This window comes from Erpetoichthys calabaricus, chromosome 10, assembly GCF_900747795.2.
Source record: "Erpetoichthys calabaricus chromosome 10, fErpCal1.3, whole genome shotgun sequence".
NCBI lineage: Eukaryota > Metazoa > Chordata > Cladistia > Polypteriformes > Polypteridae > Erpetoichthys > Erpetoichthys calabaricus.
The window spans coordinates 145,645,260-146,780,266 of NC_041403.2; the positions used below are offsets into that span (position 1 = coordinate 145,645,260).

A 1,135,007-nucleotide genomic window follows, 5' to 3' on the forward strand; every position below is an offset into this window, starting at 1 on the left:
GACCTGCCTCCTGGTGCCTCCTGCATTAAAAGATTCTTTTGATAATTATACATTTTATTTATAATGCATCTTTCAATGCCTAAAGACATGGTACAAAGCAAAATAACAATAGTTAAAAATACATGTAACAAAACATTATACAAAAAAATTAGCAGACAAATAAGTTTTAAGTCTATTTTTATAATCTAGCAGTTACTTGACTTCTCTCAGCTTCTGGCAGAAAGCATTCTACAAGGTTGGAGCTGAGACACAGAAGCCTCTATTGGCCATTGTACTCTTCCTAGTTCAAGGAATGGCTCAGAAGTAGAGAGTAGGAACATACAAGTGTGAAAAATCAAGAGAGATAAGATGGAGCTTGGTCATTTAAGGCTCTGTAAGTTAACAGGAGAATTTTGTAGTAAACACAAGCTTCAATTGGGAGGGAGAACTTTCAATGTTGATACAAGTGAGAACCCATGAAGCCGAGTTCTGAACATACGGCAGTTTGTTTAGAACAGCCTTTGGCGGACCGTACAATAAGGCATTACAGTAGTCGAGTCTGGATGTAATAAATCCATGGATCAATCATTCAGCTTCTGCTGAGGGCACAGATGGTCGAAGTTGGGCTAAATTACTTAAAAGATGAAAGGATGTTTTTACTAGTGACAGAGAAGAATCAGCTTTAACACCTAGATTTCTAACTACAGCCTGAATGGAGAGAGCAACAGCTATTGATTCAAATTGATCCATCTTAGCAAACCAAGACTTATACCCAATCAAAAATATTTTTTCACTTTTTAATTTAAATAAAAGCCACTGCGGTGGGTTGGCACCCTGCCCGGGATTGGTTCCTGCCTTGTGCCCTGTCTTGGCTGGGATTGGCTCCAGCAGACCCTCGTGACCCTGTGTTCGGATTCAGCGGGTTGGAAAATGGATGGATGGATAGCGGTCAGCCATAACTTGACATCAGTCAGACAAGCGATAAGAGCAGGAGGTGGAAGAAATGTGGATGTTTTTATATATATCTGGGTATCATCAGCATAGCAGTGATAGTCCAGGCAATGTACACAAATTATTTGACAAAAAGCAAAAGGAGAAATATAAAAGGTTCTTCTCCTTCTATAATTGTAGAAAACAACACTATGGATGACAGTACACTGCTCAACATGACCAAAAGACTCTCTAGCCACTGGGTAGGGTGCTATGACAAATTTTAAGTAGGATTTGGAATTACTGCTCTTGAACATTTCTATTTATTTCTGTATCTGGGCTAACTCCCCTGAGCCGGCGGGTGACAGCACATGTTTATTATACCGAGGGACTTAAAATAGGCCACATTTCCCAACAAAAAATTGGTGTATGTTCAGTGCAAAAATGGTACTTCCAAAGAACAGCTATGCTATTATTCTTACATTTTTTGTTAAAAAACATGTACTGTGTTTAAAGTAATTATATACATTTCAGCAGGCACTCTGAAAAAGTAATGTAACTGACTGAAATGTGTCAGAACACATGGGGCACCTAATAGAATAAAGACCTGGTAGCTTGTCCTTAGTTATATTTTATATCATATTCAGTGTTTTTTTAAGTTTGTACAATTACATTAAATTTGTTTAGATTAGATAATTAGATTAGATTAGATTAATATCATGGAGAAATTCAGATGCGTACAGCAACAGAAGCATAAACAACGAGACTATAGAGTCACAGGACAGAGAATACAGTCAATCAATCAATCAATCGATCAATCAATATTGTGCAGATATTTCAAAATTAATTTAACGAGTGCCATGGGAGGAAGCATTAAATTGCTTGATAGCAGTGAGCAGGTAAGACTTCCCAGAGTTGCTTCTTAGCACACCATGGTGGAATGAGCCTGTGGCAAAAAGTGCTCCAAGAAAGTGAATTTGTGAATTTCCCCCTGGGATTAATAAAGTATCTATCTATCTATCTATCTATCTATCTATCTATCTATCTATCTATCTATCTATCTATCTATCTATCTATCTATCTATCTATCTATCTATCTAAAGAAAGTGCCTCCTGGAGAGGATGGACGGGATTTTTCATCCAATTTTGCCATCATCCTCTTTTCCACAGTGTGTCTAGGGTTCTCCCTGTGATGGAGCAGGCTTTTCTGATAGGCTTATTCAGGCATTGTGTTTCTTTTGAGGTCAGGTTGTTTCACCAGGAGACTGCAGCACTGACACCACACTGGCTACTATGGACTGGTAGAACGTTTCCAGCAGTTTGCTGCACACATCAACAGACTTGAGTCTCCTTAGCCAGTCCAGTCACTGTGTTGTCAGATCAGTCCAGTTTCTTGTTTATGTCAACCCCAAACACTTGTAGCTCGGCACCACTTCTACATCCTCCCCCTGGATGGTGACCAGTCTTAGAGGCTCCTTGGCACACCTAAAGTCCATCACCAGCTCTTTTGTCTTGCTGATGTTGAGTTGCAGAATTTTGTCCCTGCACCACAAAACAAAGTTCTCCACAACCTTCCTGTTCTCTGATTCATCTCCATTATTGTTGTAGCCTATGATGGACGAGTCATCTGAAAAATTTTGTAGATGGCAAGAGTTGGTATAGTGCTGATGTCTAAGCACATGTACACATATGCAGAACATGGCAGTATTAAGCACAAACCACTGCCCCCCCTTGCTGCTTCTAGTGTGATCTTTCAGGCCTTTGGTGACTCAAGTGCAATTTTCAGAGCCAAAGGGGATTGAGTGTGATTGTCGGAGTGATGATTTGCACGATTCACTCACAACCAACCACAACATAAATAATAAATGAAAATGGAGTTGTAGTAAATTCCAAACAAAACTTAACTTTTTCAGAAAAAAATTATAATAGAAACATCCAGCTCAAAATGTTCTTTAATGTTTCAAAGGAAAAATAAAGTTAAAATAAATCTACAAAAAAATATTGAAAGAGAACTACTGTATGTTTTTAACTAACTGCAAGCATTATACCTACAGCTACTTTCAAGCTCAGGCATACAATACATGCTCTGTGCCAGCCGACTCCTGGCTATATCTTTATGCCTTTAAAACACAACTTCTGTTTCTTTGTTTGCCCTTTGCACATAGCTTTGTCTTTCCAAGCCACAGACTTGACATTTTGCACACATGTTCTTCTTGCCATAGACTAAGTGTTGGAAAGATAGTTTTGGCCTTGGCCTTTGAGCCAGAGGTGGCTCGTGTGGCATGAGATCAAACGGAATAGTACGCCGAGACCTGTCACTAGTGATGCCCATAGTGTCATAGTTATCATGATGGCTTTTCAACTTAAAAAATATATGTGTTCAATTATTTCCCATTACGTTTAACTTTTCCTTTAATAAAGTGTTGCCCTCACTATTTTTGTCATGGCACCAATCTACCACCAGATATTGTCAGCAGACTAAATTATTTCAATCTGGGGTCTCAAGTGTAATCACTCAACAGGACAGCACCATCACAACCTGCCTGGGCACTAGTTCTCTGTTTTATGTGAAGCTGCATAAGCCAGGGTTTTGATATATATATAACATTTTGGATTTTCGGTATGAGGCTTCTGTGGAATAATAAGTAATAGTTGAACAAAGAATCTTAGACTGAGGACCTTTTGACCTATTTTTGTACTTAGATAAACAAATCTAAAATGCCTTGATGATTACTATCTGTGTGCATTTGGGTGGATGGAAAATATATTATTATGCAACCCAGCTGATGCTAAGAAAATCTATATATGTATATATATTTGCAAGTATAAGAGTTCTTTGTGTTAACCATATGAATGCATTAAGATTGTTAAAAGAGGGAAAGCATTACCTGTATAATCATTTTATTTATAAGTATATTACTAGATTGTATTAATAGGCTATGGATAAATTGATTATTAATATCCATCCATCCATCCATCAAACCATTTTCCAACCCACTGAATCCGAACACAGGGTCACGGGGGTCTGCTGGAGCCAATCCCAGCCAACACAGGGCACAAGGCAGGGAACCAATCCTGGGCAGGGTGCCAACCCACCGCAGGACACACACAAACACACCCACACACTAAGCACACACTAGGGCCAATTTAGAATCTCCAATGATTATTAATATGACTTACTTAAACTAATAAGTGTATAAAGCTGAAAGAACAAACTTGCAACAATTTTGTCAAACTGCTGACTTATAGTCTGTACTCAGGAAAACTGCTAATCTTTTTTTAAAGTTCAAACATCTGTGATTTTTGTTTAATCAACAGTAATAGGTTCTTTCACTTCTTCTTAAGTTGTTTTGAACAAATGTGTTGTAATATTACTAAATTCCCCCAAAGAATTGTGTAACCTTATCCCATGACAAGCTGTCTCTGTACTCTGTTATAAAAATCAAGCGCACCCCCCGCAAGAGGGGGCTATTGTTGGTAAACTGTCAGTGACACAAAGCTGACAGGGGCTGCAATAGTTTCCTCTGCTCACCAAAGAATAAAGAAATTACTCTTTTTATTCTACATCTGCTGTCTGCCTGCTGTTTACCTCGAACCTTCGACCACACTTCACAAGTGCTTGTAAGCTCCACAGTTGACTCAAATCCCGTACTAATTTGAGATTACCAAATGCGTGCACCTTAAACACAATTATTTTTTACCCACTTTTAATGTGGTCTGTCAGAACTACAACTTTCATTTAGTCGTGTGAGTGTTGTTGAAGAAAATCTTTTTATAAAACCTTAGCTTCTTGCACTCTAAGGCTCATAAGGTTTTTCTAAACTGTGTTAAACAAGCAAATGTTGTTCTAGTAGGTTCAGTTTTAATTAACTTATCCTTGAAGGACTTCCAAAAGATTACAAATATAACAAAGAAACTTAATACTGATTCTTGTCTATCTGGTTAAAGTAAGTAGACATCTCTGGGAAGCAGCCACTGACCCTGAGTCTCGGCACCATAAAAATATTGCATTTTAAAGGTTTCAATCATCCTACTTTAACTTTTCAGTAAATGTGGCTGTGTAAATAACTGCATGCTGTCAGCTTTATGCTAAAGATGCTCTTGTCTATTTGTCTGAACAAAGGAAGTTTTAACATATCTATGATTACAGTGCAGGAATAACATCTTACATAATAAACACCCTGGACATTTTTTGTTTATTATTTCCTATACACTTGATAGAGTCCAGAGAGGTATTACATTCTAGCGCCAAAGTGAAGAGGGGATCAAGAAGAACGTTTAGGGATGAAGAATTTTTCCCTAACAATATGCACATGGGAGATCCACAGAGGGATGCTGCCACGCACAATACTATGACCCCCTCTGTCCTTGCATTATAATATCATCCCAGATTGGAAAGGGAATGCTTATCATCCCAGCTAGAAAGCCCATCCATCTATAGGAACAATCAATTATGAGGGCCTTCCAACTGGATAAGGAACCATCCAACCCAGCTGGGATTCCAGCCAAAGCCTGAAAAAAAGCTATGGTGGTATGAAAAAGTACAGTGTGATTTGCAAAAAACAGGTTCTGTAGGAGGTATGATGGTTAGCTTGTTTGCTTTTCAACTAAGAAATCCAGGCATGATTTGGGAGAAGCTCAAAGTATTCAGGAGATACTCAACGTAGAGCAGCTGCTCCTCCATATTGAAAGGTGCCAGCTGAGGTGGCTCCAACATCTTATTAGGATGCCTTCTCAATGCCTTCCTGGGGAGGCGTTTTGGGCCTTTCCAAACAGGAGGAGACCTTGGGGCAGACTCAGTACATATTGGAGAGATTATATATTTTTGTTGGCCTAGGAACACCTCGGTAACCCCCAGAGGAGTTAGGGGAGGTGCCATTGGAAAGGGATGTCTGGGCATCTTTTCTCAGACTGCTGCCCCCAAGACTAAGATCTGGATAAGCAGGAAAAAATAATGGATGGATGGATGGATGCATTCCTTCTTTTTACATTTCATTTTTTCAAGCCAAACAACGCCTCCTTTGTTATGGTCCAGGCCACCTCAGTTGGGGCCATATTGTCTTCACAGTCATTTACAGCAATTTAGGGTTCTTTACACAAGAAGGAAAAAACAAAAATATTGTATACAAATAAACTTTCCAGTACTTATAATAGTTTGTCGTAGGCTAAAGGTAAGACAGGAGTCAAGATGAAATGTTGGAGTGCTAACTGGAACACCCTGTTTACTTTAAATAATAGCTTGACTTAAAGTAACAAGTACTTGATGGAGTGGTAAAGAAACAAAAGGAAAGTATAGCTGATGATTGTATTGTAAAGGCTCTGGAGAGCGGTCAGGCTTCAGGGCTGGAGCTCCATAGTGTGGGTGGCTTATCTCCCTAATGAGACGCCTCCTTCTCAGAGCACCTGGGCCAGAAGAGCCAGGGTCAATTACCCTCAATGGGAATCTTCTCGAAAGATGTGGGTGACACATGAGACAGAAGTGTCAGTGATCACGCACACCTAGTGTCCCAGGGTGGTAGTGCTTACCTCTGACAAGCCTGGAAGGTGACCCTCGGATGTGAATGCGTGACAAGTTTGATACTAAATGAAAAAAAAAATGGAGAGTAATCAATATTTTAAATAATACTAGGGGGCTATGCTTTGCTTTCCAACCCCTGGGCATGTACTACGGATCTGCCGCTCGCGTATGGGGAAGTGGATGTACAATTTAAACAGATTGTTATTTTCATAGGAATTGTTACATATGCATAATAGAACTAACTATGTTACATTACAGCGAGTAATTAACCATAGGTAAAAATAGTAAAACGTAATAAATTAAAAGAAAATTATGTTTCATGTTGTGTTAGAGGTATTATACATTTTCATTCTGTTTGGCTTTGAAATTAAAATGCAAATACTTTTAAAACTTACACTTTTACTGTAAAACTTCATTAAAAACAATTTTTTGAATTAACTTTTTGTCAATATCTCATTGAATTTTGATTCCATGTTTGGACTTACATTGTGACAATGCGACATATAACTGCCCGCGTGTGAATGTCGTTTCTTTCTCTCTAATAAATAATCTGACTTTTTTCGAATTTTGTCCCTGTGATTTGTTAATTGTCATAGCAAAAGCTATTCTAAGGGGAAACTATAAACGTACAAATGGCATATCAAGATCTCCTTTGGTGTCTAATGTTATCCACGGAAGATGTACTGCATTACCTTTCTTGTCACCTGTTAAAATTTTACATGTCAGAATTGTTCAACAGCATAGTCTATTGATACGCATTTAACCAATTTGCCGTATAACTGATCGCAATTTTTGCGATAATTCGTTTGACTTCATCGTTTCTCGGTGCTAGGATTGCTTGTGTACTCATTTCTACTGTTGATAACCTTCCGTGATGAAATTCTTCAATAAGATTTGGTCATTATAAGTCTTCTTTTATTTGGGAACTTAAAGTGAGGAAAACGTAAAAATTTATAAGAGCTGAGAGTGCAGGGACTGTGTCTAACAAAGACATTCACATGAATGAGAGGTGAGAGGAGCATGGGCATGGTTGAAAATGGTTAAGAGGAGGGCGGGATTTGAAAAAATCTCTTGGCAATAGTCTTGTTTCAAGATTTTCTTTTATAATAGAGAGATATCATTTATAATTCCTTTTTGCATCCTCTATGAAGCTGGGAAACAGAGCTAGTCACTTGAGAAGTGCAAATGATCCTGAGTTGTTTGTGACGTCCTCAGTTTGTGACGTCTTCAAAAACCATCAGTCCATGGAAAGGAATGACCAGCTCCTGATAGCGTCCACTATATTTGGATGACAACTGAATCCATCGTGATAATTCCTGCCTATCTTGTCCAACATTTAGGTCCTGCTTTGGGGTAAAACCTGTAATACACGTCACGCAGCTTCACAACCTGTAGTGACATTTTTCCAGGAATGTAGTGATTCTTCTTATATATAGACATCTACACGTGGAAAAGTGTCTGTCTGTCTCTCCGCCCTGGAAGTGAGAGGTGGAGTCGGGGTAAGGGCTCCACCTCAGAGGAAACGGAAACTCACTTAGCCGCTAATACACAAGCAAGGCCAGCATGTCGGTGAAAACAGAACCTCCGAAGAAAGAGTCACTCGCTTAGCTGCTAATACACAAGCGAGGCGGGCACTACGGCAAAACGAAACCTCTGAAGAAAGACAATTTCGCTTAGCTGCTAATGCTCAAGTGATGCAAGCATGCCAGCAAAATGAATCCTCCTAGAAGAAAGATGCCCAAAGTAGTTTCTTCAAGTTATCTGACAGCTCTACATTTCAATTTTTTTTCTGATGATTTCTATGACCCCAGGCTTTTTACAGCATGGGCCTACGCAGCTAGTATATAATATGAAGCATTTTCAAAAAAGAAGCTGTTTAAACTTTTTTCCTTTTGCTTGAGTGACTTGAGACCCATCTCTGTTTACCCTGTCAGCCCTGTTTTTTTTAAATCATTCACACCATCTGGACAGGACACGCAGTGAAAGTAAAAACACATAATGCTTGCAGTTTCAATTCTGCAATATGTCACTTGAAAAAACAACAGTTCATGGTGCTGCTTCACTTTTGGTCTGCTTGAGATATTTGTACCAGCTGGTGGGTACTTGAAATAAACCAATGAACCATAATGTCACAAAGATGTATTACCTTGACACAGATGAAACTGCAGCAAGTCAAAGTTCACCAAGGATAACCAAAGACAAACAAACAGGAGAAATTGCTGTTACCTGAATTTTCTTAACAGCGGTACTTGCATGAATTGCCTTGGCAAAAATATGTGTTTTGAAATAAAACTTTAAATTGCCTGAAATAATTTCCAGATATCCTAAAGCTTCCAGACCCTTTCTTTACAATATTAGCTTTAGAGCTGTATGACAGGTCTTCACCATTGGCATGAAACAGTGTTTATGTTGCCCGCTGATCCTGCGTGATTTGTGAGGAGCTGAGGGTCACAGGTAGCTGTGAAGCAGCAGGGATGAAGGTTCTGGCAATCACCTGTTTGGATGCCTGCTGTTGATCCATCTGTGTGTTGAGCAGGAATAGAGTGAGGAATGAACAGCTGTGGCCAATGTCTGACATCATTACTGTAAAACAGTTATCGTCTCCAAACAGATCAGATACCCTTGTGTCGACTGAGTTCTAATGTCAGATCTCTGTACTCTGACTAAAATTAAATTAAGCAGAGCCATGGGGATGTAGGAGCTTAGTAAACTAGGCCACAAGAGAAAAGAAAATGAGGTAGATAGGAGTGATCTGTATGAGATGTCTTCTGCCCTAGACTAACAGGTACATCAGTATTTGTTACATCGGCAATTTAATGACTAACAGTAATGCATAACACAGGTTAAAGCAAAATAGGATTTTATGAAGGTTTAAACAGCAGAATTAGCATTTTTATTATTACTTCTAGGCTGATGATAAACACTTTTACAATGGATCTACAAAGGCTCAAGTGATGAGCAAAACAAGCGAGTTTTGATTCACATAGTGTCACAAAACTGACACTAACTTTTATTTTGCAGGCGATTTCACAAATGCACAATGTGAAATCTCACTAGAGCCGGGGATATACTTAACACTATAAGACGAATGAGCCTGAGGATGATTCTGCTACGCAAGCAGTGTACTGACTATATTTGTGCACGTACTTTAAGTAAATTTGGTGGATTCCACCAGGTGGCAGTGTGAGAAATTTTCAGGGTTAGAAAACAACATCTGGTTTCGCTGTGTTGTGAGATGAGGTAAGAAAGATGTTAAAAATAAAAATGATCTGCATTCTGATGCTTCAAAAACAACAAAGCAATGGTATGTGAGACCTTTAAATGTATTGCGTGATTAGGATGGGGAATATGCAATGCTTGTATTGTCTATGTGAGAAATGGATGACAAAAAGCACCATGAAGACATTCGCATGTCACCATTTAAGTCTGATGATTTGCTTCACCACATCAAGCCATTCATCAAACATCGAAGCATCGATCCTGTCGGAGCTGCAAACCTGACTTCACGGTTTGATAATTGTGTTCGGGTGGTGGAAGGACAGACTGGAAACAGTCGAAATGTGTGGATGCCAACCAAGTCGTCCCTTTCAATCGTCATGAGACGAAACAAGAACAATGAAGAAAATTAACGAAAATTGCGCCAATGCACTATCTCGATCAGGGATGTCTTTCTTCTAAGGGATCTTTCGAGAGTCACGTGCTCTGCTCGTTCCGGTCTCCCAGCAAAAGACACCTTTCTCTTTGCCAGTGCTTCTTTAATAGCGCAACTTCCGGAAGGGGTGGAGTTAATTGACCTTCATGGGCGACACAGAGCTGTGAAGGAAGAAGAACAACAGGACAAAGTCAGTGTTAGCCCCTACCCACCATCTCGAAAGGTTATTGTGTACCTTAGAGGAATCCTCCGACGCCCATGCATGACATAGTAAACAACGATGTTAACGTCACGTACCAAAACTTGAACACACACGCCACCCATATTTTAGCTGGAACTGTAGCTCGCGCACTCATCATGTTAATTTCTGATGACATATTCAGAGGATGCATCAAAAGAACACTGGGAATGCGTGACAGCCCTGATGTGTGCTTGTAAGCATTCTGAATGTCAAGTATAAACTGACCCTAAAGAGATTTTGGGTGTTTTTTAAGGTAGAAAACAAAGAACACTGCTCTCTAAAACTTCATTCATACTTCCATGTTTACCTGTACTAATATCTGCATGTGCATAAAGCCATGTAATCTGTTCTATTTAGGCCTATTGTTCATATCACCACAGAGGAGTGCAATACGCCTTTAAAAATGTGACACTATGCCACTGGCAAAATCTAAAATGTATAGGCCCCTTCTTGAAAAGAAGCATTTAAAGTGGAACCCCAGTTTAACATTCCCACATTTAACATTTTCACACATTTCATATTTTTTAAATGTAAGATAGCCATTGTCTGAAGAAGCACATGTCTTCTGAGGCTACATTCACACTGCAGGTAAAAGTGATTCAATCCTGATTTGTGCCTCATATGTGATTTGTTTTTTTTTTTGACTGCTCAAATTAATTTTGCAAAGTGATCCAAATGAGTACAGATGTCGATCCTGAACATGTGCTGCATGTGCAAAATAAATAAAATAATTTTGTCAGACAGATGCTGGTTGCTGAGCTACTTTATGTTGTTTCAGTACAGAATGCCTCCAAATTACTAAGCTTGTGATGGCAAGGAAGAGAAACAAGACCTAAAAGATCACCGTTGTTGATTTTTCATTAACGCCGGAAAAGGTTTGGATGCAAGACAGTTGTTAAAAGTGCCATGTAAATCCTTTCCAAAAAGTTTTGATTCCACATCTTTTAGGACTAATCCCACTTCTCCAAATACATCAGACCTATGACACATATGAGTGAAAAAATGGGAATGGATCTGCAATGTGATTGTAGAATTTTGGTTTCAATAATCAGTCTTAGTTGTCTGTGAGCAGTGGTTTAACAATGGTGCAATTTTTATCAACATCACAGCAGTGTTTATGTTAAGGAATAATAATCTGAAGTGACAAAAATAACAATGATAGTTCCACAAATTAAAAAGACCAAATAAGGACACTTCAAACTTGATCATAACTAATAATCATTATAAAAACTGTAGTGAAAATATAAAAAACAAAACCCTAAACATAACGAACCCAGGCCTGTACTTATAGGATTCTGAAAATGTATTTACAACTTCCTGCATTGAACAGTTTTTTTTTTGGGTCACAAATCCCTAAATAACACTACTGGGGTGTTCTACCTTATTTCAAACTCCCCTGCATCTCTGCTGAAGTCAGTAACTATTTAGAGAAATGTTTTCTCAGTCATTAAATTAAATTAAACCAGTGCTGAGCCTGGCCAGTTTGTCGCAGTCTGGGGGAAAACTGGTACAATAGAACCTCTGGTCACGAACGTTTCTGAACACGTACAAATCGGGTTATGACCAAAAAGTTTGCCAAAATTTTGCATCTGTTCACGACCACACGCAAACAAAAAAAACTGGCGGCCTGTTTCCCTACACGCGTTCGTATGTACCAATGATTTCCCATTCTTCGTTTCCCATTTTCTTTTGTTTGTGTATATAAGGCCTAACAAAGCTGCTGATGTTGCAAAAGGAGTTACAATGTTAACCAAGCAGAGGCCTAACGTGCTGGAAGAGGTGGAAAAACTGTTGCTAGTGTGGTAGAACGAGAAGCAACTTGCAGGGGATAGCGTAAGCAAGGCAATCATATGTGCAAAAGCCAGGAAGATTCATAGCGATTTGCTGAAAAAAATCCTTCTTTGAACAGCACAGGTGAAGAATTTAAAGCCAGTAGAGGATGGTTTGAAAAGTTTCGCAAGAGAAGTGGCATTAAATTTTTTTTCCCTGTGCTTAAAACTCATAAAAAAAGTTTACAGCGAGCGGTTCATAAGGGTCTAGCACAAACTCTTACAATGTTAGTTTTCTCTGTTATTCAATGTTTTTGCATTTATTTTACTGTTACACTGTGCATTCTATGGTATAATTAACTATTTTTGTGTTAAAAAAATATATATATTTACATATAGTTCGTACGGTCAGGAACGGATTAATTGTATTTGCATGCAATCTTATGGGGAAATTACGTTTGGGTCGCGACCATATCAGGTCGCGTCCAGAGTTTTGGAATGAATTACGGTCGTGACCAGAGGTACCACTGTATGGAGTTCATGTCTAAAAGATTTTGAGAGCTTAATGTTATAATTTATTTATTTCTATTCCAATATGGCATATTGCTATTTTTACCTGTTCTTGGCCTGTCAGATTACTCTGCACATCCTTATTAATAAGCTTGTGGTCATCTTCAATGTAAAGAAGTTGACAGAGAGGACAAAGAAGATGAAGCCATTTCTGTCGAGCTCCCTGCAATGCTCAGTGCTCCTGACATTAGTGCTATCTGTTTACCATACTCAATGGTAGCATTTCGCCAATCCCATCATAGATGAATCATAGAATCATAAATCTTTATCTTCTTATATAATACGCTACTGTGGCTGTTCGTTTGTCTGTCCAGGATTTTAAATCACCTGTAGCTCACAAACCGTTTGAGCTATCCATCCATCCATTTTCCAATCCACTGAATCCAAATACAGGGTCACGGGGATCTGCTGGAGCCAATCCCAGCCAACACAGGGCACAAGGCAGGGAACCAATCCTGGGCAGGGTGCCAACCCACCGCAGGACACACACAAACACATCCACACACCAAGCACACACTAGGGCCAATTTAGAATCACCAATCCACCTAACCTGCATGTCTTTGGACTGTGGGAGGAAACCGGAGTGCCCGGAGGAAACCCACGCAGACACGGGGAGAACATGCACACTCCACGCAGGGAGGACCCGGGAAGCGAACCCGGGCCTTCTAACTGCGAGGCAGTAGCGCTACCACTGCGCCACCGTGCCACCCCCGTTTGAGCTATTGACCTGAAATTTGGTACACATATACTACGTGACGTCTACTATTTGCTTTTAGGGTGATGATTGAATAAACAAGGTTATTCCTCGAAATGGCGCCATTCTCATTCCCTACCACCTTCCCCTACCTCTATCTTAAATCATTCTTGAGGCAGACTGAAGATTTAAGTGCCAGCTTAAGTGCAAAATTAAAGAAAATGTACTAAGTAATTGCAACACATACACTGACTTAATCAGTTTTAATGCGAAAAGATGCCGACGAAAGAAGAGAAGAAGCAGGCCGCTAGGGTGGAGAAAAGAAGATCTGCACATTAACCTCTGAGCAAACGAATGCTAAACATACAGAGAAAGAGTAGGAAAACTAGGAATGGTCACGTCAAGTGTATTCACTGCATGTTATTCTGTAGTGCACCGTTACTGGTTTAAATATAAAATGATAGTCAGAGGCATGAAGAATTAATACTTAAAACACTCCCAGAAAGGAACTAGGTGCCTTTCTTCTTGTATATTTGGCACAAATATCACTGGCAGCGAAGTACAATTTATCTCATAGATTTTGTTGTATAGTGAAAAGCGAAGTTTTACTGCGAATCGATGACATCTCCATTGTTAAAATTACTCCCTGTTTTGTAACATGGGAATAGTTTCATTGTTTTTTCAGTTGTTGTAGATAGATAGATAGATAGATAGATAGATAGATAGATAGATAGATAGATAGATAGATAGATAGATAGATAGATAGATAGATAGATAGATAGATAGATAGATAGATAGATAGATAGATAGATAGATAGATAGATAGATAGATAGATATGTATAATGTTACCGTTTAAAGGGTAGAATTGAAGAGTCGCATAGTGTGGGGGAGGAACGATCTCCTCAGTCTGTCAGTGGAGCAGGACATTGACAGCAGTCTGTCACTGCAGCTGCTCCTCTGTCTGGAGATGACACTGTTTAGTGGATGCAGTGGATTCTCCATTATTTACAGGAGCCTGCTCAGCGCCCGTCGCTCTGCCACAGATGTCAAACTGTCCAGCACTGTGCCTACAATAGAGCCTGCCTTCCTCACCAGTTTGTCCAGGCGTGAGGCATCCCACTTCTTTATGCTGCCTCCCCAGCACACCACCACGTAGAAGAGGGCGCTCGCCACAACCGTCTGATAGAACATCTGCAGCATCTTATTGCAGATGTTGAAGGACGGCAGCCTTCTAAGGAAGTATGGTATTGTAATTATTGTTGATGATTTTATTCCTATTTTCTTCACCATTATGAGTGTGTATGAGTGCATGCGTTTTTTGAATGGTTTTGTCATATTATCTTTTATTTCCATGACAGATTGCCAGTCACATGGTTCAAGTATTGCAACATCTGAGTTCACGGCACCAATAAATCATGGTGATGTGTGAAGGTGAGTATCCCTGTTTTTGGGAAAATTGCAAAATTCAAAGCTGAGTAAACCCAATAATATTTTGTTACTGCAGGATATCTGCCTTGTTCAGGGCTGGATTTTCCTATAGGCTAACTAGGCTTCAGCCTAGGGCCTCAAGATCAAGAGGGGCCTACATTCAAATTGTTAGCAAAATTTTATTATCTCTCATGTAATTTACAAACTTAAAAATGGAAGGTGAAAGGGCCTCATAAGTGGAATAGCCTAGGGCCTCTTTTCATATAAATCCGGCCCTGGCCTTGTTACACACAGCTTTAGTTTTTTAATATGACATTGGTAGCATTGACTTCCTGGTTGTAGTTTTTAGCAACTGTCCTGTTGCTTTTCCCTTAAACACTCTGTGTAGCTCCCATTCTTTGTTACCCAAGTGTCTGCCTTCCCATTATTGAGACACTGTCTGAATGCTTAGGAACAGTGGGAATCAAAATGAGCAGGTACCATGAAGTCATTAACTGAAAAGGAAAGTACAAAGAAAAGATCAGAGGTCAATGGAGCGCTGAAATAATGAGAAAGTGAAAATTCTAAAAGTTGGAAACAAAGAAAACAAAATGAAAAGAACTTCAGACTGTTGAAACCAGAAGGCAGGTAAAGTGAATACAAATTTTCTAACAGCACAAAATATGGGGGACAGCATATGGTGTAAGAACATCTAACAAGCATAAATATTAGCCTGAAAAAAGAAGGAGCTCAAATTGAAGACCTGATTGTGGAATCTGCAAGGATTTACTCTGCTCACAAATCTCCATAAGCATAGACACAAATACCTAACAAGCAAACAAAATGCGGCCGTTGAGCCAAGAAAGGCAAAATTCAGAACAGACACAAAGAAAAAAGACAGCATAAAATCTTTATATGCTTGACAGTGTACTGAATAGTGATAAGCAAAACGTTTTGCACGAAACTGAATGAGCAGCAAGACATAGAGTTTCATTTAACAAATATATTTGTGAAGTATTTGATGCTTTGTAATAAAGAAACTTTTGTGCCATTAACGCATATTTTCATGTCATAGGGAGGATTCCCATCAAGAATGGTGTCTGGCTATAAAAAATCACACTGGAACCTCTGAAACATCAACCCCACATAGAATTGGGAAAAGAAGAAGATTTTCATCTCATCTTCATTATTGTTTTCCATCTGTAAAAGCTTGTTGTTCTTTATTCTGGATCAAAGTGTGGAAAGGAGGTGCAGACAGACGCCACTTACCTGTATGTATTTCAGGGGAGCTTCCTCTTGGGTAAAAGCCATTAGCCTGGTTGTGTGGGATCCTGGCTTGGATCAGCTAACAGAGCTTTTGAAGGAGATTGCAGACAATGTTACCCCTGACCCTAAATGAGCACCAAACCAGCGGTACCAATATACAGGCAGGCAGTGCACAAGGCAGACAAGAGTACATGGAGCAGACCTGGGCATTTTACGGCCCACGGGCCACATCAGGCCCACTGACTACCTTTGACTGGCCCGCGTGAGCTCGTAGTAAAAGTCTAGCAACATCTATTACTTTGTGATAGGTGCACGAAATACAATTACACGGCTTTTATTTTGAAGGCCACTATTGTTTTTCTTAATTATCAGTGCGATTATGCACGTCAGCGAATGTGTTGAACAGATTCCAAGAAATTAGCTCTTAGCCCTTAAATATGTCAGCTAACATTAAAAAAAGAATAATTGAAGCAGAATGTTGAGTTTTTAACAAGGCGTGGACTTCTAAATATTTATTTGCTGTAATCAAAGGATGTTTAAGGAATACAATTTGAATCGCCATTACGAGAGTAAACACGGAGAAAAATACAAGAATTTCACTGATGCGGAGCGGGCACAAGCATTGGAAGATTTGCTAGCTAAACTGCAAAAAGGATTTTTTACAAAGCTCCACTCATCCAGGGATGCAACAGTCCAGACCAGTTTTGTAATATCCCACAAAATTGCAAGATACAGTAAGCCATTCTCTGATGGGGAGTTTATCAAAGACTGTTTGGTGGAGTCTTCAGCGCTAATATGTCCTGAGAAAAAAGTCGCATTTGCATTTGTGTCTCTCTTGAGGCGCACCGTAAGGAGGCGGGTCGAGAACATCGCGGGGAATTTAGTACTTCAACTGCAAAAGAAAACGGACAATTTTGTCTTGTTTTCCTTGGCTCTGGACGAGAGCTGTGACATCCATGATACAGCCCAGTTACTTATCTTTGTACGTGGATTAACAAAAGACTTTGAGATGACGGAGGAGCTGGCAGCTATGCGGCCAATAAAAGGGACTACAACGGGGGGTGATTTGTTCACAGAGGTAAATGCATCCATGGACACGCTGGGACTAAAATGGAACATACTGGTAGGTGTTACAACCGATGGCTGTCCAAATCTGACAGGGAAAAATGTTGGACTTTTGAGGTGGATGCAAGATAAAGTGACTGAAATGAACCCAGAACAGAAATTGATATTTTTGCATTGTATCATTCATCAGCAGATGTTGTGCAAGTAAAAATTAGCCATGTTGTTGATGTTGTAACTAAAATAGTTAATTTCATCAGGGCAAGAGCACTGAATCACAGACAGTTTGTTTCACTGTTAGAGGAGCATGAAAGTGAACATAGTGACATAGGCTACCAGACAGCTGCGAGATGGCTCAGCCTTGGCAAGGTGCTTAAAAGAGGATGGGACCTTAGAGCAGAGATTCAGGAGATTTGTGAAAAGAAAGACAAGGACATTCCAGAGCTCTCAGATACACACTGGATTGCAGATCTGGCCTTTGCTATTGATGCGACTGCACTAATGAATGAACTAAATACCAAGCTGCAAGGCAAGGGCCTCTTTGCACACGAAATGTACAGCTTGGTGACAGCTTTCATGAGAAAGTTGAAGTTTCTTTCAAGTCAATTAGAGGGCAACATTCTCACTCACATGCTAACACTGAAAGAAGTCACACTATCAGCTGCATGGTGAGTTTTCAAGAAGATTTGAAGACTTCAAAAGAGTCGACAGTGAAATGCACATGATTTCTTCTCCCTTTACTTATAGTGTGGATAATGCACCCAGTGATGTCCAGCTTGAACTCATTGATCTGCAGTCTGATAATCTACTGGCAGAGCATTTTCAGTCAGTATCACTGATAGAGTTTTATTCCTCTCTCAAAGAGGAAATCTTCCCACACTTGAGGAGGCATGCTCAGAGGATGTTGGTTCTCTTTGGATCTACCTACATCTGTGAACAAACATTCTCAGTGATGAAGTTTAACAAATCCAGATATAGATCCTCTCTCAGTGATGATCACTCGTGTGCTGTCCTTCGCATATCCACCTCAGATATTCAACCTGACCTCAGCGCACTTTTTCAAGCCCAAAACAGGCTAGATTTCTCTCACTGAGCACCAAAAGAACTGAGGTAAATTAATGTGATGTTAGTCTTTGAAAACTAGTTAATAAATTTATGATGATATTTTTTAAATGCTGCAAAAAATGCACATTTTCTAAATTGTTTTAATAAATGTTCCTTAAATAGTGCAATAGTTCTGTGCTCCACACTTGTTTGATTGACTGTTTGACATGTATGGTTTACAGTGCTTTATCAATGTAAGTTGATGCTGATGTTTTACGTTAAGTTAAGATGCTAGTTTTTTAAATATTGCAAAAGTTGTAATTTTCAAAACTGTTTTTGTGATTGTTCATTAAATAGAATTATATATATATATATATATATATATATATATATATATATATATATATATATATATATATATATATATATATATATATATACTAGACAAAGAGCCCGTTTCGACAAGAAGATGAAACGGGCATTCGTAAGATGCAATGGGCACGAGTTTGTGTCAGCAGTGTATGAAGAACAAATGATAAGTAACGAAGAAGTTGTTTTGTAATGATTGCAGTCCACTTTACTCATTACTGTACAGGCTTGTATTGTTAGTTGATGAATTTTCCAGGCCTATAGTATAATATTGAATGATGAATGTTCCAGTACAATATGGAATAGTAATAAGTATAAGCACCACAAACCTGATATAGGTGTATTGAATGAATGCGTAATTGAATCAGAATGCGTAATTAGGCCTCGAGCTGTAGTCGAAATCGCCTTTCAGGCCTCTAGAGCTTTAATCGAAGTCGCTTTTCTCTTTGAATTTTTGCGGCCATAAATCCGCCGCCTGCCGCGATGTTGGGGTTGGATGTCGGTCTCGTAAGGGTTTTCGGGCAGCTGCGCAGAAGGCAACTGCGCATTCGGCTTCGGACAGACGTGAGTGAGTGAGTGAGTGAGAGAGGAGGCAGGCGAAGTATGTATTAAGATACTGTATATATATATATATATATATATATATATATATATATATATATATATATATATATATATATATATATACACTGTATATATATATTAATATACTGTATATATATATATATATATATTGTGATAGATGGCCAGGAACACTGCCCCATCAGGATGGCTGGAAGAAGGAGGAATCGGGAGAGTGGCACTTCTTTTCCCTGGGCACTCAGCCGGTCCTTGCTCCCTGGGGGACAGCACTTCCGGGACACCAGGAAGTGCTGACAGACCAGGGATGGCGTATGCCCGGAGTGCTGCAAAGGCAGCACTTCTGCCACACTGGGGAGTGCTGCCAGAAGTGTATCATCAGGCACGTGGAGAACATCTGGGACAGAATAAAAGGGGCTGCCTCACTCCAATCATGAAGCCGGAGTCCGGTGGAAGACGGACGGAGCTTGCGTGGCAGGAGTAGAGGCGGCCGAGAGAAAACCAAGGACTGTGAACTGTAAATAATAGTTGTATATATTTGTGTAAAATAAACGTGTGTGTGGTGGACACTGTGTTGTTGTGTCTGTCTGTGGCCGGGCTAGCTTTTACTATATATATATATATATAGTAATAATCAAAGGGAGAAATTGCTCCGAGAACTCAGAAGGTGCCCACTGGCCCAGCAACTGGAAACTTAAAGTTCATTTTCTTGCTTGGGCGGTGAATGAGCTGTGAGGCTAGATTCTTCTGCTTCTTCCATTATTGTACTGTTACACAAACTGAAATGTCATAAAACTCACACACACACACACGTGAAGACCTGCCACTCCCACCTCCCTCGTTAAATAATGGGACCACTGAATACAAGGATCAACTCTTTTTTATTAACAGTTGTAAGTATTACCAACAACATCAAATTGTGCATTATTCAACTTTCACAGAGCTTTAAGAATAAAATCTACGTGTAATAAATTATTACATCAGAGAGAAAGCTCTCATGTAGAAAGTGCAGCTGCAGTGGCTGCTTCTGAGAGACACACACACTTTTCTTGAGTTAGAATACCTGATATGTACAGAGCTGTAACACTGACGAGCCAGGGAGCCATGCATGCTCAGTGGTGTAGGTGAAACCAGAACCTGTGCACAACTGCCAGCACCCTGGCTTGCTGTACTGATTTCAAAATAACCAAATACCTTCTCTTCATTTTTTTTTTTCATCTTTTTGATATAAAGGTTCAATAAGAGGCAGTGGTCACCTTATACGCCACAATCAGCATGTCACCCTGCTAGCCAAAAAACATTACACAGAAAACATTAGGTTTAAGGATAACAATGGCAAAACAAAAAAAGAAACAGAGAGAAAAGGGACAAAGGTAAATACAGTTGTGCCACTTGGCTCTTAAAAAAGCAAAGACAACAGATCAAGCTTTATTAAGGCTTGGCGTGCTTTATCGACAAATATATGTTGCGTTCACTTGTTATGAGGAAATATGAGTTTTTAGTGGGAAAGTTCTAATTTTGGTACTCTCTGTCATTTCCTTTTGCCAAATGAAGTGTTAAAAAAGTAAGCAATGAGGCAGAAATGGTATTGTGCAGGCAATGAGCGTCCTTTGTTATTTTTATTTGGATAAAAAAAAAAAAAAATGAGGCCAAATCCTTCATTTCTTTTTGCACAAATTTCAGCAGTAAAACCTCATATTTCTCCCAAGCCTTCAGCTGGAAATGCATGTGAACTGCACAAAGTGGGTAGAGCTGGAATCACAAATTATAACTTTGAAACTCCCATAGCATGTGAACGCCATGGACACCATTAGCATGTCTAACTTGTACTTCACATTTGTCGGAAAAGCTCAAGTTTCTGTGGTCTGCTAATCAAATAACAATGGTAGCCGATCACAAGTAAGCTGTCTTACTGAAAATGTGCTGACTGAAACATAAAGATAAGGTCGAAAGAGCTGAAAGTCTGCCCCATCTTGCGGGACTGCTACGAATTGCTCTGCTTTTGGCATAGGAAAGCAGATTTTAGATGGACAGGAGCACGCACAAAAAAATAAATAAAATAAAATAACATACAGCTGATAAGCCGCCCCCTCCCAAAATGCAGTGCACATGGCACTGTGTCAAACTACAAGCGTGTTGCCCTGCTAAAGCTACCTTTATGGCTTCTACTGAGCATCCATGAGTCCAGTATGAACATCCAGAGTACAACACGCTGCCAGTGTGGCCACAAGACGCCATGAATTTGCTCAACGCCTTATTGCTTATGTTCAGTTCATGCCCTCTTCTTCCAAGAAGACAGCTGAACTGGACACTGACCACAAAGGTCACAGGAGCACTGGCTTCAGCCAATCGACTACAAGATACGTTCACAATGCTGAAATAGGCTGGACCAAACACACTCTCGTACACACACACACACACACACACATACGAGTTAAGAATCTTGGCACCAGTGTTATAAATTGCTACAATTCACAAAAATCTTTTTTTTTTTTCCTAAACAATAAATGGTTTGAGAGCATTGACAGCACTGGAGCTCACGTTACAGTTTTTTATTCTATATCGTTCAGACTATTCAACAAATAATATCATTGAAACTAATTATAATATTGTGTAAACATCTTTCCAATAACAAACAGGTTACTAATCTCCTTGAAATTTCTCATTTTTCAACCTTGATTTTATTTGAGTTTTGGAATGTCACAACATTTTCTAACAATCAATTTCATTTCAGTAAGAAATTTTAAGTTAAACAAGTTAAAAGACCTGGGCTCTGTCCTAGATATAGAAACATATTTCTAAAGTTCTGGAAATCTTTAGTTGACGTCGCAAAGAGTGGCTGAGCATTGCCACCTAAATTTAAACAAGCAAGAAAAACAAAAAAAAAACATTTTTATTTTATAAATTTACTGAAAGAAATATTGCACTTGGCCTCTTTAGTGAAAAGCAGACCTGATCAAATATTTTAAGCTTTGAACAAGGACCATTAAATAGAGATAAAACGCTACTTAAATGTGCTTTTTAATAGCAGCGACGGTGCTACGTAGGTGTACCCATCTCACATGCAATCAATCGGCTCAAGAAAACATTCCAAAAACGCAAGCTGGCAGAAGACTGCTAAGACCTGGAGGAGCTGATGCAAATTATTGCTTTTTTCCCTTAGAAATATGTAATGATAATCATAGTAAATACATATACAGTGTTTCTTCCCAAAAGAGTAGCTGACAAAGTAGAACGTCGTAAAAAATTCAAAAATGTTGGCTTCAAAACAGTTGCAGAGCAGATTAGAGATAATGAAAGTACTAAAACTCGAAAGTCTCAATAAAGTGAAAGTAAAGATCGCATTACCACTAACAAAAGGAAATTATTACTTGGTGAAATAACGGAACAGCGAAAAAAGATTTAATATATTGTTCGGATTTAAACTTTAAGTTGTAGACTTGTAGATCGTCTAATTTATTTTGCCATCAGGGATGAAGTAGTGTTTCTTGCCAATGAAGAGGCGTTTCCACGAGAATTAAAAGATTTGTTGTTTGGTGAAAGTGAAATCCACATACGCGAGTAGCAGAGACGCAAAATGGCTGGCACATAGCACAGGCCAGGGGGTTGGCAAGCGAGGCCCCCTAGTATATAAAGTATATATAGAGATATATATATATATATATATATATATATATATATATATATATATATATATATATATATATATATATATTCATTGCATTCGTAGTCTGTGTCACAATCTGATTGTATGGGTGGTTACCTACCAGGTAACGCTTGTGGTTGGTCAGCAAGTCAGCTAACATCTGCAACGGTGCCCCCCTTCAGTTGCGAGAAGCAGATCATAGAATGGTTGAAATAGTTTACTGTCAAATAATACAAAGAGTACACAACACCTGTTTCGCCCTCATTCTGGGCTCATCAGGCGTACACACTTATTGCACTCCCTTACGGGAATCGAACCTTGGACGTCAGCGCTAGAGGCAAAACCCCTAAAGCTGCGCCACGGCGTGTGGTTCGTTTATTTGACAGTATGTAGATCGGGGTAATTACATTCATTGCATTCGTAGTCTGAATCACAATCTGATTGTATGGGTGGTTACCTACCAGGTAACGCTTATACTGTATATACATATATATTACATATATATATATATATATATATATATATATATATATATATATATATGAAAGCGAAGGTCTGTGATACGGTTTACATATTAGCAGCTGGAGATCCACAAATGGAGAATAAATGAATCATGTATCATAAAGTAGTTTTTCATTCCTGAGCTTTCAGTCCCTACCAGGAGCCTTCATCAGAGGATAATGCTTAGACTTACAAGTATCAAAGGCAATATATAGCAAAATTAGGTGTGTGCGTGGGGGGATTATTGGTCATAACGTTTTATTTATTATGAACATGTTCTACTTAAGTTTGCATATGCTGGGTTTATGTCCAAATGTCTGTTAATGGCATTTTTGTCTGATAGCCAAGATTCAGCCAGTTCTCTGGCACTTTTAGTACTGGCCTTAAATCTTGGACATAATATTTGGACATAAACCCAGCATATGCAAACTTAAGAAGAACATATTCATAATAAATAAAACGTTACGACCAATACCCCCCCCCCCAACCCAGTTCGCCCCACCAAACCCCCCCCACCTAATTTTGCTATATATTGCCTTTGATTCTTGTAAGTCTAAGCATTATCGTCTGATGAAGGCTCCTGATAGGGGTTGAAAGCTGAGGAATGAAAAACTACTTTATGATACGTGATTCATTTTTTCTCCCTTTGTGGATCTCCAGCTGCTAATATATATAATTTACATGTGCAGGCATACATGTACACATACTCTACACATTATTTATATGAATTCCATTTTCAAGGATTTTAATGTACTTTACATAGCATAAAAAGAATCAGTTGTTCACAATATGCAAACATAATTTCTTTCTTCATTTTCTGTTTAATGTTAATGAAAATGAAATATACTCAGACCTACAAATGGACTGGATTTCAAATCCCTCGTTTCACACTTTTCTAACAGCTTTGCACTATAGAGTGCCATACACTGGTTGGTACAGGTGGGCTCTTCACCCCTGGCTAAACCTGATGAAAGGATTTCAGAAGAGTTGTTGACAGCTTATAATATCTACCTTTCTGCATGAAGTGCCACAGTGATCAGCACTGCTCTCAGCCCATTTGTGTGGAGTGTGTGGAGTTTGTGGTGTTCTGTCCAAGTGGGGATGTCTTTTCTCAGGTGCTCCGGTTTTTCGCTTGTATCTCAATGATGGGTGAGCACTGGGTTAACTGGTGGTTTCAAACAGACGCGTGTGTGAGTGTGCTATGCACTGGACTGATTGGGGTTAAGCAGGTTTGAGTAAAAAAAAATGTTGGTTTGCCAGGATACTGCATACCGTATATATTCATGTATAAGTCGGGTCTTGAAACCCGAAACAGCAATCATAAAATCAGACCCCAAGTTATACACCTGTTCAAAAAAAGTGACACTTAAATTTTTTTTTTACATCTTCTTGCCTCATCCAATCTCTCACCAGTTTCTCAGATGCTTCAAATTTTGTTGCAGCAGCGCAATTACCAATTTCTTTTGCTACTTCAACAATGTTTAATCTAAAACCAGCTTCATATTTTCCTCTGATCGAGCGCTTCATTTTAGATAAAGGATGCTCTTACAATAAAGGTGTATGAGGGTGTGAGATAGAAAAAACACAAATCAGTGCAATCATTGCTTCAGAATAGTTTGGGTATTGCTGTGTGGTCACGTAGGCACAATAGAGGGAGAGATAGAGAGGTTAGGAGCACACGCTGATACAGCGCATTGCCGCACCCGCATAGAAAAAAAGGCCGTGTGCTCTGTGGTTACTTTCTAAGGTGGGCATTAGCATATCATAATCTCTTGGAGCAATAGTGTGAGTTTTCCACAATCGACTTATATGACAACATTATACAATACCAGAAATTATATGGTAAAATCAAGCTCCGACTTATCTGTGGGAGAACTTAAACGGCAATATATACGGTACTTGTGGTGTTTATCCATGTCCATTATATGGTAACTTTCATCTCTGTATATTAACCTCATCTGAATGGTTGTATACAGGTCTTTCACTTAGAAGGGCAAATTCACTCAAATGACAAAGGAACCAGCAGTTCTCCATTTTGCTTGTCTCCTTTTACACCTGTATGTGTTTATCGTGCACTATTTGGTTTAATGAAGTACAGTAAAACCTTGGATTGAGAGTAACCTGGTCTGCAAGTGTTTTGCAAGACAAGCAAAAACTTTTAATAAATTTCAACTTGATAAACGAGCGAGGTCTTGCAGTACGAGTAGTACGTATACACTTTGTCTGCCGAGAGTCACGTGGTCACAACTGAGCTGATAGTTCTTCTCTCTCTCTCACTGTGGGATTGTGGGTAATCGTCTCCCTTGCTCGGTCTCAGTCAGTATACGAGCATATACTGTTTACTATAGCATTGTGACCACATGTGTGTGTGTAAAGCATTTTTGTATTTTGTGTCCAAGTGTAGTGGGTGTTCTTCAGTAACTGTACTGCAACAAAAAAAATTTGTAGAAAAGCACCACCCGAATAAGTCTGTGAATCTTATGAATCTGTTTAACGACAATGCAATCTCACATTTCCACAAAATCCTCAAAAGGAGGCAAAAGCAACTGTCAAGGTTCCTTGTTAAAGTCGCAAAAAAAGAAAAAGATTCCAGTGAGCCAACAGACAGAAGTGATTCCGTTAGTTATAGTGAAAGTCATCCTACACAATAACGCTCCTCCTTCTCCTCTCCTTTCTCTCGTCTCCTTCACACCAGCCACGATTCTTTTCAAAGGTAAATCTGTTTAACGACAATGTAATCTCACATTTCCACAAAATCCTCAAAAGGAGGCAAAAGCAACTGTCATTGGAGAGGTTCCTTGTTAAAGTCGCAAAAAAAGAAAAAGATTCCAGTGAGCCAACAGACAGAAGTGATTCCGTTAGTTATAGTGAAAGTCATCCTACACAATAACGCTCCTCCTTTTCCTCTCCTTTCTCTCGTCTCCTTCACACCAGCCACGATTCTTTTCAAAGGTAAATCTGTTTAACAACAATGTAATCTCACATTTCCACAAAATCCTCAAAAGGAGGCAAAAGCAACTGTCATTGGAGAGGTTCCTTGTTAAAGTCGCAAAAAAAGAAAAAGATTCCAGTGAGCCAACAGACAGAAGTGATTCCGTTAGTTATAATGAAAGTCATCCTACACAATAACGCTCCTCCTTTTCCTCTCCTTTCTCTCGTCTCCTTCACACCAGACAAAATTCTTTTCAAAGGTAAAGTGCAGGTTAATTTGTTTTGTGTATTTTTACTTTATATTTTGTATTAATCATTTTTGTATGAATATTTTTGGTTTGTGGAACGAATCATCTGAGTTTTCATTATTTTTATGGGGAAATTTGCTTTGATATTCGAGTGCTTTGGATTACAAGCACGTTTCCAGAACGAATTATGCTCGCAAACCAAGGCACCACTGTACTCAGAAGAAAACTGAAGTGGAAAAAGTGAGGTACTGAAAATCACTCATCCATTTTAGGCTGTAAATCTTTTGGGATGATAACCTTAAAAAGACAAAAAAATATATTATATAAGAATGACCTGACATTGCAGAGCTTAAACCCAAAAAAGCCATAAAATTATAAAAGACCTACTATTGGCAAGGACTGTTTTCTAATTAAGCAACTGGATTGGAACAAAAACCTGCAGCCACTGCGGCCCTCCAACACCAACATTGCTCACCCCTGCTCTAATACATTCAAATTTTCAAATGTCTTTTGTAAGCAAACTTTACAAGATTTAAATTGTAAACTTTTAAAATTGCCAGTCCCCTCATTCCCACCACCCTAATTGTGGTCTTTATCTCACTATATCAATGGTTGCCTTCACTAAGTCGCTAAAGTAGAGCACTTGGCTACCTGAACAAAGTAAAAAGATAGAAGAAAAAAACGTCAGCACGTTTCTGTCCATAGTTATCAACTGTTCAGATGTCAAATCATAAACAGTCCTCCATTCAATTTTTTTGAACATTTTGGAGAATATTTATATGTCGCATCATAACAAATACTTCCATCTTTAATCTTGGACCTGAATGAAAATCTGTTGTAATGTAAGATTTTGCATATAACTTGATAAATATTTTGTATGTCTTTATTTGGAATTTAGGCAAAACAATGTAATTTAGTGTTACATTAGTGAGAAGCATTCATGTTTACCCCCACCAGGAATGGGTCTCTTTGAATTTTATGACAGAGTTGGGGGAAGACGTGCCTTAAACCAGTTTGGCAAGTATTTCTCTGCTAAAGTCTTTCAACCCCCACAAGGAAGCCAGGATGCCTAACATATGGTCTTTTGGCAGATTTTAAGATGTTGTATTCCCCCATTGGTCTGATGTATGGCTGTTTGGAATTGGCTTGTATCAGAAGCCTTTAAGTACCATGATGTCCTATTGGCTCTTGGGGTTGGACAGAGAATCTATAAATCTGCTTGCTCAACCACATTCTCTCTCTCTTGCTAACGTCTGATGATGAAGAAGCATATCTCTTACTAACATATGATGAAGAAGCATCTCACACCATGAACTGACAAGAACAACACAATGAAGAGCACAGCTCGGCAGCCATATTGAACAGGCATGCGGCCTGTTTTGAAGAAAGCTGTGCACCAATAATGCCTTAACTAGAGACATTTTAAATAACTACAAGTCTGTGTGCTGCCTGAAACTACACATCCACATTTAATCAGGTTGTATGGTTGCCAATATTCAAATGTACTTTGCATATTGTTACTATTTATGAATATTATCAATAATACATTATTTTATGTGTAACTTAAGTCCCGCTTGTTTTTTTTTACTACATCTAATTGCCTATAGATATAGAAAGGAAGGTGGGGATAAGTTATATACTATAATACCTTATAAACAGCAGTAAGTCTGTGAGATTAGGCATTCTGACAAAGGCTACTTATTAATAATACAATAGGGGAAAGTAGAGCAATATATTACTCTACCAAGACAAAACAAAATCCTACATCACCTACTCGAGTCGCATGTTCACAGTTCAGTGTAAGAAAACAGCTGACAAGGACATGTCACTTCCAACATGCAGTGATTGAATTTACTGGGAAGAAAAAATTCCCAACAGTGATGCTAAAGTGCATATCGAGATGCCTGGATGGGTGCTAGCGGTGTCAAATGATAGGCAAAACATTTTAAAATGGGGGAAACGGTCGTCACTCATCAGTGGTCACCTGAAAGGTTCTTTTAGAAATAAAATTAAAAAATCAATGAACTCACCAGAGTGCATCGACATGAGACTATCAAAGAAATGGCAGGGAAGACAAGCTTGTAGAAGAAATTCATTGCATGTTGTTGCAAATAAATGGAACTTATTAGTTACAGTACTGAGTATATCTGTTTTATCAAGCATTTCTTAGTAATTCTAGTATGTGGATTACTTTTGGTGTGATCCATGGGTATTACCTTACAGGAGTGTTGAGAAAATATAACTGCAAGATCTCAAGTGATTTCATGCGAATCTTAATCAGTTCACCCTGCTGAATTAACATGAGCCGCACTCAGTTCCAACGGGAATTTAAACCCCCTATGTATTGTGTTGTGTGTATCTGCTGAGTACATGTAACAGTTAAATGCAGGCCTGTGAGGGTACGATTGCACTTTGATAAAGGCGACATTTTCATGGAAGAGTATTTGTTTAACCCTTTAAACTCACCCTCATTTATATCCATTTTCTTCAACTTTGATTTAACTGGCTATAATGCCATCATGCTTCATTCAATATTTATGTTGTACCCCTCAAAATAAACTTCATATGTTTGTCTCTCAGAATTTTTACAGCTGAATAAGTTGCAGAATTCAGTAGTTTTTTTTTTTTTTTTACCAAATGGTACTCTTATTTGCACAAGTGTTAGAATAAGCTTCCAAACACTATAAACGTGTCAGTAAATATGTGAGGAAAAAATGGTTATGAAATATGTACATTAATATTTCTAGTTTTACTGTTTTGAAGCAGTTCAAAAAGCAGGGTTGTTTTTCTCTGTCTTTACTGTTTTCAAACAAGTAATCATAGCATAAGTCTCTCTATTATATAAAAAAATCTTTCGATGCGATGAGTCTTTTTAGGAGACGAGACGAGACTCTTTGGAAAAGACTTTTTCAAGTCCCGTGAGATGAGAATATTGCCATGAGATTCTTTCAAGTCATGCCCTCCTATCAACCATTTTCAAACAAGTCCACGGTACTCTCACCTCTCAGTCTTGTGAATGCTTTTGCCAGACACACTTGCTGCACTCTCAGCTCTTATAAATTTAAAAGTTTTCCTCATTTTAAGTTCCCAATTAAATAAGACGTATTATGTCCAAATCTAATTGGCGAATTTCATCATGAAGGGTTATCAACAGAAAAAATGAGTACACGGGCAATCCTAGCACCGAGAAATGATGAAGTCAAATGAATTTATGTGAAAATTGTCGATCGGTTACGCGGCAAAATGGTTAAATGCGTATCAATAGACTATGCTGAAACAGTTTGTGCGGATCGTGCGGAAAATGAAAACAACAGCTTACAATATCACAAAGAATATCTACAACCATTAACACCATCTGGTCTTCCACCACACGAATTACTGTAGAAAGAAGGATATATCCAAGAAAGGTAATGTAGTACATCTTCCTCAGATAACATTAGACAACAAAGGAGATCTTGATATGCCATTCATATTAAAACGTTAACAGTTTCCCATTAGAATAGCTTTTGCAAAGACAATTAACAAATTTCAGAGCCAAGCATTCGAAAAAGTCATTTTATTTAATAGAGAGAAAGAAATGAAATTCAGTCACAAGCAGTTATATGTCATGTGATGCTAATGTAACACTTAAAATGAAAATTAAAATCTGTTTAAATTTTACATCCGCATCCCCATACGCAAGCAGCAGAACCGCAAAGAGGCTAGTGCATATCGCTGGCATGGGGGTCGGTGAGCAAAGCAAGCAGGGGAACAAGTCCCCTAGTATCCATTGTTGAAGACCCATGGCCTACATATCGTTTTGAAGGGAAGATCTAACTCTAACAGAATGTTTATACTTGGTAAAGAAATTGCAATGTGTATCCAAATTACAACACCAATAGTTACAAGATTTGAAAATATCTTTACAAAAAAAAATGAAAAAGTAAGTAAATAAATACAACTCTGAAATGTAGAAAATGGAAAACGCAGAAAGTGGAGTGTGGTCTCATTTGAAAACACCCCTCTAATTTAGTAGAAAACAGTCTGTCTGTCAAATTATACACAATTGAATAAGGATGATCAAGAAAGCTATTGTTCAGGGGTGAAGGTGTTGCACTGTTACACCAATTCGCCCATCTTTATCTGGTATCGGGGTATGCAATATGGCATGTTAATGGCAAAACACTGTACTTTAACTACAGCAACGAGCAAACCAATGAATCTATGCAGTTCTTAAAAAAGTGTGCGTTATACTCCAGTATCGCCAGGAGGTCCAAAAGAATGGGGCTGAATTTAAAGGGTTAATATCCATCCATCCATCCATTATCCAACCCGCTATATCCTAACTACAGGGTCACAGGGGTCTGCTGGAGCCAATGTTAATATCACAAAATAATATTACAAAAAATAAGAGTTAAATATGAATCTCAAGAATTACATATGCATTCATGATGTCTGATTTATATACTATCTTTTAAAAACTTTGATAAATAGTTTCACGTAAAATTTTTTTAACTTTCACATAGTTTCCACAGTCGAGAATCAAAATGACGCACTGACACGTTGAAGCCAAAAGTCGGTGCCAGATATTATTGTCATGGTTTTCGCATATTGTATTGTGCATAACACGAATGATCATTTATTCAAATTTTGTTAATGTCTTTTGTGATGTTACTAAGGTGTCAGTGGCATGTAGCATGCCCGTTAAATGTCTCTTAAGTTGGCAGTGCACGTGTAAAGTTAAAAGGGCAAGCGCTTTTTAGTTTGCTGGACGGAGTTTCAAAGTGCCAGAGTATTTAGAGTAGCGCGCGTGAAGAGCAATGCAGTCGAGTTTAATTTCACATTGCAGAACTCAATGCAGGCGACCCCTTGGGGGGTGTTCGTCAAACAAAAGTAATGACAGTTTTCATTTTTGTCAAGTCTATTTTGTATGTTTGTTTTAAATTTGTTACATTTTTCCCCCAAACTAATACATTTCATTTATTTTTATATTTTCTCCATTGTTCCGAAGATGCACTTTATTGTATTGTGAAGCCTGTATCACAATTTGCATTGTATGTGGATTAAGTGTTTCATCTCATGTCTAGTAAAGGTAAGTGGGATGAAGGGGTGGCATTTGCCTCAGTCGACCTTATTTAACACGCCGGCCCTGCTTATATACTGTGCCATATATATATATTTTATAGTAAAGAGGGAAGTGGGTGTGTGGAAGAGTTTAGAAGATTTGTGAAGTATAGTAAATTCGTGTATATGTGGGTCTGATTTCGCTTGCATATGTCATTCATTGTTGTCTCATAACGTTTTGTTCTTGAGCTGCCTATTTATATACTCTCTGTATAGTTTAGAGAATGGGATATATTTATTTCCTGTCATGCATTGCAAATAAAAAAATCTTTGCGGTCTAAAATAGAGTATTATTCCTCCTGGAGCTGAAATAAGGAGCCCCAGATCATTCTAACATGAATGCTTACTTTTTGACCATTAATTGTGCATGGTGTTTCTAAACACTGCAGCTCCCTGTAGTTCTAATTTGATTTCCCCATCAGCCGAAAAAGAAAAGAAGGGAAAGAATCGCCTATTTTTTTTTTTTAAATATATACATAAATATATAAAACATTTTGACTCTGACAGTTACTGTGACATTTGAAATCTCCTCCAGGTCTGCAGCTCGGCTGTCAATAATAAAATCCTCAGTGCTGCACCGCAGTCTTCTGCCTCAATTGTCATGCTTCTCATCAGTGGGTTTCTTCAAATTACAAGAACATACTGCATGCTTATTAGTACTACTGCTATTACTGATACTACCTAACAAAGTTCTTCTTGTCTAAGTTACTGTCTCTTTCTAAATATACATCTAACCTCAAGAGAGTTAGACTCAGTAAAAATAACCTGGAAAATTAAAACATTCATTGTGGCCCAATGCCACCAGTGTTAGCCCATTTCACAGAAAACATTCCAACACCCAAACCTACCTGCTCTAATGTCTGCATGCGACCCGTTAGGGGCTCTGTGACTCAACGTTCATGGAGTAACCATGGCAAGTGCATACAAGCATCTCCCTTCACAAGCAAGGAGGCCACGGCTATTTAACTGGATTCAGACTACAACATTTGTTCAAAGTGCTCCTCCTGCAGCGTCTTCATGGGTGCGTCTTAAAAATGCATCCCCATCCCTCCCCATCTCTGATTTGACCCTGACTGCCACAACATAAAGACACTTGCTGGTAAATTGGCACAGTTAAAATGCAACATGGGCCACTGCTCATGCTGATCCATGTTACAAAGACACCAGCTGAAAGAGTCGTTGTGGCCAGGCCACAGAACAAATTACAAACAAACAAGAATTGAACAAATATTCAAAGAAAAACACTCTATTAATTAAACAACACTGTGTTTAGCTTATTGTTTATCGATACATATTGAATAATTCCTGATGTTATATTTTTAATTGGAAGAAAGCTCGTCTACAAAGAGGTTCCCTACATTTATTCTACATCAATAAAAAGACACGCTTGCAGTTTGAGATATTAATCACCTCCGGCGTCAGTCAGACAGTGAGGCAGTCACTCCAATACTCAAAATATAGCAAAGTGCGCCCAGATATTAAATCACTTAACCTCATCTAAGAGCCTGCAATCAGAGCAGCATTGGGATTGTCCAAGTCCAGGGGCTGCAGGTCTCTCCTTCTCTTCTCTTCCCTCTGCACCCGGTGAACAGGAGGACTTTGGAGAAACCAATCAAGCATGCATCGTGCTAAGGAGCTAAGTCTCCAGCGCAGACAGAAACACATATAAAAGGAGTCCTCAGCTTCTCTGCACTGTTAGGATCGATCACAACAGGGGCTCACTGTACTGTCCAAGGACAGCTGCGATGAGTGGCGGATGAGGGGAGCCATGGTGGGGTCCACCATTGAAGAGGTGGGGAAAAGCTTATACCAACCAATCACTAGGCTCGACAGATCCAGCTCTTCTAATAAGATCCGGGCAACCCCCATAAAACACTTGCGATCCATTCGGCCATAATTGCCCCAGACAATGACCTATTGGGAAAAAAAAAAATATATGGCAGAGTGAGGAAAAGGACACAGAAGATTAGTCGCCATTTATAGTTATCTTTATGTACCAAAGACTTAAATAATCTTTTCTGATGCCCAAACCCACCAGTGATTCCATGCCTACTGTTTAGTACCGAAGGTAATGAGGTACTGTATTGAGTCATACAATCAGGACGTCAAAATAATACATTTTGACACCACTAGAGGGCTCTCTTTTACCGTGGCCCTAACCAGAACAATGTCAGAAAGGCCAACGTTTAATAAAGGCTTACTTAGAAAAATCAAAATAATGTAAGCATAAAAGAAAACGTGAGAATGTAAGGTAAACAATGATTAACAAAGAACAATAAAAACTCAGTGCCTGATGACTGTTGTGAGTGGAAAATAACACCAGGGGTCAGATTGATAAAACTTGTGTATGAACAAAAAGAGGCTCAAAAAGTATGTACACAGCTTTCCAGACAAACGTTGGGATTTATAAAAGAAAATTTGACGGGAGTACGTACATAATTTTATGGCAGCTCAGCGCCCGTCGCTCTGCCACAGATGTTAAACTGTCCAGCTCCATGCCAACAATAGAGCCCACCTTCCTCACCAGTTTGTCCAGGCGTGAGGCGTCTTTCTTCTTAATGCTGCCTCCCCAGCACACCACCGCGTAGAAGAGGGCGCTCACCACAACCGTCTGATAGAACATCTGCAGCATCTTATTGCAGATGTTGAAGGATGCCAGTCTTATACTTCCTTAGAAGGCTGGCGTCCTTCAACATCTGCAATAAGATGCTGCAGATGTTCTATCCTTCAACATCTGCAATAAGATGCTGCAGATGTTCTATCAGACGGTTGTGGCAAGTGCCCTCGACAGACAGAGAAGATCGTTCCTCCCCCAAACTATGCGACTCTTCAATTCCACCCGGGAGGGCAAACGTTAACATTATAAAAAGTTATTGTCTGTTTTTACCTGCATTATTATTAATCTTTAATTTAATATTGTTTTTTTGTATCAGTATGCTGCTGCTGGAGAATGTGAATTTCCCCTTGAGATTAATAAAGTATCTATCTATCTATCTATCTATCTATCTATCTATCTATCTATCTATCTATCTATCTATCTATCTATCTATCTATCTATCTATCTATCTATCTATCTATCTATCTATCTATCTATCCGTCCTAATGCAACATTTCAGAGAAACGGGGAAATGACGACACCTTTGATCAAGTATGGAAATGCAGCCAAACCAATTAACTGACAACTCACATATAATAATTCATACCATGGAGCCGTTATTAGAATATGGATTGACGTGACAAGGATCTAAAACCACAAAAGTGATTAATTTCTTTATTTAAAATGTCTAGTGCTGCATATTTTCATTGAAGTGTTTTTTTTTGTTCATCAGTTTGCCTCTTCATCTACTGTGTTTTAAATGTAATAGATAGATAGATAGATAGATAGATAGATAGATAGATAGATAGATAGATAGATAGATAGATAGATAGATAGATAGATAGATAGATAGATAGATAGATAGATAGATAGATAGATAGATAGATAGATTTTCTTAACAAACTCGACCATTTTTATAGAAAGACTGCCTACAGTTCTCATGGATATCGGTTGAGTCATTTGGCACACTGCACTTGAGGAGAATGGCTGTTACACTAAACTGCTGCTCACCTTCACAGCACCATCATTTATTTTATGTTGAATGACTGTTATGACTTTATAATGTAAATATTATCAGAGGATCTCTTAGTCTGGTACAAACCAACACTGTTCTTTATTAGTATCTGTCAGTGCCAGAAGATGTGCTCAGAGATCTTCGGAGACTGGCTGAACAGAATGACCAACCAGGCAATAGAAGATGAGTTTATTGAGATGGGTAGTGTGACATGAGTTTTCTTGAATGAGGATATGCGAATGATCTCTCTGAAGTAAGGGAAGACACAGTAGGACAGTCACAAATCAGTATGAAGATGCCGGAATTCAAAGGGATGACTGATGTGACAGGACAAAGGTCCTCAGTGTGAGGAGTGGTGAGACACTAAGGGAAGACTGCAGTGTGATGAGCAGTTGTAAACAGGGAGGTTAATGAGAAGAGTGGTAGGACAGCAGAAGGTGGGTAGGGGACCTCACAGAATGTGGGTGTTTGATAAGAAACATCCTGCATAAGTGTTATTAATTAATAAAGACATCTTTAAGCTATTTTCTGTTATCAATCTTGAAATTGTCACGCACGAGCGCTTGGGGAGCCGCAGAACGACTCAGGAAGTAGCGGAAACCCAAAAGCCATAAGGGGTTGGCGGGCAACTAACCATTCTCTCCTTATTCTTCCCAGAAAGAAGGAAACGCCGACACCCTGAGCAAGCTCCTGTTCCTCCACTTCCTCATCCTCCTTCCCGCTGATGACGTCACGTTCCCAGGATGCACCGCAACTCATTACCCACGCTCCCCCTGTTTCTTCCGGCCCGCCCTATAAATGTTCCCCCATCTCACCAGCCTGGTGTTCAGTAATTCTCTGTTAAGAATACTCTGGACTGTTGTGATATATTTTGCAAAACTGTACAGTATACGGGGCCAGAAAAACCCCAAACCTTTTTGTGCTGTATTTCTCTTTATTTTACAAGATTTAGGGCCAAAAACATTAGACATGCATTAGAAGTTGTATTACACCCACCTGAACAATCTTGCCCTGCGGACTTTCAGAAAACACGAGCACCTGGTTGTAAAGGGGGTTGAGTGATTTGCGAGCAGATTTTGTCTTCTTTTTGGCAACACAGACACCATTCTCCAGCAGGTAGACTTTTATATAGGCAGCTGCAAGACAATATCAAGACATTTTAGCACATCAGAAAAAAATGTTATCAAGGAGAAATGACATCCTTGTTACTAATTTACTTCTAAAGAATAAGATGTCCCTGCTTTCTGTCTAAACTACAGTGGCACAGGTTCAAGACTTGTGGTGTAAGTGACATGTTAGACCAGGGTTGTCGAACTCTGGTCCTGGAGGGCCCCAGGGCTGCAGGTTTTCATTCTAACTATCTTCTTCATTAGTGACCTGTTGTTGCTCCTAATTAACTTCTTTTACTTTAGTCTCAGTTCAATTGACTCAGGCCCCTTTGTTGTCTTTTTTTCCTTAATTAGTAGCCAACGTGACCAGCTCATCTGTGCTCATCACACAATATCTGAAAATAAAGAAAGGTGAAGGTCTCATTAAGGCTGATCTCTCAAGTCACCAAAACATTTTGATGGCGTTCTTAGAAAAAAACGGAAAATCAACAGTTTTAGAAATATCTGCTGTGGTAGAATGAGAGCAGCAACAAGCCATGGAATTAAATAATGGGTTTAATTAACAGCAAGAATAGGCTTCTCATTAGGAAACAGGCTGGAGTTTGACGCCCCAGTTTAGCTGGTCATCTGTTGGCTCGTTTTACATCTCATTTCTATTTGGCTTTCATTTAATGAAGAAAAGAATTAATTCAGAGGAGTGACTCCTTAAAAGCAGGGCTGCTAAAATAATGGGAAAAGAAGTTAATTAGCAGTGAAAACTGGTCACTGATTAGGAAAAGGGTTAGAATGAAATCCTGCAGCCACTGTGGCCCACCAGGGCTGGAGTTCGACACCCCTGTGTTAGACAGTGTGGTGCCATAACTATTATCAATCACTACTCCATTTATAATGTGCTGCATCTTCATCTTGTAAGCTGCCTTAGATAAAAATGCCAGCAACATATTTCCGAAGTTTACATATAGTTAGTATGCATGATGATGAGTGCTAATGCAGAAAGAGTTATACTTATTTTCAAAAAGCTTTCCTGAGACAAGAACAGATGTTGAAACGAAAGTCTGGCATCGTGATGCAGTCACAAGGTGGTCATAAGCAGAAGGAGTTTATTTTTGTTTCATGTGTATTAGCAAGAAAGGAAAATGGGTAGGATGGAGGTTAGCACTGTTGTGTGGGTGGGTGACTGACAGCTCCTTGCCATTACTTGCAAATCCGGGCAGTCTGAAACACTGTCAATGTAAGTGAAGAAAGAAAAGGCTAATAAAATAAACTGCACATCAGATGTAGCATCTTTATAACTTTGAGCCAGTGCTTGACAAGTCCAACTCAGGACAATAAGCCCAGTGTGTGGAACGAACTCCTCCAACGTGAAAATGCTAGATCAGTCACAGGCTTATTTAGCTCTATCATCAACCCCTACTGCTGGAGTTGAATTGGAAAGCACATTGAGCCCCATGAGAAGACTGGCATGTTCACTTCCACAAGTCCCCAGGGTGTGTGCTTTCTTCTGTGGATATACTGTGGCTCCAGAGCTGAGCTGTGTAAAGCAACGGCTGAAAAAATGAAAGCTTGCTGTTTTTTTTTTTGGCAAGCCATATCTTTCATATTTGTCTTGGGTAGAATTGCAGCAGAAATGAAGAAAATGAAAATCTCTGCTCAGGTCCATACTGTTCAGAGGAGCAGATGATGAATAGGCTGCGTGTTTTTACAGATCCATTGTACTTTACCTGTTCAAACTGTAGTTGTGCACAGAATGCATGAACCATCATAGGTCAAGAGTTCTCACATGGCCCTCATCACATGTGCAGAAACTATCACTGTAAATGGCCACAAAGTACCATCATACTCTGGGCAATAAAATGACATTTACATCCTAGAGCACAGGTGTCGAACTCCGGTCCTCGAGGGCCGCAGTGGCTGCATGTTTTCATTCTAACCATCTTCTTCATTAGTGAGCCGTTCTTACTGTTGATTAACTTCTTTTGCTTTAGTTTTAATTAACCCCATAATTGTCTCTTTTTCTTTAATTAGTAGCCAAACAATAATGAGACATCAAACAAGCCACCATATGACAGAAAAAAACAGATAAATCAACAGATTTGGAAATGTCTGATGTGGCAGAATGACAGCAGCAACAAGCCATTGAATTAAATAACGGGCTTAATTAACAGCAAGAATCAGCTTCTCATTAAGAGACTGGTTGGAGTGAAATTGGTTGGAGTTTGAAATCCCAGTTTAGCTGGTCATCTGTTGGCTCCTTTCATGTCTCATTTCTGTTTGGCTGCCATTTAATGAAGAAACAAATTAATTCAGAGGACTGAATCCTTAAAAACAGGGTTATTGAAATGAAGGGAAAAGGAGTTAATTAGTAGTGAAAACTACTCACTGATTAGGAAAAGGGTTACAATGAAAACCTGGAGTCACTGCCGCCCTCCAGGTCTGGAGTTCGACACTCCTGCCTTAAGGTTTACTTTGGATTTTCAAACCTTCCATTGTGTACTCAAACCTAACATTTTCACTTCTTACATGTAATACTTTACATTTACTGACATTAAAGGTCAATTGACTTTTATGGACAGAATTTCTAGGTGCAGCCAGGGTGTTGAGGGGGTCCGGTTTGGTGGGCTCAGGATTGTGTCACTGCTTTTTGCAGATGATGTTGTCCTGTTTGCTTCATCAGGCCGTGATCTTCAGCTCTCTCTGGATCGGTTCGCAGCCGAGTGTGAAGCGGCTGGGATGAGAATCAGCACCTCCAAATCCGAGACCATGGTCCTCAGCCGGAAAAGGGTGGAGTGCCCTCTCAGGGTTGGTAGCGAGATCCTGCCCCAAGTGGAGGAGTTCAAGTATCTCGGGGTCTTGTTCACGAGTGAGGGAAGAATGGAGCGTGAGATCGACAGGCGGATCGGTGCGGCATCCGCAGTAATGCGGGCGTTGCATCGGTCTGTCGTGGTGAAAAAGGAGCTGAGCCGCAAGGCGAAGCTCTCAATTTACCAGTCGATCTATGTTCCTACCCTCACCTATGGTCATGAGCTATGGGTAGTGACCGAAAGAACGAGATTGCGAATACAAGCGGCTGAAATGAGTTTCTTCCGCAGGGTGTCTGGGCTTTCCCTTAAAGATAGGGTGAGAAGCTCAGTCATCCGGGAGGGGCTCAGAGTAGAGCCGCTGCTCCTCCGCATCGAGAGGAGTCAGATGAGGTGGCTCGGGCATCTGACCAGGATGCCTCCTGGACGCCTCCCTGGTGAGGTGTTCCGGGCACGTCCAACCGGGCGGAGGCCCCGGGGAAGACCCAGGACACGCTGGAGGGACTATGTCTCTCGACTGGCCTGGGAACGCCTTGGGATTCTCCCGGAAGAGCTAAAAGAAGTGGCCGGGGAGAGGGAAGTCTGGGCATCTCTGCTCAAGCTGCTGCCCCCGCGACCCGACCTCGGATAAGCGGGAGACAATGGATGGATGGATGGATGGATAAAGGTCAATTGAGATGATAAAAGGGCAGAGAATGAATGAAGCCAGGCAGATCTAGGCAGGGTGATAAAAGGCAGAGGCAGGAATAAAAAAAGCAAGATGAAGGCTTTTTCATGCAGTTATGATAATGTGCCTCATCCAGACAATCGGAGTTCGACACCCCTGTCCTAGAGGTTTACAGAATACTTATGTGTTTATGAGCCAAAGAGAAAGGCAGACGTCAGTAGAACACTCATGTGACTGTGTAAGGTTATGGCCATTTGCTGTAACATCTTGTACTTCTGAATTGTTTTTCTGTTGTTATTTGTGATGTTGTTTGTCCAAAATATCCCAGTAAGCAACGAACGTTGTCACTAAATATCACTGGAGGAAAGTCTCCGCTTATAGATATGTGGGTAAGTAAGTCAAATTCCCCATAAGACCTTTATGAGTGACTGAACCTCCTTGGGGTTTAGTCACTTCACACAATGCTCAAAAGAAGCAGGAGAGCCATAATATTATGATAGCAAGGCACAGATGATTGTCAACAAGCATTTCTGCTTGCGGCCACTTCAGAACAGGCAATCCACTTAAATCTAAGCATGCTTGGGCCTGGCCAGTACTTGGATGGGAGACTATCTAAGAAAACGTTTAGGTTGTGGCTAAAAGAGGTGTGGGTGAGGGCATCAAGGGGAGCTTACCCCTTGGTCTTCGTGTCGTTCCTAATGTCCATTGCAATGACAAGGACACTGCTCTTTAAAAAAAATGGTGCTGTCCCTCGGAAGGAATATATAACTAGGGTCCTGACTCTCTGTGGGCACCATAAAAGATCCCTGGGCAGCATTTGAAAACAGTTGTGTGTACCTGATGACCTGGCTAGATTGCACATCACAGCCTTGTCTATTCTGGCCCCCTAATCATTCCCATCACTTATTGGCTAACTATCTCTTTCACACCTACAGTATTAGCTAATGTGTGGTGAGTATACTGGATCAAATATGGCTGCCATTGCATCATCCAGGATGATGCTTCGCAATGGTGGTGGTTGAAGTGGCTCCCCATTTTCTACACAAGGTACTTTGAGTGTGTGGAATAGCATCTGAGAGAGGCGGCCGGCAGTTTATCCCAGCCAACACATCCAGGCCGCTAGATAGAGTCCTCCCTGCAGCATGGAAGTGCCCCAGATTCCCACAGGGCATCATGGAAGATGGAGTTCAGCTTCACAGCCCTGCTGGGTGCCGTGGGTGCCACCGTGTGATGCTGGGACAAGGGGATTGTTGTTTCCTGTATAGCCCGGAAGTACTCCCAAGTCACGGGGATGGAAGAACAGAAGTACTTCAGAGCTGAAGAAAAATATAAGTCTTTATCTGACCCGGAAGTGCTATGGAATCACATGGACAGAAGGACAGGAGCACTTCCAGATCAAGGACTATTTAAAGGACTATGGGAAACCCAGCAAGCTGAGCCAGAGTTGGGAGGTTGGGTGATGAACCTGCTGGGAGTGGAGGATTGATTTATAGTATTGATTATTGATTATTGTAATTGTGGAGAGTGTGGTGCTTTGTGCACTTTATTGAAGAAAAATATTAAAATTCTTCCTAGTGCTTTTATACGTGTGTCTTGGACGTCTGTCTGTTGGGTTTCCCGGGGCAACAGCGCCCATAGCGTCCACACATTATTTTAGTTTAACTATCAATCTATCTAACTTCTGCTTTTGCAAATAAGCATTCATAGGACCTCAGCTTGGATGAACGTTCACAGCCAGCAGGCTGATCTGTTTCATCTAGTCCTCCTTAAGGCTGGACATCTTATACAGCAAACAGCTATCCAACTTGATCTTGGATTAAAGAACATATAATGGATAGTTCATGTGACATGTGAAGCAGGTGTATGCTATTTATTAGCAAACCTTAGTTCACTGATCTGGAACTTATCTCTGGATGTGGAGCCTTTACAATCAAATGATAAACATTTTGCTTCAAGATGTATCTTCTGTGATCATATCACCATTCTTCACCCATAGTCTACATGCTCAAAGGCACTCAGGTCACTTTATACTACAGTCAGTAAGTACCAAATCTAAACAAAGCATCATCTCTGCTTTTATGAGTGGCTGCAGCCATTGCAATTTTAATAAAGTCCATCAAGGGAGGAAAATTGGTCATTTGCTCCATTACATGACTGCATGTCTAAAATGACATCCTGCATGTTTGCTTATTCTGACACAGAGACTGGAGACTTCTGTATTGTTTTAAGTCAATTTAAAGTAACCTGTTGTGTCTCTGAACAACTTTCATTAACACTAACCAATAATCCTCATGTCAATACCTCCACTATTCAATGGGGCTTTTGCACTCTAGATTTCAGAGGCTGGTGTGAACAAAACCTCACTGAGAGCTGATTGATTTGGCTCTGATATTACATTCTTTAAACCTGTTCTGACTGGATTGTAATTACATCCTATCACTGTTACAAGTGTGCTATTGGCAAAGAAACCTCCAGTAATTTATTCAGTGATCACCGCTTTAACACTCTTACCTCTGTCCTTATAAATATTTTGAAAGGTTTCTATTGGGAAAAATATAATGTATCATACTTACTACACTAGATCTACTCTTGAGGTATAGCATGTCACTGAATGATATAATCTGTTAAGAATTTGTACTTGAGTTTAGAATTAATTTTTTGGTTATTGTTATGGATAACTAATATGCCTGAGGATTATTGTGAGCAAACAGAATGAACAGGAGGTGAAATAAGACCCAAAAGGCATTGATAAAGAATGAACAAGAAGTCAAAGCCAGGAAGACAGTAAAACAGAAGGACGCAGACAAGGATGAAGATTAAGATTAAAGACAAATAAATGTCTTTCTTTCTTTGTGATAGTTTAGACCAGTTAGTGTATAGACTTTTAGTTTTGTTTTTTGACTTTTAGTCTTACTCTTATGAAGATCTGCATTTCTGGTATTCCGACCATTCAACTGTCTCTGACTACGTCACAGTCTGCTCCTTGCAGTTTTCATCCATCTGCTAGTTTTATATTTGTTTATTTCTCCATCATCAGGGCACTTACATGCTCCAGGCAAATCAGAACACAGGCTCTGTAGAAGATCTCGCATATTGGAATTTATTTTATTGTTTACAGCTCAGCTCTTAATCAAAATGTCGGTGCTAAGCCTGTTACTCAGAACACTAATTCTGTGCTCACTGGTTTCAAATTTTGGCCCAGCTCAGTGTTGTTCTTATCCTACTATTGTATACTCTCAAACCCATGACATTGAACCTCACCACATGACATCCTAGTAATTATAATGTGCCTGTGTATGAGGAGGACACTAAAAAACACGTTTTTTGGTGCCAAGCTGACCACGCTGATTTAATTTGAAAAGCTGTTTTCAATTTCAACAAACACAGCGTCTTATCAGCCTCCCTTGGTTACTGAAGGCATATTAGAGTATCACAACTTCTCAATAGTGCACAGTTGCACTTCTGGTGATCTTCTGTACAAATGTAGCATTAAGTGACACTTAAAGTAATACGTGACCTTTCTGCAAATGATAAAAAAAAAATAAAATTTGCATCACAAATCTGGCAAACTTTTACGTTTGTACCACTGAGAATACCCTCAAAGGCTAGATCAAGGCGCTGTGAGGTCGCACATCCGTTGATAGTTAGAAGGTTCCTCAATGCAGTATTTCTTTGGTAGAAAAAAATCTAGGAAGTGTTCTAGCCATCTTTTGAAGACAAGTGCCTTAGGCACTGCCACACCAAAAGCTCCAAGCATGATCAAGGACTCCAGTCATGATCTGTTTATACTCCTTCAGTCTACGGGACGACACACACGGATTGACTCAGAGAGTTTCTACCCTTAGGCTGTAAGTATTTTTAAAAACAACCTGCACTAATAACACTTTTTCTATTCAGGTGGCTATTCATAATGCTGAACTCCATATTTGTATTGTCCTCCTGTCTCTTGCCTGCTGCTGCATTGTTGATTTTATTAGTACTGTCTTTATTACGGTTGCTATTTTCTTTTATGAGTCCCCTTGTGATCGTCCTTGTGCCTATGGCAATAAGATTGAACTGGTACATGAAGGACAGCATTTGCTAGAAAGTCAGCAATGACCACATCTCATCTCCTTTTTGTAACACCAGTAAGACTTTCTTCTAATTTGAACAAATAAAATGATTTTTTCTTGTTGTTTGCAGCTTCACTATGTTACAAAAAGTTTTATAACTGAATAATGAATAATAAATTAGGACAAAAAGACAAGGTTTCACATTGTCATGCATGCACATCCAGGTTTCTTCCAGGTATGTAATACCACCGCGGGCTGAGGGTTAGGGTTAGGGGCTCTGATGCTAGCTGTGTCATCTTGCTTTACCTTGACAATGCTGAGAAACTGCTCAGTGAGGACAACTGACTCTGCCCCTTTCAGTCCCAGGACCTTAAAAGATCAGCTGCCCGGAAGGACAGCAATGGAGACAGAGCTCCTGCAATCCCAGAAAAAAAACCTTAATGTACTTTTATTTGAGGCACCAGACTGCGATATTTTTGTTTGTACTCACGCCATTCAGAGTGGTTTAATTTTTGTTTCTCAAGTACACAGGGAAAGCTGGGTTGGCACCCCAAAATGTATCTTACCTTTCAACCCATTATTCCCTTGGACAAGCACAACATTTATAAATTTCCAGTGTTAAACACAATAAGCAAGCATGTGAGTGATGAGCAGTTTAGGTTTGGTGGCCACTTCTGAACCTGGATTCCCTTAATGGACAGCAGCAGCACAGCTCAATTCGTAGTGCAAACTAAGACATTTTGTTAGGTTCCATAGCTTTAAATGACTCTCCTGTCTTACCTGGTGCCGTTTTGGAGCCTGGCTTTGGGGTTAAGCCTCGAGCCTGAATGATTTCCACTTCCAGCTGTCCGCTCCTCTCCATTAGTCCAATCTCAACATCTCCTGGCAGAACAGAAGTGACCCATCGGTTAAAAAACATTGAAATAGCATTTGGGACAACTTATTTATGTAATGAGTGTGTAAACCCAGAAGTGGATTTGGTCATTTTTTTTTCAACATTTAATATTAATCTGCCTCGTAAATTATTAATATGTATTCCCATATAAAATTAGCATACTAAATAGCAGCCAGCATGGATTTATGAGAAGAAGATCTTGGCAAAAGGATCTTTTAGACTGAGCAGGCAACTGCAACACTGCCAAATACAAAGCATATGACAGAATTTACTTAGACTTTCGAAAAGCCTTTGACTCAGTCCCACACCAAAGATTAATTCTGAAACTGGAAGGTGGTGGCATCCAGTGGCGACTGCTCTAAGACTACAAGGGAAGCTCCACTTCCTCTACTATGTCAGAAAATAAATACTCATATATGCACTGTCGTATTTATATTGGTTTTAATAAAAGTGCGCTAGAACGCATTCAACTTCATGACTAGCTCGTTCAGAATCAGGTATTTATTGTAGATTGTTTGACGCGATTTTCTTGTCATACATTTCTGTGCAGCACAGTGCGTTAAACCCTTCTGAAGCCAGCTTCACTGGAGCTCTATGGGCAAGCTGCACAGAGGAGCTTTTTTCACTGCAGAAAAGCTGGACGGTAATTGGATAAATGCACCAAAATCGTCACTTCCAGGGAAGCTCAGCTTCTCTGGGAGTGAATGGAGCAGTGGGCGGGCCAGGACGCTGGGCTGCTGCATGATGATTGGAGGAGCTGTTTAAAGGGCGGAACCCCTTTTTTGATTGACAGCATTTGAAAGTGTGCTGAAAAGTTATGGCCATTTCTTTGACTCAGGGAGACTGAGATCTGAACTTCAAGTACTATATTCAGATCATGACTTACAGGGGAGCAGGGGTAAGCTGTGTGATTTCTTGGTGTTTTTTAAAGACATGGAGTTGGATAGTGCCATGCTTCAGCTATACAAGCTGTTGCCATTAGTGGCAACAATTGGCACTACATCAGCAGGTGTAGAGAGGAGCTTCTCCTGTTTAAAACAGGTCAATTCATACACCCGCAACACGATGGGCCAAGATCGTTTGAGCAACCTTGCTCTCCTGGCCATTGAGAGGAAACTGGTTAAGTCCCTGGAAAAGATGGCCAATTGGTACGACAGGGTCACAGACCATTTTCTGCAAAAGGAACGGAGGGCAGAATTTACGTACAAATAACATAATTAATTTTATGATGAAGGCCTAATATGAGCTTCCCCTGTTTCAAAAGCTAGCAGCCGCCACTGGTGGCATCAGAGGGTAACCTACAAAATTGAACTTCAAGTTGGTTAGCTAACATGAGACAAAGAGTACAGATAAGAGGAGAATGCTCCACGTGGAGTGAGGACCTCAATGGAGTTTCTCAGGGGCCTGTCCTTGGACTGTTAATTTTCCTGATTTATAGAATTCAATATAGTTAGCAAAGTTATGAAATTTTTAGATGATATTAATACTGCAGAAATGGTAGACACTGAGAAAGCAGCAAAAAAAAATTCAGAAAGATCTGGACAAGTTTCAGAACTTTGCGAGCATTTGAAAAATGCAGTTTAATGTAGAAAAATGCAAAGTACTGCTCATGGGAAAAGGAACGTCAGTTATAAATACAAGACGGGAGACACTGTTCTACAGGAAACAGCCTCTGATAAGGATTTAGGGTGTGTGGGATGGCTGGCAGCTCAACCCGGCCCGGCTGACCAAAGGCAGCTTTTCCAGGACACTTCCTCCCCCAAAACACAAGATGGAAGCTTCCTGGGAGTGTAGCGGTGCCCTGGATTCCCACAGGGCATCCTGGGACTTGGAGTCCGATTTCTAAGCCCTGTTGGGAGCTGTGGGTGCCGCCAGGGAAAGCTGTGAACGGACCTGCAGAGTCATGCTTCACTTGCAGCCTGAAAGTACTAGGAAGTCATGAGGATGGAAGCCCCAAAGTACTTCCAGGCTGATTAAAGAATTGGAATTCTTCATCTGACCCTTGAGTGCTGGCAAGTCACATGGATGGAAGAGTAGAAGCACTTCCAGGTCAAGGGCTATATCAAGGACTGTTGGAGACTCAGCAAGTGACCCGGAGTTGGGAGGAATGTGACAGAGCATGCTGGGAGGTGTGGAGGAGAGAATTATTGTTATTATAATTGAGAATATTGTGTTCATTTAATTTCTTTTTAGGTGTGACTGGGGTGCTTTGATGGAGCACTATTTAAAAGAAGAAATTATTAAAATACTTCTTAGTGCTTTTACCCTGTGTCCTGTATGTCGGTCTGTTGGGTTTAAGCGCCAACTCATTTACAAGGGGTTTATTTTGACACAACATTTTCACCATCTAAGCAATATGCATAAACTATTAGATGTCAAGTAAAATGTTAAGGTGTATTGTAAAGAATATAAATTAAGGGACGTTAGACTATATAGTGCACTAGTGAGACGGTATCTGGAGTGCTGTGTGCAGTGCTGGTCACCACAGTATAAGAAAGACAAAGCAGCACTTGAAGCTGTGCAGAGGAGGGCAACCAAAAGCATTCCAGAACCTGACAGACTCAGAAAATGAAACCTGTTTAGTTTTGAGCACAGGAGATTGTGTGGGAACCTAATCCAATTTTCTAAAATTCTAAATGAGGTAAATCCAGCATAACTCTTTCAACCTGAGAAAATGAAAGGGAAATTCCGATGAGATATTGGGACAGCATAGCTATTAGCTAAACAAATAAGCTTCACTAACTGAATGGTCTCCTCTCATTTGTCAAATTTCTTATATTCTTATAATCAATGGAAAATCTACCTATTCATCAGTTGTTCAGAGCCGGAGCCTATAGCAGAAAAAAGCCAACTGTGGATGCAATGTGTGTCACTCAAAACAGAAAGATTAACAAATTGCTGTTGCTTTAGTTAAACTTATATTTGGTGAGGAAGCAAACTTCATGCAGACAATGACTTGACTGGGGATCAAGGCCCAGTCACTGGAGCCGAAAGCTTTAACGTGACTATAAAAGATGCTATATAAATGCTGAAAAATCACCTCCCATGAGTAGAAGACCATTTTGAGGAAGAATTAGGAGCCTCTTTTCTTGAGTTGTCGTCCTAGCTCATACGATAAATGTGATCCGTGCACATGGTGTGTTCAGTGGCAGCTTGGCAGTCATTCTTTTGCAGAGACAATGACAATCTGCTTTACTAATACCCCAAATCCTGTGTCTGTTGCAGCAGGAAGTTAAAGGGAAGCTTGTGATCTAAAGCTTAATGGAATCAATAAACTAATGTCGATACTCGCGTTTAAGTTCTTCCAGGACTTGATTTTACTGTATAATTTCTGGTATTTTATAATGTTGGTCGTATAAGTTGAATGCGGAAAACTTGCACTATTGGTCCAAGAGATTATGATATGCTAACGCCCACCTGAGAGAGTAACCACGGAGCATACTGTCTTCTACTTCTATGTATTGTGCCTATGTGACCACACAGTAATACCCGAAATATTCCGAAGCGACGTTTGCACTGTTTTGTATTTTTTTGTATCTCACACCCTCATACACCTTTATCGTAAGAGCATCCCTTATCTACGATGGAGCGTTCGATCAGAAGGAAATATGAAGCTGGTTTTAAATTAAACATCATTGAAGTGGAGAAAGAAATTGGTAACTGCATTGCTGCAACAAAATTCAACATATCTGAGAAACTGGTGCGAGATTGGAGGAGGCAAGAAGATGTAAAAAAAAAAATAAACGTTGCATTTTTGAACGGGTGTATAAGTCGGGGTCTGATTTTATGATTGATTTTTCAGGTTTCAAGACCCAACTTATACGCAAATATATATGGTAACTCAGAAGTCCTGCATGTCAGTTGCACCCACACAACCAGTAACCAAGAAGAGATTGTTGGGTGGACACATGAACACCTCAGCTCCCATCTGAAAACAATGGAGTACCATCAGGAGGATAAGAAGACTGGAGCTAACCAGGAAGTCTTCAGACGGCATGTCTGTATCACACATTTCAGCATGCCATATAAGACAGCTGTATATTTTAATTCATTTAGGGTATCAAAAGTCTTTTCCGGCATTAAGGCCGGGGATTAATGATGTTGTTCTTTACCACCATCACCAAGACTGTAAGGCCTTTCCCTCTTGAAATCTACGGGTTTCTCAGGCTTAATAATCAATAAGGCTTACCTAATCAATGACTTTGTTAAATAGTGCGACTCAAACCACCTACACCTGAACACCAGCAAAACCAAGGAGCTGGTGGTGGATTTTAGGAGGCCCAGACCCCTCATGGACCCCTTGATCATCAGAGGTGACTGTGTGCAGATGGTGCAGACCTATAAATACCTGGGAGTGCAGCTGGATGATAAATTAGACTGGACTGCCAATTCTGATGCTCTGTGTAAGAAAGGACAGAGCCGGTTATACTTCCTTAGAAGGCTGGCGTCCTTCAACATCTGCAATAAGATGCTGCAGATGTTCTATCAGACAGTTGTGGCGAGCGCCCTCTTCTACGCGGTGGTGTGCTGGGGAGGCAGCATTAAGAAGAAAGACGCCTCACGCCTGGACAAACTGGTGAGGAAGGCAGGCTCTATTGTTGGCATGGAGCTAGACAGTTTGACATCTGTGGCAGAGCGACGGGCGTTCAGCAGGCTCCTATCAATTATGGAAAATCCACTGCATCCACTAAACAGGATCATCTCTAGACAGAGGAGCAGCTTCAGCGACAGACTGCTGTCAATGTCCTGCTCCACTGACAGACTGAGGAGATCGTTCCTCCCCCAAACTATGCGACTCAGCAATTCCACCCGGGGGGGGGTAAACGTTAACATTATATAAAGTTATTGTCTATTTTTACCTGCATTATTATCAATCTTTAATTTAATATTGTTTTTTGTATCAGTAAGGTGCTGCTGGAGTATGTGAATTTCCCCTTGGGATTAATAAAGTATCTATCTATCTATCTATCTATCTATCTATCTATCTATCTATCTATCTATCTATCTATCTATCTATCTATCTATCTATCTATCTATCTATCTATCTATCTATCTATCTATCTATCTATCTAATAGCCAGCTTTTAAATCCATTCAGAGCCAATGAGAATGAAAATAAGAATATCAAAGTGTTTTAAAAATGGAAGAGAAGGCATATACAACAAAACGTTAACACATATAACCCCCTCTTTAACTTCAAGATCTGTTTTATACCAGTGGCCCCTTGAAACAATCGAGCCATCAGGTCCCAAGTAAACACTGTGACAGTGAAATGTTTCTGTTCCACCTCCTAAACATGCATTGGGATTTCCAGAACTAGAGAACACAAGCAGCCCTGTGAATTCTTCAACTCAAATGGAATAGCCCGAAATGGTAAAAGGCCTAAATAGAGGAATCTAATTGCTTACCTTATTTAGGCATAAAGTGAAAGTCACTGTGCTCGAAAGATCAATTAACAAATTATTCATTAGACTAAACAAGGGCTGTGTGTTGTAAGAGTAAAACACAGAGATGAAGAAGGATGTGCCGTTCAGTCTGCATTTTGGATAAACCCAATAAGATTATGCATTAATATTAAGAAGCAAAGTGCCATTTTCTGCAGTCTACCATTCCTGTTTGCAATTGCATAAATTACCAAACTGCAGTTTAAATTGTACAATCGAAAATGATAAAGGAGAACCCATACAGACTGAAGGGTACCTGAAAGCTCAAGAAAATGCTTGTCTTACCCATTGATGGCGTAGCTAACGTCTGCCTTCCGACAAACTGTGCAGGTCCCATGCCATCCAGGAAGTCACTAAACTGAGAATCTGAAGCGAGGCAGACACCGCTATAGTTCAGGCTGAAAAAGAAGGGGCACCATTAAAGAATGGAGCCACTAAGGGGCTCAGGATAGACAGAAACAAGTTAACAGTATATGTCAAGTTAGGCAGCATGACTTCTTGCTATCTAGTACAGCACTATAGCATCACATATCCCGAGATCAGCCAGTTATTTGTATCCTAAGCTGATTTTGTGCAGATCTCCTGACCCCTCCACTTAACCCACTGACTCAGAAAGCACCCATCTGCAGGTCACCATCCCTTCAAGTTCAGACTCTCACTCCTTGACTGACACTGAAGTTTGATCAGCAAGTCAAGCTTATTGAATAATTCATTTCTAGGTGACATAAAAATCGGAGGGATAGCTAATACTGAGGAAGAAAAATGACCTGGGCAGTTTTCTAAGTGGGTGACCATCTGGAAAATGCTGTTAAATGCAGTCAAGCTCAAAGTGCTACGTGTAGGGAAAGGAACATTGATTTTACTACAGAAGGAGAAACACAGATCCATGAATTTTAAAAAGGTTTACTTTGGTGCAACATTCTGATTCACCAGGCAATACAATTGAAGCAGTTAAAAAAGAAAAAAAAATGTTATTTATTTTGCAAAAATGACTGATTTTAAATAAGGGACAGTTATGCTCAGTGTCCAAATTTGCCCTAGTGAGACTACATCCAGAGATGCCGTTGTAATTAGAATGCTACATAAATGACAGGGTGACACTAGAGGATGGGCTGAGAACAGCATCCCTGAACTAAAGGGTCTGTCCCAATCTGCCAGCCTCATAGAATTAAAACTATTTAATTGTACAATGGTGACCCTACAATGACCTAAATCAGAAGGCAGCATGGCACTACCTAATTTTCAATTTTATTACTGAGCGGCAAATATACAAGCTTATAAAAACCTGGATGTTGACACAAATAGATAGACACACAATAGCTTGGTCTGCAATATAAATGAAATCATGCAGCACATCTTTATATTCCTTTCTTTGTACTCCAGTAAATACAAGGAGTGTCAATATACTAACAACCCAATTGTCTTTCATTCAATCCGAATTTGGAACCAATGTAGGAAGCATTTCAAGTTAGAGAATATTTTATGTGTGGAACCCCTACATGATAACCACCTTTTTCCACCCACTCAAACTTACAGTTTTTAATGTTTAGAAAACATATGGTATTAAATCATATAAAGATTTGTATATAAATAATGTCTTCACATCCCATGGAACAATTACATTCCAAATTTAATCTCCCGTCAACACAATTTTTCCACTATCTCCAAATCAGAAACTTTACTAAACGAAATCTGCCCAGGTTTCCTCACCTCCCACCTATTTCTATTCCAGAAGAGATATTGATCAGTCCCTTCCTTTTAAAGATCCCAGAGTACAGTGGGAAAAGAATCTCTTACTCAACATTTCAGAAATAGAGTGGATGGCAGCCACGCACAGAATTCACTCTACGTCCATATGCGCAAAACATTTAATTATTCAACTTAAAATCTTTTATCGAGCACATCTATCTCGTTTGAAATTGTTCAAGATGTTTCGAGGGCAAGATCCAAACTGCAAACGTTGCAATCGAGCTCCAGCCACATGTTTTGGGTGTGTACCAAATTAACATCATTTTAGACCACAATGTTTAAACGCCTATCAGACAGCCTTGGTGTCACAATCCCTCCTAATCCTCTAACAGCTGTGTTTGGTGGGCTTACAGGTAGGCCTAAAGTAGAGAAGGACAAACAAACTGCAATATGCCTTTACTTCACTATTGGCACGTAGACTTATTTTGCTCAACTGGAAGAATCCCAAGTCACCTCTTTTAAGTCACTGGGTAACTGATGTTATATACTATTTGAAATTGGAAAAAATCAAATTCTCACTTAGAGGATCTGTGCAGAAATTTTTTTAAAACATGGCAGGACCTAATCAATAACATTTTAGAATAAGCATTGTGATAGATGGCCAGGAACCCTGCCCCGCCAGGATGCCTGGAGGAAGGAGGAACCGGGAGAGCGGCACTTCTTTTCCCTGGAAAGCTGACCGGTCCTTAATCCCTGGGGGACAGCACTTCTGGGACACCAGGAAGTGCTGACAGACCAGGGATGGTTTATGCCCGAAGTGCTTCCAGGTGCAAGGGCAGCACTTTTGCCACACACAGGGGAGTGCTGCCAGAAGTTCATCGGCAGGCACCTGGAGCACCTCCGGGGCGGGATAAAAGGGGCCGCCTCACTCCAATCAGGGAGCTGGAGTCAGGTGGAAGAAGGACGGAGCTAGCGAGGCAGGAGTGGATGTTGCCTGAGGAACCAAGGACTGAGTAAAGATTGTAAATAGTTGTATATAGTGTAAATAAACGTGCGTGTGTTTGGACATTGCGGTGTCGTGTCTGTCTGTGGCCAGGGTAGCTTTTACAGCATTTATATTGGGGGAAAAGACCCCTTTCTTTTTTTACTACTCTTAACAGTTTTGCACTGGTTGTTGGCCTTCCTCTCTTTCTCATGGGTTGAGGTTGATTTTATTTTATTTTAGTTTTGTTAAGTTTGACTTGATTTCATGGAATTTTATATGCTATTAATAAATTCAATAAAAATGTAAAAAAATAAATAAAGAAGAAAACTCTTCAGTCTTGAGAAGAGATGGCTAAATACTGTAGAGGTCTAATTGGGTCTTTCCAAATTCTCAAAGACCTTGATAAAGATATTACGGCAGAATTCTATCACTGGGATAGTGAACCAGCATGTAGTTGAAGCAAAAGCACAAACAACTCTTACTTCAAAAGTATCTGAATGAGATACTGGAATACCGTTGGCTGTGTGGTCCTCCTCTCATTTGTAAAATCTCAAATGTTGTTATGTTCTCTCTCTGAGATCTATCTAACTGTTCGGGCCTCCTTACCTCCTATTTCAGTCACTGATTCTGTAGAAGTGAGCAGATCTCACCGCTTCCCAGTTTAGTCTCCGATGGTTCCCTTGATTAGCTTTTCTTAGTTCCTACTTCAGTTATTGATCCGCAATGTGAATCTGATTAGCTCTCCTCTTCTTCTAGCTCCGTCACTGACTGCCAATGTGACTGGAAGCAGGTCTCCTTCCCTCCCACTTTAGACCTCAAACACTCCAGAGTCTGGTCAGATCACTTGCCTTTCCATTTAATCCACCAACCCCAAGCTTCACCTCTCCTCTCAGAGCAATAACATGTTTGTTTGACTCCAATCAGCTTTCCTGGCTTTCTAGTTTGGTTATTGTGTGTCTTTTCCTGAAGGTTTCCTCACCTGTCATGTCACACATTCACACCTGGTGTGGCCCTGAGAAAGCTTTCTTTTTAGCTATAGTCATATTTGGCCATATCCAAGCAATAACACTTTAAAAGGATTTGTTGCTGGTCATCTTTATGTGACTCCCATTTCAGATGCTCAATGGTAAGGCTCATTGTGATGGGCCGAAATTTAAATGCTGCGAGTCACTCTGAGTTGGAGGGTCCCTGGGTGCAGGTTACAGACAAGAGGAACTGGATCTCTAGCTTCTAGAGCACTTTGTGGAGAGGTCATAGCTAGGATCTGGAAATCACATGCTGTTGGGCATAACCATCTAAAATCTTTACCACTATAAAGGAAAGTCACCAATGGGACCAGCTCAAAATGAAGCATACAATGGGCTCTTGTCCCAGAGACGCACAGTGTCAATTCAAAGCTGTTTAAGTGACCACCAACTCTATGGACTATGCATTCATATAAAACATCTGCTGCACTCTGCAGATCTGGTTTGCAGTTAGATTTCATGTCAGGCCAGGTGAAAAGAAGACAAGTATATCTTAAAGTCATTGCATCAATCTGAGGCTGGTGCACCTCTGTTGCCACCTTAGTTCACTCCATCTCCATGCACAATTAACTCCAGGGGCTTTAAAGGAAAACTCATAAAATGGAGTTGAGAATTAAGAACCCTCAGGGCATCTTCTTGCCGCTGGAAGGCCCAGAGGTATGAACACTAAGAAGGGCCCATGGAGGAAAACCCCAACAACATATACAATACAATACAATATAATATTTCTGTATAGCCCAAAATCACACAAGAAGTGCCGCAATGGGCTTTAACAGGCCCTGCCTCTTGACAGCCCCCCAGCTTTGACTCTCTAAGAAGACAAGGAAAAATTCTCAAAAAAACCTTGTAGGGAAAACTGGGAGAAACCTTGGGAAAGGCAGTTCAAAGAGAGACCCCTTTCCAGGTAGGTTGGGCATGCAGTGGGTGTCAAAAAGAAGGGGGTCAATACAATACAATGCAATATCCTAATCTTTAACCAATACACACCGAAAATAAGTGAGAATAGGGTAAATGAACCTAAAACCAACCGTAATCTTAAATTAGGTAATCCTGACCCTAAAGTTAATTTGAGCTTAACTTGTAGGAACAGAATAGGGAGAGAGAAAAAAAGGTGGAAAGAAACTGGATAAAGCTATCCAAAAGCACACCTTCCAACAGGGTTAAACATGAGGAAACCTCAGTAATTAAACAGCCCAAAATAAATTGGTGTTGATGGCCCATACCCTCTGGGCACCCATAGGACCAGAAACAAACAGCTCATGCTGCAGCATTGTGGACGGAGCCAATGGGAACCCTGTTTTTTCCCTCACCTAACCCCAAAACCTGGAGAGTTCAGGGGTCTCACTGAGCAGATCTGAACATATATCAACCATATTATTAGTGAACATTTACAGTTAGGATCCTTTAATGTTATTTAGTTTGAAAAGGCTTTGTTTACTGTGTGTTGAATCTGCTTTATCATGTGTACGCATTTTGCAGTTTATAAAGTTTGGTTTACCTGTGAACTTGTCACGGCACTCTGAATCTGCACTCAGTAGAAGGCACTATCCAAAAATAAAATGAACCTGAACTGAATCTTTCCATCTCCTTGTTCAGGCGATGGTCTGCCCACCTACCATCTCAGCCTCTAAGTCACAGCAGGTCTGCTTTTGTGCTTCATTTTTAAAATGGAACTCTCCATTTATACATATATGTTCATTCTTTTGATAAATGCACTTTGTAAGTGTCCTTAAAATAGAACTGTTGACTAAATATAAGGTGAAAGATTGAAAGCTGTTAAATGAAAAATTCCAAATGAAGTTGATAACTTTGATGCCAGCTTTGACCCCAGTAAATAGGATAAAGAACTAGCCCCTACCCTCTCATTCACTTGTCATTGGTACTTAAAACATATTTTCATTTATCACCTGTTTTATCATGGTGTTTATTTTTCTTGTGTGGTAGCAGAGTAACTGATGCACGGGAAAAATATTTGTAAAGATTCTTTTTATTAATGAATTGTTAAGCAACTATAGCATCCTCAAAAGACAACCGACTCTAAAGTATTTCAGCAAATGGAGAGCCAACTTTGAACATACAAACAGTAATCCAAGTGGAATTCTGGAAGGAGATGGCGGGAGTGTTTGGCTTCACGCTAATTATACAGTACATATTTCTCTGTTGCGCTCTATTTTTAGTCCTCCTCCTCTTATATTCCGGATCCTCAGTTCAGCTTGTACTTGGTGGAGTTGGGTAAGCAGGATAATTAGCTCCTTTTCCACTCTGAGTAAAGTTGTGACCTCCTTTCTCAGGTCTATTTTTAAAATATGCCAGTGTAGCCCCCCACTGGCAGCTGTCAGATTAGCACAGGTCCTCTGAGAGACGGTGCCCTTCTTATTGGAAAAATTGCCTGTGGGCAGCCTGAGGCAGCAGCTTCCCTTGCCGCTGACTTCTCGTCCCTCGCTCGAAACTGGACGTGTGCTCTTTGAACTTTTTCTCCACAGACATGCAGCAACTGGAACTTCAGTTTCTTTACATAATTTTTATTGATTGTTGGGGTCAGGGCTTCAAAGGTTGTCAGTCTGAAAGTTCTGAGCCTATTAGAGCAGCCACCATACTAAAGAGGACTTCATTTTAAATCTTTATTAGTGTGAATACTCAGGGTGGTCATCCTCAAGCTATTAAAACAAATCCATTGGATTTATTATGTAATGAATTAATATAAAAAGTAAAAGACTGACTCTCATCTATCCAACATCAGATCTGCTAAGTCCAGGGGTTGGAGCCTATCCACATAGCATTGGAAGCAAGATGGGCACCAATCCTAGGGCACACACTCCCATACTTTCTTACAAGGGCTAATTTAGAATTACCATTTAACATGCTTGCCTTTGGGTTGTTTAAATAAAACTGGAGCACTTGAAGAAAGCTCTCCACACACAAGGAGGACAAGCAGATTCTACGCAGGCGATCTTGCATTTCAGGTATTTGGAAATTAAAAAAAAAAAAGTTATTGTGGGAAATGCAAACATTACTTTTCTATTTTTTCCACCTTTCCTTCTGTTTTAGCTTTTGTTTCCAAAGTGTGAAGTCGACACGGCACCTTCTCGGTCAAAATGACAGTGTCGGTGCGACAGGAAAAGTTTATTCTCACAACTCTTCTCTCGTTGTTTTTTCATGAAGAGTCGGCCTGAGCTCTTCAAGAAAAAGCTAATGTCAGACTCCAGCTCTGAGGTGGATCACCTGAGCTTCTCCCTCACACTCTGCTACCAGTCAAGTTAGTTTAGACCTTTTTCTATAGCTGTCTAGGAAGGGTAATTGTCCAGAATCGGATCTCAAATTCTCAAGTGCACACTATCATCTAAAATGTGATCTCTATGTGACTTCAATTTCAGTTACACACTGGAAAGGCACTGAAAATTAAATCCTTTGGGTTACTCTGTAATGAAGAGCTCCTTGGTGCAGGTCACAGACAAGACTGCTGATTAGATCATTAACAGGAACAGGACCTTGAGCTTCTAGAACATCTTGTGTAAAGGTCATGGCTATTGTCTGGTGCTCAAATTGTGTGGGTCATAAGAACCTAAAATCTATGCCACTAAAAGTAGAGTCACTAATGGTGTTAGCACACAACTCCATGTTGCACCTAAAATGTGAATTTCCCCTTGGGGATTAATACAGTATCTATCTATCTATCTATCTATCTATCTATCTATCTATCTATCTATCTATCTATCTATCTATCTATCTATCTATCTATCTATCTATCTATCTATCTATCTATCTATCTATCTATCTATCTATCTATCTATCTATCTATCTATCTATCTATCTATCTATCTATCTATCTAAAATGGAGCACACAATAGGCTCTTGTACCAGTGTCAACTGAAGAACGTCTTTAGTCACCACCAACTCTCTGTCTAATGCATTAATTCAAAACTTCTACCAAACTTTCCAGATCTGTGGTGCACACACACAGTATCATTCCATTTCAGGCCAGATGATAAGAGGATTCTGATACCAGAACACCTGTGCTATTGTGCCAGATGGCCTATGCTTTTTACCACATTACACTCCGTCACCTTGGACAATCATTCCAGAGATTAAGCGGAAACTGTATTAAAGGGAGTTGAGCACTCCAGATGTTCTGGAGAACACCAAGACAGGCACATGGAGAGAAACCTGATACCCAGAGAGTTCATCTCCACTCAGGAGTGCCTCACAGAGAGTTGTAACATTGACCCTGAAGGGGGATATAAATGATAACAAGCCAAGATGGATGTCGCTTTATATATTTAAAAAGCCCAGCACTCAAGTCATTGGTATAGGAAGGACAATCGAAAATTATTACAGACTAGTTATCCTGTTAATAATTAAAGGAGCAAGAATGTTTAGGCTTGATGAGATACTGGAAAGTCATCTGTCATGGTTTACTGATTGTATTCTAGTGATCACAGTGTCAAAACAATAAATGGAGGTCTATGATCCCCAAGCTCTATATAACTCTGGATCACATCAGGCTAACATGAAAGACTATCATAGATTCCATCTTAAAAAAGTACAGCAGAGGATGTACTTCCTGCAACAGCTGAGGGACTTCAATCTACGAAAAGAGTTGCTCATTCAGTTCTATACAGCAATCATCGAGTCTATTCTACACCCATTACATTTACATAGTTTGGATAAGAAACTTAACCTGACATGAACAGGCTACAATGAAGAGTCAAGCCTGCCAAAAAGGCACCAGCCTTTCCACCTTACAGGACCTGACTAATGCAGAGTCATGAAGTAGGCAGAGAAAATCATTGCCAACTCTTCACATCTTTGGACTTCTCCCTTCTGCCAGGTGTTATAGATTTAAGATATATAAGACTAGGGGGCTTTGCCCCCTGCTCGCTTCACTCGCCCACAACCCCGGGGGTTGCTACACAACAAACACTTCACGTCTCTGCCGCTCGCGTTGTGAAGGAGGGGGCTCAACTCACGCTAAGGAGATGTGGACACATCAGCTGCTGGCTTTCTGCTGCTGCTGCCAAGCTGCATGTTCTGCTTGTTGTGCTGCATGTCGATCATTTAAAAGCCTGTAAAACAGCTGTCCTTTTGTCTCACTGCCTTGCCTCGTGGGATGTTAAAGTGCCTCTCTCGGACTCTCGCGGGACGGCAAAGTGACTCTCCGAGATGATCATATCTCGACCCAAGATTTTTTTATTATAATAGAGAGATACAGTATATATATTGTCACACACATGCACTTAGGGGGCAGTTGAAGGGCCTAAATGAGCGTGAAAGAACAAAAGATAGAGGATTAGATCGGAGTGTTAATGCCATTTTCTTCTCCCAACAGAAAACTAACAAATACATTCCATCTTCCAAACACACGCACAATAGCACCACTCCCTGCTTCCCTGAAGACTCCTCCCCTGGTCTCTCCTTGATGACTTCACTACCGGCCCCAGAATGATGACCTCACTTTCGGCTCCACCCATCAACATCATTTCCTTATAGACTAAAGTCCATTTCCTGTTTGTTAAAATAAAAGAGCCATGAACGGTACTCTCTCCATTAAATGCCTGTAATTGCAAATATTGACCTTGGTATCAGTCTAGCAAGACTCGTCAGGGTTATACAGAGAATTCTCCCAACACTTGACCTGTTTTCTTCTGTTGTTTGTACCTTTAATACATATATATATATATATATATATATATATATATATATATATATATATATATATATATATATATATATATACATATATATATATATATATATATATATATATATATATATATATATATATATATATATATATATATATGTTGTGACAGTTTAAGGGTCCCCATGACCCCTTGAACCCTCAGACCACACGTCAGACACCAGGTAAAAGTAGAAATATTATATTTACTTAGACAAAACGTGCACAAAGCACCCTCTTCTCCACAGTACTCAAACACAATCAATAAACAATAATCCTCCTTACTCCTAGACGCATTGCCACCCGTCCACCCAGCTCAGCTCATCCGTCTGGGATTTCCCACAGTCCTTTATAGTCCTCGACCCGGAAGTGCTTCTGCACTCTCAGTCCATGTGATTATCCAGCACTTCCGGGTCAGGTAAAAAACTTCTCTTTTTTCTTCAGCCTGGAAGTATATCATTTCTTCTATTCCCGTGACTTGGAAATACTTCCGGGCTATATGGAAAATATAAATCCCTTGGCCTCCCCGCAGTGACTCCTGGCAGCCCCCATGGTATCCAGCGGGGCTCTCCATTAAAACTCCACTGTCCATGATGCCCTGTTGGAATTCGGGGCACCTCCATGTCGCAAGGAGGGCTGCATCTGGCAGCCTGGGGGTATTGGCCGGGATAAATGGTCTGCCATATACCACAATGTATACATATTGTGGCGGACGGCTGGGACCCTTGCCTGGCCAGGACGCCTGGAGAACAGATCGGGAGAGAGGCATTATCTTCTCCGGGATGCAAGAGGGCAGTCACCCTAGATTGCATTGGCCACGGGAATGGAGCTTGGAAGCTCAACCCTGTTGAGGCTTGTGGCCACCACCAAGGGGTGCCCGGATCATTGGACTGCAACACTTATACGCCACACCAGGAAGTGCTGCTGGAAGAAGAACCAAATGCATCTGGAGAGCTACCAGGTGCCCATACAGAACTTCCACCACACCAGGAAGTGCTGCAGGATGTTCATCAGGGTGCACCTGGAGCAACATAAAAGGGGCCGCCTCACTCCATTCAAGGAGCCGGAGTCGGGTGGCAGAGGACAGACCTTGTGAGAGCGGAGTGGAGGCAGCAGAAGAAACAAAAGAGAAAGGAAAGGAAAGTAAAAGACTGAGTAATTGTGGCTGATTGGTGCATTGTGCTGTGCGATAAAATGAAATAAAAGCGTGTGTTTTTGGGACATTTGTCTCTGTGCCTGTTTATGTCCGGGCTGAAGCTTCACTATATATATATATATATCTTTCCATAGGCCATCAAGCTAACAGATAGTTCATTCGACTGTCCTTGCTCATTCTGGGTGTTTCCCCAGTATTCTTACATAGAGTTAATGCGTATTTATTTCAGTATTTCTTGCACAGACTTTCACTTTGTATGCATATGTTTCCATTCTTTGTCTTTCATTTATCTCAGGTGCGTTCTTATCAATTGTATGTATGTCCATCATGTTGCTATATATAGAGAGTCATCAAAAAAAAGTTACATTTCTTGTATGTGAGCATATTTGTCCAATAATTGTGATTCTAATTCTGAATACACTAACAGCTCTGGTAGAAGAATAATTTGGTTGATATGGTTGTGTTAAATTCTTTGAACCCCTTCAAAGTAAATTTAAGGATCACCTCTGACTCTGCTCCAGGTTGGGAACTGAGTAGTGTGTTCAAGGTATAAGACTCAAATGAAATGTAATCTCAGCAAGGAAGTGGATGTCAAACTTACCAGGTCACTCTGAGTTAACATCTAGGGTAAGGAACTAGAACAATCTGCAAATTCCTTGGAGCGGAACCACAGCTGGAAACTGAGTGACTCCGACTCCTTTAGCAGGGAGCTCGCCCAAGGTGCTCTTTCAAGCTAATTTTTTATGCCTAATGAATCAGTTGCAGCTTCCGTGCATTAATCAGAGCATGTAGTCTCTCCCGTGAAACAGCTTCAGTACTAAATTTAGCTGCTTTTGTCTGTAGAAGAATATTTATTATTTTCACCTCGGCATGTAAGGATGAGACATAAGAAAATGTGGGCAACTGTAAACTAAGCTGAAGTTGGGGAAGGCATGCTGAGCAGATCTTGGCAGTTTGGGCTCCATGTCTCACTGGGACGGTGCCCTTGTTACTGATATTGAGTCAACTGAGAGTCCTTTGGGATGGCTTTACAGGACTGAAGCATCTGTTCAAGTTGTCAGCATGCTGCACTTTTCTTAATGGCGAAGAATATATTAAAAATGATCCACATATTCAGCCATCAGTTTGTCCATAGCAGGGACAGATGATGGAAACCTTGAGGTCCATTATTCTGCTTCTCTTCGGCAAAGGTGAAAATGAGATCTTAAATATGTGAGGGTTCAGGCATAAAATAATTTATTCTGACAACAAAAAGAATGCAAGTCTATATGGATAAAAACTACCAAAAGTACTTTTCAAGGATTAAACTTTGTGTTTTGTAGCTTGGGTCAATGAAGGAATGTTCAGTAGTAACTGCTCATTGTTTTCATTTGGCCTGTAGAGATAGAGGAGAACACGCCATATATGACTTACAGAAACTTTATTCACTTTTTTCACTATAGCCTCGCAAATTAAATGTCCTGCATTTAGTACTTGTGTCTGGTTGCTGTTTTTGAATGTTCTCCTGGTGTGTCTGTGCAGGATCCCTGGCTTTCTTCTCACATCTCCAAAGGAATGCAGGCCATATTAATGTAAGGGCCCCATGTGATTGAATGGGCCTTGTGATAGGCTGATGCCCCATCCAGTGTTGGTACCTCCTTTCCACTCAATGCTCAGGTGCCCCACCACCCAGAATTTATATAAGTGGGTTTGATAATATCATGGTCTGCTCTTCACTTTGTACTGCACAGATTATACAATGTAGCAGGGGGCTGGCAATAAACAGAGAAAAATAAACACTGACTAACACATATGTACTGTATTTTTGAATCTATTTAATACAGTGTATGGTCATGACATTAAGAGTCTAAAAAGATAGCAACTTTGGACAAGGTGTCAGTCAATCACATGGTCCACTAACCTTAAATACAAATCTTTGAAATTTGAGTTGAGGTCCAGATATTCCATAGAAAATCCACACAGGTACAGTGAAAATGTGAAAAAACAACAAAGAGCTTGTCGAAGGTCGAATGTGAAATTGGGACTCTCAGGTGGCACACACTGCTTGCTACCTTATGGATCTGTCATTCTTGGGTCCCAACATCATGTCTGATTGTGGTCCTCCTAGAGTTTGCACATTTTTCCTGCGTGTTTGGGTTTTTCTCCAGGTACTTCAGTTTTCCTCTCAGTTTACCCCAAATAATGCTAACAATTCCAAACTTAAAGTGTAGATGTGCATAAGAGGGACATTTGTTAGACTCATGCCCTGTTCCAGTACTGCAAGGATAAGTTCCAACCACTTGATTGAATTTAAATTTTCTATTTCAAACAGTTTCTTCTGCTGGAAAATTTCAAGGCAGTGTAAAAGTAAGTGCACCTGTAATAAGAAGTCCATGGTGGAGTGTGATTTTAAATAAATAATCGAGTCCCGGAGAGTGTAGGCTCCGAACGGGTGTGAGTGTGCGCATGCAGGCACGAACTCCAGGGTTGATCAGGGTGCTTGGCCGATCGCGTATTCATGTGAAAATGAGAGCAGGTCAGTCAGGTGCCTCATTCACACCTCAGAGTAGGTGGAGGATAGCACTGGTTTTATAAAAGGAGCTGGCATAATAGAAAGGGGGAGAACGAGAATAAACAGAATGAAGGTTTGGAGGTTAAAGGAAAGAAGGACGGAGAAAAGGGCAGGAACAGGATGGAATAATAAGAATAAGATGCTGCAGATGTTCTATCAGACAGTTGTGGTTGAGCGCCCTCTGTGGTGTGCTGGGGAGGCAGCATTAAGAAGAAAGACGCCTCACGCCTGGACAAACTGGTGAGGAAGGCAGGCTCTATTGTTGGCACGGAGCTGGACAGTTTAACATCTGTGGCAGAGCGAAGGGCGCTCAGCAGGCTCCTATCAATTATGGAGAATCCACTGCATCCACTAAATAGTATCATCTCCAGACAGAGGAGCAGCTTCAGCGACAGACTGCTGTCACTGTCCTGCTCCACTGACAGATTGAGGAGATCGTTCCTCCCCCAAACTATGCGACTCTTCAATTCCACCCGGGGGGGGGGGGGGGGTAAACTTTAACATTTAACATTATACAAAGTTATTGTCTGTTTTTCACCTGCATTATTATCAATCTTTAATTTAATATCATTTATTGTATCAATATGCTGCTGCTGGAGAATGTGAATTTTCCATTGGGATTAATAAAGTATCTATCTATCTATCTATCTATCTATCTATCTATCTATCTATCTATCTATCTATCTATCTATCTATCTATCTATCTATCTATCTATCTATCTATCTATCTATCTATCTATCTATCTATGGAAGCCGGGTGCGGAAGCAGGCAGATGGGGAAAATTTGTCCCTGGTGAGGAGTGTAGTGCTCTGGGAAGCTTCCACGGAATCTTGATGGACTGCGAGGGAGCAAAGCTCAACATGGCACCCAGAAAATGCCGACAGACTGGCAACAAGGAACCAAACTGGATTCAAGGTTGTCTGCTCCTGTTGGTGTACATCTTCTCGTGCAGAGGAATCTGCAATGGGCAAGCCAAGGAGACATTGGTTTTAGAGAGAAGCGCAGATGCTCTTCGGTTTTTAAAACAGGATGTTTTCCCTTGATTTTAATCTCATTTTATTTGACTTATTTATTGTTTTGTATTATTTTTAATATTGGTATTAATCTCATCTTGGCATGTTTAGATTTTATGGATTACTAGCTGAATACCCAGTGGCTTCGCTCACTGAGTGCAAGGGAAAAAAATAAAATGTAGTCTATAAGTTATTAAACAGTAAAACATTAACATTTAAGAAGAAAGATACATTGAGACACTACTGGAGTGGTTTCGGGTAAGCTACATTTTTAAGGCGGTATAACGCAACAGGTAAGTAGTACTAACAGCAGCTAAAATGTATTTGGATCATCTGTCAGTAGTAGATCCCTTGTGAAAGGCGCTACAGGACCGCTGTGGTATAGAAATGACATTTTCTATGTGATCGTCCAAATTTCTGCCTGACAACCTTGCACTATGTGCCTGTGATTTAAGAGAAAAATAATTCTGATAAATGTGGACGCTGCCCTTCCGTGCTTAATGGGCAGAAGGTCCAAATAATTCCCAAGTCCAACACTTTACATGAAGAGGTCTGTACATCCTCTTAGATGTAAACTCTCCATCTTCTTAAAATAACTGATCACAAAAGCAACCTTGAATATTACGGGGTTTTAGTGACCCAAACTCACCTTAAGGGACAGTAAGTAGTTGAGCAGGGCAATTTACAAACAGAGTCCTGCTTCGATGGCGGCGGTTACGCTCATTCGCAAAGATTTTCACTCTCATGAGAGCTGACGGGGCACTTGAAGTGTCACAAACAGTGCAAGAAGCTGCGAAGCTCTCGACCTGGCGGAGCAGCCAGACATTCCGAACCTCCCAGCGTCCACTTTGTTCTCACGACCCCTCGCCGCTGAAGGCAGTCTCGTCTTCACATTGTTTACAGCTCGGCGCAGTTAAAAAGTAGAAAGACGGAATGCTGTTTTCCTCATCTCTTCTACTATCAAGTACTGCCAACTAAAAAAAAGTTAGAATGTGGCAGTTTCCACGACAGTCACGTGGACGAATAAATAAAACTTCTCTGTCAGAATGCACGGACGGCTCAGCGCTGTAGTCCAGAGAGGAGGGCTGGGAGCGGGTTACGCAGGGTGCACTTCTATGGGATAGATCGGTGCGTTTGTGTTTACTTCTTTTCAATATCAGTAAAATAAGTCTCAACCAAATAATAACAATTCATGAAGATGATATAAAAATGGCGTCCACAAACGAAGTGATTAGTTCCTGTATTATAATATGTTCTGTGGTCATACGTAATTTCCATATCGCATGGTCATACGTAATTTCCGTTTCATACGTAATTTCCATATCGCGTGGTCATACGTAATTTCCGTTTCATACGTAATTTCCATATCGCGTGGTCATACGTAATTTCCGTTTCAAACGCGAAAAAAATTTTATATATATAGATTTTGCTGTGTCTTAGTTACCTACTGTTGTGCTGCCATCTAGTGGATTGACATAGAATTTTTTTTGGGTGGCAACTGCTTGCAGAAAATAGTGCTGTGAATAGACAGTCAGTAATTATGTTGTCACAAAAAATCACGTAAAGCTGCTGATATTTTGAAACAACTGCATTTATTTGAAGATGAATATTTTCATGATAATGACAGTGATCAGTGACAGTGATAGTGGCAATCAGGTGGTGTAAATAATTAACTGTTTTTTTTTTTACATTTTGTTTTACTATTGCTAATAAAACTGTTGCTTTCTAATACATTTCTTTATGAGTTTCGATAGAGTTCATTATTTATCATATATGAATAGATCCATACTGCAGTGTCCTGGTAATAAATGGTCCAGCAGTAAATGCGTTAACATTTCATGCAACTGCCTATCAGTAAACTGGCAGAAATCGATTCTCAACCCAATCCACACAGAACAATATTTTGAATTATTGTCCTGTCTGTTTTTCATACAACTTCATCTTTTTCCCAGGTGTCCTCACTTTACGTTCAACTTCTTTTTGGAACAATATGGAATTCTTTTTTGACTCAATGACGGAGCGGAGCTCTGGATCTGTCGAAACTCCAAAACTGCAAAGTTTCTACCACTTTGCTTTCTTGTCAGTGTGTGGCTCTTATTTTCAAAGGTAGAACTGAATTGCATGCTGTGTGTCACTACAGCAGAATAACTCCAACTTTAAACTGTCTGTCCAGGCCCAGAAAATATTTTCCGTTCTTAAATGGTCTCTAGCAAGATACTGGTATTTTCATAATCCTTTCCAGAGGTCCTAGGTTTAGCTCAGATTTCAAGCAGTTGACTCACACACCTGGATATTAATTCTGACAAGAAATTCCTCTAGTGTTAACCTGAAGCTCGTGTGAACGTTTCTTACTGCCGCTAACGCGGCCTGATTTTGGTGGAGCGACTTGCTTTTTGGTAGATTGCCACTGATCTGAAACATTTTCCTTTTGAAGATTGCTTGTGGTGCTGTGGAAAGATTTGTAAGAAAATCCCAGATGTCATTGTTCTTAAAGTTCAACTGACTCTAGCATGACATGATAGCACTGTTTTATTTTCTCATGGAATAGATAAAACATTTGTTACGATAGTATGTACAAGAACATAGAAATGTATAGAATGCTAATGATGTGCATAAATAAGATCGAGATTAAGGAACTCTAACCATGATACCCCTGACTTGCTATCACCAGAGCTCTTCTACATCTGCTGTAGATTAGTACTAAGATCACCCCTTCCAAGTATTAAATGCAAAAACATCTGCGGTTCTCTACATTATTTCACAGTTTAATTGAATGGATTTTGTGCACCTTAGGGCAGTGAAAACATTTTTCCTGAGGTTGTCGGGAATTAGCCAAGAATTTCTTTTCAGTCAGTCAGTTAGAGAGTCACTCAAGGACATGTAGCTTTATGCGTATATCATGTGATGTCATATTTAACATATGGTGCTGCATTCATGGTCTGCTGCTACTGCTGACATTGCTGTCACTCGTGTCTGAGAAGCAGAGAAGTGAGATTCTCATTGTACTGTGACAATCAACTTCAAATGGACCTTGAACTAATGTGTAGGGGAAGATGGGGCAAGTTGTCTCAAGTTTTACTTAGTCAACTGTGGATGGGTCAAATATAAAGTTATTGCCAAGCAAAGGCCTGCATTGGTTAGGTAAATTACCATTAAACAGATACATAATAACAAGCGTTATCAACAGAGATACTTAGTATGTAATAAACTAATTTAAACTGGGACACTTGAGATATGACAACATACCTCAGGATGGGGTATGTTGTCTCACAAGCAGAGGCATGTTGTCACGAATAGTTAAAGCTGTCATCAAGTAGGCCTTTAGAACATACCAACTACTACAGACTAACTCAGTTGCAACAGCATCATGTTCCTGTAACAAAACACAATTTTACAGTCATAGTTGCACAGCAATCCATAACGAAACTTAAACTGCTTGTTGCTTCTGGCATTCCACCAATGTGAATGGGGGCAGGCAACTTCATGACGATATCAGTGGCATCACACTCCCATATTTCATCCTTTTCCGAGAAGATGAAAATGAAGTCTTGTTTTGACGGAATTTGACGCATGTGACAAGTGACAACATGCCCCAATAGAGGTCAGTACAATTCTGTTTTCAGCAACACCAACGAAGTTAATGTAAACATCTAGCACATTGCACAATAAATTCAGGATTCAAAGATCATCAAATCAGCACTTGAAAAAATTACCTGTGTTGAAATACTCTCCGGAAATGTGAAACTCTCTGATACACGAAAAGATGCTTCTTCGTTGACAAAAATACGAGTTTTAATCCATGATGTAACTAACAACCCGACTGTTTGCTACTCATCACTGTATTGTTTGCACACTATCCAGTGACATCAGCACTCCATAGATATAATAACTTTTGCTAGACGACCCTTGAGACAACATACCCCTGAGACAACCTATCCCATCAGGTATCTGTTATCCATCCATCCATCCATCCATCCATCCATCCATCCATCCATCCATCCATCCATTTTCTAACCCACTGAATCCAAACACAGGGTCACGGGGGTCTGCTGGGGCCAATCCCAGCCAACACAGGGCACAAGGCAGGAACCAATCCCAGGCAGGGTGCCAACCCACCGCAGGACACACACAAACACACCCACACACCAAGCACACACTAGGGCCAATTTAGAATCACCAATCCACCTAACCTGCATGTCTTTGGACCGTGGGAGGAAACTGGAGCGCCCGGAGGAAACCCAAGCAGACACGGGGAGAACATGCAAACTCCACGCAGGGAGGACCTAACTGCGAGGCAGCAGCGCTACCACTGTGCCACCTTGATTCCCGGTATCTGTTATATAAACACTAATCTAGCTCATGGTCACAGCAGCCAGACCCTCTCATGGCAGCATAGCATGCAAGTTCGGAACCAACCCCGTATGGGGTGCAAATCCATCTCAAGGCCCATTCACACTCACACACACACACACGCACACACACACACGCACACACACACACACACACACTTAGTTGTACAGAGCCTATTCAAAGTCACCAATTAATTTAACACACACTTTTTTGACATGATGGATGTACTATCTTCAAAATCAAAATCAAATCAAATCAAAATGTATTTATAAAGCACAATTTAAAAAAACACCATACGTGTAAACCAATGTGCTGTACAATAAAATCAAAAATTATCAATAGTAAATTGATAAACAAGCAAAAAAAAACAAAAAACTACATAAATATTAAAACAAGTTAAAAAAACCAATAAGCAGATAAAGAATTAACAGAAAAACAGTGAATCTGAAAAATGAATAAATTATTACCAGAGTTACTCATATACAGTTAAAGGCAATCGAAAACAAGTGTGTTTTAAGTCTTGATGATGCTGACCTAATTTCAATTGGCAGAGCATTCCATAGCTTTGGTGCTAGAACTACAAAGGCCCGGTCACCCCCAGTCTTCATCTTAGACTTTGGCACAACCAACAATTGCTGTTGAGAGGAACGTAGGGAGCAGACTGCTGCATACGGGACAAGCAACTTGGCCAGATAAGATGGGGCAGCACCATTCAGTGACTTAAACACCAAAAGTGTTTTGAATCCTAAATTCAACTGGGAGCCAATGAAGCGAGGCCAGATTTGGGGTAATGGACACAACTTTCTGAGAACCAGTAAGAAAATGAGCAGCAGCATTCTGAACCATCTGCAGCCGAGAATGATGAGATTTACTAATTCCAGAATAAAGTGAATTACAATAGTCGAGTCGCGATATAATAAAAGCATGGCATACCTTTTTCAGATATGAGTGCCCCAGAAATGGATTGACTCTAGCAAGCAGTCTAAGCTGAAAAAAGCAGCTCTTGACAATGGACAAGATCTATTTATTAAAATAAAATATCTTACTAAAATAAGCCTCAAATAAATATTTTTACCTCAATTATTTCAAGGCCACAGTTAATGCATATCTATTAACAGAGGCGGCCTTAGGTGTGTGCGGGGCCTTGGGCAGACCAACTTCACACGGGGCCGGTTACATCAAATTCTGTTACTGGACTGTATAAACTTGTGCGCAAATTTAATAAAAATTATGTTGACATTTTAACATTTAACATTTATGTTAACGGATTTTCTCATTACAATATTCATCTAAATTTTTGCAAGATAACACGTGGACTTTATCAAAAAATAATTGGAGCATATAACTTGACAAATCTGCTCGAACGGGACACGCAGACCTCAAAAGCAGGGCCCTTTTAGGCGCGGAGCCTGGGGCGGTCACCCCACTTTCCACCCCCAAATGGCTCTAATCAGCCCCGGATGCTGTCTCTGTGGAGTTTACATACTGTATAGGCCCACCTGGGTTTGCTCCAGTTTTTTTCCCACAGTCTAAAGACATGCAGGTTAGGTGAATTGATAATGCCTCCATGTGTGTGTGTGAGGTGGGGTGTTCAACCTGTGATGGGCTGGCACCCTGTCCAGGGAACCTTTCTATCCACTGCTTGCTGAGATAGGCTCTAACTGCCCCCTGCCCTGGATAAGTGGATTTAGAGGATGGATGGATCACAGACAGGCGGACACCGATGGTTCACCCAACACACGTTTATTATACATTCTATTATTTACAGCAAGTGCACACACAACCCCAAAACTCCCCCAAAGTCCAGGCCTCTACCAAAATGGTGCCCCTCTCTTCTCTTCAGGCCGCCTCCTTTCCTCTCCTCCCGAGCTCTGTCCTTCTCCGCTCCCGACTCAAGCCCACGAATGGAGGGAGGCGGCTCCTTTTATAATCACCCAGAAATGCTCCAGGTGTCTCCCGATTAGCTTCCGCCGGCACTCCCCAGTGTGGCGGAAGTACCGGCTGCGCACCCGGAAGCACTCCAGGTGTCCCTGATCGTCTTCCCCCCAGCACTTCTGGGTATGGTGGAAGTGCTGAGGACCAGGTTTCTCCAGGCATCAGGGTGCCCCCTAGTGGCAACCTATAGGGTTGAGCTTCCAAGCTCAGTTCCCGTGGTCCCCAAAGCCACCAGGGCGGTCGCCCCTTCGTGGTCTGGAAGAGGCGTAATCCCTCTTCCGGTCTTTCTGGGCATGCCGGCTGGGTGCCACCCCCAGCTGCTTGCCACAAATGCTATAATCTGCCCAAAGCAACTCTCTCTTGCATGTTGCTTCTCCTCAAAACAGACAAGAAATATACTCTGTACAATTTCAACTACAAACTAGTTCAGTGTTTCAGATTTAGCTTTATCTTGTAGTTTTGCATACAGTGTTTTCCTTTTTTGTACATCTAGCAGCTGTGCCTGCCAACCAACTGATCCTCAGTAGTCAGGATGAGCAAACTGAAGCGCTAGTCTATGTATGCCCAGCGGCACCCGCCTGTACAAACAGCAGTGTGGCAATCTGAGCAAATTCCCATCACACGTCACACTCACCCTGTGACCAAATATTTAAAAAACAAAATCTGTCTCTTTGATAAAACAAATAAATAACAGAAAATGTTCCACCTTTCAAATCAGTTAACTAAGTCCCTGAACACACCTGAAAGTTACGCTATGCATAGATTTTTCTAACTTATTAAAGTAAGAATGTGCTTATTTTGTCACAATCACCACTGAGACTCTGAGACATGACTACACTGCACCATCCTGGGTTTAAACAGTAGATACAGGCCTCCAAATCCTTTTTTCACATGAGTATGATGCTATGTGCTCTCTTATCACAGCATTACACAATGGAAGCACTTCCGGGTCAGGGGGAAGCCCTTCAAAGAGATTATAAGGATCCCCGTGCAGCTCTTCCTGGTGACAGCCGACAGTGCTGTTCCATGGGACCATAATTCCCATCCTGCTCTTCATTTGTGAATTTATTGGGATTAATAAAGTATCTATCTATCTATCTATCTATCTATCTATCTATCTATCTATCTATCTATCTATCTATCTATCTATCTATCTATCTATCTATCTATCTATCTATCTATCTATCTATCTATCTATCTATCTATCTATCTATCTATCTATCTATCTATGTCCCCATATAGGAGTACCACCGGTGGGATGTTGCCATCGTGTGCACAGGGGGAAGACATAACTCCTGGGAGCAGCCACCGTTTGCCCTTCCGAGCAGGCCTTCCATCCTGGCAAGAAACTGGCACCCATCCTGGTTGTGACACTAGACCATCCTTGTCCTCCTCCCACCCTGGCAAAGAACCTGCCCCCAACCAGGTCATAGCACTCACAATGCAGACAGACAAACTTAATAAAGCAACATTTTCTGTCACTTACATATCGTCAATGGTATTTGTGTACATTTTCATAATTTTGAGTTTTAAAATGTGTTAATGTAAGTGAGACTTACTTCATATTGTAAATGTTCATTATGAACAACTTACCATATTCAACATGGGATATGATGTAAATATGTAGCGGTACAGTTGTGACAATGCAAGTATTTTTAATAATTTGTATAGCCCCCCAATCCCCCCCCCTATCCAGCCACCCCACCAGCCTAAATGTCAAACTCCATCCATGACTCAAAAGATTTAAAAACTGGGGCATAAAGTTAAATGGAACATTTCAGCCTTTTCAGTTCACACTAATTCAAAGCATTTCTCTTTGTTTGAAAAGTTTTAAATTGCAGACGTGTTATTCACTGACATACAGTGCAACAAAGAGGAACTTTTTTTGGGATTTTCTGTTTTTAATTTTTACCTTCCAGCTCACAATCAAGCTCGGGGGAATGATGGTGTCAGAGCAGACCCAGGAGAGCTTTGCATGAATTAGACAAAAGCCTTTTTTCATAATTCTGCTTTTCTAATGGGGTTGACATTTGCACGCACATGTTTAATTGATGCCGCTCTGAACTTGGGCGTCAGGCACCAGTCTACCTTTGGTAAAAAAAAAAAAACCAGGATAAACTCTGTCTTCAGGTGGCATTTTACTTTAATAAAAATTGATTAGGAGAGAATTCTCCGAAGCACTACATGCATTTTAAATAGTCTGCTTTTTTTGTATTATTTCAGTATAGCCAGATAACTCAAAAATGCAATAGTTGCTAATGTGACAAATATAACAGTATCATACTGTACTAGTAACGGTGCACTGAATCCACTTGACTTGAGCATTCCTAGTTTTCATCCTCTTTCTCTGTACGTTTAGCATTCGTTTGCTCAGAGGTTGATGCGCTTGCTACTTCCTGAGCAGTTCTTCATTCCTCCACCCTAGCTGCCCGCTTCTTCTCTTCTTTCGTCGGCATCTTTTTGCATTAAAACGGATTAAGTCAGTGTTTGTGTTGCAATTTCTTAGTACGTTTTCCTTAATTTTTCACTTAAGCTGGCACTTAAGTCTTCAGTTTACCTCAAAAATAATTTAAAATGGAAAGAGGTAGGGGAAGTGACAGCGAAGGTGGTATGGATGAGAACGGCGCCCGTATAAATACTCCCGAGAGCTAATTCTAAAATAAAATAAAAATAAAAAGAGGAATAATTTTGCAGGTCAATCGTCACCCCGAACACGGATAGTAGACATCACGTAGTATATGTGTATCAAATTTCAGGTCAATTGGTCAAATGGTTTGCAAGCTACAGGCGATTTAAAATCCTGGACAGATAAACGGACAGCCATGGTAGTATATTATATATAAAGATGTTTTTAGTTTAGTGCTAAAATAAGTTAAAAGTGTGATGCCCTGAAATTCCTGTCTGCCCATTCTGACAGGTCACTTGAATACTCACAGGAGTGTGATGATTCTAAATGGGCCAACACCAGCATTGGATGGAAATCGCCATTGAGTAGATCAGCCCATTGACTCTGAACCAGTCCACTCTCATAATGGCCAGATTGTAGCACTGGTTATGGATAACTATGGATCAGTCTGTGTAGTTCACGGCATGCACTGTCAATTGCCATCCGTAGTATTATACATGGCCATGGATGAACCAACCTGAACAGAAGGTGATGATGGATGACCATGGGCCAAACTACAGTATATAGTAGGTTTGCCTGTGCATAGCCTTTCACTAAAACTGGCATAAAGCAGCACAGTTTATGGATCACGAGACTGTGTATACAACAATAATGACTGTTAATTATTATATACTGCACAGGGCAGATGACTGTATTAACTCCAGACCAGTGTGGATGATCATCTTGGGCCTGGATCTCAGTGGACCAAACTGGGCAGAGCATATCATTAGTTGTGGCTCACTATGAACTAGACTAGACAGTAGTATTGACACACCAGGCACATGACAGAATGGCACTGGGTGGTCAATGATGGCCCACTAGTAGAAAGTAGTATGGAAATAAGGATCATCCTAGATCAAACTAAGAAGACAGCATCTGTGGATCAACTTGAAAAGCCAAGGGTAGGTGAGAGAATTTGTCCTGGATAACTAAGCACCAAATTGGGCACACAGTAACACCTCTTGTGGATCACAATTGTTTAACCAACAGCAACTGATTAGCATCACCACTAACCCAACTGGGTACAGCACTGGCTGTGGATCACCACAGACTAGACAGGTAAACTGCATTTTAAATGATCACGGAAAGCCATTTGGATTGCAATGTTCTAAACTGAGAAAACATGAGCACAGCTGTGGATTGACATGCCGAATAATGCGCAAATGATAGCGTTGGACATGAAGCAAACTGGGCAGACAGCAGTATAGTTTCTGGATCACCCTGGACTAGCTTAGAATGAGTAAACAGCAGTACTGGCTCTAGATGACAATGGACCAAACTAGACAGCATACAACCAGCAGCACAAAAAGTGTGAACACAGTGTACTGGGGAATGAATGAAGGTCAAGGCAAAAGAATAAAGGGGTTGATACTGAAAAAGACAAAGAGCTCTAACACCAAAAATCAAGACGTTAACCACAATCAGAAACAAGAGGACTGCTAGACATTCATAACCAGAAAAGCCAAGAGAAACGCACACAAGATTAATGAGGTTTTGTTTATCCAAGTCACGGATGTTAAATGAAGAATGTGCCAGTATTTAAAGCATCAAGTCTGTGGCGTCAGTCATCATGGCAACTAGGAGCTTCCTAGCAACAGGACGTGCAAAATGGTGGCACCCGTGAAAAAACAGAGATGGCACCATAGAATGTAAACAAAATTTAAAAAGTGTGCCTCTTTTCAGAGAACAAAATAATAAATGTACTTAGCTAAAATTGTTTACAATTGTTTCCCATGTATAGAATTCTCATAAAACCTTGTATTTTTATTAAATTAATTTTTAGAGGTAGGAACTCATAGTGGGCAGATGATAGAATTGCCTCTTGATCACTGTGGACTAAAGTAGGCAGAGGGCAGCATTGGCAGTGAATTACAATGGAGTAGACAGGTTAAACCCAAAACAGAGTTGTGGATCACAATGGCAGGTGGGCTCAGGACCACCATGGGCCACACTGGGTAGATAGATAGATAGATAGATAGATAGATAGATAGATAGATAGATAGATAGATAGATAGATAGATAGATAGATAGATAGATAGATATGATAGATAGATAGATAGATAGATAGATAGATAGATAGATAGATAGATAGATAGATAGATAGATAGATAGATAGATAGATAGATAGATAGATAGATAGATAGATAGATAGATAGATAGATAGTGTGGAAGGAGATCTCAGAGGAAGACAGGAATAGATAGATAGATACTTTATTAATCCCAAGGGGAAATTCACATTCTCCAGCAGCAGCATACTGATACAAAAAAAAAATTATATTAAAATATTAAATTAAAGATTGATAATAATGCAGGTAAAAACAGACAATAACTTTGTATAATGTTAACGTTTAACCCCCCGGGTGGAATTGAAGAGTCACATAGTGTGGGGGAAGAACGATCTTCTCAGTCTGTCAGTGGAGCAGGACAGTGACAGCAGTCTGTCGCTGAAGCTGCTCTTCTGTCTGGAGATGATACTGTTTAGTGGATGCAGTGGATTCTCCATAATTGATGCCAGCCATTGGCCGTTAACTGCAACTAACTAAGGTGGGCAAACAGCAACAATGGCTTTTTTTAAAATCTTTTAAAATCTTCCTTTTTTTCCTTCTGTGTTTTTCTTTTTTTTTTCTTTTGCTAAGTGTTTGAGAGCTAGGCCATCTAGACAGATCACATGCACATTAAATGTTGGACCTAACAAGCACAGCCCCCACATCTCCTCCACATGCCCCAGTTCTGAAAATAGGCCATTTTGCTTTCCCAATCAAAAAAATATATAAAGTAAGAATTTTATTGTACTACCCACAAACAAGCACTACACAAAGCAAAAAGACTAAGACCTGTTGATAAATGTAAAAATTAAATAAGGCAATTTTGTCTGTTCAGAGCTGCCAGACTTGCGTCTTGACAGAATAGCTGGAGCTGCACTCTGCTCAGTCTTCTGAAGCCTGAGGGTGCTGCCCGCCAGTATATTTATATCAAACTGTGAGGCTTCTGCTTTCTAAGTGTCAGCAATCCTTCAGACAGGAATTTGATAAATGTGGAGTAGTTATAGAAGGAATTCTAATCTGGATTTACAGAACAAAAATTGTTTAGATTTGTTTCAGCTGCATTCCCCTTTTTTGAAGAATAAAGCACCTTTATCAGTGTTGAACTGGAAACATAAATCCACTTTTGGAGTGGTCAGTCCTCCTGTTTTAATTTTGACTATTGGTAGTTAAGTCTGACATTTGGCTAATTTGTTATTTTTAATGAAATGAACTAAGTGTCAGTCAGTCCGAGATGCTTTCCAATGATAGACCCACGGAGAAGCCCCAGGCTTTAAACCTGAGCTGCTATGACCAAACAAGCAAACAGTTTCAGTAACGTCTGACATTCCATTTCAAATTTCTTGATAACCTGCAACTGTATTTCTTTAATTGGCTGCAGTTACGGCACCCCATAAAACACAGCTGCTGACTTTAAAGTGACAGAGCAGCATGGAAATGGACACTATGAAATGGAACACTTTGTTTTCAAGGGATTCATGCTTTTATGAGTCCATCTCATTACCTGATTTTAGGTCACCAGGAGATGTCCTTAACATATAATTTTTGATCATCCTGAAAGAGCCTTTAAATAGACATACCAATGCAGCCAAAGTCAAACAGAATAATTGATGTCTTTTTAAAGGGCTGAACACATGTCCTTCAATGGCTGGGGAACAGTGTGTCCTTCAAAACCTGGACTGAAAAGCATTGAGTCCTTCACGAGTCATTGAAAGGAAGAGAATGAAATGAAGTGGATAGCATTATGTCTATCAAAAACTGGTGTTAGAGGGCTGAATATTATTAAAAGGTTGGAGATGAATATCCTTCAAAGGCTAGATCTAAAGAACGATTTGTATTTCATGTCATGCTGGACAGCATTGTATCCTCTAGGACAGGGGTCGGCAACCCGCGGCTCTGGAGCCGCATGCGGGTCTTCAGCCTCCTTGTAATGGCTCCTTTTGGCCTTGACAAAAAAAAAACAAAACATGAAAATGAATAACGGCAATTTCTTAATTTAATTTGTATATAATATATGTAATATATATAATGTTTATTTACTACTACTACTGTTATACACTTTAACATCTAATTTTTATTTTTTATTTATAATTTGTCAACTAAAATATGCGTCACATCTACGTCTATAGCCCTCGCCTTTACCTGCAGGTGGCTTCTGGAGTGTGCGACCCCTGCACTAACCATGAATAAATCCCAAAAAATGAAAAATCCCAGAAGAGAACAGAGAGTTTAATTCTGCGTGGACAGAAGCATTTGCCTTCACCGCCAACGACGCTGGCTTACCGGTGTGCTTAATATGTGGCGATAAATTATCGAACAACAAAAAATGTAACGTTGAAAGACATTTTCGAAACAAGCACTCAGCATTCACTGAAAAATACCCAAGTGAAGATGAGCGAAAGAGAGCAATTTCGGAACTGCAACGAAAGCTGAACAGAGCAAACATACTTTCAAAAAGTGGATCACTTCTACACAGTCAACTACAGCTGCTAGTTTTGTGGCAGCTCAAGAGATCGTAAGGAGGGGTAAGCCGTTCACAGACGGAGAATACATGAAAGAATCGTTCATAAAAATATCAGAGCATCTATTCTCTGACTTTAAATGTTTTGGTGTTTGAGCGCATGATGACAGTGTTTGCCAGAGATGTACAGAAAGGTACACTCTCTCACTTCCCCTCCCTGAGAGAGTTCAAAGCAGTGAACATTCACATAAATTGTGATTATTTCCACCGTACAATTATTGCAATGCAAGGCTGCATTTAGAGAAAGATTCAGTGAGTTCAGAAAGAAAAAAACACTCTCTCCTTCCCTGGACATCGACCCATCCCTGCTGAACACATCCGCATTCACAGGAGTAAGTAAGCCCGATCTAGAAATTGAACTGGCCGCCATAGCGGATAAAGATTTATGGTGTGTCCAAGTTCAAATGCCTGACAGCGGATCTTGAAGAAGTCGCCCGTCAGAAGGCTACTCTCGCTAAAGAGCACAAATGGACTGATATTGAAAACCTCCCCAAACCCGACAAACTTGTTTTCAATACATGGAGTGCCATTCCCGAAACATATATGAACATGAAAAAAATATGCATTTGGAGTGCTGTCCATCTTTGGCTCAACATACTTATGTGAGCAAGTTTTCTCAAGCATGAACTTCATAAAGTCCAACTATCTCTCCCACCTCACACATGAGCCTGCAGTCCTGTGTGAAGGTCAAAGTCACATTGTATAGCCCCGACATAGAACAACAACAACATTTATTTATATAGCACATTTTCATACAAAAAGTAGCTCAAAGTGCTAGAGATGATCTGCAGCGAACTTCAGAAACAGAAGTCACATTAAACAGGTGAGAACAATAGCATTTAATAGGCTAATATTTAAAAAAAAAAAAAACACATTTATTTCAGACCCGGAGCTGATGTAGGTTTTTTTGTATGTTCAGGTGCTTCAGTTGATTGCTGGCTGAGAGGGGAAACCTGGAGAGGATGAGAGCACACTGAAATGGAATTTTATGTTTACTTTTTTAAAGCTGCTAAGCTACAGCTAAATGTTTTATTTATATTAAAGTGGGCTAGTTTTTATTTTAATTTTATACAGGTATAGGAAGGACTCAAATAGGCCTGCAGAGTTCAGTTAAATTTATTTCAAAGTAGGCCTACACATGCACACTGCACTTCTGTTTGTTGTATTCCGTGGGTTGTAACATGTAAAATCTAAAAAAAGATTAAAACTTTTAAAAGTTTATAAGCTGTGTTATGTTTTGCGGCTCCAGACTATTTTTCTTTGGAGGAAGAGGGGGCAAAATGGCTCTTTTGATAGTGAAGGTTGCAGACCCCTGCTCTAGGAGGTGAGGCTGTAGAGTAGAGTATCATTAAAAGGTTGGCACTTGAATAGCTGTAGCAAAAAGAATACTGTATGTGACTTTCAAAAGCTGAAGGATATCACTAAAAAGTTGGAGACCAATGTCATTTAAAGACTGGAGCTAGACAGGATAATGTCCTTCAGGAGCTAAAGCTGGAGAGCTGTATGTTATTAAAACAAAAGAAAATTGATGTTCCTTCCATCTTGGCTAGAATTTACCTGAAGGCACGTGGGAGACTCTGAAGTCAGCTAGAAGAAGGTTTTATGGTATCAGACTAACCCAATACATCCATCCATCCAGTATCCAACCCGCTGAATCTGAACACAGGGTCACGGGGGTATGTTGGAGCCGATCCCAGCCAACACAGGGCACAAGGCAGGAACCAATCCCGGGCAGGGTGCCAACCCACACACAAGGGCCAATTTAGAATCGCCAATCCACCTAACCTGCATGTCTTTGGACTGTGGGAGGAAACCGGAGCGCCCGGAGGAAACCCACGCAGACACGGGGAGAACATGCAAACTCCACACAGGGAGGACCTGGGAAGCAAACCCAGGTCCCCAGGTCTCCCAACTGCGAGGCACTGCGCCACCGTGCCGCCCAAGCCAATACATGGCACAATATTAAAAACATACCATCAGGACTCTTCTATGCAGCAGGCCTTGGAAAGCCTCTGAGGGTGGAGCAAATAATAAATCCAGAACAATAAATAAAAATCAACAACAAGGAAAACAAGAAACGTGCAATTTGAGAGAAGAACAATTACCACCACAAACATCAAGCCAAACCAAGACAGGAATGGCCTAAAAACCACCATATGAATGTCCTGGATTGAATGAGTCCAGATATCAGTCCAACTGAGAACTTGTGGCTAGACATGAATAGGGCCATTCACTCATGATCTCCATGCAGCCTGACAGATCTCCAGCGGCTTTGCAAAGGCGAGTGGAGTGAAATGTCAGTGTGCAGGTAGAGATGATAAAGACCTGTGCACAAGACAGTCAAGGCTGCCAAAGGTGCAACCACCTATTCAATCAATCATTGTGTTTTAAATTTGCAATTAATTTCGACCACTTCGCTGAGATCTGTTTATCGAATTTGACATTAAAGAGTCTTTTTCTGTTGATCATACTCAGATATTATTATGTATATTATAAAAAAGGGAAACTTCCAACTTTATTGGCGCTGTAATTAGGAGAAGCCGTTGGAAATCAATGTCTCCCTAAGTCTAGGGTAGAACAAAAATGTGCATTTCATGTCATCCAAAGCTTAATGCTGGGGATCAGTGTGCCCTTTAGGAGCTGATGTTAGTTAGAGAGGTGAACATCATTGAAACCATCATGGCCTTCTTAAGCTGGAGCTGGACTGTGACTCAACACCTGTAGCTGGAAAGTTGCGGGCCGGAGATCAATGACGGGGATACTGTGCTGAAAAAATGGTGCCATCCTTTAGGTGAGATGTAAAACTGAGGTTGTGACTCTATGTGCTCCTTGGGTATCCTTCAAAACGAGCAGGGTGTATCCCGACATCCAGGCTAAATTACATTCCGTGGTCTAGTCATTCTAGCCCCCTAATCATCCTCTGTCTGTAACTGGCTATCTCTCTCACTCCTTAAACACCTAATGGCTAATGTGTGGTGAGCACCCTGAGACAAAATGGCTGCCGTCATCCAGGTGGATGCTGAACTCTGGTGGTGGTTGAAGTGGCTCCCCACTCTGTACATAAAGCACTTTGAGTAGTGAGAAAAATGCTATATAAATGTAAAGAATTATTATTATTGTTGTTATTATTATTATTATAATAAACATTACTCAAAAATTAGAGGTGGAGCTAGAGAGCGTAACACCATTGAAGGCCCTTGAAAGGCTAGCAGTGTGCACCAATGTCATCCAAAGATGTTGAGTCTGAGATCTTTGAATATCAGAAAATATCTGAGACATTGATCTCAAAAACAGAACACCCTTCAAAGGATGGATCAAAGTCCTTTGCTCTTAATGAATTTCTTCTCCTTGAAGTCAGAGCTGGACATGCAACTGTCCTTCAGGAGTCTGGAGCTTGACTGTGTGAGATATGACTGGCCGTTCATCCCGGCCAATACCCCCAGGCCGCCAGGTGGAGCCCTCCCTGCAGCATGGAGATGCCCCGAGTGCCAGCAGGGAATTATGGACATTGGAGTTTTCCTTTACAACCCTGCTGGATACCATGGGGGCCGCTAGAAGGCGCTGCGGGGAGGAGCAGTACTATTTTCCCTACACCCCGGAAGTACGTCCCAGTCACATGGACAGAAGGAATGACGTGCTTCCGGGATGAAAAAGAAGAGTTTTGATCTGACCCAGAAGTGCTAAGAAGTCACATGGACTGAGGGTTCGGAAACACTTCCGGGTCAGGAAATATAAATGGACTATGGGAAATCCCAGACGAGGAGCTGAGTTGGGAGGCAGGGTGGCTAAGCGTCTGGGAGAGTGGAGGACTGTATTGATTATTGATTAGTGTTATTGTATATGAGTATTGGGGACAGGAGGGTGCTTTGTGCACTTATTTATTATAATAAAGTCACGTATTGGACTTTTATCTTTTCAAGGGAGCGAGAGCGCCCCTATCTGTCACAACTGGTAAATACATTTTTCATAACAGAGCCAAAATGTTTGCTTCATTTTGATAAACACACTTAGGTGGCAATTCTTCCTTCAGTTTTAAGGGTTTTGGGTCCTCATTTAGGTGTTTTTATGCTTCTATTCACCTGTTGTGTAAAAATGATGACAGAGAACTAAACAGAGAAAACCAAATAAAACATGACAGATGTGCTGGTAGGGAATTGTAGATGACCTGTCTACCGTATCCACCCTGCCGAAACAAAAGACTAAAGTTTTTCTCCTCATATGTCTTTATAACCTATAAAGGCTGTGACCAGTGTCACCATGCCTCATGAATCAAAACAGAAGGTTAATAAATCGTCTTCACACTCTAAAGAATTGGAGACTGATGACATCTTGAAGGATGGTTCTGCCTCGCATTGGTACAATTGTAAAGGTTATAAGAGTTTGTCATGTGAAAAGAGCATTCGGTCGACAGGGGAAAAAAATAAATGTGGACCAAGACACAGGTTCTGGATCAAAGTGTTCGTCAGGTAGTTATTATCTGTGAAGGCCGAGCCCTGGATAATTCTCTGATTATATGAGTAAATATTTAGCAGAAATATTTATTCAACAAGATCAGAATATTTTTTTTACAGAAATTTGCTTAGGTACATAAAGCAGAAATTAAACCAGCAAACTTGCAATTTAAGGTCTGATGTTGTAGTCACTACTGTATACGGCCTTATATTTCCAGGAAGCATTGAACCATATGGCTGGAGTCTGTTGGTTGTTTAACAGTGGGTATGGTGGGCTTAAAAGTGCTTCCATAGCTGAATTAAAAATATTTTTATAAACGTATTTAAAGTCAGTTACAATCAACAGAATCATACCTTTCATGACAAGACCTCAAGTGGTATATGCCTGTGAAATTAATGTCAATATTTAATGCCTCTAGCGGATCGTAATGCACAAACACAAAAAAATAAATAAATAACCCAGACACAGTTTAATGGCCTCATATCAGAGGTTACTGTTAAACTTAATTGCTTCAGGGTGAAGTGGTCTTTTATTCCATTGTCAGCAGAGTAAAGGCAGATTACACGCACTGACAATGCCAAAACTGATTACATAACACACAGCAGCTTATAATTCCTTCAGATCGTCGTTCTGTGGTGAAACGTTTGACATCGGCCCAAGCAACTGTTCACAAAAGGATTTCAGGGTCATTTAACTGAAATAACGGCAAGTGAAGTGGGACAGCATCAGGAACGATGCCGTTGGATTAGCGTGTGACACGTGAGCCTCCCTGTGAGAGATGTGACGTAGGCTGCAGGGGTCACGATTGCAGACCTCCTGTAGCTCTGTGCCTGGAGTCGTCACTCCTTTATAAAACATCTGAGAGATGCAGGAAAGCTTGAATAAACATAAAGAACTATTTCTGCTAGAGAAAGCTTACTTGTATAATGGTGGCACAATGGTTATAACTGCTCTCTTATAGCTCCTGAGTTCAAATGCTGGCCTGAACTCTATGGAGTCTGAATATTTTTCTTGTATTTGTGAGGGCTTTTCTATGGGTACTCTGCTTTTAATCCCACATCACAAAGACATGTGTGTTTGGTTAATTGGTGACTCAATGCCAAGAAAAAGCTGTCAGAGTTGAAGGAATGCACAACAGGTTAATAGTGTGTATCTTTTTTGCCTATGGGTCCCTGAGCAGCATAACACAGGCCTGCTCTTAAGGGACTCTTAAGTGTTTCTAAACAGCAGTAATGGACTGGAATGGCTCTACAATATTTGGAAAAGTAGGTCCAGGGGTGAAAAAATAAATAAAAAATGAAAAACACCTTCCAAGTTTGAGGCCACCCATGCTGTGCATACCCTTCCAAATACAGGCAAAGAAAACCAACACCCAAGTAGGACTCTAAGGGCTCGTTTATACTTCATGGCTGCCACGCGTTCCCAGCGTTCATTTGGCGCATCCTTTGAGCAGGTCCTCAGAAATTAATGCGACGCGTGCGCGAAATGCAGTACCAGCAAAAAGTCGGGGTTGCATTGTGATAAAAGTTGGAATGTGACGTCAGAGTCTCTGTTTACTATCTACATGTGACAGAAAGCCGCTTTGAGGATCCTACGAGATTAATGTGCTTGCTTCGATGTCTGATGAATGGTTTGATGTTATCAAGCAAAATGCCAACATACAAATGTTTTCATGTTGCTTTTATATTCAAGCATCGCATATTCCCCATCGTAATGATGCAATACATTTTAAAAGTTTCACATACCATCTTCTGTGCCATCTGGTTTTTTTCGCACCTTCACAACAGCAAAAAAAGTGGACATTTTGGCTTTAATCTCGAAATGTGCACTTTAATCTCGTAGTTTACTTTATCATCAAAGTAGACCGGCGTAAACGTCATCAATTATTATTATTATTATTATTAAAACCAACGCAGTTGTTAATTGCTAGGTGCTTCTGGGGCTTCCTCCTGACCTGACAGCAGTGGCAAGCAGCAACAGATCACCACACAGAACACATTAAATGTATGATATTCCAACTCTCTGCACATTTAGAATCCTTAGATTTATATTTGATATCAATGAATGAATGGGTGGAGAAGAGTGTCAGGAGTGATTTGTGACAGACGGGTATCAGCAAGAATGAAAGGGAAGGTCTACAGGACAGTAGTGAGACCAGCTATGTTATATGGGTTAGAGACGGTGGCACTGACCAGAAAGCAGGAGACAGAGCTGGAGGTGGCAGAGTTAAAGATGCTAAGATATACATTGAGTGTGACAAGGAGGGACAGGATTAGAAATGAGTACATTAGAAGGTCAGCTCAAGTTGGACGGTTGGGAGACAAAGTCAGTTATATTATATTATATTATATTATATTATATTATATTATATTATATTATATTATATTATATTATATTATATTATCCAACCCGCTATATCCTAACTACAGGGTCACGGGGGTCTTCTGGAGCCAATCCCAGCCAACACAGGACGCAAGGCAAGAAACAAACCCCGGGAAAGGCGCCAGCCCATCGCAGAGAATATTATATTATATTATATTATATTATATTATATTATATTATATTATATTATATTATATTATATTATATTCATCCATCCATTATCCAACTTGCTATATCCTAACTACAGGGTCACGGGGTTTCTGCTGGAGCCAATTATATTATATTATATTATATTATATTATATTATATTATATTATATTATATTATATTATATTATATTATACCAGTAACAGCGCACTGCACGATAATGTGCATTGAATACTCTTGACTTATTCATTCAATTTTTCATACTCTTTCTCTGCACCAGTCTACTTTTGGTAAAAAAAAAAAAAATCAGCATGAACTCTGTCTTCAGGTGGCATTTTACTTTACTGAAATTAATTAGAAGTGAATTCTCCGAAGCACTACAAGCATTTTAAATAGTCCGCTTTTTTTGTATTATTTCAGTATAGCCAGATTACTCAAAAATGTAATAGTTGCTAAAGTGAAATACACTTGACTTGAGCATTCCTGTACGTTTAACATTCATTTGCTCAGAGGTTGATGCGCTTGCTGCTTCGTGATCAGCTCTTCTTTTCTCCACTCTAGCGGCCCGCTTCTTCTGTTCTTTCATTGGCATCTTTTCACATTAAAACTGATTAAGTCAGTGTTTGCGTTGCAATTACTTAATGTATTTTCTTTAATTTTTCACTTATGCTGGTACTTAAGTCTTCAATCTGCCTCAAGAATGATTTAAGATATGAAGAGGTAGGGGAAGTGACGGCGAAGGTGGTAGGGATGAGAACGGCGCCCATACGCTGGCCTCTGCCAAGAGTTGATTCTACAACAAAATAAAATAAATATAAAAGGAGGAATAACCTTGGAGGTCAATCATCACCCCAAAAGCGGATAGTAGACATCACGTAGTATATATGTACCACATTTCAGGTCAATAGTTCATACAGTTTGCAAGCTACAGGTGATTTAAAATCCTGGCTGACAGACAAACGAACAGTCACGGTAGCATATTATATAAGAAGATTGACTAGAAAGTCACAGAGCAACATTTTCTTTTAAACCTCAACTTTTTCTTTGCTGGTAAGGATACTAATAAAATAGCTTATTACAATTTGACAGCAGGTTCACCAAACAATTATTCAAAGTCTATCCCATATAAATATTGTTAAAACTAGAGAAATAAAAATGGTCTGCACATGGTCCTTTGGTACCCACTTATATTAGAGAAGAACAGTCGTGCGTAAAGCCAAGAAAAGTCTAAAGAGAGCTGACAGAGAAGTGGTGTCTTCTAAAAAACCTAAGAGAAAATCATCTATGCGGTAAAGGAATCACCCAGCTGAGAGCTAAGGAGTATGAGTGCACAGCTGGAAGCCAAAGAGTGCATCAAATATAAAGGCCACAACCAGCAGAGATCAGGAGAAGAAGCAATTGAGAAAGAGGCACCCAACAGCGAACTGAAGGACTGAACAGATGGAGAAGGGGTGCATGGTAGGAATTAGCTGAAAAAACTCTGAGGGACAGGAGAGAAGGGAAGAAGGTGGTAGGGCAGGGTGCCAAAATGGGAATGAGAAAGAAAACTGGTGACACCGCCACTGTGTATTTGAAAAGCACAAAAAAAAAACAACTGAGCTCAACAGCACTGGTTAGTTTAAAGCACACAGAATATGAAACCCAAAACTTTGAGTCAGAACCACACATTTTCCTGAAACGTTTAACTTCAGTGAGCTAACAAACACCCTTGGGTGTTATTCTGTTAAATTGCTTCATTTTGAAAGCAGTCCTACAGCACTCTTATTATATACTGCTTAGTCCCCCAAAACAACAACTTGATTATTAAATTAGCAGATGACACCACTGTCCCTGGTCTGGTCCACATTGGCAATGGATCTCCAGTGACCAGATGGTACAATATTTTGTGGGGTCTTGACTTAAAGTTTAGGAACCCCTAACCTATGCTATTCTATTAACGACTGATAAGAAACATGTTATGTATGATGCTTGCGTTTCATTTAAAAATCTCCCAGATGGTTCAAAGGATGACATTGTCAATACTTGTAAACTTAGTGCAGGCAAATTTAAATATCATGGAAGTACAAGGACCTTGGCTTATCACTTAAGAGCAAAATATGCATCATGCCACTGTTAAAAACTCTTAACGTTATTCATCAAAATCTGTCACAGACTACAATCCATGAATCAGCAACTGAAGTTACGTCCATAAATGAAACAAAACTTAAAGTATTAACTACCAATATTTATTGTAAAATGGATCACATCAGACAGCAGAACTCTAAATATACTGTTGTAAGAGCCAAATCTCTTTAGTTAACGTTAATGGTAAATTTACATTAGTTTTTTCTTAATTTGAATGGAATGGAGATTTCACATTGATAATAATAATAATAATAATAATAATAATAATAATTCTTTTAGATAATTGAAGAATCTGGTTTACACCCTGTAAGATAAGGGATTGGCTCTGAGCCCTTTCTTATTTGCAATAATGATGGACAGGTTGACAGACGAGATTAGAGAGGAGTCCTCATGAACTATGATGTTTGCTGATGACATTGTGATCTGTAGCGATATTAGGGAGCAGGTTGAGGAGACCCTGGAGAGGTGGAGAGATATGCTCTAGAGAGGAGAGGAATGAAGGTCAGTAGGAACAAGACAGAATATATGTGTGTAAATGAGAGGGAGGTCAATGGAAAGGTGAGGATGGAGGGATAGAGATGGAGAAGGTGGATGAGTCTAAACACTTGGGATCAACAGTACAGAGTAACAGGGATTGTGGAAGAGAGGTGAAAAAGAGAGTACAGGCAGGGTGGAGTGGGTGGAGAAGAGTGTCAGGAGTGATTTGTAACAGACGGGTATCAGCAAGAGTAAAAGGGAAGGTCTACAGGATGGTAGTGAGACCAGCTATGTTATATGGGTTAGAGACGGTGGCACTAACCAGAAAGCAGGAGACAGAGCTGGAGGTAGCAAAGTTAAAGATGCTAAGATTTGCATTGGGTGTGATGAGGATGGACAGGATTAGAAATGAGGACATTAGAGGGTCAGCTCAAGTTGGACGGTTGGGAGACATAGTCAGAGAGGCGAGATTGCGTTGGTTTGGACATGTGCAGAGGAGAAATGCCGAGTATATTGGGAAAAGGATGTTAAGGATAGAGCTGCCAGGAAAGAGAAAAAGAGGAAGGCCTAAGAGGGGATTTATGGATGTGGTGAGAGAGGACATGCAGATGATGGGTGTAACAGAACAAGATGCAGAGGACAGAAAGATATGGAAGAAGATGATCCGCTGTGGCAACCCCTAACGGGAGCAGCCAAAAGAAGAAGAAGAAGAAGAAGAAGAAGAAGAAGAAGAAGAAGAAGCAAACAAGTTAATGGAATGTTCTTAATGCTCTGATGTGTTTCTTTATTTAGACAATACAATGCTCTCGGATTGTAGTTAGACAGCCAGAAAGAAACATGAAATGATAGACACAAAGACCTGAAGAGCATATAATTTTCAGACCGTTACCGTCATGCATGTACATTACCATTTGTATGGTCCTAGTGTGTGTAACAGAAACCTTAAGAAATGTATCCAGACACTTAAACTTTAACGACACATCATAGACAAGACATTGTCCTTTCTTTTTTGTGTACTGTATTATCAGCATTTCTTCCTTATTTTTGTATGAACTGTTAATTTTGAATGTCACTAAAATTTTTAAAATGAAGACACTTGGACTGTGGAGGTTTTTTTGTGCAACGAGTCATACCAACTGTCGGAATTTCTGGTAGCTACATTTTGAACTATTTTCAAGCATTTGAAAAACCTCAAAAAAACGTAGCTACGACTATAGTTGAAGGTACCGGGCTGAGAAACTTCATTCGTTCAGAGAGGTCTGACAATTCTTACACGTTACCTTCACATAGAACAATTGTGTCGCAGTTTAAGGATTTATAAGAAAGGCACAAGTCTTAGCAGTTTGACCAGCTCAGAATTTGTGTATTCGTCACATTCAAAGGAGACTGATGCATTAATCAAGACAAATCGAGTGAGACATCTTGCAATGAATTATAATTGAACATTTGAATCATTTGTCAGCCCTAATATTTTAATATATTTTTGTATCTCTGTATTATGTGACCAGTACACATATAAACACGTTGTATGTTCTCAGTGCCTATTTTTTTTGATTTTGTGTCATATCTCTTGTATGTAATAAACTTCCTGAGTGGTCTGTCTTGTCATAAATTTCTGTGTAGCTGTATAAATGGCAAACAAAGTACCTTATCATATCTGATACTCACTTTCCTTCAGACCCGTAACTATTCATGCTGTCTTCAATAGACTCATGGCTGGCTTGTCTTACAGTTCGACTGGGCATCTCCACGGCAAGTCCTGTCTCTGTACTTCTCTGAATGCCACTTCGGAGTTTCCGGCCATCTGCTTCTGGGAAAAAATACAGAATTAGTCCACATAATACAAATAGTGCTGAGATATTAGGAGAATATATGGCACCTTTTAAGACAAGAATGGGAGTAAATCAAAAATTAAAACCAATATGAAAATTATGTGGTAACCACAACAGAGAGGTGCTGATGTAATACAACATGTTAGTGATGGCTTATGGGTAGTTTGAACACAAACAGCACAGCGTTCTGCTGTTAGTCTAGATCAGGGTTGGGCAATGTCGGTCCTGGAGAGCCGCAGTGGCTACAGGTTTTTCTTCCAGCCCACCTTCTAAATGAGAAGTCAATTATTGCTGATGAAACACTTATTGCTTAAGTGACATTTTGATGCTTCATTTTAGTGGTCTTGCTCATTAAGGGTCCCCAACCTTAATTACTTATTTCAATCATAAACAGCTGCATTCACTGTTTTAACGGCTCCTTATTAGCAATAAGAGGTAAATGACAAAGCAGCCAGAACTTCTCCATCCAGCTTGTTTCCATTTACATCTGTGTGTGTTCATCATGTACTCTTTGATTTAAAAAAACACTTAATAGAAAAATGTGACAGACTGAAAATTATCTGTTTAAAGCTTCAAATCATTTGGATGGTATCTTTGGAAAGGAAAATATCTACAATATAAGAACCTTGCATTGCAGACTAACAAACCATAAAATTAAATAAGGTCTAAAATTGGCAAGGATTGGTTTCTAATTAAACAAATGGGTTGGAATGAAAACCTGTAGCCACTGCGGCTCTCCAGGACCAACATTGCCCACCCCTGGTCTAGATCAAGCCAAGGTCAAATGAACACGGATGCTACTCTGCGGAATTGCACCTACTACGTTGGTTCAGTACAGCATGACTCCACAAAAAACATTTTGAATGAGTGGAAAGGTTTAAAATGGAAAGAACAAGTGGAACTGATGAAGCTTGATCTGGTAGACTATTAACATTGTTCTCACAAACCAAAATCGATATCGTGAATGCCTTCATCAGATAAGGCCAATGGAGTATGATGTCTGCTGTTGCTGTACATTTGACTCTTCACATGCCATAGTACATGGTGACTTTGGATACAATGAAGTTTGAGTATTATGGGTACCCATACAGCTTGTTGATCTGCACAAGCCCAAATCCTTCTGTGAATTTCAGCAGGTTTCAATCCTTCTGCCCAGAGAAACCTCAGTACAGAATTTTGGTCAGTAATGCTATAATCCAGCAGAAGAGTGTCCATGTTCATTTCACCTTGGCTTCAACGAGACTAATGGCAGACAGCGGCGGTGTTTGTGTTTCGGACTTCCCATAAGCCATCGCAAACGTGTTGCATTGCGTCAGCTTTTATCTGTTGCGCTTACCAAGTAATTTTCTAATTGTCTTCACTTTATGATATACTATCACAAAGGGCCTAAAGATAAAATACAAAGCAAAGCAGATGAAATCTCTCTATTATAAAAAAATCTTGCGACGATACAAGACTTTTTTCCTGCGATGAGACGTGATCTTTTGAAGAGAGACAGAGGGACAGAGAGACACTTTCACTTCCCGCAAGACGGTCAAGTCACGTCATACTTACCACCTTTGGAAGCAAGTCCTGTTATACACATGCAGAGCATGCTAGAGATAATGGAAGTAAGAAAATTCTAAAATCTCACAAAAATGAGAGTAAACATCGCAAACAAATGGAAAATATTACTCTGTGAAATAACGGAACAGCAAAAAGAGATCGAATAGTGTTTGAGGATATCTGGGGGAGAAGAGAGACAAAGGCAGTGAGACACAAGGACAGCTGCTGTACAGGCTTTTAAACGTTCGAAGTGCCACATGAGATGCAGATCACGCAGCATGGCAGCAGCAGCAACTGATCGAGCAAAGAGGAGGTAAAAAAAGTGTATTTGTTTCCCATTGTATCACCGTTTAAGACGGTTTTCAGAGGATCGGCCACGTCTCCTTGGGGTGTAGTGCTGGCAGGGGGTGGAAGGGGTTGGCAAGCGACACGAGCAGAGGGCAAAGCTCCCTAGTATAAATAAAGCACAAGATAACTGGACAATCACTGGTGAAAAATCTATGCACTGAAACAAGCATGCAAGTGTCCTGGTATTGTGGAAGATGAATGTTCTCTTTGTTCCTTTATACTAATCCTTGTCTAAGGAGTTAAGCAGAAGTAAGCTTTAAAAACATGCTTTGCTGAGCAAACAGAAAAAATATTTGTCAAAAGGACTCAAGGTCTAAGCATTCCACACTGAGACTGCCTTATCACGTTTACATCTGAACGCCATAACAAAGGGGCCAAGAAAATCAAGTTGCAAAAGGGGCATTGAAGGGGCTCAAGGATTGTGTAAAATAAAAGTGTCGACTGTTGCATTTCATAATGAATATTAAATCACGCATTCTAGGGGTATAAAAACTTTGCCCCACCCAACAAACAGTTGTTCAGAAGAGCCCTGACGCTGTCATGTAATATTGATTGCCTGCTTTTCTGAAACCTGCTCACTGTGACGATGTGAAAATAAAGCTGCTATATGACCACACCTGCTGTCTTGTCTAAGTGATCGTCTACAGTATCATATTACAAAACTGAATGATAAGATCAACCAGGCCGGGCACAACACTTAGAGCCTCCTGATGCACAAAGTGAAAATTAAATTATTATCAGCAAATAGAGGGATGTGCAAATGAACTATGTGCACAAACTATGCGACTCTTCAATTCCACCCGGGGGGGTAAACGTTAACATTATTCAAAGTTATTGTCTGTTTTTAACCTGCATTTTTATTACTCTTTAATTTAATATTGTTTTTTGTATCAGTATGCTGCTGCTGGAGTATGTGAATTTCCCCTTGGGATTAATAAAGTATCTATCTATCTATCTATCTATCTATCTATCTATCTATCTATCTATCTATCTATCTATCTATCTATCTATCTATCTATCTATCTATCTATCTATCTATCTATCTATCTATCTATCTATCTATCTATCTATCTATCTATCTACCCAGTGTGGCCCATGGTGGTCCAGAGCCCACACCATCATCTATCTATGACACATTTATGCTTTTGACCTTAGAGATTATCATTTACTCTGATCATTTGCTCCATACAGTTTTCCACAAAAAACAAATGTTATATTTGAATATGTAGTAGGATTTCTGAAACATAAAGAGACACCCTATGGGAAGGACCTGGACTCCTCTCTGTCTACATTCGGACAGTGCAGACAAGCGATTAAGAAGACTAAAAGGAGTCAAATTATACAGCAAAGTGTAGAGTGCCGGAGTCACAGGAGGTTATTATTAAGATGTATAACACACTAGTGAGTCCTCATCTGGAGTATTCTATTCCAAAACTAAGAAAGCTATAGCGGCACTAGAGAAAGTCTAGAGAAGAGCGGCTAGGCTGATTGCAGGGCTGCACATCAAGAGTTGAGCCTTTCATTTAAGCAAGCTGAGATTAAGAGGTGATGTGAATGAGCTGTTTAAAATGAAGAAGGGAATGAGTACGGTTACTTCACATACATTGTTCAAGAAGAACACAGAGAAGCAGACAGAAATTTGTTTTGTACAAATATTAGGAAGTTTTTCTTCACACAAAGAGCTGTAGGCATATGGAATAAAGTATCAAGTAGTGCTGCAGATGCTAGACATTGGGCACTTTCAAAACTTGGCTTAAGGGCATTTTTGGAGAAATTTGATGAATAAAATTGATGGACGTTGTTGGGATAAATTGTGTGTTCTCATCAATATTGTTCTGATGTATTAAAAAATGCATTTCTTACATTGCATTGTCACAGACGGCTAGGGTTGTTGTCCGGCCGGGATGCCTCTTCACTGTATGGACTGGGGGAGCAAGCCTGGTCAGGACAGTACCTCCCCAGAACGCTAAATGGCAACCCCCTCCTGGGTTGCAGAGGTGCGTAGGACTCCCGCACGGCTTCATGGGAGCTGGAGTTTGGAGCAGCCCTGTTGGGATCCGTGGGCACCGCCAAGGGGTGCTGTAGCTGCTGCTGAGCCCTACAGAGCAGCTCTTCCACCACACCCAGAAGTGCTGCCGGGTGGGCTATAAACGGAGCCAGCAGCCACTACTCTGGGAGCCAGAGTCGGGAGAAGAGGGACTAAGCTGGCCAGAGAAGAGTGGAGGAGAAAGAAAGAGAAAGTATTGTGATTGTGATTGGGATAGTGCTTATTGGGAATGTGTTGTGCCTGTGAGAACGGGGAAGGAGTTGCCCACAGGTGAAGAAAAAAGAAAATAAAACATTTATTTGTTTAATCAGTGTGCCTCCAGTGTCTGTGTCAGGTTGAGCGCTGGTATAGCGGCTTTTCTCACAGTATCAATGAAGGAAGCAGCAAAGTAAATTGGCTAGGTACTGCTAGGAAGTTATTCGAATCCCGACCTTTCTGGTTAACACAAATGCAACCCCAGCATAACAAAAATAGCTAGAATAAAAATCACTGTCTCTTCTTAAATAATCCCTTTGAGATTCAGTGGCTCATTCAGGTAAATATTAACAATTCTATTAATATTTTGTTATCATTCTGGCTGTACAGAGTCAGAGGTATACTAAATAAATAAGCAAAATCTGTTGGTTGAGATGGAAACCAAAATGGAGAGTCAAAACACATCTTCACCAGGTCCTTCTGTCCTTTCCCAGTTTGCCTGCAGAACATGCATTCTGACTCAGTGGACCACTTTAGACAAAAATCACCATTGTACCTTGAGATAATCTTTATAAGAAGGATAGAACTTCTGTTTAATGTCATTTTCTTGCAGGATATCACCATGAATGTACAGATTTACTGAACTGGCTTAATACATTATTTAAATTTATGAGGGAGCTTGAGCCCGGACCATCAGGGAGAAGGCCAGTGAGTCTCAGGGCCGACTCATGCCTCCATCCACACTCATTCATATAAGTCAACTGAGAGTTGCCAGAGAGAGACACCCACACAGGCAGAGAGAAAGCTTATGGACCCTTCACTGACAATGATCAAGACAAGGTGCAAACACAGCCCACTAGAGCTGCGAGGTCACTATGCTATGGGTATTAGCAACACTTTTTGTGAACATACAGTGTTTAGGAATTCAAGAACCATAAGTTAATCAGTTATTGGTTCTACAGTTTCTTTCTTTCTTTTTCTTTTATTTAAATCTGATTGTTTGAACTATGACCACAAAGTAATTAAGTTCATTCAAACCAGTAGCAGGCTATTAATGGCATAAAATTATTTTGCTCAGTTTTTACCTTTACTTCCAATTCCAAGATAAATACATTTGTTTATTGGTCCAGGGTTTGAACAGCTGGTTTGTCCTTTTAGGTCTTTTGGCTGGATCAGTGACTATGAGAGACAAGGTCCTTAAAGTAAGCTAATTGAAAATAATGGACTGTATGTCATAATCCACAAACATAAGAACTTGGGTCTCAACTGCGTTCTGGTGTGTTTATGCATTTACCTCTGCTGAAATACTCTCACTGTAACCTTAAACTCATTCCAACTTATTCATTGGGTTGAGGCAAATTGTATTAAAAAAGTACATGAACCCACAGGGGTAGAATCCTTATATATTATTTGATAGTATCCGTATGTATGGTGTTCACGTCAATACCCCGTATGTATGGTGTTCGCATCAATACCCCGTACGTATGGTGTTCGCGTCAATACCCCGTACGTATGGTGTTCACGTCAATACCCCGTATGTATAGTGTTCACATTAATACCTCGACTCAATACAAGTTAGAAGCATGAGTAATGACGGCTAGGTATTAACAATGGTCATTGTTTAAATTTTAGCCGATCTCAGATCTAAAATGAGTGACGATCACAACGCAGCCACAACAGCAGCGGCCACGGAAAGGATCAGTAGGAAACGAAGTCACATGACTGACGAGGAACATAGACTTGCTAATGTGACCAGACGTACACAACATGCACAACAAACGATGAGCAGTGTGCGGCTACAAATACTACTAACGCTGAAGGAAATCGTTCAAATCAGACACAAAGGACCGATGAAGAACGTGCGCTACAGAATGCTACTAACACTGAAAGAAATCGTGCCAGCTGTGCACAAGCGACTGAAGAAGCTCAAGCAGCCGCAAATGCAGCATGGGTTGAAAGACATCAAGCAGCCCATGCCTTGCGGCGTGAAAATGCTCAGCAGCACGGCATTGCCATGTGCAGTCACACAGATATTATTGAGGACGAAGTTCCGGAGGACCACCCTGGCGCATTTGACAACCTGTGCAAACATTGCAACTCATTCAACTTCGCCTGTGAGAACAAGCAAGGTGGAGAATACAATTGCTGCCATAAAGGTTGAGTTCGAATGAACCCTTACAGATACCCTGACAGGTTTAACAACCTGTTGACATATTTAGACCCAAACTCCAAGCACTTCTTGGAAAATATCAGAAAGTACAAAAGTGCATTAGCCTGTGCATTAATGGTCACACAAATATCCCTGCCTCCAGGCCATGGTCCATATTGTTACAGAATACATGGCCAAATATACCATCAATCTGGACCCTTGGACCCCGGAGAGGGTGAAACACCAAAATTTGCTCAAATCTATATATTAGAACAAAATCATTTCAGGGACTTCAAATAATAAAAAATAATTCTTTGCAGAGAAAGTATTGATTTCACAAACATAGAATTTATAGCCCGATTCGATCGGGCTCCCAGTCGCTAGTAGCAAGAATAAAAATGTAACTTGATCTAACTGCTTAATCTACATCAAACATTTTACTGTCACCAGTAAGACTGAACACGCTTCCCATTGGAGTAAAACCCATGAAGATGAACTTTATGCAACATAATCTTTTCCATCCCACATACTCCGGTTTAGAGTCACTCTGAGCTGAAGTCTGCTCCAGAACATTGAGATAAGGCCGTAGCCAGTCCTGGGTGGGGAGTGAGTCCTTCACACGGCCAACTCATGTACTCTTGCACATTTCCCCAACTAATGTTACCCTCCCACATCGCTAATACCTGTGCTTAAGGTTAGGTACGATAAAAATTAAATATTTAAGAGGAAAAATACTTTTCTGTTAAATTGCTCCATTATTTGCTTAACCTTTTGTTATGATATGAAATAGATAACATTAATGCAGCTCTAATGGATAGGTTAGTAGTTGATCTTAATGCTACTTCATGGATTCAGAAGATGTTTGGTTGGCTGAAGTGTGTGCACCATATGTGTTGATATGGCTTACTTGTGACAAAAAGTGTAGACAATTCAAAATGGACAATTAAATATATAAGAACCAATAGATCAGAGAGCCAAGAGAGAAACCAAAGAGCAATCATTTCAATAAAACAAAGGGCCAAATGAGGAAGTCAAAATGAGCCAGCAGCCAAACACACTAAGATCATCACGTAATCTATACATACTGTATAAAAGTCAATGTATGTGTGTGTGTGTATCAGTGGCGGGCCGTCAGGGCCTTTAAGGCTTTCTCTGCTGGCCTAAAAAAATATCTGAATCACAAACTGATGTTAATTATATTTTGTCCATGAATACTTATTAAATAATTCCAAATAGTCTGTCCGCTCCATAGCTTTTCCAATGGTTGTGCTGCTTCCAGACATGTATTTTCATATTAAAGCATTTAACCAATCAAATTTCAGCCATCATTTGTTGCCAGGCAGGGTCAAAGTCAAAGAAATCTGCCAGGAGGCCTTCACAATCTGTTCTGCAGGCCCTCTAACACAAAATAAATATCGATTAAACTGTTGCTTCAACCAATCAGATTTTGAGTTGGTGTCACTAGGGCCCTCTAGCAGGCGTACGGCAACGTCACCGTATTCAGACCTGTTGATTGGATAGGATGGTGTAATATAAAAATCTGAATGAGAGCATCATGGGGCAGCTGTACGCATTGGTATGTTTGGCGGTGAGCATTCCCGTGTCCACTGCTTCTGTCGAGCGGACATTTTCAGCCCTAAAGCGAATTAAAACTTATGCCAGAAATACGACAGGGCAGGTTCGACTTTCAGCATTAGCTTCGATGGCGATAGAAAGGGACTTCGTGATGGAACTGAAGCGCACGGATAATCTGTACGACAGAGTAACTGAACTGTTTTTGAGGAAAGAGAGGAGGATGGATTTTGTTTACAAATAATCAGAATTTTTGATGAGTAAAATGTTGCGATTTTCCTAAATAATATTGCAAGTTTATGAGTTATTATTGATGTTTTTTATGTGTGTCGCGGGCTGTAGCTGCAGTAGAAAGGAACTTGTTCACCCCTGGTTTGTCTATTCAATAAGGGCATTTATTGTGCTACAGGAGTTATCTATCTGCGATGCAACAGCTCTTTATACTGTATTTCTGCATATTAAGATGGTTTTTATAACCATAAATTAGTTTTTAAGGGGTGGGTTGATTCAGACGGAGCACTACTGAAGGCCTAAGTGTGAAATGCATGGTTCGCTACTGGTGTGTATGTATGTAGGTATGTTCCAGCATTACTTCCGAATGGCTGGAGCGATTTTCATGAAACTTGGTACACATGTTTCTCATTGGTTGACTAAAAATACTGTAGGGTGAAATACACCCTAACCCATCCCCTTCTGGGTAGGGTGGGGGGTGATCTTGCAGTCCTGTATGCATGTTATCAACCAGCTGACACTCGAACGACCACCAGAGAGTGAACTGGAGGTGACGGTCAGCATTCTTTATGTCTGAGCACCACAAGCGCCCCTGCTGCTTTTGAAATTAAATAGAGTTGGCTCGTGCCGAGTATGGATGATAACATACGTACAAGACCGCAAGACAAGCACATTAGTGAGTCTTCATTGTTTGTTAATTTATTCTTATTTTTAAAGTTGTTTTTTTTAATTATATGTTTCTCAAACAATTAAAAAAAAAACCGTAATTTTCCTCCTGGGAAATTCTGGGTTATTTTAAAAAATCCCAAAAACTGGATGTGGTGCTTGTGTTAATGCCATCTTAAATAGCAACAGCATTTCTGTGACCTTGCAATGATTGCCAGAAAATTGGTGGTGACATAAAGAATCAAGACCACAAAACGAATTACATAAGCAGAATTATGTACCAAACATAAGAAAATAAATATATAAATTCTCAAAAGTAATTGTGATGAGTTCATTATGATTCAAAGGAGAATAATCCCACATACTGTACATTTATATTCTTTTACATTACAACAGCAGACTATTTTAAATTGATGCAGAGGTGTGAGATTTATTACTGACTAAATGTCTGCAAAAGTCTGTGATACTCTAATGGTTATGAAAACTTAATTTACACTTTTCATATTATAGAGGAAAATACAATAGCAGCAGTTTCAATCAGCTTTGGTGGATAAATGGAATTAAGTAAACTATTAGCTTTTTAGATAATAATATTTGTATGTGCGTATGGTTCTCTTACTGTATTTTCTGCTCATATTTATTATTTTTGCACCTCATCCTGTTTTCATCACACACCTCAGAGACTCACAATCTTTTAAATGGGCAAAGTTCAGAAACGCTCCTCAAAAACTGATGGCAGAGGGCAAAGCCCAAAAACTAGACAAAAAGAGCTCTTAGTATGACCTTGTAATGCTGATTTCACTCCTCGACCATACCAACATCATCTCAAAACTTCCCTTTGGCACATCTCCTGTCTGAGGCTCTTCTTACCTCTCCCTATGCAGGTGGCTCTGTTCCAGAAAAAGATTCAAATGCCTGGACAGATCAATGACTTCCTGCAAGACAACATTTTAAACCTAAGCCATCGTGAAAGGCAAACTAAGAGGAGTAGCAGGGTGGTGAAGCTGCCCCACTTTTATTATCTTCCTTACGTATGATGGGTGGAGTGGTGGCACTAAGGCTAGAGATTTACGCCACCAATCGGAAGGTAGCCAGTTTGAATCCCATAAACACCAGAAGTGATTCTACTCCTTTGGGTCCTTGAACAAGACCTGCAATTGCTTCATCCTGGGTATGACGTTAATCTGCATCCAGCCCTGCATGTTGGCCCTCCTGAGGGTTGGTGGCAGGACTGGCACTCCAGCCACCATAAAAAACCTCACAGTGTTCCAATGACCCGCTGCACTCGGGTCCCAGTCCAGGTGATTTGTCATGTGGTGGGTGCAGCAGTGCATGTTCCCAGCCTCTCTCTCTCCCTCTCTTACATATGATTGTTAAATATAATTTTATATATGTGACTCCTTCTCTTTCTCCTTTTCTTGAAAACCTAATTATTCCAGAAGGATTTCCCTACATGAAAGATGTTGTGCTTTGCCATCAGTTTCTGTGGTGTTTTCTACTTTTAACCCTAATTTTTATATTTTTAAAATGAATCTTATTCTACCGCTAATATAGCATCTGTAGTATTCAAAGCAAAAATGAAAATATATTGTAACCACAAAGGGGTGCCACTAAGTCCCCGAACCTGATACACAATTACACCCAACACAACTCTAAGTTCAAATAAAAGGTTTTCATTATTACTGACATCTTCCCATGTGAACACAGCTACAAACAGGTGAGTGATCTTTAACTCATTCTGCTCCGCCTGGTGGGTTTTGCTCACTGCCTCTTGGACTGCAACTTGGACTCCACAAGGTGAAGCGGCGGACTTCTTTTAGGCCGGACCCAAAAATGCTTTTAGTGTTATGGCATAGCCTGCTGGGAACACTTCTGTATCATTTAAAAACTAAGGGTGTCCTCTTCTGGTAATGCCCTCGGGTGACACCCAAGGACCCTGAAAAAGGTACGCTTCATCACTCCAAGTCCCATGCAATCCAAACTGAGATCATCTACAGTAAGATGAACACTGCCATCTTACGTGTGAATGAACTGCTCCTGGGCCAGTCCATCCATTATTCCCTTATCTCAATAGGAATGAGGATCACATGGTGTCCCAGCTGGGGTGTGCCTCCATTATCATCATTATTCCATTTCGGCCTACTAGACAGGAAAAACAAAGCATTGTGAACAGATATGCTTGAAATTAAAGGAATACTACATCCAAAAATAATATTGTTTATAATGTTACTTACTTCATGTAATTCGCAGTAATGGGTGAGAAAAATGTTTTCATGCAGAATCTACTATATATATATAAAATCCTAAACGATTTTATGTGACATTTTTATGTCACGTTTTTTGTCATGCTTATTTTAAAACCTACATATACATTTTCAGAATTTATCGAACTTTAATGTGATGTTATTAGATTTTCAGATTCGTATTTCATTTTTAAATTATAAACTAAAAAATATCAAGAACTCACGCCCCGTGAGACGAGACTTTGTGCCAAGAGATTTAACCATGCCCGGGGCCGGAAATAAAAGACAAAGAGTAGGACAGCTGCTGTCCTGGCTTTTAAATGTTCGAGGTGCCATGCGAGAGGCAGATCACACGACACGACTGCAGGAGCAAGCCAGCAGCAGATCGAGCAAAGAGGAGGTAAAAAAATTTGTATTTGTTTCCCATTGTATCACCATTTAAGAGGGGGTTTTGGAGGAGCAACTGTATCTCCTTGGGGTGCGTTCAGCCGCTTTCTTCACAACTCGAGTGGTAGAGACACAAAGTGGCTGGCACGTAGCACAGGCCAGGAGGGTTGGCAAGCAAATCGAGCAGGGGGCGAACCCCCTAGTATAGATATAAAAGGTTATGATATAAAAGAAATCAAAGTTGACCAATGCTTTACAAATGTGAACAATGTGAAAAAAGTCCATGGAAAAAAAACTCTTGTTATTTGTATTGCAAAATTAAAAAATTATTTATCCAGTCACATGGTCAAAATGTGTAAAGTTCATGCAATTTTTGCTAAAATTTTGTTATATAGATACTTCTGGAAAAATTGGCACACATTGTAATCACCAAACGCAAGTTTTCTCTGAATTACTCTTTTAAACTAAGATAAGACTTTTGACCAAAGAATGAGTGGAAAATGCAGATCTTCAATTCAAAAAAGCAATTGTATTTGACTTGCATTTCACGTTTGAAATTGGGCTGATTTTTCATGAAGTATCTGTTTAACAATATTTTACCAAAAAATGCATGTGTTTTGTGAGAATACGACTAGATAACTGATATGTTGATTATGCAATGTCTTGTATCCAGTGGGTGTTTTTCACAATGTTTGCCTTTGTGGAGCATCAGTCATTATTTCCTTCTATTAAATCATAACAGATAGCATAATAACTCTGTAATCTCTGTTTTAATGAAATATGACATTAACATTTTTCTCGCCCATTACTACTAAGTACATGTGGTAAGTAACAATATTAAAAAACATTATTTTTGGGTGGAGTATTCCTTAAATGTGTTTCAACTATGGTGAGAGTGGATCACCGTGAAAGGTTGAATTCAACAGAAGGGCCATTGAGAGAACAGTAGTCCAGCTGGTGATATGCACCACTTGAATGGAAGTGCTCTGCCACAAAGAGGTCCAACTACAGGATGGCTCACCAAGTCAGTGAGACTATCAGTTGTGGGAAGGTGAGCTACTTAGTAAAAAGGTCAACATGACAAAGGTGACCAGTCCAGAGAAGATGTCCACTATGACAGATTAACCGTGACTGAGATGTAGCAAATTATTAAAAAATAAATGTAGCTAGATATGTGGCTCACTTCATTTCAGATAGAATAGGAAGGGAGGTGGTGCTCTGTAATGTACGGGACTGAGTTGGACTGCTGGTCCAGCATAAGTACACAGTTTGAGAGGCAATTGTACAATCTGTAGAATATAATGACCCCATTGTCACCCCCCAAATAGCACATCCTCCACCCATGTTTAACTCCACCAAAAATGTGGGAAATCTTGTTTATTTGCTAGTTTTACACAAAAACAAATATGGAAAAGAACATTTGCTGCAATGTTTTCATTTCCAAATCTTGCTTTCTTCATTGCTTTTTCACCCAGCACAGCATTGCCATTTACATATTTTTCTGACATAAAGTGATTGATTTGAGGTGTATTTGAAGTTTTGACTAATCTAACGTTGTCAGCAAACTCTTGTTAAGATAATAATCACACAGCGCTTGATTTATTATGATTATTATTGTTATTATTAATTGTTCAGTAGTTAGCACTGTTGCCTCCAAGCACTAAGAGACTCGCTTCTGTGCCACTGATTATGACTGCTTGACATATAGTTTATCCTTTTCTTCAGTTTGATTTTCTGCATCTTTTGTGACAAATTTGTGTGGACAATAAACAAAAGGTTGCATTTGGCATGCAAGAGAAGTCTGATTTTTATAATGAGGCACATCCTCTAAGAAATGGTAGCAATTTGTGAATCAACTTTCTGGTTAATTGCATTAAAGACATTCTGTACCGATCAAGATACAATCTGTAACCCGTGTAAAGCAGCAATTAATCGATCGGAAACCTTCTCCATGCTTGGGTGAAACAGTGAAAGCAAAGGATATTATCTTTCCTGTTTGCACGGCTGCCGAATGGTGTGAGCCCATGAAAAAACTGTGAATTTCCCCTTGGGATTAATAAAGTATCTATCTATCTATCTATCTATCTATCTATCTATCTATCTATCTATCTATCTATCTATCTATCTATCTATCTATCTATCTATCTATCTATCTATCTATCTATCTATCTATCTATCTATCTATACACACAAATACAAATGGTATGCAAGTGATTCAAAGGTTTCTTGCTAAACTGAGGACTTGACTCTTTTGAAGTGTGTCAATGTAATCTGCTCCTCTGCCACGCTTGCTTTCCCTTTCTTTAAGCCAGCAGTTATTCTTCTTTCCAGGGGTGAATGATGGATACTTTACTTATTCACCAATCTGCGTTACTTGACATGATGGACCCTGTCATGCAGAATGTGGAGAATGCCTTCTGAAATGACTATAGTGGCTACACACACACACTGTCCTATCACTCCCGCTCTAACTGGCATCCTGTTCAATTCCTTCTTTTCTAGAGTGTTCCTAAGCTCTATCTCTCACTTTAAAGGCCTCAACTCTCCCTTTCTCTTATTAACATACCCATGTCTCCACTGCACCCATATCCTTGATTTCATTAACCCACACATCACGTGCCTGTGAACAATGTGATGAGCAATTGCAGATTTGACATTGTGGAAAGCAGATATGGTGTCAGAGATCTCTCATGCACATTGCGCCCAAATACGTCATTAGTGCCAAAATAGGATTTTTTGATTTTTCACTTTTGCTTTACTTGTCTGAGACTCTCTATTACCATATGTCACAATAATGGATTGTCACATACACTAATACTTTATATTTTGTCACCATTCCTATTAGGCACATTGCACCTGATACTGCAATTTCACTCCATATGTACTCCATATGCAACAAAAGGTGGTGTGGACACTGAAGACCAAATTTGTGCTACATACAATGTAGCTCAAAACATCAAGTGATGGCCCATGGTAGTATTTTTCATCATGCTCAATACAGCAGGCATTAACAGTCAAGTCATTTATCTGGGAAATGGTTTAGGAACAGTAAGACTAAGGATATTTCTGAAGATGCTCTCCAAAGAACTTGTTGCTGGAGAACTAGCCAGATGGAGTGTAAAAACAATGGGAATGCCAAGACATCTTCAAGCAAGATTGCAAAAATATCACCCGTCCAGAGAAGAAGCAGAAAGTGATGATGAAGGAAACACTCCAGGACCATCAGCAAAAAGAAGAAGGTGCTCCCCATGTACCAGAGACAGCGGTCGCAGAAGGCTTTCAAGATATGAATGCAAAAAATGCCACCCTGAACTTTGTTAGGAACATGTCATTTTGGTCTGCAAGTCATGCTTTGAAAATACACCTACAGAGTAAACAAGGGGAGTTTTGTTCAGTTACATGGAGATAACGCACTTCTTACATAAACATTTGTTTCAAAGAACATCATCAGTGTCATCCATCCACCCATCCATTTTCCAACCCGCTGATTCCGAACACAGGGTCACGGGGGTCTGCTGGAGCCAATCCCAGCCAACACAGGGCACAAGGCAGGAAACAATCCTGGGCAGGGTGCCAACCCACTGCAGGACACACAACACACAACACACCAAGCACACACTAGGGCCAATTTAGAATCGCCAATCCACCTAACCTGCATGTCTTTGGACTGTGGGAGGAAACCGGAGCGCCCGGAGGAAACCCACGCAGACACGGGGAGAACATGCAAACTCCACGCAGGGAGGACCCAGGAAGCGAACCCAGGTCTCCCAACTGCGAGGCTGCAGCACTACCCCCTGCGCCACCGTGCCGCCCTCATCAGTGTCATGTACATAATATTTTGCATAATGTACTGAAATATTTTGTCTTTTGTTAAAAGTGGAATAAACGGATACAATTATTGCAAATGAAATCATGTGTAGTATGTACAGGTTGTGTTTTTAAAGCATTATACCAAACAGTTGATATATGTTTGAATTCCTATTTTACAAATAGTATTTCTGACATGTGCCTGACAGACACCTTGCGCCTGTATGTGTGACAAATTGCATTGCGCCTGATGGAGGGCTAACTGATAGGTCTGTGCTCTTTCTACTAATTTTTCACACTTATCCAGAATACAATTATGTCAAAAAACAAGTCAAAACCAACCTTACTAACATTAGAGCCCTGATTGTCCTCATGAAAAACATAACAAATGCAAATAATTCATTATTAAATGTTTCAGCGTTGGGTGTTCTGACTTCTGTAGCCTAGCTTCACTCTCATGATGTATGCGCTGCTCAGCCTCTTTGTATCCTTATTATGTTTCCAAGCTTTACATTATGTTCAGTTTGATTTTAGTGTGTTTGCATTGTTCATTTTCTTAACATTTTTTTAGTGCCATTTATGATGTCACCAAGTGCTACCGATTTAGAGCTGGTTTCATTGTTACCACATGTCAATTCCCAGTGAGGCCTATGTGCACACATGTGACGTCACAGGAGCTTTATCATGTGGTGACCATCTTGATTAAGAGGGAGTCTCACACTCATTGCATGAGCATGACAAAATGAATTTCTCAGACAAGACTCTTTCAAGTATTTCGCTTTTGGTTTCACACCAACGTTTGTTCTTGACTATGAGCCTGTTTTGCTTTTTTGCTTCGATAGTGTTATGTTGTGTTATTAATGTTATTAATTTGAACAGTAGGTGGCACTGTACAAAAAATGATATAAATAGAACTGGGAGAGGGATGGAAGGAAAGTTCCTAGAAGGAGATTGTAAGACAGAGATTTTGCTGTAATAAAGATGGTTTTGAAAATTACAACCTGGAGATTTCTTTGTGTACTGATCGATACAACAAATTGGCGACGAGGATAGGATTTGCTGTTGTAATTTTTCGTTTTGCAGGCAAGCTTAAGCCAGGGTGTTAGATATTTAAGAAAGGGGGAGATGTTATGTTGTGTTATTCATGTTATTAGTTTGGACAGTAGGTGGCACTGTACAAAAATTATATAAATAGAACTAGAAGAGGGACAGAAGGAGAGTCCCTAGAAGGAGATTGAAAGACAGAGGTTTTGCTGAAATAAAGAAGGTTTTGGAGATTACAACCTGGAGATTTCTTTGTATACTGATCGATACAACAGATAGTGATCTTGGCCATTTGAAAGCAATCTCTCTTTATCTAGGAAGTTCTTTCATTATGATTTTTTATTTATTTAATTTAGTATTATTAAATTATTAAATTTTTAAGAAATAGTCCACCATTTTTAGTTTTTCTTATACAGAAAGAGAATCAGTCAGCAGCAGTATGGAAAAAGAAATAGAAGCAAGAGAAGATTGTGGTGAAATACACAGGTTAGGGTCAAAAAATGACACAAAACTGCAATCAACATTTTAATAAAACGGTCAAAAACAAGAATTTCAACGTAAACCAAATCAACATGCAAATCAAAGATTACGGTCAATGAGACAAATAAACCTTTATGACCAGAATTCAAACTAAGAATTAAAGAAAAAAATAATAGTAGACCTGTGTGGCTGCATCCACAAACTTGGACAAATTAAGAAATTTTCTATGCCAACCTTTACACTTACAACCCTGTGATGTCCTACTTTGCACTCTTCCTGTTGACCCAAGCAGCACAAAATGGCGGCACTCATAACTGAAACAAAATTGAGCAGTGGGATAAAGTAATTAATTTTTTCAGATTTGAAAAATAAATGTAATGACTATATTCCATGACCTCTAAAACCTCCAAAGCAATATCTAAACAAATTTTAAAGGTCAAGGAATGACAGAAGCCAGATCATGACACTTGTTGAACCAACCACAGATTCTTTGTGAACCTTTTGAGAATTTTAGAAGTGATGGAGCAACTCTTGCAAGTTTCTAAACAGACCACTGATATTAGTTAATCGGATCAGGGGACATCTCACGTACTATTATAATTATGGCTTCGTCGTATTCATTGACAAGTTGAGTGCAAAAACAAAAATGGGTAAGTTTGGTCCTAACGCAAAATGTAAAGTTAGAGTATTAGTTTAATATACTAGTAAAATGCATTTTGTTATTAAGCAAAACTCACCTTAAAAATGTAGAATGGAACAGAAAATGCTATTTGCATTTCATACCCACCATACATGGCTATAATTTTTGTGTGATGAAAGAATTAAGGCAATGGTTAAAGTTTTTACGACAGTAGTAAGACCAGCAATGATGTCTGGTACTAAGAGAGTAATGGACAGTAGAGGAAGCACAGAAGAAGAAGTTAGATGTGGCAGAAATGAGATGACTGAGATGGATGTGTGGAGTTACAAAAAAGGACAGAATAAGAAATGAGACCAACAAAGGTACAACAAAAGTAAGAGAGAAATCTAAGAAAGTACAGGAAAGTAATCTGAAGTGGTATGGACATGTAATGAGGAGAAACTGTCGGAGTTAGATGGACAAAGTAAAAGAATATCTGAAGGAAAACATAAAGAAGAAGAAGAAGAAGAAGAAGAAGAAGAAGAAGAAGAAGAAGAAGAAGAAGAAGAAGAAGAAGAAGAAGAAGAATTTTGTTTCCCAGCTGCATTAATCTCTTTCTTTTTGGAAGCTGCATGTTTTGTTGAAGGTGATTTGTTTAACAAGGTTAGATGGCTTAATGAGCTAAGATTCACTTGGGAAAATCTGATAAAACTTCATTGATAAGTGTTATGGCTATGTTGGAAAATATATCTGCAAGTCAACGAACACTTGCAAAAGAGGTAATAATGCTGCTCAAAGACAATAAGATAATGGGGCTTATTTGCAGGAGCGGACAAGATAAGAGTTACAAAATAGACCATAGTCAGCGTACAGGAGTCAAAAGATACTGAAATGATTAAGTAACAATGAGAGATCAAAAATGAACATCATCTAAAGATCCTATCCCTACCTGTCTCAAAGATGAGATTATTATTATTCTTACGCCAAAACTAGCACACATAAATTACCGCACTACCATCTTAGCAACCACGTCACATGCTGTAGTCAACAACAAAATGGTTGCACCTATGAACAAAATACCGTATATACTCACGGATAAGTTCTCCTGTGGATAAGTCGGGACTTGATTTTACCGTATAATTTCTGGTATTTTATAATGTCGGCCATATAAGTCGAATGCAGAAAACTCACGCTATTGGTCCAAGAGATTATAATATGCTAACGCCCATCTGAGAGAGTAACCATGGAGCACACAGCCTTTTTTTTCTATGTTCGTGTGGCAATGCTCTGTATCAGTGTGTGCTCCTAACCTCTCTCACTCTATCGTGCCTACGTGACCACACGGTAATACCCAAACTATTCCGAAGCAACATTTGCACTGATATGTTTTTGTATCTCACACCCTCATACACCTTTATCGTAAGACCATCTCTTATCTACGATGGAGCGTTCGATCAGAAGAAAATATGAATTAAATGTCGTTGAAGTAGTAAAAGAAATTGGTAACTGCGCTGCTGCAACAAAATTCAATGCGTCTGAGAAATTGATGTGAGATTGGAGGAGGCAAGAAGAAATAAAATTTATGATCGATTTTTCAGGTTTCAAGACCCGACTTATACGTGAGAATAAAATGGCAGTTACCACTAAAACATTAAGGCACAAAATAATAACATAAAGACATAACCATCATATTACAATACGGGCACCATGGTGGCACAGTAGTAGCGCTGCTGCCCCTCTGTAATGTGCCCAGGGTTTATGCCCCGGGTCTTCCTTGGGTAGTGTTTGAATGTTCTGTCTATGCCTGTGTGGTTTTCCTTACACTGTCCAAAGACTTGCAGGTTAGGTGACTTGGCAGCATTAAACTGGCTATAATGATAACGAAAAAGAAGACCTGCTGTGGCAACCCCTAATGGGAGCAGCCGAAAGAAGAAGAAGAAGATGAAGAAACTGGCCCTAATGAGAGTTTGGTGTGTGTGTGTGTTTGTGTTCTCCCTGCAATAGACTGGCTCCCTGTCCAGGGTTTGTTCCTGCCTTGTGCTCTATGATTGCTGGTTTAGACTCCTGCCAATCTCACGACCCTGGTCTGGATTAAACAGGTTAGATAATGACATGACATAATATAAAATAAAATGATGGGTAATAAATAAGTAATGGGCGGCACGGTGGCGCAGTGGGTAGCGCTGCTGCCTCGCAGTTGGGAGACCTGGGGACCCGGGTTCGCTTCCCGGGTCCTCCCTGCGTGGAGTTTGCATGTTCTCCCCGTGTCTGCGTGGGTTTCCTCCGGGCGCTCCGGTTTCCTCCCACAGTCCAAAGACATGCAGGTTAGGTGGATTGGAGATTCTAAATTGGCCCTAGTGTGTGCTTGGTGTGTGGGTGTGTTTGTGTGTGTCCTGCGGTGGGTTGGCACCCTGCCCAGGATTGTTTCCTGCCTTGTGCCCTGTGTTGGCTGGGATTGGCTCCAGCAGACCCCCGTGACCCTGTGTTCGGATTCAGCGGGTTGGAAAATGGATGGATGGATAAATAAGTATGAATCAAAAATAGGCCACAATGGAAAGAAAAAAATGACTAAATGTGATCTAAACATTGAATATGTGCGGCATTTAAAAGCTCTGTAGGCCTTAGTTGCTCTACGTGTTACTTTTTCTCCCCCGACTCCCCTCTGTCTGACACTTCCTTCTTCCCCCACTCCCACAAATGCCAAAATGATTTATAATTGATATACAGTATTTGTAATTATTAACCACACTACAAGACAAGCCCCACAAAGAATCATGGCAGCTGTAGCATTGTGACCGAGAGGCATTTATTATTCCTACAGGGTTCTCGTCTAATTTAGCAAAAAGGGCATAACAAAGGTAGAGATGTCTTGTGTTATGGCGCTGCTGGATTAGGCAGGTTTAAAAATGAATGAATGGATAAGTTAAAGAGGGTGCCTTAGAAACAAAATGTAATGGAGCCCAGTAATCTTATGAAAGAAAAAAATCTTTGTATACACTTCATATTGCTTGTCGTAAAACCTAAGGTGTATAGCAGGTCTCAAATACTTCCCAAAATTCAAAAACTGTTCCACTGGATTACACAGTCGTTCACTATATCTCTGATAAACTGCGTAACAAATTCACTTAACCGTGATCATCTTTCCTGTCTTTTGTTGGTGCCGCTAGCTTAAAAAGTTATTCAAGCGAAAAGCTCTGAGAGCCCAAATTTTAGTGTGTAACTGAGCTGACATCATATCATGAGAAAATTCCGGCAGCCAGTTTTGTTACTGCATTCTGAACACGCAAACAGCCCCACATCATTTTCCTACTTAGTAATGGCATCCACTGGCTTAATGTTATAGGGTCACGGTGCCCAAGTTATTGAACAGTTTTTTTTTTTCATAATTTAACCTTTCAAATCTCATCTGAGTGTTACAGTTCTAACAAATATTTCCAATTTAGGATGCTGTAAAAAGCCATAGGGTCTAATAAATTATTTAATGCAATAGCCTTGAGCCTGAAATGACAGATCATTTACTATTTTATGACCATTTGATTGGCCAAATAATTACAAAGTGTAAATGTTACACCGCTGCCTGCCTGATGGATCTGTCAGCGGTGTCTTTATGAGTGCTGCGGGACCACCTGAATTCTCACTACAGGATTCCCAATACAATATTTTCTGCTGACTGGAAAAGGGCACTCCTGTGGAGCCTGGTAAGCTGACTTGCTTGATTCAACATTTATACCTTTTATTTACTTCTGAATGCGCCTTCAGGTTTAATAAGATTGGAAAAAGCAGAAACTTTCCAAACATTGTCAACAATAGAAATAAAATTTGTCGTCTTCCTCTGTTTGACAATATAGCACATTGAGAATGAGGTCTGTATTTCATTGATTAAGTTTTGATGCGTGCAGCTTCACTGTAGGTAATATTTCTGTTGTTGAAGAAAATCTTCTTAATAGCTCCATCCTGGTCTCTTAGGCTCACAAGGTTTTTCTAACTATGCTAAACAAGCTAATGGTGTTCTAAGACAGGGGATCTCAACGTCAGTCCTGGGGGCCCACTGTGGCTGCAGGTTTTTGTTCCAACCAGCTTCAATTTTTAATTGGACTCCTGGGCTAATTAAGCGAACTGTTTTTTACCAGATTCTGTGTTTTGGAAAATATGTAGAAATTAGAAAAATAAGTTTGGTAATATATCTTTATATAGTATATAATACGCTATCGTGGCTGTTCATTTGTCTGTCCAGGAATTTAAATCTCCATTTTTAAAACTCTTTGACCTATTGACCTGAAATTTGGTACAACATATACTATGTGATGTCTACTATTCACTTTCAGGGTGATGATTGACCTCACAGGTTATTCCTCTTTTTATTTTATTTTATCGTAGAATCAACTCTCGGTAACGGCTAGCAGTGTGGCCTTGCGGCACATGCATATGGGCGCCATTCTCATCACTACCACCTTCGCCATCACTTACCCTATCTCTTCATATCTTAAATCTTTCTTGAGGCAGATTGAAGACTTAAGTGCCAGCTTAAGTGAAAAATTAAAGAAAATGTACTAAGTAATTGCAACACAAACACTGACTTAATCAGTTTTAACGCAAAAAGATGCCGATGAAAGAAGAGAAGAAGCGGGCCGCTAGGGTGGAGAAAAGAAGATCTGCTCAGAAAGCAACAAGCGCATCAACCTCTGAGCAAATGAATGCTAAACGTACAGAGAAAGAGGATGAATACTAGAAATGATGAAGTCAAGTGTATTCACTGCAGGTTATTGTGCAGTGCGCCATTACTGGTATATATATATATATATATATGGATGGACATCATAGTGGTCATAATATATTAGATAACTTTGAACAGTTAAAGAGAAGTCTTTTGGCTGACTTGAACCCAAGGAAAGAAGCTAAAAGTCAAACAATATGAAAAAGAAAAATCCTGTTTCAGCTGTGCCGTCAGTGTTCCTCAATAACTTTGTTGAATGACATTACAATTTCAGTGTTCAGACCTTTACCGCGACATTTACTCTTCTGTTTTACTCTTCAAAAAAAGGTCATTACAATTTCTACCACCATCTATAAATTAGTTTGACAGGATTCTTCTTTTATTCTATTCAAATATAACAAAAGCTTAGTGATTTCAGAACTTTTAGATTCTATACAGTGACTCACCAATCTAAACTCCTCAACTTAAAGTACATAGAACAATGAAAGTCTTACTTGCATGTCTCCTCAGAATAATTAACAATAATACAATACCAGCAAAGTCACCCACATATTCTGTACATGAAAAAGTGTACATGGCTTACCACACACACACACACACACACATATATATACTATATATATATATATATATATATATATATATATATATATATATATATATATATATATATATATATATATATATATAGAATGCTTGAAATAGTTTACTGTCAAATAATGCAAAGAGTACACGACACGTGTTTCGCCCTAATTCTGGGCTCATCAGGCGTACACACTCACTGCACCATCGTCTCAGGGAATCGAACCTCGGACGTCAGCGCCAGAGGCTAAGCCTCTAACATTACGCCACGGCATGTGGATCATTCATTTGACAGCACCCATACAATTGTGATTGTGAGTCAGACTACGAATGCCATGTATATATATGCGGTGGGCTGGCGCCCTGCCCGGGGTTTATTTCCTGCCTTGTGCCCTGTGTTGGCTGGGATTGGCTCCAGCAGACCACCGTGACCCTTTAGTTAGGATATAGCAGGTTGGATAATGGATGGATGGATGGATGGATGGATATATATATATATATATATATATATATATATATATATATATATATATATATATATATATATATATATATATATATATATATATAGATAGATAGTGCACACCTACACAATGCTTTTAATGTTTCAATATTCCTTAATATGAATAGCTGCTCAGTAGTCTGTGACCTGTGGATGTAAACCCTCCCAGAATCTATTGGAGCATGTGCTAATGGCCCTGGAGTAAGAGAGATCATTGTGTAGAATGGCAAGTGTCAAAGATACCAATCATCAAGACCAGAAAAAAATGTAATCAAAGGTATAGTCAAAAACCAAATGCAAAAATACAGAAACTGGAAACAAATCATTTTGAAAAGAAATTGCTCATCAAAAGTTTGTTTTTCTACAGAAGTCAGAAAACTAAGAACACATGTGAAACCGTGCCACCATCTTAAATAGCAATCATGATGATGTATGCAGAATGCTGGCGAACACGTGACTAGCAAAATGAGTTAGAACTATACATGGCGTCATACATGTGCACCTGAGGCTCTGGAGGGTTGTGAAGGTGCTGACGTTAACAGTCTCTTCTCCTTTTCCCATAGCTCAGGACACCAACTTTACAAGGCCCCGCCACTTGCACTCCAGGTGATACAAAAAGAAGCAGCTCCAGAAAGGAGGCATCTCATTTGGACTCTGACTTTGGAGGAGGACAGAGCCCCGTCTCGTTCCTTTATTTAATCGTTGGCTCTTTGAAAAGGGCCTGTAACGTTTTACTAGCCAAGCGGCTATTTTTTCTTTATTTATTTTAACTAAATAGGGTGGCCCGGTTGGCACCACAACCTTTTCCCTGCCTATCCTGGTCTTGTAACCCGGCCACATTTACAATGGCCACGGACACACGATGGGTCAAAACAACAGCATTTTAAAAAAAACAATAACCACAAAATAGTGTGTTAAGGAAGTCACATAGAATTATTTATATAACGATAAGTAATATCTAACAAAATTAGCCAAAATGTGTCTTGAATGATTTGTGCTTCAAGTAACTCTGGTGATGACCAGACTGGAATTTTAATCTTGAACTAAAGACCTGCAGTGTTAACTATTGTACATTTGTTATCTTGTTCTCTACAATCATGACCATTATTTTTTTTTAATTTATGAATTCATAAACTCTAAAGACACTGTAAGAAATTAAAAAAAAAGCTACATGCTTCAAACTGATTAAAGCAAAAGTTAAAGATTTAACCATTTTGTATGGTGCAGACGCATGTTTAATCTGTGTAACTTTTTTGGCTTGATATTGCAGGGGATCTCACCGAACAAACACAAGCCACTATTTTCCCATTACTACTGAAATTTGTCTTGATCTTCTGGAAAGCTAGTATAGCCTGGTTTAATTCCAATGATGGACATAACAAATAAAGCGGACCACGAGGGACTCCCTGGGTGCCAGGGCAACATAGAAGAAAGGCTTTGTTTTCTTACTTATTGAGCTGCACTCTCCTTTTGATCAACCCTCCCATGTGTGTTCCTATAATAAGACACCTTATTCTAATGAAGCTGATTTCTGTTTTCTGCTTTTCGTTTGGCCTCTAGGGGGCAATCCTTCAGCAGAGCTTAAGGGCTTCGCTTTAATCTATAGCATGCGTGTTTAATTCCGCCCAGTAAATAAAGTATATTCAAATATTTAGGTGCCTGCTTCTAGTTAGAGAGGTGCATGGGGAGCTGCGAGCAAACATTAAGTGCTGAGCCCACCCTCGGGACGCAGTGATGATGCAACGTGTAATGGCATTTAGATGTGTTAATTACCCTGATCAAAGAGAAGAAGAAAACTCAGGCTATAATGACTCCTTCATTCAAATAAGTTGGAAAGCTGAATGCTAAGAAACTACATGGATTTTTTTTTCCTTTCTAAGTAAAAGGGCAAATCTCATCCTCTAGGCAATTAACATGCTGGATATAAATACGCAAAGATGGTGAGGGGAAAATAATGCAACATCATAGACTAAATAAGATATGAAACACGGGCATAATTAGCCTCCCCAATCCCGTTTTTTTTTTTGTCTCTAAGTTGGTGTAATCAACCTGATGCTTTGCTTTCCTGAGTTGCCTCAAAAGCTTGCATATTGTAATATTTTTAGTTAGCCAATAAAAGGTGTCATTTTGCTTGGCTTTTCTCTCTTTTCAGATCTGTAAGCCAAGAAGCGGCTTATACTTTTCTCTCTGCACGTTAATGCCAATATTTCAGACTTCATAAAAAATGCAGATTTCACAAAGTCTAACCTTAAATGGATTCATGGCACAAGCACCCATCAAATCCATTAAATTCCCCCATGCAGCTCTGAACCGTCAGCCAAGATCTGATCTTTATCTTGCCGCTGCATGCATCTTTTTAATGCATCCTCTGGAATGGAACCAGCAAGGAAGGGGGAGCATCTGAACGCCAGGTTCTTTAGCTCAGATCAAACTGAAGGCTACAGCCATCCAGCATTCACACATTACTTCATGTGCCATTTCATTGATTTAATCTCTGTGGGCTTTGATCTGACAGCCTCTGAAGTGGCCGTGATGCAGACGAAGAGCAAGAGGCCTGATTAGTTCCACAATGGTGATAATAAGAATGGCAGTGCTGCTGGCTTACACTGGCCTCTTCTTAGTGACAATGACTATTTTAATTTATTTATTTATTTTTTTACTTTTATTCTTTTACACACAGCTGCTGTGAATTAGTTTATCCTAAGAGCTTCATACTTTGTCTGTTCTTTAAAACAGCCAGATCTAAACATGGGTTCCCAGACGCAATAATACAAATCATAGGCATGACATAAAGTTTAAAATTAGATGGCAGCAGCAGGAATGGTGACCATACATCATTCAGTTCCTGAAAAGTGTTTCTGGAATTGGATACACAACTAGAGATAAAAGACAGGCAGTCACGTAACTCTCAGGACCTGCTAGAGCTTTACCCCTATTTTTATTTCAATTTCTTTGTTTCACTCCCTTTATTTATTGTATTTGCTACCTTGTTGTAATTGTTCACCATTGTGATGCAGCAACAGAAAGTGATGAAAAGGGGGTGAGCAGGCCTCAAAATAAGCAAAACCCCAGGCCTTCACTGGTCAGACTCAGACAAAAAGCCTAATTCCTGTACTGACGGCACCAGACTGCAACAGTATGGAGGGAATCAGAATCTGGTCATGGTGAAATAAACTAGTTAAGGTCAATATCACTTGTGGAGGCTGAAGCTGGAATTTCAGTAGATGGTGTTACGCATGCACATCAGAGGGTCATCTTCTGGGCTTGCCAGAGGTAAGCACTACCACGAGAACACGAGAGGGCACAATTGCTGATTGTCCCCTCTCTTTTTCTGAGAAGATGCCCAATGAGGGCAACTACCTCTGCCCTTTCAGGTCTATGAACTATACAAGCAGGACACTTTCAGAAGGAGGCATCTCATTTGGTTATGAGCAACTGACTGGGCGGAGCTGCATCCTGAAGCTTGACTGCCACATTGTGTTGCTTTTGCACCAGTGTGTGCCTGTTATTTTGTTTCAGATTATTGTTTCAGCGAATGGCGTGACCCAGTTGGCATCCCAGCATTTCATTTGGATTTGTGCATTGTCAGAGGGTGACATTTTTTGTACACTGGGTGGTTTTGTTTCTCTCTTAGGCAAAGGAACATGTAAATTGTTGTTAAATGGTGCAACTCAAACCACCTACAACTGAACACCAGCAAAACCAAGGAGCTGGTGGTGGATTTTAGGAGGACCAGGCCCCTCATGGACCCCATGATCATCAGAGGTGACTTTTCTTTACTAGAAATACTAGAAAAAATACTAGAAAAAGTAGTCGCCAGTCAGCTTCAGTCACACCTTATGCATTACAATTTATTTGAGAAATTCCAGTCTGGTTTTCGCACTGGTCATAGTACAGAAATGGCACTAACACGGGTTGTAAATGACATTCTGATATCCTCTGATGAAGGAAACTCCACTGTAATTATGTTGTTGGACTTAAGTGCAGCGTTTGACACCATCGACCATTCTATTTTACTGCACAGGCTAGAAAATGATGTTGGGATTACAGGCACCGTGCTCGCTTGGTTTAGTTCTTACTTATCAAATCGATTCCAATATGTACAGAAATGTGCTGACAGTACTCCATCATTATACACAGAAGTTCAATATGGTGTCCCGCAGGGCTCAGTACTGGGACCTTTGCTGTTTTCACTGTACATGCTTCCACTGGGATCTCTCATTAGGAAACATAATGTTAATTTTCACTCGTATGCAGATGACACCCAGTTATACCTTTCATTTAAATCAAATGAAGTTTCTCCGATGTTGTCTTTAATTAGTTGTGTTAGTGAATTAAAGGAGTGGATGAATAAGAACTACTTGTCTTTAAATACAGATAAAACAGAGATGTTAATTGTTGGAGGGAATGATGCTGATCACAACAATATTTTGTCATCATTTAACTCAGTGGGAATCCCAGTCAATTTTACTGAATCAGCCCGCAATCTCGGAGTTATCTTTGACTTTAGCATGTCATTTAAAGCACATATTACAAAGTTGTCCAAAACATGTTTCTTCCATCTTAAAAATGTTAGGAAATTAAGGCGCTTTTTAAATAAACAGGATTCTGAGAAACTAATTCATGCATTTATCTCTAGTAGGATTGACTACTGCAATGCGGTGTTCACTGGATGTTCAAACTGTTCTTTATACAGCCTCCAGTTAATCCAAAATGCGGCTGCGAGAATTATTACAAGAACAAGAAAATACGAACACATAACTCCAGTTCTTAAATCCTTACACTGGCTCCTGGTTAAGTTTAGGGCAGATTTCAAAATCCTTCTTTTAACATATTGTGGTGTGTGGCCGGCTAAATATTCCAGCCCTCACCCCCAGGCCGCCAGATGGAGCTCTCCCAACAGCGTGGACGTTCCCCGAATTCCAGCAGGGCCTCATGGACTTTGTAGTTTATATGCACAGCCCTTCTGGATACCTTGGGGACCACCAGGAGTCGCTGTGGGGAGACTGCAGGACTCTTACTTGCCCTATAACCCGGAGGTGCGTCATGATCACGTGACAAGAGTAAACGACGTGCTTCCGGGTTGAAGAAAGGAGCTTTTTATCCGACCCCGAAGTGTTCATGATCACATGGACAGAAGGGAGAAACACTTCTGGGTCAAGGGGTATAAAGGACTCATGGGTACGCCCAGACATTGACCTGAGCTGGGAGGAAGGGTGGCAAAGTGTCTGGGAGTGTGGAGGATTGATTATTGATTGTTTATTATTGAGTATTGTGGAGAAGAGGGTGCTTTGTGCATTGTATTGTCCAAATAAATATTATTGGACTTTTACCTGGTGTCTGGAGTCGAGTCTGAGGGTTCAAGGGGTCACGGAGACCTCAAACTATCACAATATAAAGCATTAAATGGTCGAGGTCCGGCTTACTTGTCTGAACTTATCATGACTTACAAACCTGAACGCACATTAAGATCTCAAGATGCCGGTCTGCTTATGATTCCAAGGATTAATAAAATAACAGTGGGAGGTTGATCTTTTAGTTACAGGGCCCCTAAACTGTGGAATGGTCTGCCTGCTACTATAAGAGATGCCACTTCGGTCTCAGCTTTTAAATCTCAGCTGAAGACTCACTACTTCAGTTTAGCATATCCTGACTAGAGCTGCTGATTAACTGTACAGACTGCATCTCTGTTGTTAGTCATTAGCACTTAAACATAAGTAACATGACAGTCATAATTGTATACTAACCCTCACTTATTCTGTTTTTCTTCTCGGTACTCAAATGTGGCACTTGGTGCTATGGCCCACCTGCCAAGTTGTTTTGCCTGCCTAAGGAAAAGTCATCCCAGATGGAGGATCGCAGGAATCGTGGGAAAGAGGGGTCCTTTCATTGGATTGGCTGGCCCAGCACTGTTTCAGCCGTGGAATGGCCAAATGGGGGAGGCAGCTTGAAGGATGAGGTCTCCAGGACTCTACACAAATCCAAATCTTATTATGGGTTATATCATCTACTGTTAAATTCTGCTCTGTACTTCTAAAATTTATATTTTTTATTTCTTACTATATTGAGGAATTGTTCTGTTCTGTGAACTTCATTGTATTGTATTTACCCCCTTCTTTTGACACCCACTGCACGCCCAGCTTACCTGGAACAGGGTCTCTCTTTGAACTGCCTTTCCCAAGGTTTCTTCTATTTTTCCCTACAAGGTTTTTTTGGGAGTTTTTCCTTGTCTTCTTAGAGAGTCAAGGCTGGGGGGCTGTCAAGAGGCAGGGCCTGTTAAAGCTCATTGCGGCACTTCCTGTGTGATTTTGGGCTATACAAAAATAAACTGTATTGTATTGTATTGTATTGTGTGCAGAGGGTGCAGACTTATAAATACCTGGGAGTGCAGCTAGATAATAAATTGGACTGGACTGCCAATACTAATGCTCTGTGTAAGAAAGGACAGAGCCGACTATACTTCCTTAGAAGGCCGGCGTCCTTCAACATCTGCAATAAGATGCTGCAGATGTTCTATCAGACGGTTGTGGTGAGTGCCTTCTTCTACGCGGTGGTGTGCTGGGGAAGCAGCATAAAGAAGAGGAACGCCTCACGCCTGGACAAACTGGTGAGGATGGCAGGCTCTATTGTAGGCACGGAGCTGGATAGTTTGACATCTGTGGCAGAGTGACGGGCACTGAGCAGGCTCCTGTCAATCATGGAGAATCCACTGCATCCACTGAACAGGATCATCTCCAGACAGAGGAGCAGCTTCAGCGACAGACTGCTGTCACTGTCCTGCTCCACTGACAGACTGAGGAGATCATTCCTCCCCAACACTATGCATCTCTTCAATTCCACCCTCGGGGGTAAACGTTAAAATTATACAAAGTTATTGTCTGTCTGTATACCTGCATTGTTATCACTCTTTAATTTAATATTGTTCTTTATCAGTATACTGCTGCTTGAGTAACTGAATTTCCCCTTGGGATTAATAAAGTATCTATCTATCTATCTATCTATCTATCTATCTATCTATCTATCTATCTATCTATCTATCTATCTATCTATCTATCTATCTATCTATTACATTTAAAACACAGTAGATGAAGAGGCAATAGGCACCCATTGTTGGGGTAACACAGTGCGCAAACTGGACTCTGCACCACTAAAGGTTGTATCCTCCACTTTACATTTTGTTAATGGACTTTTACAGTGTGGACTGAGTGTTTTCCTTTTTAAAAAGGGTTTTCATCCCTGATATTGTTAGTTTTTTATGTTTGTGTATCTTTTTAACGTACTTTATATTGTCTTGTGTAACAGAAGTTTCTGTTGCTTTTCCTGATATTTCTGCTGTATCTTTCATTGTGTGTTTACTCACCGCTCAATTTAAAGAAACTTGTGTGCTATTATCTGTAACTTTCAAGAGTTCCCAGTCTCTTTGAATAAGACTGGGTGGTGTAGTCGAATATTGCAATGGTGTCTAGATTAGATTACCTGTAAGTGTGACCTGAAACCTGTCAAGGCATTTCTGTGGGCAAATTATGAATAATCTAAGCTTTGTAGATGATACTGACTTAACTGAAGAGTCACCTGAGGAACATCAGGACTTGACAGATAAAGTTAATAATAGTAGCAAGAGATTTAGACTGAAAATAAACAGAAAACCAAAATAAGGTCAAACTGGAAAACAACAGGAAGAACTAAAGTTAACAATTGATAGACAATGTATTGAATAAGGAAATGAATTTGTGGGAAGATTAATAACTGAAGATGGACAAACTACAAAACGGATATGAAGGACAAAACAGGCTTGGCTTTAGCTGCATCTGGAAAACTGAACATGATTTGGGAAACAAACAATATATGTACTGTAATAAATGGAAATAAAACGAAAAACAAATTGTTGTAGAAATGAGTTGGCTGAGAAGAATATTGGGCAAATCACAAAGGAGTAAAATGTGAATCAAAGTGGTTAAGGAAATATTAAAGCAGAAAAGAACACTACTTAATAAGAAGAATGGAGGAGAAACAACTACCATGAAGTGAAGTGAAGACGTGAATCAACGATATAAATAAAGATCTGAAATATTACAGACTGGATTTGAGAACTGCTGTTGAGTACAATGGAGACATCTTGTTAAAACCTCATCGTCACCATAAAATGACGGATGAGAAAGAAAAAATTAAAAAAAGTCTGGGAGATCAAGAATCAAGTAACAGAACCCAGAACGTGATTCAAAAAATCAGTCAATTTTCAAAAAAGACAGCATCAAAACCAAGAATTTACAAGTAAACTGAGCCAAAGCATAATTCAAAAATGATGGTCAGAATGACATAAACAGAGTTCAAGCTAAGATTTAAAGAAAATAACTATGCTTTTTAAGTTGAACAGACAAGGAAGTGTCCAATACTGACCTTTGCACTTTACTCCTTTGATGTCACGCATTGCACTCTGACCTTGCCTAGCAACAGAGAAAACACAGAGTGCAAAATGGTGGCACCCATAACAAAAAACCAAATGGCATCACAGGAGAAAGTTATTAGTTTTTAGCATAATGAAAAAAATGAAAATACTTCAAATCCAAAAATAAATGTCACAACTATATTCTTTGAGCTCTAAAATCCCCATAATTATACCTCAAATATGTTTAGAGACCAAGATACAACTATATAAAAATTAAAAACAAAAGTTCAAAGGGCAGGTTTTCTGGCCTACACAGGCCCAAAATGAAACACTGGCTTTAACAGTTCAGAAATACTTTTGAATGTTTAAAAACACAAAAATGTCCTTCGAGAAAGAGAAAAACTCTGAAACCTTCTGGCTTTAAGGACAAAAGTAAAACTTTAATTTTTAAATTTAAAGAATGTAATAAACAAAAGATGAACAAAATAATGGCAGTCTTTTTGGGTTCTACCCACAAAACACAAGGAATATGGCCTTGAAGCACACAATACATACCAATTTATAAAAAAAATAAATAAAACACAAAAAACCACACGAAAAATAAAAATTTAAAAACAACAAAAATAACAGTAACAAGGGAAATAAACATAAGCCAGGAAACAAACCCCAACTGTAACATAAAATATATTAGTTAACTCATCTCCATTATTATTTATTATGTATTTTCTTTGATGTTTGTATGTATTGTTTCTTTAAATGTCTTGATATTCCTTGTGCTTTGTGGGTGGAGCCACAGGAGGCGGGGCCACTCTGATATCCCCACTCCTGAGCCCTCCCTCCAGCTACTTAGCCAGGGCTAAGCCTCATTTTTTGTTCAGTATCTTGTACGTATCACTAATTTTGTTGGATTATCTAGTTTTCTTGATTTATTTTGCTGCTGTCCCATGTTTTCTCTTTTGGGTTGTAGATTTGAACTTGTTTGCGTATTATTGGTTTTCAGGCAGCTCCTTTTTGCCTGTTTTTGCTTGTATTTTTTCAACTAAATTCCTCATTTATAAAGTTTCTTTGGCTGCTCTTTTGTACACAAGTTGAGGATTTATGTTCATCCTTCCACTTATGGGGCTTTTGCTATATTTTAATAATAATAATAATAATACATTTTATTTATATAGTGCCTTTCCCATGCTCAAGGCACTTACTTGGGACATTTCTTGTTATTTTGCCAGCTTACCTTGTTTGAGGTTTATGATGCTGAAAGCCTACAGTTAGCAGTTTTGAGGCCACCTGGATTTAGGGGGTCAATCTCTTTGGGCAGGCTGGTTAGGTTAGGGCCCTGCTTTTATAGTCTTTTTAGGAGGCCTCACACCCATTTTTGTATGTTTGGAAAGCCTAATCATAACATGTTTCATTGTTCTTTTATTTATCTGCTCACCTGTGTGTTTTTTCCAGGCAGCCACTTCCAGGCCCAGTGTAACTGCTTGGACATTGAGGTCAGTCCTCTTTGTCTTTGGTGCCCTCCTTCCCTGAGTTAGCATAAGATAAATATTTTTGGCTATTTTGAAAGTTTCATGTCACAAATTCATTGTTATAATTTAGGCTCTGTGCTTTGAGGTTACCCACCTTTCTTTGGAATTACTAATTTTGCACTGAAGAAAGTTTTTTGTAGTTCTCTACTTTTTGTTTTATTTGGAATTTCTGGTGGAAGAGTTTTAGGATTTTTTTTCCTTTGTTCTCCAAGGCTTTGAATTAAGTTGATGTTTCTTAATTTTTTATTTTTAAGTTTGAAGATTTTTGAATTGAAGTCTGAGTCAGGACAAAAATGACAGCCAGGAAAGGGTCAAAACTAGAGATAAATAACAATGAGCGTCTAAGTCAAACATGAGACAAAATATAGCAAACGTTCAAAAATATTCAAAGATTCAAAGATAGAGAAGTTAGCAAAATAAAAGCAATAAGAGATCTGTGTAGTGATTTCTCAACTCAGATGAGGAAATGTTTTCACGGGTGACCTTGAAACCTGGTGTATCGTGATCAAAGGTCATGACCTCTGAGGACAAGTGCCTAACAACTGGTGCTCTAGCACTAAAAACGGGAAGCCAAAATCACGGCAACTGCAGAATCACAAAATTTTGGATGAAATAGTCTAAACGATATTTCACAATTCAATAGGAATAGAGAAATCTGGACACTTGACTAAGATTCAGTGGCAGAATTACCTTACTTGATAATGAAACTCCTAGAAAATTTGAAAAAAGGAACAAACTCCTAACATAAGGATTCCAGTTCTTGGGGTGATGTGCTGACACATCCAAATTCATTCACATCCAATCGGAGACTTTTAACGTAATATACACCTTCAAATGAAACAGAAACCTGGAGTGACCAGACCAGGACTGAAACACAGGTCCTTGGAGATATAAACCAATAAGGCTTCACACAAAGAGATGGATATTGTAAAGCTGTTTATACTTCACATGGAATGCTTTCTTTATTTTTAGAACTATGCAAACCAGTTGTAGACTTATGGAAATGTGAACAGTGCAGGACATTAACCAGTCCAAAACAGGGTACAAGTCAGGTGGCACAAGTCCACACTCATTCATTCTGGACCCAGTCAGAGTTAAAAGTTAATCGAACTTGCATATTTTTTGGCTTATGGGAGGTAAATTGAAACAATCAGAAGGAAACTTTTAGATTTGAAACCAACTCCACACAGAGAGTAACCAAGCTGGGATACAAAACAGTCTCCAGGACCTCCAAGGCAAAAGCTTCGCTTCACACGTAAGTAAATCTAGTTCAAAGCTTCGCTTCACTCATTTCACTAATATGGTCCTTTGGGGCAGCTTGCCTACTTCTGTCAATTAGTGCTTTGCAAAAACATTTTTCTTTCTCACCTCATACTTTTCATAAACTAGGCCATTGTTCTTCCCAGTGAAGTGTCAGAATACTGACAGTGAATCGCCAGTCACTGGGGTTACCATAATGAAGTCCATGGCTCCAGAGATGGTTTAAAAACCTTTTACCCATCAACTGACAGTTAGCGTCCCTTACCTTAATCCTTATATTACAAAGAGACAGCCTTATAAATCACAACACATACTCTAAGCAGGGTCATCTGAAGGGGTGAGTGAGACCCTGGGTGTTATAGCTGTTCCACAGTGGGTAGGGGTTGGCATTAGAGAGTATAAAAGAGTTTTGTAAGTTGAATTTTTAAATATTGAATCATATGTATTCATATGTTTATGCATGTGTGAAGAGGGATTGCAGACTGTAGATCTGGGGTGGGTTGGCTGGCGTGGGGTCCAGGGCAGCGGTCCATTGGTCCCCTTTTAGAGACAGCTCTGGTTCCAAGGGTGAGTGTCACACTGGTTAACACTGCAGCTTCACAGAACCAGCCGTCTGGGTTTGAATCCTGTGCTTTCCTTATCTGCACAGGACGTTCCTCTCTGGTGTTTCTTCCACATTCCTAATCCATGTAGGTAAGGTTGATGAACCCCATTAGCTCTTACTGAATGTTGCCAAAATGGCTGGAACAAAGAAAATCAAATTAGGCAGAGTTAGGTGTTCCTTTCAGTGGCCTCAGTAAGCTCACTAGAACAGAAATTTCAATCTACACACGCGGGTACCATGATTAGCTTTTGCGTAATTTCAATTGGTATTTTCTACGACTTCTTTGGTCCTTCTATCGCCGCCATTTTGTGAACCATCATTTGGCGCTGCTTGCCACATTGCAGCTTCAAAGGCTGAGGGTAATTGGCACCACAGGATCAAAGGTCGGCTGAGGGTTCTTTACAGCATTTGATCTGCAGATATAAAAAATAAAATTAAAGAAAAAGCGCTTAAAAGAAATCTTTTGTTATTGTGCATCTTGTGAGTTACGTTAGGTTTGACCTCTTTGCCTGGTTCTACAACTTTGATTCTTGTATCTCATTAGGAATTGGTAGTTAGGTTTATTTTCATTTGTTATGGTTTCATTTTTTTAGACGCTTGTCCCACTCAGTCAATAAATCACCAATCCTTCTCTTGGCAGGACGTCAGGACACACTCTAACCTAATTGTGAATGTATGAGTTTCACAGATCTGATCGTAAAACAATTCTTTAAAAAAACTCAGATGTTACTCCTGTTGATTTAGTACGGTGTGATTTATGAGAAGATGTGCGAATTTACCCTACATCTATTCATCCATTTTCAGGATCTTCTTAATCCCATGTCATTGAAGTCATAGGGCTGCAATCAACTGGATGGTAACTCCCTTATCTCAATAATCTTGGCATGTTGGCAGGTTTTGCTTTTTTTTTCAGATTTGTTGAAATATACTGTGTGAAGGACAGCCAGGTCCCATGCCCGGCAGGGTCGCCCCTGCTGCATCTGTTCCGGGGGAGCAGCCATGGACACTTCAATACCTCCCCCGGGACGCTTGGTGGCAGCCTCCCTGGCGGACGATGATTCCCCAACCTGACGCATGGCTCCATGGGAGATGGAGTCCTCCACAGCCTGGTTGGGGGCTTGGATGGCCGCTAGGGGTAGCTGCATGGAGTCTGCAGCCTGGCTGGTCGAATCTTCAGCCCCACCCGGAAATGCAATTAGGACCAGGTGATCAAGCACCTGGAACGCTTCCGGGTGGGATATAAAAAGGGCAAGCCACCACCACTTGAGAGGGCCCGGGTCGGGAGGAGGAGGACTATGCTTGCGGAGGAGTGGTGGGAGAGGAGAAAGAATTGTTGGTGTGTGGAAAAGAGTGCTTGTGGGACTGTGTATTGCCTGTGGGTCACAGGGAAGACGTGCGCCCATGGGTGAAGAAGAAAATAAAAGTCCTTGGTTTATTATGTGCCTCTATGTCGTTCTGTGCCGGGTCAGGTGCCTATATAGCGCCTTTTCTACAACCGTAAAAGAAGATTTTTCCTTGCAAGGTTTATTTTACCCAAAACGTAACTGATAATCAGAAAGCATATGACTTGATATCATTCTCACTTTTCCAAAGAAGGCTTGCTGTGATCTGCACCAACAGGGAAGACTGACTGCTTTGGGCTCCATGGCTGGGTGAACTCAGAAAACTACCTGTGCTCCAGTCCTGGCAGTCACGGAAGGAATACTAAGTAGCATACATTTCATGCTTTTGCTTGTTGAAACATTTATGTGGTCTGCGGTGAATGGGAATGGCATCGGGCAAAATGGATGCTGCTCCTGCCTTACAGATCCAGCATTGTGAGTCTGATGAATATGGAGTTCACATGGGGTTTTCTCCCATATCCCCCAGTACACGCTGCTTAGGTGAATTGATGATTCCAGAGTTGGCCTGTCCATGTTTATTATTGCTGGGATAGACTCTGCTTCCTTGCAATTGTGAAAAGGATTAATGAGGCTTGAGACGGTTAAGTTGTGAGAATTATATACAGTACATCTTTACTATATATGGCTTACAATGTGGTATGTTTTATGATTTTGCTTTACTCATAGCCAGTGTGAGTATAAATTCCATCATTGTTGTGACATACAGGAAATAAAAGTACACACCAACTGCATAACCTAACATTCTCAAGGCTGCGTAATCCAGTTCAGGAATGCAGGGCTATAGCCTCCTGTTTTGGGAGCTCTGTGCTCAAAGAAGGAAGCAAACAACCCTGGAAAGGATGCCAGTCTAGCACACTGCCATAATTAACTAGTCCACCTTATTTGACAGCACAACACTAGCACAGTACTGGAGTGTATACCTTCATAAAAGTGGCAGAGAGATAGCGAGAGCAAGTATTGTGGTCTCCATTCTCTGTCTGCCTCTTTTCATACTAACGGACATTGCCACAGGTTTCATAATTCATTCCATGTCCTTAAAACAGTGAACACTGCCACGCCATTTATCTCAAAAGCACATGCAGCATTTATCTTTTTCTCACCTCTCTTTTGCTTTGTAATAATATATAATTAAATATAATGATATAATTATAATGGTTCACCTCCTCCTATTACACCTCACAATGCTTTCACTGCTTTTAAGCTTCTGAAACGTGATGGGGGATAATAGAGTTTATGAATAAAAAAATTAAAATCTCACTAACAATGTTGTAATTTGCTGTGCTGCACAGCGAAAACACAACAATGGTGATGTCTTGGTCAAGAGTGCTGGGAGTTGCAATTTATGTTTTGTTCTTCCACTTGAAACAGAATATTAAATGTACAGAAAGATGTAGGGACACACTATATGAAAAGTAACTAAATTCCCGTTCGAAATGCTACACCAAAGGTGACTCATGTTAGGTTGGTTTCCAATCAGCAGGGTGTGTTGGCTATAGCCAGTGTAGAGGTTAAGGCCTTGGTCTTCAGACCTTGAGGTTGTGGCTTCAAATGCTGCTACTGACACAGTGTGACCACAACCAAGTCACTTCACCTACAGGAGCTCCGACTGGAAAAACAACAGAAAGAGAACTGATTGTATCTTTCAGATGTTGTAAGTTGTCTTAGATAAAGGTGTCAGCCAAATAAAAATAAATGTAATATAAATAAAAGGGGTCTGAAAAGCAACTTGAAGCAAATAGTTGGACCATCATTCATAAAAACTGCAAACTCATTTCTTGTGTCAAAAGGAAAAGTATCCAGAATAATGACAGTATTTGACAATACAGTAATCCCTCCTCCATCGCGGGGGTTGCATTCCAGAGCCACCCGCGAAATAAGAAAATCTGCGAAGTAGAAACCATATGTTTATATGGTTATTTTTATATTGTCATGCTTGGGTCACAGATTTGCACAGAAACACAGGAGGTTGTAGAGAGACAGGAACGTTATTCAAACACTGCAAACAAACATTTGTCTCTTTTTCAAAAGTTTAAACTGTGCTCCATGACAAGACAGAGATGACAGTTCCGTCTCACAATTAAAAGAATGCAAACATATCTTCCTCTTCAAAGGAGTGCGCGTCAGGAGCAGATGTCAGAGAGATAGAGAAAAAAGCAAACAAATCAATAGGGCTGTTTGGCTTTTAAGTATGCAAAGCACCGCGGCACAAAGCTGTTGAAGGCGGCAGCTCACACCCCCTCCGTCAAGAGCATAGAAAGAGAGAGAGAGACAAAGAAAAACAAGCAAGCAAAAATCAATACGTGCCCTTCGAGCTTTTAAGTATGCAAAGCACCGTGCAGCATGTCGCTTCAGGAAGCAGCTGCACAGAAGGTAGCAATGTGAAGATAATCTTTAAGCATTTTTAGACGAGCGTCCGTATCATCTAGGTGTGCGAACGGCCCCCCTGCTCAATCCCCCTACGTCAGGATCAGAGAAAGTCAGCGCAAGAGAAAGAGAAATGTAAGCTGGATAGCTTCTCAGCCATCTGCCAATAGCGTCCCTTGTATGAAATCAACTGGGCAAACCAACTGAGGAAGCAGGTACCAGAAATTAAAAGACCCATTGTCCGCAGAAATCCGCGAACCAGCAAAAAATCCGTGATATATATTTAAATATGCTTACATATAAAATCCACGATGGAGTGAAGCCGCGAAAGGCGAAGTGCAATATAGCGAGGGATTACTGTACAGGCAAACTGTTTTGGGAAATTACCAAAAAGTAATCACGAGTTGAAGTTCACCGACAGGATTAGGTGGACACTTCACAGCATCGCTACTAAATGGCACAAAATTACAGCCTCAAAAACTGGTACAGAACTGAATGGGTCTTGTTTAAGTCAGCAGTAAAGTGTTTCTTCATTTCTGCAATGTGATCTCCTCATAAAATGTCACTTTGGAGTGGTGGTCTGAGGTGGCTCAACTGAGACACATTTCTTTTGACATTCCATATTCAGTGTAAGGCCTGTGAATCCTTCATACGAACAAGTCGTTTGACCATCATGTCAATGTGCCACACTGCACAAAGATGAATAACCAAGCTACTGATGTTTTGTAAGTGTAATGAAGACCAAAAGAAGCCTTTGTTAAGGTCTTGTTACATAATAGTGAAGGAGTAATAGAGGAATTTTTGCAGTACCTATACTAAAGTGATAAAATTGTCTTGCACATTGAAACTACGAGGTGAGACACAAAAATAACCAGACTCGGCTTGGGGCTTTCCTGGAAAACTGTCTGGAGGTCGGCCGAACGTGAATCATAGAACTCTATCCCATCCTACACACTCTCTCAAACCAGCTAGGTATATCCTGTGAATAGCCCAGTCAGTATTTGCACAACAATCACTACACAAGTTGCCGCTATAATATCGGGTGAAAAAATCGAACAGCGAATCAACATCAAATTTCTCACGAAATTGAACAAAACGGACACAGAAACTTATGAAATGATAAAAACAGTGTACAGTGATAACAATTTGTCTCGCACACAAATTTTTGAGTGGCACGAACGTTTTAAGGAAGGACAAGAAAATGTGGAAGACGCCCAGGGTGCCCTCGCATGTATCGGATGGAAGAAAACATCAAAACGGTGACTCAGATTGTTCGAAATGATCATCACCTAGGTGTTCGAGCTATCTCAGAGTTGTCTGGTATTGACAGGGAATCAGTGAGATGCATTTTGTATGAAGAACTTCACATGACAAAAGTTTGTGCAAAAATGGTACCGAACATTCTTTCACAAAAAGAATGTCGGAAAAACATCTGTGCTGACATTTTGAACATGATCGAAGAGAAGCCTGATTTTTTGGAAAATGTTATGACATGTGATGAGACACGGATTTTCTAATACGACCCGGAAACCAAAGACAGTCAATGCGCTGGAAAACCCAGACGTCACAAAGAATGAGAAAGGCAAAAATGACGAAGTCCAAATTCAAAGCAATGCTGATTGTCTTTTTTGACATTCGTGGTATCGTCCACCAAGAGTGGGTTCCTGAAGGGCAAACTGTCAGTCAGGCTTACTATTTGTTTTTGGGTTTTTTCACTTGTTTTTTTTAATTTTATTGATTTTTTTATGATCATTCCATACAAATAAATCAATTTTTACAAAAAATAGGATTGAAAACAAATCAACCCCCACCCCTGAGAACGAGATCATGGCCAACAGAGTAAAACTTAAAGCTAGTAAAAACAAGTGAATTGATGAGTTTAATAAGCGGATAAAGATAAATGGAGAAGAAAATGAGATGGGAAGAGAATCTGCTTCCTCACTGCTTTAAGAGCTTAATCTAAAATATTATTGATTAGATCCTGCCAGGTTTTGAAAAAGTTCTGCACAGGTCCTTTAAGTGAGAATTTGATTTTTTCTAATTTCAAATAATATATAACATCAGTTACCCACTGACTTAAAAGAGGAGAGTTAGGATTCTTCCAGTTGACCAAGATAAGTCTGCGTGACAATAGTGTAGTGAAGGCCATCACAATTTGGTTGTCCTTCGCCACTTTATGCCCCTCTGTGAGCCCACCAAACACAGCTGTTAGTGGGTTAGGAGGGATTGGGACACCAAGGCTGTCTGAAAGGCACTTACAAATTTTGGTCCAGAATGATGTTAATTTGGTGCAGGCCCAAAACATGTGACCCAGTGAGGCTGGAACTTGATTGCAGCGTTCGCAGGTTGGATCTCGCCCTGGAAACATTTTGGACAGTTTTAAGTGAGAGAGATGTGCTCGATATATAATTTTGAGTTGGATAATTGTATGTTTTGTGCATATGGAGCTCGAGTGAAGTCTCTGCATTGCTACTTTCCACTCCTTTTCTGAGATGTTGAGTGAGAGATCCTTTTCCCTCTGTACTCTTGGATCTTTGAAAGGGAGGGACTGTAAAATAATTTTAAATATTGTAGAAATGCTGTCTGAGTCCTCGAAACTGATCGATAGTTTTGCCAGCATAGAGGAAGGTGGGAGATGAGGAAAATTGGGCAGGTTCTGTTTAACGAAGTTTCTAATTTGAAGATTGTGAAAGAAATGTGTTCCTAGAAAGTTAAATTTGGAATGTAATTGTTCATAGGATGCAAAGATGTTGTCTATATAAAGATCTCTAAGTAATTTAATCCCAAATGTTTTCCAGATATTAAAAACTGCATATGTTTGAGAAGGTGGAAAAAGGTGGTTCTCGTGCAGAGGTGCCACAGGTAAAAGATTCTCCATCTTAAAATGCTTTCTACATTGGTTCCATATTCTGAGTGAGTGAAGCACAATTGAATTGTTAGTATATTGGCGATAACTTGCATTTATAGGTGCACAAAGCAGGGAATATAAAGATGTGCTGCAGGATTTTACTTCTATTGCGCACCAAGCCTGTGTATGTTCATCTATTTGTGTCCATTTCCATGTTTTTATAGCTTGTATGTTTGCTGCCCAGTAATAAAACTGAAAGTTAGGTAGAGCCATGCCACCTTCTGCCTTAGATCTTTGTAGGGTCGCTCTTTGGATACGTGAATGTTTTAAGTTCCAAATAAATGAGGTTAGGGTTGACTCTGATTGCTTTAAAAATGATTTATTGATGTATATTGGAATGTTTTGAAATAAAAAGAGAAGCTTAGGAAGGATATTCATCTTAACAACTTTATTCTTCCAGCTAGAATGAGATGAAGGGTTGACCATCTATGCAAGTCTTGCTTAATTTTTTCCATACAGGCTTACTATTTGGAGGTCCTAAAAACCCTTCAGAGAAAGTTTGGAAGAAGAGGCCTGATTTGTGGAGGAGAGGAGGGTGGGTGTTTCACCAAGACAACTCTCCTGCGCACCGTAAAGCAGTTTTTGACTGACAAAACCATTCCTGTCCTTGATCATCCTCCCTATTTTGCTCTCTGTGATTTTTTCCTTGTTCCAGAGACTCAAAAGTGACCTGAAGGGAACACATTTTTCTTCAATGGATGAAGTGCAGACAAAAATAGCAAGCCTGTTGAAGAGCCTCAAGCAAGAAGACTTCCAGCACTGTTTCAATCAATGGAAGATACGTATGGAGCGGTGTAGAGATCAGGAGGGGGAGTATATAGAAGGTGACAATGTTTAGAGTGCTGTAATTCATCAATAAGTATTTATTTTTACCAATCCAGTTAGTTTTGTGTCTCACCTCATATTAATTGACGCTGACAGCTGAATACTGCTTAAATGTAATTTTACATTTGTTTATCTATTAAAAAAACATACCTTTTATTGTATTATTATTTGGACTGAGAAAACATACAGTTAATGTAAGGTATTTATATCTTTTTTTGTTGTTGCAGTATATTTACCTACTCTTCCCAAAGTTTACATCAAGTTGAGCTTTGGAGGTCTCCCCCTGCCCACCTCACTTTCTGGTCACTTACTCCTTGTGTCTGTGTTTCTCAGTGTGAATGAAACTTTCTAATGTTTGCACAAAATCAAACACATTTCCATCATTGTCCCTGTTGCCAGGATTTCACTTTTAACTGTCATTTTACTACACACAGAAGTGAAACGGCATAAACATGCACAAAATGATAATGTCCCACAATGCAACGAGGGCCAGTTCAAATACAAGTTTATAGTAATTTGCTGTCTTATGATGGAAGATGGCTTAGCCTGCTGTGATTTTACAATACATTATTGAAAACAGTATTTTCTTGTGAAATATTATAGTTAACTGCTGTGAAATGTTAGCAATTTTTACAGTGATAAGAATTTGTCAATAAGTACAACAAAAAAATACAAAAAAAGATGAATATAAAAAGGTAGAATATTATCCTGCATGCAGGGGCAACACAAAATATAAAGAGATAAAATGAAGTAAAATATGAAGAAAAAAAATGTAGGCCAGTGTGCAGGTATCCATAGATACTGGCTCAAAATTCAGACCTGGTTAATTCACATGGAAACCAACTGTATAAGTGGTTTTACATTTGGATAAAGCCAACATGGTGGGTCATTATTGCTCGGAGTGGTGATTTTACTGCACAGTAGCGATATCATTTTAAAAAGGCAGGCACACCTTGCAGTAAAAGCACTGTCCCACATGATGTTTTCCTCTTCCAGCATGATAATACCACCTTACATACTGCTAAACTAACTCAAGAGCACTTTCATGGCCACCAGAATGAAGTGCATGGCCTTCCTAACTGCCAAATCAAAATATCATTGAACCTTTATGGAAAGTTCTGGAGAGCACAGTGCGAAGTGCATTCCAACTTCCATCCATCATCCCTCAAAGAAAGAGAGGAGCTTCATGTTGAAGAATGACACACTGTTCCATTACACATGGTTAAGGACTTCTATGATAGCATTGCAAGAAGCACTGCAGCTTATTCGTGGCACAGGTTGGGCCTGCTCCTTATTAGGTCTTTTACAGTGCATCCGGAAAGTATTCACAGCTCATCACTTTTTCCACATTTTGTTATGTTACAGCCTTATTCCAAATTGGATTAAATTCATTTTTTTCCTCAGAATTCTACACACAACACCCCATAATGACAACATGAAAAAAGTTTACTTGAGGTTTTTGCAAATTTATTAAAAATAAACTGAGAAATCCCATGTACATAAGTATTCACAGCCTTTGCTCAATACTTTGTCGATGCACCTTTGGCAGCAATTACAGCCTCAAGTCTTGTTGAATAAGATGCCACAAGCTTGGCACAACTATCCTTGGCCAGTTTCGCCCATTCCTCTTTGCAGCACCTCTCAAGCTCCATCAGGTTGGATGGGAAGCGTCGGTACACAGCCATTTTAAGATCTCTCCAGAGATGTTCAATCGGATTCAAGTCTGGGCTCTGGCTGGGCCACTCAAGGACATTCACAGAGTTGTCCTGAAGCCACTCCTTTGATATCTTGGCTGTGTGCTTAGGGTCGTTGTCCTGTTGAAAGATGAACCATCGCCCCAGTCTGAGGTCAAGATCGCTCTGGAGCAGGTTTTCATCCAGGATGTCTCTGTACATTGCTGCAGTCATCTTTTCCTTTATCCTGACTAGTCTCCCAGTTCCTGCCGCTGAAAAACATCCCCACAGCATGATGCTGCCACCACCATGCTTCACTGTAGGGATGGTGCCAGGTTTCCTCCAAATGTGACGCCTGGCATTCACACCAAAGAGTTCAATCTTTGTCTCATCAGACCAGAGAATTTTCTCTCTCATGGTCTGAGAGTCCTTCAGGTGCCTTTTGGCAAACTCCAGGCGGGCTGCCATGTGCCTTTTACTAAGGAGTGGCTTCCGTCTGGCCACTCTACCATACAGGCCTGATTGGTGGATTGCTGCAGAGATGGTTGTCCTTCTGGAAGGTTCTCCTTTCTCCACAGAGGACCTCTGGAGCTCTGACAGAGTGACCATCGGGTTCTTGGTCACCTCCCTGACTAAGGCCCTTCTCCCCCGATCGCTCAGTTTAGATGGCCGGCCAGCTCTAGGAAGAGTCCTGGTGGTTTTGAACTTCCTCCACTTATGGATCATGGAGGCCACTGTGCTTATTGGGACCTTCAAAGCAGCAGAAATTTTTCTGTAACCTTCCCCAGATTTGTGCCTCGAGACAATCCTGTCTCGGAGGTCTACAGACAATTCCTTTGACTTCATGCTTGGTTTGTGCTCTGACATGAACTGTCAACTGTGGGACCTTATATAGACAGGTGTGTGCCTTTCCAAATCATGTCCAGTCAACTGAATTTACCACAGGTGGACTCCAATTAAGCTGCAGAAACATCTCAAGGATGATCAGGGGAAACAGGGTGCACCTGAGCTCAATTGTGAGCTTCATGGCAGGCTGTGAATACTTATGTACATGTGCTTTCTCAATTTTTTTATTTTTAATAAATTTGCAAAAACCTTAAGTAAACTTTTTTCACGTTGTCATTATGGGGTGTTGCGTGTAGAATTCTGAGGAAAAAAATGAATTTAATCCATTTTGGAATAAGGCTGTAACATAACAAAATGTGGAAAAAGTGATGCGCTGGGAATACTTTCCGGATGCACTGTATATGCATTGTATTTTAGAAATACCTTGTATGAAGGTATTTTTGGAAATTTTTAAGTTGAACAATCAATTGTAGGGAGGTTACTATTCTAATCACTTTTGTTTTTTTCTGCGCAGTCAGTTGCATCTCCAAGTAACGGCCATGTCACATTACATGATTTACACAGACTGTGTGGGGAGCTCATTCAGGTATTTAAAATCGTCAAAGGCACTGATACAGTAGACCCAGAAACATTCTTCCAGCTTAAAGGTGAATCACATACTCAAAGACATCAATGAAAATTAAGGGCAAGTGCATTTAAAACTGAAGCCATGAAGCTTCAGAGGGCCCTGGAACAAACTACTGACACATGGAGTTGGAGCAGAAACCTTGACGACTGGATGAGATTTTGGGACAGGTTAGCTATTAACTAACAAACGGACTTGATGGTCTCAATGGTCCCACCTCGTTTGTTAAATTCCTTTTGCTCTTATGTTCTTGATTTTTCTAGCGATTTACAGTCGTTGATTTTATTTACATAATCATAGCCAATCAGAGACAGCCGGCAGCTCACACCCATGAACATCTTTCATATAATGAGAAATGCCCATTAACTTACTCCAACCATTTTTTGACTCACCTTGACAAAAACCAAACAGGTATGATTTTGTCTTCATTCGTAGATGGTGAGCTGTGCGTTTGACAGAGTTGAAAATAAATAGCAACTCACCTGAAAGTATGATGCATATAATGCAGCGATGAGAAATAAGCAACATGGGCATTTTCGACCTCACAAACACAAGAGAGGCTCATCAGTCTGATGTATTGTGTTTTACATTCCATGATAGAATGGAGAAAAGAAAATAAAAAGCACAGCCACTGCCTCCATCACGCAGCATGTTATTGGCTGTCAAGAAAAGGGACAAGCTTGCAATATCCTGAAGATATCACATGGTCTCATAACTTGACATTCCAAGTCATTTCTAGTTGGATAAATTGGCATACTCAGAAGACAAGATCAGCATCAGCAATCAAGTTTGGTAATATCCTCTGACTACAAGCCATGTAAAGTGGCATTGGTTCAATCTTCTGAATACGTACAAATCCTTATATACGCAACTGGTAAATCTTATGGAGTTTAGAGCTAGACTTTAGATTTACAAACCATGTACAAAAGCAAATTAAAGTCAAGTGAACTCCATCACTAATTTTCAAATCTGTGGTCTACAGCAGGGGTTGCCAAGTCCTGTCCTGGAGGACCACTGTGGCTGCAGGTTTTCATTCTAACCCTTTTCTTAATGAGTGACCTGTTTTTGCTGCTAATTAACTTCTTTTGAATTCATTTGAATTGACTTGCTCTTAATTGTTTCTTTTTCCTTAATTAGCATCCAAACAATAATGAGATACAAAATAAGCCAAAACAACTGGTGTCCATCATAGAATATCTGAAAATAAAGAAAGGTGAAGGTTTCAGGAATGCTGATCTGCTCAGGTCCCCAAAACATTTTAATGCTGCTCTTAGAAAAGAGAAAATCAACAATTACAGAAATGTCTGCTAATACACCACGATAGCAGCAACAAGCCACGGAATTAAAGAGCGGGTTTAATTAATGGCAACACTCAGCGCCTAATTAAGCAGCTGGTTGGAGTGAAATTGGTTGGTGTTTGAGGCCCTGAGTTAGCTGGTCTTCTGTTGGCTCACGCACTTCACATTTCATTTCTGTTTGGGTGCCATTTAAGGAAAGAAATGAAGCAATTCAGAGGAATGATGAAGAAATTCAGGGGAACAAATCTTAAAAGAGAAGTCAATTAAAATGAATTCACAAGAAGTTAATTAACAGCACAAACAAGGCACTCATTATAAAAAAAGGGTTAGAACAGGAGTGTTGAACTCCAGGCCTGGAGGGCCGCAGTGGCTGCAGGTTTTCATTCTAACCCTTTTCCTAATCAGTGATCAGTTTTCACTGCTAATTAACTCCTTTTCCCTTCATTTTAATAGTCCTGTTTTTAAGGTTTCAGTCCCCTAAATGTACTCCTTTCTTCATTAAACGACAGCCAAACAGAAATGAGATGTGAAACGAGCTGACTGATGACCAGCTAAGATGGGATTTCAAACTCCAATCACTTTCTTAACGAGAAGCCGATTCTTGCTGTTAATTAAACCCGTTATTTAATTCCATGGCTTGTTGCTGCTCTCATTCTGCCACAGGAGACATTTCCAAAACTGTTGATTTTTCTGTTTTTTTTTCTAAGAACACCGTCACAATGTTTTGGTGACCTGAGAGATCAACCTTACTGAGACCTTCACCTTTCTTTATTTTCAGATACTGTGTGATGGGCACGGGGCGCTGGTCATGTGGCGCCTCGTTTTGTGTCTCATTATTGTTTGGCTGCTAATTAAGGAAAAAGAGACGACTAAGGGGCCTGAGTCACGTTAATTAAAACTAAGGAAAATTAAGTTAATTAGCATAAAAAACTAATGAAGGAGAAAGTTAGAATGAAAACCTGCAGCCACTGCGGCCCTCCAGGACCAGAGGTGGCAACCCCTGCTCTACAGGTCACTTGGATCTCAATGACCAGACATTCATGCCATTTCAGAAGTAACACTGCACAGCTCTCTAACCACTAAAGAAGTCAAGGATAGAGGACATGTTATATCAGTGCAGCTTCTTCAAACTTTGAGCCTTCCAAGACATTCGATTAAGAATAAAGACAGCCTTCCAAGGATTAATGTGGATGGTCAGTGTATCCTTTGAGACCAGACATACACAACACTGTAAACCTTAACAGCAGCAGCAAGGAGGGAAATGTCTACCTGAAGACATTGCAATTTCGTACATTTCAAACCAGGTATCCGATTTTAGCTAGACAAACATCACTGTTGTTTTTTGTTTTAGGTGTTTTTCACTTGTCACTTTTACATCGTTGTATATAACACCAAAAATGAAAGAAACACCATCCAACAGGTTTTTTTGTTTTCATTTTGAATACGTTATCATTTACAGGCCGTCCATACAGTCAAAATGGCAGCCATTGATCAAGGCCGCACTAATTCATACTCAGCTAATGGATTAGCCTGGAGCGGAGCTAAGCGGTATGTTGTTCATTTTCTTATGGGCTTTCTGCCCTAAAGGCAATGATGAATGCTCCCTTATTTAAATAACAAATTGACGGCTGCATTCCCAGTCCACGCAAGTTATTTCCAAACACTTACAAATGTACCTTGAACAAAAATATTAAAGAGACAAGGGAAATCAGTAGGGGGGAAATACACTGCGATAAGATGCCAGCCCTGAATGTTATAATGAAATGTTGCTAAGGCCACAGTGAAACCAAGCTTCTTTTGTTTGGATTGTTTCTGTTTTACTTTGCTAAACCTTTTTATTTTTGTTAAAGAAGAAGACGATTACAGAGGTGCTGTAATGTATCATTATTCTGGGCTTGTTTTTGGAAGAAAACACTTGGTTGTCAAAGTCAGTATATTAAAAAAAGATGAATTATTCAGGCAAGCCGTAAACAATGCATTGTCTCAGAGCTCTGTATGAGGGGGCTTTAACTAGCAGGGCTATATGTTATGACAAGCAATGACAACCTGTGTTTATTCACGGCAATCATAATCTACAGTACGATGAGGCACCCAGCAGGCCCAGAAGGATTACAGTTCGACAAGTACTCTGCTACAAATGACAAAGTGTGATGCAGCCTGCACACTCATCTTTCTAAAGGCAGGTTTCTTCTACAGTTCAGGTACATAAACAGGGTGACAGGGGTTCATCATCACGTAGATGTTCCATTTCACAATAGTAGGCTAAATCGATCCTACATGATTAGGAGTTGGACAAGCCCTTGTGGTGCTGAAATCTTCCAACTTTAGTTAGGAGGCTTCTGCACTCCCTCTGTGCCTAACAGGATTGATGCCCCTTTCAAATCTAATGCCCAAAGACCTTCTTAGAACCACCTGAAGTTGCAAACCTTCACAAACCTTTAGCGTGATATAATTGTAAGCCTTGGTTTGTAGGAAATTGTTCAGTGCTGTTTTCTGAATTGCACCTAATGCTGCTGAGACAGCCTTTTTTCCCACTGCGACCTTTAATTGGATTACGTATATCTGAAAATCTTATATTGTGCTATGTTGTAGAAATGTAATAGATTTCTAGATACTGTTTATAAAAAATCTGTTAATATTACATTGTAGTGAGGCTTAATGTGTGACCACCTGCAGGGAAGGAAGGAAGGAAGGAAGGAAGGAAGGAAGGAAGGAAGGAAGGAAGGAAGGAAGGAAGGAAGGAAGGAACAAACGAAACAGGGACAAAACAGTTGAGAGTCCCAAAGACAGTCGTAAGGATCAGGAAAGGTCCTGCTCATGCCAATGTGGATATTTAGGTTACGGTACATCAGGTATGTGTGCAAAATGTCCTGGAAGTCAATAGGTTGGGGTGTCAGCAGGGGTGGAGGCATGCAAAGAAGCCAGGGTGGGTGAGGCCAGGGAGGAAAGCCCAAAGATGTCAAGATGTCACGTTGCTTATAGCTCTGACACTGCAAAAGTAACAGAGAAATTTTTAAATAAAGGACCAAAACAAGACATGTGAGCCAGACAAACAAGCTGATTTGTATTCGAGAAGTGAAATAAAAACGTAATCGTAAATCCAAAATCAAAAACCTAGCTAGTAGTCGAAAATACGTAAATCTGAGGGTGTTTACCAGGAGCACTAACTAAAAATACGCACGCTGTTCCTTTGTTGTATTCCCCAGAAACTGGAATGAAGTGTTTGGGAAAAACTCATAGCAGCATTAAGTGAATCGGACTGCAATTCCCAGCAGTCCCAGGATCACTGTGTCACTAGGCAGCTTCAGCAGTTTACTCTGGGGTTGCTGGGAAAAAGATAAGATGTTGAATTTAAAGGAAACTGTAAGAAGCTGGCAGAGGTGCCACTGTGATCGTTTTTTGTGTTTTCACTGCTGGAGCAAATAATCCGAATTACAATTACCTACACCCTGTAGGATTCAAGTTTTCTCTGGACTTGTGTTTTTTTCCTGTGCCTTCCTGTTCATGTAGTTTCCTCTGAGTTAGAAAACATCTTCATCTTGGGAGTGCGCTCCAAACTGTCCCAAAAATATCACAGAACAACTGCATCATGGTAGGACAAAACTTTACATTTCATTCTGAAGGGGTTCCATTTTCTTTCATCAGTGTGCTCTTCGTATCTGTGTTTGAAGACTGTGCTTTGAACAGGGTTGTGAGTGTTTATCATTTATCGCTCAGTGCATATTATTTTATCGATTTCGCTTTGGTTATGTGCTTAATTCATTCATTATCATCATCCAGTGTTATTCCAGTAGGATTCTGAATGTGTGTTATTTGTTTAATTTACTTTTTGGCATGTATTTATATTGAACCCTATGTTACGTATCACTGTGTATCAGCATGTGCAGGCTGAGACAAAGTTAGCTTTTTGCTGGGGACCCCTAAACAAAATAAATAAGACCGCCTTTTTAAAACAGTTTGAATGTGAGCATCCCGTGACCACTGCAAACTTTATATCTCTGATCATAGAAGTGACGCCCAAACACTCCCAGTTCAGTTTTGCAACATCATCACAAATTTCCACAAAACGGTGGCAGAACAGAATTCAAAATAGCGTCCAAAGTAGGGCTCAAAATGATTATAAAGATTCTAGAATGGAAGAAACCACGTAACTGAATATTGCAACCTCTAAAACCTATATTTGTACATAAATTAAAAATAGGTTTCAAACATGCCCACAAAAAATAAAAAACAAATACCAACCATAACACTTAAGGTCACAGAGTTGCATAAGAGAACATACCGGGGCTTTACTGTTACTCTTTGGCAACCTGCCTTGGTGGCAAATGGAAACTTAGGGGAACAGAGATGGAAGAATTTGCTTGAAATGAACTCTGTCCTGGTGTTCCTGAAACAGATGGAAGGCCATAACTGGGCCTGGAGTTTATAGCCACATCGTAACCAGAAAACAATGAATTAGGTGACCACTTAATGGGGAAAAAAGGTCTTGAGTCAGAAAAGGGGAGTGGTTTGGCATTTTAGAGTGGTATGGAAAAGGGGGAACCGTCCTTCTGAAAGGACAGGGGTTCACTAGGAGTTATGATAGGTAAGAAAGAGACCATGGCTTTCTCTTCCTTCTCTGAATTCTAAACTTCACGCACTTTCTTTTGGGATTCTCTCCCAGAGTTAGTAAAAGAAACTTTTGTCCATTTTGTGTTGTATTGTGAGACCCCTTTGATTATAAGAGGAAAATAAAATCAGAAACCTAGAAAGAGAGTCGAGGTAGACCCTTGACACCAAAGGTTCCCACAGATATCTCCTTGAATAGCTTCAGTCTGCTAGGTCTTTCCTTCCTTCTTTGGTAGTTTCAGCATGCACCTAATTTCTAATAACTAACTTTGAACACTAGTAGTCTCAGTGAACACAGTGATCACACGTTTGAATCAACATGACACTTAAAAAGTCAACAGCAGATGAGTAAGTGAACTGAACATAATTTTAATAGTCAGCCAGGAACTAAAATACACAAGCTGCCTGCTCCTAATGTTTTTCCTGTTTTGCCTGGGGATCAGCTTTATTGATACGCTGTGCAGAGTGTTATCCTGCCACTCTGCTGGGGACACTGAACCCATTTTCAGTTTATTAAAACAGCCTAACTAATTAGCTAAGGCTCACACGTGATGAACTTAGATGGCTGATGTTCACACAGGGATAGTGTTTGAGTCTTCCCAGGGCTGTTAAAAGAACTGTTATGCCCATGCGTAGCCTCTGCCTGACACCGCTGCAGCAAGGTATTTCATACTGGACAGTCAGCATGGAGGATCAGATTAAGGATGTAAAAAGAGAATCACAATTTAAACAGAAAGTGGTATAAATGCAAAGAATTAATTAATTAATTAGAATGCTCGACAGTTTTAGACATCACAAAATGAATGAAAATAAAAGGCGCTGATCAGCCAGCCAACACCTAAAACAACATTTCATTTTTGTTCACCTGTAAAACACCAGAATTGATTTCCTAGCTTATACTTAATACTGGAATAATGCTAGAAATGGCTTAGCTCTCCATATCTATGTGTTGGATTAAACTAGTTTATGAAATTGATGGATGCGTATTTCCATCACGGGTTATTTGAAGCTTTTGGAGTGGGCGTGTGGTACAATTTATCTATAACTTCAGGATAATGCCCATTGCAGAAATATCATTGTGGCAAATATATTTAAACTTTGCTAATTTAAATAATGGAAAGCCTCTTTGTGGTGACGTATGTTAGTCTGTGGAAGTTTTTAAAATAAAAACGGTGCAGCTCAGGCTCCTTGGGTGTGCAGGTTGAGAGGCCTCGGGACATTTAATGGGGAGATTGGAGACGATCATGCTTGCACGTGAGTGGGTCCTAATTAGGACACTGCGCCCACAGAGGTATAAAGCAGAGCATGAGCCTGAGAGAGACGAGAGAAGGACAAATGAAAGATTGATGAGAAAGAGAAATGGAAGTTGAGGAGAACAAAAAGTGAATGGCCGTCAGAATCGTGAAGAGCGGATGCAAGAGCGTGAAGGCAAGTGGTCAGGAAGTGGCCCCACCAGGAGTGAGCAGCTGGCACTCAAAGGACAAGGAGAATGAGCCACCAATTATTCTGAGTGGGGTTCTGCTGGTGGTTGTGTGATGAACGGCGGTGGTGGGAGTTGGAGTAGGGCTCATGTGGTCCCTGCTGACACTAAGGGATGGCAGCAAGGGACACAAGTCAGGCTTGGGGTACTCCAGCAGTGACCATCTCATGTGCTTGGAGTGCAAGCCCATGCGAGAATAGACTGCACTTGTTGCTGAGAAGACCCGAGGGGGAGTAAGGGACATGATTTTTTAGAAAGAGGCATTACAGCTATTTAGGCCTAATGCTGGACCTGTACAAAGGATATATTAATGATTGTATTTGTGCTGCTTCTTGCTTCAGAAGCCAGCTACAAAAATTCAATAATCATTTTACAAGTGTCCATTTATCTCGCAGGCATCTTACAGTCCACCAAAACTCTGCTGTTTTTAGATACATTTCCTTCCTTCCATCAGAAAGAGGAGTTCTTTCACCAATAGAGGATACCTTACTCATGTTGTGGACAGGACCCTCAATCAAGCCAGGAGTTGTTATTATAACATCCACTGCAAGATGAATCCCAATGATGAAACTTGCATGCTGCTGGTCCTCCTCATTCACCCTAACTCTCTATCTCTCCAACAGGTCATCAAGCAAAATTTCCCAATTTTGGCAAACTAATTTTTCCACAGGAGCCATTTTTATTAACCCTTCCTTGATCTCCTTCCATTGACCACCTAACCTTTGCTCATTTCACAGAGGAGAGGCATATTCCTCACCAGGCACTTTGAGCTACAATAGGAGCTGCTGTGCAAGTTGCCAATATGTCACCAACAATACCCTTTTATCTGGACCCTCTGGTAAATTTGATATTAAACAACGGATCTCTTCTGATCTCAGTCTGAAAATCTGATTTACTCCATTTCTTTTAGGAAGTGTCCAGTCATCTGCATAGGTGAAATGGGGAGACAGCTAGCAGACCGTTAAAGGGAGAACATTTGAACTTTTAAAATCAAAGAACTTACAAAGCCCATTATAGAACACTTCACATCCATTGATCATAGCCATACTGATCTGTGTGTGTGTGTGTTCTTTCACAGGGCTTCAAAGACACTTTTCAGAGGAAAAACTGAAGAAACTAAACTCATTCTCAGTCTGAGAGCACTTATTTCTCCAGGTCTTAATGACAGACTAACTTTTTAATCTCTCCATCCTGTCTAATGGCACCTAGTGTCATTTTTCTCCTTTTATCTTCCCTAGCCTTTCCCCTCCTTCCCCTACATTATATACTACCTTCTTTTTTCTTTTTAGTTGCACATCTGGTGAAGGCTATACAGCTGAAACGTTCTGTCTTTAACCTTCTTACCGTTACAGGAAGGAACAAAAATATATACAGTTGTAGCGGGGCCACATAGTGTTTAAATGTCAGTTCTGAGTGCGTCTCGTTTCATTGTCCCGTTTACTGTTTATGTGCATCAGTTTATGCTGTCCCCGTAAAAGGGGACGGATGATGGAAGGAGACCACAGCCGCAAACCTGGAAAACACCTGTTTACAATCAATCAATCCCAGCCGTCACAGGACTATATAAGCCAGCAGGAGAGAAGGAGATTTTTCTTTCACGACCACGAACCAACTGTACCAGTAATTGTCCACATCGCGCATATCCATCCAGTTTGTTTTCCATCTGCCGGATTTATTTCAAGGACCTCACCACGAGAGACCCCGGGGTAGGACTTAATCATCCACCACACACACGAGGATTCACGGTGAGGCTGTTCCATTTTTTCCGGGGAGAATCAAACAACGCAATATCACTAATTCAGTCATCCGCTTTCAGGACAGTTTCATTATTACCGGACTCACGTTCTCATTCATTTTCAGTTTATCATTCATTGTTGTTTTCGTGTTGTGTGTTTATTTGTTACAGGGACAAGGGAGGGTTTTTGTTGTATATATATATATTTGGTGGCGTCTTGTTATTGCTGGGGTGGAGGGATATTTATATTTATATGTTTCTATTTTTCTATTTCATTTCACTTAATACATATCTGTTTAATTTTACATCCTGTTTTTGTGTGCTCATATTTTTCACTGTCGATTGTGGAGGGGAAAAGTTCAATTGGTAAGAAGTACGGTTTGATAGTTAGATTATCTCTCAGTAAATTATCCAGGCCACTGGTCTTGGAGGTGTAGCTGCCGGCTGGGTAAAAGGGGTCGGCCGTTACACAGTATATACATACATATATATTGTCATACACAAGCACACGGGAAGCAGCTAAAGGACTCAAAAAAGGATAATTCCATGCCACACCGTTTCTAGAATGCACTAATCCTTTCTCTTGTTCCTCTGCAGACTGACCACTGGAAATTCCTCTTAGGCTTGATGTCATCACTTCCAGTTCAGGGCCAAATGGCATCATTTCCGGTTCATGCCCGAATAACGTCATTTCCCCTGCCCAGCTTTTAAACTGCCATGTTGTAACGGCCGACCCCGTACCCAGCTGGCAATTACACCTCCAAGACCTGTGGCCTGGATAATTTACTGAGATGAATCTAAACTATCAAGCCGTACCTCTAACAAATTACACTTTTCCCCCACAATCGACGATGTAAATATAAGCACGCAAAGAGCAGGTGTAAAAATAAACTGATTAAATGTATTAAATGAAACCACAAGACAAATGCAAAAATAGAAACATATATAAATATCCCTCCACCACATCAACAATGAGGCACCACCATTTATAAATACAACAAAACCCTCCCTTGCCCCTGTAACATATAACACACAACACGAATAACAAAAATGAATGATAAACTGAATGATGGTGAACTTGAGTCCGGTTATAAAAACTGTCCTGAATACAGATGACTGAACTACAGGTAAATGAGTCGTTTGTTTTCCCGGCAAATGGAACAACCTCACCGTGATTCCTCGGCGTATGGTGGATGGTGAATCGATCCCGGGGTCTCAGCAGATGAAGGATGAAAGCAGTCCGGTAAAATGAAAAACAAACTGGTGCAAAGGCGCGATGTGGAAAAAACGGCAAGTAAGTTGAAACGTGGTTGAAAACGAATGGTCTCCTTTCTCCTCTCTTCTCTCCTCTTCTCCTTCCTGATTACTTAAATAGTCCATGTGACGGCTGTAATTGATTAATTAAGAACAGGTGTTTTCCAGGTTAGAGGCTGTGGTCTTCTTCCATCATCCGCCCCCCTTTACGGGGACAACATTTCCTGATACACACATAAACAGCAAACGGGACAATGGAAACAAGACGCACTTAGAACTGACATTTAACAACACTATGTAGCCCCGCTATAATGTTTTGTCTGTCTTTCCAGTTCTGTTTTGGACTACTGTCTGTAAAGACCCTTTGAACCAACCTTTGCCTATTGACAGCCTATTTTTAAGTATACAGGTGGCTGCCACCAAACCTTTGTGCTGTGTTGTTTGAATCATTTCACTATATCCTCTTTAATAAAATCCCTGTGTGCGTCCAGGTGTCCGTGTGTGTGTGTCTTCTGGTGAAGTGCGCATGCGCGGGGCATGGGTGCGATGCGCGATATTACTGTCAGAGAAAGTTACAGACGTTTTACGGAAATACAAACCAGTATTACTGCGAGAGGAAATTAAAAGTGCACAATACAGTGACTCATATTACAGCCACATACAAGCCAGTATTACTGTCAGAGGAGATTAAAGACATATTACCGACACGCACGCCTGTATTACCGCCAGAGAAAGTTAAAGGTATATTACGGACATACAAGCCAACGGACGTACAAGACAGTATTACTGTCACAGAAAATTAAAGACACACAATACACGGCGGCAGCCCACGAAGAACGGTCAGCTCAGCAAGTAAACATCAACAAAAGAAAGGCTGAAAGAAAGAAAAATACGACCAACAAAAAGAATGAGGTCAAAGTCCCTTGCCATTTAATATAGACTGTTCCTACTAATGTTTATGCACTACTGTTCTAGCGCCCGTTAATGTAACGGGCTAAATGACTAGTATATATACATATATAGTAGCAGACAGCCGGGGCCCTTGCCCAGCTGGGATGCCCCTGTGAAGGAAGGACCAAAGGAAAGGACATCCTCCGGATGAAGTTCAACCTTTCTAGGGCCAGTAGCCACCACCGGTTGGGGGGAGTCAGTTTCAGAGCCCTGCAGCACTTCCGGGTGCCGTATAAAAGGAGCCATTCGAGGAGCCAGAGTCGGGAGGAGGTGGACAAAGATCAGCCTGGGGAGGAGTGGAGGTGGAAGGACAAGAAGAAGAAACAGAAGAAGGAAAGGCTTCTGAAGCTGGACTGCATATTTGTACTTTGGTACTTTTATGCTTTGCCTTGTGTGCTGTGCTCTGTAGTGGGGAGCAAAGAAAAAGCATTGCCCTTCTTAAGTAAACTGTGTGTTGTGTAGCAAACTCATATCCTGCCTGCCTGTGTCGGGTTATATATATATGGTTGTTGACTGGTAGTAAGGACAGGAACTCAGATGAAATGATGGGGTGCCAACCAGGCCATCCTGTCTATTTTTATAATGGAAAGAACAAAATAACAATAACATGCAGAAATAAACATGTAACAGAAAACAAATTTTTTTTTAAATTAACAGAAGTAAATTTAGTTGCCAGCTATTATAATGTTCTGAACTTAAAGCCGTTAGGTTTGTCATCAGACTTCCTTCTTTCAGGATAGTCCTCATCCAAATAAGACACCTCCCCCCTGAGCACCCTGTTTTATAGCTTCTGGACCAGAAGGGGCGGGGTTAGTTGCCCTCACTGGGCGGCTTCTCCGAGCTGTGGGTGGAAAAGGAAACAAGGTGGTTAGCAATCGTGCCCCCTAGTGCCCCGAGGTGGTAGTGCTTACTGTTGATGAGCCTGGAAGGTGACCCTATGATGCACATGAGTGACAATATATGTATTTATATACTGCATGTAGATATTTATATACATATACTTATGGTATGTATATGCATGCAGTCATGTTCAAATTTATACACACAAATGTCTGCATTTTGTCTTTTTCTGGGCATCACAGATACTTGCTAGTGTATCACTATGAAAGGATCAAACACGGTGTGTATAGATAAATGTTGTAAATCCTTAGGCCAGATGCTGACCAGATGTGATCACTTTTATTCTTTCTGGCTTCACCCTTCACAACAGGACTGAATCCTAATGTCCATCAGTCATTTCTTTTATTTAAAATCATTTCTCTGAGTGACCCATTTGTGGCTGCTTTCTGTCCTTAGGAATGATTGCTTCATCCAAGAGTATCTTTATTTATTCATACTAAAGGGTTTATAAGAACACGTCCAAGTATATTCTGGTTATGTCCTGTGCAGTACAGTTATCTGTCTTTCTCTGCCTTTAATGCAGTGAAAATACACATACACAGCAGGCAAAGTGGTTTAGAGACATGGCGTGAAATCAGAAGTGAAAGGCAGCTCTTGTAAGAGATAAAACCATTTCTGGTTTTAAATTTGGTCCATGCAGGGCTCAGTTGTTTGCGATCTGCAGGCAGGAAAAACAATTCCTTGAGACAGAATAAAGCACTTCTTGGCAGGCTAACATTAAGGTCCCAGAGAGAAATCTTTAGCAGTGCCTTTAATACCCGGCTGATCCGCATCTGTCAACTGATGTCTACCAAGAAGCAGCAAAGCAATTTTCAAGGCAGGCCGTGATTCTGTATGTATTACTTATAAAGGGCATTTTCTCCACATGTCGTGTCTACCTTCATTATGAGATGAAACATGGCACAGTTCTGCTCGAAATAGTCTTTTTTTCATACACACTTAAGTGGAATTTTCCATTTTCATAGCTTTCTCAAGAATCCCACAATATTAGCAAATGTGTTTATTACTTTAGGATGTCGTTTTTTGAATTCAATTGCATTTCTTCTCTAAATTAGCTAATGCTGCTCAGATCTGGAGGGCATATCTTCTGTACTGGTAGATCTGGAGGGCATATCATCCATACTGGTCTTTGCATATCTGAAGAGTTCAGACAGGTAACCTTTATTCAAAATCCAAATGAAATCTAAAATCTAGCAATGCATCCTTTCAGCTGAAGATTGTGGTCTGAGTGAGTGTCTTAATTCACAAACACCATACTTGGCCCTGCGCAGCCTGTAAAGTTTTGGCACTACTAGAAAGAGACTCCTTTTCTTGCTATTTGTGGATATTTCCATCTATATCCTAACTACATGGTCACGGGGGTCTGCTGGAGCCAATCCCAGCCAACACCCTGGAAGGCAGGAAACAAACCCCAGACAGGGTGCCAGCCCACCGCAGGACACACATGCACACCAAGCACAATTTAAAATAGCCAATGCACCTAACCTGCATGTCTTTGGACTGTGGGGGGAAACCGGAGCACCCAAAGGAAACCCACGCAGACATGGGGAGAACATGCAAACTCCACGCAGGGAGGACCTGGGAAGCGAACCTGGGTCTCCTAACTGCAAGGCAGCAGCGCTACCCACTGCACCACCGTGCCACCCGTGGATATTTCCACTTCATGTCAATGTTTAAGTGTGTCATATGTTGTACAGAGGTATACTAAGCCTATGTTGGAGACCTGAATCATTAAATTAATTGATCATTTCCTACAGTACAATTAACTTGGGGGTTGGTGATGTAAACACCAAAAAATACTCTTCAAAAATCACCTTTCTAAATTTCAATGCCAAATAACTCCTATCCCAAGGCAGTTTCCAAGCCCTTCGACTTACAAAATAAATAAGTAGAGAAAGTTTGTGTCATATCATGTTCCAGTTTTAAAGGGGGTCTAAACTTCCAGCAAAGAAGGAAATGAAATTTGTGAGTAGAATTTATGTTAAAACGTGTTTCCAAAAAAAGCCATGAGGAGATACATTTAGGTAGCAGACTTGAGTTTATGGCTTCCAAAATGAATTGAAAACACACATATTGTGGTCGTACAAAGTATGATAACTAATCTCAAGAAGTGTTGGGATGCCAGCCGGGTCACTAGAAACAGAAAGGTTCAAACAAAAATGGCACTTCTACAAAACATAGCTGTAATTTAACTGCTTGCTTAAAGTGATCAAGTCTGGTCCGAGCATCAGTCCAGAATGAGACGTCACCTTCTGTGAGTGCCTCGGTTTTAAAGTCCTGTGACCAAAAGGGGCGGAGTCAGTTGCCCTCACTGAGTGTGCTCTCCTAGCTGAGGGAACAGAAAGAGACGAGACCATTAACGACAGCACCTCCTCTCATCCTGTCATGAGGATGAGCCACAGAAACACATACCTAACAGTATTTATAATTATATATATATATATACAGTAATGTGCAAAAGTTTTAGGCAGGTGTGAAAAAATTGAAGTGTTAATCATTTATTTTCATCAATCAACAAAATGCAGTGAATGAACAAAAGAGAAATCTAAATCAAATCAATATTTGGTGTGACCACCCTTTGCCTTCAAAACAGCATCAATTCTTCTAGGTACACTTGCACACAGTTTCTGAAGGAACTTGGCTAGTAGGTTGTTCCAAACATCTTGGAGAACTAACCACAGATCTTCTGTGGATGTAGGCTTCCTCACATCCTTCTGTCTCTTCATGTAATCCCAGGCACACTCGATGATGTTGAGATCAGGGCTCTGTGGGGGCCATACCATCACTTCCAGGACTTCTTGTTCTTCTTTACGCTGAAGATAGTTTTTAATGACTTTGGCTGTATGTTTGGGGTTGTTGTCCTGCTGCAGAATAAATTTGGGGCCAATCATACACCTCCCTCATGGTATTGCATGATGGATAAGTGACCAAATCCTGACCAAATCTCCAACTCCATTTGCAGAAATGCAGCCCCAAACGTTCAAAGAACCTCCACCATGCTTCACTGTTGCCTACAGACACTCATTATTGTACTGCTCTCCAGCCCTTTGACGAACAAACTGCCTTCTGCTACAGCCAAATATTTCAAATTTTGACTCATCAGTCCAGAGCACCTGCTGCCATTTTTCTCCACCCCAGTTCCTATGTTTTCGTGCGTACTTGAGTCGCTTGGCCTTGTTTCCACGTCGGAGGTATGGCTTTTTGGCTGCAACTCTTCCATGAAGACCACTTCTGGCCAGACTTCTCCGGACAGTAGATGGGTGTACCTGGGTCCCACTGGTTTCTGCCAGTTCTGAGCACTGCTGGACATCTTCCGATTTCGAAGGGTAATAAGCTTGATGTGTCTTTCATCTGCTGCACTAAGTTTCCTTGGCTGACCACTGCGTCTACGATCCTCAGCGTTGCCCGTTTCTTTTGCTTCTTCAAAAGAGCTTGAACAGCACATCTTGAAACCCCAGTCTGCTTTGAAATCTTTGTCTGGGAGAGACCTTGCTGATGCAGTAGAACTACCTTGTGTCTTGTTGCTGTGCTCAATCTTGTCATGACATGAAACTGTCTTCCACACCCTCACCTTGGTAGCAGAGTTTGGCTGTTCCTCACCCAGTTTTAAGCCTCCTACACAGCTGTTTCTGTTTCAGTTAATGACTGTGTTTCAACCTACGTGTGACATTGATGATCATTAGCACCTGTTTGGTAGAATTGTTTGATCAAACACCTGACTAGAATCCTACAAAATCCCTGACTTTGTGCAAGTGTACCTGTAAGAACTGATGCTGGTTTGAACGCAAAAGGTAGTAACACCAAATATTGATTTGATGTAGATTTTTCTTTTGTTCACTCACTTTGCATTTTGTAAATTGATAACAATAAACAATCATTATTTATATTTCTGAAAGCATTCTTTGTTTACAGCATTTTTTTAAACCTGCCTAAAACTTTTGCACAGTACATAGTATATATATATATATATATATATATATATAAAAAGTGAGAATACCTCCATCAATCCATCCATGTGTACATGCCTTTGCCAGGCGTTATGTCGCCTAGCATCCACAAGAGGATGGGAAGTCTAATGAAGAAAGGCAAGAAGACAGTGTAAGATAGTAAAACCGTGTGACATATGTTGGCACCTCTAGGCATCACACTGTCCACAACAGGGTTGGAATGTCCAATGAAGAAAGGCAATAAGAAGCTCAAAGGAAAAGGGATGAAAGGGATATGGCATACCTGGTGAACAGAAGTTCATAAATGCCGGATACCATCAAAACAGATATCATTGTACCATTAAGCAGACTTTTTAATATGCTAGTATACATAGAAAATGCTAAGGGTTGTATCTGTCTGTCACGTGCATACATCTGAACAACTTGAACTAGAACCTTGATCTCAGTCATTATTGAAAGCTTATGACGTGATGCATACTGTTGAAGAAAAAAATGTGATTATAGACAACATCCACACATCTTTCTTGGGACAAACTGCATACGGAAGCTGATTGAGAAGGTGACATGGCAGAAAGGAAAAAGAGCAGCACAATCTGCTGAGTGGGAAGCAAACTGCAGAAGTTGCTTACATGATAGTAAGAGGAAGAATGAGAGCTCCAGCATTTGGATGAGTCAAGCACATGTGGCGCAGCAACCTTCTGGTACTTGTGAACTACTGAAGCTGGAACCTTGCTCTTGGGTGCACCAGAGGTCTGCTTGTTTCTGAGTAATGGTGAGATGCCTTTTTTATTAAAATGTGCAATACTTATTACATAATTTTAGAACAATTACAATTTAGTGTTTATTTTTCTAGAGTTTTATTGTGTTTACATTATATTAGATCCATGGGGCTGATGGGATTGTACCAGCAGGAGAAGGGGCTCAGTGTGAATAGTTGATTGACAATTATGTGTGTTTATGAAGAAAAGTGTCATCACTGACTCTGGTGTAAGCCATCAGTGGTACAATGGTACTGTTTAATGAATTATCTGTTATATCGCACCTTGAGCTACATATTTTGTATGAAAATGTGCTATAGAAATAAATAGAATTGTTGTTTTAATGACTTAGACTACAGTGTTGGAACACTCTTGTAGCTTAACACAATACATTGGCAAACACATTTAATATTTTAATTTAGATATAAAAAAACGTATGAGGAACCACCTAAAAAGTCTCTAGACTCTAGCAGGCATGTACTCAGGTTATCATCAAATCACTGAGTATGCTGGAAAGTTGCAAACCTTTTGAACACTTCAACTGTTTTCCTAATAGATGGAGAGCTAAGAGAATACCTGTTCTTTTTCTGATAATATATTGTACTGTGCACCTTTCTGACATTGTAATGCAGTCCTTAAAATCAATAAAATGTATATATAAATAAAAAAAGAACAAAGTGCTGATTTACTGCCTGCATCTCTCCAGATAACTCATATTTCAGCCATTGCTACCAATATATTGTACTCCACTGTATAATACAGCATACGTAAAATGGGACCTGCTAAAACAGATGTATTATTCTGTTTGCTCACTGATTGATTTTCCAAAATAAGTTAGCTGCAGCCATCTGTCTTACCATGAGTTGGAATCTTTTACATCAGCCTTTTTAGAAATAGCACTTTGTGAGTGCCCATAGTTCTTTACTGTATATATATATATATATATATATATATATATATATATATATATATATATATATATATATATATATATATATATATGCCCATTATGTTCATGAATAAATGTGTATGAGTGTTTCTTTGTTTATGTCCAGGAGGCAAACAAGCTGCAAATGCTGTATGCTTCAGAATGCAGAAGTAATTACAGAGTCAAAATGATGAATACTAATCGCATAAAATGGGAAAGGGTCTGTCAAGTGTAATATATTACAGTGGCATTGCATTGTTTCTACAGTAACCTTCAACGTGATGGTATAGTGCTGGAAGAAATTACCGAGATACGGGCATTTTGTTAAAGAAACATGACAAAAACGTACACTATTCTGTCATTTTCAGTGAAATCATAACAGGAACGAGGAAAGGAATTATTTCCAAATTACTGCTGAAGAAATCAGAAAACTCACCTGTTGAAGGAAGACAAAGAATAAGCTCATACGGAAACTTTTCACAGTCACTCTTTATCCATTTTAGTCATGTCAGTCATATATAGAAATTAAAGAAACCAGTTACACTTTGATAAACCTGCGAACTCAGCTATACTAACACAATAAGAGAAGAAACTCTCTCTGCTAGGCCGTGGATGGAAAACCCGTATTTGTTATTCTGCACTGAGACCACCTACTTCACTTAGAAGAAGATTAATGGTGTTTCATTTACTGTGGGTGTTAGAGCTCTGCCTCACCTGGTTTTATCGACAAAACATACAAATCATGAACTTACTTGAAAGTGAAAGCTTTCTTTTTATAATATAAACACATTGTGGTTATTTTATTTTTAGTGATGTGTTTGTCAGAAATTAGGTGATTTTTTGAGAAAAAAAAAAAGGTCCAAATTCATAAATTACTGACATTTAGAATTGACACAAGGTGGGGTGTCTTCTAACAGAGCTATATTTTTGGGCCCTGAAGTTTGAACTGTTTTCTGGGGGCCCCTTCTCAAACAGCAGTGAGGTCTGGGTAACCACTGTTACCTACTTCAGTTGGGTTCTTCCACACCAGGTCACCACAAACTTGTTAAAAATCTAATCACTACATGTAGTAAAAACCCCTTCTCATACAGTAGACAGACAAAATTTTAAAGCAATGACAACTAAAGTAATTTCTGTGTCCCCTCTGGGATTAGGGACCCTGAAGCTTAAGCTCCAATACTTTCACAGTACATCCACCCCTGTGCACATATCATTAGCCATTGGGAATTGGGTTAGGGCAGTGAAGAAAATGTCCTTATACAATTGACAAAAAATCCAAGTAATGTGAGAGGAAGAAGAGGAATCTGTAATTGTTGGACTGACTAGCCAACAGAAAAATATGTTGTTAAGGTGGTCAAGAAAGGTTTCTTGATTTCCCTCACCTTAAATTAGTTAAGTCATAAGGGGGTTGAAAAAGACAGGAACACTCAAGAAATGTTTTGTAACTAATATCATATGATGAACCGTCCTGAATATTAAAATGTGTACAATATACCCCATTAGCCTGTAAATAGATGAGGCAGCCATGACACAACTAAAGTGTAGTGTTCTGCTAGAGGAATTAACGTTCAACTGCAAGATAATAGGAATGTGTAGCAGTGAATCACATTCAGTCAGTCATTGTCCAACCCGCTATAACCTAACACAGGGTCACGGAGGTGTGATGGAGCCAATCCCAGCCAGCACAGGCACAAGGCAGGAATAAATCCTGGGCAGGACGCCAGCCCACCGCAGGGCACACACACACTAGGGACAATTTAGGATCGCCAATGCACCTAACCTGCATGTCTTTGGACTGTGAGAGGAAGCCCATGTAGACAACATGCAAACTCCACACAGGGAAGACCCGGGAAGTGAACCCAGGTCTCCTTACTGAGAGGTCGCAGCGCTACTACTGTGTCACCGTGCCATCCTGATTCACATTCATTTAATATAAAATAATAATCCATGAAGTGTCACCATTCCAAAGTATGTAATGTAGCCATCCTAGAAGCACAATCATATTAGACAAATGCCATGAATTTAGGAAAAGACCATAACTTAGCTTGGTAAACAAGCAGGCAAACAGATGCAGCAGTTTAATATAAGACTGAGGCGTCTGCAACAAATCAATAGATAAGTCAATTTTAAGGTTAATGAACTTTATATTGTCATAATTTGTTTAAATTAATCCAATTGAAACCGTTCTGCTTTACTGCATGTTTTAAGTAGTCTATGTGCTCAGGTATGTAAATGATGTAAGATGTATCAGTTTGCTGTTGATGAAGAGCTCTTTAAATATGCATTGAATTCCATTGAGCTGTTGACACAGACAGTCATCCATTCAGCTGTCCTAACTCTTTACCAGAACAGGTTGACAAGGAGCAGGAGGCTACCATAGTAGCATCTGCTCTGCCAGAAAGTGTTACAAGTTATAGTGATGGACATCTCATCATCTCATTTGACAGAGCAACCAAAGTCAAACTGACCAATCAGATTGTATGTAGTATGCTGCTGCTGGAGTATGTGAATTTCCCCTTGGGATTAATAAAGTATCTATCTATCTATCTATCTATCTATCTATCTATCTATCTATCTATCTATCTATCTATCTATCTATCTATCTATCTATCTATCTATCTATCTATCTATCTATCTATCTATCTATCTATTATTTTTGCCTCTTTTCAAATATAATTTTTTAGTGTGATCACACTGTACATCACTGTCTGTCTGTCTGTCTGTCTGTCTATCTATCTATCTATCTATCTATCTATTATTTTTGCCTCTTTTCAAATATAATTTTTTAGTGTGATCACACTGTACATCACTGTCTGTCTGTCTATCTATCTATCTATCTATCTATCTATCTATCTATCTATCTATCTATCTATCTATCTATCTATCTATTATTTTTGCCTCTTTTCAAATATAATTTTTTAGTGTGATCACACTGTACATCACTGTCTGTCTATCTGTCTGTCTGTCTGTCTGTCTGTCTGTCTGTCTGTCTGTCTGTCTGTCTATCTATCTATCTATCTATCTATCTATCTATCTATCTATCTATCTATCTATCTATCTATCTCAAAATGCTCCCATTGGCCCAGTTTAGGTTTGACAGAATGCTCTTGGATTGTGTGAAAAAAAAATACAAAATTATATATAAATACTAGGGGGCTTCGCCAACCCCCAGGCCTGCGCTATGTGCCAGCCACTTCATGTCTCTGTCGCTGGCGTATGTGGATTTCACTTTCACCAAACAACAAATCTTGTAATTCTCGCGGATATGCAAAATTACACATACAACAACATGTTAGTATGACAATACTTTTTGTTTTCTCGCTGTTTCTTTCATGTTATTTTGCTTTGTCTGTGTTGCTTTCATTGCTTTCCAGAATTAAGGATGGTTCTGATAATGTGAAGACATTTGGCGTGTGTGGTCACATATGTTGTTATTGATTTGATCTTTCCAAAACAGAACAAAAGATCAAAGTGGTTAATAGTGTACTTCATTAGTGTAATTGTTTGTTTGTTTGCTTGCTTTGAGAGTGAGACTGAGACTTCTTTCAAAGGGCAGAGACAGTTTGTAGTCAGGACAAACAAGATTTATTAACTAACGGGAGAAACTTGTACTAAGTCAAAAAGGGCTTGCTGTCAGTGGTATAAATAATGTTATGGAGAATAAAAGAGTAGGAGATAAACAAGAGTCATAACCAAAGTGAAATTCAAAACCAAACAATCAAAAATAAAATGTCTAGAGTCTAAGCCTCTGCATTCCTCCCGGTTGATTCTGGGGTTCGTCAGGGGTGTGCTCTTGCCCCTACCCTGTTCAATGCTTGCATAGACTGGGTGTTGTGGAAGGGTTGGTGGATATCTGTTGGTGAAGAGAGATTAACTGATCTTGACTTTGCGATGATGTTGTGATCTTCACAGAGTCAATAGAGGATTTGATTGGGGCTCTCGAGATACTGAGTGAGGAATCTGAGTGTCTGGGCTTGTGAGTGTCCTGATAAACACCAAGATCCAGGTCTTTACTGACTTCTTGGACACAGTCATCAGTAGTGTGTCTGTCTCCGGAAAGAGTATCGAAGGTCCAAGTCTTTAGAGTCCTTGTGCTTCCTATATGGTTGCGAGACATGGACGCTATCCAGTGACCTGAGATGAAGTTGAACTCCTTCGGTACTGTGTCTCTTCAGAGAATCCTTGGGTACCGCTGGTTTGACTTTGTGTCGAATGAGCAGTTGCTCTTGGAGTCCCGAATGAGAAACATTACCTGCAATATGAGTGAGCATCAGTTACGGCACTACGGCCATGTGGCGTAATTCACCAAGGGTGATCCGACTTGCAAGCAGCTGGACTAGGCCAAGGGAACGCCCACATAACACCTGGCTGCAGTAGATAGTCGGTCAATTCCAGAGGGTGGGACTGATTCACATGTCTGCCTGGGCGGTTGCCAACCAAGATCCCAAGCTGTTTCATCGTATGATGGGTGCTGCAACATGCTGTACCAGTGCATGCTCCTCAACCTAACCTAACCTGACCTACGCCTGAAATGGAGCCTAACTCAAACTCTAAAAGCCAGAAGTAAAATGCACAGTTTTTAGGGGTATCTCCAAACTTGGATAAGGAAGAGGCTCCAGGAAGCCAACCTTAATATCCCATGACTTCTGAAATCACTCATTTCATGAGTTTTGACACTACTGTTAGTATCTACTGTACATGGTAACTGTCAAACAAAAACTGTACAGAATGTCAGCTCTCATGCCAAAACAAAACGGCATTGCAGGATAATACAAATAAATATCAGATATTCCCATGCAGTCATCTAAAATGAACCATTGCCAGAATCGACTTAAGCAACCTCAAAATCATATAAAAAAAGTAATTTTCAAGAACTCATGTTTAAATTACCATGTAAAATAAATTATCATGACAACCAAAAACAAAAAGAAAACTTGAAACAAAAAGGTATCTTTTATCAGAAACAGAGTATAGACAATCACTAAACATTTTGCTTATTCGTAAATATGATGATGGCTGCTAAAACCATGTGAGTATGCCCTTTGACACCACATACATGCACATATATATGACACATTACCTACAGATTTTTGCGCCTTTGAAACTCCACCCTCTCTACAACTGGCCATCCCTCTTCTTACACTCAATAAAATTATATGATACCTGTGCGTTTAAATCTACTACTACATAATAAAACCATTTGGTCTGTGTGAATGTGTTTGCGTCCGTTCCCTCAGAGCAATCTGATTGGTCAGTTTGGCTTTGGTTGCTCAGTCAAATGAGATGGAGAGATGAAGCAACAGGGAGAAGAGGATGAGACAAAGGGGGGTACCGAGGGAAGGTGCAGGAGGCATGCTGAGAGTCACCTTGAAAGAAGGAAAGAATTCTCAAGTATACAAATGATGTTGTCACAATGGGGTAATGGGGTAGGGGGGAGGCATCTACTATTGGTGGTAGTCAAAGAACAGACAGGAGGCAAGCAAGGCGCTTTAAATTAATAACAGTCTGAGAAGCAAACGTTATGTGAAGGCAATCAAGAGAGGAAGTGCTGGGAAAGAGAGATTTGAACTCACAAGGGTACCGAAAGAAGGCATAGGAGGAATGCTGAGGATCACATAAGCCAAGAGATATCAAATATTTTCACATTTATTCTATTATCTATCTTCTACCTATCAAAACTCTTATTGTTATTTATGATCAAATCTAAAATTAGTAGGAGAGCAGATGTATTAGTCACTCCATCCTACGTATTAAGGAATGCAGTTTAACTAAACTAGCGAAGAATGCAAAGGTTATCCAGTGGAAAAATGATGAGCACAAGCGGTGATAAGGGCAAATCTCCAAAGTGGGTACAAGAAGAGAAAAAAGAAGCAGAACGGGGAGATGCAAATGGGACACTTGTTTTGAAAGGTTTGTTAAAAAATGTCGGTAGCAGAGATAAAAAGGACATGAGTGGTGATTCCAACCACAAGGATAAGGTAAGAAAGCTGAAGATAATGAGAGCATTAGTAGCAACTGCACAGACCAGTTAGGTAGCCATTTTGTTACTTCACTGCTGCTCTCTGCCAACAGCACTCCACATAAGAATCTGGCAGCACAATCCCACCCTTTACCACCCACCTGGATAAAGAACTAAGATAAATATCTAGGTAAAGAAAAAACATATGAAATAAAAAAATAACGCAGAAATTTAAGGAGTTGCACTCAAATGACCTGTCTCTGTGATAATCTGAAATTCTCACTCAGCCTTTGAAGCAACTTAGCACATCTCAACCAATTCACACCCCAAGTGAAGCGATATTTAACTAGACACAGCTAACACGACAAGCTAACTTTTGCTCTTGGGCTGGACTGCAAATTATTGAGCTGATTTTATTAATCGAGGCACCATGGCAACTGTTATTGTTCCAGCCAGCAGGTATAGAAAAACATAATATCAGTGTGAAACGTGTTATTCACAGACACAGAGAGACTATTTTTTTATTCTTTTTCTAAATCAGGTCAAACTAAAATGATTCACAGTATGAGCTGTGGAAGTGTAGTGGGCTTGGGCTTTTGAAAACGAGGCTTCTTCTTTGACATTTTCTGTTCTCGGCTTGTCAGATGTGTAAAGCATAGACAGGAAAGAGGCTGTACGTATCTTGGTGAATGTATGCCAGAAATGTACTTCAAAATGACACAAGATGTTCTTTGCAGCCATCTAATATAAAAATTTGGAAAAGCACATTTTAGACCTGTAGGGATTAACATCACTTAAAGGATAATCACAGGAAGCTGGTATTTTGATCCTGAAGTGAAATGTGGTGCTGTGAGATGAATCAAGGGTTTAAACTTTAACTGCACAATATCATAAAGCATTTAAGTCGTCCACTGTTCATAAGCAGAATGAACCCTTCATGGAGGTACATGGAGAGAAAGAGCCCAAAGACTGGTGGAGGTGAAGAACAGAACTGTGTAGCATGCATGTTGAGTGTAGATCACACCTGGCTGAGTTGCTGTATATCTGCCTACTTATTCTCTAAGGATTGTGAAGGAACACATGTATGGATGGATCTCCCAACTTGGATTGGTATCATTCCCTTAACTGGCCAGGAATCCAATATGACTGAACAAAGAAAGGAGGCTCAGTCTCAGAAATATATGCACCTCTTAGCTCCAGAACCCAGTCCCATAATTGCAAGACATCATGGGATTTGTAGTGCCATGAGGCAATGGTGCTCAGGTCCTTGGGTGCCCACCACAGGGCATTATAGGCAGTTACTCTCACTGCTTCAAGGAACTTCCAATTGCCTTGGAAGTGCTTCCATTGGGCCATGCCATGGCACCGGAAGTACTCCTGGGTCCAAGATAAAATGAGCTGCTTGACCTCACTCAAACAAATCAGAGTCGGGAGGAAGAGGACAACACTTGTGGGAGGAGGAGGAGTCTGGAGAGGAGCTTAAAACAGAAGACAGAAGAGAGAGGTTTCAATGTCCATTATGTGATTGTTTTCTTGTAAAATGATATTTGGAAGAATAAATAACCTTTTTTATGAACCTGTGACTGTGTTTGTGCCAGTTGTGTCTGGGGCTCAGTGGCATCCTCTAGCTTCCACAGGGGACATTTGGCTTGCAGTGGTGAGTGCACCTTAATCTTTAAACAACTCGAAGGGTGTCTCCCCAGCCAGCAGTGCAATCCTGCAAAGTATGAATTCCACTAAAAGATAAGTTACTGTGTACATATCCAAAAATCCTCACTCAAAACATGCCCAAAGTCCCTTGAGGATTAACTTGAAGACCGTGACGTCACCATGATACTGTAAGACGCATTCTTTGTGAAGTACTTGGCAAGAGATGCTCTTGTTTTGGTACCTTGCTCAAAATTTTTTATTTCTTGTCTGTGAGTAGGAAATTGTAAGCAGCACTGAGCCCTGGGGACCAACAAAGTCTGTGTGCACTCTCTAACTTCCAGGACATCTACAGTAAACCAAACGATGTTGAACGAGGGCAAAGAAAATGATCAGTGATACCCTCCGTCCCAACAATGGCCTCTTTTCTGTGCTACCAAGGCCTGGTGTCCAGTTTAAAGAGACTAACAAGGAGCTTTTTGCCATACTCCGTCCTCCTGTTGAATAAGGAAAGTATCTAAAATTACATTGAGTTATTTATTTAGTTATTATTTATCACATAATTATAATTCTGTTAATGGTTTTTGAATATTTATAAACTCATGTATCATTATTGTCCCTTTATATTCTTCTTAAAGGCACAGTCATTGGAGTTGAGAAACTAAGCCTTTTACTACATATTGTACTGTGTATTTAATCTGTATGTGACAAATATAACTTGATATTTTGTCATTGCAGAGGCAAATCAGTGTTATCAAAGAAATATTTTTATGTAAAACTAGCCGAAGTGACCACCATTGCCCAGGCATACTTGAATAATAGTTTAAAGTAAAAAAAAAAGTGAATATTTATCAACCTTTTGTCATTGCTGGGTGAAATGCTCGTGTCCCATACATCATCTACCCTACCTCTTCACCAATTTCTTTGCTATCAGGGGTTTGTTCTTTCACCAATGACTGGATTTCATATTTGTGGTAACTCCATGCTGGATTGGAACCATGAACCATGAATGCAACTTCTCTGTATTTCCTGATTTTTGTGTGATTTCACGAATCACACATTAATAAAGTGGGTGGCTTGTTGAACAATTGAATCTCTGAACCTCAGAAAGCATGTACAGTAGTTTTGGATGGGGGAGATTGGGTTATACAGGAATCGCTGCAGGCCACCATATTATTAAAAGAAACTGCACCAGTGGCAGTACTGACTAAAGTTATAAAGATGATACAAAGTCGATTCATTCAATGATAATTTAAAATTTGCACAAATCCCACCTGTCACAACTCAGCCAGGGTTCTTCCACTGGCTGGGATTCAAGTTCATATTTAATGTCTCTTGTGTTAATTTTGAATTATTTAATTTATGTACATAATGTGCATTATTTGTTTTTGGTTTGGTCTGTGTTTATATGTAGCCTGTGTTATTGTATCTTGTGTTTTAGGGGTGGTTCCTCAAGAGGTGGGGCCACCTGCCAGTCACCCCCAGGAACTGCTCCCTAACTATAAATTGGACGGCCTTCCACAGTTCCTGGCGATTCATTTCAAATGCACTAGGGAGTGGAATGCTTCCTTGTGTTTTGCTTTGTGCTTACTATGATTACCTGTTTTTTTGGCTTGGGATTCCAAATTGGGACACTGTTTGGTGTGGATTGCCTTGCCTTATCAAGCAATACCTTTAGGGTTCTAAGGAGCTTCTTGTGCCCCAGAGCATTTTTGTCAAAAATAAATCTTTTATTTTATAAGGATTCTTCTAGGCCCCTTTGGTATCTAGTTGGGTTTGTGGACAGTAATCCACACTGGTGGGCAACTTTGGAAGTATTCATGGGTCGTATGTGCTTTTGGGACTCTCAGTTCATGTGTCCAACACTGTATTGGCATCAAGGCCTCAAATATAACTACCACTTCATAAAATGTCCTTGAATAAACCATCAAAAAAGGTAAAAGTTTCTAATGCTGTCCTCGGTCTCTCTCTTTTTAAAACATTCTGAACATCAGCTTTGCGTGCACTAAAAAATCTTGTTTCATTGTGGCTTAGCTTATGAGGACAAAAGGGACAAGACAAGTTGATGTGTTGGGGTCTCCAGGAAGGTACCTGTTTAATTAGCAATGATGTTACTGTTCAAAATCAAAAGAAAAGAACAAGCAGAAATGCTATTGTTCCATGATCACTTAGCACTCAGTGTTAAGGTTGCTTCTGTAGCCAGTTTGGCTCCTACAGTCACAGCCAGAGTAATGAACACTGAGTGCCAGTTGCATAGTTTCTTTTATAGCCAGACATGGGGCGTAGACCAGAAGTGTCATCATCAGTCGCCGGAGGCCCCATTCTCTATTCTCTTAGAAGCTGTGTCTCATTCTTATCAGGCCCTACGTTTATCTCACGAGCTGAATGTCCCACACACTCCTGTAGCACGAGTGTGTGACAAGCTGTACAATAGCACTGGCTATGTTAAAAATGTCAGGCATTTCTTTGATAAAAATGTAGAGCAATTTAATTAATTTCAGAGTTATTATCGTGTATATACAGTAGTGCAATACAATTCCTACCTGCAAGTTTAACCAACACACAGCTGGCTACCATTCTCCTTGTATGGTTGGCTCACTATGTTTTATAAATAATATCATTCCATCCATCCATTTTCTTAACCAGCTTATAATATAACATCAGAAAATAATAAATAGAGCGAAACAGCTGTGGTACCCGGCTGGGGTTCATGCCCGGCCAGGATGCCCAGGAGGACTGGAGGAGGGCTTGTGCCTCCTCCAGAACACGAGGGGGCATCCTCCCTGGTTGCTTTGGGGGCTACGGGTACAGAGCTTGAAAGCTCAACCCTGTAGGGGCCCGTGGTCACCACCAGGGGGTGCCCCGATGCCTTGGGAGCCCTGGACCTCAGCACTTCTGCCACACCTGGAAGTGCTGGGGGGACTTCTGGATACACCGCCAGAGCTTCCGCCACACAGGGGTGTGGCCACAGAAGCTCATTGGGGTGCACCTGGAGTCCATCCAGGGTGGATAAAAGGGGTCGCCTCCCTCCAGTCAGGGGATAAGAGTCAGGTGGAAGAGGACGAAGCTTGGTGAAGAGGAGTGGAGGCGGACCAGAGACTTGGAGAAGGCATTGTGTTGTGGCCAAGGACTTAAGGGGTGATTGGTGCTGCGGCACTGGGTATTGTGCACTAAGATGAATGTAAATAATGTAAATAAACGTGTGTGTGGTGAAACCATCTCGTTTACCTGTCTGTGTCCGGGCTGTTCCCCACACAACCAAGGTTCCTCCAACATATACCGTATATACTCACGTATAAGTCGGATCTTGAAACCTGAAAAATCAATCACAAAATCAGACCCTGACTTATACGGCCGTTCAAAAATGCGACACTTAATTTTTTTAATCTTCTTGCCTCCTCCAATCTTGCATCAGTTTCTCAGACGCATCAAATTTTGTTTCAGCAGCGCAGTTACCAATTTTGTTCGTTACTTCAATGCCATATAATTTAAAACCCATCCATCCATCCATTCATTTTCCAACCCGCTGAATCCGAACACAGGGTCACGGGGGTATGCTGGAGCCGATCCCAGCCAACACAGGGCACAAGGCAGGGAACCAATCCCGGGCAGGGTGCCAACCCACCGCAGGACACACACAATCATACACTAGGGCCAATTTAGAATCGCCAATCCACCTAACCTGCATGTCTTTGGACTGTGGGAGGAAACCGGAGCGCCTGGAGGAAACCCACGCAGACACGGGGAGAACATGCAAACTCCACGCAGGGTGGACCTGGGAAGCGAACCCAGGTCCCCAGATCTCCCAACTGCGAGGCAGCAGCGCTACCCACTGCGCCACCGTGCCGCCCTAATTTAAAACCAGCTTCATATTTTCTTCTGATCGAACGTAGATAAGGAATGCTCTTATGATAAAGGTTGTGAGACTTGCCTGGACACCACCAGTCGGAAACCACATCTTTATCAAATCCACACGTTTATTATTCATAAATAATTATTCATAAATAAAGACAGTTCCAAAACACCACACAATGCACACAGCAATAATCACCCTAATTCAGTCCTTTCTCAGTCCTTAACCGCCTCTATTCTCCTCCTGGGAGCTTCGTCCTGCTCCCACTCCCGACTCTGGCTCCCAGACTGTAGGAAGGCAGCGCCTTTTATCCCTGCCCGGATGTGCTCCAGATGTCTGATGACATCCATTCAGCAGCACTTCCTGGTGTGGCGGAAGTGCTGCCCTTTGCACCAGAAGCACACCAGGCGTCCCTGGTAGGTTCCTCCACCATTTTGCCGAGTGTGGCGGAAGTAACTATTTCCAAGTCCTACGACGCTCGAGGCGCCCCCTGGCAGTGGCCACGGGTCCCAACACGCCAGAAGCTCTTTGTTCTTCTCCCGTGGTCCTCTCCTGCTCCAGGGCGGTTGCCCCCTCGTGGCCCGGAAGCTATTCCTGCCACCTTTCGTTCCTTTTAGGCATCCCGGCCAGATAATGACCCCAGCAATCTGCCACAAGGTGTATGAGGGGTGTGTGATACAAAAAAAGCACAAAACAGTACAAATGTTGCTTTGGAATAGTTTGGGTATTACCGTGTGGTCACATAGGCACAATACATAGATATAAAATGCAGTGTGCTCCGTGGTTACTCTCTCAGGTGGGCATTTGCATATCATGATCTCTTGGATCAACAGCATGAGTTTTCCTCATTCGACTTATAAGAGTGACATTATAAAATACCAGAAATTATATGGTAAAATCAAGCCCCGACTTATCCACGAGTATATATGGTAGTTTCATGATATTGACACTAAACTTTGTTTTGCATGTATTTTTTTTTTGCTGTAAATCTCACTAAATAGTGTTTCTAAAGTTTTCCGGAGGGTTGATTGTAATGAATATGTCTCCTTATGGGTTTTACAGCACCTTTTGAATCTGCATTTGCAGATAAGAATCCAGAAGAAAATAAATGGGCAAAAACTCTTTTTTGGAAATTCAAAAAGGCAAAACAAAACCCAATATGAACCAAAATGATTTATTCTTAGACAAAAGCAATAATCCAGCATGACAATAAAATTGCTGATCAGATTAGTTGAGACGGAAATGTTGTACCTGCAATCTTCAATGAGATTCTGCTTTGGCTGCAACATAACTTTGTGTACACTAATAACGGTGTCCTCCCATCAGCCCTAACACAACCTCTGCTGCCTGATGGGAATTGTAGTCCCTGGATCAGCACTAAGCTTTGGGTTGCCTCCCTCTATTACTATCACTCAACACGATGTGCATAACTGCCTATATCATAAGGTGAACCAACAGCAAGATACATGCACAATTTTGAGAAAATTTGAACAAACAGACAAACAACCTTCTTTTTAATATAGTTGAATGGTAGCACAATGGTTAGCATTACTGCTTTCACAACTCCTGACTGCAGGGTATGAATACTGTTGTGCTCACTGTTTGTCTGGATTTTACATTTTCTCCCTTGTGGGTTTTTCTTCCCACATCAAAAATATTTTGTCCGTTAAGTTAATTGTTGAATCTAAATTGGCTCAGTATGAATGAGTATGGATGTGAGGGCAAATGCCTCCTGTAGAGGACTGGCACCCTGTCCAGAGTCGGGTATTGCCTAGCGCCCATTGCTATGCTTTGATATTCATGACCCTTAACTAAAATATGGATCATATTGAATATTATTGAATTAAGCACAAAAATTAGCTACTAAGCAGATGTCAACATAAACAACGAAATACTAACATAGATAGCAAAATTTGCTAGTCCAAGATTCTTTTTAATTTTAATTAATATCCGTTTTGTGTCAGGATTACCCAATTTGATAAGCATTTCTGTTCTCAATGGTCAAAGCCTAAGAAAAGTGTTTTTCGCCATACTTTTTCTTTCCATGTAATCTCAATAACTTCTTGAATTTGTCTCTGCTCTGGGCTGGGGGCTTGTTTTGCTCACATTCTGAGGTGCATGGCATTGTGCCAGTTTCCAAAGCGCCTCTCTGGTTTATTTGAAGAATGATTTCCTTTTTAAATGAATCTGTGTCAGGTAATTACCACCCTTCTCATTAGGCAAATTATGAATCCAGATGAATTGTTATTAAGAAAAACTAACACAATGAGACACCGTACTTGGTTAGCCCTCATTTTTCACTATTGACAAAACTGCACATTATCAGTGAAAGCAATTTATCTATTCATCTCCTGTTTCTGCTTTTGTATTTAGTGAGGAAAATATTAATTTGCAGAACCTAGTTTATATATGTTTGTAAATTTGTTTTTCACAAAAATCTTTCAACAAAATGCAAACCACCAACCTGGCCTGCCCCCTTCATCATATTCATCCTATCACATTCAAAATTGTCAGTAGGTCATAGAAATCTCTCTAATAATCGTTCTGTTAAGTCAGAAATGTTCACAGGCAGTGCATATTTATGGTTCTCCATTGGCCTCCCAGGAAAAGAGGAAATGTCCCCCACAGAACAAACCCAAAGGGTGTTATTTCAAGATATCCATAGCCCTGCAGATATACAATATTTAATGGATGCCTCCTAGGAACTAATTAATTATAACAGACATGACCCCTGGAGGTTTTCAGGAACAAGAGAGACTTTCTCATAGTGCCTCATCTTTGTGGGCCATAAGGTTGATGCCATTCATGATGCTATTGGCACGACAGACATTAATCAGGAAGGCTGTCCCTCTTCTTGGGCACTGGAGGCAGTGTCAGAGTGAGGGATGATGGCTAAGCTCTTGGTTATCATGGACAATTTTTCACATGCTCTGCATGACACACACTGTCAATCAATGTTTATTGTTCTGCAGGGCCTAAGGGAGAAGCACCAGAAATCTTTTTCACCAGCCACCACCAGATTTAAAACACAAAGCTGAAAAGTGTTCTTCTGAAATTGAAATATTATCATTTTAAACAGATTCTAAAATCATTTATTTATTTATTTGTTTATTTTAACTTTCACTTCAAATTTTGTGCAGTTTTTATGTGTGAGCTGTTATAAACCTTCAGTTTCATCAATCTGTCTATCTTCATTATCTGTCTATTGTAACGCCAAGGTTTCCTGTGAACCTCAGTCGTCAGCAGCTGGAGTAAGACTGAGACTTCACTGAGACTTACCTCGTACAGTCACAACACTTTACTTCAACACTTCAACAACCTCCAGTCCCCAGACATAATCCAACTAACTCAATAGAACACTCCACCTTCAAAATTTTACAGGGTTCTCTACTCCAATTGGGTACATTTGGAGATATAAATAACAAAAGGCTTGTACCAGAATAACAGCCATAGCAGTAAGTAAGGAATAACAAAACTAATACAAAGACAGTCCTCTCTAAGCATAACTAAATGTGAATTAGTAATGCAATTACATGTAAATGTAACTAATATGTGAATTTCCCCTTGGGATTAATAAAGTGTCTATCTATCTATCTATCTATCTATCTATCTATCTATCTATCTATCTATCTATCTATCTATCTATCTATCTATCTATCTATCTATCTATCTATCTATCTATCTATCTATCTATCTAAACGAATAACTTAAATGACATCATCAGCTGTCCTAACTCTTTACCAGAACAGGTTGACAAGGAGCAGGAGGCTACCATAATAGCATCTGCCACAAAGTGTTACAAGTTATAGTGATGGACATCTCTCCATCTCATTTGACTGAGCAACCAAAGTCAAACTGATCTATTGTGGATGCTAGGGGTCGCTGTTGCCCAGTGAAACCCACCAGACAGACGTCCAAGACACACTTGTAAAAAGCACCAAGAAGAATTTTAATATTTTTCTTAAGATACAGTGCACAAAGTACCACACTCGCCACAATTCTCCCATAATTATACAATAAACAATCAATAATCACAATAATCCTCCACTCCTCCCAGCAGTTCCTTCACTCTACCACCCAACTCCGGCTCTCTTTGCTGGGTCTTCAGCAGTCCTTTAAATAGTCCATAACCCGGAAGTGTTCCTCCCGGGTCAAACGCCACATCATCCGTCCTCAAGTAGCCCGGAAGTACTGCGGGCTTCTGTCCTCGTGACTCTGAAGTACGTCCGGGGTGTATTGACAGTAGGAGTCCCCAAGTTCTTTGTGAGATCCACCTGGCGGCACCTATGGCACCCAACAGGGCTGAGGAAACGAACTCCATGTCCCAGGATGCTTTAAGGGAATCCGGAGAACCGCTGCCGTCCATGGGAGCTGCCACCTAGCATCCCGGGGGAGGCAGTCTCCTGAAAAGCCTGCCTTCTTCCATTCTTTTCTTTCAGGGATGGCCTGGCCGGAATGAACTGCCGGCCGTCTATCTATCTATCTATCTATCTATCTATCTATCTATCTATCTATCTATCTATCTATCTATCTATCTATCTATCTATCTATCTATCTATCTATCTATCTATCTATCTATCTATCTATCTATCTATCTATCTATCTATCTATCTATCTATCTATCTATCTATCCTTAGGTTGTTGACATGTAGAAAAATTTCTGCTGCTTTGAAGGTCCCAATGAGCACAGTGGCCTCCATCATCCGTAAGTGGAAGAAGTTTGAAACCACCAGGACTCTTCCTAGAGCTGGCCGGCCATCTAAACTGAGCGAGAAGGACCTTAGTCAGGGAGGTGACCAAGAACCCGATGGTCACTCTGTCAGAGCTCCAGAGATCCTCTGTGGAGAGAGGAGAACCTTCCAGAAGGACAACCATCTCTGCAGCAATCCAACAATCAGGCCTGTATGGTAGAGTGGCCAGACAGAAGCCACTCCTTAGTAAAAGGCACATGGCAACCCGCCTGGAGTTTGCCAAAAGGCACCTGAAGGACTCTCAGACCATGAGAAAGAAAATTCTCTGGTCTGATGAGACAAAGATTGAACTCTTTGGTGTGAATGCCAGGCGTCATGTTTGGAGGAAACCAGGCACCGCTCATCACCAGGCCAGTACCATCCCTACAGTGAAGCATGGTAGTGGCAGCATCATGTTGTGGGGATGTTTTTCAGCAGCAGGGACTGGGAGACTAGTCAGGATAAAGGGAAAGATGACTGCAGCAATGTACAGAGACATCCTGGATGAAAACCTGCTCCAGAGCGCTCTTGACCTCAGACTGGGGCGATGGTTCATCTTTCAGCAGGACAACGACCCTAAGCACACAGCCAAGATATCAAAGGAGTGGCTTCAGGACAACTGTGTGAATGTCCTTGAGTGGCCCAGCCAGAGCCCAGACTTGAATCTGATTGAACATCTCTGGAGAGATCTTAAAATGGCTGTGCACCGACGCTTCCCATCCAACCTGATGGAGCTTGAGAGGTGCTGCAAAGAGGAATGGGCGAAACTGGCCAAGGATAGGTGTGCCAAGCTTGTGGCATCATATTCAAAAAGACTTGAGGCTGTAATTGCTGCCAAAGGTGCATCGAAAAAGTATTGAGCAAAGGCTATGAATACTTATGTACATGGGATTTCTCAGTTTTTTTATTTTAAATAAATTTGCAAAAACCTCAAGTAAACTTTTTTCACGTTGTCATTATGGGGTGTTGTGTGTAGAATTCTGAGGAAAAAAATGAATTTAATCCATTTTGGAATAAGGCTGTAACATAACAAAATGTGGAAAAAGTGATGCGCTGTGAATACTTTCCGGATGCTCTGTATTTATTCTACTTATTGTTATTCTGAGAATATCATCACATTTCTGTTTTGTTGTTGCATTTATCACAATTTTTTGGTATCTTCTCATGGCCACAGCATCCATTATCAGTTTCCTCAGACCTACGTCCCAACGACTGACATTGTGATGTTATCAGTTGTCACACACGTGTGCACTCGAATGTTTGTAATTTCATCCTGGCCCAGGAAGTGGCAGCGTTCTCCGACCCTTTCTCTCTTTCCTTTTCAGATCAGCCAAAGGAAATCCTGCCCGAGTCTAAGATCATCACTTCCGGTTTCAGTACTAATGCCGTCTCTTCTGGTTCCGGTCTTAATTACATCACTTTCTCCATCCCTCGCAAATAATCACCATCTTACTCAGTCATTTCAGTTCTTTTGTGGACTCCAGTCTGTAAAGATCTGCTGACTGTTTAATTCTAAGTGTACAGGGTGGCTACCCCAAACCTTTTTCTGCTTCTCTGTCTTTTTTTCCACACAGTATTAAAGATGTTATCTTAAATATTTGGATAAAATTTCTGAAAAAACAGCTAAGTTTAGAATTATTTAGGGAAAGGCCACCAGACAGGTTCTGAATCTCTTGCTGTTTAATTTTGACTTGCACTTGCTTTACGCATTTGGTTTGCAATACTTCTTTTTTTTGATTCACTAATTGTTTTTCACATTAACCCATTACACAGTTAAAGAGATTATAGCCTGCTCTTTCTTGTTAATAATCTCCTGGTCTTGATATTCTGACAAAGCCTTCAGGCACTCCTTCATTCTCTGACAACATCTCTGTAGTTACAGTGCATAGCATTAGTGTTTTGCCTGAATTTGGCTTTACGTAAGATTGCACCTTAATGACAGTCATTAAGCCCAGTAAACACATAAAACAGAGATTCTTGCCATATGAAATGATTATTGGAATGGTTTCATCCTGAACATCATCTTTAGCACCTACCACCCCATTTCAAGACACTCATTTTATTGCAGACTATATGTTAAGTTCCAGGCTCTACGATCACAAGCGTGCTTTATTGCCAGCGGGCAGTGCCAGTAAGAGTATCTGAGGCATAGTTGTACCCAGATAGACAGGTAAGATATACCTCATATTCAAATATAGGCCTAGTGTTGACGCCATTAACCATGTATCATCAGCATTCACAAGCATGGTCTGGCTTCGTCAAGACTATGACATTAAGCATAAAAACAGCATAACCCTTTTAGAAGGTGATCTATCCATCCTTTTATTTCTAAGCTGTGCCTGATTGCAAACAGATCCATAAGTACAAATAAGCAAGAGTAAAACGGCTCCCAATGACTGAATCAAATACTTGGAAGTGTCATCTCCCAGATGCCAACTCTGTATTTATATGCCCCTTAGTATGCTTCTCATGTAAAGTCTCCTTTTTACCAAAATAAAAGCAATTCCATAAGCTGTCCGCTTCAGTGACGACATGCAGGCATCGCATTAACTGTGAAATGCTTCATGCGTGCCATGAGGCTGCCAAGCTTGCCCACAGCAGGGAGCCTGAAATCATCACCCATGTCTCAGCTGAACCAGCAATGGCCTCTGTGCTCCCTTTGAAGCAGAGATAGTGTGTTCATCGCCAATGAGCAATCATCTAACATCTGTACAAGAAAATGCAGGCAAATGATTTTCTTTACTCATTTTTAGAGATCTCAGACATGAGGTTTCATCTACACGTTGAGAAAATAAGGCAGGCATCATTTTCTAAAGGTGAAGAGTGTCATCAAATTCAAGCAGGCTGTTTTTTACAAAGGACAACCTTCATAGATCCGGTAAACTAAGCTGACAAGTATTCAAAGCTGCTTTTCTGTTTGATGAGGCTAGAAAGCTCTTGTGATATCGTCGGCTGCTGGTTTCTGGGCAGTGCTGCTTGACTACCAGGGTGCTTAAATGGAGCAGGTTGCTTGTTTTGCTTTCCATTTACTTTGAGCTCTGTGCGAAACACAGTGACATAATGAGGACAAAAGGAAAACTGAAAATCTCTCTCCTCAATACCTGAAACACAAATGGCACACAACTCAATTCCAGTTGATGATCGTAAGCCAGACTTTTACTCATACAGTAATTACTGCATGCAACAAAGATGTAGTATCGGGAAATGATGCTGTGAGAACTCCAAAGCAGTTATATCAGATGACCAATCTTTTCTTGTCTTCTGGAATAACCAAAGTAGCTGTCCATCAAGCATCAGTAAGCATCTCCACTGAATTGCTCAGACAAGACAGAAAGCATGTAAGTCTACCTTTGTGGCTATGGTGACTGTTTGCAGGCTTGAATGGACAAGAATAAAAGCTCGCTCAAAAAACTTGAGTAAATAAAACCATTCTTAGAATGAAAATGCAAGGTTTAGATGTTTGTCTGTCAAGGGAATGTAAAAATGGCAATGAATCTACAAAACGAGACCTTGACTCTTTCCAAATTATACACAAAGTGTGGCAAAATGGTTGGGTAGAAAGCTAAAACTTCAATATATCTATGTGCATATGTTTGTCTAGAAACTCTTCTTACAAAATTAATATAATTACAAGTGATGCTGCTGGAATGGAGCTCTGCACAGCTCTGAAGCGAATTACTTGGGTTTGGTAAAGGATCACTGGATAAATACAGACAGTTCATAGACATGTAGATGCAGGAGTCTTTTGGATCAAGCCTTCACGGACTAGGAAAGTAGCTGGGCAGTAGATCATGCTATCCCTCATTCCCATTCTAATGCTTAACATAAGGGCTTTCTTCCTAACAATCCTGCTTAAAGAAATAGATTTGGAAATTAAACGCCCAAGAAATGCAATCTGAAACATCATTCAACTTCCTTTAGCAGTACATTAATAGATTCAATGGAGGCAATGCTTGGGAGGTGCCGCAGGGATATGCAGTAACAGGGCCACTGTTGTGTGCTGTCTGTTCCCTATACGAATGCAGTGAGAATTGTGTCCGAATAGTTGGTGTTAACTCAGATCCATTCACTATGGTTGTCAGACTTCATCAAGGCTGTGTCTTGCCACTACACCTGTTTGTGGTTTTCATAGACAAGTTATCAAGGTGCAGCCAAAGATATGAGGATGTCCACTTAGGGAGACTAGAGATTGCTTTATATAGATGATGTTCTCCTCTTTGCCTTATTTGATGTTTGGTACACACTTATATGATCCACTGCCAAGCTGCTAGAAAGAGGATCAGCAGCTCTAAGTCTGAGGTCATGCTTCTCTCTTGGAAAAGAGCAGATTGCTCTCTCCACATGAAGGAAGAACAATTTCACTTGGTAAAGGAGTTCAAGTATCACAAGTGATGGAAAAATGTAAGCATGAGACTGACAAGTGGATTTTAGCAACGGCAACTACATCCCCGTCCCGATCTATGGTCATGAGCTGTGAGTTATGACCGAAAGAATGAGATCATGAGTACAACAGGTAAAAATGAGGTTTCTTCCCAGAGTAGTTGGGCTGACTCTCCATAACAGGATGAGAAGCTCTGTGATTCAGTAGAGCATCAGAGTAAAGTCGCTGCTCCTCCAGATAGAGAAGAGCCAGTTGAGGTGGTAAGGGCAAGTCATAAAGCTAAGTATGTCTCACTGTATGGAGACCCTACAGTAGACCCAGGACACACTGGAAAGATTTTAGCTCTCAGCTGGCTTGAGAACACCTGGAGACAGGATAGCTTGGGCTGACCTGTTTGGCTTGCTGCCTCTGTGACCCTCAGCAGGAAAAGCCGTTTCAGAAAATGAGCTGAGATGAGATGATGACATGACTAAAGTCAAGTAATGCACCTCCATGGAGAAGAAACAAGTAATTACGACCTGCTGACAGAAATGTTCTGCTGAAGTAATTTCATGACCCATGTAAAAAAACAGGAGTCACAAAGTTATAATATTAAAAAATATATATATACAGTCTAAAATACTTGGTCCAACAGCTTCAACATCCTGGGTTCAAATCCTGCACCTGGCTATTATATTTGTGGAGATTAAACTTTTTCACCTTATCTACTTGCCATTATGGTTAGGGTTAGGATTTTATATTTATATACATACTGTATATATACATTCATGACATTCATAGTCTGAATCACAATCTGATTGTATGAGTGGTGTGGAACGAGCCCCGGACACAGACAGGCAGACATGTTCTTTTGCACCACCAAACGTTTATTTACACTATTACTATTATTTACAAGTCTTTAAGTGCTCCACAAACCCCAATCTTCCCCAACGTCCAGGCCAACCACACTGCCTCTTCTTTGGACCGCCTTCTTCTCTCTCTCTCTGACCTCATCCTGCTTCCACCCGACTCCAGCCTCGAATGAAGGGAGGCGGCCCCTTTTATCCATACCCGGATGTGCTCCAGGTGTGCACTGGCAATCTTCCACCGACACGCCCCAGTGTGGTGGAAGTGCCAGCTGTTTCCCCAGAAGCACTCCGGGTGTTCCCTCTCTTCTTCCCTCCAGCACTTCCTGGTGTGGCGGAAGTGCTGGAGTCCAGGGTCCATCAGGCACTGACCACGGGCCCCTACAGGGTTGAGCTTCTAAGCCCTGTACCTGTGGCTCCCAATACAACCAGGGCGGTCGCCCCCTCGTGGTCTGAAGGAGGCATGAGCCCTCCTCCTGTCTCCCCAGGCGTCCCGGCCGAGTAGGAATCCCAGCCAGGTGCCACAGTGGTTACCTGCCAAGTAACGCTTGTGGTTGGTCTGCAAGTTGGCAAACATTATTTGACAGTAAACTATGCAATAAATATATATATATATACATAACATAACTACAAATTTTATATTTATAGATATATAGTAATGGGGAGAGTGACCAGGCAGGATGAGTCTAGAAATGGATAAGGCAAACCCCAAAAAATCTGCAATTGTTAGTTTAATGCCTTCTAAACTGCTAAATTATACTATATACTGTATATTGTAGTGTGCGGCCAAGGCCCTTGCCCGGGGGAGCAAGTGTGGTCAGATCGTTACCTCTCCTGGGATGCTAGATGGCAACTATCCTGGGTTGCAGTGGTACCTCAGATTCCCCGTAGGGCTTCATGGGAGTTGCAGTTTGGTGCAGCCCTGTTGGGATCCGTGGGTGCCGCCAGGGGGTGCTGCAGCAGGAGTTGCTGAGCCCTTATGGGCAGCTCATCCGCCACACCCGGAAGTGCTGCCAGAAATAAGTAATCAAGTACCTGGAGTACTTCTGGGTGGGTTATAAAAGGAGCCAGCTGCCACTACTCGAGGTGCCAGAGTTGGGAGGAGGAAGACAAAGCTTGACTAGAGGAGTGAGAATATGGTGCTTGTGCTGGAAATCTGGGTTGTGACTGTGGGAAATGGGGAAGGCGTTTCCCACGAGGAAAAAAAAATAAAAATAAAATGTGTGTGCCTTGAACTTGTGTCCCACACTTGTCTGTGTCAGGTTCAGATGGCAGTGCCAGCCTGGGTGGGCCATATATATTTTTATATATACTGTATGTATATATATATATATATATATATATATATATATATATCTATATATATATATATATATATATACAGTGCATCTGGAAAGTATTCACAGCGCGTCACTTTTTCCACATTTTGTTATGTTACAGCCTTATTCCAAAATGGATTAAATTCATTTTTTTCCTCAGAATTCAACACACAACACCCCATACTGACAACGTGAAAAAAGTTTACTTAAGGTGTTTGCAAATTTATTAAAAATAAAAAAATTGAAAAAGCACATGTACATAAGTATACACAGCCTTTGATATATATATGTATATACAGTATGTATATATATATATATATATATATATATATATATATATAGTCACAAAAACCCAGAGGATCACCTAAGGTATGTGGTACCACTGTCGGTAACAGTCTTGTCTCCTTTGTCCCTCACTGCCTTGACAAACTGCCACTTGTGGGTAATGGTGCTGAAGAAGCCCTACCTTTTCTAGTCTGTAGTCTCATTTGGATCTGACCACCCTGGATGGAAAGTCTTTGAGAATGAAATCAGAACAATTTAGAAGGTGTTAAATAGACAATTGTAGTTCCACCAAGTACACGTTTTGCTTTGATCTTTTTTTGTTGTTTGAATTAAATGGGGTTTTCCTTGGTTGGCACCACAACTATTTTTGGACTCATCCTGCCCGAATCACTTGGTCCATTATTATATAAATAAATATGACATTTTTAGTTATGTTGTTTTTCCTTTAGTATTTCTCTTTTTTGCAGTTTATCTAAACACTATTTGTTACACAGAGGTGTCATATCAAATGATATTATCCTGTAAAATAATTTATCACATACAGTATCCTGTCATTCTAAAGATTATGAAATCCATTAAAACAAATAACATAACTTATCTGAATCTAACTCAGCTGGCAGCAGCAGACACATGGAGCCCGTCCATCACAAGGTCTGTTCACGCATACACCCACATTCAACACACACAGTCAGTATGCAATCACAGATTAACCTAACAGGTTAAGCCCACAGAGACTCGGGGAGATCATGCAAACTTCAGTGCACACAGTAACTGAGTGTGGCATTCAAAGCCTGGACACTGGTGCTATGACTGCAGGGCCGTCTTAACACCATCATAAGCCCTCGGGGAAAGTTGTGCACTGGGACTCCTGCTTTGATAGCAAAACAGAAACATACATAGGCCTCACAAATCCTACGATCCTGGTGCCCCCGGCTAGTGCCCATTGTGCCCATACATTAAGATGGCCGTGGAGCCTGTGAGACTGTAGTGCTTACCATTGCTCCACCATCACAGAAAAAAAAAAAATGAAAACAAAACCAAAAGCAACCACTGTTTAATAATATTCCAAAACATTACTGCTTATTGCAAATCTGAAATTAATGAACCACAGCAATAAAAGTTTTTAATGATTTATTACCTAAAGTATGACATGGGGATATAGAGATCAGATATGCTCACCCTTTGTTTTTTTACGTATAGTTGCGAGAGCTACATAAATTAAATATTTTCAGTTACTGTTGCTGTGTATAGTCTGCCCATACATTTATATCGGACAGATTCAGACCTAATTTTACTTTTTATGGCATGTTCAACAATAATAGCTGTTTTTCCAAGGCCATCTATTCATAGCAGAATAACCCCAGTAAAATAATAAGCCTGACAACAGTATTTCTGCTCTTCTCTTTAATTCCAGGGCGCCATTCTTTCGCTCACAAACATTAGGAAGAGATCTATCAGAGGGGAGTATTTATGATTTCATATTGACTGCCTTTGTATTTGACCTTGGGAAGGAAAAATGAGACTTTAAATGAATATTGTTTCTTTAAGTCAACAAAACAATGAATTCCTGCATGAGTCCTAATTTAAAAAAAAGATCAGAAGCTGGCTTTGAGTCTAATCCCTCTTGCTTCTGTGTTCATATTTATTTGGCAATACTTCCAAGCTATGGAGCAGTTCTGATGCAAGCCGGGATTACAATGATGGGGAGTCATACAGTTTAAATGAAGGTGTGATGGTCCTGTGTGTAATGACTCCTAAAACTGCATATCCAAAGGTCTTTTATAAAGATAAATGAATGTGGAGAGAGTAGAAAGTGATATGTGTAACACATTATTCACTGAAAACGTCTGCAATGAAATAGTGACACTCTGAGATGACAGAATAACCGTTGTAAGGAACGGCCAGCAGCTCAACCCAGCCGGGACACCCAAGGAACGCAAGGATGAGGGAAGGCAGCTTTTTATATGCACTGCCTCCCCCCAGAACTCTAGATGGCAGCCCCCCTTAGGTTGTAGCGGTGCCTCAGACTCCCACAGGGCTCCACGGAAGTTGGTGTTTGGCACGGCTCTGTTGGGTTTCATGGGTGCTGCCAGGGGGCGTTGCAGGTACGGCTGAGCCTTTAAGGTTCTGGAGCACCTCCGCCACACCCAAAAGTGCTGCCTGAAGAAGATCACCAAACACCTGGAACATTTCTGGGTGCCCTATTAAAGGAGCCAACTGCCACTACTCTGGGAGCCAGAGTTGGGTGGAAGTGGACAAAGCTTGCCGGAGAAAGAGTGGAGGCAGATGAGGGAGAGAAGAGAAAGAGCTGATAGACTGTGCTGGGTGCTTTATACTGTAGTGTTGTGGGGAGCGAAGGAGTAGAGGTTCCCCACGTATAATTGAACGTCTGCATTGCTAAACTTGTGTCCTGGTGTCTGCTGTGTTGAGTGATTGGTTGAGCTGTGTAGCCCCTGGAGGTCACACCATTTATACAGAATGCTGCAAACAGAGGATGAATAAAGACACATTCTGATTTACAGGCACACTGCTGGGCATTATGGTGGTGTACTCGCTGGCCCAGCTGGCTAACAGTTCTTTAAATTCCTTTGTCTGTGTGGTGGTCACATGTTTTTGCTGTCCTCATCCTTGCTGCATGTTGAGTTAACAGAACACTTTAAATGGGCCTGGGATGGACAGTGTCGGTCCTCTGTGATATGAAAAGCGGATCTGGAAAATGGATTAGTGAAAGAATGTTCTAGTTCAGGGATTCCCAAACTCGGTCCTAGGGACCCCCGGTGGCTACAGGTTTTTGTTTCCACCCAGCTTCTGTTTTTAATTCGACTTCTGGGCTAATTAATTGAACTGTTATTTCCCAGATTCTGTGCTTTGGGAACAATATAGAAATCAGAAAACTAACTTTGGTATATATATATATATATATATATATATATATATATATGGAAGAGAAGGTCTGTGATACGGTTTGCATATTTGCAGCTGGAGTTCCACGAAGGGAGAAAAAAGAATCACGTATCATAAAATAGTTTTTTTTTTTTTTTTTTTATTCCTGAGCTTTCAACCCCTATCAGGGGTCTTCATCAGAGGATAATGCTTAGACTTACAAGAATCAAAGGCAATATATAGCAACACATTCACTGGGGGGTGGGTGGAGGTGACTAAGTCAGTATGATCAAGGGGGGGGGTGGAGGGGATCTGTATAGTTTAATTATTGTGTACATGTCCTTCTTAAGTTGAACATTTACATCAAAAGAAATAGTGACGCCACCCTGACCACAAGTGTTTACCGCAAACAATGCTATGCAGACAAGATTCTACACTTCTCCAGTAACCACCTGGTATCTCATAAACGGAGCTGCGTGAAAACCCTATTCAAACGAGTCCACACGCATTGTAATACCAAGGAAACAAAAATTAATGAGAGACGCTATCTCTTCCACCTTTTCACCTCGAACGGATACTCAAAAACATTCATTAATCGGAGTCTACACAGCAGACGCCAAAGGAAGCAGCATACAATCGACTTAAATCAGAACCCCCACCCCACCTGGCATTCACTCCCTTATCACCATAATGTGTCAGAAGGCACTGCACGCACCCTGACCAAGTGGGGCATCAGAATAGCACATAAACCCACGAACAATCTGCGCACGGTCCTGTTTAATGCTAAAAACAAGAAATCGACAGCCGAAACCACGAAACGCAGTTTATAGTATTCCATGCAATTCTTGCTCAGCTGTATACATAGGACAAACGTCAAAAAGAATCTCAACACGTGTACAGGAACATCGCAACGCGTCAGAAGAAAGGACGCACTATCTTTGATCTATGCACATACTAAATCGACAGGACACACATTCAACTGGGACAACGTAAAAGTAAAATTTAAGGCCAGTACTAAAAGTGCCAGAGAGTTGGCCGAGTCTTGGCTATCAGATGAAAACGCTATCAACAGACACTTGGACATAAATCCAGCATATGCCAACTTAATAAGGACATGTACACAATAATTAAATTATACAACCCCCCCCCACCCCCCCCCTTATCATACTGACTTAGTCACCTCCACCCACCCCCCACTGAATGTGTTGCTATATATTGCCTTTGATTCTTGTAAGTCTAAGCATTATCCTCTGATGAAGACCCCTGATAGGGGTTGAAAGCTCAGGAATAAAAAACTACTTTATGATACGTGATTCTTTTTTCTCCCTTCGTGGATCTCCAGCTGCAAATATATATATATATATATATATATATATATATATGTATATATATATTGTGGCACGCGGCTGGGGGTGGTATCCAGCCGGGACGCCCAAGAGGACCAGAGGAGGGCTCACGTCTCCTCCAGACCACGAGGGGGCGACCGCCCTGGTTGTTGTGAGGGCCACGGGTACAGAGCTTTGAAGCTCAACCCTGTAGGGGCCAGTGGTCACCACCAGGGGGCGCCCCAATGCCTGGAGAACCCTGGACCCCAGCACTTCCGCCATACCAGGAAGTGCTGATGGGAAGAGGAGCAGGGACACCCGGAGTGCTTCCGGGGATACAGCCGGCACTTCCGCCACACTGGGGCATGTTGGTGGAAGATTGCTGGAGCACACCTGGAGCACATCCAGGGGAACATAAAAGGGGCCTCCTCCCTTCATTCAGGGCTGGCATCGGGTGGAAGAGGACGAGGTCTGGGAGAGGAAAGAGGTGGCCTGAAGAAAGGAAAGGCATTGTGGAAAGAGGCCTGGACTATTGGGGTGATTGGTGCTTCGGCACTGGGTTTGTGCTTCACTAATTGTAAATAAACGTGTGTGTTGGACTTTAAACGATGTCAGTCTGTCTGTGTCCAGGCTGTTTATATATATATATATTAAAATGCTATATGGGAAAAAATTTTCTTTCTTTTTAACATTTTCATCTTGATTTTCATTCTACTTTTCCAGGTGTTCTAACTGTTTAATCAATCCATTATTTTCGAATTAGTGGGTCTGACGCTAAAGTAGCTTAAGCCTTTTGCGATTCAGTGTTGTTTGCCTGGGTGTCTGCTCTGCTCGTTTTTTAATTGTCATTATTAAGACACAATGAAGGGAGCAAACTGCACAGAGAAAGGGCAAAAATATAATGAAATCAACAAAAGAGGGTTAAGCATTTAAATCTATAGCAAAAATAGAAATATTTCTAAATGTCTTATAAATGTAAAAATCATGCTGCTGTGCTTTTCTCAATGTAGAATAAGAGAAGAGCAAAAACAGCTAATTAAATTTGATCAGCGTTTTCAGTTGTTGTCACTGATTAGGAGTCTGGTTGGAGCAAAAACCAGCAGCCATAGTGGATCTCCAGGACCGAGTTTGGAAATCCCTGTTCTAGTTAATAAAGAGGACGGCTGATTAGGTTGCAGTCCTCTACTCTGTTTTTCCCATTCATCCATTGACCAACCCGCTATATCCTAACTACAGGGTCACGGGGGTCTGCTGGAGCCAATCCCAGCCAACACAGGGCACAAGGCAGGAAACAAACCCCGGGCAGGGCTCCAGCCCACCGCAGTCTTTTTATTGGATTTTTATTTTTAAATTGTTACTATTACTCTCATATATTTAATTTCTTTTAAAGTTTAACCTAAATTCTAAATCAACAAATTCATGTTGTATCCCTGATTCGATCGGTAAGTTAATGGTGGAAAATGAAACAAGAGTCGTAAATCTCTGCGCCTCAATGAGCGTTAACTAGGGCATCAAACAGAGCTAACGCTCAGGTCAGATGAAGTGTCATTTTTGCACCCAATCTTCACCCTTTGGTGTGCGTTTTGTCTTTTCGTCTTCTTGACTCCAGTAGTATTTTTTTTTGCCACTTCTCCATTTCCTGGTCATCTTTTTGCCACAAAAAAACTAACAGAACACGCTTCCTTGGCAGGAGTTCACAATAACAATTAGGAGTAAACACTAGAAAGCAGAGCAGCTCATTTCAAAAGAAGCATTTTGTTTCACCTTTTTGAGTTTTTATTGCCAATTATTTTATTGTAATATTTACGCTGGTGATGATAACACCACACCATTTTGTTTTCAGAATGCTGCTGTTTTACACTTGTTCTCTCCTGGCATCGGCCATTTTGTTAATTGTCTATGTGCCTGTTGTCAGTCACATAATGTGAGGATCATCACTCCAGCTTACAGCAGCTTATTATTCAAGCCATGGAAAAATTCTGAAAACAATAAAAGTTTGCGATAGTTAGAAGAAAACATTCTAGTTTGTGTTCTGATCTTCTGCTTGTTTATTTGTCTTCACCTTTTGTGTTGCATTTTGAGTTTTGTCGATCAGATTAGATTTGTTTCTTTTGGTTTTCGTGACTTCAGCAGTTTAACTACCAGGATTTTAGTTTTGTGTGCCTCCTTCATTTCCTGTTCATCCTTTTGGACACAAAACACCTAACAGAACACCCTTTCTTGGCAGGGGTTCACAACATCCATTAGCAGTACACACTAGAAAGCAGAGTGGCTCAAATAAGGAAGGAAACTTGACTCTTAATCAGCAAAAGCAGGGTCAAAACCATTGAATTCAAATAGTTTTCCATGCATCCTCATAAATGCTGCCCTAACCCTTTCTCTACTGTTACTACAGACTCCAGAAAACATTAACCATCACCTACAAGCAACAGTGGGCAAACAAGAAAGAAATACAAATCAGAAACATAACACAACATGAGAACAGGTTTAATAAGAGCAGGCCATTTAGCCCCACAATCTTATCCACTTAATTTCTGCAAAAATTAAGTTTTAAAGTCCTCCTGTCTACCATGCTACTTGGTACTTGCTGATTAGTTATGGGCTGAGCAAAGAGCTTTCCAGAAAGACAACTTTGATGTACAGGAACAAGAGAAACCAGATTAAACCTGAATGTGTCGTGGACAGAGAAGATTAGTTAGCACCATCAAGTAGAGCTTCAGGTTAACAATATCTGATCAGGGACGGACATCAAATGATAATACAGGCTGCAAAACAACAGGAAGTTAACATGCTTCACTTGACTCTCAAGTGATGCCTGTGTGCAAGGAAAACTGGACGGATTGGAAAGAGATTTTAGAAAAGAAACGCCTAATAGTGTGGCTGAAATGGGTTACACTTGATTATCTTTATATATAATCTTCATTTGGATCTTGATCTTTGTTTGTCCGCAAATTCACTGCCTTGTGTGGTGTTCCTGCTGTGTTCAGTAGAGGGCAGTAGTGATGGAGGATGAGAGGAAGTGATGGGGAGGATCGTTGGATGAGGTTGGAGTGTGGTGATTAAAGAGGATTGAACTAAAGGAGACTACGTGCTGTTTGTACTGGCTGAATACACAACACCTTGGTTGTTACTTTTGTTTACAAACACTGTCGATACCACTCTTTGTGTTTAGATCTGGCGTCGACACCGTGCTTTGTGTTTAGATCTGGCGTCGACACCTGCTTCGTTGTCGAGACTGTGATTTTTTGTGTTTCTATCGACCGTCGTTGGCAGCACTTCGTCCAAATCGAATGTTCACCCACTTCGGGCACACTTCTGTGATTTTCCATCAGTCGGCGTTTGGAGTTCAAGAAAGAAGCATTGGTTCTTCCTTACTCTTTGGATTGCCACAAAGCAACTTGCGAGATTGGAGAAAGGTTGAGAAGAGATTGTGACAGGAAACAACAGAGTCATGAAAACGAGACGGACTGTGAACGGAGAGAAGCAGAAATGCTCCTCCACCACCACATAATTACTATTCGGACAGTGATTCCAAGTAGGCCGTTCCTATCGAATCAATGTCCAAGGGTTTTGTTTTGTAATTTTGTTTCCCTTATAAAAAATCATAATGCTGTGCGACGAAGGTCCCAGTTCACGACTGGCAGCCGTGTTTAAACAGGGAGCCCTTCACAAACAACTTTAACACGCGCAACGTAGTTGGGCGCACATGGCTAGTATAAAATAAAAACCCACTCTCCTGTCTTACCATGATCACTTCTGTTAATGTGGCCTTTTACATCTCTCTAGTTCTGTAAACGCTATGTCTTTAGTCTAAACTGACATTTATCTTTACGTGTCAGTTATTTCATAAATTGATTAGATATACAGTACATTGTGTTTGCAAAAGAATATAAATTAGAACAATCAAGGAAACGTTTGAACCAAAAGCTAATTCATTTGTATGCTTGCAGTGTATAGTTTGCCAGAGTCTGATCTTGATGATGGTTATGGCCCGAACTATCATGTATGTCATTCAAAGCCTTTACTTGTAGTCCATGAACTTAGAATTTGTCAGTTTTCTTTCATAGTGAGAAATCAAGCAAAAAATGACTCCTTTTATCGGCTGACTAAATACATTACAGTATGCAAGCTTTGTCTGAAGAAGGGGCCTGAGTTGCCTTGAAAGCTTGCATATTGTTATCTTTTTAGTTAGCCAATAAAAAGTGTCATTTTGCTTGATGTCTCACAACATTCATAATGGCTAACACGGTACAACACCCTAGTACTACAGTTTTCTTTCAAATGCACACATAATAATAGTTTTGTGAAGTTGGGTGTTTATGGAGCCAGCTTATTGGGGAAGTGGTTTGCAATGAAGATGCCAACTTGAATGAAGCAGTAGACAGACAAACGGCAAACAAGGCATTATGGCCACTCAGTTAGATGGGATACTATAACATAATATTGTATTGCCTTCAATATGCATAGTGTGGGACATGGCCGGCCATTCATCCCAGCCAATACCCCCAGGCCGCCAGATGGAGCCCTCCCTGTAGCATGGAGGTGCCCCGAAGGCCAGCAGGGAACCCTGGACAATGAAGTTTCTATTCACAACACTGCTGGATACCATGTGGGCCACCAGAGGACTCTACAGGGAGGCTCAAGGACTTGTATGTTCCCTATAACCCGGAAGTGAATCTTAGTCACAGCAACAGAGGGAATGACGTACTTCCGGGATGAAGAGGAGTTTTCACCTGACCTGGAAGTGCTGGGAAGTCACATGGACTGAGGGATTAGAAGCACTTCTGGGTCATGAACTATAAAAGACTGTGAGAGATTCCAGACGGACGAGCTGAGTCGGGATGAAGGCTGGCAATGCGTCTGGGAGTGGAGGATTGTTATTGATTATTGTTATTGTTTATTGTTTATGAGTATAGTGGAGTGGAGGGTGCTTTGTGCACTGTATTGTCTTAATAAAGTAAATTATTGGACTTTTATCTGGTGTCTGGCGTCTGATCAGAGGGTTCAAGGGAGCGATAGCGCCCCCTATCTGTCACAATAGGAATTGATTATTGTGATCCAGGGCATCTGAAAGGTGCCAAGGCTCGCACACTGGCATGGCAGTTGTGACCACAGCAGCTGTGTGTGGACTTGTATTATCCTGCTGTAGGGTCAGATCTTGTAGAAGGTGTGTGTAGTGGATCTCTGACATGTTGTCTTGCTCTAACAACAGCAGCATGGTGCCTCATTTGTTATGATTTTGTTTTAGCTTTCATTTTTGTGGAATCAGTTCTGCATATAAAATCAAACTATGCTTTCTTAGGATGGCTGAATCCTCTCCCACCATAACAGTTTTAATTTGAGTTTGTTTTCAAGGAGCTTAAAATTATTTGTATCTTTTTTTGGATGCCATCTTGGTTTTATGCAGGCCCTGCCATTTTGTGTTTCGATTGCTACCACATTTCTTTGGAATTAGCGTCACGCGTGATGCCATCGTCGTAAACAGCATAAAAGGTCAACCCAGACATTCCAGGTCATCTCAGATTTGGATAATGATAGTTAATACATTTTGCTTCTCTTGACTTCTTGGTATAAAGACAATTTCTGTCAAGAACTTCAATTTAGGGTTTTGCTTTTGTTTTGGTGAAATGATTACTGAGTACTGCTTGATCAGATTTACATCACTCCAAAATGAGACAGAACCCATTAATCTAGTGAGTGTAGGTGACATAGTTTGATTTGTCTTCTAAAAATGTATATTAAATTAAAGAATGGGGAGCCCTTTGGGTTTTGTGCGTGTTGTAAAAGCGTGTATTAAATTGAAGAGCTTTCCCCTATGGAGTGTCATGCACATTTAATAAATGGCCGGATGATTAAGGAAAAGGACATTTTTTTTAAATTCTGGGACGCAATGAAAAAAAAACAGCACTGTCGCGGAAAAAATGGAACGTATGGTCACCCTAATTAGGACTCACATGTAAGAACTCACATGGCTTGTAATGTGACACACGTTTATTCATCTGGTCCTTTTACCATCTTCCTGCTCCACAGAATATCACTATCACGTTATCATGTCACTGATGCGGACATTGTTTTTGCTGTCAGTTTCAGCAGGAGTATGAGTTACAGATCTGAAATAATCTCTGACAGGCCAGTGTGATATATTGATGATCGTGAGGGCATCCAGGTCTTGGATGGTCATCTGTCCAACTGGTCTGCTCAAACATTGTCTGCAGAGAGGACACAGTAGGAATGCTTAATCCATGTTGGCCCCTGACATGGCTTCCTTCAGCAAATCAGTGGCCCTTTCTCTTGCATTGGAGTCATTATGGAATTAATCTCTAAAGATCATGGAATCTTCAGAAAACTGATGAAGTGTGGCCTTTGTCTTGTTGTGTCCAAAGTTCTGAATAAAGTTGTCAAGTTATAACGATAGTTTAATTGTACAGAATATTCTGTGCCCTTTTCCATTGAAATATGTGTGTACATACAGTATGTACAGTCTATACATATATATAAACCCGGCCGGGATGCCCAAAGAAGAGAAGGATGGGTGAAGGCAGCTACGGTAGGACACTGCCTCCCCCAAGACGCCAGATGGCGAGTTCCCTGCAGCATAGCGGTGCCCCGGATTCCCACAGGGCATAATGGAATCTGTAGTTTGGCATCACAGCCCTGCTGGGTACTGCGGGTGCCGCCAGGAGATGTTGCAGGAAGATCTGGGAATTTGTATTTCCCATATAGCCCGGAAGTACTCCGATATCACGGGGTCAGAAGCCCCAAAGTACTTCTGGGATGAAGAAAACCTCAAGTCCTCCATCTGACCTGGAAGTGCAGGCAAGTCACAGGGATGGAAGAACAGAAGCACTTCCGGGTCAAAGACTGTATAAAGGACTACTGAAGACACAGCAAGCAAGCCAGAGTTGGGAGGTAGTAGGACAGAGCTTGCTGGGAGGAGTGGAGGAGAGATTTGTGTGCTTTATTGTATTGTTGTTATTATTATTATTATTGTTACTTGGCTGTTTATGGTGGCGGAGGTGCTTTTGATCATGGAAAACAAGAAGAAAATAATTAAATACCTTCTTGGTGATTTTACCCTGTGTTCAGTGTATCTGTCTGTTGGGTTGAAAGGGGCTGCAGCATCCCCTAGCGTCTTACAATATATATATATATATATATATATATATATATATTGCATACTTTACTGTCAAATAACGCAAAGTGTACGCGACACGTGTTTTGCCCTTATTTGGGCTTATCAGGCGTACACACTCTACTGCTCCCCTTGCAGGGATCGAACCTGGTAGGTAACCAGCCATACAATCAGGTCGGGACTCAGACTGCGAATGCAATGAATATATATATATATATATATATATATAAATGCCAAATACCACTGACTCACTCATCACGAAATCTCCCAAACTACAAGGACTTGGGATTTGAAATTTGTAATGTAGGTTACCCTTGGCCCATAGGTGCTCGCTAAGAAACAGTTTTAAAAATTTGGTGGTCCAACAGTGAAATTTCTTATAGTTTTTTAGACCCGTTTGTATGTCTGTCCGCTTTTCACGAGAGAACTGCTTAGATCGGGTTTTTTTCTATAATATGCTTAAACATTCCGTTGATTTTGCGACTTTCTCATCGCGCTAAGTATCACAGTTCGCTTGCGGTACCGATTTATTAGCGCGAATCCGACAGAGACTCATCGGGCTGCAGGGAGGGAGGGTGGGCCCTCCTCACTCACGCGTCTGCCTTGGAGTGTAACCTTAACTCCACTTAGCTAACGAAGGAGAGAACTACTTAATGAATTTTGATATTTTTTTCTATAATTTGCTTGAACATTGATTGATTTTGCGACTTCTCTCATTGTGCTAAGAATCATAGTTCACTTGCAGGAGCGATATATTCACGCTAATCCGAGACAGAGGCTGCAGGCCGAGGGGAGGGGGAACAGTGTCGTCTGGAGTAGAGAGCTGGGCAAGGCCCTCCTCACTGTCCTATTTCACTACTCCAAGGGCGACTCCCCAAACCCAACACAAGCCAATGCAGGACACAAGTTTATCCAAACGTATTTTTTAATTTTTCTTGTGGGAAACGTTTTTCCACCATTTCCCAACTGCCCAGCACGGTGCACAGTCCAAAGCACAATAAAACACCAAGCACTTTTCCTTTGCTTTCTCACTTTCTTTCTTTCTCTCACTCTCACTCCCTCTCTCTCTCTCTTTCTTTTTTCCTTCACTCCTCATCTGGCAAGCATCACCCCCTTCCTCCCAACTCTGGCTCCTGGAGCAGTGGCAGTCTGCTCCTTTTATGCCACACCTGGGATCATTAGCATGATCCGGAATTACTTCTGGGTGAAGCCTCAATGTATTAGGGCTCTGCAGCCCCTGCAGCACTTCCTGGTGGCACCCACGGAACCCAACAGTTCTGCATCAAAGTCCAACTCCCATGGAGCCCTGTGGGAGTCCAAGGCATCTCTGCAACCCTGGTGGGGCTGCCATCTACACTCTTGGGGAGATAATGCCCTGCATGTGTTCTCTCCCCCCGGACCTTCCATCACTCGGGTGTCCTGGCCGGGTTAAGGCCCCGGCTATCCGCCATAATATATATAGTTAATAAGATTCTGATTATTTATGTTAAAATTGTATGTCTGGGGATTAGATATATTTTTATAATGGTAGATATTTCTTTATTAATTTTCATTTTAATTTTAATTTAAATTAAATTCATTTAATTTAATTTTCATTTTTAATTGTGAATTTCCCCTTGGGATTAATAAAGTATCTATCTATCTATCTATCTATCTATCTATCTATCTATCTATCTATCTATCTATCTATCTATCTATCTATCTATCTATCTATCTATCTATCTATCTATCTATCTATCTATTATTTTTGCCTCTTTTCAAATATTATTTTTCAGTGTGATCACGCTGTACATCACTGACTGAAGAAGACGTGTAAGTTAGAATCATGAGATCTTGATCCCCTGTTGAAGAAGCCCAAAAACCTTCACAAAGCTGCACGACAGAGCCCATTTCGGCAGACGCTCCAGTGTAAATATAACTGATTTGGCTCATCTATGGTATGCTGGAGCTTCTCAGATCATGTAAACATGGGATCAACCTTGTTTCAGCAGGACTTCAAAATAGCTAAACATGGCTCCTGCCAGTGGCACATGTTTAACATTTTAGCTTGAAATTCTCCTGGAAGCAAGGCCCATCCCTACTAGGCTCTGTCCCAGCATCTGGACAGTACTTATAATTTAATGACAGACCTCCCTGTTCAGTACTCTGAACAGCATACGTTGTTGACACAACGGCAGCACCGGTCAGATGGGGGGCTTGGCAGTGACAGACTCCGGCGGTAAGACGCTGAGCTACCTTTTTAAGGCTCCATGTCCTACCCCCATACCAACACAATAACCATTTAACAATTGAATTAGCAAATGCCTTGATTGATTTATCTAGACTACTGAGCTCTCAGCTCCAGGATTCTGCATTTACTATTTATGCTGGTAAAAGCATCTACAATAAATTAAAGCATCAATTCTTATAGTTCAGTCGGTGACTTAGCTTTAACATTGTAGTTTTGTTTTTAGAAGATGCAATCCTTAATTATCATCACATCCATAAAATTTGTCCTAACCCTTTTACATTATATTACAAAAGCATTGAATGCTCCAGCTTACATAACAAATTATTCTCCGCTTTACCGTCCCTTCATGTAGAATGTATGGGACTTTGAAAAGTAAATCGGAGAGGTTATTTTAGTCCACAAGCTTTAAATGTGGTACTCTGTCTGTGTACACGGATATGAATGTGACTGCAGGGTCCGCAGAATCACAGATTTCAACACATTTTCAAGTGACATCTGAAGGAAGAATCTGCAAGCACCTTTCTGACGTGAAAAACGGACAATGAAATGACAGAGGACAGCGCGAAGGCTCGTCATTTTATCAATCATCCCATTGTGCGTCTCTCTGTGCATTCCTAGATTTTAGTACTACAGGAGCTGACTGGATGTATGTGGCTTCATCAAAGTTTAACCCTCTTCATTCAGTTTGCTTTTGAACTGTTTCACATGTTTAGACAGCACCTCGTGTTTGGATTCAACAAGTGATATCAGAAAAGCAGAGGGTTTGAACTTTACATAATAATCAGGACACTCGTTCCAGTCCTCACTGCATCCTCTTACAGGGTTTATTAGATTTATAAAAGCATGGTTTTCTTTAAGTACTGTATTACTGTTATAAGGCAAACATTATTATGCAAGTAATCATTTGTTTTTTACATTTCTTGGAATAGTGCATTACTATTTCCAGATACACATTGCATCCTATTTCATCAGTTTCTCTAAACACCTGCTTCCAGATTCACAATCCATATTATAAAACATTTTTCACTAGTCCAACATTCACTTTACACATCACGTCAGTGAGTTATCACATACAAATAAGTGTGATTTATTAGGAAGTAGAAATCAGGGGGGAAAGTCAATCCAGACGATGTCATTTCACATTATTACAAAGGTAAACAGATCCACCATCAGTCGATCTGAGAGCAGAATTGGTCGTTACAAAGCGGTAAGGTAAAGGAGCGCGAGGTAAAGTGGACAAAGCACCTAGCGAACGGGAGGTTAAACCCGTGTTCACCATTGTGACCATTTTGGAAGGGGCAGTGATGCTACACCCCACGCCACTTTGCCAAGGCTGAAGTGGCTTTTTAAGGTGAAGTGCAGACTCTACAACAGGCTACGAGCAGGTGTTTTGCCATCATCTTTCAGCCAATGATGTCTGAACTGCCCTCTTTTCAAAAAGATTGGGATAAAAATAAAAGAAACGTAAAAAAAGCACCAGTGAACTAAAACCCAACACAGTCGTTTTAGGGCATCCAGGTGAGATGCACATAAAGCCCACCTAAACATTCATTCGGATACAGATAACACTCTAAACATTTCTTCCCCAAGTGGCCCTTCCTTTCTCCCCACATGAGCTCAGGTGAGTCCTGACGTGCCCAGCTCTCATCATGCCACATGCACACACATTGGCACAACACATTATAAGGACACTGAAAAGCCTTACCACCATCATCCTCATCGAAAGAGTTCATACAGGGAAAGTAGATAGCCAGTGCTTCAAAGGAGGCAGACAAGCTGATCCGACTCTGCGAGCGCTCCATGTATAAGCCCGGGGTGGGTGCCGGGTCCGGCGTCGGCTTTGGCAACCTGGCCGGGGCATTTTTCACGCGGAGCACGGCACGCGGCGTCTTGACAACTTTTTACTGTCCCCGTGCAAGAGAAAAGCAAACACCTAAAAAAAAAAAATTTTTTTTTTTTTTTTTAAATGCAGAATAGCAATCCTCCTTCGAATCGGGGGGGGGGGGGGGTGACGGACAAAACAACTTCACCACAATGTGGCCAGTGGATCCAGGAAGAAAAAAAGAAGGATGGACACCTTGTAGTTTAGGCTCTTTCCCTTCCACCCAAGAAAACTTGAAGCCAGTGGAGTAAACCACAGAGGATTCAGAAATAAAAGACCAACTGCAACATTCCCTTTGGTCCACTACAAAGGCAGAAGCATCTCCTCTGATGTGGTACCCAAGTCCAGCCAGCTGCTGCTGTTCTTGTGTTTACTGTACTGCCCAGCAGATGGAGGGTCTCAGTCTCTGAGCGGCATGCACCTTCCACTTCATTCACTGATGAGTCCTTGCCAGGGGCAGGAGAGGAGGCGGCTCGGATGAAATCATTAGTGGGATTTTTTCCGTGCACCAATCAGAGAGCAGTGCTGCTGGAGAGGATGGATGTGTGTTAGTGAGAGCATCCAGCAGAGAGCAACATGGCTCAGATCAGCGCTTGCTGAATCTCATCTTGCTGACTCCCCCCCCCACCACCACCCCTCCTTCCCTTCCTCCCTCCCTCCCTCCCTCCCTCCCTCTTCTCTCTCTCTCTCTCGCTCTGTCACACAATGCTTGTGCCATACTGCTGTGTTTCATATGACAAAGTGCAACACAGAGCATCGCAAAAGGCAACAAAACGAGAAGGAGGAGGGAAGAAGGAAGCCAGCTTATTGAGCTTTCAAGAAAGGTTTTGGAGCTTATGTGGGAGTTCAGAAACTTCTGATTCATCTTGATAGCACATCAGACAACCTGCCAGATGACTGTTCTGGGGCTGGTCAGATATATATATTTTGTTTTTGGCTGGCCAATCACAGCCTGCCTGCTTCTTCTTGGGTCTCCCAGAAACTGATTTGGTATAGGTGGTATCAGATCAGTAGCTAAACCGTTTTGTGCATTAGAGTGGTATCACTAGTTTGAGCATAACGTTGGGCTCACTGTTTCATTTTTCACATTTTTCCATCATTCCTCACACTGTGGTATTATACAGAGCCGAGGACGTTAACTTTGATTTCAAATCGCTGGGTTGGGCTGACCAAGGGACCCGTTTCCATTTAATCCGTGATCCTGTTGTATAATTTTTAAGAGGTGGATAGTTTAAGTATTTAATGGCCATGGTTAGCTGATAATTAGGTATTTTAAAAAATGTAATCGTAATGTACCCTGCACAGGCTCGTGTTCTCTGGGGTTGCAGATGGTCCTCTCTGGATAGTCCAACTACAAAATTGCCTTCAAATATTAACACAGATACAGCAGCATCATTTTATTAAAAAAAAAAAAAACTTCTTTTAATTGAGTGGAAAAATTACAGAGACTCAAAATGAAAACACATTAGCAATATATAAATAAAAAAATAACATCTGTTTGACCTGTACAGGCATGGGAACCTGGAGGTCTTTGCAGCTGTGCAGTCGAGATGCCTGCACCTGACGGGGATGCTCATGGCAGGCTGTTTTTATTTTTTAGGTTGCATTGGGAGTAGCCTGTGATTCTAGTTGAATCAGGGAGGGCCTGGGCAATCTAAACTAAATTAAGATAACTGATCATCGCTGCACTGGAGATGTGCAACATGTTGTTTAGAAAAGCAAATATGAATTATACTGGAATCTCTACACCTGACAATAAGGATGAACTAAACTACAGGTCTGGCTAGGAGGGGGGCATGAACCCTTAGATTCTGAAACACTTGAACTGCTTACCAAAAATCCACCCTTTCTTCTATTTTCTAACCTGTTTGTTCAGTTTAGTATTATGGGGAGTGTTCGAGAGACTGAGCGAGGAGTCTGACTGTCTGGGCTTGCGAGTGTCCTGGATTAAAACCAAGATCCAGGCCTTTAATGATCTCATGGGCACGGCCATCCGCAGTGTGTATGTCTGCAGAGAGAGTGTCAACCTCGTCGAGAGGTTTTCTTACCTTGGAGTGTCTCTGGTGACTCTTCCTATGAAGTCAGTAGATGGATTGGGAGAGCATGGGGGGGTCATGTGTTCGCTGGAAAGGGGTGTGTGGCATTCCCAATATCTATGCATTAGGACGATGGTCCAAGTTTTTATAGTCCTGATGCTTCCTGTCTTGCTATATGGTTGTGATACATGGACGCTATCCAGTGACCTGAGATGAAGACTGGACTCCTTTGGTACTGTGTCTCTCCAGAAAATCCTTGGGTACCATTGGTTTGACTTTGTGTTGAATGAGCAGTTGCTCACGGAGTCCCGAATGAGGCACATTACCTGCATTGTGAAGAAGCGTCAGTTACGTCACTACGGCCATGTGGCGTGTTTCTCTGAGGGTGATCCAGCTCGTAAGATCCTCATTGTTGGGGACCTGAGTGGCTGGACCAGGCCAAGTGGTCACCCACGTAACACCTGGCTGCGGCAGATAGAGGGTCATTTCTGGAGGGTGGGACTGGACCGTGTGTCTGTCTGGGGGGTTGCCAACCGGGATCCTGAGTTGTTTCATCGTGTAGTGGGTGTGACAACGCACTGTACCAGTGCATGCTCCCCAACTTGACTTGACTTGACTTGGAGCCACTACGTATAACTATCACCTAGTAATAAAAACCCAAACCAATCTTGGATGTTGTGGCAGTCCATTGCAGGGCTAGCTCACTTGGCAGGTTAATTCAAGTAATTCACCAATCACCTAATCTGCATGTCATTGGGATGTAAAGGAAGGAAAGTCCACAAGGAGAAAGTGCAAGAACGTTATAAACAATGTGGAGATGGATTAAGGTTTGAATTTTTGTAGTAAATAATCCAGCATGAACGAGTCCAGCCTTGGCCAAGAGAAAATGTCCTTACTTTGCCACTTACCATTCAACTGAAATTCTCAGCATAACAGTTTTAGAGTTGCATTCACAATGTTATTGACAAAAGTCATGAAATATTTCTCAATTGTTTCTGAATCTATAAAGGTTTGAAAGGTTACTCCTACAGTACTGACACTCCCCTGAATCATAATCGACCCCTCAGCAGGAACCAAAAACAAAGTTATTTGGAGTTAAAGGTATATTTTAATTATCTCCGACACAGAAGTAACACTCAACACTTCTTCCACTTCAACATGCAAGGATGAAGTCAGGGCATCAGTACCTCCTCCTCAGCACTAGTCCACCATGAAGAGCACACACTGAGAGCTTCGTGGCAGCACTGTTGAGATTTTAAGATGTTTTTCTGGAACAGGACCTAAGCAATTGGGTTATGAACATCTGGACTTTATTAAATGCTTGACTAACCACGTTAAATAAATCAAACATCAGAAATTATTTGGGTCATTGGAAGTTTGTGGGTTCACTTCCCGGTTCCTCCCTGTGTGGATAGCGCTTTGAGTACTGAGAAAAGCGCTATATAAATGCAATGAATTATTATTATTATTGGATAAAACACGAAAAGTTAAGAGATCCTCCATCAGATCAAAAACAAAAAAGTAGAGTCGATACTAGGAATTTCTGTTCAAACTCTGAGTTTTGAAGCTTGATGATTATCATTTCATGATTATTTTACTTGAGGGTTTTACTTTATTTTTGGATGATGTCATTTTGGTACCATTTCAGCATTTTGCTCTGTTCATCGCTGCATCGTTGCAGGAAACAGCATTATTGCCAGTCCCGTGCCATCATGTCAACACAATGCTTTTGGATTACATTTGTTTCTAGTTCAATCTTGTTTTTTTTACCTCAGGCTAACCCTATTTTTGATGACTCTCTTTTGAAATTGTAGACTTTAAATAAAGCAATCAATGATTCTCTGCTGTTCTTTTTCCGGTTTTCTGTGGTGGCGATCTGCACCTCCACCACCTGATCAAAGCACCATGATGTCCCTACATTGATGGATCGCAGGCCAGAGATCCACATGGCCATCATCATCTAATTCTTCCATGTGAAGCCTGAAAACCACGAGATCTGATTGAGATCATTTATGTTAGGTAGAATGCCTAGAGGGGGCTGGGTGGTCTTGTGGCCTTGAATCCCCTGCAGATTTTTTTTCTCAAGCCGCTTTTTTTTGTTTTTTCTGTCCTCCCTGGCTATCAGACTTTACTTTTATTCTATGTTAATTAGTGTTCCCTTATTATATTTTCTTATTTATTTTGTCTTTTTATTCTCTTTCTTCATCATTTAAAGCACTTTGAGCTACATCATTTGTATAAAAATGTGCTATAGAAATAAATGTTGTTGTTGTCTTTTAATTTATTAATAAATCCTCTCATATTGTACATACCGCTCATCACAATCTGAGACCGCAAAGGAGCCACTGCAGGGAGGCCCACTGAGCTGATGAAGGTGCACCTCTGAAGGTGCGCGCTACTAGCACACTCCTGGATTATGCAGTAAGACATTGATTTATACCACACAAGGAGCTCAGAGTGGTAGAAAGAAAAGAAATTTTGAGGTTTATAGTAACTTAATCGAAGTCCAGGAATAGACCCTATTAAGATGTTGTGGCTGGGCATTCAATAAATAGTTCACCAACTGACCTAAAGCAGTCTTCTAAGGAGTAGTGGGCCACAGGATTGTGAGAGACTGATCGATAACTACAGGAGATGTCAGTTTGCAGTAATTGCTCTTCAAGGCGGTTTAATCAGTTATTAAGTCCAAGGGGACAATTGTTTTTTTGCACTACTTGTTGGACGTTGCATCACATTCCTTAATTAATGACTGAAAAATTGAATTTTTTAAATAATTTTCATCAGTATGTTGTGGCTGATGTTAGCATGCCCAAGATCTGATAACACTTAATGTGAAAAATATGCAATTCAGCCAAATACTTTTTAATGCTATTGTAGCTGAGGAAATGAAACACAGTCATACAGCCAAAAACACTGGACAAGAGAAGGGTACTATTTTCATTCATTTGTAACAAATTGTATTATGTTATATTATGCTATAGAAATATTCTTTAACTGGAAACATACATAAAGCATTTAGCAGAGGAGGACAACCAAAATGTTTAATCAGTGGTTACTGTGATTAGAAAATGTTGCATGGCATAAGATTCAGGTCTTTTCAGGGTCTTTTCAGATATTGAGTTTTCTTCATTTCTGTTTAATTACTTCATCAAAGTCCAATGTACCACAGTTTTGTATTACATTTGTTTTTCTAACAATGAGTCATTTTCAAAAATAACAACAATAGAATATAATTACATGTATTAGTAGAGTATATCACATGCATGTTTTTAACAGCATCTTACAATATCATGAAATGATACTGTAAATAAAGGACAAATCTGGTGGTGGTGGCTGAAGTTATTCTGAGAGATATTCCGACTTAACTCATTACACTTCACCCCACACGTGAACCGGGCTCAAAGCTCAATGCATTTACAAGCCAGATTCGAGGTGGCATGTACAGTGCATCCGGAAAGTATTCAAAGCGCATCACTTTTTCCACATTTTGTTATGTTACAGCCTTATTCCAAAATGGATTAAATTAATTTTTTTCCTCAGAATTCTACACACAACACCCCATAATGACAACGTGAAAAAAGTTTACTAGAGATTTTTGCAAATTTATTAAAAATAAAAAAAATTGAGAAAGCACGTGTACATAAGTATTCACAGCCTTTGCCGTGAAGCTCGAAATTGAGCTCAGGTGCATCTTGTTTCCCCTGATCATCCTTGAGATGTTTCTGCAGCTTAACTGGAGTCCACCTGTGGTAAAATCAGTTGATTGGACATGATTTGGAAAGGCACACACCTGTCTATATAAGGTCCCACAGTTGACAGTTCATGTCAGAGCACAAACCAAGCATGAAGTCAAAGGAACTGTCTGTAGACCTCCGAGACAGGATTGTCTCGAGGCACAAATCTGGGGTAGGTTACAGAAAAATTTCTGCTGCTTTGAAGGTCCCAATGAGCACAGTGGCCTCCATCATCCGTAAGTGGAAGAAGTTTGAAACAATCAGGACTCTTCCTAGAGATGGCCGGCCATCTAAACTGAGCGATCAGGGGAGAAGGGCCTTAGTCACGGAGGTGACCAAGAACCCGATGGTCACTCTGTCAGAACTCCAGAGGTCCTCTGATGGAGTGAGGAGAACCTTCCAGAAGGACAACCATCTCTGCAGCAATCCACCAATCAGGCCTGTATGGTAGAATGGCCAGACGGAAGCCAATTTTAGTAAAAGGCACATGGCAGCCCGCCTGGAGTTTGCCAAAAGGCATCTGAAGGACTCTCAGACCATGAGAAAGAAAATTCTCTGGTCTGATGAGACAAAGATTGAATTCTTTGGTGTGAATGCCAGGCGTCACGTTTGGAGGAAACCAGGCATCACTCATCACCAGGCCAATACCATCCGTTCAGTGAAGCATGGTGGTGGCAGCATCATGCTGTGGGGATGTTTTTCAGCGGCAGGGACTGGGAGACTAGTCAGGATAAAGGGAAAGATGACTGCAGCAATGTACAGAGACATCCTGGATGAAAACCTGCTCCAGAGTGCTCTTGACCTCAGACTGGGGTGATGGTTCATCTTTCAGCAGGACAACGACCCTAAGCACACAGCCAAGATATCAAAGGAGTGGCTTCAGGACAACTCTGTGAATGTCCTTGAGTGGCCCAGCCAGAGCCCAGACTTGAATCCGATTGAACATCTCTGGAGAGATCTTAAAATGGCTGTGCACCGACGCTTCCCATCCAACCTGATGGAGCTTGAGAGGTGCTGCAAAGAGGAATGGGCGAAACTGGCCAAGGATAGGTGTGCCAAGCTTGTGGCATCATATTCAACAAGACTTGAGGCTGTAATTGCTGCCAAAGGTGCATCAACAAAGTATTGAGCAAAGGCTGTGAATACTTATGTACATGGGATTTCTCAGTTTTTTTACTTTTAATAAATTTGCAAAAACCTCAAAGAAAACTTTTTTCACATTGTCATTATGGGGTGTTGTGTGTAGAATTCTGAGGAAAAAATTGAATTTAATCCATTTTGGAATAAGGCTGTAACTTAACAAAAGGTGGAAAAAGTGATGCGCTGTGAATACTTTCTGGATGCACTGTAATGATAGGCTTTATATTGGTAGGCCGAAATAACTCTTAGGACAGTATTCTGCTGCCTTTTAGTGGATGAAATAACATCATGCTGAAAGAAATTAATATTGCTATGCTTTCCGCCACTTTATAGTTGCTCTACGATAACTCAAAGGGGTGGAGCCTCCACCAAAAAACACAGCAACAAACGAAAAGCCTTAAAGGCAGTTTAAGAATGAATTAAAACTCAAATTGAGTGACAGTGATGACGATGTGAATTGGTCATCAGACGTAGACAGGGAAAGTGAAACTGATGCATGATAAGGGATTCTACAACCGAACCACCATGATTTGTCCCCTGCAATCAGTCTCATGAAGCTTCACCATGGTGAGACAGTAGGTGCGTTTCAAAAAGGTAAAATTATTGCTATCAAGTGCAAGGATAAGCAAGACGTTATCCCCTAGGCACTGTCAATGTCAGGGAATTGTGGAAGCCACTAAGCCTTACGCTGTGTTAGACTGCAATAACACAAGAGGTGCATTGATCATGCACGCCAGGCGCTGCCATTGTACGCTCTGGTGTGTAAGCAAAAGAAAAAAAATATAAGAAGGGCGGACAAAGAAATTTCGTTAGCGACTCCCTCAAAACATTTCACACAAAGGACTTGTACTAAATCTGTGATGGTACAGCAGCGGACACTCGACATACTGTACCTTTCCTACTGTATTTATTTATTTATACATGTCTTTGTGGTGGCGCAGTGAGTAGTGCTGCTGCCTCGCAGTTAGGTTAACTTCCCGGGTCCTCCCTGCGTGGAGTTTGCATGTTCTCCTCGTGTCTGCGTGGGTTTCCTCCCACAGTCCAAAGACATGCAGGTTAGGTGCATTGGCAATCCTAAATTGTCCCTAGTGTGTGCTTGGTGTGTGTGCCCTGCGGTGGGCTGGCGCCCTGCCCTGGGTTTGTTCCTGCCTTGTGCCCTGTGTTGGCTGGGATTGGCTCCAGCAGACCCCCGTGACCCTGTGTTAGGATATACAGTAGCGGGTTGGATAATGGATGGATGTCTTTGTTACATGTAATAACATTTTTCTTGTTGAATAATATTCAGTGTTTTTGGCTCCGTTTTCCTGGGGTAAGCATAATGCTAAGGAAGGGACCAAGACACTAGAATACCACTAGAAGTTTTAATTTTGTGGAGATTTTAATTTACATTTTTTAAAAGAAAATTCTGTTACAGAATTAAAATGAATTCCGTTAAAGTCCGCCTGCAACTGCATTGTTTCTATTCTCGTAACTTGAACCAGAGATCTATTTCCAATGTTATGTATACCCTGCTGCTTTTTTTCTAAGACTCTGTGAAGCGCCTTGAGCATGGGAAAGGTGCTATATAAATAAAATGTATTATTATTATTATTTTACTTTTGAAAGTGGTTATGGAACATGTAAGAAACATGCAAATTAAAATCACTCAGATCATCTGAAGGCAAATTGGAAAGATTTCATGACTCAGCGATTGAGGTTGCTTTGAACGTTTCTCAGTTTTAAGATTGTCAATTTCAAACTTGTGAATGCTTTTTAACGAGCCCTTTTCTGAAACTGGGAAAATGTGTGCAGTGCACTCTATTCCAGTTATCTCAACGACAACCGAGCTTTCCCTATAAGTTTCCCTGAAGAATAAGTGTACATCCATCCATCCATTTTCCAACCCGCTGAATCCGAACACAGGGTCACGGGGGTCTGCTGGAGCCAATCCCAGGGCATAAGGCAGGAAACAAACCCCGGGAAGGGTGCCAACCCACTGTAGGACAAACACAAACACACCAAGCACACACTAGGGCCAATTTAGAATCACCAATCCACCTAACCAGCATGTCTTTGGACTGTGGGAGGAAACCGGAGCGCCCGGAGGAAACCCACGCAGACACAGGGAGAACATGCAAACTCCACGCAGGGAGGACCCGGGAAGCGAACCCAGGTCCCCAGGTCTCCCAACTGCGAGGCAGCAGCGCTACCCACTGTGCCACCGTGCCGCCGAATAAGTGTACAAATTCTCAAAATCCATTCTGATCCAGGGACAGACAGACATGATGACAGCACAGGGACCGACAGACAGCATCAAATAGGTGCTTTTATTAATATGAACCTACCTAAAAAGTTTAACACGTCTGTAAAGCTTCTGGATATTTGCATCAACATTACTGGAATAAATAATCCAGAAATTAGTAATGTTGAACAGATGGCTCACAGAGTCGTTGTTAGTATAGCTGGATAAACCAGAATACAGCAATTCAACTTCATTTTGGCTGGCTTCTCCAGCAGCAATTTATGATGGTGGTAAGGTGATCGATGAAAGCTTTGATAGCCATACTGTCCAGATTTTGATGCCAGCTTCATTTCAACTCACTAATTATCCAGAAAAGACAAAGGTCGGTAACCGTAGGATTTTCTTTATAAAATGGGATCAGAATCACACCTTTTAAATTAGATTAGATTAGATTAGAATACATTCGATTCGATTCGATTAGATCCAACTTTATTATCATTGTACAGGTACAACAAAATGCAGTTTAGCATCTAACCAGGGAGTGCAAATAGTAAGGTGGAATAGATCGCAAGTGCAAATAGTACATTAAAGTGCAATAGACAGCAATGTTCAATAAGGCAGCATACAAATAAGAATATGCTGTATTTCTATATGATATATGAATTTACAGATAGTAGTATATACATCCATCCATCCATTTTCCAACCCACTATATCCTAACGACAGGGTCACAGGGGTCTGCTGGAGCCAATCCCAGCCAACACAGGGCGCAAGGCAGGAAACAAACCCCGGGCAGGGCGCCAAGCCCACCGCAGGGCACGCATACACACACCAAGCACAATTTAGGATCACCAATGCACTTATCCTTCATGTCTTTGGACTGTGGGAGAAAACCCACACAGACACGAGGAGAATATGCAAACTCCACTCAGGGAGAACCCGGGAAGCAAACCTGGGTCTCCTTAATGCGAGGCAGCAGCACTACCACTGCGCCACCCGTAGTATATACAGGGAAGAGTAAATAGTTATGAATACTGATCAGTAAATACAGATACAAGATATGAATAAATATAGATATCCATCCATCCATTTTCCAACCCGCTGAATCCGAACACAGGGTCACGGGGGTCTGCTGGAGCCAATCCCAGCCAACACAGGGCACAAGGCAGGAACCAATCCCGGGCAGGGTGCCAACCCACCGCAGTAAATATAGATATATGAAATGTTTTTTATGTATGGAATAGATATACGTAAACAGGTGAAAATATACACAGGGCACAGTCAGAAGTTGTGGATATTTCGAAACGTCAGCTATTGAGTGGTAAGGGTTGAAAGTTGAGAATGGTGATGGTGTTATGTAAGTAACTGTTCCTGAGCCTGCGGGTGCAGGAGCCAAGGCTCCTGTAGCGCCTCCTTGATGGAAGGAGTGTAACTGTCCATGGTTGTGGTGTGATGTATCCTTGATGCTCCTGCTAGCCTGTCACAGACACCTTGTAAGCTGTAGGATCATCAGCAGTGGGATTCCGATGATGTGCTGGGTGGTTTTCACCATCTTGAATCCAGTCTGCAGTCACTTTAATGCGGTTGAAGCTCTAAGCTGTAACAACTATCTGCTCACCAATTTTAATTTCATGAGGAAATCCGTCTGATTGGCTGGAAGAGGATTCAAGCAGGCTGACAGGAAATTGCTGGTGTATTATTTCTATTTACATATCCATCCATTATTGCTTCCTTCCATCCTTCCATCTTGCTGATCTCTGGGTAAAGGAAAAGAACATTGCATTAGCTGACATTAATCATGACTTCATTTTTATTACACAATGAACAGAGACAATGCTGCAAAATGATGTGGGATATAATTTACTTTTAATGGCAGTCAGTTGAAGATCATGCAAGTAGAATTTCACACATAGCACCCAGTGTTTTTTCACTTTTTTTTTTTTCTCAGTGCTAAAGCAAACACTTGGAAGCTAACACTTTCCAAGGGACAAGGAGGTGAAAAATTCAACGAGAGATTGATTTTGTAACTTGGACCGAATATCATACAAAGAAATGATACATATGACAATCCCAGTCTATTAAACATTTGATAACAGAGTAGAACATTACTTTCAAAAATAATCTGATCAATTTTAATAATCCGAGGACAGTATTTGTGCCTCCTCATATTTAGGCTACTTCTGTCAGATTTTCATTATTACCTTTGGAATAAGCTTTGACAACAAAATTAATTGTTCTTCCATTAGGTGCAAATTTCATGGACAATAATATTCTCGGTCTTACTTCATCAAAATTAAAGGCCCAAGGTGCACAAGTCTGTCCTGGCAGTACTGGCCACAAAGGAGGACCCCTCTGGAAGGGGGGGGGGGGGGCATTCTATTGCAAGACCCTCTTATGCACACAGGAACAATTTAAAATTAGCAATTAAACTAACCATCCTGTCTTTAGAATGTGGTTCAGGGAAAATCCACTTTGACAGCAATTAGGCACGAAATCTAAAATCCAAAACACAGGATCCATGGCACAACAGGGCCAGTCACTTAGTAACAACACCATGACTTGCTACTGCCTAGTTATCCATACAAAAACATGCCATACTGCCAAAAATATAACACTACACAAAATATAAAAAGACATGATTGGCAATAAGAGACCACACATATGTAAAATGACAAATACCATTATTCTCAGACCTTCACAAATAATCCCTTTATCTCTTTCACGTCCCTTTGTGCTTTTATTTTTTCCTTCCACTTTAAGTGTTCTGCTGAAACCTATCTCTCGAGACACTGAGGACTCTGCCATTCTCTGCACCACTGTTGTACTTAAGTCCAGGTAATCAGAACTACTCTTAGACTACCTTGCGTTCTATAAATACCATATATGCTCACGTATAAGTCGGATCTTGAAACCTAAAAAATTAATCATAAAATCAGACCCCGACTTATACGCCCATTCAAAAATGTGACACATTTTTTTTTTTTGATTTTCCTGCCTCCTCCAATCTCATATCAGTTTCTCAGACACAATTCGAATTTCGTTGCAGCAGCGCAGTTACCAATTTCTTTCGCTACTTCAACAACGTTTAATTTAAAACCAGCTTCTTCTTTTCTTCTGATCAAATGCTGCATTGTAGATAAGGGATGCTCTTACAATAAATGTGTATGAGGGTGTGAGATACAAGAAAGACAAATCAGTGCAAACGTCACTTCGGAATAGTTCAGGTATTACCATGTCGTCACGTAGGCACAATACGTAGAAACAAAAGGCAGTGTGCTCCATGGTTACTCTCTCAGGTGGGCGTTAGCATATCGTAACCGCTTGGACCAATAGCGTGAGTTTTCCACATTCGACTTATACGACGGACATTATAAAATACCAGAAATTATATGGTAAAATCAAGTCCCGACTTATCCGTGAGTATACAGGTCAAATTCCATTATAATGAACTCCATATTTTGTACACTTTATTATTTCAAATAAACAGGGTGTCCCAGTTGGCATCCCAAAATGTAAGTTTTTAAGCTTTTCCTCTCTGCCTCATACACTAAAATGTAAAGGGCCAGTGCAGGGAAGATATATATATATATATATATATATATATATATATATATATATATATATATATATATATATATATATATATATGTGTGTGTTTGTGAAGAAATAACTCTGTAGCGGTTGCAAGGATGCTAAGAGTCACAACATCCGAAAGCAGTGATTTGTATATTTTAATACAGAGACCCCAGAAACACACTCAACCTTGACCCAGCATGCATACACTCACACACAGGGACACAGAACAGACTCAATTAAATGATAAATAATAAAAGTATATATTAAACAAACAATGCATATGAAAACGTTGTCCCCAATTCCCTGATGGTGATAATAATTTATAGACACTTCACAATGAAACATGACAAAGCATTAAGCAGTAGATGATAAACAATCAACATATGTGACGCAGTCCAAAACACAGTCCAGTACAACAGGTGCAGATGATATAGAGAATGAATCAAGATGTCAAGTGAACAGGTTCCTTAATGTTATGAAAGTTTTGTCCTACCGTGTTCCAGTTGTTATGTGAACATCTGAAGTAGTTGGGAGCACTCCTGGACACAGGTATTTACCAACCCAGATGAAATTGCATGAACGAGCAGGCACAGGACAAGCACATAAATCCAGAATGAAATTGTAATCCATTGTTGTATCCATCCAGTTGTATTCCAGTGGTTGGCAAAGAGCATAGATGATCGCAAACCCCTCAGCATCTTTTTAGCTCCTTTTTAAAGAGAGCACCTAATTACCTTTCTTCCTAGCAACCTCAGTGCCACTTTGGAACTACTTATTGGTGTAATATTATGGGGCTGCTGGGAGTTGTAGACAATTTAAGTAGAACTGTTACAACTTCAAGTTTGAAAAAGATTAAGCGTATCCTTTAATCCAGCTCACTTGGTTAACCTGCTTTTATTCAAAGTATAAGATTTTTCAGAAGAAGGGGAGAATAGAGAGTACTGTGATTGATGTTAGCTCGGGTTTTCTAAAAATAATTATAAAAATGGTGGTAAAGGGTTCTTTTTGTTTTTGATGATAAAGTACGGAGAGCTCAGGATATGTTGTGAAGCTATTGCTGTTTTTACAGATATTTTAACAAGTGTCAGAGATTAGCCATGTTAAATGGGAGATCTCACATTCAGTTAAAGTTGAATTCTTTTTTGGATTCCAATGGACCCTATGCTATTCTCTGCACTACATTAAAGACACAAGTTACTGAGCCACTATGCAGGTGGTAAACTAAACCAGCACATAGCTAGCAATGAAGCCCAGGGGTACTGGTCCCTGCAGGGCTCTTTACTAAGTAACACGTCGTACTGCTTCTAAATCAAACTAAGATACACCAGCTTGCTACAAAGATCTCTGAGAACCCGAGGCAGAGCAGTGATGCAGCATCTAACAAGCTTGTACAACAACATAACAGAATATATACAAACCCTCTTAAAGGAATACTCCACCCAAAAAGGATATTTTTGTGTCAGTTGCTTACCCCATGTTGTTTGCACCTAAAAAATAATGAAGAAGTTCCTGTTTTTATGGAGATTGAAGGTAACAAAATTATTGATACAATAGACATAAATGCCGAATGACAGGAAACTTTATCAGATCTATGAAGAACATTTCTAATTATTGTTCTTAATTTCAAATAATTTGCATAATGGTATTTAGCTGTACACTCAAATTGTCCTAAACACACCAAAGGGCCCGATGGAGCACGTAAAAACGAAATGGTGTGGGATTGGAACAGAGTATTAACGATTTTTTTCCTTCCTCAACAGAAAAATGGAAGATTAACGATCCTACCTTACATAGCGTCCACATGTTAAAGTCCATTCTGGCTACAACAGATGACTCCAATTCCAGCTACCAATAATTACTTCACTTCCGGTCTCTTCTTGATGATTCATTTCTGTCTCCTGATTATGATGTCAGATCCGACTCCTTCAATCATCATCACACCTGCCAAGATGTCATTTCCTGTTGTTCATTGTATTTCCTGCCATGTATCCATAAAAGCACTAATGTGACTGTCAAATGTCTGTTTTATGCATCTTTGACTGTGACTTCAGTCAAAAACCGAATCAAGGATCCACCAACATTATACGGGGCATTCCCCCAACTCTTGATCTTTCTTGTTTGTGTTTTATTTTATCACAGCATGTATTTTTTGTTAAAAAAAAAAAAATAAACCATTTTCAGATAATTTCTTATGAATGAAAATGGAGAAACCAGATGGAGCTCTTGAATTGAAGACCCATCTCTCCCCATTTTCACCAGTTAGGAGGCCTGCCTAGGAACAGCTCATTCATTGGCTACCTTCCACTTCATGTGCTATCAACCTTGTGAACTGTGGTCTGAAAGACGTGAATAACTGGAGAGTCAAAGTTAAAGAATAAAGAGTGAAAGGAATCAGGTGGGAAGTATGCCTTAAATTTGTACTTGTCTGAGATGCCTCGACAAACAGAAGATCAACTCATCTCTGCCATTTCACAAAGTTGAAAATGCAGAATTTGTGACGTAATGACCAACGAATGAGGGGAGAGACAAGTCTTCAATTCCACACTCTGCCATTGTGTAAAAACAAATTTTTCTTGAAGTATTTTTTTAATAATATTTTAGACAAAATACACATGTTTGGAGCGTACAACCAGACAACTGACAGGTGGGTTATGCGAGACAAGTAATTTGAGATTTTTTCATAAACATTTTTATATTGTTTGCTGTTATTCAGCATTGGCCCCCTTTGATGCCTATTGTGTCATTCATTTTGTTACTTCACTCTCCAAAAAACAGGACATTAATAATTTTTCTTGGGTCTAATGATGGGTGCGGCGATGCGTTTTAATCAGCGCATGCTCCCAAACTCTAACTACAAATAACGCCTGGTACGTAAAAGATAAAAAAATATGGTCATTTTCAGGTGAAGTATTCTTTAAATCCAATTCAGGATGGCAGCAGGCAGGGTATAAAGTGGGAATCAGCCACACTGGATGCCAGGCATATACCACACACCCAGACATGGCACCAGTCCATCCCGAGGTCCACTCACACTCACATCCACACAAGGATTGCCCAGTTAACCTGCTGTAGCACACACGTCAGTGACAATGTGGGAGGAAACCTTCACAGACATGGAGAGAATCGGCAAAGTCCAGACAAGCGACAAACTGGTACAGGATTTCACCACTACAGGCTGGATCCCTGAGGCAGTGTGAACCGCTGCGTCACTGTGCCCTCCTGTTATACAATGGATAGATGGATTCATTTTTAGCTTTCTGTGCCTTGCACTCAGTAGCTTTTTAAATAAAAAAAAAAAGAAAAAGTATAAGAGTGTTTGAATTTTAATGCTTCATAAGTCTAATTTGGATTTTTTTTTTTTGGTGAAACCTCTCAAGCATTGACATGAATAAAATGAATAATAACCACCGGCAGAACATTAAACACAAATAGTGTCGTACTCTCAGATGGTCAAACTCCTCTTACATGTCAGTAAAAAATAAATGTTTACAAGTGAGAGAAAGACGACCATCACAGCAGCCCAGGTTAAAAGTTAAATGCCTACACTAGCGTAAACATGCTTCATTTATATTTAAAGTTCCATTCTCATGAAGCCAAGATCAGCTCAGGTTTGAAGGCATGTGTTTCTTCATAAGAGAACCTCTTTCATCTGCTTTTGTACAAATATTTTTCCTGCAGAAATAGTAGGGAGACAAGATGATATGAGCTGGAACGTAACAGAACTGACACAGCTTGTTGGGAAGAGCAATGTAATCTAGAGGCTTATTTACTGAACCGCTGGCCTCTAAATTATGTTGTGCATTAGCTGGCCCGGTCCGCCGCGCAGCCATCCCCACTGCTTTCCGGATTCATTGATTTTGCTTCAGCAGCGGCTAATTGAGCAGAGTTTCTATTGCTCAGTTCCATTCAGTGACACATACCTGGTGGGTATGAATGAATAGAAAGAATGACTTAGGTCTGCCGAGCGTATACTTTTCCCATAATTTCATCAGAATGGGCGATAAAGCCAAGGGCAACCATAGCAACAAATCAAAAAACGGCAGTGGCTGGGTGGTGTAGCCAAGCGTCTGCGCACTTAGCAGTCATGACAAGCATTTTCAAAGCAAGTCATAAAGCAAATTACATTTTTTTTTTTTTTTTTGGCTCGTGAACAATAGGAAAACAAAAAGACAAAAGAGGCACACTGGACACAATCAGTAGATTGCCTTTTTAATCTGATGAAAATTTTGAGATGGATAAAGCCTTCTGTCTCAATTATCACCCGTGACATCTTCCTTTTCCTTCCATCAGCAGGGTCTTTGTTTTTCATGGAGCTGTTTAATAATATCTGTCTGTTCACATGCGAGGAGCTTACCTGATCATTTTCTCTATGATATCACACAGGGGGGATCTGAGAATAGCTACAGTTCACCGTGTTCCATTTGCGATTCACCTTGTCACAATCAAAGAGGGGACTTATGAAAAAATATTATCAGTGACATTCTCACTTCCCTCTCAGACTGTGCTTATGACATCCCACTAATCTTTTAACTTCTCCTGTCGTCTGTCATTTCATTCCCTGTTTTTTAATGCTCTCGCTATATTGTGGCAATTCTTTGGACCAACTCCTGATTCTACAGATCACAGTCCCCTTTGTCCGTCTCCTCCTGTATCCCAGTGTAAAAATTTAATGGTTTTTGGCCATCCACCCCATATAAGCAACAAAGAACACAAAGGATTTAGCCTGTAACCTTTTGGGCTGGACGCATCTCATTGATCAGTAAAGGAAAGGCTTTAGTCTGCAGTGTATTGCCATCGAGCATGTGGGGACGATTTGCCGGAATTTATTGCAATAGCTATATTTAGGCTGTTTGGCGCCGAGCTTTGTGTGGAAAATATTGTGGGTGTAGAGTTGGAAGTTGCTTCCGTTTTTTTCACAATAAGGACTTATTGAATAAAAGAGAAAAAAAACACAAATCTATCAGTGTCAGCGACTAGAGTAGCTTCAATGTGTTACCATGACAACAGGCACCGAGCTGCAGCGGTTTTCTTTTTTTATGATGATATTCTCCTCTTTTTGTTTGTTTATGTCTACACTTGTACCAGAAGTCATTTTTGCTTGGATCCGTTCACCAAAAAGATCCTTCATAATATTCTAAAATAATGTAATTTAGAATCCTGAATGGGAATAGAATTTTCAGTTTGATCCTGTGGGCTGCAATTTACTGTGCTGAATGCTCCAGTTCCTAAAGCCTAGAGTGAAATATCTTTCTTGAGAAATTGCATGGCTTTAAGGATCGCGAAGAAGTAACGTATATGGTCAGTATAACGACAATATTACACCCTACAGCTACTAAGTCCCTTCTTCAAATCCTGGCCTTGTCCCCGTTAGTGTGGCATTTGAACCTTCTCCTTATGTTTACATGTATGTTCTCCTGGTACTCTCCCAGTATACATTAACTGGTCACTCCAACTTGTCCCCATAAGACTGTGTGGTCAAAAAAGGCAAGGCAGGTTTCCACAGGAAAATGTTGGGGTGCCAACCCTGTCATCCCTGTTTAACTCTTTCAGGGCTGGAGTTGACAATGGTAATCAACTATAATCAACTGTAAACGGTGACAAAACCAACTGTTATGTTTTAGTTGGACTCTTGTTGCTAGAAGGAAAGTTAGCTTCATTGGTTTTGACCAAGATTTCCTGCGCTCCCGTGAGTAGCAAGGCACAAACAATGGCAAAAATGGCACTGACATCTGCCGAGAGATCAAAGTGAATGCATAAAGCAAAATACTCCGTGGACGATGTTTTGCCTATTCTCTCTGAACTGGAATATGACTTGTCAGACTCCGATTTTGATACAAGCGATCGAAGACGAATGTGAGGTTCCGGCTTCAGCTGATTGGTCCCCAGCTATTCGTGGTGCTAAACAGGTTCAAGTAGCTAGATAGATAGATAGATAGATACTTTATTAATCCCAATGGGAAATTCACATTCTTCAGCAGCAGCATACTGATACAATAAATAATATTAAATTAAAGAATGATAATAATGGGGCGGCACGGTGGCGCAGTGGGTAGCGCTGCTGCCTTGCAGTTGGGTGATCTGGGGACCTGGGTTCACTTCCCGGGTCCTCCCTGCGTGGAGTTTGCATGTTCTCCCCGTGTCTGCGTGGGTTTCCTCCGGGCGCTCCGGCTTCCTCCCACAGTCCAAAGACATGCAGGTTAGGTGGATTGGCGATTCTAAATTGGCCCTAGTGTGTGCTTGGTGTGTTTGTGTGTGTCCTGCGGTGGGTTGGCACCCTGCCCGGGATTGGTTCCTGCCTTGTGCCCTGTGTTGGCTGGGATTGGCTCCAGCAGACCCCCGTGACCCTGTGTTCGGATTCAGCGGGTTGGAAAATGGATGGATGGATGATAATAATGCAGGTGAAAAACAGACAATAACTTTGTATAATGTTAAATGTTAACGTTTACCCCCCCGGATGGAATTAAAGAGTCGCATAGTTTGGGGGAGGAACGATCTCGTCAATCTGTCAGTGGAGCAGGACAGTGACAGCAGTCTGTCGCTGAAGCTGCTCTTCTGTCTGGAGATGATACTATTAAGTGGATGCAGTGGATTCTCCATAATTGATAGGAGCCTACTCAGCGCCCGTTGCTCTGCCACAGATGTTAAACTGTCCAGCTCCATGCCAACAATAGAGCTTGCCTTCCTCACCAGTTTGTCCAGGCGTGAGGCGTCTTTCCTCTTAATGCTGCCTCCCCAGCACACCACCGCGTAGAAGAGGGCGCTCACTACAACTGTCTGATAGAACATCTGCAGCATCTTATTGCAGATGTTGAAGGAAGGCAGCCTTCTAAGATAGTATAACCGGCTCTGTCCTTTCTTGCACAGCGCATCAGTATTGTGAATTTCCCATCGGGATTAATAAAGTATCTATCTATCTATCTATCTATTGGCAGTCCAGTCTAATTTATCATCCAGCTGCACTCCCAGATATTTATAGGTCTGCACCATCTGCACACAGTCACCTTTGATGATCACTGGGTCTATGAGGGGTCTGGGCCTCCTAAAATCCACCACCAGCTCCTTGGTTTTGCTGGTGTTCAGGTGTAGGTGGTTTGAGTCGCACCATTTAACAAAGTCATTGATTAGGTCCCTATACTCCTCCTCCAGCCCATTCCTAATGCAGCCCACGATAGCAGTGTCATCAGCGAACTTTTGCACATGGCAGGACTCCGAGTTGTATTGGAAGTCCGATGTATATAGGCTGAACAGGACCGGAGAAAGCACAGTCCCCTGTGGCGCTCCTGTGTTGCTGACCACAATGTCAGACGTGCAGTTCCCAAGACGCACATACTGAGGTCTGTCTTTAAGATAGTCCACGATCCATGCCACCAGGTATGAATCTAATCCCATCTCTGTCAGCTTGTCCCTAAGGAGCAGAGGTTGGATTGTGTTGAAGGCACTAGAGAAGTCCAGAAACATAATTCTTACAGCACCACTTCCTCTGTCCAAGTGAGAGAGGGATCGGTGTAGCATATAGATGATGGCATCCTCCGCTCCCACCTTCTCCTGATATGCAAACTGCAGAGGGTCAAGGGTGTGTTGAACCTGTGGCCTAAGGTGGTGAAGCAGCAGCCTCTCCATGATCTTCATCACATGTGATGTCAGAGCAACAGGCCGAAAGTCATTCAGCTCACTAGGACGTGATACCTTTAGGACTGGGGTGATACAAGATGTTTTCCAAAGCCTCGGGACTCTCCCCTGTTCCAGGCTCAGGTTGAAGATGCTAACACGCCTACAGCACTGTTCGCCTGGGAGTACTGCCATTTAGCAATGATAAGAGGTAGAAACCAGATTGCAATAAACTGCGACAGTGACCGCTGCTGCTGCCCCAGCCACACAAGGACAGCCTGGCAGCAAGCCTGTCGCACATTCTTGGCACACTGGCAGCCACAGCATGCAGCAACGATGTTAAACCATTGCTTTTCAGAAAACTATGTTTTTGTAAAAAATATTCAGCTCTCAAAGAGTTAATACAGTCAAACAGGATGCTCACCTCTATAATAAAAAACAACAGCAAAAAAAGCAAGACAGGTCAGCTGATATATCGATAGTCTTCAGTAGGTTTTACGGAGCTCTGTTCTATGGTTCGTTTGAATCAGAACTGGCCGCGTCCTTCCGGCAGTAGCAGGCTTTAAAGATGATGCTCTCACTGGCCATCTTCTCAGTACTGTAGTGGGAAAAGAAGAGAAGAAGGTTAGTTTGCGCTCCCCCTCTTGGCCTGGGGGTGGTAGTACCTGCTTCAGATGAGCCCAGACGGTGACCCACAGACATGTATTAGGGTCAGTGCATGAGTGGACCTTGTGATGGACTGGCAACTCATCCAGACTGAATTAAGCAGGTCACATAATTGATTGATGGTTTCATAATGTGTTAGACATTTAGAGATTGAGAAGAAGAAGCAGAATGCAATGCCCATCCAGGACTGTTGAGTTAACCTCAGCCCATCTTGGGTGTCAATTTAGAGAAATATTTCAGGCTAACAATCCATGGAATGAACATTCTGAAAATGGGAACAACAGAGAAGGGTTGGAGTATTTAATGTTCAAATAAAAATGTTGTGAAAAATAAAGGTGAAACATCATATGTGATGTATCAGTGGCTCTTGAAGCCTGAAAGTAGCTTCTGGAGGAAAATGAGATCCTTCTCTTTCAGAAGTCAGGTCCTCAATTGACTTCCTGTATGAAAGCTGTTTATGAAGAACAAGAACTTCCTTCTATGGCGTTTTCTTCTTTCTTGGCTCTGCGCTCCTCTCTTATTTTTCCCCCCACCCATTTCCATGCCGTTGGCTCCTTCCCATACAGTCTGTTGGGCTCTCACAAGCCAGGTGCTCCCTTCCCCATGTACCATTGGCAGGCTTTACAAATTAAGCCATTCCACCATTATCAGGAATGGGGAAAGGAGCAAACTCACAATGACACACACACATATTCTAGATGGCTATTACAAGTGGAAGTTAAAATTCAATAAATAAATATCCACACAACCCAAGGTTAAAACAAACAGGATGCAGCCTTCTAAAATCTCACAAGCCCAGGTGCATCCCTTTAAAACTGACGCTTATCCTATTCTGACCTCACCACACAGAGAGATATCTTCTAACAGGTGCATTCCATGGGGTGTCACTGAGCCTCTGCTCCTTTGGACCCCTGATGCCATCTCTGGCCCTGTGGGGGAGTCGCTCTGGAGTACTCTTGTTGCTCTTGCTCCCAAGCTCAGTCCCTTTGAGCACAAGCCACACGCTCTTCTCCCGGGGCTCAAATTCCCATCCTGATATGTAAAACCAAAGAACTGAAAGTGAGGAACTAATTCTAATGACTGTGTGTGAATGTCAATTCAAGAATACATTTTTAAAGTGCACTGTCTTTCTAACAAGGCGATGGTGTACTGTTCAGCAAAGCTTAATCGATTCTTATTTTAATGTTAGTCAAATAAATTAGCATTACAATAGAAGAACATAGTGCTATATTTTTCTGAACATTTAAATAATTTTTTATTTAGGTTTTCTGCATAAATCAGCCACAGTGCAATTAACTGAATTAGTCTCAGTCTGTCAGCTTTATCAATGTAAATGACTATTAGTGTGCTTTTGAAACGAAGATGGCTTTTTGTACTGTACACTCACAGCTGTTGAGTTACATAATATCTTAACTGATTTTATAATGTTGTCCCCTCACCCTCACCCCCACCTTATGTGTATAATTTCTATTGATTTCTTTAAATGGTTTGGTTTGCTGCCGCGGATAGATAGATAGATAGATAGATAGATAGATAGATAGATAGATAGATAGATAGATAGATAGATAGATAGATAGATAGATAGATAGATAGATAGATAGATAGATAGATAGATAGATAGATAGATAGATAGACATCGAAACCAAATGTATTTCCTGGCATGACAAGTGTCACACACGTGCGCTTAGGAGGCAATCAACAGGCCCAGAGGTGAGTGAATGGTTACAAGATGGGGGGTTGTATGACGGTGTTAATGCCTCTCTTTCTGACCTTACAGAACTAAAGAAGAAAAATAATAAAGTACCCGACATAATTAACTCGGCAGATAACAGTTCATCCTACCCTTCAACCTCCATAACAACACTTCCGGCTCCTGTTGATGACGTCTCTTCCAAACCTAACATGATGACGTCATGTCCGGCTCCCGCTGATGACGTCACTTCCGGTCCCGCTATGATGACGTCACTTTCCGGTTCCCATTGATGACGGCACTTTCTGGTCCCGCCATGATGATGCCACTTCCGGTTATCATTGATGATGTCATTTCCTGTTATTGCCACTTCCTGTAGCCATTTTGATTCATTGTGTATAAAAGCCGAAAGAAGCCACTTACCATTGTCGAATGTCTGATAAAATCTTTATTTATCATCTTGACCAGGAGCAAATCATTACAAGGGGCCAATCCCCAAACATTTATAGTTGTTTGTGACTTGTTTATCTTCACACAAGATAACCACCAAATGTGCAGCATTCCATAAATAATAATTCTGGAGACCATAATGGGACAATCAGTACCACTTTGTCATGACTCTCTGATGATCAGACAAATACCAAAATGGTACTTTGGTCAGTTAACAGTTCTGCACAAATTCAACTGATACCTCCCGTTTCTGTTTTCACTCAGAAATAAATAGATAGATAGATAGATAGATAGATAGATAGACAGACAGACAGACAGACAGACAGACAGACAGACAGACAGACAGATAGATAGATAGATAGATAGATAGATAGATAGATAGATAGATAGATAGATAGATAGATAGATAGATAGGTCGGTCGGTCGGTCGGTCGGTCGGTCGGTCGGTCGGTCGGTCTGTCTGTCTGTCTGTCTGTCTGTCTGTCTGTCTGTCTGTCTATCTAAGAGGAGGTAAAAAACTATATTTGTTTCCCATTGAATCACTGTTTAAGAGGGGGTTTCGGAGGAGCGACCCCGTCTTCTTGGGGTGTGTTCAGCCCCCCGTTCACTATATATATATATATATATATATATATATATATATATATATATGTACAGTATATATATACTATACTGTATATTTATATATATATGTATATATATATATTTATTTATTTATTTATATATATATATATATATATATATATATATATATATATATATATATATATATATATATATATATATATATATATATATATATATACATACATGGTTTTACCCTAAAGGCACAGCTGTTTACTGTCTCTTGCAGCCTAAGCTAAATTAATTCTACCACACAACAAAGCACAATACAACATTCTCAAACCTGCTTATTTTGTAATTAGTAATGTAATTACTTTTTCTGGGAAGTAATGAGTAAAATACTTCTATTACAATTTGAAGGAAGTAATTAGTATTTTGTAATGATTTGCTTTCTTTGAGCAACTACCCCAAATCTGTTGAGGATAGATCTAAATTGGCCCCACTTACTTTAATAAAGAGTCATTTTTCTGGTTTGAATTTCGTTCAGAGTAGAGTTATTTAAATCATCCATTTTGATGTCTACGGTGAGAGAGGAGAGTCCAGTGACTATTTTAGTTTTTTAATCAGTAATTAGCACTGTCAGAGAGACAAAACCCCTACATGAAGAGAAAGACTGAGAAATTCAGATATAGTCAGTGTAAGACTGGAATTTAATGCTTCTGTGAAAAGAAGAAAAGATTTGGCAGGTAGGTTAATAGCATGGTACCAGTCAATTATATCAAGGTCAGTGGCAAATTTTCTTAGAGTATTGGTAGATAAAGAATTGTGGTTTGAAACAGATAATGTAAGTCTGAACTCTTTAGTGTTCAGTTTATTACAACATTTGCATCAATGCCCAGATAATGCGCCAGCAAGTCCTCCATTAATTCTGATAGGTGTCTGGATTCATATATCATTGATGTTTAGAAAGTCCATATTTGTTTCCCTCAATGTGTTATGTTCCTAAAAACCCATGAATACACAAATCACAGATACTGAAGCATTGATCCTATAGGAAAAATGGGGTTGGGTTTCAACGGGATGCTGGTTTAGGGAGAGGACCGGTGTGGTGAAACAGGATTGGGCAAATGTGCTGGCCATCTGCTCTTGCACAGTCAAGGCTCAGTAAAGATTCTTCCACAGGTTCACCCACAAAAACCTTGTTATGACTTTTACATCCTCTAGATAGTCAAGTCCAATTGTCTTCTAGGTGGTCCACCAGAGGCTGTGATCAACCTCAACAGGAGGCCATTCTGAAGACCTCACTAAATCATCCAATTAGCAGTAGCAATGGGCAATGTGCACAAAGGGCAGGGACTTAATCAGGGCAACACGCACTTACTGGAAGTTCCTTGCTCATGGTGAACAATTTCAAGCCCCGGTCTCTTTCATGAATGGGGTTCAATGGTTTACCCACACCACTTGGAGCCTTGTAGACACATGCTGATGCATTCAGTGTAGCGCATGTGCAGACCTGGATATCAAAGGGCACCACAGACCTGTTAATGCTGAACCTTACATTTTGCTACTGCATAGTAGGCCTCTCAGAAGTTTTTATCTGCTGCACATGACCACAAACAGGCAAGCGTAGAACGTGGCTGTCACAGAATCCACAAACAGCAAGGATTTCCTGGATGTGTTTTAAACCATTTTAAAAGGATAGGTGTCAACAGAGTAAAAAAAGATATCAAAAAAACGGGAGATGATCTGATAATCCGGGTCCTTCCTAGTCCTCTGCCAAATTGCGGTCCCTTCAGGTGAAGTTAAAAACTTTTCTAAGAAAGAAAATAATAATGGCTTGGCTGCAGTAACTGTTGTTAGATGACATTTCTAACCAGCTTAACAATGGAAAGAAAATGACACATCATACAGTATAAAAGCTGATTAAGGTATGTAGGATAATGGTTATAATTAGAGAAATTTTAAAATTGTAAGAGTTATTTTTTTTGATCATTTCAGTAATTTATGCATTTTAATTGAATTAAATGAATTCTTTTATGGGCCCCACACTATTTTATTTTTACTCACATGTAACCAACAAAATCTTCCATCCATCCATCCATTTTCCAACCCGCTGAATCCGAACACAGGGTCACGGGGGTCTGCTGGAGCCAATCCCAGCCAATACAGGGCACAAGGCAAGAACCAATCCCGGGCAGGGTGCCAACCCACCGCAGCAACAAAATCTTAACACAACAAAAACAAATACTTCATACCATTTGATGCATTTTTGAATAAAATTGTGTCATTATAAAAATCTTTTTTTATATATTTTTTAGCCACCCTAATGCCACACAGTCCACGGCACGATATGAAAACCTTGACTTGGGTGGGAAGGAAATGACATTAGCGACCCTACGATCTTAAAGGGAAACATAACATTCATTCATGTTCATTTCTCATTTCAGAAAATTCTAACCACGGTGAAGCCTTACACTTGTGAAGTGCTGGAAATGTGTGATTGTCCATTAGAGAACTGAACCTTCAATCTTTCTTAGAAAAAGCTCAACACTTTATCCATTGAGCCAATATGACCAAATCACTGAAAAGAGTATTTCACAAATTTGTATATGAATGCTGAAAAATTGGTAACATTAAAAAACAAAATTAGTTTTTGTACATTGGTCTTGAAATGTTGACCATTTGATTGAACGTCCAAAACGCTAACCACTTGACCAATGCTGCTTAACTGTCATATTGAAGTAATTTGACAAAACTTTAATATCAATTAATCAATATGATTTTTTGTTAGTTTGTTGGCATTGGTCTTGAATCTTCAACTGTTTGGTCGAAAATCCAACACGCTAACCATTTAATCAAAACCGCTACATTTTCATATATATTTGTGTTGGCTAAAAGCACTATATAGTGTGTAATCACTACAAGTATAAGGAAATAAGAAATTTAAATTTGACATAATTAACGTCAAAACTGATGAAATATTGCTTTTCTGCCTCACTCCGCGCTGTCCGTGCAACGTGGCCGCAGAGAGCTTAAACAACTTGGCACATCCACATAAAAAAAGGGGTGAGCGAGCTTTCTTGAAGGCTTTTGCTGGACGTACCACCTTGTAAACTGAAATATATACAAAAGAAACATACAGGTATATATACAAGTGTACAATCAAAGACAATAAAGAATGATTTACAAAACAATACATAGCAAACAGTATACATTAAACAATAAAGCTTTAAAAGACACTTACAAGGTGAATGATTTCCACGGTTGTATCAAGACAAAGAGAAGCGCGTAGACAGAGGTTCAAATTGCTGCGTAGCACAAGTAACCAGACCCAGGGATTTATATACCCTAAAGATTCGTTTTGGACGTGACCGAAACAAGAGATAAAGGGGTGCGTACGTGAGACATATGGGGTGTATTGTATTCAAATGTTTGTTATGGGACCTACGTGCTTTATGTGAGTTTCACAGACTTTTATAGCACCACTGTGAGTGTGGGACGTGACTGACTGGTGTTTTAATAAATGACAAGATGAAGGGGGAGCACAGCTGAACAAATAACGGCTAACAGCTAACAAGATGTGGGGCAGAACAACTGCAATGGCCCCTGAGATCAGCAAGCATGCAAAGTATAAAAGAAATCGGTTTGTTAAAAGTGGGCAAAAAATTGACCACAAAATTTGACAAACAGAGAGGGCAAGCCGAATAAAATCATGTGAAAAGGTAGGAAAATAACCAACAATGACTATACAATGATGCTAAATTATAATCATCTAAACGGCTTAGATCAAATGGAAGCATGTGAACAGGCAAACCGAAACGTTCGCTCTAAAAGTACACCCTCAATTGCTGTCTTACAGTTGGTATAATAAATTTATATGAGGTTTATGGATTGTTTTATGCATCTATATTCATGTTATTAACACATACTGTATATAGAAAAGATTTTTTCCTATGCTAGCAATTTCAATTTTGTTTCCACAGGTCAGGAGTTGCTTTGAGGAGAAGGCAGAGGATATGGTCGAAATGAGAGCTGGCCAGGATGCTTCTCCCTTGTATGGACCCGGAGAGCAAGCCTGGTCAGGACAGTACCTCCCCCGGAACGCTAGATGGCAGCCACCCAGGGTTGCAGTGGTGCTTAGGAATCCCACAGGGCTTTTTGGGAGTTGGAGTTTGGTGCAGCCCTGTAGGGATCCGTGGTCACTGCCAGGGGTTGCTGTAGCTGCTGCTGAGCCCAACAGAGCAGCTTATCAAGCACCTGGAGCACTTCCGGGGGCATTTTAAAAGGAGCCAGTAGCCACTACTCTGAGAGCCAGAGTTGGGAGGAGGGAGACGAAGCTTGCCGAGGAGGAGTGGAGGAGAAAGAGAGAAAAAGAAAAGTAATGTGTTTGTGTCCACTGTCCAGTCTGTGGTTGAGATCTAGCAAGGCTTCTCGGGTAACTGCAGCTACAGTTAGGTCCATAAATATTTGGACAGAGACAACCTTTTTCTAATTTTGGTTCTGTACATTACCACAATGAATTTTAAATGAAACAACTCAGATGCAGTTGAAGTGCAGACTTTCAGCTTTAATTCAGTGGGGTGAACAAAACGATTGCATAAAAATGTGAGGAAACTAAAGTATTTTCTGAACACAATCCCTTCATTTCAGGGGCTCAAAAGTAATTGGACAAATTAAATAACTGGAAATAAAATGTTCATTTCTAATACTTGGTTGAAAACCCTTTGCTGGCAATGACAGCCTGAAGTCTTGAACTCCTGGACATCACCAGATGCTGGGTTTCCTCCTTTTTAATGCTCTGCCAGGCCTTTACTGCAGCGGCTTTCAGTTGCTGTTTGTTTGTGGGCCTTTCTGTCTGAAATTTAGTCTTCAACAAGTGAAATGCCTGCTCAGTTGGGTTAAGATCAGGTGACTGACTTGGCCATTCAAGAATTTTCCACTTCTTTGCTTTAATAAACTCCTGTGTTGCTTTGGCTGTATGTTTTGGGTCATTGTCCATCTGTATCATGAAATGCCGCCCAATCAATTTGACTGCATTTAGCTGGATTTGAGCAGACAGTATCTCTCTGAACACCTCAGAATTCATTCGGCTGCTTCTGTCCCGTGTCACATCATCAATAAACACTAGTGTCCCAGTGCCACTGGCAGCCATGCACGCCCAAGCCATCGCACTGCCTCCACCGTGTTTTACAGATGATGTGGTATGCTTTGGATAATGAGCTGTTCCACGCCTTCTCCATACTTTTTTCTTGCCATCATTCTGGTAGAGGTTGATCTTGGTTTCATCTGTCCAAAGAATGTTTTTCCAGAACAGTGCTGGCTTTTTTAGATGTTCTTTAGCAAAGTCCAATCTCGCCTTTCTGTTCTTGAGGCTTATGAGTGGCTTGCACCTTGCAGTGCACCCTCTGTATTTACTTTCATGCAGTCTTCTCTTTATGGTAGACTTGGATATCGATACGCCTACCCCCTGGAGAGTGTTGTTCACTTGGTTGGCTGTTGTGAAGGGGTTTCTCTTCACCATGGAAATGATTCTGTGATCATTCACCACTGTTGTCTTTTTTGCATTGCTGAGTTCACCAGTGCTTGCTTTCTTTCTCAGGATGTACCAAACTGTATACTTTGCCACTCGTAATATTGTAGCAATATCTCGGATGGGTTTTTTTCTGTTTTTGCAGCTTAAGGATGGCTTCTTTCACCTGCATGGAGAGCTCCTTTGACCGCATGTTGTCTGTTCACAGCAAAATCTTCCACATGCAAGCACCACACCTCAAATCAACTCCAGGCCTTTTATCTGCTTAATTGATAATGACATAACGATGGACTTGTTCACACCTGCCCATGAAATAGCCTTTGAGTCAATTGTCCAATTACTTTTGAGTCCCTGAAATGAAGGGATTGTGTTCAAAAAATGCTTTAGTTGCCTCACATTTTTATGCATTCGTTTTGTTCACCCCACTGAATTAAAACTGAAAGTCTGCACTTCAACTGCATCTGAGTTGTTTCATTTAAAATTCATTGTGGTAAAGTACAGAACCAAAATTAGAAAAAAGTTGTCTCTGTCCAAATATTTATGGACCTAACTGTAAATGGTTCGTGTTCGCTCTTCTCTTTAGCCTTTAGTCTCAGTACAAGAATAGGCAGTTATAGCCAAGGCTGACCATTGCAAATTAAGGTTTTCCCTTCTCATTTCATTGAGGCATCACTGTTTATCACCATTTATTCACTTTTTAAAAAACTATTTTAATGTAACAACCAACTGGAGAAACCTGAGTTCACATCTCTTTTGCTTTGATACACCTAAACATGCTTTAACTTCACTAATGGATTTTAGAAGTTGGGTAATTACTTGAGAAAAGTTAAGATGTTTTACATAAGCGCCTGATAAATAAATATTTTTTAGAGAAATTCTGTTTTAGTTACTGCGGTGGGTTGGCACCCTGCCCGGGATTGGTTCCCTGCCTTGTGCCCTGTGTTGGCTGGGATTGGCTCCAGCAGACCCCCGTGACCCTGTGTTCGGATTCAGCGGGTTGGAAAATGGATGGATGGATGTTTTAGTTAGAATATGTCTTAATAGGACTACATGCTGCAGCTTTAACATGAAATGCTAAAATAATGTGGTTTGTAGATATACATTTCCTAAGAACTGAAAGCTAGAAAATATCCCATTATAGAAAAAGAATGAATGGGCTGATCCAATAGTAGGCCAGTAAGTCAAACATGGATCACAGGTAAATTAATTAAAGCGATTATTAAGGAGAAGACTGAGCATCACATGTCAAGGAAGTTCATGTGTTTAGATGGAGAAATGATGTTTCACTAATATGTTGGTATTCTATGAGGAAGTTGCAAAAGTATACGAGCAGGGAGATGCACATGAAGTTATTGATCTTGTTTTGCAGAGGACTTTGATAAGGTAACACATGAAAGGTTAGTGATCAATCAAAAAGAAGTGGGCAATCAGGACATTGTGTGTTGATGGGATCAAAAGTGGCCAAAACATTAGGAATAAAGCATTATGTTGAATGAATATTTTTCTGAATTAAGTGATTGTAAGTGATGTTAGGGACGCCACTGCTCTTTTTAATACACTGCTCAAGAAGAAGAAGAAAATGGGGACATTGTTGGAAACTTGTTACGGATTATTTTCACAGAACTACTTTTAATATTTTTAATTGTATTGTAATGCTAAAATGTAGAATCAATTGAGTTCTGAAAAAATATGCATAATTTAAATTTGGTACATAATTCATATTTAAAACCTAAAGAAAGTGGAAGACATTCGTGACCTGGCCTGGGTCCTGTGCCACTGGGAATGCCCATCAAGATAAAATCCTGTCTATTACTGCGTACATGAATGTGCCAATAGAAAAGATTTGTAGTCCAGTCCAATTTTGGCACCTGCCTTTTGCCCAAAACGTCTAGTAAGAGACTCTAGCCCCTCACAACCCTCAATTGTTTTAACATAGAGATAAAATATGAACATTTTAGCTTATGGATAGCATCATGAAGTAATAGACCACATATTTACTTTGACTTTGTATTAGGCTGCTCTTTTTCACTTCATTCATATATACCATCAAATAACTATAATGAACTTGCTGTGCTGCAAAAATGAGGGCAAATGAAACCTGTTTAAAAATCCTAATCAAGCAAATTATTATTTTAATCAAAAGTATTGGATAATGAATAAGTGCCCAGTTGAAATACAATCCAACACCAGCAGTGGCTCTCCAGAATCTGAACTAGGAAACACCAGTGTACGAGTCATACATTGTAATGAGGACCTGGTACAATTTTAATTAATTTAACATCATAAAGGAATATAGAGGAGAGAGGAGGTGGTCTTTAATTCCCATTCAGGCACTGAGGGACTGGGAGCTCTCTCTGGTTGGAACTTTTACCTTAATGACACCATAATGATTGCTTTTTTTTTGTGCTGCTATCTAATTACATTTGGCTCAGTCTAAACTCCCCTCAACAAAGTGCTTTGTTTTAGTTTTCTTTTTAACGATTAAATCTGAAATTCTTGGTGCAGTAAGTAATAAATAATGTTCCTGCTTTTCATTAGTAAATCCTCAATTTAATGTAATGGAGAAATAAATAGCATAATGTAATGAAATGCTGGTGATTGTCCACAAGGAAAAGGAACGCTATGTTCAGCTGCAGAGGAGAGCAGAGTATTTAGTCTCCTGTTCTTTATTTAATCAATTATTACACATAATGCACACTGTGAAATAGTACCTTTCTCTTAACATAAGAGTGTCACGTCCTAAGGGTGCTGCATTTACTGTTCAACACAAGCACTTTTTAAAAGAGCAAGGCCAATTGATGAAGATAACCAAACGCTTGCTACATTTTTTGTTATGTCTAAACCTAATTGAGCTGCTCGCCACCAATGGTTTAGTTTATCCGTCTGTCCTCACCCTCACAGTGCTGCACTGTTAATAATATCCACCTCTGTACTAAGTTTATGAATTCTCTGACAGAAATAAAATATGAGGCGGTGCTCAGCCTCCCGGATATCTATTAATAATTTGCAGTAATTAAGCTCTCTTCGAATGTAGACAGAGGCAAGAGTTTATCTGATGCTGTTAATCTAAAGAAGCCTCAACAAAACAAAACTTGTTCGCAGTGTAAGAGAATACAGACAATCATAATAAAGATTTGGGGTACCACCCTGGTAACCCTTCATAATTGAATGACTTTAGGCAAAGAAAACATGCAAACAATTGCAGAAATGTCTTTACAGATGCAAGTTCATAACAGAACTGAGAGAAGATGGTGGATCTTCTGGCTCTGAGAACCTATGGCAGGAAGATGTGGGTCCAGGAGGGTGGACACCAGAAGTGACGTCAGTGGTGGTAAAACCATCAGAAGGAGGAAGAGAAAGGACATTATTACATAGTGCTAACCCTTAGAGTGGGGAGTTTTATTACCATTACTAGAGCCCAACGGGGTCCCCTATGTGCACATGCGTGACAGTAGGCACTTTAAATATGCATCCAGGAAAGAGAGAATTGTTAGGCTTGAAAGTGGATGAAATAGTGAGAGCCTTTAACAATAAGTTTCACAAGAACAGGACATTCGGCCCAACAACGCTCATTAATCCTATTCACCTCATTTTGAGTTCTGAAGGTCCCTAAGGTCCTGCTCTCAATCAAACTACATAGCAAGTTATTCCAGTGAGAAGAAACATTTTCCAGTGCTTGTGCTTATTTTACCCTTAACAAGTTTCTATTGGTGTCCCTGTGCTCTTATTAAAGACATTATCTTAAAGTAACAGTTTGGATCGATTGCAATAATTATCTTCATAATTCTCAAACTTCTCAATCGCAGTCTTAAGGTAAAATGTGATAGATAGATAGATAGATAGATAGATAGATAGATAGATAGATAGATAGATAGATAGATAGATAGATAGATAGATAGATAGATAGATAGATAGATAGATAGATAGATAGATAGATAGATAGATAGATAGATAGAACTTTCCTTAAGAAGTACAGTCTGCAGTGTCCCTACTTGTACAGCACCACTATGTTGTCAGACAGATCCAGTTTGATGTTTAAGTGACCTCCCAGGTACTTGTTGCTCTGCACCACTCCACATTCCCCAGTTGATTGATGGACAGGTCTCAGAGGCCCTTTAACAAGCTAGAAGTCCACAACCACCACCACTTTTGTCTTGCTGATGCTGAATTGCAGGTGGTTCTCCTTGCACCACAAGACAATGTCCTCCACAAGCCTTGTGTACTCTCATGTACATGACACACTGGTGAGGCTGCAGTACACTTTTGGTCTACAGCCTACCAACAGGACATTGCAGCACTAGAGAAAGTCCAATCAAGAGCAACTATGCTGATTTCAGCACTGCAAGATATGAGCTATGAGGAGAGATCAAATGAAATAAACCTTTTCACTTAAAGCAAACATGGACTAAGAGATTTCATTATTGCTGTTGTCACACACGTGTGAGTAGGAAGGAGCTGTATGGACCAAGAGACTGTTATTCCACATTAGGCCAGGGGGTGGTGGGGTGCACTAAACCTTCTTCTGTTGTCTCTGCAGTCCAAACACAGGAAAACTTGCCTGATTCACCCTTGATGATGGCACTTCCGGTTCCGGCACCCCGAAGAAAGTCACTTCCAGTTCCGTCATGTCTCTTCATGTTCTGGCCTTTAAAGCCACCTGTGACAGTAGATGGTGTTATTCCAGCACTAAACCCAACATATACAGACACGGGAGGCACACTTACAAAAGCACAAGCTGTTTTTTATTTTTCTTCACTCATATGGAATGTCTTCCCTGTCCCCACGAGCCCACAACACAGTCCAAGCACTAAACACAGTACTTTACTTTCTCTTTGTTTCTTATTCTTTCTCCTCTACTCCTCTCTGGCAAGCTTCGTCTCCTTCCCCCCGACTCTGGCTCCTGGAGTGGTGACTGCTGGCTCCTTTTATAACACCCCCAGATGTGCTGCAGGTGCTCGTTGTCCTACTTCTGGCAGCACTTCCAGATGTGGCAGAAAGCCCACCCAAGAGGGCTCAGCAGCTGTTACAGCACCCTCTGGTGGCACCCCCGGATCCCAACAGGGCTGTAGATAACTCCAACTCCCATTAAGCCCTGCAGGAATCTGAGGCACCACTGCAACCCATGGGGGCTGCCAGCTAACGCCCCGGGGGAGGTACTGTTGTGCCCACGCTTGCTCCCCCGGTCCTTTCCATGAAGAGGTGTCCCGGCTGGACAAGGACCCTGGCTGTCTGTGACACGCCATAATTTTACTAAAAAGTCAGTTCAATTTTGGACTCCAACCTGAGCACATCAGTGCCATTTGCATACCCTTTTGTAGCCAGGGATATTATATGGGTGGTTGCCCTAAACTTTTTTTTGAGTGTTTCGAGTCTGTTAATTTCACACTGTGTTTAAAACCTTCAAGTGGATTAGTACAATGTGTCCTTGCTGTTACTTTAACATTAATTCTTTAACAAGAACATGGGGACACAAATGGAAACTCATTAAGAGTCAGTTTCACAAAAAATGTTAGAAAATTTGTCTTCTGATACTGAACCACAGGCACATGAAATATATTGCCAAGTAGTGTGGAAGACAGTAGGACTTTAGGGACCTTCAGAACTGAACTTCATGTTATTTTGGGGAAATTCAATGGATAGCATTGGTGAGCGGTTTAAATATCCTAATGAACACTAGGTACTGAGCCACCATTGTCAAGCCTTATATATCCATGCATTTTTCTGAAGTCATTCATCTAATTTCATTGGCTGAAGTGTTAGTTCATTGCAGAGCTCACTCACTCACTGACTCACTGACTCACTCACTCACTCACTCACTCACTCACTCACTCACTCACTCACTCACTCACTCACTCACTCACTCACTCACTCACTCACTCACTCACTCACTCACTCACTCACTCACTAAAGTCAAACCAAATTGGAGTCTCCACTCGATCTACCATGGATGTCTTTGTGTCAGCAGAATGCTCATTAAATGCATGGAAAGAATATGCAGACCTCACTCAGAGAGACAGTTAGCCACGATTTGAACAGGGAATGTGATGTTAGCTATGAAACCACCATGATGTGCTGCGATGGAAAGGACACAGCCTTGAGAATAACAATTGCTAGGAAAGATACATTACTTTTTTGTAAAGCTTGATATTAAAAAATAATATAAAAATTGGTCTTATATCAAAAGAACATGGAGCTCTTTTTGACTGTTAGTGGATGTATAATCTGGAAGAGAATGAATTTAGAAATGCCCGGGGGCTTTTCTATCATCCACCCTAAGATGTTACAATTTGTCTTTTAGCAAAGTGGGAGTTTTTAATACTGTATATTGGAAATTTGAGATGATAATTTGGGTTACAATGTTTTGTTGTAAACCATTTTCATAAAGAATGATGAGTCAAATGAGTTGTTTTAATTGATTTAATAATAAGTTGAAAAATTAAAACTAGATGGCATTTTCAGTCTCTCCTCAAAGGCAATAAAACATTCATTAAAGACGCTCTCCAGCCATCCTTTACTCTGCTCTGAATACACAGGATGTATCTCAGAGACTTGCCACTGCTGGCCCACACAACTGAACTTGGCTATCTTCCATCATTGTTTATGGGTTTTCAGCCCCTTACCTTCGTTATTGTTACAGGACTAATTATGTGGTTAGCTTGGTTGTAGCGGTCCGGTGCCGCTAAGATGCACACCGTCAAGATGATGGTGATTTATTTATTTTTATAGAGAATCCCAGGGACGCTCCCAGCCTTGGCTTCGACCCGTACGCACTCACAAACAGAGACAAAATAAAGCACACTGGGAACAACAACAATTAAAGAATATAATGAAAGTAAATAATATACATGAAAACAATAATACCACCCCAGTGCCCCTACGGCGATATTACATTAAACACAAAAACACAACTCCACACAGCAAAGTCCGAGGAAAACCACACCGGATGTAATGAGAGATGACGAGAGTAAGTCCAGACATCTGCATGTTGAAAGGGAATGAAAAAACAGTCCTACCGGTAGACACTGTAAGGGTGAAGACGGATGGATGGTTCAGGAGCGCTCCTATACTTACGAGAAAGCCTTGAATCCACAATCAGTCCTCAGCACACAGGTAGACAGACAATCCAGACCCCAACAAGGAATACAATCCAGGACACAGCAACTAAATATGGCTTAATTAACAGAAAGCAGTCTGACAGGTAAACGAAACACAAAATACAACAACAAAAAACACTTTTATTTCCTTTCGGACACTTGCCCTCCTTTTAAACCCTTCTGACCACCTTTGACCCCAACAGTCCCTGTAGGGAGACGCAGTTTTAACTACTAGTAGCACTGCTACATGGTGAACCAGAGTTCATATCTGGAATGATGTCTAATTTGATCTTCTCACTCCAATCTACACATACTTCATGATAGTTATAATTGGATACTAACCCTCACCTATTCTGTTTCTCTTCTCGGTACTCAAATGTGGCACTTGGTGCCACGGCCCACCTGTCAAGTTGTTTTGCCTGCCTAAGGTAAAGTCATCCCTGATGGAGAATCGCAGGAATCGTGGGAAGGAGGGGTCCTTTCATCAGATTGGCTGGCTCAGCACTGTTTCAGCTGTGGAAGCTTGATGGATGAGGTCTCCAGGACTCTAAATATATCCAAATCTTCTTATATGATATCATCTACTGTTAAATTTTTATTTTTATACTGTATTAATGATTTGTTCTGTTCTGCATATTGTATTGTATTGTATTGACCCCCTTCTTTTTGACACCCACTGCACGCCCAACCTACCTGGAAAGGGGTCTCTCTTTGAACTGCCTTTCCCAAGGTTTCTTCCATTTTTCCCTACAAGGTTTTTTTTGGGGGGAGTTTTACCCTGTCTTCATAGAGAATCAAGGCTGGGGGGCTGTCAAGAGGCAGGGCCTGTTAAAGCCCATTGCGGCAGTTCTTGTGTGATTTTGGGCTATACAAAAATAAACTGTATTGTATTGTATTGTACTTCAAAAATACATCTGATCCATAAGACTGAAGGAATCAGATTTAGGTATGCGTGCACAGGTCTTTTTACCCATGTCATGCCTACTATGGTCAATGGAGTGACGTTTCTATGGACAGCCAATTAACAGTAGGATACTGGATCATAGCAAGGTCACGCTAGTGATGCGGTACTTGCGAAGGTGTGAATGGAGTTGTTGAAAATAATGGCAAATAACTTTATATGCAGTTTAGAAGCATTCTGGTCTAGCACTGAAACATTAGAATAACATTTAGGTGTGAGTGGGTCTTTAGTTTAATAATATAACACACGTATGTTTGGGAGACAACTGCAAGGCTTGTCAACTACCCCGGGCCAAGGGTTGGCATTGTCACCTAATGCCTCGCCTCTCATTCTATGTGAATATCCGGTCATTGGCTGAAAGCTACTGACTAGGGCTGCCAATTTTTAATGCGCCATGGACTGTCTGGGAGGAATTTATAAAATTTAGAAAATGTCTAGAATTTTGGCTCTTAAAATTTGAAAATCTCCATATCCTTATCATTGGTAAAAATGGAGAAAAGTCGTACACGAATCAGGATTTGCGTAAACAGTGCTCACACTTTTTACTCAGAATCTTCACTTCCATTCCGGTAGTAAACAATACAGATATTGACGATAATAGTCGATGTCTGTCCAACTTGGCTTTTTCTCTCTTCATCTTTTGAATTCAGCTTTATCTTCTTCGCGAGTAAACAATTCATTATAAATGTTGTTCCTTTCCTTAAATGTTTGTAATCCTAATTCACCATAACTAAGTGAATTTATTCAAAATCCAAATTACAATTTCACATTTTCTGTGTGAGATCTTATTTTCGATTCTTCTTTCAGCAGCTTGGTTCAACAACAGATTTCATATATCCAGGTACACTCATATTTAAGTGTGAGTAAGTACTGCTTTGTAATATTTTAATGTAAAATATTGCTATTACGGAGTTTGCATGTTCTCCCCGTGTCTGCATGGGTTTCCTCTGGGTGCTCCGGTTTCCTCCCAAAGTCCAAAGCCATGCAGGTTAGGTGCATTGGCGATTCTAAATTGTCCCTAGTGTGTGCTTGGTGTGTGTGCACTGCGGTGGGCTGGCACCCTGCCCGGGGTTTGTTTCCTGCCTTGTGCCCTGTGTTGGCTGGGATTGGCTCCAGCAGACCCCCGTGACCCTGTAGTTAGGATATAGCAGGTTGGATAATGGATGGGTGGTGTGATAAAGGTGCTATATAGCGCCCGACCTGGCACAGACTGACACAGAGGCACGTATAAAATGAAAGACTTTTTATTTTCTCTTCAGTCGTGGGGCACATCTTTCCTATGTCCCACAGGCCCAACACATACCCCAAAGCACAAGCAAAGACACACAACACACTTCTTCTTCTACCACCACTCCTCCTCACCAAGCTCTGTCCTCCTCCCACCCGACTCTTGCCTCTGAGTGATGGTTGCTGGCTCCTTTTATAGTCCACCCGGAAGTGCTCCAGATGCTTGATCCCCGAGTTCTGGATGCACTTCTGGGTGTGATGCACATGTTGCCCATATGGGCTCAGGAGTCCCAAACACAGCGCCCCCTGACGGTGCCTGCAGGACCCAACAGGGCTGCACCCAACTCCAATTCCCAGGATGCTCTGTGGGAACCTGAGGCACTGCTCCACCCCAGGGAGTCGGCCATCTAGCGTCCTGGGGGAGGTATTGCAGTGTCCAGGGCTGCTCCCCCTGAATATAGCGTGAAGGGGCGTCGCGACTGGGTATGGATGTCAGCCGCCTGTCACAATGGATATTGTTATTACCATCTGTTGTTCCAAAATGGATTTAAAATTGTAAATGAATGAGTCAACAATTAAAGTTTCAGTTAATTAAAAAGAAATCACACATTTATTCTGTCATAAAAAAGCAATATCTTTTTAGTTATCAATTGATCAAGTAATAAGTCACTTCTCCAAGTAATTTAATAATATTTTCATAATTCTTTCATTTACATAAGTTCAGGAATACCCATTATGCCGAAAAGAAAGTGCAAGTTCACAGAGTACATGAACAGCAAATCTTCTTGTTTTTGAAAGGGCAGAACAGATTCAATTAAGGGGCTAATGCTCCCAAGATTCAATTTCAGTAGAATGCTACGTGAAGATTTCTGTTCATATTTATCCAAGAACCCAGATTTACTGAGAAAAATAGCTTCAGTGGAAAAATATTAAAGAATGTAGATAAACGCTGCCACAAAAACGACACAAAGTCGTCAAAAAGGTTTGGGGTAGCCACCCGTATAATGTTAAATAATTGCGATATGGTCACAAGTACGATTCCAAAACAGAACTGACTTTGGTTGCTAAAGATGGTGGCTTTATATGTCGAAACCGGAAGTGACGTCATCAGTGGCACTAGAACCCTACGGGAATTTACGTGGATGGTCAGCAAGGGATTGAGAAAGGAAGTCAGTGCAGCTCACCACCCCCTGGTCTGGCATGGAATTACTATCATTCAGGCCCTTTAGCTGTCTCCCAATCACACGTTGGTGACAATGCAAATAAAGTAAATTGAAAGAGTAAAATTATTTTTATTTTACTAGAAGTGAATTTATCATGTGTATCATTTTTTACAAGTTTATGACAGTTAAGCTATCAAAATAAGAATGAAAGGAAGCTTAACATATTCAAAATATTTAATGTGTTATCAGTTTTCCTATGACTGTGATTGTGGCCATCATATCCTAATTATAGTGATAAACAAAAAAACATAAGACAGTATAAAAGCGTATTATGGCATCACAGGGAAAGGCGTCTTCAAAAGTCCTCATTTTTCAACCCAAATGTCCTCATTTCCAGAGAAAGAGAGTTGACAGCCCTACTACTGGCAGATGTCACTTCCAGTTGGCCTATTCCACCTCTCACACCTCATAACTGGGGCTGCTGTATTCATGGAGTCAGTCGACATTAGGACTCAGGCATGGAAAGACATTTTTGGGAGGCTTAAACTTGTTTTGTTAGTTTTCTTTCAGTCCACAGGTCCCCTTTCTCCATTGTGTTTGCTTTCATACCCAAGGCACACAGCCATAAATGAGAAGGCTTCATTAATTTGTTCACGTGAAACTGGCCAAGGCTATTAGAGTCTGAAGTAAACTGCTCAAACAAATTAAAGGAACCCTTTGAAAACACATCAGATCTCAATGGGAAAAAAATCCTGCTGGCGATCTGTACTGATATGGACTGGTAATGTGTTAGGAACAAAAGGACACCACATCGTTTGATGGAAATGAAAATTATCAACCTACAGAGGGCTGAATTCAAAGACACCCCGAAAATCAAAGTGAAAAAATAATGTGGCAGGCAGGCTATTCCATTTTGCCGAAATTTCATTGCAGCAACTCCAAATCGTACTCAGTAGTTTGTATGGCCCCCACGTGCTTGTATGCATGCCTGACAATGTCCTAATGAATCTCCTCCCAGATCTGGACCAGGGCATCACTGAGCTCCTGGGCAGTCCGAGGTACAACCTGGCAGCGTTGGATGGACAGAAACATAATGTCACACCCAGAGGTGTTCTATTGGATTGAGGTCAGGCGAGTGAGTGTGGGGGCCAGTCAATGGTATCAATTCCTTCATCTTCCAGGAACTGCCTGCATACTCTCGCCACATGAGGCCGGGCATTGTCATGCACGAGGAGGAAGCCAGGACCCACTGCACCAGCATAGGGTCTGACAATGGGTCCAAGGATTTCATCCCGATACCTAATGGCAGTCAAGGTGCTGTTGTCTAGCTTTGTAGAGGTCTGTGCGTCCCTCCATGGATATGCCTTCCCAGACCATCACTGACCCACCACCAAACTGGTCATGCTGAACGATGTTACAGGCAGCATAACATTCTTCACAGCTTCTCCAGACCCTTTCATGTCTGCCACACGTGCTCAGGGTGATCCTGCTGTCATCTGTGAAAAGCACAGGGCGCCGGTGGTGGACCTGCCAATTCTGGTATTCTATGGCAAATGCCAATCGAGCACCACGGTGCCCACCAGAGGATGTCGGGCCCTCAGCCTACCCTCATGAAGTCTGTTTCTGATCGTTTGGACATTTACACCAGTGGCCTGCTGGAGGTCATTTTGTAGGCTCTGGCAGTGCTCATCCTGTTCCTCCTTGCCCAAAGAAGCAGATACCAGTCCTGCTGATGGGTTAAGGACCTTCTAGGGCCCTGTCCAGATCTCCTAGAGTAACTGCCTGTCTCCTGGAATCTCCTCCATGCCCTTGAGACTGTGCTGGGAGACACAGCAAACCTTCTGGCAATGGCACGTATTCATGCGCCTGCCATCTTGGAGAAGTGGACAACTTCTATAGGGTCCAGGTAGCGCCTCATGCTATCAGTAGTGACACTGACCGTAGCCAAATTCAAAACTTTTGAAAAAACAGATGAGCAGGGAAACATGTCAGTGGCCTCCACCTGTTAAACCATTCCTGTTTTGGGGGTCGTCTCATTGTTGCCCCTCTAATGCATCCTGAAACTGATTAACAACCCCCTCTGCTGCTTAACTGACCAGATCAATACAATACAATACAATACAATACAGTTTATTTTTGTAGAGCCCAAAATCACACAAGAAGTGCTGCAATGGGCTTTAACAGGCCCTGCCTCTTGACAGCCCCCCAGCCTTGACTCTCTAAGAAGACAAGGAAAAACTCCCAGAAAAAACCCTTGTAGGGAAAAAATGGAAGAAATCTTGGGAATGGCAGTTCAAAGAGAGACCCCTTTCCAGGTAGGTTGGGCATGCAGTGGGTGTCAAAAAAAAGGGTGTCAATACAATACAATACAATACACAGAACAGAACAAATCCACAATATAGTATAAAAATAAAAATTTTAGAAGTACAGAGCAGAATTTAATAGTAGATGATATCACATAATAAGATTTGGATATATTTAGAGTCCTGGAGACCTCAGCCATCAAGCTGCCTCCCCCATTTGGCCATTCCACGGCTGCAACAGTGCTGGGCCAGCCAATCTGATGAAAGGACACCTCCTTCCCACAATTCCTGCGATCCTCCATCAGGGATGACTTTACCTTAGGCAGGCAAAACAACTTGGCAGGTGGGCCGTGGCACCAAGTGCCACATTTGAGTACAGAGAAGAGAAACAGAATAGGTGAGGATTAGTATCCAATTCTAACTATCATGTTACTTATGTTTAAGTGCTAATGACTAACAACAGAGATGCAGTCTGTACAGTTAATCAGCAGCTCCAGTCAGGATATGCTAAACTGAAGTAGTGAGTCTTCAGCCGGGATCAATAGCCCACAAGTTTCATTAACTTGACGTTATTCTCTCATTAAAAACTGTTCCTTTAATTTTTTTGAGCAGTATGCATGTGTGGAGAAGGGAACAGAGAGATGGCCTCTCAGTCAAGCTGTAAACTATGAAGTATGGTAGGAAACACTGCAGTCTAAAGATATTGAGTCTCCTCAAGTATGGAAATGGAAAGACTGTTTTCTCTTTGAACATTTCCCAGGATAAAGTGAAAGCAGAAACTACTGCAAGGGCTGATTTGTTTTTCGCTTTTTGTCTTATTGTTACTTGTGTGTATATCTATTTCTGAAACTTGTTTTGGTGCAATAAAGTCAAATTTTGTAAATCTCTTGTGTGTTTTGTACTTTTACACTGATTCACTAGTACTTGGTCCAAGCTGCTAGGCGTCATGGTCCTGCTAGTTCTAAATGAAAAGGCACAGGTCATCATTCACATCCTCCAGGTTTGTTCATTGTACCGAACCTTTTATTTCTTAGGTGATAACATTTTTTGCTGTTGTGGAAAGCCAGCCCCCGGATACAGACAGACAGACACCAGAATATCCAAAAGCACACTCCTTTATTTTCTTCACAGCACCACAATGCCTTATCCCAACACTCTTCTTTCTTTCACTCTGTCTCTTTTTCTTTCTCTTTCTTTTGACCTCCACTCCCCTCCTCACAAGCTCCGTCTCCTCCCTCCCAACTCCGGCTCTTCTACTGGAGGGAGGCGGCCCTTTTTATAAAGACCCGGACGAGCTCCAGGTGCTCCATCTGACGACACTTCCTGGTGTGGCGGAAGTGTCAGGAGAGCACCCGGATGGGATTTCTTCCAGCGGCACTTCCTGGTGTGGCGGAAGTGCTGCCATCCAGGGTTCCATAGCCTTCCGGGCGCCCCTGGAAGTGACCACGTCCTCCCATAGGGATGAGCTTCCCAGCTCCGTTCCAGTGGTCCCCAAGCAGACTTGGGCGGCTGCCCTCTCGTGGCCCAGGAGAGGTATCATCCCTCTCGTGGACCACCCAGGCGTCCCAGCTGGGTAGGGTCCTCAGCCGTCTGGCACACTGCCTTGTGTTATGTACTTCACACTTTGATCCAAAGTACTGTATTTATAGTTGAAACCAAAACACATTTCTGTAAACCACCTGTTGCAAGTATAAAAGTGAAGTTTTATTTTGAAATTTCCATAAGTGTATTTGAGCAGGAGTAGTCCATGAGCACCACTAGTTAAAAGGCAGCAGACATCAGCCTTCTTCTGAGTTATTGTGTCTGACATTTGTCACAATGCATTAATCAGCCATCCATCATAAACTCTATTATTTTTATCTGTCAGTACAATACTTTATTTCATTAGTTTGCCCATCATCTGCCATACTTTAATTACCTGTGATCAAATTGCTTAAAATTTTAAGAATGATCATAAAGAGGGCTAGATGTCTGCAAAAAGTATCCACCTGTGGTCATGTTAAAGGATCAGCCATATCCTGGCTGGGAGATAAATCTGATACAACGTACACTTGCAAACACATTCCAAATTAAAAATCGCCCATCGGCTTACCATACACATTTTGTGTTGGGGGAGAAAACGTACACAAACAGATGATAAATACTCATGCCACACAGATGGGGGTCAATGTCAGAAATGACCATCAATGAAACACCAGGCCACCCCAAAACATAATCTAACATTCTCAAACCTGCATAATCCAATTCTGGGTTCTGCATGCCCAAAGTCAATGTAGTTGACACCTAACCATCACACCTGTATGAGCTTTTTGTACATCCCTTTCCAAAAACATTGGCATTAATAAGGAGTTGTCCCCCTCCAACCCCCTGCTTTGCAGCTATAACAGGCTCCACTCTTCTGAGAAAGCTTTCAATAAGATTTTGGAGTGTGTCTCAGGGAATTTGTGCCTATTCAGGCCAAAGGAGCATTTGTGAGGTCAGGTACTGATGTCAGACAAGAAAACCTGGTATTCCAAGTCATCCCAAAGGTGTTTAATAGGGTTGAGGTTCTGGTGGCTCTGTGGAGGCCACTTGAGTCCTTCTTTGTCTTTACTGACTTGGCTGGAAGACAAAGCGGCCTTCCCCAAGTGACTGCCACAAAGTTGGAAGTGCACAATAGTCTAAAATGTTTTTTGCATGCTGTAGCCTTGACAGTATCCTTCACTGAAACCAAGGGGCTTGACCCAAACTTTGAAAACCAGCCCATTTTCCCTCCTCCACCAAACTTTACACTAGGCACTATGATGTTCAGAAGGTAGGGTCGACCTGGCCTCCGCCAAAACTAGATTTGTCCATCAGACTGCTAGACATGGACGTGTGATTCATAACTCCAGCGGACATGTTCCCACTGCTCCACAGTCCAATGAAATGGTGCTTGACAAGACTCCAGCCAATGATTGTCATTGAACATAGCAATCTCAGGGTTGTGTACAGCTGCTTGGCCATGGATGTCCATTTTGTAAAGCTCTCAACGTACAGTTCTTGTGCTGATGTCGCTTCCACGGGTAATTTGGAACTCTGTTGAGAGTGATTCAGCAGAGGATAGGGTATTTTTTACATTCTTTGCACATCAGCACTCAGCGACCCAGCTCTGTGAGTAAGCATGGTCCACCACTTAATGGCTGAGCTGCTGTTACTCCTAGATTGTTCTGATACACAATAAAATTACATACTGTTGATCGGAGCAGATCTAGCAGAGCAGAAATTTCACATACTGACTTGTGACACAGGTGGCATCCAATGGCAGTGTCATGTACAGTTAATGTCACTGAGCTCATTTGTGTGACCCATTCTACTGCTAATGTTTCTCAATCGAAATCATATGGTTATGTGTTGATCTATTGAAAAATTCGCAAGGGCGTCCACATGCTTTTGGAAATATAGTGCATATCAGCAAAACTGGGAGCAAAGTAGGAGGCATTCCTGGAGAGACACCAATCTGCTATGGAAACCCCACAACAAAAATATATGCTTTTTGTAATTAATGATAACTTTGCAAAGTGTCCTGCCTATTAGATTGTGGTCTGTGTGACTAAATGTTGATTTATTGGCTTTGTTCTAACTAAATAAAGATAAACAAGACCATAACAAAGCATTTTTAAAATCATTGTCATTCTGTAAACAGAAACAGAATACTGTAAAGGGTTAATGATCAGTTGTGTACCCCATTTAATAATGGAAATGAACATAAAAATAAAAAACGATTCAATAGGTAGGATGTCTTGGGTCCTCGTAAGCTTCTTGCTCAAAGGTTTCTCCTTCGTGGAGTTATGCTCTCAACATCAGCAGGGTGCAAAATGTAAGCACCACAGTTGTTTAGGTAGCTCCTGTGGTAGAGGGGCAGGTTCTTCCAGAAGCGTACCTGAAGCCATGTTATGGCCCATCCTAGGAATTCTCTTCTGTTCTATGAAGAAGAAAGAAGAGGTGATTAGTGATTGCTTTTGGTGTAGCCCTATGCTCAATGTTTTTGTCCTTGATGGGCCATTGTGGCACTCCCTAAGCTCCTGCATGTGACACCAATCCAGCTGATGGTCATGTGTAGGCCATAGACTATCCTGGTAGCAATAAACACCAGGTGAAAACCAAGGCTGTAAAGGGCATTGCCCATTGAAGGGACCACTCACACATACACATTCGTTCAAGCTGGGCCAACTAGAATCACAAAGGTAGAGACAGTAAACATTTCACTTTTGAACTTTTCAGGGATTGCATTGACAAGGGAGAGCAGGAGGATGGAGGACATAACATGGCAATACACATCTCAGACAGGATGGCATTACCTGACCAGCAGTGCATGCACAAAGTGATGGCTACAATGGCTCCCATCCCTGAAACTATCCTCTCATTGGCCCGAGTGTCCTTTTCTTGTTAGTAATATATGCCATTTTGATGTAAGGAGATTACCAATACTTGATATTAAATGTACCTATTGGGTTGCTATTCTAAGTTATTTTTTGCTGTTTGAACCTGTAGAAGCTTACAGGATTCATATTGTGTAAAGAAGACAGCTAACTCATTTTCTGTGTGAACTTTGCTCCACATGTCCACGTGTTTCTCTACAGGTGCTTCAGTTTTCCTGTCACATCCTACATGATTAGATAAATGGAGACTGTAAAGTGGCCATTTGTGCAGATTCTGCCTTGTGATGGACTGGCACCCTGTTGATTCCTGTCCTGCACATGATAGAGTCAGTTTATGCTTCATCACCCACAACTATAAAAACATTATAGAGTTAAGTAAATGTTGCAAATGAATGAATGGATAAAATTGGGGCACTTTATATATTTTGTAATGTAAGAGGACTGACACAGTCAAGATTTGGGGAGCCAGCCTAGTAACCGCATTTAAAATGAAAATATGAAAAACAAAATGAAGGACTGTAGGTTGAGCATTGTGCCCATTCCTCCAATCAAAGTCCCATTGCCTCCTCTGAGGATCCTTCTTGTCAGGGAACACAGTTCAAACTAAATGCTTATTTCCAGTCACCCTATTTCTTAAATGGTGGATGGAACACAAGGGAAATTATGTCAGAGTTCACCCAAATAATCTGACAGAAAAGAGGCAAAGGCAGTTACTGACTGTGTCACCACCCTCACTCTTCCCCTTTATTTCTACCTGTAAAGAGCCAGTGAAATGCAGCCATGGCTTGTGTGTGCAACAGTACAGTATATACTGTCGATCCAAAACATTTGTGGAGCTTACATTCCTAGGAAAAGACACGAATGTTAATACATTGAACCTATGGAAAATGGAGGCTAGCTTCCACAAATACATAATATTTGTTCAAAATACACTTTCCTTTGTTGGCTTCTTTTTAACAAAACACTATTTTGATAATATGCACTTTTCATAACACAATAATCATGAAATAACCCATATAATGCAGTACACAAAATACAATTGGTTACAAAAAAAAATTCTCTCTACTAATTGCTTAGGGACACTTTATATTTTACATTCAGAATACGTACGTGCATGCATCATGGCTGCTACGTGTTCCCAGCGTTCATTTGTCATGTCCTCTGAGCAAACCCTCAGAAATTAACGTGACGCGTGCGCAATTTGCAGTACCAGCAAAAAGTCGGGGGGCACAGTGTGATAAAAGTTAGAACGTGACGTCAGAGTCTCTATTTACTATCTACATGTGACAGAAAACCGCTTTGTGGATTCTACAGGATCAATGATAGATAGATAGATAGATAGATAGATAGATAGATAGATAGATAGATAGATAGATAGATAGATAGATAGATAGATAGATAGATAGATAGATAGATAGATAGATAGATAGATAGATAGATAGATAGATAGATAGATAGATAGATAGATAGATAGATAGATAGATAGATAGATAGATACTTTATTAATCCCAACGGGAAATTCACATACTCCAGCAGCAGCATACTGATAAAGAAAATATTAAAATAAAGAGTGATAACAATGCAGGTATACAGACAAACAATAACTTTGTATAATGTTAACGTTTACCCCCCAGGTGGAAATGAAGAGTCACATAGTGTGGGGGAGGAACGATCTTCTCAGTCTGTCAGTGGATCAGGACAGTGACAGCAGTCTGTCGCTGAAGCTGCTCCTCTGTCTGGAGATGATACTGTTCAGTGGATGCAATGGATTCTCCATGATTGACAGGAGTCTGCTCAGCGCCCGTCACTCTGTCACAGATGTCAAACTGTCCAGCTCTGTGCCAACAATAGAGCCTGCTGCCTCCCTAGCACACCACCGCGTAGAAGAGGACGCTTGCCACAACCGTCTGATAGAATATCTGCAGCATCTTATTGCAGATGTTGAAGGACGCCAGCCTTCTAAGGAAGTATAGCCAGCTCTGTCCTTTCTTACACAGAGCATCAGTATTGGCAGTCCAGTCCAATTTATCATCCAGCTGCACTCCCAGGCATTTATAGGTCTGTACCATCTGCACACAGTCACCTCTGACGATCACGGGGTCCATGAGGGGTCTAGGCCTCCTAAAATCCACCACATGCTCCTTGGTTTTGCTGGTGTTCAGGTGTAGGTGGTTTGAGTCGCACCATTTAACAAAGTCCTTTATTAGGTTCCTATAATCCTCCTCCTGCCCACTCCTCCATGATAGCAGTGTCGTCAGCGAGCTTTTGCACATGGCAGGACTCTGAGTTGTTTTGGAAATCTGATGTATATAGGCTGAACAGGACCGGAGAAAGTACAGTCCCTTGTGGCGCTCCTGTGTTGCTGACCACAATGTCAGACGTGCAGTTCCCAAGACGCACATACTGAGGTCTGTCTTTAAGATAGTCCACGATCCATGCCACCAGGTATGAATCTACTCCCATCTCTGTCAGCTTGTCCCTAAGGAGCAGAGGTTGGATGGTGTTGAAGGTGTTAGAGAAGTCCAGAAACATAATTCTTACAGCACCCCTGCCTTTGTCCAAGTGGGAGAGGGATCGGTGTAGCATGTAGATGATGGCATCCTCCGCTCCCACCTTCTCATGGTATGCGAACTGCAGAGGGTCGAGGGCGTGACGGACCTGTGGCCTCAGGTAGCCGCTCCATGGATTTCATCACATGCGACATCACAGCCTGTTTCTATGTTTCTATGTTTGATGAATTGTTCGATGTGGTGAAGCAAAATGTCGACATGCAAATGCATTCACAGTGCTTTGATATTCAAGCGTCATATTTTCCCCATTGTAATGGCGCGATACATTTTAAAAGTCTCATATATCATCTTTTTTTTTTGCACCTTCACAACAGCATCAGAATGTACTGTGGCGTATTTGAGCCACAGAGAAAAAAAAGTTAGTTACAAACTGAAAAAGTGTATTTTGTGATTAAAATGGAAATTTCAGCTTAAATCTTGAACTGTTCACTTTAATGTTGTAGTTGATTTTATCATTGAAATAGATCGTCGTAAACATCATCTTAAAACCGATTCAGTTGTTAATCGCTACCTGTTTCTGGGGCTTCCTCCTGCACTGACAGCAGCAGCAAGCAGCAATCGCCACTCAGAACACATTACATTTATGATATTCCAGCCATCTCTACATTTAGAATCCTTAGATTTATACTTGATATCAGTTTCATAATGAAATGCATTAAAGTATATATATTACATTTTTACAGATTCATTTCAACTTCATTTAAATACTGGATACTGTTAATAATTACACATGTGGGGCAGCACGGTGCCGGAGTGGTAGCGCTGCTGTCTCGCATGGAGTTGTGTCCCTGGTGTTCCCTGCCTGGAGTTTCCATGTTTTCCTAGTGGGTTTCCACACTGTGCTCCAGTTTCCTTCCATAGATATGCAGGTTTGGGGATCTGGTGACGCTAAAATGACGCTAATGTATGTGTGTGCTTGTGTTCACCTTGCGATGTGCTGATGCCCCATCTAGGGATTGTTTCTGCCTCGTGTCCAATGCTTTCTGGAATGGGCACATCCCTGGATTGATGAATTTAATCATTAAACATGCATCCTTTTCAGAGATATTGTGTCAAGATGTCCTAAGAATTTAATGGGTGTTTCAGGCAATTCACATCACAGCGAAGCTGAACCTGTTCTCACCGTAATGATATCTTGCACAGCCACCTGGTGGAATCTTAAAGATGTACATAAAGTACGCGTGCAAGTATAAATAGTACAACACTTGTGTAGCTTGCGTGAAGTATAAACCCGGCCTAAGAATTCTGTGACCTTTTGTGCTAACATATTAATATACATTCAGTTTATCCCACAGTGCCAGTTCTGCTTACCAAAAGTGGCAAACTAGGCACTTGGCATTCCATACTACCGAGCATACCTATTTAAACTTTGAGAAAAGCTTGAGATAATTATAGCCCCAAGGCCTCTTAACATTCACTTTACTAGATAAAACTGCATCAGCAAGTGCCATCTATCCAGATGGAACCAGCTACTAGATGGTTCGATTAGACTTTTGCCCCAATACTCAGGTTGGACATCCAATTTGCACGTCAGGTCCACTGTGGACCTCCACCAGAGTTTCCAGCCAGAGTTTCCTCTGGCTTCATCCTGCCTAGGCAAAATAAGATTTTCATTTTCATGAGTACATATGACAATAAAGTTGAAGTTACAAATGAAGTTACAAAAAAAAAACAAAAAAAACAAGAAACTTTAGTTTATGCACCGATACCACTGAGGTCGTGACATCACCTCCGACACTCTGTCCTTCACAAATGGAGGATGGCATTGGGCATTGTGAAACACACACCAGCATAAAATAATTAATCAGTGATGATTACTTTGTGCACTGCTTGAGATCCTTAAGGGTCATGACGTTTGTGAGAATACAGACATCAACAAATTTGTTAGTACTCTTACAGTTTATCAAAAGAGTGCCATATGCCCCCTGAAGGTGATGAAATGAAAAGCAATTGTCCCATGCATACCTGCATGGATTTGATATGTCATTGAGAGATAAAGCATTGCTTATTTTACAAAGATATTCTAAAATGGCTAGGAAAAATTTTTTGGTACTCCCAGAACGATCCTAAATAATTGGATTTGAGCAATTTTTAAAACTAGCTCTTTTCTTTAAGTATCACACACATCTCCAATCATGCAATCAGACATTCAGCCAAGTTAAAGGGAGAAAAAAAGCCATTACTCTGCTGTTTGGTGTCATTGTGTGTCCCACACTGAACATGGACCAGAGAAAGCAAAGGTGAGAGTTGTCTAAGGAGATCAGAAAGAAAATTATAGACAAGCATTTTAAAGGCAAAGGCTAGACGACCATCTCCAAGCAGCTTGATGTTCCTGTGACAACAGTTGCAAATATCTCTCTATTATATAAAAAAATCCAGGGACGAGTCAAGACTTTTTCAGAGAGACAATTTCATGTCCCCCGAGATGAGACTTTGTGCCAAGAGATTTAACCACGCCCTGAGCCGGAAATGAAAGACAAAGAGTAGAGGTTCGTAAAGAGGTTCAAAAACGTTGGCGCAATACACATGCAGAACAGGTTAGAGATAATGAAAGTACTAAAATTCGAAAGTCACAAAAAGATGATAGTAAAGATCGCATTAGCACAAACAAATGGAAATTATTACTTGGTAAAATAATGGAACAGCGAAAAGAGATCGAATATATGGACATAGGTGATATGACAGAAGTATGTAGATATTGTTCGGATTTAAAGTTTAAGTCAGGAGACTTGTAAATCATCTAATTCGTGTTGACATCAGGGAAAAGTAGTGTTTCTTCCCAATGAAGAGGAGTATCTGCGAGAATTAAAAGATTTGTTGTTTGGTGAAAGTGAAATCCACATACAGTATTCGAGCGGCAGAGACATGAAGTGGCTAGCATGTAGCGCACACCAGGGAGTTGGCGAGCGAAGTGAGCAGGGGGCAAAGACCCTCTAGTTATTAAGAAGTTTAAGATCCATGGAACTGTAGCCAACCTCCCTCTATGCAGCCACAAAAGGAAAATCAACCCCAGAATGGGCAAAAAGATAGTGAGAATGGTAGAGAAAAAACCAAGGACAACTTCCAAAAAAAATACATGTTGAACTCAAAGGTTAAGGTGTCTGATACTACCATATGTCACTGTTTTGTCTTGGTAGAGTAATATATTGCTCTACTTTCCCCTAATGTATTATTAATAAGTAGCCTTTGTCAGAAATCCTAATAACGCAGACTTACCACTGTGTATAAGGTATCCCCAGCTTCCCTTCTATATCTATAACTTCAGGCAATTAGGTGTAGCAAAAAGACAAGCAGGAGTTAAGTTACACATAAAACAATGTATTATTGATAATATTCATAAATAATAACAATATACAAAGTACATTTGAATATTGGCAACCATACAACCTGATTAAATGGTGATGTGTAGTTTCAGACGGCACACAGACTTGTAGTTATTTAAAATGTCTACAGTTAAGGCATCATTGGTGCTCAGCTTTCTTCAGAACAGGCTGCAAGCCTGTTCAATATGGCTGCTAAGCTGTGCTCTTCATTGTGTTGTCTTCATCATCAGAGGTTAGTAAGAGATGCCAACCCCTAGAGCCAATAGGACATCATGGTACTTAAAAGCTTCTGATCCAAGCCAATTCCAAACAGCCATACTTCAGACCAATGGGGGAATACAACATCTTAAAACCTGCCACCCCTCAAGACCATATGTTAAAGTAACCTGGCTTCCTTGCGGGGGTTGAAAGACTTTAGCAGAGAAACACTCGCCAAACTGGTTTAAAGCACACCCCCCAAATCCTGTTGTAAAATTCAAAGAGATCCATTCCTTGAGTTGTAAACATGAATGCTTCTCACTAATATTGCATTGCTTTGCCTAAATTACAAATAAAGACATACAAAATATTTATCAAGTTATATGCAAAATCTCACATCACAACAGTCACTTTTAGAGTGACAGTGGGCTCAATGGAAGAAGACTCAGGAGGACTCTCAACTTATAAGAAAAACAAAAAAAAAAAAATCCAGACTGGAATTTACAAAAATGCATAGTGACAAACCACAAAGCTTCTGGGAGAATGTCCTTTAGACAAATGAGACAAAACTTAAACTTTACAGGTTAATGTCCACAGACGAAAAAATGAAACTTTCAATGAAAAGAACACCATACCTACTGTGCAGTATGGAGGAGGCTCAATTATGTTTTGGGGCTGCTTTGCTGCATCTGGCATGGGGTGCCTTGAGTTTTTGCATGGAAAAATGAACTCTCAAGACTATCAAGACATTCATGAGCGAAAAATACTGCTTGGTGTCAGAAAACTCTGTCTCAGTCACGGGTAATGGATGCTCCAACAGGATAAAAGCCCAAAACACACAGCTAAAAGCACCCAAGAATGGCTAAGAACAAAGCAAAGGACTATTCTGAATTGACCATCTAGGAGCACTGATTTGAATACTATTGAACATCTTTGGAAAGAACTGAAACGTGCAGGCTGGTGAAGACACCCTTCAAACCTGACACAGCTGGAGCATTTTGATCAGGAAGAGTGGGCCAAACTACCTGTGGACTAATGCAGAAATCTCATTGAGAGCTACACGAACTGATTGCCTCTAAAAGTTTTGCAACAAAATATTAGGTGAAGGTTCCCATCATTTTTGTCCATGCCATTATCATTTGTTTTATTATTTGAAATAGTCTATTGAATCAAAAGTCTGACTTTTGTTACATATGGAATAAACAATAGTGAGATTTGTCAGTTTCTAGTTATTTCTGAGACAATTGTAGGTTCTTCTTTTTCATGGAGGGGTACCAAGAAATTTCTCCAGTCTGTAGCAGAAGTGAGTTGATGTTTAACCTAAAGGCTGCAATTGATGATGGGATCAAATGTGTCTAGTCAGCTGCTTGATTCATTCTCAACAACTGGCAGAAGGCAGTGACTGCCAACATTCCAGCAGGAAGTTTAGCTAATGCTTTTATTTCCACACTAAGCCACTGTCACTGAATTAGCACATTTGGGCTTATAGCCCAAAGGTGTAGGGGCATAAACTTCAACACAAAACTTGTTTTTATGAGCAAAGCAATGAAAATGCGCAGCAAATACACAGGGAGCTATTTACTCTATAATAGTAGGAAACAAGACAGACATTGTATCCAATTGAGTACCCTGTCCCCCCCGGCAAAAAATGTCGATCAAACCTCAAAATCTGAGATGTTTCATGATCAGGGCTTGCACAGAAATCTATGTGACAGTATGCCCTTCCGTCTGAATCAGTGCAAGGCCCAAATTCCACTCCCTTCCACTTCTACTTTTTCCTATATTGCGCATTGCTGTGAAGTCTACAAATGTACAAGGTTACCAATGTGAGAGTAAAAAGAAATAAAATTGTGTGAATACTTGAAGTTGAAAAACTTAAATTCATGAATGTTGAGTACTGACCGTATATTACACTTTAATTTAATGCCCTCAGATAATTATGTATGACTCTGATACTTTGTTTCATGTCTTTTTCTGTTTGTGTAACAAGCAGTTGCGGTGGGTTGGCACCCTGCCCTGGATTGGTTCCTGCCTTGTGCCCTGTGTTGGCTGGGATTGTCTCCAGCAGACCCCCGTGACCCTGTGTTCGGATTCAGCGGGTTGGAAAATGGATGGATGGATAACAAGCAGTTGATCACATGCTTATTTTTTTCCAAGGTGGATCCCACATTTCCATTTCCGGCCTTTTCAGCTTTCTCTGTAACTGGCTTTGACATTAACAATGCTTTGGGTAGATAATGTTCAATAGATTTGTCCAGACAGTGGCAAACAAAATTTATCATAATGTCCTCCAATTTTTTGCTAGGTTTATTCAATTTCAAAATCTGCTCCCATGTTGCATTAGTACTGAGGTGCCTCCTAAATACACATGAATGTAGGAGGCGCAGGACATTCTCTTTGTGTGGATAGGCAGATAATATTTGCTCATATTATCTTTTGCTCCCTCTGCTTCCAGATGATAAAAAATCCCTCTTTAATTAGAGTGCTGCGCTGGTAAATCTGGACTTTCGTTCAAACTGATTTGATCAGCACCTCTATCTTATCTGAAGGAAGACTCCTGCTCCTCACTTTGGGGAAGAGCTAACATGAAAAATGAACTATATTTATTATGCTGGTTCCACCATGGGATCTGGTGGATCCTTATAGAATAATTTCTGTAGTGCAATATTATTAAAACTTGCCTCCAATACTTGTACCTCCTAGTATTATATTATGAGATATGTTGGGCAGTCCATAGCCCTCCCAGCTTTTCAGAACTTTTAATCTGAGTGTATTTCATGCCTTGAATTAGATTTAGGTAAAAAAAAAATCTGCTGTTATTTTTATGTCTCCTCAAGAAACTTGATCTTTAGTAACACAATATCTCTTTCGATACATCAAACCACATTTTACCAAAGTGAACTGTACCAATAACAGCTTTGTCTTTCATTTCTCTGAGCCCAACACCAGCACACCACGGGTGACCTTCATATTTGTATTCTGTCTCTGATAAATCTTCAGGATTGCAATCACCAAGATTGTCATCGTAATTGGCAAAGTGGGAATCTTACTAGCAGAACACTTTTTAGCGGCTCAACAAAATATCTACACGTGACAACAACAACATTTATTTCAGTAGCACGTTTTCATACAAATGGTGTAGCTCAAAGTGCTTTACAAGATGAAGAAAGAAAAAAGAAAAATATAAAAATTAAATTAGGCAATACTAATTAACTAAGAATAAAGTGAGGTCTGATGATTAAGGAGGACAGAAAAAAAACCCCAAAAAAATACTCAAAAGGGCTGGAGAAAAAAACAAAAACTGCAGGGGTACCAAGGCCACGAGACCACTCAGCCCCCACTGGGCATTCTACCTAACTTAAATGATCTCAATCAGTCCTCATGGTTTTCAGGCTTCACGTGAAATAATTAGATGACGATGGTCATGTGGACCTCTGACCTTCAATCCATCAATGTAGGGACTCCACAGTGTTTTGATCGGGTGGTGATGGTAGTAGTGGCGAAGATCGCCACCACAGAAAACCAGAAAAAGAACAGCAGAGAAAGTAGGGATTGGTACGGATTTCGGAGCCATGACAGGAAATGAGTCCAGTGATTTTTATTTTTCCTTGAGAGGTTTATTTAAATATTAAATGACAGACAGACACATGTTCAGTTCATACCTCTAAATACTAACAGGCAAGACTGAACAGCTTCCTTCTAGTGGCACGCAATGTTCCCTCTAAGCTGAGCGCGTGAGCGATCGCTCACACGAATTCAGAGCATCGCTCATACTTCCCGCACGATTGCTCATTCCGACGGCGTCGCTTGTACTTATCGCACGATCGCTCACTCCGACCGTCGGAGTTGGTGCTCATAAATTTTTGGCTTAAACAAAATGTCGCTCATAAACAATGTTTTTTGCTCACTATATGCTACTCCTTAGAGGGAACATTGGTGGCACAGGCATGAGTTTCGAACAAAGTGTAATGCATTTTGCTTAGCAAAGTGAAACACTAAGTTTTACTGCATTTTACTACAAATTGTTTCGCTTATCACTAGTTGTGACAGTAAAGCAGCCTGTTTTCTATAAAAAGGGAGAAACGAAGCCTCACCTTTGCAAACCTGGGCTGATACTTGCTGAGGTGCAGGGGTTCCAGTGCCTTCTATCACTTTTACGTCTAGAAGTCGCACTGAATATGAGTTATATGAGGGCTTTGTGATACTTAAAAGAGGTTTCAGAGCAGACATTTTGTATGTGTGAGCTTCACTGAAATCCATTACTACCCACTGCTCAATCCTGGGCCTAGCGGAACTTAACTTCCCTTTTTTATTCTTCATTCCATTGCATATTTCCACAACCTGAATCAACAGGGACTCCACTTGATACTACAGGGTGGGCCTGTTATAATATGTTTTGTTATTAAGTTTAATGTCACTGTTCTCTGTGCCCACTATTATGGGCTCATTCATACAGGCAGACCAAGTATGGTACACAGGGGCACAGCATCAGCATTTAGAATTGCCGAGCCAAGCACAGGACTAGAGAGCCAAAGACAACTGGAGAATTGAATAGTCAGCCTAAAGACAGACTAGTATAGTTCTGTCTTTTGTCAGCACAAAAATCCTCTTTCCTTGTTGGGAGAATTAGAACTGCATGTAGGCATTGTGCTATTCCTGTATTTTTGAAGGTGGGGTTTGAGTCCTTTCCTGTCCTTGTTTGGATCCAAAGAAGGAGCCTGCACATGGAGCAACCAGAATATAAGAATGGACCTATGGCCAACACACTTTGAAGCTAATGGACGGAAGATTATGTCCTCTGTCCGGAAAATCCTTTCAGCGTGACGACGAAAGATGGTAGACTGCGTTGGTCAAGACCCCCGCATGCTTGATAGAGTCTGTCATAAGCTTCCCGTCTGTACTACCGCGTGAAACGTCAGTAAAGTGAGCTAAATTATCTTTACTTCTCCTGTAATCTTCTAACCGTCATATTGCATGCTGGGGGGGATAATACCTTTTTAATTTATAATTATTTAAATTCAGGTTAATTAAAACGCAGCAATTGAAAAGAACACATTTCCGGAGAGCTAATGCCTCTTAAGGAAACAGGGCCATGAAAAAGTAGTCCGGCTCCGGCGATAGTATGGCAAGATGAACGAGCAAGTAGATTGTTTTAATTCACTTACCCACAAGTTACAACAGATGCTGAAAGTGGTCCCCGTTCACATCTATGCATCTTTGGGCACGTTGGAGCATGTTGGCTGGTACTGTTTGAAGCTCTTCTTTGCTGCAGATAATGTTTGTGATATTTTCCTTGAGTTCATCCAGGGTATGTGGATTGTTGGCGTACGCTTTCTGTTTTAAATTTCCCCACAGATAAAAATCGCATGTGGACAAGGCCAGGGAACGTGGTGGCCATAACTTTTGCTCATAGTTCGCTCCTCTGCAAACAGCTCATGAACCCGTGCCAGGGAGTTGCGTGAGGTGTGGCATGTTGACTCATAATGTTGGAAAAAGCAGTACATTTCTTCTTCTGGTGTTAGTTGGTTGTAAAATTGTTCAAAGATGTCCAGGCAAACCGCGGTATTCACAGTTGATTCGAAGAAAATTGGGCCCAGTATTCATGTTCCTGACACCACACACCAAACGCAAATTTTCTGGTCATGAAGTGGCTATGGCCTCCTCCAAAGAGCATGGCACCGGTAATGAATGCTTGCTACTTTTCCGTGGCCCACCCTGTACAAGAGAAAGAAGAAGGAGAAGAAGAACTGCTGCCAAACTATAGCTGAGAAAGTGCGGCAGGTGTTTAGTTGCAACTCAGGCCAGTGGCGTAGCTCGAGTTCGTGCCGCTCGGGGTGGGTTAACATATCTGAATATGTTCACCTATTTAAACAAAAAATTCAAATGACGTATGGAGAAAAATTAAGATAAATTTTGCATAGATTTATTCATATATAGAGAAACAGCAATGATTTTTCACATACGGTATAATTATTTATATGCATCAACTAGACAAAAATATAGTATATACACACAGATAAGCCGTGTTCTCATTATTAGTTTAATATAATTACGCTGCGAAAACCAGAACCAGTGTAGTGTACAAGTGAGAGGTGGGGATGTTTTCTGCGCAGAGCAAGAACACATTGATAATGAGACAAAATTATCAATTGTAAATTAGTTTTTTATCTTCTCATCGGTGTAATGTTTATGTTTATTTTTGTTTTTGCCTTATAAATTTCAACTGCTGTGTCTGATGCTGTCACAGAAGGACAGTCGGAAAATTATTTTTGAAGCATTTGTGGATAAAATCAGAGAATTTTACTTTTCTCATTCATGAGTGATATTTTTCCGAACCCTGCTGCTTAAACACGAATTGTACTGAGCCTTTTGACCAATAATGCCGCCCCCAAAAATGTGCCGCCTGGGACGGACTGCCTTCTCCGCCTGCTCCTAGCTATGCCACTGGGTCACGCAATGTTGCATGACGGCTGTTTCTAGCAGGTTCTAGCCATTTCTGAGCATTGCTTTGTGACGGAGCATGTTAGGATCAGGCAAGTACATCAGAGTAAAAAAGGGGCTGAAAGATCTCTCTTGTGGTGTCAGTATCAAACCTCCATCTTTATTTTCTGTTTTTACAGGCTCCTCCACTCAAAGCTTTGATTGATAAAGGCCGCATTTTTTGAGGTAATATAAATGTCTTTTAATGATTTAAAAAAAAATGTAACTCTGCCCCAAAGCATGAATTGAATACTGTGAACTCTGACTGGCATGAGTCAATAAACAGGAGCAGTGGCTGCAGACTGATGGGCAGGGTAAAATATGGCTTTGATTTCCTCAGTTATGCTGACTGGTCTATTATTGTAGGATAAATCCTGCCGATTACACCAGAAATCTTTATTGCATTACAAACCATCATGCTTAAAAAAACAATCGCTATCTGTTTATATAGTATCCAATTCTGATTTTAAACAATATCTGATGTGGTGGTTCCTCTTTGGGGAATTATTTATTGCCCAAATCATTCAACAGTCTCATAACAGCTGACTTCATATTTGACCAAAATATTTTGAAAAGCAAAACACATTTTTGAATAGCTAGACAGAGAATGCCCCGCGACCCGATCTCGGATAAGCAGAAGAGGATGGATGGATGGATGGATAGACAGAGAATGTGTTCAGCTTCTCCTCTCTTTCAGTGTGCATGCTGTGTGGTCTTCTGGCCAAGTGCTAAATGACATTTTTGGAGTTTTGACAGCATGATTAGCACTAGAAATATAGTAAATTTCTCTTGGTTCTTCATAAAGCACAGGCTTTAAGGTGTGGATCCAAGCTCTTTTGTAAATTGTCGTCTTTACCATTTATTATAGTAGCATGTTTTTTTTTTTTTTTTCTTAAAATTATTATTTATATCTCTTTAGTTTTTAAAGAGCCAAACTTTGTTCTAGAGCAGGGGTGGGCAATGTTGGTCCTGGAGGGCCACAGTGGCTGCAGGTTTTCATTCCAACCCAACTGCTTAATTAGAAACCAATCCTGACCAGTCTTGCAACTTATTTAATTTTATGGCTTGTTAGTCTGTAATGTAAGGTTCTTATATCGTAGATTTTTTACTCTCCAAGGATATCATCCAAATGATTTGAAACCTAAAACAGATCATTTTCAGTCTGTCACATTTTCTTTTGCATGTTTTATTAAATCCAACAGTGCATGATGAACACATACAGATGTAAATGAAGACAAACTGGATGGAGAACTGCTTTGTCATTTACATTTTATTGCTAATAAGGAGCCAATAAATCAATTAATTCAGCTATTTAAGATTGAAATAAGCAATCAAGGGTGGGGAACCTTAACAAGCGAGACCACTAAAATGAAACATCAAAATGTCACTTCAGCAATAAGTGTTTCATCAGCAATAACTGACTTCTCATTAAGAAACTGGGTTGGAACAAAAACCTGCAACCAATGTGGCCTTCCAGGACCGACATTGCCCACCCCTGTTCTAGAGTAACACATTTCCATCTCCTGCTTTAGACCAGGGGTGGTCAATGTCGGTCCTGGAGGGCCGCATTGCCTGCAGGTTTTCACTCCAACCCAATTACTTAATTAGAAAACCAATCCTTGCCAATCTCAGACCTTATTTAATTTTATGGCTTGTTAGTCTGCAATGTAAGGTTCTTATATCGTAGATTTTTTCCTTTCCAAGGATATCATCCAAATGATTTGAAGCCTAAAAACGGATCATTTTCAGTCCGATGAACACACAGAGATGTAAATCGAAACAAGCAAGATGGTTAACTGCTGGCTGCTTTATCATTTACATCTTATTGCTAATAAGGAGCCATTAAAACACTGAATGCAGCTGTTTAAGATTGAACTAAGCAATTAAGAGAGGGGAAACTTAATAAGCGAGACCACTAAAATGAAGCATCAAAATGGTTACTTGAGCACAAAGTGCTTCATCAGCAATAATTGACTTCTCATTAAGAAACTGGGCTGGAACAAAAACCTGCAGCCAATGCGGCCCTCCAGGACCAACATTGCCCACCCATGCGTTAGACATTTAAGTACACAAATACCAGGATTACAACAGTGATGGGTCTGCTAGGTGCACAGTATGCGAATACGGTGCATGAATTACAGCTTAAATTATCATTGTGTTTAAAACTGACATTTTTAAGACGTTCATAAATAGGAAAGATTTGCTGAGCCTTTAAGGCACGGGTGTTGAACTCCGGTCCAGGAGTTTCATTCTATTCATCTTCTTCATTAGTGACCAGTTTTTGCTGCTAATTAACTTCTTTTGCCTTAGTTTTAATTAACTTGACTCAGACCCCCTAGATGTTTCTTTTTTCCTTACTTAGCAGCTGTGGGAAAACCCAAAGAAAACAAGTCAAAAGACAAGAAAAAAGGTTTGGGGACCGTCCCCGTATATTGCCCTAAGACAATATATAAGAAAAAAACAGATCAAAAGTCTTCAAGATTTGAAAATACAATTGACAGTTTTACTTTGTGAAATGATCGTTTAAATACAGACAGGATTATGGGAAAAGGAAATGGTGGGCATGAAGTGACGTTATGAACAGTAACGTCATTGAAGTGAGTAGGAAGTGATGTGGTCTTTAGGAGCCGGAAGTGATGTTGTTGACAATTGCCGGAAGTGACGTAGTCACGGCCATTTTGATACCTGGAAGTGGAGGCCATTATTTTTCTTCGGGTTTTCTGTAGAAAGAAGAGATCCAGGTAAGTACCATGTGACACCCATATCTTGCGATAATTCACTCACCTTTAGGCTCTTTGACTGCCTCCTACTCGCACGTGTGTGACACAGCCAAACAATAATGAGACACAAAACAAACTGCCACGTAACCAGCTCAACTGTGCCCATCACACAATATCTGAAAGTAAAGAAAGGTAATGGTCTCGGTAAGGCTGATCTCTCAGGTCATCAAAACATTTTGACTTTGGCCTTAAATAAAACAGAAAATCAACAGTTTTGGAAATGTCTGCTGTTGCAGAATGTGAGCGCCAACAAGCTGTGGAATTAAATAATGGGTTTAATTAACAGCAAGAATCAGCATCTCATTAAGAGATTGGTTGGAGTCTGAAATCCCAATTTAGCTGGTCATCTGTTGGCTTGTTTCATATTTTACTTCTGTTTGGCTATCGTATAATGAAGAAAAGAATCAAATCAGAGGACTGAATCCTTAAAAACAGGGCTATTAAAATGAAGGGAGAAGGAGTTAATTAGTAGTGAAAACTGCTTGCTGATTAGGAAAAGGGTTAGAATGAAAACCTGCAGCCACTGCGGTGCTCCAGACCTGGAGTTGAGCACCCCTGCAACAGGCGAATATAAAGAGCGTCATCAATCACTTCATAAATAGTCAACAATACAGGATAATATTTGCCACGTTTTTCAAAAGTTTCAAAATAATCTCATTTGGAAGATGTTTACCGTATTTTTCGCACCATAAGACGCACTTTTTTTTCCCCAAAAGAAGGTTGGAAATATCTGTGCGTCTTATGGAGCGAATATTGCATCACAGACCATGATGTGTATTACCTGACAAAAGTCGACATCCAGGGGTAGAAGGCGACAAAACTCACTGTTACGTTATAGGCATTCCCTCTGTGCTTGGAGGAATGTTAGACTCATTGACTCGGCATCTAATCCTTGCGTGTGCGTGAGTTGCGAAATGTAAACAAATATAAACAAAGGCAAGATGGCATCTACATCTCATGAGGGAGTGAAGCGAGTGCAGAAAACAAAATACTCAGCAGACGATGTTTTGCGCATTATCACTGAGTCGGACTATGATTTTTCAGAATCTGATTTTGTTGAGAGTGATCAGGAGATCGAACAAGAGAGTGAGGAACTGGCATCAGCTGATCGGGACACCAGCCGATGCCGCCCCAGCTGAGCATATTCGTGCAGCCGATGCACCTATGGCAAGGTTCGTGTGGGAGGAATACCTAGACATTGATCCGTGGGAGCCATACTGGCTACCGGACTTCACAAGACAATATGGCTTGCTGTTGGACTCGACAGATTACCAGCCGCTGGACTACTTCAGGCTGTTCTTTCCTGAAGCTACCTTTCAGCTACTGTCAGATGAGACAAACAAGTATGCAGAGCAATTTTTTGAATCGAGGGCTGTGCTTGCACCGCATTCTCGTTTTTCAAACTGGAAACCCACAACAAAAGACGAGATGAAGGGCTTTGTGGCATTACAAATATAGATGGGACTAGACTGGCGATATAACTTCAGGGAGCATTGGTCGAAACGTGCTTTGTCCCCTGGTGGCTTTGGACAGGTTATGTCTGCTGTTGCAGAATGTGACTCCAACAAGCTGTGGAATTAAATAATGGGCTTAATTAACAGCAAGAATCAGCTTCTCATTAAGAGATTGGTTGGAGAATGAAATCCCAATTTAGCTGGTCATCTGTTGGCTTGTTTCATATTTTATTTCTGTTTGGCTATCATATAATGAAGAAAAGAATCAATTCAGAGGACTGAATCCTTAAAAACAGGGCTATTAAAATGAAGGGAAAAGGAGTTAATTAGCAGTGAAAACTGCTTGCTGATTAGGAAAAGGGTTAGAATGAAAACCTGCAGCCACTGTGGCCCTGTAGGCCTGGAGTTTTGACATCCATGCTTTAAGGTGTTGATCTAAGTAAGGATTGTGTATCTCAACTAAAACACTAAGCATTTCCAATATTAGCAAATCCCGAATGACTTGAACAGAGCAATTAAACAGAATAATAATGCTTGTTTTTTTGCAGGCGATGCAAATGTAAAAAAAAAAAAAAAAAATTGCATGTCGAGGATCTCAGGCGTGAAGTCGAATTGCCATCCAGCCTCTCTGACACAAGCGTTTCACCTTTTGAAAAGCAGATACCGTGAATGTGGCGGCGTCTTTAGGTTTTCAGATTACAAACTAATACTGCAATAAAAGTACTTGTATAAAAGGACGTGTGTGTGTGAGCGCACGTCTGACAAAATTAATTCTCCTCCAAATAGGGTTATATTTTTGCTGGTACAGCGAGCATCTCCTGTGAATATTCAAACCCCAAAAGGAAAATGAGCTACTTCTTAAAATCAGTTAACCAAAAAGAAAAAAACTGTGTGCAGAGCATTTCTGTTTTAAAGGCATACTGTACTGTATATCTTCAAACACAGTGAATGGTGAAGGATTCACACTTTTTAAAACAGAAAATTGTGGACATTGAAAAATTATGTTATTAAAATAAACCCTGAGTCTGTAATGTTCCTGAAATGTGCAGTGAAAGTCATCTAAGGTGGGCTACCACTTAGCTTTGCATGCATTTCAAAACAATTTAAATACTCATTCTCGGTAGTGTAATACTACACTCCTTGTTTTTACTTATTCAATTTGTCTAAAGCATTGTTCCAACCTCTAAACAACCATAGACAACAGAATGGTAAAAGAAGGATACTGTAAGAGAAACAGCCGTGTGGTGTGAGTGCGTCCCCCTTGGGCCCTTTAGCTGATGCAGCTCCTCACTGAGCCCTGCTGGATATTCATCCACTGTGGCATTTAGACCTGCCTCGATGTGCCAGGGGTGACATTTGATTTTATCTCAAGGAGCACTGCAGCACTACACACCTACATTCTTCTACTATGTGCACAAAATGCTAAATGTTACATTGGGGTTTCATACCTGGCACGTGGTCCTTCTACACAGTTTTTCTCTCTCTTATTGAGTTTTTGAATAATATAATTACTGTCACAAAAACCAGACACAAGAGTCATAAAAAGGTTTGGGGCAGCCATCCGTATAATATTCCCTGGCTGCAAATGGGTAAATTGCTAGCACTGACGTGCTCAGAACGGAGTCTAAAACAGAACTGATTAGGTTAGTCAAATATGGTGGATTTAAAGGCCAGAAAAGGAAGTGAAGTCATCGAGGGCAGCAGTAGAAGGGTCCTCTTCCAAAGGTTCAGACCCAGACGTGATGTCATCAAAAGGGCCGGAACAGGAAATCTCTTCGGTCATGGGTTCTTCGCCGGAAGTGACATCATCCAATGATACTGAGCCGGAAGTGACGTCACTAGAGGCAGGCGGAAATTCCCGTGAACAGTCTGCAGGAAAGTGAGAAAAAAAGGTCAGTGCACTCCACCACCCCATGGTCTGGCATGGAATTACTCTCATTTAGACCCTTTAGCTACCTCCCATTTGCATGTGTGTGACATTACATTTGTTTCAATCTGTTTTAGGTTTACCAGCTTACGTCATCGTTTTTTTTTTTTACAGATTGTCAGGGTATTGACCCAGAGTTACACACCCCTGCAAAATCGGCAAGGCGAGGGAAGAAAGGTTGTCACTAAGGTCATAAGTCTTTCTGAAATTTTGGGTAACAACTTTAGATTCTTGCAGCATTTTTCACATTTACATTTACATTTATTTGCTTGGCATACGCTTTTATCCACAAAAGAGGTAAATATAATGGAGTAACATTAGGCCTGGGCCTGTTTGGACAGGTAACAAAAGTTGATTGCCACAATTGAAAAGATGTGACAACTAATAAATATACAATCATAGATTAAGAATCAATAAAGCAATTAAATTTAATGTAATAACAGAACAACCAACAATATGAAAGATCACAGAGTAAAATTTGTTTTCCTATCAATTAAACAGACATTCACTGAAGAGATGGGTCTTCAATTGCATCTTAAATACATTGAGGGAGTCAGTAGTACGGATGGAGGTGGGCAGCTCACTCCACCAACTTGGAACTACAGAAGAAGAGAGTCTGAAATTGAGACTTGATACCCACAGTGGCGCCATCAGCAGACGCTGTTCACAGGCAGACCTGAATTGGTGAGAAGGAGCGCAGCACTTCATCAGTGTCTCCATATACTCAGGTGCTGACCCACTGACTACTCTGTAGACAAACATCAGGGATTTGAACTTCATGTGTGCTGCTACAGGGAGCCAAGACGGGTCACTTAATTCTGGACCATATGCAGCAAGTTTAGTCATAAATTATAATTAACTATTAAAGGTTTATAGTTTGATTTAGGTGTATTATTTTAACCAAAGTAAATATGAGTAACATATTCTTTTAAACCTTTCTCTTTGGTTGAGCTGTTCCTACTTCTAGATGCTTATCTAGGTTTATTTGTTTAAGGCTTTAGTGGTCAGATTTCCCATTTTTGAAATGAAAAATAGTAGTTTTATTAACTTACTTGCATGAACGCATTGTGCACACACCAGGTTTCTTTAAGTTCTGTTTGTTTCAAATGATCATTGAATGAGTTGGCCCTCATCTATGCAGCTATAGATGCAACACTCCTCTTAACTAGAAGATGAGTGTGTTTTCATTTGATAGACGTGTCTATGAAGAGTGCTGAATATTGGCTGTCTCCTCATCTTATTGAATAACTGCATTTGTACACAGACAGCTACAGACATGTTTGAATCTGAATTTTGAATGTCAAGTTAGAAGATTTTCTTTCTTTATATTTTCTTCTTTTTTTGTCATTTTTGGTGTGGAACCCAGGACCCACTGCACCAGCATAGGGTCTGACAATGGGTCCAAGGATTTCAAACCTAATTGCAGTCAAGGTGCTGTTGTCTAGCCTGTAGAGGTCTGTGCGCCCCTTCATGGATATGCCTCCCCAGACCATCACTGACCCACCACCAAACAGGTCATGTTGAACAATGTTACAGGCAGCAAAACGTTCTCCACGGCTTCTCCAGACCCTTTCACTTCTGTCACATGTGCTCAGGGTGAACCTGCTCTCATTTGTGAAAAACACAGGGTGCCAGTGGTGGACCTGCCAATTCTGGTATTCCATGGAAAATGCCAATTGAGCTCCACGGTGCCAGACAGTGAGCACAGGGCCCACCAGAGGATGTCGGGCCCTCAGTCCACCCTCACAAAGTCTGTTTCTGATTGTTTGGTCAGAGACATTCACACCAGTGGCCTACCTGCTGGAGGTCATTTTGTAGGCTCTGGCAGTGCTCATCCTGTTCTTCCTTGCACAAAGGAACAAATAGTGGTCCTGCTGATGGATTAAGGACCATCTACGACCCTGTCCAGCTCTCCTAGAGTAACTGCCTGTCTCCTCTATGCCCTGGAGACTGTGCTGGGAGACACAGCAAACCTTCTAGCAATGACACGTATTGATGTGCCATCCTGAAGAAGTTGGACTACCTGTGCCACCTGTGTAGGGTCCAGGTATGGCCTCATGCTACCAGTAGTGACACTGACCGTAGCCAAATGCAAAATGAGTGACTAAACAGATAAGGAGGGAAAAATGTCAGTGGCCTCCACCTGCTAAACCATTTATTCCTGTTTTGGGGGTCGTCTCATTGTTGCCCCTCTAGTGCACCTGTTGTTAATTTCATTAACACCAAAGCAGCTGAAACTGATTAACAACTCCCTCTGCTACTTAACTGACCAGATCAATAGCCCAGAAGTTTCATTGACTTGATGCTACACTCAGATTAAAAAGTGGTCCTATAATTTTTTATATATATACTGTATCTTTTTGTATATATATCTATCTGAGCATTTTTAAGATCTTCTGTAAACAGCTAGATTTCCTCCTGAGGAGAAATAAAGTTCAGTCTATCTACCTCAAAGCCATAACATACCAGAGGGCAATACATAAGTTATCAAATATCACCACACACTTCATGACAGTATTCAAAACTGCCAGATTCTTCTGTCCCGTCCCTCAAATTGCCAAAAGAAATACATAGAATGTTAGAAAATTGATTGCTGGAATGCATTTTTGGTTTTGTGCAACTTAAACTGAAAAGATTTTAACAATTGTTTCATGAAATGTCTTTATCAAATACGATTTAAATAGAATATGAAGTCAGCTCCATTATATACTGTTAAGCCCTAACACAAGAGCACAGGGTGCATGCCAGCTGTATGCCCTTCACAGAAGGAATCTTGCCAGTAAATGGTGGTAAAGTGCTTCTCTTCAAACAAGTTTTTTGTACAGGCTGTGCTCCCTGAACAGATCTGACAGACTGTGTTTAATGCACCGTCTACGAAGGCAGCGGCAACTTGTTTTTCTTATTTATGTGAAAAAATAAAGCAGGACACTTTAAACATAAGGGGTCATCAAACCAAAGGACAAAAAAATGACATACAGTTTAGTGGGGTTTTCTTTTAAATAAGGGAGGAACATCTTTTATTTTTAGGAGAACTTTTAAGTAATGAAATATTTAAAAAATGCATTATGCTTTCTTTAGTATTTATAGTAAAACTTTAAATGGCAGCAATAACCTAATGTAAAATTTGCTTTGCTGAAATTTGCATTAGTGACTGAATTTTTTTCCCAGGTACTTGTACTAATGTTTAATTTGTTGAAATTTGTTTTGTTCAAACATTTAGCATTATTTTTTAGAACGCTTCAACAAAGGATTAAAATAATACAAGAAAAACATACATATTCATTCTTGATTTTTCTTCCCTTTTATTAACTTTGCTTTAAACACACTTTGAACATACTTATTTATTTATCCATCTATTATATTGTTTATTCTTAATTGCCTTTTTAGTATTGAATATTTATCTCCTTAGTATCTATCTATCTATCTATCTATCTATCTATCTATCTATCTATCTATCTATCTATCTATCTATCTATCTATCTATCTATCTATCTATCTATCTATCTATCTATCTATCTATCTATCTATCTATCATACAGCATTTTAGTTTTCACTGTCTTGGCCACATCCCAGGACTGCAGTAACCATGTGGACACCTGCAAGGCATGATGGGAGTTGAAGTGTCATGAGTACTGCCAGGGGGTGATGTGAAGATTCATGATCCCTGTTTCTTGGAAGAACCTGAATTTCCATCAGGCTATTCCCTAGCACCGTATGTACTCTTGGGACCGACATAAAAGGAAGCCATTCAGCCTTCTCAGTTGAGTCAGAGTCAGGAGGAAAGAAGACAACACTCAATGGAGGCAGACAGACAGAAAGAGAAGGAAGGAAGAAGAATTTGCTGTTATTGGGCTTGTGCAACCTTAGAAGAAACCTTTGTGAGTTATTTAGATTTGAACCCGTGAGTGCATTTGTGTTAGTTGTGTCCAGGGTTTGGGGCTCAGTAGTGCCCCTATCTATCTATCTATCTATCTATCTATCTATCTATCTATCTATCTATCTATCTATCTATCTATCTATCTATCTATCTATCTATCTATCTATCTATCTATCTATCTATCTATCTATCTATCTATCTATCTATCTATAACTGAGACTCCAACCCTGGAGCTCTAAGTTAGTAGAGCTAACCACTGTCCTACCCCACAGGAAGATGATTTATCCCATATAAAAGAGCAGAAACACATATTGCTGCATTGTTTCAACTGCGTCATCATTATGGCAATGGTATGCAATGCAGTGTTCTGTAAGATGCCCAGAAAAAGTCTGGGCAGCCACTTACTGTTGTCTAAGTAAGGTAAAGTTAGACATTGGAGTTAGTGAAGGTGTGCATCTTCAAAGAAAAAAAAAGGTTGAATGTTAATTCCGCACCGAAATGAAAGAATGTACAAAACACAAAGCACAACATTTCAGTTGTATACCATTTATCATATGTGTGACACAGGAGGAGGAAGAGGGAACAAAACCAGGCCAGATAAACGAGTGAAAGGTGAGAGCGGGTGTGAAAAGGTGCATTCACAGAAGATGAAGTGATGCTTTAAAATGTTATTCAGTCATTAAGACCTGGAGAAATATGTGATCCCAGGTCGAGAATGTTTCTGTTTTTGTTTGAAAGGTGTCCTTGAAATCTTTTCAGAGAGCACAAACCGAGAGATCAGTGATCAAGAACTCTGAAGTGTACAAAATAAGCTTTGTCAGGTCTTTGATCTTATCGCCTTAAACATGCTCCCTGAAACAGTCTGCTAGCTGTTTGCCTGTTTCACCTATGCGACCTGTGTGTCAATCCAAGAGCTGACCCTATAATATTCACCATACAAGGAACCACCGTAATGAAACTCATATTCCACTGGTCCTCAAATTCCACCCTAATGCTCTATCTTTCCACAGGTCACTAAACAAAATGTCTTCATTTTGCAGACTAATCCTTCCACAGCAGATTTCTTCCTATTCGTCCCTTGATCTCATTTCAATGACCAACTAACTTAAACAAACTTCTTGTCTTCAGCTCATTTCACAGAAAAGAGACACTTTCCTTGCCAGGCTCTTTGAGCTGTAACAGGAGCTGCTGTGCCACTTGCAAATATATCAACAGAAATACACCTTTTATCTGGTCCCTCTGATAAATTCAATCTAGAACAAAGGTAATCTTGCCAGTCTAAAAACCTTATTTTCTTTGTTTCTTGCAGGAAATGGCCAGCCATCTACATAGGTGAAACAGCAAGAGGCCTAGCAGACTGTATCAAAGCGCACATTTCAGCCATTAAAATCAAAAGTCTTACAAGGCCCATTGTAGAACACTTCACATCCCTTGATCACAGCCACACTGATCTCTCTGCTTGTGTTCTTTCACATTGCTTCAAAGACACATTTTTAAAGAAAAACAGAAAAGCTAAGCTCATTCTCAGCCTGGGATCATATATTTCTCCAGACTAACTGTTTAATGTTTCCCTTCATCTTCTCTAATTTCAGTTTTTTCTCACCTACTCTCACCTTCTCCTTTCATCTCCATTAGCTTTGTTCCCCCTTTACCTCCTATGTATGTTACCTGCCTTTACTTTTTCAGTTGCACACATGATGAAGGCCTTTCGGGGACGCCACTGCAGATCATCTTTTTCAATATTCTTCTGTCCTCTACATCTTTCTCTGTCACACCCACCACCTTCATGTCCTCTCTCACCACATCCATAAACCTTCTCTTAGGCCTACCTCTTTTCCTTTTGCCTGGCATCTCTATCTTTAACATCCTTCTCCCAATATATTCAGCATCTCTCCTCTGCGGGCGGCATGGTGGCGCAGTGGTAGCGCTGCTGCCTCGCAGTTAGGAGACCTGGGTTCGCTTCCCGGGTCCTCCCTGCATGGAGTTTGCATGTTCTCCCCATGTCTGCGTGGGTTTCCTCCCACAGTCCAAAGACATGCAGGTTACGTGCATTAGCAATCCTAAATTGGCCTTAGTGTGTGCTTGGTGTGTGGGTGTGATTGTGTGTGTCCTGCGGTGGGTTGGCACCCTGCCCGGGATTGGTTCCTGCCTTGTGCCCTGTGTTGGCTGAGATTGGCTCCAACAGACCCCCGTGACCCTGTGTTCGGATTCAGCGGGTTGGATAATGGATGGATGGATGGATCTCTCCTCTGCACATGTCTAAACCAACGCAATCTCATCTCTCTGACTTCATCCTCCAACCGTCCAACTTGAGCTGACCCTCTAATGTACTCATTTCCAATCCTGTCCATCCTTGTCACACCCAATGCAAATCTTAGCATCTTTAACTCTGCTACCTCCAGCTCTGTCTCCTGCTTTCTGGTCAGTGCCACCATCTCCAACCCATATAACATAGCTGGTCTCACTACTGTCCTGTAGAACTTTGTTTCACTCTTGCTGATAAACATCTCTCACAAATCACTCCTGACACTCTTCTGACACCCATTCCACCCTGCCTGCACTCTCTTCTTCACCTCTCTTCCACAATTCATGTTACTCTGTACTGTTGACCCCAAGTATTTAAACTCATCCACCTTCTCCAACTCTACTCCTTGCATCCTCACCTTTCCACTGACTTCTCTCTCATTTGCACACGTTTTCTGTCTTGTTCCTACTGACCTTCATTCCTCTCCTCTCTAGAGCATATACCCACCTCTCCAGGGTCTCCTCGACCTGCTCCCTACTCTCACTACAGATCACAATGTCATCAGCAAAAATCATAGTCCACGGGGACTCCTGTCTAATCTCGTCTGTCAACCTGTCCATCACCATTGCAAATAAGAAAGGGCTCAGAGCCGATCCCTGATATAATCCCACCTCCATGTTGTTGAATATTATATATCCGTCACTCCTACCGCAGTTCTCACCACTGTCACACTTCCTTCGTACATATCCTGTACAACTCTTACATACTTCTCTGCCATTCCCGACTTCCTCGTACAATACCATAACTCCTCTCGAGGCACCCTGTCATACGCTTTCTCCAGGTCCACAAAGATGCAATGCAACTCCTTCTGGCCTTCTCTATACTTCTCCATCAACACCCTCAGAGCAAACATCACATCTGTGGTGCTTTTTTGCTGCATGAAACCAAACTGCTGCTCACTAATCCTCACCTCCCTTCTTAACCTAGCTTCCACTACTCTTTCCCATAACTTCATGCTCTGGCAGATCACTTTTATCCCTCTGTAGTTACTACATTTCTGCATATCCCCCTTATTTAAAAAAAAATCATTACCAGTACACTTCTTTTCCACTACTTAGGCATCCTCTCATTTTCCAAGATTGTGTTAAGCAATCTGGTTAAAAACTGCACTACCATATCTCCTAAACACCTCCACGCTTCCATTGGTGTGTCATCTGGACCAACGGCCTTCCCATTGTTCATCCTCTTCATAGCTATCCTTACTTCCTCCTTTGCTATCTGTTGCATTTCCTGGTTCACAATCTCCCCATTATTCAACCTTCTCCCTTTCACATTCTCTTCATTCATCAACAGCCAAAATTTTGTATCTTGCTTTCTGTCCTTTTTCAGTGTGTAAATAATCTTTAACCTTCTCTTAGACCCTCCAACCACCAAGTTTAACTATGTAATTTTTTTTTCCCTGTGGGATCTGTCCCAGGTAAATTTCAAGTCACTAATTAGCTTAACACACCGCTGAGATGTACCCAGGAGAAAAATAAAAGTCACAGCAGTCTGGGATTTGAACTCCCAGTTCTGAAGCCACGAGGGAGCAGAAAAAAACACCACAACACTCTACTATACCTAACAGATTTTAAATGAAAGTAATAAGGATATACCTAAATCTTTAACGCTCACATAAAATGTGCATGTTCATGTATTGAAGTGTGCTACTAATCTCCATTAACAAGAGCCTCTTTTCTACCTCTCTGCCCACACTAGAAAGAGGCTCATCTCTCACTTGTCAAATTCCAGCCACAGTAATGCTACATGTTATGTATTAAATATATGCATTTAAATGCAGTTTCACAAGATACTGAGCACCTATCACTTCACTAGTGCTCTCATTAAAATGCTTCTTGAAGCGTGGAGTATGGTACCTTTTGTTTTAGATTAGCAGTTCTTCATAGTGAAGCTTTTCTGTTAAATCTCTCATCCTCTGCATTTGAAAAAAGACATCTTGGGGATCATGAAGCCCCTATTATTTTCAAATTCCTCTTTTATATAAGGAAGCCTGGTATATTACCTTTCTCTTTAACAGATGTTTGATTCTCTCAAGACTGAAAAATCTTCCTTTTTGAGAATCGTGAATGAAATCTCTAAATTTCTATTTACTCTATATTGCGTGATGAGGCAGCAGTGTGACAAGATGGTCCCAGCATCAGAAGGAACAAGAAATGGTCAATCAATAGGACTGGGGTGCTCCGAACTTTACTGAAGGAACCCACAAGTACAGGAAGGAGATTAAGAAAGTTTCATGACCTCCTCACTTTATAAATAGACAGACCAACAATCATTGCAGTTAGGGTTATTAACCATTGGAGGGTGCTATGTCTTATGAGTACATGAAGTGTCCTCTCAGTAATTACTCCAAGCACACTACACTAACAAAAAGATTTTGTGGTACGCGGCTGGAGGTCAGACCCGGCCGGGACACCTGTAAGGACTGGGTCATGGCTTATTTATCCTCTGGGCCACGAGGGGGCAACCGCCCTGGAGTAGAAGAGGCCCACGGGAGGGGAGCAGGGAGGCTCAAGACCGTTGGGGCCTCTGGTCACCACCAGGGGGTGCCCTGAGCCTCACGGAGCCCGGGACTTATTCACTTCCGCCACACCCATGGAGGACGATCCTTCCAGGGTCACCAGGAGTGCTTCCGGGTGCTCTCCTGATGCTTTCGCCACACCAGGACGTGACGTCAGGTAGAACACCTGGAGCTCATCTGGGTGAGGATAAAGGGGGCCGCCTCCCTCCAATCAAAGAGCTGGAGTCGGGAGCAAGAGCAGGACGAAGCTCCTGGAGAGAGTGCAGGTAGTCCAGGGACAAGGAGAGAGAAGGCCCAGGAGAAGGGAGACTGGGGCTAGAAGCATGTTGTGAGTTGTGCGGGACTGAGTAGTGTTGTTGTGTGGAGAAGAAAATAAAAGCATATCATTGATAAAGATGCAGTGTCGGTCTGATGGTGTCCGGGCAAATATCACAATTTCCAGTAATGCAAAGGAACCTAGCAGAGTTCCAATAAACTGAAAAATGACACTTTGGATGCTTGTGTAGTAGATGCTCTGTTATGAGGAATCAGTGAGACCCAAGTTGCTGACTCTTTTGAGTGTGCATTTGTGCTCAACGGTGCCAATTAAACCTTCAGAGGGCAGGACATGGGGCATCCCAGCCATAGGAGCAGCCTCAAGATGGGGTATCAAGGCCCAAAGGTTTACTAGGAAGGAGATAGCAGCTTAGACTAGTGAGAGAGAAAGCAAGAAAAGGAGAAAGAAGATTTTGTTTGGCCAACCTCACCCACTTGCTCAGTACACCACCACCACATTCCCTTATCTCTCCTGTTTCTCTCTCTAACATTAGGCATCTCTTCCTTCTGCCATTCTAGCACATGTCCTTCTTCTCCACCAAACTCTGCTGTACCTCAGGTAGAGAACAGCTTTTAGCCCTCATCTCAATGTCACTCTTGGCAAAGCCCTGGCATTATTTCTATGGTCAGGGACAGCCAAATAACTGCAACAGAGACTTCAGACTAAAAGTCCACTTAGCAGCTACTGGTGTCCCTGTTTCCTTAACTTTAAAGAGTCATATCATTCACGTAGACTCAGTTTTTTGAGGGAGATGTTCCCTCCTTGGATCCCATCTCAAATATCCTGATAACCGCTGGGTTGTCTGCTTTCCAATGTCATGGGGAACATAACAGATTTCCATCAAAATACTCATCAGACACATAAGATATACTGGTCCCTAAAAGTGCCTACATCTTGTGTGAGCATGGCAATGTGTGTTCCCAATGTCAAGTGCTTGCTTCTTTCCCAGTATTTTGTGTGAAACATATAGACTAAAGTAGATGGGATGTCCACTTTTTTCATTGTGCTGGTGTTTAATCTACAAAGCAGCCAATTTAAACAGAAATGTATGCCTCTGATTCTCGTGTTCCTCTAAGAAACGCTAAAAAACACTCAAAGGTGAGCAAGATTTACAGTGGACCCTCATTTAATCAAGCCTTAACCTACTAAGAAAAAAAAAAGTCATTAGCAGAAGTACGTCTTGTATTGACACATTGCCTCAGCTGGAGAGAAATTAAAACTAGTCACCGTCTCCAAATTGACCAAACGCTCTTACAGTTTAAACAGATTTTAAAATTTATAGGGAAGTACAGGCTGCTGGGATCAGCAGTGACAGATATGTGATTTGTCTGATGAAAGCAGTGCATGCTAGAGCAGATGAAGTGTGTCACATTGTACTTGAAAGCCTTGGGATATATGATGTTCGAGGTGTTGTTAAGTGTTCCAAGTGAGAGAGAGGAGAGGGAGAGAGGTTGCTGTCTGCTTAATTCATTCTACTTATAATGTAATATTTTTAGGCTAATTGTATATCCGTATTGTCACATCCCTGTAACTATCTTAAGCTCAAGTGTCTCTAATTCACTTCCTAATTTATTTCTTTTTCCTCCTATTAATCATTTTCTACTAGTCTCCAGTTTTCTGCTGGGTCTCTTATTTATTTTTGATGTATGTATTTACTTATTTTTGCTATGTTGATCAATAAGGTGGGCTAGTCTACACCCCTCAACTGTCCCAGATACAATGGCTCACTGCCCATTTTGATGCTTGCTTTTAAAGCTCTGAAAATTAAACATCCAGAATGGTTAACTACACTACATACTTAGTTCATATAAAGCAATGCACACTCGAAATCTTCTGATGGCGGTATTATCATCATTGCCACCACCTTCTATTTCGGAGTAGCTCATAGGTTAATACTGAGATTAACTGTAAGATTTAAAGTGCCCAAAGCATGTCAGTAAACTATGCCATCCAAATGGCGGCATGGGGGTAATAGCAGTATATTAATGTCTGTTGTCACACACGTGCACATGGGAGGCAGCTAAAGGGCTTGAGTAAGGGCAGTTCCGAATCAGACCGGGATGTGGCAGAGTGCACTGACTCTTTTTCTCCCTTTCCTGCAGACCATTCACGGGAGATTCCACCTGGCCCTGTTGACGTCACTTCCGGGACCGAGCCTATGGAAGAAGACCTTGCGGCTCCGGCCCCTGTGATGCCATGTCCAGGCTTGAGCCTATGGTTGAAGACCCTCATGAGCCCGACCCCTTTGACCTCACTTCCTGTCTTCCCCTTTAAAAGCCTCCACCTTTTCCCTTTTCCTTCAGTTCTGTTTTGGACTCTGTTTTGTGCTCAGCAGTGCTCTCACTAATCATCAATTTGCAGCCAGGAAACCAAGTATACGGGTGGCTGCCCCAAACCTTGCTATGGCTCTTTGTGGAGTTTGTGACACTGTATATTAATGTCATGCTTCCCATGGTGCAGAGAGGACCCAGCTATGCAAGTAAATATTTAACAGAATAGTTATTAATTATAAAGTTTGTATTTGTTCATTTCTTCTTTAAAACAGGGGCGGACCGTGCATTTCACACCTAGGCCTTCAGTAGTGCTCCGTCTGAATCAACCCCTCAAAAACTAATTTATGGTTATAAAAACCATCTTAATATGCAGAAATACAGTATAAAGAGCCGTTGCATCGCAGATAGATAACTCCTGTAGCACAATAAATGCCCTTATTGAATAGACAAACCAGGGGTGAACAAGTTCCTTTCTACTGCAGCTACAGCCGTGACACACATAAAAAACATCAATAATAACTCATAAACTTGCAATATTATTTAGGAAAATCGCAACATTTTATTCACCAAAAATTCGGATTATTTGTAAACAAAATCCATCCTCCTCTCTTTCCTCAAAAACAGTTCAATTACTCTGTCGTACAGATTATCTGTGCGCTTCAGTTCCATCACGAAGTCCTTTTCTATCGCCATCGAAGCTAATGCTGAAAGTCGAACCTGCCCTGTCGTATTTCTGGCATAAGTTTTAATTCGTTTTAGGGCTGAAAATGTCCGCTCGACAGAATCAGTGGACACGGGAATGCTCACCGCCAAACATACCAATGTGTACAGCTGCCCCATGCTCTCATTCAGATTTTTCTATTACACCATCCTATCCAATCAACGGGTCTGAATACGGTGACGTTGCCGTACGCCTGCTAGAGGGCCCTAGTGACACCAACTCAAAATCTGATTGGTTGAAGCAACAGTTTAATCGACATTTATTTTGTGTTAGAGGGCCTGCAGAACAGATTGTGAAGGCCTCCGGGCAGACTTCTTTGATTTTGACCCTGCCTGGCAACAAATGATGGCTGAAATGTGATTGGTTAAATGCTTTAATACAAAAATACATGTCTGGAAGCAGCACAACCATCGGAAAAGCTATGAAAGGGAGCGGACAGACTATTTGGAATTATTTAATAAGTATTCATGGACAAAATATAATTAACATCAGTTTGTGAATCAGATATGTTTTTAGGCCAGCAGAGAAGGCCTTGCAGGCCCTGACGGCCCACCACTGCTTTAACATAATAAATACAAGGATTCCTAAAAGACCAGAACAATAAAATAAATCTGTAAGTAACAGATAAGAAGCGTACAAATGCGATCTGCATGGCTCTACCTAACTTTTAATTTTATTACTGGGCGGCAAATATACAAGCTATAAAAACCTGGACATGGACACAAATAGACGAACATACACAGGCTTGGTCTGCAATAGAAATAAAATCCTACAGTACTTCTTTATATTCCTTGCTTTGTACCCCAATAAGTACAAGTTATCATTAATATACTAACAACCCAATTGTGCTTCACTCACTCATAATATGGAACTAATGTAGGAAGTATTTTAAGAGAAAGAAGCTTATATCTGTGACACATCTGCACGAGAACCACCTTTTCCCACTCTCTCAAACATACGCAGTTTTTAATGTGTGGAAAACATTTGGGATTAAATCACTTAGAGATCTGTACATAAACAACATCTTCAAATCCTATGAACATTACACTCTAAATGTAACTTTCCTCCAACACATTTCTTTCACTACCTTCAAATTAGAAACAGAACCTGCCCAGTTTTCCTCACCTTCCACCTCCCTCTCTGCTGGAAAAAATATTGCTCAGCCTTGAGGACTCAGACAGCATTTCTATAATATATTAAAACATTTTACAGTCCCTCCCTTTCAAAGATCCAAGAGGACAATAGGAAAAGGATCTCTCACTCAACATCTCAGAAAAGGAGTGGAAGGCAGCAATGCAGAGAATTCACTTGAGCTTCATATGCGCAAAGCATAGAATTATTCAACTAAAAATTATATATCAAGCTCATCTGTCTCGCTTAAAACTGTCCAAAATGTTTCCAGGACAAAATCCAACCTGCGAACGCTGCAATCGAGCTCCAGCCTCACTGGGCCAGATGTTTTGGGCCTGCACCAAACTAACATCATTTTGGACCAAAATTAAATGCCTTTCAGACAGCCTTCGTGTCCCAATCCTTCCTAATCCATTAACAGCTGTGTTCGGTGGGCTCACAGAGGGGCTTAAAGTGGAGAAGGACAAACAAACTGTAATGGCCTTTACTACACTATTGGCACGTAGACTTATTTTGCTCAACTGAAAGAATCCTAACTCACCTATTCTAAGTCCGTGGGTAACTGATGTTATAAGCTATTTGAAATTGGAAACTTAAAGTATCTGTGCAAAACTTTTTCAAAACCTGTCAGGATCTAATCAATAACATTTTAGAATAAGCATTTAAATTGAGGAAGCATATTCTCTCCCCTCTTTCATATCCTATTTATTTTTATTCATTTATTAATTTATCTATTTATTTATTTTTACTAGTTTAAAGTTTTACTCTGCTGGCCTTGTGATCTGCAATATTACCTGAGCTTTACAATACAGGGATACACTTTAAAAAATATATAAAAAAAGGTACAAGTCATTAACCCTTCAAAAACTGGAAAACAAATCACAAGTACACCCAAGTATTAATAGAAGCATGCAACACAAATCATAGACACTTAAAAATATTAATAATAATTGTAGCTGCAAAAATATAAGGTGTCATCAGGCATGGGTAAGACGCGTGTCAAAAGAATTCACAGAGTCCAAGAGTTCGTTTTAAAGGTTTTTAGTGAAAGTTAAAATCGAATAATCCAAACAAGAATAAAAGAAAAAAATAGTTACACACATAGAATAAAAGGCAAAAAAAAGGGAAAAATGAATCTTCTATAAACTTAGCTTTTCTTGAAAGACTTTAGTATTTTTATACTTAAAGGTTCTTAATTTCTTCTTTCCTACTTAAAGGTTCTTACTTTCTTCTTCTGTACTTAAAGGTTCTTACTTTCTTCTTCTGTACTTAAAGGTTCTTAATTTCTTCTTTCCTACTTAAAGGTTCTTAATTTGTTCTTTTCTACTTAAAGGCTCGTAAGCCGCTTGACACATAGGCAAGTGCCCAGGCACGATAACGTGCGGTCATGGTTAAAAAACGTATGCCTCTACACCTTATACAAGGCAAGGCTGACACTAACTAACTGAAGAATAATGTTTACTCCAAGCTATTAGAAATGGCAAGAACATACCAAAACGATTCTATTCACGGGGGTTATAGGAACCTTCCATAGTTTATGAATTGTCATCTAATAAACATTCATGAATCTTATAGAACAAGGAAAATGGCTCTTACAATAATAATAATAATAATAATTCATTACATTTATATAGCGCTTTTCTCACTACTCAAAGTGCTCTCCACACAGGGAGGACTCGGGATGCGAACCCACAGTCTCCTTACTGCAAATATACTAAACTGAGATCAGCGTACATGAGCATGCCACACCTAATAACTGCACTTGTTGAACCCCGTTGCCTTTGTCACCCATGTGCTTCTGAAGTTGACCTTGTTGGCTCTGATCAGGTGTGTGGTACCACCCCAGGGTGATAGGGGGCGCTGTCACTAACTGTCTTGTTACTTCCCTCCACAACACAGAGAAGGTGACCCAGAAAGCAGACTGACCACTCCCCAGTTGTTTCCTTTGGCCCCACCCCTTCTGGTCTGAAACATGTAAAAACAGCCTGTCCCCAGAAGGTGGTGTCTCCCAGAAGGCAGCCAGGGTGGTCTAGTGGTTAAGGCTTTGGACTTCAAACCCTGAGGCTGTGAGTTCAAGTCCTGTTATTAACACTGTATGATGATAAGCAAGTCACTTGACCTGCCCGTGCTCTGATGATAAAACCAAATGAAATGTAACCAAGTGTATCATAAATTAGCATCAGCTAAAAAACAAATTTAAATGTCCCACTTCAACTAAAACTCACAGCAGGACGGCGCTACCAGTTAGACAAAGCTGAAAGGTATTTTGCAATCTTTTTATTTTTGAAAGAGAAATTAAGCAGGGTGCTCCCCACCCCCCCACCCCCTCCCAACTATTTTTGGGACTTTGCAATTTCACACATTCACCACACAATGAGACCACTTCACCACTGGCAGGCAGTCTGGAATAGTGGTTACAGCTTTGGACTTCAAATCCTGAGGTTGTGGGTTCAAATCCTGCCATTGACACTGTGTGACCCTGAGCAAGTCACGTTATCTGCCTGTGTTTCAAATGGAAAAAAGAAAAAGACTGCATCTCCAGTTGTATGTTGTAAGTCACTTTGGATAAAGGGGTAGGCCAAATAAATAAATGTAATGTAAACAACAAGGAATGGAAGAGGATGAATGAGGGACATTGAATAATTAAATGCTATGTGTTCTCTCTATCTTTCAGTGGTAGGTAGCGCTGCTGCCTCCTGGGTCCTCCCTGCGTGGTTTTTGCATGTTTTCCCCGTGTCTGCGTGGGTTTCCTCTGGGTGCTCCAGTTTCCTCCCACAGTCCAAAGACATGAAGGTTAGGTGCATTGGCGATCCTAAATTGTCCCTAGTGTGTGCTTGGTGTGTGGGTGTGTGTGTGTGTGCCCTGCGGTGGGCTGGCGCCTTGCTTGGGGTTTGTTTCTGCCTTGTGCCCTGTGCTGGCTGGGATTGGCTCCAGCAGACCCCCATGACTCTGTGTTAGGATATAGCGGGTTGGACAGTGTCTGACTGACTGACTGTTTTTTGTTTAGTATTACTCCATCATAAAATCTGCAGATCTGCATGACTGGCTAGAACTGGTAAAGAGGGATAGTTTGAGGTCAGCATAGATCAAATGGGTAAAACATGAGGTCATTGGTAAAATGCGGAGTAACAGAAGATTGTAGGACCTGGACAGATTGGTTAGGGGCCAGAGGCTACTACAATAACTGTATCCATGCTTCATTGGCCCAAAAATGCTGCAGCGAAATGTGAAAATGGCATAAATACAAATTATCTGTCTGATCTGCCCAGGTCACTGCAGCAAGAGGCCCTGCCAGGAAGACTGACCAGCTCGATGCATAAAGCAAGAAGACTTTTCACCTGAGCCCTGCGCACATTGGGTGTCTAGCCTTAAATGAAAGGTGCTGCTATCTCTACAGGTTGTATGTGGGGTCAACACCATACACATATACTGTATAATTGCTCTGCTTCAGCTGAAGGTAGATTTTAGGAATTAAAGTCTTTATTCACTGATAATGAGTGAATACAAATTGTACCCATTCCCGTGCTTGATTGATGTACACTCTGTTTACTCTCTCTGAGTAGGCTAATGGTTCAAGTCACATGCAGACAGCCCTGGTTTGATCCGTGTATGATTGGTGTCAGTGAGAGATATTGCAGCCTAACAAAAGACTAATATTTAAACAAGTAGGGGTTTAATTGGGGATATTATAGGTGAAATGGGTTCTCTCTCTCTCTCTGACACCCCTCACGACAAAACAGACCTCCAGCACAGTTTTAAATTTCCTGTTGCATCATGAAAGTATCACAGAGTTGACACATTCATCAGTCAATCAATGTGGAGCATCTTTTTTCTTTATCCACTCTTGTCATTTTATGACAAAGATGACACACGGAATAGACATCTGTGCTAGTTCCAAATGCCTCCCCTCTTTTGGTGCAGTCCAGAACACACGATTTGTGAGGCACCATTACTCTTCTCAGTTTTTCTTCTTTTAGTAGATTTGATTGAACTCTTTTCTCTTTGTAGGCATTGTATTGGTTGTCAGCTCCCAAACACAGAGGATCCTGTTCCTACAATTTGTGATTTTTGTCATGGTTCGTCACAGAGAGCTATGACTGAGTCACTAGGGATGTCATACTACACTACTATAGGACATTGGGATGCACCACTGTTGTGGTGTGAAATTTTGCAAATAAGCTGATAAATATTAAACACTTATAACACTAATGTCGATCATTGATAAAAACAGCAATGGTTTGATGGTTAAGAACCCCACCACCACCACCACCACCACCTTTTTAGGACCGAGTCTCTTTGTAATTTTACGACAGGGTTGAGGGAAGTTCCTCAGACTAGTTTGGCAAGTGATTCTCTGCAGGACCCCCACAGAAAAGCCAGACTGCCTAGCTGGCAAGCATCAGCTCAACAAATGGTTTTGGGGGCAGATGTGAAAGGTATTGTGTGCCCCATTGGTCTGAATTATGGCTATTTGGGATTGGTCTGAATCAGAAGCCATTCTGTAGCCCGACGCCCTATTGGTGTAAGGATTGCATAAATTCGATTGCTTTATCCCTCCCTATCTCTCTCAAACCAACTGATGAAGGAGCATCTCACACACAATGAAACTATGCAGTTTTGGTTTCCAAGCTACAAAATAAGACATAGCAGCACTAGAAAAAGTCCAGAGAAGAGCAACAAGGCTGATTCCAGGAGTGCATGGGATGAGCTATGAGCAAAGGTTAAAAGAGCTGGGGACTTGAGGACACAGTTGGAATCTTGTCAAGGGTAAATTTTGCACAAACATTAGGAAGTTTTTCTTCATACAGAGAACCACAGCCACGTAGAATAAGTTACAAAGTCGTGTAACAGTAACACTTTTGAGGAATTAAGTAGATTGGAACACTGAGCTTTGTTGGGCTGAATGGCCTGATCTTGTCTAAAGAAAAAGACCACACTGAGAAGTACAACTCAGCAGGCATTTTGAGACAGGCATACGGCCTGTCCTGAAGAAAGCTGACCAAAAACGATGAGTTAACTAGAGACATTTCAAGTAACTACAAGTGTGTGTGCCACCTGAAACTACACATCAACATTTATCAGGTTGTAAGGTTGCCAGTGTTCACTTGTACTTTGCTTATTGTTATTATTTATGAATATTATCAGTAATACATTATTTAAACTGTAACTTAACCCCTGCTTGTCTTTTACTACACCTAATTGCCTGAGGTTATACATGTAGAAGTAAGGTGGGGAGTAGTTATATGGTACATTACCTTATAAACAGCGGTAAGTAAGTGAGATTTGAGGCATTCTGACAAAGGCTACACATTAATAATACAAAAGGAGAAAGTAGAGTGATATATTACTCTTATTTAATATATTACTCTACCAAGATAAAACAACCACACCTATGCATGCCTCACTAAGATTATGTAAATAAAGGCTATAACTGGAAAAAGTTATGTAGTGTGACAAGGGCGTAACAAGAGCTAAGAACACATTTATAAAATATTTCTGACATGCAGAAGTCCTGAATCTGGCTACTCCAGTTCTGCTTTCACGTCTTAATATTATGTGTGTGTTGCGCTAGTCAGTGACTCTAAATTTGCCCAGTATGAATGTGTGGGTGTGTGTGAGTATACAATACCATATACTGATACCTTATTTACGTTTGTTTTCTGCCTTATGCCCATTGTTACTGGCATAGACTCTAACCCCCATGACTGAGAATGCAAAGAAGTGGGTCTAATAATAAATCGATAAATGGGGAGAAAGGAAATGGTGAAGTGAACATATGGAGATGTGCAGTTTTGGTCTCCAGGATGTGCAGTTTTGGTCTCCAAGCTACAAAATAAGACATAGCAGCACTTGAAAAAGTCCAGAGAAGAGCAATAAGGCTGATTCCAGGAGTGCATGGGATGAGTTACGAGCAAAGGTTAAAAGAGCTGGGGACTTGAGGACACAGTTGGAATCTTGTGAAGGGTAAATTTTGCACAAACATTAGGAAGTTTTTCTTCATGCAGAGAACCACAGCCACATAGAATACGTTACAAAGTCGTGTAACAGTAACACTTTAGAAGAATTAAGTGGATTGGAACACTGAGCTTTGTTGGGCTGAATGGCCTGTTCTTGTCTAAAACTTCCCAATGTTCTAATGTGAGCCTGCATGCTTTCAAGAAAATGCAATGTACTGAAATATTGTGCATTAACGTTTTGCCACGAAAGAAGAAAGAATAAACGATCAAGAGATGAAATCTCAACAGAAAAAACTAGCTGGGATCAAAATTGGGAATCAAAAGATGCAATCTCCTAAACTCAATATGTATCACAGAAAACTGATTTCAGCAAATTTGTTAATCCAACAGAAAAGTTACATAGTGTCAGGGAAAAAAATGTATTGAGTCAAAGAAAAAATAACAAAGTATTAAGAAATATTACACATACAAAGCAAAAACAAGCTAAAGGCTTCACAGACTTCATTTACGTAATCTTAGAGAGTCAGGGACAGTTGGCAGAGCAGTCCTGGGGCTTTCAGTCATCTAGTCTGACATACCCAACAACTCCTTCATGTCTGCGACATGCCCGCAGGTTTGATTTTGTCTTAAGTCATAGGGATGGGCTCTGTGTGCATGAGACCTGATAATCAATGAGTGTCCAACAGGAAGTACAATGCATATAATGCAGCAGCGAGGAATAAAAAACGTAGATATTTTGCACAGCATAAGCAGAAGAGAAACTTGTTTGTCTGATGTTTCATGTTTTATGTACAATGACTGAATGAAAAATAAAAGGGAAAAGATTGTAGATGAAATTGCTATAGCTGTTAACACATCCTACAGCACATGCTCCAGCAGGAAGCACTTTTTTGGCTGTCAGAAAAAAGAATAAGCCTGTGACTTTTTGGAATTGTGGAACTGTGCTGGAAAGTCGTCATGTAGTCACAGAGTATGACATGCCCGGTGATTTCTAGTTATGTAAATTGGCCACTCTGGCGACAAGATCAGTAACTGCACTTATCAAAGTTGACATCTCCTTTGACTAGACGTCACTTAATGTGACATCGACTTCAGACTGTACAGTTTGATTAGAAGTGATGTGGCAACTAATAAAGGAAAGACAGCATATTGTAAAAGAATGAGTCTCAACACACTGAAAAGGTTTGGGGAAGCCACCTGTATATTGTCCCTGGCTATAAAAGGTTAACAGAAAACAAGTTGTTGTTGTCAGGTTGAGTTCCAGGACTGAACTGATGAGGTTTTGGAAGATGGTAGTTTTATATTCCATGAACCGGATGTGATGTCAGTCTGGCCACCAGAACTGGAAGTAACGTTAAATCAGGCAGATATTCCCGTATTTGGCCTGCAGAGATAACAGAAGTAGGTTGCTGATGGGTTTCTTAAGAAACCTACTCTGGACTGCTCAGATATTAACCACTACAGACCAGTATCCCTGCTCTCTTTTCTTTCTAAAGTACTGGAACGAGCAGTTTATAACCAACTTAACTTGTTTTTATCTAATAACACCCTTCTTGACCCTCACCAGTCTGGATTCAAAGCAGCTCATTCTGCACTTCTTGCTGTCTCTGAAACCCTTCACACAGCCAGATCTACCAACCTGTCCTCAGTCCTCATACTTCTGGACCTATCTGCAGCCTTTGACACGGTCAACCATCAGATACTTCTGGAAACTCTCACTAGTCTTGGGATCTCAAGCATTGTCTGGCAATGGTTTGCTTCTTACCTTGCTGACCGGACATTCCAGGTTGCCTGGCAAGGCTCCCAGTCAGCTCCACGAAGACTGACCACTGGTGTTCCTCAGGGCTCTGTCCTAGGACCCCTTCTCTTCTCCTTATACACAGGTTCTCTTGGGAAGGTAATAGCTGGACATGGATTCTCTTACCACTGCTATGCGGATGACAGTCAACTCATTCTCTCCTTTCCACCCGATGACCAGCAGGTCTCAACCCGCATCTCAAACTGCCTTGCTGATATCTCCTCTTGGATGACTTCCCACCACCTCAAGTTGAATCCCAGCAAGACTGAACTCTTGTATATCAGAGGCAACTCATCTCGGAATCTTGACCTTGCAATCTCTCTTGACAACTCGGTTATCGTCCCCTCAAAAACGGCAAGAAGTCTTGGTGTCACTCTAGACGAAGAATTGTCTTTCTCTCCACACATCAGCAACCTCTCCAGGTCCTGCAGATATCTCCTTTACAACATTAGGAGAATCCGCCCCTTTCTCACTACAGAGGCTACTCAGCTTCTCGTCCAGACCTTGGTCATCTCTAAGCTGGACTACTGCAACTCTCTGCTGTCAACACGACCACTTCAACTGATCCAGAATGCAGCTGCAAGACTCGTTTTTGATATTCCCAAATTCTCGCACACTACACCTCTGCTGCAGAACCTGCACTGGCTCCCTGTGGCTGCCCGCATCAGGTTCAAAACCCTAACACTTGCCTTTAAGGCCAAAACTGGAGCTGCACCACCTTACATATCAGCACTAGTCAAGCAGCGTGTCACTTCTCGCTGTCTCAGAACATCAAGCACTGCACGTCTCGAACCACCCTTACTTAAAAGAAGAGGACAACATGCATCAAGACTCTTTGCAGTGTTGGCTCCTCAGTGGTGGAACGAACTTCCTCTTGCTGTACGAACAGCGGAGACCCTCACTGTCTTCAAACGTCACCTGAAGACACACTTCTTTCAACAGCACTTGGACTAAAGTCTCCATACTTTTTTTTCAAAAAAAAAAAAAAAAAAATTTTGTACTAACTTACTATTTTCTTCTAGCAGGGTTTTGTATACAACTTGGTCAGCGGTAACTTGTTTAATGACAGTAGATTTAATCCTAGCCTTAAAGACTGAAGAACAGTCGTAGACTACTAAGCACTGTTGTAAGTCGCTCTGGATAAGAGCGTCTGCTAAATGATGTAAATGTAAATGTGTAGAGCACCCCACCACCCCCTGGCCTAGCAGGTAATTACCTCCACTTGGTCCACTCAGCTCACCCCTAGTCACACATGTGTAACAATGTTTTTAACTTGAATGAGGCACACTCACATACTTACTTACTTGTCTTGTCTGTCGATTTCTCTTAATACAGCAGACTGCTGACAACACTTCTGAATAACTCCATCCTACTAAAATGTTGGTTATATTTATTGCCATGTCTACTCAGTATGTGCAGATTATAGTAGTTTAATACAAACAGCATGCAGCAAATATAACACTGACATTAAATACAACACCAGACAGTATATTGAGCTTATAAGAGATATTACTTTGTATAAAAGCCTCCAAACTGTAGTGTTAGAATTTCCTCTGTGAGAAAACACATTGGTAAAGATGCAGCCCGTGTGGCAGAACAGCTCCACTTTCTTATAAAGACTAGGTGGAGTAATGGTCCCAAAGTCATGCTAACTAGCAGAATGGATTATGCAAATAGAAACATGTGATGTACTGTAGCAGCACCACTTAAATGAACTACAAATCCCAGCAGTCCCGGTAGGACTACACCATTGGTCAGCTTCTGCTGTTGCTGATGGGTTTACTGGAGAAAAAAGGTATAGTGTGGACATTAAAGGTGTGTCACAGGAAACCAGCAAAAAATGGTCAATTGTCCTTCTTTTGTGTTTCCAGTTTCACCCCACCTCTGGATTATAAATTACTCATTGGATTGTTCCTGGATTTATGTGGTTGTCCTGTGCCTGCTTGTTGAAGTGATTTTGTCTGAGTTGCTAAACATCTTCGTTCATCGAGTGCTCCCAGCTTCAATTGATCTTCACACAACAACTGGGACACGGTAGGATAAAAACTACCATAACATTTAGGAAACCGTTCACTTGATATCTCATTTTCACCATCATCATATCTGTGGAACTGGAATGTTTGTTGACTGGATTATAAGTGTTTATTGTTAACTGTTTTGTAATTAGTGTTTTGTTCTGTGTTGGTTAATAAATATCACCATCGGGGGAATTCGGAAGGGCTGTTGTGTACACAATGTTTGTTTAATAATGTTTTTTTATGTGCTTTATGTGTTTAATATACCTATTTACAGTATATCAATTCCTTTAGGCAGCTGTTGTATTTGTCTCTGCGTGTGAATGTATGAGCCGAGTCAAGGCTGGGTGTGTTCCTGGAGTCTCTGTAATAAAATAAACAAATCACTGATTTCGGATTCCCTGAGCATCTTAGTGACCACAACGGTATGTTTAATGACTTCACTTTGTCCCTTTGCCGTGGACAGGTCAACAATGAGAATCTACATCAAAGCATACCACATGATCCTCCACCAAAGAAGCGGTACAGATTTTTTATTTATGAAAACATATTAAGGTGAGCACAACTCTGTCTGGAAAGTCATTGATTCATAAGGAGCCATTGAAACAGCCAGGCCTGGTTGTGCAGCCACACCTCTGCAATTCTGTAGAAGATAAAGTCATTTTTGTAATTGTGATTTTAACAACACTTGTCGTCAACAGTGGATATCTGCCAGTATACCCTGGGAAACTTTTCAGCCATAGTGTTACCTTTAATAAGAAAAATAAATTCATCTGTGTCTGTGTTTGTTTTTGTGTGACCCTCCTAGTGTTTGTCTTTTCCCCGAGTTCCTACATGTTGGTGTCTGGTCTGTCTCAGTTTGAATTAGATTACTGTGATCCCCTCCAGCATTGTCATCTGCCAAAACACAGCAATACAGATGTAAATATTACAAAAAATTGCAAGCCTTGCAGCTACCCACTGCCAGGAAAATAGATTGGCTATGAGCTGCCTAAATTGAAAAAGCAACACATCCATTTTCAAACTGAACAGCTTCCAGGGAGGGAAAGATTGCATGATACAGTGACTATTGGTTTTCTTTAAGAGGGGGTAGGATTGGGGGGACTGGGTGAGGATGGGGCAGGTGAAGTGAAGATGAACCATTTAATGTATTCAAGTACAAAATTTCCGAGTTTCATATTAAAGGACTTTTTTTTTCAAAATATTCTTCCATTTCCACATGACTTTTAATCTATTGACTCCAAACTTCTATCACTAACATTAATACCACTTACAATGTTGAATTTTATCATCCCTGAAGAAGTGTGAAAGCTTTTACTTTAAATCATTCATGCGTCCCATTCAGATGGACCAAGCCCTAACTTTTTTAAACAGATTCACATTGCTACTCATAATATAGCAAAGAACACCAGTCACAAATCGGACATACAGTCCCAACAAAGCTTGCCAGCTTTATCCACCTAATCCCTCAAAAATAACATAACGTTGAGATTTGAATGTCTTTAGAATCCCATTGTCCTATACATTACTTGTTCCATATGTCTATGATTTTCTCTGTGAAGAAAAAGTTCCTAATATTTGTCCAAAATGTACCCGTAAAAAGTTTCCTTCTTTGTCCCCGTGTTCTTGTTGAACTCGTTTTAAAGTAACAGTCTCGATCCACTGGACTGTTTCCCTCCATAATTTGGAATACTTCAATCATGGCAACATCTTAATCTCCTTTTACATTAATCTGCAAAGAGTTGATCCCTTCAGTCTTTCCTCATAACTCTTCCCCCGTAGTCCCAAAATCAGGCTAGTTGTTGTTCTCTGGAGTTTTTCTAGCGCTGCTACGTCCTTGTTGTTGCCAAAACTGCTCACAGTACTCCAGTTGAGACCTCACCAGTGCATTATAAAGCTTGAGCAGAACTTTCTTGGGATTGTACTCCACATATTGGCTTTCTTGATCACTTCTCAACACTGTCTGGAGGTTGATAGTGTTGAGTCCACTATGACTCCTAACTTCTTCTCATAAGATTTACTTTCATGTGCCAGAATTCCTATTGTATATTCAGATCTAACATTTCTACTTCCTATGTGTAATACTTTACATTTAATTACATTAAATTTCATCTGCCACAAATCTTCCCAAGCTTGTATGCTGTCCAAGTCCCTTGATAATGATTCAATCGATTCTAGATTTTCTGCCAGTTCACCTATCTTAGCATCATCTGCAAACTTAACCAACTTGTTATTTATATTCCTATCCAAATCATTTAGATATATTAAAAATAGCATCAGCCCTAGTACTGACTCCTGTGGGACACCACTCTTACCTTCACCCAATTTAGATAAGGTTCCTCACACCATAACCCTCCAGACACTACACCTTGAAATCCCACCTCATTTAGTTTGATGACCAGCCTCTCTTGTGGCAGCTTATGAAATTCATGATAAATAATATAATGCGCACCACTCTGACATGATTCTAGCATGTTGGTAAAACATGACCTCCCTCTTCTGAACCCATGCTGTCTGCTCAGTAAAATTCCCATTTTTGCCATGTGTTGGTCAATCTTATCCTTAATAATTTCTTCCGTTAATTTACCTGTGATACATGTTAACTGGCCTATAGTTACTTGGATCTTCCCAATCATCCTCTTTATATAACAAGATAACATTTTCCATTATGAAGTCCTTAGGAATTTCACCTGTGCACAGTGACTTCCTAAAAATATGCGTCAAGGGTTTATATACGTACTCGCTAACCTCCGTAAGAATTTGAAGGTAGATATTATCTGGTCTTAGTGATTTGTTTGATTTCAGCCTATTTAATCTAAGTAGTACTTCTCCCTCTACAGTTTCCAAATTTTAAGTCATAATACTGGCTGAAACAATCAACAATACATAACTGCAGTATTTTTGTGTGGAACAAAAACAGGCCGACATGCACCTTGGAGACCTCTGTCTTATCCAAACTGTAAGATCACCTTGGCCCATGGTCGATAGAGATGCCAGCACAACCAGGTGCACAGCACACGAGAGTCCAGGCAAATAAAAAGTCTTGATGTTAGAGAAATTAACTCATCCATGTTTGTACATAAGAACATAAAACATAAGTAGTTTGACAGCCAAGAGGAGACCATTCAGTCCATTAAGCCTGTTTGTTCAGCTAATAGCTAAGCTGCTCCAATTTCTCATCTGGATTCTTCTTAAAGGTTAAGGTTTCTTCTTCAACTACATGACTTGGTAGTTTGTTCTAGAGTCCCACAACTCTTTTCATAAAGAAGTGTTACCTGGCTTCAGTCTTAAATGCACTTCCCCTTAATTTCAACTGATGTCCTCGGGTATTTGATTCACCATTAAGCTGAAAGAATGTTGCTGGATCTACTTTACCAATGCATGTGAGGATTTTGAAGACCTGCCATAAGTACTCAAACAGCCTCCTCTGCTCGAGACTAAACAGGTTTAATTCAATCACTCTTTTGGAGAAGTACATATCCTTAAGTCCTGGGGTTCACTTGGTTGCTCTCATCTGCACAGTTTCAAGTGCTGCTATGTCTTTTTTGTAGTGTGGTGACCAGAGCCACACACAGTATTACAGATGCAGTCTAACTAATGCATTATATAGTTTGAGTATAATGTCACTTGCTTTGTATTCAGCAACTTTTTGCAATATAATTGAATATTTTATTTGCCCTTTGAATTACTTCTACACATTGCTTAGACAATGAAAATGTTTGGTCAAACTTGTTGTAACAACAGTAGAAGATGTCCGATTCTAAACCAGTACAATAAAAGACATCAATCAAGGTCAGGGTCATAAGAACAGACATGGCAGCTAAGGTTCACTGCTGGGATCGCCTCACATTAGCATGTGGTCAATAATCTAGAAGCCTGTAATGCTGGTTGAACTGACAGGGTATCCAGGAAGAAGGCACAGTATGCTGAGCTGGTAGCAGAATGCAGAGGAAGGGTTGGAGACTTACAACTTATACAGTACAAATCGACTTCCAGAGCATCCTGGAGTTTTTAGCAAAGTGCTTCATTAGCTACACTGAGATAATGACTTCTTCAAAGGTATAGAAGACATTATAAAATCTTGGTATGGAGGCAAAAGAAGTTTTTGGCTTTTGCTACGAAAGAAAGATGAGAGCTGGAGAACTTACAACACCAGCTTGTGAGTCAAGGAAGTTCCTAAGGATCTAAATCCAGCAGCTTAGAGATGTTCCTGACTACTGTCCCACCATCCTGAAATGTCAGTCAGTCATTATCCAACCCGCTATATCCTAACACAGGGTCTGCTGGAGCCAATCCTAGTCAGCACAGGGTGCAAGGCAGGAACAAACCCTGGGCAGGGTGCCAGCCCACCACAGATCCTGAAATGTTCTGGAATTAAAGTGGTGGATCTTTAGTGAAGGGTGACACGGCAGCTGGCATCTTGTACTGGAACAACAACAAGATCAACATATTTTCCTTGCTTGAACTGTTGAGTTTCATTTTTCATTAAATAAGAACAATAAAAGAACAATAACCACAATGCTAACATGAATAATGTTAATACAAATGGTTATCCTCCAAGTGGAATAGCATAGAAGATGCAAAGCAAAAGTAAACGATCAACACAACAACGTGAAAGTAACAGTAAGCTTTTAATGCATTACTGAAGACTGAATTAATTCACAGTAAAACAAAAATCTGAGTGTAAGACATCCTAATTCGAGATTTTCATAAGAAAAGCAATGATTGGCTTCATGAGGTAGAAGTACATAATGAAGAAGGACAGTTGCATCATATATTAGAAATATTAAAATATGTACATCAATTTAAATGTCTAAAGTCTAAATATTCTCGACTCCACTCTTCGAGTCCATAGAGGGCTGGATCTCTACCGAAAGATAAAAAAAACATCACATTCATAATCACTGACCTTGAAATAATCTGAAACAATACCCCATGTGCTTATGTTTAACTTTTATCACTATCAAAAATCAAAAATATTATATTCATAATCAGCAACCTCAAAATAGCATAAAACAACACTCCATAGGCCTATATTACCTATTCTCAATTTTTTTTCAAAGTTTTGTAAACGGGGTAACTTTGACCTCCTCATATCCCATTAGGGGGTGAACCCTTGGGGTCAAATAATGTAGCATGCACCATTTTAATTCTTTTTGATTATTTCTGCTAAAGACATCTATTGGTTTACTGTTCATCATAAGGATATATTTCCTGCACAAGATATGATCCAAAATGTGGAATAAAATGAGAGTTTTCTGATTGTTGAGGGACAAAAATTGGGGAATACCAAAAAGTTCAATGTCTTGCATGACTAGACATCAAAATGAGTCAAGCGGTTTATCATATGTGAGGGTTTTCACATACTGGTGAGCCAGAAGGTCCTGGGCAAAAAAACTGAAGTGATTTAAAAGTAATTCTTATGAACCCAATATACCGCATTTTTTGCACCATAAGACGCACCTGACCATTAGACGCACCTAGGTTTAGAGGAGGTAAACAAGAAAAAAAATATTCTGAACCAAATGGTGCACTAATATGTTTAAAAAAATATAGCAGAATAATATTTCAACCATGTAAATTCAACAGCGATATTAAGAAACATCATCACTGTCATTAACAAATAAGGAGAGCACTCTTCTAGTTTTATGGAAACCCCAAGAATTCCTCATCGCTAGTGTCAGAATTTATTAAGCTCAGTTGCTCACAATCACTTTGCAGGAGCACATACCTATCATCACCTGTCCAAAGCCACCAGGGGACAAAGCACATTTGGACCAGTGCTCCCTGAAGTTATATCGCCAGTCTAGTCCCATCTATATTTGTAATGCCACAAAGCCCTTCATTTCGTGTTTTGTTGTGGGTTTCCAGTTTGAAAAACGAGAATGCGGTGCAAGCACAGCCCTCGATTCAAAAAATTGCTCTGCATACCTGTTTGTCTCATCTGACAGTAGCTGAAAGGCAGCTTCAGGAAAGAACAGCCTGAAGTAGTCCAGCGGTTGGTAATCTGTCGAGTCCAACAGCAAGCCATATTGTCTTGTGAAGTCCGGTAGCCAGTATGGCTCCCACGGATCAATGTCTAGGTATTCCTCCCACACGAACCTTGCCATAGGTGCATCGGCTGCACGAATATGCTCAGCTGGGGCGGCATCGGTTGGTGTCCTGATCAGCTGATGCCAGTTCCTCACTCTCTTGTTCGATCTCCTGATCACTCTCAACAAAATCAGATTCTGAAAATGCATAGTCCGACTCAGTGATAATGCGCAAAACATCGTCTGCTGAGTATTTTGTTTTCTGCACTCGCTTCGCTCCCTCATGAGATGTAGATGCCATCTTGCCTTTGTTTATATTTGTTTACATTTCGCAACTCACGCACACGCAAGGATTAGATGCCGAGTCAATGAGTCTAACATTCCTCCAAGCACAGAGGGAATGCCTGTAACGTAACAGTGAGTTTTGTCGCCCTCTACCCCTGGATGTCGACTTTTGTCAGGTAATACACATCATGGTCTGTGATGCAATATTCGCTCCATAAGATGCACAGACATTTCCAACCTTCTTTTGGGGAAAAAAAAGTGCGTCTTATCGTGCGAAAAATACGGTAAACATCTTCCAAATGAGATAATTTTGAAGCTTTTGAAAAACGTGGCAAATATTATCCTGTATTGTTGACTAACTATTTATGAAGTGATTGATGACGCTCTTTATATTCGCCTGTTGCAGGGGTGCTCAACTCCAGGTCTGGAGCACCGCAGTGGCTGCAGGTTTTCATTCTAACCCTTTTCCTAATCAGCGTGCAGTTTTCACTACTAATTAACTCCTTTTCCCTTCATTTTAATCGCCCTGTTTTTAAGGATTCAGTCCTCTGAATTGATTTCGTTTCTTCATTAAATGGCAGCCAAACAGAAATGAGATGTGAAACGAGCCGACAGATGACCAGCTAAATTGGAAAGTCAAACTCCAGCCAATTTCACTCCAACCAGTTTCTTAATGAGAAGCCAATTCTTGCTGTTAATTAAAGCTGTTATTGAACATCATGACTTGTTGCTGCTCTCATTCTGCCACAGCAGACTGTTGAGTTTCTGGATTTTATTTAAGACCACCCTCAAGATGTTTTGGTGACCTGAGCAGACCAACATGACCGAGGCCTTCACCTCTCTTTATTTTCAGGTGAGTTGATCATATGGCGGCTTGTTTTGTGTCTCATTATTGTTTGGTTGCTCATTAAGGAAAAACAAATAACTCAGGGGTCTGAGTCACGTCAGTTTAAATGAAGGCAAAACAAGTGAATCGGCAGCAAAAACGACACATTAATTAAGAAGATAGTTAGAATGAAAACCTGCAGCCTTTGCGGCCCACCAGGACTGGAGTTGGACACCCTGTGGTCTCTCTAGTTAGCTCCACATTTGACAAACTCTGACATTGCGCTCGATCAGCTAGTGATATTGCAAGCTCTGCATACCCTGGTGAGGACACAGTAAGGAGGGATCATAGGTCAGTGTGTAAAGATGATTATTACAAACTATGTTGTTTGCCTTATATTTTAACATTATATTGGACCACTCAGTTTATTTCTGGGACCTAAATTAAATGTATATGTTTATGGTTAATGGAGCTGCTTTGATAAGATTCCAGTTTTTCTGTCAACGTTGACAGATTCACATATCTAAGTAGCCTACAGCAATGTACAGAATAAAATGTACCCAGTATGGATTTTTGAACTCATTTTTACAAGTGTAACCCAAGCATCACTGCAGGATTGGGGGGGCTTTTTTCCTGCTTTATAATGGGGGCAATCTTCCTCAAAGATTGCATCTATGCATGCTTCATTTCATTTAATTAGGATTTTGGCTGAATTGTGAAACTACAATAATGCGGTGCATTTGTTAGGACTTTTGCCTCACAGCTTCAGACCCCTGGGGTTTCAAAATTGAATGCCTAGTCAATGACTTTGTCGAGTTTGTACGTGACCTCTTTACCTGCATGGGCTTTTCCTTAGTTATTTTGTTTTCCTCCTACATCTCCAAAGATGATTCTGTTTTGTCCCACTTTACATGAGTGTGGCCTGTAATGAATTGGATGCTTCCTGCACTGTGTTCGATATTGATGTGACAGTTTAACAACACCTTGACAATGCTGTGTAATAGATAGATAGATAGATAGATAGATAGATAGATAGATAGATAGATAGATAGATAGATAGATAGATAGATAGATAGATAGATAGATAGATAGATACTTTATTAATCCCATATATTAGTTATGGTTGATACCTCATAGCTCCAAACTGCTGGGTTAGAATCTCTGCCAAGGGATTGTCCTTGTGAAAGTTGTGTAATCTCCCTGCACCTCTTTGAGGTTTACTGAAGGTTGTTGCATTTGTGGAGTTTGCTGGTTGTGTGTGTGTGTGTGTGGTTCTTTGTTTCCTCCAGATACAGCAGTTTTTCTTTCACATTCTAAAGGCACGAATGACGGCCTGACAGCCATGTAGGGTCAGCTTCTGCCTCGCATCAGATGCTTTTGGGACATGCCCTATGACTCTGACCTGAATTAATGAAGTTGTATAGTGAATGGATGGATAGATTTATAATTATAAGAGCTAAACAATCAGTAATTGTAGGTCTTATAAACACAGTTTGTGCAGTAGCCCAGTTTTGTCATTTATAAGTGTGACCTTGTACAGTATTTTTTGCACCTTGACTGATCACATTGATCAACATCTTTAATTACTACATTCAAATATAATTAATACATTCAAAGAAGTTAAAAATAATAATCTGAAAGTGTGTGACCAATGCAGGATTTTGGCAAAAAATGCTTTAATATACTGTGTACAATGGAGTTTTAATAAAAAGGGCGAGCGAGTGGATTTGTGCTGTGCCGCTAGGATGCTGTGTTCTCAGTTGATTATGGGCTATTTTCCACACAGTTTAAGAGGACCCAAGTGGCATGTCCCAGTTAAACAGCCAAGAAGAAATGAGAAGCAGCTTAAAACCTCCGTGAATTGCTCTTCCCTACCCCCATCACATTAGTTTTCGATTGGATTCGTGCACAGAATTAAGGGGGATGAATAGATAAGGCTGGGATTTAAAACATCCAAACATAAACAGAGTCTGGTACTCAGAAATGATCAGGAACCTCACCAGTCACCTACAGCAGTGCTAGCAGGTTCTGTTCAATCCTGTTAAAAAGCATTGTAGAAAAAAAAATCTGGTCAACTGACTTTGTAACATATATTGGAAAAAACACACTGATGGTTAAATAACTCTTTGCTGCTGAGAGCTTCAGCTGTAGAATGATATTACATGGAGGAAATATAAAAACTGAAAATGCCCATTTTGTCCAACCCACCACAACTGCCTTCTATCGATCTATCCATTTTTTGCTGCTTATCCAGTCCAGGTCACAGGGGCAGCAGTCCAAGCAAAGCTTCTCAAACTAAATAAGGAAAAATCAGAAATCTTATTGGCAAAAAATGGATATAATGAGGATATTAGAAATAAACTTGATTCATTAGGCTTAAAAGTCAAGACAGAGGAAAAGAATTTAGGGGTAATTATTGACTCTGACCTCAACTTTAAATCACATATTAATCAGATCACTAGGACAGCATTTTTTTAACTTAAGAAATATAGCAAAAGTTAGATCCCTTATAACTCTTCAAGATGCTTTAGTTTTCAGTCGACTAGATTACTGTAATGCACTCCTCTCAGGACCACCCAAAAAAGACATCAAGCGATTACAATCAGTGCAGAATGCAGCTGCTAGAATCTTAACTAGGAAAAGAAAATCTGAGTACATCTCTCCAGTCTTAACATCACTACACTGGTTACCTGTGTCATTCAGAATTGACTTCAAAAATCCTGCTTATGGTGTACAAAGCCTTAAATCATCTCACTCCATCTTATATTTCAGAATGTCTTTCACCTTACATTCCAAATCGTATCCTTAGATCTTCAAATGAGTGTCAACTTAGAATTCCAGGAACTAAACTTAAAAGAAGTGGTGAGGCGGCCTTCTGTTGTTTTATGCACCTAAAATCTGGAATAGCTTACTGATAGAAATTCGCCAGGCTAATACGGTGGAGCACTTTAACAAACTGCTGAAAACACATTACTTTAACATGGCTTTCTCATAGCTTCATTTTAGTGTGACCCTGATATTCTGTATATGCATTTGATTTTCATTTTTATCATGGCTTCACAATCCTGTTCATTTTCTGGTTTTCTGTGGTGGCGTCTACACCACCACCACCTTGTAGCAGTGCTACTTAAGAACTGCATCTCCCAGCAGTCCCTGCTGGGGTCAAAGGTTGCCACAGGCAGTTAAAAGGAGGGCAAAGGGCAAAGAGAAAAAAAGTTTGGTTTGTTTTGTTTGTTGCGGTTATTTGTCGTCTCTCCTGCTGTTATTTGAACTCTGATCATCTTGTCTTGGACTGTATTCGTTTGTTGGAGTCTGGATTGTCTGTCTACCTGTGCACTGAGAGCTGTGTTGGATTTTTGGGTTTTCCAGAAGAGTGGAGCGCTCCCGAATCAACCATCAACCATCAACCTCATCAGTAACTATCGGTAGGACTGTATTTTCCTTTCTCCATTTCAACATACAGATCGCTGGACTTAACTTGGTCACTATTCGTCTTTCAACCTGTTTCGTATATATGGACTTTGCTGTGTGGTGTTTGTGTTTATTTTGTTTATGTGTAATATCGCCGAAGGGGTCAGGGGTGGTATTACTGTTTTCATTACTTATTTCGAGTCATTATATTTGTAATTGTTTGCCATTCCCAGTGTGCTTTATTGTCTCTGTGGTGAGTGAGTGTGTGGGTCGATCCAAGGCTGGGGACATTCCTGGGATCTCTGCTATTAAAATAAATAAATCACCATCATCTTTGACGGTGTGAATCTTAGCGGCTCCAGACCGCTACAACCTGATCAAAGCACCGTGCAGTCCCTACATTGATGGATTGAAGGCCAGAGGTCCACATGACCGTCATCATCAAGTTCTTCCATGTGAACCCGGAACATCATGAGGATTGATTGAGGTCATTTATGTTAGGTAGAACGCCCAGTGGGGGCTGGGTGGTCTTGTGGCCTCGGAACCCCTGCAGATTTTGTTTGTTTTTTTTTTGTTCTCCAGTCATCTGGAGTTTTTTTTTGTTTGTTTGTTTGTTTTTTCTGTTCTCCCTGGCCATTGGACCTTATTCTTTGTTGATTAGTATTGCCTAATTTTATTATTGTATTTTTTTATCCTTTGTGATAGTTGCCCGGACACCACCAGTCGGAGACCATATCTTTATAAAATCCACACGTTTATTATTCATTAATAAACACAGTTCCACACAGCACACAATTCACACAGCAATAGTCATCCTTCAATTCCAGACTTCACAATGTCCTTGGCCGCCTCTACTCTCCTCCTGGGAGCTTCGTCCTACTCCCACTCCCGACTCTGGCTCCCAGACTGTAGGAAGGCGGTGCCTTTTATCCCTGCCCGGATGTGCTCCAGGTGTCTGATGACGTCCATCCGGCAGCACTTCCTGGTGTGGCGGAAGTGCTGCCCTTTGCCCCGGAAGCACTCCGGGCATCCCTGGCAGGTTCCTCCGCCATCTTGCCGAGTGTGGCGGAAGTAACTATATCCGGGTCCCACGAGGTTTAAAGCGACCTCTGGCGGTGGCCACAGGTCCCAATGAGCCAGGATCTTTGCTCTCTTTTCCCGTGGTCCTCTCCTGCTCCAGGGCGGTTGCCCCCTCGTGGCCCGGAAGCTATTCCTGCCACCTTCCGGTCCTTTTAGACATCCCGGCCAGGTAATGACCCTGGCCATCTGCCACACCTTCTTCATCTTGTAAAGCACTTTGAGCTACATCATTTGTATGAAAACATGCTATAGAAATAAATGTTGTTGTTGTTGTTGTATTCCTTTACCCTGGCACGTCCTCCAATTTCCCTGTCAGGATACCAAGGCATTTCCAGGCTAGCTGGGTGTTATAATCTCTTGTACAAACCCAAAACACATCCACAGAGAGACATTTTGGAGGTATCCTGATCAGATGCCCAACCCACCTTAATTGGGTCCTTATGATGCAGAGAAGAAGCAGCTCTACTTTGAGCTCTTCATGAATGTCTGCCCTCCTCACCCTATCTCTAAAGCTCAGCCTAGACACATAGGATGCTCATTTCACCACTTGTTTCCATGATCTAGTTTTTTCAGTCACTACTGAAAGCTTGTGGCCCTACAGTAGCTGAGTGTATGAACATAGATTGACCGGAAGATTGAGAACTTCCAGCTCAGCTCTCCATTAACCATGACTGAACAGTACTATGTCCAGTTAAATGCTGACACAGCTTCAATCTACCTTTCGATTTTTCAATCCCTTCTTCATTCACTCATGAACAAGACCCTGAAATATATAAACTACTCCACTTGATGTGGCACAACCTCCTAAATATGGAAACGGCACTTGTACTAGTCATTTCTCACTAGATGCCCTTTTTGTAATGCTGGTGCAGTAAATTCCTCCAATTATGTTGGTAAAACCTTGCAGACTTCATCTGTTTTCCTGCTGAAAATTACCTTTTTATTTTGGCAAAAACCTCCTATGTTTAATATGTGTATAGCCACACCAAACGAAAATTGAATGTAGCGCACATCAGTTGGCTATTAGATTCCAGTACATTGGGCATGATGGAGTGAAGCTTGGCTGAGATGTTGCTGCCCTCTTGTCACATTTCTTCAGTGCAAATATGTAGAATTGGTCCTCTTAAACAATAACTAAAAGACAGTCTATACATCATGTTCATCAATATTAAAACTTTAATGTGCTTGTCCGGCATCCTTGGAAACACCAGCTTACTTTGTAAAATCCATCTGACAAAGACTTGGCCATTGTTGACCATATCTTGGTCAGCTTCAGCACCTAACTGTAGATCTGACCACTATCAGAGCCTGTCCCAGTCCCAGCTTTGACTCCAAAGGGGAAAGCGCAAGCCACCATCGCCAGCCAAGCTGAGCTGGACGCAACTGGAGATTCCATCAATTAAGCAAGAATTCCATGTTGTCCATGTTAAACAAATTTGCAGCATTTGGTCAGCTGGGCAGCGTGGAATTAGAAGAAAAGCAGCTATTAGCATCAATCCTAAAATGTGCCATCCCTCTATGACTACTTATCCATCAACAACCACAGCCATGGATTTCAGAAGAAAAACACCTAATACATGAATGAAAGCAAGCCAAGTATGCCAAATTGGAGAAATGTCAGTAGCTGACCAGAAAAGTTCCACAGATGATGAAGGCAGAACAGGAAACTTAATGGAACGTCACTGCAGTTGAATTTGAGGAGGAAGCACTTAGACACTAGTGTCAATTTCTGTTCTAGACCCTCGAGTGGCTGAGTGGACAAAGTAAGTCAACAAACGATAACATCAAAAAAGCAGAATGAACCTTTGTGTTGTCATCCAGTGAAAGCTTACAATGGTGGAAGGAATATTTCCAAGAACTACTCATCCACAACCCACTGCTGTTACCACCAGCTGAGCTGCAATCCAGCAAGCCATCTGAGATTCCATTTCCTAATGGCGAGCCAATGGTTGGCAAAGTGCTCTCTGTTATCAGTTCAATGAAGTATGTACAGGCTCCTAGTGTGGACCAAGTCATTGCTGAACAATCAAGGCTGCTGGATATGTGCTACAAAATCAACTCCTAATGTTCACACTGAACACATTCCATTAGGGTAATGATCTTGAAAAAAGGTGACAATCAGGAATTCAAAAACTACCATGATATTAGTCTTCTCTCTATTGCTGGTGAGGGTTTATGCAGATTGTCCAGTCCAGGCTGTTGAAATACTGTGAGCAGACCGGCCAAGATGAACAAGCTGTATTTAGGCCGAGTCAGTGCTGCTGTGATCAAATCTTTGCCATTCATCAAATGATGAAAGAAAGGATTAGGTGTGGCATGTGAACTGTTATTGTCTTTATCGATTTTAAGTCAGAGTTTGATTGTGTTCATTGGCCAGCTCTGTGGAAAAGATTGGAGGCTGAGCATGTGCCCCAAAAGATCATTCCTCTAAATATCATACAACGGCTTGGCTAGCTGTGTGAAGATTTGAAACAAACTATCTGTAGAATTCCCTGTCCCAACTGGAATCTGCCAAGGTGACATAATCTCTCCTTTGTTGTTCAACACGGTGATCGATGCCAACAAGCATTTGTGAATAGGAAAGGAGTCCAGTGTGATAACAAAAGCTTTCTGAATGATCTGATGTTTGCAAATGGCAGTGGCATATTTGCTGACATGACTACCCTGATATTTTTTATGACATCACCCACATTGACCAGCCATATGGTCTGAAGATCAGTCCAGACAAAACCAAATTCCTGACAACGGTGGCTCATGGGCTAATGTTCACCGAGATGGAATCCAAACTGAACAAGCTCAAGAATTCAGATATCTGGGAATACTGGTCCAGAAGAAGAAAGCAGCTTCTGCCACCAAAGTCATTGGCAGAACTGGCCGGGCAGCAGTGCCATTCATTTTGCTTAAGTGGGGCCTATGGATTAAGGCTAGTGTTGCCATCAAGAGCAAAATCAGTCTTTTCCAGATATGAATCCTGCCAGTTCTTCTGTATGGATCTGAAGCATGGACTGTACTCAGAACAGAGCTGAATAAGTTTGAGGTTTTTCATACTCAATTCATGAAACAAATCTTGAGTATTACTGTTTGTGATTGTTTACAAAACAAGATCATCCTGGCAAGATGTGACAACCAACCGACAATTGAAGTGGTGATTCAACTAACGTGGCTGATGTGGTTTGGACACATATGCTGAATGAACCCCTGTTGGATACCAAATCAGCTTCTATGATGGCAATGGGCACGGGATTGGAAGGATGTGGACTGAAGAAGATGTGGTCAAAGCAAAATAAGGAGGATATGAAAAACCAGCAACTTAGCTTCCATGACACCAAGGTCATCCACAAAAGATAAAAAAGCATCATGAGTGAAATTTGAAACCAAGGGACGCCAAGAGCAGTGTATGGACTCTGATGAGAACTCTGTCCCACCGCCAGCTAGGGATCAAAAGAAGAAGAAAAAGAATATGTTTGTCATGTGTGAAGGACAGCCGGGTCCCATGCCCAGCAGGGACACCCCTGCTGTATCTGTTCCGGGGGAGCAGTCAAGGACACTTCAATACCTCCCCCGGGACACTTGGTGGCAGCCTCCCTGGCGGACGATGATTCCCCAACCTGGCGCATGGCTCCATGGGAGATGGAGTCCTCCACAGCCTGGTTGGGGGCTCGGATGGCCGCTAGGGGGAGCTGCATGGAGTCTGCAGCCCGGCTGGTTGACTCTTCAGCCCCACCCGGAAATGCAATTAGGATCAGGTGATCAAGCACCTGGAACGCTTCCGGGTGGGATATAAAAAGGGCCAGCCACCACCACTCAGAGAGCCAGGGTCGGGAGGAGGAGGACTACGCTTGTGGAGGAGTGGTCGGAGAGGAAAAACAATTGTTGGTGTGTGGAGAAGAGTGCTTGTGGGACTGTGTATTGCCTGTGGGTCACGGGGAAGACGTGTGCCCACGGGTGAAAAAAACAAAAGTCGTGGGTTTATTTCCTGCATCTGTGGCCTTCTGTGTCGGGTCGGGCGCCTGTATAGCGCCTTTCTACAATGTCAATGTACATTCTAATAACAGCTCAGTGATATGATTTATGGCTTGGCAGTAATTCCTTACCTTATTGTGGGTGCTATCATTTCCAAGTTTGTCAGAAATGTTGCATACGGATGGGGCAAAGTTGCTGTAAATATACGCACATCCTCCCTCAAGTTTTCTTTTATAAATCCTCACTTTTGTCTGGAAAGCTGCGTATGCACCAAAAGAGGAACATAAAGTTTTATAAATGTGAACCCTGGGGTGGTCAAGTCACAGTAATGATCTCAATCAAATTGAGAATTTGCAGCTGGAATATCATGATTTCTAAGCAACCTTAGTGTGTTTGAGCAGTTTTACAATGAGAAATGGGAAAAATGGTAGTGTGAAGATGTGCAAAGCTGACAGAGACTTGTGCAGATAGACTCAAGGCTGTCATGCCTACCATCCACTAAATACTGACTTTGAGGGGGTGAATACTTACACAATCAATTATTTTGTGTTTTAAATTTGTAGTTTATTTAGTTCATCTTGCAGAGATCTGTTTTCACTTTGACATTAACTAGTCATCTTACAAGAGGACATAATTTCAATGGGAATTGAAGAATAAGTTGAGTTTGAACAAAAAGTCTCAACCTTCCAGGCATTTCAGTGGTGCTGTATCTCTAGCTTAGCTGGTTGTGACACCTGAAAAGCTATTGGTACTCAAAAATATTTCTTGTTTGAGTGTATAGAAAATGGGAGGCACTGTTATTAAATAGGGATATTTGTAATCGGGGACAGGTGAGAAGGTCAAAACAAGAGAGAGAAGAGACCAAACTAAATCGATATACCAGAACCAGAGCCAAAAAAGCAAGTATAAAGTCAGAAACGTAGAGGATTTCAGTCCAGAAGTCCTAATAATATGTTGGGTTTCTTTCCCCTAACTATCACTGAGATGAAATTTGTTTTTGGAAGGCATCCAGTACTCTGACACCATAAAAGTATGCATTGCCATCTTTTCTAGGTGGGACATGATGACACAGAAAGGTATGTCAGCTGCATTTCCAATGAATGGCAGCGGACATAGAAACTAAGGCTGCAGCAATGCAAAGATTGTACCAAATTGGTGGTAATCATCCAAAAAACACAAAATAAAAAAACAAAATCTTCAGACTAACAATGTAATAAATGAGCAATAAGAAATAAATGTGCAAAAATTCTAGAAATAGCATATATAGACTCATGGAAGTCCTAAAGTTAAATTCATAACACAGCTAAGAGGAGCAAAACTGACACTTGTTCTGCTTTATTTGACTTTATTGCAGCTTCTTTTGTTAAATCCTTCCACAAATCTATTGTTGTGTGTTATTTTATGTACATTTTCCTTGGTAAAATGTTATGTTTTTGTCATAATGTCATATTGCACAGTACATCTGTTGTATGATCTCTTCATTTACTTTCATGACCATAAATGTTGTTTTTTTTACACCTCTATTGTCCTTAACATAGTACCTTCTTTTGCCTTATGTTGGTTCATTATTTCAAAATCAATTTTTCTTTTGATGCATATCTCTGAGTCTGTAGCAGACCTTAAAGGACTTGGTGTTTCAATCCCTGTGGTAAGTCAGCACTCTCGATGGTGGCAGTAGGCTTGGAGTGGTGACAGTAATGGTAAGAACATCACTGAGTTCATCAGGTGGGCACAACCCTTTCTTTGACATTTCATTGATAATCACACAACGTCTCTGGAGGGCTCAGTGGATGCTATCTTGAGTGACAGGTACCCCCCTTTAGTACTATATTTAATCCCTGTCTTTAATGGTCTGCTCTCTTCAAAACTATTCTCCTCTGGTTCTCTAGTCTTCTTATTGTCATTTCCTCTTGTTGTCTTTGTCCCTTCTGCAGCCCACAATATTTTTGATTATACCGTGATAAGGATGAGACAAAGACATCATAAAGGTTTGGGGCAGCCACCCTTATATTGTTCCACGGCTCTAAAAATAGGTTTGAAATTGAACAGAGATGTTCACTGCTCTGTGTCCAAGACGGAAATGATTGGAGGCAAGATGATGGCTTTAAAGACCAGTACAGGAAGTGATGTCATCATTGGGGCCGGAAGTGATGTTGTCGGAACCAGAAGTGACATCATCATTGGTCCCGGAACCAGAAGTGACATCATCATTGGGGCCGGAACTGGGAGTGATGTCATCAGGACCAGAAGTGACATCATCTGAGGTGCCGGAACCAGGCGGAATTTCCCGAGAATGATCTGCAAGGAACTGAGAGAGACAGTCAGTGCAACCCGCAGCCCCCTGGTCTGTTGAGGAATTACAATTATTCAGGCCCTTTAGCTGCCTCCTACTCACACGTGTGTGACAATACCAAACTCCACCTCATCTGCCTTCTTAATTACAGTGTCAGCACTTCTGCCACACCCGGAAGTGCTGGCGGAAGAGATTACAGGGACACCCGGAGTGCTTCTGGGTGCTCATGCGGCACTTCCGCCATACCAGGAAGTGCTGCCGGAAAATCATCAGAGAGCACCTGTAGCACATCCGGGTGATTATAAAAGAGGCCGCCTCCTCTGAGTGAGAGTGCCAAGAAGGCAATGCTCGGGAGGAGGAGAGAGAAGGATGTGTGGTGTGCTGGACTTTTATAATTAAAAGAGTGTGTTTTTTTGGAACATTGTGTCCACGTCTGTCTGTGCCGAGGCTGAACTACCACAACAGATAATCCAGAAAAGCAAAAATCATACAAGGAGAAGACGACCTCAAGCCCAGCTTTGGTTTTCTCTCTGCCTGTCTCTAATGCTGCAGAAAGTCCTGGAAGAGTGAAATGGAATTTTTTTTCCCTTTATGTTGGTAGATTGCCAGTTAATTACTGAATAGCAGAGGGCAGACAACCACTCCACTAAACAAAATCATTTTTAAAAAATTCTAATTAGAGCAAAACAGAAAAAAAAAGATTATGCAACAAAGATGTCAAAATAGAAACAGAACCATGTGTAATGGAGGTTAAAAAGCTTTCCATTTACAGCCATTCAGCACTGTTATGTTTCGCTATTTTAATTAGATTGTAAGGACTAAAAGCCCATGGATGTTTTGTTAAGTTTTATTTAAATAGGAAATGGTGCCATTGCGGAACTGAGAGGTAGTTAACACCGAAGGGAAGAACGCATCTGTGTTTGGGCGTACATTCAGTTTTGTAATGGCCGCCGTGAGGCAAGAGTTTGTCTTTCAATTTCACATATCATTTAAATTCATTTGTTAATTTAATAATATTTATTGTTTTATTATTAACTAGCCACGGTACTAGAGTAAATAAAAAATATTTGCTAGCTCTTGCCCTGTGTGTACCTTCAGCACTTTTCCTCTGCATTTGCGCTCCTTCCCTCATAAAGTCTGCTTCTCAGATTTACTTTCTCACTTGCTGTCCAGTTTTATATTTGCTGTATTTGAAGTTGACAATCACACTCACGCATTCACACATAAAGAGTATTGTTCAAAAGTTTCGGGTCATGTTTTTAATAAAAATTAATACCTTTTATTATCAAGATACCATTAAATTGATTTAAAAACACAGCCAAGGCATTGGTATTTTTTTCTAATGGCTATTACTGCTCAAAGTGACTGATGTTTAATTTATTATTCACAAATGGGTGCCAAGACCCATTTTTAGCGGCAATTTCTTCTGTGTTCTAACGGCACCTGTGATGGACCTGTAAGGCGTTTGTTTCTCAAACTACAGACTCTGATGTCCATATCCTTTTAGGCAGAGGCCTTCCCCTTCTTTTTGTATCCTGGCTACTCCAGTTTTCCTTCTTTTCTCGAGAGAATACCACACACCTTTGAATGAAATCTTCAGTTGCCTGGCAATAGACTGACATGTTTCTTGAGAAAGTACAGTAATCCCTCCTCCATCGCGGGGGTTGCATTCCAGAGCCACCCGCGAAATAAGAAAATCCGCGAAGTAGAAACCATATGTTTATATGGTTATTTTTATATTGTCATGCTTGGGTCACAGATTTTCGCAGAAACACAGGAGGTTGTAGAGAGACAGGAACGTTATTCAAACACTGCAAACAAACATTTGTCTCTTTTTCAAAAGTTTAAACTGTGCTCCATGACAAGACAGAGATGACAGTTCTGTCTCATAATTAAAAGAATGCAAACATATCTTCCTCTTCAAAGGAGTGCGTGTCAGGAGCAGATCATGTCACAGAGATAGAGAAAAGCAAACAAATCAATGTTTGGCTTTTAAGTATGCGAAGCACCACGGCACAAAGCTGTTGAAGGCGGCAGCTCACACCCCCTCCGTCAGGAGCAGAGAGAGAGAGAGAGACAGAGTTTGTTTTTCAATCAAAAATCAATACGTGCCCTTCGAGCTTTTAAGTATGCGAAGCACCGTGCAGCATGTCGTTTCAGGAAGCAGCTGCACAAAAGATAGCAACATGAAGATAATCTTTCAGCATTTTTAAACGAGCGTCCGTATCGTCTAGGTGTGCGAACAGCCCCCCTGCTCAATCCCCCTACGTCAGGATCAGAGAAAGTCAGCGCAAGAGAGAGAGAAAAGTAAGTTGGGTAGCTTCTCAGCCATCTGCCAATAGCGTCCCTTGTATGAAATCAACTGGGCAAACCAACTGAGGAAGCATGTACAAGAAATTAAAAGATCCATTGTCCGCAGAAATCCGCGAACCAGCAAAAAATCTGCGATATATATTTAAATATGCTTACATATAAAATCCGCGATGGAGTGAAGCCGCGAAAGGCAAAGCGCGATATAGCAAGGGATTACTGTATAGAAAATTGTATTCTCAAAATTGGTATTTTACACATACTAGAAAAGTATTAAACACACTTGAGACAAGTAGATATAATATGTCACTAAGTATTAAGAGGTAAGAGGTAGAATTAAAAAAGCCTATGCTACATATATTTTTATTATCTTATATATAAACATCTACGCGTGGAAGTGTGTGTCTGTCCGGCCCTTTAAGAAAGAGGTGGAGTCGGGGTAAGGGCTCCACCTCCGAGGAAACAGAAAACTAAACGTCTACATGTGGTAGTGTGTGTGCGTTTGTCCGGCCCGGAAGTACAAGGCTACCATAGCATGAAGCTCAGAGAGCTGGCAAGGCAGCCCCAAGTTAATGAGTCAGAAGAAGAAAGCAACTCTGTTGCCAAAGTAAAACTGCTGAGAAAAGAGACAAACTCTTACGCAAGCAAGACAAGCACATCGGCAAAACGGTATCCCTTTTACTTTTCCTCCCGCTGCTAAAACACAAGCGAGGCGAGCGCGTCGGCAAAGCAAAACCTCAGAAGAAAGACAAAGTCACTTAGCCGCTAACATCGGCAAAACGATATCCCATTTACTTTTTCTCCCGCAGCTAACGCACAAGCGAGGCGAGCACATTGGCAAAACGAATCATCCTGGGAGAGAGATGCCCAGAGTTTTTTCCTTTCAATTACCTGACATCTCTACATATCAATTTTTTTTCTGATGAATTCAATAGTTTCTAGGACCCTGGGCTTTTACAGCGCGGGCTTACACAGCTAGTTTTGTATAAGCCTGAAAACACCAGTTTTTCTTAAGCCAAAGGTCAGATGTGCTAGACAGCCAAAGAACGCTTAGAGAAAGGAATATGAACTCTTTGGTTGTAAATCATTGTGGGGGGAGAGAATGGCCCTTATCAAACAGATAAGATGGACAGAGCAGGGTTAGGCACCCCCTTTTGGTGGAATTAATTAGCGGCAGGACTAAAGCAATGGAATGCTAGAAGTCAGATGAAGAAGAATAATGGTTTAAATGATAAGAATTGCAATAAAAGTAAAAGGTGCCCATTGCTGGGGGCTCATCTTAAGTCAATTTGTATGCGCGCCATTCAATAAAGCCAGCTTCTGCTGCCTGTTCTGAGTCTCCGAGTACCATCATTGGGGCTAAGAGTGCCCGTGTCAGCCTGTTTCAACAAAAGCTGTTTCATTTTGTCCATTTTTGATTCCAGGACGGAACTTTAGGAATGCCAGGACCTTGCACCCCAAGTCAACAGAATAATCCACTGCTGCTAATGCAATTTCAAAGGTTTCTCTAATAACCAATTAGCATAACTAATTATGGATAAACTAAGGGAATTTACCATAAGGACACTGAAGGAATTGCTGCTGAAAATAGGCTTTGCAGCCATACATTGTGTGAATATTAAATTAAAAATCAGTCATTTCAAGCAGTGATAGCCATTATACACACTAGTAATATCTTAGCTATATTTTAAAAACAATGTAATGGTATCTTGATAATAAAAGGTATCAATTGCTATGAAAACATGAACATTTCTGGCTGACCCCAAACTTTGGAATGATAGTGTGTGCGTTTGGCCAAACAATGCTGAAAAGGAACTAAAACAGGCTACTCTTTGTCCATCTATAAAGTGGAAGTCTTAGGGAAATGAAGCAAAGCTTGTTGTTTTTACATTATCAGTTAAAATTGATTTAATTGCAGCTTGTATAATATGTTGGCTTTTATCTTTTAGCATTGTGTATTTTTGTCTATTTTGAGGTTATGTCATATTTGAATTCCATTTCTGACATTGAATTGAATTAACAAAGTTGTTTTTGCTATTGTCATATTTTTCTTTGTTTATGTGAGATTGTTTGGAATTTATGATGTGACCCACATTTTAGTTACCAAAGCAACAATATAAATATGGCAGTGATCAAACTGCATTATCCTTAGGTGGATTAAAACAATCACAAGGGTCTTTAGTGTTCTTTTACAGTGGATTCAGAAAGTATTCAGACCCCTTCCCTTTCTGCACATTTTATGTTGTTTGAATATATTTGCGGCACGGTGGCGCAGTGGGTAGCGCTGCTGCCTCGCAGTTGGGAGACCTGGGGACCTGGGTTCACTTCCCGGGTCATCCCTGCGTGGAGTTTGCATGTTCTCCCCGTGTCTGCGTGGGTTTCCTCCCACAGTCCAAAGACATGCAGGTTAGGTGGATTGGCGATTCTAAATTGGCCCTAGTGTGTGCTTGGTGTTTGTATGTGTCCTGCGGTGGGTTGGCACCCTGCCCAGGATTGGTTCCTGCCATGTGCCCTGTGTTGGCTGGGATTGGCTCCAGCAGACCCTTGTGTTCAGATTCAGCGGGTTGGATAATTGATGGATGGATGAATATATTTGCAGACCTTTTGAGAAAACATGTTTTCACTTTGTCACTGTGGATTGTGGAGGGTTGACTGATGTTCAGAAATGACAAATTTATGAGTATCAATTGAAATCTACAACATTGCATCATGGTACCAGATGCCAGATACATGCTTGAGGTTGGTCGGCCAGTTGGCAAACATCCACCACGTCCTAAATAACCAGATTGCGATTCAGAACTAAGACTGTCATACTGTACTGTAATCTTCACCCTGTCAAATAAGTGAAACAGATGCTGTGGCGCAACATCAGAGGCTTCACCTCAGGTGCTGATGTCCAAGGTTTGATCCCCATAAGGGGATGCACAAGTGCATACACCTGACGAGCCCCAATTAGGGCGAAATACGTGTTGTGTACTCTTTGTATTATTTGGCAGATACTGTATCACATATCTATGAGCTGCTTCTCGCAACTGAGAGGATGTGGAGGATATTTGCTGACTGGCCAACCAACCCCAAGTGTTAACTGGTAGGTAAGCACCTAAAGAATTAGATTCAGAACTAAAAATATATATATGGCCGGCTAAATATTCCTGCCATCACCCCCAGGCCACCAGGTGGAGCTCTCCCAACAGCGTGGACGTTCCCCAAATTCCAGCAGGGCCTCATGGACTTTGTAGTTTATATGCACAGCCCTGCTGGATACCATGGGAACCACCAGGAGTCGCTGTGGGGAGGCTGCCGGACTCTTACTTGCCCTATAACCCGGAGGTGCGTCATGATCACATGACAAGAGGAAACGACATGCTTCCGGGTTAAAGAAAGGAGCTTTTTATCCGACCCGGAAGTGTTCATGATCACATGGACAGAAGGGAGAAACACTTCCGGGTCAGGGACTATATAAAGGACACTGGGAAACCAGTACACTGAGCTGAGCTGGGAGGAAGGGTGGCGAAGTGTCTGGGAGTGTGGAGGATTGATTATTGATTATTGTATTGTTTATTGATTAGTTTATGAGTATTGTGGAGTGGAGGGTGCTTTATGCACTGTATGGTTCAAATAAAAGTAATATTTGGACTTTTGCCTGGTGTCTGGAGTCGAGTCAGAGGGTTCAAGAGGACGACAAGGGCCTCAAACTGCGACAATATATTATATATATATATATATATATATATATAAAAGAAAATTATAAAAGAAAATCTTGAGACGAGACAAGACTATTGTCAAGAGATTTTTCCAAATCCTGCCCTCCTCTCAACCATTTCCGGTTAATGGCTCATGCCCACGGTCCTCTCACCTCTCATTGGTGTGAATGGTTTTGTTAGACAAACTTCCTGCACTCTCAGCTCTTATAAATTTTTATGTTTTCACTACTTTAAGTTCCCAATAAAAGAAGACTTATTATGTCCAAATCTTATTGAAGAATTTCATCCCGAAGGGTTATCAACAGAAGAAATGAGTACTCGGGCAATCCTAGCACTGAGAAACAATGAAGACAGATGAAAATGGTAGAACGGTTACACTGCAGATTGGTTAAATGCATATCAATAGACTATGCTGAAACATTTAGTGGTGATGGTGAGGAAGATGAAAACATCAACTTACAATATCCCGTAGAATATCTACAACCGTTAACACTGTCTGGATTTCCACCGGCCAAATTACTGTTGACAGAAGGATGTATCATAATGTTATTACATAATTTATGTATGAGTGATAGGCTATGCAATACGACAAGATTAGTTGTATTCAAAATTGGTCGAATAATTCTGACATGTAAAATTTTAACAGAAGACAAGAAAGGTAATGTAGTACATCTTCCGCAGATAAGATTAGACACCAAAGGAGATCTTGATATGCCATTCGTATTAAAACATTTATAGTTTCCCGTTAGAATACCTTCTGCTATGACAATTAACAAATCGCAGAGACAAACATTCGAAAAAGTCGGTTGATTTATTAGAGAGAAAGAAAAGATATTCACTCAGGGACAGTTATACATTGTGTTGTCACGATGTAAGTCCAAACACGGAATTAAAATTCAATGCAATATTGAAGAAAAGTTAATTCCAAATATTATTTTTACTGAAGTTTTTTCAGTAAAAGTTTAAGTTTGTAAAGTATTTGCATATTAATTTCAAAGCCAAACAGAATGAAAATGTATAATGCAAAGAATACCTCTAACGCAAAATGAAATATACTTTTCTTTCAATTTATTATGTTTTACTATTTTTCACTATGGTTAATTACTCGCTGTAATGTAAAATAGTTAGATCTATTATGCATATATAACAATTCCCATGAAAATAACAATCTGTTTAAATTGTACATCCGCTTCCCCATACGCGAGCGGTAGACCCGCAAAGTGACTAGAACGTAGCGACCGCCTGTATACAGTATACAGTATATATATTTATATATCTCGATGCATGCTCAATAATCCAGGTAAGGAAATCCTAGAAATTTGATTCTGTTCATCTGGACAAAGTTTTTTAAGTGGGAGAAATATTTCGAGACTTATCCAAGTCTCTTCCTCAGTCTCAATTGACTGCAGGTTTCCCTAACCTTATAAACAGTACCTTTGCTTAATCATAGAGACTAGCACCATTGACAAAGGGCCAGTTGGTCAGTGATATGCAAATTGTCCACTGATTAGTAGACGTGTGAACCATTCGTAGAGGGTTGAGGAATGGCTGCAATCACAGCATTGTAAGATGGCGACAGATGTACCCTTAGGCCCCCTCCTCTGTTCAGAGATGGTCGTTCCTTTTTCACGTAAATGGCCATTCCTCAACCCTCTATGAATGCAAAGGTACTGTTTATAAGGTTGGGGAAACCTGCAGTCAATTGAGACTGAGGAAGAGACTTGGATAAGTCTCGAAATATTTCTCCCACTTAAAAAACTTTGTCCAGATGAACAGAATCAAATTTCTAGGAATATATTTATTTATATATATATATATATATATATATATATATATATATATATATATATATATATATATATATAAGAGAGAGAGAAAGAGATTTGGTTTTGTCTTTATAGTCTAACAAACATTTTCCAATAGCATGCACCCCTGCTGGATGCAGATTGCCTTTGACTCCTGATTATCATCTTGCCTTTGGATTCTGGTGGTCTGGCTATTTTCAATCTCTTGTTTCTTTGACCCTTTCCTTTACCTGACCATGTCTTCATTTTGTGATTCGTCTCCTGGTTATTGGACACTCACTATAATCCTCAGAGACATATTATGTCTCATATCATACCGAGAGATACAGGGCAATTAAAATTTTAGTGAAGGAGTAAAGGTTCATTATACTCACTCTTAGTGAGAATGTGGTGGGTGTATCAGTGCACGCTCCCTCTCTCTCTGTCTTGGTGAGAATGCCATTTATTACTCTGGAACATTCTTTTCAGTCGGTTTAGGACCAACCAGGCCAGACAAGCACCATGTGCTAACTAAAATGGCTTGAAGGCCTACCTCTGCACAATACTAAAAAGAAAAAAAATGAAAGAAATAATGGCAGGGAACATGGGACAAATACAAATAAGCACCTGCTCTCCAGAGAGGGAGACTATTGGCAGTAAGATGAGAAGAATAATTCTGATTACCATTGCCACTTCTGTAAATTTCCATTAAGGAAAAAAATGAATCTTTTTAAACACAAAAGTCTCAGATCAGTAATTTCCTGGAACGTATTACCCACAGATTGCAATTTTCTCTTCTGTAACTGGCCACAGTTTGATTAGCTCCTTTTAGCCTCCCATTGAGCTGAAAATGAGAGCTGCATCAGAAGAGTTTAGATACGTTCACCCTGGGTCACATCGCCTTGGTACTCGAGGCGGCGAGTTACTGCTCAAAGCTTTCCTGCCCGACTAAGCACTCATTATAAAAGGTGCAAAGGAGGAGGAGTGACTCCCTGAAAGCACATGTTCCATTCAGATGAACGTCGAGCACAACATCAATGTCTTTGATAGTTCTCTTACTTGTTTTTGTCTAATGTTTAATTGCATACCGTAGTCTCTGCATTTCGTCTTAATCCATACTAGCAGTCTAAATCTATTCAGTTACATAGGAATAACCATTAGAATACATTTCTCTTGTTCTTGCCACTGGCTTCTGGTTTTGTGTTGTGCTGACCACATTTTAAACTAACCCTAACCCTAACCCTAACCCTAATTTTAAAGGTGCAGATTTACTTCTGAAGAAGTTTAATTTTTAATTTCATGTTGTGGAATAATTCACCAGACACAGAGAGAGGTTTGGCAGCTCGGGGGGCTGGGTGGGTGTCATGACCTGGAACCCCTGCAGATTTTATTTTTTCTCCAGCCATCTGGAGTTTTTTTTGTTTTTTCTGTCCTCCCTGGCCATCGGACCTTACTTTTATTCTATGTTAATTAGTGTTCTCTGATTTTAATTCTTACTTTGTCTTTTTTCTCTTTCTTCATCATGTAAAGCACTTTGAGCTACATTATTTGTATGAAAATGTGCTACTGTATATAAATAAATGTTGTTGTTGTTGTAGTTGCCTGTATACTTGAATTGGCTGCCAAACTCACGAAATGGAGGTTCCCAATTGTAATAAATGTGAGTCAAAAACAAGAACAAAGCAAACAGACAAACATGGTGGTTTTATAGTGGGAAACAGGAAATGATGTCATCAGACAGGACCTGGAAGTGATGTCCTTAGGGGCCGGGGCCAGAAGTGACGTGCCCGGAACCAGAAGTGATGTCCTTGTGGCTGAGTCTGGAAGTGACGTCTTTGACTCGGGACTGGAAGTGACTTCTTCGGATCCATGCAGAATTTCCTGTGGTCGGTCTGTCAATGAAAAAGAGTAAAGATTAATGCACTCTGCCATCCTCTGGTTTGGCAAGGAATTACCGTCTTTTGAGCCCTTTAGCTGCCTCCAATGCGTATGTGTGTGACAACGTAAAGGACTGCTAAAACAGTGGAGACACAGCCACTCTGTAGCAATAGAATGCGTTAAGATATTCATGCATACCATCAAATTACTGTACTGTCTATTATAGCCTATCAAACAGTCCATATTTTAAGACAGAATGTGTATGTTTATAAAGTTAAAATCAAGAGATAATGGAAATGGATACAGTAACAAAAATATCTTAAGTCCAGCACTCAAAACCAGAATGTGGTTGTAATACCAGGACTGAGTCCCCTGCACAAATCCGAAAGCTTGTGTTACTGAATGAAACTGAAACAACCAGGCCTAACCGCATCCATTCATTTCCTGAATCCGTTTAATCTCATTTTAGTGTAGGGACCTGGCTTGGCACACTTTAGAGTTGCCAATTCAACTAACACCTACTAGAGGTCTTAAGGGATGTACAGCATGTGGAGCAAGAACCCACTTTGACCAGCTTTCCCACCCACCTAGGGAAACTTGTAAACTCCATGCAGAGAGTGGCCAGGCCAGAATTCAATCCCTACTCTAATGGAGCTTTAAGGCAGCCCCAGCTTTGGCCTGATTCTGGTTCTGCTCTGGCAGTGTTCTGGCATGGTGCACCTTCGCTTAGTCCACGTCATGGCTGAATCAAGATTAGAAAAGGCTAACCAATTTGGGGCCTAAATATGGCATATTAAATCTGAGTAGCGATTAGACAGAGTCTCCTGACTGCAATGCAATTATGGCAGATCGCATTTGAGGCAAGTCTTAATTATAAACACACCGGCTGACTAGATAGCAGTTCACTCAGCATGTTGCACTGAGTCCAGATTAAAACAGACATTTACTGACTAGCTACCTAGTAAAATACACCCAGGTGGCATGGGGACAGATTTATCCAAGTCATCTCCTAGTTAGCTGTAGCACCCGTCCCAAACCATCTGCGGAAAGATCGACGGAGTGTTGGCAATACTGCAGCAACTTTGTGTCACTTCATTCAGACACACAGACACAATAGTATCCTTATGGCTTTATTTTTCTACAGAAAAAAGAAAGCATCACTGCAGATAAAACATTGGCTGTAGCATTTTTTGTAGCCCTAGGCACAACTGTTAATGGCACTCAGTAAAGGCACACGTACCCACCCTGCTAATCTTGCAATTTTTTGATGAATTCTCATTTCTGATTATTTTTAATGACTGGGTTTTATATTGTAAAATGTAAAGTTATTTCTGTTTTACCCTTTAATATAACATTACCTCTATAACACAATCTTTACATTTCCCTTCATAAAATTAATATAAAGCATACCTGCTAACGCAATAAAATGTCTCTTATGTTTTTATATGAGCTCTGCGTTGCTCTTGTCTGCCAATTTTTTTTTAACTCTTTAGAGAAAAAGTGCAACACTGGCCCCCTGGCTAGTATTCACAACTTCATCAACAGCACACTGATGGATAAGAAAATAAATTTGATTGGCAGTAACAAGGGAGGTCAACTTTCCAATCCACAGAAACTTTTTCATGCCAAATATTTTGCTGGAGAAGTAAAGGACAGCCATCAGGGACCTGTTTTACCAGATACACTAAATGTGGAAATGTCGTTTTATCTTTGCTTTTAGACATTTTTCACTTTATGCCCCTTTTTTTATTCATACGGTATGTAAATTTTGAATGTGCTGTCAATTTTATACATTTACAAAACAGAAGCGTGCTGTTTTGTGTCTATAGTTGTACATGACAATGCACAAAATAGTATTAGTGATTACCAGAATCAGGACGATGGAGTGCATAAGATGTAGAATATGATGTTGTGACGGCAGCGTTCCCGAATCTTTGGCCATCACATCTTCCCTGATTGACTTGAGCCAGAGCTGTGCAATCTTTCCTAGGGGATTCAAGTCAGCTGTTATGGACATGGCACAATTCCAGCACGGAGTATAAAATCGTAGTGGGCAGATTCTGGCATGGTGTCAGCAGATTTGGTGAGTGATCGGCTGACACCTAGCCAGGCAGTCATTTTAAACCGAATTGGGCTGAGTACTTCAGAAACTGGGCTGACTGATTTGGAGAATCTTGCCGAGATGAGGATCAGTTATATTTTGAGAGCTGGGACAGCATTAACCAATAAAATGTCCCAGAATAGCTGAATTGCAAAATTTGAGCTCTTTTCTTTAGTAGCTGATCATGTACTATAATGACATGGCATCATGTCACAAGTTTACAGCATTGCCTGGCAGCACATATTCATTCTTTTCAAGTAAGTACATTTTAATGTGAAAGTTCCATCCATTTCTCTTAACCTGATTATTTAGGGCAGGACCACAGGGAAGCTGCAGCAATCACCAGCAACCAACTACCACTAAGCAGGAACAATCCCACCACAGGGGGCCAATCCATCACAGGTCAAACACACACACACACATACACACACACAGTAGAACCATCTATAGTAGGAGCCTACTGTGGCAGTTGGGGGTAAGCTGGACTGGGTGAGCCTCTTCTGGATTGGCCAATGAAGATCTTGACCTTCTTGCATAGCTTCTTTTACAGGCCTCACCACCTTTTCATCGTATCTTGTGTGTTTATACTGTTTGCCTACATTCCTTGTGTTCTGTGGATGGATGGGGCCACCATGATGTCACTTCTGAGGGACTGCCCTCAATCCTTATATGGAGGTTGAAGAGATATGTTGTTCAGAGGTTTGCTGATTGTGTTGGACTGCGCTTTCGGTTTATTGAAAGTATTCTTGTGTGGGTTATTGTGGATTTGTATTCTGTGTTTGATTACTGTTTACTGAATTGCAGATTCAGTCTGATTTGACTACTGTAGAGGTGTACCTTTTTACCTTTTGTTTTCTCTTCTTAATTATTTAATGAAATTATCTAAATATAAGTAATGGTGCTTTGTTTTGTCACTTCATGCAAGAGATTTAGAATCTCCTCCACTTTGGAAGGACATTAGTATTGTTGTGAATGCTAAGTATATTAAAAGCCTGAGTCCCATTTTGGCAGTAACAGGCCTTGAAGCTTGCCTTTGGAGTTTCAGGTTGGGTTGCCTGGGATGATGCTTAGTTTGCGGTCAAATTTAGTAAAGTCCTGGTCTGACTGGTGTTGTTTGGTGTCCACTCACCCTTTTAACCATTTTGTGCTTCAGGTTCACTACATCTGAGACATCATTTCAGAGGCGGCCTTTGGGGGTGGCGACTAGGGCAATCGCCCCAGGCCCCGCGCCTGAGGGGGGCCCCGCAATAGGAGATTCTTTTGTCACTGTCAGCTCATCATACAAATATGCGGGGCCTCTGCAAGACATTCAAATCTGTTATAGACTGAAATACGGTACGTGGTGGATTCTAATTCCTGTGACTGTTGCGAGCACGGAAAGAAGCTTTTCAAAGTTGAAACTTATCCAAAATTATCTACAATCAACAATGTCGCAAAACAGACTGCGCAGTTTAGCTATTTTGTCAATTGAAAAGGAACTTGCCTCAGCATTGGACTACGAGGATCTTATCAATGATTTTGCTCAGCGAAATGCCAGAAAAGTGGACTTCCGTCTGTGACTGTCAAAGCATCTGTTTGGTAAGTGTTCGTTTTATTACAAGTGTTCTGGTTCTCCGTAATTAAATAAATTTGCCGACTCCAGCAGGTTCGGCAGATACGACTATTATCTAGTTTGTTAATTTTGCGTGCAAAATGCTTCTGAATCATTAATTAAGTTGGTTAAAGGCCACTAAACCAATGTAAGAACAATTACAATACATAATGTAATCAAGCGGCCAATGGTACCTACATAAGGCACCATGTTTTTTAACAATAATAAGGCGTACAGCATTAGAGGCTGACAAGCCCGTGAGCATGGTGGTACAGTATATAGCCTACACTTATGGCTCTCGGCCCCACATATGACACTCGCCCAAGGCCCCGCGTACTCCTAAGGCCGCCTCTGATCATTTAGTAAAGGCTAAAAGTTATCTACTATATAATAAAATGCTACAGTCTTTGTGTGTGCATTTCCAGTCTCTATGAGCAATCTGATTGGTCAGTCTGTCTTTGGTGACGTGATCGACAGAGGCAGACAGGTTGAGGCACACAAAAAATATTCAAGGTGTAGGAGGCACTCTGAGAGTCACCTTCAAAGACGGGAAGTATTAGATAGATAGATAGATAGATAGATAGATAGATAGATAGATAGATAGATAGATAGATAGATAGATAGATACTTTATTAATCCCCAAGGGGAAATTCACATACTCCAGCAGCAGCATATTGATAAAAACAATATTAATTAAAGAGTGATAAAAATGCAATGCATATTATGAAGAATACAAATGATGTGTTTACAGCTGGTTATGGAGGCCTGTCTGTCTTTGATGGTAGTCAAAGATCTGGCAGAAGGCAAGCAAGGTGCCTTGAAATGACAGAGTCTGAGAAGGAGGCTTTATGTGAATATGATCGAAAGAGGAAGTGCCGGGCAAGAGAGGTTCAGACACGCAAGAATATAATAAGAAAGCTGTAGGAGGAATGCTGAAGATACATGAGATATTAAATATTTAAAAATTTTTCATCTGTCTTCTATTTGTAAAAGAAAAAAGAAAATATATAATTTGTAGATTGCAGAGAGTAAAAGATTATTGTGATGACACAGGGAATATAGAAGTTCAGTGTCTGGCCTGAGGTTAAGGCAGTTAAGTTTGTCTCTACAGGATTCTCTAACTGTGCATCACAAAGCTAAGAATACACCTACTCTCAAAGGGAGGACAGATTTTCTGCCTCTGCCTTTTATTCTTCTCAGTCATTACAGTATCTTATCAGGACGAGAAGGAGCCCCTCTGTGACGAATGCTGCACTGCAAGATTTACTGGTCAGTGCTTCCAAAGTACTGCTGAATTGAAATAAATGTAGACCCCCTTCCATGTTACAGTAAGATCATATTTCACAGGCTTTGCACATCTATGGTTTGCTGAACTGGAAAACACCTTGTAGAACAAATGACAAAAATAATAACTTACCATCAGCCAAGAACTAGCGCACACACACTCATGCAATAAATCTGGACAGATGGATTCACAATCGAGAGTACATATCACACATTTTATTACAAGGATGTTTTTAAAAAATGCAGCAACAAGCATTCACAAGCGGAGTAATTATATAGTGCCAAATGAGGATATAGGATCAATCTCCTATATCATTAAACAGGCAATAGAGGCAAAACATGAAAAAAACAGTACAATTGAAAGCTTAATGTGAAATATCTACCAAATGTAAGACCTTAGCATCATTTTTATGACTTAATTATACAAAATATCACAGTGAACTTACAAAAGCAAAAGATACTAATAGCAAAGATGCATGGCTCCAGATTTCCAAAGAAAATTGCCCATAAAATAATGTAGTTAAATATACACTGAAAAGTCTGCAAAAACGGCATTAAATTGTCAATGAAAGGATTGATCTTAGTGGTGTCTGGGCAGTGCTTCCATTTTTGTTCCACATATACTGTTGTTATATCTACCAAGAATTGCAAATTTAAATCTCAATACCCAGTGCTTTAAGTAGTTTGATAATTGTTCTAATTCATGATCATGCACTCCATTTGTGCTTAAATTTCAGCATGTATTCTTTATTTCAAAGAGTGCGAGCATTTAAAATGAAAAGTGCAGGAGTCCTCCAATAAGGTCTTGAGTATTAGGCAGAACAGTCGACACATTAAAGAACCATAAAGGTTCATGGCAAAGTTTCTAGCTTTGAACCCATTTCCTTTTTGGGTTATTAAAACAAAAGGTAAACAGAATGGAAATGGTCCAAAAAACTGACACATCCAATATGTGGGGGCACAAGGGGCATTGGGCTGACACAAGACAGTGGGCAGGCCAAGCAGGTCCCAGATGACAAAAGGGGAGGCCACATTTTAAAATGGGAAGATTCTCCATAAGACAGTATGGAAGGCCAGATGGTGCTATATAACAACAACAATAATTTATTCCTTGTATAGGCCAAACTCATGTAAGAAATTCCTCAATGAACTTTAAGAAGCCCTGTTTTTGACATAGAGCCACGGCCAGATTGTAAAAAAGGAGTCAGATAAGCTGAACACAGTCTGAGTTCTGGAGACCTCGGCCAAAAAGCTGTCTACCCCCTATTGGACATTTTACAGAGGAGTCAGTTCTGGGCTGGCTAATCAGATGAAAGGACCATCCTACCTGATGATTCTTGCACTCATTTATCTGAGACGACTTTTCTGTATTCAAGCATTGAACTAGACAGTAGAACTGTGGCACCCGGTGGTACATGAGGATGCCAAGAAGAGAAACAGAATAGGGGAGGGTTAATAAGTTTACAAATATTGTACTACTTAGATTTTAGTACTAACAACTAACAACAGAGATGCAGTATGCACAGCTAATCAGCAGCTCTACTCAGGGTATGCTAAACTGAAGTAGTGAGTCTTCAGTTGGAATTTAAATGATGAGACTGAAGGGACACTTCTTATAGTAGCAGGCAGGTCATTTCACAGCTTTGGGGCCCTGTAACTAAAAGTTCAACTTCATCCATCCATCCATTTTGCAACCCGCTGAATCCAAACACATGGTCACGGGGGTCTGCTGGAGCCAACTTCCCATTGTTAATTTATTAATCCTCGGAATCATAAGCAGACTGGCATCTTGGAATATTAATGCGCACTCAAGTTTGTTAGTAATGGTAAGTTCAGATAAGTAAGCAGGGCCTTGGCCATTTAAGGCTTTATATGTTGTCACACACTTGTGCATGGGAGGCAGCTAAACGGCTTGAGTGAAGGCAGTTCTGAGGCATGCCGGGATGTGGCAGAGTGCACTGACTCTTTTTTTCCCTTGCCTGTAGACCAGTCTCGGGAGATTTCACCTGGCTCTCTTAATGTCACTTTCAGGACCGAGCCAATGGAAGAAGACCTTACCGGCTCTGGCCCCTCTGACGTCACGTCCAGGCTCAAACCAATGGCTGAAGAACATGAGCCAGATCCCTATGACCTCACATCCTGTATTCCCCTTTAAAAGTGTCCCCCTTTTCCCTATTTGTCAGTCTTGTTTTGGACTCCGTTGTATGCACATCAGTGCTCTGTATTGATAAAAAACAACTTTGCAGCCAGGATACCAGATTATACGGGTGGCTGCCCCAAACCTTTATCTGTTTATGTCTCATTTTTGTGACAATGTTAAAAGGAGGATTTTAAAATCTGAGGTTGAATTGAATTTAGTTTTGTTAAATTTCGCTTGAATGCCTGGAACATCACATGTTTTTAATAAATTCAACAAAAAAATTCTTCTTCTTTCGGCTGCTCCCATTAGGGGTTGCCACAGCGGATTATCTTCTTCCATATATTTCTGTCCTCTGCATCTTGTTCTGTTACATCCATCACCTGCATGTCCATTCTCACTACATCCATAAACCTTCTCTTTGGCCTTCCTCTTTTCCTCTTCCCTGGCAGCTCAATCCTTAGCCTCCTTCTCCCAATATACCCAGCATCTCTCCTCTGCACATGTCCAAACCAACGCAATCTCGCCTCTCTGACTTTGTCTCCAAACTGTCCAACCTGAGCTGACCCTCTAATGTACTCATTTCTAATCCTATCCATCCTTGTCATACCCAGTGCTAATAATGAAAAATAAAATCTGCCCTAAAGTTAACTGAGAGCCAGTGTAATGACTTCAGAACTGGAGTTATGTGTTTGTATTTTCTTGTTCTTGTAATAATTCTTGCAGCAGTATTTTTAGCTAGTTGAAAGATGTATAAAGAACAATTTGAGCAGCCTGTGAATGCCACATTGCAGTACTCAGTTCTACTGGGAAATGTATGAATTAATTTCTCAGTATCTTGCATATTTAGAAATGCCTTAATTTTCCAAAAATTTTAAAAAGAAAAAAAATATGTTTTGGTTAGTTTTGTAATGTGTACTTTAAATGACATGCTAGTTTGAAAGATAGCGCCTAGATTGACGACTGATTCCGTAAAACTAACGGTGATTCCAACTGAGTTATATAATGACAAAATATTGTTGCCATCAGCATCATTTCCTCCAATAATTAATTTTTATCTTTTATTTGTGTTCAAAGACAAGTAGTTCTCATCCATCCACTCCTTTAACTCATTGACACATCTAATTAAGGGCAACATCGAAGAAGCAGCATTTGGTCAAAAAGAAAGGGATAACTGTGTGTCACCTGTGCACAAGTGAAAATGAATGTTAGGTTTTCTAATGATAGTTCCCAGTGGAAGCATGTAATTAGATTAGATTAAATAATCTTTATTAATCCCAAGGGGAAATTTAAATTCTAACAGCAACAGAAATATAAACAACAAGAATACAGACTCACAGGACAGATAATAAAGCCATTCAATCAATCAGTCAATAAAAACCAGCTTGACGAGTACATCGGATGGAAACATTGAATTACCTGATAGCAGTGGGCAGAAAAGACCCCCAGAGGGGCTTCTTTGCACACTGTGGTGGAATGAGCTTGTGACTGAAAGTGCACCCGAGAGAGAGAGCCTCCTGGAGAAGATGGAGGAGATTTTTCATGATGGCATCCAACTTTGCTATCATCCTCTTTTCCAGTGTCCAGGGTTCTCCCTGTAATGGAGCAGGCTTTCTTGATAAGTTTGTTCAAGCATTGTTCTTTCTTTTAGATCAAGTTGCCCCCCTGGAACGCCACACTGTCTACTATGGACTGATTAAACATTTCCAGCAGTTTGCTGCACACATCAATAGACTTGAGTCACCTTAGCAAGTGCTGTCTGCTCTGGGCCTTCTTGTACAGTGTCACTGTGTTGTCAGATCAGTCCAGATTGGTGTTTATATGGACCCCCAGTTACCTGTAGCTCTACACCCCATCCACCTCCTCCACCTATATGGTGACCAGTCTCAGAAGCGAATTGGCATGTCAGAAGTCCACCACCCGTTCTTATCTCTTGCTGATATTGAGCTGCAGGTTGTTGTCCCTGCACCACAAGACAAAATCCTCCATGACTCTCCTGCACTCTTGAGTCATCTCCATGCCACTTATGATGGACAAGTCATCTGAAACGTTTTGGAGTTGGTAAGCACTGGTACTGTCCTGGAAGTCTGTTGTGTAGAAGGTGAATAGGAAGGGTGACCGAACGGTTCCCTGAGGTGCTCCAGTGTTACACAGCACCATTTCTGACACAAAGTCCCTCATCCTCACAAACTGCAAGTTAATATAAAGTGGAAACCGTAAAGGCCCCAGTACTGAGCCCTGCGGGGCACTGTCAGCACATTCCTGTATGTACTGGAATCATTTTGATAAATAAGAACTAAACCAAGCAATGACAGTACCCACGAGCCCAATGTCATTTTCCAGATGCATAGTAAATCAGAGTGGTTAACAGTGTCAAACACTGCTCTTAAAACCTTATGTACTCTAAAACAGTACCCTAAAGCAGCTACAGATACAACAACAGTGAGACAGAGGACACGTCATGAGACCCGGAGAGCGTCAAGAGTTTATTAGAGAGGGAGTACTCAAGAGGATCAGTAGCATGGTTGCCCAGAGGGTGCTTGGCCTATTAAATAGAAATTAAGACTCAGAGTTGCAAGGACACTTTGGCTGCCAGAGAGATGTCTGAGAAGTTGAATCCAGGGATCTCACAGGGTATGTGGTAGAAGTAACCCCTTGATGTGGTTTGTAGGCCACTCGCTGTTAGGGGCTTCTTCAGCAGCACAGACAGAGCATTGAGATTGAGAGGTGGGTGGAAGAATGTTTTGGGCTTGAGTTGTGAGGCAGTGTTTGTTTAATCAGAGTCATTGTTTTTTATGGATCTATTTGACACCCTTTTTATTCTTCCTGTGATAATTTGTCCTTTTTTTTTAAATACAAAAACCTTCAAACAAGGCTTATCATTATCATACCAGTACCAGGCCCGTGAAACACGTAGAAGACACATTAGTCCATTATCAGAAACACTAATTCACTTACAATTTGAAAATATGGCTTTGTAAATCATGTTGGGAGACTGCAGGAGAAAAACAGAGCCCATAAGAAAACTTAATGTGAACGTGAAAAACAAAACAAAAAACAAATCCCTCAACGTCCCATTAAAGGGCCAGGGCACCCATCTTGGGCTGTCATGCCACTTCAGTGGCCTCTGCTGCCTATTATTGCACTAGTGAAGTTCTCCTGGCTGCACATCAGTACTTCTTGACTTCTTCTCATGTCAATACTCCTTCCAGGGCTCCAATTAAACATGCAGGGCATACCTCAAGAACTCAATATAGATGTAAATGTTTGAGGAGACAACACATCGCACAATGCACCTCTTCAGAAAGTTTCAGCACATGAATGGCACTCCTTTAATTCATTAAGCCTACAAAAGAAACACATTTCAATGGCCAAGCAATCAAGAGAGCGGGGCTGAAATTAGAGTGTTCTGTGCTCTGGGATAGGGACACAATTAATATTAGAAACTAAAAAAGAATTCACAGTCTAAAGTAGGACAGGCACTGGCTCAAGAAAGTAATCATGTCTACCCCTTCTATGTGATGAGGTGTACACTGTTCACTTTTATTAGAATACTAGCTGAAATACCCAGTGTTGCCTGGAAGGAAAATAAAGTGGTTTTTTTTTTTTTGTTTGAGAAAAATATAATAAAAAAAACACACCTTCAAAAATAAAAATAAATTAACAATCAATGAAGACTCATTAATGTGATTGTCTTGCAGTCTTGTAAGTATGTTATCATCCATTTGATTCTCTGAACCGCCCAGTTCAATTTAATTTCAAAAGCAACTGGGAGTCACCTCCAGTTCACCATCTAGTGGTCATTCTGAGTGCCAACTGGATGATAACATACAGTCATATGAAAAAGTTTGGGAACCCGTCTTAATTCTTTGGATTTTTGTTTATCATTGGATGAGCTTTCAAAGTATCAACATCCTTTTAATATATGAAATGGCGCATGGAAACAGTAGTATTTCAGCAGTGACATTAAGTTTATTGGATTAACAGAAAATATGCAATATGCATCACAAAATTAGACAGGTTAGGGTTAGGGGCACCCCAACAGAGATATTACATCAATACTTAGTTGAGCCTCCTTTTTCAAATATAACAGCCTCTAGACGTTGTCCTCCTATAGCCATTGATGAGTGTCTGGATTCTGGATGGAGTTATTGTTGACCATTCTTTCATACAAAATCTCTCCAGTTCAGTTAAATTTGATGGCTGCTGAGCATGGACAGTCTGCTTCAAATCATCCCATAGATTTTCAATGATATTCAAGTCAGGGGACTGTGACGGCCATTCCAGAACATTGTACTTCTCCCTCTGCATGAATGCCTTTGTAGATTTCGAACTGTGTTTTGGGTCATTGCCTTGTTGGAATATCAAACCCCTGTGTAACTTCAACTTTGTGACTGATACTTGAACATTATCCTGAAGAATTTGTTGATATTAGGTTGAATTCATCTGACCCTCGACTTTAACAAGGGCCCCAGTCTCTGAACTAGCCACACAGCGCCACAGCATGATGGAACCTCCACCAAATTTGACAGTAGGTAGCAGGTGTTTTTCTTGGAATGTGGTGTTCTTCTTCCGCCATGCAAAGCGCTTTTTGTTAAGACCATATAACTCGATTTTTGTCTCATCAGTCCAAAGCACTTTGTTCCAAAATGAATCTGGCTTGTCTAAATGAGCATTTGCATACAACAAGCGACTCTGTTTGTGGCGTGAGTGCAGAAAGGGCTTCTTTCTCATCACCCTGCCATACAGATGTTCTTTGTGCAAATTCAGCTGAATTGTAGAACGATGTACAAATACACCATCTGCAGCAAGATGTTCTTGCAGGTCTTTGGAGGTGATCTGTGGGTTGTCTGTAACCATTCTCACAATCCTGCGCATATTCCACTCCTGTATTTTTCTTGGCCTGCCAGACCTGCTGGGTTTAACAGCAACTGTGCCTGTGGCCTTCCATTTCCTGATTCCATTCCTTACAGTTGAAACAGACAGTTTAAATCTCTGAGATAGCTTTTTGTAGCCTTCCCCTAAACCAGGAGACTCAACAATCTTTGTCTTTTGAGAGTTGCTTTGAGGATCTCATGCTGTCACTCTTCAGAGGAGAGTCAAAGGGAAGCACAACTTGTGATTGACCACCTTAAATACCTTTATATCTCATGATTGGACACACCTGTCTATGAAGTTCAAGGCTTAATGAGCTAAGCCAACCAATTTGATGTTACAAGTAGTCAGCATTGAGCAGGGACAGGCATTCAGATCAGCAAAATTACAAGGGGACCCAAATTTTTGTACAGCCAGTTTTTCACATTTAATTTAATTTCATACAACTAAATACTGCTTCACTAAAAATCTTACGGAAAACACCCCAGTACTGAGATGTTCCTAGGAAATGAAAGACATACCACTGCTGTCTTTTTTGTTGAAAGGAGAGTCAATTATTATGAAGGCTGAGAGGGGCTCCCAACTGTTTCATATGACTGTATATATAAGACTGCAAGATCACCCTCACCCTACCCAGAAGGGGGTGGGTTAGGGTTGATTTCACCCTACAGTATTTTTAGTTGACCAATGAGAAACATGTACCAAGTTTCATGAAAATCGCTCCAGCCATTTGGAAGTGATGCTGCAACATACATACACACACACACACACACACACACACACACACATTGACTTTTATATATATAGATTTAATGACCAAAAATACTGCATAAAGCTGGTTTACGTTGACATAGGAGTCTATCACTTCTCAACTTTGACCATCATTGAAAGTAGTTTTCTTTCAGGTCCACAAGGTGTAAATTACCAGCCCTAAATATCAGGCAAAGGTCAGAAATGCAATGCTGCCTGAAATAAAACTAGCAAGTGCATTTAACATGCTATCATATTTACCTGTTCTGTCTGAAGGCTTTAACTTTCATCCGTTACAGTATGTTTCCTTCTTTCTTTTCTTCTACTACTTTGAATATTATTATTATTATTATCATTTTTGTGGTGAAGCTTTAGCGTTAATAATAGAAAACTATATAACTCCATCATGAGTGCCATTTTGCAGCGTGGGTGGCCATGAAACTGTGGCGTCATTCATTCTCAAACGTGAACTCCTGCTCCTACTTCTACACTTAGCATAACGACTTCTCGTGTCCTACTCTGACTTACGACAAATTCTTATCCTAGTCAGACTTTTAGTGCAATTTCTTGGGGTAATTCTGACAAGTTTGATAAATACATGCACAGATCTTAGTACTGTCAAGCATCTGTGACATGAGATCTTCAATCTCTTCAAAGTAGAAGGACACCACTGGCTGATTCACAACAGCTAAGAGACACATTGGAATCACAACGAGACAACCATGTTGACCCTACGTTTCCATTAACACCACTATGGCTAACACATTGGCTTATCGTGGCTTTTACTGATACATGTATAAATGCTTGTGTAATAAATGTATAAGTTTAATATGTCACTGTGCTCTGTGCAAATGTATTTTATAAATCTGCCCTTCTCTACTCACATGTACAGAGCCAGATTTAGCACAGGAGTTTACCATATAAGAATTGCTAGGCAAGCATTTTAAGACAAGACAAGTTAGGGGCAACTGTGAAATGGGCGGTCAGACTGATGACCATTGTATATTATTTCTGTGTGTCAAACTCAGCATGAAATTGTATCCTCTTTGCATTGTTTGGAATGGCATGATTCACCTAAGTGGGGACCTGCACATGAAGAAAGAGTATAAAACCTTGGAACACCTTTGAAGTCGACGGACGGAAGGGGGATAACATCATCTGATTCTGAAAATCCTTCCAACACAGCGCCAAAAATGGCAGACTCTACATCGGGCCCCCCTCCTCAAGGTCTTGCTATGGGCTTCCTTTGTCTTTTATGCTGTGTAAACCGTCATTAAAGCTATTTCTCCTATGTGATTTCTTACCGCCGTATCACTAAAGGAGGAGTATCGCCTTTTAATATCATATCTATAAAGATTCAGGTTATGTAACATGCCGCAATTACAAAAGAACTTGTTCATTCACTTAGTGGACATTTTCTTAGGTCTACCTGTCTACTACCACATAGGAATCCTTTTGCCTCCAGAACAGTCTGAATTAATGTAAGAGTAGATTCAGCTAGGTGGTGGAAATGTTCCTTAGACACTCTGGTGCATGTTGATTTTTTTATCATTTATTTCTCATTCCACTTCATCCCAAAGGAGTTCTGTTAGATTAAGATCAGAGGACTGTGCAGGCCATTGGTGTAAACTGAAGATACAAGGTGATATTTACGGAAGAATCCATTTAAGGAAGGGTAGACTGTGTCCATAAAGAGATACACGTGGTCAATTGCATTGCTAAGGTACACGGTGGCATTCACATACTGTTAAACTATTCTTAAGATGCCTACTGTGTGCCAGCAACATTATAAAGCCATCACCAGCCCATACCATTGACAAGGCAGGATGGATCCATGGATTTATGCTGTTTACTCCAAATGATGACTCTATCATCTTCAACTCACATCAGAACTCAAAGATTTGTCAGAGCAGGTGGCATTTCTGTAATTTGCAATCATCTGATTTCCTTGATCTCATGCCTGCTGATAGGACTGGAATGTGGCATGGTTGTGTGCTGCGGTAAGCCACTGTACCCTCAGAGATGACCTTCCAGATGATACTGCTGTAAATAGTTTTTATTTAAGTGTATGAGACCTCTCTGTTTGTCTGAAGCCATCTAGCCATTCTTCTCTGACTTTTATTCACAGAGGTGCCACTTGCTAGATGTTTTTTTAATTTATTGCTCCCTTCTCTATAAAGTGTAGTGACTACAGGGCATGAATGTCCCAGGGTGGCTACTGTTTCTGAGATGCTGAAACCACCATGTCTGGCCCCAGCAATCATGACAGGATTACAGTTGTTTAGATCACACATCTTGAAAATTCTCTTTTTTGGTTCAGCAACAATTAAGTCTCTCAGCTGTGTCTGAATGTTGTATTTACTGAATTAGAATAACATGATTGGCTATTTGGAGGAGCAGACTTTTGTGTTAAGTAGCAGATACATTGAATAAAACAGCCTTTGTTTGTATTTACATCTGTTGCAGATGACACTGGCATTTGGCGTGTATTTAAAGAAGATGTCTACTGAGGACCAGTAAGGTGTATGCTTCTTATTGTTTGATGCAGTTGTCCATTTGGGCCTTCCCCTACTTTTCCATTCCCAGTAAGATCCAGTATGCTGTCTTCTCTCAAGAAAGTAACACATCTTTATATAAAATCTTCAGTTTCCTGGCAAACTGTCACAAGGAATAGCCTTCATTCTGCAAAAAAAAATAACAAACAAAAAAACAATAGACTGACATGTTCCTTGAGAAAGCTGTTTCATTTTGGTCATTTTTGAACCCAAAACTGAACTTTAGCAATACCATTTCGTGGACAGCTGGGGCTCATACCCAGTCGGGACACCTGGAGGATGGCAGGACCGGAAGAGGAGCAGTACCTTCCCTGGAACACGAGAAGGCAGCTGCCCTGGTGGGTGTTGGAGCCACAGGAACAGAGCTTGGAAGCTCAACCTTGTGGAGACCCATGGCCACTGCCAGGGGGTGCCTGGATGGTTCAGAATCCAACACCAGGGAGTGCTGCCAGACCAGAAAGCAGGTACACCCAGAGAGCCTCCGGGTGCCCATGCAGCACTTCCGCCACACCAGGAAGTGCTGCAGGAAGGTCATCAGGGAGCACCTGAAGCACGTCTGGGTGCATTATAAAAAAGGGCCACCTCACTCCATTCAGGGATCCGGAGTCGGGAGGCAGAGGACAGAGCTTACGAGGAGAGGAGTGGAGGCGGCAGAAGAGTAACGGAAGGAAAAAGTAAAGGACTGAGCTATATTTGTGGTGATTTGTGCACTGTGTGTGCTGGAAATGAAGAAAATAAAAAAGCGTGAACTTGTGTAAATGTGCGTCATGTGTCTGTCTGTGCCAGGTTAAGCACTAGTATAGCGCCATCTATTGTCACAACCAGTACCTTGCAACCCAAGTCGACAAAATAACCAGTTTCGCTGATGCTAATGAAATTACAAAGGTTTCTGTAATAACCAAGGAGCATGTAAAACAGCCTGCAGAGAGATCTATTGAAAGGAGTGGACACATTTCAATATCTAGGATCAGTGGTAGCCCAAGATGGGAAATCAGATGAACCACAGGGTGCCTTTTGGATGGAACAATTAGAAGAAGGTTTTAAGAGTATTGTGTGATTCAGAATTAAGGAGAAGGTTAAAGGTGAGGGGTGTCATGGTGGCGCAGTGGTAGCACTGCTGCCTCGCAGTTAGGAGACCTGGGTTCGCTTCCCGGGTCCTCCCTGCATGGAGTTTGCATGTTCTCCCCGTGTCTGCATGGGTTTCCTCTGGGTGCTCGGGTTTCCTCCCACAGTCCAAAGACATGCAGGTTAGGTGGATTGGCGATCCTAAATTGTCCCTAGCGTGTCCTTTGTGTGTGTGTGTCCTGCGGTGGGTTGGCACCCTGCCCGGGGTTTGTTTCCTGCCTTGCGCTCTGTGTTGGCTGGGATTGGCTCCAGCAGACCTCCGCGACCCTGTAGTTAGGATTCAGCGGGTTGGAAAATGGATGGATGGATGGTTAAAGGTGAGGTTTTAAAGACAGTGGTAAGACCACCAATGATTTCTGGAGCTGAGACATGGGCAGTAAAGGGAGCACAGAAGAAGTCAGATGTGGCAGAAATGAGAAGGTTGAGATGGATGGACAGAATAAGAAATGAGACCATCAGAGATACAGCAAAAGTGGGAGAGACATCTAAGAAAGGGCAGTAAAGTAGGTTGAAGTAGTATGGATATGTGTTGAGCACAGACAATGAATATGTGGGCAAAAGAGTGAAAGGAATGAAAGTACAGAAGAAGAGAAAGTGAGAGAGGCCAAAGCAGAGGTGGATGGATAAAGTAAAAGAAGATCTGAAGGAAAAGAGCTTGACTGGCGAGGAGGTACAAGGCCAAGCTGAGTGGAGAAGGAGGTTGATCAGGCACATCGACCCCACATAGAAAAGGGAAGGATTAGAAGATGCAAACCTGACTAATTAAGGATAAGCTAAGGAACTGCAACAGAAAATGGAGCTTGCAGTCATACGAAAATGATAAATTAAAAAACTGTAATTTCATTCATTAATAGCCATTAGAAACACTAGCAGTGTATTTGCTATACTTTTAAATTAATGGTGTCTTGGTAAAAAAAGGCTCAATTTCTATCCAAACTATGAAACTTTCTGGTTGACCCTAAAATTCTGAATGGTATTGCATATATTGTGGGCAGTGAGCCACAAACCCAGACACAACTGCCACAAACACAGTCCTGGGTTCATTTTATATTTTATATTAATTTTATATTTTAATATTAATTTACACAAACAGTGTACCTTTAACAGGCTTCCTTTTCTAACTGCTCAGCACAAACAGAACATTTCCTTTTCCAATTCTTTGCATTCTCCTCCACTCCTGCCAATTGTGTGTTGCCTATCCTCTCTCCTGACTCCAGTTTCCCAGGCCAAGTGGAGGGCTCTCTTTTAAAGCCTGATCTTCTGGGTCAGAGAGGACCACAATAGCCCTTGTGCCATCAATATCTGACAGCTACCCCTGGAGGCCCCCAAAGAACCTGACATGGGATGCCCAATGGGACCATAACTCCTTTGCTGCCATGTGGGCATCCAAAGTGGGGTCACCACACGAGATGCAGTCACCCAGAATACAAGGGGGTGCTATGCCCAGAGCAAGCAGTAACCCACTGTCCCGTCCATCCAGAATCCCAAGCCCATCCAATGTGTCCTTCCATGGCTGCTGGGAGGCCAGCCCTGATGTGGCTGAAAAGGGGAGTATCACATCTCCTTCACTGTCTTTCCTTTATCAAGATCTTCTGGTCAAGCAAGGGAGTAGGGTCAATCCCAGCTGGAACACCAACCTGTCACTCACAATATACTTTTAAATCATAATATCAAATTTAGTATATTCTATGAAATGCATTTCTAAGTCCTTTTCACAAACTGCTTACACATATTATTAAAGCTTGATGAAATCTGCTCAATGAAGTTTCAATGGTGAGATGTCTTTCTATACAGTACATGCTCATCTTTTTGAACAACCAGATCAACATTTATCTGACTGAGAAGAGAAATCAGTGAGCCAAGCTGAGCAGAAAAGCCTCATCTCGTTGAAATATTTCAGCGGTTCTTGTGTTGTCATTGCAACCAAAGCATGACAGAATTAAGCTTTAAAAGTATCATCTACTGAGCAGCCTACCTCCCTAAGGATGTTGCTGCCGGTCCTCTTGAAAATAATCAGTAAAAGATGTTCAGGAGTAACACCTGCGCTTTTACTGCCAGGGGATTAAAGGCGACAGAGACAGATGTGGGGGGGATCAAGAATAAAAAAAACTAAAGACGGCGCGCTGGTGGAACAAAGAGCTCTTTGTAATCTGTCTTGCTACCACGTGTGTCTGTGGCGAGTACACCTGCTCAGTAAGCGGCAGACTCTATTGTGACCCCTAGTTTTCATACTGGTCACCTTTTAATACACGTAGCATGGTCTGGCCTCACATGTTGTCATTTAGCAGAGTGCTGCCACAGTTCTTTCTAAATGCATCATTAGAAAAAGAAACTTAAACATCTAGGATCCTTATGCCAGTGAGCAATACTTTAATCTCCACACTACTTCAGTTCTACGTCCTCTTTTAGATACAAGCTGATGAGCACATCACCCATCTGTGACCAAGACGTAACTGAAATTTCACCTTCGGTTTCCTGTGAAAACTGACCTGGTCCGTCTCAATGAAGAGTATTTTGGACTCATTTGCCCTGGGAGAGTCTTCTGCTTTGATGGGTTTTTTTTTTGCTCTATTTGTCTCTGTTTTTCTCATAGTCAATAGAACTAAGGTGTATCTAAAAAAGTATTCACCCATTTTATGGTCCAGATCTTATGCATCTGTTCGACTGACAACCGTCTCCCCGCCATTTTGGAATGCAGGGCAGGTACTGCCATCTATCGGTAACAAAAATAATTTTAAGTGAAATCTCTATGTGCGGGCGGCACGGTGGCGCAGTGGGTAGTGCTGCTGCCTCGCAGTTGGGAGACCTGGGGACCTGGGTTCGCTTCCCGGGTCCTCCCTGCGTGGAGTTTGCATGTTCTCCCCGTGTCTGCGTGGGTTTCCTCTGGGCGCTCCGGTTTCCTCCCACAGTCCAAAGACATGCAGGTTAGGTGGATTGGTGATTCTAAATTGGCCCTAGTGTGTGCTTGGTGTGTGGGTGTGTTTGTGTGTGTCCTGCGGTGGGTTGGCACCCTGCCCGGGCTTGGTTCCTGCCTTGTGCCCTGTGTTGGCTGGGATTGGCTCCAGCAGACCCCCGTGACCCTGTGTTCGGATTCAGCGGGTTGGAAAATGGATGGATGGATCTCTATGTGCAGGGCAGGTGCAGTGAATTCTCTATGTACAGTAATCCCTCCTCCATCGTGGGGGTTGCGTTCCAGAACCCCCCGCGAAAGGTGAAAATCCGTGAAGTAGAAACCATATGTTCATATGGTTATTTTTATATATTTTAAGCCCTTATAAACTCTCCCACACTATTATAAACATTTCACGCACAATTATACAGCATAAACCCTTTGTATTCTCTTAGATATTAGGTAAGATTCGTTGAAATTGTGTATGTAAACACAGTTTATATAAAGTAAAACCTAAATATTATTTTAAAGATATCGAGCATCTCCGATATCACATATGTTACAGCCATTACGACAGACAGGCCACCAGCAATAAATACGTACAATGCAAGAAAAATTGTATACAGTAAAATGTGTGTACAGTGACACTAAACTATGTACATGTAATAAGTACTGTACGTAGATAATTAATTATGGTTACTCACCAACAATGACACGACGACTTGTCCGATAACGATGAGTTTAATTTTACTGCACAACAAAGGATAGTGTTACAGCTCTTCTAAAGGAGCCTCTTCAGGCGACTATGTAGCACCGCCGTTGTTCTTCTTCCAGCACTCTTCAATCCAAATCCCTAAAGCAAATTCCATCCAGACTACTGCCTTATCACGTCCACTTGCAACTCATTTTGCGCCCTGGTTAAAGAACACTGCAGCCGTAGATCTTATATGCTTTTCCTCCTTTTTAAATAAAAAGAATCGTGGACTCATTGATGCCGTAATGGTGTCTTGCAGCGGTGTAGCTGTTCCCTTCCTTCAACATATCCAAAACTTTTACCTTTTCTGCAATCATTTGCATCTTCTGTTGGAGCTTGGACATGGCCCCTGAAGCAGTAGCAGGAGCACGTTAATGCTGAATGAGTGAGATGAGACTTCCTGGTTAATGCAGCACTCCGTCGCTGAGTCAATCAGCAGCACACAGGAACTTAACTGCGTGCTCTGATTGGGTAGCTTCTCAGCCATCCGCCAATAGCATCTCTTGTATGAAATCAACTGGGCAAACCAACTGAGGAAGCAAGTACCAGAAGTAAAAAGACCCATTGTCCGCAGAAACCCGCGAAGCAGCGAAAAATCCGTGTTATATATTTAGATATGCTTACATATAAAATCCGCGATAGAGTGAAACCGCGAAAGTCGAAGCGCGATATACCGAGGGATTACTGTAATAAACTTAATAAGTTATAGCGTAATGAAAATTGCATAATTAGATCTGGACCACCCTATACAACATTGAATCACAGTGCATTTGATTTGGCTTTTTTGACAACGATCGACAACCAAAAGACTATTTAATGTCAAAGTGAAAACGGATCTCAGCAAAAAGGTCTAATTTAAGTCTAAAATGCAAAATATCTGATCTCATAAGAATCCATCCCCCTTTACTGTGGCAACATGAAAATCATCACTGGAGCAGCCAACTGGTTTTAGTATTCGCATAATTAGTTCAATAAAGTTAATTTTCAGTTGAATGTAGTATAAATCCACTTCATTTGGAAAGTCCTACTTGTGGTGGGTCAGTATGGTGGATTAACCTACCGTATATACTCACGTATGAGTCGGGTTTTGAAACCCGAAAAATCGATCATAAAATCCAACCCTAAACATATACATCTGTTCAAAAATGTTTATTTATGTATTCTTTTACATCTTCTTGCCTCCTCCAATCTCACACCAGTTTCTCAGACACATCGAATTTTGTTGCAGCAGCGCAGTTACCAATTTATTTCGCTACTTCAATGATGTTTGATTTCAAACCTGCTTTATATTTTCTTCTGATCGAACGCTCCATCGTAGATAGGAGATGCTCTTATGATAAAGGTGTATATGACGATGTGAGTTACAGTGCAAATGTTGCTTTGTAATAGTTTCGGTATTACCGTGTGGTCACGTAGGCACAATAGAGAGAGGGAGAGGTTAGGAGCACACGCTGATACAGCGCATCGCCACACCCATATAGAAAAAAAAGGCCGTGTGCTCCATGGTTACTCTCTCAAGAGGGCGTTAGCATAGCATAATCGCTTGTACCAATAGCGTGAGTTTTCTGCATTCGACTTATACGACCAACATTATAAAATACCAGAAATTATACAGTAAAATCAAGTCCCGACTTATCCGCGGGAGAACTTATCCACGAGTATATATGGTACTCAATGAAGACAAAAATAAAAATACTCCAAACAACTCTGTGAAAGCACAGGTCAGGATATGGAGACATGAAAATATCCAAGTTACTGAATATTCCTTGGAGTTCACTTAAATCAATCATTAAGAAAAGGAAAGAGCATGACACAGCTGCAAACCAGTACCAGACCACCAGCTAACACAGTGATCGTGCAAGAAGAAGACTAGTGAGGGAGGCCACCAGGAGACTTTTGAGAACTGTAACAAATCTTTTTCATTTCATGATTGATCCATCCGTACAGGCAAGCCATACTGTGTTAGCCAAAATGAAAGTATGGGGAGCGTTTTGGCCACCGTGAAAAAGCAGATTGGCAATAGTGGGGATTTGTGTGGGTCGAAGCATTTCTCGATTTTTGCACCAGCCTTACGGCACATGAGGTAATCCGCAGATTCATACATTCTCCCCACCACTCCATGTGGGCTAATATTAAAGCAAGCATCGTCCAGATGTGCAAAGTTGACAGAGGCCTGTGCACAGAGACTCATGGCTGCCAAAAGTGAATCTGCTAAACACTGACCTGAAGGGATAAACAGGGTCTTCTGAAATCAGTTTGTTCATATTTTTATGAAAGGTCTTTTTCTGTAAATTTGGGTGAATTGTCATCAGCTAAAATATTGCATCCCACAGGGTTCTCTACTTTGGCTAATTCAGTTTTCATTATACATGCATCCTCATGACTCATAAGCATAATGTATCTTTCCACTGTTTTGAGGATGATACCCAAACTTACCTACAGCTTAGAAAAAAACCCCAAGGGTCTCTTTTAGTTTGCTTGGATGGTGTAAAGAGCTGAATGTCATCACTTTTTCTTAACTTTAATCAAAATAAAACTGAGATTATGTTGTTGTGCCCAGGTATATTAGCGAAACATTGCAAGACATCTGTAAAAACCCTGGGCATTATCCTTGACAGTAGTCTTAAATTGGATAAGCAGATAAACTCTGTTGTAAGACACTGCTTTTTCCAGTTAAGAATAATTTCAAAAATCAAGTCTTTTTTCTTTGTTTTGCTGATTTGTTCAAAGTTCTTCATGCGCTTGTTTCATCCCGACTTGGTTATCGCAACTCATTGTGCTGTGGCGTCAGTCAAGCTCTTCTCTCTTAACTAAGCGTGAGCACATCACTCCCATTTTGGCTTTACTTCATTGGCTTCCCATCAGTCTTAGAATAATTTTATAATTTTATTACACACTTTTAAATGTTTAAATGGTGTGACCCCGGCGTATCTGTCTGACTTCCTTGTCTCTTATGCTCCTTCTCGATCCCTGAGATCATCTGACCAGTTGTGAAAGAAATGGGGTGATCGATATTTTGCGGTGACTGCTCCTCAGCTCTGGAACAGCCTACCTCTTCAGATGAACACAGCTCCAACCCTGTCAATGTTTAAATCTTTCTGGAAAATACACTTTTTCTCCCTGGCTTTTAGTTGCTTATAATGTGTTTTTATGTGCTGATAATTGTTATTTGTCAATTGTTTATTGTTTTTATTTACTTATTTTTATTATTTTTTATCCATCAACCTTTGATTTTATTTATCTCTTTTAATGTACACACTTTCAAAGCCAATTCTGTGGCCTTAAATGTGCTTTATAAATAAACTAGCTGTGTAAGCCCATGCTGTAAAAAAGCCAGAGGTCCTGAAATGTAGAGAGGTCAAGTAATTGAAAGGAACTACTCTGGGTGTCTCTCTCCTGGGAGGTTTTATTTTGCTGACGTACTCACATCGTTTGTGTATTAGGGAGAAAAAGCAAAAGGGATACCATTTTTCCGATGTTAGCAGCTAAGCGACTTTGTCCTTCTTTTGAGGTTTCATTTTGCAAACATGCTGGCATCGCTTGTGTTATTAGCAATGGGAGGAAAAGTAAATGGGATAGCGCTTTTCCGATGTTAGCGGCTATACGACTCTGTCTTTCTTCTCAGGTTTCGTTTTGCTGATGTGCTTGCCTTGCTTGTGTTATTAGCGGCTAAGCGAGTTTTCTGTTTCCTTGGAGGCAGAGTCCTTACCCCAACTCCACCTCTCACTTCCGGGCCAGACAGACAGACACACTTCCACACGTAGACGTTTATATATAAGATAACAAAAATAAAAAGATCACTTTGTGTTTTATATTTGTAATTAATTTAAACTACCCTGAGAGAGAAAGATAAAGAGTCTGTTATTCAGCGTCAAGAATGGCAAATTCAATCCATTGTAGTTTAGCAAGAAAATTTGAAAACTTCCAAGGGGTGGAAAACTTCATATAGGCACTCACTGTAAGTGGGAAGTGTCCTTGTAGCAGTTGTGCTTGAAAGTTTGTGAACCCTTTAGAATTTTCTATATTTCTGCATAAATATGACCTAAAACATCATTAGATTTTCAGTCAAGTCCTAAAAGCAGATAAAGAGTACCCAGTTAAACAAAAATATTATATTTGGTCATTTATTTATTTAGGAAAATGATCAAATATTACATATTTGTGAGTGGCAAAAGTATATGAACCTCTAGGATTAGCAGTTAGTTTGAAGGTGAAATTAGAGTCAGGTGTTTTCAATCACAATCAGGTGTGAGTGGGCACCCTGTGTTATTTAAAGAACAGGGATCTATCAAAGTCTGCTCTTCACAACACATGTTTGTGGAAGTGTATCATGGCAGTTGTTGATGCTCATCAGGCTGGAAAAGGTTACAAAACCATCTCTAAAGAGTTTGGACTCCTCCACCAATCCACAGTCAGACAAACTGTGTACAAATGGAGGAAATTCAAGACCATTGTTACCCTCCCCAGGAGTGGTCGACCAACAAAGATCACTCCAAGAGTAAGGTGTGTAATAGTTGGCGAGGTCACAAAGGACCCCAGGGTAACTTCTAAGCAACTGATGGCCTCTCTCACATTGGCTAATGTTCATGTTCATGAGTCCACCATCAGGAGAACACTGAACAACAATGGTGTGCATGGCAGGGTTGCAAGGAGAAAGCCACTGCTCTCCAAAAAAAACATTGCTGCTCGTCTGCAGTTTGCTAAAGATCACGTGGACAAACCAAAAGGCTATTGGAAGAATGTTTTGTGGATGGATGAGACCAAAATAGAACTTTTTGGTTTAAATGAAAAGCGTTATGTTTGGAGAAAGGAAAACACTGCATTCCAGCATAAGAACCTTATACCATCTGTGAAACATGGTGGTGATAGTATCATGGTTTGGGCCTGTTTTGCTGCATCTGGGTCAGGACGGCTTGGCTTCATTGATGGAACAATGAATTCTGAATTATATCAGAGAATAATAAAGGAAAATGTCAGGACATCTGTCCATGAACTGAATCTCAAGAGAAGGTGGGTCATGCAGCAAGACAACAACCCTAAGCACACAAGTCGTTCTACCAAAGAATGGTTAAAAAAGAATAAAGTTAATATTTTGGAATGGCCAAGTCAAAGTCCTGACCTTAATCCAATTGAAATGTTGTGGAAGGACCTGAAACGAGCAGTTAATGTGAGGAAACCCACCAACATCCCAGAGTTGAAGCTATTCTGTACGGAGGAATGGGCTAAAATTCCTCCAAGCCGGTGTGCAGGACTGATCGACAGTTACCGGAAACATTTAGTTGCAGTTATTGCTACAAAGGGGGGGGGTCACACCAGACACTGAAAGCAAAGGTTCACATACTTTTGCCACTCACAAATATGTAATATTCGATCATTTTCCTTAATAAATAAATGACCAAGTATAATATTTTTGTCTCATTTGTTTAACTGGTTTCTCTTTATCTACTTTTAGGACTTGAGTGAAAATCTGATGATGTTTTAGGTCATATTTATGCAGAAATATAGAAAATTATAAAGGGTTCACAAACTTTCAAGCACAACTGTAGCTGTGTGTGTCTCAAAAACCTTTCCTGTCCCCAGTTTACAAATTTATCTCAGATTTACAATTTACAGGGAAGACAGACTTGCTGCTTGAGACGGGCGCTGCGGTGTCTGGGTTAGCTGGCCATTTAGCTTTCACGTTGTGCTGTAAATTCTGAATCTCTAATGTACTTTATATAGGAAAAGGAAAACATCATCCACCATTCAGATATCTTGAATGAAACTGATGTTAGTGCTATTCAATATTTTGCCATTTTCCAACAGAGCAGATGCCAGCTACCGTCTCTATGTCACACTAACAAATAATGCATGACTTCATACCTGCTGTCTGCCACAGCATGAACAACGCACAGTGAAAGTTCATAGCTCCTTATGAATGGTTCAAAAATGTGTTTTTCCCAGATTTTCAGGTAGGTGCTCCTTTTTAGATGGTTAATATAATAACTGTGGGGAACTGTTCATCTTGACTCTGACAGTTTTAATTTAAAGGGGTTGGGGGGACGACTATAACCAGACAAATAACAAGTGCATAGATAAACAACATATACATGCTATTCAAGCTGAAGCTATGGAATATAACAGGGCTGGCCAGGGTGGTCCTGTAGAACCACAGAGGGTACAGGTTTTCTTTCTAACCATTTTCTTAATTATTGCTACTAAATAACTTCATTTAATTTATTTGCTATTTAAGACTATGACCCTTTAAATCAGGACTAAGCAATGTAGATACAGTAGATAGATAGATAGATAGATAGATAGATAGATAGATAGATAGATAGATAGATAGATAGATAGATAGATAGATAGATAGATAGATAGATAGATAGATAGATAGATAGATAGATAGATAGATAGATAGATAGATAGATAGATAGATAGAAATGCACTATATGATAGATAGATAGATAGATAGATAGATAGATAGATAGATAGATAGATAGATAGATAGATAGATAGATAGATAGATAGATAGATAGATAGATAGATAGATAGATAGATAGATAGATAGATAACATACCATACCATACCATACCATATTTATTTGTTGAGCGCTTAAAAACACAGCATTACAACCGACCAAAGCGTTGTACAGTTAAAACAAACAGGACTAAAAACAAAATATTAAAAGCAAACATTAAGAGAGAATTTGAACTAAGAAACTAAAAACAGGTCAGAGGACCCAATAAAATAGAGAAAATAGCGAAAAACAAGTAGAAAATGAAACAAGTTAAGAATTAAAAGCCAATGTGAAGAAGTGCGTTTTTAAGTGTAATTTGAAAGTGGCAACTGAAGTGGCTTGCCTAACCACTAAGGGTAGGGAGTTCCAGAGCCTGGGTGCACCGACGGAGAAAGTCCTTTCACCACAAGCTTTGAAACGTGCCTTGGGAACGGTTAGAAGCAGCTGATCTGTGGATCTAAGAACGCAAGGGGGATTGTATCGATGGAGCAAAACACTCAAATAGGCGGGGGCTAGACCATTTAATGCCTTATAAGTTAGGAGGAGTATCTTAAAATCGATTCTGAATCTAACCGGCAGCCAATGTAAGGTTTTTAAAATTGGAGTAATATGTTGGCCACTGCCACTCCCTGTTAGAAGCCTTGCAGCCACATTTTGAACCAGTTGTAGTCTAGAAAGAGTGGCTTTGCTGATACCATAAAGGCAGGAATTAGAGTAATCAAGCCGGGATGTAATAAATGCATGGATTACTGATTCCAGGAGATGGTTAGACAGAATAGGCTTGAGTTTGGCGATATGCCTGAGCTGGAAAAAACAGGATTTTACTGTGCTATTGACTTGAGCATCCATTTTCAGGAACGAATCCATTTTGATTCCGAGATTAAAGACAGACGAAGTTACTGGAATGGGAAGAGAGTCGAGGCCAAAAGATGGAATCTGTTTGAGTCGGGACTAAAAACAATGACCTCGGTTTTTTAATCATTCAGGTGAAGGAAATTTACAGCCAGCCAATCCTTAATGTCAGATAGGCAGTGGAGGAGAGGTTTGGTGGAGTCAGTTGGCTTAAGGGAAAAATAAATTTGGCAGTCGTCAGCATATAGATGATATGAAATTGCATGTTTTCTAAAAATTGCACCTAAAGGCAGAATGTAGATTGAAAAAAGTAGTGGCCCTAAAATGGAACCCTGGGGGACCCCACATGGGAGTAGGACTGATTCAGATGGAAAATCGTCCAACATGACTCTAAGGGTCCTGTTGCAGAAATATGGCCTGAACCAGTCGAGGGCTGAGCCAGATACACCAGCCCAGGATTCAAGTCGGGAGATCATGATGCCATGATAGATAGATAGATAGATAGATAGATAGATAGATAGATAGATAGATAGATAGATAGATAGATAGATAGATAGATAGATAGATAGATAGATAGATAGATAGATAGTGTAACCACCAGGGGGCGTTGCAGCACCCCAAAACCCAGACATAGCCTCACAGATACAAGTCCCAATAAGAGTAAAAGGGTTATTTTTATGAACACCTTGTACAAAGGCTTAAACAAGGCATAAAGAAGCCACAACACAACTGTTTTCTTTCCTTGAGTGGTCTCTTTTATCTTGGACCCAGGAGTACTTTGGGTTAATCGGAAGTCCATCAAAGTAGGGATTAGTAATCCCTTCATCTCCTCCAACAAGACTGCCCCCTGGGACTACAGGCTCCTGCATGCCCCGCGGGCATCCGCGTGGCGTTCCTGACCCAAGGAGGCTGCCAACTAACATACAGGGGAGAAAATGTCCAGGAATAAATTGTCTTCCCTGGTTGGTTTGTTATACTTGCTTCCCAACTGGGCAAGAATCCCTGTTCAGTCCCAGCCGGGATGCCAGTCTCTGTAAGCCATCCATTACAATAGACAGATTGACAGATAAAAATGAAACACACAGTATTTGGTATGAAGATCCACTTTGTTTCAGCACATACGGTCAGCTGAATTGTACATTTTTGGATACCTCTAGGGTCAGCTACAGACCAGTCATAGAAAACATTAAAGCCATGTCTACATGCAGTGAAATATTTAGGAGAGCTCATTAGTCCTTTATCAGGGGCCACTTTGCTTGACAGAATTCAGCTGACAGTGGCAGGCGTCACCAGTAATGATACTGTCATCAGGCGACTGCAAAGGCCACTGAACATTTTATTCTCAGAGCTGCCTCTTCATTATTTTCAACTGCATGTGCATTCACTGAAAGCTTTTCTTAGAAAACCCCCTACTGCTTCATGGCGGTGCAATGGGAATACTGAATTGAACGCTGAGTTCTAGGTACAGTATCACACCTTAGAATTGATGTTGCATGGCTAATAACATCAGGCAAACTCTAAGCAAAAAGCAGGGTTGAACATTAAAAACATTAAATAAGGCACAGCTGGATTCTACCATTTTCAAAAGCAGGCCACCAAGCCATTGCAATGTTTCTGCTTATATGAATAAATAAATAAAAGCTTTGGACAAGAAGCATTCAGTTTCCATCAGTGCCTAGTCCTCTCTCATTGTGTGTTTCGGACATGATGTCCTCTAATGGACGTACCTTCCAAAAGTGTTGCCATTTAATTCATCAGATTCAGCAAACACTAGAACAGTGACAGGGGTTACATGGGCTTTGTTGTAGTTCATTATGATTCTGTTTAGACTGCGTGAAACATTAAACATTTAAAATGTACTATAAGGCCCAATTAGCTGTTTCCTTGAAGCAACTCTAGCTTCAAATTAAGCAGACTCAGAGGAATGTAACCCATTAATCCAAAGGACCAATTGTAATGTTATCTAAAATCTTTTCACTGTTCTTCCTTCTGAGCACCATGCCACTACATCATGCATGCTATTCTGTATTCCAGTACTAACTAATAATAAAGTTTTTGAAATATAGTGTTTCATTTCTGACCGTGCCTTTTTGTGCAACAAACAGCTGCTTTTTCCGCTCCTCTAAATGCCCTTCACAAATTCTAAACCTCTGCCCTGCAAATCAAGCCAAGCAAGGTACACCCAGTTGCTTTCCATCGATTATTTGGATCACCAAATCCAGGTTCTGTGTACTTTCACATCTCGTTCACTTTAGGACTTATAGGGTTAACTAAGTACTTATGATGACCGGTACACTGCAGCAAAGCTTCATCCACTTGGTCAAAAGGGACATAGCAAAACACAACGTTATGACCTGCCACATCTCTCCTGGGGTATTAGTTTTGAAAAGATCACCATGTGTGGTATTTTTAACCAAAAAGGGAAATGGGTAGCAAGTCCACCATAGCATGACATGAGAGATGCTGGTAACAGTAGTGAGACTGACATACTCACCACGTTGTCTAATAATTGTACGTTATAAGACACAGTGAATGCTGATAAGTCTGGTTTACAGACCACCAGTAGTCCATAAGCATGTGACAGATGTTCCGCAAGCCGACTCGATCAACTGTTCTGCTGACTGGCCACATGGAATGAATCTAAGATACAGTAACCACTTCTGAACACAATGTCTGTCTTTCCTGTGGACCATAGCATCTTTTCCAACTACTCTAATTCTGCATACAGTGATTTTTCCCTCTCCTTCTCCCTTTTAATGCTTCTTCAGACGCACAGTTTTCTTTCTTATCCAAACAAACTCCATCACTACAGTATATGGGCTTCTTTTTTAAATCCATTTTGATGTTGACCTGAAGAACTTACTCTTGGTAATGGTAAACCTTATGAAATCTGACGCTTTATAACATGCTATGTCTACTATGTCTTCTACTTTGACATTTACTAATTGGATATCTTCTTAGAATGTCACACATTGTGTCTTTGTTGGTCTGCCCGCTTTCCACCTGCCTTTGTGTGGTGTCATTGCAGTGTTTGGTACAGCAGGGAGATGCAGAATGTGTCTGTCCAATGCATTCGGTAATGAGATTCTGTAACTTCTTGAGCCACTCCATTGCAGGATCTCTTCAGTGGTAAAATGATCCGAGTAGGAAATGCAAAATGTCTGGTAAAAAAAGCACTGGGGAAAGATGTTCAGCTTCTGGACAACCCGTTTGGTAATGTTCCACTTTTCACTGGCATAGATGGCCATCAGTACAACAATTCTGGTGTAGAGCCACATCTTTATGGTTGTGCTGATCAAAGGTGAGAACCAAATCGAGTGAAGTTGTTAAAAGACTGCAGACACCTTGCCAATGCTGCTATTCACATCCTTCTCTGTACCCCCATCATAAGCCACAACACTGTCGACAAAAGTAAACTCCTCAATGTCCTCGATTACTTGCTATCTATCTATCTATCTATCTATCTATCTATCTATCTATCTATCTATCTATCTATCTATCTATCTATCTATCTATCTATCTATCTATCTATCTATCTATCTATCTACCCTGCCTACTATACTAAAATTATCTATCTATCTATCATATGGTTCATTTCTATCTATCTATCTATCTATCTATCTATCTATCTATCTATCTATCTATCTATCTATCTATCTATCTATCTATCTATCTATCTATCTATCTATCTATCTATCTATCTATCTATCTATCTATCTATCTATCTACCCTGCCTACTATACTAAAATTATCTATCTATCTATCATATGGTTCATTTCTATCTATCTATCTATCTATCTATCTATCTATCTATCTATCTATCTATCTATCTATCTATCTATCTATCTATCTATCTATCTATCTATCTATCTATCTATCTATCTATCTATCTTAAAAAGCAAGATAACTAAAATAAACCAAAAAATGTCACTTGAGTAATCAGTGCTTCATCAGCAATAAATGATTTCCCATGAAGCAGTTGGGTTAGAACAAAAACCTGAAGCCACTGTGGCCCTCCAGGACTGACATTGCTTAGTTCTGATTTAAAGGAACGGAGTCTTAAATAGCAAATAAATTAAATAAAGTTAATCAGTAGAAAAAACTAGATCCCTAATTAAGAAAATGGTTAGAATGAAAACCTGCAGCCTCTGTGGCTTTATCTATACAGTAGGCAAAGATGTGCTTAATGACTGAAGCACCAATTACCTTACACTTATGAACACAGGGCCCCAGCCCACCACAGGGTGTGCGCACACATATACACCAAGCATACGCTAGGGACAATTTAGAATCGCCAATGCACCTAACTTGCATGTCTTTGGACTGTGGGAGGAAACCAGAGCACCCACACAGACACAGGGAGAACATGCAAACTCCACGCAAGGAGGGCCTGGGAAGTGAACCCGGGTCTCCTAACTGCGAGGCAGCAGCGCTATCCAATGCACCACCATACCGCCCTTTGATAAACTAGAGTGTATTAAAATGCAGAACTCCATTTTATATAATATGAAAAAACAAATTATTTTATTTGATCTTTTTTTTTATTTTGTGAAAAAAGACATAATAAAAACACCATTATAGTTTGCTTAAACCATTATAATTTATTTACATAGCGCTTTACCATTTGGTAGACAATACACTTTACAGAGCTGTCACTGGCACCTTTTCAGGGCTACTTGCTAGGGTGCTTCATGTATCAGTGAGCCGCCCAGAACTGGTTTAAGCAGGTTTGAGAATGTTATTTTATATTTTTATAGTGGCATGGAGATGCAATTGTGGTCATTGGTGCCTTATAGCTCCAGGCAATTATGATGTGTGCCGCTATCTGTGTGGTGTTTACATGTTCTGCATGCGCGTTATCTCTAGAAGAGAGGATTGATTGACTTTAAGTAACCATAATAAAGCTCATTCCACTTTTGGTTATATTAAGATGATCAGGCAGAAAAGACTCTGGACTACATATTCAATATGTCAGATCTAATGGGCTGTGCTGGAAATGTCAGGGCTCAGAATATAAAAACATGGAGAGACACTGCAGAGAGGGAGAGAGCAACGCACGGATTCTGACTCAAATGAAAATCAGCGAATTCTTAATTAGCCCAGCGTTACACAGAAAGGCACTAATTAGAATGATTAATTAGTATGTGATATTACAGCTTTGTACAAAAACGAGCAAAGTCCTCTTTAGCAGCAAGCTGCGCTTTATTAATTTTGTTTGTGCCTCATTACCAGCTGGGCGAAAGTCGAGTCCTTGTATTACATTGTTGACCCTGTGGATCAAATGCATGGTTTTCAAAGTAATGAGCTGAGCAAAAATATATAATTAGTTTTACTGAAGTATAACATTACTTACACCATTGATTTCATCATTAATTTAAAGCAATGTTATGAAAAGGGTTATGGATGCAATCAGCAACATTTATAAAATAAACACATTTAATTTATCGGGGCACAAACAATTACAGTATTAAATGAGCATGACACATACACTGCAATTTGGGTTAAATTGCTTTTTCAAATTTTCCATTCTTTTGTTCTTTCTTAGAAAACCGAAGCATGACCTTTCTGCTTGTAAAGATTTTTAGGATGCTAACAGACCAAAAGCAAAGGCAGAAAGGCTTACAGTTTTATTAAACATAATCCTTTGGTCTCGGCTGGTCCTGCCCTTAGTGCAGTGCTGCTGGAATACGCTCAGCACCCCCTTGATCCTGAACTAAATTAAGACGGATTGCAAGTGGATAACCTTGGTTTGTGCCCCTTCTTTGTTTTTAAATGAGTTTTACTGTTTCATAATTTGCCATGGGAGAGTAAAAATTCTAATGTCATTATTGACCAAAGCTATGCCATTCACAACACCTTTAGGTCACCTCTGCTCACACTCCACTAATGGCATCCCATGGTGCTGCTTCAAGAATGCTACTGAGATGAAGAGAAGGCTATGCATGTCGTTCTGTGGTAACATAAAAGACATCCAGATAATACAGCAGAGCAAATTGAAAAAAAACCCAAAAAACTCATAACATTAAGCATTTAAGTCTTTTTCTATGCATCAAGGAACTATCTAGCCTCTAATCAACCCCCTCATGGCAGGCTTCAGCTACCTGTAGGTTATGCCGCACTGCACAAAATAAAAACACAAAGACAGTTCAAGAAAAAAAACACAAAACACAACAAGGGTTTTAAGAAATACTCTACAGTAAATGTGACTGTTGTGCCACAAATTGGAGCTAGAATGGCAGTAGCCCCATTACACCTCTATAAAGGTACAACAAGTAGGGTAACCAAATACATCTAAAGCAGCCCCCAGTAGGCAGATAGCTCAGAAGACGTACAGTGGATTGAGAAAGTATTCAGACCCCTTCATTTTCTTCACACTTTATTGTGTTGTAGATTTAATGTTAAATGTATAAATTTGTCATTTTTGCCCATCAATCTAGAATCAGTAACCTATAATAATAAAATAAAAACATGTTTTCAGAAAGGTATACACATTTATTAACTGAAATCTTTCAATCATGGACGTATTCAGACTTTTATTACAGTACTTTGTAGAAGCCCCTTTCTCAGCAGCTACAGCTTCAGTTCTTCTTGGGTGAGCCTCTCTAAGCTTTGCACACCTGGATTTGGGCAGTTTATCCCGTTCTTCCTGTCAGATTCTCTCAAGCTTCATTAGACGAGATGGGAGGCATCTGTAAACTTGCATCATCACGTGGTCTGTGGTGTTCAACTCAAGTCTTTGCCCGATCCACTCAAGGACATTCAAATACTTGTCCTGAAACCAATCCTGCCTTGTCTTGACTGTATGCTTCAGGTGATTGTTGGACTGAAAGTTCAGAAGCACTCTGGAGCAGCTGTTCTTCAAGGACCCCTCTGTATTTGGCTGCATTCCTTTCCCTCATTTCTGACCAGTCTCCCTGTCCCTGCTGTTGAGATGCACCCCCAAAGCATGATGTTGTCACCACCATGCTTCCCTGTTTGTTAGGCAGGTGCTTAGAGTTCTGCCAAAAGACTTAATTTTTTGTCTCATCAGACTAGAGAATCTTTTCCTTATACTGCCAGAGTCCAAGCAGGCTGCCATGTGTCTTTTACTCAAGAGTGACTTCAGTGTAACTGCTCTACCATAAAAACCTGATTAATGGAGCACTGCCGAGGTCATTGTCCTTCCAGCAGGTTTCTGCCATTTCAGCAGAGGACTTCTGAGGTTCTGTTGGAGTAGCAATTGGGTTCTTGGTCACCTCCCTGATTGAGGCCCTTCTTGCCCAGTTACTTAGTTAGGCTGGGTGGCCAACTCTAGGAAAAGTCCTGCAGCCTCATTTATAAAACTTTGCATGAATTAGATCTTAAAAGTGTGTGCATGCCAAAAAAAAAAAACCTGGCGTACGCACATTTCTACCAACTTACCCTTTATAAATAAAAGTCAGCTTGTAAATATGGGCTAATGTCTTTCTTGTCCTTTGCCTTGGTTGCAATCACTTTGCCTTTTTGCCACCCAATTACCAGGCATATCTGGGTGGTTCTGTCATTCAGTGCTGTATACATCAGTTTCACTATCCATGTCAGCGTCTGATGGCCAATTCACATCGTCATCGCTATTGCTGGCTTCCAGCATTGGTTCAGTTCTAAAACAGTCTTTACGGCTTTTGATTTACGATTGTTGTTTAGGTTTGAAGGCCCTGATCCACTCATGAATATTGATGAGTTACCATAAAATGGCAGAACACATAGAAATATTCATGATTTTTTTTAAGTATGATGTCATTTCATCCACTATATGGCATCAAAATACTATTCCGTGAGTTATTTGGGCCTAACACTGTAAAGCAGATGATTAGGCATCACACCGAGTCTGACTCGGTCTTAACTATACTTGCCTGGAATTCCAAAGCCAAGTCATGCTTGAGGTTAATACCAAGGAGGTTAAACAATATTAGCATATGTGAAGTGTGGCTATTCACCTGCTGCTCACCTTCTAATGGAAAGACATATTCATATTCATATATATATATCCATCCATCCATTTTCCAACCCGCTGAATCCGAACACAGGGTCACGGAGGTCTGCTGGAGCCAATCCCAGCCAACACAGGGCACAAGGCAGGTACCAATCCTGGGCAGGGTGCCATCCCACCGCAGTATATATATATATATATATATATATATATATATATATATATATATATATATATATATATCATATATATATATATATATACATATATATACTTTCCTGCTCCACTGACAGACTGAGGAGATCGTTCCTCCCACACTATGCGACTCTTCCATACAACCTGGGGGGGTAAACGTTAACATTATTCAAAGTTATTGTCTGTCTGCATACCTGCATTGTTATCACTCTTTAATTTAATATTGTTTTTTATTAGTATGCTGCTGCCGGAGGAGGTGAATTTTTCCTTGGGATTAATAAAGTATCTATCTATCTATCTATCTATCTATCTATCTATCTATCTATCTATCTATCTATCTATCTATCTATCTATCTATCTGTCTGTCTGTCTGTCTGTCTGTCTGTCTGTCTGTCTGTCTATCTATCTATCTATCTATCTATTATATAGTGTCTTTCAAATCTATCTATCATATAGTGCCTTTCACATCTATCTATCTATCTATCTATCTATCTATCTATCTATCTATCTATCTATCTATCTATCTATCTATCTATCTATCTATCTATCTATCTATCTATCTATCTATCTATCTATCTATCTATCTATCTATCTATCCACTCTAAAGTGTTTCTTATTAAGATGTAGGACGTTAGACAGATTTATGTTGACAGAAGACCAGGACATTTCCCAGAATTGTTCAAATGGGGTTATAGTAAGAGTCACGGACATGGACACTGACAGTGCTGTCATAGAAAAAGTGCAGTCAAAATAACATAAAACAGAAACAGAAGAAGGTACATGCTGTGCAGAAATTGTCTGTATGTTCTGAAGGAAACAATTAACCATCAGCAGGATAATTCTGATAACAAATAGGAGAACGTGATTGAAGAAAAATCAAGATTCTGCACAGCATTATAGTGTCTCTCCTATGTGTTCTGGAGGCCTGGGAAAGGCGTTTGGTGCAAACGTCTGAGTGGGCAGTTGCTGCTGTCTGGCACATACATGTAATGAAACAATTGCTGACACAAGGAATAGTATAGAACATACAAAAAACTGAGGTCTGCCAAAGTTAGTGTGCTTCAAAATATATGAATCATGGGTTGACTGAGGCCACAGAGTGATGTTTGCCAGCTTCACCTTGGCATCGCGTATGGTTTGTGCATTAATATAATGTAACAGCTTACAGTTAATAAAAGCAGCTTCATTCTTGCTAGGTGCACTTTGCCTTTTTATGTTGGCAAAGACGTTATGTTTCCTGTATTTACACCCACACCACAGCAAAACTGGATGTAGAGCATCCCAGTCAGCGGGCATGATGGAGTAAAGCTTGGCTGAAATATTTCTGACCTATCAGCCAGTTATCTTTGAAGTTACAGCAGGTATTAATTGATGAAACACTAAAAACAACTTCCTCAGTGAAAATGTGCAGCATTGGCCATCTTAAAAAGGACCTGAAATACAATCTATGCATCATAATCTACACTTTTACGGTTTAATATGTTTGTCATATAAACACATATTACAGTAACAGCTCAGTAATATGAGTTATTATACTGATCCACTAATATATTATAATTATCTTATATGTAAACGTCTATGTGTGGAAGCGTGTGTGTCGGTCTGTCCGGCCTGGAAGTGCAAGGCTATAGCATGAAGTGTGAATTGTGGGACCTCATCTGCACAGGTGTAGGCCTTTCTAAATAATGTTCAGTCAATTCAGTTTGCCCCAGGTGGACTCCAATCAAGTTCTAGACACATTCCAAGGAGGATTGAAGCAAACAGGATGCATCTGACTACAATTTGGAGAGCTACAGCGAAAGGCCTGAATTCTTACTGTATATAAATGAGAGATTTCAGTTTTTGATTTTTAATACATTTACAAACCTTTTTTATTGCAAATGTATCCATTTAAACTTAAATCTACAGCACCATAAAGTGTGCAGAGGTCGATGGGGTCTGAATAGTTTCTGAATTCGCTGTACATCGGAAGATACAGTAGTTTAGATCTTTCCTAATGACTTTATTAATGGACGTTATACCACTGAGCTGACCCAAACCAAGACCCCACATGCCAGACATTGAGTCAAGAGCTCAAAAGATCGATTACATTGGAACAACAATGACTTATGGAGCTATAGGTTTTCCGAAATGCAAAAGAAAGTATGTGCGTATAAAATGCAATGTAGTTTGAAAATGAATGTAGTAATGCAGTCATAAACACGCACATCTGCATCAGCATTTATCTTCACCACAATTGAGACAATCTGGCCGCAATTTGCTATACCGTATGCCCCATTATCTTGGCAGGTCTAATATAGTGTATGTAGAGCGGAGTGTGAGGTTGGCAGCAAAGAGGAATTTAGCATCGTTTTTCTTATGTCAGGATGTCTTATGTTAACCCCTCTCAAAAACAAGGAAGTCATTTTTGCACAAGCTGTTCTGCTGGGGAATTAAATCAATTACAAGCCGAGTTCAAACAGCGGTTGTATTTCCTGATTACAGAGCTTTAGGCCATGAGTCATGTTGAGCTATGCTAATTGATTAATGGTTATTGATACAGTAATAAATTACTAACCCAGATGACCTCGACACTGAGGCAAAAAGTGTATAAAAACAGGGAGTATGTGATCAATTCAGTGTAAAACTGAGACTAGAAATCTTTGTAATAAGATCAGATCCGGCAAGTGTACGGCAGTCACCTTGCCTTTGTTATGATCTGCTGGGCCACATTCTATAATATCCTGTATAGTTAAGCTAACATTACTTAAAGCCAAATGTCTAACCAAACCTTGAAATAACTGACAGCATCTTTTACATGAAATTTATTTAAATTGGGTGCTTGAGGTGTTGCAAGTCAATGATTTCACAGCAACCTACTGGCATTCACGCTTTTCATATGCCTTGTGAGTGACTGTCCTCCGCATGCTGCGCTGTCTTCCACCATTGCAGACATATCGTACGAGGGCCGTTCAATTATAAACAGGAATTTTCATGCTCTGTTCTTATAAAAAGAGTGCAAGGTAGACCTGACTCATTGGACAAACACATGCATGAAGTTGAAATTATCATTAATAGTGCTAGCTGCTCTTTCCCCCTTCCTGTCAGTTGTCATCAATATGTCGGAGCAGGAGGTACAAAGTAGTGTTACACAGCGGATTATTGTTAAACGTTTGACAAATGAAGGAGTCATTCCATCACAGATTTATTCCAGACTTAAAAATCAGTTTGGGGATGAGTGTCTCTCTCAGTCTATAGTGTATGATTGGTAAAAGTCATTCAGAGAGGGACTATCATGTCGTGGGTCCACTTAAGGAATTTTTAGGAGGGAAGAAATTCAAGTCGAATGAGGAAGTTATTGACATTGTGGAAGAACGGGTCAACACGTAGTCAAAAGATTTGTACTCTTCTGGGATTTAGGAGCTTCCTGAGCACTGGAACAAGTGGACTATTATTTGTGTTTCCTGGTTTACTGTGGTTTCATGAATAGATGTTTAATTCCATGTTACTCATCATGGCTTTTTGAATATCTGAATCATTGATGCGGCATGTAAGCTAAAACTGCCTTTTTGTTGTTCCAACTATGAAACCCTTCTTCCTGTAACTCTTTCAACTCTGTATGTAAACTTGGGTTCACTGTAACATGCTGTGATGGATGGCCGGCTAAATATTCCGGCCCACCCCTCCAGGCCGCCAGGTGGAGCTCTCCCAACCAAGGTTATTATAGTTAACGAAAACTAAAATCAAAACTGAAACTATTATTAAAAAAACATTTTCGTAAACTGAAATTAAATAATTAACAAAACTGAAATGAAAAACTAAAACTAAACGAAACTATTAAAGTAGCTGGGAAGACTAACTGAAATAAAATAATAATTTACTAAACATTATTTTAGTTTTCGTTTTTGAATTAATTTTCTTGCTGTTAGTTTTTAACCCTTATAACTTGTAACTTTAAAACTGAAAGTCATCCCACATGAGCCGCCCGCACATATTCATCCAGTGAACAGCGGCTGGTGAAGGAGGCCGGTTGTTCACACAGCATTTGCGGTGACAGAGCGAGCTGAATATGTGGGTAAAGCCTGTGGAATAGAAAGCGATTTACGCGCCGCCTTTCTTTGCACTTATTGTATATCAAGATGTAATTCAAACGCCTGAAATCAGACTAAGTATACGAAGTATAGAGAAAGTATACTAATCATGAAAAAAATTCAACCTTGACATTTTGATGAATCTTGATGTTTTAGAAGTCCCAGAGTCTGAAAATACCATTATTTGGAATTATGTCTGTCTGTGTGCTTGTGTGTGATATCTCAAAAACACAACTAGATAGATGGATGAAATTCGGCATGTGGTTGTTACACCAGAATTGTAGATCTGTATTAACTTTTGGGCCAAATCCAGTGGTACTTTACCTGAACACATACTCAATTTTTTTTTCATGCAGCTGCAGAGTCCAATTTATTCAAACTTACTTTTATAATAATTGTCCAATATATTATTAATTTGATTTGTTGTTGATGGTTCTTTAATGTACATAATATAATCCTTGTCTTGTGGTTTACTCCTCAAATATCCATCCCCATATCTGAGTACACGAGAAAGTCTAGGGGAGACCACTCCCGATTTTTGAAAATAAAACAGCACTGATCGAGAGACTGACAATGTCAACATACAAGATTAGCATACGTTTAAAAATGTCGCTTAACAACGAAGCGATACAAACCTTGTAAAATTCCTGAGTTGGCAACGTCTCTACTGAACTACAGATAGGTAGGCAAAGGGAGTCTGACAAGTGATGAAAAGCTAAACATACTAATGTGTTTTTGTATTTATTCTATATTTATTAATTTATCTTTTTAGTTCATATTCACAGCTCAAAATACCTGATATTGTGGAAATAATCCAGTAGCAGAATTATGTTTTAAAATATCTGTCCCCATTTTTTCAATGTTTCTCTCTCTCAAATCAGATAGTTGAAATATTATATACTTTTTGTTCTTAACATCAGCCTTATCATACATATTCCATACCAGGGAGTTTTCCTGCCTTGCATCCAAACCTGCTGGGGTAGGCTTCAGGTTCCTGTGATCCTTCTCTGGATAAACAGGTTTAGATAATGTATATATTGTTCTTAATCTCAGATGCTGTCTCTGTCATTTTGTGCCTCTCCATACACCTATCACCTACTCTTGCTGTGCTCATTAAGGGTTTACTGTTCTTATGGTGGGCTATTCAAGTTTCCCTGCCCCTAACCTTCACACTACATGCTTGTTTTTCTTTGTTTCCCTCAATACAGCTAGGTGGGGTCTGCACACTCATTCAAGCCTAAGAGCCTTGTTTTTCCTCAACCCCCGTGATTTTCATGGTCGTGCCTGTCAGTACACAGTAGAAACTCTTTTCTTATTTTTTGATATCTTTCCAGGCCTGCAGGTGCAAAATTCTGTCTATAAATTGTATGTGCCTGAGATGGAATCAGAGACCAATATGGCTGGTAGAAAATAACAAAGCCCAGTGTTTGAGATTTTTGAATGAAATATTGTCATTGGAGCAAGATATGTGGTGTGCTGTAGACATTTAAAGTAAAAAAAAAAACCCCTCAAACCTTAAAATTCACCTGAAGTTCATTACAAATTGGCCCATTCTGGGCAATAAAAGAAAAAGAAAAAAAGTGGCAACAGTCAGCACAGATTTGTTCAGCACAAATGACATAGAAAATATTTTAAAAATTATAAAATTGTGTAAAATTGTTTATATTCAGTACCTGGTTTTGATTATGTTTTTTTTCAGATAAAAACAAAAACAAATATTAAACTGTGTCATGTAGAGTAGTAAGCTTCCACTAACATTAAACTCCTATTATATCCAAACCTGTTAAGTGTACACTTCTGTCTTATTCTGACACAAAAACTAAACTCCATAGTAGCTCTTTAACCATACTATAATTACTAAAACTAAAACTGAAACTAATATATATAAAAATACAATAGAAATGTCTTTGTAAAATAAAAACTAAACTAAAACTAAAAATACACAATGAAGGAAAACTAAAACTAAACCGAATTTCCAAGTAAGGTCAGAAAAAATATAGAAATGAAAACTAATTTAAAAAACTATAATAACCTTGCTCCCAACAGCATGGAGGTTCCCCGAATTCCAGCAGGGCCTCATGGACCTTGTAGTTTGTATGCGCAGCCCTGCTGGATACCATGGGGGCCACCGGGAGTCGCTGTAAGGGGGCTGTCAGACTGTTATGTGCCCTATAACCTGGAAGTACGTCCTGGTCACATGAACAGGAGAAATGACGTACTTCCAGGTTGAAGAAAAGGACTTTTACCCTGACCCGGAAGTAATAAGGACTTGTGGATTGTTGGACAGGAACACCTCCGGGTCAGGGGGTATAAAAGGACTCTGGGATGAGCCCAGACACTGAGCTGAGCTGGGAGGAAGGGTGGCGAAGTGTCTGGGAGAGGAGGATTGGTATTTGTAGTGATTATTGTATGAGTAGTGTGGAGTGGAGGGTGCTTAGTGCACAGGATTATTATAAAATAACTGATAATTGTACATTTACCTGGTGTTTGGCGTGGTACCTGAGGGTTCAAGAGGTCAATAAATACCTCTACTGCTACACTGCATGCATGCAAAATTTCATGAACATCCACTTTTAATGGTTGGTCCTCCCATTGCAACTTTCCAATGAAGTTCTTGAAACTCAATGAAGTCGATATTTTAAATTGCATGAACAGCAATGAAAATACAAACTTCCATGAATTTAGACATAGTCGCCTTTGAGTGATATGCAATTTTTATGTTGATTCCCCATCACTCCACACCCACTCCTTCCCACCATTGAAGCGTTGATGTGTAATGTAGCCTTCACTATCAGTTGGGCCAAACAGTATACTGTACTAGCCATGTGCGCCCAACTACGTTGCGCATGTTAAAGTTGTCTGTGAAGGGCTCCCTGTTTAAACGCGGCTTCCAGTCGTGAACTGGGCCCTTCGTCACACAGCATTACGATTTTTTATAAGGAAAACAAAATTACAAAACAAAACCCTTGGACATTGATTCGATAGGAATGGCCTACTCAGAATCACTGTCCGAATAGTAATTATGTGGTGGTGAAGGAGCATTTCTGCTTCTCTCCGTTCACAGTCTGTCTCGTTTTCATGACGCTGTCGTTTCCTCTCACGATCTCTTCTCAACCTTTCTCCAATCTCGCAGGTTGCTTTGTGGCAATCCAAAGAGTAAGGAAGAACCAATGCTTCTTTCTTGAACTCCAAACGCCGACTGATGGAAAATCACAGAAGTGTGTCCGACTTATATACTCTGACTGCCAACTCCAAAAAGTGGGTGAACATTTGATTTGGACGAAGTGCTGCCAACGACGGTCGATAGAAACACAAAAAACCACAGTCTCGACAAAAGCAGGTGTCGACGCCAGATCTAAACACAAAGCACGGTGTCGACGCCAGATCTAAACACAAAGAGTGGTATCGACAGTGTTTGTACAGAAAAGTAACAACCAAGGTGTTGTGTATTCAGCCAGTACAAACAGCACGTAGTCTCCTTTAGTTCAATCCTCTTTAATCACCACACTCCAACCTCATCCAAAGATCCTCTCCCTCACTTCCTCACCTCCTCCATCACTACTGCCCTCTACTGAACACAGCAGGAACACCACACAAGGCAGTGAATTCGCGGACAAACAAAGATCAAGATCCAAATGAAGATTATATATAAAGATTCATTACCATCGGCGGAAACGCCCTGGTGTTATAATGTACTTTTGTGCCCCCGTCCCTCCATTACAACCCTTTTTCTCAAAGTAACTTTTGAAGGGCCTTAAAGAGTAAATTTTAAGATGAATCAATTTGCAATTATGCTTGCAAAAATTCCTGAACTTCGACTCATCAGTTTTGGAGTGATGTATTTTTTGCCACCCCTTACTCGTTACAACCATCCTTCCCAAGAAAACTTTTAAAAGTTTAAAATGCCATGTAGCCTTCATTTTAAGTTGGTTTATATTTATTACACCTGCAAAATTACATTGACATCAACATGCCAAATTTTGTGAAAATCGGTTCAGCCGTTTTTTTCTGGATTTTTCAGGATGCGTGTTTAACTGTTTCCGAATAATTATTTTACATTTTTTTATATAACTGTTATGTTTGTCTGTGATTTAGTAATTGTGTAACTTTTAATGTTCTGATATTCCTTGTTCTTTGTGTGATGTCACCACTCCTGAGCCCTCTGTCTGGCTATTTAATTCAGCTGAGAAGGCTCAGGAGTAGGAGATCATTGCATTTGGCTGAAGCATTTGTAAGCATTAATATTTTTTGTTGGATTCTTCTGTTTTTTATTACTTTCTACTCTTGTTCTTGAGTTTTGTTTTCAGATTTTGTTTTTTGGGATTTACTTAGGATTGCCTTTTGGTATCTCTGATTTTGCTCTTTTCAGTGTTTTGAAGTATTTTTCTAGTTTGATAAATAGATGTTTTCTTTATAACTATTCTTTGTTTACCCTTTTGTGTGCAAGGCTGTGGTTTACAGTCACCCTCCTACTTTGAGGATTTTTTTACTTGTTATTAAGCCAGTTTTCCCCACTTTGGGCCTTGTCAGGCATGAGGACTTTAAGGACCTTTAAAACTTGACTTGATTTATTTTGGACAAGCTGTGTGAATAGGATGAATGAGCGGGTGGAACTGAATGTGTACTGACTTCTTTGAGAGGTAAGAAAAATTTCATGAGAAAAGACCAGAGGAAAGCTAAGGAAATGGTCAAAACTGGACATCATAACTAGAAATGCTATATCTGAAATCAAAGTCTAACTTCAGAGCCAAAGTCAATCCAAACAATGCACGCAATAAAGCACATAGTTCACAAAGAATGAATCTAATCTTAGATTTGACCTTTAAGCAGTTGCGTTGATTATCTCACCATTGAGTAAACCCAATGCACTGTGGGAAGAATTCCCATGACAATGGGTGACACTCTAAATTCAATATAGCAGGGCTCGGAAGAAGAACAAAGATATTGTAGGTGTAAGGAATCAAGGCTTTCAAATAAGTAAGTCCACTTTTAAGAGAATTGTCAAGAGGAGCTCATCCCTGCAGTGCTGGACATAAGCTGAGAATCAGCCTTGAATGATACACAGTAATACTAACAGTAACCACCCTTAAAGGATGAATTTGGCTTAGAGACATTAACTAATGAACCAGGGTTGAAAATGCAATAAAGCTTAATAGCCAGATGTCTCAAAGACAAAATACATTCAAAGCAGCCCTTGAAAAGGGGATTGAAAGTTAAAGATTCAGAGCCAGGTAGATTTGATAAAATCAAGAACACAATTACAGTCAGGATACCAAAGCAGTCAGTCACTCAGTCAGTCATTGTCCAACCCACTATATCCTAACACAGGGTCACGGGGGTCTGCTGGAGCCAATCCCAGCCAGCACAGGGCACAAGGCAGGAACCAACCCTGGGCAGGGCGCCAGCCCACCGCAGGGCACACACACACACACACCCACCAAACACTAGGGACAATTTAGGATTGCCAATGCCCCTAACCTGCATATCTTCCCGGAGGAAACCCACGTAGACACGGGGAGAACAAACTCCATGCAGGGAGGACCCGGGAAGCGAACCCAGGTCTCCTTACTGTGAGACAGCAGCACTACCACTGCTCTACCAAAGAAGAGCTTCAAAAAATCACCAAAAATGGTACAGAAGCAATGAGATGGAAGGCACTAAGAGAACACGCTGCACTCCATGACTGAAGCAGCCCTCATCTGTGGCCTGTTTAACTGCACACGGCACAGACATCACAGGATTACGAAATTCTGAGCCTGCTGAAAAGAGAGTTTTGACAAAGGGAAATGAAGGGGTTTGCAAAGTCAAGTCCCACATACTGTAGTTGTAGGGAAATAAATACTCGTAGCCAGGAGCATAAACACATAGTAATAAGAACTGGTGAAGATGCTAAAATTTGATGGAGTCAGTCAGAGCCAGGGAAAATTATAGGCAAAATAGGAGGCTACCTAGGGTGCTGTCACCCAAAGGGTGCAGTTTATGAAAATTAAGGGTCACACGCTTTGGACAGCACACGCTCTGTAAAGTCTGCCATTTGAAGCACATACCAAAAAAAAAACAGGTTGTCTACTAATACTGACTACAATGACGGGCACCGCCTAGGGCTCCAAATGGGCTTGGAGAGCACTGGAGACAATAACAGCAATTGCCAAACACGTTAAATTCACTCTGGGTCACGAGGCATCTGCCAGCTTGGATTAGGTGTTAGGTGACAGGCCTACATTTGTACACTTAGCTACATTCACTTAAACCAGGTCATTTGAAAACCTTTGGTTAACCTAACCAACACCTATTTAGTATAAGACAAGACAGAACCTTCAGACATCTGCTCATTTGGGTCTAGCAATGCAGGGGGCTTCAGTCAGCCCTGCCAGCCTTAATGACTAAAATAAAACAGAAATACTCAAAGTCTGCATCATAACAAACCCATATAATGTCTCCTAAAAAATAGCTCTTCAAGCAAAAACTGTCAGAGACCCTTCTGATTAGATGAAATAGTCCTAAAACAGTAAAAATGTTTACAAATTCTCATCTTCCAAGGCCATTTGTACTTTATTAGCCAGATCTTTTATAGGAAACATAAATGAAATATGGAGTATTATGGAGCTGCAAGGTATTGCAATGCTGTCAAATCAAATGAAAAACTATAACAAGCAACAAGATTTAAGTACATTAAAAGGAACAAGTAATTAAAAGTAAACAGATAAATAATGACTTATCACAGGCACTGCGTAGTAATTGTCATTATAGCGGCGTTGATCTGCATGTGAATGGAAAGAAAACCAAGCCGATCAAACTTTGTGGAAACTGAACTGTAGGAAAGTGTGGCAGGCTTATGACGTAGGGGTCATACAATTATAAACTCTTCTGTGCCAGAATTTTTCAAAAATCTCTTGGTAATTTCAGAATCAGATGGTATCAGCAGAGACTATACCCCTTAGCACAAGTGGTACGCAGGTGGTGCAGCATTGTCTGAGTTCAAACCCCAACAATGGTCTCTTCAGGGTTTTTGTTTTGCCCTCATTTCCAAGAATGCAGATGATCTTTCATTACAGGCGAAGGAAAGGCAATTATCTGCAAAGGAAGGCTGCCAGCGCTGGCAACATTTCACAAACTCTGCTGCTGAAGAAAGTGTGAATTTCATTGCAAGAGAAAGTGAGCCGCCAAAAGGAAGTCACATAACCAGCTGAGCCACTTGCCAGGGTGACCTGATTTCCTTCTGCAGTTTGCGAGTCACAGCTCTGATCAGAAGCTGACAGAGTCAAAAAATCGGGTATTAAAGCATTGAAGAAAGAAAATGGTTTGCATCAATGCACTTTTTGCAACTGAGTTATAGTTGGACTAAAATTCAACCAAGGTAGAATAGCACGCCTTGTGTTCTGAAGGGCATGTGGCAGCCATAGCACTTGCCCTTCAGAACAGATAATCCACCTGAAGCTAAGCATGTTTGGGCCCGGCTAGTACTTGGATAGAAGATTGTCTAGGAAAAGCTTAGGTTTTTGTTGGAAGAGATGTTGGTGAGGCCAGCAGGGGGCACTTACCTTGTGGTCTGAATATGGATCCCAATGCCCCAGTGTAGTGACAGAGGATACTAGACTGTAAAAATGGCACCGTCCTCCAGAAGACCTGACTCTCTGTAGTCATTAAAGATCCCAGGGCATTTTTTGTAAAGAGTAGGGTGTTTCCTGATATCCTGACTAAATTGCCAGTCATGGCCTGGTCATTCTGGCCTTCTAATCATCCCCTCATTTGTGACTGGCTAAGCCTCTCTCCTACCTCTTCATTCCCTAATAGCTAATGTGTCTTGGTCAAAATGGCTGCCGTTGCATTATCCAGATGAAGGCTGCACATGAGTGGTGGCCGAAGTGGCTCCCCCCCTCTATATAAAGCACTTTGAGTGTCTTGAAAACTGTTCTATAAACGCAATATCTTCTTCTTCTTCTTCTTCTATCTTGAAGCTTAGATCAGGGTCTGTGTTTAAAAGCAACAACCTTTTCTATCAATAGGAGCACCCTGCAAATGTTTCCTAAACTTTTTGAGAGGAAACTTCTCAGGTAACTGATTCAGATCCTTGGGGCATTAATTCCATCATATGTAAATGGAAAGCAACTGTCAATTACAATAAAAATATTAATATACAAAGAACCTGCTGCTGAGTCCCCAAGGAGTTTTAGGAGTGACAGGTGTAGAAAAATAAAAACAGCGTGTGAAGCAGAAGTTCTAGCAAACACAATCCCTATGTTTTCATTCTGATGTTCCTGTAATGCTGTGCAGATTTGTGTAGCATTTATTTCATGTTCTTTCCAGTGGCATAGCTGGGGGGGGGGGCAAGGGGGGGACATATGTCCCCAGGCACAGCATCCAGGGGGCGCCAAATTAATGTTTCTTTCCCTTCCCCATTGCATTTTGGCAAACAGGAGGGGGTGCGAAATCTCCAGTTGTCCCCGGGCGCTGAAAACCCTAGCTACGCCTCTGGTTGTTTCGGTCTGTTTGTGGGTTTTGGAATTTGGATAATTCATACTTAAGGCTTAAGGCAATCATTAAAATTGTTTAAAATAAATTTAACATCATATCACACCTTCTTTGTGGGCTTTGCCAGTTCAGTGTTAGCTTTTGTACAGTCGCTAGCAACATTTCTGTGCAGGACAACCGGAAGTCATGACCCCTGACGTCACAGAATAAGAGGGCGTTAGAGCCCAGGCCTTTAAGTCAGTGGTTCCCAAACTCGGTCCTTGGGACCCCCTATGGCTGCAGGTTTTTGTTCTAACCAGTGTAACAGTAGGAGGCGCTAGTGCTCCCTTGAACCCTCAGGTACCACGCCAAACACCAGGTAAAAGTCCAAGACTTTTTATTTTTATAATAATAATGTGCACTAAGCACCCTCCACTCCACACTACACATACAATAATCAATAATCAAATAATCCAACACCAATCCTCCTCTCCCAGACACATAGCCACCCTTCCTCCCAGCTCAGCTCAGTGTCTGGGCTTTCCCACAGTCCTTTTATATCCCATGACCCGGAAGTGGTTCCAGCCCAACAATCCATAAGTCCTCATCACAGATTAAAAGTCCTTTTCTTCAACCCGGAAGCACGTCGTTCCTTCCGGTCATGTGATCATGACGCACTTCCGGGTTATAGGGCACGTAGCACTCTGTAAGCCTCCCTACAGCAGCTCCTGGTGGTCCCCATGGTATCCAGCAGGGTTGTTTACAAAAACTACAATGTCCATAATGCCCTGATGGAATTTGGGGACCTTCCATGCTGCTGGGAGGGCTCCATCTGGCGGCCTGGAGGTATTTGGCCTCCCATCTCTCACACCAGATTCACAGTCGGTGATAATAATCGATAACAACTGATCTCATTTAATTAGCTGGTCTTTTTTACTCTTCTCTTATTCTGCATTCAGAAAGACAATAGTGTGGTTTTTACATTTATAAGACATTTAAAAATAATTCTGTTTTTTTCTAAAGCTATATATGCTTTATCTCTCTTTTGTTGTTTTCCTATTATTTTCCCTTTTTCCTGTATAATTTGCTCCCTTCATTTAACCCTAATAGTGACAATTAACAACCAGCACAGCAGACACCCAGGATGATGACAGCAGCAATGACTTCAGTGTCAGACCCGCTAATTAGTAAATAATCAATTAAATAACCAGCACACCTGGAAAAGCAGAATGAAAATTAGGTTGAAATTAATGTTAACGAATTAAACAAAAACTACATATTCCCCATATAACTGCTTATTAAATTTTAATATAAATCTACAAAACTTAGTTTGTAATTACTACATTGACTACAAAACACAGAAACTGGGAAATAACGACACACTTAATTAGGCTAGGAGTCCTAACCTGCAGCCACAGTGGGTCCCCAGGACCAAGTCTGGGAACCATTGCTTTAAGTTAATGGTAAATTTACCTCAGTTTCTGTTTAGTTTAAATTTAAATGTAATGTAGCTTAACATTGAAAATGATAGATTATGTTCCACCCCTATAAGTTAAAGGTAATGGAATTTTCTTAAAGTTAGCTCTGTTTGACAACAGAATAGCCCTTAAATTGAAGTTAGACGGCTAGAAACATGAGCTGTTAGATGGATAAGGACATATAGTTTTCTGACTGTATGTACTGCTGCACACATACACTTTGGAGACAACTTCAAAGCTCATATAAATGTAATTACACTCCCAACCAGTTGTTGGCACTGTTGCCTAATGTATTTTCTCTTCCTCCCTCTGAAGAAGCAGCAATTGACAGTCGCAACAACAATAATGTCACTTCCAGTTCTCCGAACACCTGAATCCACCTTTTCCTGTCCTCCAGAGTGAAAAACTGTAATATGGGGTTCATTAGGCGCCCAAACTATTCATTTGTTTCTTTCATTTATTCTTATAGTACGTATGTGCAGTGAATGAGATAACATATAGAAACTGTGAGAACTGCAACCTAATTATTGCCTTCTTTGTATCAGAATTTGTGCCAAGTTATTTTGATTACATCTTTGTTTCATGACTTGGCAGCAAAGACAGATAGGAAGGACTCACGGTTTTGACCTTTGTTAATTTTGTGGCTTATGTTTCATCTCCTTATCTCTATTTAAAAAATATCTTTGCTTTTCCCCTCCTAACACCCTGGTCCATGGCAGAGCAACGGGCGCTGAGCAGGCTCCTGTCAATCATGGAGAATCCACTGCATCCACTAAACAGTGTCATCTCCAGACAGAGGAGCAGCTTCAGCAACAGACTGCTGTGACCGTCCTGCTCCACTGACAGACTGAGGAGATCGTTCCTCCCCCACACTATGCGACTCTTCAATTCCACCCGGGGGGGTAAACGTTAACATTATACAAAGGTACTGTCTGTTATACCTGCATTTTTATCACTCTTTAATTTAATATTGTTTTTTTTCAGTATGCTGCTGCTGGAGTATGTGAATTTCCCCATGGGATTAACAAAGTATCTATCTATCTATCTATCTATCTATCTATCTATCTATCTATCTATCTATCTATCTATCTATCTATCTATCTATCTATCTATCTATCTATCTATCTATCTATCTATCCAGTACATAAGTGGCTGCTCAACTTTAACTAGCTCCTAACTGGAAAATTAAAGAAAAGGTACAATAGAGCTGAAAACACATATCAGACAAAAAGGACTATTAAAAAGAAAACATAGCAATAAAATAATATTAATACACAAGCTGAACTGGCACATAAAGAAAAACTGCTTTAAAATCTAAGCAATTCATGTTGAAAAACAATTCATGTTTACATGTTACGATTGTGCAGACTTAGTGGGGTGAGTGGATTATCAACAAGAACATGCAGTTACATTCATGTAACATCACACGTCAACTCAGTGACAATACAGGAACCCTAATGAGATCATTACCTGATGTTCACCGTGGACAGTTGGAACAATGTACAATCCCTAACTAAACAAATCAAAGGGAAAGGTAATGAGAAAAATAATAAAATAAGCAAAAAATACACTCAACTGAATGTGAAATTTGACACTGTTAAAATATTTCAGTTCAAAATTAATCTCAGATCTACATAGCTAGTCTTATAACAGGTTTCACCGATGCATTACTGACCTTGTTTCTCTCCTTCTTGCTCAGCACAGCATGAAAAATTCCCTAATTTTGGATTTCACTGAGGATTCCTTGAACTGCCTTCTCACTCCTGCATCCTCAAATCTGTAGCATCATTATTTTCATGTCATTTTTTTTACTGTTGTATTTATGTATGATGGCCATCTTTTACAGCTCTTGGCTCAGTACATTATTTGTTGAAGATTCCTTAATGGACTTTCTCACCTCTATCCTCAAATCAGTCTTACTGCATTACCTGAATGTTTATTGCCGCAGTCTAGAATGATCAACTCCCTGCACCTTTCATTTTCAGTTTAACACATCAATGATTGATTCTTGAAATATTTCCAGTCCTGACTACATGTGGAAGGTGCTTCAAAAGTGTGGCGTTCCTAGGTTGCTCTTGTGTGCCATCCCGTTTCCTGCGTTTGATCAGCAAGGCTCGTGTTGACATTTCCTGTGTTAGGTTTAGTCTGTCCAATGTGGGCATTGGATTCTGCCCCGGAAGTGTCTTGTCTGTAATCCTGTTTGTGATTTTCATGGATAGGATATCAAGGCACAGCCTAAAATTTGAGAGTGTCTACAGTAGTATGGGAACATTGGGATAGTATCGCTTCTGTTTACAGATGATGATGATGATGTCCTACATCAGTTTATGATCTTAATGTCTCGTATTTGAATGGTTCAAAGCAGAGTGTTATGTGGTTGGCTAGAGAATCTGCACCTCCAAACCTATGGTCGTGGAACTGTGGTAGAAATTTAACACCTTATTAAAGAAAGAAAAGTCCTCTAACAGGACAAATCAGTTATCAGGCAGGAGAAGAGCTGTTCATTGGATCTTTTAATTACTCCTCAGCAAAATGCCTTATAGGGAGCCTTCTTCAAAACAGTCTGTTACAGCATGGTCAGAATGGTCAGAGAAACAAAAAACAGGTTCATTTTATAAACTGTTGAATTTACATACAGTGTCAATCAATGCATACATTTTACTCTGGTTGGTTCGTTGGTTTGCACCCAAATGATTTGTATAAAATAAAAGTCTGTTATATTATATTCTGCTTCTTCTTATACCTTTGAGTTGCACCACCACCCTTGAAATGTCTGTGCATATAACAACTGTCCATTCTTGTTTATAGGACATCTGCTGATTATTCTTAGTCATCTCTTAGTCATCCTTCAGTACAGTTTGTGTATTACATCAACTTTTCTTCTGGTACAATCTTTATTTACTTGACCATCTCAGTATACATTTTCCTAAGCCAGTTCTTATATTTCAGTGTACATTTTGTTGTTCACCTGACCTTCATCTGGTTTCCTGGTGTGTCTGAACAGGTTTCTGACATTTATTAAGCCTTTATGCTATTTCTTTAAGATGAATGCTATGTAATCCTAAAATTATTCTTCCACAGTACTCTCCTGAAAAAAGAGAAAATTATTTTCTTCAGGTAAGGGGTGAGCAGCTGCCCCGCGTAAAGCAGTTCAAGTTCTTCTGGGTTTTGTTCACAACTAAGTGGAGAGATGACTGTTAAACTGATCAAAAATTTTCACAGCAGAGTTTGCTACGACCTCCAAGGAGTCCAGAGTGTGTCCTAAAACTGAGCCTGTCCTTTTGAATGAGCTTGTTGATTCTGTGGGACTCTCTGGAAGTGATATTACCAGTCCAGCACACCACAGCATAGATAACAGAAGATGTGAAGGATGTCACCTCCCACATTAAAGGAGTGCCATCTCCTAAGGAAGAAAAGCCTGCTCTGCCCTTTCTTATATAGATGCTCTGTGATCCGAGACCAGTCCAACCTGCCATTAACGTGCTGCAGGTTGACAAAAATTTCTTCTTATTCTGATCTCGCTTCATGTCCTTTGTGGTGCAAGTAGCCATGTTTTTTTGTTAACTATTTTTAGCTTGTGTCTCAGTATTTTTACAATTATAGAAAGAAAAAGTTCCTTGTGTCATAAATGTCTAGATAAATCTGTCCATTTAATAAAAACAATCTATCACAGTATTCTTTTTTTGTAGTGAGCAGAGGAGATTTTAATAAATGTTAGGCAGAAACAGAGGACATGCATAGGTCAGAACAGTAAAGTCAAGAATCCTTTATTGTAAATGAAAGGACAAAACTGAACTCAAAGTCGAGTACCTAAAATTTACAGATTGCTTCAGAGAAAAACAGCAATGACATATTTCATTTTTCAAAGTTCATGCTCTGGCTGGGATGTTAATCTTTATATTAATAAATGGCATAGATGATAATAGCAATAATAACTTTATTTAAATAGCACCTTATCATACATTCCCATGCAGCTCAAGGTGTTCTCCACATGTTAAGCAACAAAAACAAAGATATACCACATGTACTTGGATTATTAACATTAATTAATACAATGATCGTTTCTAATAAATGTCAGTATAGTAAATACAAAATCAACCAGGTATTGTCAAGCAAAATCTAACCACTAAAGTGCAAAACAAACCTTTACTCTTATCAGAAAAACGTTTTCTAATTAAATATTTACACATTAAGGTTGACAATAAAACACCCATCCATCAAGCTATATCCTAACTACAGGGCCACGGGAGTCTGCTGGAGCCAATCCCAGGGCACAAGGCAGGAAACAAACGCCAGGCACGGCGCGCGCACACACACCGAGCACACACTAGGGACAATTTAGAATCGCCAATGCACCTAACCTGCATGTCTTTGGACTGTGGGAGGAAACCCACGCAGACACGGGGAGAACATGGAAACTCCAACCAGATCTAATTTTTATATATATATATATATATATATTGTAGCAGTAGAGGCGTGGGGACACCTCTAACACCCTCAGGTACCACTCTTCAGACCAGGTGAAAGAATAAGTAATATTCTTTTTATTACTATACGGTGCACCAAGCACTCTTCTCCCCACACTCATAAACACAATACACTATTCTTTAAACCAATACCTCCTCGCCCAGACACGTCGCCACCCTACCTCCCAGCTCAGCTCAGTGTTCTGGGCTTCCCAGAGTCCTTTTATAGCCCCTGACCCGGAAGTGGCTCCAAGCCAAACCCACAAGTCTGTTTTCCTTCCGGGTCAGGGCAAACAGTCCTTTTCTTCATCCCGGGAGCACATCGCTTCTTCCAGTCACGTGACTGAGGTGCACTCCCGGGTTATAGGGCATGCCAGAGCCCACTAGCCCCCCTACAGCGACTCCTGGCGGCCCCCAAGGTATCCAGCAGGGCTGTGTCAAAACACTACAAAGTCCATGAGGCCCTGCTGGAACTCGGGGCACAAATATGCTGTCCGGAGGGCTCCTCCTAGCGGCCTGGGGGTGACGACCGGAGTCCATAGCCGGTCGTCTGTCACAATATATATATATATATATATATACAGGTGCTGGTCATAAAATTAGAATATCATGACAAAGTTGATTTATTTTAGTAATTCCATTCAAGAAGTGAAACTTGTATATTAGATTCATTCATTACACACAGACTGATGTATTTCAAATGTTTATTTCTTTTAATGTTGATGATTATAACTGACGGCGGCATGGTGGCGCAGTGGGTAGCGCTGCTGCCTCGCAATTGGGAGATCTGGGGACCTGGGTTCACTTCCCAGGTCCTCCCTGCGTGGAGTTTGCATGTTCTCCCCGTGTCTGCGTGGGTTTCCTCCGGGCGCTCCGGTTTCCTCCCACAGTCCAAAGACATGCAGGTTAGGTGGATTGGCGATTCTAAATTGGCCCTAGTGTGTGCTTGGTGTGTGGGTGTGTTTGTGTGTGTCCTGCAGTGGGTTGGCACCCTGCCCGGGATTGGTTCCCTGCCTTGTGCCCTGTGTTGGCTGGGATTGGCTCCAGCAGACCCGTGTGTTCGGATTCAGTGGGTTGGAGAATGGATGGATGGATGGATTATAACTGACAACTAATGAAAGTCACAATTTCAGTATCTCAGAAATTAGAATATTGTGAAAAGGTTCAATATTGAAGACACCTGGTGCCACACTCTAATCAGATAATTAACTCAAAACACCTGCAAAAGCCTTTAAATGGTCTCTCAGTCTAGTTCTGTAGGCTACACAATCATGGGGAACACTGCTGACCTGACAATTGTCCAAAAGACGACCATTGACACCTTGCACAAGGAGGGCAAGACACAAAAGGTCATTGCTAAAGAGGCTGGCTGTTCACAGAGCTCTGCGTCCAAGCACATTAATAGAGAGGCGAAGGGAAGGACAAGATATGGTAGAAAAAAGTGTAAAAGCAATAGGGATAACTACACCCTGGAGAGGATTGTGAAACAAAACCCATTCAAAAATGTGGGGGAGATTCACAAAGAGTGGACTGCAGCTGGAGTCAGTGCTTCAAGAACCACCACGCACAGACGTATGCAAGACATGGGTTTCAGCTGTTGCATTCCTTGTGTCAAGCCACTCTTGAACAAGAGACAGCATCAGAAGCGTCTCACCTGGGCTAAAGACAAAAAGGACTGAACTGCTGCTGAGTGGTCCAAAGTTATGTTCTCTGATGAAAGTAAATTTTGTATTTCCTTTGGAAATCAAGGTCCCAGAGTCTGGCGGAAGAGAGGAGAGGCACAGAATCCACGTTGCGTGAGGTCCAGTGTAAAGTTTCCACAGTCAGTGATGGTTTGGAGTGCCATGTCATCTGCTGGTGTTGGTCCATTGTGTTTTCTGAGGTCCAAGGTCAACGCAGCCGTCTACCAGGAAGTTTTAGAGCACTTCATGCTTCCTGCTGCTGACAAACTTTATGGAGATGCAGATTTCATTTTCCAGCAGGACCTGGCACCTGCACACAGTGCCAAAGCTACCAGTACCTGGTTTAAGGACCATGGTATCCCGGTTCTTGATTGGCCAGCAAACTCGCTTGACCTTAACCCCATAGAAAATCTATGGGGTATTGTGAAGAGGAAGATGCAATACGCCAGACCCAACAATTCAGAAGAGCTGAAGGCCACTATCAGAGCAACATGGGCTCTCATAACACCTGAGCAGTGCCACAGACTGATCGACTCCATGCCACGCCGCATTGCTGCAGTAATCCAGGCCAGAGGAGCCCCAACTAAATATTGAGTGCTGTACATGCTCATACTTTTCATGTTCATACCTTTCAGTTGGCCAACATTTCTAAAAATCCTTTTTTTGCATTGGTCTTAATTGATATTCTAATTTTCCGAGATACTGAATTTGGGACTTTCATTAGTTGTCAGTTATAATCCTCAACATTAAAAGAAACAAACATTTGAAATACATCAGTCTGTGTGTAATGAATGAATCTAATATACAAGTTTCACTTTTTGAATGGAATTAATGAAATAAATCAACTTTGTCATGATATTCTAATTTTATGACCAGCACCTGTATATATATATATATATATATATATATATATATATATATATATATACATATACAAATAAATATATACACTAATAGGGGGCTCTGCCCCCTGCTTGCTTTGCTCGCCAACCCCCATGCAGGCCCTACGTGCTAGTCATTTCCCGGATCTGCCACTTGTGACGAATCGTGCTGTGCTTTGGATAAACACGAATATCAACTCTGTCTTTGGTATCTCCATCTTTCGAAACTCATCGCTGACAATTCATCACATGTTGGTTTATTATACATATGCGAGCGTGATCTTCCGGATTCATACAGAAATCCCAAAAAACTTTTCCGTATTTTTCAGATAAATTTTGTGTAAAGTACGATACTTTTGGATTTATAGATTTGTATGGATTATTGGCTGTAAAATTTCAACTCTTTCTATTCTGTTTTGCATCGCTTCTCTGTGATCATAAATATAAACCTGACCGAATTGTGGCTTCTTTGAAATTAAACTTGTAGTAGCTTTAATTGTTGCGGGACCACAGATTCTCATAGCGTATGGTCATGAATCGTGTAAATCTACGTCTACCTGCTCTGCTTGTGTATTGCGCCAATGTTTTTGAACCTCTTTACAACGTTCTACTTTGTCTTCTACTCTTTGTCTTTTCTTCTTCTACTGTTTGTCTTTTATTTCCGCCCTCACTTGGACCTGTTAGGTTTTCAATTCATTTCTCGTCACAAAGTCTCGTCTTGCAGGACTTGAAATTATCTCTCTGAAAAAGACTTGTCTCATCCAAAAATTTTTTATATAATAGAGAGATATATCTATATTTAACCTAGGCATATGTACATGGCAACCTAATGAATAGAAACAGTTTGATGTTATTAAAGTTAATGAAAAGATACAAAAGCAAATGAAACAGTACATAGCAGTTTCCGTTGATTTAGGATGTAGATGAAGTTCTTGATTCCTGAATGTGATTGCTTGACCAGCTGACATGAAGGAGAGGAAAAAAGAAAACTCCTATCATGGGCCATAAGAGAAAAATAAACGTTTTGTGGGCCACGGTCATGTCAGTGTGTACACTTGTGCCCTGAAACAACACAGCAGATATATCACTGCAGTAAGCTTGTGACTTCATAGTATTTTTGAGGCTTCTGCACCACTTTCACTGTGTCTGGGACTCTGGATTATAACAAGGGAGGAGAGGAGAGCAAAAACCTTCAGCTGGCTGGATGCTGGAGAGGAGTTTCAATGCCAAAAGACTGTCCAGTGCCTTCTGGGCATTCCATAATTAATAAATGTGTCACCGTTATGAGGTTACTCTTCCAGGCATCACATGTGGCTGCAGTGTGCAACATCATAAATAGTGCCACCACCAAGCAGTGCCGGTCAAGCCCATTTGGAGCTCTAGGCAGGGTAGACATTGTCAATAGTAGTCTGCCATGGTGTCTGGAGGGTTCGCCCCTTTAGTAGCACAAATGGTGTCCCTTTGTGTATATATTGTGTGTCTTTGGTGCACACTTTTACTTTCATAAGCGGTGCCTAGCAGGTATAGCATTAGAATTTGACGACTGGGAAGGTCCCTCTTCATGTTCTGAGTGCACACCTCTTAATTTTCATAAATAGTACCCATCAGATGATGGTGCCCTAGGATTGACTGACTCTGTCAACAAGTACTGGAATAAAAGAAAAACACACAAAAGTAATGATTAGTGGCCAGTGTACGAAACCAAAGAAATTAAATGAAATAATATGGTAAGAGCCAATCATCAACTCCCCCTCTATAAGGGAATGTAAAACTTTCTAGTAATTTCTTAAGAGGTCAATAAAATGCCATGTTAAATAGATGGATTTTAAGTAATTTTATAAATTGCTCAGCTGTATTCCTATCAATCAAGTAGTACAGAATGTTCGGTGCATAAAAACTAAATGCCATCTCACCATTTCTTTTATGGTTCACTCTATATACTGTAATGGGTAGACTGGTGTCCCAGCCAAGATGGACCCCATTCACTTACTTGGTCAGGAAGTGATCAGGAAGGGAGGTGAGACATTCCCTGTCCCATGCAGGAGGCTGACGTGATTAGGCATAACGACAGCTGGTATATTGGGACTGGCAGCCCAGTATCGATGGATGGAAATCTTTTACCCGACTGGGAGGCCAGAACAGTGGATGGACAACTGGAATGGATAGGCACCCAGACTGAGATGGTCTGCAGGCCCTCTCTCAGTCAGAAGGCCAGAAGAAACATGGCTGAAGGTCTAAGTGGTGCCTGCCATGCTCAGGCTGTTGTCCCCATACACTGAGTGGCAGCATTCCTTGTGGTGAGCCCATGTATGCACATCTACAGGGCAGCATGGGAGTTGTGGTTCCATAGAGCTGTCCTGTTGGGTTCTGTGGGTGCCACCAATGGGACCCGTAAGGAGATGAATGCTCAGATTCCAGGATGGGTCAGCCTGACCCAGAAGTGCTTCACAGAGAGAATGGTTTTGGCATCCAAAGTACTCATGGGTCGGGGTTAAAATGGAGCCCTCCACTTTGCGCAGGGAGAAGGAGTCAGGAGAGGAGAGCAAACACATTTCACCTGGGAGGGGTGGAGGAAAGAGAAAGATTGCATTCTGAATTGTGCAGATAATGAGAAAGAAAACCCACACAAAGGTATTTTGTAAATAAAATAAGTGACTTTGAACCAACTGTCTTCTGGGGTTTGGGGCTAACTGATGCCCCCAAGTGGCCACAACACTAAGAAAGACGGTGATACAGGATTTAAGATTACAATTAGGATTGTATGGGGACAGACACTCCAAAATATAAGAAGGCTCTAGATTGTTCAACGTCTTATAAATTACTGTGTCGAAAGCTGAAAACAGGCTGAGAAGGCTAAGGACAGAGGAGAGAGAAACATCTTGAACAGACTCATGAGCGTTTGTGGCTGAGAATGTATATAAATCACTAACATTAAGAACAAGGAGGAAAAGTCTAAATAACATAATACAACATAAGCAGAAAATTCTGCCCAGTTAAAGGAATGTGAGGCACATTTTGCTGAAACATCATTTTGCATTTTTCAAGTTTTATGACCTTTACAAATGTAGATTCCTGTGCTGCACAAAGATTTGCTGTGCTGTTAGGAGTTCAGTCCACTTCAGTCTGAAAGCACTTTCTTTGCGTGTGACCTGGATGTTCACTTAATATCCTGAAAAATCCAAAATCTAACTGCTTGTGATTGACCTCGGAATAATTTTCTATTACTCTGAAAGCTTAATGGATACATTATAAGTGATGAACGCCTTTAATGAACTTTCCGTGGAGATTATTTCTAGTCCTGAGGTACAAAGAAAAGGACTCTGGCAGGACTTTCAGGATGACTGCCCATCAAGATGCAGTTCAAACTTGGCTCTACGTGCGATGCTCTTCTATTTTACTTCCTATTTCAAGTTCGCTGGCAGTAAAGCACATTGAGAAAACAAAAAGCCACTTAATAGCATTTCATTATTGGCAACTGAGCCTCATGGGAATTTATGTGAAATTCAGGGAACTAACCAAAAGTGAAACAAATAAACACAAGCTCATAATTATATCTAATGTAATCCTATTAAAATGTTTTCTGCCCTAATTGCCTGCTTTACTTTGGGAAAATGGTGAAATTACTGTATTATGGCTGAGTGTCCCTCTGATTTTCAACTATGTAACAAGAAATGAAATTCCAGTAATAATCTTTACTGCTGTTTTAATGGGCTACGCTCCGAGCATATCAAAGCATAATTGGCTTTTACTGCCGTAATTGGGAAAACACTGGCACGGTCTAGATTGGCACATGGGCAGGACATAGAAGCCCTGCACCAGGACAATGAATTTGTTAGCTTAAAGTAATGTACACGTTTGAGTACATGTCATTCCCGAGCCTTACAATTCTAGTGCAAGATGGCATAATAAGTTTTATACAATTGTTCAGTCTAGGCAGGGAGCCATTGTGTTCCTTGGACAGTTGTTAACTACTCTATAATGTCAGGCTAAGCAGAAAAAATACTATATGATAGATAGATAGATAGATAGATAGATAGATAGATAGATAGATAGATAGATAGATAGATAGATAGATAGATAGATAGATAGATAGATAGATAGATAGATAGATAGATAGATAGATAGATATGTGTGGCTCTATATAATAGATAGATAGATAGATAGATAGATAGATAGATAGATAGATAGATAGATAGATAGATAGATAGATAGATAGATAGATAGATAGATAGATAGATAGATAGATAGATAGATAGATAGATAGATATGTGTGGCTCTATATAGATAGATAGATAGATATAATAGATAAATAGATAGATAGACAGACAGACAGATAGACAGACAGACAGATATGAAAGGCACTATATGATAGATAGATAGATAGATAGATAGATAGATAGATAGATAGATAGATAGATAGATAGATAGATAGATAGATAGATAGATAGATAGATAGATAGATAGATAGATAGATAGATAGATATGTGTGGCTCTATATAGATAGATAGATATATATAATAGATAAATAGATAGATAGACAGACAGACAGATAGACAGACAGACAGATATGAAAGGCACTATGAAGATAGATAGATAGATAGATAGATAGATAGATAGATAGATAGATAGATAGATAGATAGATAGATAGATAGATAGATAGATAGATAGATAGATAGATAGAGAAAATAACTAATCGGAGACACAGAAAAAGAGTTGGGGAAGCTTCCCTGTATAATGTTTGGTGAGCAAAGTTGTCAAAAAATAGATTTGGTGGTCAAAAAATACAAAAAACATTCGACCAAACACAGAAACAATCGGGTCTATTTAAATAATGGAGGCAGGAAGGAAGTTCAGGACAGACTACGAATTGACGACATCATGAGTGGTTGGAAGTGGCGTCATCAATGGTGAACCGGAAATGACATCATCATGGTTGGCCGGAAGTGACATCATCAGCGGGGAGTCGGACGTGGAGTTTTTATGAGGAGTCAGATGAGATAGTAACCACTGGGACTGGGTTGAAAAAGAAGAATTAATCCTCTGTTGGTCTGTTAAAAGATGGAGAAAGGCATTAGTGCTCCATTCCAACCTCCTATCTTTTATTCTTTCACGCTCACTTGGACCTTTTAGCTGCCCCCTAAGCGCATCTGTATGATAGATAGATAGATAGATAGATAGACAGATAGATAGATAGATAGATAGATAGATAGATAGATAGATAGATAGATAGATAGATAGATAGATAGATAGATAGATAGATAGATAGATAGATAGATAGATAGATAGATAGATAGATAGATAGATAGGTGTAAATGTATGAGGGTGTGAGATACAAAAAACACAAAACACTGTACATGTCGCTTCAGAATAGTTCAGGTATTACTGTGTGGACACATAGGCACAATACATACAGTGCATCCGGAAAGTATTCACAGCGCATCACTTTTTCCACATTTTGCTATGTTACAGCCTTATTCCAAAATTTCATGAAAAAAGAACCTTTATGTAATTTCCCATTGTTAGTTCTTGAATTTGTGAACTTAACGTAACGTATGTGCAAGTGAAGAACTTGAATGTGAGTTTGTTCAGTTTTAGGTGACATTCTGGATCTGGTTAAGGTCCAGATTAAACGTTTTGTCTTACCCTGTAATGTAGGGGTGGAGCCGAATCCGAATACGGTATCCAGATAAGCACAAATAGTGGATTTTTATGAATGTTTATTTCATACGAATTGTTTGCCATTTATTTGTATTTGGAAAAAATAATATAAAATCAAATTGGTGCTGTCTGTGTCTGCCTGCTTGTGCTTAAGCTTCACCCGCCACTGACACGAGCACGCAGTGAAGCTCCACTTTTGCTTTTAGGAAAACATTGAACTTCGCGAGGCCACTTTACTGTAAAAAAAAAAAGGCCGTGTGCTCCGTGGTTACTCCCTCAGGTGGGTTTGGCATATCATAATCTCTTGGACCAAAAGCGTGAGTTTTCCGCATTCAACTCATACGACCAACATTATAAAATACCAGAAATTATACAGTAAAATCAAGCACCAACTTATCCACTGGTATATACGGTATTTAAGAAACTGACAAATACAGTATGTAATGATTTGGACAAATATCGAAGGTTAGAATTTTCATATGTTATCACTAGTATTTTTAAACCCTCCTAGTTAAATAAAGTCTTGTTTCTGGCAATGAGTTGATTTAAGACCTTTTAATTTCATTAGTATTTCTGTTTCTATATTCTTTAAATCATTTTGTGTTGTATTAGTCTACCTGCTAGCTGCTCGGAGATTTCTGACTTCTTTACAGATGAAAACTTCACAAAAATATGAACTCACTGCTTTTGCAGTCTCCTTCTCCGTACATGATATATCCCACTTGGTGTCTTTCACCAGTAAGAGATTCACTTGGGCTTGTGACCTACAGGGGGCATTGCAGCACCCAAATCCCAAACACAACTGCAATATATAGATGTCCAGGGTTCAAATAAAACAGATTATTAACCAAAGTACATTACAACAAGGTTTTTACATGTTGGGTATCCACAAATATTCTTTTCCGCTCTCACTTATTCCTCCTCTCCTTCTAGGCGAGTGTTGTCCAGTGAGTTTGACCTGCATGGATGATGTTGAGCGAATTCCTTTATCTTAGGCCTGGGAGTACTTCCAGTGTTAGGGCATAGCCCGGTGGAAGCCCCTTCTGGGTCGAGCAGAAGCCTCCGAGAGTAGGAATCACAAGCCCTCACAGCAACCACTGGTGGCAACCCCAGACCCCAACAAGGCTTTCCCAAGGGACTACAGTTTCCGGTATGCCTTGTGGGTGTCCATACAGGTACTGCCGCTCAGTGATGCTGCCACCTAACGTATTGTGGGATCATGTAGCCAATTCCTTCTATCACACAGGCCTCACAGCCTGGTATTGTTCCACGATCAAACCTTGCCAGGACGCCAGCATATCCAGATCCAAACTGGCATCTTCTACCATCTTCCTGGCTATGGCAGGGAACACCCTGTCTTTCTTCTTGAACATCTGTATGGCTGTCATTCCATCTAGCTAAGGAACCTTGCCCCGTTCCGCCCAGATGTGCCATCCTTTACAGTCCTAACTTGGCGCTATTGGTTGAGCTAGTGACCAGTCAGGCTTATGACTGTGAGGGTGCCATCTTTTCTGATGGAACTCTTTCCATTTTATCCTCGCTACAGTGTTATTAATACACATCGCCTTCTACTGTTCCACTCTTACTGCCAAAACAGAAGCTTTTCAAGGTTGACTTTTTGATATTTCCCTTTAGATATTTATAATTGCCTTTTTAAATATTACTCTCACATGCTTGCAAGCTTTGCAGTTAGTCTGAATTTATTTGACAGTTGCTCTTTCTTCTGTAATTTCTTTCTTCACTCCTTTATCTTCCACTGAGGAACTTGTAATTGCCTTATTTATTGACTTTTCTCCGTGTATATTCAGCAGATCGAAGCCCACAATTACCCCCCCTCCCCCAAATAATATAACATTCTACAGTAGTCTCAACTAACGTTATTAATATTGTTATAAAGTTGTCTGCAGTGGGATGTCTGTAACATACAGCATTCTCAGCATCATTCCTACATTCTTGCAGTTTTCTGTTTGAACCAGAATCTTCCCACTAAGATATTTCCCATCTTAAATTTGAAGAACACTTGCATTTAAAGTTTAAAATAAAATTCAAATGCCCCTCTGCCTTCCTGACATTGCTGTCTTTTCTAAATAATATGTACCCTTTCATATTACACTCATCCCCATTAGCTATTTTTCTCTGCCATAACAGCATATTTTTGTGCAGCTTCCCATAAATTAAATTCATGTGTTTTATTTTTAATACTTACAGCCTTAGGACAAGTAATTTTAGCATATTACTGATTCTGTGCCTTCCTGTCCCCTGCTAACTAGTAATTTCAAAGTTATATTTTATTGCATTGTCAGGTTTGTGTTTTCCGTGTATTTATCAGCATTACTGACTGGTACCTTATGTGAACTTTTTAACCTGACCCCTTCTACTAAATGAGTTGCCTCTCCATTCTTAAGGCTGAACACACCTGACCAGCCTGGGATTATATGTGTCAAATACATCAATGTTCCCCATGTTTAAATATAAACTGTCCTGGTGATACTGCCCCAAAAAGGTACCCCTTTGCCCATTTCAGATGTTGTGCAAAATAAGTTATAAGCTCTCTTCTGTAATTTAACTTATTTTTATAATGTTTACAAAAACCTACAACTTTGTCTTCTTAAACATTTTTTTCCAGTTTTCTATCACATGTTTAATGGGCTTCTTGTAGTATGGAAAATTGTGTTGATGCCAGGCAGCCTGTTCGGCTATGACCAATTGGCCCTGCAGTGTTCTTTAACCCTTTAAGCGCATGCGTTGATGTGCAATATAAATTTTCCAGTTTATGGATGCGTCTTACAGGTCATCATCCATATTAAGACATTAACTGCCAATTTGTTGTTGTTGTTTTAATCACAAATTTGCACTTCTGGTTGAAGCTTTTTGAAATCGAGGCATCACACACCAGCAAATTGGTATGAAACATCCAGTACCATTTGCTCCCATAAAGGTAGACACAATAATGTAAAACAAAAGAAAGATAAATATTGGGAATATATCATTCACGGGACGTTACACTGCATTTTTATTTTCACCCACCCCTGAAGGGGGCTACACTTAAGTTGAAGAAGACACCAAGGAAGCTTTAGTGTTCACCTTCTACGTCAATGAAGAGAAGACAGCAGTACGAATGGTGTGGAATCATGCTGGGGAAATAACAGGTACGAGGTGTGATCAAAAAAATATGGTGAATGTTTAAAAAAAAACTAGGGGGTTCTGCCCCCTGCTCGCTTCGCTCGCCAACCCCTGTGTTTGTGTTACTGGTGTAGCAGTTAAGGTGTGGAGCCACCTCTTGAACCCTCAGGTACCACTCGGATGACCAGGTGAAAGTATAATAAATCTTCTTTTTATTATAACTCTGTGCACAAAGCACTCCACACACCACACTACTCATATGCTCAATAAACTATTCAATAAACCAATCCTCCTCGCCCAGACACGTCGCCACCCTACCTCCCAGCTCAGCTCAGTGTTCTGGGCTTCCCACAGTCCTTTTATACACCCTGACCCGGAAATGGTTCCTGGCCAAACCCACAAGTCCGTTTTCCTTCCAGGTCAGGGCAAACAGTCCTTTTCTTTACCCCGGGAGCACGTCGTTTCTTCCGGACACGTGATGCTGACGCACTCCCGGGTTATAGGGCATACAAGAGCCCACTAGCCCCCCTACAGCGACTCCTGGCGGCCCCCAAGGTATCCAGCAGGGCTGTGTCACAACACTACAAAGTCCATGAGGCCCTGCTGGAACTCGGGGCACGAATATGCTGTCCGGAGGGCTCCTCCTAGCGGCCTGGGGGTGAGGGCCGGACTGGGAAGCCGGCAATCCTCCACACTGGATATACAATACAATTTATTTTTTGTATAGCCCAAAATCACACAAGAAGTGCCGCAATGGGCTTTAACAGGCCCTGCCCCTTGACAGCCCCCCAGCCTTGACCCTCTAAGAAGACCAGAAAAAACTCCCAAAAAAAAACCCTTGTAGGGAAAAAAATGGAAGAAACCTATGGAAAGGCAGTTCAAAGAGAGACCCCTTTCCAGGTAGGTTGGGCGTGCAGAGGGTGTCAAAAAGAAGGGGATCGATACAATACAATACAATACACAGAACAGAATAAATCCTCAATACAGTATAAAAATAACAATTCTAGAAGTACGGAGTAGAATTTCACATTAGATGATTTGGTTTTGTTTTAAGTCCTGGAGACCTCATTCATCAAGCTGCCTCCCTCATTTTGCCATTCCACATCTGAAATAGCGCTAATTCGATGAAAGGACCCCTCATTCCCACGTCCCCATTCATCAGGGATGACTTTACCTTAGGCAGGCAATCTACAATTTAAAGAGATTGTTATTTTCTTGTGAATTGTTACATATGCATTATTTTCACTTTTACTTTAAAACCTTTTGTAAAAACAATACTTGTTTCTTTATTTCCTGCCTCACGCGTGGTTACACCTCTTTCTTCCCAGACGTATAATACTGCTCGTGTTGTGAAGGGTGTTGTGGCTGAATGTACGCTAAGGATATGCCTTTGGATCATTTGCTGTCTTTTTGCTGCTTGCTAGCTGCCTCTTCCGCCTGTCGGATGTCGTTGTTTTAAGAGCTCCGAGCACATGATGCTTGCCTGCCAAAAGCAATTCAACAACTGCTAGCTTAGAGGTCTGTTGACTTGTTTTAAATGATGGCTCACTGCCTGGTCTCGCGTGACGTTGTAAAAGCAATACCTGTCTTTTATTACTGGCCCCGGGCGTGATTGAATTCTTTCTTGCAGGATGTATAACGCTGCTCGCGTTCGGTTGGGGTAGCTGCTGTCGCGCTGCCCTTCGATCTTTTTAAAGCCTGTACAGCTGCTGTCCTTTTTGCTACGGCCCTGGGACAATCTCTTGGCACCAAGTCTCATGCTTACGGTCCCCACGAGAAGCACCGTGGCAAGTCTCCTTGGTCTCGCGGGTCTTTAAAATGTCTTTCGAGATTATCACGTATCGTAGCCTTGCATTTACTTTCCATTCCAGGATTTTCTTTTATATATAGAGAGAAATGTTTATTACAGTAAAAGATTTACAACTACTAGTTACACTCAAAATACTCTCCTCCACTTTGAACGCACTTATCCCAATGTTCCTGCCACTTTGTGAAGCAGTTCCTGAAGTTTTCCTTCGAGGGTGTCTTTAGTTAGGCTGTTTTGGCCTCCTGGATGTCCTCAATGGATTGAAATCATTTGTCTTTCATGGTCATTTTCAATTTGGGGAACAGCCAGAAGTCACACGGTACCAGATCCAGCGAATAAGGTGGATGCGGACACAGCGTAATGTTTTTATTCAATAGAAATTGTCATACTAGAAGGGATGTGTGACAAGGAGTGTTGTCATGATGAAGAATGAAACTGTTCCTCAGTTATTGATGTTGAAGGATGTCCTGATCTTTTTTCCATCTTCAACCGAGTCAAAACCATTACGAAATTGATCAAACCACTTGTAAACTGTCTTAATTGTCGGTGCAGTGTCACCATAAACTGATTTCAACATCTGATGGGTTTCCTGAGCTTTTTGCATTGCTCGATATCCATTATTAACGACAAACTTGAAAAACACACTTAAACTCAACAGTGTCTCACAAACGACTGACAGTATAAAACAAGTTGAAGCTTGTCACAAACTCGGCTCTAGGATGGACACACTAGAACCTGCATTGAAGTGTTCTGTGATGCTCTTGGATGGCGCTCTGCATCAAGAATTACCGCACTTTTTTGATAAAAACCTCATATGTATGCAGAACGTCAATTTTTCAATTGTTTGCTGGCAACAAACTCCTGACTTGCAGTGTGACATTCAAGTTGTAAAATGTGTTGCATCATTTCAATTTAGGAAGTTTATTGCCAATAGGCTTTCAATTTATATGGTTGCATTTTGTCACATGATGACGATTTTAGAGGGCATGTGCAATAATCTGATCCCAATTGAGGCAGACTAGGCCCCAGCATCCCTTTGCAGGATTAATAAAGGTGCATGAACGTGAATATTTTCCTAGTCATCAGAAAAAGACAGAAAAATATTATTAGTTAGGTAAGTTAAAGTTAACATTAGAGATGGCCTCTTCGATCTTGTGTGTCACAGGAGAGAAGACCATTTGGTCAATTCTTCCCCTTAGTTTTTAAATTTGTCTTACAGAATGTGACAGTGACATAAGAGCAGCAGAAAGACAACGTGCCCAACAAACGTCTTGTCACTGATTCAGATCTGTGCGCTTATTCCACATATGATTGGGTCTTTATTATTACAACTTAACTCTTTCTGGTGATTGAATGCTTGGTCACACCCAGGATGTCCAGTTTTTATATTTTTTCAGATATTTTTAAATATGAATCATTTCTCAGTTCATCAACAGAGCAGTACACAAGTCTTTGTGGAAAGAACACTTTGGAGCAGACATCCTTCAATGCATTAAACATCACCAATCAGATTAAATCTAAACAGGCAATATCAGACCAATCAGATACTCTGTTTTTATGAAGGCTAGCTTTAGCCACGTGTTTGACCATCAACATGATAATGATCTTGTGCTCACTGAGTGAAGATCTTCTGAGAGAATTTTAATTTCTGAAGAGAGATGTACTTGGTTCCAAGAATGGAATCAAATGGAAATGCTGGACATGTGGAGGTAGATGTTCTATTTTCCATGGAGGATGCAGAAATATCACTCAGTACATCATAGGGGGGCGAGTGATGAGGCAGAGGGAGTCCAAAAATCGTTGGGGTGCCAGCCAGACAAACCCTTTGTTCAAAAAAGAACAAAAAGACACACTCAATGGTGCCACAATAAACCGTTGGGTTGTTGCCTTCTAAGCCACTCGGGTGTTCGTCTGGAGTTGTCCCTGCTATCTGAAGTGCCTATAGAAGGTCATCATACCTTTTTGAAATAGTTACTTTATTTGTCATACAGCCTGTAATCAAAAATGCCATGCTCAAAAATTATTTTACCAGCTTTATTCACAAATGTGGCCTTGCAACATCAAACTATTGAAAAGAAAATGACCAGCTCAGAAAATGAATTAAAAAATGAAAAACAAGAAAGATGGGGTTGGAAATTAATAATTTTTGGATATACATCTACTAGCTTTGTATACCCAGATTGCGGAATGTTTGCTCATTTTTCCTTGCAGAATTGTTTGAGTTCAGTCAAATTCCCTGGTGAGCTACAATGGACTGCTCTCTTCAAGTCCATCCATTTCTGTTGGATTTAAGTCAGGGCTCTGACTTGGCCACTCAAGGACATGACATTCACCTTCCTATCTTTAAGCTACTGTGTTGTTCTTTTGGAGGTATGTTCAGGATCGTTGTCATGTTGGAAGGTGAATGACCCACCCATCTTCAGGTTTTCTTCAAGAATTTGGATGTACTTGGCAGCATCCATTTTCCCTTCAATTCTGACTAATCACCCAGTCCGTGCTGAAGAGAAACACCACCACAACATAATGCTGTCACCACCAGGCTTCACAGTGGGAATGGTGTGTTCGGGATGGTGTGCTGTGTTTGCTTTTTGCCAAACCTAGCACTTGGAGTTCAATCCATAAAGGTCCGTTATTGTCTCATCTTATCATAGCACTATTTGCACATGGCAACAGAACCTCCCAGGTGTGTTTCTGAATGGAGCAAACCAGACAGTTTCTTTGTAGCCACCCTGCCATACAGGCCAGCTTTATGTAAAGCTTAAGAGATTTTTATCACATGCACAGATTGACCAGTTCCAGCCATGAAGCCTTCTAAGTCCCTACCTGACAGGGAGAAAATTCTTTGTTAGTTGTGGTAATTACAACTCAAAGACACATAATATTCTATATGGTGTTCCACAAGGCCCTATCCTGGGTCCGCTGCTCTTCTCAATCTACATGCTTCTGTTAGGTCAGATTATCTCGGGGCACAACGTGAGCTACCACAGCTATGCTGATGACACACAGATGTACTTATCAATAGCACCTGATGACCCCGATTCTCTTGATTCACTAACACAATGTCTTACTTGTATTTCTGAATGGATGAATAGTAATTTTCTCAAGCTAAATAAAGAGAAAACTGAAATTTTAGTGATTGGCAATAATGGATACAATGAGGTTATCAGAAATAAACTGGATATATTAGGATTAAAAGTCAAGATGGAGGTAAAAAGCTTAGGGGAAACTGTTGACTGTAACCTGAATTTTAAATTGCATATTCATCAGACCACTAGGACAGCATTTTTTCATTTAAGAAACATAGCAAAAGTTAGACCTCTTATATCATAAAGATGCTGAGAAAATAGTTCACGCTTTTGTTTTCAGTCGACTAGATTACTGTAACGCACTCCTCTCAGGAATACCAAAAAAAGACATCAATCGTTTGCAACTAGTGCAGAATGCAGCTGCTAGAATCCTAACTAGGAAAAGAAAATCTGAGCACATTTCTCCAGTTTTGATGTCACTACACTGGTTACCTGTGTCATTCAGAATTGACTTCAAAATTCTTCTTATGGTTTATAAAGCCTTAAATAATCTCGCTCCATCTTATATATTGGAATGTCTGACACCTTATATTCCAAATCGTTACCTTAGATCTTCAAATGAGTGCCTCCTTTGAATTCCAAGAGCAAAACTTAAAAGAAGTGGTGAGGCGGCCTTCTGCTGTTATGCACCTAAAATCTGGAATAGCCTGCCAATAGAAATTTGCCAGGCTAATACAGTGCAGCACTTCAAAAAACTGCTGAAAACACATTACTTTAACATGGCCTTCTCATAACTTCACTTTAATTTAATCCTGATACTCTGTATATCCAATTCATTATAATAACTATTCGTGGTGGCTCTAAAATCCGTACTAACCCCTATTCTCTCTTCTGTTTCTTTTTCCGGTTTCTTTGTGGTGGTGGTGCTACTCAAAGCATCATGATGTTCCAACATTGATGGATTAAAAGCCAGAAGTCTGCATGACCATCATCATCAAGTCCTTCCATGAGAACCCTAAACACCAAGTGGACTGTTTCATTTATGTGAGGTAAAATACCCAGAGGGGACTGGGCGGTCTCGTGGCCTGGAACCCCTACAGATTTTATTTTTTCCTCCAGCCGTTTGGAGTTTTTTTTTTGTTTTTTCTGTCCTCCCTGGCCATCGGACCTTACTCTTATTCTATGTTAACTAATGTTGTTTTATTTTAATTTCTTACTTTGTCTTTTATTTTTATTTTTTTCATCATGTAAAGCACTTTGAGCTACATTTTTTGTATGAAAATGTGCTATAGAAATAAATGTTGTTGTTGTTAAAAATTGCCTTCTGATTAATACCCTTCTAGCTCAGTCCTTCAGTTTGGATGACGGTTTGATCTAAGCAACATTTTGGTGGTGCTAGACACCTTCCACTTTTCTTAATGATGCTCAGAACAGTACTCAGAGGGATAGCTATAGCCTTTGAAATCTTTTTGTAGCCTTCTCCTAATCCTGGATGCCTTTTGACAGCACTTTTCCCAACCACGTTGGTTTCTTTTTCAGAACCTTGCACTACTAGTAGTGACAGCTTCGTTCTTTCTGAGGTAATCAACACCACTTGATGTCAGGTGGGGCAATGAGCCTAATCTGGCAGCTGATTGGTTGCGTCTGATTAGGATTAGAATGGCACATTCTAAGGGTATGATCACTTTACCAAACCACATATTTCACTAATTCGTTTTTGATAATTGTCCAAAATATTTTCATATTTTGCGGTGAGCTGGCACCCTGCCCAGGGTTTGTTTCCTGCCTTGCACCCTGTGTTGGCTAGGATTGGCTCCAGCAGACCCCCATGACCCTGTAGTTAGAATATAGTGGGTTGGATAATGGATGGATGGATGGATGGATGGATGGATGGATGGATGGATGGATGGATGGATGGATGGATATTTTCATATTGACAAAGACAGTCATAATGTTGGTCATATAGCTAAAAAACAACTGGACTTAATTTATTTTATTTTGCAGGTTGTAATGTGACAAAAGGTATAGATTTTCACAGGGTATAATGATCAGACGCCACATTCTGGGAACATCTCCCTTTTATACTGGACACACCAGGGCTTCTCTGCCCACTCAATGAGCAGGAAAAAAGGAGACAAAACTGTTAGAGAGACAGTGCCCCCTCTTTTTCTGGGGTGATACCACATACCTTAGGTGAGTCTCAGCGTGCATGCGTGACAATATCAATACCAAAAAACAAAGATTAATTGTGCCAAGAAGGTCCGGACTTGAAGCAGATGCAGTTTATGGCTGCCTGCTGTCCCAAACTCGACTCAGAATCATAGAAAGGTTTGGGGCAGCCACCTGTGTATTTGGTTTCCTTGCTACAAAGTCGTCAAGTGTATACAGCACTGATGTGCACAAAACCGAGTCCAAAACAGAACTGAGGGAATATGGAAAAGGTGGAGGCTTTTAAAGGGGAAGACAATAAGTGAGATCAAAGGCGTCGGGCTCATGAAGGTCTTCAGCCATAGGTTCGAGCCCGGACGGTGACATCACAGGGGCCGGAGCCGGCAAGGACTCCTTCCATAGCCTCGGTCCCGGAAGTGATGTCAACAGGGCCAGGTGGAATCTCCTATGAATGGTCTGCAGGAAAGGGAGAAAAAGAGTCAATGCACTCTGCCACATCCCGGTATGACTTGGCACTGCCCTTACTCAACAACAACAACATTTATTTATATAGCACATTTTCATACAAAAAGTAGCTCAAAGTGCTTTAAATAATGAAGAAAAGAAAAATAAAAGACAAAATACAAAATTAAAATAAGACAACAATAGTTAACATAGAAAAGGAGTAAGGTCCGATGGCCAGGGTGGACAGAAAAAACAAAAACAAACTCCAGACGGCTGGAGAAAAAAATAAAATCTGTAGGGGTTCCAGACCACGAGACCACCCAGTCCCCTCTGGGCATTCTACCTAACATAAATGAAATAGTCCTCTTTGTAGTTAGGGTTCTCACGGAGTCACTTGATGGTGATGGTCATGCAGACTTCTGGCTTTTCATCCATCCATCATTGTTGGAACATCATGGTGCTTTGGGTAGATGGTGGTGGCGCAAGCCATTTAGTTACCTCCCATGCGCATGTTTGTGACACCGCTTATCATTCTGCAGCATAAATAAAATACAATCGGAGAGGCTGTATGGGGCTTTCTGATTCAATTGAGTTATCATACGTGCAAGTAGCATCAAAGTGGGTATGGATAGCATTGTAAATAACATTGCAATGTGGCCCCAGCAAGCGCATAAGGTGTTGTTAAAAATACACAAGAAATTAAGTACCTTATTGTGGCTTTGAAGGCTGGATTTGTTTGACTGTTTTCTTTTTATAGTTGTCATGTGAATTAGCAGTGTAAATGTGTTTGTAACACTGCGATACCCCCAGTCGCCATTCCCCAGTAACAACAACTACGACCACAACAATTTATTTCTTGTATGGCCCAAAAAAATCACACAATGGGCCTTAACTGGTCCTGTTTATGACAGACTCCCAGCCTTGACACTTAAGAAGACAAGAAACTTGAAAGGAAATTGTAGGAAAAAAGGACAATTCAGAGAAAGAGAGAGAGAGAGATGTCAAATAATGACAGAAATGCGATACAAAAAAACAGAACTCAACACAGAGGGCCCATCCTACTGTATATTCTTTCAGAGAAAATTGGGTTGTATTAGTGCACAAATTAGGAGAGTACAGTTTTAAGAATATTTTGCAAGATCATCTATGTAAAAAACCAAGCCCAAATAGGCTTGTGGTGGCTGGATGGACCCTGCAAACAATCTCAAATGGTGTAAAAATTGTAATGATTGATGGTCTATTTTTAGTTTGTTGGATCTGGAGGGTTGGCCGATTGTAATTCATATTTCTTAAACATAATATTTTTAAAAGAAGTACCTGATAGAACGGTAAAATATATGTTGATAGTTACTTGTGTGCAAATGGACTGGCGTTTCAATAACTTGTAGCTATCAGATGTATAAAAGAGGAAAGAACACCAGTTGATGTTACCTCACTGAAGGTAAATGTAAAAGTGCACTTGAATTAGCAGCGAAGTTCACAATGTTTCTCTCTTTTAAGAAAAATACAGAGGTGCTTTTTAAATGAGAGTTTGTGAATTTTCCAAATTTTGTATACTCTCTTAGAAAAAGCAAAAGCTAATTTGTTCCCAGGGGGATATTTGGCTTTTTACATAAATCTACTCTATATATATAAAATCCTAAGCCTAAAGGTGCAACGATTTTATGTCACATTTTTCGTCATGCTTTAAATCGGGCTTATTTTAAAACCTACATATTTATGTTTGGTATCATTCTTTTCAGAACTTATCGAACTTTAATGTGATGTTCTTACATTTTCAGATTCTTATTCCGTTTTTAAATTATAAACTAAAAAATATCAAGGACTCACATGCCGCGAGACGAGAGTTTGTGCCAAAAGATGTAACCGCGCTCGGGGGCCGGAAATAAAAGACAAAGACTAGGATAGCTGCTGTTCAGGCTTTTAAATGTGTGAGATGCAGACCATGCGGCACGACAGCAGCAACAAGCCAGCAGCTGATCGAGCAAAGAGAAGGTAAAAAAAAAAAAAACTGCATTTGTTTCCCATTGTATCACCGTTTAAGAAGGGGTTTTGTAGGAGCGACCGCATCTCCTTGGGGTGCGTTCAGCCCCCCTCTTCATAACACGAGCGGCAGAGATGCGAAGTGGCTGGCATGTAGCGCAGGCCAGGGGAGGGTTGGCAAGCAAAGCGAGCAGGGGGGAACCCCCTAGTAAATAACGAAAGGATTATTATGACAAACAACTAACCCCTCTCAAATATACACCAGAATGACAATAAAGCAAGAAAATTCAAAAGAAACAAAACTTCTGACTTAGCTGTCCCAGTCCCACTCAGGCATTATGCAGATGTACTGTTGTTGGTATAAAGAAGCCCCCCATCGCATTTTTTGATGCACTTCAGCTGAATAAGTCGTTGGCTGAAAGTCCTCAAAGAGAGGATGTTCAGCATTGTTCATAATGGCACTCGGTTTTGTTTTCATTCTACTAACATTATTACTTGACTGACACCTTTATCCAAGACAGATCTGAGGTACCTTTGGTTACATTGTGTTTTTTTTTTTGGTTGGTTTTCCAAGTGGAGTACAGGCAGATACAATGACTTGCTCATGGGCACACAGTGTCAGTAGTGGGATCTGAACGCATAATCTCAGGACCTGAAGTTCTAGGATCAAAGCCTATTACATTATACCATATTACCTTACTTTCCACATCCCAAGAGCCAGCTTCTATAGCCGAGGATAGGACCGCCAAGGTCCCCGCCTTCGGCCACCACCCAACTCACACTGCACCCGACCTCCTTGGCCCCTCTCATAGGTGGTGAGCCCATGGGAAGGGCGACCCATGTTGCCTCTTCGGGCTGTGCCCGGCCGAGCCCCTTGGGTGCAGGCCCGGCCACCAGGCACTCGCCATCGAGCCCCACCTCCAGGCCTGGCTCCAGAGGGGGGCCCCGGTGACCCGTGTCCGGGCAAGGTAAAACGCTGTCCAAAGTTTTCTTTCATCATAGGAGGTTTGAACCGCTCTTTGTCTCATCCCTCACCTAGGAACAGTTTGCCTTGGGTGACCCTACCAGGGGCATAAAGCCCCAGGCAACAGAGCTCCTAGGATCATTGGGACATGCAAACCCCTCCACCACGATAAGGTGGCGGTTAAAGGAGGGGAATCATCCGGGAGGGGCTCAGAGTAGAGCCGCTGCTCCTCCGCATCGAGAGGAGTCAGATGAGGTGGCTTGGGCATCTGATCAGGATGCCTCCTGGACGCCTCCCTGGTGAGGTGTTCCAGGCACGTCCAACCGGGAGGAGGCCCCGGGGAAGACCCAGGACACGCTGGAGGGACTATGTCTCTCGGCTGGCCTGGGAACACCTCGGGATTCTCCCGGAAGAGCTAGAAGAAGTGGCCGGGGAGAGGGAAGTCTGGGCATCTCTGCTCAAGCTGCTGCCCCCGCGACCCGACCTTGGATAAGTGGAAGAGGATGGATGGATGGATGGATATTACCTTACATTACATTACCATTACACTATACTGCCTGCCAAAATACAAATGTCTGTAGTAATTACCGCTCTGCCGCATATCCCATTAAAACCTACTAGCCAACCCGCGGCGTAGCATACGCTGCATAATCACACCACTTTATTAATGATTTTTAAGCACAGGGAAAAAAAATGAACATTTGAAAAATCCGTAATTTAATAAACCACCAAGAAAAGTAACACTGCAACAATGCACGCTACAAACCAACATACAATCATCATTCAGTACGCACTGCCTGCTCGTGTGCCCGCCCCCAACTCCTCACCTGAGTCGCTTTCGTCTGTGTACAGTCCACATGCACCTGTGAGTCATGTTGACTGTTCATTTTCCAAACACCGCCTCAGTCGTTTTCGTCTCTGCTACAGTCCACGTGCACCTCTGAGCCACGTTGACTTTTCATTGTTCTTTTCGGTTCCGGCTGCTTTTCTATATATAATCCACCAAGTCACCCGACCCTGGTAGTAGCAAGGGGGAGGTGTGTACAAAGGGCAGGGATGTAATCAGTGTGAGCGTATGACCCGCACTTACTGGGAATTCCTCGTTCGTGGGGAACAATTTCAAGGCCCGGTCTTCAGCACGAATGGGGTTCAACGGCTTACCCATGTCTCTCGGCGCCGGGTTGACACACGTTGATCCATTCAGTGTAGCATGCGTGCAGTACCGGACATCCAAGGGCATCACAGACCTTTTAATGCTCAATCTCACGTTGCTGAAAGCCACTTGTCCCTCTAAGAAGTTGGACGCTGACCACTCTTGGGTCGCGTAACTATTTAGCAGGCGGGAGTCTTGTTCGTTTTCTGAATTAACCAGACAAATCGCTCCACCGACTAAGAACGGCCATGTACCACCACCCACAGAATTGAGAAAGAGCTATCAATCTGTCAATCCTCTCCGTGTCCGGCCCGGGTGAGGTTCCCCGTGTTGAGTCAAATTAAGCGAAAGGCTCCACACTTGGTGGTGTCCTTCCATCAATTCCTTTAAGTTTCAGCTTTGCAACCATACTCCCCCCCAGAACCCAAAGACTTTGGTTACCCAGTTGGCCACCCGGCGGGTCATGGGAATGATGCCGCCAGATCACCTGTCGGCATCGTTTATGGTCGGAACTACGACAGTATGTGACCGTCTTCGAACCTCCGACTTTCGTTCTTGATTAATGAAAACATTCTTGGCAAATGCTTTCGCTCTCGCTCGAATTGTTGTCGGGCGTGTGCCATGGTTGGCTGCTTAGTGAATTGTTGGTGGGCGGGGCTCTGTGAGTTGTCATTGTATCCCATTGTCTTAGCGTTGCTGGGCAGGGTCTCTGTGAATTGGCGGGCGTGGCTATGCCGTGCGTATCCCATGGTTGTCTTGCCTGTTCTGTCGGCTATGCTGTGCGTATCCCATGGTTGACTTGCTTGTTCTGTCGGCTTAGTGAATTATATATATAGATGGTTTATAGAATGCATCATACATCCGTAATACATATTGTATGAAAAGACTGCTCACCTACTTTCCATATAGTCCCGTTGTAGGTACATTGTGACCACCGGGGCACGTACAGCCGCCCTAACCCAACACAGACAGGCAGAGGCACGAGTTTACCACACAACACACATTTTATTTGCAGTAGGGGAGCATTTGTCTCTCGCTCCCCACAACACAATACAGTCCATCCATCCATCCATTATCCAACCTGCTATATCCTATGACGGGGGTCCGCTGGAACCAATCCCAGCCAACACAGGGCACAAGGCAGGAACAAACCCTGGGTAAGGTGCCAGCCCACTGCAGGGCACACACACACACACCCACACACCAAGCATACACTAAGGAGAATTTAGGATCGCCAATGCACCTAACCTGCATGTTTTTAAACTGTGGAAGGAACCAGAGCACCCAGAGGAAACCCACACAGACATGGGGAGAACATGCAAACTCCATGCAAGGAGGACCCGGGAAGTGAACCCAGGTCTCCTTACTGCAAGGCACAGTTTTTTTCCTTTCCTACTTCTTCCTCCACCTCCACTCCTCCACACCTCCACTCCTGGAGTGAGACGGCTTCTTTTATTCAGCACTTGGGAGTGCTCTGAGTGGTTTATCACGATTACCAGGAATCACTCCAAGGTGTGGTGGAAATCCATTGAATGGCTCTGCAGCTCCCCCTGGTGGCCCCCACAGAACCCAACAGGGCTGCACCAAACTCCAGCTCCCAGCATGCCCTGCAGGAATCCTTGGTGCCACAGTCACTCAGGAGGGCTGCCCTCTAGCATCCTTGGGGAGGTATTGCCTCAGAGATGCTCTCTAATCCCAGTCCTTCCATTCCATTGGCGTTCTGGCCAGGTACTGGCTGAGGTCACCCATCACAACATCTTTTCAGAAGCTTGCTGGCCTTCTTTGGTAGTAGATGACATCCTTCTCCTTTTCTTTTCTGTTCAAGATCAGCCTTCCTCTTTGCCTCTGCCTGGGCTGTACATCGGAAGATGGATTGCTCCTCTCTGGCACAGGCAGCATTGCTGAAGTTATTTTGCATCCGACAAGCCATCATCACCGACATTTCTATAGAACATGCAGCTTCTCCATGGCAGGGCTGTTTCTTGGCCAAACTGTGGAGCAGAAGGTGTTTGCTAGGCTTCAACACCGGCTTTTTGTTCTCTCTTTTTAAAAGATTCTCACTTTTTCTACTACCTCCATGGTGTCTAGAGTCTGACCCATAACTGAGCAAATCCTTTTAGTTAGTTAATTCGGTGGTCCTCTCCTGAAGTGATGTTACTAACCCAACACAACTTAGAAAATCACACTGGCTACCACAGACTTTTACAGTATCTTTATAATAAATAATATTTCTTTAATTTAATATCTCCTTCAAGAATATATTTACTCAATTTCAATTAAATTTACCTACTAGGACTTTTCTATAGGTGTTGACAGACAGACATGACAACAGCAATAGGTGCTTTCACATTTTATGTAAACGGTCATAAAAATGACATAAGTCAAAAAATTTAAAAAAGAAAGAAAAAAAAGAGATCTGCCAGTCCCATTAAGCACACTTAGTGAATGCAGCTGTCCTGTCTTGGAATGGACTCAACTTAACTCCTTTGTTCAATTTCAATTCAAAATGCTCTGAAGAACTTAATTGTATTTGAACCGTTTCCATTAGGTAATGAAAACTAATCCTGTGATTCATGTCCGTACCTTACACACAAAAATAATTTTCAGAAATGATGTGTTTACAGTTTGTAATAGAAAATGATCTTTCAATGCTGTTCTCTTTCTCCCCAGTTTAATTTTTCTTCTCTTTGGATTTTGCATTTGTATCGTATCTCTGAAGGATGCTGCCCAATGCAAACCTGGTTATTAAAACAAATGCTTAAAGAAAACAGACACGAGGGTATTTTTCCTACTTTTTTAAAGAAATATGTCTAACATGCACACAAACTAGACTGAGAATAGTGACACTGCATGGTGGGCCTAATGATATTAGAAAAGAGTCTCGCATAGCTCATTACAAACTCACACACATCGTTCTACTTGTGTGTTCATGCCTTTGAGTTTCATCATAATTGTGTTTAATATTTAATGTAAAACTGAGTAGCATCTTTAAATCACACTCCACTATAATTAAAATTGATCTCTGCTTCAGAAGTAGTAGAATTGAGTTTTCAATTATTTCCTTATCAGTTATTACTGAATTTTCACATATTAAAACTGATTTAGATGTAAGGTTTTACTTTCTTATCAATTCAGACACACTGAGTACTTGACAGTTGTGGAGTTTGCTCACTTGAACACCACCTTCAATTACCATTAAATTACATTTTTTACTAATGTCCACATGTTTCCAGACATATCTCTCAATTTACTATCAAAACCACTTAATTCAGAGCGGCATCAAAGGAGTACAAGCTTAGCCCAGCAACATTGCAAGGTACACTCATGTATAATGGCCAATTTAGAATGTCCAGTTAACCTAACGCATGGGTCTTTTTGGGGACAACAGTACCCTAGCAAAACCCCAAGCTAACGACAGAAGAAACACTAGACACAGTGGCCAAGATGAACGTTTGAGTGTCCTTCAGTTATAACTTCTCAAAATTCAATGACAGTAATTTAGATTTCTAGAAGTTTGTTTTATACCCCATGAATCTCCTACTTAACAAACAACCCATCAGTTTGTACCACCCTTCACTACTCTTTAAGGCACCAGCACCCACCACTTTGCATTGGTGTCATCCATGTTTGTAATGAAAGGTTAAATGTTTTAATGCAGAGCGTTTGCCTGTAATATTATTCAAATAAGAGTAATTTTCATGGGCAAGAGAAAGCGCAAGAGTGTTCAGTTCATGGCAAGTCCTGCACTGTTTGGATTCAGTCAAAAATAATAAAGGAAATAAAGTTCCTTTCATTAGAAACATTCAAAAACTTTTGTTGAGAACAGACCATTCAGCCTAACAAATCTTGCTAATCCTATCCACCAAGTTTCTCCAAAATAATGTAAGAGACAGCCGGGACGCCCAAGAATTGGAAGGATGGCAGAAGGCAGCTTCTTTAGGGCACTGTTTCCCTCAGAACACTAGATGGAAACTTCCCTGGAGTGCAGCAATGCCCTGGATTCCCACAGGACACCATGGAACTTGGAGTTCTATATCTCAGCCCTGTTGGGTACTGTGGGTACCGCCAGGGGGTGCTGTGAAAGAATCTTGGGGCATGAGGTTTCCACCTGACCTGGAAGTGCTGGTAGACCACGTAGGAGGAAGAGCAGAAGCATTGCTGGGTTGGACAATATAAAAGGACTAGGCTGACCTCATAAGGACAAGCCAGAGTCGAGTGGAAGGTGGACAAAGTTTCTGGGAGGAGTGGAGGAGAAAGTATCATTTGTGTGCTGTGTGACTTATTTATTTGTGGCTGTGGTGGTGGGAGAAGCATTGTGAAGAGTTTCTCTGAATAAACAAGCTCTTGGTGCTTGTGTTATTTTGAGGTATTGAGAGAAGGAATTTGGGTGAATAAACCATCCTTATTTGAACCCGGAACTCTGTGTGTGTTTGTGTTGGGGGGGTTTGGAGCCGCTGACACCCCTAGTTTCAGGCAATAACAACAAATCTAGTTTTGAAGGTCCCTAAAGTCCTAATGTCTACCACACGTCTTGGTAATGTATTCCATGTGTCCAAATTCCTGGTGTAAACAAATTTTATAATGTGTGAGAAAAAGAAATAAAGGGCACAGCAGAATTCTGGATCTCTATGCCATTAAATAGCACATTAGCAAATGTGCAATAATATGTGGTTTTTAAATAGAAGTCCTCACACAGAAAGATGGCTATTCAACTCCAGGTGAGCTGCACAGGAGCAAAGCAAGAATCACACACAAAGACAATGACATTTTAGTTCTTGTGTAGCCCAAAATAACACAAAGAATGTGTCAATGGGCTTTAACATGACCTGTTATTTTGACAGCCCCCCAGCCTTGACTCTTTAAGAAGATAAGAAAAAACTCCCAACAAACTTTGTAGGGGAAAAAATGGAGGACATCTTGGGAAGGGCAATTCAGAGACAGACAGGTAGGTTGGGTGTGCAGTGAGTGTCAAAAAATGGGGTTAAATACAACACGCAAAACAGAACCAGAAGGTCCATCTATCATTGCCACCTCAGAAACACAATACGATACCTTCTGACACACCTACTGCACTATGTTGTTTGGCACCTTCCTGGCACATGTTGGTGGCAGATACAACAATTTGGGGTGCACAAAACTTGTCCTCTTTTGTCTCAGCTCACAGCATCACAGTCTTACAGAGCAGTCATCCTGCACTTCCTAACATCAGCATTTTCTGCACACACACACACACACACACACACCTCTTGTGAATTAGTTAAAGAAATCTTTTCCCATGAACACCTGGTAAAGGCTGTGGTTTCAATTTAAAATGTTATGATCCATATTACTAACCGAGAATGGTAAACCGGATATGGACGCAGGGACCTGCCCGTGGACGCAGGAGACATAGTGCGCAGGCGCCACACAAAGCCCCCCTCCCCAGAGTGAAACGGGAGAGACTACGAACCGTCTGACATGCCGCAAGGAGGATAAAGTGAGGTCGTAATAAAAGACAGAGTAGGAAACAAAGTAAAACGTCATAAAGAGGTTAAAGAACGGGGCCAAACACATGGAGAGCAGGTTACAGATGATGAAAACTGGAATGCAACAGCTTCAAAAAAACCTAGGCACGAAACACATGCACAGTGAGATACAGAATATAAAGGCAGAAAAAACGACAGTTAAACGTACATACCACACAGCGGAGGCAGACCCGGAAGGTGCAGGTGCCTATATCGCGCGTCGGGAGGCGCGGGAAAGTACGAAAGGCAAAGGCGCCTACACAGCATGGTAAAACCTGACATAATACGGAAGGCGCAGGCGTTGCCGCCATATTGTGAGTGGCACTAATGCGTAGTGAAGGCGCAGACGTCACTGCCATATTGTGCGTGGCACTACTGCGCAGTGAAGTTAGGAATAATGTGCTGCTTGGGATCATACAAAACGCCGAACGCAACCCACCATCTGAAACTGCAGAGGCAAAGCAGGCACGGGTTCAAACCGAACGAGCTCGACTGACGGATATACACCTACAACGCGCGTCTCAAACCGCAGAAGCAGGGCAAGCACGGGTTCAAAACAACGCAAGCTCCTACAATGCACGTCTGAAACTACGGCTGCCCAGCGGGCACGGGTTCAAAACGCGGGGGGTAGGCGAGTGAAGCGAGCAGGGGGTGAAGCCCCCTTGTTTATATATAATGTTTGGTTCTTTTTAAGAGCAGATTACCAATGTGGTGCAAGTGCCTTTCATAAAACTGTTTAGTAATCTTGTGACCATTTATGGGACATTTCCCTTGCCACAAAAAAGTGTATTTTTACCTTTAAATGAAGGACTGTCTTAATGAAAAGAATATATTAACTCAGAAAATGACCATACAATTTTATTTATAGTGCACAAAAGTTTTGAATTATGAAACACAAGTTGGTCATGCCAGTTCCTTCAGTATCGGCACCCACTTAGTATCATCAGAGTGTGACGGTCAGGCCTTAAGAAACTTAAAAGGCGCCCCTTTGTATATTGCTATCATACTTCTACATCCCCCTCAGTGTCTGGAGCACGTGTTCCTTAACTTTCATAAATGGCACCCCTCAGGTAATGGTACTCTAGGTGGTCGCCTGTTTCATTTAATGGACTCACTGGCTCTACTACCAAAAGCAAAATAACCACCAAAACTTTAAAATAAAATAAACAACTGTAAAGTCATTTGCCAGTTTGCCCTGTTAACTATTCTTTATTGCCAGAGTAGAAGGGTACATTACACAGTAACTCCACTTTTCATGCACGTCCATATACTTTGATAAAATATATCCTTAAATCAATGAAAGAAAGATAATATAAATGAAGCTTTGCCTGACAATTCCATGCAACATTTTCCTCTCACAAGGCCATGCACCCTGTTATATAACTACAATCCCCAGTTGGATGGCCCCTGTGTGATAAGATGACAAGTTCCTTTCCAAACTGTGCAATGAATGAAGATGAAAACATAACTGTGGGGTGCCTGACTCCCAGAATGGGTGAGCATCGTTTTATACAAGCATGCAGATCAACACCATGTCATACTAAATTATGGTTGATTTAGTACACCTGCTACCTTCAAGTACATAATCGTGCCTTTTTAAGCTTGTGAAACCTACCCATCTGGCAAAAATGCACTTAGATGGTTTCACAGGCTTAAGGATGGGATTATTAAATATCCATATTAATTTAACTTAAATACATATCTTGGTTTTAAATGTCAATGTTGGTATTAGGTGATTACAACAGCTGTTGTACTAAAACTATACATCAGAAGTGGACTTCTACAGATTTAAATAAACAGCTACCCTTGATTATTTAGAAAATATTTAAGAACTGCATAACAATTAATTTGGCCATCATGGTGGTACAGTATTTAGCACTACCGCCTCACAGATTACAGAGACTTGCCTTTTTTTGGATGTTCCAGTTTTCCTCCCATATGCTAGTCTCACAGGGCCAGACATGATTATCAAACGAGAACAGACTTTCAGGAAACCAGATCGCCCAAGCCCACTGGTGAGAGCTTGGCCTAAAAAACAGATATGGCCAGATACGGACTGGAGACGCTCAGAAGCTAAATTAAACAAATTAGTTTTGTAAGAATATGATTGACCTTTTAGAGCAATTGCAGATTACATGATGGACTGAAAATGAAGAGGACACAATTCTGATCAATTTTCTTCATGAGAACAGGTTTTTTTGCAAATAATGTGGTCCTGTTGGCTTCAGTGGACTGTGAACTCCACCACGTATTGGGTTAGTTTGTAACCGACAGGATGAAGATGCAACAAGTGTGAAGTGGTGGAGATCAGAATCAGAGACCATGCTCCTCAGTAGGAAAAAGGTAGATTGTCCTCTCTGAGTGGCAGGAGAAGGACTGCCTCAATGGAGGACTTTAAATATCTCAGGATCTTGTTCACAAGTGAGGTGGAAGGTAGTGATGAGATTGACAGACAGATTGCAGGTATGCGGTTGCAATTCTGGTCCATAGTGGTGAAGAAGGAGCTGAACAAAAAGGCAAAGCTCTCGATTTGCCAGTCAATCTGCATCCCTACCCTCACCTATGGTTATGAGCTTTGATTTCAAACTGAAAGGACGAGATTATGGGTACAAGAGAACAAAATTATCTTTCTCTACAGGGTGGCTGGGTTGTCCATTAAAGATGGGTGAGAAGCACAGACATTCGGAAGAAGCTAGAAGTAGAGATACTGACCATCCACAATTGAGGTGCTTCTGGCATCTGATACAAATGCTTCCCAGATGTCTCACTGTGGAAGTTTTACAGGCATGACCAGCTGGGAGGAGACCCTGGGGAAGACACAGGATTTGCTGGGAGGATTATATCTTCCAGAGGGTCTGAGAACACCTTGGAATCCCACAGTATGAGTTTGCAAGTGTGGCAGGGTAAAGGGACATATAGGACTCACTGGTGAGACTGTTGTGCCTGTGACCCATTTTCAGATAAATGGTGGAAAATGCATTGAATGAAAAGGAATCTCAACTTCTGAAAATTTATGGGTGAAGTTTCACTATTAAAACAGGAATTGATCAATTTTGTAACATCTTGTAGTAAATAGCCTGAAAAATCTGAACTAAGTGGATGGGACAGTATGAGACTGCAGAAAAACTGAATTCCTTGAAATATTCTTAGATTTTAAAACTTAAGTAAATACTAACTATGCACAGACATGACTGTTTTACTCATAGGTTTAATAGATTGTCCGCTATAGAAAAGAAATTGTTCATTTCAAGTTTTACCTCAATATGGGAAGAGGAAGTCCGGGTTGGAAAATAAGTGAAATAACAAAAGGAAAGGTCCAAACAATTTTGGCTATTTTTTTTTATAGAAATTGAATGAAATTTGTAAAATAATCAGATCATCTTGAAGATAGAAAGGAATGTCTGAATCTGTGTCATCAATGCTAAACTGCTGTATGAATATCATTGTTCTATCACTTATATTTTGCAGTTAATGTTTTTATATTTTGCATTTTGTTTTTGAGCTGGGGCGGCATGGTGGTGCAGTGGGTAGTGCTGCTGCCTCGCAGTTGGGAGACCTGGGGACCTGGGTTCACTTCCTGGGTCCTCCCTGTGTGGAGTTTGCATGTTCTCCCCGTGTCTGCGTGGGTTTCCTCCGGGTGCTCTGGTTTCCTCCCACAGTCCAAAGACATGCAGGTTAGGTGGATTGGTGATTCTAAATTGGACCTAGTGTTTGTGTTTGTGTGTGTCCTGCGGTGGGTTGGCACCCTGCCTGGGATTGGTTCCTGCCTTGTGCCCTGTGTTGGTTGGGATTGGCTCTGGCAGACCCCCGTGACCCTGTGTTTGGATTCAGCAGGTTGGAAAATGGATGCTTTTTGAGCTTTAAACTCTTTTAAATATTAAATTGGCCTAGATTCATACAACTTTCTGGTCTCGTAGGTTCAGGCGCTTGGTGTCACCTTAGGGGTTTCAATGAAGGGCTAAGCAGCATCAGGGATGTTAAACACAGGCCTGTGAGACAGCAACAGGTAACCAAAACTTGCTAAACACATAGATAGATAGATAGATAGATAGATAGATAGATAGATAGATAGATAGATAGATAGATAGATAGATAGATAGATAGATAGATAGATAGATAGATAGATAGATAGATAGATAGATAGATAGATAGATAGATAGATAGATAGATAATCTATTAATCCCCAAGGGGAAATTCACAATAATAGTTACTACATAATAATTAAATAGAATAAAATTGACAAATAATATTCAATTATGCAATTAATAAATGAACAGATAATGGAAATGAACAATAATAAATGAACAAATAATGGAAAACAATGAATAACAATGAAAGGGAACAAAGAACACAAAAATAATCAATTTCAACATTAGCTATGTAAGGAACCCTGGCTTGACCATAACATTGTATGCTTATGTTTCTGCACTTCACCTTATTCTCTTTGTCTCATCTTTTTCTTCTTCTTTCAGCTGCTCCCATTAAGGGTTGCCACAGCAGATCATCCTCTTCCATATCTTTCTGTCCTCTGCATCTTGCTCTGTTACATCCATCATCTGCATGTCCTCTCTCACCACATCCATAAACCTTCACCTTAGGCCTTCCTCTTTTCCTCTTCCCTGGGTGCTCTATCCTTAGTACCCTTCTCCCAATATACTCAGCATCTCTCCTCTGCACATGTCCAAACCAATGCAATCTCACCTCTCTTACTTTCTCTCCCAACCATCCAACTCTTTTCCAGATATGTGGTGTTTATTTTGTACATTATAGGAGATAGTTTGGTGTAAGCAGCTGCACTCTTCAAAATAATTGTGCCTAAGCAGTTCTTCAGAGCGAAGCCATAGAGAACCATTTTTGGTTCCAAAAAGAACCATCCATGTTAAGCAATGGTTACATGAGGAACCCTACATTCTGTAAAGTGCCATTAAAGAACCAGCATTTTTAAAGAAATACTAGCAGATTAATTATGTAATGGCCTTTTGGGTTTTTCCGTTTTCAGCTTAATTTTTATTTTGGCTCATGTTAGGCCCTGTTATTTGTTTCCATTGTCTGCCTTTCTACCACTGGTGAATACAGGTATTAGAGCTTGTCAGGGATTTTCAGCACCACATTTTGTGCCTTCTTTTCATTATAGACACTAAGAAACACAGCACCACATTGTATGCTTTTTTTTTATTTTTAATTTGTACCGGCTGAGTCATAGCAATCCCATGCAGAACAATCATTTAAAGGTTTTCATTGATTCTTTCCACTTCATTAATATAAGTAAACCAAACATATTTCACATGTGTGGGTAATTAGATATGGTCTTAAAACTTATTTACATATTTAGCAGACTATTTTATGCAAATTAGCCTAGAAGTCACAGTGCACTGTGACAAAGAAGGCAGCTGTTCAAGTGCTAACTGAGTTCCAGAGCAATTATGCTTAAGTGCCAGTAGCAGAGCATATCATTTAAGTGTAAAAGTAGTTAAAATTAAAGGAAAAAATCTAATAATAAAATGTATAAATTCAAAAACTACTGCAAAAAAGTATATTACTGTATTTAAAAATAACTACAATGTTTATTTTGCCATTTCTAGTAGCTATGTTAAAATTCTTATTTCGACTTGATCTTGCAAATACAATAGTTTAAAAATGCAATGTAAAGCTAAAAATAAAAAAGGAAATATAAGCAGTACAAAATACAGTACAAAGTTCCATTCAGTATACTGTCCAGTAGGTAAAACCACACAATATTTTAATATCTGCCTTCTTCCTCCCAGTATGACATTTATTTGTCACCTCGTACACCGGAGTGTGGCATCAGACTGCTTGATTTTAGGCCAAAGCTCCAGGCTATTATGATTCTGCAACTCAATAATATCAGAAAAAGGGGTCGGGACAACAAAAATCCAATCCTGCTTTCTCCTCAGGTCTGGAGCCATTGAGTAGGCCTCACTATGACAAACAGTCAAATCCCAAACTCATAAAGAAGACTTACATCCTACATGGGCCCAAAATGGGACACAGGCATTTACATTACAAAAGGAGGGGAGAAAAACTGTTAAACTGCTGAACCAATACAAAGTAAACATGGTTTCTTTATATTTAAAGACTTATTAAAAGGATGGTACACAAGTAAAAATAGGTTTTGCCAGAAAACCAACAAAGTCAGTAGCACAAACCAAAAGTAAATTCTTCATTCTAAGCAGAAGCCAAATAGATAGATAGATAGATAGATAGATAGATAGATAGATAGATAGATAGATAGATAGATAGATAGATAGATAGATAGATAGATAGATAGATAGATAGATAGATAGATAGATAGATAGATAGATAGATAGATAGATAGATAGATAGATAGATAGATAGATACTTTATTAATCCCAATGGGAAATTCATAAAGAGAGTGTGATGTGGGAGGTGTGCATGGAAAGTTACACCCAGAAAGATCTGAAGCACACAAACCAATTTAAAAAAATGGAGGAAGAGGATGCGCTGAATGGAGGAATAGAAGAGAAGAAGTTAAAAAAGACAAGACACTGAGCTCTGTGTAGTTGGTTATGAGTTCAGTGCCGAATTAAAAAATCGGGCGCGGTCTCCCCTCGACTTTCTCGTATACTGAGATATGGGGATGGATATTTGAGGAGTAAACCACAAGACAATGATTATATTTTTATATTATGAACATTAAAGAACCATCAACAACAAATCCAATCAAATTAATAATATATTGAACAATTATTACAAAAGCAAAGTTAAATAAATCAGACTCTGCAGCTTTATGAATAAAAGATAAAGTTCCACTTCCGGTTAACGGAAATAGCCCAAAAGTTGATAGAAATCTACGTTTTGTACCTAATACTTGTATGCAAAATTTGGTTGACCTAAGTGTAAGTGTACTCAAGCTATCATTTTTACACACACACACATACAGACAGACACACAGATATAATTCCAAAAACGGTATTTTCAGACTCAGGGAGGTCTAAAATGTCGAGATTCATCAAAATCTCGACATTAAATCTTTGGATGATTACAATACTTTCCTTATTCTTTGTATCCAAGAAAGTAAAAAGTCATTTGGAGACATGAAGTCAGTGGGAGAAAATGAGAAAGTGGCCGCATCTGTCACAGAGAATCACCTGAATGAAAAGCACTTGGTGGCATTGGTGACAAATAAGACGTGTGCTGAAGATGCGTGAATGGAAGTTGAACGAAAGTCAGAGACACCACCCGCCTCATTAAGGCACTTTGGGGTATATAGCAGGCGGACTTTCAGGAAAAACAAAAAACTTTGGGGAAGCACAAAACAGAAGAGAGTTTCGGAGATAGACAGAGAGTGAGACGCCATCTGCGTGAAGCATGACACCAAGGAACACAGATTTTTTGGAAGGTGTGATGTAGTGGTACCTTTTGATGTAGATTTCGCCCAATACAATACATGAACACCACGGAAAATGCTGTCTTTGGAATTGACAGAAGAATGAGCGAAGTCAGAGTAGAAACTGCCTATTCGTGATTAAAGAGCGTCTGTCGGCACAATAAGTAGGATAGCTAAAAATGAGAAATTCCATAATCTGCTAGCACCCGGTTACTGAAGCTGTAACTTTAGTGTTGAATTCTTTTTTTGTTTTTTAATTGATATTTGGTTGTATTTTATTGAGATAAAACAAGTGCTTGATATCATTGCTAAAAATATCTGGGTGTAATGTTAAATTTCATAACTATTTTTTTTAACAAAAGATGGCGTTCTATCAGCAAACCTTTGCGCATAACCAGAAGATATGAATAAGGAATCCAAAAGTAACACACGAGTTGCGTTTACGCAAAGCTTTTTGGAGACTTATGGTAGCCACAGATCGGATAAGCTGTCTTTTTATCCTGTTGCATCGATTAAGCACAGGTCAGGACCTCGAAGGCCATGCCCATAGAAATGCAACAGCTGGATTTCAAAATGACGGTAATTGGGGACCTAAAGTGGCATCCAAGATGTTGAAAAACAAAACACAAAATCTAAACCATTATGAATTTGAAATAATTAATAAAGGAGCAGAATCCCTGACTTTAAAGGCCCTCAATGTGATAACAAAATTATCTTATAAAGAAAATATGCTACTGTAGCTCGCAAACCGTATGACCTATTGACCTGAAATTTGGTACATATTTTGGTACACATATACTGCGTGACGTCTTCTATCCGCTTTCAGGGTGATGATTGCCTTACAAGGTTATTGCTCTTTTTATTTTTATTTTATTTTATTGTAGAATCAACTCTTGGCAGCAGCCAGCAGGCTGGCTGTGTGGCGCATGCATACAGGCGCCATTCTCATCTCTACCACCTTCACTGTCACTTACCCTACCTCTTCATATCTCAAATCATTCTTGAGGCAGATTGAAAACTTAAGTGCCAGCTTAAGTGAAAAATTGAAGAAAACGTACTAAGTAATTACATCACAAACACTGACTTAATCAGTTTTAATGCGAAAAGATCCCGACGAAAGAAGAGAAGAAGCAGGCCGCTAGTGTGGAGAAAAGAAGATCTGCTCAGGAAGCAGCAAGCGCATCAACCTCTGAGCAAATGAATGATAAACGTACAGAGAAAGAGGATGAAAACTAGGAATGATCAAGTCAAGTGTATTCACTGCATGTTATCATACAGTGCACCGTTACTGGTACTAAATAAACAACATGAATCCAAAATATAGCAAGGTTCATTGCTAAAAAGCCATTTCTCTTATGTTTACCTACATGAACTAACCGCTGTTGTGTTTTCTTTATTTGAAAGCTATTTTTTGGTTTGTAAAATTTTTTTTAAGAATTGCAAAAGTGGGTTCTATAAACAGGCAATGAACTAAGTTTTATTTTTCCAAGTGTTCAGAGCGGAAATGCATTACCAAGTGGAAGGGCTACTTTACAGTCCAGGGTAGTAGGTCAATACCAAAATATTGGTGGGCCTCAACAGAGTATTAACTAAAAAGAAATACGCAAACCACGTGACAAGAAACAATCAAAGGGCCAAAACCGTAGTGTTAACTTATTTCATTAATTAAGTACTGACAAGGGAATGAACAGTATCGATCTTGGGAGAATCAAAAGAATGTCTGAAGACAGGATGGAGTCAAATAACCGCAACCTGGAAACTGATTATCAAAACACAACACAGGGAATCAAAAAATCATTAACCAAAAAATCAAAGCCAAATGTCTTAATCTCTTTATCTTTTCTTTCACTGCTCTCTGAAGGATTTTATTTTTAAAGATAATCCAAAGCTTGGAAGTCAGTTTCTGCCTGACACATTTTTTAAAAAGTAGTCACATATTGAGATGTTTGCAAAGCACATGACTGAAAACTGGCATGGTTATCAAAAGTGGAAATTGGATTTGAACCCTTGTTCAGTGCACACCTAGCACGTGATGTCAGTGTGCTGTTAAAAAGGTAAATCAGCTACATTACCTGTTGGGTTTGTGCTGAATCTCCTACTCTTCTGAGCTTATGTTTTAAGGCTAAAAGGTCACAATAAGAAATACTATGTTACCAGAGATTATCAAAATTTTTTGTATTAAGCATATTATCTAGGTTCAATTATCTGCAGCAGAAACAAGCACAGCTTCAAGATACAATCATATGAAAAAGTTTGGGAGCCCCTCTTAATTCTTTGGATGTTTGTTTATCATTGGCTGAGCTTTCAAAGTAGCAACTTCCTTTTAATATATGACATGTGTTACAGAAACAGTAGTATTTCAGCAGTGACATTAAGTTTATTGGATTAACAGAAAATTTGCAATATGCATCATAACAAAATTACACAGGTGCATAAATTTGGGCACCCCAATACAGATATGATACCAATACTTAGTTGAGCCTCCTTTTGCAGATATAACAACCTCTAGACACCTCCTATAGCCTTTGATGAGTGTCTGGATTCTGGATGGAGGTTTTGTTGACCATTCTTCCATACAAAATCTCTCCAGTTCAGTTAAATTTGATGGCTGCCGAGCATGGACAGCCTGCTTCAAATCATCCCATAGATTTTGGATGATATTCAAGTCAGGGGACTTCCAGAACATTGTACTTCTCCCTCTACATGAATGCCTTTGTAGATTTCAAATTGTGTTTTGTGTCATTGTCTTGCTGGAATATCAAACCCCTGCATAACTTCAACTTTGTGACTGATGCTTGAACATTATCCTGAAGGATTTGTTGATATTGGGTTGAATTCATCCGATTCTCGACTTTAACAAGGGCCCCAGTCCCTGAACTAGCCATACAGCCCCACAGCATGATGGAACCTCCACCAAATTTGACAGTAGGTAGCAGGTGTTTTTCTTGGAATGTGGTGTTCTTCTTCCGCCATGCAAAGCGCTTTTTGTTATGACCAAATGACTCAATTTGTGTCTCATCAGTCCAAAACACTTTGTACCAAAATGAATCTGGCTTGTCTAAATGAGCATTTGCATACAACAAGTGACTCTGTTTGTGACGTGAGTGCAGAAAGGGCTTCTTTCTCATCACCCTGCCATAGAGATGTTCTTTGTGCAAATTGTGCTGAATTGTAGAACGATTTACAGATACACCATCTGCAGCAAGATGTTCTTGCAGGTCTATGGAGGTGATCTGTGGGTTGTCTGTAACCATTCTCACAATCCTGCGCATATGTCGCTCCTGTATTTTTCTTGGCCTGCCAGACCTGCTGGGTTTAACAGCAACTGTGCCTGTGGCCTTCCATTTCCTGATTCCATTCCTTACAGTTAAAACTGACAGTTTAAACCTCTGAGATTGCTTTTTGTAGCCTTCCCATAAACCATGATACTGAACAATCTTTGTTTTCAGATCTTTTGAGAGTTGCTTTGAGGATCCCATGCTGTCACTCTTCAGAGGAGAGTCAAAGGGAAGCACAACTTGCAATTGACCACCTTAAATACCTTTATATCTCATGATTGGACACACCTGTCTATGAAGTTCAAGGCTTAGCGAACTGATCCAGTAATCAGCATTGAGCAGTTACATGCATTCAAATCAGCAAAATTACAAGGGGACTCAAATTTTTGCACAGCCAGTTTTTCACATTTGATTTAATTTCATACAACTAAATACTGCGTCACTAAAAATCTTTGTTTGGAAAACACCGCAGTACTCAGATGTTCCTAGGAAATGAAAGACATACCACTGTTATCTTTTTTGTTGAAAGGAGAGTAAATTATTATGTAGGCTGAGAGGGCTTCCCAAACTTTTTCGTATGACTGTATAACAGAAAGTTAATCTCTTTGTAAAGCGTGCTTGCTGTATCAGTTCTGATTAGGCTAATTTCTGCTGATAGGTTCTGCTAAACTGAAAGATGGAACTTATGGTTAGCTAAGCTACGCAAAACAGCTCAGGACTGTGCAGACATGCAGGAGTAGCACACAGAAGTGCACCTTGTACACACTTAAAGGTCATGAACTTCTGTGTCAATGAAACCGATGGACTGCCAGTAAGCCTAGTGGACCTGGTCAGTTGGTACCATTAAGGGTTAGGGGTAGGGTTAGGCTTTGGGGTTAAGGTATTATCGTTTTCCCTTGTTAGCAACTGAATGTAACCAATAATGTTAAAGGCCTTTTGCTTACGTAACGCATTTCTTGGAACTGTAATCTGATTGATAAATTTTTTAAAAGAGCATGGCACCAGTTACTCCTTTGTAGCATTGACTCCTACAACTCTGGTGTCCGTGCTTCTGTGAGCATGCTACCTCTTGCAAGAATAAAAAACTGAGCTTCCTTCTGCCTGTTTTACTGACTGATTGGCTTTCTTCAAAAGGGGACTTGAGAGGTGAGACATCCCAACTTCCACACGACAACAACTTGCCCATTACAGCGTTCATGTAAGATTCCTTAAGAAAACACCCATCCAATTGGAATGTCCATCCATATTCCAAACCCTCTTACGGTGCATCCGGAAAGTATTCACAGCGCATCACTTTTTCCACATTTTGTTATGTTACAGCCTTATTCCAAAATAGATTAAATTCATTTTTTTCCTCAGAATTCTACACACAACACCCCATAATGACAATGTGAAAAAAGTTTACTTGAGGTTTTTGCAAATTTATTAAAAATAAAAAAATTGAGAAAGCACATGTACATAAGTATTCACTGCCTTTGCCATGAAGCTCGAAATTGAGCTCAGGTGCATCCTGTTTCCCCTGATCATCCTTGAGATGTTTCTGCAGCTTAATTGGAGTCCACCTGTGGTAAATTCAGTTGACTGGACATGATTTGGAAAGGTACACGCCTGTCTATGTAAGGTCCCACAGTTCACAGTTCATGTCAGAGCACAAACCAAGCATGAAGTCAAAGGAATTGTCTGTAGACCTCCGAGACAGGATTATCTCGAGGCACATATCTGGGGAAAGTTACAGAAAAATTTCTGCTGCTTTGAAGGTCCCAATGAGCACAGTGGCCTCCATCATCTGTAAGTGGAAGAAGTTCAAAACCACCAGGACTCTTCCTAGAGCTGGCCGGCCATCTAAACTGAGCAATCGGGGGAGAAGGGCCTTAGTCAGGGAGGTGACCAAGAACCCGATGGTCACTCTGTCAGAGCTCCAGAGGTCCTCTGTGGAGAGAGGAGAACCTTCCAGAAGGACAACCATCTCTGCAGCAATTCACCAATCAGGCCTGTATAGTAGAGTGGCCAGACGAAAGCCACTCCTTAGTAAAAGGCACATGGCAGCCCGCCTGGAGTTTGCCAAAAGGCACCTGAAGGACTCTCAGACCATGAGAAAGAAAATTCTCTGGTCTGATAAGACAAAGATTGAACTCTTTGGTGTGAATGCCAGGCGTCACGTTTGGAGGAAACCTGGCACCATCCCTACAGTGAAGCATGGTGGTGGTGGCATCATGCTGTGGGGATGTTTTTCAGCGGCAGGAACTAGGAGACTAGTCAGGATAAAGAGAAAGATGACTGCAGCAATGTACAGAGACATCCTGGATGAAAACCTGCTCCAGATCGCTCTTGACCTCAGACTGGGGCAACGGTTCATCTTTCAGCAGGACAACGACCCTAAGCACACAGCCAAGATATCAAAGGAGTGGCTTCAGGACAACTCTGTGAATGTCTTTGAGTGGCCCAGCCAGAGCCCAGACTTGAATCCGATTGAACATCTCTGGAGAGATCTTAAAATGGCTGTGCACCGACGCTTCCCATCCAACCTGATGGAGCTTGAGAGGTGCTGCAAAGAGGAATGGGTGAAATTGACCAAGGATAGGTGTGCCAAGCTTGTGGCATCATATTCAACAAGACTTGACGCTGTAATTGCTTCCAAAGGTGCATCAACAAAGTATTGAGCAAAGGCTGTGAATACTTATGTACATGGGATTTCTCAGTTTTTTTATTTTTAATAAATTTGCAAAAACCTCAAGTAACCTTTTTTCACATTGTCATTATGGGGTGTTGTGTGTAGAATTCTGAGGAAAAAAATGAATTTAATCCATTTTGGAATAAGGCTGTAACATAACAAAATGTGGAAAAAGTGATGCGCTGTGAATACTTTCTGGGTGCACTGTATCTTGACCAGGGTCGCAGGGAATCTGAGCCTTTTGAATAAAGCATGAGATGCACGGCAGAAACAACACATGGAAAAGGCGCTAGTCCATTTCAGGGTGAACACACATACCTCGTACACACACACACACACGCACACAGACGGTCAATTTAACAATGGCACTTCACCTAATCTCCATATCTTTGGACTGTGGGAGGAAACTAGAACATTCAGAGGAGAATATGCAAGCTCCAGGACAAGAACCTCTGGGTACCATCATGCCGCCCCTTAGGAAAACAGAAGTACATAATGGTACAGAGATGACATGATAAAAATAACAATAAAAATAAACACAAAAATAACAAAAATTAGTAATTCAGGAAGCTCTCAAAATTTTTGACAACAGAAAGATGAAGCCATAACACTAGTGGCACATTTCTACCAGCACTGTTTCCACCACCTGTTTCCTAATAAGTTCCAGGAACTAACCAGCTAACTTATGAGATTTTGTGGTTCATTTGGCTCCTGCCTTGTGTATTAAACCTGCATGTCACGTTTCAGCCAGGAATATTCCTCTGGTTGCATTTTCAAACTTTGTTGTATGTTTTTTTGTTGATTTTTGATTCCTTTGTTTACATTAATATTGCTCGTGTTTATTTGTATTCTTTGTCTTTGCATCAATGCCTTGGTTTGGTCTTGTCTGTTTTGTGGGTGGACCCCCAAGAGACGTGGCCAAATGCCAGTCACCACCAGGAACTGCCCTCTGCCCTATAAATCCCTCATAGTTCATTTCAGTTCATTTCAAATACGCTAAGTAGTGGAGTGTTGAGTTTTATGATAATAGTCACTATTTATATTCAATTTGTGTTTTCATGAAGGTGACATTTTTAAACAGTCACTTTAGCTTTTGGATTGGTTCTGTTTCATGCAAAATGGAATCTTCAGTGCACTGAAGAAGTGAAAGATGGACAAACTGACCTTCATTCTTGGATATTGACAGTGTTCAACATGCTATGGTGGTTTTCATCCGTAATGAGAACATATAACAGAGAACTAAGAAGGCACAAACAGAAATAAAAAGAAAGACAAAAATGTAAACAAACCAGTGTGGAAGTTCAGCCCCCTAACACAGACAGACACCAAATGTCTAAAACACACACGTTTAATGTTTCTTTTCTGCACACAGCACCTCACAATGTCCAAATTAGACACTCAGTCCCTTCTTTCTCCTTCTTCTGTCACCTCTACTCCTCTCCTCACAAGCTCCATCCTTTTCCACCTGACTCCTGCTCAACTAAGAGGCAGTCCTCTTTATAACTCCCCGGATGTGCTCCAGGTGCTTCGCGATGATCTTCCAGGCAGCATTTCAGAGTGTGACGGAAGTGCTGCAATGCAGGACTCCACAAACCTCCGGGTGCCCCCTGGTGGTGGCCACTGGCCCCAACCGAGTTGAGCTTTTAAGTTCTGATCCCATGGCCCCAATGCAGACCAGGGCAGCTGCCCTCTTATGGTTCCGGGGAGGTATTGTTCCTCTCCCGGTCTTTCCAGGCATCCCAGCTGGGCAGGATCCTCAGCCATCCGCCACTCCAGTTACAATTGTAATAAATGTACAAGACGCATCTCCATTAAGATTTGTTCTTGAAAAAAGTCACCTGGAACTGGGAGGTCAGTCTCGTACTGGTAACTGGCTTTGGTGGTAGTCAGGGCTGGCTCTAGCATTTAAGCTACCCAAGACAAAGCTATAAAGGCCAGACCTGAAGATTTTTTATACCTTCATCCATATATTGCACATCAGTTTTTTTAGGTATGGTTACATGTGTCTGAAATTTAGGAGTGGGTTTTTTGACATTCAAACATGCTCATATTTGAATAGTGGGGGGCTATGCATTTCAAATGTATTAGATTGTCAAGCGTGGGATTCCACCCCACTCACAATGCCTTCAATGCCATCTCCAATTTTTGGACGAGAGGTCAAGGACACAGTGTAGGTCTCCTGTATTTTTATTGTGTTTATGTCAATGCTGTCCTGAAATCTGAACAGTGGGATTGACAGTTAAGATTTGGGCAACCTTCATGCTGGAGAGCCACTACGGCACATGTGATGTGCAAAAGTGTTTGACCTCCATCTGTCTTGCTTTCAATGGATCACAGTCACTCAGTCATGTTGTTTATGTCCAGCTATTACTTTTGGGTAAAAACTGTTTTTGAGTCTGGTGGTATGAGTTTTAGTACCACTGTCAGATATTACCGATGTCCAGGGTGACTGTAATCTTATTTAATGACAATGGCTTGTTTATTGTAGTATTTAGTGTAGAGCTCTAAAGTTGAAAGAAAATAACATCCTGGATCCTGGATGGCCATTCTGTCCTGTATGGATGAGTTATAGTAACATACGGTGATGCCAGCTTCCTATTGTGCAGTAAGAAAAATAAGCAACCAATTATTCATCCTACATTTCCTCAGGCACTTCACAGTGTGAAGGTGACCTGGGTTGGAATTATCTTTTCCCAATTTTTAACCCAAGGAATACAAAGTAAGTTCCATTTCCAACCTAATATGTTGTGACTCATGGTGTACAGTCCACAACGAGTCCCTTTGACTTTGTGACATTTAAGCCGATTGTTTTTAATCAGAGTTTTTCTGTGATGTGGTTTGTATTGTGCAATATGCCACTCTTTATATAATTTGTTGTATGATCTTTGTGAAATGAATTATTCATTTGCAGATGGAAACAGATTTCTAGGTTTCAGACATACATAAAGCAGATGGTTAGATCGCGCTCCCCACTGCTTTCCACGACCCTCCAATGAATTTGTAAATGTTGGAATAATAAATAGGACAGTGAAGAAATACTAAAATAGGAGATGAAGTTGTGACAGTGAATGCAGTTGGCTTTAACAAAATTTAACAAAAAAGGTCCAAGAAGGAATGCTAGACTGGAGGATATATCTTCTAGAAGCCGGCCAGCCAGGCAAGCAAGGTGGTATAGTGGCTAAACCACTGGACTCTTGAACCGCAAGTTGGTCAGGTCATTCCATGCCTGTGACCCTGAGACAGCCACAACATTCTAAATGTATAGTTAGCTGATCTAAAACGGTAGTTTTAGTGATTTATTGGTATGAATTGACTGCTTATACTGACAGAGCCTTAAAAGTCAAACTTAAAACGAGAGTTCTGGAGACAAGAAGCTATAAAGTTAATAAAGTGTGCGTTGAGAGTGACACTTTGACATAAGTCAATATCTGACGGGTAACTAAGGCAGTGAAGCCTGACACTGAGTTATTTATTCTTTATGTTTGCTTGAAGCAGGAATCATGCAGCTACTTTTTGAACCAACTGTAATTGGTTAATACAGAGTAGTGCAAGAAAAAGCACCTGAGCCTTAGTGACATTGTCTTTAATAGTTTTATTAGTAATTAAAGACTAACAAATTTTTTATTATGCATGAAGTTATTTTGTTGTGTTCATATTATAAGCACCGTAATAGCTGTGCTAAAAACGACACCACTGGCAGAAATGCAAAGTTTTGTGTTGAATTGTATTTGTGAAAATTGACCTTAGTCTGTCCCTTGTGATAATACTCTATCCCAAAGAATATGGCATGTCTTCCAGTTTGTTTTAAAATGTTTTTTTTCTTTTGAACATTTTGTATGTAATGTTTTTTTTATTCTCTTCTATAATTCATTTTTAGTTTAGGTTTGTTTTTGATTCATCAAAATTATTTTTCATTTTCCCGCAATGTTATTTTGCTTTATTTCAGAGGTCCTCAATCACAGTCCTGGAGGGCCGCAGTGGCTGCAGGTTTTTGTTCTAACCCGGCTGCTTAATTAGAAAGCAATGCTTGCCAAGAATTTAATTTCATGGCTTGTTAGTGTTTTAACTCTGCTATGTCAGGCCATTCTCATATCCTAGATTTTCTTCCCCTTTCTAAGGATATCATCCAAATGATTTGAAGTCTAAAATGGAGGAGTAATTCTCAGTGCTTCACTTATTTCTCTTCACTTTCCTTCCATTTATTTAATTAAACCCAATAGTGCATGATACATACACACAGGAGTAAATGGAAACAAGCTAAATGGAGAAATGCTGGTCTCTTCTGTCATTTGCAACTTATTGCTAATAAGAAGCAATTAAAAACCAAGAATACAGCTGTTTAAGACTAAAATAAGCAATAAGGGTTCAAAATATTAACGAGCGAGACAACTAAAGTGAAACAGAAGTGTTACTTGAGCAATAAGTGCTTCTTATTAAGCAGTTGGGTTGGAACAAAAACCTGCAGCCACTGCGGCCCTCCAGGACCGTGATTGAGGACCCCTGCTTGATTTCAACACTTCCATTCTGTAAGCTATTTTGTTTGCATCTGCTACAACTTAGTAGATGTCACTGTAGCAGGAGTATGAAGGTCGGCATCTACACTTCCTTGTTGTCAAAGACTGTGGACACAACCAAGCTCTCCATCCATCCATCCATCCATCCATCTATTTTCTAAATTCACTTTTTGGTGAGTGAGGTCGGGGAAAGTTGGACACTGTGCTTAAGTTGTTCTTTAGTGTTTCTGACTCTTGAGCCTGTACTTCTGACTCATGACTTTGAATTTGCTTATGGTTTTGATTTTTTGAGTAAAAGAGTTTTTGGTTAGAAACTTTACTCCATTATTGACTATGTTTCCCTCATTCTTATTCACTGCCACATTTCTACTTCCTGCCAGAGTACTCTGCAGCATACTGTCATGATCTGACTTATATGTTATTTTTTTTCACTCTGTTTCTTGGCCCCTAATAATTGTTTGAGTATAGTTTTCATGGTTTCTGCGGAATTAAATATTTTTATTCATCTTTTGCTTCCTTGTGTTTTTAACATTGTTACAAATGATTCATGTTCTCCAATGGCACCATCTTGTTTTCCTTATGCACTGAAAAAAAAATGTGATGATTCACACTTAATATTTTCAATCCAAACCAATATAATTCTTTTTAGCTTATTGATCCCACAATTTTTAAGTTGAGGCAAATCATTTAGAGTGATTGGGTGCAATTCACTTGTTTTTTTACTGAAGAAAATCTAATTTTTAAGTTGTTCAGTTGTTCTTTCCATCAAACTGGAAAGTTCGACCGAAAGAATATACAAACGGCCCCTCAAACACAACACATGAACAACCTAAAATATTAAGTTAACTGAAATAGGATTTTTACGTTTATTCCATCCATCCATCCATTCATTTTCCAACCCGCTGAATCTGAACACAGGGTCACGGGGGTCTGCTGGAGCCAATCCCAGCCAACACAGGGCACAAGGCAGGAACCAACCCACCGCAGTACGTTTATTCCCTACACCATAACTTAATTTGGTATGAACAATTTTTTTTACTTTGATTGAGATCTGAAACCAAATTTTTCAAGCTGCAACACTAAATGACTAATCTTAAGTTGCTTGAGAGAGAAAATTTACGTTGAATGAACAACATCAATGTTATACTTTTTTCAGTGTGGATAGAACACAATTTTGGGAACTGGCTGCTAGAACACAAGGCCCCAGGTCCAGGGCTGTGTTAGGAGAGTGGCAAGCGCCCTCTTCTACGCGGTGGTGTGCTGGGGAGGCAGCACTAAGAAGAAGGACGCCTCACGCCTGGACAAACTGGTGAGGAAGGCAGGCTCTATTGTAGGCACGGAGCTGGACAGTTTGACATCCGTGGCAGAGCGACGGGCACTGAGCAGGCTCCTATCAATTATGGAAAATCCACTGCATCCACTAAACAGTGTCATCTCCAGACAGAGGAGCAGCTTCAGCGACAGACTGCTGTCACTGTCCTGCTCCACTGACAGACTGAGGAGATCGTTCCTCCCTCACACTATGCGACTCTTCAATTCCACCGGGGGGTAAACGTTAACATTATTCAAAGTTATTGACTGTTATATCTGCCTTGCACTCTCCACCTTGCACTTTTTAACCTGCACTGTGTTTTTATCACTCTTTAATTAATATTGTTTTTATCAATATGCTGCTGCTGGAGTATGTGAATTTCCCCTTGGGGCTTAAAAGTATCTATCTATCTATCTATCTATCTATCTATCTATCTATCTATCTATCTATCTATCTATCTATCTATCTATCTATCTATCTATCTATCTATCTATCTATCTATCTATCTATCTATCTATCTATCTATCTATCTATCTATCTATCTATCTATTTATCTATGAGTATCATAGGCCCCCGGGGAAAGAAGTGTGCTGGGGTCCCTGTTTTGATAGAAAAACAGAAACACACATGTGAATCAGAAACATCATAGGCCCCTATGCTCCTGGGGCCCCTGGCCAGTGCCCATTGGGTCCATATGTTAAGATGGCCTTGCGCACAGCATGATATTACTACTGTGACATTTTAAAAAGTGCATCTTGTCATCAAAGATTTAGATTCATGAAAAAACAACATTTATGTAATTTCCTATTGTTAGTTTTTGAATTTGTGAACTTAACGTAACGTATTTGCAAGTGAAGAACTTGAACGTGAGCTTGTTCAGTTTTAGGTGACATTCTGGATCTGGTTTAGGTCCAGATTAAACGTTTTATCTTACCCTGTAATGTAGGGTTGGAGCCAAATCCGAATATGGTATTCAGATAAGCAGAAATAGTGGATTTTTACGAATGTTTATTTCATATGAATTGTTTGCCATTTATTTGTATTTGGAAAAAATAATGTAAAATCAAATTGGCGCTGTCTGTGTCTGCCTGCTTGCGCTTAAGCTTTACCCCCCACTGACACGAGCACGCAGTGAAGCTCCACTTTTGCTTTTAGGAAAACATAGTACTTCGCGAGGCCACTTTATGTTTTTCCCCGTTGGACATGCAATATGTGACATGAATTTTGACCAGCAGCAAAATAGGTTAGTTCACCTACACGCTGGTTCCACAGTCACCATTTGTGTCACACGGTTGGAAATAGAGTGGTAATTTATATGTATACTTGCATCTATTTAATTTCTTTTTCGACCGGGAGGATATTAGCGTATATGGTTATACGTATTTGTTGCTGGGTATAACTCAGTAAAGTCTATTTAAATAAAAAAGGTCTTCATATTTATTGTATTTTATTCAAGAACACTGAAAAAGCCTAATATAAGGCATGCAAACTTGAAAAAAATAAACTTATGGGTCATTTATTCTCACTCCTTAAAAAATACAAAATGAACTGAACATTAATTAGTTCAAAATTGAAATGGTGAATTATGAATATGGATTTATTCATTTTAATCTGTGTGGACTGAACTTTGATGACACTGATGACTTACTGTACAATCCTGTCTCCACTTATTGTGCTTTGTCATTTAATTACTGACATTCCAGTTCCATCTTCTGGGTCTGTTTTCTTTCAGAATTGCTGTCATCTTGTACAAGCAGTACTTATGCAGAAAGATAACAGAAATAACAAAACTAAACAAAATGTGCCCAAGGGCTTCCTGCCACCATCTCCTGAAAATGTTTTCTGCTGCTGAAACCAAGGCGCAGCTCCTTAATGTGTTGGCTGTCTGACTATTTTTTTTTAAAGTGCCACCTGTACACTGTTGTACCCCCTTTACACAAATGACTGCACAGCTGTACACGACTCTAACACCATTGTCAAGTTTGCTGGTGACGCAGGCTGTGACATCCAACAACAATGAGAAAGCTTACCTGAATAAAGTGGAAAGTCTGTCACACTGGTGTCAGGCCCACGGTCTTCTTCTGTGTGTCAACAAGACAAAGCAGCTGATTGTGGACTTTGAGAGGAAAGAACAGGAGCACTACTGCCCTCTCAGTATTAAGAGTACTCAGGTGGAGAGGTGGACAGTTTCAGAAACCTCGGTGTTCACATCACAGAAAATCTGTAGTTTGTAGTTTGATGAGAATGCTGCTATTGAACATCATTATCATTATCTTCTTAACCAGAACAACTGGTGTAGAGCAACAGAAAAACATGTCACTGCTTCTTAATCAGGAGATTCATTCCCACTATCCAGCAGCTACACTACCTGCACTTCAGAATAGGTAATCCACCTGAAGCTAAAGTGTTCGGGCCCAGCCAGTACGTGAAGGAGAGATCATCTAAGAAAACTTGGGTTGCTGTTAGAAGTGTTATTGAGGCCATCAGGGGGTGCTTACCTTGTGGTCTGTGTGTGAATCCTGTGACAGCACTCACGGCCATACCTGGCTGGGACAGCAACTGAATGGAAGGTCTGGGGGAGAGAACATCGATGAGACAATACCTCCCCTGAAGGGTCCAGGAACATTGACACCTTGATGAAGAAGGCACGGAAATGTCTCTACCACCACAGATTCCTCAAGCATTTTGGACTACCCTCCCAGATACTAAAGAACTTCTATAGATGATTCAATGAAAGTATTCTGACAGGAAGTCTCACCGTGTGGTTTGGGAACAGCATGCAGCAGGACTGCAAGGATCTACAGAGAGTGGTGTGGTCAACTAAACATATTGCAGTGTGTGTACTCACTAACCTCCATGACATCTCCAACAAGTGATGTCGAACAAAGACAAGAAAATTACCCATGACACCAGCCATCCCAAAAATGGCTGCTTTTCAGCACTGCAGTCAGATAAATGCTAGCACTGCCTCAAGTCCAGCACAGAGAGACTCTGAGAATCAGTCCGTCTTCATTCTTGAATAAAGAAAGTGTCAAGAAAGTCATGATGCCCCATTGCTAACTGTCTCACATTAAGTTATTTAAGTCATCTATTTAGTTAATATTATTTCTGTATTATAAAAGGAAATCCTGGGACAGAGACTTTTTCAAAGAGTCCTGTGAGACGAGACTTTTGCTAGGAGATTTTTTCAAGTCCTGCACTCTTCTCAACCATATTCAACCATGCATACGGTCCAATCATCTCTCATTCGTGTGAATGTTTTTGTCAGACACACTTCCTGCGCTCTCACTTCTTATAAAACTTTTCCTCATTTTAAGTCATTTATGAAAAGTCCTCCGTTTCATCCTTCAAAGAAGCTTTTCTGGACAGTATTGTTAAACATACAATCTATTCATCTCATTTGTAATAGTCCATTTCTGGCAAATACTGTAATTCTGTACGTTCTAGATGACACGTCAACGACTAAGCAAAGAAGAAAAGGCAGCGCATCTAAAAGAGGCATAAAAGTATTGGAGAGAAAGGAATTCAAAAAAGAACAATAATAATCTAAGTGCAAATTCAGAAAATAAGGAAAGTTATAATCAGCCCAGACCAAGTGGAATTGAAAGCCTAGCACATCCAAGCGGGGATGGAAATAAAAGACAAAGAGTAGAAGACAAAGTAGAACATCGTAAAGAGGTTCAAAAGCATTGGCGCGATACACATGCAAAGCAGATTAGAGATTATGAAAGTACTAAAATTCAAAAGGCACAAAAAACTGATAGTAAAGATCACATTAGCACTAACAAACAGAAATAATTACTCGGTGAAATAACAGAACAGTGAAAAGAGATCAAATATGTGGACATAGGTGATATGACAGAAGTATGTAGATATTGTTCAGGTTTAAGTCGGAAACTTGTAGATTGTGAGCGGCTCGGTGGCGCAGTGGGAAGCGCTGCTGCCTCGCAGTTAGGAGACCTGGGCTCGCTTCCTGGGTCCGCCCTGCGTGAAGTTTGCATGTTCTCCTTGTGTCTGCGTGGGTTTCCTCCCACAGTCCAAAGACATGCAGGTTAGGTGCATTGGCGATTCTAAATTGGCCCTAGTGTGTGCTTTGTGTGTGTGCCCTGCGGTGGGCTGGCGCCCTGCCAGGGGTTTGTTTCCTGCCTTGCACCTTGTTTTGGCTGAGATTGGCTCCAGCAGACCCCCGTGACCCTGTACTTAGGATATAGCAGGTTGGATAATGAATGGATGGATGGATTTCAAAGCCAAACAGAACAAAAATGTATAACTCAGCGAATACCTCTAACGCAACATGAAACATAATTTTCTTTCAATTTATTACATTTTTTAATTTTTTTACTATGGTTAATTACTCACTGTAATGTAAAATAGTTAGTTCTATTATGCATATGTAACAATTCCCATGAAAATAACAATCGCTTTAAATCAGGGGTGGGCAAAGTCATTCCTGGAGGGCCGCAGTGGCTGCAGGTTTTTGTTCCAACCCAATTGCTTAATAAGAAGCACGTATTGCTCTAGAAACACTTCTGCTTCATTTTAGTTGTCTCTCTCATTAAGATTTTGAACCCTTATTGCTCATTTAAATCTTAAACAGCTGCATTCTTGGTTTTTAATTGCTCCTTATTAACAATAAGATGCAAATGACAAAAGAAACCAGCAGTTATCCATTTTGCTTGTCACCCTTTACACCTGTGTGTATTTATCGTGCACTATTTGGTTTAATTAAATACTTGGAAAGAAAGAGGAGAGAAAAAAGTGCAGGATTGAGAATTACCCATCCGTTTTACACTTCAAAGTATTTGGATGATATCCTTAGAATGGAAAAAAAATCTTGGATATGAGAAAGACTTGACATAGCAGAGTTAAAGCGCTAACAAGCTATGAAATGTAATTATTGGCAAGGATTGTTTTCTAATTAAGCAACTGGGTTGGAACAAAAACCCGCGGTCACTGCAGCCCTCCAGGAATGACTTTGCCCACCCCTGCTTTAAATTGTACATCCGGTTATCCATGCCAGGGGGTTGGTGAGCGAAGCGAGCATGGGACAGAGCCCCCTAGTTTACATATTTATACCTCTGTTTGTGATTTTTGAATTTATAAAGTTATGGATTGTTATTGTTCCTTTATATTTGTCTCGTGGCACAGTCATAGAAGATGAGCAACTAGGCATTTCACTGCATATTACACTGTATGCATAACTTGTATGTTGAAAATCAAGTTTGATTTGATATGATTTGAGTTAATGACGGCGTCACTATTTTCTGCACTTCTCCCTCTGAAATGTAATGAACTAACCTGTGTGGGCTTCATCTGTTCAGGTTCCTTCCTCACTTAAAATTAAACCCTGTAATAAGGACACAGAAACTCATAAAGGTTTGGGGTTTCCGGCCCTGCATACTGTACAGGTTTGAAAGAAAAAAAAACACAGTCAGTGATATGACTTTCAACCATTACAACCAACATTTTTGCATGTGATGGAGGGAGCATTTATGAGGTGGGACCGGAAACTGAAAGTAGTGCTGTTGCTTTGCAGTAAGGAGACTGGGGAAGATTGTGGGTTCGCTTCCCGGTTCCTCCCTGTGTGGATAGCGTTTTGAGTACTGAAAAAAGCGCTATATAAATGTAATGAATTATTATTATTATTATTATGAAAGGAATGCTGGGAAGGAACCGAGGTGCTGTATGGGAGCCATGACGTCATCAAGATGGGACCAGAGGAAGGGATGGAATACGGAAGTGGTAGTGCGTGGTTTAGGGAATCCGGGCAAAGTTATGGCTGCGTTGTTTCTGTCTTTCTGTGGGAATAAAAGAAAGAAAGGTTAGTACCCCGCCTTGATTCCCTGGCACGATATGTTACATTGCTCGTCGGGTCTTTACACGGCTCCCTATGTGCGCGTGTGTGACAACCCGCATTGATTCAGACTTTCAACAAGGCCATGAAGATATGGTCACTGTTTAGTTTCAGCTTGTGCCTTCATGGATGACCTTTTTACAAACTTACTTTAGTTTCTGGATTGGTTTTGTTTCACATAATGAACGTTCTACTACAATAGACTTCTTAATCTTCCATAAGGTCACTCAGACATGCTTTATTGCTTGTACCCATGTTTGCTTATAAGACACGCAAACAAAGACCCAGACTGGAATTTTCCAAAAGCTAACTCTGCTCTTGAGGCTTGCAGACAGTGACAGGATAAAGGAAAAGTCTGGGAGTAGGAAATTACTTTAACACTGATTAGCTGATACATTTTTAAAACAGATCTATTTTAATAGCCCTGCAGAAAATCTGGCAAATGTCACTATGCCAGTCTGTAAGAGCCATTAGGAAGCGATCATCCTTTATGAAAGGAAGTTGAGTAAAGGGCTAGTCAGGATACATATAGCTTTGATTCATTAATCAAAATCCTAATTTAACACAACACAAATGGTGTAGTATTCCATCTATAGTGAGTGATCTTAGAGATTTTACTCTCTCTAACCGTAAGGAAGTCGGCAAACATAACAAGCTAAAGTGAGAGGAGCACCTGGGGTTCACATTATGGCTTGCATGGCCAGTCCCAGATGTCTGCTTGGTTGATAACTATAATGGAGATGAATCATCTGAGTGAGCAAAAAAGTATATTTTTAAAAATCAGGGTCGTGCAGTGGTCACCACTGCTGCTTTACAGACCAAGTGTCCTGGGTTCAAGTCCCATGGTTCCCCGTTGGCTGTGTGGAGTTTGCACATTTCCCGTGTCTGAGTGGGATTGTCACTTCACACTGTGTGAGTGTGAGGGTGGACACTGTGATGTATTGATGCTCTGTCCTAATTCTGTCAGGACGGGTAACACCACCCCCAATTGAACTGGATTAAGCAGGCTTGAGAATGTTTTGTGACATTTGTCACACATGTGCAATTAGGAGGCAGTCAACAAGCCTGGAGGTGAGTGAAATATCACGAGACAGAGGGTCAACCTGTGGTACTAACGCTTCTCTCTCTCTTTCTTCAGACAAAAGGAAGAAAATTAAACCTACCTTACTTCCGGGTTCCAAGATGGCTGCCGGAACATCACCTCCAGCATCATCTGATGACATCACTTCCGGCTCCAAATGACAACACCGCCGGTTTCCAGTCAATGATGTCACTTCCACCCATGCATCAATTCCAGTCACTTTTGATGACGGCGCATCCGTCTGTCAGCTTCAACGTCATGTCCTGCCAACTCATTTCCACCTGCCATCTTTATTTTGTATTACAGCCACCATTTTGTAAAAGCCGTTGTGATGTACTGTAAAAGTAATTTTGATCACCAGATTTTTGCCTTTTTGTTTTCTTTGTCCTGTAGACATTATACGGGGACAGTCCCCAATTCTTTTTTCAAAAATGAATCTACAGTTTCTCACTTATATTCAGCTGCATACAATTCAGAAGCAAGTGCTTCAGTGGCAAAAAATTTGAATTTGAAATGCCTTGTGCCTCAAGGACATGACAAGATAAATTACATTAAGCAAAACGAGTGATTCTCAAGGTAAACTCCCTTCTGTGGAGAAATTAGGACCCCCTCGTAAGTTAAGGCCTGTTGTGATGGAGCGATTCTCGGCTGATGTTACAATTTTATGTATGCCTCATTTACAAAGCGGCTTCGGGAAGATGCACCAAAGTCACTGTACTCCATTATTGCTCACTGTCTATATTTACATGGAGGAAGATGAATTACTGTATATGGCTATGCTTGGCTCTTCCACCTGGAGTAGCCATTGGGGACAGAGGACATGACTTGGGCCAGCTGTTCACCAGAAGGCTGACAGATGCAAGAGAAGCCCTGATGGGAGAAGAATATTTTTAAGAGAAGGATAGCATCATTAAAATAACGATGGCAGCCAACAACAAAAACAACAACATTTATTTCTACAGCACATTTTCATACAAATGATTTAGCTGAAAGTGCTTTACAGGCTGAAAAAAGACAAAATATATAATAAAATAAAATTAGGCAATAAAGAATAAAAGTAAGGTCCGATGGCCAGGGAGGACAGAAAAAAAAATCTGCAGGGGTTCCAAGGCTACGAGACCACCCAGTCCCCTCTAGGTATTCTACCTAACATAAATGATCTCAATCAGTCCTCATGGTATTCAGGGTTCACATGGAAGAACTTGATGATGACAGTCATGTGGACTTCTGGCCTTCAATCCATCAATATAGGGACATCACGGTGCTTTGATCAGGTGGTGGTGGCTCAGAACAGCAGAGAAAGTAGGGGTTAGTATGGACATTAGAGGGCAGCTCTCCTGGACAGCTGTGGCACCATGGATTCCTGCAGGGCACGCTGAGAGTTGGAGTTTGGTACAGCCCTGCTGGGTTTCCTTGGGGGCCGCCAGGGGGAGCTGCAGAGCCCTATAACAGACTTCTACTACACCTGTGAATGATTCCAGGTAATCTTGATGAGCCAGCTGGAACACTCCCAGGACCAATGAAAGGAGCCAGTCACCACCATCACTTAATGGCCTGAGTCGGGAGGAAGTGTATGAAGCTTGTGAGGAGGAGTGGAGGCGCAAGGACTGCCAAAGTGGTGCTTTGTGTGGTGCTGTATGGACTGTGCTGTATTTTGGGAGAGTGAAGAATAAACACTTTCCTGACTGTAAATAGATCTTGTGTTGTGTGGTGAAACTTGTGTCCTGCCTGTCTGTATCGGGTTAGGGCAGCTAACAATCTCAATACCCCAGTGCAGTGACAGGGACACTGTGCTGTCAATATGGTGCCTTCCTTTGGTTGAGATGTAAAACTGAGGTCCTGAATCTCTATGGTCATAAAAAGTCCCTGCGTATCTTTCAAAAAAAGTAGGTTGTTTTCCAAAGTCCTGGCTAAATTGACCACCGTGGCCTGGTCATTCTTGCTCCCTAATCATCCTGTCTCTAATTGGCTAACTCTCACCTCTTCACCACCTGATAGCTATTGTGTGGTGAGCTGACTGGCCCAAGAATGACTGCTGTCTCATTATCCAGATGCACATTGGTGGTAGTTGAAGTGGTTCCCCACTGTTTATGTAAAATTCTTTGAACATGTTAGAGACGTGCTATATAAATTTAACTAATTACGGGGGAAAATCAAAAGTAAAGTCAATTTACCCTTTAATACTGGTAACTGGGGAATTCTGTGGGGGGTGCTCCGGGAGTATGGAGTACCGGACCCCCTGACAAGGGCGGTTCGGTCCCTGTACAACCGCTGTCAGAGCTTGGTCCGCATTGCCGGCAGTAAGTCGAACCCGGTTCCAGTGAGAGTTGGACTCCGCCAGGGCTGCCCTTTGTCACCGATTCTGTTCATAACTTTTATGGACAGAATTTCTAGGCGCAGCCAGGGTGTTGAGGGGGTCCGGTTTGGTGGACTCAGGATTGGGTCACTGCTTTTTGCAGATGATGTTGTCCTGTTTGCTTCATCAGGCCGTGATCTTCAACTCTCTCTGGATCGGTTCGCAGCCGAGTGTGAAGCGACTGGGATGGGAATCAGCACCTCCAAATCCGAGACCATGGTCCTCAGCCGGAAAAGGGTGGAATGCCCTCTTAGGGTTGGGAGCGAGATCCTGCCTCAAGTGGAGGAGTTCAAGTATCTTGGGGTCTTGTTCACGAGTGAGGGAAGAATGGAGCGTGAGATCGACAGGCGGATCGGTGCGGCGTCCGCAGTGATGCGGGCTCTGCATCGGTCTCTGTTGTGGTGAAAAAGGAGCTGAGCCATAAGGCAAAGCTCTCAATTTACCGGTCGATCTATGTTCCTACCCTCACCTATGGTCATGAGCTATGGGTTGTGACCGAAAGAACGAGATCGCGAATACAAGCGGCTGAAATGAGTTTCCTCCGCAGGGTGTCTGGGCTTTCCCTTAAAGATAGGGTGAGAAGCTCAGTCATCCGGGAGGGGATCAGAGTAGAGCCACTACTCCTCTGCATCGAGAGGAGTCAGATGAGGTGGCTCGGGCATCTGATTAGGATGCCTCCTGGACGCCTCCCTGGTGAAGTGTTCCGGGCACGTCCAACCGGAAGGAGGCCCCGGGGAAGACCCAGGAGACGCTGGAGGGACTATGTCTCCCGGCTGGCCTGGGAACGCCTCGGGATTCTCCCGGAAGAGCTAGAAGAAGTGGCCAGGGAGAGGGAAGTCTGGGCACCTCTGCTCAAGCTGCTACCCCCACGACCCGACCTCGGATAAGCGGAAGAGAATGGATGGATACTGGTAACTGTGAGCAGATGTACATAACAGTTACATTACTTCTTCACATAGTCACCCTGCAGGTCTATGCACTTCTTATATCGTTCCATTAACTTGGGAGAAGAAGCTTTTTGGCTGCTCCCAAATCCAAGTTTTCACAACTTCCTTAACATCATCATCATCAGAGGTGAACCTGCGACCGTGTAGAGCCTCTTGAAGTGGACCAAAGATGTGATGGTTGGCATGGTGCAAGATAAGGGCTGTAAGGGGGATTAGGAAGGCACTCGCGCTGGAGCTGTTACATTGCTCCCACCATTGTGGCTGCTGCATTGAGTCATGTGTTGTCACAGAGCAGCAAGACTCTTTCCGACAGCATTCCTCTTCTTTAGCTGCACATTGCAGGTTTCAGTTTCTCTCTAAACATTGCACAGTATGTCGTACTGGTCACTGATTGTTCATGTTCCTGAAAATGCGCCCAAAAGAAGGTCATCATTGTTTTCTTGGTGGAGGACTGTCATTTGAATTTCTTCTGTACTGGAAAACACAGGTGTTTCTACTTTATGCTTTGTCTCTTGCTTTCCAGCTCACAGTAACAGACGCATGTGACAATCTGCTCCAAAACATTTAGGTCTTCTTCATAATAAACTGCTCAAAAAAATTAAAGGAATACTTTGAAAAAACATCAGATCTCAATTGGAAAAAAAATCTACTGTCTATCTCTATTTATATGGACTGATATGGTAATGTGTTAGGAACTAAAGGACGCCACATTGTTTGATGGAAATGAAAATTGTCAACCTACAGAGGGCTGAATTCAAAGACACCCTGAAAATCAAAGTGTGAAAATGATGCGTCAGGGTCGTCCATTTTGCCGAAATTTCATTGCAGCAACTCCCACGTACTTGTATGCATACCTGACAATGCTGGGAGGTATGCTCCTAATGAGACGATGGATGGTGTCCTGGGGGATCTCCTCCCAGATCTGGACCAGAACATCACTGAACTCCTGGGCAGTCTGAGGTGCAACCTGCCAGCGTCAGATGGACTGAAACATATTGAGGTCAGGCGAGTGAACGTGTGGGCCAGTCAATGGTATCAATTCCTTCATCCCCCAGGAACTGCCTGCATACTCTCGCCACATGAGGCTGGGCATTGTCGTGCACCAGGAGGAACCCAGGACTCACTGCACCAGCACAGGGTGTGACAATGGGTCCAAGGATTTCATCCCAATACCTAATGGCAGTCAAGGTGCCGTTGTCTAGCCTGTAAGGTCTGTGCGTCCCTCTATGGATATGCCTCCCAAGACCATCACTGACCCACCACCAAAATTGTCATGTTGAACAATGTTACAGGCAGCATAACATTCTCCACGGCTTCTCCAGACCCTTTCACGTCTGTCACATGTGCTCAGAGTGAACCTGCTCTCATCTGTGAAAGCACAGGGTGCCAGTGGTGGACCTGCCAATTCTAGTATTCTATGGCAAATGTCAATCATGCTCCACGGTGCCAACCGGGCAGTGAGCACAGGGCTCACTAGAGGACATTGGGCTCTCAGGCAACCCTCATGAAGTCTGTTTCTGAGTTTTTGGTCAGAGACATTCATACCAGTGGCCTGCCTGCTGGAGGTCATTTTAAGGCTCTGGCAGTGTTCATCCTGTTCATCAAGGAGAAGACACCGGTCCTGCTGATGGGTCAAGGACCTTCTACGGCCCTGTCCAGCTCTCCTAGAGTAACTGCCTGTCTAATGAAATCTCCTCCATACCATTGAGACTCTGCTGGGAGACACAGCAAACCTTCTGGCAATGACACATATTGATGTGCCTGCCATCCTGGAGAAGTTGGACTACCTGTGCCACCTCTGTAGGGTCCAGGTGTTGCCTCATGTTACACTGACCGAAGCCAAATGCAAAACTAGTGAAAAAACAGCTGAGGAAGGAAAAATGTCAGTGGCCTCCACCTGTTAAACCATTCCTGTTTTGGGGGTCGTCTCATTGCTGCCCCTCTAATGCACCACAGCAGCTGAAACTGATTAACAACCCCCTCTACTACTTAACTGACCAGATCAATAGCCCAGAAGCTTCATTGACTTGATGCTATATTCTGATTAAAAAGTGTTCCTTTTATTTTTTTTTGAGCTGTTTATATTGGTAACTGGGTCACCACCTCACGCTGTTGCTTGTGCAGATCAGTAAACTGTTTTGGAACCCATCTTGCACAAACTTTACTTTGTCCCAAGTCACTATGCATTATGGTGTGTGCTGCAACAACAGACAGTATAACCCGTCGGTGTTGTCTAAATGAAGGCATGTGCCATGTTAATGTGGGATGGTGCTGCATGATGGTTTACCACATCGAGTTTTAGTCAGTTACACATGTTCTTTCCACTTTAAACCCTTCTGTCCATTCATCTTCGTTATACTCGTACTGTTTTTCCTTCCAAAATAAACCAACATCCTTTGGTGAATTTCAGCAGGTTTCAATCTCTCTGCCCAAAGAAATCTCACTAAGGCAAGTTGTTCAAAAATGGTGTAATTACACAGCGGAGTGTCAATGTTCATTTGACCTTGGCTTCAAGTGTAGCGCTGTGCTGTGATTGTTCAAAGTACACATAAGCTGCTGTGAACGTGTTATATTGCGTCATCTTCTATCCATTGTGGTTACTGTGTAATCTTTAAAGGGCCTTTACTTTTAAATTTACCCTGTTATTATTATTATTATTATTATTATTATTATTGTTATTATTATTAGTAGTAGTAGTGTTATTATTATTTATTTATTTATTTATTCCTAAAAACACAACTACCCTTCTTTTAAAAGGTTTAAGCTCTCAGGCTGTTGTATCCTCTAGTGATCATTTGAGGCTCTGCTGTCATGTTCTGCTTTGGGTTTCTCCTCTTTGTTTTGTGTTTTATTCTCATCTCTCTTTGTGAAATGTTCTTTTTTAGTCTTGTTTTTGTAAATGTTATTATTAATTATATTCATGTTTTCTTTGCTTTAGTTATTTTTTATTAATACACGTTCTGTGCTATCATCCCTTGCTGACACATTCTTGTGACTGCCTGTTTGCCTTCCCATTGACTTGAACACGCTCTTGTGTTGTGTTGTGTTGCTGCTTTGATTTTGTGGTTTTTGGCTCTTTTGATTCCGATCTTTGCTTTTGACTTTGAGATTTTGATGTTGGATTTTGGACTAGTTTATTTTTCTTAGGTCTGTCTTTAAGGCACCAAAAGGAGATGGCTCTATAGACGTTTAAGTTGCTTGATTCAATTTCAAATCTTTTCATCTGCTTGTGTCAAAATGAACCTGAATTCCCAACAGCAATCTTTTTCCTACTTTTCAATAGACCAGCTCTGATGCTTTTGTGACCACTGGAGGTTACCTTTCTTTCTTTTCATTGACAACATCAGCAACTGACATGGCCTTTGGTTTTTATAACCCATTCCAGTCAAAGTCCAATAAGTTGTGTGTTGACCTTCTGCATGCCAGTGTTGAATTTGAATGATTTTCCTGGCCATGACCTGCCTTTTTTCGTACTTCTTATTTTAAACCTCTGACCCACGAGCTACTTTTGTCCACAGAATCACCAATCATTGGTAGATATGTTTCTTTACACACCATTTTCAGGAAATAAATTATGTGTGAAAAGCGTACAGTACGTACAGTACGTTCAGTTTCCATCTATCACCTATCTAGTTCAAGGTAGGTCCTCCAGAACAGCAGGACTTCTTGGAGGAATGGATTCAACCAGATACTGGAAAAATTCATTAGGTCTAGCCCTACTTGACAGCATTTTTTCTCTACACATTCAGATTTCACACCTCCTGTTCCTCCTCAACACAAAGGTATCCTACTGAATTGAGATTTGATTCATGTGCAGTACCAGTCATGGTTGTGGAACCAGCTTGAGATGATTGATGCATGTTATGTGATATGGCACATTTCTCTACTGGAAGTATCCATTTGAAAAAGCTTAGAATGTGGTAATGAAGTGATCAGCAACAACAGGTGTGTATTCTGTGACTTTCATGTGACACACATTTGGACAATGAAAAGTCTACAATCCCACACTACTGTACCAGCACTACCAGCACCACCAAGACAGATGGATCCATACTGTTTACAACAAATCAAGATTCAGAAAGCCAAGCAACACTATTTTTTTGTAAACTGGGGTTGTCCAGATTTGCTAATGACATGCCAACTGTAATCTCCATGTGCTTCTCCCCAAAATGAATTCAGTAAAGAAAACGCCCTAAACCTGAGCTGGGAACATCAATACAGAAGCAATGGCTCAACCAAAAGGATCTGAGTGGTTGTTTTTTGGCAAAAGAACACGACTCCAGACCTGGTCAGCATTGTACAGGACTGTCAGCCTTTCACAGAGAGGCAAGAGTGACGAGCTCTCCAAATCAGAGAGCAGACAAAACAAGAGTGAGATTCGATAACCTGTTGTCTCCTATAGATAGATAGATAGATAGATAGATAGATAGATAGATAGATAGATAGATAGATAGATAGATAGATAGATAGATAGATAGATAGATAGATAGATAGATAGATAGATAGATAGATAGATAGATAGATAGATAGATAGATAGATACTTTATTAATCCCAGGGGGAAATTCACAAATTGGTTAACTAAGCTGAGATCCAGTTCTGTAAGTTACTTCTGATAATGGTTTCAATGTAATGACACCCAAAAATATCTGTAAAGGCTTTTAAATTGTTACCAGTAGCTAATATTCTGAAGTCACATGTTGGCATTTTTTAACTGTTAATCTCCTTCCTCTCATAGGCTTTATTGTTAATACATTTTAATAAATATTTTAAGAGTGAATTTTTCTTATTACATTTTCTTCTTATTGCTTTACAAGAATATTTAAGTCCCAGAAAATTTTCTATTAATTTACTCCACTGTTCCACATCTAGATTTTATCCCTGTATATTTCCCAGAGGTTCAATAGTTTTTTTTATAGTTCTATATATGTTATACAGTATTTCCAGTTTATACTGTTAAAACATTGTGAGGCTAAATATCCAATATGCAATGTCTAATAAGGTCTGTATTGCAAATACTGGACACATTATCAAGTTTAGCTAAATGCCATCATTCTTAACTCATAATTCCTATTGTTGTGGCCCAATATTTATTGGATTCTTGCAGTTTTGGGTTGAATAATTTAAATTATCATTTTGCTACAGCCACATTGATATTATTACAGATGTATTCATTGACAGGCGGCTCAGTGTCCACAGTGTTAGTGTTACTGTCTCACAGCTACAGAGTCCTTGGTTCAAATCAAAAGACGGTCAATGTTCACTTTTCTAGAGTTTCCATGTCTATGCTGGTTATCCAATTTTCCAGTGAAGAGTAGTTGACTGCTACTCAATGAGTGTGTTCTATGGTGGACTGGTGGTTCTCTAGGCTTGGTCCCACCTTGAGCTGAAATTGCTGGGAGAGCCCTAAACTCCCCTCTGTGGGTTCAGTGAATGAATGAATGCCTGATTACTTTCAGTTATATCTGTGCTGGGATTGTGGATTTTGAATACACTTACAGTGTTCTCATCCTACCTTGGCACTTTCTGTTTAAACCCAATGAGCTGATGTCCGTTGGATGCTTCTGTCCATGGAAATGATGTCACCCAGGGATGTGCGGTCAGGAGAGGCAGGTGCGGCAATGTCATCATGAAAAGTGAAAAAACTAATAATCCATCCATCCATCATCCAACCCGCTATATCCTAACTACAGGGTCACGGGGGTCTGCTGGAGCCAATCCCAGCCAACACAGAGTGCAGGGCAGGAAATAAACCCCGGGCAGGGCGCCAGCCCACCACAGGGCACACAAACACACCCACACACCAAGCACACACTAGGGACAATTTAGAATCACCAATGCACCTAACCTGCATGTCTTTGGACTGTGGGAGGAAACCGGAGCACCCAAAGGAAACCCACGCAGACACGGGGAGAACATGCAAACTCCACACAGGCAGGACCCGGGAAGCGAACCCAGGTCACCTAACAGCGAGGCAAAAACTAATAATGATAACATAAAATAAATTTGTCCATCTGGTCTGTGCTATAAATTTGTTTTCTGTATGATTCAAATAACTTTGATCATCTTTATACTCCAAATCGCTGAATTGGTGCATTTCCTGTTCAAATACAGGGGAGGAAACACGAGGTGCGGAAGCGACGAGCCTCACCTCACCTCAGACTGCGCTCTCCCTCGCACACGGGGTTGACACATGCAATTGGCGCGTGCCTGTTGCTATTTTTTCAAGACCTCTGCAATTCACCCTGGCAGGTTGCTAATCAACGTCTGGGCCAACTCCTGACTGATGGCAGCTCATTCTTGCAGAATCAATGCTTGGAGTTTGTCAGAATTTGTGAGGTTTTGTTTGTCCAGCCGCCTCTTGAGGATTGAGCACAAGTTCTCAGTGGGATTAAGGTCTGAGGAGTTTCCTGGCCATGGAGCTATTCTATTACTGGACTCAGTCATGTTGTTTATGGGTGGTCATTTTAACCAATGCCTGATGCACAATGTATGTTGTCATGGACATGAATGTACACAGGTCAGGCCTTTAGATTTCATCGTTATTTGAGATTACAAAGACTGTCACTTTAGTATGTGCGTTATGATTTAGATTCTCTGGTTACTAGATCCCTGGCTCTGACTTTTCTGACTACAACTTTTATTTTTTTTTAAGTTTATAAGAATGATAGGACAGATTTCCAATTACAGAATCTGGCTTGGCTTTTCAGTGACGTTTCATCTTCTGGTCGCACATTAAATTCTCGTGGTGTTCCACTCAGACATCACAAAAGAGATAACGTTGTGACTGTTTCTCACATGCAGTTCCTTTTTATGTTTGTTACTCACAATGGCCATATTGTTTATAGTATTTTCACCATTCTTGGTGCCAGGGAGTGTAGATATTTGAAGCAAAAATGAAGCAAGAACTGCGATATCACCTATGACCTCCATGTGTAGACACGTACTTTTCCAAAACAGATCTGAATTTTCTGATGTGGTTTTACAGTGTGACACATTTTTTTTCCATTTACTGCAGTTAAAAATTGCACCTTTGTGCCAAAAAGATACTAAAGAAACGCAGAGGCTGTGCTGCTTTGTTCAAGTTATGCCAAATGGAACTTAACTGCGGATATCGAACTAGAAGCAGGTCTAATAAAGTAAGAGTGGCCTAGTGGCAGAAGCTTTGGCTGCTTAACTTCCCATCATCGACTCGCTTTCAGAGCTCCAGAGAGTCATTTACCTGACCTTTGCACTGTCTTTAAAAAGGAAAAAATGTAAAGAAAATGTTGCTTTTTGATTTAAACATTAAAAACGAAGCCTCAAGATTCATTTGTCACACCATTGAGTGTGACCTATAAAAGGTTAGAAATGCTTGATTTATTGTTTTTTTTTAACTGGGTCAACCATTTGCCAGATTTGGCTGAGTGGAGGTGCAGAAATTGTTGGCCTGTGGTTATTACAATTTGCAGTAGATCCATTGATACAATTGATTTTCGTGAAGTATTTTGTGGAACCGAGAAGTTAAGCAGATACAAGGTCACTTCGAGACACTCACCTCTGACGCCCCCATTGAATGCTTGACAAATCTTCACACTTTCCTGCACAGAATGTATCAGGTTGGATTTGGGGAATGAACTCTCATATCAAGCAGTGTCATTAACCTTGCTGACACTGAAATGCAATTTGCTGGAGGAGACAGCAAGTCTTTACTGTACGCTTTTTGCCCAGAGGGGACTAGGTGGTCTCGTGGCCTGGAACCCCTACAGATTTTATTTTTTTCTCCAGCTTTCTGGAGTTTTTTTTTGTTTTTTCTGTCCACCCTGGCCATCGGACCTTACTCCTTTCTATGTTAACTAATGTTGTCTTATTTTAATTTCTTATTTTGTCTTTTATTTTTCTTCTCTTCATTATGTAAAGCACTTTGAGCTACTTTTTGTATGAAAATGTGCTATATAAATAAATGTTGTTGTTGTTGTTGCTTTAACACAAGAGCATATGTGCTGTGCCCTAGGTAGGAATGACAGGACCGGGTCAAGGGCACTGTTATCCCTTCTGTTCATTTAATGCTTTATTCATGAACAACATTAACAATAAAATTGCACTGTGATTATGCCAGGCCTTTACATAACCTGCCCTTTTCTATATGAGACTTCTCACCACCTTCATTGCCTATGAAAGTTACTGAGCAAACTCCTCAAGTAGAGGTTTGAAAGAGTCTGATAATTAGTATGCCTTCAGGGCATTTAAAAAGCTAATCACCCCCCACAGAATTTTTCACATTGTATTTTTTTACAACATTCAATCACAGTAGATTTCATTTGGTTATTTAGAGATTGATCAACAGAAAATGAATCTTTAATGTCAAAGTGTAAAAGCAGATCTCTGTAAATTGGTCTAAGTTATGTGGCAAGGGCGCTATATAGGCGTCGACCCGACACAGACTGACAATGGAGGCATGTAAAAATGAAACAGAAAGATTTCTTTTCTTCAACTGGAGGCCACATCTTCCCCGTGTCCCTCAGCCCTAACACAGTCCCAAAACACACAAAAGCACAAAGCAAAACACTCTTCTTTATCCTCCACTCCTCCAAGGCAGCTTCGTCCTCCTCCTCCTCCTCCTCCTGACTCTGGCGCCCAGAGTGGTGACTGTCGGCTCCTTGCATAGCCCACCCGGAAGTGCTGCAGGTGCTCGCTAACCTACTTCCGGAAGCACCTCCGGGTGTGGCTGCGTTCCCGCCCAGAGGGGTTCGTTAGGCCGTGCAGCTCTCCCTGGCAGTGGCCACGGAGCCCAACAAGAATGAGCTCCGGTGTTCCAAAATATTGGCCCCGATGCAACCCAGGGGGGCTGCCACCAAGTGTTCCGGGGGACGCAGTGTACATCCCATGGCTGCTCCCCCGGATCCAGTGTCAAAGGGGTGTCCCAACCGGAAATGGGTCTCGGTCTTCTGCCTCAGTTAATTACAAATAAAAAACACAAAATAACTGATCACATAACCCTCACCCCACCGCACTCACCCTCTAAGGGTCAGTATTTAGTAGATGCAACTTTGGCAGCCATTGCAGCCTTGAGTCTGTGCACAGGTCTCTGCCAGCTTTGCACATCTGGATGCTGCTATTCCTCCACATTCTTCTTTATAAAACTGCTCAAGTTCTGTCAGGCTGCATGGAGATCATGCGTGAACAGCTTTGTTCAAATCTAGCCACAAATTCTCTGTTGGACTGGCAGACCCGGCCACTCCAGGACATTCACAATGTTGTTTTTTAGGCCATTCCCATGTAGTTTGGCTTTATACTTGGAGTCGTTGTCTTGCTAGATAACAAATCTTTTTTGCAACAGTTTGCTTTTGTACAGTGCTCTTCATTGAGTGCATATGCAGAAAACTGTGACAGATTCTCAGGTAAAATGAAAGTACAGTGGACCCTTGACTTACGAACTCAATTCGTTCGCGAGGGCTGGTTGTAACTCAAGTTGGTTGTAAGTCAAGACTATTTTTCCCATAAGAAATAATGGAAATACCCATAATGCGTTCCGAACCTCCCGCAGCAACACTTACTTAACCTTTTCATAATAAAAAGGGTTGTATAATGTGCATAATTTACCAAAACACCAATAATTTTTCTAATGTACTAACCAAAAAGTTATAAAAAGTGCCTAGCCTACCAGAAACAACAATTTCATACTCTACTCACCATTTAAGTTGACATCTTTGGGCTGCAGGAGGAGAATGAAATGGAAGGTGGTTATTGTTTGGAAGGAGCCTCCTTATACAAATCTTTTCTTTGTAAAATTGTCGAGATGGTGGATTTCGACATGCTGTACATATTAGAGAGATCGGTCATACGAACACCACTCTCATATTTCCACACAATTTCCTTCTTCGTTTCGATTGTGATCGCTTTCTTTACTTTCGTTGCCTTCTCTTCCTTCCTTAGCAATTATCAAAATCTCTATATATAATCTTCATTTCGATCTTGATCTTTGTTTGTCCGCGAATGAATTAGAAGAAGAAGCACTAGATGGCAGTAGAGAGACAGCTAAAACATAGGCATTGCATTAAGAATCTCCTCCAGGCTTATACTACTGAAGACTGTAGTACTCCAGTCACACCTCAAAACACAGACATTCAAACTAAACAAAATGTTGTGCTTTAAATTAACTAATCTTTATATATAATCTTCATTTGGATCTTGATCTTTGTTTGTCCGCGAATTCCACACATGCGTAGACCACCTTCCAGTTTAGTACATTGTTGTTACTCACAGATGTCAACAATGTGCCGGAATAACGAAAGGGGTGGTGGACAGTGTTACGCTGGTTAGCTCCTGAGGCCTGGTTAGAGAATGAGATTGCCGAAGATAAAAGGTACGTGCCTACGTAACATATGAATGAAAGAAAGACAGTGGGTAAAATGAATGACAACGTAACAGCACGTTCCAGGAAATTATTATTGTTACGTTGTAGCCGGAGAGTGCTGTGCGTCTCACAGTTGTACCCTGGCTTGCTCACATGTCAGTGAAGTGATCCCTATTTATGCTTTAAAGAGCCTGGATACCTATGTGTCCCCCTTTTATAACCATTGCTCCGTGTATATTGCCTTACTCTTTGGATTGCCACAAAGCAACCTGCAAGATTGGAGAAAGGTTGAGAACAGATCGTGAGAGGAAACGACAGCGTCGTGAAAACGAGACGGACTGTGAACGGAGAGAAGCAGAAATGCTCCTACACCACCACATAATTACTATTCGGACAGTGATTCCGAGTAGGCCGTTCCTATCGAATCAATGTCCAAGAGTTTTGTTTTGTAATTTTGTTTCCCTTATAAAAAATCATAATGCTGTGCGACGAAGGGCCCAGTTCAAGACTGGCAGCCGCGTTTAAACAGGGAGCCCTTCACAGACAACTTTAACACGCGCAACGTAGTTGGGCGCACATGGCTAGTAAATTATTTAAATCGCTGCACTGACCGAAATTACGTCCACAAACACATGTATCTGGGCTCCGACTGACGCTCATGAACGCTCTCGGCTGTTTGTTTACAATCGCACAAGCGGATACACGTGACCGCATTCAGGTCATAACGCAAGATGTTGGTCGTAAATCAAAACAAAAATTTTGGTTGTAAATCAAGTTGTTTGCATGTCAGGCCGGTCGCATATCAAGGGTCGACTGTATCGATTATACCAGCGATTGCCCACCTTTTTCATCTCATGGCACACATAAACTAATTGCTAAAATCTTGCAGCACACTGAAAAATATATTTGCCCATTTGACAAAAAAATAGGTATAATTTAGATCGATTTACAAAAAGAAAATGCTAATAGTAATTACCTACCCATTTTGCTCCAAAGTGGGTTTTTAAAAAATGTTTTTGAAACTATTTAGTTGTGATACTTGTAATAAAAAAAGTAATACTCAGAATTATCAGGTGACTTTACTTATATTATGAGCTGGTGGCACATTGGTAGCGCTGCTGCTTCACAGTAAGGTGAACATTGGTCCTCCATCTGCATTTTTTGCAAAGCACTTTGAGTAGTGAAAAAAGCTCTATTTAAATGTAAAGATTTATTATTGTTATTATAATAATCTATATATATAAAAATGGAATGGGTGGGTCGTCGGGTGGGCCTTTTTTTTCATTCCGTCGTTTTTTCGACGTTTTGAAAATGTAGAATGATTATTTGATTTTTTTGTTTTTATTTGATCGTGTCTATGTAGCCGCCGTCGTAATAAAGTATCGCTAAAATCGTCATTTATCGTAATTTATTTTTGACGTATAACGTCGCCGTCGTCGAGGTCAGTGATACCAGTGCAAAAAATCTGCTTACGGTTGAAAGACACGCCCTACTCACTGGACAGTTAAAAACACCAATCAAACTAACGATGACATCAAGTATTACCCAATCAAAAGTAGGAAAGGAGGCATCTTCATAAAATGCATGTGGGATGATTTGCATGAGATGCTGCTTTAAAAAAAAAATTATAAAAAAAATACGGGATAAATCCCGTCCAGTATTGATTCAAAACGGGACGCGCAATTTCATTCTCAAACGCGGCACGATTCCGTATTTTAAAGGACGGGTGGCAACCCTACAGTGCCAGGTAACCACCCATACAATCAGATTGTGATTCAGACTAGGAATGCAATGAATGTAATTACCCCGATCTACATACAAGGCGAAAGTCTTGCAACATTCAAAGATGATGGTTTGGGATAAGTACACCATACAACATAAAAGAGCTTATGGAGCCTTGAACCGAAAAAAGCAAGATCTCAGAGATCGTAAAAAAAAAAAATAGGAGGTAATGTCGTTTTACTCGCTGTAGATTTTAGTCAAACATTACCAGTTATTTCACGAGGGAGACCAGCACATCAACTCAACGCGTGTTTAAAATCCATGCTTCTCCCACGCTCGGTTATATGTCGCGTGTTCTCGGGTAGGTGCACCAAAAAATGTATACATTTAAGCATGTAATGGGCAAACAAAAAATGAGGTATACCCGAAGGCACAGCAGTAGTACTTAATGTAACTTTACTTCTTAAATGTTAATGTTTTACTGTTTAATAATTTATACGCTTCTTATATGTTGTTCAAATTCTTTTATCAAAATACCACTGACAGCGCAATGCACGATAACATCGAGTGAATACACCATACGCATCCGCCCACGGCTGCCCTGCTGTGCGCAGATAGGACTTGATTGTACAATAAAATAAAATAAAGATAAAAAGACTAAACAATCATCACCCATAAAGCGGATAGTACACGTGACGTACTATATGTGTACCACATTTCAAGTGTATAGGTGCAACGGTTTGCGAGCTACAGGTCATTTAAAATCCTGGACAGACACACAAATTGCCACGGTAGCAAATTACAGAAGAAGATTTTACTGTTTAATAATTTATATTTATATGAAATGTGCTTCTTATATATTACTTCATATTCTCATATGATAATGATGTTAATGTTTATATTGATTTCTGTGTTATTAAAACTGCATGTATGTATGTATATGTATATATATATATATATATATATATATATATATATATATATATATATATATATATATACTAGCAAAATACCCGCGCTTCGCAGCGGAGAAGTAGTGTGTTAAAGAGGTTATGAAAAAAAAAGGAAACATTTTAAAAATAACGTAACATGATTGTCAATGAAAGCCCGTTTCACTCAGTAAGTCTTATGTGTGTGTTTATGTATGTGTGTGTATATATATGTACATGTGTATATGTAGATATGTATATATATGTATATGTATATAAATGTTTATGTGTGTGTGTACATTATATATATAATATATATATATATATATATATATATATATATATATATATATATATATATATATATATAAAAGACAGCAACAGTTATAACAATGACAACACAATTACATTGACAATCATGTTACGTTATTTTTAAAATGTTTCCTTTTTTTTTCATAACCTCTTTAACACACTACTTCTCCGCTGCGAAGCGCGGGTATTTTGCTATATATATATATACGAGCTGTATATACCCGGCGTTGCCCGGGGCAGAAGTAACCTAATCGGTCAAACACTTACATATATACCAAAGTAAACCTAATCGGTCAAACAGTTACATATATAAAAAAAAGCGAACCTAATCGGATAAACAGCTTCATATATACAGAAGCGAACCTAATCGGACAAACAGCTAATCTATATACATAAGCAAACCTAATTGGTCAAACAGTTACATAAATACAAAAGCAAACCTAATCGATGAAACAGCTTCATATATACAGAAGCGAACCTAATTGGTCAAACAGTTATGCATGTGCAGAATAATTTTACAAAGATTATGCGTGTTAACAATCATTAAAAAGAAAAGATTGAGGAACTCTTCTTCTATATGTGATGAAGCTGGATGAAGCTGACTTGACGAAGACGTAGGTGGCATAGATTGGTTTTTCTAAAACAGAAGAAAAAAATGAGTATCTATTATTATTTTAAATTAGAATGAAAATGAGAACCTTGATTAGAGATAGATTATCTGTATTAAAATATGTGCATGAATAAACTTTTGCTAACTCTCTAGCAAAAGTTTATTCATACAAATTGGCATGGGATGGCTTTGTGAAAAAGTAAAAATTAGATAAAAATAAATTGAGAATGCGTACTTCCATTTGACTGAGATTATCTGTAATGATGAAAAAAAAGTTTACTATGTTTTTTTTTCCATACGGGAAGGATGTAAAACCTTACATAGGCACCCTTCAGCCCGTACTGAAGGGTACTGTCAGATTCTTACTGACTAAAAAACACCCTTTTTATTCCACAGCTACCCCAAAAACCACTATTAGGCATTACTTTGGGGTGGCAGTAGTTTAGTTATGAAACAGCTGGGTCCTGAAAAAAATCTGTCTGATTAGTGGCTTCATCACATATAGAAGAACAGTTCCTCAATCTTTTCTTTTTAATGATTGTTAACACGCATAATGTTTGTAAAATCATTCTGCACATGCATAACTGTTTGACCAATTAGGTTCGCTTCTGTATATATGAAGCTGTTTGATCGATTAGGTTTGCTTTTGTATTTATGTAACTGTTTGACCAATTAGGTTCGCTTCTGTATATATGAAGCTGTTTGAACGATTAGGTTTACTTTGGTATATATGTAACTGTTTGACCAATTAGGTTACTTCTGCCCCGGGCAACGCCGGGTATATACAGCTCGTTATTATTATAATACATGTATATTTGATCAAATTCAGCTGCAACATAGCAGGGGATTAAGAGGGACACTGGAGGTGCTCAACAATAAGAAGCCTTCTTTGGAATAATTACTCAGCATGGTGTGCATGCAACATAAATATAATGTGTATGTTATTGAATAAATGTTCATATAAATTGATTATGCCAAATAATTTTTAGTATACAAATTTTTAACAGGTTGACACATGTAAACTGGTTATAAATGCATGAAATTATACATTTATTGCTTTATATTTCTCATCTCTCTATATATAAAATCCAACGTCTGTCTGCCTGTCTGTCCACTTTTAGATCAAGTTTTTTTCTTAATAATTTACGGTTGATTATGCGACTTCTCTCATTGTGTTATGTATCATAGTTCGCTTGCAATACTGATTTATTCGCGTGAATCTGAGAGACACACAGCGGGACGAGGGCAGGGGGGATGGGGCCCAACTCACTCACACGCCAGCCTCAGGGAGTACCTTACCTCCGCTTAGTTAGTGAACGAGAGAACTACTTAACGGATTTAGGTCAGGTTTTTCTCTTTAATTTGAACATTCCGGTTGATTTTGCGACTTCTTTCATTGTGCACTGTATCACAGTTCGCTTGCGGTATCGATTTATTTGCATGAATCCAAGAGAGACACGGTGGGCCGAAGGCAGGGGGGCGGGGCCCTCCTTACTCACACACAGCCTCAAGGTGTTCCTTACCTCTTCTTATTTAGCGAACGAGAAAACTACTTAAGGGAATGGCTGTGGGCCAAGGAAAGAGGGAAGCGTGACGTCAGGAGTGGGGAACCAGGCAGGGCCCTCCTCAATGTCCTGTTTCACTACTACATGGGTAGAGCTGTGGGGCAAGGCTAGTATAATATATGTATATTATTATAATGATTTATAAATCATATAAAATGGTATAAAAATTGCATCGTAGACTTCTTTTGCATGGTATTTCTTTAAAGAAGATTTAAATGAATTTGTTTTAAAAAATCTTGCGTAACACTTGTGTGTGCCGCAGCACACCGGTTGAAAATTCCTGGATTATACTAATTACTAAATACAGAATAAGTATATTTAAAAATACAGATTTGTTAAAACACACAGAAAACAAAGTAGAAATGGATTAACAAAAATGTAAACCAAACCAAATAATTAATTGCTGAACTATGACCAGTTGATAGCAGAGGAGATGAAAATTATACGAGAGAAGGTCAAAGTCAGATATGGTCACAGTCCTGGAGACCTCAACCAGCTGGCCACCTGCCCCCTCCTGGGCATTCTATAGTGGAGTCTGTGTAGCCGCTGACTTCAAGCTTCTTTATCTGAGATGACTTTTTAATGGGCAGGAGAACAGCCTGGCAGTAGAGCAGTGGCACCAAGTGCCACATCAAGATACCGAGAATGGAAACAGAATAGAGCAGGGTTAGTAAAAGTTTAAAAATATTGTCATACTTATAGTTTTGTACAAATGACTAACAAACAGTAATGTAGTATGCACAGCTATTCAGCAGCTCTAGTCGGGGTATGCTAGACTAAAGTAGTGAGCCTTCAACTGGGAATTAAAAATGGAGACTGAAGAGGCACCTCTTATATTAGCAGGCAGATCATTTTCCCAAGCTGCAGCCCTCTTACAGACTACATCGGGTTTTCCTTCGCTGCATTTTTCTGCATTCATTATGTCCTCCATCTTCACAGGGGCTGCTGCAAAGATGCATCCATGCAGCATGATGCTGCCACCAACAGGTTTCACAGTGGGAATGGTGTGAGTAAAAATTAGTAATATCTAGCATATATTGTGATATTCCATCAATATAGTGGCCATACCTTGTGTCTATCACTCCATCCATCCAGAGAACCACACCAGATCAGAGATGACTAAAAGAAGGAGCCACCTGGTAGTATAAGTATACTGGATGTTTAGATGCAAAACGAACTACTGCACAACCAAGCTGTATTGACGTTATTTTGTTAAACTTCCACTGATGTCTGTTCTGGTACTCCATCTTGTTGCCTATAGAAAGGAAAGGGGTTGTATTTAACTGCAATTGCACTCAACCCTGACAGTGTCCGGGCTAGTGACACTAAACATACAAGGTCATACATCAAATTTGGGGGACTCTGTCAAGATCTGCATGATAAAAAATTTGAAAGAGAGAATTTGGTCACCCTAGTACTTTACCTTGATAAAACCGTGTTTTTGATAATATGGAGTATTTCACTTAAGCCAAGCATGGTATTTCTTCAATTCCACCCGGGGGGGTAAACGTTAACATTTAACATTATACAAAGTTATTGTCTTTTTTTCACCTGCATTATTATCATTCTTTAATTTAATATTATTTATTGTATCAGTATGCTGCTGCTGGAAAATGTGAATTTCCCATTGGGATTAATAAAGTATCTATCTATCTATCTATCTATCTATCTATCTATCTATCTATCTATCTATCTATCTATCTATCTATCTATCTATCTATCTATCTATCTATCTATCTATCTATCTAGTCTGAAGACCAAAAAGCTCAATTTTGGCCTTATAAGTCCATAATACCTTCTTCCAGCAGGCTTCAAATTTTATGTGAGCCTTCTGTTAAACTCCAGCTAAGATGTTGTGTTTCTCTTTTCCACCCTTCCATAAAGCTTTGACTGGTGAAACACCTTGGCAACAGTTGTTGTCTGCACAGTCTCTCCAATCTTATCCACTTTGGCTTGTAACTCCTCCAGTGTTCTCATAAGTCTCTTGGTAGCTTCTCACACTAGTCTTCTTCTTCCGCAGTTACAAAATTTTTTGCACACAGCATGCCCTGGTCAGATTTACAGATGTGCCGTACTCTTTCCACTCCTTATTAATTGATTTAAATGGACATCATGGGATATTTAGTGACTTGAATATTTTCTTGTCTCCTTCCCCTGACTTGTTCTTTTCATTCACCTTTTCATGGTGTTGCTTGGAGTGTTCTCGTTGTTTTGGTTATAGGCCACCATACTGACTTACCACAATTTGGACCTTTAGTCCAGAATCAAGTGAAATCAGTGACAAGAGGTCTCCTTTAAACTAATTATTGGGCATCTAAAACTAATTGGCTGCACAAGTTATGATTTAGGTGTGTCATATGTACATTGTGTGAATACATATGTAATCAGTTATGTTGTATTGTACATTTGTAATGAAATTAGATCTTTTTGTGTTGATCTATTTTCACTTTGACATTAAAGAATCATTTTTTGCTGTTCAGTGTCCAAAAAGCCAAATTAAATCTACTGTGATTCAGTGTTGTATAGATATAAAATGTTAAAACTTCCATGGTGGTGAATATTTCTTATATCTGGTAGGATTTTCATTGTCTTTTGCTTCCAAATTATGTAAGGTATGGATTCAATAAGTTGCTAGAAGCAGTTCCTTATGGAGTCTGGTCCGAGCAGAATCATTGGCACCAAGTAGTTGCTGCAGATTTGTCAGCTACATACTTAAGCTGCAAGTCTCCCTTTCCTCCTCATCCCAATTGAATTGAGATATGAAGAGTGTGCAGGCCGTTGGAGTAAAATTAAGTCACTGTCATATTCGCTGAACCAGCTGGAGATGATGCATCATTTGTGACATCACACATTACTCTGGGTCTTTTTGAAAATGGGTTATAAAGGGTGGCACATGGTGATCACCAATGTTTGGGCACACCACAACGTTCGAATGTCATTTGATAGTTCATGAAGTCGTTACTGAGAAATAGCAGGGGGGATGCTGGCTCATTTATTTTTCACAGCCCTGCTTCGCACCTCAGTCACTTTTGTCATTGCAGTGTATTGTTTCAGCTACATTCTCCTGAACCCTGGAAGGCATAATGGCACAGTGTACAGCTGGATGCCGGGAGTGTTAACGGGTTTTAGACAGCATGAAAGAGTCAGCATGATCCAGCTAGGAGGGACTTATTATGAATTAAGAAGAGCCAGACTTTTTCAATTTAAAGACATTCTGTACTACCAAAGACAGAGAGTTTTTGTAGGTTGGCCGGACATCAAAAGACAGAAAGTTTTTTGTTTTTGCATTTTTTTTTCAGCATGGCGATACATTGGCTGGCAATGAGGGACCAAATGGAGTAAGTCCTCAAGTTCTTAAGGCCTGTGCTGACCAACTCTATGGTGTTCTTTGTCACGTGTTCAGTCTGTCCCTAAGGCTTCAGAATGTGTTGACTAACATGTTCAGTTGAACTTCATAGTGCATATACAGTAAGTGTATGCATGACTATGCCCTGCAATTGACTGGCATCCCACCTAAGACTATTTCCTATATTCAGTTAAAACCAGCTACAGCACTCTATAACTCTGTAATTGAAAAAGTGGATTCAGAATATGATGAAGTGGATAGAAAGACACACATTTTGATTCCCTAAATGAGATTATGTTCTCTTCAAACATAATCTCATTTTCTAAAGGTTTCTACAAAATCCTACCAGAATAAATCATTTATTAGGAAGTAAGTTAAAGTCCACACCATTGCTACCACTCATACTTCTTTATGGGCTTCATGTCTCAGTTTTAGCACTTGCTTGGATTTCAGCACGGGTCATTCATTCATTTATTTTTCACAAGCCACACTACCTGTCAAAGACAGGTAATCAAATAATTGAAAAGTATTTGCTTCTATATCTGTTGCCCTATGTGTACTGTAGCTGCCGAAAATGTAAGGTGTGGTTAAGCACGGAAAAGACGCATGCCGAAGGAAATCTGTCAGTCCAAAAGTTTGTTTTAAAATATTTAGTGAAAGTTAAAAGCAAATACAGTGGAACCTCGGTTTGCGAGTAACTTGGTTTACGAGTGTTTTGCAAGACGAGCAAAAATTTTTAATAAATTTTCACTTGATAAACGAGCGAGGTCTTGCAATACGAGTAGTATGTACTGTATACGCTTTGTCTGCTGAGCGTCATGTGATCACAACTGAGCTGATGGTTCTTCTCTCTCTCGCTGCAGGATTGTGGGTAATCGTCTCCTATTCTCTGTCTGAGTCGGCGTGCCTCACTCATATAGTCAACATCCGTACGAGCGTATAGTGTTTACTACAGCATTAGCATTGTGACTGTGTGCGCGCGCTCGTGTGTGTGTGTGTGTGTGTGTGCTCGCACACGTGTGTGCTGTGACGTGCGAGTCCCCATCTTGCACCCTAAAACACAAAGCTGAGTCTCAGTATTTTAGCAACACAAGCTTTATTCAGCTTGAAACAGCAACAGCGCGGTTATTTAAACACAGACACAGTAGTCAGCCAGGGCCCTGCACATTTATAATGTTCCTTGTATCACCCATCGATGGCAGGCGCTTATAGCATGTCCGCGATCTTTTCGGATTCACTTTTACGGAGAACTGCTACAGCGCTGGGAGACTGCGATTGCTTTGGGACGCTCTTCCGAGTGTCGTCCCGTTGGGTGCAATCCCACAAGAGTTTAGAAACTCACTCACATCAGCCGTGATTCTTTTCAAAGGTAAAGTGCAAGTTAATTTGTATTTTTACTTTATATTTGTATTAATCATTTTTATATGAATAGTTTTGGGTTGTGGAACAAATCATCTGAGTTTCCATTATTTTTTATGGGGTAATTCACTTTGATATACGTGTGCTTTGGACTACGAGCACGTTTCCAGAACGAATTATGCTCGCAAACCGAGGTTCCACTGTAATCCACGCACGAATATAAGAAAAAATAGTTACAAAAGGCAAAAAAAGGAAAAATGTATCTTCTCTAAACTTAGCTTTTCTTGAGAAACTTTAATTATTTCTGTACTTAAAAGTTCTTTACTTCTTCTCTACATAAAGGTTCTTAATTTCTTCTTCTGTACGCATTAAGCATACGATACAGTACTTAAACAAGCACTATTTTCTTAGAGTTGTTTCACACACTCAAAAGGCCCGTAGGCCTGTAGGCCCGCAGGCACGGTTAAAAAACTTATACCATCTACACCTTACTCTTGGCAAGGCTGTGACTAACTAACTAACTGAAGAATAAAATTTACTCCAAGCTGTTAGAAATGGCAAGAATATACCAATACGATTCTATTTACGGGGGTTACAGGAACCTCCCATAGATTATGCATTGTCATCTAATAAATATTCATGAATCTTATAGAACTAGGAACATTGCTCTTACATGTACCTCCAGTGTCTTTCCTCCATATCTTTGTGTGCCTGAACCTCTTTTGACCTTTTGTTCCAGTAAAGCCTCTGTCATTATTTTTCAGGTGCCTTGCTCACCTCATGTTAATCTTATACTTCCCGTCTTTGAAGGCAACTCTCAACATGCATCCTTCACCTTTACTCCTCCTTGTGTGTCTCACACTCACACTTCCTCTTTCAGCTGGGTCACCAAAGCCAAACTGACCAGTAACATCCAAGCTAAACTGTGTTAATCAGATTGCTAAGAGGGACAGGACACACACACAGAGACCTTACCATTTTATTATATAGAAGACTAGGGGGCTCGCTTTGCTTGCCCATCCCCGGGTTTGGTTTACCGGATATACAATTTAAAGAGATTGTTATTTTCATGGGAATTGTTACATATGCATTATTTTCACTTTTACTTTAAAACTTTTGTAAAAACAATACTTGTCCTTTATTTGTGGCCCCAAGCGTGGTTACATCTCTTTCTCGCAGGACGTATAACGCTGCTTGCGTTGTGAAGGGGTGCTGCTGAACGCACATTAAGGATACGCCGTTGGATCAGCTGCTGTCTTTCTGCTGCTGGCGAGCTGTGTGTTCTGCTTATCTCCCTGCCCGATCGTTTCAAAGCCTGCACAGCAGCTGTCCTTTTTCCACTTCGTGTCTCTGCTGCTCGCGTTGTGAAGTGGGAGAGAGGGGGGTTGGGGCGAGTTAGGGTGGCTGAATGCACACTAAGGAGAAGTGGTTGGATCATCTGCTGGCTTTCTGCTTCTGGCAAGCTGCATGTTTTGCTTGTCATTGTTTTAAGAGCTGGAAGCACATGAAGCGTGCCTGCCAAAAGCAATCCAACAACTGCTAGGTTAGATGTCCGTGGACTTGTTTTAAATGATGTCTCACTGCCTTGTCTCACACAATGTTGTAAAAACAGTACTTGTCCTTTATTTCCGGCCCCGGGAGTGGTTAAATCTCTTTCTCGCAGGACGTATAATGCTGCTCGCGTTGTGAAGGGGGGTCGGCTGAACGAATGCTAAGGAGATGCTGTCGGATCATCTGCTGTCTTTCTGCTGCTGTTGCTGCTGTCACGCTGCCCGTCGATCATTTTAAAACCTATACAGCAGCTGTCCTTTTGCCACTTCGCGTCTCTGCCACTCACGTTGTGAAGGGAAGGGGGGGTGGTTTGGGTGGCTGAACACACGCAAGGAGAAGCGGTCAGATCATTTGCTGGCTTTCTGCTGCTGGCGAGGTGCATGTTTTGCTTGTCACTTGTCATTGTTTTAAGAGCTGGGAGAAAGTTAATGTGTCTCACGCAGGACTTCAAATTGTCTTCTGAGAAGATCACATCTCGTCTTCCTAGTCTCCCTCCCAAAGATTTTTTTTTTATTATATAGAGATACCTTCTTATCCCATCCAACATAACCTGAGCCTATCCTGGTATCTAAGGTTGGGATAAATCTCTGGACAGGGTGCTGGCCCATTGCAGGGTTTCCATGCTCACTATGTCCAGTTAACCAAACTAAATTCATTTAAAACAGATTAAATTCTTGGCTGCTTCTTCCCAGACAGACCCAAATGACCCTTAACCAGAGCCCAAGAATGTACAGTGCATCCGGAAAGTATTCCCAGCGCATCACTTTTTCCACATTTTGTTATGTTACAGCCTTATTCCAAAATGGATTAAATTCATTTTTTTCCTCAGAATTCTACACACAACACCCCATAATGACAACATGAAAAAAGTTTACTTGAGGTTTTTGCAAATTTATTAAAAATAAAAAAATTGAGAAAGCACATGTACATAAGTATTCACAGCCTTTGCCGTGAAGCTCGAAATTGAGCTCAGGTGCATCCTGTTTCCCCTGATCATCCTTGAGATGTTTCTGCAGCTTAATTGGAGTCCACCTGTGGTGAATTCAGTTGACTGGACATGATTTGGAAAGGCACACACCTGTCTATATAAGGTCCCACAGTTGACAGTTCATGTCAGAGCACAAACCAAGCATGAAGTCAAAGGAATTGTCTTTAGACCTCCGAGACAGGATTGTCTCGAGGCACAAATCTGGGGAAGGTTACAGAAAAATTTCTACTGCTTTGAAGGTCCCAATGAACACAGTGGCCTCCATCATCCGTAAGTGGAAGAAGTTCAAAACCACCAGGACTCTTCCTAGAGCTGGCCGGCCATCTAAACTGAGCGATCGGGGGAGAAGGGCCTTAGTCAGGGAGGTGACCAAGAACCCGATGGTCACTCTGTCAGAGCTCCAGAGGTCCTCTGTGGAGAGAGGAGAACCTTCCAGAAGGACAACCATCTCTGCAGCAATCCACCAATCAGGCCTGTATGGTAGAGTGGCCAGACGGAAGCCACTCCTTAGTAAAAGGCACATGGCAGCCCGCCGGGAGTTTGCCAAAAGGCACCTGAAGGACTCTCAGACCATGAGAAAGAAAATTCTCTGGTCTGATGAGACAAAGATTGAACTCTTTGGTGTGAATGCCAGGCATCACGTTTGGAGGAAACCTGGCACCATCCCTACAGTGAAGCATGGTGGTGGCAGCATCATGCTGTGGGGATGTTTTTCAGCGTCAGGAAGTGGGAGACTAGTCAGGATAAAGGGAAAGATGATTGCAGCAATGTACAGAGACATCCTGGATGAAAACCTGCTCCAGAGCGCTCTTGACCTCAGACTGGGGCGACGGTTCATCTTTCAGCAGGACAACGACCCTAAGCACACAGCCAAGATATCAAAGGAGTGGCTTCAGGACAACTCTGTGAATGTCCTTGAGTGGCCCAGCCAGAGCCCAGACTTGAATCCGATTGAACATCTCTGGAGAGATCTTAAAATGGCTGTGCACTGACGCTTCCCATCCAACCTGATGGAGCTTGAGAGGTGCTGCATAGAGGAATGGGCGAAACTGGCCAAGGATAAGTGTGCCAAGCTTGTGGCATCATATTCAAAAAGGCTTGAGGCTGTAATTGCTGCCAAAGGTGCATCACCAAAGTATTGAGCAAAGGCTGTGAATACTTATGTACATGGGATTTCTCAGTTTTTTTATTTTTAATAAATTTGCAAAAACCTCAAGTAAACTTTTATTACATTGTCATTATGGGGTGTTGTGTGTAGAATTCTGAGGAAAAAAATGAATTTAATCCATTTTGGAATAAGGCTGTAACATAACAAAATGTTTAAAAAGTGATGCGCTGTGAATACTTTCTGGATGCTCTGTATATGAGATAAGAAAGAATGACTTTTGTAATGAGGAAGACTGTCCTTCCTTGCTGCCTTTTAAATTTGATTTTTTTTGTGAGAGGTTATGCCTTTAGGAAGGCTTGACATGATAAACTGTATTCAAAACTTCATACAGCCATAAATGCACCAGTGGCATTCCTTCTTTTAATCTGTGATGTTTCTTTTCTGTGTGTCTCACTCTTGTCCCAATGACTTTTCTGTACTCTTTGTATCTACTGTTACATACACATTTGACATTTTCTTTAATTCATCTTGTACTGTAATCATTTAAACTGTATTGCAAAATGCTACATAGTGGTGTTTACTACCAAAGTCACTATAAATCAGCATACAGCTAACCTGATTGCCAGATTGAGTCACATCCTTTGTCTGACTAGACTGAGAGGCTTGGTCAACAGTTTGCAAGCAGTGCGTCTTCTGTGAAGGCTCGGTGACGGTTCTCTAATTTACTGCCTCCATTAGCAAAAAAAAAAAAAAAAAAAAGAAAGTAAGCGCTTGAGTGAAGTGATATTGATTTCTTACAAGCAAATATAAAACGAGTTTAAAGCAAGCGTGACACATTAACAGAATTCCAAATAAAGCTTGTTCAAGTGGAAAACTGCCATTTTTTTTCTGCAGCCCTAGAAACACGTTGTTTGAGGAAAATAACAGCATCAGACTCCTCTTGTACATTAAATGCGTATCTTGAAATGGTTATCATCAAGAGTCCATTCATTCTTTTTCTGTGCATTCTTATTCAATTATGGCTTTCTTAGAGGTCAGCATCGGGCTACAAGGCAAGAACCAATGAGTGAAGGTACATAACTTTTGACAACCGGGTGCGATCTCCCCAAGTCTGCATGAGTTTACCTCCCACATCCCAAAGACGTGCAAGTTGATCAGTTATAATACTAAAGTGGCCTTGTGGGTAAGGGCGTGTTGGACCTCTCCAGGGTTGGCTACTGTGTTGTTGTACCCATTGCTGTGGGAACAGGCTCCAGGTTCCATGACCCTGAAGTGGACTGTTAGATTACTTTATGAGAGGCACACGAATGTGTACTATTTGTTGTAATTAGAGTGTATTCAAAGAGTATTCACACCCCTTCACTTTTTAAACATTTTGCTATGTTGCAGCCTTTCTAAAACGCTGGTTATACCACTTGAATTAATTTTTTCCCTGCATCAAGTAGTACCCAACACTCTTGAAATACAAAGTAGAAACAGAATTGTATAAATTAAAGCTATTAACAATTTTTAAAAAATGGCACAAGTATTCCGGGCCTTTGCTATGACACTCAAAATCTGACTCAGGTGCATTCCATTCTATTGATCATCACTGAGATGATTCTACACCTTGTCTAGACTCCAACTGTTGGATAAGAGTAGGAAGAACACTCCCTCCATCTTTAGTAGGTCTCACAGTTGGGCAAAACCCTAGCCATGAGATCAAAGGAATTGCCTGAAGAGCTTAGAGACAGGATTATGTTGAGGCACAGATCTGGAGACGACCTTAAAAAGATTTACAGGAGCACAACAGGGACTGGAAATTCTTAAATGAGATACATTTGGAACAACCAGAACTCTTCCTAGACCCTGACAAAACTGTGTAATCAGGGGAGAAGAGCCATGGTTAAAGTGGTGACCAAGAACCCGATGGTCACTCTGACTGAGCTCCAGAAAACCTGTGCTGAGATGGGAAACTTCCAGAAGGACAGTCATCACTGTACTGGGCTTTATGATAGAGTGACCATGCTGAAGACTTTCCTCAGTAAATGATACCTGGAAGCCTGCTTAGTGTTTGCTAAAAGGCACCTAAAGGAGTCTCTAACTGTGAGAAGCAAGATTCTCTGGGCTGATGAAACCAAGATTAGAATCATGTCTGGAGGAAACTGTGAACCAGCCGCTTATCACCTCTGCCACACCATTCTCAAAGTGAATCATGATGGTGACAGCAACAATCTGTGAGGTTGCTTTCAGTGCCTGGGCAACTATACTGGGCAACTATAAGGGAATACTGGGCAACTATGAGGGAAAGGTGAACAGAGCAAAGTACAGAGATATCCTAACTGAAAACCTGATCCAGGGCACTCTGAATCCCAGACTTGGTTGGTTGTCACCTTCCAACTGGACAATGGCCTTCAAAACAAGAACAGCACAGGAGTGGCTTAGGGACAACTCTGGGAATGTCTTTGTGTGGCCCAGACCAAGCCTGGACTTGAACTTAATTGAACATCACTGGAGAGTCCAGCAAATTGCTGTTCACCAATGGTTTCCATCCAACCCAACACAACTTGAGGGGATCTGCAAAGAAGAAAGGCAGAAAATCTACAATTCCAGGTGTGTGAAGCTTGTCACATCACACTTAAGGTGACGCCATGCTGTAATCACTGCCAAACAGGCTTCAACTATGTACTGAGCAAAGGCTCTGAACACTTGCTCCAAAATTATACTTCAGTTTTTTTTATTTTTAGAAGGTTTGCAAAAATTTCTACTATGCCGTTATCACTTTGTCATTCTGGGGTATTGAGTGTTACTTGATGATGGAAAAAATTAATTTAAATGATTTTATCACAGGACTGTAGCACAGCAAAATATGTAACAAGTGAAACTTTGTGAATACTTTCTGATGGTACTGACCAATGAAAGAAGATTTGTAGTAAACGGAATGAGGGGGTTAATAATGGCTTGTTTTTGGGTTGATTTTAATGGAGTAGATCAAAGATTGTCTGCAAGAGAGATGTAAGATTTAAACTTCAGGCTCTGTCAAGTGAGAGTCAAGAGTGGTGACACAAACTGATTGGACATTAGGAGACTCCTGGTTTAAATCATAGCTCAAATCCCGTAAATGCCAAAAGTGACTCTACTCAGTTGGGCCCTTGAGCAAGGCCCTTAACCTACAATTGCTCTGTCCTGGGTATGACGTTAATCTGCATCCAGCCCTGCATGTAGGTCCTCCAATCTGCAGGGAAAAACTTGGGGGTTGGTGACAGAATTGGCAATCCAGCCACCATAAAAAACCTCACACTGTTCCGTTCCACCTGAACTAGTGTGGTGCTGAGGTGTCACCCATTGCATGGCTGCACTTGGGTCCTAATCTGGGATCCTGAGTTGGTTTGTCATGTGGTGAGTGCGGCAATGCGCTGTATCACTGTAGGCTCCTAACTTCTCTCTCTCTCAGTCCCTGCGGAGTTGGCACATTATCTATGATAGTTCTGTTTTTCCCTATATTCCAAAAAGCATACAGTGCGTCCGGAAAGTATTCACAGCACATCACTTTTTCCACATTTTGACAACATGAAAAAAGTTTACTTGAGATTGTTGCAAATTTATTAAAAATAAAAAAAATGAGAAAGCACATGTACATAAGTATTCACAGCCTTTGCCGTGAAGCTCGAAATTGAGCTCAGGTGCATCCTGTTTCCCCTGATCATCCTTGAGATGTTTCTGCAGCTTAATTGGAGTCCACCTGTGGTAAATTCAGTTGACTGGACATGATTTGGAAAGGCACACACCTGTCTATATAAGGTCCCACAGTTGACAGTTCATGTCAGAGCACAAACCAAGCATGAAGTCAAAGGAATTGTCTGTAGACCTCCGAGACAGGATTGTCTCAAGGCACAAATCTGGGGAGGGTTACAGAAAAATTTCTGCTGCTTTGAAGGTCCCAATGAGCACAGTGGCCTCCATCATCTGTAAGTGGAAGAAGTTCGAAACCACCAGGACTCTTCCTAGACCTGGCCGGCCATCTAAACTGAGCGATCAGGGGAGAAGGGCCTTAGTCAGGGATGTGACCAAGAACCCAATGGTCACTCTGTCAGAGCTCCAGAGGTCCTCTGTAGAGAGAGGAAAACCTTCCAGAAGAGCAACCATCTCTGCAGCAATCCACCAATCAGGCCTGTATGGTACAGTGGCCAGACGGAAGCCACTCCTTAGTGAAAGGCACATGGCCAAGGATAGGTGTGCCAAGCTTGTGGCATCATATTCAACAAGACTTGAGGCTGTAATTGCTGCCAAAGGTGCATCGACAAAGTATTGAGCAAAGGATGTGAATACTTATGTACATGTGCTTTCTCAATTTTTTTATTTTTAATAAATTTGCAAAAACCTCAAGTAAACTTTTTTCATGTTGTCATTATGGGGTGTTGTGTGTAGAATTCTGAGGAAAAAAATGAATTTAATCCATTTTGGAATAAGGCTGTAACATAACAAAATGTGGAAAAAGTGGTGCGCTGTGAATACTTTCCGGATGCACTGTAAATGTAACATTAATTAGAAACTCTGATTTGGCTTCATGCTGGTACATGAGTGTGGCCTAGAATGATGCTGTCAGAAGGGAATTTAGCCTCCGTGACCCCATTGTGGATTAATAAATTAGAAGCTGATGGATTTTGGTAGACTTCCATTATTTGTATTATTGAAACAAGCAGTGATTTTGTCAAAGACAACCTATGTTGATGCAGAGTTGGGAATCGTAATTTTAAAATTGGAGTCACATTGACAAATTAAAAATCCCAATGACTACAGCGAAGTTGACTAAGCAGCAGGGTGACTGTGATGAGCAGGGTTCTACACTGAGGATAAATGGAGAGTAGAGTAGCAGAGGTAGCAGGACCCAGCAAGTCCAACAAAGATTTCCGTGTTTTTATTAAAGGAAACATGAGGTCATGGAGGGTCAGGTAACGTGCCAATTTACAGGGTCATTTACATTGATAAAGGCTGGCTAATTAGGAAGACCAAGTAGATTGTCTTTTTTAGTCAGGATTTAAACAAAGCAGTGAGCCCGAATGTACAGTAAATACTGAGGAAGGCTAAAAACTGTAGAATTTATTGATTAAGCAAGGTTGCCAATCTATATGTCCCATTTTGTTGGAAGAGATGAATGATCAAAACTGGGTGCTGGACTGAACTGATCATTTTAGACTGGGCAACTTCATTTACACCATTTTGGGGTCAAAATAATGCTTTTTTACAGTTTGATAAATAAGACTTGTAATATTTAAATTTCTGTGGTTTCTTAATATTGAAATACTAGTCATTTAGCCCGTTACAATAACGTCCGCTAGAACAGTAGTTCATAAACATTAGTAGGTACAGTCTATATTAAATGGCAAGGGACTTTGCCCTCATTCTTTTTGTTGGTCGTATTTTTCTTTCTTTCAGCCTTTCTTTTGTTGATGTTTACTTGGTGAGCTGACTGTTCTTCGTGGCTTCGTGTATTGTGTGTCTTTAATTTTCTGTGACAGTAATACTGTCTTGTACGGCTCTATTCAATAAGGGCGCGCACAAAAAGGCGAGCTTCAAAAGGGCGACCTCAATTGAGCGCGGCGAATAAGGGATCGCCTTTGTGTGCGCGCCCTTATTGAAGGATACTGTCTTGTACGTCCACTGGCTTGTACGTCCGTAATATACCTTTAATTTTCTCTGGTGGTAATACAGGTGTGCGCGTCGGTAATATGCCTTTAATCTCCTCTGACAGTAATACTGTCTTGTATGTGGCTGTAATATGCGTCACTGTATTGTGTACCTTTAGTTTCCTCTCGCAGTAATACTGGTTTGTATTTCCGTAAAACGCCTCTAACTTTCTCTGACAGTAATATCGCGCGTCGCACCATGCCCCGCGCATGCACACTTCATCATAAGACACCCACACATGGACACCTAGACGCACATAGGGATTTTATATATATAGATAAGAGCATTTAGATGAGATGCAGCCTTTCAATGAATAAAATACATACGTGAACAAGAATGTATAGCTCATAAGGATAGACTAATACAAGTAGACCTTCACTAATCCCGCACTACTGGGACCCTAGGAGTGCTGCGTTAGTGAAAATGCTGGATCACAGAAGAAGGAGATCTAAACAGTAGCTAAACACATCAACATACCTTGAAAATAACATGGAAATCTTTACAGGTTGGATAGTAAAGGAGACAGAAATATTAAATGAAAAAGTGAAACTGAGACAGTCAAATTGCAAACAGGTTTTAGTGGCCTCGGCATTACTTGGAAGTCATGTATTGTGACACCCTCAGTCATCTGGATCTTACTCAATATGCCCATTTCAAGGCACACCTTGTGCATTGTTCTCATAAATCTCCAGTTAATATTAGAATTAAGCAAGGATTACTTTACTCAGGAGTAATGACTGATATCAAGTTGCCATCTCTTCCAGCGGGTGCATTGTGTTGCCTTGTGCAATGAGAGCACCATGTAGTGCTGTGAACCACAGCCAGGCTCTTTGCAGATTATTTCTGCTGCGTAAATCATGTCACACAAACAATGCCAGATTAATGAAGTGGTGATACTCAGGACCCATGGCGGATAAAGAAAAGTTGCTATTGAACTGGGTGAAGAAGCAGACTCACAATCGAATCACGATGATCACGGCAAAGGCAAAGGTGCTGAGACTACTTGAAATGTTAAAAGAAAAAGCTGCACCTGAATATGATCTGCTCCTTACTGCTGGCTCAGGATGGTCCAAGTGCTTTAAAGAAGCATTTTGAATTGTGCAATGTGAAAGTGAGTGGTGAGGCTGTAAGTGCAAATGTGAAGGCAGCTGAAGAATTTGTCGTAAAATTGGGCAAACGTAATAGTGAAGAAGGATATTTGCCGGAATTTTATGGGTCTGGTTAATGACGGGAATCACTTTACAAATGCTCGCTCAGAACCGTATGTGGTCATTAAGTTGCACGTACCAGTAAATGTAGGGAACAAAGAACTGCTTGCCTGTGTTTCCAAGAGCGTGCCAATATGTAAACTGATGTAGCACAACCAAGACAGACTGCAGTTGGTGGCTGCGGTGGGCCAGGAATTTTGAAAATACAGTTTCCTGGGAATGTTGTGATTTTTGACTTTAATGCTGGATTAGTGAAGAAACCAGATTATAGGGAAGCGGATTAGTGAAAGTCTACCTGTATTATAATAATTCTGTATTCAATAGGAGTTTAATATGGTTAGGCTGGACAAATGGTTTAGACAGGTTGTGGAGTCAGCATGCTTATTGGATATATAACATTTATGCAAATATAAAAGAGACCTGATTCAGAGTTATGCAAATGAAAAGGCAAATACTTGTATAGTACCATAATTATAAATTGTATAAAAGTTATGCTCAAATCAAATAACCAGTGTAGGCTTGTTGGAAGATATGAACTGACTGAATGGAGCCTTTTAATTTAGCATGTCATTGTATTTAGCTACATGGTAATGATAAGAGTAGCCTCACCGACAAGATCATCAACAGTTTATCAGTTGGCTGATGCTGTAAGCTACGTGACTTTCTGTGTCATGCCATATACCGGTATTATAGCAAAAGAATTACTTAATCAAAGCGCAGTATAAAAGACAGGGGTTGAGATCACTTTCTTTGACATTATTGTCAGGATTGCCACTGTGGAAGAATAATTTTAGGGTAACATAGCATTCATCTTAAAGAAATAGCATAAAGACTTAATAAATGTCAGAAACCTGTTCAGACACACCAGGAAACCAGATGAAGGTCAGGTGAGCAACAAAATGTACACTGAAATATAAGAACTGGTTTAGGAAAAATACTGAGATGGTCAAGTAAATAATGTACCAAAAAAAACGTTGATGTAATATACAAAATGTAATGAAAGATGATTAAGAATAATCAGCAGATGTCCTATAAATGACAATGGACAGTTGTTATATGCACAGAAATTTCAAGGGTGGTGGCACAACTCAAAGGTATTAGAAGAACTAGAATATAATATAACAGACTTTTATTTTATATAAATCATTTGGGTGTAAACCAATGAACCAACCTGAGTAAAATGTATGCATTGATTGACACAGTATGTAAATTCAATAGTTTAGATAGATAGATAGATAGATAGATAGATAGATAGATAGATAGATAGATAGATAGATAGATAGATAGATAGATAGATAGATAGATAGATAGATAGATAGATAGATAGATAGATAGATAGATAGATAGATAGATAGATACTTTATTAATCCCAATGGGAAATTCACATTCTTCAGCAGCAGCATACTGATACAATAAATAATATTAAATTAAAGAATGATAATAATGCAGGTGAAAAACAGACAATAACTATGTATAAAATATTAACGTTTACCCCCCCGGGTGGAATTAAAGAGTCGCATAGTTTGGGGGAGGTAGACCTCTATTCTTTATTCTCTGACCATTCTGACCATGCTGTAACAGACTGTTTTGAAGAAGGCTCCCTCCAAGGCATTTTGCCGAGGAGTAATTAAAAGATACAATGAACAGCTTTTCTCCTGCCTGATTACTGAATTGTCCTGTTAGAGGATGTTTTTCTTTAATAAGATGCTAAATTTTGACCACACCACTGTCCTTACTGTACATACATGAGCATCACAACTGGCCTAAAGACTGCACTATGCTGTAGGAGAGGACCATGACATGGTGGGGTAAACATGTGTGAGGGATGGCCGGCCAAATATTCTGGCCCACACCTCCAGGCCGCCAGATGGAGCCCTCCCAGCAGCATGGAAGTTCCCCGAATTCCAGAAGGGCCTTATGGACCTTGTAGTTTTTATAAACAGCCCTGCTGGATACCATGGGGACCACCAGGAGCCGCTGTAGGGAGGCTTGAAGAAAAGGACTTTTAATCTGACCCGGAAGTGATGAGGACTCATAGATTGCAGGGCTGGATCCACTTCCGGGTCAGGGACTATAAAGGACTATGGGAAACCCAAGACGAGTGAGCTGAGCTGGGTGGATGGGTGGCAACATGTCTGGAAGAGAAGGATTGGTGATTGTTTATTGATTATAGATTTGTATGAGTAATGTGGAGTGGAGGGTGCTTTGTGCACGTAATTATTATAAAATAAATAAGTCTTGGACTTTTACCTGGTGTTTGGAGTAGTACCCTAAAACTGAACACCAGCAGAACCAAGGAGCTGGTGGTGGATTTTAGGAGGACCAGGCCCCTCATGGACTCCGTGATTATCAGAGGTGACTGTGTGCAGAGGGTGCAAACCTATAAATACCTGGGAGTGCAGCTGGATGATAAATTGGACTGGACTGCCAATACTGATGCTCTATGTAAGAAAGGACAGAGCTGACTATACTTTCTTAGAAGGCTCGCATCCTTAAACATCTACAATAAGATGCTGCAGATGTTCTATCAGACGGTTGTGGCAAGCGCCCTCTTCTACGCGGTGGTGTGCTGGGGAGGCAGCATAAAGAAGAGGGATGCCTCACGCCTGGACAAACTGGTGAAGAAGGCAGGCTCTATTGTAGGCACGGAGCTGGACAGTTTGAAATCCATGGCAGAGCGACGGGCACTGAGCAGGCTTCTGTCAATCATGGAGAATCCACTGCATCCACTGAACAGTATCGTCTCCAGACAGAGGAGTAGCTTCAGCAACAGACTTCTGTCACTGTCCTGAGGAGACTGAGGAGATCGTTCCCCCCCACACTATGCGACTCTTCAATTCCACCCGGTTGGTGGGGGTAAACGTTAAAATTATACAAAGTTATTGTCTGTCTGTATACCTGCATTGTTATCACTTTTTAATTTAATATTGTTCTTTATCAGTATGCTGCTGCTGGAGTATGTGATTTTTCCCTTGGGATTAATAAAGTATCTATCTATCTATCTATCTATCTATCTATCTATCTATCTATCTATCTATCTATCTATCTATCTATCTATCTATCTATCTATCTATCTATCTATCTATCTATCTATCTATCTATCTATCTATCTATCTATCTATCTATCTATCTATCTATCTATCTACCTACCTGAGGGTTCAAGAGGTGGATAGGGGCCTCTACTGCTACACATGCTACTTACAACAGTTTCACAACCATCACGAACATCTTAGCTGGCTTAAGAGGAAAAGGCTATGAACTCCGTAATTTGCTCAAGGCGATCCACTTCAGACAAAGCTTGCTGTTGGGACATTTGATTTACATCGTTCAGGTTCTATGTTTTCATTTATTTTGACTACTAGTCTTTGATATGTCTGGTTTCTTTGCAAATGTGTATATAGCTTAAAGTAAAATAGAGGTTGTTTTTACCTAAATGAAAAAAACTTGTGTTAAAGGACATTAGCAGTCACTGAGGAGGTCACTTTTCCTAATTCAGGTCCTGCAGAGATGTCACAGGATGCTATAATGCAGTTCTCACAATGGTTTAAAACTGGATACAGCCAAAAGAAAGGTGAATGGCTGTATAGAAGTGTTGCTGAGGTTCCCAGGAGTGAGAATGACTGGGTGTGCATGTAACACAAGGTTAATAGATGAAGGTACTTGTGCTGGGGCATTGATTGTGTGCCAATAAGAAAAGAACCTAAGAAGCTAATATAATGACTTTGTGAAAAGTAACACATACATACAGGAACAGTAATCTTACGATAAAACATTTACTAACTCATTACCATGTGTTACCATTACTAACACATGATTGGCTAGGACATATTGCCAGTTAGTATACTGATTGGCTATGACAATGCACCAGTCCAGACACCCTTTTTTATTTCAGTGGAACATATAATTAAATGTTTGTGAACTTCATGATTCTTTGAGTTGGTGTTTTAGAGTCAGTACCCAACAGATTATATCATGTGGACAAGGCTGAATATTTAGCTTAATATCATATCTTATACTGTATATAAATGTCTATGCTGTCACACACATGTGACTAGGAAGGAGCAGAGTGGACCAAGTAGAGGTAATTACCCACCAGGCCAGGGAGTGGAGGAGTGCACTAAACCTACCTCTGTTATCTGTACAGGCCAAATATGGGAAAACCTGCCTGATTTAACATCACTCCCAGTTCCGCCGCCCAGACTGATGTCACTTCTGGTTCCGGCCAGATGACATCACTTCCGGTTCATGACTTATAAAGCCGCCATTTTCCAAAACCTCATCAGTTCAGTCTTGGAACTCAGCCCAAACAGATCATTTCCGTTTTCAATACCCTTTTGCAGCCAGGGACAATATACGGGTGGCTGCCTCAAACCTTTTCTCAAGTGTTGAGACTACTTCAATTACAATGCGTGGAAGTGTGTGTGTCTGTCCGGCCCAGAATTGAGAGGTGGAGTCGAGGTAACGGCTCCACCTCTGAGGAAACAGAAAACACATTTAGCCACTAATAACACAAGCAACACGAACACATCAGTAAAACAAAACCTCAGAAGAAAGACAAAGTTGCTAAGCCACTGACATCGGCAAAACGGTATCATTTTTGCTTTTCCTCCCGCTGCTAATACACAAGCAAGGTGAGCAGGTCAGCAAAACGAAACCTCACAAGAAAGACAAAGTCGCTTAGTCACTAACATCGGCAAAACGGTATCCCTTTTACTTTTCCTCCCGCCACTAATACACAAGCGATGCCAGGACGTCGGCAAAACAAATCCTCCTAGAAGAGAGACGCCCAGAGTAGTTCCTTTTAATTACCTGACATCTCTGCATTTCAATTTATTTCTGATAATTTCAATAGTTTCTAGGACTCGGGGCTTTTTGCAGCACGGGCTTACACAGCTAGTGCTTTATAATATAAAATGGCTTCATTCTATTCTTCTGTTTTCTTTGTCCAATTCAGAATCACTGGGTGTTGGAGTCTCTCCTAGAAGCATCGAGCACAAGGCCAAAGCAATTCATAATGGAGGCCCAGGTTTATCGCAAGGAACTCTGCCACACAGCCACACCCAGTTTAGATTTGTATGTCAAACCAACATGCAAATCTTTGGGATGCTTGAGGAAAATTGGAGTGTGCAGAGAAATCCTACACAGACCTTAGCAAACTGCAAACAGACAGTGACCAGGCTGGAGATGGTGTTCCCATTGTGTGATGATTTAGCAGCACCAGTCACTTTACATTCTTTACATTTAAGAAGTCAACCTGTTCACCGTATCTTCCTTTGCTCTAAACAAAAAAGTCATTAGGCAGAAGGAAACAATGACACTCCAGGGTACTGTATGGACCAGGTGATAGCTGTTGGCCGTCTGTGTGCTTCAAAGAGGAGCCGCCTCATTTTAGCGTCATTTTCATTGTAGAGCCTTTTATTGTAAAAAGAGAAAAAGCTGAATGTGCAGTAAAGCACTGCAGCGTACCTGCCTGTGACATCACTGACTACCTGAAGGGACGAGCCAATAAATCATAATGATGCCTTTTTTGAAGGCTACCGTTTTCTACTGAGTCAGCGGCCATTGGAGCAGGTGTGACTAAATACAGCTCACCAGCACAATTCATTGTGCTGAGCAGTAAAGAAAGAAAAAGCTGCAGTGGGCAGAAAAGTGAGCGTATGCAATTTGCTTGTAGATGTTGCCAAAGTAAAATCTGAACGCTTCTTATTTTTTTTATTCGATAAGAATAAGCTGCAGGGTAACTCTGGGGACTTGCAGAACGTGGTAGTGAATGAATTAACTTTGGCGGTCAGAGGATGAGTTACCTCGGGCTTTAAACAATAATTAAGAGCAGAGTAGCACTTGGCTTTGGACAGAAAGGCTACGGGTAGGCTGCCATTTCAAATGAAAAGGACCAACAGACGTGAGGACTGAGCTAAGCTTGGCTATGGCTCTAGAAAAGTTCATGGCCCCTCTAAAAGCTCATCTGTAAGTCTGTGTCACATCAGAAGACTTTTCCAGCGATGTTTAGTTGTAGCCTTATTGAGTCAGAGTAGTCATGTAATGTGACGTATCCAGCGACTCCCAGCATGCTGTAGAGATCTGTGTGAATGAGTGCTGACCATCAATGAGCAATCAGCCAGAAGTACAACGTATATAAGCAGGTAAATGGAATAAGGAACGAGGGTGTTTTGTACCTTGCAAACACATGGGAAGCATGTTGGTTTGATGCTTCATGTTTTATGTACCACGACAGAATGGAAGAAAGAAACAAAAGAGCAGAGATTGCAGCTGAACTCGCCTTAACTGCTAACTCCTCATACAGCACTGCCTCTATCAGGCAGCACACTATTGAATGTCAGAAAAAAAGGGCTAACATGACTCTGCTGGAAAGTCAATGTGCAGTTGCTAAATTTGACATAACCCGACACAGTGAGACCCAGCCAACCTGCATTCATAAGTATTTGGTCTGCAACTGAGATCACAAGATCATGTGCGGTACTGTAGCACTTCTTCTCTATGTTCTGGTGGTCACACAAAGCACATGGAATGATGTGACTGCTATTAGAATCAATAGTACAGGCCATATGAAACATTGAGGGTTCAGCCAGTTACCTTACCAACAAGCCAGCCACCACATACAGCACCATCACATTTGCCAAATCTCCTTGCCTCAAAATAAATGAATCACAGGTTGACCCAGGCCACTGAACCACGACATTTATTAGTCTAATCTTGGTATCACAGATGACTTGGGCATTAGTGGAATGTAACTGCTCACAGTTAATAAAATCAGCGTTGCTCTCTAGGTACCCTTATTGCAATAGGAGTTCAGGAAATTACTCCAATTACGTTAGGAGAACCCGACACTGCTGCAAACTGATGTTGGCAAGAAACATGTTTCATGTATATGCACCCACACCATACAAAAACTGGATGTAGCGCCACACTGGTTGGATAATAGTTTCCAGCACAGTGGCCATGATGAAGATTGGCTAAGATATTCCCGACTGGTTGGCCAGTTCCCTGAGAAGTGACAACAGGTAGCCAATATAAAGTGACAAAAAACTAAAACATTCTTTAGTGCCAATACACAGCATTGACACTCGTAAAAGGAAATTAAAATACAGTTTATATGTCATATTCATCATTTTCAAGGTATAAAACATATGTCACATCAACGCACATTATAATAATGGTTTGGTGATAGTAATTAGTATACGCGTGAGTCATCATTTCGCTGGTTTGGCTGCATTTCCCTACTTGATTAAGGGTGTTGTTGTAACTGTGTTTGTCGAGGGTTTCCAAACAGTCTGAAATCGCTCAAAGGCAGCTCCACAATCCAAGTGTCCTCTTTTTAAAGATTTTAGACAAATTCAAAGCAAAATAAGGAAAAAGGCTGAGAATATTTGCAAAAAAAAAGAAAAAAGGGAAACTTCTTTGTCTATGGTAAGTATCAAAGTTATATTTCTTAAGGTTTCTATTTGTTGTCACATACACTAGGTCCTACGTTTAACAAATTGTACATACTGTGAATGGAAGGAGGCAAAACACTGAATCTTCCATTATTTATGGTAAAGCTATAATATATTTACATTTAAATTAAGGAAACAACTAATTTAAATTCACCGTTAACATTAGCTTGAAGAATTTGGCTCTTATTTTTGTTTTTTTCCCAGTTTCTCTGAAATGTTGCCCATGCATGGGTCAGAGTTGTCGTAAATATATGCATGTTGTTCATTCAAGTTTTCATTTATAAATACAGTAATCCCTCGCTATATTGCGCTTCGACTTTCGCGGCTTCACTCCATCGTGGATTTTATATGTAAGCATATTTAAATATATATCGCAGATTTTTTGCTGGTTCGCGGATTTCTGCGGACAATGGGTCTTTTAATTTCTGGTACATGCTTCCTCAGTTGGTTTGCCCAGTTGATTTCATACAAGGGACGCTATTGGCAGATGGCTGAGAAGCTACCCAACCAGAGTGTGTATTACGTATTAAATAAAACTCCTCAAATATATTGTGAGCACGGGGGCTGTTCGCACCCCTAGAGGATACGGCGGCTCCTCAAAAAACACTGAAAGATTAACTTCACATTGCTCTCTTCCTTGCTGGGCTTACATGTGGCTGCTTTGTGAAGCGATATGCTTCCTGCACGGTGCTTCGCTTACTTAAAAGATCAAACAGCACGTATTGATTTTGATTGTTTGCTTTTCTCTCTCTCTCTCTCTTGCTCTGACACTCTCTGCTCCTGACGGAGGGGGTGTGAGCAGGGGGGCTGTTCGCACCCCTAGAGGATACGAACGCTTGTCTAAAAATGCTGAAAGATTACCTTCACGTTGCTCCCTTCTGTGCAGCTGCTTTGTCAAGCGACATGCTTCCCGCACGGTGCTTCACATACTTAAAAGCTCGAATGGCACGTATTGATTTGTGATTGTTTGTTTTTCTCTGTTCTCTCTCACTCACTCTGACATTCTCTGCTCCTGACGGAGGGGGTGTGAGCAGAGGGGCTGTTCACACACTGGCCTAGAGGATACGGACGCTCCTCTAAAAAATAATGAAAGACTACCTTCACATTGTACATCCTTGCAGCTGCTTTGTCCGGCGGTGCTTCGCATAATTAAAAGCCAAACAGCCCTATTGATTTTTGTTTGCTTTTCTCTCTCTCTCTGACATTCTCTGCTCCTGACGTGCACTCCTTTGAAGAGGAAGATATGTTTGCATTCTTTTAATTGTGAGACGGAACTGTCATCTCTGTCTTGTCATGGAGCACAGTTTAAACTTTTGAAAAAGAGACAAATGTTTGTTTGCAGTGTTTGAAAAAGTTCCTGTCTCTCTACAACCTTCTGTGTTTCTGTGCAAATCTGTGACCCAAGCACGACAATATAAAAATAACCCCCGTGATCGAGGAGGGATTACTGTATAGATATTGTGCGGAAAGTCGCAAATGTTTGGTGGAGGGTTGGCAAGTTACACAAGCAAAGTAAAAATCTTTATTCAGATCATGAAATGAAGGTCTTCCAAATCGTTATCATCATCATCATAACTATCGCTATGTCCCATGCAGAGTCTTATCCTGGTGAACAATTTTCCCCCAACCATTATAATTCTGGGCACACTCCCTCCAGCCCCAAACCCCATGACTGTGAAGTTAATCTTCCACATTGCTGAGCCACCTCCTCCATGGTTGTCCATTCTGGTTTGTACCAGTGCAACTTACTCACAACTTGCTCCTTCAGCATCAGTTCAATTTAGCTGATCCAACACAGCTTGGCCTTCTTCACTTCCGCCAGGATGGATGGCTCATCATACAACAGAGAGAGCTTGGCGTTCATCTGGATCCTCCACAATCCACCTGTCGCACACGTGCACTTAGGAGTCAGCCAACAAGCCCAGAGGTGAGTGAAAGTTCATGAGACAAGGGGATTGTATCGGGTATTAATGCCTCTCTCCTTTTTTCATTAGAATTCAAGAAGAAAAACAATAAACCAACGCACTCACCGAGTATTCTGGATTCCCAAAATGACTCCTCTTGCAATACATCATTTCCGCTTCCGACTCCCGCAGACAATGTCACTTCCGGGAGTGCTCTGATTACATCACTTTCCAGTCCCATCTGATGATGTCACTTCCTCATACGGCACATCCGGTGATGTCACTTCCAGGCGCATCCTGATGACATCACTTCCGATCCCCCCTTGATGACATAGCTTCCAGTCCCACAGTTATGACGTCATTTCCACCAATACTTCCTTCTGGTTGCCGTTTTGTATAAATACCACCTTTCACTGTTATGTATCATCAACTCTTATGCTTTTGATCGCCAGTTTTCAACTGTTTGCATTGAAGATCGCTGGATATTATACGGGGACAACTCCCCAACTTTTATTTTTGTCTCGGGTGAGATTAATTATCGTACACCACTACACACGTTTGTTTACTAGCACAGGCACCTCTCAGAAAACCAAAATTATTTGACGTTCATGTATTTTTGGATGTAACAGATGTTTTGATTTGTGTGGAACAACCTTTGCCTGTTTTAACTACTCTTTTGAGAACCACATTTCTGGTGAGAATAATTTCTAAGTGTCTGAAAAAAATGACACTACCCAAACATGAAGCGAACAACCCTGTGGTTATAAAAATGGTGAATATCCATTTTTTTCTGTTTATTTATGAAGTTTCTGCTGTATTTTTTTGGAGACTGCATACTTAGTTCTCTGCGGTGGGTTGGCACCCTGCCCGGGATTGTTTCCTGCCTTGTGCCCTGTGTTGGCTGGGATTGGCTCCAGCAGACCCCCGTGACCCTGTGTTTGGATTCAGCGGGTTGGAAAATGGATGGATGGATACTTGGTTCTCATTACTTCACTACAAAAATCAACCCGTTTATTATGAACTGAAGTGGTTGGGTGAAAAAGAAGTTAAATGGTGGACGCAGGGTACAGAGAGAAGAGTGAGCATGGCAGTATTAATTGCCTCAGGGATGAAGCCTCCTTGTCACAATTTAGGAATTTTTGAGATATAGAAAACAAATATTTACTGGTTTTATTTTAAAAGTGCTCACATTTTTAAACAAGACTGTTTCTACACTTACCTTCTGGTTTCTTCTGATGTCAACATATTAAGCTTCGAAAGGCTCTCAGCAGTTAACAACAACCCCGAAGAGTTGTGATCATGGCATAGTTTGGAAAGCATGTCTGCTCTCACCTCCTCCCAAAACTAACTACTGACTGTGTCCCTGGTTGTCATCACCACAATATAAAAGTTGGTGCTACAGACTTAATAGTGTCCAAGATTGTGGATTTCATGGAGAATTCCTTTGTGGTGCAGTTAGCTAACAAATCTTTTTAGAGAAAAAGAATTGTGTATGTATTTTTGGCTATGTTTTTGGCTTGATATATATTGGGCTTAAGCAAACAATGCATTTTTATGTTTTTGTTAAAAGGTTCCTTAGAGTTTTTTAAAAGACAATTTCTCTGGTTGATTTCTTGGTCCCTTTTCTCTTGTTCTTGCATTTTTTTCACCCATAGACAGAATACTTCATTTCACTGTACGATCTAATAAACGATCGACATTGTAGGCTCATAATCTTTACCAAACTCTGTCTCAAAAATGGCTTAATTACTCACCAATGAAGCAAAATGACCCTTGCAACGCCCATCCAATGTCAACAGCCTGCTGTTCAAAAATTAACTAAATTAAAGATGTATGCTAGTTACCGTAAATACTCACGGATAAGTTCTCCCGCAGATAAGTCGGGACTTGATTAAAACGTATAATTTCTTGTATTTTATAATGTCGGTCGTATAAGTCGAATGCGGAAAACTCGCGCTATTGGTCCAAGAGATTATGATATGCTAAAGCCCACCTGAGAGAATAACCAAGGAGCACACTGCCTTTTTTTTTCTATGTGAGTTCGGTAATGCACTGTATGAGCGTGTGCTCCTAACCTCTCTCTCTCTCTATCGCCTGTCGCTCTGACGTCACATGTGATGAAGACCATGGAGTGGCTGCTGCTTCGCCACCTAAGGCCACAGGTCCACCACGCCCTCGACCCTCTGCAGTTCTCATACCAGGAGAAGGTGGGAGCGGAGGATGCCATCATCTACATGCTACACCGATCCCTCACCCTCTTGGACAGAGGCAATGGTGCTGTAAGAATTATGTTTCTGGACTTCTCTAGCACCTTCAACACCATCCAACCTCTGCTCCTTAGTGACAAGCTGACAAAGATGGGAGTAGATTCATAATCGTGTGGCATGGATCGTGGACTATCTTAAAGACAGACTTCAGTATGTGCGTCTCAGGAACTGTAGATCTGACATTGTGGTCAGCAACACAGGAGTACTGCAGGGGACTGTACTTTCTCCGGTCCTGTTCAGCCTATATACATCGGACTTCCAATACAACTCAGAGACCTGCCACGTGCAAAAGTTCGCTGACGACACTGCTATCGTGGGCTGCATCAGGAATGGGCAGGAAGAGGAGTATAGGAACTTAATCAAGGACTTTGTTAATTGGTACGACTCAAACCACCTACAACTGAACACCAGCAAAACCAAGGAGCTGGTGGTGGATTTTAGGAGGCCCAGGCCCCTCATAGACCCCGTGATCATCAGAGGTGACTGTGTGCAGAGGGTGCAAACCTATAAATACCTGGGAGTGCAGCTGGATGATAAATTGGACTGGACTGCCAATACTGATGCTCTGTGAAAGAAAGGACAGAGCCAACTATGCTTCCTTAGAAGGCTGGCGTCCTTCAACATCTGCAATAAGATGCTGCAGATGTTCTATCAGACGGTTGTGGCGAGCGCCCTCTTCTACGTGGTGGTGTGCTGGGGAGGCAGCATAAAGAAGAGGGATGCCTCACACCTGGACAAACTGGTGAGGAAGGCAGGCTCTATTGTAGGCACGGAGCTGGACAGTTTGACATCCGTGGCAGAGCGACGGGCGCTGAGCAGGCTCCTGTGAATAATGGAGAATCCACTGCATCCACTAAACAGTATCATCTCAAGACAGAAGAGCAGCTTCAGCGACAGACTGCTGTTACTGTCCTGCTCCACCGACAGACTGAGGAGATCGTTCCTCCCCCACACTATGTGACTCTTCAATACCACCCGGGGGGGTAAACGCTAAAATTATACAAAGTTATTGTCTGTCTGTATACCTGCATTGTTATCGGCATTGTTATCACTCTTTAATTTAATTTTGTTCTTTATCAGTATGCTGCTGCTGGAGTATGTGAATTTCCCCTTGGGATTAATAAAGTATCTATCTATCTATCTATCTATCTATCTATCTATCTATCTATCTATCTATCTATCTATCTATCTATCTATCTATCTATCTATCTATCTATCTATCTATCTATCTATCTATCTATCTATCTATCTATCTATCTATCTATCATGCCTACGTGACCACATGGTGATACCCGAACTATTCCGAAGCAATGTTTGCACTGATTTGTGTTTTTTGTGTCTCACACCCTCATACACCTTTATCGTAAGAGCATCCCTTATCGACGATGGAGCGTTCGATCAGAAGAAAATATGAAGCTGGTTTTAAATTAAACGTCGTTGAAGTAGTGAAAGAAATTGGTAACTGCACTGCTGCAACAAAATTTGACGCATCTGAGAAACTGATGTGAGATTGGAGAAGGCCAAAAGTGTCACATTTTTGAACAGGCGTATAAGTTGGGGTCTGATTTTATGATCGATTTTCCTGGTTTCAGACCCGACTTATACGTGAGTATATATAGTATCTCATTTACATTCTTGTCATCCAAATCTTTCCTTTTCTTCAAAATGCCTTTTTGCTGTCACTGACTGCAGAAGTAAAGCCTTAATCACCTCAACGTGGTACATCCATTCAACAAACTGAATATGTCAGCAAAGAGCACTAGCTCGGTTACCTATTTTAGATGCAAGAGATGAACATTCAAAGTCCGTCCTTTCACAAAATTTATTAGGGGCCATAACTGAAGTGTGCACATTGTGAAAGTCACGTTTCACGGCTTTATGTATCATATAGTGATATGATTTTTCATTGTGAATTCTAGAAGCAACACCACTCTTTTCTTTTGGCATTGAAGCTGAACCATCTGTGCTGACTGCAATATATTTTCCTGAATTCAATCTGTCCTCTTTCAAAGAAAAAAAATGTTTCATTAAGTCCTGGCTACATTGATCTTATAGATTTTCTCACCAAACAGCTTTGTACGAGCAGCAGCATGCAGAGATTGTTTCATTCATCCATCCATTCATATCTGAGCCTTCTTTCTCCTTTACAAGGCGCCAGAATCGTGCACAACCACATCAACAACAACAACAGCAACAACATTTATTTATATAGTACATTTTCATACAAATGATGTAGTTCAAAGTGCTTTACAGAATGAAGAAAGACAAAAAAGTCAAAATATATAAGAAAATAAAATTAGGCAATACTAATTAACATGGAATAAAAGTAAAGTCCGATGGCCAGGGAGGACAGAAAAAACAAAAAAAAAACTCAAGATGGCAGGAGAAAAAAAAAGCAAAATCTGCAGGGGTTTTGAGGCCACGAGACCACTCAGCCCCCACTGGGCATTCTACCTAACATAAATGATCTCAATCAGTCCTCACGGTTTTCAGGCTTCACATGGAAGAATTAGATGATGATGGTCATGTGGACCTCTGACCTTCAATCCATCAATGCATCAGGTGGTGGTGGTGTAGATCGCCACCAAAGAAAAAAGAACAACAGAGAAAGTAGGGGTTAGTACAGATTGTGGAGCCATGATAAAAATGATAATTAAATGCATATTCAGAATATCAGGGTTACACTAAAATGAAACTATAAGAAAGCCAATTTAAAATAATGGGTTTTTAGCCGTTGTTAAAAGTACCCTAGGTTCTTGTCTATAAGCCGGACTCGTGCATAAGCCGGAAACCAAAAATCATACGAATTTTTAAAATAAAATCTTATCATAGATTAGCCGGACTCATGGATAAGCCGAACGTACTATAACCTATAACTAATAGAAGGGAGGGAGGTCAGTGGTCTCACTCGCACCCATTTAATTTCTTTAAGGGGGGAGAGAGTGTGAGATATTGGCGTCTCTCTCACTCTCCGCATGGCGCGGTTGGAGCGGCCGGAGCGCGTTCTTTCTGCTCTGGGCATCAGCGAGTCAACAGTTGGCTTGCCCAGTTGATTTCATACAAGGGACGCTATTGGCAGATGGCTGAGACAGCTAGATTGCTTACTTTTCTCTCTCTCTTGCGCTGACTATCTGTGATCCTGGCGTATGGGGATTGAGCAGGGGGGCTGTTCGCACACCTAGACGATACGGACAATCGTCTAAAAATGCTGAAAGATTATCTTCACGTTGCTATCTTTTGTGCAGCTGCTTCCTGAAACGACATGCTGCACAGTGCTTCGCATACTTAAAAGCTCGAAGGGCACGTATTGATTTTTGACTGAAAAACAAACTCTGTCTCTCTCTCTCTCTCTCTCTCTCTCTCTCCCTGCTCCTGACGGAGGGGGTGTGAGCTGCCGTCTTCAACAGCTTTGTGCCGCGGTGCTTCACATACTTAAAAGCCAAACAGACATATTGATTTGTTTGCTTTACTCTGTCTTTATGACATTATCTGCTCCTGACGCGTACTCCTTTGAAGAGGAAGATATGTTTGCATTCTTTTAATTGTGAGACGGAACTGTCATCTCTGTCTTGTCATGGAGCACAGTTTAAATTTTTGAAAAAGCGACAAATGTTTGTTTGCAGTGTTTGAATAACGTTCCTGTCTCTCTACAACCTCCTATGTTTCTGCGCAAATCTGTGACCCAAGCATGACAATATAAAAATAACCATATAAACATATGGTTTCTACTTCGTGGATTTTCTTATTTCGCGGGTGGCTCTGGAACGCAACCCCCGCGATGGAGGAGGGATTACTGTATAAGCCGGACTTATGTATAAGCCGATATTCTATTTTTTCATTTTCACAACTTTTTTCCTTAGATAAGCTGCGGCTTATAGACAAGAACTTAGGGTACTCCACCTTATTAACCTGGCGAATTTCTATTGGCAAGCTATTCCAGATTTTAGGTGCATAACAGCAGAAGGCCGTCTCACCATTCTTGTTTAAGTTCAGCTATTAAAATTATAAGCAGACGCTCATTTGAAGATCTAAGGTTACGATTTGGGGTGTAAGGTGACAGGCATTCTGAAATATAGGATGAAGCGAGATTATTTAAGGCTTTGTAAACCATAAGCAATGTTTATTTTCAAGTCAGTTCTAAATGGCACAGGTAACCAGTGTAGTGACGCTAAGACTGGTGTGATGTGCTCAGATTTTCTTTTCCTAGTTCAGATTCTAGCAGCTGCATTCTGCACTCGTTGTAATCGATTGATGTCTTTTTTGGGTGGTCCTGAGAGGAGTGAATTGCAGTAATCTAGTTGACTGAAAACAAAAGCGTGAACTAATTTTTCAGCGTCTTGCAAAGTTATAAGGGGGTCTAAAGTTTATAAAAATTTCTTTATGTGAAAAAATGAATTTTTAATAAAAAATTAAAAAAAAAACAACTTTGAATAAGCAGTTATGACAAGCTGCACATCTCATAGGTGTGTCAGTATTTACCTAAAGAGTAGAAAATAATCAAACCACACATGCACAGTGATCAGGCTGCGAGCTGAAATGTGGTCCCTGCAGCACTAACATCTGGGAAATAAGATGATCTTGCCTCATTCAGTTTAAACTTAAAAAGATATTATTTCATTAAAATAACAAAATTGTAAAAAAATTACTTTTAAAGTGTTATTCAAAAATTTGTGAAATGAGGTGTCATCTGCCACATCGACTGCCTAACTATTGTATGCCTGTTAATCTTAATTCTCAATGTCTGTGTTAACATGAGTGAATTCCATTAGCAGTCCTTGAGGCTTTATAGTTTTTAATATCAATTTGCTGCATAATTATGTGATTAAGCATTTCAAATGTCTGTAGCATTTGCTCATTCCTAGTAACGTCCCTGCTTAAATATGCTTTTGGAAAAGCACTTTAAAACAATTTTAAAACCCTCGGAGTATTGCAATTGAGCACAGCTTATACTAAATCTGTCCAGAAATGTACAGTATATTGCAGTCTTTTGCACTGAGCCACAAATCACGTCATCCAGAGTTACTGCAAAACACCCGCACACATCTCACTGTTGTTCGTAAAACTGACCAGACCTGTTAAACTAGGTATTAAACATCAATTTCCAAACACTTGCCATGCCATCTCACTGTAAGATTTTTCCCAGGTCCATCTACTTTTGCTTAAATAAGATGCCTTAAAACAATTGCTGTTCCATTCAAGTGGGATTTTCAGAATCCAGAATCCTTTCAGGGAATTCAAATGGTAAGGCACAGTGGTGCCTCTGGGTTAAGAGCAGGCGAGGGTCTGTGGCACAGTTCATGGTGAATGCTGGTCAGAGATGTCCCGTGGCAGAATGAGGGGAACGGCGCTCCATAGGCAGATCGACCCTGCTGTGTATTTCAGAGCATGGCAATCATGGGCTCAGACATCCTGCAGATGTCGACAAAAGTGGCAGGAAGAAGACGCTACACTCAAGAAGACCAGCGTATACCAAATAAGGTGGCTGGGTCAAGCAGCCAGAAGGGCACTGGGTTCAAGTCTAGAACTTTTGTTGAGGAGATTTAAGAGAAGAGCAGGCCAGACAGAGAGAAAGAGACACTGGTGTAGGAGCTTTGAAGAGATTTAATTCCACATATTTTATCTATATATGGAGATTTATTTTGATTAATTTTTTTTTCAATGCACTGCTTTATGAAGTGTCATTTATTGGAGACATTTAATTAATCTACACTGCACCATGGACACTTGATGTTAATGAAATGCACCATTATCTTGATGTTTATGTGCTCATTTACCTTACACCATCCTTGGTTATGACTATCAATGTCTCAGGAAATGAAAGATGTCCATGGTTGTGGGCACTCAGGGCTACACAGGCCCCGCTTCCCCCATTTCCCAGAAGATGATGTTCTTGTGCAAAAATTAAACAAGTAGTAAACTCAGTAACTTAACATATTGTTAAAATGTTTGTAGTTAGTCGTCATAGTCAAAAGACAAATTATGGTGGTGGACGATGTACAACAACAGGAGGAACAAATGAGGTATGCAACACCAGAGTTTCAGGCGAAACAAGGACAATGGGCAAGGTGGGAAAACATTGAGAAAAGAAAAGTCAACTGGAAAGGTTTATGAGAAAAGGAAGGAAGAAAGACTTGCTTCCTTAGAAGAGCTGTTTATGACATTTTTCCATATTTCAAAATTCTGAATCAGTGGCTTAGTGAAGACGATGGTTGTCCACTTTGTGGAACAACAGCAAAGCTCATGCCCATCCTCTTATCCAGCAAAGTAAACCTCACTTAAGGAAGATACATATGGAGGCACAACCAGATCTATAGATATTTGGCAGCCAATGTGGAGAAGCAAAGGCTGAAGAACAGCTCAATGCCCCCTATGGTTGGAGCAACTAAGATCTCCTTTATCCAGCAAGGACATTTAGTGCCTCCTGCAGTGACAGGATTGGTATCACACATACTGGGACCAGTTCTGTTGACCTTGATAAAAATCTCAGAGCTCACAATGCCCTAGGAAGATACAGTCTGCAAGATGTATGAGAGGAAACATCTAAGATACACTGAATTGGCCATTGATGCTAAGCAGTAAGGATGGAAGGTGCGGGTTTCTTTCAGCTGCAGAGGATGTGTGTCTAATTCCATGGTCAGACTGCTAAAGTGGTTGGGAGTCCAAGGTCAGGACCAGCTGCAAACTATAAAGCAGTTTTTAGAGATAACTGAGCAAAGCAGCCAAAATGATTTATGGGTATCTATGAGCAGTCAGATGTGGAGGGAGGTTGCGCCTGTGATGCCAGGGTGCACAGTTCTTCCCTAAGGAAATGTGGGGGGCTTAAATCAACAGAACATCTAAGAAGTGGGATGCCCACCTGAAGACCCCTGAGAAGTGTCCATCACCCACCAAAACCCACCTCAGAATCCCCATGCAGTGACCTAACTTAGGATCTCCTTATTTAAGGGATTGAAACATCTAGTCCTATATGCTTGAACCTTCCGAATTTCTGTGATATTCTCAATAATATTTTTTTGAAGTGTGTTAAATTTTTTTGTGTCTGGTCCTGCAAGCCTGTTTTTGGGTTGCTTGGGTAGGCCATTGTTCTCGCCGTTCTGTTATTCAGGTGTGCGCATGTGTAGTCTGTTATTGCCTTAGGACTTGAAGACTAAGATCTTTAAAGCACCTCTTTGTTTGTGACATCTTGCTATTTTTTATCATACATCACATCAATTACTTATCTACAATGCAAACAAACTGAAGATTTATGAATACGCCTTAGTGTTTCTGTTTCAGTATTCAGTATTTGTAATTGTTGTTAAGATATCATTTAAAAATGACCTTCTTTTGGCTTTATTATGTGACAAAATAAATCTTTATTTTGTGTGATTTTTGTAATGTAATTATTCAGATGACATTTTATCATCACTAATGTCGGTAGCCTAATACATTTTGAAACACAATATCTCTCCCTTATTCCCTGACACAAAGTTTATTGGAGGCCGTCTCCTTTTTTAGCCAAACTTCAATGTCTCTGCCACCGTCTCCAATAACTTAAGGCTCCTTCCATGGCACTCCAATGACCCTTCTTCTGCCATGTCCACCGCCTGCACATTCAAACTGCTGGTCCCACCACACACCACTCACTTGCAAGCAGAGGCAACACTATCTACTGTATACTCACTCTCCCCAGGTACATGAACCAATCCAACATAGGACACTTTGAAAGAGTCAGCAGGAGTCACTTACCCAGGCCATTGGATTTAAGCAATGAGGCACCTGTCTTGTATGAACTTCTCAAGCACACACAGCTTCTCTGGATGGCTCCATCTTTTTGACACACATCTCTCCCAGTCCATGTGGCCTCACCAGAAATTTCATCCCAAAAACTCCACTGACACGGCATTTTTGAAATTCACGCTAGAACTGAATGCTGCTTATTCTATCCTGTCTTCTTCCTAAACTCTTCCATATTTTCTGTGTCTTCACTTTGTCCTGCTCTTTTTCATCTAGTCACGTTGAAGTCATCCGTCCATACATTTTTTATCCTATTTATTCAGTTTACGATGGTTAGTGTGGTCACAAGACAGGAATCAGGTCATGTCAGGTTGGGGAGCATACACTGGAACAGCTAATTGCCGCACCACCACACTATGGAACAGCTTATGATACTGGTTGGTAAACCCCCCAGGCAAACACGTGGTCCAGTCCCACCCTCCATAAATGACCATCTATCTGCTGCAGCCAGGTGTTACGTGGGCATCCCCTTGGCCTGGTGCAGCTGTTTGGGTCCTCAAAAATGAGGATCACCCTCAGGCCATAGTGCTGTAACAGATGCTCCCTTACAATGTAGGTAATGTGCCACATTCGGGACTCTGTGAGCAACCGCTCATTCAACACAAAGTCAAACCAGTGGCTAAGGATTCTCCAAAGAGACATAGTACCGAAGGAGTTCAGTCTTCATCTCAGGTCACTGGATAGCATCCATGTCTCGCAACCATATAGCAAAACAGGAAGCACCAGGATTCTAAAGACTTGGACATTTGTAGTTTGCAAAGATATCAGGAGCACCACACACCTCCAGCGACCTCATGGCCCACCATGCTCTTGTAATCCATCTACTGACTTCAAAGGAAGAGTCACCAGAGACATTAATGTCGCTCCTGAGGTAAGCAAACCTCTCAACAAGGTTGAAATTCCCTTCACTGACAGACACACTACTGATGGCTGAATTTAGATAGATAGATAGATAGATAGATAGATAGATAGATAGATAGATAGATAGATAGATAGATAGATAGATAGATAGATAGATAGATAGATAGATAGATAGATAGATAGATACTTTATTAATCCCAAGGGGAAATTCACATACTCCAGCAGCAGCATACTGATACAAAAAACAATATTAAATTAAAGAGTAATAAAAATGCAGGTAAAAACAGACAATAACTTTGAATAATGTTTACGTTTACCCCCCCGGGTGGAACTGAAGAGTCACATAGTTTGGGGGAGGAACGATCTCCTCAGTCTGTCAGTGGAGCAGGACAGTGACAGCAGTCTGTTGCTGAAGCTGCTCCTCTGTCTGGAGATGATACTGTTTAGTGGATGCAGTGGATTCTCCATGATTGACAGGAGCCTACTCAGCGCCCGTCGCTCTGCCACAGATGTCAAACTGTCCAGCTCCATGCCTACAATAGAGCCTGCCTTCCTCACCAGTTTGTCCAGGCGTGAGGCGTCCTTCTTCTTAATGCTGCCTCCCCAGCACACCACCGTGTAGAAGAGGGCGCTCGCCACAACCGTCTGATAGAACATCTGCAGCATCTTATTGCAGATGTTGAAGGACGCCAGTCTTCTAAGAAAGTATAGCCGGCTCTGTCCTCTCTTACACAGAGCATCAGTATTGGCAGTCCAGTCTAATTTATCATCCAGCTGCACTCCCAGGTATTTATAGGTCTGCACCATCTGCACACAGTCACCTCTGATGATCACAGGGTCCAGGAGGGGCCTGGGCCTCCTAAAATCCACCACCAGCTCCTTGGTTTTGCTGGTGTTCAGGTGTAGGTGGTTTGAGTCACACCATTTAACAAAGTCCTTGATGAGGTTCCTATACTCCTCCTCCTGCCCACTCCTGATGCAGCCCACAATAGCAGTGTCGTCAGCAAACTTTTGCACGTGGCAGGACTCCGAGTTGTACTGGAAGTCCAATGTATATAGGCTGAACAGGACCGGAGAAAGTACAGTCCCCTGCGGCACTCCTGTGTTGCTGACCACAATGTCAGACCTGCAGTTTCCCAAGACGCACATACTGAGGTCTGTCTTTAAGATAGTCCACGATCCATGCCACTAAGTATGAATCTACTCCCATCTCTGTCAGCTTGTCACTAAGGAGCAGAGGTTGGATGGTGTTGAAGGCGCTAGAGAAGTCCAGAAACATAATTCTTACAGCACCACTGCCTCTGTCCAAGTGGGAGAGGGATCGGTGTAGCATATTGATGATGGCATCGTCCGCTCCCACCTTCTCATGGTATGCGAACTGCAGAGGGTCAAGGGCGTGGTGGACCTGTGGCCTTAGGTGGTGAAGCAGTAGCCACTCCATGGTCTTCATCACATGTGACGTCAGAACGACAGGCCGGAAGTCATTCAGCTCACTAGGACGTGACACCTTTGGGACTCGGGTGATGCAAGATGTTTTCCAAAGCCTCGGGACTTTCCCCTGTTCCAACCTCAGGTTGAAGATGCGCTGTAGAGGACACCCCAGCTCCAGCGCACAGACCTTCAGCAGTTGTGGCGATACTCCATCTGGACCCTCTGCTTTGCTGGCATGAAGTCTCCTCAGCTCTCTGCTCACTTGCGCTGCTGTAATTGTGGGTGGGGATGTCTCGCCTATGCTGGTATCAGCAGAAGGATGGGTGGATGGTGTAGTACTCCGAGGTGAGAGTGGGTTAGGGTGGTCAAACCTGTTAAAGAAGTTGTTCATTTGGTTTGCTCTCTTCACGTCTCTCTTGATGGTGGCACCCCGCTTCGAGCTGCAACCAGTGATGATTTTCATCCCATCCCACACTTCCTTCATGCTATTATTCTGCAACTTCTGCTCCAACTTTCTCCTGTACTGCTCCTTCACCGGCCCTGAGCTGGACTCGGAGTTCCTTCTGCAAGCGCTTGAGCTCATGCTGATCACCACCTTTAAAAGCCCTTTTCTTCTGGTTCAAAAGGCCCTTGATGTCACTTGTAATCCAATGGCATTTTGTTAGCATAGCAGCGTACTGTTCTTACTGGAACTTCAATGTCCATACAGAAGTTGATGTAGTCAGTAGTGCAGTCAACAACCTCCTCAATGTTCTCACTATGTGATCCCTGCAGGATATCCCATTCCGTAGTTCCAAAGCAGTCTCTCAAAGTCTGCTCTGCCTCAATTTACACCATAAATGGTGAAATTCCATCACGGGCAGTGAGATGATTTTAACTGTCAAATATGATTTTCACTATTTGATTATTATATCTGTTATTATAATCCTTTTTTCTCTTAGATTTTGCTCTTAGAATGAATTTTATTTAAAGCTTCTTGATCTGAGACTCATTCCCGCTGCCCCTTCATCTACAAGGTTAAGAACTGATAATAAATCAGCATAAGCCAGAGTAGTAAAAGTTCTAAACCTGAGGGTCTGTTTATCAGTAACTTGCACATACTCCCATCTTTACCTGTGTATTTAAGAAGTGTAATCAACCTCTGTAATTCAGCCATCTCCTTCTTGGTGACTCCACACACCTGTCAATAAAGGTATTCTTCCCATCCTGGAAACCGGCTTTGTGATTTTAAATTTTACAGCAGTCAATCACACACATGTCCCCTGAGTGATAGAGAGATATCCCAAGCAGTCTGATGTGCATGTCTTTGGGATGAGAAGTAGCAAATTCCACACGTGTAGTGCCCAAGCCAAACCCAGGCAGCAGTGCTAACCACTGCACCATCATGCCACCTTATTCTCTTTCCTGTCAGCTGCCCACAGAGTCTCTGGCTCTGCTAAACAGACACAATTTTGTATTGAAAAGCAGAGGGTCATAAAACAGGCTAGCATCTTTAGTCACTTATTTACTCAGCGGATTCCGAAGTCATTTTAAATGCAGAGTTAGCCCTTTTCTCCAGAGATGCAGCTCCATGCATTTTAGAATACTTTCTGCTTTTCTGCAATGGATGTTTACAGACATGTTAATCACACTGACAGCTTGATGCCTCGGTGTCTATGGAGCAGTCTTTCAGATGCATTGCTCTCCAGTCCCCTATTAAAGCTTTTTCCAAGACATGCTGGTCATCTGTCACAAAGCCCAGAAAAAAAAAATCTGGACATCCGCTCTGTGCTGTCTTCAAAGAGCTTAACAAAGCAGTCTGCTGAATGCTATGGACTTAAAAGACTGTGGAATTAGTGAAGCCAGTCTGTCATTTTCTCCAGCCGCCTCACAGAAGTGACAAATTTGTTTGTCTGCTCATTGACAAAGTGCTGTATGCCTCCCGAAAATTAATGAAATAAAAAGCAGTTGTCCCCTGTATGCCTGCTTGCTTTTGATATGTCAGTCGGTAAAGCAAAGCAAGTGCGAAAAGAGATCATGCATTGCTTATTCTACAAAGGTATTCTAAAATGGCTCTGGACACATTTGTTGGTACTACTAGAAAAGATCCTAAATAATTGGATTAGAGTGATTTTCTGTTTTTTAATTAGTAACACATATGTCTTGATTTAAGTGGAGAAAAGTCATAACTCTGCTGTTTGGTGTCATCATGTGTCCCACACTGAACACGGACCAGAGAAAGCAAAGGAGAGAGTCGTCAGAGGATCTCAGAAAGAGAATTATAGACAAGCACATTAAAAACAAAGGCTAGAAGAGCATCTCCAAGTAACTTGATGTTCTTGTGACAACAGTTGCAAATATTAAGAAGTTTAAGGTCCATAGGGCTGTAGCCAACCTCCCTGACCATGGCCACAAGAGGAAAATCAACCCCTGAATGAAGGATATTGAGAATAGTAGACAAAAAGCTAAGGGCAACTTCCAAAGAGGTACAAGCTAAACTCTAAGATTATGGTTCACCAGTGTCTGATCACACCATCCATCACTTTTTGAGTGACAGTGGGCTCAGTGGAAGAAGACCCAGGAGGACTCCACTGTTGAAAGAAAACCATAAAAAAAGACAAACTGGGATTTACCAAAATGCATATTGAAAAGCCGTAATGCTTCTTGGAGAATGTCCTTTGTACAAATGAGACAAAGTTGGAGCTTTTTGGCTCCACCTCTATGTCCACAGACAAAAAAATAAAGCTTTCAAAGAAAAGATCACCATACCTACTGTGAAACATGGAGGAGGCTTGGTTATATTTTGAGGCCTTTTGCGGCGTCTGACATGGGTTGCCTTAAGCATGTGCAGTGAACAATGAACTCTCAAGACTATCAGGACATTCTAGAGTGCAACGCAGTGACCAATGTCAGAAAGTGCTGTCTTAGTCACAGGTCATGGATCCTTCAACAGGGTAATGACCCAAAACACACAGCTAAAAACACTTATGGAAACAACTGAAACAATCAGTCTGGATGCCTCAGTATCTGTGGATCAGTCTTTCAAGGACATTGTTCCCTAGCTTTTTCAAAGACATGCTGGTCAAGACAATCTGGAGAAAATACCCTACAAATCCTGACACAGCTGGAGCGGTTTGTTCAGGAAGAGTGGGCCAAATGACCCGTAGAAGTGTCACGGAGAGTTGCAGGAATCGCTTGTCTGCAGTGATTGGCTCTACAGGTTCAGTGACAAAACATTAGGTGAAGGGTCCTATCAATTTCATCTGTGCCATTTTCATTTGTGTTATTGTCTGAAATATTCTGTTGAATCCAAACTCTAAAGCTAAATATTGATTTTTGTTGACTACGGAATAAGCAATGATGGATGCCAATTACTTTTTTCAGTTTTAAGTTATTTCAGAGACAATTGTGGGTTCTTTGTTTTTGATGTGGGGGATACCAACAAATTTGTCCACATCTGTACTTGATAAGTTTCCAGCGTGCAGGTTTTAGCTTCATCTAAACCTTGACAAATCTTTAGTCAGATAGGTGATTCATTTAACTGAGGAACAGCCTCCTTCTTCTTCAGCCTAGTCTGTAACAAAAAGTTTTAATCTTGACGTAGACAGAGGAACAAAATCTCCTTGCTGTTCTTTTATCACTTTGGGCACAATCTAAGCAGCTGTATGCGGGCCTAGCTAAATGCCATCATCACAGGCTTCACAAGTTTGGCTCTGCTGGGCTGTAGCAGAGGTTTAATAAATATTTTCATCCCAACATCCTTAATTGATCTCCTTAATGAACTTCCACTCTGATTTTGACTTTGACAGATCACGGTTGAGTCATTCATCAAGCTCTGGATGGCATTCTTGACCTGTCAGTGGATGGAATCTGCCTACTCAGATGTAATTTCTTATATAGCTAACAGATGAAGTAAATTTGCTAAGCTTCCACTCAAAGGAAATGAAACACAATCAATGTAGAAAATGCTAGAATTAAGTGGTTTAGTTCCAGCTCCATGACTCAGTGCCTTGATGGAGTCTGCACCCTTTCTCAATGTGTCCTGCATGAGCTTTGAGATGTTCCCCCATGTTCCAAAAATTTGATTGTTGGACTAATTGGCAGTTCTACATGAATAAATCTGCCCACTGACTGATTAGTTCCTGCATTGAGTCTGCTGGGAAAGGTCCTGCAATTTTTCAGCCATTGTTGTTACCCTTGCTTATGTTTATTCTTTTCTTTATTTAGTTTTGCTGTTGTTTTATAAATATAATTTTATATATTGTGTTTGTTGGTTTCAATTTGTGTTTGCATTATATTATGATTTTCTCTGGTATACTTTTTATAGGTTAATTTATATACTTGTTTTAATACCTTTAATATATGTAGTTTTGTCAGTTATCTTTTTTGGACAGCTAGAGTCCTTGACCAGATAGAAGATCTTCTTAATGGAAGGACCAGGGTAGACAGCATGCTCAGGGAATTATCTCTCCAAAAATTGCTACATTGCACCCAAGGGTGTTGTTAGAGTGCCATGGATTCCCACAGGGTACACTGGGAATTGGAGGTTAGTGGCTCAGCCTTGTTTGTTCCATGGGGTGCCATCAGGGGTTGCTGCAGGCACTGCTGAGCTCTACTTGTCAGGCTCCTACCTGACTTGGAAGTGCTTCTGGACCAGGCTTACAGGACACTGGAAGTCAAAGAAGCCAGCTGCCGCAGGTCCAGGAACTAAAGTTGGGAGGGAGAGGGACAAAGCTTGCTGGAGGAAGGAGGAGACGGAGATGAAGAGAAAGAAAGAGAGAGGAAGAAAAGAAGTAGAAAAGGCTTTGCTGCTTGTGCTTATTGTACTGTGTTGGCTGTGGTGGGAAACATTTGTGAGGGAAGAGTTTCCCACAACCAAATAAAAGCTCTGTGCTGTGCTGCTGAACTTGTGCCGGTACCTGTTTGTGTCGGGTTTGGGGAGCTGGAGCGCCCCCTACAGGTCCCACTGTCCTGTCTCGTTTATGTAGGGCCAAAGGAGATGTGGCCACCGAATCAGGCTGTTAGGGTACTGGCCTCAATTAGTACTGAAGGGGAAGCTTCAGATTGTACAGAAGCATCTGCATTGCATCTGTCTTCCAGATTCCTGTTTTTTAACATTTTTTGCTTTGTTTAGATTTACTTGATGTGACCCCCTGCTCTTATCTAAAAGTGCTGCTCTCTGTCTTGAAACTTAATTGGATTTGTTTGCTTTAGCTTTGAGAGAACTTCCATATTAAAGCCACTGAATGTTATATACCCAAACACCTGTGTACCATCATAACCCTGCAGGCCTGAGCAATGGTCTAAGCACATCTGTTACACAACGCTACTATTTGTCATGGGGTTCAAATTCTTGTTTCATGTGTTTTTTTGTTCATTTTTGTGCCATTTATTTATGTTAGTATTGATTTTGTGGATTATGTGCCTTGCTCCTTTGTTTTGTTTTTGATCTTGTCTTTAAGCTCCCTGGGTTATGTTCCATGTGCTTCATGGGTGACCTCCTCAAGAGGCAAGGCCAGCTGCCAATCATTGCCCTCCTCCCTATATTCCCTTGTGAATTTCCCCTCAAATTTCGACTCAAACCACCTACAACTGAACACCAGCAAAACCAAGGAGCTGGTGGTGGATTTTAGGAGGCCCAGACCCCTCATGGACCCCGTGATCATCAGAGGTGACTGTGTGCAGATGGTCCAGACCTATAAATACCTGGGAGTGCAGCTGGATGATAAATTGGACTGGACTGCCAATACTGATGCTCTGTGAAAGAAAGGACAGAGCCAACTATACTTCCTTAGAAGGCTGGCGTCCTTCAACATCCGCAATAAGATGCTGCAGATGTTCTATCAGAAGGTTGTGGCGAGCGCCCTCTTCTATGCGGTGGTGTGCTGGGGAGGCAGCATAAAGAAGAGGGACGCCTCATGCCTGGACAAACTGGTGAGGAAAGCAGGCTCTATTGTAGGCATGGAGCTGGACAGTTTGACATCCGTGGCAGAGCGACGGGCGCTCAGCAGGCTCCTGTGAATAATGGAGAATCCACTGCATCCACTAAACAGTATTATCTCCAGACAGAGGAGCAGCTTCAGCGACAGACTGCTGTCACCATCCTGCTCCACTGACAGACTGAGGAGATCATTCCTCCCCCAAACTATGCGACTCTTCAATTCCACCCAGGGGGTAAATGCTAAAATTATACAAAGTTATTGTCTGTCTGTATACCTGCATTGTTATCGGCATTGTTATCACTCTTTAATTTAATATTGTTCTTTATCAGCATGCTGCTGCTGGAGTATGTGAATTTCCCCTTGGGATTAATAAAGTATCTATCTATCTATCTATCTATCTATCTATCTATCTATCTATCTATCTATCTATCTATCTATCTATCTATCTATCTATCTATCTATCTATCTATCTATCTATCTATCTATCTATCTATCTATCTATAATATAGTGCATTTCTATCTATCTATATATCTATCTATCTATCTATCTATCTATCTATCTATCTATCTATCTATCTATCTATCTATCTATCTATCTATCTATCTATCTATCTATCTATCTATCTATCTATCTATCTATCTATCTATCTATCTATCATATAGTGCATTTCTATCTATCTATCTATCTATCTATCTATCTATCTATCTATCTATCTATCTATCTATCTATCTATCTATCTATCTATCTATCTATCTATCTATCTATCTATCTATCTATCTATCTATCTATCTATCTATCATATAGTGCATTTCTATCTATCTATCTATCTATCTATCTATCTATCTATCTATCTATCTATCTATCTATCTATCTATCTATCTATCTATCTATCTATCTATCTATCTATCTATAAATCTGGAGGGTCTTCCACAGTTCCTGGTGGCTCATTTCGAATGTGCTGAGAAGTGGTGAGTGTTATAGCGAATTTTCTATGCCTTGTGCTTTTTGGGATCTACTTGATTTTTTTGACATTTCGCTGTGTACTTCAGCGATTCTTGGCATTTCGTTTTTGGACTTGTTTGTTTGGATTGTTGAACACTGCTGGGGAGGACAGAGTTACAGTGCCAAAATGCTGGGGAGGGCACAGTTCAAAGGCATAAGTAAAGAATAAGTCTGTTTGATGGTTTTTTGAGCACAAAGATTCATAAATAACATTTATTTTTTCCTACAAGACATTTTGAGAATCTAAAAAAACGATTATACCGTGATTGACACCATCTTATTTTGTATATGAGTGCCAGCATTTCATGAAACTGGTTACTGAGCTATGACTCCCAGTTGTTGGGGTCATGGTCATGGAGGTCACGGCATCTGTCATTGTTAATGTGACACGTTTAAAGGTCAGCACTGGGGGGTCATGTTCTCATTCAAGTTGGTAGATGCTCTGGTTCAGGGAGTTCTCTACTGTAATCTTCACAAAGGCCTACGGATTAGATAAGGGGCAAGCCAAGATCCTTACTGGAGGACCCAGTAGGGGCACATTTAACTTCCGCTAGGTCCCAAATCTCATCTGCCTGACTCTGAGGGATCATATCCTTGAAACTGAATACTGACTACAAAACTATAAAGTCTCCAAATACTAACAGAGGTCCCCAACAGAGAAAGGATTGCTGTAAACCTTTGACTATGTAAGAAGGGCAAACGAAAAGTTTTTATGAGTGGCAAAAAATTGCTTTTCAAGAAAATGCTATGTAACACAAGAACAGATGCTTAAAAAAATGTAAAAAGGCAAAATGGATATGCCCAGAGCTAATCTCATAGCAATCAAAGTCCCAAAACCTGATAAGAGGGGCCTGAACCAGAGCAGAGGTCAAGCTTCCAGAGAAAATTGAAATGAGCTGAATTTGACCAGTGGGTCTATAGGGCTGGGGAGGTTCACATACAGACAGACAGGTGACCCTGACTCTTGGAGACCATTCACAAAAACAAGAGGTATTACAGGGCACATGACCATACACAGACACTAAGCTACACAATAAAATATTATAAACATGATAAACATATGAAACCTACAGAAGCTGAGAGAGGATGTGCAATATCGTTATTTTTTTAAATTGTTTCCTCGAGATAATGGACTAATTTTATCGAGATCTCGAGTAAACAAAAGATCTTTGTTTTCTCAAAATTATGAAATAATTGTATCTAATGTTTAATGTTTAGCTTATTGAAGGAATGTCCTGTTTGAAATGGCAGAAGAGCAGAACATTTTTGTTCAATCAAGGGCTCACGTAGGCTGAAATATGTTTATGCCTTAGTTTAGATAATAATTACGTTAGTACATTAGAAGACGGTTAGCAAGGCTTCAGCTGTATAGGCGTTGCAATCTAAGCGAGCCTGATGCCAGGAGCAAAGGTTAAGTTTAGTTTTCTCGAGATGGATATAAAATTATTCTGTTATCTGAAGAAAACAAATTTTCGTTTTCTCAACATCTCGATAAAATTATTCCATTATCTTGAGAAAACAAATTCTCGGGATCTCAAGGAGACAATTTTGAAAAATAACGATATTGCAAGTCCTCTCTCGGCTTCCATAAAAACCTATTTTAAATTAGAATAAAGAAGATATAAAGAAGGAATACAAAGAACACAATTAGACAAAACCATAGTAGTAATGTGTTAGTGTGAGATTCATTCTTAAAGTGGCACCCCTGTATGGCCCAAAGGTCCTGTCAGTGTAATGTGTAAAACACTTTGTGCATCTATTGCCTGTCCGTCACTGGATGAAACACCCTGCGTCAACAATGAATCCTGAAAGCCTTCCATATGTGTTGCAGAGTTCACTTCTCCTAAAACTAAAATGTAATTAGCACCCAGCATCCAGAAGCCGTAAAGAGTCATGTATGATAACCTCAGCTCATCAGATTCTGGAGATAAGGTCGCTAGCTAGATATCCAATCTCCATTACTCCTGTTTAGATGATTAAGTAGAGTGTTGATGTCCCTGAGACCCAGGCCTGATTCATTAAGTCAGAAAATATGCTGTAGCAACCAAAACAACTGGGCAAAATACTAAATGTTAACGGAAATCTGTGGCTTTTTTTACCTTTGACCTTCTAATTTTAGTGATTAGTGAAACAGAACTCATTGTAATCAATACCAAATATAAAAAGATACAGCTCCAAGCTTTATAGTTTTTATGGAGTTTAGTCCTGATATATCGTCTCCTCCAGTTTCTCCATTATTAGGGTGTTTGTTCAATCCCTGCTGGGACACCAATGAAGACATGCCATCTATTACAATAAATATATAGTCAAATAAATACTCACACAAACACACACACTATGTACGTACACAAGAAAGACTGAAAAGGAAAAAAATTAAAATGAAAGAAAATGTCTGACTTGGCTGTCACAGTCCCAGTGAGGAATTATGCAGACATATTGCTGTTGGTATAAAGGAGCCCCTGTAGTGTTTCTTGACACACTTCGGCTGATTAATTCATTGACTGAAAGTCCTCAGCATCAGTGTGACAGAGAGAGGATGTGCTCATAATCCATTGCTCAAAATGGCACTCAGTTTTGTTTTAACTCTTTCTTTCATTTCTACCTCCAGAGTGCATCCCATAACTGAGTCATTTAATTAGCTTGTTGATTGGTTCAGAGACACAGTCCTTGAATCTCACAAACTTCTTTCTTTGCTTGTCTCTAATTTAGAGATGAGAACTTCTGTCTTACACTACTGCATGTGTCATGTGGCTGCACTACCAGGTCTGCAGCATCATGATCGCATATGCATGAGGTTAATTAGCATGGTCCATATATGGTTGTTTCTAAATGGAACCAGGTGGAGTTTGAGGATGAATCGAGGGTTTATTGTATAGAAATGTGCATGTGCCAAGTTTTATAAATCTGATTTTTTTTTGGGGTGTACAGTAGACCCCTGTGAAGTCGCGGTTCAGAGCTTGCGGCCTCAGTCGTAAACAGATGTTTCCTTAGAACCTAACTAATAATTGTTAGCGGAAACCTCAAATATTCTCCGCAATTTTTTTATGGCTTTTTTGTGGTAATACTGTACTGTAGAGAGAACACAAAGCAACTGTAGAGGAAAGCGCGGCTTGTGATGCTGAAAGTAGCCAATCTAAGAGCGTTATTCATTTCTCCTTGCTACTGATTGGCTGCTGCTCTGTGACTCATCTCCCATAGATGCAGCCCAGCATTCCTGTATCATAACAGTTTACCACGTGTAGCTATCTCGAGTGTTTCGCTTTTGTTCTTCTTAAAGCCCTAAGATGACGACCAAACACCCTGCACCTTCTAAGGCTTCTGGCAATGAACCTAAGTGCCAGAAGACGTTTAAGACAGTCCAAGAGAAGGTTGAACTACTGGATTTGCTCCAGGAAATAAAAAGTTACGCCACAGTAGCCACCTGAGGAGCTGTAAATCCTCTGCTTTGCTGTGCAGTCATTATCTTCATTGCATACCTTCTTACTGAACAGCTAATTCATTATCATCATCATCTTCAATCAATATCATTCATTATTGGTGAGTACCCGTACATTTTACTGTATTTTTATTAAATTAAGTTAAATTATTACATATTTACCCTACTTATACCAAAGAATACACGTTTGCATGAAATACAGTACATATAGGAGTAACATCGGTATTTTACATTCTAGCACTGCGGGAGACATAGCAGTACAGTACTGTACAGTAGACGGGTTTACCTTTACATTCCTTTTTTTAGGGTAATGTATTAAGCTGAGTTTAAAATGAAATTAAAGTGTTTTGGGGGCATATTTAGGGTTTAAACTATAAAAATAGGCATTTATAGGCATTTTTTTGACCACATCCAAAATCGTGAATTTTTAAAATTCAAGGGTGCTCCAGGAATATAACCCCCATGAATTTTGGGGGTCATCTGTATTCCTGTTTCTTTTCTTTTGAACAAGACCCAGGAACTGGCTGTCTGGAGCACTTCCAGGTCAATCAAACCAATGAACTGTGTGACACTAGAGGGCGCTGTTGCTCCTCCAAACCCGTAGACAACACATCTAGACACCAGGTAAAAGTATCAGAGATTAATTTAACTTCTTCAATACTGTGCACAAAGCACCTCCACCTCCACAATACTCAATAATAATCAATAATCACTACAAAAATCACAATAAATCCTCCTCTCCACCCAGCAGCTCCATCACCCTTCCTCCCAACTCCGGCTCCCCTTCCTGGGTTTTCCACAGTCCTTTAAATAGTCCTTGACCCGGAAGAGCTACTGTCCTTCAGTCCACATGATCCAATAGCACTTCCGGGTCAGATGAAAACTTTTATTTTTCTTCAGCACGGAAGTACTTCAGTTCTTCCGTCCCTGTGACTTGGGAGTACTTCCGGGCTATAGGAAAAATAGAAATCACTATGTCTCCCTGCAGCGCCCCCTGCCGGCACCCACGGTATTCAGCAGGGTTGTGAAGCCGAACTCCATTTTCCATGATGCCCTGCGGGAATCCGGGGCACCTCCATGTTGCAGGGAGGACTCCATCTAACAGCCTGGATGTATTGGTCGGGATAAGCTGCTGGCCATCTCTCACAACTGGTTATTGACTTTCGCTGCACCGAAGAGCCTTTACATCCAGTCACTATTCCGGGAGTGCATGTGGATGTGGTCCACATTAATGACAGGTTGGACGGGTCTTGTAATCCAGAGAAACTATATAAAAAAGGTCAGAGCAAGCTCTTTTTACTTAGGAGACTGTGTTCCTTTAATGTGTGAGGTGACATGCTTCACACCTTCTACAACTCTGTGATGACCAGTGTGATTTTCTGCACTGTGGTGTGATGGGCTGGTAACATCAGTTCAGGAGAGGCCCACTAAATCAACAGGCTAATTAAAAGGGAAAGTTCAGTTATTGCATGCATTTCGACCCCCTGGAGGTTATAGCAAAGGAGAGAATTAAAACAAAACTGAGGAGAGTATCCATAGTACTAAATCGTCTCCATTTACACATACAGTAGAGTCTCGCTTATCCAACATTCACTTATCCAACATTCTGTATTATCCGACGTCCCACCACAAAAAAAAAAAAAAAAAAAAAAAAAAAGCATCAATCGGCAACAAGAACTGCAAGTTGCGCGTGTGAGCGTAGTCTATTTTTTGTTGCTAATTTTTTCAGTTACATTTTTTTGTTGTTTTGTTGTAAAACATGATTACAGTGGATTATGTGGCTGCCCCTCTCTGGCATGCGTGTCTCTCATGTGCGCGTGCGTGTGTGTGTGTGTGTGTGTGTGTGTGTGTGTGTGTGTGTGCGTGTGCGTCTCCCTTGTGTGTGTGCGTGCATCTCTCTCGTGCTTGCGTGCGTGCATGCGTTCGAACGTGCGTGCGTGCGTCTCTCTCGCGCATGTGTGTGCGTGCATCTCTCGCATGTGTGCGTGCGTCTCTCTCACATGTGTGTCTCGCGCGTGTGTGTGTGAATGTGTGTGTGTGCGTGTGTCTCTCTTTCTCTCGCGCGTGTGTCTGTGCATGCGTGTGTCTCTCTTTCTCTCTCGCATGCGCATGTGTGTCTCTCTTTCTCTCGCGCGTGTGTGTGTGTGCGTGTGTCTCTCTTTCTCTCGCGCATGTGCATGTGTCTCTCTCGCGTGTGTGTGCGTGTGTCTCTCTCTCTTGCGCATGCATGTGTCTGTCTGTGTCTCTCTCTCGCGCTCTCTCTCTAACACTGCACAGGGAATGCACAGGGAGAGACTGAACACGTGCGGAAATCATCGGCGCGCACAAACCGAAAGGGAAACTGGCTTGTTCCTATACCGAGTGTGTGGTTGTGCACAGAGGCAAAAGTTTGGCGAACTTTTTGGTCATAACCCGATTTGTACGTGTTCAGAGATGTTCATGAACTGAGGTTCCACTGTATTAGGCTCGTAATGTGTAAAATTATAACATAGTTTGACGTTTAATAGGCTTTTTCTTAACACCTCCCATTATCTGACATTTTCGCTTATCCGACGTTCTTCCGGCCCATTTATGTCGGATAAGCGAGACTCTACTGTAGTTTGTTTAATTGTGGACTAACCAATATCTTAACCCTTTTAAATTATTTTGTAACCTTTTCCAGCTTTTTGCAAATCAACAATTCTTTATCATAGAATAGGTCTTCTGAAATGCTTCTTATGAATAGCATACTGAAAATGTTGTGAGTCTTTTTTACTGGTCAAAGTAGCTCTAACCCACACCTCCCGTCTCGTTTCATTGACTGGCCTGCAGGTTTACCAACTCCTGACTCCAGTTAGTTTTTGTTGACATCATCAGCCCAGGAGCTCACATACTTTTTCCATACTACTACACACTGTTAATGTTTGACTAATGTATTCAATATGTACAAGAGAAACATAATAACTTATGTGTTATTAGTCAAAGCAGATGTGCTTGTTCATTATTGTAGATCAGACCATATTTTAAGACAGATTTATTCTTAATTGTGCTTAGTTCCAAAGAATTTACATACCTTTTCTGGGCAATGTACAGAAGTAGTCAATCCAACCTGAAAAGTTGTGATTCCATATAGTATTTGCCACTCATACTCCTCTAAACAGATTAGATCTGTGTTACATACAGTAGGATTGAACAAATCCAGACCGTGTCTCTATACCCGCTGCGTGAATGTAGTTTTTGCAGTAGGCTGAGCTACTCGTGATAAACTGTATGAATGCTTAATAAAGCACTCCCATCCACTCTCTTTAAGTGGCGATTCTTAAATTAATTTCAAGTAACAGAGAAGTACAGCTCCTGTGTGGCCACTGGTCAGCTGTGACTGAAGAGCAATAGAAGCCACAGCAAACCTGCAAGGTGAGCGAACGTCATCAATCTTCTGGGCTAAATTATGAGATCTTTGTAATGCTGCCGAGTGAATTCAATGGCAGGCTCATAATCCATCTACCATATGGATGGGTCTCATGGGGAGCAGTTTTAAGCTCTTTTGGCATCTAACAGTCCATCAGAGGAGCAACACATTACTTGGGCTGAAACATTCAAAGAGATAATCAGGAATGGAGAGAGCAGGTCTCAGAGGAGAACAGAGACATCCATTTTGTGACAAAGCAATTCAAGTTGACAGGTAAAATGGAGTTCATCTGCTAGTTGGTCAGATGAGAAATGCAGACTCAAGTGATGTGCAAAATCCACACACACATAGATGCACAGTTTTTTTTTTATTATCATTACTACTTTTATGTATTCTGTTCCCTAAAATGGTAATATAACACTCAATATAAAAGCATCTCCTTGGTAGTCCTCACACATGGACATCATTGTTTAATTTACGTCTGCCCACAAACATGTACACGGTGTTGTTTACACAAGCTAAAATAACAAAAACAAAAAACATTTGTTGATGACAAGTTTTATGAAGACACTGAATGTGGGTGAACATTCTCTGTGCTGTATATTTACTTTATGTAACTAACAGATATTATCAAATTAAACATTTATTATATAATCAATCCAGTTCAGTTCCACAGCAGCATCAGGTGTAAAGCAAGAACCAACTCTGGGTAGGACACCAGTGCATTTGTTTAAAATAAAAATTTAATGTAATCTCTATATATTGTCACACACGTGTGCATGGGAGGCAGCTAAAGGGTCTAAATGAGAGTAATTCCACACCAGACCAGGGGGTGGCGGAGTGCACTGACCTTTTTTCTCACTTTCCTGAAGACTGTTCTGCACCAAGCATGTTCTCCTAGTGACGTCACTTCTGATTCTGGACCCTTGGATGATGTCACTTCCGGTGAAGAACCCATGACCGAAGAGACTTCCTGTTCCAGCCCTTTTGATGACATCACATCCGGGTCTGAACCTATGGAAGAGGACCCTTCCGCCCTCAATGACTTCACTTCCTTTTCTGGCCTTTAAAGCCGCCATATTTGACTAACCTAATCAGTTTTGTTTTGGACTTCGTTCTGAGCACATCAGTGCTTGGAATTTACCCATTTGTAGCCAGAGAATATTATATGGGTGGTTACCCCAAACCCTTTTATGACTCTTGCATCTGTTTTTTGTGACAATGTATAAAATCCAATGTCTGTCTGTCTGTCGGCTTTTCACTAGAGAACTACTTAATGGATTTAAATCGGGTTTTTTTCTAGAATTTGCTTGAACATTCTGGTTGATGTTGCAACTGCTTTCATCACACTAAGTATCATAGTTTGCTTGCGGTACCGATTTATTTGTGCGAATCCGAGAGAGATGCAGAAGATCTAGGGGAGGGAGGCGGGCCATCCTCACTCACGCGCCAGCCTCACAGCTCCTCCGCTTAGCTAGCAAACTAGAGAACTACTTAACGGATTTAGATCAGGCTTTTTTCTAGAATTTCCTTGAACATTCTGGTTGATTTTGAGAACTTCTCTCATCGCGCTAAGAATCATAGTTTGCTTGCAGGAGCGATATATTCTCACTAATCCGAGATAGAGGATGCGGGCCAAAGAGAGGGGTAAGCATGACATCAGGAGTGGGGAGCCGGGCAGGGCCCTCCTTACTGTCCTGTTTCACTTCTACGTGGGCGGAGCCACGGGGTACAGCTAGAATAACATAAAATGATCTTACTCAATGAATCCAGTTTAAGGTCATTAAAGTCTGTGGCCTATCGCATCATCAAGGCAGGAAATATGGGGTGTCTGGGCATTCCATTAGGTGACGTACTGTATGTGGCACCGAGGCAGAACCACTTGTTGTTGAACTCTGACTTTACAAAGTGGGCACTGTTACCTGCTGGGTGCCATTTATGAAAGTAAAAGTGTGCACACTCTGTACACATTTCTAAAAGTCATCAGTGTATACACAAAGGGGCACCGTTTGTGCTACTGAAGGGGTGCTTACTCCAAACACTGAAGGGAAATCACAGAGGCCACTGAAGTTCAATAATATGGACTACACACTATGGAAAACAAGGCACGACATCCGTCCACCCTACCTAGAGGTCTCCAAATGGGCTTCAACTGGCAGCGGGTGCCTGTCTAATGAATGTTGACAAACTCCCTTTTTGAATACATGCCTCATTACACATCTGGATGGGAAAACAGAAAGTGAACAGATAGTATGATGTTGGTACAGTTTTCTGACCAAACATACACTGGCAAACCTTTAAGTGCAATTTATTTCCCTAAATAGAAATGACCTTTCTCAGGCTCAACCTGAACCATTGAGCAACTGATATACATTTTGTACATTCATTTTTGTGTTTAGCCCTTTGCTTGTTTTATTTCTCCATATTTGTGACAAAAAATAATTGCTATTGACATGTTGACATGAATCTGCTGAACTCAGAAAATCAAGCAGTCCATACTTGGCCTCGTCTATCGTCAATGAAGCAGCTTTCTTTTGAGGCTACCTGGGGCCATTAGGATAATTCTTGGAGGAGGAAGAGGAGGTTGGGAGCATGTACTCACAGCATATTGCTGTATCCACCCCATGACAGACCACCGGGATTCTTGTAGGACAAGAACATATTCTTGAATCCACAGAGGGTTAATATGGATGTCCTTGGTTGGGACTTAAAATCTTTTCTTGGGCAAACCAAAAGGTGAACTTCAAGCGTGGTATTGAGTGAGGTCTGGTTGGAGGAAGTACAGCAAGTTCAACTGATTATAGAGGAAGAGAGACGGTCAGATACTGTGGCGAGATGTGGGTCAGCCACACCACAAAGAAGACCGGTCAATTGTCTTGCATAGGAAGGCTCAGGGAGGCTTCAGGGTTTGTTGTTTTTGGTCTGCTTGTTTATTCCTGTTACTCCTAATATTCATCCCTATGGATTATGTAAAATAAAAGTATTTTTTTTTCTTTATATGTCTTAACCTCCTCAACATTTATCATGAGCTCAGGGATGAATTGAAAGTACGCCCAGCTGCTGCAGAAAATTAATTTTCTCCTCAGACCTTTGCTCTCACATTTTAAATTTATGTCGTTCACTACCAATGTTAACTTTAGGAGTAAATTAATGAAATTCATACTTCCTGTGTAGAAATGCTTCAGCCATTGCATGCAACACAATAGAACATTTTCTTTCCTCCAGCTGTTCTCTCATATGGTATAACTGAGAAGAAAATATCAACATTTTACCAACACACAATAGTGGACAAAGACACATTCTGGGACGGACATTTTCTTTATGTTCATTTGTCTCCTTGCAAAATGTGGTGTGCCCACCCTCCTTGGCTCAAATTACGAGAGCACTCAGCTCTGTAAAAAGGAATGTACCTTTGTATATGTAAAAGGCTTTGGAACAGGACCAACGTGAAAGGTGTTTATTAAGGAGAGGCTGGCAAGTGAACCAATCCTCTGCCGCAATCCTCTAAGTGCATTTTAGTTATCTTTGAGATGATACTTACTGTCTGGTTTTGGAATAATATTAAACTAAAAATAATAATAACAGTAATAATACTGTAATAACAGTAGTAATAATAATGATGCAAACACTAATGGATGAACAACACATCAATACACACAAACTCAATACAAATACAACAAAACATTTTCCAGGGAGACTCACTTAGCTCTCTCTGGTTTTGTCTCGCTCTCAGTCTTTTACCAAACTGATCAAACTTCACACAATATGGATACAAAGTCAAAAACCAATTCCACCAATGCACCCAATCACATTTACCCTATGTGTTATGTTTCAGCCATGGTTCCTCCCCTGGCTGGGGTTCAAATCCTTGTTTTAGGTATTCTTTGCTTATTTTTGATTTTTTGCTTTGTATTAAATTTACTTCTATTTATTTGCATTATTCCTTGTATTTGATTTTGTCTGTGTATCTTTGCCTGTGTTATGTTCCTTGCATCTCGTGGGTGTAACACCAAGTGGCAGGACCAGATGTTTATCACCACAAGGGTCTGGCCTCAGCCCTATAAGGACAGGGTCAGCCCACACACTAGGCAGTCAATGTGTGTTTATTGAGTCTTTTGCTTGTGCTTATTGTTATTTCCAGATTTTTTGACCTGTGCTCTGTTTTTTACTTTTTTTTCTGGATTTGCTGGCATTGTCTAATGTTCTTCTTGTGCTCTCTGTGTAATAAAGCCTATATATATATATATATATATGTATTGTGGTACCTGGCAGGGGTTCATGCCCGGCTGGGATGCCCAGGTGGAACGCAGGAGGGCTTGTGCCTCCTCCAGAACACGAGGGGGAGTCCTTCCTTGTTGCTGTGGGGGCCACGGGTACAGAGCTTGGAAGCTCAACCCTGCAGGGGCCCGTGGTCACCGCCAGGGGGCACCCCGATGCCTTGGGAGCCCTGGACCTCAGTACTTCCGCCACACCCGGAAGTGCTGGGGGGAAGAGTATTGGGGACACCTGGAGGACTTCCGGATACACCGACAGAGCTTCCACCACACAGGGGTGTGGCTACAGAAGCCCTTAGGATGCACCTGGAGTCCATCCGGGGTGTATAAAAGGGGCCGCCTCCCTCCAGTCAGGGGCAAGAGTCGGGTGGAAGAGGATGAAGCTTGGTGAAGAGGAGTGGAGGTGGACCAGAGAATGTAAAGGCATTGTGAGTGTGGCCAAGGACTTAAGGGGTGATTGGTGCTGCGGCACTGGGTATTGTGCTCATTATTACTGTAAATTATGTATAATAAACATGTGTGTGGTGAAACCAACATGTCTACCTGTCTGTGTCCGAGCTGTTCCCCACTATATATATATATATATATATATATATATATTGTCATGCACACGCGCATAGGGAGCTGCATAAAAACCCAATGAGCGTAACATATCGTGCCAGGTGATCAAGGCGGGGTACCACCCTTTCTTTCTTTTATTCCCACAGAAAGACAGGAACAACGCCGCCGTAACTTTGCCCGGATTCCCTAAACCACGCACTATCACTTCCGCATTCCATCTCTTCCTCTGGTCCCATCTCAATGACGTCATGGCTCCCATACAACACCTTGGTTTCTTCCCAGCATTCCTTTAATCAGTTTCCCACCTCATAAATGGTCCCTCCATCACATGCAAAGTCATTGGCTGTAAAGTCTGGAAGTCTTATCATTGACTGTGTTTATTTTTTCTAATCTGTACAGTATACGGGGCAGGAAACCCCAAAACTTTATGAGTTTCTGTTTCCTTGTTACAATATATATACACTAGTTGAAAAGCCTGCTGAAGCAGGTGAATGTATATTTTATGGTCTTTTATTATATTATATGGTCCTGGTTTCTATCATGAATGATCGCCAATGACACTATTGGTGCTTGCAGATTCTGTGATGCTGCTTCCGCGAGACATTGCTGCTTCACCTCATAAAGCATTTTACATGCTTCAGCAAAAGGATTACAGTATTGTCGCTTATGAATGAACTCAGCAGGGTCATGAGGTTGGGGTTGCATTTAGAGTTCTCTTTGATTTGCATTCTTTGTGCAGACGCCTCATCAAGATCAAGAATATAAAGTTGAGTAAATCGACGATGAGCATCATTTTCAGGATCTAGAGCCCCAGATCTGTGATAAATCTGTCCATGAATACGAAAGCAGTAGGGCCCGTGTCCGGGAGGAGGAGCAATTTTAGCACCCATTGAAGCAAAGGCTAATGCGCTGTTAAATGACCTTATGTTGTCCATGAAGTTTTTGAGTGTTCGTGAGGCTCTTCAGTAAAGCAGATGCCCGTATCGGAGGTAAACTCACTTTTCCTTTGTGGCAACAGATGTTAAACAGTTTATCTGCTGGTTGTTTAGCAGGGAAATGTTTCGCACCACAGAATGTGCACCGTAATTTTAAATTTCCACAAAAATGTTGGTCGATGTTGTCCTCAATAACATATGTTCCGGTGGCTGCATGAAGATGCTGAGGTGTAGGTAATTGCGTGAGTGTTGCTCTATGATTGCGGTCTTGTTGGTTTCGTCTTTCACATCGACGGGATGCTTCCTCCTGTGTTGCATTTGCTCTGTGATTGCGGTCTTGTTGGTTTCGTCTTTCGCGCCGACGGGATGGTTTCTCCTGTGTTGGATTTGCTCTGCCATTGCGGTCTTGTTGGTTTCGTCTTTCACGCCAACGGGATGCTTCCTCCTGTATTGCATTTGGTCGTCGAGTGTGGTCTTTTTCGTTTCATTGACGTTTCTGTTCAGAAAAGACCGCTTCATCTAGCGGTCTTTTGCGAGGCATAATCGTCTAAGGTTTAGGATAACTCGTTCACTATTGTGAGGAAATGGTGTACTTTACCTGGAATGTGTGGCACTAAACTCTTGACATGTGTACAGGTATTCCGGAGGGCCATTAGAATACGATATGATTCCGTAGTCCAATGTTAACCAAAATTAACCAAACGTTCTCAACAATGTTAACATTATTTTCTAAACAGATATTAATCACCTGGCAACGCAAAACAGTCCCATGTTTAAATAAATTATCATCTCCTAGCCACGAAAGGTTTAAACAAATTGTTATCATCACCTAGCAACGAAAGGGAGACGTATGTACATACGTACGCATAGGCATTTTATATACAGTGCATGGGTACGGAAAGTATTCAGACCCCCTTCAATTTTTCACTCTTTGTCATATTGCAGCCATTTGCTAAAATCATTTAAATTAATTTTTTTCCTCATTAATGTACACAAAGCACCCCATATTGACAGACAAAAAAAAGAATTTTTGAAATTGTTGCAGATTTATTAAACAAGAAAAACTGAAATATCACATGGTCCTAAGTATTCAGAGCCTTTGCTCAGTATTTAGTAGAAGCACCCTTTTGAGCTAATACAGCCATGAGTCTTCTTGGGAAAGATGCAACAAGTTTTTCACACCTGGATTTGGGGATCCTCTGCCATTCCTCCTTGCAGATCCTCTCCAGTTCTGTCAGGTTGGATGGTAAACGTTGGTGGACAGCCATTTTTAGGTCTCTCCAGAGATGCTCAATTGGGTTTAAGTCAGGTCTCTGGCTGGGCCATTCAAGAACAGTCACAGAGTTGTTGTGAAGCCACTCCTTCGTTATTTTAGCTGTGTGCTTAGGGTCGTTTTCTTGTTGGAAGGTAAACCTTCGGCCCAGTCTGAGGTCCTTAGCACTCTGGAGAAGGTTTTTGTCCAGGATATCCCTGTACTTGGCCGCATTCATCTTTCCCTCGATTGCAACCAGTCGTCCTGTCCCTGCAGCTGAAAAACACCCCCACAGCATGATACTGCCACCGCCATGCTTCACTGTGGGGACTGTATTGGACAAGTGATGAGCAGTGCCTGGTTGTCTCCACACATACCTCAGTGCAAGACACATGACAGCCCACATGGAGTTTGCTAAAAGACACCTGAAGGACTCTGAGATGGTGAGAAATAAGATTCTCTGGTCTGATGAGATCAAGATAGAACTTTTTGGCCTTAATTCTAAGTGGTATGTGTGGAGACAACCAGGCACTGCTCATCACTTGAATCTCCCCCACATTTTTGAATGGGTTTTGTTTCACAATCCTCTCCAGGGTGCGGTTATCCCTATTGCTTGTACACTTTTTTCTACCACATCTTGTCCTTCCCTTCGCCTCTCTATTAATGTGCTTGGACACAGAGCTCTGTGAACAGCCAGCCTCTTTAGCAATGACCTTTTGTGTCTTGCCCTCCTTGTGCAAGGTGTCAATGGTCGTCTTTTGGACAACTGTCAAGTCAGCAGTCTTCCCCATGATTGTGTAGCCTACAGAACTAGACTGAGAGACCATTTAAAGGCTTTTGCAGGTGTTTTGAGTTAATTAGCTGATTAGAGTGTGGCACCAGGTGTCTTCAATATTGAACCTTTTCACAATATTCTAATTTTCCAAGATACTGAATTTGGGACTTTCATTAGTTGTCAGTTATAATCATCAACATTAAAAGAAATAAACATTTGAAATACATCAGTCTGTGTGTAATGAATGAATCTAATATACACGTTTCACTTTTTGAATGGAATTACTGAAATAAATCAACTTTGTCATGATATTCTAATTTTATGACCAGCACCTGTATATATATATATATAAAGGTTCTACATTGCCCTATCTGATACTAGCCAGAGTTTTAGATGGGATTTCCTCTTCTAGTGGTCATTTTTGAAACTGTTCTGGACTTTTCTTCTTTGGGACACTTGAGTATCATAACATATCATAGCACTATATGGACAACATAAAGATATATGCAGGAACAAGCAAGCATTTACAACAGCTACTAGAAGTAATCGGTATGTACTCACAAGACATACACATGGAGCTTGAACTGAACAAATGTAAAATAATTCATGCAAGAGAAGGTGGATATACCCTGATAAATGGCAACCAAATCAAAATACCTTCAATTGCAACAAGGCAAACCTATACAACACAATCAAATTAAATATCATCACTTAACCTTCGTACAGCAGACAACATCACAGAGGACATAACAACCACACAACTCAAAATACAAGCATGGACCCAGAAAACATTGCACAATGGTGTCCTCATGATCCTAGTCAGTCTTGTGAGGGTAAGATGCGTCAAATCATGGTGATATGTTTGATGAGACAGAAGGGTTTCTTGCTAGACATACAAGATCAGGTTATAAGGACGCTACCATTGCAGGCACTACATGCAGATACCACCACAAGGAACCAGAAACAGCCCCCCACATCACACCAGGGTTTTAACTACTTGCACAGATAGACTGCATTGCACAGACCTAATCAGAAGGCAGACAGTAGACATCAAGAACTAAGTACACCTCCACCATAGCACTAGAAAATACCACTCATAAAGTAAACTAAAGCAGAACTAGACTGACATACAAAACTCCCCACCCTAACAAACCAAACAACATATTTCTGCAGAAAACACACACAACTATCAAAATACACAAATAAATCAGTGGTGTAACAACTGTTTGGAGTGACACCTTCCTTTTTTTATATTCCCACCTTGTCATAATTACTAATCCGCATGGATTAAAGCCAGTGGATGTGATCAGGATTTTGACTCGCGATTTTAAAGTGTACAGTATTTCAGATCGCTAGACTAGTGTTTGTTAAACTAAAAAAATACACATGACTTACAACTTACACACACAAATCAGCGGCATAGCAGCTGCATGAAGTGGACAACTTCCTTTGTTTTTCAAAAATTCCAGCTTTTTCATGTTTATCATTCCATACAGCAAGCATGTGTGATCAGGACTGTGACTGCCGATTTGAAAGTGTACAGTTTCAAACTGTTAGACCAGTGTTTGTTAAACTATAGGTCACGACCATGTTTGTGATGGGTCACCACATGATGGTGTCGTATATTTTGTATCAGTATGCTGCTGCTGGAGTATGTGAATTTCCCCTTGGGATTAATAAAGTATCTATCTATCTATCTATATCTATCTATCTATCTATCTATCTATCTATCTATCTATCTATCTATCTATCTATCTATCTATCTATCTATCTATCTATCTATCTATCTATCTATCTATCTATACTAAGCCAAGGTCACTCAAGCCCAAATTATGTGGTGAGTGATACACTGCACTTAATTTACCATATTATTTATTGAGATATTACACCAAACAATGCCGTTGACACATCATGGTGAGCTTTCTTGACACGAAAATATAAAAATTTTCCCCATGACACCACTTACCCCTATCACAACCAATGAAACAATCAAACTGAGAAAGCTGAGAAAGACATGTATAAGAAAGGGGGTGAAAGGAGAGAACGAAACAAAACTGTGAGGTGAAGAAAGAGTAGTGCTAGTTTGAAATGCTTAAACGAAAGTAACTGGTGCAGCACATGAATGTGATATGTTATGAGGGGCGAGTGAATAGTGTCGGGCTATAGGCAGTTTCAGCGGGCAACTGCTTCTTGCTTCATAGTGGCAGATTGAAAGAAAGGTGCTAAGATTTTACATGAAGTTTAATGTGCCTCAGTGAGGAAGAATTTCTCGAAACACTGTATTAAACTGATTTCATAAATTTTGTGTGACAGACATGGAGAACAGTAAGAATGGCAGAAAATATCCAAAGGTTGAGACAAACCGTAGATGTTCAGCATAATGCCAGTAGTAGCATTAAACATTTCCAAATTATTTGTCAAGATTTATCCTGTTGCCACATACAATGCAAATATTGCACACATTTTTTATGAAAAATTGAGTTACTTTTTAGCTGAATAGTTGAGTATGTTATGTTATTTATTTATTTATCCGACGTCTTTATATTAGGTGATATTCATTTCAAGTTATAATATATACAAGAATGACTCGCGGGTGCAAGATTCAAAGGCAATAGTTGCTGAGCTATTTGCAGACTCACTTAGAAAAATGTATTGTTTATTTCAGGACCTCATTTGAAAACGTAAATATACTTTTTTTAATTATGTTATTTAAGACAAAGTAAGCAAAACTGCATTGCCTAACTGTTTTTTGACTACTTTATTCCTTATCTGTTGTCATGAATCAAGTAATTAAGTTAAGCGATTAGTTCATAACATCCTTTCAAAAATCAATTTCCTTGTGCCGCATCCCAAAAATGGATTTCTCTCAGCTTTACTAAAGCTTACACCAAGTATGCACACTGGCAGTGATATATCTCGGGAATCTATTCCCTGTTTTGAATTATAATTAATGTTTTATTAACCAACATTTGCTTTCCACTTTTCTCTTTTAGTTAATCATATGCTTGAAAGGAAAGGAAAATCTTTAATGTTTGTTTATTATATGACCATTGTTATTTGTCTATTTATGGCTCTGATGTCATTATGAAAATAATCCTCATCTTGGGTCTGAGTATGATATTGATTTTCTTATTTGGATCCTCAGATTAAAACATTTATTTACCCCTGTGTTACAGCAATGACGGCTCCAGTTAGAAGTTCTAACAGCAGCTGTCGTTGCTTATGCAGTTTGAAATCGTACACTTTTAAAGACACCAGTCACAGTCCTGTCCTTGAAACAACAGAGGGCAGCTGGGTAGCAGCAGAAGTGAATGATACAATTTGAAAACTCAGTTAACAAACCAGATACATGTGTGATGCAGAATATAAAACAGTAGCAAATTTTCTCTTGCACTGAGGCCAATCTCCTACAAAATTGCAAAAGTGTTATGGGGAGTACTTTCACAGAACATAATAGTTGTATTGGAAGGCTGCAATTAAAGTTCTAAACGAGGTGGAACCATGGGTATTGTTGACAGAAGGCAGCAAAACTCAGAATGAGGTGGATCTATAGGTAAGTTCATATATATTGTGGACACCAGGGATCACTCCAACTCCCCAGACACCCAACACAAGCAAGCTGAAACACAAGTTAAAAGGCAAAAGAGTCTTTTATTCTTTGGAAATTCTTCTCTGTAAGTGTTTCCCACCAATACATTCTATTTATGTAGCACTTGTAGTGTGCGGCCAGGGCCCTTGCCCAGCCAGGACGCCTCCACACTGAGAGGACCGAGGGAGCAAGCGTAGTCCGAGCTTTAACTCCCCTGGGATGCTATATGGGTTGCAGCGGTGCCTTGGACTCCCGCAGGGCTTCATGGTAGTTGGAGTTTAGTCCAGGCAGACCTATTGGGGTCCACGGGCACCGCCAGGGGGTGCTGCAGCAGGATCTGCTGATCCCTTTTGGGCAGTTCTTCAACCACACCTGGAGGTGCTGATGGAAACTGGGTCATCAAGCACCTGGAGCATTTGCGGGTGCAGTATAAAAGGAGCCAGCAGCCACTACCCGGGGAGCCAGAGTCGGGAGGAGGAAGATGAAGCTTGACCAGAGGAGTGAGGGAGAAAAGAGAGAGAGAGAGGAGGAAGATTTGTGTTTGTGCATTGTAGTAAAAGTATTAGTAGTAGTAGTATGACAGTTTTTCTCAACTGCTAATACACATTTCCTGAAACAATGCACCATTTTCTCAAAACCATGAACACAACTCCTGAACTACACAACAACACACACAAACCTCCAACTTGGCATGGCAAAAGTAAAAAACTGAGTCAAAACCCAGTCATTATCAAACAAAATCAATGAGTTCTGTGCAGATAGAGTTCAGCTTTGGATTAGTTGACTTGATTGTATTAAGTTGTAGTGTTTTCTAAATGAGAACATTATGTTACCTGTGCTTTATGGAGGAATTTCTACATTGGAATATGTATAAAAGTACCAGCAAATCTGCAACATGTGTCAAAACCAGAAAATTATATTTGGAATTTTGGGAAGAGTGTGTGTTTGTTTCCTGCCTTGCACCCTGTGTTGGCTGGGATTGGCTCCAGCAGACCCCCGTGACCCTGTAGTTAGGATAAAGCGGGTTGGATAATGGATGGATGGATGGGAAAAGTGTGTTTCTTTTGGCAATTGAAGAAATAGTTTGAGTTATACAGCTAATAGAATCAGTCTTATTGTCGAAGCAAATTAGAAAAATATATTGTCACATGTAAAACTCAAATCATATTGCATAATGTAAATGTGACATGAAGTAGAAAGAATAAAGACAGACAGAGTTCAATTAAATAGTGATGTCCTGTATTATATAAATGCAATGGACAGAAATGTATGTGGCCTGGATTTTTGGGCTAAGCTTAAAGTCAACAGTAACTAATGTGATGACACTGACTGACCCTGTACACAGTTTGTGAAAAATTTCCAAATTTTATTCAACAAAAGCAAAATGCTACACTTTTCAAAATTGATCTTCTTGTACTTAATAAGCTTTGAAAATCTGTTGATCAATTATATGTTGTGTTGTGATCTGTTATATGTTTTTCTTATACTTTTTTTCTTTATACTTATACCTTGCAAAGAGCCTTGGAATTTGACTAACTCTGAAAGGTAAAAAAAATAAAATAAAATCTTCTCTTTGCTTGGGCAGTGCAGTATTTAGTGCTACTTCTTCACAGCTCAAGGAGAGTCAAGGCTCTAAATCTGAAACCAGTCACTGTCTGTGTGGAGTCAGTATGTTCTTCTCATGTCTATGATTGGCTTGTTTCAAGATAATCCAGTTATACCGCCCAAACTCCATAAATGTCTCGGTCATATTAATTGATGGCTTTGCTTTGGTGGGGTGGTAGGATAGGATTAGGCCCCTGCAGACCTCAATTGTACTAAAAATATTTGAAAATACAGTAGATAGATAGATAGATAGATAGATAGATAGATAGATAGATAGATAGATAGATAGATAGATAGATAGATAGATAGATAGATTTAAATATTAAATAGATATTAAGATGGGCGGCACGGTGGCGCAGTGGGTAGCACTGCTGCCTCGCAGTTGGGTAGACCTGGGTTCGCTTCCCGGGTCCTCCATGCGTGGAGTTTGCCTGTTCTCCCCGTTGTCTGCGTGGGTTTCCTCCGGCGCTCCGGTTTCCTCCCACAGTCCCAAAGACATGCTGGTTTAGGTGGATTGGCGATTCTAAAATGGCCCTAGTGTATGCTTGGTGTGTGGGTGTTTGTGTGTGTCCTGCAGTGGGTTGGCACCCTGCCCGGGATTGGTTCCTGCCTTGTGCCCTGTGTTGGCTGGGATTAGCTACAGCAGACCCCCGTGACCCTGTGTTCAGATTCAGCGGGTTGGTAAATGGATGGATAAATATTAAGATATGAAAGGCACTATATTAGATAGATAGATAGATAGATAGATAGATAGATAGATAGATAGATAGATAGATAGATAGATAGATAGATAGATAGATAGATAGATAGATAGATAGATATGAAAGGCATTATATTAGATAGATAGATAGATAGATAGATAGATAGATAGATAGATAGATAGATAGATAGATAGATAGATAGATAGATAGATAGATAGATAGATAGATAGATAGATAGATAGATAGATGTGGCTCTATATAATAGATAGATAGATAGATAGATAGATAGATAGATAGATAGATAGATAGATAGATAGATAGATAGATAGATAGATAGATAGATAGATAGGATAGATAGATAGATAGATAGATAGATAGATAGATATGAAAGGCATTATATTAGATAGATAGATAGATAGATAGATAGATAGATAGATAGATAGATAGATAGATAGATAGATAGATAGATAGATAGATAGATAGATAGATAGATAGATAGATAGATAGATAGATATGAAAGGCATTATATTAGATAGATAGATAGATAGATAGATAGATAGATAGATAGATAGATAGATAGATAGATAGATAGATAGATAGATAGATAGATAGATAGATAGATAGATAGATAGATAGATATGCACTATATGTTAGATAGTTACAGGCAAACTCCACATGGACAACAACCAGACATGTGATATGAACAAAGGACACTGGAGCTGTGAGCTGGCAGCACTACTCACTGTGTCACATAGGAATATTTTAACATGTGAAAATAAGATTAGAAAATAAGACGGGCTGCAAGGCAGTCAAAGGGAGGCTGGGAAGGAAAGCAGAGCACATGATAATGAAAGGATCCAGGAGAAACACAGACAGAGACAGAGAGAAGAGAACATGTTCCACCAATAGTGACATAATTATGACTGCACAGGAAAACATTGATCAAGTGTATACTCACAATTATGGAGGAGCAATAGGCAGGAGAACTAGTGAAAGACATAAAGGGTGAAAGAACTGCAGACTGGGAGGAATATGAGAACACTTCACCATGTCATTAAAGAGCTGGTGATCCAGCGGTAAGCAGGCATGTCTGATTCTACTCATAATGGTGTTGAGACCATTGAAAGTTGGCCGACAGGCACAATACCTCCTGATGATTGATAGGTGGTATTTTTTGGTCTTAACTCAAGAGTAAGCCAGTCTACCCTTTTGTCGGTGATGTCAAGGAAGCCAGCGCTTTCTCTCCAGTTTGTGAAGTAACAACAAAGTGTTACTAACTGGAAAGAGTGGCACCTTCAAATCCTATTGAATGAGGCAGCACAGAGGCACCTAAAAATCTTTAGGGCTTTAGGATACCATGGTCTCAGGGGCCACCAGAGGGCACCATAGCCCCAAATATTTAAAGACACCAACCCCCAAACCCAGAAGTAATTTTAGCCTGAGTGAAACAGACCACAGGATAGGGGTATTAAGCCATGTCATGTCCATGGAGAGTAGGGGAGTTGAAACAAGTGCTCAGTGGCAGGATAACAGTATGGCAAGCCAACCCACCTAGAAGGCAGTGGTTAGCCATACTTGGTGTTCTCCTTTTGATCACAGGGATAGATAGATAGATAGATAGATAGATAGATAGATAGATAGATAGATAGATAGATAGATAGATAGATAGATAGATAGATAGATAGATAGATAGATAGATAGATAGATAGATAGATAGATAGATAGATAGATAGATAGATAGATAGATAGATAGATAGATAGATAGATAGATAGATAGATAGATAGTAAACAAGTGACTAAAGCAAATGTAATTGCAAGTATGAGGTGGTAAGTGAGGGACTTAAAAGTAGAGGAATGCAGGTTAAAGAGAAATTAGAGAAAAGATGAACTCTAAACTGAAAGGAGGAAAAATGCTAATCACAATGGGAAAGTGATGGTTGAGAAGCTCCTGCCAATCCATGATCTTTTGAGCCTGTGTATAAATAGTTTGCCAGGATCATGTGGTGTCATTTTGACTAGGAGACTCATCTCAATAAATGAGCAGAGAACTCTACAGCTCCACTCACAAAGTGTGAATCAGACAGCCCACAGCTAGTCAGGAACAGTGAATCATATCTTCAATTATTTCAGTAAGTGAAATACGGGTGCACTCGATCTTTGGGAATTTCACGCGACACTTTTAATTAGCATTCTTCCTTTCATGCAAGCATATAAAACAAAGCAGCTGCTGGATTTGTGTCAGATGCTGAGCTTCCTTCCTCAAAGGCAAAGTTAAACCTTACTAATTCTACAATATGAGAACATCCTAAATGAGCGGAAAATAAGATAAAGAAAATGCCACCTGCATCGAAAAAAAAAAACATTATTAAAAAACTCATTTTTAGATTTTTTTTTTTTACACATGCCCAAAATTTTGAGCCTAATAAAAGTAAACACTTTACTGATGCATTGGCACCAAACTGTAAAAGCCTGGTTTTGTGAATGAATTAACTATAGAAGCTGGAAGAATGACATTTGACGCAGCTGTCACGCAGACGCATGAGAGTCCAGCTGGCTATTAATAAAACCTCCAGTAAGCACAGAATTCATCTGAGATATGCAGCCATGGGGCCAAATGCATATTCAATCAACCACATAAGCGAGCGCCATGTTCTGATTGTTACTCGGTACTGTTGGCATACAAACCATTGCTCCAGTAAAGTGACATTGAATGCCAGGGTGCTTGTTTACATGACTTACTCTTTTTAAATCTGTGACATCTGAAATGCGTTGGAGTCAATCTTCATGGTATTTCAAAGGCTGCCTGTATTTTCTAAAGGACATTTTGGCTTAGTGTTTATTTTGTTTGATACATCTCATGTGATTAGGTATTACATCCCTGGCGAGCGGCTGGGGGCGGTACCCAGCCGAGACGCCTGGAAGAACTGGAAGAGGGACTACACCTCCTCCGGACCACAAGAGGGAAGCTGTCCTGGTTGGTATGAGGACCACGGGAACAAAGCATGGAAGCTCTACCCTATAGGGGCCCATGGTCACCGCCAGGTGCTTATGAAGCCCAGGACGACAGAACTTCCGCCACACCCGGAGGTGCTGGCGGAAGGAAAACCAGGGACACCCGGAGTGCTTCTGGGTGCTCAGCCGGTACTTCCACCACACCAGGAAGTGCCAGCGGAAGTTCATCAAGGGGCACCTGGAGCAAGTCCGGGTGGACATAAAAGGGGCCACCTCCCTCCATTTGTAGGCTGGGGTCGGGTGGAAGAGGACAGTGCTCAGAGGAGAGGATTGGAGGCAGTCAAGGAAGGCAAGAGAAGCATTGTGAGAGGCCTGGACTTGAGGGTGTGTGGTGCAGGTGCACCGGGTTGTGTGCGGTACGTTTGTAAATAGTCAATATGTGTAATAAACTTGTGTGGTGCTGTAAACCATAGGTGTCTGCCCCTCGCTGTGTCCGAGCTGGTTCCAACACATCATATAACTGATATAACTTGTACATGTGCCCCCTCAATTTGTCTGATATCCTTTATAATGAAATGAGTCATTGATCCCCTATAGAAATCTATCCATCCTACTTGGAGACCTCATGTCTCAAGTCAGCCATCAGAATTTTGCCTTGTGGGAGACTAAAATGGAATCTTGTAACACTGGGTAAGGGGCAAGAGAGGGTAGGACTGGCAAAGGACTTTATAGGTGGAGGACACTTCTGTCTGTCTTTCCATTTCCCGGTTCACTGCTAGTTTAAATTGTTAATCTTCATTTTTTTAAACAACACATTCATTTAAATGTGAAGCTGTTATGCATAAACCTTACGTAAAGATGATAAACATTTCTTGGATACAGTACATGATTTTGATTTTCCATCTCCTGTAGTGGACATGACTGTGGCCAGCAAAACAACACTGGAGTCTCTAAAAGAATATATCTAATCCTGTGATTTTAGGAAACTTGTGAACACTCAGACTTCACCTGAGGAGTTTTGTGACACACAGAGTTACCACAGGATCAAACATGGATTTGGGACAATCAAAAATGTCCGTCCATCACATCCGTGATGATTAAACAGTTTGAGTGGTGTAAAATAAGAAACACAAACACAACAAAAAAGGTTTCGGGTAGCCACCCCGTATATACCTTTACAGAAGTGAGCCCAAAACAGAACTGAAGTACAAAATAAAAAGATGGCTGTTACATAGTCAGGTGACAGGAAGAGGTGGGTTCAGAGGGACCAGAAACGGAAGTGACGTCCATAGGAGGCAGGTTGACAGCACCAGAAACAGAAGTCACGTCTCTAAGAGGCGAGATCTTGTGTTCGTCTGCAGAGGAACGAAAGAAGAAAGTACATTGGCAACCCCTGGTCCAGTCGAGAAACACAATTATTCAAGTCCTTCAGCTGTCACCCATGTGCATGTGTGTGTCAGTAGAAGCAGTACAAAACAGGAAAAGATCAAAACTATTGATGAAAAACAAAACTTCAATCGCATATATGCAAATTATTTTTTATTTTATTAATTTTATTAAAATCAAATAACATTTTATACAAATAACTCAAGCTTCACAAAAAAAGGTTCGAAACAAATCAGCCCCCACCCCTGAGAAAGAGAGCTAGGCCAGCAGTGTAAAACTGTATGCTAGTGAATAGATAAATTAATAAATGAATAAATGATAAACGGAGTAAAAGAGGGGAGAGAATCTGCTTCCTCAGTACTTTAAAAGCTTATTCTAAAATGTTATTGATTAGATCCTGACAGGTTTTCAAAATGTTCTGCACAGATCCTCTAAGTGCAAATTTGATTTTTTTCAGTTTCAAATAATATATAACATCAGTTACCTACTGACTTAGAATAGGAGAGTTAGGATTCTTCCATTTGAGCAAAATAAGTCTACGTGCCAATAGTGTAGTACTGTAAAGGCAATTGCAGTTTGTTTGTCCGTCTCCACTTTAAGCCCCTCTGTGAGGGATTGTGACACCAAGTACAGAAATACTCCAACCAGCTCATCTGGCACCAGGACTCATGCCACTGTTGGAATCACTGACATCACATTTGTTCACCCATTCTTGTGCCATTCCATTCCATGAGGAGAAGGAACCAGTTATTAATTAACTGAAAACCTACAGCCACTGTGGCTCCCCTGAATGAGACTTTGACACCCCTGGACTGAAGGAATTGTCAATGTTCTTCTTCTTCTTCTTTCGGCTGCTCCCGTTAGGGGTTGCCACAGCGGATCATCTTCTTCCATATCTTTCTGTCCTCTGCATCTTGTACTGTTACATCCATCACCTGCATGTCCTCTCACAGCACATCCATACATCTTCTCCTAGGTCTTCCTCTTTTACTCTTCGTTGGCAGCTCTATCTTTAACACCCTTCTTCCAATATACCCAGCATATCTCCTCTGCACATATCCAAACCAACGCAATCTCACCTCTCTGACTTTGTCTCCTAACCGTCCAACCTGAGCCGACCCTCTAATGTCCTCATTTCTAATCCTGCCTATCATCGTCACACCCAATGCAAATCTTAGCATCTTTAACTCTGCCACCTCCAGTTCTGTCTCCTGCTTTCTGGTCAGTGCCACCGTCTCCAGCCCATATAACATAGCTGGTCTCACTACCATCCTGTAGGCCTCCCCTTTCACTCTTGCTGATACCCGTCTGTCACAAATCACTCCTGACACTCTTCTCCACCCATTCCACCCTGTCTGCACTCTCTTCCACAATCCCCATTACTCTGTACTGTTAATCCCAAGTACTTAAACTCATCCACCTTCGTCAACTCTACTCCTTGCATCCTCACCATTCCACTGACCTCCCTCCCATTCACACACATGTATTCTGTCTTGTTCCTACTGACCTTCATTCCTCTCCTCTCTAGAGCATATCTCCACCTCTACAGGGTCTCCTCAACCTGATCCCTACTATCGCTACAGATCACAATGTCATCAGCAAACATCATAGTCCACGGTGACTCTTGTCTAATCTCGTCTGTCAACCTGTCCATCATCATTGCAAATAAGAAAGGGCTCAGAGCCGATCCCTGATGTAATCCCACCTCCACCTTGTCGATCCTTGAGAAAAAAAACCATTTTGTCTAAATCTGATTAAATTTCACTGACAAACGTAATCTTACAGAATTGTTTCAGTGCAAAACATACTCAATTACTACTGTCAGATTATGGAAAAGTGAACTCAAAATAAAGACTGGGAGGCACACTTCCTAATCGAGAATAAGGAGCATCTGGAAGAAAAATGATTAATCATTTACAAGAAGCGGACACCATTCCCATTTAATGGCAACTCCATACAAGTACCCACCCACAGTCATTTAAACTAGTCTAGTTCAGACTCATCTATTAATGTAATGCATGAAAACTGGATTACCTGAAGAAAACCCTACACAGAGTTTACAATGGACATGGAAAGTGTTCACAGACAGTGCCAGTTTTGGACCTGGAGCTCAGCTATAACTGCTTTCACAGTTGCCAAATTCATTTTGCTTCAGAGCAATGTATGAAAATAATCACAATTGTCCACAACAGGCTGCTTTTAGATCCACATGCTGCTAGCATAACCAAGGTTGAGCCATGTAATCGCTTCCTGCCGCCCAGGGTATAATACATGCCACCCTTGTTTACTGAGAAACCAGAAAAAGATAAAGCAATTTGAAAGGGTTAAGAGATAAAGGAGTTTTATCAGCAAACAGCCCAGGTTCAGGAATCATGATATTTAAGCTGATGTAGACTCGTACTGACAGCCTATTCAGCTGTGCTTCCAGATGCCAGCTCAGAGGAAGGCAGTCCGAGCAGAGACACAGATTTATTGTAATGCAGTTGTGTAACATTCCCCCTCATCTGATTTTCTTCTACCTGACCTGGGATGTAAGAGAGGATTTATGCTATATAAACATCAATCAGGGATTTATCTCAACCAGACAAGACTCGAACACACACTTACATGATATTGAAGAAAATGACATCCAGCCTTTTGTGCTGATCCAATGGCAGAGATGACTGGTGATTTTCTGCAAATAAGATTTTTTTTTTCCTTTTGAATCTTCATACACTGAACTGTTGATTCTCAGATCCTCCCACCCCGTCTGAGCTCTCGTGTGCACACACGTGCACATGCACCCAGCTTGAACCTTGTCAGCCAATTGAATATCATTTTATGCTCTGCTTTACTTTAAAGCTTCTTGCTGACAATTTTAATTAAGTCACACAGGCACCTCCCTCACGAGTACCTGACCTTCTGTCATAAGCTGCTATCTCTCCTGTAAGAAAGGAACAAAGTGAGTCCAGTGAGCAGGAAGCAGGTGTGATCACTCATAACCTGATCATTTTACAGTAAGAAGTGAAACTTGTCTGGAGGAAAATATTAACTGGTAAACAGCACATCTTTAACACCCTGATATGCACTGATAACACTAACGGATTCAGTGCCCTCAAGGGGGTAGTGCTGTTTGTCTGCTGAAGCTGCAGAATAGTCACGGTTTGGTTCAGCCAGCAGTTTCGCCAGGAGGTGGAGTTGTATTCAGTTTTACAGGCTTACCTTGTACTGAAGGAATACAACATAATGTCAAGTAACCTGAACATGAACAAAGAATACGGTGGAATCAGCATGAAGTATGATGGAGGGTTGACTTATAAATACTGTCATCTCTGACCCCTGAATCCTGAAAAAATCATCAATGCATGCTTGAATGTTGCCAGAGTTAGTTATCAGGTTCGGTCTGAAGAAAGAAAGAATGGGGAAAAGCGATAAGCTGCCATAGTTCAGGCGACAGTAGACAGCAAAACCAACAATCAACCCCAACAAGAGAAATGTACTATATGATAGATAGATAGATAGATAGATAGATAGATAGATAGATAGATAGATAGATAGATAGATAGATAGATAGATAGATAGATAGATAGATAGATAGATAGATAGATAGATAGATAGATAGATACAGTGGTGTGAAAAACTATTTGCCCCCTTCCTGATTTCTTATTCTTTTGCATGTTTGTCACACAAAATGTTTCTGATCATCAAACACATTTAACCATTAGTCAAATATAACACAAGTAAACACAAAATGCAGTTTGTAAATGGTGGTTTTTATTATTTAGGGAGAAAAAAAAATCCAAACCTACATGGCCCTGTGTGAAAAAGTAATTGCCCCCTGAACCTAATAACTGGTTGGGCCACCCTTGGCATCAATAACTGCAATCAAGCGTTTGCGATAACTTGCAATGAGTCTTTTACAGCGCTCTGGAGGAATTTTGGCCCACTCATCTTTGCAAAATTGTTGTAATTCAGCTTTATTTGAGGGTTTTCTAGCATGAACCGCCTTTTTAAGGTCATGCCATAGCATCTCAATTGGCTTCAGGTCAGGACTTTGACTAGGCCACTCCAAAGTCTTCATTTTGTTTTTCTTCAGCCATTCAGAGGTGGATTTGCTGGTGTGTTTTGGGTCATTGTCCTGTTGCAGCACCCAAGATCGCTTCAGCTTGAGTTGACGAACAGATGGCCGGACATTCTCCTTCAGGATTTTTTGGTAGACAGTAGAATTCATGGTTCCATCTATCACAGCAAGCCTTCCAGGTCCTGAAGCAGCAAAACAACCCCAGACCATCACACTACCCACCACCATATTTTACTGTTGGTATGATGTTCTTTTTCTGAAATGCTGTGTTCCTTTTACGCCAGATGTAACGGGACATTTGCCTTCCAAAAAGTTCAACTTTTGACTCATCAGTCCACAAGGTATTTTTCCCAAAAGTCTTGGCAATCATTGAGATGTTTCTTAGCAAAATTGAGACGAGCCCTAATGTTCTTTTGCTTAACAGTGGTTTGCGTCTTGGAAATCTGCCATGCAGGCCGTTTTTGCCCAGTCTCTTTCTTATGGTGGAGTCGTGAACACTGACCTTAATTGAGGCAAGTGAGGCCTGCAGTTCTTTAGACGTTGTCCTGGGGTCTTTTGTGACCTCTCGGATGAGTCGTCTCTGCGCTCTTGGGGTAATTTTGGTCGGCCGGCCACTCCTGGGAAGGTTCACCACTGTTCCATGTTTTTTCCATTTGTGGATAATGGCTCTCACTGTGGTTCGCTGGAGTCCCAAAGCTTTAGAAATGGCTTTATAACCTTTACCAGACTGATAGATCTCAATTACTTCTGTTCTCATTTGTTCCTGAATTTCTTTGGATCTTGGCATGATGTCTAGCTTTTGAGGTGCTTTTGGTCTACTTCTCTGTGTCAGGCAGCTCCTATTTAAGTGATTTCTTGATCGAAACAGGTGTGGCAGTAATCAGGCCTGGGGGTGGCTACGGAAATTGAACTCAGGTGTCATACACCACAGTTAGGTTATTTTTTAACAAGGGGGGCAATTACTTTTTCACACAGGGCCATGTAGGTTTGGATTTTTTTTCTCCCTAAATAATAAACACCATCATTGAAAAACTGCATTTTGTGTTTACTTGTGTTATATTTGACTAATGGTTAAATGTGTTTGATGATCAGAAACATTTTGTGTGACAAACATGCAAAAGAATAAGAAATCAGGAAGGGGGCAAATAGTTTTTCACACCACTGTAGATAGATAGATAGATAGATAGATAGATAGATAGATAGATAGATAGATAGATAGATAGATAGATAGATAGATAGATATGAAAGGCACTATAAGAGATAGATAGATATTTAATTTTAAAATGACCTTTATTAACAATTATAACACAACTGCAGTCAAATTAACAGCCAACATTCAAAAACATTTAAAAGTAAAGTTTTCCTACTCAGACTTTAGTACCAGACATTCATTTTCCATGGAACATAAAACATCATTTACAGCCCAGATTTCACTAAATACATCTAATTGATTAATTAGTTTAAAATATGCAAATTCAATCTTCAATCTCCTTTGAAGGAGGACCTTAAACATTAATAGGGCGTCAGTGGTTTTCAGACCTTTATCTCTATTTCTTCTTGTTTTTAAAGTTGCCATCTTGGCCTGGCCTAACAAAAAATTACAAAGTAAACATTCTCTTTTATGAATTCTCGACACCGACATTCCAAAAATATAAATGAGTTCATTAAATACAATTCCCAAATTCAACAACAATAAAGCAAGGAAAGTCAGCAATGGTTGTAATCTGGTACAATACAGGAATAAATGATAAATTGTTTCTTTCTGAAGGCAAAATGGACACTGATCTGTTGTGCTGGCGCCAATGGTTTTTAAGAATGAATTGGTAGCTACTGCTACATGTAGAATCCTCCACTGCAAGTCCCCAACTCTTTTCTCAATGGGAGGTTTATATAAAGTCCTCCATGCTGGAGATGTCGTGTCATGCAGACACAGAGTGCTCCTCCAGAGGGTATCAGTCATTTCCTTCAAATGTATAAAATGGGACACTTTAAGACACCAGTCATACAATTCTTTTTTTGACAAATCTTGGAACAAAATTCCATTCATGTGATTAATTTTTAAAATTGAGTTTTTAGGCCTGATAAAATCTTTTACATTTGGTTTAATTCTAATGTCACATTCAGGAGGTTCCGCCTCTTTTATGAGATCACCAGAGAAAAACTCCTCACACAGGGGACCTGCACCCAATTGCACTAAAGAGACTTTTAGTTTGTTAATAATCGACCCCCCAAAGCGGACAGACCTAATCCCGAGCTCATGTGCCACAGCTGCCTCAGACTTCCACTGGTTGCTGACCGGATCAATAAAGTCAGCTACTTTAGTAAAGCCTTTGCTCATAAGCAGGGAGTTCAAACTAACCGAGTCAAACTCCAAGGTTGGATTCCATACTACTGGTTCTTCAAGTAACCAGAAGACTGAGTCCAGATTAATTCCCACTCTGCTTGCTTTAGTATGCCAAATTAATAACATATTGCGGTAAAAAACAGACAGCGCCAATTGCTTGACGTCAATGAAAAGGAGTTGCAAATCAAAAAGAAGATTACCAACCCTATGAAAAAAAGCGAACGCCAAACTCCTCCACAGTAAAGGCTGAGGGGCGTACAAAAGACGCTGTAAATCTGTCAGCCTAAAAGCTTCAATTCTGCACAGAATGTCCACCAAGCCCTGACCACCTTCATCCACAGGCAGATGTACCACACTGCGTTTAACCCAATGAATTTTGTCCCAAAAAAAATCCAGCAAAATTCTCTGAATTTCTTTTAATAGCCAAAGTGGAGGATCTGCACACCTAAATTTATGCCAAAGCATTGAAGCGATTAAATTATTAATAATCAGCACTCTACCCCCTAAAAGAGAGCTTGGTGACCACCCATTTCCATTTCTTCAGTCTCCCCTGAATTTGATCAATTAAGCCCTCCCAGTTATCAGCTGTGGCTCCAGACTTCCCAATGTAAATTCCCAGATGTTTAAACACCTTAGAATTCCATGTTAAACCACTTGGGAGGCTTGGGGGAGGACAGTCCCACTTGCCCATCAGAAAGGCGTTACATTTGGACCAGTTGACCCTGGCAGATGACACCGTTTGAAACACCTGTAAACAGTCCTGCAGCAGGACAACATCATTGGGTTCAGTGATGACAACTGTGACATCGTCAGCATATGCCACCACTTTAAAGGATGCAGTGGGACACACAGGCAATGACAGGCCATGAAGTAATTGGCGAAGTCTGTGGAGCAGGGGCTCTATGGATAGTGAGTATAACATACCAGAGAGTGCACACCCCTGACGAATGCCCCTTGTAACAGAAAATGGGGCTCCCAATCCTCCATTAATTTTTAAAACACTAAACACATTTGTGTACATTAATTTAATATAACCTAGAAAGGTCTCACCAAAACCAAACCTCTCTAGAACTTTAAATAAATACTGGTGGTCTACCCGGTCAAAGGCCTTTTCTTGATCCAATGAGATAAGACCCGCCTTAAACCCAAGAGTCTCAGATGCAGATACCAAATCCCGCACAAAGAAAATGTTATCAAAAATACATCGTTCAGGGACACAGTATGACTGATCGAAAGCCACCAAGCAGTTCATAACAGTCCTCAGACGAAGAGCCAACGCTTTAGAAAAGATTTTGTAGTCCGAGCAGAGTAGGCTGATTGGTCTCCAGTTCTTAATGTTGCAAAGATCCCCTTTTTTTGGCAAAAGAGTCAAAAACAGCTCTCCGACAACTCACAGGAAGTTCTTTATCCCTGATGCTTTCCACGAATACAGTCAGGAAGTCCTTACCCATGATATCCCAAAAGGACTTGTAGAATTCGACAGGAAGTCCGTCAATCCCAGGGGCTTTGTTCTGATTTAGACTCCCAAGAGCACTAGTGAGTTCCTCCAGCGATAGTGGCAGGTCGAGTACTTCCTTGGTGGATGGAGTCAACTGTGATAAGTCATCAAAGAAAAATTCTGTGGTTGAAGACAAGTCCACGGTTTCTGCAGAGAATAAGTCTTTGTAAAATTTTAAAGCAAATTCCTTGATCTCCTCAGTCTCCGTCATTTCAGTCCCATCTGCAGTTTTCAGACAGTGAATGATTTTTGCCTGAGCAACCTTTTTCTCCAAAGAAAAGAAAAACTGCGTAGGGGCGTCTATGTGAGAAATATTCTGGAATCTCCCCCGGACAATGGCGCCCTTCACCTGTTCATCCAGCAGGGATCTTAGAGAATCCTTTTTGTCTTGTAGGGACTCAAGCAAAGTGGCATCAAAACCGCTATCCAGTTTGGCTTGAATTAGCCCAATGTCCTCTTCCAGTTCTTTAATGGCCATGGTGACCTTTCTAGAAGAATGTTCAGAATAAAACTGGCAAAACAGTTTAATTTGGACCTTGGAGACATCCCACCATTGTTTCAGAGATGAGAATTCACTTTTGCTGAGTCTCCATTTGTCCCAAAAGAGATGAAAGTGTTGAAGAAATAGAGAGTCTTTAAGAAGTTTAGAGTTAAAGTGCCAGAAAGATTTAAAATTACTTTCAGACCCCAAAGAAAAACGAGTGAGAGCTAAACTATGGTCTGAAAACCCTGTGGGCAGAAGGCAAGAGCCCAAAATGAGGTTCAAATTGTGCTGTAAAGTATAAATTCTGTCCAGCCGTGCCATAGATAACATGCCACTGGAGGCCTTGATCCATGTGTACTGTCTCGCTGTCGGGTTTATCTCCCTCCACACATCCTCAAGTTCTTGCTGATGAAGGACCGACTGCAACACCTTGACTGACCCCGGGTGAGGCTCAGCGCCATTCCTGTCCATCACTGCATTGTCAGTGCAATTAAAATCACCAGCTAAGAACACAACATCCTCTGAACTGCACTCAGCGAGTACTTCTTTTAACAAAAGAAAAAAAGAAATTCTCTCTTTGCCCTCATTTGGAGCGTAGACATTTATAAAAATAATATTTTTCCCCTGAATATGAACAACAACCTTCATGAGACGGCCTTTAACTTGCTCAATACAGTCGATGGACTCTGGGAGAATTGCTTTACTGAAGAGCACTGCCACCCCTGCGCTGGCACTGGAGCTGTGGCTCAGAAACGTCATGCCACCCCAGTCCCTCTGCCACTCCGACTCATTCATTGGGTCAGTATGAGTTTCTTGAAGAAAAATCACATCAAGTTTTTTCTGTTCTAAATATTGAAAAAGTACGGCTCTCTTTGAGGAGTCTCTGCAGCCGTTAACGTTCAAAGAGCCCAAAGAGAGAGCAGGCATTAGAAAGAATAGAAATGGAGCAGCAATGACAACAAGAACTTTAACTAATGACAAAAAGAGGAACTGGTGTGGAGCCATTATGTGCTGGAGGTGAGAGACTTTCTAACTTTGCTGATAACATTCTTTAAATGATTAAATTCTTTTCTTTCCATTCCCAAAGGAACTGCATTACGCATAACACGTTTGGCTGAAACCAAAAAAAGTTCCAGGTCAGGAAAATGTTCTACAACATTGACCCTCCTTTTGCCTTCAAGAAAATCCAGAAAGCTCAGAATGCTTTCAGTGCTGTACTCCGTTTTTCCAAGAGTACCAGTTAAATTGTCACTTGACATACAAGAGTCACTGTCCTCACCACCCTGCTGACTCTCCTCACACTCTGGGCTAATTGTCACCTCTCTGGTATTTAAAAAGCGATTTTTTAAAGACACGTCAGCCCCCTCTGTCAGGTTCATTTTGTTACTTCTCTTTGCACCTACTCCACCGTCTGAGGTTTCTTTCCTCTTTCTGGGGAGTGTCGTCCATTCTTCTTCAACATTCATTTCCTCAACAATTCCAGCTTTTTCTTCCCTAACTGCACTACCTGAAGTGGTGCCTGGTTCAGTTTCTGCCACAGCTTTGAGATTCAAGAGAGGGCGAGCAGCTTCACTGTGGACTGTGGACTCAGGACTGGCCTCGGCCCGCTCATCCACCTTAGATGGTTCACAGGCAGTAGCAGCAGCAGCATTCATACTTTCAATGTCATCCACCTCAGTCGGTACTGTTTCTCTGATAAGCTGCATAACCTCAGCCTCAGCTGGGTCCTGTTCTTCAACCTGATGTATATTCAGATTAGAGGACTTCAACTCAGCCTTAGCCAATCCATCCACTTCAGGCATTTTTGTCTCAGCTTTCTTTATTTCACTTCTTTCAACTGTGGAGCTACAACTGGGTATCTGATTTTCAGAACTTCCTGAAGTCAAGCTAAGAGTACCTGTGGATACCTCACAGATAACAATCTGCTGATCTTCAGCATCGGAGTCGGAGTCCTCAGACTCATCCTCTACATCTGACTCCCTCACTACATGTATGTTACCTCCCATAGAATAACTACCATCAGTTCTCTTACAATCAACTGCTTTGTGCCCTGCACGGCCACATTTAAAACATTTCATTGATTCAGAAGATATAAACACAATATAATCACATCCATCAACTTTGAATTTCAGAGCAACATCTAACTCATTGTAACCTCTGTTGAGGAGCATAAAAACCTGTCTCCTAAATGAAACCACATGCTTTAATTCTGGCTGTTTACACCCCAAAGGAATCAAAGTAATATCAGAAATAATCTCGCCATACCTGCGCAATTCATTACGTAGCAGTTCGTTCTTCAAGAAAGGAGGAACATTAGAGATTATAATCCTCTTTGCAGGAGTTGAAAGCGGCAAAACAGAAATGAGGGTTCCATTAATAACTAGGCCTTCCTGAACCAGTTGGTGAACTAAGGCCTCCTCATTTAGAAATACCACAACTGCCTTATTCATTCGTGAAGCAGAAATAATGTTTTTACATCCAATTATTTTTCCAATTTCAGTAACACACTTCTCTACTGAAACTACTGGATCAACAATCAACTTGATGCCATTTCTTCTGCTAAGATTTTCAAAGCCATGTGGCAAAAGGCCTGGCTGTATCCCTCGGGACACAGCCATCCTAGCCACTTCTTTTTTAAAACAAAACACTATATAAACTTGAAATAATAACTATATATAAATAACACAGCTAAAAATTAAGAGAAATGACTAGAGAGAAAAAAAAAAGAATAAAATAAAAAAAAGGAAAAAAAGAAAAAGCTACACTCACTCTCCTGCTAGCACAAAGGCCACTCCCACTCCAGACCAAAGCAATCGACACACAGAGTAACAGTAAGACAGGATAGATAGATAGATAGATAGATAGATAGATAGATAGATAGATAGATAGATAGATAGATAGATAGATAGATAGATAGATAGATAGATAGATAGATAGATAGATAGATAGATATGAAAGGCATTATATTAGATAGATAGATAGATAGATAGATAGATAGATAGATAGATAGATAGATAGATAGATAGATAGATAGATAGATAGATAGATAGATAGATAGATATGAAAGGCATTATATTAGATAGATAGATAGATAGATAGATAGATAGATAGATAGATAGATAGATAGATAGATAGATAGATAGATAGATAGATAGATAGATAGATAGATAGATATGAAAGGCACTATAAGAGATAGATAGATAGATAGATAGATAGATAGATAGATAGATAGATAGATAGATAGATAGATAGATAGATAGATAGATAGATAGATAGATAGATATGAAAGGCATTATATTAGATAGATAGATAGATAGATAGATAGATAGATAGATAGATAGATAGATAGATAGATAGATAGATAGATAGATAGATAGATAGATAGATAGATAGATAGATAGATAGATAGAAAGATAGATAGATAGATAGATAGATAGATAGATAGAAAGATATATAGATAGATAGATAGATAGATAGATAGATAGATAGATAGATAGATAGATAGATAGATAGATAGATAGATAGAAAGATAGATAGATAGAGAGAAAGATAGATAGATAGATAGATAGATAGATAGATAGATAGATAGATAGATAGATAGATAGATAGATAGATAGATAGATAGATAGATAGATAGATAGATAGATAGATAGATAGATATGAAAGGCATTATATTAGATAGATGGATGGCTTCCTTTTATGTTGGTCCCAAGAGTACTTACGGTGCTAGGGCATAGCCCGATGGAAATACTTCCAAGAAACAGGGATCATGAACACTCGCATCCCCCCCTGGCAGCACCCATAGCACACAGAGAGATTGACTCGTGGCACTTCAACTCCCATCATCCCTTGCAGGTGTCCACATGGTTACTGCAGTCCTGGGATGTGGCCATCTAGCAGATTGGGGATAAGCAAATTCTGAAATAGGAGCCTTTCCCCACTGCTCCTTTGTTTTGTTTTCCTGTCTGGTGTGACAGATAGGGGGCACTGTCGTCCCCTTGAACCCTCAGATCAGACGCCAGACACCAGATAAAAGTCCAATAATAATATTTATTCGGACAATAATGTGCACAAAGCACCCTCCATTCCACAATACTCATAAACAATACAGTAAACAATAATCAATCCTCCACTCCCAGACATGTTGCAACCCTTCCTCCCGACTCAGCTCGTCCTTCTGGGATCTCCCAGAGTCCTTTATATTCCTTGACCTGGAAGTGCTTCTGAACCCTCAGTCCATGTGACTTCCTAGCACTTCCAGGTCAGGTGAAAACTCCTCTTCTTCATCCCGGAAGTACGTCATTTCCCCTGTCACTGTGACTAAGATGTACTTCCGGGTTATAGGGGAAATAGAAGTCCTTGTTCCTTCCTGCAGCATCCCCTGGAGGCCCCCATAGTATCCAGCTGGGCTGTGATGTAAAACTCCACTGTCCATGATGCCCTGCTGGAACTCGGGGCACCTCTATGTTGCAAGAAGGGCTCCACCTGGCGGCCTGGGGGTATTGGCCAGGATGAACGGCCGGCCATATCCCACACTTGTTAAGGGTCCTTCCATTCTGGCTAGGGACCCCTTTTCTCCCAGGGATGATGCCAGATAATCCTGCCTGGCACTTACATGGCTCCTCCCTCAGCTGAGCCCTATAGGATTCTATGGGCAGTCCCACAAGGATAGTAGTCCCCTGGACAGTCAGAGCAGGGTCCCAAAATTCACCATGTCAGTCTGGAAGAGAAAATGCAAAAATTAGCAGCAGCATCATTCAGTTCATAAACATTCATAAATCCTGCAGTTTTCTTTGCATCTTGAAAGGGAAAAACATCTCAATCTGTGTCTGATACCGTTGTAGTTGCTCCAAACCAACCATTTAGTCCTGTGTGTATGAAAGCAGGAGGGAAACCCTTGATCTGCTCTCTGCACTGAAGGCTTCATATTTTGAATTTTAGGAATTCCTGACCTTCTGGGAGAATTTTTCTTTCTCCTCTGGGGAATATAGATCATCTGGTGTGCTCTGGGAATCAAACATGAGCCCCTTGACGTCTGTACTGCCTTTGTAGGAGATTGAATGACTTGAACGCTGTTAGTAATAAACCGTCCCTTTTTATTCAAATCCCAGTCTCCTTTAACCAACAGGAGAGCCTCCATCTGAATGTCAGTTTCACTGAATGGTGGCCCTTGTACTGGGAAATTTACCTTTATACTTTGTTCACTTGTTGAAACAGCATCTATTCAGTTCCCTTCACTTATTTCCGGGACCCCGTCACTCTGCATTCCATTGTTTTGTACTGTACAGAGCTCTCTTACCTGTACAGCCAAATCGGCCATTGTCCCAGTCCTACTCCCAGGCTTTGTAAATAGCATCCCATGGCTTCCATTGGAGCTTTTGTGGTGCTTTCCAACTCACACACTGCTGCTTTAATTGCGTTCATTACTCTAAACAGTGTGTGAAGCAGTGTAAGTAACATCTTAAAGTCCGCAAGATATTCAGTCTTTTCTGTCACACTTCACCAACTAGGACTTCATGCATATCTTCTGTGGATGACCCGTAGATTGCACCAAAGGATTGTAGAAGTTTGAGTCTGCAAGGTCTCCAGTACAACCAGTCAGTCCTGGAGTCCCAACACTTTTTCCAGAACTCTCTATGAGAAACGGAAGGATTGCTTACCGCAACTTGTTCCCTTTGTAATTTGCTCAAGGCTAGTTTGGAGATCTGGACATCTGTGTGCCAGTCACCATCTTCCTCCCAGGGCCTTCCGGTCTCCAGACTTCAAAAAGGACATAGCAGCGCTAGAAGAAGTCCAGAGAAGTGTGACTAGGCTGATTCCAGGGCTACAGGGGATAAATTATGAGGAAAGATTAAAAGAGCAAAAGAAGATTAAGAGGAAACATGATTAAAGTGTTGAAATTATGAAGGGAATAGTACTGTGGACTGAGATTGTTATTTGAAAATGAGTTCAACAAGAACACTGTTGGCATCTTGTTAAGGGTAAATTTCACACAAACTTTAGGAAGTATTTTTTTCACACATAGACAAGTGGAGTAAGGCCAGGTTTATACTTCACACAACGCAACACATGCTCCAGCAGACGTTCCTGCTACGCAAGCGTTTCACTGTTTATACTTGCGCGCGTACTTTACGTAAATCTGGAGGAATCCACCAGGTGGCAGTGCAAGATATTATCACGATGAGAACAGGTTCGGGCTTCGCTGTGTTGTGAATTGCCTGGAACACCCATTAAACTCTGATGACACCTTACCGCAATATTTCTGAAAAGGATGTTTAATGATAAAATCCATCAATCCAGGGATGTGTCCATTCCAGCTAGCATTCCCTAGACGGGGCATCAGCTCATCGCAACGTGAACACAAGCACTCACATACACTGACGTCATTTTAGAGCCACCAAATCTGCATATCTTTGGAAGGAAACCAGAGCACAGTGTGGAAACCAAGCAGGAAAACATGCAAACTCCAGGCAGGGAATACCAGAGAACGTGACTCCCTACGAGACAGCAGCGCTACTGCTATGCCACCGTGTCACCCCCATGTGTGTAATTATTAACAGGATTCATTATTTAAACATAATTAGCGATTTTTCTGTAAAATGTAACATACATACTTTAATGCATTTCATCATGAAAGTGATATCAAGTATAAATCTAAGGATTCTAAATGTGCAGAGAGTTGGAATATCATACATTTAATGTGTTCAGTGTGGTGATCTATTGATGTTTGCCGCTCCTGTCAGGTCGGGAGGAAGCCCCAGAAAAACAGGCTGCACAAAAGACGGTATGTGAGACTTTAAAATGTATCGTGTCATTACGATCGGGAATATGCGACACTTGAATATAAAAGCACCACGAATGCATCTGTATGTCGGCATTTTGCTTCACCACATCCATTAAACATTGAAGCGTGCACATCAATCCCATAGGATTTCTGTCACATGTAGATAGTAAACAGAGACTCTGACATCACATTCCAACTTTTATCACATTGCACCCGCCCCCACCCCCCCCCCCACACACACTTTTTGCTGGTACTGCAACTCGCGCATGCATCGCATTAATTTCTGAGGACCTGCTCAGAGGACGCGTCAAAAAAACGCTGGGAACGCGTTGCAGCCATGATGAGTGCGCGTACGCATTCTGAACGTGAAGTATAAACAAGCCCTTAGTCAACAAGTAGTCTGATAGACAGTAGGAGTTTAGGGACCTTCCAAACTCAGCTTGATGATATTTGGAAGAAATTAAGTGGGTAAGATTGGCAAGCTTTGTTGGGCTGAATGGTCTGTTCTCATCTAAATCTTTCTGATGTTGTAATGTTACAGTTAACACTGCAACGATCCAGAGAATGCAAGAGATGGAGGAATGGAATCAGCCACTTAAGGGTGACAGCTGGTGAATGGCCTTAAAACAGTACTGTGGCTTCGGAGGCTGCTTCCACCACACCACTCGAGTGTTCAGTGACTTCGATCCTTTGATGATCCTTTTTCCAACCCAAGGCCATGGTCCACATCTGTGACTCGCTGACAGCTGTGTATCAGGCCCGATTAGCCCGAGCAGCCAGGAGATGTGTTTGAAGTGCTGTCTAACTGCTGTCTCTGTGCCTTCCCGCTGCACTGCTCGCCAAGCTTCTTTTATGCTGGCTCCTCCATGCAGTCCCACATCCTCCTCAGGTCCAGGCCCAGAGGCACTATAATACTTTTTGTGAAATAGCATATTATTATAGCATAATAATAATAATAGCATAATAGCAATCCACCTAGTGGAAATAAACCTGAAGTATATTCAGACAGAATTCAGTGAGCATTTCATTACAAAATGTTATTGAAAAATGAAAATAAGTCAACGCCTGAATAAGATATTGGCGCAATTTAGCTTTTAATAAACCAAATGACCTTGCTGGACAGAATGGTCTCCTCTCATTGGACACACTTCGTATGTTCTCATTGGGTGGGCAGGTAATAAATGCATAAAGGATACTTGTGGGCATTGTTATAGATGTGTATTTATATTGTGCTATTGACAATCAACCTTCTATAGGAACGAGAAAAGTAAAAGGAATAAAGAAGTACAAAAACTATTAAGACAAAGAAAAAGTCCTACCCCGGAATAAAGCTACTTACACTTATCAGACTAAAGCCAATCTCACATTATGTGACTTTTAGTCATGGGGCATGTCACACTTGCCAACTGCTGTTGCTGATCTTATTGCCTGACTACGTCAAATTACACAAATGATAATTGCTGGCCATGTCATATTTACCAACTGCATGCTAATGTTCCTGCACAGTTCTGCTTGCCTCTTTTTGTGACAGCCAATAGCGAGTTCAGCCATAATATGTGCCCCTTTTTCTTTTTTCCATTCTACTCTTGTACTAAAACATGAGATATGAGACAAATGAGCTTCACTTGTGTTTGGGGAGTCCAAAACAAGCGTGATCCTCATTCCGTGTTGTTACATTAAATGCGTAGTTTTTGTGGATGAACATTCATTGGTTATCAGCTCTTGTGCACACAGAGCCCGTCCCTATGACTGTTTGTCAGTGCGAGTCACACACTAGTAGGCCTCGGTCATTGGGTATGTGATAGCAGGAGATCAGCTTCAAGGGAGCACACAGTCGACTGCCTCCAACTCACTAAGAGGTTATGTCTCACTAAGATCGCTGGCAAAGCCACAGAATGTGCCGTGCACTACGTGATCCACGCCAGAATTTCATTAAATGATTCCTGAAATGGAATCCAACACTCATACTGGGAATGCAGATGTACATTAGTAAGAAATGGGGGAAACTTTGCAAAAAGAAATGTTACATTTTTTTAATGCTAATTGTGTGCTGATATGATGCCACTCTAGATTCATTATTTATTATTATTTATTTATTAACAATTATTCCTGTTATAAATGTTATTCTCTTTTCTAATTAGTGACAGTGAGCACTAGTAAGGCTTCACCTGTAACTTATTTTCCAGCTCTACTTATGAGGCCCAGTGTGCATTTTCTCTAATGATGAAAATGTAATTATGCAAATGAGGTGCAAAACTCAGTACAATAAGCAGCCACTTTTCTCCCCCCTGCAATTTAGCTTTCATGAAATGTACAGGTTGCAATATAATAATAGCTCAGGAGATCTGATTTTAAATTCTTTTATGCAGTACTAGATACTCAAGTTTTTATAGGCCAGTTTAAGTCTTGCTAATTAGACAGCATGAAATTTTTAAACCAATTGTTTATGTAGCACAGGGGCAATACAGAAAAGCACGGGTTTGGGCAAATAATAGCATTTTGGAAAGGTACAGACTGAACGGACAAACGCTGTGGTCTTTGATGCCCGACTTGATAACATAATTTCTCTAGGCAATAATGTAAATTAACAAAGGGACTGAAGAAGTAATCATGTAGTGTATTTAAGATATGGACACTTAAATACAAGGAAACTTGTTTCATTTCATCTGCTTAAGCATATAGCATATTGAAGATGGGTGCTGCTTTAGCTGTGCCAGCTTGTTTGAGCTCTCTGTGTCATCCAAACGCAAGCAACAAAGCTTGCATCTCTGGCTTTTAAATAGCCTTCAGATAACTAACAAAGGTGTGTGTGAAATAATTAGACATGTGCTTATCCTGCTTAGGGTGGCACGGTGGCGCGGTGGTAGCGCTGCTGCCTCGCAGTAAGGAGACCTGGGTTCGCTTCCCAGGTCCTCCCTGTGTGGACTTTGCATGTTCTCCCCGTGTCTGTGTGGGTTTCCTCCCACAGTCCAAAGACATGCAGGTTAGGTGCGTTGGTGATCCTAAATTGTCCCTAGTGTGTGCTTGGTGTGTGGGTGTGTGTGCCCTGTGGTGGGCTGGCGCCCTGCCAGGGGTTTGTTCCTGCCTTGCGCCCTGTGCTGGCTGGGATTGGCTCCAGCAGACCCCCGTGACCCTCTGTTAGGATATAGCGGGTTGGAAAATGACTGACTGACTAACTTATGCTACTTTTATTCAGTCTCTACATATCACTGCAGGGATGACTGATTCATCAGGACGATCTCACGTTCTGGTTATATGCTGATGGTAGCTACCCAGCTGTATGTGAAGATCACTCTTGGATGCACGTTGGTCATCTCTGTCTGCCTCGTAAATGGATGCCAGCTGCCACCCCTAGCTCAGCTGCTTCTTGTGGGATCTCCCGCTCAACTCCTTCCTTCTGAATTTTAGCTCCAACACACTTCATCCATAGTCGTCAGCCATGCGGCCATGATTCTCAGCATCATTTTAAACTTTAATTTGAATGCATATCACCTATGACATGCCATCAAGTGACACATAACTGTCAAGTGGCCAGTGTGGACTCTGCATGTTCTACCCATACACAGAAGTTTATTTTGAGGTGGTGCTTCACTAAAAAGACATGCAGATTAGGTTAGGGTTACCAGATTAGAAAATTAGAAATACAGGACAGTCTTAAAATCTCTCTCTATATAACTATATATATAAATTTATACATGCCCCCTGCACACCCAGATCAATATATTATATAAACGTAGAGACATAAGTTAAAAACATAAAGCAAGGATTTTAATGGGTTATGAGGAAAACAAAAGTTAAACCTTTTGAAAATTATTTAATACAAGCTAAAAAAAATTCTGTAAAAGTGAAATCATTTGAAAATATTTATTTAATACAGACAACAGAGAAATATTATTATTATTTAATACAGGCAGTTAGAAAAAAAAGTGGGCCATGGCAAGAAGTAACAACCCACTTTGTTGACCCTGTATGCTGCAATGCTGATCCAGAACTGCACAGCAGCGCGGCTGGAGAGCAAAACGGTAAGAGTGTCACTGTCCTCAGCCAACCATAGAAACTGAACAAGTTGCAAACAGGCAGCAAACACTCGTTTCCTTGTTACATTTGGGTTATTTTCATAAAGAGAATCTGAAAAAAGAAAGTATAATTACTTATAAAGTTACAACTAAGTACCGTAAGAAGGTAGTAAAAATATATTTTTTTTAAGAAATTTGAAAATGAACTAAATACGGGACATTTGGGTGTCCCTGAAAGGTCAGTACGGGACAGGGGACAAAATGATCAAATATGGGACATGTCCCATATATAAGGGACGTCTGGCAACCATAGATTAGGTTGAACAACAACTAGTCATGTTGGCATGTATGGGACTGGTGCCACATGCAAGGCTAATGCCCACCTTGTATCAAACCCTTTTTGGAATAGGCACTGGCAGCATGAACCTTAAATATATCAATGAAGCTGAATCATTTTAATGAAATAGTGTATCACACAATTGAGGACATGTAGTGGAAAAGAGTGGTAGAGAATTTAATCAGAATCCTGTGGACGTATGTTATATTTCAGCAAGGTATCGTCCTCTGGCTTATATTTAAATTCTTTTTTTCATGTTTTTTAATTGTTCACGCTTTATTCTTTTAAAATTATTTTGTATGTTTATATTATTGTTTGTTTTTTTATTTATATAATTACTAGGGGGTTTGCCCCCTGCTCGCTTTGTTTGCCAACCCCCCTTGCCTGCGCTATGCACCAGCCACATCGCGTCTCTGCCGCTCGTGTTGTGAGGAGGGCGGCTAAATGCACCCCAAGGAGATGTGGTCGCTCCTCCAAAACCCCATCTTAAATGTTGATACAATGGGAAACAAATACGTTTTTTTTTTTTACCTCCTCTTTGCTCAATCAGCCGCTGCTGCTGCCGTGCCATGTGATCTGCATCTTGTGTGGTGCTTTGAACATTTAAAAGCCTGTACAGCAGCTGTCCTACTCTTTGCCTGTTTTTTCCGGCCCTGGACGCGGTTAAATCTTTTGGCACAAACTCTCGTCTCGCGGGACGTGAGTTCTTGATATTTTTTAGTTTATAAAAACAGAGTAAGAATCTGAAAATCTAACGACATTGCATTAAAGTTCGATAAATTCTGAAAAGAATGATACCCAACATATATATGTAGGTTTTAAAATAAGCCCGATTTAAAACGTGACATAAAATCATTGCACAAAATCATTGCACTTTTAGGCTTAGGATTTTATATATACAGTAATCCTTCCTCGATCGCGGGGGTTGTGTTCCAGAACCCCCCACGAAAGGTGAAAATCCGCAAAGTAGAAACCATATCTTTATATGGTTATTTTTATATCGTCATGCTTGGGTCACAGATTTGCACAGAAACACAGGAGGTTGTAGAGAGACAGGAACGTTATTCAAACACTGCAAACAAACATTTGTCTCTTTTTCAAAAGTTTAAACTGTGCTCCATGACAAGACAGAGATGACAGTTCCGTCTCACAATTAAAAGAATGCAAACATATCTTCCTCTTCAAAGGAGTGCGCGTCAGGAGCAGAGGATGTCAGAGAGAGAGAGAAAAGCAAACAAAAATCAATAGGGCTGTTTGGCTTTTAAGTATGCGAAGCACCGCCGCACAAAGCAGTTGCAAGAAAGGCAGCAGCTCACACCCCCTCCGTCAGGAGCAGAGAATGTCAGAGAGAGAGACAGATAAAAACAAACAATTAAAAATTAATACGTACCCTTCGAGCTTTTAAGTATGCGAAGCACCGTGCAGCATGTCGCTTCACGAAGCAGCTGCACAGAAGGGAGCAATGTGAAGGTAATCTTTCAGCATTTTTAGACGAGCGTCCGTATCGTCTAGGTGTGCAAACAGCCCCCCTGCTCACACCCCCTCCGTCAGGAGCAGAGAATGTCAGAGCAAGAGACAGAGAGAGAAAAGAAAAAATCAATACGTGCTGTTTGATCTTTTAAGTATGCAAAGCACCGTGCAGGAAGCATGTTGCTTGATAAAGCAGCCATATGTAAGCCCAGCAAAGAAGAGAGCAACGTGAAGGTAATCTTTCAGCGTTTTTTGAGGAGCGGCCGTATCCTCTAGGGGTGCGAAGAGCCCCCGTGCTCACAATATATTTGAGGAGTTTTATTTAATAGGTAATACGCGCTCTGGTTGGGTAGCTTCTCAGCCATCTGCCAATAGCGTCCCTTGTATGAAATCAACTGGGCAAACCAACTGAGGACGCATGTACCAGAAATTAAAAGACACATTGTCCGCAGAGATCCGGCAAACCAGCAAAAAATCTGCGATATATATTTAAATATGCTTACATACAAAATCCGCGATAGAGTGAAGCTGCGAAAGTCGAAGCGCAATATAGTGAGGGATTACTGAGTAGATGTATTTTTGTCAGCTTGGATTATTTGTTTCTGTGTATGTGAGTTTGTTCTGCTTTGTTCCTTCTGTTTTGTGGGTGGTTCCCCAAGAGGTGAGGCCACCTGTCAATGTTCAGTGAAGCACTTCTTCCACTCCAATAAAGACTACTGGGAAATGTAGTCCTTCATGGTACATTGTATGCTCTTAGTGTTGGTGAATTATCCTCTTTATGATTATTGTTTCTTTGGATGTTCTGCTCTTTTCTCATTTTTGTCTGTTTTTCTTGTCTGTATCATATTAATATTACCAAATAAAGCTGGCATGTATTTCTGTGAAATAACAACAATTAATTGTCTGCTTGGCCATCCATTCCCTTGATAATTACAGTACTTGGTAGCTCTTCGTAGTTAACAAGCCACGATTCTCTGATATTGGTCATAATAATTTTGACCAAGCCTAAGGTATTTGTTATCATTTACCACCCTGATTGTCACTACACTACTACTGATATATAAAATATCCTCATAATTGTTAGGCCCTCACTGCTAGCACTCTGGAATCCTAGCTCCCTGGAACATGCTGTAGACATGAATGCTTGAGCAGCTCAACTTAGTTATGACGTGGCTTAGGAGTGCTCATTAGGAGACATCAGCAGCAGCAATAATGTTTTGTATTTTGTTCCATTTATGGACAGGAAGTGTAGAAATGGATTCAGTTTGGAAGTGAGAGTAGCCCTTTATTATTATTTAGGCTCAAACACTTGTTTGATTTCTGTGACAATGCTAATTTTGTTACCTTGTCATGGAATGTAAGTTTCCTAATAAGTTACATTACCAATGAAACAACATATTACATCGTATTATTCAATTTTTTATTCTCATACAAGTGTGAAATCAAAGTCAAATAATTTCTGTCAAAGCCCGCCAAGAAACATTAATATAGTGCACCATCATCTGCAAAAATCGTCAGTGCACTGATACCAGGCATTATCCCTGGAGTCACGTACTGTATCTTGCTGTAAAATTGACAAAGGGACAGTTGTGTTTGTTTTAGTTTATGCAGACACCCTGTTTCACTCTTCCTTCTTTGCACAAACACACTAAAGCATTGTTGAAATTTTAACACAGTAATGAACTCTCTCCTCAACCACTCACCCTCCTCTGAATTAAAATGTATCCCTTCTTCCACCAAAGTATTAAGACAGTTGCTCTCTGGCCTGGATTTAATTGAATCCTGCAGGGCCATCAATCAGTCCACGACAAAATATTCCTTTTTTCAAATAGTCATAAATCACAATCTGCACTAGTCCACTTCTGTAATTCTCAATCTCCCCATACATGTGTACCTAAGTCAGACTTATCTTCAATGTCCTTGTCAAATCTCAAACTGGCATGATTAATCTGCTGCCCCTTCCAGCACACATACATATGCACATGCTTAGCTCCTGCAACTCACCATTTTAAAGAAATAATAATTTGATGACTATTGCAAAATAACTTGAGAGGAGTTGGTTTTCATCGATACAATCCAAGCCCCTGACCCTTACGCATTAGTCTAGAAGCTACCAATGGCTTTGCGTGAAAAAGCAGTTTGTTCTGCTTCCTTTTATTTCTCTTGATATCTTTTGCTGATTATGCTATAATATCGTTTTTCTCAGCTGGTTTGGACCAATTCTTGTTCTCAAAACTATATGTGCAAACCTCCACACCATTAGATCACTTGCTCAGCAGAACTGTTGCCTCAAAAATTGCAAATGCTTCAGTGCAGTTATCCAAATGATTAAATGCAATTCTCTTTGAATTGGCACAGTTATCAATTGTGTTAGTCATGTTAATCAGAATGGATTATATTCCTTCTCATTACTCTGAAATACATTTAGGCCTCTATTCATCGAGTAAATCAGCACATGCAAGAAGGTTCATTCATTTGTCAAAATAAGTGAAGCATACATTTCACAGATTGTGCGGATGTGGATTTGTAGAAATGTTTACTGTAAATGGAGAAATTGTTTGTTAGGTGAATTTTACTTGCAAAGGGGAGTGTCAAAGATGTCAGAACAACTGATAACACAGGCGATCAAGAGCTTCTGCAGGTGAAACTCAATGGAATACTGCACATATTATGTCACGTGTGTATGCTTGGGAGAAAGCTTAAGGACTTCAGTGGTGGTAGTTACCCGTCGAACCAGGGGTTGGCGCTGTTTGCTTCCACCCTCTGTAGAAAGGAAGACAGACAGCCATTCCACCTCTGATGTCACTTCTGTATTCCGCCTCCTAGACTCACCCCTTCCTGCTTGGAATCATATACAGCAGGGGTGGCGAACTCCGGGCTACAGGTTTTCATTCTGACCCTTTTCCTAATCAGTGAGTAGTTTTCACTGCTAATTAACTCCTTTTCCCTTCATTTTAAATAGCCCTGTTTTTAAGGATTCAGTCCTCTGAATTGATTTGTTTCTTCATTAAATGGCAGCCAAACAGAAATGAGACGTGAAACGAGCCAACAGATGACCAGCTAAACTGGGATTTCAAACTCCAACCAATTTCACTCGAACCAGTCTCTTAATGAGAAGCTGATTCTTGCTGTTAATTAAGCCCTGTGATTTAATTCAATGGCTTGTTGCTGCTCTCATTCTGCCACAGCAGACATTTCCAACTCTGTTGATTTATTTGTTTTTTTCTGTCATATGGTGGCTTGTTTGATGTATCATTATTGTTTGGCTACTAATTAAGGAAAAAGAGACCATTATGGGGCCTGAGTCAAGTTAATTAAAACTAAAGCAAAAGAAGTTAATCAGCAGTAAGAACGGCTCACTAATGAAGAAGATGGTTAGAATGAAAACATGCAGTCACTGCAGCCCTTGAGGACCGGAGTTCGACACCTGTGATATACAGTATATATCCATCCATTATCCAGCCCACTATATCCTAACTACAGGGTCACAGGGGTCTGCTGGAGCCAATCCCAGCCAGCACAGGACGCAATACAGAACCAAACCCCGGGCAGGGTGCCAGCCCACCACAGGACACAGCATTGTATTGTATCACAAGAAAATAAAAACTGCTCCCTTTCGTCTAAATAATATGTCATCCCAAAGCAAGTTGCTCTCTTCTTAGACTACACCGTAATGGGACTTTGCAGTTTTTACAGTACTTAGGTGTCAGTAACACGTATACCTGTAGTTTTTGAGTTTGTACACAACTGCATTCAGTTAGTGACAGAGAACTGATAGTTTACATACTTCTGTAAAGTAATACTTTACTTGCTCAAAATACATCCTCGGTAAACTTTCATACTGCTAATACGTCTAAATATTTTGACTGGCTTAGCTCTACACAATGATCCAGTGTTTTTTCATTTGGGAGCCTTTGACTTATTCATTGACTGCATTATTACATTTTGATGAATTAGTTAAATGTTTTAAGTGAATTGCTTTATTTCTGCAGGTGAACTAAAGAGTTTTTCTGCAGCATAGAAACTGTTTTTGAGAAATACATACACAGTTGTGAGAATTAAAGCCCGTTTCAGGAAATGTGCCAAAGCAAGTGAGAAAAAAATTAAAGAGAAAAAAAAAACACTTTTAGAAATACTGTGCCCTCTTGTGGTCAGTTCTGCCATGCTTCTCACTTTTTAGGCATATGATTTGATTCTTAATTATTCTGTTTTGTGTTTGTGTGTATTTTTTTTTCTTTTGTTCTTTATTTTGCTTTTCTTGTATTAGGAATTTGTTAGTTTTCGCATAACCCTTGGGGTCAGAGCGCAGGGTCAGCCATTGTACAACGCCCCTGAAGCAATTACAGGTTAAAGGTCTTGCTCAAGGGCCCAGCAGAGTAGGATCTCTTTTGGCAGTGATGGGGATTTGAACCGGCAACCTTCTGGATACCAGCACAGATCCTTAGCCTCAGATGGTTATTAAAGTTTATCATTATATTTTTACTGTTTTTCTCAATTGCTTAGAAAACATTTCCCGAAAATAAGCTCCATTTCCCAAAACCATAAACTACCTACTCAGCTCCCCAAACTTCAAACTTCCAGGTCAAAACCAAGCTCTGTACTCAAAACCAAGTAATCTTATATCAAAACCAAACTTTGCTTTCAGACATCACACAAAAGCCCTCAAAACACCAGCACTTCAACATAGTCCAATTGAAACACTACTGTAGAAACCTGTTACTGCAATGAGTAATGTTACTTATGGTGCCCTCCCCACTACCTCTTCACATAATGAACACTACTGTATATAAACAAGAAATGCAGAAATTGTCTAAAAAAATGTATCCCTAAATGTACAACACAATACATAAAGAATTGGAAGGAAAAAGAAAATTCTATTCAGGCCTTCTCTGGTCAGGGTCAGGCTGGCGAATTTCATTGATATCAGAACAAAACTCTTGCATGCCTTTTTCATCCCTGCATGCTTCCTCCATGGCCTGGATAAGGTGAACACGAATGTATGGGTATCCATCATAGATCTTCCACTGCCACGTTGAGAAAAACTGCTCTATAGGGTTTAGGAAAGAAGAATATGCATGCAGAAAGGCGTTGCTGGATCTGAGGTTGTTGAAGAACAAGTCATGAACCAACACAGCCTATTGGAAACTGACATTGTCCCAGATTACAACATAGCATGACTGCTCTGGTTGTGCTGGCTCCATCTAGTTGACTTGGTATACATGATCTTGGAGATCATTGAGGAAAGCCAGCAGAAGCATGGTGTTGTATGGACTAAGGATGGTATGTTGGTGGAGGACACCTCGGTGGCTGATGGTGGCACATAGTGTCACATTCCCCTTCGCTGGCTAGGAATAGTCACAATGGCCCATTGGCCAATTAAGTTCTTACCCCTCCTTCTCCTTTAAGTGAGGTTGAAGCCTGCCTTATCAACAAAGATGAGCCCATGAGGAGATAGTCTTGCTTCTGTTGCAAAGATTTTCTACAAAAAATGACATACACTATAGTAAATGACTACTCTGAAACACATTGCTACGGTACAAGAAAAAGGAGGCCATGAATACAGTTTGTTCTACACTATATAGTGCTGTACAGTACTACAATACATACTGTAACTACTCAAATACTTTATAGTGTATAAAAAAAATCATGCCTGCACTGTTCCAGGTGTTTCCTTTCTAAAGGAACATGATAGGCCCATTTCTGTTCTTCCTCAGAATGTGGTCAATTGTGGGAATGTTGTCTGCATCAGTCCCTCGGAAGATTTCTTGGTCCTCAATAACCTTCTGTTGTATCTCCCACAAGCAAATTGTGCTGTTGGCTATAACCATTTTGATCATCGCCCTCTTTTGCAATTGAGAAAATAGGTTATTTCTACCTCCAACAGGTGGTTGTCTCTCAATTCTGGAAAACAAAATACTGCAAGTACTAACAGTTAAACCATACATTTAGCAATAGGATCATACAATAACTATGTAGATAGTTAGAATACATCCCTACACAGATATAATACAATCAGGAGGTGCCCTTGACTTATGGAATTTTTAGTTAATATATACAATCATTTACAAATTATTACAGTATATACTTAAAATAAGTTGTAACAATGAATTATTAAAACATAAGGAACAGGACTGAAGGTACTCAAGGGTTAACTAAACGTAGCTTAAACTCGAGCATGTGAGGTCTGCCTCACCTTAGAGAGACCAGCAACTTGATTTTCCAAGGTTAGAATGAGGTAAATGAGTAACAAACACCTCCTTGAAAGCGAGGATAAACTAATGGGAAAGGCCAAACACCCCTCCTTTGAAGCCCCTATCAACAAGGCAGCATTCAGATAAATGGGAGAGTCGACAGGAGTCAGAAATACTGGTGGTAGTAGTTGACTGGATGGAATAATAAAGCTCTGCATAGATAGATAGATAGATAGATAGATAGATAGATAGATAGATAGATAGATAGATAGATAGATAGATAGATAGATAGATAGATAGATAGATAGATAGATAGATAGATAGATAGATAGATAGATAGATAGATAGATAGATAGATAGATCTTTATTGTCATTGTCACTTTTACAAAGGAACGAGTTAAGAGTCAAGTATTAGATGAAGTGATGGTAAGGAAAAGTATAAAAGCAAATGAATTAAATTATTGATTGCTCACTCCATCGACTGAGCCATTTATGTGTGATCCGCGTAAATAAAGAAACGTTCTGCATTTTCATCTTGGCTACATGACTGCTTTCTTTGAAGACAGAGGAAAGTTTTTTTCAGTAAATCAAGTTATTAGTGAAATACGAGATCATGCTGTATAGCAAACTATCATCTGGGCCAACAAGTGACATTTTGTGGCCAAGTTTGCCATTCAAGGCAAAAGTTTGAGAGAGTTAGCAAGCTTTCAGTACACCTATCACTATAGATATTTAAAAGAAGTTGATCAATCACCAGTCCACCAGGGATATCACAGTTGAAAGGCTGTGGATAACTTGATTAGTCATCAGACACAAGATGCTGTTTGGTGCAAGTATCCAGGGTTGTAAGATAACCAAAATAATGATGTGCACTAAGTCCAGAATAGTTCTTTATGTTCACGAAGACCATATTTTAGTCAACAGTATGAGTTTTATTTTTTGGTATTTGTGCTTGGTGTGTGTGTGTGTTTGTGTGTGTCCTGCGGTGGGTTGGCACCCTGCCCGGGATTGGTTCCTGCCTTGTGCCCTGTGTTGGCTGGGATTGGCTCCAGCAGACCCCCGTGACCCTGTGTTCGGATTCAGCGGGTTGGAAAATGGATGGATGGATAGTACATTGTATTAATCCCCAAGGGAAAATTGTCCTTTTGCATGACCTTTGGAGGTCAGAGTGCAGGGTTAACCATTGTACAGTGCCCTTGGAACAACTTTCAGGTTAAGGACCAGTGAGATCAAAAAGATGTGACACAGGGGAAGATCCTGAGTCAACAGTACCTCTTTGTTCCTTCCCTTCTCCTCTTATGGTACATCATTCAGTTATTCTTTTCCTTTACCTGTCTTGACAGGTTCATGTTGACAGAGATCAAAAACTTTTCTCTCTCTTCAAAGAAAGCAGTTATGGAGTCCAGATGAGAATGGAGAATCATTCTTTGCTGGCATGGAATTATGCACAAATGTCTCAGTCCATGGGATGAGCAAACAATTAAACAATTGATCTCCTTTTATACTTTTTTATAATTACTTAACCTTATCTAATACATCACATCATCTTATTCTTAATATGCAAAAATGTATTTTCTCCTCCAATCAGCTAAAGTAGGGGTGTCCAGCTCCAGTCCTGGTGGGCCACAGTGGCTGCAGGTTTTCATTCTAACCCTTTTCCTAATCAGTGACCAGTTTTCGCTACTAATTACAGTAACTCCTTTTCCCTTCATTTTATTAGCCTTGTTTTTAAGTATTCAGTCCTCTGAATTGATTTGTTTCTTCATTACATGACAGCCAAACAGAAATGAGATGTGAAACAAGCCAACAGATGACCAGCTAAATTGGAATGTCAAACTGCAGCCAATTTCACTCCAACCAGTTTCTTAATGAAGAAACCAATTCTTGCTATTGATTAAAGCCGTTATTGAATATCGTGACTAGTTGCTGCTCTTATTTGTGAATTTCCCATTGGTATTAATAAAGTATCTATCTATCTATCTATCTATCTATCTATCTATCTATCTATCTATCTATCTATCTATCTATCTATCTATCTATCTATCTATCTATCTATCTATCTATCTATTCAGCCACAGCAGACTGTTGATTTTCTGTTTTTTTTATTAAGACCACCGTCAAGATGTTTTTGTGACCTGAGCAGATCAACATGACCGAGACCGTCACCTCTCTTTATTTTTAGGTGATCTGGTCATGTGGCGGCTTGTTTTGTGTCCCATTATTGTTTGGCTGCTCATTAAGGAAAAAGAAACACTAAGGGGTCTGAGTCACGTCAATTAAAATGATGGCAAAACAAGTTAATCAGCAGAAAAAATGGCTCACTAATTAAGAAGATGGTTAGAATGAAAACCTGCAGCTATTGTGGCCCACCAGGACCGGAGTTGGACACCTCTGAACTAAAGCCTTCTTTAATTTCAGACTCTTGTCAACACTCCCATTATTCTTAACACCGCTTTGTTAAAAGGGTATTCAGTGGCATTGGCTCCAGCAGACCCCCGTGACCCTGTGTTTGGATTCAATGGGTTGAAAAATGGATGGATGGATGGATGGATGGTATTCTGCGGAATTTCCCATTGATCTTAGCACCGCTTCAAAGGAGAGATGTAATGGCTTTCTAATCAGTTGCTTTCTAGAGGGGTGTTTGTTACTCATTTATCTTATTCTAACCTTGGAAAACTATGTTGTGTCACAATAAGACACATGAAACATCAAAAGTTTGGGACAGCCACCTGTATAATATCCCTGGTTGCAAAATGGGTGGAGTGCCGGTACCGAACGTAATGTCGTCCATGGCACAGGAAGTGACATCATCAATGGCGCCAGTACAAGAAATGACATCATCAATGGCGCCGGCACTTAGTGGAATTTCCCAAGGACAGTCTGCAGAAGATGGAGAGAAGGAGTTAGTGCAGCTCACCACCCCCTGGTCTGGTATGGTACTACTCTTATTTAAGCCCTCTAGTTGCCTCCCATGCGCACGTGTGTGACAGTTGATAGATTCTCTAAGAGGCAAGACCTCACGTGCTTAAGCTTTAAGTTATATTTATTTAACCCATGAGTTACATTCAATCCTGTTTTTTAAATAATTCATTCTGTTTTAGCTTCATATCAGTACTTGTAATAGATTATTACATAATAACTAAAAATTCCATACTGACAGGTTGGCTCATTCTTCTTTGCATTTTGTCCCTCTTTCTTAGACTACTGATAATGATTTGCAACATTTGTTGGGTTTTAAAAAGTAAAACATGCAGTGTTTGAAAAACTTTCTAAAAAAATCAATAAATGAATGAATTAATTAGTTGTATTCCAACTAAATCGCCAATGCAGACCAGCCAAGTGTCAACTGGCCATAGTTCATCAGTTAATGAATGGACAGATATTGTTGGTTTCCATTTATGCTGAATAAGTTTCTACCTTGTCTATTGTGTGTATTTCATAAATCTGAATTTTTTTTGTATCAGTTCTGTATTTAGCAATTAGTATAATCTCATTGAAATAAGTTTTTGTCGTTGTTTTGATTTTCTGGACTCTCTGTTCTTGTTTAAGATTTCACTTTTAGATTTTTTTGAGTTGTCTTTTTATGAGGAAAGTTTCTGTATTTTGCAATTTTCTTTTCAAACTTTTTGTTAATAAGCTTTGTAACTACAGGCAGTCCCCGGGTTACGTACGAGATAGGGACTGTAGGTTTGTACTTAAGTTGAATTTGTATGTAAGTCGGAACAGGTACATTACTTTAATAAATGCTATTGTTGACCGACAGTAACCAAGTGCTCTGCCAATGAATGATGGAGTTTCACCTCTTTCTGACCTTTTTATTATTTCTACTTTATTTTCAATGGTGATGGTTTTTCTCTTCTTTACTGTAGCACCAGCACTTGCATCAGATTTGTGTTTCAGAGACATTCTTGAAGGGTGAAGACAAAAGGTTCAGATGATCTCTTCTGTACAGCACTCTACAGCTATCACAGCAGATTAGGCACCAGTCGTCAACACATCTGATGCATAGGGTGGTCCAGATCTAATTATGCAATTTTCATTACGCTATAACTTATTCAGTTTATTACAAAGAAAATCACTCGAAAAATCCTGGACCATCGAGAAGTGTGTGAACTGTCAACACGAAGAATCGTCTTTGCACCGAACTGGAATCGTCCCCACATAAATCAAAGTCATCCAAACGATCTGGATCTTCAGAATTAGATCTGGACCACCCTGTACTGACAAGAGACAACTTACTGCTATGTGCGTAACAGTACAAGCAGGCTTGCTATTGAGAATGAATGGGGGCAGCGAGGGGCGCTCACATCACAGTCACCTCCACTACAAGATGCTGCCTGCAGCGTACGCAACACCACCGCCCCCATTCAACATGCAGCCATCCGAGGCACACTACAATGCTACCCCCCACCTCCCCGTTCACCCTCAATGGCCTTCGTTCAGCCACAACAGGGTCACCACTTGCAGCGGGGGGCGGGCAGTGAAACCACTTGCCGCTGGGAGCCGGCAGACGAACACTACACTGCACAGGCAGCGAAATCGACCCTCTCTAGCCTCCGTCCAGCCACCGCTTGCAGCGTCCCCGGGCCGAAGATGATGGAGCGGCAGTTACTGAGGCGCATGCATCGCAGCTGCGGCCCGGTTCGTATGTTGTAGGTCAAGTGTCTGTAACCTGGGGACTACCTGTATTAAGAAACTTTGTTTTTGTTCTTTATGCCAGGGTTTTCCATGGTACCCCACTCTTTTTTTGATGGTTGACTCTTTTTTTTTCCAGGCCACAAACCTGAATTAAACTTTCAGGGCCAGGTTTGCTTTGTATTTGGAAATCTTTTTTGAGTTCTGTGTGCCCTGACATCAACAACATCTTCAACAGCAGCAAAATATTTAGCTTTATTTGAGATGTTTTCATTGTACTGTTTCATTTTTTTTAATAAAACCAAAATTGCAGAGAACATGGCTATGTCATGAAGTGGATTAAAGTAATTGCATGCTGTGAACTTTTTTGCTAACGTCAGCCTGCCACAAACGAGTGCCGCTGTGTCCGTTAGTTAAGAGCACAGAATTCAGAAGGATGTCACATCGAGGGTAAAGCAGGCTAAAATAAAAGAAAACGCCCTAATTGTGACCTTCTTCTTAATTAATATTTGAGCCTATTTTCTCACAAGCCCAGTAATGGGCACTGAGAGATTTATAACATTTATATATATATATTTATTTATAACATAATATTTTTTAAAAAATATTTTAATTTTGATGCTTTTATGAGGTTCAAAGGGTTAACTTCTAAAAACAAAGTACTAATAATTTGTAGGTGCTAAAGTAATTTTAGACTAAAGATGAAAACTGATTTTTCATTGCTGTATCTTTTAATTAACGTGTTTATAGTTTGTCATGATCAAGATGGGGCGGCACGGTGGCGCAGTGGGTAACGCTGCTGCCTCGCAGTTGGGAGATCTGGGGACCCGGGTTCGCTTCCCGGGTCCTCCCTGCGTGGAGTTTGCATGTTCTCCCCGTGTCTGCGTGGGTTTCCTCCGGGCGCTCCGGTTTCCTCCCACAGTCCAAAGACATGCAGGTTAGGTGGATTGGCGATTCTAAATTGGCCCTATTGTGTGCTTGGTGTGTTTGTGTGTGTCCTGCGGTGGGTTGGCACCCTGCCCAGGATTGTTTCCTGCCCTGTGTTGGCTGGGATTGGCTCCAGCAGACCCCCGTGACCCTGTGTTCGGATTCAGCGGGTTGGAAAATGGATGGATGGATGGATGATCAAGATGACTAATAAACAAAATTGTATTTTTTGGTCAGTAGACTGCTTTATTCTCTTTTGAGTAGCAAATATTAAATAGCCAGCCTGACAAGGGTATAAAGAGTTACTAAACATAAATGGTGTCACGGTCAAAGTTTAAAAAACACCTATAAAAGATAGAACTTAATCAAACCACACCATCTCTGTGAATCTTAATTGGAAAAATATCTTGACCTAAATTGAGAGTAGCAGAATCCTTGAGTAAATTGATATTAGTTTAATTAGAATAATTTAGAAATACAAAGTTAAAAAATAAAGAGAACAATGTCTAAAGGAGTTATTACCTTTATATAGTTCAGAAAAGCACACCGGGTAATTGCCTAGCAGATGAGGATCATGTATCCTAAAAGAGTTTATCTACAAATGTCTCAAGCTAGATAGTTGACCGAAGAATGTAGGGAAATACCTAAAGGAATTTAGAGGAGGAGCTACAGGTAAACCAAAATGAATAGGTCAAAGGTCAGAAATAAAAATCTCAAACCAATAGACAGAGGTCAGGAGCACATGCTGATACAGCACATTCCCGCACCTACCACATGACAAACCAACTCAGGATCCCAGGTTAGGACCTGAGTGCATCCATACAAAGGGTGACACCTCAGCACCACACTAGTTCAGATGGAATGGAACCAGTGTGAGGTTTTGTATGGTGGCTGGAGTGCCAATTCTGCCACCCACCTCCAGGTTTTCCCCTGCAGATTGGTGGGCCCACATGCAGTGCTGGATGCAGATTAACGTCATACCCAGCATGGAGCAATTGCAGGTTAAGGGCCTTGCTCAAGGGACCAGCAGAGCAGAGTCACTTTTGGTGTTTTATGGGATTCAAACCAGCAACCTTCCGATAGCCAGCCCAGATCCCTAGCCTCAGAGCCACCACTCCACCAAACCAACAGGACAACCCTTAATTAGAAACAAACCAAACGACAAATGTGCAGTTCCAAATGTGGAAACCCAAATTATATATTACTCCACTAAAACAGTATAAAGTACTGTTGAGTCTTCCAACTGATAAAGGATGAACATTAATTTTGTTTTTTTCAAAACAAAAGGGCTGGAAAATACAGGTGCAGCATACGGAGGATGGCTTGCAGGAGTTTTGTGGCCATGTCAACCACTAGACTGCTGAAAGAGATGGGAATCTGAGGTCAAGTTGGAAGATGGCTGCCAAGAAAAGCAGCAACTGGCTCGGGCTGAAAAGAAAGGACCAAAACTGGATGAACAAGATCATCAAAGGAAAGGGGTCTCTCTTTGAACTGCCTTTCCCAAGGTTTCTTCCATTTTTCCCTACTAGGTTTTTTTTGGGAGTTTTTCCTTGTCTTCTTAGAGAGTCAAGGCTGGCGGGCTGTCAAGAGGCAGGGCCTGTTAAAGCCCATTGCGGCACTTCCTGTGTGATTTTGGGCTACACAAAAATAAACTGTATTGTATTGTGTATTGTATCATCAGCCAACAGGACAGGTAAAGACGGACTGTGGTGTGACTGGGATGCTAGTTGATACCATTGAGCCCTCCGCGTGTGTCGTTGGCCTTTCAATGGAATACCAAGTACGGAGGGTGCCCACCTATGACCCCAGTGAAGCATTTACCCTTTCCACCATATTCAAAGAATGGCTGCCAATATGGGATTGTAATATCAAGTCCTATGAGCTTAACTAAAACGTTCATGCGATAATCATGTAGAAACTTCTGTCTCTGACAGATCATTATTATCATTGTTGTTATGGGTGGCACAGTTGTTAGCATTTCTTCCTCACAACGTCTGGAGCCAGGGTACAAATCTCAGACCAGTCACTAAGTGATGGGTATTCTTCTTTCATCTGTGTGTGTGTGTGTGTGTGTGTTTTATTCTTTTCCATGTATTCTACTTTGCTTCCCATATTCCAAGCTATGCAGACCTGAATGGCCTGGTCTCATTATGTGTCAGGTTAATTTAAAATTCTAAATGTTCTCAGTATGTGAGAGTGTACATGTTTGTAAGAGCACCCTCTGATAGACTACGACCCCCACCCTGGACTGATTCCCATCACGACACAGTACCATCAAAATACTATTTTTATAAGCTTCAGCTGGTCCAGAATTCAGCTGCCCGCATCATTACTAGAACCCCCTCTATTCACCATATCACTCCCATCTTGCAGCAGCTTCACTGGCTTCCAGTAAAGTTCCGCATTCAATTGAAAAATTCTTCTGTTAACTTTAAAAGGCTATCCACAACCTTGCCCCTCCATATCTGTCCAACCTCCTCCGTATTGCCATTCCCTCCTGCACCCTTAGATCCTCTTCTTCCATCCACTTGACTGTCCCTTTCGTCCATCTTACCACCATGGGGAGCAAAGCATTCTGTTGTTCTGCTCCCCAGCTCTGGAACTCATTACCATCTGAGCTTAGAAATATTGAATCATTCTCACTTTTCAAATCTAAACTTAAAACTCATTTGTTTAAGACTGCTTTTTCTCTTTGACTGCAATTTCTCTGTCTAATTTTAAATTTTATATATTAGTTTTGTTTATTGTTCTGTGTCCTTGAGTGTTTAGAAAGGCGCCTATGAATAAATAAAATGTATTATTATTATTATTAAAATCAGTCAAGCAGCACTGGCCACAAGACAGGAGCTGATTATCAGAAAATAACATACATACCCCCCACTTAAATCGGGTCAAATTCAATTCACCAGCTTATGTATGGAGAGAATAGACATAGCATTAGCAGAAAAACAAAATACACAGAGAAAGGGACAACAATCAAACTCCACACATACAAAAGATGAGCTAGGAATCAAACCCAGTCTCCTGGAGCTGGACTTGTAATAGTGAGATTTAGCTAGTGCCTTAACCTACGGTACGTTAAGTGGTTAAGAGACTCAAACGGTGAATCAGATGCCTTATAGTTTATAGTCCAATGTCTTAAGCACTATGTTACTACTTACCTATATACCAGTGGCGGACCGTGCATTTCACACCTAGGCCTTCAGTAGTGCTCCGTCTGAATCAACCCGCCCCTCAAAAACTAATTTATGGTTATAAAAACCATAATATGCAGAAATACAGTATAAAGAGCCGTTGCATCACAGATAGATAACTCCTGTAGCACAATAAATGCCTTTTATTGAATAGACAAACCAGGGGTGAACAAGTTCCTTTCTACTGCAGCTACAGCCCGCGACACACATAAAAATCATCAATAATAACTCATAAACTTGCAATATTATTTAGGAAAATCGCAACATTTTACTCACCAAAAATTCGGATTATTTGTAAACAAAATCCATCCTCCTCTCTTTCCTCAAAAACAGTTCAATTACTCTGTCGTACAGATTATCCATGCACTTCAGTTCCATCACGAAGTCCTTTTCTATCGCCATCGAAGCTAATGCTAAAAGTCGAACCTGCCCTGTCGTATTTCTGGCATAAGTTTTAATTCGCTTTAGGGCTGAAAATGTCCGCTCGACAGAAGCAGTGGACACGGGAATGCTCACCGCCAAACATACCAATGTGTAACAGCTGCCCCATGATGCTCTCATTCAGATTTTTATATTACACCATCCTATCCAATCAACGGGTCTGAATACGGTGACGTTGCTGTACGCCTGCTAGAGGGCCCTAGTGACACCAACTCAAAATCTGATTGGTTGAAGCAACAGTTTAATCGACATTTATTTTGTGTTAGAGGGCCTGCAGAACGGATTGTGAAGGCCTCCTGGCAGACTTCTTTGACTTTGACCCTGCCTGGCAACAAATGATGGCTGAAATGTGATTGGTTAAATGCTTTAATACGAAAATACATGTCTGGAAGCAGGCGCAGCACAACCATCGGAAAAGCTAAGAAAGGAATAGCAGACAGACTATTTGGAATTATTTAATAAGTATTCATGGACAAAATATAATTAACGTCAGTTTGTGATTCAGATATTTTTTTAGGCCAGCAGAGAAGGCCTTGCAGGCCCTGACGGCCCGCCACTGCTATATATTAATATTTAATACTTTTTTTGCAGAAAATATTTTCCCTCTCTTCATCATCAAGTCCTTCCGTGAGAACCCTAACTACAAAGAGGACTATTGCATTTATGTTAGGTAGAATGCCCAGAGGGGACTGGGCGGTCTCGTGTCCTGGAACCCCTGCAGATTTTATTTTTTTCTCCAGCCGTCTGGAGTTTTTTTTTTTGTTTTTTCTGTCCTCCCTGGCCATCGGACCTTACTCTTATTCTATGTTAATTAATTGTTGTCTTGTTTTAATTTCTTACTTTGTCTTTTATTTTTTTTTTCTTCATTATGTAAAGCACTTTGAGCTACATTTTTTTTGTATGAAAATGTGCTATATAAATAAATGTTGTTGTTGTTCATCAATAGTGTGTGTTAATAAACTATCTTTTTCTCACATTCTCATCTTTTCACAGCTTGGTCATAGACTGTGTGGAGTTTGCATGTTTTCTGTACTGAACGCTGGTGTCTCTAAATTGCGCCATTGTCAGTGTGTCCTACAATGGACTGCTGTCTTTTCTCGAGGCATATAAAAAAACAGCTGGAGGTGTGGAAATTAATAAGTGTCTATTTGTCTGACCAGTTGCTATGTCTCTGTCATTCCAACAGATCACAAACATTAACACTGCTTTTGCATATCTCACACCAAATGTCATAAAACAGTAGTCTTGGGGGGCCAGACATGACTCTCAAACGAGATGTGTCTCTGTAATTGGCAAACTGCTTTCCTATGTGATTATAGCAGAAATAACTTTCTGCAGTTGTGAAAAATAAAAAGATGCTTTGTATGCACAATAATAGAATATCTTTCTAGGATAAGAGACCTTTGGGAAGCCAGACGTGTACAATAAGGTTAAAGATTGATGCTCAAAGAAGCTTGTGTTGTGTGCTTGTTGTATTATATTCTATTTGTGGTAACTTTGGTCCTCCTGGGAAAATAAACCTACTTAAATAATAAATTCAGAGTTGTGATTTCCTTGATGCAGTAGATAATTCCGTAAAATGAATAAAAATCTACTCTCATATAAAAGGAGGCCTGCTATTCATTTTGAGAAGCACAATGGTATAACTGTGTCTGTTGCTGTAGGCTTTGTCTGAACTGAATGAAAGATGGCATTAATGTAGAACATTAACAATTAACAACTAACAATGCATTTAAGGAGGTAAGTTTAATACCTGCCTATCCTTGAGCAACTGTAAGGGCATAATGTAACTTATCTTATCTCAGCATCATCAGGCATAATGCAGGAAACAACCCTTCAGGCTATCGCAGTCCAGCCATTTTAGAGTTGCCAGATAAATGAATCCACAAACCACTGAGAAGAAACTGGAGAAAGGTCTACTGGGAGACGGTACAAACTCCACACAGGAAGTGAAGATGCCAAGATTCAATCCCAGATGCCTTGGCTGTAATGTAACGTATCAACTACTTCCTGGTCTATAATTTATATATGCTGTGGCACGCGGCTGGGGGTGGTACCCAGCCGGGACGCCCAGGAGGACCGGAGGAGGGCTTGTACCTACTTCAGAACACCAGGGGGCGACCGCCCTGGTTGCTTTGGAGGCCACGCACGGGTACAGAGCTGGGGCCCGTGGCCACTGCCAGGGGGCGCCCCAATGCCTTGGGAGCCCTGGACCTCAGCACTTCCGCCACACCCGGAAGTGCTGGGGGGAAGAGGAGCAGGGACACCCGGAGTGCTTCCGGTTGCGCAGCCGGCACTTCCGCCACACAGGGGAGTGTCGACGGAAGAGTGTCGGGAAGCACCTGGAGCCCATCCGGGGGGTGTATAAAAGGGGCAGCCTCCCTCCATTCAATGGCAAGAGTCGGGTGGAAGGGGATGAAGCTCGGTGGAGAGGAGTGGCGGCGGACCAGAGACTGTTAAGGCATTGTGTTGTGTGGCCAGGACTGAAGGGGTGATTGGTGCTGCGGCACTGGGTTTGTGCTCACCATAGCAGTGTAAATATTGTAAATAAACATGTGTGTGGTGAAACCATCATGTCTACCTGTCTGTGTCCGGGCTGTTCCCCACAATGCAAAACCTAAATTCATTTAATCCAATGTGTACAACTCTTTTTAAACTAAATGGTCATTTTATTGTTTACTATAAACATGAAACCTACACTTACATTAAAGAATCATTACATTACAGACCGAAAGGGGTCTTAGATCTATCTCATGTACCATAAACGGTTTTAGGGTTGCAGCCAACCAAACTGTAGTCCAACAGTTTCACACCTTTTAAATGTTATTATGAATTTTTGTTGCACATCAGAAGTGACCAAATCAATCAAAGCAACTGGAAGGGATGAAAATTGCCAGGGTACAACAAGGCTAAGAATACTCATTTACAGTGTTTTACACACACATTGTTTCATCATCTAGCCTTTGCTCTGGGTAAGATACGCCTTTATGTTTTGTGACGGACGGGACGCCCCTTCTGCATATATAATCCGGGGGAACAGTCATGGGCTGCACAATACCTCCCCGGTTCGCTAGATGGCAGCCCCCCTGGGAGGCAGTGGCGCCTCGGATTCCTGCAGGGCTACATGGGAGATGGAGTACTCCACAGCCCTGTTGGGACCCAGGGTGGCCACCAGGGGGTGCTGCAAAGGGTTCCTGGGCCCATCTGGGCGGTTCTTTGGCCGCACCTGGAAGTGCAACCAGAAACGGGTGATCAAGCAGCTGGAGCACTTCTGGACTATAAAAGGAACCAGCAGCCACCACTCCAGAGGCCAAAGTCGGGAGGAGGAGGAGGACAATGCTTGCCGAGGGGAGTGGTGGTGAAGAGTGTGTTTTGTTTTGGTGTTTTGATTTGTGCTTTGTGGGACTGTGCTGTGCCTGTGGGTCACGAGGAAGACATGCCCCACAGGTGAAGACAATAAATTTATGTTTCTTTTACGTGTGGCTCTGTGTCTCTCTGTGCCGGGTCGGGCACTGATATAGCGCCTTTCTACAGTGTGTACTTGATTTTTAAATGGTAAGGCTTGCAAATTACAAGTTTTATATTAAGCAGTCTTGCCTGTAAACATAAAATGTTCAACTTAAATGTGTATAGAGCATTGTGTGACAAAATCACTGCTACCATTTCTTCTTCTCCAAGAATAAAAAATAAAAATTGATAGCAGCTGTGAAGGACGGCCGGCAGCTCAACTGGGCCGGCACACCCAAAGAATGGAAGGATGGGGGAAGGAAGCTACTTTTGGACACTGCATCCCCCAAAATGCTAGATGGCGATTTTTCTGCAGCATAGTGGTGCCCCGGGTTCCTGCAGGGCACCATGGGAGATGAAGTTCAGCTTCACAGCCCTGCTGAGTACCATGGGTGCCGCCAGGAGACACTGCAGGGAGACACAGGGATTTTTGCTTCCTGTACAGCCCGGAAGTACTCCCAAGTCACGGGGATGGAAGCCCCAAAGTACTTCCGGGTTGAAGAAAACTCAAGCCCTCCATTTGACCTGGAAGCGCTGGCAAGTCACATGGGAGGAAGAATGGAAGTATGTCCGGGTCAAGGACTATATAAAGGACTACTGTGAACCCAGCAAGTGAGCCGGAGTTGGGAGGTAGTTGAAAGTGCTTGTTGGGAAGTGTGGAGGAGAGAATTGTGTTATTTATTGTGTACTTGTTATTGTAATTAGTATAACTGCTTGCCTGTGTATGGTGGTTGGGGTGCTTAGAGGCACTATTACAGAAAAGGAACAAATTAAAGAACCTTTTTGTGCTTTTACCTGGCGTCCTGGGTGTTTGTCTGTCGGGTTAGAGGTGCGACAGTGCCCTCTAGTGTCACACAGCTATTCCGTTCCCACAAGAGAGAACAAACGTCTAAGGCAGGGGTGTCGAACTCTGGGCCTGGAGGGCTGCAGTGGCCACAGGTTTTCATTCTGACCCTTTTCCTAATCAGTGAGTAGTTTTCACTGCTAATTAACTCCTTTTCCCTTCATTTCAATAACCCTGTTTTTAAGGATTCAGTGCTATGAATTGATTTGTTTCTTCATTAAATGGCAGCCAAACAGAAAGAGACGTGAAACGAACCAACAGATGACCAGCTAAACTGGGATTTCAAACTCCAACCAGTTTCACTCCAACCAGTCTATTAATGAGAAGCCGATTCTTGCTGTTAATTAAGCCCGTTATTTAATTCAAAGGCTTGTTGCTGCTCTCATTCTGCCACAGCAGACATTTCCAAATCTGTTGATTTTTCTGTTTTGTCTGTCATATGGTGGCTTGTTTGATGTCTCAGTATTGTTTAGCTACTAATTAAGGAAAAAGAAACAATTAAGGGACCTGAGTCAAGTTAATTAAAACTAAAGCAAAAGAAGTTAATTAGCAGTAAAAACAGCTCACTAATGAAGAAGATGGTTAGAATGAAAACATGCAGCCACTGCAGCCCTCGAGGACTGGAGTTCAACACCTGTGGTCTAAGGCAGTGGTCCCCAACCTTTTTGACAGTAAGGACCACTTTATTAGATGCAAATTTTTCCACGGACTGGTCGGGGGGGGGGGAGTGGGGGGGGCAGTTTTATACACAATTTACATATCATTTCTATTATTATTAAGTTATTAAGCAGTTCGCATACATTTGCAACCTGAGATTTTTCTTCTTTTTTTGCATATAACAAAGACATATGCTTTGCATTTGCCAATCCAACAGATTGCACATCACAAACATTAACACTGTTATCGTTTTTTTCGTGTCTGCCGTTTCTATAAGAGGATGACAATGAGTTAAATTCCAATGGATGTTTTTCAAATGTTGACAAATAATAAGCAAAAGGTATCACTGAAAACCACAGAAAACAAAAACAGCAAAAAAAAAAAACAGTACGAGGAAAGTTCGAAGAAAGAATTTTTTTTACAATGTTTCTGTTTGGGGATCGTTGTGCAAACGTGCACATCTGAGCTGCGACCACAGATCTAACTGCTCTGTGGATGATTCATTCAGGCATTTCAAGGTCACTTCGTTGTAATGAAAGCATCTGCTGAATGTACTTCGTAGTAACGCGATTTCTATAGACTCGTGTCATATGGGGAAACTGTCGGGACCGTAACAATACTTTGTTGTAATACTCTCTCCCCTCGGTCTCTCTCCTCTCTCTGCACCGCTGTAAAGCCCCGCCCGCCAAGCGTTCTGAAAAGTCTAAGTGAGTCTCCATTGCCGGCAGTTCTCTCGCGGCCCGGCTGTCAGACGGTTGCGGCCCGGTAGTGGGTCGCGGACCGGTGGTTGGGGACCCCTGGTCTAAGGGACTTACAATAAATGCATTTTGTCAAGTGAGTACAAGATGAACCAAAGAAATCCATCCACGCATCACAGAACACATTTAATCCAACTCAGTAGTCATGGGAGCAGGAACCTATGTTGGCAGCATTGGAGGCACGACTCATACCAGTCCATTGAAGGACACACCAACGCACTTTTACTCATAGGGGTCTGGTAATTTTGCAAATAGCAGTGTGTTTCATATTCAGGGTGTCAGTGTCAGTGTGTCTGCTACCTGGCCAGATTGTCCTGGATAGCCACCGGTAAAAGTACATAGGTGGACAAATATTGTAAGGAATGGAGGTTGGGGCACTACTTTCAGGAATTAGCTGGGCCTCACAGGTAGTGTATGGCAACTGTCTTTGCATGTTGCTTCATTATCAACCCTTGCAGGGTTGTTCAGGAATTCTAGTTCAGATAAACAAGCTTGACAGCAGTGACACCTGAAGCTGCTCCTGAAGGTTCTGATAGGATGGCTTCAGGTCTTGGGCAGTGCTACCAGTTTATATTAGAATGGCACCAAAAGTTTTCCTGAGTCATAACTTAAAAGAAACTCCTGACTTTTGCCTAGGGAAGATGAGGATTCCTCATCGAGACTGGAGGCAGGTAAGCTCTCTTACATAAAAATGATGTTGAGAGGCAAGAGAGTAGTGTAGGAACGTTAGCTTGAGATTAGGACAAACCACTCTTCAATACTTCTTAGGCAGGTAGCTTGGTTACTTATGATTTTTTTTTAAATCCTTCCTTAGTCACCTTTATTAACAAAACACCTGTTTTTATACTTTTTTTTGACTGTATTCTGGGTTTGAGATGCAGATGCAGCTCCCCTATTGGTTCAAAGTCATTAACTTACCTGAATGACACATAAATGTGGTGAAACATGCACAGACACCCTATGTGTCAAATGTACAAACTTTATACAGACATTGAGACTGCTGGGAACTGAACCCAGGAGCTGGTAAGCATAGCACCTGTACAAAATGTTTTAATAAGTCATAAGATTAAAATGGCAGTTCAAATTCACTTGCCACTAATGTAGTAATAAATTATCGATATTAAAAATATTCTTGCACTATACTGATTCATTTTCTGAATACAGTGGAACCTCGGGTCACGAACATCTCGGAACACGTACAAATCGAGTTACGACCAAAAAGTTTGCCAAACTTTTGCATCTGTTCACGACCACACAAACTGTAATCTCCTCTGCACCCAGCTCCTCCTCACTTCCTTCATGCCAGAACTCGACTCGTGCAAGGTTAGTTTTCTTGGTTGTTTATGGTTGGTTTTTGTATAAATTACTGATTTTTCAAATGTTCATTTTTTTCCCTGTGCTTAAAACTCATTAAAACAAAGTGTTTACAGCGATCGGCTTGTAAGGCTATTAGCGTGAACTCCTGCAATGTTACTTTCTTGGTTGTTTATGGTTGGTTTTTAATAAAGTTCAGATTTGTTGAAATGTTCCTTTTTTTCCCTGTGCTTAAAACTCGTTAAAAAAAAGTGTTTAAAGCGATTGGTTCGTAAGGCGTGAACTTTTGCAATGTTAGTTTTCTCTGTTCAAGGTTTTCTCAGTGTTACTCAATGTTTTTACATTTAGTTTACTATTACACTGTGCATTCTATGGTATAATTAACTATTTTTGTGCTTTAAAAATCTTTAAAAAAAATATAATTACATTCAGCTTGTACGGTCCGGAACGGATTAATTGTATTTACATACAATCCTATGGGGTGGAAATTGCTTCAGGTCACGACCAAATCTGGTTGCGACCAGAGTTTTGGAACGAATTACGGCCATGACCTGAGGTTCCACTGTATTGTCATTTGGCAGGTTTAAGGCTGTATGATGTGAAGATCTGACATAATCTATCCCTTAGTCTTTAGAACTGCCTATGCAATGAAGAGACAGAACATATTCCGCAGCAACTAAACAAAGGTTAAAATGAAATGTAAATTGAATGCCACTTCATCACAAGGCAGACGCACAATCACACTCACATGCAATTTTAGATTTGCATGTAAATTCTAACTGAATGATTTTGAAATATGAAACCAAAGACGTAGTACCCTGAAGAGACTTATGCAAAGACAGAAAGTACATAAAACATTAAATAGGAATCCTTTATTTCACATTTTGTCTCATTATAATGAACTCTATCCCAAGGCTCTGTATAAGTAAATAACTACAGTGCAGTTGTTAACGTCTATTTATTATTTTGCTTTTACAACATCGTCAGTTTAAATTAGTTGCTTTGCGTCACAAAGAGGAGGCTGAACTGGCATTCCTATGATTTAAGGTCCAGTGCCTTACCAACACAGTGAGAAGGCAATGTTACCTAGTGTGCGACAAGATCATGCCACAAAAATGTAAAGCTACAAGATAAGGAGTTCTGGCAGGATCACAGCCTAAAGTGATCTAACACAATAAAAGTCCAAATACAGACATCTGACAGGATGAAACTCCTCTAAAAATCTGGATGGCTCAGCCTTCAGCGAATCAAACTACAGGTTATTTAAATCAAACAGAGTAAGAATGTTAGTGATAAAAATGGACATAATAATAATAATAATATGTTGTGTTTTGAAATGCAAGATAAAGGCATCAGAAAATTCCAAGCATTTCAGAGTCCAAAGATGTTTTGAGGACTTGCCAGGGGCAGTGCAAGGACACCAGGGGCCTTCTAAAAGTGATATTACCCAAGTGTCTTTGTAGGCAAAGAAGATGTCCCCTGATTCCAAAAGTATTTGTGGGATGGAGTTCAGAGATGGGAGATGGAGAGGACTATAGGGTAGATTCTCAGACGCAGTTTTGGAGCATAACGCTTTAAAAATACCATACATTAGGTTGTCAGATTACTTTTTAAAGTAATGAGTGACCTAAAGCAATACAGTCATCCATTGGTATCCACTAGGGATTGGTTTGTGATATAGCGCAGGGGTCGCCAACTCCGGTCCTGGAGGACCACCATAGCTGCAGGTTTTCATTCTAACCCTTTTCTTAATGAGTGACCTGTTTTTGCTTCTAATTAACTTCTTTTGAACTAATTTTAATTGACTTGCTCTTGAAGACTCAGACCTCTTAATTGTTTCTTTTTCCTTAATTAGCAGCAAAATAATAATGAGATACAAAATGAGTCAAAACAACTGGTGTCCATCATACAATATGTGAAAATAAAGAAAGATGAAGGTCTCAGAAATGCTGATCTGCTCAGGTCCTCAAAACATTTCAGCAGTGCTCTTAGAAAGACAAAATCAACAATTTTAGAAATGCCTGCTATTGCACACTGAGAGCAGCAACAAGCCACGGAATTAAAGAACGGGTTTAATTAACAACAGAAATCAGCGCCTAATTAAGCAACTGGTTGGAGTGAAATTGGTTGGAGTTTGAGGCCCTGACTTAGTTGGTCTTCTGTTGGCTCACTTCTCATTTCATTTCTGTTTGGGTGTCACTTAAGGAAAGAAATGAAACAATTCAGAGGAAAGATGAAGGAATTCAGGGGAACAAATCTTAAGAAAGCAATTCAATTAAAGTGAATTCACAAGAAGTTAATTAGCAGCACAAACAGGGCACTAAACAGGGCATTAAAAAAAGGGTTAGAATGAAAACCTGCATGGTGGTCCTCCAGGACTGGAGTTGGCAACCCCTGATATAGCGGGTCAGCAGCTCAGAAGGAAAGGCAAGTTTTTAAATAAATAATTGCTGCACTCACACCTTAAAGATGGCATGGTAGTGTGGTAGAGCGGTTTCCAGGCACAATACAGGCTTGAAAAAGTGCAAAGGTGTGGGATCGCCCATGTCCGTAACTGATGTCAGGAGCTGCTAATTGCTGCACCTGTGCCACGTCCTCATTATAAATACAGTGCATCCGGAAAGTATTCACAGCGCATCACTTTTTCCACATTTTGTTATGTTACAGCCTTATTCCAAAATGGATTAAATTCATTTTTTTCCTCAGAATTCTGCACACAACACCCCATAATGACAACATGAAAAAAGTTTACTTGAGGTTTTTGCAAACTTATTAAAAATAAAAAAATTGAGAAAGCACATGTACATAAGTATTCACAGCCTTTGCCTTAAAGCTCAAAATTGAGCTCAGGTGCATCCTGTTTCCCCTGATCATCCTTGAGATGTTTCTGCAGCTTAATTGGAGTCCACCTGTGGTAAATTCAGTTGACTGGACATGATTTGGAAAGGCACACACCTGTCTATATAAGGTCCCACAGTTGACAGTTCATGTCAGAGCACAAACCAAGCATGAAGTCAAAGGAATTGTCTGTAGACCTCCGAGACAGGATTGTCTCGAGGCACAAATATGGGGAAGGTTACAGAAAAATTTCTGCTGCTTTGAAGGTCCCAATGAGCACAGTGGCCTCCATCATCCATAAGTGGAAGAAGTTCGAAACCACCATGACTCTTCCTAGAGCTGGCCGGCCATCTAAACTGAGCTATCAGGGGAGAAGGGCCTTAGTCAGGGAGGTGACCAAGAACCCGATGGTCACTCTGTCAGAGCTCTAGAGGTCCTCTGTGGAGAGAGGAGAACCTTCCAGAAGGACAACCATCTCTGCAGCAATCCACCAATCAGGCCTGTATGGTAGAGTGGCCAGACGGAAGCCATTCCTAAGTAAAAGGCACATGGCAGCCCGCCTGGAGTTTGCCAAAAGGCACCTGAAGGACTCTCAGACCATGAAAAAGAAAATTCTCTGGTCTGATGAGACAAAGATTAAACTATTTGGTTTGAATGCCAGGTGTCACGTTTGGAGGAAACCTGGCACCATCCCTACAGTGAAGCATGGTGGTAAAAGCATCATGCTGTGGGGATGTTTTTCAGCGGCAGGAACTGGGAGACTAGTCAGGATAAAGGGAAAGATGACTACAGCAATGTACAGAGACATCCTGGATGAAAACCTGCTCCAGAGCGCTCTTGACCTCAGACTGGGGCGACGGTTCATCTTTCAGCAGGACAACGACCCTAAGCACACAGCCAAGATATCAAAGGAGTGGCTTCAGGACAACTCTGTGAATGTCCTTGAGTGGCCCAGCCAGAGCCCAGACTTGAATCTGATTGAACATCTCTGGAGAGATCTTAAAATGGCTGTGCACCGACGCTTCCCATCCAACCTGATGGAGCTTGAGAGGTGCTGCAAAGAGGAATGAGCGAAACTGGCCAAGGATAGGTGTGCCAAGCTTGTGGCATCATATTCAAAAAGACTTGAGGCTGTAATTGCTGCCAAAGGTGCATCGACAAAGTATTGAGCAAAGGCTGTGAATACTTATGTACATGGGATTTCTCAGTTTTTTTATTTTTAATTTGCAAAAACCTCAAGTAAACTTTTTTCACATTGTCATTATGGGGTGTTGTGTGCAGAATTCTGAGGAAAAAAAATGAATTTAATCCATTTTGGAATAAGGCTGTAATATAACAAAATGTGGAAAAAGTGAATACTTTCTGGATGCACTGTAGTAGGAGCGCTAGTGTGGAGGGGAAGAAGAAAGATCTGAAAAGAGAGTGGGGATTAAAGGAGGAAGAAGAGGAAGCTGGAGGCTGAGAGCCCATGTGTGCGTGAGTGAGCAGGAAGAGCAGGCTCACTGCTGTTTGCAGACAGCTGGGAAGTGAGCCCTAGTGGGATGTTTGGCCGACACTCTGGGGTGGATGGATTGGGTCACTGGAGTGACCAGGATCGTGGACGGCTCACTGTGAAAGGCAGCGGGAGTCGTTGAGGCTTGGGAGGGAGAGTCCCAACATGAGCGCCCTGGTCGTTGGGGAACCCGAGTCTTGGTCCGGCAGATTAGCCATATGGAGCCAGGGGTCGGAAGGCTACCGGACCAGAAGGAAAGTCATCTGCACCTGCAGGTAGGGCGACTCCCCTGTTGAAGGGCCAGTATTGGAGAAGCAGGGGAGCCGTTAGTTTAAAGAAGAAAGCACCAGGTTTTTAAAGAAGGGACTGCTTCCAGCTAGTATTTTAAATGGAGTTATTTATTGGGATTTTAGCCTCCACTTGTTGTTTTTTTTTAATGCATTATTTATTTATTGACTTTTAGAGAACTGCACTTTATATGGACATTGTTTTGGGTTTGTTTTAAATAAAAGCACTTTTGCCCCTTTTCCCATGCTTCGTTTGGTGTCCTCATCGTCCAGCTCATCCAGTTACATTACCAACAGTGTCGGGGTGATGAGGCTCCCAAAAGTGAGAAGGGGGCATGGAGCAGGACCCGCAACATCACATGGTTCCAGGAACTTTTAAAAGTAATATTTTCCAACACTATTCAGAAGAGAGATAGGAGGTGGAAAGCAAAGAGTGATGGTTTGGTATCATTACTTGAGAAAATGGGGAGGCCTCCCCACTGAATACGCTCAGATTGGCTGCAGTGTTTGTTGTTTTGTTGTTGTATTGCTTTTTTACTTTAACTGTTTCAGTTCTCTTGTTTATCATTCCTGCATCTGTGCGTGTGTGTTCAGAAAATAAGCACACATTATGTGACATACATTTGTGTCTTGGCATTTTTAGATAGCCCTTGTGGCCTACTGTTAAAGAAACTGGACAACCTTGTTCTGGGTTGATGGTTCACTTCTTGCCTCTGACTCACTGTGTGACTCAGTCCCTTAACCTTGCTATGCTACAGCTGTAAAAAATTAATGTATACAGTATTATTAGACTATGCCTCTTGTATTTCTTATATTTTACAAAAGAAAGGAGCCACATAAAATAGCTGCTTCTTGGTTTGATTATTTTGAATGTGAAAGGGTAATTGTATACCTCTTTATAAGGTGTCAATGAGTGGATGCCAGGTGGCACTATTGCCCCTTTTAAACCCACCAGACAGGCACTCTGGACACAGGTTAAAAGCACTAAGAAGACTTAATATTTTTTCTTCTTCAAAAACAGTACCTCCGTAGCACCACAGCCACAATAAACACAACAATAAAAAATAAACACAATATTCTTCTCCTCCACACCTCCCAGCAAGTGTTGTCCACCTCCTCCCGAATCAGGCTTGCTTGCTGGGTTCACAGCAGTCCTTTAAATAGTCCTTGACCCAGAAGTGCTGACAAGTCACGTGGATGGAAGGACAGAAGCAGATGGAGAACTTGTATTTTCTTCAGCCCAGAAGTACTTCTGTGCTTCCATCCACATGACTTTGGAGTACTTCTGGGCTATATAGACAGTAGGGACTCTGCAGTCTCCCTGTAGCATCTCCTGGTGGCACAAACGGTACCCAGCAGGGCTGTGAAGCCAAACTCCAGATCCCATGGTGCCCTGTGGGAATCTGGGGCACCGCTATGCTGCAACGAAGCTTGCCAACTTGATAACAGTGTCCCAAAGCAGCTGCCTTCCCCCATACTTCCAATTTAGGGGCGTTCCAGCCAGGTTGAGCTGCCGGCCATCTCCTATAAAGATAAAGCTGCAGAATGACAACTTTAGAAGAATCATGCACCCACAATATTCAAATGTTAGGTCACTTGGTAATTCTAAATTGGTCTCATCCATCCATCCATCCATTATCCACTGCTTATCCGAGGTCGGGTCACGGGGGTAGCAGCCTAAGCAGGGAAGCCCAGACCGCCCTCTCCCCAGCCACCTTCTCCAGCTCCTCTGGGAGGACCCCGAGGTGTTCCAAGGCCAGCCAGGAGATATAATCCCTCCAGCATGTCCTGGGTCTGCCCCGTGGCCTTCTCCCAGTGGGGCATGCCTGGAACACCCCCAATAGGGAGTCATCCAGGGGGCATCCTAACCAGATGCTCGAACCACCTCAACTGACTCCTCTCAATGCGGAGGAGCAGCGACTCTACTCCGAGTCTCTCCCGGATAATTGAACTCCTCATCCTATCTCTAAGGGAAAATCCAGCCACCCTGCGGAGAAAACTCATTTCGGCCGCTTGTATCTGCGATCTTGCTCTTTCGGTTACTACCCAAAGCTCGTGGCCATAGGTGAGGGTAGGAACGTAGATCGACTGGTAAATCTACAGCCTTGCCTTTTGGCTCAGCTCTCTCTTCACCATTTTTCTACACCCTGGCCAGGATCCTGGAGGGGGCATGGGAGTTTGCCCAACCAGTCCACATGTGTTTTGTGGATTTGGAGAAGGCATTTGACCGTGTCCCTCGAAGTATCCTGTTGGGTGTGCTCCAAGAGTACGGGGTACAAGGCATTTTGTTACGAGCCATCCAGTAACTGTACAGGAGGAGCAGTAGCTTGGTCCGCATTGCCGGTCATAAGTCAGACTCGTTTCCTGTTGAAGTTGGACTCCGCCAGGGCTGTCCTTTGTCACCGATTCTGTTCATAAGTTATATGGACAGAATTTCTAGACGCAGCCAAGGAGTGGAGGGGGTCTTGTTCGGTGACCTCAGAATCTCTTCTCTGCTATTTGTGGATGACGTGGTTCTGTTGGCTTCATCGGACAGTGACCTCCAGCTCTCACTGGAGCGGTTCGCAGCCGTGTGCGAAGCAGCGGGGATGAGAGTCAGCACCTCTAAATCCGAGGCCATGGTTCTCAGCCGGAAAAGGGTGGAATGTTCTCTCTGGTTGGGAACATAGTACTGGCTCAAGTGGAGGAGTTCAAGTATCTCGGGGTCTTGTTCACAAGTGAGGGAAGAATGGAGAGGGAGGATGACAGACGGATCGGTGCGGCATCTGCAGTAATGTGGACTCTGCAACGGTCTGTTGTGGTTCTCAATAAATTGGTCTCATGTGGCTGTAAAAATGAGTGGGCCCTGAGAAGGCCTGGCATCCCATCCAGGGCTGGCTTCTACCTTGCACCCCGTGTTGCTGGAAAAGACTCTACCCCTCCATTAAGCAGGGCTGAGAATGTCATGTCATGTCATGATGTATACAACCACCCTTCAATGGTGCTTATATTTATTGCAATAGCAACAGACTCACTTTGAACAAGCTGGCAACTTGTCCGAGGACACTGGAATGAAATGGCAATAAACAAGCTAAAACTCATAAATATATTTATGCTGTGATAATCTAAGGTTAATTATTGTTTTTTTTCCAACTTCTGTTCCACTGAAATCAGACATAAATACAGTGCATTCAAACTCCAGAAAAGTTTAAACCCTAAAAATTTTAATCTGCCAATAAATTAGACCAGATAAATTGAATTTCTGGAGGTTTGCAAGATTGCACAGTGGTCACTACTACTGTCGCACAACTCTAGAGATCTTGGTTCATATCTTGGACTGGACACTATCTGTGTGGGATTTTCAGTTTGTTTCTGGTAACCTGCATTCTTCCCACCTCCTAAAGATGTCCTACCTGTTAGGGTCACTGGTGATTGTGAGTTGGCCCGGTATGTGTGCACTCCTTAATGGACTAGCATCCAATATTCATGGAAATTACACTTCTTGGAAGTGCTTACCTCTGGAAATTAACGCGTGTAAAGTGTAGTGTCACACATGTGCACATGGGAGGCAGCTAAAGGGCTCGAATAGTGACAATTCCATGTCTGACCAGGGGGTGGCGAGGTGCCCTGACTTTTTCTCTTAATCCTCTGTAGACCATTCACAGGAAATTCCACAGGGTTCCTGCACCCGTGATGACATCACTTCCTGCCCAGATGACATCACTTCCGGTTCTGGTGCCTGTGATGATGTCGCTTCCTGCCCAGATGACGTCGCTTCTGTTTTTTTTTTTTTCCGGTGCCCGTGATGAAAATACTTCCTGTCCAGACCTTTAAAGCCGCCATCTTTGCCACATGTCGTCAGTTCTGTTTTGGACATTGAACCAGACACGACTCCTCAATAATTAACCCTTTTGCAGCCAGGTCATAATACACAGGTGGCTGCCCCAAACCTTTTTATGTCTCCTGTCCATTCTTGTGACAATAGTTAAATCAGGTAAGATCTCACCTTAGAGCAGAAGTCCTCAATCTGTGGGGTGTAACAAAAAAGGGAGCGCGAATGTTGCCATATGTGGCGTAATTTCACTATTCGTAGGGAAATTTTAAACTTGTAGCGGTGTATTGGTAGCAAAAAATATAGGAATAAATTTTATTACGGTTTCACAAAAACATTAGGGGGGCGAGATTAAAACTGTTATGAAAACTTGGGTCGCAAATACTTAAAGCTTGAGAAACGCTGCCTTAGAGTGTTGAGAATATGAGAAGAGAGTACAGATAAATAAAGAAAACTGGAACTATAACCTGTATTAGTTATCAGGGAATTACAACCTGTAAGTCTAAACTGTTAAAAATTAATAAGAAGCCCTGAAATAAAATGGATGTGCCTTTTGGACAGTGCCACTCAATCCAATAGGCAACACAAGCAGCCACCTAGGTTGCCATTTATGAAAGTTAAGGGACGCCCTTTCTGGACACCAACGTCGTAGACTTATTATGATAATTTTCATGTTACTGCATATACAAAAAAGGGTGCCATTTTTGTTTCTGAAGGTGCATGAGCTCCGGGCACCAAGTGGATCATTGATGATTTATGATAGAACTAGTCAATAAGCCCGTTACAATAACGGGCGCTAGAACAGTAGTGCATAAACATTAGTAGGAACAGTCTATATTAAATGGCAAGGAACCTTGACCTCATTGTTTTTGTTGGTCGTATTTTTCTTTGTCTTTCAGCCTTTCTTTTGTTGATGTTTACTTGCTGAGCTGACCGTTCTTCGTGGGCTGCCGCCGTGTATTGTGTGTCTTTAATTTTCTGTGGCAGTAATACTGTCTTGTACGTCTGCTGGCTTGTACGTCCGTAATACACCTTGTGATGGACGACCGGCTACAGACTCCGGTCGCCACCCCCAGGCCGCTAGGAGGAGCCCTCCGGACCGCATGATGGTGCCCCGAGTGCCAGCAGGGCCTCATGGACTTTGTAGTTTGTATACACAGCCCTGCTGGATACCTTGGGGACCACTGGGAGTCGCTGTAGGGGGGCTAGTGGGCTCTTGCGTGCCCTATAACCCGGGAGTGCGTCACAGTCACGTGACTGGAGGAAACGACGTGCTCCCGGGATGAAGAAGAGGACTGTTTGCCTTGACCCGGAAGGAAACGGACTTGTGGGTTGTGCCAGGAACCACTTCTGGGTCAGGGGCTATAAAAGGACTGTGGGAAGCCCAGTACACTGAGCTGAGCTGGGAGGTAGGGTGGCAAAGTGTCTGGGCGAGGAGGTATTGGTATATTGGAGGAGAATTGTGATTTATATGCGAGTGGTGTGGAGAGTGCTTTGTGCACGATTTATTTGTAAAATAAATAACATTTATACATTCACCTGGTTATCAGAGTGGTACCTGAGGGTTCAAGAGGTGGACAAAGGGCCCTACTGCTACAACCTTTAATTTTCTCTGGCGATAATACAGGCGTGCGCATCGGTAATATGCCTTTAATTTTCTCTGACAGTAATACTGGCTTGTATGTGGCTGTAATATGCGTCACTGTATTGTGTACCTTTAATTTCCTCTCGCAGTAATACTGGTTTGTATTTCCGTAAAACGCCTATAACTTTCTCTAACAGTAATATCGCGCATCGCACCGTGCCCCGCACATGCGCACTTCACCAGAAGACACCCACACATGGACACCTGGACGCACACAAGGATTTTATTAAAGAGGATTATGATAACCATATCCATGGTATATGCACAAAGGGGTGCCGCTTGTCCTATTGAAGACGCATACGCTCTGTACACCACAAGTCGTCAAAAGTCTAAATGATAATGGGTCCGACTAACCACTATGGACAATAAGGGCTGACATCTGTTAGCCCCCATCTAGAGCTCCAAAGGGGGTTTGACTGGGCACTGCATTAGGTAGAGCAGGAATGAATTTAAAAACACCCAGCTATTTAAGGTGTGCTTTCCCAAAAATATTAGGAGAAAATCTGAATTGTACTGTCGCATTACAGATCACTGGAGCAGACTGGCTTTTCAGTGTGATTCACATCAAATGGTCATAAAATGAGAAGACACAGATACAGATGGAACAGTATTAGCCAGCTTTTTATCATTCATGCTTTTGGTTGCTCATCAGTAATTACATTATTTTTTGGAACTTTCTGCACAGATGTATGTGTTGTGCCATGTGCCTCTAAATATAGCAAACATGGAGCTGAGCCACTGAATAAATGATTTAGTCTCTGTGGACTTTTGCTAACCTGCTGGCTCTGACAGTCCTGAATAGCTATCCATAGAAATGATTCTTTCACTGAGAAGCAGAAACAGGCAATAGGAAATTTAGAAAAGAGTAACAGGACTACTACTAAGAGTTACTAGATCAGATATCCAGGGCTTCCAGCTTTCAGACATCAGGAAACAAATAATTGTATGCAGAGTTGTTGGTTACCACACTAAATGACATGCCATGTTTCAGGATTTTCAAGTGATTTTCAGTTATAGACTTAATTTGCACAATCTTAGTGAGTCAGGGGCAGTTTGCCCAGAGGGGGCTGGGTGGTCTCATGGTCTGGACCCCCTACAGATTTTATTTTTTCTCTCTCCAGCCATCTGGAGTATTTTTTGTTTTTTCTGTCACCCCCGGGCCATCGGACCTTACGCTTACTCTATGTTAATTAATGTTGTCTTATTTTTCTTACTTTGTCTTTTATTTTTCTTTTCTTCATCGTGTAAAGCACTTTGAGCAACATTATTTGTATGAAAATGTGCTATATAAATAAATGTTGTTGTTGTTGTTGCCTGTGACAATCTGTTGTGTAGTGTGACATACCCAGTGACTCAAACCAACTTGTCTGCGACTTGCTGCTAAAAAGATGAAACTTGATATTGTTTTAAATGGAAGAGATAGGCTTGTATCCATGTGAAAGCTGAAAACCAGTGAGCACCCACACAGAAGTATGATGTGTGTCACAGGTGGCTGGGTGCGGCCAGCAATCAGCCGCCTATTTAAGGAGCTGCCGCCCTGCAATCAAGGCTGGAGTCGGGTGAGGAGGAAGACGAGGTTGGTGCAGAGGAGGCGAGGAGAGGCCCAAGTGTGATTTGTGTGAGAAGAAGAAAGTGGCTATTGAGAGCCTGGACTTCGGGGGACTGTGGGGGTTTGGTGGCGGTGCACTTAGTGACTTTGTATATAATAGATTTGTGTAATAAACATGTGGTGATGGAAGAATCGGTGTCCGGGCCGTCCTATTTCACATGTGTATAATATAGCAACAAGGAATAAGGAATGTGTGTGTCTTGGACCTTGCAAATGTGTTTGATGTCTCATGTTTTATGTACCTCAATAGAAAGGAAAAAAAAGGACAAAAAGGGAAGAGACTGTAAATGAACTTGCTGTACTTGTAAACCCTTCACATGGGCACCAGTGCCGTCAGACAGCACGTTATTGGATGTTGGAAAAAGGGACAACTTTGCAATACTTTGGAAATGCAATGAAAAGTTGAAACACACTGGCATAATTTGATATCTCGAGAGATTTCTATTCGTATAAAATAGACATACTCGGGCAATGAGATTAGCAACTACAGTTGTCATGTTTGTCATTCCTTCTGACTAGAAGTCGTATAATGTGATATCAGTTTAAGAAAAACATGGTATCATTCTATAATAGCAATCCATCCTTTAGGAAGTTTGTTAATTCAGTTCAGAGTTACAGGTGCCTGAAAATACCCTAGTACCATAAGGTAAAAGGAAGGAATTAACCCTGGGCAGCATGTCAGTCACCCTCCATACCCCAGGGAACACCCATGCCAGGCTAGCTAAAAGTCATCAAGCAAACATGTCTTTGGGTTGTGAGAACAAAACCAAAACTGCACTACAAAAATAAATACTGTGTGCCCAGTTTGGAATTTAAACCAGAAACTTTGAGGAGGAGGAGGAGGAGGTTAGGAGCACATGCTGATACAGCGATTCACCGACAAATGCGCGATAGACAAATGCGCGATAACTAGTAGTATAAAAGCATAAAAAGTTCTACTTAAATATGGTTTGTAAAACTTAATTTAGATGTCAATATTATGAGATATGAGAAATAAAACATTTTGCTATATATTACATGATACCTGGCTACATATTAGTGTGTCAGCACAATCAATAGGCTTTCCACAGCTTGTTGATACAGAGATTTTTATTTTCGCGATTTTGTCGGCGTGCATTTGTCGAAAATCAGTTCATGGTTTTGTCGGCGCGCAATTGTCCATCGCGCATTTGTTGGGTCACAGATACAGCACATTGACACATGACAAACCAATTCAGGATCCCAGATCAGGACCTGAGTGCAGCCATGCAACTGGTGACACTTCGGCACTACACAAGTTCACATGGCATGGAACAGTGTGAGGTTTTTTATGGTGGCAGGAGTGCCAGTTCTGCTACCAACCCCCAGGTTTTCCCTGCAGGGCCAGATGCAGATTAACGTCATACCCAGGACTGAGCAATTGCAGGTTAAGGGCCTCGCTCAAGGGCCCAACGAAGTAGAGTCACTTTTGGTGTTTACAAGATTCCGATTGCTAGTGCAAATCCCTCACAGCCACCACTCCACCCCCGGAAACTCTGAGGTACCAGTATAAATAACTGTGCCATCCTTATTCCAATACGCACAGAAATAAAAACTGCCGTTCACCTCATATGTATTACTACATTTAATTTAAAATAGCAGTTTTGTCTTATAAGGGGAATTGTTTATCACTCCTATACTTTAAACATCAATAACCACTGCAAAGTCCCTCCTGAGTTTTCAGTCTTTCCAGACACAGAAACCCAAGCTCACAGTCAAATCAGTATTCCTAGGGGCATGAATTGCTCTCGGTAAGGTTCTTTCATCTTTTCCAATCTGTTTAGCCATTGGTAGGGGTCACCTCATTTCATGGTCATCTACCACAGTGAGGATTGAATTGAGCAGCACTTTTGCACCCCTATCAAAGATGATGTTCACAGTGGCAGCTCATTAACGTCCTGATGAGACCGCAGTCAAACTCATAAACATTCAGAAGAGATATGAATAAAAGAAATACAACTCTCCAGCTGGCACATGAACATTTACTGAATTCTGACCTGCATATTAAGAAACCCTTTCACATCACGGGCAGGAGAAAGCAGACTCTTTCCTCTTTATTTGAAGCAATGACAGGTGCACTGCTTTTGCTTTCGCTGCCACTACCAGACAGACTTGTCTGCAACAGGACAAAAGGTCAGGGCGTGCAATGCCCGTGTTCACTCATTGCAGGTCACAAGGCCCGTCTCTTTGAAGTCAGGCCGTACTGCGAATGTCTACTCTGTTGTGAGCTTCTGAATCATTTCAAGCTTTCCAGGTGCTTGCCATATGGTGCTCGGTGATGCTTATCTACTAGGATTAGGGAATGCAAAGTTCACCTAACACATTATTCTGAAATGGCTTACTTACATGTTGATAGAATTTATGGCTCATATAAGTTCCCCAGTGAATAAAACTACCTACTTAAGTTTGTAATTATGTATCCTTGAAATGTAAAGCCATCCCTATAAACTATGGTGGTCTAGTCTTTGACTGGTCAAGTGGTGTATTCATTTAACGTTTTACTTTTAGGTGAGCCTAATATATTTAAACTTGTGAATCATCCTTTTATAATAAAGACAAAATGGATTAGGATGAGATGTGATATATTTTATTTTGTGGTTCAGTGCTTATGAGTTGTAAAACTGCTTTCTCAAACATTAGATCATACCCATTAGAAGGTGGGACTAGGTATTTGATCGTGTGGTCTGGACATTTGAAGAAATCTGACCATATGCTTCTGAAAACTTGAGCAATGAGGCTCAAAGTTTCATCATAATTTATCCCCGAGACCTGAAGCTAATAAACTCTAAAATATGATGTGATGCAGAAGCAAGAAAAAGTGAATTGCATGCAAGCAAAATTCTGAGCAATGACTCAAGGTTAACTGCCAATATTACAATATATTCTCTTCAACGCCATGTCTGTTCATTACACTGAGTTTCATGCTCTTGATGTCTCATCTACACAGGGATTGAAAGAGAAATTAAAGAGGTCATCAGTCATTGACCTACCAACATGAGGTTCTACACCCACTTAGGACCACCTAACACAGCTTTGGTCAAAATCATAGTCAGCATAAGCCAATGATATATCTTTGAAGCCATTGTTTTTTTGAGCACCCTCCTAGCCCTGACACTATTGCAGCATTTACATGATATTGGAGACAATAAATACAAACTAATGAGCTACAAATTACATTTACTTATTTGGCTGACGCTTTTATCCAGGGCAACTTACAACGTTTACAGTATAATCGGTTATATTTCTTTTGGTTTTCCAATTGGAGGCCATGCAGGTTAAGTGACTTGCTTATGGTGCCACAGTGTTTGTATCAGGATTTCAACCCACAGCCTCAGGGTTTGAAGTCCAAAGTCTTAACCCCTACACCACATATGAAGGCTTTATGATCTCAGGGCTACAAGTTGGATGATTCAGGGGGAAAAAATCCTACCTGAATTCACCAAGTTGTGACGTAATGCTCGCCTTTCACCTTAGTCAATATTATGAAACCAAAAATATAACCCGGTTAACCAGAAATGATATTTTTTTGTGGCCAAATTGCACTTGGGTCAAAGATATACACATTTAATATTTTTCATTTGCTCTTTATTTTTACAAAAAAAAGATAGTGGTCTTTAATATTTTTTTTACAGACAAATAACAAACTCACATTTTTCCAAGTAGTCTGACCACAAAATAACATGAACACACTGAAGTGGGAAGGTGAAAGGTCACAACACGTAGCTTAGATAGATAGATAGATAGATAGATAGATAGATAGATAGATAGATAGATAGATAGATAGATAGATAGATAGATAGATAGATAGATAGATAGATAGATAGATAGATAGATAGATAGATAGATAGATAGATAGATAGATAGATAGATAGATAGATACTTTATTAATCCCAATGGGAAATTCACATTCTCCAGCAGCAGCATACTGATACAATAAATAATATTAAATTAAAGATTGATAATAATGCAGGTGAAAAACAGACAATAACTTTGTATAATGTTAAATGTTAATGTTTACCCCCCCGGGTGGAATTGAAGAGTCGCATAGTTTGGGGGAGGAACGATCTCCTCAATCTGTCAGTGGAGCAGGACAGTGACAGCAGTCTGTCGCTGAAGCTGCTCCTCTGTCTGGAGATGACACTATTTAGTGGATGCAGTGGATTCTCCATAATTGATAGGAGCCTGCTGAGCAACCTTCGCTCTGCCACAGATGTTAAACTGTCCAGCTCCATGCCAACAATAGAGCCTGCCTTCCTCACCAGTTTGTCCAGGCGTGAGGCGTCTTTCTTCTTAATGCTGCCTCCCCAGCACACCACCGCGTAGAAGAGGGCGCTCACCACAACTGTCTGATAGAACATCTGCAGCATCTTATTGCAGATGTTGAAGGACGCCAGCCTTCTAAGGAAGTAGAGTCGGCTCTGTCCTTTCTTGCACAGAGCATCAGTATTGGCAGTCCAGTCTAATTTATCATCCAAAGCTTAGATTACTCTGATAGCACATGAACACACCATTGGCTGCCGGACTCCATCAGTCAAGTCTGTGAAAATGGCTTTGGTAACATTAAAGTAAAGTAAGTCAAGTTGTCAAGTCAAGTCAAGTTGGGGAGCATGCACGACGAAACAGCTTGGGATTCTGGTTAGCAACCCCCCAGGCAGGCACGCGGTCCAGTCCAACCCTCCAGAGAAGACCCTCTATCTGCCACAGCCAGGTGTTACATGGGCGACCGCTTGGCCTGGTCCAGCCACTCGGGTCCCCAACAATGAAAATCCTACGAGCTGGATCACCCTCGAGTAATTGTATCACACTCACTACAAAGTAGCAGAATTATTGTTAAATGTACAGTCAAATATTATAAATTGGTTTCTGTTTTTTTACTTTTTACTGTCTTTCCTGGATCTGAAACTCATTTGGGGTTTTTTGGGGTCATAGAATATGATTCTGATGTTTATTTTTGAATGTACTTGATAAGAGACAACTACTCGGTTTAAATCAAAACTCTTGGACCAACAAGAGTGTCCTGGATATATCCCAAGAATTAATAGATTATTTGGCAAGAGGTCTCTTAAAAAAATGTTTTGTTAAGCCTACCTAGATGAATTAAAAAATTAAAATAGAAGCAAAATCTGGTTGACTCTACTGAACAAATAACATCATCCTTTTGGAAACTTTAATCATGAGGATATTGATATGGCAACAGTATTCCTATTACTTAACCTTTAATGCAGCATGGCACAGCTATTAGACTTCTGTTCAATGCAAACTAACTTCCAGAATAGAGCCAATTTATTATATGCTTTGTTTTTAAAATTTGTTTAATATGAATATGTTACTGCGGTGGGTTGGCACCCTGCCCGGGACTGGTTCCTGCCTTGCACCCTGTGTTGGCTGGGATTGGCTCCAGCAGACCCCCGTGACCCTGTGTTTGTATTCAGCGGGTTGGAAAATGGATGGATGGATGGATGGATGAATATGTTAATTTGTTAATTTTGCAAAGTTGCTTATCCCAATATATTTCAGCTTTATTTCCTTTTCTTAGCTCAGCAGACAGAACTCCTGCCAAGTTAACAAAGCATTGAACTTCAGTGAAGATCGTTGCTGTGTTTCGAAGGCTGCTATTTCTCCCAGTATGCTGAAAGAAAGAGGTCCCTCAAGCAGGACTATACATCAGGAACACTCCACAGTGACACATCTAATCTATATAGTCATCACAGATAAACCCAAACATCCCACTATGTCATTGTGAAAGCAGCTACCTAGTAGATCATTAGTACCAATTCTTTATTCCCATGCTAGCTGGGTTGCTCATGAGCAGAATGTCCACTCATCCATTTTCAACTTTATCCTCCTAGAGGCACTGGGCACCAAGTGGGAGCCAGGGTGACAGTTCTTTGTAGAGCACATTCTTGCATACCCTCACATTCACTCATATTAAGCCAATTGTATTGTGTTGAATTGTCCTGAAAAGCCAAAAGGCCAAAGACAAAAATGTATGCAATGTAATGAACAGAACGTTGTGCGGGCTTTCCTGTTGGGATGGATCAAGATTCCTTACCTGGCTGGGAGGCCATGCTACCAAACATTCTAGAAGAAAGACTGAGATTGCCCTGCTTCATGTCACCACACAGATGTGGGTGTGCTGGCATCCCTCCAGAAATGATTCCAGGATCCTTACCAGGCGGAGATAAGGGGAGATAACCGATTCGGAATGCTCACTCCCCCCAACAGTAGATAGCAGCAACCCTCGGCAATGATATCTATAGGGACACCCACAGAGCATACTGGGAGCTGTAGTCCCATGAGGCATCCCTGTTGGGTTCAGTGGGTGCTTCAAGGATCACTACTTTATGGGGGTTCTGCCTGCACCAGAAGCACTTCCCACGGACATTGTCCTGGTATCAGAAGAGGACAAAGCTCACCTGGAAAGAGTAGAGGAGTGGATTAGAAGAAAGAGGGAAAGACAGTTTTGGTTGTGTTTGACAGGAAGTCTATTTGAAGGTACTTATTGTAATAAACCTATCATTTGAACCTTGTGTCTGTGAGATTATGTCTGGGGTTTGGGACTCTGTGGCACCTGCTAGTGGTCACAGCAGACACTGTAAGAATGTGCAAACTCCACACTGACAGTCATTAACAATATTCTAGCTACCTCTTCCTGAAACTAAGACAAAAGCAGCAAGTAACTACTGCATAACTGTATCACCTCCTTGAGCAGAACATATTGTAAACACTGTAAAATAAGAGATACACCTTTTTAGATTGAACAGAATAAAAAAGAAGATAAAATAAGGGTATTTTTCTTAATGAGTACAAAAATGAACAAACTGGCACCCAAATAAATAACATTGAAAATTATAGTAAATTATCAGTTTATCAACAAGGTTTGATTCCCGCAAGTGGTAGCAAAAGTGTGTGCACCTGATGAGCCCCAAATATGGCGAAACATGTGTTGTGTGTTCTATGTATTATTTGGCAGGTACTATATAACATGTCTATGATCTCCTTCTCACAACCGAGAGGACATGGAGGATCTCTGCCAGCTGGCTGATTAACCACACACGTTAACTGGTAGGTAACCACCCAACAATTAGATTGTGATCAGGCCTATGCATGTAATATTCTGATCTTCACTCTGTCAAATAAGGGAACTAGCTGCCGTAGCACAACGTCTGAGGGTTTGCCTCAGGCATTGACGTATGAGGTTTGATTACTGCAAGGAGAAGCAAAAGTGCACACACCTGCTGAGCCCCAAATAGGGAGAAACACATGTCGTGTACTCTTTGTATTATTTGGCAGGTACTATATAACATGTATATGATCTGCTTCTCACAACTGAGAGGAACAGGTGGAGGTCTGCCAGCTGGCTGACCAACTACATGCGTTAACTGGTAGGTAACCACCCAAATATCAGATTGTAATCAGACCTATGCATATATATATATCACTAGGATCACTAGGTGGCAGCTCCTCTGGGTTGCTATGGAGCCACAGAATCCAACAAGACAAACTGAGAATTGGAGTTTGGAGGCTCAGCCCTGTTGGATTCCAGGGGTGCCACCAGGGGGTGCTGCAGGGGCTGCAGAGCTCTGCTTTGTTGTGGCTTCTACCTTACCTGCAAGTGCTCCCAAATCACGCTGTTGGGACACTAGTAGTACTCCCAGGAATAAAAGGAGCCAGCTGCCGCTACTCCAGGAGCCAGAGTCAGGAGGGAGAGGACGTCGCTTGCCGGGGAAGGAGAGGAGGCAGATGAGAGGGAGAGAGAGGAAGAGAGAGGAGAAGAAGAAGGACTCACAGGTGGCGCAGTGGTAGTGCTGCTGCTTTGCAGTAAGGAGACTGTGGAAGATTGTGGGTTCGCTTCCCGGTTTCTCCCTGTGTGTATAGTGCTTTGAGTACTGAGAAAAGCGCTATATAAATGTAATGAATTATTATTAAGGAAAAGAAAGTACTGTTCTGTATTGTACTGTGCTACTTGTGGGAAATGAATGTTGGGAAGCTGTAAAATAAAAATTGTGCTGTGCTGCAAACCTGTAATTTGTATCTGTGTCGGGATTGGATGGCTGGTGCACCCCTTGCAGGCCACACAAGCGGACACCAGAAAACAAGTCCCAGTACAGCACACGTATATTATACATGGGGAAGAGCTTTCCCCTCGCTCCCCACAGCAGCACAGTAAAACCACTAATCCAGTACAATCAAGCACAGTACTTTGTCTTCTTCTTTTTCTTTTTCTTCTTTTTCTTTCTTTCTCTCTTCTTTGCCTCCACTCCTCCTCCAGAATGCTTTATCTTCTCCCTCCCAACTCTGGCTCCCAGAATAATGGCAGCTGTCTCCTTTTATACAGTACCCAGAAGTGCTCCAGGTGTCCGGTGATCTTCTTCTGGCGGCATTTTCGAGTGTGGCAGAAGTGCTGCAAGAAAGGGCTCAGCCATTCCTGCAACGCCCCCTGATGGCACCCACGGAACTCAACAGGGCTGAGCCACCAAACTCCAGTTCCTGATGTGCCCTGTGGGAGTCTGAGGCATCGCTGTAACCCAGAGGGGGCTGCCATCTAGCGACATGGGGGGAGGTAATGCCCAGAGTCTGTTCTCTCCCACGGTCCTTCCACTATATACAACAATAACATTTATTTATATAGCACATTTTCATACAAAAAGTAGCTCAAAGTGCTTTACATAATGAAGAAAAGAAAAATAAAAGACAAAATAAGAAATTAAAACAAGACATTAGTTTACATAGAAAAGGAGTAAGGTCCGATGGCCAGGGTGGACAGAAAAAACTTAAAAAAAAACTCCAGAAAGCTGGAGAAAAAAATAAAATCTGCAGGGGTTCCAGGCCACGAGACTGCCCAGTCCCCTCTGGGCATTCCACCTAACATAAATGAAATAGTCCTCTCTGTAGTTAGGGTTCTCACGGAGTCACTTGATGCTGATGGTCATACAGACTTCTGGCTTTTAATCCATCCATCATTGTTGGAACATCATGGTGCTTTGGGTAGATGGGTAGATGGTGGTGGCTTGCGCCACCACCAAAAGGACACCGGAAAAGGAAACAGAAGAGAGAGTAGGGGTTAGTACAGATTTTAGAGCTACCATGAATAGTTATTATAATGAATTGGATATACAGAGTATCAGGATTTAAATTACAGTGAAGTTATGAGAAGGCCATGTTAAAGTAATGTGTTTTCTGCAGTTTTTTAAAGTGATCCACTGTATTAGCCTGGCGAATTCCTACTGGCAGGCTATTCCAGATTTTAGGTGCATAACAGCAGAAGGCCGCCTCACCACTTCTTTTAAGTTTTGCTATTGGAATTCTAAGGAGACACTCAGTTGAGGATCTGAGGTTGCGATTTAGAATATAAGACGTCAGACATTCCGATATATAGGGGCAAGGGCTCCCACTGTCAGCCACAATATATATGTTGTGGTGCCAGGTGGGCGTCCATGCCCGGCCGGGACGCCCAGGAGGACAGGAGGAGGGCTCATTCCTCCTCCAGAACACGAGAGGGCGTCCACCCTGGTTGTATTGGGGGCCACGGGTACAGAGCTGGGAAGCTCGACCCTGTAGGGGCCCATGGTCACCGCCAGGGGGACCCCAATACCTGGAGGACCCTGGACCGCAGCACTTCCGCCACACCAGGAAGTGCTGGGGGGAAGAGGAACAGGGACACCTGGGGAGACAGCTGGCACTTCCGCCACACTGGGGCGTGTCGGTGGGAGATTGCCGGGAACACACCTGGAGCACATCCGGGTGCTTATTTAAAGGGGCCGCCTCCCTTCAGAGAGGGACTTGAGTCGGGTGGAAGAGAGGACAAGGTTGCTGAAGGAAGAAGGAGGCGGTCTGAAGAGACAGAAAGAGAAGGCATTATTGATTGGCCTGGACTGTGGGGTATTGGGGGCTTGTGAGTAACTTGTGTGTAATGGAGACCCAAAATAAACGTGTGTGGGGTGATTTCAACGTGTCTGCCTGTCTGTGTCCGGGTCATATTCCACAATGTATATATGAATGTGTACACAATGTATACAGCATGTTTTTGCAAGTATTAGATATTGTACACACCATTTGTTATGCTACAATACTTAAATTCTTATGACTAACTGTCAAATCAAATGATTACTGAGTAGAAACTGAATCTGTGAGTGCCAAAGGTCCTGTAGTGTTTGCCAAAAGGGAGGAATGAGAAAACTGGCAGGATTGATGAGTTCTTAATCATGCTGTTTGCATTACTAAAGCAGCAAGTTTACTTTTACCAGGTATTTACCACATTCTCCAAGACTGCATAGTGTCCTACACTGCTGTTTCTCATTTCAGTTCACATTTTGTTTTTGTAAATATTATCAGGATACCTGATCATTTTTTGCTATTTTTTTGCAATATTTGTTGGTATTTCCATTAGTCTTCAGTGTAGATCTTCTGGTTATTAACTCGAGGCTTATACATTTTTTACTTTTGGCTCTGTCGCATGATCGTTTTAACATCGTTTGGTATCCACCCTTTATTTTCTGGTTTAAATTTCATTTCCTGCTGTCTGCTCTCCACATGTCTGCCAAATTCCACCCTATGGCAGAACATGGCTTGGCATCGTTGGCACTTTGAGTGAATCTCTCAGCCCACCGCTGAATTAGACCTCACAATTTACAAGAGAGTTTAGCATCACCAACAACAGACCAAGCTTCAAATTTTTTTGTATCCCACCACTTTTCAGAGACACGGTGCCCACCATAATGCATTGTAGAATGCCCTAGAATGGAATGGGTAGCATGTTGGCATACATTAGATAAAAATAGACTCACCTTGTGGTCTACAGAGCTTAATTTTTAAGATATGTGTACATTGGGTTTATTTTCGCTCCATTTCAGACTGGCTTCAGCTTTGTATACTTTACATTATCATTTACTTATTTTAGAAGCTTCAAGAGCCTTACAAAATGGCTTGCCTGTATGGATAAATATGAATAAATGTTTGTTTATTTGTGTCCGCATATGCTGCTTAGTATCTGCTATGTTGGGATTGTAGATGTAGGTAATGCTGTGAGCACTATATAAAAAATAAATTGAAAACTCAGACTCAGAAGAGTTTTCTTGCTCTCTCATTTATAATATGAAGATCTTTCTAAACTGCTAGTTAATTGACCTGTCTAGCCCTGCATCAGATGGCTGCAGTACAATTATACATTTCTTACTTATTTCATAAAAATGGAATCTAAAATAGCATTTTTAATGATGACATATGCACATTGATTTAGGCAGGATGATAGGCTCATCCATTATGCTAAATATAATCTGGACCCTTATGTATAATGTACTCCTTATGTCATACTTCTTGATAATTTGCAGATTTCTGGCTTCAACTCTCTCTATATATCAATCTATTCCATTGCTCGTATATTATTATTACTGTAATAAGATAGCACAAATGCTAGTGGGAACCCTGGCAAAATCTTTTCTGACTTAAATACAGTAAAATAAAAGATTAAAATCGGGTCTGTGTGGTCCTGATACAATAGAACAAATCTCTGCATCATTGCTTTAAATGCACAGTGGGATTTATTAGGATTCAAGAAGAATTCCCGTTGGATTTATCATTCATTTTCAGAAATAAAATGTATTTTATTTTAGGCATTCATATGATTTAGTTACAGTATTTGTGTAGCAATTAATTGTCAGGTACCAAGTGTAGCAGTAGAGGCTTTTGTCCACCTCGTGAACCCTCAGGTACCACTCTGAACACCAGGTAAAAGTATCAATAGTATTTGTTTTACTATTAAATCGTGCACAAAGCACTCTCCACACCACACTCATATAAACAACACACTATTCAATAAACAATACTCTCTCCTCCTCGCCCAGACACTTGCCACCCTACCTCCCAGCTCAGCTCAGTGTCTGGGCTTTCCCATAGTCCTTTTATATCCCCTGACCCGGAAGTGGCTCCTGGCACAACCCACTAGTCCATTTCCTTCCGGGTCAGGGCAAACAGTCCTCCTCTTCATCCCGGGTTATAGGGCACACAAGAGCCCACTAGCCCCCCTACAGCGACTCCCGGTGGTCCCCAAGGTATCCAGCAGGGCTGTGTATAGAAACTACAAAGTCCATGAGGCCCTGCTGGAACTCGGGGCACCATCATGCGGTCCGGAGGGCTCCTCCTAGCGGCCTGGGGGTGGCGACCGGAGTCTGTAGCCGGTTGTCCATCACACAAGGTAACAACATTTAGATACAGAACAGTTACATGTATTGATACTCAAAGTGCTAGTCACTATTGGTCACTTAGTTGTGATGTTTATAAAATTGTTGCATGTACAAAATATGTTTCTTGAAGCCATGCATATGTTTTTATGCAATAATTAATAAAAGTAACTAAGTGCAATTTATTTGGACACCTCCATAAAAAATATACAATCTTAAAATGTTTATAGCTTAAATACAAATTTTAAGAAAAAAGAAATGGCTATGAGGTAGTTAATATCAAGTCAAAACTAATATAACAGTACAGGGTAGTGCCTCACAGATCCTGCAGCACTGAGCTTGACTCTTGCATCCAGTCATTGTCTGTGTGGAGATGGCACTTTCAAGGTCCATTGGTGACTCCAAATTGTCCCTATGTGAGTGTGAGTGTGTATAGATTTCGCCCTGCGATGATTGGCATCCTGTCAGTGGCCCTTTCCTGTATTGCACTGGTTTGAGAATGTTATGTATGCTTATGTTAGTATTTAGCGTTTGAACATCGTTTGCATTGTCTTTTTAAGATTACCATTTGGTTGGTGTGATATAGTTTTGTCTCTGTATTAACTAAGTTAAAAGAGGAGTTTATCGCGCTCATAAGAAGTACAAATGAACGATTCACAGTCACTTCATATTTTGTGTCTGGTGCCCACTGACTCACCGGTACGAGAAAACCCCCAAGTGTGATATACCATTCGACTCAACTTGATGTCTAGTTATGTAAGATATTGAGCTTTTTGGGGTTTCCCTCTAGTTTTGGCCCTCTAGAGTTAAAACAGCCTTATTGTTATGCTATTCCTGGCCACATTTTATGCAGGGAATTACACTCTTAAAATAAAGAGTAAACCAATAGGTGTCTTCAGCAAAAATGACCAGAAGGACTTGAAGTTGTGCATGCGACCACAAAACTGAGATCAGTAATATGGGCATGTGGAGTGCTGTTTTATGCTATTTCGAGGTTACTGATCACAAATATGATTTTACATTTTTAACTTGTGGTCCTAGCCCTCTAAGAGCGACTCCCAGAAGATGACAAGTTTTAAACATAAACAAGTGGGCTGTCATTTTAGACTATCTCAAGGTCAGTAATTACTTTTAATTAGAATTTAAATTTAAGCACACATGTTAATATTTCAAATATTTGATGTAACTATTCTTGTTTATTATGTATTTCTACTTTGTGCAGTAAATCGTTAAATTTCTGATGAGCACCCCAAATTAGGGTAGTTTAGGCTAATTCAGGCCTTTTTTATTGTGTTCATTGAATGAAAGCAACACTTGCAGAAAAGAACGTTCACTGAACTCTTCATTAGTCAACATACCGTATATATACTCTGTGACGGACGGCCGGGGCCCATGCCTGACCGGGACACCCCTTCTGTGTATGTGCCAGGGGAGCAAGCATGGGCTGCACAGTACCTCCTCAGAACCACTTGGTGGCAGCCCCCCTGGGTGACTGTAGTGCCTCAGATACTCGCAGGGTTCCATGGGAGATGGAGTTCTCCACAGCCCTGTTGGGATCTGGGGTGGCCACCAGGAGGTGCTGCAGGGGTTCCTGGGCCCGTCTGGGCTGTAGTTCAGCCACACCCGGAGGTGCAATTGGAGGCTGGTGGTCAAGCACCTGAAGCACTTCCGGGTGAGGTATAAAAGGAGCCAGCAGCCACCACTCCAGGAGCCTGAGTCGGGAGGAGGAGGGCAACATTTGACGAGAGGAGTGGTGGTGCGAAGAGTAGTGTGTGTTTTGCTTTGGTTGGTGCTTTTGGGACTGTGTGCTGCCTGTGGGGCACAGGGAAGACATCCCCCACAGGTGAAGAAAAATAAAGTTTATTTACTTTTATACGTGCTTCCGGTGTCAGTTTGTGTCGGGTCGGCGCCTATATAACGCCTTTGTTACAACTCGCGTTCAAGTTCTCCCACGGATAAGTCAGGGCTTGATTTTATCAGGTAATTTCCAGTATTTTATAATGTCGGTCGTATAAGTCGAATGCAGAAAACTCACGCAATTGGTCCAAGAGATTATGCTATGCTAACGCCCACCTGAGAGAGTAACCACGGATCACACTGCCTTTTTTTTTCTATGTATTGTGCCTACGTGACCACACGGTAATACCCAAACTATTCCGAAGAAACGTTTGGACTGTTTTGTGTTTTTTGTATCTCACAGCATCATACACCTTTATCATAAGAGCATCCCTTATCTACAATGGAGCGTTCAATCAGAAGAAAATATGAAGTTGCTTTTAAATTAAACGTCGTCGAAGTGGCGAAAAAAATTGGTAACTGTGCTGCTGCAACAAAATTCGATGTGTCTGAGAAACTGATGAGAGATTGGAGGAAGCAAGAAGATGTAAAAAAAAATGTAAATGGCATATTTTTGAATATGCGTATAAGTCGGGGTCTGATTTTATGATCGATTTTTCAGGTTTCATGACCCGACATATACGCGAGTATATATAGTAATACTGAATCAGATGACTAAGAGAAAAGAACCTAAATATTTCCTTAAATATTGTACACAAGGGCAATAAAAAGTAAAAATAATAATAGATAGATAGATAGATAGATAGATAGATAGATAGATAGATAGATAGATAGATAGATAGATAGATAGATAGATAGATAGATAGATAGATAGATAGATAGATAGATAGATACTTTATTAATCCCAATGGGAAATTCACAAATATTATTAATAATAAGATCTTATAGTAATCTTACTTTTTATGAGCTGTATGATGGCATAGTGGTTAGCATTGCTGCTTCACAACTCCATAGTTCTGGGTTTGCGTTCAGAATCAGTGTATGTGCAGTTTACATGTTCTCTCCTTGTCTTTGTTTGAGAGATTTAATTTCCTACCATATCCCAAAGACCAGTTTGGGGAACTGGTAACTCTAAGCTGCCCCACTATGACAGGAAGTGGTGTGGCTGTTCATTGCAATGGATGGCCAACCCATGTGGAGTTGCTTCCTGCTTGGTGCCAGATCCTACTATCCTGAAAACCAGAATTAGATTGAACACAGAGGTATCTTATTTCATATTATTTGCCTTCAGTTCACAAGTACATTCCATTTTTGTCTGAAATGTTTGAAATTTATTCCAGCTGTAAAACTCCATTTAATGCTCTAGAATAAAAAGTGTAAGTGCGAGAAGTTTAATAAGCAAGGTATCAGAATTGTTCTACATTTCTGTTTGTCTGAAGTTAATATTTACTATGACATTCACATAGTAAAATGGACCCCAGCTGTCTCAGTTGTTGTCTTGTTTGCTTTCTCACAATCGCAGGAATGACTCTTGAGACTGATGCACCTTGTATGTCTCACACCGATCTTCTCTGCTTAATGGACACTTCCTGGAATCTGCATCTACCCTTCACAATGTACTTCTAGAAGTAAGATCACATTGTTTTTGTGAAAAATACCTACAAACTCAAAGTGCACAGACACTGAGAGATGTGACTTAAAATAAAAATGGGAGTTAATGCGAACTGAAGGCACTAGCAGCACTACAGGACATGTGTGAGAATGTGGGTACACATAAGTCCATGACTTAAATGGCATTTGCACTCGGAGTCAGCAAAGAGAACAAGTGTTAAAGTTGGACAAGCCAGTGGCTTTAACTCACAATCAACTGGAGCAGAAAAAGAGCTGCAGATTAACTATGATGTGAATTTATACACAACTTGACCTTCTCAAAGTGAACAAGTCAAACAGTGAACATGTACCTCTCTCTATCCCTCTCATTATCCAGGAACTGCTTCACTATGAAAATGTCTCTACAGACAATAACAAAATTGTATTTCTAAAGACTTAATTTCCCAGCAGACAAACAACAGCTCTGCTAACAGCCACCTTGTGTTGAATGGGCACAACATCGGAGTCCACTGTGATTTTGCTCCATTCAACTACTCACATTTATAAATGTACACTCAGTTGTGGTTCCTTTACAGCATACGGCAGCAGCAGCAACATGTTTGAAATGGAAGTCATCCACAAAGGCGACCAACACTGTGCATGGCGGCAACACAAACCATGACGAAAAAGCAAAGATTCCATGTGTTTAGCCAGAAATCTGATGGATACTATGAGTAAATATTTATTTTGAGAAAAAAAGGTTTTAATAATTAAAACAGCTTGTGGTCCCAATTAACTGTCTTAATGGAATAAAATGCATAAAATGAAAAATCAAGACCATGCAACCATCTGGATGTTTTTGAACCCACTTATACTATTAAAAGACCGTGAGGAGAGCTTAATCTGACAGCAAGAGAGGCATACAGAAATAAAACTCACTTGCGCAAATGTACAGTACACAGAACGCACACACTCATACCTTCAAGTTTCTAATTAATCTACCCAGCATACCTTCAGGAAACTATGATACTTGGAGAAAGTCTATAGAAGCACAGTGGTACAGACAGACCCCACACAGATTGTACCCAGACAAATATGCCGTATGGCACAAATAAAGGATCTTGCCCAGCTAGTTTTTGCAGGCAGTGTGGTGTAGTGGTTAAGACTTTGGACTTTAAACACTTGAGGCTATGGGTTCCACTGACACTGTGTGACCCTGAGCAAGTCACTCCGACTGGAAAACCAGAAGAGATGGAACCAATTGTATTATAAAAGTTGTAAGCTGGCTTGGATAAAGGTGTCAGCCAAATAAGTAAATGTAGTTTTGGCAATATCCTCATTATATTTAGTATTATTCAGAGACAACCTAGCAAACTGCCTGTTTTGAAACTTTACAAACTTATCCCTGATGGACACACCTCTGTCTTTAGACTGCCATTGCTCCTTTCTCTTGATAAAGCACAGCAGATCTCATCAGCCACAGGAACTGGAATAAAGAATTTGTAAATTTGCTGCAGGCACCATGTCTCATTAAATTGTCGTTTCAGTGTGTACAGTGGTTTGGCATTATTTTTGTAAAATCTCAGTAGGACTAAGTGTGTAACACTCACCTCTAGTTTAGCTGCCCATACGGTTGTTTCGTATACTAGTTTAATGGGCTTCAAATTTAGAAATAGCACTTTCAGCTTTAGTCCATTGCACTTCACAAAAGCACTCCTCTTAATTGGTTTTGTATGATTTCATAGGCCATTAAAAGGAATAATTTTAAAGTACACTCTCTATGCCCCAAACTGACCAGTGAGCAGTACTTGCATTGTCCGGCTCCCAATGCACTAATGTTATGAATGGCACTAATGTAAAACCCCTGCTCTATGACGCCATCACATAGGATTATGGAGCCTTCCTGGAAATTATGAAGAATTTTGCAGTTTGCAGCATCCCATGTGCAAAGGCAGCTTGAAGAACAAAGTACAGGACCTTTGCTGGAAGCAAACATTACATTTGTTTGTTGGATTATCCACTTCTGCTAAATCCGAAGAATAGAATGATAGAATGATTATATAAAATGCTTTCTACAATATAACTTAAATTAAACAGTATGAATGTAAATTAAACAGTATGAATGTAAACCCATTTATCACACTATGGATTCAGAACTTTCTTTTAAATCGTTCACAGACAGTTAAAGTTCAGGACACTTTTTCAAAAGCTCTTCATTCAAACACAGGAAGTCCACAGGGGTGTGTCTTATCACCATTACTGTTTACTCTGTACACAAGTGACCTGAGACAGAACAATGACCACTGCTCCATTATTAAGTATGCGGATGACACCATGATCATAGGACACATATCTGGGGAGGATGAAAGCCACTATCTAAATCAAGTGGACTGTATGGTAAAATGGGGCAATAAAAAACTCTCTCACTCTGAATGTAAAAAAGACCAAAGAAATGATATTTGATTTTAAGAGACAGAAATCTGTATGTTCACCTATTGTAGTTCTGGGAGAGGAGGTAGAAATAGTGAATGAATATAAATACTTAGGAACTTACCTAGATAACAATCTTAACTGGAATACAAATACAAAAAAAATATTTTCTAAATGCAACCAGCGCTTATTTCTCCTCCATAAACTCAAACTATTTAAAGTAGACAAGGACCTCATGTTGTCCTTCTATCGTAGTATGATCCAGTCCGTGATCACTTTCAGTTTCATTGCCTGGTTTAATAGTCTGACAAACCAAAACTCAAAAAAGCTCCAGCAGATTACGAAGTATGCAGCTAAAGTTATTGGGGCTGATGTAGATGATTTGACTAGTGTGTGTCAGAGGGCAATGCTAAAGAAACTGGAAATCATCTCAACTGATGACAGACATCCATTACATGTAGAACTAAACTTCAGTAAATCAGGAAGGATAGTTGCTTTGAAAACCCACACAAATCGCTCCAGAAACTCCTTTCTTCCTAGTACCATACGACTTTTCAATAAGAAATATCGGAGATAATGTTTAAGGTTTTGATATATATCCTGTTACCTTTTTTTTTTTTTTTTTGGTATAAATATGTTTTATCTAACTGCCTTACCTTAACCTTTCTTATTTCTATTTGTCTGTTTTATTTCATTCTGTCTGTTACCTATTATTAGATGCAACTGAGAAGGCAAATTTCATGTTTTCCTGTGTAAACATGACTAAACAAAGAAACCTAACCTAAATAAAGAAACCTAACCTAACCTAACCTAACTGCTATGACAGAGATTAAATTAATACAACCCTGTCATCATGCAGTGAACTGCAGTGCCAGATTACCATATTTGCAGCTGGATGGAAATCCCATTGTGAAATGAGGAAAAAAACACAACTGGCAAATATGAAAGCTCGCAAGACTTAAAAGTTTTTAATGTAAAGCTAAGTAAATGAATAAAGTTATGTCTTATCTTACCTGTTTTGTGCAGATCTTGATTGTGAGGGGCGGCGACTGCATAGTAGCTTTGGGTCCAAGGCAGGATGCAGTGCATACTCCCTGATGCTAGGCCTATTAACGTATCATATTAATCTATGGGCCATGGAAAGAAAGCCACCCACATCTTGTCGAGGTTGAATCACAGAGTTGCACAGGAGACTGAAGAAAAGAAATCAGGTTTCAAAGGTACAAAAGCTTTATTGCTGACCTGGCAGGTAGCTACAGACACAAGACTTTAGTCAAAAGGGGATTATCTGTAGCAGATAAGCAGGCAGGCTGCAATTGTCAAACGTCACGGTCCAGCTCTCCTCTCCAGGTTAAAAGAACACAAAGTCTTCATCATGCGGGTTCAGAGCCAAAGACTTGAGCAGATGCAGTCTGAGGGAGTGAGGACTGGATAGTGAGCCGTTAGGTTGCGCGGAAAGCCTGGAAGCCAGAAGCTGATCCTGTAAAGGGGATAGGTAACAGTGTGTTTGTTTCTCAGTGAAATACTGTTAAGATGGAGTTTAACAGAGCAGGGGAACTACTGAACTGCACACAAGTGATGGCGGCCACTGTTGTGGGCAGCTAAAAGCCGGTGACACCAGTCACAATGTAAACTCATGCAGACAGGGGCATGGCTGGGATCTGGAGCAGAAATGCTGTCCTCTCTACCACCATGTTGATCTAATTAAACAGATAAAAGATCCACTGTAGGCCTACCCCATAAAAGTAGAGCCTGAGGTAACACTTCCTTGTTATAAGGTCAGTCTTAAACTCCTTACAACATCTAATTCATATACTATACATACTGCACATCGGAGGACTCAGTGCTGTCCAGTTAAAACTTTAAGAGCTCCCATTGTCTGTTTCAAATCTAAATTGCCCCCAGATGTAAAGTGCATGTGGAGGACTTGGCTCAGAATGGCAGTACTGATTTCTCAAGCAGATATACTCATCTGGCTTCATAGTACACTTGATTAAAAATGAGCCTTGTCTGCCCTCTGTTACGAAGTGATGAATTACTTTACCTAATGAAATATGTTCTGTTGTAGAAAGCAGCTTTCAAGAAGCTACCGAACCCATCCATCCCAGTTCAAAGATACAATTAGAAGAGATCCTCGTCGAATGCAGTCTAAATGGTTTGTCTCTTTCACTCTGAATGATTGTCAGGAATGAGCCATTAAACACCCTGGGCTGACATATGCGTGCATTGATTCTCTCCAGCATCTCATCAGTGTGACACTGGTTTCACAAACCTGTGATTCTGATAAGAAGAAAAGAAGTAAGAATTGCATCTTTCAGAAGATTTCTTTTGTTTCAGTCCCATCTTTGTTTGCCAGAGGATGAAATGAATGTGTCTCCCGTCTATTATAGAAAGGTGAAGAAGTCAGCACAAAACAATGAAGAAGCCAACTCCTCCTTAAAAGTGTCCGCTGAAACCCTTCTGGTAACAAGAATGAGGGTCACAAAGTTGTATCTATTAGTCATTTACTGCTCTGTAATAAGACCTTAATAAACACTTTGTTTTTGTTAATACTTAGAAAGCAACAAAGACATCATCTTAGTCACTGCTATGTCACTGCAAGGCTTTGTTTGCATTACATATCAGAAGACAATGCACTGTAGTAAATCCCTTAATTCCCTTATTCTAAAGTGTCACCATGCTTTTTGCATTTATTACTTTGTTAAACTAGGGGGCTTTGCCCCTTGCTCGCTTTGTCCACCAACCCTCGGGTGGCGCTACACGCTAGCCTCTTTGCAGTTCTGCCACTCGCGTATGGGGATGTGGATGTACAATTTAAACAGATTGTTATTTTCATGGGAATTGGTACATATGCATAATAGAACTAACTATTTTACATTACAGTGAGTAATTAACCATATTAAAAAATAGTAAAATGTAATAATTTGAAAGTAAATTATGTTTTATGTTACGTTAGAGTTAGTCATTGAGTGATATGATTTTGTTCTGTTTGGATTTAAAATTAACACACAAATACTCTTTAAACTTACACTTTTACTGTAAAACTTCAGTAAAAACAATTTTTTGAATTAAATTTCACATTGAAGTTTGATTCTGTGTTTGGACTTGCATCGTGACAACGCAACGTATAGCTGCTTGAATTTTTGATTGAATTTCGTTTCTTTCTCTCTAATAAATAAAATTACTTTTTCAAATGTTTGGCTCTGTGATTTGCTAATTGTTTTTGTAAAAGCTATTCTAATGGGAAACTGTTAACGTTTTAATACGAATGGCATATCAAGATCTCCTTTGGTATATCAAGATCTCCTTCGGTGTGTAATGTTATCCACGGGAGATGTATTACATTACCTTTCTTGGATACATCCTTCTTTCAACAGTAATTCAGGCGGTGGAAGACCAGACGGTTTTAACGGTTGTAAATATTCTTCAGGATATTATAAGCTGATGTTTTCATCTTCCGCACGATCACCGCCAACTGTTTCAGCATAGTCTATCGATATGCTTTTAACCAATTTGCCATGCAATCAATCGACATTTTTGCTGTTAATTTGTTTGAATTCATCGTTTCTCTGTGCTGATTGCCCTTTTTCTGATGATAACTCTTCGTAATGAAATTCTTCAATAAGATTTGGACATAATAAGTCTTCTTTTGTTGGGAACTTAAAGTGAGGAAAACGTAAAAATTTATAAGAGCTAAGAGAGGAGGAACTGTGTCTGACAAAAGCATTCACACGACTGAGAGGTGAGGGGCTGTGTGCGTGGTTGAATATAGTTGAGAGGAGGGCGTGACTTGAAAAAATCTCATGGCCAAAGTCTTGTCTAGCAGGATTTGAAATTATCTCTTTGAAAAAGTCTTGTCTCAGGATTTCCTTTTATAATAGAGAGATATGGTCAGAGTGGTGCTGTAATTAAGATATGTAGCTATCTTCCAGAAGCAGCAGTCCCAGCCCAGGCACTGTCTGTGTGGAGTCCATGCTTTCTTTCTTTGTCTCTGTAGGTTTTCTCCCAGGTACTCTGATTTTCAAAGACATTGTCATGTTTTGTTATCATACTGTATATTATACTGTGGCAAGAACTAGGAAGCATCCATGCTCAGGCCAGCTGAACCAAATCTGTCCATTTATCAATATAAGAGTCAGATGCACCATTCATCCTCACCACTGACAACACCAACGATATGAGATTAAAAAAGGAAAACTCCCAGACAGAAAGAGAAAAGGCATCAAGAGATTTCCAGCAAGAGGCAAAGGCAGCTTTAGCAGCGATTGTCCCTAAAGCAAATAGCTGCTGGATAACACATAAGTGGAGTGAGGAAAAGACTAGAAGTGGGAAATCTGGGGATGCTAATAGAGAGAATGGAAGTATAAAAATCACACACCCTCAAACCAGAAAGTGAACACAGAAGCACAGTCCCAAAACATATGCATGTAATATACCTGGCGTGTTCAGAGAACAAAAGTGGTAATTTGGGTCAGATGACAATTGCCAGGCGTATCATTTACAGGGGGCAACATACATTAGTGGACAAATTCAAATTGAGTTTTTCCAATGATTAGGATTTCTTAATACCAATAATACATTTTTAAGAACTAATTTCCAAGAAACTGAAGTGATGGGAGCCGCACTGACTTAACTGATAGTGGGATTTCTTGCTCAATTCTTTCTGCAACACTTTTTCGAATGAAACTTGACACATCATGTTGAACGTGCAATGAATCAAAGCTTGTGACATCTTAGACTCTGTTCTGCTTATTTTGGGACTTTAATGTTTATTTGATTGTTTATTATTTTATTTTGTCACTATTCTGATAACACTATTTTGTTTCCTGTCTTTGTTGGGAAGATTATTTTTTAACATTAGGCTTTCACTAAATTTCAGGAATTAAATATTATTTTTTCAGTCACAATGCCATTTTGTTTGGTTTTCCAAGGGTGCATCAATCTCCTTGCATGTTACATCCAGTGAAATTAATCACACGTTTGTGTCATTCTACCATTCCTATATAAGTAGTGTATAGAATTCATTATCCTTCTTGAAGAAATACCAAAAAATCTTCCTTATCAACTAAAATGATTTTACTTAGTGTTTTGACCAGTTCTGTTATTCTCAACTACAAGTCTTCTCAACCCCATTAGTTTTGATGATCAACCTCTTATGTTTTTAGTCCTGAGCTTTGTCTGCCTTTTTGATGATGAATTGAGCCCAGTCTATTAAACTAAATTAATTTTCTTTTGTCATGTCATATGCATATGACGGTCTTGCAATGTTCTCTGTCATTTGGTGTCAATCTCTGCATGGCTGTGACCATATTGTTAATGGCTGCTATGCTCATTACCAGACACACGAACATGGAGGTCACATGATGTATTACAATATGTCAACATATTCCACCTACGTAAGGTTGCAACACACAGCTTTTCTTTATAATTTAGTGGAAGCTAAAAGATCCATCCATCCATTATCCAACCCGCTATATCCAAACTACAGGGTCACGGGGGTCTGCTGGAGCCAATCCCAGCTAACACAGGGCGCAAGGCAGGAAACAAACCCCGGGCAGGGCGCCAGCCCACCGCAGAGCTAAAGGATGATTCTGAAAAAAAAATCTAAGTGTTATGACTTTGTTTTTTGTTTGACTGACTTTAGTTTTGTATTTTGACATTTAGTTTCTTTAGTATCATTGGCTTTTTGACCTTGGCCAGCAATGAAGTCTTTTTATGATACATTCACTTTCTGCATCTTGAAAATAATCTTTATAGTTTGTAGCACATCATATACTTCATAATGCATCAGATCAAAGAAAAAGAAAGAATAAATAAATCAGTCTTTCTAATGCTGACAAAAGCCTTTAGTTTTCTGAATATAATATTGTAGTAATTATATAGCAACCAGTAACGGTGGACTGCACGATAACGTGCAGTGAATACAATTGATTTATAGTTTTCCTACTCTCTCTGTACATTTAGCATTCGTTTGCTCAGAGGTTGATGCGCTTTCTGCTTCCTGAGCAGCTCTTCTTTTCTCCACCTTAGCTGCCAACTTCTTCTCTTCTTTCATCGGCATCTTTTCGCGTTAAAACTGATCAAGTCAGTGTTTGTATTGTAATTACTTAGTATGTTTTCCTTAATTTTTCATTTAAGCTGGCACTTAAGTCTTCAATCTGCCTCAAGAATGATTTAAGATATGAAGAGGTAGGGGAAGTGATGGTGAAGGTGGTAGGGATGAAAACGGTGCACATACACATGTGGCGCATGACTGCCCTGCTGGCTGCTGCCGAGAGTTGATTCAACAAAAAAATAAAAACAAAAAACCGAAAGTAGTAGACCCCGAAAGTAGTAGACGTCATGCAGTATATGTACCAAATTTCAGGTCAATAGTTCAAACGGTTTGCGAGCTACAGGTGATTTAAAAACCTGGACAGACAAACAGATAGCCACGGTAGCATATTATATAGAAAGACATCTGCTTGGTTGCAGTGGAATTGCACACTGCCCATGTTTAAATGACGTAAGGGAATAAGATTCATATGATGCAGGTAAACGTAATGAATCCCTGGATTTTGGAGGCATATCATTGCCAGATGGGCAGGAGACTCTCCTGGCAGCGATGGGCAGAATTAGGACAGGGCACCGCTTCATCACAGAGAACATTAACTGACATGGAGACGATCTGAAAGCATCTCACTTTTACTTAGTGATACATGAAGGTGCTGTTTAGATTTTTTCACCCACACAAGTCTTGCTCAGTTTTCTTCCCTTGACTATATGTATTCTTTGCTTTCTAGCTATTGTGGTCAGTTTATTTACGTTAATACTGTAATGTTAATTTCTTTGTGAAATGCTATTATAAAAATAAGATGAGTTTATTGAGCCATTCATTGGCTGGAAATTGCAGCCTTTATTTCCAGCTTCGGCCAACATGCATGCACCTACTCAAAAGCTCACATTCACCTCTTGCTTCATTTTGTGGAATGTGAGGTTTGTTACCTGCTGTACTCTAGCTGTGATATTACTCACATTACTTTGCCGTCGAGCAGGATGATTTTGCCTCAGGGAGTTTGACCCACTTTCTCCAACTCACAATGTCATTTATGAGCAGGGCACTGATTTCTTTCCAGTGTAACTCCTGACCCAGTTTCCAACTAGTTTTCCCTGTGCTGGATATTAGCTGATCATATTCAAGTCAGACTTTAAATGGTTTTGGAAAAGAAGCCCCTTAAATTATTATTTGATTGTCTCAAAATGTTGTAAAACATTCTGCAAATGGTCACTTTTTCAAATGCTCAATGAATTGATCAATTTTATAATTTTATAAAAGAAAATAATAAAATAAATATTTTTAAGATTAAACTGATGTTGCAGATTACAAGCGAACACATGAATAATGACAACAAAATCACTTATAGTCTTCCAAACAGTGGGCTATCAGTTGTTTGTCTGACAAATGAACAAATTGTGTTTGATAGATTGAAAGGGATTGCACAGGAGATCCAGAGATGAAAGTGAACACTCACGTCAAAGCAGGGCTGGATTTATATGAAAAGAGGCCCTAGGCTATTCCACTTATGAGGCCCTTTCACCTTCCATTTTTAAGTTTGTAAATTACATTAGAGATAATAAAATACGTAATATGCGTTGATCTTAACCAATACATTTTTATGTTTGTTTATTAGTCATATGCGTAGAATTTCTCCTTATTTTCAGTTCAGTGTTTTAGTGTTCACTGTTTTTAGAATAGTGTAATTTTAATTTTGCTAACAATTTGAATGTAGGCCCCTCTTGATCTTGAGGCCCTAGGCTGAAGCCTAGTTAGCCTATAGGAAAATCCGGCCCTGCGTCAAAGTCACCTGCCTACTAAAATTTCTTTTCACCAAATAGCTTGTAAGTATTGCTTTTAGCGGCTGTGAGGGAAAACTGAAATAAAAATAAACTTTAAGAGTAAAGACAAGGCTTCCACAGAGATGGAATTATTACAGAGAATAATATGATTCTAAGCCACGAAGATCAATGTGACGGGAGCAGACCTGCAGAGGATGAAGATGTGAGATCCATACCTGCAGAAATTAATATTAGGCCTGTAGAGTTCAGCAAAAATTGATCTAGGATAGTTGTTTTCTGCTGGTGGCACTGAGTTAATTCAAAATGCTTCTAAAGAGATCATTACATTTGCTTACTTGGCTGAACACCTTAATCCAAGGCAACGTTCAACATTTCTGATACAATTGGTTACATTTCTTTTTGGTTTTCCAATTGGAGTGCAGGCAGGTCAAGTGACTCGCTCATGGTCACACAGTGTCGGTGGTGGGATTTGCACCCACAACCTCAGAGTTTGAAGTCCAAAGCCTTAACTACTGCACCACACCGGTCAGAACTGAGGGACAGATAAATGCAGGCAGGACAATGAGGTCCTTGAAGAATACCTTCTCCAGAATGCACACGGCCTTAGAGACTGGGATGACGGTTCACCTTTCAGCATGACAACGACCCAAAGTATGCAGCCAACAGGTTTCTAACTATTCTTTTGTAGCCCAGACTTAAACCCCATTGAACAAGGGCTACATATGCTGCTAAAAGGACTTCTACAAAATACTAAATTAAGGGTCTAAATGTTTATGTAAATGAGAAATATCAGTTTTTGATTTTTAATAAATTTGCACAGCTGTGTTAAAATATGTTTTCATTTTCTCTTTATGGGTTAATGAGTGTAGATTGATGGGCAGGAATGGCAAATATATCTACTTAAAATGAAATCTACAACACAATGAAATATGCAGAAAGTGAATGGGTCTGAACACTCATTTCTGAATCCACTGTAAATAAAAGTACCATGGAAGGTCACACTTTTAGCTTCAGTGTCCCGAAACTGTGTTATGATATGAGCTGCCTGCTCATTTAAGGAATGGCTCTTCAGTCACAGCATTTTAAATGCTTGCTGAAGACCCACCATTGTTGTCTGCCATACCATGATCAGAGCTGCTGATTAGTTGCTTGTAACGCAAGTCTGTCTGTTAGTCATTTGCTTAAAAAATAAAACCATGAATTGTAACTGATCCTCGCCCTGATGTACTTGGTACTACTGCCACATTGCCAAGCATCAACTGTGACTGACACATATGAAGACTATCATATTATATAACAGATATGGACTCTGGCATGCAGCCTTACAATATTGTCGAATGCTAGGAAATAAGAGAGCGATCAAGGTTAGCAAAGCATGCGACTTTGCAGGTTTCAAATGATTAAAGGCCCCTCAAAGGTTTATTCTCTCTATTTTCCTCTCCATTATTGTTAACAGACCATATCTGAATTGTTAGGCTAATTGTCAACATAACTCTATATTTACATTAACCATTGGCATTGATTTTTGTTTTACAGTTTGTTTACTTTGAAATGAGTGTTGTACATGTTGTAATATTTTGTACTGCACTGCTATCATATTAAAGTTGTAAATATACATAACCACTTTAAGCTTGTAGTCAGTGCAGAACACGATACAGGAAAGAAAATTGAAATAATTGAACACAACAGTGTAGAAAAAACATGGAAACAAAACAAAGGCCCAAAGCCCACTTAAACCAATTCTATTTTTGGTGTGCCCATAGCCTGAGTGCAAGAAACCAGTTCTGAACAGAACAACTTGCTCTTACCTTCAGAACACCAACTAACCAACTAGCCACCAACCTATGTGTCTTGTGTTGTAGGATGAAAACCAAAAAGCTTGAAAGCACACCCACACTGAAGTAGGAAAAACATGCAAACTTAATATACACAGCACCCTGGCCAGGATTCAAACCCATTTTCCTAAAGCTGTGACACAGCAGTATTAACCAACATGCCACCATGGAGCCTCTGATATAGGTCAACATGTGAGGTGTGACAATAAAACTTTGTCTTCAGATTTGCATACTCTGCGAAGATGCAAATTTGCACTCATAAGCAGTGGTTCCATAAAAACTGACATGAGAGATCAGCATGAACTCATATGCAAATTATTACATTTCCATGCTTGAAACACTTACATCCTGCTACTAAAGGGGCATGCCTCGACTTTACATAGCAGAAGTAAGTAATCCATCAGCAAATTTCAGAACAACTGAAATAGCCGAGTTAGTCTGGGTGTACCTTACAAAATGTGACCTTGTTTCTTAAATAAAACCCAATAAAATTTCTTTAAGTTTTGTTCATGGGTTTGAAAATAGAGATACTTTAACAGATAAGAAAAAAGGACAAAATCAGAAGATCAGAGATACGTGAGATGTGAATCACAATGAAAAAGGAGTAAAGACTCAGGGAGATGACAGGTTTTAAAGATCAGAAGTATATGCCATGTGATATGAGCAAAGTCAAGACCATCCATCCACCTACTGTATATTCTAATCAATTTATTCACATCAGCATCACAGGGAAATGATGCCTTTTTGGCATCATTGATGCAAGGCAGGAACTAACCCTGAACTAATATTCAGGTCATTAGTGAGCATATTCACCTACAGTATACTGGTCCAGTACAGAGGGTCTCAAATTAACCTACATGGCCATCTTTGTGATATGAGGAAAAGCCAGAACACTCAGATGAAAAGCCAACCAGACACAAGGAAAACATGCAATCACCACATAAGCAGAAACCCAGGACTCTGAAGCTGTGAAGTAGTAGCATTAACCATTATGTCTCCAACAAAGAAGACTTCAGAAGCCAGTCAGACTTACTGTATAGCAGACCCCTGCACCCTTTTGTAGCCTTGAGTCATACTAGCCTGACATGATTTAACTGTAATATGGCTCCATAAGACTTCCGGTCAGGACATTTTCATCTATTGTGAGATCAACAGATAAGCAGCAGTTAATATATAAAACATCCATCCAACCCGCTGAATCCAAACACAGGGTCACGGGGGTCTGCTGGAGCCAATCCCAGCCAACACAGGGCACAAGGCAGGAACCAATCCTGGGCAGGGTACCAACCCACCGCAGGACACACACAAACACACCCACACACCAAGGCCAATTTCAGAATCGCCAATCCACCTAACCTGCATGTCTTTGGACTGTGGGAGGAAACCCATGCAGACACAGGGAGAACATGCAAACTCCACTCAGGGAGGACCTGGGAAGCAAACCCGGGTCTCCTAACTGCGAGGCAGCAGCGCTACCACTGCGCCACGGTGCCGCCCACTATATAAAACATTAGAACATTAAATCAGTCTAGACCAGAACAGGCCATTCAGCCCAACAAAGCTCGCTAGTCCTATCTACTTAATTCTTCTAAAATAACATCAAGTCGAGTTTTGGAAGTCCACAAAGTCTTACTGTCTAAAACATTACTTGGTAGCTTATTCCACGTCTATGGTTCTCTGTGTAAAGAAAAACTTCATAATGTTTGTGTAAAATTTACCCTTAACAAGCTTCAGATTGTGTCACTGTGTTCTTGATGAGCTCATTTTAAAATAACAGTCTTGATCCGATGTACTGATTCCCTTCATAATTTTAAACACTTCAATCATGTCAACTCTTAATATTCCTTTGCTTAAACTGAAAAGGCTCAGCTCTTTTAATCTGTCCTCATAACTCATCCCCTGTAGCCCTGGAATCAGCCTAGTCACTCTTCTCTGGACTTTTTCCAGTGCTGCTATGTCCTTTTTTCAGCCTGAAGACCAAAACTACACCCAGTACTCAAGATGAGGCCTCACCAGTGCATTATAAAGCTTGAACAGAACTTCCTTGGACTTGTACTCCACACACCGTGCTATATAACCTAACATTCTGTTTGCCTTCTTAATGGCTTCTGAAACACTGTCAGGAAGTGTATAGCGTATGGTATACTCTCGATGTTCAGACCTCCCATTGTGTACTCAAAATGAGATAAATGAGATGTAGCTACAGTGTTGGTGAAGCAAAGGGAACCTGAGGAAAATCAATTCTTTATTTAATGACAAAAAATATAGACACTCAGAAGCGTTCAGTGCTCTATTGTTTTCAACTTTATTGTCAGAGGAAACATCACCTGGGCACAAGGGTCACAAAGCTTTGGTGAGTCACACAAAGTAAAACAAACCACCAACTTCTCTTTAAATTATGAAGAATCTTTTCAAGAATGAACCCCAAATCAGCTTATTATCTCAAATTAGCTTATTATCTATTGAGCTAGAAATGGCAGTTTTCATTTGTCTGGTGTTTTGGCTATATGCACACGGTAGTTCTGACGTACTTCCGGTGAAATCTCAGCCAGGTCAGTCACTTCCATTGTCCATACTGCAGTTGTGATTTTTACTTAGTAGCAAGAATGTCCAAGAAAAAGAAGTTTATGTTTCAGGGTACAGATAGCCCTACAGCTGAACATTGTCATGCACCTGTAGGTCAAGCTTCCAGTAACTACCACAAGGTACTTTCTCTTCATAAATTTCCCTATGATGCAGAAACCCGATGTGAATGGAACATTGCTATCCAGATAGAGAGCTTAACAGTTAGTCCCCATACCCACATTTGAGGCGGCATTTCAAAAAGAAGGTTTGCAAAGCCAGGGTTTGAGACAGGGAGGTGACTGTTGAAGAAGGGAGTGGTTCCTATGTTGTTTGAGTGGAACAATTTCTAATTTCGACTTTCAAGACCATGGGTTTGGTAGAAGAGAAAGAGACAAACAGAGGATGACATATTGGGCAAGGAAGAGGATGATAAAATCCTCGAGGAGCATGACTACGCTTTGGCTCTGGATCCAGCAGTTGTCAATCTAGCACTTGATGAAAACATGTCTCTCTGAGAGGAGATCCTCCAAATGAGGAAACACATTGAGACCCTTACAATGAAGCAGCAGTTTGGTGTTCACCATTTTGTTGGCTCAGACAGAGATATTTGCTTATTTTACAAGGTAAGATATCCAGCAGACTCATGTTATTAAGTTTTAAACTTACATATTCACCTGTCCCTGAATACATTTTAATGACTAATAAAGTTTTATGACTTTTCTGTGTCAGACAACTCCTTGCCAACCTGGAAATGCATTACATTTGTAAGGTAGTCTGATCCATTTTTTAAACTGTTGGATTTTAAATCAAAAAATGAATATGACAGTCAATGCATACAACTCACCATGTCTTCCTAAGAAGAAGACTAAAAACACCTGTACAATTGTGCCGTACTTGTAAAGGCCCTTGGGATGGTATTCACTACTCAGTGCTGCTATCAGGAACTGGCTGATGTTCCGCTTCAAGCCCATTCACTTGCTCTTTTTAGTTCCTCTTGCATACCATTGCGTGCATGCTGCATAATAAATGTTACATATACCTTGTCTGGAATTGGAGGAACTAATGGCATAAAGAACGCAAGTTGTAGTTATGCCAGTCGAGCATTATTACATTTAGAAATTAATGAATCAATGAGGGCAAAGATAGCATTTAGTGAATATCAAAAAGCCATATTAGACATGACAGTATTCTACAGAGTAAATTAACATGAACTAAAAGCCATGGACAAGCATTCTCCACTTACACAATAGGTTTTAGCAGTTAATTAATTAAGAAATTTTTAAATGATGTGCACATGCACACAATGAAAAAAAACTGCTAGGAAAAAATATCAAAATACCTAAAATCAATTAACCAGAGTTAAAGTCCAGCAAATGATATACAGACTGAGCAGGTCTGCTTGTTCTAAACACATTCAAACTGCTGCAGACAGATGTACTTCATAGCACAAACCAAAGCTGGGTTTTCAGCATACCTGTACCAGTGATGAATGAAAGCAAGGGAGATGCAAATTGGGTGGATAATGAGATGCGCTCTGGCTTTGAAGAAACAAAGCTGGCATATCTAGTGCAGCTCAACAGATGTACTTGATGTTGAAAATGAGAACATGACCAGAATTTGTGTTTCCACTCAAGGAAGGAATGTGAAGAAGCTCTTCCCTCCTTTGAACCTTGGCACCTATTCCTCGGTCTATCTAAAGGACTCATGACACCATGGCATCTTTTTGGAAAAAGACCAGGGGCAAAAAAATATTGTTCACTGTTCTTTATCATTACTACCTCTGGACATATTGTTGGCTCAGTGTTTAGGTCTAATTATTCACATACCCAGCATGTTATTTTCAAATGCCATGCTGGATAGCTGTCTATTTGGACTTTGCTCCTTCTCCCATGTTTTTTTCTGCAAGTACTGTAGTTGTTCTCCACATTCTCAAAGGTGGACATTTGAGGTTAATTTTGATTCTAAATTGTCCCCATGTGGATAATGTGTAAGTGTGTGTGTGTGTGTGTGTGTGTGTGTGTGTGTGTGCGTGTGTGTGTGTGTGTGTGTGTGTGTGTGTGAGTAAGTAGGTCTTGTGATGGTCTGTAACTTTGTCCACAGTTGGTGCCTGCTTTGCACCTGATGCCCCAGTCCCTGCAAGCATAAGCCAGATTTATAATTTTAAGAAAGTTTTGTTACTTCTGTACTTATTACAGTAATAATCTCTTGAGTATTTCTACTATACTCTCTTGAGTGGTGTTGATTGTTATTATAGTTGTTGTAGATAATTGTTTTTACTCACATTACTATTATGGTCTTAAGGAGATTGAACAATTTGGTCATGTTCTCTTTCTCATACTTATCTTAGTGGCTGATTATGAAAGAATAAGAATGATGTCACTCTCTAAAATCCATGAAAGCTCTTTGGTTTTATGTGATGTACTCAGTTACTTCTTCAAAAAGTGAAGTATACTGTGCCACTGGTTCAGTTACTCAAGTGTAATGTCCTATTGTGTGTTCATTTGTGAGGGTGTTAGGAAAAATGACCCTACTATTAAGCATTTTAAGCATGTTCTGTTACTTCTGTATTTATTGAAGTGACAATCTCTTTAGCATTTCTATGATAGTTAATAGTGTTGTTTTTATTATAGGTTTTGAGGATTACTGCTTTTACTCATATTAGTATTACTATGGTCTTAAGGAGATTGAATGTGTTAAGGTAAATGACCCTACCGTGATAGCACCTCTAGAATAATTAGTATCCAGGTAATCATCCGGCTTTGTATATTTTTTTAACTGGTGGTGCATTGCTCCATGGTTCAGAGTTCAGATTCTGACATTCTCTGTGTGGGGTTTGCATGTTCTCCCTGTAACTGCATGTATTTACACCACTTAATACACTTTTTGTGTTATGTTAGTTGTAGACTCTAAAATAGCATCATAATATCAAATATGTGTGTGTGTGTGCCATGAGCTAGAGCTGTGCCCTTTCCAGGGTTAATTATTCTTTGTGCCCGATGCTGCCAATTTATGCTCTTGTCTCTGTGACCCTGAACTGTGCTAAACTGATGGAAAGAGAGAATAAACACACCAGATGTAGATACATATCCCACTACTTGCTCACTTTGTGACCCATTTTTTAGTGCTCTGGCCTATTTTCTAAATCTCTTTATTGTTCAGGAACATAGGAAGCCAAGGCACTCAATATAATGATTACGTCAAGGACACATTGACCTATACTCACTTACACGTGGTCACTTAACATTCCCCAGTCATCTTTACAACATGTCTTCAGATTATGAGTGAAAGTACATATAAGCATGTTAGCAACAAGAGGAAGACACTCCTATCAGGAGTCAAATTGAGGCCTGAATGCTGTGAAGTGGATGAGCTCTGTCCAAAATGGCATGTTACTACCAAAATGGCATTCATGTTACATTGAAATGTATTTTTTTTTTTTTTTTTGGAGATAAAAGTTTCTTAGTAAAAAGAACCCTGAGAAATGGCGATGGTGTCATATTTCTTTTGGGTGCTTCATCTGTGTGTGCATGATAGAGGTTTAAGAAATCCTAGATCACTAAATGGCCCTGGTGCTGCATGTGAAATCCCTGTTCAGTAAGCATACTGAAAATACCACTAGTAATCCAGAAATGAATCCTGTCCTAATTTGTTGCCCTTCTCAATATCAGACCCTCGATGATATGCATGTGCCACTTTTATCGTGATTGCCTGTCTTTTGTCGCCATCTACTGGAATTCTTTCAGCGCCACACAGCTTTACTAAAGCAAAGTAGAGCATGTGTTTAAAGTGAAATCACTGAAATGGTTTCTTCCTCAAGCAAGCTCTACCGTCTGTGTTCTTATAAGTCACCATATGATATGTGGGGCTCATTAATAAAAGTTTGACATCTTCCCCAAAAATGTACTCTTCTATATCTGTTCTAATTTGCTTTTCAATTCTATACTCCTAAAAATGTGTATTTTCACAATGCAAAGTGTACCCCAAATGCAAATGTGTACACAAGGAGGCATTCATTTGGAAAAGGCACCAAGTGATTTCTTCTGCTTAGCTGTTAAGAAAGGTTTTATTTTAGCTCTGCTGCAGCCAAATAGTATGCCTAAGGCCACAATAAGTGATATAGTGGCATTCATGTCAGGGTGTATGGTGCAAGACCCACTCTCTTGAGCTGACCCCTTCACATTATAGGTATACCTTCTACCTTGGAATATGGGCCAAGGCTCTATAAGCAGTCAATGCAAGTTTGAGATCATCACATCATCTAATATAATAATACAAAATACTAATATTTGTCTAGATGGGGAGGAGATGGGTTGATTAATGTAACTCAAAGTTCAGATAATTTCTAAGAAATTATTTAAATGGATAATAGACAGCAAGATATTGGTTTCAAGATGATCAGTTCTTGGGGCCATATTTCAGGTGTCCCACTGAGGAGCACTGACAGTCAAATCAATGGGGTTCATCAGAAGGCTGTCATTTAGCTTTTAGTGTCCATTTTAGCAAATCAGAGACATGGAGTGGGCAGAAAATGACAGATGGTTGATTGCAAAGGAAGCATTTTAGTAGGTTCAATATGGATATCCTCCCACAATGTGTATATATCTTTTCTTTGCAATTAAGGAGAGGCAAACTCATCCTGGGAGAATATCTGTCTTACACAACAAATAATTAATATAATTTAATTTATATTAAACTTTTATTTCATATTTAATTGGTACCGCATCCTGTTCTGGTTCCTGCCTTGTATCCAGTGCTGCCATGGCAGCCTCTGTAGTAGTGAGCCTGAACTAGATCAAATGAATGCGCTTCTTATTGAATGGTAAAATTATCCATTCGGAGTGGTGACAAGTGACACAGTGGTCAATATTGTTTCCTTAGAGCACCAGATTTCTGTTTATGAATCCCATTCTGGTTCTGTCTGTATGCAGTGTGAATGACCCCATCATACTGATGTGGATTTTTTTCTCAGGGTGCCCCCATACTCCATCTCAATCGCAAAGACATGTAAGATTGATTCTAAATTGACTTAGCGTAAGAATAGGTGTGTACATTAATGTCCTCTCTAACACACAAAGGGAGATGTGAAAGTCAAAAGTGTGCCTTTGTGAGAAGGATTTAGGACTCGCCACTATCAACTGCCAGACAGTGTTCAGAAGCCATTAAGAAGGCTAATGGAATGTTACCCTATATAGCATAATGTGTAGAATACAAGTCCAAGGAGGTAATGCTCAAGCTTTATTATGCACTGGTGAGGCCTCATCTGGAGTACTGCACAGAGTGTTGGTCTCCAGGCTACAAAAAGGCAATAGGAACACTAGAAAAAGTCCAGAGAAGAGTGACTAGCCTGATAATAGGGCAACAGGGGATGCACTATGAAGAAAGATGAAAAGAGCTGAGCCTTTTCAGTTGAAGCAAAAGAAGATTAAGAGGTGACATGATTGAAGTGTTTAAAATTATGAAGGGAATTAGTCCAGTGGATCGAGACTGCTATTTTAAAATGAGTTCATCCAGAACACGGGGACACAGTTGGAAACTTGTGAATGGTAAATTTCACACAAACATTAGGAAGTTTTTCTTTACACATTGAACCATGGAGATCAAGAATAAGTTACCAAGTAGTGTGGTAGGCTGTAGGAAGTTTTGGACTTTCAAAAGCACACTTGATGTTATTTTGGAAAAACTGAGCAGATAAGACTGGTGAGCTTTGTTGAGATGAATGGCCTGTTCTTGTCTAGACTGTTATAATGTTGTAATATTCTATAATAGAATCACTTCCTAACCAGGATCGGCACCTTCACTGCACCCTCATTCTGCTGGGATAGACTCTGGCTCATCATGACAATATACAGTATCAGAATAAGCTGGCTTAAAAATTTAATAAATGAATTAATTCCAGTCATCCATTTCTGAATCCACTCTCTCCAGCATGTGGTAATGGAAGGTAAAATCTTATCCTAACAGCATCCATAAAAAAGCAGGGGTCATGCAAAGAAAGGACACTGGGCCATTGCTGGTGTTACACACAAGCACATAGGGGACAGCTTAAGGCCTCTAGTGACTGCAATTCTACCACCACTCCAGGGGTTGGCACTGTTTCTTCCTCCCACTGAAGATCAGATTATTGACAGCTATAAAACCACTGACATCACTTCCAGTATCCTCCCACCTGGACCCGCCTCTTCCTGCGGAATGACTCAAAGCCAGAAGACGTACCACCTTAATCAGTTCTCTTGTGAACTCGCATCGTAAAGATATCTTGTAAAGATATGTAAAGATATATTGTTTCTAGACTTCTCTAGCGCCTTCAACACAATCCAACCTCTGCTCCTTAGGTACAAGCTGACAGAGATGGGAGTTGATTCATACCCGGTGGCATGGATCGTGGACTATCTTAAAGACAGACCTCAGTATGTGCGTCTTGGGAACTGCACGTCTGACATTGTGGTCAGCAACACAGGAGTGCCACAAGGGACTATGCTTTCTCCGGTCCTGTTCAGCCTATATACATCGGACTTCCAATACAACTCGGAGTTCTGCCACGTGCAAAAGTTCGCTGATGACACTGCTATCATGGGCTGCATTAGGAATGAGCTGGAGGAGGAGTATAGGGACCTAATCAATGACTTTGTTAAATGGTGCGACTCAAACCACCTACAACTGAACACCAGCAAAACCAAGGAGCTGGTGGTGGATTTTAGGAGGCCTAGATCCCTCCTGGACCCTGTGATCATCAGAGGTGACTGTGTGCAGATGGTGCAGACCTATAAATATCTGGGAGTGCAGCTGGATGATAAATTAGACTGGACTGCCAATACTGATGTTCTGTGCAAGAAAGGACAGAGCCGACTATACTTCCTTAGAAGGCTGGCGTCCTTCAACATCTGCAATAAGATGCTGCAGATGTTCTATCAGACAGTTGTGGCGAGCGCCCTCTTCTACACGGTGGTGTGCTGGGGAGGCAGCATTAAGAAGAAAGACGCCTCACGCCTGGACAAACTGGTGAAGAAGGCAGGCTCTATTGTTGGCATGGAGCTGGACAGTTTAACATCTGTGGCAGAGCGAAGGGTGCTCAGCAGGCTCCTATCAATTATGGAGAATCCACTGCATCCACTAAACAGTATCATCTCCAGACAGAAGAGAAGCTTCAGCGACAGACTGGTGTCACTGTCCTGCTCCACTGACAGATTGAGGAGATCGTTCCTCCCCCAAACTATGCGACTCTTCAATTCCACCCGGGGGGTAAACGTTAACATTTAACATTATACAAAGTTATTGTCTGTTTTTTACCTGCATTATTATCAATCTTTAATTTAATATTGTTTATTGTATCAGTATGCTGCTGCTGGAGAATATGAATTTCCCATTGGGATTAATAAAGTATCTATCTATCTATCTATCTATCTATCTATCTATCTATCTATCTATCTATCTATCTATCTATCTATCTATCTATCTATCTATCTATCTATCTATCTATCTATCTATCTATCTTCACAATTTTTGCGTGTTTTTCTTTGTTTTCTCAAATCTAATTATACAGGGTGACCAGGCAGGTACCCTAATTCTTTATCATTTTCTTGTCATTCTCTGACACTGACACTGACATATTTGAACACATACCCAATAGTACAATGTTAGCAGGTACCTAGATGATACATAATATCTTTGTTTTGATGAATTCACTTCTCCTCTTCTGCCAAATTCTATTACAGATCTCTTAATACAAGAAAGGGTATGGTTAGATGGTTGACCTTTCTCAACATCCCACTCACAAAATGGTATGGTTTTAAGGTTTCCCTCTACCCCTCCTAAAATGAATGACATACTTGCCAGACATGTGTATTGCCAAAGCTACAAGCCAGTACAGTATCTGTTATGTCCTTCCACAAGGTAGGGTTTGAATACTTCCAAATTTGCTTAAACGGCAAACTATCCCTGCACAACTGCAGGATCCTGTCATTGAGATTCATACTTTCACTTTTTTTATAGGCACATAATTGAAAATATTTTGATTTCAGATGTTAAAAACTATATTATTTACACATGTTCCTCTTTCAGTCTTCAACTATGGTTCCTGGGGATGATGCACCAATTGATCCTCACTTAGCTATGTCACTGCTCATGCCAACCCACACTGAGACAATTGGGAAAAATGAATGATCCTAACTTTGCATTTTTTTATTCTGGACAGGGAAAACAATTCCTTGTGAACACAGGCACAGGCAGAGGATCAAACACAATGGAAAGGTGAAGCAGCAGCATTAACCACTGTGTTGCCATACTGATTAAAAGAAGCCACTCGTCAACTTTGTGTATATTTCTTTTCAACAACATGTGAGCACACAAGTGGATATGAGATTAGTCTATCATAGAGCATACATACTGTATATTTTACACCTCTCTCACTAGGTCATTGAATGCTGTTACCAATTAATCTACAACATAACACAAAAGAAACCCACACAATCACAGGAAGTGCATGCATACTTTATCATAGAAACAAGGCATATAAATGGGAGTCCTGCTGCTCTGCAATTTTAAAGCCGATACCTGAGCATGACTGTTGGCCTAGTTATGAAAAACATTTCATAGTGATGAAGCAAGCTCCATTATACCACTGGTTCTGTATTTGCACCCAATGATATGGGGACAAATTGCAAAAACAGATAGATGGAATCTCATGTTCAGTGGCACAATGGTCAGTGCTGTGGTCAGAATCCTGGGTTTAACTCTCGAGTACTGTCTGTGTGGGCATGGCACATTCTCCATGGATCTATCTTGGTTTTCCTTATTTCCTACCATGTTGTTCTTCCAATATTCCAAAGACGTATTGGTTACTGGACTGGTGACTCTAAATTGGCTTGGTGTTAGTTGGCTGTATGTGTGTGTGTTACTACCAAAAAAGGCAACAGCTCCCTACACCATGGACCACATGGACTAAAACAGTGGTTGAAAATAGAAGAAAGCAGAAAAAAGCAAACATACATTACCTCAGTCCATGCATGCCTAACCAACAAAGTGTTAGTTTTTCTGAGTATAACTGTTAATGTAATTTTGGCTTATCCTTTCCCTTATTCTAAATAGTGCTCCTGTCATCAAACCTTTAATCTGTTATGTTCAATAGATACATGTCCTCCTAAGAGAGAATGGCTTTCTACTCATTATCCTGCAGTGGGTATAGCTAGAGAACAGCTATTGATATCTCTCCTGAGATCAAGAGTTTGGACTAAGTGATTGCTAAAAAGCCAGCACTGAGTGCTGCAACTAGCTTGTGCTAACCTGCAGCTACACAAACCACTCAAAATATGTCACCTGCCCGGACTTGCAGCATGCAGGTCTCTTGGCACTCTCAAATTCATTCCTTCTGCCTTTCCAGAATGAGAACATTTGAAAGAAGCTAGCCCATTGCTACTTAGGCTACACCCTAACCCAGTCCACAACCGGTTTCTGTTTTGCAGAGAGCCGCAAAAATAGAGTGCTCTGAAGGTGAAGATACAGTATGTGAGGTCACACAATTTAAAGAGGAGCACTGCTTTCACATTATAACAGAACCACTCTCCTCTTGGAGCCCTATTTTTTTTTTTAAGTGAAGATAGGGTGAATCACAGTTCCTTTCCACACAAATTCAGAATATACAACATACACTGCATGTTCTTTGCCTACAATGAGTTTTGCTTTGATTAACCCCCCTTAACTTATGTATAGCCCCACATTCATCTGTTCTATTGGGTCTTCCCTGTTTTTGTGTTAATTCACATTTTATATATAACACAGTGGATTTCCTATCAAAATAATTGGCTTTCCACCAAGGATTGCAACATTATAATGGAAGATTGTGAACCTGGTTTCATCATACAAGATCATAGGCACCCAAAGTATATACCAAGTGTATATCACAAATAAGGCAGGAATCAAACCTAGACAGGGCATCCTTCCAGAAAATTAATATCTCATTTTAAGAATTTGACTTTCTAATAAGATTATGGAAAGCACAATGATATGCACTTCTTCTTTCGGCTGCTCCCGTTAGGGGTTGCCACAGCGGATCATCTTCTTCCATATCTTTCTGTTCTCTACATTTTGCTCTGTTACACCCATCACTTCCATTTCCTCTCTCACCACATCCATAAACCTTCGCTTAGGCCTTCTTCTTTTCCTCTTCCCTGGCAGCTCTATCCTTAGCATCCTTCTCCCAATATACTCATCATCTTTCCTCTGCACATGTCCAAACCAACACAATCTTGCTTCTCTGACTTTGTCTCCCAAACGTCCAATTTGAGCTGATCCTCTAATGTACTTGTTTCTAATCTTATCCATCCTCGTCACACCCAATGCAAATCTTAGCATCTTTAACTCTGCTACCTCCAACTCTGTCTCCTGCTTTCTGGTCAGTGCCACTGTCTCCAACCCATTCAACATATTTGGTCTCACTACTGTCCTGTAGACTTTCCCTTTCACTCTTGCTGATATCCGTCTGTCACAAATTACTCCTGACACTCGTCTCCACCCATTCCACCCTGCCTGCACTCTCTTTTTAATCTCTCTTCCACAATCCCCATTACTCTGTACTGTTGATCCCAAGTATTTAAACTCATCCACCTTCACCAACTCTACTCCTTGGATCCTCACCATTCCACTGACCTCCCTCTCATTCACACACATGTATTCTGTCTTGTTCCTATTGACCTTCATTCCTCTCCTCTCTAGAGCATATATCCACCTCTCCAGGGTCTCCTCAACCTGCTCCCTACTATCGCTACAGATCACAATGTCATCAGCAAATATCATAGTCCATGAGGACTCCTGTCTAATCTCATCTGTCAACCTGTCCATCTCCATTGCAAATAAGAAAGGGCTCAGAGCCGATCCCTGATGTAATCCCACCTCCACCATCCGTCACTCCTACCACAGACCTCATCACATTCACACGTCCCTTGTACATATCCTGTACAACTCTTACATTCTTCTCTGCCACTCCCGACTTCCTCATACAACACCACAACTCCTCTCGAGGCACCCTGTCATATGCTTTCTCCAGGTCCACAAAGATGCAATGCGACTCCTTCTGGCCTTCTCTATACTTTTCCATCAACATCCTCAGAGCAAACATTGCATCTGTGGTGCTCTTTCTTGGCATGAAACCATACTGCTGCTTACTAATCACCACCTCACTCTTCTTAATCTAGCTTCCACTACTCTTTCCCATAACTTCATGCTATGGCTCATCAGTTTTATCCTCCTGTAGTTACTACAGCCCTGCACATCCCCCTTATTCTTAAATATCCTTAGGCATCCTCTCACTTTCCAACATTCCGTTAAATAATCTGGTTAAAAACTCCACTGCCATCTCTCCTAAACACCTCCATGCTTCCACAGGTATGTCATCTGGACCAACGGCTTTTCCATTCTTCATCCTATTCATAGCTGTCCTTACTTCCTCCTTACTAATCCGTTGCACTTCCTGATTCACTATCTCCACATCATCCAACCTCTTCTCTCTCTCATTCTATTCATTCATCAGCCTGTCAAAGTACTCTTTCCATCTGCTCAACACACTCTCCTCGCTTGTGAGTACGTTTCAATCTTTACCCTTTATTACCCTTACTTGCTGCACATCATTCCCAATGATATGCACTATGAATATTAAATAATAAATTGTGCAAAAAAAAAAAAAAATTTAACTTTGATATATGCCTCCAAAAAGCACTGCCTTTTGAATGCACTGAGTTTTTCTCAGCAGTAATCAATTGTTTTGTTTCTTCTGGTCCAAAGTCTGGCAGATTTGACATTCAGCATCATCCTGCATCTTTAGTATGCGCTGCCAACTTGGAGAGTGTGTTTATAATCATTGCACTGTTACTTTCCATTGGGTTAAACATTTGAATCAAAAGTTGAGTAAATGATATGTGCATTAAATGAGATGTGCATTAAAAAGTGTATGTTACTGCGCAACAATGTGGGAAGCAACTTTGGGTGGGATGGCGGGAAAATCTTAACTCCTACAGAACCAGATCAGCGATGCCTGTTACCTGCATGTCTAGATCAGAAGGTTAGAAAATGGATGAATGGATGACTAGATGGAAGTTATAATTCTACATGTATGCTGGGTGCATTATGATTTGCTTTTATAAGTTGCTTTCAGAACAATACTTTTAATACAATAATTTAGGTCAGTTCCTACCTTACAACTAACACTGCTTAGGTGGTCTGTGACCCTGAAATAAAGGAAGAAAGTTCAGTAAATAAATGGATGGAGGTTATTATGTATGCTAATATGATGGACTGTCATGCAGTCCATAATTTATTCTTGCCTTGTACCTGATACTACTTCTGTATTTGATCCTGAAATGAAAAATTATGTTCAGTAAATGGATACATTACTGAATGTTTCTGTGCTACTACAGAGGACTAGATTTATCTCCAGGGTTAGCTCCTACCTTGTGTCCAACAAATCTGAAAGAATATACAACTCTGTGTGAACCTGTAATAAAAATAAAAACTTGCAGAAAATGAATAAAAAAAGCTGCCAAGCGACTTCTGCGAAATTACATCCCATTCTAGGTTGGTGCTTTTTTGTGGTTAATGCTGCCAGAAAAAAAGCTTTTCCCCTCCAGAACTCTCTACTGGAAACACTGGTGAAGCAATTGTATGGATGGGTGTCTACTCCTGCATTCCCATCTCTCCATCCATCCGTCTGATTTCGTCACATACTAGATTCTATTCTGGGTGACTCTGCTTTATCCTGGCAGGACACTATTCATTTATTAGCAGTGAAAGGATTTTAGAATTGCCTTTTAAATCTGATTGCGTCATTAAAGCATGTTGGGCTTTGTGGTCAATGCTTCCTGGATTACACCTGTGGCCCAAAACTGGATTTAGCATGGTTGTGACTGGATGGAATCATTAAGACTGTTCAACTGCAACTTTGCCTTCCAAATGCCATCATAGTTAACTTTAAGCAAGGCAAAGATCCTTCTCACCTTTACACCATTCATCAGAGGCTATACTATAGAAATGGTGGACAACTTCAAGGTCTTGGGAACCACCACTATCAACTCTATAATTTTGGAAGTTATGGTATACAAAATCTCACCAAGGGGTGTTTTTTGATTAGACAGTTAAAGAAAAACTGAGAACCATAAAATTACATTTATCTGTGGGATTAATTATTGAAATAACTTTCACCTTCTTGGTCAATAGTCATAATGGTTCAGCATTATCTCTGCCAAAGAAAAGATTGTGTGATAGCTTATGTGATAATAGAGTATAATTACCCCTTATGGATTTATTCTGCTCTTCCAGAATAAAGTATAATACCTTTAAGGTCATATGTGACTCATTGCACCTCAGGTATCTTCAATTCACTCTACTCACACCTGGTAAATATCTCAGGTCTATCAAGAACAGGAAAACCAGGTTCTATAATAGTACTTACTTGTTAACTGTAAAATGTACTAAAACATCTCCATGCAAGTACATTTTTGTGATTTCTCCCATTTTTATTTAATTCAAGCCACGTCAAGTATGTATGAGTGAGCACTGTAGTGAACTGATCCTCAGTAGAATTAAGCAGTTTTGAAAATGTTAACATTATTTTACAATGGTCACTATCCCAGTACATTTTACAGATTAAGACACCATGGTATTACTGTTTCTGAATATATATATATATATATATATATATATATATATATATATACTGTGCAAAAAATTAAAGGGACACTTTGAAAACACATCAGATCTCAATGGTAAAAAATTCATGCTGGATATTTACATTGATATGGACTTGGTAATGTGTTAGGTACGAAAGGATGCCACATCGTTTGATGGAAATGAAACTTATCAACCTACAGAGAGCTGAATTCAAAGACACCCCAAAAATCAAAGTGAAAAAATGATGCGGCAGGCTAGTCCATTTTTCCGAAATTTCATTGCAGCAACTCCAAATCGTACTCAGTAGTTTGTATGGCCCTCACGTGCTTGTATGCATACCTGACAAGGGGGCATGCTCCTGATGAGACAATGGTGTTCTGGGGGGATCTCCTCCCAGATCTGGACCAGGCCATCACTGAGATACCTGGACAGTCTGAGATGCAACCTGGTGGCACTGGATGGACCGAAACATAATGTCACAGAGGTGTTCTATGGGATTGAAGTCAGGCGAGTGAGTGTGGGGGTCAGTCAATGGTATCAATTCATTCATCCTCCAGGAACTGCCTGCATACTCTTGCCACATTTTTGCGAGGCATTTTTGTACACCAGGAGGAACCCAGGACCCACTGCCCCAGCATAGGGTCTGACAATAGGTGCAAGGATTTCATCCTAATGCCTAATGGAAGTCAACGTGTCATTGTCTGGCCTGTAGAGGCCTGCACGTTCCTCCATGGATATGCCTTCCCAGAGCATCACTGACCCACCCCCAAAACGGTCATGTTGAATGATGTTACAGGCAGCATAATGTTATCCATGGCTTCTCCAGACCCTTTCACGTCTATCACGTGTGCTCAGGGTGAATCTGTTCTTATCTGTGAAAAGCACAGGGAGCCAGTGGTGAACCTGCCAAATCTTTTATTCTATGGCAAATGCCAATCGAGCTCCATGGTGCCAGGCAGTGAGCACAGGGCCCAATAGAGGACGTCGGGCCCTCAGGGCACCCTCATAAGTCTATTTCTGATTGTTTGGTCAGAAACATTCACACTAGTGTCCTGTTGGAGGTCATTTTGTAGGCTCTGCCAGTACTCATCCTGTTCCTCCTTGCCCAAAGGAGCAGATATGATGGGTTAAGGACCTTCTACGGCCCTGTCCAGCTCTCCTAGAGTAAATGCCTGTCTCCTGGAATCTCCTCCATGTCCTTGAGACTGTGCTGGGAGACACAGCAGACCTTCAGGCAATGGTACGTGTTGATGTGCTGTCCTGGAGAAGTTGGACTATCTGTGCAACCTCTGTAGGGTCGAGGTATCGCCTCACGCTACCAGTAGTGACACGGACCATAGCCAAATGCAAATTGAGTGAAAAAACAGATGAGGAGGGAAAAATGTCAGTGGCATCTACCTGTTAAACCATTCCTGTTTTGGGGGTTGTCTCATTGTTGCCCCTCTAGTGCACCTGTTGTTAATTGTATTAACACCAAAGCAGCTGAAACTGATTAACAACCTTATCAGGTTACCTACCTGATGAGCCCAGAATGAGGGCGAAACACGTGTCGCGTACTCTTTGCATTTATTTGACAGTAAACTATTTCAACCATTCTATGATCTGCTCCTCACAAACTGAGGGCACCGTGGCGGATGTTAGCAGATTGCTGGCCAACCACAAGCGTTACCTGGTAGGTAACCACCCATACAATCAGATTGTGACACAGACTATGAATGCCGTGAATGTAATTACCCCGATCTACATGCTGTCAAATAAATGAACCACACGCCGTGGCGCAACGTTAGGGGCATCGGCGCTGACGTCCGAGGTTCGATTCCCAAGAGGGAGTGCAGTGGAGTGTATACGCCTGATGAGCCCAGAATGTGGGCGAAACACGTGTCGCGTACTCTTTGCATTTATTTGACAGTAAACTATTTCAACCATATATATATATATATATATATATATATATATATATATATATATATATATATATATATATATATATATATATATAATAGATTAAGCACAGGCAAGTTAAGTGACTTGTCCAGGATCATGTATTAAATAAAAGACAGGAGCTAAACAAATAACCTTATGAGTGTAGGCTGAAGTCCAGTTTCTTAGCCCTTATAACATAACACCTAGCAAAAGTCAACAAATGCTAAAAAATACTATATATTATGCATGTTTTATGAATTTTCCAATTTTCCCGTGGTTTCAAATTATTCAATATATCTTGTGTTTGCTTCATTCAGAATGTATATTCTATATATAGAGGTAATGAAAATGAAAATTGTCACAAAAGGAGTAGCAATAAATAATAAGACCTGCTACAGTCATATAAAATGGCATTCAAGGCCTTGTATTATAAGTTTTTTTTACCAAATGCCACCTTCATTTCTTGTTATCAACCACAATACATACTAAGAAATTTTTATCATAACATGGAATCAGGAAGGTAACCGAACCCTTTAATGCTGTGTTTATGTGGTGTGAGAAATACAGAAGATACAAGCTTTGCAAGTGGAAATTTCACATGAATACCTTTCTAAGTATTAAGTGCCAGTAGGGAAACTCAGAATTAGATTTGTTACCTGACTTTGCTGAGTTGTAATACAAATCTCTCATCTCATTTCATTATTGAAAATAGAAATAAAAATCGGTCAACAGAAAATGGTATTTGTTGGATAAACTGTATTATATCTGGAGCAATATGATAACTCCATAATGCGTTTCCTTTTGCTTTTTTTTTTTCATAAAACTAGAGCAAACATATGCTGTAAAACACAGTGATTTCATATTTTCCCAAAACCCCAACTAGAAATGTACATGGATGGAACATAATGGGAAGGTAACATACCATAAATGGTAACTCTAGAAATTCCTGTAAGATATGAAAACACCATAATTGTAATCTGTCAGGAAAGCAGCAGCGTAAAAGGCAAACTGTGAATTATTTGAAAGCTGACAAAGTGGCATCTTCTACTGGGTGAAAAACCCATTGTCTTGACTGATGACTAAGCAAACAATCAATCATTTGACAGAAAACTGAAAAATGGTCCCTGGTTTTTGTGTATGTATAGTGTCACAAAAACGACCATAACACATGGAAAAGGTCTGGGGCAGCCACCCGTATAATTTTTCCTGGCTGCAAAATTGTGTCAAAATAATAGACATGTTCACACAACTGAGTCCAAAACAGAACTGATTAACTGGTAGCAAGATAGGGGCTTAAAGGCCAGTGGATGAAGTGATGTCATCAGGACTGGAACTGAAAGTGACGTCATTGGCTGCCCCAGATCCGGGCGGGATTTCCCTAGAATGGTCTGCAAAAGATCGAGAGGAAGACTTAGGGCACTTTGCCACCCCCTGGTCCGGCGTGGAATTACATGTACTCAAGCCCTTTAGTTGTCTCCTAAACACGCATGTGTGACAGCACTCCCCCGTCCTGCACCGAGAGGTTGTGAATGCGGGAGAGAGCATCGTCGTTGGTGCGGAGAGAACCCTTCCGATGAACGAGCGAGAACTTATAAGGTTGCACATCAAGGAACCACCCAGTGACTCGAGGGCTGAACTCCTTATGCAGGGCCATCCACTGTAATGGTGCATGGTCCACAAAAAGTGTAAACTCCTGACCCAAGAGGTAGTACCTCAATTGTGTAATCGCTCACTTAATCGCAAGAGCCTCTCTTTCCAGCGCCGCATACCTGGTCTCCCAATCCAGCAGGAACATGACGCTTTGGCTCAGCACTGCTCCTAGGCCTGTGTCCGAAGCGTCTGTCTGAAGGATAAAAGGAAGCGAAGAGTCATGTGCTTTCAAAACAGGTACCGATGTCAGGGCCCTTTTCAAGTCACTGAATGCAGCTTTGGTCGTATCAGTCCATACCACAATGTTGGGAGCCCTCTTCTTTGTTAAATCACTCAAGGGCACAGCTCTCTCCAAAAAGCGTAGTACAAACCGGCGGTAGTACCCGGCTAAGCCGAGAAATGCTTGGACCTGCTGCTTGGTTTGTGGACGGCCATTTCAAAGTGGCATCTATTTTAGAGCACTGCAGCTTCACAGTACCACAACCCACCAGGTAACCGAAATATTTGGCTTCTTTCAATCCAAAGAAACATTTTTTTGGATTGATTCGAAGACCGGCTTCACCCAGCATCCGCAATACCACTCAGACATGCTGTAGGTATTCCTTCCAGGTGCTGGAATAGATGACGACGTCATCCAGGTAGGCAGCACTATACGTGTTATGGGGGCAGAGCACTTTGTCCACCAGACCCTGGAAAGTCACAGGAGCCCCATGTAACCTGAACGGAAGTACATGATACTGCCAGTTACCACTAGGGGTGCTAAGCACAGTTTTAACCTTTGCGGAGTCCATTAAAGGAACCTGCCAGTACCCCTTGGTCATGTCAAGTGTGGTTAGATATTCAGCCTATCCAAGCCTCTCAAGGAGGTTGTCTACTCGAGGCATCGGATAAGCATCAAACTCTGAGACCTGATTAAGCCGACGGAAGTCATTGCAAAACCTCCAACTCCCGTTGGGCTTAGAAACCAAAACTTTTGGACAGGACCAGGGACTATAACTTTCCTCTATGACTCCTAGGTCCAGCATGTGCTTGATTTCCAGTTCCCTTCAGCCTTCTTTACCTCGGGAAGACGATAGGGATGCTCTCGGACTATAACCCCGGGTTCAGTCACAATATCGTGGGCAATCAGAGAGGTCCTTCTGGGGTTTTTGTTTACCACCTCTGGGATGGATGAGATCACTGCTTTGAGTTCTCACCTCTGTCGGGTATTCAAATTAGAGCCAAAGTTAAGTGTGTTAGTCTGAGCAAAGAATGAGCGGGGCTGGTCAGAGGAGGGATCAGGGTCCCTTTCCTTCCATGGTTTCAGAAAATTTAGGTGATATATCCGCTCGCTCAGTCGACGATTGGGCTGTTTCACCAAATAGTTGACGAGCCCTTTCCTCTCCTTAACTTCGTATGTTCCTTGCCAATGGGCAAGTAGTTTAAAGTGGGAGGTGAGAACCAACACCATGACCTGATCCCCCAGCTGGAACTCCCGAAGCGTCGTGCCACGGTCATAATAGCATGCCTGTGCTGCTTGCGCCTTCTCCATGTGACTTTTGAGTATGGGTCAAATTTTCGCAAATCTATCGCGTAACTGCGCGATATACTCCAAAATATTAGTCGAGGGAAGAGCCTCTCCTTCCAAACCTTCTTTTAAAATGTCCAATAGATAGATAGATAGATAGATAGATAGATAGATAGATAGATAGATAGATAGATAGATAGATAGATAGATAGATAGATAGATAGATAGATAGATAGATAGATAGATAGATAGATAGATACTTTATTAATCCCAAGGGGAAATTCACAAATTCACAATATTACCCGGGGTTGTCGTCCATATAATAATTCAAAGGGTGAGAACTCCGTCGAGGCTTGAGGGACTTCCCTGTAGGCAAAAAGTATGAGGGGAAGGAGTTGATCCCAATTCCTTCCATCCCCACTGACCACCTTGCGAAGCATCTGTTTGAGAGTCTGATTAAACCTCTCCAAGAACCATGATACACCACAGTCTTTAAGTGCTTTATTTTAAGTAACATAGCCGTTTCTCTGAACGTCTCCGAGGTAAATGGCGTCCGTTGGCTGATGAAACATCGGGCAGATTTATAGAAGCGGATATCCCCATGAACACAAGTAATACTGGTCTTTATTTTTAACCATTGTCGTGGTAATAGGTACCGGTGATCAACAATGGAAATGTTGCTGCTGGAATCAAAAAGAGCTTCCACTTTAAATCTGTTTACAACTACCTATCCTGTATGAGCCATTGACAAGGGGTTTGAAAGCGCACACAATCCAGCCCCCTCTCTCCATTTACATTTCGCCTCGCTCCCAAGGGGCTGCACCCGCAGAATCGGGGGCACGAGATGCAAACTCCGATTTATGCTGAGAGGGCAGATTAAGAGGGATGTAATCTCCACAGCGTCCGCTAAAGGACTGTTCTACTCTACCAAATCGCGAGGCTGTCCTAGATGTTTCGATGAGCTTGACAAGCTTGTTCACATTAGAAAAGTCTCCCCAGACCGGCTGGGTGAAATGTTCCGGCAGATTGCTTTTTAATATAAAACAGGCTACTTTTTTCACAGTTTAGAAGGTGGTGCACTCAGTGGGCTTTAACCAACCTGCCACCGCTTCCCACAGTGCATCAAGCTGCTCTTGAGTAGACCGCTCAGGGTCTAGCCTCCATGCCTGTAATCTCTTCACCTGTTAGTCTGGGGAATCCCCGCTTTGCTCTGGGACTTTGGCCCCTGCGGGGAGGACAGCTCTCTCCTCTGAGAGAGCATAATAAGTCCCTGTCCCTTCCCCCATAGAGACCAGCCCACATCTGTGTGTCCCATCGAAACTCTCCCTATTTAATTTATGTGGCCTGGAATTAGACAAAGGGAGTGGAGTCTGCACCAGTTCTTTCCGAAATCCGAGACGAAACCCCCACCCGGAAGCTTGGCCCTGGTACTCTCCCACCTGGTCAAGATTCAGGTCCAGTCCCATTCTCTTCTGGGCTTTTATCATCCAGTCGACTATGCCACTGTCACAAAAAATGACCATAAGACATGGAAAAGGTTTGGGGCAGCCACCCATATAATTTTTCCTGGCTGCAAAACTGCATCAAAATAATAAGACATTTTCACACAACTGAGTCCAAAACAGAACTGATTAACTGGAAGCAAGATGGCGGCTTTAAAGGCCGGTGAAGGAAGTGATGTCATCAGGACCGGAACTGAAAGTGACGTCGTTGGCTGCCCCAGAGCCGGGCGGGATTTTCCTAGAATGGTCTGCAAAAGATTGACAGGAAGAATTAGTGCACTTCACCACCCTGTGGTCCGGTGTGGAATTACATGTACTCAAGCCCTTTAGTTGTCTCCTAAACACGTGTGTGTGACAATAGGTAGATCTCAGGTTACTGATGTTAAATGAAAATAAGGTCAGCTTTCTCTGAAAGCTGAACATATAGGGTGAAAAACTGACAGCAACCCAATCAAATATTGACTCTGAGAGATACAGAAATTGAGCATCCTTTGTACTTTTATAGAAGAAATATCAGGAAACCCCACAAATGCTGTATGAGTCACTAGAATTGTCACCGTATATAGGTTTATACTGTTTGTAGTTTTAAATAAAGCTTTATATATTACACTCTTTTAAATATTTAAATTTTTGCACTTTACTGATTTAAGGACATTTACTAGAGGATGGATGCTTCGGCATGCTGATCTTAGAAAGTCTTTCGAACTGCTATGATGATTGACCATTTTCAAAAGTTGGTTGTTGGCTGCTTATGTGGAAATAGTAATTACTGACTTTTTATTTCATATGCTTGTATGGATGTATTATTAAGCATAACATTTTTATATCTTTTTAAACCAATTCCTGGTCACTGGGGCTGGAGCATATCCTGGCAACACCAGGCACAGGACAAGTACCAGTCATTACAGGGTGGACTCACACACACACACATGTACATGTATAAATTATTTCCTGTTTATTAGAATGTAAAAAAATGATTGTGGTGGCACTGTGTCATTGTGTTTATCACTGTTGCCTTACACCTTTAGAGTCTTTGATTTCAGTTCCATCCTGGATGTTCTGTTCACCATGTAGGTTTCACTCTCTGGTTTTCCCTTCCAAATGCCAAAAATGTCTTAAGCCAAATGGCAACTCTAAATTAGCGAAATGTTAGTAGTTAAGTGAGTGAGGGTGTGTGTTTGTAAATGTGTTCTATGAAGGAATGGTGCTTGTCAAGGTTTTGTTCCTGTCTTGCTCTAAATGTTATCAAGTGAGGTACAACCTCCCATTACTCTGAACTGGAATAATATATTAGACAATGCATACCTTTACGCTGGATGGGCATGCAGAAATAGACAAAACTGATAATACAATGAAAACTTGGAACCAGCACTTCTTCCAAATGACAATAACAAGTGGTTACCAATCATACTTTTAGGTTATGGATGATATATATTCAGGTGCGTCATGTCTCCAGATGTGTGGCCTAATGACTAGAGCTGAATTTGAAACAACAAAGTTGTAGGATCATATTCCAACACCCCTGAACACAAGGTAAGAACAATCCCTGGTAAAAAGTGTCAGTCCATTACAGCTCATAACATGCAATTAGATTTAAAACAAGCCATGCATTTGCTGGCACTCAAAATCTGGCTGGGCAAACTTTCTCCTGGAATGACACACTAAATAGAAGAATGCATTGAAATTTGTGGATAAGAACATAAATGAGTCATTGCATAACTGGACTCCATATTTAGTGTGTGTTTTTTTAATTCATATGGAATTAGGGTTAGGGGTAGGGTTAGGGTCTAAAATAACTGCTTTGCTTTAGTCCTACATATTTGAGTCTACTACTTCTTTCTAAGGGTTTGATGGAAAATATTGGGAAGGCACTTATAAATCATACTATATTTACTATGTTTAGTATCTGTCATTCACGCTGCTATCAATTCAAATGAACGGCTCTACCTTTAAGAAAATAAGAGAGGTGGAGATATGCTCTAGAGAGGTGAGGAATGAAGGTCAGTAGGAACCAGACAGAATACATGTGTGTAAATGAGAGGGAGGTCAGTGGAATGGTGAGGATGCAGGGAGTAGAGTTGGTGAAGGTGGATGAGTTTAAATACTTGGGATCAACAGTACAGAGTAACGGGGATTGTGGAAGAGAGGTGAAGAAGAGAGTGCAGGCAGGGTGGAACGGTTGGAGAAGAGTGTCAGGAGTGATTTGTGACAGACAGATATCAGCAAGAGTGAAAGGGAAGGTCTACAGGACAGTAGTGAGACCAGCTATGTTATATGGGTTGGAGATGGTGGCCTGGAACCCTTGCAGATTTTTTTCTCTCCAGCCGTCAGGAGTTTTTTTTTGTTTTTACTGTCCTCCCTGGCCATCGGACCTTACTTTTATTCTATGTTAATTAGTTTTCCCTAATTTTAACTCTTATTTATTTTGTCTTTTTTCTCTTTCTTCATCATGTAAAGCACTTTGAGCTACATTGTTTGTATGAAAATGTGCTATTAAAATAAATGTTGTTTTTGTTGTTGTTGAACAAAAAAACAGGAGACAGAACTGGAAGTAGCAGAGTTAAAGATGCTAAGATTTGCATTGGGAGGGACGAGGATGGATAGGATTAGAAATAGAGTACATAAGAGGGTCATCTCAGGTGGGACAGTTGGGAGACAAAGTCAGAGAGGCCAGATTGTGTTGGTTTTGACATGTGCAGAGAAGAGATGCTGGGTATATTGGGAGGAGGGTGCTAAGGATAGAGCTGCCAGGAAAAAGGAAAAGAGGAAGGCCTAAGGTGAAGGTTTATGGATGTGGTGAGTGAGAACATGCAGGTGATGGGTGTGACAGAGCAAGATGTATAGGACAGGAAGATATGGAACAAGATGATCCGCTGTGGCAACCCCTAATGGGAGCAGCCAAAAGAAGAAAAAGACTGAAAATTAGCACAGTAAATACAGTCCTGGTGTCTCAATTACAGAGATATTTTGAAAAAATAAAAAATTCAGTCTGCTACCCTGATGACCTATTTATTGCAGTTTGAAGTTGATAGGGAGCAGGGGTATATTCCAGCAACACTGAGTAAAAAGCAAGAAGCAATCCTGAATGGCACTTCAGTTCATCGCAGGGCATACACATGCGCACACCCACACTCACTCACACGAAGACATTTTAGAGTGCATATCTTTAGAATGTGGGTGGAAAAATGGAGTACCTGGAGAAAACGGATGCACACTAAGAATGAAAGTGCAAATTCCTCTTGGACGGTGACAATATCTACTAACCAATGTACCAACCTCTTTTAAATTCATTAATAGGCAAAGAAGTAGCAGAATTTTAAAAAATGAGTTTTCCAGTATATAAGTATCTATATACATGTACATTTATGTTAATAATGCGTAATCTTTCAAAATTATGTTGAGAGTATATGTTGCACTTCTTTTTTCATACAATCCTTATGAAAGGTATTCACCCCTTCGAATATTTTCCCATTTTATTGTTATACAACATTTAATTACAGTGTATTTAATTTGTCATTTTGATACTGATCAATAGAAAAAGACTCTTTAATATCAAAGTGAAAAGAGATGTCTGCAGCATTGTCTAAATCTACTACACGTATAAAACACAAACTAATTGATTGTATAAGTATTCACCCCCTTTAATATGACCCCTGTATAATCATCACTGGGGCAGCCAATTGGTTTAAGAAGTCACATTATTAGTTCAATGGATATCACCTGTGTTGGTTTCAGTTGATGGTAGCATAAATGTACCTTATCTGAAAGAATGAGCTTCTGGTGAGTCAGTATAATCATCTGACCTCCACAAAATAAGGACAAAAGAACACTACAAGTATTTGTAAAGATAATTGGAAAACACAAGTCAGGAGATCTAGACAAGATAATGTTCAGGTCTCTCAACATCCCATAGAGTCCAGTTAAATATATCATTTAGAAATGGAAGGAGTTTGGCATTGCTGTACATTTGCCTGGAACAGGTCATCTACAAAAACAGTGATCGTGCAAGTCTGGTGAAAGAAGCCACCTAGAGAGACCTTTGAGAACTCTGAAGGAGTTACAAGCCACAGTGGTTGAGATTATAAAGACTGTGTATACAACAACTGTTGCCTGGGACCATGCCAAACAAAAAGCCACCATTAAAAAAAATGCACATAAGATCTCAGGTAGAGTTTACCAGATGGCAAATGGGAGACTGTGATGTCACCTGGAAGAAGATTCTGTAAATTGGGTCTTTTGGCTATGAGACTGAATACCATGTTTAGCACAAGCCAGACACTGCACATTCACAAAAATACACCATCCCAGCCATGGAGCATGGTGGTGGCAGCATCAAGCAGTAGGGATACCCCTCTGCAACAGACGCTGGAAGGCTTATGAAGGTAAAGGCTACAATGAACGAAGCAAAATACTAGGAAATCCTGGTGGAAAACCTGATGCAGTGTGATCAAAACCTGAACCTTGGGAGAAGATTTGTTTTCCAGCAAGACAGTGACTCCAAGCTTAAAGCCAAAGCTACATACTGTAGGTATGGCTTAAAAACAATAATGTTAATGTCTTGGAGTGGCAGAGTGATCTGATTCCCTGATCTGAAGAATTTCTGGCTAAATTTGAAAAAGGCTATTCACTCACAATCCCCTTTCAAACTTGAGCAGATGTGCAAAGAAGAATGAAGTGTCCAGATGTGCAAAGCTGACAGAGACCTGTGTTCATACATTCAAGGCTGTCATGGCTGCCAAAGGTGCATCTACTAAATACTGAATTGAAAGGTGAATACTTAAGCGATCAATTGTTTTGTATTTCACATATGAGATTAAACTAGGCCATGGTGTCAAGAAAGGCAAGTTAAATCTTCTGGAATTCAAAGTCGTATAATAATAAAAAGTGAAAATATCTAAGGTGGTGAATATTTTATAGGCACTGTATATGTAAGTGCATTTAATGAAAATAAACTGAATTGAATTAAGAATTGAGTAACAAACTCAATAGAGCTAGTGGTTGTCACGGTGTCTGCAATGATGCTGTAGTCATTCAGGACCATGTCTGCGCTCCCCATGTCCTAAAATCTCAAACAGACGTTTATGTGACTGTTATCTGGGTTCATTCAGGCTGGCCCTTAAATTACCCTCCTCCAGTTCTAATGGTCTTGGGCTTCGAAAGGGATCTGTCACTATTCTACTGACATCTTTTCTTGGCTTCTCTTTTGTTCTTACCCCCACCATGTCCATGACAGTGTGCCTTTTCAATTGGTTAATTTCTGCCTTTTACTTAATTTGCTTTATTTTATATTGCCTACTACATCAACCCTTCCCCTTGGCTTTGCACTAATTTGTCTTTGTCCTTCATTCATGTCTCAGCCCAGTCTCTTTAGATCTTTCTTTACATTCTGCCGTTGTTGGCAACCTCTTCTCTCTACTAATTTTCTAGCTGTATATTAATTAACACAATTGGTTAAATTCTTTAATGGGTGTCTCCTTCCCTCTTTCTTGCTAGTAACCACTGGATTGGCACTTCCATTTACATTTATCATGCTTTCTTTGCCAGTGCATAAGTTAGATATCAGATGCTATACATGCAATCCAAATACACTCACTAAACAAATTATTAGAAACACCTGTACATCTGCTTATTCAAGCAATTGCCTAATCAGCCAATCTTGTGATAGCAGTGCAACGCTTATACTGTATTTATTCAGATACGGATCAGGAGCTTCAGTTAATGTCTACATGAAAAACCAGAATGAGAAAAAAAAATTAATCTCTGTGATTTCAACCGTGACATGATTGTTGTTGCCAGACAGGCTGGTACAAGTATTTCTGTAACTGCTGTTTTCCTGGGATTCTCATGTACAACAGTATCTAGAGTTTATTCATAATGGTGCAAAAAACAAAAATGTCTAGTGAGTGGAATTTCCATCCATCCATTTTCCAACCCGCTTAATCCGAACACAGGGTCACGGGGGTCTGCTGGAGCCAATCCCAGCCAACACAGGGCACAAGGCAGGGAACCAATCCTGGGCAGGGTGCCAACCCACCGCAGGGACACACACAAACACACCCACACACCAAGCACACACTAGGGCCAATTTAGAATCGCCAATCCACCTAACCTGAGTGGAATTTCTATGGGTGGAAATGCCTGGCTGATTAGGTAGGTCAGAGGAGAATGGCCAGACTGGTTTGTGCTGATAGAAAAGCAACTGTAACTCAGATAACCATTCTGTACAGCTGTGGTGAGAATGCAAAACATGTTGAACCTTAAGATGGATGGGCTACAACAACAGACTACCACGTGGGGGTCGACTTTTGTCAGCCAAGAACAGAAAGCTGAGGCAGCAGTGGGCACAGACTCACCAAAACTGGACAGATGAAGACTAAAAAAATGTAGCCTGGTCGGAAGAATCTTGATTTCAGCTGAGGCACACAGATGGTAGGGTTAGAATTTGGCACCAACAGCATGACACCATGCACAAAAACCACCTTTTTTCAACAACCCAAGCTGCTGGTGGTGGCGTAACATGTGGGGAATGTTTTCCTGGCACACTTTAACATCAAACAATCATCGTTTGAATGCCACAGCCTGTATGAGTATTATTGCTGGTCATGTGCATCCCTTCATGTTCACAATTTGCCCACTGACTACTTCCAGCATGATAAAGCACCATGTCACAAAGCAAAGTCCTCTCAAACCCATTTCATGAAAGTGATAATGAATTCAGTGTTCTTCAGTGGCTTCCCAGTCACCGGATCTGGATCAAAAAAAAATCTTTAGCATGGGGCAGAACGAGAGATTTGAAACATGAATGCGCAGCTGACAAATTCACAGAAATTCCACAATGCAATCACGTCAACATAGACCAGAATCTCAAAGGAATGTTTCCAAAATCTTATGGAACACATGCCATGAAGAACTGGGGCTATTTTGAGATCAAAAGAAGGCTGTACCCATTATTAGTATAGTGTTCCTAATTATTTGCTCAGTGAGTGTATAGTGTTCAGATATTCAAAATACTTGAGTGAGTAGTCAAGGCCGCTTTACCACAGATATTATACATGTGCATTTGTAAGAAAACATCTCTTTTGTGTTTGTGTTTACTGCTGCACCCTCTCAACATTAAAATTGATAATTAATGTTTATTTTACATAATGCCCTTCATAATGTACGTCATCACAAGATGCTTTACAAAGAAAGCAAGAATATACTGTACTTCAAATACAAAAATAAAAGATCTTTTAATATACTGCAGGACACAAATGAACAAATTGGCAGCCTCCATTAACTATCAATGTATGATGCTGTTTATTTCTTTTTGATGCTACAGTCTCCCTATCCCACTACTTACCTTGCCCACCATGGCAAACAGCTGTGCCAGTGCATCCCTGCCAAGATGATGCATTCTAGGTAACTGTTGACAATGCCTGAGGAGAGTTATGTAAATTGGAGGGTGGAGGTGGAGGGTGAGTTTAAAGAACCTGAACATAAAAAACTACATTTTTGACAAAAAGGAGGGCATTCAATATATCTGTTCTGTGTGATTATTTTACCTACTAAAAATTAAAGAAAGAACTGAGCCTATACCAGGTGTGCTTGTTAAAAGGCAACAAAATTATTCTGAACCAAATGAGAATCCATCACAAACTCTCAAGCTGGGATAGATAGATAGATAGATAGATAGATAGATAGATAGATAGATAGATAGATAGATAGATAGATAGATAGATAGATGCAAAACTGTAAGTTGCATCCTCATTTTGGTATTTGTTACACTGTAATCATGCATTGCTCTTTATAACATTTCCCTGCGTTTACTTACTTTAAGAAACCTCAGATGCGTTCCACTTTAGTAAATTGCCCAAAATCGGGTTAAGGATGCGTTAAGGTTAGGATCCCCTGCAATAAAACAGGGTTCGTTACAGCCTCGTGCTCAGAGTTGTATTCTAGGCATTGATTCATTTCAGATAAGCAGGTTACAACATGGATAGATGCGTAAGATTTATGGAAACTCGGCAAGGCTATAAATAACAAATATGGCATATAAAGACAAGCCTGCAGTGTCAAGTACGTTTTAGTACGTTGTTATATAAATAGTTGAAAACACAAAGAGAACAACCCGATCTTGTTCTGCAGATTTAATTGAAAGCAATGGCATTCTTGTCAAGTACGGAATCAAGGCAGTTTGCCCGAATGAGTGATGATAATCTTATTATTTTCTATACATGAAGCACATACACTAGCGTTCGTTACTCAAATGTAGAAAAAATATGGTTTTGCAATGGCGGCTTCTTCCTTGTAACTGTCACCTTAGCGACAACTGACGTCATCCACTATTAGTTTCCATGGTAGCTGACGACGATCGAGGCCCTGTCCTCATGGCTAGAAAACCCCGTAGGGCGGTTACCGCGGATACCAAGGGACGGGGAAGGGTGTGGGGAGACAAGAAGGGGTGAGAGGTGGAGGAGGGGGCGGTGTTTTAGAGGAAGCGGAAGTAACGGTGCAATCGGAAGTGGTACTGCCCTGAAGATCCCGAAGAGCAAAGAAGGAGATCGGAGAACGAGAGAGAGGCAGAGCGCGACTCCCTAACGGCCATTAAAAGAACCTTAGGAATCATCGTCTTGTTATCCGTGAGTGTTATGGTTGGCCCGAAGGTATAAAGATGCACCCGTCGCGGTGTACAGAGTAAAGGTAGCCGGGCCCTAGCCAGGTTTGGGGCTGACTGTCGTGTCGAGGGGCCAGGCGTCTATTGTGGTGCGGGGCTGTGAACCACGATTTAGGCCTTACTGTCGGCTGTGGCTGCCAGGTTGTTTGGCAGACCAGCAAGACATCAAAAATCCCTTTTGAACTGTTTCGGTTGTTCGTCCATCTACAGTGGAGACGGGCACGTATCGCAATGAGCGCCCATCGGCATGTAGTGGTTGGCGGGGGAGGGAGGGGGGGGGGGGTGGGTGTTGGTTTGAGCGAATTTGACAGGTTCCGTTTTTCCTGTCTTTCTCCCTAGCTAACTGTTTAACGAGAGGCGTTTAAATTCGTGGTATCATTATTGTATGAATATCGAAGTACAAAAAACAGAATAAATCAGAAATAAATAAATAAATGAAGAACGAGAATCCCGAAAGGGAAGTCAGTCTCTAAACCTCGAGGCGCTTTACAGGCCTGATTTTTTCCCTAGCTGCATCGCACTTGGCGATGCGGATTAATATTCGATACCTGAAGGAGATCATTCAGGGGGACATTCTGTGTCGTCAGCTACAGTTTCTGTCTGATGATGGGGCTTTTTCACATCGACTGCCCATGTTTTCTCAACGTTTTTGTGAGGCTTTTTTTTATCGCCATTCTGGATCTCCATATACATAATGGAAAAAAAAAAATGTAACAGTATCGATTTACGTGCCTTCCGATGCCGTTTGAAATATATTTTGGTTAGCATTATTCGGTAATATTTCTCTTTCTTTAACTCATCGGTACTTCCAACGGATGTTGTACGCCATTGCTGTCACGCTTGCCAAGTTTTAACCTTTTACACTGCATTCAAAGCCTTCTGTTCCTTTGCTTTCTTGAGGGTGTTTGACACACACACTCACATTTTATATATATATATATATATATATATATATATATAACTATAACTGCGGCCAGTGGTTGCATGGCTTTGAGATGTGGATTTTCGAACTTTGTGAGCTGCAGTGCCCACCTCTTTACTAGCAATTCATACGAAGAGGAGATACTCCGTGTCAACCAATCATTGAACTCACCTTTAGAAACGCACACTTCAAGTTGCACTGTGTTTAGTTCATCGTATGTAATCCTAATTTGTAGTGTGGCGAAATTATTTAAGTATACTAATTGTGATACACGTTTTAAGATGTTGGATCATTTTGTTAGTGGTAAACTCAGTATTAAATTAAAGGGTATACGATGTTCGATACCTTGGCACTTTTTCGAATATATCTTGGCTTTCCCGATATCAAGTTAATTCCGTCTTAATTCCGTATGTATTGATCACCGTTTGAAATCATCTGTAAACTTACCTTAGATCAAGCAAAAGAAGTTCAAAGCTACAGAGCATCTTCAAAACACTTTTTTTTTTTTGCTGTATTAAACATCTTTCTTCTGTTAATAGGCTACATGCGAGATTGAAATCAGAAAGTGTTCTTGGCCTTCTGTTGTGTTGTACTCATTAGTAATTCCTTTGGCAGAGTCTGCATATTAAAATCGCCTTCGACTGGTTTAAACATTAAGGCATTTTCTCCTCATTCAGTTTAAAAAGATGTAACATGGGTAGGGCATTTATAAATAACTTGTTCAGTGGAACGATAGATTTAAGTATGAATTAGCTTGTCCATTTCAGCACATTAGTCAAATAATCACAGTTGTGTACTTGGAAGAAAAACTCACAAATGTACTTGTTCCGTTATAAGAAATAAATCCATACAAAATGTTTTTTTTTTATACACAAAACCTTAGTTTTTTCATTGTTTTTATTATTTTTTTAATTTTGCTTATTACATGTATTATCGCTTTCTAAGTCTTTTTGTATGTACAGTGTTATTAAAATAATTTTTATCTTTAAAGATATAAAGGTTCAAGTCTTTCAGCCCTGCTGTGGGACCCTGTCATAACCTGCATAAATTTTCTTTTGCATTATGTTAGACTGGAAATTCAGATGGTATGTAGTTTATATTGGGGGGTGGTGGTCACTGATCTAATAAGATATGCTCTTTGTAGGTGGAAAAGAAGTTTCTTTCCCAGTATATCTATTTTAATTGTTTTTTTTTTAAATACTTTGTTTCAGAAAGTATTTTGTATATGACACCGTCTCTGTCTCCTCCAATGTACCTTCTGATAAGTGCTTCCTTTGACTCATTGTGTCCATAGACTTCATGAGAAGGTTAGAAATGAATAGGATTGGTGTCTACAAATGACATTGTGAAAACTTGGCTTTAATGTCACAAATGTAAACATTTGTCATTATTTTTATTAGGTGGTATCTCACAATAGGGATGGTAGAATACCCTTTACTGAATTTATCAGGGTTTCATTTACTGCCATTTTATGTCCATATAGAGCTTACTCTGAACAGTTCTGTTCCTCAAGTGGCAGCATCTAGGACAGAGGTGGCCAACTCCAATCCTGGAGAGCCACAGTGGTCAGAAGTTTTCATTCTAACCATTTTCTTAATTAGTGACTAGTATTTGCTACCAATTAACTTCATTTATTTGTTATTTAAGACTCAGACCTTTTAAATCGGGGCTGAGCAACATCAGTCCTGAAGGGTAGATGTGACTTCAGGTATTTGTTCCAACCCAATTGCTTCATGAGAAATCATTCATTGCCGGTGAAGCACTTATTGCTCAAGTGAAATTTTATTGCTACATTTTACTCATCTTGTTGAAGATTTTGATCCCTTAATTGCTTATTTTAGTCGTACACAGCAGTATTCATTGTTTTAAATGCTTTTTATTAACAGTAAGAAGCAAATGACAAAGGAACCAGCAGTTCTACATCTAGTTTGTCTCCATTTCCATCTGTGTGTATTCATCATTCCATTTTTGGTTTAACTAGTCAAAGAATCTGAAGTGAAAGTTACTCATGCGTTTTTAGCTTTCAAATCATTTGGATGATACTTCTATAAATAGAAAGGGAAAAAGTCTATAAATTAAGAATGAACTGACATGGTAGACTTAACTAACTTAACTAACAAGCTATGAAATTAAGTAAGATCTGTTATTGGTGTGGATCGGCTTCTAAATAAGCAACTGGATTGGAACAAAAACCTACAGCCACTGCGGCTCTCCAGGATCGGAGTTGGCCACCCCAATCTAGACACTGTATACTTATTACTATTTCATTACTGGGAAGTGCAGCTTTTGTATAAATTGCCTTGTATATTCCATTGTTCAACTTCAGGAAATCTTTAAGAATTTTTTAAAAATTAATATGTCTGATGTATAAAAAAAAAGGGTATTTTCTATCTCTGTTCTTACTGTGGTTAACGTAGGAATTATTCCTATATAAAATACCGCTTTAATTGTCATTTGACATGCTGTGGCACATATGAAACATAACTGCCTTGGGGTTTGGTGCTGTTCCCATACCACACCAAAAATAAATAAATGAATGACTGGTGAATACGCTGGTACTATGGTGCTGAGCAGCATTAGTCACACACAAGAAAAGTATAAAACTTAAATAACCTATTTTGTCTTATCTACTGGAAGTGGTCTATGTCTTCATTACATACATCAGCTGCTGAACTCCAATGTCTTAACTCCAGTTCCAGTCCTTGCATTATGTATACTCAACTAGTATTTCTCATTATACTAACATTCACCACTGCCACAGTTTATTTTTATTCCATCTTTTTGTTACAAGTAGGTTACTCATGTTAAAGATAAATTTAAATATCTCGTTTAAGCTATTTTTTGGTAAGGGGATTAAAAGAATACATTTTTTTTGTAGTTGAAAATAGTAAATATTTTAAGAAGGTGATAGTGGTTAGTATTGTTTCTTCAAAGCATTGAGAATGTGTTTTAAAGAAATGCCTTCCAGACATGTGTATTTTAATTTAGTACTGTCTTCCAGTTAATGATAATAAATTTAATAAATATATTCTCATGTCATTACTAGGAATGGCAATTTTGATCGTAATTATCAGTAGTCAGCCCTTTGGTAATAACTGTTAATTGTTAAAAAGAAGCCCCATGCTTAACAGAAGACAAGGATAAATTTCCAGAAAGAACAGTTGTTTATGCATCATGTGTATAAGAATTGATTTAAATAGATTGACACTTTTTTACTATCTGTTTATTACTGAAGAGTACTTTTAATAATTTAGACTTAAACATATTAATGTGTCTTCCACATACTTCATTTGAGATGAAGTGTGCATGGCTCCAGCATGCTGTCTATCTGTAATCATAAACTGTTCCTAGGTCGAAACATGGGACATGTAGTTGAATATTCAAAAAAAAAAAATGTGATGGTGAAAGGAAACAGGAAGATTATTATTTTATGTTGTAAATCACTTCAGGCTCCCTTGCTAATCTTCAGAAGTAAGCCAAAGTGGCAGTCCTGTGGATGAACTTTAAAGCTTGCTTCACTGAACTGGCTTTATAAGAGCCAGACATGAGGCCCTACTTGAGTTGTACAAACTGCTTTTGGTTACAGAAAGTAATTGGCAATGCAGAAAACTTGCTGTTTGATGTGAAAAGTTATTACAAATGTATTGTCCTGCACTTTGAAAAAGATCACCAAACTTCATGACACAGCTTTTTCTCTCTGCAATTTTTATTTGGTAACGACCACTAAAGCATCGGTAGTGAGCATGTGTTTGGGAACTGTCAGGCATTAGTGTTTTCATTAGCTGGTAGGTGCAAGACTTTATGGGTGACATCACAACGGACACCAGCAGGTAACATGTTAGGAGTGCAGTCCATCAAAGCTTATAAACCTAGTTTAATCTGCTGTGAAACCTGACGAGCACATTTATGGAGATGGCAGAACTTCATCTTTTAGTATTCATGATGGACTGAAGTGAGTGGTTGTCCTCTCATATTTAAGCAGTTGTTTCACAGTTTGCACATGCTCCACTGTTTGTCAGAACTGCCTTGGTGCATTGTTTACCTCACATATACAGTCACCTTAGGCACAAGAAGTGAAAGTGCACAGACAGCTCTCTTTATACGAGTGTGATTTTCTACATTATAAGTATGGGTCCTGTACATTGAATATAGGACTTGGCTGTCATGCTGGATCCAAAAAGATCAGATGCTCTGATAGCACTGATGTTCCAAGTATATTAGAATAGCCTCCTTCCACAATTGAGATGCATGTTAAATGATGTCCTTCACTACAACTTGCATTGTGCAAGTAAAACATGTTATTGAGTCCCCCTTCACATTGTAGGGTAAATTAGCTATAATGGTGTTGGATGCACTAACATAAAATGCAGATTTTATAGTAATGATTTAACTACTGAGATTATTTAAACACTTTAACACAGATGGTAAACTTCAGTTATAAAATAACCTCTCTAATCGGTATGTAACTATATCCTTTGCCATCTCAATTTATTATTGAGCACACATCCATTGAAGAGCTGGCATAAAATGCAGTAATTACTAATGTAGTATGGCTAAAGGAAATGTAACAGATGTACAATATAATGGTGAAACGTACACAGAGAATTAAGATGCAATACTTAACATTCTGTCCATTTCTTTCTTTTATCTTATTTTTGTTTTTTTGGAGGGTGGTGGTGCCAGACTTGCCATGTTAAAGACCTGTAGTCTTTCTCTCAGTAGTAAGTAGTGAAGTAATGATGGGTTCATGATCTTTCAATCCCTTGAGCAGCAAAGATAGCGGTGTATCCAATTCTAGATAAAGGTTTTTGTCACTGACATTTTTTGCTTTTAGGACTTGACTCTGTTACAAGGACTTATGTAGTACAAGCAGTTTTATACATTGGTTTTTTGTGAAACAGGGCCTCAACATTTTATCTAAATTGGAGGGAGCGACACATGGGTAGTGCTGCTGCATCACACTTCAGGCATTCTGGTTCAAATTCTGTGCAGATGTAGAGTTTGTAGTCCGGGGCAAATACATGTGCAAGTTTTCCTTTCATGTCTTCATACTGTGTGTGTGATGCATATTGGCAATTCCAAATTGGCATTAAGTGAGTTGATCTGTATCTGAGTAGGCCCAGTGATAAACTGGCACCCCACACAGGCATAGTACCTACACAGGAAAAGATGGTCAGGTTCTGTTCCTGAGTAAACAACGTTAATTTGGTGTTTCTGGAGACAGAGGAGCAGTCCAGTCAAAGGTGAGTACCACTCTACCCAGGTACTCGATAGTCATTGAATGGAAATAATAGTGTGCACCTTTATTGATGACGATGGAGAGTTAGTATGAGAAGTGAAATTTTTTTTTTTCTTATTTCTTAGCACTTGTCTCTGTATAATGTTCCTGTAAGTGTGGGTCATTCCCCTTAATTATTTAGTAACTTTGTAGCCGTAACGCCAATTTCAATGAAAAACATTTGCCATACAAAAGAAAGCTTGAGCTTATGATCATGTCAGCATATACTGTTTGCTAGTTATTTGGTCCGCTTTTAGCCATGTGTTTCAAATTAATCAAAGAAATTCAAACTGACAAAAATGTAATCTTCAGGGTCTGTGCAGCATTGGCACTAACCACTCCACCACCAGGTGTTTTGTTTGAAAAGAACAAGCCTGGAAAACTATTGAAACACTGTTCTAACACTAGGATACTGTTCTGTTTTGTAATAGGAGCACTAAATGCAGACCATATTTGCTGGCAGAGATGGTCCTTGTGTGTGTGTGTGTGTGTGTGTGTGTGTGTGTGTGTGTTTTTTTTTTTTTGTTTTTTTTTTAAATCCCATAAAGTGAGGAACAAAGTTGGTGCCTTCAGATGTCTGCTCTTTTCATGTTTCACCAGTGGACAAAGTTAGGCCTTGTAGTTGAAGAATGTCTGGCACAAGAGCTGCTTTCCTTGTTTAGTTTATTGAGGCATCTTCTAATAGAGAAATAGTGCTGGACTGTAACTCATCACTGGGTTCCAAATTTCATTTTCACTGTCTAGGTTTAACTAGTGCAAGCTACTCAAAACAGAAGTGTAAACACAAAATAAATTGGCACTACCTTTTAGCCAAACATGATTAAGGTGGATACTCAAACGGATAGAATGAATTTTTTGTGATGTGGTACCTCTGCTAAGCCTGATTTCCCTCATTCTTTCTCTCCCTGCTGTCAAGCTAGATTCTTGTTCCCCATTACTCTATAGTAGACCAAACAAGTTCTGGAAATGGATGTTCTTAATTGCTGGCTGTGCAAGAGTATGTGCCACAAGACCCACCTTATTAATTTAATCTGATTTTCATTACCCAAAAAAAAGGTTCTCCATGCAACTCCAGTTGCCACCAGAAAGATTGAACAAGTAATCAAACATAAGGCAGTGGGTCAAACTATTCGAAACTGTCCTTTATAGTGGCGTAGTGTATAGTGTTGTCATCTCACAAATAGTCTGCATGTTGTTTGAATAATCTCGCTGTGTCTGTGTGGGTTTTCCTCCTACGTCCCTGTAGATGGGAAGGTTGGGTTAATTAGCAAATCCAAGTTGACCCCTTGGGAGATGGGTGTGGATGTGTTGAGTGGGTCCCGAGATTGACTGACACTGTACAGTATCTGGGCAGTTTCCTGCCTTGGATTAAATGGATTTTTGTGTTTTGTTTTTGTAGTGGTCTAGTTAAAGACTTTTTTTTTTTTTAAATATTACAAAAGTAATGTTTTATTTACAGGTTTTAGATAGCTTAGTATTGATTTTTATATATAAATATATTTTTTTCTCTATCCCTGAATATTATAGGTTGAAAATGGACAAGAGTGATCTAGTACAGAAAGCCAAGCTTTCTGAGCAGGCTGAGCGCTATGATGACATGGCTGCTGCAATGAAAGCTGTGACCGAACAGGGCCACGAACTGTCTAATGAGGAGAGAAACTTGCTCTCGGTTGCCTACAAGAACGTGGTGGGTGCTCGGCGTTCTTCCTGGAGAGTCATCTCTAGCATTGAGCAAAAAACTGACGGCAATGAGAAAAAGCAGAAGATGTCTCGCGAGTACCGTGAGAAAATAGAGTCAGAATTGCAGGAGATTTGCAATGATGTTCTGGTAAGTGGTTTTTAATTTTAATTAGAAGTAGATAACATTCCATACAATTAAGTCAAACTTTTTAATAAAGCAAAATTCAACCCCCACCCAAGAGAGAGAGCAACTCTGGATGCAAGGTTTCCTCTATAAAAGGAAACAAGAAAGGAAGGAGTACCCTTTTCCCTGAATGGAAGCTTATTCTAAAATATTATTGATTAGATCCTGCCATTTTTTAAAATTTTTTAAATTTGAACCTAACTGAACTAACCTTGGTAAGTTTCAAATTATTGATGTTAGTTTTACTAACAACTGATTAAAAAAAGTTGTAATTGATATTCGGTTTGGTTGGGAATTGTTGCAGAATTAACAATACTTTTTTATTGCAAATATTATTTTTTTTTTGTGCCGTACAGAGAATCTCTGCTGCAGCAGTAATGGTTTGTTGCGGCATCCTTTGCAAATTCATTTTATTAGTACACAGAACAAAGCATTCCAGTGGATGATGCACTGCAAACATTAGTGTTGGCACAGATTTTCCTATACCTAATGCGTCTATGTTTAACTCAATTCAAGAATTTGAGATCATTTTGTTTTTCATGGTGTTACATCTGAGAAATGGTGTAATATGAAACATGCAGTTTGCCCTTGTTATCAAAATTAGGCAACATGGCACAAATGGGACCATTTCTTTAATTAAAAAAAAAAAAATATATATATATATATTTGAAACTTGTACTTAATCAGTCATTCACAGACTGATGAAAAAGCAGAGACGTAAGAAACCTCATTATGTTTGGTAGCTTTGTATACAATCTTACAGATGCTTTGTTTGCTCCCATGCAGCAGTCAAATTTAGTCTTCTGACATGCAAAGGAGCTTCAAAAGCAAAACAAAATGCAGCAGTTTTTTTTTCTTAAAACTGTGTAAAGTGGTTTAAAGCATCCCAAGATTATTTAATCTGTTTTAATAAGATTACTATTCTAAAATAGTAATGAGAAATTCCAGCACATTTTACTTGTGAATAAAATGGCAAGTTAATGCAATACAGGTACTACCTAGCCATGCACATTTATGAAGCTGTTATAAACATTTATTTTATACACGAATGGTCAAAAGTTCAGAAATTTTTGTGCTTTTTGGGGAAAAAAACAAAAAAAACAAATGATACCATTTATTATGAGAACCTATCATGATGACATTTAATTAGCTGGAGATTTATATATTTTCTTTACTCACTTATTTAGAGCAGGGTTTTGGGGAAGTTGAGCCTCTCCCAGAAAGCATGGGCACAAGGCAGGAATAATCACCAGGCAGAGTGCGCCAGTTCTGTATATATTATAATTCAAAGAATATTTGAAGGATGGAACATTGTAATATCAATTAATTAGTTGACTGCCATGCTGCAAAAATAAAAGTTCATCTCACGAGTACTCACCCATACCTATATTAAGTGGGTTATTTACCGTAAGTTTTCTCCATTTTAATTTAGAGATGGTTAAGATGCTTGAAATATAGTTTATTTCCACAACAAAAGATTTTAATTGGTTTGAATTGAATTTCGGTGAAATTTAGGTGTAAAATTGATACATTTTTGTCTTCAGGTATACAGTTTCAGCAAAGTTCAAACACAAATTGCAGAACTATAAAATTGGTTTGTGGCTATTTGTTACAGAAGAAGAAATCTGTTTTATCCTATTGGGTAATATCAGTCATGAGGTCCTTCGCAATTCTCACATTTTAGTGGTGGAACTGTTCCCAAACACCCCATATGAAGCAGATTAATGGTAACAATGCCCTGTTTTGCAAATGGATAGTTATAACTGAATTAAAAGAATCTGGCAAGTAAACACAAGATATTTTCCATTGTAAATTTACAGTAGATTTAAGTTTACAGTTGTCCTCACAGGTGGCGCAGTGGTAGTGCTGCTGCTTTGCAGTAAGGAGACTGTGGAAGATTGTGGGTTCGATTCCTAGTTCCTCCCTGTGTGGATAGCGCTTTGAGTACTGAGAAAAGCGCTATATAAATGTAATGAATTATTATTATTAGATGTCTTGAACAACAATGATACCTATTAGTTACTTGGAACCTTATCATACCCCAGTGTTTTAATTTTGTCTCTAGCTGTGCATGCCTAAGTAGTTAAATCTAGTAATTATAATGGCCACTTGTAGTTTTAAGTGAGAGTCTGAAATATTAAAGAGGAAACTTGTTTTGCTTTTCAAGTTCACGAAAGATGTCACAGTAGGAACTGTCAAATGCTCCGTCACTACTGACTTTATTTTTGTTCTCCAATCAGTTATACAGTACAGTTTAACTTGCATATGGAACTGCTGCTGTAGTCATCCTAGCAACTCTTAAAATACCTCTAGTACTATGGCAATAACATTACATCCATCCATCCATTTTCCAACCCGCTGAATCCGAACACAGGGTCACGGGGGTCTGCTGGAGCCAATCCCAGCCAACACAGGTCACAAGGCAGGGAACCAATCCCGGGCAGGGTGCCAACCCACCGCAGGACACACACACAAACACACCCACACACCAAGCACACACTAGGGCCAATTTAGAATCGCCAATCCACCTAACCTGCATGTCTTTGGACTGTGGGAGGAAACCGGAGCGTCCAGAGGAAACCCACGCAGACACAGGGAGAACATGCAAACTCCACGCAGGGTGGACCCGGGAAGCGAACCTGGGTCTCCTAACTGCGAGGCAGCAGCGCTACCACTGCGCCACCGTGCCGCCCTAATAACATTACATTTAAAGTTAATTATTAAAGGTCATTACTTGTTTTTCTATTCCACTTGTTTTTAAAATGATCTTTTTAGGTAATGTGGCATATTTTCCAAGGTGTTGGACTGTTAAGTCTCCAACCCAACAGTGGGCATACCTTTGCAAGTTTATGTATTGTAGACTGTAGTGTACATGTCTGCAGTTTCAAATCAGGATTTTAAGTATCTTATCTCTGGTAATGTTTGACACGTTTCATAAACTTAAGTCAATTCTTTGATCTATGAATGGAGTCTTATATTGGTTTATTTTGTATCTCTAGCAAGAAAAAAACAATAATGGCAAGCTTTACCCATCCCCTGTAGTCTCCCTGTCTCCAGACATAAGTCATCAGTTCTCGTGGTACTGTATATGCAGCACCATTGACACTTAACATAATAAGTTCATGACCACGGGGCCCATGTTGTTTTAATTGTAAGGCTAGAATCACACTACACAAGTTAAATCTGGAGAGTGCCGGTTGCTTCTTGTGAGCACACCCCTGAAACTTGTGGCAAAAATCAGACCTGTTTGACTAAGTGAGTGTGTTAACTTGCCATTTAACTGACGGTTACAGGTGTGTTTTGTGACTCTCTCTAATATGTAAATGAAGGCTATGGCCGAACCTCCCTAGAAGTCATGCTTTACCACAGGAGCTTATGTGAGCACTAGTCTATCCTACACATGCAAGCCAGTGACTGTGCTGCTTGCTCCAACATAGGTTGTATAAATACTACAGATTGCAAAGGCTATCTAATACAAATTAGACTATCATGCTTAAATCTAGAATGACTTTAGATGCATACCTCTTACATTACGCTCAATAGTTTTATTCACTTGTAACACCTTATAACTAACCCAGTTGTAAAAATGATTGGTTGCACAATGTTGAGTTGGCATCACATTAACTTAATGCATCCCATTTGTTAAATAAGTGTTCATTTATTATTCTGCTAGGTGTGCTTGTGTTTATTTTTTTATTTTTTTGTTCTCCCCAAAGAATTCCAAGGCCTACACAAAAATGACTGAATCTTTATTCACATGTAGACAATACATTATGCAACCATGCAGTGGATTTATATCTTGCCTTGTTCATATTTTCTCCCCTGTGTATGTGTTAGTCTCCCAACCAGTGTTTTCAGTTGCTTAACGGTTCTGCTCAAGTTTGTTAGTGTTTTTAAAAAAAATGTTTATTTTATTTAGAAGTTGTATTGAGAGAAGGTTGAATTGGTCAACAATAAAAGATGGAGAAATATCCTGATTCCATCGCCCACTGACGTTTGAGTGGCATTTGCAAATTCTGCCTTTCACCATGCTTTAAATATGAATGATAGGAGCCCTTCAGTCCAACATAGCTTATAATCATTTACTTTTATCTAAAATATTACTTTTGATATTTATAGGGTTACCAAATGTACTTGAAAGTTAGTTACATCTGTCAGATGTTATTTGTATTAATCATAACTCTTTACATTTATATAGTACTTTTCTCACTACTCGAAGCACTTCCACACAGGGAGGACCTGGGGCACAAACCCATGATCTCCTTACGGCAAGGCAGCAGCACTACCACTGTGCCACTAGGCAAACATTTTAAAACATGCTTTTAATTTTATGTGTGTAACAACCTTTTCTTTATTCTTTTAGGGACTGTTTGCCTTGAATTTTCACAAAACCTTTTAAAATTGGCGAGGTTGCGGGGAAGGTGTAAAACTGACCCATAACTGGGTTTCAGCCCACCTTGGACATTCTTGTTGGAGTAATAGTTGTCGTAGACCTTGCGTCCTTTTTTTTTTTTTTTTTTTTTTTTTAAATAAACCTTCTTTACCTTAAGTAGTATAGTTGTATATGTAAGCTCTTAAATACATCTTCATGGGGCAGTGTGAAATAATAACATGAACAAATTTTGGAACTGTTTAACAGTGAAAATAGAAGTCCCCCCACTACTGTTTTACTTTTTTTTTTTTTTTTTTTTTTTAACTAACTGGTTATACATGGTTGAAAATAATTGTTTTATCTCTCATGTTTAGAATCTTCTTGACAAGTACCTCATTCCTAATGCCACGCAGGCAGAAAGCAAGGTTTTTTACTTGAAAATGAAAGGAGACTACTACAGATACCTGTCTGAGGTGGCAAGTGGAGAAAATAAGAAAAGTAAGTGTAAAATGCATATTTCTTAAATATGCAGCTGTCTTACATCTTTACTTTGTGTACACTGTACACCAACTCACTGATGTACCGTAATTGTTTAAATCCTGTCTCTGGCTAAAAATTTACTATAAAGGGATTACCTTTTGTGTCTTTTTTGTCACTTTTATTTCTGCATAGTTGTGTTCATGTTTGCAGCATCATGTTATTCACACAGTAGCATAATTTCAGACTCTTAAATTTGAGTGTTTTTATTTAGTAATGTTTTACATTGCCTTTTGTCAAAATATTTTACCTCAACAAATATTCTTGTCATTTTTAACTTGACCAAAGTGGCTTTATCTTTATGAAAGCTATTTTTAATGTGACTATGCTTAATGAAAGATTGTATAACTTAGATTTCATGTTGCATTTTTAAAGTGTTTTCTGCTTTGCAAATGCATAGTTGAGAAGCAAGAATGAAATATGCTAATATACTTTAGAGCTTTTTTCGGGTGTCAAAGCTCAGGAGCTGGAGTATCATGTATTGCTTCCTTGTTATTCATTAAGTAATATAACAAATTTTAATATGCTTCCTGTGTGGCAGTTTATTGTGCCTTTTTTTTCTTTTTGATCTGTCAGTTTTGTTTTGCTGATTAATACTTTAAAGGAGCACATTTGTAAACGTAGCTGTGCATCTTGGTTCATATGAATCATTTTTTTGCTTGCTGACCTACAGGTTGTGGTTTACCACATCTCTGCATCTTGATAGTATAGTTCAACACTGAAACTCACTTAAGCTCTTTTTGTCTGTTCCCATTCTGGTAGGCTAACATCATTTGTTTGAGATAAGCCCCCAACCCCAATGCCCACAATTTTAATAAAGCCAATAAAAACTAGTTACGTTTTTTTTGTTGTTGTGTTTTTTTTTTTTTTTGTTTTGTTTTTTTAAATAGCTTGTCTACTCTTGGTGGTGACTGGCACCAGCACTATAATACTACATTTTTCTCAAGAAAGTTGGGAGAATTTTTTTTTTTCTTACTTGGCTGTAGAGTGTTGTTATACTTGTAATAAATGTTGGGATTTTTATGTTCCGCTAGCGACAGTTGAAAGTTCTCAGGGAGCTTACCAGCAGGCCTTTGAAATCAGCAAACTAGAGATGCAGCCAACGCACCCAATCAGGCTCGGACTTGCTCTTAATTTCTCCGTGTTCTACTATGAGATTATCAACTCTCCTGATAAGGCTTGCAACTTGGCAAAGACGGTAAGTGTAAGAATATATGTTCTACTTCAGAACTTTTTAAGTATCTGTATTGGAAAGTGTCTGTTCACATTTGATTTCAGTGTTTTTATTTTTAATGTAGCAAGCATACAAAAGGTCCATGTTAAGGTGAATAATTAAGTGCTTGGTAAGATGCTGTTGGGTAAGTATAAATTGTCCTGCATGGAAGGTACCACATCTACTAGATGACAAAAAAAAACACTTATATGCCCGTAATTTACAATTATATAGGAATGGAAAAAGATTTTTGAAAAATTCAAGTGCAACCAACTCATAGAAACCTAAAACAGTCCGAGGTTGTGGATCTTGGTCTTCAGAAACTTCAATAAAACTTGCATCTAGACTGGAAGAAGTTTAGATTAAGAGAGAGCTCATTGTACAGATTGAGTGCAAGACAAGAGAATGGGCCACTCTTGTGAATGTGTCTGGGGACGTGCAACTACGTAGGAAAGCTGGGGGACACTTAAAGCGTTGACATCTAAAATATAGAAGTGTTGTAAGGAGTAGAATCATTTAGTAAGCGGAGGGGCAACCTAGGTGGTGGTTGCAACAAAGGGAATGCAGCTAGAGAGAACAAGTCCAGTAAGGGATTTAAAGTAAACCACACAACGTACTAGGCAGACTGTATATATGAGCAGGTTGAATAGCTATGTCATGGACCTTTCTAAGAAATACCGTAACTTTTAATTTCTAGGAAGACTTGCAAATTAGGGTGGATGAGCAGGCTAGCCTATTAGGAGCACACTCTTAAACTGCATGTTGGTGTAACTTAATCATAATGTATTACGCAAAAATAGCCAAAAATGTATGTAAAGTTAACATAGAAATGCACAACACAAGAAATAAACTTGTGTTAATGTAATTTTTTTTTTTTTTTTTTAGCAAGCTAGTTCATGCAAGTTGTCTACACCAACACAGTAGAAACACAAATCAGTAATTGTTTCCAGCAGACTAAGGAAGCAAACGTTCTGTTGGCCTGATTTAGATATATAAGAGAGAAAAAATATTTAAGAGAGAGGTGGGACTTTCTGGAATGGTTGAGAACATTGCAGTTAGAACTGTGCTGTTCTAAGAAGTGACCAAACTGGTTTGTGGGATATTTTGTATGTTACCTAAAGAAGCTGCATGTGCTGATTTGCCATGTATTTGAACTTAAGCCTATACTTTTCAGCTTGGAAGAAATTTTTTAAATGCAGATATTCCATAATGTCAAGTTGTTATCCCAGAAATTCTTTTATTCTTTGCATTACCATGTTAAGTATTATAAAATTGTCTGTTGTATTAAATGGAATTTAAGAGCAGCAGCTGGAATAGAAAGTGAAATCGCCTTTGTAGGCATTTCCATGTGGTGTGCTTTTTTTTTTTTTTTTTTTTTTTTTTAAATAAAGGGGAGTTAAGTTTAATGTCCAATTTTAATTTGCCCCTTGATATTCCAAACACACATGCATATTTTAATATAATTTATCTAAAATAATATTGTGTAATCTCCAGCAATTTAATGGTTAACTTTTTGTATCATGCTAATAATTTTAGTCAATGTTTTGTTTGTCGGACAGCTCTCTCGTCTGGAGGAAAGTAGTCTGCCACTTTGAATTTTGAGTCAGTTAATGGCCAAACTGAAGAAAATCTTTTTTTTTGGTTCTCCCCCCTAACAGCTTGACCTGACACAACAGTTAAACTTCCTGGCTCCTGTCAGCTGACAGGAGATGCTTGAAGACTTTTCTCATTTTGTGTGTTCCTACATCCTTCTTCAATGATCTAGTCCCATGCTATAAGCTGTATATTTCTGTTATTGCCTATTCTGAAAAATGTGCAGCTGACAGGAACATTGAGCCTTCCTTCCTTTTACCGGACATGAAACGCATAACTCATTTTTGTAATCTTCAGACTGAATGAGTCTGTAAATGTCTACCCTTTGTGGGCCCCTCGTGATTTTAAGGCAATCTGACATATAAGAGAGCTCATTTTTTGAATGCAAAAAGAGAAGAAAAAAACCTAATTGGCTTTGTTTGGCTGGACCTGAAGTACAGTGGCATGATGTGCTCTATTTTCGGGCCAAGTAACAGTCTGTGTTGAGGATTTTTAGCAAGCCATACATTAGGCATTGTCTGGGTAGGTTGTGAGCCAGCAGTGAAATGTATTCACTGTCTGTTCACAAATGTCTAAGATTTGACAAGAAAAGCAGCTTTCAAACTAAACTGTGAGCCATGAAGGTCATTGGCTGTGGGAAAACCTTTGGTACAAAGAGGAATTAGTTTGAAGAAAAAAGGCAGAGAATCATTTGTGAAACTGAATTACGAAATATGAAACTAAGCCACCGCTGTTAGTAGGTTACTGGTTTCCAAACTGACTAACGTTCACTTCAGCCGAGGAGTGAATAGTGCAGCTGCTCACAAACATCCTGGGACACCTGCTTATAGTCTTGTTCTTGGTATTGCCCACGGGTAATTAGTAACTTTTCATTTATCTTTGTACACTAGTACATAAGGAGCAACATTTGATTGGCTGTATATCATAATTGTCATAAGTGTTTTTAGCTGGAAAATTGATGAATGGTATACTTTTTATCTGCATGTAGACAGCAGCTTACAAATAATTGGTGGTTGTCAATCGTTCTTGTACAGTATGAGTAGACTGCCCCTGCCTTGCAGACAGAAGGCGATGTTTGAAATGCCCTTGGTGAAGATCAGGTTTACTTTTAGAAGACCAATTCTTGCCATTCTGTTCTCCAAAGTGTACATTTGAGCAAGGTCCACACTGCTAAAATCTTATCAGCTGTCCAATGAAAATCTGAAACCCATCCAGACACTCCCTTTACACACAGAGAGAAACTAGAATTGTCCACATGACGTATTATCAAGTGAAGTGATACACAAATCATGGAGATTTCATACAGTGGAGTTTTTGTTACCACAATTAGAACAAAGAATTTTTCCAAAAATATTTTACATAGAAAATTTCAGGAAACTTGGGTGTCATTAGACCTTGTTTACTTCACTCAAATGTTTCCACTATTCAAACTTCAGAGTGGTAAACATAATACAGGAGGAGTCCAGGATTTGCTTTTGTACTCTGCAGCACAGTGTCCAATATTTAGTTTTGTGGGTAGTCAAGGAAAAAGATGGAGAATTAAATTTTAAGCTGCCCAAACCACCCCAATGAGTTGAATTCATGAGATCATCTGAAGTTTTCTTTCTAGGCTGTCCTTCATGGCCGTGTATGTGAGCACCATAGACAGCTGGGCCTGTTCTTGATGCATAGGAATCAATACCTGGCAAAACTGTCATAGCTGTAAATACTGATTTTTAAAACTACTAAAATAACAAGAAAAATGGAGCACAGTTATTTTCCATTATTTTATACAGTAGAAGAAAGTTGCTTTTTCCTCGCTTTAATGGATGTTTAAATATTCAAATATAAAAAAGCTACAGCAGTGTAGTTTTTATATATTTCTAGCAATGTTCAGAGGCATAGTTCTTGAGTCTCATGAACTGCAGCCTGCCGGCAGATAGTCAAAAACATCAGTAAAGTTTGTCGTAGCATCTACAAAAAAGTTAAAACGGGGCTACGCAATACGGAAGCCAAATGTCATTCAATATCCAGAAATGCCAGTGGCTTTGTTGCATTGGTCCATCTCAGATGAGCTTTAGCCTAAAATGGAAATTTGTGCTTTGGTCTAATGAGTCAACCTTTCAACTTGTTTTTTTGGAGAAAAAGGGCATTTTCTCCATACTAAAGATGGTGAGGATTATCCTTTGTTACCTGCTTCTCGTTCAAAAGCTAATTTCTGTCATGGTGTGAGGGGGTGTGTTAGGGTCCAAGGTATGGTAAACTTGTGTCTCTTTGAAGGCACCATTAATGCTAAAGGGTACTTGTGTATTTTGGAGCAACATATGCTGTCATGTAGACTGTGCTTTTTTCAGGCATGTCCTTGCTTATTTTACATTCGGTGCATATTACAACAGTATGGCTTTGCAGTTGGAGAGTGCAGTTGTTAGACTGGTCCACCTGCAATGTAGACCTGTCTGCTGTTGAAAACGTGTGGTGAATTATAAGGTGCAATGCCAATGGAGACCTGGAACTATAGGATAGGTGATAAAACAGTGGTAAATGAATTCCCTCATTTCCCTACCTTCCTGGGATGTGTTGCAAGCATCACATTTAGAATGAGTGTCAAGTTGACTTATCTTGTTTAATAGTTTAAAAGTTTACATATTTTCTTTGTACTGTTTTCAATTTAATATCGATAAGAGGATTTACAGTTCATTGCTTTCTGTTTTTATTTGCATTTTACATTCTGCCATGACCTTTTTGGAAATGGAATTGTATTTCATAAGTGTAATTTTGCATTGTATTAAGCCGATTAAGACTGAACACTGTTTGAATTTCCTATGAAACCTTCTCAACCCCATTAGCACATTGATCAATGGACCTTTTATTAAAAGGACATTGCAATATAGGTTTGTGCATATATGATAAGTAATGAATTCTGTCAAAACTCACATAAAATGTATTAAAAAGCATTGGTTTTATTAACCGCAGTAACTCTGTCAAAAATGTAAAGAAACTGTTACTTTATTTTCAGTAACAACAAGACTAAAAGTCTGCATTCGAGTGTGAGAACTTGAAGCATGGCACATGTGCCTCAAATATCTTTTCTTTGCACTCTCCATGCTTGTTGCACACCAATTATTTTGCAGTTGCTGACTGTTTGCACTCAGTGGGCAGCAAAATGTCTATGTACTGCTGTTCCTACAGTCTTGACAAGTCGGACGCCTTCCAATGAACAGATTCCACATCATCCAATTGATTGTCGTTGTCGTATCATCAAGGTATTCGCCTTGCAATAAATCTAGTTTCAAAAACATCAAGACGACATAACTATAAGCGGTCTGTTAATAGCACTATTTTCCGTAAGGTTCCCCCAACCCCCCCCCCCACACTCCCCCCCACCCACTATAGTGGCTGTCTTCTGAGATGTGTCCCCTCTCTCTCTCACTCTTAAACTCCATGAGATACGACTTAATTTTTAACTCTTATTCAAAGTGTTATGCATTGTAAAGCTGTTATCAAAGGGATTCTGTATATCACTTTTTAAAGAAAAAGTGTATATTAAAATGTTACATTCGGAAGAGTGTTCATCATTAACCTCTTTTTGTCTAATGTAAATTTAAAGAAAACTGCCTTGGAAAGTAGATCTCCCATTTTGTATGGAATTTGTAAAAATGTGTTTGGTTATGATATGCCATCTATGGGAATGACAAATGCCAAATATCTTCTTATATAATACGCTACTGTGGCTGTCAGTTTGTCTGTCCAGGATTTTAAATCACCTGTAGCTCGCAAACCATTTGAAGTATTGACCTGAAACTTGGTACACACAAACTACATGATGTCTACTATCCACTTTCGGGGTGATGATTGACCTGCAAGGTTATTACTTTTTTATTTTTTTATTGTAGAATAGACTTTCAGCAGTGGCTAGCAGGGTGGCTGTGTGGCGCATGCATATGGGCGCCGTTCTCATTCCCTACCACCTTCACCATCACTTCCCCTACCACTTCATATCTTGAATCATTCTTGAGGTAGATTGAAGACTTAAGTGCCATCTTAAATGAAATATTAAGGAAAATGTACTAAGTAATTGCAACACAAACACTGACTTGATCAGTTTTAACGCGAAAAGATGCCGACGAAAGAAGAGAAGAAGCTGGCAGCCAAGGTGGAGAAAAAAGCTGCTCAGGAAGCAGCAAGCGTATCAACCTCTGAGCAAACGAATGCTGAATGTACAGAGAAAGAGGATGAAAACTAGGAATGCTCAAGTCAAGTGAATTCACTGCATGATGTCATGCAGTGTGCCGTTACTGGTTTTATTAGTAAAGCGGTTTGTGGTGTGCCATCTTTTGGAATGGCAAAGGCTTAGCAGCCCGATAGATACACAGACACTTATAATTTCATTAAGGTATATAAAGCAAATATTCCCAGTATAGAGACCTGCTGGGCTCTTGCTGTGGATGCATATTTTTGTATCTTCTGTTGTAATAATAAAAGATGAAGCATTGTAAAATCTTCTCTTGATATAAATTGTACATTTTCATTAGACAAACAAAATATCAAAAGTACAAATTATCCCTACAGGAGGTTCAGAGTTATTCAAAAGTTTGCTTTCAAAGCTCTGAATGTGAAATGTTGCATAATTTGGCACCATCTTTGTGTGTGAATGAAGTTAAAAATGATAAATGATAGATAGATAGATAGATAGATAGATACTTTATTAATCCCGATGGGAAATTCACATTCTTCAGCAGCAGCATACTGATACAATAAATAATATTAAATTAAAGAATGATAATAATACAGGTGAAAAAAAACAGACAATAACTATGTATAATGTTAAATATTAACGTTTACCCCCCCTGGTGGAATTAAAGAGTCGCATAGTTTGGGGGAGGAACGATCTCCTCAATCTGTCTGTGGAGCAGGACAGTGACAGCAGTCTGTCGCTGAAGCTGCTCTTCTGTCTGGAGATGACATTATTTAGTGGATGCAGTGGATTCTCCATAATTGATAGGAGCCTGCTGAGCGCCCTTCGCTCTGCCACAGATGTCAGACTGTCCAGCTCCATGCCAACAATAGAGCCTGCCTTCCTCACCAGTTTGTCCAGGCGTGAGGCGTCTTTCCTCTTAATGCTGCCTCCCCAGCACACCACTGCGTAGAAGAGGGCGCTCGCCACAACTGTTTGATAGAACATCTGCAGCATCTTATTGCAGATGTTGAAGGACGCCAACCTTCTAAGGAAGTATAACCGGCTTTGTCCTTTCTTGCACAGCGCATCAGTATTGGCAGTCCAGTCTAATTTATCATCCAGCTGCACTCCCAGATATTTATAGGTCTGCACCATCTGCACACAGTCACCTTTGATGATCACTGGGTCTATGAGGGGTCTGGGCCTCCTAAAATCCACCACCAGCTCCTTGGTTTTGCTGGTGTTCAGGTGTAGGTGGTTTGAGTCGGACCATTTAACAAAGTCATTGATTAGGTCCCTATACTCCTCCTCCAGCCCATTCCTGATACAGCCCACGATAGCAGTGTCATCAGCGAACTTTTGCACATGGCAGGACTCCGAGTTGTATTGGAAGTCCGATGTATATAGGCTGAACAGGACCGGAGAAAGTACAGTCCCTTGTGGCGCTCCTGTGTTGCTGACCACAATGTCAGACGTGCAGTTCCCAAGACGCACATACTGAGGTCTGTCTTTAAGATAGTCCACGATCCATGCCACTAGGTATGAATCTAATCCCATCTCTGTCAGCTTGTCCCTAAGGAGCAGAGGTTGGATTGTGTTGAAGGCGCTAGAGAAGTCTAGAAACATAATTCTTACAGCACCACTGCCTCTGTCCAAGTGAGAGAGGGATCGGTGTAGCATATAGATGATGGCATCTTCCGCTCCCACCTTCTCCTGATATGCAAACTGCAGAGGGTCAAGGGCATGTTGAACCTGTGGCCTAAGGTGGTGAAGCAGCAGCCTCTCCATGGTCTTCATCACATGTGATGTCAGAGCAACAGGCCGAAAGTCATTCAGCTCACTAGGACGTGATACCTTTGGGACTGGGGTGATACAAGATGTTTTCCAAAGCCTCGGGACTCTCCCCTGTTCCAGGCTCAGGTTGAAGATGCGCTGTAGAGGACCCCCCAGCTCCGATGCACAGACCTTCAGCAGTCGTGGCGATACTCCATCTGGACCCGCTGCTTTGCTGGCACGAAGTCTCCTCAGCTCTCTGCTCACTTGCGCTGTTGTTATTATGGGTGGGGATGTTTTTTCCTATGCTGGTATCAGCAGAAGGATGTGTGGAGGGTGCAATACTCCGAGGTGAGAGTGAGAGTGGGTCAGGGTGGTCAAACCTGTTAAAAAAGTTGTTCATTTGGTTTGCTCTCTTCACGTCTCTCTCAATGGTGGTACCCCGCTTCGAGCTGCAGCCAGTGATGATCTTCATCCCATCCCACACTTCCTTCATGCTGTTATTCTGCAACTTCTGCTCCAGCTTTCTCCTGTACTGCTCCTTCGCCGCCCTGAGTTGGACTCGGAGTTCCTTCTGCACACGCTTAAGCTCATGCTGATCACCGTCTTTAAAAGCCCTTTTCTTCTGATTCAAAAGGCCCTTGATGTCACTTGTAATCCATGGCTTGTTGTTAGCATAGCAGCGTACTGTTCTTACTGGAACTACAATGTCCATACAGAAGTTGATGTAGTCAGTAGTGCAGTCAACAACTTCCTCAATGTTCTCATTATGAGATCCCTGCAGGATATCCCAGTCTGTAGTTCCAAAAAGTTCTCTCAGAGTATTCTCAGCCTCCAGGGTCCACTTCCTGAATGATCGTGTGGTTGTAGGTAGGACTCTAACTTTTGGTTTATAGTGAGGCTGAAGCTGAACCAGGTTATGATCTCCTTTCCCAAGCGCAGGCAGCGGGGTGGCGCTGTATGCGTCTTTAACGTTTGCATACAGTAAATCAATAGTCTTATTTCCCCGGGTGTTACAGTCCACATACTGGGAGAATGCAGGCAATGTTTTGTCCAGCGTCACATGGTTAAAGTCTCCAGCGATTAGCACAAGCGCCTCAGGGTGCTGCGTTTGTAACTTAGCAACAGCGGAATGGATGATGTCACTCGCTGACTCCACGTCTGCCCGAGGAGGAATGTATACAGTAACAACAATGACATGTCCAAACTCTCTGGGCAAGTAATAGGGACGTAAACTTACGGCCAACAGTTCGATATCCCTGCAGCAAGTGGAGATTTTGACGTTAACATGTCCAGAGTGACACCACCGTGTATTAACATGGAGAGCGAGTCCTCCTCCTTTGTGCTTACCACAGGTACTTGCATCTCTGTCCGCTCTAACGGTGCTAAACCCGGGTAGCTCCACGTTGGCATCTGGGATGGTGTTATTTAGCCACGTTTCGCAGAAACACAACAAACTGCATTCTCTGTAGGTCCTTACATTTTTCACCAGCGCAGCCAGTTCGTCGATCTTATTTGAGATTGAGTTTACATTCCCCAGAATCACAGAAGGCACCGAAGGCTTGAAACGCCACTTTCTCGCAAGCCGCTTCTTTTTTAGCTTAGTGCCGGCTCTGCTGCCACGATACCGCCTTCTTACCTCGTCGGGTAAATATGGAACCACACCGGCACTGGCATTTTGTGAATGCAAGTATATTGGCAAAAATGTGATGCAGGCCTGTGTGAAAGTCAGTGACTTCAGTTGTGCTTTGAGACAGCATTCAAAACAATTGTGTGGGTATTCAGTCTGAAAATCTGAAATATTATGGAACCTTTGGATCTATATTTATGCTGTTCGTGTCCATAATGTGATTACAGCTATCTAAAAACCTGGGACAACTGAGAAACATCTGCCATCTTTTCAAAAAAAAAAATGTATTTTTCACATTTAAAATTTACAAGCAGCAATTTTTTTTTCTTTCTACCAATTTTAGGTTAAAAGTATGACTTGCAAAGGAAGTTTTGAATGAGTGTTTGGTTTCACAAAACGTAAACATTCACATGTATCTTGTACACAAAGTGACTGACTTTTATGAAAAATTGATTCAGTTTTAAGAAATTTAGAAACTTTCTGAAAGAAATGAGAGGTTAGTACCAACACTTTAAAGTTAAAGCATGTAACACTTGGAAATTCATTTTTTTCAAACTGTGCTATCACATAAAACATGTATTTCATGCTAAATTATTTTGTTGTTTGTAAGTACTGTCAACAGCATAGGTTTCCTGAAAGCTTTACAATTGTAATGTCTATAATACAGAAAATAAGACTTAATTTCAAAAACATTTCAAGTTAAATGTCTGCTTCCTTTTTCTCCAGGCTTTTGATGAAGCAATTGCTGAACTTGATACTTTGAACGAGGACTCTTACAAAGACAGCACTCTGATAATGCAGCTTCTAAGGGATAACCTCACTGTAAGTAGCTTTTCTCAATTCACATATCTTAAAATACCACATACCTAAATCAGCATTTGGTCATCATCCCTACTTTTCACTTGGCAAATGTTTAAGAATAGACATCCTATAAATTAGAATCTGACTTGAAGATGTTAGTACATTGATGTTTGCACTTATTAAATGTTTTCAGTTATTCAGTTATTTGAACCTTGCAAAGGAAAAGCAGCGATAACTAACTAAATGATAATCTTCAATCAGACGGAGGAATCTGTCAAGGATCTAATTTGATTATTAAAGTACAGTATGTATAGCACTATAAAAAAACTTATCTGCCTACTTTCCATTTATACCATGCCTAACTTCAAACTCCTATGCATTAAGTTTGCAGGGGTCTTTAAAAACTTCTCCTGGTACAGATTCCAGGTCCCAGCTTAGAACCACTTACAGAATTTGGAAAGCTCAATAGACGTCCTGGACCTCTACATGGAAAAACTCCAGTTAGTGGATTCAAGTGTTCACGTGGTCTTGACGAATAGTCTGTGCAGAGGCCTGATGACCTAAAGCAGGAGGCTCTATGGGTGCATGTGTACCTCAGGGCTGTCAACCATCATTCCTGAAAGCTATTTCCAGGGCACCTTCCGTTAGTGTTCTCAACCTTTTAAACACATGGTCATATTAAGGTTCTTAATACTGAAGTAACACTCCTGATAATATTGAGGATTACAGTGTTAATGGCATTTCACATAGGTTCAGGAAGTTTTAAAGCTTTTGTGAGAACAAAGTAAAAAGATGCATATCTAAATCCGGTTGGAAAACTGCTGTATTAAAGTGCAAAGAGAAAATGCAAGTGTCAGTGCAGCAAAGATTTTGCCTTTCTAGTTTGTGTAGATTACTTAAAGGTAAGATTTAGTTTTTTTTCAATAGATTTTTAGTGTTTGGCAATAAAGGCTTGCAAAGGAATTCTCACCTGATGTCAAAAATTAAGTGTGGCATCAGTTCTGTAAAGGTTGATCCGAATGTATTGCTCAGGAAAAATACAAACATTTGTTAAAAGTTCAAATCCTTTATCGTTTTTAGAAAATGAAGCGCATCTTATGGTAACAAGCATTTGGTTGTGCAATTTTATAAAGCTTGAGTGATTTCAGTATTATGAATATAAGAAATAATGACTTAGCTATCTTCCTTTTAAATCGATATTTATTTTAGACCATACTATGTATCGGATACCACACGATTTTTAGTGTTATCCTAACAAAATGTTTTTCCCTGAAATAGAACTTCACTTTTTCCAATAGGCAAAAGTGCTTATTTGCAAGCCCGTTCTTTTCTATGACAATTTAGAAAAGTTAATTAGGGAAGTCAAAAGGGAAATAGAACCAACAATCAGAGATTGATAGAATTTTCATGACTTGAGAGAGAAAAGGTGAAAAAGAAATGTCCCCTTACTCCTACTGCATAATCCACATTGCAGCTATCCAGTTGTGGGCTCAAACATGCAAAGCACACGCTTCTTTCCTAACTTTGATATTAAGCATTTAGGTAGGGGTGCAACACAAGTGATGCCAGTTAATGTTGCAGAGAAAACACTAACAGTTTTAGGCATGTGCAAAAAAATTATAAATATTGTGATTTTAAAGTATTATTTGATTCAGTCAGTCAAGGAATCTAGTTATTTTTAAGCTTGTAAAACCAGCTTTATCTCTACAAAATGTAGAACATTATTATCCTCTTTAATAAAATCCCTGTGTGCGTCCAGGTGTCCGTGCGCATGCGCGGGGCTTCTGGTGACGTGCGCGATATTACTGTCAGAGAAAGTTAGAGGCGTTTTACGGAAATACAAACCAGTATTACTGCGAGGGGAAATTAAAGGTACACAATACAGTGATGCATATTACAGCCACATACAAGCCAGTATTACTGTCAGAGGAGATGAAAGGCATGTTACCGACACGCACGCCTGTATTACCGCCAGAGAAAATTAAAGGTATATTACGGACGTACAAGACAGTATTACTGTCACAGAAAATTAAAGACACACAATACACGGCGGCAGCCCACGAAGAACGGTCAGCTCAGCAAGTAAACATCAACAAGAGAAAAATACGACCAACAAAAAGAATGAGGTCAAAGTCCCTTGCCATTTAATATAGACTGTACCTACTAATGTTTATGCACTACTGTTCTAGCGCCCGTTATTGTAACGGGCTAAATGACCTAGTTATTAATATTTACCTGAACTTTTAAGAAATGTAATTCTGCAAAATCAGCCTTAAACTTTAATACACTGAGCTGCACTTATTTGATCTATTGACTGGCACTATTTGAACTGTTCACTATTGTTGGCTGCTTTTAAATTATTATTATTATTATTATTTATTTTTTTACAATGCCACATTGTTTAAAAAAAATAAAAAAAATAAAAAATTGTGTAAGGCATCTTCATTGGCCACATAGAAGGTAAAGAACAAAAGCAGAATTTACAATGGAGTTGCTTAACTTCAGAGTATATTCTACAAATGTGTGCTAACTTTTTATTTTTTTTTCTCTCTTTTAGTTGTGGACATCAGAAAACCAGCCGGAAGGGGAAGAAGCTGGTGAAGGGGAGAACTAAAAGACGCTGCATTTTACTGTGTTTATTTTTATTTTTATTTTTTTGTCCCTCCCCTTTCCCCACTCACTCTCTTTATCTTACACACACATGCGCCCTACCTGCCACATGCTCTTGTTAATTACACTCTTTTGGGAACTTTCATCTGTATGTCCAGCAGCACAAAGTGTACTTGACCTGTTGTCCTGTCGGTTGATGGGGTTTAGAAACTGGCACACACTTCCACATTGTGTGAAAAAGTTACATTGCCATACCCCCCTACTACTATCCCATTTTTATGTGAATGGATCATGATTTAAAACCATTGTGTAGTCAATAATTCGCTATAGTTTTTTGTTTAGTATTGTCTTGCAATGTTTGTTGTTTTAGGGTTAATGTATTAACACTGGTTGTTTTTCACGAAACACTGTGAGATTTAAATGCGGGGTGTTGATATTTTCCCCCTTCTATTTCATCTTCTCACCCGAGTCCCACAAACCACCCTCACTCTCGATATGTAACCTATAAAAGACATCTTATCCTCTGCAGGGATAGCAGTCCAGAGTGCAGTTGTGCTGTTGGCTTTTTTTTTCTTTTTTTTTTTTTGTTTTTGGCTGCATTGTGACACTGAGATCTGTGTATTTTGTTGTGTAATCATGTTCACAATTTTAACTTTACTTGCAAGATACAAATCACTGGACTGAGTAAAGGGCAGTCCCAACCCCCCCCCCCCCAAAATAATAAAAAAAAAACCAAACACCTCTCTAGCCCACAACTGTTTTCCATAAGGTCCCAAACATTTCAAAAAAACTTGTGGTGTAGAAGACACTGCGACTCTGCCATGGAGGTGTTTTAATATATAAACACAATGGCATTGTGTCCTCTTGTTTTCAATATTGTTTTGTAAATTTCAACTTCAATGTTGCTATTTCATAAATTGTCCACAGTGGAATAAGCAGTGTATTTATGATGGCTATTGCAAGTATGCAGAAAAGCCAGTTGTAATTTTCTCTCAAATTTATTGGCATTGCACAGAGTTGAGGTGTGGCATTACATGGAAGGGACCAAGTTGCTATTCGGGGAGTCGGATGCCAGGAAGACCAATAGCGTTTCTTTTCCTAAATAAAATAAGGGTTTACCAGTCGGCATACAACGTTGGGTTTTTTTTTTTTTTTTTTTTTTTTTCTTTTTACGTTTTTTTTTTTCTTTTGTCCCTTCTCCTTAATTTCCTAGTATACAATAACTTAATTGATAGTGTTTTACATGAAAATGTCCAGTAGTAGTTTAGATGTAATTGGCTCCATTCTTCTAAAGATGAGCAATTCAGTGTCACAATAATCTGCCACCTTTCATAACATTCCACATAGCTGTAGGTCTCATTAGTCTGCTGAAGACAATGTTTCATGCACTGAATAAAAATCTCCCTTCTAGCTGAACAAATGGCAGTTTAATATTCTACGCTTGATAAATGCAGTAGTGAATGTGGAACTGAGCCTGTCTGTATATCTGGTAGCTCTTTTTGCTTTTGTTTTTACTGACCAGTATTCTGCCTAAAGTTTGCTTCTGTGACGGTTTTATTGCCTAGCGCGCACGTGGTTGTGAAAATAGTATAGCTGAAAAAAAATAAATAAAAATAAAAACAGAAAAACACCTGGTTATTGACGTAATAATAGATTTGTGTATGTCTTTTAAAGAAGTTCTAGTTTCACCTTACATGTAATAATCAGGAACATGTAAAAGACAATTCAAAGTGAAATAAAAGTTTTATCAGTTCAGAACTTTCTGGGATTTTTTGTCTGCGCGTGTGCTTGCAAAATCCTTGTGTTGGATTTTGGGCCTACGATTTGATTCTCTGCTACAGTGCAGTTGTCCCATGATTTGATTCTCTGCTACAGTGCAGTTGTCCCATGACAGTGTAAATCTGTTGGAATTTTTTTTTTTTGTAGGGGCTAATTATTGTATATTTAGTTGACACCGTTATCCAAGGCAAAATTACATAAACAATGTTCAATATTGCTGTTTACAAATATTTTTACATTTGGAGCACAGGCAGGTCAGGTCTTCACAGAGCGAGTTACGTGCAGGGACTGAATTGGCAGCCTTGAAGTTTAAAGTCAAATGCCTGAGACCTTACACTACACTGCCTGCTAAAATAACCAAATGTGTTTACATCTATCTTTAAACCTTTCATCAAATTTGAGTTTATGCAGTTTAGCAAACTTTACAGCAGGGTGGTGTTTTATTTATTTAAATTTTTTATAAGAATTTCTCAGTACTAGCTCAGGTACATACTCAAGGGTGTGTGTTAACAGCATTTTTACTTTTTTTTTTTTATTATTATTTAATGTAGAGAAAAGCCAAGCAAAATGACACCTTTTATTGGCTAACTAGAAAGATTACAATATGCAAGCTTTCGAGGCAACTCAGGCCCCTTCTTCAGGCAAGATGTAAAGATGTATTATTATTTAATAAATGCATTGTGGGACTTGTACCTTTTGCAGTACACCAGTTAGACTACATTTATGGGTTTATCTTAATAGCCTTCTTCAAAATCGTGGCTGCTCTGAACATAATTGGAAAAACTGTTACACTTCTAAATTAAATTGATCTTTCACAAAAGCTCTTTGACCAACTAGACATGTTAATAGTACATTATTTGTCCCAAAAGGAAATTTTAGCTTTTACAGAAGCTCCGGGAATCTAGAAATGTAACAATCAACAAACACACGTGCACACATACATCACAAAAAGGAAGAAAAATCTTGTACTCGGCTAATTGAGAGTAGCCACAGGGAAACATAAAGCGCAACTTTCAAAGTACTGTGTTAGTGTGTTAAAGAGAGTGTGTGCAGCATTGTTTGTAATGGCCATTACTTTATCTTCATTGTCTCCACCACCCAGCAGCGGTTGAGAGTGCATCCCCTAACTGAACCTGCTTATTTAGCATGTTAAAGTGGTGGGCCTCTTTTGAAGTGAAGCCACCAGCACAGCACACCCCAGTGTTGAGAAGCCTCAGTGGCTGTCAGAGTTATAGAACACTCGAGTAGCTCCTTACTGTTACTAGACCAGTCCAGCGTGTCATTGATGTGAACCTTAAAGCACTTGCAGAAATGCACTACCATCACATCTACTCCCAGAATGGACATAGAGGTGTTTGGTCTGAAGAAAGTCAATAACTAGTTCCTTGGTTTTGCTGATATTAAGTTGCAGGCAGTTCTCCACCTGAGTCCTAATGTTTGAAAGAAGAGTATGGAGAAGAGTGGAAATGGCTCATGATCTGTAACATCATCAGTGAAACATGGTCGAGGCAATTTTATGGCATAATCATGCCAATGGACTTCGGTCACTGGTGTTTATTGATGAAATAACTACTGACAGAAGTAGCAGGATGATTTTTGAAGTGTATATGGATATTCAGTCTATGCTGTAAAATTACCGCTTCACAGTACAGATGGAGAATGAGCCAGAACATACTGTGAAAGGAAACCAAATGCTTTTCAACGCAAAGTAATGGAAGATTCTTCAATGGCCAAATCAGTCAACTGACCTCAAGCCAACTAGACGTGCATTTTGATGGCAGAAAGTCCAACAAGTAATCAGCAACTGAAGACCACTGCAGTAAAAAAGCCTGGCAGAGCCATCAGTGGGGTGGAAACCCAGCACTTTGAGGTGGCCAAGGGTTCCAGACTTAATGGCTGTTATTGACTACCAAGTATTGAAAATGATTGTTATATTTATCATTATATTAGCTTGTCCAAATACTTTTGAGCCTCTGGAAAAATAGGGGGAAACCATGCAAGAAAAGATACCAAATGCAAAATAACCACAACTGTTAATCTGATTACAAATGGGCCTTGGGACAATAGAATAGAGTGAAACAGCAATAAAAGCATGATGTGGCTCTTAAGGAAAAGAAACAAAAAATAAAACGCACTACCATTTGCAAAGAAAATGACCAATCTGTTTCAGCCAGAGATTTGAACAGTGTCCCGGGAATGGTTGAAAGAACTGTTTAGGTAATAAACTAAATCACCTTACTATGGTTTCATAATCATTACTATGCAACACAATTTTTTTTTCCTTTTTTAATAAACATTTAGCTATTGTTTGCTGTTGGACCCCTGCCTGTTACATCAGTTTTGTCATTTCATGTTATTTTCAAACCCACATAATCCAGACCAGGGTCGCAGTGGGGATTGTTTCCCAGTGAGCAGAAGGATGCAAGGCCATTGCAGATTTTGTTAGATTTAATTCTTCAACGACAAAGGGTAAGCAATGGATAAAAAACATTTAATCATTTTAGGTGGAGTATTTGCTTTAAGTTAGAATCCCTTCGATCCATATTTCAGGGTTTGAGGAGGTTAATTTGACCTCCATAAGATACTAAAAAATGAACAGAAATCTAGAAGGCATAGAAAAATGCAGCTAAAAACGCACAAGCTTCATGTTTTGTGCAGTAAGCTCCCTGTGTCCTGTGTTTCTGTTGTTACCATTGCCATGTACAACAGAGCTGGTTCCAAAAAATAAAACAAAAAAAAGGATCCCCCAGCTGGTCATCTGTCTTAACTTTAACTTTCACTTGTCTAATCCTGTGTGTCTTCATCTCCTATGCAGTACTACGATCAAACATTTATGCGGTGCAGTGAACTCATTGTAAATGGATAGATAACATGTTTTTTCTCAAGGGAAAATTTCAGTTTTACAGTAGCCAGAGGACGAAACATGATGAGACAGTAAGATAAATGTGTGCATGTCTAGTATCTAGTTAAAATTAACATTTAAAAATGAGACCATATCCAGGGAGGTTGGCTACAGCTCCATTACATTTCTTAATTTTTGCAACTGTTGCCACAGGAACATCAAGCTGCTTGGAGATGGTCTTATAGCCTTTGTTTTTAATGTGCTCATCTATAACTTTTTTTCTGATCTACTCGGATGACTCTCTCCTTTGCTTTCTCTGGTTCATGTTCAGTGTGGGATACACGATGACACCAAACAGCAGCGTGACGACTTTTCTCCATTCAAATGACTGACTTCATGATTGGAGATGTGTGTTATACTAATTAAAGAAAACAGCTAGTTTGAAACATCACTCAAATCCAATTATTTAGGATCTTTTCTAAGGGTCCCAACAAAAATATCCAGGCTTCTCCAGTCTATAGAAGAACTATAACTGAAGAACTATAATTGGTTTTGAATTATTTACCATCTGTTCTGTCAATGATCTGGATATCTGGGGATAAAGCCTTGGTAATGTACATAAAAGCTGTGTAAGTGGCTGTTTTTGATTCTTGAATTTTTCTTGTAACTTTCTGGTTGTAAAGATCTTGTCTGTTGTGCCTCGGGTAGGGCAGAATCTGCGTTGGGATTCAGGGAGGATTTTTTCAGATAGCGTGAGCAGTCTCTTGATGAGAATACGGGCAATAATCTTCCCAGGCATGACCATGAGTGAGATGCTACAGTAATTTCCACACTCTGTCTTGTGACCTTTTTTTAAAAAGGATGACAAAAAGTGTATCTCTAAGGTCTATGGGTATTGTTTCTTTATTCCATATCTTTATGATGAGCAGTTTTGATCTTGTCATCCGTTTTCAGTAGCCCTCGTTTGTCCTTAGACCAGAGTTTTGGATCCATGAAAGTTAGGTCCATATACAGCCTTCGTGGCACCGAAAAAGCCTTATGTTACCTGCTACTGCAAGATTTTGATTCTCGGAGGCTTTCTCTGTCCACCATTTATTTTTAAGCTCTCTTACTTTGCTTTGGCTCTGGATGGTGCTTCTTGGCTTGGCAAGTGATGTCCTTCTGCCAGGCACAGAAGGTCTTTCATTTTTTTGTAAATAAGTTGTTCAATTTTCTTATCATTGTCATTGAACCAATCATGATTTTTCTTATGTTTAGGTTAAGGAATTCTCAGCCAGTGTTCAGGATGGTGGTCTTTGATGATGTTGAGGCACAGTGGAACTCACTAGAGTACTCTGATTCTGGTGGCAGGCTGTCATGAAGTGCAGCTTGAAATACCTCTCATATTTCAGGCAGTTCCAGGTTCCTGATATTTAGGCTGGGGTGACATTGCCTTTTCTTCCCTCTTCTTTTGGGGATTTGTCTGATGACTCATTCACTCAGCAGTGACCAAGGACCTATCCAGCAACCAATCTGTACGAGTCATTGTCCTCATTAGATATACATCATGCATATTTCTGCCTCAGATAATGACATAATCATTCAGATGTCAATGCTTGAAGTGAAGATGCATCCAGGATGTTCTGAATTTTCTTATTTGTCTAAAGATGTTATGCACACTAGGTCAGGAGGAGAGCCATATGTGTGTATGTTTTCTACACCCTCTTTCCCAATAGCACTGTTCCACATTCTGTAATCCCAATCAACTCCGGCAGTGAGGTCATCCAGAAGGATGATTGTATCTTCTTTAAGTATGCCTGATAGGGTATTGTCCAGACTCGCACAGAAACTTTCCTTGACGTCCTCTTGTGAGTCCAGAATTAGAGCATATGTACTCACAGCAGTGATCATCTGGTTGCTGTCCAGCTTTAGCTGAACTGTCATTACACATTTGCTGATGTCCTGGAGCGATTCAGTAAGCTGGCTAACTGAGATCTTTCCGATTGCAAAACCGAACCCCCATGTATCATGGGTTCACCAGAAGGCTTTCCTTTCAAAAAGAATGTTTATCCTCCCCTTTCCTCCCTAATGCACACTGTCCTTTCCTTGCCAGTGTGGTCTCAGATAGGGTTGCAATGTTGATGTTAAACCTTCAGAATTTCCTTGCTAGAAAGGCTATTCATCTCTCTAGCTCTCCACAGCTGATTGCAAAATTATTTTTTCTGTGTTTCTGACGGCATGGAGGAGATCCCAATGGATATGGCAATTCAGCCAGGAAGTTGATGAGGCAGACAATTTTTAGGTCACCCTTTATATCCCGAGCCACTCCTGGGGTGAGCAGTGTGAACCCTGAAAAGGTCTATTCAGCCACAGGTGAAGGTACCGAATAATTATCTTGCCAGTGACTCAGACTTCACCCACCACCTGTGTGTCAGTTTGTGAGTAGGAGGTACCAGATATCTCTATCCTTCTCCCATCGCCACATGCTGATTGCTATAGGACTTAGGATCAGGGTATGCAGAGTATATTATACCCCACATGTGACTTTTTAACGTGAAGAGGCTCGTGCATGGATAGCCGTTGCATGGGTCTTGAAAGGGGCGGACCTAAAACCAATGACATGGACTCCATGACAGCTGGAGATCCCCACCCTGCTGCAGCCTTCCTCCACTTAGACAAATTGCCACAACAGCTGTTAATTTGCTGGTCACAATCCTTCACCTGCTCCACTGATGGATGACTTTGTGGAGTCCCACTTCGTCTGGTTACCACTACCCTCACCCCCAAACTTTACTGCCAAGGGTAATCCTACCAGAAGCAAAAGCTCCAGATGACATTACTCTTAGGTTATTTCGTGCAAACAAACACCTCCTCCATGGGAAGATAGTTAACCTTTGGAGAAAAAGGGCAAAATGGGGGCATTTTAAGGCATAAGAGTAATGCAGAAAAACTTAGAAATAGCAAGCACTGCGAGGCAGCAGCACTACCCACCGTGCCACCCAGATGATGATTTTAATAATCACAAATCTTTTATTGAAATAAACTATACTTCTTGATACAACTTTTTGGGAAATTCTGAAAAAATATAATAAGTGCTCAAATTATATTATACTCTGTCAATATGAGGAAAGTACTGTTCAGAAATAGCAGCATTAATTAAGTTTATCTCTAAACTTGACAAAGGACATGCAAGATTACTTACCTTACATTTCCACAATCTCTTGATCACTAGAGAAACTGGAAGATTGTTGCTTAAATCACACTACTTGCATTATACAGATGAAGAACAGGATAAAAATATTTTAGAACATCAAATACAATGAAATAAACCATAAACGTTTTCACAGAAATGAGTGTCTGGATCCAGGCCTGCAGGGATACCAAGTTATCTGTCTCTCATCCAAGGCTAAGGGGATTGGTTATCTGTTGCAGTCCATTGTCTCACAGACCTATAGTAAATGTCCCTAACCCTGCTTAGCCCTTCAATTAAACACCTAAGTTAACAACCCCACCTGAGACCAGGAAAAGGTAAGAATCTAGACTAAATTCATATTAAAAGAGTTTAGCTTATTTAATAAAGCACAAAAATAAAATACAAATATAAAATACAAAATGTAAGTAATATTTAAAAATTAATGTTCTTTCAACGGTTTTGCAATGATGACACAGGTTCAGACCTTCCCTCTACAGTGGTACCTCTGGTTACGTCTGTAATTTGTTCCAAAACTCTGGACGTGACCCGAACATAATTTCCCCATAGGATTGTATGTAAATACAATTAATCCGTTCCAGACCATACAAAAACTGTATGTAAATATATATTTTTTAAGCACAAAAATAGTTAATTATACCATAGAATGCACAGTGCAATAGTAAACTAAATGCAAAAACATTGAATAACACAGAGAAAACCTTGAACAACAGAGAATACTAACATTGTAAGAGTTTGCGCTAGACCCTTACGAACCGCTTGCTGTAAACACTTTTTTAATGAGTTTTAAGCACAAGGAAAAAAAATTAAATGCCACTTGCAAAATGTTTCAAACCATCCTCTACTGGCTTTAAATTCCTCACCTTCACCACTCAAAGAAGGATTTCTTTTCAGCAAATCGCCATGAATCTTCCTGGCTTTCTCACATATGATCGCCTTGCTATCCCCTGCAAGTTGCTTCTTGTTCAACCACACTAGCAACAGTTTTTCCAGCCTCTGTTTGGTTAACATTGTAACTCCTTTTGCAACATCAGCTGCTTTGTTAGGCCCTGTATACGCAAACAAAAGAAAATGGGAAATGGAGAATGGGAAATCATTGGCGCATACGAACGCGCGTAGGGAAACTGGCTACCAGTGTTTTGGTTTGCCACCAGAGTGTGTGGTCGTGAACAAATGCAAAATTTTGGCAAACTTTTTGATCATAACCCGATTTATACGTGTTCAGAAATGTTCGTGACCAGGGGTTTTACTGTATCTTCAAAATGATCATTTTTCTTACAATCTCAATGGAGTAATGGAATAATTTCTATTTCCTAACTTTTGTCCGTTCCTGCGCCTTCCCTTCTTGAATGGTGCAGTGCTTCTTTTAACTTTAACATTTCTTTAAACAAGTAATATTTACTTTTTTCTAATCTGCCTTTTTACCTACCTGTGTTGTAAGTTGATAGGAACACTGAAACCCATTCTTAGTTTATAAGTTCAGATCTTCGATTCAGTTCTTAGCCCAAGCTTTCACCATTGGCCAGGGTGGTCTGTTTTCTTGATACAGTATCAGTACATGTGTGGCTTGAAAAACATGGAGACATAAATAGCTAACTCTGGGAATATACTCTTCCGAGACTAACACAAAACAGTCTTGAATTAATAACTGACATGAAGTTTAACAGGTACACTAAAGAAATGTCACGCTTTTCTGTAGCAAAACAAAAGAGGTGCCAGAGAACGGGCTAAAGATGAATAAACTGAAGATCTTGAAAACTAGAAACTAAAACTCAAATGCCAACCAAAATGATACTCAAATTATCCTTTACTACATTCAGACACTACATTAATGCCTATTATTTATTACATTTATGAAAGTTGTGAAGCATGCGAGTAGCAATGGGGTCACTGTCATAAAAAAGTAAGGCAGCCATGTAAAACAGAACTCAGAATGAAGGTACCCACCGAACAAAACGGAGCACGGTGACATCACAAAGCTAACAAAAAAAAAAATAATGTTGACACAAATATAATTAAAAAAATATACAAAACAAATCAGGAAAACACCTAATGTGTCTCTGGTAATACTTTTCTTTATAACTTAAGTGCACCAGATTGTTAAACAACATGCAAAAATGAGATACAAGTTCATAAAGTGCAAAAGCTTAAAACTACCACAGGTACCTATTAAAATAAAAATATGTTTTACCAAATCCTCACTGTTAACGTGCTCCGTGTTTCTTGAAGCAAGAAAAAAGGAAACCCTAGCTAAAAAAATAAAATTGCACTTCTCTCCTTTTTGTACTGAAAATCAAAACTACTTTTTTAATGCAGAGAAGCAGGAAGCCTGATGCTATCCCAGCAACACTGGGCAGAAGGCTAGAACCAATCTCAGTCATGGACACCAGTTAACCGAAGGGCATGATTACACAAACACAGACTCCGTCACAATGGGACAGGCTACTTACACTAATGCATCTAAACTAGATTTCTTTAGATCGTGGAGTAAAAACAGTGACCATAGACCCCAGATGGGAATCAACCAGGGAGCTATGTGCTTTAAAGTGGTAACACTGCCTATTGCACTGTTGTGCAGGCCATTACATACAGTATGTTATACAACATAAAGGAATAGTCCACTCAAAAACATTTTTTCTAACATGTTACTTACCCCTAGTCTGTAGTGATGGCACAGAATTTTTTTTAATTTCATGTTTTCCTGCAGAATGTAGAGAAAAAAGTTTACGATATTATAGAAGCCAACCATAACCAATGCTCTACAATAGCAAATGATGAGGAAAACATCCAGGGAAAATAGAAAGAAAAATCTCACGTTACTTGTGTAGCATAATCCACATGCCTGTTATACAGTTGTATGTACAGAACGTGCAAAGCACGTTTTCTTTGCTAAAATATTGTTAAATAGTCACAGAAAAATCAGCACACATCATACACAGTGGTGCCATTTTAAAAGTAAAACAGAAAAATGTCAAGGAAGTGGATACATTTCGTTACCTAGTCAAGTCAAGTCAAGTTGGGGAGCATGCACCGGTACAGTGTGTTGCTACACCCAGCACATGACAAAACAGCTCGGGATCCCAGTTGGCAACCTCCCAGGCAGACACGCGGTCCAGTTCCACCCTCCGCAAATGACCCTCTATCTGCCGCAGCTAGGTGTTACGTGGGCGACCCCTTGGCCTGGTCCAGCCACTCGGGTCCCCAACAATGAGGATCTTACGAGCCGGTGTTCTGACGATTTGTCCTACTTTGTCGAAGTATCCTACCGTAGTTTATTTCGACAGATCTATCTATCGATTGGTACTACCTTATGCATTATAAAGGTAGGATGTTTCGATATGGGTAGATCATCTCGATGGGGTAAATAACACTAACTAAACATCCTACCTTTATAATGCATATGGGTAGATCATCTCGATGGGGTAAATAACAGTAACTAAACATCCTACCTTTATAATGCATACAGGTAGATCATCTCGATGGGGTAAATAACAGTAACTAAACATCCTACCTTTATAATGCATATGGGTACATCAGTAACACATTTCCAAGGACTGAAATATACTGCAAAGCTGACACATTATATACAGTATAGTATAACAAAATAATCAACAACTGTATTACATACAACATTATAAAGTATGTGTAATATTTTCTATTGAACATATTAAGTGAAACTTTTAAGGTCCATAAAGCACCTTATTTGAGGGCATTTCAAATAAAACAATAGCACATCATAGGAAGAATAGAAAGGCTTTAATTTACATACATTTGTGAACAATAAAACACTCCAACAACAAAGACCAAAGAACAATACTTATTTATCTACACATTTTTTACAAACATATGCTATTTCAATTTTTTCATTGTATTTTGCACATTCAAAATGTGCCCAGCGACTGCACATATCACACTGCACCTGAAAAATAAAACATAACGATTAGTCTGAACATGGAAACAGTAATGATAGTGACTGATTCAATTAACTATTTCTTCTGATGCGGCCAAGCAGGTGTAGAAGCAGTTAATATGTTTCTTGTTAAGTTAAATTACTAGACCCCAAGAACAAAATTATGAAGACTGAAAATGAGCATAGTAGGATATTATATTATTGTGGATGGTACATGTTGAAATATTGTTACCATTTCAATTGTGCTTTTGTTGGGATCATCTTCCAGCTTGGAACAAACCAAGCAATAACCTTCTGCATTGCCTATAATCACAGTTGTTCTCATTAGTATACAAGCTTTAACATCAGTCATTTGATTAATTTTTAGTATTTTGAAAAAGCAATAGTAGTGTTTTTGGTGTAACATACTGCTGTTATTCAAAATAAGAAAATAATCTTCACTCAATATTTAATTTACTTTCAATTATTTTATGGCTAGTATGCAAATATTTGCGGCTTCTGACAAAATAATTCTTCAAGCAAACCTAACTTAAAATTTGAAAGTGTGTTGCATCATGTTAGGTTTTCCAAAATGCAATATCAAAGATGTTAATCAGATATCATTACAAACAAGTATTGGACCTTAGAACATTGGGATGCTCCTTTCACATTAACAGAACTTTTGCAGAAGAATCCTTATGAACTGTATGATAAAATATATTACTGTATGTGAATCATATCATTCTATTATCTCTGTATTCAAGGAGAGCACAGGCTATGTCCATCCTTGTAGTTCTCATGGCAGACTCACTGGTTAACACATCCATTAGCCCTCCTTTTGTGAGTTATAAATTTCTTCCCACTTTTTTTCCATAGCTTAAAAAAGCAAAATAAACAAGTTGTAATTAGCACATTAAATTAACAGTTTATTTATTACACACTATGTCAACAAAAGCAACAGATTACTTGGCATGAATGGTATATACACCGTATATGTTACACCCATCCGTTTATTGTAAGTCGTAGCATTAAACTTATAACGTTATACCATGTCATCAGTTAAAAATACCTGTAATAAATGCATTAATGTAGTAAGGCTAAGAAAAGCATACATATTACTGAAATACAGTAACACCTCAAACTTCAACACTAGGTAGGACAGATCGACAAGCAGTTGGTAAGCTTCGAGAAAACTTGCGTAATTTTGGTCTGCGCATGCGTAGTATCAGTAAGTAGATCATTTCGATGGGTAGAATGTTTCGTTAGAACACCGGATCACCCTCTGGGAATCGCACCACACGGCCGTAGTGCCATAACTGATGCTCCCTCACAATGCAGGTAATATGCCTCATTCGGGACTCCATGAGCAACTGCTCATATGATACAAAGTCAAACCAACGGTACCCAAGGATTTTCTGGAGAGACACAGTACCAAAGGAGTTCAGTCTTCGTCTCAGGTGCATGTTAACAAACGATGCAAGAAGTGATTTTGAAATCTAAATGATTGCTATGGCAAAAGTTGCTGTTTTGCAATTAAAACGCATACTTATAAACAAAGGCATAACAGTGAGTACAATGGAGAAAATTCTAAGGAGCTATGGTTGTAATACAAGGACTGTGAACAAAACACAGCTGTGAGATGTGTTTTTTTAAAAAGAATGCCAAAAATGTCAAATAGAGAAAGTAATGAATGAAGGAGTATTAAAGCAAGAACAAGTGAAAAGACACATACAACGATTAGACATAACATTATGGACACATCATCAGACATGAAGGCATTGAAAGTGTTGTATTGTTGAGTAACATCAATGTGAACAAAGTAAGAGGAAGGCAGAGAAACGCCACCAGTTTGAATATTTTAAGGTGACATTTTATCATGAAAAGGTCCTAAAACATTAAATACTTTTATTCCCATGTCCATATTCTTCGTTACATACATTAAACCCCCACATATGTACTCCCCCCCATCACCCAAATCTCATTTTCTTATCCTTCCTCCCACCTGGCCTGGAAGAAGACACAGCTTGAAGGTGCAGTGCACTTTCCACTGTGACTATGGACCCAATCTTCACTCAGAACCGACTATACTTCCATTCCCCTAGAACAGGATGTCTCCTCTTTATTCATTTATGCCCCAGGTGGTAACAGAGGAACAAGTACTCAGTGCAAGCAAGGGAAGCAGGTAATAAACATTTATTCAGTCATTATATACATAAATATTCTTTATGTGCCAGAAAGTGAATGCAAATAAAAGTAAACAGGTGTGACAAATCAATTAATACAACCTGGAATGTTTCAGGAGCTGTTAAAGATGATGCTGGTCGACACACCCAATGTGTGTTTATTTGAGTTGCTTAAGATTACATTGTTGGTCTCATTGGTTGTCCCTTCTTCTCTTCCTCCCAAGTTTTTCTATTTCTCTTCCTGCCTGAAGCTGACTCTAAAAAGATTGTCAGGGTTAAGGTGAGACTGCCACCCCAGCCCCTCTCTGCTCAATGTCATTTTGACAGACCATATTAGTACATGTGCATGAGTTGTGTAAGCACAATGAAAAATGGAAAGTCCTGAAAAATGACCATTTTACCATTTAAATTGACCTTTTCATCTAGACTGCTCATTTAACAGTGATCGTATTTATATGTGCTAGTTTAGCTCTCAGTCTGGTGCCTCTACTAACACTTCCTCTTTCTATGATTACTGAGGTCAAAAGTTCAAATAAAATACAAATAGTATAAGTCTCAACTTTTAATAGCTGCACTTATTGTCTAAAACATGCTTTAACAAAGTTAGAATGAAAGAAAAGATTTTTTGTATGGCAAGTGAAAGAGACTGGTCGAAGACCATGATCATCAATGTCTACATCAGATATGGCACTTAGAGAAAGAGAGTAAGAAAGCGCAGACTTCTAATATAAAGTTGCGGCTTTAGACAGTACAGTTGGGATGTTTGACAACGAGACTTTGAAGTTTTAGCGCTTTAATGAAGCAGACTGTTTCCAAGCAGTGTATTGAAGCTTGTACAGTATCAAAGCTTCATTTCCCTGTGAATGGTGATGTCTGAAGCTTCAAACATCACTGAAGCATCGAGAGCAGTCGGGCTGCTTTGAAACCTTCGGCTGTCCCACGTGCTTTGAAAGGGGATGTGAAACTACAGGTCGTATACATAGATTATATTTAAGTAAACATGGAGTCCACAATTGTACAGCTTGTTATTATTCAACAACAGAGTAAATACTGCACTATTCTTTTGGACTAGAACTTTTTAATGTGTTGTTAATAATCTAGTGTAGGCACATTCTCTACCCACTTAATTGTGCTCAGTTCCACAAGTACATTACTGAAACCCTGTTTTGATTCCCTTTGCCCCTTAGTGCAATTAATTACCCAATCACAGATGGAAAAATATTAATCTTTCCCATTGTTTCACAGCAAAAATCACCCAATTTGAAAATATCGACACATAATTACAAATTAATTCTAATTTACTGCAGCAAGTTGCCGGGGTTTGCCAGTTCTATCATAATAGCATTGACAAGAGTCAGCCTAGGTAAGAATCACCAACAGTATTAGTTGACATTCCATGGTGAACATGAGAAGCTTTAGTGCCAGCTGACAAGAGAGATGACAAAAACAGCAACCCTGCCAAAGTTGCAAATAAACTAGTACAGCAACAGCAAATGCTCCTAAGGATACGAGATACCTTAAAAATTGATAGAAAAAGCAAAGAATTCCACTTGCACTCAGCACAGGTTAGCACTGTGCTTCAGTATTCATAATGTCAACAAATTACATCTTTAAGACAATAAATTTAAACATTATTTTATTGTAGAAAACTGTTGATTATACAAACATTATATTTATTGCAGCATTTTAATGACAAATGGCAATAAATATTATTGGTCTAGAGCACCATATTCCTTGGTGGGCAGCTGGTAGCTGACCTTACTTGGTCAAGTAACACCACCTCCATAGCTAAGAAGGTGCAGCAGCATCTCTATTTCCTTTGTTCTGACCAGCTGCATCACTCTCTGGTTTTGGAACTGCAGTGTCTCGGACCGCAAGGTCCTACAGTGGATAGTTCACAGATCAGAAAAGATAATTTGAATCTCTCTGTCCTTCATTAAAGATGTCTTTATCAAGTGTAGAATCTGCAAAGCCCTCAGTATCGTAGAGGACTGCTCCCATCCCTCCCAGTGTCATCTGTAGCATTAAAACCATTTCTGCCAAGTTCTGCAAACACTTCTACCCCTTGGCTGTCTGGATTCTGAACTCTGTACTGCCCTCATCAACTCTGAACTGCTTCTAGTAGTTTATTTATATGGCATATACAGTATACAGTATGTTACAAATGTTGTTGTTGTTATTATTTATTCATGAATTACCAGGATAGGCGCTGCCATATAGGTGAACTAGGTGGTAGCTTAGAGCATCAAAGTCTTCAGAGAGGATAGAAATTTGTCAAATATAGTGTAATAGCCCCTCTGGGAATCAACACCTTATTATGGTGAAGAGGTTTGTGTGCCCCTGTAACCCCTGGAGCTACAGTATGTTGTCCTAAGCAGAAACACCTGGAAGGGCCTCAAATGGTAAATTGGTTCCAGGTGATTGGTCAGACAAAGAGCAATTCACAGCTCCTAATAATGCAAAAATTATGTAGAAAGATAAAAAGAGTACCCTGGCCAGTATGGGGTTACCAGGTCCTCCTCCTGAAGCCAAGCCTGGAAGAAGTCCCCACAAGTAAGAATCTGATCAGCCATCACCTGCAGGAGAAATAGATGCTGGGAGCAATGTGACCTGGGCAACAGTTAAAGGCAGAAGTTGTGGCAGACTGGAAACACGATACACAAACTGACTCTAAGTACATGGAATGTCGCCTCTCTTAGGGGGAAGAAGCCAGAGTTTTTGAGTGAGGAGGAGCGTTATAAAATATATATATAGTTAGGATATATGATAGTTTTCTCATGTCCACCTACTTGCTTGGCTCTGGAACAAAACCTTTTGGAAGAGGATGGACTCTCCTTTACTCTGGAGTCGCCTAGGAGAAAAATGTCAGGTAGGAGTGGACTTTCTATTGAGTGCCTGCCTGGATGATGCCATGTTGAAGTTTGCCCATGAACAATGAGAGAGCTGCCTTTGTGTGGTTGAAGGTCGTAGAGGGGAGAACTCTGACTGAGGTATGTGCTTATTTGCCAAATGGCAGCTCAGAGTACCAGGCCTTCTTGTAGGGCCTAAAAGGAATCCTCGAATGGGTCCCAGCTGAGGACTACATAGTTCTGCTGGCTGACAACACCCGTGTGGGTAATACTGGAGACACCTGGAGAAGTCTAAAACTGAGTGGTGTTTTGTTATTGGACTTCTGTCCTAGGCATTGTTTTGTCCTTAAAAAACACCATGTTCAAAAAATAAGGTAGCTCATAAGTGTACTTGGTAACCAGAGCACCTTAGGCAAAACGATCTGATGATACAATTTTGCTCTAGACACTCAGATAAAGTTAGGAACAGAGCAGTCAACTGATCCTCACCTGTTCGTGAGCTGGGTCAGATGGTGGGGAAGATGCCTGGAAAGATCTGGAACACCCAGGCAGGTTGAGAGGGGGGACTGGTAATATTTCAGAGTGGTCCCTGCCTAGGAGACTTTCATCTCTCATCTGTTAAAGAGCTTTTCCTGCATTGCAGATGAAGCTGGGGACATAAGGTGCAAAAGGACGTTGTTCATAGCCTCCATTATGGTTGTGGCAGCCAAGAGCTGCAGCCTGAAGGATATACAGTAGGTGCCTCTTGAAGTGGTAACTTAGGAAGCCAATGGTGGACACCAGAGGTGTGGAATGCCATCATGCTGTAAAAGGAGGCCTTCCATGTATAGTTAGCACAGGAGACTTCCGAAGTGGCAGAGGGGAAATGACAGGCCAAAATGGCTGTGGCCTTGGTGGACAGGAAACAAAAACCCAGGTGTTGAATAAATTAATGAATGAATTGTATAATAGATGTAGCCATTGGTGTGGGAAGGAAGAGACTATGCATGTTCATTGGTGTATGACTCACATGATACTTCAAGGGGACCACCAACCTCTATTCTTTGATACCACATCTATATATGATTCATGTGAAACTCCTAGTGGTGACCTCTCCCCATGCTTTGGTCTAACATGAACGTACAACTCGCACAAAAATCCATGGGGATCCCCTTAGCTCTTCAATCCAGCATTTGTGAGTACCTCACACAAAACCCCAAAGGGTAACTCCATTTTTCGATTTGCATTAATATTCATAGCTATTGCCAAACTCCACTGTTATGGGCTGACATTTGCACTGTTGCCTAGGACAGCAAAAAAGCTAGAGATGGATCTGTCTCGACAGTACTCTATCTTTCCAATCTGACATTAATAACATCACCTGGTCTGCTTACTTCCACCTACGTAATATTAATTGCATCCGCCCCTCTCTCACTCCCCATAACACTGCCATTCTTGTTCAAAGTCTTGTTACTTCTCGTCTCGACTATTGCAATACACTCCTCTTTGGTCTCTCTAATAAATCTCTCCAAAAGCTTCAGCTAGTCCAGAATTCTGCAGCACGCATCATTACTCGAACCACATTTATTCACCATATTACTCCAGTCTTACAGCAGCTTCATTGGCTCCCGATTAAGTCTTGAATTGATGTTAAAATTTTGCTATTAACATTTAAAGCTATTCATAACCTTGCCCCTCCATATCTGTCCAACCTTCTCCATGTTGCCATTCCCTCCCGTAACCTTAGATCCTCTTCCTTCATCCATTTGACCATCCCTCTCGCCCGTCTAACCACCATGAGGAGCAGAGCATTCAGCCATTTTGCTCCCAGGCTCTGGAATTAATTACTTACCGAGCTTAGAAATACCAAATCATTTTCATCCTTCAAATGTAAACTTAAAATGCATCTGTTTAAAATGGCTTTTTCTTTATGATTACAGTGGCTTTGTTTGGTTTAATTTTTTATATTTTTTGATGTTTTAAGTTGTTTATAATGTGTCTTTTATTTATTTATTTATTGTTTGTTCGGTGTCCTTGAGTTCTCGGAAAGGCGCCTTGTATAAATAAAATGTATTATTATTATTATTCTCTTGCTATATATTCATTTATTGCTATCTATATTATAGTATAGTACTTTACTCGTCTTGCACCTGGTATGTGCTAAGTGAGAAGGTCAATCCATTAGGTAACCTAGGCGTCTGCCTAGGGCACCATCATCTGAAAGGCATCGTTTATTAAAGATTTAAGGGGTGTTTCCCCTTGTCACTGAGGTGGACTCCCCCAGGTTGTTGAACCCTGATGATACTAAATGGGTGCTGTTACCGCTGGACACTGCTTATGAAAGTAAAAGTGCACATGTTCTGTACACCATGGGGCACGCTCCTTAATGCCTGTGATATATGCTCAGTTAGGCACCTTTTGTTCTACTGAAGGGACATGCTCTCCTGACACCAAGTGGGACACCCTAGAGGTTGTCAAAGTCTAACAGATAGATAGATAGATAGATAGATAGATAGATAGATAGATAGATAGATAGATAGATAGATAGATAGATAGAAAAGGCACTATATGATAGATAGATAGATAGATAGATAGATAGATAGATAGATAGATAGATAGATAGATAGATAGATACTTTATTAATCCCAATGGGAAATTCACATTGTCCAGCAGCAGCATACTGATACAATAAACAATATTATATTAAAGATTGATGATAATGCAGGGAAAAAAAACAGACAATAACTTTGTATAATGTTAAATGTTAACGTTTACCCCAAGGGGTGGAATTGAAGAGTCGCATAGTTTGGGGGAAGAACGATCTCCTCAATCTGTCAGTGGAGCAGGACAGTGACAGCAGTCTGTCCTTGAAGCTGCTCCTCTGTCTGGAGATGATACTATTTAGTGGATGCAGTGGATTCTCCATAATTGATAGGAGCCTGCTGAGCGCCCGTCGCTCTGCCACAGATGTCAAACTGTCCAGCTCCATGCCAACAATAGAGCCTGCCTTCCTCACCAGTTTGTCCAGGCGTGAGGCGTCTTTCTTCTTAATGCTGTCTCCCCAGCACACCACCGCGTAGAAGAGGGCGCTCGCCACAACTGTCTGATAACAATATCCACTACCCGCTATGGACAATGAAGGGCGATGTCTTTCAACTCTTCCTGGGGCTCCAGATGGGCTTTACCAACACTGTGTTTACGTATATGTTCCACTATGGTCTCTGGAATGTTATTTTGTACCACTGCATGCTGCAAAATTATGCACGGATAGTATGGCAATAAAGCTTCTTTACTTGCCTTGACTTGTTTACCATAAGATCGAAATGAATGGCCATGACACTGGTAATATTCTTTTGGGCACTATGGTATAGCAAATAATTCTTTGAACTGCAAATCATGACGCTGTGGGTTCAAATCCAGCTACTGACACTGTATGACACTGAGCAATTCACATCACATCGCCAAATGGAAAAAAAGAAATGTAACCAGCTGTATTTCAAACGTCGGATTACGGCGTCAAAATTAAGAAATCATTATAGTGCACCTGTGTAAACGATCAACAAGCGCTTCCTCAGCAGGCTGTGCTGAGCACATGGCTGAAATAATTTATGTATACCACTAGATGCCAATATTTTCGAACCATCTGATCTTTTTACTGTACATTCGGGAAGCTTCACCGAACTTCGCTCGCCCATCGGAATTACTGAGGAATACATTCGAATCCTTGCGCTATAGTAGTTGGGCAAATCTTTTACAGCATCTCCGAATTGTAGGTCTAAAGGCGTCTTTATTTCACAGAATTACTTGTACATAATGTACCTAAAACGATTACAGAATAGCGTAAATGTACGAATGACGTTTACATATATATGCAATGTTAAAAAGCGTTAATAACTTGACCGGCACTATATCTTACTCGCGGGACTATTTCTCAAAGGAAAGGGCGGAAGCTTGCGGAAAACGAGCGCGTAAAAGGAGTGACGTTGTTATATTTAAGAAGCTGGCGGGAATCGGTTGTGAGACGCTTGTTTAAAAAAAAAAAAAAAAAAAATTAAAAAAAAAAAAAGGAAAAGTAAAATATACAGCTTAATCGGTTGAAGACTGCTATTTGTAAAGGTAAGAAGGAAGAAAGTTCAGGAGAGACCGACTGCCATCGTTTGCACTTGGTTATCTTTACCAGCGAAAATGTATTTTCGTTATTAAAAACTCACCGTTAACTTTTCTAATGGTTTATGTTTGAGTTTTGAGGTAAAACCCGTCGGTGTTTCTTGGCACAGCATTTATCACAGAGCTGCAGTTTTGTCTTCGTCAAATGTGCTCGTTGTCTCGATCCCGCGAAGTGCAGTGGAGCCGCGTTTTCAATTTTCTACCCTGCGCCGTCACAGGTGCGGGATGGCAGCCGTTTTCTTTGTGGTAGACTGTCGGCGAGAGATCTTCACTCTTTAACGAAGGAACGCTGAATGGATGGAAGAGCAATTGTGTTTTGGGTGGGGTGTAATCGGCGAAGAGAGCGGTATAGTTTTACTTTCATTACATAAGTGAAATGTTATGCGTTAAATTCTATTAATAATTGAGTCCCTGGAGCGACGTTAACGTTTTGATTTACGTCAATGGGACACATTTCTATATGATTTTATTGGCGTGCGTGGAATTTAAAAAAAATAATAAAGTTAATACATTGTGAATATTGATTACAATATTTTTGTCAATAGTCAGTTTTGTAAAACACTAAAACAAGTTACAGTTTACGTTAATTGTCAATTGCCTGGATTTAGTGTCCCGACGTCGAATTTGCGAGTTATCTACTTTTAATATTTGTGGCAGGTACTTTCAAAGAGTGTTGCTTGTTTAATGCTTTCTTTAAACGCTGTCGCTTTTTGGTTTAAAACCTGCTTTTGCTGCTTTATGAAACGGGGTTTGCCAAGGGGCCGTGCACAACGTTGTTACATTCTGGTAGATTACCCCTTCGCTCTCTTTCGTTTTCGTTGCTTAATCATCCCGCCTATACTGCACATGCTGCTGTGAATGGTGGGTCCGCCGGGGCTATTTGGCAGGGGGACGCTTAAGATTTAAAATAATGAGGGGGAAAAAGATCTGGATATGTTTCATGTACTTGCTGTAAAAACAATCTATGTTCCAGCGGTTAGTTTAGTTCCCTGCTATGTGGCGGTGATTAGCGTGTGGCAGGAGCTGATTGCGTGCTTAGCTGCTGTGTACGGAAATGTGTGGATTTGTGTCTTTGACATCCATCTTGAATCTGTTGAACTCCTGGGATTTGCCGGATTTTGTTTTCGCTGAATTTGATGTCTGTTCGCGATTTCATTTAGGTCGTAATAGTCCAACCTTCACACGGATTTATCGTTTATTTTTGCTGGGCTAGTAATAAACTGACCAAAACAACCACGCACGCGTTCTTTTTATAAACGGATAGACAACATGATGAAATGATGCAGCGAGAGTAGGGAGCAGGTCGAGGAGACCCTGGAGAGGTGGAGATATGCTCGAGAGAGGAGAGAAATGAAGGTCAATAGGATCAAGACAGAATACATGTGTGCGAATGAGAGGGAGGTCAGAGGAATGGTGAGAATTCAGGAAGTAGAGTTGGCGAAGGTGGATGAGTTTAAATACTTGAGATCAGCAATTCAGTGGAAGAGGTGAAAAGTGCAAGTAGGATGGAATGGGTAGAGTGTCAGGAGTGATTTGTGACAGACGGGTATCAGCGAGAGTGAAAGGGACGGTCTACACTGTAGTCTCAATACTCAATAGGCGGACTCCGGTCCGCATCCGGACCCAAATACGGTTAAATCTGGACCGACGCCAAAACAAACATGCAAATTTAATCATAATCCAAATGAGTTCTCAATGAAGTGCGCAATTGTGATTCCGCGCGATATATCTTTGAGGTTTCTACTCGGTTTGGTTGCTTCATCTATGTCCAATCACACCAGTTGTAACAGTTTCGTTCCCACTACTCCCCGCCTCCCCCCCAATACTCGCTCGCTCATTCACGGCAGCCAGATTTATGTACCGGTCACGTGCTCTGGGTCAGGCCGGTGAACAGGCAGTCTCATCACTCGCAGGCAGTGCAAATTTCGATAACTGAATTTTTTTTTGCTGACTGAAAGTGAAGATGGCTGGCTCAAGACAGTACATTGGTAAGAAAAGAAAAGTTGATTTTGAAAACCGCGAATTTAAGAGTGAGTGGATAGAAAAATATGCGTTCGTGCTCCCCGTGGGAAGCAGAAAACCAATGTGTTTAATCTGCAACAAGACGGTAGCAATAATCAAAAGTGGTAATGTGAAACGCCATTATGAAACCAAGCATGCACATTTCGAACAAAATTACCCTCAGAACTCAGAGGTAAGGACCATAAAAATAAACCAGCTGAAATCATCATATGAAGCTACAAGCAGTGTAATAGTTAGATCAGCCACACAACAGGAGCGGGCAACAGAAGCCTCACTTAGAGTAGCATGGGTCCTGGGAAAAAACAAGAAACCCTTCTCTGATGCTGAAGTAGTCAGAGTGTATGAGTGAAGTGGTGACTGCTCTGTTTGAAGGGACTCAAAAGGATGAAATAATCCAGAAAATAAACCAAATACCCTGTTCTGATTCCACTGCTGCAAGACGAGCTGAAATACTCGCTGATGATTTGCTTGAACAACTTAGTTCTGCTATAAAAAAAGCCAAATTCATTTCATTGGCTGTGGATGAATCCACAGATATCACGGACAATGCACAACTCATGGTCTTTGTCAGATTTTTTGATGAAGAAAAGGGAGAATTTCATGAAGATGTTTTGGGTCTCACAAACCTCCATGGACACACAAGGGGGGATGATATCTATGAAGCAGTGACACAGATGCTTAGAGACAGAGCGATAGACCTGAAGCATGTTGTTTCCATTGCTACTGATGGCGCACCATGTATGATTGGGAAAGAGAGGGGATTAGTGTCACGCTTGAGAACTCACCACCCTGACCTCATGGCATACCACTGCATAATTCACCAGATGGTTTTGTGTGCCAGCCTTGGAGAAAGGTACTCAGAAGTCATGACAACAGTCATGAAACTAGTCAATTATCTGAGAGCATCCTCTGCTTTGCAACATCGTTTATTGCGCTCATTTCTAATAGAGGTGAATGCAACATTTGATGATTTGCTCCTTCACAACAATGTCCGGTGGCTTAGTAAAGGCAAGGTACTGGAGCGTTTTTGGGCACTGCGGAAAGAGCTGGAGAAATTTCTGTTGGATCAGAAGAGTGCAAAAGCCAAACCGTTTGTGGATTTCATGAAGAATGACGAGAAAATGGAAATTGTTGCTTTCTAACGGACATTACTTCCCATCTTAATGACCTTAATATGAAGCTCCAAGGCAAAAACAGCACAGTGTGTGACCTCACGTTAGCTGTCCGTGCTTTCCAGAGGAAGCTGGAGGTGTTCAAATGTGACTTACAGCAGGACCTGCTTCACTTCCCAAGACTTTTGGATCAGACTGCAGGAAAACATCACCATCACAATTATGCTGAATTCCTGGACAAGCTGATTAAAAATTTCCAAACTCGCTTTGAAGATTTCCCTTTGGGAAAACAAGTCTTGCTGTGCATCGAAAATCCATTTCTTGTCAAAAATATTGCAGAATTCTCAAATGAAGCCACAAAAGTCTTCCAATGGGCCAGTGCTGCTTCTCTGCAAACAGAGTTAATTGAGCTACAAGAAAACCTAGCACTGCAGGAATCTCACTGTGACCTTGTCACCTTCTGGACAAAGATGATTACTGCGGCAGGTGTTCCTCTCCTGCAGAAGATGGCCCTTCAAATTCTTACAATGTTTTCCTCAACGTACTGCTGTGAATCTGCCTTTTCCACTATGAACATGGTGAAAAACGCATACCGCAACACCCTCACCAATGAACATTTACATCAGTGCCTCCGCCTTGCCCTCACACCTTTTATGCCCAAGTTCAAACAACTGGTGGCACAAAGAAGGTGTCACCTTTCACACTAAAAGGCCTACCATGTCATTTTTTTGTGTATAGTTCTAAAGTTTGGGGATTGCCTTTTTTTGGAGTTCTCTATTTGGAATTTGACCGTCACTTTTCCGGACCTCAGACTGAATGGAAATTTAGTAAGTGGACCTTTCAAATTTATATTTGAGTAGCCTAGAGTAGACTCTACAGGATGGTAGTGGGACTAGCTATGTTATATGGGCTGGAGAAGGTGGCACTGACCAGAAAGCAGGAGACAGAGCTGGAGGTGGCAGAGTTAAAGATGCTAAGATTTGCATTGGGAATGACAAGTATGGACAGGATTAGAAATGAGGACAGTTTGGAGACAAAGTCAGAGAGGTGAGGTTGCTTTGGTTTGGACATGTGCAGGGGAGAGATGTTGGGTATATTGGGAGAAGGATGTTAAGGATAGAGCTGCCAGGTAAGAGGAGGTTTATGGATGTGGTGAGAGAGGACATGCAGTTCATGAGTGTAACAGAACAAGATGTAGAGGACAGTAAGATTTGGAAGATGATTTGCTGTGGCGACCCCTAACTGGAACAGCTGAAAGCTTTACACTTTGACAAGACTGTGTTTCGACCAAGAGAATAAACCGAAACAGCTGTCAAACTTTGAATTTTAATTTTTGAAATGGGCAGATTGTGTTTAATAGATTGACAACTGTAAATCTTTATATTGAAACCCAGACAATATATTGTTAATCTGCATTTCCCAGTAAAAGATGTGATGATGTATAACGCCGGGTGTAGAACTCGCACTATAACATGGCGTAAGCACAAAAGTGGGAATGTGTGTACGCACAGAAAAATCCAGATGCAGGAATCTGTGCGTACGCAAACTTTCACGTTCTACCACTACATAAATCCCGATCAGCGTGAAAAGTAACGCACGTGCATGCACCTTCTGTCCCGCCCCAACTCCTCCCAGAATTATGCCTCTTTGAATATGCAAATCGATATAAATAGCCTTCTGTGAAAAGACAATGGGAAAAGCATGGGGGAAAATATAAGAATTTCAGCGAGTACCAAGTGGAGGCAAAGGAAAAACGTACTATTTGTTGGTTTAAGCAGTGGTATAATCAACAAATGAAAGTTGATCGAGTGACACAGTGTCGGAGAAACTCGAAAGCTCAAGTTCACAAAGTCGCACAGTGCCCGAAATAAAAAAAAAGTTGTCACATATCAAAGTCGGCGTAAAAAGGCGACTCGTAGCGGACCATCTGAGTGTCATATGAAAGCTTATTAGGGTACAGAGAAAAAAAATAGGCACACAGTTGGGGAAATAAAGCACGAAATGTCAACTTTAATCTCGAAATTTCCACTTTAATCACGTAGTTTATTTTGTCAATAAAGTAGAACATCATAAACTTCATCTTAAAATCGTTTATTTTACTAGTTTCTCAAATCCCATCGTAACTAAAGTAGTACGTTAAATGCTTTGTTCTGTGTTTGATCTTCTATGTGCTCTGTGTGTGAATCACTGTGTGCTTCCGTTCTTTCTCTTTCTCCGACAGGACACAGAATCCATTACATTCGTGATATTACAGCTCTCTGAATAATTAAAATACTGAGATGTATACGTGATATCTTTTTAATGATGATAGGAATGAAAGCATGTTATTAAACATGGGAACACGGTGGCGCAGTGATTGTTCATATCTCACACAAGAGGCTTGCTGCGCCATGCGCGACCTTCGATGAAATAATTTATTACAGAAGTACTGTCTCTTTCAAATGTACTAACCTCCAATTCCTGTCCTTGCTTTTCTTTCTCCAAATACCCAATCGCCACACAATCAGCTCTGTAATAGACGTTAAGCCATCTGTAAGCTTAGAACGCCGATTCTTCAGAACTTTTAAGGAACATTGAAATATCTTCATAGTACGTTTAATTATTCTGTCCGTCTATCCTTCCAGTGTCGCGTCAGCACCAGCAATAATACAGCGCAAGACAGGAGCTATCCGTGAACTAGCTAGTGCTACGGCACCATGTCCTCACATGTTTAATTTTTAACAATAGATTATTTAAATGAAGTTAGTTTTATCTGTATACTATAAACAACATATTTTGCTGCATTTCATCTTAAAAATGATATCGTCATCATACGCGCGTTATAAAGTGGCGCAGGTTGTGCAATATTATAACTAGTGCAAGTTTACAGTGGGGTAATTGTACTTGTAAGTACAAACAGTTCTACAAGGAGCACTTGATTGAGTGCATTTATACTGAAGTTTTTGGGATGGAGATCTTGGGATACAAGAAAGGCTTTGATGCGTTTTGCCATGGCTGAGGCAGTGTGTGCTTGAAACTGTATACCCATAATTCTCTTTTCGATCAGCTGCTGCTGTGATTCCCCACTCAGATACAGTGATATAAATACTCCAAGTGGTGCAGTGAGAGTAATATGGAAAAAGATGATCTGCTGTGGCAACCCTTAACGGGAGCAGCTGAAAGAAGATGCAGTGAGAGTAATAACGCTAAAGCAGTTATGGTATTTGGAATACTATGGCTATTCCCTGGACCATTATATTGCTACAGGTTAATTACAATCAGATGCATTACACTAATAAACAATATGCAGTTAATTTCAGTGTATTTATAAAGCCGCGTCAGGAATGTGGGTCTAAGAAAGGGTAACCACACAGGAACAGTAGCACTGCTTTGACGCTGGGTGCCGCCAGTCTGCAAAACTGAGCGGAGAAATTGCGTACGCCAGGGTATGAGGTACCGTGGAAATGTGCATGGCTTTACGCCAAGTTTAGGTTTTCTACATCGCTATTTGAGCGTGGAAACGTTCGTACGCAACATTTCTGTGCGTACACACCGTTTATACATGAGGCCCCTGGTCACTGTATCCTCAGGAAACATTAGTGTCCTGGGGACATTAAAGATGTTTTGAGGGTTAGTCACAGGGATCTATAATTCTATAATGGTTTCCCAGGGCTTTCTTCTAGAAGAAATTTTCAACAACTGTATTTCATTAATCTAGAAAGAGCAGTTTTCCTCCTACTTAGTTTCACACAAGTGTTGTTCAGTTCACAGTGTACCAACACACCTCAGCAGTTCTTATCCGAACTTTGAAATACTTGTTGAATAAGTGTCCAGATTTTTCCTCCTGTACCTTTACATCTGTGCCTTGTATCTAGGTTAACTATATCCAAGCCTTTGGTCATTGTCATTAAAATTTTCCAGTTGTGCCATGCATTGCATTGATGTTGAAAATGAGCTGCTTGGTAATATATAGCCTCCATGAGCAGTAAATATTGTCAGTACAATGTACTAATGTTTTTTTGTGTCGGCAGTAAATTGTCTGTGTACATATCCATTGTGTCTTGACTTAAACCACTTGTGCTACACTGTGTGTTAAGAAAATCTGTTCAAGACTGTGGTGTGTACATATGCAACTAACAATTGACTTTTTCTATCTCCCAAGAATAGTTCCTAACTGAAGTTTATAGTAACATTTTGCCCTGATCCTAGTTGAAATCCTCATCCTTCAGGTGTATACTTAAAGTGCTGGTATTCTAATCATTGTTGTGATTCCAGAAAAGAATGTAGTCTCCAAGTATTCTTTGGATGTGTGATACACTTGGGACACAAGCAAACCTAACAATACCTTTTGTGCACCATTGCTGAGATATACTATGTTTAAGAAAGCAGATTAAAAAAAAAAAAACAAATTTTTTTTTTTTGGTTAGCTGGTTAAGTTTGAATGCAATTTTTTTTTTCTTTTTTTTTTTTTTTTTTTTTACAACCTTTTCTAACATCAGTAATATCTTTCTTTTATAGGTGGCTTTACCTCATAGTTGACAGGTTCCTTACAATGGTATACTCTTTGCATAAGAATACATTCTTACAAACATGCCAAACAACTGACTGTGCCCCATAGTTTCTCCACACAACCTTTCCCAGCTAGATCTCTAGTAGTACTAGCTACCACTAAAAAAAAAAATGTAGTAACAATTAATATCATGTTGATAATGGGAAAGACATGTTTTTTATGTTGAGTGATCACAGATGACAATTGTTTAATCAACAACTTATTTAAATACGGTCAGTACAATGGAATTTGGTTACGGTTTAGCCAGAAATAAGTTATTTTCACAGTGTATTTTGTAGAGGTATGTTTAAAATATTAGCAGTTATAGGTCAGATGTTAAAAGGCATAGAAAAACCAGTGTAAGGGGTGTGGGGACTTTGATGGTCCTTACAAGGATGTGAAGTTTTTGAAAATTTAATAACAGTGGATAATTTCAAGTATGTTGATTTTTTTTCAGTATAATTTAACTACTTTATTCTCTGGTCAGCAGTATAATTGTTTCAAGTAGGGTTGTGAGAGAATTAATAACTGATTGACTCTTATTAACTGGACCTAGTCTTTTGGTATGTTTTTTTTTTTTTTTTTTTTTTCCCTTATATATACTTCTTTCCAGACCATGTCTTAAAGTTGGAGAGCCTCTTGTATCTAGATTTTTGAGCTATTAAAATGTTTTTATTTTTTTTTAAATATAAGTTTCCCTTTCAGTTTCAACACTTTGTATACAGAATTAACAAGTTTTCTTGACAGTTGCACACATGATGCAAAGATGTAAGTATATGTTTAATTTTTGTGGTAATGTTAAATTTTTGATTTATTTCATAATCCTACATTGTGATTCCATATTTTGGTATGTGGTGTTATGCAGTTCTTTTTCAATTTTATTTATTTATTTTTTTTTCTGTAGTCTGGGTTTTTACTGATTTGCGTAGAGGTATGTGCTTTTTGTTTGTGTCAATTACTAACTTGGATGGACATTATGCAGGCACCAGTTCCTTAATGTTATAGTAAAAACCTTGAACTCTCCATCTCTTGTTGAGGGCAAATTCAGAACAGTTCACGGTTGCCTAACACCATACCAGTGGCGTTTGTTGCAACTGACCCTCAATATAACTAACTACTTTGAGGACAGTTTAGAGTGGCCACTTTTTACTGTAAGTTAAACTGGAGATCCAATAGAAAAACCCTACACAGATATTATTCTAATAGGTATTTAAACCTAGAAGCTTAAAGCCCCTAGGCAGCAGTACTAACTTTTGTGCCACTGTGCAATCCACATCTTATATTCAAGTAATAAATATAATGGGATTTTTTTTTTCTTTTTAATTTGACATGTCCAGTGACCAACATGATTGAATTTAATACTCTGCAAAAGTGTGTTAAGCATAAAAGCTGAAAAATACATACTTTTGTAGTTAACTTCAATATCTCTAAGGGATGAAAGGATTTCATTTTATAAAAGTACACACAGTGTAATCTATAAGGCTTTGGAAAATATTTCCAGATACTGCATTACTTAATTTTTCACACATCATAATTTCATACCCTGCTTATCTAGTTTAGGGTTGTAGTGATCAAGAGCCTAACGGGCTCCAACCAAAGTCTACTTGAGCATGTATCCACATTCAGTGTCTGTTTACAGTTGCCAATTAACTGACCCTGCATTCAAAACCTGGGGGGGAGTTGTACACTGCATCACTGCATGTAGAATTCAGATGTCCACCAGGTGGCAGCTTAGACTAATAATGGTTTTTGTTTCAAATAGAGAGAGAAATGCATTCTCTCCTTCTCCCCGTCAACCTTTTATTTATATTTGTGCCTGCAGCTGATCCTGTTTGAGAAACTGGTAATTCCTGTAGACCATTGATTGCCTAAATGGTTCAGTGAATGGTTTTGCCAAAATCCAGTTTGTCAGACCATATACCTCCAATAGTCAGTTATTTTACTGCATGAATACAAGAATTGAATGCTAGTATCTAGCCTCCCCCCCCCCCCCCCCCATATAAATGTCATAACCTGATCAGTTTGATCGGGAATATTCATACAGTCATGGCTGAAATTATCGGCACCCCTGAAATTTTCCCAGAAAATGCACCATTTCTCCCAGAAAATTATTGCAATTACAAATGTTTTTGTATATACATGTTTATTTCCTTTGTGCATTGACCAACACAAAAAAAAAACCGAGGAAAAAAGCCAAATCTGACATGTCACACAGAACTCCAAAAATGGGCTGGACAAAATTATTGGCACCCTTTCAAAATTGTGGGTAAATCGTTTTATTTCAAGCATACAATGCTTGTTTGAACTCACCTGTGGCAAGAAACAGGTGCTGGCAATATAGTAATCACACCTGAAGCCAGTTAAAATGGGGAAAAGTTGACTCATCCTTTCTGTTGTGTGTCTGAGTGTGCCACACTAAGCATGGATAACAGAAAGAAGAGCAAAGAATTGTCTGAGTACTTGAGAACAAAAATTGTGGAAAAATATCAACAATCTCAAGGCTACAAGTCCATCTTCAGAGATCATGTTCCTTTGTCCACTGTGCGCAACATAATCAAGAAGTTCACAACACATAGCACTGTAGCTAATCTCCCTGGACGATGGCTGAAGAGAAAAATTGATAAAAGACTGCAATGAAGGATAGTCCAAATGGTGGATAAACAACCCCAATCAACTTCAAAACATATTCAAGCTGTTCTGCAGACTCAGGGTGCAACTGTGTCGGCTCGAACTATCCGTCGATATCTGAACGAAACTATCCGTCGACATCTGAACGAAATGAAACGCTATGGCAGGAGAGCCAGGAGAACCCCACTGCGGACACAAACATAAAAAAGCCAGACTAGAATTTGCCAAAATGTACTTGAGGAACCAAAATCCTTCTGGGCGAACATCTTGTGGATAGATGAAACCAAGGTAGAGCTTTTTGGTAAAGCTCATCATTCTACTGTTTACAGAAAATGGAATGAGGCCTACAAAGTAAAGAACACAGTACCTACAGTCAAACATGGTGGAGGTTCTAAGATGTTTTGGGGATGTTTTTCTGCCTCTGGCACTGGATGCCTTGACTGTGTGCAAGGCATCATGAAATCTGAAGACTACCAAAAGATATTGGGGCGCAATGTAGGGCCCAGTGTCAGAAAGCTGGGTCTGCGTCAGAGGTCATGGGTGTTCCAGCAGGACAATGACCCCAAACATACCTCTAAAAGCACTCAGAAATGGTTGAAGACAAAGTGCTGGAGAGTTCTGAAGTGGCCAGCAATGAGTCTGGATCTAAATCCGATTGAACACTTATGGAGAGATCTCAAAATTGCTATTGGGAGAAGGCGCCCTTTAAATCTGAGAAACCTTGAGCAGTTTGCAAAAGAAGAGTTGTTGGAAATTCCAGTTGAGAGGTGTAACACGCTTGTTGATGGTTATAGGAAGCGCTTGATTTCAGTTTTTTCCAAAGGGCGTACAACCAAATATTAAGTAGAGGGTGCCAATAATTTTGTCCAGCCCGGTTTTTGAGTTTTGTGTGAAATTTGGCTTTTTTTTCTGTTTTTTTGTGTTGTTCCAATGCACATAAAGGAAATAAACGTGTATACCAAAACATTTGTAATTGTAATAATTTTCTGGGAGAAATGGTGCATTTTCAAGGAAAATTCCAGGGGTATGCAAGTCATTTTTCCACAGTACTGCCAAAAAATAATTGTAAACCATAAAAAAACTTGTATTCCAAGAACTGAAGCCCATCAACCCTGCATTCAGCGCTTGGTTGAGCCACTTCTGAAAACTAATACAGCAAGTGGTCTTTTGGGAAATTCTCTTAATTTGCACAACATTTTAGAGGGAGATTTTGCCCATTCCTACTTGTAAAATTCCTAAAGGTATACCATGTTAGCTGGGGAGAAGTGGTGGATGACACTTTTTAGGTCTTGCAAAAGATGGTAGTTAAGGCTCCAGGGCTGACACCAGTTTTCTTCATTTTTAGCCATTCCATGTATAGGGTGGTCCAGACCTAATTATGCAATTTTCATTACACTGGAACTTGTTTATTATATAGATAATTTACAGCACCTGCCCTGAACATAGAGATTTCACTTAAAATTCTTTTTGTTGCCGATAGATGGCAGCACCTGCCCTGCATTCCAAAATGGCGGGGAGACAGTTGTCAGTCGAACAGTTGCATAATTAGATCTTGACCACCCTGTATTGCTTTGGAAGTATGATTTGTGCTGTTGTATTGCTGAAAGACAAACTTACTGCCCAGTTTAAGCCTTCTGACAGAAGGAAGGTTCTCCTCCAGTACATGTCTGTATTGTGCATCATTTATTTTCCAGTCAAGCTTGACCAGATTGGAAGGGTAGAATGTTGTTGTGTTTTTATTTTATTTTATTTTTTTTTCCTTTTACAGAAGCTCTTTAATATATAGATGGGCAATGATTAAAAGGCAGGACATTTTTAAAAGAAAATAGGGCCTGACTTGGTAGTCACAATGAGGCATTATACAGACATATTACTTTTGGTATAAAGGAGCCACAGTAGCATTTCTTGAAACAAATTTTTACTACCGGTAAATCATTTGTTGGCAGAAAGTACTCATTGTTAGAGTATCGGAGATTGTTCAGCATTATTCATAATGGCATTTGGTTTTGTTTTAATCCACTCCATTGCTACTACCTCTAGGAGGTGTCTCATAAGTAAGCCTGTGCTTTTAGATAAACTTCATTAATCCATCCATCCATTGTCCAACCCGCTGAATCCGAACACAGGGTCACGGGGGTCTGCTGGAGCCAATCCCAGCCAACACAGAGCACAAGGCAGGAAACAATCCTGGGCAGGGTGCCAACCCACCGCAGACTTCATTAATCTCATGGGGAAATGCATACAGCAGCAGGAACAAAAAAAAAAAAAGTGCAGACCTGCAAGACAGAATACAGTAAATCAATTGATAAATTAAAATCAATGCTTTCACCCAATGTACTCACTAAATTTAATTTCCTGATAGCAGTGGACAGAAAAGACCCCCCGAGGTGCTTCTTGGCACACTGTGATGGAATGAGCCTGTGGCTAAAGGTGGTCTGCAAGAGTGCCTCAAGGAAGGGATTTTTAATGATGATCATCCTCTTTTCCCGAACAGCTTCCAATGTGTCCAGGGTTCACCCTGTGATGGAGCAGACTTTCCTGATAAGTTTGTTCAGGTGTTGTGATTGTTTTGAGCTTGGGTTGCTTCCTCAGAAAACTGCAGCATGGAACACCACACTACGAACAGGTAGAACATTTCCAGCAGCTTGCTACACATATGAAAAGAACTTGGCATGTTAATTCTAATGAATTACTAATTGTTAATTAGCTTAATTTGTTGGGCCTCTCTTGAAATGATGCTACCAGCCCAGCACACCATAGTGCAGAAAATTGCACTGGCCATCACAGAAGTATAGATGATGTGAAGGATGTCATTTCTTACATTAAGGGAACTCATTCTCCTAAGGAAGAAGAGCCCGCTCTGCCCTTTCTTGTATAGTTTCACTGTGTTTAGAGACGAGTCCAACCTGTCTTCATTACCAGTCTTTCTGAAAACCATCCCCACAAAATGTTGCAACCACCATATTTTACAGTGGGGATGGAGTTAATCTGGCTGCTGTGTGGTGTTTGGATTTAAAAAAAAAAAAAAAAAAACCTCTTTAATCGGACCACAATTTTCTAATGAATCTTTACAGTATCCTCCAAGTTACATTCTCCCAATTCTTTATTGTTGTGCAATGTCCTGAACATTGTCGAGCTGTTAACATCCTTTCAGGTAGTGAGTGCTGACTTGTGCAGGTGAAAGTGACAACTAGCATCACAGTAGTAATGCAGTCTGGCCACATCCATCCTACAATGTTTTCATTTAAAATGGTGTTTTTTTTAACTGATAACTGTCTTTGTCCGCATTAGCATTTTATGTTTATGGATGTATTTTTATGTTTTCAAATGCAGTGTGTTTTCAGTTCTTTTGAGATGATTATCTGCTATGCACATTAACCACTCACTTTTTGACCCCACATGACTGGTTCACATGCTTGCATGATGTTGCATGGACCACAGCAGGTAATTTCCCAACACCCCTCCCATGTATCACTGCTTACATGCTTATCAACACCCATGTGCATTCCTGGAATTTTTTGGGATACTGAGAGTGCAGAATTGTTCTCTCGGCTCCCTTTGCTGCAGAGGAGGATGCACCTATTATGTGCACCGACGATTCCTGCTCTTCTAAGTTAATAGACATTCTTGAAATACAACAGTCACTTTGCAGGATGACCGCACCTTGCAACCAAAATGGAAATGTCAGTCATTTTCCCAGCAGAGTTGCTTCTTTGAAAATACTGGACAAATGCTTGAACATGCTCTTAAATAACACCTTTAAAGAGACTGAAAAGCATGCCACAAAGCTTGAAAGTTGTTTGCAAAATGACAAAGAAATGCTTGAAAAATGCCAAACAATTGCTGGAAATGTTCAGTGCTCAGGTGTAAATCAGCCCTTACTGTTAAGGATGCTATAAAAGCAAATGATAGCAAGCATGCACTGCTGACACCTGGACTACAGTGGCCACTGATGCATCTTGGCATAATTTGTCATTTTATAAAGGATGATTAAAAACTTTGCTTCTGCCTCAAAAACATGCTGATTTTTTTTTTTTTTTTTTTTTTTTAAAGCCTGGTTTCATGGATAGAGCAAACTGTCCAAAGATTTGAAATCCCTAGAGGCAGAATTGAAGTTGTCTGTAACAATGGCTCCAGTCTTGTACTGGCAGCAAACTTTTTTGCATCATTCATTTAATAAATGGGGAAATTTTTAGATTAGTTCAAGAAGTTAAAAAATTGATGGGTTAAGCGGTTAGCAAATATTTAGTTGTCATCCTACTCCACATACTGATGTTTAGTAAACAGAAGTCTCGGAACAGCAAGTGTCACAGATTTGTTAGAAAAAACACTGTCATTTCTGATATGAAGTGTAAAATATAAGCCTCCAGAATTTTTGATATTCAATCAATGCCATTTTGGTATTGATTTTAATTAGTATTTGTTTTTCAGTTACTAAACACAAAAGCCATATTAAATGCCATTAAGAGATTAAATTTACTAGATGCACATATTGAAGTAAATTTGGTGGTCCATGACAATCATCTTTATTAAGCCCAATGTAGAAATACCCTCTTCCACCCTTAGCCAGTGGAATCCTCACCTGTTTCTTGTACATTTGAATTTCAAGCACTTTCTGTTGCAACATCTTTTTGGTCTAATTTGTGAACTGGATCATTTTATTCCATACCTTCCTCAGGGACAGAACCATTTCTAGCAGCATAGCTTACACTACTAATTTTTTGCCTTAAGACTGTCCTCCTTTGTCCTTTGCTTTAGTTTTATCCCTTCACACTTGTCCACCCTACCAGGAAAAAAATGTGGAGTTGACATAGGTGGAGTTCCTCTTTTTAAGCACATTTTTTTGGTTTTGTTTTGCTTTCAGTAGAAGTTATTAAATGTACTGAACATTGTCATACTGTATTTACTTTACACATTTTTGTTTTTGGTATGAAATTTTATTTTGCCAAAGCCTGGTTTGAAACAAATACAATAAAGTATGGCAAAAACTTTCAGTGCGTGTATGTTTTTTTATAATTCAGCAGTACACATGCACGGTAATGGTACTGATTATAAGATTGTGTGTATACATGTATTTGTATGTACAGTGTATTCAGACTCCTTCACTTTTTGCATGTTTTGTTGTATCCTTATGCTAAAATCACTTGCATTCATTTTTTTTTCCTTTGTCAAGCAGCACTCTTAAAACAGGATATTAGACTTTTTGCAAATTTATTAAAAATGAAAAACTGAAATGGTATTGACTTGTTTTCAAACTCTTAGCAATGTGCTTGAAATTTGGTTCAGGTGCATCCCCTTCAGTTGCTCATTAAGGTGCTTCTGCACCTTGTTTGGAGTCCACCTGTTGTATATTCACTTGATTAGGCATAATTAAGAAATGGACACCCGTGTCTATAGAATTACACAGCTAACCGTGTGTATCGGAGCAAAAAATTTTTGAGGTCAAAGGAATTGCCTGCAGATCTCTGAAGCAGGATTGTGTTGATTTACTGATGTACAAAAGAATTTCTTCTGCATTGAAGACTCAAAAGAGCACAGTTGCTTCCGTAATTCCTAAATGAATTTGGAACAACCACAATTGTTAGTAAAGCTGGCTGCCCAGTCAAACTTGGCAATAAGGCAAAGATCCTACTTGAGAGGTGATCAAGAAATTGATCATTTCTCTGGCATAATTCCAGAGAATTTGTGTGGAGATGGGTGAAGCTTCCAGAGAAACAATCGGAGCTGCAACGCACCGGGCTTTATGGCAAAAAGAGCCTGAAGAAGCATGAAAGCTTTGCTTGCATTTTGCGAAAAGGCACATAAAGAAACAAGATTCTGTGATCTAATGAAACCAAAATTTGAACTGTTTGGCCTCAGTTCTTACTGTTGTGTTTGTAAAAAACTGGCAGAGCTCATCACTCATGCAATACCATTCCAAAAGTGAAGTATGATGGTGGCAGTGTCATGGTGATAGGTGTTGTTTTTTTTTTTTTTTTTATTTATTATTTTTTTCCCTCCAATGTTGGGACTGAGACTAGTCATGATCAAGGAAAATATTAACAGAGCAAACTACATAGGGATCCTTAACGAAAACCTGCTTCAGGAGCACTGGGCCAAAGGTGTACCATCCAACAAGACAATAACCCTAAGCATGAACAATGACAACATGAGTGGTTTAGGAACTACTCTGTAAATATCCATGACTGGCCAAAGCCTGGATTTCAGCTTAATAGAATCTCTGAGGAGACCTGAAAATGGTCCATGGATGGCTTCCAACCTGACAGAGGACGAGGACCTGCAGGGAATAATGGCAGAAAATTCCCAAGTTCACATATCTCACATCATACTCTACAAGACTCCAGGCTGTAACCACTTGGAAAGTAGCTTCAGCTGAACACTTGAATCACTGCAATTTTTTATTTTTAATAAACTTGCAAAAACTTCCAAAGTTCTGTTTTCACTTTGTCAATCTGAGATAGAGTGTTGTTAGATGAGGGGAAAATTAGCGTAAATGATTTTAGCATAAGGCTACAACATGGCATAATTGTGAAAGAGTATAAAAATGGAGACCATGATGGATGATCAAGTTGAGGTTGACCTATTAAGTCATTGGACAAGTGTATTTTTTTAGTATCTTAATAGGCGGGTATGATGTTGCTTTGAATTCTGCAGAGCTCCCATTGCAAGATGTACAGTGTAAGTGGGAATATTGCCATTTAGCAGAAGTGGAATGGTCAACAGCTTTCCTTCCTGTTTTGTGGTAGTACTGGAAAGGAAAAAAGTAGCTCAGCAAAATATTAACCAGTTAAGAGGTCATTTTAGGTCATGTATACTGTTGTCAGAATAAAACTATGCATGTAATCTTTCTGGTACTGATTTGGTTTTAGTAGTTTGGGCTTGGTTTATGGTGATAGGTCCAAGTTTCATCCCGAGTTATGTGATGCTTTTTGGATAATATATCAGTGTTATTTCAGAAGTTAGTGATTCTCATTGGAATGTGGGATGTTATGATACTTCATTTCAGGAGTCTGCTCTCTGGTTGCCCAGTATTTTATAAGCCATGCTGCTCATGTCTAATCATTCATGAAAATGGTTTTATTCATGGGTACTGACTTGTCATGAACACTGCTAAAGCAAAAAGAATAGGCTAGTACTTTTAATGGGGGCCAATTTCAGTAACTTTTGACTCTTGCTGCTTGTGTTTAGAGATTCATCATGGTTATTTAGGGATTCAGCAGCAGAAAACCCCTGTATTTAACTAAGTACAGTAATTTAAAATTTAGACATGTTAGAGGAACCTGATCTACAGTATACAACAGAGAGGTGGTTTTGAATAATTGTTGAAAGGCATGGTAGGCTACTTTGAACACAAGCACAGAAAATAACATTAAATAATCAACATGCCAGCTTGAATAGGTCCAGTCCCTTGTTTTTCAAGCTGATTCCTGCAATGCTGCTGTGGCTCCAGGTGTGTGTGTGTGTGTTTTTTTTTTTTTTTTAAATTGGTTTCACAAATCAATGGGGTCAGTCTTACTGTCTTGTTTTGTAATAATAATAATTAAAATGTACTTGTATTTACATTTAGAAGAAATTCAGAAATAAGCCAAAAGGGAGCAGTTAAATTTCATATTCAGTTGCATACTAAAGATCAACATGGATCCCAAAATCACAAAATTGTGTATTATGCTACTATTGAGTTTAATATTGGAAAGCAATAAACGTTCATGCCTTCATTCTTACCAAGTCAATGTATACTATGCGATTTAAAAATTCTGTTGTTGCTGGATGCCTCTCAAGGATGACTGAAGGTCTAGCTTGACACCAACATTGACAGAACAAACCATTGCCATCACAGAAAAAAGTGCAATGGAGAATTGCAGAGTGTTTTTATGTAAGATTATAGGTGTGGTGCATCCCAGTTCTAAAGTGGAAGGATCAATGTGCTTCACACACACACACACACACACACACACACACACACACCCCAATCTCAGAGCAATGCTTAAGAAAAGTCATATTTGCTAAAAGTATTCAGACTCCTGATTAGTTCTCCAGCTTTATTGAATAACATCCTACCCTGAAATTTTTTTCTATGAGCATAATTAAAATCCACATTATGACAGGAATGAATAGAAAATAACTCTAATATACTTACCTCCAGTCACACTCAAGTCACCTTTTGACTCTTATGGTGCATGTTTTGTTTTGTGGATTCGCATATATTGTGACCAGCACCTACTGCATTTGCCACATATGTCTCTCTGTCTCTCCCTCTAGATTGATTTATTGAAATTTGGTACAAATGTTCTTTAGGGAAATTTTATTCCATTTTCACTGAGATTTCAGTGTTCACTGTACAGACATTTGAAATTTCAAAACTCTGACCCCCTGAAAAACATTGAATTTCCAAAATTTGGTTAACTAATTGGTAATATTGATACACAATCATCTATTTATAGTCATACTTTAAAATATTTTCACACTTAGGGAGGTCAAACAGTAGTAGAATTTTTTTCATGGATTACATATGCATTAAAGTAAAAAGTTAGTGACCTTAAAACACAGAAAAAGTGTTAGCAATTTATTGCAACAAATATAATACTATAGGTAAAACTGCATTTAGCTACTGTATATTTAAATATAATGATGCTGACGTACTATTTATATATAAAAAAAAAAAAAAAAAAAAAAAAGATTAATCCAATGTTTTGGGGCAACTATTGCAAAGGCATGGTCCCCTCTGAGGTTAATTCTAGATCTCAGCATGATCGGTAACCTCTGCTCAGAGACCAAAGGCTAGTACGCACAAAATTAATTCAAAATTTATATTTGATCTTATTAGACATTGGCTTATGCTACAAACTGAATGTGTCTAGACTAACCATGCTCTAGGCCAGTGGTTCCCAAATTTTGTTTAGTTAGGGACCAGGCATAACGTGCATGACACTTACACACACGTTCACAAGTGGCATCAGTTTATTTACTCTGGGCGAAGTTCTCACCTTCATGTGCTTCATCACTAGAGCTGGAATCTAATGAAATGTCATTCCCATGACAGATGTCTGTTGTCTTCATGTTTTGACAGCCCACGTACTGCCCATGCTGAGATGAGGACTCTGGGATTACTAAGCATTATCCTGTTGATAGAATTGATCGACTGGCTCACAGGGACTTGCTGTGTGTATAGTTTTAAGAAATGCATTAATTTGTGTGTTTTTTTTTTTTAAATGCTATAAATATCAAATGATTAGTATTATTATTAAATGTGTGTTTTGAAAGAGAAGGTTGAAAATCTACTTTATAGTTTGGGACAGAATTTCAGCTTCATTTCTTAAAGTGTAATTTTATACAAGTGGACACCCATTATAGATTTTTTTTTTTCTATCCTTTTTTTTTTTTTTTGAAACTTGTTACTTGTGGCATAGCTGTCTTGATATAGAGGTTGCTTAATTGGATTGTTGACAACATTACATAGGAATTTAAGCTGCAAAGCTCTGATATAAAGTTTAAACTTTCGCTTTATCCTTGTTTTTTGTAGAGCACTGGTTTAACAGAAGAAAAATCCCCTGACCAACTTTATGTATGTTTAGTAAGCAAATGTTTAATATTAAGGTACTGCGCTACATCTGAAAATACCAGCACTCGAGTCTGGCTTGGAATGAAGTGCACTATACAAAAGTTATTTAAATTCAATAAGTACTTCTAAAAACAGGTACTCTCCCGATTTGATCTGGTTTTCAGTTTTCTGGATTTTTTTTTTTTTCATTACCAGTTTTCCATTGGTATACACAAGAAGAATGAATTCAAATTTTATGATGTCAGTATTCCTTTTTATTTTGGCTTTTTGTTTTCTAATAAATAGGTGACTGACTATGAACTCCAGTGGCCCTGGATATCCACTTGCTTCTCTCTATGTTGGAGACCTCCATCATGATGTCACAGAAGCCATGCTGTATCAGAAATTCTCTCCTGCTGGACCAATCATGTCTATCAGAGTATGCCGTGATATTATAACCCGCAGGTCTCTTGGATATGCTTATGTAAATTTTCAGCAACCAGCTGATGGTAAGTTAATGAGTTGTGCAGTAAATATTAAAAGATTTAACCAAATACCATATATATATATATACTGTATAATATAACATGCTTCAGTAGTTTTAGACAAATTCAACTTAACAGCCAAATGTTTGAAAATATTTTGCAACACTGCATTCTCTACTCACTTTAAGAATGCATTTACTAAGTGGTCATTTTGTTAGGTACAACTGTTCAGTTCTTGAAGCAGACTAATAATTACTGTTGTGCAAATTCATAGATACATAACACTGCTTCCCCAAAGAAGCTAATAAAAGTGCAGCAAAATCCATAACTCAATGACAAAAATGGAAATGCAGTAGTAATTGGGAAGATCAGTTTATTTCTTGGAGGGATTTTTAAACTTTAAAAGATAAATGATATTATCTCCTAGTTCACCCACTTCAGCTGTTCAAGTAGATGTTGACACATGTTCTCCATATATCTGGTATGTTTATATCAGTCTCAGACATTTGGCAGACTTTAAATTTAGTTTCATTTAACTAGTCATTCATGAAGTCTGTTCTACTGTAAAAGCAGTATTCTTACCAAAGTTCAAAATATTGGTAATTTTCTTAATCTCTGGGGTAAAGAGAGATGTTTATTAGTCTTTTTGCTTTTTAAATTTTGTTTATGAATCTTGAAACAGCGCAGTCCATCCCCAACAACTCATTAGCAGAGAATGACAATAGGGTTAATAGCTGCTGAAGTAGAATTAAAGAAGGGAGATACGAATGAGTATCTATTGCGATAAAACTTTTTTTTTTTTTTTTTTTTTGAGAATGGCTTGTTCTGCTATATGAAATACTCATTGCATGTGATAGAGGCTTTTTAGTTCTGCTTCAGATTAGGAGTTCAGACGTTGTCCGTCCATGCCAGAATGCAAACTTGTAAAAGTTATTTACAAGGTTTATTTATGACAAAATAACTGCCTTTTTCCTGTCCAGTAACTGCAATGTAAATTCTGGCTTGTATAAGAATGTGCCAAATAATATCCAGGTGCTTAAAAAAGACCACTATAATATTTGTATTGGGGTTAAAAGTAGTGCCTTTTAGTTTAAGACATGTAATATTTGTTTTGTATGAGGAATATAAGATTAATTGGATAAGGTGCAGCTTTTGAGCAAATTGTATAAACAAGACTACTGTGAAGCTCGTAAGGGAAGGTTACCATTATTTTTTTGTTTCTGTTCAACTCCAGTTTAAATGCACAAGTACTTTTTTGACAGATGTTATAGTGGATAAATACTTGTTGATCAAAGTACTTTTCACTTTTTTCTTTTTATTCTCTGATAATAAGGAACATTCACGATAACTGGGAGAAACATTAAACAGCCAGATTGATTTTAATTCTTGAAACTTGTACTTGATTTCTTAGAAATCTACAGTAAATTTCCAAATGGAGTAGCATAGCACAGATGGACACAGATAAATGATCAGCACAGCAGCTGAACAGTAACTCTAAACTTTTAATTGATTTATTGAAGACTAATCTTAAAAGTAGAAGTATCGCCCAAATCAGCTTACTGTAGATACATGTGGGTAATCTGATCAACAAATTTTTCAACCAAAATAATCTGGGAAAATGTCACCCGCAGATAAGTTGAATGTGAAATTTAAAACTAAATGGTTGTGGAAAATCATACATGCCATACACCTATATACTATGTTTTTTTTTTTATATATATATATATAGCAACCAAATGCAGTGCTTATTTGAAGTGAAAATACCCATTTTTACTTATAAGATACTAGCTGTGTAAGCCCGCACTGTAAAAATCACGGGGTCCTAGAAACTATTGAAATCATCAGGGGGAAAAAAAAATAAAATGTAGAGATTTCAGGTAATTGAAAGGATCTACTCTGGGCATCTTTCTCCTAGGACATGGGTGGGCAGATTCAGTCCTGGAGGGCCGCAGTGGTTGCAGGTTTTTGTTCCAACCCATTTGCTTAATTAAAAACCAATCTTTGTCAATTATATAATTTCATGGCTTGCTAATGCTTTTACTCTGCCGTGTCAGGTCATTCTCATATCCTAGATTTTTCCCCTTTCTAAGGATATCATCCAAATGATTTGAAGTCTAAAACAGAGGAATAATTCTCAGTGCTTCACTTTTTTCTCTTCACTTTCCTTCCAAGTATTTAATTAAACCCAATAGTGCATGATAAATACACACGTGTAAATGGTAACAAGCTAAATGGAGAAATGCTGGTCTCTTGTCATTTGCATGTTATTGCTAATTAGGAGCAGTTAAAAACCAAGAATACAGCAGTTTATGATTAAAATAAGCAATAAGTGTTCAAAATCTTAACGAGCCAGACAACTAAAATGAAGTGTCACTTGAGCAATAAGTGCTTATTAAGCAATTGGGTTGGCGCAAAAACCTGCAGCCACTGCGGCCCTCCAGGACTGAATCTACCCACCCCTGTCCTAGGAGGATTCGTTTTGCTGACGTGCATGCCTCGTTTGTGTATTAGTGGCGGGAGGAAAAGTAATTTTCCTCTTTCACTATACAAATAGACTATGGAATATGTATCAGTTTTAATTTTTGCAACTTGGTTTACCTATCTAAAAGCAAACTGCTTTGGTGAATACAGGCATTGATCTTCAAAAGATATGACCCTGGATCATTTCGTCGTTTAGTTTCAGAGAACAGAGTGATAAGTTTCCACGTTGGAATGTATTTTGAAATGCAAAGGTATGAAGTCAGATTTGTCATGTATGACACATCTCTTCTGAATGTCAAGAGAACTTGGCCTGTGTGGTTTAGACCTACCACTTGCCAAAAAAGAGAATGTAAAAAAAACATTAACCGTTCATAATTGTTGGTGGAATAATATATAAAGAGCTTATGAGCAACTTTGCAGTGAGTATGCCCTGCCAACATGTTTACAGTCTTCATGAAATACCAAGAATATTTCTGATAGGTGTGTCATTCCAGTTTGTCTTCTACAGTGGAGGCAAAGTAAAGATAGGGTAAGCCATTACCACTGTTTTAAAAGGCTTTAAAAATGTCTTGAAACGTAACTTGAAGCCAGTGTAGAAATGTGAAAACTTTGGTCATATGGTAAAAACTGTTTGTAGTCTAGTTATAATCCTTGTGGCTTTGTTTTGAGTTATTCTTAGTGTAGTAATTGAGCAGTTTGAACAACAAATGTATATTGTGCATATGTAAACTGGGGATCACGGGTAATTCAAGTTCAGGTGATCTCAGTCACACCTGAACTAGATTTTGATTCTGTCTAAGCTCATGCCCTTCTATTTAAGTTGCAAATATGCATCGTCTTGATCTGCAGACTTGGAGCCCACTTTTTGTTTTCGTTCCATCTCCAAATTCACTTTTCAGTTTTTCACTGTGCCTTCTTGCTAAACTGTAGGTTGCTTTGTTTGAGGATGTTAAATTAGTGTTTCATTTATGGAAATTTTCTTTCTACAGCTGAATGTGCTTTGGATACTATGAATTATGAAGTGATTAAAGGTAGACCAATAAGAATAATGTGGTCACAGAGAGATCCAGGCCTGCGGAAGTCAGGGGTTGGAAATATATTTATTAAGAATATGGATGAATCAATCGACAATAAAGCTCTGTATGATACATTCTCTGCTTTTGGAAACATTTTGTCATGCAAGGTAAGAGGTCTTCGTGTCGGTGCTTAGTATACTGAAAATTCTGTATAACTTTTTTCCATGAGTTTGTATGATGTAATGCAGGTAGGTTTTAGGGTATGGAAATTCCACAGATACAGTGCATCTGGAAAGTATTCACAGTGCATCACTTTTTCCACATTTTGTTATGTTACAGCCTTATTCCAAATGGATTAAATTCATTTTTGTCCACAGAATTCTACATACAACACCCCATAATGACAACGTGAAAAAAGTTTACTTGAGGTTTTTACAAATTTATTAAAAATAAAAAAAAAAATGAGAAAGCACATGTACATAAGTATTTGCAGCCTTTGCCATGAAGTTCAAAATTGAGCTCAGGTGCATCCTGTTTCCACTGATCATCCTTGAGATGTTTCTGCAGCTTAATTGGAGTCCACCTGTGGTAAATTCAGTTGATTGGACATGATTTGGAAAGGCACACACCTGTCTATATAAGGTCTCACAATTGACAGTTCATGTCGGAGCACAAACCAAGCATGAAGTCAAAGGAATTGTCTGTAAACCTCTGAGACAGGATTGTTTCGAGGCACAAATCTGGGGAAGGTTACAGAAGCATTTCTGCTGCTTTGAAGGTCCCAATGAGCACAGTGGCCTCCTTCATCCGTAAGTGGAAGAAGTTCGAAACCACCAGGATTTCTCCTAGAGCTGGCCGGCCATCTAAACTGAGTGATTGGGGGAGAAGGGCCTTAGTCTGGGAGGTGACCAAGAACCCGATGGTCACTCTGTCAGAGCTTCAAAGGTCCTCTGTGGAGAGAGGAGAACCTTCCAGAAGGACAACCATCTCTGCAGCAATCCACCAATCAGGCCTGTATGGTAGAGTGGCTAGATGGAAGCCACTCCTTAGTAAAAGGCACATGGCAGCTTGCCTGGAGTTTGCCAAAAGGCACCTGAAGGACTCTGACCATGAGAGAGAAAATTCTCTGGCTTGATGAGACAAAGATTGAACTCTTTGGTGTGAATGCCAGGTGCCATGTTTGGAGGAAACCAGGCACCACTCATCACCAGGCCAATACCATCCCTACAGTGAAGCATGGTGGTGGCAGCATCATGCTGTGGGGATGTTTTTCAGCGGCAGGGACTGGGAGACTAGTCAGGATAAAGGGAAAGATGACTGCAGCAATGTACAGAGACATCCTGGATGAAAACCTGCTCCAGAGTGCTCTTGACCTCAGACTGGGGCAACGGTTCATCTTTTAGCAGGACAACGACCCTAAGCACACAGCCAAGATATCAAAGGAGTGGCTTCAGGACAACTCTGTGAATGTCCTTGAGTGGCCCAGCCAGAGCCCAGACTTGAATCTGATTGAACATCTCTGGAGAGATCTTAAAATGGCTGTGCATAAACGCTTCCCATCCATCCTGATGGAGCTTGAGAGGTGCTGCAAAGAGGAATGGGCGAAACTGGCCAAGGATAGGTGTGCCAAGCTTGTGGCATCATATTCAAAAAGACTTGAGGCTGTAATTGCTGCCAAAGGTGCATTGACAAAGTATTGAGCAAAGGCTGTGAATACTTATGTACATGTGATTTGTTTTTTTAATTTTTAATAAATTTGCAAAAACCTCAAACTTTTTTCACGTTGTCATTATGGGGTGTTGTGTGTAGAATTCTGAGGAAAAAAATGAATTTAATCCATTTTGGAATAAGGCTGTAACATAAAATGTGTAACAAGTGGTGCACTGTGAACACTTTCCGGGTGCACTGTATGAGCATATAAAACCCACAATTTTTTTATCAACATGTTTCATTTAGGGACACTTTCTTTTTTGTGTACAAAGACGTGTGGTTTTTTAATGCAGATGAATATTTAACAACCAACACTAATGCTTTGTCATTGAAAAATGTTGACAAATTATTATTGTACAAATATATTTTAACCTTTTCTGTGCATGCATCATTAAATATGACTGGTGTACACACATCTCAGTAGTAGGTTGTATCCAGCAGTTGGGTGTTCTTTCTCCCCAGGAAATGTTCTTTCTTGATTCAGAACAGACAAGACCCAAGACCCATCCCTTTAAAACCATGGAAGAAAAATAATCGGACGTGGTACAAAAAAAGATGTGTATTTAACTTGCTTTAGATAATACATAATACAACGTATAATCCAATTAAACATACATACTCGGCCTTTAGAGAATCCAAGGAACAGTACAGTCTTACCCACCAGTTCAAGTGGGTAAATGCTGATGACCATATGCCCCATCTGGCAGAATGTTCAACGGCATAAAGACACTTCTGACTTTGTACTGGATCCTCCTCATTATAACCACTCACACTTTTACATATTCATAGAATTCTTGTCAGATATCTGCAACTGCCAGATCTGTTTATTTCTGGACTGAACCCAAATAACTATCTGTTCTCATCATTTGACAGACTGGTTTTAACCATATTGGTCAAGCAGACATCAGCAATTTTAAAATAGCCTGCTTGTGTGTACTTCACATTCTCCCTCTCTCTCTGAATTGGATGGCTTTGAAATAAACTTCAAGGCCGGTTTTAATCAATATCTCCCCACCCCTCGGACAGCTCATCTCACACATCTTCACTATCAGCTGGTTTCTGTTCTGTGGATTACGCTCATATGGGTAAAATCTAATGCAATCTAAATTTGCAATCTAAATCTAAACAATCTAAATCTAAACTTTACAGATCGTAATGACACACTGCAAACATTGGCCACACAGGTAAGCAATTTGTGATTCAGTGTCCTAAGCACTGATCAAATCCATGCTGTCTGAGGAATATGGTTGCTGGAAAGGAAAGGTGACACAGAAAATGGACTCATTCTTAACCTAACAACTGTCTGTGTGTTAAGGAAGTCTGTGCCAATATTTCCTTCATATGTATAGAATTATGACACAGTTCTGGAAGTAGTCTATAGCAGTATTTTAAGCGTTTGTTCTTATTCTGTATAACTGACTGTTTTACAGGTTGTGTGTGATGAGAATGGTTCTAAAGGATATGGGTTTGTTCATTTTGAAACGCATGAAGCAGCAAACAGAGCCATAGACACTATGAATGGGATGTTGTTAAATGACCGCAAAGTGTAAGTATTTCAGGGAGTTTAACAAATTGTGATGTCTTATAAAATTAATAAGACTTTTCATTTGTATTGCAAGCATATAATGCCTTAATTAAAAAAAAATGACATTCCAGTGAAAATGTAGGATTATATTATATGCCTAACTAGTTTTTTGGGAAATAGCTAGAAAAGGCTGCTTAACAATGAATGCAGTATTTTATAAACCATTACAGATTAAGTTTACATAGAAAACTTGTATTGTGCTTCTCAAGTACCAAGGGGTATATGTGTGGTGTTTTTACATGCCAAGCTTCCACAGAATGTTGCACTGCTTAACCTGGACCCAACACTAATATAGACACACGACTGCAAAGCTAGGTGTAATATTGAATCTTAGTTTTAACTAATAGCACACCCTTCTGTATTATTCAAAGCAAATGTTTAACTATAACAGACTATTGATGCACGTGTGCTCAAATAGCATGCTGTAGTTCTAGGCCAGGGTGTATGTTTCAGTATAAAAAAGCCTTTCAATAATTTGCATATACCTATGGTCCCAAAAAAAAAAAACCTTACACTGACTTGGAACCATCTTAGAGTCTTAAGTCTTAACCTGATTCCTGTCTTCCCAGTTTTCTAGATTCCACTTGTTCATATGTATTTTTTATGAAACGTTTAGTTTGTCCAATATTAGCAGCTCTGTCCAAAACTAGTTAATTTTATAAATTTAAATTCAAGCCATTCATTCCAGCATTACTCTTCCAAGTGTTGATTACTGTGGGAAGACACCAGTCACTCTAAGGCCAGTGCACAGCCAGTTTACCTCCTTTCAACCTATTTATTCTTGTCAGCTAGCTGATATAATCCTACATATGAAACCATCCAACTATCTGCTAGATATCTTACCTGCACGCCTATTTAAAGATACTTTGAGTGTTTAGTCCAATTGTGTTGGCTATTATTAACTGTCTAAAATCCGGTATAATGCCAGACAACTTTAAACATTCAATTGTTAAGCCTTTGCTGAAGAAGCCCACACTTGATCCTACAGCTCTTTCAAACTATAGGCCTATTTATAAGCTCCCATTTCTGTCCAAAATTATGGAGAAAGTGGTTTCTTTGCAGTTTCATATCTGGAGGATAATGTTTGTGATGTGTTTTCAGTCAGGTTTTAAAAAACTTCATAGTACTGAATCGGCTCTGCTGAAGATAACAAATGATATTCTATTAACTCTGGACTCTGCCTCTTCTGCAATCTTGGTCTTGCTGGATCTCAGTGAGGCATTTGACACAGTGGACCATGGCGTTCTGTTAAAACCTGCTTGAGGCTGAAGTAGGCATTCAAGGCTGTGTACTGAAATGGTTCGTGTCCTACCTGAAAGGCAGATATGTCTGTTAACATAGATGGGAATTTCTCTCAGCCAGCTCCTCTCACACAAGGCGTCCCTCAAGGTTTTATCCTGGCTCCTCTTCTATTTTCTCTTTTATCTTCTCCCCTTGAGGGCCATCTTTTACAAACATGATGTCACGTATCATTGTTATGCTGATGATACACAGCTGTACCTCAAAGTATGTTCTGACATCACTTTGTCTGTAAAAAAGCTGTTGAAATGCTTTGAGGATATTAAATATTGGATGGCACAAAATTTCTTTCAATTAAACGAAAATAAACAAGTAATTATTTTTGGTCCTACCTAGGGCTGGGCGATTTGGCCTAAAATCAAAATCTCGATTAATTGAACATTTTAACTCGATTACGATTAATGGACGATTATTTTATTTATTTATTTTTTTTTGCCCTCATAGTTCACTGACAAGTTTTGTACAGTAAATATGCTCACATATTACAAGTGAGAGATTTTTGAATGAAGGGTGCATTACTTGATTTTAAAATAATTGAAGGAAACTCACTATCTACTATCTGTGATTATTTATTGAACATCAATGTTGAACAACTGAAATTAAAGCACACATTACCTAAAACGAACAGTCACTTTGTTCTTATAAAAAAAAGTAAAAATAAATAACTTGCACTTTTGGAATCAAAATAAATTATTTTCAATGTTTTTCTTATTAAAAGTAGAAAATAAGCAGTATCTCTTCTAAATAAAATAACTCATATATCCTGTAAATAATATTTTAATGTGCAATGTATCAATGTAAACAACAGATTGTTGCAATGAAAATAGAACTCTCTAAACACTGTAGCATGAGGTGATCTTGGCGATCTTGTCATGTCACTATATGAACATGAATTTTCTCTAAGTTCTTACTAAGAAACACGAGCATGTTAACCTTTTCAGGTTTCAGGCAGGACCTGAGGCATGTAACAATGTTTCCGCCCGAACTGAAAACCCGCTCTGATGGGGAGCTAGTAGCTGGTATGCAGAGATACTTTTTTGCCACCTTACTTAGAGTGGGAAAGTGTACATGATGCTTCCTCCACCAGTCCAGTGGATTTGCCTCACTATCCAGCATGGGGGACACCAAATAGCTGCTCATCTCTGCTTCTAGCGATTGCTGAAGTGACAGAGTGGGTGTAGCTGAACTTGCTGAAGGTGTTGCCTCACTACCTTTAAAAAAGCTTCCTAATGACCTCTTTTGCTTTTATGCTGTTATATTTAATTAAGCTGACGTGTACTTACCAATTGCAAGGTGTAGTTGGTGTCCAAAACACTGCTGCCGTAACCATCCATTAAGCGCAGCAGCTTTGACAACATTAGCACCGTTGTCTGTCGTAATGGCTGAAAGTTTTTCTTCCGCGAGGTCCCATTCAGAAAGCATATCTTTCAGACCTTGCGCAATCATATCTGCCGTGTGATCGGCTGGAAAATATGCCGTCTCAAGGCATCTCTGGCACAGCTTCCAATTGTTGTCAATGTAGTGCAAAGTAAGGCTCAAGAATGGGTCCATCATCCTACTTGACCAGAGATCAGATGTGGCTGCAAAGTGTTGAACATTTTTTAGTTCAGCAGCTACATTTTTACAACATGTCTTGTACATGTCTGGCAGCGCAGTTTTAGAAAAATATGATCGCGATGGCACAATGTATCTTCTGTCGAGAGTTTTAACGAGGTGTTTAAACCCGCTTCGCTCCACTGTAGCCAAGGGAGTCATATCCTTTGCGATGTAATAACAAATAGCGTCAGTTATTTCTTTCTATCTTCTTGAACTCTTCTAATACTGTGTGACATTTGTGAACGCTTGTGTTATCGACATCTGCTTTGCGGAGGCACTTGTTGCTGGGCGCTTGTCAGTCTCTTTTTGTTTTTTTTGAGCTATGCACTGTTCATATTCAGTAACGTGATTGTGCCTCAAGTGTTGAAACAAATTGGTGGTGTTACCTTTGGGTGTCGAAACTGTTTCTCTACAGTGTCTACATCTGACTTCATTTTGTTCAATGTCATCCTTACTGAAGCCAAAATGTGTCCAAATGACGGCAACTGCGTTTTTCTTTGGTACAAGCTGCTCTTGTTGCTCAGTTGTGTCAGTGTTTAAGACCTCCATGCTCGACATGTCGGCGGAATAACGTAACGTAACAGAGCGGGGTCACGTGACTCCACACGCGGTAGTGTTTTTAAAGGGAAAGTAATCGAAATAATTGACCTGGAAAAATTTGATCGATTATAAGTTCTGAATGTCGATTTCGATTACTTTTCGATTAATCGCCCAGCCCTGGTCCTACCACATCTGCAGTTGAAATCGGCATGCACTTGGGACCTTTGGCAGCAATGATTCATAATGATGTCAGAAACCTAGGTATCATTTTTGAGTCATTAAGTTTTGAAAAACAAATCTCCATGGCAGTAAAGTCCAGTTTTTACCAACTGAGGCAAATTTCTAAACTAAAATCCTTTCTATCACAGAAGGACTTGGAAACGGTCATTCATGCCTTTATTACATCTCAACTAGATTATTGTAATTCCTTATATGTGGGTCTACCAAAATCTGCTCTGTCGCGCCTTCAGCTGGTTCAGAACACGGCAGCTAGATTTTTGATTGGGTTGAGAAAAAGGGATCACATCTCCCCCATTTTAGCCGCTCTCCACTGGCTACCGGTGAGGTGTCGCATTGATCTTAAAATCTTATTTTTAAAGCCTTGCATGGTCTCGCTCCAAAATATGTGATCTCCTTCACCCCTATGTGCCACCAAGAGCACTGAGGTCATCTGGACAATTGTAGTGCCAAGATCTCGGCTGAAGTCTAGGGGAGACGGAGCTTTTTCAGTTGTTGCTCCTAGACTTTGGAATGACTTGCCTCTTCACATCAGGTCGAGGTTTTTAAAAGTCGGCTTAAGACCTACTTGTTTTCTTCTGTGTTTCACTGTGTATAATGGGATTGTGGTGGATGTTGTAATTGGTTTTTATTATTTTGCTTTTGCATGATTTATATTGTTTAATGCTTTTTTTGTATAGCACTTTGGCACAACCTCTGTTGTTTTAAATGTGCTTTTATAGTCTACAATTTGCTCTACTTAAACCTCAAAAAAAAAAAAAAAATCTCAATGTTCAAACACTAAATGAAATGTTATGTATATGCATTTTATTAATTAACATTCAAGTGGGTAAACCATAGGATCGCAATTCATATTGAGCGTGGAAATCTATTTACAGGAGTTGCCTGTTGGATAGATGCAAATGTCCCTTTTGGCAGGCGTTTCGCCATCTTCTCCAACGAAAATCGCTGCAACATCGGTGTGACATGTCGGGGCACTGTATCGTCGTAAATCCTGCCTAGGGTTTTCCTTGAAAACCATTCGTACAGATGTTGTTGGATTGGACTAAGCGATTTCATGCATGTGTTTGTATGACTTAGCGAAGCGGTTGATGGTTCTGAGCATGGAATCTAGCTGGAGAAGTACATTTTCTCTTCATGCAGAGTTTGCTTTATTTTGTAAGTGTTCTTCAGTAGCTTGTGCTGTGTCAAAAATATACAACTGTCCATATCCTGGAGAGGTAGAAGTGTTAGCTTATAGTGGAGAGATTTGGTGATAAATTTGCCCGTGTATTTTAAAACGGTATGGTCCGTGGCCAGGAGGTTGAGTTATCTGTGCACCCATGGAAGCAAACGCTAGAGAAGAGATGTATTCTCGAATGTGTTCACGATAATTTTTAGCTTCTGATGTTTGCTGTGTAAGAAGCTGTTGTAAAGACACAGGTGGCTCCCGCAAAGGTGGTAAAGCTACTTTACCGTTGTGTCAGCACCTCGAGTACTTGTTGGATGTATTACGTTCAGCAGGCCAGTATAGTGCATGACATGAAAGAGGATGAATAGGAATCGAGAAATGCCGTGTGGGCGGGACTGGTTTTGAAGTGGAAGCAGGACGAACCAGAAGAGAAATATATATGAGATAAATGAAATATTAAAAGGCGATGGTAATAGAATCAACTGTTTGGTGGAGTGAAACCAAAAAAAAAAAGGCTTTGTATGCAAAGTTTTGTGCAGTAATTATGTTGCTGTGTTTTGAAAATAAGGGACAAATTGAATTAGGCCAACTAAGCGCTACTGTACTTTTCCATTCCACCAATCCAATATTAAACATGTCAGAAAAATGTGTAGTTAGGATATACCACACTCCAAATATAAACTCTCTATTTCCAAACACAGTGAAAAGTAATAAACATACAAAAAGTACACCCTCAAATCACTCCTCCAAGATGTGTGTGTGTGTGTGTGTGTGTGTGTGTATGTATGATGGTCCAAAAAGTTTGTCTTGTAATTGGTGTTTGTGAATTTTAAATTGCATTGAACAGTTTAACTGGGAAGCACTTTGAAAAGAGGACCATCACATCAGATGAAACCTTACAGTCCAATCACCACTATTGAAAAGGTTTATATATTTTTCCAAGATGTGCCTCTTCCACAAAGAGCATCGAGAACAGGAATGATGAAGATATGCTTCCGTCTGTCTTTGTACCTGATGTTAATATAAATCCTTGTCTACTTTGCTACACAGATTCAAAGTTTTTTTTTGTTTATTTTTTTCGTTTTGTTTGGAGAGGATTGTGTTTAGAACAGTCAAAAGTTCCACCATTTCATATTCACTGGTCTTGCTTAAATTTCAATAAAAACTGAAACATGGAGGTGTTCTAAAAGTTCTGATCACTAGTGTAAGTATTGCTTTGACATATCTGTCTTTGGTGTTGCAACTTTAATGGGCAGCAGTATGTGTTTTACATTGTAGTAGGGATGTCATGTTAACAGAATTTTACCTATTGTACTTTTTCTGTAATATGAAATATTTAAAAAGTAATAGTAACAGGAGTTTTAAAATAGTGGTATGTAGAGAAAAGCCAAGCAAAATGATACCTTTTATTGGCTAACTAAAAAGTTAGCCAATAAAAGGTGTCATTTTGCTTGGCTTTTCTCTACATTCATAATGGCTAACACGGTACAACACCCTAGTACTAAAAATAGTGGTATGTTAGTGGTGAGAGAGTTTCATTTACAAATTGCAATTCTGAAAGTGCTGACATTCCTGTGAACAAAATGTAACTATGTGCAACAACATGTAAACCATACCATGAGATTAATATAGACAGTTAAATATTTCACTCTGGATTTATTTTTTTGTTCATATGTAATGCATGCTTCTACAAAAGCATACACATTTGTACTACCACTATGAAATTTCTTAATTTCATACATTTCTATTACAGTGGAACCTCGAGATACGATCACCTCTGTATACGAGAAATTCAAAATACGAGGAAAGTATGAGCGAAAAATTCAGATCTAAATACGAGCATTGGCTCGCGTAACGAGCCACGAGCCAGGCTGTGGGTATAGCTCGCGGCTTAGCAAGGGGGCGTGGTAGCAGTTGCGAGCCGCGATCTGCGGTGTCTGCGTTTCTCACTTAAGTGCACAGGTGGGAAACTGCCCACATCCATGATTGTTCCTGTGGCTGATGGGCTGCAGCTGCCATGTCCTCCCCGCATATATAGAGAAGCGCGAGCCGGTTAAGGGGGAGAAAAAGTAAAAGAAAAGAGAGAGAGAGAAGGCAGGCAGGCGGGCGAGTGCAGGCTCGCGTGTAGCTGAACAGGCAAGCCAAACAGCTGAAGCAGGATGGTGTAGAGAAGGTCAGCTGCATTAAGAGTGTCTCGCCTGTTGCAGAGCCCGCAGGTGAGACGCTAACAGAGAAGAAGCACCGGCGATTGTCATCTGTTTTTTAAAGACGGCATCCTTTTGACGTTTTAACATCGTGTTAAAGGATTGTTATTCTTGTGTATTTTAAACCTCCACTTCACAACTGTTTTAAAGATTTATTGAATGCTCTACTGCACTTTGGACACCTGTTTTGATTCTTTTAATAATCAGTTATATTATTTACCAGTGTTATTTATTAAAGGTAGACTACAGTATATATAATTTATCAGTGTTATTTGTTAGGAAAATTGATTTTTATGTTAATATATTTGGGGTGCAGAACGGATTAACTGGATTTCCATTATTTTCAGTGGGGAAGTTTGTTCTAGATACGAGAAATTCGCTATACAAGCTCAGTTCTGGAACGAATTAAACTCGTATCTAGAGGTTCCATTGTATTAGGATATGGGTATGAAGATTACTTGTTAACTCATGCTTTTTTAAATATATTGTATTACACAGAATGAGTTAATGTCTGGTTGGTGATAAATTCTCTTTTCACTAAAACAAATCAGCAATAAATTGTTATATTGAATCAAATACTTTAAAAATCACAGTATATATCAAATTGGCACGCAAAAGTCGTAATCTCTAATCAAGAGGTCTCCCACCCCCTATGGTATATCCTTTTAAGTAGTATATCCACCAGCTACAATTTAAGTAAACTAGTATTGCTATTCATAAATATCAAAATACAGTGGAAGGGTTGAATGTTAATGTGTAGTAACAAATGGGAGAATTTTATCTTCAGAGGGGTTTCAGCGTTCCTTATGAATATTATAGACCACCACATTATCTTGCCTTGTGCACATCCTAAATTTATTGACATTTTCTTTCCAGTAACTGAAAAATATTGCTTAAAATATACTAAAAATAAAAATGCAAATACTGTATTTGTATTGTTGGTGAATTCCAAGATATTTCAGTACATATTAAAAAAAAAAAAAAAAAAAAAAAAAAAAAAAACTCTACAAAGTCGTATTTGTAACAGCATGCTTTTAAAGTCTGATTTGTATCATTTGCATACTTCTAGAAATTTAAGTGTTTTTTCTGTTTCCACTAACTGGCATAATTGCATTGCATTATGCTTTAAATGAATTTTCACTTAATTTCATCTCCAATGTAGACTAGAGAAATAGCCACTTGATTTAAAACTTGCCTCGGTTTTTACTTGCTACAACTGTTAATCTGCTGGTGTGTAAAGTCCTATATGCATAACAGTTAATGGTACATGCAAAGTTTTTTCTGTGATCGTTAACTGTATAAACCAGTTAGAAAATGGATAGGGGGCATCTTTAGATTTGCTCAATGCAATCAAAGGATGAATGGAAATCCTCTGTTCCCTGTTAGAAGCTGCGTGCAACACTTTATTAAAATGCAATTCATTTCACCATTTTTGTCTCTCCTTTACATCCTCATGACGCTACAAGTTGAACATTTAAAACTCCCATCTGATCAGTTACATCATTGCATGCTCAAAGCACACATGAATCTATTTTCTGGACTAACTCTGTATTGGTATTAAAGTAGGAATAACTTAAGCCTGTGTAAGTTTGTGTGTTTTGACATTCCTACACAGGAGTACTTTTGGATATTAGCACTCGAACCCTACATAATCTGATACTATGCTTAATTAGCAAAAAATAGCAGTTTGTTTATGCCTTTATTTGCTCATACCAGTTTATTCACTAAACCACTGTTTTAAGTCCTGGGACCCACTGAAAGGAACGTTTTAAAGAATGGCGCTGTGATAGGCTTCTGCCGCTAGACTCTTTGCCTGTTTTTCTAAGTTTTGGAATAATGTCACTGTAACAATGTGAAACTTTTGTTTAATACTGTATCTGCTACCCTAAAATTAACTTTTTTTTTATTAACATGGTATTTTTCAGGAAATTGAGCTTTTCCTAGGTAACAGTTGGCCTTTGAATAAATTCTGTGTTTTTATAAGACCTTTTAGGTCAGACTTCGGTCTTCTGTCTTTCATTGACTAACCCTACTGAATAATGCAAATCTGCACAGCAAGACTTCGCATGTAGAATCAGAAAAATGGCATCCTGCCTTGTGAAATGTCAGACTTGAAGGCAAAATTCGGTTTGAACATTTAGCTGATTTTCAGGTATTTGCAGGGCTTTATGATAGTATTAATTTTGTAAGATGGCACATGAAATACTGTTTAAACATGCAGTTGTGTACATGAGATCACATTTAGTATGGTAAGTGCACCAAAGGGATGAGAAAAAAAAAAGACTAAAGAGCTTCCACGTAGAGTGTATTAAAAGCATTGGTCAGTGTTAATGTGGAAAAAAATCCCTTTCTGACCTTCCTTTCTTACCTTTTTAAATTTTCATTTTTGTTTTCCTTTAAATGTTCACAGGGTGTACACTTGATTATTGGGATGAGGGAAGTGCACAGGGACTATTTTGGTTTTAATATGTGGGTTGGGAGGGGTCCGTGTTGCAACAATGATGGAAAGAACATTGTTTTTCTTATTAATCCGTTGATTACAAGGTACCTTTTTTGCATGTATCATGGAAAAAACTTTCCTCTATCTTCAAAGAAGGCAGTCACAAAGCACAGATGTTAGTGCAGAACATTTTTTTTGCACAAATGTCTGACAACTGAGTGACGAAGCAATTAAACAATTTGCTTTGTATACTTTATTACTATCACCTCCTCTAATAGATCATGTTGTCTGACTCTTAATATGCACAACTTTATCACCTTATCCAGTCAGCTAAAGCCACAAGTAATTTAAGACTCCTGTTGATTCTCCCATTACTTTGAACGTTGCTTCCTTAGAAGTGTTTGCGGATCATTTTATCAATCTTATAACTGCCTCATCGGAGGAGAGGTGTTTGGTCTTTCCCATTAGTTTATCCTTTCTTTTTAGTGGGATGTTTGTTACTCATTTACATTATTCCAACTTTGGAAAATCGTATTCATGGCCTCTTTAAGAGGCCTTGTGCTCAAGCTTTGATCTACATTTAGTTAACCCTTTAGTTACATTCAATCCTTTTCCTTGTTTAGTAATTCATTCTGTTGTAGCTTCATAAATGTATATACATGTACTGTGGAACGTTGGTTCACGAACGTCTGGGAACACGTACAAATCGGTTGACGACCAAAAAGTTGGCCAAACTTTTGCTTCTGTTCACGACCACACAATCGGTACATGAACAAGCCAGTTTCCCTTTCGGTTTGTGCGCGCCAATGATTTCCGCACATGTTCAGTCTCTCCCTAGAGAGAGAGGAGAGAGATTTGTTTTTAAAGAGAGATTCCAGCATTGTTTTAACCTCGTTGTATTTAATGAAGACTTTTTTCTATTGGATTTTAACTTCCACTTCTGTTTACAGCAATCGGTTCGTAGCGTGCAATGTTACTTTTCTTGGTGGTTTATTAAATTACAGATTTTTCAAATGTTCATTTTTTTTCCCTGTGCTTAAGTCATTAAAGTGTTTTTAGTGAGCGGTTCATAGCGCGAACTCTTGCAGTGTTAGTTTTCTGTTGTTCAAGGTTTTCCCAGTTTTTACATTTAGAGTTTTGGAACAAATTATGGTCGTGAACCGAGGTTCCACTGTATTAGATTGTTTTCCAAAAAAATTCTGTATTATATATTAACTAAAAATTCTATAGAAGTACCAGTTACCTTAATGTATTTGCATTTGAATATTTCAGTAGTTATTGGCCATAATGCTTTTTTAATTCATGCAAGCCATCATTGATGGAGAAATGTACTTTGTGATAAATGTTTTGCTCTTGGAATCTTTTGTGGAAGAATCTGCAAGTTAATTTTTTTTGTTTTGGGTGGGGGGGTGGAAATTTTGTGTTTGGATTTTTAAGATTCTATAAAATGCCATTGGTCCTCGCAGGAATTACATTTTTTTTTTTTTTTTGGAGAAACATTTCAGTGTCTGATAATGTGCTTTTTATTGTAGTTTTGTGGGTCATTTCAAGTCCCGAAAAGAGAGAGAAGCAGAGTTTGGTGCCAAAGCAATGGAGTTTACTAATGTTTACATCAAGAATTTTGGGGAAGATGTTAATGATGAAAGGTTAAGAGAGATATTCTCTCAATATGGTAAGATTTGCGTCTCTACTGCAGCTTGTCTTAAATGTTGACATTAACATTTCTGTTTGTGTGAAATGTTTGAGCATCAGGTATATAATTTTTCAGAATGTATACAGTTAGGAGCTTGTAATTGGGCTGCCATGAGTATTTTACATAATTGACTAATGGATACAAAACTTAGTAATCGTCCCTGCCCTCACCCAAATTTGCACACCACTAAGCTGTAATGGTCTGTACAGTTTTTAGTTGCCTAATCATGATGGGAGCTGCACCATATTCTGCAGAGGAGGACCCCTCCAGATATCGTTCTAAAGTCTCCTCCATGTGGGGAGTATTTCACTAGAAAAATTGACCAAATCATTGTTCACTATGTATAACTCTGATGGTGTTCCATGGCTTCAACAGTTCCACGGACAAGCTCCTAAAGAAGAAATGCTTTATGTTTAAAATCTCATCAGATTTGTGAACTACTGTATAGCCAATGCACTTTATTTGAAATTTTTCATTCCTTTGCAGGAAGGACCCTGAGTGTAAAGGTTATGGTTGATGAAAGGGGCCGGTCTCGGGGATTTGGATTTGTTAATTTTGAGAAGCATGAAGAAGCACAAAAAGTATGTAGTAGATACTTATCAATACTTTATGAATTCTACATTAATATAGAATATAGTCATAGAAATGTGTTTATTGTTTATACCAGATTTAAAAAAAAAAAAAAAAAAAAAAATCTGATATACTTTGAAGTTAAAGATGTGGTTTTAGTGTGTATACTGATGGTTTTAATCTTCAAGAGAATGTGTCCTGAGGTTTAAAATATTTTGATTTGTTCTGTCCTGAATCTTAAATTTGTTTTATTGCTAGTGTTATTACATACAGTACACAGGGTAACTAAATGCATTTTCTTTATTTTTCTACTTGATCTCAGCCAGCTCAGTCTTCGAATGAGCATGTTTAACTTAATATTTACACAGGTTAAATTCTCCCTGCCCCCCAGATGAATTTGAAGCTCGGACACATCTTGATGTTTTTTAGATTCTTAATTGTACATGGTAGGTGGTAAGGACACAAGCATCTATTAAAATGGATGCTTAGAAAGCTTTAGTCCATATTGGCTTAAAAAAAAAAGGGAATAAACCATCTGTCAAAAGCTGCGTTATGCACGGTCATGTGGTGATTATATGATAGGATTAATGAACAAATCAATTCACATGAATATATCCTGAGAAATGCGTACATAAATTGAAATATTTTATTAGCATATAATTCATACTTACTGAACATTGTTATACAGCCAGGAGAATCCTTGCTATAGGCTTACTCTGCTTTATTTTTATATTTCTTTTATAAACTTCACCCATCTTATTGGTATTTGTTCACTAAGCAGTTTAAACAGGTGTAAGTTTATTAGACTTCATAGTCCATTGGATAACTGAAATTTGTACATCTGACTCTCACTTGTGTTGAAACTAAAACTAACCTCATTAGCAAAAAAAGCAGGGAAAGGAATATGATTGTCACTTCTCATTTTCTAGCCTACAGTCTAAGTAGCATTTTAATGTGTTTACATAAAATAAAGGTAACAATACTGGAAAACTGAAATTTAAAAACCTTACATATCCGGAGTAGTGTTTTTTGTTGTGGTGGGTTTCTCACTGTGCAGTTCTGCAGTTGTCTGCCTGTATAAACCTCTGTAATACATTAAGGGAAAAAGTGACCCAACAGTTTTGGCAGCTTTTCTAACAATTTATGTGGAGTCAGTAAGAATTATGTAAAACGTGTGACAATTTTTTTTTTTTTTAATCTTTGCAGATCAATGTAAAAATGTGGAACACAGATTTCTGTAATGCATTTGAATAATGTCCCTCATTTGCAGCTAGCATGGCAACTTTGAAAAGGATTGTATTTACATAAAAAGTGATTTAATTTCAGAGTAACATATATGAGGGCTTTTTCAAAAACAGGATTTCATTAATCTTTTCGGTGAAGGAGCTGCCAATTTAATATGAAAACACACTGAGTTACCAATTAACCTGTGTTGATATGGTAATTTATTGACACGGTTTTATCAAACAATCACTGCAACTTACTAAAGCAAGTGTGTATGAAATATATATATATATATATATATATATATATATAATATAAAAATATATGCTTTATACTTTGATGCACTAGTAAGCCCAAACCTCTGCTCTTTCAAAAGATTTAACACAAAAACCACACTGTATGCATCTTTTGATAAGAAAACATCCTTAAATAGGGATAAATGCGTCTCTGCAAACTCTGTTTCAGTACTCTAAGCAGTTGCTTTTCCATACAGCCACAAATGTAGAACGATATGAAAGTGAAACTTCTGTAGGTTTTTTTTAAACTGGATAAACATTACATTTGAAACAAAATGTCTCAAGTTACTAAGTGAAAACGTTGTGCAGGCTTAGAGCAAGCTGTGTAGCAACTGCTTAGGCATTCTACAAAGACAAAGGTTATACCTATAAAATCATGTACAGTAATCCCTCTCCATCGCGGGGGTTGCGTTCCAGAGCCACCCGCGAAATAAGAAAATCCGCGAAGTAGAAACCATATGTTTATATGGTTATTTATATATATTTTAAGCCCTTACAAATTCTCCCACACTATTATAAACATTTCACGCACAGTTATACAGCATAAACCCTTTGTATTCTCTTAGATATTAGGTAAGATTCGTTGAAATTATGTATGTAAACACAGTTTACATACAGTAAAACCTAAATATTATTTTAAAGATATCGAGCGTCTCCGATATCATACATTACAGCCATTACAACAGACAGGCCACCAGCAATAAATAAGTACAATGCAAGAAAAATTGTATACAGTAAAATGTGTGTACAGTGACACTAAACTATGTACATGTACTAAGTACTGTACGTAAATAATTAATTATGGTTACTCACCAACAATGACACGACGACTTGTCCGATAACGATGAGTTTAATTTTACTGCACAACAAAGGATAGCGTTACAGCTCTTCTAAAGGAGCCTCTTCAGGCGACTGTTTAGCACTGCCGTTGTTCTTCTTCCAGCACTCTTCAATTCAAATCCCTAAAGCAAATTTCATCCAGACTACTGCCTTATCACGTCCCCTTGCAACTCGTTTTGCGCCCTGATTAAAGGACACTGCGGCCGTAGATCTTATATGCTTTTCCTCCTTTTTAAATAAAAAGAATCGTGGACTCATTGATGCTGTAATTGTGTCCTACAGCGGTGTAGCTGTTTCCTTCCTTCAACATATCCAAAACTTTTACCTTTTATGCAATCCTGAAGCATTAGCAGTAACATGCATTAATGCTGAATGAGTGAGATGAGACTTCCTGGTTAATGCAGCACTCCGTTGCTGAGCCAATCAGCAGCACACAGGAACTTAACTGCGTGCTCTGATTGGGTAGCTTCTCAGCCATCCGCCAATAGCGTCCCTTGTTTGAATTCAAATGCGTCCCTTGTTTGAATTCAAATGGGCAAATCAACTGAGGAAGCACACGTACTGTAGACTGCAGACATCCGCGAAGCAGTGAAAAATGCGCGATATATATTCACATATGCTTACATTTAAAATCCGCGATGGAGTGAAGCCGCGAAAGACGAAGCGCGATATAGCGAGGGATCACTGTAATACTATATTTTAACAAGAAAATTGCGAACTTCAAGCATAACGGTATGTACACAAATGATTTTATGCATCCTTTATGAAAGTTTGACTCATTGGTATCAAGGACAATTAACTTGGGCAAAGTTTTGTTTTTGAAGCAATTGGATTTGTTTAGCACAAAAACTGGCAAATGAATTAAGCATTAACATTGTTCATACCAGTCAAGGCGAGTGGCTTTTCAAACTCGGAAAAATAATGTAATAAACATGCTTTGTTTGGACGAGTTTCTGCATCGTAATATGTTAAGGTTCTAGTGATACTTGGGCATATATAGAGAATAAATTTTGATCTCATATTTTTGATCAGGCTCTATTTAAAGTAACATGACAACAGAGCAAATTTGTATTTTGCCGCAGACCGTCAAATTGTTTTTTAATGTATTAAGTCGACTGGTATGCAAGATGTATGATAAGCAATTTGACAACTGTAAAGAAAGCTGTTTTTAGACTTGTGAAGGAGTGCCCATGTAAACCTTTGATTTAAAGACATAACTTAGTCATTTTATTAGTTAATTGCTGTAAAACTTAAAATTTTAAAACACTCTCAACAGCTACATGTTTAAAATTTACAATGTTTCTATAGGTGAAAAATATATTTGGGTAGCTTCCTCACCTTATTAGTTATAAGACGTTTTTCCAGGATCTGTTGCATTTTGCTTGTATATTGTGCTTTATGCAAAAGGGCACAGGTGGGAAAAAGGGAAAACACTGAGATCTAGCAAGCCCTGTGGAAAAATGTCAGTCAAGTGCCTAATGGAGCTCACCCTAAATTAGTATCTCATTAGTTAATAAATTTAAAAAAAATGTTATTCCAAACTGGTAGGGTGATTGGTAAAACCTCTGCTACCAAAGATAATTGGCCTAAGGGAAGCCTTCTAGCAAACTGTCAGTCTTGGTTCCGCTGGCTTTCAAAACGGTCCCATGCCTACTTAGAAGCGGTGACTCTTTATAGGCTTATTTAGTTTGCAAGCATGACATGTAGCAGTTTGTCCATGGTTGAACTTTGAAATTGTTTCCAAATGTCCGTCCATCCATCCATTTTCCAACCCGCTGAATTTGACTAACATCAGAGAAATGTTTACTATAGCAAGATTGCAAGAATATTTTGAAAAAATCAGACTGCATAAATTGCTCTATCTATTCATTGCTGTAGTTTTGTAGCCTGCTGGGCAAATACAGGAATACCTAGGTGCCAAATTGCTCATGTCATGGTGTGATATGTTCTTGTACCTTCTCAGTCCATGAGCTGAATTATTCAGTATCGAAGTACAGTATACATTTTAAAAGGAAAAGCACATTTTGAGGGCTTTATGCACGTGTGTACTCACATGGACACACTCTGTTAGGCTAAAGTAGTAATGTTGGTCCATCTTAAACACTTTAACACTCTGGTTTAATTTTACTGTTAAGTTGTCCTACACAAAAACCACGTGACTTGTAACACATGAGAAGGGAACACCCTCTTAGAGAAAACTGCAAAAAAAATACCTTGTGGCAGACATGAAGTGGTGATTTTCTGGAAATAAAGCCATCTTAAATATTTGTATAGCATATTTTTTGTATTGTATGTAGTATAATTTTGTTTTTGATGGCACAAGACTGCAGATTCACCAGCTGTCATTTATTTTAATTAACCTTAATTATTTTTTTAGATTTTGGCTGTCCTAATATTTTAATGAAACATTTTAGTAAGACATGTATCAAGGTCGCAGTGGGTAGCGCTGCTGCCTCGCAGTTGGGACACCTGGGGACCTGGGTTCGATTCCCGGGTCCTCCCTGCGCGGAGTTTGCATGTTCTCCCCGTGTCTGCGTGGGTTTCCTCCGGGCGCTCCGGTTTCCTCCCACATTCCACAGACATGCAGGTTAGGTGGATTGGCGATTCTAAATTGGCCCTAGTGTGTGTTTGGTGTGTGGGTGTGTTTGTGTGTGTGTCCTGCGGTGGGTTGGCACCCTGTCCAGGATTGGTTCCTGCCTTGTGCCCTGTGTTGGCTGGGATTGGCTCCAGCAGACCCCCGTGACCCTGTGTTCGGATTCAGCGGGTTGGAAAATGGATGGATGGATGTATCAAGGTAACTGAACCACATTTTAAGAAACAGAAAAAAAAATCAATTTTAATGCAAGGTGTATAGAAGACCCCTATATTGACATGTTCAGTAATATTTGAGTCCTCAAAGGATCTTAGTTTAGCTTGACCACCAAATAAGTGTCCTTCCTGAATGCAGTGGATCAAGGGGTCAGTCTGGCTTTTTGCATTCTGCATCTCTGTCAAGTATGTGTTCAAGATGGAAGGAATTCCTTGTGTTCTACTAAAGTCCCAGCAAAAGGAACCGCTTCCTTTTCCCTTCTATGCTTATAAGCTCTGTAGCTGATTTACATTGTTGCTGGTACAAAAATGGCACAGAACTTAATGAGCTGAAAGTTGTAGAACTTTTTCCCTAGAATGGCAAAATTAAAACCATTGTGGTCTACTAAAACATTGTATATGCAAAATCTCCCAATGAAAGTGTTCAATTGTCACATTTTGTTAATTATAGCCTTTTAAAACCCATTTCTGTACTATAATTGGGAGATCTAATTATACAAAAAATGAATACAAGAGAACTGAGCTATACTCAATACTGCATATCCTTCAGTAAAGTATGGAAGCTGATACAAAGAAACCGAGTGAATTTGATAAGGGTAATATCCATTACCCATCAGGCGTTAAAGGAAACTGTTACATAACATCAGTAATGAATGGTACTGTAAAGATCATTTTTTTTGTATCATTCAATGAGAGGAAAAAGTCAATAGTGCCGTCAGCATAGAAAGAGCTTTTATTCTTCAGTTATTAGGCCTCTAGTCATTTACAGAAAACAGACATTAAGCCAATTGTCACACTTTTTTTTCGTTTTATTTTTAATTTTTTCTGTTTCAGGCCTAAACTAAATGTTTCATTCATGCTTTTCAATTAAACTTATTTGAAAAATCAGTCTTTTCAAAGAGCACATTTTTAAAAATTGACCAAAAAATAAACTAAAATAGCTTTGTAATGGCCATCCAAGTCTTTCAGCCAAAAAAATGGGAGTCCTACATCTGCAATTGTCAATCTTCAAGTCGTGATATTGAAGTTTCAAGTCACGTCTAATGTTTTAATGATTACGTTCAAGCGAGTCGAGTTGCTGGATTTAATAAAGTACAATCGTTAGATTTGACTGTGTGTAGAAAATCTCCAACAACTTGGACAATTTGCCCTGGCTAGAATGAATGTGCTCTTGTAGTTTGCTGGTTTGTAAATCGTGCACCTAGCCCTTTTGAGTTATGTGCTTCCAGTGATTTTGAGCCAGGCTGGTTGGCTGGAGTTCCATAGGGTGGTTATCTCCCCCCATGCTCTGATCTGTTAGTTTCAAGCATTTACAAGATTTAATGCCCATCTATATGTAGTTTCTAATGTTCACTTAACTTTTTTTTTTATTTAAAAAATGTAAGCAGGTCAGTGAGAAAGAAATTAACTACATCAATGGGATATCATTTATATTTATGACTTTAATAAAATACCGATTTTTATAAGATATAAGGTAATTCATGAAAATTACTATCCAGCTTCTGCTTTTTAGATTTTATGAAGATAGGCTTTATTAAATAATGTGAAATGTTTAGTTTTCCTTTTTTATATTTAAATAACTTACAGGGTATATTTATATAACTTGTATGAATGTTTCTTTCCTCACATCAGGCTGTTGAGGCAATGAATGGAAAGGAACTAAATGGTAGAATAATTTATGTTGGAAGGGCTCAGAAGAAATTGGAGAGGCAGGGGGAACTAAAGCGCCGTTTTGAGCAGTTGAAACAGGAGAGAATTCATAGATATCAGGTACGTTCTTTAAACTATTTAATGATTGACTTGAGTAATAGCCTGATAGACAAGTGGTACTTTCTTTCAGGGTGTCAATCTATATGTAAAGAATTTGGATGACGGTATTGATGACGAGAAATTAAGGAAGGAGTTTGCACCCTATGGAACAATTACAAGTGCTAAGGTAAAGTGGTGTTTTTTTTTTGTTTTTTTTTTTAAATGCTTTAGGGTTTCCATTACCTTTTATTTGTTGAACAAAGTGTCTGTGTGGTGTTGTTTTTTTTTTGTTTTTTTTAAATTATGTATTTTTAAAACACCTAAGAGCATTTATCTAAAATGTTTTTAATAAAGGTAATGACTGAGGCTGGGCACAGTAAAGGGTTTGGATTTGTCTGCTTCTCATCGCCTGAAGAGGCTACAAAAGCAGTAACTGAAATGAATGGTCGCATTGTCAGCACTAAGCCACTTTATGTGGCTTTGGCTCAGAGGAAAGAAGAAAGGAAGGCTATTCTGACAAATCAGTACATGCAGAGACTTGCCAGTGTCCGTGCAATGCCTGGCCCAGTCATTGGTGCATACCCGCAGTCTTCAGGATTCTTCATGTCAGCTATTCCACAGGTATCAAGTACACTTTGTCTCAAAAAATGTGCATCTACAGCAGAAATGTATTGCTGAGTTATAAATTTGGTGGTTCTCAACTCGTGGTTGGTGATGGAACACAAAACATGATGAAAATTCTGAGGAGAAACCTTAGTAATGAGGGTTGATGTGACTGAGGAATGGACTTGCATTTGGTGAGCACTGTGAGTAGGTGCCCTTAAAAGGACCATTGTTATATAGTTGCAGTAGACGGACCTGAATTTCTGTTCTTGGTGCGGCTTAACTCCGCCACCTTTTCACACTATACCTCCCCTGATATTACACTCCTGTCTCTCCATTCTAGCTTTGTTCTTCTCTTCAGCATCCACTGCTTGTTCTGATTAGGAGCTTCCCACTGCTCACTTGGGGTTTATGTTGAAGTAGAGCCTCGTAAGTGCTTGTCTTAACAGGTAATGGCTCTCTTTCTATCCATTAAATTCTTTAAACAATGTAATCCACAGCTGTGAGGTTAAAAGTGGCAAACTATTATGATCTGATTTTGTGATTTGTATTGGATGATAGATAAAGCCAATATAAGTAGACAATTTATTTTAAATTTAGTTTTGAACGGTACAGAAACTGTTCTTGCCTGTAAAAGTAGAAAGATTATTAATCCCAAGGGGAAATTCACATATTCCAGCAGCAGCATACTGATACAAAAAACAATATTAAATTAAAGATTGATAACAGTGCAGGTAAAAACAGACAATAACTTTGTATAATGTTAACATTAAACCCCCCAGGGGTTTAATAGAGCCTGCCTTCCTCACCAGTTTGTCCAGGCGTGAGGCGTCCTCCTTAATGCTGCCTCCCCAGCACACCACCGCGTAGAAGAGGGCGCTCGCCACAACCGTCTGATAGAACATCTGCAGAATCTTATTGCAGATGTTGGACGCCAGCCTTCTAAGGAAGTATAACCGGCTCTGTCCTTTCTTGCACAGAGCATCAGTATTGGCAGTCCAGTCTAATTTGTCATCCAGCTGCACTCCCAGGTATTTATAGGTCTGCACCATCTGCACACAGTCACCTTTGATGATCACGGGGTCCATGAGGGGTCTGGGCCTCCTAAAATCCACCACCAGCTCCTTGGTTGTGCTGGTGTTCAGGTGTAGGTGGTTTGAGTTGCACCATTTAACAAAGTCCTTGATTAGGTCCATATACTCCCCCTCCTGTCCACTCCTGATGCAGCCCACGACAGCAGTGTCATCAGCGAACTTTTGCACGTGGCAAGACTGAGTTGTATTGGAAGTCTGATGTATATAGGCTGAACAGGACCGGAGAAAGTACAGTCCCCTGTGGCGCTCCTGTGTTGCTGACCACAATGTCAGACATGCAGTTCCCGAGACGCACATACTGAGGTCTGTCTTTAAGATAGTCCACGATCCATGCCACCACATATGAATCTACTCCCATCTCTGTCAGCTTGTCCCTAAGGAGCAGAGGTTGGATTGTGTTGAAGGCGCTAGAGAAGTCTAGAAACATAATTCTTACAGCACACTCTCTGTCCAAGTGGGAGAGGGATCAGTGTAGCATATAAATGATGGCATCCTCCGCTCCCACCTTCTCTTGATATGTGAACTGCAGAGGGTCGAGGGCATGTTGAACCTGTGGCCTCAGGTGGTGAAGCAGCAGCCTCTCCATGGTCTTCATCACATGTGATGTCAGAGCAACAGGCCGGAAGTCATTCAGCTCACTAGGGCGTGATACCTTTGGGACTGGGGTGATGCAAGATGTTTTCCAAAGATTCTCGACTCTCCCCTGTTCCAGGCTCAGGTTGAAGATGCGCTGTAGAGGATCCCCCAGCTCCGATGCACAGACCTTCAGCAGTCGTGGCAATACTTCATCTGGACCCGCTGCTTTGCTGGCACAAAGTCTCCTCAGCTCTCTGCTCACCTGTGCTGTTGTAATTGTGGGTGGGGATGTCTCTCCTATGCTGGTATCAGCAGAAGGATGTGTGGAGGGTGCAGTACTCCGAGGTGAGAGTGAGTGGGTTAGGGTGGTCAAACCTGTTAAAGAAGTTGTTCATTTGGTTTGCTCTCTTCACGTCTCTCTCGATGGTGGCACCACGCTTCGAGCTGCAGCCAGTGATGATCTTCATCCCATCCCACACTTCCTTCATGCTGTTATTCTGCAACTTCTGCTCCAGCTTTCTCCTGTACTGGTCCTTCACCGCCCTGAGCTCATGCTGATCACCGCCTTTAAAAGCCCTTTTCTTCTGGTTCAAAAGGCCCTTGATGTCACTTGTAATCCATGGCTTGTGGTTAGCATAGCAGCGTACAGTTCTTACTGGAACTACAATGTCCATACAGAAGTTGATGTAGTCAGTAGTGCAGTCAACAACCTCCTCAATGTTCTCACTATGTGATCCCTGCAGGATATCCCAGTCTGTAGTTCCAAAGCATTCTCTCAGCCTTCTCTGCCTCAGGGGACCACTTCCTGAATGAGCGTGTGGTTGTAGGTAGGACCCTCACTCTTGGTTTGTAGTGAGGCTGAAGCAGGACCAGGTTATTGATCTGCTTTCCCAAGCGCAGGCAGCGGGGTGGCGCTGTATGCGTCTTTAACGTTTGCATACAGTAAATCAATAGTCTTATTTCCCCAGGTGTTACAGTCCACTTACTGGGAGAAGGCAGGTAATGTTTTGTCCAGCATCACATGGTTAGTCTCCAGCGATTAGCACAAGCGCCTCAGGGTACTGTGTTTGTAACTTAGCAACAGCAGAATGGATGATGTCACTCGCTGTCTCCATGTCCGCCCGAGGAGGGATGTAAACAATAACAACAACGTTTCCAAACTCTCTGGGCAAGTAATAGGGACGCAAACTTACGGCCAACAGTTCAGTGTACCTGCAGCAAGTGGAGACTTTGACGTTAACATGTCCAGAGTTACACCACCGTGTACCAACATAGAGAGCGAGTCCTCCTCCTTTGTGCTTCCCGCAGGTACTTGCATCTCTATCCGCTCTAACTGTGCTAAACCCGGGTAGCTCCACGTTAGCATCTGGGATGGTGGTAGTTAGCCACGTTTCGCAAAAACACAACAAACTACATTCTCTGTAGGTTCTGACATTTTTCACCAGCGCAGCCAGTTCGTCGATCTTATTTGAGATTGAGTTCACATTTCCCAGAATCACAGAAGGCGTAAAACGCCACTTTCTCGCAAGCCGCTTCATTTTTAGCTTAGTGCCGGCTCTGCTGCCACGATACCGCCGCCTTACCTTGTCTGGTAAATAGGGAACCACACCAGCACTGGCATTTGTTCTCAGCGCTCAAAGTTGAGTACTTGAATAGACGAGTCTCAGCGTGTAAAAATTCATGCCCACGTTGTAAAAGTAAGTGTGTCCAGGGAATGAATCCACATAAAATAGTGACAGGAGTGAGCAATAAAAAAAGAGATAAATAAAAGTAGAAAAATAGTCATACACGGAGCTGCTGAAAAGGCTGCCACTCTCGGAGGCACCTGAGTCATGATATGAAGTACTACTTTTAATCAGAATTAACATGTATAGTGTTCACTGTACAAGTTTTGCATGTTATGTATGGAAATTAGGCTTTCAATTTTTTACATATTAATCCACACTACAGTACTTGCATAATATCTTTAGACATTTGTTACATAAGAAAATCTAAACACATACCTACACCTCCACAAGCTGTCAGTAATCATTCATTAAAATTCTAAAATACAATACAAATAAATATGGATGGATGAGCATTACTTTTAGTTGTTTGTGCCTAATCAGGGTTCAGTACTTTAAATTTAGGACTTGAACATATTGTGGCATTTCAAAAACATTAAATTCCTGGAGAGGATTCAAAAACAAAAAAGTAGCAATCTACTGTTAAGTATTTGCTTTGATTTTGATAGGCCTACTGTTCTCAAATGATGCTGTATTACCACTGCTCGCAGTAACCAAGATCCTGCTTTACTCAATTTATATTAGTAGGGGGGGCACCAGATGGTGTAATGTTTTGGGGTGTGGCCTTGGCTTAAAATTTTGTAACCACTGCAATTAACTGTTTACATTTAAATGAATGATGCTTGTATCAAGATGTTAGTTTACTATTTATCCTTTTATATAACCCATCAAAATATATCAGGTGGAAAGTGTGCTTCATATTTCTGCATATCCAAGATGCTTCAAACAGAAGGTCAAACTAATGTTGAATGCAGTTGTTGCTTACATAAATGTACTGTCAAGGCCAAAGGGTAGATGATGAGTAAGCAGGACTTGTGAGCAGTAAAGGTGTGTTTTTAATTCAAAGGCTAGCTTTTGTTTGTCTTCACTGCTGAATGCAAAACAATTTGAAAAATTGGTTTAACAGCATTTTGGGTAGATTCATGTGTTTGGAATGTTGTCAGGGTATGACTAGACAACTGACATTTTCATTATGCAAAACAAATATTTCGATATAATTTGCTACTGTTCTTGTTTGTACACATTTAAGGCAGTTTAAGTCACTTTGTATTTGTTCTTAAGCAAAATCGGTATTTAATATCCTGTTTTGATAAAGAATAATTAAACATATTAAACTAAAAAAGGTGGTGCTTCAAAGCCTTTCAATTTCTGGAATACATTTTGCCACAAAAAAGATTGAAAGCCTCTGCTATAGACGCAATTACATATTTTTGTTTATAATACAGTTGATAGAATGCCCATACATTCTCTGCTTTTACAATTACAGATTGAGTTATAGGAATTGATTTTAATACTGTATGTCAGGTTTGTTTTTGTTTTTTTTTTTCTTCTTGCAGACTCCGAACAAGCCTTTTTATGCTCCAAATGCAGTTACCCAAATCAGACCTGCACCACGCTGGATTGCTCAGCCACCCCGTCCCCATGGTGTGTAAAGTGTATAAATATTTCAGTAACTTGCACGTATTTTCTCAAAATATTTTGTCTGGTGTCTGCACAGTTCATTTTTGTTAGATTTTCAATTTAATTTAAGCTGCATTTGGTAATGAATTTTCTGTTGACACAGTCAATCTTTACAGAAAAATTGGTTTAAATCCGACAATTAGGCTCAAGTGTTGAGCTTTCCACTTTGTGACCAAATCCCAGTTAAAAGCTGGTGCAACTGAAAGGGTTCGTATAAGTAATGCTAAGGCTTTTTTAATTTGTGAAATGACATTCAGTATAGAAATGCTGATTCATAGTAAATTGAAAGTTTATAGGTTTCAAAGAGAAATTGTAGTGTTAGAGTACACTAACAGTAATGAACAGAAATCGCAGTATATTAAATTGCATTGGCACTAGTCTCGAAGTAGGAGAATTTCTGTAATCTGTTTAAATCTATACATTAAAATATCAGATTTTTTATTAGGAAGATATGTTCTAAAATTTGACAACTAGTAGGAAAAGGGCTACTGGTTGTATTCTGTGGAACTTCGTGATTTAATTGGCATTATGGTGGTAGAATTTTGTAGGTTGACCATGGAATTGCACAAAGTGTGTATGTTTGTTTGGTCAAGCTGCTGGCTGTCATGAATATCCAAATAGTGGAAACTCATTTAGACTTTTTGTTAATTTAAAAAAATAAATTAATGTACCATATATACTCTAATATATAAGCAGTTTTTCAGCACCCAAAATGTTTTGAAAAACGTCACCCTCGGCTTATATTCGAGTCCGGTCTTGCTGCCCCCTGGTATACGAACAAGCCAGTTTCCCTTTTGGTTCAGTCTCTGCCTGTGCATTCTCTGTGCAGCGAGAGAGAGCGTGAGAAACACGTGCGCGCGTACACACACACACACGAGTGAGAGAGAGAGATGACCATATTTTTGTTGACCCTCTTCTCCACTTACAGAGCTAGTTTACTGTTTTTCTTTGAAATAAATACTCGCACATTTAACCTACTGATGCCTCAATTAATGTATGGTAATTTTATTGGTATTTATTTTGATTATTGAAACTTACCAGTAGCTGCTGCATTTCCCACCCTAGGCTTATACTGGAGTGAATAAGTTTTTTCCAGTTTTTGTAGGTAAAATTAGGTACCTCGGTTTATATTCGGCATATACTCGAGTATATACGGTAAGTAACATACAGAATTAGATATTTAAGTTGAGCTAACTTTTAGCTTGATTTCTGTTCTTTCAATGGTTTTTTCCACTCCTTTCCCCAGCAGACAGCAACTGGGAGCCTATTAAAATGAATGTGCGTAAGCATAATAAGTTTTGGAAGTGTTTGCACAAAGCTGTAACACGCATTCAAAATGTAGAGTCTGACTGAATTGCATATACCAAGTTAGATCACAGTAGATGACTGAAACATGGATAATCCTATCCAAATTGTACTAACCAAATACTGAACAAGTTCCATACAAGGGAGTTTTTCCTTTTACTTTGGGTTGTAATGTTCTTCAGTCGCCTGGTTCCAATCCTTTTTCTTTTTTTGTAGTTCACATTGTGAAACAACTTCTCTGAAATTAAAGCTAGCTCCAACCTTAAAACAGTCTTCAAAACTTAAACACAGCTTATGTGAATATTTGTATATATTAATAGACTATTATATGAATTTAATATTAAATATCATACTATGAATACTTTATGGCATTTCATCATGAAAGTACACTGCTCAGGGGAAAAAAAAATTAAGGGAACAGTTAAATCACACCGGATCTCGATGAGCAAATATTCAAGTGGAAAATCTTTACTGAATAATACTGTGAGAACAAAATGTGACAATGGGTGGGTGATTTTGGTTTTCATTGACCATCGAGTGATTGGTTCAACATCACACCGAAAATCGGTGTCAAAAACTGAAATCACAGCCTGATCCAACTTGAGTGAATTTCATCACGGCAACTCATAATGTGACTCAGTAGTGTGTATAGCCCCCATGTACCTGTATGCACTCCCGACAACGTCTGGGGATCTCCTCCCAGACCTGAATCAGGACATCAATGAGCTCCTGGACAGTCTGTGATGCTACTTGGCAGTGTCTGATGGCACCAATACATAATGTCGGAGGTTCTCGGATGGATTCAGAGGGAACATGCAGTTTAGTCAGTATCATCATTGCCTTCATCATCCAGGACCTGCCTATACACTCTGTCCAGATGAGGTCAGGCATTTGTACTACATCAGGAGGAACCCAGGGCTCACTGCAACAGAGTAAGCTCAGGCATTGGCTAAGGATTTCATCACGGTGCCTAACTGGTACCAGACACTTATGGAGTCTGTTTCTGATAGTTGGGCCAGAAATATGCACACCAGTAATCAGCTGAAGGTCATTTTGTAGGGCTCAGGTAGTGCTCTTGTTTCTCCTTGCACAAAGGAGGAGGTACCAGTCCTGCTGCTGTGTTGGTGCTCTTCTGTGGCTCTGTCCAGCTGTCTGTGTAATGGTCCAGCTCTCCTTGTGTAACTGCCCATCTCCTGGTATCTCCTTAAAGTTCTTGAGACTGTACTGGAAGACACAGCAAACATTCTTGCGATGGCATGTGTGGATATGCCATCCTGGAGGAGTTAGACTACCTTTGCAACCTGAATCGACTCCAGGTACTGCCTCATGCTACCAGTAGTGACAAGGATGCTAGCAAAATGCAAAACTAGAAAAGTATCCGTCAAAGGATAAGGAGAAAACAATTGTCTGTGGCCACCTCCTGCTAAATTCCCTTTTTGGGAGTTGTCGTGCAGTTCCAGTGCACCTGTTGTCACTTTCATTTTCATCAAAGCCTGTGAAGCTGGTTCACAATCACTTATGCTTCCTAACTGGACAGATTAATATCCCTGAAGCTTAATTGACTTGGTGTTAGACTGTGATGATTAAATGTTCCTCTAATTTTTTTTTTTAGCAGTGTATAACCTGTTACAGTATTACAGATGTTTAAGAACCTGTAATGTTGGATTAACTAGTTTTTATTGTTTCTAGTAGATAGGTTTGTGTTTTCTGCTCAATTCCAAGAAACCAAAGTCCCATCTTATGTTGATTAGGGCAGTGGTGCTTTACATATCCAATATTCTTTTATTTGGAATGGAACAAGCCAAAAATGTTACCATTCCACTCATTTTTCATTTACCTGCTGTGGTGCAGACAGGAAACAGTACAAGTTTCCCAGAAGTGCATTTCATGTGACTACACCTCTAACATCAATTGTATAAAATAAAAAGTAATGGCACATTTCCATCGGCAGAGAAGCACATCTCTACAGTCATACCCACAAAAACCATAACCTAATACATCTTAAGTAAACCTAAAAATTTAGTGGAACACAGCATATGTTTGCATACATTTTCACTGTTAACGTCAAACATTTTTCAATTTAAAAAAAAAAAAAAATTATTTATTAGTAAAGTAAAACCGTATATATACAAGTAAAACAATTTGTATTAAAAAATATGTAAATGTGGGTATAATTTTACTTCATGGAATATGTACATAAAGTGCTAGTGGCACGATGAACTGATTTTAAAACTCTCCATAATCTGCTGTGTGTTTTTTCCCTCTTTAGCCAAATTGAAATATTTTAACTCAATTGAAATTGCATTCATTGTAGTGTTTTTCAAACAACTTGAATACAAAGTACACCGCCAGAATTGTTTTGAACAGTGGGCTTTTATTGCAAAGACAGGAGCACTGATTGAACAGAAGTAGTTCCAAGTAGACCACAAAGAACACATGCAATGTAAACACAGGTGAATGTTGCAATATAAATACAAAATTTTAATGTAGGCTATGAAATAGAGTAAAATGGGCTATTTGACTACAGATGTTAAAGTAACAAGTACATAATAAGTTAACCATTTGAAATTGCTATTACTTGTTCACATCTTTTAAAGTGAAAAGGCAAGTCACCCCTTAGTACCAGCAATGGCAGTTATGCAGAGAATTGTGCCATTCAGCTGGGGATGCTGTTTGGGACAGTGCTGTCCAGGAAGTCAAATCACTGGCCTAAATGTTGTGTTGTCTTAAGGTTCGAAATTAATTCTTTAGCCAATCTTATTAACAATAATAGAGGAATACAGGCTTCTCATTGGTAAAATAATGACCCTCCTTGGTCTGGTGTAGTATGAAATGGAAAAGGCAAGACACTGGAATTTTGCCCCTAATCCCATTGCACAGATTCTGACAGCTCTACATTTCTCAGCAGCGCTGCCAGGTCCAAATCTGTGCCTGTGGTGACAAGTTTACTTAAGGAAGGGTTGAAAGGAATTTTGTCTTGTTTCACATCCTGGAGTAATATCCCTGATGATCAGCCTCTTAGCTCACCGAGTGTACTGGTTACAGGTACAAAGATGTCCAAGTGCATTCCCTGTATCTTTTTATTGCACACATAAGCTGGTCCTTGCTTGATGGTTTTGCAGTATGCATAATGTACTGCATCCTTGACGGCCACTTCAGCTCAGTAAGATTAAGATCTGGAGACCTGTAGAAACAAGGGGCTTTTCACCTTTATACAGTATTACTTACTGTATATCCTCCGCTTGCTTGTGGATTAGCTGTTTTAACTGTTTTAAGATGTAAAAGACCCCACCCACATGATAGATAGATAGATAGATAGATACGTCATTAATCCCAAGGGGAAATTCACATTCTCCAGCAGCAGCATACTGATACAAAAAAAACAAAATTAAATTAAATTAGATTGATAATAATGCAGGTAAAAACAGACAATAACTTTTTATAATGTTAACGTCCACCCCTCCGGGTGGAAATGAAGAGTCGCATAGTTTGGGGGAGGAACGATTTTCTCAGTCTGTCAGTGGAGCAGGACATTGACAGCAGTCTGTCGCTGAAGCTGCTCTTCTGTTTGGAGATGACACTGTTTAGTGGATGTAGTGGATTCTCCATAATTGATAGGAGCCTGCTCCGCGCCCGTCGCTCTGCCACAGATGTTAAACTGTCCAGCTCCATGCCAACAATAGAGCCTGCCTTCCTCACCAGTTTGTCCAGGCGTGAGGCGTCTTTCTTCTTAATGCTGCCTCCCCAGCACACCACCGTGTAGAAGAGGGCGCTCGCCACAACCGTCTGGTAGAACATCTGCAGCATCTTATTGCAGATGTTGAAGGACGCCAGCCTTCTAAGGAAGTATAGCCGGCTCTGTCCTTTCTTACACAGAGCATCAGTATTGGCGGTCCAGTCTAATTTATAATCCAGCTGCACTCCCAGGTATTTATAGATCTGCACCATCTGCACACAGTCACCTCTGATGATCACGGGGTCCATGAGGGGTCTGGGCCTCCTAAAATCCACCACCAGCTCCTTGATTTTGCTGGTGTTCAGGTGTTAGGTGGTTTGAGTCGCACCTTTTAACAAAGTCATTGATTAGGTCCCTATACTCCTCCTGCCCACTCCTGATGCAGCCCACGATAGCAGTGTCGTCAGCGAAATTTTGCACGTGGCAGGACTGTGAGTTATATTGAAAGTCTGATGTATATAGGCTGAACAGGACCGGAGAAAGTACAGTCCCCTGTGGTGCTTCTGTGTTGCTGACCACAATGTCAGACGTGCAGTTCCCAAGACGCACATACTGAGGTCTGTCTTTAAGATAGTCCACGATCCATGCCACCAGGTATGAATCTACTCCCATCTCTGTCAGCTTGTCCCTAAGGAGCATAGGTTGGATTGTGTTGAAGGCGCTAGAGAAGTCTAGAAACATAATTCTTACAGCACTACTGCCTCTGTCCAAGTGGGAGAGGGATCGGTGTAGGATATAGATGATGGCATCGTCCGCTCCCACCGTCTCCTGATATGCAAACTGCAGAGAGTCGAGGGTGTGTTGAACCTGTGGCCTCAGGTGATGAAGCAGCAGCCTCTCCATGGTCTTCACATGGGCACAGGTATATTACTTTGAAAGGCAAATCCAGAAACTTTGTGTTTTGAATCTTTGTTGTATTTCTGATATGCCTTCTGTTAAATATTTGTGAAATGATAAACAATAAGTGACTGTTAGATTCAAGTGGCCTCCTTCACAAAGTTCAGTAATCTTGAATGAAAATATAATGCTGATTGCTGATAAAGTAATACTAAGAAAGGTGCTTGTCCCTAGCTCATATCAGTGTAGAGGTGTTGCTTGTCATCCGTAAGAATAAAAGTGACAAAACTGCTGAGTAAGGATTTTGACTCCCTACTGTCAGCAGGAATGGGCAAGGGCCAACAGGTTATCAACACATAATTTGAAATGGGTTTCATTCATACTTCAACAGGAAACAAGCAGTCAAAGCGAAACTGAATCTTTACTCCTCCTATCATTATGGGTCATCATTTGTGAATTTCCAGTTGGGATTAATAGTCTCTCTCTCTCTATTAGATAGAGATAGATAAAAATGCACTATCTCTCTATCTTTGACTGACTGACTATGCAGAAAGAATTGCCATATTTAAAGGGCACTATAGAGAATTGAATAGTATTGCTGCAGTTTCCATGTTTTTGGTAAGGTGGATTCTTCACTAAAATTGCAGGTGACATTTACTTGGCCTAAATGTACAGTAGGGTACACTACTGAAATTTATTGGCTAACCTGCCACGTTGTCGCCAGTGATGCAAAAAAGAAAATGCGCCTTTCAGTTTTATGGTTTTACATACTCCTGGAAAGTACTGACCATCTTTATTTGGGGAATAAAATAACATATAGCACATTTACTTTATCCCCATAGAGTACTTGTTAAATATTATAGTCCTCTGCTACACACATGGGAGCATGGGAAGTTTTCTACAGTAAACTATCATTGAACTGGGCTGCATTCATATACAGTCTAACACAGGAGTCTTTTAATGTGACCCAGCATGATTCAGACATTGAATTCCCAATGACCATTTAAGCTCTACATGTGCTATAGATATTGAATATATAAATTATAGTTCTTTATTCTTTAAATGGGACATATTTAGTTCCCCAAAACTTTGTGTCTTTGAGTGATGAACTGCCTAGTTTTCTCTTCTAGGACTGGAATTTTTATCTGTGCACTATATTTGCAGGAATTGGTAAATGTCCTGGATCATTGATTTATTTATTTTAAAAATAAAATTCAGACTCATTGAAACTTAGACCATGTTCGTTCAGATGGTTGTATTACAATTTGCAATTGTAGCTTTATTAGTTTCCAGATTAATTAAAATCATTTAATTTTTATGTAAATTTAAGCAATTTATTTCTGAAAATTTCTTAAAAGCACTTCATATTACTCTTCTGCACATGCTGGTAAGTTATATTATCACTCTATTTTACAGTTATGCTTTGATTCTTTACCCCCGTTAAACAGCATATCAAGCACCTGGGCCTTTAGTGAGAGCAACTGTTACAAGGCGACCTTCAACTCCTATTAGCACTATGAGGCAGGCATCTACACAAGCTCCCCGTGTCATAAGTAACACACAGAGAATGGGTAGGTATGTTTAATAATCTCTGGAGAAACTGAAGCATGTCATCCTGTGGTGTTTTTTTTTTTTTTCTCCTCCTTCTTCCAAACTTCTTATTGGGATATCTTTGAAAGCTTGTTATCTGTATCATATTCAAAAATACCTATAAACATTTAGTTTACTTTTTCAGCCAATATAGGAACACAGACAACTGGTGGGCGTTCTGCTGTAGGCACTCCAATGGTACGAGGCATTAATCAGTACAAGTATTCTCCAGGAGTTAGGAATGTACAACATATTCTGACAGTTCCTACACCAGTGGCTACACAACCAGTAAGTACCAGTACTGCTTTAAAATTCAAAAATACATTTCAATATTTCATGTGCAAGTCGATATGAAAACTTATATATAATAATATAAAAAATTGGTGATGGAAATTAGTTTTTAATTGTTGGTAACCAGCAGTGGTTGTGAAGAGATGCAGTGCATAGATTAGTTTTAGCTCAGGGTATTTTTGGCAAAAATCTATAAAATTTGTAATCCATACCAGCTTGGTGTGTGGTTTTTTTTTTTTTTTTTTTGCCATCCCTGTTTTATGTGAATTTAAATTACTCTAAAAGTGCTCATTTTAAGTTGTTAACTTGCTATGCATTTAAAGTTGTAGTTAATGGGACTCCATTGCTTTATGTGTTAAGTGTTAAATTTATGTTCTCAAAACTTAAGATTCAACATTGAGTGGACTATGCAACTGCTGCTGCATGAGTTTGAGAGTATTTTCAAATGTGTCATGTTTTGAAAAGCTCTTACCCTTCTAGAAATGTGTTGGCTGTTACTTTGGCTTTGAGGAGTGAAGCAGAAAACATTTTTGTTCTCCTTTGTTTATTATAAATAAGCGCTTTATAACATTTTTTGGACTTTTTATTTAAGCTACAGTTGTGTGTATGGATTTATTTTTTTAAATAGTCTCTTTCCTTTGAAGAGCATTTTGATATATTTTGGACACTTGCATTTTTCTACTTTAAGAAGCGTCACACTGTTTTCGCCATTTTTAGTGCACTGAATTATACCATTAGGTCAGGGTGGTATGGTCGAAAGTGTTATCCCCATATATATTTCCATATCATTTTATACCAATTATTCATTTCCTGGTGCTCAGTTTGAACCTAGAAGTAACCAAAAAAGTTATGGTGTAATATACTGTACTAAATCTGATTTTTGGGATGCTCTGTACTGAAAACACAATCTTTGGGGAGCTGGTGGCAGGGATGCACAGCACCTTTTTGGCTAGAAGAATCACTCTGTAAAAGATGATTTGTGGATCATCCACTGGGATGGACAAAATTACTAGCTATAGTTAACATGAGATTAATTAGCACAGCAGTGATAATTATTGCCGTATACATTAAATGGTTTATGTTCTCAACAATAGATTACTTTTTCAATTAGACCACAATTCAGGAGAATGCACAGACAATCCGAAGAATCCACCAAAGCTTGTGTTTTTATTTTAAGGAAATAAAGAATTAACACACATTTAAAAAAAAAAAAAACCACAAAAACTAGAATACAAACGTGGTAATCTATTGCACTTACATATTTGATCTTAGGAATACGTAACCTAAAATTTACAGTAAATAAGTTGAAAGCTCTGAGACATCTATAAAATAACATTATATGATGTGTGTATATAGACGCATTTTAATATAGTAAGAAATCACAAAAGAGATTATGGAGTTTTGGATTATCAGATTGTAAGGCGAACATTGTATGTTATGACAAAACCAAAAAAGGTTAACATTCTGGTCACTTTTTTGAGATACAAGTCAACAGTCACTGTCCCAAGATGGCGGAAGAGGCGGGCTCAAGGGTTTCTGACCCAGAAGTGAAGTCACTGGTGCTGCCGTCTATCAGATCAGTCAGTGAACATGGAGAAGCATTAGGCAACAGTGCCAACCTTTGACTCCTGGAGGAAATGCAATTTGACCCGACAAGTTGCCTCACAAGCCCCAGTACCTCAAAAGTGCATTGTGTAGTAAGGTTAAGTCCAGTAAATAGCGGAGATAGTTTCATTATAGAGTGTAATGAGAAACTGAGTTAATTTAGTTTTTAGTTTCAAATGGAAACATGATCAGTTTAAAACGCTATAGAGAGTAATTATTTTAACATTAGATGACATAAACCTTAAAGTACTTCAGGGAGTAGGATTAGAGATAAACAAATGACATGCCCATTCGAAAAATATTTTCTTAATACTCACACATTTAGATACACAAATTGCCTACGCATGTCTTTAAATGTACATATGAACCTTTGAAGTTACTGTGTTAGCCTGTAATTACCTAACGCGCATGCAATACAGTGTATTTGGATGATTGAACACCTCTGTTTAAAGTTTAGGTTGAATATATCATTTGAAAATGACCTGCTGTGTACTGATGGTATTTTGTGATTATCAGTTATGTTTTTATAATGCTTGCCATTTGTTAATATTGCTTGACACATCAGAATTTATTCTTCAGAGTAGCTCTATGAATAACTACATTTGGGAGCATGTTACCCAAAATGGGGTAGAATGATAATACAATTTATTATTTCTGTTAAAATCATATTAGACAGGACATTTTTACTTGCTGTTGCTGTGTCCTACTTTAAAATAAAGCAAAATGAATGTAATGGCACATTATGAATAAAATGTATTTCTAAAAATATTGCCACCCCCACCCGTTTAAGTGGTCAACTTTAGAATGGAGCACCAGTATTGTTTTAGTTGTAGTCAGTTTCCTAGTCTTTCCAATTAATGTTTAAGTAAGATCACATAATATTGTGACTTCGTTTTTCATTTCAGAGCACCAGTTTTTTCTTTTCCTAAGCCGCCTTAAATTTACAGGTATCTCATCTACCAAATGAAGTTTGCTTAAAATTTTGAATTGGTGCCACATGCCTTTTGTCATGTTTTAAATATTTTGATCTTGTGTGGTTTAGTGTTTTTGGTGTAACTAATTTAATCTAATTTCCTCTTTTAGGTAATGGAACCAGCTGTTCGTGTACATGGGCAGGAACCCCTCACTGCCTCCATGCTGGCTTCGGCACCTATGCAAGAACAGAAGCAAATGCTGGGTGTGTGTGTGTGTGTGTGTGTGTGTGTGTGTGGTGGACTGAAATTGTGGTTCACACAATGGTTTGCTTGTGAATGGAGAATATGTGAATGATTTTTATTGGCTGATGCAGCAGAAAGGATTTTTGTGGACTTATCCCTGTAAGTACATATATTTGGGTACTGATCATGTGTTTTAATTGGCTAATTGGAATTGTTTTAGGTGAGCGTCTTTACCCTTTGATCCATGCCATTCACCCTTCACTGGCTGGCAAGATTACTGGCATGTTGCTGGAGATAGACAATTCTGAGCTTTTGCACATGCTTGAGTCACCAGAGTCTCTCCATTCTAAGGTACGGCAAAGTTTTGGTAAGGTTTTTTTCTTTTTTTTTTTCTAGCTGGTATGTATTAGTTTGCCAGGTTCTTTTTAATTATGTTAAAACCATTTGCTTTCTTTGGACAAAAAAATAAAATTTCATCAGATATTTTTTTTTTCTGGCAAAATTCAGAGAGCTATTCCAAACACATTCTGTCATGTTAATGTTTACTATATTTATTTTAAACATAAGCACCAGATGTCTGTTTTACAAACTTAAGTTGTAATTTTGTTTGTTACTGTCAGGTTGATGAAGCAGTAGCTGTACTACAGGCACATCAGGCTAAAGAAGTATCCTCAAAGTAGCTATGCAAAAGCAGTTCAGGTGAACAAGTGCTTTTTTTTTTTTTTTTTTTTTTTTTTTATTCTGTCAACCTGAAATTACAGTGGCATAAATTTTTAATTAGACTCTAACTACCTAAACGGGCAAAGAACCATTTTTAAACACTTGAAGCCTCTTTCTAAGGTCAAAGTAAAGTTCTGTGCCTTATTCAATTTTGTTATTTTTATGTACATGCAGCCCTCCAGTTTAATTTTTGTTAGATATATAATCGGTTATGAAACACATTGCTTGTCTCTTTATATTTTGTTACACACGTTCAGCAGATATGTATTTTTTTATAGTGAATTAATAGGTTGATTGAGTATACACAAACACAGGACATTGTTATAAACTAAATCACATTCTAAAAAGACAATGTGGATAGCTTTGGAGGTTTTTTTTCTGGGTTTTGTTTTTAATCCCATGCTTGATTTCATTTTAAATGTTTGGGAAATACCAGACGTGTTTCAACAATGATACCTTAGTCAACATTGTCTGATGCATCTATTTGGCCTACTTTAAATCTTACATTGTGGATTTGCAATTCAAGATTGTTATATAATAACAATAGGAATGCTTTCTTGTACTTTTATGGATTAAAGATTATGTAAAACAAATTTAATTTAGGGTGGGGATGGAGGTTTACTTCACAGCATGTGAAGGACTAAAGGTATTCATAAAAACACAAATTATCACATTTGGCCATTTCTAATCAGTTTCAAGAAAGTTCAAATATAGCTTTAATAAATTTAATAAATGCTGGGCAGTGGAATGTGTGCTTTTTTTCATATAAAATAGCTAAAAAGTAACATACTCCAACACATTACTTACGAAAAAGTATTATATACTTACTGTAATCAGTAATGTAACTATTTTGAAAAATGCTCTCAGACACTGCTTATCGTTTACAAAGAGTGAGGACAAATTCATCTGTCTTTTCTAAATAAAAATGTGAACTGTTGTACTAAACACAATCTTTGTCACCTCCACACCCTGACAGAGTGCCTATTTTAATTACAGGACAAAATGAAAAGGTGTGAACTCCCCCTCAAGTACCTAATGCTTAGTGTAAAGGAGCACTACAAATAAGTTGCTATAAAGCTTACTAAAAAACAGATTCTGAAAAATTATTTTTTTGATTTAGTTTTATCAGTAGTCATTTGGGAGTGAAATTTGTCCAATCTCAATCAGCAGCTGATTAATCAGAACATCACTAGTAAGCGTTATTACTGATGTGCACATAAATTTCACTGCAGCAAATGTCATACCTAACAAACTTAAGTTGACACAAATCTGGCTTGAAAGATGTGTTATTGCAAAAGGTTCTTTTTATAGTTAAGATATTGATACGTACTAATTTATGTGGCACTGGTATAGTAATGGTAGGGTGTTGATTTTTGTTAATTTTAAACAATGGTTTTTCTGTTAGAAAATGACCATGAATAACTTGGTGTGTGTACATGCAATGATAAATCTGGTAAGTTGTGGTAATTGTCGTTTTCATGAGACTTGTGCTATAAAATTCACCCATTTGTACTTTACTTTCCTCAATGGGTGATAGGGAACAAAATGTATAATGGGATGTAGTTCCAATTATATGCTTGGATGATTTTGTTTACTGTAACAAATTTAAGAAAATGAAAGTGGCGGGGGTGGGGGGGGATCAGACCCTGTCATAAGATGTTTCTGTGCACATGGGGTGCTGTTTTAAAAATGTATTTGTATTCTGACAACACAATTCTGTTTCTCAAATGTGAATTCTGATACAGCTGATCTAGCACTTTGAGCTCAAGGTTGCTAAACTGGAGGAGAAGCTGGCTGGCGGCCTACATTGTAACAGAGAATTGTAGGACCTGGCCCATGTGTACATTAGAGAGAATGTGTCCGATAACATTCAGAGAAAAAAAAAAAAACTCATTAAAGAAGTTCATTCCAAGCCATACATCAGTCCAAGAAAATAACAACCCATGGTCTCCATTCAGGCCTATCAGAACCTCTCACAAATTATTTCGAAAACAAGAATCAACTATCTCAAGATCGATCTTTTGTTCATCTGATAGCATTATGCAGGTAGTGTAGGTTTTTCCAGACATAGGAGGCCTCAACCAACCCTCTTTCACTCTCTGTGTTTGCCACTGCTTTCAGCTTTTGAGTTCTGTACATCTCATCCCTCAGTTCTTATTGGCCCGCTGAGACAGTTGCTTCTCTCTGTGCAGTTCAGACTTTTACTACCTTAACAGACTTTTCTTGACTATTACCAGATCATGATACAAACACACTGAACACAAAATACACATTTGACAACCATTACAGGTTTATTGTAAAATACAACTTTATTTGTATTTCTGAATTACCCAGTAAGTAGTTCACGAACGACATGTCTATCAGCAGTAACTTCAAAAATTTCAATTTCCACTGAATTAGACAGAGGCAGGCATGAGCGCACACTTTGAGATTGCTCAAACATCCTGTTGTGGTTTCTGTCTTGCGCTGGATTTTGCTAGAACAGGTTATATATGGTCTCCTGTGACTTTGAAATGGATAAAGCATGTTAGAAGACAGATGTTATGAATATCCAGTTGACTCGGGTGTGTGGAATATCCTAGTTAATAATCATTCTGAAAAGTTTTTATTATAGTGGAATGTAATTCAAATAGACAGTGGAATAGCAAATAAGTGGGATGTGCAACCAGCAGCCTGGAGGGCATGCTTTAATTATCCACCGTATGCTACCGCTTACCATTTTCAGAAATGTCTTTATGGTATCCATTACCACAGTGGTAAAATGGGTCATGTTCTCATAAACCCAGTTAACAGTATAGATTTCATGGTTTTGAAAATGGAGGTACAAATAAAAGTATAAACTATATTGCATTGGTGCTCATTCAGTAGTTGGATGCTACAGAAACTGCTGGGTGCTCCTGTATTGCTGGACAGGGGATGTTTATTTTTTAAGACTATTTTTGTAGCAATTTGAATTTTACATCACATCTTGGCAAGTGTGGGTATTTACTGTCATATTTAATATAGCCTCTGTCGGGTTTGTACCATAGCAATTGATCTTCGAAGAGGTGTATTTGTGCCACCACACTGAACTGCTTTGTGACAGGGAGATCTGGTAGCAGACAACGTAGTGAAGTAGACTCTCGAAAAATTGAATAATTTAACACTGAATCCCTACTTCAGTTTGTTGTTGCCTAGTCTGTCCTGCAGAAGTGGTGCAGAATGTAATAGAAAATTATAATAGTGACAGACAGAACAAAGTGTAACTAGGAAGTAAACTAGAGAAAGACGAGCATCATGGCACATTCATTATTGTGGAAACCACTGTGCAACCAGCTGTTGGGACTAATATTCCAGACCATCCTCAAAATATTGTTTCTAACACTAACCATACTGTGTTGTGTGTGGTGGGGTTCTTTATTTTAAAGCTGCATCTAGGATGAAATCCAGAAAGACGGCTTGATCGGTGCAGTTAAAAGCTTTCTGGGGAGTTGGATTTTGGTTCAAAGGGTATATACAGTATTCTAGTACACTTTCCAATACAGGACTAATCTGATCATACTACTTTTATTCCAAAAATTATCTTCCATTTCTGTAAGCCTACTGTGTACAAAGCTGCAACCTGGTCTTCTCTTATTTGTTGTGGTGAAGTATAGTTCTACCATTATTCTAAACTCTAGGGAATTTAAAATTTGCTCATCTTTAACATCCATTTTTACAGAGCTTAGATAAGAAAATCTGCTAAGTAGACCTCCTGTTCAGTTGTAAATTCTTTTCATGCAGTCAAATATTCTGTCTCATTCATATTTAATAGACTGCTGTAGAGAATTTTTTTGGGGCAGGGTTGGATGCTTTAGAAAGTCCTGTTCTGAAGCAGTTTTTAATACAGTAATTTCAATGATCAAAGAGTGTAAGAATAAGTGGGAGCCCAGGGAGGGAGGGATTACAAGGCACCGCCATGGCACATGTTCCAAGTTTGACTATATCAAATATTAAAAACATGCAGGAAAATAATTTTTCCCTCCTTTACTCTATTTCTTTGGTAGGATGTCAGCAAAGTTATTCAATATTCTTTGTCCATTCTGAATTATATTGTACAGTTGGGTCTCCGTATTCCGATTCAAGTATTCACAGGAGGCAGTGGACTTCACTTCCTTTAAGTTAATACCTATCCCCAAACTCCCCATCCAAAGCTCCACAACAAGGAGCAAAGAAGTTCAGCTGGCAAACTGTGGCTAGGCTTTGCATGATGCCTGGTGGAGGGCTACTATGAATATGACAAAAATGTGATTTGAGCAATGAAATTCAAGGAGAATCTCATACATTTTAATGCGTTTGGTTTTTTTTGTGTGTCGGCTCCCTAGCAGGATGTTTCTGCCATGTAAAAATACGCCAGCCCTGCAATGTGAATTTTCAGTCTTGATTGATCCTTCATCTAAAGGAGTCCAACATCAAGCAATTAGCCTTGTGTGCTGCCCACCCCCCCTCATTTAAACGGTACATGTGTAATTGTTAAGCATGTTAAGTTGCATTTTCTGTCCTGTCAAATGTATAAATGTACTGTAAAACTGAATGTTTAGGTGAGAACTATAATATCACAGATTTTAGTTTCCGTAGGTGGTATTGACACATAACCCCCATGAATGTACAGAGACCTTTTCTCAATTTACCTCCATCTCTTGCAACAAAGCTTTTTAAATTGTGTGTAGTCTGGTTGTGATCCATCATATCAGAAGCTTTTTTTTTTATGCATTTAAATGTCTGTGTGTTATTTCCAGACCTGAAAAATACCCTATGAATATACAGAAACTCACACATTTACCCTAGTCATTTGTTTTACTGTTTATTTGCATACTCCATTCATAAGGTTCAAACTGCATAGATTTTATCACTTTAAGATGTAGAATTTCATCTTCAATTTTAGAGAACATTCAAAACAATCAATATTAAGCTAAGGGTTTAGTGTTTCCAATCCAGTGCTGCCTACAAGACAAATCTGTTTGTAAAGCCATTTTTTTTTTTTTTTAATAAAATAGGCTTTAATGACTTACAGTGCAAATCACCAAGTACAGTAGCTGTGTTTTTAAATTGTGACATTGGAACAATTTCCTAACCACCTTTATAACTGTAGCAACTCCTGTTCAAATCCTTTTGAAAGAACTCTTGAGTAACCTGTTATAAATTTCAATGTTTTTTTTTTAAAAAAAGGTGTTATGTATAATGCTTACAAGTCTTGATGGAAGACTATAGAAAAGGAATAAAATGCTTTCAGGAACACATACTGTCTGAAAGTAATGATTTAACTTTCTGATATGCAAATGTACATAAGACAACCATGTGTCTGAATAGTACATTTTACAGTAGAAAAACAAAAGTCTCATTGTACCCTAAATATACATTTGGGAAAGGGATTTTACATTATGGTTAAATGTACTAACACTTCTGTCAGCATCTAGAATACTTTTGTTAGAATAATTGCTTGACCCAAGTGGATGTCCTTAATTTCTTTAAAGAATCGGGGTAGGGAAAAAAATTAATTCAGTGTTCACCATATAATGAAGCAGTGTATAAGCATATGCATGCAGTGCACTCAAGTCATTTATAAAAGTGAAATATGTATGCCTTTTATCGGACTAAACTTTTTTTTTGGTTTTAGTTTACTGCGCATTTATCACAAAATATATATTGCAACAGGTTGCTTTTTAGTGGTGTTTTGCATTCAAGCATTAATGTAATATTTGATACTGATGGATGAAAATTTCCTGTAGTTTACTGTTTCTAGGTAGATTTCAGCAGTGCACATCTCAAACTGTAACATTTACTTCCTACATTTCAGTTGATTCTAGGACAGCCTGAATCTATCTATAATGAAACAGTAGATTCTAGTAGAAGGACCTCTAACATAATTTTTTTAAATGTAGAGAAATATGCTTTATTAAATCTAAGTTGTTTGAGCCAGTATTTAATAAAGGGGTAAAAATAAATACACTGAGAACTTCATTCTTTCCTGTATTAGTAATTTTCCATGATAGCTGCTTCTACTTAATGGGAATAATCACTGAAGAATTTGCCACTGATGTGTTGTCATCCATTTCTCTCCTTTGATTTTTCAGGTTAATGGAACAAAGATTCCAGCTAAAGGAATACTCGCATAACAAAATTTTGGCAGACTGTTTTGAAGTTGTAAGTTTAGGTTTGTGGAAATGATGTTCTGTTCTAGTGGTTATGAAAGCTGAATATTCATGTTTTGTTTGGGCATTAAATAATAAATGAAAAGTTAGTATTTACTAAACTGGATTTTCTTAAGTTTCCCCTAAACTTTTATAGGGTTTATTAGCATTGTTAAAATTGAATGTAACAACAATTTAAGCACCTGGTTTGTCGGGGATGGTAGGCTAGATTACTTGCATACATTGTGTCTCTTCATTATTAAAGAATTCAGGTATTTATACTGCCTTCCATCCATTGATATTTCAGTGCAACAATGTAGGTAGCAAAGGAGTTTATTTGAAGTATACAGATTCAACCAAAGACTTTAATTTTCCAAAGTTCTGTACAACCACATTTCAAACAAGGATTTGCTGAAAAGCAATTCACAGTATAAAATGGGATAACTGCCTTGACTGCAGAAACTATTGGCTAAAAATGTAAAGTTCTAGACCTATAAAATCATTTTGCAACTAAGTGGGTGCCTTTTGTCACAGTGACCTGGATCTCTGGCTTAAAAATTGGAATATTGAGGTATACTAGTCAAAATTACCCATCACTGTGGACATGTCCATATGATACATGAGTTGTGCCTGTAAAATGGCAGGGCATATGACACTTAATCCAAAAATCTTAACTTTTAGACAGATGAGTTTGCTAAAATACAGCTTTCACTGCATCTGAAATTTGAAGCTAAAGTGATAACTTCCCAGTGATATGTCCTGTCTTCACAAGCAGAACTCTTCCACAGCTTTTGAGTAATTTGTGAAACCTTACCTGAATTGATCTGTAAAAGCAATCGCTGTCATTTTGACATATATCATCAAGCAATAGTTTTAACTACCTCTGCACTGTAGGCTGAAATACCAAAATGGTGGGGTGTACTTTAAGACCTCTAAAATGCTGCCCTTTTTGCCGTCTGTGTCAAACCTGATTATTTTTCAGGCCTTGTAGCATAATGTCATTAAGTCTTAATTACATTTAACATATAAACGTTTTTGTTAATTCCACATTTAAGGAGCCAAGATATTTTTGTATAAAGTACTCATGTTATATGTTAACGCCGTGCCCAAATTTTATTTCTAATTATTAAGGCATGTGCTTAGCATATATTCTGAACTGGCACATTGTGTTCAATGCATTTAAATGCATATTTCATAAAAATTTCTGTGATGGCATGTGCCAAAACATCAAACTTACAGGAGTGTTATTGGGGGAATTTATAACTTACATTTGCATACAGTAAAATGCTACATTAATATGTTCATAATACATTCTTGCAGTTGCACTTAATTTTTACAAGGACAGTTGCATCTTTAAGGTGGGTACTTTATAACTGGAGACAGGTTTTGGCCTTCAAGTCAACTTATAGCACTTTGCTTTTGACAAGCGGCAACCATCTTTATTCATTTCCTTTTGTTAAAGATGCATAGCCGAGGACTGTGTTTTGTGTATCGGATGAATAAAAGATTAGTTACATTATCAACTGCTGCAAGATCACCACTTGCTTTTATATATCAATTTGTGAAAATTGTCAGATTTTACTTTTAGAAAAAAAAAAATTGCACTGGACATGGTCATTTGGCTTTGTGTAATTATCTGAAAGGGAGACCATTATGTACAGTGAGTTTGAGACTCTAAGTTGAACTTGCCACTTTAATACAATAAAATTAATTTAAAAAAATTCAATAAAATGTCTGTCTGTGGGGCTACTGTCAAAAACAATTTATTCCAGCCATCTTAAAAGTGGCTTTTGGTTCAGTTATAACTACCCCAATCTTTTGCATCCAGTTGTAAAATGTCCAATGTGTAACTTGTAGCTTTGAGTAGCTACAGTAGGTGGTTGCTAAGAAATTTTGTAAAGATACAATTACCTTACCTTGGTTGTTGCTTCAAATTTTGTATTCATATCACCATGGTTTTTATCAACTACATGTACATCCATGTGTTTATGGTATTACAGGCATTGTCCTTGCTCTTTCATCCAATGTTTTTATGGAAGTAGGATTGAGGAATAAATTTCTGAAGATCTTTAATTCTGGTAACAGGTACACATTGTTAGGACTACTTGAATTTTATTTATTCCGGTCTTTCAAAATAATCTGACACGCTAACAGTTAAAAGGAAAAAGTGGAGAGCAAAAAAAATTACTTCAACAAACTGCAAAAAAAGCTAAAGAAAATACTGGGAAAAGAAATTATCCACTTTAAGTGTTCCATGGCTGATAAGTAAAACTGGTTTTCAGCCTATTATAGTAATATCTCACAAGAGTCAGTTGCTTTGCAAAGCATTTATGCTGTAACTCGTATGTCACTTTTTAATTTTTTGTACTTCCTGCAGTAACTTCTGGACCGCTGTATTCTTTGGGTCGATCTTCAGTAATGCTTTCAGATCAGCAACACAAGCTGAATAATCCTGCAGAATTTAAAAAAAAAAAAAAAATTGCTACTACAGAAAATTGAACATGCTTAAATTGTATTAAATGAAATCAAAACAGGTCTATTTAATTTTAGTAATTATTGTTGTGCTTTAATACAACGACTCTTTATGCTTTACCTTTAACTCCTTTTGAGCCTGAGCACGTCTGTACAGAGCTTTAATATTATTGTAGTCCAGTCTCAGTGCCTCACTGCAGTCCCTTTTAGCCTCCGCATACATTTTCAGTGAAAGGTAACAAAGAGCCCTGAGTTGGAGAAAGATATCCAAATGTACAATCATTTGAAATATGTTCCCACACAATTTTGTAAACTTGCATTAAAGAATGAATGTGTAAATTTTTTTTGTACATTCCACCAAATCCACCTCAGATTTAACATGAAAGTGAGTCAGGCTGTATTTGGTAAAGTAAAGCCAATGCAACATACTGGAGGAGGGGTGGGTTGCTGAGGAAGGTTTAGAGGCCTAGATCTGGACTGTCTGGTGATCGTGACATTCTAAGGGGTTTGTCGCACTTAAAGGATGTTTCTAGTAAGAGTAGTGGAGGGTGACTCTTATCAACTTACAAACCAAGTGATTTCCCTTATGACTCTTGATTCTTGTAACTACTTCTCAATGACAGCTTCACACTCCATGCTGGCAGGCTTGGATTTGTTTCTCCCATTTCAAAATGTTTAACAGCTGGGATAATATGGAGATAGGGATGTGAGATTTTTCTAATTTTCTTGAGATATCCAGCAAATATATTGAAATAAAGCCACTTTATTTTCACAGGAAAGTTTAAGTATTTTGAGAAATGGTCCTATTGATATGCATGGCTAAACTTTTTATAAAGGATAATTTAATCCTAGATTTTAGTGTATGTTTGAAAAAGCCATAATGTGAATATGACAGCTTGAGTTCCTCCTTAGTATTTTCACAAAAATACCAACTTGTATAATTCATGCATTTTCTTGCTTGTAACAAATTTAAAATGGAAAACACAAATACTTTTGACAGAAATGTTCTAACTTATCTCCAGATGCAGTTCCTGCCAGTGTTTCAGTTAGTATAGGGAAAAATATAATTTGAGAACTATACTTGTGCCAAATGTTCAGCTGTAAAATTCAAACAAGCAAAGAAAATACTAGTTTTTGCTTTTAGAAATGTTTATAGTCCCTATTAAATGTGATTGTTGTTAACTGGTTACATGTCCTGTGTTTTATCATAAGCCTATTGCAGCAAGTAACTGGCAATCTAGCAATGGAATTACTAATGTACTGTATGAAAGTTTTACCTGTTGGTTAATGTTGTGGCTTCTTTTGGGTTCATTTTCAGACTTTCGGTATATTTTTCCACAGCAGATTTATGATCACCTTTCTTCACAAATGCATTGCCTTCTTCCTTCAAAGATAAGGCCCGTTTTATTACATCAGTGCTGGAAGCTAAAAAGGAAGTGTAGAACACAATTACAATGTAATTGTGATGGTCACTGTTCTAAAAGCATAAGCTAAAATGGCTTTAACCAGAAATACTAGTGGTGGTATATTCATTATATTAAGAGAGAGAAAAAAAAAGTGACACTATTAGTTTAGCTAAGTTCTGTGGTGTGGAGGTGGAGGCGGTGGTTACAGACCTCTACTTGTATTTCTATTGATGGGTAGGTGCAGATATATCATTAAACATGCAACAAAGGTGGAAAAGAATGATGGCTCAAGAGTTGCTAGCAATAGTGAGAAATTTTCAGTTGATATTCCCTCTTCTCGAACCACTCCCTGAGATGGCAGAGTTAGGATGCAGTTCCACATGGACAAGGCTACACTACATTAAAGGAAAATAACCACCAATCCAAGACCCTTCCCCCAGGGAGAGCACGAGTATGGCGAAATAGCCCGTGAAGGCATGGGGTCTTGCAAATTGCTATTTCATGTAACCTAGCCATAGTTTCAGGCCAATGTGTTTGTTTGTGTATGTACGTAAGATCTTCATCTAATGAATGGAAAACCCCAGCTGCTTTACTGACAATGAATTTAAAATTCTGTAATCTTAAAGAACCATCTGCTAAATATTTGCCATTTTAAGAGTACTTTAACTTTAATACATGGACATTTTACATTTGTGATTAAAATTAGAATCTAACATTTAACTACTAGTTAGTTCCCCCCCTTCATAAAACAAGTAAAACAATGTTGTGATTTTAGGTTAAGATGTCATGGATCCTGTCCCCATTTCATAGCTAAAACTTCACAATAATTCGAGTGGAAGTAGTGGTCGTGATTTTTTTGTTTGAGCTAGGAGCAGATCCAAAATGTCACTACAGTCAATCAGTTGTACACAAGAGATAAAAAGATCAGAACATGAAAATTTAGGAATAAAAATTTCTATTTGATGACTCAGACATCCAAACATAATTGATTCTTACAAAGAGTACAGCAGTTCATGCCTATGGTAAAAATGTGGACAAATACCATAAAAGGTAACTTGATAATACACAAATATAGTTGAAACTATTATAGTAACAAGAATGAATTTATAAAGCACATTTAAAAAAAAAAACAACCAATACTGGCCGAAGTGCTTTACAATGAAAAATAAAATCACGTAAAAATCAGTCAGAATTAAAAATAAAGGAAAATAGGATAAATGAAAATAGCAAGAAGAGAAAAAAAATTACTCGTTTACACCACTGATTCAAAAACCAGGGTGAAGTAAGGCTTCAGTAATGACTTAAATGTGATTAAAGGGGGAGCGGGGCATTCTGATATACAGAACTCTGGAAAACTATTCCACAGAGAGGGAGCAGCTACCAAAAAAGCCCTGTTACCTTTCCGTTTATACTTTGATCTAGCAACCATGGATTACATCAGGCGCCGCCGAGAGTGGCAGCCTTTTCAGCAGCTCCGTGTACGACTATTTTTCTACTTTTATTTTTTTTCTTTTTTTATTGATCAATCCCATCACTTTATTTTTATGTGGATTCGTTCCCTGGACACACTTCAACTTCAAGCGCTGAGAACAAATGCCAGTGCCGGTGTGGTTCCCTATTTACCCGACGAGGTAAGAAGGTGGTATCATGGCAGCAGAACCGGCACTACGCTAAAAATGAAGTGGCTTGTGAGAAAGTGGTGTTTTACGCCTTCGGTGCCTTCTGTGATCATGGGAAATGTGAACTCAATATCAAATAAGATCGACAAACTGGCTGCGCTGGTGAAAAATGTCAGAACCTACAGAGAATGCAGTTTGTTTGTTGTGTTTTTGCGAAACGTGGCTAACTACCACCATCCCAGATGCTAACGTGGAGCTACCCGGGTTTAGCACAGTTAGAGCGGACAGAGATGCAAGTACATGCGGGAAGCACAAAGGTGGAGGTCTAGCTCTCTGTCAATACACGGTGGTGTAACTCTGGACATGTTAACGTCAATCTCCACTTGCTGCAGGGACATCGAACTGTTGGCTGTAAGTTTGCGTCCCTATTACTTGCCCAGAGAGTTTGGAAACGTTATTGTTTACATCCCTCCTCGGGCGGACGTGGAAACAGCAAGTGACATCATCCATTCTGCTGTTGCTAAGTTACAAACGCAGCACCCTGAGGCGCTTGTGCTAATCGCTGGAGATTTTAACCATGCGACGCTGGACAAAACATTACCTGCCTTCTCCCAGTATGTGGACTGTAACACCCGGGGAAATAAGACTATTGACTTACTGTATGCAAACGTTAAAGATGCATGCAGCGCCACCCCGCTGCCTGCGCTTGGGAAAGCAGATCATAACCTGGTTCTGCTTCAGCCTCACTACAAACCAAGAGTGAGGGTCCTACCTACAACCACATGCTCATTCAGGAAGTGGTCCCCTGAGGCAGAGAAGGCTCTGAGAGAATGCTTTGGAACTACAGACTAGGATATCCTGCAGGGATCACATAGTGAGAACACTGAGGAGGTTATTGACTGCACTACTGACTACGTCAACTTCTGTAGGACATTGTAGTTCCAGTAAGAACTGTATGCTGCTATGCTAACCACAAGCCATGGATTACAAGTGACATCAAGGGCCTTTTGAACCAGAAGAAAAGGGCTTTGAAAGGCGGTGATCAGCATGAGCTCAAGTGCGTGCAGAAGGAACTCCGAGTCCAGCTCAGGGCAGCGAAGGAGCAGTACAGGAGAAAGCTGGAGCAGAAGTTGCAGAATAGCAGCATGAAGGAAGTGTGGGATGGGATGTAGATCATCACTGGCTGCAGCTCGAAGTAGGGTGCTACCATCGAGAGAGACGTGAAGAGAGCAAACCAAATGAACAACTTCTTTAACAGGTTTGACCACCCTAACCCACTCTCACTCCTACCTCGGTGTACTGCACCCTTCACCCATCCTTCTGCTGATACCAGCATAGGAAAGACATCTCCACCTACAATTACAGCAGTGCAAGTGAGCAGAGAGCTGAGGAGACTTCGTGCCAGCAAAGCAGCGGGTCCAGATGGAGTATTGCCACGACTGCTGAAGGTCTGTGCGTCGGAGGTGGGGGGTCCTCTACAGCGCATCTTCAACCTGAGCCTGGAACAGGGGAGAGTCCTGAGGCTTTGGAAAACATCTTGCATCACCCAAGTCCCAAAGGTATCACGTCCTAGTGAGCTAAATGACTTCCGGCCTGTTGCTCTGACGTCACATGTGATGAAGACCATGGAGAGGCTGCTGCATCACCACCTGAGGCCTCAGGTTCAACACGCCCTCGACCCTCTGCTGTTCACGTATCAAGAGAAGGTGGGAGCGGAGGATGCCATCATCTATATGCTACACTGATCCCTCTCCGACTTGGACAGAGACAGTGTGCTGTAAGAATTTATGATTCTAGACTTCTCTAGCACCTTCAATAAAATCCAACCTCTGCTCCTTAGGGACAAGCTGACAGAGATGAGAGTAGATTCATAGGTGGTGGCATGGATCGTGGACTATCTTAAAGACAGACCTCAGTATGTGCGTCTCGGGAACTGCACGTCTGACATTGTGGTCAGCAACACAGGAGCGCCACAGGGGACTGTACTTTCTCCAATCCTGTTCAGCCTATATACATCAGACTTCCAATACAACTCAGTCTTGCCACGTGCAAAAGTTCACTGCCGACACTGCTGTCGTGGGCTGCATCAGGAGTGGACAGGAGGAGAAGTATAGGGACCTAATCAAGGACTTTGTTAAATGGTGCAACTCAAGCCACCTACACCTGAACACCAGCACAACCAAGGAGCTGGTGGTGGATTTTTAGGAGGCCCAGACCCCTCATGGACCCGTGCAGACCTATAAATACCTGGGAGTGCAGCTGGATGATAAATTAGACTGGACTGCCAATACTGATGCTCTGTGTAAGAAAGGACAGAGCCGGTTATACTTCCTTAGAAGGCTGGCGTCCTTCAACATCTGCAATAAGATGCTCCACATGTTCTATCAGACGGTTGTGGCGAGCGCCCTCTTCTACGCAGTGGTGTGCTGGGGAGGCAGCATAAAGGACACCTCACGCCTGGACAAACTGGTGAGGAAGGCAGAATCTATTGTTGGCATGGAGCTGGACAGCTTGACATCTGTGGCAGAGCGACGGGCGCTCAACAGGCTCCTGTCAATAATGGAGAATCCACTGCATCCACTAAACAGGATCATCTCCAGACAGAAGAACAGCTGCAGCGACAGACTGTTGTCACTGTCCTGCTCCACTGACAGATCATTCCTCCTCCAAACGATGCGACTCTTCAATTCCACCGGGGGTTAATGTTATTCAAAGTTGTCTGTTTTTACCTGCATTTTTATTACTCTTTTTAATTTAATTTTTTTTTTGGGTATCAGTATGCTGCTGCTGGAGTATATGAATTTCCCCTTGGGACTAATAAAGTATCTATCATTAGGAGCAACTGGCTAGACACCCTAAGTGGTCTCTTTGGGGTGTACATTTTTAAAATATCAGAGGTAAGAAGGCACCAGTCCATTTTAGGCATTTGAACAATTTTAAAATCCATTTGAAAACAGTCAGTGAAGAGAGGCGAGTACTGGAGAAATATGGTCACATTTGTCACTGCAAATTTTAAAAAAAAAATGTCCACAGCACTGTACACCATCTGTAGGTAATGTAAGGATGCCTGATCAACCCCAATGTATGGACTATAATCTAACCTAGAGCTTATAAACATGTGAACTCCTTTTTCGAGGTCATTTTGAGAAAAAAAAAAAAGCCCCTGACCTTTGATAAGTCTCAACTGACAGAAACTGGAGCTAACTACAGCATTGATTTATAGAATTTAAACGTTCACTCAAATATAAACTCCACATTTTTGGTAGAAGGTCTCTCCTATGATACCAGAGGCCCAAAAGCATTATTTAGAAACGTTAATTTCAGCATTTCCAAAAACCAATATGTCTGTTTTCTTTTCATTGAGCTGAATTGATTGCCATCTAGGATTTTGTTTCATTTAAACACATGTAAAAGGTGTGCTAAACCTCTGTAGTGTTTTAAATGGCAGATAAAGCTGTGTCATCAGCATAAAAATAAAAAGCCATATTTTCTAATAATGGAACCTTGTGGAACACCAGAGTTAAGAGGGACTGAGAAGAATGAAGACTCACTATGATTTGTTAAATAGGACTTCAAGCATTCAAGGGCAACAACCTGAACCCCACTTACTGACTCAAACGTAAGAGAATTATGTGGTCCACAGTATCAAATGCCAGTGTAAGATCCAACAGAGTCGAGACTGCAGCATCACAAGAATGTTATTAAAATCATTATAAAACTTTTAATATTGCAGTTTCTGTGCTATGATGAACTCTAAAACCAGACTGAAAATCATCCAAACTATTTTTCATAAAAAAAAAAAGGTTCAAGCTGGATAAGAACAACTTTCACCAAGCAAGTTTGTACATGGGAGCAGGGATCTTTGAGAACCACAAAGTCTGGTGCAGTTTAGCTGTAAACTGTACCCTTCATCTTGCATCAGTACCACAGTATTTTGCACTTTGGAATCACACAGCTGGAGAATTCTAGTCCGACCACAACACTAACTGAATAGAAACAAATAACTGATGTATAAATTCTCAGTTAAAGGGTGCATATATGTGATAGTGGGATAAATAGGCACTAAATCATCACGGGTTTTGCCTATGGCATTTATGTTTAGGGGCCGGGTTTTGAAAGAATTACTCCTAGTGTATGGTGGAAGGTATACAAAATGAAAATGTTCCAATTAACTGCATTTAAATCCTAACCCAACACTGTTGTAGGAGAGGTAGGGCAGCTCTCTATTGGATGTGGTGTACACTAAACTTTCAACCAGTTACCTTAATTTGCATTTCTATTCTGCAGGGATGTCTGTTTTAGGATGTTAATTTTTTTTCACTGGGGACTGGAAAGCATTACTAGTACTGTGTCACACACCTACTATTATCAGCAAGTACAAACTGCTTGCTTTGCAGTTTTCCAGGCCTATTCTTCACTACATCTTTTATTAAAGCCAGGGTGAAAAGTGCAGTGTTCCTTTGACAAAATGTCAATGTTTTTTTTTTAAACATTTGGTTTAATGTTATTACAGTACAGTAAGATCTCAATTATCCGTCACTTGATTAACTGTCAGTCCCTACTTATTACTGTACTAGGCTACTACTGCTGTGCTATGAGCTCTGCACATTGGAACAACTCTCCCTTCTTCCACAGCACCACGTATCAGGCTGCATTTTCAAATCGGTGTCAGTTATGTACCTTCAGTTTTAATAGCATTTCGTAGCTTTTCTCTTATTATAATTAATCTAATATACATTGTTATGGCTGATAAATGTAAACGTGTGATGTTGGAATTTTCATAAAATACTGAAATTATTAAAATGTTTACAAAGTGGCATAAGTGCTTCAAATATTGCTTCAATTTACAGATTAGGAAGAACAGTGAACAATAATGCATAATGCCAATAAAATTGAAAAACCTGTTCAAAATGGAAACCACAGAACGTAATGTTAATGTATTAATTTTAATGTTCTTCTGTATTGAAGTTTTTTAAATTCTGTATTATGTATTGTTAAAATATTGTGATGTGCAGGCAGCTTGTGATGCACTGTTGGGGAGCAGTGTGTGTAATGAGTAAGTGCACGTGGGAAAACTGAGTCTTTAGCTGTGAGATTGTCATCCTACATGTACTCTCATGCTTCCAAGTAGCAATATAGTAGATTGTAGCCCATCAATAAATTTAAACTATTCAGTCAACCTATGGAAATGAGTAAAAGGAGTAGCAAAATTTTTTGAAAAATTTACCTTTTCCCTCACCTGGTGGAGCATGGTTTTGTTGTGTGCGTGTGATTTTGTCCCCTTTAACTTTGCCTTCATTCAGTTTTTCTCTGACTGAGAGAGGTACAGTAGGAATCGCAGGGAGTTTATTACGCCAGTTCAGCCCATCTTTTTCAGTTAAGGCTTTTGTCATTCTAAAAAAAAAATAATTCAGATATTTAAGTATTACGCTTCAGTATTTTAATTCTTAAAAATATATTTCACAATTTTGAATAAAATGCCTGGCTTACAGCACCAAAATATCAATTTGATCTTTGTCTTAGACCATAAACTTAAGCACAATAAAAGATACAAATACACTGTATAACACAACTTTTTTGTTCCAGTTTACACTATAAAGTGAATTTCAATGGAGGGGGTGAAAAAAAAAATCTCTTCATTTGCAAAATACACAACCCAAACTGTCAACCTATTCTCCAATATTCACCCCAGTGCTTAAGATTACAATTGGTGTCTTGCCTGCACAGCATGAGCTATACAACTACCTGTTCACCACATGCTTTGCTAACATATCATTACTGACGTTCCCAAAACAATGTACATAAAGCCAGAGTTGGGTGGATTGGGAAGTGTCGCAGTCAAGCTTGGGGCTGAGAAAAGCCAGAAAATAAACAAACTGTGCAGTACTGCTCACTAGCCACCTTATTAAACCATATTGGTCCATGGTAATTAATTGGCCAGAACAGGGTAAGGGAAGGTTAGCTGTACAAATCAATCATACCATCCTGTTGTGCTTGAGGGTTTTTGGTAATATACTCTGAATGTGTATGTATACTTTATTTGCCAGCATCTTGAGAGGTAAGTTCACCACCTCCCGCCCCATTGAAACCTATACAGTGACTTCAGAAAGTATTTAGAACATTTCAGTTTTTTCACATTTTTGAATGGTGCTAAATCATTTACAATCATGTTTTCACTTCCTTTTACTGAGTACTTAGTTGAAGCACCTTCGGCAGCAATTCAAACTTTTTGGGTCTGACACAACAAGCTTTGCCCACCTGGATTTGGAATTTTTTCTGCTATGCATCTCGGCAGATCCTCTCAAGCTCTATCAGGTAGAATGGACACAATCGGTTGACACCTACCCCTCAACCCTGCTGTAGTCCCAGCCACTGACCAGCAAACCCACATCTTATTGCTGCTACCACCATGCTTCACTGTTCTAATGGCATGGTATAGGTAATGAGCAGTGGCCTTTCATTTGTCTTCTACTGGCGGCGGGGGGTGGGGAGGATTTCATAAATCTCAGATTTGGTGGAGTGTTGTAGCAGTGGTTGTCTTGCTAGAAGTTTCCCTATCTCCACACTGGTTCTCTGGAGCTTAGCCAGAGTGACTGTTGGGTTTTTGATCATCTGTCATACCAAAGTCAATCTCTCCTGATTTTCAGCTTGGCCTGCTGCTCGACTCTAGGAAGAGATGTGGTTGTTCAGAGCATCTTCCATTTAGGAATGATGGAGGAAACTGCTTTTGGGAACCTTCAATACTGCAGAAATTTTTGTAGTCCACATCATGTCTGTGTCTCGATACAATCCTGTGTCTGTGCTCTTCCTTTGAACTCATGGCTTGGTTTATGCAGTTTGTCTACTGTAAAATCTTAAATCAAATGAAGTAAACACAGGTGGAAAGTGTGGAAATATCTCAGTGACGATCAAAAGAAAGGCATGCACCTGAGTCACTCAATTGTCATAACCAAGGGCCGGAATACTTGTGACAATAATGGCAAAAATTTGTAAAATACTGTTTTTATTTTGTCATTCTGGGTTATTGAGTGATGTTTCGGGGGGGGGGGGGGATAATTTCAGCATTAGGCTTCTTGGTGAACAGGGGTTGGTTTCCATCTTGCTATTCTCCAAAGAAGCCCATTTTCGCCACATGTCTTTCCAATTGTGGAATCCTGAACACTGATCTTTCCAGAGGCAAGGAAGGCTGCAGCTTGTTTGGATTTTTTTTTTTTTTTATAGGAACTTTTTGTGAATTTCTGGATGATTGCTATACATTTGGGAGTGCACATATTTGCTACGTCAGTTACTATCCACTGTTGTTCCAAGTGTTCCATTTAAAGATGATGTCTCTCACAGCGGTTCAAATAGTCTTTGTTGTACTTTTCAGACTGACAGCTATGAAAAAACTATTTTCTTCAGAAGTTCCTTTAATTGTGCATTACGATGTTCATTGAATCTTTGATGGCAAGAGTCAATATAAAGTGAAGTTTACACTGAGCAGGGCTGACTGTGATTATCCCTTTAAATTGGGTTGATTAAACTAGATGTTACTTTTTCAGTGTTAGTTGGTGTTAGATAAGAAGTTACTTTTTTAAAAAAAATACTTGTATACTCAGGCACCCAATTTTCTAATATTTTACTTTAAACATTTGGTGTCATAATAGTAGAGGAACTCAAAAAGACAGACATACCTTTTACAGCACAGTAGGTGTACCATATCCTTAAAAATTAGTAATTTTGTTTGGCCGAATTGATTTTGGTTAAATGACTAATTGCTGTATTAAGTTTCCATACTAGTAAGCAACAGAATGTTTACAAGTTTGAAAATGGGATTAAATAGATTTTATAGTCACTATATAAGCTTATTAGGCTGTATGTTTAGATGGAAGTTCAGGGAATTAACAATGACATACACCATCTTGTTTAATTAATCAATAAGCAAGTAAGACCTAGTATCACACTTCAGTCATCTGAAAAATGTGTCTTCAGTCTGTTATAACCAAAGTAGAGTAGAAGGCACTGCCATCTAATTCAAGTGTTTAAAATGTGCAAATATTGAAACATCTTCCCTGTTACCTATTTATGCCATCATGAGCTGCTTGTACACCGATGTCCACCTGCAAGGCAGTTTTGTAGTCAACATATGCCAGATGATACCTCTCTAAAGCTTCATAGGCTGCAGCCCTCCTCAACAGTGGTTTAATCCCAAAGGGTATCAATTCCAAAGACCTAAGGAGAATAGAAATAAAATAGGTCATAATAAATCAGACTGACCCACCACCATCTCTTGGTTATTGTAAACCACTAGAGCAATCATTGTCCTTGATAATAGCCACAGTGAATTAGTGGCTTCTATCATCTTATGTGCATAGCTGTATGGCAATATGAAGCAACATTTTGTGCCTCCTTAGGTTTAAAATCCCCTGAGATAAACTAAACAAAGAGCAGCCATACACAATGTTCATTTTTTGTTCTAAGTTAATTTTGCAATTTCTGCACTGTATATAATTTTTTTTTGAGTGCTTGAATTGTATTATTAGTCCTATGTCTGCCTGTGTTAGGTTTCTGCTGCCCTATGCATCTAAAATTTCCAAATTCAATCATTTATTTAAGCTAGTTTATTAGACAGTGCTGTCACTGTTGCAGAAATCTTAAAAGCCAACATTCATATAATTTTCAAAATTAAAATGACTCGTTTTATGACCCTCCTCGCTATCATTGGTTATGCATAGCTTGCCAGAGTTTGTTTTAGTGTAGTATATCAACAATGATTTCTTTGTTTCTGCAAAAATGAAACCTAAGAAAAGAGCTGAATGGCAGAACAACACACCATACAAAGTGAAGCTTAGTTTATCAGTGTGAGGAAAACCAGCTCAATTGTGTTGCCACTGAAAAATGGATCAACTTTGAGTTGAATGATCATCTACTGATTGGATCCAATGGCAAAGCTGATTCTTCCTCATCAATATTTTACCTCTTGCACTGTAGCTATGTTTGAGAGAGAAAGTAATCAAACGTATAGTTTACAAAAAATAAAAACTTTCTAGTTTCCTGTTGGTAAAAATTTATTCAAATCCTTTTTATGATGGGACAGATCTAACTTTCGTTTTTGAAGTAGCATATAACATTACCAAATTCTGCTACTTGTGTGGAGTTGTAGCAATCCTCAAGACAGCAAAACTACTCGGTTCCAAGCTCAAATGCCAGCACACCACCCATCTTTTTCAATGGCCTTTCCTCATTTTTTGTTTTCTACAGAGTCTAGGAAAAATCATAATCTAGCAAGAAGTTTGTTACATCTTCTTTGATAGCTACCTGTTTAAACAGTGAATGACCACTGCTTCAGAGCAAGGTAAAGTTAATTGTTAAAACAATGGACTAAAAGGGGACAAAGTGTCTGTTGCTCAGAAATTCTGCTGTTTTCCCATAAACAAACATGCTAGCAAACACTATATATACGATAAAAACATTAATAAAACATTTGGCACTGAAACCACACTGGTTTAGAGGATATGGTGGTTTTGGTAAATCTAGGAATGTCTGACAACTAAGCAAATTGTTTCTAGTTGCAGCCAAGTGTAGGGCATTCCTAAGCCATAGTCATAATGGGGCATGCTCTTGATGACGCTGATCAAAATTCAGATCTTGTCCTAGCAATATTTTAGATAGATAATCTTAGTTGCTCATACATTTTTTTTTTCTTCCCCAAAGCCTTGGTGCACCAAGAGCTGTGATTAAGATAACAGTTCTGTCTTCAGTGGGTAGAATGTACTGTACAGTATATAGAAATACAGAGGAACATCATGTATTAAAGACACTAAACAGAAGAGGGAGAGAAAGTTAGTCTGTTGAAAAGATGCTGTTTCTCTTTAACTGGCCTCCTCAGCAGTGATGACAATGGATATTTTCCTAGCGTAATTACTTTGAACAAGATGATAGATGGCATACTAGTAGGATATATGCACTTGGCTCACATTTTTCATTTAAAAAAAAGGTCAGTAATCCAATCAATTGACTATGCAACAAAAATTATTAATAAATATTAGACATATCTATTATGAAAGTATTAATCTGAAATGTTAAACTGCTCTTCTCTTTCTTCATGATTTAAGCACCCTTTTAATGGTGCAAAGGTGCCGATAGCAGATTTATGCATTCAAAAGTAGAATCTGTTGTATTTATAATACTGACTGAAAACTCAAATGTGTTCACTGTATACCAGGGAGCTAACATATGGAACTTGTCTCAACTCGAATTGATAACATGTTTTGAAGCACAGATCTAGGACAAGTTATTTTATCAGCTTTCAGTTAATCTTACTGTATGTTCAGATCTGAGGCTTTTGTATATTAATACTGCAGAATAAAATAACCTTTGTTTTAATCCATTATACTCTTGTCTAAAAATATTACTGCATTTTTATACATGCTGAAACTTATCAGTGGGTTTTGCTGCACTAATACTACTCAGGCTTAACATATCCAATATTTATACAGTGTGACTCGAACATATGACTAATTAAAAACAGTCTTCCCTAGGGCCTTGCCTATTCCAGACATGCAATTTACCATATAAAGAAAGAATCAGTAGGGTACTCACGCTGTGCAATCTTTGATACACTCGCTACAGTTGCCATTTTTCAGGTAGCATGCTGCACGATTTGAATACAAGATGCCAAGCTCCTCTGGGTTGCTCTTACCTACAAAATTTAAAGAAAATCTAGAACATTTAAAGAAAATCTTTCTATGTTAGCTTTCAAATATAACAAGCCAGGTAGACTAACGGGGACAAAACCTAAGGTGAAAACTACATACAGTACTAAGGATGTTGCATTCTTGCCTGAATTTCAATTACATTTGAATGTGCATTTGATTTTTCTGTTAGCTAACCTGCAAGGGACTTGGAGCATTTTTATTACATATTTATATTTAAGGAAGATGGCAATCATGTTACTCTGAAAATTTAGTATTTTAAATGTATATTGCATTTTGAATATATTAAATTGAAATGAAGATTTTTAGATGTCTCGGCATCTCTGGGTGTACTATGTCACAGTGCTAGAATTTACAGTTGTTATGATACACAAGCGTTTAAACTGACCAAGGCATGCAGTTGTTCCTGGCTTGTATGCTACACTAGCACTTCGCTGCTTATGAATCGGAGTGTAGTTGACACATTGTGGTCCGAGTATCTTAAGGATTCCGAGGCCGGGGATTACGTAGCCCCTATTGAATCATCGGTTGTTAAGTCAGTCCCAAAGTATCGTGTCTGCGCTAGCCGCCACCACCTCCCCTGCCACGCTCTACCACCAGGCTCACCGATTATTTTATGCTACGGTTTAACACCCCCATAAACCTATTCCATAATGGCAGGCACAGCCTTATACTGATCAGACTCCTTCGCCACCCACGGTCACCATTCACGGTACAAAACCTCGTGCAACCCCGTTGGATATGCTTACTCTGTTTAGCTAACCAACCTAACATTATAATTTGTTATAAAATAACTAGTTTTCGAGCAAAATGTAAATACGTCATAATGACAAGCACCCTCCTGTCCTCGGGTAGTTCGTGAACTCACCGGCGGAGAGCTGTGCGATGGCCTGTGTATAACGTGCGGCCGCTTCCCCGTATTGACCACTTCTGAAGAGCTCATTGCCGGCCTCCTTAAGTTCAGGGACCGAACATGAGCGTGACTTACTCGGCATCCTCCTAAGAAGAAAAAGAAAGCCGATGAAATTAAAACACTTCGGTGTGGGACTGCCGACCCCAATAGCACACAGACGCAGAACGCCGGTGTTTGACTACGAGAAGGAGACGCGCCTGCGCCACGCACTGCTTACACTCCGCTCTTCCTGCAAGGCAAAGGATGTTTTCAGTCTCCTAATTAAAAGTACGAAAGCCGATGAGCTCGTTTCGACGGGTTTGCGCACATACCGCACCCAGTAGACCGGCACAAGTAGACACGCCTTTCGTCCTTATTTGGTTTCACTTTCTATTCCGCTCATCCGTTCGCTTTTCTCAAAAACGTCGCTCTCCTCGTGTTCTGCTAAAAATATAGTGTTGGGTATTACCATATACGTTCTCATCCACTATGGACTTCTCGGCCACCGTACCTTTGTTAAAGGGAAAAAAATGCATATACTGTATGCCTAAAAGGTTTTTTTAGTTTATGAGATGGCTCACTTTGGAAGAGACACTGTTAGCCGAATTCCAGTCGTATTTACTCCAAAGTCAGAATACGTAGACACATTGAAACAGCACCGTTTATATGAAACGTAGTTAATGTTTTAGTACACATTTTTGTGTTGCTACTGCACCAAGAGGCGTTTGTAATTGTTATTTATATGATCTATTATATGTATGTGCACTCTGCGTAAGTTTACATATGTTGTAACTAGCACCGAGATTACAGGATTGAGACGTACACCAAATGACAGTTTAGCCTATTAACAGGAAAGTTTATTTCACAATGAATTGTTCACGGCCGCACTTCATAAGAATTAACCTCTTCCTGTTAAAGCCGTGGAAATCTCCCAGTAAAATGACAATTAACTATGGGCTATTGCACATTTTCCGATTTTTTTTCTCGACCGTCCTCCAGCGCCGGGTGTTGTGTCCATCTCCGTGATCCCCTTTATTTTCTACTAGATGGCATGTATATTCTCCTCCGGCAGTCTTCATCTGCATTTTCGAAAGTTCTGGGATTGTAAATGTAAAGTACAGCGCGAATGTTCCAGGGGTTTCTGGCTCAGCGCTCCTTCCGTAACTCTCCAGTGTAGCCCCGCCTACCTTTAGGGTAATATGCTAACTACTACAATCTCCAATAATATCCACTTGTACAGAGGGCTCCGAATTCGTAAGCCCTTCCTCCTGGGCAGAGTTGTGCTTCTGAGCAAATGCGGATAACCTGCGAAAGCGGGAAGAAGAATTGAGAGTGGATAGATTGATTGATTGATAGATGCTTTTATTTTGAAAATTAGGTATGGAATACATAGGCCAATTGCATTTAGAAAACATGTTTTTTATATTTGTCTTTTGAAAACACTGTTCTATCATTTTGATATGCATAGCCTCTCGGAGGTGCACGGGTATGAAGCAAATGTGGACAGTGTGCCTCTCTCGCACTCCTACACCGGGACAATTTGTAATCGCCAATCCTCCCAGAAGTGAAAGGGTGTGGGCTTTGAATCCAGGACACTGGTGAACACCGTTCTACCATTCCATCCAAAGTGTGAACTGTCATTTATACAACTGAGTGTTACAAATGAAGTTACATTAAATAAACACTTGCGCCGAATTACGTGCTGCCAGTAGTAACAAGATGCTGTGTGTATTAATTCATTCACACGCAATTCTGGACTCTCTTGCTGTTTTCGGCAATAGAGTCCTATATTTTTTGTTTTTACCTTCATTACATACACCAATTAATACCCTTTTGATACAACCATTCATTTACGTGGATTAATGTTCTGTTGGGGGTTTTGTTCCCTACTTCTTCCGTTTATAAATCGGCTGGCGCAGCCTGTCCTAGTGCGGCTACCATACATCACTTCGTCCTTTACTTTGTACCTCGTCAGCTGCCGTAGTTCCTGTCTCAGATTCGTTCATCTCTTGTGTGGTTGTGTTCTGGTGAAGGTCGTTTGATTGTGGGTAAGTTATTAAATAAAACGACATTTGTTAGACTACTATTGTGTGTTATTTAAAATATGTTGGCTCTATTGCATTAGAAACTCAAATACACTTTCCGTTGTTAACAGTAACATATCTACGGAAAGTTTTTATTTTTATTTTGTTAAATTCGGCCTTGTCTGGGTGACAGCAGTCTAATAAGGCATTCTAATCACGGAATGATCTGTTTTCATAATGTAGAAGTCGTAATAATAATCTGCAGAGTGTATTATATCAAAATGAAGAAATAGTGTTCTTTTTTATATAACTTGATAGAACCTTTTTAGAAATATTACAAAATGTTCCATTACTTAATAGCCGTGCTTTGGTTTACATGCACACATTTGTAATGTAAAATATTTAGGGTATTCAAAGACAAAAATAAATAGGCTGATCATTGTGTATAAAATCTTGATTATTTGTAATTTTCACCCGTTTTCCACATCACATTTACACGTTTATTAAAAAACAAACACCGAGTACTCGCATCACAAGCGTCCTTGAAAGTCCACCCCGAGGGTGATTGGGCTGGGAATCAAACCACTAAATACTGAATAATGATAAAATGTGATAACTGATAGAAAGACCTTTTAAATGTTAACAAATATATAATACGTCGTATTTGCATAGGGAAGTAATGATATTGTAATACTTTATATCCACAGTTAACAGAAATACGTTTTCAACATTTAACTCGATATACCCTAAGGCCGGGGTGAGCAAAATCTGTCCTGGAGGGCCGCAGTGGCTACAGGTTTTCGTTCCAACCCAGTTGCTTAATTAGAAAATAATCCTTACCAATTAGATATCCAATTTAACTTCATGGCTTGTTAGTGTTTTGACTCTGCGGTTTCAAGGGTTGGGGTATCTTCAAAAATTATCTGAAGCCTAAAATGAACGAGTCACTTTCAGTCCTTCACTTTTTCCTCTTCAGCATCCTTACAAATATTTTGTTAAAGTGATTAGTGCACAATGAACACACACAGATCTAAATGGAAATAAGCTAGATGGAGAACTGCTGTTTCCATTTGTCATTTGCATCTTATTGCTAATAAAGAGCAATAAAAGCAGTGAATGCAGCTGGTTTAGACTAAAATAAGCAATTAAGGGTTCAACGTCTTAATAGGCGAGACAACTAAAATGAAGCAGAAAAATGTCACTTGAGCAATAAGTACTTTATCAGCAGTAACAGACTTGTCATTAAGCAATTTGGGCTAAAACAAAAACCTGCAGCCACTGTGGCCCTCCAGCACCGATGCTGCTTACCTACCACAGAGGGGTTTTTGGCATTATTGTGTCCAAATTACATACCCTAAAGTGAACGGCTATTATTCTGCTTATGTAAAGGACCTGCAAAGGGCTAAAGAGCAGTGAGCATAAAGCTCCAAATTTTCAAGTCTTTATATGAATAAAAACGTTTTTCATACCAATATCAGCTAAATAAAACACCGTTGCTTTAGGAATTTCTCTACAAAAACCTGGATTTTACAGTACACGATCATGACCTTTTATGATGAGTAACCCTGGAATCAATTTTCTTTGGAGCCCCAAGCTGTCCAATATTATTATACCAAGTTTAGATGTCATATCCCATAAAAACCTTCTGTATGTCATTCTGGAAAACATTTAGTCATCGTAAATCTAAAAATCTCAAGACAAGTATTGCAGATGTAGTGTTATTGTTTTAGAAAAAAAAAAAAACCTGTATCACTCTGAGTCAACAATTGTAATTATGTACTCTTTCAAATCTTTACTTTCAACATTATTTTTCATGCCAGTCCTAGACTTACATTTTGTACAAGAGCTTGGGGTTTTTGTTCTGCAGTTCACACATCTTCTCCTGTCTTCTATTGCAGTTACTCCACAAGGGTTTCATGTGTATTTATTTTCTTTTGTTGTTGCTCTTTGTATTTCACATTTGGAATAAACCAAGTACATACATTTTCATAACCGCTTCTTGTAGTGCTGAGGGCAATCCCTGTCCTGGCAGCCTTGGGCGCGGCACAGGAAACAACCCTGGACAGGGCACCAAAGCTAGTTACACAAATACAAACTCGTGAACCATTCAAGCAGGGTCCAATCTAGAGTGTTCAGTCAACCTAAACAACACATTTTTAGCGTGAAAGTTGAAAACTGGCATACTTCCAACAGTGGAGTGGAACAGTTACATTTGATCAATTGGGGAATTGGGGAGGGTCTCCACCTGAAACTGCAAATTGTGGTGGCTCTGCGCAAAACAAGTACATTTGATTGAAGAGTGGTCCCCCATGAAAGTTTGCACGCCGTGATTCAGTGGCATTTGTCCCCATGTGCAACTCCAAGCAGGAATGTTGCCGGTACTCTATTCCATTTCAGTATCATTCAGTACATTTATATAGGATTTCCTCAACAGTATGTTTTATTCTTATTATAAAGAAGACATTTCCCTAGTACAGACATCAAATCTGTCTTATTGCACATCAACCAATCAATACCTAGGCATTCTCACAGAAGCTTTGTGTTTAATGGTGCATAAAGATAAGCTGTCACACACACAATTTATTTCCTACCTTTTACACACAGCTGTGATATATAATATGAATCACAAATCATAGACAACTAAGCATTATTGGAATGTTGTGAACCTTAGCTATCAAATGTTAATGATTCTTTTACTTAATGAAAGTTGATGTAGATGGGATCTTTGGCATGTACACATATACCGATACTGATGTTCTGTGTAAGAAAGGACAGAGCCGACTATACTTCCTTAGAAGGCTGGCATCCTTCAACATCTGCAATAAGATGCTGCAGATGTTCTACCAGACGGTTGTGGCGAGTGCCCTCTTCTACGTGGTGGTGTGCTGGGGAGGCAGCATAAAGGACGCCTCATGCCTGGACAAACTGGTGAGGAAGTCAGGCTCTATTGTAGGCACGGAGCTGGACAGTTTGACATCCATGGCAGAGTTACGGGCGCTGAGCAGGCTCCTGTCAATCATGGAGAATCCATGCATCCACTAAACAGTGTCATCTCCAGACAGAGGCGCAGCTTCAGCGACAGACTGCTGTCAATGTCCTGCTCCACTGACAGACTGAGGATCGTTCCTTCCCCACACTACGTGACTCTTCAATTCCACCCCGTGGGGGTAAACGTTAAAATTCTACAAAGTTATTGTCTGTCTGTATACCGGCATTGTTATCACTCTTTAATATTGTTCTGCTGCTGGAGTATGTGAATTTCCCCTTGGGATTAATAAAATATCTATCTAAATCACATATTTAACTAATCAAAGAGAACAAACAACCTGGAATCTTAAGATTTATTTGAAAGAAGACATGCATGAGCATGTGTGTGTATGTATGTATGTGTGTATATATTTATTAATATATAAAAAAAATAGTTTTGATTACCGTATAGGTTCATTTTAACATACACAAACAACTTTGAAATATGGCAGTGTTCCACTGGCAGAACATGTGTATAAGTAGCTATGCAACCTTTAATCATCACATCCTATTGTTAAAAACATCCTTTGTTTGGGCTGCTGTTTTTAATCATTTTATTAAAAAGTATATTTTTAACTTTATAACTGGTTTCATGCTGTTTGTGTCATTTTTATATTTTGTTCCTCACAGGAAACTTAAAATGTCTGGAGCACTGGCAAAGCCTGTAATGCGAGGCATGCTCGCAAAACGCCTGCGGTTCCATTTAATAGCTGCCTTCTCACTTGCAATCGGCATTGCAGCCACCTTCAAGGTAAGCTGGGGTTATATTGCTAGATGGACATGTAACAGGGCCACTTTGGTTGATTTGTTTTAAAATGAGACATGCTCTGAATTTCAACTAGAAGGCAGTACAGTAAAATGAATAATTGTATTTGTTTTACAGGTTGCTATGTGTGCATTGGGATGATGTATGATTTGTTAATGTTTTATTTCATTTTTTTGGTTGCATATTAAATACATGTGTTTGGTCAAGGTAAAAAGATCATTTTGAGGAATTTTAGCAAACTTGTTTAAATGCTGTCCAGCATCTTAGGTTATGAGTGTGTCCAATTGATATGTAGGCAGGCTCTAATTAAGATAGGTGAGTCGCCATGTGACATTGACCGACGTTTCGGTTCAAAAAGTAAATCGTAAGAAATCAGGCTCAAACTTAAGGTACGGGGTATAATCAATTGTGCAGCAGTACTGGCAAGTAGTACTTTTACTTGCAATTTGGCACACTTAAAAAGAAAAGCTGTCATTGCTGAGTTAATTTCAGTAGAGGGCTGCCTAATTAGAAGCATATTTTACACCCTCAGGAATTTATAGGCAAATTCTAAGTTTAAATGAATGTACAATCAAAGCTGTGTCAAAAATCCCTTGTAGGTCAGCCTGGGTATTTCTCCGGTTGAGACCTAGGCTACAGTAATAATTAGGAACTTTCCCTATTGCCATTTGTGTAAATCAAAGCCAAAGAATTGTTGAGTAATGTATGCAGAACATCTCGGCACCCTCATTTATGTTGTGAGGACATTTTTAAAGAAGTTTTTCATAAGGTAAATGTTCAATAGTAGGACATTTGACAGATTTATAAATGTGGGACCTTTGAGAAGTGTGTAATAAAATTGATGGATGACTTGATATAAGGGAATTCCTCATAATTCAAGCCAGTTACAACCATAGTTGTACTACTGTTATCAGTAAAATTTTAATGTGATGGCTAACTGGAGAATTTCCAGAGATTTATAAATTTACCTTTGACAGGTAGTTCAGAATTGGCCAATAATTGACATGCTAAATGCAACAAAAACATGCTCTGTTCAGAACTAAACCTTACATCACAAAGTTATCTTGGGAAGGAAGTTTTTGTCATTTGTTAAATAAAATATAGATTTTCAACTTAACATAAATGACAGGGTCCACCCATCCTCTTCCGCTTATCCGAGGTCAGGTCTCGTGGGCAGCAGCTTGAGCAGAGATACCCAGACTTCCCTCTCCCCGGCCACTTCTTCTAGCTCTTCCGGGAGAATCCCGAGGCATTCCCAGGCCAGCTGAGAGACATAGTCCCTCCAGCGTGTCCTGGGTCTTCCCCGGGGCCTCGTCCCGGTTGGACGTGCCCGGAACACTTCACCAGGGAGGCGTCCAGGAGGCATCCTGATCAGATGCCTGAGCCACCTCATCTGACTCCTTTCGATGCGGAGGAGCAGCGGCTCTACTCTGAGCCCCTCCCGGATGACTGAGCTTCTCACCCTATCTTTAAGGGAGAGCCCAGACACCCTGCGGAGGAAACTCATTTCAGCCGCTTGTATTCGCGATCTCGTTCTTTTGGTCACAACCCATAGCTCATGACCATAGGTGAGGGTACGAACATAGATCGACTGGTAAATTGAGAGCTTCGCCTTACGGCTGAGCTCCTTTTTCACCACGACAGATCGATGCAGAGCCTGCATCACTGCGGATGCCGCACCGATCCGCCTGTCGATCTCACGCTCCATTCTTCCCTCAGTTGTGAACAAGACCCTGAGATACTTGAACTCCTCCACTTGAGGCAGGATCTTGCTCCCAACCCTGAGAGGGCACTCCACCCTTTTCCGGCTGAGGACCATGGTCTTGGATTTGGAGGTGCTGATTCCCATCCCAGCCGCTTCACACTCGGCTGTGAACCGATCCAGAGGGAGCTGAAGATCACGTCCCGATGAAGCAAACAGGACAATATCATCTGCAAAAAGCAGTGACCCAATCCTGAGTCCACCAAACCGGACCCCCCTCAACACCCTGGCTGCGCCTAGAAATTCTGTCCATAAAAGTTATGAACAGAATCGGTGACAAAGGGCAGCCTGGAAACTGGTTCGACTTACTGCTGGCAATGCGGACCAAGCTCTGACACCGGTTGTACAGGGACCGAACAGCCCTTTCAGGGGGGTCCGGTACCCCATACTCCCGGAGCACCCCCCACAGGATTCCCCGAGGGACACGGTCGAATGCCTTTTCCAAGTCCACAAAACACATGTAGGCTGGTTTTACAAACTCCCATGCACCCTCCAGAACTCTGCTATGGGTTATTTTGAAAATTCCTCATATTTTCAGTTTTTGAAAATGGCGTGGTTCCAACATAAATTAAAAATAGTTGAGGACAAGGTTCCTGCTTGTGAGGGTTATAAATATGTCCACTACTTGTAATATCTTTCAAATTCTGTTTTGGCACACACATAGCACCAGTATTTTATAACATCATTTTCAGTTTTGCTTCATGCAGGGTAATGTGGATGAAATATATCCTGGTAGCACTGGTTGTATTTCAGGAACTATGCCTGCGCCAATTCATCGAGGGATGTCTCTCTTTTCCACACTTGCATACTTCTCCAAGTGTTAATTTTAGAATTGCAGTTTAACTGACATGCATATCTTTATGATGTGGGAGGAATACCAGAGTGCTGAAACAAAGACTTGTTTTGACACAAGTAGATTGTGCAAACTGCATGCAGACATTGACCAAGCTGTGATTCAAACATACCATGAGACAGCAGTGTTAACCACTGCACTATTTTGCAAGATAGATGTTTATGGAAAGCTTATTGTATAAAATTATTTTAAAATTTGGTGAACAAAAAACCATAATACTAGGTTAGGACAGCTGTACTGTAGATATCCAGAAGAACATAAAAAGTTTGAAAGCTGTGGTATCTTTGGTAACAAGGTGCATTTTCAAGAGTTGCTTGTCATAGTCATCAGAGACTTTACATGTCCTTTGCACAAAGGTATTAGGTATATAAAGTATTTTATACTAAATTCATCCAGTTAGTAAAAGCTATATATATATATATATATATATATATATATATATATAAAAAATGCATCTGTGACGGGGGAACAATAACTAAATTATTGCGAATACAGCACCTTAATAGTCTTGTGGTCTCCTTTCCAATGTTATTTACTTCATTTGGCAAGGTAAAATTTGCTCCCAGAATTGTAAATAAAATATGAATATGTTAGAATTATATAAAAAAAAAGTATTCAATCAAATATTTGAACCTCGATTTATTTATTGGGTTTGAGTCTGAATTTCTGAAGTGCTTTCTCAAGGAAGATGGATGTTGCTAAATAGCAGTAATGTCATAATTATTAATCATATTGCTAAAACCACTTAATGTATGAATGAGTGGTGGCTAACAACATTTGTTCTGATGAATAATATTGCTTACCTACAATGAATTGATACTTTTATAATTTGTTTAATTTCACATTTAGTTTGCTGTAGCAGAACCAAGGAAAAGGGCATATGCTGAATTCTATAAGAAATATGATGCTGCAAAGGAGTTTGAAGCAATGAGGGAGGCTGGAGTATTTGTAAGTGCAAGACCAACTGGCAAATGAGCTCCATCACAACAAGTAAGCTTGTCATTCACATTTACATTGTGCTGTGATTCAGATCTAATTTGATTATAACTATTTCATTTTTTTCTTTATAGTTTTCTACAGGTTTAGCTCCTGTACTTTTCAAGATAGGTTCAGAATTCCAGTACTTGAAAATAGGATGTGGCAAAATGCAAGATACTTCATCTTTCCGAAGCTCAATTCCTGTACAGTATACGTTTAAAATATAATAAAAATATCTTCTCTCAATTTTGTCAATTGTTTGTTTACAAATTCAAGACATAATTAAAATATGATTTTTCTTAATTGCATAAACAGGCTTTCATACTGCTTTTGAGTGGATTTTATTAAGCTTCATCTGCATATATCGCTTCACTAATCATTTGATAAAAATAGAACCACTGCACTAATGTAGGCACTCGAGAGTTGATTATAAAATACCAAGCTCTGTACATTTTGCCTGTCATGCTTACCCTAGGATTCTTGGAGAGTACTATGGTAACCAGTTTTTCTGTAGGTGACGAGCTGCTTTCCTTTGTGTTTTACTATCCTTATTAAAGTGATGATTGAATTGTTTCTTCAGACAGTATTTCAGAGAAGGCTTTCCGTTGAGAATCAAATCTTAACATTAGTATTGCATCTGAGCCATTCATGCTGAGAGAGAGCTAGTGGATATTACTGTTCGTTGTGGATTTTGTTACAAGCTGGGGTCAAATGAGTTTAGTTCCCATATTTAAGGCGACTTGACTGTCCCTAATGCACTAAATTCTTTCTTTGCATTTTGCTCTCACATCCAGGGCTGTGGAGTCAGGGTTGTAAGCAATTATTGGGTTACTGGAGTCAGAGTGAGTAAAAATGAACTGACGTTGACTAAATATAAATTGTAATGTGTTAATTTCAAAGTTTGCATGTACAAATCAGGGCTGTCAAATTAGCAAAGAAATAAGGTTTGAATATTTACATTAAAAATAAGCAAATATTTGAATATATTCAAACAGTTTAATAATTCTGAGTATTACATGTATGCTTGTATATTGTTTTTTTAAATACAAATTATAGTAACAGTATCAGCAACAGCAAAAACAAAACCCAAAAGTAAAAAAATCCCAGTGGTACTTGTGCAACATTTATTTTAATATAACAGCCACCAATCTCACACAGGTGCTCCCTATAAAGTGGAAGTATGTGGATCAGCTTTTGTCTTCATTCTAGAAACGATGGGTAGGTGACTACATACATGTTAGGACAGGGAGTTATAAAATCAGATAAAAAAAGAAGCTTAAGTCCTTATGAGTCATGTAACATATACATATATATGAATTGTCAGAGAGTACAACAGAATACACCTAGCCCTACCTGTAATGCTCATATGAATTATGAAATACCAGTAACTGTGCACTGCACGTTATACACTTCAGCATTCCTAGTATTCATCCTCTTTCTCTGTACGTTTAGCATTCGTTTGCTCAGAGGTTGATATGCTTGCTGCTTCCTGAGTACCTCTTCTTTACTCCACCCTAGTGGCCCACTGCTTCTCTTCTTTCGTCGGCATCTTTTCGCATTAAAACTGATTTAGTTTTTGTGTTGCAATTACTTAGTACGTTTTCTTTAATTTTTTACTTAATCTGGCTTCAATCTGCCTCAAGAATGATTAGCAAAGGTGGTAGGGAATGAGAACGGTGTCCGTATGCATGCGCCGCACGGCCACCTTGCTGCGCACTGCCGAGAGTTGATTCTACAATCAGGGCCGTTCATGGGCGAGCAGGGCAGTCGCCCGGGGCCCCATCATTTGAGGGCTGGCTGAACTGTAGCTAATACTACACGCATTAAGGCACCCACAGTCTAATTATGCCCAGGGCCCTCTGCTACAATAAAATAGAGTAATAAAATCATCACCCCGAAAGCGGATAGTAGATGTCATGTAGTATATGTGTACCAGATTTCAATAGGTGAAACGGTTTGCGAGCTACAGGTGATTTAAAATCCTGAACAGACAAACGAACAGCCACGGTAGTGTTTTATAGAAGAAGATAATGCTCCTCCATGATTGTTTAAATGCATTATTTTATCTTTTCCCCACCTAAGCAAATTTTATGGTTCTTGAGTCTGAAGAGGTAAGGTCACTTTTTATATATATATATATATATATATATATATATATATATATATATAATTGACTGTACTGTAAGCCATTGGTAATTCCATCCATCCATTTTTCCAACCTGCTGAATCCGAACACAGGGTCACGGGGGTCTGCTGGAGCCAATCCCAGCCAACACAGGGCATAAGGCAGGAAACAATCCTGGGCAGGGTGCCAACCCACCGCAGCCATTGGTAATTGAATGTACTAAATGTTGCATTGTAATGATCTTTGTGTTTAATCCACAGTTTGTTTTTACGAGGTGTTTTCAAAGCAACTTACATTCTCTAAAATGAGCTTGAATGATTACCATGAAACTACAATGTGTAGGATATAATTAGTTAAAACTAATAAATACCGATGGTGCAAAATTGTGTGCAGACTGAGACTTGGTAAGTTTGTAGTGCCAAACGCTAGGAGCCTGTGGTCGATTATACTTAAAATCAGCACCCTTGATTTAGGGAAACCCTGCCTATTGGTGGAGGTAGCATTGGTGACAGTAGACATTTTAAACCTTTATACTGTAATGGTAAATGGAAAAACAGAATTATAACCTTTATTTTTCATTTGCATTAATTAGAATGTCTTGACATTAAACAGCAGTCAGGGACTACAGGTTTAGGAGTGAAGTGGGATAGGATATAAAACAGAATGACACTGCTAAGGTACAGTAGTGTTTAGGAAAACTCTTCATCAAAAAGCAAAACCGTGAGATACACAAAAATGTCTAGAACCAACTTGTGAAGCCATGTTGCTGCAACTTTTATTAAGTAAGATAAGTTAATTCAAATGAACACAAAGGCTGAAAAACCAAATCTGCATAATACAGTTTTGGAAAGTGTCTGGAGTAACACCATTTCAAAATTACTGCAAGGTTAAAAAAAAAAAAAAATCCATTATTTTACAATCTAATGTCCACCTTTCCCTTTGAATAAGACATTTTTCAAATAATTTGATTTACGTATGATAGTGCTGTTCAATCTCAGTTTTAAATTAATTCGTTTTAGGGCTATTTTCCCTTCTAGCTTATGTTTAGTGTTACTAAATATCCAACTTATTTAGTAAAATTTAAAAGCCACACTGGCATCACTATAGCCTTTTATCCCAACCTTTTACAGGTCAGGGTGATAAATTTTATATACATCTCTTGATGCTTCAGGTGGGCAGTGATGAAATGCCTCTTATGTTGTGTGTTTTCAATCCACATAGTAACTATATTGGTCTAATTCCAAACAGAGTCGTCGAGTCAAACATTTTGTGCTTCAACTCTACAGCCCTACTCACTTCCCACAGGCCTACACTTGTTAGGTAATAACTAAGTCCAAGCTGGCCAGGTTTGAGACTGTGTGATGGTGCCCTGTCCAGTGTGGGTTCCTGTCTTTTTTGCCTAAATTTGAACAAGCTGACAAAACAATTAGAAAAGTTCATTTTTCTCAATGAAAATGCATAAATTTGCCATAATGCATAATTTGCTATTTGCAATATAGCTAGTTAATATAACAGCTAATTATGTTTTTGAAATTTTAAGAATTTGTTATTTAATGTATTGAAACAATAGCTAAAATGTTATTATAATGAAACTGTTTGCTTTTGTGGACACCAACAAATGAGTGAAGTTTCTAAAATGCATCTCCTATTCGTAATAGAAATGGGGGGGGGGGGGGGGTACTTCCGAACTGTGGAGTGAGGGACACACATTGAGCTGAACACAGAAATAATGTATTTTTATTAGACCTTTTCAATTATTAAGAATTATTTTTTACAAACCGTGTGCGTGTCTGTTGCTGCAAAACCTTGCCCTGGATAAGTGGGTTAGGAAGAGGGATGGACACATGAATCAATGGCAGCAACACAATCTTGCAAAATTCTCCAGCCAATTTGGTGAAATGCAATTGCCATGTCCAAGTCATAGTGGCAAGCATCTCCTGCATCTATGGATATTTGAATATTCTTTACAAAATAAGGTATGGATGTTGTTTGTGGTGATGAGGTGAAAGCCAGGCTGAACATTTTTATGAAGGTTTTGTTTAAGATGACACTGTTGGTGTGAGATTTGTTTGCTTATTTTGGAAACCTGTTTGCTGGGAGGGCATCACTTTAGTTGCACTGGTTAACATGACTGTTGCACAGCTCCAGGATGTCATCTGAGTGGTTGTTTCTGTGCAGGTTTTTTCTCCAAGTACTCTGACAATGTGGTTATTAAGTTCATCTGTGACATTGAATGGATCATCATTTGGATGATAATCTGTGAAAAAGAAAAATATCTGATATAATAATGACCCAAACTGCAGAATGAAATGTTAACAAGCCATAAACTTAAATAAGATTTGTTATGGGTAGGGAAGGATTGGTTTCCCCTCAGCCACTACAGGCTACTCCTGCTCTTGATCCATAAGACCCTGAATTGGAATAACTGCTTTTAAAATTGATGGATGATTGTTAAACAGATAATAAGGTGCAGATAATGGATAAAATATAACTTTTACACTGAAGTATCTAAAGTTAGTATGGTCAGTGCACTTGTGTAATACTACATGGATTTTATTGAAAAAAGTGTTGCGGGTGGAGCATTGGCTCATAACTGACATGTCAAAGTCAGTAGTGCCTGAAATTGCAGCCTCGTGTCTTTCAGTCCAAGACCTTAACCAATGGTTGAACTTCCCATTTAAAACAAATCACATTTATAAATGAGCCATACAGTAGCATAGTGAAAAGTGACCAGGTATGGTTTGGATGCTGTTTCTGTGAATTTTACCTGTTACTGATGGAGCTCCTGTCACCATTCAAACACATGATGTTAGGCTGACCATCCTCACCTATATATTGATTTCATCTATGCCCTGCAATGAACTGGCACTTCCACCAGATGTCAAAATATTCATCAGCTTCCTGTAAATATATAATGGGAAGAGTTGGTAAAAAAAAAAGAAGGGGTGAATGGAAAAGTAAAAGGTACAAGAGTCTATTCTGGTATGTAAAATACTATATCTTTGACAAAATTCATAACTAAATTACACATTGGTCAGTGTAGCACATGAAGAAGGGAAAAATGTAATTTATTTAAATCTGATGTAAAATTGTCATAAAATAATTAAATTGGTTTAAACCTTCTGGCACAGCATTATATTAGAAATAGCCCCGAGATAAATTTAGTCTGCCCTTCCATAGTGGATAGAAATGTGTTGTGCCACACCGTTATTGCTGGAATGACTATTTGGCAAAGCACCTAGCTAGTGGTTGGCCTTTAAAATAACTCTGCTGAATACAAATAGTGCATCCAAGATATTGCCCATTGTTTGATATTTCTACAGACTAAACTGAACTGATTGTTTTTTGTCAAGCAAGAAACAATGTTCGGATGGGCTACCACCTCTCAGACTGTCTCCAAAATCAGCACAGTTTCCCCTCAAGACTATACTTTTCCCTGTACTCCATTCCTCATGCACCAAAGATTTAGGTCCACTGCCCCTTTAGTAAAAATCATTCTTTGCTGATGACATCACCATTGTTAAACACATTATTAATGGAAATGAAACAGCATATAGAAAGAAGCTGGACTCATGTTTTGGCTTGTTATATTTCAAATTGTCTGGTCTGATAATACCACAAAGACAGTGGAAATATTAATTGGATTTTGCAAACAGCAGTTACAACCTCTTTACAAATTAATGATTCTAAAGTCAGTATGGTGGAATCCCTCAAATATTGGGGCACAACCATCACAAATACTTTGATCTGGGACTTTCAACACCACCTCAATCACTAAGAAGACTCGGCAGCAGTACATGTACTTTTTTAAGCCACACTACACACACTTTCATTTGCACATATCCTTATCCATCTACAAATCAATGAGATCATCTTTACCATCTCATAGATCAGTTCCTTGAACCTTGCATAAGAAGGTTGACATGCAATCACACTTTCATAAGGTTACTTATTGGAAGACCTTCCTAGGGAGTGCCCTCAGAACTTTCTTAGAGTCATGAGGTAGACGATTTAAGCCCACAAAACCGCCAGTGTCCTTGACAATGAACCCCAGTATCCTGGCACCTTGTACCTCAAATCCACTCAATTCTACCTTCCTCCTCTCTGCTAAGTGAGTTTTCCAGCAGGGTGATAAATAAATATCTTGATGATTCAGGTGAGCAGTGATGAAATGCCACGTATATTGTGTGTTTTCAATCAATATAGTAACTATATTAGTCTAATTCCAAACAGAGTCGTTGAGTGGGAGTCAAAGGTTTTGTGTTTCAACTCTACAGCCCTGCTCACTTCCCAAAGACCTACACTTGTTAGGTAACAACTAAGTCTAAGCTGGCCAGGTTTGAGACTGTGTGATGGTGTCCTGTCCAATGTGGGTTCCTGTCTTTTGCCTAAATCTGAACAGGCTGACAAAACAATAGAAAAGTTAATTTCTCTCAATGAAAATGCATAAATTTGCCATAATGCATAACTTGCTATTTGCAATATTACAAACCTCAAACAGCTAGTTATGTTTTTGAAATTTTAAGAATGTATTATTTAATGTATTTAAACAATAGCCAAATACTATTTTTTATAATGAACCAATTTGTTTTTAAGTACATAAAAAAATGAGTGACTTTCTAAAATGAATCACCTATTGGTAATAGAAATAGGTAAAAAAAGTTCTCTCAGAACTGTGGAGTGAGGGACACACATTGAGCTGAAATCAGAAATCATGGCATTCATTCACTTTAGCGACAGCTACCTAGATCTATGCACCTGCTTGTTAGGAGATGTTAGCCACAAGCTTTTGGGTTGAGCCTCTAATCCCTAAAACGGGAAAGGCTCTGCAGCCTCTGGGAAAATCCAAACCATCCACTCTTGGTATTTCAACATGAGTGCTTGGTACTTTCCACGCTTTCTTTCATGGGCCTTTAAATGGTAAGTGCACTGTTCTACATCTGTTTATAATCTATGTTTAAAATAATGTACCCCTCCTCCCCGGGGTGCACATGATGGAATGGAATTAGACTCTTCACGCCGATTGCTGGTGTGTGGTCCTAAACAGTGGCGTTGGCTTCTTTGACATCGATTACGCCATGCCGCTCAGGTGTTCAACACCAGTACGGGCTCCCAACCGCTTTTTCCCTTTGCTCACTCATATAGTGTGAATTTCCCCTTGGGGATTAATAAAGTATCTATCTATCTACAAGTCGACCAGCTCTGCTCACTTGGAGTAAGAAGCAACCTGTATGCCTTCCTGTGAGCAGACACAAGCTCAACATCTATTATCGAGGCGTCTTAAGTTCCCCCTATGTGCCGATTCAGTATATGTACCCCTTATACCTGCCACCTACAAGGGCGGCTTTATAGTCGTATTTACCAGGTGTTCCTGCTCCCTCAAGGGGTCCGCGGCCAACTGAGGAGCTTGTACCTCTCAGGTGCAGACCCTGAGACCGCTCCTCTGTTTTATTTGTATGTGGTGTTGTGTTCTGTTACAAACAGCTCCAAAGCTAAATTCCTGTACCTTAAGTACTGGCAAATAAAATTGATTCCGAATCCGATTGTAATCTGATAACCTCTTCGGCATCTTTCTTTTCTTCTCTTTATCGCCACGACCTGTTCTTCCGCCTCCCCTCATTATGCGAGCCACGCCCATGACACGCCTTACACGTCCCATTCGTTTTATCTCGAGCCATCCACTACCCGCCTCTATTTCGTCCCGCCCCTTCAATTTTGCTTCCTGTTGTCAGTTATCTGAACGGAAGAAACGCGTACGTTTAAAAAAAAAAAAAAGAAGAAGGAATAGAAAGTAGAGGTGGTGTTGGTATCGAAACTGTATTTATATTATTATTTTCTACAAGTATATATTATGGAGACCTGAGCCTCCAGAACAGGTAGCGGAAGGAAGCAGTAGTGCTACATTAACGCAAGTATCGCTTGATCAGAGGAAAAGCGGACATGGAAGGAGTGCAGATGAGGAACAACCCGCGCAGGTAATGTACACACCAGTCGGGGTCGGGGTAGGGATTTGGATCCAGGGTAAAGAAAGAAAGAAAGGAAACGCCAATTTAGTAATGCCCCCATCCAAAAGTTTCCGGTTGTAACGGTGTCTCGAAATCTCCTCTAAAAGCATTGTTGTCCTGGCTGACACCCGCCAAACGTGTTCAAAAACCTTGGTGATTGTAGCGATGTTAAGGCCCGGCACTGTGCGCAGCACTCTTGCTGACTTGCTTTCTGATAGCAGGACATCGGCACCCACGGTCTTTTTATTTACTTTTAATATACCCGGTGCTATGTCAGCGCGACATTTGTTTATAGATGCACACCCTTTTGAAAGTTATTTAACTGAATGACATTTTACGTAAAGCGTATTACTACCGTAGGTACTTAGCTTTTGTCTGGAGTCTAGTTCGGAGCACGTGAGATTTGCCATCCATTCAGTTCATGTGCGGGACCGCGTTTAAACGTGATAGTGAACCAAGCACACGTTTCTGAAGTCTGCACAGTTTCTGGGGGAAAGTTTGCTCTGCGTTATTTTGGGGTATTTTTATACCGTCTATCGCTGTAGACTTTACACAGTAATTAATACTATGTCAGAACAAATTATAAGGAACACCGCTGTTCCCTTCAGAATAACCTCAGTTATTCGTGGCGTGGTTTCCACAAGATGTTCGAAACATTACTTTGAGATGGGGTCCATGTTGACATGATTGCATCACACGTTGTCAGCAGTTTTGTCAGGTGCACATTCATGCTGCGAATCTCCGGTTCCACCACATCCAGAAGGTGTTCAGTTGGATCACAATGAAGAATGATGAACTCATTATCCCGTTCATGAGACCAGTTTTGCTTTGTGATATGGTGCATTATCATGCTGGAAGTAGCCATTAGAAGATGAATAAATTGTGACCATGAAGAGATGCACAGGATCAGCAACAATACTCAAATAAGGTGTGCCATTCAAACAATGATTGACTGGTATTTATGAAAATGTTCCAAGAAGTCATTCACCTTACTATTTATTTACTCCACCGTCACAGCCTGCCTGGACTTGACGTCTGTGTGTCACAGCAGAAATCGAGATTAATCAAACCAGGCAACGTTTTTTTTTTTTAAGTCTTCAGCAGTCCAGTTTTGGTGAGCGTGTGCCCACTACATCTTCAGTTTTCTTTTCTTGGAAAACAGTAGTAGACCCCAACATTCCACCTCAAGGTTTGATATACTGGACATTCTAAGCTGCTTTTCTGTCCACCACAGCTGTAATCAAATGGTTATCTGAGTTACTGTCTGACCATTCTCCCCTCTGTCATCAACAAGGTGTTTCAGTCCATAGAACGTCCACTCAAAAACTGCTGTGCATGAAACTCCCAGGAGATCACCAATTACAGAAATACTCAGACCAGCACCAAAAATCCTACCATGGTCAAACTCGCTGAGATAATATTTTTTCCCCATTGTAGTGCTTGACATGAACTTTAACTGAAGCTCCTAACGTGTATCTGCATGACATCATGTATTGTGCTGCTACCAAATGATTGGCTGATTAGATAATTGCATTGATAAGCAGCTGTGCCAAATGATTGGCTGATTAGATAATTGCATTGATAAGCAGGTGTGCCAAATGATTGGCTGATTAGATAATTGTATTGATAAGCAGGTGTTCCTAAAAATTAACTTAGTGAGTGTATATTAACTAAATTAAAGGAATAATAAAGAGCTCACATGTACAATAGCTAGAAGAGGAACTGCCCTTAAGTCATTATTCCGTCTTCAGCACTGTTCACCTCCAAGATTTTATTAATATATGACATTTTTTCAAGAGAATAATTGCTACTATTTCATTATTGATCGATTGAGATTAAACAGTAAGGCCATTGCAGAAATTGAACTGGCAACAGATCTTAAACTGCTGTGTCCAACTTGGATTTTGAAGTGCAGCAGTACCTGCAGGCTGTCATTATAACCACTCTATTTATTCATGCTCAGTTTTTGCTGCTAATTAACCTCATTTGCTTTAATTTTAATTGATTTGCTATTTAAGATTCAGACCCTTGGTTTCTTTTTTTCCCTTAATTAGAAGCTAAACAATAATTAGATACAAAGTGAGCCAACACATGACCAGCTAACCTATGTCCATCAAACAATATCTGAAAATAAAGACAGGTGAAGGACTTTGTAATGTTGATCTGCTCAGGTTCACAAAACATTCTGATGTTTCTCTCGTAAAAAGGGATATCAACAGTGTTGGGGAAAACTCTGCTGTAGCCCAGGGAGAGCAGCAACAGGCCGTGAATTAAATAACGGGTTTAATTATCAACAAGAATCGACTTTTAGTAAAGAAACTAGTAGAAGTGAAATTGGTTGGAGTTTGAGGCTCCTGCTTCACTGGTCATCTTTTGTCTCACTTCAGATCTCGTTTTTGTTTGGTTGCCATTTAAGGAAAAAAAGATTAAGCCATTCAGAGGATTGTGTCTTAAAAAAAATGAGGAGATTAAAAAGATGGGAAAAGAAGTCACTAAACAGCAGAAATTAGTCACTGATTAAGAAAGTGGCAGGAGGGAAACCTGCAGCCATAATGGCCATCCAGGATCGGAGTTGAACACCCCATGTCATTCTGTGCTTCAATGACCTGCTGTTTAGAATTCCCTTATTTTTTCCATGGTGTTTTTCTTTTCCTGAGTGAAATAGATACATGTAGGCAGTATGAGTGTGCCTTTCGATGGGTTCGCACTCTTAGCAGGGATGGCGGGTAATATCCAAAGTCAATCACCACTCTGTGTTAAGACTTGAAAGGATCTTTTCATAACTTGGCCAAGCATATTGTACAGGAAGGCAGCTTTTACAGATGCTTTCTTTGAATAAGTGTAAAGACATAATAGACCCAAATTAAAAAAATAAATAAATAAAAATTAATGAAAGCATTACCCCCAAGATGGAGAAATGGCCAATGTTCTAGCTGACTATGAATTTTGCTTAAGTTGTCTGCTTTACTGAGGTTTTCTCTTCCAGTCTTCTGAGGTATTGAGCAGACTTGTGTAAACTACAGAAACAGCGCTGAGCATCCGCTATGAATGACGCTGTCAAACTCATTGCATATTTTTTCTTTCTTTTTAAATATATTAAGTGTTTAGTTTCTAAGATTCCCATAAACTGGAATGGGATAGTTTTAATCAGAACTGGGTCCTAAAAAATTTCACTTGCAACTGCCTCATTAATAGGCAGCATAATTTTAACACACACAGTGCACATAATCTACTGGCCCACTGTATTATTTTAGAGACATAAAGCCAATAAGCATAAGCTGTAATTATGTCGCAGGATCATCGGGTAGGTAACAGAGCCTTTGGGCTTCTCTAACGACCTGCCCAGAGCCCGGTTCATTAGACCTAGGCATTCATAGATACTTTATTAATCCCAAGGGGAAATTCACATACTACAGTAGCAGCATACTGATAAAGAACAATATTAAATTAAAGAGTTATAACAATGCAGGTATACAGACAGACAATAACTTTGAATAATGTTAACGTTTACCCTCCTGGCTGGAACTGAAGAGTCGCATAGTGTGGGGGAGGAACGATCTCCTTAGTCTGTCAGTGGAGCAGGACGGTGACAGCAGTCTGTCGCTGAAGCTGCTCCTCTGTCTGGAGATGATACTGTTTAGTGGATGCAATGGATTCTCCATGATTGACAGGAGCCTGCTCAGCGCCAGTCGCTCTGCCACAGATGTCAAACTGTCCAGCTCCGTGCCTACAATAGAGCCTGCCTTCCTCACCAGCTTGTCCAGGTGTGAGGCGTCTCTCTTCTTTATGCTGCCTCCCCAGCACACCACCACGTAGAAGAGGGCGCTCGCCACAACTGTCTGGTAGAACATCTGCAGCATCTTATTGCAGATGTTGAAGGACTGTTTGTGTTTTTAATCCAAAGTAGTTTATTGCGTCTTATCTAAAAACAACATACAGTACTGTGTACTTACAGAATTAATAAAGTAATGTGCAGTAGTGCATTTACGGTAAATGACTGGCTTTCTTCATCCCATACTTTTGTTTATGATTTAATTTCCTAATTATTGTAGTAGGGCAGCACGGTGGTGCAGTGGTAGCGCTGCTGCCTGACAGTTAGGAGACATGGATTCGCCTTGTTTCTGCGTGGAGTCTGCATGTTCTCCCCGTGTCTGTGTGGGTTTCTTCCCACAGTCCAAAGACATGCAGGTTAGGTGCATTGCCCTATTGACAATCCTAAATTGTCCCTAGTGTGTGCTTGGGGTGTGTGTGTGTGTGCGCGTGCGTGCACTCTGCGGTAGGCTGGGATTGGCTCCAGCAGACCCCCGTAGTCAGGATATAGCGGGTTGGATAATGGATGAATGGATGGATTATTGTAGTCTCATGTGCATATCCTGCAAGCAAGAGTTTAAATTTAAATTGTCACAATTTCTGGGATCAAGGTGGATTATATGCTTGTTAGAAGTGTACTTGACTAGATTTTTTTTTTCCCGTTTGTATACTACCTTAATGATCGTTTTGCTAATAATAAAAGTTATTTGTAGAGGTCAGAAGTGTGATATACTTGCTTGGCATACATTTTGTGATGCTTCAGTCTTCTTTGTGAAAAAGCTAGTGCAATATTTCAGTTCTCTTATCTTTGTTTTGGTATTGTGTGTAGATTCTGAAACATTGTGTGTGGCATTTATTTATATACAGAATAAATTTGCAAGGTGAGAGAACTACATGCATCGTGTCTAAACAAAGAATAATGGAATAGTGAGACATGTAGCACTGAACAGTTATCTTTTGAAGGATGTGGCCACTTGGTTTGGTGTAACTGGGCATTTCCTAGTACTAGTTAATATCCAGGGTAGTGTTGGATCGGTACTGAAATTTTGACTTCAGGATCAATGCCAGCTTTTAGACCTCAGTACCAAAGTAAATAACAACTCCAAACCCTAATAGTTTTTCTCCAGCTTCCAAGGTGCAACACATAATTTCATGTCTCCTGGTGCCCCGTGCCATTGCTCTACACTACGTACTGCTTCCCTTTTGATAGCCACTAAGTCCTGGGGTGTTTTGGGTACTTTTTCAGTACAGGTTGTGGCGGACGGCCGGGTCCCATGCCCATTCAAGACGCCCCTTCACTATCTATAATAATAATAATTCTTTGCATTTATATAGCGCTTTTCTCACTACTCAAAACGCTCATTCAGGGGGAGCAGCCCAGGATGATGCAATACCTCCCCCTGGATGCTGGATGGCCACCCCCCTGGGTTGGAGCGGTGCTTCAGCCTCCTGCAAGGCTCCATGGAAGATGGAGTTCTCCACAGCCCTGTTGGGATTGGGGTGGCCGCCAGGGGGTGCTGCATGGGCTCCTGAGTCCATCTGGACAAATCTTCAGCCCCACCCGGGAGTGCAACCGGAAACAGGTGATCAAGCACCTGGAGCACTTCTGGGTGGGGCATAAAAGGAGCCAGCAACCACCACTTGATGACCAGAGTCAGGAGGAGGACAAAGCTTGTGGATGAGAGAGAGAGAGGAGTGTTTTGGTGTGTTGTGGCTGTGGGACACGGGGAAGACGTGCCCTCCAGCTGAAGAAAATAAAAGTTTATTTGTTTTTATACGTCTCCCGTGTCCAATCTGTGTCGGGTCAGGCACAATATAGTGCCTTTGTTACAAGGTATACACACAGCCCTAATCCAGGGTGTCAGTAACAGCAGCACTGTCTTTTTTGTGATGATGCCTTTTTTAGTTCAAGCCATTTATTCTTTTTCTTTTTAATTTTTCTTACATGTGCAGTTGTCATTTTTCTGTGTACTCAAATTCTGTGTTAATGGTAGGAAATGTACATAATATTTTTTTGAAAAGTTTATCCTCTTTTTGTTTTCAGTCAATTCAGAATGACACTGTTTCATCATTCCTTTTAAAACCATGATTTACAACATACAAGGAAGTGATGCAAGACGCTGGGCCGGGATTTCCGTCCGTGACTTCTGAAGGCTATATTAAGCAGCAGTATAGCCATATATTGGTGGAGGAGGCTTCCTTGTGAATAAATTATCAGAAGTCATTGTAAACTTTATGGACAGGGAAGTTCATAGTTCTGTCAAATATGTTAATTGAAGAGAGAACAGTTGCATCATGGTAAGAGTGAAATCATCCAGCACTCTTTGCTCAATTGTGTCACTTATATGGACCACTTCCCTGTGACTGCACAGGTAGTTGAATTAACAGTTTGCAAGGCTAGAACAGTTTTTTTTCCTTCTTTCTTTCTGAATATATACCAATGTGAATAAAGGAATGAACTGTTTATTTATTTATGTATGTATATGCTGCTACCGTATTCCTGTAAGGGGTTTTTCTTAAAATTGTTCAGGTGTGTGCATGTGTCAATGTGTATGCACTATGTTGAATTGATATTTCTGTCAGGGTTGTCAGCATTGCTTCCTATGTTGTGGTTACTGCTGTCACTGGTGCAGGCACCAGTTTCCTAACCTCTCTAATGGTATATCTATCTATCTATATATATATCTATATATATATATCTATATGTATATCTATATATCTATATCTATATATATATCTATATATCTATATCTATATATATCTATATCATATGTATATAATCCTAAGTCTAAAAGTGCAACGATTTTATGTCACACTTTAAATCAGGCTTATTTTAAAACCAACATATATATGTTTGGTATCATTCTTTTCAGAAATTATCGAACTTTAATGTGATGTTGTTAGATTTTCAGATTCTTATTCCGTTTTTAAATTATAAACTAAAATATCAAGAAGGTTGAGTGACAATGACCCATTGCATACCACTTTAGTTTTCATGTGATTTTTTCCTGTCATTTTTAAAAATAAGTTTTTTTTATCTATAAGAATGTCAGTTAAACGAATGGATTGTTTATTTAATCTCTTATAAATACTCATCGAGCATAGTGGACCTCAGTTTAACAGGAATACTCCTATCGGTAAGAGAGTAAATATTTTATTCTTATTTAATGGAGTAAAAATCATGAAATAATAATTAATTTTCCTTTTACATATTTATAGAATTTAGTGATTTTTTGACTCCAGTCAAAAATCACTTATCTATTGTACATTTACAGATTTTACTAATATTCTGGCCGCAACTGAGGGTTGGGCACCAAAGGCGCCAGGGTGACTTGGCCCCCTATTATGTATGTATGTACGTATTTTACCATCCATCCATCCATTTTCCAACCCGCTGAATACGAATACAGGGTCACAGGGGTCTGCTGGAGCCAATCCCAGCCAACACAGGGCACAAGGCCAGAACCAATCCCGTGCAGGGTGCCAACCCACCGCAGGACACACACAAACACACCCACACACCAAGCACACACTAGGGCCAATTTAGAATCGCCAATCCACCTAACCTGCATGTCTTTGGACTGTGGGAGGAAACCGGAGCGCCCGGAGGAAACCCATGCAGACACGGGGAGAACATGCAAACTCCACGCAGGGAGGACCCGGGAAGCGAACCCAGGTCCCCAGGTCTCCCAACTGCGAGGCAGCAGCGCTACTCAGTGCGCCACCGCGCCGCCCATGTATATATTTTTATATATATATATATATATATATATATATAATATATATATATATATAAAAAATACATATATTAGAGTGACAATGGTAGAGGGCGTAGCAGCCACTCAACCTGACACAGACAGGTGCAGGAGGCACACTTATAAAAACACAAGGTTTTTATTTTTCTTCACCTCGTGGGAAACACCTTCCTCGTTTCTCACAGGCACAACAGTCTCATGCATAAACAGAATACTTTTTCCTTCTCTCTCTTTCTCTTCATCTGGAAGTGCTCCAGGTGCTTGTTGACCTAATTCTGGTAGCACTTCCAGGTGTGGTGGAAGAGCTGCTATCCAAGGCTCGGCAGCAGCTGTAGCACTCCCAGGTGGCGCACCCGGATCCCAGCTGGGCTGTAGAGAACTCCATCTCCCATAAAGCCCTGTCGGAGTCTGAGGCACAACTGCAACCCATGGGGGCTGCCAGCTAGCATCTCGGAGAGGTAGTGTTCTGGATAAGCGGGCTCCCCAGGTCCTCCCAGCATGGAGGCATCCCGGCCATCCTCCACTATATAGATATAGATGGATGGAATTTTGTTCCCTAGAATGGAGCAGCAGTTAGCTCTGTGGCCTCACAGCGGCACCAGTCTTTGTTCAGATTTAGGTGCAGTTACCATCTCAGTGGAATTTTCTCCATCTTTCTCTGGGTGTTCTGCCTTTTCATACAATGTTTAAAAGAGTCACATATTAGGTTGATTGTTGGTTGTGAACTGTCCCATTACAGGCATGAGTGTGTATTGTTGTGTTTGTTGGTGTGCATTGGTTGGTGGTTTGTGTCATTCTCCGGACTGTGTCTTTTTTCTGTTAAGTAGAAATTGCTGCAGTTCCTCACAAAGGAGGGGGTGGGGGGCTGGGGATTAGAGAGAGATGGTTGGCCTGAGTAGTGACAATATTAACACTAATTAATAAAGGTTAAAAAATGGAGGGATGGATGGAAAAGTTTCCCACTGATATGACTGCTAAACATTACAGTGGTGATTTACTTCAGTATTGCATTAACTAACAGTGTGGTTAGTAGTGCTAAACTAAGTTTGACATGCATTTCCCGGTGGTGATCCTAGTGTCGCACAGTTTCAGCGGTTACTCGTTTGCAACATACCTCAGAAATCACTGAAAAAAATGCATTCAGATTGTTTGAAATTCTGCTTATAGTATTTAGAAAGAAAAGGGTCCTTCTGAAGCCTTTAGTTTTGCAGGCTTCCACAAAAAGCTTTATTTCATCTTAGTTATTTATACTAGGAGACCGTAATGCTACTCTTTCAGCTGGTGTGTCAGTGTTTAATTTATATGAGCATATAAACTGTACTTTTATTTTATCTGCTATATGGCATTTAACTGGATATAGGTCAGCTATCCTAACCTAATTTAATTTTTGCTGGCTCTATTTTTACTGTGTTTCAGTTTTATCTGAATAGTTGCCCATAACTGTTTCTACAAAGATAGGCTTTTATCTTGTTGCTCCCTCCCTCCCTTACTAGAATTCATCCAGAAGCTGTTTTCTGGTGTAAGCTTCATACGAGTGTTTGTCATTGATAAGAGCTCATGATGAAAATGCAGTCATGCTGTGTTTCTGACAGCCCATAAAAGCAGGACACTGAATGATAAAGCAATGTTTAAATTTGAGGGCAAATGGTTTAATGCAAAAGTCAGCACCTTTCAGTTTGTTTTATCACGCTGTTTGAGTGTAATAACCCCCTTATTTTTTTATTACATTATATTACAATGAAAGAGTTTCATGTCAGTTAGACATGCAATGCTACATCTTGTAGGATTCAAATCCAAAACCCACTTCTCTGATCATTCAATACAAAGAAATCAGGAGACTTTGTATGAAGTAATGACTAAAGGTTAGGAGAGTTTCAACATGCTTAGTCAAATAAAGACGCCTTAATAAATCACTAATTCTTTTGTGGAGAGCTCCTTGTAAAGTATAATTTTAAGTAAAATAGGACAAGGTTTACTTGCAAGTATTGAAGGTGTGTTAGCCAGGGCCTGAAATGTATTTGTGGCAAAGAGGACTAGGGGTTGTGGTGGTAGCGGCGGTGTCAGGGTAAGGGCTTCTTTTTTGGGGAAAGGGGATCCCCCTAATATAAAGATAAATGGGGGCTTTTTTAGGGTTGTATGATTTCAATATTGATGGATTACATCATTTATTTTACCATTTACTAACTGTATTTATTACCATTTTATGTTCAGTGAATGCTACCTAAAACTGACATTAAAAAAAATAAAATGCAAACATTATAACAACCTCTCATTAATTAGTGAATGCCAAGATTATCGGGGAGATTTTTATTTATAAGGACTCCTCAAGGTTTCTTTTATAACAACATACTTGTCATATTAGACTTGTCAGAAAATCATTATGTCAGGATTGTGACATTTGCTGTTTTAAGATTTATGTTTGTATCAAAACATGGAAGAAATAGTATACATAGGTAATAATTCTTGCTAAAAGTAAAACAATTTGGTGTGTTCTTAAGAAATGTAATGATTTACTTCATGAGGCAGAAGTACGTAAACATTCGTTGAATCAAATATTTGAAATATTAAAATGTATGTTTCAGTTCTCGTTTATCATTTTTCACCCTCTGATAAAGGTCCATGGAGGGATCGATCCCTAGTAAAATAACATCATATCCATAATTACTGACATTGAAATATACAAAAATGATACCCTAGAACTAGTGCTGGGCGGTATACCGGTTCATACCGAAAACCGTTTTTTATTTTTTTTTATGATATGGATTTTTCATATACTGCAACACCGGTTTAAATTGCCTAAATGACGTTCGGAACGTGGCGCAGCGGGAAACTGTTCAAGGGGGACCTTTTTCACTACTACACCGCTAAACACAGATTTGTTGCACTAGGGCTCTTTTTCACTGCTACACCACCAAATAGTGGGCGGTAGCATAGGTATTCCGCGCGGTGAAAATGGACAGAGAGCCGAAAAAAAGGAGTCACGTCTGTCGCCTGGAGATGATTTAGTTTTAAAAGGTCAGATGTGTAAATAGATAGATACTTTATTAATCCCAATGGGAAATTCACATTCTTCAGCAGCAGCATACTGATACAATAAATAATATTAAATTACAGAATGATAATAATGCAGGAGAAAAACAGACAATAATTATGTATAATGTTAAATGTTAACGTTTACCCCCCTGGGTGGAATTAAAGAGTCGCATAGTTTGGGGGAGGAACGATCTCCTCAATCTGTCAGTGGAGCAGGACAGTGACAGCAGTCTGTCGCTGAAGCTGCTCTTCTGTCTGGAGATGATACTATTAAGTGGATGCAGTGGATTCTCCATAATTGACAGGAGCCTGCTCAGCGCCCGTCGCTCTGCCACTGATGTTAAACTGTCCAGCTCCATGCCAACAATAGAGCCTGCCTTCCTCACCAGTTTGTCCAGGTGTGAGGCGTCTTTCCTCTTAATGCTGCCTCCCCAGCACACCACTGCGTAGAAGAGGGTGCTCGCCACAACTGTCTGATAGAACATCTGCAGCATCTTATTGCAGATGTTGAAGGACGCCAGCCTTCTAAGGTAGTATAACCGGCTCTGTCCTTTCTTGCACAGCGCATCAGTATTGGCAGTCCAGTTTAATTTATCATCCAGCTGCACTCCCAGATATTTATAGGTCTGCACCATCTGCACACAGTCACCTTTGATGATCACTGGGTCAATGAGGGGTCTGGGCCTCCTAAAATCCACCACCAGCTCCTTGGTTTTGCTGGTGTTCAGGTGTAGGTGGTTTGAGTCACACCATTTAACAAAGTCATTGATTAGGTCCCTATACTCCTCCTCCAGCCCATTCCTGATGCAGCCCATGATAGCAGTGTCATCATCGAACTTTTGCACGTGGAAGGACTCCGAGTTGTATTGGAAGTCCGATGTATATAGGCTGAACAGGACCGGAGAAAGTACAGTCCCCTGTGGCGCTCCTGTGTTGCTGACTACAATGTCAGACGTGCAGTTCCCAAGACGCACATACTGAGGTCTGTCTTTAAGATAGTCCACGATCCATGCCACTAGGAATGAATCTAATCCCATCTCTGTCAGCTTGTCCCTAAGGAACAGACGTTGGATTGTGTTGAAGGCGCTAGAGAAGTCTAGAAACATAATTCTTACAGCACCACTGCCTCTGTCCAAGTGAGAGAGGGATCGGTGTAGCATGTAAATGATGGCATCCTCCGCTCCCATACTATTGTATGTACTATATACAATTTCTATATATATATATATATATATATATATTGTAGCAGTTAGACGTGTTGTCCACCTCTTGAACCCTCAGGTACCACTCTTCGGACCAGGTGAAAGTATAATAATAATAACTTTTTATTTTGTTATTATAGTGTGCACAAAGCACCCTCCACTCTCATTAACCAATACAATAAACAATTCTCTAACAATACTCCTCCTCTCCCAGACACGTTGCCACCCTACCTCCCAGCTCAGCTCGAATGTCTGGGCTCACCCAGAGTCCTTTTAAAGCCCCTGACCCGGAAGTGGCTCTAAGCCAAACCCACAAGTCCGTTTTCCTTCCGGGTCAGGGCAAAGTCCTTTTCTTCATCCCGGGAGCACATCGCTTCTTCCAGTCACGTGACTGGGATGCACTCCCGGGTTATAGGGCAGAAAAGAGTCCATGAGGCCCTTCGCAGCGACTCCTGGCGGCCCCCAAGGTATCCAGCAGGGCTGTGTATAAAAACTACAGAGTCCATGAGGCCCTGCTGGAACTCGGGGCACCAATATGCTGTCCGGAGGGCTCCTCCTAGCGGCCTGGGGGTGAGGGCCGGACTGGAAAGCCGGCAATCCTCCACATATATATATATATATATATATATATATATATATATATATATATATATATATATATATATATATATATATATATATAATGTGTATATATGTATATACTAAATACTATTTCTATACTACTGGATAATACTGCAAGCCAAGTTGTACTTGTTTTATTTGCTTTCAATACAGTGCAATGTACCTGGGTACTGTGTAATATTGTGACGACATGTTGACTTTATTCTCGTACTTTGTCATTAAAGTAGAACATCGTAAACTAAACTTCATCGTAAAATGAATATTTAATTTACTAGATTTTCTCAAACCCCGTCATAAGTTATATAGCACATTAAATGCTTTGCTTTAAGTGTTCCCCGAGCTTCTTAAACGGACTTCCTCTGCACTAAGAGGAGGCACCGGCAGCGATCGCTGCACTGAATCCATTCACATGATGTTCATGCTCTCTGAACATTTAGAATGCCAAGATAAATACTTGATATAATTTTCATGTTGAAATGCAGTAAAGCATGTATTAATCAGGTGGGGGCACGGCAGCGTGGAGGTTGCACTGCTGCCTCGCAGCAAGGGTGTCCCGGGTGTACCCTGCCTTGAATTTGCATGTTTTTCTGGTGGGTTTACTCGGCATGCTTCAGTTTCCTTTCAAAGTCATGTAGGATGTGGGGTTTTGTTATGCTATATTGACCCTGCTAGTGTGTGTTTTGCTCGTATTCATCCTGCGATGTACTGGCAACTCGTTCAGGGATGGACACAACCCTGAATGGATGGCTTAATTAAACATGTATAACGAAGATATATTTAAAGTTCTGAACACTCCGTGGGCTAAGTTTATAATTAGTTTTAATTTCACAAAGACATTTATCGTGTGGTGATTGGTTATGTGGAGAAAGAAAAAGGAAGGATAGAAATTGGGGTTTTGGTACGTCAGATAGAGACAGCAAGTGTGCAATAAAGAAAGCCCGCTCAGAATAACATCCATTGAATTCTGTGTTCGTCTCTCCGACCAGCAGATCACAAACCCAACATTTAAACAATATTTAAGTTAAACCTGTGCGATACCCATTCATACATCCAGTTTTTTGGAGCCTCGTCACACCTGCCATAAAGTTCTCTATACTGAACGTACACCGGGGACCCCTTACTGCGAGGGAGCATCACTACCGCCACACTACTGTGCATGTTTAATACCTGCTTTAATGCATTTCATCATGAAAATGATATCAAGTTTTTATTTTAGCATTCTAAATTTTCAGAGAGCAGGAATATCATACAGTGAATGGATTCTGTATGGTGATCGCTGTCTCCTCCTAGTGTGGAGGAAGTCAGTTTAAGAAGCGTAGTGATTAACAACTGGGTCGGGGAACACAACACAAAGCATTTAATGTGCTACATTAAATTATGACGGTGTTTGAGAAAATCTAGTAAATTAAACAATGATTTTAGGATGAAGTTTAGTTTACGACATTCTACTTTAATAATAAAGTAAACTATGAGAATAGAGTGGAAATGTCGACTTTATTCTCGACGTATAGTTTTTTTTTTCTCCCCTGTGTCCGTATTTTTTTTCTTCACCGTGGCCCTAATACGATTCCGTGGGGCTATACCACAAATACAATTATAAATGCAAGTTGCAGTTGTATTATTTATGTATATAGCTTAGCTTGAAGCAAGGTCCATATTAATGCAGTTTGCCTAAATGATAGTTCAGTTGGTAAAGATGTCATCACCAAGATTGCACTTGTTTTATTTTATTTTAATTTGGTGAATACTGTGTAATGCACCTGGGCTTTTGAAGCCTTGAAGTAATAGTGCAACTATCAGTAATAATACAATTATTTATTTTATTGTTATTATTTATTAGTTTAAATATTATGCAGTTTAATGATGGTAAAGTTGTTTAAAAAGTCACTTTAACGTGTCAGTGGACAGAGATTGTTAACATTAACAGAAAGTGTAGTTGTTTTACAAAAAATATTTATTTATTGCTTTTCTAAGACATGTTCAGTGCAATACAACTTTTGACAAGCACTTCTGGATATTTTCCTAAGTCTAAATACCTCTTTGGATGGTTGAAAATATGTTGTCAAAAATATAATTTAAGTTTTTGCAAAATTTGTTAAATAAAAAGGTTCTATATTTTGACTGCATCTGTCATGCAATGTGATTTCCTTCTCTTCATTAGTGCCACCCCCTTGAAAAGTATCACTTTATGGGGCAATGCAAACCTGGATTAATACTTGTGTGCACATTAAAATGTTTTTTTTGTACAATGTACAATGCTCTTGACAGTGGAATAGGTTATTCTTAGCCAGTAATTGCCGTGGAAAATGTGTTTAACATCCACTCATGCATGGGAAAAAAATACCGTCAAATACCGTGAAACCGGGATAATTTAGAAAAATACCGTGATATAGAATTTTGGTCATACCGCCCACCCCTGCCTACAACCTTAAATTTGAAAATTGTCATTTTGAACTTTCTGGGGGTGGCTGTTGGAGCACTAGGACCATCAGTAAAGAATCAAATATCAAAAATATCTTATTTGTGATCAGTAACCTGAAAATAGCATAAAACAATTCTCCACATGCCTATATTACTGACTCCCATTTTTTCAGAGTTTGGTAAAAGGTGGGGATACATCGATACCATTTATCTCAGACCAAGTATGACTACAGATATTGGTTTTTAGTGTTTGCCAATTCCTTTATAGTGAGGCTGGAAGACGGTATTTGTTTATCATGTCCATCAACTGTCAACGTCACTATTCATATCACATATAAATCTCATAATTTGCAATAAAACTAAAATTGAACAAAAAAACTAAAAGTAGGGTACATAGGACAGATAACATGGTTTTTAAAGTGGCTGAAACTTAACAGAAAAAAAAAACAAAAATCACATACAATTAATGTATGTAAATCAAGCCAGCACTGTATCAAATTTTTCCATATGGGATATAATATTACATCAGTGTTCACAGGAATTTGGCTAAATATAACAAGAACGTTTCTCTTACTGGTGTTATATTTGTTGTACTAGACAAAGAGCCCGTTTCGACAACGTAAGATGAAACAGGCTCGAGTGGAATAGTGATAAGTATAAGCACCACAAACCTGATATACGTGTATTGAATGAATGCGTAATTAGGCCTTGAGCTATAGTCGAAATCGCCTTTCAGGCCTCTAGAGCTTTAATCGAAGTCGCCTTTCTGTTTTGCGGCCGTAAATCCGCTGCCTGCCGCGATGTTGGGGTTGCATGTCAGTCGAAGTCGCCTTTCTCTTTGAATTTTTGCGGCCGTAAATCCGTTGCCTGCCGCGATGTCGGTCTCGTAAGGTTTTTTGGGCAGCTGCGCAGAAGGCGACTGCGCATTCGGCATTGGACGTGCGCAGAAGGCAACTGCGCATTCGGCTTCGGACGGACTTGAGTGAGAGAGGAGACTGGCGAATTATGTATTAAGATAATAGCTGGCTCAGTGGCGTAAAGACATGCAGGCTAAAAAACATGTGGGATGCACCTGCCACTGGCTAGGTCTACTACAGTTTTGGAACGATGAGTGGCAGATTCCTTTTGATGAACAGAAACATCTCTCCCTGTTCATCTGTAAGCTTGTTTCTGGTTTCATTACCAATATGTGACAGCGCACTAAATGATCTCTCATTCTCTATACTACTGAATGGGGCTGAAAAGAATTTCCTTGATATTTGAGACAACGTTGGGAACCGCACTTTGTTAACTGACCAGTACTTAAGTGGTTTATCTGAATGAGAAACTTTGGTCTCTCCCTTGCATTTTTCAAGCTGTATGGCAGTAGCTACTGGAACACAGGTCATTGATGCTTCTCCATAATCATCTACAATCTCAATAAACATAAGCTTCAAACTACTACTTGGCTGGTCCTTCCATCTATCTGTCTTCCCCATGAACCCCACAGGCAATACACAGTCCCAAAAGCACTTTACTCAACACTCCCGTTTGGCACCACCACTCCTCCTTGGCAACCTCGTCCTCTTCCTTCCGATTCTGGATTCTGAGTGGTGGGTGTTGGCCCTTTTTATAGCCCACCTGGAAGTGCTGCAGGAGCTTGATCACCTGTTTCCGATTGCACTCCCGGGTGAGGCTGTAGAATTGTCCCGGACGGCTCGGGGACCCGTGCAGCACCCTCTGGCGGCCACCCCCAGATCCCAGCAGGGCTGTGGAGAACTCCATCTCCCATGGAGCCCTGCGGGAAACTGCGGCACCATCCTCGGCCAGAGAGGCTGCCACCAAGTGTCTCGGTGGAGGTACTGAAGAACCCATGGTGCTCCCCCGGAACATATGTAGAAGGGGCGTCCCAGCCAGGCATGGGCCCTGTCTGTCTGTCTATGAATGAATGAAATGTATTCAATTGAGCAAATTTTAATAGCAAGTATATGGAACATTAATGAATTGGGATAGAAATATGTGATCTTTCTTAGATAAAAGCAAAAATAGTATTGCTCCAGTAAAATCATCAATTTGAATGCAGAGTCGTCAGTATTGATGCTGACACCCATACTGCTAAAACCAAATTGTACATTTTATGTTCAGTGCTTGTTGGCAGTGTTAAAGTAAATAGCAAAACTCTACACCAATAATACTTCACATTCTGAATCTATGATGAAGCACAACATGGATACTGTTCTGTCATGTTCGGTCAGAAAACAGCGCTATTGGATACAGTGGTTAGCAAAGCAGCGGGTCCAGATGGAGTATCGCCACGACTGCTGAAGGTCTGTGCATCGGAGCTGGGGGGTCTTCTACAGCGCATCTTCAACCTGAGCCTGGAACAGGGGAGAGTCCCGAGGCTTTGGAAAACATCTTGCATCACCCCAGTCCCAAAGGTATCACGTCCTAGTGAGCTGAATGACTTCCGGCCTGTGACTCTGACATCACATGTGATGAAGACCATGAAGAGGCTGCTGCTTCACCACCTGAGGCCACAGGTTCAACACGCCCTCGACCCTCTGCAGTTTGCATATCGGGAGAAGGTGGGAGCGGAGGATGCCATCATCTATATGCTACATCGATCCCTCTCCCACTTGGACAGAGGCAGTGGTGCTGTAAGAATTATGTTTCTAGACTTCTCTAGCGCCTTCAACACAATCCAACCTCTGCTCCTTAGGGACAAGCTGACAAAGATGGGAGTAGATTCATACCTGGTGGCATGGATCGTGGACTATGTTAAAGACAGACCTCAGTATGTGCGTATTGGGAACTGCACGTCTGACATTGTGGTCAGCAACACAGGAGCGCCACAAGGGACTGTACTTTCTCAGGTCCTGTTCAGCCTATATACATCGGACTTCCAATACAACTCGGAATCCTGCCACGTGCAAAAGTTCGCTGACGACACTGCTATCGTGGGCTGCATCAGGAGTGGGCAGGAGGAGGAGTATAGGGACCTAATCAATGACTTTGATGGTGCGACTCAAACCATCTACACCTGAACACCAGCAAAACCAAGGAGCTGGTGGTGGATTTTAGGAGGCCTAGACCCCTCATGGACCCCGTGATCATCAGAGGTGACTGTGTGCAGATGGTGCAGACCGATAAATACCTGGGAGTGCAGCTGGATGATAAATTAAACTGGACTGCCAATACTGATACTCTGTGTAAGAAAGGACAGAGCCGGTTATACTTCCTTAGAAGGCTGGTGTCCTTCAACATCTGCAATAAGATGCTGCAGATGTTCTATCAGACGGTTGTGGCGAGCGCCCTCTTCTACGCGGTGGTGTGCTGGGGAGGCAGCATTAAGAAGAAAGACGCCTCACGTCTGGACAAACTGGTGAGGAAGGCAGGCTCTATTGTTGGCATGGAGCTGGACAGTTTGACATCTGTGGCAGAGCATCAGGAGCTGAGCAGGATCCTGTCAATCATGGAGAATCCACTGCATCCACTAAACAGTGTCATCTCCAGACAGAAGAGCAGCTTCAGCGACAGACTGCTGTCACTGTCCTGCTCCACTGACAGACTGAGGAGATCGTTCCTCCCCCACACTACGTGACTCTTCAATTCCACGCGGGGGGGTAAACATTAACATTTTACAAAGTTATTGTCTGTTTTTTACCTGCATTATTAAAAATCTTTAATATTGTTTTTTGTATCAGTAAGGTGCTGCTGGAGTATGTGAATTTCCCCTTGGATTAATAAAGTATCTGTCTATCTCTATCAAAGGAATAATTAAGAGAGTATATTAAGAGACCCTTGAGTGTTGTATTTCATTGATTTAAACACAAAGTGAAAACCATGTCTGAAACATACTCTTCGGTTACAAACAAAGGTAATAAAACGTTTCCAAATTAATAAAATTCATGAAAAAATACGTAGTGAAGTTAATTTTTTTTTTTTAGAATTCTAGGTAAGTCATCTTGGCATTTACTATTTAGTTTTCCCATTCAAAATAGAGTATGTGACCTAGCAAAAGCAAACGGTGACACATCCACATGTGCTGCTTTTAACTGAAGTGCATTATACAGCCCATTTAAATGGACATACCTTGGATCAAGTAGAATGGAAACATTTGCCTCAGGAAATTAATTTTGCGGATGCTTCTTTCCATGGCTGGGTAACATGACAAATATTTCAAGGTGTTGACTTGACCAAATTTACCAGATCTCAGTCTAAACTAGCATCTATGAGATGAGCTGGAAAAACAAGTCAGATCCATGTCAGCCACACCTTGTAACTTACAGGCCTTCAAGGATCTGCTGCTAATGTCTTCATGCACACACTACAGGACACTTTCAGAGGTCTTGTGGAGTCCATGCCTCGACTGGTCAGACCTCTACTGGCTGCACAAAAGAGACCTACATAACCAGTGGTTTTAATGTTGTGGCTGGTGTGTGTGTGTATGTATGTATGTGTATATATATTAGGCCTGTGAAAGTTAAGGTGTTCATTTTTGCAAGTAATGTGACTTTAACGTGTTAAAAAATATTATCACAACCCAGGGTGACAACGAGGTGATCGTGTTAGGCAGTGCTTTGGTCAAGACAGCATTTTCATGTAATTTTTTTTATTTTTCATTTTAACATTGCAAAACAATAATACAAAAAAGTTAAGTGTGAACCTAAATAATTACATAAACATTCAGTGCCGTATGTTGAGAAATAAAAGTTTACTTAAAAGTTTCAAAATACATGTTTCACAATATCTTGCCACGTGGCAGTATGTGGTACTGGCATTCATGTCTTTGATTTATACAAACCGACATTTATGGTAGTCTTGGAGCAATACTAAAGAAAAGTAGCGAAGATAAAAATCACGCTCTCTTTTTTTTCTATATCATGTTTCTGTAAAAAGATTGAATCAATGTCATATATAAGTGCAAAATATGTTTTCTTTCAGTGGCAGTAAAGCTAAAATAATTTTCTACTACTCCTGTGTTGAACTCACCTGTCTGCCAGATAACTTATAGTGCTGACTACCCCTAATATAATGACAAAATTCTGTGAACAGAAGTGTAATGATTATCCCTACCCATTATTCCAGTTTATCAGAATATCTTTATTGTCATTGTAACAAATACAACACAATTAGGTGAAAAAATATGGAACGCTTCATGAATTTGCATGTCATCCATGCCATGCTAATCTTCTCTGTATAATTCCAATTCTAGTATATGTGCTACCGAAGCGTCCGTTTGCAGTATCCTTGCTAATTTATGCAAAGAATACAACATAGCCACCCAAGTAATGCACGGTGTCAGTTTTTAACCAAGATACCTGTTACAGAGAACTTTTTTTAGCATGCCAGGAGCAAATGTATAAGTAGAGCATTGTTTTCCAACCAATTTTCTGTGGTGGCACAATTTTTGTAACCCCAGAATTTCCAAGGCATACCACGATTCTACCAACCACAAATGCATTAAATCTATACACTTGCTAAACTGTCCGAAATGATGGGACTATCAGAGACAGCTTAGAGTTTGGCGTTTGCAGACACAGCACTTTGTGAGCACTTTGGATGTGGTTTCCCAGCTGCTTAGTCTCTTTGCCTGCTCATACAGGTGGTCCTACAAGGCACACCTGGGTAACTCTCATTTTGCACTAGTTGAAAAAAAAAACTTGTTCAGAGCAGAATTATAAAGTCGTTGATGGTGGTGAACAATTGAGGATGGCATTTCTGGAGTTTTAACACACTTTAATGTATGCCCATTTAAGAGATACTTATTTCAGTTAAGTCAGTCTTTAGCAGTGTGTTCAAAGTCTACAGTCGTTTCGATGGTTTAATTTTACTGTGACACATCTGTGTCACATATGCATACGAATGTGAGAATTAATACATTGGCCTCATTTTCATATTACTTTTAACCTGCCTTTTAGAAAGACACTCAGATTCAGTTTGTACTTGATCAATCAGTATTTTGTTAAAAGGTCAGGTTTCAGGTCATTGTTTTAAGTTTAAATTGTGCCATTAAATTTTTAAAAGTTCCTTTGTGTTGATTCTACATTAATATTCTGATTCAGTGTATATTTACTTCTTGATTTTTGTATTTATTTTATGATTGCATGTTTAATGTATGAATTCAATCGCATTTAATCATCTCTAACAATTAAGTAATTCTTTTAATCAATTCCTAGCCCATATATATATATAATATATATATATATAATATATTTGTATGTGTATATATACAGTGTGTGTGTGTGTGTGTGTGTGTGTGTATGTATGTGTGTGTATATATAATATATATATGTGTGTACAGTGCATCCAGAAAGTATTCACAGCGCATCACTTTTTCCACATGTTGTTATGTTACAGCCTTATTCCAAAATGGATTAAATTCATTTTTTTCCTCAGAATTCTGCACACAACACCCCATAATGACAACGTGAAAAAAGTTTACTTGAGGTTTTTGCAAATTTATTAAAAATAAAAAAACTGAGAAATCCCATGTACGTAAGTATTCACAGCCTTTGCTCAATACTTTGTCGATGCACTTTTGGCAGCAATTCCAGCCTCAAGTCTTTTTGAATATGATGCCACAAGCTTGGCACACCTATCCTTGGCCAGTTTCGCCCATTCCTCTTTGCAGCACCTCTCAAGCTCCATCAGGTTGGATGGGAAGCGTCGGTGCACAGCCATTTCAAGATCTTTCCAGAGATGTTCAATCGGATTCAAGTCTGGGCTCTGGCTGGGCCACTCAAGGACATTCACAGAGTTGTCCTGAAGGCACTCCTTTGATATCTTGGCTGTGTGCTTAGGGTCGTTGTTCTGCTGAAAGATGAACTGTCGCTCCAGTCTGAGGTCAAGAGCGCTCTGGAGCAGGTTTTCATCCAGGATGTCTCTGTACATTGCTGCAGTCATCTTTCCCTTTATCCTGACTAGTCTCCCAGTCCCTGCCGCTGAAAAACATCCCCACAGCATGATGCTGCCACCACCATGCTTCACTGTAGGGATGGTGCCAGGTTTCCTCCAAATGTGACGCCTGGCATTCACGCCAAAGAGTTCATTCTTTGTCTCATCAGACCAGAGAATTTTCTTTCTTGTGCTCTGAGAGTCCTTAAGGTGCTTTTTTGCAAACTCCAGGCAGGCTGCCATGTGCCTTTTACTAAGGAGTGGCTTCTGTCTGGCCACTCTACCATACAGGCCTGATTGGTGGATTGCTGCGGAGATGGTTGTCCTTCTGGAAGGTTCTCCTCTCTCCACAGAGTACTTCTGGAGCTCCGACAGAGTGACCATCGGGTTCTTGGTCACCTCCCTGACTAAGGCCCTTCTCCCCCGATTGCTCAGTTTAGATGGCCGGCCAGCTTTAGGAAGAGTCCTGGTGGTTTCGAACTTCTTACACTTACGGATGATGGAGGCCGCTGTGCTCATTGGGACCTTCAAAGCAGTAGAAATTTTTCTGTAACCTTCCCCAGATTTGTGCCTCGAGACAATCCTGTCTCGGAGGTCTACAGACAACTCCTTTGACTTCATGCTTGGTTTGTGCTCTGACATGAACTTTCAACTGTGGGACCTTATATAGACAGATGTGTGCCTTTCCAAATCATGTCCAACTAGGGGGCTCCGCCCCCTGCTCGCTTCGCTCGCCAACCCCTGGTGTTGGGAATGACAAAGAGCGTGATGTATGAATGAGATATAGAATAGTGTGACGGTGTAGATGATGCAAATAGAAAGCAAACAATAAAGTGTGTGGCACAGTGTAAAGGTTTATTGGAAAATTTCTTTGTACACGCCGTTTAAGTGTAAAAGGTAATTCCAGGTCAGAACTTGTAAGGTCAATGAAGATGGTCATTATCGTGATCAGAGTCAACTTTGTCAGAGCTTAGAAAGAGTTGTGTCTCTCCAGGAAGTAATGGAATGACTTGGGTATTTATGTTTTCCACATTAATATTTTTTGGACATAATATAGTGCGTTGTGTTAAAAGGGGCATTTGGTCTAATGAGATTGCTGTTCCAAATCTCTCTGTAACTAAGTCGTCGCAGATAAAGGCTTGAGGAATTGTAATAATATGTGGCTGAAGTCCATCTGTATTGGTGAGTGTACCATCTCTCAGTTGTAATAAGCAATTGTTATGATCTGGTTCTGGACATCGCATGTTTTGTACTAACTGTATCTTTTGAAAGCAATGCCAATTGTCTGCGTATTTTAAGGTGCACTGAACAATAGCTGAGCGCATGGCATCTAGAAGAATAGCTAATCACTGTTTAAAATCTCCTCCTAATAAAAGTACCTTTCCTCCAAATCGAATATTATTATTCATAAACGTTTGTAGAAGTTTATGAATGGTGTTGAGTAAGTGACTTCATGCCATTGTACATTCATCAATAAACAACATTTTTTGAAGACGGATGTCACGTGCAGTGCCACCGTTAATGTTCATAGTGGATACCGATTTGTAGGATCTAATGCAGTTGATAAAGATTTCACTTTCAGGTACATCGTCAGTTAGAATCTTCTGTAGATATTCAGTATATGAATGTAAAGAAGGCAGTCTAATTTGACCCTTTTGACAACAACGTCTAAATGTATTACTTGTATTGCCAGTTGTTTCTTCAGGGAAGTGAACTGAATGACAATGATTGCAAATGACATTCATTAATCCGAATGAATTTTCCCGGTGTATGTTTTGCTTGTGCCGTTTGAGAGGCGTGTTGTTGTATGTCCAGTATTTGGGACGTGTTGTTTTGGAGCTGTAATCGATTTGCCTGTGCTGTGTGAGACGCCCGTTGTAGCCTTCCTTGCCGTTAACGTATGTCTGAGACGGGAGGTGTTTCGTTTTGAATCCGTGCCTGTTGCGATGCAGCACTTTGATTGATAGTTTGCGTCATGTGGATCCAGGATGTAGATTTGTGCATATTTGCGTTGTTGATTTGTTTCAGGGTGCACTGTTCCAATGCGATGCAGTATTTGTGCACATATGGGAAAGCAGTATGGGCCATTGCCTTTTGGTGGCCTGATATTTACTAAAAGCAAATGAACTATTGTAGGATCTAATGCAGTTCATAAAGTTTTTACTTTTAGGTACATCGTTAGTTAGAAGCTTTAGTTGAGCTTTGCGTTTTTGGAGTCGAGACATTTTTTCTTTAGAAATATGGATAAGTAATAAGGAGTATTGCACTCACTGTTAATATGGAGACTTTTCTGCGGTTGAACGGTTAATAGTGCCTTATTGTAATGAGATCCACCTATGCTGCATAGCCGTCTATTTTGTTGTTTCTTTCGTGTTCGTGTGTTTGTTCCTGTTATCCTTTCCTTTTCGTTTTGTACCCGTGACCGTGTATTCATGACTTGTTTCTTTCTCAGCATCCGAAATATGGATAAGTAATAAGGAGGGTCGCAGTCACTGTTAATATGTTTCCTTTTCTGCAGTTGAACGGTTAATAGTGCTTTATTGTAAGGAGATCCACCAATGCTGACACCTATGCTGTCTAGTGTGAAGGTGCTGACGTTCACTTTAGAATATGTGGCTTTGGGTGTGACTTCTTATGGATGTGGGTGGGGGGGGGGGGGGATTGTTGAGGATTGTTGTTGCGCGAGCGTCTTCTTTCTTTTTGTGTTCCTGTGTCTTGTTGAATCCCCCTCTTTGTGTGTGTCCCGTCCCTCGCTTGTAGGGTCTGTGGGGTGGTTTTGTGTTCTTTTTTTTGTGTTCTATGGGCTTGTTGAATCCCCCTCTTGGTGTGTGTCCCGTCCGGTGCCTGTAGGGGGGGGGGTGGGGGGGGTGCCTTGCTGTTGTGCGCGAGCCTCTTTTTTTTTTTTTTTCGGGTCTAGTTTCGTGTGCAATGTGTTTCATGCTTTTCCTGCGTTTGACTTTGCGCCTCATTTCTCCTTTTTGTATGTGCTCACTCCTTTTTTCTGTGGTCTTGTCCGCCACTCGCGGCCCCTCATCCGCCTTTGTCGCCCTCTTTTCTCTGCCTTTCTCCGACTCTCGCGGACTCTTTTTGCGCCTGCGCCTCTCGCGGCCCCTCATCTGCCTCTCTCGCCCTCTTTTGTCCGCCTTTCTCGGCTCCTCAGCCGACTCTCGCGGACTCTTTTTGCGCCTGCGCAGTACGTCTTTTTGCAGCTACGGCCCATGGCCGGATGTGCCTGCGTCCATCATCCGGTTTAGCATTCTCGGTTAGTAATATGGATCAACTGAATTTACCACAGGTGGACTCCAATTAAGCTGCAGAAACATCTCAAAGTATGATCAGGGGAAACAGGATGCACCTGAGCTCAATTTCGAGCTTCATGGCAAAGGCTGTGAATACTTATGTACATGTGCTTTCTCAATTTTTTTATTTTTAATAAATTTGCAAAAACCTCAAGTAAACTTTTTTTCACGTTGTCATTATGGGGTGTTGTGTGTAGAATTCTGAGGAAAAAAATGAATTTAATCCATTTTGGAATAAGGCTGTAACATAACAAAATGTGGAAAAATTGATGCGCTGTGAATACTTTCCGGATGCACTGTATATATATGTTTATGTATGTATGTAAGTGTATATATGTGTGTATATATGAATGGAAGAGAAGGTCTGTGATACGGTTTGCATATTTGCAGCTGGAGATCCACAAAGGGAGAAAAAAATCGACAGCAGAAACACGAAACGCAGTTTATAGTATCCCATGCAATTCTTGCTCAGCGGTATACATAGGACAAACTTCAAAAAGAATCACAACACGTGTACAGGAACATCGCAACGCCGTCAGAAGAAAGGACGCACTATCATTGATCTATGCACATACTAAATCAACAGGACATACATTCAACTGGGACAATGTAAAAGTAAAATTTAAGGCCAGTACTAAAAGTGCCAGAGAGTTGGCCGAGTCTTGGCTATCAAATGAAAATGCCATCAACAGACACTTGGACATAAATCCAGCATATGCTAACTTAAGAAGAACATGTACATAGTAAATAAACTGTACAAACCCCCCTCTTGATCATACCGACTGAGTCACCCCCCCAACCCCCCCACTTAATGTGTTGCTATATATTGCCTTTTGATTCTTGTAAGTCTAAGCATTATACTCTGATGAAGACCCCTGGCAGGGGTTGAAAGCTCAGGAATAAAAACTAATTTATGATACGTGATTCATTTTTTCTCCCTTTGTGGATCTCCAGCTGCAAATATATGTGTATGTGTGTGTGTGTGTGTGTGTGTGTGTATATATATATATATATATATATATATATGTATGTATGTATGTATGTATGTGTGTATAATATATATATATATATATACATACATACACAGTGGGGCAAAAAAGTATTTAGTCAGCCATCAATTGTGCAAGTTCTCCCACTTAAAAGATGAGAGAGGCCTGTAATTTTCATCATAGTTATACCTCAACTATGAGAGACAAAATGAGAAAAAAAAATCCAGAAAATCACATTGTCTGATTTTTGAAGAATTTATTTGCAAATTATGGTGGAAAAAAAGTATTTGGTCAATAACAAAAGTTCATCTCAATACTTTGTTATATACCCTTTGTTGGCAATGACAGAGGTCAAACGTTTTCTGTAAGTCTTCACAAGGTTTTCACACACTGTTGCAGGTATTTTGGCCCATTCCTCCATGCAGATCTCCTCTAGAGCAGTGATGTTTTGGGGCTGTCGCTGGGCAACACGGACTTTCAACTCCCTCCAAAGATTTTCTATGGGGTTGAGATCTGGAGACTGGCTAGGCCACTCCAGGACCTTGAAATGCTTCTTACGAAGCCACTCCTTCGTTACCCGGGCGGTGTGTTTGGGATCATTGTCATGCTGAAAGACCCAGCCACGTTTCATCTTCAATGCCCATGCTGATGGAAGGAGGTTTTCACTCAAAATCTGACGATACATGGCCCCATTCATTCTTTCCTTTACACGGATCAGTTGTCCTGGTCCCTTTGCAGAAAAATAACCCCAAAGCATGATGTTTTCACCCCCATACTTTACAGTAGGTATGGTGTTCTTTGGATGCAACTCAGCATTCTTTCTCCTCCAAACACGATGAGTAGAGTTTTTACCAAAAAGTTCTATTTTGGTTTTATCTGACCATATGACATTCTCCCAATCCTCTTCTGGATCATCCAAATGCTCTGTAGCAAACTTCAGACGGGCCTGCACATGTACTGGCTTAAGCAGGGGGACATGTCTGGCACTGCAGGATTTGAGTCCCTGGCGGCGTAGTGTGTTACTGATGGTAGCCTTTGTTACTTTGGTCCCAGCTCTCTGCAGGTCATTCACTAGGTCCCCCGTGTGGTTCTGGGATTTTTGCTCACCGTTCTTGTGATCATTTTGAATCCATGGGGTGAGATCTTGTGTGGATCCCCAGATCGAGGGATATTATCAGTGGTCTTGTATGTCTTCCATTTTCTAATAATTGCTCCCACAGTTGATTTCTTCACACCAAGCTGCTTACCTATTGCAGATTCAGTCTTCCCAGCCTGGTGCAGGTCTACAATTTTGTTTCTGGTGTCCTTTGACAGCTCTTTGGTCTTGGCCATAGTGGAGTTTGGAGTGTGACTGTTTGAGGTTGTGGACAGGTGTCTTTTATATTGATAACGAGTTCAAACAGGTACCATTAATACAGGTAACGAGTGGAGGACAGAGGAGCCTCTTACAGAAGAAGTTACAGGTCTGTGAGAGCCAGAAATCGTGTTTGTTTGTAGGTGACCAAATACTTATTTTCCACCATAATTTGCAAATAATTTCTTTAAAAATCAGACAATGTGATTTTCTGGATTTTTTTTTTCTCATTTTGTCTCTCATAGTTGAGGTATACCTATGATGAAAATTACAGGCCTCTCTCATCTTTTTAAGTGGGAGAACTTGCACAATTGGTGGCTGACTAAATACTTTTTTGCCCCACTGTATGTGTATATATACAATGGTGGCGACTTTTTTTTTGGCCAGGCTGTGTGTGTGTGTGTGTATGTATGTATGCATGTATGCATGTATGCATGTATGTATGTATGTATGTGTATATATAGTCACTTTTCTTGAATGTACAATTCTACTATGAACATATTTTTAAATGCTTCGTCAGCACCATCAGTATCTTTCTCCTCCTGGTCTTGTTCTCGGAAATTCCTGACTGACACTTTTATGCTACCACTGTTTAGTATCCATTGAATCACACAAAAGATGGATTACATTTTCATTAAAGTCAAATGAAGATAACTATCGTATATCTGATTTTTACTTCTGTTGCTGTAATTGCCAAAATCACCATCTTAAAGAATCTCTTCAGTGTCAGCAATGCCCGTTCCTGTTGTCGCTACTTCAGCCAACACACCAGTTCAGACACAGTCTGCATCTTATAAAAGTTGCTCAGATTAAGATATTTCATATTGAAAACAGTCCTTTGACATTTCTGTATTTTTTTTTTATTTTATAGGCAACTGAAGAAATTAAGCGAGGATAGCTTAACAAAGCAACCAGAGGAAGTTTTTGATGTTTTAGAGAAGCTTGGAGAAGGGTAAGTGAAAAAGAAAGCAGAAACATTTTTTTCTCTAATATTGTGTGCTAAACTCTTACCCAGTTATTTTTAGATGCAATTACTTTGGATTTGTTTGGCAGTGTTGCTGTACAGCAGGGGTGGGCAAAGTCATTCCTGGATGGCCGCAGTGGCTGCAGGTTTTTGTTCCAACCCAGTTGTTTAATAAGAAGCACGTATTGCTCTAGAAACACTTCTGCTTCATTTTAGTTGTCTCCCTCATTAAGATTTTGAACCCTTATTGCTTATTTAAGTCTTAAACAGCTGCATTCTCGGTTTTTAATTGTTCCTTATTAGCAATAAGATGCAAATGACAAAAGAAACCAGCAGTTATCCATTTTGCTTGTCACCCTTTACACCTGTGTGTATTTATCGTGCACTATTTGGTTTAATTAAATACTTGGAAAGAAAGAGGAGAGAAAAAAGTGAAGGATTGAGAATTACCCATCTGCTTTACACTTCAGAGTATTTGGATGATATCCTTAGAATGGAAAAAAAAATCTAGGATATGAGAAAGACTTGACATAGCAGAGTTAAAACACTAACAAGCCATGAAATGTAATTATTGGCAAGGATTGTTTTCAAATTAAGCAACTGGGTTGGAACAAAAACCCGCAGCCACTGCAGCCCTCCAGGAATGACTTTGCCCACCCCTGCTGTACAGTATGAAGCTGACATTGTACCTCTTCTTTGAATGTACTCTCCAGTTTTCCACTAACTTATTAATGTAAAATAAGATTTTAGTATATCACTGAGTCTAAATCATCTGTTACATTCTAGGGCCGGGCTATGTACTGAAAATTTACCAATACTGACATTAAGAACACTCACTGAACTAATTTTGCTCATGTCAGAATGTTTGATACAGTAAAAGCTCTGTCCTACTGTTTGCTTTCAGCAGCTATCCTCTTAAAAACTCTACAGCCCCCTGTTCCAGTCATGGTATTCAGTTATTGTTGTTGGCTTAAATGTGTTAAATTATTACTTTATTCATTTGAGTTTTTTTTTTTTTTTTTTTTTTTTTTTCCTTTTCCTTAGCAATTCTCATAAGCTTGATATTTACTGAATTTCATAAACCTGCTTCTTAATGTTGAAGTTAGTATTTGTAATGAAATGAAAATCTATCTAATCTTGATGTATTTTTTTTCCATAAAGTCGGACAACTAAATGTATTGGAGAGTAATATCAGCAACATGTATAGTGAGCAGTATTATATGCAAAAACTTACATTATGTTTGAATGCGTTTGTCCAAACCAAACATGTTTTCAGTGTAAACTAATGCTAAAAGATGTATTTCAGCATTGTAGGTGGTTTGAAATCTTTTGCTTCTATTTCTGCAGGCTTTATAGATTGTAATAGTGAATATTCACTATGTAAAATTGCTGTACGATCTACTTGTAATAATTGCCATATCTATTTTAAGAGGTCAGAAACACGGTAATTTTTGTTAAATGCTTTTAAGAGACATTTCCAGACATTTTAGACTAGTCTTGCAGCTTTTACTTTTTTTCTTTTTTTTATAAAACTGTATACATTAGTTACCTTAGTTTTTGTTTTATCCTTATTACGAAAAGAATTCACATTTTTAATGGAATATAATGTTAAAAAGAAAATTCCACGCAGATTTGAATCGGTGTCATACAGTTTAAATTCAGTCAAACATTAATGACAGTATCTGAAGATTACTTGGATACAGTATATATATATATATATATATATATATATATATATGTATATATATGGAGTTTGCATGTTCTCCCCGTGTCTGCGTGGGTTTCCTCCGGGGGCTCCGGTTTCCTCCCACAGTCCAAAGACATGCAGGTTAGGTGGATTGGCGATTCTAAATTGGCCCTAGTGTGTGCTTGGTGTGTGGGTGTGTTTGTGTGTGTCCTGCGGTGGGTTGGCACCCTGCCCAGGATTGGTTCCCTGCCTTGTGCCCTGTGTTGGCTGGGATTGGCTCCAGCAGACCCCCGTGACCCTGTTCGGATTCAGCGGGTTGGAAAATGGATGGATGGATGTATGTATATATATATATATATATATATATATATATTAAAATTAATATAATGATTCCTAACAGAGAACAAATGTTCCATGTTAGAGCTGAAAAAAGCATTATTACTGAATTCATATATAAAACTAATCGTACATCCATGTTCTGTGAAATCTAACAAACCTGAGACAATTAAGATGACAATGGCTGGAGAGATTTGCATTGATTTTCTCTGACCCACCGGTACATTTCAAAGCTGATTCAGAAATTGATAGTGGAAAGATCCAAAAGGTTTAGGTTTTGTTACATTTTTGTGAAGTTTTTAGATAAAATGTAAAGCTGTGATTTTCTAAATACACTTCTATATTTTACTTTTGGCAGACTGATTGGTGGCTTTATTTTTTTCTAGGTTAGTGTCACATATTTGGCCCTCAGGTACAAATTGGTTCCATTCTTACAGTACATAATAATTGTGTTATAAACGTCTGCAAATCAGAATTTGCACTGAAAATGTCTGTTTCTAAATGTTATCTGTAAAAATAAGTACTATGCTTCTAAACAGTGACAGTTAATCAACATGATTGTACTTTAAATCACAAAACACAAATAATTTAAATTAAAATGAAGCACAGAGTGGACAACAGTATGTTTATCTTATGCTTAAACATTTAGCTTTTGATAATGAAGCAATATCTCATAGAGCTGGGAAAAGCATAATGATGGCACAAAAAAACCCACTGCTGAATGACCACTCAGCAGAGATGTGCTGTCTTTGATGAGATGTAAATGCAGCAAGCTGTGAGACCACCAGTGTTTGAAGTCAAGCATCTATTTCTTTTAGAAAGCATTAGACTGAAAAGTGAAGCATGTTACTACACTTGGTATATACATAATGGTTCTTTTTTTTTTTTTTTGTGGTGTGTGAAAGCCAACCCTGACACAGACACAAGAGGCACAAGTTCAAAGTGCACGTGATTTTATTTTTTTTCCTTGTGGGAAATGCCTTCCCCGTCCCCACAAGTTCTCAGCACAAGCACACCTCAACACAATATTCTTCTTCTTTCTTATTTTCCTCCACTTCTCCTCGGCAAGCTTTGTCTCCCTCCTCCCAACTCTGACTGTTGGAGTAGTGGCCGGTGGCTCCTTTTATAACGCACCCGGAAGTGCTCCAGGTGCTTGATAACCTATTTCCAACAGCACTTCCGGATGTGGTGGAAGAGCTGCTCTGTAGAGCTCAGCAGCTGCTACAGCACCCCCTGGCGACACTCACAGAACCCAACAGGGCTGCACTAAACTCCAACTCCCATGAAGCCCTGCAGGAGTCCTAGGCACCGCTGCCATCTACCGCTCCAGGGGAGGTAACGCTGTGGATAGGCTGGGTCCTCCCAAAATGGAGTCGCCCCGGCCCTCCGCTACAGGTGCAATGAAATGCAAACAAGTTGAAAGGAATAGCAAAAAAGAATTGTGATCAGTGAGTTGAAAGCTAGTAAACAAAGTTTAAATATGGACAGGTGAAACTCCTGAAAATATCTTGCCATAACCATGAAAAAATCTAGCAACATATCACGAAAGTAATATATTAAAAATTGCCCAGTAAGAAATTATGTGAAGCACCATGACATAAAAAATTGTCAGTTCTTTAAAATAACAAAAAAAAAAAATTAAGAAAATTCATATTTTGTTTTTCTGCTGAATTGCTCACCATAGTTTACGTTTGCTTAGAAGTTTAGAAAACAAAAAAAAGACCAAACACCTTTAGCGTAAGGCCTCTAAAATGATGTGCCATTTTGAAAATAACTTAATTATGTTAGCAGTTTAGATGTCCACTTAATATGATTTCAAGTTTATTTTCATTTGGTAGCTTTTTATTATTTTTGGAGCATATGCAGCCCATATCCAAATTAGATTTTTCCATTTTGAAATGGGCAAGACAGTAATAATAAGGCATTCTTAGTATTGTATGCCTTTTTATTTATTGATTTGTTGAAACTGTTTAGGCTAGTTGGTATTTGCAGGTCTTCAAACAGGAGTAGGCATTAGGCAAGACACAACCCTGGAAAAATATGTTGCCATTGCAGAAATAATGAACAGTATTTTGGATATTGCATTTGTGTGACTGGGAGGTAGGTTCAGAAAAAATACAAGCAGGAAAATAAGATTTTTGGTATTTTGTTGTTATCTAGATTGGTTTTCTTTTAAAATGATGGATTTCTAGTAGCATTCTTTGTTATTGTCTTAATTGTTAAAGCAAGCAGGCATTTTTATAATTCGCACAAATGTTGAAAAGACTGTCATAATAATGATAGCCACGAAAATCATTGGCTTAATTCTAACTCGGTCTGCAAGAACACTTTATTTAAAGCCCCACCCAAACTGCAGCTCTAGTTATGCTGTGTTGAACACTTCACTAGTTTTATTTTTAGATTTTTTTATTTTTTTATTTTTTTTTATTATGTAGCTAGCCGTTCTTCCGCCATGGTTCAGGGTTGATTGTGGCTTTCCTGTTGCTCAAATCATCATGTCTCTTTGCAGTAAGGTGAAACCTGGCTCGTATCTCTCAGGTTTTATTTGTAACTTATGTTAGTTATAATGAGCTCACAGGTAGTATACAGTGGAGTGTAGGCTTGGTTTAATTCAATTAAATATTCTCTGTATGAGTTTTGCTAAACCTGTTAAAAATACTTGCAGTCATTGCTTTACTTCATGCATATACAGTAATTCTGCTAATTGAAGAGGAACAACAGTACTTCTGCACAGGGTTTTTATAGGCATCTCTTAATTTTTGTTGAAATCAACCTCTCAAAGTGTGTCATGTTGTGAAGCCAAGTAAAACATAATTGAGCAAAGAAAATTGTTGATCTGTCTTAAGCTTATAGGCCCCTGTGACCCTGTGTTCGGATTCAGTGGGTTGGAAAATGGATGGATGGATGTTGGACTTTAACTGCAGATAAACATTCTGATAACCATTTTAAGAGATATTTCTTAGTAAAAGCAAGCAGGCAAGAAAAGCAGACGGTGACAACAATTTGTTTTGCAGTACAAATAAATGAACAAATTTTGAGTAATAGAGTTAAAGTACCTATACATTTTTGGACATTGATAAAGTTGCTGTTATTTTAGCTTTTTACCAAAAATATTGTAGTTGACCTTTTTGACAGATAGGGGGCGCTATCGCTCCCTTGAACCCTTGGACAATATGTCAGACACCAGATAAAAGTCCAAAATGACTTTATTAATAATATTAAATGTGCACAAAGCACCCTCCACTCCACAATACTCAATAATAAATAAACAATACACAATCCTCCACTCCCAGACGCTTAGTCACCCTGCCTCCCAACTCAGCTCGTCATCTGGTATTTCCCACAGTCCTATATAGTGCATGACCCAGAAGTGGTTTCTGTTCCTCAATCCATGTGACTTTCTATCACTTTCGGGTCAGGTAAAAACTTCTCCTTTTCTTCATCCTGGAAGTACATCATTTCTTCTGTCCCTATGACTAGGACGTACTTCGGGGTTATAGTGCACATAGCAATCCCTGGGCCTCCCTGCAGTGTCCCCTTTGGTCCCCATGGTATCCAGCAGGGCTGTGTAGTAAAACTCCAATGTCCATGAGGTCCTGCTGGAATTCGAGGCACCTCCATGTTGCAGGGAGAGCTCCATCTGGCGGCCTGGGGGTATTGGCCAGGATGAACGGCCGGCCATATCCCACAGTACTCCCCCCACAGTGAAGAATCATGATTCGGAACGGCCAGGGCCCTGGCAATGTCCTGAATACTCCCGGGAGAACCTAGGGGGAACATTAAATGAAAAAGACCTCTGATCCCCTGTCCTCCGAGGACAACTTCACCATAGGTGGCCTGGCCAACGGCATCCGTAGCACAGCCGCCGTCCCCCTGTTTGTATCCCTCTGCGAGTCTGGAAACTTCCGCTCCACCCCTTTGTCCACTGAGGAGGGTTCCACAGCCGCCCCTGAGCTCTCGGCTTGATTTTCTATTTTATCAGGAGACCCGTGCTTCATTTTTGGGATCTCCTGTTTAATCTGAGGCTTATCCACAGTTTGGGTCTCTCTATATGTATGAGAGAGCCCCTTTACTGTCTGAATCCCCTTTGATTTATATATGACCGTTGTCGGTGTCTTCAGGGTCGCATCGTTCCAGCAGACAGCACTATTCAGCTGCTCCGGCTCGATCGACCCTTCCACCAAGCACCTGGTCCATGTTTCCGCCTCTCTTGTAGGGCTCATGGCGACTTGGCACCTGTTACTAAGTAATCGCGGGCCCAGTTCACTCTGTGTCCCTATTTCATTATATACAGTACAGGTCTTGCTTACCTGTACCACCGAATCAATTAAGACAGGAGGCTCCCGAGAAATTCGCCGCAGGTACTCATCTAATTTCTTCATAGGCTTTTCAGCCACTCCTCGCACGTCTGCAATGATCTTCTGGATTGTTTGCACCACCTGTAAGAAACTGTGCACGAGCTGAAGCAACTTCTCCAGCTCGCGCATGTCCAAAAAGTTATTTAATTCAGCAAGAGGTATGCTCAGTAGATCACTAGCCTTGCCCTCCGGCTGGGAGCCAATGAGCACGCCTGCTGCTGGCATGTGCTCTGACGGGTTCCGCAAGGGAGCCTGGGATTTGGAGTTCTTTTCAGAGGTCCGCAGTGCCGCTTTTGGCTGACTGTGATCCGTCTGTCTCAATTTATCGACGGACCAATCAGTCATTTCCCGGACCTCCTTACCTTTTTGTAGGGAGAGCGGTGCTTCGCTCGCCTCCCCCTCCCCCTTTGAAAAGCCCAAGTCCGTCTTCGTGTCGGCAAAGTCATAAGAAGCAAGACGCGGGCCTTCTCCTATCCACAATCCATCGGGGTAGGTCACATGGTCCACACCAGCACCCGTCATGCGGAAGTCCGTTTTGCTCGTCGGCTCGAACAGGAGCACACCACCGTTGTCGGGACTTTCTCCTGCCTTTTGCAGAGCCTTCGGATGGTCTTCCCCGAGGTATGTGCACGGTACTAAATGAGTTATTTTAAATAGATTTTCAGTTATATCCCCGGCACATACCTCGTGGCAGTCGTCCGTCTCCGAAAGCTTTTCCCGACCCGTGTAGCCACTACGTATCTCATCCTGAGCGTCGGCCTTGATGAGCATGGTCTTTCCACTGGCGCTGTTGCTCTGCCTTGCCTTCTTCTTCCCCATGACGTCCTTGGTAAATGGGTTAGTGGGTTGTAGCGAGTTTGCTGCGTGTCGTGACGCTGTCCTCTTGGGGTTCTCTGTCCACAGAAATTTTGTAAATGCAGGTCCTCTGCCAAACCGACAGCCAGAGTATCCTGCCGACTACGCCAACTATGTCAGATAGGGGGCGCTATCGCTCCCTTGAACCCTCGGACACCAGGTAAAAGTCCAAAATGACTTTATTAATAATAATAAATGTACACAAAGCACCCTCCACTCCACAATACTCAATAATAAATAAACAATACACAATCCTCCACTCCCAGACGCTTAGTCACCCTGCCTCCCAACTCAGCTTGTCATCTGGTATTTCCCACAGTCCTTTATAGTTCGTGACCCGGAAGTGTTTCTGTCCCTCAATCCATGTGACTTTCTATCACTTCTGGGTCAGGTAAAAATTTCTCCTTCATCCCGGAAGTACGTAATTTCTTCTGTCCCTGTGACTAGGACGTACTTCCGGGTTATAGTGCACATAGCAATCCCTGGGCCTCCCTGCAGCATCCCCTTGTGGTCCCCATGGTATCCAGCAGGGCTGTGTAGTAAAACTCCAATGTCCATGAGGCCCTGCTGGAATTTGGGGCACCTCCATGTTGCAGGGAGGGCTCCATCTAGTGGCCTGGGGGTATGAACGGCCGGCCATATCCCACACCTTACATAATGAATGTTGTCTAAAAGTGTAAACTACCTGCTTTAAAATGATGGTGTTTACATCCAAATTGAGTAAATGGTTTAAGAATTATAGCACCTTTTATATATCTCCTCCTCCTTATCAAGTAACCAAAAGTAATGAGACAATTGTTTGACAAGCTACTCCATGGCAAAATGTGGACAGTCCCCTCATTATTTCATTAACAGTTAAGTAGATAAAAGTTTGAAGTTAACCCCCAAGTGTCAAATTTACATTTGAAAACTGATGCTGTGAACTCTCTGTGTGAGGTCCAGGGAACACAGTGCAGGTAAATCAGGCCATAACTAGGCTGAGGAAACAAAACAAACCCATTACACAGACAGCAGAAACATTAGAAGTAGAAAAGTAAATGATCTAGTACATTCAAGCAAATATTAAAAATGATCTGAATATTTATAATTACAGGGGGTCCATTGTAAACTCAAAACGTCGTATGTCGAGACATTGTAACCCAAGGACCCCCTGTATTTTTGTTTGTCCAATTACTTTTGTGCACCTGAAAATTTGGGTGTAATTCATAAATTGCACGTACCAATATTTTGGTTAAACCCCTTAAATTACAGCTGAACATCTACAGTTCAATCACATGTTGTTTGCTTCATGTCAAATGCATTGTGGTGATGTACAGAGCAAAACTTATGAAAATTGTCACTATCCAAAAAGTTATGAACCTAACTCTATTGTGCTATATCAAAACATTTAACTTGTGCGAGTGAAAATGATCAATCATGATTTAGGGTTAGGACCTTAAAGTCCTCCTAACACCTCATTTGCATTACATTAAGTTAAAGCAAAAGACACTTTTTTCTGTAACTGATGAATTTATAATAAAGATCTCAGTAATGTATACTCTTCATAACTGCTCCTAAGGTGAAGAGCTCAATAATATGGATTGGCCTCAGAGTACAGCTGCTTCTTCTTGAGAAGAGCCTGATAAGTTGATTTGAGTATGTAGTTTCAATGTCTTTAGAATTCTTTTCACAAGGGACATACAAGACACAGCTCACTAAAAGAAGACCTGGGACCTCATGTATAAAACCTTGCTTAGATTCAGTACTCAAATTTTGCTTACACTAGAAAGGCAAACGCGGCGGGTTCAAAAAAATAATGCCACTTCAAGTTCCTTTGTAAACCTCACCTCAAACCAACTCAAAATTATGAGCAAAGGCTCAACAAACACCTTTTTGAATATCCATGATGTAATACTATAATCTGTCCTGCCTAAAGCAACTGTCTCTTGCATGTCGCCGATCCTTAAAACGGATAGAGAAATACTCTGCACATTTTCAAGTATAAGTTAGTTTCAGATTTAGCTGAAAACCTACAGAGGTTATTTTAACTTTTGTATGTTGTATGCAGTATTTTCAACTTTTACACAGCTAGTAGACACTCCTGCTCCTGTTTGCAAAACACATCCACATGAGCGATTGAATCAGTAGTATGTGTGGCTGTGGCTTATGCCTATCTGTACAAGCGGGGTGTGGCTGTCTGAGCAAATCTCCATCACATGTTACACATACCATTGTTGCAAAATAATTAAAAAACAAAATGTGATATCTTTGAAGCAAATAAATAACAGAAAATGATCCATCTTTCAATTCAGTTAACTAAGTCATATCCAAAAGTTACACTCTGTGTACATTTTCTAATTTGTTAAAATAAGACATGGCCGATTTTGCCACAATTAAAATGTATAGACAAAACCACAATGTTTTCTATAATTGAAATAGCGCTAACAGTATTTGTGATGATGACTGGCTTATAAACCAGTTTATAAAACAATTTAGACTTCCTAGAGCCATCCACTTGGAGTTGTGTGCTGAACTGAAGCCTACATTTACAGAGACCGTCATGCAAAAATCAAATGATCCCTGTTTCGTTACAGGTTTTAACAACTGGGTTTAAAAAATAGAGAGACAGGCATCACAATGTGACTGACACATTATTGAAATGCGTAGTGCAACAAAATTTTTTGTTCACTTCATTGCCCTGCTGCCTGAAGTTGCTAAAATGCCAATGCTAAAAAAAGTCTGCATAGGACTCTCATCATGCGCAAACGGGAATATCGGTAGAGTTTCTTTGCAGCCTTTTTTGATTTTCATAAATTGTTCAAGTCAGTCCTCCTGAAACTTTACAGGGTCCCTCCCAAAGTTGCTAAATATCATGTGCGGCCTATACACTGGTACTATAATAATAATACATTTTATTTATATAGTGCCTTTCCCATGCTCAAGGCACTTCAACAGAACTCATATTCTGTTCAGAGAGGAGGCAGAACCTCTGTGTGTTTCCCAGTTAATTCTGGGGTTCTTCAGGGGTATGTTCCTGCTCCTGCTCTGTTCAGTGCATGCATGGACTGGGTGTTGAGCAGGATCGTGGGGTCCAGTGACTTTGGGTCATCTGTTGGTGAAGAGACATTCACTGATCTTGATTTTGTTGATGATACTGTGATCTTCATGGAGTCAATGGAGGCTTTGATCAGGGCTTTCGAGAGACTGAGTGAGGAGTCTGAGTGTCTGGGCTTGCGAGTATCTTGGTTAAAAACCAAGATCCAGGCCTGTAATGACCTCTTGGGCACAGCCATCAGTGTTATTATGTCTGTCTGCGGAGGGAAAGTCAACCTTGTCAAGAGGTTTACGTACGGATTGGGAGAGCATTGGGGTCATGAGGTTGCTAGAAAGGGATGTGTGGCATTCCTAATATCTCTGCAAAAGGATCAAGGTCCAAATCTTTAGAGTCCTAATGCTTCCTGTTTTGCTATATGGTTGCAAGACATGTATGCTATCCAGTGACCGGAGATAAAGACTGGACTCCTTTGGTACTGTGTCAGTTTGGAGAATCCTTGAGTACCGCAGGTTTGACTTGTGTCGAACAAGCGGTTTCTCATGGAGTCTTGAATGAGTCACATTACCTGCATTGTGAGGGAGCATTAATTACTGCATTATGACCATGTGGCATGATTCCCCAAGGGTGACCTGGTTCGCAGGATCCTCATTGCTGAGGACCCGAGTGACTGAACCAGGCCAAGGGGACTCCCATGTAACACCTAGCTGCAGCTGGTAAATGGTCATTTCTGGAGGGTAGGACTGGAACGCCTCTGCCTGGGGGCTTGCCAACCAGGATCCTTAGCTGTTTCGTCGTGTCTAAAGACTGTTGAGGAAGATAGAATGTTCTGGCCTGTCCTGTTTAACATGATACCATTTAAACTATCACCAGGAAAACTGGGTCAGCAATGAAGTGTTTATTCTCTATAGTCTTTTTTTCATATCCTTTTTACCCATTAAAGCTTTGAAGTGTTATTTTACTCCATTTATTTACTTTACAGATTTTTTTCTCCCTTTTATCTTACTCCTATTTTCTTCTGATAGTCTGAAAGATATTATAGGTTGGTTCTCATTTTAAAATAATTTTATAGTAAATCCTTTGTCTTGTTTTCTACAGGTCCTATGGCAGTGTGTTTAAAGCTAATTACAAAGAAACTGGAGAGATTGTAGCAATAAAACAGGTTCCTGTTGAGTCTGACTTACAAGAAATAATAAAGGAAATCTCAATAATGCAGCAGTGTAACAGGTATGATTACATAAGTGCATTTTGTGTTGAATATTTTGTTTTTTTAACCGAAAACAGTATTACAAATAGTGGTGATTTTCTTCTATAACTAAATTGACACTCAACAGAACAGACTACTTGATCTTTTTTTTTTTTGATCAATTGATAAAATTGATTGTAATTGATAAAATGAAAAGGGAATACAGTAAAATAATACCAACACTAACATCTGCTCCCCCACCAGCACCCACCCTATCTAAGATGACCATTTAACCAGAAACAATAAAAGAGGGGGGGGGAGATTGATGGGTAAAATGGCACACACACCACACAGGAGCACACGTCAAAGTAATCAACAAAAAGAAATAAAATCAAGGAAAGGTGGACAGGAGAAACTGCCTCATGGAGCAACCCCCAACCAGCTCTTTACTAACTGAACAGCATGAAGCAAGTTGTGGATAGTAGAGACAGAAGAGTTGTTGGTCTGGAATGCAGAAAGTTCAAAAAGGGAAGGATTGTTAAATGAAGACTTCAAGACTGCAGGAAACACAAGGGCAGAAGATTTCCAGTGAGAGGCTAAAAGCAATTTAGCTTCAGTTGTTGCAATCATTAAAAACCTCTGCTGGGAGACAGAAAGGGAAAATGAGGAAAGAGAATAAAGGTCTAGGAGGAGAAGAACTTTAGGGGACAAAGGAATGGGGAAAGAAAGAATCGCAGAGAGGGGTATGATGGTCAATTTTGTAGACTTGTCCTGTAACACTTATTTCGCATCAGTCCCCAGACTGATGTTAATCTATTATGTTGAGCTCCTTTGTAAGTTGCTTTGGGTAGAAGTGTCTGCTAAGCAAATTAAATGTAAATTTAAATGGTATGTAGAATTAGGCATAGTACTCTTTTAGAAATGTTATTTTTTTCTGTACTATAAATTTGTGTTTGATGTGATAGAATGGTGGGGTTCTTACCCATGTAAAGATGTGTGTGATTGTTCCCAGCAATTCATTTTAATTATTGTTTTGTTCCTTACAGTCCACATGTTGTACGTTACTATGGAAGCTATTTCAAGAACACAGATCTGTGGATTGTAATGGAATACTGTGGTGCTGGATCTGTATCTGACCTAATCAGGCTTAGAAACAAAACGGTAAGTAACCCGTTTTCATCGAAAGCAGGCATTTTAATTGTGTTTGGGCAATATTGCAGTTGTTTGTTTTTTTTTTTTTTTGTTTTTTGTTTTTTTTTAGCATTTTATACATACTATTATTGTAGTCTGAGGCAACTTTGGTCTCCTGGTCCTTTTTTAATATGAGTTAGATCAGTTGACTCAAGTTCTTAAATTTAAAAAAAAACAACTTAAAACACACTTTTTCAGAAAGACATTTAAGTGACCCTGACAATGACATTCTGGCCATTTCTTTCACCTTACCTCTCTGTCCAGGTGTACAGGGTGATTTGCATTTGTTTCACAAATTCTTTTATTTGTTCTGGTTTCTTTGTAGTATTTGCAGTTTTTTATTGAACTGTGCTTTATTGTATGTTATTCTGATTTAGAGCTTTGTGTTTCCTGTATTTATTTGGTCTTTTATGCTAATATAATTTTGAATCCAGTGTTTGTATATTTGTTCATTTTTTCTTTTTCCTTGTTTTTCATTCTGAAATTCTATGAAGCAATTTGAAAATGGGAAATGTGCTATATAAATACATTGTGATTGTATTATTATTATTATTAATATTATTATTATTATTATTACTATTATTAATACTACTAGAGGGTTCCCCCTGCTTGCTTCGCTTGCCAACCCCCCCCCCGGGCCTGTACAATGTGCCAGCCACTTTGCGTCTCTGCCGCTCGCGTTGTGAAGAGTGGGGCTGAACACACCCCAAGGAGACGCGGTCGCTCCTCCGAAACCCCCTCTTAAACGGTGATACAATGGGAAACAAAATTTTTTTTTTTAACCTCCTCTTTGCTTGATCAGCTACTGGCTTGCTGCTGCTGCCATGCCATGTGATCTACATCTCGAACATTTAAAAGCTTGTACAGCAGCTGTCCTATTCTTTGTCTTTTATTTCTGGCCCTGGTCTTGGTTAAATCTTTTGGCACAAAGTCTCGTATCACTGGACGTGAGGTCTTGATATTTTTTAGTTTATAATTTAAAAGTGAAATAAGAATCTGAAAATCTAACAACATTACATTAAAGTTCGATAAATCCTGAAAAGAATTATCTTCTTTCGGCTGCTCCTGTTAGGAGTTGCCACAGCGGATCATCTTCTTCCATATCTTTCTGTCCTCTGCACCTTGCTCTGTTACACCCATCACCTGCATGTCCTCTCACACCACATCCATAAACCTTCTCTTAGGCCTTCCTCTTTTCCTCTTCCCTGGCAGCTCTATCCTTAGCACCCTTCTCCCAATATACCCAGCATCTCTCCTCTGCACATTTCCAAGCCAACGCAATCTCGCCTGTCTGACTTTGTCTCCCAACCGTCCAACTTGAGCTGACCCTCTAATGTACTCCTTTCTAATCCTATCCATCCTCGTCACACTCATGATACCAAACATATATATGTAGGTTTTAAAATATGCCTATTTAAAGCATGACAAAAAACATGTGACATAAAAAGTCACATAAAATCAGTGCACAAAATTGTTGCACTTTTAGGCTTAGGGTTTTATATATAGAGAGTAGATTACTACTTTAATCAACTAAAGTGGTCCTTACAGAAAGTGCAGTTCTACTGTTAGATTTCTATGTTAACCTATAAAGCTGGACCAACAGAAGCACCTAAATTGGATTCAGTCTGAAAAGTATATGCGTAGAGCTTATATTGTGATGTGCCATAACGGTAATCATTTTTAATTATTTTATAATGTACATTAAAAAGGGAGTGGTGGCTCTGGGGCTAGGGATCTGCACTGGCGATTGGAAGGTTGCCGCTTCGTTTCCCGTAAATGCCAATTGGGACTCTGCTCTGTTGGGCCCTTGAGCAAGGCCCTTAACCTGCAATTGCTGAGCGCTTTCAGTAGTGAGAAAAGCGCTATATAAATGCAAAGAATTATTATTATTAAATCTTTGGCCACACCACCCACCCCTGACTATTACAATGGATTTCTCCCTATGCACCATGATTCCATCCAGTACACCAAATATCACTGTTACTGGATTTGGAGTGATTGTGACGCCATTTATTTGAGGTTTATGTCCAAAATTATGTGATGCTGGAGCTAGATGGCAATTCTCACTAGTAGGGTCTTACTCTGGGTATATTTTTGACAATTTTAAACAAAATAAATATGATCGATGACAGAACTTTAGTTGAATTATGTATGAAATGCTTGGCACATATGAGACAGAGTGTATTTTATATATATATGGCTAAGTTTAATTCCTGTTCTGCCAATTGAAAGCTCCCTTTCCCACTGTTCCCTAGGAAGTTTGATGAGAAGATTTTTTTTAAATATTTTTATATGTCCAATATGGCCTCTGAGATTGATATACTGTAGGTACAAGATGTGGAAGGTTGAGTAGATTTCTTGTAATAGATGTTCTGATTTGCATATAGGCTAGGAAGTGTGAAGCTGAGAGTTAAATTTGGAGCAAAATCATTCATAATACACAAATGCGTGGTCTATCTTAAAGACATATTTAAATCTTCTATTTAATGGTAAATATACAGGTTCAAAAAAGCAAACATACATAATATACATTTTTATGTGTTCTTTAATCTTATCAGCTTGCTATTTTAAGAGGGATTGTTCATTATATGTTTTCTCCGTATTAATTATCATAAAAATATTTAACAACAATTAATGAAGCAACATATTTTTGTAAGAGTTAAAAACAAATCCATAAGTTTTTGAAGGACGTGAACAGATTAACCTGTAATGTAAAATTGAGTTTTTTAGTTGTGTAGCTGGATTTTTCAAAAGACCGCATACTATTGGAGTTGTTTAAGAAGAGAAGAATAGTTTATTCGAGTATTCTGATTGTTTGACTTTTTTCAGCTGAATGAAGAAGAAATTGCTACAGTGTTACAGTCAACATTGAAAGGACTAGAGTACCTGCACTTTATGAGGAAAATCCACAGAGACATCAAAGCGGGCAACATACTGCTTAATTCAGAGGGTCAGGCAAAGCTAGCTGACTTTGGAGTGGCTGGCCAGTTAACGGTAAGTAGCGGTGTTCTGTTATATCTAGAGAAACTAAAATTAGACTCCATCGTATAAATCTTCTTATGTAGCAGACTAGCAGATGCAAGTTATGGTCCCAGTGATATTTGATTATTTTTTATTAAAATGAGTATTTAAACAGAGGACTTTACATGTTACATATTTGTAACAAAATATTTTTTTTTAAAGGAAAATTAGTGAAAAGTTAAACAGCATTAATGATCTTTTTAAATGTAAAACTTATTGAAACAATAAAAAGTCTCATTTAACATTACTATCTGTTTGCATGCGTAACTAGTCATGTATAGTAAGGTTACTATGTATGCATACAGGTTTATGTAGACTTTGTTATCCCAGAGACGAATCTCTATGTAGCAGAAATATATAAATCCAAAGATACAAAAATAAGCAAAGAGACCACAAATTATATCCATATTTACAATCTAAGCATTTATCTAGGATACTTTATATATACAGGTAAAGTATTTCTAGAATTTGTAGGACAAAATGGGATTGGCTTGTTTTTCTTTGGCATGCATCAGGGGTGGCCACCTTCAATCCTGGGGAGCCACAATGGCTACAGGTTTTAATTCCAACCATTTGCTTAATTAGTGACTAGTTTTTGCTACTAATTAACTTCATTTAATTTATTTGCAATTTAAGACTCATACCCTTTAAATGAGGGCTGAGCAACATCCATCTTGAAGGGCAGCTGTGGCTTCAGGTTTTTGTTCCAACCCATTTGCTCCATTAGAAATCATTCATTGCTGATGAAGCACTTATTGCTCAAGTAACATTTTTCTGCTTCATTTTAGTTGTCTCGCTTGATAAGATTTTTAAACATTTAATTGCTTATTTTAGTCTTAAAACAAGGAATATAGCTGCTCCTTATTAGCAATAAGATGCACATGACAAAGGAACCAGATGTTCTACATCTGGCTTGTCTCCATTTCCCCCCGTGGTGACCGGAAAGAAGCGCACAGGAAATATCCTCATGGAAAAAAGCACACAGTCATATAAGCACACGGGAAATAACCGCACATGGTAAAATGCGTGCACGGGAAAAACCGCACGTGGATAAATGTGCACATGGGAAAAATGCTCATTCGGCAAAGGCGTACATGCAAAGAAAAAACAAAAGGTTGAATAAGCGAGATGGAGTTTTTGACCAGTGACAAAGGCAAGCAAATTCTCAGTTACAAGGGATTTAAATATCTGCGTTTTCACACAACAAATGGAACAGATACTTGGAGGTGGCGTGAGAATCGATCAGCAAAGTGCCATTCCTTAATGAAAACGAAGAACGGAGACCTTGTGCAAGAGCCAACCAGTCATTGTCAATATAACGAAACTGAGGACAAATTGTCTTACTTGAGGAGAATAGCTAATTTACAATAATACTGTTAATTAGGGTGTGTTAATCTTTTATGTTTTATAATAATAAAAAATGTCTAGCAGTATAGGTGGTGTATATTTTATATTTGTAATAGTTATATGTCGCCGCATGTGCACTTTACTGTATGCGTTTTCTTCCGCAAGCGTTTTTTTCCGTGAACGCATTTTACCGTGTGCGATTATTTCCTGTGCGCTTATATGACTGCATTTTTTTTCTATGCGGATATTTCCTGTGCTTTTTTTCCTGTGCGCTTCCTTCCGGAATTCTCCACCCATTTGTTCATCATTCACTGTTTGGTTTAATTAAGTGCTCAGAAAGAAACTGAAGAAAAAGTGAAGAACTGAAAATTACTCATCCGTTTTAGGCTTCAAATCACTTGGGTGATACATGTATCATTAGAAAGATAAAAAAAAAATATGATTTAAGAGTGAACTGAAATGGTAGACTTAAAACACTAACAAGCCAAGAAATTAAGTAAAATCCGTTATTGGTGAGGATTGGCGTCTAATTAAGCAACTGGGTTAGAACAAAAACCTGTAGCCAATGCGGCTCTCCAGAATCAGAGTTGGCCATTCTTGGCATGGATCATGAGAATTTCAGTGTAGCTCTGAAATCTTTGCACGCTTTTTTATTCAAAGAACAAACTGCAATAAGAAAATATCTAATGAAAAATTGCTCTGCAGACAATCCATTAAAATTAGCGCTAAACCAACCTTAGAAAGCTATATGACAAGAGAGACCCTTCTAAGGTGGTTTTCATATACAGTAAAATGGAAAATGAAGCATAAATGTTCAGCACAGGCTGGTGCATGTGCTTTAGAGTTATATGAATGTTGGTCAAATTCTGAAAAAAACTTTTAAACAGATTTTTGTAACGACAAATTGATTCTTTTCAGTATGAAATAATGTAAAACATCACTTTCACCTCTGAGTTACAGGAAGTGATTTTGGATTAATCCAGTTGAGCAAAGTATGTATTTGTGAAAGTAGTGTGGTATAGCATATTGCAACAAATTTTTCATAGCACACTGTTGTCCCATCTGGTTGTTCTTCAAGTGTAGGTAGCTAAAGCAGATGAAGGAAGATGAGTGGGATGCTATTGACAGCTTCAGAATTTTATATAAAAACAAAAGTGTGTCACTGGTGGAAAATTGTATTTCTAGCCATAGTAGTTCAAGGGATGCACATACATTATGAATACAGACATCCCTAATCATCCCAATATTAATTTCCATAGATTAAATCTGTATCTTTATCTTCATTGCTTCTGTATCTTGAATATTGATAGATACTATTATCATTCATAATCCATCTATCCAGAAATTTCCTTTCACACCTTTTGAAAATTGGTACCCAAAAATCACTATCCAAATTGAAAACTTGCTGTTTCAAAACTGCACACAAAATAATTTCACATCTTGTGCCAGTGGAGCCTTTTAAAATGTAAAGGGATTTAGAATGTACTGCAGTAGCATTTCAGCTGTTTGTAGGATTGCCTGTTGTGCTCTATCTGTTTAATAGTGTTGTGTTTTTGTAATGTTACTTTTACCCCATTATTACCGGTAACTAAAATGTCTACAAAACAATGGATATGCATTTATTTTGTGTTTTCATTATTTATTTACATTATAGTGCATATTCATTTGGTTCATTCAGTGCTATTTGTGTTTTATATTGGTGATAGGATAAAACTTGATGAAAATGTTCAGGAACAGTACAGTTTGAAATGTTCAGTGCTACTGAAACACATTGTGCTAAATGCCATGAGCTCTCTGTCAATCATTTGATATTTTCTGGTTGTCAGTGGTCAAACAAAAGTGTTACGAGAAGGAATTATTGCTCGCTGAGGGACATTTAATTTAAAACAAAATCTTGTTTGCATCTCTGTTAAAGATTTAGATTCAGTGTATACCCTAACAGCAATCATGTAATGATGTATCGACCAGTTTTTCATTGCCACTAAAACTGCATATAAGAAATAAAACAACACTACCACAGCACTATATATAATTGGGTAATTGGTGTTTTAAATGCTTAATATTATGCAGGAATCCTTAATGGAATGTTATGTTTGTTTAAGAGTTTCAGTAATTATTGGGAAATTGTTGTTGGACATTCAATGTGATGGAAATGAATTGTTATTTTTCCCATTGAACATAATTAATTATAGGATTCTACTATTCAAAAAACAACTATGGAACAAATTCCGATAATGTGAGATTGCTGTATGTGGTGAACCACTGGATGCTGGTAAATTAACAATAATCAGTGCTGACTGGAATACACAGCAATACACATAGGGAAGATTTTCAGCAAGATTTCCTTTCCATAGCTAAAGATGCAGGTGTGGGTTTGAACGATAGATGAGCAAGTTAACCAGTTCTAAATATGGTAACTTTTTAAAATTTCTCAAATATTCGATATACAGGCAATGTTGGAAAGAGCTGTGATGGGCTGGTGCCCTGCCCGGGGTTTGTTTCCTGTCTTGCGCCCTGTGTTGGCTGGGATTGGCTCCAGCAGACCCCCGTGACCCTGTAGTTAGCATATAGCAGGTTGGATAATGGAGTAATGGATGTTTGAAAGAGGTGGATAATTTAATGTGGAAAGTTCTTTAAATTAAAAGCAGTATGCCATTTTCAGATCTGACTGATTTCTAGAAGTGTCTATTTTCTGAGTGTACTAATGAGCTCTGTAGTGTTTGCTTTCAGGAATATTGGTAGTATTCATTGTTCTTGGTGCTATATCACAGCATCATGCAGCTCTCTTGTTTTTGACTGTTACTGTCCATTTAATATTTCTAATTCATATGCACTAATTATTATAAACTCACCTGTACTACTATTATTTATAATTAAGTATTGCTTTTAGAAGCTAAGTTATGAATTACTTTGTGATGCAGGACACCATGGCCAAGCGCAATACAGTCATTGGAACACCATTCTGGATGGCACCAGAAGTCATACAGGAGATTGGCTACAACTGTGTAGCTGACATCTGGTCCTTGGGGATAACAGCTATTGAAATGGCGGAAGGGAAGCCACCATATGCAGACATTCATCCAATGCGTGTAAGTATACCATGTATCCAAGAAGACTTTACTGCGTGGTGTGAATGTATCATTCTCTATGGTTATCAAAAAGTTACATTTACTTTATTAAGTAAAATGTAATTCTAGAATATCCTGGATAATTTTTTTTTTTTTTAAATTAAATAATTCAAACCTGCATTCATCTTCATTGTATTGTGAGTGTATACATGTGGTAAATTGCCTTTTGTCATTTTTATCTTAGTTATTTGAATGAAACTACTGGAAAAATACATTGTATACTTACAGTGATGCTTTGTCCTACTTGTAAATTAGGATGAATGGTGGCTTTAAGAGATATCGCGTAGTTTTATTTACAGAAAAGTAGCATTATTTTACAAACAGCTGCTTATTAACAGTAGTTCATTACAACCAAAGAAAGCAATTTACAGTTTTTCTTTTATATTGAAAACCATTTAAATGTTTAAACAAATAAAGTATTTGAAGAATCCTCTTTAATAAAACCCCTGTGTGCGTCCTGTGTCCGTGTGTGTGTGTGTCTTCTGGTGAAGTGTGCATGCGCGGGGCACGGTGCAATGCTTCAAAGCTGATGCTTCAAAGGCCGCCTGACGCGTCACACAAGACAAACAGGGTGGGACCTATAAAATATCGCGCAGCTGATCCAATCAGATTTCGGTAAATGAGGTAAGACCTAAAACATAAGGCACGAAAAATCCAATCGGGTACTGAGACGCGGAGACCAGCTTCCCCAAAGAGGTGGGATTAGTGTTTGTAGTTGTGCAAGTGTTCACTCTGAGGATGTCAGATTTACGGGAATACAAACCAGTATTACTGCGAGAGAAAATTAAAGGCACACAATACAGTGACGCATATTACAGCCACATACAAGCCAGTATTATTCTAACAGAAAATATTACGGACATACAAGCCTATATTACTGTGACTATCTACTAACAACATGCCACCCAAAAAAAATGGACATGTCAAGTAGGACAAAAGACACAGACAATCAAATCCTATATAAGCAACATCTCATGGAAGAACGGTCAGCTCAGCAAGTAAACATCAAGAAAAGAGAGGCTGAAAGACAAAGAAAAATATGAGCAAATAAATGGCATTTACTTGCCAGAACCAATATTCAGCCACGGTCAGTAGCATTATCAAGAGACAGAAGTTTTCAAAATGTTGTTGTCAAGGTTGTAGATGGTCCTGAACAAGGCAAACTTTTGCCAAACTCAGACATAATATTTACAAGAAATGTTGCCTATAATGAAATTGTATAGAAAAATTTCATGAGGTAAAAAAATAGAAAATGTTTCCTAAATATCTTCTTCAGATATTGTGTATTACAGATTGTTACAAACTTTTACACTAAGGCAATATTAATTAGACTTACTGTATTGTCATATACATTTTAGTAATGAATAATAATGTATTTTCTTTGTTTTTTGGAAATAGATATACATTTTCCAATTTGCAGACCCCATCAACTTGTCACTTGGCTAGGTAATGCAGACATCAAGGTTTTTGGCTATGTATTAGTACCTCAGTTAAGAAGGTCCTCTGAGAAAAAAGCTCCTTTACAGCAAATTCATTGTAAAACAACACTACAGTGCATGCACATGTTTAGATACCTGTCCACTAGAGAGCCATGGAAGTCATTGTGCAGCTTTCCTATATGGAATAATCATCATTTGTCAATGATATCATGAGTACTTTTAGAATGTAAATTTATTATATGCAAGTGCTTAAGTATTTAAGTATTTATATGCAAACTGTGGCTATTAATATTTTTATACAGTAATAAATGTAATTTGCTCATTGTATCAACATATTGCAATATCTTCAGAGAATAAAATGCAGATTTCAAAGAGCAGAAAAGCTGGCTAAAAGAAATGCAATGTAACAGGGTCATTCAAGTTAGCAGCTGGTCGATGCAGAGCAGGAAAAGGGGCTGCTGATAGACATCCCTAACCTGTATGACACCTCTGCTCAAATCGATTGGCCTGGTTGCATGGAATCTGGTGAGTCTCCTTAAGGACCTTGGCATGTATTGGCTCATGGAGTTGGAAGAAAGTGAGGCAGATAGTGTTACGTCTAACCCCAAGTGAGCGATATTATGTGGAGACAGCAGCGTGAATGTGCAGGTAGGGAGTAAGGCAGCTGAGAATGCATGGCTCGACATGGAAGGAACCATGAATGGGACAATGGAATATTGGGATTTTGACAGTGGAGCTGAAGGCATCTGTGATACCTCTGATAATGAAATTCCTTATACCAAACTGAAGTCCTGGAACGTATCTACTTAGTTAATTGATGTATTATTATATTTCAATTACCTGCAGTTTGTTTTCTCTTGTGATACCTCCTTCTTTTCGTAGGACATAAGATCCTTTTGAGGAAGGTTCTCTTGACATTTCACCTTAGGAAAACTTGTAAGAAACAGGTCTTTTTGATATTGTAAAGATTTTCTGATTTAGGTTTGGCTTTGTGACCTTAACTTACAAAATCTTCAGAAATTATGAATTAGTATACATATATTTTGGAGATGTAGCGGAGTGCCCCACACATTTTTGGTGTAGTAAACATGAAGAAATTCAAAGATACTTGTAAGAAAGCTAAGCGTTTTCAGTCGCTATTAGAATTATGTTTGCTTTAACGCTAAAATTTGCCCTTCCATTCCTGTATCACAAAAAACTAGATGTCTTTCATTTTTAAGATATTCATGCCATTCCAATACGTATGCCTTTCAAAGGAGAATATGTAATTACCTTGTGCTCCGTCAAGGAAAAGAAAATTCTGTGGGGAGAGTTTTGTTGGTCAATGGTGATGCTAGTTGTTAAGAAACTATGGTTTAAGTTTAGAAAATAGTAAAACTTGAAAAGGAGAACAACAATTTGAAATATTTCCCAATATTGTTTTTCATTGCCAAACATCAGAAAAATTCAGTTAAACTGATCTATTCATTAATTTCCATACACTTCTCAAAGAAGCCAGTGCACATTACTAATAAAAGATGTAGGCATCTTTCTTCCGATATGGTTAACTACAGAGCTTATGGCTCATGTAAAATAGTGTCTTATTTTATGTTATGTCTCAATTTGTGGTCCAATGAGAAGGGGAAATGCCATTTCAACCTTAGACTGCTGTTTTTTGTTGTTTTTTTTACCTTCTTCTTAATAAGATGTCATTTCCTGCCCTTGCATTTTTTTTTTACAGATGACTTTTTTTTTTTGGATTTCTTCATTGTAGAGGTACAGCCTGCTCTATGATGTAGTTTATGTTCATTTTATTCTATACTTATAATAGGCACCTACCTATTATCCAAGTCAAAGGTTTATGTACTGTGTCTCCACATTCTTTTTTTACATTTTCCAATGCAGGCAATTTTCATGATCCCTACAAATCCTCCTCCATCATTCAAGAATCTAGAGGATTGGTCTGAAAATTTTAGGGATTTTGTCAAGCAGTGCCTAGTGAAGAGGCCTGAAGAGAGAGCAACAGCTACCCAGCTATTGCAGGTGAGAGACCAGTAAAAAAAAAATATGCAAAGCAAAATTTCAGATTTATAATGACATGATCAATAAAACTGTAACAGTGAAGCATCCTTTTAAGCCTCACTATTTTTTGCCTAATCAGCAAGGCAAATCACAATGAAAGGTAAATATATTTGGTTAATAATTTTAAAGTCTTGTGATTTTGTTTTTGGTAGCATCCATTTATAAAAAATGCCAAACCCAATTCAATCCTCCGTGCTTTGATCAACGAGTCCATGGAAATCAAAAACAAACGGCAAGAAGAAAAGCAGAGGGAGCTGGATCAAGATGACGATGACACGGTATAGTTTTTGAAGTCTATTTTCTAATTTTTTAGAATCATGGGGTGCAATTTTTTTTCATTACATTCTTTATTCCATGTTCTCTTAAAATAAAATAAAAAAGTGAAAACTGTATATCTGGAGCAGCTTGTATATCAACATTTAGACTAAGAAAGTGTGAAATTTACTCACAAAATGCAAGAGCTAAAAGAATATAAAGTTGTGCAGACAGAATTTGAGCTCTGTTACTTTCTATATAGTTTTAATGCTTAATACCATTAACTTCCATTTGGATGAAGCCTTAATATGTATGATTGTATGTTCATGCATGTGTGTGTAGATTTGTACTTGTATATACAAGTCTTAATTATAAATATTCTTAAATTAGGGTAATGTGGAAGGATGCAACTTTCAAGATCAATGCCTAAAATAACATATTCTTCTTTTTATTAAAAATTTTTTTGTTTGTTTTTTTTTTTAACGCATGTGGGTTGCAAATCTGTTTGGAACACTGACTGAGTAGTAACATCACAAATGCTTGTATGTACCTTAAGTTATTTGTGGATGTTCTAAGACTGAGCAGTGCTGTAAAGGGTGAGGTGGAGTATGCTTAGAATATGCATGCATGCATGAAAATTCTGGGATACAAATCGGGCAGGTAGCACAGATAAGGTAGTGACATCCCCATCCAGCTTGGCTGCAACAGCTCAGTGATGTTACGCTGGACTCACAAGGCATCATGGAGTGCTGGAAAAAAATGTCTAAGCTGGCTGGATGGCAAACTTTCATGGAAAAATTAATCAAATAAGGTTACTGGTGAACCCTATAAAATCAGTTTGACAAACACTTTGGGAAAGTTCACTGATTCACACTAGTGTTCACTAGTAAGTCAACATGTCTTGCGGCTTGCTACAGGAATATGTTTTTAATTGGAATATGCGATTGTTTATTTACAAAGTTTTGTATTAAGCATTTAAAAAGAAATACAGTATTTCCTACTGAGTGAATTGGCCCAGTATGATTAACTGTTGTATATGTGAGCGTGTCCTGTGTTGGACATTCAGAGTTGGTTTCTGACTTCTCCCCTGTAGTGCATAGATAGTGTAGAAGAAAGCAATCTTTACTTTTTGGCTAGAGAAACAAGTACCATTATTTACCAAAAAATTATTATTAATAATACACCAGATCTAATCTAGCCATTCCACTTATCTTTTTGCTAGCCATAGTATACATTGAATATGCAAATTAATCTCAACGAGCTGTAATCATTACCGTATTTTGTAATGATCTCATAATTCTACAAAACAGATGGCTCTTTTCAAGTTTAGCCAGTACCAGACACAACTAAGTTTAACTATAGTTTATAATTCCTATGCATTGTTGGTTATTTATTTTTTTTGTAGTGCAGAACAGCAGAGCCTTTTATTTTAAGGAAGACCCTGAGACACTTGGCACAAGCACATATTTTACAGATAATCAACCACAACTGGTTATGGCCTTTTGCAACCAGGAACTAGATAAGATGGTATAAAGAAGAATGGATTAATGAATCACACAAATTTCATTCATTTGGCCATTTTTTCTCACAGATTTCACTCATAGGTCTTCAATTCTGCATTAAATATAAAATTTCAAAGCACTGATCCACTTGGTGCATTATGGAGAGCGTCTGCCATGTCATGCATCACATTAACTTCACACATAATGAATTCTGTGGATGCAATTTGTTTTAAATTGCTCACTTTCTCTTTAATTTTAGGATGATGATGAGACTGATTCTGGTACCATATTGAGAGCAGGAACGGGAGATTCTGGTACAATACGTGCTGCCAGCACCCTTAGCGAGGGTTCGCTAACTATGGTGGAACGGGACAGTGGCTTGGACTCTTTAATGGGCACTATGGTTATCAACAATGAAGATGGCGTTGAGGAGGATGAAGAAGCAGGGACAATGAAAAGTAAGTATTGCAGTTTTTGAAAGCACACAGTGCCACCATGAGGTGTTAAATCCTGCCTTATAGTGTTTTATATCACGGAAGGATCCTGGGATGACCTTATTTTCACTTTCATACTCTTTATTAGATAGATCTGAACAGTGTGTCCCAAATTCTTAACTATAGCCTTTGTAAGTTTGCTCTATGCAAATTATCACAGATACAACTGCAAACTATAGCTCCACTTGTTCCCTTTCTTTTATATCTATTACTTCAGGTTACAAAATAGAATGCTTAAACAGTCTTCTATTACACATGCATTCTATATTAAATTAAAGTTTCTCTATATGCTTAAAATAGAATTAACGTAAAATGAGTGTGACAAAGTAATAACAGTGCAACCTGGATGAGTATCAGTTTGTTTTGTTAGGAGTTTTGGTATCCAATATACCTAGATAACAGGGAGGATCATTATCTTCGTAAGCTACTTGGTCTTTGATGCGACATGGTCACTGGATGATAGCCTGATAGAGACTTCTGGGCTTCTCTGTTAGACGGAATTTATGTCGGTCTTGTGCTTTCTTGATGTACCTCTTGGACCAATGGCACGTCATAATATAGAACCATCTCCCTTGGTTCATGCATCATGCTGTTTGAACAGTTTTGTTTGGGATTGACTTATGTTCTTGAAGACTTGTACCAACCCAGCCCCAGTCAAACCTGTTTTTGTTCCTGCAGGTTTATTTATACTGGTTCTAGTCTGGTATATAACACAGACATATTTGAGAGGAACAGGTCCTTCTCAAAATCTATTAGTCAGTAACAAGACCTTTATCCATTTGATCTATGTATAGTAATACAGCAAGTTTCTCTTTATTGTTAGCTTGTCCTAATCAAAGGCTATGTCCATCTAATACATTAAATGAAAACAATCTGTCCACACTAGCATTTTTACGCTGTTTATGAATAAAGTTTCTCAACCCACTCAAACAATTTGCACAGGTGTCCCATTTTCTTTTTATTACTTAAAAAACCTCCATCTGTCTTAAAGCAGAGTTGGAACAGACTGTATTACTACACCCTCTGAAGTACTACTTGGACAATATTACACGGTAGAAAGTTGTAAATTCCAGTGATGATGGCAAGAAAATGGCAATTAATGAATAAAATGAGACAGCGCATTACCCTTACAAGTGTTTTCCTTTCATTTAGAGAAATTGCAAAAACAAATCAAAGTGTCAGTGAGTATGGTGTTCTACACATTTCAAAGGCAATTGGAAACTAGAAGAAACTCTGGATCTGCCAGATCTCTTCCTATCAAAAGTTGCAACCCGATTAGGAGACAAGTTTATGAGGGTCACAGCTTGCATAATAGGTGCCTCAAAACACAACAGCTTAGCGATTTGAAAAAAAAAAAGAAAGTTTCAGTTTCTGCTGTGAAGAGGATACTTTGTGCTGCAGGTTTGACAGGGCGAGTGGCAGTAAGAAAGTTCCTTAAAGATAGCGAGTCTTACTTGGGCCATGAAATATTGGCTGTTGACTACTGAAGACTGAAAGAAAGTCTTACGGATCGATGAATCAGAATATGAAATCTTCGGTTCATCACGCAGGGTGTTTGTATGTTAGCGACTTGGGGAAAGGATGGTTCCTCAGTGTATGACACCAACTGTGAAACATGGAGGCAAAGTGTGATGGCCTGAGGTTCTTTTGCTGGATGCAGAGTTGGTGACTTACACGTAGTGACTGGCATTCTGAATCAAAAGGGTTACCACAGCATGTTGCAGCACCACGCAATACCTTCTGGTCTAGACCTATTAGGTCAGGGGTTCATCCTGCAGCAAGACAATCGCCCAAAATATACCTCCATGCAATGTCTGAACTACATTAAAAGAAATGAACAAGAAAGATACACTTAAAAACAGGAACTGGCCAGCACAGTCTCCAGACTTAAACCCATTGAGTTAGTTTAAGATGAACTGGACAGTGTTGAAAAGATCTTTCTGACCAATATTTAATTTCCCTTATAAAGTGAATCTCACTTGTGTGTGTTTGGCTGTCATATCTGTAAAAGGTAGCTTCTTTGATGAATTGAAAATTTGAATACAATTTTGTTCACTTAATGGTTCCTTGACTTTTTTTTTTTTGGCCATTATTTGTTCTATGGCTTAATTTCATGATATATTAAGACATTAAATGGCATGCATTTCCATAAAAACTAAGGTGTTCTAAAATATATTTTGCCGGTAGTATATATATTTATTTGTTTATTTATTTTTACTAATAAACCATCTTCTTTATCAACCTCAGAACTTAAATAAGCCTTAGATTCCATGAACAAACAGAATTTGTCACTCCCAGAGGTTTTATCTACTTCTGGGAACAACTATGTCTCACTGTTTCAAGTGCTAGTCTGCCATCTGTTTAATTCAAATTAATGTGTCAATCAGTATAGCACTGTTTACTCTCCTGTCAAAACCATGCAAAGATCCCTTAACATTTTTGAGTTACTGGCCAATTTTTTTTTTTTTGATGAACTCTGATACCAAGTTACTGGCAAAGCATCTTCCTCGTCTTTTACAAACTATCATGCCTAAATGAATACGCCCATATCACTATAGTTTTATTTGAGTGTGCCATGCAGCTGACATCTCTCATCTTCTCTATTCAATTGATATAGACCATACTGTATCCTCACCAGGTACCCTTCTTTGTTTATTCATATTTAATATTTTGATAATATGCTTTGTTTAAAAGTTATTTATTTAACTTTTGCTTGTTTTGTATATTCTCACTTCACCGTTTTCTTTTTTTTTAGTGGTTGACACCATTTTGGATAATGGTTGCTATAACACACTGACCCATTGCTAGGGGTCATGACGTTAGAAGCTGTATGTGTTGGTGTAACATGTGTGCTACTACAGTGGTACCTCTGGTCACGACCATAATTCGTTCCAAAACTCTGGACGCAACCCTATTTGGTTGTGACCTGAACGTAATTTCACCATAAGATTGTATGTAAATACAATTAATTTGTTCCAGACCGTACAAACTGTATGTAAATATATATTTTTTTAAGCACAAAAATAGTTAATTATACCATCGAATGCACAGTGTAATAGTAAACTAAATGTAAAAACATTGAATAACACTGAGAAAACCTTGAACAACAGAGAAAACTAACATTGTAAGAGTTTGTGCTAGACCCTTACGAACCGCTTGCTGTAAACACTTTTTTTTATGAGTTTGAAGCACAGGGAAAAAATTAAATGACACTTCTCTTGCAAAACTTTTCAAACCATCCTCTACTGGCTTTAAATTCCTTATCTTCGCCACTCGAAGAAGGATTGTTTTTTTTTTTCAGCAAATCGCCATGAATCGTCCTGGCTTTCTTGCATATGATCGCCTCACTTATGCTATCCCCTGTAAGTTGCTTCTCGTTCAACCACACTAGCAACAGTTTTTCCACCTCTTCCAGCACTTGAGGCCTGTGCTTGGTTAACATTGTAACTCCTTTTGCAACATCAGCTGCTTTGTTTGACCCTGTATAGGTAAATAAAAAAAATGGGAAATCATTGGCGCGTACGAATGCACTTAGGGAAACTGGCCGCCAGTGTTTTTGTTTGCCACCAGAGCGTGTGGTCGTGAACAGATGCAAAATTTTGGCAAACCTTTTGATCGTAACCCGATTTGTACATGTTCGGAATCGTTCGTGACCAGAGGTTCTACTGTATAAAGTTTGCCGTTGTGGTTAGCACACCATCCAAGATTGTGGATACTACTTCTTTTTGCATTCCACTTCTGTCTATTGGTATTTTTGATTTTTTTGTGTAAAAGATGGCTCAACTTCCTGTTTTTGACAACATATCTCAAATTAAGTCAATATCAGGCATTGTAATGCAATAAGCTACATTCATATATTTTACAATGCAGATTTAAATTAATTAAATAATAAGAGTATGTGATATTATTCAGTTAAACCTTGTAACATTTGTTAATTGATCATCCGGTTCCCTATTAACATTTGTTTAATTGTATAATTATGGTGATCATCTCCATGCATATTAATATGATTGACATGTCTCTGACATTGTAGTGAGATATATACGTACACACGTAAGTTGTCTTCTGGCAGGGGATTTGGACAAAAGTCTATCTGTTCTTAAAATATGTCATTTATTTTTTATTGTTCTGAAAACATTGGAAGACAGTCAACTGACACTTTTATTGCATTGTTTGCGAATAAAACTTAATATGCAGCTGTACTATACAAAAACTTTTATGTGAGCTAAATTAGAATATATTATTGCTTAAACTTTACTGTGACAAATATTTACACTATTTACAGGTAAATATTTTTGTACTAGACATTAAGCCCGTTACAATAATGGGTGCTAGAACAGTAGTGCATAAACATTAGTAGGAACAGTCTATGTTAAATGGCAAGGGACCTTGACCTCATTCTGTTTCTTGTCTTAATTTTTTTTGTCAAAAATATTTTTTCAAGAAGCCTAAAGTAAAATAATAACAAAATAAAATAGAAACATATGACAATACAGTAAGTATAATTAATATTGCCTAATATTGTAACTTGTAAAAGTTTGTAACAATCTGTAATACACAATATCTGAAGAAAATATTTAGGAAAAATCTTCTATTTTTTTTACCACATGAAATTTCTCTATAAAATTTCATTATAGACGACATTTCTTGTAAATTTTCTGAGTTTGGCAAAAGTTTGCCTTGTTCAGGACCATCTTTTTGAAAACTTCTAACTCTTGATAATGCAACATATAACTGACCGTGGCTGAATACTGGTTCTGGCAAGTAAATGCCATCTATTTGCTCGTATTTTTCTTTGTCTTTCAGCCTTTCTTTTGTTGATGTTTACTTGCTGAGCTGACCGTTCTTCCAGGAGATGTTGCTTATATAGGATTTGATTGTCTGTGTCTTTTGTCCCACTTGACGTGTCCTTTTTTTGGGTGGCTTGTTTTTAGTAGATAGTCACAGTAATATAGGCTTGTACATCCGTAATATTTTCTGTTACAGTAATACTGGCTTGTACTGTATGTGGCTGTAATATGCGTCACTCTGTTGTGTGCCTTTAATTTTCTCTCGCAGTAATACTGGTTTGTATTTCCGTAAATCTGACATCCTCAGAGTGAACACTTGCACAACAACAAACACTAATCCCACCTCTTTGGGGAAGCTGGTCTCCGCGTCTCAGTACCCGAATGGATTTTTCGTGCCTTATTTTTTAGGTCTTACCTCATTTACTGAAATCCGATTGGATCGGCTGCGCAATATTTTATAGGTCCCGCCCTCTCTGTCTTGTGTGATGCGTCAGGCGGCCTTTGAAGCATCGCACTGTGCCCCACGTGCAGCTGATTATTGTATGTTTGGCGTCTCCCCAGCAACAGATTTTATGTGCGCGAAAATAAATCTACTTTTAGAAGTCATCCTATTGTAATATCATGAAAATTCGTATATTTCGTAAAATCCCTTCAACGACTGACACTTTACCAGGCCAAGCTTCTTAATCGCAAATCTGACATCCTCAGAGTGAACATTTGCACAACAACAAACACTAATCCCACCTGTTTGGGGAAGCTGGTCTCCGCGTCTCAGTACCAGATTGGATTTTTCGTGCCTTATGTTTTAGGTCTTACCTCATTTACCGAAATCTGAATGGATCAGCCTCGCGATATTTTATAGGTCCCGCCCTGTCTGTCTTGTGAGACGCGTCAGGCGGCCTTTGAAGCATCAGCTTTGAAGCGTCGCACTGTGCCCCGCGCATGCGCACTTCACCAGAAGACACACACACACACGGACACCTGGACGCACATAGGTTTTATTAAAGAGGATTACTTCAACCATAAAAAAGTACTCTATAATGGGATATCCAAAATAAAATCTGAAAATATTTACTTTTAAATGAAGCAGTTTAAATGGTCAGTCATTAAATGATTACAATCTTCAATCAATCACTACACCAACAGCTATTACTATCTATTTTAGGTGAAATTTTAATTTTTTAAAATTAACATTTTCCCAAAAATATAGCATGCGGTTATTATAGTAATTTGAATTGAATTGCTTAAAATTGCAGATATACAAATATAACCAACATTTTCTTAGTAATGCATTGTAAAAACAGAATATAGGAGATTCATCCTGTTTTTTTCTCAGGGTAAAAGAAAAAAAATCTTATCAATTAAAAAAAAAAAAAAAAAACCTCTCGACTCCTTGCTTACCACAAGATGGCACAAGTGATCCTCTAGATAAGACGGTTTTATTCAAGAACTGGAGAATTGTAGCAGTAAGCCTTTTTATCCAGTAGAGGGTGTATAGCTTTCTTTGTAATGGTATGAGATGTTCATTCATTTATTTTGTAGGAGACCTTTGTAAGAATGACATGTTAATTATCAACAGTTGAAAATAAACTTCATCCTGCACAATTGTAATCCGAATATTTACATATGAATTAAAAAGGACATGGTACACTATTTTTAAAGTTTTTATTATAATCCATTAATTGAAGAAATGGCAACAAACTGGAAATATCCAATGTAAACATTGTCCCTGATACCATAATCAGCTAATATAAGCCATCAGGCATTGCTCTTAGCTGTGTGCACAGTTTGTACAAAGTTCACGGGGCTTAGCCCCAAATGCAAAGCTCTTTAAATATCAGTTAACTGAGTTAAAGTAGGAGAATTGTTTTGTACACAATATCTCAGCTGAAGAGTATCATACTAGAGTACAGGATGATTGGAACTGTAGGAAATTCACTTGGCAGGGTTAGGATTGATGACATTATAAAAATGTGGGTGTAATCAAAAGGTAGCACTTCTAATGCCATTCAAAACAACTACAATAAAATCATTTTGTGACGCATTACTCCATTAAAGGAAAAGTGACTGCTTTAGTCTGTTTTTACATACATTGTTGAAAATTATGTACATTCATTACCAACTTTTAATAAAGCCACTAAGCTACCATCTATCAGATTGTAACGGATTTTTAAAACTTCTTTGTAGGTGCAACATTGTCTTGATTACAGTTTGTGCATTCTGATGTGAAGGTACATTTTATTGAATTGTCTTGGAGTAAAAAAACAAAGTGCTTTTCATTGTTTACCCTGAACCACTTCTCAGTCCCACCTAAAACCATTTGCCATTCCAATTATAAAATAATTCTAAAGTCAGTACCAATGCAAGCACATTTCAGATGCTCCCTGTACTGTTGACATGAAGACTGCCTCTTCAGTATTCTAGGGCTGTACTGTGTTCCTAACAATATCAATCTTGTAAGCTGTAATCTTTTTCTGGCATCTGCAAAACAAGGTTCTTCTGCATCATCAAAACTATAAACACATAAATAAAATGTGTAAATTTGTGTTTAAATGTATATTTATATATCTTTTTTTCATATAAACCATATTTTTCTTGTTAACGTTTTTAACATTTACTTAAATACATTCTAGTAATCAGACTTTTTAGAGAGTGTCTAAAGACTTAAAAAATTGGGAAACAAAGTAGTATACATAGGCTGTCTAAATGACAGTGATAAAGAGATAAATAATCTATTAAATGCATAAGTTGTTACTAATTGTGTGTGTTGAAATTCTGACTAGTAAGTGTTAGAGCCATTACGTTTACAGATGTCGGTATACTCCTTAGTTAAGCTCAGACTACTATAACCAATAGGTCAAGTTCTACTTTGTAAGTATGTTATTACAGATTTGTAAGTTAATGTGAAAATGTTATTTATGTACTTTGCAATTTTATAGTTTGACATAGTCACGATTCTTATTAATTAATTAGAAAAGAATTTTAAGCCTCAACTGTTGCCTTTATAGAGCAATTCCTACTTTGACTAAGTGGATTTTGAAAATGAAGGGATTTTAAACCTCATATGCATTGTATTTAGTGAGTTTAGAAGTTGTATTGATTTTTAAACCTCAATTGCAGTGTCCTGATCCTGTAAACTATAAATGACAATTTTTATCTTCATTCTTTGAATGGCTTACATATATTTTTTGGAATCATTTTTTTGTATTTAGATTTTATATGACAAACCATATCTCTATTTTTTACTTAAAGTGACATAGGCAGTAGCATGAAAACTATTGGGTTGGCATACAGTATATGTTTTGTATTATGATGGATGATTTATTTTAAATGTTCATTGTTTATATTTTTGTTCATTTTGGCTGTAGGGTCTATGTGACAGTTTTATTTGCTTTATTTACCCAGCTTGAACAACAGAATAGTTCACGGGTTTGATCGAAATTTTTATGACAACCATGCAGGGAGGTAGCTTAAACTGAAGAGGCTTTGCTTTTTATTGTATTGGCTTGTCATCTGTATCTGTATCACAATGGTCCCAGGCCAGGACTGGGAACCAGCAAAACTGAAAACTTCTACCAATGCAGACACCTTCAGAAAAATACAGTAGGTAAAACACAGGAACCAGGCTATTTTAGCCTAGTTCCTGGCTGTAATTAGTAAACTTGTCTTTTATAATACTTTATGTTGTGTATTGCAAAAGCAATACTGAATACAAAGACTTATGTCTCATACTGCTCTTTTGTACTAAAGCCATTTAACAGTGAGAACTTTTACACAAGTTTCAAAGTGAAAAACAAAATAAATGGAAGAGCAGTATTGCAACATTTAAAGCATATAGCTGAAAAATTGTCCTATAAAAATGCTTTCAATGTTGGCACATTGTATTTTTTTTATATTTTTATTTTATTTACTCAAAAAGCTGAGTAGCTAATTCTGCTTCTTTTTTCTGTATCATTGACTGCTAAATATTAAACAACCTAATACTTAACCAAATAAAAGTTCAATTAGCATAGATAGATAGATATTTTATTAATCCCCAAGGGGAAATTCACATACTCCAGCAGCATATTGATAAAAACAATATTAAATTAAAGAGTGATAAAAACACAGTGCAAGTTAAAAAGTGCAAGGTGAAGACTGTGAGGCAGGTATAACAGACAATATCTTTGTATAATGTTAACGTTTACCCCCCTGAGTGGAATTGAAGAGTCGCATAGTGTAGAGGGAGGAACGATCTCCTCAGTCTGTCAGTGGAGCAGGACGGTGACAGCAGTCTGTCACTGAAGCTGCTCCTCTGTCTGGAGATGATACTGTTTAGTGGATGCAGTGGATCATCCATGATTGACAGGAGCCTGCTCAGCGCCCGTCACTCTGCCACGGATGTCAAACTGTCCAGCTCCATGCCTACAATAGAGCCTGCCTTCCTCACCAGTTTGTCCAAGCGTGAGGCGTCCCTCTTCTTTATGCTGCTTCTCCAGCACACCACCGCGTAGAAGAGGGCGCTCGCCACAATCGTCTGATAGAACATCTGCAGCATCTTATTGCAGATGTTGAAAGACGCCAGCCTTCTTAGGAAGGGGCTGCCTTTGTTCTGGTATCTTCAAAAATAGCAAGTTACAATATGCAACATGATTAATGTTTCCGTTCTGCGACAGGGAATAAATGATGTCTTTAAGCATAACAATTTCTCTTTTTTCTCTTCATTTAATTCTGATTAATATAGTAACACTGGAATGACTATCCATAGATTTATTCAAGTTCATGAATGTGGTTTGATATTTCTGCTAAAAATAGATTGCTTCTACTTTTCTGTTTATATTAAATCTGTGATTTTGCTGTTTTACAGCTTGCAGGTTTTACAAAAAAAAAAAAAAATAGCATTTTGTTTTCATTTGATAGACTATTTTAGCTATGTCTAACCACTATATGTGACTTTCCCCTTGGGGATTAATAAAGTATCTGTCTGTCTGTCTGTCTCTGGAAATGTTTTGTGGCATATTATTTTGCTTCATGGAAGAATACCATAGGAAATTAAAAGAAATTTGGAGTTTTGTTCTGTAAGGCAGTTTTTTGCTAAACATTGGAGAAGGTCAGTTATTAGAGAATAAGTGATTAGTTGTACCAATAGCATTACACACAGTGTTATCCTTAAGTATTTGTAGTTGACAGGTGGAAAAAAGAAGAAATAATAGGAAGAAAATAATAATTTTCCCAATACAGTACTTGGTTTGTTTAAAAGTTAAAGGATAAATGTGGTATTTTTCAAGTCAGTTATTTGTTCATAGTCATGGTATATATTAATTTGCCACATGAGGTGATAAAAAAGTAATGTCTTTGTTCATGGGTTTAAAATAAGTTTCAAGGGGCATAAGTTGCACCCAGTACTGCTGTTCCTTGACAGGCTCAATTGGTGGCTCGATTTTAATATTTCAAAATACCGAACATTATTTTATGCATAAATCAGTGTATTGATAGTCGTTTTAAGTGGAACCATTCACTGTATTACTGTATATATTGTATAGTTTTTTACAAAATGTTGAAAAGTAGCATTAGTTAAGTGCTTTATGTTGACAGTAAATATGTAAGTAATTCTGTTTAAGTACATTTACAACAGTTCAAATAAATAATGGCAAAAATTCAGTGCTTTTGTTTTATAGACAATGTCTTCCAAGCTAAATAAACTGTTTATACAGTACCTTTTATTTGTTGTACATTACAAGTCGAATGAAAAAAAAAATTTGTGACAGATTATCATTAAGTGACCTAAATTCCAAATGGCATTTGCTACCGCCCAAAAACATAACAAACTGTCAAAAGGTATAAATCAAATTCTATTCTTCCACTTGTGTATTTTCCATTTTGAAGAAGTCATTTACACATGCAGTCCGTTTGATTTGACTTCCAGGATCCAAAATTATTCGGAAGGCTACTTCAAACATTGTATTGAATGTTTAACATACAATACAAATTAAACATTTCTTCAAGTGCACTTGGCATCTTTTTTTTTTTTTTTTTTTTTTTGATTATTTTGTTGTGCAACTTGAAAGATTTTTCATTACAATTTACAGAAATGAATTTTTCATTTAATGTTCTTATGTTAAAGTAAATGTCTTCCATATGTAGTTGAGGTGTACAAATTATTGACTATTTCACAAGCTGTTTATTGTTTTTGTTTTCATCTTCAACTGTCATTACAGAAATAAGATTTACTTATTGTGGCCAAGTTCAGCATTTTGATCAAGTAGTAGGCTATTGAAACTATTAAAAACTTTTACACGACTCTTTGGTCCTTTTATATAACATGGTGTATGCTCTTTCTGAGGCTGTTAACTGAGACATGTATAGTCATGCAAGAGCCGAAGCTGATTTGCTCTCTGGAGCCATAACTTGCACATAATGGAGAGAAGTAGATCAGAAGCAATATTTTTTTTTTTTAAATTAGGTTCAATTTCTATATTGTTTTCACCTGTCATTTCATTTTCTCTGTGTTTTTTGTGGTTAATTAAACGAATTAGTGTTATTTAGAGATAATCATTTTAGTGTACTCTTCATTTTATCTTGGGGGGGAAAAAAATGTCTATTTTCTGAAGATTATGAACTTCACACTGTGCTTAGTCAACAAAGAAAGAGATAATAAACAACTCAATGGGGTTCTTATTGCTCCGGCCTTTTATTCAGGGAGCTATCATGTGAATGTTTTATAAAATGTGTGCCACTCACATTTTAGTGGTGTCCGTTTGTTCAAGGAGCAGGCTATTTACTTTGGTAGCACTAGGATCTTTAAAGTTCAGATCAAGTTCTTCACGGTGTCTCGTGAAGGCAGGTAACTCTCCCAACTTTCCAGAAGTTCCAGGTTTAATAAATAGCTGTACCAATGCATTTTCTCCCTCTTAGTGATCGATTGACCCAAGTAACCAGACAGCAGCTTTCTGCAGTGACGTATTTATGGTTTGTTAACGATATGTATCTTGTAATTTTACCTTCTTTGTTAAGTTTGAGTTTTTTCAACATGTCACAGCACTCAACCTCCTTATTGACTTACTTATGAAGGTAGTATCAATAGTGGCTGTTGATGGAGAGAACAAACAGTTAAATGACAGTACTATTTCCCTAGAACCCAGGAACACCTCATTGACTCTTCTAGTTGCAGGCATTTCTTCATGGTGTGGCCTAGCTTGCTTCACTAGTAGCATTCTATGCAACGCAGACAAGTTTTCTTTTTGTATGAGTCCGTGCCTTGGGGTTTACTGAGTCTTCTTGGGAAGCAGTAGTTTTTTCCAGTAACCTTGTCCTTGCTTGGCTTGAATATTTCTCAGTGGTAGTCAGTTAGCTCAATGAGCTCCTCCATCTTGTCCCACGTGTGTCATTGCATTGTACAGGTAAGAGAGTCTGCGTGTGAAGAAAAGCATCAGATGCTTTATTTCTACTTCTCTTTTGCTTGAATTTTCATTCAGTCAGAGCCATTTAGCATATTAAGCCCAACTGTTGAAAGACTGGGCCCTGACCAACCTGGCAGGCTCATATTTCCACTTCTGACATTTATGGGTAAGTTGACATGGAGTTACGTCATAAGAGGGCATTGTTTCTTTTTTAGCAGTTAATAATCGGCACTATGACACTGATCTAATTACATCGTAATATGCCTGTCATGCACTACTTGTAAGAAAAAAGGTTTAGGATGTGTTCCCATTTGTGGTATTGCTGACTTGAATAAGAAATAAATAGGTTTCTTATCTTCTTTGATCTGTTGCGACGCTAGTACCTGTGTGGATTTCATACATCTTTCTCCCTGGTGTACCTCCTTTGTACTGCTTCTTTCTTCCGCTTAACTGAACATGATTTATTGATTAGGAACTTGCATTTAAAGTTGGCATACCTAATTTTCTATCTGTTGCAGGGTGTCTAACATGGTTGGTACAGTTTCCTAATGTGACACCTCTGCCAGGAAATCCTGGTAACTATGCCATTGAAAAGGATGGACAGGTACATCAGAAAAGAGTTTGATTTTATAGCCAGCATAAAGGTACCTATATAGAGGATGACCTCATCTATATATGGAGATATTCACGGTTGGGATTTATGAAATAAATTGAAAATCCATCCATCCATCCTCTCCCGCTTATCCGAGGTCGGGTCGCGGGGGCAGCAGCTTGAGCAGAGATGCCCAGACTTCCTTCTCCCCGGCCACTTCTTCTAGCTCTTCCGGGAGAATTCCGAGGCGTTCCCAGGCCAGCCGGGAGACATAGTCCCTCCAGCGTGTCCTGGGTCTTCCCCGGGGCCTCCTCCTGGTTAGATGTCCCCGGAACACCTCACCAGGGAGGCGTCCAGGAGGCATCCTGATCCTGACCCGAGCCACCTCATCTGACTCCTCTCGATGTGGAGGAGCAGCGGCTCTACTCTGAACCCCTCCTGGATGACTGAGCTTCTCGCCCTATCTTTAAGGGAAAGCCCAGACACTCTGCGGAGGAAACTCATTTCAGCTGCTTGTATTCACGATCTCGTTCTTTCAGTCACTACCCATAGCTCATGACCATAGGTGAGGGTAGGAGCATAGATCGACTGAAATTAAAAATCAAGTATTGTAAGTTGCAAAAGGCTGCTGCAAGCAGCTTGACAGGTAATTAAACAAGTGGGGAGAGAGAGAAGGAAGGCCTTGTCTGGCTCCTCTTTTAGTGGGAAGGAGCCGATCCCAGCCAGCACAGGGCAGGAAACAAACCCCGGGCAGGGCGCACACACAGACACACACCCACACACCAAGCACACACTAAGCCAGAGCCAGAAAAATCCAAATTGCATTAGATTGTAAATTCAAAACATAATTACAAGTTTTAATAATTTCATAACATTTTTGCATAAATATGCTTAGGTATCATCAGTCTTAATTATGAACTAAAATGTGGCCACCCAATTCATGATAATTTTCATCAGGAATTCATCCATTTTAGCTACTCACTTTCTCTAATTCAGGTAAAAAAAAAATCTGTACAGACATAATTTAAAAATTGGAGCCATATGAAATACTCACAAGTACAAATTTCTCTGATTTTTATGAGGCACTGACTGCATTCATTTCGCTAGAATCATTTGACACAGAACAGGAAAAAAACTCTGAACGTGTTGATAGCCCATTACGAAGCACATTGACCCACACATCTTTATACACATTCCTGCCAGGACTGTTTAGTCATTAGTCAAACATAGACTACTGCATTATAGTGTAATGTTCTGTCCCAGCGAGAAAATTCAGTGGGATCTGCAACTCCACTAATGGATCCTCCATTCACTCATGTACTTACTTACGTTGAGATACCAAATTAAAAAATGAAGACAGCAAAAACGTTTGTTTTCTTCTTGATTTGCAACAATACGTCACTTTTCACTTCACAACCAGACTACCCATATGCAGCAAGCCATTTATGAAATAGGAAAATGAGAAGACATAAGTGACAATTCAGAAAATGCCTGTCACACCTAAACATAGAAAACTGCAAACCATATTATAGTTAGTAAATTAGGGAGGAGAGGTTTATTTTATTTTAATGAATGGTTTGAGACAATACTGACAAAAATATTAAAAATGTTTTACATAGCATAATGAACATTTATCCCAAATAGTTGTCTTGTTTATTCTTTTCTTTATTCTTTGATAGCACATTAAATATTTCACCACTACAGAATCCATCTGACATGCTGGTTAAGTGATCTGCTTAGGCTTACACAAAACAAATTTGGCCCCAAGTGCACCTTTAGTTCATTTTAGTATGATTGCAGTTTCCTGAAAGTACTCATTTTTAAGGTTACTCATATGGTCTGTATCTTTGCAGGAAAAGATGAGACGATGCAGCCTTCAAAACCATCCTTCTTGGAATATTTTGAACAAAAGGAGAAGGAAGTTCATGCAAACAACTTTGGGAACAGCAATGACTCTGACATCTCCAAAACAACAACAGAGATGGATTTAGAGATGGTAAGCAAACAAGGGAGAGTGATATGAATTTAGAAAGGAAAACACACATTTTGTGTGTAATAAAAGTATTTCTTAAATTGTTCACTTTTTATTTTAGTTTTTGACTAAAATATCAAGAATTAGAATAAAACCTATCTTATAATCTAATCAACAAGGAAGTTTGAGTAGAACAGATCTTTTTAATGTGAAATGACTTTATACTGCACTCCTTTTACTGTTGCGATTAAATGTGCATGAAACCCAGTACTGAAAGAAACTGATATGTGATGCACTGTTTCTGTAGGCACAAGTGGGTTAAATAAATTCCAAAGCCAACACAATTTGTCTGCTTTCAAAGATACTGTGTGTAGGTAGCATATCCCCTCACATACAAACTGAATGCACCATTAGCTGTTGACCAAATAAATGATGCACTATATTTTTGTCCTACTGAGGACCCATGTCTGCTGGAGTTTGCAGCCCCATGAAGCCAATAAAACCACATAATCTGCAAAAAGCAGTGATGCAATTGTAAGGCCACCAAACTGGACCCCTCCCCTATCCTCCCCAGCAGCCCCTTGATATCTTGTTCATGAAAATCACAAACAGGATAGGAGGCAAAGCATAGCCCAGGTGTAGTCCCATACCCACTGGAAACAGTGCTGATGTTTTTCTAAGTATGTGGACACAGCTTTCACTGTGATTATACAGGGACAGAATAGCCCTTATTAGGGGCCCAGTAACTCCATATTCTCCTAGCAACTCCCACAGAACTCTTGAGGAACACGGTCATACGTCTTCTCTAAGACCACGAAACACATGTAGACTGATTGGGTTATACAGGGACAGAATAGCCCTTATTAGGGGCCCAGTAACTCCATATTCTCCCAGCAACCACCACAGAACTCTTGGGGAACACGGTCATACGCCTTCTCTAAGGCCTCAAAACACATGTAGACTGATTGGGTTTACTCCCATGCTCCCTCCAGAATCCTCATGAGGATAACGAGCTGGTCCACTGTTCCACGTCCTGGACAGAATCCACATTGCTCCACCTGGATCTGAGGTTCCACGACTGGGCAGAGTCTACGTTTTAGTACTGTGGCATAAGCTTTTCCTGGGAAGCTGAGGAGTGTGATTCCCTTAGTAGCTGAAGCACACCCTCCTTTTTCTGTTTTTAAAAATGGGGACCACCACCCCAGTCTGCCACTGCAGAGGTACAGCTCCCATTGACCACATAACATTGAACAGGCATGTCAACCATGACAGCCCAATACTGTCCTGAGCCTTCAGCATTTCTGGGTGGATCTCATCTACCCCGGGGCCTTGCCACTGCATATGTACTTAATTACCTCAGTGACTTACCTCAGGAAAATGGGCATTGACCGCCATCAACTTCAGGCTGTACCTCCTCCACAGAGGGTGTGCCCATGAGGTTCAGGAGCTCCTCTAAGTGTTCCTTCCACCACCAGACAACATCCTCCGTACGTGAATCCCTGCCTTCTCTTTCTGAGTCGCCTGATGGTTTGCCAAAAACTCTTTGAGCCCAGTTGATAGTCCTTTCCCATGATCTCTCCGAACTCCTCCCACACCCAGGTGTTTACTTCCCTGACCACCAAGGTCACACCCCTTTTGACTTGTCGGTATTTCTGTGCTGCTTCGGGAGTCTTCCATGCTAACCATACACGGAAGGCCTCCTTTTCCCGCAATATGGCATGCCTACCTTTGAGTCCTTGGTTTGCCACAGCTCTTTGCAGCTGCTTCCATAATAGAGATTTTGAACAAGGACCATATGGACTCTTTTGTCCCCAGCCTCCCCAGGACACTGGAAAAGCTCCTTCGGAGGTTGGAGTTGAAAGTCTTCTGGGCAAGGGCCTCCCCCAGACATTCCCAGGCCAACTTCATTACTTGCTTGGGCTTTCCAGGTCTGTCCAGGAGGCTCCCTCAACACCCAACACTGGGAGGTGATCAGTTCACAACTCTGCTCCTATCTTCACCTGAGTGTCCTGAACAAATAGCTACAAATCTGATAATACAACTATGAAATCGAACATAAAGATTTGGCCTAAGGTTCTCTGTTAACAAGTACATTACGTGCCTACTTATGTTCAAAGACAGTGTTTGTTATGGACACACCATGCCTAACACAGAAGACCAATAACAAAAAACTGCTGGGATTTAGATCAGAGAAGCCGTTCCTCCCAATCATGACTCTTCATGTGCCTCCATCATTACTCACGTGGGTGCTGAAGACTCCCAGAAGAACTATGGAGTGACTCCAAGTGGGCCTTGTACTCTGAACTGACATTTGGTGCACATGCAAATATGACAGTCAGTCTTCCTCTCCACAACCGTCAGCCACACACAGGCTGCCCTTTCATTTTCCAGGACAAACTCCAACATGGCATTAACCAGACAGAGACCCAATAAGAAGCCCACTCCCGCCTGATGCCTTTTCCCATGGGCAACTCTAGAGTAAAGGAGAGTCCATCCTCCTTCAAGGAGGTTGGTTCCAGAACCAAGCAAGTGGGTGGATGTGTGCCCAGCTATATCTTTTTGGTAGCTTTCCGCCTCATCCACCAGCTCCAGGTCCTTTCTCCCAAAAGAGGTAACATTCCACATCCCAAGAATCAGTTTGTGTGTCTGGGTTTCAGACCACTAAGGCCTCTCCCTTCGGCTGCCATCGTGGTCACATTGCACCTAGATCCTATTCCTCTTACAGGCGCCTGTGTGCACTGCTTCTGCTCTGGACAACATAGCTCACAGGGTTATTGGGGCACTCAAACCTCTCGACCAAGATAAGGTGGCACTTGACAGAAAGGATTTTTGGTATCTGTGCTGGCTATATTCTGAAATTTAGAAATACACACTATAAACCTCTTCTAATAAAAAATGATTGTTTACACATTTTAGTACACATAAAGTAATCTTTGAGCACTAACAAAATCAGCACCAAAGAATAACTAGTTCATTTGCATATTTAATTTTTTTTATCCCCCTCATATACTGTAATATTTTAAGTCTATTTAGCTAATATTTCCATAAACATTAACAACGCTTCATTTTACAGATTCGTTATGTTAATGTAAAAGTTTCCTGTTAATGAAGTATTTTTGTTTTATTCAACTTATATAAACAAGCGATTACAAAATTGCTTGAAACTCTGTGCACATAATAAACGCAAATGTACCCACTACCGTTAAATGCATTTAAAATGAAAATGTCCCTTTATTTTTAGAACTGTTAGTATTTATGATTGAAAGAAGGTGCTGACAAAGATATAACTCTTGTGTGGGACTTGAATTCAAAGTGGAACTGATGATTTCTGTGTATATTATACTGAATTATTAGCCTTTGTCCCTTTTTATATTTGCATTTTCTTCTAGTCATGGAAATGCTAGAAAGTTGTGTTAAGTTGTGTAATATTTTGATTGGGTGATATGAATTTGTTACTAGTCTACATTGCTTATCTTTTAAAAACTTATACTTGAATAAATACAGAGGCAGCTAGGGTTATTCCTGATTCCGCTTCTTGGCATTTTATTTGAAATTGTATCTTCCTCCAGAAATTTAGGAATAATACTTAACTTCCTAAGGTAAATACTAATATGGCTAAGGTTTTTTTTAGAATTTTAGGCAGAATATATTGAGCGTGTCAATTCTATCAAGAGTCATTGGGGAAAGAAAGCTGATTTAGTTCTGAGAATCACGACCTCTAATGAAACAAGAATGAGCTTCCAGCTGGATGCAAAACATTGTCTAGGCAAATTAAGGTTTAATTTATATATCTTGAGTCACTTTCCTGATTAAATTCTAAATCTGTTTTGTTTTTTTAGTCTGGCTAATTTTTAATCTTGTTGCCTTCTTAGAGGATTCTCCTTTTCTGGTTTACTCAAATATTTTTACATGGTTTAAATATGTTCAATATTATAATACAATGCTTATATTATGGTTAATCTATGAGCTTCTTAATATATTATATATGAATGGTGTTTTTGGTCTGTGATGTATGCTATAAGTGAAAGAAATATAGTGCAGCTATTATTTTTAATTGCTAGTTTTAAAAAGCCCCCGTGGATTATATTTGTAATTGCAGATAATCCTCTTTAATAAAATCCCTGTGTGCGTCCATGTGTCCTTGTCTTCTGGTGAAGTGCGCATGCGCGGGGCAGTCTTTAATAAAGGACATCATTTGTGGGGAGAGTGCTGATTGGGTACTCGCGGCCACGCACATAAAATCCGTTGCTGGGGAGACGCCACACATGCAATAATCAGCTGCACGCCAGCACAGATTAAAATACATGCTGGAGAGACGTCACAGCCACGATTATCAGCTGCACGCCAGACATTACATAAGTTCCTGGGGAGACTCTGCTGATTGCCCACTTGTTATGACAGAAAATTTAACGCATATTACGGACAAGGCGGAAGTACAGGGAAAGAAGGAATGAATGGCAGAGTCACCGGCCTCTAGCAGATGCTTCAAAGGCCGCCTGATGCGTCACACAAGACACAGAGGGCGGGACCTATATAATATCGCTTGGCCGATCCAATCGGATTTCGGTAAATGAGGTAACACCTAAAACATAAGGCACGGAAATCCAATCGGTTACTAAGACGCGGAGACCATCTTCCCCAAAGAGGTGGGATTAGTGTTTGTGGTTGTGCAAGTGTTCACTCTGAGGATGTCAGATTTGCGATTAAGAAGCTTGGACTGGGAAAGTGTCAGTCGTTGAAGGGGTTTTCCTAAATATACAAATTTTCATGATACTACAACAGGATGACTTTTAAAAGTAGATTTATTTTCGCACACATAAAATCCATTGCTGGGGAGATGCCACACATACAATAATCAGCTGCACGACCAGCACAGATTAAAATTCTTGCTGGGGAACTGCACAGTACTTGCTGGAGAAACACCACAGCAAGCTAAAATAAAGAGAGGCAGGATAGGAGATCTTCAAACAGACACAACACATCAATCAACTGCCACGAGAGGGGAGGATAAATGTAATATTAATTATACTTACTGTAGTGTCATATACATTTCTATTTTATTTTTGTATTATTTTAATTTAGGCTTCTTGCAAAAATATTTTTGACAAAAAAAAATTAAGACAAGAAACAGAATGAGGTCAAGGTCCCTTGCCATTTAATATAGACTGTTCCTTTATTTATTTTAGTCTTTCAGAATTTTCACAATTGTGATAAATCATTTATTTTGCTGTCTCCAATTTTCTCTTTCTTTAATTAAAGTATATTATTAAATTAGTAGAAAGTTGCTTCAGATTCTGGATAAAGCCTTTGCAGTTCATAACATCCAGTGTAATTTGATGCTTTATGCTTAGAATAATAGAAAGTATTTCATTCATTAATTTCATTAATCAGTGGTCACTAGTTAAGTCTAAAGAGGTAAATTATGAGAAAGTGCTTGTACATCAATTCCTACTGTTAGGTAAAGGTACTTGTGCCATTTGAAACTTTACTCAAGAAACAATGAACATAATTTATAAATTATTATGCAGACACCATTACATTTAAAATCTCTGTTTTGACCTTTTTCTGTATTTTCTTTTGCAAGTTTAAAGTTTTCTTCCGTCTGTTGTGGAGATAGGAAACAAAATAACGCCATTAAACTTTACTGACAAATATAAAGTGCTGTGCATCTTGGGGATACCTAACAGGGCGGAAAGAAATTGGACCCATTTGTCTCAGTAACGATTGCAAGGTTTAGAAGAAAAGAAAAAAAAATCAATGTGCTTAAAGCAGCAGAACAAAACTGTATTTAATAAGGTCTTGACTGCAGATATTACTACAGACCGTTGGTGAGATGAAGAATGCAATTATTTTAAGGAAAAAGTGACTGTGTGCATCACTGTATACATGGTAACATATCTTTTTAATATACAGTAACATTCTCTTAGAGCCAAATGATATAACAATTTAATCATCTCCTTTTGTGCTTTTTTTTTTTTTTTTTTTTTTTTAAAGTATCACAGCAGCATCAGTCTGAGTAGACCACATTTCCTAATTCCCTGATTCACCATATGCTTCCACTTATGTTTTGAGATGTAATGACTTCAGATTCCAGTGTTTCTTCACCCTTGTCTTAGTTGGTCAATGCCTGATGATCCTACCGAGGCAGTTTCTGGGGGCATCCTTACTATACACCTCTTTCCTTTCTTCGAGCATATAGCTATGTTTAGACATATTGAAAGTGCCTCTTGCACCTCTTAATAAATAGTATCTCAGGTCAGTGTTTCCCCACAATTATCGAAAACATCCCGGATAACAGATTACAGGCCTTTTTCATTAGCTCTTGAATTTTTTTGCCTGAACACCTTTAAGGTCACCAAAGATCATTCTCCTTTTTTCCCTGACAGTCTGCCTTAATCAGACTTGGACAATTTCGTGCTAGCATTGCCCAGAACACCTGTTTCTATAACTTGACAGGTCTTCTGACATTTTGTGCATATGAATAGGTGTTAAAGTTACTGCCATGACAAGCAGGGATGTTCTTTTATTCACAAGTTCCTGCAGGTGTACCCACTACTGAGGTGTTGAACAGAGGTCTGGAAACTTTGGTAAAGAGAGAGATACTTCTCTTAATTGATCACCATCTGGAGTAGAGCTGGCTTAAATAGCAAGTTCTAAACAAACATAAAAAAAGTCAATTTTCTGCAGGTTAATATTTGATTATGTACTTTCTGTTCTTGGAACTTTAAATATTGCTTCTTAATTTTGCCTTCTATTATCCTTCCTTTAAAATAAAGAAATGCATGTCTGTATCCTCACAATGATTTCCCCTAGATTTGTTATATATAAAACTGCAAATACTGTATACCCCTTCCTTTGCTGAACAATGTGCCCTGTTAATCTGTTGTTTAAATAAATAGGCTTATTAATTCAGCAGTTACCATAGTAATTACATTGTTAACCAATAAAAAACGTAAAACTAGCTCTGTACAACAAGCTATCAAGGATGTTGCTTTATCACTGTCGGCCTGCTTTCTATGAGTTTATAGTTTTGGGTGTTTTTATATATCTGCGTTTTCTGTTTTATGTTTTTTGTAGACGGCTCCTTTTGCTGTTTTGGAAGACTCAATACTTGACGTTATTGGACAGTAGTTATCAGTTCTATTCAATTATTACGCATGATCAGAAATAAAAAGACATTATTCAGATTTGTTTTATGAATGTAAAAATTAGCTCTTACCCACCTCAAGAACTTTATTGTCTGGAGCCAATGAGCACTGCTATGTCCTCTTTGTAGCCTACAGAGCAACACTGTACGAAGTACTCTAGATGAAGACTTAGCAGTGCATCGGTTACTTGGCAGGGTGCTTTGCCTTGAGCACTGATATCCGAGGTTCAATCCCTGCAAGGGGAAGCAAAAGTACACACACTCAATGAGCCCCAATTTGGGTGAAACGTGTCATATACTCTTTGTATTATTTTAGAGGTACTATATATTATGTCTATGATCTGCTTCTCACAACTGAGAAGGTGTGGCAGATGTCTGCCAACTAGCCAACCAACCACAAGAGTTACTTGGTATATAACCTCCCAAATATCAGATTGTGATCAGACCTATGCATATATGTGCCCTAGCATCGACTGCTGTGGAATATCACTCTTGACATCGGCCAATTCTGATAAGGTTCCTTGCACCATAACACTTTGCTTCCTGTGTCTGAGCCAGTTTTGCATCCATCTACAAACCACATCCTGATGTCCCACTTCTTTTAGTTTGATGAAACTGATGAAGCACCTCATCAAATGCTTTCTGAAAGTCAAGATAAGTAGATAGATAGATAGATAGATAGATAGATAGATAGATAGATAGATAGATAGATAGATAGATAGATAGATAGATACTTTATTAATCCCAAGGGGAAATTCACAAATAATAATTATACACAAGTAATATCATGTGCTCCACTTTGATCATATATTTTTGTTGCTTCCTCATTGAATTCCAGCATATTGGTAAAACATCACCTCCCTTTTCTGAGCCCTTGCTGACTGTTCAGTAAAACTCTTAACTCTTGCCATGTGTTGCTCAATCTTATCCTTAATAATTCCTTCAATTTTTCTGTAATTCACGTTAACCTTACTGGCCTGTAGTTGCTTGGATCTGCCCAATCACCCTCCTTATATAACGGGATACTAACGGGCCTTCCTAATATCCTTCTTAATGGTTGTGCTCATGTTCTCATATGCCCTATGATTCACATTGGAGTTTTTAGCCTCATATGCCTTATTCAGCTGTTTTTTCCTTTGCAACTTCTTTTTTAACACTTTACTGAGCCACTTTGGAGGTTTTTTTTTTTTTATTTTCCTACCAATTCCAAATTTACGCATGTATCTGTTTTGCATTATAAGTAAAATATTTTTTAAAGCTGTTCCACTGCTCCTTGAATGTCTCCACACCTTTAAGCTTATCTCATTCTATCCTCTTCAGACTTTGTCACATTTGCTCAAAATTTGCTCTGTCAAAGTTAAACTTAACAGTTTTAGTCTTGGCATCTGCACACTTCCAAATCACAGATAACTGTATTATATTATGATTACTTGACCCTAGTGGTTCAGTAAGCAACATTTATCAGCATACAGTGGATTCATAAAATATTCAGACTCCTTTACTTTCTGCATGCTTTATTATGTTTATAAATTTCATTTTAAATGGATAAAGTTGACATTTGTTCCCTTCAGTCTACACTCGATAACCCATAATAGTAAAGTGAAAATGTTGTCATAAAAGTCTGCAAACTTATTAAAAGTGAAAAACTATCATTCCATGACTAATTGGGTAAGTCTCTACTCCTTCACCACTCCAGCTTTTTTTCGATTGTACAGTATGTTGTCATTGTTGCACTAAAAGGTGAACTGTCACCACAGTCTGAAGTTACATGCAGGTTTTCTTCAAAAACAGAGGTGATGAGCGGTGCCTGGTTTCCTCCAAACGTGACCCCTGGCATTCACACCAAAGAGTTCAATCTTTGTCTCATCAGACCAGAGAATTTTCTTTCTCATGGTCTGAGAGTCCTTCAGGTTCCTTTTGGCAAACTCCAGGCAGGCTGCCATGTGCCTTTTACTAAGGAGTGGCTTCCGTCTGGCCACTCTACCATACAGGCCTGATTGGTCGATTGTTGCAGAGATGGTTGTCCTTCTGGAAGGTTCTTCTCTCTCCACAGAGGACCTCTGGAGCTCTGACAGAGTGGCCTTCCGGTTCTTGGTCACCTCCCTGACTAAGGCCCTTCTCCCCCGATCGCTCAGTTTAGATGGCTGGCCAGCTCTAGGAAGAGTCCTGGTGGTTTCAAACTTCTTCCATTTACGGATGATGGAGGCCACTATGCTCATTGGGACCTTCAAAACAGCAGAAATTTTTCTGTAACCTTCCCCAGATTTGTGCCTTGAGACAATCCTGTCTCGGAGGTCTACAGACAATTCCTTTGACTTCATGCTTGGTTTGTGCTCCGACATGAACTGTCAATTGTGAGACCTTATATAGACAGGTGTGAGCCTTTCCAAATCATGTCCAATCAACTGAATTTACCACAGGTGGCTTACAATTAAGCTGCAGAAACATCTCAAGGATGATCAGGGGAAACAGGATGCACCAGAGCTCAATTTTGAGCTTCATGGCAAAGGCTGTGAATACTTATGTACATGTGCTTTCTCAATTTTTTTATGTTTAATGAATTTGCAAAAATCTCACATAAACTTTTTCATGTTGTCATTATGGGGTGTTGTGTGTAGAATTCTGAGAAAAAAAATGAATTTAATCCATTTTGGAATAAGGCTGTAACATAACAAAATGTGGAAAAAGTGATGCGCTGTGAATACTTTCCGGATGCACTGTATATCTCACCACAGTTTTATCATAGAGGTCTACAGAATTTCTTTGGATTTCATGGCTTGGTATGAGCCTTTTTAAACTATTTCCAATCAATTCAGTTTCTAGATATCTCAAAACAGCTTCCTGTCTGTTTTCAGATATCTGAAATGCATTTCAAGTTATATCGAAATAACTTCCTGCTCACATCAAGATATCTCAAGTGCATTTCAAGATATCTTAAAATAGACAGGAGGTCCCATTGAAAGAATGGGGATTTTTACAAGAAGTAATTTTGAGATATCTCTGAGTAAATTCCATCTATCCTAAAATGCATACAATGTCTGTTTGAAATATCTCAAAATGTATTGGAGATATCCTGAAGTGTACTTTAAGTTATTTTGAGTTATATCAAAATGAATAGCAGATATCTTAAAATGTAAAGAAACATATGTTGAGGTGTCTGGAAATTATTTTCGCATATCTTGGAAGGTATGCTGCTTTTAAGATATCTGAAATTAATTTAGTGATATCTCTATATTTGCCATTTTTCTCCTTTTTTAAATCTTGTTGATAAACATTCTAATCAGAATCAGTCCACATTGGAAAATGCCAGTCCAAAGTAGGATGTAATTATGAAAGTGTGTTAATATATACTGTACTATGCAAACGTTTAAGGCACTTTAGAAACCACGTGAAGTTGTTGTGGATGTAGTGATTTAATGTGAAATCTTAAACAATGGCAAAAATGATCATAGCAGCAAGAGACAAGGTGGTCATCCAGTCTCTCCCAAGCTGAACTTGTATGGCAGACAGGTGTTTCCAGATGTACTGTCCAAGCTCTTCTGCTGAAGCACAAACAGGCAAGGTTGAGGACCAGAAATGTACTAGTCAGCCACAGAGTGCAGCAAATGAGAAATGCATTGAGCATACTTTTCCTTCAAAATCAGAATATGTCCATTATCACTATCATCTCTGAATTGGCAGAAATAACTGGGGCCTTGGTACACGCATCTAAAGTCCATGTAGACAAAAAAGAAAAGAAAAATACCACCAGAAATGGTCTTCAAGGAATGGTTACAACCAAAAAGGCATTCCTCCTAGGTGGAAATGAAGCCAAATGACTTACCTACGCATAAACACATAAGGACTAGGGTGCAGAAAAATGTTAGCAGGTACTTTGGACTGATGTAACAAAATTTGAAATTTTTGGTTCTAGCTGAAGATACCTGCCAGAGGACTGGAGAGTGGTATGTGGATGAATGTCTGTAGGCATCACTGAAGCCAGTAGAGCAGAGGTTCTCAAACTTGTTTTGTCTACCGCCCACTTTGAGAATCAATTATTTTCTAGCACCCCCCAAAATTTTTAACTTTACCGCATCTTAAAAATCACAAACGCATTCATTACTTTAATTATAGCGTGCCATATGTGTCTTATCCTGTTTCTGAGTTGAAACTTTTCAGACTTTCTAACTAACGGGAGCAATAAAAACGCAACTTTATAATATTTAAAAAGACTTTTATTCAAATTAACACAAACATTTCAATTAAAATTTTAAAACTTATCTAATGTGAAGGATGAATCTGATGATTTTTAACAAGTTTGTTAATATCAGGTTCGAATTTACTCAAAAACAGCCGTAAGTCACCGCGTTCGGTAACATGCAAACGATTCCTCTTTTTAGTTAGCAGCGTTGCCACAGCACTAAATCCACGTTCACACAAATATGACGATGGGAATGCTACCAAAAATCGTTGAACAATCGACCACAATCCAGGGTACAATTGTGGGATTGGCTTTTGTAGCCAATATTCTTGGTAGCCATTTTTGAATTTGATTTTTATTTCCTCGTTCGTTGTCAGTTCTATAAGTTCTTCCTCAAGCTGGGATGATCCTGCTGTGTTGACATTTGAAAAAGGATCCAACACCCAGTCCGGTATTTCCAATTTTAAAATGTCCTGGAACCGTCCTTTGAAATCACTGTGGAGGTTCTCCAAATGTTGGCAGTAAACAAGCAAGTCGTCGTTGATGAAGGGTACTGCTGATAAATTAGGGAAATTGTGAAACTCACGTCTGCCGATGTCTTTCTTGTGTAAGAGCAGTTTGGCTACGAAAGCAGCAACGATATTTTTTGTTTTAATCAAGTTCAAGTCGTTGGAGATTGATATCATTAAACAATTTATACAGGTCTGTCAAGTACGCAATATCATTCTTTGATGTGATGAGGTTGTTGCGCAATTCTGTGCCTTTGTTTTCCAAGAACTCTATCACAGAGTCAAACAGATTATAAAATTGAGTCAGACAAGTACCTCTTGATAGCCAACGCACTTCTGTGTAAAACAGCAATCGGTTGAAATCTTCATCATTAACAACACAAAGCTGATTAAATAATCTGTCATTTAAAGAGCTCTTTCGGATTTTATTGACTGCTTTGATCACATGTTGCAGTGATTGAAGCCGTTCACTCAAATTTCTCGCAACCAAATGTTGTCGATGAATGACGCAATGAACAGCGAGCACATCTGGAATTTTATTTTTTAAGTACGCTATGAAGCCTTTGTGACGCCCTGTCATAGCCGGAGCGCCATCCGTAGCAGCTGATATAATATTCTTCAAGGGAATTTCTTTCTCATCACGAAACTTTTCCAGTGTATTAAATATGGTTTCTCCGGTTGTATCTGTCTCTAAATTTCTAGCAAATAATAGTTCTTGACATATTTTCTCATCTTAAATAAACCTCACATATGACAACAATAGTGCTTCATTAGTTGGTAAAGTGGACTCATCCAACTGAATTGAGAATTGACTAGTCTTCAGATGATTGCACAATGAGTCTTCAATATTTTCAGCCATTTCATCAATTCGTCTTTGCACAGAACTATTGCTCAAAGGAATTTTTCGAATAATATCTGCCGCTGGTTTATGGAGCACAGTAGTTATTACTTCTTTTATTGCCGGTAAAATTAACTCTTCTCCAATAGTGTGTGGTTTGCCTGTTTGAGCAATTAACAAAGAGATATTGTACGAGGCTCGAAGTCCGTCATCGTCTTGCTTAGAAGCCGCTGAAAAAAGTTTTGATACAGTTGGCTGAGCTATGTACTTCTTTTCCAGGTCTTGAAAATAGGCCACATTTTTTTCTTTCTTATCTGGATGCATTTTATTCAAATGATCTTGTAGCCTAGAAGGCTTCATCGCTTCATTCGAAAATGTTTTTTGACAAAGAAGGCACATAGGCGAAGATGGATTGTGGGATTTTCAACAAATCCGTATTTAATACATTCCGCACTGTATTGCCGTCTCTTCTTTTTTGCTTCCGACATGGTTTTGTCTTTACAAATACGTGAGTAAAGTATCGAGCTTAAAAAACTTTCTAACGATTGCGTGCGAAAACGCTAATGAAAATAAAAGAAGTATTACGCGCTCTTATATAAGGTTAAAATACAGCACGCACCGACAGGAATAAGACAAACATGCACAAACTTGTTTACCTCATTCGACGGAATTCGTACTGAGCAAGTTAGAATGGTAACCCTCATTTTTATCAAAAATAAAAAATATAGAAAATAAAAAATATCCAATTAAAAAACGTCGGAATTTTAGTATAAATAAAAATAAGATTAATTTTTTATTTATACGAAAATTTCGAAATTTTTTAATTCAATATTTTTTATTTTCTATATTTTTTATTTTCAATAAAAATGACCGGAATCAGTTAGAACAAGTATCGATGATCCGGCCGCTTGATACAGGATTGCACAAATCACGTTGTTTAATAAAAACTTGTTAAAACTTGATTGCTCATGGGCTACCTACGAAAGCCATGATAAATTATTTATATTTATACAATCAAACAGGACAGGAATAAGAACGAAATAATCGATGTAGTATAGTAGGTAGGTTTTGATTTTAGTTTAAATTTTAAAATATTAGAAAAAAAACACAAATCAGCCATCGCCCCCCCCTTAAACCGCTTCAACACCCCCCAATTTTCTCTGGGCCCTTTAACGCACCCCTGTAGGCCTCCAGCGCCCACAAGGGGGCGTTATCGCCCACTTTGAGAAAGACTGCAGTAGAGGTTCCCTGCAGGTTTGGGGCTGCATTTCCACAAACAGAGTTAGAGGTTTGATCAAAAATGGATGGATCCCATTATCCTGAGAAATAAATTAGATAAGATAAACTTTATTAATTCCAAGGAGAGAGCAGATTATCCATCATACAGTACTATTAAGGAGATACCTGAACCCCGAATGCATTGAAAAAAATTATATATATATATATATATATATATATATATATATATATATATATATATATATATATATAATATTTAATGTGAAAAGAGGGACAGGGAGCCTAATTCAGAGCCCTGACTCCACATCTTCGAGCCAGTCTGGGCAAGCTTGCAGAGACAGAAGCAAGAAAGACGGCCAAATTCTGCAGTGAAGCTATGGCCACTTCTCCTAGAGCCTTGGAACAACTGACTACATGAGTACCTTCAGGAACAAGTGGGGCTAAGAGAGTTGCTACTGTTTTTAAGATGGTCACACCAAATACTGATTTAATTTTTTTCTGTTTATTACACTTTCCAAGAAGTATTTTGATTTAAACAGTATTTTTCTTTAGTGATATTTCTGCCCCTTATTTCAGTTCTATGTTGAAATATAATTAATATAACACACTTCAAGAATACATCTCACAGTCAAATAATTGTGGCAATTAAAAAATGATTATTATATTAAATGGTAGAATTTATATCCTCCTGAGACTTTCCAAGATATGTCTTGAAAAAGAAGCCTTTGTATTACAGCATCCTTTTTACTGACTGTCACGTTTAAAGAAGGGTCAACAATAGGTTTGTGTTTTTTGTCTTGTTCTGTCGATCAACAGTCAGTCCCACTGAAGCTTCCTAACTGCACAGAGCTTGACTTTTGGTTGTTTACATTTCATTGCATCTGTTTCCTTTCACGTTATCCCATGTCAGTCTCTCTTCTTCTTACTTTTTTTAGTTCTATATTAAGAAATTTCAGAATACTGCAATATTTTGACAAGAATATTGGGTCGATGTACACCGACATTTTTTTTATAAAGATAAAGATGTTTTTCTTTATTTCTCTGTAAATTTACTGATGTGGCATTTTTTTATGTGGCACTTGATCCCAAGAACAACACATATATATTTTCCACTTTTTTATTACTTTTATTTACTTATTTTTTATTTACAGATACTCTTTAGTTTTACAAGAAATATGTCATTTAATATTTGATCTTATTATGTTGAGTAGATGTATAATGTTATGGCATATCTGTGAGTTTGTGTGCTCATATTATAAATAATAGCCAGCTAGTTCTTAAGAATGGATGCCATCATTTTTTTCCAACAATATACTCAGACTAAACAGGAAAGTGTCAATCCTGTTAACCGTGGAAGGGATACTTCATTTAGGCATGCTTCCCACCTTAGTTAGTGAATAATTTACAAGTTGTTTCCTCTTTAAGTGACTTGTCTGTGGGGCTGCCAAATTGGCTGCAGTTTCACCTCTGTGCCCTATATAGAGAGAGTGAGGTGCAGTGTCTGTTGTAGGCAGACATTCATTTTAGTTATCCTCTCTTGTAAAAGTCACAGTAGTTTGGGAGAAAGATTCTGAACTCAAACTCTAATCATCCTACATCCTAATGGACCTCGCTGTGTTGCTGAGAATTAAAAATAGAAATGGAAGAGTTTGTTATAAATCATTTATTCCTCTTTATTTCTCCACTTTTCTCTCATAAAGATTAATTATTAAACAATCTACTTCCTATTTTTTTGTCAATAGTCTTTTTACACACCTAGCAAAATGATAAATAAGACTTCAGATGCATATCTGTCTTGCTAATTTAGCAGCATAGTGTGTAATTGAAAATACTGTATGTTGAAATAGTTGATCACTAATTATTGGTCAGTCAACACTACAATCTTTGCTTGATGTTAAAAGTCCCAGTTCTCTACACAGAATGATCTAAAGTGGGCACTAGATTCGTAACAACACAGCTGGCTTTTCTAAACCTCATGTGAACGCCTGAAATGTGAGGAGCAGCTTTGTTTGGTCGTATCTTCTGATCACCAAGCACAGATAAGCTTGGTACTGTTATTGTTTGATGTAATATTTAACTGAACAAACTTGAAGTGACAGCCTTTTGAGTTTGTTTTGTTTTTCAAGAATGTCCGTTTTTGAATTATTGCTGAACCCTGTTGAAAAATGATTTATTCAGCTAAAAACTGTCATTTCACGTTTTGTGTGAAAATACCAATGTGCTAAAAAGTATTTTTACTCATTTTAGCTAGTGCAAGAGAAATAAAGTATAAGCAGGCAGACAGGCCTATTAGGTCAGTGTAGATATTGCATATTTTCACATTGAAATGTCTACTTTGCCTCATCTTTGAAGTATTAAAACAATTTCTCTGTTTTACATATTCCAGACCAATAGACCATTTTCTTCATTTTATTTCTTCTTACATATATTTAACAGATGTCAAGTATGGCACTGTTGTTATTCATTCTCCCTCACAGATCCAGTGTTGTTTGTTTCAAATCAGGACCTGGATTTTACAAAGTTGTGTACTTGTGTTTTTTTTTTTCCTGTGTCCCCAGACATGAAAAGCGCTATATAAATAAAATGTATCATTATTTTTATTATTATTGTGTGCAAGTCAGGTTATTTGCCAGCTTTGAATTAGCCTTGTCTGTGTCTGTTGCCATGAGTCCAAAGCTGTTTGTTTCCTTGTGCTGCTGGCTTATTCTTCGCTGTCCACCTCGTGATCCTGCATTTGGTTAAAATTCTATGTTATAAAATTCTATGTTATGTTACATATGTTTAGCTACAGGTATATCTAAAGTTGACCTTTTTTGATGTGTGGTCTCATTATATTATATATCACCAAGGTAAAGTATCAAAAAATTGATTTTTTTTTTTTTTTTTTAATCTGTAGCTTATACATAACGGTATATTTTTTAAATTTAAGGTACTGGGCTACTTTTTCTAAAATCTCATTCAGTTTTAAAACCAGTATTAAATACTTTATAAATACACACTATCCCATTCCAAACTTCTACAGTGATAGTCCTTATAAGTCAAATGCCTGGATAGCTTTTGTCTAAGTTATTTCAGTAGTTCAAAATTCAGTTAGACTTCTCTCTTATCAACTTACAATATCCCATAGAATATCTACAACCGTTAACACCGTCTGGTCTTCCACCGGCCGACTTACTGCTGAAAGAAGGATGTATCGTAATGCTGTTGTGTGATTTATTTATGAGTGATGGGCTATGCAATAGGACAAGATTAGTTGTACTGAAATTTGGTTGAACAATTTTAACATGTAAAATTTTAACAGGCAACAAGAAAGGTATAATAGTACATATTCCGTGGATATCATTAGACACCAAAGGAGATCTTGATATGCCATTCGTATTAAAACGTTTACAGTTTCCTGTTTGAATAGCTTTTGCTATGACAATTAACAAATCACAGGGACAAACATTCGTAAAAGTCAGTTGATTTTCTTTCAATTTATTATGTTTTACTATTTTTTATGATGGTTAATTACTCGCTGTAATGCAAAATAGTTAGTTCTATTATGCATATGTAACAATTCCCATGAAAATAAAAATCTGTTTAAATTGTACAAGTGAAATGGCTAGCGCATAGTGCCCACCCAGGGGTGGGTGAGCAGGGGGTAGAGCCCCCTAGTCTCTATAAATACTGTATACATATTTAGTTTTCAGCCTAACAAATGTTGGGTAAAGACTATATTTCTTCACTGAAGTACAGTATGATTGTATGACTGAGGTCCTTTTTGAAGAAGAGTCCATAAGCCTAAACCGAAAGACATCTGGAAAATTGTTCAGCGCAGGGAAATGGTTCAAGATGCCTCCTAGTATATTTTCCTTCCTTTTTAAATATTGTCGAAACCAAAATGCTGTTCTCCAAGTTAGAGGAGGTTACACCATGTATTAGGCAAAGATAATCCATTATTTTGTGGGGGTATACAGAGTTTATGTGGGTGAAAAATATATTTTCTCAATTACTGTAAAAGCATGTGCTTTTAATTTTTATGGACTTAAAGATAGTCCATTATTGTCAATTTTATCATGCATGGCAGTATTTGTATAGGCCCCTTTATGTCAATTGTACTGTTTCATCTTGATTTTAAAACAATAATAACAATATTACCAGGTAAATATTTAGTTTATAACAAATGGCTAAAATTCAAGCAGATGTAGGTATTTGCATTGATAAAATGTTTATCACAAGTCTGTGGCCAAATATCTTTGTGAACTGGTCTATGTAAAGATTGCTTGAAAGAGAGAAGTTGAGTGTGTACTGTGTAAAAATTTAGATGAGTAAGACTGCAAAATCCAATTTAATGCAGCGATAAAGTTTTCTAGAAAATACTTAATGGTCACTACATTGTCATATAGTTCTGCGGTTTTAAAAATGTGTAAATTTGGTTATTCAAAGATATAATGATGAGCAAAGACAAAACTCATATCATTAATTGTGTGGTTACTAGTTACATTGAATAACAGTAATAAAGTACTGTGCTACCAAATGTACTAAATATTATTATACAAGCATTATGCAAAATCCAGTGTTGTTACTACATGAAAATGTGACTAAAAGTGCTTTAAGATGCTTCTATGGAGCAGTAAGTCTGTGCCTTTTGAAAAGGCATGGGCAGCATGGAGTAATTGTGCCAATTCTATGCATGCTACGTCTGTATAATTAGCAGAAAGTCAAATGTTACATACTTGTCAGTTCAGTTTTACAAAAAGAGAGTTAGTAACAGCTGATAACACTATTTGCCTCCAAATAGTGAAGAGAGATGTGGCAATACTTTTTTGATAAGGCAAATGAGAAAAGGTGAACCTAAAGATATTACAGTGCCTGTTCGCTAACAGCATCAGACCTGTCTCAACAAAGCATATGAAAGCATTGAATCTTACCAAACATTTATCCCTTGCCCATTATAATGTCTTCCAGGAGTTTAGAATTAAACAGGTGTAAAATTATACTTGCAGTAAAAAGAATAACAGTTAACATTAGTGTATTTTGATGGTTTAAGAAGTGTAGGCTTTTCTCACATCATTGAGTTCACAAAGAAAGCTTTCCTGAAGCTTGTTTGACAAGCAGACATAAACATAGACTAGCTGAAGCCTAATCATTGTAAAGTGCGGTGTAAAACACCATACTAATTGGTGTTACTCTGTAGGTATAATCTATGCATTGGGGCACAGTTTAATTAAAGCTCATTTCACTGATAAAATGTATAAGACCCCAAATGCATATATTGTAAGTAATGGCACATTTATATATTTTGCAAAAATTAGCAGTTAAGACAGTATTAATGTTTTGTTCACATGGTCTAGATTTGGGTTTTGAAGTTCAATCCTGGGTCCCGTGGCTGCAGGTTTTCATCCCGCCCAATTTCTTTTAAGTGAACTCCCCAGGCTGCAGGTTTTCATCCTGCCCAATTTCTTTTAAGTGAACTCCTTCATTACTTAAGAAAGCTGTCATTTCTCAGTTTCCATGTTCAACTGTGTTGTTATGTTGTGTTACAAACTGGTTATGCTAAGCGATTACTGGAAGAAGTATTTACATGTAAACAGCCCTGCCTACATTGTACTTCTCTGGAGTGGGTTTGCTTTAATGAGATTTGGTACTGAAAGTATTTTGTCCCCTCAGGGTTGCTGTTATTATGAAGAGATATGTTCTTCTGGTTTTGTTTTTTGAATAAACATGCATAAAGGAGATTCACCAGTTGTGTTGTCTTTGGACCAACTTTAAATAAAGTTGGGATACTCGCCACACTAACCTGCTCAGCTTCTTTCTTTTTTTTTTTTAATTAATAATTAACGTCTAAGCCAGGGGTGGCAAACTCCAGGCCTCGAGTGCCGCAGGTTTTCATTCTTACCATCTTAATTAGTGACCAGTTTTTGCTGCTGATTACTTCTTTTAATTAACTTGACTCAGGCCCCATAGTTGTTTCTTTTTCTTTAATTAGCAGCCAAACAATAATGAGACACAAAACAAGCCACCACATGACCAGCTCTCCTGTGCCCATTGCACAATATCTGAAATTAAGGAGAGGTGATGGTCTTGATAAGGTTGATCTCTCGGGTCACCACAACATTTTGACGGTGCTCTTAGAAAGAACAGAAAAACAACCGTTTTCGAAATGTGTGCTGTGGCAGAATGAGAGCAGCAACAAGCCATGGAATTAAATAATAACGGGTTTAATTAACAGCAAGAATTGGCTTCTCATTAAGAAAGTGATTGGAGTGAAATTGGTTGGAGTTTGAAGCCCCAGTTTAGCTGGTCATCATCGTTTCACATCTCATTTCTGCTTGGCTGTCATTTAATGAAGAAAGGAATCAATTGAGAGGGCTGAACTCTTCTAACAGGGCTATTGAAGTGATGGGGAAAAAGTTAATTAGCACAAAAGTTAATTAGGTCACTGATTAGGAAAAGGGTTAGAATGAAAACCTGTAGCCACTGTGGCACTCCAGTCTGGAGTACGCTGCCCCTGGTCTAAGCAAACCCACAGAAGCTCAGTTACACATGTATAAGTTAGAGATTAAATCGTTCTTTTTACCATGTGTAATATTCTGTGCTCTTTCTTAATGTTCAGGTTATTTAAACCACTGTTTTCTAATGGCATTACAATTAGAATTTATTTTCATTTGCACCTTTGTCCACTATGCTGACCATTAATGATCAGTTCATTTTGCATTTTATTTTTTGAAAAATTCCAAGTTATCTATTATTTGCTTCAATATCATTTTGGTATCGGGTCTGAGGTGCCAAAGCTGGTATCAGTACCAAAGCCAAAATTTTAGTATTGATCCAGCACTTTACTGGAAAAAGTGGTAAGTGCATCTAAATGTATTGTTTTATGTACTGTAGGATTTATGATGCATTTGAATATATTGTAATATAAATTACCAGTTAAGGGAAGAATACCATAAAGCAGCACAGCATCAGAATATTGAGGAAGTGAATTATCTTCAAATCTTTGGATTCGTTTAGGTTATTTAAAAAGATACAAAATGTTTTGAATTTCTTTGCGTTTTTATTATAGATGAAGAGCTGGAGTGTTGAAGAGCTACAGAAGAAGCTGGCCACCCTTGATCCAAAGATGGAGCAAGAAATAGAAGAGATACGCCTACGTTACCAGGCCAAGCGACAGCCTATTCTGGATGCCATTGAGGCTAAGAAACGCCGCCAGCACAACTTCTAACTAAAGTGAAGGCACCCTGTAATTGTTGTTCTAGGGGTTGGTTACTTTTTGTTTTAAAAATAAAACGAGGACACAAAAGGACTAGCGATTACAGTCTTTACAGCACAAGAACTCAGTGTTCACATTTTTTTTTCTCTCACATCTTGATTGAAACATTTCAAGGGCTAAAATTTCGATGATGAGAGAAAACGTGAATGTGAACTAGAATTTTTTTTTGATTGCCTTCTACTTCAGATTCATCCATTTTTTTTTTAACAATTTTTAGTTGCCGTATGCCTCATTTTTTGCTCACTGGAGCTTTTTATAAATGGTTTCATAACGGCAGCTATTATAATACCTCTAAATCGGAGCGTTCAGTAAAAAGCACGAGGATAGGCCTCGTTCATTATTCAGTACACTGGAATGAGCAAATGCTTTTAATTTTTTATTTTTTTGAAAAGAGCTGTATATATTTTTGATATGCCACCAAGTTCAGACTTGTATTTATTTAAAATATGTTGTTTTAATAATACATTTGCCATTTGGTACAATTTTTCATTGTTCGTGGCCTCTATTGAGAAGGTGGCTTTAAACCGGGAGCCTATACGGCCACATCAGGAGACAGACAGATCTGCGATCTGTGAACTACCTGTTACATTAGCAGTTTTATTTAAAATATCAATTTGTGGTTTTTCTCATTTATTTGGTGGGGGAAGATGGGGGAGACGTGTTTGGGTAGGCAATTTTTTTTTTCTAAGCTGTCTACTGGTACTTTGAAGATTAGCTTTTTAAATTGAAATAGTATTAATCTAGTAAGCAAAAATTTATTTTTTAAATCTCCTTCTTCTTCTGGCCAATGCAACTTTTTCTTGTAACATTATAGAAATGTGCATTGTTTTTTTGTTTTGGAATTTTTTTAATACAGAATTCCTGGTTAGTCTTCAGCCCAGGACCAAAGGTGAATTATAATTTCACCCATAATTCTTGAATATTGCTCTTTGTGGATCAATGCAGCTTCATTAATTTGGATATTACACAACTGAAGAGAAAAAAATATTTATACTTACTGTATATCTGAAGACTTTCCATACTCCATCAGTAAGCAAACTTGAGTTTATGGTCTATAGTGCAATGTTTAATTTATGTTCTACACATATATACATGTGTCTTATGTTTCTTTTTCCATTCTGCATTTATTATTCAGTACAGAGTGTTGTGTTTTTGTTGGTGTGATACATATCTAAAAGCATGGATTATATGGTACTCATCCATCATTTAGTCATCATATTTCAAATTTAAGATGGTATCTAAATACAAAGGATATAGGAAACATGGTTCATTCATTTACCTCAAGCACAAAAGCTCTTCTAGTGCCTTGCTATCAGGCTGTTCAAATCATTCACTACTGCTGTAAATTAAAACACAGCAGCAAAATTCACATCTGTAACTAAAAAGTAATATCATGCATAACTCCAGTTGGAGCCAAGTTTAAAATCTTACTTTCTTGTATGATGTTTTTGAATGTCTTTGCTCCTGTTTACCCTTCAGAACCTAATATTTCAATACTCAAGTTTGTACAATGCAATTAAGAGATTCTTAAAATTCTTATGGTAAATAGAACTACTGTTAGTGATGGCTTTATATTTCAGAGACCACACATTCTGGATAGATCTGTCAGTATTGTAACTACCCATCTATCATATCATTTAATAGACGCTTGAAGACCATTTACTTTAGTATAGCATGCTCATCAGCTGCAGATGAGATGGTTCATGTTGCTTTTTAATAACTGTGACACTTTTCAATGGACTTTGCATGTTTTCGTATTTTTAAATGTACAGATTGTAATACAATACAATCTGGCGCCCTGCCCGGGGTTTGTTTCCTGCCTTGCGCCCTGTGTTGGCTGGGATTGGCTCCAGCAGACCCCCGTGACCGTGTAGTTAGGATATAGCGGGTTGGATAATGGATGGATGGATTGCAATACATTCAACACTGTGGACTAATTAAGCAGAAGTGTGCTATATAAAACTACTGTTGTGTAATTGACTGAAAATGAGTTTGCTTTTAAAGTCATTTGTGTCTTGTAAGCCAAACAAAGCGAACCGTTGTCACCAGTACAAGTAGCATGATGTGCCTGGTTTTCGGACTTGGAGTTACCTATACAGGTTGAGTTGAGTGCAACTACCAAATACATTAGTTCTTTAGTTTTATTGCAGCTCCACAGAATAATTCTTACGTTTTTGGGGAGGATAAATAATAGAAAATACTTGTAATTGTGCCTTTCTGAAATGCTTCAGTCTTAGCAGAGTTTTTTTCCATTTTTTAACAATAATTGAATCATCAGCAAAGGAGTAAGTCAAGTATCTTTGCCTCCGATATTTTATTATCAATTTTTATTTGTGAGAAGGGAACTTCTTTTTTAGATCCTTTAAGTATGCGTATTTTTATTTAGTACAGGATCATTGACGGCAATTCAGATAAACATTAATGTAATATAAAGTAAAAGAAAAGTAAGGACTGTTGACATCGGAGGACTTGAAAACAAAACTTCAGTTTATACAGATTTCAGACAAAATGTCACTCGGATCTGCACACCCTTGGGATAAAAACAAAATCTAACTGACTCAGCTCTGCTAAATACCCAACCTAACCAAGGGCTTTATTCACAAACTGCAATGCTATGTGTTGAATATGATTCTTAGTGAGATTATAGCTGCCTGAAGCAGGATCAACACAAGAGACACCATTGCTTCAATTTACTCTGGAACTATTTCCATGGCTATTAGGGAAAAGTTGATCAAAGTAAATGTAGCACTGAGTGCGATCATAGGCCTCTTCAAAGAAAAGGAAAATGGGAAAGGTCTGTGTGGTAGACAGTCAAGATAATTAATTGCACAGTTATAGTCAAGACGCAGATAATAATGTAATCAGCTGGTATAATATGGTTATGATATACTAAAACAGCTTGAGTTTCAACCTTGATTTGAATGAGGCAGCTTTGGGCCTTTAAATCAATACCTGGAATTTGAAGAGACCTTACATTTTCTTATTAGAATGTGGAATCTCAGTTCCTTAATGTAAAGAGGTGCAAAGCTTTCCTGAAACATAACTTGAAATGACTGTAGAGACATGCATAGTGGAGTTGTGTGGACACACTTTTTACTTCTAACTAATGATTGGTGGCTTCATTCACTCTTGTTGAATTCAGTATTGTGTAGTCGGACAATTATAACAGCCTCCCAGTAAAGTCAGTTGTGCCCGCTATGAATGAATGAACTAGCTTTTCTGTATCCAATGTATTTGAGAGGTTGTCATAATTGTTTTGTATTTTTATGTTAGTGAAAACAGATTTTTGGTTGGATATATGTTTGTTAAAGGTTATCATTGACAGTGATGTAACACCTGGAGTCTGTGTGGATTCAGGCAGATTAAAGTTCAAGCCTTTAGAGTTGTTAGTGTTGTTTGGCTTTTTGTAGTATTTCCTTTGACTTATAAGAGTCCTCAAATACCATCTTATCACTTATCCACTGTTTCTGCCTAATTCAGACAGTTCATTTAATATACACTGGAGAAATCACTTACAGCCCAAGAAGAGTCATCAAAATGTAAATGATTTTATGCTTTCAGTTGACATTTCCAAATGGAAAAAGAGAAACTGATGTAAGAAAAAACCTTGGGGGACACTGTTATAGACTGGAATATTGGAGTGTTGTTTGTGGGATTTTTGCCCATTGTCAAAATAATTTGATTATATTGAGGTAAGCCTCTTAAGAACAATGCCTAATAATAATAATTCTTTGCATTTATATAGCGCTTTTCTCACTACCCAAAGCACTCAGCAATTGCAGGTTAAGGGCCTTGCTGAAGGGCCCAACAGAGCAGAGTCCCTGTTGGCATTTACGGGATTCGAACCGGCAACCTTCCGATTGCCAGTGCAGATCTCTAGCCTCGGAGCCTTCACTCTGCCGTTTATAATTTTAACCTAAACATGTACCCAGCTTAAGGGCTTCCTGTTTCAAATATTGCAACATGATTAATAACACAAGTTAAATGTGGTGTTATGCTGTGTCTGGCTTGAATGACAGGCTAGTGTTAGAGCTTGTGGTCTTTATGGTTAGACTGGACTTGTCCGACTACAGCATTTTTGTAGATCTAGACAGGGCAGTGATTGAAATCAATCTATTCTTCTTAACATGCAGCTCTGATTTCTGTAACAAATAGCTAATGTGGCCTTTTTGAAGAATTGCATTTAATGGAATATTAATGGAAATAGAAAATAAAGATGGATGTTATACTGTATGCCAAAAACAGTTTTTGAACAATCTAGTTGGGATTGGAGGTTGTTGGTTTTATTATAGAAATCACTGGTAGAATTTCCGGCTCTGTCATTAACTTAGTTACTGGGATGGTGTCTGTATGTAGTAAAACTCTCGATCTAGGAGTTCACTTCTTCTTCAATTGCTGTTTCCATTGTCAGTAGGAATTTTCCCAACAGTCTATCCAAAAAACTTAATTTGTACTCCTTAATCACTCTGCCCAACCAGACTGATAAACCTGTCTGTGGTGAAGCATTTCAGCATTCTGTTATAACAGTTGATTGATTTTCAAGTTAAATCCCTTTTTACTTTAACTACATTTGTAAGATAGGGTTTTCAATGTAATAATTATTTTATGGAAATGTTGTAGTTATCTTCAAGCTAATTTATATTAGCGTAACAGCTTAGTTGCCAGGATTCTAGAAATTTCAGCATGCAGTATCATAAAGTGCGGTTATTTAGATGACACAATATTTGGTGCTTACTTGCATATTTATTGGAAAAGGCAGAAACAGACAAAAATAAAAAAAAAATAATAATTATATAGTATGACCCTTTATTTCAGATGATTTCAGATTTCTATCCTATTATTGTGGGAATTGTTACAAGTAAATTCCAATCAGATTATAATTGTATTTGTTTTCCTTCGAGTGTAACTACTGATTTCCTCTCTTTTAATTTTTGGTGAACCTCAGACCATTCACTCGTGTTCATAATAAGAACCACAGAAACAGACTTTAAAAAGGCAGCATCCAGAATAGAGAAAAGTGAAGTACTAAATCCTGTTCTACCCCGTAGCCTACTCAGACAACCTAGTTTTTCTCCACTGTTAAAATATCTGCTTTTAAAACAGAATTTATTTCTTTTGTTCATTTATACCATTTGATTTCTGTTACAGATGTTAATTTAAAAGTACTGTTTTCAAAGATCAGACCATAGTAAAGTTTAAGAAAGCCACTTTCTTGTTTACTGTTTCTCATTTGCTGGCTTGCTCATGTCAAGTGTGATTTGATTCTTTGTAATTGGAGACATTCAGCCAGAAACTGACCAAAATATTTTCTTTCTCCAAGTGTCATAGAATGTGTTTTTGTCTCCTGTGTTATGATGCACAGTTAAACATTGTTAAGTTTTAGTTTACAACTGTAAATTACTTACTCCTTACCATCATGGACTCCGCCTTTCTTCAGTTGCACTTTCTTACTCTAAGACAGCTGACATGTAGAAGATGTCTTTATCGTCTACATCTACATCATGATCCTGCTTTCTCTTTCCACAGTCCAGTTCCCATTGTGCTGTATATGTTTGTCTTATTGTGTCCATACTTTTGCTACAACTTTTTTATTGAGGGGAAAAAACTTCTTTAATATACACCAAAATTTATTATTTGCCTCAGTATAAAAAATTTAATTTATATCTGAGTCTGTAAGAAGTTTTGAACTCATTTTGTTCTGCATTCACCTTTGTAAAAGTTAGATATTTGTGTTGATTGTTAGTGTGTCAGGCAGTGTACCTCTTGTAATGTTCAGCAGTAAACAAGGTGCACAGACTCTGTATATCCAGGGTGAGTCCTCATAACAAAAACAAACAAAATGCACTATATATAATATAAAAAAGTGCGTCATCTGCAACTTAAAACTCTGCTTATGGATAACAATACAGTTATTTATAAAGCAACAAAATCTTAAGAGTCCTTCATGTAAGAAATGCTTTCAATTGCAGAATTTATTAAGGATCAATTAGTTCTTGTAAAGTATAATGAATAGTACCTATATATTACAATGTACTGAATAAAATAAAATTGTATTCAACAAAAAAGTGATGATAAACCCCAAGGCCACGCACTCACAGTTGTGGTTTCAAACGCTGGTCAGTTAGTCCTGGTCTATGTAACGTCTGCACGTTCTTCCCATGTCTTTCCAGGTACTCTGATTTCTTCCCATATCCCAAAGACGGGCCAGGCTAACTGGCAAATCAAAATTTTATTATAATGTATTAGATTGGAATATGCCAGTTCAGGAAATGCAAGGAGGGATGTAATGGCAAACTTTTGGAAAAACTGGATACTGTATTTACAATGTTTATAACCTCAAGTGACTTCTGTGCAAATTTTTAAAAATTAGAATTGTTTTAGTGCAACGGGGTTTCATTCATTTAAAGTGACGCAGTTAGAGTAACTAAGTTCTAGACTTCAGGGTTGAGATGCCATTAAAAAGTCAACCTGCATACAGTTAGGTCCATAAATATTTGGGCAGAGACAACTTTTTTCTAATTTTGGTTCTGTACATTACCACAATGAATTTCAAATGAAACAACTCCGATGCAGTTGAAGTGCAGACTTTCAGCTTTAATTCAGTGGGGTGAACAAAACAATTGCATAAAAATGTGAGGCAACTAAAGCATTTTTTGAACACAATCCCTTCATTTCAGGGGCTCAGAAGTAATTGGACAAATTAAATAACTGGAAATAAAATGTTCATTTCTAATACTTGGTTGAAAACCCTTTGCTGACAATGACAGCCTGAAGTCTTGAACTCCTGGACATCATCAGATGCTGGGTTTCCTCCTTTTTAATGCTCTGCCAGGCCTTTACTGCAGCGGCTTTCAGTTGCTGTTTGTTTGTGGGCCTTTCCGTCTGAAATTTAGTCTTCAACAAGTGAAGTGCCTGCTCAATTGGGTGACTGACTTAGCCATTCAAGAATTTTCCACTTCTTTGCTTTAATAAACTCCTTGGTTGCTTTGGCTGTATGTTTTGGGTCATTGGGTGGCGTTTCATGATACAGATGGACAATCAATTTGACTGCTGTATTTAGCTGGATTTGAGCAGACAGTATGTCTCTGAACACCTCAGAATTCATTCGGCTGCTTCTGTCCTGTGTCACATCATCAATAAATACTAGTGTCCCAGTGCCACTGGCAGCCATGCACGTCCAAGCCATCACACTGCCTCCACCGTGTTTTACAGATGATGTGGTATGCTTTGGATAATGAGCTGTTCCACGCCTTCTCCATACTTTTTTCTTGCCATCATTCTGGTAGAGGTTGATCTTGGTTTCATCTGTCCAAAGAATGTTTTTCCAGAACTGTGCTGGCTTTTTCAGATGTTCTTTAGCAAAGTCCAATCTAGCCTTTCTGTTCTTGAGGCTTATGAGTGGCTTGCACCTTGCAGTTCACCCTCTGTATTTACTGTCATGCAGTCTTCTCTTTATGGTAGACTTGGATATCGATACACCTACCCCCTGGAGAGTGTTGTTCACTTGGTTGGCTGTTGTGAAGGGGTTTCTCTTCACCATGGGAATGATTCTGTGATCATCCACCACTGTTGTCTTCCATGGACGTCCAGGTCTTTTTGTGTTGCTGAGTTCACCAGTGCTTGCTTTCTTTCTCAGGATGTACCAAACTGTAGATTTTGCCACTCGTAATATTGTAGCAATTTCTCAAATGGGTTTTTTCTGTTTTCGCAGCTTAAGGATGGCTTCTTTCACCTGCATGGAGAGCTCCTTTGACCGCATGTTGTCTGTTCAAAGCAAAATCTTCCACATGCAAGCACCACACCTCAGATCAACTCCAGGCCTTTTATCTGCTTAATTGATAATGACATAATGACGGACTTTCCCACACCTGCTCATGAAATAGCCTTTGAGTCAATTGTCCAATTACTTTTGAGCCCCTGAAATGAAGGGATTGTGTTCAAAAAATGCTTTAGTTGCCTCACATTTTTATGCAATCGTTTTGTTCACCCCACAGAATTAAAGCTGAAAGTCTGCACTTCAACTGCATCGGAGTTGTTTCATTTAAAATTCATTGTGGTAAAGTACAGAACCAAAATTAGAAAAAAGTTATCTCTGTCCAAATATTTATAGACCTAAGTGTAGATGTTGGGTCAGACAGGAGAAAGATTTAAGATGTTGGCAATTGTGAAACCTCGAAAGAAATCCATTTTAAATTGAATATGCGCTGTCTTCCCATCTCCTCCCCCTGTACAGTACACTCAAGCTGTTTTAGGAAGTTCCCTTTGGTTTGATCATGTTGAAGGTTAAAAGAACAATCAGGCAGTGCACGGATCAATGCTTAGCTCTCCTGTCATCTTCTTAAATTACTGGCGTATCCATTCAATATTCCTGTTTTAGATAAAATGGTTGGGTGCATACATTTTTAATGTTGAAAGCGTCCAATACAACATGCCTTAAATCATTCCTGATAGCAGAGTTTGACTTGTTTTCTGTAATCTCATAGCAGTGCTCCAAAGGTTATTTTTCCTTCTAATTCTTGAAAGTTAAATCAAAATAGATTGTAAGTAAAAACTTGTCATGCATTAATCCTGGAAAATGAACCTTTGAGTGTCTGTAATATGTCATTGTGTGAGGGGCTACAACCTTTAAATAGTTTTGGATTATGAACTTAAGGCACATGTTAACATGGCTTGGGAGCTTTGAAAGTCTTCAGTTGCAATTAGAGGTTGCTTGCTAGAAAGGTGAGACACACCGTGGACAGCTCCATGCCTCCTGATGTATCTGCTGCTGCCGTACTGCGTAAGAATTCTAATGGAGGAGCAGGCCGCGTTAGTCCAGTCCGGGTATGTACTTTCAACAAGTCTAATGAATGTTTTATATTTGTGTATTTTAACTGCAATTTGTTTTTAACATTTGAGCCTCTGTTCAAGCTGTGTGCATAACTACTGACCCAAGAAAGCTGCACTGTAAGTTTAATTTTTCAGAATGTATATTTTTATTACAGTTATGAATAAACAGACAAGCAAGGCAAATTGTGAGTTTGTTGTGAGATAACAGTGGGTTTGGGCGTGGATTGGGTTGGGGTTTTAGTTTTCAAGGGCAGGTCTCCTGTCTAGTGTTGGTTGCTGCCTTATGCCAGATGTTGTTGAAATCACCTGAAGCTCTGTGTGGCACTGCTCTGAATATGGAGAGAAATGAATAATAAGATGCTTCTTTTTCAATTAAATACTTATGTTCTGTTAGAAACAAAGAGTTCTGGACTGAATTGAGTGAACTTTAACTCCTCTAGTTATTTTATAAAAATATATTCATGTTTTGTTCCCTTGCCCCCAATCCCTTTCATCCTCCTTTCAAATGTTTAAGGACACCTCATGTGGGGCAGAACCCTTCTCACTTGTTCCACTTATTCATTAGTAAATTCACCTCGAGAATTTCAGCTCCTTTATTGTCTTGACGTAATGATTTTCAAACTGTACAGCAGTCACATAAAACAGGGAAGAGGCCACAGAACCGTGATAGACAAACGTTTATTCAGGGTCTGCTGCACGTCTGTTATATTTTTGGGTAGCCGCAATAACTGCTGCAGTTTGTGGCAGTGGAAAAAAATGAAGTGGACCAGCAAGCTGGATAAGACCTCCTTCATAAAAAGATGATGTCTGCAAAATAGATAGAAGATGAAAGCTCTGACAGTGCTCCACAAAAAGTCTCAATTAAAAAAGAGGATATGTCAAATTTTAAGTGAATGTTAAGGCGGCTTGTAAAAGTACTGAATGGTCACAATAGGCCGATGAGACTCCATCACATCAGTTGACTTCTCAGTCTGCATATTGCAAACCTCAGTATTTATAAAGTAAGTAGGCCAGAGTGTAGATATGAGTGAAGGTTTAAGTGGAACAGAACTTTACTATACCACTGCTTAGGGTCTTAAAGCTTTACCCTTTTGTGGGCATTTTGGAAATGTACCAAAATCAAAAATAGTTGTATATAGTTTTTATGTGGGTGTAATGTAATGTAATACTCCTGTGTTTATGACTGACAGTTCTAGTTCAGTTTACCTATACCCATTGTGGACGATATACAGCACTATAACGTGCTAACCCGACACAAACAGACGCTAGAGGCACAAGTCCAAAAAGCACACCTGAATTTAATTTTACATTGTCCCCAACAGCCCAAACGCACACCTTCTTTACTCGTTATCTTTTCTTTCTTATTTTCTCTTTATCTCTCAGTCTTTTCCTTTTCTCCTCCATTCCTCCTCAGCAAGCCTCTTCTTCATCCTCCTCCTCCTCCTCCCAACTCTGGCTCCTGGAGTGGTGACTGCTGGCTCCTTTTATAATGCCCCCAGAAGTGCTCCAGGTGCTCGTTGACCTACTCCTGGGTGTGGTGGAAATCCCACCCAAGAGGGCTCAGCAGCTGTTGCAGCACCCCCTGGTGGCACCCCCAGATCCCAACAGGGCTGTAGATAACTCCAACTCCCATGAAGCCCTGCGGGAATCCGAGGCACCACTGCAAACCATGGGGGCTGCTATCTAACGTCCCGGGGAAGGTACTGTTCTGCCCACGCTTGCTCCCCCATCCTCTCCATGAAGAGGCGCCCCAGCCAGACAAGGACCCCGGCCGTCTGTGACACCATATAGAGAGAAGCATATATAACTCAATGTCCAATCTTTTTTTCCCTCTCCCCTTCTTTGTTTTCCACTCCAGTGCTGTCTCTGTCCACATGAGGAGAACTCTGGGGTGGGATCGTAGGTGGGAACCATGGGGTTGGCGATTGTTGCCATATTATATGGTATTTTCTGTTGCCTGTTGGAATTGTTGACGGCTTTTATTTCACTAATAAAAAATTTTAATTAAAAAAAAAACATATATATATATATATATATATACACACAGGGTGAGCCAAAATTATGTTAACACTAATGGTACTGCTATGTATACAGTGGTGTGAAAAACTATTTGCCCCCTTCCTGATTTCTTATTCTTTTGCATGTTTGTCACACAAAATGTTTCTGATCATCAAACACATTTAACCATTAGTCAAATATAACACAAGTAAACACAAAATGCAGTTTGTAAATGGTGGTTTTTATTATTTAGGGAGAAAAAAAAATCCAAACCTACATGGCCCTGTGTGAAAAAGTAATTGCCCCCTGAACCTAATAACTGGTTGGGCCACCCTTAGCAGCAATAACTGCAATCAAGCGTTTGCGATAACTTGCAATGAGTCTTTTACAGCGCTCTGGAGGAATTTTGGCCCACTCATCTTTGCAAAATTGTTGTAATTCAGCTTTATTTGAGGGTTTTCTAGCATGAACCGCCTTTTTAAGGTCATGCCATAGCATCTCAATTGGATTCAGGTCAGGACTTTGACTAGGCCACTCCAAAGTCTTCATTTTGTTTTTCTTCAGCCATTCAGAGGTGGATTTGCTGGTGTGTTTTGGGTCATTGTCCTGTTGCAGCACCCAAGATCGCTTCAGCTTGAGTTGACGAACAGATGGCCGGACATTCTCCTTCAGGATTTTTTGGTAGACAGTAGAATTCATGGTTCCATCTATCACAGCAAGCCTTCCAGGTCCTGAAGCAGCAAAACAACCCCAGACCATCACACTACCACCACCATATTTTACTGTTGGTATGATGTTCTTTTTCTGAAATGCTGTGTTCCTTTTACGCCAGATGTAACGGGACATTTGCCTTCCAAAAAGTTCAACTTTTGTCTCATCAGTCCACAAGGTATTTTCCCAAAAGTCTTGGCAATCATTGAGATGTTTCTTAGCAAAATTGAGACGAGCCCTAATGTTCTTTTTGCTTAACAGTGGTTTGCGTCTTGGAAATCTGCCATGCAGGCCGTTTTTGCCCAGTCTCTTTCTTATGGTGGAGTCGTGAACACTGACCTTAATTGAGGCAAGTGAGGCCTGCAGTTCTTTAGACGTTGTCCTGGGGTCTTTTGTGACCTCTCGGATGAGTCGTCTCTGCGCTCTTGGGGTAATTTTGGTCGGCCGGCCACTCCTGGGAAGGTTCACCACTGTTCCATGTTTTTGCCATTTGTGGATAATGGCTCTCACTGTGGTTCGCTGGAGTCCCAAAGCTTTAGAAATGGCTTTATAACCTTTACCAGACTGATAGATCTCAATTACTTCTGTTCTCATTTGTTCCTGAATTTCTTTGGATCTTGGCATGATGTCTAGCTTTTGAGGTGCTTTTGGTCTACTTCTCTGTGTCAGGCAGCTCCTATTTAAGTGATTTCTTGATTGAAACAGGTGTGGCAGTAATCAGGCCTGGGGGTGGCTACGGAAATTGAACTCAGGTGTGATACACCACAGTTAGGTTATTTTTTAACAAGGGGGCAATTACTTTTTCACACAGGGCCATGTAGGTTTGGATTTTTTTTCTCCCTAAATAATAAACACCATCATTTAAAAACTGCATTTTGTGTTTACTTATATTATATTTGACTAATGGTTAAATGTGTTTGATGATCAGAAACATTTTGTGTGACAAACATGCAAAAGAATAAGAAATCAGGAAGGGGGCAAATAGTTTTTCACACCACTGTATACTTGTATACAATTTTTGTAGACAATTTATGTGCCACATATGGTACGTGTTGAACATGATGGCGAACAGGTTGAGACATTCCTGTAAATCATCTTGCATATATGAAGTGTGTTTTGTGAATAAATTGTTTCCGCCATTCAAATTTTGACTCGCCCTGTGTGTGTGTGTGTATATGTGTATATATATATATATATATATATAATATTGTCACAGGTGGCTGGGGGGGAAGAGGATCGGGGACCAGATGTGCTGGGGGGAAGAGGATCGGGGACCAGATGTGCTGGGGGGAAGAGGATCGGGGACACCCGGAGTGCTTCCTGGTACGCAGCCGGCACTTCCGCCACACTGGGGAGTGCTGGTGGAAGATTGCTTATAAATAAATAAAATCTCTATCCATTATCCAACCCGCTATATCCTAACTACAGGGTCACGGGGGTCTGATGCAGCCAACCCCAGCCAACACAGGGCGCAAGGCAGGAAGCAAATCCCAGGCAGGGTGCCAGTCCACCGCAGTGCATGCACACCCATACACCAAGTACACACACAATGCACCTAACCTGCATGTCTTTAGACTGTGGGAGGAAACCCACGCAGACACGGGGAGAATATGCGAACTTCATGCAGAGAGGACCTGGGAAGCGAACCCGGGTCTCCTTACTGCGATGCAGCAGCGCTACCCACTGCACAACAGTGCCGCATATATAATATAGATATACACGGTGCATCTCTAAAGTATTCACAGCGCATCACTTTTTCCACATTTTGTTATGTTACAGCCTTATTCCAAAAGGGATTAAATTCATTTTTTTCCTCAGAATTCTACACACAACACCCCATAATGACAACGTGAAAAAAGTTTACTTGAAGTTTTTGCAAATTTATTAAAAATAAAAAAAACTGAGAAATCCCATGTCCATAAGTATTCACAGCCTTTGCTCAATACTTTGTCGATGCACCTTTGGCAGCAATTACAGCCTCAAGTCTTGTTGAATACGATGCCACAAGCTTGGCACACCTATCCTTGGCCAGTTTCGCCCATTCCTCTTTGCAGCACCTCTCAAGCTCCATCAGGTTGGATGGGAAGCGTCGGTGCACAGCCATTTTAAGATCTCTCCAGAGATGTTCAATCGGATTCAAGTCTGGGCTCTGGCTGGGCCACTCAAGGACATTCACAGAGTTGTCCTGAAGCCACTCCTTTGATATCTTGGCTGTGTGCTTAGGGTCGTTGTCCTGCTGAAAGATGAACTGTTGCCCCAGTCTGAGGTCAAGAGCGCTCTGGAGCAGGTTTTCATCCAGGATGTCTCTGTACATTGCTGCAGTCATGTTTCCCTTTATCCTGACTAGTCTCCCACTTCCTGCTGCTGAAAAACATCCCCACAGCATGATGCTGCCACCACCATGCTTCAATGTAGGGATGGTGCCTGGTTTCCTCCAAATGTGACACCTGGCATTCACACCAAAGAGTTCAATCTTTGTCTCATCAGACCAGAGAATTTTCTTTCTCATGGTCTGAGAGTCCTTCAGGTGCCTTTTGGCAAACTCCAGGCGGGTTGCCGTGTGCCTTTTACTAAGGAGTGGCTTTCGTCTGGCCATTCTACCATACAAACCTGATTGGTGGATTGCTGCAGAGATGGTTGTCCTTCTGGAAGGTTTTCCTCTCTCCACAGAGGAACTCTGGAGCTCTGACAGAGTGACCATCGGGTTCTTGGTCACCTCCCTGACTAAGGCCCTTCTCCCCCGATTGCTCAGTTTAGATGGCTGGCCAGCTCTAGGAAGAGTCCTGGTGGTTTCGAACTTCTTCCACTTACGGATGATGGAGGCCACTGTGCTCATTGGGACCTTCAAAGCAGCAGAAATTATTCTGTAACCTTCACCAGATTTGTGCCTCGAGACAATCCTGTCTCGGAGGTCTACAGACAATTCCTTCGACTTCATGCTTGGTTTGTGCTCTGACATGAACTGTCAACTGTGGGACCTTATATAGACAGGTGTGTGCCTTTCAAAATCATGTCCAGTCAACTGAATTTACCACAGGTGGACTCCAATTAAGCTGCAGAAACATCTCAAGGATGATCAGGGGAAACAGGATGCACCTGAGCTCAATTTCGAGCTTCATGGCAAAGGCTGTGAATACTTATGTACATGTGCTTTCTCAGATTTTTTATTTTTAATAAATTTGCAAAAACTTCAAGTAAACTTTTTTCACGTTGTCATTATGGGGTGTTGTGTGTAGAATTCTGAGGAAAAAAATGAATTTAATCCCTTTTGGAATAAGGCTGTAACATAACAAAATGTGGAAAAATTGATGCGCTGTGAATACTTTCCGGATGCACTATATATATGTGTGTATATAATATAATTTTTTTTTTGTTTTTTTTTTTTAGCCATCCAAGGTAAACTTTGTTAAATTGGTCCATGAATGTGTGTGTATTTTTCCCTGCAGTGAACTGGTGCCCAGTCCAAAGATTGTTCTACTTTGCGCCCAATGATTGCAGGTACCCTGTGACCCCCACCCTTTTATAAATGGGTTACGAAAATGGAAGGATCCATGGCTTGATGACATAGCAGAACAGCTCATCAGACTATGGCATACTAGAGATATGTCTTTTATGCCCACTAATGTGGCTGGTTAGAACAGAAAGTGGGGCTTTTGGGACTAACAAACACAAATACAGTACACTGGAGGTATGGAGGCACCTATTTGAAGAATTCCAGTTTTTCTAGAGTGATTTAAGGGAGAGAATTTTGGGGGGGGGGGGAGTTCTGGAAGATCGTATCCAGGAACTTTTGAATTCCCCAGAATGTTTGCACACCATGGCCATTCAGCTTCACAGCAGTAGTGTGTGTGCCCTTGTCCCTACAGTATGGGCTTCTTCATCAGGTTATTGCTCCATTCTGCAAGCGGAAGGAAAGTTTTGGGTTGGTTCCAGGAACATAAAGAGTCATTAGCGGGTAATTCAGTGATCTTACAGGTTACAGGTTACCCAGTGAGCCTCTGTTGGATAAAATGAAACTATTCAGTCTAGAACCACCAAGTTGCTGCAACTGTGGGCCACATGGCAGGCAAGGTGGACAGCGTATCGGTGTAGAGTATCTTGCACCTTCTTGATTAAGTACAGAGAAGAAAAACTGAGGGCCAACAGACCCACCTTATCAGTAGGTATTATAAAGGAATATGTAGGATTTGAGCGAATTTCAAGTCTGTATCTTGTGTACTTATTTAATCTTACTTATTGTCACACACTGTGATGTCGCTCTGTGATCTGTGGGTAAGTCTAAACTTGTTTTTATAGCATAGGATTTAATCTTCATTTATTGGTCAGTTATTTACGGCATTCCCCCATGCCATACTCTGCGGCCTTGTAAGCCAACTCAGCTTTGCAAAAGCGGAGCACATTTTATAGTTGAGACCTTGTAGACTGTGGTTGTTTCTGCATTATGGACCAGTGGGGAACAGCAGTGACACAAATTATTGTGCAAAAGTGAATTAGAACATTAACTTTGTAGTTTAACTTACTATTAAAATATTCATAGCATCCCTCAGCTGTATTTTCATAAACATTTTTTATCTAATTTTCTAAATATAATTGTTATCTACAAAAATATTGCTTGTTGTAGTTTATGAAATTGCCTTTATGCCAAGCAATGCAAGCCCATTTCCAACAGAGGGACTGGATCAGTCAGGCCTGTAAATAAACGGCTAAAAAAATAAAAGGATCACTTTTTAATCCGAGTATAGCATCAAAACAATGAAACTTCTGGGCTATTGTTCTGGTCAGTTAAGTAGCAGAGGGGGTTGTTCATCAGTTTCAGCTGCTTTGGTGTTAATGAAATTAACAACAGAGGGGCAACAATGAGACGACCCCCAAAACAGGAATGGTTTAACAGGTGGAGGCCGCCGACATTTTTCCCTCATCTGTTTTTTCACTCGGTTTGCATTTGGCTATGGTCCGTGTCACTACTGGTAGCATGAGGCCATACCTGGACCCTACAGCGCTGGCACAGGTAGTCCAACTTCTCCAGGACAGCACATCAATACGTGCCATTCCCAGAAGGTCTGCTGCGTCTCCCAGCACAGTCTCAAGGGCATGGAGGAGATTCCAGGAGACAGGCAGTTACTCTAGGAGAGCTGGACAGGACCCCTCGTAGAAGGTCCTTAACCCATCAGCAGGACTGGTATCTGCTCCTTTAGGCAAGGAGGAACAGGATTAGCACTGCCACAGCCTACAAAATTACCTCCAGCAGGCAGGCTACTGGTGTGGATGTCTCTGAGGAAACAATCAGAAAGAGACTTCATGAAGGTAGGCTGAGGGCCCAACGTTCTTTAGTGGGCACCGTGGAGCTCGATTGACATTTGCCATAGAATACCAGAATTGGCAGGTTCACCACTGGCGCCCTGTGCTTTTCACATATGAGAGCAGGTTCACCCTGAGCACATGTGACAGACGTGAAAGGGTCTGGAGAAGCCGTAGAGAACGTTATGCTGCCAGTAACATTGTTCAGCATGACCGGTTTGGTGGTGGGTCAGTGATGGTCTGGGGAGGCATATCCATGGAGGGACACACAGACATCTACAGGCTAGACAACAGCACCTTGACTACCATTAGGTATCGGGATGAAATCCTTGGACACATTATCAGATCCAGTGCTAGTGCAGTGAGTCCTGGGTTCCTCCTGGTGCACGACAATACCCAGCCTCATGTGGCGAGAGTATGCAGGCAGTTCCTGGAGGATGAAGGAATTGATACCATTGACTGGCCTCCACACTCAGTCGCCTGACCTCAATCTGATAGAACACCTCTGGGTTTGACATTATGTTTCAGTCCATCCGACGCCGCACCTCAGACTGTCCAGGATCTCAGTGATGCCCTGGTCCAGATCTGGGAGGAGATCCCTCAGGACACCATCCGTCGTCTCATTAGAAGCATGCCCCCTCCCCCCCACACACCGTTGTCAGACATGCATACAAGCACGTGGGGGCCATACAAACTACTGAGTATGATTTGAAGTTGCTGCAGTGAAATTTCAGCCAAATGGACTTGCCTGCCTCCTGCATCATTTTTTCACTTTGATTTTTGGAGTGTCTTTGAATTCAGCCCTCTGTAGGTTGATCATTGTCATTTCCATCAAACGATGTTACGTCCTTTTATTCCTAACACATTACCAGGTCCATAGCAGTAGAGATAGCCAGCAGGTTTTTTTTTCCCATTGAGATCTAATATGTTTTCGAAGTGTTCCTTTAATTTCTTTGAGCAGTTTTATCCATCCATCCATCCATTGTCCACCGCTTATCCGAAGTCGGGTCGCAGGAGCAGTAGCCTAAGCAGGGAAGCCCAGACCTCCCTCTCCCTGGCCACCTCCTCCAGCTCCTCTGGGGGGACCCTGAGACGTTCCCAGGCCAGCCAGGAGATATAATCCCTTCAGCGTGTCCTGGGTCTGCCCCGTGGCCTTCTCTCAGTGGGACATGCCCGGAACACCCCCCTAGGGAGGCGTCCAGGGGGCCAGGCCCGGCCTTAGGCATAGGCGAAGTAGGCGATCGCCTAGGACCCCGGCGTCCGGGGGGCCCTGAATCGACTCCTTGGTCTAATTTTCACACATTTCGCAGAGCTTCCAGGGGGGCTCCGCCCCCCTCAGGGGGCCCCTGGACCCCCCTTTCGCCTAGGGCCCCATAATACCTAAGACCAGGCCTGAGGGGGCATCCTGACCAGATGACCGAATCACGTCAACTGACTCCTCTCAATGCGGAGGAGTAGCGACTCTACTCCGAGTCTCTCCCGGATAACTGAACACCTCACCCTATCTCTTAAGGAAAGTCCAGCCACCCTGCGGAGAAAACTCATTTCCGCAGCTTGTATCCGTGATCTTGCTCTTTCGGTCACTACCCAAAGCTCATGGCCATTGGTGAGGGTTGGAATGTAGATCGACTGGTAAATCGACAGCCTCGCCTTTTGGCTCAGCTCTCTCTTCACGACGATGGACTGTTGCAGAGCCCGCATTACTGCGGATGCCGCACAGATCTGTCTGTCAACTTCCCGCTCCATTCTTCCCTCACTCGTGAACAAGACCCCGAGATACTTGAACTCCTCCACTTGAGGCAGTACTGTGTTCCCAAACCGGGGAGAGCATTCCACCCTTTTCCGGCTGAGAACCATGGCCTTGGATTTAGAGGTGCTGACTCTCATCCCCGCTGCTTCGCACTCGGCTGCGAACCGCTCCAGTGAGAGCTGGAGGTCACTGTCCGATGAAGCCAACAGAACCACGTCATCCGCAAATAGCAGAGACGAGATTCTGAGGTCACCGAACAAGACCCCCTCCGGTCCTTGGCTGCGCCTAGAAATTATGTCCATAAAACTTATGAAAAACTTGAGCAGTTTTTTATTTATTTATTTATATATATATAAATGCAACTATATTGCATAGTTTACTGTCAAATAATGCAAAGAGTACACAACACATGTTTCGCCCTCATGTGTGCTCATCAGGCGTACACACTCTACTGTTCCCCTCTCGGGAATCGAACCTCGGATGTCAGCATCAGAGACGAAGCCCCTTTATGCTGCACCACGGCGTGTGGTTTGTTTATTTGACAGCCTGTAGGTCGGGAGTAATTACATTCATTGCATTCGTAGTCTGAGTCCCAACCTGAATTGTGTGGGTGGTTACCTACCAGGTAACGCTTGTGGTTGGTCTGCCATTCGGCAAACATCCGCCACGGTGCCCTCTTCAGTTACGAGAAGCAGATCATGGAATGTTGCATAATTTACTGTCAAATAATGCACAGAGTATGCGACACGTGTTTCGCTCTCATTTGGGCTCATCAGGCGTACACACTGTACTGCTCCCCAATGGCAGACCAACCATAAGCATTACCTGGTAGGTAACCACCCACACAGTTCAGGTCGGGACTCAGACAACAAATGCAATGTATATATACAGTATATATATATATATATATATATATATATATATATATATATATATATAAATAAAATATACAGTTAGGTCCATAAATATTTGGACAGAGACAACTTTTTTCTCATTTTGGTTCTGTACATTACCACAATGAATTTTAAATGAAACAACTCCGATGCAGTTGAAGTGCAGACTTTCAGCTTTAATTCAGTCGGGTGAACAAAACGATTGCATAAAAATGTGAGGAAACTAAAGTATTTTCTGAACACAATCCCTTCATTTCAGGGGCTCAAAAGTAATTGGACAAATTAAATAACTGGAAATAAAATGTTCATTTCTAATACTTAGTTGAAAGCCCTTTGCTGGCAATGACAGCCTGAAGTCTTGAACTCCTGGACATCACCAGATGCTGGGTTTCCTCCTTTTTAATGCTCTGCCAGGCCTTTACTGCAGCGGCTTTCAGTTCATGTCTGTTTGTGGGCCTTTCTGTCTGAAATTTAGTCTTCAACAAGTGAAGTGCCTGCTCAATTGGGTGACTGACTTGGCCATTCAAGAATTTTCCACTTCTTTGCTTTAATAAACTCCTTGGTTGCTTTGGCTGTATGTTTTGGGTCATTGGGTGGCGTTTCATGATACAGATGGACAATCAATTTGACTGCTGGATTTGAGCAGACAGTGTCTCTGAACACCTCAGAATTAATTCGGCTGCTTCTGTCCTGTGTCACATCATCAATAAACACTAGTGTCCCAGTGCCACTGGCAGCCATGCACACCCAAGCCATCACACTGCCTCCACCGCGTTTTACAGATGATGTGGTATGCTGTGGATAATGAGCTGTTCCACGCCTTCTCCGTACTTTTTTCTTGCCATCATTCTGGTAGAGGTTGATCTTGGTTTCATCTGTCCAAAATGTTTTTCCAGAACTGTGCTGGCTTTTTTAGATGTTCTTTAGCAAAGTCCAATCTAGCCTTTCTCTTCTTGAGGCTTATGAGTGGCTTGCACCTTGCAGTGCACCCTCTATATTTACTTTCATGCAGTCTTCTCTTTTTGGTAGACTTGGATATCGATACGCCTACCCCCTGGAGAGTGTTGTTCACTTGGTTGGCTGTTGTGAAGGGGTTTCTCTTCACCATGGAAATGATTCTGCGATCATCCACCACTGTTGTCTTCCGTGGACGTCCAGGTCTTTTTGCGTTGCTGAGTTCACCAGTGCTTACTTTCTTTCTCAGGATGTACCAAACTGTAGATTTTGCCACTCGTAATATTGTAGCAATTTCTCGGATGGTTTTTTTTACTGTTTTCGCTGTTTAAGGATGGCTTCTTTCACCTGCATGGAGAGCTCCTTTGACTGCATGTTGTCTGTTCACAGCAAAATCTTCCACATGCAAGCACCACACCTCAAATCAACTCCAGGCCTTTTATCTGCTTAATTGATAATGACACAACGACGGACTTGACCACACCTGCCCATGAAATAGCCTTTGAGTCAATTGTCCAATTACTTTTGAGCCCCTGAAATGAAGGGATTGTGTTCAAAAAATACTTTGGTTGCCTCACATTTTTATGCAATCGTTTTGTTCACCCCACAGAATTAAAGCTGAAAGTCTGCACTTCAACTGCATCTGAGTTGTTTCATTTAAAATTCATTGTGGTAATGTACAGAACCAAAATTAGAAAAAAGTTGTCTCTATCCAAATATTTATGGACCTAACTGTATATACTGTGTATGTGTGTGTATATATATATATAATATATATACACACATAGCAAACCTGGTTTAAAAAAAATGTTTGTTGTAATTCCAAACATTACAGCCGTCAAGTGCTCTTGACCTTGGTGTGATCATTGATGTCTGGTGTTGAGAGTTCCAACATGTCAGACACAGTGCTGTTCATCAAAAGGAAACTCCTCTCATTAACAGCCAGTTTATTCAAGTTAAAATAAATCCCCCAGCACGTCAATTAAAAGCCATAAGGTGGTACTGCTGGCCGTGTGCACCCCCTGTTCAAAGGGATAATTCTAGCAGGGTCAAGTGCCACGTCACAAAGCCCAGAACGCCTCGGTTTAGTTCCACAAGCATGCTAGCGACTTCTGTGTACTCCAGTGGTCAGCCAAGTGCCCAGATCTCAATCCGCCAAAGTGTCTTTGGAGTAAGGAGCTACGGGTATGAATCTGTGGACTGAAGGAACTGCGTGAGGCTGTCGAGTCCTGGACCTCAGATCAAAAGAGAATATTAGAAGAAACAAGAAACCTGTAATATTTATCAAAATTGCATCGGGAGAATTCTTCACATTTTTTAATATATAGTGCCTATCTGTCCTTCCATCTCTAGAAAGAATCCCTTGGCCAGATGTTTTCACATTTCATTGTTGCACAGCATTGGACCACAGTGGATTCCAAGTTCACAGAAACAGGCTCTTTAATGTCAATTTGAAAACCGATCACCACAAAGTGGTCTAAAATTCTTAAACAAATCTAAAACACCAAATAACTGATACACCGCAGTATTCACCCCTTTAATATGACAAGTCAGCCAACTGGTGTTAGAAGTCACTGAATTAGTTCAGTGGAGACCACCTGTCTGCAGCCGAGGGACATGAGTATGAGAATACGAGTACATATGTGGACATTTTCAAGCTTTTTGAATTTGTTTCATTTAATATAAGGTGAAGGAAAAAAATGCAGCTCACACCTATTTGGATTTTTAATGTTTATTAGATAAAATAAATTTGGTATTCTACTCAGCCATGTCTGCAATGAGTTAAAGCTACACAAACATGCAGTAGTAACAGTTTTACGGGTTAGAGGCTCACATACAGTATGCCATTTGACGGCTTTGCATTCGACCGCTGGCTTAGCACACATTTTTCCAGAGTTTCAGCTGCAAGAAATGCTCGTATTAGAAGATTCAGTGACTCCATTATGTATGCATTTAAAATCCTACGGGTGCTGAGATAATTCACTAATGGCCCACTTCTGTAGACATGAAGTGCTGAAGCTGCTGCCACATTCAGTCTGCATTCTTGGGCTGTGTTCCTTTGCTAAGAGGATCGATTCAGTCCTCCAAGTGGATTCTGTTTCCGCGTACTTGTATAACATAACGTAACCTTCTCAAACCTGCTCAGTCCAGTTGAGGGGTGTGCTGCTGACTCGGCACAGGGCATCGGCCCACCACAGTACCCCTCTATATTAATGACCGCTCTCGGAAACGGCCCAACCAAAGCCGAATGTGTGTACAATCTTTGAATTCTTTTTTAAAATGACCTTGGCAAGTTTCTTTCTAGTTGCTTGTGATGGCAGCAAGGGGCTGAACGTCACGTCGACGCCATCGCTGCTTTTGTTTGCTGAAGGGCACAATGAGATTATTGCTGTGAGATGAGAGGGTGGCGAGTAGCACGGTGACCTTCAAAGGCTGTGAAAGATGGAGTTAGGAGGTGAAGGAGGGTGATGAACCTGCTAAAATCAGAAGTCACTGAAGGAGCTGGTGACTCGGGTGAAATAAGCAGAAGATGTCGCCTCAAAAGTCTTGCAGTCAGTCGGAACGAGCTTTAAGTATGTAATAAAAACATTTGTTTCCCCCCAGCTCTTTTCATAATTGAAGAAGCATGTGCTGTATAATGTAAATATTGATTTCTAATTATCATAAACTCTCAAGGACAAGGATCTTAGACTGGAAGTTGTTTTTGGCATCTGAAAAGACAAATTGCATGTGAAGTCTTTAAATGAGGGGCTGAGGAAATGATTTTCTTATTTATTGTGGAATATACTGCCAAAATACCGTATTTACACGTGTACCATGCGCACATTTTTTCCCAAAAATTAGCATTAGAAAATCAGGTGCGCATCATACACAAGGAATTTTTTTTTCTGTAATGCTTACTTCTTCTGCTTGGGCTGTCTTGCTCACTCGCTCTCTCACTCTCGCTCTGTCTCTTGCTCTCTCGCTCTCTCGCTCTCTCTCTGTCTCTTGCTCACTCGCTCTCTCGCTCACTCTCTCTGTCTCTCGCTCACTCTCTCTCTCTCTCTCTTTCTCGCTCACTCTCTCTCTCTCTCTCTCACGTGACGGAAGAAGGAAAAACTTTCGTCATGCAACAAAAACAGAAGGGCATTTCGCGGAAAATGTGCCCTAAATGCTTCCTGTACAATCACAACGTGCATCGTACACGGGGCAAAACGGTTTTCGCAATTTTCTTTGTAAAAATTAGGGTGCGCATCTTACACGAGGGCGTGTGGTACACGAGTAAAAATGGTATGACAGCCCCCCTGTGCCTGGGGACCTTGAAAACAATGGAGGACTTCAAATTTTCCTTGTAGTAACGCAAGTGTACAATCATCCATTATTCTGCAGCACTTCTATATCACAGAAGGGGAGACACACTTACTGTGCTAGACACTCCAATTCAGGGTCACAGGGGGCTGAGCCTCTCCAGAAGGAAAATGGAATCGTTTTCAACCCAAGTGAAGTATTTCTGGTCAAATGCTTTGGTATATCGGGCGACTTCAGCAGGCTGACTGGCTGGAATTGCCATTTGCTTTCTACCTTTAGTCAGTAGCGAAACCCCCCAGTGGGCTGTACACATTTGCAGAAGGTCGCAGGCCTGTGGTCAGTTACCTAGCTGCAAACCAAAGGGTGCGCACCCCTCTGGGGGCCGAGACACGGGTCTGACAACCGCGATATTTAAAATAAGGCTGTCTGGTTTAAAAAGAAAGAAAAATCCATTCTGTCATAAAGTGCTTTTCAAATGACCATCCCATTCAAGGCCTAGAATAACAAGACAAGCACAAGTTGGTTGACATCACGTGTTTAGCTTAAAACGCTCTGAGTATGATGTCGCCATGCCAGATCCACAGTTCATGATGTCACAAAACCTGACTGACCATCAAGCTGTGGCCATGTTACTTTCACACTGACTTTCTATGCCACCCTTTATTTCATAAATATTTCAGCGTGTCATGTCTTGGCTTGATCATGTAGCCTCCGTAGTGTTATGTTTACTTCCGGAAAAGTCAAAATCATTTTTCTTCAAGAAAAAAATGTTATTACATGTAACAGAAATGCACAAATACTAAGACGTTAAGCATAAATGCAGTAGGAAAGGCGTGTCGAGTGTCCTCCATGTGACGTGATTTGAAACGGTCAACGGTGCACGGCCGACGTCACGACTGTAAAAGTGTGTTTCTTTGTGCAATTTTCTTATGCTTTCTGTTGCTTGAACATGAGAGGGTAGAATGGCAGTGCCTGATTCACACAATTGACACACCAGTTCTATTATCGTGGGCTACCACATTTCCCCTTACATGAACACTAAGGTCAGTCATTTTGCCTTTTTGCCACATACCTACTTATACCTCGGTGAACCTTCAAACCGACCAAATTCATCAGGCACATCATGGCAGTTCGGTCATAAAGTGTGCTATACATCCGTTTCATTATCCGTGTCGACATCCGATTACCAATTCACATTGTCATCATTATCTCGTGATTCAAGTAATGGTTCCATTTCAGTTTGTTCTCATTTGTGTGCCATTGTGTGTTGGTTCTAGGCTCCACCCCACTCATGAATATTAATGAGTTACTACAGAATGTCCAAATGCGTAAAAATGTTCGATTTTTTTTTTTAATTTTGTCCACTAGATGGCAGTAGAATTCTGTCCTGAGAGTCATTCAGGTCTAACATGCACGTCATCCCAAGTCTGACTCCGGTTTAACCAAACCGTAATTTCTTAGAATTCCAAACGCGAGCCATGCTCGGGGTTAATGCCAAGGTGGTTAGAGAACCCATTTTCTGAAAGGTGCTGATCCAGGTGATTGCCTGACAGCTCTGTCACTTCTCAGAGAGTGTGTCTTGCTGACTAACTCCCAGGCGCCGGTCTCATGAGCTCATAACTCGTCTGATTTCAGTCCCTCTTTTCTTAGGAAATATGGGGGCGCAGTGAGTACAGCCACCGCATATCGCATTAAAGTTACGTTTAGAGACAGAATCGAGAGGTCCTGGGCAAGGGGAAGAAAATCAACAGGACAGAGGAGTGCAGAAGCAGGCAAGCAACTCCTACAGATAGTCCTAGCACTTTATTAGCTTGACCCATATTTTGTTATTTGGGATATTTGTATACCCATTTATGTATGTAGTAGTAGGGTGTTGTACCCCGTTAGCCATTATGGATGCAATGAGTAGTCAAGCAAAATGGCACCTTTTATTGGCTAACTGAAAAGATTACGATATGCAAGCTGTCGAGGCAATTCAGGCCCCTTCTTCGGGCAAAGATGTAATTGATTAGAACTCGCCTGAAGAAGGTGCATATCGTAATCTTTTTAGTTAGCTAATAAAAGGTGACTTCTCATTGTACCCATTTACTGTAGGTAGAGAGGCAGTGCAGGGGGTAGCCCTACCACTTCACAGATCAAGTATCTTGGGTTCGAGTCTAACATTTGGGAGTTGTCTATAGGGTGGTCCAGATCTAATTATGCAATTTTCATTACGCTATAACTTAAGTTTATTACATAGAGAATTCACAGCACCTGCCCTGCACATAGAGATTTCACTTAAAATTCTTTTTGTTGCCGATAGATGGCAGCACCTGCCCTGTATTCCAAAATGGCGGGGAGACAGTTGTCAGTCGAACAGTTGAATAATTAGATCTGGACCACCCTGTATGTGTGGTCTGCACGTCTCTTAAGTCAAGCAGCCTTAGCGTCGTAACATCTATATACACTGCTGCAGTTTACAGTGGCATGAAATAATGTTCTCCATGACCGTGGTGCAACATATGTCCACATTTTACAAATATAACATAACACAGGCCCAGTGCCAGCCAAGATACACACACAAAACACAATGCCATACTCTACTAAATGATACTAATAGATAGGTGAAAAAATAATTGGAAACTGGATAGACAGTAATAAATTCAAAGAAACAGTAATCAATAATTTTGAGGTAACAGCAGCTAATAATAGAGACAGCAGTAGTAACAGAGGTCCTCCACACAGATAAACTACCAGGAGCAGCACAGAGCTCAGAGTCTGGGTGACCAAGGAGCTGAAGCTGTGGCAGGACTGGAGTGAATGCTACGTACGGTACCTTTTGCCAGATGGAAGTGAGACAAAGAGACCATGGAAAGAGTGGAAGTGGTCTTTCTTTCACAATGCCGTGGGCTTTATGGATACAGCACTTTACAAACCTGTTTTAATGAAGGGCAGACAGTTCCCAGTGATCGCCTGTGTTGGGTGCACCGTTGTAGGATTTTGTTGATGCGGTTGGTCAGAACACTTTTAATGGTGACCCTGTACAATGGGGTGAGAATGATGGTGGGTTGGCTTAAGCTTGCTTTCCTCAGTCACCAAAGGGACGTGGAGATGCTGCTGTGGCTTTTTGGCTGTGAAGGTGGAGTTAATTGTGCACACCAAGGAATTTAGTATTTAGAAGTATTTAGACCAATTACGCCATGGAGAACAATAACATCCCCAAAGTCATCCTCCTTTGGTTGACTAAAATTGGTCCTGACTGAGTATGTGGCTACATGTGTGAACTGGCAAAGCGATGAACTGGCACACTGTCCAGCACCAACTGGCTTTGGTTTCCTGGATTAAGCAGATTAGACCATGTCATGTTAGAATATGGAGGGCATTTGTTAAAAATAACATAAAGTGTGCCTCGTTGTGTTTTATACAGACTGAAGACAGAGACCCCCCAAAAATCATTGTCCTCTGTTTGTCATTTGCCCTGTTCCACAAATAGCCATTTCAGAAATGTAATTATTCAATCCGCATGCATGACGCTCCTGCCGCTGTTGTATGCCTGCACCTGCTCCAGCCCTTAACGTCCATCTTGCTTTCCTGTCTTTTCTCTAATCTGGCAACAGGAAAGTCAAGCCTATAATTTCTTTCTCTCTCTCTTTATTTTTTTTTTTTCATCAATTCATTCAAAGCTCGCCAGTGCCAGCTTATTGTGCCAGGGAGACTTTCAAAGGCATTTGCTGTAATGCATTCATTAAGGAAGCAAATTGATTTTTGTTTTTTTTTTTAATCCTAAATTAAATGTAAAGCAGCCCAGTGAGAGCCGAGTTCAGTCCTGGGACGCTGCTATGATCTGCTCTGCTCCCTTGTTGCCTGGTAATGAATAATTCAGCGGCCTGATAGTTTATTATATTAAAGTGGTATATTCTTCAGTGATTGAAAGCTCCTTTAAAGAATAAGAAATAAAAAAAAAATCAAACATCCAGCTCAAGAATGCTAGTTGATCAAGCTGAGGGTCCTTTAGAGCAGTGGTCCCCAACCTTTTTGACAGCAAGGACCACTTTATTAGATGCAAATTTTTCCACGGACCGGTGGGGGGGGGGCTAGTTTTATACACAATTTACATAACATTTCTATTATTATTAAAGTTATCAAGCAGTTCGCATATGTTTGCAATCTGAGATTTTTCTTCTTTTTTTGTATATAACAAAGACGGCAATCCTCCGAATACCGGTCCCAAATTATTTAACAACTCTTTTCCTATCGAGTGGACAATACTACACTGAAAGCCGCGAAAAAACATTTATTGCAAGACAATAACATGTATTTCCAATATTTTGTATTAATTCCAGCACAACAGCTGCAACGTCTCTTAGTGGTAACGGTTCAACACGGAGCAACTAAATGTTGTAGTTATCGCTGAGCAAATGCATAGAATTGCTGAAAAGATTGCATTTGTGGCAGTTGCGCCACTGAAAGGTCGACAAGTAACTGGCGAACAGTCCACGGCTTGTACCGCTTTGGTAGCTGGTTATAACTAACCTTATTGCTCCCGCTCCTAAATATTGTCCACTCGATAGGAAAAGAGTTGTTAAATAATTTGGGACCGGTATTCGGAGGATTGCCAACAAAGACATATGCTTTACATTTGCCATTCCAACAGATTGCACATCACAAACATTAACACTGCTATCTTTTTTTCGTGTCTGCCGTTTCTATAGGAGGGTGACAATGAGTTAAATTCCAATGGATGTTTTTCAAATGTTGACAAGCAATAAGCAAAAGGTATCACTGAAAACCACAGACAACAAAAACAGCAAAAAAATAAATAAAAAATAAAAACAGTACGAGGAAAGTTCGAAGAAAGAGATTTTTTTACAATGTTTCTGTTTGGGGATCGTTGTGCAAATGTGCACATCTGAGCTGCGACCACAAAAGCATCTGTTGAATGTACTTCATAGTAACGTGATTTCTATAGACTCATGTCATATGGGGAAACTGTCGGGACCGTAACAATACTTTGTTGTAATAGTCTCTCACCTCGGTCTCTCTCCTCTCTCTGCACCGCTGCAAAGCCCCGCCCGCCAAGAGCTCTGAAAAGTCTGAGTGAGTCGCCGTTGCCGGCAGTTCTCTCGCGGCCCGGCTGTCAGACGGCTGCGGACCGGGGGTTGGGGACCCCTGCTTTAGAACAGAGGTCCTTAAGTCTCTGTGCCCCCCTGGTGGATAATGTCTTCCTGTGACTGCCTGCCAGTTTTAAAAGCACAATTTTGACCTGGACAGGCCGTTAAGGCCAACGGCTCAGCTGACTCTAGAAGAGCCTTGAGTGAGGGTAGGTGGGTGTCTGGGCGAGTTACTATGGACTGGTGTGCCCTCCAGACTCGGTTCCCCTCTTAACTGTACTAGAATGACTGTATCAACAAAATGAATGGATGAAGATGTTTTGGCATTTATCACCATGTTCCTTTTCTTAGTAGCTTAGAAAATAATATGTATTTTTATTGTAGCTTTTCTACATTTTTCTTTATTTAGACTCCATCTTGCTTATTAAATGTCTTCCCTCCCTTTCACTGTTCCAGTCAATACAGTTTGTTACACTGTAGCAGCAGCAGCACTCGAATCAAGATGAAGAAACGGGAATCAATTTAAATACAGACTGTGACGAGTTTCTGAGTGTATTATGCCCTGCACTCTACGCTTTGTCAGGTGAAATCAAAGCATTCACTGAAACTGGGAGTTCAATTAAGTCGGCAGTAGCGACGAGTAAAGTTCACTTCACAACCTCGGAAATGTTCAGGACCTTCAACAAACTCCATAAAATGTGTTGAAGTCAATGGGGAAGGAGGAATGGAAGCAGGGCTGGATTTATATGAAAAGAGGCCCTAGGCTATTCCACTTATGAGGCCCTTTCACCTTCCATTTTTAAGTTTGTAAATTACATGAGAGATAATAAAATTTTGCTAACAATTTGAATGTAGGCCCCTCTTGATCTTGAGGCCCTAGGCTGAAGCCTAGTTAGCCTATAGGAAAATCCGGCCCTGAATGGAAGTGAACTGGGTGTGAATCGTGCAGTGGTCTTAAATGGGATATAGGGTAGAATCTGCAGGCTATGCTGGACTGCTTCTTGTAACCAAAAATGTGACGTGAGCTGTGAAGCAGTAGTGCTAATCACTGCGCCACTGTGCCCCAAACAACAAAAGACGCAGACGGAAATAGCAAAGAACTGGCAGGGGGGCTTCCAGAAAGTTACTGTAAAATTAACAGCACCTTACTGTTGCTAAGATTTATGGTTTGCTACCATTTTTACATAAAACTTGAAATCAGAACAACTGCTGCTTAGTGGTTCTGTTAGAACAGTGATCCCCAATCTCAGTTATTTCCCAGGTTCTCTGTTTTGGGTGTCAATGCAAAAATTACAAAATTAAGTGTATTCATATATCTGTCTATTATAAAAAAAAAATCTTGAGACGAGACTTTGTCAAGAATTTTTTCAAGTTGGTACAGGGGGTCCCGCCCTCCTCTCAACAATTTCCACAGGCCCAGTCTTAGGTATTATGGGGCCCTAGGTGAAAGGGGGGTCCAGGGGCCCCCTGGAAGCGCTGCGAAATGCGTGAAAATTAGACCAAGGAGTCAATCTGGGGCCCCCCGGACGCCGGGGTCCTAGGCGGTCGCCTACTTCGCCTATGCCTAGGCCGGGCCTGATTTCCGGTTAATTGTCCACACCTACGGTCCTCTCAACCCTCATTCGTGTGAATGCTTTTGTCAGACACAGCTCCTGTGATCTCCACTCTTATACATTTTTACGTTTTCCTCACTTTTTAAGTTCCCAATAAAAGTAGACTTATTGTATCCAAATCTTATAAAAGAATTTCATCTCGAAGGGTTATCAACAGAAGAAATGTGTACACGGGCAATCCTAGCACCGAGAAACGATGAAGTCAAACGAATTAACACGAAAATTGTCGATCGGTTACACAGCAAATTGGTTAAATGCGTATCAATAGACTACACTGAAATAGTTGGTGGTGATGGTGCGGAAGATGAAAACATCAACTTACAATATCCTGTAGAATATCTACAACCGTTAACACCGTCCGAATTACTGTTAAAAGAAGGATGTATCATAATATAATTGTATATTGTATTGATGAGTGATGGGCTATGCAATACGATAAGATTAGTTGTATTCAAAATTGGTCGAAATATTCTAACGTAAAATTTTAACAGGAAACAAGAAAGGTAATGAAGTACATCTTCCGCAGATAACATTAGACACCAAAGGAGATCTTGATATGCCATTCACATTAAAACGTTTGCAGTTTCCTGTTAGAATAACTTTTGCTATGACAATTAACAAATCACAGGGACAAACATTAGAAAAAGTTGGCTTATTTATTAGAGAGAGAAACGATATTCACTCACGGGCCTTGTCACGATGTAAATCCAAACACAGAATCAAAATTCAATGCGATCTTGACAAAAAGTTAATTCCAAATATTGTTTTTACGGAAATTTAACAGTAAAAGTGTAAGTTTAAAAATCATTTGCGTGTTAATTTCAAAGCCAAACAGAATGAAAATGTATAATGCAAAGAATACCTCTAACGCAACATGAAAAATAATTTTCATTCAATCGATTTACATTTTACTATTTTTTACTACGGTTAATTAGTCGCTGTAATGTAAAATAGTTAGTTCTATTATGCATATGTAACAATTCTCATGAGAATAACAATCTGTTTAAATTGTACATCCGCTTCCCCATACGCGAGTGACAGAGCCGCAATGTGGCTAGCACGTAGCACCCGCCCGGGGCACAGCCCCCTAGTTTTAATAAAAATTAAACAGTTATATGTGGATTTTTTTTTTTTTTTTTTAATGTTCATCGTGATTTCCATTCTGTCTTTCCATAATTGATCGACAATGAAGCAGCTGCAGCTTTTCATCATTTAGTGTTGTTCATCTGGTTGTTTGCATTGCTCATTTTTTATTCTCACTGTTAGGGTAGCAGAATGTACAGAATAAAGCAAAAAAAAAAAAATAGGATAACCACAAAAAAAAGAGTTAAACATTTAAAGCTACAGCAAAAAATAGAAATAATTCTAAATGTCTTATAATGCAATAATTATACCACTGTGCTTTTCTGAATGCAGAATAAAAGATGAGGAAAAAAAAGACCAGCTAATTAAATGAGATCAGTTATTGTCACCGATTGTGAATCTGGTTGGAACAAAAACCTGCAGCCACAGTGGGGTCCCCAGGACCGAGTTTGGCAACCACTGTGCTAGAACATGCTTCAGCCTAATGCTCCTCGCCAAATGGTCCCGTTTTAACAATTAAGGTTATCCAACAATGTTAACGTTACCAGCAAAACAATCAGAAAAGAAAGATAAAAAGAAACGTACTCTTTGATGCAGCGATGTTATGTTACAAGAACAGTGAATCAGAATGTTGATACAGGGAAGAGCAACATGAGCTACATTTATGTAGCAGAATGAGCAGGCAACAAAAGGATACGATCAAAGTGGAGCTTATGATATTTTTTATCTGGACTTTCAGAAAGCATTTGATAAGGTGCCACATGAGAGGTTGGGCATCAAATTAAAAGAGGTGGGAGTTCAGGGTGATGTTTTTAGATGGGTGCAGAATTGGCTCAGACACAGGAAGAAGAGGGTGATGGTGAGAGGAACCTCATCAGAATTGGGTGACGTTAAGAGTGGTGACCAGCAGGGGGCAGTGCTAGGGCCGCTGCTATTTTTAATATATATATAAATGATTTAGATAGGAATATAAATAACCAGCTGGTTAAGTTTGCAGATGATACCAAGGTAGGTGGATTAGCAGATAGTTTAGAATCCATTATATCATTAAAGGAGAACTTGGATAGCATACAGGCTTGGGCAGATTTGTGGCAGATGAAATTTAATGTCAGTAAATGTAAAGTATTACACATTGAAAGTAAAAATGTGAGGTTTGAATACACAATGGGAGGTCAGAAAATCAAGAGTACACCTTATGAGAAGGATTTAGGAGTCATAGTGGACTCTAAACCAGGGGTAGGCAACGTCGGTCCTGGAGTGCCACAGTATGTGCAGGTTTTTGTTCCAACCCAGTTCCTTAACGAGAACTCAATTATTGCTGATGAAGCACATATTGCTTAAGTGACATTTTAATGCTTCATTTTAGTGGTCTCGCTTGTTAAGGTTCTCCAACCTTAATTGCTTATTTCAATCTTAAACTGCTGCATTCAGTGTTTTAATTGCTCCTTATTAGCAATAAGATGTAAAACAGGGGTAGGCAATGTCGGTCCTGGTGAGCCGCAGTGGCTACAGGTTTTCATTCAACCCAATTGTTTAATTAGAAACCAATCATTGCCAATCTCAGACCTTATTTAATTTTATGGCTTGTTAGTCTGTGCAATGTAAGGCTTTTATATCGTAGATTTTTTTCCTTTCCAAGGATATCATCCAAATGATTTGAAGCCTAAAACAGATCATTTTCAGTCTGTCACATTTTTCTATTAAGTGTTTAATTAAATCAAACCGTGCATGATGAACACACACAGATGTAATTGGAAAAAAGCTAGCTGGAGAACTGCTGGCTGCTTTGTCTTTTACATCTTATTGCTAATAAGGAGCAATTAAAACACTGACTGCAGCAGTTTAAGATTGAAATAAGCAATTAAGGTTGGAGAACCTTAACAAGCGAGACCACTAAAATGAAGCATCAAAATGTCACTTAAGCAATATGTGCTTCATCAGCAATAATTGAGTTCTCGTTAAGGAACTGGGTTGGAACAAAAACCTGCACATACTGTGGCTCACCAGGACCGACGTTGCCTACCCCTGCTCTAAACTATTGACTTCCCAACAGTGTTCAGAAGCCATTAAGAAGGCTAACAAAATGTCAGGTTTTATAGCACAATGTGTGGAGTACAAGTCCAAGGAGGTTCTGCTCAACCTTTATAACGCACTGGTGAGGCCTCATCTGGAGTCCTGTGTGAAGTTTTGGTCTCCAGGCTACAAAAAGGACATAGCAGCACTAGAGAAAGGTCCAGAGAAGAGCGACTAGGCTGATTCCAGGGCTACAGGGGTTGAATTATGAGGAGAGATTAAAAGAGCTGAGCCTTTACAGTTTAAGCAAAAGAAGATTAAGAGGTGACATGATTGAAGTGTTTAAAATTATGAAGGGAATTAGTCGAGTGGATCGAGACTGTTATTTTAAAATGAGTTCATCAAGAACACGGGGACACAGTTGGAAACTTGTTAAGGGCAAATTTCGCACAAACATTAGGAAGTTTTTCTTTACACAAAGAACGATAGAAACTTGGAATAAACTACCAAGTAGTGTGGTAGACAGTAAGATGTTAGGGTCTTTCAAAACTCAACTTGATGTTTTCTTGGAAGAAATAAGTGGATAGTACTGGCGAGCTTTGTTGGGCTGAATGGCCTGTTCTCGTCTAGAGTGTTCTAATGTTCTAATGTAACATAGCATTCGTTTACCAGTCAGTTTGCAAGTTGTTATATTATATACTCACAAATACTTACGCAAACTAAACTGAGTAAATTAATTGAAGGCTTGAAATCTTATGGATGCACTTTGCAACTCTACCAACAAAATAAAACGTCACTCCCTGATTTGCAGGATGAGGTTCCATTAACTTTAGCTTAACGTTAGACCTGTTCAGTATGTGATTCCAAAAGACAAAGTTACTTAAATGGCATTAACTTAACCTCAAGATAAAGTTATAGGCAGCAGTAGTGGTATCTCCATTTAGCCCAAAGTTTAACTTATAATAGCCATCTAAAAGAAAGTTAAATACGCTCAACCATATTGGTTCTACATAAATTTACAGCAAAATAAATACGCAGGCCGAGAACAAATGAAAAAAAATACTTCACCACACTTCACACGCGCACACCACCGCAGAATGTTCATGAAATGCAAAAAATACATTAAGGTACTATTATGTCACATGACCCCTGTAAAAGTCATATGACACCTGTATTGAATCTTAATAACTGTAAAAAGCTGCATTTAAAGATTACCAGATTGTACTGTTGAATTTTGGCTGTAAAGCAATTTGTAACAGTGTGGCAATAAACAGAAAAAAAACATTTCACTCTCACAGAGTTCCGATTTCTGGCCATGTCACGAAGTGGTGGTGTTCCACTGTTGGAAGTCACAGCTCCAGGCACATGCAATGTGATGTCTGTTTTTTGTTTCCAGTTTATCTGTGCAGATGCCGCTTACATTTTGTTCCACCAAAAATACAGAAACACCTTGTATTTAGTAATAAAGCTTTTGTTATTAATATCTGTTATTAATTATGTGTTTCTGACTTCTGGGGTTATTTAAGACTTGTTTTGATACTTAACTGTAGCACATGGCTAATTATGCATGCATTAGGCCAGCATATGAAATTAGCCATGTGGAACAGGGTCCAGTGAGCCAGCAACACAGCGATCTGTAAAAAGAAACCAGCAATAATAACTGTGTTTTTGGGCTATGTAAGACCAAAAACAAAACAACCACTATCCCCTGCTCTAAATAATTAAAGGGGGGGGGGGGGGGGGCAAGGAAAGGAACAACAATCAGGGGAAAAAAAGAAAGGAACCTTATGCTATACATTCAGTAGCAGTACTCCTATTATTCTCATTATTGTTTTAAACACATGTGGGTGGCATATCCGGCTGGAGCAAAGATTGGTATTTACTGTACATGACGCATGCATGAAGCAGATTGGGCAGCGACATAAAACATGAGGAGATGTGCGCTTCCAGTACACGTGCGTAAAAATTCTGTGCATGGCTTCTACATCTTTGTGATGTCACACTAGCCTCATTGCCACATTGCATCATGGGACAGTGGGGGAAAATAATGTTCATCTAAGCCAGCTGCATATTTTTCAGGAAAATATTCGCTGAGCAAGGTCACCAGCAAACAAAGCGTAATCACTGCGAATCATGTGTTAGCAAATGTCACACATCAACTAATTGTATAACTGGGCTAATTAGAAAGACGACTGCCCCAGGTAAGGCTTTATAAAGCAAAATGAAGTGAAATGAACAAATCCTCCAACCCAAATGCTTACTTACATTAGAAAAAAAAAATACTGATTGGTGTTTTGGAGCAGATGTTTAATCACCATTTACATGTGCGATTTAATGTGTTAAAAATATCTGCAATTTTAAATTTTTAACATAACCCCTAAATGCATTAATTTAAACCAGTCAAACCGACCACACTTTGTACTTTCTGAAAGAACACTAGTATTTTTTGATAGTAGTCTTCATAACACGCACCAGCGGAGTCACCACTCGTCCTGTGTAATTCTGGGATTGTCCTGTGTAATACAGTGTTTCCTCATTAACTCAGTAGGAGACACGATCTGACCCATATTTCCATACACATTTCATATATACAGTACACCTACAGAGAATAATATGAAAATAATTAAAATCAAACCAGTCATACAAGTGGAGTGAATGAGTCTCATTTCTGTGGAGCGATAAAGCTGCAGACGGACAAGCCCCCCTTGCTATTATGCTGCATATTCTTCTTCTCTCAGCTGCTCCCATTAGGGGTTGCCACAGCAGATCATCTTCTTCCATATCTTTCTGTCCTCTGCATCTTGTTCTGTTACACCCATCACCTGCATGTCCTCTCTCAGCACATCCATAAACCTCCTCTTAGGCCTTCCTCTTTTTCTCTTCCCTAGCAGCTCTACCCTTAGCATCCTTCTCCCAATATACTTATCATCTCTCTTCTGCACTTGTCCAAACCAACACAATCTCGCTTCTCTGACTTTGTCTCCCAGCCATTCCAACTTGAGCTGACCCTCAAATGTCCTCATTTCTAATCCTGTTCATCCTCGTCACATCCAATGCAAATCTTAGTATCTTTAACTCTGCCACCTCCAGCTTTGTCTCCTGCTTTCTGGTCAGTGCCACCATCTCCAACCCATATAACATAGCTGGTCTCAGTACCATCCTGTAGACCTTCCCTTTCACTCTTGCTGATACCCGTCTGTCACAGATTACTGGCGGTCACATCACACAATATAGTGCAATGTCCAGAACAAGATGATGGGCAAAGTGTTGTCTGCTAATGGCAGCTCGCCCTTGAGTCTGAGTGTGACACAGAATGTCAGTGGCTCAGTCCTGTCCCTGGCAACAAATAAACTTGCCATTAAGCTTTTCTGGTCGTGAAAACAGCAAGGTGAAGGTGCTGGTGCATATTGGTATGTCTGAGCATCTAAAGAGCGGATGATACGGAGTGAAATGGCTCAATTCCTCATACCTCACTCACACTTCCCCCAAAAGGACATGGTATGTTGTTGTTGTTTAATTGACTGTTTGGCACCTACTGTTATAACCTCCATCAGCGAACATTTTGTTCTAACCAATGAAAACTGGTTATAATCCGTGTAAATTGATCAGACTAATATTGTCATCCGTTTGGGCTGAAGGTTAAGTGAGCTACTTAGACTTCTTTTATAATTCATAAATGATACATCTAGGACAATGTGCAGTTGAAAACGGCAAAATAAATAACAATATCAGACACATGTTTAGATGTTTTTTGTTTATCCTTTGCTCTTTTATCTGTCCACGTTTTCAATTGAATGAATGAAATGTTCTGTCCCAGTAACAGCGCCCAAGTTGACTCGTGTTGATCGCAGGATTTTAGCTGATTGTGCACAGAAGCTGACGCAGGATTTGATGATTTTGTTCAACACTTAATTGTTTGTGTAATTATTAGTGCTGTTGGTTTTTCCAAATACTATAACAAAATACGAGGGGTGTTTGGTGGTCATTGGGCATCATTTCTGTTACACAAAACTGTTCAATAACTAAATGGAAAAAATTAATATGCAAGCAGAAGTGATAACTGTGTTTTTTATTAGAATTGCGGAGTTATTTCTGCTCTATAGAAACATATTGTAAATATCATAAATTGCAAATAAGTAGTTAATTTAGATTTAAAAAAATATATATTGTTGGATTTATTGTTATTAATTCTTTTAATCGAACAGTGACCATAGGTTTTATAACAATAAATCAAAGGAGAAACCAGCCTTCTAGTTTGGAGTGTATCAGTGTTGCTACAGGTGAGTTTTTCATTTTTTCTTCCCGAAAACCATGAAGTTAAACCTGTGCCAACACTACACCTCACTCATAAGTGTGTGATAAGCCTCTGACTCAAACTTTAAGTGCAACTGATCACAGGATGCTGCTCTCTGATTTCACAGTTGGCTCTGCTTGACAGCACAATCACAAAAGGTCCCCAAGACTGAGGTGAACTAAACAAACCTAGTTAGACTATTTAAGTTGGTGCATGACGTCCATTCAACGTATCACGAGGACTGAAAACCAAGCGTGAATTTGAGGGAAGTGGAACATAATAGAGAGAGTTGAAAAGTTCAAAAGACATTGAGGGTGTGCAGATAGTAGCCACCATGAGTCAACTGCTCTCTCTCTGGGCCAACTGGTAAAGCAGGTAATGCTGCCCTGAGGACCACTCTCACACAATGCAAAGAGATGTTCTTACTGAACTTTTTGTCCCCAGTAGTCACACCAGAATGTCAGATGCAGCCTTCTGAGCCCACTTACCTCCATCTGCTTGTAAAATAACTCCAAACCTCAGCCTTCACTTCTAACTTATCACATTACAGCACCTGGAAATATGGAAGGTTGATGCTGCCATTTATCATTTTATGATTGCTCTCAGAAAAAGAAACTCACTTTGGAAAAGACGTGGCTTAGTTAGGAATATCTTTTTTGCAGCATTCATGTCTACACCTAGATGTCCTTCTATTCTTTATTTCATGTTGTGGATATATTAAGAAACAAATCATTAAAGCAGCTATCTGTGTCCAGCCTGTACATCTCGGAGTGAAAAGTGAACCTTCTAGGCATCGTTTGAGTTAACTTGCATCAACAAATGCAAACGCATTTGACTACTCTAGCAAGTTAGATTTAGAGAGACAACATGGCCACATTTAACATCGCCGCTGATCTAAAGGCCTGTCGACTTAGGGCCACAGAGATTAATAATGTTACACATAAATATCTACACCTCAGAAAATATTATGCAGTTTATCACTTATACAAATGTTTGTAACAGACTTCAGACTGCTGAGCATTCAGTATTTAGACTTCCTCACCTTTAAATTATTGGTTTAAATTATTTTTTCCCTTCTTCAGATAATACTCAGTGTTCTAGAAAGGCAAACTGAAAACTGGATTTTTGGAACTATTGCAGATTTATTAAAAATAAAAAACGGAAACCTCCCATTGACACCCTTTGTTATGGAGTCACCTGAGCCATAGTTCCTTTCCATTGATTATCACTGAGATGTTTTTCCACCTTGCTTGGAGCCCACCTATGGTCAATTCAGTTGATTCGCCATGATTAGGACAGGCACACACACGTCTATAGAAGGTTCACAGTTAAGCAAAAAACAACCCATAAGGTCAAAGGAATTGCCTACAAGAGCTTAGAGATAGGATTGTGTTGAGGTGCAGACCTGGGGAAGGCCATAAAAAAACTCCTGCAGCACTGAAGGTTCCCAAGAGAACAGTGACCTCCATACTTCCTAATCTGGAGAAACCTAGAGCACACACATCTCCTCGTAGAGCTGGCTGCCCAGCAAAACCGAGCAATTGGGGGAGAAGAGCCATGGGAAGAGAGTTGACCAAGAACCTCATGGTCACCCTGGCAGAACTCTGGAGAAATCTGTGTGTAGATGGGTAATACTGGGAAGGACAACCACCACTGCAACACTCCAGTAATCTGAGCTTTATGGTAGAGTGACCATACCACACATGGAAGCCCAATTGGGGTCTGAAAAATGTCACCTAAAGGACTTTCAGACTATAAGAAACAAGATTCTCTCATCTGATGGAACCAAGATTGGACTGTTTGGCCTCAATTCTAAGCGTCATGTCTACCTGTGCATACCATTCCAACAGTGGTGCATGGTAGGGGCAGCATCATGCTGTGGGGTTGTTTCTCAGAGGCTGTGATTGGGAGACTAGCCAGGATAAAGGGAAAGCCAAATGGAGTAAGTATAGGGATACCCTTAATCTAACCTGCTCCAGAGCAATGTGGACCTCAGACTGGGCCAAAGGTTCACTTTCCAGCAGGTCAATGACCCTAAGCACAAAGTAAAGACAGCACAGGAGTGGCTTAGGGACAACTCGGGGAATGCTCTTGAGTGGCCCAGTCACGGCCCAACCAAACATCTGTGAAGCGACCTGAAAACAGCTGTCCACTGATGGCCTCCATGCAATCTGATAGAGTTTGAGCAGATCTGCAGAGATGAGTGGCAGAAAATCCCCAAATCCAGGCAGTAATCACTGACAAGGGGGCTTGAGTAAAGTGTCTGAATATTTCTATCAATGTAACATTTCAATTTTTTTTTTATTGTTAACAAATTTGCCACAATGTCTTAAAATTCATTTTCTTTTTATCATTCTGGAGTGTTGCTTTACGAGGTTAAAAACAAATGTAAATGATTTTAACATGAGGGTGCAACTTAACCAACTACGTAAAAAGGTTCCATATTTCCCTTTTTCTCCCAACCCTATCATGAATTTCCCCTTGGGATTAATAAAGTATCTATCTATCTATCTATCTATCTATCTATCTATCTATCTATCTATCTATCTATCTATCTATCTATCTATCTTACCTACTGAAGAAAATTTAATATGTTAACCGTAGTCCATAAATCTTCTTGTGAATGATTTGAAAGCCATACCACACTACAGTAATCCCTCGCAATATCGCCCTTCGCGGCTTCACTCCATCGCGGATTTTATATGTAAGCATATTTAAATATATATCGCAGATTTTTTGCTGGTTCGCGGATTTCTGCAGACAATGGGTCTTTTAATTTCTGGTACATGCTTCCTCAGTTGGTTTGCCCAGTTGATTTCATACAAGGGACGCTATTGGCAGATGGCTGAGAAGCTACCCAACTTACTTTTCTCTCTCTCTCTCTTGCGCTGACTTTCTCTGATCCTGACGTAGGGGGATTGAGCAGGGGGGCTGTTCACACCTAGACGATACGGACGCTCGTCTAAAAATGCTGAAAGATTATCTTCACGTTGCTACCTTCTGTGCAGCTGCTTCCTGAAGCGACATGTTGCACGGTACTTTGCATACTTAAAAGCTCGAAGGGCACGTATTGATTTTTGCTTGTTTGTTTTTCTCTCTCTCTCTCTCTGCTCCTGACGGAGGGGGTGTGAGCTGCCGCCTTCAACAGCTTTGTGCCGCGGTGCTTCGCATACTTAAAAGCCAAACAGCCCTATTGATTTGTTTGCTTTTCTCTATCTATGTGACATTCTGTGCTCCTGACGCGCACTCCTTTGAAGAGGAAGATATGTTTGCATTCTTTTAATTGTGAGAAGGAACTGTCATCTCTGTCTTGTCATGGAGCACAGTTTAAACTTTTGAAAAAGAGACAAATGTTTGTTTGCAGTGTTTGAATAACGTTCCTGTCTCTCTACAACCTCCTGTGTTTCTGTGCAAATCTGTGACCCAAGCATGACAATATAAAAATAACCATATAAACATATGGTTTCTACTTCGCGGATTTTCTTATTTCGCGGGTGGCTCTGGAACGCAACCCCCGCGATGGAGGAAGGATTACTGTATACAAGTGAGGAAATATAAACTGTAAACACACACGATCAGTGTGACCTTTTTTTTAATTATTGCTACTGGAAAAGCAAGTTATGCACAACACAATGTTCCCATTCTTCTACATTAATCTACTGATGGATTTCAATTTGCACTGTTAAACACGACGAAGGAAATTGTAAGATCCTTACGAACAAATCACTCACACATTTATGCTGACATCCCATCTGTTGTCCGCACCCTCACTAGCAGATGGTCTTTATCTAGTTTGAAAACTATGAATGAATACATTAAGTGTGTTTTAAAGTGCAAAAGCAAGCACAGGCCATCGACATTGGGCATGAGAAACATACAGAAGATACATGTGATGTAAGCACAGCAAGGCATGTTGGGACCTGCCATTAACGTATTTGTTTTTACAAATGAGTATTTCTCGTTCTCTGTGGATGTGGGACTCCACCGGGGCTGTGCTTTGTCTCCTATTCAGTTTGTGATTTTCATGGACAAGAGTATCAAGGAGCAGCTGAGGATGGGAGCGGTGGGGAGGGGGTCCAGTTCAGTAGCCTTAGAATTGTGTCACTGCATTTTGCAGACAATGTGGTCCTGCTGGCTTCATCGGGCTGTGACCACCAGCACACATTGGGACAGTTTGTGACCGAGTGTGAATTGGCAGGGATGAGCATCAGCACTTCCAAATCCGAGGCCACGGTGGAAGAAGGTGGACTGTCCTCTCTGAGTGGGAGTTGAGTTACTGCCTCAGGTGGAGGAGTTTAAGTACATCTGGGTCTTGTTCACGAGTAGGAGAAAAGGGATGGTGAGATTGACAGATGGTTTGGGGCAGTGAGTGCAGTTATGCTGTCACTATACCGCTCTGTAGTGGTGAAGAAGTACCGGTGTCAAAAGGTGAAGCTCTCAATTTACCAGTTGATCTACGTCCCTACCCTCCTCTGGGTAAGGACCGAAAGAATGAGATCACGAGTACAGGCAGCAGAAATGAGCTTTCTCTGCAGGGTGGCTGGGCTCTCCCTCAGTGACAGGGTGAGAAGATTAGACATTCAGGAGAGGCTCAGAGTACAGCTGCCGACCCTCCGCATCTAGCGCCACCAATTGAGGTGGTTCAGACAACTGATACGAATGCCTCCAGGATGCCTCTCCTGCTGGGAGGAGACCCTGGGGAAGACCCAAGGCTCAGTGGGAGGATTTTATCTTCCAGATGGCCTGGGAGTGCCTTGCGATCCCACAGTAGGAGTTGGCAAGTGTGGCTGGGGTAAAGGATGTTTGGGCCTTACTGCGTGTTTTTGGTAAATGGTGGAAAATAAATAAATGAATGAATGAAGGAAAGTTAGTATTTCTTTTTGGCTTATTTACTTATTGAGCTAGCTGAACAACAACTAGAACGAAGAAAGCAAAAACACGTGTGTTTGTACAAGGGCGGAGTGCAAAAAAGTAGCTCCACACATGGAAAGGAACCCTTGGCCCACATTTGGAAGCAGCAAACGTAGCCAGGTGAAGCTAGCTTTTCATTTTCTTAGTCTGGTTATCGGTGCGTGGACTGGCAAGAAGATTATGCTGTATTCATTGGAACAGCGTACTTCGGGTGTGTAGTTGTATGTTCGTAAAGGCTCCTTCAAGTTGACATGCGCGGGATTTGAGAGAGCAACATGTCATTGCGAGTCTCTCCCCACAGGCTCAGCTCAGAAATGAGTGAAAAAGTGAGGCACGGAAACCAAGAAACTCTCACTTCTCTCCATACAATCTGCAACTTTGGCTGTGAAGTCGTGATTGGCAGACATGGTGATTATCACGATGGACAGTTGTGCTTGGCATGTCCTTCATGACTACTTCTTCGTTCGCCATGCAATATTTTGCACAAACATCTCAATATAACCAACCTGACCGTAAGTTTTGTATTGTAGCTAATCATTACTCATCTACAAGAATCTTGCCAGAAGTCATTGCCATATTTTTCCCACAACTCCATTATCACACGTCTAGTAATACAGATACAAAAACAGGATAAAAAATCTATGAAGTAAACCTATACTTTTAAGCAAGTGTTTTCAGCTGAATTAAAGAGTAAAACAAATGCCAATCTTATTGCCTTATTTTTCTAATAATTTTAAAGCAAAATTTCTAAACGATGATGTATGCAACTGTCACACAAAAATTAAATAATGTAAACAGAAACCAATCGCTGCCTGCTTTCTTCTATGCAACACTGCACACCTGACAGCTAAAAGATGGAAGCCTGGTTCACATTCTTGTCATTTTTTGGCTTGTCCCACTGGGAAATGGAAGCCAAGACCTGTTATTAGCTGAAACCAACCTCTTCTTCTTTGTACAAGTCAGTCTGGTAGCAGTAGTGGTGTTTAAGCCACTCTCTGCTGCTGGACACGGGGGCATTTTATATAACTGATGTACACTCTGAGGAGAGACTATGATGCAGATACTGTATGTCGAGAAAAAAAAAAAAATGAACTCCAGCAAACCCTTGAGCTGAACAAAATCATAAAATGTATTATTTTAATGGATTATGGGATATCGTGCCTCTAAGGACCAATGGTAAAAACTGGAGCAAACAGCTCAAGGCCCTCCGCCACCTCTTGAATATAAAACAATGCCCCTTGGGTGTCACTGATAGACGAGCTCGGCATCAATATACTGATCTCTAATTCACCCAAGCAGAGCGTGCCATCCAAGTGGCACAGCAGTGCATCTGCAACTGACTTTCAAGACCCTTGTGAACAAACAATCCTGTCCATAAAAGCTTCACAGTAAAAAAAAAAGAAAATGACCAAAAAAATTGATGAAGAATGAGCTTACTTATAAGTGAAACTGGAAAATTTCCTAGCCAAATCTCAGACTGTCCAGGTACAGGCAATACGGGGGAAAGCTGCCATTGAAGTATCGTGGACTATCTTAAAGACAGACCTCAGTATGTGCGTCTTGGGAACTGCACGTCTGACATTGTGGTCAGCAACACAGGAGCGCCACAGGGGACTGTACTTTCTCCAGTCCTGTTCAGCCTATATACATCGGACTTCCAATACAACTCGGAGTCCTGCCACGTGCAAAAGTTCGCTGATGACACTGCTATCGTGGGCTGCATCAGGAGTGGGCTGGAGGAGGAGTATAGGGACCTAATCAATGACTTTGTTAAATGGTGCGACTCAAACCACCTACAACTGAACGCCAGCAAAACCAAGGAGCTGGTGGCGGATTTTAGGAGGCCCAGACCCCTCATAGACCCAGTGATCATCAAAGGTGACTGTGTGCAGAGGGTGCAGACCTATAAATACCTGGGAGTGCAGCTGGATGATAAATTAGACTGGACTGCCAATACTGATGCTCTGTGTAAGAAAGGACAGAGCCGGTTATACTTCCTTAGAAGGCTGGCGTCCTTCAACATCTGCAATAAAATGCTGCAGATGTTCTATAAAACAGTTGTGGCGAGCGCCTTCTTCTACGCGGTGGTGTGCTAGGGAGGCAGCATTAAGAGGAAAGACGCCTCACGCCTGGACAAACTGGTGAGGAAAGCAGGCTCTATTGTGGGAATGGAGCTGGACAGTTTGACATCCGTGGCAGAACGAATGGCGCTCAGCAGGCTCCTATCAATTATGGAGAATCCACTGCATCCACTAAATAGTATCATCTCCAGATAGAAGAGCAGCTTCAGCGACAGACTGCTGTCACTGTCCTGCTCCACTGACAGATTGAGGAGATCGTTCCTCCCCCAAACTATGCGACTCTTTAATTCCACCCGGGGGGGTAAACGTTAACATTTAACATTATACATAGTTATTGTCTGTTTTTCACCTGCATTATTATCATTCTTTAATTTAATATTATTTATTGTATCAGTATGCTGCTGCTGAAGAATGTGAATTTCCCATTGGGATTAATAAAGTATCTATCTATCTATCTATCTATCTATCTATCTATCTATCTGAAAGCTTTGGTGTGACTAGTCAGTTAATTAGAACCCTGCTGGTTACATTTTTGACTCGATCAGTCGTTGCCTGAAATGTCTCCTAGTCATGCTTCCGCCATGAGGAAAAACTTTCTACTGCATGGTCAGAATGTGTAGCTTGGCTATATGGAAACGGTAACTGGAAATGATTGTCTTTTTCTATCTTAACGTGATCATCTTGATTTTAACTGGAATTTTCTTACGCCATTCAGTTCAGTACAGCTTTACTATTGTCATCAAGCCGCATCGTGAAAACAAATCTGTCAGGTTGCATTAAGATAAATAATGCAAAACGTATTCTCTTTGTGATTATATGCTGTTGTGGTGGATTGCCGGCTTATTTCTCCGGCCCTCACCCCCAGGCCGCTAGGAGGAGCTCTCCCAGCAGCATGGACATGCCCCGAGTTCCAGCAGGGCCTCATGGACTATGTAGTTTTTATACACAGCCCTGCTGGATATCTTGGGGGCCACCAGGCGTCGCTGTAAGGGGGCTCGCAGGCTCACATGTGCCCTATAACCCGGGAGTACATCATGGTCACGTGACAGGAAGAAACAATGTGCTCCCGGGTTGAAGAAAAGGACTGTTTACCCTGACCCGGAAGGGAAAAGGAACTGTGGACTGTTGAATGGGAACACCTCCGGGTCAGGGTGTATAAAAGGACTCTGGGAAGCCCAGAACACTGAGCTGAGCTGGGAGGTAGAAGGGTGGCAAAGTGTCTGGGCGAGGAGGATTGGTTTATTGAGAATTATTGTGTTTATGAGTGTGGTGTGGAGAGTGCTTTGTGCACGGTATTTTTATAAAATAAAGAATATTTATACTTTCACCTGGTCATCAGAGTGGTACCTGAGGGTTCAAGAGGTGGACAAAGCCTCTATCTGTCACAGCTGTCTAAACTTTTGTGGCGGCTGATAGAATCTGGTAAAACCTGCTGCCACTTCTGCAGGTGTCTATCTAGTGACATTTCAAATCTTGGATGGATACACAACTGGGAGTTTCAGAGGTTCCTACTGTAGAACTAGTATATTTTAGAAAAAAAATGGAATCTCCAAGACACTGGCACACCCTGCCCAAGACTGGTTTCTGACTTGAGCCCAATGCTTTTGGGAGAGGCTCCAACCCCCATGACCCTGAGGTGGATTCAGTGGCTTTGAAAAGGTATATATCTCATCTCTAAACTCTACTCCTTGTGAGGATGTAAAAGCTCCTTCTGATGAAAAGATCTGGAATTCCCTAAGACCGAATCTACATGATTACATGCTGGAAAATCCTCTGGACGTCTATTCATGAAATTATGATAAAGCAGTCTGTTATCAGGTTAGCTTACTTCATGACCTTTTTGACAGCATGTGTTTGGCACCAGGAGATATTTAAACTGAAGCAGAAGGAGATGCTTTTCTATCAGTAGCTGGGCTGATTGTTCCCAGGTCAAATTGAAAGTAGGTGGATGTTGCTTCCTCCAGACCATGACTGTCCAGGTCTTCAATCTCAGACTCCGGGACTGAATTGTTGTTGCTATTGCGCACTGAGGCTTCAAGTGCTTTTTGCTTTTTGTAGAAGTGAGAAAATTTATTGAAGATGATGGTGATGGGCAGGGCTACCACCAGGATGCCACCCAGGATGCACCCTGAAGCTGCCAGTTTCCCAGCAATGGTGACTGGCACCACATCCCCATATCCAACTGTGGTCATGCTTACTGTGCCCCACCACCAGCAAGCAGGAATCGTGTCCAGCCCCACCTCTTCTTCATACTCGGCAGTGTATGCCATACCTGAGAAGACCGAGACGCCGACTGCCAAGTAAAGAAGCAGGATCCCTACCTCTCTGTAGCTGTGCTGGAAGGAAGAAGAAAAAGAAGCACATTAATATGAAGTTCCGAGAAGAGAGAGAAAAAAAATCATAAGCTTCAGCTGACAACAACAACCTGGCAAAATGACAAGCATATGAGGATATGTGCTCCTTTTACTGTGCATCTGTCAAGTCGCTGTTAGACTGTGGTTTAGATACGGCTGTTTGATTGGTTGCATCATAAAGCATGCAGGGGGATGTGTCAGGTATCATTTACTCTACTGAATGACTTCATACTTGACCGGGGCATCTAGTCAGCATGAATAAGCAGTCATCTGCTTTCGTGTGTTGGTTGACGAATCACTCATGGAAAGATGGCATCTACGGGGATTAAACCAGCCCAAGGAGCAAAGGCGTCTGTTTGAAAATGGAAAGGAACCCCTCCACCCCAAGACATGTCCTGCTTTGTATGCATCAATTTCACAGTGAATGCCACCTACAAATGGGATCAGCCTTTATAGAAGAGGGGGGTGCCTTCTGATTTTCTGTGCTAGAAGTGGACATAGCCCTCTTTAAAAATCACACGGTGGGGTCAGTCCTTCGGTGGTGACTAGTGGCCTCTACATGCCGCCAGTGATAACACAGAGATGTGGCCAGGCAGTTGGTCACTAGTGACTGTCACTTGATCTTATACTAACTCTGGTTGTTTGTTTAGGTATAGTGTGAGAACAGTGACTGTGTCCATAGTTTAACTGGTAATTTAAACAACCACATGGAACCAGTAAGTGATGGGTGAAGGAGTTTGGTTCTTGGTTTAGGCGGCGTTTATGGGAATGGTATTTGCAGTTACATTTTTATTCATATTTTTAAGTAATATGAGATATTAAAAAAATGCACCTCCAACTCCATACAGCCAATCAAATCATATAAGCTACATCTGCGGTTCTTAAACATTTTTTTTTGCCTCTTGTGGTTCTTTGGGAACCATATATGGCTCAGAGAGTTGGAGAATCAGCAGCAAAGTGATGTGGTGGGTTGGGGGAGGGGGATTATGGGGGGTAGCTGCCATTCGTCATCTGGGTGGTTGGTTTCAGCCATACAAGGGATGACATGTTGCAAGGCTTTCCACAAACTCTTCCCGACTTTTTCTCATTCACTTCAGTTGTAATTCATGACTTAGCGCAACACAATTACAAACATCTTGCGACCCACAGTTTAAGAAGCACTGAGTTACATATTTAGCACACTGTATACAGAACATTACACCTTTAAAACCAACAAGTCACGTCAAGTTGGGGAGCATGCACTGGTACAGCACATTGCCGCACCCACCACACGACGAAACAGCTCGGGATCCTAGTTGGCAACCCCCCAGGCAGACACACGGCGCAGTCCCACCCTCCAGAAATGACCGTCTATCTGCCGTAGCCAGTTGTTACGTGGGCGACCCCTTGGCCTGGTCCAGCCACTCGGGTCCCCAACAATGAGGATCCTGCGCACCGGATCACCCTCTGGGAATCGCACCACATGGCCGTAGTGCAGTAACTGACGCTCCCTCACAATGCAGGTAATGTACCTCATTCGGGACTCCATGAGTAACCGCTCATTCAACACAAAGTCAAACCAACAGCACCCAAGGATTCTCCGAAGAGACACAGTACTGAAGGAGTCCAGTCTTTGTCTCAGGTCACTGGATAGCGTCCATGTCTTGTAACCGTATAGCAAAACAGGAAACACCAGAACTCTAAAGACTTGGACTTTCGTTCTTCTGCATAGATATCGGGAGCGGCAAACACCCCTTTCCAGCGACCAAATGACCCCCCCCCCCACCCATGCTCTCCCAATCCATCTACTGCCTTCATAGGAAGAGTCACCAGTGACATGAACAGTAACAAAAATAAAATCAAAAGGATGCAACCCATTAACCACAGGAATTACAATTTTATGATAGAGCCAGTCAGCAACTGTAATGAATCTATACGCTGGTGTGTTTTTGTACAATAGTTTGAGCCTTTTATAGGTGTGTTCACTTATAATGCGCAAAGCACTTATTGCCCTAACCCATGTCTGTTTGTCTGTCCATCCATCTGTATAAAACATCTCAGCCTGCAGTGGACCAACCCTAATTATATTTTTTTCACATTTCCCTCTATTTCACCTCTGACGTCAAACAGATCCCCAGTACAAGTTAATGAAACACCAGCAGACTATGAGAGTAGGTAGAAAGTTACTCACTGTCACTGGCTGTTTGCACGGGTGGATGGGCGAGCGGTCTATCCAGCATCTGCAAGTCCAACTGGGCTCTCATGGAAACATTTCCATCAGTACTTGGTTTCTGCTTTCAAAAGTCTTCTCAGCGGTTTGACTACAAATGAAAGAACTAGAGCACCAACATTCCACACCTCCCAATGCTTTAAGCCAGTTTTTCTTCCATGGACTGGCACCGGTCAGCAAAAAGGCAGGCATGGTAAGTATATTGTTATTGCCAACTTCCAGTCGGTGAAAAGCTGGCTATGAATTGTCGCTCCACCACGAGTACCCACCGAAGCATTCCACTCTTCTATCTATTATTAATTGATCATAGCCTCACGCTGGACCCGTGCTCATTGACCACACGTTAAATCGCTTGAAAATCCAAGGAGAAACACCGTGGTACACAAATACATTCTCTAACAAAAAACATTCCAGCTGAAATCCACTGCAACTTAAATGCTCTTTTTAAGTGTAAAATTCTGAAACACAACAAGAAAACAAAACTTTATGTAGATATGAATGACGTACCCTGAGGTGTGCCTATTTCACTGACCCTATAATATTACTAGGGTGATCACATGTCCTGATTCAGTTCAACAGACTGCCTATCAAGTAAATAATTACACAAAAATGGCTTTGCCGAAACAAACCACACCGTGCATGAAATTTCAAGCTGGGACCCCGCTTACTTAACAACGTGTGCTATATTTAAACAGCATCGCAACAAGGAATAACAAAGAGGGCAGACTGGCTCTGTGCCGCTCACTTTTAAAATTGCTTCTGTAACCCCAATGTTAAAAAAGTCTGGTCTTGATGCTGACAATCTTAACAATTTCCGGCCTATTTCCCACTTACCTTTCCTGTCAAAAGTTCTTGACCGTGTTGTAGCTTCCCAACTCAACAATTACCTAACCTCTAATAATTTGATGGAACCCTTTCAGTCTGGTGTCAGGGCGCGGCACAGCTGTGAAACTGCTCTGCTACGGGTAACCAATGATCTGCTTATGGCAGCAGACTCTGGACAAACCAGCATATTAATTCTGTTAGACCTCAGTGCAGCATTTGACACTGTTAGACATGACATCCTACTGTCCAGAATGGAGAACATGCTGAGTATCTCTGGAACTGCCCTCCAGTGGTTCAAGTCCTATCTGACTGATAGGCAAGACTTTGTTAGTCTTGGCAACAGCAGATCCAACTCAGCGCTAGTCACACAAGGAGTCCCTCAGGGCTCTGTCCTTGGTCCTCTGCTTTTCTGTATTTATATGCTTATATTATCCGTAGTTATGGATTGGGTTATCATTTTTATGCAGATGATACTCAACTCTACTTCAATGTTAAAAGTGGAACTTCATCAGAGCTTTCTCAGCTCACAACCTGCCTTAGTGAAATTAAAACCTGGATGGAGTGAAACTCTTTAAAATTAAATTGCAATAAAACTGAACTCCTGCAAATTGGGACTAAAATGCAACTTAATAAAATGAGCTCCTTCCCAGTCCATCTTGGCAGTGATCTCATCAGACCTGCCTCTACTGTAAAAAATCTTGGTGTCATTTTTGATTCCTCCCTCACTTATTCCACCCACATAAATCACATTAAGAAACTTTCTTACTTTCACCTCCGTAACATATCCCATGTTCGCTCCTTCCTCTCCTTCTCTAATGCTGAGAAACTTGTCCATGCTTTTATCACATCCTGCATCGATTATTGTAATTCCCTACTGGCAGGTGCCCCTTCTAATCTTATATCACAGCTCCAGCTTATTGAAAACTCAGCTGCAGGAGTCCTTACTCGAACCAGCAGCAGCGAGCACATCACACCCATCCTGCTCCATCTTCACTGGCTCCCTGTGTCTTACAGAATCGAATACAAAATCCTACTAATAACCTACAAAGCTTTAAATAACCTCGCGCCAAACTACATCAGTGACCTTCTCCATCACTATGTGCCTGCCCGCCCACTAAAGTCCTCTGATTCTGGCAATCTTGTTGTGCCCCTCACTAATCTACACTCCATGGGTGACAGCAGGGCCTTCAGCTGTATAGCGCCCAGACTCTGGGCTTCGTAAGTGGTCATACGTGCTACACAAGTGTCCCGGTTTGGGACTTTGAAAATCTGCTCCCCCTATAATTTACCACCAGAGTGCCACATTCACCTGATATCCATAATGGTCACTCACAGTGATTATGTTTGCCTTTCACTTCCGCTATTCTTTAACATTTGTTAAAACTGAACTGCTTTATTTATTTAGGTTCTGCTAACTGGCACTTGCAAACTGTCACTGTATATGAACATGGTGCGTGTGTCAGTGAGAGTGGTCTTTGTGATGAACTACAGTCCTGCCTGTTTTCAGCCTCTTATCCAGCCCGGGTGGGATATCCTCTGGCCTCTACGACCCCAAAATGGACTGAGAAGATTCTAGAGCCAACCTGCTGAACTCCGTCCATTGAGGGCTTACAGTGCCTTCATTGCCCATCTGAATGTTACGCCATGTATATATTCTCAAATTTGCTTATTAATGGTTACTTCCCATTATGTTTATTGAGGCACGGTATCAGATTTTTGCATGTATTTTTACAGTAGAAAATGTCATCAGTTATTAGAAATCATTTTGCTATGTTTTCAGTGCCATGCTGATTTCTCTTGGGCATCACGATTTTCTTTTGCCTTTGCCATGATACAATGACGGATAGTATGGTGTGCAGTCCCGGAGGTTATGTACACTGTAAAAAAAATCAGCAAATTTAATGGTAAAAAATATTGTAAATGGTGAAAGTAAAATACCTTTTCTGAAAAAAAGGAAAGTTACCTTATGTTCTACTGAAAACTACCTATATATCTTAAACAATACATTTTATTATTTTTAACAGCCAAGTTCTATAAAATTGGTATTTTTCTACCTTCAAAATATGCTACATAATGTTTACTGATATATTACAAATACACTGAAAAAATCGTTGTTAATTTTAGGGTGTAAAAATGTTCAATAGCGAAGTAAACAACTGTAAAATGTAAAACTGTAAAGTGCTGCTTCAGTAACACCGAAGTTACGATGTTTGCATACCATAATGTTCCTGGTGAACCGCATACCTTTGCACGTTACGGAAAAAAAACGTCAACAAAGTTAGCAGACGTATTTTTCCCTTTGCATGCTGAAGGTTTTTTGAGGTTATGGAAGCTGATTTATGGTGGGTTGTGTTTGACGAGCTGGCACACCTGTAGGACACCACAAAAGCAAACTTTACTTCTCCACCAGACAATGTGCCGTAACTTCCTTAAACATTGAATTGTTGTCAATGTGTATAATTAAATGATACCTGTTTGCTATTGGTTGTTGTTACTTTACTGATGCAAACTGCGTACTGGGGTTTGATCCTGACAATACTTTCTAATGGTTTATTGATTGGCATATTTATTACAGTGCATGGATTTCTGGTTACGGTTAAACATTCCCTTCTGTTGGAATTTGTTGTAAAGAAAAAACAGTTATTTACTACAAAGTTATACTGTAGACCTAAAAATATTGTCACCTTTTTTTTATTTTTACGGTAAATTATTCTCTAAATGCAACCAGTGCTTCTTTCTCCTCCATAAACTCAAACTATTTAAAGTAGACAAGGACCTCATGTTGTCCTTTTATCGCAGTCTGATCCAGTCTGTGATCACTTTCAGTTTCATTGCCTGGTTTAATAGTCTGACAAACCAAAACTCAAAAAAGCTCCATCAGATTATGGAGTATGCAGTGTGGCGGGCGGCTGGGGGTGGTGCCCAACCGGGACACCTGGGAGGACCGGGAGAGGAACTACGCCTCCTCCGGACCAGGAGAGGGCAGCCGCCCTGGTTTGTATGGGGGCCACGGGAATGGAACATGGAAGCTCAACCCTATAGGGGCCAGTGGTCACCGGCAAGGGGGCGCCCGGACACCTGTGAAGCCCTGGACGTCGGCACTTCCGCCACACCTGGATTGGCTGAGATTGGCTACCGCAGACCCCCGTGACCCTGTGTTCGGATTCAGCAGGTTGGAAAATGGATGGATGGATGGATCTGTTGGAATGACAAATGCAAGGCATTTTATTACTACAAATGTTGGTGATGCACCATTTTTGTAATGACAAGGTTGACAGCAACCAGACGGACACACAGACAGACACACAGACACTTATCCTGTTATGGATTTTAAGAAGTTTTATATTGTTTAATGATAAATGTAACAGTTTTTTTTTTAATTGAATGGTTAAAAGATATGGAATTATATTCATTCTAGCTGTGTAAGCCCATGCTGTAAAAAGCTTGGGGTCCTAAAAACTATTGAAATCATCAGAAGAAAAATTGAAATGTAGAGATGTCAGGTAATTTAAAGGAACTACTCTGGGCATCTCTCTCCTAGGAGGATTCGTTTTGCCGATGTGCTTGCCCCGCTAGTGTATTAGTGGCAGGAGGAAAAGTAAAAGGGATACCATTTTGCCGATGTTAGCGGCTAAGTGACTTTGTCTTTATTTGGAGGTTTCGTTTTGCAGACGTGCTCGCCTCACTTGCATTATTAACAGCTAAGCGAGTTTTCGGTTTCCTCACCCCGATTCCACCGCTCACTTCCGGGCCGGACACACACACACTTCCACGCGTAGACGTTTATATATATAAGATATTATAAGCAATATTTTTAGATCTGTCAAGCCAGTGCCTGCTCTTTCAGCGATGATGTCTCCTAACCTATGGGATGTGGAGGGAAATTGGAATACCAACAAAAAAGACAAGAAACAGTGAAGATACTGGGAGAATATGCTAACTTTATACGGACAGTGCCCAAAGGTGTGATGCTAACTCCTGTGCTGTCCCTCTCAGTTATATGGATTTATGGACTCAGTATTACAAACCAGTGCTTTGAGTTTTTATAGCTGTGCCAAACTGACATGCAGAGTTTCCAAATAATGAAAAGACACTTGAAGAGTGATGGAGTGAGTGCCTGAGTACTTTAATCAGAAAAGACTAGGAAGATCACCCTTCGAGTCTGCAGGGCAAATGAAGATTGATGCATTACGACCGAGAAACTTTGATTTGGCTAATGTGTTATGAAAGTGTTGCGTAACTGGACTGTGCAACTGAAACAAGCAGACACGGAGCAGATTGCCAGCAAAACACAAATCATTCACTGCAGTATTGCAGGTTTTTTTTAATTACAAGGTCTTGCAAAAATGCTAAAGTAGTTGAAAATGCTACTTGTAGGTAACACAGAATCGAAAATGAATTCCATCCATCCATTTTCTCACCTGCTTATTCGATCAAAGTGGCAAAGACTCAGCACAGAAGCAGGCTGGGAAATAAAACTGGGGGCAGTGAATCACATTGACTGTGGAAAAGTCTACAGGTGATTATGGACTACCAGTCCTCGACTGCTGTGCCCACAGACAACCCTGTGTCCCGCTATGACCGTGTAGCAAAACATGAGGACAAGAGCATCATCACGTTCACTAGCATTACTGTGATTGGCCTCATCGGTGACAATGATGAGCCTGACTACAGGAGGGAGGTAAAAGATCTGCTTGTATGGTGCAGTAACAACACCCTCTACCTGAATGTCGACAAAACAAAGGAGGTCATTGTTGACTTCAGTAACAAACAAAAAGGCTGTCATGCTCCACTCTGGATCAATGGCTTGTGTGTCCCGACACCTTCAGGTTCTGGGATGTCCAGATCATCAACTGCCTTTTACTGTCAGTCAATACTACCTGCATCATCAAAAAGCCTCAGCAAAGGGTTCTTATTTCCTGTGGAGAATCAAGAGCTTTGGGATTGTGACGGTGTGGGTCAGCTCCACGCTTCTGGTCGCATCCGAATTAAAATGACGTTTGAATTGTCAGGTTGCACCACTGTTCTTTTGCCCAGTGCGTACAGTGAGGGATAACATTTTATTCTTTTTGTGAAATGTGTATGTTTCATAAGATGGATTTAAATTACATAGGTGTTGTTTTCACCAAATCCTATCATTTCATATCTCTTTCATTTTCTATATTTTATCTATTATAAGTTAGATAAGTCAAGACGATGCTAAAAAGCATGGGCTCTTAAATCTGCCCTAATGACTTGCGTCATTTTGTTGGAGTTCATGTGTCTTTAATAAAATAACCAACACATTATTTTGTTCCTAGAATAAATTCGGTTCATATTTTATATTTATACAAAGTTAAATTACATTACATGTATTAACTGGCAGGAAGTAGCATCTTGTACTGTATATACAATACAAAATACTATATAAAGAAGACAGTTCTCTCGTTTACTTGATTATATAGTCCACTTGCATTACTCTTAACTTGCTCTATGTACGTTCATTCTTTAATTTCCTGAAAACTCTTATTCTGTTCACTATTGATGGAAACGGGAGCCTTCCCAGCAACATAGGATGCAAAGGAACAACCAAACGTGTATAAGATGCCAGTCCATCACTGGGTAAACTCACTTATTCACCCACACCACCTCAATCTAGACCAATTTAGAAAGTGTAGTGACCTGAGAAAACCCCAAACAGACATGAGGATGATGTCCAAAATCAATACAAGCCATGTCCGTACCATCAAGAGAACCCTGGACAGTGGAGCTGTGGACCGACAGTTCAGTGCTCTGTGCTGCCCTGACTCATTCATTAGCTGAAGCACCTGGGCACAGGTGCATAAAGGGTTAAGGTAAGAAAGCAAACATTTATTTATTTATTTATTTATGTTGACCCTTTTGTCATTGCTGGCTGCCCCATCTGTCATTCATCTCCTCTATTAAAGGGAGTCTAGTGTTTCTTCCTTCTGTGTTTGATTTCATTCCATAATTGTCATAGCTCCTTGCTGGCTTGGTACCGTGAACGCTAATCCTTTGGACGTCTTGGTTTAGTGTGGTTTCACAAATGCCGTAGATGTTCAATCCCACATTAATAAATTAGCTGACTTGTTAAATAACGGAATCATTGATACGACATTTAAGCTGGCAAAGTTAATGTTTTTTTGTGTAATATGTATTGTAGATGCCACGTGGGCTGGCCATAAGAAAACCCGGAAGGAAGGACCAAAAAGGGTGGATGGAGAGCCCATTAAAAAGAGAAGATATCGCTAGAGGTTTTTTATTCCCTCAGCAGGCTAGATGGCAGCAGCCCTGGTTGTTGGTGCCCTGTGGGAAGTTAGCACGGCATTCTGGGAAATGTAGTCTGGCAGGGCAGCCCTGCTGGGGTTACGGGGTGCCGCAAAAAGGCATTGCAGGGAAACAAGCTCCCTTCTGTGATGAGGAACTTCTGTGTGACCCGGAAGTACTTCGATCGGGCAATCACCCTGGCACCGGAAGTATTCCCGGGTCTGTCTCCTGTGACGCACCTTCAAGCGGGATGGATTCAATATGCTGCCTGGGTTGAGTGAAATGACAACACAAGTTTAAAAGTGATGTACGGCACCCATATTAAAAAAAAGCATACGCCACAAATGGAAAATTCTACACCTGCAGTCTCACTTAGAAAACCTTGCTTAGATCCAAGCATGAGAATATCCATCCATCCATTTTCCAACCCGCTGAATCTGAACACAGGGTCACGGGGATGAGAATATGCATATACAAAAAAATATATTTCATAAAACCTGGTGTACACTCACTTTTACACAATTTACCCTTTATAAATCACAATCAGCTTGTATTTTTGCATATGTGAACACAGCCTCAAAACTCATACTGACAATGCAGTTGACTTGTACATTAATTGAATGTCATTGATTACGGTTAACAAACGCTGCTTTGTCCTCGCATTATGAATGCTGTTAGTTGCTCTGATTATATTAGGAGAACCGGACACTTTTATATGTTGACAAAAACCTGTTATTTTTATGTATGTTCACCCACACCATACAAAAGCTGGATGTAGCACCTCACCTGTCAGATAAGGACTTGCAGCACAGTTGACATGGCGGAGTGAAGGTTGGCCAGTTCCCTGAGTAATGACAACAGGTAGTCGATATAAACTGATGAAAAACCAAAAAAAAAATATTTTGGTGCAAATATGTAGCATTGGACCCGTTAAAATAGAACTAAAATACAGTCTGTACACAACACTTTCGAGGTTTAATATGTTTTTCTCACCAACACACATTGTAATAATGGCTCGATGATATGTATTATTATAAACATTTAGCTGGTTTGGCTGCATTTCTCTCCTTGATTATGTGTATCCCCAAGATATCTCATTATGTGTATGCAAAATCCAAAAATTTCTAAAATCCAAAATATTTTTGGTGCCAAGCATTTCGGATTCCAGTTGGGACACTCAACCTGTACTTCCTGCACCTGTCTAGGGCTGATTGCTCCCTTGAGATCAGATGCTGTTCTGCATTAACCGGAATTTAAAAATTTGCTCCACTTTGTTGCCAACTGGTATTAAGTCAATGTTTTTATTTTAGCTTGCTTTAAATTATACATCACCAGTAACGGCGCACTACAATAACGTGCAGTGAATCCACTTGACTTCATCATTCCTAGTTTTCATCCTCTTTCTCTGTACGTTTAACATTCGTGTGCTCAGAGGTTGATGCGCTTGCTGCTTCCTGAGCAGCTCTTCTTTTCTTCACCCTAGCAGCCTGTTTCTTCTCTTCTTTTGTCAACATCTTTTCACATTAAAACTGATCAAGTCAGTGTTTGTGTTGCAATTACTTAGTACGTTTTCCTTAATTTTTCACTTAAGTCTTCAATCTGCCTCAAGAATGATTTAAGATATGAAGAGGTAGGGGAAGTGACAGCGAAGGTGGTATGGATGAGAACGGTGCCTGCACTCATGCGCTGCATGGCTACTGCCGACAGTTGATTCTACAATAAAATAAAATAAAAATAAAAAGAGGAATAACCCTGGAGGTCAGTCATCACCCCGAAAGTGGACAGTAGACGTCAGGTAGTATATGTGTACCAAATTTCAGGTCAATTCGTCAAACGGTTTGTGAGCTACAAGTGATTTAAAATCCTGGACAGACAAACGGACAGCCATGGTAGCGTATTATATATAAAGATTAAGTGCATGAAGGACCGGAAAGACTGCAAAAACCACAAAATATATATTACAACAGCAATTTTTCTCTTTCCCTTTCTCACTCTGCTGGGCTGGCTGCCTCCCAAATTTTGGGGATGATTAAGTAGAAGCTTTTAAAGCCAGATGGCCATCCTGCTGCCAACCTCCTTTAGTAGCCTTTTATGTCACTACATTGACAATGGCCGAATTCTAATCCCAGTTCACAAAGGTAATATATTATAATAACAATAATTTCAAAAAAGTCAACATATACAGATATTCCTATACTCTATGTGAATGTACATAATGTGATTTATTATTAATGTATTATCCATCCATCCATCCATCCATCCATCCATCCATCCATCCATCTTCCAAACCCGATTATCCAGAGCTGGGTCTTAGGGCAGCTGAAGCCTGTCACTGCAAGCATGAGACGCAAGGCTACAAAAATCCTTGGAAAGCGTGCCAGCTCATCTCAAGGTGAACACACATATTCCATAGGCCAATCACCAAATCACCTAACCAGCATGATTTTGGAGACCCCTGAGACGACCCAGACAGACACTGGGAGAACATGCCAACTTCACGCAGAAAGCACAAGGGCCGTGAAAACCCATTCTTCTTACTGTGAGGCAGCAGCGCCACCACGCCACCCTTACTGCATATATTATATGATATACGTTATACAGTTCTAAGGGCATATCTAACAGGATGTGATCCATATTTGAATACACCGAATCCAATATAATAGTCTTTATACACCCTTTGACCTTCTAGTCTAGTTCAAGGTTGTGTTCAGTTACTTTGGATGGGTGACCAATTCATTGTAAGTCTCACACATAGCCAGCTTGTTGCAGCTCTTTGGATAACAGCAGTGTCCTGGAGTTCTTGTACTAAACTCTAAGTTGTTTAATAACGCTGAATTTTTCGTCTGTTGATGTTAACGTTTTTACAGTGGATTCAGACCCTTTCATTTTCTGCACACTTTATTGTGCTATCGATTTAATTTTAAATTGATAAGTTTTCCACTTTTGCCCCTCAATCTACATCAATCTAACCAATAATAAGTAATTAAAACTTTCCAGAAAAGACTGCATATTTATTAAAACTAAATCACTGAAGTCCCTCATTCTTATAAGTATTCAGACCCTTGGCTGTGGCTTTCTAAGTTGTGGCTAGGTGGATCCTGTTTGCTTTAATTCTACTTGACGTGTTTAGAACTTGATTGGAGTCCACCTCTGGCAAACTGAATTGATTGGATGTCATTTAGAAAGGCACACACCTGTGGATTTAAGGTCCACAACTCACAGTGAATATCAGCACAAAAACCAACCATGAAGTCCAAGGATCATTCTGTAGACCTCTGTTATCAAGTCATGGTGAGGCATAAATCAGGACTGCAGTATAAAACTACTTCTAAAGCTTTGATGGTTTCCAGGAACACCGTGACCTCAATAATTATGAAATGGAAGATGCTTGGAAGCATCAGGACTCTTCCTAGACTTGGCTGTCCAGAAAAACTGAGTAACCAGGCAAGAAGAGACTTTGTCAGGAAGGAAGGTGATCAAGAAGGCAATGGTCAATCAAACAGAACTTCATATGTCCTTTCTCTGCTAAGATGGGGAAGTTGCTGGAGGGATATCCATCTCAGCAGCACTCCATCAAACAGGTTTTTATGGTACAGTGAATAAACAGAGTTCACGCTTGAGTAAAGACAGCTTTATGGACACTGGCAGTATGAGGCAAAAGATTCTTTCTCCTGATGAGACAAAGATTGAACTCTTTGGGCTGAACTTCAGGCACTATCTTAGGTGAGGACCAGGCGCTCCTCATCACCTGCCTAATACCATCCCTATAGTGAAGTATGGTGGTGACAGTTTCATGCTAGGGGGTTCTTCTCAGCAGTAGGAACAGGGAGACTGGTCAGAATTGAGAGAAGGACAAATACAGCTAAATACAGAGAGGTCCTTGAAGTCCAGTAGTGCAGACTGGGGTGACAGTTCACCTTTCAGCTGAACAACAACCTGAGGCCTACAAACAAGACAAGGCTGAAGTAGCTTTGGGACAAGTCTCTGAATGTCTTTGAGTGGCCTAGACAAAGCCCTATTGAACATCTGAAGATGGCAGTTTACAGACACTTCCAGTTCCGTCTAATGGAGCTTGAGGGGATCTGCCAGGAAGAATGAGATAAACTGCCCAAATCCAGGTGTGCAGAGCATGTAAAGACTTACCCAAAAAGACTCAAAACTGTAATTGCTGCAATAGAGGCTTCTACAAAGTGCTGAATAAAGGGTCTGAATACTTATATAAATAAGAGCGTTCAGTTTTTGATTTTCAATAAACGTTTTCACTTTGTGATTATGGGTAGACTGATGGGCAAAAATGGCAAATTTATCCATTTAAAATGAAATCTACAAAACAGAATAAAGGGTGCAGAGAGTAAAGGGGTCTGAGTACTTTCCGAATGCACTGTAACGTAGCACACCCAGTTTGTTGTTAAGTGAGTTATGAGACCTAAAGAAAATGGAAATCACGTCTCTTCTTAACTGAGATTTCCCTTTATTTCCTGCGACTGCTTGACTAAAACGTTTCCTCTCCAAGCAGCGTGTTATGGTGGCTGAGGACCCTGGACTTTTAAACCCTCTAGGCTGCTGGTTTAGTCCCACTTCTAACTCACTCTGTGCCACTCAGTAAGTCATTTACTGTGCGTGTGCCCCAATTATGGCATATCAATGTACGCTGTCTACCTCTACTTATGAAAACAGTAGGAATTGCTACAAACCGGCACTATATGAAAGTGTTTTGCTTGTTTAAAACAGAGAATGCCAATCACTACCTTCCTTCTTTTACTCCTTATGTATATTCAAGTTTTCACCTTCCAGATTAACTCAGCACTGTCTCTGTTTCTCTCTGGGGATGGTGCTTTATTGTCTATATAAAATAGCAGTAATCGCAGCAGTCAAGCTGATTAATGTATTACTTTTATGTGGCGACTGAAAGACTCTAATTTACTTTAGTGGGAAAATCTCTGTCACCCATAAAGCTCTAAGCAAAGATACTGTCATGTTGTCTGCAGGGGTATTTTTATTATTGTGCTGCATCTTGCAGTATATCATGGAACTATTTTAAGGTTAAATCGATCCAGCTTTTAAGAGATTAAGATCATTTATCTCAAAATGATATCAATCCTGGGTTTGTCCTGTAGTGTGTATCAAGCTGGGTACACACAGGAATGCAAAGCTGCCTTGCTGAGATGACGAGACACAGACCTGCCGCACTGAATGCTCAATGAATAGCTACACCCTTCTCCAGCTGCACACTGCTCTATTAACAGACCGGTGCCTGAATCATCGAGTGCCTGCCTAACTACACGTACATTCAAACACACAGATTTGCCCTGAAATGATTCTAAAGATTGCTGATTGATATTCATTTTTCTAGAAAGTATTTTTTTGTCCATTTGTCAAGTTTGGACACTTAAGACAACTCTTGTTTGGCAGCTGTGCTTCAATTTTGTTATTGTAGTATTATTTCTTCTTTTTGGATGTATAATTTTAGTTTGTTTTTTACGTCAAGGATTATATTCTTATAACTACCATATATACCATATATCTTCTAGTAGTGGCCGGCTCTTATTGACGCCCGTTTCCAATAAACGCCGGGTTTGAAGAGATGTCGCGACAAATAGACGCCGGTCTCCAATAGTAGCCGGTCTCCTTTAAGCGCCGGTCTGTAGTAAACGCCGATCTCCAATGACCCACCGCCTTTTCCGTACGCTAATCCTCTTTTCATACCACCTGGGCTACCGCCCTCCTGCAGTGAATCATACGGTAAGTACCTTTTCGTGTCAAAAATGTTTTGTCGTTGGATGCTATCGAAGAAAGGAGAAAGTGAAAACGAAATTTTTTTGTGTACATTTTGCCCTTTCGTCTCCACGTCAATCATAACCCCACAGGGAGGGCAGAGGTCGGTGGAAGGGGCGGGAAGAACATGAAAATGCCATCTTTGACAAGTTAATCCTCACCTTTGACCAGGGAAGAAGGGGTTGTATTGGCTGTTGTTGCCTACATTTTGTGGCAGTAAATACGGTACCATACCGTATTTTACTGCCAAATGAACCCCGTTTACCCATCACCATTCCATCTGCGAGGCGAATAATAGCCAGTCTCCAACAACCGCCAGTCTCTTTTAAATGCCGGGCCGTCCAAATAATTTTTTGAATAAATGCCGGGGCTACTATTGGAAGATATACTGTACTCGCGTTTAAGGTCTCCTGCGGATAAGTAAGGGCTTGACTTTACTATATAATTTCTGGTATTTTATAATGTCAGTCATATACAGGTGCTGGTCATAAAATTAGAATATCATGACAAAGTTGATTTATTTCAGTAATTCCATTCAAAAAGTGAAACTTGCATATTAGATTCATTCATTACACACAGACTGATGTATTTCAAATGTTTATTTCTTTTAATGTTGATGATTATAACTGACAACTAATGAAAGTCCCAAATTCAGTATCTCGGAAAATTAGAATATCAATTAAGACCAATGTAAAAAAAGGATTTTTAGAAATGTTGGCCAACTGAAAGGTATGAACATGAAAAGTATGAGCATGTACAGCACTCAATATTTAGTTGGGGCTCCTCTGGCCTGGATTACTGCAGCAATGCGGCGTGGCATGGAGTCGATCAGTCTGTGGCACTGCTCAGGTGTTATGAGAGCCCATGTTGCTCTGATAGTGGCCTTCAGCTCTTCTGAATTGTTGGGTCTGGCGTATTGCATCTTCCTCTTCACAATACCCCATAGATTTTCTATCGGGTTAAGGTCAGGCGAGTTTTCTGGCCAATCAAGAACAGGGATACCATGGTCCTTAAACCAGGTACTGGTAGCTTTGGCACTGTGTGCAGGTGCCAGGTCCTGCTGGAAAATGAAATCTGCATCTCCATAAAGTTCATCAGCAGCATGAAGTGCTCTAAAACTTCCTGGTAGATGGCTGCGTTGACCTTGGACCTCAGAAAACACAATGGACCAACACCAGCAGATGACATGGCACCCCAAACCATCACTGACTGTGGAAACTTTACACTGGACCTCACGCAACGTGGTTTCTGTGTCTTTCCTCTCTTCCTCCAGACTCTGGGACCTTGATTTCCAAAGGAAATGCAAAATTTACTTTCATCAGAGAACATAACTTTGGACCACTCAGCAGCATCCAGTCCTTTTTGTCTTTAGCCCAGATGAGACGCTTCTGATGCTGTCTCTTGTTCAGGAGTGGCTTGACACAAGGAATGTGACAGCTGAAACCCATGTCTTGCATATGTCTGTGCGTGGTGGTTCTTGAAGCACTGACTCCAGCTGCAGTCCACTCTTTGTGAATCTCCCCCACATTTTTGAATGGGTTTTGTTTCACAATCCTCTCCAGGGTGCGGTTATCCCTATTGCTTGTACACTTTTTTCTACCACATCTTGTCCTTCCCTTTGCCTCTCTATTAATGTGCTTGGACACAGAGCTCTGTGAACAGCCAGCCTCTTTAGTAATGACCTTTTGTGTCTTGTCCTCCTTGTGCAAGGTGTCAATGGTCGTCTTTTGGACAACTGTCAAGTCAGCAGTCTTCCCCATGATTGTGTAGCCTACAGAACTCGACTGAGAGACCATTTAAAGGCTTTTGCAGGTGTTTTGAGTTAATTAGCTGATTAGAGTGTGGCACCAGGTGTCTTCAATATTCAACCTTTTCACAATATTCTAATTTTCCGAGATACTGAATTTGGGACTTTCATTAGTTGTCAGTTATAATCATCAACATTAAAAAAAATAAACATTTGAAATACATCAGTCTGTGTGTGATGAATGAATCTAATATACAAGTTTCACTTTTTGAATGGAATTACTGAAATAAATCAACTTTGTCATGATATTCTAATTTTATGACCAGCACCTGTAAGTCGAATGCAGTAAACTCACGCTATTGGTCCAAGAGATTATGATATGCTAACACCCCCCTGAGACAGTAACCACGGAGCACACGGCCTTTTGTTTCTACATATTGTGCCTACGTGACCACACGGTAATACCCAAACTATTCCCAAGCGACGTTTGCACTGTTTTGTGTTTTTCCTGTCTCACACCCTCATACACCTTTAGCATAAGAGCATCCCTTATCTACGATGGAGCGTTCGATCAGAACAAAATATGAAGCTGGTTTTAAATTTAAAGTCATTGAAGTGGCGAAAGAAATTGGTAACTGCGCTGCTGCAACAAAATTTGATGTGTCTGAGAAACTTGTGTGAGAAGGGTCGCATTTTTGAACGGGCGGGGGTCTAATTTTATGATCGATTTTTCGGGTTTCAAGACCCGACTTATATGCGAGTATATCCGGTAGTTTTTTTTGTTTCCACTTGAATTGAAAAGGATTTATTTTTTAACATCTTGCTTTCAGTATTTATGAGAGGATTCAAGTAATGTCATGCGATCACTTTGGTTGTGCTAGCGATGTCACGGGATTCGACAATATAAATATGGTGGCATTCGTCATTTTGCTCTGTACGTGTGCTATTACTATTGTATTCTATTGAGGATTACTGTGTTCTGTTCTGTGTATTGTATTGTATGTACCCCCTTTTTTTGACACCCACTGCATTCCCAACTTAAGGGGTCTCTCTCTGAATTGCCTTTCCAGAGGTTTCTTCCTTTTTTTTTTTCCTACAGTCATTTTTTTTAGGAGTTTTTTCTTGACTTCTTAGAGAGTCAAGCCTGGGGGGGCTATGAAAAGACAGGGCCTGTTAAATCCCACTGCGGCACTTCTTGTGTGATTTTGGGCTATACAAAATGATATTGTATTGTAATCGATTTTCTCACTATCCTACAGTGGATACACATATCGACTCTTTCAAAGGATTTAGTGTTACTTTGGTTTCTTTTCAAGTAGGTCCTACTGTTAGGTTTTAAACTACTTGATTTTTGCTTTGCCTTCTGGTTTTGAGTATTGATATTTTTTTCTTTACAGTTACAACTCTACCTGCATTTTTGACTACAATTCTGGTGCATTTTACATCTTCTAGTCTATTCTTCCTCACAATAATTCTTGAGTTTGCTAAACAGTTATTCTCAAAATATATAAGATACAGTTCTGTGCATTATAATACATTTGATAAAGTTGTCTACAGCACAAAGCACAATATGACCCCACAATTGTAAGTTTCTAAAGAGTGTCATGCACCTTCTGAGCTCCTCGGATGTATATCCGGATGTCCTCACAGGTGGCGCAGTGGTAGTGCTGCTGCTTTGCAGTAAGGAGACTGTGGAAGATTGTGGGTTCGCTTCCCGGTTCCTCCCTGTGTGGATAGCGCTTTGAGTACTGAGAAAAGCGCTATATAAATGTAATGAATTATTATTATTATTATATCATACCACCCTGGGAAGAGGGTTGGTGCTGTCGCTGACCTTGTCCTCTCCTTTCCCCTCCACAGCTCTGAGAAGACCCCCTGTGAGGGAAACTGACTCTGCTTCTTCCAGTCGGAGTGCTATAAAACTTGGGCTCCCCAGAAAGATCCATCCATCCATCTTCCAACCCGCTGAATCCGAACACAGGGTCACGGGGGTCTGCTGGAGCCAATCCCAGCCAACACTGGGCACAAGGCAGGAACCAATCCCAGGCAGGGTGCCAACCCCAGAAAGATGACTGAGCTAACTGCAAGATGGAGCTCCATTGTTTGTCAAAGTTGAGCACCAAGGACAGATAACTTTCACCCATCAAGGCAATTTTCTTATCATTTGAGACTCATTATTGAGGTTGTGCCATTGTGGGCTCTTTTGTTGAATTCTAACTTTTCATATTTCTGGTCTGTGCCATTCTCCCACTCGATGACAATAACTAGAAAGAGTGACGTGATACGCTTATCTACAAGGAGAGATGGACAAGGACAAAGTGGATATAGGCCATGATGCAGGCCCTGAAGTGCTTGGTGCCACAATTGCAGAAGGGGGTATATTCTACGTATGTCCTGCAGTGGCTCAAGTTCTAGCCCGACCTACAGAAAAGATTCCTTACATCCATTATACAAATAATAAACAGAGAAGAAAGAACTGAGATATTTAGCTTAATGTTGTGAAAATTGTGAAAAATGAACAGTAAAATGGATAAAAATAGTGTCCAAAATAAAATACATATTAACATCATACACTAAATAGAACAAACTAGTGGCGAGTGCAACAGATCAGAGCACCGTTACATTTTTGGAATAGATTTACAGATTCTGAGGACTGTAGAAGAAGAAAAAAAATATGTGAGTAGTTACTTGGAATTCCTGAAAGCTTAGACTTTGCAAATCAATCTAAATTCACGTTGGTATTCTTGAAAAAAATTCTAGGAGAGGCCATTAAGGAGAGCACGGAAATAGAAAGAGTGCATTGCTTAGCTTGTAAATGGTCTCCCAGGAATTTTAAAGTTCACGTTGACAAAGCTGAGTAAAAAAGAAAATGGATTATTCCAAGAAAAAGAACAGAAAGATTGATTTTGAGAATATTCAGATTTACATCTTCCTAGACTTTTCTGTGGTAACCACTGAAACAAGGCACCATTTGTGACCGTGAGTTTTCCACAGATATGGGTTTGGCATTGCCTGACACCCACAGTCATAATTTGTTCGGGAAAATGTATTAAAGACACTGAACAATGAGGATTTTGTGTCTTGGACATATCTGAGTGTATCATATAGATTTTGGTTTTCCTGTCACACACCCTTTTCTTGCATCACGTGGTTTTGGGATTTCCTCTCACATTTTAAGTATATATTTGGTTCTGTTTTACTTAAATCCACACAGTGCTTCTTTCTAGGAGGCACCACACAAGAAGTGAGATGGCAGAGGAGGGTACCAGTCTACGAGGCACACGCATTCACTCATCACGAGCCTTTTTAGTGTCGCCGATCGACACTAAAGGATGGGGGAGAAAACCGTGCGTTAGCTTTCTTGGCTATCTTAATACAATCAGCAGCTGGGCTGGGATTTGAACACATGCTCCAAATAAAATATATTGGGACATAACCACCTGCACTTTACCAGTGACTGTTATTTTGTTTATTGCTATGTAACAACAAATAGTTGTACAGCATCAGGATGTGAAAATCTATTAAATGGGTGTACTGTAGTGTGAATTAATGTACGAGTACAAACTGCGGTGCGGGTAGATTTGGGTACGACCTGCAGCAGGCACCAGTGGGTCCGGATTTCACTTTTAGTACCTGTGTAATGGGACGGATATATCTACCCAGCTAAGTGTCGGGCTTCAAGGTTACATCCACAGGTACAACTTGCCTGAGAAAGCACAAACATTTTTTTAAAGACTTCTCCACTATATTTTTAAAACCTAAATAAGGTATGGTCAAGGATTGGAGCAGAGAATGTCAAATGGACATACAGAGATAAGCACTGGAAACTAACTGCCATTAAGAAAATGTGTGAATAAGTTTTGCTAAAGTTTTGCAAAGTTCCAATGGTTATTAAGGCAATTTTAAAATAACACGCATTGTGTATATCAGGGGTCTCCAACTCTGATTCTGGAGCGCTACAGTGGCTGCAGGTTTTCATTTTCACCCTTTCCTTAATTAGTAACCAGTTTTTGTTATTAATTGACTTCTATTCTCTTCATTTGACTTGTCTTGTTTTTTAAGACGCGGTCCTCTGAATTGCTTCAGTTTTCAGTAAACGGCAACCAAACAAAAATGAGATGTGAGATGAGCTAAAAGATAACCAGCTAATTCGGGGCCTCAAACTCCAATTGATTTCACTCCAGCCAGTGTCTTAATCAGAAGCAGTTCTTATTCTTAATTAAATTCGTTATTTAATTCCATGGCTTGTTGTCGCTCTCATTCTTCAACAGCTGACATTTCCTCGTCTGCTGATTTTTCTTTTTTCTAAGAGCACCAGTGCAATGTGTTGGTGACCTGAGCATCTCCACATTACTGAGACCTTCACCCTTTTCAGATTTTGTATGATGGACACAGGGTGCTGGTCAGACGTTGGCTCATTTTGTATCTTATTATTGTTGAGCTGATAATTAAGGAAAAAAGAAACAAATAAGAGGTCTGCATCTTAAATAGCAATTCAATTAAAATGAAAGCAAAAGAAGTTAATTAACAGCAAAAACTGGCCATTAATTAAGAGAAGGGTTGAAGTGAAAAGCTACAGCCTCAGTAACCGTCCCAATCAGAGTTAGTCACCCCTGCTATCTCTGTAGTCCGCCCTGCTTTTGACATGGGTGGACATCATGATTACATGACATGAAAAGCAGTGGGTAAACTACTATATGGCCCAACGTATTCACTTCTGGCATCGACCATATACTTCTTTATAGTTTATCACACAGATTAGTTTTAAATTAGCCAAAATACAGTGCACATGAGAGTGAGCGCATTTCAAAAATGTATATAACATAATCACTGGTCTACAAAAAAATATTTTTTGTTTGCTTCTGGGAACTTCAGAGCATCTCTTAATTAAATTTTTTACACTGGTTTCATATATGAAATCGGAATTAAGCTAGCATGTCAGGTTTTTGAAATACACATCATTGACGTTTTGACACTTTTGAATATCAATATATCAACACGATATCTGGAATTTCGACTCTGTCACGCCAGAATTGTTTTGATGTGTTTATTCTGAAAACAAACCAGAAGACGATACCAGAGACACGTTAAAGCATATTTATGTCAATTTACCTCAATATAAAAGTGAGGTCAGCGTGCCCAAAAATGTTGGAGGCACTCGATTTTGCACTTGTACAGCACATCCGTCTCTCTTTACGAGAACCAACAGTAGTCACCCATCATGCTCGGAGTGAATTTTCCCCAATATCAGTTTTCCATCACCTTTATATCTTGATGAATCTTTCCCCATGCTTATTTCTGACATCGCTTAGATTTGGTGGAAAAAACTCGAGAAGAGAATGTAAAAAATGCGTCTTCAGTGACATTCTGGCTCCTGTAAGCTAATATATTTTCAGCATATTCTCCACAAGCTCAGTATAATTCTCTGCTCTGTGACTGTCAAGAAAATTCTGGACAACCTGCACGAATGAAGGTGCTGATTCCATGGGCTTCAGTTTCCTTTTGAACTCATCGTCAAGCATCGGTTCACGGATTTCAGGGCCAACAAAAACACCTTCCTTAATTTTCGCTTCACTTTTCTCGAGACCAAACGTATTTCATAAATGCTGAAACGCATCACCTTTACTGTCCAGTCACCCTAGTTGTCCAAGACCTGGAACATCATAACTAAAAAATGGGACGTGCTGGACGAAAACGGTTTTCAGATTTGGAGTCAGCATGTGAAATTTGTTAAAGTAAAGGTGAAAGAGTCCCAGTAGCAAAATGCTTGTTGACCAGTGTAGGGTTTATCTTCAAATCTGAAGTCAACTTATTTTGAATGACATCCTGCATTAACACTCTCTAATGGAGTGTGCACTCTGTAGTCTTATACCTGTTTATGTCTCTTTGCTTTGGATACACTGTATTGGCAATTTTCTTTTGGAATTGCCTTTATAGGCACCATACGCCTTTTGTGCTCTTTGGAGCTTCACAGTATTATGAAAGAGCATTTTTGTTAAAAATCTTTTATTTTACAAAGATTCTTCAAGGTTCTTTTTGTGTCTAGATGGTTGATGGGAGGTCCCCCTGTCTAGTGGGCATTTTTGGAAATGCTTTTGGGATTCTTTAGTGCTTGGGACTCCTAATCCCACAATAATATCTTATGAACAGAATAAAACCTGCTTTCATCAAATGTAGACTGAAATTGAAAGTGTTATCATTGTTTGTGTCTGGCTTGAAAAGAGACGGATGTAACCCAAACCTGCAGTGTTACTGTGAAGGGATATTTTATCTGCCTTTGCTCCAGTTGTAAAAAAAAATGTTAAAAACTGAACTGTGCACGTAACATGCTGTAGGATGTTTGTTCAAAGTGAAAGAAACTATAAAAAATAGTTTCTTGTTACTTTAATACTAACAAGTCAATTCTGAAGAACAACCACTGCAGAAAGGCCAGACAGGTTGAAAAATTGATCATTTTTTTTAGCTGGAGGATAAAAGAGAAATTGTTTTGTTCAGTACAAAAACTACTGCGCTAATAGGGAAAGTTCATCTTGTTGATATGTGAGTTCAATAATACCATAATGCATTTTAAAATGTGTTGCTTAGATTTGAATTCATTTGTAGTTTACTCCAAAATGCTTGTTTTTGCAGATACCTAAAATAAGCTAAATATTTCACAAATCTAGTGTTTTGACAGCAGCAAACTCAATTACATGTCTTAATTTGATGTATATACTTCTTCCGATGGCTGTTTGTAAATTCACATGCAAAGTTCAAGAATAGTGACACAAAATATAATTTTGTTTTCCATGAACACCAATACAGTAGCTTAGTTAAAATCAACACCAGCAAGACCTTAGACTACCTTTACTCTACAAGGTGCACAACTTGCAAAAGTCTTTCTCAACCTGCTTATTCTGAAGAATACCACAAATATATTTTTGTTTTCACAGGGTAATCCTCAAGTTGTTTTCTTAAAAGACTTTTTTTTTCTATATGAGAGCTAACCAAAATATACGAGGTGAGAAACAAAAATAACCGGACTGGGCTTGGGGCTTTCCTGGAAAACCGTCTGGAGGTGGTCCAGATGTGAATCATAGAACTATATCGCCTCCTACACGCCCTCTCAAACCACCAACCGGCTAGGTACTGTATATCCTGTGAATAGCACAGTCAGTATTTGCACAACAATCGCTACATGAGTTGCCATGTCGGGTGAAAAAATTGAACAGCGAATTAATGTCACATTTCTCACGAATGTTCTCTTTTTCCGTAAAGCAGTATTTGACTGACAAAAACATTCCTGTCCTCGATCATCCTCCCTATTCAGCCGATTTAGCTCCCTGTGATTTTTACTTGTTCGTGAAAATCAAAAGTGACCTGAAGGGAACACATTTTTCTTCAATGAATGAAGTGAAGAGCCTCAAGCAAGTAGACTTCCAGCACTGTTTCAATCAATGGAAGATACGTATGGAGCGGTGTAGAGATCAGGAGGGGGAGTATATAGAAGGTGACAATGTTTAGAAAGCTGTAATTCATCAATAAATATTTTTTTTTTACCAATCTGGTTATTTTTGTGTCTCACCTCGTAAAGTAATGTCTGATGTCCTAAATTTGACTTATTTGAGACTATAATTACCTTTGATAAATGTCTCCAACCACAAGTCAAGTCAAGTCAAGTTGGGGAGCATTCACTGGTACAGTGCATTGCTGCACCCACTACACAACGAAACAAGTCGGGATCCCAGTTGGCAACCCCCCAGGCGGACATGCGGTCCAGTCCCACCCTCCGGAAGTGACCCTCTATCTGACGCAGCCAGGTGTTACGTGGGTGACCCTTTAGCCTGGTCCAGCCACTCGGGTCCTCAACAATGAGGATCACCCTCTGGGAAACGAGCCACATGGCCATAGTGCCGTAACTAATGCTCCCTCACAATGCAGGTAATGTGCCTCATTCGGGACTCCATGAGCAACCGCTCATTCGACACAAAGTCAAACCAACGGTACCCAAGGATTTTCCGGATATACACAGTACCAAAGGAGTCCAGTCTTTGTCTCAGGTCACTGGATAGCATCCAGTGTCCATATAGCAAGACAGGAAGCACCAGGACTCTAAAGACTTGGCCCTTCGTCCTTTTGCATAGATATTAGAAGCGCCACACACCCCTTTCCAGCGACCTCATCACCCCCTATGCTCTCCCAATCCACCTACTGACTTCACAGGAAGAGTCACCAGAGACATTAATGTCACTGCCAAGGTAAGTAAACCTCTCGACAAGGTCGACACTCTCTCCGCAAACAGACACACTGCTGATGGATGTGCCCAAGAGGTCATTAAAGGCCTGGATCTTGGTTTTTATCCAGGACACTCGCAAGCCCAGACACTAAGACTCCTCGCTCAGTCTCTCGAGCGCCCCGATCAGAGCCTCCATTGACTCCACGAAGATCACAGCATCGTCAGCAAAGTCAAGATCCGTGAATCATTCTTCACCAACAGATGCCCCACAGCCGATGGACCCCATGATCTTGCCCAACACCCAGTCCATATAAGCATTGAACAGAGTAGGAGCAGAACACACCCCTGACGAACCCCAGAATCAACTGGGAAAAACGCAGAGGTCCTGCCTCCACTCTGCACAGCACTCACAGTACCAGTGTACAGGCCGGCCATGATATCCAGCAACCTTGAGGAGATCCCGCGAACCCTCAGGATGTCTCACAGGGCAGCTCGATCAACAGAGTCGAATGCTTTACAAAAACTGACAAAGGCTGCAAAGAAACTCTCCTGACGTTCGCTTTTGCGCTCCATGAGAACCCTCAGTACTAGGATGCAGTCCAACCACAATCTGTAAGAAATGAGATTTTTTGCACCAAAGTGTAAGCCACATTATTCACCATTATGAGGCCTGTGATCATAACAACTAATATCACGCTCAAAAAATAATAAAAGGGCTAAATGTTTTACTCTCGTATCATTAAATCTAAAGAAAGATGTCTACTGCATTCCGACATGAAACTCCTTACAGTTATTTAAAATGATCTGATACAATTTTTCAAACACTAGGTTCAGAGAATAATGATATGAACTTTGATGGCTGTAATCAGAATAATGTCTCGCTTCCAGGAACCAAACAAAATTCAATCTGAAGTGATTAGGAAGTGATGTCTCTGCACTCTGCCTCTCTGATTATGCTAGGTTAGCTATTTTTAAATTACCAAGCATCACTCTATTGTTTTCTCCTTGACAGGTTGTTCCTAAAAAGAATTATTACATGATGAAATTTGCAGAACCAAACACCTTAGAAATAGGATTAAAGAAAGAAAACACCTGGACTAAAATTAGTGGAATCCCCAGCACCAATGCACATGATTTATGTTACCTTTAAAGTTGCCCCCAGTGACCTCAGACCAGTTGAATGCCTTGCCAGTTTCAGCACTCGAAATATCCTCATCAGTCGCAAGACCTGAACAAGTTTTCCTAAGTTCCCCAGCTCTGAGTCACTCCCCACTGTCATGTCAAACAGCAGTGTGAAGTAAATAGGAAGCACAGATACAATATCAATGATGTTAAGTGGGTGTAGAAAGAACTTTTTCGTGTTAGGTGCCAGAAGCATGCGAGCAAAAACTTCAAAGGTAAACCAGCAAATGCAAAAATACTCCAGGATCTGTAACGTGGGGTCTTCCTGCACCTTACCATCCTCATCAAGTATCTGATACTCTGGGATGCTATTGATGCACATAGTTGTGATGGACGTGATCACCACACTAATGGACAAAAAACTGAAGAGCTTGCTGGGAATAGAGTAGCCAGGATTCTCCAGGGTTAACCAAAGTCGTTTGCGAACATTCCCACAGCGTACATCATGGAAGTGCTGCATGTCCTTATTCAAGTCAGAAATTTCATCCACAGAGGTGTCAATACTACTGACATCACTCTCCTCATCCCAGCTCTTGTGATGATCCTCTAGCTTTCGGTCATGATATCGGTAACTACAGCATGTGTCAAGGAAGAATTCGTTAATCCCCCAGTATTCAATCTCTTGGCAGAATGAGAAGACACAGAGGTCCTCCACAATGTGAAGTTTCCCAGTCTGGTAAAAGTGCAGCACATACGGAAACAGACCGGGGTTCCTGTCAAAGTAAAACTCCTTCTCTGTAACATCATAGTCATCACAGATCTGAAGGATGGATTCCTCCGAATCACAAGACAGTAGCCGGCCAAGTCGGGTGTCAGGAAACTTTTTCAGAGTACTGGAGCAGAGGCTTCTCTTGAGGCCACCTACATTAATGTTGAGGACATCCTCCTCAGAACTTGAATCCCAGTCATGGAACGTCTCACTGACCATTGCTGTCTATGTAAATCTGGCCTTTTCTGCCTGAAAAAACAAAGAATTACAGCAGAATCATAGAATATAAAGAAATACCAAATAGAGGGTAAAATGGAGGTGCCGTGCTTCGTTCTGCGGCCTTACAGCCGTAGGAGACTCAATTAGAATACCCAGCCTTGCGTTAGAGTGATACTCTGCATTTAAAATGCTCTGACAATCGACAAAAAGTGAACTAGCCTGTTTTAGTGTGCAAGAGAATTAACAGGAAAAGGACAATTTTGTTCAAATTGACTCAGAATCCAGAAATCCTTTGAAATCTGCCTATCAATTTGAATAGTAATGGCATACAAATAAAGCAAGATGTTATGTACATCAAGAGATATCTTCTGCTCAACACACCCCAATCCCATCTGCCCCATAACTCCCTCCATCTCTGACAGCTTCCAGAGGTGGATAGCTAGTGGTTCAGTAGCCATTGCAAAAAGCATTTGCGACAGAGGACACCTTTCTCAGGCTCCTTGACCAGAATAGAGCAACCCAAATAGACATCCACACTTAATGGTGACAAAGGCTCCTTCTACATCCAGAAACAGCAGGACCTATAATATCCAGATTATGTAGGAGAATATACTACATTAAACGAGCTGTGAAGACTGGATGCTTAGTGTCTGTCTTTCTCTAGGCATTTTGGTTTTCTTTCCTTATCCCAAAAATGTACCGGTCAGGCTGCCCTAGTGTGAGAGTGAATATGCTCAGTGATGGTTTGGTAGCCAGGATAAGTTATTTCCTTGTGCACAGTGCTGTTAAGACAGACTCCATCCACCCCTACCCTAAACTGAATTAAGCTGATTCAGAAAATGCTTGAATAAGTGGTCCAAAAAATAAGTCTAGAAAGAAATTCTTCTACAAATGAGACACAAAACACCCATATTATTATTATTATTGTTATTATTATTATTGTTATTATTATTACTACTACAAAGGACATAGATCTTTTTCATTTTAATTATCACTCTACTTTATTTGTTGCCTCATAACTTCAAAACCAAACAAAGTGGAAACAGTGTGCATTACTAACAATTATGGCGAATGTGTGGATGTGGGGCTAGGCTTTTATCATCTTTTAATAATGACTTCATTAAATTCAATCAGAGTGCACTTTTCTGACTGGAGCGCCTTGCAAGAGCTTTTTTAAGAACTCCATTTAAAGCAATTCATTTTCTAGTTGTGTGACAGCCTGATTGTACTTTTTAATTCCTGTGTTAGCATGTTCCTTGAAGAAAGATTACCAGATAAAAGCAAGGAACACTGATTGTTTAGACCACTGGATGTTGTGCTCCTACTAGTTTACCAAGGTGTTGAGATGTTTTTGTTGTGCATATGGTCCTGTCTTATCTGTTCAATTAATTTAACTTTCTCCATTAACCAAATTAAAGTTGCACAGTGATTATGAATGATTCTCAGTAAGATAAATAGAAATACGAGCCACATTCATTTAGACAGGTCACTGTGCCCAGGTCTGCAGAGTTGCGGTGACCAGCCTTGTTCCTAGAGAGCCACAGTGGTTCCATAGAATTTTAAATTAGAAAGCAATTCTTGTGGTTAATACAGCATGCCATTCCTGAAATTGTTTGTGCTTCTCTGAAGGTCTTTACCAGAAAATAAATGAACCATGGTGTATTACAATCAGTCAGTACTTCAACATTCTTCCCCCTAAAGGTGCTGCACAGTGGTGCACTTATTAATCTTATTGCCTCCCAGCTCCTAGGATTTGGGTTCAAACTCTGGGCCAGTACCTCTCTAAGGAATTTCCTTGGGTTTTCTTGGTATTCTAGTTTTTCCCAACTCACAAACATGCACATTTAAGAATAATGGGTAGCTCAATATAATTGAGTATGCGTGCACACAACAAGCTCTTCAATTTTCCATAACTATATAAGAAACATCACCTGGATGCATTGGGACACATCATCTGTGATGTATCCTGAGGTCATCAGACGTTTCGGGTCTCGCCACATCATACACTCTCGCTCTGGCGACCCAGCCGGGGTTGATCAATCCCTAAGTTGCGTCCCAGTAGCGATCCACGGATCACCCCTCTTTACTTAAAGCCACCTTGAGACTTTTTCTGCGGCTTCACTTGTGGATTTAATGGCTCTCTTTTTGCCCGCTCCTGTAACACTCTGAATCTGGAAAATTATTTTTTCCTGCATTAAAGATCTACTTTATGAGGAACAAATGTTATAAAGTTCGATAATTATTTGTGATTGCCTACTTGTTAAAAATAATACCACCCACCCATTTTCAAAACTAAGTTAATCTAATTCAGGGTCATGTGGAAGGAAGGCGGCAACCAGTTAAAATTCTTAACAAAATGAGTGAAAAACTTTCTGAAAGTGAACAGAAACCTTTGCAGTAATAAAGCCTCTTTCTGTATTTCAAAGTCTAGTAAAAGCGAGTCTGTGATTCATTTCAGAGACTGCAGTCTGAGAGCTGAAGTGAGCAATCTATCTAATAAGATGAGAAGTTTGATTAGCAACAAGTATTGACTTGGAAGTAAAAATTTGGTTACGACAAAAGCCTGCGGCCACTGTGCTTATCTGCAGCGTACGATAGCCATCCCTGCTCTCGAGGACGACTACTGCATTAAAGTAATATGACCTTTACAAGGAGCTTCCATTAAAGAGAGCGGGTGAGTCATCAGCCTCTGCTCAAAAACATCCCAAACCGAAAAAGCTGTCTGCTGTCATGGTAAATATAAATATTTCGATTTGTTTTGCATGTTTACAAGTACATTTATTTTTTAATTAAATATCAGTGTTTTTTAAGTCTTATAAGTAGATAGGGTGGCATGGTGGTTAGTCCCTCATTGTTCTAGCAGATGAATTTGAGCTATGGCACTAACACAGATTGAAAATAAAAATAGCAACTGCTATGTTACAGCTGTCTACCACGGTACGACACATTTGATAAAGGCTATATAGCTGACAGGTTGTGTCTCTAACCTTTCTGTTTTTCTGAAGAGTGCATGGAGTCTGTGTCTATTTTTTGTTTTGTAGTTTCGATCTTCTGCAGAAGCCCACTGATGCAGTCCTTCACCGACTCCATTGCTTATAAAAAGAGCCTGGGTTATTACAGCCTGACTAAACAACATGAGCCCGGTGTCTAGCAAGAGCATCATATGATTCTTAACCTTTGGATTTCATTTAAATGTTGTATCCCTCATGTGAATATGTACAACATCTAAGGGTTTGGATGCCCTGTAACCAAAGGCTCTTCCCGACACAACAATTTCATTTGCCCCTGGAGATGCAGGGCTTGCATCTTCACTCTCTGTATGGAATTTAACATTCTAGGTATTCCGGTTTCCTCCCGGATCCCAAAGAAGTGCACACTAGGATAACTGCTGCTTCTAAACAGGCCCATTCGGGTGGATGGGTGTGTTTTGTGTGAATGGGTCCTGCAATGCCCAGTGTTGGTTCCTGTCCTGTGCCTGCTGCTGCAGGATGGGCTCTGCCTCCCTGCAACACTGCAAGGGAGTACATGAGTATCTGCGGAGGTTACCCTGGTTTCTGTGCTTGTAAATCGGAAGTATGCCAGAAGTAGTGAACTAGTGAAAATGATAATGTACTGCACATGTTGAACGTACACGACTCTCTGCAGTAGACTACTAGCCAACCTGCAAAACAGCAGCAGTAGTATTGTCATGCGTATAAAGTACACTGGAATTCTTTCTTGCATTTCCAACCAAAAGTCTTGCACAGTTAGTTTCTATTTCGAGACGCTGTTTGTATGATATCTATTCCAGGGAGACCCTACAACTCCAGCAGATAAAGAGTTCAAGGAAGTAAGCAAAGGATGGGCTCAAGGAAAACTATGAGATTAGATAGTTGGAAGAAGGAAAAAAAAAGCAAGAAAGAATGCAGTTTACATTCTAAATAAAAGGTATTCATATTCACTTCTACACATTTTATCATCTCCTTAAAAGAAAAAGTTAATGGGTCAGGATAGTTATGTATATCATAGCTACCACAAAAAACTCCTTATAAATGGATTCCTGAGAGAAAAAGTAATTATCTTTGAAATGGTTGTGAAAAAAAAATTGATAAAGTAAAGCATTACTCAGCGGGTGTGAAGGTTCAGCATGCAAATTATACTCTGCAGAACAGCAACTATACTGTATATCTAAGGGGAGCCGTGACTTGTAAGCTGTACTTTGTTGTGCAAATTAAATTCTGTTTTCTCTAATCTTTCTCTGATCAGCACTTAACATAACCATCCATTTATGCGAACTTACTAAAAATATCCCCCCAAAGGCTTAAATTGTGTTGTGATGAGTTGTATTACCCATTAAGAGTCTGGTAATTTATACTGACATTTAGCTTGAAGCCATGATGGCATTTAACACAACAGCAACTGTGGCCACTGCATGCCAGGGCTAAGCCAGGTCATCCTCCTCTGAGGCGTCACCTTAAATCATCAGCACGCTCTAAAAACAAACAAAATAAAATAAGAAACAACCCGACATTCTAACAGCCACCCACACACACACACACACACACACAAAGGATTTTGGAAAGAAGGGGAAAAACTGAGATGCAACTGCACACATTTCAGTCCCATTTCTGCACTGGGTTTCATAAGTCGTGACTGGTAACAGGGCAGAATATTAATTGGCATGGGAGGAGAACAAAAATGTCCTACAAGTTTGAAAGTCATGAACGTCTTCATTATTATTTGGTACAATTTTCTAGTCTGGTAATCCTGAATTGTACAAAGTTTGGTCAAAATATGGATGGCTGGACTATGTCTTCATCCAGCCACAGTGATGAACTTCTTCTTATATTTATTTCTTCTGAAAATGTGCCCACTGTCAGCTCGTTGTTTACCAAAGATCTAATGCACTTCTCGATTCAAATGGAAATTGATCACAATTTTTGTTAATATGCACAGAAAAGTGAAATGATATGGTTAATTCTGACTAATGCAAAGTTTTGAGCTGTTCATTTCTTCTTATTTAATTTCCACTCCCTTTTTAATTATCCTGCAGTGGCCTCTCCAGTGAATGGACTGGGGGGGCTTTAAAGTAAAAATGTATATAGTACTGTACTTCATTTTCCTTTTTCTTCCCCATGCAAGTGTCTCTCTTTCCTGCCTTTAATAAATACAATGTATCCTAGTGTTAACCCATCACTTTTCTTGCTGCTTTCTCCAGTTTCTTTTCTCACTTGCATTTCCCCGGTCACGTTCACCCTTCCTTCTCTCTGTTACCTGCGTTTGTCTCGCTTCATTTTCTGCATTTTAGACTATGTTTTCTACTCTCAGTCCCATCACTAGTTTTCTTCATTTAGTTCTTCTTCTAGACGGAACTCACTCCTCATACAAATACTCTCATTATTTTGCGCTCCATGAGTAAAGTTGGTCAATAATTCAGCGCCCAGAGGCTCTCAAGCCAGAATCACTGGGCTGGAAAATCTGAAGTGAAACACACAGCTGATATACATAGAAAAAAAGAAGAAGAAGAAGGCGAAAAAGCCTGACATCCCATTGCACGCTGCATGCCGTTTTAACATATCCCTGAAGTACTAAAGGGTTCAATTTTAAAGTTAGCCAAAGCTAAGAATGAGTGCAACGACTCGTCGTCACCTTAAAGCGTTCGCTACGAAATGCAATTAAAAAAGGGCGTCGGTTAATTGGTAGAAATAAAGTAGCGAGCCGCTCACAACCCCACCCGGAACACGCACCCTGTACCCATCGGAGTTCGGGAACACTTTGTAGTGGTCCTGGTACTCACCTGACAAGACCGATCGCTACCTCTGCAGCGTCTTTCTGCTTCTGTGCCCATTCCAGTGCCCGGAGAAGCTCACGCACGTGCCATTGAATAGGCTCTCTCTCTCTCTCTCTCTCTCTCTCACTTTCTCTCTCTCTGCATCTCCCCCCCCTCTCTGGACGACTCGCGTCTCAGCCGGCTGCTCAGACCTGTCCAGCACCTGTCTTCTCAAACGCTGGACGAGCAGTACCACACCCCGAGCTTCATCGTCATTTTCCTTGAAGGACTTCCAAGGGGTGGGGAATGTCTTACCGTCTCGCGCAATTCGTGCAGTGGCGTTTGCCAACCCAAGCCGCCGCCTCAGCCAGAGCTGCGCCTGACAGCCGCCTTAAGAAATGGGTGGTGCCCTTAGTTCAAATGGGACGTGCGCAAGGTGACCGAGCGTTACAGGTGGCGTCGCTTCGTTTGGTTTAGGATGTCCGAGAGCTTTAGACCGGTACGCGGAATCCAGCTAAAGGTACGTGTGGTGATCTGCCTGTCAGAGGAAACTGGAACATGACATGCAAAATTAACATGGAAAGTGCCTTCAGTCTAAATAAAGACCAGAAACTACGAGCTGCACAAATGCAACACCAATGAAGGACGTGAAAATATGTAGGTGACAGTAAAGAAGAGGTGCAATGCTTACATCCCAGTCTGCCCGGAAAATGAGCAACTGGCTATTCTGGAGCTAACCCGACGTAACCGCTAACTTGAGCTGTCTCTCGGTATAAAGCCGGGGAGCCTGTGTGCACACGGGAACAATTTAGACCCACTTAATCAACTGTGTTTACAAGAAATTAGAGGCCAAGAGAGCACCCACGGGAGAACATGGATGCTCCACAGAGAAAACACAGCAGCTAACAGGGTCTAACCATTATGGGTCGGGCACACTATACAGCAGGGGTTCTTAACCTGAGGTCCGTGTGAACCCTTTGGGGGCTGGTGGGGTCGCATGGATGGGTTTCAGGGGGTCCGTGAGGATCAGATAAAAATGAACATTTATATTCACTATACAGTCTTGTACTGTTGATTTAGCGTAGATGTAGTAGTAAAAAAAGTAGTAGTAATAGTTGAAAACGTAGTAGTACAATACAATACAATACAATACAATACAGTTTATTTTTGTATAGCCCAAAATCACACAAGAAGTGCCGCAATGTAGTAGATTATAATTATGAGTGGCCATTACTTTTTGCATAAAAAAGGAGTATTTTTTTTAGATTGTTTAAAGTTTAATAATACTTTGTGTATGTAATATATGTATGAAACAATCAAATCTCGATAAATAAAGTACATTATATTCATTGCATGCAAAGTTGTATTTATGCGAATATTTCTGGGGGAGGGTGTCCATAGCTTTCATCAGACTCTTAAAGGAGTCAGTGACTCAAAAAAGGTTAAGAATCACTGCTCTACTGTGGCCCCCATAATGTTTGGGTCAAAGACACGTTTTTCTTGATGTACCCTTTGGCTCCATGATTTTGTGGACTTTCATTTAACAATTTGCTTGTGTTTCGGTCACACCATATAGAAATGATAACTGTTTTTCTATACGGTTTCCTCCAAATCAGGGCACCATCATGTTTGGGACGTAACACTGGTAGGTATATTAAAGCAGTCACATTTAATACTTCTGCGGTGGGTTGGCACCCTGCCCGGGATTGGTTCGTGCCCTGTGTTGGCTGGGATTGGCTCCAGCAGACCCCCGTGACCCTGTGTTTGGATCCAGCGGGTTGGACAATGGATGGATGGATACATTTAATACTTTGTTGCAGATCCCTTGCATGCAATGACTGATTGAAGTCAGCAATTCACAGACATCACCAGGTGCCGAGGGATTTCTTTGGTGATGTTCTACCAAGCCTCTAATGCAGCCAATCTTCAGCTCCTGCTTGTTTTGGGGACTTGTCCCTTGGCATTTTCTCTTCAGCATACACAAAACAAAGGGAACAGGCTTGGCCATTCAAGATTTTTCCATTTTCTAGCTTTGAAAAACACCAGGGATGCCTCTGCAGTAAATTTAGGATCATTATCTTGTGGTAGGATGAAGTGCTGTCCAATGAGTTAGGCATTTACTGGAACTTGAGCAGATGAGATGTTTAGATGCATCTCAGAATTTATTGTTCCATCAGCAGTTCCATCATCAATGAAGAGAAGTGTGCCAGTACCTGTGGCCACCATACATGCCCAAGCTGTAACACTCCCACCACCATGTGGTTTGCTATAGATCTCGGGCAGTTCCTTATCATCTGCATACTTTGTTCTTGTCATCACTCTGATTCAGGTTCATCTTTGTCTTGTCTGTCCACTGGACCTTTTTCCAGAATTCTGCTGGCTCTTTTAAGTCCTTTTTCACAAACTATAATCTGTCCATCCTGTTTTTGTGTCTAACTAATGGTTTGCCTCTTGCAGTGTGGCTTCTGTGTTTCTGTTCATGAAGTCTTCTGCTGATAGTCATCACTGACACATCCATATTTGCCTCCTGAAGACTGTTTCTGATCTGTCAGACAGGTGTTTGGGACTTTTTCTTTACCACAGTGAAGTTTGTTCAGTCATCAGCAGTGGAGGTCTTCCTTGCCCTACCAGTCCTTTTATGATTAGTATGCTCACCAGTGCGTTTGTTCTTCTTAAACTTCTTGTAATTCCAGACAGTTGATTTAAGTTATCCTAAAGGTTTTACTGATGCCTGTAATTGCTTTATTCTTGGTTTTCAGCCTCCTAACATCTTCTTTGACTTCCATTGACACAGCTCTTGTCCTCATGTTGAACAATGGCAGCTACAGACTCCAAATGGTAGAAGCAAGCATTGGTATTTTATGAAACACACCTGAGGAGTAACAAACACCTGTAATGCCTATTGTCCTAAACATTATGGTGCCCTGAAAAGGGGGGGGGGGGGGGGCACTTATGCAAATACCCTTAAATCAAAGTCTGCAATATGCACTTTAATCATATCTAAATTGTTTATTTTGTACTTTTTGACAGTAGAGTAGAGGGATAAATCAAGGAAAAATGTGTCTTTGCCCCATACATTATGGAAGACACAGTATGTGTTATGAATAAGAGCTGAGGAAGAGGGTCCGCCAGATAGGAAATGACACCTGAAGGAAAGGAGGGCTTGACAGTCCAGAGAACCTCAGAACTCAATCTGCATGACAGAGATTGCAGTCTTAAAAATAATGGTTCTTTAATAGCATTTTATGTTTCTTTACTGGTTTGTGTATTTCCTCATAGAGTTATTGCTTGACAAGGCACCATTTCATTTTGGGAAGTGTTCTTTGCATATGAAGTTGGTGCTTTGTGCTTTGAAAAACTCCCTAATATGTAGAAAAAAAAGCCTGAAATCATTAATGTATGGTAGACTATCTAGCAGGACACTAACAGATTAAGGAAGCCTGGACATAACCTGTGTTACATACACAGGCAGCATGAGGTCTTTTAAAATTATGACCCATTGGTACTTCACAAATCAGTTTCAACCAATTCATGGTTATTTACTCTAAGGAACCTGTTACAGATCTATATACTGTACATAAAAGTTTTTTTTTTCTGGAACCTTCCTGTGGATGGACCACTTAGGAACCAAAAAATGGTTTCCCTATGGCATCGCTCTGAAGAACTGCTCTGGCACCTTTATTTTTAGGAGTGTAGTCAGTTGAGTATTCGTGCTGATGGGCTTACAAAAACTCCAGATGTAATAATTGGTTTAAAGTAATTGGAGACATGCAGGTTAGGTGCGTTGGCGATCCTAAATTGTCCCTAGTGTGTGCATGGTGTGTGGGTGTGTGTGTGTGCCCTGTGGTGGGCTGACACCCTGCCCGGTGTTTGTTCCTGCCTTGCACCCTGTGCTGGCTGGGATTGGCTGCAGCAGACCCCCATGACCCTGTGTTAGGATATAGCGGGTTGGATAATGGATGGATGGTTGGATGGATGGATGGATGGGTGGAGAAACCATTAGAGCCAAGCATAGTAGTGTTGAGAGTATCTGTCAAGAAATTGATTGAAGTTTTCACTCATTACATTTAGGTAATGGCCATCAAGTCAATGAAGCAAATTGTCATCTTTGCAATTTGCGCTTGATTTGATGCTGGGAGGATTCTGGTTAAGTCAGGAAGAAGCTCCAACATTCGGTGCCATTTGTGTACTGGACATGGCTAAATCAGTCACATTAAGTAATTTACAATTTATAAGCATATGAAGTACACTGTGAAGATAATATCCCTAAAATTCATTCCTGTTAGAGTGTGGGGTTGGACGGCACAACACCGTGTACATAATAGATGGCTACATTTCCATAAACTGATCTAAACTGTTGCCAAAGATTACATTGAAGTGTAATGAACTGCTGTTGGAACTTTTCCAAAACTTTGAGAGTTGAAAGCCACCAGGCCATTTAAAGACATCCTTATCTGAATGCAGTTTCTCTTGAGGCTCTGAAATATTTGGAAATCCAACAACCGGGAATCTACATCTAATGTTCAAGAGCTTTCTGGCTGCATGTTACCAGAAATGGATTGATGGAACTTAATACAGCTGACTAGCACAAATAACTGCTCTCTGGATGCTTTGATGGTCTGCAACTGACTTGTTGAGGTTTCTTAATGAAGATAATAGCACACTGGAATTAGAAGTGCCCACAGTGTGCTCTTCTTACATATAAACGTCTATGTGTGGAAGTGTGTTTGTCTGTCTGTCCGGCCCGGAAGTGAGAGGCTCCAGCATGAAGCTCAAAGAGCCGGCAAGGTGGCCCCAAGTTAGCGAGTCGAAAGAAGACAGAAGTATGAGGCTACAACATGAAGCTGAAAGATAGTGACTCCATCGCCAAAGTGAAACCTCCGAGGAAGGGCAAACTCATTTAGCCCCTGATAGACAAGGGGGGTAAGCACATCCGCAAAACGAAACTGCCGACTCTGCATTTCAATTTTTTTTCTGACCATTTCAATAGTTTCTAGGAGCCCGGGCTTTTTACAGCACAGGCTTACAGAGCTAATATCATGTCCTTACCTCATGCAAGTAATCATATTGGGGTGATCATCATTTCTTTGAATGATGAGTAGGCACACAGTCATTTTTCAAACTGACAAACAGTTTAAAGTTAGTCCTTTTGTTTATATTTTTGTTTTCTTGTCTTCTTAGGGAGTCAGGGCTGGATGGTGGTCAAAAACAGAGTATGTTAAAGTCCATTGAGGCATTCCTTGAGTGATTTTTGGACTATACAAGAAATAAATTGTTATTATTGTTGTTATGATCAACTACACTTTGAAGGCATCTCCACTGAGAGACCATCTTATAGTTCCATTCATCCATTTTCCAAATCCATTTAATGTTGGCGGAAATTGGAACCTAGCGTGACAGGAACATTACATATCATTTCTGGCTTGAAAGAAGAATTGGTCTATCTCATTCATTTCCCAGACTTGCTTATTGTAATACTAGGGGGCTCTGCCCCCTGCTCGCTTCGCTCGCCAACCCCTGGTCTTGGGTAACCCGAAATAGATTTGAAAGAGATTATTGTCGGCGTAACTCGAAATACATTGATGAATGTATGCGATATGTGCCTGCATTGCTTGCGGCATTTCAGATGCGCGCTGTAGGCGCCAGCGTTCATTGATTATATCCAGGCGGGCTCATGTTTGTATCTCCGTCAGTTGTGGTCTTTCGTTTTGAACCGTGCCTGCTTTGCTTCCGCAGTTTCTGATGTGCGTTGTAGGCGTCTATGTACATTGTATTTGTTCATGTGGAGCTGTTTGGTTTTGGAGCCGAGACAGTTTTGCTTCCGCGGTTTCAGACGCGCATTGTAGGCGCCTACGTCTATTGTTTTTATCCATGCGGGCTCACTTTTGTAGCTCCGTTAGTTGAGCTGGATCGTTTTGGAGCCGTGACCGTGACTCCATTAGTTATCCGTTGTCTACCGTTAGTAATATGGATAATTGCACTTACTGTTAATACAGAGCGTTTTCTGTGGTTGTACCGTTAATAATGCATCACTGTAATGTGATTCACATATGCTATATGGTTTGGATGTGTGAGGATGCTGTACGTTTAATACGGAGAGTTCGTGGCGCGTCGTTGCTTCATGTCCTATTCAGAAGCGCGTTTTGGATGCCTGCGCCTTTCGTACTTTCCCGTGCCTTCCGTACTATCTTTGTGGACCTGTGGGGCCTCCGTAGCCTCTTCCTTTTGACTCTCGGGTGCAGCGCAGAATCCTCTTTTTTGTGTGGCTGTGTCGTTAGTTGTTAGCTATGGGCGCGTTGTTGCTTCATTTCTCATTCACGTTAGTTGAGCTCTTTCATTTTTGGGCCATGACTCCTTCGTTCGTGGTAGATAAGACTTCGCTTGCGGTTTATGAGACGCGAGCTGTAGGCGCCTGCGCAGTACGTCTCATGGTCCCATCGCCGTGTACCTGCGTCCATATCCGGTTTATTCTCGGTTAGTAATATGGATGTTGCTGCAGGAGGTGGCAGAGTCTATTCTGTTAGAAATGGACACAAAGCAGGAAGCATTCCTAGAAGGGATACCAGTTCATCACATGGCACGATCACACATGGCCACCCCTGGTCCATTTATGGCCACTAATCATCCTAAAATACACATCTTTGATGCAGTAGGGACAACCTACACAGACACTGACCGTGCTGGGATTCAAACAGAGCCAAGCTAGTGCTCTTTTCACATTGTGCGTGATGGCTGGTAGATGTCTGGATGTTGGCAAAAATAGCAATGACCATGAAATAGTTTCTTCGTTCCTGATCATGATGTTCTTTGCATCTTGTAAATGATTTATGTACTTTCTTCCCTTGAAGGTGTTGTAACTGAAAAAAAGAAGATGGGATGAAACAATATGCTTAGAAGAGCCATTGTTTCTAATGTATATGATAGCTGGACTGAATATTCGCCTTCAGAAATGGTACGGCAGCATTAAAACTCTTCGAAAGTCTGATGAATGCAAATGGCTTTTACAAAGTACACGTGTGAGTGGAGCATGCATGCAAATGTTAGCTTTTTACAGCTCTTTATCATAAAACATTGAACGTCATTATTTTAAGTCTCTCCTCCATTTGCTTTCAAAAATGCAGTGAATCGATGAAACAACTAGAAAGATGCAATACTTTCTTTGCGGTCATAAAAAAAAAAAAAAAACGTGTATTGATGTATCATATAAGAAAGACCTGTGAGATCAGACATGGTGGAGGTGCAGCCGGGCATCTGCTTATCCTGAGAAGAATAAAAAAATAACAATCCCCAAACACCACAGCTGTCTGTGCATGTAGTGTGAGCGTCACAGCCACAGAGGGGCTAATGCATTTATTAACAGGTAAGGAGAGCAGAGTTGGAATGCCAGATATATTCAGTCTTTTCAATACTTAGCTTGCTTCATTCTAATTTTTAAATATATGGAACATTTAATAGAGAAATTTAATATTAAATCTATTTTGAGAACATAAAGTTCATCTTGTCTTTATTTCTCATTGTTTAGTAACAAACCCAGAAATTCACGAAATAAACATCCCTGAATATCTTTAAGTGTTTATATGAGAGGGTATTGGCCTTTGTGTGCTACCATTTGTAATTCAGTCAGGTTTTGTATTATTCGTGGAAAATCTGTTACAAGTCGACATACGTACGTAAGTTACGGACAGGTTCAAAGGGATGTGTTGTTTTCTTTGACGTCAGCAAGGCTTTCAGATTTTTTTCATTCCACTCAGTCTAATAAATATACACAAGTTACCAAAATCCCCAAAACGTCCAGTTAAATATTTATATTTGTGATCTCATTTTTCTACCTGTTATTAATTTTAACAGGGTCCTCAATGGCAGCTGCCTCACAGCTCTAAGGGGCTCTAAGGGGCTTAAGGGCCGAGGTTCATCCTTGTTCTTCTTTGGGCTGTTTGGTTTCCTTCCATATGCCAAAATCACACCCCTTAGTTTAATTGACATCACTAGTTGGACCCAGTGTAGGTGTGTGCATGATGTGTGTGGCCCCTGCATTGGATTCTGTCTGATGTGTTAGGAATGGGCTCTGTTCCCTCCATGGGCCTGTTGCTGAAAATTCAGAATCAAAACGTTGTTTGATCAGCTTTACTAATAAGGAACACTTTGTGTACATTTTAAACAACATCATCTCTCTAACTTCAAAGAGTGTACACTTTATGATGTATTTCAAAATTGCTATAATAAATTGATCATTTATTTATCCTCATTTTACTCTGTCATTTTTATAATTAGAGTTACGAGAAGCAAAAATTTTGCAGCAGTTGGTTACTGAGAATAGCCAGCCCTGGAATATTCTAGCATATCGAACTGGCTTATATTCATATGATTAGTTTCTATATGTTTATAAGTGGTACATTCTCTGGTACCTCCAGTGTCTTCCCAGATTCCATGCTGGTTGGTTGACTGACAGTGTAAATGGTGTTGCTGTGGTTTTGTACTTTCTGGGCTGAATTGGAATGGTTATTGTATGTTTCAGCCATTGTTCCCCCTGGCTGCTTTTCAAATTCTTGTTTAATGTTTCTTGGCACATTTTTAATTCTATTTATTATTCTTTGCATTTGATTTTGTCTATGTATGTCTGCTTCAATTACATTTCTTGCATTTTTTAAGCAGTTCCTTAAGAGGTTGGGCCACCCGCCCGTCACCACAAGGGACTGTCCTCAGCCCTATAAAGATGGGGCAACCCACAATCCCTTGTGATTTATTTGCATGCACTTGGGAGTTGGTGAGTGTTTCTTTATGATTAGTTCTGTGCTTTTGAGAGTAATTGGATTTTTGAACTTTTTGTTCTGTTCACCTTGGATTGCAGTTGCCAGCAACTCCTTTTTGGCCTTTTGTGCTCCATGGAGCTTATGTTTTGTTCAAAGCATTTTTTGAATAATACCTCTTTTATTTTTAATATTTTGTGATTGCCCTTGTTACTAGCTAGGTTTGAAAGTTTCCTACTCTAGTGGCCATTTTTGGGATATTTCAGGACTTTGTGCTTGGGAAGTCCAATTTATACCTCAGTTGTGCACCTGTGGCTGCTGGGATTTGTCCCATCTCAATATTTGGATGCAGTGAAATACCCAATTCTTATTTCTGCTTTGATTTAAAAACTGTATGTGAGTGAGTTATTATACTCCTTGCATAATATATACATTGCACATTTTTAGATGTGTTCGTATATAATGTGCAAAGCACCTGTTGTAGTAGCCATGTCTGTCTGTCTGTCAGTCTGTCCACATAAAACAATTTGGCTCTCTTTGGACCAATTTGGCTGAAATATGGAACACATATTCTTCAGGGAAATTTGTTAATAAATTTCCAATTTTGTTGAGATAGCTTGAATAGAACGTGCTATACAGAGCTTTAACATTTTCAGAATCTCCCTTTGAAAAGCATTGGTGAATTTGTGAACTCGTCTAACTTAAAACAGAGAAACGTTTTGTGTGACAGTTGTCCCCTAATTGACAAGTCCAGCTCAGTGCTGCATGCATCTTCCTCCTGCCAGTCATTTAAGTCTTAAAAGGTAATTTAACAGTACCCGTGAAAGTATAAAATGCGAGCAAGGAGAATAAATGAATGAAGTACCCTGTGGCATGTGCCATCATGCACAGAGCAAATAAACATTTATTTTGTACTATTTTACACTAACCTTACAGCTCCATTATCTACACATTATAATGATTCATTATTTCACTGGCACTATAGTTTACTAGGGTGACTACATGCTCCAGTGACAGTTACAGTCCCAATTTTAGGCCATGTGTCCTGATAGATAATGGAAGAATATCAAAATGTTGTACAAAACAGTTTTCCACTGAAAGAAACATCCTCACAAAATATTTAGAACAACGCATACAAAACATGAGGGAATACTGCCTCATAACCCAGCTCCCAGTTTGATGTAATCAAAATACATATAATATTTGCTGTCAAAACTCTGACAGAAAATCTTTAATTAAGATCTTGTGTTAAATTTGATCAATAAGCAGATAAAAAACAGAAAGTACTACCATTTATTTATGTCCACATCAAGCACGGTGTGAAATCCTATGCATTCATATGTGAAAGTGTTTTTTTTCCTGTTCCTCCGTTCCATCTCTGATGATGAGGACATCAAGCAGGCATTAAACAAATGAGGATGGACTTTATGTGTGGTTATACATTATACACAAGTGTCCAGGTCTGAGTCTTTGAAACTCTCGTCCTCCAATAATTTACCATCAGAGTGCCACATTCACTTGATATTCATAATGGTCAGTCATTGACTTTCACTTCTGTTAGTACCTAATATTTGTCATAACTGAATAGTTTTGCAAGTCCCATTTCATGAAAATTCCTATAACCAGACATGCTGAAACACAGGTATTTATTTATTTATGTATTAATGGTGCTAATTCTCACTTGCAAATTGTTACTGTATGTGAATACAGTATGGTGTGTGTGTTTATGTATGTGTGAGTGAGAGTGGTCCCTGTGATGGACTAGAGTCCTCTCCAGGCCTGTTCTCGGCCTTTTTCCCAATCCTAGTGAGATAGTCTTTGGCCTCTGGAACCCTGAAATGGTTTGAGAATGTTCTAGAACCTATTGCACATACTGAACTCAGTCCATTGAAGGCTACAGTGCCTGCACAACCCTCGAATGCACCTGAATGTTATGCCATGCATACTTTTTCTAATTTGTTAAGAATTGGGATTGCTTTTGAATGTAAAATGCTTGGGACATAGTAGGTATAAAATCAATCAGGATTTTAAATGGCATTTAGCAGACCCACCTCTATTTTATGCCGATACGCATAATGAATCTGATGCTCTGAGACATTTGGGCTTGTGTATGTTCAAGTAAAGAAAATAATACTTTCCTGGACAGCATGGTTGGCCAGTGGTTACAATAATTGCATTACAGCTCTACAGTCCTACACCACAGCCACTGTCTGCATTTAAGATTCAGATTTACACGGACTTGAGCAGGGCAGAAAATAATCCTGGACTGGCTACCAATCTATTGTGGGGAACAATTATAGGACCAGTTGACATTTAGCATGTCTTTAACTTGTGTAAGGAAAACCCATTCAGACACAGAGAGAAAGTACCAGCTCAAGATGAACAATGCCCAACCTAGGAACTGACCTCAGGACTCTGGAGCACAATGCCACTGTGCTGCCCTTATTGCAAACAGTTTTTGTCCCATCTGCTGTTTAAATGACTGCTATACATCTTTGTCTGGTGAGGGTGTGCCACAGGGAAAGGGGCCCTGAGTTTGATTCTTGCTTTTATTTCCCACAATATCAGATATGTCTTGAAGAATGTAGTCTGCGAAAATCTGTGACACTTGAGTGGAACACTCCTGAGACCTGTGAATGTTGAAGGCTGTGATTCTTGAGACTATAAAAATGGAGACTTGTTATCTGTTCTTTTGGCCATCAGAAAAATGACAGAGTTAAGTCTCAGGTGATTAACAGCTTTTCTTCACTTGTCTGTGCAGTACTCTTAGCTTTAAAGAATCCAGTAGAATGGACATTAAAAACATGTTATTTCTATTGTGCACTAATGTATTTTTCAATATTTACAGCCCACAATTTTTCCATGCAAAAGCTTTTGTCTTAATGTATGATTAATTCTTCAGTTATTTTAATATGCAAGTTCAAAATAGAAATATTAATACTCTGTCAATGTTTCCTGTTCTGGAAGATTCTCAATAAGCTAAGAACAGCTGCTCCTGTAACTTTCCATTAGACTCTTCACTTAGAATTGAACTTGAACACCTATTCACCCGAATCTCCAGTGCTAAATTAACCTGTAAAGAACACACACACATATATATATATATATATAGTATACTGTATACAGTATATATGATGATGGCTCTATCGGTCTGGGTCTACAATGTATGTGCTTGGTTAAGGACTGGGATTGAACAAGTCTGTTTTTGAGTAGCAGTCATTGGCACATCTGCTTCACTTGAAGGCTGGTGATTAAGGTCGGGTGGTCACTCTGTACATTTCCTTCTCTCTCTTTTGTTGGCTTCTTGTCTCTTCGGCAGTGCTGATTCTTAAACATATAGCCTGTCACCAGGTACAATGATTTGCAGCTGTCTCTTCCCAGGTGTCCACACTGATGTCAGTAGTCTTCAGGTCACATTGGCAAACATCACTATATTGCAGTAGTGGTCGTTCCTTAGCTAATTAGGAAATTCGACCATCACATATGCAGCAGATGTGGCATAGCCAGTATAGACGACACTGTGTAAGGAGTCCATACATGCTTGGCATCCTAGCCTGGCCCAGGACTAACTTGTTTGGCACCTGGTCCTTCAAGGAGATCCCCAGGATTGACCCTGGCTCCAAAAATGAAAGCTGTTGAGGCTGTCCTCTTGAGGCATGTATGTTGTCCAGCTCTTGGTGCCACAGAGAAGAATGCTTAGTACACAGGCTCGAAACACTGCAATTTAGTTGGCTTTAGTGAGTTTGTTTTCTTCCCGCACCCTCTTGAGAAGCTTGGCCATGGAAGAATCAGCCTTCCCTATTCACCTGTTGGGTAGAGAGACAGGTTGTTGGAAACCATTGATCAGAGGTATATGAATGCATCTACTATTTTCAAGATGTGGTCACCTGAAGCAGATACTGGGGACTTCACTGACATTGTGGCTCTTGATTTCTGTCTTCTTCGGGCTGATGTGAAGACCAGACTCTTGGCAAGCCTGTACCAGGGAACTGATTATCCTCTGGAGATCAGACTGTATGTGAGATGTCATGGTGTCATCATCAGCAAAGAAACTTTCCTTGATCAGTACCTTTTGCACTTTGGTCTTTGCCCTAAAGTGTGCATTGTTGAAAAGCTTGTGTGTAGGTACACTTTGTCATCAGATGTCCAAACATTTGTCTGACAGTAAGAGGGAAGAAAATCCTGAAGATCGTTGGTGTGAGGACACAGCCCCACTCTATTCCACTTTGGATTGGGAACAGCTCTAAATAAATAGTGTATTTTTTTTATTAGTATTATTATTATAGTATTATTATTTATTTATATATATATATATATATATATATATATATAATATTATATATTATACAAAAAAAATCCTGAGACGAGACTTTCTTCAAGAGATTTTTTCAAGTCCCGCAAGATGAGACTTTTGCCATGAGACTTTTTCAAGTCACGCCCTCCTCTCATTCAAACGTGCCCACGGTCCTCTCACCTCTCATTCGTGTGAATGCTTTTGACAGACATAGTTCCTGCTGTCTCAGCTCTTATAAATTTTAATGTTTTCCTCACTTTAAGTTCTCAATTAACGAAGACGTATTATGTATAAATCTTATTGATGAATTTCATCCCAAAGGGATATCAGCGGAAGAAATGAGTACACGGCCAATCCTAGCACCGAGAAACGAAGTCAAAGAAATTAACGTGAAAACTGTCGATCAATTACATGGCAGATTGGTAGAATGCGTATCAGTAGGCTATGCTGAAACAGTTGGTGGTGATTGTTCGGATGAAAACATCAACTTACAATATCCTGAAGAATAACTATAACCATTAACACCGTCCGGTCTTCCACTATTACTTTTGAAAGAAGGATGTATCCAAGAATGGTAACGTAGTACATCTTTCCAGGATAACATTAGACAACAAAGTAGATCTTGATATACAATGCATATTAAAATGTTAACCGTTTACTGTTAGAAGATCTTTCTCAAAGATAATTAACATATCACAGAGTCAAACATTCAAAAAAGTCGGTTTATTTACTACAGAGAAAGAAACAAAATTCTCTCATGTTGCGCTGTCACAATGTAAGTCCAAACACAGAATCAAAATTCAATGCAATATTAATGAAAATTTAATTCAAAAAATAGTTTTTACTGAAGTCAGTCAGTCAGTCATTCTCCAACCCGCTATATCCTAACACAGGGTCACAAGGGTCTGCTGGAGCCAATCCCAGCCAACACAAGGCGCAAGGCAGGAACAAATCCCCAGGCAGGGCAAACACACACACACACCCCCACACACCAAGCACACACTAGGGACAATTTTAGGATCGCAAATGTACCTAACTTTCATGTCTTTGGACTGCGGGAGGAAACCAAAGCACCAGGAGGAAACATGCAAACTCCACGCAGGAAGCGAACCCGGGTCTCCTAACTGCGAGGTAGCAACACTACCACTGTACCACCGTGCCGCCTGTTTTTACTGAAGTTTTACAGTAAAAGTTTAAAAAAATATTTGCATGTTAATTTCAAAGCCAAACAGAACGAAATCGGATAACACAGCAAAAAACTCTAACACAACATGAAACATAATTTACTTTCAAATTATTACATTTTGCTATTTTTTAATATGGTTAATTACTCGCTGGTCTGTTTAAATTGTACATCTGTATCCACATACGTGAGCAGCAGAACCACAAAGATGCTAGCACGTAGCACAGGCCCGGGGGTTGGTGAGCGAAGCAAGCAGGAAGCACTGCCCCCTAGTATATTTATATAGATATATATTTATTTTTCTAAATATAATATATATATATAAAAAGAGAGATACTGTGACCACTAGGGGATGCCCAGCTTGCCAAAAATCAGGTCTGTTCTTTAAAGTATAAAAATGCAGGTCTCTTTATTTACGCTCCCCAGTTAACAGCGTGAAGTTTATGCATTTCAGATCAGCACATGTGAGACACTTTATTGTTTATTTAGGGAGCAGAAGGAATGGTTATCTTATTTCCACTCTAACCATGCTGGTTTAGGTTAGTTACCATGTGTATCGGGTATCATCCCTGTGCATGTCTCTATTGAAGCAATTCAAGTCTCGTCCTTTAAAGAGAACACAACAAAGTCTGTGTGATTTTCACCGCTCATTCCTCTTTTCATAGCATGTGACCCAAGGAGGTGAAGTGAACTGACTGTTTTAATGCAGCAAGGAGGTGTGTGCTATGCATGGATCCCTAATGCACTTTATGGAATCGCAAAGGCAATATTCTCCACTAGCTCAAACTCTAAAGTGATGTTCTGGGTCACATGATAGATTAGATCCCAGCCTGGAAGTGATTGTAAGGGGACCAGCAGTGTTGAGTAAAAGGTGGTGGTTTGGCGGAGTGGTGGCTCTGAGGCTAAGGATCTGCGCTGGTATCCCGAAGGTTGCCGGTTCAAATCCCCGTCACTGCCAAAAGAGATCCTGCTCTGCTGGGCCCTTGAGCAAGGCCCTTAACCTGTAATTGCTCCTGGGGCGCTGTACAATGGCTGACCCTGCGCTCTGACCCCAAGGGGTATGCGAAAACTACCAAATTCCTAATACAAGAAATTGTATAAGGCGAAACAAAGAACAAAAGCTGTAGTAAGGAATGTTGGATGTACTTTTGTGGAAAAGTGCGTAAGATACCTGTCAGATAATGTCACTGAGGACATGGATTGGCTGAAATCCCGAAAGAGATGAATGATGTTCCCTTAGATAGCCAGGAGGTCATTGATGAATAGAACAGATGGATGAACATCATACTGGGGCCACCATACTGACCCACTGCAAGTTGCACCTTCCAAGTAAGGTGCATTTATATAACAGGTGGTCTCCATTGAACCAATTCTATGACTTCTAAAACCAATCAGTTGCTCTAGTGATGATTTAGGTGTGTCATATTAAAGTGGGATGAATACTTTTGTGATCAATTATTTTGTGTTTAATATTTGTAATTAATTTAGATCACTTTACAGAGATCTTTTTTCACTTTAACATTAAAGAGTTACAAAAAGTTGATTTAAATCCCCTCTGGTTCAATGTGGAGTCAAAACTAAAAAAATAAAACTTACAAGGGAGTGAATACCTTTTTAAAGCACTGTCTGCAGTATATATGGGTGTTTCTAAACAGACCACAGAATCCTTTGCCTGTTTTATTGAATTTTGTTTCTACCGTCTGTGGTTGAGATTTATCTTTTTTATAGTGAAAAATCAGGCAGAATCAATATATAATAAAGTTCCCACATCTACAGGAATTCTGTGTGTTTTATTCAACACACTAAAGCAATTCCCATCAGAGAAAATACAATGGCCTAAAATTCATATGCCCGAGGTATTTCTGTATTAGGAGCGGACCTCCAGTGTCAGCTGAGTAAAGAGAATAGAAATTAGGAGCTTCATCTCAGGTTACGCCTGCATTGACCACAACAGCCTTATAAAAAGCAGATCTATTGTAGAATGTAGCATTTATGTAGTGTGTTTTTATTGTTGTCCAGGATAACTCCTTACACGCTTGGAGTGAAAGGCAAGGATGAAAACATCAGATGTGTGACACTGCTTCTGGTCAGCCTATTCTCATAAGAGTCTTTTTGTTTGCAGTCTGACTATGCAAGATCCCTCTTTTCATCTTTCCACCTGACCTCCTGGAATGTCTTTGTAGGCCACCTTTCCACCAAAACAGAAAGCCATGGCTGTGTTGTAGTATGTAAGTGTGCTTCATACACATTACCCTACTTCAAAGTGACCAGTATCCATCTTACTAACCGAAGGTTGTAAACCGGATATGGACGCAGGGCACATCGAGGCGCACACGCACTGCCGCACTGCACAGAAAACACAGAAACGAGAAGGTTGTAAACCGGATGTCACGCGCACTGCCGCACTGCAACGAGCCTGCCACAGAGCAAAAAAATAAAACCCTGCAACAGAGAAAAAAAATAAAAACAAGGCCGCCAAAGAGCAAAAAAATAGCGCAGGGCGCATTGAAGCGCACGTGTACTGACGCACTGCAACGAGCCCGCCACAGAGCAAAAAAATAAACGAGAGGATTTGAAGGTTGTATTACAGTACGGAAACCCCAGAGGTCCACACTGCACAGCATATTGGAATCACATTACAGTATTACAGTAATACATTATTAACAGTCCAGCCACAGAAAACACAGAAACGCCACCAGATGGAAAGAAACAATACACGAGCGCTCCGTATTAAATGTAAGTGCGATTATAATTCTTAACAGTAGACGCCGTATAGCTAACGGAGTCACGGCTCCAAAAACAAACAGCTCATCTAACAGAAATACAAAAATGAGCCCGCATGGATACACATGATGAACGCAGGCGCCTACAACGCGTTTCTAAAACAGCGGAGGCAAAACAGTCACGTCTCCAAAACGAAACAGCTCAACTAATGGAAATACAAAAACAAGCCCGCATGGATAGACACAATGAACGCAGGCGTCTAATGAATAATAATATTCCATTTGGAGGAAAAGTACTTTTATTAGGAGAAGACTTCCGACAGTGCCTGGCTATTGTTCCGCAAGCCATGCGCTCAGCGATTGTTCAGTCCAGTTTAAAATACGCAGACAATTGGCATTACTTTGAGAAACTACATTTAGTACAAAACATGCGTTGTACAGATCCAGAATATACCAATTGGTTGTTACAACTAGGAGATGGAAACCTTACCAATACATATGAACTTCACCCAGATATTATTCAGATCCCTCAAGCCTTTATTTGCGACGACTTAGTAACAGAGGTGTTTGGTCAAGCAATCTCATTAGACGAAATACCACTTTTAACGCACCGAGCTATATTATGTCCAAAGAATATTGACGTTGATCAGATAAATAACCAAGTCATTGCACTGCTTCCTGGAGAAAACCGCCTCTTTCTAAGTGTTGACAATGTTGATTCTGAAGACGAAACTGAGCATATTAATTTCCTATTAGAATATTTAAACACTATTAACCCGGCCAGGTTACCACAACACAGTCTTAACCTTAAAATGGGGACAATAGTCATGCTATTAAGAAACCTTAATACTAAACAAGGTTTATGCAACGGTACACGATTACGGATGTCACGCACACTGCAACGAGCCCGCCACCTATAAACTAGATTTGCTCTAATCCACTGTGCCAGTAATGTTGATCACATAGCGGTCATTCAGTTTGGCGCCCGCCCCAGAGTCCAGAGTCAAACGCAGCAGCGTCCCGCCCAAACAACACAACCTGTGAGCTACACTTTCTCTAATCCACTGTGACAGTAATATAGATCACATGACGGTCACAGACTCTAACCCAGCGGTTTCCCAGACTCAGTGGCTGGCACACAAACACCACAACCTGTAAACTGAACTTGCTGTGCTCCACTCTGCCAGCAGTCGGTATCAGCAAAGGCAACGGAATCACGTCTCCACAAAACGAGACCGCTTTACTACAGATATGCTTATGTAATTAAATGACATTTCCCCAGACGCACCCACCCTCTATGATATGTCATCCATCCAGATATCGGACGGAACAGAAACTGATTGCCATTCTTGGATTTCCGATTCTCTGGCGAATTGCGGGCTTACTGGTATTTAAGGAACAGGGTGTAGCCAATAACAGACAGGTAGTAGGGCCTATTCAATAATAAGATGTTTGCCAAAGACTTTTTAATCTATGCTGTTCTCTTTATCTTGATTGGTTTAGAATGATGTATTTTACGGCTATGTTGGGGAAATTATCTCAGCCTTTACAAGTTTAAGCTGTTCTATACTGTATTTTGTCAGCATTTGCCATTATGAACTGAGCTATTCACATGCCCTACTCCCTCAGATCTGTTGTAATAAGGGGTGTCAATTTCAACCAATGCAGTAGTGAACGCTGTTATTTAAAAAGAAAGTTCCCTAACAGCCATTGCAGCAAATGTATTCTACAGCAGTGTACTTTGTAAAGAATAGCCACCTGCCTTCAGATAGTCACAACCGACTGTCTTCCTCTCTGATGAGATTCACAAGGATGTATTTTAGCAGGCCAGGGCACTACAGTACTTTCTTCCCTACTCTAACCGTGACCTTTCCAAATTTATGTGACACTTAGCCATCACACCTATATGATCTTGTTCAGCATCCCATTTCAAAACCATGGGCATTAATATTTTCGCAAGCTTTTAGAGTGTGACTGTGGGAATTTGTACCCATTCAACCAAAACAGAATTTATCAGGTCTGGTTCTGATGATAGACAAGATGAAGACCTGACTCGCAGTTGGCATTCCAATTCACCCCAAAGTTGTTAAATAGGGTTTGAGGTCAGGTCTCTGTGCAGGCCACTCGAGTTTCTTCATGTCTTTATAGAGCTGGTTTTGTCCACGGGAGCACAGTCATACTGGAGCCTAAAAGGGCCTTCTCCAAACTGATATGTAGCATAATTGTCTAAAAAGTCTTTGCATGTTGTAGATAAGAAGGTTCTCCTAAATAAGGAGAAATCAGAAATCTTAGTGATTGGCAAAAATGGATATAATGAGGGTATTAGAAATAAACTTGATCCATTAGGTTTAAAAGTCAAGACAGAGGTAAAGAATTTAGGGGTAACTATAGACTCTGACCTGAATTTTAAATCACATCAGATCACTAGGACAACATTTTTTCCACTTAAGAAATATAGCAAAAGTTAGATCCCTTACAACTTTGCAAGATGCTGAAAAATTATGGATTATTAGTTCACACTTTTGTTTTCAGTTGGCTAGATTACTGTAACGCACTCCTCTCTGGACCACCCTAAAAAGACATCAATCGATTACAATGAGTGGAGAATGTAGCTGCCAGAATCTTAACTAGGAAAAGAAAATCCGAGCACATCTCTCCAGTTTTGATGTCACTACATTGGTTACCTGTGCCATTTAGAACTGACTTTAAAATCCTGCTTATGGTTTACAAAGCCTTAAATCATCTTGCTCCATCTTATATTTCAGAATGTCTTTCACCTTACACTATAAATTGTATCCTTAGATCTTCAAATGAGCATCTGCTTATGATTCTAAGAGCTAAACTTAAAAGAAGTGCTGAGGCGGCCTTCTGCTGTTATGCACCTAAAATCTGGAATAGCTGACCGATAGAAATTCACCAGGCTAATACGGTGGAGCACTTTAAATAACTGCTAAAAACCCATTACTTTAAAATGGCTTCCTCACAGCTTCATTTTAGTGTAACCCTGATATTCTGTACAGTAATCCCTCGCTACTTCGCGGTTCACTTTTCGCGGATTCACGACTTCGCAGGTTTTTAAATACAAGTGATTGCCCGCCTATCGCGGAAGTTATGTTCCAGACCCATCAGCAACAGGAGAAAATCCGCGATATAGAAAGACCATATAAATAAACATTTTTATAGTTTAAGCCTTAAAATACCCATCCCACATGCTTTAAACACATGTAAACTTATAAAACACACTTTGTTAACACATATGATATGTGGATGTCGGGCTAAGGATATGAGTAACATCTCACTATTATAAAACATTTTAACTTCACGCAAGACAAGACAGTGAGACAGGAAAATTGGTGATGTACAGGCTTAAAATTATTGACACGCAGAGCGACAAGCAGCACAAAGCCAGCACAAAGTCCAATTCTCCTTAGCGTTCATTCAGCTAACCACCCCCTTGACAATGCGAAGTGCGCCTCCGGGGAGGGGGGGTTTGAGCGAAGGTGCGTTCAGCACTCACACACCCACACACACACACACACACACACACACACACACACACACTCCTCCTTCCGAACACGCAGAGTGACAAGCAGGCATTTTGGCAGAAGCAGCACAAAGTCCATTTCTGCTCAGCGTGAGTTCAGCTGCCCCCCTTCACAAAGCGAGTGCAGACACATTGACGTCTGATCGCTGCGTGCAGTGTGCAGTGTTGGTCTGCGGTGTTTAAGAATGTAGAAAGTGTTTAAGAGCATAGGAAGTGTTTATAAGAGCGTGGGAAAGGTTAACAAGAGAGTGAGAAAGGTTTATAAGAGTGTGGGAAGGGTTTATAAAGCCTTAAAATATGTATAAATAATAAAATAAAAATAGGTCACTACTTCACGGATTTTCACCTATCGCGGGGGGCTCTGGAACGTAACCCCCGCAATAGATGAGGGATTACTGTATATGCATTTAATTATCATTTTTATCATGGCTCCACAATCCGTACGAACCCCTACTTTCTCTGCTGTTCTTGTTTCGGTTTTCTGTCATGGCGATCTGCGCCACCTCCACCTGATGAAAGCACCGTGCAGTCTCTACATTGATGGATTGAAGGCCAGAGGTCCACATGACCATCATCGTATAATTCTTCCATGTGAAGCCTGAAAACCGTGAGGTTTGATTGAGATCATTGATGTCAGGTAGAATGCCCAGTTGGGGCTGGGTGGTCTTGTGGCCTCTGAACCCCTGCAGATTTTTTTTTCCTCCAACCCTTTGGAGTGTTTTTTGTTTTTTCTGTCCTCCCTGGCCATCGGACCTTACTTTTTTCTTTGTTAGTTAGTATTGTCTAATTTTATTTTTATATATATTTTTCTTTCTTTTTTTTCTTTCTTCATCTTGTAAAGCACTTTGAGCTACATCATTTGTATGAAAACGTTCTCTAGAAATACGTTTTGTTGTTGTAGCATCACTGGAGACAAGGAGCATAGCCCAAACATTGCTATTTTGTCTCCTCCACCATGCTTTACAGTAGGTGCAATAGAGTCCAGAAGGTTATGCTCTTCTGGCATCCACCAAACCCAGTTTCATCCATCAGACAACCAGATAGTGAAGCGTGATTTATCACTCCACAGAACATGTTTCCACTGTTCCAGAGTCCAATGGCAGTTTGCTTTACTTCACTTCAGCTGACACTTGGCTTTTGTGTATAGTGATCTTAGTCTTGTGTGCAGCTGCTTGGCCATGGATAGCCATGTCATGAAGCTCCCAATGCACAGTTCTTGCGCTGATGTTGCTTCCAGAGGCAGTTTAGAACTCTGTTGTAAGTAAAGCAACAGAAGATATACAATTAGTATGCTCTATGCACTTCAGCACTTGGCTGCCCCACTCTGTGAGTTTGCATGGTCTATTACAGCGTTTCTCAACCTTTAAGTACAGTGATCCCTCGCTATATCGCGCTTCGCCTTTCACGGCTTCACTCCATCGCGGATTTTATATGTAAGTATATTTAAATATATATCGCGGATTTTTTGCTGGTTCGCGGATTTCTGTGGACAATGGGTCTTTTAATTTCTGGTACATGCTTCCTCATTTGGTTTGCCCAGTTGATTTCATACAAGGGACGCTATTGGCAGATGGCTGAGAAGCTAGATTGCTTACTTTTCTCTCTGTCTTGCGCTGACTTTCTCTGATCCTGATGTAGGGGGATTGAGCAGGGGGGCTGTTCGCACACCTAGATGATACGGACGCTCGTCTAAAAATGCTGAAAGATTATCTTCACGTTGCTATCTTTTGTGCAGCTGCTTCCTGAAACAACATGCTGCACGGTGCTTCGCATACTTAAAAGCTCGAAGGGCACGTATTGATTTTTGACTGAAAAACAAACTCTGTCTCTCTCTCTCTCTCTCTCTCTCTCTATCTCTCTCTCTCTCTCTCTCTCCCTGCTCCTGACAGAGGGGGTGTGAGCTGCCGCCTTCAACAGCTTTGTGCCGCGGTGCTTCGCATACTTAAAAACCAAACAGCACCATTGATTTGTTTGCTAGAGATTGTTTTCTCTATCTATGTGACATTCTGTGCTCCTGACACGCACTTCTTTGAAGAGGAAGATATGTTTTCATTCTTTTAATTGTGAGAAGGAACTGTCATCTCTGTCTTGTCATGGAGCACAGTTTAAACTTTTGAAAAAGAGACAAATGTTTGTTTGCAGTGTTTGAATAACGTTCCTGTCTCTCTACAACCTCCTGTGTTTCTGCGCAAATCTGTGACCCAAGCATGACAATATAAAAATAACCATATAAACATATGGTTTCTACTTCGCGGATTTTCTTATTTCGCGGGTGGCTCTGGAACGCAACCCCCGCGATGGAGGAGGGATTACTGTATTTGCGACCCGAGTTTTCATAACAGTTTTAATCTCGCCCCCCCCTAACGTTTTTTTGAAAGGAGCCCACTAACACCAATTTGTTCTTTTTTAATTAATGATATATCATAGATGCATATTTTATTATACCTACTTAACTTTTATCGACATTTATCTAACTATATTTATTGTTCTAGTATCAGAATGTAGTTTAAGTTAATTTGTTTTGGTTTCAATAGATGTATTTTTCATATTTTCGATTCTTGTTTTCTTTTTTTCACATCTTTGCGCCCCCCCCCCTTTTTTGTTACTTCGCACCCCACAGTTTGAGAACCACTGGTCTGTTGCTTCATTGCTGAGCTGTTGCTGTTTCTAGATGCTTCCTCTTCACGATAACAGCGCTCACAGTTTACTGGAGCAGGTCGAGCATAACAGACATTTCACATACTGACCTGTGCCAAAGGTGGCATCCTATGACTGTGCCAAGTTTAAAGTCACTCAGCTCTTCAGTACAACCCATTCAACTGCCAGTGTTTGTCAATGGAGATTGCATAGCTATTGGCTGATTTTATGTACCTGTTAACAACAGGTAGTGCATAAACACCTAAATGCATAAATTTGGGAGGGGGGGGGGGGCTACCTACTTTTGCCCATATAGTGCATGTCATCTCCTTTTTATCAATTAATAATGTTACAGTTTTAGTTAGCCATAAACTTCAGCTTTCCTAAAAGCGTCGGTTTTCACTTGGAGTGTTTCTCAAATATTGCAGTAACAGTTCCTAAACACAAATCTCAAAGAAAGAGGTGATATGTACTTTACAGTAATGAGTCTGCAATTTAAAACATACCCACGCTTGTATCATCAAAGTCTAGCTCCTTATAAATCTTTGACTAACTGTGTGAAGAAAGGGCATGCATTATGCAGTTTATTATTGTGTTAATAAAACACTAGGTTTGAACCACAGATGCACAATGGCAAATCATCCAAGAAAGGAACTGCAATACAAAGTGATTTAGGTTGCCTAATGACACAGTCGGAATGCAAACTCCCAAAATGGGAAGACTAGAGAGAATTGCAGAGCTGGAGAATGCAGCTGCAGGCTATTTATGACACGTATCGTAAATAGTTATCTGTTTTGTTAACCCATCTATCTTAAATGCAGCTTCTTCCTATTGCCTTTTACCTCAAGGAAAGGACTTGACTTTTCACCTGACCCTTCTCAACCAGGTGTCAATAAACATCTGGCGCCGCCGATGTGAATTTCCCCCTGGGATTAATAAAGTATCTATCTATCTATCTATCTATCTATCTATCTATCTATCTATCTATCTATCTATCTATCTATCTATCTATCTATCTATCTATCTATCTATCTATCTATCTATCTATCTATCTATCTATCTATCTATCTATCTATCTATCTATCTATCTATCTATCTATCTAGTGTCCACTTCTATACATGCACAGTCGACCTTTAAAAGTAGTAGCTGAGCAAAAGGGAAGTGTAGCAATCCCATCACGCTGCAGCCTCAAGGGGGCGCTGCTATGTTTTAGCTCGAGAGACAACTGCAGGGCTCGCTTTAGCACAGCTAACCCCCTTCTAGAACAGACCAGTTATGGCAGATACTTTGTCTTTATTTCATAAGTAAAATAGATCTATACTTAGGAACAAAATTATTCATGAAACCTGGCAGAGTAAAATGGTCATCACCATAAAGCCACCCATTTGGTACATTTTGGACTTTGTGAAAATATAGATTGTCAAAGTTATTGAAAATTGGGGCATCCGGAATTATTATCCCCCCCCCACCCCCAGGAAAAAACACATCAAATTGAAGTTTTCCGTTTTCAAACCACACCTGAACCCCATATGACTTGATTGCCCAAATCCATCAGCCCTGACCTATACTAAATGGGCTCAAATGAGCAGCTCTAGTGGCACCTGAAGGCTGCATTAAAGGGTACCACTCTTACATCATGCCAGAAACCCAAAAAATAAGTCTGGACTTCAGAACAAAGGCTGTGGATACCCATCTTAAGGGGAAGGCTATATTGATATTTCGAAATGTTTCACGGTTTCCAGAACAGTTGTATGTTGCGTCATCTCAAAGTAGAGATTTGAAGAAACAAATCTGGGCTTCGTCACTAGTGCACAATATCAAAGAGCTTGGATAGGAAAATCATCAGAAATGTCAACAAGAACTCACACATCTCTGAGAAGATAATAGTTGCTGAACTGGCTTTTTCCGGAATTGAAAATTCAAAACATTCTTGTGAGGGCTCTTCATCATGGGGGGCTTTGAGGCCATCGCCTATGGAATACTTTATTGCTCACACAGTGGCACATCAAAGTCAGCCTAATGTTTGAAACATGGAGATGGTTTTGGAAGGTCTGCCTTTTGGTCAGATGAGATAAAACTGGAGCTGTTCATGCATAAAGGATGTTGCTTTTGTTTGGAACAAAGGACCATAAAAACACAATCCCACAGTTAAACACGAAAGTGGGAGCTTAATGCTGTGGGGCTTTTTGGCTGCGTCAGACACAGGGAACCTTGTTTAGGTACATGGAATCACAAAGAAAAAAGTGAGGCAGTGTTTGTCCAAAATTTCAAAGGTTGTGCACCTTTAGTTCACTTTATAGAACAATTCATGCAATGCCGTCGTTAACATCATTATAGGCCCACAGACAAAGCAGTGCACTGGGGCCCCTACCTACACAACCACTCACAGGAATAAAAATGTAAATGGTCGATAAAATTAAACATATATTTATTGTGTTGGTACTTCCATCAAAATCAGTGTTTAAACATTAAAAAACATGTTGTACAGCAACGATTAATCAACACAAACGTTTGAACAATATAACATGAGCCTTGAAAAACACAAAAATTTCAACATATAAATGATGCTCAATTGGTAAACCATACAGGCGGAGATGGCACATTATGAAATTACTATGACTTATTTATTATTAATTAAGTGTTCAACACAAACATTTGCAAAATTTCTTTGCAGAGAATTGAGTTGACCTTAACATATAACGCGTTTACGTTATGTAGTGCGTGAGATCCGAACCCATACAGGCGCGTGAGGTGGCAGAGGTGACCGTGATACTAAATCAGAGGCGAATGCCAATGTCCACTTGTAACACAATAACAAATATTTATAGTTTAGTATAGTATAGTATTTATTTATTGACAGCAAGTCACAACATAAATAGATTAGCATGGGACCCCTATGCTTGTAGGGCCCCTAGGCAACTGCCCGGCGTGCCCAAGCATTAAGACGGCCCTGAATTCAGGCAATAGTGAGATATGTGTTCAAATAATTTCACAGTTCAAGTATCTCCGCTTTAGAAATTTTAGTAAAATTCAATGCAAACAGTTCACACAAAAATAGATAAAAAGTTGATACCACAAAGAAAAGAAAAGTTCTTGTTTAAAGAAAGATCTGTTTCAGGCTTACTCATCTTGTTTCATTTCTCTCAATATATTTTCATTGTTTCATCTATATATATAAAATCCCTTTGTGCGTCCAGGTGTCCATGTGTGGGTGTCTTCTGATGAAGTGCGCATGCGCGGGGCACGGTGCGATGCACGATATTACTGTCAGAGAAAGTTAGAGTCGTTTTAAGGAAATACAAACCAGTATTACTGCGAGAGGAAATTAAAGGTACACAATACAGTGACGCATATTACAGCCACATACAAGCCAGTGTTACTGTCAGAGGAGATGAAAGGCATATTACCGACGCGCACGCCTGTATTACCGCCAGAGAAAATTAAAGGTATATTACGGACGTACAAGCCAGCGGACGTACAAGACGGTATCCTTCAATAAGGGTGCGCACAAAAAGGCGAGCCTCAAAAGGGCGACCTCAGTTGGGCGCAGCGAATAAAGGCGCGCGTAAATAAAGATCTGCACCTTTGTTGCTCTTCACATATTCCAGAGCCATCCATCCATCCATCCATTCTCTTCTGCTTATCCGAGGTCGGGTCGCGGGGGCAGCAGCTTGAGCAGAGATACCCAGACTTCCCTAACCCTGGCCACTTCTTCTAGCTCTTCCGGGAGAATCCCGAGGCGTTCCCAGGCCAGCCGGCAGACATAGTCCCTCCAGCGTGTCCTGGCATTTGAACTAAATTATCTACGAACGCCTTTATTTGCCACGCTCAATTGATGTCGCCCTTTTGAAGCTCACCTTTTTGTGTGCGCCCTTATTGAATAGAGCCGTACAAGACAGTATTACTGTCACAGAAAATTAAAGACACACAATACACGGTGGCAGCCCACGAAGAACGGTCAGCTCAGCAAGTAAACATCAACAAAAGAAAGGCTGAAAGAAAGAAAAATACGACCAACAAAAGAATGAGGTCAAAGTCCCTTGCCATTTAATATAGACTGTTCCTACTAATGTTTATGCACTACTGTTCTAGCGCCCGTTATTGTAACAGGCTAAATGACTAGTATGTTTATAAAACATGTGTCAAACGATCAGAAAACTGTATGCCAATGTTCTGTTTGTAAACTAATCTAACAGTCCATGCTTCTAGCAGTGAGACCATTTCCTAACTGGCTTAATTAAAACTCTTGTTTTTACAGGAATAGCTAAGAAAGTTCTATTCCATGCAAACTTACTGGGGTAAAAGATTATACCATAATCTAAGTAACTAAACTGTTCAAACAAATTAAAGGAACACTTTGAAAACACATCAGATCTCAATGGGAAAAAAATCCTGCTGGCTATCTCTACTGCTATGGACTGATATGGTAATGTGTTAGGAACGAAAGGATGTCACATTGTTTGATAGAAATGAAAATGATCGACCTACAGTGTGCTGAATTCAAAGACACCCCGAAAAGCAAAGTGAAAAAATGATGCGGCAGACAGGTTAGTCCATTTTGCCGAAATTAAATTGCAGCAACTCCAAATTGTACTCAGTAGTTTGTATGGCCCCACGTGCTTGTATGCATGCGTGACAACGTCAGGGGGTGGGGGGGCATGCTCCTAATGAGACGACGGATGGTGTCCTGGGGGATCTCCTCCCAGATCTGGACCAAGGCATCACTGAGCTCCTGGACAGTCTGTGGCATCGGCTGGACCGAAACATAATGTCCCAGAGGTGTTCTATTGGATTGAGGTCAGGCGACTGAGCGTGGGGAGCCAGTCAATGGTATCAATTCCTTTATCCTCCAGGAACTGCCTGCATACTCTCACCACATGAGGCCAGGCATTGTCATGCACCAGGAGGAACCCAGGACCCACTGCACCTGCACAGTGTCTGACAATGGGTCCAAGGATTTCATCCCGATACTTAATGGCAGTCAAGGTGCCATTGTCTAGCCTGTAGAGGTCTGTGTGTCCCCAGACCATCACTGACCCACCACCAAACCAGTCATGCTGAACGATGTTACAAGCAGCATAACATTCATCACGGCTTCTCCAGACCCTTTCACGTCTGTCACATGTGCTCCGGGTGAACTTGCTGTCATCTGTGAAAAGCACAGGGTGCCAGTGTTGGATCTGCCAATTCTGGTATTCTATGAAAAATGCCAATCGAGCTCCAAAATGCTTGACGGACAGTGAGCACAGGGCCCACTAGAGGATGTCGGGCCCTCAGGCCACCTTCATGAAGTCTATTTCTGATTGTTTGGCCAAGTGCCACACCAGTGGTCTGCCTGCTGGAGGTCACTTTGTAGGGCTCTGGCAGTGCTCATCCTGATATGCTATTCAAATTAACAGTTATGTGAATTTAACATTAACATTTACTTTCTAAATTGGATCTTACAGGAAGGTTATAATGTGTTGACATTTTGATTGACAATGTGAAGAAACCTGCCATCAGTCTAGCGTTAGGTCACCATTGGGTCTTCCAGCAAGATAATCACCCAAAGCACACATTGAAGTTTTTCAATGAAATTTTTCAAGGACAACAAAATCAAGGTCCTTCTTACATCACAGATCTTTCAAGGTAAAGGTCCATGCTCAAAAACAATCTAATTTGGGTGAGCTGGAGCACTTCACTTTGGAGGAATCAATACAATTTGGGTGAGCTGGAGCACTTCACTTTGGAGGAATGGGCTAAGATCCCTGAGGAGACAGGTGTCAATATTGGTACAAACTACCGTAGGAGGTTGCTGTCAGTTGTGAGTCACACTATTGACTATTTTAGCCCTGCCATTTTGGATATTTCCTGCTTCAACTCATTGCATCAATAAAATATTTTCCTCAGACTTCCTGGGGAATTTGTCTTTATTCTTTTGGAAGTAATTATCTTGTAAACACTTTTGGCACTGGCCCTTTTCTAGGTAAAGTTAAAGGTGTCCCAATTCTATTGGGAAGGCTCATAATTTCAATCTTAGCTGTATGAGGTAAGACAGTTTCCATGCACCCCCACTAAAGTAACAAGCCCTGGGCAGCTGCGAAAATGTCCTGTGCTGTGGGCCGCTGTTTGACATGGGCAGTTCCTGGGCTGCTGACCTAGATAAGTAAAAAGAGTAAGAAACATCAAGGCCAAGTGCCACCAAGTATGAAAAATACAGGAGGAGCAGTTGTTGTAGGAGGTTATTACTCCCTTTGAAAGGTTCCAGACTACAAACAGATTTTGAATATGATGCACCATCCCTCGATACCTTCCAGGTACATTCTTATATGAGGAAACCTAAGGCAGACTCGATCAGAGTGAAAAAAGGGAGTCAGAGGTAAGGTCTCAAAAGTAAAATCTTGTGCCATAACTACATGACTTCTACTTAAGACTTTACTTCCCCATGTTAAGTTGCTCCTTGCAGCAAAGCCCAAGTCTATGAAAATGCTTTCTCTTATTAGTTTTAAGCACTCTTAAATCATAAAAAGTAGAAATTGTTCCTATCTTACCTTACTTACATGCAGTCTTTCCACTTCTATAAGTTTGTCTCGTCTGTATGCGCTGCTTCATTTTTGTTTGCTGCCCAGTGATAAACAAAAGTTTAACAATAACTTGTCTCTTGCTTCATGTTAATGTGATTGTGCAGTCAACAGTGAGACAATGAGCTAGTCATCTGTTATGGACAAAAGCAGCTAATATAACAGCATACTGTATGTTACTGTAAGTATTAAATCTTTTCACGTTCGTAGTTTATACATTCTTGTCAGATTTTCTGAAGTTTCCGGAGGTATTGGAACAGCCCATCTGTGTCCACATCTTAGACAGCAAGAACTGTGCAGTGACTGCAAAATTAAACTTTGCAAAAAAAAGAAAGAAAAAAACTTTTAAATACAGTATAATAAATGTAAGGTCAATTTATGTGATTATAATTTGTGTTACTTCATTCTCAGGTCTCAGTGACCTCTCTGATGAGGCTTTTTTTCTTTTTCACTAGATATTTGTTCTAGGATTGCATGATTTTATTACTACAAAGTGAGAACTGTGTAAAATAAGACAAGGAAGAAATTGTGACTGACCAATGCAGAAGAAGAGTTGGCTTTACATATTTTTTGGGAATATGAAGCTAACAGAATTTGAAACTATCATGCCAAAATTGAAGACAAAAAGCTTGCCCAAAGGAGCAGGACAACTCAGGAGCTCACCTAACTCGCTAGGAGGTACCAGAAGATGGCATTCAGGAAACACATCCTAGGAAAGGCTGAATGTTTTGGACAGTAAACACATATTGATATGACATAGATGGAATAATATACGTAAGAAAAATTTAGTGCTTCATGTGATTTGCTCCATCTATGTGAAGAAGGTGCATGCTGTCAGCTGAAATGAAATTGTGAATGAGCAAGTATATGTGAATCACAACCGAAATCACAGGTGGTCATGGGTTCAAACTGTATGGTAATGACCACAGAGATGAACAGACTGAGGCACACACCAAATGACAGTTAAGCCCACTAACGGACGCATTTACTTAACAATGAATGATCCATGGCCGTTCTTTCAGAAGTATCATCTTCCTTAGATTATGGCCACAAGCAATGTCTCATAAAGTAACAGATACTGAAACTAGCCCAACCGTTCTTATGCTGTTCTCTGAAGTCGTGGTCACTCTTCCAGACTCGCATGCTATGTCTCCCCTTATCTTCTGCAAGGCTCTATTTATCCAATGTCCCCCAAAGTCTCTCTCTTCCTCGAAGCATCCTGGGCTTGCATAATGAATGTAACACAAATGTTCCAGGGGTTTGTGGAATGCAGAGGTCAGTGTACCTGTGTGACATTTTGCTGTCAACCTTATCTTCAGTGTAATACGCTGCCTACTACAGTATTATTCTTGATGTTCTGGCAAAATGGCAACAGTTCTGTGCAGCTTAACACCTTATCTTGTTGTATTATGTTCTCCTCCTCCTCCTCCTTTTTCTTGTTCTCCTCCTACTACTACTTTGAATATCATTATTATTACTTTTGTGGTGAAGCTTTAGTGTTGGGATTGGAAAACTACAAAACATTATCATGGCTTCCAAGGAAACTACAAAAATTCAAATTTACACATTGAAGCAGTGAGCTATTATAATTGAAGTAGCTGTACACTAAAAGCAAAGCAATAAATAAAATTAAGGATTAACAAAAAGAATTAGTTAAAAAAGACCATAGAATCATGCCAGAAATAAAAAGCAAAGTCGTCCCACCTAGTCAGATAAATGGAGAACTGGATGAACGACGCACCTCCTACAAATATTTGAGAATCCGTGCTGATGATCAGTTGAGCTTTTCTGATTGTGGCCTTAGAGTGATTAACAAATCTCATCAGAACTCATGTTGAAGAATGCAGGGTTGTTGTTTACAAAAATCCAAGTTCTGCACAGCCATCTTAAATATGGAAAGGGCAATGAAATACTGGCAGCCAGCCTAGTCATTAACAAATGATTTGACTAAAGCTCGATCATAAGGTATGACTAAATAATCGAAATGCCCAGAGGTGCTACTGAAAGCTGTTTTCCGCTCATCACCCTCTCAGATTCAAATTACATTAAATGCACCCATGAGATCTAATTTTGCGAATATAGTGTGTTCTGAAATTTGATTTAAGAGCACAGAAGTGAGTGAAAGTGATTAGCTTTCTTCATCGTGATTTTATTCAGTTCCCAATCTATGCAGAGTTTCTTTCAACAAAGAAGAATCTGGCTACAATATGGCTGGATGATGAGTCACGTGAAGGCTTGGATGAAGATGGCTTCTTAGCTCTAGTGTGTCTTTCACCCAACCCTCTGCTTCAATACTCATTTCTTGCTAAATCATCTCCTGTTCCTCCTTTAATAATTACTTCAATCTGCAAAGGAAGGCTTCACTTCACTTTGGCAAACTCAGCTCACAGAAGTCACTCTGAGGCATTCAATTGTTGAAAAAAGCTCTAAGAGCAATTCAGCTAAAAAATGACACAATACATACTGAACAATAAACACGAATGTGACACAGTTTACAAAATGCTACAGTGAATTGTGAAGTATATACAGTAAAGTATGACACCAACTAATTGAATACAGCAAGTCTGTTACTATATGACTTGACTTCATGAAGTGATAGCATACCTGAACATACTGACACTGCAGCTCTTTCATTCTGGCATTGTTCTGTTCAGATGGTACCTTACAGACCTGCTTCACAGTTACCAAATACGTCTTCAAAAGCTAGTCAATAGAAGCCAAACCTACCCTGCTGATATTTTGAAAGACATCATTGTCTTCAATTATTTTCTCTTGTATGTCTTTCAGGCAGAGGGCATTGTTGTCCAGAACCATATTTACTTTAACAGTCTCCTGTTAAGCCCTAAAGTTTGCCACCAGCGTATGGTCCTCGCTCTATCCCGTGGTGTACAGAAATCAGTTATTTTTCATGGTAGTGAAATGTTTTACAAATGGAATGTACTGTATGTATATCATTTGAACTATGGCGCAGACTATACAATAATTGTCACATTGCTCAGTGGTATCAATAGTACTTACAGTTTTTTACAATTGCTAAAGCACAATTTTGACAACAAGGCTCATTGTTGCAAATCATTTAGCACAATTCACAAAACACCTCACCCAAAGAGCAAAACACCTCACATATCCTGCAAAATGAAACACTGCAACCAAAACTACATATATAATGATCATAATCAAACTACTGCACTAAATGGCACACATGTCAGTTATATCACCAGATTTTTGTCTAACCAACTACACACTGTTGGGCAAAATGAAAAGCACTCTCATCTTTAGTATGCTTTGCCACAATACTAAAATAGTCCAAACTGTAGAAAATTAGAGTGTTCACATGCACAGAAATATTTGCAGATACACACACATGCATTTATTTTTTTATTTTTCACCAAACAAGTCAGTGCAACATATGCACAGCAGATATATTTACATTGGAGCGAACAAAAATATTCTCAGAAAAAACTAAACTGAAAAAGAAAATGTGCAGAAGAAATATATAGAAAAAAAAGAGGCAAGAAAAATAATTAGGAAGCATCTTGCCTCTCAGCTGGGTCTGGCCACAATGCCTTGTCCACATCACAGGCAATATCTTCCTTTGCCAGACATCGAGGTAAGAAGCGCCTTGAGTGCCTTATCCATCCTTGAATCGCACCTACATCAATTTCATCACATGCCTCTTCCATAGCCTGCACAAGAGGCATGCGCACATAGGGCTGCCGGTCGTATACCTTCCACTGCTATGCCGAAAAGAACTCTTCTATGGGGTTCAGAAATGGTGAGAATGGTGGGAGGTATTGCACGAGAAACAGTGGGTGGTCAGCAAACCAATTTTGGACTGGGGCTGCATGATGAAAGCTCACGTTGTCCCATACTACAACATACCGGGTTCTTGCATGGTCTGCATCATTCATACGCTCTGGTGGAATGAGAATGTTATGGAGTCTGTCCAGAAATGTTAGAATATGGCCTGTGTTGTATGGTCCAAGGTTGGCATGACGGTGGAGCACACCATGCATATTGGAGATGGCAGCGCACATTGTGACGTTCCCACCACGTTGGCCAGGAACATCTATAATGGCTCTGTGGCCAATGACGTTTCTTCCCCTTCTTCTGGTCTTTGCTAGGTTGAAGCCAGCCTCATCTATGAAGATGAACTCATGTGGGATTGCATGAGCATCCTTTTCCAGTACTCCCTGAAAACAATGAACTAAAATCAGTCAATATGGTGTTATCCAGTACACTGGGAAACAATGTTGCGTGTAATGTGCTGCAGTCAATATTGTACTTACATCCACATATACTCGTCTGAGTTCTTTGTTTCTTTGAGAGATTCTCTCAAAAGGCACCTTATACAATTGTTTCAGGCTGATTTGGTTTTGCTTGAGAATGCGAGCCAATGTGGACAGACTGACTCGTTGAATGTTGGTGAATGTGGTGTTGTCTTGGATGATGTTGCTTTGAATTTCTCTTAATCTGATTTCATTATTCTCCAAGACCAAGTTTACAATGGCAGCTTCCTGTACCCCTGTGAACATTTCGCCCCTTCCTCCACCATGTTTGCGTCTCTCAGTCCTTTACAAAAACAAAAAACAAAAATATAGGGCTTGGACAATGCAGCCTAACGATTCCCCCACAGTAGAGTAAATTGGACAGGAAACGTGTACAGTTAGTGTATGACATTAGCCATTCATGAAGTACACAGGTGTCACCCAACTGATACACTATGACATGGAGTGTACTACACAGTGTGAAAGACATTTTGGTTGCATACCTGTGCTCCAGTCTAAATGTCCGGATGACAGAGGCGACAGTAAAACGGCTCAAGTTGGGCTGCACTCTACGTCCAGCCTCTTGCATTGTCAGCCCATGGTTGATGACATGATCAACTAAGGTTGCTCTGATTTCATTTGACAGTTGCTGTCTTCTTCGCCCATGACCTCCTATACCAGCTCTACCCCTACCTCTCACTCTTCCTCCACCTCTCATCCTCACCCTCCCTCTTCCTCTTCCTCTCTCTGCAATGTCTTCCATTTTTCTTGAAAAAAAGGTGCTCACCTGTGGTCTTTTTATAGTGCTTACTTCCTGATTGAAGTGGTAACAATTAACCATTGAGGTGTTTGGCCAGGTGGCACATATATTGGCCAATTAGCTCATGTTCTGTCCTTTTGAATGGCAGTGTGTTGTAATGGCAAACATGTGACTTTATGTCAGATTGTTGTGTCTTATGCAGAGAACCGTGTTCAGTGCATTTAGAAAGTGCCATTTTGAATTGCAAAATGTGTGTAAAGCAGGAAATGTGTTTAGAGTTTTAGAGACTTGAGAAGAGGTTTTGCTCTCTGTGTGTCAGTTTGAATAATTGTGCTATGTCATTTTTGTGTGTTAGCAATTGTGAAAAACTGTAATGATTCTTCCACATGGAGACATGTATAATTGTTCCAACTGTTGATCTGCTCAGATTAGGTTGAACCCTCATGCCTGCTTCTCTCAATGTCTAATTATATTATCAATAATTGTTGCCCTCATTTCATTTGATATATATGTAGTTTATCTTTAAAGACCCCATCCAGGTCTTCCACACCTTTACCTTTACATCTAATAGCTTCATTTCCAATTCCTTCTGCTTCCATTGTGTTTGATCAAAAAGACTGACTCGGTGTGCCTCTTTATGTGTGACTTTGTAGTAAATTGCGAATCATCTGCTTTGGCCCTGCATTGATGCTCACAGAGAGTAAATAAGTTTACAGAGCTGCAACAGATTTATCTAGATTGAGAAGACCATGAGAGGACTGCAGACAAATAATTCTCAGGTGAAATATGTACTCTGTGCCATCATTTGTATAAAATATTTTGCAAATTGTGTTTTCTGTGTGTTAATTCTGTGAAAAGTGAAGAGAATTCTGTGAAGTGAATGAGAAATTATACAGGTTTCAGTGAATGCATGTGAAGTTGCCACAAATACATCACTGCATTTGCAATATTTCACTACATTTGGCAACATTGCATTTGAACAATGAAGAAAAACTGTAAATACAGACATGGTGCTGATTCAAGAATGCCACTTCAGAGCCAATGATATTGCATGACGCAATGTTAGATATTTTCATGTAGTGTCTTTACGAGTATTTTCATGATTGATTGAGGTTTTGTTTCCTACTTACAAAAGTGAAGGGCAACAAATTTGCATTTACTTTGGTATAACCACAGCCCCATGTCAGATATATTTCTTTCCTGAGTTAACTAAGCAGCGGTCTGAGTTTGCCGATTATAAATTAATTTTGGGCACTGATTCTAATGTTATACAGTAAATGATCCCAGCTTAGATCATCATTCCCTGGTGAGATCAGCAGTTAAGTTACTCTCCTCTTCAGTGGCGCTGTGTGACTTTCTTATGGATCTGAATTTAAAAGACAGCTTTCGAGTCTCGAATCATTCAGTAAAATAATACATAGGCATAGATTATATTCTAGAAGTGATTATATATGCCTATCTGCTATGTTGGTCGCTAGTTTGAAAGACGCTTTTATGAGCCCTTAACCCCTCGTCAATTATAAATATTTGTGACACAAAGCTTAGGGCCCTGCCATATTGATCTCAGGCAGCTAAATGGCAATTTAATACCATGCTATTAACTAACCAATAATTTTGAGAGCCATTAAATGAATTGCTATCTATTAATGTAGTGAGTGTCTCAAAACCCAATATTTTTTGGAAAGCTATCAAAGGTTTCGCGGGAAACGTCTCTAGCTCCCATTCTTCCTACTTGGCATGAACTGGAATAAATAAAATTAAAGATCTCAAAATAAAACTGGCTGAGCTTGTGAAAGTGTGATTACACAACAGTGATCAACATTACTTAGACGTGTTGAATTTCAAGTACACCATACCAGAACCTGTTTTTATGTATCAGGAGCTACTCCAAGTAAACTTTTTGCAATGGAGCTATGGAGAAACAAATCCTTCTCTATTTCCATTTTAAAAAACACATCAGGAGAATTAGTTAGGGACCATAAATGAATTAAAAGTGAACTCATAGATTTTTATTCACATTTTTTTCTGCTCGGTCTTATGCCCTTCCTAGCCCTGTAAACTGATTTTTGGACAGTCTTGTTGTGCCTCAACTTACAGAAGAAAAAAAATGTCATGTTAAAGGCCCCAATTTCAGAACAAGAGATGGAAAAGGCCCTTAAGGACATGAAATCTGGGAAGTCACCAGGGATTGATGTCATTCTACCTGAACTCTGTTTAACTTTCTGAAATCAGCTTTCTCCCCACCTTTACCAAATGCTTCATTCCTCTATTCCTCACCCCCACCTAAACCCCAGTATTACCACTGCCTTAATTACACTTTTACTTAAGCAAAACTTTAAACCATTGATAATGATTAATGATGACATTAAATTGTAGGCTGCAAACAATTATAACTGGATTTATTCAAAATCATTTGGCATCCGATAATATCAAGAATTTATTCTATATTATTGATGCAGCTTCCACTCTTCCCCCAAACACAAACTTCTTACCTTTAGATGCTGAAAAAGCCTTTGACCATCTGAATTGGCCTTACCTTTGGCAAATCTTAAAATGTATGACCTTTAGTTCTGAATTCATAAGAACTGTCCAAACTATACAATCTACCCCAACCATAGTAATAATTTCCAACTCACCTCCGCCCCCATCCTTTCCAAACTTAAATAGGTTCCAGACAGTGCTTCCCATTGTCTCTCCTTCTTTATGAATTCTCTCTTGAGCCTCTTGCTATAGTGGCACACAATTATGATTATTTTTCTTCCATTGTTATTAGTAACTCATCACCACTATATCTCCCTGTATGCAGATGAGGTGCTCTTGTACCTTGAAGATGCCTCTGCAGATCTACCTGCACAAGCTTGTCAGCACTTACCAAAAATGGCTATTGAAGTTATAAAGGCTAAAGGATGCTCCACAAAGCACAGAAGCTGGGGGTTGAATAATAGTGCACATGCACAACTATAAGAGTTACATTTTTCATTTTATCTCAAACTTAAGTCAATTTATGTTCTCAAAATAATTTTAAAAACATGTCAAATATTTTTTTGCTGTTTAAGGAGGATTTTTGTCATATATTTTCATTAACCTTGATTCATATCACTGTGAAGTCTTTTGAGGTGAAGAGGTTGAATATTTCTGTTGGTATAATTCAGACTATCAATTGTGGACCAATAAGAGGTTATATTAAATATAAAACTCCTCCTGTTGACCTTGTCTTGGGTTACACTCAAAAAAAGGTGTTTATTGGTAATTGAGTCTTGATCCTTGGTTAATCTGAAAAATAACTGGCAAAGGAGGGAGTTATAAGCCTGTGGGGAATAACAGGTCTGTTCATTACCGTTCAGAAAGTAAAAAAAAAGCAATAAACATTTCAATCTTCTCATTGCTTCTCGACTCCAGAGGACTATTTCAATTACTCTGATGTCTTCACAGAACAAAACCTTTACAGTTGCATCAACACAGACTTTACGTTTGCATCATAGATTTCTTGTCCTGCATACCATTGCCAAAAACAAAACTTTATACATTCTCTGGGACTGAACCTATAGATAACTGAAGCTATGGACAGTTACATTAAAGCAAAGAATACTTCCACTGATGCCAGGTAAGCTTCACAGAAAAGAATGATGGCTTTCTGTGAATTTGGAAAATTTAACAAAATTACAGAACAAAACAATTTTCATATTCCCCTAATTTACATTGACATTTACATTTATTTGCTTGGCAGGTACTTTTATGCAAAGCAACTTACAAAAGAAGTCAACGTAATCGACTAAACCTCAGTCTGGGGTCTGTTTGGAAACAAGTGTTACAGGACAAGAGCTCAAGACTAACTGGGATATTGTTAAAATGGAACTGGAACATAGCGTGGTGTAGCAGTAGAGGCTGTTATCGACCTCTTGAACCCTCAGGCACCACGCCAAACACCAGGTAACTGTACAATTATTATTTATTTTATAATAATAACGTGCACAAAGCACCCTCCACTCCACACTACTCATACAATAATCAATTCTCCTACTACACAACAACAATACTCTCTCCTCCTCTCCCAGACACTTAGCCACCCTTCCTCCCAGCTCAGCTCAATGTCTGGGCTTTCCCAGCGTCCTTTTATAGCTCCTGTCCAACAATCCACAAGTCCTCATTACTTCCTTCTCTTCAACCTGGAAGCACGTCGTTTCTCCTGTTCATGTGACCAGGACGTACTTCCAGGTTATAGGGCACATAACAGTCCGACAGCCTCCCTACAGCGACTCCTGGTGGCCCCCCTGGTATCCAGCAGGACTGTGCATACAAACTACAAAGTCCATGAGGCCCTGCTGGAATTCGGGGAACATCCATGCTGTCGGGAGAGCTCCACCTGGCAGCCTGGGGGTGAGGGCCGGAATATTTAGCCGGCCATCCATCACAGTGGCCTTTAAGAACATATAGCCGACACAGTTGACTGCAGAATGATGAAATGCATGGCAGTACCTTTTTTCTTTTTGCTAACATCAATGGCTGTGAGAAGTTACAACTTTTTCTGTAAAGTAAATTGCTCCCATCACTAACGAAGCCTATATGGAGCACAAGTTAGCAAAGCAGCACTCCTCTGGTAAAGGAGGTTGTCCAATGGATTGACTGGCTCTCTTTAACTGCCAGTTGTTCTTTCATGAGTCACCTATTCTTTTAACCTTAAAAAATTCACATGAAAAGAACATGACAAAAAGTTTGAGGAAATGAAGGTTTTATTTGAAAATAAGAATCGTTGGATGTATACATTTGCCCACACAATATTCATAGACACATTCAAATGCAACAATAAAAAAAGAAGATGATTATGGTGTGCAGGTATTCAAAGGGTAAAATCTCTACAAACTTATGACACACATTGAAAACTGGTTGAGTAGCATGAACATGAGTGAAGCTCAGCAGTAATAATTACTTTACCACAATGGTGAAAGAAATAGTCCACAGAAAGTTGTATAAATGGCCAGGAAAGTTCCTTTAAAATTGTTCAGCAGAAGCAGAAGGTTTTGTGTGGAAAGGAAAGTCTCCTGCTACATGTTCTTGACAGGCAGTGCCTGGCCCTTCATTTATATTTTGAGATCAGGAATGCAGGGATACCTGGTATCACCATAGGGAGCTCTGGGAAGATGGCCACAAGACTTTCAAAGGTGTTCTTCATCCTTAAAGCAGTTCTGTAAATGGCTAAGGGTGTAACCCTTGAATGGATTTGGGATGAGAGCTCCACTAGCAGGGAGGTTGTGTGGACACAATGAGCAGGGAGAGTTTTTGGTGCCTGTGCCATTTGTTCTCTTTTATTAATTTGATTTTTTCTTTTGGTGTTCTTCCTTTAAAATTACCTACTTTGAAAATTTTATAAAAAAAAAGCATTGTTTTTGATAAGGTTTCATAATTTGGAAGTGTTTGTTCTTCTTGAGGATGGCATAGAGAGGTGTTCCCTAACATAATATATGTGGATGTTTTCTGTTTAGATTCACTATTTATTATTTTTATTTTTAGGTACGTTTTTAAATAGTTGGATGAAACATTGCTTTGTTAATTTTAGTCACTCTGCTATGTGGCATTGACCAAGAGCATATGGAGGTTCCACCAATTGGTGTAATTAAAGGACGTCCATTTTGAGTTTCACTTGTAACGATGACTCAAGTCTCAATTTTCTCTGACACACACAGAGGTGCCCCCTTAACAAATAAATAAGGTGGTGAAGGTGTTTGGTTTAAATTCACTATGCATGTATTTTCAGTTGTTTTTAAAAAATTGGATGTTTTGATAGTTGTCCTTCAGTGGCTTTAATTGTTCCCATTTTTGTGGTTCTTAATCTTTTTTCTCTTGTTGTTGCTGTCTTTACTTGTGATGTCTAATGAGATGAAGAAACATCACAATAACTTGCACATTTTTTTAAATGAGTTATTGTATCAGATTAAATTTTAAATTTGACTGCATGTGTATTAATTTAACATAGAATTTTTCAATTTGCTTTGTAGATAGAGAGATAGATAGATAGATACTTTATTAATCCCAATAGTGCTGTATTTGCGCAGTTCTTTGTTAAGTAATGATTTAAAGAGGTTACAATTAGCTGTGAAACTATACTGTATATTGTGTATAAACAAACAAATGCCAAAATACGCCTTAATTATATTATTTTGCATCTAATACACAGTGCATTATTATCCATAGTGAAATTTGTTACTTATATTTTTACACTCCTCTAACTGAGGAGCCATCAAGCCATCATCAAGGTGACAGCTGTCAATGTTACAAAAGTGTTGTTCTGATCTCTTTGGTGACTATCACGGTGTAAGATTGTATACTATTTACTCTGTTGACTGTGGTGAAGAATTATGGGAGTGCCATCAAAAGAAATTCGAAGGGTGCCTGGCAGGACAAAGAGGAATGAAGTATTTCCATCTCGAGGCTCCCACGTGCTCCCCTGGCATGCCATGGCTAAATAATGGTGCTCCATATAAGGCTGTAAATGTTCTAAGCTACTGTTTGAGGCTTTTTAATAAAGCAGACAGAATCACTAACATCACTTTGCATTACTGAATAGATGCAACAAGGAAAAGCACTTTCATCCAGCTGGCATACATTCAGGTACTTGATAAACAAAATTTCCCTTTAGATTCTAATGAACAATCTGTATAAAGTTAACCTGCATTGTTAGTGGTCCTGAAAATAATTTTAAAATGTCTAACATTTATTTAGTCAGAATAAGAAAAGAAAAAAAAAGCTTTAAAAAGAAATTATACATATTTGTTTCATGGATGACATCACTCCTCTTCCAGTTCAGCTCTCTTGTGGGTACATAAATGCCACTGACCAAGTTTATGACTTGTAGATGCTTAAGTGCCAGTCCTCCGACACAAAGACACACATCAGGAAAACAAACCAGAAGGGCAGATCAAACTGGGGAGAAATAATCATGGCTAAGACGGTCAAGGCAGGCCACGGGCACTGAACAAACATGAACTGCAGGCTTGACAGAGGGAAACAGGCCAGCTCTTTCAGTCTGCCAAAATAAAATTCAACACATATAATATGCACTGAGCAGGGCTGGTTGTAGTCAAGCTGGGCTGTGTTTTATCTTTGAATCCAAATATCCCTTTAATTGAGTTGAATTATCTAGGGGGCACTTACTTTTTCACACAGTGCTGGTTAATGTTGGATAACTTGCTTCATTGGATAAATGAAAATAAATAAATAAAGGGGTGTTATTTGTGGACTCAGATTCCCTTTATTTAACACTAGCAAAATACCCGCGCTTCGCAGCGGAGAAGTAATGTGTTAAAGAGGTTATGAAAAAGTAAAGGAAACATTTTAAAAATAACGTAACATGATTGTCAATGTAATTGTGTTGTCATTGTTATGAGTGTTGCTGTCATATATATATATATACATATACACATACACATATATTATATTTATACATACATATACACATATATTATATATATATATATATATATATATATATATATATACACATATATTATATATACATATATTATATATACATATATATACACATATACACATATATTATATATATATACACATTACTGCGGTGGGTTGGCACCCTGCCCAGGATTGGTTCCCTGCCTTGTGCCCTGTGTTGGCTGGGATTGGCTCCAGCAGACCCCCGTGACCCTGTGTTCAGATTCAGCGGGTTGGAAAATGGATGGATGGATATACACATTATATATATATACACATATATTATATATATATATACACATATATTATATATATATACATACATACATACATATACACACATACATGCACTTACAATAACATAGAAATCAATATAAACAACATTAACATCATTATCATATGAGAATATGAAGTAATATATAAGAAGCACATTTCATATAAATATAAATTATTAAACAGTAAAATGTTCTTCTATAATTTGCTACCGTGGCTATTTGTTTGTCTGTCCAGGATTTTAAATCACCTGTAGCTTGCAAACCGTTTCACCTATTGACTTGAAATCTGGTACACATATAGTACGTCACGTCTACTATCCGCTTTATTGGTGATGATTGTATTACTCTTTTTATCTTTATTTTATTTTATTGTAGAATCAACTCCTATCTGCGCACACCAGGGCGGCTGTGGGCGGATGCGTATGGTGTATTCACTCCATGTTATCGTGCATTGCGCTGTCACTGGTATTTTGATAAAAGAATTTGAACAACATATAAGAAGCGTATAAATTATTAAACAGTAAAACATTAACATTTAAGAAGTAAAGTTACATTGAGTACTACTGCAGTGCCTTCAGGTATACCTCATTTTTTGTTTGCCCATTACATGCTTAAATGTATACATTTTTTGGTGTACCTACCCGAGAACACGCGACATATAACCGACCGTGGGAGAAGCATGGATTTTAAACACACGTTGAGTTCATCTGCTGGTCTCCCTCGTGGAATAACTGGTAATGTTTGACTAAAATCTACAGCGAGTAAAACGACATTACCTTCTATTTTTTTTTTTTACGATCTCTGAGATCTTGCTTTTTTCGGTTCAACAACAACAACAAACAACAACATTTATTTATATAGCACATTTTCATACAAAAAGTAGCTCAAAGTGCTTTACATAATGAAGAGAAGAAAAATAAAAGACAAAATAAGAAATTAAAATAAGACAACATTAGTTAACATAGAAAGGAGTAAGGTCCGATGGCCAGGGTGGACAGAAAAAACAAAAAAAAAAACTCCAGAAGGCTGGAGAAAAAATTAAAATCTGTAGGGGTTCCAGGCCACGAGACCGCCCAGTCCCCTTTGGGCATTCTACCTAACATAAATGAAATAGTCCTCTTTGTAGTTCGGGTTTTTCACGGAGTCACTTGATGCTGATGGTCATACAGACTTCTGGCTTTTAATCCATCCATCATTGTTGGAACATCATGGTGCTTTGGGTAGATGGTGGTGGCGCACGCCACCACCAACAGGACACTGGAAAAGGAAACAGAAGAAAGAGTAGGGGTTAGTACAGATTTTGAATGAATAGTTATTATAATTAATTGGATATACAGAGTATCAGGATTAAATTACAGTGAAGTTATGAGAAGGCCATGTTAAAGTAATGTGTTTTCAGCAGTTTTTTAAAGTGCTCCACTGTATTAGCCTGGCAAATTCCTACTGGCAGGCTATTCCAGATTTTAGGTGCATAACAGCAGAAGGCCGCCTCACCACTTCTTTTAAGTTTTGCTCTTGGAATTCTAAGGAGACACTCAGTTGAGGATCTGAGGTTACGATTTGGAATATAAGGTGTCAGACATTCCGATATATAAGCCGGGGTGAGATTATTTAAAGCTTTATAAACCATAAGCAGAATTTTAAAGTCAATTCTGAATGACACAGGTAACCAGTGTAGGGACATCAAAACTGGAGAAATGTGTTCGGATTTTCTTTTCCTGGTAAGGATTCTAGCAGCAGCATTCTGCACTAGTTGCAAACGATTGATATCTTTTTTGGGTAGACCTGAGAGGAGTGCGTTACGGTAATCTAGCCGACTGAAAACAAACGCATAAACTAATTTCTCTGCATCTTTCGATGATATAAGAGGTCTAACTTTTGCTATGTTTCTTAGGTGAAAAAATGCTGTCCTAGTGATCTGATTAATATGCGATTTAAAATTCAGATTACAATCAACGGTTACCCCTAAGCTTTTTACCTCCGATTTGACTTTTAATCCTAATGCATCCAGTTTATTTCTAATGGCCTCATTGTATCCATTATTGCCAATCACTAAGATTTCGGTTTTTTCTTTATTTAATTTGAGAAAGTTACTATTCAGGCGGCACGGTGGCGCAGTGGTAGCGCTGCTGCCTCGCAGTTAGGAGACCCGGGTTCGCTTCCCGGGTCCACCCTGCGTGGAGTTTGCATGTTCTCCCCGTGTATGCGTGGGTTTCCTCCGGGTGCTCCGGTTTCCTCCCATAGTCCAAAGACATGCAGGTTAGGTGGATTGGTGATTCTAAATTGGCCCTAGTGTGTGCTTGGTGTGTGGGTGTGTTTGTGTGTGTCCTGTGGTGGGTTGGCACCCTGCCCAGGATTGGTTCCCTGCCTTGTGCCCTGTGTTGGCTGGGATTGGCTCCAGCGGACCCCCGTGACCCTGTGTTCGGATTCAGCGGGTTGGAAAATGGATGGATGGAAGTTACTATTCATCCATTCTGAGATACAAGTTAGACATTGTGTTAGCGAATCAAGAGATTTGGGGTCATCAGGTGCTATTGATAAATACAGCTGTGTGTCATCAGCATAGCTGTGGTAGCTCACGTTGTGCCCTGAGATAATCTGACCTAATGGAAGCATGTAGATTGAGAAGAGCAGTGCACCCAGGATAGAGCCTTGTGGAACACCATATAGAATATCATGTGTCTTTGAGTTATAATCACCACAACTAACAAAGAATTTTCTCCCTGTCAGGTAGAATTCAAACCAATTTAAGACACTGCCAGAGAGGCCCACCCATTGACTAAGGCGATTTCTAAGAATATTATGATCAATGGTGTCAAATGCGGCACTCAGATCTAAGAGGATAAGAACAGATAAATGGCCTCTGTCTGCATTTACCCGCAAGTCATTTACTACTTTAATGAGTGCAGTTTCTGTGCTGTGATTTGTTCTAAAACCTGACTGAAATTTATCAAGAATAGCATGTTTATTGAGGTGCTCATTTAACTGTATAATGACTGCCTTCTCTAGAATTTTACTTAAGAAAGGCAGGTTAGAGATGGGTCTATAATTTTCAAGAGCAGAGGGATCGAGATTATTTTTCTTAAGTAGGGGTTTAACTACCACAGTCTTAAGACAGTCTGGGAAGACCCCCGTATCTAATGACGAATTTACTATGTCAACAACATTATCAATAAGCACGCCCGATACTTCTTTGAAAAAATTTGTTGGTATTGGGTCAAGGGCACAGGTGGAAGGTTTCGTTTGAGAAATTATTTTATGTAAATCAGGTAAATCTATCCTAGTGAAAGACTTTAATTTGTTTATTATGGGGTACTGGGGTTTAGGGTTCAAGGCTTCATAAGCTCTTTTATGTTCCATGGTGTACTTATCCCAAACCATCATCTTTGAATGTTGCAAGACTTTCGCCTTGTATGTAGATCGGGGTAATGACATTCATTGCATTCCTAGTCTGAATCACAATCTGATTGTATGGGTGGTTACCTGGCAGGTAACGCTTATGCTTGGTCATCAAGTTGTCTAACATCCGCCACGTGCCCTCTTTTAATTGTGAGAAGCAGATAAATATAGCCAAATTCTCGCGCTTCGTTGCGGCGAAGTACTGCTTTTAATTTTTTATTAAGAAGAAAAGAAAACCTTTTTAAACGGATCGAAAATATACCAATAACAATTTGTTAAGGATCTGTTTTTTTGTGAACCTCCCTTTTCACAGCTGTCGCACTACGGCGTGTGTTTCGTTTATTTGACAGTATGTAGATCGTGGTAATTACATTCATGGAATTCGTTTTCTGAATCACAATCTGATTGTATGGGTGGTTACCTGCCAGGTTACGCTTGTGGTTGGTCAGCAAGTCGCCTTACGTCCGCCACGTGCCCTCTTTCTGTTCCCAGAAGCAGATCATAGAATGGTTTTAATAGTTTACTTTCAAATAATGCAAAGAGTATGCGACACGTGTTTCTCCCTAATTCTGGGCTCATCAGGCATACACACTCACTGCATCCCCTCTTGGGAATCGAATCTCTATCGTCAGCGCCAGAGTTGAAGCCCCTAATGTTGCGGTCAGCAAGTTGGTTAACATCTGCCATGTGCCGTCTTTCAGTTGCAAGAAGCAGATCATAGAATGGTTGAAATTGTTTACTTTCAAATTATGCAAAGAGTACGCGACACGTGTTTCGCCCTAATTCTGTGCTCTTCATGCGTACACACTCATTGCATCCCCTCTCGGGAATCGAATCTCGAACGTCAGCGCCAGAGGTGAAGCCCCTAACGTTGCGCTACGGCGTGTGGTTCGTTTATACCTCGTGTCTTCACATTAAACTTTTATCTCGCGAATATGTTATTGCAATCCGCAGTGGGAGCGTTTCTGTAAACATAATTTAAACTTACGTTTTACACTGTGCTTTGTTTCCCTTATGAAGGTGCTTGTATGCTTCACTCGCTCGCTTCTTATTGTTTCGCTCCCTTCTCAATTGTTTAATGAATTTCTTGTTCTTCGCTGTTTGCGGCTCTTCCTTCATTTCTCCCTACTGCGTTCACAGTCTTTTCACGTGATTACGTGGGAGGCGTGATGACGTGACACTCAACTCTGCCTCCCACGGCCATCGAGCTGCCGTCCATTACAGTATATTGTCAAAAAAGAGGTTCCAGTTATGACCATTACGCGTTGAATTTTGAAATGAAACCTGCCTAACTTTTGTAAGTAAGCTGTAAGGAATGAGCCTGCCAAATTTCAGCCTTCTACCTACACGGGAAGTTGGACAATTAGTGATGAATGAGTCAGTCAGTCAGTCAGTGAGTGAGTGAGTCAGTGAGGACTTTGCCTTTTATTAGTATAAATTCAATTGTGGTTAAAAACTAAATATCTATGTTAAGCGCATCCATAGTCAAAGGGCAGCATCCTGGATAAAGCACCAGTCTCTCACAGGGACACTCACTATGAAGAAAATGTTCTGTATTTTAGAGGGTTTTAAAGTGGGTAAAATAACGTCTACAGTGTAATCTGTCCTATAATGTTGAAAATGACTACAAATAAGAAGTTAATTAAAACAAATACCCTCTTAAATCAATCCAAGAAATTGTTTTGGAGTTATGTTTATGAGGTTGATCAGAGTTTATAATGTTTCTGTGCTCTTTTGCTGAAAGGTGATTGCAATATTTTAATTTTAAATTACTTTCCTAGAAGGACTGTCTTATTACACATTTTTTCTAGAATTTTTCAGACTTTATTTATATACTGTATATACTCACATATAAGTTGTGTCTTGAAACCTGACACATCAATCTACATCGACTTATACACCTGTTCAAAAATGTGACACATTTTTTTTTACATCTTTGTACCTCCTCCAATCTCGCACCACTTTTTCAGACACATCAAATTTTGTTGCAGCAGCGCAGCTACCAATTTCTTTTGCCACTTCAACGACTTTTAATTTTAAACCAACTTCATATTTTCTTCTGATCAAACGCTCCATCGTAGATAAGGGATGCTCTTATGATAAAGGTGTATGAGGGTGTGAGATACAAAAAACACAAAACAGTGCAAACATCGCTTCGTAATAGTTTGGGTATTACCATGTAGTCACGCAGGCACAATACATAGAAAAAAAAAAGGCAGTGTGCTCTGTGGTTACGCTCTCAGGTGGGCATTAGCATATCATAAACTCTTGGACCAATAGTGTCAGTTTTCTGCATTCAACTTACACGACCGACATTATAAAATACCGGAAATTATACAGTAAAATCAAGCCCCGACTTATCCGCGGGAGAACTTAAACGCAAGTATATACGGTAATCTTATTCAGTCAGAGGCAGTCACAGTGTGCTTCTGCGACCAGCAGATGTGTAGTTTAACATCTTTGATTGGATTTTAGTCTTAGGTTGTAGGTGCACATTCTGAGTACGTGAGAGCTGACAACCAGTAAGGGCTGGTTTATACTTCACATTCAGAATGTGTACGTGCACGCATCATGGCTGCCATATTTTCCCAGCGTTCTTTTGAATTGTCATTTGAACAAGTCTTTATAAATTAACGCGACATGTCCCCGAGTTGCAGTACCAGAAATAAAATGGGTGGCGTGGGTGTGCAAGTTTTTGTATGTGATGTTATCATCAATGTTTACTATCAACATGTGACAGCAGGCTTTCAGCTCCAACAGGATCAATCTGCATGCTTTGATGTTTAGTGAATGGTTCAATGTGGTGAAGCAAACCATCAAACATAAACTCTGACTTGCAAATGTCTTGCTTTTCTTCATCCACTTCTCGCAAAGGCAATACAATCGTTGCATATTCCTTACCGTAATCACACGATACATTTAAAAGTTTTGCATACTGTCTCGACATTCTGTGCCATGGTTGCTGACTTTTCTTTTGCAGCTTCGCAACAGCATCAAAATGCAAATAATTTTTATTTTTAATGTTTTTCTTCATTCAACTCACAACACAGTGATAGCGGACATTGTTTTATTCTTGTGATGATTTCTTGCACTAACACCTGGTGGAATCCACCAAATTTAATTAAAGTACGAGTGCAAGTATAGACAGTACACTGCTTGCGTAGCAGTAGCTTCCTCAAGTTCATGTGAGATGTACCGTTAAGTATATCCCCGGCATAAGTGTTCACTTGGAAGTACAATGCATATACGTAGCTGCATGGAGTAGTAATGTCCTGGACTTCAAAAACAAAAGAGAGGCTCATCTTTCTGATGTTTCATGCTTTATGTACCACAACAGAATGGAAAAAAAAGTTGAAATAGTTAATTTGCCATGCTCTGTCAAGTGGTACATAATCTAATAATAATAATTGTGAATTTCCTATTGGGATTAATAAAGTATCTATCTATCTATCTATCTATCTATCTATCTATCTATCTATCTATCTATCTATCTATCTATCTATCTATCTATCTATCTATCTATCTATCTATCTATCTATCTATCTATCTATCTATCTATCTATCTATCTATCTATCTATCTATCTATCTATCTATCTATCTATCTATCTATCTATCTATCTATCTAATCTGGCTGACAGAATGTGGTGACCACACATCATTTTGGAAATGTGAAACTGTGTTGGAAAGTCATGATGACGTTGTCTAATTTGTCATTTGACTGCAGTCATTATTCTCTGTGACTAGAAGTCATGTAATGTGCCACTGGCTTAAATGGTTCACAGTGCTAACATGTAATGACCAGTAGTAGGCATTCTCAAGCTGCCACTGAATGTGAATAGTGCCAAAAGGGTCACAATATGTCAAAGAAAAGGGTTTTAATTATAGTAGGATATTAGAGACTACAGTACAAAGCAAAAAGGTGGGGAAATAATAAACCTATAGACTTAATGAGCCAAACTAGGGTTCAGAAGGTAGTTTCTTATTAGGTTGGCCTTAATATGTCTCCTCCTGCTCTATCATTCTACCTTTCTTCTTACACTGACCACTCATCCTCCTGCCAACTGAATGCTTGTCACCTGTTCTCGTTTCAATTTCACATTCATGCTCTATATGGCCAGGAAGGGCACTAAAGTTCTAGCTCTGGGGGAAACACAAATGTCAATTACACCAACCAAGGACCTCCAGGGACCCTGCTGCTGGAGGTTGTTCTAGCAGTCCCAGGTGTCACTTCACTACTGAACCCTTGGTTGCTTGTCCATGGTGAAGAGGAGCAGAACGCCACATATTAGTTACCAACTTTCCTGGCTGTCACCTAAAAGCCCTGAGAGATTCCTGGCCTACACTGTGTCATCCATCATTGTTCTTCTATCTACATCTGAGCTGATGGAGTCATAACTTCTTTCTGGGTGCCATGAATTAGTATGGGTGTCTTTTATATAATATAAAAAGGAGCTAAGTAGAAACAGTATTAATGCATTTTAAGATATTGAGCTATAAATTTATAAATGTCTACGAAAGGTAAAATTCATTGTTTTGTGTGCATTCTTGAAATTATCAGCAATGTATATGTAATCTTTGTGATTCACCTTTGCACAAACATATGTACCTGAAACGATTTCTATATTTTTCCTAGATTAGATAAGCTGTTATAGTGATGCAACTTGTTTTCTATCTTGTACATTGGCCAAAGCAATAAGATTCCTTTGTTCTGTACTATATAATACATCCATCTCCTAATCCACTATTCCAGGACAGGCCACCTCCGTAATTATCTGCCTTTAGAGTGCCTCTTATACTGTATTGTATAATAAATTTAAAAATATTTACTATGTCTTGCCCTACATGTACCTTCAGCACATTTCCTCTGTATCCTCAAGCATCTGAACCTCTCTTGACAAGCCCTCCTTCTGTCAGTCGAATTCCTGTAAAGACTACTTCTCAGACTCTGTCATTTTCAGATGCACTGCTTGGCTTTAGTCATCATTTTTTACTTTCCATCTTTAAAGTCAACTCTCACTGTGCCTCCTACACCTTTACTTCTCCTCCTGTGCTTTATACTTGCACTACCTATTGTATCACCGAAGCAGATTTTGACAAGATACATGTATATATGTACTATATGTATGTTTATATACACTATATATGTTTATCAATATATAAACATGACTACTACATGCGAACATGCACAGTTTATGATATTCCACATTGTATTACAGCCTGTCTGGTAAGCCCACATGGTAGGGCCCCGCTCAATGTCTGTTTACCTCTTGAAAGCATCAAGGCATGTCTTCCATTAAATATCCCTTCTACAGTATTTGATTATTGAAGTAAGTCAAAAACACCCATGTAGTTCATGCAACACAAAATATTATTTTTGTATACCAAGCCCCACTGTGCAAGTGTAAAAAAAACCTTCCATATTGTGCCATCAGGGAGTTCTTATTCTCATTCCTCTGCTATTAGTAATTACAAACGTCTGCCAAGCCAGACTTCCCAACGGACTTGTGCTGCCATGACATTACGTTGAATAGAAGAAATAAACAACAAACAAATTAGATATAAAATGTTTCCTCAACTAGCTTTGTCCAAAGCCTGTCAGGTAGGATACTTTTAATTCCGTGCATAATGAAATCAAAATGAATACCGTATTACTTAAAGATATTTAAAGTACATTGGAAGAAGATTATACTGAATATGTGTATGTACATGTTAGTATGTGAGTATTAAAAGCAAATTGTTTTATAAGTCTTAACATATAAAAATTACAATTATTGGAGGGTATATGTTGTACGTATCATTGATTTGTATGTAAAGTACATTTTGCATTAACATTCTAGATAAACGAGAATTTTGGAAAATCTGTTTTAAAATTATTTAAAATCTCCATAATGTTCCCTGCTCTGGTCTTGAATGTTATTTATCTAATTTTGGAGACTAATTTAATAGGTTTATATAATGGTCATTCATCTTCCTTTTTATTCAGACTCTCCTATTAAATTCTCATTCAGTTAATTGATTAAAATATTTGTTCAGATACATGCATTCCAGAAATCTATTTTACATCACACATTATACTTAAACTATTTAACCTAATGCAAATTACAGTAATTTTCAATCAAATCCTTTTGCACAAATTAATAGAAAAATGAATGTAAGTGCACTGTTGCTATTGTTGTTTTAAATGTTATATGGATATCACTGCTACCTTTTAACTCTGTGTGTGTGTGTGTGTGTGAAAGTGTGTGTGGGTGTGTGTGTACAAGAGGGTTCTCTATGATCAACTACAATCCTGTCCAGTCTCGGTCTCTGTCTTGTTTAAAATGCTGCTGACTCCTAGGATGAACTTTCTTTTTCAGTGCACACTTCAGTATAATAAACCTTAAAATAGAATTTTAATGGTTGCACGAATGTAATGTTTTTTGTATATTTTTGCAGCAGAGCTACAATCTTCACTATGAACTCCACAGAAAATGCGCTCCCAGCAACACTGATTAGAGAAGATTTTTCTTCTGCAGTACTTTTCTCACAGAATACTAAATCCATTATAAAGATCTCCATTGTAACATTTTTGTATATTATAACCATACACATCAATGGCTTGCTGATTTTTACATTTCTCAAGCAGCCTCTATTCCATGACAGCTCTCGTTATGTTCTCTATATCCACATGGTGTTCAATGATGTGTTTGAGCTGAGTGTCTCACTTATCATGCATATTTATTTCCAGGTAATGCCCTACACGCCTGTGCCAGTGTGCTACTTTCTCTTGATCCTGTCTGTTTCTAGCACCTTCAACACCCCCTTGAATTTAGGGCTGATGGCCCTTGAGCGCTATGTTGCAATTTGCCAACCACTCCGACATGCAGAACTCTGCACCATTCCCAGAACGTCCTGTGCTCTTGCTGTGACGTGGGTGATAAGCCTCCTTCCTGCAGTGTCAGACCTCATCATTGTCTTCTTCGTTGAGTCGCTGAGCTTCTTCAACACCAGAGTAATCTGTAAGGGAGACAGCTTCAGCAGGGCACCATTCCAGTCCATTAAGAGACACTGCATGAACATCATTTATTTCTCACTCGTTTGGCTTATTATCATTTTCACATACACTGGGATTTTCATTGCTGCCCGGTCGGCCAGCATCTCTGTTAAATCATCTGCCAAAAAGGCGTACAACACTGTGCTTCTTCATGCGGTTCAATTATTGTTAAGTATGCTTACATTTCTTGCTCCCTTAACAGAAGTATTTTTTGTAGAATTTCCAATGGAGTACCAGATGGATGTTCTGTACATTAGGTATGTCTTTGTATACATTTTTCCACGAGTTTTGAGTCCGCTTATTTATGGACTAAGAGATGGAAATTTCCGAAAGCACATTAAAGGACATTTGAAGTGCTTCTGCAAGACATTCCATTCAGATAAGGACATGAAAAAGTAATCTGTGGCTTTTTAGAAAATAATTGTATTAGTATGGTAAAGCACATATTCAAATAATAGAAATGCAACCTTCTAGGAATCATATGGACTGTTACACTTGGATGTCAGTCATGTTGGTCCTTGTGGGTGTCAGAAATCTGTAAGACATCTTCATTGTGATCCTAACCTTCTATGAAGACACATTTAGGTGGCCAGCTGCATGAAAACTGAGGACAAAAAGTTTCTTCAAAACCTTACATTATATTTTATTGTCCTTGTCTCATCTTATTACTTGTATTTTTTAGTCAATGTCAACTTCCATTTTCAGTGTCTTTTCTGAAGAGCATAGCCAGTGCATTCAATTAATCATTACATGTAAACCAATGTATCATTTCCCTAGTTTCTTTTGTTTGTATTAATCATTAAATGCCTATGATTTAAAAAGATTGCTACAAATCAAATGGTAATACCAACGTTGTCTTACTTTCATTTTGTTATGAATCTGCATGTCTCGTGGTGGGCTCTAGATGTGTGCAGGGTTTGTTCTGACCTGCATAAATGGATGGATGGGTTAAATCTGCATATACAGCTTTTAAAATAAAGAAACCTCTGAACTGGTTTAAGTGCCTCATTTTTGTGTTTGACTACATTGTTTTCCTGGAATTTCACTAAAGCTGAATGCATAAGTTAATCTTAAATATTCAGTTAATCAGATGATTAGAGTGTTGTTGCCCTGGAAGAAGAACAGGCAGGCCAGGATAAAGGTAAGTTTCATACCTGGCTAGGAGGCCATAATGGAAGGACTGGGAAAATAAACTCACCAGGAGCAGGTTATTCGTCCACACGGCAGGCAGTGTTCCTCAGGGCTAAACTCAATTAGGACACCTGCAGGGTTGCATGGGAATGGAGTCTGAAAACTCAACCATGTTGAAGTCATTGGGGTCTTCCAGTGGGCACTATCGGGGGAGGACTGCCCTTGTTTCCTTACAACTCCGAATGAGTGGAATGAGACTGGAAGCAATTCGTAGGCTGGGCTTTAAAGAAAGCTTGCTGCCTCATTTGGACAAGTCAAAGTCAGGAGGCAGTGGGCTACGCTCTTGGTGAAGAGAAGGAGAGAGAACTTAAAAGGCTGTAAGTTTAATTGTATTGAGCTGTCTGGATTAAAAATCCTTACATTTGCACACAGAGTTGTGTTGGGTCATATATTTCTGGGGTTGGGGGGCTCATTGGTGTCCCCTACTGTTAACAAGAGGTTTTAAATGAATGCTGAAGGCACCAATTATGGTGGTGGTGAATAAGATAATAAGTAAAGATTTCAAAGAAAGGCAACACTTCATTCATTCTTATTGCAGCACCCCTGACCTGGCTGTCTGCTTACAACACTGAACCACACTGTCAACTTCCAAGAAAACACACTTTACTGGATTGATGAATAATAAGAAAAAACAGTTACAAATATGGCAATAAACTCCAAATAAGCCTGGTGAAGACAAGGTAGTGCAGTGCTGCCTCTCAGCTCCTGGAGACCTCATTTTGAAACCTGGTCTTTGTTCTTGTCTTTGTGTGTTCTCTCTGTATCCCCTGAGGTTTTCCAGGGTTACTATGGTTTCTTCCTGCATCCATAATGTATACACATCAGATGAATTAGTGACTCTAAACTACCCTCGTTTGAAGAGGTGTGTGTTAATTATTGTACCCTGGGGAGACACTGTTTGAGAGACTGGGGTTTCTTCCAAGGTTGGTTCCTGTCTTTTGTCTGTTAGGTTAGGCTCCAGTCTTTATAATCCTGAAATACAATTTATAGACTTTTGAAAGTGTACAGTGTAGGAAAAAGTGGGCATTGCCCATTCTGCTAAGCATTAGCAGCAGGCCAGGCCTGTTACAGCATCAGATTTAACGGGGATGTGCTTTCCCCCACTTGCATTCATACTAAGTGTCTGTACTCCAGCTTGTACCAGGATCTGCCTGGACTTCATCTGATATCAAAAGTTTAAATCAGAGTTGAACTAACATCTTTGTAGAGGCCCCTTCCTGAGCCAGATGGCACAAAATGGACTCAAGTAAGAACAAAGAGCTGTAAGTCAACTCTGATGGACAGTAGAACTCGCCTATGAAGAGACACTAATTTTGTAACTGGAAACGACTTTAATCCAATCATGAGAGATTTCTGTTCTTCTGTTCTTAGCTCTTGAGTGTGTAACCTGATTTGGTCTTCAGCTGTTGTAGCCCATCTGACTCAATGTTCAATGTGCATACTGTGATGCTTGCCACAGCTATACAGAGTGGCTATCTGTGTTACTGTAGCCTTTCTGTCAGAACAAACCAGTCTGGCCATTATTCTTTGACCTCTTTCATCAACAAGGTGTTTCCGTGCACAGATTTGCCACTCACTGGATATCTTTTGTGTTTTGCACCATTCTGAGTAAATTCTAGAGTAGTGGTGAGAAACTTTGGTTCTGAAGGGCAAAAGTGGCTGCAGTTTTTTTCCAACTCAGCTGCTGAATGAGAAGTCAATTATTGCTGATAAATCACTTATTGCTCAAGTGACATTCTTTTGTCTTCATTTAAGTGGTCTTGCTTGTTAAGATTGTGCACGTTTAATTACTAATTTCAGTTTTACACAGGTTTATTCCAGTGCTCATTTATCTGAGATGACTTTTTCATGGCAGGCACACAACTTGGCAGTAGACCTGTGATACCAAGTGCCACATGAGAATACCGAGAAGAGAAACAGAATAGGAGAGGGTTAGCAACAGTTTATAAATATCCTATTACTTATATTTTACTATTAATGACTAACAACAGAGATGCAGTATGCAGAGCTAATCAGCGGCTCTAATCATGGTGTACTAAATTGAAGCAGTGAATCTTCAGCCACGATTAAAAAACTGAGACTGAAGAGGCACCTCTCAAATTAGCAGGCAGGCCATTCCACAGCTTTGGGGCCCTGTAATTAAAAGCGTGACCACCTACTGTTATTTTAGTAATCTTTGGAATCATAAGCAGACCGGCATCTTGTGATCTTAACATGTGCTCTAGTTTGTAAGTAATGATAAGTTTAGATAAATAACTTAGGCCTTTGATATTTAAGGCTTTATATTTTGAACAGAGAATTTTGAAATCAACCCTATACGTAACTGGGACCCAGTATAATGACTTCAGAACTTGAGTAATTGTGTTTGTATTTTCTTGTTTTAATAATTCTTGCAGCAGCATTTTGAATTAATGGAAAGCTGTATAAAGAATGTTTTGATCACCCACTGAACACAGCATTGCAGCAGTCAATCCTACTAAAAATAAATTCATGAATTAATTTTTCAGTATCTCACATATTTAGAAAATTTCTTAATTTTCCAACATTTTAAGGATGGAAAAAAAACAAATTTTGGATAGTTTTGTAATGTATGTTTAAAATGACATGCTACTGTCAAAGATAACACCGAGATTGTGGGCTGGTTCAGTAAAACTAATGATGATTCCAACTGAGTTACATAATGACAAAATATGGCTGCGATCAGCATCATTCCCTCCAATAATTAACATCAGCATGAGGAAGGTGATATATAAATACAATTTATTATTATTAGTATTATTTATGTTTTATCTGTGTTCAAAGACAAGTAGTTCTCATTCATCCACTCCTTTGACTCAGTAAAACATCTAATTAAGATCAACATCAGAGAAACATCATTTGGTGTAAAAGAAAGGTATAACTGGTGTCATCTGCATACGAGTGAAAATGAACATTATGTTTTCTAATGATAGGTCCCAGAGGAAACATGTAAAGTGAAAAGAGTAAAGGTCTGAGTATTGAGTATTGAGAGACTTTTGTGCATAATGATGGGGAACTGTCAGCACATTTCTGTATGTACTGGAATCGATTTGATAAATAAGAACTAAACCAGGCAAGGACAGTATCCGTGATCTCAATGTCAGCTTCCAGTCTGTGTAGTAAAAAAGAATGATCAGTGGTATCAGACGTTGGGCTTAAATGTAGCACCATAATTAAAATGGAATTTCCCTTGTCAGATGATATCAGAATGTTGTTTATGGCACATGTTAGTGCAGTTTCTGTACTATGACTGGTGCAGAAGCCAAACTGGAATTTCTCAAATATATTGTGATATGTGAGGTGAGAACGAAACTGTGTGGCAACTTCTTTTTCAAGTATTTTAGACAGAAAGGGTGAATTTCATATAGGTCTATAATTATTAAGTGTAAGTATTTGTAACTTTGGCTTCTTAAGTAAGAGTCTAATAACTTACACTTTTAGTTAATCACAAACCTGCTACATTCAGCAATCAAATATTGATAATGCTAAGAATCGGTGTTGCCAGAATAGCCAATGAGCTTTTCACTGTTTTAGTTGATACTGGCTCTAAGGAACAAATAGTAGGTTTCTATTTTAGAAATTAAGGTTATGGCTTCCTGTTCTGTTAAAATAAAATAACAGAAATGATTCCTGCAAGACAAGACAGGGTTTGCTGAATTAGTAATAACTTTGTGAAATAGTGCTGAGATGTGGTATCTGATATTGTCAATTTCATTATTAAAGAAGTTCATAAAGTCTTAACTGCTAATATGTGTTGCTTTTTTGCATTGTTGTTTTAAATTCCTATTTGTTAGATTAGCCACTCTTCTAAACAGTTCACAAGGATTATTACTGTTGTTATCTACTAATCTAGAATAGAAGTCACAGTGGGCTTTAAAGAGGGCTTTTTAATACTTTTTAACACCCTCTGTTCCCGGGCATTATGGAAGACCTGCATTAAGGTTTTTAGACTGCTTGTTACTTTCATGATAACTGCAGCTGCTCTTTAGTAAGGAGTTGCACAAAGCTGACAGAAAACAGGCTGACTGCTAAGGAATAACGCCCTGGATCCTGGAAGCTGTGTTGTGTGTTGATGAATGTGCTGATAGTCACATAACAACAACAACAACAACAACATTTATTTATATAGCACATTTTCATACAAAAAAGTAGCTCAAAGTGCTTTACATAGTGAAGAAAAGAAAAATAAAGGACAAAATAAGAAATTAAAATAAGACAACATTAGTTAACATAGAATAAGAGTAAGGTCCAATGACCAGGGAGGACAGAAAAAAAAAAAAAAAACTCCAGACGGCTGGAGAAAAAAATAAAATCTGCAGGGGCTCCAGGCCACGAGACCGCCCAGTCCCCTCTGGGCATACACCACTGTATTACAGAACCAATCATATTAAATGTCAGTACTTTGCTATGTAAAGAGGAAATTCTATAAATTGTAAGCAAACAAATGGAGGGGCGAGTCTTTTGGTGCAAGTTGCAATACAAAGGGCTCCCTCTTCTAAATGTAATAAAGATTTCCATGATGAAGCTTCCTCCTGCCTTGTTTCTAAGGTGTCCAAAAGAGGATTTCTGGGTCTCAACTTCCACACTACAGTGCAGTTTTTGATATTCTAATTTAAGAGCTCGAGTGCCCTTATTAAACCAGTATGAGTTTCTATGCACTTTAATGACTTTTGTTTTAAGCCTGTTTCAAACTCACATTATACTTTGTTGTTATCTTATCCAAATTGTTTTCAATAATTATGGTTGGGTTTCTCACAATATCTACAAATTTTGATGCAGAGTTATAATATAAGTGCCATACTGTCCTTGTTTCAGTCTGTGAGTATACTGGTAAGGGCAGAACCAAGTCAAATATAATTAAGTAGTGATCACAAATAACTTCATTTAAAGATGTAATATTTAAATTTTGAGTCTCATCTTCATACGTAATAACTAGATCTAAACGGTGGTTTTCACTATGAGTTGGGCTCATTGACAACCTGGAAAAAATCCTACTGAATTTAACAAATAAGTAAAATGCTTGGTGAAAGTGTCAGTTTCCACGTCAATGCATATATTAAATCACCATCAGTACCACATGATCGTAATTTATGGCTAAATCAGATAAAAGATAAAAGGCTACCAACTTAAGTGATGAACACTGAATATGGGCATGATGGTCTGTGGCTTCCTCCTGCCTGGATTCTGACGTGTCCAAAAGAAGGGTCCTGGGTCTTATCTTCCACACTATGATCCAGTTTTCCATATTTAAGTGCTTAAGTGCTCTCATTAAACCAGGATGAGTTTCTATGTTCTTTAATCACTTTTGTTTTAAGAATGAGCTACCATATCCAAAGCCTGTTTCAAACACACATTATAACTTGTCGTTATCATATCCAAATCGTTTTCAGCAATTATGCTTGGGTTTTTCACAATATCTGCAAATGTCGTACTGTTCTTTTTCAATCTGTGAGTATATTGGTAAGGCCAGAACCAAGTCAAACATAATTAAGTAATAATACAGAAATAACTTCAGGTGTAATATTTAAATTGTATGTCTCAAATTCATGAGTAATAACTAGATCTAATGTGTGATTATGACTGAGTCAGGCCACTGTCAATCTGGCAAAACATTATTGAATTTAACAAATAAATAAAACATTTGCTGAAAGTCTCAGTGTCCACATCAATGTGTATATTAAAATCCCCATCAAAACTACATGGTCATAATTTATAGCTAAATCAGATAAAAGGTAAAACGCTTCCAATTTAAGTCATGAGCATTGAATATTTGCCTGGTAGTCTGTAGACTAGTACTATAATTTTGCTAGAATCTGTTTTAATATCTAATACAAGTGCCTCAAAAGTTGTAAATTTGAATAAAGCTTTAGTGGCAGTTTGCAGTTTGCGACATAGAATTATCCCAAGGCCACGTCTTTGACCAGTATCTCAAGATTTATGAAGGAATGTGTATCCGTTTGGTGATGCTTCAGCTAAGTGTCAGATTTACTAAGCCATGTTTCAATGAGAAAGCACAATTCAAATTTTGTACTTAATATAATATCATTTACCAAAGCAGCTTTGTTTTCAATAGAGTGACTGTATAGTAAGCAACATTTTAAATTGCAAGGGTGTTTCTGTACTGGTGTTATATTTATTGTTTTAATTTGAATTTAATTACTAATGCAAGTAACCGTAGTGGAGGATCTGATTTTAACTCTTGGTTTAATTATGCTGTTTAACCTTTGGTTATAAAGTGATTTAGATTTTGCTTCAATACCAAATTTATAATGATGTCCCACAACAGGGATTCTGTGTAACAGCAACAGAATAGTAACAGGTGCAATAAGCAATAGATTATGATTTAAAACCACGGGACTGAGGACTGGATGGTGCTCTGGTCATTCAGCCAGTCAGTTTTGCTACCAATTTTGGGATACAACAAAGGATTCTCTCCATTTAGGATGAACACCAAATGAAATCCCACCCATTAATGCCATTCAATGTCTTCCTTCCACTCTAATGTAAATTTGACAGTTTGCTTAAGTTTTTAGTAGATTCTTTTTCACAGAGTATTACATCAAAATCTCAAAGCATTCAATGTATCCAGGGCAAAACCAAACCTGCAATGTCTGCCGTCTTCCTCCAGCATTACTAGGCTATACAGTACGTTTTGTGAGTGGACTAAATTAACATCATTTTGGACCAAAATCTTTACATACTTCTCAGACGGCCTTGCTGTTACAATCACTCCTAATCCATTAACGGCAATATTTGGTGTACTCTCAGATGGCATTAAAGTGCATAGGGATAAATCGATGGTAATATCTTATATACACGGCTAGCACACAGATATATCCTGCTGAAATAAAAGAATTTCATCCCCTTCTTCTATAACTCAGTGGGTATGCAACATTGTGTATTATCTCAAATTAGAAAAAGAACACATGATTAAACAGAAATAACATTTATTTATAACAGTTTAGTGAATCACATAAGGATCAATATATCTGGGAGTGAGTTTATGTAATAGAACTCTCAGGTGGATATGCTGCTATGTGAGCCACTCCTTTCTCCAACCCTAAACTCTAGAGCAGTGATTCTTAACCTATTTTGAATCACGGACCCCTTTAAGAATCTGATGAAAGCTATGGACCCCCTTCCCCAGAAATATTCACATTAGCACAGCTTTGCATGCAATTAATATAATGTACTTTATTTATTGAGATTTGATTGTCTCATACATATAAGACATACGCAAAGCATTATTAAACTTTAAAGTAAACAATTAAAAAAAATAGTCCTTTTTTATGCAAAAAGAAATTGCCACTCATTATAATTATGAAATGCAATCCTCTTGTGCAAATTAAAACAGATCTACTATTACTATATTTTCTACTACCATTAATACTACTACTACTACTGTATCTACTCTAAATCAATAGTACCGGGCTGTATAGTGAATATAAATGTTAATTTTTATCTGACCCTCATGGACCCCATACAACCCGTCCATGAACCCCCTAGGGTTCCACGGACCTCACGTTAAGAACCCCTGCTCTAGTGGATCCTTGTGTTTACATTCTGCAAACCATTTGACAGAGGCTTATACCTTCTTTGAAAGATTGAGACTCAGTGGCCTGGGTCAATGCATGATTCCTTTATTTTGAGGCAAAGTAGTTATAGCAGATATGATGGTATTTTAACATGATGGCTGACTTGTTGGTAAAATAACTGGCAGAATCCTCAATTTTTCACATGCCTTGTTCTTTTCATTTTAAAAGCAATCATGTCATTATGTGTGCCAGGTGATAATGGCTACCAATTTAGACACTGGCACCTTACGCTTATCCCTGACAATCCTGAATACAGAGCAGAGGTCCTATAATGCTGTGCTTGACTTTGAGCTCTCAGTTCTTGATGGCAGCATAGAACTCAACTATGTCTGGAGGGGAGGCTTCTCTATCAGCCAAAAAAGTTCTGCAGCAACGTGATTGCATATGTATGAAGTTGATTAGCGTGCTCCATATATGGTTGTTTCCAGGTGGCAACCAAGCACTTCCACATATGCATATTTGCAAAACATGACTGTGATTTATAAAGGTAAATTACTTAGAAATGTGTGTACCCCATGTTTAATAAATTAGATTATTTATCAACGTAGCATTTTTCTGTTTTTTGGTGTATGCATGTTTTAACACCTGAAAATTTAAGTTTTGTACTTGAGACCCTTATGTGGAAGATCTTAAAGTAAGTAGGAGAGTCTAACCCCCCAATTCATATAGCCTTTCAGCACTGATAAGATTGCTAACAACCCTGACCTCCTGGCATAGTTGATTCAAGTGTGGCTGAAAACGTTGTCAGATAATCATTATGACAGTTATTACATATGAAGAAGATCCCTAAAAAGTTTAAAATTAGAATTCAAATTGATTGATGGTGGTCCAATTGGCAGAGGTCATATTGAATACATAACTCTGCCTGTTTACTTTGTCTTGGGGATTACATAAAAATAAAGGTGTTTCTTATGACAATTAATTCTTTATCCTTGGTTAAACATTTGATAATATTCAAAATAAAGAAAGCTTGCTTAAAAAAAACAAAAAACAACTTCTGTTCATCATCTCTCAGATTTTAAAAAAGCAGTGAACATTTCTATCTTCGTAAAGCATCTTCACTGCAGAAGAATATTTAGATTACATGTGCCTTCACAAAACAAAAATCTTTAGAGTTGCCACAACAAAAACATTATGTTTGTGACATAGACATCCTGTCCAGGGTGACATTAGAAGATTTTATACATTCTCTGGGACTGAACCTATGGATAACTATAAACAACACTCCTGCTAGTTGAGTTCCACAGAAAAGATTGAATTGACACAGCTGAAAGTATCTAAAGTGTACAAACCGGTTGAAGAGGGAGAACCTGACTGGGAGATGGGAAGAGACAAAGTGGAAAACAACTCAGGCAGGCTATTAAAAGGGCAGATGTGCACCTAGATTGTTGATAATCAAAATGTGTTGTCTTCAGGGCCGGACTCAGTGTACCCTGTCGTCCCTTGGCCTTGCGTGGACTAACCTTTGATTGGTCCCTTTAGTTGTCTCCCATGTGCATGTGTGTACCTCTATCTATCTATCTATCTATCTATCTATCTATCTATCTATCTATCTATCTATCTATCTATCTATCTATCTATCTATCTATCTATCTATCTATCTATCTATCTATCTATCTATCTATCTATCTATCTATCTATCTATCTATCTATCTATCTATCTATCTATCTATCTATCTATCTATCTATCTATCTATCTATACTAGGGGGTTCCCCCTTGCTTGCTTCGCTCACCAGCCACTTCGTTTCTCTGCCGCTCGCGTTGTGAAGAGGGGGGCTGAATGATTCCCAAGGAAACACAGCCACTCCTCTGAAACCCCCTCTTAAATGGTGATACAATGGAAAACAAATAGTGTTTTTTTACCTCCTCTTTGCTCGATCAGCTGCTGACTTGCTGCTTTGCCGCGTGACCTGCATCTCGCACAGCGCTTCGAACATTTAAAAGCCTGTACAGCAGCTGTCCTACTCTTTGTCTTTTATTTCCGGCCTCAGGCATGGTTAAATCTTTTGGCACAAAGTCCCATGAGTTCTTGATATTTTTTAGTTTATAATTTAAAAACGGAATAAGAATCTGAAAATCTAACAACGTCACATTAAAGTTCGATAAATTATGAAAAGAATGATACCAAACAAATACAGTATATGTAGGTATTAAAATAAGCCGGATAAAAGTGTGACAAAAAATGACATAAATACGTCAGTGTTGCATTTTTATGCTTAGGATTATATATATATATATATATATCCATCCATCCATCCATTTTCCAACCCGCTGAATCCGAACACAGGGTCACGGGGGTCTGCTGGAGCCAATCCAAGCCAACACAGGGCACAAGGCAGGAAACAATCCTGGGCAGGGTGACAACCCACTGCTGGACACACACAAACACACCCACACACCAAGTACACACTAGGGCCAATTTAGAATCGCCAATCCACCTAACCTGCATGTCTTTGGACTGTGGGAGGAAACCGGAGTGCCCGGAGGAAACCCACGCAGACACGGGGAGAACATGCAAACTCCACGCAGGGAGGACCCGGGAAGCGAATCCGGGTCCCCAGGTCTCCCAACTACGAGGCAGCAGCGCTACCCACTGCGCCACTGTGCCGCCCTATATATATATATATATATATTAGCAAACCTGACCACCCCAATGTCAACAATGTCATCGATTTAGGACCTAATGGCATTAGATTTTGGACTTATTAAGCAACAAAGTTCAGGATGTGCCGATTTGCAGAATCAGTTAAAAAATCTCTAATAAATCATTTTTATTCCAATAAGGTTTGAGTGCAGAACATTCCTAAAACATATAACCCAGAGAGGCAGGAGCCTGACAATAGCATTCACAATTAGATTCTTGCCCAGGGACTGTCCAGATTGCTCAAAGTGAGAGAAACATTCACTAGATACAATTCTTAGACTAATTATAGAATTCTTCACTCAAATTGGTGAATAATGTATTTTAACTATAGCTGAGTTCAATTTATCGTTTAAAAGTCTGAACAGCTCTAATTATTTAGAGGTTCTTTTGAGAAAACTGATGAAAATGTGCAAATACTAACTTTATCTGTATCAGTTTAACACTGTATAATTTCCACTGCAGATGAGAGTAGTTCCAAAAAGATCATCACATTATGGTATAGGAGTCTCATAATTCAATACACACAAGTTAAGGGGCATCTATTGATGGACTGATCCAAAAAGATCATCAAATTGGAGTGTAGAAGTCTGTTAACTCAGTGCGTACAAGTTCAACAGGTGTTATCAATGAACTAATCCAAAACCCCCAATCTGGCTCACCTTGTTTTCTTTCCAAACAAATTATTTCTTAATCCTACCATACATTGTTCTGCTGTCTGATTCCCAGAAGTTATTATATTTTGTAAGGTTGGCTTTGGCTCATTTGCAGTCATATGACCCTATTGGAAGGTTGCCGGTTCAAATCCCGTAAATGCCAAAAGGGACTCTGCTCTACTGGGCCCTTCAGCAAGGCCCTTAACCTGCAATTGCTGAGCGCTTTGAGTAGTGAGAAAAGCGCTATATAAATGCAAAGAATTATTATTATTATCTGGCAAGTCATGGAATGAGTGCTACTGTCACAAATTCCACAAAGTGTGGACTTTTCCAATGTTTAAGAGAAATCCAGACATTCTGTGTCATCAGGGTTACCTTCTGATGTGGCCTTCCTTGACAGGTTATGGAGTTCAATCTTCTCAAGTGGAAAGTATGGAATATGAACAAACAAAGTAAAGTAAAGTAAAAATTAATATAATGTTAACATCAGGAATCCATTTATTTTTCACTGCACTTTCAAGTTGAAATGCTTTTGACATTGATTATGGAGTCAGAGCACCCTAAGGGTTTGCCTGAGGACACCGATGAAACAAGAATGTGAGGTCTGGAGTTATTTGGTTGATTGAGGCAATCTTGACAAAATGAAATCTCAGAAACTCTGGGATGAGTGATAGCTTGGACTTGTCTAGAATCAATTTCCCAAGAAAGAAGTTAACAAAAACAAAGATTGATATAATTGCTCTCTCTCAGGCCAGAGCATAAAACTATTGTTGGGAACTGAGATTTATCCACAAGGATGGCAACACTTTGAGGTTTGAAGTTGTTTACAGAGCTGGAATGGCAACTGGAGCATGATAATGGATTGCACATGGAATATTCCAACTTTACACAGGGAAAACTAGAAAACCAGAGAATGTTGAGTATTGGCAGCCTCCCACTTAGGTTTGCTTTCTCCAATTTCAAATAGACCTTGTCCTCTTTTTTAAAGAATAACAAGACTCCATTAGTGGCAGCCTCATGGGTCACATCCTTATCTCCAGCAAATGCAAAAATCACTGGTCTTCCATGAAGCATCAGCTTCGCCTAAATGCAAAATAAAGACTTGGAATATATAACATATAACATTTCCAGTACTCACTGCATTAGAAAGACAAACATTATAATTAAACACCTTAGCCATCCTGTGCAGCTAATTTAATCACTCCTGGCAGATGGTAGAGAACCATTGGCACTCACACCAGTGAATTCTGGGACAGCTTCTACACATAAGTCATAAGGTTACTGAACAGCTAATCATAACAACAAATATTGTAACCACATAACACTGTATCGATAGATAGATAGATAGATAGATAGATAGATAGATAGATAGATAGATAGATAGATAGATAGATAGATAGATAGATAGATGGATGGATGGATGGATGGATGGATGGATGGATGGATGGATGGATGGATGGATAGATAGATAGATAGATAGATAGATAGATAGATAGATAGATAGATAGATAGATAGATAGATAGATAGATAGATAGATAGATAGATAGAACTTTATATGTCCTCAAGCGGAATTTGTTTTTCTTTACAGAAACTCTTTAAATAAATACATAAACAGATAAATAAATAAGTCTATAAACACACTCTTTGGTCTGAACACACTCCAGAATGATTAAAAAAAGATACAACAAACTTCTGACTTGGCAGTCCCAGTCACAGTGAAACATTATGTAAACATATTGCTGTGGTATAAAGGATCCATCTCACCATTATTTAATACATGTCTGCTCAATAATTTGTTTGCTGAAAGTCCTCAGTGTTAGAGAGAGGTTGTGCAGCATTCTTCATACTGGCCCTCAGTTTTGTTTTAAATATCTCCTTTGATCCCCCATCCAGGGGGTCCAGAAAGATATTAAATGAGGGATAGATTATAAAACCCTGTTCGGATGGGATTAGCTTTACACCAGTTGGTGGGGTAAAGTCAATGCTTGATGTGGACTGGTATGTACTGGTACTCTGTAAAAACATTTCCACATTTTCTGTGACAGTTTTGGGGCCAAAACTCAGGACATCTTTACATTTTGCCGCATCCCTGCAGGTTCGGCTGAATGTGGGTTGTTAACTAATTATGCAAATACAATGTATAGTAAATCAAATATAACCATAAAATCTTCAATACAAAATAAAATCCACCATCCCACGGTGCCCACCCCATAGCCCCAAGTAGCATAAGCTCATTAAGGAAGAGAAGAGGCACAGCTACACACAGGAAAAAGCTGTGTGGTCATTAAGTAAAGCCCCCATGCAGGTAAGTCTGAACAAGTTGTATATATGATTGATGCTTAGAAATATTTGAGCTGGTCGCACAATTAATTCAAGCAGCATATGATTCAAGAAGCATAAGGACTCCCAGAACCAAAACGATAAAGAGTCTGGAGATATTCTCCTTAAAGCAAGGGCTAACTTTGCAGCGTTTGATCCTAAACAGAACAATTTAAACTGGAAAGAGGAAAGGGAATGAGCAGAAATTTCCAAAAAATGGAAAACTTGAGCAGTAAATGAGATATTATAGGAGAGGACAAAAAATAAACTCTGACACAGCTTATCAAAAAGCTGAAACTTGAGGATATCCCCTGTATATATGTTTGGAAAGACCAGGGGTTTTAGGAGAGCAAAGAGAACAAAGGGGATCATTAGAAAGGACAACCAGTTTACATGGAGTGATATAAAGGAGATACACACATATGAATTGTGTGTGCTGATCATTGGGATTTCTAGAGACAAAGTGATATTCATAAAAATCAGGACCCAATCAAGAGCACCAGAACATGACAGATCGTATTACCAGACTGACTGAATGAGCAAGGACTTGAAGGCAGCCTGGTGTAAAAAGGCTCACGTAGCAATGACGGATTTTGTCTGAGTGGATAGAAAATGAAAAAAGGTTAAAGGAGGATGGGAGGAGAGCGGAGAAGACATATCACAAGACCTTATAACTTTTTGTAGTTGGAGATAAAAGACAAAAGAGGAGGATGAAATAGAACCTGTGGTTCAACTGAAATGTTTTGAGCCCTGAACCATCAAAAATATTACCACGGGTAGTGATGCCACACTCTGCCTAGCCCAGGAATGAAACAGAACTATCTCCTATAAAGAGACTGGGCTTATGAAAAATGGAGATATAAGTCCCTCTCTGTGTCTGCATTCATGTTTATTCACTTTGCACCAAACTGTGAGTGCATACAATCAACCCCAACTGGACAAGGTGCACAATGCTGAAAGACCTAAAACACCAGATGGCTCCTGGTAACATCACTGATGACGTGTCCTGGTGTATCTCAGAATTCAAGGACATCCATTTTGAATTTAATTTGTAATGATGACTCAAGACTCCTTTTCATTTACTAAGAATTTTCTCTGACACATATAGTGGTGCCCCCGAAACAAGAGATAAGTTAGTGAATGTTTTCAGCTTAGATTCTTTATGTATTGTCACAGGAGGCTGGGAGTGGTACCCAGCTGGGATGCTCAGGAGGACCAGAGGAGAGGCTTACGCCTCCCCCATCCACCTGGTGGCTTTGGGGACCACAGGAACAGAACTTTGAAGCTCAACCCTATAGGGGCCCATGGTCACCACCAGGGGGCACCCTAATGCCTATGGAGCCCTGGCCCTCAGCACTTCCGCCACACCTGGAAGTGCTGGGGAGAAGAAGACCAGGTATACCCGGAGTGCTTCCGGGTGCACAACCGGTACTTCCGCCACACTGGGGAGTGCCGACGGAAGCTAATCGGGAGGCACCTGGAGCACATTTGGGTGATTATAAAAGGGGTTGCCTCCCTCCATTCGATGGCAGGAGTCGGGTGGAAGAAGGATGGAGCTCGGAGGAGTGGAAGTGGTGAAGAAAGGCATTGTAGTGAAGAGGTACGGACTTTGGGGTGATTGGTGCTGCGGCACTGGGTTTGTGCGTGTTACATAATTGTATATAATTGTAAATAAACGTGTGTTGGGTGCTTAAACATGTCTAAATGCCTGTGTCCGGGCTGTTCTCCACAGTATGTATTTTCATTTGTAGATACAAGACTTTAAAAAGTTGGATGTTTGATAGTTTTCTTTCAGCAGTTTCAGATATGTTTTGATTGTTTCTGTTTTCTTGGCTCTTATTCCTTTTTTAGTTGTACTGTGTTGTTGCCTTTCCTTGAGGTGGCAAACAAGATGAGGAAACATCAGAGTAGCTTACATATGTACTATATAGTAAAATGCGACTGTATATGTGAGTGTGTGTGATGATGCGGGTTCTACTCTACGCTCCTATCTCCCTTCTGGGAGGTCTTGAACCCGACACCGTCGGTAATGTCACCGGATGAGCTGGAGAGTGATGATATCACAATGAAGCAAGGAAATAGTGCAAAAATGTGCAAAAGTGCTTTTATTTAAAAGCAGCAAAACCAAAAAACTGTTCAAAATAAAGAGTCCAGTGCTTCTAAAAGTCATTAAATAAATATTCCATTATTATGGAAAACATGGAAATTAAAATAATCCATTAAATCTATTAAAACTAGGTTAAAATACTGGCTGGAAGCAGTCCTTTCTTTAAAAACGAACACGGTACCTTCTTCAACTGGCTGCTCGCCTGCTTCTCTCATCCGGGCTCTGCACCAGCGGAGTCGCCCTACCTGCAGCTGACCTTCTCATTCAAGTCTGTAGCCTGGCAGTTCCTGGATCCGTTGGACTATCCAGACTATGACTTGGGTTCCCCAGTGACCAGGATGTTCATGCTGGTGTTGCCACCTCCCAAGCTTCCTGACTCCCACTACGTTTTGTGGCGAACCAACCACCTTCCGGTCACTCCTGCTCTTCCAAAGCACTTGGCAGAAGCGACCACTTCTAGCTGCCCCCAGTGTCGGCCTAACACTCCTGACGAGCTCTCCTTCCAGCTGCCTGCTGCTCTCTAGTGAGCCTGCCTTCACCTGCTCGCTCACTCATGCATGCACACACCGGCTTTCAGCTTCCTGCCGCCTTCTACTCTCTTAACCTCCGTTCACTTTCCCCTTTCAGTTTCTTTTCCCCACCTCCGCACTCGCACTCCTACTATATATAATGGGGATGTGGCTCAGGTGTGGTGATTTGCAGTTCCTGGCTTTAATTACGGATGCGGACAATTCCTCACCCGTGCACATAAGTGAGGTAACACCCGCCCGTAGCATCCAAGAACCACTCTGGCCACACTGCCATGCCCCCTCTATAAGCCGTGAGTGCAGCAGTTATCTATTTAAAAATTGAGCTTTTCTTCTGAGCAACGTGAATCTGCTATACCAGTGTGTGTGTCTCCGGTCCCTCTAAGTAATCTGATTGGTCAGTTCAACTTTGGTCTGATTAGTCTGATTCTTTGTGTTGCTCAGTCAATCGTGATTGAGAGAGGAAGTGCCAGGCAAGAGTGGTTGAGACACATGGGTATGGAGAGAAAAGGCATAGGAGTACACGTAGTACAACAGGTATCAAACTATTTCTGTGATTATTGTATTACCTTTCTGAAAACATGCCTTCAGTTTGTCATTATGGGCTACTGAGTGTAGATTGATGGGCAAAAATGGTAAATTTATCCATTTAAATTTAAATTCACAACACAATAAAGTGTTCTAAAAGTGAAGGGGTCTGAATAATTTCTGAATATCCATAAATATGTGTGTGTTTAAAGGGGTCTAGTGGAAGAGATTCATGGAGCATATTTGTATTTGTGTACTGTGTACATGTATGTTTATCACTATATAAACATGTCTACTTCATGTAAACATGCACAGTTTATGATGTACTCACAGCCTGTCTGATAAGCCCACATGGTACGGCACTCCTAAGTGCGTGTTATTCACTTGGACAGCATCACAGCATGTCTTCCATTTAATATACCTTCTGCAGTATTTGATTATTCAAGTAAACAAGAAGCACCCAAGTGGCTCATGCAATACACAAAAGTAATTTTTAAATACCAAGCCCCACTGTGCAAATTAAAAAAAGAAAATACCTTCCACATTGTGCAATCAGGGAGGCCTTATTCTCATATCTCTGTTATTAGTAATTACAAAATTCTGCCAATCCAGACTTCCCAGCGGACTCGTGCTGCCATGAGCATTACGTTGATTCAAAGAAATAAACAACAAACAAATTGGATATAAAATGTCTCCTCAGCTTTCTTTGTCCAGAGCCCACCAGGTAGGGTACTTTCAATTTCCTGCATAATGAAATGAAAATGATGTATTTTTTTAAAGATTAGTATAATGGAACAAGATCATACCTAAATTTTCTTTTGAATATTAAAAGTAAATTGCTATTCAGAACTACTTTATGGAATTATGAGAGGGCATATATCGCACGTATTATTGATTTGCACATAAAGTACCTTTTGTATTAATGTTCTATAAGTATTTTGAAAATATCTGCTAAAATTATTTCAAAGCTTAGACTGCATAATGCTGTAGTCTTGTGTTCTGTTTGTGTAATTTGGGAGACTAATTTATTTGCTTTTTAAAGGTCTTCCTGTTTATTCAGACTCTCCCTTTAAGATTCCATTAAGTTAACTGATTGAATTATTTGTCCAGATACATACGTTTGTAAGTTTATTACAAAAATCTACTTTACATTACACTTACCTGTGCTTCAACTACTTAGTCTAATACAAATTAAATGCGATTCAAATTTTTTTGTGCAAAGAAAGATGAATGTAAGTGCACTGTTGCTATTGTTGTAGTTTTAAATGTTAGATGAATTATTATAGTAAACTTTTCCTCAGTGTGTGTTTGTTTGTGTGCGCATGTGCGCTCCACTGGGCTGTTGGGATTGGCTCTGGCTCCCTGTGACTCTACTTGCACAGCCGTGAATCACAAAGTGTGCGGCGCCGTTGCACTACAGAGGGGGCGTGAAGCACCCGAATTCCAAGGTTTTGGGGTAAAATGTTGAATCAACGTTTTTGGAAATAGGAGCAATAAAAAACAGTGGTTACGTTTTGTTTTTGTTTTTTTTTATTATTGTTATTTTTTTTAGACAGCGAAACAAACGTGTAGTAAAACATGGAAAGATTTTTGATAGGAGCGAAAATGAAAGCCGGCGATGGGTAGTGAAGTGAAGAAAATATGACGAAGCCTGTCCTGCTCCCGGGCTCACTGTCAAGTTGGCCCAACATGAGTAGAGATTGTTGTGTCTTCTACGTTTGAAAACTTTGGCAGCTGACAGGATGAGGTCAAACAAATAACTTGTGCAGGAAAGACACTTTGTAAAAGCGGCAACAGTGAATATGAAAGCACAAATAGCCTCATACAAAGTCGCCTACAGAGTTGCACAACGCAAGAAAGCACACACAATAACAGAGGAGCTCATTCTCCCTGCACTGATATGGTGTCCGTAATCGTGGATGAGACTAGCGCCTCAGAACTAAAAGCTGTCCCACTGTCAAATGACACGATCGCAAGATCATATGTGACAAAGGACTCGGAAGAACAACTCCTTGAAAAACTAACTAAAAAGAATCGCGCTTCGGTGTCCAAGTTGATGAGGCAAGCAGTAAACGCAGCTTGTTCGTTGCTTGCGTGCGCTTTTGTTGAAGCCGATTTGCTGTTTTGCAAGTGTGGGCTATGCAGAGCAACAGCTAAGGAACTGTTTTAAGATTCTTGACTGTTATCTGACAGAATGTGAGCTGACATGGGAGAGCCGCGTGCGCACTTGCACGGATGGCGCACAGATCATGTCAGGATAAAAATGTGGATTGCAGGGCGTCTCGGGAAACGCACATCTAGAGAAGCACTGGCATTAAGGAAGATTAGCTCCGAGCTACAACAGGTTTTAAGCGACGTTATCACAATTCGGGTTCAAGTTTAGAAGGCTGTAAACATTCTGCTTCCTTGTGCAACATCCCGTCTCTGTGAGATTGGGATTTTCACTGAAAATAAAGCAAAGATCTAAGATGAACAAAGAGCACAACTTGAGAGCGGGGATATCAAGTAGGCCGCTCCTTTTGAAAAGATGCGCAATGCACAACAGACTCACCGCAGTCACTGATAAAGTAATAAGACATGAATTCTCACAAAAAGACACTTTCTCTTCTTTCCGTCACTGAACTTTATTTTCAGTCTATTATTTTGTATTGTTTATTTTATGGCGCAGTGGGTAGCGCTGCTGCCTCGCAGTTAGGAGACTTGGGTTCACTTCCCGGGTCCTCCCTGAGTGGAGTTTGCATGTTCTCCCCATGTCTGCGTGGGTTCCTCTGGGTGCTCCGGTTTCCTCCCACAGTCCAAAGACATGTAGGTTTGGTGCATTGGCGATCCTAAATTGTGCTTGGTGTGTGTGCCCTGCGGTGGGCTGGCACCCTGCCTGGGGTTTGTTTCCTGCCTTGCGCCCTGGGATTGGCTCCAGCAGACCCCCGTGACCCTGTAGTTAAGATATGGATGGATGTTCATTTTATTATTATTGTTTTATATCTTTATTAGTTTTACACAGGTTGTACTTACTGTTTATCTTCCTAGCAAAGATGGGAGCAGTTCATCATTAAAACATTTCTTTCTTGCTCAATAATTTTGTAAAAGCACACCTACTAATCTAGCAATTTAGTGACTAAAGACAAACACATTTCTTTTGATAACCTGAAGTGTACAAAGGCAGTCCTCTACAAGACTGAAAAATCTGTTTTTGTATTTTCAGGAATTATGTGAAAAGCGTACTGTTTCATTTAATAATCAGAAATTTATTTGGGGCATGAAATATAACAAAACATCTAAATTAAACCTTCAGCTTTTAAACTTGGGCAAGCAAAGTTAGCCATTTTAAAAAGCCAATAATAACAAACAGAGTAGTATGTTACTAGATGATGTGCTCTTTATTTTCAAATTTTACACTACCTCAAGAAAAAAGCTGGAATTTATGTTTTATAAAACAATGTGTAATGCTGAAGAATTTGAAAAAGTGTGGAAAGTGAAGGGGGTGTTGTGCTCCATTGAGGAGGGGCAACTAAAAATCAATTTGGAATAATGAAGAAGAGCTGGTGTATGATTGTCATGTTAAATATTATAAGGATTAATTGGAGAACTGAATACTTACTTCAAACTTGAGTAGTTGACTTAATGTGTGGGGTAGGAGGCATGTACAAAGGAGTATAAGAGGAGAATCTATGATTTTTGTCTTGTAGAAAATATTTACTTATCAAGATGAAGTATTTAAATTTGTGCAGTGTAGGAGGAGTGTACTGGGGACTATGGAGGACTAATTTTTTTTTTTTTTGTTAACATCCATCCATCCATTTTCCAACCCACTGAATCCGAACACAGGGTCATGGAGGTCTGCTGGAGCCAATCCCAGCCGACACAGAGTGCAAGGCAGGAACCAAATCTCGGGCAGGGCGCCAACCCACCGCAGGACACACACACACACACACACACACCAAGCACGCACTAGGGCCACTTTAGAATCGCCAATCCACCTAACCTGTATGTATCTATTTATATATTAAGGACAAATTATTTAAATTTGTGTGGGGGGGTAGGAGGCACGTACAAGGGAGTAGTGGAAGAGTAAAATGGCTATGATTTTTTTCTTGCTTAAAATATGTATCTATTTACTTTTCAAGATAAAGTATTTAAATTTGTGTAAAGTGTAGGAGCCGCGTACAGTGGAGCAGTAATGTAATTATTAATGCAGAAGAAGAATGTTCTCCTCAGCACCATGTATTTTTTGTGTATAGTAAATTAGAATTTTTATAATAACTATTTTTCTAACTTGCCAGTGAGAGACGCTTTGGCTTATGAACTAACAAAAATATGTTATTCCAGGGTTCAGAGAAATAGTGTCCACATGAATTAAAATCTAAGCGGTTTCTTGTTTTCCCTTTCTCAGAGTGAATGTTTCAGGGACAAGGTCACAAGGCTGCAGAAAGTACATGTAGTTTATGCAAAGGCGTCTCTCCTGTGCTTAGCTTTGAGAACACAGATAATGCTTAGCTCAACAGACATATTGTTTAACTTTACTGTTCTGATAAGGATGGTCTTTCTGTCTCATGAAATGCTGAAGTATAAAAACCCTCCTGATTTTTTCTCGGTGTTCAATTGAGCTTTGCGGCAATAAGTTATGCTCTTTTGAATCTCTACTTACTGTGACTCCGAATGAATAAAAAAGAGAATTGAGAAATATTATCTGCCTGTTGTCAGTGTGCCTTTTTCGTCCACATTAATTTTTCTTGAGAAATTGTTATTTAAATTGATGGTTTCATGTTTTCAAAATAAAGTTTATATTAAAAGAATTATTTTTACCTGCACAAAGTAACTATTAAAAGAAGGGTGAAAGAGAACATGCAGTTGTTCAAGTTATTTCAATTTAATAAAACAAAATCTGAGCCACTTTGTTTATATACTGTATATACTCAACTGCTTCTGAAAGGGGGCAAGACAGAAAATGTTGGAGAACCACTGCTCTACTGAGTTCAGCACGCTTGCTTACAGATGGACAGACATTTCCTTTCCAATGTTTGCTTCACTATAATAGGCCTTAAAATACAATTTTCATGATTGAATGAGTATAACTTTTTTTTTTGTATATTTTTCAGCACAGCCACAATCTTCATTATGAACTCCACTGAAAATGCACTCCTGGCAACACAGATTAAAGAAGAATTTCCTTCAGCAGTACTTTTGTCATTAAAAACTAAATCCATTATAAAGATCTCCATTGTAACATTTTTGTATATTGTAACCATGCACATCAATGGCTTGCTGATTTTTACATTTCTCAAGCAGCCTCTGTTCCATGGTAATTCCCGCTATGTCCTCTATATCCACATGGTGTTCAATGATGTGTTTGAGCTGAGTGTCTCACTTATCATGCATATTTATTTCCAGGTAATGCCCTACACGCCTGTGCCAGTGTGCTACTTTCTCTTGATCCTGTCTGTTTCTAGCACCTTCAACACCCCCTTGAATTTAGGGCTGATGGCCCTTGAGCGCTATGTTGCAATTTGCCAACCACTCCGACATGCAGAACTCTGCACCATTCCCAGAACGTCCTGTGCTCTTGCTGTGACGTGGGTGATAAGCCTCCTTCCTGCAGTGTCAGACCTCATCATTGTCTTCTTCGTTGAGTCGCTGAGCTTCTTCAACACCAGAGTAATCTGTAAAGGAGACAGCTTCAGCAGGGCACCATTCCAGTCCATTAAGAGACACTGCATGAACATCATCTATTTCTCACTCGTTTGGCTTATTATCATTTTCACATACACTGGGATTTTCATTGCTGCCCGGTCAGCCAGCATCTCCGATAAGTCATCTGCCAAAAAGGCGCACAACACTGTGCTTCTTCATGCAGTTCAATTATTGTTAAGTATGCTTACATTTCTTGCTCCCTTAACTGAGATATTCATTGTAGAATTACCATTGGAATACCAGATGGATGTTCAGTTCATTAGGTATGTCTTTGTAAACATTCTTTCACGATTTCTGAGTCCATTAATTTATGGACTAAGAGATGAAAACTTCCAAAAGCACATTAAAGGACATCTGAAGTGCTTCTGTAAGACATTCAGATAAGGCCATGAAAAAGTAATCTGTGTGTGTTTAGTAAATTATTACATTTGTATGGTAAAGTAAATATTGAAATAATAGGAATGCAACCTTCTGAGAATGTTCTAAGAATTGTGCTTGGATGTCAGTCATGTTAGTCCTTGTGGGTTTTCAGAAATCTGTAAGACAACTTCATTGTGATCCTAACCTTCTGTGAAGACACATTTAGGTGGCCAGCTGCATGAAAACTGAAGACAAATTTTTTCTTCAAAACCCCACATCATATTTTATTGTCCTTCTCTCCCAGTCTTATCACTTGTATTTTTTAATTAATGTCAATTTGCATTTTCAGTGTCTTTTCTGAAGAGCATAGCCAGTGCATTCAATTAATCTTTACATGTAAACCAATGTATTTTTTTAGAAAATTTCCCTAGTTCCTTTTGTTTGTATTAATCATTAAATGCCAATGGTTTGCTAAGACAGTTATAAATTAAATGGTAATACTAATGTTGTGTTACCTTCATTTTGTTATTAATCTGCATTTCTGGCGGTGGGCTCGTGATGTGTGCAGGGTTTGTTCTGACCTGAATAAATGGATGGATGGGTTAAATCTGCATATACAGTTTTTAAAATATAGAAACCTCTGAACTGCTTTAAGAGCCTCATTTTTGTGTTCGACTACTTTGTTTTCCTGGAGTTTCATTAAAGATGAATGCATAAGTTAATCTTAAATATTCAGATAATCAGATGATTAGATGTTTTAAAATGAATGCTGAAGACAGCATTTAGAGGGGTGGTGAATAAGATAATAAGCAAAGATATCACAGAAAGGCAACACTTCCGTTTATTTCAACTCATTCTTGTTGCAGCACCCCTGACTTGGCTGTCGTCTTACATCACTGGACCACACTGTCAAATTCCAAGAAAGCACACTTTACTGGATTGATGAATAATAAGAATTAAACAGTTACAAATATGGCAATAAACTCCGACTGAGCCTGGTGCAGACAAGGTAGTGCAGTGCTGCCTCTCAGCTCCTGGAGACCTCGCTTTGAAACCTGGTCTTTGTTCTTACCTTTGTGTGTTTGTGTGTTCTCTCTGCATCCCTTGTGGTTTTCCAGGGTTACTATGGTTTCTTTCCCACATCTACAGTAAAATGCATACACGTCAGATGAATTAGTGATTCTAAATTACCATCGTTGGAGTACGTGTGAGTGTGTTAATTATTGTGCCCTTTGAGACTCTGGTGTCACTTCCAAGGTCGGTTCCTGCTTTGTGTCTGATTATGTTAGGTTAGGCCCCAGTCTTTGTGACCATAAAATAGAATTTAGAGACTTCTGAAAGTGTATGGTGTAGGCCAAAGTGGGTATTGCCCATTCTGCTAGACATTAGTGGCACACCAGAACTGTTAAGGCATCAGATTTAACAGGGATGTAAGGCGTCCAGCTGTGCCTTCCCCAACTTGCATTCCAAACTAAGTGTCCATACTCCATCTTGTAACCAGGATCTGCCTAGATTTCAGGTGTAAATCAGAGTTGAACTAACATCTTTGCAGAGGCCCTTTTGCGGACTTCCTGAGCCAGAAGGCTCAAAATGGACTCAAGTAAAAACAAATAGCTGTAAGTCAATGAAAGACAACTCTGATGGACAGAAGAACTCGCCTATGAAGAGACACTGATTTTGTAAATGGAAGTAACTTTATTCCAATCATGAGACCTTTCTGTTCTTGGCTGACAGGAGTGTACCCTGATTTGATCTCCAGCTGTTGTAGCCCATCTGACTAAAGGTTCAATGTGTTGTGCATACTGAGATGTTCACCATAGTTGTACAGAGTGGCTATGTGTGCTACCGTAGCCTTTCTGTCAGAACACACCAGTCCAGCCATTCTCCCTTGACCCCTGTCATCAACAAGGCATTTCCGTCCAAAGATTTGCCACTCACTGGTTATCTTCTGTTTTTCACACCATTCTGAGTAAATCCTAGAGCAGTGGTGAGCATCTTTGGTCCTGAAGGGCAGTTTTTTTTTTCCAACTCGGTTGTTGAATGAGAAGTTAATTATTTCTGTGTTGCAGTAGAGGCATGGAGCCACCTCTAACACCATCAGGTACCACTCCAGACACTGGATAAAAGTCCAAGACTTCTTTATTGTATCACAATAATGTGCACAAAGCACCCTCCACTCCACACTCATATAAACAATAAATCACCACAAATACTCAATACTCCTCCTCGCCCAGACACTTCGCCACCCTACCTCCCAGCTCAGCTCAGTGTCTGGGCTTTCCCACAATCCTTTAATACAATCTGACCTGGAGGTGTTCCTGTTCAACAGTCCACAGCTCCTTATTCCTTCTGGGTCAGGGTAAACAGTCCTTTTCTTCACCCTGGGAGCACGTCGTTTCTTCCTGTCACGTGACCATGATGTACTTCCGGGTTATAGGGCACATAAGAGCCCACGAGCCCCCCTACAGCGACGCCTGGTGGCCCCCAAGGTATCCAGCAGGGCTGTGTGTAGAAACTACATAGTCCATGAGGCCCTGCTGGAACTCGAGGGACGTTCACGCTGTTGGGAGAGCTCCTCCTGGTGGCCTGGGGGTGAGAGCCGGAGTAAAAAGCCGGCAATCCACCACAGCTGATAAAGCAGTTATTGCTCAAGTGACATTCTTTTGCTTCATTTTATTTGTCTCGCTTGTTAAGATTTCAAACCTTTCGTTGCTTAACGAAATGCAAATGAAAAAGGAAACAGCATTTCTCCATTTAGCTTATTTCCTTTTACACCTGAGTGTATTCATTATGCACCATTTGCTTTAATAAAATACATAAAAGGAAACCGAGGAGAAGAATGTGAAGAAAAGCAAATTACTCATCCGTTTTAGGCTTCATATCATTTGGATGATATCATTAGAAAGGAAAAAATCTGTGATATAAAAATGGCCTAACATTGCAGAATTAAAACACTGACAAGCCGTAAAATTAATTAAAGATCTGCTATTGACAAGGGCTCTTTTGTAATTAGGCAACTGGGTTGGAGCAAAAACCTGTAGCCATTGTGGCCATCCAGGACTAAAGTTGCTCACATGTGTGACTGTTGTGTGTGAAAATCCCAGGAGATCAACATGTTACAGAAATACTCAAACCAGCCCATCTGACAGCAACAAACGTGCTGTGCATGAAATCACCGAGATCACATTTTGTCCCCATTCTGGTGTATGATGTACTGAAACTCCTGACATCTGTTTGCATGGCTTTATGCATTGCACAGCTGCCACGTGGTTGGCTGTTCAGACAATTGCATGCATAAGCAGGTGTACAGGTGTTCCTAATAATTTGTACAGTGAGGGTATGCTGGGACCGATCTACTATGAAACTAACAAAGCTTAAGCTTCAGGGCCCCTAATCCCAGAGGGGCCCCCTGAAGCGACTTCAGTCCACACTGCTTAAAATTTTGGGTGTCTACTGTTTAAGAATGGGTTTTTAAAAAATAATAATATTAATAATAATTTTTTAATACAAAATAATAGTTAAAAAAAAATAAAAGGTTATTGAAGTATTATATAGACTAACCATAAACAAAAAAAAGCATTCAAATGAAGGATGTTTCATTCTAAATATATTTAATATAAAAAATGATAAATAATTTAAAACACTATTACCTTTTATGACAACAATTAAAATTTTCATCAAAATTGTTTAACCTGCGGTGGGCTGGCGCCCTGCCTGGGGTTTGTTTCCTGCCTTGTGCCCTGTGTTGGCTGGGATTGGCTCCAGCAGACCCCCGTGACCCTGTAGTTAGGATATAGCGGGTTGGAAAATGGATGGATGGATGTTTACCTTAGGCTAACTGTGATTAAAAAAATGAAAGCATATTTCATTGCTTGCTGTCCTTGTTAAGGACAACATTTTGATACATTTTTATTTATACAAATGATCATATTATTTTTTAAAATTTTTTTGTGATCTGTCGTGTAACAGCTCTATTAAAAAAGGTAACAGTGGCTACCCAGACCTCGTTGCTGGTTGTGAAGTGATCCCCATAATATTTCAAGCTTCAGGGCCCCAAAAACGTAGATTCATCACTGAGTGTATATAAGATTTGTTTCTATGATTGACTGTTCACCAACCTTATAACCTTTGGGTAGAAACAGTCTGTGAATATACTATGAGAGTGCTGATGTTCCGGTACTTCTGACATTTGGCAGGCAGCAATGCATTTTTTGAAACAATGATAAGTAAATGCAGATACAAGCTCCGAAAAGATATCAAACTGGCTAAACGTCAGTACTGGAGAAAACTAGAGATGGATTTGAATAGCTCTAACGATTTACACAAATTTTGGCAGAGGGTAAAGATGCTTGCAGACTACAAAGTAAAATCTAATCCATTTTTATTTTCACTTCCAGACCAATTTAGTTCTTTCTATGCCATTTCTGAACATGTAAACAAACAGTCTATCATCTAATTGCATGCAACATCAAATGATTCATCCTTCGATGGTTCTCTACATGTGGTAAGGAAGACTTCTAAATAAGTTAATATCCACAAGGTGTCTGGTCTGGATGGAATTTCAGGAGATGTTTTAAAATCAATTAGCAGATGTCTTTGCTGAACTTATCTAGTGAGTCTTCAGACTGGATTTAAAAGCTTAGACTGAAGGGGCTACTCTTACAGTAGCAGGCAGATCATTCCATAGCTTTGGGGTCCTGTAACTAAAAGCTCAACCACCTTTGTTATTTTAGTAATCCTTGGAGTCATAAGCAGTCCAGAATCTTGTGATCTTAATGTGTGCTCAAGTTTGTAAGTAATGATAAATTCAGATAAGTAAGATGGGCCTTGGATATTTAAGGTTTTATACTTTGAAAGGAGGGTTTTGAAATCTACCCTATACGTAACTGGGAGCCAGTGTAAGGACTTCAGAAATTAAGTTATGTGTTTGTACTTTCTTTTTATTGAAATGATTCTTGCAGAAGCAATTTGAATTAACTGAAAGCTGTATAAAGAACGATTTTATGACCCCTTGAACACCACATCGAAGTATTCAATCCTACTAATAAATACATGAAATGAAAAATATGTGTGTTAATTTCTCAGTATCTCACATATTTACAAAATTTCTTAATCTTCCAACAAATTTAAGATGGAAAAACTTGTTTTGGATAGTTTTGTAATTTGTGTTTTAAATGACATGCTATTGTCAATGATAACACCTAGATTGTGGGCTGATTCAGTATAACTAATGGTGACTCCAACTGAGTTAAATAATGATAGTCACTGATGTAGTTTAGCGCAAGGTCATTTAAGGCTTTGTAGGATATTAGTAGAATTTTATATTCAATCCTGTAAGACACAGGGAACCAGTGAAGGCGACGCAGAATGGATGTTATGTGCTCGCTGCTGCTGGTCCATGTAAGGACTCTTACAGCCGAGTTTTGAATAAGCTGGAGCTGTGATATAAAGTTGTTATACATCACGATGTGAGCATTGAAATGGGCCTCTGCAACATTTTTGTGCATACACACCATTTATACACGAGGCCCCTGGTGAGAATTGGCTCGCAAGTGGAACGGGACTGGGCTAACTCCAAAGCATATTGGAATAAAGTACAGTCCAGGGCCCGAGATACAGTAATCCCTCCTTGATTGCGGGGGTTACGTTCCAGACCCCCTATGAAAGGTGAAAATCTGCAAAGTAAAAAGCATATGTTTATATGGTTATTTTTATATATTTTAAGCCCTTATAAACTCTATGCACACTGTTATAAACATTTCCCGCACAGTTATACAGCACAAACCCTTTATATTTTCTTAAATATTAGGTAAGATTCGTTGAAGTTGTTTGTAAAAACAGTTTATATACTACACACAAACATACATTTTGTGTATCATTGAGGAGTTTTATTTAATACGTAATACAGTTTTAAACACATTGTAATTGATTAGGTAATATAAAAATAAATGAAAAATCTACAACATGTAAATACTGTACATAAAACCTAAATGTTATTTTAAAGATATCGAGCGTATCCGAAATCACATATGTTACAGCCATTACGATAGACAGGCCACTAGCAATAAATACGTACAATGCAAGAAAAATTGTATAAAATGTGTGCACAGTTACACTAAATGTACGTACATGTAAGGCGGCGCCACGCAGGCTGCACGGGCTTGTGATAAAAACACGTTCTTTATAGTGATTAAATGTCACTCAACATGGAAATTCAGATATACACTCATCTAAACCTTCTATCATTGGGTATGGAACAGGACTAGTTAATCCAAATACCATGGTTCTATTGAAAGAATTTGGACTGCTAAGGACGAGCGGTGAGGCCAGTCTACCACCCATATCATCTACCAGTGCTATCCGTGCCTTGAGATCAAGACGGTGGCGGTGTGTGCGTAAACAAAAGCGAGGTGTCCGCGGTGGGCTGAGCGTTAAGGCTAAAGCTAATCCATGCAGAACGCCACTACCATCGATCTTGGTGGCAAATATCCGCTCACTGGAGAATAAATTGGATTATATTCAGTTGGATTTAATATCGAAGTGGGAGATTAAGGATTGCTGTGCTTTTGTCTTTACGGAGTCCTGGCTCACCGACTCCACAACTGACACTGCTATTAGCCTAGTGGGGCTAACTATTCATCGGGCAGACAGGAGCAGCAGTCTCAGCGGTAAAATACGGGGCGGAGGTATCATCGTCTACATAAACAACAGATGGTGTGTTGATTCAAAAACAATCCACATATGTTGCTCTCCGGACACTGAGTTTTTGGTAGTTAAATGCCGGCCTTTTTATTTGCCACGGGAAATTTCCATTGTACTTATAGTAGCTGTTTATATTCCCCCTGACGCTGACACCAAGGCAGCCATTGACACACTCTGCCACTATATCAACGATTTGCAAACCACATATCCAGAGGGAGTAGTCATTGTTGCTGGGGATTTTAACCAGGCAAACATGAAGAGAGGTTTACCCCATTTTTACCAACATGTGGATTTTGCAACTGGAGGAACCAATATATTGGATCATGTCTACACCAACATCAAAGGAGCATTCAAAGCATCCCCACGTCCCCATCTTATCAGACTCATCAGACCACATCTCTATTATGAGAGTTTGGCCAGAAGAAACCATGAATGCACTACAGGATTGTTTTGAGTGCACTGACTGGTCTGTGTTTAGTGAGGCAGCTACCACAGATCAAAGGATAGACATAAGTGAATATGCAGAGGCTGTGTCTGGCTACATAAATAAATGCATGGATGATGTCTGCGTCACCAAAAACATCATTGTCAGGGCAAACGATAAACCGTGGTTGACTGCTGAGGTGCGAGTTTTGCTGAAAGTGAGAAACTCTGCTTTTAAATCTGGAGATATATCTGCCCTTGGAACAGCAAGAACCCAATCTAAATAAAGCTATCAGAAGAGCTAAAAGGGCTTATGGAAAGAAAATACAGAGTCATTTTCAAGATCACAGGAACAGCAGAAGATTGTGGCAGGGGATTAAATTTGTTACAGATTACAAAACAAGTTTCTTACCACTGTGATGATAGCTTTAACTTCCTGAATGACTTAAATAAGTATTTTGGATGGTTTGAAGCATTGAATGATACATCACCAGTGAAGGCCACCCCTCATCCTGATGAGAAGGCACTGTGTCTGGAACCGGATGATGTTTTACGGACTTTGAGGAGAATTAATCCAAGGAAAGCTGCGGGACCAGACCAGATACCAGGTTGCGTACTCAAAGGATGTGCGGAGCAGCTGACACATGTCCTTACGGATATATTTAACATCTCCCTGTGTCAGGCTGTTGTGCCATCTTGCTTTAAAACCTCAGAAATCATTCCGGTTCCAAAAAAATCCGTAGTCACAACCATTAATGACTATCGCCCTTTAGCTCTAACACCAATAGTGATGAAATGTTGTGAGAGGCTGATTAAGGACCACATTACTTCTGTCCTACCCTCCTCATTTGACCCACTCCAATTCGCCTACCGCTCTAATCGTGCTACAGATGATGCCATATCCATTGCACTCCATTTTTTATTGAAACATCTGGAGAACAGAGACGCTCTGGTCCGCATGCTGTTTGTTGATTTTAGTTCGGCTTTTAATACCATCATCCCTCAGAATCTGATCTGCAAACTGGGCCCATTGGGACTGAACATACCTATGCAAAACTGGATATTGGACTTTCTAACAGATAGGCCTCAGTATGTACGGGTAAGGAAGAATAAATCAGATATCATCTGCTTGAGCACAGGTTCTCCACAGGGGTGTGCTCTAAGTCCCCTCCTCTTCACGCTCATGACCCACGACTGTTGTGTCAAGTTCAGCACAAACCAAAATATTAAGTATGCGGACGACACGACAGTGGTGGGTCTCATTCGAGGTGATGGGGAGGGGGATTACAGAGAGGAGGTGAAGTCATTTGTGCAATGGTGTGATAAAAACAATCTGATACTGAATGTCAAAAAAATGAAAGAACTGGTGATCGACTTCAGGAAGAAACAGCTGATACACATCCCGGTCTACATTAAAAATCCTGCTGTGGAAATTGTGCAGTATATCAAGTTCCTGGGAGTCAATGTGATGAACAACCTCACCTGGTCCCTGCACACCTCCTCTATCATCAAGAAAGCTCACCAGCACTTCATTTTTTTGCGGAGGCTAAAGAGGGCCCATCTCAGTAAGTCAGTCCTCACCACTTTCTACAGAGGGACCATAGAGAGTGTACTAACCTGCAACAGCTATCTGTGGCAGGAGAGCTGCAGCGCTTCGGACTGGAAAGCACTGAGGAAAGTGGTGAGGGCTGACGGAGAGGATCATTGGAGCCCTGTTGCCTAATGTACAAGACTTGGCAAAACAATGCTGTCTGGCCAGAGCTGTGTGGATTTCCAGAGACCCCACTTATCCTGCCTCTGAACTCTTTTTCCACATGCCCTCAAGCAGAAGGTACCGCAACCTGAAATGTAGAAGTACCAGGTTTAAAAACTGTTTTTTTCCTACTGCCGTTCATCTTTTAAATGAAGCATTTTAGTATTTTATTGTAGGTGCTTTTAATTCAGAATTTTTATGTATTTTTAGTTTAGACTCTTATGCACTTTTAATTAGAAATTTTTATGCACCTCTAATCAGAATTTTGTGCATCTTTAATCAGAATCTTTCTGCACTTTTAATCAGAATGTAATTGATTCTAACTAACATTTTTAAATTGCAAAGAACGAATTATTTGCGGGTCCCATTCTTCAACCGATGTCTGTTGATCTTTTGCCATTCGTAGAATGGTCGCAAGACACTCTTCTTCCTGTGCTTGGTCCTATTGTTCTTCCTCGCTCGCTGACTTGGTCATCTTGGCCAAATGTTCGTCGCTCAGCAGCTTGGAGTGGACATCGAGCAGCTCATTGACGTCATCCAAAGTCATGTCGTTGAATCCTTCTCCTCCTAGCAGTTTTGCCAGCCTGACTGCCTTGTTAACCACTGAGTGATGAATTTCTTCTGCAGAAAAGCCCTTATAGTCGTGCACAACATCTGGCCACAATTTCTTCCAGCATCGTTTCTTCATATCGTTAAGGGCCTTCTGCACGTTCACCATACACAATGTGATTATGTACTTATGCCAGTACTCCTTCAGGGAAAAGTCATCGTCCGTGTCCATTGCCTCAACCATGTGTTGCAGGCTGTTCCTGGTGTACAATGCCTTGAAAGCCCGGATAACTCCTTGATCCATTGGCTGAATCAGTGACGTTGTATTCAGTGGCAAGAACTCTATTTTTATGCCTTGGCAGGATGGATCCAAGTGATGACCTCCAGCATTGTCCAGAAGTAAAAGGACTTTGAACTCCAGCCCTTTCTCTGCCAGATAGATCTTTACCTCCAGGATAAAACATTGGTGAAACCAATCCGAAACTAATCCGACGTCAGGCATTTCGCAATCCATGCCTTCAAGTTGTGCATCCAGTACACAGGCAGCAGTTTTTTAGTCTTGTTTTTCAGGGCGCGGGTAGTTTTTGGACTTATAAATGAGCCCAGGCTTTATCATAAAGCCAGCAGCATTGCCACACATAACCAGCGTGATGCGACCTTTGTGAGCCTTAAACCCTGGGGCTTTTGCCTCTTCCTTTGTGATAAAAGTACGAGACGGCATTCCAAAATAGGGCCGTCTCATCCGTATTAAACAGGTGTTCAGGCCAATATCCACCTTCCTCAATGATCGCCTTGTACGTGTCAGCGACATATTTCTCGGCTGCAGCTTTGTCTGTGGAGGCAATCTCCATGCAAGTTCATGCTGGCCAAGTTGAACATTTTCTTGAATTTTTCAAACCAGCCCTTGCTGGCAGTAAATTCACTTTTCTCGCTGGGGGTTTCAACAGAAGTTCCAGGTTGAGGGACGTCGTCTAGAGCATCTCTGGCATCCGCAAACCTATCATGAAGTTGCATGGCCTTCTCTCGGCTGATATTGGTGTCCACGGGGATGTTTTTCTTCCCGCAGTCCTCAATCCAAATCCCTAAAGCAGATTTCATCTGGACTACCGCCTTATTATGTCCACTTACAATTTGTTTCGCGCCCTGGTTAAAGGACACTGCAGCTGTAGATTGTATATTCTTTTCCTCCTTCTTAGTATAACGAGCCGTGGACTTGTTGATGCTGTAATGGTGTCCTACAGCGGCGTAGCTTTTCCCATCCTTTAACATATCCAACAATTGTACCTTTTCGGCAATTGTTAGCATCTTCCGTTGGCGCTTGGGCACGGCCCCGGAAGCAGGAGCAGGAACAGATCGTTTTATAGACATAACGAAGGGCTTGACTACTGTATGCACAAAGAAACACGTTGATGCTGAATGAGCGAAATGAGATGCCAGCTAACACAAAGCGAAATCGAATTCTGTGCTCTCCGTCACTGACTCAATCAGCACCTAGGAACTTAACTGCGTGCTCTGATTGGGTAGCTTCTCAGCCATCCGCCAATAGCGTCCCTTGTATGAAATCAACTGGGCAAACCATACTGAAGAAGCATATACCAGAAATAAAAAGAGCCATTGTCCGCAGAAATCTGTGAAGCAGCAAAAAATCTGCGATATATATTTAGATATGCTTACATATAAAATCCGCGATAGAGTGAAGCCACGAAAGTTGAAGTGCGATATAGCGAGGGATTACTGTACCCAGTCCCTTAAATCCCAGAGAGCCAAGCCTAGCTGATTGGAAGCCGACATCTCGCTTGTTCAATCCAGAATGGCCCTCGTGGTCATCCCAGTGATACTGTGGGGGTGGCAGTTGGATACGGTGGTTGATACTGGGGTTGAATTTGAAGTGTACACTGACCACCATGCTCTGACCTGGGTGTTCAACCACCTGAAGACCTCCTCCAGACTGACCAGGTGGGTGCTCTGCCTTCAGAATATTATGTTCAAGGTGACCTATCGTAAGGGCTATAGCAACATCGTGCTGGATGCTCTCTCCAGGATGACGGGGCCACCGGGAAAGGTGTGCTTGGCGGAGGCAAAGAAGATGGCACTACCCTTACCCCGCAGCATACAAGACCTAGCTCAAGCACAACCTAACAGTCTCTTCTGTTAAGATCTCAGGGAGGGGCTGAATCAGCAATGCACCGACTGGGTGCAATTCATTGACCTCCAAGGGGTATTATATCATGCTGTTCCATCTTCCCTTGGAGGCATACAACACCAACCTGTTGTCCTGGAGGTGTTTATCCCTGAGTTTTTGGAGTATTATCACGACAGCCCTTTGTGTGGTCACCTGGGGGATCCTGGGGGAGGCTTGGTGGCCTTCTGTCTATAAGGATGTGGGCCACCATATAAAGAACTATTTGTCATGCCAGAGAGTCAAGAACTTGCCAGATTTTTATAATCAATGATTGCCAACGGACCGGGGGAGGTGTTAGGAGTTGACCTGATGGGGCCTTTTCCATCCACTAGTTCCCGGAAGACTGTCCTGATGATGGTAGTGGATTATTTCTCAAAGTGGGTGGAGCTGTTTGCTTTGTCGGATGCTAGGGCTAATAAAATCTGCTCCACCCTGAAGAATGAGATATTCACCCGCTGGGGGTGCCGAAGAACCTCATATCAGACCGGTGTCCTCAGCTCACAAGTTCAGTCCTCGATGAACTATATATGGCCTGGGGTGTGAAGAAGAACTTGACTACAACCTATCATCCCCAGGCTAACTTGACTGAATGAGTGAACAGGACCCTGAAGAGTATGATCGTGGAGTGGAGGATCCAGCAAAGGTTATATAATGCCTGGTCTGGATTAGGGCTCACCACCTTTCTGATGCCAGCAAACGATTCTCCGCCAAGCTAGCACCTAAATGTTTAGGTCCAACAACTATTACTATTCAGACAGGTCCCATAAATTATCAGGTTCAGAGGGGTATCGGCACTGCCAGTAAGTCTGACATAATTCATGTGGCCAATATAAAGCTGTACTTCAGCATTCCTTTAGCCAAGATTGATTTGGGATGTAGCAGTGCTACATGAGTGATGTCTTAAATGTGTTCTGTGCTGAGCATTTATAGCATTGTACTGTTTATATGGTCTATGTGTGTCTGTTTAAATGTTGTCTCCTGGAAACACCGAGGGAACCGTGACCCCTCGTGATAGTTGTCCCTGTCAGACTCATCACTTCCATCTGGGCCAATGCTATTTAAACAAAAGGACGAAAGGAAAAAGAAAAATCGCTTACAACACCGACATTTCACAGCTGGACAAGGTTTAATCCTTTGGACTTTCATGTGTGTTTTGTGTTCTCTGTGTATCTTATTTTTTTCATGTTCAGTGTAGGGAACAAGGGAGGGTTTGTGTTGTATATTTATTGATGCACTTTTTATTATTACATAGTGCCGGTCACTTTTGGGGTTGTGTGTTGTGTGGGAGCTTTGGAGGGAGTGAAGTATATATTGTTTTGTTGTCTGTTTATTTTCACTATCAATATATATACGGTGCACCTTGCTATTTTGTATACTGTTTGCTTTTTGATTATTTAACCGTTGATTCGGGGAAGTTATCTGGAAGAATTATGGCTTGTCTGGTCTAACATTTCCTCAGTTTGCCAGGCCACGGGTCTTGGTAGTGTAGCTACCATTCAGGGCGAGTGGGTCGGCCATTACAAAATAGAGTGGTCAATAGTATCAAACACTATGTCTAAATGTAGCAACATAATTACAATGGAATTTCCTTCATCAGAGGATATCAGAATGTCATTAATAACATATGTTAATTCCGTTTTTGTATTATGACCGGTGTAGAAGCCAGACTGGAATTTTGTAAATAAAGTGTAATGTGTAAGGTGAGATTGAAGCTGCGTGGAGACTACTTTTTCAAGTATTTTAGACAGAAAAGATGAATTTGAAATGGGTCTAATTATTAAGTGTATGTGGGGCTAACGCTGGCTTTTTAAGTAAGAGTCTAATAACTTACACTTTTAGTTAATCATGAACTGAGCCACTCAGCAATGAAGTATTGATAATGCTAAAAGTGGGTGTTGCCAGAATAGCCATTGAGCTTTTTAGTTGATACTGTCTCTAAGGAACAAATAGTAAGTTTCATTTTAGAAATTAAAGTTATGGCTTCCTGTTGTGTTATGAAAAATAAAATAACTAAAGTGGTTCATGCAAGAAAAGACAGGGTTTGCTGATCTAGTAATAACTTTGTGAAGTGGTGCTGAGATTTGAGATTGAATATTGTCAATTTTATTAAAGTCTGCACTGCTAAAGTCTGCTTGTATTTTGCATTGTTGTTTTAAATTCTCATTTGTTAGATTAGTCACTCTTCTAAACATTATTTCTGTTGTTATCTATTAATCTAGAATAGTAGTCAGAGCAGGCTTTAAAGAGTGCTTTTTAATACATTTTAAAATACCCTCTGTCCAAGCATTATGGAAGACATTGCAGCTTTATTGCCTTCTATCTACTGTGGAGACTGAATTGTAAGTATAAAGCATGAAGGTTTTTAAGAATAAAGTATTAAGTTTTTTAGGCTGCTTGGTAAGTTCCTGATAACTGCAGCTGCTCTTTAGTAAGGCATTACACAAAGCTGACAACCTACTGTCAGATAACAGGCTGACTGCTAAGGAATAATGCCCAGCATGTGCTTATAGTCACATACAAGGCTGTATTACAGAACCAATCATAAATTAAATGCCAATACTTTTCTGTGTATAGTGGAACCTTTATGAATTGTAAGGAAACAAAGGGAGGGCTGAGTCTTTTGGTGTAAACTGCTGTATGAAGGGCTCCCTCTTGGAAGAGTAATAAAGATTTCTGTGATGAAGCTTCCTCCTGCCTGGATTCTGACGTGTCCAAAAGAAGGGTTCTGGGTCTCATCTTTCACACGATGATCCAGTTTTACATATTTAAGTGCTTGAATGCTCTCATTAAACCAGGATGAGTTTCTATGTTCTTTAATCACTTTTGTTTAAAGGGGAGCTACCATATCCAAAGCCTGTTTCAAACTCACATTATAACTTATTGTTATCATATCCAAATTGTTTTCAAAAATTATGCTTGGGTTTTTCACAGTATCTGCCAAAAAGTTTGATACAGAGTTATAATCTAGATGTCGTACTGTTCTTTTTCAATCTGTGAGTATATTGGTAAGGCCAGAACCAAGTCAAATATAACTAAGTCATGATCAGAAATAACTTTAGGTGTAATATTTAAAATTTATGTCTCAAATTCATGGGTAATAACTAGATCAAATGTGTGATTATGACTATGAGTCGGGCCATTGTCAATCTGGTAAAACCTTATTGAATTTAACAAATAAATAAAATATTTGCTGAAAGTCTCAGTTTCCACATCTATGTGTATATTAAAATCCCAATCAAAACTACATGGTCAGAATTTATAACTAAATCAGATAAAAGGTAAAATGCTTCCAATTTAAGTCATTACCATTGAATATTTGCCTGGTAGTCTGTAGACTAGTACTATAATTTTGCTGGAATCTGTTTTAATATCTAATACAAGTGTCTCAAAAAATCTGCATAAAGTTTAAGAGGAGGTTTGCAGTTCATCACGTAGAATTATCCCAAGTCCACCTCCTTAACCGGTATCTCTATATTTTTGAAGGAATGTGTATCCATTTGGTGATGCCTCAGCTAAGGGAATTGTATACGTTTTACCAAACCAGGTTACAGTGAATAAAACACAAATCAGATTTTGTACTTAATATAATATCATTCACCAAAGCTGCTTTATTTCCAATAGAGTGAATGTATAGTAAGCAACATTTTAAACTGCAAGGATGTTTCTATACTGATATTTTATTTATTGTTTTAATTTGAAGTTAATTACTAATACAGGCTAACTTATGGTTTAATTATACTGCTTATCATTAGGTTATGAAGTGATTTAGATGTTGTTTCAATGGTAAATTTATAAAGATGTCCCACAACAAAGATTCTGTGTAATAGCTAGAGGATACTAATCGGTAAGATAAGCAATAGGCTGTTTTGGGATACAACAAAAGATCCCCTCCAGTTACCAAATGAAATCCCACCCATTAATTTCATTCCATTTCTTCCTTCCATTTTAATGTACAGTTGACCTATGGATTAACATTTCAGTAGATTTTGTTGCATGGAGCCTTTTCAATGCATTCAATGTATTCAGGGCAAGACCCAACCTGCGAACTCTGCCATTTACCTCCAGCATTACTATATCATACAGCATGTTCTGTGAGTGCACTAAATTAAAATAATTTTGAAACAAACTCTTTACATACTTCTCAGTCAGCCTTGGTGTCACAGTCACTCAGTGACTTGGTGTACTCTCAGATAGCATTAAAGTGAATAGGGATAAATCGATTGTAATATCCTATACCACCACTGCTAGACCACAGATATATCCTGCTGAAATAAAAGAATCCCAATCCCCTTTTCAATAACTCATTGGGTAAACAACATTTTATAATATCTAAATTAGAAAAAGAACACATGATTAAAAAGAAATAACATTTATTTATGACACTTTAGTGTATCACATAAGGACCAATATACTGTGTCTGGGAGCCAGTTTATGTAATGGCACTCTCAGGTGGATATCCTGCAATGCGAGTCACTCCTTTGTTCAGCCCTAAACTCTAGAGGTACCTTGTGCTTATGGTCTGCTTCCACCTTCTTTGAAACGTTAAAGCTTGGTGACCTGGATCAATGCATGATTCCTTTATTTTGAGGCAAAGCAGCTTTAGCAGACATGATGGTACTTTAACATGATGGCTGGCTTGTTGGTAAAGTAACTGATGAAACACTCAGTTTTCCATTTGACCTGTACTGTTCATTGTAAACACAATCATTTCATTTTGTGCGTCATTTGATACTGGCTTCCAACTTAGACAATGGCCCCTTACGCCTTTCTTTGACTTCTAGAATGCAGAGGAGAGGTCCTATAATGCTGTGCACAGGCCCGGTCTTAGGTATTATGGGGCCCTAGGTGAAAGGGGGGTCCAGGGGCCCCCTGGAAGCTCTGCGAAATGCGTGAAAATTAGACCAAGGAGACGTTTTCTTGTAACGTTACGAGGTCATCACCCTGCATCCCTTTTTCGCCCGGAGTAGTTAGCTGCTACAATTTAGCCAGTTTGAAATGTTAAACATGCGAGGGGAGGGGCGGGCCGGTGGCCTGGCCGCCGTCAATCCGGGGCCCCCCCGGACGAAAGGGGCCCTAGGCGGTCGCCTACTTCGCCTATGCCTAAGGCCGGGCCTGCTGTGAATGACTGTCCTGCTCCACTGACAGACTGAGAATATCGTTCCTCCCCCAAACTATGCAACTCTTCAGTTCTAAACGGGGGTAAACGTTAACATTATTCAAAGTTATTGTCTGTTTTTACCTGCATTTATATTACTCTTTAATTTAATATTGTTTTTTTGTATCAATATGCTGATGCAGGAGTATGTGAATTTCCTCTTGGGATTAATAAAGTATCTATCTATCTATCTATCTATCTATCTATCTATCTATCTATCTATCTATCTATCTATCTATCTATCTATCTATCTATCTATCTATCTATCTATCTATCTATCTATCTATCTATCTATCTATCTATCTATCTATCTATCTATCTATCTATCTATCTATCTATCTATCTATCTATCTATCTATCTATCTATCTATCTATCTATCTATCTATCAGCCAATGAAGTTCTGTAGCATTGTGACTGCATATACTGTATATGAAGTTGATCATCATGCTCCACATGGTTGCCTCCGAGTAGCAACCAGGCAGGGTTCAAAGCATGTTTACATATTCATATTTGCAAAAGATGATTGTGATTTATAAAGGTAAATTGCTTTGAAATGTGTGTAAACCAGGTTTTATAAATCAGACTTTTTTTCAGCTTAACATGTTTCTGTTTTTTGGTGTACGCATTTTTTCAAACTTGTAAATGCTGTGTTCAGTGCCACAATTCTTATAGCTTTTCAGTGCTGATCAGATTGTTAAGATTGACATTCTGGCCTAGCTGATTCAAGTGCAGCTGAAAATGTTGTCAGATAATCAATACTGCAGTTACACATTACATGTGGACAAGATCCCTAAAAGGTTTACAATTAGAATTCAAACTATTGATGGTGGTCCAATTGGGAGAGATTATATTGAATTTGTAACTACTCCTGTTGGGTTTGTGTTTGGGATTACATACAAATAAAGTTGTTTTTTTGATAATCAATTATTTATCCTTGGTCAAAATGTTTGATAATCTTCAAAATAAAGAAAGCTTTGTTGAAAAAGAAAACATTTTGTTGATTACCTTTCAGAAGGGACTGAACCTATGGATAGCTACATTAAATAAAACAACACTTCCATTAGTTGAGTTTCACAGAAAAGATTTGTGGTTCTTTGTGATACCAGAAAACTTAACAAAATAAGAAGAAACAATTTTCCTATTCCCCCGTTTTTATCTCTGTTAATTCATATGAACAACTACTCCTCAATATTTACAAAAATGATACGCTAGATAAATGGGTTAGGATTGGGGGTGATATATTTTTTGAGTTGAAAAGGTGCTCAAGCAATAATTACATTGTCCACATTGGTGAAAGAAATGTCCAGGAAAACCCCCATTAAACTGCTGAGTGAGAGCAGAAGGCTTTTGTGTGGAAAAGTTGGTCCAGTTGCATGTTCTGTAAAGGAAATACTTGTTCAGCCAAAAGTGTCTGATTCTTTATTTATACAGTATTATTTACACTATTTATATTTTGTGGTAAGGAATGCAGGATCTACCTGGTACCACCAGAGGAAGATCTGGGAAAATGGCTACAAGACTTTCAAAGGTGCTGTTCATTCTCAAAGTAGTTTTGTGAATAACAAATAATATTAAATGTATTCTGTTGAAAATAAAGTTCACAAAATTGCCCAGGAAGTAACCCTAGGGTGGAGTTGGGATGAGAGCCCCATTGGCAGGAATGTTGTATGGACACAGTGAGAAAGGAAATTGAGAGAATTTGTAAGAGTTGTTGTTGCTGGTGGCAATATGTTTTTCATTGGAAGAAAAATGGAAAATCCCATTTATCTGTGTGGTGATTAGTGTTAATTAAAATATTTTTAAATGTTTTAATTTATGTAAATGAATCTACATAATAAGACATTGCTCTGTTAATATTAGTCAGCCTGTCCTGTCGCATTGAAGAAGAGCACATGGAGGCTGCACCAATTGACGGAATAAAAGGACACTCATTTTGAATTTAATTTATAAAAATGACTCAAGACTTTGCTTTATGTACTGATAATCAGTGGTGCCACTTGAACTTATACTCATCTTTAAGTTCTCCCACAGTTAAGTAGGGGCTTGATTTTACCGTATAATTTCCAGTATTTTATAATGTCATTTGTAAAAGTCCAATGCGGAAAACTCATGCTATTGGTCCAAGAGATTATGATATGCTAATGCCCACCCGTGAGAGTAACCACGGAGCACACGGCCTTTTTTTATATATATATATTATGCCTACGTGACCACACGGTAACACCTGATTCTGAAGTGACGTTTGCACTGCTTTGTGTTTTTTGTATCTCACACCCTCACACACCTTTATCATAAGAGCAGCCCTTATCTACGATGGAGCATTCGATCAGAAGAAAACATAAAGTTAGTTTTAAATTAAAAGTTATTGAAGTTGTGAAAGAAATTGGTAAGTGTGGTGTTGCAAAAAAATTCAATGTGTCTGAGAAACTGGTGCAAGATTGGAGGAAGTAAGAAGATTTTTGAATGGGCGTATAAGTCAGGGTGTGATTTTATGATCAGTTTTTTCAGGACCTATACGCGAGTATATATTTTCCTTCAGTGGTTTTTCACGTATTTTGATTATTCACATTTTATTGGTTCTCTTTCTTGTGGTGCTTTTGTTGCCTTTACTACTTACTTCCCGGTCACTACACTGTTAGCAGACCTCCCGTGTAGCTCCCGTGTTTTGTTCCAGCTCTTTTTTTCTTAAATTGTGTAAAACTGCTTCTTTACTTTCTTTAAACATTTAGTAAGTATTTACGTCTATAAAATGCTTCATAACATTTGCAAAAGTTTTTTTAGTTTTGATCGTTATTGCCTTTGGAATCCAAGGAATGCCTTTGCTACACCTGCTCAGGAATCCCCAGGTGTGTGACTGGTTCTCTTCATTTACAGGGGGGATGCATTGCTATCACTGAGGCCAACTGCCAGTTACTCTCCATGTAGTACTAATACACTGGATGAATTAAAAGCTTTGAAACCCAGACAACGAGGAAAGAGAGGTGGACTTCGAATATGTCTGAGATGGGAACGTTTTAAAACACCTTTGCCAACTATCATCATAAGCAATACACAGTTCTTGCGGAATAAACTGGATGAGCTGAGAGCATCTGTGTGATACCTCCAGGAGTGCCGAGAAATCTGTCGAGGTGCTGTACTGAGACCTGTGCTAACAGAAGTTTTGAAGATGCTCTGCTTGTTATCTTACATCAAATCCACAGTTTTCTTGATCAGCATGATTCATATATCAGAGCACTATTTTTGGATTTTTCTTCTTCATTCGATACCGTACAGCCTCACATACTGATTGGGAAACAGGAGAGTATGAATGTAAACCCATTTATCACATTATGGATTCAGGACTTTCTTTTAAATCATTCATAGACAGTTAAGGTACAAGACACTTTTTCAAAAGCCATTCATTTAAACCTGCAGGGGTGTGTCTTATCACCATTACTATTTACTCTGTACACAAGTGACCTGAGCCAGAACAATGATCACTGCTCCATCATCAAGTACACTGATGACACCATGCTCATAGGATGCACATCTGGGGAGGATGAAAGCCACCATCTAAATCAAGTAGACTGGATGGCAATGTTCCCTCTAAGGAGTAGCATATAGTGAGCAAAAAACATTGTTTATGAGCACCATTTTGTTTAAGCCAAAAATTTATGAGCACCAACTCCGACGGTCGGAGTGAGCGATCGTGCGATAAGTACAAGCGACGCCGTCGGAATGAGCGATCGTGCGGGAAGTATGAGCGACGCTCTGAATTCGTGTGAGCGATTGCTCACACGCTCAGCTTAGAGGGAACATTGCTGGATGGTAAACTGGTGCAATAAAAACTTTCTCACTCTGAAAGTAAAAAAGACCAAAGAAATGATATTTGATTTTAAGAGACAGAAATCTGTATGTTCATCCATTGTTGTTTTGGGGGAGGAAGCAGAAATAGTGAATGAATATAAATACTTAGAAACTACGTTAGATAACAATCTTAAATGGAATGCAAATACAAAAAAAAATATTCTCTAAATGCAATCAGCGCTTATTTCTCCTCTGTAAACTAAAACTGTTTTAAGTAAAAAAGGACCTCATGTTTCCTTTTATCGCATTATGATCCAGTTTGTTATCACTTTCAGTTTCATTGCCTGGTTTAGTAGTCTGAAAAAAAAACAAAATTTAAAAAAATTACTAAAAATGAAGCTAAAGTTATTGGGACTGATATAGATGATCTGGCAAGTGTGTGTCAAAGAACAACACTAAAAAAACTGGAAATCATTACAACTGATGACAGACATCTATTACATGTATTACTTAACTTCAGTAAATCAGGAAGGATAGTCGCTTTAAAACCACGCACAAATTGCTCCAGAAATTCCTTTCTTCCTAGTGCCATATGACTTTTTAATAAGGAAAATCGGAGAAGATGATTAAGGTTTGATATGTATCCTGTAACCATTTTTGTGTAAATATGCACAATCAAACTGCCTTACCTTAACCTGTCTTGTATCTATTTGTTTTATTTTTTTTTCTGTCTTGTTATTAGATGGCAAATTTCATGTTTTTTTTTGTGTCAACATTAAACCTTGAAACCTAATAACATGAGGAAACAGCACAATAGCTTGCATATCTGCTATATAATAAAACACTACTATCTGTAAGTGTGTGTGTGAGATCCTGCCAAGCATTTTGATTGGTCACTTTGGCTTTTATCTGATTAAGTCAGCCTTACTTTGACGACTTAGTCAAACGCAATTGAGAGAGGAAAGACCGGGCAAAAGTGGTTGAGACTTTTGAGGATACCAAGGAAAAGCAGGAAGTCAAATTCAAAGATGGAAAGTATTCACAAGATTAAACATGATGTTTCCACAGTAGGTAATGGGACACCATCTGCCACAACATACAGGAAGTGAGCGACACACCTCGAAATAGTAGATTCTGAGAAGCAGGCTTTACTCAATTGAGACAGGAAGAGCTGGGCAAGACTTTTGAGACACATGAAATATCAAAGAAAGACGTAAGAGGAACAGTATTTTTTAAAATGTATTCTATTACTTCTTCATAGTTAGTGTAAGAGCCATTTTCCTAGTTATATAAGATTCATAAATATTTTACTAAATAACAAAGCATAATCTATGGGAGGTTCCTATAACCCCCATAAGTAGAATTGTATTGGTATATTCTTGCCATTTTTAATTGCTCTGACTAAACATTATTCTTCAGTTAGTGACCAGCCTTGCCATGTGTAAGGCGTAGAGGGCACAAGGCTTTAAACCGTGCCCGTGCCTATGGGCCTACGGATCTTTTGAGTGTGTGAATTAACTCTAAGAAAACAGCACTTATTTAAGTGTTGCACCGTACATTTAAAGCGTACAGAAGAAGAAGCTAAGAATCTTTAAGTATAAAAGAAGTTAAGAACCTATAAGTACAGAAATGACTTAAGTTTCTCAAGAAAAGCTAAGTTTAGGGAAGACACATTTTTCCTTTTTTTTGCCTTTTATTCTACATGTGTAACTACTTTTTTCTTTATTCTTGTGTGGATTATTTGCTTTTAACTTTCACTAAATATTTTTAAAACAAACTTTTGGACTGAGAGATTTCTTTCGTTACGCGTTTTACCCGTGTTTGATCTTGCCTTATACTTTGGCGGCTACAGTTAGTATTTTTTAAAATAAATTCGTATATCAAATTTCAAATTTGACAATTTGTGTATGCATTTATTTCTGAACATTAAACATAATATTACCTAGTTTGCCTTATACTTATTGTTTGTGCAGTTTTTTTTTTATTAAGTAAGGATTTAAATATATTACGTTTAGCTGCAAAACTACAATGTGTATAATCTTTAAACAAACAAATACCAAAATATGCCTGAATTCTATTATTTTGCATCTAACATACAAAGCGTTATGAGCCCTAGTGAATTTTTCAGTTCCATTTTTATATACTACTAACTGAAGAGCCATCAGGATGACACATAGATGCAATATTAAGCATCCAGCTTTCATTCGACTGTCATACATTCATGTATTCGATAAAAAAAAATTTCCCTTTAGATTAAATAGAGTAATCTGTATAAGGTTAACACATATCGTTACTGGCCATGAAAGTGATTTCAAACAGTCTAGCATTTATTTAGGAAGGGTAACAATATAAAATTATGAAAAACAAACTCTGAAATGAAATTATACACATTTGTTTTATAGATGACATCACACCTTTTCCAGTGCAGCTCCCTGATGGGTTCTTAAATGCCACAGACTAACTTTAAGATTTTAGGTGCCTCACTGGCAGTTCTCCAACATAGAGACACACATACGCCAGGAAACAAACCAAAAGGGCAGTCAGGGAGAAATGGAGAAAGGGAGAAATAATCACAGCTAAGATGGTCAAAGCAGACGAAGAGCCTTTCTGGGGCCATGGTGAGAAGCTGCCAAGCTAATTTAGACAAAATAAAATGTATCATATGTAACCTGTGTTGAGCAGGAATGGCTGTAATTGGGCCTTGCTTTGTTTTATCTCTGACTGAAATTAACCCTTTAATGGGGTTGATCAATCTAGCGGCAATTACTTTTTCACACAGTGGCAGTTGGTGTTTGATAACTTTGTTCATGAGATTAAAAAAAAATTAATAATAAAAAGGCTGTTATTTCGTTAATCAGGTGCCCTTTATTTTATATTCATTTAGTGTTAGAAAGTAAATGTAAACATTACTGGGTTCAGACTCTGTGTGCTTAAGAGTTGACAACCAATATGAGTTTACCAAGAAGTACAATACATAATGATATGCACTGCACAGAGTAGTAATGTTTTGGATTTCACAAACAGAAGAGAGGCTTCTCTGTCTGATTTTTTGTGTTTTATGTACCAAGAAGGAATGGGAAAGAAAGTATTAAAAGGGCAAAGATTGCAGCTAAACTCACCATACCTGGAAAGCATTTGTATAGCACTGGCTCTGCCAAAATGCAGCAACCTTGCAGTACTTTGGAAATGTGAAACTGTTCAGGAAAGACATCACAGAGTTGTCTAAGTTGTTATCCACTGTGGTTACTAGTTGTGTAATTTGACATCTTCATGCAGTCTGCAGTTGTGATTCCCTGTGACTAGAAGTCATGTAATGTGCCACTGGCTTCACTGGTTCATAGTGCTGTAGCCCATAGGTTTGAAGTGTGCCGCTGTGATCTCTAAGGTTTACCCCATAGTATGTGATTTTACTCAAACCTAAAGACATGAATCGGCACAGCTGAAAGTATCTAAACTGTACAAACCATCTGACGGAGAACCTGACAGGGAGATGGGAAGAGACAAAGTGGAAAACAGCTCAGAGAGGCTATTAAAAAGTGCTGATGTGCTCCCTATTTGGTGATAATCAACATGTCTGCTATTTAGAGTGTTCCTATAAATGAATCTCATGTTTGGAAAATGCATGTTCTTATTTTGGAACCTAAGAAAAGTGTAAAGCTCGGGCAACTGCATTGAACATTAGAGCTCACCTACGGATGATGGAAGACTTCCATACCTTGTCATTTGCTCTCATTCCAGATTCACACCAGGAGGAGCTTCTAAGTTCTAGTTCTGGGGGAAGCACATATGTCAATTCAACAGTTAGAAAGGCACCTCCTGGGGTCATCCTGTTTAAGCTTCTTCAAGCAGTCCTGAACCTTTGGTTACCTGTTCATGGTGAAGAGGAGTAGGAAGCCATGCATTAGTTGCCAGCTCTCCTCGCTTAAGGGGATTCCTGACCTACACTGTGTCATCCATCATTGTCCTCTGTCTACATCTGTATTAGAGGAGTGCTTCATGTATGGGCATTATACTTTTTTTGGAGGTGTGGAAGGTGAAATCACATTATTTAAATGCTTTAAAAACAGTTAACTAGAAATTGTATTAATATGTTATGAGATATTTGAGCTAATGGGCTGGCGCCCTGCCTGGGGTTTGTTTCCTGCCTTGCGCCCTGTGTTGGCTGGTATTTGCTCCAGCAGACCCCTGTGACCCTGTAGTTAGGATTAAGCTGGTTGGATTATGGATGGATGGATGGATTGATATTTGAGCTATAAATGTATTCATCTTGTCTATGAAGGGTAAAATTAATTGCTTGTGTACATATTACAAATTATCAGCAAAGCATATTAAATCTTTGTGTTTCATTGTTACAGGAATATTTGAACCTCAGATAGTTCCTATATTCATCCTTTGTGAGATAGGATCTTTTAGAGATGTATCTTTCTGTAATTGGTTGGTACATTGGCCAAAAGAATAAGATTTCTGAGTTCTGTACTGTATAAATGACGTGCATCCTTCTGCTAATCTGATTATCCAGGGTGGGCCACCAACCTAATTCTCAGACTTTAGAGTCCTTTTTATATTGTGCTGTGGTCTCTGATGGAATTAATAATAATAATAATAATAATAATAATTAATTACATGTCTATAGTGCTTTTCTAACCTACTCAAAGTGCTTTTACATACTGTATACAGCAGGGAATCACTTCCACCACTACCAATGAGTAGCATCAATCTGAATTATGTGACAGTAGCCATTCTTGTACAAGTTCAGTCACTGCACATTAGCTATTAGGTGATGAAGGGGTGAGAGAGATAGTCAATAAGGGACAGGGGATGATTAGGGGGCCACAGTGAACAAGGCAAGGTGGGCAATTAAGCCAGGACATTGGTAAACACCCTACTCTTTTCGAAAGGTGCTCAGGGTCTTTAGTGACTACAGAGAGTCAGGATCTTGTTTTTTTTGTCTCATATCTTCATTTCTTCAGTGTTAAGGGCATAATGCCTTTGTCATTTGTTTGCAGCATACATGTATATGTGTTTGATACAGTATGTATGTTTATAGACACAGTATATTTTTAGAACTATATAAACATGTCTTCTACATATAACCATGCACAGTTTATGATATACTCCAATGTATTATAGTGTGTCAGGTAATCCCATGTGGTAGGGCACTCCCAAATGTGTGTTAACCTTTTGGAGAGCCTCACAACAGATCTTCCATTTAATATCCCTTGATCATTCATTAAAATAAAAAACACCCAAGTGGTGTAAGTAAACCACGTAAACAGTTTTTAAATGCCAAGTCCCAGTGTGTAAATTAAAAAAAAAAAAAACATTTGGGAGTTCTTATTCTCATTCCTCTTTTATTAGTAATAACAAACTTCTGCCAATCCCGTCTTCCCAACAGACTTGTGCTGCCATGACATTACATTGAATTGAAGAAATAAACAACGGACAAATTGCATATAAAGTGTTTCCCCAGCTCTCTTTGTGCAGAACCCACCAGGTAGGATACTTTCTATTTTCTGCACATTGAAATCAAAATGAAAATTTTTAGAGATATTTAAAACATATTAGAACAAGGTCATACTAAATATATTTGTGTTCATGTTTGTGAGTATTAAAATTACATTGATATGCAAGTCTTAACATATAAAATGTACTCTATACAATTATGAGAAAGTATATGTTGGAAAAATTATTGATTTGCAAGTAAAGTACATTTTGTATTAATGTTCTAGATAAATGAGTGTTTTTAAAACGGCGTATTAAAATTATTTGAAAGCTTAGACTCAATAATATTCCAGGCTGTAGTCTTGAATCTTATTTATATAACTTCTAGTAGACTAATTCATTAGATTTCTAAAGGTCCCCTACCTTCAATTTCATTTACACATAAAGAAATTTATTTAGACATGACATAACATTTAAGAACCCATTCAGTTAATTCATTTTAATTATTTGGCCAGATACATATATTTGTAAGTTTACTTCAGAAATCTACTTTAAATATCACACTTCAAACTCAAATGATTTAGTGTAATACAAAATAATTCTGATTCTGATCCTTTTAATGAATTTTATATAAAAAAGATTGTAAGCAGACTGTCGATATTGTTGAAATTATAAATGTTAAATGAATTATTGCCACTAAATCTTTCATTCGTGTGTGTATATGTCAGTGTACTCCTTGATGAACTGGCATCCAATCCACACATAGGGCTGGTTTGGCTCCCCATGACTCTAGAGATATAAGCACTCTTGCATACGGGTGGACGGATATTTCATTTCAAATGTACACGTTGATATATTGAACCTTAAAATAGAGTATTCATACTCACACAACTGTAATGTTTTTTGTATATTTTTGCAGCAGAGTCACAATCTTCACTATGAACTCTACTGAAAATGCACTCCTGGCAACATTCAGTAAAGAAGAATTTCCTTCAGCAGTACTTTTCTCACTGAAAACTAAATCCATTGTGAAGATCTCCATTGTAACATTTTTGTATATTGTAATTATGCACACCAATGGCTTGCTGATTTTTACATTTCTCAAACAGCCTCTGTTCCATGACAGCTCTCGTTATGTCCTGTACATCCACATGGTGTTCAATGATGTGTTTGAGCTGAGTGTTGCCGTTATCATGCATATTTATTTACAGGTAATGCCCTACACACCTGTGCCAGTGTGCTACTTTCTCCTGATCCTGTCTGTTTCTAGTAGCTATAACACACCCTTGAATTTGGGGCTCATGGCCCTTGAGCGCTATGTTGCAATCTGCCGACCGTTCCAGCATGCAGAAATCTGCACCATTCCCAGAACTTCATGTGCTCTTGCTGTGTTGTGGGTGATAAGCCTCCTTCCTGCAACATCAGACCTCATCAGTGTCTTCTTTGTTGAGCCACTGAGCTTCTTCAACACCAGAGTAATCTGTAATGGAGACAGCTTTACTAGGGCACCATTTCTGCTCATTAAGAGGCACTGCACGAACATCATCTTTTTCTCACTTGTTTGGTTTACTATCTTTTTCACATATGCTGGGATTTTTACTGCTGCCCGTTCAGCCAGCATTGCTGATAAATCATCTGCCAAAAAGGCGTATAACACTGTGCTTCTTCATGCGGTTCAATTAATATTAGGTATGCTTATATTTCTTGGTCCATTAACAGAGATATTCTATGCTGAATTGCCAATCGAAAGCAAGATGGATGTTCAGTACACCAGGCTTGTCTTCATAAACATTTTTCCACGAGTTCTAAGTCCACTAATTTATGGACTAAGAGATGAAAACTTCCGAAAGCACATTAAAGGACATTTGAAGTGCTTCTGCAAGATGGTCCATTCAGATAAGGACATGAAAAAAGAATCTGTAGCTTTTTAGGAAATAATTGTATTAATACGTAAAAGCAAACATTCAAATAATAGAAATGCAACCTTCTGAGAATCGTATGGACTGTTACACTTGGATGTTAGTCATGTTGGTCCTTGTGGGTGTCAGAAATCTATAAGACGTCTTCATTGTGATCCTAATCTTCTATGAAGACACATTTAGGTGGTCAGCTGCATGAAAACTGAAGACACATGACGGTAAATGTTCTTCAAAAAGATACATCACATTTTATTTTCCTTTTCTCCTCTCTTGTCACTTGTATTTTAGTTTACATTTTCTGATTTTATTTTTTTATTTAATGTCAATTTGCATTTTCACAATATTTTCTGAAGAGTATATCCAGTACATTGTAATTAATGCTTATGTGGTGATGATGGTAAATTTTTTTTCCTGTTAGACTATCAATGCATTTTAACATAATTATTACTGTTTGTAATATGCTTAATTATATTGAACAGCTGTTAAAAGCTAAGACAATTAGATAAAGTTAAACAAAGGACATGCATGAGCCACACTCTGGTCTCAAGAGCAACTGTCTGGACTCTTAACTACTAATTCATCTCGAAAAGGTCACAAGCTGGTGCCCTAGACTTATGAGAAAGTTAAAATGCATGCTGACTGATTCTGAATAGCTGCCAAAGGAGTGGCCGTACAAAAAACACAAACAAGTTGAAGCGGGGAGTTAACGGACGCAGGCTAAAGTGGAGGCAGAATTTGAGGGAGAGCTGCAGAGGGTCAGAAACCCAAGACAGGGGGTGACTGACAACTGCAAGCAAGATGTAACTGCTTTACTGCAAGGCTGGTCACCTGAGAAACAGAGGTAAGACTACAGTCATCTCTCACGATGGACTGATACTGCTAACCTTTAAGGGCTGCTGGAACTCGGGTCGTATAATGTCATTTGTTATTTGCAGTGGCTTGCAAAGGTTTGGGCACCCTTGCTTAGAATGTCTGTTATTGTGAACAGTTGAGTGAGCAGAAGATAAACTGATCACGAAAAGGCATAAAGTTAAAGATGACACTTTTTTTTCAGCATCTAATGCAAAAATATTGTATTGTTTCTGTTTTGTACAATTGTACAGTGAAAAAAGAAAGTGAGTACCATGCAATGGTTTGGGCACCCCAAGATATTTGAGTTCTCAGATAATGTTAACCAAAGTCTCAGATCTTAATTAATTTTTCAGGGCTATGGCTTTTTCACAGTCATCGTTAGGAAACCTCAGGTAATGCAAATTGCACAGCTGTATAAACTCTTTGACTCCTCAAACCTTGTGCCAACAATTAGCAGCCATGATCTCCTCTAAGCTGCTGCCTAGCACTCTGAAAAAAATAAAATAATTGTTGCTCACAAAGTAGGAGAAGGCTACAAGAAAATAGCAAAGCCTTTTCAGGTAGTTGTTTCCTCAGTTCTTAATGTTATTAAGAAATTTATTAACAGGAACGGTGGAGGTCAAATTGAGGTCTGGAAGACCAAGAAAACATTTTGAAAGAACTGGTCATTGGATTGCTAGAAAATCAAATCAAAAACCTTGTTTGACTACAAAAGACCTTCGGGAAGATTTAGCAGACTCTGGAGTGGTGGTGCCCTGTTCTACTGTGCAGCGACACTTGTACAAATATGATCTTCATGGTACAGTCAACAGAAGAAAACCTGTTTTGAATCCTAGCCACAAAATTCAGCACACGAAGTTTGCAAATGAACATCTAAACAAGCCTGGTGCATTTTGGAAACATGTCATGTGGACAAAATAGAACTTTTTTGGCCACAATGTGCAAAGACATGATTGGAGGAAAAAGGGTGTTAAACAACATGTCTCCAACTATTAAGCATGGGGGTAGATCGATCACGCTTTGGGCTTGTGTTGCAGCTAGTGACAGGGGATCATGTCGTTGGTAGAAGGAAGAATGGATTCAAATACATACCAGCAAATTCTGGAGGCAATCTATTAAAAAGTTGAAGTTAAAAAGAGGATGGGTTCTAGAAGAAGATAATGATTCAAAACACACCTGAAAATCTACAATGGAATACATCAAAAGGCACAAGCTGATGGTTTATCCATGACCCTTATAGTCCCCCAACATAAACATCATTGAAAATCTGTGGATAAACCTCAAAAGAGAACTACATGCAAGACAGTCCAAGAATCTTGCAGAATTAGAAGCTTTTTGCAAGGACAAATTGGCAAAAATACCCCAAGTAAGAACTGAAAGAGTCTTAGCTGGCTACCAAAACCATTTACAAGCTGTGATACTTAGGGGGTGTTACTAAGTACTGACCATGTTGGGTGCCCAAATTTTTGCTTCAGGCCCTTTTCATTTTTTTGATATTTTTTTGCCTGTGAATGATGGAAAAATATGTAATCCTGCTTAAAATATTAAAGAAAGGTGTCACCTTTAACTTGATGCCTTTTGGTGATCTTCTGCTCACGCAACTATTCAGAGTAACAGATATTTACTTTTGCATGCCACTGTATTTGCTTCTGGCATGATAAATGAAATGGTAATAGGTAAATAAATTAGGAACATCTGTTCTGCTGTTTTGCTTATTGCTCTAGCCATCAGGTGAGAAGGACTTGTGTGGAGAAGCCCCCTATGAGATGTAGAGTCTCTTGATCACACTTGATTGGGTGCAAGCTTGTAGTACACCCAGAAGTAGGGTGTGCTACAGCTGTAGGGTCAAGTGATACTCGGCTGCAGAAAAGGAATCTATTAGTAGGAAGATGTGGATCATAGTGGCAGCCTTAGGACCAACTGATGTCAAGCCATCAGGCTTGAAAGGGCTGCTGATGGGTGCGAGGTGTTGGAGTTGACACTGCAGCCTGGATTTCAGAGAAACAGGGCATGGCAACTGTTATGTACAATAACCAGTAAATGGCATAGGGACGAGGCATCCATAAAAAGAACCTTATTGCACAGAAAAGAGGATTATGTTTTAGTGGTGAGGGCACCTTACACCTTCCACGACAAAACATAATACATGCAAACTAATGTATCATTTTTTTAAAAAAATTTCCCAAGTTCCTTTTGTTTACATTAACCACTAAATGCCCCTGTTTTAATAAAACTGTTGCAAATCAAATGATAATATTAACCTTGTGTTACCTTCATTTTACTATGAATCTGAATGTGTATCTGTGTTTTCTCCCCGGCGAGCTCATATCACGTGCAGAGACCTGGATAAGTAGATGGATGGGTTAAGTCTCCATATTCAGCATTTCAAATAAAGGAACTTCTGTACTTCTTTATGAGCCTCATTTTTGTACTCAACAACTTTGTTTTTCCGGTGTATTCGCTAAAGCTGAATGCAGTCGTCATGATCCTGAAATAGTACTTACTGGCTTTAGAGATTGTATGGAAGGATAATAAGAGGAGTTGGCATCATATACCATACCATACTATTTTCTAAGTTCAGTTAATCCTGAGTGGGGTCACAGGTGGCTGGAGACTTATCGCAGCAAGCATGGGGCACAAGGCAGGAACAACCCTTGGACAGGATACCAGTCCATTGCAGGGTGAACACACACACACATACACCCCTGTAAAGAAAGAGACAAAACTGCACATAAAGGTTTGGGGTTTTTCCGGCCCCGTATACTGTACAGAATGCAATAACAATTATACAGTCCAGAGTACGTTTGATTGCCACTACTGAACAACAAGATGGCGTGATGGGGGAACATTTATAGGGCGGACCGGAAATAAGCAGATGAATGTTGGGTAATGAGTTGTGGTGCATTCTGGGATCCTGACGTCATCAGAGGGGAGGATGATGCGGAAGTGGAGGAACGGGAGTCGGCTCAGGGTGTCGGTGTTTCCTTCTTTCTGGGAAAATAGAGAGAGAAAGGTTAGTTGCCTGTCCGTCCCGTATGGCTTTCGGTTTTCGTGCTAATTCCTGGGTCGTTCTGCGACTCCCCATGCGCGCGTGCGTGACACCCCATAAGTACACACCACACACACACTAGGGCCAATTCAGTATCACCAATCCACCTAATATACATGTCTATGAACTGTGGGAGGAAACCTTCGCAGATACAGGGAGAACATATAAACTCCATGCAGAGCAAGAATAACATTTCCTTTAAAATTATTTTACTGCTTTTAGAAGTTACATTACAATGAATAGACTCCAGTTTGTCAGGCATACAATCCTATATGTCACTAAAATCAAATTCAGCCTTTTTTGTCCTTCCCATGTAAAGACAGCAATAAATCCAAGTTATCATTCAGAAATATTGAGGCACTCTAAAGGTTAACAGACATTTAGCATCTTATCCTACAGATAAGTAACATGAAGTGGCATTCCAGCAATGTAATGGAAGATGCCACAAGTCAAGTTTATTTTTATTAATTTTATTTCAACAAAGTAACATAGTATACAATCAAGCAGATAAAATTTGCAGATCGTATACAAAAAAATACTTCTAATAAAATAAATCTAGAAAGAACACCTGAGAAATAAAAAACGCAAAAAAACAAAACCTAAGAAAACAGAACTCAAGTTTATTGTCACGTGTACATAGTACAATGAAACTATGACTTGAATGTCTCCTAAGAACAGTCGACAAAATACAAAATATAATAAATAAATAAAACATATATGTTGTATGCAACACAAATACTGTATATACACCCACTCAGCAAATTCTTATGATCACTATACTAATACTGGGTAGGGCATCCTTTTTGTTTTTTGTGGCATGGATTCCACACGATATTCCCTTGAGATTCTGGTCCTTGTTGACTTGATTGCATCACACAATTTCTGCAGATTTGTCAGATGCACATTCATGCTGTGAATCTCCTGTTCCACCACATCTCAAAGGTGTTCTATTGGATTCAGTTCCAGTGACTGGGAAGGCCACTGAAGAACACTGAACTGATTGTTAGGTTCATTAAACCAGTTTGAAACATCCATTGTGAAATGGTATGCTCTTATGCCGGAAGTAGCCATTAGAAAAAGGGTAAATTCTGGCCATGAATGGATGCACATGGTCAGTCACAATAAATAAATAGGCTGTGCCTTTCAAGCAATGATTGACTGCCATTAATAGGCCCACATTGCGCCAAGACAAAATTCCCAACACCATTACCCCACTACCACCAGCCCTGACTGTTGACGCCATGGATTCATGCTGTTGGTGGCAAATTCCAACCGTACCATCTGTGTGCTTCAGCAGAAATCAATATTCATTAGATCAGGACATGTTGTTCCAGTCTTCAGCTGTCCAGTTTTGGTGAGTCTGTGCCCTATTTTTGGTTGACAGGAGTGATCTTCTGCTGCTGTACCTCACCACCCTCAAAGTTTGAGTCGTTGCGCATACTGAGATGCTCACCACAACTGTACAGGGTGGTTATCTGAGCTACTATAGCTTTTCTGTTAACTCAAACCAGTCTGGCTATTCTCCTCTGACCTTTCATGTCAATAAGGTGTGTCTGTCCACAGAATTACTGCTCACTGGATGTTTTATATTTTTTAAGCTATTCTGAGTAAACTCTAGAGACTGTTGTGTGTGAGAATCGCAGAAGATCAGCAGTTACAGAAATACTCAGATCGGCGGATCTGGCACCAACAATCATGCCACGGTTGAAATCTGAGATCACATTTTTTTACCCATTCTGATGTTTGATGTGAACTTTGACTGGAGCTCCTGATTTGAATCTGCATGACATTATGGAGTGCTGCTGCCACATGATTGGGTGATTAGATAAATGCATGAATAAGCAGGTGTACATGTGTTCCTAATAATTTATGCTGATGTTCCGGTACTGCTGCAGATCAGGCATGCAGGAATGTATTTTAAAACAATGATATGGTAACACAGATACAAGCTCTAAAAAGTAATCATACTGGCTACATGTCAGTATAAGAGAAAACTAGAAGTGGAATTTAGTAGCCATAACAATTTGCGCAAACCTTGGTAGAGGTTAGGGATGCTTACAGACTATAAAATAAAACCTAATCCAAAATCATCTTCATTTCACTTCCAGTCCAATTTAATTCTTTCTATACCCATTTTGATCATGAACACCAACAGCTCATCATTCAGTTACGTGCAACATCACATGATTTATCCTTTGATGGTTCTAAAATGAAGTAAGGGGAATGTTTTTGTGAGTTAATGTCCACAAGGAGTCCAGTCCAGATGGAATTTAAGGCATGTTTTAAAACCAGTTAGCGGACATCTTAAGGCCAACAATTATCAGCACGCCTAAAAAGACAAAAACGGACGGTTTGAGTGACTTCAACTGGAGGCACTCACTCCAGTCATGATGCTTTGAGAAACTGATGCTGGAATATGTTAAGAATATTTATTAGTGCCTCTAGTTTGTGTATTGTCACAGCAGGACTACAGATGATGTCATATCCCCTTCACTTCAGTCTATCTGACACATCTGGATTATAAAAATTGCTACACTTTAGCATATGACATTATACCAGCTGTCTACCCCAAAGTCCTTGATTTAGGACTCAACACTACCTTCTGAAATCTTAGTTCTTAACCAGTAGGCCTCAAGATGTGCACCTTGGCACCATCACGCTAAAAACCTATAATAGTTCAATTTTATTAGGACAAGGTCTGAGTGCACGACATTCCCAAAACATATAACCCAGAGAGGCAGATGCCTGACAAAAGCATTCACAATTAGATTTTTACTGCATTTACATTCTGGGTTTCTCAAGTTGAGAGAAACACACACCATCTGCAATTCTAAGATTAATTATACCAGACTTCACACAAATTGATAAGTAATGTATTTTATCGATAGCTGACTTCGATTAATCATTTAAAAGTCTGAAAGGTACAGTGTAGCTACCAAACCAGAACAGATTTTCCAGAGGTTCTTTTGAGAGAAATAAGAAAAATGTAGAAATACTACCTTTATCTGTATCAATTTAAGACTGTAAGGCAGATATAAATGGAGGGATAGGAAAGTCTCAAATGTGCATGTGGTATAAGAAATGCATTGATGAAGGCTTATGTTTGAAGCACAGGTGTCGAAAGGATAGAAGCATATTGTCAGAATAAAAATATATTAAGGCTCAAATAACAATCACCTGCCACTTTCTAAAAGCTTTGCAGCTTAAGGGTGGTGCGAATATGCAGTGTGATTGTCTTATAAGGTTGCAACTGGTTTTAAAATCTGAAAACAATATTCCAAGTGGGTACTAAACCAAAGGATTTCTGCTTAGTGGAAAATAATTTACAGTCCTGTCATTATAAACTTGTGACTGTATATATAGGGAATTAAACAGAAAATATCTATATATATAATTCACTAAGCCGGGAGACAAGTAGCCACCCATGGAAAGCACGCCGGAAGGGGCGTGGATTCACTAAACCGCCGACAAGTAAGATGCCAATGGCGCACGCAGGAAGGAGCCACGCCCACCAACTCTTAGACCATTGGATACGACGAAAAAAATGACAGAGCCACGACCACCAATTCGGACGTGACGCCTCGGAAAACATGCCGTCATTTCTGTTTGTCTGTGCCACAGTCCACTTGCAGCTCTGAGCCACGTTGACTTTTCATTAGTCAACCTCAGTGGAACCTTGGTTCACACAGAGGCAGCGCCAGAGAGAGACAGAGGCACACACAGGCAGCGCCAGAGAGAGACAGAGGCACACACAGGCCGCCCGAGGATGAGAGCCGCGCACACACACAGAGGCAACGCCAGAGAGAGACAGAGGCACACACAGGCAGCGCAAGAGAGAGCTGTGCAATCCTTTAAAACTGAAGTTAAAACACAATGAAGGAAGCACTCTTTAAAAACCAATAAGCCCTGTGCCTCTTTGTCATTAGCGTCTCACCTGCTTCAGGCCCTGCAACAGTCAAGACGCTCTCTCTGAAGCTGACCTTCTCTGTGCCTGACTCCACTACTGTCAGTCGCCTGATTAAAAATGGCCTTTTGAAGGGGAGCTATGGACCCACTATACCACAGGAACACATTGCCTTCGAGCCTGCTCTCGCTCACTCTAACGTACCGGCTTTCTCTCTCTCCTCACTCGCTCACACACTGCACAGGGGAGAAATGCCCGAAGCACGAGTCTACCCGGAAACCATTTCAGCCACACTTCCATGCCCCTCGCTACGCTGTGAGTGCAATGATTATTTATTTAAAAATGGGCTTTTGAAGGGGAGCTGTGGACCAGCTATACCACAGGATCACCTGTGACATTGCCTTCACATTGTTTTCCTTTTATTTATGATCCAACCACTTTGCCCGCCCCCACTCCTCACCTGAGTCGGTTTTGTCTGTGTTCAGCAGTGTTTCCCAAACTCGGTCCTGGTGAACCCCTGTGGATGCAGGGTTTTGTTCCAACCAGATTCCTAATCATTAATGCCGGTGAAACTCATCCGGGATAAGTCGGTTTTTCAAACGCAGCCGTGTAGCAGATTAGTCCAGCAGCATGTAATAATCCGAGGTGAATGCGTGCCCTCGCGCTGAGTGAAAAGCCAACACTGTATATATTGAGTCTACAAAACATGATCAGCAAGTCTTTGATAGGCTGCAACAAAATGATGAAAGAACGGGCGCATTTTTTTCACACAAGCTGAGTGGGTGGGTGTTAGTTAGTTAATTAGCAACTCGAAGGATTTCAAGATATAATATGCACAAGAGGTAACACTGCAAAAGCGGCCCAAACCAGAAAAGACGGCTGGCAAAAAGTGGCTGACAAATTAAACGCGTGTGCATTGTACTTACTGAAAGCAGCGTTACGGATTTTGCAAATGTTCATTTTTTTCCCTCTGCTTAAAAAAACATTGAAAAAGCGGCACGGATTGGTTTGCAGTGTGTAAAACAGTTTGTTTGTTGCGGATAATTTGCTATCCACACAGGGAGGAACCGAACCCACAATCTTCCACTGTCTCCTTACTGCAAAGCAGCCATACTACTACAGCGCCACAAGGCAGTTAAAGAATGCACCGGGCCACATGTTCATTTTTTCCCCTGTGCTTAAAAGACATTAAAAAAAAGTTTCTCAACTGTGACTCCGGAACAACTCAGTACACAAAAAGCGGCCAGAACCGCAAACAACAATAAAAACTCACAGGTAGTGATGGGCCGCTCGATACTCAGGTTTCGACACTGTGTCGAGCTTTTGAAGCACTGCAGATTTTAATACTTGATCGAATAATAACATCTGTGATTTAAGGATTTCACATTTTCTTTCTCAAATGTGCTTACCCGTTATCATGGCAAAGTACAGGGATAAACCTTTATTTTCTGTCTACTCCGTTTTAATTAAGACAGACCAAAGAAAACATTTAAGGCTATTAAATGTGATCTCAAGAAAAGATGAGGGTTAATTATAATACTAATAACAGGAGCGATCATAATGATACAGTGCAAAAGTAAATACTAATTGAAAGAGCCGGGAATGCATGACGTGAGGCGTCTTATTTTGTTTAACTCTTGCTATCGTATAGTGCATTCTGCCTGTCGGCGTTAGTTATATTTATATTTTTTAGACATCACACACTAGAAGCTGCTGACGAACCCTTCTCTTCATTGTCAGTCTGTAGCTAGGAAAAAATAAAAGCAATACGACTTTTAACAGACGTCATTGAAGTGTATCATAAATTTCTGTAACGTTAATGAAAATGGCCAGGAGGTGTCACGAGAGAGGTTAGTGTCAAATGCTTCAAAGCTTCGATACGATTTCCGACACAATTGCTTCAAACGTGTTGATGCTTCGTGAGGCTTCACTCCGCCCATCACTACTCACAGGTTACTGAACGAGAAATCAGCAGACTAGCATGACGGATGGGGCGTAATGGGCGTCCTTCCCCTCTCCTCCGGATTTTTCAAATGTTAATTTTTTCCCTGTGCTTAAAAATCATTAAAAAAGCGGCCTGATTATGCGGCGTATGGTACGCCGCGGGTTGGCTAGTTAGCTATAAACTACTAATTTATACAACATTAGCTATAAAAAACTTTAAGAAGACATTACCTATTACTTACCATACCTGTTAGATTTAATTTAGTTTAGTGCGTAATGGAGGGATCTTGATGTATTCTGCTTTTCTTCCACATACATTACACGTGTGATTGGTTAACTGGTGACTCCAAACTGTCCCCTTGAGCATTTGGGGGTGGGTGTGTTAGTGAGTGGGCACTGCGATGGACTCCATCCATTGTACCTGATTCTACCTCCATTCTATCCGATGCTGCAAGTTTGAAATTGTTAGTACAAATAGTTCTTACTATAATGTTCATCCATCCATCCATTATCCAACCCGCTATATCCTAACTACAGGGTCAATCCCAGCCAACACAGGGCGCAAGGCAGGAAACAAACCTCAGGCAGGGCTCCAGCCCACCGCAGGGCACAAACACACATGCACACCCACACACCAAGCACACACTAGGGGACAATTTAAGCTCTCTGATGCACCTAACCTGCATGTCTTTGGACTGTGGGAGGAAACCGGTTACTATAATGTCTTCTTTTTAATTTCAGTTAATAGTAAAAATAACACAAGTTCTAATTACTCTGACAAAACACAATTTATTTTGAACAATACACACAGAATGTTAACAAAAGCTAGATAAACAGAAAAAAAAAGAAATCCAACCGATTAATGCCATTCTATGTCTTACTTCCCTCCGAATGCAAATCTGACCTTTGAATCAAGCTTTCAGTTGATTCTCTTGCTCGTTGCATGGAGTATTACATGAAATTATTTTTGGCTATCTTGAATGTGCTTTTGTTTTGAGAGTATTCTTTGAAAGGTTATATTTTTTTAGCCGTGCACAGAATTAATAGAACTTTTAATCAGATGTCATTTGGAGTGTTCTCTGCATTCACAATAAACCAACAGAATAAGGCACAGGTCATACAGTACACATAGTCATAATGTTCAAAGGCTGAAAATAATTCTAAAAATCTTTTTTTTTTGGCTTACCTTCAAACCTTGACATCTACAGGTGCTGGTCATAAAATAAGAATATCATGACAAAGTTAATTTATTTCAGTAATTCCATTCAAAAAGTGAAACTTGTATATTAGATTCACTCATTACACACAGACTGATGTATTTCAAATGTTTCTTTCTTTTAATGTTGATGATTATAACTGACAACTAATGAAAGTCCCAAATTCAGTATCTCGGAAAATTAGAATATTGTGAAAAGGTTCAATATTGAAGACACCTGGTGCCACACTCTAATCAGCTAATTAACTCAAAACACCTGCAAATACATCAGTCTGTGTGTAATGAATGAATGTAATACAAAAGTTTCACTTTTTGAATGGAATTACTGAAATAAATCAACTTTGTCATGATATTCTAATTTTATGACCAGCACCTGAATGTGGTAACAGCCAGAAATATTTTTCAAACTGCATGGGCTCCTCATCCAATCTTCTGTTTTTTAATTTTATATTGGCTATATGTATTTATTTTCAAGAAAGCATCACACTGGTAATAAAAATATAATTTTTCAAAAATATTAATTTATGTGCATTCCTTAAATAAGACTGACTGAAATGTGTGCTTTTACTCCTGTGTGTATCAGAATGTTTGTATAACTCTTTGCTTTAAATATCTCCAAATGTTTTGCTCCAGTTTATTGTTTTTTTTTTTATCTTGTAATCTTTCAGGTGAGTTTTGTCAAAATCTAGCAAACAGCAAAAATGAAAAAAAAAATGCTGTCATTGCATTGAACAAGATATATACTTGACAATTCAGGAAAAAAAAGAATCTCAAACAGAGTAGTCGCAAAAGACTGTGTCCAAAACAAGACTGCTGGGGATCTGAAGAGGTTGGGTTTTTATAGAAGAAGGGGAGGAAGAGGCGAGTCTACTGCCTAGCCAGAAGTGATGTCAGAGCCTGGGTGTAGTTGTAGTCTGGAAGTGGAGTCTATGGAGGAACCAGATGTAGAATTAGAGTGGCTTCCCTTTTGAGGATCTGCTGGGGAAGGAGAAAAAGCATCAGTGCACCCAGTCAGCACTTATCCCAGCATACAAAATTCACTTAAGCTCATTGACTGCCTCCTACACACACGTGTGTGACTATATATATATATATATATATATATATATATATATATATATATATATATATATATATATTTAGATGCCACATTGGCTAGATGGGCACCCTGGCCTGAAGAGGGGATGGTTCCTTACCCGGACAGGAGGACCAAAAGGGGTGGACGGACACCTCACTAGGAAAGAAAGCTGTCGCTGGAAGCTATTTATTCCCCAAACTGATAGATGGCAGCAGCCCCAGATGTTGGTGCCTCCTAGAAAACCAGCAAAACATGCCGGGGGATGTTCGGCAGTGCAGACCTGCTGGAGTTACTGGGGACCATGAGAGGGTGTTGCAGGGAGACAGGCTCCCTGTTACGATGGACTTCCGCGTGACCCAGAAGTGCTTCCATTGGGCAATCGCCCTGGCACCGGAAGTACTCCCAGGTCTGTAATGAAAAGGACTGCAGTCCGTTATCCAGGCGAGTTGGAGCTGGGAGATAGTGGAATAATACTTGAGTGGAGGAGGGTAGTGTGATAGGAAGAAAGTATTGTGGGGAGAAAACCTGTGTTTTGTGCTTGTGGTGACATATGTAAGTGGATTTGATTAATAAATCAACCTTTATGTGAACCCAGGACTGTGCTTGTGTTCTTGTGTTGGGGTTTGGGCTGTTGATGCCCATGCTTCCATCACAATATACTGTATATATAGTGTACATAGTGACATGTGCGCATCAGTGGATTGTCCTCCGGTCTCAAATGAGGTACATAGTACCACTCTAAGACAAGAGTTGGCAGTGGCACTAATCATTGTCCTCTACCATTACCTCCACAGTGCCGAGAGGGCGCCCAGTGAGGGAAGCTGATTACGGCCCTTCTGGTCTCCCACAAATAAATCATGAAGCTGTCGGCGTCATTCTCTGTTCAGAGCACACTGCAGGATTGAGCACCTATCCCGTGACCTTCACAGAAGGAATGAATCCGATGAGCTCTAACTGGCTTCTTACTTTGTTTATTTGCTATGACCCACTGAGATTAATGAAGACACACCAACCTCAAGAAGCATACAGTTAAGTTCTGAGATCATTTTCTGTGGGTGGCGCAGTGGTAGCGCTGCTGCCTCGCAGTTAGGAGACCCAGGTTCGCTTCCTGGGTCCTCCCTGCGTGGAGTTTGCATGTTCCCCCCGTGTCTGCGTGGGTTTCCTCCCACAGTCCAAAGACATGCAGGTTAGGTGCATTGGCGATTCTAAATTGGCCTTGGTGTGTGTGTGTGTGTGTCCTGCGGTGGGTTGGTGCCCTGCCCGGGATTGGTTCCTGCCTTGCACCCTGTGTTGGCTGGGATTGGCTCCAGCAGACCCCCGTGACCCTGTGTTCGGATTCAGCGGGTTAGAAAATGGATAGATAGATCATTTTCTGTGTCTGAGATGGTGATCTACACTATGTAACTTTTGTCTTTCTGTGTAGCACAAAAGTCATACATTAGGAGTGTTGGTACTCCTACTTCAGGTCACTTGCCAACTGTGTTAGACCCTGAGAGAAAGTGACCAAATCAGAAGTAGCCAAATGACCTAAGCAAGTGACACAATATTATTTTTTGCTCATCCATTTCTGTCAGCATACTAATATGGTCTTTCAGTTTGTGCGCTTCTTTTTGCTAGCTCTAAGTTAACTGGACACTGTTACTGTTGACATATCAAACTATATTTTTATCTCAGCAGGTAAAGTTAGACTGAAATGTGCACACAATGCTGACTGACATTTAGATTCTGCTTCCTTCTTCGTCTCTTTTAGTTGCCAAATGCAGCTGTTTAAAAATGCATGTTGTCATTTGTGAACAATTTGTGAGGTCAATGAGCCATGCTTTTGGAATAACTGTAATGATGATCAATACGGTTTGAATGCGTCTATCTTTTAATAGGATAAGAGCTTGCTAATGACCTTCTTAAATTTCTCACCTGCCAGGAAACTTCAAAAGATTTTGCAGCAAAGAGTTCAATCAAACTGATGTACATATTATATGTCCAGCCACAGAACTGGATGTTCTACTGAGCAACCATGTCTCATGAAGAAATAGTCACACAAAACTGAAAGCAAAAGCAAACATTATCAGTTATACTGTACTTTCATTTTCCAGAAAAAAACACTGACAACATCCTTTTTTATTTTTATTGAATATAGTTATCGAAATGCTATATCAGTATTCCATTAATATCTTTAAAAAATATGCGAACACAAAAAGCAAATGATAGTTTTTACCACTGGTGGAGCAAGTTTTTTGCTGTTTTTATTTTTGTGTTCCTAAGAATTACTTATGATATTGCTTCAGATTGGTCTCACCAGTACAAGGAAACCCGTACACACGATATACCATATTTCTCATCTTGATATCTAGTTATGAATGTTTTTGAGGCTTTCTGGGGTTCCCCATATTTTTGACCCTTTAGACTCAAAGAGTCCTTATTTTTTGGCCATTTGTGAATTTAAATATTTTGTGCAGTAGATTATACCCTTATTATACTGAATCAGGATGAGACAGTAATTTTTTTTAATGTAGAGGACCAGGAAATGTGCATTATCATAAGGCAACCTAAGATCAGCACTGAAAGTCAATCCTACTTTTAAAAAAAAATTGAAATGTAATCAAAAAATCAGTAGTCCGAATAAAGAGTTAGAGATCAAAAAACCAGGAAATCAAAGAGAACAAAAGGTTTTAAAAGTCTGAGCGTATGTACTATCCATTAAAACTCAGATACTTCAGAGATGTTTGGAGTGGCCTTTAAGCAATCGCTCCAATGACATAACAGACAGTGGAAATCCATGGAATTGTGGGAGAATGCCAAACACACTGAAACAGTGGTGCCATTGGAAACCAGACACCATTGTGGTATAGTGGGAAAATCTTTAACCTTCTCAATTTAATAGAGAAAATAGTGATCATTGAGTTCTCAAACCCTTGTCACGAATGTGCGAGTAGGAGGACGTTGTAAGGACCAAGTGAAGGTAATTCCACGCCAGGCCATGGGGTGGCGGGGTGTGCTAAACCTTCTTCTGTTGTCTCTGCAGACCAGATGTGGGAAAACCTGTCTGATTCATCCCTGAAGACATCACTTCCGGTTCTGGCACCCAAGATGATGTCACTTCCGGTTATGATGTCAGAAGAAGGTCACTTCTGGTTCCCCCAGATCACTTCCAGTCTTGGCATATAAAGCTGCCATCTTTACAGCCTCAACTCAGTTCACTTTTGGACTCCATCAAAGACACTTCTGTCTACTTTTTCAAAACCCATTGCAGCCAGGGACAATACACAGATGGCTGCCTCAAACCTTTTTGAGTGCGTCGAGTCTAATCATTTCACAGTGTCATAGTCCTAGGCGCTGGAAACGGAAGTGATGTCTTCAGGGATGAATCAGACAGGTTTTCCCACATCTGGTCTGCAGAGACAACAGAAGAAGGTTTAGCCACCCCCTGGCCTGGCATGGAATTACCTTCACTTGGTCCATCCAACATCCTCCTACTCGCACATGCGTGACACCCTGTAATCTATCCATAGACTACTGTATATAAATCCAACAAGGAAATTCCACAAAACCCTAACAAAGGTACAGATTATAACACTTTTGATAAAGTGTAAACCAGTAGGTGTCTTCAGGAAAAATGGTCAGGAGGACTTGAAGTTCTGCATGGTGTTCATCTCATTGTGGGATATGAGGGGTGTCCCATATTACTAATTACAAATAACTCAGACACAGATGCATAAAATAAAAATCCATTAATTTCCATTTAATCGCTTTCTTTTTTTTTCAATCTCCTGCACCCTTCATGTAGCCCATAATTCCAATTCTTTTTAAAGAATCCTTACCCACATTCCAACTCAAACACATCATCCCTTCCAACATTCCAAAAAACAAAGAAATCTCAGTGGAACAAAGATGAGAATTATACATAACTTTCAAATAAAGGTGAACCTCAAATGGTCAAATGAAATAAACACGAGAAGAAAGTTCCATTAACTTTCATCCAATTGTTTTCACTCTTGTCATGAACTAATTAACGTACAACAAAATCCTTAAGGTATTCCGGAGGTCTTACTGTCACTTTCCTTGGATATCTTGGTGCACATAGGGCCTCAGCATCTGATCCTACTTGCTGCAAGAGATCTTCAGAAGTATTGCATCTCCATAGGTTCACACTGAGGAGGTGTGATAGTATATTGATCAGGAAAATCTAGAAAGTCTACCTGGGCTATTGCTGGGGAAAGCAGTTTGAAATGTGATATTTTGCAGTCACTACACGTTGCCCATGATTTGCTGTGTTCATTTTATATTTCACTGCAGTTACTCTGTTAGGGTCTGGGTGAAACGGGGATTGAAATTCGTCAGCAGGACACATTCATCTTATTAATACATAGCCACCCACAACAAGGGTTGGAAAGGATTTGCAGAAATGTTTACCATGATATTCTTTCATTTTCTGTTTACTCTTTGTATCTTCTAATCCATATTTACTCTTTGTGCCTCTAACCCTTATGTCTTCATGTGAAGTTGTGGATTAGAGACTTGATAACCTTGTACAGACTGATCTTCCAAAGCTGTAGTAGGAGGTTTACCAGTAGCTTGAAGTGCTGTTGACTTAACAATATTGTTTATCAGGTGTACAAGGTCAAAAAAAATTGCTGTATAGAGTTTGGTAATACAGACATGCAGAGTGATGTTTTATGCTATTTTGAAGGTGTTGACCTTGAATGTAATAATATTTTTGATATTTGATTCTTTACCAATGGCCTTAGCCCTTTAGGAGCCACTTCTAGAAAGTTAAGACATGACAAATTTCAAATATAAGCATATATTTGAAAATCATTTTAGACTATTTCAAGGTCAGTGATTATGAATATGATGTAATTTTTGATTTTTGTTTTTATTCTTTATCAGGAATGTAGCCCCATATAGACCTCTATCAAAGAGTGGAAAATTACAATATTTTATTACAGTCAAAAATATTTAGACTTTAAACATTTAATTTGAGGCACACATTTTAGTATTTCAAATATGTGATGTAACTATTTTTGTTTATTAAGTACTTCTACCTGATAAATTAAGCATTACCTTTCTTATAAACACCTCAAAATAGGACTGCTTCCTCTAAATGAGACTTTGTCATTTTGCATCACCTGGCTGATAATCTTCAGTAGTTCCATGGATCCAAGACAATCACAATATGATGCAATCTTGAGAATGTTGTCATGTGATGTGGTGGGGGTGGTGTTTCCGTTTCACTTTGTTGTGTCTGAGTTTGCTTTGTCTTTTCTGACTGTTAGCTCTTTAGGTGCTAGTTTACTTCAAGCATGCTCTTATGTTTGATCACATAAAGTAAGGTAAGGAGAGATTCACTAATAATCACTATTAATTGATTTCTTATTAGCACTTTTTCAGTCTATTTATAGGGCTTGTTAGGGCTTTTATTAATACACAATGTTTTCTTCGCCTCCCTGACTTCTTTTAATTGGTGACTTAGAGGTACTTTTTGTTCATATTAAGGGTCTATTTTTATTGTTATCTGACAGCTAGTTATGTGAAAAACAGTTTAATGGACAAAGCTTCAAACTTCTTTATGTGCACTTTACATTTTTTGCAATGCTTTAAAATAAAATATCATTTACTCATACAAAACAAAACTATCACTTGCTGTTACTGCAATTACTATAAAAGTGTCATGATTTTATTGTTTGAAATTTATTTCACCGTTGTTTTATTGTTCCCACCATGGTTTATGAATGACGCCATTTTGTGCTGTTTTTCTGAAGTCATCTCATATGACCTATAAAACATGTCTGTTAGAATTGGCATTCTTTAATTTTTCATGAGCTTTCAGTAAGTGTTTAAGATAAAGCTTACATCCTTTCTCGAGTGTCTCAACCCAAAGAATTCAATTTTGACGTTGTTTTTTTGATAGCTTTCCTTTAGACGTCTTTTTGTTACTATTTTCCCAAAACACCATTTTGTTAGGAACTGGATACATTGTCATTTTAGAGCAATAGCATTGTTTTTTATAGTAAGTATTTAAGTGTGATTCATTCTGAAACATCTGAGGAATATTCTATTGAGGGCACTTTTGGAATAGAGAGTTAGCTGAATAAGTCCTGCTTGAATAAGCCTCATTTTGCAATTGAGGATCAACTGGTTCCAAGAATGCTAAGTGTTTCTGGCTAATTCAAAATACATTTACGCAATCCACAATTCTGGGTGCACTCGTGATATTTAAGCAATCCCATGAACTGATTGTCGACAACATTCATCATAGTTCAAAAGTACAGAGGAGAGTGGAATATCTGCAGATTGAGTACCTGTGACTTTAAATCTTAGGCTGATGGGATGCATGGTGTATTATGGGACAGATTTGAAAAGTTTAGCATTTAAATTAATTATTGTAAAATAGAAGAAAACGTAACAAAGAGAATTATAGTCTTTTCACCAGTTTATCAAGAAATAGCACTTATAATAGAACAAAGGAAATAAGTCTGCTCAAAAGAATTGAGAGATGCTGTGTGGCAATCCAGAGCAGACCAATGCAACCATAATAGGATTCAGAATTTGTGCATTGCATAATTAAATCTTAAATGTATTATTCAAAGTAAGAAAAGCTTACCTTTACAGGATTGTCTCGAGGCACATATCTGGGGAAGGTTACAGAAAAATTTCTGCTGCTTTGAAGGTCCCAATGAGCACAGTGGCCTCCATCATCCATAAGTGAAAGAAGTTCAAAACCACCAGGACTCTTCCTAGAACTGGCCAGCCATCTAAACTGAGCGATCAGGGGAGAAGGGCCTTAGTCAGTGAGGTGACCAAGAACCCGATGGTCACTCTGTTAGAGCTCCAGAGGTCCTCTGTGTAGAGAGGAGAACCTTCCAGAAGGACAACCATCCCTGCAGCAATCCACCAATCAGGCCTGTATGGTAGAGTGGCCAGACGGAAACCACTCCTTAGTAAAAGGCACATGGCAGCCCGCCTGGAGTTTGCCAAAAGGCACCTGAAGGACTCTCAGACCATGAGAAAGAAAATTCTCTGGTCTGATGAAACAAAGATTGAACTCTTTGGTGTGAATGCCAGGCGTCACGTTTGGAGGAAACCTGGCACCATCCCTACAGTGAAGCATGGTGGTGGCAGCATCATGCTGTGGGGATGTTTTTCAGCGGCAGGAACTGGGAGACTAGTCAGGATAAAGGGAAAGATGACTGCTTCAATGTACAGAGACATCCTGGATGAAAACCTGCTCCAGAGCGCTCTTGACCTCAGACTGGGGCGACGGTTCATCTTTCAGCAGGACAACGACCCTAAGCACACAGCCAAGATATCAACGGAGTGGCTTCAGGACAACTCTGTGAATGTCCTTGAGTGGCCCAGCCAGACCCCAGACTTGAATCCGATTGAACATTTCTGGAGAGATCTTAAAATGGCTGTGCACCGACGCTTCCCATCCAACCTGATGGAGCTTGAGAGGTGCTGCAAAGAGGAATGGGCGAAACTGGCCAAGGATAGGTGTGCCAAGCTTGTGGCATCATATTCAAAAAGACTTGAGGCTGTAATTGCTGCCAAAGGTGCATTGACAAAGTATTGAGCAAAGGCTGTGAATACTTATGTACATGGGATTTCTCAGTTTTTTTATTTTTAATAAATTTGCAAAAACCTCAAGTAAACTTTTTTCATGTTTTCATTATGGGGTGTTGTGTGCAGAATTCTGAGGAAAAAAATGAATTTAATCCATTTTGGAATAAGGCTGTAACATAACAAAATGTGAAAAAAGTGATGTGCTGTGAATACTTTCTGGATGCACTGTAACTCCAGTTCTTAAATCCTTTCACTGGCTCCCGATTAAGTTGAGGGCAGATTTCAAAATCCTCCTTTTAACATATAAAACATTAAATGGCTGGCTGGTCCGGCTTACTTGTCTGAACTTATCGTGACTTACAAACCAGAGCACACATTAAGATCTCAAGATGCCGGTCTGCTTATGATTCCAAGGATTAATAAAATAACAATGGGAGGTTGAGCTTTTATTTACAGGGCCACTAAACTGTGGAATGGTCTGCCTGCTACTATAAGAGATGCCTCTTTGGTCCCAGCTGTTAAATCCCGGCTGAAGACTCACGACTTCAGTTTAGCATATCCTGACTAGAGCTGCTGATTAACTGTACAGACTGCATCTCTGTTGTTAGTCATCAGCACTAAAACATAAGTAATATGATAGTTCTAATTTGTTACTAACCCTCACCTATTCTTTTTCTCTTCTCGGTACTGAAATGTGGCACTTGGTGCCACGGCCCACCTGTCAAGTCATTTTGCCTGCCTAAGGTAAAGTCATCACTGATGGAGGATCGCAGGAATCATGGGGTAGAGGGGTCCTTTCATCGGATTGGCTGGCCCAGCGCTGACTCAGCTGTGGAATGGCCAAATAGGAGAGGCAGCTTGATGGCTGAGGTCTCCAGGACTCTACACAAATCCAAATCATATTATGTAATATCATCTACTGTTGAAGTCTGCTCCATACTTGTAAAATTTTTATTTTTATACTGTATTGAGGATTTGTTCTGTTATGTGTGTTGTGTTGTGTTGACCCCCTTCTTTTTGACACCCACTATACGCCCAACCTACCTGGAAAGGGGTCTCTTTTTGAACTGCCTTTCCCAAGGTTTCTTCCATTTTTTTTCCCTACAATGGCTTTTTTGGGAGTTTTTCCTTGTCTTCTTAGAGAGTCAAGGCTGGGGGGCTGTCAAAGCCCATTGCGGCACTTTTTGTGTCATTTTGGGCTATACAAAAATAAATTGTATTTTATTGTATTGTATTATGGGTGGCACAGTGGTAGTGCTGCTGCCTCACAGTTAGGAGACCTGGGTTCGCTTCCCGGGTCCTCCCTGTGTCAAGTTTGCATGTGCTCCCTGTGTCTGCGTGGGTTTCCTCCAGGAGCTCCGGTTTCCTCCCACAGTCCAAAGACATGCAGGTTAGGTGGATTGACGATTCTAAATTGGCCCTAGTGTGTGCTTGGTGTGTGGGTGTGTTTGTGTGTGTCCTGCGGTGGGTTGACACCCCGCCTTGTGCCCTGTGTTGGCTGGGATTTGCTCCAGCAGACCCCCGTGACCCTGTGTTCGGATTCAGCGGGTTGGAAAATGGATGGATGGATGGTATTATTGTACAATATACACACAGATATTGCCATGACTTGCAACAAAATTTACAATGAGCTTTCTTTGTAATCATTATGCTTCCACTTAAATGAGATATTGAGGAAAGGAGCACACCATAATTGATCCTAAATTGACTTGAAATGAGGTATTCTTCATCATCTATGAACAGTTTTAATGTTAGAGGTTTACTGACTTAGAATTGGTTGTTTATAATTGACAATTTTAACATTATAAAACAAACCTTTTCCTTTAGCCGATTGATGACAAAAAAATCAATGTAGATGAATGCATTAATAATTCACATGTGTTATATTATTAATTCTTGTCCATTTCAACAGACAGTTTAGCTTTTTCTAATGACAATATTTTGATTAATTTTAATGATGGTATAATTAGCAATTCACTAATATTACATATGCTAAAAAAATTCTTTAGACAATTTCTCTGAGGTTTTGTTTCTCATTGAATGCCAATAAATGCTTGATCCTAAACACACCACTAAGCTTCATCTTTAGCCTGTTATGGAGCAGGCTAAAGTCATGACACTTAGTTGCCTCAGTTTCCAAATACGACTACCCTTAATCCTCTTTGGCAGAACTGAAACTGTCTGAAAGGAGTTTCCCTACGGTTTTAGTACCTTGCTTTTTGATACGGGAACGTTGGATTTTGATTTAGCCATTTTGGCTAGGTGGAAGATTCGTTCGATTTCCTCAAATGAACATGACCACTTGTCTTGTCTCCCAGTCCTTCTTTATCATTTTAGTCAGTACAAAGGCAGCACTATGACGCACCCTTCTAAATTATTAAATCAAAAGAACATCTAATCTCTATGAAGATCGCTCTTCATTTTCTGATAAATATGAATTTAAAGGCATTCCTTTAATAATTCACAAATTGTTGTGGTCAGCAGAAAACAATAAGTGTCATTCTAGTTAAATTATTTTATTTTATTTTTTTTACTTATACTAGCAGTTTTAGATTTGGAATGAGTAATTCTCTAATAGCAAGCAATAAGCAGAATGCCAAAATTTCCACAATGCAACTCTAAAGACTAGCCTTTCAAAAATGTCATCATTAGAGAAATTATACAAACCAACACTAAATTGCACTCACCCCTGTTAGGAGCCAGATGTTGGAGCGATGGAGGCATTACAATCTACTTAACACTGAGCTCCTGGTTGGGTTACTCTGGGTAATATAGTCTAAAGAAAGTGGCTAGACAAAGAACAATCGAAAAGCATACTGAAGATACAGAACAAAGAGATTTCCATTCAGAAAAACAAGTTTCTAACATTCCCATCCACATATTATTATTATTATTATTATTATTATTATTATTATTATTATTATTATTATTAGTAGTAGTAGTAGTAGTAGTAGTAGTAGTAGTAGTATTATTTCACTTTTATTACAAAATAAATGTAATATACTTTGTGTCACTTAGATCTTTAGTAATAACCGCAGTCAGTGGAAAGCAACAAAGGTTCATTTGAAAAGCAGGCATTTTAAGTATTAATGATCAAGCACAAAAAAATTGAAAGGTCAAGTGTCTCCTCTTCTAAAATGCAGCAGGAGTTTAATTTAATTTTAGTTCAACTGACAGTGCCAAGTTACATAATGATTTTAATGATCCTGTCAAGGTCATGGTGAATGGCTAATCTGCTATTCAATACAAGGCTGTGTGCCAAAATAAAAGAACAGGTGTAAGTGAATGGTGGCATATTTCTTGTCTTAGAACAAGTTGATGTTGTGTTTCACCCTAAATACTGGGCCAAAAAGGTTTTTAGGAAATTATTTGCATACTATTCCTACAAAACCCTACCAAGGAAAGAAAGAGGACATTTAAAAGTATATATATTTCCTTGCTGTAAGGATATCAAAGTGCTTGAGGAAACGCCTTTAAAATATCCATATCTACAAGAATAAATCAAAGTAAGACTTTAAGTGAGATTACATTTTCTTTCAAGCCTCACTTGAAATTTGATTCAAATTTATGTTGTATACTCAAGTGAGTCTTGTTTGGAATAATGAGTGGAATCCAACTAAAAGTACATTAATTAAACTATTTTTAGGCATGTTTTTTTCTTGAGCAGGGAGGTCAGTGCATCCTCTCAGAATCGAGACCTTAACAGGATATTATTGTGTGTCAGTGTCCTCTCAGTCACCTACAAAAGATGCTTGGATGTTATGAACAGTTTAGCTCTCAAAACTCCAAAATATAGGCTTTAAGTCCAGGAGTTGGCCTCGAGGTTTCACTGAGACCTATAATCAAAATGACACTCACTGAAGCTTAAGAAGCAGGCTTCCGACCAGCACAGGCCTAAATGTTAGGCTATTCAACTTCAACAAATGCTCAAAAAGAGAAGAGAATACCATTGAAAAAATCTGTTCCCAACAACAGTTTCAGTTTGGTTGAGTTTTAGTCAGAAAAATATTTTTCTTCACTAAAGAAGCAAAAAGGACACAATGCCTAAAAGGCAAACCTCAGAGCCCAGTCTACAATCCATAGATTCGTAATTAAAAACAAACCCCAAGTCCCAAACCTAGAATAACAGAAAAACAAGCTCTAAGTGTAATAACTAATAATCCAGAGTCCAAAATTAGAGCAGAAAACAGAAATATTAACTAATACCGTACCAGCCATTTCACAGAAGGTGGAGGAAGAGGAAGAAGAGGAGGTTAGCAGCACACACTGATACAGCATGGTTCTTAAATACCACTGGGGCTGCACTCTACATTCTTAAAAATAATAATTCTTTAATGACACTATATGGTTTTCTTTTTATCAGGTGGTATGGTTCCTCATAGAATCATTGCTTGATGATGCATCATTTCATTCTGGTAACAGTGCTTTGCATTTGAAGTTGATTCTTTGGGTGTGAAAAAAGTTCTTAACATGTAGAAAAAAACTGAAATCTTTAATGTATGGTAGGCTGCAAGACCCTAACAGATTAAGAAAACCTGAACTTAGTCTGTGTTATTGGATGTATGAAGCAATAGACCTTTTAAAATAATCAGCCATTGGTATTACACAAATCCGTTACCATCTAGTCAGTTATTTACTGTATGGAGCATGTTACAGATCTAAATAAATAAATAGATCTTTCCGGAACCTTCATGTGGATGGGTTTTTTATGGAACCAAAAATGGTTCCCCTGTGGCATCGCTGTGAAGAACCACTCTGGCACCTTTATTTTTAAGAGTGCATTAGGCTCTACATAGAGAAAACAAAGAACAAAACTTAGAGAAATAAAACAAACTACAATGACATAACCTGAAACCAGAACTCCTTACACTTAAGGAAGTAACAAGGATTTAACAAAAACAATATGGCAAAATAACCAAAAATTATTGGTAAAGGATAATAAAACATATAAACCCAAAAGTATAGGTTTATTACTTCTCAAGTCAAAGTAATTTTTCAACAATCACGTTATATATTTATTTGCCACATTAAATTTTGTGTTATGAAGTGAAGTGTTTTGTTATACATTTTTTTAAAAAAAACCTTGTCTGTTCATGTATTTTATAATAGGACTAATGGATACACCATTGGGAATCTATCTATCTATCTATCTATCTATCTATCTATCTATCTATCTATCTATCTATCTATCTATCTATCTATCTATCTATCTATCTATCTATCTATCTATCTATCTATCTATCTATCTATCTATCTATCTATCTATCTACACTGGTCCATAGGTGAATGAAAAAGCCTTATAACTTATCAAATACAGTACATCCACTTTGAACAAGCTTTCAACACCAAGCTACTGTATATCCTGCTTATAACACCACTTTTGCTTCTGTAGTTCTACTTTTGCAACAGTTATGTTCTGCTGTGGCTTGTAATAACAGACAGATGCACGCTACCATCATATGATTATTTTTCCCAAATGGTGGTTTCTTTTTGACTGTTACATTCCGTGTTGTAACATTGTAATAAGAAGAACACATAGGCGATTTATTGTGCTTAGCGCAAATAACAATCAGTCCGTAAATACATGGGAAGTACAGACAAAACTCATGCACACCCTGGCGCTGTGAGGCAAGAACGACAGCTCTGAGTTACTTGCAGAAGCTGACACAGAAGGAGCTCTGTGGCAACGGCCGTGCCAAGGTCTGGGGATCAAAGGCTTAGACCGCAGACAAAGCACTTGCTGAGCCTGTAAACTATCATCTTGTTTGGAGACTCCATTAGCCATCCATTGCATGACAAATTACTAGTTCACTTTGCATGTTTGGTAGAAAAATGATGACTGAGATTGTGTACCTGATGCACAACTGTAGACAAGGAGCCAAAAGTGACATAAAGGTTGCCTCTGATCCTGAGTGAGGCGGGAGAGAATGATGGAAGTGACTGCTGAAGTAATTATAAAAACCTTCCATATAGTAAGTGATAGTAATTGTGCCTTTTTTGGTTATTATTGCCTAATTGTGTACAGAACACAGACAGCAGTTCTCATCAGGGCATCGACATTCAGTGTCAATAGCAGTGCTTGGTGAATCCACGCCCCAGCACTGAAAGACAAACAGTGGAGCAAAGTGGACAAAGTGCAAAGTCTCCTTTATACATGCCAAACAATGCTTTGGTTTATGCCTTTCCCTTCTTAAAATGACATGGATATGTTGTTTTGCAATACATGTTGTCACTTGTTTGTTTGCCAGTGGGCAATGCCTTCCCCGTTCCCACAGGCACAACACAGTCCCAATAAGCACTATCCCAATCACAATCACAATACTATCTCTTTCTTCCTCCTCCACTCCTCTCTGGCAAGCTTTGTCTCCCTCTTCCCGATTCTGGCTTTCCGAGTAGTGGCTGTTGGCTCCTTTTATAATGTACCCCGGATGTGCTCCAGGAGCTTGATGACCTATTTCTGGCAACACTTCTGGGTGGAGTGGAAGAGCTGCTCTGTAGGGCTCAGCAGCAGCTACAGCACCCCCTGGCGGTGCCCACGGATCCCAACAGGGCTGCACAAAACTCCAATTCCCAAGGAGCCCTGCGAGAGTCAGAGGCACTGCTGCAACCCAGAGGGGCTGCCATCTAGTGTTCTGGGCAAGGTATGGTTCTGACCAGGCTTGCTCCCCCAGTAAAATACAGTGAAGAGGCGTCCAAACCGGACAAGGACTCCAGCCGTCTGTGACAATGTTCAAACATGGATCCACATTTTTGGCTTGAAACATTAACATATTCAAGAAGTTTTAAGACTTTTTTTATTCACCTATGGACCTGTGTTTCTATTAGCTCCATTGTAAGCTCCAAGAACAGACAAGGAATTTTAAAAACGTATTAAAAAACACTTTAGCAAACAATTTTATATGGCCAATTAAACATATGCCATAATTGTGAAAAAATAACTTTGACTTATCCTTCAATAACATAAAACAGAAACCATTGCATTGGACTGTATTGGGAGAATCTGAATCCCTAAATGAAATGCAAACAAACACATATAGGACATCCAAACAGAATACTGCAGATATTCCAGTCAGACAATTAACTATACAGTAATCCCTCCTCTATCGCGGGGGTTGCGTTCCAGACCCCCCTGCGAAAGGTGAAAATCCGCGAAGTAGAAACCATATGTTTATATGTTTATTTTTATATTGTCATGCTTGGGTCACAGATTTGCACAGAAACACAGGAGGTTGTAGAGAGACAGGAACGTTATTCAAACACTGCAAACAAACATTTGTCGCTTTTTCAAAAGTTTAAACTGTGCTCCATAACAAGACAGAGATGACAGTTCTGTCTCACAATTAAAAGAATGCAGACATATCTTCTTCTTCAAAGGAGTGCGCGTCAGGAGCAGAGAATGTCAGAGAGAGAGAGAAAAGCAAACAATCAGAAATCAATAGGGCTATTTGGGCTTTTAAGTATGCGAAGCACCGCCGGACAAAGCAGCTGCTAGGAAGAGAGCAATGTGAGGGTAGTCTTTCAGCAGTTTTTTAGAGGAGCGTCCGTATCGTCTAGTGGTGCAAACAGCCCCCCCTGCTCACACCCCCTCCGTCAGGAGCAGAGAATGTCAGAGAGAGTGAGAGAGACAGAGAAAAACAAACAATCAAAAATCAATAGGTGCCGTTCGAGCTTTTAAGTATGCGAAGCACCATGCAGGAAGCATATTGCTTGATAAAACAGCCACATCTAAGCCCAGCAAGGAAGAGAGCAATGTGAAGGTAATCTTTCAGCGTTTTTTGAGGAGCGGCCGTATCTTCTAGGGGTGCGAACAGCCCCCGTGCTCACAATATATTTGAGGAGTTTTATTTAATAGGTAATACGCGCTCTGGTTGGGTAGCTTCTCAGCCATCTGCCAATAGTGTCCCTTGTATGAAATCAACTGGGCAAACCAACTGAGGAAGCATGTACCAGAAATTAAAAGACCCATTGTCCGCAGAAATCCGTGAACCAGCAAAAAATCCGCGATATATATTTAAATATGCTTACATATAAAATCCGCGATAGAGTGAAGCCATGAAAGTCGAACCACGATATAGCGAGGGATTACTGTAATCAAACTTTATAAGGAGCCACTTTGAATGTCCCCAAGTCCCCTGCAAGAGCCGGCATAAAAGAAAGCAGGAGTGACTAGAGCAAGGCCCTTAACCTGTAATTGCTCCAGGGGTGCTGTACAATGGCTGACCCTGTGCTCTGACCCCAAGGGGTATGCGAAAACGAACAAATTCCTAATACGAGAATTTGTATAAAGTGAAATAAAGAACAAAAAAAAAAAAATACATACAAAAAAATAATATATATTTATATATTATTATATATATATATATATATATATAATATATATATATTTTTAAAGAAGATATAACTTAGAAAGATATCACAAAACAAGTTATTTCTTGAGTTTAAAATGATATTGTCATTGAAAATTGTCTCTGTGATATTGTCATAACCTCCAAGCTACAATACACTAAAAAGTAAATCTGAATCCTTGACTCCAGTCATGTAGAGGTGGGCATCATCTTCTTCAGACAGTTGTGATGAATTTAGCTATCAGTTCAATTAGCTACAAATAAGTCCTAGATGGGCTTTCCTAAGTAAAGACTATCACTAAGTGGTACTGAAGGAAGGTGAAGGATAAGGTGGGAATTATCTGAAGATCACCCAATGACTATTTCCATGTGCTCAGACTGAGAAAAGCCAGCCTCGAGTCTTTGTCAGCGAATGATGAATGAGTGCCCACCAAACTTCTATTAAAGCTGAGTGCACCAAATCACCCTCAATAATACACTTAGTGCTTTAGAGGTGACAAGATAAAAAGTCGCCTCCAGACTTGCACTTTTATGTTTAAAAACAAAATTAAAAAATGTGCTTCCCTTCAAAGAGTGTTGAAACAATTTTATGGTGGTTTAAAAATTTCTTATATCAGAGTAAAACAGTGGAATAAATAAATAAATCCTTCAGCTGGCATTTACAAAGATATACTCAGCAGCACAGGCTGTTTTCCAGTTGTTATGAACACAGTCATAACCGAAATTTGCACAAACTTTGTAGCTTTTCAATATAAATGAAATATATCCATTAAGAGTAGGACATTCAGCCCCAATGCAGGCTTACCCAGTGCTGACCAGTCAAGACCACCTACTTGTTTAATACGATCTTATTATAATATTATCCATCCATCCATCCATTTTCCAACCCGCTGAATCCGAACACAGGGTCACGGGGGTCTGCTGGAGCCAATCCCAGCCAACACAGGGCACAAGGCAGGAAACAATCCTGGGCAGGGTGCCAACCCACCGCAGGACACACACAAACACACCCACACACCAAGCACACACTAGGGCCAATTTAGAATCGCCAATCCACCTAACCTGCATGTCTTTGGACTATTATGCAGGGCAAAATAAAATAAATACTGTGACGTCTTGTAATTAATGCTTAGGATGTTTACTATTTACTGGGTTTAGGGGAGCACACACCTCTTAGAAGAGGCTCTGGGTTGCTTATGACTGTACAGGGAGACAGGAGGTGCGCACATAGAAGGGGTTGAGACAGGAAAGCATTTCACAGCCTGATATTAAATGTTCTAAGCACTGTGCGACAAGCGTATTACACTGCAGAGGACAACCAATTGTTTTGCCTTTGGTTTACAGTTTACCAGACGCAGCAGAGCAGCTACTACAGAGCTGTCCTTGCACCGCTGCCGTTAGAGATGGTGACCCTGGTCACAATAGTATACATATTTTCCCCATATTCATTATAATGAAATTTCCGTTATAACAAAGCATTTTTATGGTCCCATTAGTTTCATTATTACGGGATTCCATCTGTATTTACTTTATGTATGGAATGCCTTCCATATTGGTTCCTGTTCTACGTTTCGCATGCATTGCAACCCCTAAATAGTAAAAGTGAATTAAAGATAGTGAGGAATTATCTAGACAGACAGAACTTTATTTGTCCCAATTTGGGGTGAATTTGGCTTTTTACAGAAGCTCTTTAAATAAATACATAGACAAATAAATGTATACATATTATGATGGATGGCCGGGACGACCCTGAAGTGGAAGGATGGGGGAAGGGAGCTTTTTTAGGACACTGCCTCCCCCAAAATGCTAGACGGCAGCTCCCCTGGAGTGTAGCGGTGCCCCGGATTCCTGCAGGGCATCCTGGGACTTGGAGTCCTGTTTCTCAGCCCTGTTGGGTGCCGTGGGTGCCACCAGGGGGAGCTATTAAAGGACCTGGGGAGTCATGCTTCCCTTACAGCCCGGAAGTGCTTGGAAGTCATGAGGACGGAAGCCCCACAGTACTTCCAGGCTGATTAAAGGCTTGGGATTCTCAATCTGACCCGGAAGTGCTGGCAAGTCACATGGGAGGAAGAGTAGGAGCACTTCTGGGTTAAGAACTATATAAAGGCCCAAGCAAGTGAGCCGGAGTTGGGAGATAGTTGACAGAGCTTGCTGGGAGGTGTGGAGGAGAAAATTGTATTATTTGTTATTGGTTTATTTGTGTACTAGTCATTTAGCCCGTTACAATAATGGGCGCTAGAACAGTAGTGCATAAACATTAGAAGGAACAGTCTATATTAAATGGCAAGGGACTTTGACCTCATTCTTTTTGTTGGTCGTATTTTTCTTTCTTTCAGCCTTTCTTTTGTTGATGTTTACTTGCTGAGCTGACCGTTCTTCGTGGGCTGCCGCCGTGTATTGTGTGTCTTTAATTTTCTGTGACAGTAATACTGTCTTGTATGGCTCTATTCAATAAGGGCACGCACAAAAAGGCGAGCTTCAAAAGGGCGACCTCAATTGAGCGCGGCGAATAAAGGCGTTCATAGATAATTTAGTTCAAATGGCTCTGGAATATGTGAAGAGCAACAAAGATGCAGATCTTTATTTACGCGCACCTTTATTCGCTGCGCCCAATTGAGCTCGCCCTTTTGAGGCTCCCTTTTTGTGCGCGCCCTTATTGAAGGATACCGTCTTGTACGTCCGCTGGCTTGTACGTCCGTAATATACCTTTAATTTTCTCTGGCAGTAATACAGGCGTGCGCGTCGGTAATATGCCTTTAATCTCCTCTGACAGTAATACTGGCTTGTATGTGGCTGTAATATGCGTCACTGTATTGTGTACCTTTAATTTCCTCTCGCAGTAATACTGGTTTGTATTTCCGTAAAACGCCTCTAACTTTCTCTGACAGTAATATCACGCATGCGCACGGACACCTGGACGCACATAGGGATTTTATATATATAGATAGTGGCAGTGGTGCTTAAAAGGGCACCCTGAAGAAGAAAAAATAAGTAAAGGATCTTCTTTGTGCTTTTACCCTGTGTCTGTTGGGTTCATGGGGCAACAGAACCCTCTAGCATTCTTACAATATACACTATAGTCTGAACACATGCTAGAATAATTAAAATAAAAAAAAAAAATAAAAAGAAATTAACACTTCTGACTTGAAAGTCCTAGTGAGGAATTATGCAGGCATATTGCTGTTGGTATAAAGGAGCCCCAGTAGTGTTTCTTGACACACTTCTGCTGAATAATCTGTTAGCTGAAAGTCCTCAGTTTCACTGTTTCAGATAGAGGATGTGCAGCATTGTTCATAATGGAAATCAGTTTTGTTTTATTTCTCTCCTTCACTACAACCTCTAGGGGGTCCAGAGTGTGTCCTATAACTGAGCCCCTTAAATTGTCTTTTTCATTTGGTGGGTCTCTCTCTTTAAATGATGTTACCACAGTGTAGAAAAATGTACTGGCCATCACAGAGTTATAGAAGATGTGAAGGATGTAATTGCCCACCATAAAGGAACACAGTCTCCTAATACAGTTAAAAAAACTGAAAAATTTAGTAAATAAGATTGAAAATCCTCTAAGCAAGAAAGAAAGAAAGAAAGAAAGAAAGAAAGAAAGAAAGAAAGAAAGAAAGAAAGAAAGAAAGAAAATGAAGTTTCTCTTTGAGATAATGCTCTTGTATAACTGAAACAAAACAAAACCTGTCAACAATAATCAGGAGGATTTTATATCTCTTGTGGCACCTAATATGGTCTTTGATTGATTTCCATTTATCACCTGGATCTTATCTTTCAAGGTTTAGGTTTATTGAATTAGTTTTATTTGTGAAGTAAATACTGCTATGTGTATCGTGGATCAATTTGAGGAATGTTGAAAGAAAAGATGGAATTTAGAATCATTTTTGAGTCTCCGATGTATGAAGAATAGCAAAATAACATCTAGGAAAAAGAAGACAGTGTGATGCATGAGCTTAGGCACAGATACTCTATTTCAAAATCTGTGCAATTTTCCTCAAAATTAGATTTATGGAACTAGACAAGAAAAATGAGTATTCCTCAAAGGAGGGCATAGAGAGAATAGCACAGAGAGTTGCCATACCCTAGGATTATTTTTAAAAAACAGAACTGTCTAAGAAGTACTCTAACATAACTTAGCATGTGCCCCTCATCTTTGGATTATGATAAAAATCATACTTGTTTTTGTTAGTGTGAGACAGAATAGAATGAGGAGCACTTTAAACAGTAATTTAAACATTTTTGAAGGTTCCCAGACCAATCGTGGAAAACTGCATCTTGATAGGTTCCCGCTCTGTATTTGGAAACCCAGCAAACTCAGGAAAGCCTGAAGGATTCTATTGGGATGTTGAGGTACTTGATTGATGGTCTGTGTCTTTGCAAAGATGTAGAGTCTGTTTTCGAAACTCTCTTTCCTTGATTGCATTTTTTAAATCTTCTAATGCCCTTCTCTTACAGACAGCAGCATCTTGGATACTTTGTTGTAATGCAGTATGGGCTCAACAAAACAAATAACCTAACTTGTTTTCTCTAAAGAAGAATTGGTGCGTTCGTTCTATGGCTTGACATTCACCTCTGTAAGAACAGCTTGTTTTTTATTACTCTTTCAAAAATGTTTGAGGAATTTCTTTCTTACTATTCCTCTATAATGTTTTTTATTTATTTTAATAGAATAATAATAATAATACATTTTATTTATATTTTGAACTACTCATATAATTTCTCTTTATTTGTAGGCATTTAAACTTTCTATGCCTCCAGTTATTAATCATTACTAAGTAATGCTGTGCCTACCAATACCAATATATCGGTGATATATCTGTTTTAATGTTAACAATATATTTAGTTGTAATAATCATTCCTCTTTTTTATATTTCTTTGGGCATCATTTGGTTCTTAATTGTTTGGAGCACCACTGTGTTTGCCCTGAAGAAAGGACAGTGGGTCCCGAAACACAACAGCAGTGACTGTCTTTCTAATTTCAAGCCTGGACATCTCTGGAGACACCTTCATGACTTTATAGAAACTAACCAAGCAAAATGGAGAAATTCAGCAGACATTTGCAAATACTTTGGGCTTTCAACTAAATGAATATATTTTCTATTATATGTTTGTTTTTATATATTGTGGACGTGATGGTGCGTCACAGGACCCAAACACAGACAACAACTACACAGATGCACGTTCTAGCTTCAAACAGACTCTTGGATTTTTTCACAAATACCTTTTCACAGTCATTACTTAAAAAAATCTTATTTTGTTTTCCTTTCTTTTGTCCTCAACTCTTCCCAAGATGAACTTTGTCTTCTTCCTTTTTCAGATCCAACTCTCTAGGCTGAGGTGAAGGGCTCCTTTCTAAGCCTGAACCAGGAGCATTTTTCGAAAATCAGTGTCATAGCCAAAAAGCACTTCCAGGTCAGGTGGAACCTCCAACTGTCAGGGGAGCCTCCTTCCTTCAGCTCCTTCCAGCAGCACTTGAGGACTGCTCTCAAGAACTACAACTCCATTGCACCCTACATGTGTGTAAATGGGAGTGATCCCAGGGGGATGCTACAACTTAGCGTACTTGGGGGACCACATGGCACCATGAGGCAGTTTCTTGCTGTCCTAGTGCTATAATGGGCTCCCAACCAGAAAAGAGAATAGCAACCATTCCAGCCGGGATGAGCTTTCATCTGTACTGTCCATCCATTAGGGCTATTAGGGCCTGATCAGTGAAGGGAACACTGATTCTTCCAACCAGAATGGGCTGTCCATTCTTAATGGCCTCTCAGCTGGGTAAAGATTCATCATTGATCCCAGCTGGGATTCCAATTCAACCACGCCTTCAATTACAAAATATATATTTTAAATTGTTTACTATAAAACTACATCCACTCTCATTTTAAGTCTAAACCTATAATACACTTGTAAAGCCACATCTGAATATTATTTGGCATTTTTGCTTTGATATAGCAGATTAGCAATACAGCCTTTGACTTTTGCTGAAAGATTTAAAGCAAGCAGGGCAAGATAGAGATGTTCTGCTGAAGGCAAAACTGATAATTGATTAACCGAGTTAAATCTGTCATCCTTCCCACATTTTTTTGAGAGTCCCTGGGTGAGCAAGTTACAATTAGTTATCATCTTCCTACAAATGTAAATGTAAATGGACCATGTGATCTACTAAACATGTACAAGATCAGTTCTTACCTTCTGTCTAGTTTTTGGCTTTGACCTAGTTCAGTTGGTTTGAAAATTCTGTTTTATTAAAAAATCTTCCCACAGGGTTACAGATACAAGAAACCTTATCTAAAAGTGTAGATGAAAGCTGGAAATCTCATGTGATTATGAAAATGTCAGTTGAAGAAGACTTGATGAGTGATATTGGGATGAGTGGCTTGTTCTCCTTAAAATGCATTTTCTTATGTAATGTTTAGCTTTGTAAAAAATGCTTTTGATTCATGATTCATGTTTCACTATCCAAGTAGAAAAAAAAATTAGAATAATGTGATTGAATGACCTCCAGGAAATGGAAAAAATGACCCTAAATGACATGATCAATCTTTACATCCTCGGTTTGTCGTTTCAATTTGCCTTCAGGTTTGAGCCTTAAATTGTACTTGTTAAAACCAAATGTCAATGAATATCTGCTTCCATTAATGTTCTTTAGTGGGGTGCATTTTTTTTCATTTTGATAAATTTGCTCCTTGAATCATGTCACCAGCAATGACACACACCGTGTTTTATCATTTGCTTGGTTTTCCAGTTCTCAGGGCGACTGAGCTGATGAATATGTTTAGTTTTATGTGACTACAGCTCTAATTTACATCAGTGGGAATGTCCTCAACAGTTGCAAAGCTCGAAGAAAGGCTACTGACAATTTGTTTTCAGGGGTGTCAGGCATATTACTGTTCTGATGCACCCACCGGTATATCATGAAGCTCTGTAAAGGTTCACTCGACCCTGCTCTTAACAGATTAAGCTTGTTTATTCAGAATGGTGTAATCCTTGAACTACCAAGACTGCTAAAGTCATATCTGCCTTATGCCATGGTGCACCAGTATTCCCTGCTGCATGCTGCCACCCAAACAAGTGGGTTAAAGAGGACAGCTGTCTTCAGCGGTACTGTATGTGAGTACACCATTCACGGTGTGAATGACTGGCTTTATTTCACTGATTAGGGATTATGAGTAATAATAAAGTGGAATGAAATTTAACTGTTGGTGGTTCTTTATTAAGCACTCACAGAAGCAAAGTCATAAAGCACCATCTCTGGGAACTGCTATTAAGCCTCTACCAACATTTGTAATGTAAGTTCACCACTTTGCATAAATTTGGGTTTGGCTCGAACATATGTGCATGGATATAGGCGGAGTGGTGGCCTGAGGCTTAGGGATCTGCACTGGCAATCGGAAGGTTGCTGGTTCAAATCCCGTAAATGCCAATAGGGACTCTGCTCTGTTGGGCCCTTGAGCAAAGCCCTTAACCTGAGCGCTTTGAGTAGTGAGAAAAGCACTATATAAATGCAAAGAATTATTATTATTATGGATCAAACTACTGTATACTAGTCCAGAAACCTCAGTTTGTATTAACAACATTATTTCAGACTGCTTCAAACTAGAACGCAATACTAGACAAGTATGCCCCTTCTCACCAGTACTATTTGCAATCGCCATTGAGCCATTGGCTGTTTACTTTCAAAATGCATCAGAGATCAAGGGGATTTTCAGAGAAGGATTTGAACAGAAAATATCACTATATACAGATGATATGGTACTGTATATATCAGACCTACAAAAGTCTGTGCCTACAGTCTTAACAGCATTAGCAGAATTTCAAAAGATATCTGGACTCAAAATTAATTTGAAAAAAAGTGTACTCTTTCCAGTGAATTCTCTAGCAAAGAACATTAGATTGGATATGTTCCCTTTTACTATTGGAGATCAGTTTAAATACCTAGGGGTCAACATCACAAGTAAACATATATCTCTTTTTCAACAAAATTTTGCTGTTTGCATGGACAAAATTAACCAAGACATGCCCTTTCATCTTACTTTTGCAGGGAGAATTAACACGTTCAAAATGAATATCCTCCCTAAGCTTTTGTTTCTATTTAAAAACATGCCCATATAGATTAATAAATATTTTTTTAAGAAATTAGATTCAAACATAACCTCATTTATTTGGAATTCGAAAAATCCACGCATTTAAAAGGCAACCCCGCAATGACCTAAATCAAACGGTGGCATGGCTCTTCCCAGTTTTCAATTTTATTACTGGGTGCAAACATACAAGCTATTAAAACCTGGACATTGACACAAATAGATGAACACACACTAGCTTGGTCAGCATTAGAAATGAAATCCTGCAGTACTTCTTTATATTCCTTGCTTTGTATACCAGTAAATACAAGTCATCATTCAGAAGAGGAAAGTCATGTTTTACTAACATGCTGGAATTCTATGAGGAAGCAGCAAAAAGATATGATCAAAGTGGTTATTTTGACTTTCAGAAAGCTTTTGATAGGGTGCCACATGAGAGGCTGGGCATCAAACTAAAAGAAGTGGGAGTTCAGGGTGTTGTTTGTAGTTGGGTACAAAATTGGCTCAGACGCTGGAAGCAGAGGGTGATGGTGCAAAGAGCCTGATAAGAATTGCCTAATGTTATGATTGGTGCTCCACAGGGGTCAGTGCTAGGGCCACTATTTTAATGTACATAAATGATTTGTATAGGAATATAAATAACAAGATGGTTAAGTTTACAGATGATACCAAGCTAGGTGGATTTCCAGATAATCTATAATCAGCAGAATCATCACAGAGGGATATAGATAGCTTACAGGCTTGGACAGATTAGTAATAAATTAAATTTAATGTCACTAAATGTAAAGTATTACACATAAGAAATAAAAATGTTAGGTTTGAATGCACAATAGGAAGTCTGAAAATCGAAAGTCCGCCTTATGAGAAGGACTTAGGAGTTGTAGTGGACACTATCAACTTCCAGATATTGCTCAGAAGCCATTAAGAAGGCTAACAGAATGTTAGGTTATATAGCGCCCTGATGTGTGGAGTACAAGTCCAAGGAGCTTATGCTCAAGCTTTATAACACACTGGTGAGGCCTCATCTGGAGTACTGGGTGCAGTTTTGGTCCGCAGACTACAAAAAGGACATCAGCACTAGAAAATGTCCAGAGAAGAGTGACTAGGCTAATTCCAGGGCTACAGGGGATGAATTATGAGCAAAGATTAAAAGAGCTGAGCCTTTTCAGTTTAAGTAAAAGTAGATTAACAGGAGACATGACTGAAGTGTTTAAAATTATGAAGGAAATTAAAACAGTGGATTGAGACAGTTATTTTAAAATGAGTTCATCAAGAACACGAGGACAGAGTTGGAAACTTGTTAAGGGTAAATTTCACACAAGCATTAGGAAGTTTTTCTTTACACAGAGAACCATAGACACTTAGACACATACCAAGTAGTGTGGTAGAAAAGTAGACTTTAGGAACTTTCAAAACTAGATTTGATGTTATTTTAGAAGAATTACGTGGATAGGAATGGCAAGCTTTGTTTGGCCGAATGGGCTGTTTTTGTCCAGATTGTTCTGATGTTCTGCTGTATCTTTGTACTGATGCAGACAGGTTTCACCCTCTTGCTGTACAGTATTGTTTTTGGAAAAACAGAGATCTGTCTGACTCTTTATTTAGGTGGAGTGATGGACAAGCTACTCGTCCCATTCCACACAGCCAACCTTTCAGATTGGACCATGCACAGAGATATACTGGAGCTCCTTATGTGGCAGTTACAATAAATGTAAGCCACTCATCCATTTATTTTCTAACCTAAAGGGTTCTCAAATTTGGGGAGCTGACCTATAGAAAGGGATGTCACCAAATCACCAACGCCAGTGATGTCATGCAAAAGAGCTTGGAGTTTATGTTGTGACCGCTGCCGCACGGGAACACGGCTGCTCTTCAGAAACTCCCTCTTAAACAGTGTTTTAATGGGAAATAAACATACTCTTGAACACTTTTCCCGCTCCTCTGTGCGAGATCAGCTGCAGGCTTGCAGTGCGATGTGTTCCTTGCACAAATCTTCGAACCTTTAAAAGACCAAGCCGCAACCGTACTAATGTCTCACTCTCCTGTCCTGTCTCCTCCAGACCCCCTCTGCTCTGGTCACTGCTCCCGACCCACTGTACTCGCTTGAAGAGGATGACTTTGCATTCTTTTGACCACATTTGACAGCTGTTTCCTGTGGGGCCAACCCGCTTCTGAAAGGGACTTGTGTTTGTAACTGCCAGTACAGCAATGAAGTTTTCACTCCTCAGAAAACCTTCTCTGCTTGACAAGCTTGACAAGGTTATCAGTCTTTTTGTTTTGATGAAAAACAAGCACCAGAATTTTAAAATGTTAAATGGATCAGGACATGAGACCGAACCATAAAGTAGAAAACCAAGAGATTTACACTAACCAAACAACATTACCAACAGACTTAGCAAAAAGTGATAGCAAGCAAAGTGTGTCTTTATTTGTTAACCTATTTGCAAAAGCTTTATAAACACACAGAATACTTTGGGGAAGAATCAGCAGTCTTGGAGGCTGCTGTCCACAGCTTCTAAATCGTTGCTTCAATGACACCACCTCGTATGACTTCAAGGATTGTGGAGCACATCTTGGCACCTGAGCAATAAAACATGATCTAATAAAAATGAAAACTTTCAAATTAAAATAAATCATGCAAACAATAATTCCCTAAGATGCCTTTAAAGTTAATTAAAATTTAAAAAAACATATTCAATACAGAAAAAATTAATAAAGATTAGAAAACAGTAACACTTTGTCAGCATGACCGTGACTAAAGATCAATGTAATAAACATTTTAGACGTTTAGTAGCTTAAAAGATGAAAACAACAAACTGACACCAAATGACAATAAAATGATAAATGCAGTAATTTGAGAAGGTCATATCCCTGAGCCACCTCAGAAGATACTGAGGGATGTGCTGCCAACTTTCCTTTGGGAGACTGCATTTGACAAATCAGACAGTGTGCCTTACTTCAGTTTTTCCATCGATTTTATATGAGTGAGGCATATCTGCTGATCTTTAAATATGGGCACGTTTGTTTCATTATAAATTGAATACTGAAGTGCTCAAATCCATTTTTCTTTAAAATGATTTGTTATTCACTGTGCAGGCTGGGCAAAATGATTATGAATAATTCATAAGGTTCATTTGTAACATCACAGAATCCAAAAAAGAAGGATCCAAAAATTATCTGTCTGTTGTAGAATATAATGAGTAGTTGGGGTGCCTTTTTTTGATAATCACTGCATTAGAAGTAGACACAAAACAGGAATCAACCTTGAAAAAGATGTTAGTCCATTGCAAGACAAAATCAGGCACATATACAGTACCTCCATAAAGTAGTCTAATTATTTCTTTTTATTTACTGTAAGCTAGGTAGTAGTTTGAATAGCTGTTACATAGGAACATTATCATTGTACTTCTGATCATGAAGATTATAAGAGAGTGACATAAGGTGTGTTCTGATTTAAAGATCTATAAAGTCTCCTGTATATTTTGCTTCTTGGCACAGACTAAGTTCTCAATTTCATCCAATGTTCAGGCTAAGCTCTCAACCTTTCATTCATAAGCACTTAACATAACACACACATGCTTAGGCCTACTAGCAATATCTCCAATGAGAAATTAAAATGAATAATGATATGTCATATTGCCCATTAAGGGCTCAATAGCTTACAGTAATATTTAACTCAAACCTGCAAAGCCATTTAGCACAACATTAACTAGGCATCATTTCAGACAGAGTAGGATTACAGCATCCAGTGAGACCACAATGCACGAGGATTGTTATATTTACAGTAATGTTAATTTTAACATCACGTAATAAATACATCTTAAAACTAAAAGTGTTATTGGTAAACTTAAATGCCTGATTGAGTTACCACAATATGTCTGAATGATACTTCAGATATATATAGTTAGCCACATTGCAGGCTTTTGCAGTGGACTCGGAAAGTACTCAGATTCCTTCACTTTCTGCACACTTCATTTTGTTCTAAATTTAATTTTAAATGGATACCTTTGCCATTTTTTCCCATTAATCTACACTCAAAAACTGAAATCTCTCATTCATCTAAGCATTCAGGGCCTTGACTGAATATTTTGTAAAAGCCCCTTTGGCAGCATTTATAGCTAATCGTATTCTTGGGTAAGTCTCTACCTGCTTTACTCACCTGGATTTGGGCAGTTAATCCCATTCTTCCTGGCAGGACCTCTCAAGTTCCATTAGATTGCATGGGAAGTGTCTGTAGACTGCCATCTTCATGCCCTGCCTTCACATCCTCCCCACACAGATGCTCTTTGTGTTTTATGTCTGAGGCTTTGGTTGGGCCACTCAAGGACAGTCAGAGACTTGACCCAAAGCCACTCTAGTGCTGTCTTGGCTGTAGTCTTTAGGTCATTGTCATGCTGAACGATGAACCACTGCCTCAGTCTTGGTCATGTGTACTCTGAAGCAGTTTTTCTCAAAGACGTCTCTGGATTTGACTGCATTCATCTTTCCCTCAATTACGGCAAGTCTCCCTATCCCTGCTGCTGATACGTGACAACATAGCATGATGCTACCACCATCATGATTCACCATAGAGATGGTATTAGGCAGGTGATGTGAACAGTGTCTGGTCTCCAATAGACATTTTACTTGGAGTTCTGCCCAAAGAGTTCAGTTTTTATCTGAACAGACCAGAGAATCTTATTCCTTATGTTCTAAGGGCCATTTGAATGTGGTTTGACAAATTTCAAGCTGGAATTCTCTAACAAAGATGCCTGATTGATGGAGGACTGCTGAGAGGGTCATTCTTCCAACAGGTTCTCCCATCTCAGCAGTGGACTTTTGAGGCACTGTTATTGTTACCAATGGGGTGTTGGTTACCTCACTGACCAAGGTCATTCTTGCTCAGTTATTCAATTTAGCTGGATGGCCAACTCTAGGAAGGATTTTGGTGGTTCCAAACTTCTTCCATTTCACTATTATTGAGGCCGACCACTGTGCTCCTGGGAACATGCAAAGCTTTAGAAATGGTTTTATTCCTTTGCCCCAACACAACTTGATCATCTACAGAGAATTCCTTAGATTTCATGGCTTGGTTTTGTACTGATATGCTGTTGAACTGTGAGAACTTCTGTACACAGAAGTCTGCATATCTAAAAGATGTCCAATCAATTGAATTTGCCACAGATCTAGACACATCTCAAGGATAACTAAAGCAAACTGGATTTTTCTGACAATACTTTGGAGTGCCACAACAAAGGGTCTGAATACTTATAATTTTAGTTAAAAAATATGTATAGTTTTTGAAAATATGTTTTCACTTTGACATTATGGGTCATTGAGTGTAGGTTGATGGGCAAAAATGGCAAATTTATCAATTTAAAATGAAATTTATGACACAATGAAGTGTGCAGAAAGTGAAGGGGTCTGAATAATTTCTGAATCCACTGTATGTACGCTGAAGCACGCACTTGCACATGTATGCATAGGGAGGCACAAGAATGCCATCTTTAGTGCTGCAATTTCAAAACCATCTGGTGCTGGTTTTAAATCCTGGCCCCGCCAATGCTTTGGTTAATTTTACACATTTTAGCTGCACCTGTACCATTGTTTTTTCTGGTTACTCTGGATTTCTCTCTCATATTTTTATGCTGATGACACTTAGCTATATCTGCCTATTAAACCTAATAGCAGTAGAATTGTACTATGGAAGAGCCAGGATTTTGTATGTGGCTCACACGTGTTTTGTTTTTATTTAGTCTTTTTGTTGTCTTTTACATATCATTTTCTCATTCCCCATGTTTATGCTATGTTATTATTCAATTAATGTTGTTTGGTTGTATCATATTAATTATGGGCTTATTGTTTTTTTATGATATGTACCTTGTGTTCTTTATTTTGAACCTAAGGGAGTGAGGCCTTCTGACACAGAAGCTATTGGACCACCTTCAGGCCTTGATAAGCCAGAGAAAGCTTTAAAGCTAATAACGAGACATGGAGGTCCAATCATGTTTATTTGGCCTTAAATGTCAATTTATGTAAATGCTCCCTTTTGCTTTTCTGGCTTCATCTTTGGAATTTTGATTCTTTAATTAAGGACATGAAATTGTTTACGTTAAAGGTTCCTTTTGTAGTGTAGAATTATTTTTTTACATTTTTATGTATCTTCTGTGATGTTTGTAACTATGCACCGTTCATTTAAATATCCTGATGTTACTTGGGCTTTGTGGGTGGAGCCCTAGGAGGAGGGGCCGCCCTGATGTCACCACTACTTAGGCCAACCCTCCAGCTATTTAACAAGAGCAGAAGAGGCTTACGAGCAGGAGAACATTCTCTTTGTAAAGGAGTTGTAAGTATTGTTTTTTTCTTTGAATTTGGGATTTCTTGATTTGATTTTCTTCTGCCACTGTTTTTTTTCTGGATTGTGGATTTGGAATTGTTTGCTGTAAGATTGCCTTCTAGGCAACTCCCTTTTGCCTATTTTTGCTCTTTTACTTGCATTTGTCTATTTTTTCTATTAAATCCTTTATTTATAAAGAACCTTTGGTTGTCCTTTCACACACAAACTGATTGTTTTTGGTCATTATTCCGTAAACGTTTGGGACAATTTTTGCTATATTTTGGGACATTTCTTGTTATATTGACAGCTCATCTTTTTTGGGGTCTGCTAGGCTGGAAGCCTGCAGTTAGCAGTTTTGAGACTAACTGATTTTGAGGTGAGTTTCCTTGGGTACGCTGGTTAGATTATTGCTCTGCTTTTATGGTACTTGTAGGAAGCCTCTCATCCATTTTGATGTGTTAGGGATTGTTGGTCACATTACTCCCTTTGTATGAAATTTAAGCCTGCTTTTTGAGTCGGGAGTCAGGCTTATTTTGTTTCTAGCCACTCCAAACATTCTTTGAGACCTAGTCTAGCTGTGAAGCCTCTTCTTAAGTTTCATGAGATGGGCAAATCACAAAAGAATGCTGTCCTGCATTATTGTATTGTTGTCATTAATAAATGCATTATAATTTTTTAAATAAAATTGTAAGGAAGACAGTGAAATCCACAATTAACTATTATTATTATAAATAATTGGTTTATGTTCTAAAAACATTAAAAAAAATTGTAATGAAGAAAAGGCCAAGTGACACTAAAAGGTCAAGATTAAAAAAGAGTATAATCAAGCAAATCCCAAAATCAATACAAAATCAAAGAACTTCAAACTAACTTTCCCTAATTCCAAGTTGAATCAAATCAATGGAGAAAATGAGAAAGAGGAAATCGGGGAAAGGGAAAAAACAAACAAAAAAAAAAAACAAATTAAATACTACGTTATAAAGTCGTGTAGCAGGGTGTCTCAAAAGGATTAATTTATTAATGATTTTAACAGTTTTAGTATTTCCCAGTGCTTTAATCAACACTGAAAGACAGCAAGCATGTGTGATCACATAAGTTAATAATGGGTGATGCGGCACAGTGTTTAAGGGGTATCAGCTGTGTTAGGCATGTGTGTTTAAGTGCTTTAAAAGAAGGGGACAACAATGAGAGAGATCAGAGAGAGAGGTGAGACAGAAAAATATGATGGAAAGAAAGTCTTGCCTGCCTCCTCTCTGAACCTTGCCCATCTGGAACAGTGAGTGGTGCCCATGGCTGTGAATTTATTGTCATTTTCTTGTTCATTTATTACACATTGCGAATGACAGCACCGTCACATCTGTTAAGTCACTGGTATTTTCAGTTTAAATCTGACCATCGTGTCAGTCGAGATTATCCCTCCGTTGAATATAAAACAATAATATACAGTATTAGCATGAGTTTCTAACTAGGCCTAGTGTTAGGTTTGCTTGGGTTTCAGTCTATTTTTGACTTTGAATTTTGATTTTCCACTGTGCTTTGGTCACTCGTGGCACTTTTGCTCCCAGTTTAGACCTTAATTAAAGTTCTGGTTCATATTAATATCTCCTAGTCCTTCTTCACTCATTTTAGAGACACTGTCTCATCAGAACTCTAAAAATGCTATTTTTCTGACCACAGGTAAAAAACACACATTACTCTGGCCTTTCTATTGCCCACCATTTAAGCTATTGCCTTGACCTTCAACTACTACCAAACTAAATGTACCCATGAGAAAAGGAGAAATCACGACCAGGGCAATCCCTGGGGCTACTTTGGAGGTTAAGCATGTACCGTGAAAGCACTGGGCTTTCTTTCTGGAGCTCCCAATAGCAACCACAAGCACTCCTGAAAATCCTTTTACCTTCAGCTATCATTTAAAGAATCAGACAACTCCCGAATAGCATGTCCACCCCCATGTACAGCTGAGTTGCACTCTAACACAGAGGACCCCCTTGCTGCTATCAAGTGGTCTTGGGGACTTCTAATAAGTTGTATGTCATCCTCTGCTGCAGAATCTTAGATATATTTACTTGATATTCAGTACAAGTACAGGAGCTACAGGCCCCAGGAGGTGTTCTGTCTCTTGCCATGGTAGTCTGACAAACACAAATCCTGACAGGGGCTTTTGCATTCATATTGTCAGTACCTCTTATGCTTCTTTTCCTGTGGCAGCCTCTTTACTGTGAGCGGGCTTCCCTACATCTATAAAGTCTTTGCATACAATATCCAGTTAGTATTGTTTACTTGATAAACAGAAATAATGTGATTGGCATTTATGGCAGTAGAATAATTTATGGAATATTACCGACTTCAGACACTAAGAAAAATGTTTGAATTTTTGACCCCATGTGACGTATTATAATTCTAGAGCTTCAATTAATACAAGGTCTAGCCACAAATTCTTATCTTTATTTCATAATCCAGTTCACTTTCCACTTTATTCCCCAGCATTCTTCCTGATCTTTTTATGTTTCGTTCTCTTTCTCTTTTTATTTGGAACTCTATTGTCACCTTCCCCTTTTATCTTTTGTTATGTCTTCCTCTTTTCACTATTTCACAAATTCTTTTAGTCTGGTTTCCTTCCTCTGTCTCTTCCTCTCTTGTCTTTCCTCTGAACATTTTCTGCTTTATGGGTAAATCTGGTAAATAATTCATCACATACAAAGGCTTTTAGTCACTGTGCTGGAAAATCGGATGTGAAACTCAGAGCTGATTTACATATAAAAGCCTGACATTGTGGTGCTTCAATTAAAATGACTCTCACTCTAATACAGTTAAGTGTGGCTGTTTGATATTTATTAAAAACCAGTTAGTGTAAAAACGAGGACTCCTTTTAGTGGAGAATCTGTTCATTTTTCAGACCAAGCCTGAGTATAACATGGCAGCATGTGGTGGAAGGGAGAGAACTGAAGAAGGTGTCCTTTGGAATCTCAACAAGCCTCATTAAAGGAATATTTCACGTCAAAAATAATATTTTTATATGTTACTTACCTCTTGTACAGTAGTTTTTATTGAAGGCAGAGAAAAAAACTTTAATGGTTTTATTGAGAGCGGAGATAACAGACGTTTTGTTAGAATGGCCACCTACAGAGACCAGGGCTAGACCAGAGTAAACGCCCATTAAAATATCTCTCGTTACTCTTGTCACATAACCCTCACATCAGTTTATCTAGTCATATGCTCACAACAGACATGCACATGCACTTATTGTTAAACAAAACACTGCTAGAAATTCAGAGTGGCACACACAGTAGAAACGTGTTAACACAATTTTGAACTGAAGATGTGATTTCTGCCTCTACCCTTCATTCATTGGTGAAGAGTTCCACCTCCAGATGAAATTCTCATTACAGTGTGAACATGTTTCTTTTACATTCACTGCTGTGATTTTCGGAAGTATTTATTTACTATGTAATAAAACACTATTGTCTGTGTGTCCAGTTCCTCTGAACAACCTGATTGGTTAGTTTGGCTTTGGTGCAATTGGTCAGTTTTGCTTTGGCAACGCAACAAAAGTAGAACTGCAAGTGTGAGATGCACACATTTGAGAAAAGGCACATGATGAATGCTAAGATAGTCAGTTTCAAAGACAGCAAACATAAAACTGGACAGGAGGTAAGAAAGGTACCTCAAAAATAATGACAGAGTCTGAAAAGTAGGCTTTATAGGAGCGCACTTAAGAGATGAAGCACCGGAGAAGAGATGTCCACACAATGCACAATACATATGGTAGGGCAAGAAATACTAAATATTTTTAAATTATTATATCATGCGTCTCTGACAGGTACCATGCTTAGTTTAACAATATTGTGGTCACCAACTAGTGAGTCTGATAAAGAAAGGCACTTGCACCAGGGTGAAGGTCAAAAAGAAATGTAGCATTTCTGCTGTTTATTCAAATATAGCAAATAGAGCTCATGGAAGAAAATAATGCTGTGACAAAATTCTTGTGGAACTGGAAATATTTAACTACCCCTACTGTTAGTGGCCAAGTGGGGACACCCTATTTGTTGTCCGGTGTTCTGGCCCCAGAGCATGCCATAAAGGGTCAGCTACTGTGATACTTAACAAATTGGAACTGCTCTGGTGTCACAGCCCCAGAACACACTGCATACACTCTACTATGGCTGCGCTGTACACTGAAGTTCTTCCAGTGTTATGGCGCTGGAACTCACCAGATTCATCACACCGAGGCACTAAGTTGTTGACAGCTGTTCACTCAGGGGCATTAACCAGAATGTGTGATGTCCCCATTGACTTCAATCTTCCCACTTTGCATCTCGAGTTTGCCCCTTGCTTGCTGCGTGACTATGTTTGGTCAGTTTCTGTTTGCAGGTCGACTGTCTCATTTGACATATTCAGGAGTGCTCTGAGGAGTAGCATGGGCTCCATTTCTCCCTGGATTGTTTTGTAGTCCAACCAGTTAGTAGCTCCATAAAACTTAAACGTTCTGTTGAGTCATTACAGTGTTTTAGCAAAAATGCATGCACTTTGCCCGGTTTGAGCATACAAACACACACACACTTCTACGCATTACATAATACGATACTGTGGCTGGTCATTTGTCTGTCCAGGATTTTAAATCACCTGTAGCTTGCAAACTGTTTGACCTATTGACCTGAAATTTGGTACACATTGTAGCAGTAGGGGGCGCTACTGCTCCCTTTGACCCTCAGGTACCACGCCAAACACCAGGTAAAAGTGCAATACTTATTATTTTTATTATAACAATAATGTGCACTAAGCACCCTCCACTCCACACTACACATACAATAAACAATACTAATACAATTCTGAATCCCAATCCTCCTCTCCCAGACACTTAGCCACCCTTCCTCCCAGCTCAGCTCAGCGTCTGGGCTTTCCCAAGGTCCTTTTATATCTCCTGACCTGGAAGTGGTTCCAACGCTGCAGTCCATGATTCTTTATCACTTCTGGGTCAGATAAAAAGTCCTTTTCTTCATCCTGGAAGCACGTCGTTCCTTCTGGTCATGTGATCGGGACGTACTTCCGAGTTATAGGGCACGTAGCATTCCCCAAACCTTCCTACAGCGGCTCCTGGTGGTCCTCATGGTATCCAGCAGGGCTGTTTATAAAAACTACATGGTCCATGAGGCCCTGCTGGAATTCGGGGAACCTCCATGCTGCTGGGAGGGCTCCATCTGGTGGCTTGGAGGTGTGGGCCAGAATATATGGCCGGCCATCCCTCACAACATATACTATGTGATGTCTACTGTCCGCTTTTGGGGTGATGATTGACCTCCAAGGTTATTCCTCTTTCTATTTTTATTTTATTTTAGTTGTAGAATCAACTCTCGGCAGCAGCCAGCAGGGCGGCCATGCGGTGCATGCACACGGGCCACATTCTCATCCCTACCACCTTTAATAATTCAGTAGGAAAGTGATATTCTATATTATCCTATTCTGGAAAAAATGTAATTCTCTCTATGGGCATCTCTTCAGAAATTCTTCAAAACTTGGCAATGACTCATTAATGCAATTCTAAAATAAACATGGTGGATCTGTGCTCAACCTTTTTATGTTATTTGATGTTTTATTTTTATGTAAAAAATAACATAGATGGAGCTCTGTAACCTTATGGCCCTCCTCATTGGGTTAGAGGGGGGCTTGCGTCTTGGGACACTTTTTTGTATTTACTATACTGTTTTCCCTTGATTGAGTTGTTTTTGGTTATTGTACTGCCAGCAACACTGAGCATGTTGGGAGATGACACAAGAGTCAAAAACCAGAAACAAGTCAAACACCGGGAGGTGAAAATATTTTTACAAAAATCATCATCAAAAGGAGATGCACTATAATTACACACTAAAAGGCTGTTTGAATATGCAGAATATCAGATGCTAATGGATAGGCAGTGGCAAATTATAATGATGTGCTCTTTAATAACTGGGTTTGGTATTCTGATAACAGGTCCCTCAAAATGGCGCTGCCCACCCAAAAAACCAAAATACAAAAATAATAAAGTATAATTGATTTTACCAACTAGCCACAATACAAAACAATACCAAACTTTACTCTTATATTCAGAGAATCCAAAAATGGCTAACAAAGACTTCGAAAAAAATGTATCACGTGCTTAGCATTTTTTTAATGACTGCATCATAACAGTTATGCATACAGGTGGCACAGTGGTAGTGCTGCTGCTTTGCAGGTGGAAGATTGTGGGTTCGCTTCCCTGTGTGGATAGTGCTTTGAGTACTGAGAAAAGCACAATATAAATTATTAATATTGTTATTATGGTTTGTTTTTAAATGATATAAAATTACTAAAAACATGATCACCAAGAAAAACTACATAGTCAATTATAATAGTTTCAGATACACTCCACATTCATAGTTAGCCTTGTGTAACATTAGGTAGGGACAGCAGTCTATCACGAGTCTCACCAAGATCTTGAATGTTAAGATGAAGATGAGCCAAAGATTAGAGAGAGGAAGGCAGAAACTGAGTGCACCTGTAGGGTTAATAATGTACCTCAAAGTAGATAAATGGACAAGCTGCAGTGCTTATTGTAGCAGGTAGGATATATGAATTATGCGGGAAGAGCACCTCTTTTCCATTTATTTTATAGCTGGTGTTCTTCTTTGTAGCCTTCCTTTGTTTTAATTTTGTGTAAACTAAAAGTTTATTTTCAATACTTTGGAATATTTTGTGCTATCTTTGGTTTGTAGATAATTCAACATTGCAATATATACAGTACAGTTTATACAATGCAATTGTTAACTAGTGCCTTAATTCTGGGTTTTATTTAATGGCATCATTTTTAAAAGTCAGGACAGGTTGAAGCAAAAAGAGACATTTCCACTAAACAAACCCATTCTTTGGTATGCTATTTTTTATAACTAAGGCAGAATGAGGTAGTAAATGGCTCAAAGCTAGCCCTGTGTGAGCAAGTATGGGTATGTGTGTGAATGTAACATGTGAAATACTCGTCCTGCAAAGATCTACTTCTTGCTTTGTGTCCAGATTTGCAAGCATGCAGAACTCTTACACCTACTGTGCAGATATTAAAATGCTTGGTTGGAAGGACATCTTAGTGAAAGTTTTACAGGTAAACTCAGAGATAGTTTCTGCCAACAAGCCATGAGACTGCAGAACAGTCATTAAGAAGGCCAAATATTGTAACATTTTTACTTTGATTATTTTCTTCTTTGGGTGATGCATTTACCCAAGACAAATTCAAATGTTTGAGATACAACTGGTTACATTTCTTTTGATTTTCCAGTTGGAGCACAAGTAGGTGAAGTGACTTGCTCATGATCACAGTGTCAGTCCGGCCTTGAACCTCCACCCTCAGAGTTTGAAGCCCAAAGCCTGAACCACCACATCACACTGCCTGCACACCTATCAGGTGTCAGCTTCAGAGGAAAATGAGTACACATACAGGAATAAAAGGCCATAAACAGTATAGCAAATAGATAAGTGGGTGTAAGAAGGTTGGATTAGTAAGGTGGGGTTTGGATAGTGTTGGTCTTAATGTGTTTTTTATTATTTGGAAGTTCTAATTTTTAAACCTGCATAAGCTGGGTTCATGTTCAAGTATCTGTTAATGGCGTTTTCATTTGATAGTCACAATTTTCTCTTAGTATCTGTCCTAAATCTTACTTGCACTGTGTCCCAGTTAATAATTTGACTGGTTGAATTGGTACATGCATATATCAGAGACTGTTCTTATATACGTGTTGTGAGTGTTTAAAATGTTTGTCCCACATGTACAGCTGGGCATGAACTGCATATCATTATTATACTAGCAGCCCCGCGATTCGCTAGCGAATCGGATATCCAAGGATCGCAATCAGTGTCTGTTCCATCCGATATCTGGATGGATGACATATCATGGAGGGTGGGTGTGTCTGGGGAAATGTCATTTAATTACATACGCATATCTGTAGTAAAGCGGTCTCGTTTTGTGGAGACGTGATTCCGTTGCCTTTGCCGACACCGACTGCTGGCAGAGTGGAGCACAGCAAGTTCAGCCCTGCCCCCTGCGTCCATATCCGGTTTACGCCGTGTGGTTTAGACGTCTGGGGTTTCCGTACTGCAATACTGTAATGTGATTCACATATGTGCTGAATCCTCTCGTTTTTGTTTTCTCTGTGGCGGGCTCGTTGCAGTGCGGCAGTGTCTCTGTGGCGGTCTCGTTGCAGTGCGGCAGTGCACGTGACATCCGGTTTACAACCTTCTTGTTTCTGTGTTTTCTGTGTAGTGCAGCAGTGCGTGTGCGCCTCGATGTGCCCAGCGCCCAGCACCCAGCGTCCATATCCGGTTTACAACCTTCGGTTAGTAGGATGGCTCGTTGCAGTGCGGCAGTGCATGTGACATCCGGTTTACAACCTTCTCGTTTCTGTGTTTTCTGTGCAGTGCAGCAGTGCGCGTGCGCCTCGATTACAACCTTCTCGTTTCTGTGTTCTCTGTGCAGTGCAGCAGTGTGTGTGCGCCTCGATGTGCCCAGCGCCCAGCGCCCTGCGTCCATATCCGGTTTACAACCTTCGGTTAGTAGGATGGATTATATGCATATTAATTAAAATATATATAGTGCACACTAGAGGGTGCTGCAGCTTTTCAAACAAAGAACACAAATGCAGTCACACAGTCATGGCTTCAATAAACGTGATGTTTTATTAAATCCTACACTTTATACAGGTTTCAATCCTCCTTCAATAGACTTTTCCCCGACAATAGCTCAGTCTCTCCTCCAGGCAAGCTTTGTTCACCTTTTCCAAAATCAGCTCACCTGGATGAGGTCAGATGGCTCCTTATATGCCTGGAGCCACGAGTGCGTCTGGTGTCAAATGACTACAGCCAGGAAGCACTTCCAGCCTGTGCACCTTTCTTACGGCTCCCCCTGGCAGAACCCACATACCCTGACAGGCCTGCTCACCAAAACTTCATCTCCCATGGTGCACTGCAGGAGCATGAATGGGAGCTCTGCCTGGGTAAATTGCCACCTAGTGTAATGGGGGATTAAATAATCCCCAGAGATAGTCCTTCCCTGTTCCTTCATTTCTTCCTGACCAGGAAAGATATTGTAGACTAATGTGGCCGGGACTCCTGTTCATCCAGCTGTATATATACACACACATATTATTTTCCACTGTTCTGAGAAGACATGCAAGTAAGAATCTCTTTGTACAATGTACACATTACAATCAATCTGACTTAATTTGACATTTGGAGAAGGATGAAGAGGATGAGAATGTCAGTTATCAGCCAGTTAACCTCATAATCAAAGAACTATTTAAATTTAGCAAATTCCTGTCATCTTAGATTGAGCTTCCAGGAAGTTTCTCCTCCTTCAATCCCAGCTATTTCTTTACAGCATATCTAATACTTAGGGTTATGTTTTATTAAGAAACCCTTTTGCCTGCTTCTGCATATTCCCTGAAGTTTACAGCTTCTGTTTCTCAGAATTTCCTTCATACATAGTTCAGCATCTCTTATTTTACATCTATTATTTAAGTTCTTGGTTGCTGTGTGTTTCACTTTTATATCTTCCAAATATTTGTCCAACTTTGAAAACTGTCACATTTTCTATTAAGATTTTTCACTCTTTCTTGTCACTCTTAGGAACTATCTGTAAATCTTCCATTAATCCAATAAATACAAATGTGCAAGTCACATGTACAGGTTTATATGTACAATAGTATATGAAACCAATGCTTGGTCACTATATGTCTTCAGAAATAACTTGAATGACTTGTATACACCATAGCTATGAGTCTACTGGTGTCAAGAACACTGCAGGTAGGGCACATTACCAATCATCCCAGTAAAACCCAATGATCTCAGACTTAGTTACTGGTTGTGAAAACTGCTATCGCTGCAAGATCATCCATAAATGTTTAATTTGATTACCTCTGATGACTGTCAGGTTCTTCATTCCTTTGTGTGAATTAATTTATCTAAGATAAGATTCCCCCTGAAATATAGTCTGTAAGATGCTAGAGGTTGCTGTTGCCACTTTCAACCCAACAGACAGACACACAGAACACAGGGTAAAATCACCCAGAAGATATTTAATTATTCTTCTTCTTGTAGTAGTGCCCTGAAGCACCTTCGCCACCATACACGGGCAATAGCAATAATAATAAATGCAATTCCAACACAAAATCTCTCCTCCACACTTCACAGCAAGCTCTGTCCTACTCCTCCCGATTCCTGCTCACTTGCCAGGTCTCCAACAGTCCTTTATATACTGTATGACCTGGAAGTGCTTTGGCTCTTCCGTCCATATGACTTTCTCACACTTCCCGGTCAGATGGAGAAGTTGAGGTTTCTGTCAGCCCGGAAGTATGAGTCCCCAGGTCCCCCTGCAGCGTCTCCTTCCTTCTCCTCTTTGGGCGTCCCGGCTGGGTTGAGCAGTCAGCCGTCTGCCACAAGTGATTATTGAAAGAATGAAATTTTTTGTTGAAGGATATCACTTTAAGTAATGATTTGCTTTCCCTTTTTTAGCTATTAGAGCACCAAGGCTACACAGTGCACATCACACTGTGGTCACCCAATAAACCAAAGAATCATTAGGGTTTGGATAACAAATACCCCGCAGAGCACACCCAATTCTGCCCCAGACACCAGCACATCCATACAAAACCCATGCTGATGATTATGTGTGAAATTTGCATTTGAAAGCTGTCACTGTGAACCCTCAATATAAGTCCCAAACAGATGTCCATGCAAGTGAAAACAATCCATCATTAGGCTGAGGAAACAAAACAAACCCTTTTAGAGAGATAGCAGAAACACCAGGAGTGGTCAAATCAACTATTTGGTACATTCTTAAAAAGAAGGAACACACTGGTGAACATAACAACTGCAGAAGGCCTGGACAATCATGGAAGACAACTGTGCTAGATGATCACCAAATTCTTTTTTTGGTGAAGAAAAACCAATTCACAACATTTAGCCAAGCCAAGAACACAAGAAACCAAGAACATTGCCAAAGTCTGAAATCAACAGAAGACTTCATGAAAGTAAACACAGAGGGTTTACCACAAAGTGCAATCCACTGGTAACCTCAAGCGTAGGAAGGGTAGATTAGACTTTCCCAGAAAACATTTTTAAAAGCCTGTCCAGTTCTGTAACAATTTTCTTTGGACACAACTAAGATCAATATGTACCAGAATGATGGAAAGAGAAGAGTATGGAAAGAAAAGGAATGGCTCATGATCTGTAGCATACCACATCACCTGTGAAACAAGGTGGAGGCAGTGTTATGGCAGGACATGCATGACTGCCAATGGAAGAGGGTCACTGGTGTTTATGACTGCTGAACAAAGTAGCAGGATGATTCCTGAAGTGTACTGTACAGGGCTATGCTGTCTCCTCAAATTCAGACAAATGTTGCAAAACTGATAGGATGATGCTTCACAGTACAGATGGACAATGAGCCAAAAGAGATGGATGTTGTTTGGAAGGTTGCATCAAACTATATCGGTCCAAGTCCCACTGCCCCACTCCCGCTAATTCTAAAACAGTGACAGCAGAGCAGAGAATCAGAAAAAAAAGAATGTGTATGTTGAACATTCACTATACTTACATAATCACAAATAATTATGGTTACCAAAAAGGTGGTGGTGTGCACTATTGGTGGCTAAGGATGTCTACCCACCTGGACCATCTAATGAATTCTGTCCTGTCAGATCATATACATAAAAAACACTCTCACACACACACACACACATATATATATATATATATATATATATATATATATATATATATATATATATATATATATATATATATATATATGTATATGTATATATATATATATGTATATGTATATATATATATATGTATATGTATATATATATATATATATATGTATATGTATATATATATATATATGTATATGTATATATATATATATGTATATATATATATATATATATATATATATATATATATATATATATATATATATATATATATATATATATATATATATATATATATATATATATATATATATGTCACATAAACGAACCACACACCGTGGCGCAACGTTAGGGGCATCGCCTCTGGCGCTGACGTCCGAGGTTCGATTCCCGAGAGGGAGTGTAGTGGAGTGTATACACCTGATGAGCCCAGAATGAGGGCGAAACACGTGTCGTGTACTCTTTGCATTTATTTGACAGTAAACTATTTCAACCATTCTATGATCTGCTCCTCACAAACTGAGGGCACCGTGGCGGATGTTAGCAGATTGCTGGCCAACCACAAGCGTTACCTGGTAGGTAACCACCCATACAATCAGATTGTGACACAGACTACGAATGCCGTGAATATATATATATATTTATATATATATATATATATATATATATATATATATATATATATATATATATATATATATATAAATATATAGTGACGGCTAACGGCAGCTCAACCCCGCCGGAACGCCCAAAGACTGTAAGGATGGGTGAAGGCAGCTACTTTGAGGCACTGGCTCCCCTAAGAAGCTAGATGGTGACTTCTCTGCAGCATAGCAGTACCCCAGATTCCCACAGGGAACCATAGGATCTGGAGTTCGGTTTCACAAGGGGGGGACCGTGGGTGCTGCCAGGAGATGCTGCAGGGGGACCTGGGAGGTTTTACTGTCTGCACAGCCCAGAAGTACTCCAAAGTCACAGAGTACTTTCTGGGCTGAAGAAAAAGCAAGTTCTCCATTTGACCCGGAAGTGCTAGCAAGTCACGTGGATGGAAGGACAGAAACACTTCCGGGTCAAGGACTATATAAAGGACTGCTGGAGACCCAGCCAGCGAGCTGAAGTCAGGAGGAGTGTGATAGAGCTTGCTAGGAGGTGTGGAGAAGAGATTAGTGATTATTATTGTTTTTATTAATTGTGCTTATGGTGGCTGTAGTGCTTGGAAGCACTGTGGAAGAAGAAAACAGAATTGAAATACTTCTTTGTGCTTTTACTCTGTGTCCTGAGTGTCTGTCTGTTGGGTTTAAAGGGGCAACAGTGAACCCTAGCATCCACAGTAAGTATATATATAAACTAACAAGAAGGAAAAAAAAAACATACATTGATTGTAGTTCACAGATAAAAAGGCTGAATGTCCCTTTGTTTTAGAGGTTGAGGTTTTTGAATGAGAGGATAGTCATCATTCAAAAAAGTCTGCTCAGTGCTATACCAGTTAAATAGAAACAAATTCAATTCACCAGACAGATCAACCTGGGAATGACTATGCCTGTTACAAAGTACCAAATTCTATTCTCTGTGGGCATTCATCCACTTAACTGTCTTCTGGGTGTCTACCGCAACACAGAGGACATCTCTTGGTGAACTTCTCCCTGGCCTTCCTAATTAGCTCAGAAAGCTCCCTTCTTGTTCTGTCCCTCGCAATTCTTTCCCTCTCTGTTAGCAGCCATCATTTATAAAAGCCTGATTTTTTCCCCCTAGACACACAACATCACTCTCTTTATTGCCCTGGCAACATAACACTAACCCTTGGCAGCCAGGAAACATAACCATCAGTAGGGTTTCCAGGTCCTGGAAATATTCCCAGCCCAGCTATAGCTGAAAACCTGCCTAATGCCACTGTGGACCAACCAAATGAACGAGGGGGTCCCCTTTGGAGTTTTGCCGTTTGGGCGGCCGCACATACCCTTTGAGAATAGCACAAAAAAAAAACACACTGACAAATACAAATCTTTGCCCGTACAAAGCTTTCAAAAAAAGCCCAATTTAGCGTGAAAATAGCACATCTGGCAACCCTGACCGGCAGGGTCCTCCAAACACAGCCATTACCTCTAGTGCCTGCATGAATTCTGCAAGTCCTCTTAATCACTGTATAATGTTGAGGCAGCAACCAGAAAGAAGACTAACCAATATTTTCCCATCGCTTTTGTAGCCTTGCTACCAATTTACTATTGTAATTGTTTTTTAAACACAATATATAAACAAAAGTTTAAACTCAAACGTTTACGTGCCTTTAAACATTCAACAAATCAGTCACACTACATTAAACCTTTAAATATTATTCTAATTTACAGTTTACTTTTATATTCAATTTAATGTTTTATTTTAGTTATGCATTTTAGCTGTATTGTCATGCTTTGTGTATTGAAACATGACAATGTCATTTGGAATTATCAGCATATTAAGTATATAATTTATCTTATATATAAACGTCTACGTATGGAAGTGTGTGTGTGTGTGTGTGTGTGTGTGACTGTCTCTCTGGCCTGGAAGTGCGAGGCTACAGCATGAAGCTCAAAGAGCCAACAAGGCAGGCTCAAGTTAACAAGACGGAAGATACAAAAGCCGCTTATACACAAGCGAGGCGAGCACATCGGCAAAACAAAACCTCTGAGGAGCGAGAAACTTGCTTAGCCACTGATAGACAAGGGGGGCGAGCACGTCCGCAAAACAAATCCTCCGACCCTACATTTCAAATTTTGTTCTGATGATTTCAATAGATTCAAGGAGCCTGGGCTTTTTATAGAACAGGCTTAAACATCTAGTATACTGTATATTGTGATAGATTAAGGCCCTTGCCGTCCTCTTGAACCCTCTGACTCGACTCCAGACACCAGGTAAAAGTCCAAATATAAATATTTATTAGGACAATAACGTGCACAAAGCACCCTCCTCTCCACAATTCTCAATAATAAAGCAATAAACAATCAATAATCAATCCTCCACACTCCCAGACACTTTGCCACCCTTCCTCCCAGCTCAGCTCAACGTCTGGGATTTACCATCGTCCTTTTATACACCCTGGCCCGGAGGTGTTCCTGTCCAATCCGTCCACAATTCCTTATCCCTTCCGGGTCAGGGTAAACAGTCCTTTTCTTCAACCCGGGAGCACATCGTATCTTCCTGTCACGTGACCACGACGTACTCCCGGGTTATAGGGCACATAAGAGCCTCCGAGTCCCCCTACAGCGACTCCTGGTGGCCCCCAAGGTATCCAGCAGGGCTGCGTATATAAACTACAAAGTCCATGAGGCCCTGCTGGCATTCGGGGCACCATCATGCTGTCCGGAGGGCTCCTCCTAGCGGCCTGGGGGTGGCGACCGGAGTCCATAGCCGGTCGTCCATCACAATATATAATAATATATGACTCAAATAAGTAAAGTCAAGTGAAAAGCCCATCATTCGCTGTTGCCTTACAGCTCTGGGTTAACCACTATCTGTGTGGCATTTGCTCTTTATCCCTGTTTGTGCAGTAGTTCTCCTTTGTGCATTCCACACATCCCAAACATGTGCATTTTAAGTTACCTGACCACTCTGTGCTTGTGTCAGACTTTTGGTGTGCCCTACACCCTAAGCTCAATGCTGCTGCAAGTGGCCCTGCAAGGTTCTCTGTGTCCCCCAAATGAAGAAGCAGGTTAGGATACGGATGGATGGATCTTGTCATAAGCATATTTAGAATCCTCTGAAGTGTGAAAATGACAATTCCAAGTGACATTGCTGTTTACAATCAGGAGCCGGGAACACAGAAAGTGCTAAATTTTAAAGTACACCGTAAACAGTTAAACAGTCACAAAACTAAAGACATTACAGAAAGGAAAGATGTGAGTTAATGGGATGCTCCTGTTACAGAAGATGAAACAAAAGCTCCTTGTAAACACGTTAAAAAAAAAGGGAATCTGTGTACATTATCATGAGTATCGGTAATCCTATATAGCTTTTATGGGATCAATAAGATATTTTGTAGATACTGCTAACTGTGTTGCTAACGCAACTGTGCAGTAAAAGCAGCTGATGAGTTATAGGAAATCCTTAAGGCTTAATTCAGACTCCAGCGTACTCCATTTGCCAGATCACAAAATTACATTACACCAAAAATATGTCTCACCTATGCCCCAGGCCTTTTTTTATCTGCTTATTGTACTGTTTCTTAGTTTATCTGTTTTACATTTGTTTGCCTCAGAAATAATTTAAGAATAATAATTCCATTAAGTTAAGCGATTTAGATCTGGCCTGTTAGTATGGCAGGGAATTCTGATTTTATGACTCACTTTTAAGTCTACTAATAAGTTTTTTCATGAAAAACAGATTGAAGTCAAAAGTCATTTACTGGAACATAAGAATGCCTTTTTAAAAGTCTGTTTTAATGCCACCTTTGTGCACTCCCACAAAACGCCCAGTTGAACACTTCAGAAAACAACACAAGCATCAGCAAATGAGCTCCGTGAAAAATGAATGACCTGCTGGGCAGATCATGGCGCTGATACCAGCTCATTACTGGTGTCGGTTGTGAGTTTTCATTGAAGCTATGAAGATATCTACAGCTTGTTCATATATACTACAACAATTGTTAGTTTTTGTTATTTGGTTCAACTGCTGGATTTGCTGGAGAACCTTCTTACATTGTAGTAACTTACATACTTGGCCCTTTTCGTTCAGATGTCTTTCACATCTTCAAACACCACACACATACAGCAAAAACATCTGCTTTTTTGTGAGATAAAAAGCAGCAAAGAGGTGCAGCACAGTTCAGTGACTCTGTTTTGCTGCACTGAAGCATGTCAAAATGAAATGACCTTGAATAGTTGGAATTATCAAGACACCCAGCCACACTGAAGGCAGAAGAGAGTGTTCAAAAGTCATTGGGCTGTGTTATAGCATAAAGAGTGGAACTGCTGAGAAGGGGGCACCTACATGTACAGTGGAACTCAGAAAAAACATTTGCAACAGCAAACTCACATTTTTTAAAGGTACAAACATACAATGAAGTTATATGTATTGGGAGAAAGCAAAGCAACAGATAAACAAACAAGAAGTTAAACCCTCCTGTCTCCCTGGGCCCCACTCTACAGGAGTCTTTGTGCCTGTCTACCCAGGGTGGTGGGCTATTTTCCTTCCTTACTTTTCAAGCTGTACCGCTCCAAGCACCAAACCCGCTCCTGCACTCTCACCAAGAGTGTAGCCGTATTGCCCATTTCCCAATCTAAATCCAAGCATAAAGAATCATTAAAGATGTGTTAATACCCCACACTTGGACCATGATCAAGGTGATCCCCAAACCACTGTTGTGGGAAACCTCAGGCCATCTCCTTAGACCTTTTCCTGGTGGTTTCAGGTTCAGATCTTGTAAATGAAAAAAATGAATGTCCAAAAGCTGGATGGAATAAAAGATCTGGACTGGAAATATTCAAGGAACACACCAAATTGCAGATGTTTAATTGAGAAGCTTGGGAAACAAACTTGAATGAAAGGGCCAGTCAGTCATTTTCTAACCCACTCAGTCCTGACCACGGTTATTGGGGATGTCAGAGATTTTCCCAGCTAGGCAGAAACAAGCCCTGGACAGGGTGCCAGTCCATTGCAGGGTGAACACACACACGCACATGCACTCAACCACCCACCGGGGCCAATTTGGTATTGCCACCTAACCTGAATGTCTTTGAACTGGGGGTGGAAAATGGAACATCTGGAGGAATCCCCAAACAGACAAGGGGAGAACATGCAAACTCCATGCAGTGAGGACCCGTAACGCAAACCCTGGTCTGCTTACTACAAGGTAGCAGAGCAAATATGGTGCCACTGTGCCACCTACGGAATACAATGATTGAAAACAGAATTGCTAACTAAAAACCAAAGTCATAAGTTCAAAGCAAAAGTTCTGACACTAACATGTGTTGTTTGCCTCTAAGTGTTGCTACAGATTGAAAGAATGTAGAGCTTGGGCGCTAAGCTTTGACATTTTCAAAAAACACCATTCATCGAGATTCATTTGACTGTCTCATGTCGCCCCTGAGTTATTTATTGTTGAAAAAGAAAACTATAAATTGTACATATTACAAATGCCACTTCTTAACATGCAGAATACTGCAAAAAAGAGCTTTAGTAATATGAAATACTGGTGAGGCATCATCAGGAGAACTTTTGGTCTCCAGGCTACACAAATAACATAGCAGCAGTAGAAAAATTCCAGAGAAGAGCGACTATGCTCATTCCAGGGCTACAGGGCATGAATTATGAGGAAAGATTAAAAGAGCTGAGCCTTTACAGTTTAAGCAAAAGGAGATTAAGGGGTAACATGATTCTGCTGCTCGCATCATTACTCAAACCCCATCTATTCATCATATTACTCCGGTCTTGCAGCAGCTTCATTGGCTCCCGATTAAGTTTCAAATTGATTTTAAAATTCTGATGTTAAAATTTAAGGCCATTCATAACCTCGCCGTTCCATATCTGTCCAACCTTCCTCATGTTGCCATTCCCTCCCATAACCTTAGATCCTCTTCCTCCATTCATCTGACCGTCTCTCTCGCCCATCTAACCACCATGGGTGGCATTCAGCCGTTCTGCCCCCAAGCTCTGGAATGAATTACTTACCGAGCTTAGAAATACCAAATCATTTTCAACCTTCAAATGTAAACTTAAAACCCATCTGTTTAAAATGGCTTTTTCTCTATGAGTACAGTGGCTTTGTTTGGTTTTAATTTTTATATTTTCTGTATTTTCTGATGTTTTAAGTTTTGTTTATAATGTGTTTTTTATTTATTGTTTGTTCAGTGTCATTGAGTGCTTAAAAAGGTGCCTTGTATAAATAAAATGTATTATTATGATTGAAGTGTTTCAAATTATGAAGGGAATTAGTACAGTACTGCGGTGGGTTGGCACCCTGCCCAGGATTGTTTCCTGCCTTGTGCCCTGTGTTGGCTGAGATTGGCTCCAGCAGACCCTTGTGACCCTGTGTTCGGATTCAGCGGGTTGGAAAATGGATGGATGGATGGATTAGTACAGTAAGAACATGGGGGCATAGTTGAAAGTTTTTTTTCACTCAGAGAACCAAAGACACATGAAATAAGTTACCAAGTAGTGTAGTAGATAGCAGGACTTTAGGGACCTTCAAAACTCAACTTGATGTTTGTTATTTTGGAAGAATTAAGCAGATAGGACTGGAGAGCTTTGTTGGGCTGGATGGCATGTTACTCATCTAGTTCTCATGTAGATTGTTCTAATGTTTTAATGTTGTAATGAATCACAGCATCTGTCTCACCATAATACACTTTTCTCTTAAATATTCCCATTAAATGTGGTTGGAAATGTCAAAATCCAACTGGTCAAGTCACATGGGAGGAAGAACAGAAGCACTTCTGGGCCATGGACTATTTAAGGGACTGCTGGAAACCCAGTAAGCTAGCTGGAGTCGGGAGGTGTAGGACAGAGCTTTCTGGGATGTGTGGAAGAGAGAATTGGAATCATTATTGAGAATTGTGTTTGCTGAATTGCCTGTTTATTGTGACTGGGGTGCTTGAAGGCACTATTTAGAGAAGAATCAGAATTAAAAATACTTCTCATTGCTTTCACCCTGTGTCCTATGCATTTGTCTGTTGGGGTTAAAGGGGCAACAGCGACCCCTAGCGTCTTACACCCTCATTATAAATTACAGTGGTTGTGACCTGTGATGTCATCATACTACCTCTATAAAAGTAGCAGGGTACATATGCTAGGACCATTTAAATATAAATGAGAAAGATATCTTCAAAAGTTAACTTTTAGGGAAAATGATTTTCGATTTTGATCTTTGTTTGTTTTGACTTGTGAGATTTGGTATTCTAGATGCTGTTTATTTGTTTATTAATTCAAGCTATGTTTGATTCCTCTCTAATTTCCCCTTCAAGGGGTAATAAACATCTCTGTTTCATTCAGTACTTGGTCCACTCACAACAGAATACAAGTGTGCATATGCAAACCTTATTTAATATCCGGAGGGGAGAGTGCCAAGAAGGTTGGTTGACACAGTGGTTCAATGGTTAATAAACTGCCCCACAGCTCTCCAAACATTGAGGCCACCTCAGGCACTGTGTGGTTTGCTCATTCTCCTAAAGTCTTTGGATTTCCTCTCAAATCGTAAAAATTGTGTTAGGATAAATCACAAATTGTGTTTGTGTATCCTACAATAGGCAAGTATTCTGTGATATATTGGGTGTCCATGACTTCCTAAAGAAAATGTAAAGTGACAGAATCAACCTTTCTTACTAGGTTAATTTAATGAACAAAATTAATATTGAGAAAAAGACTTGGAAGTTTAAAATTACATCTCAATATTAGAAAAGTAAGCAGTCAAATAAGAAATATGACATATATGATAAGTTACAAATGAAATTCCTGTGCTCTTGCTGAGTTCATAGCAATACAAAACAGTACAGGGTAACAAAATCAAGTGAAAGACAAAATCAAATGCTAGGGTTGGAAAACATTTTAATGATTTATTTAAGTCTGTTGTTTAATTTCCAGATGCTTTGTCTGGTTGGATGTTTTTGAAAAAGCACATTATATACTGTATCATTTGGTTACTAATGTTTTCATCTCTTATTCCATAAATAACAGGATTTAGAAAGTGAGAGAAAGTATGCACCACAATATAAATATAACAGGGGACATCTTGTTGGTAATCAATTTTAAATGACAGCCAGAAGTCCTTCAATGGAACAAGAAATGTCAGCGTGCACAGCATGAGCTGAATCCAATGCAGCAGCACTGTGTTATAACTTTTTCTGACAGATGATTTTTCACTGAGGGTTGCTGACATAAGAATTGTTAGGATCTGAACGTATGTCACCGATTCTGTTCATAACTTTTATGGACAGAATTTCTAGGCGCAGCCAGGGCGTTGAGGGGGTCTGGTTTGGTGGGCTCAGGATTGGGTCACTGCTTTTTGCAGATGATGTTGTCCTGTTTGCTTCATCAGGCCGTGATCTTCAGCTCTCTCTGGATCGGTTCGCTGCCGAGTGTGAAGCGGCTGGGATGAGAATCAGCACCTCCAAATCCGAGACCATGGTCCTCAGTCGGAAAAGGGTGGAGTGCCCTCTCAGGGTTGGTAGCGAGATCCTGCCACAAGTGGAGGAGTTCAAGTATCTCGGGGTCTTGTTCACGAGTGAGGGAAGAATGGAGCGTGAGATCGACAGGCGGATCGGTGCGGCATCCGCAGTAATGCGGGCGCTGCATCGGTCTGTCGTGGTAAAAAAGGAGCTGAGCCGCAAGGCGAAGCTCTCAATTTACCAGTCGATCTATGTTCCTACCCTCACCTATGGTCATGAGCTATGGGTAGTGACCGAAAGAACGAGATCGCGAATACAAGCGGTTGAAATGAGTTTCCTCCGCAGGGTGTCTGGGCTTTCCCTTAAAGATAGGGTGAGAAGCTCAGTCATCCGGGAGGGGCTCAGAGTAGAGCCGCTGCTCCTCCGCATCGAGAGGAGTCAGATGAGGTGGCTCGGGCATCTGATCAGGATGCCTCCTGGATGCCTCCCTGGTGAGGTGTTCCGGTCACGTCTAACCGGGAGGAGGCCCCGGGGAAGACCCAGGACAAGCTGGAGGGACTATGTCTCTCGACTGGCCTGGGAACGCCTTGGGATTCTCCCAGAAGAGCTAGAAGAAGTGGCCGGAGAGAGGAAAGTCTGGGCATCTCTGCTCAAGGTGCTGCCCCCGCGACCCAACCTCGGATAAGCGGGAGACAATGGATGGATGGATGGATGGATGAACGTATGTGAAAATGATTAAAATCCATACAATTACAATATACATTATTATTTGCAACAGATCTCTTTATAATTTGAATACACATATTGTACAGGGTGGCACACAAAAAAACCGAACCATCTCTGACTCCAGCGTTGACGTACATTTCTTAGCCTATACACGAAACGAGCAACAGGGCCTGATTCTTTTTGCAGTTTGCAACTGACCCAGTCTTACGCCACTTATTCACCAACTCATGAATACTGCTCTTTGCTGGTAGGTTTATGCTAGGAAACTTCTGTGCGAAAATGTCCCGTGTTTCCTTATAAGAACCAGTTGACACATACGCCTCCACTATTCCAATCCTCTGTTGCAGAGAATCTTCCAGATCTCTTTCATGCATGTCTGTATCCATTGGCTCACAGCTTCCTTACTAATGCACAGTTGGGGCCGCTGACCCTGTCATGACAACAAGGCTCCGTAATTGCGACGGCACCTGCCTGCATAATAGCTCCAGCCAACCGGTCAGAGATGGTTTGGTTTTTCTTGCGCCACCATTTAGAATGTGCCGTGAGTAAATTTTGGTCTTGAAGAAGCTCAATGCCTCCATGATCAAAATGATAATGAGGTCCACTTAAGGGAACACTTAATCATCACAGTCTAACACCAAGTCGGTTAAACTTCAGGGATATCATTCTGTCCATTTAGGAAGCATAAGAGATTGTGAATCAACTTCACCTGCTTGGGTGCAAATGAAAGTGACAACAGGTACACTGGAGAGGCAACTGGAAGATAACCCCTCAAAAAGTGAATGGCTTTGCAGGTGGTGGCCACAGACAACTGCTTTCTTATTATCCTTCCTGACTGATTTTTCTCTCATTTTGCATTTTGCTAGTTTCCTTGTCACTACTGGTAGCATGAGCCGATTCAAGTTGCACAGGCAGTCTAGCTCCTCCAGGATAACACACCCATATGTGCTGTCGCAAGAAGGTTTGCTGTGTCTCCTAGCACAGTTTCAGGAGCATGGAGGAAATACCAGTAGATGGGCTATTACATGAGGACAGCTGGGGGAAGAATGGGTCCGTCAATAGCATCAATGCTTTCATCATCCAGGAACTGCCTAACACACTCTGGACACATGAGGCGGGGCATCGTTCTGAACCAGGAGGAACCCAGGGCCCACTGCACCAGTGTAAGGTCTGACATTGGCTCTGAGGATTTCATCAGCAGTCGGGGTATCGTGGCCTAGCACGTGGAGGTCCGTGTGACCCTTCAAGGATGTGCCTCCCTAGATCATCACCGATCCATCGCCAAACCAGTTTTGCTGGGTGATGATTTTGCAGGCTGCATAACATTAACCACAATGTCTCCAGACTCTTTAATGTCTGTCACATGTGCTCAATGTGATCCTGCTCTCATCTGTGAAGAGAATGGGACACCAATGGTGGAGCTGCCAATTGTGGTATTCTCTGGCTAATGCAAATCGACCTGTATGGTGATTGACTGTGAGCACAGCTCCCACAAGAGGATGTCAGACTCCCATGCCACCCTCATGGAGTCTGTTTCTGACAGTTTGGTCAGAAACATGCATATTAGTAGCTGCACTTCAATTGCCCAAGTTATTGCAACTGTGAAATTCTGTTCATAAAATGTGATTGATTATAGTTTTCTTTGTTTTTTCACATGAAAGACACCCTATTATCACCACAAGCAAAACATTTTTGAACTTTGGAATCCAGGTGTGAATCACAGTTGACAGCAGCAGTATGGTTTCATGCCAAGAAAGAGTACGACAGATGCGATATTTGCACTAATGGTGTTGGTGGAGAAGTATAGAGAAGGCCAGAAGGAGTTGCATTGTCTTTGTGGACCTGGAAAAAGCATATGACAGGGTGCCTTGAGAGGAGTTGTGGTATTGTATGAGGAAGTCTGGAGTGGCACAGAAGTATGTAAGAATTGTACAAGATATGTATGAAGGAAGTGTGACAGTGGTGAGTACAGTGGTGAGGTCTGTGGTAGGAGTGATGGATGCATTCAACATGGCGGTGGGATTACATCAGGGATTGGCTCTGAGCCCTTTCTTATTTGCAATGGTGATGGACAGGTTGACAGATGAGATTAGACAGGAATCACCGTGGACTATGATGTTTGCTGATGACATTGTGGTCTGTAGCGAGAGTAAGGATCAAGTCGAGGAGACTCTGGAGAGGTGGAGATATGCTCTAGAGAGGAGAGGAATGAAGGCCAGTAGGAACAAAACAGCATACATGTGTGTGAATGAGAGGGAGGACAATGGAATGGTGAGGATGGAGGGAGTAGAGTTGACAAAGGTGGATGAGTTTAAATACTTGGTATCAACAGTACAGAGTAATGGGGATTGTGGAAAAGAGGTGAAGAAGAAAGTGCAGGCATGGTGGAATGGGTGGAGAAGAGTGTCAGGAGTAATTTGTGACAGAAGGTTATCTGCAAGTGTGAATGGGAAGGTCTACAGGATGGTAGTGAGACCAGCTTTGTTATATGGGCTGGAGACGGTGGCACTGACCAAAAACAGGAGACAGAGCTGGAGGTGGCAGAGTTAAAGATGCTAAGATTTGTACTGGGTGTGACGAGGATGGACAGGATTAGAAATGAGTACATTAGAGGGTCGGCTCAGGATGGACGGTTGGGAGATAAAGTCAGAGAGGCGAGATTGTGTTGGTTTGAACATGTGCAGAGGAGAGATGCTAGGTATATTGGGAGAAGGATGTTAAGGATAGAGTTACTAGGGAAGAGGAAAAGAGGAAGGTCTAAGAGAAGGTTAATGGATGTGATTATAGAAAACATGTAGGTGATGGGTGTAACAGAGCAAGATGACGTGGACAGGAAGATATGGAAAAAGATGAACAACATTATTGAACATTGTTTCCCAGATGTGAATTGTTGTTTGTCTTTAGCAGACAACCACGAAATAAAGAAAAAGTTTCAAACTTATAATCATTCACGTTGTTTCACTACATGTGATTCGGAAAAAAAACAAAATTGAAAACATCATAATTTTTTTCATGCATCGTGGGGTGAAACGTACACAGGCTACAAGAAGTTGACTTGTGGAAGGGAGAACACGCAAAGTGGCACAAACTGATGCAAGTAATGAGTGCAGCAGTAGAGAGCAGCTAATTTACAATGTTTTCATAGACATGGCAGACTCGAAAATTAATGGAACTGTGAGAATAAATGGTGGGCTTTCTTTGTGAAATTAGAAGAACTGATGCAGCATGGTAGTTGACCATAAATGTGGAGCCTTTTTCTAGAAAAAAATATGATTTGAGTACAGCTATATTAAAATACTGCCACATGTACATACACACACACAAAATTGCACATATTGAATCATATAAATGATTTAATGGTAGATGCATACACACGAAATGAACACTGACTGTTTATTCTTGCCATGCCTATGAATACCCTGCAAGTGAGATGAATTATAAGTAAGGGCAGATATACCCATTGATGAGTAAGGGTTTAGCATTATATGTTCTGAGGGCTGTCCCATCCAACATTGGCTTCTACAGGATTGTGATGTCACACTGGTCTTTTCAAAACATCATGAGGAGTTGGGGGAAAAAAAAGCTTGTATACGCTGGTCACCAGCAAACCCAGCAAGTTTGCTATGAAAAATGATTTCACAAAATTCAACCATTTAACATTATTCATTACTCTGGTCCAGTCACTTAATTATTTGCAAATTTGTGAAAGTGGGTATATTCTGGTTTTTTTTTTCCTGTTTTGAATGTGTATGTTAAGAGTTAATAATGGCGTGTAATACTTTAGATATAGTAAGACATGATAGATTCTCAGTAAAGATTACTATGCTGCTTGTTTCCGCACAAACCTTTATGGAAAATGAAAAGCACACTGGTTAGAGCCACTACCTAATCTACTTCTTTTGTGCTGCATAATGTAAGAGACCGCCAGCAGCTCAACCCGGCTGAGACGCTACTGCGATGGAAGAATGGGGGAAGGCAGATTTTCACGGACACTGCCTCCCCCAAAATGCTAGATGACAGCTCCCCTGGAGTGTAATGGTGCTCTGGATTCCCACAGGGCTTCTTGGGACTTGGAGTTCGGTTGCTCAGCCCTGTTGGGTACAGTGGGTGCCGCCAGGAGGAGTTGTGAGAGGACTGGAGGAGCCATGCCTAATTTATAGCCAGAAGTACTACCAAGTCACGTGGATGGGAGCCCTAAGGTACTTTCGGTCTAATTAAAGAGCTTTAATTCTTTGTTTGTGCTGGCAAGTCACATGGACGGAAAAGCAGAAGCACTTCTGGGTCAAGGACTATTTAAAAGACTGTTGGAGACGCAGCAAGTGAGTCTGGAGTTGGGAGGTAGAGGACAGAGCTTGCTGGGAGGTGTAGAGGAGAGAATTGTAATTATTAGTGTATTTATTTGCCTGTTTTATTGGTGGCGGTGGTGCTTGAGGAACAACATACAAAAAAGAAGAAATAAAAACAACTTCTTGGTGCTTTTAACATGAGTTCTCAGTGTCTGTATGTCAGGTTAAGCACTGGTATAGCACCACCTACTGTTACAACACATATACTGTATTATCATCATAATAAAGGTGGCTGTGGTTCACGCTGCCTGCCTCAAAATGTTCAAGTGTTCTGAATTTAAATCCTGGCCTATTTATTTTGTATGTGAAATCTGAATGTTCTCTTGGTGTTCGTTTGCACATCCCAAACACCTGCTTGCTTTGATGATACTACTTTAACTTTACATTTCCACTGTGAGAATGAGCATGAATGTTTGCGTGGTTATGCCCTATGATGGAGTGCTGTCATCAAATTCATGGTGGGTTCCAGCCTTGTGCCCAGATCTATCTGAGTAGTCTCTAGCCATCATGACTTTAGATTGGATTAAGCAGGTTGTAAAATGGTTAGATTAATGAATGATTTTAAATATAGAATTTATATAATATTTGTGTAAAATAAACAGTCCACTTTTCAAAATATGCTTTATAGTCCAGAGCTCTTGTGAACTTTAAGCATTCCTGTGTTAACAGAGGGTCTGGTTTGAATCTCCTTTTCCTTTCTCCTCATTTATTAATGTGTACCTTTCTATATGACAGATTTACTCTGATGCTGCTACAGTAGACTCTTGTGACTTTCTCCACTCTTCCTTCAATCACACCATTGTACAAGACTGTCCTTCATTTTTAGCTAAATGGTTCCATCTACTGGCACAAGCCGGTAGAGCCTTGCCATTTTATTAATTGGTTTTCTTGAAATTCAGCCCATATTTTAGTATGTTATGCCTGAATGATAAATGACCAGATGTGTTTGATACTCCAACTACCATTACTACGCTAAACTTAATCCAAGTTTAGGGTCTTAGGGGTCAAATCTTATCCTTGTAGCACTGGGCTCAAAGCAGAGACCAACGCTACAAGATGCCAATCCATTTTAGAGCACATGCACAACACACTCTTCCACACTCAATCATGCTGGAAAATAACTGTTAGAATAACATAGATATTTAAAAAGTGAGATTATGGCAATTTGACTTAATGTAGTACACTAAATTTTCTTACTTTCTGTGATCAGTTAATGGTATTCATTCATTCATTAATTTCTGAGCCAGTTTAGTCCAGGTTAGCTCTCTGGGTTTTAATCCCAGCCTGATCACTGTCTTTGTTGGAGTTTGCATGTTTTTCTTTGGTCTGTGTGGGCTGTACTGCTTTTATTCCACTTTTCCTTTCAATTCCAAAAAAACTTGATTTTTAGTTTCAGCTAAGAAATTCCTTAAATATCAGTTTTAGGAAAATCCATCTTTCTGTCCTTCTGTGTCCATCTGTTTTCTTAACCTGTCTTGTCTAATAAGAACATAAGAATTTGAGAAATTTGTCACACAAAAGGAGATTATTCAGTCCATCAAGATCACTTGTTTAGGTAACAGCTAAACTTTCCCAATGTCTCATCTGGACGCTTCTTAAAGGCTTCTGCTTCGACTGCATGGCTCGGTAATAAACAGTTGCAAGGAGCTCCCACAAGGCAACTCTGAATAAGAGGCCTTCACTCTAAGGACATATGTGCCCACATATCCCTGTGTTCAGTTCCATACTTCCTCATGCTGTGCCAGCGATGCTAGTTAGGCTGACGCACACACACACAAACACAACAACAACATTTATTTCTATAGCACATGTTCATACACAGGCTGTAGCTCAATTTACTTTAGAAGATGTCAAAGAAATAACACCAGAAAAGAAAAACAAATTAAATTAGGAAAGAATAATAAGGACTAATTAACAAAAAACAAATCAATATGTCCTGCAGTGGGCTGGCGTCCTGCCCGGGAATTTGTTCCTGCCTTGCATCCTGTGTTGGCTGGGATTGTCTCCCCTGTGTTAGAATATAGCGGGTTGGATAATGACTGACTGACAAATCAATATGGGCTTACATAATATATATTACGAGCTGTATATACCCGGCGTTGCCCGGGGCAGAAGTAACCTAATCGGTCAAACACTTACATATATACCAAAGTAAACCTAATCGGTCAAACAGCTTCATATATACAGAAGCGAACCTAATTGGTCAAACAGTTATGAATGTGCAGAATGATTTTACAAACATTATGCGTGTTAACAATCATTAAAAAGAAAAGATTGAGGAACTGTTCTTCTATATGTGATGAAGCCACTAATAAGACAGATTTTTTTCAGGACCCAGCTGTTTCATAACTAAACTACTGCCACCCCAAAGTAATGCCTAATAGTGGTTTTTGGGGTAGCTGTGGAATAAAAAGGGTGTTTTTTAGTCAGTAAGAATCTGACAGTACCGTTCAGTACGGGCTGAAGGGTGCCTATGTAAGGTTTTACATCCTTCCCGTATGGAAAAAAAAACATACTAAACTTTTTTTTCATCATTACAGATAATCTCAGTCAAATTGAAGTACGCATTCTCAATTTATTTTTATCTAATTTTTACTTTTTCACAAAGCCATCCCATGCCAATTTGTATGAATAAACTTTTGCTAGAGAGTTACCAAAAGTTTATTCATGCACATATTTTAATACGGATAATCTATCTCTAATCAAGGTTCTCATTTTCATTCTAATTTAAAATAATAATAGATACTCATTTTTTTCTTCTGTTTTAGAAAAACCAATCTATGCCACCTACGTCTTCGTCAAGTCAGCTTCATCCAGCTTCATCACATATAGAAGAAGAGTTCCTCAATCTTTTCTTTTTAATGATTGTTAACACGCATAATCTTTGTAAAATTATTCTGCACATGCATAACTGTTTGACCAATTAGGTTCGCTTCTGTATATATGAAGCTGTTTCATCGATTAGGTTTGCTTTTGTATTTATGTAACTGTTTGACCAATTAGGTTTGCTTATGTATATAGATTAGCTGTTTGTCCGATTAGGTTCGCTTCTGTATATATGAAGCTGTTTAACTGATTAGGTTTACTTTGGTATATATGTAAGTGTTTGACCGATTAGGTTACTTCTGCCCCGGGCAACGCCGGGTATATACAGCTCGTATATATATATATATATAGATATACACACATACATGCAGTTTTAATAACACAGAAATCAATATAAACATTAACATCATTATCATATGAGAATATGAAGTAATATATAAGAAGCACATTTCATATAAATATAAATTATTAAACAGTAAAATGTTCTTCTGTAATTTGCTACCGTGGCAATTTGTGTGTCTGTCCAGGATTTTAAATGACCTGTAGCTCGCAAACCGTTGCACCTATACACTTGAAATGTGGTACACATATAGTACGTCACGTCTACTATCCGCTTTATGGGTGATGATTGTTTTAGTGTTTTTATCTTTATTTTATTTTATTGTACAATCAAGTCCTATCTGCGCACAGCAGGGCAGCCGTGGGCGGATGCGTATGGTGTATTCACTCCATGTTACCGTGCATTGCGCTGTCAGTGGTATTTTGATAAAAGAATTTGAACAACATATAAGAAGCGTATAAATTATTAAACAGTAAAACATTAACATTTAAGAAGTAAAGTTACATTAAGTACTACTGCTGTGCCTTCGGGTATACCTCATTTTTTGTTTGCCCATTACATGCTTAAATGTATACATTTTTTGGTGCACCTACCCGAGAACACGCGACATATAACCGAGCGTGGGAGAAGCATGGATTTTAAACACGCGTTGAGTTGATGTGCTGGTCTCCTTCGTGAAATAACTGGTAATGTTTGACTAAAATCTACAGCGAGTAAAACGACATTACCTCCTATTTTTTTTTTACGATCTCTGAGATGTTGCTTTTTTCGGTTCAAGGCTTCATAAGCTCTTTTATGTTGTATGGTGTACTTATCCCAAACCATCATCTTTGAATGTTGCAAGACTTTCGCCTTGTATGTAGATCGGGGTAATTACATTCATTGCATTCCTAGTCTGAATCACAATCTGATTGTATGGGTGGTTACCTGGCACTGTAGGGTTGCCACCCGTCCTTTAAAATACGGAATGGTGCCGCGTTTGAGAATGAAATTGCGCGTCCCGTTTTGAATCAATACTGGACGGGATTTATCCCGTATTTTTTTTATAATTTTTTTTTTAAAGCAGCGTCTCATGCAAATCATCCCACACGCATTTTATGAAGATGCCTCCTTTCCTACTTTTGATTGGGTAATACTTGATGTCATCGTTAGTTTGATTGGTGTTTTTAACTGTCCAGTGAGTAGGGCGTGTCTTTCAACCGTAAGCAGATTTTTTGCAGTGGTATCACTGACCTCGACGACGGTGACGTTATACGTCAAAAATAAATTACGATAAATGACGATTTTAGCGATACTTTATTACGACGGCGGCTACATAGACACGATCAAATAAAAACAAAAAAATCAAATAATCATTCTACATTTTCAAAACGTCGAAAAAACGACGGAATGAAAAAAAGGCCCACCCGACGACCCACCCATTCCATTTTTATATATATAGATTATATTATATAAGATATACAGTATTATTAGTAGTAAAATTAGAGTCCTTATATGTAATATGGAATTATAAGTGTTTAAAGATGAGTCTGATGATAATATTATCATTTGTTATACACGTTTGTTATATGGACATATGCAGTCATTCCTTAGAGAAGGTGTAGTGTGACTCAGTAAAGTTAATTTTGCAAAGCATATGATTTTTAAAGAAACACACAAATGCATTTTGCACATAAAAAAATGCTTGCTGCCCATTCTCCTATCACTCTTGTTTTATTTAAAATTATGACTTAACTGTGCCAGAGGTCTTCTTTTGACTGGCCAAACTCATTTCACTGCTGACAGCTTGTCTTGTTTGTTTTTCAAATGTAACCTCATGTTACAGAGTACCAAGATCTTTTCTATAAAAATTTGCAGACCTGAATCCTTCAGAGGAGGTCCTCTTGAATGCTGCCAAGAGGTGCGAATTTACTGAAAAATCATAATCATGTGGAAATATGAATCTGGTCAAAGAGAGGGAGGACTACCAATTAGCCCCTGATCAATTGTGCTAAACCCCTGAACATTTTAAAGAAATGTACAAGAAAAAATTAGTTAAGCTCCTTATCTAGTCTATTTGGTTTAGCTCATGATCATAGCATGTAAAACAAAGGGGGAAGCTCTTTGAAGATATACTGCTCAAAAAAATTAAAGGAACACTTTTTAATGAGAGTATATCATCAAGTTAATGAAACTTCTGGGCTATTGATCTAGTCAGTTAAGTAGCAGAGGGGCTTGTTAATCAGTTTCAGCTGCTTTGGTGTTAATGAAATTATCAACAGAGGGGCAACAATGAGATGACCCCCAAAACAGGAATGGTTTAACAGGTGAAGGCCACTGACATTTGTCTCTCCTCACCTGTTTTTTCACTAGTTTTACATTTGGCTACGGTCAGTGTCACTACTGGTAGCATGAGGTCATACCTGGACCCTACAGAGGTGGCACAGGTAGTCCAACTTCACCAGGATGGCACATCAATACGTGCCATTGCCAGAACATACCAAATGAACATACCTTCATGGAGAATTACCTTCTTAAAATGACTCTTCAGATATTATTTTAATTTGTCCTGTTTGGAGGACTTAAAAACATAGCCACTACAAAAAGGGCAATGGAACCAGGTGCAACATCTGTTGCATTAAGTCAATGGTGGTACTGACTATCCCAATTGAATCATTATGTGATTCTATTAAAACAGGCAAAAAAGCAAGATGGCTTTAGGAAGTTTAAATTGTTAGCTTGTCTACAATAAGAGCTCATGATGCTCATTAACAACTGTTTTAATCAAAGCAATAAATTTGAATTATTTAGTGTATTTTACAGTTAGTATTGTCACAAAATGGCTTTAAATATTTCCAGGCCATAAACTGGGAGAAAAAAATATTGGTGTCAATACCAGATTATTATTGAACGAATTAAAAAAATGTTTTGTTTTACACCAATTATAAATAATAAAATAGTAACTTTTAAAAGAAAAGACAAAGGACAAATAGGAATGTAGACTCATTGTAAATTTTACTTATAGGCCTTACTATGTGAATTTTCCCTTGGGATTAATAAAGTATCTATCTATCTATCTATCTATCTATCTATCTATCTATCTATCTATCTATCTATCTATCTATCTATCTATCTATCTATCTATCTATCTATCTATCTATCTATCTATCTATCTATCTAAACAAATATATTATTATCCCAGATTTGAAGGCTTACAGACTGTCGAAATCTCATACCTCAACAGGAGGATTATTCTTAAAATAGTGTGCTTTATAAGCTATTGCTTTATTTCCAGCTGCAGCTTTTTTATTCTAGAGACAACAAGATATCCCACTCCGTGTAAGAGTGATTGAAAGGAATTAAAAGTTCACTCAAATATTGAGGTCCTTAACCATGCAAAGTGATATAGGTGATCACCATTACCTAATAATCCAATACAAAATGCAAAATTTGCAAAAGCTAATGTAAAGAAAACAAAACAGGGGTGATATATACTGATCATATTTCCCAGATCCTTTAGGCACTTTTGCCACTGCATTCTGAACTAATTTAAGTCTGTTATCAGCCACAAAGCAAAGCCTTATGGTGATCCACCTAGAAGTAGCAAATGCATGGATAGGTTATTTAACATCATGGAAAGCTAACATAATCTAAGATTTGCAATATTTCTTAAGTAAACTGAAGGCTACTCTAGATACACTTTGAATATCTGTATAAAATGAAAGGTCATAATCTATAGATAAACTCAAGCTTATGATTCAATGTACTGGGAGTGATTGGGATGCCATCAACAGACATGTTACATTCAGATAGTCTTTTTAGTAGCTTTCAAACCAATGACTAGCACTTCTGTTTTGTTAGAATTCAACAAATGAAAATTTCAAGGAATCTAATTTCTACTATGCAAGCTTCTGTTTTAAAAAAACTGAGATGCTTCATGTTCTAGACAAGCTGAATATCATTGACATAGGGTTGTGGAGAAATCTTCAGAAAAAATGAGCAGAGTCTTCAGAAAGGCAGTCAGAGTTTAGACTTTATCGCGCAGCATTGGAAACCATTGCAGATCACATAAAGCCGTCACAATTCATGAAATGAGCCCCAAACATTCGGTGAGCCCCAATTTTTTTACAATTCTTATGACAAAATATCCCCCTTCATACTGTTTCCCATCATCTACTATACAGGGTTTCTCATGATGATGACCTCATTTAGTACCTTTTCTTGGAACAATCACCTGCTGTTGCAGACTTTCTGAAAACAATACCCTTTCCCCCGTAGGCTTCCCCACAACAATTTTCTTCCCAGTAAACCTTCTCATAACAAATTTCCGTTCCGAGACCATCCTTTCATAACAACCACTTGGCTTGTGGGACGTATTTACCACCAGTCCTTCAGAGGTTCACATGATTGCCCCTCCCTTCGTTCCCACATCCTAATCCTGAGCTGGACGATGGCCTTTTGGTTAAGCAATTCTTACAAATAAGTTGGAATCAGAAGGACCCACATGTGAAAACTGGTCTGCTCAGTTATTAATTCAATTACGTGTCATTAGAACAAACTGGAGACATCAAAACGGTTTGGGGCAGCCACCCATATATTATGCCCTGGCTGTAAATGGGTGCATTTGTTGCGAGTTGTTCACAGGTCAGAGTCCAAAACAGAACTGAATTAAGGCTGTAAAGATGGTGGCTTTACAGGCAGAGACAGGAAGTGACATCATTGGGACCGGAAGCAGAAGTGATATCTTCTGGACCAGAAGTGACATCCTCATGTGCACCTCCCCATTTTTATGAGCCAAACTGAACAGCATCATAACTAGTGTTACAGTCATTAATAATTAGCTTGCAGGCCAAACAACAAACATAACATACATGTACAGGTAACGTGACGTTAACTTTTCAACCCGTTTTGAAAAACGTTTTTCAAACTGTACAGTCTGTATAATTATAATCAAAACAATAGTAATAATAATAACAACAACAACAATACCATGGTGCTCTTTTCCATCTTTTGTTTGTACTCAAGAATGTTGTGTTTGTGCCTAGACATAGAGACCATTGTGTTAGCTTGCCTAGAAAAGGTGATGTCATTTCCATCCTGAAACTGTTGGCCTAAAACTGCTGGATTAGACCTGTGGTGACATATGATGCTGTGGTTCTGTAGGTGGATATTATTGGATAAGCTAGTACCTAATTTGAGTAATACTGAAATACAGTGGACTTCTGTGCAATTTACTAATACTGTAAGTTTTATGCATCTGTTCTTTATTGTAAACCACACATGTACTTATTCAAATACAGGTATATATTCTCAAATAAATCAGTCATAATTTCATTCTGAATTGCTGTGTGGATTTCTCAGTATCATTTACCAGTATCCTGACCGACACTACAGAGTGAATACTACAAGTCTTGAACTCATCACAGATACGGTTATCCTGTGTTACAAGAGTACCCCTGTGTCTGCCTGGTGTCTGTGCTAAGTTCGGCGTCAGCATTGTGCTCCTGGGAGAGCCTAGGGCTACCAGGCTGATAAAGGGGAAGTCAACATGCTCAGGTTTGAAACAGCGTAGGTCAAACTCCCTGTGTCAGTGAACAGTGGGATCATTCCCGTAAGCGGGTGCTTTGACCCAGCCTGAGACAAAAGTGAGACACATCCTGGCCTCTATGTTACAACCTTCAGTTGTGATTGTGACCACATTTTCTCACAATCACCTACGTTTTCATCTGGCCATCCCTCAGTAGGAATGGATTTTGAGTTTTCACAGTTGTGCAGCTAATAAGGCTGAATTTTCTCCTGCACATTGCTTGTTTGCTGTTGTGTGATTACCCTTATGTACATGGTAAAAGTTTTGACAATTTACCCTTGATGATGTTTAGCTGTACAGTTGCTTGTGCACTCTGATCCTATACTCAATCATTAGTGCTCTATCAAAACCAACTGATCAGAACTTGTGTGCAGTGCTTTCAGTTACAAAGCATGCAAAATTAGGGAAAGGGAATCCTTTCTTGGGCGGCACGGTGGCACAGTGGGTAGCGCTGCTGCCTCGCAGTTGGGAGACCTGGGGACCTGGGTTCGCTTCCCGGGTCCTCCCTGCGTGGAGTTTGCATGTTCTCCCCGTGTCTGCGTGGGTTTCCTCCCACAGTCCAAAGACATGCAGGTTAGGTGGATTGGCGATTCTAAATTGGCCCTAGTGTGTGCTTGGTGTGTGGGTGCGTTTGTGTGTGTCCTGCGGTGGGTTGGCACCCTGCCCGGGATTGATTCCTGCCTTGTGCCCTGTGTTGGCTGGGATTGGCTCCAGCAGACCCCCGTGACCCTGTGTTTGGATTCAGCGGGTTGGAAAATGGATGGATGGATGGAATCCTTTCTTTTCTCCTTTAATCGTTATTGAAATAGCCCATGTATTTTTTTTTTTTAATGAAGTTTGTTTAGTGATCTGTTCATATTGAAAGCAGTAAAATGTCATCCAGGATTGTGTGGGAAGGAGCTTGTGCCACGGCAGTCTTGGAAGCAAGGCAGAAAGAAACATTTTATGCATGTATGGATGTCTTGGCCCTTGTCTTCTTCACTGGAGTTTAACTTTAAAATTATATAAATGTTAATATAGTATATTATTTATATAAATATTATACAGTGATCCCTCGCTATATTGCGCTTCGCCTTTCGCGGCTTCACTCCATCGCGGATTTTATATGTAAGCATATTTAAATATATATCGCGGATTTTTTGCTGGTTTGCGGATTTCTGCGGACAATGGGTCTTTTAATTTCTGGTACATGCTTCCTCAGTTGGTTTGCCCAGTTGATTTCATACAAGGGACGCTATTGGCAGATGGCTGAGAAGCTACCCAACTTACCTTTCTCTGTCTCTCTTGCGCTGACTTTCTCTGATCCTGACGTAGGGGGATTGAGCAGGGGGGCTGTTCGCACACCTAGACGATACGGACGCTCGTCTAAAATTGCTGAAAGATTATCTTCACGTTGCTATCTTTTGTAAAGCTGATTCCTGAAAAGACATGCTGCACGGTGCTTCGCATACTTAAAAGCTTGAAGGGCACGTATTGATTTTTGACTGAAAAACAAACTGTCTCTCTCTCTCTCTCTCTCTCTCTCTGCTCCTGACAGAGGGGGTGTGAGCTGCCGCCTTCAACAGCTTTGTGCCGCGGTGCTTTGCATACTTAAAAGCCAAACAGCCCTATTGATTTGTTTGCTAGAGATTGTTTTCTCTATCTATGTGACATTCTGTGCTCCTGACACGCACTCCTTTGAAGAGGAAGATATGTTTGCATTCTTTTAATTGTGAGATGGAACTGTCATCTCTGTCTTGTCATGGAGCACAGTTTAAATTTTTGAAAAAGAGACAAATGTTTGTTTGCAGTGTTTGAATAACGTTCCTGTCTCTCTACAACCTCCTGTGTTTCTGCGCAAATCTGTGACCCAAGCATGACAATATAAAAATAACCATATAAACATATGGTTTCTACTTCGCGGATTTTCTTATTTCGCGGGTGGCTCTGGAACGCAACCCCCGCGATGGAGGAGGGATTACTGTATAACTATATTTGATTTTAAACATGAGCAGGCAATGAAAGAATACACTGGTTGTTGGTGAAAATATATTTTTAAGCAAATACAGAAAAAAGTAAATGGAAAATGCATTTGTTGCCATTATATGAGAATGTTATCATGACCAAGGAAATCAAAGTCAGTTTCTGTGTTTTCATTAAGAAATCCAGACTCAGAAAAAGAAAACAAGACTTGATTTTATTTTGATTGAATATTACTAGTTCATGCAATTAAATGGGGCAGGCGGAGTGATGTATAATAAAGTACAATACAGTACAATTTATTTATGTATTGCCCAAAATCACACAAAAAGTGCTGCAATGGACTTTAACAGGCCCTGCCTTTTGACAGACCCTCAGCCTTGACTCTCTAAGGAAAAACTCTCCTAAAAACCCTTGTAGGGAAAAAAAATGGAAGAAACCTTGGAAAAGGCAGTTCAAAGAGAGACCGCTTTTCAGGTACGCTGGGCAAACAGAGGGTGTCAAAAGAAGGGGGTCAATACAATACAATACACAGAACAGGACACAAGTAATCATTAATACAATATAATAGTGCAATAGAAATATTACAAGTACAGAGCATAATTCAACAGTAGATGATATTACATAATATGATTTGGATTTGTTCAGAGTCCTGGAGACCTCGGCCATCAAGCTGCCTCCCCCTAATGGCCATTCCACAGCTGAGTCAGCGGCGGGCCAGCCAATCAAATGAAAGGACCCTTCTACCCCATGATTCCTGCAATCCTCCATCAGAGATGACTTTACCTTAGGCAGGCAAAACAACTTGGGAGGTGGGCAGTGGCACCAAGTGCCACATTAGTTAGTAACAAATTATAACTTATTACTTATGTTTTAGTTCTAATGACTAACAACAGAGATGCAGTCTGTACAGTTAATCAGCAGCTCTAGTCAGGGTGTGCTAAACTGAACTAGTGAGTCTTCAGCTGAGATTTAAATGCTGAGATCGAATGGGGCATCTCTTATAGTAGCAGGCAGACCATTCTACAGTTTAGGGGCCCTGTAACTAATAGCTCAACCTCCTACTGTTATTTTATTAATCCTTGGAATTATAAGCATTCCGGCATCTTGAGATCTTAATATATGTTCCGGTTTGTAAGTCATGACAAGTTTAGACAAGTAAGCTGGACCATGGCCATTGTCCTCACAGGTGGCGCAGTGGTAGTGCTGCTGCTTTGCAGTAAGGAGACTGTGGAAGATTGTGGGTTAGCTTCCCGGTTCCTCCCTGTGTGGATAGTGCTTTGAGTACTGAGAAAAGTGCTATATAAATGTAATGAATTATTATTAAGGCTTTACATGTTAAAAGGAGGATTTTGAAATCTGCTCTAAACTTAACAGGGAGCCAGTGTAAGGATTTAAGAACTGAAGTTATGTGTTCATATTTTCTTGTTCTTGTAATAATTCTTGCAGCAGCATTTTGAATTAATTGGAAGCTGTATAAAGAACACTTTGAACATCCAGTGAACACCGAATTGCAGTAGTCAATCCTACTAGAAATAATTGCATGAATTAAATTCTCAGAATCCTGTTGATTTAGAAAATGCCTTAATTTCCAAACATTTTTAAGATGAAAGAAACATGATTTAGACAGCTTTGTAATATGTGCTTTAAATGACATGCTAGAGTCAAAGATAACTCCTAGATTGTGGGCTGATTCAGTAAAATTTATGGTGATTCCAACTGAGCTAAATGATGACAAAATATTGTTGCGAACAACATCATTCCCTCCAATAATTAACATCTCTGTTTAATCAGTGTTTAAAGACAAGTAGTTCTCATCAATCCACTCCTTTAATTCACTAACACAACTAATTTCAGATAACATTGGAGAAACTTAATTTTGTCTAAGAGAAAGGTATAACTGGGTGTCATCTGCATACGAGTGAAAACTAACATGATGTTTTCTAATGATAGATCCCAGTGGGAGCATGTAAAGTGAAAACCATAGAGGTCCCAGTACTGAGCCTTATGGGACACCATATCTCAGTTCTGTGTATAATGATGGAGTACTGTCAGCACATTTCTGTATGTAGCACCCCTCTGCCCTTACGGAGGGTGCTAACCTAAGTTCAGTTTTCTTCTTAACTAACTTTAAATATAACCTTTTACCTTAGTGTCCACAGCACGACTAGTTTAAGCAACAATCCTTAGGTTACTAATGTAATTTACATAACTTTAACCTTCCGTACACAATTCGTTAATAGACCCCACATAGGGATACTACAGCCACCAGCCAACTTTTTTTTCCCCCTGATATGGCTTAGCCAGCCATAGAAAAAAAACCCCACCACAGCTCAATGGTTTAGCTTAAATATATTAACTATTTACATATATACATTTAACACATCCACACAAAAGTATAAACTTAAATACTCCAAGAATGTATTTCAGTGTTAAACAGAAGTCCTTTCTTTAAATGCACAAAATATCAATAAACAAGTACAATTCCCTTATAAAACCTAAGCCGGCAAACTAAACAAAAAGGAAACAACAAAACTCAGGTAAAAGGTACCACAGATAATCGTTGCAGGCCTGTTACTTGAAGGTGATTGCGACGTTACTCAGTGATGGCTTCTTATGCTGCAACAGAGCAGACGGGTCTCGTTTCCAGCTGAAATGCGTCCACTTTTGTTTCTTCAGTAGCGAGTATTAATTTTTCAGCTATAGTTGGTCAGCTGTGACAATGTCTGATATCGGAAAAGAAATCCAATGTCCTCCAACGTCTTCCGTGTTCAGCCTTTCACGGACAGTCCTCCTTATCTCACTGGTTTGGCATTCTCGACCAGTCTGTCTAACCACCAACACTCCCGACTGTTAATTCCGTACTGGAATGCGGTCTTCTTTTTTTTCTCTCTTTTTAAACTTCTCGCTGAAGTTTACCATGGACCGCGTTTCAATCCTCGCTTTCAGCGCAAAAGCCAAATTCTCTCTTTTCTTTTTTCGCCCCTCCTTTCTCGTCCCTCTCTGACCCTTTGCTACTTTCCAAACCAATAAAATTATTTAATATAAATACCAGCATTTTCTTTTTACATTTAAAACCTTAGAAATATAATTACATACATGTTTTTAACAACATGTAAAATAAATGTAACTGTATTAATCAAATTTATATTACACCATTGCTATTACCACCTCATAACTTGTGTTTTAAAGGGTTACATGTACATACTAGAATCGATTTGATAAATAAGAGCTAATCCAGGCAAGAAAAGTGTTTGTAAGACCAACATCATTTTCTAGCCTTTTCAATAAAATAGAATGGTCAATGGTGTCAAACTCTAAGCTTAAATCTAACAACATAAGCAGACTGAAATCTAACAACATAACCAGACTGGAATTTCTTAAATAAATTGTGATGCGCAAGGTGTGACTGAAGCTGATTGGCGACTACTTTTTCAAGTAGTTTAGAGAGAAAGGGTAAATTTGAAATGGGTCTATAATTTTTAAGTATGTGTGGGTCTAGGTCTGATTTTTTAAGTAATGGTTTAATGACTGACACTTTTAATGCATCAGGTACTGTGCTATGCAATAATGAACTATTAATAATGCTAAGAATAGGCTCTGCAAGAACATCCATTGCACTTTGTTACTAGTTTTGATGGCACTGGGTCTAGGGAACAAGTAATAGGTTTCATTTTGAAATTTGAATACTGTAACAGAGCAGGAAGTCTTGACTTCAATTTCTAAAAGCGTTAAATGCAGTGTTAGACAGGGTCTAGCAAGCTATTATGTGGATTGCACTGTGATGCTGAGAGTCTAGGTTCTCATATTTTTAATTTTCTCATTAAAAAAGTTCATAAAGTCTGTACTGCTAATGTCTGTTGGTATTTTGCACTGTTGATCTGAATTCCTATTTGTTAAATTAGCCACTGTTCTAAACAGTAGCCGAGGATTTTTATTATTGCTATCTATTAGCTGCTGGAGTATGTGAATTTCCCCTTGGGATTAATAAAGTATCTATCTATCTATCTATCTATCTATCTATCTATCTATCTATCTATCTATCTATCTATCTATCTATCTATCTATCTATCTATCTATCTATCTATCTATCTATCATTTTAGAATAGTAGTCTGAGTGAGATTTAAAGAGAGCTTTTTAATATTTTTTTAACAATGGCTGTGCATACAATTTGAAAGACATGCAGCTTTGTTGTTCTCCATCTGCACTCCAATTTTCAACACTCTAATATAAGAGCTTGAATGTTCTCATTAAACTAGGGAGAGTTTCTATGTGCTTTAATCACTTTAGTTTTAAGGGATGCCACTGCATCCAGAGCATCTGTCAAGGTCACATTATAAGGTGATGTTAGTTGATCTAAATTGTTTTCCACATTTCTATTTAATGTTAAATGATCTAAATGGTTTTCCAAAATTACACTTGACTTACTGAAAGTATCTAAATTTTGAAGCAGAATTACAAACTAGATATTGCACTGTCTTTGTTTTAATCTGTGAGTATATTGGAAAAGGCAGAACCAAATCAAATGTAATTAAATAGTGACTGGAAACAACTTAATTTAATGGAGTAATATTTACATTTTGAATTTCAGCAGTTTGGCACCCTGCCCGGGATTGGTTCCTGCCTTGTGCCCTGTGTTGGCTGGGATTGGCTCCAGCAGACCCCAGTGACCCTGTGTTCGGATTCAGCGGGTTGGAAAATGGATGGATGGATGGATTTCAACAGTTGGACTTTTGACAATCTGACAAAATCCTGCTGAATTTAACAAATAAGTAAAACATTTGCTAAAAGTGTCAGTTTCCTCATCATTGTGTACATTAAAATCCCCCATCAATTATATGTGATCATAATTAATGGCCAAGTCAGACAATAGATTGCCAAATTCAGTCATGAACAATGAATATGGCCCTGGTGGTTTGTAGACTAGCACTACAATTGTGTTGGAATCTGTTTTAATATTTAAAACTAAACATATAAGATTATGGTTTTTCTAAATGTTTGTCGTTTTCTCATCATAAAGAAAGAAAAATATCGTCCACAATTTAAATCCACCCCAAATCAATGTTTACTCAAGCGGCTAAAAAGGTACGAATTACCAGTCACACGTGCAGAAGGGAGCAGACAAAGAGAGGAGTTAAGGTTCAAGAGATCACTAGTCTATCACTCCTTTGTTCGAGGTTTTGTTCTTGGAAACTGAAGGAATTCAAAGCGCGATTTCTTAAAAGCCCGCGCAGACATTTCCTGGGCTGTTTCCGAGCAGGTCGTCCTTGCATTCATATCAGAGAGACCATTGTTAGTTTCATGAACAGTCACTTGCATAGAAAGTTAAGATAAAGATGTCTGGTCGTGGTAAAGGAGGAAAGGGACTTGGTAAAGGTGGCGCAAAGCGTCATCGTAAAGTGCTACGAGATAACATTCAAGGCATTACAAAGCCTGCTATCCGCCGTCTAGCCCGCAGAGGTGGAGTGAAGCGAATTTCTGGCTTGATCTACGAGGAGACTCGCGGAGTGCTTAAAGTGTTTCTGGAGAATGTTATCCGGGACGCTGTCACTTACACAGAGCATGCAAAGAGGAAGACCGTGACCGCCATGGATGTGGTATATGCCTTGAAGAGACAGGGTCGTACTCTGTATGGTTTTGGAGGTTAAGTGTCGACTGAAGCTTTACAAATTAAACCCCCAAAAGGCTCTTTTCAGAGCCACCCACGTTTTCTGCTTGGAGAGTTTTTCCTGGATTGTATTGTGTAATTTCTGTACTGTAAATATGCTTTTAGACTCCGTATACGAGACTTCGAAATCCTGTGGCTCTTACGTATAGACAACGCGGAGCTAGTCTAACTGCTCAATTGAAACCGGAATCCTAGTCTACTAGGGGAGACTGGGGACGGTTGCAACAAGGGACGGTTGCAACAAGTCTTATTTCTCCAATTAGAAACATGCTAGAGTGATGATACTCATACTGTACATGCTCAGTTAGGCCCTCTCTCCACCAGAGAGAAACTATACAGTTTCATCATCTGCTGCTGCATTTATTGAAAAATAACTGTTTTGAAGGTATGAAAGTAATTTTTTTTGCAAATTGTTTTTTTGACTTGCTGTCCATAGCTTTTATTTTAATTAATCAAAACATATCTAGTTCAAATCATTGTGCTGTTGACTTTTAAAAAGTATTGTTAGCATGTTTCCCTGACTCTCTGAATAGCTAGCACATGGTGTTCTGTCATGGCTGGCTGGTCAGGGACGGTTGCAACAACTTGTTGCAACCGTCCCCAAGCCAACCAGCCATATTGAAATAGACTACATATCATTACTTTTTAACATTTTTAGTTCAGAATCAGCACATTTTTTTTCAGTTTAAGTCTGAAGTATTCTGCTATACAGCTTAACTGTAGTTTATGGATCTAAAAATAGAAATAATCTGTTTTTTCCAGTATGCCAAGAGTGAGGAAGAGAGTTACTAACAGAGGGGTTCCCCTCGAAATTTTGGAACAAGCTTCGAATGTAATTAGGAATGAGGGCAGGGCAGTCGCCAAGGACTTTTCCATCTGTCATACCACCTTATTTCGATTCCATAAGAAAAGAGAGAAGCTTGCAAGTGAGGGATCAGATAAGTTACCACGTGCAGTGTACTGGACCATCAGAAGAGTGTTCTCAGAAGACCAAGAAAGGAGTCTAAAACGGGCAGCAGACTTAGATTATGGGTTAAGTCCTAAAGAGGTAAGAGAAATTAACAGAAATGTATAAAGAGAGTAAGAGGGTTAGGGTAATATCAGTAAAAAGTGAAAGATAATAAAAACTATTTACATTTTATAACATTTTATTTCAGGTTCGTAGGCTTGCATTTTCAACTCGCCTCTCACTATACGTGGAATGAGGCCTGTATGGCTGGTGTTGACTGGTTTAATGGTTTTTTAAAACGGCACCCAACTCTCTCAATAAGATGTCCTCAAGCCACAAGCCTTTCGAGGACAACCAGTTTTAATGAAACAAATGTTTACAATTTAAGCCAGGTTTTGGACAAACACAAGTTTCAGTCACAAAACATATGGAACATGGGATAACAACTGTTCAAACTCCAGACAGGGTTGTGGCAAGACGTGGTGACAGGCAAGTTGGTGCAGCTACCTCAGCAGAAAGAGTCACACTAGCTTGTACAATCAATGCACTTGGTAACTCCATACCCACAACTGTGAATCTGACTAAGAGAGTTGCATTATTTTGTTCTTGTTGTTTGTAGAAAGGTTCACTGGAAGCCAGTTCCCAAAATTGTTCTTCTAACTGGCAGATTTCTACTGTTAGTCAGTATAGATGTGGGGTACTTTATATGAGGGGTGATTAGCCACTGTTTAGGAATATCTGTACAACTTTATTTGGGTTGTATTTGATATTCTCAATATTGTACAATAAATGTATGTTTAAATACTGTTAATTAGTAAGAATTATATTATAATTGTTCTAGTAACTGGCAGATTTATCCTGAGAACCAGTAGAATTGTTGGGGTGACTAAATTCACTTTGTATTCAATATTTTTTGACTTGTTTTAAAGCAGATCCATGTTTGGACAATAAATGCATTTTTAAAAAATCCTGTGTGACATAAAAATACAGAACTTTCAATATGAATAAAAATCTACTTTAATGTTATTATATAATTGTAGATTTACACATTACTATGCAAGTTCAGAGAAAAAGCAAAGGTTAATTATTGAAATGTAATATATATTTGACGGGGACGGTTGCAACATCTGACTTCTTCAGTTCAAATTAATATTGTGCAGGATATGTAAAATATGATTAACTACAAGTACTATGGGTAATTAGCAGACAGATGTAAGTTTATAGTATACAAATTTGGCTGGTGTAGTCCAAACAGTCTGAGTAAATGAGGGGAATGCAAAAAGTGTTGCAACCGTCCCGTCTCCCCTACTAGGTGGTAGTGTAACCCCTTAACACTCATGGCCCTGTGTGGTCTTCGCTCTCGTACACAACTCTGAGAAAATAAGTTTTCGCACTTGCCTGCTGCACTCCAGGATCAGAAAAATCTACTTACACTAAATAACCTACTACATTCGTAATAGAAAGTGATGCACAGCAGGTTTTGGAGACTGAAATACAGGCTTCCAATCTCGAGAAGGAAAAGCATGTTCAGGCGCCAGATAATACAAACTAGTGTGCGCAGACAGAACAAGCCAACATACGGTACGTGAGTAAGATACAACTCAGCATCACAAGTTGGTACTCGGGTTAATGGAGCTCTTTTCCAGAGTAAGTGGGTGGCTCTGAAAAGAGCCGTTGGATACTAGCAGGCGTTTTGTTTACTTAGAACTGGTGTACTTGGTAACTGCCTTGGTGCCCTCGGACACGGCGTGCTTAGCCAGCTCTCCCGGTAAAAGGAGCCTCACGGCAGTCTGAATTTCCCGGGAAGAAATGGTTGATCGCTTGTTGTAGTGCGCAAGACGAGAAGCCTCACCAGCGATGCGCTCAAAAATGTCATTCACAAACGAGTTCATGATTCCCATTGCCTTCGAAGAAATGCCAGTATCGGGGTGAACTTGTTTCAGCACCTTGTACACGTAGATGGAATAGCTTTCCTTCCTAGTCTTTCTGCGTTTCTTTCCACCCTTTGCCTGGCTCTTAGAAACGGCTTTCTTCGAGCCCTTCTTGGGAGCAGGCGCTGCTTTTGGCTCAGGCATAGCTACAGATTATGATAAGAAACTGAATGCCGCAACTTCCCGGCTTTCTGCTTTTAAAGCCAGTCATGCAAATACCAGGCGGTGCAGCGTTCGACGGCGTGGCCTCTGACGACAATGAAGGAGGAGGAACCGTTTCCCTCCTTTCAGGAACGGCATTTGTCCTGATGAATGACATAAACTTCGCGCGCAATTTTGAATTTGGGCTTTCTGCTTTCAAAAGTATATACCGAGTTTTTTTTTTCCTAAAACCAGACTGTATTCGTACCTGCTTCAGGACAATGGATATGCATAGTGAATACATGTTATCGGTCCATCACAGGAGAGAAAACAAAGGAACTTTCACATCATTGTAAAAAGATCAAAATACTGTACTTTCTAAAAGATCAAATACTCGTTAAAGACACGATAGCTTTAGGTAGGTAGCTCAGCTCATCTCATGAACATGTGGGGGCTACAAAGCACTCGAAACAGCAAAGATACTTGATAAAGCAAAGGGGTTATATCGCCCTTGTTGCAGAAGTTCATTTTTATACCCTTTGTAGCGCCTTGAGCGACATCGTCTTCCACATAGCAAATATGTTAACTAAAGCGGTGTTCAGACGTCGGTGCAATAAAGTAAAGGAAGAGAGGCGAATTATAAAGAAAATGTCAGTGCAATGAAATCTAGGAAGAGATATGTTTTGGATAAAAATAAATGTTTGTATATATGTGCATGACACAAATGTTATCAAAAGAACGAAACGGGCACGTTTCAGCTTTAGTTTTTAACGTGAAGCTTTGTTCAAAAGGGTTAGAGGGCAGTGCCTGGGACTCCCGCCAGCCGAGTGACGTAGCAAGCAGATGCAAATCAGCAGTCAGCTCGTGCAGCACTTCGCGCTCGATTGAAACCTTTATAAAGGCCTCTACGCTGGGTAGCGGAACATTATCTTACAGAGAGCTGCTGGGTTCACTTATTAACATGTCCGGAAGAGGAAAGACCGGTGGTAAGGTACGCGCTAAGGCTAAGACTCGCTCTTCTCGAGCTGGTCTGCAGTTCCCTGTTGGCCGTGTTCACAGACTTTTGAGGAAAGGTAACTATGCTGAGCGAGTGGGCGCTGGTGCCCCAGTATATCTGGCTGCTGTGCTCGAGTACTTGACTGCTGAAATTCTCGAGTTAGCCGGGAATGCTGCTCGCGACAATAAGAAAACCAGAATCATTCCTCGCCATCTGCAGTTGGCTGTCCGTAACGACGAGGAGCTGAATAAGTTATTGGGTGGTGTGACTATCGCTCAAGGTGGTGTGCTGCCGAACATTCAGGCTGTGCTTCTGCCCAAGAAGACCGAAAAACCAGCGAAGAGCAAGTAAACTAGGGTGGTGCGTTTATCTAAATCAACGGCTCTTTTCAGAGCCACCCATCCATTCTAAGTAGAGCATTTTTCCATTGACGTACAGTATTTTCATCATACTACACTTTTAAATAGTGTAGCGAAGGGAGACTTCCTGTGAATTCTAGACATGGTTCACTCCGCAGTGTCGATCAGGGCATTGGTAAATGATGCAGAGAATTCCACACAACACTTCAGAATGAAATTGCCTGATTTCTTTGAAGATGTATACATGTATTTCAACAGTTGTGTGGTCTACAATAAAACCTAAAACTCGGCAATAGTGGACTCAATACAATTTACTATGTCATTATTACTCAAATTAGGTACTAGCTTATTTGGCCGTATGATATCCAAATCAATGAAGTCTGTAAACCGTATTGATAACCTTGCATCAATGTACTTTAACACCATAAACTATTACTAAAATATTGCTGCTTGTACACAACACTAAGGCACATTCCCAACGCATAAACACTAAATCGTACTAGTGATGGGAACTCCGGCTCTTTTCAAAGCTACGGCTCCCGAATGGCTCTTCGTTTAGTATCACTTGGATACTTATTTTAGCCTAATTAAGCAATTATGAATGGTTTGTGTATAAGCAATTTCTTATTCATTGTTTTCAGACATTATATATTTTTATGCATTTTTTTCATAACAAAAAATACACAGTTACTATTGTTTAACATTTTAATAAAAGCTTTAAATGAACAACTTAACACAAAACCACAGCAAACAAATTAAATAAAGGCCAAACTTAACAATAACACAACACTATGACTCTTTGAATAAAAGTTTTTAGGCCAGGTTGGCATTCAGAAATGCCAGATGACTCAGCTTAGATGGGCTGATGCGATTTCTCCTCTCCGTGATTATTTGTCCTGTTTTTGAGAAGACTTTCTGAGGGGACAGATGTAGCGACAATGCAAAGTCTTCCTACCATTACCTTAACCAGGCGTGGGTAGACTGCAGCCTTGGCCTCCCATCAGCTCAGTGGGTCTTCAGCTCTTTGGATGAGGGGCTCCTCAAGATAGGACCTCAACTCCAGCATAGCATCAGCTGTGGGATTTCTCCTTGCAGTGTCTCCTGTTGCTCTTTCATCAAAGAGCCTCCACACAGCAGAAGCTTGTGGTTCCTGTGAACATGCCCCTGCTCCAATTTCTTCCTCTTGGCCCTCTGATGGAGGAGCAGGCAGGCTGCTGGGGTTGCATCTTGCTGCTGCTGCACTTATTCTTTGAAATGCCTCATCCACAGCTCTGTTGTCATTAAATGCTACCTTTTTTTCCAGAGCAGTGGTTTCTGAAAGCACAGTGTTGTACTCCATCCTCAGATATATAGTTATGGAATAATTGTTTGGGACAAAGTTTTTCTGTTAGGGAGAACATACATGGGGTTTAAGGCCTGTACAAAAGTTGTAAATCCTCTGTCCTCCACAATGGAAAATGGTTAAAAGTCTCTAGCTATCATTTTAGCCAGCTCCTCATCGACACTTATTTGTTTGTTTGGCGTCATTTGTTTTGGGATAAATGTGCTTATTTTGGTTTGAACTGAAGACCGTGTTATACCTGCAGTTTTCGGTAAGACAGTGGATGCTGCAGCAGAAGTACTTGGCTCTTTTCCAGGGTCAGTGGATGGCAGGAGAGAGGGCACGCTCTCCTCCAGTTGCACGGATGGGTGGGTGGTTCTTATATGTCTGTGCAGGTTTGCTGTTGACCCTGCTCTAACGGATATTTTCATATTACAAATTCTGCACTTAGCTTTGCAGTCTCCAATATCACTGAAATACAGCCAGATGCTGCTTCTTTTTCGGCTTTCACTCATTTCTTCACTCTTCCTTTTTTCTTCACGATGCGCTTGCATTTAAATCTGGCTCCTCGTCTGTCGCAGCGACAGTGTCGCTCTGTGTACCTGGCCTGTACCATCACTCGCTGTCTTCGGAGCGTCTGCCCCCTTCCTTCTTTCACATAATGGTATGATCCTAGTCCGATGTGTTGTTCGTGAACGAGACGGCATTATAAGCCAATGTTCTGTGTGCCCATATAAGTAAAGTCCCGCCCCTGCCGAATGGATTTTCAGCAGAGCTGAGCAGGTGCCGCTGAAGCTTCGGCTCTGCTCGACGGGCATCGGCTCCTCTCGTTCGCTTCAAAGCATCGGCTCTTAGAGCCGGCTCATTCGCGAACGACACATCACTAAATCGTACCCTTCACACAACTTTGCGTCTAATCGTATAACAAGCATGCAATGCAAGTCAAACACAAATGAACAAAAGTCTGGTTATCAACGCACACCATGTGACTGATTCTGTATATTAGAAATTCTTAGCTGCTACAATTATTTTAACTAAAAGAAAACGACACACACGTATTTTTCTCGTCCGCGAACATCCCATAATACGTGCTCTCGTTCAAGGTTCGAGGTGCACCCTGAAATTCGAGCCGTGTCTCTTACTTATTGTTGTCTTTTACAAGTATACTTTATATCCTAATCCCTGGTATTTTATCATGTACATATGGGTGCCCATTACTCTTATTTCCACAATGTTATGTGATCTTTAAAGTTAGATTTTTATACAATTTGTATCTTGAAATCCCTGTAAGAACTTAATCTGAAGGTTCCCCTTGATCTCTCTTTAGACAATTTTTGAGCAGTACCGGTATTACAGCAGTTTGGCTAGATCTAGAGCTTGTCAAATCGTTGGGCTCTGGAGGTGGGACTTATGTCAACAACAGTCTTGATTTTCTAATTCAGCTGGCCTGCATGTGGGATTCTGCATACTGGTGGAAAATATTGAAAAGGAACAAATAGAAACGTTCCCTTTACTGCACAATCTTCACTTACAGCTCCTGGGGACACTTGACATAGTTTAAGATCACACAGGATAACAAGCAATTAAAACAAACATGGTTTGTACGCACATATATTCAATGTGGGTAAACCCATATTCGATCGAACATTGATACAGGTGAAAATGCAGTACAGTACAATACAGTAAGTTGACAAATGAAGATTATCTAACATATGATGGTACCATACAAGATTGGCCTGGTCAGATTGATTAAAAAAAAAACACTGTTAAATATAGCTTTGGTCAAGAAGGAGGTAATATTTTTTAAGGCGCAAGTCTATCTTTCTGTTTCTCTAATTCTCGATTGTTTTCAGTAGTGAAGGGCAGGCAGTGGGGGTGAATGGCCAGATAAAAGTTTACAGGAAATGGGCAGGTTTTCATGTTTTGGTGTGGCAATGATTTTCACATCATTTTAAATAGTAGAAAAGATGACATTCCAAGAAAAAATATTCTGCTTTCCTCAATCATCTATTGCAGTCATGCTTCTCATATGCCAAGTGGGCAAGTGGAGCAGGAATGTACAGACCGGGCCTTTAAAGCCTAGAAACAAATTTGTTGTAAATGTTTTGATGGTCTACAAAAGCTGAGTTTATCTGATATGTAGGTTATGGGATGATCACTCCAAAGAGCATGCACTGGCACTATCTCATCTACCCATACTTAAATTTGTCTTAACACCACTCTAGAACACTATCCATATAAAAAAAAAATACAATTATATATTTCCTCTGCTGCAAAATATTCTTTACATGGTGCCATACATATTCAAATAAAATATTTAAACTGTATTTAAAACTCTATTCACATTTGCAAAAAAAAAAACAAAAAAAAAAACATTTCCATGGGCAGGGGTTCATATAGACTGCCACC

The 1,135,007-nt window shown here is 40.0% G+C and overlaps 13 protein-coding genes, 1 long non-coding RNA gene and 1 pseudogene across 16 annotated transcripts; 10 read left to right on the top strand and 5 right to left on the bottom strand.

The window, feature by feature from the left end:
• Window positions 1–31,959: 31,959 nt before the first annotated feature.
• On the bottom strand, window positions 31,960–191,575 carry rims4 (regulating synaptic membrane exocytosis 4). Its single transcript, XM_051932596.1, has 6 exons — window positions 190,814–191,575; window positions 88,946–89,084; window positions 50,371–50,483; window positions 44,528–44,629; window positions 36,118–36,257; window positions 31,960–33,424 (listed from the first exon to the last, which is right to left on the bottom strand). The coding sequence occupies exons 1-6, from the start codon at window positions 190,908–190,910 to the stop codon at window positions 33,206–33,208; spliced, it is 810 nt and encodes a 269-aa protein (XP_051788556.1). The 5' UTR covers window positions 190,911–191,575; the 3' UTR covers window positions 31,960–33,205.
• On the top strand, window positions 180,951–578,644 carry LOC127529362 (uncharacterized). The gene is made up of 2 exons (XR_007936028.1): window positions 180,951–181,069; window positions 578,598–578,644. It is a non-coding gene; the product is annotated as an uncharacterized LOC127529362 (long non-coding RNA).
• A 37,971-nt stretch (window positions 578,645–616,615) lies between these two features.
• ywhaba (tyrosine 3-monooxygenase/tryptophan 5-monooxygenase activation protein, beta polypeptide a) lies at window positions 616,616–645,321 on the top strand. The gene is made up of 6 exons (XM_028812029.2): window positions 616,616–616,779; window positions 624,542–624,842; window positions 629,625–629,748; window positions 630,822–630,985; window positions 640,879–640,974; window positions 643,511–645,321. Exons 2-6 carry the CDS (start codon window positions 624,549–624,551, stop codon window positions 643,565–643,567), a joined length of 735 nt encoding a protein of 244 aa, XP_028667862.1. The 5' UTR covers window positions 616,616–616,779; window positions 624,542–624,548; the 3' UTR covers window positions 643,568–645,321.
• An 18,946-nt stretch (window positions 645,322–664,267) lies between these two features.
• pabpc1l (poly(A) binding protein, cytoplasmic 1-like) lies at window positions 664,268–733,209 on the top strand. 2 transcript variants are annotated; one of them, XM_028812030.2, is made up of 16 exons: window positions 664,268–664,390; window positions 684,576–684,778; window positions 688,225–688,418; window positions 691,392–691,507; window positions 702,566–702,705; window positions 703,213–703,307; window positions 710,097–710,234; window positions 710,305–710,400; window positions 710,568–710,834; window positions 715,608–715,695; window positions 723,058–723,180; window positions 723,345–723,487; window positions 726,179–726,272; window positions 726,473–726,603; window positions 726,873–726,951; window positions 733,065–733,209. In XM_028812030.2, exons 2-15 carry the CDS (start codon window positions 684,586–684,588, stop codon window positions 726,930–726,932), a joined length of 1,878 nt encoding a protein of 625 aa, XP_028667863.1. In that variant the 5' UTR covers window positions 664,268–664,390; window positions 684,576–684,585; the 3' UTR covers window positions 726,933–726,951; window positions 733,065–733,209. The 2 variants fall into 2 exon arrangements, with proteins under 2 accessions (XP_028667863.1, XP_051788527.1); XM_051932567.1 differs by lacking the exon at window positions 664,268–664,390 and adding an exon at window positions 664,652–664,787.
• Window positions 731,782–750,691, bottom strand: tomm34 (translocase of outer mitochondrial membrane 34). Of its 2 annotated transcripts, none has more exons than XM_028812034.2 (8): window positions 750,537–750,691; window positions 750,181–750,311; window positions 749,200–749,299; window positions 746,677–746,829; window positions 743,846–744,012; window positions 736,871–737,018; window positions 735,715–735,841; window positions 731,782–735,573 (listed from the first exon to the last, which is right to left on the bottom strand). In XM_028812034.2, exons 2-8 carry the CDS (start codon window positions 750,305–750,307, stop codon window positions 735,469–735,471), a joined length of 927 nt encoding a protein of 308 aa, XP_028667867.1. In that variant the 5' UTR covers window positions 750,308–750,311; window positions 750,537–750,691; the 3' UTR covers window positions 731,782–735,468. The 2 variants fall into 2 exon arrangements, with proteins under 2 accessions (XP_028667867.1, XP_028667866.1); XM_028812033.2 differs by lacking the exon at window positions 750,537–750,691 and adding an exon at window positions 750,443–750,461.
• Window positions 750,692–752,098: 1,407 nt separating this feature from the next.
• LOC114659506 (cytochrome c oxidase subunit 6C) lies at window positions 752,099–759,860 on the top strand. The gene is made up of 4 exons (XM_028812036.2): window positions 752,099–752,252; window positions 755,886–756,006; window positions 759,486–759,626; window positions 759,707–759,860. Exons 2-3 carry the CDS (start codon window positions 755,896–755,898, stop codon window positions 759,609–759,611), a joined length of 237 nt encoding a protein of 78 aa, XP_028667869.1. The 5' UTR covers window positions 752,099–752,252; window positions 755,886–755,895; the 3' UTR covers window positions 759,612–759,626; window positions 759,707–759,860.
• A 7,563-nt stretch (window positions 759,861–767,423) lies between these two features.
• LOC114659507 (serine/threonine-protein kinase 4-like) lies at window positions 767,424–866,872 on the top strand. The gene is made up of 11 exons (XM_028812037.2): window positions 767,424–767,714; window positions 795,976–796,056; window positions 807,434–807,562; window positions 808,568–808,682; window positions 811,542–811,706; window positions 816,002–816,169; window positions 819,532–819,669; window positions 819,861–819,986; window positions 821,725–821,923; window positions 836,574–836,716; window positions 857,654–866,872. Exons 1-11 carry the CDS (start codon window positions 767,680–767,682, stop codon window positions 857,810–857,812), a joined length of 1,458 nt encoding a protein of 485 aa, XP_028667870.1. The 5' UTR covers window positions 767,424–767,679; the 3' UTR covers window positions 857,813–866,872.
• On the bottom strand, window positions 787,706–787,800 carry LOC114659839 (uncharacterized; annotated as a pseudogene).
• Window positions 866,873–904,059: 37,187 nt separating the features above from the next.
• Window positions 904,060–938,373, bottom strand: si:dkey-43k4.5 (potassium voltage-gated channel subfamily S member 1). The gene is made up of 3 exons (XM_028812038.2): window positions 937,945–938,373; window positions 931,203–932,198; window positions 904,060–905,002 (listed from the first exon to the last, which is right to left on the bottom strand). The coding sequence occupies exons 2-3, from the start codon at window positions 932,166–932,168 to the stop codon at window positions 904,538–904,540; spliced, it is 1,431 nt and encodes a 476-aa protein (XP_028667871.1). The 5' UTR covers window positions 932,169–932,198; window positions 937,945–938,373; the 3' UTR covers window positions 904,060–904,537.
• A 51,713-nt stretch (window positions 938,374–990,086) lies between these two features.
• LOC114658448 (odorant receptor 131-2-like) lies at window positions 990,087–991,877 on the top strand. The gene has a single exon (XM_028810519.2). The coding sequence runs from the start codon at window positions 990,168–990,170 to the stop codon at window positions 991,185–991,187; it is 1,020 nt and encodes a 339-aa protein (XP_028666352.2). The 5' UTR covers window positions 990,087–990,167; the 3' UTR covers window positions 991,188–991,877.
• Window positions 991,878–1,013,437: 21,560 nt separating this feature from the next.
• LOC127529351 (odorant receptor 131-2-like) lies at window positions 1,013,438–1,015,063 on the top strand. The gene has a single exon (XM_051932589.1). It carries the CDS (start codon window positions 1,013,488–1,013,490, stop codon window positions 1,014,442–1,014,444), a length of 957 nt encoding a protein of 318 aa, XP_051788549.1. The 5' UTR covers window positions 1,013,438–1,013,487; the 3' UTR covers window positions 1,014,445–1,015,063.
• A 22,489-nt stretch (window positions 1,015,064–1,037,552) lies between these two features.
• LOC127529332 (odorant receptor 131-2-like) lies at window positions 1,037,553–1,042,344 on the top strand. The gene is made up of 3 exons (XM_051932468.1): window positions 1,037,553–1,037,589; window positions 1,038,710–1,038,857; window positions 1,041,333–1,042,344. The coding sequence occupies exons 1-3, from the start codon at window positions 1,037,553–1,037,555 to the stop codon at window positions 1,042,342–1,042,344; spliced, it is 1,197 nt and encodes a 398-aa protein (XP_051788428.1).
• An 84,206-nt stretch (window positions 1,042,345–1,126,550) lies between these two features.
• LOC114659519 (histone H4) lies at window positions 1,126,551–1,126,934 on the top strand. Its single transcript, XM_028812049.2, has one exon. It carries the CDS (start codon window positions 1,126,569–1,126,571, stop codon window positions 1,126,878–1,126,880), a length of 312 nt encoding a protein of 103 aa, XP_028667882.1. The 5' UTR covers window positions 1,126,551–1,126,568; the 3' UTR covers window positions 1,126,881–1,126,934.
• A 2,570-nt stretch (window positions 1,126,935–1,129,504) lies between these two features.
• Window positions 1,129,505–1,129,933, bottom strand: LOC114659516 (histone H2B 8-like). The gene has a single exon (XM_028812046.2). It carries the CDS (start codon window positions 1,129,922–1,129,924, stop codon window positions 1,129,547–1,129,549), a length of 378 nt encoding a protein of 125 aa, XP_028667879.1. The 5' UTR covers window positions 1,129,925–1,129,933; the 3' UTR covers window positions 1,129,505–1,129,546.
• A 927-nt stretch (window positions 1,129,934–1,130,860) lies between these two features.
• On the top strand, window positions 1,130,861–1,131,317 carry LOC114659513 (histone H2A-like). Its single transcript, XM_028812042.2, has one exon. It carries the CDS (start codon window positions 1,130,883–1,130,885, stop codon window positions 1,131,267–1,131,269), a length of 387 nt encoding a protein of 128 aa, XP_028667875.1. The 5' UTR covers window positions 1,130,861–1,130,882; the 3' UTR covers window positions 1,131,270–1,131,317.
• The last annotated feature ends 3,690 nt before the right edge of the window (window positions 1,131,318–1,135,007 follow it).

Coding starts and splice junctions, on each gene's coding strand:
- ywhaba (XM_028812029.2), top strand. CDS start 624,549: ATGGACAAGAGTGATCTAGTACAGAAAGCCAAGCTTTCTGAGCAGGCT. Junction 624,843..629,624: donor AGATTTGCAATGATGTTCTG/GTAAGTGGTTTT, acceptor TCTCATGTTTAG/AATCTTCTTGACAAGTACCT. Junction 629,749..630,821: donor AAGTGGAGAAAATAAGAAAA/GTAAGTGTAAAA, acceptor ATGTTCCGCTAG/CGACAGTTGAAAGTTCTCAG.
- LOC127529332 (XM_051932468.1), top strand. CDS start 1,037,553: ATGGTCAAAGCAGACGAAGAGCCTTTCTGGGGCCATG. Junction 1,037,590..1,038,709: donor AGAGCCTTTCTGGGGCCATG/GTGAGAAGCTGC, acceptor CTCTCATTCCAG/ATTCACACCAGGAGGAGCTT. Junction 1,038,858..1,041,332: donor CCTGTTCATGGTGAAGAGGA/GTAGGAAGCCAT, acceptor ATATTTTTGCAG/CAGAGTCACAATCTTCACTA.
- LOC114659513 (XM_028812042.2), top strand. CDS start 1,130,883: ATGTCCGGAAGAGGAAAGACCGGTGGTAAGGTACGCGCTAAGGCTAAG.
- LOC114658448 (XM_028810519.2), top strand. CDS start 990,168: ATGTTTTTTGTATATTTTTGCAGCAGAGCTACAATCTTCACTATGAAC.
- LOC114659506 (XM_028812036.2), top strand. CDS start 755,896: ATGTCTGGAGCACTGGCAAAGCCTGTAATGCGAGGCATGCTCGCAAAA. Junction 756,007..759,485: donor GCATTGCAGCCACCTTCAAG/GTAAGCTGGGGT, acceptor TTTCACATTTAG/TTTGCTGTAGCAGAACCAAG.
- LOC114659507 (XM_028812037.2), top strand. CDS start 767,680: ATGGAAGGAGTGCAGATGAGGAACAACCCGCGCAG. Junction 767,715..795,975: donor ATGAGGAACAACCCGCGCAG/GTAATGTACACA, acceptor TTTATTTTATAG/GCAACTGAAGAAATTAAGCG. Junction 836,717..857,653: donor CAGAGATGGATTTAGAGATG/GTAAGCAAACAA, acceptor TTTTTATTATAG/ATGAAGAGCTGGAGTGTTGA.
- LOC114659519 (XM_028812049.2), top strand. CDS start 1,126,569: ATGTCTGGTCGTGGTAAAGGAGGAAAGGGACTTGGTAAAGGTGGCGCA.
- si:dkey-43k4.5 (XM_028812038.2), bottom strand. CDS start 932,168: ATGGTCAGTGAGACGTTCCATGACTGGGATTCAAGTTCTGAGGAGGAT. Junction 905,003..931,202: donor CACTGGGGGCAACTTTAAAG/GTAACATAAATC, acceptor TCTTCCTTCCAG/CACAGCTACAGAGAGGTAGG.
- tomm34 (XM_028812034.2), bottom strand. CDS start 750,307: ATGCCGAGTAAGTCACGCTCATGTTCGGTCCCTGAACTTAAGGAGGCC. Junction 749,300..750,180: donor CATCGCACAGCTCTCCGCCG/GTGAGTTCACGA, acceptor TAAATTTTGTAG/GTAAGAGCAACCCAGAGGAG. Junction 735,842..736,870: donor GCCACAACATTAACCAACAG/GTAAAACTTTCA, acceptor TCTCCAACTCAG/GGCTCTTTGTTACCTTTCAC.
- pabpc1l (XM_028812030.2), top strand. CDS start 684,586: ATGAACTCCAGTGGCCCTGGATATCCACTTGCTTCTCTCTATGTTGGA. Junction 703,308..710,096: donor AGCATGAAGAAGCACAAAAA/GTATGTAGTAGA, acceptor TCCTCACATCAG/GCTGTTGAGGCAATGAATGG. Junction 723,181..723,344: donor AAGTAACACACAGAGAATGG/GTAGGTATGTTT, acceptor TTACTTTTTCAG/CCAATATAGGAACACAGACA.
- rims4 (XM_051932596.1), bottom strand. CDS start 190,910: ATGGAGCGCTCGCAGAGTCGGATCAGCTTGTCTGCCTCCTTTGAAGCA. Junction 44,630..50,370: donor GTTAGCTACGCCATCAATGG/GTAAGACAAGCA, acceptor CTGTTCTGCCAG/GAGATGTTGAGATTGGACTA. Junction 33,425..36,117: donor CGCAGGGCAAGATTGTTCAG/GTGGGTGTAATA, acceptor TTTTCCCAATAG/GTCATTGTCTGGGGCAATTA.
- LOC127529351 (XM_051932589.1), top strand. CDS start 1,013,488: ATGAACTCCACTGAAAATGCACTCCTGGCAACACAGATTAAAGAAGAA.
- LOC114659516 (XM_028812046.2), bottom strand. CDS start 1,129,924: ATGCCTGAGCCAAAAGCAGCGCCTGCTCCCAAGAAGGGCTCGAAGAAA.